The sequence below is a fragment of the Globicephala melas genome, chromosome 12 (genome assembly GCF_963455315.2).
Source record: "Globicephala melas chromosome 12, mGloMel1.2, whole genome shotgun sequence".
NCBI lineage: Eukaryota > Metazoa > Chordata > Mammalia > Artiodactyla > Delphinidae > Globicephala > Globicephala melas.
In genome coordinates this window covers 88221423-89374855 of record NC_083325.1, presented here as the reverse complement: position 1 = coordinate 89374855, position 1153433 = coordinate 88221423, and the positions used below count along the sequence as shown (strand labels likewise).

Below are 1153433 nucleotides of genomic sequence, written 5' to 3'. Positions count from 1 at the left end.
TTTTTTAATTCAAATCATTGACCACTTAAGAAAAGGAGTTAAGTTTCCATGTTCTGAAGCCTTTTCACAAAAACTGTAAATACCTTTCAACATTTAAAATTCATGCCCTCCTTCTTTAGAAATAAATTTGCAACGAGTCTTCCATTGTTCTTTATTTGTTGCATTGACTCATTTTACAATCAAAGTTCCCGTTATCTGAAATTCTGAAGTGTAGTAATTTGGAAGAATGGCAGCAACAGGCAGAAAGATCGCTGGGCAAAAGCAAAGCGATTGTTTATGAGACAGATTTGAAGCCTGGGTTTGGATTTTTTTTAATGTGTGGGAAGGATGAACAACAATAATAAACTTTGTACCGGATTTTCTGTGTAATTTGTTAATACTAAGTGATTTACCTGTTTCAAAGACGCTCCTCAGGCATCCACAAGGAGAAAACGTGAAAGGGATTTTAATCACAATGTTGCTACGACAGCAAAATTCATAGATAAATTAAGGATTTACCCTTTATTTATCTGGCAAATAGACAAGTAAAATAGTGCAATTTTATGAAGTACTTGAGATAACGCATTGTTTATGTGTCATATTAAAGCAGCTCAATATAAAAAAAACCCCCAAAATCAAAAATGGGCAGAATAGCTAAACAGACATTTCTCCAAAGAAGACACACAGGTGGCCAAGAAGCACATGAAAAGCTGCTCAGCATCACTAATCATTAGAGAAATGCAAGTCAAACTACAATGAGGCATCACCTCGCACCTGTTAGAATGGGCATCATCTGAAAATCTACAAACAACAAATGCTGGGGAGGGTGTGGAGAAAAGGGAACCCTCTGGCACTGTTGGTGGGAATGTAGATTGATACAGCCACTATGGAGAACAGTATGGAGGTTCCTTAAAAAACTAAAAATAGAACTACCATACGACCCAGAAATCCCACTACTGGGCATATACCCTGAGGAAACCATAATTCAAAAAGACACATGCACCCCAATGTTCATTGCTGCACTGTTTACAATAGCCAGGTCATGGAAACGACCTAAATGTCCATCAACAGATGAATGGATAAAGAAGATGTGGTACATATATATAACAGAATATTACTCAGCCATAAAAAGGAATGAAATTGTGCCATTGCAGAGACGTGGATGGACCTAGAGACTGCCATACAGAGTGAAGTAAATCAGAAAGAGAAAAACAAATATCGTACATTATTGCATATATGTGGAATCTAGAAAATGGTATAGATGAACTTATTTGCAAAGCAGAAATAGACACAGACGTAGAGAACAAATGCATGGATACAAAGGGGGGAAGGGGGGTGGGATGAACTGGGAGTCTGGGATTGACATATATACACTATTTATACTATGTATAAAATAGATAACTAATGAGGACCTACTGTATAGCACAGGGAACTCTACTCAATGCTCTGCAGTGAACTAAATGGGAAAGAAATCCAAAAAGGAGGGGATATACATATAGCTGATTCACTGTGCTGTACGGCAGAAACTAACACAACATTGTAAAGCAACTATACTACAATGAAAAATAAAATAAAATTGTACTAGGTTTAAAAAATAGTAAGGTGGAGAATGTTAGAAATAGAATGATTTCTATAGCAAAATACCACACACACACACACACACACACACACACACACACCCCGCTACATAATTCCAAAGAAATACATATATAAATAAATATGCACGTAAGATAGGGGATGGGCATGGAGATAAAAGAAGAGGAATTACTGTGATATAAAGAAAGTCCCTCAACAAACCAATGTCGATTATTTAAGAGGAGTTGTCTATTACCAGCTCAATCCTGTCAACCTAAATCCTAAGCAATAAAAACAATGCTAGAATATGACAGGTTGATCATTCCCACATTTCCCGTCCTTTTAGAAATCCCACGGAAACAGAACTATACGTAGGTTAGAGGAAAATTATAATTGTAGAAATAAAATAATAAAGAAATAGTGATGTACGTGTCAGTAAATAAAGGCTGGTAAATCTCTCAGGATTGAATGTGGAGAAAAGGAAACTTTTGTGTGTTGTCAGTGAGCATGTAAATGGTACAGCCACTGTTGAAAACAGTATGGAGGTTCCTCAAAAAATTAAAAACAGAAGTACTATAGGATCCAGCAATTCCACTTCTGGGCATTTACCTGAAGAAAATGAAAACTCTAATTGTAAGAGATATCCACACCCCAGTGTTCATTACAGCATTATTTACAATAGGCAAGATATGGAAGCAACCTAAGTGCCCATCAACAGAAGAATGGATAAAGAAGATGTGAAATATATATATATTTATATATGCCAGACTATTAATAATGGAATATTACTCAGCCATAAAAAAGAATGAAGAATGAAATCTCACCATCTGTGACAGGATGGTTGGATATAAAGAGTATTATGCTTAGGGAAATAAGTCAGACAGAGAAAGACAGATATGTTGTGTTCTCATTTATATGTGGAATCTAAAAGAAAAGCCCAAAGCAAAACAAATGAACAAACAATACAAAATGAGAAAAGACTCATAGACACAGAGAACAAACAGATGGTTGTCAGAGGGGGTGGGGTGGGGGAATGAGTGAAGTAGGTGAAAGGAATTAAGAAGGATAAACTTCCAGTTATAAAATAAATAAGTCATGGGGATGTAATACACAGAACAGGGAATATAGTCAATTATAATAACTTTATAAGGTGATGTATGGCTACTAAACATTGTGGTGACCAGTTCGTAATGTAAATAAATGTCAAATCTCTTTGTTGTGCATCTGAAACTACTATAATATCGTATGTCAACTATATTTCAAAAAAAAAAACGAAAAAAATATGTTAAACAAATTTAATGGGAGAGCAGAACAACTGGGTATCTGCATTTGGTATATTTGGCATACATTTTGTAAAAATGTTATTTTATTTTTATCAAAAGGACTTTTAAAATAAAAATAAATCTACTCTCACTGTCATTTTTAAAAGAGAAAGGGAATTGTCTCTTTTAAACCTCACAATCCCGTGTTTAAAAATGTGTGTCCTCCAGGGTCAATATTGAGGGGTTTCAGAGCCGGGGCTCCAAACGTGACTACTGGGTGTGACTCCCTCTCTGCCCCCAGACCAGGTGACCTCTGCAACTTACCTGCATCCTTCTTCCCAGGTCACCTCACCAGGGAAGTGCAAAGTGAGGGACCAGCTCCGGGACCAGGTGGGGAATAAGCATCACGGCTGGGCCACTTCTGAGGTGGGAGTTACTTCTGTGGTGGTGATTTGTATAAATAGTTTCAAGAGTATTTATTCAGTTGGGTGGATCTATGGGTAAATTAACCTCCGGAGGTTCACAGGGGAATCAAAGCTTGTCAATATCTTGTAGCCACTCACCATGGATGAGAGAGTTCAGAGTTTCCCGACATGCTCCAAAATCTTTGTTTTTGGAGAAAGTCCCAATTGATATTCACTCTCTGTGCAAAAACATTCATGATGTGTTAAATACTTGCCATTTTTCCCATATTATATGTGTGTGTGTGTGTGTGTGTGTGTGTGTGTGTATAGAGAGAGACTTACAAAATACTGATGAAAGTCAATGAAAGTCAAGAAAATGAATGACTTGAAATAAAAGTCTGTATTTTACATAAAATTTCATAAGGAATTGTAAGTAATAGTCTCTGACGAAACAGTATGCATACTAAATCATGTTTGGAAACTTGCTGTAGAGTTCAGTTGAATATAAGTTCACATGTACTTTTTCCAAAGGAACAAACTTATTTCTGCATGGTGTTTATCATGTAGTATTCACCATATGTATACTACATATAAAGCTATATGGCACTGATAGCATATAGAACTGTATCGATATACAGGTACTAGCGTTTCTCTTTGAAAAGTGAAAACTACAAATTTTATGAAGAATGAAATAAAAGTATTCTTCATAATCACATATATTTTCACGGCAGCCACCATCCTCACGTCTATGGAAGTACAGATGCTAACGCGCGTACACACACCACCTTCTCAGATGCTGGTACCCTGTCTGTGGCCAGGTCGCCAACACGCCTCTCCGCACCCGGAGGACTTGGGGTTCTCCCGAGCCTGCCCCAGAGCACACCTTACTTATATGCGTTCTCTATTACATAAATGGTACTACGTTTTTTCATAAAGTGTATTATTCAATATATACATTTTATAACTTCGTTTTCTCTTAACATATTGTAGACTTTGTCTACTAGACATAAATGTAAATATACCTCATTCTTGGTAACAGCTTCATAAAAAATGTGTACGGATGATATTTTATTTAATGAATCCCTTTTTATGTATAAAGATGGTGTTCTGATATTTTTGTCTTAGTAAGGCTGTAATGAGCAGTCCTGTGTCTACATGTGTGTGTGCACAGTTACTTTTATCATGTACTATGATAAATTCTTACATGTGGTATTGCTGAGTCAAAAGCTTACATATCAACCTCTCAAGCCCTGTTTTTTTCCCTCAGATTGGGACTATGATACCAGCACTGAAAGTTATTGGAATGATTGGGTAAGTGCACGGCTGCCCACAGAGCTGTCCTGTGCGCAGATATGGACGCTACCTCTTCTGCCACTGTGCCTTCTGAAGGCCCAGAGACCAGGCCTTCTTCTCTAAAGATGAGCAGGGAAACACCACGGACCTGGCCTGGGAGCAATGGAACTGAAAGTGTGTGATTCCCTTTGTCCAGGTTAATCCTGACTGTTGGCCCCTTTCCAGGAAAAAGAACTCTGGTTTTCATTTTCTGAGGATCAACTTGTAACTGGGCCTTCAAGTAACTACAAAGACTTCGTCATTTTTCATTAATTGATTATTCAGGTTGATATTCACTCAAATTTGATCAGATCCGTGGGGGACCTTGTTATGCTGACCTGAATGTCTGGGTGGAGGGGGGCTGTCGCTGGAGCCCTGAAGGAGGCTGACTCCTGGTGGCAGGTGGATAAGCCAGCTGGAGAGGATGGAGGAGAGCCTGAGGTGGGGAGTTAAAGCTCTTTGAGAATCTGGTTTGGGAGGGAGATGAAAATGGGCAATTCATCCGGAGGATGAGGGAGGGGGTATGGGAGGGGAGGAAGGGGTACTGCAGGAAAAGGCGAAAGTGACAGGTTCCTTAGCAATTGGGGTGCGGCGGACTACCTTCCATAAGGCAGGGCAGGTCCCCTGAGAAGGGCAGCAGAAAGTGTCTGTGGAGGGAACAGAAGGTGGGTGGATTTGATTATAGGGTGGGAGACACATGAGGTAGCTCCTATCTAATTGTTTCTAGTTTCTCTTTGAATTAGAGAGACTATCTGCAGCGGAGTGAATGGAGGTGGAGGGAAAGGGGGAGAGAGAGAGAGAGAGAGAGAGAGAGAGAGAGAGAATATGGGAGGGAGGAAGGAGGGAAGTTGTTTTAGAGCCTGGAAGTCAAACTCACAGGGAGGGGTGGCTGAACCACAGGAGTGACTGGGCGCCTGCTTGAGATGTGGTCCTGGAGGGAAACAGACCAGTTGTTAGGGCTCTGTGGTTTTCCCTCACGGGGTTCAGGTGTTTGGGGAAAGGTAAGGGACAGGTGGATAGTTGGGCTTAACCAGGTTTGTGGTTTCGTGAGGCAAGTATGACAGCGAGAAAAACTGGGGGAAATTAGGAATGTTTGTAAGAGACTGATGACAGTGGTGTAGAGTGAGACACAGGGGACATGCAGAGGAAATGAGCTGGAGGGAGGGGTACTGACAGTGGGACTGCAGGTGGTTGGTTCCTGGGGCTGGTAGGGCAGATGTGGGCGGTGAGGACCATGGCGTTGAGGGAGGGGAGACTGAGGAGACTGGACAGAAGCTCGGGCATCCCGTACTCACTTGCCAACTAATGCCAAACCCCTTGGCTCCCGCTGTTTCTGCTTACGCTTCCGGTGTTGTATTCTGCACACTGGACCAGAGCACGTGGTCTCTGTTACCATCGTGTTTGTCCCGTGTAGCACAAGCCTGATACATAACACAAGTCCAGTGCAGATTTTTGAATAAATAAGGAAGGAGGTAAATGAATGATTATCTTATTAAATTACGAAACAAAAGAATCCCATATTCTTGGTTGTAGGTGGGTGTTTTACTGAAGCACTTTCTTATAAAGAAAAACACCTGTAGATTGCAAGCAATTTTCTGCAAGAAAAAGTACATAAATCAGAAATTCAAACTTTTCAAAATTCATACACTTTGTACATTTCTAATGTACTTATTAAGAAAAAGAAAGTATTAAATGAGAAATTAGCCTCATAATTGTTTTGTCACAGCAAAAGTTGAGGAGAATCATATCATGTTGCTCAAATTTCTATTCATTTCTCTTAAGCCTATGAGAATCAAAGTATCTTTGTGTTCAGAAACGAATTCTCTCCTCAGAGCCTCTGTACGCTTATATAACTCTGAAAATAAGATTTGGGACTTGGTTATGAGTCAGAACTAAACGTGTTCATGGTTTATTTCTATTCGGAGACCATTCTAAAAATTCAGGTACATATTTGAATATTACAATGCCTACTGGATATATTTAATATCTTCTCCAAATATTCTTACTCAGGTAAGGATACGGTGACATAATCAGTTTTGAGTTCACTCATTCATTCTCAAAGATATTTAACACGTATGCTAAGAACATGATTTGGGAAGGACATTTTTATTACATGGGTAATAAAATGTCTGTAAGCCATCAAATAAGGGAGGCAGTAACTTTATGTCCGTGAGCCACTAGACTGAGCTCCATGAGGACCTGGTGGTCTTACATTCATCACACCCCCAATATCTACTAAGCCATCTAGACATCCATCAGCAATCAATCGTTGTTGAATGTGTGAATGATTGAAAAAATATTGACTATTAAAAGCGGTAAAAGATATAAATATTTACATACAGTTAGAGGCATTCACTGATCACCTGCCTAAAACCCACTCTTGGACCATGACTTAAAAGCCCTTGCGTTATCCTGCAGTTGCACAGGCCCCAGGACCCTGGTGCTAGCCCTGGTCAGTTTCTGAGTCCTCCGAGGATCTGCTGATTCTCAAGGGCCCCCAACAGCCATGGCTCCCCTGGGAGAGGTTTCCTACAGGAATCCCCTCCACTGCTGTGGAATCTTTCTCTCCTTTCTCCTTCTTCTCCTCCCTCCCTTCCTCCCTCCCCCCTTCCCTTCCTGTTCTTTGAGTAGCATATTAGTGTCGATTATATCACACCATCCTTTTTAATGTGAAATGTCATTTTTTCCAAAAAAGTCTCAAAAATAGTACTCACTTCAACTCCTTAGCACACAAATATTAACAAATTTCCAAAACAATATTAATTTAGCCGTAAAATTTATTATCTGAAGACTGGGAAAAAGTGATACCTGCTCTACAATGTAGTTCTTGTGAGTTTTAGTTGTAATTCATATTAATATCAGGTTTAAAAATAGAAATATGGTAATGATCATGTGATTCTCTTTTTCTTAAATAATTAGTTGTTTTACTCTTTAGTGAATTTCTAGTTTAGACAACATAGAGAAATTATGGCGTATGCAAACACACTTCTTTTGTAGCAAATATGGTTTTAAAAACACACACAAGGAGCTTCCCTGGTGGCACAGTGGTTAAGAATCCACCTGCCAATGCAGGAGACACGGGTTGGAGCCCTGGTCCGGGAAGATTCCACATGCCACACAGCAAATAAGCCCGTGCACCACAACTACTGAGCCTGCGCTCTAGAGCCCACGAACCACAACTACTGAGCCCAGGTCCTGTAACTACTGAAGCCCGCACACCCAGAACCCATGCTCCACAACAAGAGAGGCCACCACAATGAGAAGCCCGCGCACCACAATGAAGAGTAGCCCTGTTCGCCGCAGCTAGAGAAAGCCCGCACACAGCAATGAAGACCTGACGCAGCCAAAGATAAATAAATAAAATAAATAAATAAAAAACCCTCAGTTAAAAAAAAATAAATTAAAAAAACAAAAACACACACTAGTTTTCTGCTCATAGGAAGCTGGAGAAAGCAGTATGGAAGTACCTCGAAAAATAAATAAAATTATTATTATACCCAGCAATCCCACTTCTGGGCGTATAACCAAAGGAAAACAGGATATCGAAAAGATTTATGAACTCCCATGTTTACTGCAACATTATTCACAATAGCCAAGACATGGAAACAACCCAAGTATCCAGCAACGGATGAACGATAAAGAAGATGTGGGGTGTGTGTGCCTGTGTGTATGTATATGTATTGTGATATCTATCAGATATAAATGTGTATATGTGATATATATGTGCCTATGTGTATATGTATGTATATTATATGTACATATAATGAATATTATTCAGCCATCAGAAAGAGGAAATCTTGATATTTTGCAACCACATGGATGGACTTTGAGGGCATTCCGTTAAGTCAGAGTAAGACACATGCTGTATGATCTCACTTAAATATGGAATCTAAGAAAGGCCAACGCAGAGAAACAGAGTAGATGGGTGGGTACCAGGGGCTGGGGAGCTGGGGGCTGCAAAGACGTTGATCAGAGGGTACAAACTGTTCAGTTATAAGATGCATACATTCTGGGGGTCTAATGTATGGCATGGTGATTATAGTTATCAAGACTGTATTTCCCACTTCTGAAAAGAAATGGTAATTATGTGACCTGGTGAAGGTCAGCTAACCGAGGGTGGTAATCACACGGCGGTATAAGTGTATCAAGTCAACACTTTGTACACCTTAAATTTACACACTGTTATCCATCCATTATTTCCCGATAAAGCTCGAAAAAACCAGGTTGCCGTGAGAAAGAGCAGCGTCTCTCGTGTCTGTTCCACCGCCACTTGTCCGCCATGCGTCAGGCGTTCCACTCGCAGAGACGGGGTCACGCCGGTCCCGACACCTCGGCTTTCGCGCTTTCCCGCCTCAGAGGACAGCGAACGGGCTTCCGCAGATGAAAGGCCGCGCGCGTCTGCGCCCCTGAGAGTTTGCGCGACCGGGAGACGCGGGATTTGGAAAGGGAGGAAAACCCACGCCCTTTGTAAAGGTTGGTAGCTTGGGGGGTGGGGGTGTTTTCCTGAGATTTATGCCAAACTTTCGTTTACGCTTGAACGAGGATGACTTGGGTCTACGCAGCCCGATACTGTCCTGAGAGAGCAAGGGAATCGCCGACCGGCTGCTGCCCCACTGCCGGGAGGTGCGCGCAGCCCCGCGCCCCAGGGCGTCCCCGGGTCCGCAGGGAGGACACGGGCGCCGCCGAGCCGCCAGCCCGGGGCGCGGGTGGGGCTCGCGGGCGCGAGAGGCGTCCTTTCCTTTTCTGGACAGTCCCCAGGGTCCAGCACCAGCTCCACGTGAAGGGGAGACCCCGGCGGAGGGGTCCCCAGGGACCCGGCAGGCAGCTGCCCTGCGACCATCCGAGGGCGGGGAAGGCCCGGAGGCACCCGACTGCGGACGGGGGGATGCCCCAGGTCAGATCCACCGGGGAGCAGGGGCGGGGAGGGGCCGCCGAGCGGGAGGAGCGCTCGACCCCGGCCCGGTGGAGCGGCAGCCCCCAGAGGCTGTCACCTCTCCTGCTCTCCCCCGGAGCGCCGCAACCCGGGACACGTCCCCGCCCCCCGGCAGCCGCGCTCCCCTCTTCTCCCGGCGGGTCGCGTGGGCGGTGCTCAGGGCGGTGGGCGGTGGTCACGGGCGGTGGGCGGCGCTCACGGGCGGTGGGCGGTGGTCACGGGCGGTGGGCGGTGCTCAGGGCGGTGGGCGGTGCTCAGGGCGGTGGGCGGCGCTCACGGGCGGTGGGCGGTGGTCACGGGCGGTGGGCGGTGCTCAGGGCGGAGGGCGGTGCTCAGGGCGGTGGGCGGTGCTCAGGGCGGTGGGCGGCACTCACGGGCGGTGGGCGGCGCTCAGCTCCTCCCGCCGCTGCCCGCGGAGCCAGAGCCGAGCCCGAGCGGCGCCGGAGCGCAGAGGGGCGCGGACGTGGCGCCCGCGGGGCCCTAGGAGGCTCGCGCGGGGCCTCGGCGCTGAGCTCGCGCGGCCCGGAGCGCTGGTCCCGCCGAGTGGGCGGCGATGAGCGCCGAGGGACCCTTCCCCCCGGCTGCCCCCCGCGGGCGCTCCGGCCGCCTGCTAGTGCCCGCGAGGGTGAGTGCCGGCCCTCCCGGCCGTCTTTTCTGCGCGCGCCCCTCCTCTCCCTGCGCCCCCTTCTCCTCTGCACCCCTTTCTCCCTCCAGGCCCTCCCCTTCCCAGCGCCCCTGTCTCTCCTCCGCGCGCCCTCCTCATCCTCCGCCCCCTCCTCACCCGGCGCCCCCTTCCCTCTTGCGTCTCCATCCCCATCTCCCGGGGCGGCTCGTGCGGGCGGGCGGGCGCAGACCCCCTGACCCTCCGTCCTCCCGGCCCAGCATCCCAGACGGAAACTTGTAGGGTCTGCCTTTCCCTGTCGTGAAGGTGCAGCGGCTCCGTGGCCCGTGGGAACCAGGTTCTCCAGTGTTGGGGGTTCGGGGTTCGCCCCTCATGTCTCCCTGCGAGCGGCTCCTGGCCTCAGGGGCCGCGGCGGACGGCCTCCTGAGCTCAGCTCCGTCTTGGGGGGCCTCTGCCCGGTGCTGGGGTCCCCCCCCCGGCCGAGCGCCCCGCTACTTAGGGGACAGCTCAGCTCTGGACGCCCACTTCGTGATACCGATTCGTGCGTGCGTGTCTGTGTGACATCGCTTCTTATCCCTGCCCCAGACGACTCCCCTCCACCCTCTTACTTTTAAATAACTTAACTGTTGGGGGAAAACAGAAATGTGGCTCAGTCAAAAACGAAAAGTTCTTGGAAGCCTTCGCGTCGCCACCCCCAGCATAACCGAGTGTTCTGGAAACAGTTTAGGAACCGCAGCCGAGGCTCCCCGACTGATTGACTAATCTGGCTGGAACCGCCTCCCTTCGGGTTTGTCCTCACAGACTCCCTAAGCCCGGGAGCGACAGTGAAAACCGGAGTGTGTCTAGCAATCCTTTTCAGGATAACCGAGAAATGTTTCGGAGACTGTGGGTTGAAGGCTTTTATAAATTCTTGTGTGTCAGGATGCTTCTAAACCAGGGCAGTAGTACTAATGACTGTATGATTTTCTTAAAAAAAAAAAAAAGCTTATGTAGAGACAGTTGCATCTTCCTTCAAGTTGTACAATTTTGGGGTGTTTCCACAAAATCTTGAAATTAAATTTCATGTAAAGTTCTGTGCTGATTGTGCAAAGTACTTTGCCACAGAGTAGTTTTCCAGCTACTGCAGGTGGAAATTAAACCGGGAAGATGTGCTTGGAGTAATCGGAAGTAAACTGCTTAAGAAAGAGAGGCTGGGAGTTCTGTCACTGCCTGGAGTGTTGCAGCCATGCCCTCTCTGGTTAGGAGCTGCCCGTCTGCTTGAGGTGTTCTTGCAGCCGTCCTGTTTATAACCACTGTAATTATAGTGGAAGAACCAAGTGGATTGATCATACTGCATAACTGACCCAGTGGACGAGTTATTGGCAATAATTTAAGTTTTTAAAAAATATATCAACGGCAGGTTCTCAAATAAGTACTCTCCAGGGTGCTAAATGTTGACTACATTAAGACATTAAATTGAGGGCTCAGAGAGGGGCTCCATGCCCCTTTTGCTGAGGCTGTAATTAGTGCTTATTTGTAATAAGAACCTTGATTATAAGATGCATCCTATGTGCCTCATACTGGGTTTGAAACGACTTTCTTGTGTGTCATCATTTTTCTAATTAGAAGCACTAAGTTCTTAACTGAAGTGATTGAATAACTATGTAAACTCAATGTTATGGATAGTTACTGATAAGAAAAGCAGCAAATCTGCATGGTTGTCTAGATTCCAAGGATTCAAGTGAAAAATTTATGGCCATCAGAGGTCCACAGTGCAAAGATGTTTAGGGCCATTTTCCAGCCAAGGTTCCAGCCATGATTGTGTTCCAGCCAGGAAGTTCTGTCAGCACCAAAGGACAAGTGTCGGAATAGTAACATGGATCCCGTAGTAGCAGGAATGGTCCCTCCGGTGTCCTAAGTAATCAGGTGTGCTCAGATGCTGCGTGCTACAGCCTACAGCAGGGCTCAGATTCTTGCCCCCTGTTAACTGTTCTGTCTACACATGTGTCTTTTAAAACAGGAAGGTTCATAGCTCACAGTCATGGCTGGAACCATGTTCTTTATGACTGCTGGTTTGAATCATGAGAATTTGGCCACATTTGAATGTCTCTTGCTCAGGATTGGAACTTCCTTTTCTCTTTCGTTTTAGGTGGCTGTTCCCTGTTACTTGTATTCCCTAAGTTGAGCCAGTTCATATACCTGTGTCCCTGAGTCTCCTGTGTCCCTGTGGTTAAACCCCTGGTGGAGAACCGCCAGTGCAGTGTGTAAAGGTGTCCTGCTTTCCTGTTCAACCACTGCTGTTGGTTTGTGCTGAATGCAATTTTCTGTTTTTAATTAACATCACTGCTTCAGTCCAGGGGCTGGAAGCCTGGGAGAGCCAGTCATATGTGAGTTCTCACGGTGAGCTTGGCGACTGGAAGGTGAGAGCATGTCAGGTCATTTAAAGTGTGCATCTGTTAGTGTCACCACTTCGTCATCTAGTTAGAGATGTGAGTTATCGCAGGAGCTAAAGGAAACAGGTAACCTCTGGGGAAGGATGTCCGTTTGTTCTGTGCTTTTGTCACGTGTCTCTCATCCTTGCTGACTCATCTTTGACTTCAAGTGTAGAATTTCTGATGATGTCTATGATGTCATAAGCAAGATTCTCATATTTTAAGATGGGGAATTGCCTGATTTTACCAGGAGATAGGTTTCCTATCTTGGATCGGTTTCCAAGATCCAAGTTTAATTTAGTTCCATGTCCCTAGATGTCCCAGGAGACACACTTAAGAAGGGTGACAAGAGGGCAGCCCTGATGTGAGTTCCATCAAGGGAGTGAGTGGCAGACGGAGACGTTGAGCTGCTTTATCATTGGGTGGAGGGAGGGGAGCTCGTGTCAGTGAGTTTACAGCCGGGTTCCCTCTTTGTCAAACGGGTACCCCAGCTGCAGAATTATGAGAGCAGCTCGCCTGCCACCACAGGAAGCAGGTGGCGTCAGGCACGTGAGGTCTATCTCTGTACCCCAGGCCCCCGCGCTGCCCTTCTCCGAGCAGACACTCGCTCTGAGGCACGTGGACACGGGTGATGGGTGGCCGCTGCATGCGGGACGGGGACGGGGAACCCTGTGTCCCCTGCCTCCCCCTCACCCGAAGAGCCTGTGGTCTGGGTTCTGAGTCACTTCAGACCTGATTCCAACATCCTCAGAAACCCGCTAATTAGAATCGACCTGTATTTTTTGCAGTGTACCAAGGCAGGTTAAAGAAATGCTTTTAGGGGAAAAGTGCATGCGAATTTCATGGAAAAAAGTATTTGTGTTTAGACTGGCGTGTGCTTTTCCTTAGTATCAGCTGGTTGCTGCATGTTGTCATTCAGATTGTACTTTGGAGAGCTTTGGGCTTGTTTTCCGCGAACACTGGATGTCAGTTTCCCCCAGGCCACTGAGGTCCCCGCTCATTCTGTGCTGAGCAGCAGAGTCTCCGGCCCTGGACGCCCACCCTCCGGGCCTCCCCGCAGCCCTCACCTCCTTCCTCTCTTGTGTTTCATCTTCAAGGATGTTAAAAAAGTGTGGCGAATATTATGCTGTGGTGATTTCTCAATTAAAATTGTTGGTGAGACAGTTTCTGGTTTCTACGGAGGCTGTAGTTTTACATCCATAAATATTGTTAACTAGCTATGTTTTAATTAAGAAAAGAAGTAGGACTTTTGAAAAGTGAATGTGCCTCTTAGCTTGCTTAGCGGACCGCTCAGCAGGCCCTGTTGGAAACAGTTAGAAAAGGCCAGTTACGTGTGGGCACCGCGCTGACCTGCCGTGGAGCCCTGGCGCCGGCGATGACCTGCTTCTCCTGCGAGAGTTTCCAGAGCGGCTGTGTCTCTGCGCTTTACACTCAGCACTGTCTGCAGGTTACTTATAGTCACACTTATTATTCTGAGTGAATAAACCCGACTCTGAACTGTTCACATTTGGCATCAATTCTAGTTTTTTTTTTTTTTTTTTTGCGGTACGCGGGCCTCTCACTGCTGTGGCCTCTCTCGCTGCGGAGCACAGGCTCCGGACGCGCAGGCTCAGCGGCCATGGCTCACGGGCCCAGCCGCTCCGCGGCATGTGGGATCCTCCCGGACCGGGGCACGAACCTGTGTCCCCTGCGTCGGCAGGCGGACTCTCAACCACTGCGCCACCAGGGAAGCCCCAATTCTAGTTTTGATAGGCACCAAAATTCATTTGAAATCTGGATGAATCTCATTGTCTTATGGCGCTGAATTGTACCATTATAAATACGATCATATAAATGGTAAGGTTCAATATTGTCAATCTCATGGTGTTATTAGCATTCATAGTACTTTATTTCTCGTGCTGATTTTAGTTGAAGGCTGACTCCCCTCCCCTTTGCAGTGAGTGGTAATTGCATTTAAGCGTTGACTAAAAGAGAGGTAACTGTAATTATTTATATTTTAATCGAAGTAGTTTGAATGACAAATCATTGTAAGAATCCAGTTCCATTTCTAGAATGACTGAATGCTCTCAGCAGGTGTATGTTTTATTGTCTGTTTTATGAATTAGCATCAGTAGGAATATAACCACATGAATGCACCCAGATTCTACATTAGGACATTTTTGTTCATTGAGCTAGTGTTTAGGAGAATAATCTGTATTTATAAAGTGTGACATAGCTGCCAGTTATTCCTATCAGGAATTACAACACTTTCTATTGACAATAAATGTTGCATTTGACAATGTTCGCACACGTTTTGCATGACACGACTTTCAGAAACTAAGTGTGGTGGCCGTCGGGTCTTTAAAGGGAGACCAGCTTCCCTTGCTAAGTCAGAGTACAAGAGGTGGAAGGGGAGCTGATCCCACCTCCCTGACTCTTTCCCTCCGAGTGTGTTGCCCCTGGAGCTGTCCCTTTGTGGTCCCTGCCCCCAGCTGACCATCTTCACCTCTGTCCCTGTGACACTCAGGCCACCATGTCCCCAGGCCCCAGGCCTGCTGCCCCCTTCTGGCTTCACCTCTAAGTGGTTTGAGCTGCTGACGGCTCACCTGGCGCACCTCCCTCCCCGACCCTCTGCTTTTCCTCCTTCCGTCTCCGGCTCTTTGGGGACCTAGTCCTCTGCTCTGCCTTTCAGAGTGGGGTGTACAGACCTTCTTCTGTAGGTTCTTTTCTTGCTTTATGTTTCCAGGTGGCCTCACCCCCCTCTGGTTAACCCACTGATGCCCAACGCGGTGCCTCGGTGAGCCCTGCTTGGCTGTTCAGTTAACACTTCCAAGATCCTCCGCCTAATCTTAACCCTGAAACCCCGTTCTCTCTCTGTGTTTATGTGTCAGACGACGGCAGCACTGCCCACCCAGCCCAGGTCTTTGTCCGATGTGCTCGTGTCCTTGAGGCCACCTCAGGGCCTCTCCCTGGACATTGACCCCATCCCTGGCCTCTGTCCCAGCCTCCATCAGCCCTGCTTATTCCCAGTCACAGTCGCGCCCCTTCTCTCCTGCTTTCAGAACCTACCTTTGTCTGGGTATCTGGTGCCCGTATGTTTTATGGGCCTCATCCCACCCTCAGGTGTAAATATGGACCAGTCTAAGTCAACGATTGCCTTTGGAAAGGGCATGATTGCCCCTTTGCCAGTGAGGCTGCTTGTGAGTGAGGAGGGAAGTTCCCCTTTCTTTCAGAAAGAGACACAAGACTGCGTGAATAAATTACATGCCTGGTACGTAACAGCTGATACGCACTGTTGAATCATAAGTGTTTATCTGAATTAATGGTATGTCATGCTGTAAGAGGGAGGAAGTTCTGTTTCTGGCTCTTGTACTGAGAATTTATATTTATGATTAGCTATTTTGTAAATTTATTTATTTATTTATTTATTTATTTTTGGCTGCGTTGGGTCTTTGTTGCTGCGCACGGGCTTTCTCTAGTTGCGGCGAACGGGGGCTGCTTTTCATTGCGGTGCGTGGGCTTCTCATTGCGGTGGCTTCTCTTGTTGCAGAGCGCGGGCTTCTCATTGCGGTGACTTCTCTTGTTGCAGAGCACGGGCTCTAGGCGTGCGGGCTTCAGTAGTTGTGGCTCGCGGGCTCTAGAGCACAGGCTCAGTAGTTGTGGTGCACGGGCTTAGTTGCTCCGCAGCATGTGGGGTCTTCCTGGACCAGGACTCGAACCCGTGTCCCCTGCATTGGCAGGTGGATTCTTAACCACTGCACCATCAGGGAAGCCCTGATTAGCTATTTCGGGTTTGAATAAAATTGTGCCTTTATATTTTTATAATAGCTGCTTTTTTTTTTTTTTTTTTTTTTTTTTTGGTATGCGGGCCTCTCACTGTTGTGGCCTCTCCCATTGCGGAGCACAGGCTCCGGACACGCAGGCTCAGCGGCCATGGCTCACGGGCCCAGCCGCTCTGCGGCATGTGGGATCTTCCCGGACCAGGGCATGAACCCGTGTCCCCTGCATCGGCAGGCGGACTCTCAACCACTGCGACACCAGGGGAGCCCTATAATAGCTGCATTTTGATATCAATTTTACAAATCAGCATAACTGTTAATGGTAAAATATACTGTATTCTCTTCTCGTCTCTATCCTGCTGAATATTATCCTTAATGATTTCTCTTCAGATAATTATACTTTACCAAATGGCTTCAGTAGTTGACTCTTCACATTACAATTACCTTAAGCTTTTGTTATGTGCCGAGGAGTATAAAATTACTCATCATCTGTAAACCTGGGGACATTCGGACCCCATGAGGCGGCAGCGGTGCTTTGGGGAAGGTGTGTGGTCTCGGCGCAGGCAGTGCCAGTCCTGTCATCTTGGTGATACATCCAGGCTGTCATGGCTTGTGTGACAAGGTAGACAAGTAGCAGCTTCTGCATTTGTGGCATTAGAAACGCCAGAGGCTTCACTGCCTTCCTGCCGGGGAGGGCAGCCAGGAGAAGTGGTACCAGGCTGGCCTTTTCCACAGGCTTGAGGCTTTTCCTGAAGGGGTCAGGACTTTATGAAGGTAAAATTAAATGTCATTTGGAACAGTGCTTTGTGGTTACAGATGTGTACATACCTGCACCTGCGTGCACACCATTTATGCGTGTACATCATGAACAGAGCAAAGTCTGAGCACCTGTTAGGAGCTGTGTAGGGAGCTGAGAGGACAAAGCAGGGCAGAGGGGTCCAGACACAAGGTGCGTGCCAGTGAGCACCCCTCAGCTCCCCCCCGCCCCCATGACCACTAGAGGAGGTACATTCTGGAAGCGCAGGCTTTGGGGCGGGGCAGGGGAGCACGAGTGGTGGGCGACAGGTGCTTCCTCCCTGCCCCGAGTGGTGACTGCTGCTTGTTGCTGGGGGTACGACTGTGGCTGTGTGCACAGGAAAAGCGTGACACACGGAAAACGTGATCGCAGATATTCATGGCCGTTGTGAGGGAGAGAGACACGACCTTCAGAGAATATCGTGTGTGTTAATCATAAGTGCTCAGCTTGGCGTCTCGAGAGGCTGCCCTGGATCATCAGTTGCCCGGTTGTACCCTGGCTCTGTGACCCCAGAGTCTGGAGCCTGGATGCTCTCAGGTGACTGTGCGACGGTGGGCAGGTACCAACTTCTCTGTGACTCACCCGTAAGGTCAGGAGAAAACTGGGGAGGATACTCATATCTCTAGAATAATGACTATCAATTAATTATTTTTTTGGGGAGGTTAATAACAAAAGATCCAGGTGGAATATAACTGATTACAAACAGGAGCCAGTGTGTGCGTGTGTGCGTGTGTGTGTGTGCGCGAGTGTGTGCACGTGCGTGAGTGTGCATGTGTGCGTGTGTGTGTGTGCGTGTGTGTGTGTGTTACAGCACACTTGGAAAAATCATTTGCTCTTATTAGTCATCTATTTTATACATATCAGTGTATATAAGCCAATCTCAATCTCCCAGTTCATCCGACCACCACCACCCGCCCCCGCTTTCCCCCCTTGGTGTTCGTATGTTTGTCCTCTACATTTGTGTCTCTATTTCTGCCTTGCAAACCGGTTCATCTGTACCATGTTTCTAGATTCCACAAATATGCGTTAATATACGATATTTGTTTTTCTCTTTCTGACTTACTTCACTCAGTATGACAGTCTCTAGGTCCATCCACATCTCTACAAATAACTCAATTTCGTTTCTTTTTATGGCTGAGTAATATTCCATTGCATATATGTACCACATCTTCTTTATCCATTTGTCTGTCAGTGGACACTTAGGTTGCTTCCATGACCTGGCTATTACAAATAGTGCTGCAATGAACATTGGAGTGCATGTGTCTTTTTGAATTATGGTTTTCTCTGGGTATATGCCCAATAATGGGATTGCTGGGTCATATGGTAATTCTATTTTTAGTTATTTAAGGAACCTCCATACTGTTCTCCATAGTGGCTGTACCAATTCACATTCCCACCAACACTGCAAGAGGGTTCCCTTTTCTCCACATCCTCTCCAGCATTTACTGTTTGTAGATTTTTTGATGATGGTCATTCTGAACAGTGTGAGGTGATACCTCATTGTAGTTTTGATTTGTATTTTTTTAATAATTAATGATGTTGAGCAGCTTTTCATGTGCCTCTTGGCCATCTGTATGTCTCCTTTGGAGAGATGTCTATTTAGGTCTTCTGCCCATTTTTTGATTGGGTTGTTTGTTTATTTTAATATTGAGCTGCATGAGCTGTTTATATATTTTAGAGATTAATCCTTTGTCCATTGATTCACTTGCAAATATTTTCTCCCATTCTGAGGGTTGTCTTTTCATCTTGTTTATAGTTTCCTTTGCTGTGCAAAAGCTTTTAAGTTTCATTAGGTCCCATTTGTTTATTTTTGTTTCTATTTCATTTCTCTAGGAGGTGGGTCAAAAAAGATCTTGCTGTGATTTATGTCAAAGAGTGTTCTTCCTATGTTTTCCTCTAAGAGTTTTATAGTGTCCAGCCTTACATTTAGGTCTTTAATCCATTTTGAGTTTATTTTTGTGTATGGTGCTAGGGAGTGTTCTAATTTCATTCTTTTACATGTAGCTGTCCAGTTTTCCCAGCACCACTTATTGAAGAGACTGTCTTTTTTCCATTGTATATCCTTGCCTCCCTTGTCATAGATTAGTTGACCATAGGTGTGTGGGTTTATCTCTGGGCTTTCTATCCTGTTCCACTGATCTGTATTTCTTTTTTGGGCCAGTACCATACTGTGTTGATTACTGTAGCTTTGTAGTATAGTCTGAAGTCAGGGAGTCTGATTCCTCCAGCTCCGTTTTTTTCCCTCAAGATAACTTTGGCTATCCGGGGTCTTTTGTGTCTCCATACAAATTTTAAGGTTTTTGTTCTAGTTTTGTAAAAAATGCCATTGGTAATTTGATAGGGATTGCATTGAATCTGTAGATTGCTTTGGGTAGTATAGTCATTTTCACAGTATTGATTCTTCCAGTCCAAGAACATGGTATGTCTCTCCATCTGTTTGTGTCATCCTTGATTTCTTTCATCAGTGTCTTAAAGTTTTCTGAGTAGAGGTCTTTTATCTCCTTAAGTAGGTTTATTCTTAGGTATTTTATTCTTTTTGTTGCAATGGTGAATGGGATCATTTCCTTAATTTCTCTTTCTGATCTTTCATTGTTACTGCATAGGAATGCAAGAGATTTCTGTGCATTAATTTTGTATCCTGCCACTTTACGAAATTCATTGATTAGCTCTAGTAGTTTTCTGGTGGCATCTTTAGGATTCTCTATGTATAGTATCATGTCATCTGCAAACAGTGAGTTTTACTTCTTCTTTTCCAGTTTGTATTCCTTTTATTTCTTTTTCTTCTTCCAAAGAAGAAGCACTACATGACAGCACTATTTACATAGTTTCTTCCAAAACTATGTTGCATAGGAGTGGCAAGAGTGGACATCCTTGTCTTGTTCCTGATCTTAGAGGAAATGGTTTCAGTTTTTCACCATTGAGAATGATGTTTGCTGTGGGTTTGTCATGTATGGCCTTTATTATGTTGAGGTAGGTTACCTCTATGCCCACTTTCTGGAGGGTTTTTATCATAAATGGGTTTTGAATTCTGTCAAAAGTTTTTTATGCATCTATTGAGATGATCATATGGTTTTTATTCTTCAATTTGTTAATATGGTTTATCACACTGAATGATATGCATATATTGAAGAATCCTTGCATCCCTGGGATAAATCCCACTTGATCATGGTGTATTATCCTTTTAATGTGTTGTTGGATTCTGTTTGCTAGTATTTTGTTGAGGATTTTTGCATCTATATTCATCAGTGATATTGGTCTGTAATTTTCTTTTTTTTGTAGTATCTCTGTCTGGTTTTAGTATTAGGGTGATGGTGGTCTCATAGAATGAGTTTGGGAGTGTTCCTTCCTCTGCTATTTTTTGGAAGAGTTTGAGAAGGATGGGTGTTAGCTGTTCTCTAAATGTTTGATAGAATTCACCTGTGAAGACATCTGGTCCTGGACTTTTTTTTTTTTCCTGTACGCGGGCCTCTCACTGTTGTGGCCTCTCCTGTTGTGGAGCGCAGGCTCCGGATGCACAGGCTCAGTGGCCATGGCTCTCGGGCCCAGCCGCTCTGTGGCATGTGGGATCTTCCCAGACTGGGGCACAAACCTGTGTCCCCTGCATCAGCAGGCAGACTCTCAACCACTGCACCACCAGGGAAGCCCTGGACTTTTGTTTTTAATCACAGTTTCAGTTTCACTACTTGTGATTGGTCTGTTCATATTGGTTCATTCATATTGTGATTGGTTCAGTCTTGGAAAGTTACACCTTTCTAAGAATTTGTCCATTTCTTCCAGGTTGTCCATTTTACTGGCATAGAGTTGCTTGTAGTAATCTCTTATGATCCTTTGTATTTCTGCAGTGTCTGTTGTAGCTTCTCCTTTTTCATTTCTATTTCTATTGATTTGAGTCCTCTCCATCTTTTTCTTGGTAAGTCTGGCTAAAGGTTTATCAATTTTGTTTATCTTGTCAAAGAACCAGCTTTCAGTTTCACTGATATTTGTTCTTGTTTTCTTTGTTTCTATTTCATTTATTTCTGCTCTGATCTTTATGTTTTCTTTTCTTCTACTAACTTTGGGTTTTGTTTTTTCTTCTTTCTCTAGTTCCTTTAGGTGTAAGGTTAGATTGTTTATTTGAGATTTTTCTTGTTTCTTGAGGTAGGATTGTATTGCTATAAACTTTCCTCTTAGAACTGCTTTTGCTGCATCCCATAGGTTTTGGATAGTCATGTTTTCATTGTCACTTGTCTCTAGGTATTTTTTGATTTCCTCTTTGATTTCTTTAGTGATCTCTTGGTTATTTAATAATGTATTGTTTAGCCTCTGTGTTTGTGTTTTTTATGTTTTTTTCCCTGTAATTGATTTCTAATCTCATAGTGTTGTGTTTGGAAAAGACACTTGATATGATTTCAGTTTTCTTAAATTTACCAAGGCTAGATTTGTGACCCAAGATATGATCTATCCTGGAGAATGTTCCATGTGCACTTGAGAAGAAAGTGTAATCGGCTCTTTTCAGATGAAATGTCCTATAAATATCAATTAAATCTATCTGGTCTATTGTGTCATTTAAAGCTTGTGTTTCCTTATTAATTTTCTGGTTGGATGATCTGTCCATTGGTGTAACTGAGGTGTTAAAGTCTCCCACTATTATTGTGTTACTGTCGATTTCCTCTTTTATAGCTGTTAGCATTTACCTTATGTATTGAGGTGCTCCTATGTTGTGTGCATATATGTTTATAATTCTTATATCCTCTTCTTGGATTGATCCCTTGATCATTACGTAGTGTCCTTCTTTGTCTCTTGTCACATTATTTATTTTAAAGTCTATTTTATCTGATATGAGTATTGCTACTCTAGCTTTCTTTTGATTTCCATTTTCATAGAATATCTTTTTCCATCCCCTCACTTTCAGTCAGTATGTGTCCCTAGGTCTGAAGTGGGTCTCTTGTAGACAGCATATACATGGGTCTTGTTTTTGTATCCATTTAGCGAGACTGTGTCTTTTGGTTGGAGCATTTAATCCATTCACATTTAAGGTAGTTTTCGATATGTTTGTTCCTATTACCATTTTCTTAATTGTTTTGGGTTTGTTTTTGTAGGTCCTTTTCTTCTCTTGTGTTTCCTACTTAGGAAAGTTCCTTTAGCATTTGTTATAGAGCTGGTTTGGTGGTGCTGAATTCTCTTAGCTTTTGCTTGTCTGTAAAGCTTTTGGTTTCTCCATCAAATCTGAATGAGATCCTTGCTAGGTAGAGTAATCCTAGTTACAAGTTATTCCCCTTCATCACTTTAAATATATCATCCCACTCCTTCTGGCTTGTAGAGTTTCTGCTGAGAAATCAGCTGTTAATGTTATGGGACTTCCCTTGTATGTTATTTGTCGTTTTTCCCTTGTTGCTTTTAATAATTTTTCTTTGTCTTTAATTTTTGTCAATTTGATAATTATGTGTCTTGGTGTGTTTCTCCTTGGGTTTATCCTGCCTGGGACTCTCTGCTTCCTGGACTTGGGTGGCTATTTCCTTTCCCATGTTAGGGAGGTTTTTGACTATAATCTCTTCAAATATTATCTTGGGTCCTTTCTCTTTTCTCCTTCTGGGACCCCTATAATGAGAACGTTGTTGCGTTTAATGTTGTCCCAGAGGTCTCTTAGGCTGTCTTCATTTCTTTTCTTTCTCTTTCCTTTATTCTGTTCCACTGCAGTGAATTCCACCATTCTGTCTTCCAGGTCACTTATCCATTCTTCTGCCTCAGTTATTCTGCTATTGATTCCTTCTAGTGTGTTTTTCATTTCAGTTATTGTATTGTTCATCTCTGTTTGTTTGTTCTTTAATTCTTCTAGGTGTTTGTTCTTTAATTCTTCTAGGTCTTTGTTAAACATTTCTTGCATCTTCTCCATCTTTGCCTCCATTCTTTTTCCGAGGTTCTGGATCATCTTCACTATCATTATTCTGAATTCTTCTTTATGGAAAGTTTCCTATCTCCACTTCATTTAGTTGTTTTTCTGGGGTTTTATCTTGTTCCTTCATCTGGTACATAGCTCTCTGCCTTTTCATCTTTTCTGTCTCTCTGTGAATGTGGTTTTTGTTCCACAGGGTGCAGGATTGTAGTTCTTCTTGCTTCTGCTGTCTACCCTCTCGTGGATGAGGCTATCTAAGAGGTTTGTGCAAGCTTCCTGATGGGAGGGACTGGTGGAGGGTAGAGCTGGCTGTTGCTCTGGTGTGCAGAGCTCAGTAAAACTTCAATCTGCTTGTCTGCTGATGGTTGGGGCTGGGTTTCCTCCCTGTTGGTTGTTTGGCCTGAGGCGACCCAGCACTGGAGCCTACCCGGCTCTTTGGTGGGGCTAATGGCGGACTCTGGGAGAGCTCACACCAAGGAGTACTTCCCAGAACTTCTGCTGCCAGTGTCCTTGTCCTCACGGTGAGTCGTAGCCACCCCCCACCTCTGCAGGAGACCCTCCAACACTAGCAGATGTGTCTGGTTCAGTCTCCTATGGGGTCACTGCTCCTTCCCCTGGGTCCCGATGCGCACACTACTTTGTGTGTGCCTGCCAAGAGTGGAGTCTCTGTTTCCCCCAGTCCTGTTGAAGTCCTGCAGTCAAATCCCGCTAGCCTTCAAAGTCGGATTCTCTGGCAATTCCTCCTCCTGTTGCCAGACCCCCAGGTTGGGAAGCCTGACGTGGGGCTCAGATCCTTCACTCCAGTGGGTGGACCTCTGTTGTATAAGTGTTCTTCAGTTTGTGAGTCACCTACCTAGGGGTCATGGGACTTGATTTTATCGTGATTGCACCCCTCCTACCATCTCCTTGCAGCTTCTCCTTTGTCCTTGGACGTGGGGTATCTTTTTTGGTGAGTTCCACTGTCTTCTTGTCAATGATTGTTCAGCAGTTAGTCGCTGTTCTGGCACTCTCCTCAATTAATTCTTGAAGACTAGAGTTTTTAAATATTTTTCCTTTTCCCTCAGAACTGTATTTCTAAGTATCTTTGTTTCAGCGTATTGAAAAATTCAAATTCAAACAAACATTTTCAAATTTCAGTTTAAAATTATAAGATCAGTTTAATAAATTTGGAATGGAATTTTTTGGAGAGTTTCCTTTATTATTATATGTTAAATATGTATTTGTAAATAAAGTATTTTTGTTGTTTAACTTTTACTCTCCATCTCATTGCAGTGATAACTGGTGAATACATAATGCAAGATTTGGATGTAAAATGTGGCATATTTTTAAATTCTGCAAAGTAGTGACATTTTAGTGAAGCTGGGCTGACTGAAGCTTTGTGAATTTCCTGTAATCGCTTTAGAGAAAAACTCTAAAGCCACTTATCTGAGTTGGTGTTTAGGATTTGAAATACAGTGGGAACCAGGATTTATAGCTAAAATTTCTTGTGATTGAAATCAGTGGCATTTTAAAAAGAAATTGGTCCATTTAAAATCCGGAGAGATGTAAAAAAATAATTTGAGCTTACAAAATGTTTTAACTTTAAGATGCAATATAAGTAAAATGTATGTATTTTATATTTTGATGTTAATATAGTTAATAAGGTCAAACGTTCTAAATTGACATTCAGGATTCTGGAATAATATTCACCTAAAACCATTGTATTTCTCTAAGATTTAAGAAATTAAAATCGAAGTCTGAAATTGCTAATAACAAAAGATAATAAAAGATGAATAATGACATGAGCACTCACATACTCTTTCTCTGTATATAAAATAGATTTGTTCTAACTGCCAGAATGAAATAGGAAGAAGTACCTAATGATATAAATGGGAAGTGCAATGCTTAGATAAGAGTTAATCACATTTACAAATTAATTTCTGAATTGGATAATGTAATTTAACTGTTACTTTGTTATGAGCATATATAACGTGGTATGTTATATTAAGTAGCAGATTACTTAATAGAATGAAGAGGGAAAAGCTGGTAGCTAAGAAAGAGTGGAAGGAAAATTGCAAAGCTTTCCTGTCAGGACAAGATACAAAACCCTGGCTGCGTCTAAGAGTGACGTGCCTTGTACGTTCTCTTCCTGATGTAGGTGGGGAGCAGCCCAGATCTTTGAAATTCTAAGTGCTTTGTGCATTAAAATTATTTCCTTCCTACGCTTTATCAAATTCCATTGTGACCTATAGGTTCTTTTCACTTTTATCAGGTGGAATCAAAAAGCTTTTAGATTTGTAATTTCCATTTTCACAGGTGGGAAGGAGGAGGGGCAGGTTTGGGAGGAGTCTGCACAGCGGGTTCTGGAATAAGAAGCCCAGTCCTGAGGAAAATGAGAAACAGTGGCTCAGCCGGGAGAGCCCCCACGGGGCGGACGCGCGGTGGTGTCACCACGTTGGCTGTGAAAGCCTCAGGCTGTGCTTGGGTTGGCGGGAGGAGGGGAGGACTGAGGTGACGGGGGATGAAGCTGGACATCCGCAGCAGGGTCGCGAGGCCCCGCGTGGCAGCACGTGGGCGAGGCTGCGTTGAGCCCCCTCTCCGGTCCTTCCTGGGGGATTCTGGCTCTTTCTGTTACCTCCTTTGGTTTAAATACATTTGTTTCACATTTTGGCATTTGTGTGAATGGTAGCATAATATTCCTGCCTCAGTGTGGAAAGTGTGTAAAACATTGAACAGCCTAAGAAAGCGTGTGACCTGGACATATGTGTATGGCTAGCATTTCATACTCCTCTTCTGGCCTTTTTTCACTATGTATCCTATTAGCTAAAACCATCCTTTAGATGCACTTTTTGTCCTGCATTTAAATTTTTCTCACTATAAAAATGATAATTTTCACACTTTTTAGACACGTTCGTCAATATCGTTGAATCTCTGCTCAATATTCTATTGTATCAGCAGAGAGGCTTTGCAGCTATTCTCATAAGAAGGGATTTAATGATGAATGTCTGCTTTTGTGTGTGGAAATCAGCACCAGCCCATCCAGATCCTTCTTGCTGGCTCACTTATCTCTGGCTAAGCTGACTGTGTTCCTTAGGAATCTGTGTTAGCACTTAAGTTTACTCACAGTTTATAATCCCATGAGGAGAAAATTCCGGATTTCTAAATCCCACAAGGCTCGCCAGTTCTCAAGCTGTTGGTTTTCATTTGTCAGAAATGCATCAATAAATTATGTTTTCAGGGTGGATTTGTGTGGTTCATTTTCTGATTCTGATATCTCACCACTGACTGTGGAGGGAAGAAGACGGTGGGATGGTGCTTTCCAAGGTGCTGATGGAAGAAGAAACATTGTTAGTCCTGCCTTTTATACCCAGTGCAACTGCTCATCAGAGCTGAAGGTGCGATAGAAGCAGGTCCTTGTGGACGAGAGGGGAGAGAATAGGTTCCTGGAAGGAGACCCTCAAGGCCACGGGAGACGGAAACCCATCGGCTCCAACCCACTCATGCCCTGCTGTTGACATGATGTGTGCTCTCTTGTTTTCTAACTTCAAAAGTCAGACTTAGGCCTGCTTTTTCTACAAGCTCCTCCCTCATCTTGCGGTTTTCTCTGTGCTGTTCCTCTGTGATCGCAGGCATTCCTTCTGGGATCCCTGTTCGTCCTGAAGGACATCCCTAGAGGTTTCAGTGGTGAGGGTCTATTTAGGACTAAAGTCGCTCATTTTACCACACTCGCTTCCTGAAAACGTTCCAGAATTCTGGTTTATTTTTCACTGGTATTCCGAAGGTATCATTTCCTCTGACTCACTGGTGCTGTCCAGCACTCGGCCATCAGTGGACTTGTCGCTCTGGTCAGGTGACTGTTTACACTCTGTGTCTCAAAGCCCTTTTTTCCTTCGTAGTCTTAGTGTCATGGTGTGTCTGCATTAGTTATGAGCAGTCCTCAAGCTGCATTAGTTATGAGTAATCCTCAAGCCTTTTCTCTGAGAATGCTGCCCCTCCCCACAGTGCCTGTTCTCTTTGTGGGGAATTCCACCTGAATGTGCTGGGACCTGAAGCATCCTCACTGTCTGTGGCCTCTCTGCTTGTCCATGGAGGTGGGCACTCAGGTCTTCCCTCAATAGCACCTGGCTTGCTGCCTCCCCACCAGCAGGAGTCCTGGGGCGGGATCCCCTCCCAGGCACCTTTCTCAGGTGCCCTGTTGTCTGGGGTGTTCAGAGAGCTGCGCTGGGGTCCCAGGCTCGTGCTACCCACCCTCCTTCCTTCACCCCTCGCCTCACAGCCCTCAGACCCCTACCTCACACCAAGCCTTCTCTGCCTGCTCCCGCTCCTCCCACCCCTCACAGGTGTGCCTGGACCCCTGGGTGGGTGTCTGCTTCTAGAAGGGACTGAACCAGCACACTGTCTTTTTTTCCCACTTCTCTGTCTCTCTGTGCTGCGTTCCATGTAATGTCTTTACTTTTACTTTCCTGGTCGTCAAAACTGGTTGGTTTTGATAATTTTTTATTCAGTCGTTTCACTTACAGTAACTTCTTTTATATGTTTAAATCTATAAATGTACTCATTTTATATTCTGCACTTAATAATTTTAACCTCTGTAACCTTTGATTGCCTGATTCTGCAGTTTGCTAATTCTGCTTAACTCCTGGGGTGTTACTTATTTTCTTGTGTTTTTAGTAATTTCTCTTTGTGTTTCTTGGAAATCTGGTGGTGAGCATTCTTTGAGGAATATATTCCTTCACACTTGGTCTCTGAGGGTTCTAAGATTTGGAAAGGCTTTTATAATGTAGAAGCCATAAGGAAAATGCAGACAAATCAGATTACGAAGAAAGGTTTTTTAATCTTGTAGGAAAAAATAGATAAATTAGAAAATAAACAAATTCAAAACAATGAAATAGAAAATTATTTCTAATACAAATGACAGTTGAAGAGCTATATTTTTAATTTAAAAAGACCTTGTGAAATTGCAAAAAAAAAAAACCTAAGAGAAAAAAATGTACAAAGAATTTAAACTTGCCTTTAAACAAAAAGAATTATAACTAGTCATAAATATATGAAAAGACACATGCTGTCCCAACCAAAACAGTGGGAGAATCATAGATTCTGTGGGATTTTTTTTTATATTGATGATCGTGTTGTCTGCAAGTAAGGATACTATTATTTCTTCCTTTGGAATCTGTACTCCAGTATTATTTATTTTAGTGTTCTTGCCAATGACACGGTTTTAATTCCAGTCTGTTTTTCTCTTCACTGCCTTGGTTCTTCTCCTCTTCCTAGAGCGTGATTTGGGCTTCCTTTGCTTATGTTCTCCTGGCTCTTCAGGTGGACTCTTAGACTTGATTGAAGGCGTCTCTTGGCTTGTGTGATAAGCTTTTAATCCCACACATTTGCAAGTAACCGCTATTTTAATTGCTTCCCACAGGTTTTTACATTTTGTGTTTTTACGTTTTACAAGAGTCAAGAGAGCAGGTCTGAGACTTCTGGTCCCTAGAAAGGTCTTCTTGCAAGAGAATCAGCCCCCTGCTGGCCCCTGGGGACTTGTGTTTCAGGGTGTCGCTACCCTTTTCTTGCTAATAAGGGCAACTCACTGTTTCTGGGCTCCTTGTCCAAACAGCACGGCTTCTGTTGAGCACTTGCTCTCCTCTGGAAATCTGGAATTTTGGTGTGTGGCAGGCAGAGGCTGCCTACGTGACCTGCCCCCATCGGAACCTTGGCCTCCATCCTCTAATGTGCTCTGGGTGCAGAAGGGTCATATGAGGGCTGCATCTCCTTTGCTGGGGAAGAGAGCATACCGTGAGCCCCTCGGGAGGGTGAGAGCATGCGGGGGTCCTCTGCACCGTACCTGTGTGTCCCTGGGACCCAGCTGTGCATCCTCCCAGTCCCGTCGTGACGCTTCTTAGCCGTGAGCATGCCTACATCAATACTTACGGTGAACCTCCCAACAAGGGCAGTCCTTGGGGATGCAACACGTGTGCATTCAGCCAAAATATTTTCTAATTTGCTTCTTGATTCTTTCAGTGACTTACTGGTTTTCAAGGAAATACGTAGTTCACTTTCTAAATATTTGAGGATTTCTAGGTACTTATTTTTAGCTTAATTCCGTTGTGAGTGGGGACATACTTTTGTCCACCCTTTGTCAGTCCTTTTATATTTGTAGAGGTTTGTCTTAGGGTCCAGAATATGGTTTATCTTGGTGAACACTCCATGTGCACTTGAAAAAATATATATTCTGATTCTGTTTGTTGATGGTTCTGTAAATGTCAAATAGATGAAGTTATTTGATAGCGCAGTTCATAGGTTCTGTTTCTTTTTCTATTTGTTCTAGTACTTATTCATCTCTGGAAATAATTCTTATTCTGAAGTCTACTTTTTTGATATTAATGTATATACTCCAATTTCTATTAGTATTTGTATTATATATAATTCCAAATTTTTCACTTTATTAAATGAAAATTATAAAATGAAATCCATTCATTATATTTAAAGTGGCCTCCTGTAGATATGATAGAGTTGAATCTGGTATCATTTTTATTCAGTCTGATAATCTCTGCTTTTTAATTGGAGTGTTTAGACATTTTGCATATGATGTAATTTTTTATACGGTTTAGTTTAAATTTATCATCTTGCCAATTTTCCATTTGTCCCAACTGTACATTGTTCTCCTTTCCCCAAATTTTCTTGCCTTCTTTTTGATTAAATGAGTATTTCATGATTTTACTTTGCTCCATTATTGGATTATTAAGTATACCTTTTTTTTTTTTTGTATTGTTTGTTCAGTGCACATCTTTAACTTCTCAGTATGTACCTTTATGTGATGTTGTGCCATTTGGGGTACAGTGTAAGGATCTTACACGTCTACTTAGGTTTCTCACCCCTCTTTCCTTTTGCTTCTATATTTTTAGGAACCACACAGTGTATTATTTCTCATCCTTTAACAGTTCTTGCAGTGCTGGTTGGTTGCCATTAAATTCTCTCCACTTTTGTTTTTCTGGAAATGTCTTTATATTATGTTGCCTATGTATTTGAAAGGTAGTTTTGCTGAGTATAGAATTCTGGGTTGAAAGTTTTCATTTCGGTTTTTCAGTAATTTGAAAGTGTCTCTGATTTGCTTAAACTGCTCTTAACTTTGTTCGTCTGTATCTAATCTTTGTCTTCTTCTTCTTTAGATACGTTCAGGGATTTCTCTTTACCTTTGGTTTTCAGGACTCCCTTGCATATAGGCTTGGTATTTTTTGGGGGGGGTGGGAGATTATCCTTATTGGGACTTTCTAGGCTTTTGGGTATGTGGCTTATCTTTTATTAATTCGATAAGATTTCCATCATTAACTTCTTAGATATTCCTCTGCCTCTTTCTTTTTGAACTCTACTGTTTCTGGAACTATAATTACATGATGTTACACAGTTGGATATTTTCCCATAGCTTGTGCATGCCCTATTCTGTGTCCTTCATTCTTTTTTTTTCTTTTTTTGTCTTTCAGTGTGTGTAATTCTGACCTGTACTCAAGGTCACCGACTCTGTCCTTATTTACCTGTGTTCATTTGACAGATAAGCCCTTTGAAGGGATTCTTCATCTGTGATGTTATGTGTTTCTCTCTTGCATTCCCTTTTTATTTTACATTTCCCACTTTTTGCTGAAACTCTCCATCTATTTGACAAAGAAATCATAACAAAGAAGGTACTATGGGCTCTCGTTTGGTGGGGCCATTGTCTCATGTCTTTATTTTACACAAAAGACAGAAACAAAAACAAAATAGAGCCCAAATCCAAAGCTGATCTCTTCCAGCTTCTTGACTCTTACATTTTAGTTGCTCTGCACAGAGAGTGTGGAGCACATGCAGGAGGACAGTCGCTTGGGTCCTGGTGCACATGTGCACATGCAGAAAGTCTGTTCTCTAAATCGTAGGCTCTGAAAATTCTCCACGGATGATGTCAAATACATCGAAGATCTCATATATAATAGGTTCTGAAAATTGATGAATTAACGAGTAAACAAATAAAACCCAAAACAAACCCCAAACAACCTCTTCTACACATGCACACACTCCCACAGTTTTATTGTTGACAAAAATACACAATTTTTTGAAAATAATGAAATAAACATGTTCAAAGACTAGAATTAATTACGTGTTCACCTTGAATGTATTTAGTACATTTTGGCCTTAAATATGTCAAATTTGTTTTTCAAACCAGTAAGTTGATAAGAAAGGTTATTACTCTCTCTGGGCACAGCCCTCATTATTACTCATTTATTCTCCAAAGATATTCTTGAAAATTTTATGTTACTGGCGGTAACCTTTATTAATGTGCTATAAAGATGCCCTAGTATGTGACAAAGAAATCACGACAAAGAAAGTACACTGGTCTCTCATGTAATCTTGGACATAAAATGAAATCTAGACAGAAGTTGTCTGGGTTGCATACAGTCATACCACACACCAGCAACATGAACAAGTTCTCCTTCTACTGGCATTTTTTTTCTCGAAAGAGGAGCCTTTGGCTTGAGCTAAGAATAAATTGGAAGAGTTGTATGCAGTGGCTTTGGGGGCACAGATAATGGACCTGGTGTTTGTGGTTATTACTATCATCGAAATAATTAGAGGCAGAATATATTTAGGGCAAATATAAGAAAGAAACAGTGAGTCTTCTGAAAGGGAAATTTCTATAAACTCGAGAAATGTTAATTACAAAATAAACATTTTTTGAGTAGTATTTTGTGGTATCAAGATTTAAACAGTTAATAAAATGGTTCGGGAACTTTATGAAAAGTTCCTTTCTACAGAATTGTGAAATTATCACTTTTTCTTTCGAATTTAGTGGGTAAAAGCCATCTGATGTGTTTCAGGGACCATATCCAAAAGGTTAACTCTTGTCCAATAGGGAACTTGTCTCCAAAGTTAAATGAAAGGGGCAGTTTTTGTGGATGCCATAAACTTAACTTAGCCTGGGTTTACTCTGCCTTTGCTTTAGTTTCCACCCCAAAGCTATTAAGATGCAAATCTTTTGCCTGACATTTTTACCCTGCTTTTGGCTAAGCAAAGCTTCCCTGTGGTCCGTGGCACTCACATGAGCTAAAGATCATTGGGAAGAGACTTTTAAATTAGAGATATTTTGACCATGTGGACATTTGAGTGTGTGATGCGTGTGGTGTGCACCAGTACCGTTGTCCTGAGATTAGAACACATCTAAGCAGAAGGATGAATGGGCACTGGGCGGGGCGCGAACCCGGTCTTACGCTCTCCACTCTTGTAGACAGCCACGCAAGCTGGGGTAGGTTCTTACCTTAGCTGTGCTAGTTCGCTCATCTGTGAAGTTGTTTACAAGGACACGCCTGGTTGGTGGTGTTAAGTTGGACTGTTGAAGGCTGCGTGTTCACGGGGCACCTGGTGCGCGGCTGCTCAGTGCCAGGCACTGGGGGTCCATCAGGGGCCCTCTCATTACCTCCGTCTCAGGGGAAAGGCCCGAAGCATAACTCAGAACATCACCAGAAACCTGTGATGCGCTGGTCCCCTGGCTCCCAGGGCAGATCAGAGGGAGGGAACAGGCTGGTTCGCTGCGTGAGCTGATCCTTGTGGGCTCAGTGCTGTGCATGGCCCATTTCAGGCTGCCGGGGTTCAATTGCCAGTCGGCGACCTGCCTGCTCTCCTCTGCCGGCCCAGTGACGAATTCATCAGGATCATCGGACAAAGAAGGGGGCAGAGGGAGGGCCAAGTGGGCTCCCTGGGTCTGGGGGAGGTGGGAGCTTCCTCACCTGCTCTGTCTCACTGACCCCTTGACCCCGTCGTGCTGCCCGCGACCCCTTGTCTTCTGGACTGTGGACTAAACGGGGTGTCTGTGTCACTTGCCAGGTCACCTTTGGGGAGCTGGATGGCGCCTGAAACATGCCCCGGGGTTCTGTGCTCAGGGGTGTCTTCTTCAAAAAGTGGTTTTAGGAGAAGCGCACCATTGCCTGTGATTTTTTTTCTGTTCTCCTTTGAAAAGATATTTCCCCTTCTCAAAACTGCAAGAATAGGAACAAATCAGTCCCACTTATTATGCAGATATGTGGGTTCCTTTCAAACAGCTGCTAGAGCAATTTTCCACTTAAAGATCTTTTAACTCTTAATGGCATATTTGCAACTTTCTAGCCCAATGCCCGCAGAGTGCTGAAGCCTTCTAACCAAATTTTTGCTGAAATATACAGAAAGACTCTCATTCGATTTAAATTACATTCTATTAAATAACTTTATGAAAGTATTGTATTACATTTTGTTAAGGATTAAGTCCTTATTAATCCTTAATTATAATCCTTAATTATATGTCATCATTCAGAATTTCTAGTGGAAGAAATCTTTCGGAAGTCAGATCATTTATGATTTCGATGCTTTGCATGCAGTGTCCCTCACCTCCATGGGACTTGCAGGTTTGAATTACAGCCTGTCTCAAATCCAGAGTAATCAGATTAGCCTCCTTTTTATTTATAGTTAATTCTTAATCTCTCACACAGACACCTACCAGTCTAACCAAGTGTTACTGTGTTAAATGCTCTGGACCAAGTTTTCAGTCACAGCTCAGGCTTAGGGTCCCTATTTATAGGTGAACAGATGAGAGAGAGGATGATTTTCATAGTAAACACCGAAAACAGGAAGTGTCTAGGAGTAAACTAAAAAACATCTGAAGATGAATAATTCATGGAAAGTTCTCTGTTTCCTACAGATCTGGGGGAAAGGCATTGCCTGAAGGAACGGTAGTGTTTTTGGAGTCCCTGGGACTCCAACACAGAGAAAACAATACATTTTGGATGATAATATCTGCCTTTTCATCCACTGTTTTATCTTTAATTTAAGGTAAAGTGAAATGTTGGCTTATCCTCTGTTTTACCGAGAGTACAGTGGCCTCTTCAGAGCATGTATTTTCTACCACGTTTAGCTGGAATTTTAGCCTCGCGAGCTGTCTGATACAAGTGTAATGAATGGATTGATCTGGTATTATTTACTTTTTAATAAATAAAAATAAAGGTATGTAATGAAACCTTGACTTAATATTTGACATCACAGAGGGAAAATACTTTTAGTTTCTCTTGGAATGCATTAACACACGAGGTGCTGAAGGATAGCAAATTGTTTACCCAGTCCATCCCTCCCTCCAGGCCCTGGTCTAGGGACTGTTTCATTATCCTGACAGGCAGTCAGCGGCCCTGCTCTTTCCTTGTTTTACATATGGTTTCCCAGGTTTAGAGCTGTGGCTTTCAGGGCTGGGATTCCAGCCACCTCTGCCCCGTCCTCAGCTCAGCTTTACCACCATGGCATCTGCACCCACCTGTGGAGTGTGACCCTGGGCAGCGGGCGTGAGCAAGTTATGGGGACAAATTCCCGTTCTCCTTGAGAACCTGCGGCATCATGGAAGGGAGTGACGTGGCCTGGACAGGCTGCTCACAGGACGGATACTTCCCCTGCTGGTCTGATTCCTGTGTCCAGTTCTCTTCTCCCTCCGCCTGCTTTTTCTGCCTGTTAGGGCCACAGGCACGCACACACATGTGCATACACAGGCATGCACACACGCGTGCACACGGCCATACATACATGCACATGCAGGCATGCACACACACGCAGAGACACATGCATGCATACATGCACACACGTGCACACAGGCACACATACATGCACATACGCAGAGACACGCATGTATGTATACGTGCACACAGGCATGCAGGCATGCGCGTGCACAGACACATGCATGTACACATGCACACACGTGCACACAGGCATACATACATGCGCATGCAGGCATGCACACACACAGACACGTGCATGTATATGTGCACACAGTGCACACACGTATGCATACATGCACATGCAAGCATGCACACACACACACAGAGACACACATGCGTGTACACGTGCACACACACATCCCCAGGCTTGTCCTTGGGCTCCTCATCTCCTAACGGAACAGCTGTCTGCAGACATGAATTCCAGTCTTTGCAGAATCGAGCAGGGTTACTCGCCTGTGTTGGCCTCACCCTGACTAGAGCTCCAGTCTTCTCATTCCCATGAATTTTATTTTTTAAATTCACATAAAAGTCACAGTCTCCTTCATACTATATAAGATTGTTTTAATATAAAACAAGGCTTAGAGTTACTTAAAAGTTAAGGGGGGGCTTCCCTGGTGGCGCAGTGGTTGAGAGTCCGCCTGCCGACGCAGGGGACACGGGTTTGTGCCCTGGTCCGGGAAGATCCCACATGCCGCGGAGCGGCTGGGCCCGTGAGCCATGGCCGCTGAGCCTGCGTGTCTGGAGCCTGTGATCCACAACGGGAGAGGCCACAATGGTGAGAGGCCCGCGTACCAAAAAAAAAAAAAAAAAAGTTAGGGGAATTAGAGTTGACCCTTGAACAACAAGGGTTTGAACTGCATGGACCCCCCCTTTGTGGCAGGCTCTTCAGCGGTAAACACTGCAGGGCTGCGCAGCCCAGGGCTGGTTGGATGCGGAGCCTCGAGTACCGGGGGCACCTGTGAGGTACACTTGGAGTTTGATGTGCAGATGGTGGGTCTCCCTAACCTCCACGTTGTTGAAGGACCAGCTGTAGTCTCCCCCACTTTTCTCTGAGAATAACGGATGGTTCAGAGGTGGCTGCGCTTCCTTGGATGCGTTGTGTACACCTGGATGTGGGGATGATGAGAGCTGAGCCCAGCGCTCAGCTCGCTGGTGCAGTGAGCCTGCAACGTGCAGGAAAACCCTGTGGGTCTACGCTGCTTTTCTAGATCATCTTTGGTCCTGTTCCCTCGGGGTTGGGAGTAAAAGTGAGGAGGAAGTACACACTCATGTAAAATAGGAAATGCCGTTCCAGCCGAAAACTTCTTAAAATCGTGAAGCTTACGCCTTAAACACGGCCTGTGACAAAGTCAACATTTCATACATTTCGGTTTCATTCTTACATTTCAGCCTGGGAGGGGTGCTTCCTCCATGCAGGCGCCCAGATTGCTCTGACTCGATGGCAGCCTTGCTGTACTTGTCGAGCTTGCTGTGCGGCCCCTGCTTAGCCCGGCGTGGCTGTAATCTGGTTACTCAGGGTGGATTTTGTCACTTGGTAGCCGGCTCCCACCTGAGGTGGAAGCCCCCGGCGCAGGAGCTGTTTTCAGATCCGAGGCTCTGGTCCCTGAGGCTCGTCGACCTGTTCCTCGCACTGTTGGGAGCATAGTGAGGAGAGAGAAGGCGGCCGTGCGCAGATGCTGGTTCAGTCTGCTCGGTCTAGGGAGTTAACTTGCTAAAAGCCCTGCAAGCCCCCAGCGGGCGTGCTGCGGGAGCCTCCAGGCTCAGAGGACCAAGATGAAGCCCGGGTCCTGGTGCTTCTGCCAGTTCAGCCCACAGTCTAGAGAAAGCAACTGGAATGGGACGTAGTCCTCTGAGCGGGCCGGGGGAGGACCCCCATTTCCAGCTCATTCCCGCCACTCAGGCAGGACCTCTGTGTTTCCGTCTGTTTGGACCACAGTTGGGACCTCCTTCCTCTCTGCCGGGCATGACCCACCCCCTCCGTTCTCAGCGCCTTGCCCCCTGCATCACTGGCTGTTCCGTGCCCCATGGCTCTGTGCTCTCACCCCGCACGGCCTCCTGCAGACCCGCCTCTGCTGTGGGCATCCTCTGTAACAGGCAGCGTTAGGTGGGCAGAGCCTTGTCCCGAGGATGAAGGACAGCGCTGGGCATGTCAGCAGTTCTGAGCAATGAAGCAGAGGACAGGGGTCGCATTGTTCAAGCTGAGGATATAGTCACAGCACATCCGAAGATACAGCAAACATACACCTCGTTTTCAGTTCCTGAGCCCAGACCCGAAGTCTGCAAGTCCAGTGCCGATTTTGTGATAGGAGAGAGGGAATTTTAGTATCAGAATTTAACAAGGATTGACGTGGACCTTTTTGTTCCTCGTACAGGGTTTTCTTCAGTAACAGTAGAAAAGAGATGGTATAAGCTACACAATCTGCTGGGAGAGGTTTTCTGGGCACAAGTACATTACATGTCGTTTTTGTTCCCAGGGAACTTCTGTTCATGTTTTCCCGAAAGCATCACCTCAATTTGTGAAGATACAAAATCCCATCATCGAGTGTTGCCAGAGAACCAAGTGTATATAAATGACATTCATTCTTGGACACAGTCTGGTTTCTAAAGAAAAGAAATGTCTCCTGAAGAAAACTCCAGCTCCCGTAGAGTAATTGCCTTTTCCTCAGTGAATATATATCAGATTCCAAAAAAGAAGATCTACCAAAACGTGTGTGCCTGTTTCCATTAAACATAAAGGCTGGTTGCTTTGCTTTTCTTTCCTTTTTGGCACATGTAGAAACTGGCAGGAAAGCATTTCATGCTACAGCAGCTTCTGTAATTAAGATATTTCCTTCCTCCAGAATAGCATGGTTTGTGTTCACTGACAGATGTGTCTTTCTGTTTCTCCCAGTAGGCCTTTTCTTTTCTAGGATGTGGCAAACCAGAATCTCCACTTGAATGTTGGGGCCGGTGCTGGCGACAGCCATCACCCCTGCAGCTCGCACGGTGGTCCAGGCAGAGAGGTCCCCAAAAGGACTGAAATCTAGCGCCCGAGGCTACTGTGTGATTTAACTTCAGAGCATGTCTACAGAGTAATTTTCTTTTAAGACAGAGACTGACTCCTGGTAAGTTGGCCTCTCAGGACTGCAGTCAGGGCCCGGCTGTCTGTGGTGATGCCACAGGAAGGCTTGTCGGTCCCCACAAGCCTGCGATGACCCCTCGTCTGTGCAGGACCCGGGCCCTTCCCCCAAGGAGCCCTTCCTGGGATTGACATAAGTGTTGCTGCTTTATCATGAACCCTCGCAACTGCTTACCTGAATTTTCTCACAAGAATTATTAATACTGCTGCAGGCAGGTATTATCAGAGCTTCATGGATGGGAAAGACAGAACAGAGAAAAAGGTCGTGTTCAAAGACCCAAACTAAGCAGAGCTGAGGAAAGAGGAGAGAAGGGGAAGTGCCTCTTATCTGTTTGCATCACTTCCCGTGTGTGTGTGTGTGTGTGTGTGAGTGATGTATTATGTATTATCAATTATAGATATAAAGTATGTGTGTGTATTTTCCTGCAAATAGCAATAAAATCATATAATTTTTTTGAGAGAGAGAGACGGAGCTGAGAGGATTTCGTATTTTCTAAATGCCCACTTCCCTCTCACACCCGGGGCTGGATCACTGGGGCAAAGTGCAGGACGTGTGGCCGCGGGCAGGACGATGTCCGCTCGCTGCCCCCTCGGACTGAGCCCCGCCAGGGATCTTCTATTAGGGGGTCTCCTGGGATCTCAGAGCAGGAATCTCCTGGGATCCTCTACCACGGGATCTCCTGGGATATCATAGCAGGGATCTCCTGGGATCTTCTATCGGGGATCTCCCGGGATCTCCCAGCCACTCTTCTCACAGGCTCTAACAGGGTTGTTTTGGAGAGAGGAACTTTACCCTCAGAACAAGAGAAAATCTCACATGGGATCAGGTTTCTGTTTTCATTTTCGTGTTTGTGAAGACGCCCTGTACGTGAGTTGACCTGGACTCAATAGCAGAAAATGTAAATTAAAACAATTAAACAGTGCTTTCCATGGAGAGGCTGGTGTTTACCAAATGCCCTGAGTGAGGCCACGTGCTTAGTTGCAAGGAAGGAGACGAGATGAAATACATAGAGCAGTATTTGGAGCTCAGGACGAGGCAGGAAGAAACCCATTGGCCGGGTGGTACCTGGGGCGGGCATCTTTTTAAATAGTCCCAGATCCTTAAAGACGTCCAGTAATTCTGTGAGAGATGCAGGGAAAATTGCTTCCTTACTGAGCGGGACACTTTTTTCTTCCTTAAATAAAGGATTCGTTCCTTCAGTAAAGACAAAATGTAGCACTGTTCGAATTAAAGCACAGATTGTGTTGTTTAAAGAAAATGTCCTTGGCATTCCTGAAAGATAAAACATGTTAGAAAAGCCAGTAAATGGTTAGCATTTTCAGAGTGAACAGCTAAGGGCTAAATTTTACAGAATATTCCTAAAATACAGTAACTCTTCCCTCATTAATAGCTTTATATTAAAATTGAAATTTTTTTTGTAGTTAGTAAATGAGTGACATATATTATACTATACTATATTATATATATACGTTTACATATATGTTTTTTGACAAATAATTTTCGGACACAAATTTTTGGAATGTTCATTATTTACTTAACACTGTGCCACATGGTTTGGAAAATGCACAAGTTATGGAAAATATGGTCTGCATCCCCCGGGAGATGACACTGCCTGGCCAGGGAGGCATGTCGGAGTGACAGCCAGTGACACAGGCGCAGTTGGCAGGGCCTGGATGTCCTGTGTGAGCCAAGAGGAGATGGGTTTTTGAAGCCAGGAATGGTTGTGTAAGGATGGTCTGAGAAGGGACTGTGGGGCCAGATGGCAGGTTGGATGTGAGATGCCCACGTCCTAATCCCGGAACCTGCGAATATGTTTCTTTACATAGCAGAAGAGTGTTTGCAGCTGTGATGAAGGATCTTGGGTTGGGGAGGCCATCCTGGACCATCCAGGGGCCCGAGGTCACAGAGTCCTGTCACAGGGGAGGCAGGAGGGTCAGAGTCCAAGAAGGAGAGGAGAGGATGGACCAGGGCTCGGAGTGACACAGCCATGAGCCGAGGGACGCGGCAGCCTCCAGACACTGGAGGAGGCCAGGAAGGACCTTCCCCTAGAGACTTTAGAAAGAACAAGCCCCCCAGTCCTTGCTTCTGGGGCTTCTGTGCACACAGAAAAAATTGTGTAGTTTTATAAATTCTGACAAATAGAATTGGGGAACCACACCATGACCAAGATGATCCCCTTTCTCCACTTCCTGGCCACTGGTGACCTGGTTTCTGTCCCTACAGTTGTGCCTGTGTCATAAGGTCATATACGTAAGAGTCTGACAGTGTGCAGCTTTCGTGGTTGTTTTGGTCAGGGTTCTTTCACATAACGCGATGCTTTTGAACTTCACCCAGCAGTTTGCAAGTATCAGAAGTTCATTCCTTCATTGCTGGGTGTGTACCACTGAATGGAAATGCCTCCCTTTATCTTTTCACCAGGTGATGGACTTTTAGTTGCTTCCAGTTTGGAGCAGTTACAGATAAAGTGGCTGCAGTTCTTTACGAGCAGACTTTCTGCAGACACACATTTTCGTGGCTCTTGGGTAAATTCTTAGGAGCGTGATGGCTGGGTCTTTCTTTCGATGTGTTTATAACTTTACAGGCAGACTCCAGGCCCCTCTCCACGGGGCTGGACGACTCTGGTCCCCAGCGGTGTTTTCTGCCGGAACCTGACCCTTCCAGCTTCTTGGCTTCAGCTCTTCCACGTGGTGCGTGGCGCTACACCCCTGCGGTTTTAATCGTGTTTCGCTAATGAACTAGGACGTTGGACATCTTTTCAGTGTAACTTGTCCACACGGGTAGCTTCTTTCATGAAGCATGTTCACGTATTTGCCCATTTTGTGTTGTCTTTTTGTAATTAAGTTGCAAAATCTCTTTTCACATTCTGATGAAAACACTGTATTTGATTATCTTTTACTCTTTTTTTTTTTTTTTTTCGGTACGCGGGCCTCTCACTGTTGCGGCCTCTCCCGTTGCGGAGCACAGGCTCCGGACGCGCAGGCTCAGTGGCCATGGCTCACGGGCCCAGCCGCTCCGCGGCATGTGGGATCTTCCCGGACGGGGGCACGAACCCGCGTCCCCTGCATCGGCAGGTGGACTCCCAACCACTGGGCCACCGGAGAAGCCCTACTCATTTTTTATTGGTTTTTTTTTCCTTATATTGAGTTGTAAAATTGTCTGTATGTTCTGGACGCAGCTCCTTTCTCAGACCTTTAGTTTGTAAAATTTTATTCCAGTCTCGGTCTGATCTTTTCATTTCCTTAACTGTGCTTTCACAGAGCACACACTTTGAATTTTGGTGAAATCCAATTTATCAAATTTCTTTCTTCTCTTTTTTCTTTTCTTTCCTTTTCTTTTCTTTTCCTCTCTCTCTCTCTTTTCCTTCCTTCCTTCCATCCTTGTGCTCTGGCTTCTCTTTTTTGTGTCATGTCTAAGAAATATTTGCCTTACCTAATGTCATAAAATTTTCAGTTTTGTTCTTGAAATTTTATAGATTGAATTCTTATGCTTAAGTCTGGGATCCAGCGTGTGCACTTTCTGTATAATTAATGAAGTATGGATTGGAATTCTTTTTTCACATATAGTTCTCTAATTGTCGAAGCAGCATTTTTTGAAAAGACTACCCTTTCCTCATTAAATTTCTTTGCCACTTTTATTAACAATGTATCAGGCACATCTGTGTGGGTGTGTTTCTGGCTCTGTCTCACTTGTCGGTGTGTATTTCCTGATGCCAGTAACACACACTGCCCATTATAGTAGCTTTACAGGAAGCCTAGAAATCACTTAATGTGAATTATTCAAGTTTATCCTTTATTTTCAGCATTGTTTTGTGTATTTAAGATTTTTTGCACTTCCATATAAATGTAGAGTCACTTTCTCCATTTCTACAAAAAAAATAAAGCCTGCTGTAATTTTAATGGAGACTTTTGTTGAAAGTATAGCTCAATCTGGGGAAAACTGATATCTTAAAAATACTTAGTTTTCCAACTAAGTTAAGTGCATGACATATGAACATGAAATAGTTCTTATTCAGGTTTCTCAAATTCTGCCAGCAATGTTTTGTAATTTTATGTCTATTCAATATACTTCATCCTATTGTAAAGTTTTTTTAGTTTCAGTTTACAAATTTTTCTTGTTTTTAGCATATACAAATATAACTGATTTTTGTATATTTCCCTGCAATTCTGTGACCCTGTTAAACCAACTGATTAGTTTTAGTAGATTTACTTTTAGATTTGTGGGGATTTTCTATGTAGGCAGTTATATTATCTGTGACAAAGACAGTTTTAGTTCTTCTTTCTTTACCAGTGGGTGATTTTTTTTTTCTTTCCATGTTGCAATGGCTGGAATCTCTAGTAAAATGTTAAAAAGAAGTGAAAGGGGATATCAAAGCTTTATTTCTGACCTTGGGGATAAATACTGATTGTTTTCATCAGTAATTATCACATCAACTATACAGATTTTCTTTATCAGTTTGGGGAGGTTCTCCTTCCATTCCTAGTTTACTGACCTTTTTTTATCTTGCATGTGTTGAATTTAGTGAAAAACTGGTTTTACATCTGTTGAGCTGTTTGGATGGTTTTAATTTTATAGTCTGAGGGTCCATTGCATTGATTTTCAAATGTTTATGGAAACTTGCAACATTGGTATAAATCCCAGTGGACATCAGGTATTATTCGTTTAATAGCTGCCAGAACTGATTTGACACTAGTTTGTTGTGGATATTTGCAGCTGTGCTTATAAGGGATATAAATCTGATTTTTTTCTCTTTTAATATATTCGTTTGGTTTTGATATCTGAGTAATTCTGAGATCATAAAATAAGTGGGAACATTCTGTTCTGTTATCTTCTGGGAGCTTTTCAAAGAATTTACCAGTAAAACAACGGGCTTAGAACTTTCTTTGTAGAAGTAACAATTCCTTTAATAGACATAGGGCCATTTGGGCTATCTGTTACTGAGTGAATTTTGGTAGTTTGACTCTTTTAACTAATTTGTCCATTTCATCCATGTTGTTGCTCACAATATCCTCTTATCCTCTCAGACCTTTGGAACTTCAGTTATGTCCCTCTGTGAACCCTGACTGTGGTCATGTCCCCTCTCTGCCCCTCTTCCTCTTCCTCTTTTTCTGGATCATTTAGCTAAACGGCTATCAATTTTGTTGATCTCTTCAAAGAACTCTCTTTACTGTTTTTCTCTATTTTCTAAAAAATGCTGATCTCTTTTCTTTTAACTTATTTACTTCTTGTTGCATGTTTTAGGATGATTCTTCTTTTAGTTTCTTAAGGGGAAAACTAGATCACTGATTTGGGACTTTTCTTTGTTTTTAATTTAAATATCTAATTCTATTAATTTCCTCTAAGCAGTGCTTTAGTTGTATTTCACAAATTTTGATATGTCACATAAAAATTTTTATTCCATTCAAAATGTTTTCTAATCCCCCTTATGATTCCTTCTTTGAGATATAGGTTGAACTTGGTCCTTTTTGGTTAATATTTCATGTGCACTCAAAGGATGTTTGATGTTGTTATAGCCGTTCAAGCTTTTGATGGGTGTTTGACGGTGTACACTTTCCGGTCCTTAACAGTGTGTTATAGGAGGACTTATTGAAGGTGTTGAAGGTTTGAAAACAATAGTAGGGAGGATGGGGGAAGGGAAGGATACTATTTTAAGGTTCTTACATTGTATGTGAGGCCACATATTACCTGAAGGCAGACTGTGAGATGGTGGTAAGTTAAAGATGTGTAGTGTAAATCCCGAATCAGCCACGTACACATTTAAAGGAAGAGTTATAAACATAGAAAGCCAACAACAGAAATAAAATTAAATAATAAAATTACTGAATCTAAAAGCCTGGAAAACAGGGGAAAAGACAGATGGAACTAAAAGCAATTACTAAACCATAAGGATAACTACGTTACATTCAATTTTAATGGCTTCAACCCGTAAATTAAAAGACGGAGAATGACAGGTTGGATAAAGAGGCAAGATCGACTGCTTTTGCTTTAGGCAGTTATCTGTTAAGGAGATTATAAGAAAGAAAGCCATAGCTCGTGGATCCCCTTATTCCCGTCTCTCTGGTGCTCCACATTTCCCTGTGTGGGTCCACATCTCCACCCTGTGTGAATTCACATCTCTGGCTGTGAATTCTCCACGTTTGTTCAGCTAACACAGCTCTGCTTTGCCTTCACTTTGGAAACACACCTTCCTCGTGTGGAATCTGGTTTGATGCCTCCTCGTTTCCTTTCTGTGCTTTGATGGCATCGCTGGGTCATCCTGCAGCCTCACTGTCTGGGGACCGTGCTGTGAGTCTCGTCTTTGTCTCTCAGAGTGGCACTCCTTGTTTCTCTGGATCTTTGGGTGTCAGCAGTCTGACTATGATGTGTCTGGGTATATTCTGCTCTATTTTTCCATCCTGGTGATCTCTGTTTAAGGTCACAGATTTTTCAACCTGAAGTGTTTAGTGTGTTGACAACTCTATAGAAGAATTTTTTTAAATCTGTATTACAGATTTTTCCTAGAATTTCCAGTGGACTTTTTTTTGTAATTTCAGTTTTTTCTGCTGAGATTCTCCTCCTGTTCATTCACGCGTCCAGCTTTACCAGTGGATGTTCCTAACTTGCTCATCTTAGCTCCTTTAAGGCCTCGTCCACACTCACAGGCAGGTGCCTGTATGTTCCACTGGTGACTTTATGTGGTGACAACGGCTTGTTTAAATCTCTTGCTTCTGTTGGGAGGAGCGCAGCCTTTTTCATGGACTGCTAGGCACCGAGCAGAAGACACCGAGGTGACCGCTTCCCTTTCCCTGGGGGGCTTGGCGAGGACGGGGAGCTGACCCAGCCGGTGCTCGGCTCTGGGTTTCCCTCTTGCCGTGGTCCCTCGCTCTGAGGGCTCGGCCAGCCTGCGGCAGCCAGGTGTGATGCCCCAAGCACCCCTCCCAGCTCCCACCAGGACCCCACTCACCCTGCATGGGGCGACCCCACTCACCCTGCACGGGGCGACCCCCCCCCCACCTTTCTCCGTGGTCTGCCTCCTTGCCGTACTCCTTCCAGAAGTCTCTTGAGGGGTGTTTCCTCTCCCTTCTCCTTCACCACACCCGCCCGCAGCCCCAGTCTCTGAAGCACTGTGCTTAGACCCCCTCTTGGTGTTGCGGCCCTGCCCCCTGGCAGCAGAATCGGGGGTGTCCTTCCCCCAGAGGCGGTGGCTTCCCTGGGCTGGGGGCGCCTGGGAGGTCTTCCTGTCTCTTCACCCAGGGACAGATGGTTCTGCTTCAGGGGAGAAAACAGATGTCAGGGGCTCCTCATCTGCTGAGCACAGCTGGGGTTCAGGAAAGCCCTGGAGGGCACCCCCTCCCCTGCGCCCCGCTCAGCTTTATGCCCTTGTTGGCATTTCTGGGTTTTGTTTTTCCTGGTTTTATTTCCAACATCTTTCCTCCTGGTTTTTGCCAAAGGCAAAAAGTTGATGAATTCCACCAGCATCCAGGGGGGCCTGTCATCCTGCAGCTTGGTCCCGGGCGCCTGGGAGCCTCAGCGTCTGTGCTGGGGTCAGAGCTGTGGGCTCGCGTGTTCTACGTCCTGACCAGAGGGGATTCCGTCCTGATAAGCTTAGTTATACATTGTGGGCATCTTTCTCCTTGGTCAGTTCCATGCATTGCTGATGTGCATCTTTTTATTGAAATTGAAGACAGAGCACATTGCTAAAATGCACCCAATAAAACTGTTGTATAGTAACTCATTTTATAATATTATTTTGGAAATGTCATCCTAAGCTAGAGGAAAAATTTGGTGCCCTTTTCCTAATAATGTACTTAATGAATTTTGTATATCCTTTAGAGCAGGGGTTCCCCAACCCCCAGGCCACAGACCGCTAGCAGTCCGTGTCCTGTTAGGAACCGGGCCGCACAGCAGGAGGTGAGCGGCGGGCGAGTGAGCGAAGCTCCGTCTGTATTTGCAGCCGCTCCCCATCGCTCGCGTTACCGCCTGAGCTCCACCTCCTGTCAGATCAGCAGCGGCATTAGATTCTCACAGGAGCGCGAACCCTACTGTGAACTGCGCATGCGAGGGATCTAGGCTGCACGCTCCTTACGAGAATCTAATGCCTGATGATCTGAGGGGGAGCTGAGGAGGTGATGCCGGCGCTGGGGAGCAGCTGCAGATACAGATTAGCATCAGCAGAGAGGTTTGCCTGCACAGAGACCATCATAAATCAATTGCTTTGTATAATTGTTTCATTAAATATTACAATGTAATACTAATAGAAATAAAGTGCACAGTAAATGTAATGCACTTGAATCATCCCGAAACCATTCCCCCTCCTCTGGTCCATGGAAAAATTGTCTTCCGTGAAACTGGTCCCTGGTGCCAAAAAGGCTGGGGACCACTGCTTTAGAGACTCCATGTAGATTGAATTTATTTTCTGGCATTTGACTGACTAAAGAGGAAATCTGCTTTTAAAGTCATCGACTTACGTTTTATTTCTGCAGACCAGAAGGAAGGTGTAGCTTATTTCGTAAGTGAGATTTGTATGGTTTTTCATTTTACCACAGCTCACTGTCCTTTTTTTCTCTCTCCTATTTACTCGTTGAATAGTTACCATCCAAAGACTAGTAACAACCTTCAGATATGCTGATGGTACATGCCTCTTGGCGTGCTGTTGAGAAAACTTGCTCTGAATTTGCATGTTTCTGCTAGTAATCAGATAACTTAATACTAAAGACAGAGAAAACCAGACGATGATTTTATCGTTCCTTAGCTTTAGGGATTAGAGCTAGGTCTCCCTGGAAGTGTGCTCTAGCTATTAATATCTAATGAATTTCAGGGATGAATGCGAGTACCTCTGAGAAGTGATTCAGTTTCCTAAGTCAGGCATAACTGTTCAATCCAGGCAGCATGTTAATTGAAGTTCTCGGGGAAGTGGGGCTGGATGAGGGAAGGTATCATTTCTGTAACATCCGAAAACACAAAGCTGTGACTTTAATTCCAAACTGACGGGACAATACAATAGTTCGCTCCCACAGCCTGCCTTCTTGTACTGCAATATTTATAATCAGCGACTCACTAGAGTCCTTCTGGCTTATTTTCCATAACCCTCTTATGGCTTTTGACTTAATAATCATGTGTTGGGTTGTGAGACAGTTTTCCCCCAAATAATGACAGTAGTGTGAACCAGTGCTGTGTGGCTTTGAAAATGCACCTACCGTATGTAACATCAAAAACAGTAAAACCCATAAGAGTGGGTCCCCTTGGCTGCTCGTATAATGTGTATTCCCTCTAGAAAAGTAAAAACACAGACTTCTTCTGTTTTCCCAGGAATGATTTTCCTTGCTATCATCATGAGACCAGGCAGCAGTTGTGAGAAACTATCCCCCTCAGTTGATTATAACCACTGATAAATGATGAGAAATTTCCTGAGAGATTGTACACGTCACATTACCCGTAAGCTTACATTTGGGAGGGGATTCACTTTGTACTAAGATGGACTAGTGGGGAGAGGACGGAGCCCCTGGCTTCAGCTCACCCGCTGTTCAGGGAAGGAGCCAGAAGCAGGAGTGACTTTGACTCAGTGGGCGTGTGTGTCTGCGGTCCAGGCAGGCCACGCAAACGCCAAGGAACATCCAGCAGGATTTCCCACAGAACACGACATACTTTTATATAAATGATCAACACCAAGTATCAAACTGAAAAGCAGACACTTGACTGCTTTATAAAACAAAAAGCTTAAAATGCAGTAGCAAAAATAAATAAGCAGAAAACAGACAGCCGTAGAAACTGAGTTAGAGATACTGAGAAGGTTACTGATTTCTGTCAATACGGAGGGAAAAGATATACACAAATATGAGAAAAGTAAAAGATATGGAAGGCAGAACAAATGATAGATATTCCTGTTGCGAAGTTCTAGTAATGGGACAGAAGCAAGAATCTAATTATAACTACAAGACGTTCTTGAGTCAGAGTTTACCTCTGGCATCTTCAGAGATACACTGTTGACATTAGGAATCTCAAAAATAAATAGAACACTTGGGGAACTCCTGCAGGGCAAAATAAATAGATCAATAAAATAAAAAAGGAACTAGATTATCATCAACTGAACAAAATCCACCTGCCCTCGGAATTCGCCTGTGGAGCGCGGACCTTTCACTTTCAATCTCAGCAGCTCTCTGCTGTCCCAAGGCCTCTGCTCGTGCCCCTGCTCTGCCCCACATTCTCCTTCCTCTCCTCCTCTGCTCTCAGGTACCCGCCCCTGCTGCTTCCTCAGATAAGCCCGTCCAGGACTCTCTGACCCGGTCTTTCCCTCCCAGATCCCACAGCAGAGGCCGGGAGTCACAGGCACGTGTCTGTGAGGTCACTCTGGTCGTGGTCGCTGGAGTCGAGCCCATGGGGAAGCTGTGCCCTTTCTCACTCACCTTGGTGTCTGTCACGCCCTGAGCGCTCGGCACATGCCGACTGCATAGAAATAGTAGGTCCTGTCCTAGTAACAGGCCACTTTCTGGAGGTCGACACTTAAGAACGCAGATGGCGTCAGAGGAGGTGAGGCTGGAGGAAGAGGTTTACAGAGCAGGTGGTCCCGGGCAGCCGCTGAGGTGCGAGGTGCCGGGATGAGGGCTTGGGCGTCCTCAGCCGCGAGGGCGTGAGACCCATGTGGTCCCCTAAGGCTGCACAGCTGACGTGAGGCCAGCACATTAGCCAAGAGCGCAGAGCTCTAGATTTTCTTGGGGTGGTACTGCCCCCTCTGCTTCTGTTTCAAGGAAGTGTAAGGAGATTCAGCCTCTCTGTCCACGTGTGGACAGCCTTCCTTTCTTGTGCCTTAGTCTGGGCGTTCTGGCAGGTGAGAGTGGGGGAGATGACACTCCCAGGGGTTTCCCGCTTGTGACAGGGCCGTGCCCGGAGCCGTCAGTGGTCGCCCCCGCCCCCTTGTGATGGGCTTGTACACATCTCTGTAATGGTGCCTCTTAGTTCAGTTTGAAAACTTTATTGCTCAAGACGCACACTTAATGTAACTTTGTTGAAACACCATTTTTCTTTGTACATAGCCTTTTTATTTCTCAAATAAGCAACTGTGAATTGTTATGCTTCTTGCTTTGATTTACCCCTCAGTGTACTGTGCTGCACGCTTCTAAATTCCCAGTGCAAACTCAACACTTCATTTTAATACCTGCCGTGACCTAAATGGCTTTGCCTAGGAAGTGGGTTATTGCAGAGCAGATGTTGTTAGAAATGAAATTCTGCTGCATAGTAATACTCATGCAAAACCCCCTGAAAGATACAACATACATTAATTTTAATTTTTAGAAAATGATACCTTTATATTTAATAATAGTGCTTGACATTACTGTCATGTGACAGAAATTACATCCTTAGTCTCTGTAGCAGGGAGGTGGTTGTTCATAGGACTTAAATTTTAGTTTTAACTACTGAAGTCCTTAGGCTTTTGTAACAAACTCAAAATGATCCATGCTCTTGCCATGTAACAGAGGAAATTTTCTCAGTAAACCAAGTTTGCGAGATAAAAAGCTTGCATCACACTCGTGAATGGATTCCTGACCAGTTTCTCTCTGCATGGACCAGCCATGTGGTGTTTCAGGTCTGTTGATACGGTTTTATTGTATCTGTCACTTGGTCTCTCTGGTTAAACACTTAAAGGCTGATGTGCTGTGATTATTGTGGCTCTGAAATCTCCTGGAGGGGTGTGTCTGATAAACACCAAACTCCCGTCTTCATTTGCCCTTTAAAAATAAAGGTGAATTATTTCCTAATATGCTTGAAATCTCTGCTTAAAAATAGCACCTTTTCTTAGAGACGCAGATGTAGAGAGCAAATGTATGGACACCAAGGGGGGAAAGTGGGGATGGGGTGGTGGTGGGATGAACTGGGAGATTGGGATTGACGTATATACACTAATACATATAAAATGGATAACTAAGAAGAACCTGCTGTATGTAAAGAAAAAACAAAACTCCTTTTCTAAAATAATTACATGAGATTTGCAGTCTAAGGATTAAAACCTAGTTAGAATGGCATTGATCCTATAATACCAGAGTTATTTTTTTTTAAGTTTTACTCGTTAGAGCCGACAATGTGAGTTTTTGCAAATAGACCTAACACTTACTAACTTTCCTGATGTACTGGCTGGTGGTAGGTATGACATTTGGTTGTGAGTGTTATTGGACTTTGTTTTTAGGTTGTGGGTACTTTGTGTTTCACTTGAGCATAACTGGGTCTGCACTGCTTATCGGTGAGCCTGGTGTGCGGCCCATCCACTGCAGCGTGGACCTCAGGACTGTTTATTACATTCAGGACAAATGACAGCTAATAAAAGTGGATGTTAAGTTTATCTTACAGTGATTTCCAAGGAGGATCCTTAATTTTATTGGAGAAGCTTCCTTGCAGCAGTTTTTTTCTTTAAAATCCATTTGCATTGTGCTCTGAGTCAAATCTAGGTCAAATAACATATTGATCTGTGTTTCTGTAAGTGAAGTTACTTTAGTTATTTGGAATTGAGTATGTTTATAACCTTCACAATCTCTAAGTGGATTCTAATAATCTTATGTCTTTATTTTATTTCACATTGGTAGATTAGTATTGCGTATTTATGGCCATTCTTGATTATTTTCAGCGCTTCACAAAAACTATAGTCATTTCTGTAATAGTTTTATCACTTTTTTTGAGATGCACAAAGAAGGATGTTTAGACAGCCCCCATATAAAAATCATCACATACCAATATGTAGCTCTAGTACTGTGAATATTTTCAGTTCAAAAACACAAGCTATACTGAATCAAGTACCGGAATTACAGACTAAATGCCTGGGTGTCTACATGATTGAACAGATTTTATTTGTTATTTGTCAGCTTCACGGAGCTGACCAGAGATGACGTAAATCCTCATTTAATGTTTTAGTTACAGTTTTGATTGTGGAAAAAAAAATACAATGATAAGAAAGGACATCTGATTTGGAGAAGATTTGGATAGTAATTACTTTTTCTTTTACATAAAAATACATACAAGCTTATGAATTACATATATTTAAAATTGTTCTTAAACTTGATTTTTTAAAGTTTCCCACTCAACATAATTTTCAGTTCAATCTTTTTTGACAGACTCTAGGTGATATAATAGTGCATGTGACAGCAAGTGCTGTTTCAAGTTATTAAATGTCAGTGTGGCAGGAAAGAACAGCATTTATGACAACACAAAATTGCACACACATAATTGTCTTTCAAATTACCATCCTTAAGAAGGAAAAGACACACTGTTTAGAAAAAAAAAAGCACCTAGGAAAATCTGCTTTTACAGGGAGACTGCTGTTGCCGGCAGTCAGCTCTGTGGCCGTCACACCTGGCCCTGGGAATGTGCGTGCCTGAGCCACACGTGTCACCACAGAAGACTCGGCTGCCACACACACACACACACACACACACACACACACACACACGAGTTTATCTTCATTCAAGTTTGCCTCATCTCAGGTTTATGGTAGGGAGTGAGGGTCTCTCCTCCCACCCTCTCTTCATTCTTTCGGTTTTAAATCGGCTGCTCTGACTAGCAGGGGAGAAGCCCCGTGAGGATGGTCCCTGTTCGCCGCCGTCGTGACTGGTGGTGAAGCGAACTTTCCTGGCTGAAAGGCCAGGGCTTTTGCTGGCGTCGTCGTGTCTGAGGTAAGAGGTGATGCGCTGTTAGAACACGGACGAGGGGGCACAGGACACGCGGGCTGGAAGCAGGCTGTGTCCCAGGAGACGCGGGCGGCCCCTCAGCCCTGGACCTGGTTGTCGTAGAGACCAGCTCCGGGGAGACAGCAGACGCCATCACACATGCCTTTTAACAGAAAAACACACACGTGTGTGTACGTCCGTGTTCATGGTATCAGTGAAGATGTCATAAATCTAGTGTTGGATAAACAGACACACATCATAGTTTTAAAGTTTGCCTCTGAGCTCACACAAACCTGAAATGATTAACAGGAGTCAGTGGCTTTGTCCTCCTAGGTTTTGTTCCCCATCACAGGGAAGCTGTGATCCCTGGCAACGGAATATTGTCTGGTAGGATAAGATACACACATAACCTTCCAGTTTAGATCATGTGGCGGGCGTTCTGGGGACGGCCGGTTGTGAGTTAAGTGCTGCGATGAAGAGGCACGTCTGCGTCCGGGCGGGAGGTGCCCCAGCCCCACCCCCGAGCCCCTGCACCCTCACCCTCCTCTCCGTACCCTGATGTGCTTCCTGGCGTGTATGCGGCATCCACACATAAGAAATAAGTAGCCACCTGTGGGTCAGTGAATTGTTTGGAACAGACGTGAAGCTGAGTGCAGGGTGGAGCCTCGGTTGACTCCCGTGCAGGACTGCTGGGCTATCAGGGTCTGAAGACGACGAACTCACAGAAGCTCTTAGAATCCCATTAGAGCTGGCTGAATTCTGAAGGGGCTCTTCAGTTCTGCTGAGCGCCGGAGAGAAGGAGCCAGGAGGGGCGTTCCTGGTGGTCCCGCGGAGACGGTCTCCCGGCCCCGTCTCAAGCGTCGCTGCTCCTGAAGGATCTCCTGGGATTTAGGGAAGTGGCCGTGGATGTGCGAGGAGTGGAGGTTGGGAGCAAGGGGTGTCAGGTGCCTCTTAGGACCTGCTGGTTGGAAGGGGGGTGGTGTGGGGGGATGCCCAGGCTTTCGGCCTGAGCCAAACTGGGGTCCTGGGCCAGTCTCCACAGCACAGGCTGCAACTGCAGAGCCGGCGGCGGGCCTGGCTCTTCCGACCCCACACCTGGCACCTGCATGGGCCAGACGGCCATGGAGAACATGCTGGACGGGTCATGCAGCAGCGTGGCTCTGGAGGGCGTCTCCGCAGGGCCCCGGGGTGACTCGCTGTTCCACGGGGACTGCTCACAAACCGTTCCTCACCAGCACCGTCCAGACGGGTCTGATTGTGCCAAGTCCATGTGCCGATTCCTGCGATTCTTCTCCAAATTTGTGTCGATGAATATTCGCTGAAACAGAAAGGTTGAAAAAATAATCGCAGTAAATGCCCGTAAACCCGTCGCCCAGATCCCACACCCACGTTCGTATATGCTTTCTTCCTCGCGTGCGTGTGTTTTGCTTTGTTTTTGCCGAACTGTTGAAAAGTCATTCGCGTATGTTGTGAACCTCAGCCCCAGTCGTGTCAGCCTGCCCACCTCGCTGGCAGCTCTGCTCTCCCTGACCCGCATTCCTGACTTGGTTCAGGGCGGGACTCTGATCACTCGGGTTTTAACAGTACAACTTTTTTCTTTTTTTTTTGCAAATACTGTGGTGGCACCATGAAAGCATACTGTTCACCAGCAGTTTTTCGACTAATGGACTTAGCATTATTGATGAGCCTTCTGGTGAGCTAACCCATTGAATGTGGCCAAATGGTGGTTTTCTGTTCCATTTATCAACGGCCTCTCTCCTCCAAAGAAGAGCTTTCTGTTGTCGACTGGAGAGGCACCACTGTCCCTCGTGAAGTGTCAGGATCGGTGCTTGTTTCTGTTTCCTGAGTCACAGCTTTCACGGGAAGGAGGGGAGATGTGACCTGATCCCTCCCGTGTCTGCCTCTCCACCTCCTTCTCTTTAGCCTCTGAGAACCGTCGTGGGTCCCGGTCGCACGTTTGTTCTGTGAATCACAGTCAGGTATGTCTCTATGAGATGGTCAGTGGAGGGTCCGCAGGCTGGTTTCCTTTAACCTTCGGGCAGGTAATGCTTGTCGTTCTGATGATAAAAGATTATCTCAGGCTCACCCTTTTAACCTCTTCATGGATCTCCTGTTTCCTAAGGACTTGCTCTTTTTTTTAATTTTCAGTTGAGTTTTTAGAAACCAAAAGCTTCCAAGACCATTCCCTGGACAGAGTAAGGGAAAATATTTTTAAATTTTCATGACATGATATTAATAGTGTTTACTCAAATTTCACATGACAGGTTTCTTGCCTAGACTAGGTTTTTTTCTTTTCTATTTTTTATTTATTCAATGAAGATCTTGAATCCTAATAACCTTTTCACCCTTACTTACTTATTAACCCCCTAAGTACATTAAATATTTTCAAAATTATATCAAAATATGAGCTCTAAAATTATTGATCAAATATTTATTTATTGCTCATCTTTGATCTTTGGAACGTAATCAATTATGAACATACAGGTCAGTATAGTGTTCAAATTTTTTTGAGATACTTATTATCTCTCTGTAGTTTATTATGTAATTGGCTTTAATATTTAAATTATTTCTAATATTTGAGTTTTAATATTTTTCTTTTCACTTAATTTAATTTTTGAATTTGTAAAAATTTACATTGTGAAACATTAAAACTATAAAAAGAGAAAACTCAGAGAATTCTCACTTCAGTCCCTACTCTCTCAATCCTGACACTTCCTGCACCTGTTGGTAATCATTTTGGTTATTTTCTGGGTAAATTTATGTTTATGATACTTTTGAAAAAAGTAACTATGTATTTTCTTCCTTTTCTTATATGTTCCTCTTCTTCAGATGCAAGGTTATCTGACTCTGTCGACACTGCCCTGTGCCTTAGCATGTCTTGAACTTGAGTCCATGCTGATATGCTGGTGTCCCCTCATTTACGCTGGGCCGCACAGTAGTCATTGCGGGACGGTACAGTGTATGTATTCATCCAGTCCCCTATTAATAGACACTTGTATTCTTCCCAGGCTTTTGCAAATGCAAACAGTGTTGCGGTCAGTATCTCTGTGCATATGTTGTCTTCTGTAGGTGACGGCATCTTGAAGTTAGAATCCTAAAGGAGGTGTTGCAGGGTCAAATGATACATGCGTGGTTTGTTAGGGAATTCGAGTTTCTTTCCCTGGGGTAGTAGGCTTTGCACTTAGCTGAATGATGTATTTCCTTCAGGGGTTCACCAGTGGGACTGTGGTCACATGTTTGTGTGTTTATGAGTCAGAGCTTTGACACACGGCTTCTCAGGTGTGGGCACAGGGTTTGTGCTTCTGGCTGAAGGTGTGTCTTTTCACCTTCCCGTGCAAATGTACGTTTACAGTATTATCTGTCTCCTAGTTACGCTGCAGATATATGGGCTGTGGGTAATTTTACCTGCTCTCCTTGCTAACCTCTAAAGTTTTTCAAAGATGTCTATCAATTTAAATTTTAAAAGCTACAGTTTTCCAGTGGGAATCGGAGATTAATTCTCTGACTTCATTGTGGAAAGGGGTTTTCCCATATCTATGGTAGCATTGCTGTGATCCTATCATTTAATTAAATGTTGACCAAACATGGCTCTGATGATAAATGTCACTATAGAAGGTATCATCTGAGGATTCTGATGGCTAATTCACTTCCGTTGCCTCAGACAGCAGGGAATTCCTGCTTCTTGTAAGGCCGCTGTGGAGCATGGACCACAGAGGTGGTGGAAATCCGTCATCTTCCAGGGAATCTCGGTAAGAACTTCCCAAGGTGGCTTTTGCTGTCAGCCTGTGTTCTCTGCCAGATATATTCTCAGGTATGAAAAGTCTGCTCTGTGCTACCAAGTCGAAGCACACATTTTAGAGTTGGTGGTTATGTTTAGTGTACCATTAAGGAATTAAGAAATTTCATTACAGTATTATCTCTGGACGATTAATTGAGCAATGATTTAATTTATATCATAACATTATAAGCGATAAAGTACAGTGAAGTGGTTCTAGAACTTGCCATTAGAACTTCAATTTGCATTAGGTAGTCATTGGTCTCTACTTAAAAAAATGTTCAAAATTTGCAGTCTCTTGAATTCTACTGAACCACTGTTTTTAATACTAAATGATAATGAATCAGGCAAAACCCATTTTTGGAATTCAGAATTATGATGATTTGCTGACATAGTCATACATAATTAGTAAATTCCTTTGAACTTAGACCATGTGATTTTTGTTGTATACCGTCTCATAGGAGTTTCATTTACATCACACAAAACAAGCTTTCAGGATGTTGGGAATGGTTTGGGCAATCATTTCTAGAACATGGGGAGTTGGGGGATATCCAGCCCCGCCCCCGTGTTTATGTAATTAGCTGGCACAATGAAATAATTTTGGCATTGATTCTACATTTGTACTTTGACTTGAATTACATGTATTTGGAGAATAAAAGCTAGTATGTTCATTTCATATCTTACGTCTGATTTATGTCCATAATTTTTGTTAAGAAAGAGTGAGTTCTCTAGTAAGAAGCATGATATTACGTGAAGGAAAAGCCCAGGACTACAGGTGTTACTGTCAGTGCCCTGGGATATTGAATTTTATTTTTAAAGTAAACTAGTGAAATGAAGTATGTGTGGTTAGTACCGCGTGGGCACAGTGAACTATTTAAACGGTTTATTGAAAGTTAAGGGGGAAAAATGTCTAACATGAAGTTCTCTAGTTCAGTGTCCTGAGAGGTATGCTAACATCAGTCTTGAAAATTAGCTGGGTTTTCTCATGACATTTTCCCAAAGAAATTACAGAAACTGTACAGAAATTTAGTGACAGCGCTCGCTTCTCAGTATAGCAAAGGTTCGTAACTGAGACAGTGTCTCCAGAAGAAAGCAAGCTGTTTTCCATGACGTCATATTAGCTCCCATTATCAGCGCTTCAAGTCAGGAGTTGTAATGATGTTAATTGGGAGAATGTTATTCCTTTCCTTCAAGTCAGAAAAACACGCATTAGATTTCCTTCCTCGGTTCAGTTCTGATTCTACAAATGAACAGACCGAGTTCTTGCAGAGCAAACAGCCAGTTCAGTGGAGAAGCGTCAGCTAAAGGCTGCTGAGTCAGGGCAGGTGGGTCCTGGCCGACGGCGTCCTTCAGGCTGTAACCCCGGTTTCCGCCATGTGGCCCAGGTCCCCACTGGCCCACGAGAAAGACCCCTGAGTGTCTGGGAGGGACTTACCTGCACAATGACCCAATTTGATCAGGCAGCTCACCCTTCTAGGACCCAGGGTCAAACCAGGGCCCCTGAGCGGGAAGCGAGGGGCGGTGGCCCTGGCTTGGTCCTGGGGGGACAGGGCCACGTTCGGGTGCGTGTGTTGCGCCGTGTGTCTGGAACGTGGGGCAGCTCCGGCGTGTTTAGATCAGCGCAGGGTGCGTGCGTGAGGAGCCGTTTCCCCGTCGTGCGAGGACCAGACACCCTCCTCCCTCCTGGCCTGCGCTTCCCACCCTTGGGTCCCACCTACCCGCCAGAGTCTGGGCTTGACGAAGCGCATCTCATCGCCGTGGAGGTGGAAATAGTCCTGCAGAGCGAGCCGCCAGGGCACCTGCACAGTCAAGATTTCCTTTAGGAAGGGAGGAAACTAGAGGAGGAGCCCGGGCTGGGGGGAGGCTGGGGACCCGCTGGGTCGGCGGGCAGCAGGTGGCCCTGTCTGTCTGCTGCCGCCACCGCCTGAGCTCGGACTGTGGTGGCGGGTTTACTGTGTCACTTTATGTCTGAGCCACTACCAGTGACGACGGGATTCGCTTTCCTGCTTCTGCCGCCTGCCCTGTTGCACAGGTGGGCGTTGGGCGGGGTTCACCTTGCTTGTCCGCTTGGAGTGAGGAAGGTGGCTTGAAGTTTGGAGCCTGGATGGTCTCTTGGCCCAGGGACGTCCTCCCCTCAGGAGCCCCCCCGAGGAGGGGGAGGGGGACCAGTCTCACTCCTGGAATGTTCTTCTCCGTTTAAACAGCAAGAGGTACTTTAAATTGGGTGACTTGCCCGGGCTGCTGGGTGTGCCTCTGGACGGTGGCAAATCTATTTTTAAAGCAGCTCTCTGCAGTCAGAAAGTGCACATAGACGGTGTTGAGTCTTTGTTCTGGAGCACGGAGATTAAACAGCTTTAATTTTTTTGTTAAACACAACGTTTTGTTAAAGTATAAAGTATAAAGGTATGCCTCAGGTAGGTAGTAAGTTACTGTTAGAATGTTCGTGGCGTCGTAAATCTGAAAGTTTGAACGGTGGGTCGTGCCCCCAATCCTATGGCCACTCGAAGGGTCGGCCTCATGGGACAAGCTGTCAAACTGACGGCCCCGACCCCAGTGATCATCCCACCTGTGGACAGCACCACTCGGGTGACCCACGTCATCCAGGCAGCTCTGGTGACGATGCTGTGGGAACAGCGGGCTCAGTGTCAGCGGTTCCCTGGGAAGCCCCTGTCACTGTGCCCGCACAGTGTCCCAGGTGTGACTGCATCTCAGCTCCATGACCTCTGCTTCCCAACCAGACCCAAAAGATGCTCTTGGAAGCCGGTGTGCGAACGGGTAGCTGGTGATGTGGGAAAGGTAGCACGTGGTTTGCACTAGTGGCAGCTGTGTAGGGCAGGGGGTGGCAGACTTTTCCAGCGAAGGGCCGGATAGTAAATATTTCCCGCTGTGGGGCCTCCGAGGCAGGGATTCCATCCTGCTCCTGCAGGGGCACAGCAGCCGCTTTGGACGGAGAGTGAATGAACGGCCGTCCTATGTGCCAGGAAAACCACTCACCCGTGAGGTGCGCCTTTGCTTAGCGTTGCGTGCAGCGAGATGAGCCAGCCAGAGACAGTATTTTCTGTGAGTTCTCTCTTATACATGGGATCTTAAAAACTAAAACCAAATGCACACTCATAGATACAGAGGACAGAGTGGTGTCCGCGAGAGGTGGGGTGAGGGAGGAGAAGTGGGTGAACTTGGTATTTTTTAATTTTAGTAAATTGAATAAAAATAGAACAGGTGAATCCTCACAAAGGTACAAAGCAGAAGATTTTCAACAGGAGGATGAAGAAAAATTGTAGCATTGGAAAGGTTGCGGGTAGTTGGTCTCTTCCCAGAAGTGAACAGGGATGAGTTGGTGGAGTCTGGGGACTGCTGTGCGGGGTTCATCTCCTTGTTCTGTGCAGGCCCCTCGGACCCCTGCTGGGCAGACGACGTCCACTCCTCCCCGAGGCGCTTCTGTCCTTCATCTCTCCTTCCTTTGACAGTTTTAAAATTTCAGTTAAATCAGTCATTTAAGAGTTTGCTAAAATCACTGCGGGTGTTCAGATGCTGTATCTGAAGGCTGGATCTGCTGCCTCAGGTGTGTCCTTCCTCGTGTCTGAGGAGTTAAGGCATCAGGGGTCACAGTCTTTCCTTGTGTTTGTGTCAGAGTTTCTGCCTTATCCTTGGAGACATTTTATCATCTTTACAAAAGTATCCAGGGCCTCAGGATCGATTTGTGTGTATATACATACAAATATATGTATTATATATATATATATATATAAATCAGGATCGATCCAGTCATCAAAACCTTTACAAAGGGAACTGTTATCATCTCACTGTAAGGATTTTTGTGCATTATTTATTTCCCTTAGAAAATTTAGGCAAGATTGTTTCTTTTGTAACTACATTCTCACAGAGTGAATCTGTAAGTTTCAATTACCAGATTGGAAAAAATACAACAAACACATTATTGTGGCACAAAAAGCAGTTGGGGCACGGCTGATTCTGCATCTGAAATAGAAGGCGACTTCTCAAGGATCTTCCTGGAAACCCTTCCCTTGGAGGACGTCACGTGCTGCCCTGCCCTTGACCTCAGTGCTCGGTGGAGCCGGTCCTTCCCATCAGCCATTCTCATGCTCACGTTTAGTAGCGTCCAGGCTAGGAATTTGTGCCATTTTCTTCTGTGATATTGTGAGTTAAAATGTAAAGAAATTCAGTATAGTAAAGATGGGTCTTAGCTATTATACAGGAGGATCTGTCTTCTGAAGAACTCGGTTATTAAATGTCTCAGCTGCATGATGGTTTTGACACGTGCAACTCAAGTTTGCTTTGTAACAAGTTTACAGAATGTTCGAGTTGATGCCGCGAGGACTCTGCTAAATTCAGTAACTAAGGTTTCTGTTATTTGAAGTGAGAAGCGTGTATCTGATTTACTTTCAGAGTCAAATGTGAAGGGCATCTCCACTGAAACGCAGGGCACACGTGAAACATTGAGACACATTGAGCTTTTTCTCCATTTCCACCGGCTGTTTGCTCTTCCCACATGAGCCCGTATTTGTATGTTCGTACCTTTTTGCAGAACGAAGTCTTCACTGACTGTTCGCCTTGACAGTCGGCTCCTCTTTGCGAGTCCGTACGTTCCTGTAAAGTGTGCAGAGCTGGCGCAGACCCCTTGCTGAAAGCGCCAGTCTCTATCTGACGTGGTAACGAGAGTCTTCACTCCACTTTTGGACGCAGAGATTAATCCCCTCTTAAAATACACAAAGACTTGTTTGAACAACTTCGGGAACAGTGTCTGAGGGACTGACAGCTGAATCTGGTAATGAGAACCGGCGATTCATTTATTTTGTTGTGATTGTTCTAATGTCTTTTATGACTTTCATATGTGTATACATGTCTCTTTTTCCTAAGCTTTTTCTCACAAGTAGACTTCATGTATAACTGATTCACTTTGTTATACAGCAGAAACTAATACGCCATTGTAAAGCAATTATACTCCAATAAAGATGTAAAAAAATAAAAAATAAATAAAATACAGTTTAAGGAAGTAGATCTCTATTTTCAATAACGTTGGAATGCCTTTTGTGTGTCAAGTCCAAGTTATTCAGATGTTATGCCATTTTGGTGAGTCTTTGATCTTTGGGGCTCATTATAGCAGTCTACTTTTGCAGAATTAGAAATCATTCAACAGCATCGAGTCCTACCTTTTTTCCCTCAAAAAGTGCATCCTAAGTAGGTCATTATTGACAGATCTTGCTTGTTTCCTTTGATGGCTATAAATTCACTGGGATGATGGAATCAAGCAGACATCTGAGTGGCAGTTACCAGGTCAGTATCACTGATCAAAGTTTGGCCCTAAACAAATTTTCAAACAGAAGATTAAAATACTTAATATGACCATATGACCTTTTTCCTGGATTATGGGAAAATATAAGCCCTGCGTCTCAGCGCCACTGTGCAGCCGTGTCTCTGGGCATCACTCTTCCTACGGAAGGACCGGGTTCGTGTTCAGGTCTCCCGCGACCTCGCGTAGACCGCTGGGGGCCCCTTGCTTCTCAGCCCTGCGGCCCGTCAGGCCGTGCGGGGGGCTGTCTGGATCTGAGCCATTGGGTGGATGGAGGGCGTGTCACGGAGGAAGTGAGGGCGTCTCAGTCAGCCCAGACCTTCCCCGCGGGGCCCTCGTGCAGACCCCATGCCCGTGGTGGCCACCACCCTCCTGCTTTTCATCTCCAGCCCCCTCGGGGGACCTCTTGCTGCCTCTTCATCCTCAGTTTCCAGCGGGGTCGTTCTCAGACCTTCCTGCCCAGTAGAGTCACCCAGGGAGTTTGCAGACCCCTCACCGCTGCCTGTGAGGCCAGGCTCTCTGGGGGGCCCCGGGGGTAGTGGTTTCCGAAGCACAGCCGGGACTGCCCCCAGCGCCCTCTCCTGAGCTCCTGGCCTCAGCTTTTCTCTCCGCTCTCCTTCTTCAACAGCTTGGCCCCCAGCCCTGCCAACCCCATCACCCCCAGCCTTTTCCCTGTGGCTCCTGGGGGCAGCCCCGAGGGCTCTTTGGTCCTACAGCTCAGAGAAGTGCGGGGGCTCCATATGGAGTTTCTGTTGGCCGTTGCCGAAGTCGGGGTGGACCCACGGATTGCACGAATCTATCGGTGATAGGGAACCGTTGTTTCCTAAAACATGAATTTCCCTTTTTGTGTTCCAGATTAAAATAATTTAGAGATTTTATTTGCAGTTAATATCGTACCTGATGGCATGTCTCAATTCACAAGAAGTGATGGAGACCATCATTTCTGAGGAGGCTGGAAAGAGTGACAGTGTAGGCAGTGGAATAACTGCACTTTCCTCATCCTGCCGCCCTTGACTTTGACCTTTATGCTTCAGAAGTACGCCTGTGAGACTGAGCATGGGTGTGCCCGCAAACGAGCGTTTGGTTTCTGAGTTTGCTTCGTGTTCACTTCGCTTTTTCTGTCGACTTGCAGTCAAGCGAGTGGGTGGATTTTCAGCAGAAACTGATGTTAATTTAAACTCAGAGGCTTTCAGAAACAAAAGTGAGCATCTGTTGTTAGGTGAATCCTGGGAGGCGGTCGGGGTGAGCTTCCTGCGTTGGTCCTGCAAACCTGCCCACCTGTGCCGTGTGTTCCAGGCTGAGTTCTCTCCTGGGTCACGGTCCCTCTGCCCAGGGTTGGTTTGTGTCACCATCAGCAGGGTCCTTGGATGAAAGAACATTTAACCGTAGTGTATGCAACAGTTTTGCCCCACTTAGTTTTGGGTTTTGTGCCTTGTTAGGAAAGCATTCCTGAGTCCCAACCGTCCAGAAGATATTTATCTCAAGTTTTCAATTTCATCTTTAATGCACGCGGCATAAATAAGGGTCCAATTTACAGGTTCCTCGTGGAGTTAATCCGTTGTCCCAGCATCCTGTATTTTTGTTCCTCACCGTCAGCGGTGCCGGCCGACATCCAGTCTCCATGTTCAGAGGGACTCTGGGCTCTCCTCTGTTCTTCTGGTCGTTTTCTTCAAACCCTGTATCATTTTTTCCACAGTTTTAATTGTTATAACTTGGTGATGCCGTATCCTTCAGTTATAAGATGTAATTAACATCAACATACCCCGTTATTTTTTGTACCACAAAGAACATCCATTGTAATGTACACCTTGATTTCACAGATGCTAAATTATGAACAGAAATCCATGTTAGACCCAGTGGCAAACTTCAGATACTGGTATTTGACAGGGGGAGGGTCCCACCACTTCTTTTTCTAATGATGCTCTAACTCTTCTTGGCCTTGTTTTCCTTTTAATCAGCGTCTTTTTGTCAAGGTCCAAACTGATTCAGATTCTGGTTGGAATACAGTGACTGCATAGACCGATTTGGGGACAGTTTTCCCATCTACAGGCATTTCTCTATTTAATCAGTATTTCTTTATTGTCTTTCAATAAAGGATTAAATTTTCTCCTTTGAAGTCTTCAAGATGTTTTGTATATTCCTGGGTGTCTAATGGATTCAGGGAAGAAAGATTATATTCTTAATTTTTTTCTCCTGGTTCTATTGTATAAATACATGAATCATATTGATAGATTGCAATTTTATCTAGCCATATTGCTAGATGTTCATGATTTCTAATATGTCTATAGAGTCTTTGGTTTTATTTGTGGATATGAATACCATCTGTGAATATTGTTAACGCCATTGAATTTTTATGCCTTTTTTCTCCTGTCTCATGGTAAGCGAAGGTAAACAAAATGATGTTTACTGGAGGAGCTGTAACCAGCTGCTCTATTACAGATTCACAGAATTAGTATTATTCTTCCTGATTTTGGAGTTCTTTATATGTTCTGCATCTGAGTCTTTATCAAACATATGTGATGCCAAAATCTCTCACTTTGTGGGTTCCTTTTTGCTCTCTTAATAATATCTTTTATTGAACAGAATTTCTCGATTTTAATGCAGAATACTTTATCAATTTCTAATTTATGGGTAGAACTTTTTGCATGATGTTGAAATAAACTTTACTCCACGTTCATGACGATATTTTCATTTGTTTTTTCTTTTAAACATTTTATTATTTGCCTTTTGTTTAGATCTTAAGTCCAATCAGAATTTTTTTTCTTTCTTTTTTTTTTTCTTTTTTTTGTATGCTGTGAAGCAGGGTTCCAGGTTCACATTTCTGTGTGTAGCAAAGATGATTCTTTCCAGACTTCACTGCAGGACCACGTTCACGGCCCATAACGTGATCACGTGTGTGCGTATCTCTTTCTGGATCCTGGATTCTGTCTTTCCCATTGAGCTTTTTTCCTTGAGCAGATGCCCCGTTTGCTCTTGTAATAGTTCTTGATATCCGGCTGTGTACGTCTTAAGCTTTGTTTCTCTTTTCCAAGATTGCCTTGACTGCACTTGAGTCTTGTATTTCCATTTAAAATTCAGAATCACTTTATCAGTTTCTAGAAACTTGCTGAGGTTATGATTTTCTATTGTTTTGAATCTTAGATTAACCTGGGGAGAAGTGACAACTTGACGATATTAATTCATCCACTTCACGAGCACGATCTATTCTATGATATTTAGATCTCCTTATGTCCTGTTAATAACGTTTTAAAAATTTTCAGAGACCTTGGACGTCTCTTTTTTTTTTTTTGGCTGCGTTGGGTCTTCGTTGCTGACCGCAGGCTTTCTCTAGTTGCAGTGAGCAGCGGCTGCTTTTCGTTGCAGTGCGCGGGCTTCTCACTGCGGTGGCTTCTCTTGCTGCAGAGCACGGGCTCTAGGCACGCAGGCTTCAGTAGTTGTGGCACATGGGCTCAGTAGTTGTGGCTCGCGGGCTCTATAGCACACAGGCTCAGTAGCTGTGGCGCACGCGCTTAGTTGCTCCGCGGCATGTGGGATCTTCCCAGACTAGGGCTCAAACCCATGTCTCTGCACTGGCAGGCAGACTCCTAACCACTGCGCCACCAGGGCGGCCCCAGAACCTTGTACGTCTTTTATTAAATTGATTTCTAGATGTTGGTGACTTTTTTTGTTAACATCTTTATTGGAGTATAATTGCTTTACATTGTTGTGTTAGTTTCTACTGTATAACAGAGTGAATCAGCTATACGTATACGTACATCCCCATATCCCCTCCCTCTTGCGTCTCCGTCCTACCCTCCCTATCCCACCCCTCTAGGTGGTCACAAAGCACCAAGCTGATCTCCCTGTGGATATTGGTGGCTTTTAATGCTGCTGGAAGTTGTATCTTCTTATATCTTTCAGTTGTTATACTTGTTGCTGATGTGTTGACATGTACTTTCAAAATATTGACATAGTATACCATTAACTGATACCTTTATTAATACCATGACTAATCATTTATCTATTTTCATACTTTAAGATTATCTCTGTGCTCAGTAATGGCATCTGTGGAAAATGCTTTGTTTTTTCCTTTCCAACCTTCAGGCCTTGTAAGTATACAAAGGCAGATGCTGGCTGGGAGCTGCAGGGCATGGCTGCGGGGAGGTGGCGGGGTGAGCATCTATTTCTCAGTCCCCATGAGGATGTTCTCCAGATTCAACACTGAGGGCCACAGATGCTCTGAGTCTTTCTTAGAGGTTTTCCAGAAGGTCAGGGAAGGTACCTTTTATTAAAAGGCTTCGCTGTGAATGACTTTCATCAAATGGCTTTTTGAGACTCGCTCACGGTCACAGGAGTGTCTCCGTGTTCTGAGCCTGTGACGGGGTGCCTCCCAGGAGCCCTGTCCGCCTGCCCCGTGTGGTCCTGTCCCACTTCTGTCCAGGGCTAGTCTGCGTGTCCATAGTGTTGGGCTGATGTGGCAATACTCAGTTACAGAAACCCCGCTCCATCTTGGGGGCAGGTCCTTTCTGTCTCGGATCACGCTTTCTGGGGGATGTTGTGTTGTGAATGGCCAGCTGGAGCGGCCCCGGGGCCAGACGGGGAGCTTCCGGCCGGCAGCACAGAAGCGGGTGGTGGCCGACCTGTCACCCGGAGCCCACTCCCACCTGACTGCTGCCCGCATGGCTGACCGCGGCCGCAGGGGACCCGCATCCAGGTCCCAGAAGCTGTGAGGTGTTGGATGTCTTGTTATGCGGAGGTAGGTAACTGTTACATGGAGGTGCAGTTACTTTCAGATGAGAAACTACAGTCCCTTCCTTGATTCACTTGTTCAAAAAGTATTTTCCTCCTTATATTTTTCTGGATTCAATTTGGTAACATTTTCTTTGGGATGTTTACATTTCTGTTCAAGAGGGTGTTTGGTAAGTAAATGTAACTTATTATAACCTCCTTACAGGTTTTAGAACTAGCTTAGCTTGGGGTTATACATGAGCTAAATGCTGTTCCTTTTTTGTTTTCCTGGAAGAGTTTGTATAATAGCATTATTTTTTCCTGAAATACGTGGAATTAACTGCTGAAGCTATATGGGCCTAGAGTTTACTTTGTGAAAGATTTTTCGTAGTGAATTCAGCTTTTAAAACGTAGCAATATTTGCATGAAAACAGTGATGAACAGGAGTAACCGGGTGGGTGTGGCTATTCCAATAAAACTTTATTTACAGAAACAGGCCTCTGGCTGCCCTGTGATTAGATCACTGATTTTCAACAGCTTTTTAGAAATAAATAATGCATTAAAAGATGTAAATTTTCTTTGAAACACATTTCAGGGGTTGGAACTCGATTATCCGTTCCAAGCACATTTCCACCGTGACCTGTACGCTGACCTGCGGTAGTCTGGAAGTAGACTGCTTAACGTTGAACGAGAGGCGATTTCATGGCATCTTTTTTGCCTCATTTTCCGCTGTAGAGTATGTGAAAAGGACACAACCTGAGTGATTTTGACCCTTTGACCTCCTCCCTCCCCTCCTCCCCTCCCCTCCCCTCCCCCTCCCTCCTCTCTCCCTTCCCCCTCCCTCTCCCTCCCCCCTCCCCTCCCCCTCCCTCCTCTCTCCCTTCCCCCGCCCCTCCCCATCCCCCCTCCAGTTGTCCACATCCCCATGCCCCCTCTTGCTCTCCGGCACTGCACTGAAGCTCATCCTTACAGGGGTTTAACCCACACTTTGTTGGCCTACAAGCCCCAGATCATCAGCTTACCCTTCAGGAACGTGTGCTTATATTCAGAGAAGCATAGCGTTCCAAGTCTGAGGAATTCTAGGTCAGCTGTCAGAATCTTTCCCATTTTTTGCTCAGTTTCACAGTATTTTGAGAAAGTGCATCCTGTGTTGTGATCTTTAGCTGCACCATTTCTTTATTTCATCGCGAGGGAGAGGGCTTGTCTGTGTGTGTTGCTGCTGGTGGTTCTGAGGGGGGCGTGGAGCCCGGTGGTCCCTACGTCTCCTTTAGTGACGCCTGCCTGGGGTATAAGTGCTGCGCCCTCACTCACAGGCGGCAGTAGGCAGTGCACGCCCACCTCCCTGACACTCTGGGCCCCTACTATGAGGCCAGTGATGTGGACAGATGTGGTGCCTGACCCTCTGGTGCTGACCTTGTGGTCAGATGTGGGGAGCACGCAGGATGAGGAGGTGCTTCCCGGAGCCTGTGGTCCTGAGGGCAGCACCTCCGGCCCCGGCCTTGCTGCTGGCCCCCCTGGGAACCACCGTCTCCTGGGGGCTGACCCGGGTCTGTGCCCTCTGCAGCTTCTTTGCTATGAGTAACCTCCTCGAAGGTGTTTGGAAGGCAGCCCTCCTCCTGATGCCATGGAAATGTGTAATTCTTCTGGGATCCGAGTTTTCAATGCTCTGACTCTCCGTTATAAGTAGAGGGCTGGGGTTTTGCAAACAGACATCACTTTGATGAGCTGAAGGATCCTGGAAGCAAACCTCAGCCCGCACTGCAGTTTCCACTGGTCCTTCCAGCAGGACCTGAGGTGCAGCCTGAAGTGGGTGGTGATGCTGACGAGCCTGTCTGGACGTGAGCCTGCGTGAGCCCTGCTGGGGCCTGCTGGGGCCTGGGTGTTGATTTCATGAGGGATTTTGTAGAGGTGATGTGTTTCCATAAATCCTCAAGTACAAAGCAGCATTAATGACCGCCGTAGCAATGAATAAATCTTCTATACAAAGAAGTAGGCAATAATATCACATTTCATATGTTATCTGAGGTTGAATTGACGTATTTTATGGATTTTCTTAGAAGGTACATTTTCAGTTGAACAAACTAAATTAGGAAGACAAACAGGGTAAAACTGAATCATATAATAACTCATTTCAATTCAGTAAAAGTTCACCTGAAATACATGTGATAAAAATTAGGCATTTTCGAAGTTAAAAAAATAATACCGCCAAGATGAGCTGTTTTTTCTTCTTCTTGATCCCTTTCATTTTTATTTCATTAAAAAAATGTTTGTTTCGCTTCCTGTCTGTCTAGCCTGTGTAGGTGCCCAGTACACCAGACTGTAAGTGCTGTCACAGGGTCCTCACGTTATAAGACATGATCCAGGACCTCACGCAGACCATGCATGTGCTGACTTACACTGCTCACCAGTGAAAGAAGTGTGTCTCCTGTCCCACCAGCATCCGTGAAATCCCAGCAGGTTACTTTGCTATCTTGCAAGCTGAGTCAAACCTCAGAACCTCCGTCAGTGTCAGTGATAAATTGCTTGAATTTGATCATTAGAATGGAGTGATATAAAAAATGTTCATTTTAGTATTTAGATATATAATTACACATTTATGTATTATTTCATAATGTCTTTGTGTAACCAGAATGAAACAAAAATATAAATTAAAATAGTACATAGATAAAATGATGTATTTTGGGGTCTGTGACATGGAAGTGACCCATGGGAGACCAGGAAGGACAGGAGGAAGTCGGAGGGATTACATTTCTTACCCTGTTCACGAAGCGATGCTGCTTGGTGGTAGATGGTGATACGGGAAGACGTATGTTTCCATATCCAGAGAAAACACTTGAAAATAGAACAAAGCTATATGGTTAAGTTTTTTTTTTAAATTGACGAAATGGAAAACTAGCACATACTTCAAATTCATCCAAAGATGGCAGGAAAGAAGGAACCAGAAGGATGGAGAACAGATGCCCAAACAGAAAACAAGACCAAACATGGTGGAAATAAGTCAGACCATGTGGACAGTCACCTCCAGGGCAAAGTCTGAGGGTTCATTTAAAAAGCTGGAAACTTGACAAGACCCCACTTTGCGCTGTTTACAGGGATCACATTGAGAGAGACACAGAATGAGAGAAAAGGGTCTACTCAGACTTAGGTCCAGCTCCTCTGAGGACGACGGGGCTGGGGGTGAGGCTTCAGCAGGGGGAGGGAATGCACACGGGGCCTGATGACCTCTGAATCGGTCTGTCCTCGCGGGTGGGGAGGTGGCTTGACACACCCAGCTCCTCCTGCTTCTGCTGAGAGGTCACCTTGGTTCCAGCGGACGGCCGCTCCCAGGGTCACATTTGCAGGAGCTGTTGGGCACCAGGTGTCCGCACTCCGCAGGGAGCCTGGAACTCACTAGATTGGCCTTGTTTTTAACGACAGTTCTCCTGCAGGTTGAGTTTACACGTAAGTAGACGAAGAATCAAACATTCCTCTACTCTCTGAGTACCCTTCCTGTTCTACACGCTCAGCAGGCCCTAGGAACACGACGGAATTAACATGCTTTCCACATCCAAGCTGTTGCAGGCAGGTGAGTGATTAAGGTGATTATTGTAATTGCTAGTCCTGGGTCCATCCCGGCATGATTGTTCCTTACGTGCTTAGTCTATAGTGTTAGTGATAAAATGCTGTAAAAACCAGAAACACACTAAAGACAATGGCAATTAGATGTTCTAATTTTCACAGCCATTTTCTGTTTTGTTGTTTTCTGTACACTGACCTACTACCAGATTTCGGCTCCAGTGTTCATAACAAAAACCGTTTTGGCATTTGCTTAAAAATACGCACCACTTACTTTAAATTCTTCTGCTGACGGTACTGGTGGAAGGCGTGACATGGAGGCTTAATGATTTTATTTATGCATTCGGAGCTGCACGTGGATGACGGTAGTGGATCATGTGGAATTAGCTTGTGACCTACTACAGCGTTCGTAGTAATTAAACAAGACATTCGCTTTCCAGGCGTTAAGGTCATGTAGCTTGTGACCTACTACAGCGTTCGTAGTAATTAAACAAGACATTCGCTTTCCAGGCGTTAAGGTCATGTAGCTTGAGAGCCGGCTGTTTGCCACTGAATCACTGCAAGGCCGCTGCCTTCACTGGAAACGGCAGGGGTTCTCCTTGGGGCTGTTTAGAACGAAGCTTCTGGACCACAGTGTGCATTTCAAAAGACAGACGTCGTCATATCCATAACACGTTTATCAGCGCATTACATTGTTTTATAATTTTGATGAGGAGTGTTCTGTAGAAGCTTTAAGGTAGAAAGGGCTCGTTGTAGTTGATCATAAAAAACATATCTGTGTTTGAACTTGTATTCAGTATTTCATAAAATGCTAAATACCTTAACAAATAAGTCATGACATAAAGGCCCATCCTGTGACAAGACTGTTACCTTATCACATGCTGAACACGGACAGATGTACCCGAATGTATGCGATGGACATTCAAATAGCCTGAGTGTCTTTTTATATGTTTAGAGTTTTTTATGGCAGTTTATGTAAGTGGAAAAATCTTTGTCTTCTAGTTTACTTCCTAAAATTGTCTGACCTGTCTGTGAAAATGAACTATATTGCCATCAAAGTCCTGGCCACCGATTATGAAAGTGGGAATGTGAGTGTGGGCTCGTCCTGGAGGGCACCCTGAGTCTGGGAGAGCACCACGACCCAGGCCCCTGGAGGAGACTGATACCACTGTGGCCACCACGGGAGGGCGGATGGGTGTGGCAGGTGCTGGCTCTGGGGATGTGGTACCCAAGCAAGCTCTCATCTCTCTGCCCCACTTTTCTGGATGAAGGAGGAGGAGGTTGTTGGCTAGAGAGATATCCAGCTTCCTGGTGGCAGGTGTGAGGCAGGCAGAGCTTGGTCCATCTCAGATGAGCGTTGCTTCCATGTGCCTTACCTGTGGGAAGGGTCGTTTATGGGGGTCTCACCTGCAAAAGGGGCCCTGCATACCTCCTATTCAGCCTGGGGCCGCCACAGGAGATAACACCTGTGAAAACAGCACATTGGAAGCTCTAAAGCACTGTGACCTCACCAGCTTTGATGGTTTTTTTTTTTTCTCCTGACATTTCTTTTTTGGCCAAAACATACTAAGTTAAGTCTGTTCCCCCTGGGAACTTGGAAGGAGTGGTTAAATGAAGAGATTTTAGGAGTGTCTCTATTTTGTAATTAACTGCCTTTAACCTGTAAACATCCCTAAAGAATTTAAAGGTTACTGTATATATAAAATGCCAAACACACCCCTACAATTTTACATTATAACTTTCTTAGGAAACATTTTTCAAGAGTAAGTGCAGTGTGAATTTAAAGCAGCTCAAATCCTGATTTAGCAGAACTTAAATAATTATTATAACAGGTACTGCTTAAATTAAAAGTCTAGCTTCAGCAAGAATGTCCTAACAGAAGCAATGTTGACAGTGTATCCCTTTCATTTTTATTGTACTTTGAAGTCTTTGAATCACTTTTATGTATGTATCTTATTTAATTCTTTGTTGCATTGCCATGTGGGTCAAAGATAATGTCCTTTTAAATCAAAATGAATAAAATAATCATGGAATCACATGTTAACATGCAGAATGGACCATAAGGGTTCACTTATCTCCCAATATAGATGCCAAAACTGATGGCCAGAGAGGAGTGATAACTTACAGAAGGTCACGTAACCAAGAAAAATAGGTCAGGTGAGCATTTCCGATTAAAGCTACAGATGTAGTTTGTGTGTGTGCATCTGTAAGTTAAGCCCCGCCTGTCCGAGGCACTGCTCGGGTGGTGAGGACATGACCTCGTGGTGGTGAGCTGCCTGGGGCGTCCTCCACAGCAAGTCTCAGCACGTGACCCAGCTTTCCTGGGGATGTCGTTTGTGTCTTTTTAAACTTCAAATTCTTGCTTTTGTGGGCAGAATATTACCTGTGTTTCCAGTGTAAAACTTTCTTTTCTGTTGGTTGGTATAAAATGAATGCATTTAGGTCCTGTTTTTCTTTACCCCTAAGAGGCAAGCGGTAGTTGCTTTGATGTATTTTTAGTGGAATATTGCCTGATTGTCATTTTTTCCCTCCGTATCTGAACTCTTTGGGGACATTTGTTTTTTATTTAATTGGGGTGTAGTTGTTTTACAATGTTGTGTTAGTTTCTTCTGTACAGCGAAGTGGAGTTCCCTGTGCTATACAGCAGGTTCTCATTAGTTATCTGTTTTATCCATATTAGTGTGTGCATGTCAGTCCCTGTCTCCCAGTTCATCCCACCCCTCTTTCCCCCCCTTTTCTTTCTAAAATCTTGGTTGTGGATTTTCCTGGCGCGATGGCTCTTCCTGGCTGTCTGCCCATTGATGCCGTTATCCTTTCATTTTGTGTGAAGTGCTGCAGGACTAACAAAGTCGACTTTTTCTCTCTGGTACCGAAAGTGGCTTCATTTTTACTGATATGTAAATAGTGTGAAAAGATAACCTACCAGGAAAACCCCTGGATTGCATTCACCTTCTGCTGGTTTGAGACAGGCTATTAGAAACTTTCACAGGCAGTGTCTCATTGACTCATTCTATCACCCAGGGAAGTTGGAATGATCTAATTTTACCCATCAGGAAACGGCGGCTCAGAGGAGGAAGGTGGATGGTCCAATGTGTATGGCCAGCATGTGACGGAACTGGAATTAATTTTTATGTCCCCTGATGCTTTTTCTATGACATCACTGCTCTTCTCTACAGGATCTTTTCATTTTTTACATATTGCAAAAGTAATTGCTCAAAAGTACATAAACCTCACAGTTTCAGTTGTACCGTGTATAGAGTGTCTGCAGCCTTTCAGGGAATATTTTGTATGATCTTTCATATTCGTTAGACCCAGTAAACCAAGATCAAAGAGACGATATTAGAAGTTTAGAATTCTTTATAACAAAGTACTACTTATAATGCCCTTAGGTATGTATTGCTAAAAACTGGACTAAATTAAAAATCCATCCCTGTCTTTCTCGCCGTGAACAAACTGCTAAGGGATACAGATAGACTGTCTCCCTTCTCCGTGTGTTTTCATAGCTCTTTGTCTTTATTTTATTTTTGCACTTGATATTCATTCTTTAATTCATTTGTCAACAATTCAGTGAAGAAAATGTGCTTATTTCTGAATAAACAAGGAAAGTGCATTAAGACTACCTGTGTACCATGCTCTTTGGTAGAATGGCCATGAGCATCTGGTGGGTGAGAGCTTGTCCACCGTGTTCTGTTACAGAACAGACTTCTGTTTTGTGTGGTTCTCCTGGAAACCTTCAGCTTTGCCACACTCCTAACACATACATCACGGAGTGATTTGAGAGGGGTGTTCTTGGTTGTATAAGTAAATTAAAAAGCTATAAAACAGTTAAGTTTAGTTTTTATGATTTTTTAAAATTAGCGAGCAGACTGCTTCTTGCCACCTCCACTCGTGAAGGGCAAGCCATTTAGCAGCGAGTGTGAGAGTGGCCAGATTAAACCATCCATGATAGGTGATGCAGATACGTATATGAGAATTGGGGACGTTTACATAAAGTGTTGGGTTTTTGTTTGTTTCTTTCTTTCTCCTTTGTTTTTTAACATCTTTATTGGAGTATAATTGCTTTACAATGGTGTATTAGTTTCTGCTGTATAACAAAGTGAATCAGCTGTACATATACATATATCCCCATATCTCCTCCCTTTTGCGTCTCCCTCCCACCCTCCCTATCACACCCCTCTAAGTGGTCACAAAGCACCGAGCTGATCTCCCTGTGCTATGCGGCTGCTTCCCACTAGCTAGCTATTTTACATTTGGTAGTGTATATATGTCCATGCCACTCTCTCACTTTGTCCCAGCTTACCCTTCCCCCTCCCCGTGTCCTCAAGTCCATTCTCTACATCTGCATCTTTATTCCTGTCCCGCCCCTAGGTTCTTCAGATCCATTTTTTTTTTACATTTCATATATATGTGTTAGCATATCGTATTTGTTTTTCTCTTTCTGAATTACTTCACTCTGTGTGACAGACTCTAGGTCCATCCACCTCACTACAAATAACTCAATTTCAATTCTTTTTATGGCTGAGTAATATTCCATTGTGTATATGTGCCACGTCTTCTTTATCCATTCATCTGTTAGTGGACACTTAGGTTGCTTCCATGTCCTGGCTATTGTAAATAGAGCTGCAATGAACGTTGTGGTACATGACTCTTTTTGAATTATGGTTTTCTCAGGGTATATGCCTGGTAGTGAGATGGCTGGGTCATATGGTAGTTCTGTTTTTAGTCTTTTAAGGAACTTCCATACTGTTTTGCATAGTGACTGTATCAGTTTACGTTCCCATCAACAGTGCAAGAGGGTTCTCTTTTCTCCACACCCTCTCCAGCATTTATCGTTTGTAGATTTTTTGATGATGGACATTCTGACCGGTGTGAGGTAATACCTCATTGTGGTTTTGATTTGCATTTCTCTAGTGATTAGTGATGTTGAGGATCCTTTCATGTATTTGTTGGCAATCTGTGTATCTTTGGAGAAATGTCTATTTAGGTCTTCTGCCCATTTTGTTTGTTTGTTTGGTTTGGTTTTTTTTTTTTTTTTTTTTTTTTGCGGTACGCGGGCCTCTCACTGTCGTGGCCCCTCCCGTTGCGGAGCACAGGCTCCGGACGCGCAGGCTCAGCGGCCATGGCTCACGGGCCCAGCCACTCCACGGCATGTGGGATCCTCCCGGACTGGGGCATGAACCCGCGTCCCCTGCATCGGCAGGCGGACTCCCAACCACTGCGCCACCAGGGAAGCCCATCTTCTGCCCAATTTTGGATTGGGTCGTTTGTTTTTTTGATATTGAGCTGCATGAGCTGCTTATAAATTTTGGAGATTAATCCTTTGTCAGTTGCTTCATTTGAAAATATTTTCTCCCATTCTGAGGGTTGTCTTTTTGTCTTGTTTATGGTTTCCTTTGCTGTGCAAAAGCTTTGAAGTTTCATTAGGTCCCATTTGTTTATTTTTGTTTTTATTTCCATTTCTCTAGGAGGTGGATCAAAAAGGATCTTGCTGTGATTTATGTCACAGAGTGGTCTGCCTATGTTTTCCTCTAAGAGTTTGATAGTGTCCAACCTTACATTTAGGTCTTTACTCCATTTTGAGGTTATTTTTGTGTATGGTGTTAGGGAGTGTTCTAATTTCATTCTTTTACATGTAGCTGTCCAGTTTTCCCAGCACCACTTATTGAAGAGACTGTTTTTTCTCCATTGTATATCCTTGCCTCCTTTATCAAAGATAAGGTGAGCATATGTGCATGGCTTTATCTCTGGGCTTTCTATCCTGTTCCATTGATCTATATTTCTGTTTTTGTGCCAGTACCATACTGTGTTGATTACTGTAGCTTTGTAGTATAGTGTGCAGTCAGGGAGTCTGATTCCTCCAGCTCCATTTTTCTTTCTCAAGATTGCTTTGGCTATTCGGGGTCTTTTGTGTTTCCATACAACTTGTGAAATTTTTTGTTCTAGGTCTGTGAAAAATACCAGTGGTAGTTTGATAGGGGTTGCATTGAATCTGTAGATTGCTTTGGGTAGTATAGTCATTTTCACAATGTTGATTCTTCCAATTCAAGAACGTGGTATACCTCTCCACCTGTTTGTATTGTCTTTAATTTCTTTCATCAGTGTCTTATAGTTTTCTGCATACAAGTCTTTTGTCTTCTTAGGTAGGTTTATTCCTAGGTACTTTATTCTTTTTGTTGCAGTGGTAAATGGGAGTGTTTCCTTAATTTTTCTTTTAGATTTTTCATCGCTAGTGTATAGGAGTGCAAGAGATTTCTGTGCATTAATTTTGTATCCTGCTACTTTACCGAATTCATTGATTAGCTCTAGTAGTTTTCTGATAGCACCTTTGGGAGTCTCTATAGTATCATGTAGGATAGTATCACATAGTATAGTATCATGTCATCTGCAAACAGTGACGGTTTTACTTCTTTTCCGATTTGGATTCCTTTTATTTCTTCTTCTTCTCTGATTGCTGTGGCTAAAACTTACAAAACTATGTTGAATAATAGTGGTGAGAGTGGGCAACCTTGTCTTGTTCCTGATCTTAGTGGAAATGGTTTCAGTTTTTCAGCATTGAGGACGATGTTGGCTGTGGGTTTGTCATGTATGGCCTTTATTATGTTGAGGTAAGCTCCCTCTATGCCTACTTTCTGGAGGGTTTTTATCATAAATGGGTGTTGACTTTGTCGCAAGCTTTCTCTGCATCTATTGAGATGATCATATGGTTTTTATCCTTCAACTTGTTAAAATGGTGTATCACATTGATTGATTTGTGTATGTTGAAGAATCCTTGCATCCCTGGGATAAACCCAACTTGATCATGGTGTATGATCCTTTCAATGTGCTGTTGGATTCTGTTTGCTAGTATTTGTGTTTTGAAATCCTGTCATTCTAAATTTTCTCCATGCATTTCTTTACATTTATATTTATGTACAAACTTAATTTTTTATATCTTAGGTGCTGCATGCTCTTTTGCTCTTCAAGAATTGATATCTGTGGACACTCTCCTTGCCAAGAGATACAGAACTGATATTCTAAGTACATCAGGTGTGTTAAGTCTGTTAGGCTCACGCTTAGTGTCACATTAAAGGGTAACACACTCTAACCATGAAGACAGTGGGGAACAGTGGTTCGCATAACTCCCAGGGCGGCTGCCTGGCTGCGCCTGTGGGTGGATTCCTGGAGGCAGAGACACCCGATTCCAGATCAGGCGTGACAGACGCCCTCGTTATTCCCGGACCCTTTCCAGGAGGCAGGTGGCACCTGCACCAGCCACACGTGGGCCAGCTGCTCCTCCAGGTCCCGTCCACACTAGGTACTGCTGTTCTTTTTAAATGTTTGCCTATCAATTAGTTTATAAATCAGGGCTTCGCTGGTGGTGCAGTGTTTGAGAGTCCGCCTGCCGATGCAGGGTTCACGGGTTCATGCCCCGGTCCGGGAAGATCCCACGTGCTGCGGAGCGGCTGGGCCCGTGAGCCATGGCCGCTGAGCCTGTGCGTCCGGAGCCTGTGCTCCGCAACGGGAGAGGCCACAGCAGTGAGAGGCCCGCGTACCGCAAAAAAAAAAAAAAATCATAAATCATTGTTGAGTAACTGTGAGTCTTTGGGTTACTGGTGAGCTGGCATCTCTTTTCAAATGTATTGTTCATTTTATTCCTTCTTTTGGGAATTCCTTTTCATGTCTTTGACTCCGTTTTTATAGGATGTTCACTTGTCCGTCTTCGGTTGTAAGACTCTTCCTGTTAACCTCGTGTCTACTATATGCATATATTTTTGTATATGGAGTTCTTGTCATACAAAATTTTATATTTCCATGTAGTGAATTCCATGAATCTTTTTCTCAGGAATTTCTGGCTTTTGAGTTAAGCTAACCTGGTAGTTTTTCCACACACATGCTAATATTTTCTTCAAGAACTTTTGTTTTTCTATGTTTTTACAAGGGTTGATCTCTCTGGGAGTGTTTTTGAAATAAGGTATGAGAACCATGTTTATAATAATCGAAATCACTAAGCAATAGTCTTAGGATATTTTGGGGAATTCTGTGGTGGTCCAGTGGTTCGGATGCAGCACTTCCACTGCCGAGGGCCTGGGTTCAATCCCTGGTCAGGGAACTAAGATCCTGCAAGCCATGTGGTAAGGCTACAGAAGCAGAATATATTATGAATTATTTCCAATGATGTAATTAACCTTTGTGGAGGCTTCCTCTGCCTCTTGCATCCGACCGTTCAGCACCACAATATGTGGTGGGCTTAATGTTTTATGGATCAATTGTCTTCCCACAGCGCCAGTCTTATTTCACAAAATGTAACTTTAGTATCATCCTGGTAAACTTCACAGTCGTCTTCACGGATTGTTATTGGAATTGCGTGGTTGTGAAGATTCATTTGTGGGAAGAGGGTGGCCTTCCTACTTCACTTGTTTACAGAGCATCCCCTGTGCCCCTGGCCGATGGCTTCTGCTGTGAGAGCTGGGAACCCGGCAGTGAGGCCGGGACGCCTGGCTCCGGCACGAGGCCCACAGTCCCGTGGGCTGAAGGGAGAAGACGAAGCAGGGGGCAGGGGTTAGGGCCCTGTGGCTGGTGGGGAGGTCTGTCCACAAGGCCCGTCTCAGCCAAGACCTACAGGTGACGAGAGGGGCCGCGTGGGACTCGGAGGGACCAGGGGACGCAGGAGCCGAGGACCAGATCCTGGGCCAGGCTGGGGGCCACCGCCGGGCTGGGACGAGGACCCGGGCCAGAGGGAGAGACTCTTCAGGCAGCGAGCGGCCCTGCGCTCCTGGGAGGCCGTGTCCAGAGGATGGGTGGCCTGTGTGGACGGTGGTCTGACAGGGTCAGCCTGGGTCGGGCAGGGCTGCAGTGGGGAGGGCGGCAGCCCAGGTACTGAGTGCAGCGTGGGCTCTGGGCGTTTCGTAGGCAGAGGCTGCGGGATGGGCCTCTGGACTCACCGTGCAGGTGAGGAGGGCGGGGCACGGGGGCCGCCGCGGGACAAGGACACAGCGAGGGCTCACCACTCACTGAGGCGGGGGCCCCGCACGGCAGGCATTCGTTTTGTTCTGCATTTGGGGGGAGTTTAGGTTTGTTCTTAACGTTTTTGCTTTTGGGTACAGTTTTGTTCTTAATTTTTTGGGTTTTGAATGGCAAAGACCAACATGTAGTTTAAAGAAGTTGTTTTATGTCCGAGAAATGTCAAGACAGTGTGTTCAGTTCTGTAAAGCGGGGACCTGCTGACCGCGTCTGGTGTGAGGGAAGAACCCGGCTCGGCGGTCTGTCTTCTGTTCCTGCCTCTGCGCCTCTGGGCGGGTCCCCTGAGGACGGTGGTGCTGGGATCCCGGGAAGGGGGCTGTTATGTTTATATTACGGGGATCTTCATCTCTGGCGCACTCATGCCATTTGACAGAAGAGGAGTGATTTTCTAGAAGAAAGTGATGAGAAGAAGATTGTGATTTTGAGTGGAATGCTGAATGCTCTCCAGTTTGCTCATGTTCCTGACTTTATTTTGCAACAGTTTGAGCAGCAGTTGGCTTTACTTCGGGCAGTGTCACAGGGTCAGATAGCACCTTAAGGCAACAGATGACTCGACTTAGTTCTCCACTGAATCCCTTTGCTTTCAGTAGCTGACTCTTTAAATGTCTAACACAGTTTAAATACTGTGTTTAACTTGTTAAAGCTCTGCCACCCTTCCTTTGGCCTCTGACCTGTGTTCTCCTCATGGGCCGGGTGGAGGGGGTTTCGTCCCCAAGACAACAGAATGGGAGAAACGTGGGTTGGTCGGTGATGAATTAGCTGGAAGTGAACATTGCACGTGAGCGTGTGCTTTACGCATCGATAGAAATGGGTCGAAGTTGCACCTCTTTGATGTGAACCTGAAACGGTTCTCCCTCTGAACGACACGCAAGGATCAGCCCTCTCCCTGCGGGGCTGCCCTGGTCTCGGGTTCCCTTGGGTGCTGGCTCCCTCCAGCCCTGGCCCCGCCAGCAGCCACCCCGGGTCCTCTCCTGAGTGTCCCCACCGACTCCACGTGGCCAAGGCCCCCAGGGAACGGCTGTTCTGTGCGGTCAACCCCACAAGCGTGTTCGTGGGCGCATCCGTGACTCGGGAGCCGGCGAACCTCCTGTTCCCACAGAGACACCACGTCCTGCTGGATTAAAGCTTGTTTTATAAAAGGATGCACGATGACCTCTGACCCCGCAGTAGGAATAAAACGCCTCCTTGCAGACACTGCCTCTTAGTCTCTTTTTTTTTTTATCAGCCTTTGGTTTTACTTTGAGTTCAGGGTTCCTAAGTTCACAACTGAGGGCTTGTCTGTGTGAGCCAAACCGCATCGTCCTGCCCTGAGTAATCACAGCACACTGACACGTATGCTGCGTGCCTTTGCGTGTTACGTGTGCGTGTGTGCATGTGTGCCTGCTTGGACGGCAGGGGGAGAGGCCGCACCTGGTCGCACCCTCACTGCAGTGAGCCCTGGGGCCCTCTGGTCCTGGCCTGAGGACCCGACCCCTGCGGCCTTCCCCCGCATCTCGCCCCTCCTCCCCCGCTCCTGGCTGCAGGGCTGTGTCCGAGGCCGTGTTGGCCGGAGCCCTGTGCAGGCACAAGAGGGACAGGAGGGCCGTCCGAGTGCTCGCCCGGGACCCGTGCCCACCTGTGTGACCGGGCGCCGCTCAGTCGGGGGCGGGTCGATGACTTCACGCGGACGAGGTGACTTCTTCTAATTTATCCGAAGGTGCCTTTCTGACTCATCGTTCTCCACCTGCTAAAAACATGTTTTATACAAATCCTATAAAAACTACTCAGGAAGAAATATTAAAAATTCCATTATCTTGTGCTAAATTAATCAAATCCTAGTCAGATGCATGGGTATGTGATAAATACACAGGCGTGTTTCAGGAGGTTGTGAACAGGGGCAGGCGTGTTTTGTCAGGGTCCGTGCTCTCCCGTCCTCACACCCTCTTCGTCTCTGTTTCGTTTCAGACTAAAACCGGGACTGCCTTGTTGCACGATGAAGGGTCTGGACACGCCTATGACATTCGCCTGAAGCTAACGAAAGAGGTACTGACAATTCAAAAACAAGATGTCATCTGTGTTAGTGGCAGCAATCACAGTGCAAATGTAAGTGCTTCTGCGTCTGCAGGCCCCAGGGGTTTGTCTCAGAGTGTGTCTCGTAGATCAGCCCAGAGGCCTCCCCGGGCGAAAGCCCCCTAAGAGTGGTCCTGCGGGACGTGGCCTGACAAGGTCCTCAGCCGTATCTGAATGTCCCCATTATTGCAAAGCAAAGCATCTTTTCAAGTTTGTATTGTTTACACTCTCCCTGACTTTCTTAATTTCTTCATTAATGTATTTTCCTTGAGCAGCTTTGTATTAAAAATATCCCCAGACACCACAGCATGAGATTGGACGTATTCTCATTGGAAACTAGAGAGACGTAACTCGACAGATAATCTAATTCCTGAAAGAATAATAACTTGAGGGTTCCCATCTAGAACGACAGGCAATGAAAGATGCAGCAGGTGTTTTTCAGTGTCAGCCTGGTCCCTGCCTCTGTGGATACAAGAAGGGATTTTCACGTAAAGCTTGGTCCTTCTCAGCTTCAGTCAATTACAAGTGCAGTTTTCTAAAAGGGAAGAAACTTATGTATTAGATGTGTTAGAATATTGAATAAAGATGAGGGAAAAATGCTTTTGCAAGTTTTATCTCCAAGTTTAACTTGGGACTATTGCAAATGATGTATATATGTATACAATATATTATACTTGAAATTTCCTATTTTCCTTCCAGTGGACTTAAATGGCTGTGGATATACAGGTGCATTTTGTGTTACATATCCGCATATATGATTATATAGAGAAATTATCAACATCAGTCATTACTCTTTCCTTTGAATAGACCTTCCCATTAGCTGTGAAAATGATGAGCAGGAAACCATGTAGAGGAAAGGAGGTTCCCTCCGTGTATTTTTGGAAGATCCCTGAAGCTCTTCCATCCCCAGGTCACGGCTGGCTCTTCTGGAGGCTCTGGACACCCTTATTTGTGTGGGTTTCTGGGTCCTCACGACCTTTATGTTGGAGATGACATAAACAGGTCCATCCGCAGTCCTGCAGTCAACGTGTCCTCATCAGGTTCCCTGACGTCAGGTGACCTTGCCTCTGTGTCCACACACACACGGCACTTTATGACCCTCAGCGCTCATGTCTCCACCTGGATGGCATTCTCTTCCTTCTGTCCTGGAGCCCAAGGCCACCCCCCTGCTGCGCCCATTCTGGCCGCCGGCCTTGATCGAGGGCACCCCTTTGGGTCCAGGACGGTGGAGCCACACGAGGAGGGCGAGAGACAGGACACCGTCCTTCCCAGGGCTCCCCCCTGGAACCTCAGGCCCGGATCCTGCATCCCGACCTCCAGAGCCCCCGGTGCGCCCTGCAGAGCCCCACCCCGGCACCAGCTCTTGCTAAGACTCCCGCTGGCCCCCAGTCTGATCTCTCTAGAACAGATAGAGCAGTCTTGTGCTCACCTTCTCTGGCCCCGTCACTGACCTTCCCTTTGCTAATTTCCCTCCACGTGTTCTAAATACCACACGGGACGGGGGATGGTGGGGAGAGGGGGAAGCAGGGGCGTTTTGTAAACACTTAAGTGTCACCCTTCTTAATAGTGAATTTGCACCCTACAGAAAATCGCAGACAAGTTACAGTAAAAGCAGGTGATGTTTCTGTGCTGTGTTGTCCAGGAAAAATAAATTACACTTTTTAGAATTCAGCGTTGGATTCTCTGCCCAAGGTTATGTTCTTGATGAAAATTATCGGCTCCTTCATAAGAAAAATGGGTGAGTGTTCAGACCTATAAATTTATGTTTACAATTTCAAGTGATTTATTGGCGCCTAAAGCTCGATATTAGAACTCCCTGCTCTAAGTTAGAGGGTGGGGCACGTGGACTTGTTCCGGGTCTCTGCCGGCTCCATCCCTACTGGTCTCTGCTGATTCCTTAGGAAGCCCTCCTTTGTAGGAAAGGAGGGAGTATCTCCTTGAGTAAACATGCCTATCTGGGCTGGATAGTTGGGAGGGAGATTCTGAGGACACTTTTGTACCTAGAAGAACATACTCAGCTACTGAGATCAGAATGTCTACTCTACCCCAGATACAGAATCACATTGGGTTCAATCCCATTACTCAGGAACAGTTGAAACCCTGTGTTCTTCAGATGATTATAAAAATAAAGCTAACCTGGACATGGGAGTTTATCGTGTGTTTGGAGAATGAGAAAGACGACTCTTCACAAAGGCCACGGCTGTTGGTACAGAATCAGGACACCTCTAAGGGGGTCGGACCATAGCGATTCTCGTATATTCATATCGTTGACTGTTTCCCCGTTAACCTCCACCAGAGAACCTGGTGGAGAGCGGTTATTTTCCATCGAAAATATTCTGAGGAGCAGGAAAGGAAGATGTAATAACGATGATTCCTCAGCTGATCAGCAGAAATGAGTGTGAATTTTACATCTCGCCAAACCTTGAGTCCCTGGGATCCCAGGAGATGAAAAGTGTACCATCAGATTCAGCTCAACACACGTTTACAGAAGGTAAAGTCAAGCAGTACCTGGCTTGTCACTGGGACCCCGAGGCCCAGCTAGTGCCTTAGAACAGGCGCTTCACTGTCGTGTGGGCGGCTCACACCGGTGCTTTGATTTTCAAGATCAGTTTTCTTAATAGAAAATAATAATAATAATAATAACACTGATGGTCGATTCTTACATTTCAAGCTCTGTTCTCAGTGGGGGGTATATGCTTGCTTCAAAATCAACACACTTTGTGATCCAACGTGTACTCAGAATGGGAGCCTGGAGGGAATTTGGTTCTCTCAAAACCTAAGACCGTTTACACTGAACTTTACACCTTGGGTTGTACTTACATTCTTTTTTTTTTTTAAATTATTTAATTATTTATTTGGGGCTGTGTTGGGTCTTCGTTTCTGTGCAAGGGCTTTTTCTAGTTGCGGCAAGTGGGGGCCACCCTTCATCGCAGTGCGCAGGCCTCTCACTGTCGCGGCCTCTCTTGTTGCGGAGCACAGGCTCCAGACGCGCAGGCTCAGTAGTTGTGGCTCACGGGCCTAGTTGCTCCGCAGCACGTGGGATCTTCCCAGACCAGGGCTGGAACCCGTGTCCCCTGCATTGACAGGCAGATTCTCAACCACTGCGCCACCAGCGAAGCCCCTGCGCTTATATTCTTGATTGTTTGAGAAGTCAGGATTAAGGAGGAGACTTGTATTTTGTTTTCTTGAAACTGCTGAAAAAATAAGCATTATATCAGTTAAGAATGGATGTTACTCTTATCGGGAAAGAGGGAGAGGAAACTCAATTTATTCTTTAATAAAAACCAATAGATTCTCAAATCTGCTGATTCATTATCAGACTTCAGAATCGGTGACTTCATATTTCGTTTATATTCCTGTCCGTTCAGATCACCGTGGCGCTTGGAATGCTTAGAATCTCCGGGTTTTCTAATTATCTCCTAAAGAGAGTGTGTGCTTTGCTCTATGGAAGAGCTGGCTTGTTCTCGCATTTCCGAGTTACTGTCTAGATTGCTTTATTTTTGACATATTTTATTTTTCTAAACTGTAAGTTTACATTTGTGGTTTGAGTATAGTGAGGGAGTTACATATAAAGAAAAAAATTTAGAAGATCTCTGTGTTGTATTTGGCCCTTTAAGTCATGGCACGTTTATGGTTGGAAGGTATTCTGGAGAATTCCATACCCTCATTTTACTGTTTGGGAAATTAAGATTCAGGAAGAGGAAGTTGTTGGTCTGAGTTCACAAAGTTAATTACAGAATTAGGCAGCATCTTAGCTACTCCTCTGCTAACGTATAGTCCAGGGATGCTGCCTGGTAAATTCTCAGGGTAGCGCAGAGCAGTGCAGACAGCCCAGGGAAGCACAAGCATCGCTGAACCCTGACAATGCTGGGCGGCCGTTCACACAGTGTGAGCTGGACTGGGTTTGCCACCCCACGCGAGCTGGGTACAGCCGTCAGAGTGGACATCAGGAGGCAGCCTGGGCCAGAGCCAGAGGAGGGGACAGACCAGACTCTCCTAAGCCCCACCTGGAGGAAGAAAGCCCCAGGTCACAGGTTTAGAGTGTGAACTTGGAAACCAAGTCCTTCCCACAGAAGGGGCAGTGAGAGTTTTTGCCTGGCTGGGATTGGCTTCAGAAGGAAGAGGGCCAAAACCAGACAATTGTCCCCTGAGGACCCCTCCCCGACCTCCGCTCACTTGGGTCTGGTGCTGGAGTCTACACGTCCCATGTGGCACGAAGAGCCTCAAGCTGGAAACGAAGTTCGAGGCAGTGTCAGGTGTGCGCGTCCCCAGGTCCACGCGGAAGGAAGATGCAGGTCGCTTCTGGAGGAACACACTTACAGGTCTGAGACGACTCCCAGCTCCGGGTTCACGGGGACCTGCGGGGATGAAGCCACAGGGAGGAAAACCACCGTGAACCAGAGACGCAGAGATGGGCCTGTGGAGACTTGGGGTTCTGAGAGGGTCAGGTGCGTTGCATGCAAGGTGCACGTTCATTACATCTGAAGACTAAACGGGAGGTTCTAACAGTCGGTCAAAGGAAGGAGGGTTGTAAAAAGGGAGCCAGCCAATGCGAGACCAGCCACAGATGGTCAGTGAAATCGGAATTTCAACGTATCAGTTAAATAAGAAACGAAGCGTCCGAGCTGTGAAGTAGATCTGAAGAACTCTCCGGAATGAAATGTCAAGAGCTGGAACACAGATGAGTGGCGTGGAGGCCCCGCGGGCAGCGAGGGAGCTGGCGGGTGGACGCGGGGAGACGCAGGGAGAAGGTGGGGGGAGGGGAGCCGGGACCAGACGCCCCACGAGTCCCTAGTGGTGAAGGACCTGGATCTGGGGTCTGGGGCCCCAGAAGATTCCGAGAGGCGGAGGCCTGCTCTCCTTTTCTGTCCCCTGCTCCTCTGGTTTGTGATTAGGGGCTTCGCACAGAGCTGGAGGTGTCTGCTCTGGTCTCTTTCTGGAAGCGTGTGTGTCCTGTCGGTGTTCGGTCTTCTTCACGGGTCTGTCTGGCTAATATCACGAACCTGCGAACTGATTGTAGAAATCAGAATCGGGCCCGGAAACTTTTTGCTCTGCATTCCAGGCACCGCGTACGCTGGCCCTGACCTGACCTCACGGCCTTCCACTCGCTTGTCCCCTGTGGACACACGTTGGGTCGTGGCCCCTGTGCTGTGGACACGTGGGCGTTTGCAGACGTCTGTGAGCTGGCCCTGCCGCTCTCTGGGGCTGTGTGCACCCTCCCACCCAGGAGCTGGCTTGCTCCCTCCTTGGTTTCCCACTTGCATCTTTGCACCTGTGTGGGCAAGTGGCGTTTGAGCAGAAGTAGATGCACTTCCGATCACGTTCGTGAGGACCGCTGAGCGCAGGTGATGCACTGATTGGTGGCCACGTGGTCCTGAGCCCGCGAGAGGCATCTGCAGATTGTCCAGTACATCCCGATGGTCCACGGAGCCTGTTAAAAGCAGTTTCAAAAGTTAGGTTTATGGCTTACGTAACAGATCCTGTGAAGAGTATCAGCAAATTGCTATTTTAGTGTATTTAGTGTATTGATTCAAGAACTAGACTTGGATTAAACTTTCTGAGGCAGATGAATTTGCTATCACGGCACTGCCGAAGTAATGGCCGTTTCTGACAACTTCTGCACATGGTGCACAATACACACAATTCGATAATTGCTTTTTGTTGTACAATAAATGCCTTATTCCTACTTTTAGCCACTTAAACGGATACCCTTTCTGTAGTCCCCTTTTGCTTCCTATTCTTTGGGTCCATAAATCAGGAGTAGGTACCACCTCTATCTGTTTTAGTATTTAATTTAAAAATTTTTTGAATTCTTTAATTTGAATTGAATTGAATTAAATTTCTTTCTTTGAATTTAATCTTTATTACAGTATTGTATTTTCTTACACTAGTAATTATTGATTTCCCATCAGGCCTTTTGTCATTCAGCCAAAGTACCAGTGACCTAGTAACAAAACACTCTTCTGAACTCATTGGATACATTTCCTCCAATGAGGAGCTTTGTATATTTCCCTGTTCTTGATATCTGTTTACTGACAAACATTCATTAGTTTCTTAATTTTTTCCATTTTTCCAGGACCTCAGCTGAAAATCCATTTCCTTTTAGTTTCTGAAAATTGGTTTCTATGTGTATATCCACACTGTAAACTGGCTCTGGGTCTCTAAGTGCTGCCTCCTGGGTCTTAGTGAGTTCCTGGTCCAGAAGGTTCCTGCATTATCCTGCCGGGGAGGAGCGAGCCCCAGTTACGTCTGTGAGATGCAGGTCACTGGACCCCTGGGCCATTGCTCCAGCCAGTTCATCGATGCGGGGCAGATACTCCTTGCAGAGTGAAACACCACCTCAGAAGGATTGGCGATCATTCCTATAAACTAGGATACCAAAGACAAAACCACCTTCTGAGCTTTCCTTTTTCAATGATTAACCCACTAGTTGAAGAATTCTATACGATCTTTGGGGTGGGCCTGTATGAAAAAATTAGTATGAACTATTCACTCATTATTAGTACTCTTTTGTCCCAGAGGAAATCTCTCTCTATATATATATATTCTTGTGATGGACTGACTGACTTTTAGTTGGAGGCAATCCTGCTCATGGAGATCACTGACTAGCCCTCTGCACGTGCTGGCATTAGCGATTCGTTCCTGTTTGACATCTGTGTGTCGTGGAAAGGCCGCCTTTCTGCTCGGGAGGGTCATTTCCAGAAGAATCCTCTCCGTAGCTGAGGGCTGGGTGGTGAGAGAGGGTGCCCGTGTGGACACAGATCCAAGACACAGAAGGGGCCCTGCAGAGTGCAGGTCCGTCCTGAGACGCGACCCGTGAGCCCTCCCGGGGGAGGGGGTGGGAGCCGCGGAGTTGAACCAGCGCTGCCGAAGTCGCGCCCTCAGGAGGAGGGTGGGCAATCTCTCCCGAGAGGCTTCCGGACAAGCACCGAAGTGCAGGTGTCAGCCAGTAGCCAGGAATTCCCTCCTGCCGCCAGGACAGTGGCTGGCTCCTGGCTTGTGGGATTCTCCCGGGCCTGGCCCTCAGTGCTGTGCACTTGCTCGTTAAAACGCCGAGGATTCGCCACGTAGTCCGTTTCACCACAGTAGGGTGCTTCTGGCTTTAAAAATGTGAAAACCTGGAATTAGGGAATAGATGGGGCGAATTCGTTCTAAAGGTTTATACCGCGACTTAGTTGAAGGGTAAAATAATAATTTATACATGTTTGTCTGCGTTTGTGTGCACGCAAGCCACTGTGTAAGGAAATTAAATGCAAAAATATGTCATTCAATGAAACTTTGAATAACTAAAATCATAATAGCAATGTATTTTGCGTAATCTACTAAACGTTTTTATTATTGTTTCCTTTAATTATGTAATTTTTCAACATAGAAAAAGTTGAAAAGTAATACGCAGAACCCCATGTAATTATCATCCGTATTTACCATATACCAACATATTTGCTTTAAATCTCTCCACTTTTTTAAAGAAATGAAATGTGCAGATACCGCTGAAGCCCCGCTATACTGATACTCGTATACACTGTTCCATTTAAATTTTCATTCTTACTTTACGTGGACTTTCCACAGCCAAATGGTGCTTCTCAATTTATATGAGTGGAATGACATTGTTCCTTCACTTGCAAATACTGTGCTATTTAAACTCACCCGTGAGACTATGGCGACGTGGTACCTGTGGATGGTCACTTCATCCCTGTGGTGACTGCAGACTCCCCTGTGAATAATCCAGAGGTGACTGATGCCTTTCCTGCACATTCTTGTTTGGATTCAAGCCCCCAAGAAGAGTCTGTGTTTTAAATTCAGCCAATATTTTGATCTCAGGTAACCTTACTTCCCAATAACGCATACATTCTTTCAAAACCCATTTTTGACCCCAGTGCGGTGAACTCTCTTTGTTGAGGTTTTGTGGGATGAACAGGAAGATGATCGTGCAACGTCTGCTCAGCTGCCGCTCAGCTTCGTGCGAATAGTAACCATCCGAGCTCAGAGGAGCTGACCAATCAGATGCCAGGGCTCAGAATACCAGTCAGGGCAACGAACGGACAGAGAAGGCTGAGCCTTTATCACTTGCTGTGACCGCGCAGGCAGAGCTGGGGCAGGGGGGGCGCCCCCCATGGCTTCCGATGCCGGGTGGCTCTGGGAGGGTCCCTGCCCACCGGAGCCCTGAGCACAAAGCTCCTGTGTTTCATGGGTCCCGGGGGTGTTTGGGGTGGGAGGGTCCTGGGTGCTGGCCCAGCCCGGGTGGAGCATCTCCAGGGCTCCCTCCGCCGCAGCAAGGCCTGGCCGAGACCTCAGACGAAGGGCCCCCGCGGACGTGCGGGGCAGGGCGTGCAGAGTCGCGGTCGTGTAGGAGCCCGGCGTCAGGGCGCCGTCGGTGCGCGGGTCCGGGGTGTGGAGGGCCGCTCCCCCGTCAATGCCATGGTCAGGCCTGAAAGATCACACGTAGCGTCTGGCAACTCCTCCCGAGGCCGGACTACTGTAGGGGTTTCGGTATTTTTAAGTTCTAGGGATTGTGGTACATTTTTGGAAACTCCGAGTCTGGTATACTGATTTTTAAGTCCTCTTAAGGCGGATTTGAGTCCGTTACCGAATTGAACGAATATGCACGAGAGTTTTCAAATAACTGTTATTGTTTTGAAATACTTACCACAATCCATGGAGGAATAATTTACTTATTTCAAGTGGCAAGTCCAGACTCTTCACAGATTGAGGGAATTTCGCTTGAGTGGACGGTTTAAAAAGAGGGGAGAGAGGCCACGGCCCTGTCCTGAAAGACACCTTCCAGGTGTTTGCTCCCTGGAGAATCCCAGCCCTGTGGACGGAGGCCCCTGGGGTCTGACACCCCTCCTCCGAAACCCTCCTCAACATCAAAGTCCAGTAACACTTTATTTTCTGGACAAATAATAATTTTTAAAAAAGTATTTGTGTGTGTGTGCGAGAAATAAAATACTTCAGAAAATTCTTTCCCTAAGTTGCTAATTTTAAAAGTTGCTCTTTCAGGCCCTTCAATTATGTCATGGAAACTCAGGCTCATGCCTCTGTCACTGTTTTCCCACCTGCTCTCTCCTTTCCTCCTCGAGCAGCAGGTGTGGCTCAGGTGGTCCCGATGGGGTGCAGGTGGGAGCCCCCGGGGAGGGGCGCAGAGGCCGCACTTGGAGTCCTCCACTGATGGGAGGTTCTTGAGTGAAGAAAGCCCAGGCTGGGGAGAGGGTATCGGGCCTGCTGGCACAGTCCCGCAAAGGCAACTTTTATTTTAACTGCTGCCTGAAACCCATCTTTCTGGAGACCGCAACAGTCAGAGCTGAACATCTGTTAACAGCTGTAACAAATTTGAAGTTAGTGTTAAGTCCGCACTTTAAATGCCTGAGTAAAAACGTGTGGCCAGATCGTACATATGCTGCAGCAGTACCTGAAGATCAGTATTTTAGAGCAAGACAGAGTAAGAAATCCAACTTTCAGTATCCCCAAGTCGCTTTCTCTTATAATAGGTAAGAATTGTCTCAAAATGTTTACAGTCAGGTAACATGGGCGTAGCGGAGTCTTGCTACGGTGATGGCTCCAGGATGCAGACGTGAATGACCATCAAACATAGCTGGGGATTCAGTGATAAAGTGCAGAAGAATATTTGCTGAAGGACCTCACTTCTTATGTTTTGAAGAAAGAAGTGCGGGACTGAGCTGAAGAGAATCGGTGGGATGGTCTTCTTAGGTTCCACAGTTCATCCTCCAGAGGTCTCATCGGTCAGTCTGCTTGTGCTCTGGACCCTCGGACTGGCGGAAGAGCCCGGATTACAGGGAAGACGCGTCTGAAGGGAGCGGAGGCCCCTCCCACACTGTGTCCTCTTATAACTGAGCCTCTCGTTGGGTCATATCTGGTTCCCGATCTTCTGGGCAGTTGATCCTGCAGAGTGTGTACTGAGTAAACTAACTGAAGAATGACTGTTTGGTTTAATTAGAAGATGCCTTTGATAACATTAGTTCTGTCTGGATCGCTGACAGAACCACGATGGAGCATTCTATGCAGGACCTTAAGTCAAAAGGATCAGCCCTGGCTTGGCTGTGAGGTCGTGAGTGTCAGGACGCAGAAGGAAGAGTGGCTTTGTCTGGGCTGTGGTGTAAAAGGTTTCAGTTAAAAGCTGCAGAACTTTTGTTTCCTATTTAGTTTTCACCATCCACTAATTTTTACAAATTGTGTTTTGAAAAATAAGGTGCTTGTATGTGATACTGTTCAACTCTTTTAGAACCTTAATATCGATAGTTATGTAACCTTCATTGAAGAGAGCATGGATTAGCTGAGCCTCTTCTCCCAACTTTAAAATATTAGATTCTGTGATGCTTGAATGAGGGGGTTTTAAAAGATACGGAAGAACAACTTTTCATAGAAGAGACTCAACATCCCGGTGTTTTTATGAAACTCGATGGTTTGCAACATTCCTTCCCATAATTCCCTTGCTTGGCCTCTGTCTTGGCAATTCAGGCCGCCCTGACAACATACCGCAGACGAGGGGGTAGACGGGGGTGGGGGTGGGGGTGGAGCTTGAACAACAGGCGTTTCTTTTTCTCACCGTCTGGAGGCCAGAAGCCCACGGTCAAGGGGCGGGCCAGGCTTTGGCCAGGTTTCTGGATGCCCTCTGCCAGACGTCTGTCCTCTTGCCGTGTCCTCTGTGTGCAGAGAGGGCTCGGGGGGCGCTTGCTCCTCCTGTAGGACCAGCCCCTCCGTGGCCTCATTTAACCTTAGGCTAAGCCTCTGAAAGGCCCGATCTCCAGACACAGTCAGCAGGTGGGTAGGGCTTCCGCATAGGGATCTGGGGGACACGGTTCGGTTCACAGCAGCTTCCTGTGTAGGAAACTCAGAAGCGTGCAGAAACTCAGCTTTGCCGAGCTTTAGATGCCGGGACCGCGTGTGCTCAGAAAGGACATCTCAGCAGGTTGCATAGAGCAAATATGTGAATAAGCAGTGTTCTGGCTTGGCCGGAATAAGCAGCAGTAGGCTCTTCGAGTTCTCTTAAACACACACTAAAGAGCTTTGTGGCCTAATTTCCTTTCCTCACCAGTTAGGCGTATTAGAACAGATTGTTGGTGTGCATTGACACACTTTGCCACAGTTGTGGCCATTTCCTGACATTTCCTTTACATTGTCTGCCCAAGGTCGATACATGAATAAAATGATGGATTGGAAAGGGCATTTTTTTGGTGAGGTCAGTTGAGGCAGAAACCAACTTACTCCTTCTCAAAATATATTTTCACCAATATTTGCCCTCAGTGAGGTTCAAATGCTTATATTAATGGCTAAAATGAAAAACATTATCGAATGTTTTGAGAAATACCGTAGAGATTCCTGGTTGGTGATCCAACTTTCTCATCTTCTGATGCTCAGGAAGTTTCCCTCGCAAGCATCAGTGTGACTACGTCACACGTGGGAACTGCCTTGTGCCCACTTTGGGCACAGCTGGACCCAGAGTTCCCCCCTCCGCCCACCGTGTCGGCTGTGCTTTGCCTCTGTGTAGGTGACAGGAGTATTCCTGGAACGTGGTCTCGATGTCACATGGTGTCCCTGTCACACGAGTGTCACCTGCTGGTCTCCAGTGTCTCATTGGGAGTCCAGCCCAGGACCAGGGAAAAGGCAAAACGATTCTTCTGATGCCAAAGTCCCGAATTATAGCTCTTTTTCCATGTATGATTATATAAGTATTTCATCAGTTCAAAATGTTACATGTGCGAAAGAGCTCAGAATTATAAAATGTGTCCCCCGTATACACTTTAAAATAGTTTTATTTGCTCTAATTTTTGGTTTCTTTACTTTAAGCTTATAATGTATCCACTCCTGAGAATTAAATTACAAGTGGATTTTAAATACTAAAATAATAAATAAAAATAATATGATAAATATAAATAAAACAATACAAATAAAAACTTGTAATAAGATTACAAGTGGCTCTACAGTTTCCGTGTCTCTCCTCACTGGTGGTGAGCGGGCCCCAGGCTCGGGCAGGACCCCCCAGGCTTGGGCAGGACCCCCGGCTCTTCCCGGACCCCTGACTCGCTCTCTGCTGTTGCTTTGCAAACACACAGGCTTTAGAGTCATTGAGTCTAAAAGCACTTACGTTTTCCCTTAATCATCACAGCAACGCGTGTCCCTGTTTTATTCCGATAGTACCTTTTGGAGGCAAACACACTTCCTACACCCCTTCATCTAACCCCAGGCCGCCCTACTCATGCCCTCTCAGCTTCACAACTATCAAATAGTCAGTTGAGACCAAAATAAAACACGTTACGTGATTGAGCATGTAAGAGATGGAGACCCTGACCAGCCCGTCAGCCCACAGGGGCAGCGTGGACCTTTAAACAAGGTCAGGACGTGAGATAATCGATCGTTCATGAGTTAACATTGATTACTAACAAGTGGACTAAAAGCGATTACCCTGTACAGAGAAGTGTGGTGCAAAGGGAGCCCGTTTTGGGATTAGTGGAAAGACACATTTTAGAAACAGAGCAGAGCGTGTGCTCTGCAGCCTCCCCATCTGTCACCTGGGGAACCAGGGCCAGTATTTCCCTCAGGGGCCTCACTTCCTCAGACAAAATGGGGGTAAGATGACCCCAGCTTTGCAGGAATCTTGTGTAAAGAATGCACCTAATGGTGTCTGTTCTTATCAGTATCTTTGTTTCCGTGTAATACTGCAGGTGGAGATTTGAAGTGGTACCATCACTGTAGTAATTAAGCAACGTCCCTTTGGAAGTATAAACAGCCACTAAAGTTTTAATTAAGAAGTTATATATACATTTTGCATTCACTTTCTGATTGTGCATTTTAACCTAAACTGGGTTTGTTTTCTAAATTTCTTAAAGCACAGAACTGTTACGCTTCGCAGACAGCCCGTGGGCGGCTTGGGCCTGAGCATAAAGGTATGAGCGCGCTGGATGTTCCTCGACGCACTTTTCCATGAAGGTCCCCGCGCTGATCTTAACTGCGCTCCTGCTTCCTGTCTTGCAGGGCGGTGTGGAGCACGGAGTCCCGGTCGTCATATCGAAGATATTCAAAGACCACGCAGGTGAAAGCCGCTGAGTGATTGTGAGCATGGCAGCAGTCTGGAAGGCAGTGCACTGTCTTAAATGAGGAGATAGCAGCTGTGTGTGTTGCTTGGTTATCTGCCTGCCGTCTTAGTTTGTAGCTGTCCGCTCTCCCATCCCTGCTGCCACGCGGCCCTTTTTCGTTTCCCCTGATCCCGTGAGCCCTTAAGAGAGATACTGACTCGCAGCGTGGTGTCAAGTCATCCCCAGGAGACACGGACACGGCAGTGGTTTGAGCTCTGGTTTCTCAGGAAAGACGAAGCACTGGGGGGATGCAGTGTGCACAGAGTCGGTGGTGATGAGGTTTCTCGTGTAAAATGGCATCGCAGCCGTGAGCGAGAGGCCTCTGCGGTGCTGACGGTAGCTCGTTAATCGCTGACACAGTGAATCGATGGCTTTGGGAGCGGATCAGTGTGTGTAGAAGTGAGAGTGGGGACGGGATTCCTTCTTGTAATGGGCAAGTGGAATGTTGTACAAACCAAGTGTAACAGTTGTACAATCAAGCACTGCAGTTGTGCAGTCGAAAAGCTTGCAGGAGCTCAGAGGTCCCTGCGTTTGGAGTGAGGGTCCACAGGGAGAACGAATCAATTCGTCACTGAACTCGGAGTGTTTAATCATTTCTGCGAGACCGTAACCACCTGGCTGGCTGATTAATACTTGAAGGAAGGATTTGCTCAAATCTGCTTCTGCTCCTATAATCCTTGTGAGCATTCTCAGTTCTTTTTTATAAGTAAAGTTTTAAATTTGTGGATATGAATATAAGTTTCAGAAGAGAAAGGGAATAAGATTAAAATCAGAAAAGGATTTCACGCTCAGTTCAGGAAGCGCATCCACCTTCTCTGCAGAGGTGTGAACAGGCCGAGGAGGCAGCGCGAAAAGGATTTCGCGCTCTCTTCAGGAAGCACATCTACCTTCTCTGCAGAGGTGTGAGCAGGCCGAGGAGGCCGCGCGAAAAGGATTTCACGCTCAGTTCAGGAAGCGCCTCTACCTTCTCTGCAGAGGAGTGAACAGGCCAAGGAGGCTGTGCGAAAAGGATTTCACACTCAGTTCAGGAAGCGCATCCACCTTCTCTGCAGAGGTGTGAACAGGCCGAGGAGGCCGCGCGAAAAGGATTTCACGCTCAGTTCAGGAAGCGCGTCTACCTTCTCTGCAGAGGTGTGAACAGGCCGTGGAGGCCGCGCGAAAAGGATTTCACGCTCAGTTCAGGAAGCGCATCCACCTTCTCTGCAGAGGAGTGAACAGGCCGAGGAGGCCGCGCACGGTGACAGGTGACAGGCTGCACCTTCTCCGTGGGCTGGGGAGCACACTGGGCTCCCGGACCCCTCAGCAGAGTCCAGTCGTGCGGATACGACTCTCTCTTCTGAAACGGAGACTCTGCAGTGTCTGGGATGCATCTTGAGCAGCTCAGACCCAGCGAGTCCCCAGAGCAGGTCCCCATCGCCCCCTGCGTCTCCTGGCCCCTTGTCTCCATCACCACGTCCTGCCTGGGGCCAGGCTGGCCAGCAGGCCCTCCCCCTCCCTCTGGGGTCCTCTCCATCCGCTGTGGCCAGAGATAAGGTGTTTCCCACCGATGTCTTCCTTTCTTCACTGTGGGCTTCTTCTACACCCGAAACTCTTGCATTAATGCTTAGTGGACTGTGAGCTTTCAGGGACCCGGGCTTGGTGTAACTTAGTTCGTATGTTCAGGGTCTGGCTCAGGATGTGTACCTTACAGGCAGGGAGCGCCTTGGCCGAGCTGCCGCGCACGTCGGTGTCAGGAGGGACCGTAGCGTGCGGGAGCCTGGGCTCCGGGAAGCTGGGCCATGCACAGGAGGCGGGCGCACACGGCACTGGTAACCTGATAACCATCCCACTGCAACCAGCAACCCACCGAGTCAGGGTTTCTCCTGGGAGGCAGAGCGCTCAGGGGAGGTGACAGAACTGGGGTCCCCACTGCTCCTGTGGGGGCAGCACCCTGCTTCGATCTCCCCCCACCGAGGAGGGCAGGTGCCTAGTCGTCCCAGGAGAACAGTCCAGAGGGGGAGAGTTTCCCTCCAGCGCTCACTGTGGGGACCAGCGAGGTCGGCGGCCTGCCGTCCACCTGGCACTGCGTCTAGGAATCGGGCAGCCACGGACCGTTAGAGCAGAGCAGAGTGTAACCCGTTTATTCAGTCATTCATCCACAGACGGACCTGGCCGCCTTCGGCAGCCACCGTGCGGAGATTGGACTCTGCTCTGGGCATTCAGGGCGAGCGCTGCCCGCTTCCTCCCACCCGTGTCCCGTGGGAGAAAACAGGCGGTAAATGAACAGGCCATAGTACACATTCAGACAATGCCAGCTGCTGTGAGGAAAATTAATCAGTGTTGGGGTGTGCACAGTGATGGATAGAGCATCGCTGTTTTTATAGGGCGGTCGGTGGGAATCTTTCTGTGGGCGACATTTAAGCAAATATTTGAATCACCCAGAGTAAGGGGTGAGCAGGCCCTGCCGCGGCCTCCTGGCCCCGGGGGGGAGGAAGGGTGACAGCTCGGTGCAGGGAGGGGCGTGCTCGCTCAGAAACAGGAAAGCCAGCGGGGCAGGGGCGGCTGAGGCGGGAGGCGAGGGGGGGCATGAGATTCGGGGGGGTGGGGGCTGCAGCAGGTCCTCAGGCCTCGTGGTCCTGGGGCAGGACTTGGATTTTCTTAAGGAGGTAGAGGGGTCGTTTGAGGACTTCCCAAAGCAGGATCATAAGGTAGGTCTTACGTTAAAAAATCAGTCGGGCTGCTGCTAGGAGAATATGTTCCAGCGTCCGGGGCGAGTTAGGGCACCAGCAGAGAACTGGCCTTGGAGTCTGGAAGGAAAAGTCCAGTGAGGTCCTTTGCCCAGTTGTGGCTTCACACCCCTCATTGCAGGGTCACATTTGGGTCAGGTCATGGGGTCCTTCTCGCTGAGGGCAGGGAAGCTCCCCATCTTGGCCGGGGAGCCAGACGTTGTTCCTGGGTCCTCGGGCATCACAGAGGCTCTCAGATGGCCTTGTGACCGTCCACCCGGAGACTCTGCTGGAGAAGCAGGTGATGGTCTCGTCTTATCCCTGTGAGAGCTCGGCCCCCGGCTGGGCTCTGACCAAAGGCTCTGCCCGTCCAGGCCCTGCTGGTGGTCCGGGGTCCTGCTGTTTCTGGAGGATTCCAAGGGGCACAGGACTTGTTGCTGGCAGTCCTGGGTTCTGTGTGAGGTCCGGCTCAGCTGCTGGGCCTGTCAGTTCTCGGGTGCACACCTGCAGTCCTGCTCCTGCGAGGTGCTGAGTGCGCCTGCCCAGGCCCAGCTGCTCCAGGGACAGACGTCCTTGCCCACCAGGGTGTCCTGCCCAGGTACCCATCAGGGCCAGTCACCAGGAATGCTATTAAAACCCTAGAACCACCAGGGGCCATAGGATTTAATGCCAGTCTAGAAAGGTCACTGCCTAGGTTTTGTGTGAGTGTGGTGCCCATACTGAGAACGCAGACTTAATGGCCTCTGTCCACATTCTTTGAACTTAATTCTTCTGTGTGGCTCTTCCGTCCCCTTGCCCAGAAGTCTCCCCTGACCCTCTGCTGCTTACATGTTAAGTGCTCAGGCTGGACATCTGAGCCCTTCTCCGTGTCACTGGTGATTCTGCAAACCCAGACGTGAGCCCTGCCCCCGTGTGAGGCCTGGCACCCCGGTGCCCCTCCTATCCCCCGCCTTCACGCCCACAGAGAGCTCTGCTTCCCGCACACCCGACCTCGCCCGCGAGGCTGCACGCGTGCTCTGTGATGAATACACGACGGGCACACACACACATGCACACGTACACGTGCACACACATAGGTGTGAGGTATCTTGAGTTAGACACACATCTTCTTAATAACATTTGATGTTTCTGGAAAGCAAAAGCAGTGTTGGGCCGTTCTCCAGTCCTCCTTTTAATCGGTGGTCACAGCGGCTTGCTGTGAGTAATTACCACTTTGTACTTTATAAAAATAAGCAAGAATGAGGAGTTTTTCCACAATTGAATGAAATTTAAATATATTATTTCTAATACTGCAAAAACTTAGAAACCCAAAACAAACTGTATATAGCAAATAAACAATGAAGAGAAACGTGGATGACAAAGAGGCTTGGAGTTAGAAATTGTCATCTTAGCAGCAATATCTTACATTAGAATAATGCTTGTGTGACATGGAAAGGACTTCCGTTTTCTTTTTTTTTTAACTTTTATTTTATATTGGAGTCTAGTTGATTAACAATGTTGTGTTAGTTTCAGGTGTACAACAAAGTGATTCAGTTATACATATACATGCATCTGTTCTTTTTCAAATTCTTCGCGTTTTCGTCGGGTCTTCATGACTGGACAAGGCAGATGTGGCTGGCTGTTCACACTCGTAGGTCAGGGAACAGAGAAACGGTGGTTCGCCCAGTCTCACTCTGCCAGGGAAGGGAGGCTTAGTTATAAACCACATTTTTCTGTCTCTGAATCCAGTTCTTCCTCCATACCGTGTCATCACATTATGTACTAGTAAAATCCGTTCGCAGCCGAGGTTTAATTCAGTTATCATCCTAATGTCTCAGTAACGATTTGGACGGGCAGGCCTGCACCCTGTGACGGGTTTGGTGCTTGTATCCAGGAGACAGATGGGACAGTTAGAATATATCCAGAAAATTGAACTAACATGTAGGGAGGGGGGAAGTTTGTCCCATTAGGACAGTAAAAAGAATTAGGATCCTTTAGCCTTTTTTATGTGGAACAGTCATCATTACCTGCAGCTGGATGGTGGGGTCATAGAGGACGTTTCTGTGACAGCTGAGTGTGGATGGAAATGGGGCGGCTGTGTCCCTTGTGAAGACGCTGCACATTTGCACAGAATGACCGTTCCTATCATCCAAACACAGGTATCACCCCAGGGCGAGAGGACCAAGCCCATGCCGAGGAGCTGCACGGTCACCCCGACCGTCACAGGGCCGGCGGGGGAACCTGAGTGCAGGGGACCTCTGCCTTTTGAAGCCACGGCCTCGAGATCCGTCGAAACGGGACTCCTCACCCTGAGCCAACTTCAGGGGGAGGTCGGAGCTTCCTGGGGTGTGAGGTCCCCTGAGATGCCCACTTTTTATTTTTCTCTAGAATATTCACCTGTATTTGGTGTCTTACAGCCGTGAAATGGCGCCGTTATACAAGATTTGTGATTAACTTCTTTTCACATCTGTGACATTTCATTAATTTCATCTTGCTGAATTCGGTGGAAACCTTTATCTTCCCCTTGATCTTTGCATCCCTCTGGTTCCCTCCCCCCCGTCTACACGTCAGCCCCTCATCTGGGTTAATTCTGAGGCCACGTGGCCCCCCTCCCCACCGCATAGCCCAAATATGTGGTCCAGGCTTAGGGAAGCAGAGGTTGCAGGGCCCGGGCGGCCTCTTCAGAGAACGCCTGTCCCACTGGCGTCGGGGGTTCAGACAGCGGGCCTTTGCCTCTGTCCGTGTTAACTGTGCAGCCCCTGACCCCAGCAGCAGGGCCTGCTGTTGCCACGTCTCATTTTTGTGCTGCAAAGGACACAGCTTTGGAAACGTTAAGATCTGACACAAATATTCGGGCCAGTGTGTCTCGCCAGTAGTTGCTAACTTCTTTCTAGACTCTTAATGTTGAACAGAGTCCTATTTTAGGATCCGACTGAATTTGTGTAGACGTAGAGAGAAAGTCCTCTCACCTCAGGAAGAGATTGTGGTGCCCGATTTGGGATTTTTAGGTCAGGCTTTCCTGACCCTGCTTCCTAGAACAAACCAGAATCTGCTCCTTTTGCCTCAGGAGCTGGATATAGGGTGAAAGGAGACCCTTCCCGCACCCTGGATCCAGGTGGAAGTGCAGCTCCTTGAGTGAAGAATATCTCCGCATTCCTTCTCCTTCGTTGTCAGTGAATCAATGAAAATATGCTTTTCAAGCTTCCAAATAATAGAACTTGGAGCAGACGATAAAAATTGACTTTGTAGCTGAATGAGGAATGTTGGAACCTGGACAAGACATACCAGATATATCAGGATCTTGGAAGGACGCATGTTAAATGCTGCAGGTTTAATTGAAATTCCACGTGGGAAGAGCCGTCACCTTCGGTAGCTGATTGCTGAGAGCGAAATGCAGCAGAGAATCTGGCTGCCGGGCTGCCAGCGTGTTCTTACTGTTGAAGGATCACTTGATGTTAAAATCAGAGGGAGGCAGGTTGGCAGCGAAGAATCCAGTTGCTATGGCTACGGAAGGTGTGTGAGAGGCTCTCCGTACAAGTCCTTTCTGTCCTGGACCCACTTTGTCGTTGCTCCTTGAATCCTCCTAATACCGTCCACTGTGTCAGCTTCCACAGTTGAGGGCCATCCTGGAAGATGGAAGTGCTTTTTAATTTTAATTTACAAGATACTTTGAAATGGCTGAAATATCTTGAGTTACTTAAAGAATTTAACTCCCCCCATTATCAATAACACATAACCTCCCAGGGCCCCTTGGAAGATGGGAAGAGAAACCTTGTTAGCACTTCACGGACCAACCTTTAATCCTCACTGGCAGTGAGGTAATAGGATAATCTCCCTGTGCAGGGGGGCAACGGAAGGTTGGAGAGGGATTGAACCAGGGCAGAATGTGGAAGTGAATCCTGCGCCCCTGAGTCTGGTTCTGAGGCAGAGTAAGCGGCTGGCCCCTCGGAGGTCTCCCCAGGGTGGGGTCAGCCCCGTCCCTCTTCCCATTGACCGCTCCGTGGTGACGATGTCCACACGTGGCCGGTTCTGGGGCGTAAAGGACTCAGTGCTTGTAAAGGATGATGAGGAGGGTTTTAGTCATTATTAGTCCAGATGTTCAGTGCACGTAAGGCTTTTTAAGAAGTGTTCTCATTTTCTAATACCACCCAGAAGTTTATGTGAATGAATATTTAACAAGCGTCTGAATTTTACAAAGACTAATTAATTTGCAAAAAGAACAGTTTCTGTTATAACACACTTGTATTGCAAACAATGATTAAATTTACACAGTCTCACATAACACTATAGTAATAGCGATTAATTTGACTTGAAAAGGCAAGTATAACAGAAATAGAAAATATCTCATTGTAGCTAGTTTGCATGTTTGAATATTTATGTGGTTCAAATACATTACGCTATATTTCCATTTTACATCCTGATGTAATGGCAAGATTACCACAGAAATAAACTAGAGCCATTTTTCAGCTGCAATCTCCAAACCTAGCTTAATCTCACCAAAGAGTTTATTTAGGAGCATTAATTAAAATTTTTAATTAAAATCAAATTTCCATGGTTTTATTTTATCATCCATTTTACCACTTTTTAATTTGTTTCTTTAGGGCTAAAAGTGTCCTACAAAGAGAAAAACATTTCAAAGATTTAACTGGGAAGTCTTTTTAATTAGCTTTGCTTTAACGACAGAGACAGACGAGAGACATAGAGAGACAGAGACAAGAGACAGGCAGTGAGAGACAGAGACATAGGCAGAGACAGAGACAGACAGACAGAGACAGAGAGATAGGCAGGGAGAGACAGAGATACAGACAGAGATAGAAGCAGTGAGAGACAGACAGAGACATAGAGGCAGAGACAGAGGCAGAGAGAGACAGACGTAGAGAGAGACAGAGAGACAGAGAGATAGGCAGGGAGAGACAGAGATAGAGACAGAGATAGATGCAGTGAGAGACAGAGGCACAGAGGCATAGAGAGGCAGAGACAGAGAGAAAGAGTGACAGGCAGAGAGACAGAGAAGACAGAGACAGAGGCAGAGAGAGACAGAGACAGAAAGGACAGAGAGACAGGCAGAGACAGAGACGGAGGTAGAGAGAGACAGAGGCAGAGAGAGGCAGAGTCCGAGAGACAGACAGAGACAGAGATAGAGGCAGAGATGGGGGAGATTCTGAAAGGGCCCCTGTGTGGAGCTAGAGGGAGTGTAGATCTCACCTAGTGGGTGACAGAGGTTTTCTGGGTAAAGGCTCAGTGTAAATGAGAACTTTATTACCTAAAACCATACCATTAAATTCATTAATATAAAGACTGTACTTTATTTTCAATAAAATTTAATACTAGTTAATGACTAGAACTAATATTAACAATTGACATTAAATATTTACCTGGAATTTAAAGAATTCCAGTGTTAATAACTTATTATTTCCAATATTTAACCAAAGACTTATAAATTAAAACAAATCTAGAGGAAGGCAAAAAAACCTGTGAAAATGTGTTTTCTGCAGGGCTCAGCCTGTCTCTAACCCGTGCTGTGGCGGGACCAGCCCTTGTGGCTCTTATTATGGTCGTACAATGCCTCCAGCAGTAGCCATGAGGGGACTGAAAAAATAAAGGTTCGTTGCTGACAGGACCTAGAAATCACACAGCACCCTGGGTCACACGGCAAGATGGAGGCTGCCAGCAGAGAGCGCGAGGCCCGGGGTCCTGCTTTCACTGGGGTCGAGGCCGGGGTCTGGGGTTTCCCGGGATCACTCTTTATTGGTGAATTTAAACATAAAGGTGGGAATTTAAAGCACAGGAAGAGGAAAAACAAGGGGCCAAATGGTCAGTTACTGAAATCAACCAAGGTCTCTAAAGCACAGGGGCCTCATTGCGGCGCAGGGGCCGGGGCCCTGGCTCTGTCTGGGGTGTGGCTGGCAGACTCGTCGAGGGGAGCAGAGCTGGAGTCGGGCACTTGTGTAACAAAAGAGAAAAAACAGCTGTCAGGGTTTACACTGCAAAATGCTTTACGTTTGGTGTGAATTCGTTCAGTCTTATTGAAAGGAGTTATCTCTCTGCCTCTATGAGAATAGAAAAGTGAAGTGGAATAATGCTGTAGAGATTATACTCAAACTTTACAATACAAAGGTTTTCTTTCCTTTTTCCTTTAATATTCTGGGCACATTTTCTTTAATTAAAGCAGTCTATGTAAATGTGTTCCCGAGAAAGGGGAAAATGCTGAGTGGCTTCTGGGATTCCTATTTTATTGTCTGTGTCAACTTAATGAAAAACGGGGATCAGACTTTCCACACATGTAATGAAATCCTTCATTAGGAGGAAGTGACATTTGTGCTTCTCATTGAACAAGGCTGTGCGTTTACAAAGTAACTCTCTTAATGTGCTTAAAATTAGCTGAATGTTTAGCTTCACCAGCCGGGCGAGGGGGGCGCTGTGGCTGTGCTGTTGGCGTTTCCCCACACTGTGTACACACGTGCATGTGCGCACACACACACACGTGCTCACATTCTCACACGTCACGCATGCAAGCGTGTGCACACATATGCACATGTTCACCCACAGAGACTCCTGCGTGCACAGACATCCACACACGCACACATACCCACACTCACGCACACGTGTGCGCACATATACCCACACGCATGTGTGCTCACACATACCACACGCACACGTGTGCTCACACATACCCACACTCCCTGTGCACACACTCACACCTGCACACGCACAATGCCAGTTGCTGCGAACTCTGACCCTAAACCACTGCCAGGAGGAGCACGATGTCTCTGAATCTCTCTTAACACTGTTGCCCCTTTTGCGACCCTGCAGCCCACCAGACAGGGATGTTATTCGTAGGGGACGCCCTCCTCCAGGTCAGTATTTTAAACTTCAGTCCTTGGCTCTGTTGCATGTTAGTTCATGTTAGTTTTGAATTGAGACTCATCAATTATTATCCTCAAAATTCTTAATTTGTCATCTTTTCAGGTTAATGGCATTAATGTAGAAAATGCAACCCACGAAGAAGTGGTAAGTGTATGATATTTTATGTCTTTTGTTCTTTTTATTAGATAGCCTTTTATTATTTTTTTCTCTGAAAGTCCATTTCACGGAGTGTACTCATAGACACAGAGCTTCAGAAAAGCTTAGAAAGTTTAGCAAGTCGTGTTTCAGAGGGCCCTCTGTGCCACGTCCCTTCACAGTCCACACGTCATGGGTCCTCTCCGATGCTATAAAAGGTAGATTGGTGGCTGCTATTTTCAAGATGGGAGGATTGAAATTCAGGGCGTGGGACCCCGCCCGGGTGACCGGAGTGGAGCCTGTGAGGGTCCGCACACCGGCTCCCTCTGGCTTTGTGTGCTCCTCGCCTTGGAGGACGTCTCGGGACGCTCGCCTCTGGTGTGTGTCTGGGATGCTGGCCTGTGGACATGGGGGTCACAGGCTCCGCCCCAGCACCCCTTTCCAGACATGAACCTTGCCCAAGGTCAGGTCAGGCTCCAACACAGCGTATTAGTAGGTCGCTAACTAGGTGAAGAATTCCTTTAACTTGCTCCAGGCACGGAGGAAAGATTCGCAGGTGGGATGACGTGTTTCTTGGTCTCAGGGACTTGCAGTTTTAGGTTTAGGTGCAAGTGGATGATGTGCTCTCATCTGTTTACTTCTAAACTTAACATTTGGGTTATTTTTCAATCTCTGCAAAAGTTTGCTTTCTTAAGGTGAGAAAACACATAGTAATTCAAAAAGAGACAGTGTACACCTAGGTAACTTTATCCCGGCCCAGGGAAAGTAAAAAGCATTCATCTGAAAAGAAAGACTTTTAAATTAAGTAAATGATGTGTAAAGCTTATAAATGGAGCTATTCCAATACTTGACTGATACAAATATACTTTTTGGACCAAATTATCAAATTACAAGTCTACAGTCTTCTGTGACACAAAAGCCATGATTGGAACACTGCTACTGACATACAATCTCAGCTCTTCAGACTTACGAACTTCGTAAAAATATTAAATTTGTAAAAGACCTCATAAATCACAGTTGCACACTGTGAAACTCACTTTTCAGAGTAGATTCTAGGTTCACTTAATCCTAAAAGAAGAAAAGTCAGTTCTGCTCCACACAGAAGACCCACAAAAATGAGCCTCATCCTGTATATGGGCTCCTGCTTTGGAAAAGCTGCTTTTCGGCGACAAAAATGTGTTTATTTCCCTCTTTTTAATACACCGTGTGTCCTCATCCACATCAACATACAATATCGTAGCCGACGTGGCAGAGAGTAAACTTTCCATAATTTTCTTTTTTTTTTTTGCGGTACGCGGGCCTCTCACTGCTGTGGCCTCTCCCGCCGCGGAGCACAGGCTCTGGACGCACAGGCTCAGCGGCCATGGCTCACTGGCCCAGCCACTCCACGGCGCGTGGGATCCTCCCGGACTGGGGCACGAACCCGCGTCCCCTGCATCGGCAGGCGGACTCTCAACCACTGCGCCACCAGGGAAGCCCTCCATAATTTTATTGGGCAAATTCTGAGACATCTCACTATTCAGAGAGGAAGGAAAAATGATGTTTGGAAAATCACTCAGTCTCACCTGTGTGCAGAGGTTAGGGATGCCTGGCGGGAGGTGGCGCGGGCGCAGCTGGTCCCCCTGTGGGACCCCCAGGCCCACACGTATGGCAGGAGACCTGGCAGCAGAGTCCCCGCAGCAGAACCCAGACCGATGTCCAGTGGGAGTCAGAGCGGGGTCAGCGCTCCGTCCTGAAGGGTCTCAGAACGAGAAACATTACAGAACTTCATTTTTATGCAACATGCTCAGAATTTTTTTAAAATATCTCAAATGTTAAATTAACTTCTAGTCCAGATGGCAGGCCAGGGTTTTAAGTCCCACGAAAACCATTGATTAAAAACTGCCCTAACTGATAAAACTTCACAGACTGTTTTACGAGCCGCCCTTTTCAAGGAAATGAGTCCTTTTTATACACATTTCATTCATGCACAGCAGCTCGGTCATCACTAAGATCTCAGGACAGATTCTGAGTTCTGGTGATTTTGAACTCAAGAACCCTTAGAAATAAAGTCTTCACTTGTGTTTAATAAATGGTAGAAATGGAACCTTCCAGGTCACTGTTCCAAGCAGCAGCCAGGCCGTCACACCCCCAGACCCCCAGCTCACGGCATCTCATGGGCCGTCACTCAGCAGCTCGCAGCTGCATTTGATAGAAGGTGTCCTGAGGGAGCTGAGGCCGGTCGCCTGTTTCTCCAGGTCGTTTGGCAAGTACGTGTGGACCCTCCTTCCCCTGGGTACCGAAGCATCCGTCAGGCGTCAGCAAGGCCTCTGCCCTCAAGGATGAGCCTCCGCTCTCGGGCCCTGGGCTGTCCGGACTTCCTCTTCCCTGCAGCAGCCGGCTTACTCCCGGCCCCCCCACCTCCTCACGTCTGCCCTCCTTGGGCGATGGTCACCTTCTCTCAGTCTCTGCTCATATGAGAAACTGTCCCGAACACAGGAGGTTAAGGCAGTGTTCCATCTTGTTGGAAGGAACATAAGTGCTATGGAAAGAAAGAAACAGGCTGGAATAAGTAGGTTAGGTAGAGGGAAGATGGATGGATAGAAGGTAGGTAGATAGACAGGTAGACAGATAGACAGACAGGTAGCTGATAGAACATGGGTGGTTGGGTGGATGGATAGAGAAATAGAGAGACAGATAACTGACCAACAGTATTTTCTCATGCATGAGTTGGCAAATTGTTCAGAGACGTGCTTCTCAACCCCGATGTGCATGAGAGTCACCTGACACCCGCAGAGGTTTCAGCGGACGTAGCTTTGGTTCAGCATCACTGCTCCCTAATTCCCGGGCCTCGAAATTAGCAGGGTTCAGAGCCATTGGAATGAGGATCTAAACTCCCAGTAGCGTCTCCGGTGTGCCTTGTGGGGCTTCGTTGGTGCAGGAGCACCGGGGGCGGGGGAGTCTGGCTCCTGTTCACGTGCCCACTTCCTCCCCTGGGGCCCGGGCCAGGCCGGCCTTGTATAAACGGCTGCCCTTGGTAGCAGAGATGCACGTGTCCAGCCCCTATGGCCTTGGGAGACAGAGGACACTCAAACTCTGATGGACGGGACTCTGTGTTGTAGCGTTGACCACGGTCGAGCATCCAGACCCCCCTGAGCCCAGTAACCAGGTAGGAGCTTTTCCACGAGGAGAGCAAACACAAAGCTATGTGTGTGATTATCCCGCTAGCCTCCTCCAGACACCGCCTAGAATCCCATCTGCCACGGACACTTCCGGCACCTGAGGTCTTTGGGCGGCGGGCCCGGGTGGCAGGGCGCCTGCCCGGGGCAGCGTGGATACAGTGCAGAGCCGTCACCGCGTCGGTAGCACGACGACCGTTAGGTGCGTGGGAAGGGCAGCGTGTCCAGCTGTGGGCCACGCCCCCATCAGGATCCAAGCTAACCACCAGCAGGCCTTGCCGTCTTGGCGGCAGGGGCGCTCCTGCGGCAACTCGTTCTCACGTCACAGGTGCCAGTCCCAGCCCCCTGTCTGTCTCTGGGGCCACTTCCCGCTCTGACACTCCCGCGTCTTCACAGACTCTCTAGGGTGTTGCCTCATGTCCCTGCAAGTTGAATACACACAGCCTCACGACGCAGCTGACCAGCCGGGGGCCGCGAGGGCTGGTGAGATGCTGGGGGCGGGGTGACAGAAAGACGGACGACCGGCCTGGCCCGGATGCAGGAGAGTCAGGGTCCACTATTGCTGCTGCCTCTGCTGGCGTTTGCTGACAGCCAGAATCGCCAGGGAAGGGAAGCGTTGGCTGTGTCTGTAGTTGTAGCCCAGGTACCACGAACGTGTTCTATTTGTTCTGGGAAGGAGAACGCACCTGGAGCCACGGTTGCCGTTGTAGTTATGTGTGTTTATACTTACAGTAAAGGACGGCTGTTACTGACAATTCATGTGCTTTCTGCGGGGCCCAGTACCCAAGTTGGCTGGGAGGGTGGAGGAGACCGCATCTTCCAGGTCTTCCGTGCAGCACGGCTGTGGTTTCCTGTTTGACCCCAGAGAAGCGGTTCTGGGGGCTCCCACTTGACCCTTCTCGCCTGCTAGGCCTGAGTCAGGAAAGTAGCCTGGAGATTCTACCAGTTAGGGGATATGTCTGTTCAACCTCTGTTCAGGGGAGGGAAGGAGAACCACAGGGTGTGTTAGGGACCGATGTGAGGTGGGTCCAGGACGAAGGGCACCGATCACCTGGCAGACATCAGCCTCCTGTTCTGACTGGTGGACCAGGGCAGGTGTTGGGTGTCCAGGCATCAGCGCAGACCCGGCGCCTGGAAGCTTTGCTCTCACAGTGCCGTCACCGGTTCCGCACGTCATTTTATAGAGGATGGGGGGATATTGGCAGACGTCGACAGTGGCGGTGTTAGGGAGGGTCGGAGGGGGGACCCAACCCCGCAGGCGACGGCCAAGGGGCTGGCAGGCCAGCAGGTGCAAGTGTGTGTGTGTGTGTGAGTGTGTGTGTGTGGAAGCCTATGTGTTTGTGTGTGTGAGCCTATGTATTTGTATGTGAAGGAGCAGGACAGGTCTATGTGCTTACGTGGGGTGAACTGCAGATTCGATTTTAGGCAAAGAGAGTGATTTGTCTAGTGGACATGGTTCCACTGACGTGAAAACGGCCAAAGAAGAGGACAGACAGCACACGTGGTGTAGTGTGCTTTCCTGCGTGTGCCTGTTTGTTCCCACGTGGTCACGTACCTACACGTGTGGGCACGGGGCCAAAAGGCACACAAATTGTGAATTCTGCGATGTCACCAAAACGCCCTCAAGAGAGAAGGCATTCTTGCAAATGGGTAGACGATTTCCGGAAGGACACGCAAGATACACCAGTAGCCGCGTGTCTGAGGTGTCCATCCAGGGCTCTGGCATGTGAAAGACACCCATGCTTTCATCGTGTATCTGTTTGTTACTTCCTGTTCTAAAATATCCAGTCATCATATTTCAGTTATGACATTTTAAAGCTGTGCTGGCTCCTCAGACATAACCATATGGGATGATTTCTTCACTCCCTGGAAGGCGTCCCGGGTGAGACAACTTCAGAGACTCCCTGGAGAAACTGCTCTGAGGCCGCAAGGCTGCCAGCCCCTGTCCTGGACCAAGTGTCTGTGCCCCAGATTCACAGGTTGGAGCAGTAACCCCCGGGTGATGACGTCAGGAAGAGGAGCCTTTCGGAGGAGAATCCAGGGAGATGAGGTCATGAGGGTGGGGCCCCGTCCAGTAGGATTAGCGTCCGTGTAAGGGGGTGGAGGCGCCAGAGCGCACTCTGTGCCTGTGAGGACACAGCGAGAAGGTGGCCGTCTGCAGCTAGGATGAAGGCCCTCACCAGAGCCCTGACCCGGCCGGCACCCTGACCGCGGGCTCTGCCTCAGAACTGTGGCGGAGAGTGTCTGTCGTCCAAGCCCCAGCCTGTGGCTTTTTGTCGTGGCAGCTCAAGTCGTTTACCTGAGACACCCAGCAGTTTAGATGGCTCGAGCAGCATTTTAAAAGCTTGGGGGAAGATTCATACAAGAGCTGAATCCTTCCTAAAAAAGAAATATGTCTGACTCACCGGTAAACTTGGCGGCCCAGCAGGTGAGTCAGAGGTGGGAAATCGGAACCTGCACCTACGTTGTCAGAGCAGAGCAGACGTGCCTGGTGACAGGGACGCAGGCGGGAAGGTGCCGGAATCGCTGGTCTTAAATAGATGCAAAGGCAAGTCCGTGTCGCTCTGAGGCAGAGCAGGGGCCCCGCCATCCAGAGCCGAGCGTGGAGTCAGGTCCCTCCCGACACCCGTCAGTCCGAAGGCTGTGGTCTGAGGGGCAGACATAGCTTTGAGATCAGTCGTTGAATTCGGAGGCATTAATGGTCAGTGGTCAAAATATTTTCTCAGACACACATACATACTTGGAACTAAATTGAAAAAAAAGAAACTGGCGATGCAGTAAAACCTTTGCCTTGTCCTAGCATCTCAAAGTCTGGAAACATCAAGGCAGGGCAGACACTTGGGATTTGAAAACTAATAACACGTTGAAGTTAAGCCCACTCTTTCATCAAAGGTGCACCTGCCTCACTCTTTACTGTTGTTCCCGGATACAACTAACTTGTCCAAAGTGACGTTTCTTCGAGGGCCTGGGGAACAACGCTGAAGGCCTGAGCCGTGTAAACATGTGAGCGAGTCTTCTGGGGGCTAATTAGCCTCGATTAGATAGATTTTAATGCTTTAAACTCCATTTTATCTCCAGGAAGACTTGTAAAATTGTTAAATATATGCTCACTTATTGAGATAGGGGTGGGTGTGTGTGTGCGTGTGCGTGCGCACACGTGGGCAGACCCACATAACAGAAGCAGCGGGAGAACTTGACTCCACACAGGGGCACGCATCTCAGGCTCGTGCTGTCCACGTGACACCCTGGTCTTAAATTTAAAGCTCCATGAGCCCCAGGACAGGCAGGCTCTTGGGCGGCGGCGGCCGGCCCCCACTCAGATGTGAGCCACACCCCGCAGCAGCCACATCTGGAGAGGACGGCGCTGCAGCTCGGGGTCCCTTCGATGCAGGAGACGAGGGCGCAACGACACCACAGTTTTGTGAGACTCGCCCTGGGTCGCCCTCGGAGGGGGAGGTGCGTGGGCCCCGTTGCCCTTGACGGCCTGGAGGAGCTGAGGCGATGGTCATTGTCTCCGGGGCCTCGGGCCGGCCGGAGGGTGGTCCCAGCTGGGCCCCAGCCGTTGAGTCGTCCGAGCAGAGCGTCCGTCTCATGGCCGCGTTGCTGGGTTTGGTGGGAGGCTTTGAGCCCTCCCCTTCTCGCTGCCGTGGGCGGCAGCCCTGACTTAGGGAAGACAGACCCTGGGGCGTTTCATCCCGTGTCTGCACCTGCACCCACCCAGCAGGAGACGAGGGGGCTTCGGGAAGGGGCGCCAGGGTAGGCTCGCCTCAGGGCTCCCGGGGCACCGCCTGGTGAGGCGTGAAATGGAGAAAAGGCCTCAGGGTCACGAGATTTGATACGTGGAAGAGACACGCCGGCGCCCGTGGCGCAGGAGGCTGTGGACGCAGGGCCTCGGGGAGAGGAGGACGGACGGATGCGAGATGAGCGGGGGGCCACTTCACGTTGGCTGGCCCGGGCTGGGGCGTTCGGCGGGTTTCACAGGCCGAGGCAAAGGGGAGGAGCTCAGGCTCGGGGGCACGGAGAACGTCCCCGGGGTGACGGGAAAGGCCTTTCTGTGGGTCTCCAGGCAGAAGCAGGTCGTCAGCAGGGGCGTGTTCAGAGGAGGGCCGGGGCCGCGTGGCAGCATTGCACGCGTTCCCGATGGGACGCTGGGGGCGCGAACACGTACAGCTTCTTACTCCGGGCTTTGGCTAATGTGTCTGAATCACGTTTGCTTAAACGAGGCAAACGTTGAGCGTTAAAAGCTGATCCTAGAGCTAAAGGAATGAGCTGTTTGGGTTACAGGGGAAGGGCCGGAACCGTGGGGATGGTGACGCTGCAGCCGAGAAGGGCGAAGTGCTGCCCGTTGGTTTCTCCAAAATTAAAATGTCGTTTAAACTCCGAAGCTCATATTTGCGGTTTGCAGCGTCACAGTTAACCAGCTGGCGTGTGTTGCCAGCGTCTGAAATTTGTCAGTTTGCGCGCCACGCGGGTTTCTCACATGACTTGAGTTTCCGGGATGGCGTGGGTAGAGTGTGCAGGGGGCGTGGCCTCAAACCTCTGCTGACGTGTGAACGTGTGTGTAGCTGAGGCGCCAGAGTCCTGTACCTGGGGACATGCAGCCATCCTTTTGTTACGGCAGGTAAAGCTCGCAGGACTTCCAGAGTTTCAAAGGTAATCGTGAACATTGAATTCTCAGGAGACAGGCGAGACGTGTAGGGATTTATTTCTATTTCTGTTCTGGTCACTTTGTGATGGTAGAGTAACTGTCTTTTGTCACATTGACAGGTGCATCTTTTGAGAAATGCCGGCGATGAAGTGACCGTCACTGTGGAGTATCTCAGGGAAGCACCATCATTTCTGAAGCTCCCATTAGGTAAGGGGGAGGGGACAAGTTCAAGGGTGCCACGCAGCACATTATTTATGCAAACGATACGGCACTGGCAGGAGTGTAGATCGTTTCCTGAGCTCATATTCCGAGAGAGGAAAGACGCAGAGAGCGCCTCAGCATTGCATGTTCCTAAGACGTCCTACCCTTTAATCCGTCCACAGACTTTTGCAAGAGGGCGTCCCCAGACGGCGCTTCGTCGATGAATTAACTAAGTCGCCTTCCTCAGGTCGCCTCCCTGTGACTGTATTTACCTACACACGCACATGCACACATACAGGAACGAAGTTTGTATTTAAGATGTCTGTGTTGGCATGAGAAGTATTTAATGTAAAAGAGGAAAGAACGGTAAGTCTGCACCGTGACGTGTCACCGGCGCCCGTGTTTCCTGCAGAGCTTGTAACTCTCTATTAGACCTGACGTGATCCAGCCGGGAAGTGGATCAGAACAGGTGTTGTGACTGACTCTGTTCGGGAGGATGGCTTTGCAGAGTTTATGAAGTTCCCGTCCTTCCTTGACGTAGCGGCAGGGCCTCTGTCGGGTGCTGACCTTGGAACCAGAGGGGCTCTGGGCTGAGGTCGCGCCCAGGGGCTGCAGCTCCGCTGTGGCTCAGCCCACTGTCCCGGCTCGCGGGGAAGCGGGGCCCTCCCCCTGCGGCAGCCCCTCTCTTCTCTTTCCCCTTCTTTCTCCGGCTTTTTCTCTCACATGAAGGAACAGCCTCTCTCCTGGGCTGATCTTATGGCTGGAATCTTCTCTCTCTTTTCCATCGTTCCCCTGTTGTCGGAGCCTCCGCTGCCGCCCCTGGGCCTGGCCCAGCCCTCTGGGGCCACGGCAGCTGCTGAGACCCGATCTCACCTTCGAATCCACGGTCACAAAAAGGGCCATTGAACTTCTGGCCCTGCTCCCATCCATCTTCCTGAGTAACCGAGCAAATCGGTTTCAGCAGCTCGATGTTTGTCCCCATCAGACCTCAACCTGGAAACCATGCTGCTCACTGATCTAAGAAAAACTGACAATCCCCCCATGGGTATGAAAATATATCAGTAGGATTCATCACACGTCCTGCCTTCTAAAAAGACCAACGTGAGAAATCAGGCCACACGTTCAAAGAGAAATAAATGCTATACACAGCACAAGAGTTTATTCTTCCAGAAGAGGGTAAAAGGCCCATGGACAGCCAATCCCAAGCGTTCGCCTGGGGCCCAGGTGTGTGGCGCGTGTGAGTTTACAGCATCGTGTAGCCGCGGGGGGCGTGTGCACGGCTCTGCCTGGACATCTCTCCTGCGGGCGCCTCACCTGACGGTGTGTCCGGGAGGGCACAGGAGGCGGGAGGGGTCTCCTCTGGAGACAGTCAGTGCCGACTTTGATTATTTTGCACAAATTCAGACTCAGACTTTTTATGAAATAGAAGTCACATAACATAAAATTCACCATTCTAAGGTGCGTGCTTAGGCAGTTCTTAATTTGTCACTGTGCCGTGCAGCCGTCACCACTGCCCCATTCCAGAATATTTCCATCACCCCAGAAAGGAACTTTGTACCAATCATCCCCTCCCCCAGCCCCTGGACACCACGAATCCACTTTCTGTCCCCATGGATTTGCCTGTTCTGATCGCTTCACGTAACTGGGGCCGTGCAGCGTGTGGCCTTTCGTGTGAGCTTTCTTCACTCGGCATGTTTTCCAGATTCATCCACATGGTACCCTGTGTGCAGGGTTTCATTCCTTTTTTTAACTGAATAATTTCCATTATTTGGAGAGACCATGTTTTGTTTCTCTCTTCATCAGCCGACGGGCAGGTGGCTTGTTTCCACCTGGGGACCGTTGTGCCAATGCCGGTGTGTGCGTTCATGTACAGGTCTACGTGAACGTGTTTTCAGTTCTCCTGGCCACACACCTGCGAGTGGAGGTGCTGTGTCATACGGCAAGTCTGGGTTGGATTGTTGAGGACCTGCCACGCTGCCTCCACGCCTCCATCTCACACCCCACCAGCCCTGCACGAGGTCAGTGTAGCTGCTATAGATCACAGCTCATTTTTTTAGGTTAGGTGTTTTTGTAAATACTCGTTGAAGCTATTTGTGTTGTATTCTTTTCCAGTAGTTGGTTGTTTTTATTTATTTTTTTTGCAGTACGTGGGCCTCTCACTGTTGTGGCCTCTCCCGTTGCGGAGCACAGGCTCCGGACGCGCAGGCTCAACGGCCATGGCTCATGGGCCCAGCCGCTCCGCAGCATGTGGGATCTTCCCAGACTGGGGCACGAACCCGTGTCCCCTGCATCGGCAGGCGGACTCAACCACTGCGCCACCAGGGAAGCCCCCAGTATTTGTTTCTTGACACTAACTATTTTTATTATTAATAATTATTGACACTGATTTTTTAAAAATAACGGGTTTAAGTAGTGATAAGCAGAAACAAATATTACAATGTTCAGATTTCTCTTTTGGGATATAGATGAAAAGATGCTCATTCACCAGCAGTAAGTTGATAGAAGCCTAGAGCGCATGAATGACTGTCAGGTTACAATCCACTCACTCACTCGCTCACTCAGCCGCCCCTCGGGGTTGATTTGGCAGAGTTAGTCCCTCCAGTGAGAGCATCTGGCGAATGAAGGAAATTAGAAATATTTTGATTTCGCTCCCAAGTTACTGATGAGCTAGTTACGGGAATAACACATGTGCCGTCAGGAAGGAGCTGCAGATAGAAGATGTAGTAAGAAGTAGGTAGAGGTGCTGGCAGAACAGACTCTGGGTCCAGAAGCAGTTCTGTACGTGGGGAGCTGGTCGCAGAATGTTTGGAGGGTTAGGAAAACGGGAAGGGAGCTGGGTGGTCAGATGCAGTGAGAACGACCGTTCAAGCAGAGTTAAGTCGTTGTCATGTTCTCAAGCCTTCTTGGAGCTGTTCAGTCCATCCCCACGCCTGCAGGGCTGCGGTGTGGAGTGTTCTACAGACGCTGTGGACACGGGGGTGGGGGTGGGTGCACAGAAGTGCATCCGTCGGATTCCACGTCAGCTTCACGTGCTTCTTTCCTTAGGAGTGTGGAAGCAGGAAGCATTGCCTACTTGTTACCACTTGTCCTGCTGCCGCGCCCGCCTCAGTGTTTCTTTCCCGTCCTCAAGCAGCCAGGTGACCCGTAACAGGCCCTGGACTTTACTCAGGGGTCAGTAAGGGTCTCCTTTACTGTATTTCCCAGGTGCTTCCGCTTCTCACAGCAGGGAATTTGCACAGTCAGGGTGCCACGTGTGTCACAGCACCCCAGAGCGGGTGGACGGAAAAGCTGCCCACGCTCATATTCCGGCCAGAAAACATTCGGGCGGGGTCGTGAGGACGTGAAGGAGCGCAGCCTCCCTCTTGAAGCTGGTCGCCGACATGGAGGTGGCCTGGAAGCATCAGTATGGAGACCCATGGGTTTATCTGATTTTGTTGAGAGGTTTAGCTCTGGCTGTCCTGCGTGGCGTTTAAAGGGAAATTGGGTCGCTGGGGCATCTGCTGGACCTGAACTGTGCCGGCTGCTTTGAAGGTGAGCCCATAACGCATTCACGGCTTTTCAAGGAGAAAACTGACGTCACTGAAGTAACTTGCACGACATCCCACTAACTTTCCTCATCTGTGAACTGGTGATAATAATAAGTAACAAGCACACCTGAGGCTTGTGTGTCGAAGTAGTAAATACAACAACGTCACGAGGCTTTCGTGTCCTCAGCGACACGGATGCTGGTGACACGCGTGCTGCAGACCCTCAGACCTGATGGAGAAGATTGGGCAGGACAGGACGGGGAGGGCTGGGGCGCCTGCTGGGAAACCCCTCGGCTCCGGCCGTTTACTGTCATTTGGGAGCTTTACCCCAGTAAAGGTTTTTGTCGTTTTCCAAGAAAGGGAAGTCTGGATTTTTAATGCAGTGCCTTGGCTTTGATCAGACAAAACCGATTTGCAGGTCAGACGGAGCTTCACCTGCCAGTTTGGAGCCTCTGCCTAATGGGATTTATCCCCCGAGTAGTTGGCTTTTGAAGGCTAACGCTGGCTTTGAAAATTTTCAAGCTAAAAGAAAATGACGGACCCGTGTATCAGGCTGGCACCCGCTGCGGCCGGGGCACCCCTGACCCTGCACAGCCCATCGGGGTCCTTCCCGTCGCCCATTTTGGTAACGGGAGGTGCGGGGTCACTGGCTTCTCCCTGAAATTGCCGGCTGAGTCAGGAGGGCGGCGGGTGAACCTGCCCATGGCGGCACCTGGGGCCCGGGGCCGCCGAGTCGGTCTTGCTGGTGCGTCGTGGTCAGGAGGAGGGCTCCCTACTCGGGGAGGGGACGCGGACCTCCTTCTGCCTGCAGCGCTGGCACCCGTCTGGGGTCCCGCGAGGGGTCCTGGGCACGTGGTCAGGGCCGATGTGCGCTGAGGGCCCGCTGCCCCTCCTGCTGTCCACCTGGAGCGCTGGTCTTTCAGGCGAGGCCTGGGGGCAGCTGGTGCCGCCCCACCTCACCTGGCATGTCCAGGGCCGCAGTGGAGGGCGGGGCGGGGGCTGAGCGGTGGCGGAAGGGTGGGGACAGGACCCGCCTGGTGCTGGAGCGACAGGACGGAGATCCCTTTCCATCCCTGTACTTCCTGAAAAGAGGACTGTGCTCGGGAAGGGCTCTGACCTGCCCGAGACAGACGCTCGACTTGGACCCTCTGTTCATCCGTGTTCCAGGCCCAACGGCGGCTCCCTGCTCCCTCCCCAGTCCAGAGCTGCTTCCTCTTCTCATAAATATCACTTTCCTCAAACTTACCTGATTGGTCCTTCTATTTTTCACTAAAGCAACTTGCAGTGCAGAGATAATCCGAAAATGTCAAACAAATAAATAACGTAAAAATTAACATCGGAAAGTCAAGAATAAGTGTGGGAAGTTAGCATCGTTATCCTAGTGGTGGGGAGGGCAGGTTCATGGAGCCCCCGGGGCCAGGGGACCGGCTTGGAGAGGCCGCGTCTCTCTGCACCTGGACCTGGTGCGGCCCTGGCGAGAAGCTGGTCCTGCCCTCCTTCTGCCAGGCGTTTTGTGGGGTGCAGACGGGGGCGTCCACATGGTGGGCGGGTGGCGAGGGGCCAGCGCTGGCTGCACAGCCCGTACCAGCAGCTGCTTCCCCCGGGGGCTTGTCTGGGGACCCCCCTAGGCGACCCCCGTAGGTGGACCTGCAGGTAACGCGCTGCGACTCCTCTGGTGGCTCCATCTGCAGTGAGTCTCTGTTTGATTTGCAGGGTCCCCCGGACCGTCTAGCGAGCCCGGCAGCGGGACCTCCTCACCCCTCTTTGACAGCGGTTTGCATCTGAACGGAAACTCCAGCAACACAGTAAGCTCGCTCGTGCTCACCTTTGATTTAACCAGAAGCTCCCCTGGCAGATTTAGCAAAGCCCTCGCTGCCCGTTTCAGAGGGAGGTTCAAACATGGGTGTAGGGTGTGCTTACGTGCGCGTAATTCCCACGTGGACGCCTGGTCTTTCACCGTAGGGTGCTTTCGGCTCCTAATTCACAGTATCTCGCGAACAGGCCTGAGTACGTCATTTTGAGGTAGAATGTGGAGTCGTGGCTCCAGTTTTCCTCGGAACCTGACGGTGGGAACTGCCGGGGTTTGTCCTCAGGAAGCTTCCTCCAGACTCACAGGAAAGGGGTTCATTCCAGGTTAATGGAATCACCTAGGAAGCGTGATGCTGTGTATTTGCAGTGAGTTTCCGTCATCCTCCAAATCTTCACCTTCCCAAGAAAACCAGAGCTGAGCAGAAAGAGAGGGCTGCAGGGGACCTGGGTGTGGACGGCTGCCCCTCCCCCAGGGAGGGCTGGCCTGACCCAGACCCCGGCTGGGTGGGCCCTGACAAGAGCCAGCGTCCAGGGTGTGGTCTCCTCAACCACTGAGCCGTTAGTGGATACGGGTTAGACTCCTGTAAGCAGCTTGAAAAAATGTTTCCTTGGAAATCATATCCGCTCGCACCGTCCGACCACCACCTACCTGACCGGCAGGCGGAGCCAGAGGAAGTGATTCATGTTTGCACAGTCCATTCTTAAAATACCATTCTTTTCCATTTTTAACCCGTTAATATAGTTCTTGATATTTAAAAATTGCGTTTAGGGTCTACGTGAGTTATGAAGCAGAAAAATAAAACAAATGTCCCTGAACTCAAGACTCAAATCGGTACTAGGAACATTGTCCCCAGCTTATACGGCCGCCTGTGTGTCACTCCCATATCCCATTTTCTGGCCTTCCCCAAATAAACAGCATCCTGAATCTCGAGTTTGTCACTGTCAAAAAAAAAAAAAGTTTATCCATGTGTATAGATCCCCAAAATATACCATTTCATTTTGAGGCTTATAAAATGTTACTCTGTCATAGCCTTCTGGGATTTACACTTTTACCTGCTATTATGATTTTGAGATCCACAGATGCTATGTAGGTCCCTGGTTCTTTTTCGCTTGTTTGTTTTTTTCTGTATTATAGTTAATTGTGTGAATATACTGCAGTTTATTTACTGATTATCAGTCATCACTAGACACTTGGCTTTTGTTTCTTGGTTTACTCATCTGCTGTCAACTGAAACCAGGCTGCCGTGAACATGCTAATAAATATCTCTTGGCTACAGACCCAGAGCTAGGATTTCTGGGCACAATGATGCCAGTGTCTGATTTTCAAAACAACGACACCTTATTTTCCCAGGCGGCTGTCCCAGGTCGCCGTCCCAGCAGCAGGAGGCATTGCAGGTGGCCGTGGCTTCCCAGGACTCCATGCTCTGGGTTCACTTTCTCAAGCACAGGGGTATCTGGTGGCTGCTCCCAGGTTGGCTGGGGAGGTCTGTTTGCCTCTCCTCTTGCGGTAACTTTGCTTTCTCCCCTTCCGGGACGTGCGTCCACTTTCACCCCTTTACCTGTAAAGCTGTTTGTCTTTTCCTTCCTGATCCCATGGGAATCTCCATACACACTTGGGATTAATATTTTGCTGAATTTGGGTCTCAAATCTCTTCTCACAATTTACAGCGTGCGTTTCGTTATATTTACGCTACCTTTTGATAAATGGAAGTTAATCTCTGTGTAGCCAAGTGTGTCCATTTCTTTCTGGTAGAGGTTGTGGTTTTAGGATCTGGTTCAAGACATCCTTTCTTATCCTAAGCTCATAAAATGTTTCCTTGTGTTTCTTTTCCTAAATATTTTTAAGCTTTGTTTTTCACTTCAGGTCTCCAAAGCATATGAGGCTTACTTTTGTAAAACACGTGAAAGGCTGGGTCCCAGGTTCATTTTCCCGGGTAACCGGCTGCCCTAACCCATGTCCTCGGTCACTGCGACCACAGCACGTTTCCTGGTCTTGGGTTGATTGCTGAGACCTTGGTTGTATTCTGATTGCAATATCAATACCAGAACCACACTGCTTTTTACTCTGTATTTATAATAAATGTTGTCGCTGTAGCCTACGCTGTCTCACAACGTCCTACGTCTTTGTATTTTGTCCATTCTCTCTCACTTACCTTTTTCTTGTGGACTGTATGTAATCCACGTTGAGTACAAGGAGTGACCACAAAGCTTTAGTCTTTGGAAGACTAGGATCTACCGTATCTCTGGATTGGAGAAGAAAATGGGCTCCACTCTGCAGTTCGTTTTATCAAAGGAAATGAGTTGGAACCTTCCTCAGACACAGGGTTTAGGCAGTTTTCGTTGGCTGCACTTTCAGACATGCTCACATCACTTTCCTTCTCCCAGGACCAGACGTGATGGAGCAAGAGGCAGAGTTTGCCAAGTTCAGAGCAGCTTACAATCACAGGAGCCCTGGAGGCTGGGTTTCCCCTTCATGACTGTGTGCCCCTGACCCCCAACACATTTGTAACCCCTGCTTGTGGAGGAGGGGGAGCCGATAGAGTGCGTTTTCACTCTGCCTGTGATTCCCAGAGCCACTCCCAGTGCTGCCTTGTGTATTTGACAACTTCCCTGGGTTCTCACTTGAAACTAAATTATTAACTGCTCCCTCCCCAGATGCTACATCTTCTCCGTCTTCCTACCCTCCATGAGAAGGAGTCTGCTCATGGCTTCACCCCCAGGCCCCACGTTCTCCTCCAGACCCAGGAACGGCTCACACACCTTAAGATTCTAAGTTCAGTGCTCATACTGCACTATTTTCGTGTCAGAAAACGTACTGAATATTTATAACAACAAAAAGTCTCATTCACATCAGTGTCACTCATCTCAGCTGAATGTGTATATTGTCAGGTCCTTCTCTCCCTCCACCCCTGTTTCCACACTCCTGCACGTCCCGTTCTGGCTCCCTTGTTAGTGGGTTAGTGTTCATGTTTGCCTTCACAGAGGGAACATAGAGGGGTTATTCCTTGATTACCTGATTTTCCAAAAATGTTTTCCTTTTTCCTGAGAGATAGCTGGTGCTTTCACCTGGTGTGCTTGGAACTTGGGTGCTGACCCGGTCCTTTGAGGGACTTCAGATGCCAATGTCTCTGCTTTACCTGTGGCAGATGCAAGGCTAAATTGTGTCTGACTAGTTTCCCTTTGTCAGAAAACTTTACCAAATATAAATAAGGAGCTACAATTAAAAAACAAAGAATTTATGACAGTAAATGCCTGATTTTCTGAGTTAAGAATTTCAAAAGATTAACTCAAAAGATTAGGGTCATTACAGAGAATTGAATGCTCAAAAGTGTACAGGAACAATATATCAAAACAGAAACAAGATTTTACAGAAATTATAAGGAAACAGATATGAAACTTATAAATAGTAGTTGCAAAAGAAAAGCAGATATAATAAGAAAAATAAACAAAATATATTTTAAAATATTAAACAAATAAGCACATAAGTTAAACATTGAATTGAGTCTTCTAAATGGGAGGAGGGGTGGTCTCCCAGGCAGAGATAACGAATGAGTGAATGATATTTAACTGTTTAATTAAAGTATAAGGCACATGCAGGGAAGTATACAACTCTGAAGAAACAGCTCAATAAATGTTATAGCACCCTGGTCAAAATATAGCACATCACCATACTTTCAAACTACCCTCTCCCTCAAAAAATTACTATTATTTTGACCTCAATTACTATAGATTAATTTTACCTGTATTTGACTTTCATGTGGATGGGGTCGTACTCTTCTGTCTGACCTTGTTGCCAAAAGTCAATCTTAAAATCAACTAGCGAAAGCATAGATCACTTTGAACAATGACAATTTTATTAACAGCACATTTCTCAATAGTGACAATGGAAGCTAGATAACAGCCCAATAATATTTTCAAAATCATGGAGACAAGAAAAATAACTACTAGTCTATCTTTGTGTTCCTCACAAAACCATCCTTCCAAAACAAGATAAAAATAAAGACTTGTTCATAGGAAGAGAATCTGAAAGAGTATATTAGTAACAGAATTTCTAAAGACCACATGTCAGGAAAATAAAAATGATCCCAGAAGGGCAGTTGGAGATTAAAGGAGGGGACTATGTATGTGAATCTAAACAAATGTTCTCTGCAGAAAGTAATAACATCACTTAAGTTAATGTCTAATATCTTAGGTTAAGATAAGAGGGCAAATACAGAATACTGAAAACAATGTATGTGGTTCAGAGTGAGTGGACTGGATGTAAAGCATTCTAAAGTCCTACTGTTGTTAAGACACTTCACAAATTAATAAAACACCAGGAAAAATAAAACATCAAATGAAAAAAAGCAAATCAATAACAAAAAAATCCTTAACTAAAATGCATTAAGAAAAAAAGAATAGAAAAATAAGACAACGAAAGAGCCAAACTTAAGGAGGTAGATATGAGTACAGACATAGCAGTAATAAAATCAATATACATAGACTGAATTTACTAGTTATAGTTAAGAGCCACAGATTTACTTCAATCTTTAAAATGATTCAAGTCCTGTCAAGCATCTTTTCTGACCACAGTGATATGAAACTAGAAATCAATTACAAGAAGAAAACCAAAAAATCCACAAATATGTGAAGATTAAACAGCATGCTACTGAACAACCAGTGGGTCAAAGTAGAAGTCTCAATATCTTGAGACAAATGAAAATGGAAATACAGCATACTAAAATTTATGGGAAGCAGCCAAAGCAATTCTAAGAGGGATGTTCATAGTGATAAATGCATATGTTAAGAAATAAGAAAGAGCTCTTATAAATAACCTAAAACTATAAATCAAGTAACTAGAACAAGAAGAACAAACTAATCCCAAAGTTAATAGAAGGAAGTAAGTAACAAAGGTCAGAATGGAAATAAGTGCAATAGAGACTAAACAGACAATGGAAAATATCAGTGAAACTAAGAGCTGGTGTTTTTTTGGAAAAGATAAAATAGGCAAAGCTTTAGCTAGACTTACCAAGAAAAAAAGGCAGCACTCAAATAAATAAAAGTAGAAATGAAAGAAGAGACATTACAACTGATACACAAATACAAAAAATCATAAGAGACTTCTCTGAACAATACTATGCCAACAAATTAGACAACTTAGAAGAAATGGATAAATTCCTAGAACATAAAATCTAAAAAGACTGAATCATGAAGAAATACTGAAAGTCTGAACAGACCTATTACTAGTAAGGTGATTGAATCAGTAATCAAAAATCTCTCAGCAAACAAAAGTCCAGGACCAGATTGCTTCACTGGTGAATTCTACCAAACATTTAAAGAAGAATTAATACCAGTCCTTCTGAAACTCTTCCAAAAAATTGAAGAGGAGGGAAGAATTCCAAACATATTTTACAAGGCAAGCAGTACCCTAATACCAAAACCAGACAAATATGCCACAAAAAGGAAGTTACAGGCCAATATCCCTGATAAACACAGATACAAAGATTCTCAACAAAATATTAGGAAACCCAATTCAACAATATATTAAAAGGATCTTATGCTATAATCAAGTGAGACTTATTCTGAGGATGCAAGGATGGTTCAGTATCTCCAAATCAATCAACATGATGTACCACATTAACAAATAAAGGATTAAATCATATGAGTATCTTAATACAATAGATGCAGAAAAATCATTAGACAAAATTCGAAATCTTTTCATGATCAAAAAAAAACCACTCAGGCGTACTTCCCTGGTGGCACAGTGGTTAAGAATCCGCCTGCCAATGCAGGAGACATGGGTTCGAGCCCTGGTCCGGGAAGAACGCACATGCTGCGGAGCAGCCAAGCCCATGCGCCACAACTACTGAGCCTGCGCTCTAGAGCCCACGTGCCACAACTACTGAGCCCACGTGCCACAACTACTGAAGCCTGCTCTTCTAGAGCCTGTGCTCCGCAACGAGAGAAGCCACAGCAATGAGAAATCTGCACACCACAATGAAGAGTAGCCCCTGCTCACCGCAACCAGAGAAAGCCTGCATGTAGCAGTGAAGACCAAACGCAGCCCCCTCCCCAAAATTAATTAATTAATTAAAAAACTCAGCAAATTGTATATAGAGGGAACATACCTCAATATAATAAAGGCCATAAATGACAACTGCACAGCTAACATTGTACTCAATGGTGAAAAGCTTAAGGCTTTTCCTCTAAGGTCAGGAACAAGAAAAGGCTGCCCACTCTCACCTCTCCTATTCAACATAGTACTAGAAGTCCTAGCCAGAACAATTAGGCAAGAAAAAGAAATGAAAGGCATCCAAAGTGGAAAGAAGGAAGTAAAATTGTCTTTATTTGCAGATGACCTGGTACTATATTGAGAAAACCTTAGCGACTCCACTAAAAGACTCTTGAGTACTAATAAACAAATTCCTTGAATTTGCAGGATGGAAAATCTATTACAAAAATCAGTTGTATTTCTGTACACAATAATGAACTATCAGAAAGAGAAACTATGAAAATAATCCAATTTATAATTGCATAAAAAGGAAAAAATACCTTGGAATAAATTTAACCAAGGACATGAATGATCTGTACCCTGAAAACTTTTAGACGTTAATGAAGGAAATTGAAGAAGACACAAATAAATGGAAAGATATTCCATGCTCATGGATTGGAAGAATAAACCTATTGTTAAAATGTCCATACTAACCAAAGCAATCTACAGATTCAGTGGGATACCCATCAAAATTCCAATGGCATTTTTTTACAAAAAAAAAAACAGTACAAACAATCCTAAAATGTATACGCAACTGCAAAAGATCAAAAATACCTAGAACAATCTTGAGAAAGAGAAACAAAGCTGGAGGCATCACACTTCCTGATTTCATACTAAATTTTGAAGATATAATAATCAAAACAGTATGGTATTGGCATAAAAAAGGCACATAGATCAATGGAACAGAATAGAGAACCATGAAATAAACTCACACCTGTATGGGCAATTAATTTATGACAAAGGAGTCAGGAATATATAGCGGGGAAAAGGATAGTCTCATAAATGAAAGGTGTTGGGAAAACTTGATGGCCGCATGCAAAGGAATGAAACTAAGCCCCTGTCTTACACCACTGACAGAAATTAACTCAAAATGAATGAAAGACTTGAACATAAGACCTGAAACCATAAAACTCCTAGAAGAAAACATAAATGGTAAGCTCCTTGACATTGGTCTTGGCAATGATTTTTTTAAAAATTTAACCCCCAAAACAAAGGCAACAAAAGCAGAAATAGACAAGTGGGGCTACATCAAACTAAAGAGCCTCTGCACAGTAAAGGAAATCATCAACGTAATGAAAATGGAGAGAATATGTGCAAATCGTGTACCTGACCAGAAGTGAGTATCCAAAATATATAGAAAGAATACATACTACTCAACAGCAGAAAGCAGGCGATTTAAATCAAAATTGGGCAGCGGGACTGAATAGATACTTCTCCAGAGAAGGCATACAGATGGTCGATAGGCACATGGAAAGATGCTCAATGTCACTAATCGTCAGAGAAGTGCAAATCAAAGCCACAATGAGATACTACCTCACGGTGTCAGAACGGCTGTCATCAGAATGGCAAGAAGTCACAAGTGTCATCTGGGGGCCTGGGAGCAGATGGCAGTGTCTCCAGGTGGTCTCAGGTTTCTGTAACGTTTGTGATTTCCCCTGCATCACACTTCTAGTCCCATGGGGTGGTGTTTGGGCAACTGTTTGTGTTCCAGCTGAGGGCAGTTCTGCTGGGGAAAGATTTACTAGCAGTTCTTAGTGCGCTTGGATTTCCTCTTGTGTATGCCTTACTTTCGTATTCTTTTTCTTAAAGAATCCCCCCTTCGCATTTTATCGTCTTTGGGCTTTATGAAAACTGCGTCGGCTCCAGGGTTCAGGGTACTGGTCATGGGGGAGATGGGGGCCAACCGTGCCCACGTGGGAAGACAGGAGGACGCAGAGGGATGCAGCGGCGATGTTCTAATTTGTGAGTCCCCTGGGAGCTTCAGGGGGCTTCGTTTTAGTTTTATGTTTCATAACTTCCTCTATGATTTGTGTACATAAGAATATATGTATTACACTCTGTATATATCAAATACAACAAAAATTTTAATGTAGCAGATTGAAGGAGAAAAGCTGCTAGAAAGACATTTAAATAAATAATGTGGAATCATCTTAAAACTTGAGAAGGGTTATTTGGAGGAAGACCGTGAATAGCTACCTCACCTCCAAGGAATTTAGGCAAAAATAGCACAGTTATACACAAACAGTAGGTCTGTTACAGACCACGAATGGGCCAGCGAGGCAGAAGGACTGGTCTCCCAGAAGGTAGAGTCAGAACTGGTGGCCGGTGTGTAGAGGTTCAGCAAAGTTCAGGCGAAGATGACTCCACTGGTCCTGACCTGGGGGCTCGGCAGAGGGCGTTGCAAAGTGGTCCCCACAAAAGCTGGCCTTGTGGTTGTGTTTTCTGTGGGGATGACTGACGAGGCCTGACGAGTGCAGTGCAGCAGCGTTTCTGGAAAGCGTCGGGCAGCAGGTGCTGACACCGCTGTGGATCCTCACACCTCAGACATAGCAGTTCCACACCCAGGAACGGATGACAAGCCGTGTTTCAGAGCACATTCAACATGTGCTTAAGAAAAGGTGGCTTCAGTCTGGCTTCTCAGTAATGGGGAAATAATTCGTTATGTGGGGATAGATTCATGCGATGAGATTGTTCAGTGTTTTAAAATGAATTTTACCAAGATTGTTTAGTGACTGGAAAACACATCATGTTAATTTTCAAAAGCGTATATAGTGAGGAACACAATAATTTACAAAGGCATTGGAAAATAAACGATATGTGCCAAATGCTGCAATGACTATCTATAGAAGGAAAGAATGTGGGTCACCTTAATGTTCTTCCTTATATATATGGATCTATTTACTAATAATAGTATTAACAACAACAATTTACATAGTAGTTATTACATAGCAGGAATCTTTCTAAATATTACGTATCTGTCATGATTACCTTTTTTGTGTGGGAGAAGGTAAAACCCTGAGGCACAAGAATGTAACTCGTTTCCCAAGGGGACACAGCTAGTGCCTGCTCGTATAGGAAGGAAACACAGCTAGTGCATGCTAGCACATAGGAGGGAAACGCAGATCGTGCCTGCTAGTACACAGGAAGGGGACACAGCTAGTGCCTGCTAGCACGTAGGAGGGAAACAGATCGTGCCTGCTAGTACACAGGAAGGGGACACAGCTAGTGCATGCTAGCACATAGGAGGGAAACGCAGATCGTGCCTGCTAGTACACAGGAAGGGGACACAGCTAGTGCATGCTAGCACATAGGAGGGAAACAGATCGTGCCTGCTAGTACACAGGAAGGGGACACAGCTAGTGCATGCTAGCACGTAGGAGGGAAACAGATCGTGCCTGCTAGTACACAGGAAGGGGACACAGCTAGTGCCTGCTAGCACGTAGGAGGGAAACAGATCGTGCCTGCTAGTACACAGGAAGGGGACACAGCTAGTGCATGCTAGCACGTAGGAGGGAAACAGATCGTGCCTGCTAGTACACAGGAAGGGGACACAGCTAGTGCATGCTAGCACGTAGGAGGGAAACAGATCGTGCCTGCTAGTACACAGGAAGGGGACACAGCTAGTGCCTGCTAGCACGTAGGAGGGAAACAGATCGTGCCTGCTAGTACACAGGAAGGGGACACAGCTAGTGCATGCTAGCACGTAGGAGGGAAACAGATCGTGCCTGCTAGTACACAGGAAGGGGACACAGCTAGTGCATGCTAGCACGTAGGAGGGAAACAGATCGTGCCTGCTCGTATAGGAAGGAAACACAGCTAGTGCATGCTAGCACATAGGAGGGAAACAGATCGTGCCTGCTAGTACACAGGAAGGGGACACAGCTGGTGCATACTCAACTCCATGACCTGGTCCTGGAGCCCTGCTCGAACCTGATGGAACGGCTCAAGTAACTATTATTGAAATGGATCTGTTTCTCTTCCATTATCAATTCACGAGATGTTGATTTTTCTCTCTTGTAACTCAGAAGTCATTTTTCTCTCGTGTAATTTCTGTGCCGTCTTTTTCACATGAACCAGGTCTGTTCCTAATGATCTTGACACAGGAAGTGCTGCACCTTTGCTTGCACTGGTGCCTCAGCTCTGCGGGTCGTAGGATTCCATTAGGGCGTCGTTCCACCTCTGAAGCCCCCCAGTCCTGTTTAATAATATCACGTTTTTCTAAAAACTTGCACACTCCTCTGACTTGCATCCTGTGCATCCGCGTTTCATTGACCTGTGTCTTAAGTAGATTCTGGTAGCTCTAAATCTTCGCTTGGCTTCCACACTGGCCTGATTTACCACCACTCAGTGAAGCGTTTAAGAACCAGGCCCTGTTGTTACTCCATCATTCGTGTTTCATAAGATACTTTTCATCTTATCATAATAATGATTTCAATTTGAAGAGTATAACAGTAACCTGTTGTCAGATAGGTTCATTTGCTTTTAAATTATTGTATTGCTGTAATATTTAAAAATTTATGTGACTTAAATACTCTAGATACTTGCTGTCTTCACAAAATTAATGAATTAATTTCATTAAGATAAGAAGCCAAGCGTTTCCACTCAAAATATGTCAAATTCAAATAGAAAAATTATTTACATATTTCTATGGCATGCTGAGACCATATAGTACAGCACAGCTCTTTCATTCCTGAGTTATAGGTCTTAAATTTGCTGCAGAAAAATATTTTAGAACGAACCTTCTCTCTCAATAATAATTAATATTTGATGGTTAATTGAGCCTTTAAGAGCTGCCCTTTGGAGAGAAAACAAAACTTATTTTAGTGGGAAACACACTTGATTAAAAGTTGACAGATATGACACTTCTGTAGAATATGTGAACATAGTTTGTGCAAAGCTGCCTGCGTTTGCTTAAATTACTTTCCTGAGATGCACTTGTCATTGATCCCCGTAACCTTGGTGACCTGTTGATAGGTCGCCTCCCAAAAAAACCCCAGCACACCTGCTGCGCTGGGTTTCCAGTGGCGTCTTGTCCATGCGCACCTGCTCTGTCCAGGGCTTCACGCAGGACAGTCCGACTGTCCAGGCAGGGCCGGGCCCCTGACAGATTCAGGTGCAGCTTGACAGGAGGCATTTTCAGAGAAAATTAGAGCTGGAAATGCCGTAAAAGCTGAAGCTCTGTTACAAAAGTATTTTAGTTCTGGGTCTGTTTTAAAAAGAACTGGGGGACTTCCCTGGTGGTCCAGTGGCTAAGACTGCGCTCCCAATGCAGGGGGCCCGGGTTCGATCCCTGGTCAGGGAACGAGATCCCACAAGCTGCGACTAAGACCCGGCGCGGCCAAATAAATAAATAAATATATTTTTTAAAAACAGTTATTTCCCAAAAAAGAAAAGAAAAGAAAAGAATTGGGCAGAAGAGGATGCCTCTGAAGCCTCCACAGGGGCCCAAGGCACTTGCTTTCCGTCTCCGAGCGAAATTACCACCATCAGGAGGGGGCCGGTGAGAAGCCAACACAGAAAGCGTTCAGGACTGACGCCCAGCAAAGCATATTAAGGCCGCTTTATCGGGGCCGCGGCCCGGCTGCCACCGGCCTCACGGCTTCCGTGGGACAGAGCGAGATTGTACACTTCCTCCTTAGGAGCTTGGTGGCCCCCCCGAAGCTCTTCCCTGATACGAAGTCCCCCCACTTGCTGAGCCCGAGGCACCTTCGCTCTGCTGCCCCCGCAGCTGTCGCCCTTAGGCCTCTGGTCTCAGTGGGTCATCCGCCAGGCTGTTCCGGACGCCGGGGACACGGCCGGCCTGTCCCAGCGCCCCAGGACCCAGCTCACGGGAGGAGGGAGCAGGGCCAGTGCTCCCCGGGACCCTCCCTCCCCAGCTCCCCACCGGTGGCCCTCAGGTGATGCCTCTGACTGCCAGTGTGGACGGCCAGCTTGGGTCCGGCCGCGGCCCGGGTCAGCCGGCCCTCTCCGGTCACCCCAGCATCAGCCGGCGACACCTTCACATCCAGTTGGCGACACTGCCGACAGCCCAGGCTCCCGGCCCGAGGCCCTGTGGGACAGCCTGCTTACGAGAGCTCCTCCCTGGAGACTTTCAGTGAGAATCCCTGTGTCCTAATGTGTGAAAGACTGTTTCCCCAGCAGAGCGAGTGACTGGCCGGGGAGATGGATTCGTAGCCTCTGGGACGCTTGGGAAGTACACCCTGTGCTGGCCGCTTGGCCTGCGTGGACCCTGGGTTCTGCGCGGCCAGGCGGCTCCCCAGGAAAGGCCAGGGCGTGTCCCTGATGCTGACCCTGAGAGCAGCAGCACAGTGTGGCCGCCCAGGCGCGGTGGAGGGCCGTCCCTTCCTCACTGACTCCAGAGCCTCTTGGAAAGTGACGAGAAGACAGACAAGGGGCGGGGGCAGGCAGGGAGGCTGCTTCCCCAGGCCCGGGCCTCCTTTCCTGTCCCGCCTCATGCGTGACCCTGCAGCCCCTCGGAGCAGGCCAGGCCCCAGGGCTGGAAGGTGGGTCTCGTCCCTCCGATGTCACCAGTATGGTCCCTCCACTCCCCACCTGCCTCAGAGATGGATGTTTCATTGTTGCAGTGATGGAAAGACAGAAACGTGTAGGAGGCCTGTCAGGGTGACGCACTAGGTGTCTCTTCCTGCAGCGTTGCTTATCTCTCCTGAAAAAACGTCTTCGTAACAAAGTCACCTCCGGCACTGGGAGCTGTGAATACGCTGCCACTCTGAGGGTCGTCGGGAGAAACTAGACCGTACAGGTGAGCATCACTCAGCACGTCAGAGGAGGTGACTGTTTACGTGGATCCCTTACCCCACGCGGCATAAGAACAGAAGCCTATCGTCTTCTCAAGCTTCTAGATATTTAACAGAAATGTAAAGGGAGCACTAGCGTGGACACCCTGCAACTCTGGCTGGCGTCTGTGACGTGAGAGAGAAGAGCTCAGGTTAGACCAAGTTCAACAGCCATGGGGGTAGACCAAGTTCAACAGCCATGGGGGGTGAGTAACTCAGAGAACTAACTGTACCCTGAGGATCCAGAGTTTTCTTCTTGGGCAAAATATTCCAAGTATGTCTCATCCAGGAGACATTTCTTGAGTGTGTAAATAGGACAGTTTTATTGGTAAATTTACAGATTTAAATTCAGAGAACTCAAAGCACAGAGTAGTGAATGCTCTCTAAATGAGTCCTTCCTCCAAGCCGGGTTCCGGGCGCGTGTGCCGATGGACGCCAGACTGGACCAGCCGGAGGCCGACCCGCCCGGGCCCCTAGGGCTCGAGCCGCACCAGGGGCTTTCGAAATACTTTTGGCAGAGATGGTCACGTCCTGACAGACGCTTTGGACCCCTGTGATTTGGGTTCCGCGACAGTGTTTCAGGCCGTGGGACCGTCACACCCGTGAGGACCTGGCTCAGATACAGTGACCGTCTCAGTGCAAACCAGGGATGAGGTTCTGGTGGAAGAAAGTCTTCTCTGCACGAAACTCACCGGCTTCGTCTCATGGACCTGCGGCTGCCTTCACTGCACAGCAAACACGGACACAAACCCAGACCGTTCCCAGGAGACTGGCATGCGGATTTAAAATGGTTAAATCTGTGGTTTTGTGGAATGTATGTATTTTAAAACGCCTGTAAAATATTGACCAATAATTTATTTAATTTAGAAAATTATAAGAATTCTGGACTAAAAGTCAAATTTTGTAGGAATCCTGGGTCCCTTCACTGAGCCTGTTTTAACCCTTGTTGATTTTCATGTAAAAAGGGGCTAGATACACTTTTACTGCTGCCTTACAGTGCTGTTATATTAAATATTTGTTTGTTTTGTGTTCAAAGGCTAAGACCCCAGGCTGCACCTGTTACCAAGCCCCGCCGAGCCCCAAGTGCCCTTCTTCCTGGGGGGGCGGCCGGGGGTTGCGGTCCTCGGGCCGAGCAGGGCGGTGGCGGGAGTGCGGCTCGGGGCCGGGACGGGCAGGCTATGGGGCAGCAGCAGGTGGCTTAGAAGGTAAGGAACGGGGCCTGGACCGTCACACACACCAGAGATGAAAGCACGAGGAGGGTGATTTCTGGAGTAAAAATTACCGCGGGGAAGTCATGACAGAGCGCTGAAGGAGAAATTACAGTGGAGACACAGTGTGACCACCAGCCCCTTCCCCGGAATGAGCGCAAGGCCCGCCGTATGTCAGCGTGATTACGGTTTTTAAAAATAAGAAATACAGAAGCATCGCCTGGGAATACTGTTCCAAAGGGGCCATCCTACTGCGGTCAGAATAATCCGCCATAGAAACGTTATGCTCTCATCCCAAATTAGATACTGACAGTAAAATTAATTATATAATTATAAAAAAACTTCCCGTAAAGAAAAACTGTTCTCTTAAGAATATGCTGGGAAACTCGGAGCTAACTGCTCAGTCTATTGCATCTGCCTTTCTGTCCTAAATCTCTGAGTCCTGAAAAAATAGTATTTCATGTTTTTGTGTTTTTGACAGTTCAGGTTTAAAATTCCAATCTAGCATCTGGGCCAACATCCAAAATGCAGTGCGACTGTTTCATATCCAATTTTAGGTCTTTCTAGTTGGGGAAAAAAATAATCTGTTTTCTCAGATGATGTTGGATTTTTTTTTTCAATTTTTTAAAAAGTATAGATTTGGTGCATCTTGTTTCCCCCCAAAAAAGAAGTGTTTATAAAAGTTCTATATAAATAATTTTGTTCTAATCAGTTGCACTTTTGAAAACACTAACCTTATGATATATGGTCAGTATGTAGTAAGGCAGGGAGCATTTTCAGAACGTGTCTGTTTGGGGGACGGTGACGGAGAGTAAATTCGGATGCATCTACCAAAGACAAGGTGGGGCTGCGTATCGATGTTGAGGTCACTCCCTGCAGTTTCCGTAGTCGAACTCCGATTCCCAGCTCACACAATGAAGAACCAAGTTCTGAGGCATTTACTCGGTGCGGACGCGCTTCCCACCCAGAGGTTCTGGTCTCTCAGTTCTGAAGTGAATACGTGGACGAGATTATTTGGGAGCAGTTCCTGGTTCTCTCTGCTGTGATCCCCTTTATCGATTTTACGACATCGCTAGGTGATTTCTGTTCCCCCGGTTCTTCTTCCTCTAAAAGATACTAAAGGATCTTATGGGCACGGAGGACCCTGATAAAGTAAGCCAGGTCTAAACGGTAACGCCAGCTTCTTTAGTGCAGGAGATCTGGGGCCACAGGAGTAGGGGCAGCATTGCTCTAAGGCGAAGACGGCCTGGAAGGCTGCCCCCCGTGAACAAGGCTGGTGGGGAGACGCCCCAACTGCGGCCGCCTGATGCCGAGGGGCGGAGCCAGCCTGTCCTGCTGGACTCGTCGTTTTTGAGCAAAGTCCGAGCAGGTGAAGGGGCCTCGGGCATGGGGGTCACAGCGTCTGGGCGACGTGAGACCCATGGGGGAGGCAGGGTTCATGCTGAAGGGGCAGGCGTGGGGCACAGGACCAAGGACAGAGGGGGAGCTGGAGGGCAGTGGGGGGCTCTGCCCGCTTGTCCCTAAGCAGGCATGTGGGGCAGCCCCGGACTCCTTAGCCCCTGTTTCCCGTGAACCTGGGACCCCGCGTCCCCGTCGGTCCCTGAATCAGGCCTGGCGACTCAGAGCCGGCATGCCACATCCCCTCGGTGTCCGCAGGGCACCGGGAGCTTGGGGACGGCCTGAGCAGGCAGCAGCAGCAGCTGTCGCAGTCCGATGGGAAGACCCAGGGCTCCAGGAGGCGTCCCCGCCGCACCCGAGGCCCCGCCGGCCTCTGCTGGCTCGTCTGCTCTTCGTCCTGAGACGGACCGACACGAGGACACAGAGGCTCGGCCCTTTGGACGCCAGGTCTCGGGAAGGACAGTCAGTGGACGGAAACTCTGAGCTGCGCTGGGTTTCTCCAGAAGCACAGAATTGACTCTCCCGGGGGAAGGTGAAAAGTAGGCGTGTCCGTGGGTTCCCAGCACTCCTCCGAGGGGCTGGGCCCCACTTGGCGGCACAGGGAGTTGCAGTTCATTCCTTGAAGGCAGTCGGCCTGCAGTCCACTGCAGGTTTCCCAGGAAGCGCGGTGTGCGGGGTCGCCGACCGAACTTCTCCCGACTCCGCTAAAATGACTCAAGATGTGGAAACGATAGGGCCGCAGGGAGAACGGACTCGCGGCTCACAGAAGCCAGACCTGCCATGTTCGGGGAGCTGGTGCAGGCGCGGGGCTCGGGCTGCTGTCCACACCCGCGGGCGGCCGGCGTGCTCGGGCCGGAAGGGCAGCAGCCTCTCCACGGGGCCGGTTACTGTTTCACAAGGCAGCAGACCGCGGTTTGCCCTTCCCTCCACGTCACCTGTCACCCTCTCCTCTTTAGAAGCCAAAATGCCCAGAAAATCAAAGAGGGAGAGGGCAGGTGGGGCTGTTACCTGGGCCCCGGAGCTGGCCTGGCGGGGTGGCTGTCCCCTCCCTGGGTGTCCTGCCCGCTGCTCACAGACCCCGGCAGCACCCTCAGTGGTCTCACCCTGTGACCGCATAAGGCCATGAAGTTCACATAACTCTCACAGAGTTAAAGTATTGGGGTAATTGGGACTTTTCACAGAAATCCTTCCTTCTTAGGACTTACTAGATGCTTAGAGATTTCAGATTCCCTCAAGTCCTGAAGTCCTTGCAGGGATAGCTGTCATCTTGGACAGTGTTTTACAGTTCTGGTCACTTCCAACTAAGGCACCCTCACAGGGTTCTGTATCTCTGTTTGCAATACTGTTCTTTGCCATTATTATTGTGCCATAGTAGAGTCTTAAATTATGTATGAAATAGGCCCGTCCTCCAGCAAAATCTTTAAAGGTAGAAAGTACAGACTGCGACCCACAGGCATGTGTGTCTGCTGGGTAGACACCTTGTTTGAATTGAACGTGACGTGGTAAACATTCAGCTACTTGCTAGTTTTTGAGTCTTTCCCTTAGGTTTAATAATTGTCTTTATTGATCAAAACTTTTAGAAGGGAATAGAAGTCACATTATTGGGCTTATCGAAAAACAACATCTGGGCATTACAGCATGCCATGAAGAAGGACCTTCTGAGAGCCATGCAGAATAAAGCCGGGGTTTGGAATTTCCTGTCTGCTGTCTGTGTCACTGAAGGCTTCATGTCACATTCTCAACATCTCCTGTGAGCAGTCAATTCATAATGTTTGCACCGTGCTAGGTCAGAATATCCAAAATCCAGACCTTCAGTAATACCACCAAATACCTGCTGTCCATTCTAGTGACTTACTAGTTAATTTCATGGAAATAAGCATTATTATTATTATTTTATTATTATTATTACATGGCTGTGGAACCTAACCTATGAGCCCAACCTGCAAAGTATCAAGCTGGATACAGAGAGCACACGAACAAACACAAATTACATAATACTCCCTTCTCATATGAAGCCATTCTTGATAATCATTTTAACCATCATGTTTTATTCTAAGTATTCTTAAAACTTGCAGTTGATACAGGCACACCTCACTTTATTTTGCTTTGCAGATCCTGGGTTGTTTACAAGTTGAAGGTTTGTGGCAACCCCACCCAAGCAAGTCTGTCCGTGCCATTTTTGCAACAGCATTTTCTCACTTCATGTCTTTGTGTCACATTTTGGTAATTCTCTCAATATTGTAGACTTTTTCATTTGTATTATGCTTGTTACGGTCATCTGTGATCGGTGATCCTTGAGGTTACTGCTGTAATTGTGAGGGGCAGGGTCACAAACCTCACCCATATGACAGTGAACTGAATTGATAGATGTGTGTGTGCTGACTGTTCCACCAACCGGCCATCTCCCCATCTCTCCCTCTCCTCGGGCCTCCCTGTTCCCTGAGACACAGAATTGAAATTAGGCCAATTCATAACCCTACAGTGGCCCCTAAGTGTTCAAGTGGAAGGAAGAGTCGCATGTCTCTCACTTTAAATGGCTGAACTTAGTGAGGAAGGCATGTCAGAAGAAGCCGAGATAGGCTGAAAGCTTGGCTTCTTGTGCCAAAGAGTTAGGCAAGCTGTGAATGCAAAGGAAAGTTCTTGAAGGAAATTACAAGTGCTACTCTAGTGAACACACAAATGATAAGGAAGTGAAACAGCCTGATTGCTGATACGGAGAAGATGTGAGTGGTCTGGATAGAAGATCAAACCAGCCACAACATTCCCTTAAGCCAAAGCTCAATCCAGAGCAAGGCCCTAACTCTCTTCAATTCTGTGAAGGCTGAGGCAGGTGAGGAAACTGCCGAAGAAAAGTTTGAAGCCAGCAGAGGTTGGTTCACGGGGCTTAAGGAAAGATGCCACGTCTCCATGACGTCACAAGTGCAAGGCAAAACAGCAAGTGCTGATGTAGAAGCCGCAGTAAGGTAGCCAGAAGATCTAGCTGAGATAGTTCATGAAGGTGGCTACACTGAGCAACAGGTATTCAATGTAGAGAAACAGCCTTCTGTGAGAAGACGCCATCCAGGACTTTCATAGCTGAAGAGGACAAGTCAATGCCTGGCTTCAAAGGACAGGCTGACTCTCGTCAGGGGCTAAAACAGCTGGTGACTTTCAGTTGAAACCAGTGCTCGTTTACCATCTGAAAATCCTAGGGCCCTTGAGAATTATGCTAAACCTACTCTGCCTGTGCTCTAGAAAGGGAACAAAGCCTGAATGATAGCACATTTGTTTACAGCATGGTTTACTGCATGTTTTAGGTCCACTGGTGAGACTTACTGCTCAGAAAAAAAGGTTCCTTTCAACATATTACTGCTACTGACAATGTACCTGGTCACCCAAGAGCTCTGATGGAGACGAACAGCAGAATTCATGTTGTTTTCAGGCCTGCTAACACCCATCCATTCTGCCCATGGACCAAGGAGTAATTTCAACTTTCAAGTTTTATTATTTAAGAAGTGCATTTCATAAAGCTATAGCTGCCATATACAGTGATTCCTCTGATGGGTAATGTCAACTGAAAACAATCTGGAAAGATTCACCATTCTAGATGCCATTAAGAACATCTGTGATTCCTGGGAAGAGGTCAAAATATCAACAGTAACAGGAGTTTGGAAGAAGTTTCTTCCAAAACTGTTTATAAAATTCTCCCGTTCTGGGGAAAATCCGTGAGCACCCAAAGGATAAGATGAAGATGCACCAAGAAAAACCAACCCAGTGTATCTCCTGCAAACATAAATACCCTGTTACACTGGAAAATAAGGCATTTGTGCTCAGGTGCTGGGCAGCTGGCAGTTCCACACAGTGACCCTTGAAAAGAGAGAACATCACAAGTTAAGTACCACCTGGGGTCAGTGGAACTCAAACATAGTGCATGGTCCTGCTGCACTGAGAAGCAAAAATAAGGACGTAGGGCTTCTGAATCAGCTAGAATCTGGGCGACAAGGCACCAGAGAGTCATAACCCGAAGGAGGTGGCAGAGGGGGAGTCAGAAGATTTGGAGTGTTGGGCCCCTCCCTGGCTGAATGTAGGATACCCATGCACAGGGAAATAACTATCAGTGCCCACCCAGGAAAGGCTGCTGAGGGGTAGGAGCAAACGAAGATGCTAGAGGTCAAGCAGTAGGGATGAAATTGCATTTCCCCTTTCCCGGAATGGGGAAGATTTAACACCCCCGGACATGGCGGCTGAGACCTCAGAAAGGCTGCACCTTTGTCACTGAGACCATATTAAACCTGTCTTAACAGAGTCCAAAACCAAGCTTTGAAAACATCTGTAGAGACAACAGAGTTTGGGGCTGATTCCTCTAAGTTACAGAGTTTAGTAAACAGCTTAGATTTTCCAAAAACCCACCTCAACAAAGCTTAAAACTTCCTAATTTTAAGGTGCTTAAATAACTGAACTGCCTGTTGAACAAAAAACAGCTCTTTAGAGGAAGATAATATAATCCATAGTCCCTGCGCTAGGTTACAATGTCCAGTATGCAATCAAAAGTTACTAGTGACGCAAAGAAGCGAGACAAAGTGATATAAAGCTAAGAAAAGCTCAGTCAGTAGAAATAGACCCCACATGATGTTGTATTTAGCCAACAAAGACCTTAACACAATAGTTATTGATACCTTCAAGGCCTTGAGGAAAATATGGTTTTAATGGTTGAATAGATAGGAACTCTGAGTAAAGAAATTGAGATTTCAAAAATGAAACAAACGATAATTGTAGAACTGAAAGTGCAGTAACTAGAATTTTAAGAAAATAAAAAAATCTACCGGATAGGCTTCATATGAATTAAAGATGGCATAAGGCCTGGCGGTAAACTTGGAGACACACCAACAGAAATCTGCCCATCTGAAGAACAGGAAAAAGACTGAAAAGCAAGGGAGCACCAGTGACCTGTGGCATAACTCAAGTGGACCAAGGCTACGTGTACTTGGAGTCCAGAAGGAAAATGGGAACGAAGACAAAGCTGGATGAATACAGAGAAAACTATACGTCAGCAGATCCCAGTCAAACTGTTGAAAGTCAAAGAAGAGAAAATCTAGGTAGAAGCCAGATTTTTATAAAAGACGTATTATTTACATAGGAACAGAGAAATGAATGAATATCTATTTAGAATTCTATATCCAGGGGAATATATTCTTCAAAAGTGAGGGGATACAAACGTTTCAAAAGAAATTTAAGCTGAGAGAAAATATCACCAGCAGACCTGCACTACCTGATATACTAAAAGATGCTCTTCAGGCTGAAAGGACAAGACACCAGATGGAGACTTACACATACAGGAAGAAGTAAAGAGCAGCATAAATGGTAAATAAGTGGGTGTGTGTATAAAATATCTATTTTCCTTATCATAATTTCCTTTAAATATAAATACTTCAGAGGACAAAATGATAAGACAGTAAAATGGAGTTGATAATGTATGTTGAAGTAAAAGATGTAGCAAGAATAGCACAAAGGATGGGGTCAGGTAAATTGAATTATTCTGCTGTAAAGTTCTTATATTTGTGACATGAGGTGTAGGAACAGTGATGTGTCAGATGGGAATTTTGCAGTGATACAATATAATACATAAGCATTGATACATTAAGAATATGTATTATGATTCCTACAACTAATGAGAAGATAAAACAGAATAATGAAAAAAATTGATCAACCCCTTAAAAATAGTATGTTCAATAGAGCAGAAAAATCAAGAGGAACAAATAAGAAATAGGAATTAAATAATAATTAAACCTAGTGACATAAGAGTTATAATAAATGTAAATGGACTAAATGTTCCAATTAAAAGGTACAAGTTGTCAGACTGGATTTGATAAAAAGAAAGGCCCAACTCTATGCTTTCTACTGAAATTATAATTTAAACGTAAAGATGCAAATAGGTGGTGATTAAAAGAGTGGAGAACATATATTTTATAAACAGAAACCGAATAATTGTGGCTATATTAATATCTGACAAAGTAGTCTTTAAGGCAATGAGTGTACAAAGAAGAATGTTGCATTATGATTAAAAGACCAATTCATCAGGAAAATGTAATAATCCTGGATGGAGCTTGCACTTAGTAACAGAGCTTCCGAATATAAGAACCAAACCTGGCAGAAATGGCAGAAACAGACAAACTCATAGTCATACTTGGAGATTTTAATACTCTTTGCTCAGAAGTTGATGGGACAAGTAGGCAAAACATCAGTAAGGAGATAGAGGATGTAACCGACCTTCTGAGTCAACTAACTGGCTCACAGCATACTGTGTCCAAAGTCTGTAGAATCAATGTTCCTTTCAAGTGAACATGGAACATTCATCAAGATGGGTCACGTGCAAGGCCATGGAAGACTGTTCAGGGCAGCAAAGGCTTATAGAAAACTCAAGTATTCTGTAATTGGTGAATCCTGTCAAAGAATATGTCCATTTCACAGACACTTTCAGGAAATAGAAGATTTGCTGCATCCCAGCTAACTCTACGAGGCCAGAATAATTTTACGAGAATCTTTTAAAGGCGTTACATGTAAAGAATATTACAGACCAATGACCCTCATAAATGTAGATGCAAAAATGTTCAAATATATGAACAAGTCAAAGGAAGAATAATGTGTCATGAGCAAATGAGGTTTATCCGAGGAATGCAAGCTTGGCACCCAAATTTAACTGATAACACAGCACTTTTATTTAGATTGTTCTTAAACTGGGAATGATTCAGATCTCCTTCAACAGGTGAATGGATAAAGACATGCTGGCAGATGCAGACAGTAGACTACGACTCAGTGATGAAAATGAATAATCTGCTGGAATACGCAGTGATGAGGATCCTCTCACAGCCTCCTGCCGAGAGAAGGAAGCCTCACCCACAAGTATGTCCTGTATGATTCTAGGCATAGAAGCCCTAGAAGACTCAGAGTAATCTATAGTGACGGAAGTCAGACCAGTGGCTGCCTCGTGCAGGACAGAAGTCAGACCAGTGGCTGCCTTGTGCAGGAGGCGCAGGGAACTTTTCTTGGTGGCTGGGGTGGAATTATTCTGTATTCTAATTTAGGGCTTGGTTGCGTGAGGTGGATACATTTGTCAAAACTCATCAAACTGTGCACCTAAATCAGTACATGTCATTATACATAATTGACGCCTCAGTATAGTTCAGTTAAAAATAGAAGAATAAAGTGGAAAGTCCTCAACCATTCAAAGTAGAGATGTGGCAATACCTAAAAAGTTGGCTTCACATTTCCCAGTTAAACATCAAGTATTGAACGTTGAACATTTTTCATGAAAAAGATGACTCGAAGACGTATCCCAGCACCCAAGAAATGAGACAGGGGAGGAGTGGAAGATGCACAGGTAGAGCGTTTGAGAACAAGAAGGTCCGCCCTCACTAGTTTGCCACTCGTATTCGTGACGTCAGGGAAAGCGTGATCGTGGCTGTAATGCAGCATCCTTGGCTGTCACTCCTTCAGAATCCTCTGTGGTGCGTAGCCCTCTGCAGGCAGTGAGTTCCGTGGGGAGCGTCCCGTCACGCTAGGGATCCCAAAAACCAGGTGAGATGCTGTCCCACGAGGTAGAACCTCCACTGAGCCATCTCAGCTCAGAATCTCCAGCTCAAAGAAACCAAGAGGTCCTAGAGTAAACGGTCCTGTGAGTTGCTGGGTCACATATAAATGTTTTAGAACCAGGACGGCCTTCTTTTCCTCACTCCTCTGACGCCTTTGACTGGTGTCAAATGGAAGGAAACACGACTTGTCCCTCCTCCTCTAAAATCGATGTCTTGGGTGGTGGGTAGCAGTAGATGGTGTCGTAAGACCTGAGTTCCCTGGGCTGTGCCGCACGATCAGGAGAGCTGACGGGTACAACCCACGGCGTTTCGGTTCAGCTGGGGGGACCACGCCTCGTGATCTCTGCGAGCTCTAAAGCTGATGTACCGTTTCGGACTGAAATTAGAATCATGATCTGCTTCCTGCGGGTGACGAGCTCCCCTCAGACGCGGACTTGCACACACAGGGGAAGCCTGCCCAGACCTTGAGCGGCCCCAGCCTTGACCACAGGTTCTGGAAGGTCTGTCCGGGCACAACTTTCCTGGTGTCCCATCAGGCGCGAGAGCTCCGGGCTCCCGCAGTGCTGGGGCCCGCAGTCTGTTTTCCCCCAGACCCCAGGGCTTGCAGCTACAGAGGGCAGGCAGCTACTGTCCTGCAGCCCATGGCAGGAGTCCAGGGATGGAGCAAGCTTGGAGGGGACCCCAGCCAGGCTCCTCCTCCTTTCCCAGGCATCCCCTGAACCCACCATCAAGGAAGCCATGTGAGCATCACAGAAACCCCCACTGGTCCACGGAGACCTGGTGTCCTCCTTCAGCCTCAAGGTTCTCAGGATTATACAAAGTATTTTTCCAGAGGAAACACTGGTCAAACCTGACATGAAACTCTGGGCTTGTCAGTGGCCCCTGAGGTAGAAGCTTTCCAAAGCAGAGGGAACAAAAAGCTTCCTTTAAAAAGTTATAGTCTGTTGCTAAAATGTGCCCTATAGGTTATGAAATGCAACCTGAGTTTATAAAGGAAAAAATTGTTCTCCTTAGTGGGGAATCGCTTTTTATCCTCCATTTTGAAAAGCCCATTTAAAATGATTTTATTTAATAACCGTATCCTTGTGCTCATTTAAATACTGCTCATTATGCACGGAATCCATTATGACACTTTAAGTGGTGGTTTTGCAGAATTATTCTCATAACTCTGACTATTGATGCCTGTTGTCGCTTACAAGTTTGAATCAGTGACGGCAGCAAACCGCATTCAAAGAAAATGCACGAAACGTTATTCCTGGTGAACTCTGATACCTTAAATGCAGTGTTGTGAATGCAAATAACAGTGATAAAACTCAGGGAACACTGATAGCTGAAGACACGCCGCAACGTATAGTAAATTACAGCGAATTCTTACACGCAGCAGCAGTACATGTAGGCAAACGGGTATCTCAGTAAAGCCAGCGTGAGATCCATAGTAAAGTAATGAGTCTGTAGGCCTTCCAGTGCTGTGTCACGTGTACACCAGAAGCAAATATTCTATCGGACACTAGAACATGATGCAAAAAGGTGACAATAAATGAGCATTAATAAAATCTAGTTTAATCTTCTGATGTTACAGTACCTTTGCTTTTGAGCTATTGGCCGTGGAATTAATAAATTTAAATAAAGAATGTTATGAGGACAACCCAAACCCAGCCTCTGGTTGCTTGGAATCCAGGCATTGGCAGGGCTGCTCCTTCCAAAGGCTCCAGAGGAGGGTCCTTCCTGCCCACTCCCGCTCTTGGTAGCCCCCGCACCGCCCCGGGCATCCTGGTCGTTCGGCCATGTGGCTTCCGTCTCTGCCTCTGCCTTTGCAAGGCCCTGCTCCCTCCTGTCTGGGTTCCCCTGTATCCCTCTGGTAAGGATAGATGCCACAGCGTTGAGGGTGCCCAAATAGTCCAGGTACATACCCTAAATTTAATCACACACGCGGGGACCCCTTGTCCAAATAAGGTACCAGGTCCCGGGATTAGGCCCCGATATGTTTTCTCCGGGGGTGGCCTGAGACGGTCAGACACTAGACTCGTCGGGAGTTTGGCCTGGAAGGAATCCTCACCGTAAGAGTGGTTTCAGGTCTTGCTGGAGTCTTAGAGTGGAGGTGAGTCCGCAGCATTCTAGCACCGCGCGTCCCACGCAGCCTTAGCCGTCCCAGTAAGAGCCCGTTTCCAGCGCTCACCATCGCCACCCTGCAGGCCCTGCTTTCCTTAGCGAGGCCCTTCCCCCATATTCCCGACGACCCCTGTCGGGACAGCACAGAAGTGGCCTCCCTGATCTGGGGGCCTTTCCAGCGCTCCCAGGCAGATCCAGCTTTGCCGTCCTAACTAGTGCCCCGGGGACTCACACCTTGCTCTGGCCGCCCGTGCCTGAGCTAGAAGGTGCCGGGAAAACCTGCCCTTGTGGCTGGGAGCCACGGCTGCCGCGAGGATGCTTCCGAGTGACGGAAGCCGGCGTCCCACGAGGCGCGGCCGCGCGTGCCGGGGCTGTCTTCTCCGAGGGGGCGAGACGGGCCAGCATCCGACCCTGTGACTAACTGGGCACGTGCGGCGTCCTGTCTGGTGACCTGGCTGTCTGCGTGGCTTCATTCAGGCGTTCGAGCCTCTTCCTCTTCCCCGCAGGCCCCGCCGAGGAGGGACCGGGCCACCCCTCCCCACGGGCTCCCTCTCTGCTCACCTTGGACAGACAGTGGGGACTTGGCCACTGATGAACAGGCAGGGTCTTGTGACCTAGGCACCCGTTAGCGTGTCGTCAATATTATTATGTATTGAACTCGCTCCGATTTGACCTTCCAGGGAAACGTGGTCGTTCACAGCCTTCCTGGACTCAGAGCCTTCGTCGTGTCCCTCAGGTTCCTTCCAGCTTTAGCGTCTCTCCCCGTCCCCTTCCCTGGGACTTTTCTGTCTTTGGAGCAGTATGCTGTGTGAAAACTAGAGGCAGAAAATCGTTTATGTCGAAATAGAAGAGCCGTTCTTTCTTTCCGGAGCTTTGAGAAAATGATCACGTACTTTTGCAGCAGCTGAAATGTGTCTCATTTGGGTTTGGGGGACGTGATGTCTGGGCCCGTCGGGGCCTCCCCTGTATTTGGCGCCTCCACCTGATTCTGTGGCCGTTGATTCTCGTCTGTTTTGCGCAGGCTCCGTCCTCGCCTTCTTCGCCCGTCGCTAATGAGCCAAAATATGAGAAGCGCTGGCTGGACGCCGTGTCCCTCCCTCTGTCCATGGCTCGGGTCTCACGGTGCAGAGCTGGAGCACAAAAAGTAAGGTGCGTGACCGATGTCTGGAGTGGGAAGCGCCGATAAACCCCGAGGTGCGTGTCCTTGTCTCCAGCTGGATTTAGCATTTGCAGAAATAGTCACAATATTAATAAAAGTCAAGCATCATAAGAAAACACTAGTCAGAGCAGGGGCCGATTTGCGGTCAGGAGGGTTCTGTCTAGTGGGGACTGTGTTCATTCTTCTGAGACATGGTCATCAGAAGAAGAAATCGTATTTTCAGTTTGAACTGTTAACAGAATTAGATTGGAAATAAGACTGTACTCTTATCCACGTTGCATACAATTACAGAAAAGTCAGTTAAACCCCACGGGCCTCATTTTCTTCGTTAATAAAATGAGAAGGTTAGACCAGCACCAGTGTTCAAGAACTGCTCACTAGTTTTCGAGCCTGGTTAATGAAGTAACTTCAGAGTTTCACCTGTAAAGGTTGTGTGTCCCTCACGGTTTTGTGGAATAGGTAGCATTTTTCCCTCTAAGTTAGTGCAGTGTGTCATCTGTGGCCAACTGTGTTGTCCAGTCACTGTGGAAAGGCTGAGAAGTAGGTAGGTGGTGAGTTTCCTTTCATTCTCAAGAAGCTGGGGAGAGAACTGTGTGAACAAAGGAAGAGCGCTCGTTGTCCTGGAATTGAGTACTTTCTTGATGAGACACGTGTGCCCACGGAGGCCATGTTCGTGTGAACACAAAGCATCTGAAGAAGGCGCCCCTGGGTGGTCACACGCCCCTCCTTTGCCCTGGGAAGTGCTGTCAAATCCTAAGAGCAAACCAAAGGTTTCCATGTCGTTTTATGGAAACAAACGTATCTTATTAGCTTTGCTGACTCTCTCATGATTTTAATGTGGGCAGGAAGCTGCAAAAAGTAAAATGAATGACGAAAATTCTGCATTTCATCGAGTGTGTTTGTCTGACTCACATCAGTATTAACGTGCACGTTTAGAGGGGATGCTGTCCCCTCCCCTGCCCTGTAGCCCCCTGGTCGCACATTGAGGAGGAGGGGAAGAGGAGAGGAGGTGAGCACGTGGCCTCAAACAGCCTGAGTTACTTCTGCAGCTCCTGTGCTCTCTCCCGAGGGACCTTCGCTCTGGGGCGTGCAAGGAGCAGGTTTAGGAGTTGCCAGCTCTAAACCAAATGCTTTTTAAAATCTAAAAGCCAAAGCTCTAAACTATAGCCTGGGAAGGATTTTTAGGAGATCCTCTGAGTGGATGAAAACAAGTGGGATGAGCATGTCAGAGGTCAGCGTCCTGGGGCTTCTGTCGTCGTCCAGTTGTAGGACCAAAATTTGTCACCAGCTGCTCTGCGTTTTCCTTGTTTGGAAAGTACAGTAATTTGGCCAACGATGGTTGAGGTGCCTTAGTTTTCCGAAGACGTTTCAAAAGATTCTCTGAAGAGTAGACACATATTTAAATCTAACATTGAGATACGTATTGAAATGATAAAACTCAGTTGTGGTGAGTATGACGGTTCCCACGTCCCGTCACCTCCGGGGCTGCAGGGTTGTCCTCTGCCGGGGGCCTCTCACACCTGTTCGCTGTCAGGTGGACGTTAGTGTCAGCGGTTCTTGGGCACGGTGGGAACTAAGCTTTTCCGTAAGTTATACATCACTATTAATGAAGGTCGAATCATCGACTGCCCAGGACAGGAAAAGATGGTTCCATGAGAATTTGGGGGAGAGCATCTTGATATGAAACGAAAACAGGTGTAAAAACAGCACGATGCCCAGTGAGGGTGACAGCCGACTCCTTACAAAGTAGGGCTGCTCCTCGAGTGCTCACGTAGGAAAATAGACCACGTCTGCAGACTCTGGGAAGTAGCCACGAGACATCACAGATTCCTCAGCAGAAGCTCGTGCTTTTGGCTATTAGGTGGTTGTTAGCACATTTCTCTGACACTGCGAGGAGGAAAGCATGCTTCCTGGGGCGACTGACGGTTGTGAAGAGGGCGAGAGTTTTCTGAGCAGGACCCTCTCCGTTTTCCGTTGCTACATAACCAGTCAGTGCAAATTTAGCTTCAAAAGCGCGAGTGTGTCATCTCACAGACTCCACGGGTCAGCTGGGCTGTGTGTGCCGGGGTCTCCAAGCCGATGCTGGGGTGTGACCGGGCTGCGCTCTCGCCTGAAGCCAGGGCCCTGCCCAAGGTTCTCGCTGGTTATTGGCAGAATTCAGGCCCTCGAGTCTGTAAGGCTGGGCTCCCCATCTCCGTGCTGGCTGTCACCCAAGTTCCAGGCCTCATGTCCCCTCCCCTACAAGGCGGCAACAGATGACCTCTTGTGCATGGAATCTGACCTCCTGTCTCTGACCTTCAGACCCAGATGTGAAGGGCATGAGACCACGTCGGGCCACCTGGATAATCTTCCTAATTTAAAACCAGCTGATTTCAGGTCTGAATTACTTTTGCAGAATCCCGCCTGGCAACACCTAGCTTTGTGTCTGACAGAGTAACTGGGTGCAGCTGCCTGTGCCCTGGAGGCTGTGGTCTGAGCTAAGTGCAGGGCGTGCTCAGACCCATCTTAGGGATCTGTCCTTCGAAGACGCACTGAGCCTCGGTCTGCGGTTGGCTGTGCTTTCACGTCCCCATGACGAGTCTGGTTAGGGTCCCAGACCTGGGCTGAGCAGGGTACCGGCTTAGTGTGTGTATTTTAGGAAGCTGAGGGGTCGGGACCGTCCTTAAGGGGCTCTGGACTTGGGCGAGAAGAGGGGAGGCGGATGGTGTGGAGGAAAGAACAGGGTTTGGAGGGAACCGTCTCTAATCCCGCATTGCCTCTGGGCCTCTTGGGGCCGCGTGACCTGCCTTCAGGGAGCCCCTTCCTGATAGCCAAGCGGGCAGGACATGATGTGAATTCTCCACCGCTTCCTAAGATGGTTTATGGAGAAAGCGTAAAATAACGAGGTTTAAGGGAGCTTTAAAACCCCTTTAGAAGTGAGCTGCCAGGTGTGGGGTTACCGCCATTGTTGACTGTTTGTGGGCTGAGGAATAGGCCTGAACGGGGGAGGAGACTCAGATCCGAGCCGTCGCTGCCGCGTCGCAGGCTCACCCGCGCCGGTGGATTCTTCACGCGAGGCGCTGCTATCTGTGCTTCTGCTCAGATGGGCCCTTCCCAGGGCTCTTGTTCTATGTTGGCCTGAAAAAGTGTAGGGAGTCACTTATCTCGTTCCTTTTTCCAAAGGGACGGAAGGAAACTAAAGCTTTAGTTCTATTTGTCCCACATCTTTCGTATTTGTGAAAATAACAGTGGCTGACGTCTTTTCACTGACAGTAATACCCCATGTGGCTTTGGAGGAGGTCCCCTTATTTCAGAGTAAAGAGCACGGAAGGGACCAGACGGGTTCTACAGCAGCCATACTGGAGACATCCTGCAGAGAAGCACATTTTCAAAGGTGATGCTACAAGTCAAAACTGTCCTGCTGAATACTCTGATCTGCTTTGCAAAGGACGGCTCCATGCTTAGACACTTGCGCCAAAACCCGCTCTCCTGTAGCTGGGAGATCCTCCAAGTGCAGCTCTCTTGATGCCGGGGGTCAAGCAGAGCAGGGGAGACAGGATCCCAGGGCCGTAGGCGTCTCCACAAGAGGAGGGGCTTCTGTGGGGCGGGGTTCGTGCTGGGGGGACCATAGCAGGGTCAGGAGCTCAGGGTCTGCTCTGCACTGGGGGATCGGAGAGGGGGCCCCCGGGGTCATCGTTGAGTTTGACTACATCCAGGAGGATGCAGGGTGGGGTGTCTGGGAGCAGGGCCGGGCCTGTCCTGGGGGAGCACCATCGTCAGGGTGGGATGAGGGAGGGTCTTGGTGGCCGGACATCCTTTGTGTTTCCGTCTGCTCGGGCAGGATTTCGAGCCCTTTTCTGTCTTGTTCCTGGAGTTCGGGGAGAGCCCTCGCCTGCTGTGGGCGGGCTCGGAACTGTTTATGTTCAGCAGAAGAATCCCACAGCCAGTCTGGGAGCTGTCGGGTGTCAGGCTGGAACGGAGCACGACCCTGTGGTCCTTCCCCAGCCCCCGTGTCCTCCACCTGCCTTTTGTCTTAGAAAAACTTTAGTCAAAGAATAAGTTTAATCAGATAAGTGAAAAATGCAGAAGCAAAGGAAAACAAACAGGACAAAATAATAAGAGTCTAGTCATTAGCAGAGTCAAGGACCTTTAGTCCCTCCTCAAGGGCTATAGATCATATTCTGAGCCGTATCCTGGGAGCCGTCTTGTAGACACTGAAACCCCGCCAGTGTCTGGTGGAAGAAGTGAACTCCACGATGACCAGGATGTAGCCATGACATAAGCTGCCACAATTCGGAGCCTTGGCCTCAGGGAATGGGAACACACTGACCCTGGACCCGAAGATTAACTGTACCTAAGACAGTCAAGATGATGCTGGTCAGAGCACGGCAGCACCAATTTCAAGGTGACCATCAGAGCGGACCGTGCTGTTTCTGCAGGGAGCCCCTCCCTCCGTCTATAAAAGCTCTTGCCCCCTGATTGTCAGTGGGGAATGGGGGGAAGTCGGCCTTTGGACAGGAGTCCACCCTGCCCCCAGGTTGCCAGCACCCAAAATAAAGCAAACTTTCCTTTCCACTTTCCTGGCCTCTTTATTGGCTTTTGAGCAGCGAGCAGCCGGACCCCACTTTCAGTAACAAGGCTGCTGTCTTTCTCAACTCACTGCATCTTTCATTTTTTCTGAAATTTCCATCGTGCGGAGAGAAGGTTAGGGCATGTGTGCTTACTGAGAGGGAATGATGCCCTTCTAGGAATGTCCCCCAAACGTCCAGGCTCTGGCCGCACCCTGCACACGGGGTGTGGACGGCCTGGGAGCACGAGGTGGGCCAGCTTCTCCGAGGCAGGAGCTGCCTGGTCGGCCGTGTCCGCAGAGTCGCGGGGAAGCCCGGCCTTGCAACAGGGTCATGACGGGACAGTGGCTGGGGTGCCAGCCAGGCTGCAGCCGCTGCGGAGGGCAGCCTGGGGAGGAGAGCCCGCCGGGGCGGCCGTCCCGCTGTGGGTGTGGACAGAGGACGCTACCCCCGGACGCCGGCGGAGAGAAGTTTCACTTCACTGTGCGTTTCTGGTCCTTGATCACCGGCTTTAACCCCGGAGGCCAGCCTGCCTCCTCTGTGATCATCTCCAAACCACGGGCCACGTGAGTCGCCCCGGTGTAGACATGCTGCCCTGGGACGGTGGCTTCTCACCACGACTGGAAGGCACGGCGGGTCTGGACGGTCCCCGGCGGGAGTGGTGACCGTCTAGGTCGCTGTCCGGCCCTCTGAGCCCGGGGACTGCCGGGGGGCCGCTGCTGACACGTGGAAGCCTCAGCGCCCCTCCCTCCGCGGCTCGTGGGAAGCGCTGCCCACTTGACCGCCGAGGACCGTTCTGTAACCTTCCCTGGTCTGTGCTGCTTAGGACTCGAGCTGGGTGACCCGCACAGCCAGGCCCCTCCTGGTGCAGCCGGCGCAGAGCAGCTCCGAGTCGCCGTCTTTGGTGCAGGGGGCAGGGCTCCCGCGTCTCTTCGCTGGGTCTCACACTTGTCCCCAGCCCGCCATCCCACACGTGCGGTATCGAGACTTATCCTGGGAGATGCTCCTTGTCTCTGCTGGATTCGCTGCCTCGGAGAACGTTTTCTCTCTCTCTTTCCCGGTGCATCCAATGGCAGTTTCTCAAAGTAGCACCTCTTATTTTAGCGCCGAGGATTATCCATGGTGACCGTGAGGGGATCAGAGCCCCAGCTACTGAGAGATGCCGCAGAGCCTCAGCCCTCGGACGTTCGGGCCTTTTCTTCTTCTCCGAGTAGGGTCGGTGTCATCGCAAGCCTTCCCCTTGGAACGTTAAATTGATTTTCCTTTCCTTTGTGTATAGAAGTTTGAAATGACAGTAAATAGGAGGGCGTTTTAAGGTGGGAGAATGGCGTCGCTATAGACGAGGGGCCTCCTGTGGGTGCCCTGCATTCCTGAGAGCATCTCCAGGGTTGGCTGTCGCCTCTCTCAGACCCTCCATCTCCACCAGCTGCTGAGGGATCACATGTCTCTGTCCTCATTTCACCAGCATTCCTATCGTCACAACAAAGCAAATGAGCTGAAGTGACAGAGTTTCCTGCTGCTGAGAGGAGAGGGCCTCAGGGACCTCGCTCTACCGGATCAAACTACCCCGGGCACAGGGAGCAGGCAGGCTGCTGTCTCTAGGAACATGTCCCATTGCTCCTTAGGTACTGACCCCAGGCTTGGGGGTGTACAGGGGAAGCCTGCTTTTTATGAATTAGACCAACTTTCTAATTACTTTTGAAGTCACACTCTCAGAAACTGACCCAGTTCCGTCTGCATTTCCATTCCTGCCTCTACCTGGCGGGTGGTCCTGGGCATGCATGTGACTCTTGACTCTTGACCCTTGACCCCATGCCTTGCCCCATCTGTCAGTTAGTCTGCTTCCCTCCTCTTCTGACAGCCGGCAGCCCCCTTCTCCTCATGGCCCCCACTCTGTTACCCCGAGACCATGGCTCCTTCCCCAGAATCAGGACTGGCGCTCCCAGGGCTTCCTGGTGGGGCAGTTACCAGTGGGATTGTCAAGGATGCAGGACGCTCCCAGGGCTTCCTGGTGGGGCAGTTACCAGTGGGCGTGTCCAGGATGCAGGACGCTCCCAGGGCTTCCTGGTGGGGCAGTTACCAGTGGGATTGTCCAGGATGCAGGACGTTCCCAGGGCTTCCTGGTGGGGTAGTTACCAGTGGGATGTCCAGGATGCAGGACGCTCCCAGGGCTTCCTGGTGGGGCAGTTACCAGTGGGCGTGTCCAGGATGCAGGACACTCCCAGGGCTTCCTGGTGGGGCAGTTACCAGTGGGCGTGTCCAGGATGCAGGACACTCCCAGGGCTTCCGGTGGGGTAGTTACCAGTGGGATTGTCCAGGATGCAGGACACTCCCAGGGCTTCCTGGTGGAGCAGTTCAGTGGGAGTGTCCAGGATGCAGGACGCTCCCAGGGCTTCCTGGTGGGGCAGTTACCAGTGGGCGTGTCCAGGATGCAGGACACTCCCAGGGCTTCCTGGTGGGGCAGTTACCAGTGGGCGTGTCCAGGATGCAGGACGCTCCCAGGGCTTCCTGGTGGGGCAGTTACCAGTGGAATTGTCCAGGTTGCAGGATGCTCCCAGGGCTTCCTGGTGGGGCAGTTACCAGTGGACGTGTCCAGGATGCAGGACACTCCCAGGGCTTCCTGGTGGGGCAGTTACCAGTGGGCGTGTCCAGGATGCAGGACGCTCCCAGGGCTTCCTGGTGGGGCAGTTACCAGTGGGATTGTCCAGGTTGCAGGACGCTCCCAGGGCTTCCTGGTGGGGCAGTTACCAGCGGGATTGTCCAGGTTGCAGGATGCTCCCAGGGCTTCCTGGTGGAGCAGTTCAGTGGGCGTGTCCAGGATGCAGGACGCTCCCAGGGCTTCCTGGTGGGGCAGTTACCAGTGGGCGTGTCCAGGATGCAGGACGCTCCCAGGGCTTCCTGGTGGGGCAGTTACCAGTGGAATTGTCCAGGTTGCAGGATGCTCCCAGGGCTTCCTGGTGGGGCAGTTACCAGTGGACGTGTCCAGGATGCAGGACACTCCCAGGGCTTCCTGGTGGGGCAGTTACCAGTGGGCGTGTCCAGGATGCAGGACGCTCCCAGGGCTTCCTGGTGGGGCAGTTACCAGTGGGATTGTCCAGGTTGCAGGACGCTCCCAGGGCTTCCTGGTGGGGCAGTTACCAGCGGGATTGTCCAGGTTGCAGGATGCTCCCAGGGCTTCCTGGTGGAGCAGTTCAGTGGGCGTGTCCAGGATGCAGGATGCTCCCAGTCATGTCCAAGGGGGTAAAACACCGTCCTGGCTGAGTGATGTCCTGGCATGGAGGTTTGTTCCTTCACTGCACTCAGCCCGGCCGCCAGACTGGTGTTGGGTCTTCGGGTTAGAGTTTGCGTTTCCAGTGTCTCCTTGAGATGCAGTGTTTCTGTCTCAGAAGAGAGATCTAAGTGATGAAAACTCGAAGTGCAAGATATGGTCATGTTACTGGAGTCGTGGAACCGTTCCAGCAGACTTAAACAAACGTGTTTAAAACAGAGCCTCAGGTATTGAAGGAATGAACTCTGCAGAGTCCTGAAGGCAGGGTCTGTGTGGTTTTTCTGCACAGAAGAGGTGCTGGCAGTTTCCACGAGGTGGCCTGATGTTACAGTTCAGACTGTGGGAGACCCGGCGAGTTCCGGGGTTCCAAGACGGGGTCCCGCACTGCTGCCTGGAGAACCACTCACCCTCCTGGTGTTGGCCACCTGAGCCCCTCTAAATGTCCCCTAAGAACTTGGAAAGACTGAATCTCCACCATGGAGCTTGTGCAGGAAACATTCCTTAACCACCATTTAGTGCCACGTGCTACAGAGGGGAAGAAACCTCCTTTCTGTCATCCAAGTGTTGATATTCTAGCAAACAATTAAGTTGGAAGAAAAATTTAGATGTCCAAAAGCTGTGAGGTGTTACAGTGCAAGGGTGGGAAGGACCGTCGGACCTGGAGGACGCAGGTTGTTAGAAGGGCCTTTGGGAAGGAGAGATGCAGCTCTGAAGGACGCAGATCACGCGCGGATGTGACGAGCAGGGGTCGCTGGCAGGGGGGCCACGTGCACGTGTGTGTGGACACGGGTGTGCGCGTGTGTGTGCGCATACACATATGTATATACACTCACACATTTATACATATATCCATAGGGTTCACAGCTAAAAACATTACTTCTGGCTAATTTGGGAAATAGAAATGTGTGGGGAAAATGTTAATACGTTAAAATTCTACCACGAGATAAAGCTGCATTATCACCTTAACGTGTGTTTGTCTGGACTTTTCTATGGAGAGAGAACACTGTGGATGGGTGTCTGGACATTGGGATTTAATGAGACTTTTGTCCTGTCGGTGTGCATAGTGCGTACCCAGTATTCCTTTATAATGAGACCGGGGCTTATTTTTCTTTTAAAACATGTTTTGGGGACTGCTCTGATGTCGTTATGCATACATTGTTATTCACATTGTTATTCCATCATTTCATTAGAATAGGTAGTACGGTAAGATTATGGAATGAAAAGGTTAAAACGTTTTAAGGCCTTTAAGACATTTTGTCAAACATCTAATTTACCCCCAGAAAGTTCATCCCCGTGTCCATTTCTTTGGATAAGTTCTTAAGTTAGCTTCCTATGGAATAAATAAGAAAATATGTTAAAAATCAATTTATTATGCAAATAAAACTGAAGGTTGAAAAGTGAGAAAGTATTAACCAATGAATCCATTGCCTGACACCAAACTTGCCCATTTCACAAACATCCGTTGATTCAGTTGCTTTCAGGGTCTAACAGGCTCTTCGTTTAGATGAAAACAACAAGGGTTAAGTAGTTAGAAGTATGGATTTGAATGTAGAAATAAAGGCTAATGAGCACGGGGAAACGGGAGGGCTGTGCGGATAGAATGTGCATTTTTCAAGGAAGGAATTGTTACTCAGAGACTCCCCGGTGCAGATTACAGCCTTTCAGGAAGTGCATGTATTTTCACCCAGTAATTCAGATTTTCCTAGTAGATAAATCAGCAGACAAAGAAGTAGGAACTGGTTGTAGTGTTTGCTCCACGTGGCACCTGCTGTAATGTTATGCTGGGTCAGCGGTCACTCCCATTAGAATGGCCCCCCGTCGACTTTGAAGGAGGTATCCAGGGATTTGAAAGGTTTGCTTCATGGAAGTGAAAGCCTTCGAGGGCTGACTAATGCCTCCTGGACACAGAAATCCTGAGGGAAAGACAAAGAAAATGCAGAGAGAGATGCAGTGTCTGTTATGTCTGATGTCCTTATTCATAGGATAAAGCTGCAGGTTCCATTATTCAAAACGGTTGTAAAGAGAAAACGTCAAGACTTAGCAGTGCCAGTGATCTTAGCCGCCTCCGAATCTGTTAGAATGTGTTGATATTTATAGACAGTAAAGATATTTCTCTGTTCTTGACTTACAGTATTTTGAATTTGTTCAAAGCGGTTTCAATCATTATGGAAAGGGGAATTTTCAAATGCATGATTAATTGTTCAAACATGAAGAATTTAAGAATATAAGGAAGATGATTGCACAGGTTCTGCAAACATCTCTGACAAGCACAGAGCCTGGGCTCTCTGTGCTGCCCGTCCCCGTGCATTGAATACATGTATAATATTCTTATATTTATGTGCGCGCGTGCCGGCTGCAGCGCCGTCACTCCACCTACCTCGCCGACCTGTCCCCACGGCCCAGCGAGCGGTCCTTCAGGTGCCTGCTTTCACATGAGGAGGCCGCGCCCCTGGCCGGGTTGGGAGGACAGTGGTTTCTCTATCAGCGGGCAGTGGGCATGGGGCGTGGGAGCCTTTTCCACCGTGCTGCGTGTTCTCCAGCACTTATTGACGCGACAGGTATTCTAGCATGCCTGCTCCGTGCAGCGCTGCCGGAGATGTTGCAGGCTGAGGGTGTGCAATGAGCAAACCCAGGAGTCCATGCTCTCTGGAAGCTTCCCGTCCAGCAGGAAATGCAGGCAGGAAACAGGCATAAGCTCAGACCAGCAGGGAGACCTAGGTGAGGTGGTTTTACCTCCGCTTTCTTTCAGTGGGACCCCTGGGAGGGGCTCCGCCATCTGGCTCGGGCGCCGCCCACATGGGACCCTCCGCCCTCACACCTCTCAAGCCCCTGCTCCATGATGGGCGAGGGGCTCGGAGGACTCGGACCTGGTCTCAGGATGGTGATCGGGGTGACAGAGGAGGGCAAGTTGGCCTTCGGGGCAGCACGCAGGAGAAATTATCTTTCTTTCCTGGACTTGCTGGACTTTTGTTGTGCCCGGAATCTTCCAGGAATAGTGACTTTTTAATAAACAAACTGACACAGGGAGAAGGGTGCCTGCATTGAAGTTGGGTCTTTGTTACTGTTTAACATGGAGCCCTTAGAGATGCTGCTGCATGGTGGGGAAGCAGAAAGAAAATATTTCTCTGGCTTCCATGAAAAGATAACACGCATGCCACAGAGGCAGGCTTGAAATGTGACATGTGAATGGCAGTTGGGAGATTTTTTTCAAATTCTGAGGAATATACACGTTTTTCTCTCATTTTGTCTAGTGAATGTTCGTAACTCTCGATGTGAGTAAAATAAACAGACACCGACCCTTCAGCTTCCAGAGCAGGGGGCCTTCAGGTTCACCAGAGCAGAGATGCTGTGTGCAATCAGTCCTCCCTGGATGCTGTCCAGGTGTAAAGGGTCAGGATTGGCCGGAACCTGGGGGCCTGGATGGCCGTGAGCCATGACTCGTGGGTAAGAGGTTCCGTGGGTCATTTTGGAAGCTCGAGTGTTTTCGTTCCTTAAAAAACACACAACGTGTTAAAAAGATGATTTATAAACTTTGAGTTCTTTTTCTGCAATGTTGAAGCTTTGAGGGGCGGTTAAGAACGCTCAGTACTTAGAGCCCGATTTGGGTCATGCTGGGATTCCACGGCACAGCTGAGGTCGGTGTGGGAAGATCGTCTGTTGCCATAGGAGGCAGACGTGGGATGCAGACAGATGTCCAGCGTTAGGCCTGTAACATAACTGAGATGAGCTGTGAGGTCACCAGCAGCCTCCAGCGGCTGGCCTGGTAAAGGTACTGATGCAGAGTGTCTCAGGAGGGACTGTGGGAGGGTCTGGGCAGGGCTGGGGAGCTGGCGTCTGCGGGGGCGGGAGGGGAGCAGCAGGATGCTGGGGGGAGCTGTCATCTGAGGAGAAGTGGGGGGGGTGAAGGGGTAGGAAGAGAAGATGCAGACCCCTCCTCCTCCAAAGGCAGTGCAGACTCAACATTGAACTTTCAGTTCCTCAATCTTCTAATAGGTTAAGATACACGTACTTTGAGCCTTATTGGAATAGATTTCTTTTGCTTAGCCAGAAACTGTGAATCGACTCATTTCCCACAGTATGAAACCGTCTCACCAGTTTTCTCTTCGAAAATCAAAAATCCTCTCAGGTCTCGAAGGAATCCTGGAAGCAGGTAGGCTTTCCAAAGGCACGGGCAGGGTCATTCCTTCCCTGGCCCTTGACAGTGGTGTCTGGGGCTTGGCTTCGTTTCTACCCGGGAAACACACACGCCAAATACTCTACCTTCTCTGGGTGTAGGTTTTACTGCTGAGTTTTCAAAGCTGACATGTGACCTCAGAGCACGCTGAGTCCCGAGTACTCTGGGATTTCTAGTTCTGACTGTGACCTTGACCATGGGATTAAAGTCCTGAGAATCCTGAGCAGATGCCATGACCGTAGAACCATGAGACAGGATCCGCCTGTGGACGGGGGAGGGACGTTGTAGGGGAGCCTGAACACCGCACAAGTGAAAAGCTGAGAAAATAAAACCTCAGAGTCAATCAGGAGACATGAATGTCCATCCATCGTTCGGGCATACGCGCACAGAGTTTGTGTCATTGCCTCTAATTAATACGACTTTTGTACAATAAGCCAAAGTGCGAATTTGTTTTCATACTATGTTGGTGCGTTGGCATCTATCATCAGCTTTCATGCCAACACTTTCGCCGTTTCTGCTCATACGATGTTTAATTTGTATTGCTTTGCTTGACAGATAACCTCACTGGTAGCAATGTCTGTATAGGATCTGTGGGTTTGGTATAACCATATTTACGTTACCCCACTTGTTTCTCCCAATATTTCCATTTGTGGTATAATTGGCATTTCAAGACCCGTTGTGTAGACAAGGATCTTTTAAAGGTTAGGCGTCTAGCTTGTCTCACACAGCTGAAGCACGAACATGATGGATTCAAATCTCACCCATGTTCCTCAGAGAGCCGACTGTCTACACCCCCACATGGGCTTCTGTAGAAGCTCTATATCAGACTGAGAACACTCCCCTTTAGTCGTGGTTTGTTGAGTGTTTTCTAGCATGAAAGCATTTTGGATTTTGTCAAGTGCTTTTTCTGCATCTGTTGAGATGATTGTGTGATTTTTTTTTTATTCTGTTGCTATGATGTATAACACTTCCAGATGTCAAACTGACTGAATTCCTGGGGTAACTCCCATTGATGGTGGTATATAATTCTCAATAGATATTCCTGGATGGAGTTTCCTAGTATTTCACGGAGGATATTTGCATCCATATTCAAAACAGATATTGGTCTGTAGTTTTCTTGTGATGACTTGTGGTTTGGGTATTAAGGTTGTATTGGCCTCATAAACTAATTTGGGAAATGTTCTATTCTATTTTGGGGACAGTTTGTGACTAATCGTTATTAATTCTTCTCTGAATGTTTAGTAGAACTCAGTGGTAAAGCCATCTGGGCCTCAGCTTTTCTATGTGGTTAGTTTTTTGGTTAAAAATTCAATTTCTAAACTTGTAATATTGTCTATTCAGATTTCTCCCTGAATCAACTTTGGTAGTTTGTATTTTCTAGGATTTCATCTAATTTATCTCATTTATTGGTATACAATTGTTCAAGGATTCCTTTATAATCCTTTTTGCTTCTGTAATATTGATGGTAATATCTCCACTTTCACCTGTTATTCTAGTATTTTGATTCTTCTTTCTTTTTTCTTGGTCAATATAGCTAAAACTTTGTCCATTTTGCTGTTCTTTTTAAAGAACCAGATTTTGGTTACATTGATTTTCTCTGTTGTTTTTCTCTCTCTGCTTCATTAAGTCCAGCTCTAATCTTCATTATTTTCTTCCTTCTGCTTGCTTTATGTTTTGATCTTTATTTGTATGTATGTACACATATATATTTAAAATCATTAAAGAAATGTAAATGCTTAATTAGAAGATATTCACATACTATAAAAGAAAGCAGGGAAAGAGGAACAGAACAGATTTGAGACACGTAGAAAATGAAAAGTAAATTGGCAGACATAAATCTAACTATACCAATAATAAAATTACATTTGCACGATTGAATAATCCAGTTAGAAGGTGAAGATTTTCAGACTGAGTAGAAAAAACAAGATCCGACTGTATTCTGTCTTCAAGAGACACACTTTAGATTCAGAGAAACGAATAGATTGAAAATAAAAGATGGGAAAAAATATACAAACAGCAAACACAAGGATGCAGTAGCTTTACTAATATCATAGAAAATAGAATTTAAAACTGAAAATGTTATTAGCAATAAAGAGGGACATTTTAAAAAGATGAATGTTTAATCCATCAGGAAGATATAACAATTATAAATATATATGCACCTAAAAACAGAACACCAAAATACATGAAACTATAACTAACAGTACTGAAAGGCAAAACAAACAATTCAACAGTAATAGTCAGAGGCTTCAATACACCAGTTTTAATAGTGTATGGAAAAACCAGGCAGAACATCAGGAAGAAAACAGAAGACTTGAACAACACTATAAACCAAATAGATACGGCAACATTTGGGGAACCTCCGTGCAGTAACAGGAGACCTTTTCTTCATTTTCTAGTTTGAGTGTCAGAGGTTCTGACAGTTTCTCTTCACTCCTTCTTCTGTCTCTTACTTGGATTGCATAAACTCTATTGATCTGTCTTCAAGTTTGCTAATTCTTTGTCAGCTGAAACCTCCTGTCAAGCTCTCTAGTAAAATTTTTTTCCGTTATTATACTTGTTCACCCTAATACACTCATTTGCTTGCTTTTGTAGCTACTGTCTCGTTACTAACATTCTGTATTTGAAGTGACGTTGTCATTGTACCTTTACTTCTTTAAGCAAGCTTTCCTCTAGTTTCTTGGACGTGTTTACAATGACTGTTTTGAAGTCTTTCTGCCTGATGTGACGTCTGGTCACCTCGCAGACACCTTCCGTGCCTGCTTTTCCCCAGGCGGCGCGGCGCACTGTCCTGTCTCCAGCAGCTCCGGGTGCAGGTCCTCACGCCACACCCCTACCTGCGGTTTGTTGTTTATTGTTTAGTGACCGGCTGGATCATTTTAGTGAAGTCTGGGCACCGCTCTCCCCGCAGTCCTGTTAAGCCCGAGGTTGGTTTCTTCCTGTGACCACACCCGGCTGTTCAACTTCACTCATTTCCAGCGGATTGGTCTATCATTTTCAGCAAAGCTTTGTGGTATAATGGATCGGCAGAATATTCCAGTCAAATCTGGGTTCCTTTGAAGAACTAGTTCCTGGGGTCGGTGTCTGAGATTTGTTCTGACCACAGGAGAGCTCCTTCCAGCTGTTTTAGTCTCCGGTTTTCTCCTGAGAATTAGCCGGCCAGCAGTTCAGCCTGTATTCATTTCATTTATGAAACTCTTTCTAATTGCCTTTCACCGAAACTGCTCCTGTTTTTGAAGTGCCCGTGACCTTGAACTTCTCCACATTCTACTGCAAATGAAGTCACTTCCTGTGGAAATTGACCAGGAGCTGTAGGTTTTGTTGCCTGTCCCTCACCCCCTCGCCAGGTAAAACTTCTGAGCCCGGGTGGGTGCGGGGTGCAGGGACAATAACACACTTGTCTGTAAATGAACCTTATGTTCTGATTCAAGCAGTGCTGATTAGGGTGGGAATGGTACGTAGTCAGGGATATCTACTTATAAAAAAGACAGACGGATTGTTTAATCAGAGAAACTCCGGTTGGTAGATTTGGCCCAAGAACGTGCAGGGCTGGTTTATAATGTCTCTACTTCCTTCTCCCGCCCTTGTATCCTTTCCCGTATGAAACCATGATTGAACCCACATCTGAAAGACTATTAAAACATAATTTAGTGCCAACCTTGTTTAAAAAAAGTTTGTTTTGTCATTTTTAGCCTTTCAGTTGTCTTCTTAAGGCCGTGGAGATATAAGCTGCAAGGGTTAGTGTGCATTTTTCTTAAGAGAAAACGAACAGACGTGTAAGTGACATTCTTTTGTTGTAAGGGTTGTGTCCGTCAGTTCAGGCTGCCTTAGCAAAACACCAGACGGCGGGGGTTGGGCGGGGAGGGGATGGTGCTCGAACAACAGTAATTTATTTTCTCACAGTTCTGGAGGCTGGAAGTCCAAGATCAAAGTTCCAGAGGGTTGTGTCTGGTGAGCACTGTCCTCCTGGCTCGCTGACGGCTGTCTTCTCACTGTGTCCTCATATGGAACGGAGTTCTGGGCCCTCTTCTTCTAGGGCCCCCAGTCCTGTTGGATCAGGCCCGCCCTTCTGACCTCACCTAAGCTTCTCTCCTTAGGGGTCCCATCTCCAAATATACCCACACTGGGGACTAGGGCTTTAACATGTAGGTTTTGGGGAATACACACATCAGTCTATAGCAATAGTTATATGGAAATTATCTCTGGAAAAAAAAGGCTTGCATGATAGGGGAGAACTACTGAATTAGAGACAGTGATGTCACCGTTATGAATGATTTGCCATGGGTGGGTTTGTGGCAGGCTGATTCTCATGGTTAAAAATAAAGGAGAACCAACTTCTTCAAAAGCTCTGTTGTAAATCAGACGTATACGTGTGGTCCTAAAACACCATCGACGCTGAGGAATGGTGGTGTTTGACCTGCTCCATCGTCACGGGGTCAAGAGCCTTCAGACCATGATAAGTGGTCTCCGAAAGAATCACTGCTAAGGACCCCACAAAACAGTAACTCCAGCCCTGCTCTAAGAGCAAGTGTATTTCCTACAGGAGCTGCCTTTCATGTGTTTATTAAATTAGAAATAGGGATTTCAGCGTTTTGAACTGAATTTCAGTAAACCTACCTAAGATACGGAGATGGGTTAGGCTGTGCCCAGGGCTGTGAGCTGTGTTTCCCGCGGTGACTGCAGGTTGGTGCTGAGCAGGGCTGAGTGGGCGCCGCCTTCTCCCGGTCCTGGGGCATCGGATCCCAGGGCCCTCCTTCCAGCATCTCCTGTCCTCCTCCTGCAGGTCCAGTGCATTTGAGGTGCAGGCCCTGGATGGGGCGAGCTCGGGAAGGCTTTGGTTTTACACTGCGCAGGAGAGCACCGCCTGGCTGAGGGCCGTGTCTGCCAACATCAGCGACCTGACGCTGCAAAAAGTGAGCACGGAGACTTTCCATGTCCCTGTTTTTGCTCTTTAATCCACGAAAAGAATTATGATGTTTTGTTACTTATGGTGAATCCTGAAACAGTTGGTAATAACATTAAACAGAAGAACATGCACTTTTTTTTCAACATAACAAACCTTTGACTAAAAAAGTTAAAGATTAAGTCGTCTAAAAGTTTCCTGGTATAAGAGTGTAGACTGAATCAAACCTCTGGACACCTCCCGGCTGGTTCTGTCTCTCCCTCTTCCTTTCCACGCACCTACACAGAAGTATTTGTGTGCATGTAATTTTATATATAGGCTATCCAAATGCATTGATGTAACGTGACGTTTTTATTTGGGGAACCCAATTGGGTTAAATACGTAATTCTCCAGAACATTAAGGAAACTTATAAAGAGGCACCTCCACCACAAACATCCCTTCTCAGTGGATCACCGCAGGCACTCAGGAAAGAAGAACGCTCTGTCTCTTTGAGTGATCTGTTTGATGATCAAGGTCAATATGAAACTTCAAAATGAAACAATAAAACTAGATGGGGTGAGAGTAAAACATGAATAAAGTACTCAGTTCCCTAAAGCAGCCGCTGTATCGCGGCAGTAAGTTGATGGCCACAGCTGCGGGAGGCTCGTGCAAGGACCAGCCCTTGGCCCGAGGAGGCCGTGGACCCGTTTCCTTGTTCTCAGCCCCTGCAGGTGACTTGCCCCGTTGTCCACATTTGCACCCCAGGGCCTGCTGTGGCCCAGGGCAGCTGGTGGCAGGAGGACCCCGGGGGTCTGGATGCACACGGCGTAGTCTCACACCTGCCTCACTCCTGGAGACTACTAACCAGAGCTCGCCTGAGCACTTCGAAATATCAGGGAAGCAGCAATGTGAGATTTCTATTCCGAAGCCCTCAGAGGCTCTCAGCTACATAGGAGGTACTGGACCCTCTCTAAGACCTCAGTTTTCCAACTTGACATTTTGAATTCCAAAGGTATCTGGACGGATAAAAGGAAAAGAAAAACCCAGGTGGTGGTAGCTTGTTATTGGCAGAAATGCGTGGTCCTAGATGGACCTCACACATCGCAGCTACTGGGCAGAGCAGAGGGAAGGAGACGCAGACACCTCCGAGCTGGGACTGGGGATTCAAAGCCACTTTCCAACTGGGTAGCTTGGCCTCGTTATTACTCTGGACCTTCGTGTCCTCACTGGTTAAATTTTGCAGGATTGCTGGGAGAATCAAATGTGAACTGTGAAAACTGTAATTACCTAAGACCATGTAGTACAGAAATCATTTTCCCCAATTATTTCAGACGTGGACATTTAAGCATCCGCTGCCCCAGGGCTTCACTTAGTAAAGAGCTGATGCTTGAAACAGTAGCGTCCAAACGCTAGTCTTGGGTTTTCTGTTATGAGAGTCGTTGCCAGACATCTGTACATGCTCTGGTTTGGTTTTCAGGTAAGAAATACCTCATAAAGGAAACGTTTCATGCAGGGACACTTCATGCAGCTAATTAAATCCAGTTGCCAGTTAGGTTGAAAAATTATGACATCAATACATGGTCATACTGACTCCTCGCTTCCCTCTCTCTACAGATGAAGATGGCAAATCAGTGCCGCTCTCCTTGTGACCAGGTAGGATTCGTGGGTTTTGTGTTGATTATACGATGTCCCCGAAGGCAGCCTCCTTCTGTTTTTGAGATTTGGTTTGGAAGTTTTGACAGGAAAGCATTAGCACACATCGGACTGAAGTCCATCCTCACCCTCAGTGTTAACTCCAGGAAGCTACTCGTTTGTCCTGGAAATAGCGCAGGAGGAATCGTTCTGACCTGAGTGTGCCGTGTTCTCAGTGATCTACCGGCACGTACATTTGCTAAGGAATCGTGGTGAAATGACAACCTAGATGTGACTGTTGAAGCTTAGAGGTTTGACAGCTGAGACTCACCCGTGTAATCGGGAGTCTTCAGCATCCTGTGATTTTCTTAGCTCACGTCCTCGTTCAGGAGGTTTCACTCTGGGAGGCTTTGACTGGGAGCTACTGTCGCGGGTGGGAAGGAAGCACCCCACCCCTGTGCCCGCGCCGGCCCTTGTCCACCTGGAGGCCGCGTGTTCTGGGGGTGGTAGCCCTGCGCCTTCAGGAGCCTCGGCTCGTTCGTTCCGAGAGCAGAGGCCAACCTGTAATACGCCTGGTTTTCTAATTCAAGGACTGCTCATGTACTAGGTCTGTAAGTGCTTAGCTGTGTATCAGGTAAATACACTTGGAAGTCACTACATTATTTTTCTGTTTCCTTTTTGATAAAGTCATAGTTCAAGCTGTAAGTGTGAACTTTTTAAGATGTATAGCTTCTTAGCTTTCTGGTTGTGTCTTTCGTATAGGTCTGAGGCAGTAGACCTTGTAGGCTCGAGTTAAGCAGACTAAAGGAATGTGTTCAGTTTGCTTTAAATAGCACTCAGAGACGCCCTTTACACAGAGCTGAGTGATAACATTTACGTTAAAATGGAAGGCATTCAGGAGAGTAAGTACCTGCCAATCAAATGTTTCCTGAAAAAGATAGGAAATTGGGACCATGTTTTAAGTTAAACTCCTCTAGTCAACATTTCTAAATTAGATAAGAAACACTAAGAAAGGTTCTTCTAACTTTTATTTGTTGTAATGTTTTCCTAAATTCATGAACAGCTATTTTTGTTTACATAGCTAAATGAGGGTGGGTAGCTATTTAATGAGTAATGGTCCCATAAGTGTCTTCAGATTACTGTAGGACTCATTTCATATTCTTACGCCTAAAATACAGCTTTTCTGCTGGGCTTAGTGTTTCTGAGACAGAAGTTTCTCTTGGACTTTTCCCCTGAGGACACACCTCCCCGTAGTTCACACTTAAAGCCTGTCTTCTCTGGATTTATTTACCAAAGCTGCTGGGACAATAGACCAATTGGTGTTTTTGTCTCCGAGAATAATTTGCCATTTGAAATTGGATTTCTGTGGCACAAGCAAAACTAGCGAAGTGTCCCGGGGGGTCCTTTTTGCCGTGAATCAGAGGCTCTTCCAAGACTGCTACCAAAAGTCGGCCTATGTACACGGGCACCGAATTGAATCTCAGAGACAGAGTTTGGGTAAAGTAGGAAAGAAGAGCTTTATTGCTTCGCCTGGCAAAGCGGGCCACAGCGGGCTAATGCCCTCAAAACAGTGTGTCCTGGCCTGGAGGCGGTAGTGCGGAGTCTTATGGTCAGGAGGCAGGGCTGCTGGAAAGTATCAGGGTGCCTGCAGGGCTTGCATTCCTTCAACCCAGAGATCATTCGGCGTCAGGCGGTCTGGGATGGGCTCCTGTGGTTCTCAAGGTTCCGGAACTGTGACCTTCTCTGTGGAATGAAGAGTACTAACGTCTTCCATTTGTTGGGGGTTTTAGTTCTGCAGAAGAACTCAAAGACATTGTTATGTGTATCCCTTGAGGGGAACCAGGGCCCTGCCCCAAGCCTGCACTATTGTTTCCTGAGGGCTCCTCCCGTGTCTCTGCATCCCCTCCCTTCCCTGATTAGCAACTGTTTGAACCTGCCCTTTGGAACGCGGGGAGGGTCTTGGAGGCTGAATGCTGCCTATTTCCTACAAACAGGAAACGGGGAGCACAGAAAGGCTTCCAGGCCCCCGGAGCCCCACGGGCCCTGCTCCGCTTCAGGAGCACAGGAGAGAGTGCCCTGCAGGTGGAGCCCTTCCTTCAGTTTCTCCATGTCCTGTCACAGAGGGGAGGCGTCCCGTCCCCGACTTCCCAAACACGTCATGCATGGTCAGTGGTTTGGGGACAGTTACGTGCGGGCACACGTGAATGCCCATTGCCCTGAGGCCTGAGCAGCTCTCCCAGGACCTGAACTTGACGCATTTGGCGCGCACTCTGCGTTTCTGCGGCTGTACCTGACCGCCAGGCCGTCTGGGAAGGGCCCCAGTCTGGAAACCGAAGCGTGTTCTGTTTTGTTTAGAAATTTAACTCCTCTTTCCCACTGACTCACAAGAGACAATCAAGAAGGTTCAGGGGAAGTTAAAACTATCTGAGGAGCAAAACTCCCAACACAAAGGACATGGAATGAATCATGGTTCAAAGGCAGTGGAGTGATTTCGCTTTGGTTTTATGTTAGTGAAAGTTTGTCATATACGAAGCCACGTTTGTGTGATATCAGTCTTGGTGGCCTTAGGTGAATCAAACCTGGATTCTAATCCCACCTAATCCCTTCTCTGGTGGTGCAGTTGGAACACATTAACACCTGAGCCCTAGTTTCTTAATCTATAAGAGAAGAAAGTTGCAAAGGGTAATCTAAAGTCGTTTTTTAACTTTAAAATTTCTATATAACTTTGAATTTACTTAAAGGCTTGAATTTGTTTATCTGGAAAGAAACATCAGAGACAGGCCTCACTATGCGAGGTTGTAAAAGAACTAACCCCTGCCCCAATTTGCCGAGATTTCAGTAGAGGATGCTTTCACGTTTTCTCCAAAAACTAAACATTTTGTATGCATTATAGGAGTTTAGATTTATGGTGTTGGGCCCTATTGAAAAAGGAAGGATTTTTTTCTCATTTTGAACAATTAATTATTGATTTTGGTATGTAGCAAAAAATAATATTGGATAAATAAGAAAAAAATAAAGATATTGACAACCACTGAAATTGACAAAAACCAAAGAAAACAGAATTAGAAGGATAATACAAAAGGCATAAGTATAGATTTTTAGACTCTTATATCTGATAAGTAAAATGACTGTGTAATTTGTCATCCAAACTGGGACACTTCTTTCTGGGATGGAGACTGACCTAAAAGTAACACTAAGACAACAGGAGTAACTTTAGAATCATCCCAGGAAAACCAGGACATGTGTTCACCCTGCGAAAACAGCAAGAATCTATTTTCCAAAATAAATTTCTTCCCGAAAACCTGAATTAAAGGAAATATGGGTACCTTAATCACCAAATCCAAAAGAGGCTTAAATAATTCAAGTTATTCTAGCTTTTTCTGTGAAAAGGAACAGAGCAGTTGTACAATTATTATCTGATGGACAAGTAGGTGTTCATAAAATTATAATATACATTTCTTGGATTATGTAATAAGCCATAGAAAATTCATAATGTGAAATTTAAAATTAGCTTCCCTTGAAATTATTTATGAACTGCATACACCTAAAAAAGCTTCCTAAAGCAGCCAATGTTTCCAGTAATAGGTAAGCAGTAACTTATTTCTTTGCTAATTAATATAGGCAGACTTAAATTACATACGGAATTTCATTAACTTCACATCGCTTTATAGATGTTTCAGGTTATTAACAATCTGTATGTTTCCATCTTGGCCAGAAAAGGAGTTCCTAGTTCGGTAGGTAACTCCTGTTGGATGCTGTGCCCAGCACTGGATTAACCAGGTGTGGGAAGGAGAAGCAGCAGAATAAGACACTGCCCCAGCCCTGGAGGAGGAAGACGGCAGGACCGAGGGGTGGGGGGGGCTCCACAACCAGTGTCTGTGTCTCCAGAGAAACAGGGCAACGCTCAGCTGAGTGAGAATCAGATGGAAAATCTCTCCCTTGACAAATTGTCCGCACAGAGGAACGCTGGCTGCTGCTGTGCTAGAAAAAGAATCCCAGCTTCTCCATGTCAGCCTAGAAGTTACCCTTCCAGCTTTCTACTCACCCTCGACCAGTCTATAATGGGAATCTAATCTACCCATCCGTCTGTCATATCTATCTACCTCTCTACCTATCATCTATCTATCTACCTACCTATCTGTCATCTAGCTAGCTAGCTAGCTACCTATCATCTATCTATCTATATCTATCTATCATCTATATATCTTATCATTAGCTACCTATCATCTATCTATCTATCTATATCATCTACTTATCATCTATCTATCTATATCTATCATCTATCTATCATCTATCTATAATCTGTCATCTAGCTAGCTAGCTACCTATCATCTATCTATCTACCTATATCTATCTATCATCTATATATCTGTCATCTATATATCTAATCATTAGCTATCTCTCATCTATCTATCTATATCTATCTATCATCTATCTATCTATCATCTATATATCTTATCGTTAGCTATCTCTCATCTATCTATATCATTAGCTATCTCTCATCTATCTAACTATCTATCTCTCATCTATCTATCTATCTATCTATCATCTATCATCTATCTATCTATCATCTATATATCTTATCATTAGCTATCTCTCATCTATCTATCTAGCTATCTCTCATCTATCTAACTATCTATCTCTCATCTATCTATCTATCTATCTATCATCTATCATCTATCTATCTATCATCTATATATCTTATCATTAGCTATCTCTCATCTATCTAACTATATCTATCTATCATCTATCTATCTGTCATCTATATATCTTATCGTTAGCTATCTCTCATCTATCTATATCATTAGCTATCTCTCATCTATCTAACTATCTATCTCTCATCTATCTACATTTCCCTGTCTGCACATTACAACCCTGTCTTAAATTAAGCTCCTGTGTATCAGGTTCCAGCACATCATTCATCCCTTGTGGAATCTACGCTGCAGTCTGTGACTAAGTATGTCATGAAGAGAAAGAGGACCGTGGGAGACTTGTCAGCATTTGAATATATGATTTAAAAATAAAGGAAAACCCAGCAGAGTTTGTCCTCCCTACAGCCCCCTTTGAGACCCAAAGCTGAAGCTTGGTCTCTTCGGAGTTCTTGGCGGAGAGAAGAACGTGTTTACAGGTTTTCGGGACCCTCCCGCCGCACTGCTAGAGGCCCGCTGGGGCTGTTTTCTTCCCATTACTTAGTTCCTCATCCGGGTGGCGATCTGTTCCCACCAGCCCTCACTAGCTTAGTAGTTTGAAAGCATCTTGGTAAGATTCCTGGTAATAAATATAGTATCAAAGCAGATAGTTGAGCTTGCGGCTGACTTAAAAATGTGCAATAATTTAGAATTTAAACAATTTCCTGTGCTTTCTAGAAATGCTGGTTCCACACTTTGAGGGTAATCAGTCAAACAAAAGGCTTCCAGTCCGCCGACCTGATGGATACAATACGCAGGTCCTCCCTGCTGTGATTATTTAACTTCCCATAAAGTCACAGGTAGTGATAGACGAAGAGCCACACATGGGTTCTTTCAAGAAATTTTAGGGGACGAGCCCTCCCTGCCAATCCTGCAGGTGTGGAGTAGATACAGGTAAAGACACAGGTCTCATCCTCAGAGAGCATGTGGTCTAACGCAGACCCAGAGGGAAGCAGCGTGAGAGCCCCAGAAAAGACAGCCCTGATCCTGCTTAGAGATGCCGAGAGGATCTGACATCATGTGATGCTGAGTATCGCCGTGCAAACGGCTGCATCTGCCTCAGAACAGGCGTGTGCAGCGGCATCCGTCCACTTCTGAAGATAAGGACGTGAAACGCAGAGCCCTTGACGGGCCTGGTGTAGCCTGACGTCCAGAGCTCCTGCCCCCAGAGCTGCTTTCACTGAGTGTCACCTGTGGTCCCCACCCCACTACTGAGAAGGCAGCCCTCTCAGAAATAGGATAACGGGGTGAATATTGTCCAGAACCACAGGATGTCTCATGAGCGCTGACAAATGCACTAAGAAAAAAATATACCCATGCTGCTAACCATGCCGTTTGAGACCTACAGTGATGGCTGGTTTGTAAAACGTTACCAAACGCCCACTGCCCCTGGGTGATGCTCAGCAAGGTGGTCTTGTACCAACTTAAGGTAACTAGGACGGCCTCTTCATGCCACACGTCCCGTCTGCATGGAACAGAGGCTGATCGCTGAACAAATCCCTGTTTCTCACTGTGTAAAACTCAATCCAGTTGCAATTCATTGTTTTTAGTAACCGTGCTTAAAATGGATCCTGTCTTCTATAAATATACAAATCACTGTGCTCGTGCAGTGGTGAGTGTGGAATTCGAACCACCCATTGACTTTGTGTTAATTGTAGAACATCAAGGAGCTGCTGAACTAGCTAGAGAAAATGAAATGTTTCCCCCAAATATGCAGAGAACTCTTAAGACTCAGCAGCAAGAAAACAAATAACCCGATTAAAATGAAGCTTGTTTTAATCATGGAAATTGAGCACATCTTGTGGTTTACAGCAGTATTAATGCTACTGTTATAATGAACAAAAGTGTATCTGTGTGATCCTACCGGACAAAAAGGAGAAAAGTCAATCAGACATTTTTAAGTAACATGTGTAATCAGTTTCAAATCCACGAGATATTCAAGCACTCAGTCCTATTTGTGTTGTTTCCGCAGAGTTCTGATTCCATCCGAGCAGTGTGTTACTTGCCTCCTGCCTGCTAGTACTTTGGGAGGGAGTTTTCTGTGGTACAGCGTTAAATTCTCGAAATTACCATGTGAGGGAATCCTAGTCCCATTTTATGACGAGAAAACGGACCCAGAAACATTAAATGAGTCCAAGGACACATGAAATAAGGTTGTCTTGTATACTGCTAATAAAACTCTCTGTTATAACATTAAAACTGTATCACATTGATGTGACCCTAAGCCTTCACCAGACAGTAGCTAAACCGAGAGGGAACAGACAAGTCCATGAGCCAGTGGAATATTTGGGTTACCTTCCGAAGCTCTGTATCTAGGGCACTGATGCGCTAGACAACTTCTGCTCAACACCTGGACTGGTTAGCTGTGGCTACCACTCTCCGTAGAATGATGCTCTTTAGTTTTCTCTTTTCCGTCACCAGGAACACTGTGAAAATAGGATTTTTGTAAAATTTTACCTGGCATCTTGACCAGGGAAGTCTTTCACCAGGCCTGAGTGAAAGCTGTCAGTGATTTAGCAAGTAAAAATGGAAAGGAAATGACCTACCTTGAGCCCCCGCGGCTCGAGTCACTTCACGCGGCTGCAGTGAGGGCGCTTCCCGAGGGCTGCGGTCCCCAGACCTGGAGGGCAGCCCCTTCAGACAGCGCAGAGGATGTTCATCCCCTAAAGCCCTCGGCCTGTCTACGATAGTTTACTACTGAGTTTGTTTAAATGAGCAAAGTACGTGTCACATTACAGTTTTAGCTGAGACAACACAGGGATTTTACCTTAGTACTAGTTTAAATTCATGCACTCAATTTTTAAATTGTATTACTATTTCTGTTAACTTTTTAAACATATTCTGATATGTTGTAGTTTGCATTTTGTGTCACTAGATAGTCAGTGCCAGTTGTGGGAATCTAATATTGTTGTGTTATTTTCACTGTTGTTAGGAAGTTGAACTGTAAAGAAACAATCATTTCTCCCACGTGTATTAACGATATATTTACTACAAAAATGGAAAATACAATAGTTGCTTTTGCAACCTCATAGACAGATTACAAATACTAACCCCTGATAGGATGTAATTAAAATACTGTGGTTGTAAAAATCTACATATGGGAGGCACAAGTGTGAGGCAGCTGAGACGGCCAGCATTGGCCCAAACTAAGAGAACTAAGAAGCTCGAATTTCGAGCCCGGCCCAGTGCAGAAGCCTGGACGTTTGACCCCAGATATTACACATCTTTGTGGCGTCCACTTGATCGGAGGTTGGACGTGGCTGAGGGCTCCCCCGTCCCTGTCTGCGGCCCGTGGTGTGTTGCTTGCTCTCTCCGCCCCGGTGGCCCTGTGCTTCTCCTAAGGCCTGGTTGCTAATTCTGAAGGTTTTGCTCCGCAGGTCGTCCACGTGGGGTGGGTCAGCGAGAGACTGGGAGGGGCCAGCTCCTCTCAAACCTTCAGATCCAAGTTCCTGGCCCTGAAGGGCTCGTCCTTCTACGTCTTCACCTCTCCTCCGGTAAGCAGGCCTCCGGGGTTCTGGGAGGGATGCCGAGGAGACCATTCTTGTAAGAGAAGCAAGGATCTGATCTAGCGCTTGGAAGAGGCCAGAGAGGGTGCACGACCAGCTGGCCGTCCTCCTCCGCCCCTACGTACGCAGATGGAGAGGGCTCCTGTGTGGACCCGCTGGCTTTTCTTACTCTAAATCCGTAAATCCACCAGTCCATGGTTTTCCTTCCATCGAACAGCCGTTAAGACGTTAGAGTGTTTTCCTGCTTAAAATAGCTGGCTGGGACGTGGGGATGTAAAGGCTTAGATGTCTTAGAGCATCACGTATATAGCTGAAGAATCCAGAAAACAAACAAAGCAGAAGAAAACCCTTCTGTTAAGACATTTCTAATTTAACGGTCAAATAATGAAACTTCAAAAGCTATTTTTCCCTCATATCTTCCAAGTTTTATAAAAATAAACAAACAGCCTGATGTAGTAGGGCCCGTGATAGAAATTTAACGGTGAATGCTACAGTTTACAGTTCATTTTCTAATTCCTACCAGCGCCATTTTCCCAAAACTGACCAAATGTAATGCGTGTGCCCTGCCTCCAAGTTTGTCAGTTAAAGCAATTTCACCTTGTGTGAGTCCAAACATCAGAGCTGCAAAGAGCAGCAGAACCTGATAGCTTCAGGCGTCGAAACAGCTCGATGCCGTTTGCTACCGTGCTGTTACTTTTCTGCCATTACAGATAAATAAAGGGATTTCCTTCCTTCTAAGGCTGAATGCTGTGCCCTTGTCTGCACACAGCACATCTTCTTTATCCGCCCATCCATCAGTGGACACTGTGACTGTGTCGTGTCCTGTCTGCTGTGAGCGGCGCTGTGATGAACATGCGGGGGCAGGGGCCTTGAGGCTCACGTTTCATTTCCTTTGGGTGAATGTGCAGAAGTGGGATTGCTGGATCGTACGGCAGTTCTGTGTTTAATCTCTCTGAGGAACGTCCGTACCATCTCCACAGCGGCTGCACCATTTTACGTTCTCTCCAACAGTGCACGAGGGCCCCTTTGCTCACACCCTCACAGCACGTGTCCTCTCTGACTTTGGAGGGATGGATGCGTTTATGGCAAACACGGGGGTGATACTTTCTTGGGTGTTTTCTCATCTTCAGATTCATCAAGTTGTATACGTTAAATTTGTATAGCTTTCTGAACGTCAGTCATACCTCAATAAATGGTTTAAGAAAAGATTGACAGAGACCTTGCGCACAGGGTAGGAGAATTCCTACGTAGCCTCCCTCCAGGTTTCTGAGGGCTGACCCCGTACAGAACTGTGGTCTGTTTGCTGAAACTGAAGGATTACCAGTGACACAACACTGGGAACTAAAGCACGGATGCCACCAGACCTCACCATTCTTCCCACGGACTTCTTTTCTCTCCCCAGGACCCAGGCCAGTATTCCACCAGGGACTCGAGCTTTTCATAAACCAAGGCTGTGAATTTACTGATGCTGGAGGGTTATCTACAGATTTGCATAATAATTGAGTTCCTCTCAAATGCAATAATGTTATTTAGCATTTGTTGCTAAATGTAACTTTCTATGGTTTTGTCTAACAAAGTAAACGTAAGAATAACCACAGATAACCCCGATGGCCTCACTTCTGGCTACAGCAGTGAGTGACGTGGAAGGCGGCTGGGGCATGACTGGTGGATCAGGGAGGGGCATCGAGAATCAGTACCGTGAGGCTCCAAGCAGAGGGACCTCCCGCTGGCCTGTGACAGTTGGGAGAGGAGGAAAGGGTCACCCTACCTGCACCCGATGTACCTGGAAGGAGGGTTCCCCCCTGCAGAACTGGGGGAGGAAGTGACTGATGTCCCAGGTCACACGCCTGAGAGTTCTCCTAATTTTTCTTGTCTTGTTAATTAATATTCTCAGGGTGTAAGTTTTCCTTACATAGTACAACATTCTAAATTATGAGAAATGCTTTAAATATTTAATCAGATTTCTGTACCTGTTACAGTGAAAGACGATTTCATCCACTTTCCCATGGCAGTGTCAATTTCATGGACAGAAATTCTCACCTGGGGGCTCAGGGGATCTCCACAGCACCATATGGATAATGTCATCTTTATTAACACCAGGCTTGGCTTGTTTACTTTAAAATCCCAGGGCCCATCTTCTTGCATCGATCCGTGTCACCAGCAGCATATATCATGCGAATCAATTGCTGACCTCAGCTGCTCGGGTTTGCCCGGGGCAGGCCTTCTGCTGCCGTAAATATCGTTCTTAGAAGTTTGAAATCTGCTCAGCTCTCTGCTCTGGCCTGGCCGAGGGCTGAGTCCTCCCCAGGTGCCCCCGTCGGGGCCGGGGTCCCTCCCCACCCGGCTTCCCCGGCACCGGTGAGCAGCTTTCACAATCTACTCCCCCCTTTCCTTTGGTTTGGCGACAACGTCTTCTGCGTTACAGGTACTCTAGGCACACACGGGATGCACCGCGTCTTTTCACAGACGCCTGCCCCCCGATTCTGGGTGCAGCTGGTGGACCCTCAGAGATGGAAAGGGCCGCGCGAGGAACCCTGGTTTCCTCCGTGAACCGAGGTGAACTGGCCCAGTTCTTACCAGTAAATTGAGGTTTGGGTGAATCCAGTGCTGGGCTGGCGGCCGCTCCTTGGATTGCCCGTTAGCGTCTGTGCCCTGGGGGATTTCGCTTACTTTGCACATAATCCTAGCAAAGCCGCTCCACTTCCCTGCAGCTGGACGTGAGCCTCCCGTGTGAGCTGATAGTTACATGTGGCCATCAGCCCCGTATCGCGAACGTTCTGGAAATCCGGAGATTGCCGGTTCTGGATTATGTGGGATCCGGCAGCATATTGTCTCTTCTGCGGGGCCCGTTCAGAAGGTGTTTGCAGAAAGCAGGTGCTTTGCAGGAAATGCTTGTCTGTCTGTCTGTCTGTCACTCTCTCTGTCTCTCTGCCCACTCTTCTCTCTGCCCAGGGTCTCCTCCCTTACCTGATTTCTAATTCCACTGAGACAGAGTTGCGTCTCTGATATGGAGAAAGGGCGGCATTACCCCGTAGTAAAGAAACACCCGTGAAAGAAGCCAGTCACAAAAGACCACATATTGTACGATTTCATGTATGTGAAGTGTCTAGAACAGGCAAATCCATAGAAACAGGAAGTAGCTTAGTGGCGGCCTACGGCTGAGAGGGTGGAGAAGGACGGAGGGTGACAGCTAAACGGTACAAGATTTCTTTGGGGGATGATGAAAATCTTCTACAATTGACTGTGGTGATAGTTGCACAACTGTGAACATACGAAAAAACATTGAATTGCACAATTTAAAAAAAAAAAAAAGAAGAAAGAAACACCTGCCCTCTCGTCTTTTCCTATAACTGACATCTCCTTCTCCCAGTAAAGGCGTTTCCTGGCAGGTACGTCTTTCATTAACTCGCATTCCTAACAGTTTCTGCAGGAGACACTTTCCACCCCGCCCCCATCTCTTCTCAGGGTCATCAGCAGCAACATCTTTTGATAATTATAGTTTTGTCGACATCAAAAAAAGAGGGAGGCCTTTTCTATATGTTTATCTCATGCCGTTACTTGTAAAGGAAAAGCAAGACCCCAGGGGAGTCTGGAAGTGATGTCCAGGATGCAGACCTGTGAGACTGAATGAGCCCCGCGTTCATTTACGGATCACACTGGAGTTAGGGTAGCCAGAGGCTAATGTAAGTTTTTCGCATCCATTCAAACTTGCCCGCTAGCAGATTAGAGTCTCACATCACTGAAATATGAAAACTGTCTTGTCCTGAAGAAAGCCTGTAGTTTCACACTGTGATTTTTAGGTGTGAATATAAAATCGTACATCCCATCAGTATAGCACGTCGCAGCCTCTGAAGCCCTAGAACGCAGCAGAATTTAAGAAGCCCACTGAGACATGCACACAGGTGCAGACCACTCGGTGCCTGTGGCTGTGGTTCCAGCCGTGTGGGGATGCCACTGGCGCCCCAGACGGAGCTCCACGGGGGGCACAGTAGTGAGCGCTGGGGGTTCCTGAGCTGGAGACATCTAGAGATGCCCCAAGGAGATTTTCAAGTAGAGCTAGGTACCCTTGTTTCTAGTGCAGGGACGACATCTGTCTGGCAGGATGAGTTTGGAGGCATCAGTACGTAGATGGTCCCTAATGCTGCGCGACCAGATGAGCCTCCGTGTCATCTCACTGGATTCTGCATGGTCACAAGTTGCAGAAGCCATCTGCTTCTCCTGAATCTGCATAATTTCTATTTTCCAGGGTAATCAATACTAGTAATTCCCAGGAAGAAATGAAAGGACGAAGCCAGCAGTATTTATAAATATTCGCTCCAAAAATTAGACTGAGTTGATTTATTTGTGTACTTCCTGATGTCTTCATATAATTTTAAAATTTCCTTACTAAATATCACCTATAAGCAAAGCACAGAGCAAATGGCTACTTGAGAGGTGCTGTGAGGTTGAAAGCTGGCTTATGGAGAGTTTCCTCTGTTATAAATGCCGCAAACCAACTTGTTGATTTTCCGCCGTCCTGGGAGCTTCTTAACGTGGCTCCGTTGAATCTAGCATCACGCCGAACGTGAAGGAGATGCCCCTTGGCTACTGGTTGGATAGTCTGTAAAGTGAATATTAAGTATTTAAATAAATGTCTAATATAGCTATTAATATAAATATTTAATAATAAGCATTAAAGCTCTGTGGCTGAGCTATGTGATGTGGAAATATCATCAAATCCTCTAAAGAGAATACAGTTGACCCTTGAGCAATGGAGGATTTAGGGGCTCTGACCCTCCACACAGTGGAAAATTCAGTATAACTTATAATCCACCCTTCTTATATGCAGTTCCTCTGTATCCACGGTTCTTTAGCAAAGATCAGATGAGTCTATTCATCTGTTTCTGGGCTCTCCATTCTGTTCCATGGATTTGTCTTTTCTTTCACCAATACCGCACTGTCTTTATAGTAAATCTTATAGTTAGGTGGTCTCTGGCCTCTGACTTTGCTCTTCTCCTTCAAATGTGTTGCCCGTTTGGGGTCTTTTGCCTCCGTATAACCTTTAGAATCAGCTTGTCAATATCCACAAAATAACTTCCTGGGAATTTGGTTGGGATTGTGTTGCATCTGTAAATCAAGTTGGGAAGAACTGACATCTTGGCAAGGTTGAGTTTTCCTGTCCATGAACATAGAATGTCCCTCCATTTGTTTACTACTTTGATTTTGTTAATCAAAGAAGTTTTGTGGTTTTCCTCATATACATCTCGTATGTTTTTGTTAAACTTATAACTAAGTATTTCATTTTGGGGATGTTAATATGAATGGTAATATGTTTTTAATTTCAAATTCTGATTGTTCACTGTTCACATACAAGAATGTGATTGACTTTTGTATGTAAACCTTATATTCTGCAACCTTGCTATAATTGCTTATTATTTCCAGGAGGTTTTTGGTTTGTTTCATTTGGTCAACTCCTTCAGGTTTTCTACAGAGAAGATCTGCAATCAAAGACGGTTTTATGTCTTCCTTCCCAATCTGTACACCTTTTACACGTGGTTCTTGCCATATAGCACAGCAAGGACTTCCAGTTAGATGGTGAAAAGGGGGCATCCTTGCTCGTTCCTGGTCTTAGTGGGGAAGCTTCGAGTTCCATTCACATGGTTGGAGGTTGTATTTGCCTCACATGGTCTGACGCTCTGTTGTTAGGTGCACACATGTTAAGTATTGTTGTGTCTCCTTTGAGAATTGACCGTTCATCTTTGTGTCATACGCTTTTTATCCCTGATAACATTCCTTATTGTAAAGTGTGCTCTGTAGGAGAGTAATAGTCCTCTACTTTCCTCTGATTAGTGTTAACATGGAATATTTTCTCCATCCACTTGCTGTCAATATATATGTGCTTGGGGGCCACGGTTGGCCCTGTGTCCTCCCCTCTGTTACGCATCCAACAAGAGTTGTTGATTTTCCCACCCACTCCGCTTCACGCTGATGGTTACTTAGGAGTGGTGATGCTCAAGCTCCTTTCATGCAGAACCAGAAACACTGTAACTTTTTAAATAGAAAAAAAAAAATCAAAATGACCGCTACACAATGGCATTGTGCTGATTTAAATCATTTTCCTGTACTATCCAGAATAACACAAGCGTATTAGAAAATGGGGCCTGAAAGATTTTATAAGACAATGGAAATATTTACTCTGCAAAATGTTAGGGAAAAGAGCCGAAGTAGAAAAAGTTGTAAGTGAATGATTGGAAGCTTTGGGCTGTAAACAGAATCTGTTTCCTGGCTGTGGGGCCACAGGCACTAACTCACCCTCTGTTCAGCACTTTCCTCAGTTTAAGCGTGGGGGTGGTAAATGCTAGCTGACTACCTCACAGGATGAAACGGGGCGCTGAGGGGCTTAATGTGTGTATTCATAAGTGTGTCTGAAACCCCAGCGCATTTGAATTTAACAGAAGAAATTTTACTCTTAATGTTCAGCAACTTCTCATCGTAAACGCAATACACAAAATACGGCGAGTGAATTTGCACCTAAATATTTGCACATGTTTTTGTCTGACCTTGGATGTTTGTATCCTCGCACTGGAGGCGAACTGCCCAAATCAGAAACAACCGTATGTTAAGTTTTTAATACATATGTTTACTGATCTCCTTTATTCTGACATGAAATGTGAGGTCGTGGCTGTGAGGGGGACTGTTAATGAGTCACAGCATCTTCCCTCCGACCGGGCCTCACGGGAGGGCGAGTGAGGCTGGTGGGCTCTGTGTACACAGAGGTTTGGGCCACACGGGAGGGGCTCGAAGTCCTTAAGCCTCTCTGAGTTCAGGCAACATAAACAGCTCTCTTGGGAGGGCGTGGGAGGCGGGCCTCTGGTCCATTTCTCTTTGGAATGAGAATAAGTGGCTCCAGGGGAGTGAATCTACAAGTGTCCCTGCTGATCTGCTCTCAGACCCCCCCAGCCTGGGTGCCTCACTCCTCCATCCCCGGGCCAGCAGTCTTTGCCGAGAAAGCCCGACCACACTGATGGAGCCTTGTGGCCAACACATTGTGTCAGAATATCTAAATGAACTTTTAAAAGGCCCAGAGAGACTGTGGCAAATGAATTAGGAAAAATTAAAGAGAAAGTCCTGTCTTCAAGGATGGTTTCTGAGCTCCTTCAAGATGAGGGAAAGGGAGATGTTGAAGGCAACGAGGAAACAGAAGGGAGAAGAGCTGGAAGACAGGAAAGGAGCGGCGTGGGGCGGGGGAAGGCAGTGGGTTTTCTGGGGCTGGGTTACCTACGAAGAGTAAACAGCCGGCGGTGGGGAGTGGTGACCCCAGGTCTCTCCTGTGTGCTGATGCATGCTGGAAAGGCTGCATTAAACCAGGATTCTCTGGCCTTTCTCATGCGCTCAGCTCTCCTTCCTTAGCGTGAACTGTCATTTCTGATTTGCAAATTGGAATCTGAGAAATAATGTTTCAGCTACTCATGTTTTCAGACACCATTAAAATGTGTTAAGTAACACTTATAAAACCAATTTTATAGCATCTTATAACATTAACATATAAATTATATAGCAGTTACCTATGAATATGCAAGAAATACTAGAAGTAATTTTAAGGATGTCAATTAGGGGAGTATATTCTATCATTTAAAATAAAATATTTACCTGGAAAGAAGTAATTTAAGTGAAGATTTGTAGACTGAAGGCATATTAGACAATTATGCATCTAATATAGAATATCTCTCTGTGTCAGTCCTGGGGCCACACAAGGGTTCCACAATAATATTAAAATACGCCAAGGTACTACATCTGAGGAGCTACGCTCTCTGCTCTATTTCAAATCAGATGTGGTCAGATAAATAGAAAATTGTCAAAGCAGAAGGTAATGAAGAGAAAGACCTGCTTTTGAAAATTAATTAATAAACTTTGTGTTTTAGGTTTACAGGAAAGTGAGTGGCAGGTAGAGAGCTCAGGCCCCCCATCTTCCCTGTTCTCACCATCCTGCCTTAGTGGGCGTGTGTGTGTCACAGCTGATGACCAGTGCGGGTACATCGTAGTGACTGATGGCTACATGGTCCCCACAAGATTCCAAAGGCTCTCAGGGTGGAAGTGTTTCCCTTTAAGTCCATGGAAGAAGCGGTCCATCCCAGAAGTCCGAGCATCTTCTCAGTGTCAGCTGTGTCTCTGACTGTGGCACATTCTCCTTGAAACAGTCACCGTGGCCCAGAGTGTGAGACGCACGGACCGACTCACCTCCGAGGGCACCTCCACCCTGGGCTGAGCAGTCAGCCACCAGGAGCACGGGAGCCGGGCATGGAGAGGGGGTCTTCCGGGGGGAAAGGAAAGTGACCATCAGCAATGAAAACTAAATGGAAGGGGACAGCTCAAACCACAGATGGCCATGCAGACACACAGATAGCAGCTGCTTAACAGAAGTTAGGAGCGTAGCAGAATGGGTGAGGAGTCTCTAAATTTAACCTAAAATCGGTCCTTAAATTAATGCAAAAGACATCCAAAATGAATTCCTAAAATTATGCCCAATTGTGTGTAATAGATAAGTTCCGCCGTTACTGGCTTCTTGTATCAATAATGTATCTAAACATCTTCATGCTTCACGCCACCAGCGGGGACATGCAGTTACTCAGCAAAACTTGCTGTGGCATATAGTTTAGTTTTTCAACTGTCCTGCTCCTGGTTTAGAATTTAATGAAGGTAAAGACACATTGACTAGCTCCATTGTTGTAAATGTTTAAATTCTCATACTAAAAATAGTATGTGTCTTTGCATGTATACTTTACATTTTTTTCCAGTTTTATCGAGGTATGATTGACAAAAATGGAATGTATTTAAAGTGTACAGTGTGATGATTTGATATCCATGTACATTGTTAAGCGGTTCCCACAATCAAGTTAGTTAACACCTCCATCACCTCACACAGTTCCCCTTATTTGGGGTGAGAGCACATAGGATTTATTGCTAAGTGGTTCCCCCAGTCAAGTTAGTTAGCACCTCCATCACCTCACACAGTTCCCCTTATTCTGGGTGAGAGCACATAGGATTCATGTGTCTGTTTTATATTTCTTGCAGGTGAGCTCATTAGACTGGGTCCGAGCAGAAAAAACCTATAACCTCTGTGAGGTACTATTTAAAGTTCACAAGGTAAGTTTCCTTTGCACATTAGATGCTTTCATATTAACAAGATGATCTTTGGGCTTAAAGAGTGAGAGAAATATTTGTTTCCCACTGTCTGTTGAAGTAGTAAAATAACATGAACATCTAGCTTCATCCCACAATCTTTCATCAGAATTCCACAAAAGAGTATCATAGAGGAACTTTTAAGTCCTTATTCTTTTTTTTATGTAGGCGCCTTATTATTTCATTCTGGCCTTTTTATATTTCCAACTAGTTTATATGGCTTTCCAGACATCTGAGATGTTCATTTGGTACTCGGATGTCTTCATAGGACCATCATATTTTATATGTGTTCTTCATTAATAAACTATCGAGCCTCTTCTGTTTTTATCCAGCATATCTTTTCAGAAAAATTGAAAAAAAATTTTTGTAAGGTCGGATCTTAACAAACGGCACCGCGAAACAGAGGAAAGCTTCAAGTGAGCTTTATTAGGGAGCACTCCCGGGCGAGGCTCACTGGTCCGAGAGAAAGGGGCCAGAGAAGTCGCGCCCAGTACTGGATGAGGGGGATTTCTATTGGGGTAAGAGCAGAAGGCGGCTTGCAAGGGGAGGGGGTGGTTTGCTATACAGGGTAATTCCTTATTTGGTGAGGATACAGCAGGGCCAGGTGTTGGCTGGTCTGCTGTGGGGCGTAAGCCCATTTTCCCTTCCCATCGGCCCATTGTTTTCTGGGCAGGAAGTTAGAGTCTCTTGTTGATTCCCAGAACAGGTGAGGTTGTTATGTCCCAATGCCTCTCCTACCTCATACTGGTCGATGTTTTCTCTTACCCCCCGGGCCTCCTTTCACCCGGGCCAATGGGCCTTACAATTTTAATCAATAAACATGCTATGAAGTAACTGAAATCGTGAAATTAGCCAGGAGGATGGCTGCAGCAAAAGTATTAAACTCAATGCAGGGTAAATAATAATCATAATAAATGTATCGCATTCAGCATTTTAAAAAAGGAGATTGAATTCTGTGTCTTGTTGGGAGTCTGTAAACAGTGATCTTACAGAGTCTCCCCTTTTCTCAGGTGCCTTTAATTGTTGATGTTGGTCATTTTGCACGTATGAATTTTAAATTATCTGTAATAGTTACTTCAGCTTTCAAAAGTTGAAATAAATGTATGATTATTGTAAGAACTAGCACTTTAGTATAGAATTTTTTTAATGATTTGTTTTCATAATCACCATTTCAAAGTATAGTCATTAATATTTAGTCCAGAAATCAAGTTTTGTAGTTGTGGTGGTGTTTTTCTATGACACTTCCTCCTCTCCCAAAATTCCTTTTTCCAGTTCTTAAAATTATGTGTCTGTATTTCACACTCACCATGAAAGGGATGAGAAAATTGAATCAATCAGACTTGATTGCAATCGTGACCTAAATCATAAACAGCCTCCACACAGTGAATCATAAAAACACTGCTCAGCAGTGAGGCTCCTCCTGCATAAATATTCCCTCTCAACGTAAGAACATTCCGTTTGCATTTTTCAGTGGAACCAAATTTACTCATATGTTTGGCAAAGCACCTTGAGAATAATACCTTATCTTTGCTGAGTGAGCCTCCTGGAGCCCTGCTAAGTGCTCCATCTACATCCTGAGTTAATCCTGTCCCCAACTGAGGACTTAATCCTTGTCATCTCCATCTGACAGGCGAGACCCAGAAGCACAGAGGGGGAGTAAGTTGCAGAAGCCTCACTGGAGGCAGGTGGGGTCCAGGTTCCCTCGGCCTGAAGCTCGGCTGAATCCGATGCTATTTTTTTACATGCACACTATTCTTCTTTCCCTCTGCAAATGGAAGCACGCGCACGATTCCACACGTCACTTTTTGCTCTACAGTTTATCTTGTGGCTCTTTCTTCAATATACACAAAGAGATGATCCCGCTTTGAAACCGCTACCCAGTGTTCAATTCCATGAATGTATCATATTTCATTTTACCAAGCCCTTATCAAGGGATATTTAATTTGTACCCATTTGTTTGCAATTACAAACAATGTACTAACTCATTTCACACGTGTGCAAGTGTATCACCAGGAAAAATTTAGAGAGGTGGAATTTCTAGGTCAAAGGATGTGGACTGTTTACATTTTGATAACCAACAAGGACCTACTGTAGAGCACAGGGAACTCTGCTCAATACTCTGTAACAACCTAAGTGGGAAAAGAATTTGAAAAAGAATACATACATGTATATGTGTAACTGAATCTCCGTGCTGTACACCTGAAACTAACACAGCATTGTTAATCAGCTATACTCCAATACAAAATAAAAATTTTTTTAAAGTGAAAAGAAATGCCAGTGGAAACCATGAAATAATGTTTGCCAATTAGACTGTCAAAGATGAAACGGTTGGTGACAATGCGAGGAAGGGTCTATCAAAATGTAAACAGTCCACGACCTTTGACCTGAAATGCCACCTCTCTAAATCCTGTTCTGCCTCACCTGTCAGAAGCGCTGGCCTCCCGGGAAGCTCTCTGGAGTGTCCTCCTGTGACCTGTTCTCCAGCCACCTCTCAAGTGCAGCCTTGTGAATAAGGAGAATACAATTCTCCTCAAGTCCTGTCAGAGAAAACCTGGACCCATCGAAGTTAAACAGACAAGGAAGACGTCACTGGGGGCAGAGACCGACCTCAACTCCACTGAAACAAAGGGCAGGGGTCCCCGAGCTGGGTGAGGGGCGAGTGTGGCCCAGGTGGGCCCCTCCCAAAGGAAGAGGAGCCTCTCTCCCGTCTTCGTGGAGGGAAGTATCTGTGCAGCCTGGCCTGGGTCCCGCGGAGGGAGGCTCCCGCCCGCAGAGACGGGAAGACGGGCCCCATTCCTGGGCATTCGCGCCCCAGGGGCGTGGATAGCACCCAGGCTCGCCCTGTAGAACCGGCGGAGGCTTTAAAAAGATCTGCACTTCCAGGGGGCAGAGAGAGGTTTAGAGGGATGGGTTTCCTACCATAAATGCTCCGGGGACGGCAGGGGGCGCCCAGAGTCAGGAAGGGGCCTTTGCCACTGGTCAGGCCGCGGGAAGTGATTTGGGGGGTGCCACAGCAGCTCAGGGACCTTTAATTTTGTAATCGCTCCCGATTTTCAGTCTTAACGACACGTTGCAGTGCATAAGAACTGAGCTCCTGCTTCCAAAAGAAGCTACAGAAAATATCCGGGGAAATGAGCTGTGTATCGATCAGTGATTTCACTCACGTCGCAGCACCTACAGCGCGTCATCTTTTGTGAGGCTCGACAGTTTGAGGCGCAGAAAGTAATCACATCTATGAGATCCTTCAGTGTCCTTTCTTGGGATTCCTCAGGTGGTTCAAACGTTATTTTTAACTCTTCTATTTGTTCTTGCGCGTAGAGCTGAGGTTTGTCCATTCAAGTGAAGACTGACAGACACTTCACTGCTCGATCAAATGAGCTCACTCCTCAGAACTGACTCAAAACAAGGAATTTGCAAGAGTCAGATAGCTGTGAGCATGGCAATATTTAATGATATTCTTAAGTAGTGAACATTAGGAGAACTGTCAGATGACCACTGAGAAATAAAGTCCTAATAGGGTCGTATATGTCAAGTCCTCCATTAAAATCACATTACACATTTATAGAATGATGTGTACAAAGAGACATTGCCTGGAGGAAATAGAAAAACAAATTAGATGACAAAAGATAGATCATAATAGAATGATCTGTCTTTTAAGTTTCCTGTATTGTTGCTCTAATCGTCTCAAATAAATAGAAGCAGGAAAAACTCCAGGTAATTTTCTAAAATAGTCTTTGCATTTTGTTGTCTGAAAAGTGAACCCAGGATGGTTTCTGTCTTCTCACAGTCTGGGGCAGGGGGGCCACATCAGGAGCAGGTAGCTGGAAACCTGATGCTGGACTGTGGAGTCGCTGACTTTGTCGGGAGACAGTTCGCTCTACGTTAGACGTGAACGTTCCGTCTACGCCACGACTCCGCACTGCCTGTGGACGGTGGGCTCCATGTAGACAGAAACAAGCCAGGTGGGCGAGGATGCAGGTGCTACGCGCTTCATCCGTGCTGTCCTTTAAACCCATGACGACCACTCTCTTACACCCCATTTTATGGTTCAGATATTTAGGCTTAGAGAGGAGTGAAAAGCGCAAGGTAACAGCTGGTAATTGGCCAGGAAGGTCCCAAGCGTTGTCTGTCTGACTGCAAAGCCTGTTTTTCTCCTATAGCAGCGCACAGCCCCCCACCTACACCAGTACAGGAAAGAACATAGCCGTACCATCGACGGTGCCACCCGCACAAACACTTGCTAAGAGTCCTTCTTTGGTGGTCAGTCCTGACACTCAAGGTCAGTAGTTATGGACGGAGTTCCTGAAAAGTCAGGCCAGTGACTCACATCTTGCTCTTCTCGACTTAGGACCTGATATCCTATTTCCTGAAGGGTTTCTGTGCATATGCCAGGCTGAGGCCAAGGATCTGGCGGCCCCAAAATACAGGTGCAGCCTCTGTACCGTGTTCATTTAGGATCAGGACAGATGCACCAGCACACACCACACCCGTGCACACACACGCACGCGCACGCACCCTCACGTCGCACACCACAAGGCAGCAAGTGCCCGAGTGACGCGTGAGGACAGGTCCCTGGGCGGCGGAAGCGGGGACAGCGCGGATCGGGGCCTGCAGAGCCGCCGCGAGGCCCTGAGAAGGCAGGGGGCACCCAGAGCCCGTGCGCCCATCTCCACCCCCGTCAGCAGCCACTGCTCTCACAAGCCTGGGCCCAGTGGGCAGAAGTGTATTTCACATAAAACCAGCCCAGCCCACAGGTGGGGCACGGGGATTCTGGGAATGAACTCTGGCCACCAGTGTGAGTCGTGGGTGTGGCCTGGCGGGACAGCCCGCGTGGATCTGAATAGCTCGGAGTCGGGGGGTGAAGGCTTGGCCTGTGGGCAGCCTCTGTTCCTGCTGCCACCGGGCTGTGGCTCACATCATGTCCCCTCAGCTGCTCAGCAGCCCTGGCAGGATGTCCACCTGCTTCCCCGTCCCCGGGGAGGCCGTGCGGGCAGAGGCCACCCTAGTGCAGGGCCTGGCGCGGACTCTTCAGGGTGTCTGTGCAGTGGGTGGGTGAGCGGGAGACGAAGACAGACGTGAATCTCCAGGGGACAGAGACACAGAGATGCAGAGACACACGCACACAGAGACAGAGAGACACGGAGGAAGGGAAGAGCAGGCTCCGGCCTGAGACGCGGACTCGTTTGAGGCCCCAGGCCCCATCTCTCCTGATCCCTGAGTGAAGCCCGACACAGCTGCTCCTTGGGTGGGTGCGTTCATGTCTCAGGCGAGGCTGTGGCGGAGACCCCCCGCCCCGAGGTTCAGAGCTGCCGGGACATCCGCCCGCTATGTCTGTGACCCACGGACGCGCTGGGGCTGACTCACGTCTTCTGCTTAAATGTTTAATCAGGAACTGAATAACGGCTCTTTTTTCTTGTTTCAACCTTTGCTTTTGAAACTATTTCTAAAACACGTCTTCTGTGTGGCCGGGACCTCTGGGCTCACGTAGTTAGGTCTCGGTGGCCCAGTGCCCCTGGGGGACCCCAGGTGCTCCACACATGGCTGAGGGGTGGGGACCCTTCAGGGACCCCGGCAGAGCGGAGAGAGTCGTGCGGTCTCGCTCTCTTCAGTGTTTGCTGATTTTGTGCTCAAGTTAAGCACAAACGTCTCGTGACTTTTTTCTTTATCTTTAAAGCTAAGCATAGAAGCAGAAGTTGTGGCCACTGATGGTTTAGGTGCAAGATGCTTGCAGAGCATTGGCAGGTGGACATAACTGACTCCCAGATATTGACTTACAGGCCCGTCTCCACGGCAGCGACGTCGGGGGACGCCGCTCCTGAATCCAGGCGCGTGGCCAGGAGGTCGCCTGGTGGAGTGCGGCCCCAGCCCCCAGCCTGGAAGAGGCCCCTCTGTCCCGGGCGGTCACCCGGGGGGCGTCCCCTCTAACCTGCGTGCCCCCCTCTCTGTTTCAGTTCTGGCTTCCGGATGACTGCTGGGCCCAAACCAGCCTCTGCCTGGGTCTCCAGGACCCCACCTGCGGGGAGCACAGGCCCTTCTGCTTCAGCGTCCTCGTCGGCCACGGCAGGAGCCACGTGTTCAGCGTGGAGCTGGGGAGCGAGCTCGCAGCGTGGGAGCTGTCCTTCCAGAGGGCCACCTTCCTGGACGTGCAGAGGACGGGGGTGAGCGACTCGCTGTCGTCTCTGGTTAAACCTGCTTGGGCACCGGAGACATAAATTAGAGCAGCTGTAGCGAGCATTCCAGAAATCAGGCGTCGTCAGGAGCTGGGCGCTTCTCGCCGGGGTCCCTACGTCAAGTGCGCCCGGCAGACGAAGAGGGTGAATTTAGGGGAAAGCAGGCAGAGCTTTCATCTCGGTTGCATCAGGCTCTCTACTCACAGTGAGGGAAGGGCCTCCTGCGCCGTGTAAGGGAAACGCCCTCAGCCAGCAGCGCAGTCAGGCCCCTGGTGTTTGCTCGCCAGCCGTGTTTACTGTGATTCACCGGGACCTGTGTCGTAGTTTAAGGCACTCAATGGCCCTTCCTCTCAAACTTAATGATCCAACAGGAACATAAAACAGCTCATGTGACTGGGTCGCTTCTCCCTTTTCAGGACAGCAAATAAATCTCTCCCAGATCGGGGTGTGTAGGGACTAAATGGATGAGGTAGTTTGGTTCATGATCCGCGTTGTTGGAAGTAGCAGCTGCCCTTCATGGGGGAATTCGCATGGCTAGAAGTGAGAAAACAGATGCAGCATCGTGGGGTGGGTTTAACTCCACACGGAAGTTCGGGGTTCCTTCTCCCTCCTGGCCTGGCGTCAGTCGCTCTGGGCGAGGACTTGGGAGCGGCTCCTTCACTTATCAGCACTGCTTTGAATGTGAAAAGATTCTGTGCCATCGTTTCTCTCTCGTTCGGGATGTAAAAATGTATGGAGTCCCCTGATGCTCAGGGCTAGGAGGGAGCAGGGAGCGTCCCTTCAACTGTGTGATGTTCTCTGAAATCTGTGGTCCACACGGTGGGTCCCACGCAGACGTTCACGGAAACCAAGCCTTGTCCCTTCTGGGGCCCCGAGATACCCTTGCTCACTTGTAGTTGTCTCTGATGATGTGAACATCTTCCCAGGGAATCTGTCATTCATTTATTGCTCATGAACTGACAACTCTTTCAGTTGGAAACACTGTGGATGTAAGAAAGTGCAACTGTGTGCTTTTGAAGTCAGAACTCCGGCCAGTCTGTGGAGGAAGCCGGGCTTCAAGGTGGGCTAAGTGGCATCTGTGCGGTAGAGGTTTTAAAATTATAATCCTCCCAGATTCTACCAAACAAGAGAATCCAGCTTCTGTATCTGCAGAATCTCGTCGCGCGTAACTCACTGTGGCTCTCCCTGGCTTTACAGCACAGCCCTCTCTGCAACGTCTTTCCAGCCCGGGTGTCTTTAGTTCCTGCTCCTGGAGTGTTTTCCCCCTTCACAGCCAGCCCCGTCAGCAGAGCACCCCTGCATTTCCTGGTGTTGCCTCTACTTTTGTTCATTAAAGTGAGTTGAGCCCCCTTTGCTCATCCCTTTACCACAAAGAACTTGCACCGCCACTTTCCAAGTTATGTTTAAAATATAATCAAGATGCTCGAAATGCAGACGTTAAGGCAGACGTGGCCGTGGTAGGTCAGCGGCTGAGCTGAAAGGAGCACCAGGGCTGGGGCTTCAGATCCTCTGATGCCGGGGAAGCTGCTGCCCAGAGGGCAGCCCGTCCTCCAGGCCTCGCAGATGCCCCCGAGCCCCGCCGCAGCCAGGAGGACGGCAGACGGTCTGTGCCCTCCCCCGCGCTGATGCCCTGAGCCCAGGTCTTCCCGAGCATGCGAGATCAGGCTGTGGGTCGGGGCTCTACCACCCCGTCCTCCTGTCTGCCTGAGCCCCCCGGACCTCCACTCTGGCCTGGGGTGCCGCCCGGCTGTCCTTCGGCCGGAAACACGAACGCACAGCAGGGAGACCGCCCCAGGCTCCTGTGTGTCTCCTGTCCACCCCCAGATCCTAACCTAACTTGTCAGTGGCAGAGAGCGTGCGTCCTCGTGTTCCTGCAGCCCTGCGTCGATGCAGCCGGGGACAACACTGCAGGCAGGTCCAGGCGGGCCGCTCGGGCCCACGAAACTGCCTGGGCCCTGGACGGACTGTGGGCCTCGATCCTCGGGGCGCACCGGCCACCCCATGTTACGCCCGTGGCCCTCCCACACTGCAGTGCCCACGCGGCTCCTTCTGCACCTACGGCCCGTCCTCCGTCCACACCCGAGTTTTCCATGCTTTCCTTTTGGATGTAGTGTGACCCCAGGCCTCAAGGACCCTGGTCACCCTTGGGTTCCACCCGTGCGGAACAGATAGCCGCTGAGCAACGTTTAGGGATTCGAGTGGGCCGCAGCATCCTTGCCGTTTGGGGATTAAACAGTTAAAGAGCCGTGTTCCTTCTCCAGCTGTTTGAATACCGACAGAGCCACTGATGAGAAAACATATCTAGACTACTGGAGCTGTGCTCTCCTTGGAAATTTTGTTTGAAAAGCCTAAATTGAGTAATCTCCACAGTAAATATTTGCAAGTCTCCAGAGCGAATCGCCGACATCTGTGCGACTGTGAGAGGCGCTATTTAGTGCTGTTCTTGGCCCAGATGAGCTCTTCTGAGGATTTCCCAGGAAGATGCTGGAGTACGGATTAGCTTACAGCTCAGCAACTCATTTCTCTAAAAACCATCACGGCTTAATTTAATTAAATGAGAACTCAGAGCGCTGCTCGTGACGTTTCTATTTCCGCTCCTGAATTTATTTCGGGGTCAATCTTGTCCTCCGATTAGCATTCCCATCATGGAAGAGCACAGCCAAATTAGCTTTTATTACTTGTTCGCATTTTAAACCTTCCTCTTTCCAGGCTGTAACCATTCTGGTTCTGATGGATGAGGACAGGAAGGGAACAGTGACGTGACCTGAAAATGTGGCTGAGAATCACGAGTCCAAGCATTTATCTGGAATCCAAGCTCAGTAATGGGGGGATCCTGTCCTAGTTTTTCACTATAAACCCAAAGTCTCCAACATATGATATCACAGATCAGCTGCCTCCCAGAAACTTATAAAACATCTAAGAATAGGGTACGTTTCTTGGCATCTACTGCCTTCTGGCGTAAGACTCCACACTACTTTGTTTTGAAGTTTATGTTTGTATCCCTAGAAAAAGAACTGCATGTAATCTTGAGTAAGACAAGACTAGCTTGGGTTTATCTTTGAAGATTTCACTTAGAGCTAAGTTTTCAGAAAACAAGTAGAACATTAAAGGCACTGCCAACAAAATCACCAATTCCAAATACTGCATCCATACATTGTCTTATAAAATAAACATTTCTGTTTTTGATGGAAACATTCAGCTTTATTTGTAAGTCACACAACTCAACGCTTCCTAAACATTCGCTGTGAGATGTTCATCTATATATATACACATAAGCACTAGCACTGAGAAATACCCAGTCCTTTGGCATCCACACCTATACATGTGTCTCTGAGTCCCTCCCCTCCCAGAACTGCTCTGTCACTGATCTCTCGGCCTGCACTCAGCTGTGTGAATAACCTGTGTTCCCACGTCCTTCAGGCAGTGCCCATCATCTGCTGCTATCGCCTAAGCTGCTTTGCTATCCCCAATGCTCGCTCTCTCTCCTCCTCTCTCTCCCCGCCCCCGATACATAGACAGATGATAGATGGCATATAGACAGACAGACAGACAGACAGATAGATCTGGTAATGTGTCGCTTAAGGCTAGTATTTTCTTCTCGTTTGTCTGTCTCATCTGTCCATTGGTGTAAGTGGGGTGTTCAAGTCCCCACTATTATTGTGTTGCTGTCAATTTCTCCCTTTATGGCTGTTAATACTTGCCTTATATATCGAGGTGCTCCTGTGTTGGGTGCCTGAATATTTACAGTTGTTAGATTTTCTTGGATTGATCCCTTGACCACTATGTAGTGTCCGTCTTTGTCTCTTACAACAGTCTTATTTTAAAGTCTATTTTGTCTGATATGAGCATGGCTACCCCAGCTTTCTCTTCATTTCCATTTGCATGGAATATCTTTTTCCATCCCCTCACTTTCAGTCTGTGTGTGTCCTTAGATCTGAAGTGAGTCTCTTGTAGGCAGCATGTACATGCGTCTTGTTTTTGTATCCATTCAGCCACTCTGTGTCTTTAGATTAGAACATTTATTCCATTTACATTTAAAGTAATTATTGATGGGTATGTACTTATTGACAGTTCGTTAATTATTTTTCTGGTTGTTTTGTAGTTCTCTTTTGTCCCTTTCTCCTTTTGCTCTTCGTTTGTGGTATGATGACTTGCCTTTAGTGTTATGTTTTGATTCCCTTCTCTTTTTTGTGTGTGTTTCTGAAGATTTTGGGTTTTGGTTACCATGAAGTTTATGTATATATCAACATATATATGTGTGTGTGTGTGTCAGTGTGTGTGTGTGAGTGTGTCTGTGTGTGAGAGTATGTGAGAGTGTGTGTCTGTGTGTATGAATGTAAGTGTGTGTCAGTGCGTGTGAGAGACTGTGTGTGTTGAGTGTGTTTGTGTGTGTGTCTGTGTGCATATGTGTGTGTTGTGTAGTGTGTGTTGTGAGAGTGTCTGTGAGTGTGTGTGTGAGTGCATGTGTGTTGTGTAGTGTGTTGTGTGAGAGACTATGTGTGTGTGTTGTGTGTGTGTGTGTGTAGTGTGTGTTGTGAGAGTGTGTGTCTGTGAGTACGTGTGTGTGTGTGAGTGTGTGGTTTTGTGAGTGTGTTATTTTAAACTGATGATCTCTTAAGTTGAATGCATTCTATCCACGCTGCACTTTCACTCCCTCCTGCTATGTTTAAGGTTTTTGACGTCATATTTTACATTCTTTTGTTTCGTGTATCCCTTAAGTACCTACTGTTGATATAGATGATTTTACTACCTTTTAAAAATCTTCCTACTAGCTTTATAATAGTTGATCTACTATCTTTACTGTATGCTTGCCTTTACCAGGGAGATTTTTCCTTTCATAATTTTCATGTTTCTGGTTGTGGTCTTTTCTTCTCCACTTAGTGAAATCCCTTTAACATGTCTTGTTAAGTGGTTTGGTGGTGCTGAACCCTTTCAGTTTTTGCTTGTCTGTAAAGCTTTTGATTTCTCCATCAAAGCTGAACGAGTGCCTTGCTGGATAGAATGTTCTTGTTCGTAGGTGTTTCCCTTTCGTCATTTTAAATATGTCCTGCCACTCCCTTCTGGCCTGCAGAGTTTCTGGGGATTCTCTTCTATGTTATTTGTTGCTTGTCTCTCACTGCTCTTAATATTCCCTAACTTTAATTTTTGCCATTTTAATTACAGTGTGTTTGGTGCGGTCCTCTTTGGGTTGATCCTGTTTGAGACTGTGCTTCCTGGACTTGGGATGTCTGTTTCCCTTCCCAGGTTAGGGAAGGTTTCAGCTGTTATTTCTCCAGTTATGTTCTGAGCCCTTTTCTCTCTCTCTCTTCTCCTCCTGAGACCCTTATCATCTGAATGTTAGTATGCTTGACGCTGTCCCAGATGCTGTCTTAAACTGTCCTCATTTTTTAAGGTTCTTTTTTCTGTTCAGCTCGGGTGATTTCCACTGTTCCGTCTTGCAGTTCACGGATGTGTTCCTCTGTATCATTTAGTCTACTGCTGATTCCTTCTAGTGTGTTTTCTGTTTGTTTTAGTATTCTGCAGCTCTGTTTGGTTCTTCTGTATATATTTTCTAACTCTTTGTTAAACTCCTCACTGTGTTCGTTCTCCTCCCGAGTTCTTTCAGCATCTTTATGATCATTACCTTGAACTCTTCATCAGGTAGACCGCTTATCTCCACTTTGCTTAGTTCTTCTTCTTGGGTTTATCTTATTCCTTCTTTGGAACATCTTCCTTTGCTGCCTCACTGTGCCTACTTCTCTATGTTTACTTGTGTGTATCAGGTGGGTCAGTTACTTTTCCCAGTCTTGGAGACATGGCCTTATGTAGGAGACATCCTGAGGGCTCTAGCAGCACACTCCCCTCTGGTCATCAGAGCTGTATGCTCTAGTGGTACCTCCGTGTGCGGGGTGTTTGGCTGACTGCCTGGGCACGGTCACAGGCTGGGCTGGTCCCTGGCCCTGTTGGCTGCCACGCCCTGCCTTGTGCAGAGGTTGCTGGAGGCTGATGGTGGGTCTGTGTCCCGATGCAACTAGGTGTAGGGCCTGGGGGTGCCGAGGGCTGGTCCAGGCCTGTTTGTGGCACAAGATCCCTTGGCGGGACCCAGTGCTGGTGCTGGCTTTCTGGTGGGTGGGCCTGGGTCCCCACAGGATTGGCTGCTCAGCCTGGAGGGTCCCAGGACTGGTGCCGACTGGCTGGTGGCTGGAGCTGGGACCTGGCACCAATAGACTACAGGGAAGACTCCACAATGGCACTCAGCAGCACCAGTGTTCTCGTGGTCGAACGTGCTCCCAAAGAAGCTGAGGCCACCTTCCCCATCCCCAGGTGAGCTCCAGCCTCCCTGGAGACTCGCCAAGATCAGCAGGTGGGTCTGGCCCAGCCTCCAGAGGGACGGACGCCACACACAGCAGGTCACTGTGTCTTGGGCCAGCACAGCACCTGCTCACCGAGGATTCTGCTCCCCACTTACCTGGATGACATCAGCTTCCCAGCCTCACTTCCCCAAAGGGTGCAGAGACTCATATGGGGAGAGAGACTCTTTACAAAGGAAATGTCCTCTTCAGTAAGTTACCCATCGGGCTTCCCTGGTGGCGCAGTGGTTGGGAATCCGCCTGCCAATGCAGGGGATGCGGGTTCATGCCCTGGTCCGGGAAGATCCCACATGCCGCAGAGCGGCTGGGCCCGTGAGCCATGGCCGCTGAGCCTGCACGACCGGAGCCTGTGCTCTGCAGCGGGAGAGGCCACGACGGTGAGAGACCAGTGCAAAAAAAAAAAAAAAAGTTACCCATCTTCCTGCCTCAAGTATTCCTTAGTTTTAACTTTCCCCAAAGGCATTACATAAGGACATGGAAAACGCACCCCCGAAGTGCTATGACAGGAGGAAACGTCTCCTGAAGTAGAACTTGCAGAAGGCGTGGCCCCTGCCGGGGGTGGAGAGCTCACCCGCAGCTTCTCCCTAGCGAGCCTGGCGGCGCCCGACATCACCCAGCACTGCGTTAGGGTCTGTTCACCTAGCTTAGAATTTGACTGACGAGCACCCACAGAAGCCTTTGCTCACCCGTCTGGTGCTCACACTTACAAGCACTGCTGTGAGCTACACGGGTACTGATCACCTGATCTTCACAAAACCCGAGCATGCTGGCGCCACCGTCACCCCTTTGTTTAGGGGACGAAGTGCAAGCAGCCCACCCGCACGGACCACCTGCCTGTCTTCCGGGGCGGCCCCTGGTGCCTGAACCCCCTGCGCTGTTCAGCCACCCACTGACCCGCCCGAAGCGCCCTCCCTGGATGCCCTGCCGGCGTGGGAGCCCCGCTCGGAGGGAACGCGCGGCAGGACGCACACCTGCCCGGCCCGGGGTCTGCAGACAGATCACGTTTCTCAGAAAAGCACGGTCTTCGGAGAGTGTCCCTGGTAACAGAGCCTCACGTCAGGAGAGGGCTGAGCTCACGGGGGTGGGAGTGAAGGGGACGTGCCCCCGGCCTTCCCGCTCCGAGCCCAAGTGCAGGACACACAAGGCGATGGACACTCGCCCCAGAAGCGGTTCAGAACACGGTCCTCCCGGGGCTCCCGAGACGCAGTTCTCACGTGACACCAGCACCGGGTCCCTGCCCAACGCGGAGCCTCAAGCGGCAGCTCCGGGGAAATCAAAGCCGCCTCTAGCTTCTCCCTCCGCGCCTCCCCTCAGGGCGGTGGCGCGTTCTGATCCACCTTCATGAACAGAAACCTGGGTCCCACCGTTGAAGGTCGTGACTACTCCTGCCCACTTCCCACTACGTGTGCCCGCGGGAGAGGAGCCGGGTTGCTGGAGCATCAGTCCTCGCGTCCCAGACGGCGTGCAGCGCTGACGTCACGTGAGCATGCAGCACTGACGTCACGTGAGCGTGCAGAGCTGACGTCACGTGAGCACTCGTCTTCACGGGGACGCGCACGGCTCGGCGCTGCTGCGTGGCCCCCGTCACTTGCTCTGCCGCCGCCGTCCTGCGAGGACCCCGGTCAGGTTGGGTCGGGGCCTCCCTCCTCCAGGGTGACCTCATGCTCACCTGACCCCATGCGCCGGGCTGGACGAGGCCCCCAGCCCTGCCAGTGCTGTTGGGGGGCCGAGTCAGGAACGCCCCCAGGCTGTCCGTGGGAACCACGTGGCCAATGCCCATCGCTGCCCGGCAGGAAAGGGAGCCCTGCGTCTCCAGAGGCCAAGCGGGGAACCCGGCTACAGGGCGGCTCCCTCCCCTGAGGAAGATGCGTCCAAGAAAGTCGGGCGGAACAGAGGATTTAGAACAGATTAAGGGTCTCGAAATTCAAAACCAGCCAGGTGTCGATCGACAGTCACTGCTCCTGCCAAGAACCTGGAAGATCTGGAATGAACGGAGACGACCACAGAAGCCAACGTGAGGCCCATAGGTCAGAAGCGTCCACAGGTGCTTTCCAGCAGCCCCGATAACCGCACTTCCAAAACAAGAGCCAACACGTTGAAACAGATGGAGACTGGAAAGTCTCAGCAAAGCGATCAAGGCGGTGAGTTACAGAGCAGACACAGGGAAGCTTCAGGGCGAAAAGCAGGACCACTGGAGGCAAGGCTCAGGGAGTAAAGGGGCGGACAGGGGATGAAGCCCACGTGTCATCGGAGTCCCCACAGAGGAGACCCAGGGCGGGGCTGAAAAGACACAGGGACTGACACTCCCCAGAGCCAGCAAGTCACAAGCCTGCGGGTTCAGGGAACAGGGCACTGCCACGTCTTCCTGTCCAGACCGATGGTGAGGTTCCTCGCTGAGTGGAGCGCTTTACCTGCAGGTTAACCCCAGGGTTGTAACTACTGTGCTCCCGGGACCTCAGGGTTCACCTTCCTGCAGTCACACCTGATGTTAAGAGCGGTGCCCAGACAGTAGAGCACAGGCCTGTGCGTTTCTGTGCTTTTGCCCGACGTGGCTGGAAGTGTGGACGTGCGCCCGCGGCCTGTGTGCACGTGCGTGTGCTTGTGTGTGCACATGTGTGTATGTGCCTGCGTGTGCCCGCGTCCTCACAGCGCTGGTCCCTGGAAACCAGGTGGCCCGTGGAGTTTGGTTCGGGCCCACAGAAGTTCACGTGACAGCTGAGGCCGCCCTACCTGAACCAGCCCCAGAGGGTGGGATGCTGGCCCCTCACAGCAATCTGCCACCTGTGAGGGGTCCTCGGTCCTTGGTTTGGGTTTTGGTGACGTCGCTGCTGCCGTTTTTTCTGTCCTTTGTTCTCGTTTTACAACAAACTCCTCTCGGACGGTTTCCCAAGAACAGCCGGGTCTAGGTTCTCCTGGACACACTTCCAGCCTGACCTGTCCGGAGGCAATTTGTAGGAGCAAAACAATACCCCCCATTTGTGCAACAGGGATGGTCCTTCTGGAATGAGTCCCAACAGGGATTTACTGATCTGGGATGTGTTTCAAAGAGGCTTCAGCGAATGGAACTCTGTGTCCTCTGCTGGTTTATTTCTAGTTAGAGTGACGCCCATGCAGGTGGTCCGACTTCTACAATTTGCTGACAGACCAAAAGCTAGGGACGCTGCCCGTGGGAGCCGTGTCCCAGGAGTCGTGTGACCGCGGGCCTCCAGGTTCCCTAGAGGTGGTTGACACGTTAACACCTTTAAAAAAATAGGTTTTGACTGGGGGAAGTATTGTGACTACCTGATTAATGTTAAACCTCATCATTGAAGAATGTTTGCTCACAGTTAATACTTTGTTCTAGTCCAAAACGTACATGTGCAGCTGGCAAGGAGACGCTCTGTGCTTCACGGTGGACTTCGCTCTGGGATTCACCTGCTTTGACAGCAAGACAAAGGTAAGGGCCAAGCATCTGGCGGTCGGCGCCCATCAGCGGTGCGTTTGTTACATTTCAGGGCCATTAACACCTGCGTGCGTCTCAGCCATCACCAGCCCCGACAGTCTCGTGTCCTGTGCAAGTTATGCTTCGTGGTGGACCTTCTCTCTGAAAGCTCAGGGTCCCAGGATCTCACAAGCCCCAGAGCCGGGCAGGGCTGATACCACACCACGTGGCGCCCGTGGGCAGGTGCCCAGGGGTCTGGAGTGGGGAGGGGGAGGTCGGCAGGGCTGCACCACTCAGGGGGAGGACCCTCCGCACCGACTGAGCCCTTTGGGGAGACGCCTTACCCCTGCTGGACCTAACACCTCACCTGGGTTGTTAGGTTGGGGGGTCGACACCTTGGTTGGGGGGTCAACGCCCCACACCTGGTGGGGCTGACCAGGTGCTGATTCCACACCTGTGAGCCGTGACGGGATTTCAGTTTTACTGGACATTGAACAACCAGCGTGAGGGATGGGAAATGAGACCCACTCCCATCAGCATCTCGAAGGGGCCTGGGTGTTCACTCAACCACACAAGTGCTGAGAATTTTGTTGCAAACATGAAGCCAGTATTTTGTCCTTCGATATTTTTAAAATCCACTGTCTGCTAATTAGGAGCAGAGGTGAGGGGAGAGCACCGGTGTGATGGGAAGAGGAGTGAGCCCTGCCAGGGACACGGAAATGTCGGCTTGGAAGGGAGTTGCTACCAGCATCCAGTGGGGAGGGGAGAGCGATGAGGTCAGACATCCGCAGTGTGCGGGGCGGCCCCGCAGAGCGAGCAGGGAACCCCGTTCTGGGCAGGAGTCCACACCCGTCACAGAATTCTGGGCCGGAAACCCACTGTGCTCTTGTCACTTCCCTTCCTCCCAGGAAGATGGTTAGATGTTTCCCCAGTAGGGGTCCACAGACCGTTTATAATGACGAGAGGTCTGCTTGCATAAAACTGGAGTTGAGAAGGCTCTCCTGTCTGCCATCCGACATCAAGGTCACAGAGGGGACCAAGGCTCCCGACCCCGTGCGGGCATCCTCCCACGTACCTGGTCCACCCACGGTTCCCACCAGCTCGGGCTCCATGACTCGCTGTTCATGCTGTTTGGCCTTTAGCCAGACATGCACGACCTCCTTCCACGTGTCCTCGGAGACAGGGAGGTGACAGAGCACCTCCCCCAGAGAAGGGAGAAGCCCTGAACACAGTCGTTAACCCGCAACTCTGATTTATAACGTCTGTTTCTTGCTTTGTGGTTCAAGGAATCCCGTGTGTCAGGACATCTAAACCGAGGCTTTCCAGAGTTCACCTTCAGGGTGCGTTTCTGAAGCCAGTACCCATTCCCCGGCTGCTCCGGGCTCTGTGCAGGCCCGCCTGCTCAGTCCAGGAGCAAAGCCTCCACCCCTTGTCTGCTTTCCCGTGCGCAGGTTGTTCCCAGCCGGCAGGTCTGGTTCTTTGGTCACGGTTGGCATAATACCCGGCTCCCAGTGAGCTGGCCGGGGTCACCGTGTCTCCCGCGGGGTCCCCGCTGTGTGGCCTCACTCTGTCGGGGCCACACCGCACCCACCCCCCGGGGCCAGGCCAGGCCGGGGAGGGGTGTAAGTGATAGTGAGAGGTCGGGAGCGAGTGCCTGGCACTCTCTCTTCCGGGGACCCCAAGGCCCAGACGCTGATGTTCCCAAGGCGCCCGCAGAAGAGCCCGCTGGCACGGCGCCGAGGACGGGAAGCCGCTTCCCTAAAGGCCCCACGTCCCTCAGGCCTGCAGCCTGTGCAGCCGGGTTAGGTCTGGCCGCGTCAGAGGGGCTCCCCCGGAGCCGCTGGGGGGGTCTGGGGAGCCCGTGGGTGGCCTGCGACGCCCACACCCTCTCTCCTACCTGCCCACTGAGCTTCCCTGCCTCCCTGGCTGCCGCGGGTCTTTCTGTCTTTAGGGCCTCGCCCTGTGCGTGGCCCGCTGTTTCCTGGCGGCGGGCAGGCAGGTCCAGGCCCGGGGCCCTTGGGAGACTTCCCAGCCCTGAACCCCGCACGTTTCCCCACTTCGTCCTCACACTAATCGAATAAGACTTGAAGCAGGCACGCTATGTTCTTACCGCTGTGCACGGCCGGGCTGCCGTGTTAAATGTCCTGGTAACCGAACCGCGTAACTCGACGAAGCTCTCCTAGTTGAAATAGTATTTATGGGTGGCCCTGACTGCCTCACTCTGCCCAACACGCGGGGCTGCCCCGTGGCCCCCCTGGTGGAGAGCGAGCGGCTTCTGCAGCCGCTGGGCTTGCGGGAGGCGTGGGCAGCTGCGGCTGTTCCCGGCCAGCACGTCAGGGCCGAGCCCCGCCTGGAGCTCGCCCGCCGCAGGTTCCGGGCACCGCAGGCTCTGCGTCCCTGCCGCGCTCAGCGGAGCCCTCTCCCACTCGCGTCCGGTCCACTCTTGTTCAGTCACGTTTTCACAAAGTTCCAACTAAGCCTTCTTTTTGCTCATCCGACCCTCTGGTTCAGACTCCAGAACCCTCTCCTGACCTGTTCCCCTTTGAAGGTGAACTCTGGACTCCACATTTTTCTTGTGATTACTTCTTTATTTCAAGAAGTTCTGGCCTAATACTTATACATTTATTTACACAGTAAACAGTAGACAGTAATGGAAAATGAAACCAAAAACTGACAAAGGAAAAAGGAAGGTTATTCCGGAGGCTTGTTTCATGGATTCCTTTTGAAATTTTATTTTCAGAACTTACAATATTTGAATTAGTTTTGAAAAGCAAAGCTTTCTCAACCTAACAGTGAAGAGTATACCAGTGGGTTGTAAATATATAAAATAGTTATACTTTTACTTCATTTGATGTGTCTGCAGTCTTTTAATGTAGGATGACATTTGCAAGTCCAGTACTAATAGGATTTCAGTATTTCTAGATTGATATGAAATAATTATGAAAATAATTAAATAATTACTGAATATGAAATAATTATGAACATTATGAAAATGAGGTATTCTCCATATGCCCTTTATGTAAGTCATCATGGAAAAATTTGGGGGCCCCGAAATATTTAGATTGGGATTTATCACGCTTATTTTCACAAGATAATTAGCACTCCTGTACCACATTACACTGTTAGATCAGACCGTTTGTGTATGATGTGTGGGTAAAGCTAAATACACAACGTAGCAGTGCTACTTACTAACCAAATGCTTTAAAAAAGCCCCTAGAGGGCTTCCCTGGTGGCGCAGTGGTTGAGAGTCCGCCTGCCGATGCAGGGGACACGGGTTCGTGCCCCGATCCAGGAAGATCCCACATGCCGCGGAGCGGCTGGGCCCGTGAGCCATGGCCGCTGAGCCTGCGTGTCCGGAGCCTGAGCTCCGCAATGGGAGAGGCCACAACACGACAGTGAGAGGCCCATGTACCGCCAAAAAAAAAAAAAAGCCCCTAGAATTGGATAACAGCCCACATTTTGATGCTGGGCACCTGCTTGGCACTCACCCCAGAAGCACGCTTGAGGTCACGTTTCTTAACTCCCCACCCCTGTGCCTGGCAGAGGAGGGCTGGGCAGTGATTTCCAAGCATGGCTTCATTCACCATCAATTCTCCTTTTCAACATTGATAAAGATGAGTTAAGCTGAGAAGATCTGAAAGCACAGGGGAGAAGAAAGACGTTTGACCTGGAAATTTTTTCTGCACTTACAAAGTAAGTAAGAAGATCACTATCTAATATTTTTAAATTTCCAAACTACTTTTAAAATATTAAGCCAGAATGAACTGGAACTCCATCTTTGGTGGCCCCCGCACTTCCACGATAGAAATGAAGTACATCTCTGCCCATTTCCAAACTGACCTATTTTGCATTGATCCCTCTGGTTTAGGGCCAACCAATGCCCCATCTGCGCTGTAATTAAGCAGAAGTGGGAGAGGACGTAACAAGACTTAGAAAACTGCGTGTGGACCTCAGACCACACATGGACGGGGCCACGGACCAGCCCCTCCTCCGGGCTGCGTGTCCTCCACAGGCCGCGGACTCTGCTGCTGCCCGTGTGCACGGCATCAAATGTTTGGGACCTGGAAACAAAGGGAATTTCTCTCCATGTTTACTTATTACTTGGGGCATTCGCCTTGCCTCTAAATGTCAACGTGCATCCACATTTTCTTGTTACTTTCTGATGGTCCCCGTGCACAGCAGAAAACTGACATCTCTGTATCGGGGGGTGGGGGGTGGTCCTCGTCATGGGCCTCAGCCCCTACGTCACCCGCTTGTTAGGCTGAAACTTGACGATGCTGCAGGGCTGAGCTGAGACCGAGGTGGAAGAACAGAAAGAATAGTTTTGGGGAAAAATCTGGGAGTTGACTTTCCCATAGGAGGGGAAATGAAGAGTTGGCTTGGGCCTGACTGGAGGAGTGAAGAGTGATTCCACAGGACCGCCCAGGAAAATGCCAACTGGTGAATCTGCTCTAGTGCCTCATCCTTTTCTCATAAAGTCTCTGGAACCGCTGGTTGGGTTATTTGTTGAATGTTTTTATAATTATCAGTTTATTATCAATTTATGTCAATTATCCACTATCAGTGTGTAATAATAATTAAAATAATTCAGATTTGCTACAGAGGAAGGTTATCATCATTAACCCCCTGCAGAGTCATAAAAATAAAACATAAACGTTAGCATGTTTCCTGTCACACTCGCTCAACTGTAAAACTGTTCTTCAATTACTGAAACGCTGGAAAGACATTTTCTGTCTTCCAAGATTGAGTTCTAGAGATCAGGGTTCCCTCCAGCCTTCAGACGGCTGGCGGGGAGACCCAGGGCCCCTCCAAACACATCCCGAGGCTGCTGCACCAGCCAGGACATGGCTGGGCTTAGCGGTCAGTCAAGGCGGCATCTCTGAGCTGTGAGTGGACAGCGTGTCAGGTTCTGGCCTGGAAAGTCCAGTCGCACAGCAAAGCTCAGAGTCCTCAAGTTAGACTGTTACCTGGAACCACTTGTAGATAAAATGTGGAGAAAGGTCATCCATAATGGCAATGGGAATTCTTTTTTTAAATAAAAATTACCGTTTATAGGTACTTAGAAGTTGAGAAGGAGTTCCGAGAGGCCACCATTAGTGACTTGAAGATTCCTGATTGCGGGAAGGGAAGGGGCCGCCCCCGAAGGCTGTCCTCCAGCTCCCACATTTAGGACATCTTACTTCACCCCAGATGGGCCACCACGTGACACGAGTGCATGATTTTAAGCAAAGGAGCTGTGTGTGTACGTCTCACAAGCTGCATTTCCCTCATATCACCTTGCAGGACAGTTTCAGTGTAAAAATAACGTACCAAACAGCTAACAATGATGCAGCTGAAGGACTTCATTGTAAGGACCACTGTGGATTCTTTAAACGATAAGCAGGGCTTTCACGGAGGGATTGCTGCACTTTTTTGTCTATACTATTTTTTTTCCAATATATCCTGCCCGTAGTTTCCTTTATTATTGACAAATTACATTAGTATGGTACATTTGTAACTATTAGTGGACCAATATTGATAAATTATCGTGAATGGAGTCCACACTTTATTCAGATTTCCTTAGTTTCCACCTCGCGCCCCTCTGCTCTTCCCACGTCGCACCCAGGGTACCGTATAGCATTTAGGTGCCATGTCGCTGCGTCCTCTTGACTGTGACAGTTTCCCACACTTCCTGGTACCTGATGAGCTTGACAGTTCTGAAGAGCAGTGCTTAGGTGTTCAGTATTTTGTAGAGTTTGCCCCTCTGTTGGGAGTTGCCTGGTGGTTTTCTCAGGATTAGAATGAATATTATTAATTTTTACCTTAATCGAAATGATACGTGTACAAAGTGTTAAAAGGCTTATTAGTCCTAACAGATGTGTCATGGAAAAGCAGTCCTCTGAACCGCCCCTTATCACTCCCCCGCCCCACGGCCCCTCCGTCCACGGTTTTAGCTGTTTCCCCGCACTTGCTGTCCTGTTGCTCATCTTGCCTTTTTTTTTTTTTGACAGCCGCTTATGATACCATGTAAATGATGGTTGGGTAGGTTATTCCTAGAATCTTATGACCACTGAGCTGTTCTTCTTCATAAGCAAATTTGAACACCAGATGATGTTCTCAGAGCAGTCCCGGTCTCGCTTATTTGGTGAGGAATTTCGCAAACCATTATATGCTATCAGATGCCTCCGGCTCCTCCCGATACACGCCCTTGTGATCACAGGTTCCTGGCAGGACAGCTGGAGGGTGGGTAGTTTTAAAGGCAGGTGAGATTTGGGCTGTTTCCACAAAATCCTTGAGGCTGAAATCACAGCCGTCTTTCCCTGCCCTCCAAGGGCAAGCCGGGGCGACGCCCTGGGAGAGGGGAGCTGCCCGGGAGGGGGGGTTGCAGGCGGCCTGAGAGCTCTCCCCGCCGCCGCCGGTCTCATCGCCGGTGCCGGGCCCTCCTGGCTGGGCTGTGCTGTTGCTGTGGTTTGTCCTCTGGCTTATCTCGTGGGCCAGCAGCCCTCCTGCAGCCTCTGCTACCGCAGTGCTGATGGAAGCGGCTTCTAGCGGCTTCATCCTGGGTGGGTCCAGTGACTCTGACCTGAGAGGGCCCTGGTGCCCGAGTGGGGACTTAGCGTGAAAGTGCAAGCACTGGAGTCACTGTTCCCCGAGACCCCACGGGGTTCCAACTCCTCGGCATCGAGAAGGAACATACGTGGTGACACTTGACCGCGAGCTGCAGGGCCTCTGTTCCGCTGCAAGATTCAATATAAAAGAAACACGTGCCAGGAGCCTCGAGGCCAGTGCGAGTATGAACACACGGGCCGAGGAGCTGATGAGATGACAGCGCCTCTGAAACTCTGCCCACGTCCCAGCCTCTTGGCCTTTTGTGATACTTAGAGAAACGTATGTTCATTATTTCAAAATAAATGCTTTCAATACAAACTTATAGCTTGCTAAAAAATAATGCTGTCCTCTCTTGGGATTCTTTCTGGGAAGATAAAGATTTATTACTGTAACGAGTCTATAATTAAAGGCTATCTTTTATAAAAGGCAGCCGTTAAGTCTTTATTTGCTGCCATTAAGTCTTTCTTTTTTAATTGAAGAGTAAGTGTTTATAGAGCACACATCATCTCTGAAGTACCTTAGCAAACATGAAGCAATTGTTGCACTAGTATTAAGAGGTAATAGCACCTACGTTTTTCAGCTTGGTTCAGGAGAAGCCAACATTGAGTGATTGGAACTTAGCCTGAGGAGGGGGCGGGAGAAAGGTTTTCATTTTCTCTGCACTGCTGACCGCGTCTCATGTACTCTGTGTAGCCAGACCTGGCCCTTGGAGTGGATTCTTTCAAGCTTTACAAGAAGGAAAGGGAGCAAAGCGCTTATGATGCTTTTAAACGTTAAGGAAAACCCAGGAGCAAGGCGGTGCGGGTAGCATGGGATTGAAGAGGAGACCACAGGGGCCTGGGCGCTCGGGCACCAGGACAGCCTCCTTGACGGGAGGGACCCCCAGGAAGTCTGGTGGTTTGAGGGGCTCAGTCTCTTATACTCGGAAAGAGAGGGTGGAGATTCTCAGTCACCACGTGCTCAGTGTACATAACGGAGAAAATGTCTGCATTTATTTAAATAGATTATTTAACATATTGACAGATGTTAATGAAAGAAGTGAGCTCTTGTGTCTAAACCACTAGATAATTGCCTTCCTTTACAGAATGTGCTCTGGAGGTTTAAATTCTCTCAGCTGAAAGGATCTTCAGATGATGGGAAAGCTCGGGTGAAGCTGCTGTTTCAGAATCCGGACACCAAGCAGATCGAGATGAAGGTAGGAGCTCACCCACCTGAGCCCAGCCTCACCCGAGGAACCAAGCGTCCGAGGGTGGAGGGAAAATAATCAGAATTGGAGTGGGAACCCTCCTCAGAGATCAGCAAGGATGTCACAGGAGCCCGTAGTATGTCTCCTGTTAGAGGCTTTAATGTCCTAAAATCGTAAAATCATCGAAACATTATTTGATTCCACTGAAAGTCACAACTTGCTTAGTCAGTATTAGCAGAAAACAATATTTAAAAATACAGGGGAAGTCGATCCTTAGAGGAAGAGTTTTACCAACCGCCTTAAGTGATGGATTGTCTGTGGTACCAGGAGCAAACTGCTCTGTTAACTCAGAGGATCTTGACATAACTTACAAAGTCATTGCATTGAACCGTCATTTTACTATGAGCAACTGTTGATTTTTTCCTTACTTTATGTATAACTGTGTTGTCAACAACCCAGTTTTAATATAAACTAAAGACAAACTGAAGGGTAAGTTCCATACACAAAACCAAAAGAAAGAGAAAACAAAAATGCAAAACCTGCAAACACGTGTTGTTTGGAAACTGACTGTCAGCACTTTGCACGCACTTTTTGATGAAATTCATCAGAGGGACACAGCTCACGTGACATTGTTATACCCGAATACTGTGTCAATTTTTAACCTCTTCACTGAGGTTAATGAGATAGTGCACCACATCTACTTTTTTTTTTTTTAACCACATCTACTTTTTAAGTAAAACTGAGATTGTGCAGAAACGCTTGACATTATTCTATTTAGGGAGTGGATGAAATCAAATCAGACTGTAACCACTGTCAAGGCTTTTGGGTCTGGAGGTGTACAACAGGGCAGCCAATGGGACGGTGATGCTGGCAGGGACACGGGTCCCTGGGCTGTGATGGAGACGTGGCCACTCTCAGTCACGCCACCCTGAGCGGAGTCCAGTGGACATTGCCACCAGCAGAGGGGGGTCCAAGGAGAGCGGGGAGAGGGAGGGAGGCTGGAAGTGATTGTTGGTACTTGATCTGCATGGATGCGGCTAACACAGCAGGTCCTCCTCTGCTGACTCATTGATTGGCCCTTCACCCTAGGGACTGCGGCCGGGAGGGGCCCCAGGACCCCTTCCAGGCTCAGGTCCTATGCCATCCGTGTGAGCCGGGGGGCCACTTAGGAAGCTAGCCCCCCGGTGCACCTTGGGTTCCTGTGCTCACGGGTTCCAGGGACTTTGCAGAGCACCTGATGTCCCAGGACACGGTCACGTGGCACCTGGATTCCCTTTTCACAGGGACTCCTGTTTCATTCGATTTAAAAGTTTTTATTTTTTGATGTTTAGTCAACTCTTGGTTATCTGTGTTGGTAAAGGGAGTAGGGGCATTGGATGGTCTAAACCAGACAGTCTGAAACAGGTGACGTAAACTTTGGGGCGTGTGTACTGAAGCAGACTCGGTTTCCTTGTGGCCCTCAGTTTAGGCAGCTTCAGTTTCCATTTTCAGGCAAAGAGAAAGTTCTAGAAAGTCGTGGAGGCCACAGGGGCGGATACAGGATTTGCAGAATTGAAGCTTAAACAGTCTGCAGGTGTCTCTTTATGAAAAAATATACAAAATTGCAAATGCGGTAAGCTAACTAGACACAGAAATGAGTGTGAGACACATCACACCTCCCAGGAGACCCAAACTGAACCCATGTCCACGTGAATCCTCCCCCCAGATCCCAGGACCTCCGGCAGCCCCCCCGTGCCTCCCCTCCGGGGCCGTGGGGTGCGAGAGAGTAGGGCAGAGGAGGGCCGGGGTCTCAGCAGGTAGCACAACGACCAGGGGCCCCTTGCTCAGGCCCCTCCCGGGGCCTTGCAAGTGGGGATGAAACGGGACAAAAGTAGTTTCCATGTTGTCACACGGAGCAGGAAACGTGCACGTGGAGAGCCTCTAATAAGCACGGGCGGCGGTTTGAAAAAACTGCTTCAGGCTGAGGTTCTGCGTTTATTACAGCTTGTGAGACAGAGGGAAGGCTGGAAACGCCAATCAGGAATCTAGAACCCGTGAGAACACCTGTAGCTACCGCTGGACTTAAACCAAGAGCCGGGCGCTGAATTCTGAATAGGACCCAGGGCTATGGCCAGTGGAAGGGAGAGTGGCATGATGTCCTCAGTGAACCGAGAGTTTCAGAGAAAACGATTCCTATTAATTGATTTTCGTTACGGGAGTGATAGTCGTGGAGCAGTTAACCTTTGAGTGTTTATTGAGACTCTTCATGGGATGTTTAACGATCGCCTCCTCAGGGATGAGCGTAAAGAGAAAATACATCCGAGGGAGGATTTCCGGGGCTTTGGGAGCACAGAGGGGAGGTTATTTTTTCTATCCATTATTTACAAAAACGTTGTGCAGTTCCGGGACTTGGGCTGAGCCCACAGTGAGGCCAATGGCCGGAGCTTTGGGGTTGCAGTCTTTTTTAAAGAAAGCATTTGTTTCCCTGTTTTCTACGTCTTTCTCCTAAATAAAGAGTGTAGCATAAAGAAGCTTTCTGAAATGAAGGACTTACTTGCCTACTGATCTACTTAGTAGGTTATAAGCGAATCACAGTTAAGTTGCAAGGACTGAATTCGGGGTCCACTGCAGGGAGGGACGGTGCCCTTCTACCCCCGACCCCTTTCCTATGCCCATTGTTTGTATTTTACACGTTCCTCTATGATTTCATTTCTGCCTCTAGACTGAGCCGTCAAGGGCAGCTTTTCTTTAGCTTTTTATCTTCAGAACTTAGTAAATGTGTTTTAAATGAATAAATTAATGAAGAAAGAAAGAGCAAGTTAGTATTGAAAGAACTACCAGATACACTCACAAAAATTGTTATCAGTTTCCAAGGAAAAAATTGTTCCAGTTATCGTGAAAATCCCCGACGACTACAGACCTCTGCACACGACGGTTTCCGGCGAGCCCAGTTGAGAATCCACAAGGCGGATGCTGGTCGTTGAAGGCAGCACACTGTGTGATGAAGAATTCTGTCTTTAGGAGGAACAGAGGCGGGTGTTCTTCACTCTGTGATGATCCGGGAGGATAAACTCCACTGGAAACTATGCGTCGGCGTCGTGAGTGGCGCAGACGGTCAGACGTGGACGGCGGGGGCTGAGCAGGGGTACATCACGCCGCTGCCGGCTTCAGCGAGTAACCGTGGTGGCGTCGGATTGTGGAGAGATGGTGGAGGGAGACAAGGCCAGGTTCCTCCTGAAGATGGAGTGAAGTGGGGCCTCGACAGAATAGGGGACACGTGAGTGCAGCCCCTTCCAAATATGGGTCTGAAATTGGCCTTAATCTGTTCTCCCGGAAGCTGGAACGGAGCAGAGCTTTCCTTTCTTTGCTCTTCTTTTCCCTTCCTCGCTCCCTTTCTTCCCTCCTTCCTCCCTCCCAGGTCCCCTGCGTGGTCGGTCAGTAAGGTGCCCCTCCTCCGCATGGGGACAGGGAAGGCGCACCAGCCGCGTCCCGCTGCATCCAGGTTAGAGCCCAGCATCACCCGGCCGCCTCGCCGCTTCTCACCTGCTGGCCTCTGACGCCACTTCTCGGCTTTCTTCCTGGACGTTGTGCTTCCCGTAGACATTTGCTTGGAAAACATCGGTCAAAGGTTTGCTGTGTCCGAGGGTCTCTGTGCAAGGGTCGTCTTGGTTACGACACCTGCCTGGGGACCCACCCCTCCCTCCGAGCCTTCCTGGGCCGTCAGGCCTTCACCGCGGGCGGGGGCGGAGGGATCTTCTATCGCACCCGTTACGTTACAAGCCGCCGCTGTGCCCAGTCCTTCCTAAGCACGACTGCCTCATCCCCACGACCAGCCCAGGAGAGAAGCGCTGGCATCACAATATATGTTCAATATGGTACAGAACAGATTGTTCAAGTCGGCATAAAGTTTACGTTAATTCACGTACAAGCCAGAACGACTTCCCCAGACCTCAGTACGTGAGTGTTTCTTCCACCAAGAGAGTCAGCCTGTCCTGGAAGCTTCGAAGCCAGGAATGGACTTCTCCTCTCCAGCTGTGCGAGTCCTAGGTGGCAGTACTTCCAATGCAGGCGGCTCTGTCTGCATATGGAAGATCAGTGGTCCAGCGTAGCCCGGCTGTGGAGTATCTTCTCTGGACCTCCTGGGTGACTTGCGGCAGCTTCTGCGTCACCTTGCACTTGAACCCTTCTCCCTGCCCGGCTCCACCCGCCACATGCCTGCTGGATGCCTCCAGGGCAGCTCAGCCCCAGCCAGCCCCTCCCCTCCACCCGCTCTGGGGCCCCAGCTGCCCCACTGGACGCGTCTCCTCCGGGGTTGATGAGGCCCGGGTGCCTCTGTGAGGTACCACCCTGCTCCCTGAGCTCCTCCAGGACGGCATCCCCTCCGCAGAGCCTCCGTCTTCGAGGGGCACACAGACCACCAGGCACCAAGGGGATGCGGCCTGAGAACCTGCTTTTCCAGGACGCTCCCAAGAGGTGCTGATGCCTCAGGACCGCTCGGTGTAAGAGCTAGTGCACTAGGCTTCTTCTGGAAGGTTTTGTCAGGAAACAGTGAGGGCCCATTGGACCAGTTTGTCCTGGATTTCGGTGCCAGTTCTGTGACTAGTCCGCCTCGTCACCTCGCAGAAGTTACTTAAACCCCTAAAGCCGCCATTTCCTGCTCTGGGAAATGAACTTGGCGCTTTACCCGGGGTGTCCTACTTCACTTCTGACGTTTGAGGCTGACGATGCTCTATTAACAGACGGCTGGAAGAGGACCGGCGTTGGCTGGGTACCGATGCTGTACGGGAAGCCACGCCTTCCCTCCACGCCTCCTGTGCTGGCCCGGCTCCGTCCGGGGCCGTGCGCATCACACCCCGCGGGGAGCCACTCGGTGACGTTTCAGGAACTTTGCCAAGACCCGTATCGGATCCCCTCAGTGGGCCTGTCTCCACACTCAGCGGCTGGGCCCCGAGCTGAGTTCCCTGCAGAATAACACGTGGTAGATTGTGTTCTGTGCGTGGTTATCCCTGCTAACTGTCACATCCATTTACACTCCTTGGGGGCATTTTCTAAGGGAAATTACGGCGCGTATTCACTTATCCTAGAGACCCGTTCATTTATTCAACAATCATCTCTTTCAAGTATAGCTTTGATCGGCTTCCATGTTGAATCCTTTGGGAAGGGCAGTGGTTAAGGCTCCCCTTGAAATACAGTCTGTGTCTGAATTGCTACAGCTGAGTGGAAACTGGTCTCTTAAATGGTTACAGACTTTAAAATTTCCCCCTCGTGTACTTGGCCATTAGATGACAATTAGCGAAAACTAAAAGCCCAGGATGGCTACCGCTGCTCGGAAGGGCTGTCTGTCATCTCACAGCCAGTTTTGGACACATGTCTGCCGTTTGCGCAGCAAGACGGAAATGGAGGTAGTGCCCTAAGGAAATGTGATTTCTGCGCGAGGAGATGCATTGAGGACATCCGGGCAACGTTAACACTTACACGTTCATTGAAAGTGTCACCCTTGTGATAGATGGAACGTTCCTGAGAGTAAGGATCATAAAAGAAGAAACGTTTTCTCAGGTTTGGGTGACCTCAGTCTTCATAGTTTGACGAGCCCAGTATAGACCCTCATGGCTTCCTGAGAGTTTCCGCTAATTAAGGAAAAGATCAAGGTATTAAAACACTTAAAATTTGATAATTATGCCAAGCTGTAGATCATATTTAAAATCAGTGTTTCAGCCACCATGAAATGTTAAAAGACTTTATAAAAATCGAGGTCATTGGGACAAATAAATTTCAGAGGAAAGTAACTGGGTGACAGGGTTCAGTGGGTGAAACTCACAGAACATGAGATCGAACTTGCTGGCCACGTGCCCCAGCCTCTAGCTCACCTGCCGAGCACGCGGACACACACATCCATGTGCACGAACACTTACAGCACACGTGTGCACGCACGCACACAGGCACACATGCATGCAGAGCGTACACACACGGGCAAATAAGTACAGGGGCACATGTGTGCACATACGTTCACACGTGCACAGGTGCACGTGCACACACACAGGGTGTAGCACGGTTCATTCTGCTAAACTGGGGACACGGTGAGCCCTGCTGTGTGAGAGCTCTGACAGGCTGCAGTGGAGGCCGGAGTCCCGACCTGGTGCTGCCGGTCAGGTGACTGAAAGCCCGGCACAGATGGAGTCAGGATGCGGAAGAGGACCTGAGCGCTGACCTGTGTTAGTTACAAGAAGATCACGAATTAAACCCAATCGTCAGGATATCCGTGCAAAAAACCCAGAAAGCCAGTGTGTTCATGTTTACAGCCGCCTTTCTTAGTTCGTGTGTATTTGTACTTACTTGAGTAACTTCCTTGTGGTTCTAAGAACATAGAATCTGTTAAATTTTCTGTCATGTGTTTTTCTAATATTTATAATATATAAGTACATTCTATTTCTTCTTGCAGGAGCTGGAGTTTCAGGATCTGACGGCTGTTCTACACTGCATCCACTCCTTCATAGCGGCGAAGGTGGCCTCGGTGGATCCGGTATTTATAGACAGTCAGAGTATTGCCAGAAAGTACATGTATAGCAGCTGAGCAGTGCTTCTGTTGAGTGCTGAAATTTAAATTATTTTCTTAAGAAATGAATATTTCCTGCACAATATTGCGACTTTGTGTGATTTTATAATGATCCTATAGTTGTGATACCAATAAAACATGTCGCTAGTTTCCAGAGCTGGGTCGGACTTGTTGCATCTGACAAGGAGCACAGCCTCCGCTCAGGGAGAGCTGTGGCTGAGGAAACTCGCCTTCCCTGTGAAGTAAGCCGCGTCACCACATCCTCCAGACACGTGGAGGCGTCAACAGCACACACGCTGCTAAGACCCACATCTCGTTTCCATTTCTGTTTCCTTACAGTCGAGGAGCCCCAGAGCTTCACCACTTTTATTTTCCCCGAGAATGGCAGGTTCTCCTTTGGTTCCACCATGGTTTATCCCAGGACATTGGGTATAGTTCTCTGTGCTGTACAGCAACTAGGGATGGTCCTGCTAAGTGAAGTAAGTCCGAGAAAGACAAATATCATATGGTATCACTTACATGTGGAATCTTAACAGTGTTCCAAACGAACTTATTTACAAAACAGAAACAGACCCGCAGACGTAGAAAACAAACTACGGTTACCAAAGGGGAAAAGGTGGGTGGGAGGGGTAGATTGGGAGTTTGGGATTAACAGATACACACCACTATATATATAATATATATATATAAAGAGAAAGATAAAAACATGCAGGGGTCATTGACGGCCAACTTGATTTCGCTCAGAAAAGCCTTTTCCTCTCAGTGGCCAAGACCCTGCTTGACACACGGCTGTGGACACAGGATTCCCACCTCAGGAGGCCTTTCTGCCCACCATGGCCAACGTGGACAAGTGAACACGGGGCCACTCGGCAGCCCTGCAGACTTGCGGTTGCGGGGAAAGGGACACAGGCCACCCATCAGAAGCACAGCTAAGTCAGAAAGAGAGATGGGATTGGTGAAAACGCACCCTAGAAACTTTGTAAAGCTCCCAACTGGCTAACCCTGGGATAAAACTAGCACAGCGTATGTTCTAGAAGATAGCACTACACTGAAGTTAAAAGACTCTAGATCCAGGGAACAGAGGAACAGGTCAACAGAGCTAGTGTGAGAAAAACGTGGAGGTCTGAGGTGAACAGCTGATGGTAGGTTTATTTATTCAACAAACACTTGCGGAAGGTTCTTCGGGGCAGGCACTGTGGCTGGTCCTACAGCCACAGCAAGAGGCGGCTGAGGACCCAGTGCAGGCTGTGGGCTCAGACGAGGCCAGGTGGCCTCAGAAGGCCAACGTGACAGGTGACGGCGGCCGAGGTAGTAGCCGAGATCCACCCTCGTGGGTCAGTTCAGACATGGGATGTGGCCTTCATGCTTCCAGAAGAACGTTGGCATATTGGTTCCAAATAGACATCATTTTGTAATATAACACGTTTTGTATAAACTACGACTGTCTACCACAGGTTAGGAATTCTAGATTTTTGTATAGTAACTAGGAAGCTGGTTTACTTTAAAGCCCTGGACCATTCATAAATGTGATGGTGGTTGTACCACGTTAGCAGGATTTCCAGAATCTGGCCTATAGTGTCCTTTTTTGTGTGTTTTTATTTTAAAACTCAAAGGCAATACCCACGTGACTTAGAATTTCCTCACTCTTGATAAAACAGTGCTTACTTGGAAATTTGGATAAGAGTGAGCGTCTTATTCTGTTCGGGCTGCTGTAACAGAAACCACAGACCGGGGGCTTATAAACCACAGACATTCATTTCTCCCAGTTCTGGAGGCCGAAGTCTGAGATCAAGGCGTCTGCAGACTCCAACCCCTCTTCCCGGTTCAGATGGCGTCTTCTCGCTGTGTCCTCACCCGGAGGAAGGGGTGCTATAAGGTCACCAATCCCATCATGAGGCCCCACCCGCGTGGCCTCATCAGCTCCCAGAGGCGCTGCTTCCAGACACCAGCACCCTGGGGGCTTGGCTTCCAGAAACAGTCATAGCAATAAGGAGGAACACAAATGTAACTGGCTTTATACAGCTTTTGTATTTTTTTTCTCAAAGTGGTGACAGTCTGGACAGACTTTTGTGACTTTTTGAAGTGCAGGTGACTCACAGCTCTGTCCTAGAAGACATTCTTTTCTTTGTTCAGAAAGCACTGAGAAATCCCTGCTATGCTCAGGGCCATTAACCATTAACTGTTGCAGGTAATTCAGGCACAGAGAGTTCAGGGTCGTGTTCACAGTTGTAGGAACTCCCCGCCCAGCCTTCAGTCTCACTGTTATTCCCCTTGTCATTAATTTCTTTTCTTTTTTTAATTTTGTTTTTCTCAGTATTTTTGGTGTCATTAATTTCAAAGGTCAATGGATAATTGAAGTTCCCAAGCCTGAATGTATTCCAACATGTGCACTGACATACAATTGTTGGTGATGCCTGAAACCCCAAACAATGGTGAGAGGAACATATATAGCCTCAGAATATTCAAGGAAAATATAAACGGCGTTCTAAAAGATAAAGTAAGCTGCTACCTACAGTATGTCTACAGTGTCCATTTCAAATTCATAAGTAATATGCTAAGTGTGATAAATTAGCATCATTTTATGCTAATAGGTGTAGAAATGCCTGTGTTGGTTTAGAACTCTTTTCTCCCCTTGGGAAGAAAAACCACCTTTGAAGACTCTTCAGCTGAACGGAAGAAGCAGCTCCACCGTCACCACCTGGCCTCTGCTTCTCTCACCCTTTCCCTCTCCCTGCCCATTGCATGCGTTGGGACGCAGGTAGAGTAACGCTGAGAAGAATCAGCTGCAGAATCAGCAGGCTTCTCCCTGCTCAGGATTTCAGAGACATCCAGGGCTTCAGCTCACGGGGTTGTGGGTGAACCGCTCTCAAATGGATTTCTGCCCCTAATCAAAGAGTATTCTAGAACCAGGACTGCAGCGGTGAGCCAAGCAGACAAAAACCTTTGCCATGTTCCCCAAACTGGAGCCACAGTTCCGACGGGGAGTCCTGAAGACGTATTCTGGGTGCTCTGAAACAAGGGAGCAAGGGCTCCAGGACGTTGAATCAGCAGCAGGCCTCCTCGGACAAACTGCTCTCGGGGTCAAGGCTTTGGACGCTCTCTGCTTCACAAGGTCACGAGGATCCAGTCTGGACAGAGACGCTCTTTATGCCCAAACTGCTGGAATGCGAGGAACTGGAAACCCCCTCGAGTCCAGTTCCTGTGCTGCAGCCGTGTCACCAGCTCCTCCCTGGCGGGACCTCTGGTCACCTCCATCATAAACCCTCCTGCCCCTCCGGCCACGGGACAGCCCCGGCCAGCCCCAGGCTTTTGTGTGTGTGTTCCTTTTCGTTTTCACTGACCCGGCGGAATTTTTGGCTGAGTTCGTCTTTTGTTGTTAGTCGTGGATAATGAATTTTCGAAGTGTGTTACAGACTTACCAACCCACGACCTCTCAGGGAAACAGTCCCTGCTGTGTTGGGCTTTTCCTGTCTAGTAGAACCCAATGTTGGCCCTTTAGGGTCTAACTTTCAGCAGAGAATATCTGAAAACATTTATGCAACATTGTTGACAGAGGAGTTCTTTGGAAAGAACAGCACACCTGAAAAGGTGAGCCCTTTCATTTGTAGATTTATCTTTTAAATAGATGCATGCGAATTTTAAACATCGACACAAAAAGATTGATTAGTGAGTTTTTTCATTCTTTTTTTTTCCCATTTTCAAATTTTAAAAAGAAAAAATTATCATGAAGTAAATTGCATCAAATTACTTCCATCACAAATTGCTGATAGAACATGTAGAAGATGAAAAAAATCACACTCTTAACTTGGGTCTGCGTTAGCAGAGTAAGTGGTGGATTAAAAACTCGTCTTCATGATGGAAGAGAGGCTCTATTCTGGTTTACAGCATCTACGCCATCCCATGAAAATGTATTCAGAGGCAGGAATCCCTCAGTATTTTCAACCCTACAGCTCCATCAGGCTTCGGATTCTAAGTTCTATTTCTGTGTTTGCTGAGGCTGCATGCTAACCACGATTCTGCGATATTCCCTTGTTTTGCTAAGTGGCCTCAGTTGCAAAGCGCAGCATGAGGTAAACTTAGAGCCAAGATTCAGCCAAATGCTGTCCAGCTTGTCTCCGGAAGGTGAGGAGAAGCGGAGATGGAGGTGAGGAGAAGCGGAGATGGAGGTGAGGAGAAGCGGAGATGGAGGTGAGGACCCAGGAGGCTATTTCCAGTCACAGGGGACGCGTGTTTCCCTCAGTCCCTTGGGAGTGAGGTCCTGAGTCTTTCATTCAGGACGCTTGTGTCCCTCGAGTGTGTCTCCTGGGCATTGGGTGCAGGCTGAGCTCTGACAGGTGCCTCCTACCCGGGCTGGGGTGGGAGGTATCAGCTCACAGGTCCCCCTACACCTGGGAAGAGAAAGAGGAAGGAGGCCCCGGCTCTGCCGTCTGGGGTCCCGCTGTCCACTTAAGTACAGCCCGGCCCCGAGGCCCCTGGAAGTGGGGTGCACAGTCCCCTTTCGCCCGCAGGGCCAGCCTGTCCTCCCCAAACGCCTGCCGGGAGCGAAGCCCAGCTCTGACCTTCAGCCAGTCACCCAGTGCCAAGTGCTTTTATAAAAAGCGTGCCCCTCTTCCACTCCTTGCAGGAGAAGCTGCCGCACGAGTCCACACAAACGGGACTGAGCGGCCTTTCTGCCCTTTCAGACAGTCCACGAGGGACATTCCTACAAGTCTGTCTGATTTGAGCAAACAGGTCATTAAGGGGCTTTGGCTCGTGTCCTCAGAGGTTCCATTTCTGCCTAGAAATGACCCGGGATGGCCTTCCACTTACCATGGAGCAGTGATCCTCCTGGAGCTCCTGGACCTGGGCCCCGTGTCCATGTCGCCCGCAGGGCACCGGGCACTCTCAGCGCCGAAGGGCCAGGGGTGGCGGCCAGGTGACGGTGCTCCTGCCAGGGGGGCCCAGAGGTGGCCAGGGACACAGCCCTACTGCGCGGCCAAGGCCCAGGCCGTAAACGAGCAGGGCCGCGCCTTCTGAGCCAAACCCAGGCCCGAGCCCCCCTCCCCACTCCCCCTCTCTCCCCAGAGTGGAGAATTAAGGCATTTAACCACAGGTAACGTCCCGAGATCAACCAATGGTTTTTCAGAACCGAGCAACCTTAAATGCTTCTGGCAATGAAAGAGAACCAAATGCACGCTTCCAAAGAACTTCCCGAGGGCCGCGGCCGCACGACAGGCGGCGGCGCAGAAGCACGAGCACAGCTCTCCTGAAAGGCGGTTTATGTTCTGCCCATGACAACATAGACAAGACAGAGTTTGGCTGGAAAAAGGATACATGCGTCATCGGTACCCAACAGTAAATTAACACCACGGTAAGAGACAAGAATATTAAGTAATACATACTTTTCCTGAGAAAAAATGTTCTCCTAGAATAAACTGTTCCTTTGAAACTGGAACTCAAAGCGACTGCAAAGCAGAAAGAACACCCACGTGTTTCCTCCAGGGAACTCGATGTCCCGGTTTCCTCCAGGCAGGCGGCATTTTCTACCTTGACTCACACACACACACGGAGAACCTGCCTGCCCTGAGCACCATCTTCGTCTCCGATTTGGTGGGAGACTCACGAGCTCCACGAGAGTAAAATGTGCCTGCACGTGTGTGTACATGTGCATGTGTGTGCACAGATGTGTGTGCCTGCACGGGAGCCTACGTGTGTGTGTAAATGTGTGAGTGTGCGCACGTGTGTGTGTACATGTGCATGTGTGTGCTCCTGCCTGTGTGTGCCTGCATGGGAGCCTACGTGTGTGTGTACACGTGTGAGTGTGTGTACGTGTGTGCATGTGTGAGTGCATGTGCGTGGGTGTGTGTACACGTGTGTGTGCATACATGTGTGAGTGTGTGTACATGTGTGTATGGAGCAGGGGGAAGGCAATTTCAGAAATAAACATGGATTCTGTTTCCAGAACCTGGAGAGGTGACGCTGAGGACACAGCCCCACCCGTTCCCCGGGGCAGACTCTCGGTTTGAGGATCTTCTAACTGAGAAAGGAAAGCAAACGTTGCCATCGGGTCGGATGTCGTGGAGCGGCTCGGACACCAAGGGGCTCACAGTCACAAAGCTGGCCTGATCCACGGGGCTGGCCTCACCCTCCAGGTACGGTGACAGGCAGGTGACGGGAGAGGCTGGGGAGAGCGCAGGGGTCGGGCTCGGGGGCCCCTCCTGCCTCAGTGCCCGGAAGCTGACCCCTGGGGAGCCTGGCTTCTCCCTCTGAGCTTCCGGGACTCCGACGGCAGGGCTGGGATCCGATGCCCCCGACGCTCGCTCAGCCCTAAACTTTGACCCCTGCAGCCAGGGCTGTGGGCCGTCCCACTCCTGAGGCTGGAGGCTCAGCTGCTGCTTCCTTGGGCTTTTATTCTGGGAAGTTGGGCCTCTCCTGGGTCAGCAGACGCTATCAGCACTGAAACGGCCTCAGGTCATTGCTGACAGTGACCAGGGTCAGCAGTGACAGAGACAAGGTCAGCACTGACAGGGACGGAGGTCAGCGGTGACAGTGACCAGGGTCAGCAGGCACAGTGACAAAGGTCAGTGCTGACAGGGACGGAGGTCAGCGGTGACAGTGACCAGGGTCAGCAGGCACAGTGACAAAGGTCAGCGCTGACAGGGATGGAGGTCAGCAGTGACAGTGACCAGGGTCAGCAGGCACAGTGACAAAGGTCAGTGCTGACAGGGACAGAGGTCAGCGGTGACAGTGACCAGGGTCGGCGGTGACAGTGACCAGGGTCAGCGCTGACAGGGACGGAGGTCAGCGGTGACAGTGACCAGGGTCAGCAGGCACAGTGACAAAGGTCAGCGCTGACAGCGACGGAGGTCAGCGGTGACAGTGGCCATGTTTGCTACAGCATGGTGTCTCTGTAGATTCTCAGAATTAGGCGATTATTACCGCTTACCAGGAAAGTTACCCGCTTTTCCCACAAGAAACCACAACCTGAAACGCGGGGCTTCCGGCTGGAGAGCCCTTTTCAGCCTGGACACCGTGGACTTTAGTTTCCATCCTTCATACAGCACTTGACCTTCTGTCCTTGTTAGCAAGCTTCTTACGTTCAGAAAACTCATTTTGCCAAGTTATTAAATTGGTAGGGGGACTCCTGGGTTACAGAAAACACGTACAGCTGCACCTGAAAACCAGAAATACGTGTGACTTGACTGTGCAAGTGTCTGAGAAGAAGAACCACTCCATTATAATGTGCGAATTCGCCCAGCAGTCCAAGTGAAAATGTAAGTTTACTTCACGTTTCAATGAAACTGGTGATGCGTCATTGTAGGTGTGAGTTTATTCAGGATTTTTATCGGCAAGAATCAAACATTCACACAGACTCTTCGTGTCTTGGCAAGTCAGTCACTAATGACTAAACCTAAAGGAGAACTTTTTAAAAATTCCTCTTATCTTTAACAAAAATATAAATAGAGAGACCGCTTTCTAATCACGTGTCCTGGTGGCAACAGCTGCGAGCCACACAAGTGAAATGAAAAGCCCGCTTACAGAGTCTCCCCTGTCCTACCCGTCCTCGGGCCTGGTGGGGACTCTGGCTGGTCCCCTGGGCCCTGCGCTGTGGGCGTCTCCTCGACCTGGACAGAGCGTCCCCTTCCTTGTCCGAAAGGCAGAGAGCTTCGGTCCAGGTGCCCCCGCGTGCAGGGAGCGGGGCTGTGAGATCGCAGAGGCTTCCAGCATTTGGGCTCCAAGTCGGCCCAGCAAGGCCACCTCTGGGGACGACTCAGCACCGATGTCCCCAGAGGAGAAGACCCCGCACAGCCGTGCCCGTCCCCCGCTCCCTGTGCCCCATGCCCCTCCGTCCCGCTGGTGCCCAGGAATACCCCGCACCTCCAGCGGGAACTGGGATCTGACACCCGAGGGCACGGCTGCCACACCCGCCTCCAACCCGGCCACCGGGCTCCACCCGGGGACGACGTCTCTGCAGTGACGGCTCCGGGCACTCGTCTCTCAGGGTAAATTCCAGATTCCTCTGGGGGGCCGTGGGGGAGGGCCTGCCCAGAGGCCCTGCTGAGCTAGCAACCCAGAGATCAAAGCACAGCGGGCAGGCGGGAGGGCCCTCGGGCGCTCGAGTCGCAGAGCGCGGTGTCAGGCAAGGCCCCAGCTGCCTGGCCGAGCCTACGCCTGTGGTCCCATCAGCTAAGTGGGCACAGAGCGCTTCTCCCACTCAGAGCCCTGGGCATGGACCACTAGCCTCACCCAGAATGTAGACCAGTGACGTCCCCAGGCTGGCTCTGCCCACGTGGCCTGGGGGCCAGAGTCCGGGAGGCTCGAGTGACCCGAGAAGGACCACGCCAGCGTCCCACAGGATGCCACCATCACCGTGGGCGGGAGGGTCCACCTACCTACACGTGGCAGGAGGCCACGCACTTCCCCGGCACAGACCACGCCCAAGAGTCACACGTGAACTGGAATCAGAAGGCGCGGGGCCCGCGGACACACAGGTCTTCACACGGAGTCCATGTGGGCAGCCCGGCCACGTGTGGTCGCTGGATCCGGCTGCCTCTCGCACACTGCCGTGAGGGCGCATCTTCTCCTCGGCGGGTAGGAACGTGCTCTGCTCCCTTTGGTGCTGGAGCGAGAGGACACTGGGCCCCTGCGCGGGGACCCAGCGGGAGGGGACTCGCTGCACCTCACTGCAGCCTGGATGGGCTGCACCACGCCCCCCCAAAGTTCACATGCCAAAACCCTGACCCCCAGAACCTCAGGATGTGTGTGCAGTTAGGGTCTTTAAGGAGGTAATTTGGGTAAAGTGAGCTCTTCAGAAGGGGCCCAGCCCAGGAGGACAGGTGTCCCTGTAGGAAGAGGAGGTCAGGACACAGACACGCAGACACACAGAGGACAGTAGGGACAGAGGGAAGACGCTGTCTCCAGCCCACGGGACACGCCCCAGCGCCCTGGGGTCCGGGAAGGAGGTGAGGCCACGTCTCACTCTGGACACGATGTTTTCAAAGGAGGCGGATCACGCGACCCTGTCTTCGTTTGGAAGGTCGTGGGCACAGAGGGAACATCCAGATGTATTTAGTTGTCACCTCCCCCCATTTCATATTGTTCAGGGGACGACCAAGAAGCATCCACTTCTCCAGGTGTAGAGATGGAGAGTCACACACAGCGTGCAGGGGACCCAGGTCCTGGGGCGACGGACGGCGGGGAACACAATTATTAATGTAGGACACATCCTTCAGAAGCTTCAGGACACACGTCCTGGGGCTTTCATTTCTGTGTACGTGAACATGGGCAAATCATACGCACCGTGACTTTTAAAATACCTTTAGAAAGACGGTCACATCAATAAATTCCCACAGTCCTCGTGACCAACTGGGATGTGTGCGTATGTGGTGAGGGGCTGTCAACGTCTCACTACCTGAAGCTGGAGAATGTTTTAGCAGAACATTGAAAAGGGCACATGCTCTGGGCCCTTCAAAGGCAGCTGGAAATGCAACGAATACCTCTCGAAAGTGCAACCCTGAGCTGGTTTTTCCAGACTGACCAAGCAGATAGGTTTCCTTGTGTAACTGTTACTTTAACAAAAGCCGAAATGTTTTCTTTATTTCTTTTTGAAAAGGGCACAATTGCTTTTTAAAAGTCTCCCCAAAGATACCCTTTCCTAGATTGTCTTTAAGCAGTTAGTTAAATGATACAGGTGTTTCAGGAGAGTCCTATAGTTTTTTGTCTATAACTCGCCAAATATCAGTGTTCTTAACGCACAATATAAAACTGAGCTCGTCAGAACGTTTAATAAACCGGAAAAGCACATGCCGCCTTAACACCCGCTAACATTTCTATCACCCCTTGGAGTGATTCAAATTCACTAAAGGAAGAAGAATGATGCGACCTTCTTCTGTCTCTTCTGGAGGAAGGGGACCTTTGTTTGGGACCCTCCACTTCGGGGCAGGGCTGGGAGCGCGAACAGTAAAGGCCTCAGCGCACCGGCAAGAGCGAAGCGTCAGGTCCAGGATTCCATCTCAGGCTGATGTGTTTTGCTCAACCCTGTGCTATTCTGACCCCTCGTGTGAGGACGTGGGGTGGGGACACCAGTGAGCTGGAACCTCTAGAAGGCTCAGTGGGACGTGGGTGCTTCATCCCACAGGGCACCACGCAAACTCCAGGCTCTGACGCGAGTCACGGAACATCTTGGGCCCGGTCGTGGAGGGCGACTTGAGCACAAGGACCTGCTGTTCCTGGGCGCAGCCAGCCGGCACGAGGTGCCCGTGGAAACAGTTACGTCAAGGCACTGGCCTCTGAGGCTGTGTGCACAAGGCCACCCGTCTGAGCGTCTGCCCTGAGCCAGCCAAGGACTCAGAGGAACATCCGGTCTCCACTGGGATCGTCCTCACGTCCAGGGCCCTAAACACAGGCCGACAGCAGCTGGTGTCCCAGTAAAGAGACTCCTCTGCGTCCCTGTGTTCTCCCTGGACCATCCCGCGTGCCACATCCAGCTGCCTCATCTATGTTCACGACCCTCTTCGGGCAAATTCCACCCAAAGTTACACAAGTGTGTTTCCAAATGCCCCCAGCTGGCTGCCTGGGCACAGCTCCAGTGCCTCAAGTCCAGCGTCCAAACCCCAACAGTCACCTCTGCTTCTCTCACCCGGTTCCCCTCCTTCCCTGGCTTCCCCAGAGTCAGAAGCGGGATCTCCACGACTTCAGGCCAGCAACTCAGCCTGGCGGGGCCCCGGCTCTGCCCCCTCCCTGCTCCCAGGGAAGCAAGTCACCAAGTCCCCGCTTTGCTGTGAAGGGGCCTGGAGTCTTGCCCTTCATCTCACTGTCTCAGCCTGTTCCCACCATTTCAGGGAGAAATTGCCATGACTGTTGACGATTGCCCACCTGCTTTTCTAACTCATTTACTGTGTTACTTTCAAACTGACCTTTCCTGTGCTAATCGTGACGTTCTAGTGCTTCAACTATGTCCTGATGTCCCGATGCCTCGCACACGTGTTAGCGTCTAACCTCAGCTTTCCTGGAGGGAACGTATCCCCAGGTTTGAATAAGGCCCCAAGAAGAGAGTGAAAAAGAGCAGGAAGAAGAGGAGTGATTTTCCTGTAGAAGAAACCCAACACTCAGACGGGCAGTGGAGAGGCCCAGGAACCCCACGCTCTCCACAGACCCGGAGACGTGCTTCACGCCCTCTCAGAGACGGGGTGCAGGGCATCGGCCGGGCTTCCTGGAGCCGCGGCCTCTGAAGATGAACCTGCCCTTTCTCATAAGGTGTTTAGCTCAGAGAAGGGGAGAGGACAGTGCGAGCGTTACGAGGGGCCAGTTGCACTTGGTTTCTTCTTTCCCGACACATATGCATTCTTTCCCTTTCTTCCTCATTCCAGGACCAGAGGTTCAACCTCACATGGATGCACACCTGGCCAGCACACGGCCTTCTGTGCAAACACAGAGGTAAACGTCCAGCCAACCCAGGAACGGGAGCCGGTCCAGCCCGGTGACGTGGGCGGGGAGTGGAGCCTGGAGCCTCCTTATAGCGGGAGGCCAGGCCCTGGGCAGCCGGGCACGTCCAGGGTCACCTGTCCTGCACACCTACCTCTGGCTGAGTGGAGGAGAGGGTCTGGCTGTGAAACATTTTGGCTTTCCTTTTTCTGAGAGAAATCCATCACTGAAACTTGTAAAGCAGTCCAAGGGAGGCTGTTCTGTGGGCTCAGGGCACATCTGGGAGGCTGTCTGAGCAGAGCCGCGGGGCTGACGACGGTTAGGTTTCCTGTGACCTCAGTGCAGAGAGCGCGGCCGGCAGGTGCGGCCAGGTTGGTTCACAGGTCAGCAGGCCCTGACACGTACTCCACCCAGGATGCCCTGTCAGCCGCACCCCGTTTAACAAAGTTCGTGGCCCCAAGATAGCAGCAGAACATCCGAGGCTAGGAGAAGAAGAACTGGGAAAATGGAAACGATGGATTTGGAATTTTTGCCTTGTCTTAACAGCTCCGTAATTCTGAAATCAGTTTATAGGCAGGAAAAAGAATGTTGTAGGAAATCCCATGTGCATTTAGAAATTTTATTTACCTCTTTTCTAAAGGCTGAATTCCTTGTATTATTCATTTTTTAAAATTCTACAGAGATGTGTTATGGGAAATAGATTAGTTTTATTCCCTGTAATTATCCCCAGAAGTTTTACGGCATTAGGGCATCACCATGAAATAAAACAGGTTGTCACTGAGCTATTCTGGTGACCACAGCTGCCCAAGAGGAGGGATCTGTTTTCAAATAGTTGGGCGGGTAAGGCCTGTCCACACCGCAGACATGTGGGTCAGAACCCCCCAGCGCTCAGACCCAAGCTTCTGAGAGCAGCTGCCTCGCAGGGACTAGCGCGTGGAGGGTCGTCGGCAGGGACTCTAACTGAGCAGCTGGCCGTGCCCTTGACCACCTGATGCTCTCCATTCCTCTTCAGGATGGGAGCTCGTGCCGTCCTGGGCACCACGCTGGCCGTGGCCTGTGCCGGAGCTGTCTTCTCTTTCATCCTGAGACACAAGGACCTCTTTTGGGGTGAGTAACAATAAATTATGGTCTTCTGAAATCGTAACCTTATTGCTCCCAGCAACCAGAACAGGAACCATCGTGGGTTCTCCAGAATCAGGTAAGACCTCTTCAGTGTCTCTTTCACTTTCCAAGAAAAGAACAATAATTCTTGAGTTTAGAAGGATTAGAATACAATTCTTTCTGAAAAATAACTGATTTTCCTATGATTACACAATAGAAAATTTCCATTTTTACCTACTCATATATTTGAAAAACATTTCTTTGGGCGTAGTTGTTTGTTCCTGTATCACAAAATCATTTTTCATTAAATCACTTCTGTGTTGTATTTTCTGGAATCAGGGTGCTACAATGTCAAATTCCGTTAAGAAAGGTATAGCTATGCTGTGGTTGAAATCATCACAGCTCAAACTCTGCTTCTGTTTTGAAAAAAAAAGGAAAAAAGGGTCCCAAACACGGAGGAGGGACGTGACTGAAGCAGGGTGTTGGAGGGCGTTTCGAGGACGCTCTCTGATCGCCAGCCTCTGCAACACGGGCCCCCCGGGCAGGCTCGCCCCTCTGGGCTCTTCAGGGCTGGACATTCTCTCCCCTGGCCTTTCCCCCGAGCCCCGGGCCCCTTGATCACCCTCCAGGCCTGATGGGCGGCCTGAGTCCACGCAGCCACGTCCACCCCAGGGTGTCTCCTGCTGAGAGCCGCGGAGTCTCCAGTTTCATTGAACACGGGGGCCTCAGGGCCACATGAGCAGTTGCACCAGAGTCCTTTGCAGACCCGTATGCTCCTTAAGAAAATGGCCATGAGGAGGCCGGGGTCAGGCTCTGTCCCCCCCCCACCACTGACTGGGCCACTCTCCTGTCTGTAAAATGGAGAAAACCGGAAGATTCTCCACCACAGTTCTATTTGCGAGTGTCAATGAGAGTACTGAGTGCATCGTGCCTGGACAATACGAACTAGAAAAAACCAGAAACCAATTCCATTTAAATCCCCTCCAGCCATGTGGTCCCCCTCCTCCCAGCCCAGCAAACCCATCGCAGCAAAGGGATGCAGCAAATGCTTTGTGAACTGGTCATTGCATTTGATATTTACCACAGTCCTCGTTCTACAAAACCATAGTGACAAAGGGGTCATGAGTAAAAGCCATTCAACAGAATACAAATCTATCTGCTCACTAGACTTTTTGGTTTTAGAAATCATATATTTTTTAAAAATTGGGGAAGGTATCTACAGCTTTGCTAGAGCAATTTTTTATTGTTTCCCCATCTCTAAGAGGTTATTTTTTTCCTCAGACTTTCAGTATATATATAACTAATGCACAGTATAGCATCTGATAAAAATGCTGCAATTTGGAGCCTAATTTATTGTTCATTAGAATATTTTGAAGCTGGCTAATTACTTGTTTACTTTGTAAATTAATTATTTAGAAAATAATTACAGTGTTTGCATTACAGTGTTTCACTTTTACAGCCTTTAATACAATGATTTTTTTTTTTTCCCAGTTGACAAGCCAATGGTCATTTTAAACAAAATAATTGCGCACTGGTTAACTTGCTTTTTTATTTAGTTATTTATTCATTTATAATGGAAGAATAGCTGATTTACAATATCGTGTTAGCTTCAGGTACAGCAAAGTGATTTAGTCATACATATATACTGTTTCAGATTCTTTCCCCTTACAGTTTATCACAAAATACTGAGTATAGTTCCCTGTGTTATATACAGTAGGTCTTTGCTGGTTATCTATTTTATATACAGAAGTGTCGAACTTTCTTTGAAGCATAACTTTTATCAGTCACATTTCTCTGTAGCCAAAATTTCAATGACGATCCCACCAGACTCTTTGTCTGCGTTTGGGTTTATATCACTTGTGTTCACAGACTTTGTGACACAAGCTGCTGGATTGCTCCCTGTCGCTTGTTCAGAACCGGCTGGGGGCCCCGGGCACGAGGACCAGGTCCGGGCTGGACCACAGACGTCCATCTCCACCTGCCAGTGGGGTCCAGTCACCTGTTCACAGCTTAGAAAGCAGAGGTCCCGAGGGTCTCAGAGACGGCGGAACTGTGGCCATGCTCACCCTCACCTCCCAGGTCTGCACGTGGAAACAACACACACGTTTGAGCCTGGTTGATAAACACTCAGGAACAGCTGTCCTTAGGTGTCACATCAGTTTGTGAACCGTAGGCAGGTTTGCACAGCAGGAGTTCAAGCCCTCTCGCAAAAGCTCCGAATAGCGCGTTTATCGTGGAAACCACGTGAGTTCATCACCTCACGGACTGGGGTTCGTTTCTTGTGTTTGTGCAAAGTCAAGATTTAAGTGCAATCATCTGTGTGTTCCAACACATCATAGCTGTTACAAGAGAATCAGATGCAAATGAACAAGAGGCAGCAGAGGCGTTGCTGCAGATGGGGGATTTGGGAAGCCAGCCTGATGAGTGAATCTGTTTCACAAGGAAAGTTGGCAGACTTACTCCAGTTCATTGGGTTTCAGCAAACAGGTATCATTAAAGCCAGGACTAAACACAGAGCTCAGAGCAAAACCACGTCCTCGGAGTTAGTCGAGAGTACAGCTCAGAGAGGAAGAGTCCAGCACTCTTGCCTTGTTATTTTAGTAGTCACTCTTTGGAAGTAAGTGACTTCCTTCTTTCTGGCCTGTAGTGTTTTCTTGCGTAACGGCTTCCTGAATTCCAGCTCTTTCCATATGAGATGAGCATGTTCGGGGGGGACCTTCTAGGGGTAGCGCACCCCCTCGGGTGGTACCCGTCTTCAGAAGGCTGACGTCTCCAGATCAGACGAATCAGGAAACTCCCTCGGATTTAGTTTTCAGACCTGAAAAGAAGAGGTTGGGTTCCAGATCTCCCAGTCTGTGGTCCTCCGGTCAGATGCTGCGTCTCTGGACGCCACCCCGTGCCCCGGTAGCTGCTCAGCTGCAGCTGAAGGAGGTGATTGAAGAGCCAGGAAGGGAGATGAGCCTGACACCCCACACGGTGAGGAGGAGACGACACGGGTCACATCCGCCCGCTACCGGCAGAGACTGGAGGCAATTCAAGACGAGAGCTACACTTTTATGGGGAATTTTCAGCACAAAACTATATTTCTTATGCAATACCTGAAGAGATAATACTCTGCAAGCCTGTAACACTATCTTTAGGACCTCGGTAAACTACTTCATAGGAAGGAAAGATACTGGAGAATAAGTCAAATAAGTCAAATACAATCGATTACGCTTAAATGACAATGTGAATGTCGTCAAGAAAAGGAAGGATCTCTCTAGCAACTGTTAATTCCAAAGACAGTGGTGACAGACAAACAGTTTTCTTTTTACTGAATCCGTTCTCAAATACTGCCCAGTGCCTGCGAAGAGCCAGCAGTGGATCTCATTGCAGGAGACCTAAGAGGCAGGGGGGTCAGTGCATTCGGCCAACGCAGGGCCAGGCTGACCTCAGGAACGAAAATGTGGACGGAGGGTTTGGACGGAAACGAAAGGAAGTACATGAAGGTCACAGGGCCTTAAACTGGGGCTCCCAGTCCTGAGAGCTGAGTGAAATCCCCCCCAGCCCAGGGCAGGGGTCCCTGAAAAGGCCTCTCCTGCGGGTTCTGCAGCCCCAGGCTGGTGGCCCCTCTGGGGTCCCCCTGACGCCTCCGCTCTGCCCGCTTCCTGTGCCGCCCACCCGCCGTGTGCTTCAGACCCCACGGCAGGAACCCATGGCTGTGGTGGCCTGGACCCGGCCGAGCTGAGGCCACTTCCGCCCCGTGTGCCCTCCACCAGCCCGGGGTTGGAGGAGCGCAGGGGGCACAGAGGAAGGACCAGAGGGAGTCACGCTGTGGAATGTGCGCTGATGGCTGGGGAAGGACACTGAGGGGCTGCAGGCGAAACCCGACGTCCTTCAAGGTGCCTTTGTGGGTCCACCGGGGGCGAGACCCCACGCTGGGCTCCTGGATGCAGGATGGACTCTGGCAAGGTCTCCGCCTCCCAGGAACCTGCCGTCTGAATCCCCCAAACTTTTCTTACAGTTTCGAGTCCCTTTACTTCTTGCAACAAAATCTTCCGTTAAATTTTAGGACAAAAGCTATCTGGTAACTTAATCCTCCTAAATTTGCTCAGGAAGTTAATGTATTTTCTGGAATACGCTATGCCTATGGAATTCTAAAGATATGGAAATTTACCATTTTGAAAATAGCTTTCTTTCTACTTAGATGTGTAACGTTCAAGAATATTCTGATATTCTATTTATTCTTAGAAATGAATGCATTTCCTTTGATGAAGTATTGATTATGCAAAAGGTAATTTAGTAACAGAAGTTACCTGTGTGCATTATTGGAAGGAGTTGCCTACTTTATGATATTCATTTGGAACCTCACGTTTTAACCCCAAGACGGAATCTTAAATTATTTTCTTAGTCTATTTGGGCTGCGATCACAGAACCATGGACTGGGGGGCTTATACACAATAGACCTCCGCTTCTCTCAGTCTGGAGGCCAGAAGTCCCAGATCAAGGCTCCAGCACCTTCAGATTCTGGTGAGGACCCTCCTCCTGGTTCACAGACGGGCTCTTCTCACTGTGTCCTCGCCTGGAGGAAGGGGCGGGAGCTCATGGGTTCCTTATACGAGGGCAGGTACCCCATCATGGGGGCTCCATCCTCACGACCTCATCACCTCCCAGAGCCCCTCCTCCGGACGCTGTTCCATTGAGTGCTAGGATGTCAACATACGAATTCTGGGGAAACGCAAGCATTCATACCACAGAACTTGTTAAACATGCCATGCACTAAAAACTAAAATAAAAAATAAGGGTTTTTTCACTGCAAACTGCTGGTGTATTGGAGTAGTTTATCTTCTCTTAAACGCACAAGTTAAAATAGGCAACTATTATTATGAACTTTCTATACCACTGGTTTAGGTAACTAAAACGCTCAGAAAAGAAGTTATTCAGAATCCCTGGAGGTGGCCAGGGCAGGTGAGAAGTAGGAATGGCCGGGCTGCCCGCGTAAGATGGTGCTGGGTCCCTCCCCTCCCCATCCCCAGGGTCTCCGCCAGCGAGGAACCAATACTCACGTAAGATGGGGAAATGGACCCAGGACCCCACGGAGGAGGGTCCCAGACGCCGCGTGGTTATCACTCATACGGCTGCGCGTGGCGGGGAGTTGGTGAACTTCGCGTTTGACGGTGGGATGCTTCGTTCGTAGGAGAGACGGAGGAGGGTCGAGTCAGGGGCATTGTGGAGGCGAGCAAGCTGCTGGTGGACGAGGCCGTCTACTCCACGATGAGAAGGTACCGTCCCGGGAGTGGGAAGGAGGTGCGCCGGCTCCTGGGGCGTAGCGATTTGCCCATTGTCTTCTTCACAGTGTCCTCCACCTTACAAATTAGGGGCTGAGACTCACGTGAGCTTGTTCTCGTTTCTGGGCTCACATGCAAACAAGCGAGAGGAACCGTATTCAAATTCTCTCTCTAGCAGAACAGAGCAAAGGCAGTGATGCAGCCAGGGGTCAATACATCCTGGTTCAAAAGACAGATGAGGGAGCCTGGCTCCTGCAGAACTGGCCTCAGACCCAGGGGGCAGGAGGGGTCCAGACGCACGGCCCCAGCGTCCGGGCTCTGTGACACAGCTGTAACCTTACCTAGGAATTAAATCTGCCCCGCGTTCCTTTTAAATCATTAAGAAACACCTTCATTTTAAACATAAAAGTGACATCAATATTAGGAATATTATAGTCTCACGTTAGATGTTCGTAAAGCAAACACGACAAACACACAGGAATTTAAAAAGCAGGTTTTATCTTCACAAGTGTGTTAATTTACTGGAATCTGACTAATAATTATTTAAGGTCTCAAGATACGAAATATCACAAGGCAGAGGTCGGTTTACTTCAAATTTCTATTATTCCACCAGAAAAAGGCCCTATTGTCCATATTGGCTGCAACTAACTTTTGCTTATTTTATAAAAACTTCAACCAAAGGGGAAAGAAAGAAGAAATCTCTTGAAGTCTGGCTCTGTTAGTGTGTCCACGACTATCATATCAACTATCCAGGAAAAGGGGTAAGAGCTACTGACAACCCCTATGGAGAGAAGGCGCTGAGCCTCCTCGGACCCCCCTGCAGCGAAGGCTGCACCGTCCTCTCCTGAGGTGACCTGCTTTCTCCCGAGGGGGAACTGACCTTCTGCAAAGCCTGTGGCCTGGGGGCTTCGTTTCATATGTAAATGTTGGAACAAAGGCTACTCGCTGACTGTGCTGCACAGTGGATTTTAGTAACAGCAGAAGAAAAACAGTAGAAACCTGGGAATGAGGCTGTCCCCACTGAGACCTGAGCAAACAGGGAGGTGAGTTCCAGGCCCGCACAGGCCCGCCTGCTGCCCTGGGGCTCCGGCCCGCCGCAGCCTGGGGAAGGGCCCGGGGGCTGGTGCGCGGTGGCCCAGGAAGATCCTGTCTGTTTTCTTATACACCAGCTCTCCTGAGAAGGGGCCCTGGCTGCCTCCCTCCAGACGGCTCTCCAAGGGTGTCTACACAGCCAACAGCCTTGGAAGACAGAGTTTTGTTCACTGTCCGACGCGCGGTTAAGGACTCCTTCCAATAAAGTCCAGGCTTCCTGTCCTCCCAGAAAGACCCGGCTTCCTCTGCAGGACCAGAGCCCGCGGGCGCTGCCACCGTAACAGATCACCACAAACTCGGTGGCTACAACAACGTAATTTATTACCTTACCGTCCTGCGGGTTGAAGTCCAACACGTACCTCACGGGCCCAAAACCACAGTGTCAGCAGAACCACGTTCTTCCTGGAACTTCAGGAACAAATGTGTTTCCTGCCTCTCCCACGTCCCCGAGGCCACCTACATCCCTTGGCTTCTGGCCCCCTCCTCCGTCTTGGAGCTGTCACATCCATCTCCCGAGCTCCCTCCACTGTCACCTTCCCCTGCGGCTACCCTGGGCCCACCTGGGTCATCCAGGATGAGATCCGCTTTTATGATCAACTGAGTAGCAACCTGATTCCGCCTGCAACTTAACTCCCTTTGCTGTAGAAGCGAACATGCTCACAGGCCTGAGGGTCAGAACTTGGATGTCTTTGGGGGCCAATGTCACATCTCCCGCGGCGTCCAGGGTGTGGAAACACACGCCAGCATGGGTGGGCAGCCCTGCGCAATGGCCTCATTCGTCTCTGAGCCTGGAGCCCGGGGTCTCTGAACCTGGTTCCCGTGGGAGCTTGTAAGGAAAAGCTCTGCCTCTCAAAGTTCACGGCCTCACAGTACCTTTGGAAAACACGCTGGCAAGCCTAGCACGCTCCCACGTTAAGTTCTCTATCGTGTACGTCTCTACGCGCCCTGGCTGGTGTCTAGCGTGCCGTGTGTGTAGGATCTTCGATTCTCAACGCCGTCTCCGTCAGTCACGGGCTGTCATCCTGGTGCACCGCCTTCCTCATCTGTAAAATGGGCCCGCCAGCACTGGTCTCCTGCGCTTTGGTGAGCAGTAACTGCAGACGTGGGTCAATGTGGGTCAGTGCTCCGCCGGCACCTGCACGCCACCTCCGCTCAGTGGGCGCCGCACATCCCAGGCTGTTAGTAACAAGGGAAACGTGTGAAGGATCCACGTGCTCAGAGCTGGCAGAACGACTGAAGCACAGCTGGGCCATTTCCCCAAGACCTCAGGGCTGTGAACCAGAAACCCAAGCAGCAGTGGTAGGGGGTGTCCTGCCCCCGAGCTCTGCCCCCACGGCTCTCAGGTTAGGCTTAGAGCTGGTTCTCACACGGGCTCCTGGGGCCTCAGTGGTGCAACCCTGCAGGGGCCACCAGGTGACGGCAGCTTCCTGCACAGGCCACCTGGGTCCTGCCCCTCCAGTGGTCCCCGGGCCCTGAAATGCTGGTGGGCAGGTGGGTCCCCTGTGGTGGGAGATGCTGCAATCCCGAAGGCCGGGGACCCTCGTGAGAGGACAGAGGGATGGGAGGGTGAGGGGCGCCCACGGCAGGACTTGCAGTTCTCGCCGCCAGCAGCTCCGTCACCTGCTCAGCTGTGCCGTGAGATGCGTGACTGACACGGACACAGCAGGGTCGCAGCCTCAGCACATCTGACCTGGGACCAGGACAGGCTGCTGGCTCTCCGAGCCCCATCCATCAGCTGGAACCCTCATGTCTAACTGGGTTGTTTTCTCAAGTTACAAAATCAATTTATTTATCCACAGTAATACTCTCAGTGAAACATTAATTAGCACTTAAAATACCCTTAAATAACACTAAAAATCAGTATTGCACAATAAGCTAGAAAAACTGTCAACATAAAAAGTGAGACGACCTTATCTCAACAAAAATTTAAACTATATTACAAAGTGACCAAGAAGAATGAATCAGCGGCACACACACAGATGAGCCATTGTCAAAAGGGTTCGAAACCAACTTAACTTAGTTTTCACGGCAATGTATGGGACAGGTACAGGCAACGTTAGCAAACCCACTCACTAACTGGACTTTGATGAGAAGGTTGGTCTCACACAGCTGTTATGAGCATCAAATGAGTTGGCTACGCATGTTTGTAAAAGACAAACATCGGTCTTTCTCCTCTCCTTTCCACACTGGAAGACTGTCTACACTGGGGTCCCATCCCTTCACCAAATCCCGCGGTCCTTGTGGACGGGGTCCTTGAATCCCCACCTGCCTGTCGCCGGGCAGGTACTAAGTAAAGGTGCATGTGATTGATTAGTAAGTAATTACCAAACACCATAAAAGAATAATTGACTTTACATCTCCTCTTTGTGCCCAGAAACCTCCACAAGAGAGAAATCATTTCTCCGTCACAGCTTCTGTCTTTTTCCAAACTCCCTGAGCCCACCAGCCGCGCGGCGTCCCGGGCGGCGGACATCATGGAGGTGTCGGTGCAGGAGGCAATGAGGAGGGCTCACCTAGGGTCTGCACCGTCTGGGCCGCCCACAGGTGAGCACCCGGGGGAGGGGGCAGGTCAGGGCCGGGCAGGGCTGCGCAGGGGCCGGGGGAGTCCCCGCAGGGCGCTATGCCCACTCGTTCACAGGACAAATGAGCGGTTTTTAAGAGGCTCAGTAGCTTGGTTTTGTTAGTCTGGGGAATCACTGCTTCTCTGCTGTTCAGATGGGGTTTGGAGAAGCAGCTCGATAACCTAAGTGTCCCGCTCTGTGGTAAGAAATGATTGAGGGATACTTTCAAGGCCCCGACCGACCTGGTTAAAACCTGGGGAAACTCACTTCTGTGGGACGCAGTGTGTTGCAGGGAGACAGGGACAGCAGCCCCGCTTCTCCTGAGAAAACTGCCTCAGGGTCCTGCTCAGGCCTCTGGGAGCACTGGCCGTCCACTCGGCTGGCCACAGGCAAACCAGCAGACACGAGGGGCGAGCTGCATCCCATCAAAGGCTCTGATGATGTTAAGATACTGAGTGAAAGTGATTTCGATCATAGGCATATTTCTAAGTCCAATGATGAGCAATTAAAAAACAAGATTATTTCTAATGAACTTATGGAGACTTTTTTCAGTGTGGTACCATGAGCTACTTGGTCTCTAAGTTTTTCCTCCCAATTAGCTGTAGATTAGTTTAATGCTGATTTACTTAGCTTTTAGAATGAGACAGACTCAGCTAAATCGGGATTAACCTGAATTCTCAGATACTAAACTTAGAAGTTAAGTTTCATCAACTTTATAGCAACCAAAGATCCATTTGAAATGTTTTTATTGAAGCAGCTGAAAACTGTCTCTAAGAACTGTTGGTCCGCAGTCCTGTCTCGGTGCAGCTGGGACTCCGGGAGCAGCGACTGCAGTCAGAGGTCCCGCCGGCCTCGTGTTCACGGTGTACAGTCGCAAGGCCATTGCCCAGGTCTGCGGGTGTATCTGACTGATGGGTTTGGGCCAGGCTGTGGTGCAGAACTGCAGAACCCCATAGTCTAGGATGTTTTCTATTATTTCCACTATCAGCATAGCCAATCTAGAAATTTCAGAATTAGTAAAAGTGAAAGGATCCAAATGTTTCCCCATCAGTTCGTCACCAAACAGTATCTACAATCAAATGTTGGCACCCCTCCCCTAGGGATGTTTCCTGACATTGGTTTTGTATTAACATAGCTATGATCGTGGTTCTTTTTTTTTAAATAAATTTATTTATTTATTTATGGCTGCATTGGGTCTTCGTTGCTGGGCAAAGGCTTCCTCTAGTTACGGCGAGCGGGGACTACTCTTTGGTGTGGTGCGCGGGCTTCTCATTGTGGTGGCTTCTCTTGTTGCAGAGCACGGGCTTTAGGCACAAGGGCTCAGTAGTTGTGGCACACGGACTCAGTAGTTGTGGCACACGGGCTCAGTAGTTGTGGCGCACGGGCTCAGTAGTTGTGGCAAATGGGCTCAGTTGCTCCGTGGCATGTGGGATCTTCCCGGACCAGGCCTCAAACCCATGTCCCCTGCATTGGCAGGTAAATTCTTAACCACTGCACCACCAGGGAAGTCCCATTGTGGTTCTTTTCATGGACTTTGTCTGTTAGACTCTCGCATGTGCTTGAGCGTTTCCTGATACAAAGCCTCACCTTGTTAAGGAATGTGTATTTCTCTATCGACTAAATAAAAATTGTAGTCTAAGCTTCATTTAACTGTCCACGTACAGTCATTCCATAGAGGTTGTTCAGTGAACATTAATTAAGCTAGTTTTGTTTCTCTCTAATTTGAAAACGTGATGCGTGTCTTCCAGTGTTTTTCTATCTTGATTTCATCGGGATCTGGCCAGTTTTATGGCATTATCTTTGAAGATTTACACAAACCATCTTGGAGAGTAACCAGTGATTCCCTCTACCAACAGACAAGAAAGTGGTCCTTGCTTTGATTTGTCAAATAAACAGCAACAAAAATGGCAAAAAATAAGAGACTGTTTCCTGGGGCCCTAACCTAGAAAAATTTATGAGAAGGAACCAAACATCAACATGAAGGTGAAAAGAAGGGTTTTGTAGATGGACACGTGGATACTGTTAGGAAACTTGACTGAGGTAGGGTTTGCGGGGAGGATAAAGGCCAGGATCCGCCGTCTTCTGAGGTCAGGACGTGGGCCCCCAGCCTCGGCCGAGCAGCACGGCAGACGCTGGAGATTCCACGAGCGAGGCTGCGGACGCCTCCGAGAAGTGCTGACCTCTGGGGTCAGAGCTCTCAGAATTGCTCTTCTGAAAGATTGCAAAGCAAAAATAAATTTTAAACCCCACATTCCTAGCAACGAGGACACTTGAGGGGGTTAAATGAGAGAGGATTGATTTCAAGGAGAAGGAAGGGCTTCCTGCAAAGAATGAGGAGGTTTCTGTGGGAATCCCGATCACATTAGAACGTTTACCCCGTCAGGTAGGTTTGTTATTACAATCGAGGGCTGAAGCTTTGGTGTTTGTTCCTTAGATGTTTTATCAGAAGATCTACTGAAAACGATTGCAAACCTGTCCGGATGCCAGCCCTACATGCTTGCCCCCAGATGTCCAAACACCTGCCTGGCAAACAAGTACAGGCTCATCACGGGCGCCTGCAACAACAGGTAATTCCTCAGTGCCCTCGCTCTCACCTGTAAGTTGTATTGGAACATGACAGGCGTCATCAGGGCAGAGTCCCCATAGATTGTTTGAGGTTTCATTGAAGAAAGTGGACAATATTGACTCCATTATATTAAGAAGTGGTCAAGCCTCTTCCTTACGCCCATGTTTCCAATACTTCTGTGTGTATCTTTAATAAGACACAGATTTTAAAGTCTGCAGCTCCCTGGCAACCAGGTACCACTTTTACCAGCGATGGTAATCATAAACTTCAGGTGTCCCTGAGGTCATCCCAACTTTCTTCCATTTCTTTTTCTGTGTATTTGCTGCCCACTCTCAGCCACGGACTCAGGCCGTCTCATACTCTGATCGCTCTTTCCAGAAGGTCAGTCCGTTCTGGCAACCCCCAAACATTCCAGGTGACCCCAACCACCTCTGGGCCCCCGGCACCCCCAGGGCCCCATGTGCCGTGTTCTGGGGAAACTGTACTTGCAGGTGGATGTGGGGTCATGGACGGCAGGACCAGGGTCAGGGGTCTCCTCTGCCCATGGCGCCCCTCCCGGCTCCGCTCTCTGCTGTCACCCCACCGCCCGCTGAGGAGGGGGCAGCCAACGCCCCCTGCTGACGGGCTCTGGGGGACGCACCTTCCAGGGAACTGTGGGTGGAGGCCGAGTCCCTTTCTTTCCTTCCGTGATGACGACTGAATCTTGTGTCACAGTATTTACAGCAACTAGATCCAAAGGACCAGCAGGGACTTCATACTTTTTTTCTGCCCCAAACATAGCATACCTGCTCAGAAAACTCAAGTGATACCACCCTGAAGCCTCGCTAACTGTTTTATAAATGAGGCACAAGGGCCGCTGAGTATCGGCCCCAAGGTGGCCGATTCTCTCTGCAGGCTCAGACTTGCTAGTTCAAAACCTGCCCACTCCAACCTCAAATGTTCACGCATCCACTTGTTATAAAAATAGCCCCCAGAGCAGATTTTCAGCTGCCTGGTGTCTGAGAGACAGCAGCTGGTGTTTCAAACAAATCCCAGTGACGTGGAGCCGCGGGGGGAGCAGACACCTGGCTCCCTTGTGAAACTCTCCTCCAGAGACGTGTCACCTGCTTGTCGTCAGCCTTGCGACCATTTCCAATGTGGTCGTCAACCCAGATCTACTAAAGGAAGCACGTGCTGGTGAAAGCTGACCTCTGGGGCCGCCGCGGTTATTCTGCTCCGGCCTAGCAGCATCGGAGAGCGATGCCGGAAGCCTGGAGGGGGCCCCGCCTGGTGGCTGCGAGGTCCCCACATGGTGCCCCTGGGTCCTGCCGAGCAGGCTGGGCTCTGACCCGACCAGAGGGTGAGACGGTCACAGAAACCATGTGATGTCCCGGGAGCTGCTGAAACATGACTGTCAATCAGAAAAAAACCACAAACAAACAAACAAACAAACCCAGTCCCCTGAGCAGTTAAATCAGCATTCTCATTATTCTCAATTGAGTGAAAGAGCTTCACTTTATGGAACTTCAATAAAGACAGGCCAACTGAAACAGATCAGAACTCCGTGTTAAAGCTGACTTACTGCAGCTGATTAAATGCATTACTGTCCCATATGGTTTTGCAAATTAAGCCCCTTTGGTTGCGCTGGGGACCAACGGAGTATTAAAACTAGAATGATCCCCACTTACTGTCCCTTCAGACGTGCAAAAGTACCCATCACCACCTACTGCTGCTCATCGTTCCTGAGTGGCCCCTGGACACAGCGGCAGGGCTGGGAGTGAGCCACAGAGTCCCTCTTCTCCAGCGTCAGGGACCCCGGGGTGTCCCTGCCTGAACTGTGGGCTCTCGCCTCAAACAAGAGCTTAGACGGTTCTCGGCAGCCCGTGGTTCCTTTGCTTCTGGACAGAGCATCCAAACCAGCCCCATTTATACAAGAATGGTGGGTGGACGTGGTGTCTCCAATGGTACAAAATAATTTAGTGTCAAAACAAAGCAACTAATTCTTCACTATTTACATTTACAAATACTTTAAAAGTTTTAAAAATCCTGTAGCTTGCCATGATTCTTGTAGACTTCACTCCCTAAATGTTGTGTCTACACATCAGATGCGGGGAAGAGTATTAGAAAGCCTAGATCCCAATCTTTTCCAATTCAAATGCTTTTGCCACGTGACCTCAAAGAACCCAGCAAAGTTGTCTCCTGTCCACCTGCAAACTCCAGCCTCACTCCTTTCTTTCTGGAAGATTCTGCAACCACCAGACAAACACCCCCATGGCTATTATTGCCATAGGGATGTGTTGATAAAGGCCGAGGGGCCTTGGACACCACAACAATTTTGTACCCAAATAATCCATTTTTTAAAAACAGAACAAATTTTTATCTAACACAAAATTCCCCTTTTTTTCTTTTGTCTTTGAACTAACATTTCCATTCTAATTTGTCTGATGGTTTTCTTCTAAATGTAGGTTATTTTATGATTAAAGTATTTTATTTTCTCCTTTTACATAGTCCTTTACTTTTATGTATTCTCTCTAGGCTTTTTATTCTTGTATTTTCTAAATGTTACATCGTCACATACTTATTTTATACATTTACATAGTGATCACATACGTATATATTTACTACTCACATGTGATTTTCACAAGGACTAGTTACCAATCATTTGTCTCTCATTTCCTCATTGCTGGAAACATTTCTGGGACACACTGGTTCCTATTGGTACTGGTCCCTTTGACTTAGAGGCACCTGCATGACTCAAAAGTCATGCTCAAAAGTAGTCTGGAGGACTTCCCTGATGGCGCAGTGGTTGGGAGTCCGCCTGCCGATGCAGGGGATGTGGGTTCGTGCCCCGGTCCAGGAAGATCCCACATGCCGCGGAGCGGCTGGGCCCCTGAGCCATGGCCGCTGAGCCTGCGCGTCCGGAGCCTGCGCTCCGCAACGGGAGAGGCCACTGTGAGTAGTCTGTAATCAGAATGTCGTTAGACACAACTTTGCCTCATCAGATGCACTTTATATTTTCGTCAAAATATAAAGAATGAAACTGCAGATCAGTCTGTTTATGGAAAACATTCCCATTTACCTTAATTGGCCGAGTCCATGCTCACTGTCAAATCCCTGAACCAAGTGAGACTTGTTGATACTTTCTCTCAGAAAAAGCTTGACTTATTTTTGATTCAAACAAATGTATTAATACAACCATCTCACTTCTGAATTTAGGACATTTCAGCAAGTTCCAAAGATTCCACTTTCTAGCAGAAACTTTGTCCTAAAGGTAAATACAGGTGACAGGAAAGGGCATCCTGCCCAGGTGGTTGTAGGAGTTTTGACGGGAGCATGTTCAGCACGGTAGGGTTTCAGGTGTGACTCTGTCTGGAGCCCCAGGGAGGTGCCCATGGTGAGCTCCCGAGTGAGATGCAGCCTTCAGAGGAAAAGCAGGGAATCTGGGCAGCAAAGGTGGGAGACACACGGATGGGCAGGACGCCCCAGGTTCAGGTGCTGAGGAGGGAGGGCACGTGCATGCGGGCTTTGGGAGTCAGCTCCCTCGAGACCACCTGCGCCCTCACAGCCCGGGAAGCATCTCAGCACCACGGGGGCACGTGGTCCCCACTGGACAGAAGGCTTCACCCTCTACAATCACCCCAGGGGCGCCGGCTCCACTGTGTCCCTGGGGACAGTTCACTGCATCGGCCCTGCTGCTTCGTCCCTCCTTGACTCAAACACGGAGCCCCGCTGTCTCCACAGAGACCACCCTAGGTGGGGAGCCGCCAACACAGCCCTGGCCAGGTGGCTGCCCCCCGCCTACGAAGACGGCATCAGCGAACCCAGAGGCTGGAACCCACACTTCCTGTACAACGGGTTCCCCCTGCCCCCGGTGAGTGCCGCTGGTTTCCCAGAACGGAGCGAACCTCCCCTCACCTTGGAGGGAGCCAGGCTTTGATGAGACCTCGCTCAGTCGGGCCGGCCCCTGGGCGGGCGCTTATATGATGGGCCTCCCGGCCCCTGTGGGGTGGAGAAGGGCTCCTCCCCTTACGGCTCGGACACTTGGCCCTGACAGATGAGAGCCACTCAGCCAGCGAGTGGAGCAACACAGCGTTAACCTTCATCCAGCTTTACGCTCTTTACAAATAGGTACAAGACTAGACACGTTCAAAGACGCTTATAATTGGTTAATTCACTCATTTAAGTGGCAAAGATGATAACCGCTACCTACTCCCAGAGGCAAATCCTGTGCCAACCAAACTCATACCTGATCTACTGAGCACCTGGGTCCAAAAATGCATCATTTGTCCCCAATTCGACTGCTTGCTTCAGTGAATAAACCAGGGGGCAGCCACCCACATTCCTCAGCTTATCCCCCCTCCCGGAGCCAGCAAGGCTGCGTCTCTCTGCGCCTCTTCCCTGAAGTTACATCTCTCCTGAGTCAAGGAAGGTCTCAGAGTCTAAGGACCCATGTGGTTAGACCTGACCCCCTGGGAATCCAGGCTCACCCCCATCTCGAGGTCCTTAAAGTGACCACGTCTGCCAAGTCCCCTTTGCCATGTGATGTATTCACAGGCTCCAGGGATGGGGGAATGGACATCTGCAGGGGCCATCACCCTGCCTACCAGTCCCCCTCTGACCCCAGAAGTCATATCCATTCCACACGCAAACTGCATGTACCCCCATCCCAAGGCCCCCCAAAGTCTCAGCCCGCCACAGCATCAACTCAAAATCCCAAACCTGATCTAAATCTCACCATTTTCAGACCCCCAAATCTCATCCTTTGAATAATCTGAATCAGGGATGGGGAAGCTCTGGGTGTGACCCCTCGGGGGGCAAAACTCCCCTCTTTTGGGGCCTATGAAACCAGAAAGCAAGCCTGCCCCCCAAATGCAATGGTGGGACGGGCACGTCCTGGTTCAGAAACAAAAAAGTGGAAAGGAGAAAGTCACCGATCCCAAGCAATTCTGACTCAGGCCAGGCAAAGGCCACCAGGCCTCAAGGCCTGGGAACAAGCCTCGGGCTCAGGGCTCTGCCCCTCTAGGCCCAGCATTAAATGGCACTAATCGCTAGATGACTCAGTGTAACCCCCACGACAGTCCCCAGAGGTCAGCATTTTTATGTTTATTTACAAGTGAGGAAACTACGACTCGGCCCTAAATCACCACCCGTGCACGTCGGGGAGGAGAGCCGGGGGGCCCCCAGGGACCCCAGCCTGCCCCAGGAGCGCCAGCGTCCTGTGAATGAGCGTGGAGCCCTGAGCCCCCGGCCTAACCGCACCCCAGGGGTCTGCTTCCCCCGGCCCCGCAGGACGGCCTCCCACACGTGACAGCTGGTCTGTCCGCTCAGGTCCGGGAGGTGAGCAGGCAGGTCATCCACGTTTCCAACGAGGCTGTGACGGAGGACGCCCAGTACTCTGACCTCCTGATGGCGTGGGGACAGTACACTGACCACGACCTGGCCTTCACGCCACAGAGCGCCAGCCACGCTGCCTTCGGGGGCGGGGCCGACTGCCAGCGGACCTGTGAGAACCGAAGCCCGTGTTTTCCCATACAGGTAGAATTTTTAAACTTCCTCATTTTTACTATGAAACTAAGAGATGCTGTCTTCAGAGCTCAGACACAAGTCACTTCCGGTCCTGTCCCCAGGGGGCAACAGCCATTATGAGTTTCCTGTGTTTCCTGCCAGACGTTGTCTGCACATATATGTGTATAAGATTACGTGTGTGTGTGCTTATACCTTACAGTTTTTGTGTCCTACTGTGCACACGTCCTGAACCTGGTCTGGGTCACTTGGCAATAGTTCTTACACTTCTGTCTCATTAAAAGGACAGAGGCTGGGTTTCATGACCCTCCCTATCCCACCGCGTTTGCGTTTTGACCTGTTTAACCCGATTTCCTTACTGATGAGCACTGGAGTCGCCTCCAGTTTTGCTGCTGTTCCGCTGCCACAAACAGCGAAGCAGAGAACGCGCTCTGACCTGAATCTCGGCCGCACGTGCGTGCCTAACAGACAAGCCACTGGGGATACAACCGCTAGATTCAGAGCAGGCGCCGTGAACTTCCGACAGAGATTTTGCAGAACTGTTGTCTGTTAATATTGCTCTGGTTTTCCCTCCGACCTGCAACGTAAGAGACATACAGGCAGGGTTTTTAATTACTTTTCCTAAGAAAATATCTCCGAGGCTGGCAAGGGGCATTTTCCACCTAGGAGCAGAGACTGCTTGGGGCTGGGGTCTTCACTCACGTTTGTTCCAGAAACCTTGGCGGAGCAGCCAGGATTCCGCATGTGGCGCCCTGAGCTAGGAAGGCCGGACAGGCCGGAGGAGGGGCTTCCTGGTGGGCCAAGGAGACCCAGCAGGCGGGGTACCCCTGGCGTCCGCAGAGGTGGCCCCCAGGCGAGGCAGAACACACCAAAAGGAAGACCTGGGGGGCCGGGGGAAGTGGGCGCCACCACACGGCCGCATGAGTCAGAGCAAAGGCAATTCCGACCAGTCTAATCGCCGAGACCCCGGAAGGAGAAGGGCTGCCCGCGAAAGAGCGGACGGGACCCTGGGGCGCTGGAGGGAGGTGGGCGCCCCGGGGCGCCTAGCGTCTCCGAGGAGGGGGCCCAGGACCCCAGCTGACCCGCCGTGCCCTTCCCGCAGCTCCAGGCCAACGCCTCGCCGGCCGCGGGCGTCACCTGTCTGCCCTTTTACCGCTCGTCACCCACCTGCGGCTCCGGGACCCAAGGCGCCTTCTTCGGCAACGTGTCCTGGGCGAACCCGCGCCAGCAGATGAACGGGCTGACCTCGTTCCTGGACGCGTCCACTGTGTACGGCAGCTCCCCGGCCTCCGAGCAGCGGCTGCGGAACTGGACCAGCGCCGAGGGGCTGCTGCTCGTCAACGCGCGCTACCGGGACGCCGGCCGCGCCTTCCTGCCCTTCGCGCCGCCGCCCGCGCCCCCGGCCTGCGCGTCCCGGCCCGGCGCCCCCGGGGCCCGCGCGCCCTGCTTCCTGGCCGGGGACGGCCGCGCCAGCGAGGTCCCCGCCCTGGCGGCCCTGCACACGCTGTGGCTGCGCGAGCACAACCGCCTGGCCGCCGCGCTCAAGGCCCTCAATGCGCACTGGAGCGCGGACACGGCCTACCAGGAGGCGCGCAAGGTGGTGGGCGCCCTGCACCAGGTGCGTGCAGGGGCCTCACGGGCGCCCCGCGAGGGTGGGTGCGGGGGTCTGGTGGGCCCCCCGCCTGGGCGCTCAGAGCCTTGTGGGTGGACGCCCTGCGTCGAGATTAACCTCGCTCCCGTCTGAAGCCCTGGGTCCCTGGCGGTCCCGTGGGAGCTGCTCGTCTGCTCAGGGGCTGGCGGCGATTATCCCACCAGGAGGCTGACCGCAGTAGTAACAGGCAGGGCTCCTCCGGCCTCCCCCGGATATCCAGACCGTTCTAAGCGCTCTGAGGGTTCTAACTCATGTAGTCCTCATGGCGACCCTTTCAGATGGGTGTCCACCAGTGATTTTGGTATTTTGATATTTTGGAGAGAATGAAAAGAAACACAGTCTGTATGAGATCTGCAAATTAGCACGTTAAAGTAAGGATTTATTATGATATTTTTCATCTTGACTCAGAGGATACTGGGTGGAGTGTCAAGTTGGCCAATTATAATGGAGCGAAGTTGGAAAAATTCCTTACGTCCATCAAATAACCTTACTAAGTCCGCTGGTCTCACAGGGCTGTTATGAAGGTGGAGTGCCTTGTTTTAAACCAGTGGTTACTAGTCATGCGTCTCTGATCTGGGCGCTACAGCAGGCCCTTGAGAGCATCCCTGTATCCCCTCAGTGACCCTGTAAGTCCTGTTTTACAAAGGAGGAAGTTGGGTCTTGTCCGAGTTCTCACGGGGACCACATGACGGGATGGGCCATCCCCAGGCACTGCCGGTCCCTTGCCCACCTTTGGTCCACTGTGGCCCAGCCACCCAGGAGTTAGAGCAGAGACTACAGAGCCCTGCTGTGCCTGGCGCCCCCCCATAGATGTTGGTGGGTTGGGGGACTTGGACGTGGTCCAGGAGAGGCTGGGCAGCAGCTGGGGGCTTGTGATTCCTCTGCTGAGGAAGGACGTCAGTGTTTTAATACCAGGGTGCTTTGGGTGAGCCCCGGCCCTGGATGAGTGGGCTTGTGGAGTGTGTGTGTGTGTGTGTGTGTGTGTGCACGCGTGTTTGCATGCCCGGCCCTGGATGAGTGGGCTTGTGGAGAGAGAGTGTGTGTGTGTGTGTGTGTATGTGTGTGTGTGTGTGTGTGTGTCTGTGCACGCGTGTTTGCACGGCACGGTACGTAGACAGGTAGACTCTAAACCGGGCATCTGATACACAAATAGTCTGCCTGCTGCCCGGATGAACACTGCAGCTTGGTGTAAACGAGCTGACAGATGTGAACACACAGGAGATAAAATAAAGAAGGAAAGGCACAGGAACCTGTGAAGGGGGATTTGAGTGCAGCGTGGCCAGGAGTCTTGTGATGGCTTTCAGTGACAATCAAGGACCTCATCCGTCAGCCCTCACCGGACCCCCTTGAACAGAGTGGCCTGGCCAGTCAGGAAGCGTTAGGATGATGTCCCCACTTCCGAGCCGTCCGTCCCCCTCAGCAGGCTCACTGGTGAAATAAGTCCCGGGATCATGCCTCTTTCTGGCTTGCCGTCACCACCCCAGCTATGCTTTGTTTTGGTTCCCTCTGTGCCGCTCCCCTGAATGTAAGCTCCAGGGAGACAGAGATTCCCTATTGTTTAATGGCTTCCGGGCACCTGGACCCAGCCTGACTCTAAGAGGTGCTTCACAATGTGAATTCAGGAGCGAAGACCAGATCCCAGGGACAATCCCGGGAGTCCTGCCCTGCTGTCTCCCCGAGAGCCAGGATTTCCCTTAAACTTTCTTTAAACGCACAAGAGCCCAGTCGGCGCCGGGGCCTGAGCTGAGTGGCTGGATCTCAGATCCACGTGGACCCTCCCGGAGAAAAGGCTCCGTGACCACTGTGTGCCCCTGCAGCGGGGAAGGCGGGGTGGTTATCTGGGTGCATGCGGCCCTAGACTCGTACGTTAGAGGTGCTTGCATTCGAGAATTCTGAGAACCCCTGCTGGCCTGGAAATAGCGTCGTGTGTCTCCTGTGCTTCTCGAATAGTGAGATAATAAGTACGGCCGCGGCCCTGAGAAGCGGCAGGGAGGGGCAGGGAGGAGTGCTTCGCTGGACCGTGACTGTCCCAGCGCACGCGGCGGGTGAGGAACCGCCACGAGGGTTTCAGCATCGTCCTGGCAATTCCAAAGGAGGGTTAGAGCCCCGCCGACCAGAGTGAAGCAGTGCTGCAGCCCTCGCCCTGGGGAGAGATCCAGGCTTTTTGGCAAAATCGCCTCCAGTTACATTTCAGATCAGATCGCGAGAGACTGGTGATGGGGGCTGTGCTCCAAGGTCGAGCAGGGACGATGTGTGGGGTGGACTGCAGGGAGCCCTCCGCTCTCTGAAGCAGCTGCTTCGGGGGCGAGGGGAGCCTTGCCAGCCTGTGACGGCAGGCTCTGCGTCCTCCGGGATCACAAGTGGAGCCTGAGTTAGGGAGCGGGGAGGCGCCACCACTAAACAGTTTCCACTTGAGCGTGAAGCTGTCTCGCGTCCCTGGCGGAGAAGAGAGAGGATCTCCCGTCTGCTGGGGGCAGAAGGAATCAGAGCCGAGCACTGGTGAGAGTGGAAGTCGCTGCTGTGTCCCCTCGCGGGGTGGGGAGAAGGCACGGCTGCAGCCCCGACCGGTGGTGGGAAAAGCTGCAGCATCTGAGGTGGTGGCGGCTTCTGTGTGATCACGTCCTAACTCTTCCCGAATGCCAGTCGGGCACGTGCCAGGCCCCCGCTCCAGTCAGTCCGGGTCTCGGCGGGGACGGCACGCAGCGGTGCGAGGGGCTCCGTGGGCCCTTCACCTGGAGGCCGCAGCCTCCGCTGGCCTGGGAAGTCCGGCTTGTGCACTTAGAAGACACACTCCGTCGTTTGGAAGGGATGGCCCACAAGGACGCAGAGGCTCTGTTGTCACCTTCATGTTGTTTCTGAGAATGGTACACGTTCCCTTCCTACACTCATAAGCTGAAATGTAAGACCTTTCCCTCTAGGATAGAATCTTTCCTACTGGTTTATATTCCTCATTTAGATGTGGCTTATGGGCCCAAATATTCTCTTAAATACCAGACAATTCAGAAGGGAAAAAAGGAATAACACAGGGATCTCGGCCCCTGCTTACATTTTAATGCGTGGAAGCCATTCCGACCGTGTATGAGCTTTAGGTTGTGTATCATGTCCTTTAAACCTGGGGACAGGTGGTTATCCGTGCATGGATGTATACACCATATACAATATATGCATCTTCTCCGTATAATGTCTCTATATGATACCATATGTCTGCTACGTATAAAGCCATACAGTATCTAATATATCCATGTGCTCTATAGAACGTCTATAGATAATACCATGTGTCTAATACATATAAACCCATGTATATTTTTTATTCTCACAAAAACTCAAAGGAAGAGGTTTCTCCAGCAGAGGAAACAGGTTCAGAGAGGTCAGCCTCCCAGAGTCACGTAGCTGAGAAGGGGGGATATGGGGTTGCAGCTCACCTTGGTCCAAATCTTCAGCCTCTGATGCCCAGACCCAGCGAAGGGACTAGATTCTGAGTTTTGCTTTAGGTCCTGGTGTTAACGGGGGGCTCGTGGGTGAAGTGGGAGTGAAGGGGGCTGATTGCTGGACAGAAACCTTGTCATGTTTCTGAACGAGTGCAGGGGGCAGCAGCCTCCTTGGTTCGTCTTCACGCACTGAGGGTCCCCCTCACTTTCCGTGGCCTGGCCTGGCCTGGAGGGTGTCTGGGGGTATCTCTGACGTGCCCTGTACAGCCCCGTAGAAGCCGAGAGCTCAGGACTTTCTTTGGAACAGGGGGTGTTCCTGCACCTGCTCCCCTGCTGCCCTGTGCCCCCAGGTGACAAGACCCCCAGTGACAGCTCTGGAGGTGCAGCTGCCCCAGGCCTGTGCGGGAAGAAGCCCCCCAACCCGGCATCGCTCTGACTGTGAGCCCGCATCCAGCCAGGGGCTCCGCTGCCCCGGCCCCCACCCACTCTCCTTTCTCCGCAGATCATCACCCTGCGGGATTACGTCCCCAAAATCCTGGGCCCTGAGGCCTTCGGGCAGCACGTGGGCCCCTACAGGGGATACGACCCCGCCGTGGACCCTACGGTGTCCAACGTGTTCTCCACGGCCGCCTTCCGCTTTGGACACGCCACAGTGCACCCGCTGGTGCGGCGGCTGGACGCCCGCTTCCAGGAGCGCCTGGGGCTCCTGCCGCTGCGGGATGCCTTCTTCCGGCCCTGGCGGCTCCTTGAGGAAGGTGCGCATCCCTGGGCCACGCTTGGGAGGGGGAGCCGGGTGTGCGGTCACCTGCCCGCTGGCCGGAGGTGCTCGGGTCAGCAGCGGGCGTGGAGAATATAAATGCATCCACAGAGGTCTGAAAAGTGATCCTGTTCATCAGACGCTTTCGCTGGGGTTTCTGAGTCTCCAGAACTCCCAGGGACGGCCCCGGGGTCCCTCAGCCAGGCTGGGGCTTGTTCACTGGTCTAGGCTGTAGACCCAGCAAACACCTCCTTCAACTGTGACGTTTCTGCTGCTGAAAAACAAGCACAAAACCTCCGCCCCTGAGGCTCCATCCTGGTTTCCTTCAGACACACATCACAGTCCGGCCCGTTGGGGCTCTGACGGGGCGAATCCACCACGAGGCAGCACCCTAAGGGCCCAGGAAACTTGGGAAGCCCTGGAGGTGAATTCCTGAGATTATGGGAGGCTTTTGTTCAGAACCAGCATAGTTTACGATCTGTTCTGTTTCCCCGAGACTCACCTGAGAAAGCGCGTCCCTCCTCTGTGCTGTTTCCAGGTGGTGTGGACCCCATCATGAGGGGCCTGCTGGCGACACCAGCCAAGCTGCAGGTGCAAGACCAGCTGATGAACGAGGAGCTGACAGAGAGGCTCTTTGTGCTGTCGGACTCGGGGACCCTGGACCTGGCATCCATCAACCTGCAGAGGGGCCGGGACCACGGCCTGCCAGGTGGGCCCTCCCGGTTCCTTTCCTGCGGGAGCTGCCGGATGAGCTGCCGTTCTAACGTATCTCGGACCTACTGCCAACGTCTGAGAAACGGCTTTGAAAGCCTCTGTACCCTCGCGTTCTAACTGGAAATAAGGGATCCTCTCCTCTAGCTCTGTTTAGTCAGAGCGCCAGCCCCCACCCCCAGATTTCTGTGTCCCGCTGCCTCAGCGCCCTGCGGGGAGCTGGCCCGGGCGCGATGCGTTTCCTTGTGTCCACGCGGCCCTTCCGTCGGGGGTCTGCTGTGTCTGAGGCCCCGGGCATAAAACGAGACCCAGTCTTGCCAAAAGGACCGCGGGCGGCAGAGCACATAACCAGAGAGGAAATGACGGGGAGCCTTGGCGAGCTTCTGGTCAGACCCAGATGGCGCGTAAGGCGAGGGCTCACGCGCCATGAGGAGGGTTGGAGGTCTGGAGGAGGCGGGCCCCGAGAGCAGTGGGACGCGGAGGGGGAGGATGGGGGACCAGCGGTCCAGCAAGCCGGAGACCAGGAGGGAGCTGCAGCCCAGAGTCACACAGACGTGGTCCTTTCCATGGCTCTGCCTGTGTGTGTGTGTGTGTGTGTGGTCTGTATGTGCGTGTCTGTATGTCTGTGTGTCTGTACGTCTGTGTGTCTGTTCGTGTGTGTGTCTGTGCGTGTGTCTGTATGTCTGTGCATCCGTATGTTTGTGTGTCTGTGTGTGTGGCTGTGCATGTGTGTGTCTGTGTGCCTGTGTGTGCCTGTGTCTGTGCATGTGTGTGGCTGTGCATGTGTGTGCCTGTGTGTGTGCCTGTGTGTGTCTGTGTGCCTGTGTGTGTGTGTGTGTGTGTGGATGTGCGTGTGTGTGCCTGTGTGTGTGCGTGTGTGGCTGTGCGTGTGTGGCTGTGCGTGTGTGTGCCTGTGCGTATGTGTGCCTGTGTGGAAGGAGGGGTGCTGGCGCCTGTGCTCCGGCCGCTCCCGTGGGAACGTGGATACGGCAGGTGAGCGCTGGCCTCACTGCTCAGCAGAGACGAGAAGTGGGTAAAAGTGTGACGCACTCGGGTGTGTAGGGTTCAGCCTGGTCCCCACGCATGCTGCCTGGCTGGTTTGTGAGCAAACTCTCCACAAGGCCCTGCCGCCCGTGCTGGAATATTCCGACAGGGAGGTCTGCAGGCCGTGGGGCGGCAAGGTGGATTTGAGGCGGGGACCCTGTGGCCAGAGCCCCAGGTCTCGATGGCCCACAGCTGGCGGGGCGGGTGGGGAACGTCCGGATCCCGAGTAGGGCGGCCTCGGCCCTCTCCCCGCACAGGTTACAATGAGTGGCGGGAATTCTGCGGCTTGTCCAGGCTGGAGACCCGGGCCGACCTGAGAGCCGCCACCAGCCACGGGAGCGTGGCCGACAAGATCCTGGACCTGTACGGGCACCCGGCTAACGTGGACGTGTGGCTCGGGGGCTTAGCCGAGAGAGTCCTCCCCGGGGCGCGGACCGGCCCGCTGTTTGCCTGCATCATCGGAAAGCAAATGAGGAACCTGAGGGACGGGGACCGGTAGGTGCCCGGGATAGGCGGGGACGCAGGGGCTGTTCGGTGCTAACAGCGTTCCCGCGCTGGAAGCGGGGCTTTATGTGGTGAGAGGAGCGCGCTGTGGCCTTCGGGTCAGCAGCTGTGGGCTTTGCCAGCGATGCAGCCTCTTGGGAGGAAAGTGAGACAGTTTCCCAGAAGCTGAATTCCCCTGGCGACGGGCCAGAGGAGAGCCTGCAGGGCAGGGGCCTCAGGGCACGTCCTGCAGGGCAGGCGCAGAGCCCTCCTGAAGGCGGGGTTCTGTCCTCGTCACTCCTGTCGTAGAGGCAGCTCTGCACCCAGGGAAAATCAGTGCAGCTGAGCAGGTTAACTGGGTCCCTAAATGGAAAGAACGGTCCTCCCGGCGCCGTCCGGGCCGCTCTCCTTCCCTGGCCGCGCCCGGCCTCCGGTGCCGCATGGCGTGGGCACAGAGGGTGGGCAGGAGTGGTCGGCGTGGCAGGGACTGGGCTCTCACGTGTCCTCACGTCTGTCCTCCTGGAGGTTCTGGTGGGAGAACCAGGCGGTGTTCACGGAAGCCCAGAGGCAGGAGCTGGGCCGGCACTCTCTGTCCCGCGTCATCTGCGACAACACCGGCCTCTCCCGCGTGCCACGCGATGCCTTCCGGGTCGGGACGTGGCCCCAGGAGTTCGAGTCGTGCGACAGCATCCCGGGGATGAACCTGGGCGCGTGGAGGGAGGCCCCGCCTCCAGGTAGCCGCGAACCGGCAGCGTCTCTCCTACAGGGTCAAGGACAGGGTCTCCCGGGGGTCACAGCTTCTGAGAGAAGCTGCTTCAAATCCTCTCGGGGGAAGGAAAGAGCCTCCCGCCCTGCTGGGTCCCGGGCGCGACCTCCTCGGCGGGGAAGGCGCAGGTCTGAGGCGAAGCCCCCCTCGGCCCCTCCTGGGGACCACACTGGCCTGCACCTGCCAGCAGAGCAACTGTGTCTCGGGTCCCAGCCTCGGGAGGGTTGGCCGACGGTGAGCTCCCCTGGGGTCAGAAGAGGAGAGGGGCTGAGATCCAGCCTGCCTTGTGCAGCGAGGACCGTGGCCACCCTCAATTAAAGCGGTCTCGTCGTGGTGGGTGGGGAAGCCTGGTCACAGCCGATACATGGGGAAGGGTTAGAGGCGTGACTTTGCCGCAGGGGGTCAGTGCTGAGAGGGGCCCGTGCTGTGTCCCACCTGGAGGGAAGGAGATTGCTGATGTGAGCCCCTTGGGAGGCCAATCGGGGGATGCAGCCCCAGAGGAGGGCGAAGAAAGGGGTCCGGCACTGACTGTATGTACCTGTCAACCTGGCCCAGAGGATGCCTGTGGCTTCCCGGACAAAGTGGAGGACGGGGACTTCCTGCTGTGTGAGGAGTCCGGAAGGCGTGTGCTGGTGTTTTCCTGTCGCCATGGATTCCAGCTCCACGGGCCGGAGCAAGTTGCCTGCACCCGCCGAGGATGGGATTCCCGGCCTCCGGTCTGTAAAGGTCAGTCGTTAACAGGTGTCTTTTCGTGGCTTGACCCTGGAGTCTGCATTTTTCAAATACAAATTAAGAATAAATGTCCTTGAAAAATAAATAACTTTAAAAATTGTGAATCACTATACTGCACACCTGTAACTTATATAATACCATACAGCAACTATCCTTCAATTTAAAGAAAAACTGGAAGGAAACCCCAAATGAAAACATACATAAATGTCATTCAACCAGAGGTGTCTCCGAGTATAATCATCTTCCAGGGACTCTCTGTGTGGACATAAAGTATCCCCTCCCCAGTGGCCCATGTTCCTAAGTCGATGTCTTTCTAGAAAATGAAGCACCCAGACGGTCGCCTCACGACACGCCCGCGGGGTGACCCGGGAAGGACAGGGGGAGGAAGAGGCTAGAGCTTCAGGGAGGCCTGTAGGAAGGAGCTCACAGAGCCAGTGCTCCAATGAAACACGAGTGTTTCCACAGGAGGCGTCAGTAGAGCAGGCCCCCCACCTGTGGTGGCCCGTTCCCAGGGAGACCTCACCCTCCTCCCTGCTCTGGGCCCCAGTCTGCCTACACCTGGGAGGACCCGGAACCGGGACCAGGCAAGCAGAAGCAGGAAGCCTCCCTCGTCCCCTGGGAGAAGCTCCCTCACGTTTCCCTCTAAGCTGCACGAGGAAGACCCTAGAGGAGCAGGAGACGGACTCATGCAAGAATCGGGCTGGTTTACGAGAAATGAAAACAAGGCCCAACTTGTTCAGTTGTACAGTTTCGATTTGGGAAGATGAAACAATTCCAGAGATGGAGGGCGGTCATAGCTGACGACCACGTGATCGTACTTAATGCGACCAAAAGGCACACTGACAAATAATTAAGATGGTACATTTCATGTTATGTATGTTTTACCACAGTAACAAAGTTTTCACTTCAATTCTGGGGACTCCAAAATGGGTCCTGGAAAGTTACAGAGGCCACACCCGCCTCTAGACTCGGAAGAGTACAGGAAAAGCCCAGGAGAGGCGGAGCCCCAGGACCCTCAGGACTCAGCCCGAGCCACCAGGTTCAGGAAGGTCCCGGCCGCTCCCTCCAGGTGAGGGGGAAGGACAAGGAGGCAAAGAAGGAGGGGCTCCAGGGCGACGTCCAGGCCACCACTTGGAGGAGGGCGGAAGACACAGGGAGCTCATCGGGAAAGTGAGGGTTTGAGGGAATCTACGGCCAAAACCAGCACCTGGGCCGGAGAGCCCTGGTTAGACGGTAGGGCAGCCTTCACACACCCAGGTCTGCACCAGGAGGACGTGGGCTGTAGCCAAGCGGGCACCTCCCACGTCTCCTTGGGGTTTGGGCGTGAACGATGGTGGACTTGAAGCAGAGGGGGCCGGGCCAGGCCGCACAGAGGGTCACGTTCCAGGAGCCTCCCGTGACAGGAGCCCGACCGTCCTGGACCGCGGTGGCGTCCGGACGCGCCTCTTCTGTCCGTCAACCGCCTCTTCTTTTGCTGCCGATTCTTATGTTCTGTAGACGGTCCCACAGGAGCAAAAGTAGGACAAATCTAAAAGCTTTTAGTGCTGTTTCCACTTAGCGCTGGTGCAGAATTAAAACATCCCTGTTACCCAGGGCTGTGGTCCTGGTGTCGGCAGGGCAAGGACACGAGCCCGGGGCAGGCGGTGGGGGTGGGTGAGAGCCCCGCGTGCTCCAGGTGTAAACGTCACATGTGTACCTTCCGTCTTTACTGAAAAAACCCCTGGACCTTTTATGCTGCATCATGCTGGCTACTTGTTTTAGCTATTTATGACCCCGAAGCTCTATTCCTAGGGGTCTACAAGGTACAAATAATAAAGGAGAAAAGCTTAGAACCAGAGAGTAAAGGAGGGTCAGTGCCACGGGCTCACCCGCTGCCCCTGGTTACGCTCCGACGCCCAGCTCAGACTCTCCCCGAGGGAGGCCTTCTGCGCCCTAGCGATGGTCCAAACGATGCCAGCATCGCTCTTCTACTCCCAACGTCCTCCCACCTCCCAGTCAGCTCCCCCACCTCCTGTCTTTTTCTAACGTAATTTTTCATACTAACAGCTAACCGCGTCCTGAAAGCACGTGCAAGGCACGTGTCAGCACATCACTAAGTAAACGGCGAGTTACAGAGCTGTGTGGGCAGTGAGGACCCACTTTCCAACAAGCAGGGGGTCCTATTTATTTCGACATTGATAAGCGTCCCATGGAGACAGGAGCTCCTTAAGCTCGGTCACATGGGCACAGCGAGATAGGACCAGGGAGGAGGGTACTGACTCTGTTTATAGAACCCTGTGTTTTTGTCTGGACACATCGATAATTAGGGCAGAATATCTTTAACATAAGTATATGACAGGAAGCAGGACGAGGGCTCGCTCCTTTACACAGATACTTTTCGCCTCATCTATGCCTCTACTAGAAGTTTCTAAGCCAAGAATTGCGAGAAAAAAATGACTCTGGATGTAGCAGGGAGGGAATTTCACTTCCGCTGTGAACAGATGAGACAGAAGGGCTGCAGCCCGTCCTCAGCGCAATCGCTTACCTGCACGTCCATGGCTGCAGAAAGGGCAGCAACAGCGTTTAACTGAACATCTAATCCACAAACTCTAAGGAGACTCGTTCTCTCTTCTCTGTTCAAATCCTGCTTAGCCCCCAAAATCATCACATTAAAAAAAAAATTAGCAAATGAGTGTAATGAGTCTCTTTCGAGGGCTTTGAAGTCGTGAATCCAAAAGGATAAAAAGCAATGTGTCCGTGGCTTTTCGCTCCTGTTATTGCCGAGAGGTTCTGTAATAAATGAGGACAAATAAACGTTTCTGCACCTACAGGGAGCGTGAGGCTTGCTGTCGGCACACATGTGCCTAGGGAAGTGGAACAGCGTGCAGATGTTTGTAGCTGGGCCCGGGGGTGCGGTCTTCAGCTGTCCCGGTAGGAGCAGCCATGGCCATGGTGCAGACTGACGTGGGGATCTGGGGGCACACAGGCTTGAGACGGCCCTCACCACCCGTGTGGGGCTGCCACACATTCTGGGTGGACTCCCCGGACCAGGAGACCAGACCCTACAGTCCCCGCTCTGGCTTCTGATGGGAAGAACCTGACCCTGGAGTGAAAGGGGTTGAATTCTGTCCCCCCAAAAGGTATGTTGAAGCCCTAAACCTCAGGACCTCAGATGTGGCCTTATTAGGAGTAGGGTCTTTGCAGGTGCAGTCCAATTCCAATGAGGCCATCAGGGTGGGCCCTGGTCCAGGAGGACTGGTGTCCCTCTAGGAGGAGGACAGGCATGGAGGGAAGACGGCCCCGTGAGGACGGAGGATGGGAGAGAGGCAGCCAGGCGGAGGAAGCCGAGACGGCCAGCAGCCCCGGGAGCTGGGAGAGGCCGGGAGCGATGCTTCCCTCCGAGTGTGCTCAGGGCCGCGTCTGCACTTCAGGCCTCCAGAGCCAGGAAAGAAGGAACCTGCCTTGTTTTATGCACCCTCTCTGCAGTCCAGTGTCCAGGATGGAGTGAGGGGCTCAGCCAGTGGCAGACGCTGAGCCCAGGTTCACTTCATTCCCTCAGAACAAGGGCCACCTACGAGGACACACGCGTGTGGCGTTTGCCGATGTGATGTGGCTGCACAGCATGTATTCAGGACATGTTTCTTCTTTTGACATTCTGCTGCTTCCTTCCTGAAATTGGCCAGAAAAGATAGCATGTTATTTGGAAACAGGAACCTGGGGTCCGGTCGTGGTTATGGGTTCCGACAGAAGGAGACCGCGGGGGCCGCACACGCTCCTTGTCTGGGGGGACTCACCACACCCACCTGCTCTGTGGTCCTGGGTGTCAGGTCCCAGCTCCCGGCGGCACGGCCGGTGTTCTCCCAGCGGTGGGTGGAGGCCCAGGCCCAGAGCCGGCTGTGTGGCTGGAAGCTGTCCGCTCGGGGTGGGCGGACTCGCTCCCACCGGCCCTCACCCGCCTCCTTCCCACCCACTCTCGAGTCCCGCCCTGGGGTGGAGTCCTCCGCAGTGTGGAAAGCACCAGCGGCCTCCAGGGGGTCCACGTGCCCGCGTCTGAGCGAGGTTGCTGGCCTGTGTGGCCTGAACCTCCGGGGACCTGCCTCACCCTCGGGCCCTTGCAGCACCTGGCAGAATTTGAACGAACAGAACTGAGTCTGGATCGGCACTGGCACCAGAGGGATTGCGGGCCTGAGGCCGCCACTAGGGACGGGCCAGGAGAAGCAGTCAGGCCAGCGGGGCAGAGAGTGGCCATGGGCTGGGCTGTCTCCTGAGCGGCCGAAGGGCCGCTGTGAGCAGAAGTGGGGCGGGAGGGAAATGCCCGCGGGACATCAGGGGACGTTCTCTTTTCAAAGGTGCGGGGATCCAGGGGAGACGCGGCCCCGACATGGGGTGATGTCCCTCTGCCTCCTGGACAGGGGACAGAGCTGGGGAGGGACCAGCCTCGTGGGGAAGGGAAGCAGGAGGCTGTCCCTGACCTCTCGTCGTGTGTGCAGACATCAACGAGTGTGAAGACGTGATGGAACCCCCGTGCCACGCGTCTGCCCGGTGCAAGAACACCAAGGGCGGCTTCCAGTGCGAGTGCACCGACCCCTACGTGCTCGGCGAGGACGGCAGGACCTGCGTGGGTGAGACCACGGCCCTCGGGCATCCAGGCTGGGAGGGGGTGTCGACATACAGGCAGGGATGACCGAAGGGTCACCCTCCGGCCATGTGTGTCCGCGCTGCCACAGCCTCTGATGTTGGGTGAGAACAGGGAGCCAGCCGGTTTGTACCTGAAGCTAGATTGTGTCTGAGACGCAGGACCGCTGTGAAACCCTGGGCGGGGCGGGCTGGCTCCAGACCCTCAGCTAGTTTCACCCCCCCGTGAATTATCTCCGGGAGGGAAGCACGAAGTTTGATCCCCATGTGCAGAACAGAGAGGGTAAGTGACTTGCTCAGGGTCACACAGCCACTCAGCTGCAAATCTAGGAATCATAACTTGGCTTCCAGCTCCTGTAAGAAAAATTATAAGAAAAGAATACTAAGAAATCTATTTCATAAGCAGTCATAAGAAAAATTATGCACTGGGACCTGTTACAATGGCAAGACATTTTATTAAAGCTCCTGCAGTAGGAAAAGGAGAGCTCAGTACAGAGCAGAGCTCACCTCCAAGCACAGCAAAGACAGCAGGGGAGGGACGCCCACGGGGCAGAGCAGGGAGGTCCGTGGAGCTCAACTCCAAGCACAGCAAAGACAGCAGGGGAGGGACGCCCACGGGGCAGAGCGAGGAGGTCCGTGGAAGGAAAATTACCCGGAGGAACTTGGTTTCCAGGGTCAGGGATGCTCGGGCGGCTGGGGGTGGGGCTGGGGTTTGGGAGGGTGCACTGGCCGCTGCCCTCAGCTGGGCAGGCTCACCGGCTGGCTCTGTCCTTGCTCCAGACTCCGGGAGGCTCCCGCGGGCGTCCATGGTCTCCATCGTGCTGGGCGCCGTGCTCGTCTGTGGCCTGGCAGGCCTCACCTGGATGGTGGTTTGCAGGTGGTAAGTCCCCGCGTTTCAGCAGCTTCCGCTCCTATGGGCCCGGCTGGAGATGCTGCTTCTTTATTTTTCTGGAACCAGTAGAGAGCACCGGCGTCCAAACCCACCTGTCTCCAGGGCTACTTTGTTCAGTGTTAGCCTTTCTGGCTCTTTCATTCTGCTCCAGATAATGAAGGTGGGGTGACTGTTCGTACACATTAGAGGGTATTGAACACCTGTGGGTGGAGATTCGGGGATATTGGATTCTTGGTCACATTAAATGATTATATTGAAAGTCTCTTTCGTTAGGAGTAAAGGTTCTTACAAAGGTTTCTCAGAGAAAAAAGGTCATCCCTGGATAAAAACCTTACTCTTCATTTCTCTCCCCTCCCTCAAGAGCAAACTCTGGGGAAATTAGGAAAGTGAAAGGTGAACTTTTATGTTAAAAACGGCACAGCCGTTGAGGCCTTTGGTGGCCGGATCTGCATGTTTCTGGGGGTGAGAGCCGAGCCAGGGCTTCCTTTGCGGGACTTCACTCCGTCCCCACCCTTCGCGGCTGCTTCTCATCTGCCAGGTCTTAGGAATCAGACCCGGCGCCGCTCGGTGTTCAAATGTGAGACCACGTGGAAGCCACTGTGGGCCAGCAGCAGACCCCGGCCCCGTCCTCTCTGGCCTCTGAGCTGGGTGACCTTCCGGACACCCTCGGGCCGCTTCCCCTCCGCCCAGCTGCAGAATCCCCGGTTCTGTGACTCAGGCGCAGCGCCGGCCCCGCACCCATCCTCGCGTCACCCTGACCCTCTGCTCCCGGGTGGCCTTTGGTTCACGCCCCATCTTCCTGGTGAGCTCAACGCTTCACACCCCCTGTCGTTTCTAGAGACTCCTTGGCACGTTCAGAACCCCCAGCTGCTGGACCCCAAAGGGAACTTCCCCCATGGAGTTGCTCATCTTACAGGAATGGGTTTCTAATACCCAGAACCCTGGACCTCAGCAATCAGGTCTCAGGACTGACATCACGCCTGTGGTCAATAATTGAGTCTCATCAATAACTGAGGGTCACGGCCTTTCCGTTTATTCCGAGGACCTGGAAGGGGGACCTCTGCGTCTGTGACCCCCGGTCCTACCCTGCCCCCTGCCAAGATGCAGTAGTAAATCCAGGTCCGTTTCTTTCCCACTCCAGGATGCTCTCTGCCACCCAGACTTCAGATGACACAGGGCTGTGATCTCCAGGTGAATGACATTTAGGTGACACACTTGCTAATGGACTCACAGCTTCTAACTGCGCTAATATCTTTCATAGTTCAGATGCCACGGAGAAATTATTTCTCCAAATCACAAGCTTGTAGAACAGCCACAAGTCACGTGTCAGATACACTGAGTAAATTTAGTCGCTGTCTTAGTCTTCCTTTCCACGGCGAGTACTCATTATGGGCTGACGGTGTCCCCAAAACTCATGTGTTCAAGTCCTAACCTCTAGTATCTTGGAATGTGACCTTATCTGGAAACAGGGTCATTGCAGATGAAATTGGTTAAGATGAGATCGTGCTGGAGCAGGTGGGTCCTAACCCTACAGGACTGGTGTCCTTATAAAAGGGAAGTTGGGACACAGATGCACGGGGAAAGGCCAGCGAGCATGGAGACAGACCTGCGTGACGCACCTAGAGCCAAGGCTCACCCAGGCTCGTCAGCGGAGCAGCAGGAGGGAGCAGGAGACCTCACAGCCTCAGAGGAGCCAGCCCTGCCCACACCTGGGTCTCACGTCTAGAGCCCCAGCTGTGAGAGAGCAGATGCTTACTGTTCACACCCTCCAGCCCCAGCACCCCCCAGACACCGAGACACCTGCCTGAGGTGGCCTGGGGCTGAGGACTGTGCTCCTGGCTGCCCATCGGGCCTCCTCTGGTCCTCAGGGTCGACTTTGGCTTGGGGCGATTCATCCTCAGGACTGTTATTTTGACTAATCACTGATTTTTTTACACCTGCCTTGTCCTCAAGACCCCGCTGCTCCCCTGCACTGGGAGAAGGTGACTTACAGTGACTGCAAATGGCGTCTGGAGTTTTAGATGAGGGTGGTGTCAGAAAATATCCCCCATGTTTTCAGAATCACTTGGCCTTAAAAGCTTAGATATTATCGATAATTAAAACCCTTAGGTAGGGCTTCCCTGGTGGCGCAGTGGTTGAGAGTCCGCCTGTCGATGCAGGGGACACGGGTTCGTGCCCCGGTCCGGGAGGATCCCACGTGCCGCGGAACGGCTGGGCCCGTGAGCCATGGCCACTGAGCCTGCGCGTCCGGAGCCTGTGCTCTGCAATGGGAGAGGCCACAGCAGTGAGAGGCCCGCGTACCGCAAAAAAAAAACAACAAAAAAACCCTTAGGTAACCATGAAATCAATTAAGCAATAAAAATGAGATGGGCCGTAGGTGAACACCCCCAAACTAGCTGGGTTCTATAATCATATCTACTAAATGCTCCCATTGTGAAAAGCTGATATTACCATAGCTTAGTATTCGGATACAATTTTGTATTTGTAGACATCGCTATTAAACATCAGTCACCTTATTATTATGGAAAAGTTACGCCTCTAGCCCACACACGCAAGAAAAATAGCTGTTTTCTTTCAGATTGACAGCCACAGATTAAATGCACACCTGTCTGAGGAAGTTTGGGAGGGGAGCATGTACCACCCTTGATTGTAGACTCTGGAGCCTGGAAAGTGCGCCCCGACACCACTCTGGTTGCAAAGTACCACTTACCTGAATGACTTGTGAACCCTGCGGAAGAGGGGAGGCCGATGGCAGGGAGGGGGAGGGGCGGGCCTTCTTTATGGGGCCACACGGGGGCCTGTCTGCACGAGCCCCTGAGTCACCACAGCTCCCTGCAAACGCTGCGTCCTCAGAGCCTGGTGGAAGGAGCCTAAACCTACAGGCCACCTGGGTGTCTGCACGCTGCTGCCCCGAGGATTCCAAACCTGATCATTCCAGCCACGAGGATGCCAGTGGGAGACTGCCGGGAGAGACGGAGGCAAACAGAGAGACACAGAGACAGAGAGACAGAGAGAGACAGAGACAAATAGAGAGACAGAAACACAGAGACAGGCAGAGAGACAGACATACAGAGAGAGACAAAGACACAGAGAGAGACTGACAGAGACACAGAGAGACAGAGAGAGATAGAGAGACATACACAGAGAGACAGAGACAGAGAGAGGCCGAATGGTGGACACGTGTCAGGTGCTCCATGGGCCTTGACCTTCATTCCGTGCTGATTCTCACCCCCCCCCATACCCCCCCGTACTATTCTGGGTCTAAGCCTATATATTTTGGAGCAACAACTATTAACATAAATATTTCAATCACAAATATACCAACATTGACGTGTTTTCACTGAAAGACTGACCCAGAGTTAACCCCATTAAACCAACTCCTCAGGCAGCTTTCTTTACGCAATTCAAATACACCCCAGTTTGACGTTGTTTGTCTCACTGAAATTATATCCACCAAGACAAATCCTCTTCTGTGCAACTTCTACACTAAAAACTTGATTCACGGCCCACATCCATTTCGCTCGTTGGTCTCCAGCCCAGGAGAGCTTCCTCTGCACAGTTACTTCTGCGGGTCTGAACTGCTCGGGTCAACCCTTTCGGTCTAAATTTCATCCAGACTGTGTTTACCTATCGGTTATTAGTCAGTGGAGACTGTGAGGTGTACATGTCGGTTCCTGCGATGGGCTCTTGTCTTATCGGCCGTCCCAAGTGTAGGCTTTGGCCGTCAATTTCAGCATCTGAGGTGAGAGTCTTCAGTTTCTCCTTGTTTACGTTCCATTACCCTGCGCCTTTGGTAGATGGCAGCTGCATTCTGCACTGTTTATTTCTACCGAAGTATGATTGCAACCTGGGGAAAGAGGGTGAGTTGGCATTATTTCCCACTTATCCCTGAGAGGTGATGGTCCCCCAGGCGGTGTGGCCTCTCCTCTGCCCGAGGCCAACCTTCCGTCCACACCGCGGGTCTGTGCGTGTCCTCCTGCACCTCCCCTTCTCCCCTTCTCTTGATGTCCTCCCGCACCTCCCCTTTTCTTGATGACGGGATGACCTGCTTGGGACAGACCCACGGGGAGGTCTGCTTTACCTGCTCTACCGCCCGGAGCCCAGAGCTGGCGAAACTATACATATATTTTTCACTGCCGTAAGAGTGGCTGCAGGTCAGACGGCTGAACCTGGAACGCAGAGTCCTGTTGCTTTTGTTGCTGTTAATTTTTTTTGCTATCTTTCAGTTTCTCTTTAAGGAAAACATAGAGTTACGCCTCTTGCATGGAGGGGCTGAGGGGAGGCAGTTTCAGCACAACTATCCCGTCCCGCCGTCCAGAGCGGGTCCAGGCGCGTGACTCGGGGTCCCGTGCCCTGTGGGGTGCCGTCTCAGTCCCCTGTGCTCCTTCCCTGCTGTGCCCTCACAGGACTCCGGTTCCCGAGGCCGGGCTCCCGACATGAGACCTGGTTTCTTCAACTCTCAGTCTCTTTACCGCTACCGCCCCCTCCCTCAGAGCCCCTGCAGAGGTGAAGGTCGATGGCCTGCACCACGTTAGCTGTCCTTATATCCTGGGACACGTTTTTAAAAGTCCCCCATATCTCAGTATTAGATTGTGTCTTAGAAACAGTCAGATCGAAGCCACTTTCACGCTGTGACCTTCGCTGTCATCTCCGTCGTTTACTCCTGGGGAGGTGAGGAATTCTATGAGGCAGAGTCTCAGCAAGTACCCCAGCAGGGGGTAAGCATCTGCCTCCAGCTGTTCCATGGAATTCTCAGTTTTGTTTCTAAACCGAGGTGTTTTCTTGAATCTGCAGCATTTCTTTGTCTTTGCGGGAGTGAGCTGGTGACCCTCTGAGGTCACATGGCTTGGGGCTCCCTCTGTTTCTTGTAAGCGATGACAGCAGTGTGTGTCCACAGGACACATGCCGACCCTGAATCCTCGCTGCCGATCCTGGAGGGAGAGGGAGAAGGAACTTCCCAGCTGGGACACGGGAAACCCCAGGACGTGAGCTCTCCACAGCACCACCCTCCTGCTGGGGACTCAGAGCAGGTGGGTCCACACCTGGCCTTCCTGGGGTTTGCAGTGCCAGACGTTCCCCTTAAGACTCCGGAAGTCCCTGGGGATGCCGGGCTGCTGGCGCTCAGCGGGGGTGCCTCCTGCATTTCTATTTGGCGCTGTGTCCCCATCCCTGTTGCACCTTCCCGCTGCATGTTTCCCTCTCCTACAAACTGTATTTACAGGAGAATGCTAATTTGTCAAAATGTTAACCTACTTTTTAAAAAGTAAAGACAAATTGGAATCAGTGAGCCAGGTGAAAGGAATGAACATGCCTTTCATTTGCACGAAGGGCTTCAACCCCAAGACTAACTGTGGGGCATCCGTGGCAGCACGTCTGAAGTACGGGCTGGGGTGATGGGAGAGGAGCCAGGGCTGAAAGAAAATACTGACTTTTGAAATGTGCTTTTTTTAGAAAATGGAGTAATTATAATCAGTGTGAAAGACTCAGTCTAAACTTGCTTTTCACTATCTTTATGCACATGACCCCAAGCGGCGTTATATTAAGAAGTTACTGCTGCTCCCTGGGGCCTGCCTGAGATTCAGGGCTGGGTGGGATTTAGAGCTAAAATGATCCTCTCCTTGGAGGCAGAGTGGAATCAGCCTTGGCACCTGCCTCCCAAGCGTGGAACCAAAACTACGGCACCCGGAGTGAGGCGGCGCCACCGACATGCCCAGACCAGGCCTCTGCGGCCACGCCGGGGACCGCGTACCCGCCGGACACCTCAGCAGCCCGCCGGGGCCGGGGCCAGGGCGAGGCCTCCTGTCGGTCTGAAGCTCGTGGCGGCGTGCACAGCTCTTGGAGCCCGAGCCAGACACCGCTCTCGTCTGTTTCGATTTCCAAGGACGGGGACCGGTGGAAGCGGCAGGACGCCCGCGCGCTGCCCGGCGCCTCATCAGGACACGCTGACCCAGCGTGGACGAATAAACCCCACCACCTTGCGGTCGTCTGGCTCTGTTTGCAAAAGCTGGCTGATGGTTTCCTCCTGGGGGCTTTGCCAGGAGGACGTATTTACATGTTACACATATTTATAAGCCTGTCCCTCCGACGAAAGGAATGGAAGATTATTTTCACACCCTCACATCCCAGGCTCACTTTTTCTCCAGTTTTTTTTTTTTTTTTTTTTGCGGTACGCGGGCCTCTCACTGTTGTGTCCTCTCCCGCTGCGGAGCACAGGCTCCGGACGCGCAGGCTCAGCGGCCATGGCTCACCGGCCCAGCCGCTCCGCGGCACGTGGGATCTTCCCAGACCGGGGCACGAACCCGTGTCCCCTGCATCGGCAGGCGGACTCTCAACCACTGCGCCACCAGGGAAGCCCCTCTCCAGTTTTAATGTTGCCTCTTATCCTGTGATTCCTTTTCCCCCCGAGTTTCCTACCCACTCAGCCAGCTTCTCAGCTGACTCAGGATGGACAGTGCGAGCCCAGCTCATCTGTCTCTGCGGATGCCTGAGCCTGCGTCCCGCCCCTCCTCCTGGGAGCGGAACTCGAGATTTCCTGGAAGGACTGTGATTCTGAGGACGGAACAGGGTCTAAGTGGCTTGTCTCCTCATCTGGGAATCTGCCGCCGGATTTAGAACCGAGGCCTCCATTCCCAGCCGCTGCCCCCTCCCATTTCCAGGCCCCGTTTCTGCCCCTCCATCCCTCTCCCTCGCTTGGGTACCTTAGCCTGATTATCCTCTGAGGGACCCCCTCCGGGCTCGCGGGCAGTCCTGGGGGAGCTATTAGTCACATCAACCCGTAAAGCAGTCGTCACTGGGCCCCCGTTTCACACGTGAAGTCGCGAGCCCGGGGAGGCCCAGCAGTCACAGCGACAGCTCTGAGGTGGGGCGGGGCTTGGCCGCAGTGGCCCCCACCTGTGCTGGCCCTTCCCTCACCCAGGACGCAGGGAACCCTCCTCCTTCCTCCTGGGGCGTCCGTGCCCTGCACCTGCTGTGTTCCAAGACCACGTGGTAGGTAGGGATTGACAGATGAGAGCCTACCGCCCGGCTCTGCGCCAGCAAGGAGGGAAACCGCCAGGGGAACTGAAGGTTTGCTCTGCACGCTTACCCCGGTGTTACGTGGAGAGACAGGTTTTACCGTTCGTCACCTAAAAATACTGCTTCTCGTAGGTCCTGGGCCATCCTGTTCTGTGTTCCCAAGTTCTTATCATTGCTAATATAAAACCCGTTAAACACTTGATTGGTCCAGTATGGGAGACGCTCTAACCACCCTCCCATCGCGCCCCTGGGAGATGAAGCCGGTTTCTGCGCCGGAGGTTTTTCCATCAGAGGGGCCGTCGCGAAATAACACGCATTGTAGGTCACTGCGCCGCTCCGGGAAAGGAAGCGAAGCAGCTCTGGGTCGCTGAGCGATTTCTGCTGAGGAGACGCAGGGACGGCACTAGCTGGTGGGCAGACGCTCTGTTCTCCCCTGGAGCCTCGAGCTGACATCACCAGGAACCACCGGTCGGCTCGGCTCCGTGTAGCTCTCAGCCTCTGGCCTCTGGGGCCTTGTTTAGTTCTTATGTGTCTGCTGGGTCCCGTGTGCTGCATCCGGCCCCTGAGCTGCGTTAACGACCAGCTGGCTGGAAGGAACAGTCCCGTCTCCTACGAGTCCTGGGTCACTTGTCTCACCGGCTCCGGGTCCGGACGGGCCTCAGCGCCCAGCTCGCCCGGTGTTCACACCTGTCACCTTCCATCTGCGCCGAATCCTCACTCCCCCTGAGGTCAGCTTGTTACGGTATTAGTTATTCTGCTGCTGTAATAATTCCGGTCCATCTGCTGTCAGGATTGGCACTAATTTGCCCAGGTTTTGTACCCTCTGAAAGTCTAACCCAGGAGACTGTGCCCTTGGCCTTGGGGTCTAGGACTCGACCGGCTTCCGGCCCAGGCCCATCTGTGTCTGCTGTGCCTCCTGTTCTTACTATTTCTGTGGGGAATTCACACGAGACGACCTGCAAACTGGCGGTGGACGTAGCTCGCCCTTGGGACACTCAGCATCGCGCGATGCTAACCCTGGGCGTCACCCCAGCATCGCGCGATGCTTACCCTGGGCGTCACCCCAGCACCGCGCGATGCTTACCCTGGGCGTCACCCCAGCACCGCGCGATGCTTACCCTGGGCGTCACCCCAGCACCGCGCGATGCTTACCCTGGGCGTCACCCCAGCATCGCGCGATGCTTACCCTGGGCGTCACCCCAAAGAGCACTTGGTGCAGCTCTGATTTTACAGAGGAAGCAGCTGAGTCCCAGGCGATAGAGGTGAGTCGCTCGGCATCACACAGCAAATCACAGTCAAGGAGAGACGGAACACGGCTCACAGCTGCCCTTGGCGATGGAGCCGCTGGCGGCTGCCATGGGATGCAGGGCCCGTCGTCTCCGCCCCAAACCCAGAAGCTGTACGTTGTGTTCATGGCATCTTCTTCCTCCTCGTTAAACCGTCTGCTATTCACGACTCATCTGGTCAGGCTGACGAGAACTGAGCCTCGCCCGGGCCTCAGAGCATCAGTCTCGCCTCGAGGCAGCCCCGAGCGGACAACAACCCAGGACTAACGCCGAGGCCTTTCCTTTACGGAGGTGGAGGGGCCGGTTCCGCGGGCGCACAGCACCGCCTTCTGGGAAGCGGGGCCGTCGCCGATTTGCGGCTGCTCTTTCCGCCGGGCACCTTCTCTTCTGCTGAGAGGACTCTGTCTCTGGTTCCAGGGCACAGACCTGTGCCTCATACACGGGCAGCCGCTGCTTCACCTGCTTCCTCTCCTGAGAGCTGAGTATCACCACCGTATGTATCACTCGGCCGTGACCCTGAGGGGCCCGGTCCCCTGCGGCTCACGGGGCTCTGGGACCAGCTCGCAGAGGCGGAAGCATCCTCCTAGTAGCAGCCGCTCCGCGCCTCCCAGGGGCCCGAGACCCCAAACGTGCTCAGCAGACCCTCCCTCAGCACTCAGTAACCCGAACTCACAGAGCCCCTGCCCGGGGTGGTCGGGGGTGGGGGGGATGGCCCCGGGCATCACGTCCTTAGAGCAGATCCTTGGTTTCCCTGCACGTTCCTTCTATCCCTGGCAGAATCCGGGCGTTGACTTGGGGCGGAAGCCACAGGGGCGCAGGTGCCCTGGGTGGGTCAGGCAGGGGCAGGGCTCACCTGGCAGGAGAGGACCAGCCAGCTGGGGTGAAGAGCTCAGGTCCCCATCCGGAAGGCTAAACCCCCAGGGCCACAGCCAGCACCCGCGCCGGGAAGGGGAAGAGGGGCCTGGGGCCCTGAGCTCTCAGACAGGATGCAGAGGCACATCCCGGAGCAAAGAGCCCAGCGTGACCTGCACCACCAGCCCCTCTCCTGCACGTGCAAAGAAGAGAATGCGCCGGCTGCGTCACGTGTTAAGATCAGGGAAGGTTAATTCCCAGGTCGGGTCCTGCCAGGGTTTGACCCCCAGGCCTCCCCAGTGGACATCGTTATTATATAAGCAGAGCTAAAATGTTAAATCTAGAGCAAAACAGTAACCAACTAATAAAACATTTAAACTATCAGGGAAACAGAAAGGTCTTTGGTGTGATTTAGCGTTAGCAAAATTGTTGATAGATTTTTAGATCTTTTTTTTTTCTGACTCCTCTTAGGGCCTAACTGCTAAATGTTGTTTGAACAGATTATTCTTTAAAATAGTTTTTAATTTCTTTTTAATCTGTAAAAAGAACATTCTCTATCTGTCAGTGCGGTGACAAAAATAGTCCAAACTAAAAATAAAGTTCTATCCCCAAAATTGTATAATTTTTTCACAACAAAGTACATCTGACAGTTTTCATCTCTGTTGAATTGTCACGACTTTCGGGGAAGGAAAAGTACACTGTGTCAAGCAGTCTTTCATTTCAAAGGAATGAAAATTACTTTGTACCTTCTATACTTCCACAAACTAGTTTTTACCTATTTCCATTAATTTACTTAGATTAATGCAAAAAGCCAGGAGAAATAATTTACCCTTGAATGAGTCTTGTCTGCCTGGGTGATTCCTAGGCAATTAGAAGATGGGGAATGATGCACTTTCCTCAAATTATTGCGAAATATCACAGTCTCCTCCTCTTAGCCTATCAGTAGGCAGGAGGAAATACAAAATACTCTACACCTTGGGGAAGTTTTAACATGCTGACTTTTAAATGGAAATGCACCCAGTCACCCCATAATCTGCATGTGACGACACACGTCCATGAGCCGCGGGCTCTGAGCAGACCTCCTGCCGGCCTGTGCCCACCCGCCTGGAGCCCCGGATCCCGGGGCTTCTGTACGAGACTAGACCCGGGCTCCACAAAGAAGGAAGCTTAGAGTAGCCTCTTTTACCAAGACCACCACCACCTTGGGGTGTCTGGAGAGTCTGCAGGGCCTGGAGGGCCACGGTGATTGGGGGGGATGCTGGTGGCTTTGAGGGACAGAGCCCGGGGGTCCGACGTCCTGGCTGCTCCGGCAGCCCCAGCCGTGGAAGAACTGGCCCAGCTCCCACAGGGCTTCTGGCCGTCCCACCGGACCCTGATACAGGAAAAGCACTTCACACCCGTTTCTGGTGTTCTGATGGTCTTAATGTAACCTGAAACACAAACATATTTTTGGCACAATTTTAACTGCAATGAACTTTAAGGGATGATGTCATCATGCAAACCATGATGACGTTTCTTCAGAACTTTGCCAAAAGTTCTCCATTGTTTCAAAAAAAGTGTTAGACTCTCCAAAACTCTGCTCAAGGTCACTCATTCAAAATACTTGTATTCGAGGTGATGGCATTTGTACCTGTACGAATATATGTTTATCGTTTTAAGACGTGGGATCGAAATAAAAAGCATTGACAACATCCAGCTGAATATTGTTCTACTATTTTCAGTCTTAATAAATCCCTTCTTTTTTTCTCTTTATATTACATTTAGGACACTATCCTGATTTTTCCTTGTATGTGCAGGTAAGTTCTATTAGTTGTAAAACCCATCCCGGGATAGTAAGGAAGCACCAGAAAACACCCTTTGCAACAAGGGAGGAGTGAAGACTTTGGGCTCAAAAGTTTTGTCTTAAAATTCTCACTAACAGTATTTCCACCCTCAGAATGCGCCGTGACGGTGGGACGGGAGGGTGGTAGGATGCGTCCGGGGGTCACGAAAGCAAGGCTGGAGCTGAGGGTGGACCGGCTTCCTGGGTATCATTTCTTCTTCTCCAAAAGCCTTTGGCCTTGAATGCGAAGGAAAACACTTACCGAGAAAGGCCTTGGCAAGGGAGCTTTCCAAGGAAGCAGGACATGGTGAGAGTGTGTTCCGATTCCCCAGCTGGAAGTTCTGTTTTAAATCCAAGGAACCAGAATATTCCAGGTGGATACCCTGTGAGAAATCAGGACGTACGGTAACAACACTGACATCTCCCATTAGCTAACGGGCCTCAGTTTTAAGTTCTCACCGTGGGAGCCAAGGTGGCTTTGGAGAACTCGCTGAAGAGCAGCCTGAGGGGGGGGGGTTGGGAGGAGAGGCCTGTCTGACGTGCGCTGGGGAGGCCGGCAGGCCGCCTCGGCGTCACTTCCCACCCCACGCGGCTCTGCAGTCCTTGCGCCGGTGACCGACCAGGCACACGAAGAGCCGCAGCACGGCGCCAAGGGCCCCGTTTGCTCCCCGGAGGGCCCGGGAGGAGTGAGACTCGGACAGCAGAGAGGAAGGAAGAGCTCTCCAGGGACGCCGGCGTAGGAGTGACAGTGCAGGGGCCGCAGGCTGGGCCTGACCCGCTGTACAGACGCCCCGCTGCCTCCCGAGAGTCCCCTGCCCCTCGCCAGGCTCCTGCTGCCCCTTCCTCTTCTTGTGCCAATCCTGGCTTCGTCCTCCTGTGCCCTCTCCCTGCACACGGCTACTCCTGCCCACTGCCTTAAATACCAACAGCCTCAAGTTTAAATTTCCTGCCCAAACGTCCCCCCATTCATCTAATTGTCCCCCGAATCCCCCCGTGACTGTCTCCCACGAGGACCAGGAGGGATGTTTCATTCCCCCTAAGCACAGCCCCCCGTCCTCCTGGTACCACGCGCAAGCTCGTACTGCTCGCCGCACGACGGGCCAACAAATCAACATACGAGGGGAAGAGGAAGGAACAGTGACTGTATTCGGAAGCCAGTGGACCAAGAAGGTGGTGGGCTAACGTCCTAAAGAAGCGTGTTAACTCGGGGTCGAACGCAGGCTCCTTTACGCCAAGGGAAAGCGGAAGCAGGAGGTTCAGCGTTGAAGGTGAAGGTGGGCTGCAGACTTTGGAGCCCCGGCCTTCAAGGAAGCACAACATTCTTGCTCTTCTGCTTGTCCCGTGAGCCGGATCACGAGGTCCTGCAAAACCTCAAGGTGTCAGCAGTTATTTTTCCTTTACCACTCTTATCCCCGCAAGGTTTCCAGGCTGAAAGTGAACGTATCTACAGCGAGTTTCAGCCGTCACTAGCCTGGGACGTGGCATGGAACTTTCTTTGGGAAGCGTTACGTGCTTTCTGGGCACAAGCAATGTTTCTCTGACGTTTAGCTCCTGACGTGTGGGGCTTGAGTGACCCAATACAGGGGCCGAAGAATGAGGGAGGCGGTTCCAACGTGGTGTTAGTTCCCTTCTTCTCTGTTCGCCTCCCCCCACTCTCCCTCCCGCCCAGGCCCCCAGGGACCCCGCGGGCGTGCCCACCACGAGGGCGCGCTGCCCCCGACTCGCCCCGCGAGCACGGCCCCGCCGGGAACATGGCGCCCCGACCTCGGGAGTGGCACGCACCGCACCTTAGAGGGAATGTTCTCATAGAGGTTCCTGTGGGAGTCGCTGAGAGTTTATTTCACTGTAAACATTCTCAGAGTTGTTTTTAATCGGTAATAAACTCCAGGAGCCATTTTACCTGAAGGTCTGAAGAGAAAATGAAATGCTGAAATACCCTAAGCGTCCCCTTCTGCACGAAGCTCTCCTGGCCCCCTGCCCCCCGCTCCTCCCCCCCGTTCCCGGGGACCAATCTGAAGGGCTGATACGCTCACCTTGGTTGGACACTAAGCTCATGAGACTAAAAAGAAAAGAATACAGTAGATACACAACAGAACTGAAACTGGGTAACAAGTTGCGTCAAAACATCCAAGGATGGAGGTGGGGCGGGTGTCTCCCCTGGGGATGGGACACCCACGGGACGCGGGGTAGCCTGCCCACGGCTCACAGAGCCACCACGTCTGCACGAAAGTGAAGTATCTGTGATTTGCTCTCAAGCCCAGCATCCCGTCAGCACCGGAATCCGTACGTCTTCACGACGAGGAGGTCAGCATGAGCCGCCTGGGCCTGTATCCCTCCCGGTGCCAGAGGAGCAGGCGTGCGGCGGCATTTCCAAGCTGGAGCCGCCGGCCCCGGGCTCAGCACAGCTGCCGTGAGCGTCCAGCGGTGCCGCGGCCCGCTCGGCCTGCGAGGAGGGAGGCAGCAGTCACAGCCTCTCACATCGGCCCGTGCGGCTCCGGTAAATCACCTCGACACTCACGTCTGAGCATCAGACGAGGTGTCCGTCCCTGAAGCTGGTAAGTGGCCACCAGCGGGCGGCGTGGCCGGGGCCTCACGTAAGGGCAGGGCTGGCAGCTCAGCCTCTTTCTGTGCGTCCTGTCCTTGTGTCCGTCCACATCTGTCCTTGGGCCGTCCACACACCTCCCAGCTCCCTGGACCCACTCCCCTGCGGTGCTGTCTCCAGGAGCCTAAGCTGTGTGTCCGTGGGGACGAGGCTGTGTCCCAGCTCGGCTCCGGGAAGCTCCCGTCTGCACTGCTTCGGGAAGAACCGATGTCCCGTTAGGCCAAGGGCAGAAATGCATCCACAGACATGCTGGGCACCGGGCCCGTGAAACCCCGCCGGACTGAGCACGTTCAAGCCCAGGATCCGGGTGACTTTTCGAACCCGCTCTGTCCGGGCCCCTCTGTCTGGTGTGGCCTCCTTCTCTTCCTCCCTGGAGGCCCCCTGTCCGTCCTTCAAGAATCAGATCACACGTCACCTCTTCTTCTCTGGACCCCATACAGAGCTCAGATCGGCTGTGGGAATGAGCAGAGGAACTTGGGTCTGAAAGACCCTGCGTGTTCACTCAGCGCCAGCTGCTCCTCCTCAGAGAAGCTCCCTGGAGGGTTAGTACGGAGCGTGGCTTCTGGCTGGAGGCTTATCCTGCCCTTATCACGCCTCCCCCCACCATCCCGCAGCCCCGTTCTCTCCCGACGGCCCAGGCCCGCTTGTCACCGGAAACCACAGCCCACGCCCCGTCCCCAAATGACACGACGTGCACTTGATTCCATGGCTGCGGCGCAAATCACCCCAAAACTTCAGGGTGCAAAATACCCAGTGTGTGTCCAGGCGATCTGTGGGTGAACCGTGTCACAGGGCAGGAAGGGGGCTTGCCTCTGCTCCGCGTGGGCTCGCAAATGCTGTGCCCTTGTGGTTGGCATCCATCCGGCAGGGGTGGGCTGGAGGGGCACCAACTTCTCTCAAATGTAGGGAATTTGTGTGCTGCTTGAAAGCAGGCTGAGATCAGCAAACGCCACAAATCAGGACGCAGGCGAGCCCAGCATGGGCGGGGAGCATCCTTCTGTGGCGGCAGCCCTAGCTCCGTAGCTGTGGCCAGCGGTTCGCTTTCCCGGGTGTGGTTTGGGGTGCTAATAACCCCGGCACGGGCTGCTGTGCGGGGGCGGATTTCACGCCGTGTGACACAGGCCGGCAGGTTTGGCCGTGCCCACCGGCGGTGTCCCCGTCACCCCAGAAGCACCACACTCTGGTCTGTCTGGTGGGAAACCAGAAACCTTCCCCAAACACCGGCCCCACTGTTCAAATAAAAACCTAAGCGGGGAAACCTATTTTCTTAGAGGGCGGAGAACGCTCCTCGGGAATTTTCCACAGACCTAAGGAAGTGGGTTCCTTCCAGGCTCTGGAACTCATCTTGGAGCCAGGAAGGGACGCTTCGAGCCCAGCTTGCCTGGTGGAATGCAGACCAGCTCCATGGGCGCCACAGGGCAGGAAGGTGAGGCCAGCATGGGGGACACAGCCTCTCCGAGGGACCCGCCGTCCAGAGGCCTCTCCCCTGGCCTGGCCCGGCGATGGGCGGGTCAGGGCCCAGCCCCATGTGGTCAGAGGCGGGCGAGACAGGATGTTCTAAATTCCAGCAGAGAGAAGGCAAGCGGGTCCTCTGGACGTGAGCAGGCGGCTCTGGGGGGCACAGCCCTCACGTGCCACTGTGTCCCCCGGTCACTTCCCCACCCGGGCCTCAGTGGACCACCCCTCCTCCCAGGCAACTTCCAGGCAGTCATCCTGTGTCACGCCTGTAACATGGCGGGACGCCTGCCCTCCAGCCAGAAGGGCCTTCCCTCCCCCATCCAGCAGGGGCCAGGCCCGCGTCCACAGTCCAGCCTCCTCTGCCCGGCAGCCGGCGGCGCCCCTGGAACTGGACGGCAGTCTCCAGCTTGTCTCTGCTGAGGTACAAACCTAAATCAATGTGCGTTTGGGTCGCTAATCACTAGGGGAAAATGTCACTATTTATAAAAAATAATTTCCTTCAAAAACATTAATTGCTAGTACCGACCACAGAAAGCCAGAGAAAGTGCAGGAGGCTAAGGCAGCGGTGATTTGCAGCCAGAAAAAGAAGGTTTTGGAAAAATATGAAGGTGGAATGTTGAGTCTGACAGAGAGAAGGAAAAGCAATTTTGTGAAAATGTTTCATCATGAGCTCCAGCCGGAATTTGTTTTTGAAGATTTATAAATGACTTTACTCTCATGTTACAGAACCATCTGGGGGCTGAGAGGGTGACTTAAATTTGTGGTTGTGTGTTACTGAATTTTATGGGAAAATTACACGGTCTGGTGGAATCTGAGTCTCAGAAGATCTCCTCCAGTGACGGGGATCCTGGCGTCCTCGGATCACCCTCCAGGCCCCAGGCTCGCGGCCGGCTTGTCCCTGATGGGCGGCCGGGCCCCTGGGGAGATCCCAGGTTGCATCACGCTCTGAGTCCTGCCCGAGGTCTGCTTGGTGGGGCCCCTCCAGCAGACCAGGGACCTCAGGAGCTGCTTCCTTCCAGCTGTCACTGCACAGGCCTCGGTACAGACAGATGGACCCGATTCACCAGCGTCCGTGGGAACCAGGAAGCGTGAAGCCCGTGGGCTGGCCAGATGTGCAGAGTGGCCCCAGCATGAACAGCTTTGGGGACGTCACACAAGGATTAAAGGAGACAATTAAGTGACGCCAACAAACTTTATCCAACGTGGCACAAAGCGGCCAGTTTCCTTTGGGAGAACTGACAGTGGGGGGAAGGGAGGGCAGGAAGCTTTTGTAGGACGAAGAGTAAAGAGCAGGAAGAGAAACAGAAACTCTCTGAGTGTCTAGGGCCACCGTCTGCCTTATTTGGGGTGAGACGGCCCAGAGCTGGCCTGGCGGTTGGGGTCTGGCTGGCCAGGGACGCTGGGCTTCTGGGCAGTGGAGCCTTTACAGGAACACGGACGTCACCAAAGGGTCCCATGGGAACGGCTCCATCAGGGGCCTAGGAGGTTACTTCAAGACAGAGAGCTTGCCATTTCACCCCAAAAGGTCCGCAGAGCTCCAGCAGGTTCTGAGAAGGAAAGCAGGGGGATCTGAGGCTTTAAAGGAGCTTTCTGTGCGCCGCGAGGAGGCCTGAACTGCGGGCGGGCAGAAGGCGCGCGGCTGGGTATCTGGGGATACCCGGGGGCACGGTGGGATGGCTGCTCACTCACCCGCCTGTTATCGAAGGGCAAGTTCAAAGCAGGTTTCCCTGAGCACCGATCTGATCGCTGAGCCTTGAGACCTTGTGTGGGGTGCAGACGCTGCCCCCTCCAACCACCTGGCTCATTCCTAGGTTCAATGTGGGACGGCAGTAATGGTGATGATAATAATAAATTTGAAAAGATACACGCACCCCAATGTTCACTGCAGCCCTATTCACAATTGCCAGGACACAGAAGCACCCTAAGTGTCCACCTACGGATGGATCAAGAAGATGTGGTGCATATATACAATGGAATACTACTCAGCCACAAAAAAGAAGGAAATAATGCCTTTTGTAGCACACAGATGGACCTAGAGATTACCATACTAAGTGAAGTCAGACAGAGAAAGACAAATATCATATGATATCACTTACATGAGGAATCTAAAAAATAGTACAAATGAACTTATTTATAAACTAGAAACAGACTTACAGACATAGAAAACCAATTTATGGGGCTTCCCTGGTGGCACAGTGGTTAAGGATCTGCTGCCAATGCAAGGGACATGGGTTCGAGCCCTGGTCCCGGAAGATTCCACGTGCCGTGGAGCAAGTAAGCCCGTGCACCACAACTACTGAGCCCACGTGCCACAACTACTGAAGCCCACGTGCCTAGAGCCCGTGCTCTGCAACAAGAGAAGCCACTGCAATGAGAAGCCCACGCACTGCAACGAAGAGTAGCCCCCGCTCGCCACAACTAGAGAAAGCCCGTGCTCAGCAAAGAAGACCCAACGCAGCCAAAAATAAATAAGTAATTAATTAAAGGAAAAAAAAAGAAATCAAATTTATGGTTACCAAAGGGGATAGCGAGGGAGGGGTGGGGGAGATAAATTAGGAGTTTGGGATTAACAGATATAAAATAGTAAATATAAAATAGATAAACAGTAAGGACCTACTGCATAGCACAGGGAAATGTATTCAATATCTTGTAATAATCTATAGTGGAAAGGAATAAAAAAACGAATATATATCTCCATATATATATATATATATACATATATATGAATAACCAAATCACTTTGCTGTACACCTGAAAGTAACACAATATTGTAAATCGACTCTACTTCAATAAAACATTAATTAATTAGTAGTAACGACAACACACTGGGGTATCCTATGGCGACTCGAACTGCAGGTGGATCCAGGACACTGGTGGGCTGGTAATTGTTTCTCATTTCTTCGTTCTACAAAAGCCTCAGATGCTGAATACAAACTCATTCAAATCTCTCTACAGTCGACTGTAAAAATCCTTCTTGAGAAAATAGAGTTGTCTAAACCTGCCATGTGAAATATTTTTTGCTGGCAGCATTTAAATGCACTTTCCTCCAACCCCCAAACTGGGAAAACAATTTTTGTTTGGAAACGCTTGGGATGCCACCGTTGGGGAGAGCAGTCTTTCTCAGGGTTTGCGGTCTCACCGCAGGAGTGCTTCCATATGTGCGCTGAGCTTCCACCGTTTCGTCTTTTCCAGCCAAAATGTTTGCATTTCCTGCTCCGACACAGAGTATGACGAGCGGGGAGGTGGCCGGTCCACCCCAGGGAGCTTGGGAAGCCGTCACACCTGCGGCTCTGTGGGCGCCTGCTGGACAGGCCGGGAGGAGAGTGGAAAGATGCTGGGTCGCGTCCAGGGAGCTCAGCTGCTGCATTTAGCAAAGGCCTCCTGGACCCGCTTCCTCGGAGGCGTTCCTGTTCCCTGCTCCCCCTCAGACGTTAGGGAGCTCGTGGTCCCCCCAAAGGTGAAACGTTCTTCTGCGGAAGCCCCTTCGACAGCTCCCACCAGGCAGTGAGTCAGGGGTCTGTGATCAGAGCTGCCAGGACGCCGACACCGCGGCTCCAACAGATGAAGCATGAGGTTGGAGAACCGCACGCACGCGCTCGGCTCCCGAGGGTCACAGGAGACAGGACGCGCCTGGAAGGAGAAGCGCCGCCTCCGCCCACGTGACCGCCCCGCCCCGCTTCCCGGGCTCCTCCTTAACCGCAGACTCCAGGCCTGCAAACATCCTATTCGCTGAGAGGCATTCGTGACCCCAAATGGACGCTCACAGTATCTCGAGGGCACCGATGGGCACCACAGAGCAGCACCCGTTCCCAGCTGGGGTGCAAGCCCAGCCTCTGCTCCAGCTCGTCCCGTGCACAAGGGTCTCCGTCACGGCCCAGCTGGCGCTGCGTTGTCTTTTTGTGCTTTGGGTGGTGATTTCTCTATTGAAAGTGGCCCCAGGCAGAGTGTGGCAGAGCTGCCTGGGGCCTGGGGGCCGGGAGGCTGTGGGATCCCTCAGGGAGAAAACACACGTGTCAGCTGAGCATCCTTCAGGTACCAGCGCCGCCGCTGGCGCAGGGTTCACGGTTAAGGAACCAACCATCTGTACGAAATACGGTGTCATGACACAGAAACGCACAGAAAACAGGCTGGGCGCTCATCTGTTGGTGAGAGGCGGCCGCAGGCTGGCCCCAAGTCAGCTGGGGCGGGGGTGCCAACTACCGTTTCATCACCTGGAGGGCCGTGGTTGTGTTTCTCCAGCACTTGGCCTGAACTCAGAAGCACGTCAGCCCTGACGCCGGCCTGGGGACTCCAGCCGGCGCCCAGCAGCTCCGAGGGTCTGTGCGTTTGTCTTCACAGACCGCTGCCCTGCAGGCGGTCCCCCTGGGGGTGTCCAGAGCGTGCCGCTTATGCTGTTCTGACGGTCGTTCACAATCGCATCTGCAGGGCCAAAGAGGACGAGGAAACTGTGGCTCCGGCAATTCTGGCTCAAGGAATCGCATCCCTGGGAGAAGAGTCAGCCTTGCACCCACCGCGGTGCACGCCCAGCCCCGCTGACCTCCCGACTGGACCGGACCACTTTGCAAGTTGTTCCCTGAATGCGCCGGCTTTATGGAGGGCAGGAAGCACCTCGTGCGCCACTCGATGTCCGTGTTTTGGAGGCTCCCAGGGTGACCCAAACACCCTCTGCGTTGGCAAGAAGCAGAGATAAAACAACATAAAGCATCTGCGGAGGCCCCTGCCAGTGCCACCAGTGCCCCCCACCCCCGGAGACCCTGAGGCTCTGCCCCTCCCCAGAACCATGCACCCTCTGAGACCAGGAAGGTGACACTGAATGCTTAAAGACAGAGTCGACTCGCAAGATCAGTGTTGCGCTCCGCCGGACAAGATTCAAGGAGGCAAGGGGTCAACCCCTGGGTGAAGGTTCACCCAGCAGGTTGATTCATGCCTGCTCTCTTACCTCCACTCCCCTGTCCTGAGCTGGGTGCTCAGACAGGGATTAAAGGAAGAAGGCTAGGGCATTCTTGCACAGAAGTCTGATTAGTGAGTATAGGAGACCTTATTTTCCTATCCTGACTGTGAAATTAACCAGGCTCCCAAACTGAGCCTTGTTGTTACAAAAACCCTTGCTGTTAACACAAAGACAACCATGCCGTGGTCCAGATTTACCAGCTCAGCGCTAGAAATAATGACTTGTTATTTGTGAACTTTTGACACTTAGAACCATGAAATTGCTCAACCAGAAAGTTTGGTGCAATTACACATTGCAAAAATGATATCTCTAAAATGGTGTAAAGAAGACAGAAAAACAATCCCAAGTTTACTGTAATTATTAGATTCAAAAATTCTCAAACAACAAACTGTTTCTGAGCACCAACTCTATTTACGCAAAAGAGAACAGGGACTGACCACATACAAACCAACAACCAGGAGAGACCTGCCAGGCTGTGGACAAGCAGGGCACCCAGTGCCATGGAGAGCTGGAAAGAAACACTGTCCTTATTTACAAAAAAAGAAGATTATATCTATAGAAAAATCTAAAAGTATATTTTTAAAAAGCTATTAGGATTAATAACTGAATTTATCAAGATTGTTGGATACAAGGTCAAAATCCAAAATTCACTTGTTTTTCTATGTACAAACAACATGTAACTAGAAAGTGATTTAAAAAAAAAATAGCCTTTACAACAGCATAAAACAGCAATAACAAGAAGTACACTTAAGAAAAATGTGCAAAACCTTTGGGAAAGATTATAAAACTTTGCCAAAGCCTATTAAAGAAGCCATAAAAAATGTAGGAATATTTCATGCTTACACATCATGGGAGGATTAAGTGTTTTAAAAAGTCAACTGAACTCAAATTGAATTCTTGATTCAACACTTTTTCTTTGGTGGAAATCGACAAGCCTATGCTAACTTTCCATTCATATAGAGACAAAAGGCTGCAGAACAGGGAGTAACACTTGTCTTGCTGCAGGCTCACACGAACGCCGTCACCTGACCTACGTGGACGGACGCAAGAACAAAGGATCCAACACCAAGAAACCTGCAACAACCAGCCACACCCCTCCCTCGCCTGGCCTTTTAAAACGCTTTGTTGAAACCCTTTCAGGGGTTCGGCGCTTGGGGACCCTAGCCCCCCATTTCCCTTGCTTGGCCCTGCAATAAACCTTTCTCTGCTCTGAACTCCGACATTTCGGTTTATTTGGCCTCACTGTGCGTCGGGCACACGAACCTGTGCTCAGTAACAAAATCATTTCCAAATCACTTCCTAGAACCGAATATGAAAGGGAAAATTACCAAGTTATTAAGTTTCTAGAAGATTATATAAGAGAATATCTTAACTTTCCTTAAGATTTCTTAATGAGAACCCAAAAAACCCATAAAGGAAAAGACTGATGAGTAGGACTTGATTAAAATGAAGACTAAAGGTAAGTATGAAGTATATTAATATACAGTAAGTACACGTAGTAAATATATTAAGAATATATTGAGAGCAGGAAAGGCAGGAGGTAAGAGAAGAGGAGGTTTCTGTGTGGCCCTGGGGTCGCTGGCTGCTTCCTTGGTTCCTCCGTGACCCCGGGGAGGACCTGCAGCCTCAGCGGCGGGTCCTGGCTGAGCTGACAGGGCAGCTGTGTTAATCTGAAGTGGTGTCAGACCCCACGTCTCCACCACGGCTGCATCTCCAGGAGCGCGGCACACGTGAACGCCTGATTTTCCACACCCATCTCCCTTCTCCCGTCCCTCCCTTCGCTTTTTGAAAAAAGCTTCCCACCAATTCCCTTGTGACTGAACTTCCGGCTGGGATTAGGATTCCTGCCCAGTTTCAGAGAGAAGAGCCCTCAGCTACATCCTCCTCCAAGTCCTCTAACTCAACAAGATCTCAGCACAAGCCCGCTTCATTAGAGCAGGAACCCGTCACTCACTCCTGCGCCCCGTGAGAGGAGCAGTAATGCAGGGACCCTCGGCCGCTCCGCCCCACAGCATCTGGTCTACATTTGCAGCTTGGTTTTTTGGGTTTTTTTTGCGGTACGTGGGCCTCTCACTGTTGCGGCCTCTCCCGTTGCGGAGCACAGGCTCCGGACGCGCAGGCTCAGCGGCCATGGCTCACGGGCCCAGCCGCTCCGCGGCACGTGGGATCTTCCCGGACCGGGGCACGAACCCGCGTCCCCTGCATCGGCAGGCGGGCTCTCAACCACTGCGCCACCAGGGAAGCCCGGCCGCTTGATTTTTACCATTTTTCTCCCGCGTACACAACGCTGGCGATCCGGCAGCCGTCCTAACAAACATCGTCCTTGTTTCTTCTGGCCTCTCTCCTAAGAGACCATGGCTGGAGGGTGGAAAGTTCGCACCCGGGAGGACACTCCTGATAGAACCCCAAGAAAACACAGGAAACATGATTTTACCTTGTATTTCTTTGTGATAAAATTGTCCTCCCAGGTCTGGCAGTTGGAATACAGCCGCGAAGATTTGTGTCATCTTTAGGGAGAACTCAGCTCTTCCCCGCTTTACCAGAAACCAGAGCTCAATCCCCATTCAGTCCCACCAGACGGGGCGTAGGGAGCAAAACCTGCCTCCCCAAATGTCGTTGGCCTGTGGATTATTCTGAGCTGAAAACAGTCAAGGCACAAAAGACCCAGGAAGAAACTTTGAGGTTCCCCCTTTGCTGCCTGAAGAATTTAGACAGAGCGCCTGTGACAGGGACAGAGCATCGCCAGACATGCCTGCAGGGGTGGTGGAGAAACCCTCAGAGACCAGAGTCACCCTGTGTCCTGCTGTCTGCCTGGCCCGGCGAACGTGTGCTTGTCCGTCTCCCTGTGAATTACCTTCCTCCCCTTTCGAGTCCCAAACCCCCAACACCCTCTTTTGTCTTTGGTTGAAGATGGTGTGTTAAGGGAGGGTTTGGGCCATTTTGGTGAGCGACTCAGTTTTCCTGGGGGTCTCCCATGCATACGTGTTATTAAAACTTGGATTTTCTCCTGTTAATCTGTCTCATGTCAGTTTAATTCTTAGACCAGCCAGAAGAACCTAGGAAGGCAGAGGGACACGTCTTCCTCCCTGGCAGGTGCTAAGGCGGGAAGTGCCCTGGAGCAGAGCGCCGTGCCCCCTCTCCCTGGGGCCCCGTGGTCACCCTGTTATCTGGGTCGGGCACATTTGGCTGGAATGGAAGTGGACAGAGCCTGGCTGGCCACCATGCAAGTGTCATCAGCCCAGGTTCTCTTCCGCCGGAGCCTCTGCCGTCTGGCCCTGCGTGTCCTCTGTGCAGGGGGCCGGGCGAGAAGCACGGGGCCAGCCGCTCTCATAACCCTCTGGCGCCACCTCCTGGTATGCGGCGTCCACACTGCCTGCCGCTCGTGCCGGAGACCAGGTCTGGCTACTCAGCAGCCTGTGTTGGGCCCTGTACCCCTGAGTCACCAGTATCATGCAAACAGAGGCCAAATGACCTTTTGGGGGATGCTTGTCCCATGGCATACCCCAAATTCTTCTGTACTGCAGTTCACGGGAAAGCTCCGCCCCCTGGGCCTGGGGTCAAGGACATCCCCGGGCGCTTGGTGAACCACAGTAATGGTGACTGTATGACTGCGCCTGGCCAGCCTTTCAGACAAGAGAGGCTGTCACCTCTGGATACGGCAGGGGACATCCCACAAGTTCCGAGCGAACGTGGGGCTGAGCCTCGCGCGAGGCTTTCCTCCTTGTGCCTGCGGCCCCTCACGTGGGTTCAAAGCACTTCTTAGGCTGTAAGCAACTCCCCCCACCAGCTTCGGAGACTGGGGACAGACCATCCCTTCTGGTCCCAGGCCGGGTGGGCACAGTGACAAGTGTGAGTCCCGAGGCTCCAGAGGGGAGGGGCCCAGCCAACCCCGCTTCGAACACTTCGAGATCATTTCTGCCTCCGCCCGAACTGGGACAGACGCTCCGCTAGGGGCACAGGTCGCTGGCTTCCCCGTCGGCTCACGGGACACGCCCTCTCCTCCCAGCGCCCCTGACCACACCCACTTCACCTGCCCCAATACCCTTTACTCACTCTTCTGCCTCCTGTAGCTGGGCTGGGCGCCCCAGCTGCTCTGGCCACCCTGTCCCCCTGGAAACCTACCCAGCACAGAGCAAAACAACCGGCTTTTGTGAAAGAGGAGCTTGGCCGGGAGGGCCGGCTCCGCCTGGACCCTGAGATGCTCCGGGGACGCTCGCCCTCAGGGGCCGAGTTATTCGGAGGTGCCGGCGCTTTGTCTCCGCAGCTCGTGTCAGAGTCGGGGAGGCACGGCTGCCTGCGGGCAGGTCAACTAACTGGGAGCTGGTGCCTCTGTGCCCATAGCGAAGCCACTGTCCCCGCACACACGGATTTTCTCACGGGGACCCATTTTACACGGCAGGACGGCAGGACGCCCACGTCCCCAAACAGCCCTCGGTGTCTTCCCAAGACCACAGTGGGTCCCGGCCCTGCGCTCTGGGCCAACGCTCTTCTCCGCGGCCCCAGAGAAGGTCCTGGAGAGCAGACGTTGTCCACCTGTGTCCTCAGTGCCTGGACTCCACTGAAACACCGGGTCCCGCTCAGGTGGCCCAGGATACCTCAGGGGTCCCTGGTCACAGGTGGGAGCCGAGGCCAGAGAAGCCCATCCCCCCGGGCCCTGCCCAGCGTCTCCTACACCATGGGGTGCACGGGTTTTGGTGCTGCCTTTGGTCTGGTGAGGGGTCCTCTTCCCAGGCCAGGCACAGAAGACGGCCTGCTTCCCCAGCACGTCCAAGTGCAGCCATGCAGGTGGATATGGGCTGACCAGGCAGGAGGGGCTGTGACCACAGATGTGCTCAGACCAGCAGGCGACCCGGGGCCCAGGGGAGAGCAGAGTCCCGGAGTCCTGGGGAGGCCGTCCAGCTCCTGCCTCTCCCCAGGCAGGAGGTGGCTGTGCTTCTAGGGCCCGGCCGGTCAACGTGTGCTGTGCTTCTAGGGCCCGGCCGGTCAACGTGAGAGCAGAACCGATGGAAGAGACGCCACCTCTGTCCCGTGGGCACAGCCAACGGAGTCTCTGCCTCAGGTGACCCCCTTCCCACACCCGCGGCCCAGAGCAGCTTGGGGGTGCCGGCCACGCAGCTCACGGCCCCGGGGAGGAAGGGCTCGGGGCTTCACGACCACCGAAAGTTTTACAGGGAGATTCACCCCAATTCCTGTGCCGAGACGACGGCACTGTGTGAGGCCGGCTCCGGGGGCGATGAGGAGCCTACCTTTCACCCTCACAAAGGCTTATTGAGAATTGGCTGCGTCCCAGGTGCCGTGTAAGCGCTAGAGATTCCGGGTGAACAATTTCAGCTCTCATTAGAGGATAACTATCAGACAAAAATATAGACAAAAACTATTTGTGGCAAATTTTCCTTTTTTCTTACTGATAGAGCGTCTAATTCCATAGGTAGCCATGTGCCCATCTGAAAACTGACACTTCTCAGCCCATGCTGCAGGCGGGAGCGGCCGTGAGCCACAGTGCTGGCCAGAGGTGGAAGTCGAGTCCTTGGGGGGGTTTCCGTGGAATGTCTTCAAGCGGGTCTAATCCAACCGGCAGCCTCCCATTTGCCCTTGGCCCTTGCTTCTTCCTGCTGCTCAGAACGCGTGACAATGGCAGCAGCCCCAGTAGCCACTCTGAGCGCGTGAGGACAAGGGCCCCACAACGCGGTGGCTGAGCAGAAAGGTGGGCCCTACACTGCCCACCGCCAGATGTCCTGATTTATGAGAGAAAAGCAAATTCTGGTCTCTTTGAAGTGACCCTTACGTAGGTTTTCTGCTGTCATGATCCACTCTCACTGGGAACTCAGCAGGTGGACTCCATCACCAAGGCAACACAAGAAAACAAATGAATCGGGGAGACGTTCAGGTTGACCTAAGTGCCCTGAAGAACACTGACAAGGAGACGAGGCCCAGTGGCAGGAGGAAGATGCTCTGGATCCAGAGGTCGGGGAAGGTCGAGCTGGGCTGCTCGGGACGCACAGGACCCGCCACACAGGCTGGCTTTCCAGGCAGAGGCCACGGCACACCCGACATCTGAGTCGCAGAAGGCAGCCCGTCCAGCTGGAGGAGGCGGGGCGGGAGGCAGTGTGGACGGACGGCACTGAGGGGCCGGGGTGTGGCGCGTGGCGTTGGGAAGGGCAGGGGGTGAGCGAGAGCCCTGCAAGGCCGGGCTTCCAGATCACAGGGCAGAGCTCAGAGTGGAGCGCTCCCCGGAGGTCGCTGGACAGAGTTTGGGGCAGATCGGGGGATCTTCTGCCCAGGACGCTGGGGGCTGCTCTGGGCTGGGCAGGGTGGCCAGCAGCACCCTGCCCCCCCCCCCAGATGCCCCTGTCATCCCCAGGCATCGCCCGTGTTCCAAGGTTCAGAACCAGTGCTCTACTGTCCTGTACGGAGGGGACAGGGTGCAGGAGGGCAGAGTGGAAGGGGGAGACAGGAAAGGAGGGCATGAGGGTCCCCAGGATGCAGTGGGGACAGGCCACATGCCTGGAAAACCTCTGGCAGACACGCTGGTGGTTGAATGGCCCCCGCCGGGCACAAGAAGGACTCTGCTGGCCTGACTTGTGCACGTACCAGGACAATCGAATGTCCTGGACACACAGGACCCCAGCTCCACCCCATGGAGGGGCCAGGACCACAGGGAGGGCTTTGCCAGACAGGACTCAGACAGGACTCAGAGGACAGAGGATGGCACGGCTGGGGAGTGAACCTCCGCCGGTGATATTGGTCTTTAATCTGCTGTTGCGGGTGCCGGACAAGGGCCCCAAGAGTGCAGAGCGTCACTTGTGGACTCAGGCCTGGGAAGAGGCTGCGGACAGTGGTACTGTCGCTGGGAAGGGGAAGCTGGGGGCACAGCGGGAGGATCCGATGCTTCCCGGGGACTGCTCTCAGGTGTCCTGGTGGAGACCAGGCAGGCAGGCGACCTGAAGCCTGGGGATGGCTCTGAGCCCCAGAAACACTTGCAGGAGGCTCGGGGGAGGTCAGCTGTATCTCCAGGAACTCTCGCCTTCAAACAAGGAAACCTGCCTTGGCCGACCCCGTGAGGGACCAAGGCTCTGTCCAGCTTGCCGGTTTTTCTGCTGCAGGTACTTTAGGACGCAGGGACACTGCACACGGGGGAGAACCCAGCAAACGCTACCCCTGGCCCGACGGCCACTCTGTCCGAAGCAGAGTCTCTCGTGGCTCCCTGGCCTGGCAGCAGAAATTCCTGCTGACTCCTGCTGGATGAAGGCCTCAGGCTGGGAGAGAGTATGGACCAGAACCTTGGGGGGTGAGATGACAAAGCACCTGGAAAGGACCCGGCCCAGACAGCACACACCAGCGACTCTGGGATTGATTTTAAGCACCAATTGTTCCAGCTTTTGCCAAACACAAGGAACCCTTCCAAGAGCCCTAGTGCACAGTCTCCCAACAGAAACAGCACTGCAGGTCCAGCCAACCCTGGCTGGAAGATTCTAGAAGAGCTGGGTGGGACCAAAGCCATCCACTCCCAGTTTACGGACAATTCACATTGCTAACGTTTTCCTGAGCATAAGTAATTACAATAATTCCAGGAAACCAGAATTCCAGGAAGGCACTTAGGGCAAATCTGGGGGAAACATCTTAAGCTTTGTAAGAGTCACTGACAGTTGCCCTAGAAGACGGAAAAATACAAAAGGTGGAGGGAAGATAATAAACGGATAAAGTCTGAGTAGTTGTTACTTGTCCTGATAACAGACAACTGTTCACATGGTTACTTTCCTGTAAAGGACCTGTGCTCCCTTGTGGTTAAAGGTGCGACTGGCCCACGAGGGACCCTGACACAACTGTGATGGGGAACTTGCTGTCCTGGCTCCTCTGAGTGTGACCGGCATGGCCACCACCTTCCTGAAGACCCTGTCTTGCTGCGAGGGGGGCTCACCCTCCAGGAGGTGGTTTGGGCTTGAGCGACCATGTCCTCACAGCCCACGGACACAGCCCCAGAGGTGGGCACTGCCCCAGACACCCGATCACCACTGTTCACCGGGCTGTGAATGGGGGTCCTTGTCTTTCTGGGGGTGAGGCAGCTGATGCGACCCTGGATGCCACCAAGATCCACGTCTTCCACTGAAAGGTTACAGCAGCCTTGAGAGGGAAGTGGAGATAGGAGCTCACACGGGGGTCCTGCTTCCTTGGGGCTCAGGTACACCCACATTACCACGTGCCTCGCCAGCAAAGTTCACATTCTCTCTGGGGGTTGAGCTACGTTTTTGTCATTGGCAACAAGAGTTCTGACGGATCTAAGTTGTAATTCTGGGACGCGGCAATTCATCTTTTGAATTTCAGCCAGAGGGTGTCAGCTCAGCCTTTGAAAATGTCTCCTCGGTGACAGCAAAACTCGGTGTCTGTGTCCAGGGGTGGAAGGAGAGAGGAAACCCACACCTAATGCTGTCTTACTTTATGAGGAAGGTGTTCTTTCTCCTGTCTCACATGAAGAGAAAGGGAACCCAGATAGGTCAGGCAACTTGTCAAAAGTCAGGCAGGTGGCACGTAGGTGTCAGGGGAACTCAAAGCACTGGTTTCCACCCCAGCACGCCGACTCGTAAGGTGACCAAGAAGGAAAGCAAAGAGACCTCTTCGAGCCCAGAGATGAAAGGGTGGCCCTTACATCACCCTAACTGCAGCTACAGCAGGAAGACGTCCCCAAGAGCCGTTCTACGACCCCACGAGGCTGCAGCCATGCCAGCAGGCGGGTGAGTCATATGCGGGAGAAGGATCCAGAAGCCGACAGCACCTGGGCTCGCACGGGCCCTTCGGGGCCTTGGGGCCTCGTCCAGGGCCGGGAGGGGTGAGGGAGCGGGTCGCAGAGTCAAACGCGACCGAGACGTGGCCAGCTCAGCATTCAGTTCTCCCCACTCGCTGACCAGGGTCCAGCTGCTTCCCCAGATTCCACAGCTGTGGCAAGTCTGCACACCTGTGCTGCTCTGGACATCAGCTTAGGGCCTGGACTCTAGGACAGTGAGACCTGTGCCTGGTTGCCCACTGGGTAGATCGGAATTTAGAGTGGACTAATTAATTTATAGGGTATAGAACAGAAAATTGGGTTTATATGGCTTTTCCTAGGCCTGAGAACGGTATGCTTAAGAGGAAATAGATAACGGGGGGGCTGTTTTGACTCATTTTTATGAAAACCAGAGAAACCCCTGCATGACTTTCCTGGCGTTTCTCTCTTCTCCAGGGTTATGTCTCCACCGCCGAGAGAAAGCAGGGGAGGAAGCCCATTCCCGTCGGTTCAATAAAGGGCAGTGAGCCCCACCCATCTTGAGGAGGCCGGTGGCAGAATGGGGACAGAGGCGGAAGGTCACCATCACGCCCTCAGGACGGCGGCTGGTGGCCAGCAGCGAGGCTGCCCTGACCGTGCTGTGGTCACGCAGCAGCGGGCAGCCCTGTACCTGCTCCCCACGCCCCCAGACCCACGCCTCAAACGCTGTACCAGCGACTTCGCTGTCTCATCTGTCTCTTCAGATACGCTATCTGCAAAAATAAGATTATTCAATCAGCCTCCAAGTAAAGACCTTCACCTTGAAGAGCGATGGGGCCGTTGCCAACGAGACGTGAGCACCAGATCAGCAATGACCGTTTAAAATTTAATTTTTATTTTATATAGGGGTGTAGTTGATTTACAGTAATAGTTTCGGGTACACCAGTGATTCAGTTATATATATGTGTGTATATATATATACATCTCTTCTTTGCCCATATAGGTTATTACAGAATACTGAGGACAGTTCCCTGTGCTATACAGTAGGTCCCTGTTGGGTCTCTATTTTATATATATTTTATATACTATGTATTTTATATACAGTAGTGTGTATATGTTAATCCAAGACTTCTGATTTATCGCTCCCCCAACCTTTCTCCCCTTTGGTAACCGTAAGTTTATTCTCTATGTCAGTGAGTCTGTTTTTGTTTTGTAAATGAGCTCATTTGTATCACAGTTTCGATTCCACACGTAAGTGAGATCCTATGGTATTTGTCTTCCTCTTCCTGACTCACTTCACTCGGGATGACAATCTCTATATCCATCCATGTTGTTGCGAATGGCATTATTTCATTTTTTAATGGCTGAGTAATATTCTCTTGTACGTACCAAGTAAGAATTCATGGAGATAAAGGTAAGAGGGGGTCACTAAGGAGTCTGTAACATGGCCAGGACGTAAGAGCTGAGCGCAGGAACGATAACGGGTGAGTCCGCAGAGCAGCTCAGGCCGACGGGCGCCCCGCTCCCACTGGTACTTTCTCGGAGGTCGGCCGCCAGGGGCTCAGGTGGTCAGCAGTGGGCAGCGGGTGCATGGGAATAGTTCACGTAAGGAGGATAAGGACAAGGGCAGACACAAAAGCAGGAAAGGGGCACGGGGCAGGGCGGCGGGCTTCAGTCACACGGGAAGGAGGGCTGAGGGCTGGGGGCTGAGGCTGTGTCCAGGTGTATCCCGGCCTCTGCAAGACCTGAGGTGTCAGCCGTTGGCCTCTCGTTTCACAATATTCTGAGTCCAATGAGGGAGTTTCTCATGCAAACTCTGTTGCCTTTAAGTTCAGGCAGAGCCTATGAAGTATTTCAGCACCCTCTTCCTCCTTCCTGTCGGCATGAAAACACAAGTCACTGCTTATTGTTATTTTGAGAACTAAATGTGGAACCTGGGGGATCGGAGACGTCTCCAGGAGCACAGCTGTGCCCAAGTGGCCAGAAAGAGAACCGCACTCCTACGGCACTTGTGTTAGAGCCTGGTTCTGCACTAGGCACTTGATATGAACCCCCCAGCTGTCTGCACAGCAGGAACATGTGGTGTGAATTAAACTACACACACACACGCGCGCGCACACACACACACGCGCGCACACGCGTGCACACGCACACACACACACACAGCACACACACACGCACACAGGACACACACACAGCACACGCACACACAGTACACACACATAGCACACACACACAACACACGCACACACACACGCACACACGCGTGCGGCCCCGAGCGCAGCGTCTCCGTAAGCGAATGAAAGCGTGGTTAGGATTGTAGTTCAGCACAAACAGGAAATCATACTTCAAGCATTCAGATTCCCAAAGTTACAGAATGTCGTCCCCCCATGTGAGGAACATTCGATGAATTAGGCATTTCTAGCAGCACCTTGGGTGAAGTATATAGCATGAATCAAAGTGTTAATTCAACGTAGGTGTTCATTTTCTCTAAGTTTGGTGAAATGAGAAAAGTACTGGCCTCAGTCAGAAGAAGTGGGTTTGAGCCTTGGGTCCACGATTCCCGACTTCTGTGGGGCCACGGGCAGCAGAGGCGAGACCCAGCCCGGCTGAGATGTTCCGCGGACATACGGCCAAGGCGGCACCAGCATCCCGTCCCCTCTCACTTTACTCACGCTGCATCACGATTACAAGAAATGGTGACCGTGGCTATTCTCTGAGTTAATTTCTGGTGCCGTAATTTTTAAAGAACACAAACACCAATGTTTTCCAGGGACTTCCTGTGAGAACAGCTGCAAATTAAGTCATCCAGCAGAGGCTCTGTTTGTGTACCCTGATTTGTTTTGCTCAAAGATGAAACAACAGGAGAATTCGTCTGGGTGCCAGGAAGGATGAAGCTAATGGGAAAAGCATGTAACAATGACGTCATGAAGCTCCGAAGTTTGGGGCTTTCAATCGAGGGTTAATAACCATTACAGAGAGATTCGATTTTGATAAAACACATCAAAAATAACATTTTCCATGATACTTAAGATTATGCTCAATGTTGGAAAAGGAAAGAAGGTTATAATGAAAATCAGAAGATTCCTACCACTCTCCTTCCCCAAACCTCTCGCACAGCAAAGCCACACCGGACTCACCGTTCTACCCTTGAACAGTCCCTGCAAGCGAAAAGGGACAGTCCCCTCCCTCCCCAGTAACACCAACGTGTCCATAAAGAAGCTATTTCTGAAAAACGGGGCTTCCTGGCAGAACCGACTAGACCAGCATCAGGCTGATGTTCAGAGTTATAATGGGAAAAAAGCCTGACTTCGAGATCACTCTGTTAGTTAGGGAAACATTTACGGCAGGAGGTAAGGCTGCCGTGGGAAAGACCACGGAGACGTTCTGGCGGGCTTCCTTCCTCTGGAGACCCCGTCTCTGGAGAAAGAAATCCAGACGCTGAAAGAGCAAATGAGCCTGAGCTATTTTTCACAAATCCCACAAACATTGAAATAGGCACCACTAGAGCCTCTGGAACCTTCCAACTTCAAACATGCTGCCTTCCCTGTCAACGCCTCCAGGCTTTGGGTCTGAGAGTATCTGTTACCATTAGCATAAAAGGCAAATCCACAACTAGATTTCAAGCATGAAACCTTAACACTCAATACCTGAGGAAGCAGGAACGTGCTCTGCTCAAGGCCTTTGCCAAAGCAGCCGCTTAAAGAAAACAGGACGGCAGCCCAAAGGGCCGCACAGCGGGAAGGAGCCTTTGCAGAGGAGCCTACGGGACAGGACAGACACAGGCCTGGGATAGGCTGGCTGCAGGGGGCCCCAGGGCTGCCCTCCACTTGCGGGTGGCCCGGTGCAGGTGCCCCGCCTCTGGGCCCATTTCCCCTCTTCTGCAATTACAGGACAACCCATTTAGCTGTTCAAGCCGAGACTCCCAACCGTCCATGGTGGGCATTTGGGACATGCAAGGCTCCGGTGGCTTCGGGGACAGAGGACTCCGCACCCCAGTCGCTGACGTGCTCATCCTGCTCCCCCATCTGTCTCCAAGGTTCTAGGGTCTCATGGCTACAGCTGCGGATGGTGATGCGGTGGTGAAACCAGAAGAAACATACTCAGGTGACTCCCTGAAACTGTCAGAAAAGACTCTTTTTAAAAAATGCTTTTGGGTCATTCTCTAAGCACAAGGAAGAATCGTTTTTTTTAAAAAAATCTTTATTGGAGTATAATTGCTTTACAATGGTGTGTTAGTTTCTGCTTTATGACAAAGTGAATCAGCTGTACACACACATATAAGGAAGAATCTTTTGACAAATCATTTGGCAAACAAAACACAACTATTTATGCCACTGAGCACATAATTTTGCCCACAGGAAACAGGTGTGAGTATTTTAAGAAGGCACAAGGAATGTTTCCATACATTCTCCTCATTTTTCCTTTAAATAAGACTTTATTTTTTTAAGGGCAGTTTTAGGCTTACAACAAAATTGAGAGGAAGGTACAGAGAGGTCCCATATATCTCCCTGCTCCCCAACTGTTGAAACTGCTTAATTTTTAAATATCTTTCTAATGACTTCAGATTTTTATTATGAAATAAAATACACAAAAATTACCTAAAAGTAAACCGACAGCTTAATAAATTATTGTAAAGAAACTCATGAAAACCACCAAGATCAAGAAATTAGGTTTTACCATAATTATCTCAGAATCCCTCTCTTGATTGTTTTTATATCGATCTCTCTCATTTTCTTTTTTTCTGAAGTTTATTTTTTTATACACCACGTTCTTCTCAGTTATCCATTTTATACATAATAGCGTATACATGTCAATCCCAATCTCCCAGTTCATCCCACCCCCACTACCCTCCCCCGCCCCGCTTTCTACCCTTGGTGTCCGTGTTTGTTCTCTACATGCGTCTCTACTTCTGCCCTGCAAACCGGTTCATCTGTACCGTTTTTCTCCTCTCCTCATTTTCTAAAGCAAGAGACAAACGCTTTTGCCAACTTTACATCGCCCACTTCGTTTCATTTGAAATGGCACAGGGTGCTTGGGGCTGTGTTGACCTGGGTCAACCTCTGACCAGGAAAGTGCCTCATTTAATTTGTCTTTTGTTGACCGAGGGGTGGAGAGCAGGTGAGCTGCAGGTGGGCCAGGCACCTTGGGCCCCAGCCTCTGGCAGAGGCGGCCTCCAGCCGAGTGCAATGGACTGTGGACCCTGGGTCCCCTGGGGAGGTGGTCGGGGCACCGTGCCTGCTGAGAATCTGGCCGAAGGGGGACTGCTCTCTCCCACCCCCTACCTCAGACTGATGGATGGTCCTTCCATGGGCCAGGGGGCCACCATCCATCCCAGGTGCGGTCAGCACGCCAGGGTGGCCGGCACACAGCACAGGTGCTGGTCTTGGGTCTTGGGGGAGGGAGAGGAAGTCCAGGCAGGCCCGTTTCCGGGTCCACAGCCTGGCCTCCACATCGTCCAGTCTTTCTATCAACCTGCGGCCCACACGCCCTTCTGCAGCCACTCTACCTGGGTACCTGCTTCCCGAGCTCCAGCTCACGGGGATCCTCGAGCACCCAACACTACGTGGAGAAGCTTATTCACGTCACACAAAAACGTACATAACACGACATCTGTCACTCGAAGAAAAGACAGCTGCTCGAGTCGTTCCGCGCAATCCCTCACCTTCCCCTGTGACCAGGGCGAGCGCCCCAGGACAGCGTCAGAGGACAGGCTCAGTATTGCCTGCAGTGAGGCAGGATCGTGAAAGTTCAAGTGTCTCATCACAAAGTTTGAACTGATTTGGCAAATTCAGAAACTTCAGTACTGAATGTTTCCCTTTCAGTTTTCTTCCTGTGGTAACTCCCTAACGAGCCACGATTTTTCCAGCTCCTGCAAAGACACCCTCACATCCCTCCAGGTCCCTTCAGGACGGCATCCTCTCTCCTGCCTGGACCCAGGGCACCAGGGGCTGGAAAGCTGTCACACGGTCACATGTTTCTGGCCACAGAGCCAGAAACCTCGGGGGTGGGGTAGGGGCTGGAGGTTTCTCCTGGGAGCTCGCCCCCAACCTGCCCAAAATTCACAACACGGAGGTCAGCTCTGTCCACAGGACAGCATCCCAGCCACAGGGGAGGACAGCCTCCATTTAACTAATCCCCTTGTTTTTCTTCCTTTTCCACTTTTTTCTATGAATGGTGGTCCATGCAGAGACCCAGGGCTCCCCAGGGGACCCGCCTCTGGGATCGGCTCATGAAAAGAAGAACACCCATTGTCCGTTTGAAAATGTGGCCCATTTATTGGAACTGAAAGGCATCGTTACATAGTGCAAACGGCTCTTTGGTGACGGACTGATTACAATGAACAGAAGAAAGGCACTTGCTCCTGGCAAAGGGTTAGAAAAGTCAGGGAATATGTACATGCAGCTCCCCACGGGGCTGGAGGCGTGTCCAGGCCCCTCCCACCACCTCATCAAATGGCCGATTCTGCAGACGTTCCCACTGCAACCGCAACCGCAGAACTTCTCTGTGAATCACAGCCAGCCTCCCGTCGGGCTAGACAACGCCATGCCAGGCTGCCTGTCTAAACCCACCCTCTGCATGAAACCAGATAAACCTCCCGGGCACCTTCAGACACCAAAACACTCCAGAAGGCGGGATTTTATACCTGAGCAACTTACACAGCCATCAACTTTCAGACAAAGTTATCCGTTTTCTGCTTACAGAGACTGGTTCCAAGATTTGGTTATTTATTCAGTGTGAGTTATTAGTTCAGAAGAAGTCCCGTGCCTGTGAAACACTGGAGTTTTTACTGATCACTTAGTGATGTGTGAGGACAGACTTCAAGCCGACCGTGTGTAAGCTGCTGTCGAGTCCTCGGGCTGGAATGTTAGCAGGGCAGGCACTGGGGTCTCCTGTGGCCGGGAAGAAGGCCTGTGCTGGGCCGAAACCAGGCTTTCAAACTGCCCACTACCTGCTGGATGCTGGCGGGAGCCCTGCCTCCCCTCCCCCACCCCGTGATGAGCTCCACACGGGCCACAGGCTTTGGCCCCTCGGACCGAGACGGCCGGGGTCCTCGAGGGTCTCCTGTGGGAAGGGCAGGTGGGCGCTGTATCCGCGCCCAGCACAGGACCCGGTTCGCTGTGGACACTCAGGTCTGCGGAACTGAGCAGGACGTCCAGGGACATGTTTCTCAGAACACAGACCACTTTGTATTTGGAACAAGACGGGAGGTTTTTGGTCAGTTAAAAAGACGGAGACCATGAGGTATGGAAGTTGCTTTTCACTGAATCCTACGAGAACTTTTGCAGAGTGGAAATGGTTTTTCTGATGTATCTAAAACTAAAGCATGGGCGAAATTTCATCAAACATCACACGCTGTGAAAATAGAAATGAGGTATAGGGATTGGTCGTTTTTCTTCAATGCACTCACACAACCTGAAGTTAGAAAGGTCCCAACATTCGAACTCCTCCCGTTGGAAGAAGAATCTAGAGCACTGTGGCCCTCCTGTGGGCTCTGGTGGGACAGAGCACGCGCTGGCCACAGCTAACGCTGGCCGCGCAGGTCAGTAGGTACCGTGGCGTGGAGCGGAGGGTTTTCACATCTGGTCCACACCAGCCAGCGTGCGTGCAAGTTACAGGTGAACGCAGACCTGTTCTAAACGCGGCTGAAAAACCTTCCAATCCCGGGCGAAGGAGTCGGGAGCCGCAGGACGGGCTGCTGCTCCAGGCGGTGGGGTCATCCGCCCTGTGGGTCCAGGTGATGCCCTGGGAGCTGCCGAGGGCCGGGGCTGGGGGGATGTGCTCACTGCCCAGACCAGTCACCCAACACGCTCCGCAGACACTGCTCTGTGTGCCAGAGACTGAGTTTCTTTCCAGTCCCGTGTCCCTCCTCTGGCGGCTCCACTCTGCAAGCTCCTGGTACCAGAACCAGGCGGGACTAACTTTCAGTTGAGAAGAAACGGTGACATTAGGTGAAATCAAGTTAGGAGCCTCAATGGTTTAATCGTGCAATTTAATAGTAGCACCAATTTTTCATTTGGAAAAAATTAAATAAAAACCTGAGAAGTCTAACATGAAGTTAGGACACGTGTCTGCTCCGTGGTCTGTTGGCGAGCACTCCGGCCTGAGCCCCCTGGGCGAGTTCCGACACGGCTCCGTGCCGTGGCCCCGAGACGTCCCGGCCTCGCTGTGCCCTGTCCCCTGCACTGCCCGCTCCGGCCTCGCTCTCCAGGGGATGAGGGGGAAGCTCAGGGCTCAGAGGCACTCAGGGCTTCTTCCCCATGGAGTCTCCCGGGCAGACAGGACAGCAGGCCCCGCCGACCCTCACGGGTGCTGGACAATCGGCCGGCTGGCAAGTCTCCACGAAGCAGGTGACCTGCCCGTCCTGGAGGAGAGACGGCGCCCGAGCCCGTCAGTCCTGGGGACCCGGCCCCTGCATCTCACCCCACCCCCAGCTCTGACCTCCCACTGGGGACCCCGGGATCACGTCCCTGGGTGTCAACCAGGAGGAGGTCCGGCTAGAGAGGAGCTGGGAGGACAGGGCTCTGCCCAAACCTGACAACCACCAGGGACACTGGACGGACCCCTGCTCCTCCAGAGCCAGGGGACGAAGTCGCCTCCCCATGTGCACCGACCCGCCCACCGTCCTCCCGTCCTGGCTCCCAGCCCCGCCCCAAAACTCCCGCCCAGCCTGGGCAGCGGCCAGGCCCCCCTCCCCTGCGGCCACCACTGCCCCCTCGGTCCTCTTGCTCCAGGACCGAGAATAGTGTGGACAGCCCTGCGCTGACCAGGGGCAGTGATGTCCGTGTCGACCTTCAGCAACGGCTCCGGGGGAAGAGCCCTGAGTTCTCAAGGGACGTGGGAAGGGACCCCACAGCTGAGCTCCCTGACGGCCCTGCTGCCTGCCCGGGTCCCCCGCGGCATCCACACTCACGCGGCATTCACAGACGGTGCAGGGATCCCGTTTCCATGTGGTACCGTCCGCGCGCGAGCTGCCGTCTGCATCCACGCACTCGGTGCTGAGCCGAGACTCGAGTTTCTGTATCTGCGGCAAAGCAGAAGCGCTGGTCACCGGGACGCAGCGGGCAGCTTGGGTACCGCGCACCTGCTCCCTCACTTGAAACGATGCCTCACGATGAACGGGGACCGAGGTGAATGTCTAAAGCACTTTCCTGGAACCTCAGATTTACTCGTTAAGCAGCTGGTAGCTGTTTGTCCAAAAGCTCCATGACAACAGCCTGACCTCCGCCGTATCTGAGGCCAGAAGTGCACGGACTGTAAGTACGGTGAGTAGTCGGTAAAGAAGAGAAGAGAAACCTTAGAAAGAAGCAGAGAGAATGCCGACACAGGACTGGGTGACAAGAGCATTCTGCACCAGCTTCTCAAAGGAGCTCTGGGCTGTGACCGGCTGCTGACCCCGACGCACACCGGCCCCAGCTTGGGGCCACCCTCTTGCTGGGAGGGAGGCGCTGACAGGGTGGCGGGGGCTGGAAACGCTGGGGCCTCTGCACCGTGGAGGGTCCGGCAGCCCCGGCCCATTTCCCTCTGGGATACGTGAGAGGAAAGCAAACTTCCACCTCGTTTATTTAGCCCACCATCGTTCGGGTTTTCCGAGTCTCAACTGACTCATGAACGAGGTGTGGGATGGGCACCGCCAGGCGTGGGGTGGCCAGCCTCTCACCGCCCCGTCCTGCATCCCCGTCTGGTCAGCCTGACCCATGTGTGCAGAGCGACCAGGCCTCTCTGCCGCTCCCTGTGGACTCTCAGGGATCAGGGGTCAGCTGTCTGGCCCTGGACACTCATCCAAGGGTGCAGCCCCACCCTGGGCACGCTGTGTGGTCAGCTCAGGGTCTGCTTGGGTTTTCTGTCTCCAGCTCCAGGCAAAGGGCTTCTTGTCCGGGCCCTGAATCCAGCGGGAGGCCAGCTGGGGCAGGCCAGTCCTCCCCCTGCCCACCCCCCCAACCGTGGCGAGTCTGTTAGCACCTGAGGCTGTCAACTCTGTCCCCAGACCCCTAGGCAGGAGGAGAAGCTACAGGGCAAGCACAGAGCAGATGCAGGGCAGCCGGCGCACTTCTCCCTGGAAGATACAAACGTCTTCCAAGCCCGCGGACTGAGACCCCCAGAAGCAGGACGTGGCCTGCACCACAGATCCCCAACTCGCAGGCCTGTCTCTGGAATGTTCCACAGCATCAGAAGCCCTTCTCACTGGGACCCTCTGGGACCCTCTGCATGCATCCCATTAACCTGAGATCTCACTCTTCACTCCCACTTAGGTGACATCACGCTGAGACCCCCGCGCAGACACGGCAGGGGTGGGGTGCGGAGGTCTGCAAACCCTGCAGACCCCCAGGGAAGAGCCCCAGAGTACAGATGTGCCGGTGCCCTTCCGGCGCCCAAGGGGACCCGACCTCCATCAAAACCTCCTGATCCCCCTGGGAGCAGAGGCTTAACAGTCATCCCTGAAGAGGAGGCTTTGGGCAGGACTTGAGGTTTGAATTCTGCATGGCCCTGACCCGGAGCCCCTCACAGCCAGTGTTCGGGGGGAACCCGCGCCCCTCACCCAACGCGCCAGTGGGCAGCCCACGGCCGAGGGTCCCCGGTCCCAGGAGGTCCAAGGGCAGCTCAATGCGGCCCAGCTGGAGCCAAGCCAGAAAGAAGGGCAGAGACAAAAGTGACCTCCCTGGAGGCTCCCAGGCCGAGGACCAGGGGTATGTGGGCAGCACCTTCCCTTCACCGTCACGGGAGAAACGCACACCGGGCCCAAGGGTGGAGAGGGGCCGGGCAGGCCGGGGAGGTGAGGATGGGGGCGCCCAACCTGCTTCCTGAGGTCCCTGATGGTCTTCTGCATCTCCAGGACAAACTCCCGGAAGTCGCTGGTCCCTGCTACTGGTGGGCGCTCAAAGGCGGTGGCCGAGGCGTTACTGGGCCTCGTCTCGGGCATCCCGGCTCTGCTTGGGAGGAGCAAGGGAGACTCAGGACACAGCCAAGGGTGTGCGGCTCCCAGGCCCGAGGGCGGGGCGCGTGGAGTGGCTGCATGGGTGCCCTTGAGGCACACCCCCCCCACACCCAAGGGCCAGCTGGCAGGGTGCACGGTCCCAGGTCCCGGCGGGGCTCGGCCGTACCTTGGCATCTTCCCAGGCCCCGCATCCGTGGCTGGCTCGTCCTCCCGGTAGCTGAATTCAAGGGACCGCCTGCCTCGGAAGTGGTAGGAAAACGCGTTGAACTGTCCCCGGGTTCTGCAGTCTGCGGGCAAAGCGCAGACACGTTAGGGTCTCGAGTCCCACGAAGGGGACGTTAAGAACAGCTCGGCAAGTATCACTGTCCTTCCCGCAGGACACGCGGGGCGCTGAGGTCGGCAGCGCTGGAGGCACTGTCCCCACTCCCCTTCCCCTCCCCACCCCAGGTGAGCGGCCTGGAGCCCCCCGACCCCCAGTGCTGCCCCCCGACGACACCCTCCTCCGGGTGGGGCATGCGCCTGCTGTGCTGCCCACACGGGAGTGGTTGGCACTGTTTCAGTAACTTCTACAGTGATCTCAGAAGTGTGTGCATGTGTGTGTCCTCCTCTCCGTGACTCATCAGTCCTCACAGAGAGGCTGAAATTCCTAACTTTGGTCAAGAGAAAAAGACACGCATCCTCCCAAGGGCAGTTTCTTAGGTTTCTCACGTGTGCAGGTTTCGTACTTGGATTAAACAAATACACAATTAAGAGATGAAGCTTAAGAAAGTTTGGGTTAAGTGAGTCTTTTTTTTGCGGTACGCGGGCCTCTCACTGCTGTGGCCTCTCCCGTTGTGGAACACAGGCTCCGGACGCACAGGCTCAGCGGCCATGGCTCACGGGCCCAGCCGCTCTGCGGCATGTGGGATCCTCCCGGACCGGGGCACAAACCTGTGTCCCCTACATCGGCAGGCAGACTCTCAACCACTGCGCCGCTGGGGAAGCCTGTAAGTGAGTCTTTTATAAACACTGAGGTGTCGATAACAGCTACCGACATTTGGTTCTGTCAAACCATAACTCTTTTTTTTCCGCCACTTTTTAGATATGGCTTCTGGACTAAAATAAAAACAGATAAAGTTTATAGAGCATTCTTTAAGTTCTGTCAGCTGAGGGCTATGCCTGCTATTTCTAAGAGGAAAAGAATCCAGAAGAAAGGATGCTGGAAACTGTACCAAGTGCCTAAGCCTCTGACTGTCCAGCGGAAGCAAGAAAAGGCTCTGGAATGAGGCACAGACGACGGAGCCTGGATCCAAGACTCAGGCTCTCAGAGGACTTCGGGTTTCTGCAGCAAAAACCAGAAAACCGGTCTCTGTTCCTTTCTAAGCAGCTACAGGGAATCTATCTGGTAAAGTTATCAGAAAATGAAGATTCTGTATCTGAAAAGAAAGACTGGCTTTTTCCAATGATTTTCAAAGAGAACAACCGTCTGCAAACACAAGAATCAAATTCTCCGCCATGTGTGTGGAAAACTGTTGTGACCTTAATATACTAGTCAGAATATTTTTTTTAAAAAGCGAAAAAAAAAACACCAAGTTCCCAACAGCTATAAAAATGAGAAATTAATGCTTTGGAAACTTGGGCATGTAGCGAGCAAAATTTTAACATGCATGTGAATTCTCCTACAACGTTGCAAATCGTATTCATTATATATATATTTAACGTATTACGTATCCCATGTATTAGTTACGTACATCATACGTACGCACAGAGAGAAGCCACAGACACAGAATCACAGCAGACACACTCACTCACACACAGAACGTGCATCGACCCAGATTTCAACACTTACTAACGAAAATAACAGCTCATTAAAATTAACTACTAGCGAGAACCACCTGGCCAGGGCTATTCCTGCGGAAATAACGAGGTGCAAAAGAAAACCGGTTTCTGCACCTGGTGTCCATCGCCAGCCGAGGCGGAGGGCCGGGGGCCGGGGCCCTGGGCCCTCCTTGCCCACCTCACCCACAGGGGCTGTGTGGCCCGTGGTGTTGCCCCAGGCTCGGGGCCCCATTTCCTCACCACAAGAGTGGGGTTACCCAGAATGGGTCCTCAGTGTTCCCCCCATTGCAATGTTCCCTGGGTCTCTGATCACAGTTGGAATTAAACCGAAATTATGTTCAAATGAGAACGTGCGGTCGAGGTTAGCTACGACCCGGCTCGGGAATGCTGCGTAGGAGCCGCCTGGACGGCGCATCCAGAAACAGCCGCGGCGGCAGGACAGGCACCGCCGCCTTCGTGGGCTCCCAGGTGCCTGGGTGAGGCCGCCGCGCAGCTGCCTGTCACACTCTCCACCTCCTCAGGAGGTGATTTATGGCACGTTTCTCTGCTTACACAAGCTCTTCTGGACACTGAGAACACACAGCACGCAGTTTTAAAATTAAATTTGATGTCTGGCAAGCTTTGCGATCTGTTTCTTGTTCATATTTTATCTGCGGGGACAGACAGGCAGGCTATGAAATGCAGACGTGTGATAGGTTTTAAAGAAAAGCTGGGAGCTAAGCTCATTAAAGTTTTGCTGTCTGTTTCTTTTACTTAGTAGTTCTCATTGCTAACTCCTATCTCCTGGCATCACAAATTCTTCAAAACCATGACTTTAATTATCCTCGGGTTCCACTGTACTGCTCGGTATGGACACTCCAGAATTTACGGACCCCTAGAGCCGCCTGTTTCGTTTGTGTTCTCACTGCTGTGCCGATTCCAGCCCGTGCGTTAGCGGGCACTAAGCTTCCACCCAAACTGTCGGTGAAGGAGGACGGACCCCGGTGAGCGGCAGGGCCCCGGGACGCCCACCTTCACAGCAGTCTTGCCACACGCGGAGGTCCAGCCGGGGGATCTCGTCACAGCTGCTGTACCCGTGGGGGAACTCGGCCACTCGGAACACGTCCCTCTGCACACGCGTGATGTTGTCTGAATTGTCGCACACGATCCGGGCCAGCGACGTCTGCTTGATCTGCGTGAGCTGGGCGGGGGTGAAGACCCCCGGGTTCTCATACCACAACCTGCGTTCCCCAGAACGAGAGCAAAGCTCAGGGAAAACACGACACGGAAAAGCCCCAGGGGGCTGGTTAAAATATTCCCCACACTCAGTTTCGCCAGTGATGAGACGTAAGTGGTTCAATTAGGTTATCACTTAAAAATGGACTCAAACGTTACTGTGAGCCACTCAGAAAACGAAGACCAAGAAATGTGCAGTGACATCAGCAGGGGCAGCTCCTCTGATGGACCAGCACAGGCCACCTTCCAGAAACACTGCCGGCACACGGCCACCTACCGAATTACCTGGCGGCAGGTGCATCTGCATTTACCTGTCCCCGTCCCGTAAGCGCTTGAACTGTGTGCTCAGCAGACACATCAAGGTAGGCCCCAGGCGGCTGCCGGGGACCAGGTCCTCCACCATGAGGGCGGGAAACAGGTCGATGTTGAGCGGGGAGCCGTACAACCTACGAGACCAAGCAGAGCCTTCAATTCACTGAGCAAAGCCGTACCTGGTGAAGAGCACAGCAACCAGCGGAAAATAAAACCCTCGTGGCTTCTTCATCATTATTTGACGTTATTCAGGTCTTCACTTAGTAAAATCCACTTATTTCTTTAAAGCATCTATCCATTATGTTTTAAAGATGTGTTGCTATTTCCCGTTCATATACGCATGATAAAATACACACACGGATATATTTATCATACAAAGCTAGAGAAGCCAAGAACACACAAGGAAGGAAATTAAAACCACACCTTTCCTGCCTATTTAGAGACAACTTGACATTTACTGGAAACCCTTCCAGTGTTTTTGTCATTGATACACATGAAGAATAAGCTACACACACAGCTAAAGACACGTTTTCAAAACAATACTGGGATCCTGCCGTACACTGAAAACACACTTGCTGTGAAGAAGCTACTTACTAAGTGGGAATCGCACAAAAGACTAAGACAGCAAGGTCTAATGTTCAAGAACAAACTTTTTCATCAAATTCTTCCAATTCCTTAGAAATAAATGCTTCTAAGCAAAGAGCTGACAACTTCTCTAACATTGTTCTTATCTGATCTCTCCCGACACCCTGGGCGGACGATGATGGCTTCGTTTCAGCTGCCACCCAAAGCTCCACTGGGCCTTTTAAGTGCATCCTGTAACCGAGACGCCTTTTCCACCTGCTTGGACTAGGGGTGCGGACTGCGGACAGGGCCGTGCCGGGCCGTCCTCAGCGCTCCCCCTCTCAGGAGCAGGGTGAGCGCGAAGCTGCCGGAAGGGCATTCAGTCCGAGGACACGCCATCCTCCCTCTCCCCAAGTTCAAGGACGTTCACACTGAACTTTATCCAAATTCAAGGACGTTCACACTGAACTTTAGTTCATATGGAAACACAGTCAGAAAGAGCCTTGCAAGTTTGGTTCTCCGCCTGCAGGGGCTTTTCCCAAAGGAGACACCCCGTTCCTGGGCAGGGCCCCCTTCCGTCTTCCCCCGACCCCTGGGGGACTGGCCACACAGGTGGGCCCCGCAGACCCCAGACCGAAGCAGGGCACCCTCCTGCTCACAGCCCCCCAGCACAGGCCACACTTCCCCCTCGCTGTGCACCCAGAAATGGACAGATCTGATCGGATGCCACCAACACAGGTGCAAGCACACGCTCCCTTAAGCCCCGTCTAAAAGCCTCTCTTCCCTGACAGCGTCACTGTCCCACAGCTGGGACGCACTGTCCCGTGTCGTCACTCTGCCCGGGCACCTGTCTCATCCCCACTCGGTGAGTCAGGCCTGACGCAGAGGCGGGTAAGCGCGTGACTCTCCTGGGGGTGGATCACACTGACAGCCTCTCCAGGGTCCCCGGAACTCGAGGTTCAGGGCCCCCAGCCCCCAGCAGCGCTGAGCTGGAGAGCAGACGGCTTTGACAGACGCTGGGCAAAGGAAAGAAACACCGGGAAAGTGATCTCGTCAGTCTGGACAAGAACAACGGAGGATATTCAAGCATGAAGAACACAGACAGTCCACACACCCTAGCTGAGCAGCCCGTGCCACAAAGGTCCCTGTACCGGGGGAGCGTGCGTTTACGTACCGGGCAACCTGACACTGTTATGTGAACGAACACCGGAACATCTTCAACTGTAGAGCGTGACGCTCGCTTATTCACAACCTGCGATAAACTACGAGTAAAAGGCATTTTCTCCGGAAGGCGCAGGCCAGGCCCTGAAGAGGACACGCCTGAACCGCAGCGTCAAGCGTGTGACCGAAGCATCAGCGATTTACCTCCTAGTGAGCAGGAGCGTCCAGAAAATGACCCACGTGGGCCTTTACAGAAAAGCATTTTTCCTTTTCAAACATACTGTAAGTACACAGTGACCAGCGGGCTACAGGGGACCCTTGTGGGAAAACTCTAGTGAGTGGTTATTTCCATTAAAGACCCCCCCAGAGAGACTAGAACAATTAACGAGAAAAACAGGACTTAAGGAGCCAGGGCAGACTGGACACGAGAGGGGTGGGGGCGGGGGAGTCGTGAGGACCCTGTCTAAGCAGCGATCTGGACGCAGAGATCCTGGGGAGGAGGCAGCCGCTACAGGCAGGAAGCCCCGTCCCGCCAGACGCCGGCCCCTCGTGGCCTGACAGGGCCGGCCCTGGCCTCTGCGGGCCCACGGAGGAGGGGCTGCCCGGGGGTCTCCAGGGGCCCTGCCCCACGCGCTGGGCGTCCTCCACTTCCGTGCCCCCGGCCCAGTGAGCCCTCTCCCAGGAGGGGGGAGGCTGCTGCCTGTGACGGACGGGGGTGCAGGGGACGGGCGACAGGCCCGGGTCTGGGGGACAGCAGGTTTAGGGAGAGGACTCCGGACAAAGCCTCATAGCTGGGGGCCCGCCCGTCCTGCGGCGCCAAGGGCTGGCGCTCCGGCTCCCAAGGCTGCAGCAGGGTCTCTTCCCCGAAGCGCCCGCGGGCCAGTCTCGTCCTGCCCGACGATCTCATCCCTCCACACCCCTCCCATCAGGCCCGCCGGACAGGGCCCCTCATCTCTGAAGTCAAGCCTCAACCTGCCCCCTCCCCGTCTCCACGTGCCCCCCACCCCCGAGGCTGCACAGACAGAGACTCAAATCCAGGGGCCACGACCCCCTTGGGCTGTCCCCCCACACCCACCGTTGCAGCTTCTCCCGGATCTCGGGGCTCCTGATCTCGTTCTTCAGGTCCTCGAAGGTGTGGGCGGCCGACAGGTTGCAGTAGACGCGGTAGTCGTGGTAGGGCGGGATGCCGTGGTCGCGGCCGCGCTGGATGTTGATGGCGGCCAGGTCCAGCGCGACCGTGTGCGCCATGGAGAAGAGGCGCTCGGTGAGCTCCGTGTTGAGCAGCTGGGACGGCACGCGCATCTTGCCCGGCACGCCGAACAGGCCGCGGAGCAGCGGGTCGATGCCGCCCTCGTTCACGATGCGGAACGGGGAGAAGAAGGCCTTGTGCAGCGGCACATGGCCGTGCGCCACGGGCTGGAAGTTCTCGTCCAGCCGCTGTAGCAGCGGGTTGACCAGCGTGTGCCCGAACCGGAAGGCGGCCGTGGCGAAGGCGTTGGAGATGCCGGCGTTGGCGCCCGGATCGTAACCACGGTACTCGCCCAGCATCTTCATGCCCACCTCGCCCAGCACCTTGGGCAGCCAGTGCCGGTAGGTGATGTGCTGCACCTGCGCCCCTACCACCTTGCGGGCCTCGTGGTAGACGGTGTCGCCGTCCCAGTGCGGGTTCAGCGCCAGCAGCTCGGCGGCCACGCGGTTGTGCTCGCGGAACCACAGCGTATGCATGCTGGTCAGGCCGAGCTGCTCGTTGGCGCGGTGGTCGCCAGCCAGGAAGCAGGGGATGGGGCTCTCGTTCTCGTCGCGCATGCACTCGGTGGGCGGCCCGGCCGCAAAGGGCAGCAGCGGCTTGCCCGAGCGCTGCACGATGCCCTGGCGCAGCAGGCCCCGCTGGCTGGCCAGGTCGCGGATGGCGCGGGCCTCGTGCTCGGAGCTGCCGTAGACGTTGGAGGCGTCGATGTACGAGGTGAGCTGGTTGATCTGCTCGCGGGGGTACACGGAGTTCATGAGCAGCGACGTCATGCCGCTGCCGCACACCGGGCTGGAGCGCACGAAGAACATGCAGCGCGCCCCGCTGCGCGCTCGCGGGTCATCGGGGGGGATGGCCACCGAGAAGCAGGGCGGGTCGCTGCTACACGTGGAGCTGCAGTGCTGCCCGTCGGAGAAGCGGGCCTGGCTCAGGGCCACCACCGTGGAGTCCAGGTCGTGGTCCAGGAACTGGCCCCACTGCATGAGCATGTGGGTGAACTGCTCGTCCGGGGTGATGGCCTCGGTGCCGATGAGGGCCGTGGACACCAGGCGGGGCATGGGCAGCGGGTGCCCGTGGTAGTGCCGGCCCGGGTCGATACCACGGGGCGTGTTGAAGCCGTTCTCGTACACGGCCTTGAGCAGGCGCTCGAAGGCGGTCAGCGAGGCGCCCCACATCGGGTGCTGCAGGTTGTTGCAGGTGCCGTCATGCGTCCGGTACTTCTGGTGGAAGCACATGTCCGAGCAGTTGTTGACACGCCTGTGGGCCGTGCAGCCCGACAGGTTGGCGATCAGGCTCAGGTACTGCGGGGACACGAGGTCGTTGTAGTGGTAACCTGGACAGAAGGTGGAGACACACCTCAGCAGCCCGGGCACCAGGCGGGCACGAGCGCTGGCCCGGGGCCCCTGCCAGCTGGGCCTACCGGACCGAACAGCAGTGCCGGGACCCGGGAGAGAACAAGCAGGGAGGTGAGGAAGCTCCCGCAGGGAAGTCTGGGAAGGACCTGGCGCACCAGCTCCCGCTCCAAGCTCTCCCAGACCGGCGCCTGGGGCTCCATACGCAGGGCCCACGCTCCCCACACGGCCGCGGGGTGGTCACCACGCATCTCGCGTCTCCCTTCGGGACCGACGCCCGTGTACGTTTAAAGAAGACAGGTGGCAGCTCCCCTCTGCAGAGGACAGCGTCCTAAGTACCCACATAGAGAAGCAGTAAAGAGATGGAGGTGACATTTCCCAGGCTGGGGGAGCAGCAGTCAGACACACAAGCGCTGGAGGCCTGCACGAGAGAGGAGCTTTGCAGGGATAGGACACTGGGCTGCCATCGCCATCTGGCGTCGGGCTCAGACCCGACAGCCTGGCATCTCCCGCCTCCCCAGAGAGAAGGGCGAGGCTGGCACGCCTGCTCTGTCACAGCCGCCCTGAGAAGTCCTGAACGGCTGAAGGGTCAGCAAGGAAAACGCTTCCTCCTAAACACTGTCTGGGCGCTAATCCCCCTCCGGCCCTGCAGAGGCTCGGGCGGGGCCCTGCAGCGGGCAGAGGAGCGGGGGGCTTCACCCTCGCCGTCTGCGCGGCACCTGCTGGGGCTCCATCAGCGTCCTCTCTAACAGCCCCAACCTGGACCCACGGCCTCCGAGGGGCGCTCCTTGGTCCAGAGGCCCCGATGGTCAGAACCCGGGGGCCAGGACAGCACGACCACCCGTGCTGAGCACATGTCAGGTCACTGCTGGGTCTCCCATCAGACCTGGGGAGCCACAGGACTGTCCCAGCTCAAGGCAACCCGCACGTGACCGCGATCATCACAGACCCCGGGCCCGACAGGCTGGACGTCGTCATGGGGAAGGGATCTGCGGGGTGTGGACCCCGCCCGGGTACTGACTCGTTCCGTTCAGGTCCACCATCAGGCCGTGCTGCACGTGCTCCTGAATCAGCTGCAGCGCCCGCTCGAATATCTCCCCGGCCCGGGCCTGCTCCACAGTGTAGGGGTCCCGTGGGTACCGGAACAAGGCCAGCAGGTCGTTCGGGGAGCGGGGCCGGCTAGCGGGTGTTCGGGAAGAAAAGGGAAGAACGGAACAGATGACTGAGAACAAAGGTCACTCGCGCCCAAAGGAGAACTATCGCTCTTAAATATTTCTGTGGCTACGTTTCTACAGACACAAGGTATCGTACCTTACTCATCCCAAGCGGAAGGCAACAAAACAAACGAACAAAACCAAAAGACACTAAAAACAAATAATTAATTACGTCAGTAGAAAAAAACACCAATATACTATTTCAGCTCAAATGCAGAAAAAACACGCTAGAATTGCCAAGATGAACAAATGCACGAAGGGCTTAGGAAATGCTTTGTTTTTGCCAAGTCACTGAGTAACAAGCCAAAATAATGAGTCAAAAAATGGTTTAAATGTTCTATTTGTGAATCATAGTTCAGTTTCTACTTGGAAAGGAGCATCTTTCTGTTATCTTAACCCCCAGCAAAGTTAACACCAACACTGTTTATTGATTTTCAGATTAAAACCGTGTTTTGTTCCCATCAAACCGGTGAAAACTGCGTCCGAGAATCACCCTCTGAAGCCCCGCCCGCCTCTGCAAATACCTGTCAAACAAGTGCGTCCGCGTGGAGTTTATGGCTCTGTCCACCGTCGCGATTGCTTCAACAATGGATGAGGCTACAAATGGGTCCCCGTTCCTACTGACATCGGGAACTAGGAAATGCGAGGTCGCAAGTCACCGGAAAACGTGCACACAAGTGAGTCAGAGAATAATGTCTAGACTCTATGTCACTCAGACTGAGGCATGCTTTTCTCCAATGTTATTTCTACTTTTCACACCAAACCTTAAGTTATGTCATCACAAATTCTACGAGAAGCTGTATGGAAGTTGCAGACGCTTAATTTTTTAAATCATGGGATACGCCATAAAAGGACAAGGTAGTTGTAACTTAAAACACTGAAGTTCTTCTACCAAAGCATCGCCCAACAGTGGAGGCGCTGACTCAGGCCCACCCGCCAGAGCAGCTGCCCTGCTGGGCGGAGAGTGTGGTGCTTCAATTTCCGGTGGATTCTGTGTTCCTCCCATCAAAGGTCAACCTGCCTGGGTGCTGGATCTCTGCCCGCCCACCCTCCCGAGACTCTGCTCTCGCTTCACCCTATGCCCCAAAGGAAGGATCAGACATTCTTACACCCAGCATGTGTGCATGTGGGCACGCACACACACACACATGACCACATGTGCACACGCATACGTGACCATATATGCACACACGTAACTATACATGCGTGCACGTATGTTCACGCACACTCAGGCACACTCGGATACACCTGACACCTACGAAGCTACGGCTCCCTTTCTACTTTCCTCTTTTCATTCCTTTTTCACTTAATATTGACATTTTTCTAGCGTTTAGAGTTTGCTAAATAAAATAACCTTGTTCCAACCAATCTTTATCTTTATTTTCCAAAATGTCTCATGCCAGGTCACCAACAGCATGCATTTTAATAAACGGTATCTTTACCTTCAAAATACTCCACCTTCTAGAAAACCTGACACGGCTGATAATGTCCTCACTGAAATGTTGCCTTCACTTGGTTCTGGGATACACACCCCTCCCTCCTGGAATACATCCCCCTCCAGACTGGGACATAGGCCCTCCTGACACCGATCTCAAACAGAGCCCCAATTTACTAATTTTTAGAAGCTAGTATTTTTATGTCATGTGTTAGACAAATGGACAGAACAATCTTACATAATTGTATTACCCTAATATTTCATTACTATCAATGATTTAAACTGACTTTGTTTTTCTTCAAGCAATGATCACAGAAAAATCATCCCAAAACACTTCTTTATATGCCTTAGAAAAAGGGTAACGGAAATTCACTATGTTCAGGGTGGTTATTTTGGGGGAGTGGGATTATGGGTGGGAGATTATTTTTAAACTTCACGTGTAACTAATTCATGTTAAAGTAACATTATTTTTCAAGTATAAAAATAAACATTAATGGAAAAAAACAGTTTCTAAGTCAGGAGATTCACCGATTTAATTTATAATCACTTCACGCTCTCATATAATGGGAAAATAAGGTCATTTAACATTTCCCCCCTCAAAAAAAAAGGTTTCCAGTTTCGCCTTTACTGCTGTCTGCAGGTGCCCACAGGCTCCAGGCACCGTGCAGGGAGTGTGGAGTATGGGCTGTGAGGTGTCGGCATATAAATTAACCACACCCAGGCAGGTCTGAGGCTCACCAGTCCTCGGGGAAGGCAGATTAGGTGATTAAAGTGGAAAAGGCAAAAACGCACATGCAGGTGGAGGATGTTTCCTGTGGGAGGAACTGGGGGATCGTCCAGAGGAGGGGCCTGGGTGTGGAGGCTCTGTTACCTGAGAACTCAGGCTTTCTGTGCCGGGGGGCGGCAGGTGGAAGCGGGGCACAGAGAGAGCTGGAGACAAAGTGCAGGTTTGGGTCGAACTGTAAGACTTTATGCAGGGACTTCCCTGGTGGAGCGGTGGTTAAAAGACTCCACACTCCCAATGCAGGGGGCCCGGGTTCAATCCCTCGTCAGGGAACTAGATCCCACACGCACGCTGCAACTGAGAGTTCGCGTGCCGCAACTAAGGAGCGCGCGAGCTGCAACTAAGACCCAGCGCAACCAAATAAATAAATAAATATTTTTTTAAAAAGACTTTATGCCAATCTGCAGGCTGTGCATTTTACCCTGTTGGCCCAGAACACATGGAGTGTCAGAAAGGTGGAGGTGACACCTGGATGGACCAGGTGGTGGGGCCGGAGGGGATGCCCTGGGTGAGCTCCGCAGGCCGGCACAGAGCCGGGGTCCACCTGGCTCTAGGGCCACCAACCAGTCCAGGGAAGGGAACGGTCCTCGATTATCTGGGGGTTTAAAATGAAGACTTAATACACGCCAGGACCGCACAAGGCCACACACACCCAGAACAGAGAGGAAACAGAGTGAAGGGGCCGGGATTCTTTCACAGCAGTAACTACGTCTGTGCTTTGCCACATGGTGACTGTAAATGACATGCTGTAGAATTTGAGGGGGTTTGGGTGACCACTAAACCAACCAGGAAACCCAGAGCGAGGCAAGATCTCCAAGGGCACGACCACATCGGCCTGCAGCGCCTACAGCAGCAGGAGGAAGGACGGCTGTGCCTCTCTGGATCCCGCCCACCTCCCTGCAAGGTTGCGCTGTGCTGTCTTCAGATAACGCCCAAACCCCCAGGCTCCCTGCTCTCCTCGGTCGCCTCCGACCGCGCGGGGAGCGTCAGTGCTGCGGGCTCACCGTGCACGCTGAGCACCGTGCTGACCGCCGCCTGCCCGATCGTGTTCCGGGCCGAGCACTCGTAGCGGCCGGCGTCCGCAGGCCCCACGTCGTGGATGGTCAGGAAGCCCTCGGGGCTAATGTGAAACTTCCCGCTTTCTGTCACCTGGACCCCATCCTGCAGCAAGATAAATGGAAGAAACGGTGGGGTCAGACTGCGGAGCACAGGCATCTACCCTGGAGAGGAGCACCACCTGCCAGGACCTCGCTCATGGGTCCATCACGGTGGCTGTGCTGAGACCCGCCGACGCTGGAAGGAGCTCGCCCGACGCCAATTCAAGGGCATGAACTTCTCCCACCTGCTCGCAAAGGACCCAGAAGAACTTAAGACCTCACTCTGGGACGTCCCTGGATCTCTGGGGTGCGCGTGCCGGGGCGTGGCCACAGACGGCAACCTTCCTGGGACGTGTACTGGGGTGGGTGGTGCGGGAGAAGCCAGGATGCCTGAGTCACACCCAGCGAGGCCGAGGCTGCAGGGCCCTGCGACCCTGCACTTCCCTCCCGGGGCGCCACTGCACGACCTCCAGTGCACGACCTCCAGGGACAAGTTCCATATTAAAACACTTGCTTGCAATGAAACACTGATACTCATTTCTTTACTGGGCTTAATAAGAACAACACAGAGAAATGAAACAACGGGAAACCTTCTCTAGTGATTACGGGACCAAGGATCTAACAAAAGGGTTTTCTTTGCTTTTGTCACCAAAAAGGACTCGTAAAGGAGCACGTCCAAAGTCTGTCTCGTTTTGTTTACACCACGGCTGCCTTCCAGCTACGGGGGGTCTGGAGAAGCCGCGGGCAGGGGAGCCACACGCCGCAGCCCTTACCTTGTTCCAGGTGATGGCGGGCTCAGGCTCCCCCTGAGAGCTGCACGGCAGCTGCACGCTGCTGCCCACCTCCACCGTCGTGTCACTGGGGATGCTGGTGAACACCGGGGTGACTGCAAGGCAAGGGGCATGGGCTGACACACGTGGAGAACCCGGGAGACTCCTGATTTGTTCCAAAAGCTTCAGGCGAGCAGAGCCCCGCCTTTGGTCCGGGCAGGCCCAGGGCACGGAGCGCTCCCGCTGCAGCTGCCGGAGCCAAGGAGCCGGACGGGACCGAGGGACGGTCCAGGCTGCCAGCCTCCACCTGCGCAGCAGCATCTGGTCTGTCCGCACGGCTCCGGTCTGCTTGGGGCGGCCTGGAGCTGCCAAGTCCAAGCCCCCCACCCCCACCCCTCAAGAGCTGGTGACGGGAGGAAGCAGGGGACCGGCTGATGACCTCACCCACGGGCCGCCCACTGTCCTGCCTGCTCAGCACTGGAGCAGACCCAGGCCCCGACCCCCAGGGACCCTCTGCAGGCAGCCCCCCTCCACGCCCACCCCCCAGGCCATCACCCCTCCTGCTTTCCTCTCCCGGCTCTCCACAGGGACCCGGGGCCAGCAGGAGGCAGAACCTCGTGTCCAGGAGGACATGGGGGCCTGTTCCCAGGTCAGCCGGTGCTGCTGGGTCCGGGGCCACCTTGCTCACCCCCAGGGAAGGCAGAGATGACACAGTGACATAACGTGACCCGTGTCCCACATGCGGCACTGTCCTCACTGCCGACATGGGAGTGACAGGCTACGACGACAGCCTCGGGATGCGCGTCTGGGGGACGGTCCGTCGCAGGGAGGGGTGCGGGACCACTGCCTACCTCGGGCCTGGACTGTCAGGTGCGCGGTGACACTCTGGGAGCCGATGATGTTGACGGCCTGGCACTCGTACTGGCCCTGGTCGTGCAGGGCGACGCCCGAGATCCGAAGGGTCCCTGACGACAGGACCAGGTGCCGCCTGTCCACCGACAGCTGGCTCCCTGCAAGGTGGGGAGGCACTCTCAGTGACAGGGATACACGGACACAAGCCTGGCCTTAGAGGTGGGAGACGGGAGCCTCGGGGTCAGGCAGAACCCTCGCTGAGGGACAAAGGGGTCGCAGAGCTCGTCTTCCCCAGATCTGGCCTGGAGTCACCGTCCCGGCCTTTGTCACACACCTGTGCGTGTGCGACAGTTCAGGGACAAATAGCACACAGACCCGGCCCCCCCAAGACTCTCCAGAGAAGGAGCAAGGGGCAGGGACCAGGGGGTCGAGGGCTAAGTAAGCAAGAGCCGGGGTGGTGTGCAGACTCGGAGACAGGGGGAGGCCGGTCCCAGGCTGGGCACAGAGGGGTGGGGGTGGAAAGGGGACGAGGGATGGGAAGGCGTCGTGGGCTGGGAAGGGGATGGGCTGGTGCTGCTTGAAGACAAGCAGCTCCCCAAGTAGGAATGAGCCTCTCCTCCCGAAAACATGGAGCTCTCCTCTCGTCCAGGTTGCTCCCAGGATCCCTGGCAATGGCCCCTCAGGGGCGGAAGGGATGGTAGTGCCCTTTGGTCCAGCGCTAGTCACCCCCTCGAGTCCAGAGCAGACCCTGATGGTCCACCAACGTGGGCACCTGCCTCTCCGCAGCCTTCCCGGCCAGGCTGCTGTCACACCCCTGGGGTGACGGGCTGGGCCTTCCCCACATTGTGCGCCCAGCAGCTTCCCAGCTAGAGAAATCGGCTGGGGTCCCACCCAAGGAATTAACGTGGTCAAGTCACAACACCTCTTGGGGAGCAGCAAGAGAACTCTGGGAATTCAAGTGAGAAAGTCATATATACGGTACATGTATTCTACCACCGGTTTCTAGAAGGTTCTATCTGCACATCAGTAAATCTGCTCCAGAGGCTAATTCGGTGCACACTGAAGGCGGGACCCAGACTACTCGGGAGGAGACGGGCCCAACATCCAGGTCCGCGGTGCGGACAGGTCTCCTGTCCTGTGTGTGCGGGGGTGGCCCGTGACCCGACGTGCCCGCAGCTCTGGGTCACGTCGGGTTCAGCCAGCGCCGGCCTGCCCGGGGGGTCCGAGTCCCAGGAAGGGAAGGACAGAGGGAGTGGGCCACCGTCCTGCCTGACACCTCACCTCCTTTCGTCCAGGCAATGACCGGCTGTGGGTAGCCCTTCGCCTCGCAGTGGAACTCAACTGTCTGACCCTCGATGACAGCTCTGTCCTGGGGCGTCACGGTGAACTGAGGAAGCGCTTCCGGAGGGAAAGACGTTGGAAACGCAACATTTAGGAGACAGCTTTGGGTGAAAACGCCGTTTTGAAGGCACACCGCACGCCCTCAGAGTCCTACCAGGACCCCGACTGTGGGTGTGGCACCCCGAGCAGAGGAAGATGCCGGAAAGTGAAAAGGAAGAAACCAAACGCTGGCGCTTCTCAGCGTCACACTGACAAGCGTGCAGAAGACTCTTAATCTAACAGCACTGAGGCTACAACACAGAACACAGGTAACGACCCACTTCAGCTCCTGGAAGGGGCCCGACTCGAAGAGATTCATCTCACTCCTCAACCTAAACTAACATTTGCAAATGGTATAAAATGTCATCTAGCGCAACTGTGCATAGTGACAGGAGTTATTTTATTATTACTGGGTGAAAAAAAATTGCAGAATAATATATGCAATATAATTCCATTTTTATAAAAGCAACAACCACAATCAAAAAAGGTAAAAACCAGTGACATGACTGCTTGGTCATAGGTGCAAAGAAAGGGCCAGAGGACGGATTAAGGACCAACTTTTAGTGACGTGGCTTCCACTGGGGACAGAGGAAGCGGGGTGGGGGACAAAGGAAGCCGGTGGGGACAGAGGAGAAGGAAAGAACTCACTCTCTGCATTTCACACTTCTGTGTTGTCCCAGCGCTTCTTGACCAAAGTCCCGCTGGGCAATTTATTTGAAAACTAATAAACTCATTACAGAGTCAATTAAGGAATTTGGAAACACACAGCATTAAGTCTTAAAACTATACATATTCTCAGACCCTATGTCCAAAAATTGACCCTAAGGAAATTCCAAGACGTGTGTAAGACATACTGATTCCGTACACGCAGGCCTTGGTGAACTGGCATGCGTGCCCACATTCGTGTGGGGAACATAGCAGAAAACTAAAGCTCTGACCCCCTAAAGCCTGCACTTGGAAAATAAACATATCACCAAGTCCCACCGAAGGTCAGATGTGATGGGAGAGGATGAAGCAGGACCCGGGGCTGGAAGACCAGGCGGAGCCCGCGGAGGGGCTGGCTTGAGGGCAAGCCAGGGAGGCTGGGGGAGCCGGGGCCTCTGCGTGGACGCTCTCACCTTGGACGATGATGAAAGCCGTGGCGTGGATGCTGTCCACGGTGTTGGAGGCGAAGCAGGTGTACTCGCCACTGTCCTCCCGTTCCACGTTCTGGATGTAGAGGCCGCCGGACGGCGTGATGCTCACCCGCGGGTCAGCGGGCAGGGGGGTCCGGTCGCCTCTGGTCCAGGTGATCCTCGGCGGGGGGTGGCCCGTGGCGCTGCACTCCAGGGTCACACTTTCCCCCACCAGCACCTCCGTGTTCTGGGGTTGGATTACAAAAGCGGGGCGAGCTGTCACAGGAAACACAGATTCAGAGTTAAAATCCTCCAGTTTAGCAAATGCTTTTGCTTGGCGTTTCTATTTTCATGCTATTCATTCTAGCTGTTAAAGTCTAAAATAAGTAAAACAGAAACAATACAATTGCACACTTTGTCTCCTTTCTTCTTTCAAGAAATGTGAGGACGCAACGAGGGTCGTGGCCTCAGGTCAAGCCACCATCAGCAGCCCTGACGGACTGACTCCTTCTTCAAACGTGGACCAAACTCTGCAGAAGTCTTACTTCTTTTAAATTCTAAACGTATACGCCAGTCTTTTCAGTAAACCTTGCTAGTGGTTCTTACTGGTTATAGACATTGTTTTCAAAGGGCATTTAGAACATATAGAAATAACAAATTTCCCTCATAGAAAGAAAAATACAAATTAATACTCTAGAGAGATGGTTATAATGATGATTACAATGAGATGATGTTTCAACTCTAAATCCAGAAAAAAAACCCCACACACTTATTACTGAGCTTGTGTGTCGAGCACGTGAAGAAACAGAACGCTCACACGGGGGTAGCACAAGCTGCCACGGTCCACCTGGACAGAAACATGGCCACATACATCAAAACTAAAAATGCCTTCACCCTTTTACGCAGAAATGACTCTGCTAGGAGTGTACCCCACAGATACCTGGTTGGCCAAAAAGTTCGTTCGGGTCTTTGCATGTTACAGAAAGACCCAAACGAAATTTTTGGCCAACCCAATACTTTTTACTGGCTTGTAAAACAATATATGTACAAAAAGGGGTTTTTATTACTGCGTTGTTTCTTCAGGCTGACATCCTGATCCACGATTTTCCAACCCCAAAATAAAATATTTTTTCATAACTTCTTTCCTTGGTCTCTCTAGCACGAGGCTACTCACAATCTCCATTATTCCGCTTACTGTGAACATCCGCTCAGTTTGCTACAGGATTTTATATACTGATTGGGTGGGGCATTGTCCAAGATTCCGTGACAGTTCAAGTCAGTAAATGGATTACGTACCATGTGGCCCTTCTGAAAAAAAATCCCCAAATTTCCACATTTCAAACCACCTCTGGCCCAAAGGGTTTTGGATAAAGAGAGGAGACCCGTGACATGTACCCCAAAGGGAACGGGTTACACAGATGTTTTGTCTGGATAATGGGATTCCGCCACCACCCATAAAAAGGGCAAGAGTAAGGAAGTCCCTCATATGTTGAAATGAAAGGTCTCTAACATCCAGTAAGTAAGAAGTAGCCCTGGCCTTGCAGGCACTGGCAGTATTTTCTAGAAGGAGGTGGGATGGAGGTGGGAATTACGTGGACCAGGGAAGGAGACAGGAAAGAGACTTCTCTACATCTGTTCTCGTTTGTTCATTTTTATTTTTTATTTTTAAACTACTTTATTTTTTTCTTCCAGTTTTATTAAGATATAATTGACACACAGCACTGTATACGTTTAAGGTGTACAGCATAATGATTTGACCTACATCAGTGGTTTGAATTACAGTAATTACCAAAAGAAGTTTAGTGAATATCCATGACCTCCTACAGATACAAAATAAAAGAAAAAGGAAAAATATTTCTTCCTCGTGAGGAGAGCTCTTCGGATACTTTTGCTGATTTTTAAACCCCCCTTATCACACATCTAAGTAACAGTGGATCACAGAAAACACAGAAGTGACATTTAATGTTAGCATTTCCAGAGGATGGCAAACTGGAGATGTGGAGCCACGTACAGGGACAAGAACCAAAGGCGAAGCCCATCGTGAGGCATTGGCACGGCCCTGCAATTGTACATGTGGCTTGTAGGACCCTTAGGAGATAGAAAGATGAGGACACCCCAGGATGAGAGCCAGACAGAAAACTCTAGGACGGGTCCCCAAAATGCTCTACCATCAGTACGAGAAAGAGAAAGTCAGCTCCTACCCCCCAGCCCCCCGCAGGGACCTCTGCTGAGTAGAAGGGAGAAATAAACCTCATGTCAGCCTTTATCAACCCAAAGTGGGCCGTCATATAGGCCTGCTGTCTACTTCACACTACATTAGGCAGAAGGAAAGTGACCTCAGTGGAGGAGCTGAGATGCAGGAAGAAATAAAAAGAACTGGAAGTGATAACTACACGGTACAGCTAGACAAACATTAACAGTACAACATAACAACCTTTTATACATTAAAAAACAGAACTCAGCCTAGAAACTAAGGTGGGTAGTTATATTTGAGACAAACGTAAAGACAGTAACTGTAAACGTTGATAATTTAAGAATGCATTTGAAATTTCTCTAGAATAACCACTTACAGAAAGGAAATAAGGTATATAACTTCCAAACTAGAAGTAGGAAATAGAAGATGAAAAAAAAAAAATTCAAAACAAGGCAAGAAACATAGAAAAGGTTGGATAACTTGTCCAAAGTAAGAGGTAGCATTTATAAATCTAAATTGCTAACCACAATAAATGTATATGGACTCGTTTTTAAAGTCAGTGTGAGTTTTTTAAAAAAAACTCTAGCTCTATGCTGTTTACAACAAACGCCCAAAATATACTAATATAGAAAAAGGTTCAGAAATAGAGTCACAGGGCTTCCCTGGTGGCGCAGTGGTTGAGAATCTGCCTGCCAATGCAGGGGACACGGGTTCGAGCCCTGGTCTGGGAAGATCCCACATGACGCGGAGCAACTGGGCCCGTGAGCCACAACTACTGAGCCTGTGCGTCTGGAGCCTGTGCTCCGCAACAAGAGAGGCCGCGATAGTGAGAGGCCCGCGCACTGTGATGAAGAGTGACCCCCACTTGCCACAACCAGAGAAAGCCCTCGCACAGAAACGAAGACCCAACACAGCCATAAATAAATAAATAAATAATAATAATAATTAAAAAAACCAAAAACCTGTAGGTTATAAAAAAAAAGAAAGAAATAGAGTCGCAGATATAAAAAACAAACTTGTGGTTACCAAGGGGGAAGGGAGGGGGAGGGATAAATTAGGACATTGGGACTGACACATACACACTACTATATATAAAACAGATAACTAATAAGAACCTGCTGTACAGCACAGGAAACTCTTTTCAATACTCTGTAATGACCTATATGGGAAAAAAAAATCTAAAAAAGAGTGGATGTATGTATAGGTATAACTGATTCACTTTGCTGTACACCTGAAACTACTACATTGTAAATCGACTATACTCCAGTAAAAATGTAAAAAAACGTAAAAAAGAAAGGTTCAGAGCAAAATGACGCGAAAAGTATAGTTGACAAACACTAATCAAAAGAAAGTGGGTTGCATCCATATAAAATCAAACTAACCTTAAGGCAAAAAGCATTAATAATCAAAAGTTTAGTTCATGAGGAAGATTAAAAACTGCAAACTTATATGCCCCTAATAATAGCTTCAAAACAGACAGAGTACATTTAGCCCTTTGTGACTCGTGGAGACTTACAAACGGGTCCATTATCATTACCCACATCACGGGGTTGGCAACTTCTGTAAAGGGCCACAGAGCATATTGTTTGGGCTTTTCAGGCCATAAATCTTTGCATGTGATTATGTTCCAATAAAACTTAATTAACAGACATTGAAATTTGAACTTCATATAATTATCATGTATTCTAAAATATTACTCTTAAGTTGTTCACATAAAAATGTAAGACACTTTTTTTTTTTTTTTTGCGGTACACAGGCCTCTCTCTGTTGCAGCCTCTCCCGTTGCGGAGCACAGACTCCGGACGCGCAGGCTCAGCGGCCATGGCTCACGGGCCCAGCTGCTCCGCGGCATGTGGGATCTTCCCGGACCAGGGCACGAACCCGTGTCCCCTGCATCGGCAGGCGGACCCTCAACCACTGCGCCACCAGGGAAGCCCAAGACACATTTTTACTTCAAAGATCTTGGAAAAACAGGCAGTGGTCCAGGTTTGGCAGCCCCGAGTCTAGGCTGGCAGGCTGCCACTGGCTGACCCACTCACTCTGCAGTGGCATTCCAGTCACGGACTGTGGGAGACCCTCCCTGTGCATTTTGGGGAGCAGTGCCAACATGCACAGACTAGTGCACTAAAGAAGGTTCTCGTGCCCGAGAGAGAAACAAAAATTCAGATCGAAAGGGGTTAGACTTGGAACTCTCAGGCCACAGGGAGATTTTAATATTCCCAGCTAGGAATCAATTATTCCGCTAACACAGCAACTCTGCTAAGGAAATGCACTGTTTATGCTCTATTACTCCCTTTTGTCCTCTGACATATACCTACAGAACTGCACCACTCTGTTCAGTATTTCGTGGGTTTCCCTGTGCCTGACAAATGAAGCGCAAGCCCCTTCTGTGACCGGGAGCTCTAACTTGTCTGTGGTAGGTTCACAGCCACGTGACTTTGCAAAGATGCTGGACGCCTTGCTCCACTCGGGGAACATGGGATTAAAGGGCTTTGATGTGGCTGCGATATATGCACTGCACTTTCCCTTGAAGTGAAATTCGACAGCTGGGAACTCTCACTCATCAGTAAATCTTGACTGTGCCTATGCTGGGATGAACCAAGTGATACGAAGGTCTCATACTAGGAATCTAATCAAAGAAACACACAAACCACTTAGCTTGGGATTGCCCTTGGCAATACCCTGAACGATAAACCATGAGGGAAACACAGACCCTGGCCCACCTACACGACAATGACACAGGCCCATGGAGGCGGCCTGGCCACCTGTGCTCTTCCAGCAGCCACGGGGGATCAGGCCCACCCTGGGCTCTGCTCCAAGGGCCACAGCTCCTCTTCTGACCAAGGCTCCAAAAGTCAACACTTCGACAAGGGCGGGGTCTGTAACCTGGTGGGACCCAGGCCAATCAAGGCCACAGCCATGCTGCCTTTGGCTCAAACAATCTTTTCAGTTCAGGTGCCAATATTTTAGGCCTGGGAATTCTGCATACAAATTCAGATTTCTGGCTTCTTTTAAAACAGCCAAAGCCCTTAGCACAAGAGAGAGTCCACTGCCAACAAGTGAGAGGAGCCCCTGGGACCAGCGTGAGTGGGAGGTGTCGGGGGACGGGGCACGTGTCTGCCCAGGTGTCCACAGCTTCTCTGCACTGTGCTCCCAGCAGCGCCTGTCTCTACTGTCCACTCTGAGTGGCCGTCCTGGATCAGGGGTTGATGGTGGACCAGGGCAATGGTTGAGGGTCACCTATGACCCTGAGCCGACCCTGCTGCGGCAGCTTAAACGGGAGACCTTGGTGTTTGTCTTTTACCACCAGGTGCAAACAAAGAAAGGAGTGGACCGGGAAGAAGGTGGGCTCTAAGCGTCTGAGTGAGCACTCAACGTACCTGGAGACCCGAAGTACCTGAGGGTCACCTCCTGCGTCTTTACCTCTCCGGCCACGTTTTTCGCCATGCACTGGTAGATGCCCTGGTCTGTCTCCCGCGTGTTCTGGATCATCAGGGTCCCATCGTCCAACAGGTTCAAGCGGGAGTCCGTCTTCATGCTCAGCTCATTACTGGAAAGACAGACCTGGCAGGCTCAGGCTCTGAAACAAGGAAACACCTGGTCCCCCGCGGCGGGCTTCTGTCCTGGCACGGAGGCCCCAGCCTGGAGGCATGCAGCACCTGGAGATGCGGGGCCTTAACTCGCCTTCCTGGAAACCTTCCTTCCCAGCAGGCTGACTTACCGGCATTTCTGGGAAAAGTGTTTACGCACTGTGTTTATTTGCATCTGTAATTAACTCACATATTCACTTTTATCATTTACATGTTCAACCTACAAATGTTTCAAAGTGGTCCTCGTTCCAAAGGGAAAAACTGAACAGAGTGGAAAAAATTCACAGGAAAACTTTCCCTTCGTTTCTGGCAAATCCATTCGAGGCAAAGGGGTAGAAACATTTAAGTTATTAAAAGTGGAAGATTACAAACGTCCCCAGAACAACACCGCCACTGTTCGAGGGATTTCCCAGGACCCCTCTCAGAATCCAGGTGCCCACAGGCTACAGACCCGGCCGCAGGAGGCGCTGTCCGGTTCCCCGCCCACCTCCCTCATGCTGGGCTCCACCTGCACCAACCACGCCACCAAAACTGGCATCTCCGTCCTTCACGAGCACTTCCGGACGGAGGCAACAGACCTCTCAGGCCCCATAAGTGAGGCTCTTCCTGACGTGGCCCGGCTTTCTCCCACAGACACCGTGCGCCCCAGGGAGGCTGGGCTGCTGCACAGATGGGCCCCGGGGCGCAGCCGTGCACCAGACGCAGGACTGGGGCCTTGGGTCTCCCTCTGCCGTGACTGGCTCTGCGATGTTAACTCTTAGTATCAAAGTGTTGACTTACAAACGTGGGTGTGACCACTCACGAATGCAGGTGTGCTGGCCTTGAGCGAATCTGTGCTTCTCTGCCTTTTGAACGCACACTCCCCAAAGGAAGCTCTCCCGTGTTCGCTCTGGAATTTACCTCTTGCCACCCTCAGAGCTGTCCCAGATCCCAAGGCACTGGGGACAGGCCAGCGTCTCACGTTCCCCACAGAGCTCTGGCCCCGAGCCCGGCGTCAGCTGCGCTAGGTCGACGACAAAGTCAGGCCCAGAACCACTCCATGCCTCCGTGGCAGGTGCATCTCGGGTGACCCCCCAGGCTTGCTGCCCTGTTCTCCTGTGCAAACACCGCTGGACTCGAGAGCTGGTGTCAGGGGCCCATCTCCTCTCACCATCGCGACTAGACCCAGCCAGGGGCTACGGGCCACACTGAACCCACAGGAGGTTCTGCTGGTGAGTGAGCGCAGGCCGGGGTGCTAGCGTTTACAGCAAGCACGGGGGCAACGACGAGAACGTGGCCTCCCGCGGAGGTTTCCTGCGCAGGACTCGGTTCAAAGCGGATGCGTGCAGGTGCCACCCTTCAACCCAGACGACCCTCGGTGGTCTGACCCCCGGGCCCCGCGGGGATCTGACTACACCACCCCCCATACCAAGATGCTTGTGGACAGAAGGCGAGGCCTGGGTTTCCGGAGACAATCAGATGCACAGGAGCGAAGTGCGTGCGTTCACCTCACAGGGTCTCCCTGAAGATGCCACCCGCAGGGAGGACCCCCCTCACCTCCTTGGGACGCAGGGACCTCAGCCCCGGTTCCGTCCCGCTCCTCTCCCCGGACGGGGGTAACTGCCCCTTCCATGATGACCGGCCTCGCTGACCCGGACCAAGCCCGGCAGAGGGTGACTCGGGCCGTGCGCCTCGCAGAGGCCGGGATGTGCCCGGCGGCGACTTCAAAGCGGGAAGGTTGCCCGGAAAGCACTCCTGCTCCTTGCTCTCCTTCCAGGGAGGAGGGTCAGGGCGGGCGGACCGGCCGTGGCTCACGGGCACCTGGATGCAATGGGACCCAGCGCCCCCGGCGGCCCGTCCGGAGCCACTTACTTGTTTCGGAGCCAGATGATCTCGGGCTTGGGGTTGCCCTCAGCCCTGCAGGTGAAGAAGACGGTGTTGCCCAGGGTGACGTCTGCGTCCTGCGGCTCCGACGTGATCCGCGGCCTTTCTGCACCAAAAAGGAAAGCGGGCCTTCCTGGTCTTAAACCATCACGTGACAAGAACCCAGAGCAAATCCCTTCTGTTCGAGACAAAACCACTCCCACGAGAACGGCGGGGGGCATCTCCACGGAGAAGACGGTGTTAGAGCCGAATTACACAGCATTGCCAGCCTCTGAGGTCCACCCGCTGAGAACCCTGGCAACCGGTGGCGCTGAGCCTCTGACAGACAGAGCACCGGCTGACGACCTCAGTGGGCGCTCCCCCCGAGACAGCCGGACACTCGTGAGCCAACAGTTTTAGGGAATGAAAGGAGAGACAGTGGCACTTTTCAGCTGAAGCCGCCACGAAGGCAGAGGCTGTGCAGGTGCGGCCAGGGGCTCCCAACCGCGGGACCATCTCAGTGTGGGGTTCCCACTGCAGTCCCTACGGCCACCCAGTCACTGAGCACAGAGAGGCATCCCTCCTGCACTCCAGCTGCTGGGTGACTGTCCTCTGTGCCCTCACAGCAGGCTGGACTGGTCACCTACTAACCAGGAAACTCAGAGAGCTGACCCCTCTCAGCCCAGATGTATTCACTGACCTGCCACGTGCAAATGCGTGTGCTCCTGTGTGTGTGTACATGCGTGCACGTGCCTGCAAGTGTGTGCACAGTGCTTTCACAACACCTGGCACCTTAAACAGCCGCAAAAGGCCGTCTGCCTGTCTATTACTGCACAGCGTCAACAGGAAACCCCTCGGACTCACCGCCGGCCACGTTAACCCCCCGAGGCCGCGCTGCTCCCGTTTCCACTCCCAGGCGCCCTGCTCCCCATGCCAGTCTGGACACTGCGGCTCCCTCTGCTGTAGCCGGAGGACCCCCAGCCCCACCGCTCACCCCTGGTGCCACACTCGCCCACTCGCCATCCTCTCTGACGTGCTGAATTCGGGAACGTGGAGAAAGCTCTGCTTCTCCATTCTGTCTCCAGGAAGAGGCAATGGTGCTGAAGGAGCTGGAGGAAGGACCACCCTCTTGAGCGCCCCCCAGTGACCCCGAGTGACCGGCAGCAACCAAGGACCTGCCAGGACACTAAGGGCAGAGGCATCATCCCCAGGCGTCCCACGAGGCCCCGGGAGTTCAGAAAGTTCAAGGCACCACCGCCTCGGTCACCCCAGCCTGGCCCCTGTTGACAAGGTCGGAGCTGGGCTGGGCTGGGGTTGAGGGAGGAGGGTCCGCTCCTCCCCCGGAAGAGAGGTGGGCAGAACCCAGGCCGACTCAGGAGGGCAGCCCCAAGGTGGGCACAGGGAAGTGAACCTGTCGTGACCCCCGAGCAGGTCCAGAAGGCAGAGGTCAGAGGGAGCAACCTCCCCCTCTCCACCCGTCCTTTGCCCAGGAAGCTGACCCTAAGGAGACAGTCTGGAGAACGCGGTGCACACAGCACAGCACTGCTGCCCACCCTGAGGGACCCCTGCCAGCAGAGCAGCCCTTACAAAGACGCGGGCACGACGCGCGGAGGCCACAGGGTGGCCCTGAAGTCAGTCACCTGCACACACTAGAGGCAGAGGAGCCTGACTGTACGGGGATCGCTCGTAAAGCGTTACAAACAGCGACGAGTGAAGTTACATAACTGCGGGGGGGGGGGTTCCTGTGAAATGGAGTGACCTTCAAAGTAATTAATTTTGTTTTCAATATTTGAAAATAATAACGATGCTCTGGAGAACCTAATTTTAGCACCACCACCCCCCCGCAAAAGTGCTAAACTTAAAAGAAAAGCTGGATTCCTTGGGCGTTTGTTTATCAGGAAGATTCGTCCGGCGGGATTTGGTTTCACTCCTTTTCTTGTTTCTTCGCGAGGCACTGCGAACGCACAAGTGGTGCACAGGTGCGACAAGGCAGACAAACTCGGCCTACGGCCACTGGGCGTGGCCACCACCCAGATCCAGACCCAGGAGGCTGTCGGCTCCCAGCCAGCAGCCCTGCGCCCTCCCCCAGAAACCGCCCCCGCCCCCGCCCCCCAGCCCCCCGTGGGTCCTGCCGGCCAGGCAGCTGCAGCCTCTAAAGGCAGAGGCCTGGAAGGAGCAACAGGTAGTGGTGCATTTCAGGGGCCTATTTTTTGCAGGGAAACCTGAAAATTAAACCCACGTTTATTACCAGATAGTTTCTTACAGGTACTACAGAGACGGGCTTTGTAAAGCAGGGTCCGGTCAGGCCCCACCCAGACCTGATCTGTGGGTCAGCCAGTGACAGCTGGAGACAGGGCTGCACACGCTATGCCCTCTGGACACCAATGCGGGCCTGGGTCCCGGGACTCACTCACCACAGTCCAGCTCCTCCGGGGTGATGGCGGCCACCGAGCGCCCCTGGATGCGCCTGGGGTATTCACAGGTGGCCGCTGCCTGCGCATTCCCCGACCGGGCGTAGCTCTTCAGCAAGTCCGCCAGCCACAGGATCTCACAGTCACAGTGAAGCGCGTTGGAGTCCAGACGCCTACGGGGAGGAAGCCGCAGCCGGTGAGACGGGGGATGGGCAAGGGCTGACCCGGGCCAGGGAGACCCGAACTGACCAGCAGGGACGGGGCCCGCAGACAACACAATCTGACCCGGTCCTGCCCGACCAAGGGACCCAGCAGAGATACACACTCGGCAGAAGGAAGAGCCCGAGAGCGGGGGAAACCCGAGTAACGCAAATAAAGGGTGGGGAAAGGAGCAATCAAATACTGTTTATTTTAGGTTCAAGACCAAGGGACAGACACGTGCTGGACGAGTCCGGGAAGTTTCATGAAAAGCACAAGACAGGAGCCTTCGTAAAATCAGTAATGCAGAAATCCCCACCACCCGGAACTACTCCCGAACTCTCACCACCACTGGCGCTGCGCCATCATGTACTACCTCACTTAACCCTTAAATACGCCCTAAAGGACAGTCAGCCCACAGGGCGCAAACCTCAGCTGCTGAACTAAGTGCCGGGAGAAAGTGCCCCACGGGGCTGGACACATCCGTCCCAGCAAGCGGAACAGGCAGGGTGTCATCTCCTCCCTCGGAAACGATGACCATTTATGCAGCAAAGCACGAGGTAAGGAGTGTAACGGGGGGACGTGAACCAAGAGCGAGGAGGTGGCAGCAGGGCCGGCCCCGTTCAGAGGGAGCTCCCCGGGATCAGAGCCGAGGGGCTGCCCTCGGGCGTCCACTGAGCTCACACCTGCCGGCCAGTGCTCCCCAGGGAGGCGGGCCCGTGATGGCCCACCTCCCACTTGCATTTCTCCAGGATGCTGGCTCGGAGGGGGCAGCAGGCAGAACTGGCCCTCTGTCTGGACAGCCAGCTCCGATGAGCACGTCCCGCGGAACCCACAGGGTTCAACGCAGACATGACAGAACCTCCCCCCCCGCCGATTCCTCAGGTCAGCAGGCCGTGGGGGACCTAGAACCTTTCCGGCACCCGCTGACCCCAGAGCCCCTCTGAATAAACGGCAGGACCTCTGTGCTCAGGACGGGCCCTAGTGACAGTGGATGAGCAGGTGTGTGACCCTGGCCAGCGGCCCCTGGGCCGAGCGGCCAGAGCAGGAAGCCCCCGACTGCATGCTCCCCTCTGCCGTCTGGTGGGGAGGGGGAGGTTCACTGGGGCCGAGAAACCTAGGGTTTCACAGGCCGAGCAGATGCAGAGGGCAGTGCTAGACCATCAAAAGGCCAAAAAGGAGGCAGAGACGGAGAAGGACCTTTCCAGCCTTCTGTAGACTCGGGTGACCCCCACGTGCCCTGAGCTCGTCTTGGCAACTCCTGGCAATTTCTTTCCTACCCTCTCTCATCTACCAAACAGGCAGTGTTTCTCACCTGCCACCCTAGAATGCAGTTTTTAGTTTGGCTAGGGATTTCTTTATCCTATAAAGAAAAAAATCGTAAATAGTGAGGAAACTGTGTCTTACTTAACTCAAGAGAGAAACAAAGGCCACTCTGGGCCCAGGCCTGGTAATCTGACTTTTCTATCTCTTTCTTAAGTCCAGTTCATTGTACACTCTCCGTAATACCTAACTGAAAAACAATGGCCTTGAAGAGCTCGGAGAAAAACACACAAAAGATGTCAGATAGCTTTCTCCATCAGCTATTATAAGAAATTACTCAGTGTAAAGATAAATTATTTTTGGAGACCTAAGAATGGACAGAATTCAGTTATGTGCATGCCTAAACAAAAGGAATGCAATACAGTTGGGATTAATTCTAGGCCAATTTTATTTCCACCAGTACGATATGTAACATGCAATTAAAGATTAATTTGAGGAATTTAAAATTGATTTTTAAAAACGTCTTCCTGTTGCCACATTCCTCCAAGCCAGCTCGGTCTTGGTTCGGCGTTCTGACGGCTTAATCCACCCTCCCTCCCTAATTCATATCCAGGCTGTGATGAACTCTGCTTTGAAATACCCAGTAAAAGGGGTCAGGTAAATGCATATGACGTGGAGAAATTATCAGTCTTTGCTGAAAAGACAGCATAAAGGGTTATTATACTTACAATCTTTTCATAGATTCCAAGTGATTAAATGTTCCCGGAACCAAATGTGTAATTCGGTTGTTATGTAAAAACCTGTTGAAAGAGGTGATAAACGACAGCAATGCTTTAAAATACTTTCCTAGACGTGCAGAAAAGTGTACAAGCAGTTAAATAACTCAGCTTTCAGAGAACATCCCAGTGACCGCCTCTGTTTCGTATACATGAATTTGAGAACAATGTTCTTTAGTACAGAAATAACTACATTGTTTTCTGTTTTATCACTATTCCCACTTCTGCACTGTTAGAGGAGAGCACGGATTTCGTACTGAGGCGTTTCCCGGTTGCTTGAACAGACAGAGGTGTTCTTTCTGTTACGGGAAATGGACAGAGCCACGGGCTCCAGGACCCGCAGGGAAGAGGGGCAACACCACCACTTACAGCCTCTCCAGCTTCGGCAAATGCTGAAATGACTCTGGGTCCAACGTTTCTATCTGATTAAAGTGCAGGTATCTAGAGGAGTTTTTAAACATGGGAAAAAGGAACAAATTTTAAACAATTTTATACTTTTTATAGATCTATAGGGTTTTGCTGAAAACATTTGTTCTCTAAGTCATTTCAAATACACACGTCAATAGATAACTCTCTAGATCTCCTACATGGTATGGAAAACAAACGCAGTCATCAAATAGGAAGATTAAAGACAACGGAAAACTGGGTGCAGACTTTAAATGATTGACTGGACAATACGACTAAGGGTCAAGCACACCGACCGGGCTTCCTCCCCACCCAGCGGGGAAAGCCAGGGACACTCAGCTCTCCAAATACATGGACCTTTCTAGAAAAAAATCAACATGATCTTCATTACGCCACACACGCAGGTACGTGAATGCCTTCATTCCAATCTTTTAATTTACAAACGGATTCAGGAGACTTACACTTCAAGGTGACATTGGGTATATTGTTTTTCAGCTACAGAAACAGCAACTACAGAAGAAACCTGGCCCTGAGTTAAGCGAAATAATGTATTTCCTCAAATGCCCTTTAATTACATCGACCATCCAGAGCTTATACTTCTTTCTTGCCGTAAGTTACACATTTTTTTGTAAAACTAATTTCTTCTCATTGTCTTGCATACCGCCTTTCCCACTTTGAAAATTGGTGGGCTTTTGCCTTAGAAATACACGGAAGCCCCCTCTAATCGGTGCCCGTGCAGGAGTCCCTCCTGCCACACAGGGACCTGGCCCGACACGCCAGGCTGTGTCTTCACGAGACGCTGGGACCAGCAGGGTCACAGCACAAACCCACGCAAAGGAGAGCTCTCTCCACACTCCCTCCACCAGGTACAGCCTTTCACTGACTTTCTGAAATGATGGAACCTCAGGGTCCCTCGCCCTGTCCTGTCGGTGTCCGGCCTGCCCTGGGCCAGCTCGCCGGGAGAACCACCGTGGTGACCACGCGGCCTCAGAGCTGCCCACCGTCCTCCGCGGGCAGGCAGCCTGGTGGGGGCTGGGTCTGTGCCCACCGCCCTCCCTGCGAGGGTGGGGGCTGAGGGCAGGATGGCGGGGGCAGAAACGCCCCGTCCTGACTCTGCAGGACGTGCACTTCCAGCGGCCACCGTGGAGCAGCCTGGGGCCACGCCATCAAGCACAGACACGGGGAGCAGACGCGCTCAGCCGCGCTGCTCCGGAGACCGCGGGCCGGCCGGCCGGGTCCGGGGCGAAGCCAAGGGAGGGAGAGAAGGGAAGACACGCTGGTCCCAACCTGATGCTGCTTAAAAATCCACGTGCCGACAGCCAGGGGGAGGCTGACCGGACGCGGGTGCTGCCTTGAGGGGCTCAAGGTTCACAGGCTCCCTGGGCTGTGGCCCCTCTACCGATGGTGGAGGAAAACGGGCTGAAGGCAGGAAGGGAGCCCCCAGCGCCGCCCACGGTCCCCGCCCCTGCCCGCGGCCAGCCTCTCAGGGAGCCCAGGTGAGCCTGCTGGACGGGGCGGGTCTCACGCGCGGCCTAAGGAGCCTGTCAGCGCCTCCGGGTTAGAGACCAGAGCTAAGGACACACTTTGGGCAGCCAGCCGGCCCAAGGCTGCAGCCCGTCACCAAGTGCCCTGCTCTGCATCTGCGCCTGTTCCAGGAGTCTTCCCCCAGCCCTGGGGCAGGGGGTGTCCACGCACGGCCGGTTGCTGAGGCTCTGTCCCAATCGATTTCGCTCAAATAAACTCTAAACATTTGTATAAGCCTCCGCTTATCTTTTAAGGCCTGCGAGAGCCGACGTGCTGGGCAGACACGGGGCTCGGGACCAGCCTCCCCACATGCGCCAGCTCTGGGCATGGGGGGCCCCGCAAGGATGGGGACCCGAAGCGCTCTGCACGCGGCGGGGGCAGATCTGAGCGCGCTCCTAGGGGAACGCTCCCCTCCCCCTCACAGTGCCTCCCTGAGGGGCGGGGACGGGTCCCAATCTCCCTTCATCCCTAAGTCTCAGCAGCAGAGACCCCTCCCTCCCAGCGCCTGATCCTGGGTTTGGAGGCAGCCTGTCTCAGGATGCTGTCCCGAACCCCTAGGACCTTGGTCACCAACTCCCACTCGGCGCTCCGTGGATGCCATTCCCCTTCCCTCCTCATTTCTCCCAGACTTTGCCTCTGTTTTCCTCAAAAATAACCCCGCTCACCCCCTCCCAAGGCTCGATGGGCCTCACCTAGTTCCACACCTGACAGCACGTGTAAATCCCAGCCCCAGATCCATTAAAACTGAGTCAGATGCAGGAACGTGTTCCGGGGACCCTCCCTCCACCTGGGGGCTCTCCAGATACTCCCAGGTGTTTCTGTGATGATCTGATCCCTGTGTCATTCTCCCTGAAGCCGAGGTGCACAGCCCCTCATATACAGCTTCTTTCTAAATCCAGTCCACGGCGAGCCGTGCTCGGGAAAGTGGCTCTCAGCTGGATAAACAAATGGGTATCTGAAAACAAGAGCCCTGCGTGTGCTTCGGAAGCTCCTGGTTCAGGTGAGGCCTCCCCAGCTCTGCCTCAAGGCGTCTGGAGATGTTTCCATGTCCGGCCAACTGACAAAACACGAACCACATCCTCAGCTGCAGCACCCCCGTGAATAAACTGCCTGACACGGGATGACTCCAGCCCACTGATGGACGGGTGACCCGCCAGGCAAACAGTCAGAAAATGCCTCTGACCAGGAATTCTACTTCCAATGGGCATGCTGACCTCACAGCAAAGAAGGACTTCCTTCACACGCAGCCCAAGAAACAACATCCAGCGTCCCCTAACTGGAAACACATGGAAAAGTTTATTTTCTCCAAAATAATGACCTCGTGAATGACGCAAGTAAACCGGACGTGCAGATTCACAAACAGGAAATACTGTACGAGGAAAACAACTTCCTGGTCCCCGAAAGACCTCTACTTGCTCAGATCTGTTTACAAGTCTATCTTGTTAAACTGGAAGCACCATGGGGACAGGGGTCAACCGGTGTTACTGGTCCTTGCCCCAGGAATGCAGGGCACAGGGGGTGGGGTGGCTGCCCAGATGGGCGGGGTCAGAAGGAGGGAGGGACCACGGCTTTGTCATCTGCATGCACACAGCCCTACGCCCCCGGAGCACAGACATGCATCGTGCAAACAGCAGACTTGGCCTAGTTTTCCCTGCAAGAGGCAAAGGGCAGGTGAAATCTGAGACACCGCAGAGCAGAGGAGAGGCACTTACAGTTGCTCTAGAGAGGCAAGTCCCTTAAACGCTTGCCTGCCAACTGACTGGATCTCATTCTTGTACAGATAGCTGAAACAAGAAACACGGGAGGATTAGCACACGCACGCCAGGCCGTAACTCAGGGTGGAAGGAAGAATTCAGTTGGCACGTGGAGACAGTTTTCAAATTCATGATCGTATTAGGATACAAACAGAACGTTTACACAGTAGGTACAGTTCCTCCAAGGAGGCTCCCCTTCCCCTTTCTAAGGAAAACCTCCAACCGGAGATGATCAGACCACCGCCACGTCTTCAGGAAACTCACAGATTCTTGGAGGACAGCTTATGAGCAGCTGACAAAGCATTTGCTTCGAAGCCTGAAGAAAATAAAATCATTTCCCGAAAAACAGGTCAAATGCATTGAATATAGGCTCCTGTAACTGATACAGTTTCAAAATGCCCAGAGATAATCTGGGGAATAGAAATTACGGACTAAATTACGAAGACTACATATTCTGTTTTCCGCTCAGAATCCCGTTCTCCTACAACAGAAGCAACCAAGGCTGAGCAGAAGGGGCACCCGAGGGGCCCACTGCCTGTTTCTTATGGCCTGCACGCTAATGGTGCTTATGTTTCTAAATGGTGAAATATTTCGAAACACATGAAAATCACGTGAAATTCACATTTCAGTGTCCGAAAATACAGTTCTGTTGGCACACGGCCATGCCGACTCATTTACTGTGGTCTACGGCTGACTTCGTGCCCCATGGAAACACAGACGTATGGTCCTCAAAGCCTCACGCGTGTACTGCCCCGTCCTTTCCAGAAGAAGCTGGCCAGCTCCTGAAGGAACCCATCAAGGGTGAAGACTTTCACGCCAAAGTATCCAATTCCACCAGAAACACAAAACTACGTGTGTGGGGTCCACCCATCTGTCCTGGACTCCAGAACACATGTCTACCGCGGCCGTCTGGATCAGACATGGAGACACCTGCCCTGGGCATTTCTCCATTGCTGATGTGGGCAGAGGGACGGATCGAAATCCACACCTTTCCTACAGTGTAACCCAGGCAGATCCTTCTCCACACACTGGGTGCCCGGTGGCTGGGCCCTCACCTACCTACCCACTTAATAAACGACACCGCTTTGTCTCAACGCTTGTAACGTCGCCTACTTCATTTCCAGGACATGCGTTTTACTTAATAATATTTGGTGCACGGCCCAGTCTAACAGGACCTGCTGTGCTGCCTTTAATCGCTGCAATCCTTCCAAGCGTTTCCCCTTCTCTCTCTGTGCAAATCTGCTGAGGCGATTTCAGCAAGAACTACAGGCCTTAACACAAGCCAGCCAGAATTCCCCCTGAAACTGAGGCCCAGTGCCTGAAAGAGGCCTGGCACAGACATTACTCCTCCAGGCTGCCGGGTCTGAGCCCTTGAACTGCCACCTACTGGCTGTGTGTCTTGAACAAGAATTAACGTTCTCTGCCTCAGTTTCTCCGTATGTAAGATGGAGTGAATAGCAGGACCTCACGGGATCACTGAAATTCAACCAATATATAGAGAGCTTTCGAACAGGGCCTCACACGTGCAACTCCTGTCCAGGTGTGAGTTGCTTCTCCTACTGCTAACCCTACAGGAGGTGAGTCTGAACAAAGGTTTCTGTGCCTGTCTCTTAAACACACACAAGCAAAACAAAGTATCAACACGGACATCACCTTGCATGCACTTCAAGAAGATGAGAGTAAAGGAATCCTGTCAAACAGTACATGCAGTTGAACCAAGCTAGGACGTATGAATGCATGCTGGTAAGGACACTGGAGCGTAATCTGTTTTCCTAAGAATAACTCGGTATTGATCATGATCTAACAGTAAATCATACATAATTTTCTACTTCATCAGAGAGTTGACCCTTTGAATATGAGTTCTAACTACCTGAAGGGTTAATTTTCATCATCCGGAAAGCTTAATGAAGGCAAAGGTATATTCCTTACCAGAAGTCACTGGAGCTCCAACACGTAAGGAACATTCAACCTCCAAAAATACACTTTGGCACTGATTAGATAAATACCAAGGCTGCAATAATCAGTAAACTGTGGAAGCCTTCTTCAAACATTTAAGATGCATACCGCACGGTCTCCTAAGTCAGTGCCTGTCAGGATGGACCCTCCCGATGTGGTCTGGGAAGTCGGAGGAGAAGGCTGGGTCACGGGATACCTTCCCGCCACAGCTGCATCCCTGTCCTGGTGTCTGTTCTCACAGCGGTCCATCTCCCCCCCCCCCCGCCCCCACCCCCCGACCACTGCTCAGCCCATCCCGGTGACCCTGGAACCTACCGCGTGGGTGTCTCGGATGAGTTCAGGTGGGAGGGGGAAGGGTTGGCACGTGGATGCCTTGACAGGAAGCCCGTCAACAGACGAGGTTTAAAAGTATTACTTTTAAAAACTGTCTTAAGTGAAAAATGAAGTATCCCTAACTACTAGGGTAAATGATAAGTTGCTCTTAAGTAATTCAAACCAAAAAAATAAAAAATAAAAAAATTTTTTTCTTAGAAACAGACTAAACATGCACACACGCACTGCAAATACTGGCTCTCAGTTAACGGACTCTGCTTCTAAGAAATCCAGGCTTTCTTCTGGGGCTTACACAGCACTTAAAATCAAAAACCAAAACAAAACGTAAGTAAATAAATGAAAAGACCTTTCCCTCATTTTAAAAATGAGCAACAAAGCTTAGTGTGAACATTGTTAATGAAAAATTAATATACTGCATCAAAAGTGATGGAGAAAAGTGTGTAGACACGACACTTTCAGATTCTTTGTGGACGAAGATGTATTTAATAAACAGTTAATGTTATCTCTTGCTCATAACCACTGTCTCACCTAAACTCAACAGGACTTGGAGACGTCCAGGTTCACTTAAGCCACACGTTTTCCCCCAAATCACTGATACCAGTCCCTCATTAAAATGGGTCTAGCTGAACAGTCCTAAAATGAAGAGTAATCTCCTCAAAGCACATGGTACTTACTTCTAATCTGTTAGAACCAGCAATGTATTCAGTGTTTTGTTAAAGTTTCCAACTTCAAAATAAGTGCCTGTGAAGGTACTGAACCAGGCGAGGTCACTTTCTAACTGCAAAAGTGACTTCAACAAGCAGATGTTTTAAATGCTAATAAACTCATTAATTCAAATCAAATTTTAAAGGTAGAATAAAATTTAACTACATAAAAATAAGAGGTGAAATCACTTGGCGGAAGATAGGGAAAATCAGCAGGAATTAGTGACATTCCAGAGGGATCTGTCATTCCCATCTCACATCTCGCCCACCCTGAAAGCTCAGATCCCACAAAGTATGTCAGCTGTCCACACTGGCGGCTGAACATAACTCACCACCTTCCACCTCAAGAAGCGTCATTATTACCCGAGGATGATTTTCAGAGGCTATAGTTTTTAATTTTATTCAACCTATTCTACTTAAGGCTTAGCAGATAAACACTAGAAATCACATAAGGCAGCACTTTATACTGATAACAGCTCACTTTAAAAGTCCCAACCAAAGTTTCACTCACCTTTCGGAAATAAAACCTCTTTTTCACATGACTGTATTCACAATAATTCATGAACAGTACAATGTTTAGCTCAGTGAGTAAACAGTCCGAATACAGGTAACAGACTCTGGTGTAAAGAACTGGTCATGACTTACAGGTATTTTAGATTCTCCAAGTCTTCAAATGACCCACCAGGTATACTCTTGATTTGATTATTGTTGAGAAGCCTGTGAAAGAAAGTCTCAGTAAGAATTTAAAAAACAACACGCTTCTGAATCGTGTTATGATTAAGCCACAGACCTAATACCGACGTTCGCTAAATGCAAATTAACACAAGCAAGAGCACTGCTGGTGCTGGGTGCTCCCGGCTGCAGGTTTCCTCAGGGAGGTCCATATCAGCGCACACTGCCACAGCTCTGCATACAGTGGAGAAGCAATCCCCTCTCTCCTGCACAGAGACGTCTCTTCCATTTCCCCGCCAGCCAGCTGGGAGGCCCTCGCGGAGGTGCAGGGTGTCCCGGAGGTGGGTGTCTCACCATAGAGCTTTCCTTTTCACAAGGAGGGAGCTGGGTCCGAGCCACCCGTGTCCCCCCCACAAGGCTTACACAGCAGTGGTGAACGTTCCTGACCCCCAGGGCCTGCACAGAACAGTCACCTCCTGGGGCAGAAGGGCCAGAACCCGTCTCCGCCCACGGCATTCAGCACAGCCCATGGCAGCCCGGAGTTGGGGTCTAAACCCTGGGACACAGCTGGACAGCACCCCAACCCCACCAGGGCCCGTACTGGCTCGGAGGAGGGCCATCCCCTCGACCCTGCAGTGGGAGACGTGACCAGCACAGGCCTGGATCACACCCAGAGGATGGACAGGTTCACAGAGGTCAGATGAGACACACGGGGACAAAGGCCATGACGGCTGCCAATCCTGGGACCCAGTCCTGGCATCTTAACGAGCAAATCCCTCTGTCAGGCTCCACGGCAAAACTTCTCAGCCATGCCCACCCACAGCGGGCAATGGGGTTGACGTCCCTCAGCCTTCAGGATGTATCCCCAGGGGAAAGGTGTGATGATTTCTCAGAGCCCAGCCTCGGGATGTACCCACAGGGAAAGGTGTGATAATTTTTTTTTTTTTTTTTTTTGCGGTACGCGGGCCTCTCACTGCTGTGGCCTCTCCCGTTGCGGAGCACAGGCTCCGGACGCGCAGGCTCAGCGCCCATGGCTCACGGGCCCAGCCGCTCCACGGCACGTGGGATCTTCCCGGACCGGGGCACGAACCCGCGTCCCCTGCATCGGCAGGCGGACTCTCAACCACTGCGCCACCAGGGAAGCCCCTGGTGTGATAATTTTGATATCTCTTTTCTACCGGCTCCCAGTACAATGTTTGGACTTACAATGTGTTCAAGTTTCTCAGCCCCCTGAAGGCCCCCGGCTGGATCTCTCTGATTCTGTTAAAGCGAAGATCCCTGTGAAGAGACAAGAAATGCATTTACGGAGAGAAATCTGCAATTGTCACTAGTTGTGTGTCATCTTTAAGCATTCAGTTTCCAAGCAGCAATAAGGCATTTAAGAAACTAAACCTCCCTGTTCATTCCTTGAATGCATCAACCCTGGGCCAAGGCTAACAAAGACATGAATATTTGTCTGAATGACAGGTGGACGCTCTCACCTCACAGAGTTTGTTTAAACAATAATTATGGGGAGACAACAGGTTCCTTGGTCACCCATCCATCCGTCTCCGCCAGCCCACGGGAACGCTCAGGGCTCAGTGTTAAGACAACACACAGGGTGGATTTGCAGGGCCTCACGAAGGGAGTCACCCCTGGAGCAGGCGTGGAAACACTGGGGTTCCCTCCGGTAACCTCTGAGCTGGAACTCGCTCCCCCAGTAAGGACATTTAGCCCGGACGCTCAGAGCCACAAAGCTCATTCAGCTTGCGAGCTGGAAAAACAAGGCTCTTTCATATGTGCATGTTAACACGGTAGATAAAATTAAATGCACAAGTAGAAGAGTGGACGGAGGGAGGGCCTGAGCAGCCCAGGAGAGACCAGAGCCTGAGGCAGAAGCCGGCCCGGCAGCAGGAGACGCGCGGACATGGGGCAGGCCTGCGGGGCTCAGGCCGGGGCCAGGAGTGCCGGGACAGAAGGTCTGCTGAGATGCCCGCTCCCACCCTCCTCCAGCTTGACTTAAAATCTATCAGTTGACCAAGTATGAAAGTCACTGACAACTAAACACAAAGACCCCTTTCTTGACCAAAGAATCTTAGAAAAATTAAAGTTCCTTCCTCACAGGCTGAACCCCTTCCATCACAGCCCAACAGGGATCATGACGGGCTGAACTGTGTCCCCACCAGTTCACACGTTGAAGCCGGACTCCCAGGTTCTCAGAACGTGATCTTATTTGGGGACAGAGTCCTTCCCGAGGTGACCAAGTCCCAGTGAGGTCACAGGGGTGGCCCTGGTCCAAGACGGCCGGTGTCCTTGTAAAAAGGGGAGAATTGGAGACGGCACACGGGGGAAGGCCAAGGACCGCGGCAAACCTCCAGAGCCGGGCGGCGGGCGGCGTGGCGGCACGGCCTGGCTCAGAAGCCCCCTCGCGGCCACAGAAGGAGCCCGCCCTGCCAGCTGACCTTGGATGTCCAGCCTCTGGGACTCGGGGAGAACAGACTCCTGTCCTGTCGGTGGTGCCTCGATAGGGCGGCCACAGGAAACCCCCACGGGCATCCTGGTCCAGGTCACGCGTGGACAGCTCTCCTACGACACTTACTGAGCCCTTTCGGCGTTCATCACCTTTTCAGGAATCTGATTATGTTGACCTGATCCAACAGCTCTCACTGATGACAGAACTGGTGTGAGTTTGCGGTGGAGGCTCCCCGGAAAGCGCTTGTTCGAGCGGCTGAAGCCACCCTTGTCTGCGTCGGGCAGCGCGTGCACGGCCTTCGGGCATTTGCTGCCTCCTCGGGACCCAGGCAAGCGGTCAGCACCTGACCCTCACCCGGCTTCACTCTCTTTGGAGGCCCTGTTGCCCACCAGCATGCTCCCCCAGGACCCCTCCTCCCCTGCACAGACAGGCTTGTTTTCTAATAAAGAGTAATTTACGTTCATATTCAGAACAGAGTGCGCGGCCCCCTTGGGGGGGAGCTGGGAAGGGGAGGGCAGATGGGGCCAGCGCCCCGGGACCCTAACACTCCCCGCACTTCCTGCTTTCTTCTCAGCTTCAGAGGGCTAAGGTGGCCCCGTCAGCGTCTGGTTCTGTCCCCCAAGAGCTTAACCCTGGTCCTTCAAGCCCCCCTCATGCCCTGATCCTAGCGCAGCGCCAGGCCCGTCCACTTTCCCCAGACAAGATGCAACATCAAGTCCACCTCCTCTCCTCTACCACCAATGCTTGGCCAGGCCCGGCCATGTCTGCAAACCCGATCTCACTCTTGGGCTGGACGCCGTCCATGACTGCCCAGCCCACTGCTCCCATCACTGTAACAAAAGTCCTGACCGGGACTGCGGCGGCCTTTCCGGTGGGCCCCGTCCACCCCTCCTAATGCTTCAGGCCCATGGGCAGCCTGCATGGAGGACCCAGGTCCCCCGACCAGGGATGCAGCCTGCAGACCTCTAAGTGGACCGTGTGCCCAACCCACTGCCAGCGCTGGGCGAGGGGCCTTTCAGGGCAGCCACGTGCACCTCCACGTGGCCCACACGGTGCATCATAGCCAGATAGAACTTTCGTTTCCATTTCCTGCAACACATAAACGGTTCCAAAGCGTTATCACTAATAAGTAAGTAACTGTTCATCGAGGCGCGTCTGGAGGCCACATCCCTGCCCCTCACAGCTTCCCCTCCTCCCCGGTCGCTCTTTGGGGTTACTCTACCTCACCCTTCCACTGTTTCCTTTGGAAAATCTAAGCAAATAGAACGTGTGTCTATTTCCCTCCCTTGCACAAAAGGCAGCTCCCTGTGAACACGCTTCTCCTCCCGGGATAAACTGCGGAGCTTCCCGCAGTCGTGTGTGGACATGGCCGCACCTCCTTCCGGGCAGCGACCGTGGCCCGTGCTCGGGCCACCTGGGAGGGCCGCTGCGAGCCGGCACGGGCAGTGGCCGGGACTGGCTCTCTGGACCCCTCAATTCACACTGTCGCTGAGGTATTCACGGAATCGATTCCTAGAAAGGCGTGGCTGGGCCGAAGGATAAACAGGCGTCGTGACAGCTGACATCTCTGGGCTTGCTAAGTGCCCATCACTTCCATAAACACACGTGGTCCACACACGCCACACGCTGTGGGAGCCCGGCGTCGCACGGGAGCGGGTGACCTGCGGGAACCAGGCCCGGGCACTGCCTTTCATCCTCTGCTCCCAGCATGCGGCTGAGCGGTGAGGGCTCCAGGAGGCTGGCGACCGGGGACAAAGCAGCCCAAGGGCGACTGCACGTCCAGACCAGGCGGGCAGGCCCCCCAGAGCCCAGGGGCTGGTGCAGCCCGCGAGCAGGCGAAGGTTAAGGGCAGGCTGTGCACGGCGGCAGGGAGGGACACAGTCGGCGGGGGCGGCCCCAGGCTGAGAGGCGTGGCCACCGCTGGTGGGAGGGGCCTGGAGGAGTAAAGTGACAGTAGGCGGGGACAGGCCTGAGGGCCCAGCGGCACACGCACCACGCTTCCCGTGCTCACGTCCACCTGCCTAAGCGCTCCGAGCCCTCGCCAACCACATCCCTAAGGGCTGACCCGGGTGCGTCCGCCAGAAACACGGCGCCCAAGCACGGGGCTTCCCAGGCCAGGTCTGAGCGGCGCGGATGTCAGTGGGACCGGACCTCACCCCGCCTATGCCTGCCAGCTATGCTAGGAAGGCAAGGCCCGACGCCCCTCTTTCCGGGCAGACCCCAGAGCAGTGTCTGCAGGGAGCAGCCTTGAAGGATGGGTAATGCCACCTCCGGTCACCCTAATACTTGCCCACCACTCCCCCTAAAAGGGTGGCCTCCCCAAGGTCAGTGCTTCTCTCCTCCGAGGGACGTGAGGGCTCAGGAACCAATGCCCTTGTCTTTGACCCCAGGCTCCAGGAAGGAGAGAGCCTGAACGTCACACCCTCGACGGGAGCTGTGTCTCTAGGTGATAAAGTGATGCGTCAGGCGTTTCTGGCATCACGCGCTTCACTGCAGAGTTGGGTTCACCTACGTTCATGACACTTAACCACAGGACTCACTTTTAGTCCCCCCCAAAATCCAGTACTGATGCTGCTGATTTTTAAAATATAATTTAACTCAGGGCTTCCCTGGTGGCTCAGTGGTTAAGAATCCACCTGCCAACGCAGGAGACACGGGTTCGAGCCCTGGTCCGGGAAGATCCCACGTGCCACGGAGCAACTAAGTCCGTGCGCCACAACTACTGAGGCTGCGTGCCGCAACTAGTGAAGCCCGTGCTCCGCCACAAGAGAAGCCACCGCAGTGAGAAGCCCGCGCACCGCAATGAAGAGTAGCCCCCGCTCGCCTCAACTAGAGAAAGCCCGCGCACAGCAACGAAGACCCAACACAGCCAAAATAAATAAATAAATAAAATAAATTTAAATATATGTGTGTGTATATATATATAATTTAACTCAATTCAGTATTTACTGAGTAGCTTTGAAAAAACAGGGGTCATGGCTAGAAATCACAGAATGTTGAGACACTATGATACATGTATTTTTATTGGTTTTCATCTCTTCCTCCTTTCACAGAAAACAATAGAAGAAATAGCTAAAGGAATGAGGGGGAAAGGAAACACGACAGATGGAGAAGCAGACGCTGGCGGCGGGACGCAGGTCTGGCGCAGAGTATCCCAGCCGCCAGTGCAGAGACAGCCTGATCAAGTACACGATCGTGAGCTCCAAAGAGCCCTCGGCACGCTGCCCGGGAGAAGTGAAGCTTTACCGATGCTGAGACACAGGCAAAGCTTCTCACAAACACTGGGCACGCAGGTGTACCTCCCAAGCACAAGCCTCGTGACTGGCTCTGCGTGTGTGCTGCCCCCTCCCTGTACGCACTGGCAGGACTTCAGTGTGTGATGCGGGCGAGCAGTTACAGAACTTCATCCTGTCCATCCAAGTGCATCCTTCCAGCCTCCGAGGCCTCCCTGGACGCTGATTTGTATCAAGGACTCACTATCCTCCCAGGAGTGTGTCACCTACAGGTGTCATAGGCACACACTCTCCTTCTTCACTCAAATTACTGAAATTTAAAAAAAAACAAAACAGGGGCTTCCCTGGTGGTCCAGCCGCTAAGAATTCGCCTTCCAACGCAGGGGACGTGGGTTCGATCCATGATCGGGGAACTAAGATCCCACGTGCCGCGGGGCAACTAAGCCCGTGCGCCACAACTACTGAGCCCGCGTGCCACAGCTAGAGAGAAGCCCGCACGCTGCAACTAAGACTCGATGCAGCCAAATAAATATAAAAAATTAATTAATTAAAAAACAAAACCCAAAACAGAAATGTAGGTCAGCAAAGGAAAAAGCAGCGTCCGATGGTGAAGAGCACGTGGGTTCTGGTCAGAGGCTGGGGAGAGGCCACACGGGGCCAGGTATCCTGGACGAGGGACAGTGACAGAACCTACACTTGCACCCATCGCAGGGGGACAGCCCTGCTCCAGCGGGACCCAGGGCCTGGACACGCCATCTCTGCATGTGCAGGGTGCTCCCGGACACCGGACGGTCCAGCGTCCACTTCAACAACATGACAGCCCATCCCTCCCGAGGGCCCAGGGTGACCACGCGTCCTGGCTGCCCCTCAGCCCCACACCTGTTAAAAAGCGCTTTACTTTCAGGAGTGGAGCCGTCAGGGGCCCGAAGTCCTGGCTGCCCAGGTTCCGCCCCTCGTCCTCCTTGCCATGGCACGAGGTGACCCCAGGCGGCCTGAAGGGACGAGCTCAGAAGAGTCACAGAGGTCAGCGGTTGAACCGCCACCGTGGCAAAAGGCCAGGTTGCTGGGTCTGCTTTTTCCTCCCCCTGTGCTGTGGACTTCTGTAAAACACAGAAAACGTTATGTCGTCCGACGTGGCAGCAGAGCCCAGTTGCCAGGAAAACGCCTGTACTTATCAGTGACAGAGCGGCCCTTGTGCGATCAGTTGTGCAGACGGCACTCCGGGCCTGGCTTCTTCGGATGACGTCCAGGGCACCAGAGAACAGGCGGGCCCTCCCCACCCAGGAGCCTCAGGGCGCAGGGAGAGGGGCCCCGGCGGAATCGTGCCCCCCCCCCCACCGAGGGCTGGCGCTCCCGTCGAGGGGAGCTGGCGTCGGGGTCTCTAGAGAACTTCCCTCTGGAGCCCTCCCAGGAGGTGGGTAATGTGCAGGCCCCTGGGTGCCGGGGGTGCCCGAGGGGCGAGTCCTTTATTCTCCAGAAACAGCTCTGAATTTCCTGCTGCGTCTGCTCTTCATCCAGAATCTCAGGTCCCAGAAAAAGGCCACACGGACAGAGGAGGGACGTGGGTGCTTGCAACACAATTCGCTAAGTGTTTCATCTTTCTGTCGTCTCCGCTTCCAGGATGTAAGCACGTGGAACCAGGGGCCCACCTCTTGGCTCGAGAGAACGGAACCTGCTTGGAGGGGCTCCCTCAGTGCTGCTGACGGACGGACCCGGGACGGTCCCTGAGCTGCTGCCGTCTCCGGGCCAACGGGTCCTCCTGCGCGGCCACCTCCCACTCCTGGGGAGGGGGACTAAAACACGGCTCGGGGGTCGGCAGCCCTTCACACGGGGCGGGGGACGCACTCCGAGGGGCAGCAGCGTCCAAACTCTGCTGGGCCCTCAACCCGCCGCCCCAGCTCAGCGTCCTGAAGGTGGGACCTGAATTAGGTCAACTCTTCCACAACCTTCTGATCAACTCGGTAAAGTCTGGTTCACTGAGTCATGTGTATGAATAAAGAGAAAACGGGAAGGCAAAAAAAAAAAAGCCATTGTTTTCTCCTGATAGAGAATTTTCAAAACACTGAATGGTTCAAAGCCCAGGACAGAAAACTATTTCGAAAGAAAACGGACTTTAGGAAATAAACCAAGGTATTGACTCATCCAAAGGAAGCTCGCGTGGAAGAGCGTTTACTCCGGTTTGGGTTTTAGGTTTCGTACAGCTAAAAAGAGAGGCGAGGAAGAGCTTAGAGTGTTTTGCCAACTGGGAGTGAGAAGTGAGCTCCCACCTCGGAGAGGACCCTGGTTTCCACCTGATGGCCCGCACAGACCACGCAACAGCCAACATGTCCGTCACCCTGAAAGCATCACTGCGTCACTGCTGCTGACAACCGAGGGCAGTTCAGTGCTGGAGGGGGGGCTCTGTGGACAGCCCTCAGCAAACAGCGTTCAAGAGATGCACTGCCCCTGCAACCTCTCCAGCCCGCCAGGAGTCAGCAGGGACGCTGCTCATTTGAGGACGATTCGGTTCATCGCCTCGCCACTGCACTTGGACCGTTGGGTCATTTGTTAAGAACCTCCTTGGTGTCACATCGCTGGGCCCCCAGGGAGCACTCGAGGGGCCCAACTCCAGCCCAGATCCCATCCCTCCCCTCCCAGAACCGGGGAAGGTGCCAGAGGAAGGCACAGCTGGCTGTGCTCCAAGACTGGCCACGTGGGCCCAGGCAGTGACCCTGTCCCCTAAAAGGCCGGGCAGAAAGATGGTGGGATTCGGTCCCACGCGGTCTCCATGGCAACCTCTCCACTCCGTTGTCACGGCTACGTAGCCGAAGGCAGTGCCACAGCAAGGGACCTGCTCTGATCATGCGCAGCTGTGATCACACCTGAGGTTTGAAACGCAAAAACCTGCGACATCAGGAAGCACTACCTTCTGTTTTCAACTATTTAAAAACGTAAAATGCAGAGTTCACAGGACAGCAAAAGCAGGCGCTGGCTGCTCCGGGTCTGGACGAGGGTGCGGTGAGGCAGCTGTCTGCCCACCGTCCCAGGAGACTGGCCGTTCCTGGGCCTCCGTGTCAGGGGCATCGTCTGGGCCACGTGCAATGTCAAGCCTGCCCCCCACCGCCCCGCGCCGCCTCACGGATGAACAAAACGTATCTACTGGTTCACGCGCTGCAGGCTGCGTCCTCTGGGAAAAATGCCCGAACTTCTCCCACGGCTGTTTAAAAACCGAAATCAGTGTTTTTCTTGCTTTCCAGACCAAAAAATGGCCATAGCTGTGTACCAAAGACTCCTCTCTCCCAAGGCCCCTTCACGGCATCCCAGGACGCCCCCATGCAGGGGGCGAAGCCGAAGACAGCAGTGCAATTAGGGCAAAAGGCCCCCCTCTGTCTCTCAAGCAAACGCGGAGCCGAAACAGCAGCCTGGACGAGCGTGAAATCCGTTCTGCCCAGCGCGGCGCGTCAGTGAAAACACGGTGGCCTGACGCCCTTCTAGAGAGCAACAGCCCAGGAAGCAGTGCGCACACACGCCAGCAGAACCCGGCCCAGGCGTGGGAAACGGAGCTCCGCTTCTGCCGGAGAACAGGAGCAGGTGCGGGTGAGCGCGTCTCCGCGTGGGCGGGGTCTCTGCAACACCGCAGCTCCCCTGTCCCCCGCAAGGGGTCTCGGGGTCTCTGCCGGGCCCGGCTTCGCGCTCCAGCCCGTGGAAGCCCGAGGGGCTGCAGGGGTGAAGACACGGGCCTGGGCCCTGGTCTCGCCCTGAGTGGCCACCGCGAGCCTTGCGCCCATCCAAGGGGCCCCGAAAGCCTTCCGTCCAGGTCCCACGTGGGACATGGGAGGAATCTGTGCATGTGTGCCCACGTGTGTCCCCAGACACACCTCCTCCAGGACAGGGCGCCCCGAGAGCTGCTCTGCGTAGGTGGATCAGTTTCCGAGTCGGGCACCAGGCAGGTCCAGATTCAAATCCCTGCTCTGCTCTTCCCTGGCTGTGCAATCCTGGACAAATGCCTTGACTTCTCTGATCCTTCCTCGGTTTGCTCATCTGCAGGATAAGGGGATGATGTCCCTGCCTCTCCTGTGAGGACCACATGAACCGAGACCAGCGAAGCAGGAAACAGGCCGGGGACAGGACCAGAGAGGCGGCAGCGGGCGGGGGTGGTGGGCACAGGTCACAGGTGCACCGAGTGCGCGGCAGCCCGGAAAGGGATGGGCCACCTCCCGCTGGCGTGCGCGGTGAGCCTTCATCTCACACTCAGAGGAGAGGTTCAGAGAAGGCAGTTAACTGGCCTGAAACCACACAGCCCACCTGGGCAGCCTACAGGGGGGCCTGGGGCCTCATCCTCCGCGCCAAAAGCGTGTCCCCGAGACCCCCCTTCCCCAGGCACAGTCCCACCAGCCCCCATCAGTGTGACCTGAAGACATCAGAGCGGCACCCAGCAAGCCCCAGTTTCCACCTGGTGAAGATGCAGGTGCGGCTGGAAAGACTGGTGTAATTTCAGCACAGCATTTCTCTGGGGCGCCGAAGCCATCCCAAGTCCATGTCCAGAAACCCGGCCGTGTGAGACTCCCCTCCCACTGCCCATCCCCCAGCAGGTCTCTACCCAGCGAGGAGTCCACAGCGCGTTCCCAGGTCCGACGCCCCCGGATCAGCACAAACGCTTTCAGCCGCGGCAGGTGGATCCAACCAGTCTCAGCGGCTTTCCTGACTGGTAACCACACCAGCAAGAACAAGGGATGCTGGACACCACGGGGAAGACTCCACGGGCCAGCTCCGGAGACTCGCCTCATTTACCTGATGGTGAAACTGCTGACATGGGCAAGTCCTATTAACAGCGGAGTCTCATGCAGAAGGAATCACAGAATTAGAACATTAGCCCGGCTGGACGGGCAGGTCAGGAACCACCAGAAGAGACGCCAAAGCACCTGCTGACGGGCCCGGCCTCCCCCTGGCTCCGCACGCGCTCAAGGCACCATCCACGCGCGTGGACCCCGACCCCGCGCCCTGCAGGGCTGGCCAGACTAAATGGACGGACACCGGCGGCCCAGCATGTCCACGGCTGCCACCTGCCGCCCGGTCCTGGCTCCGCCCCTGACCTGCCACCTGCCGGGCACAGACATCAGCCCACAGCCGTGCTGTGGCCTCACCTGGAAACCAGACGCTCAGTGAGTCAGGACGGAGACCACGTGCCTGGAAGACGGCCACCTCGGGGTGAGCGGGGAGAGGCACACAGGGACCCACTGACACCACCCCTGGGTCACCAAGGTGATCCAGGCACAGAGGAAAGCTCACAGACGGAGAAGCAGATGGGACAGGTGGAGGGAGGGGCAGGGTGCACACAGGCACACAGGTTTCTCCTCGTGGAGGGTCAGGAGATCAGTAATACAGAAGTAAGTCCACGGACGCCCTGGGAAGAGACAAAGTTTCTACGCCCCAAGGGTTACGGGATGCAGGATAGAAAGTATTTTTCTTTTCCTTACCGTGTTAAAAAATCTTAAATGAACGATCACGCTTATATAATAGCTCATAACTAAAAGATGTTTTTTTTCCTTTCCTTGCTAAATGTAATTTTAAACAAACTAATCAAGTTTTGGGCTCAAGCAATAAAAACTCATTCAACAACTTGCAGCCTCAACCAGGAACAGGGGCGCCACACCCGCTGGCTCTTCTCTGAGAGTCTCTCTCCCGGGCCAGAGGTGCCTTCACAGGCGTCCAGGTGTCCGCGCTCCAGCCACCCCCCTGCCCCACCTCTGCCCTCTCTGCTTCACTGGAGCTCTGAGCCTCTAATGGGCTTTTATGGCTGCCCTGGACCCTCACAGCACAGCCTGCCAGCCTCAGCTCCACCGCTGACTGTTTATTCCCTTAGTATTTTCTAGTTCCTGTTCCCCAGAGAGACATGTGTCTGAGCTAAGCCTGATCACAAGTAACCGGCCAGCACGTGGACTGACTGTCTTGGATCTGGTATCCACCTGGATCCAACCAGCTATGGCTGAGAGAACCAGGGTCACGCGACACTCGACACAGACCGGCATCAGTCAGGGTTCCCTGGAGAAACAGAACCAACAGGACGTGTGTGTGCGTGTGTGTGGGGGTGGGGGGGTGCGCATGTACAGAGAGAGACTGAGATTGGTTTCTGTTAAGGAAAGACTTATTGTGGAGGCCGGCAGGTCCACAGTTTGCAGGTGAGCCTGCAGGATGGATCCCCAGGGAAGGGCCGCCGTCTGCTCCCAGGGCCGTGTCCTGCTTTTCTTCTCTTAAGTCTTTCCACTGATGGGGGTGAGGTCCACCTGCGCCGTGGAGGGCCATCTGCTTACTTACTCACTTAAGTGTTCATCTCCTCTAAAAACACCTCCGCAGAAACCTCTAGAATAATGTTTGACCAAATATCTGGGCACTGTGTCCCAGCCAAGTTGACACATAAAGCTAACCACCACAGACACCCAAGCGTGCTGAGATGTACCCTACTTGTTACAACAAATATTATAATTTACACAATTGAATGGGCTGAGTTTGTTCTTACAGAGACAGACAGAGCTTACTCTTTGAGTTCAGCAAAATAAACGGATAAATCATGTTATCCCACTGGGCGTTCGTCCAAGACTTAGCCAACTGGCAAGCGGACAGTCACAGAACCCAGCAGAGACCAAGCCCAGGAAGCAGATTTCAGGCTCTGCCAAACAGATTGATTTTTCCTGTTGCTTTTCTAACAGCCTCGAATCAGACTGCGCTGTAGTTACTACCACGGAGGAAATGGATCAAAAACAGAATCAACAGATACTGATACCAAATAGTTACCCTCCACCAAGACGCTCCGGGAGCATCTAACCGAGGAGGCTTCCTACACACACAGATCTTGAGTTTTTAGGAAGACGGGACGTGCAAGCCAAGTTCATTACTGAATGAGAACACATTTCTAGGGTGTAAGCGATGGGGTTTCATCAACCAGGACGAAAGAAGTGTGGGGCCAATAATAAACCCCAAGGACCTTAAAGTGGATGGTCAGAGGCGAGCCCTCAGGAAAGGTTCCGAGGGGAGGGGACACGAAACGGAGCCTTGTGACGGGAGGAAAGGTGGTCGAGGTGGTCCTTAGCCGACCACCTTAGCCGAGGTGGTCCCTCCTGAAATTTCCCCTCTGCTTTCATTAAGGGGATCCCACGCTGCCAGCCTGACCTGCCTCGCCAGCCTCTCCTTGGCAGGGATGCCAGCGCAGTCCTCTCCCTGTGCCCTGATGTCCAGACTTCTCATGGTCTCACAGTCCTTCTCCAGTGAGAAATCGAGAAGCCCTAATGCAGCGCCCACCGCATGTAATGCACTGGGTTATCTCCAGCACCCAGGTACTAGTCCAGCAGGATCCTTGAAAGAACTGAGAAAGTAATCACTCTAATCATTTTCTGTTGGGCTTCCTTCTCTCACAACCCAGCTGAGAAAGGCTGCTAGACACGCAACTCTGAGAAACCACAGAAAAATGGGAAGAAGGCTTCTCTAAGACTAGGGAAAATAACGAGGAAGTTGGATTTTAAGCCAGTGCATTCTGAGTTTAGGAGGAAAGAGGCTTGGGTCTAAGAAAGTTCTTCCCAGGCGACCTCCTTTCTATAACCACCCCCTCCCCTTGCTGGGCTTCCAACCCCACCCCGGAACCACGGGGGTGGGACGGATTGGGGACAGGTCTGCATCAGGATAGAGGCGCACAGCCTACACCACAGACTCTGCCTCATGGCAGTGGGGTCTACACATCTCAGCACCAGTGCCTGACACTTACCAAGGACACCAGAATGAGGGGGGGGAGGGACAAACAGACGGGCAGATGGATGGATGGATGAATGGATGAAGCCGTAGGTGGTTATGGAAGGATAGATGCATGAATGGATGAATGGGTGGACAGATGGAAAGGCAGATGGATGGATGGATGGATAGATGGATGGACGGACAGATGGACGGGCAGATGGAAGGGCAGGTGGAAGGGCAGATGGATGGATAGATGGATGGACGGACAGATGGACGGACAGATGGAAGGGCAGATGGATGGATGGACGGACAGATGGACGGACAGATGGAAGGACAGATGGAAGGGCAGATGGATGGATGGATGGATGGATGGATGGATGGATAGATAGATGGACGGACAGATGGACGGACAGATGGAAGGGCAGATGGATGGATGGATGGGCGGAGAGATGCGTGGGTGAGTGGATGGAAGGGGTGACACAGGCATTGACCTAAGAAAATTGCACATCAAAATAACACGCACAAGGAAACAAATGCTCAGGATTAATATTTGGCCACCTGCTGCCATGCCAATACCAACATCCCGCGTGTCTGAATAAGTAACAACGATGACTAACTGCACCCGCTTTAATTGCTATTTTTAAAAGTTGAAGTGCTGCTTAGCTGGTTATGGACTTTTAGAAATATTGTTTCATTCCAGGAAGTGACAAGCCTAATCTAGGCTCTTCCCCTAAAGGAAGCCGTGACGAGGAAAAGAAGCATAAATGTAACCAGCGCTGCAGATGGGTGCAGCCCGCATTCCTGGGCGAACGGCTCCGCACTTGTCTGCAATCTCATTTCTTTCTGAGTAAAGAAATCTCCCGCCTGAGGGCTGTGTTGGCCTCACTTTTCCCCACAGACGGGAACATATCAATCCAAACGTTGCAGGGGCAAAATCTTCCCATCTTTACCAATCCCAGCCTTTCATTTATTTAGAGTAACTCTGAATTTCCATTCACATCCTTAATTCTTAGCAAATAATTAACGTTAGATCTGGCAGGAACGGCATTTTAGAAAAGTTGGGAAAGGCAGGAGCTCGATTACGGAGCGTTTCCTGGGTCCCACAAAAGGCACCTTCCGGGTGCAGCATCACAAGGGGAGTTTAGACGCTTCTTGAACACTTGGGTTTGGCCTGGGAGAGAGAACGCCTATCTAAGAAGCACTGAAAACGAGCCTGGTGGTATTTCCTGTTTGCATCGCAAGTATCTGCTTCAATTAAAGGAGCCCCGGCGTCCTAGCTCTCTCCCGCTGCCTGTCTTCCCTCCTCTGGACTCCTCTGGTTCACATCCGGGTCAATAAACCCAGATGTGATGATAACAATAGCTTCCCCAGCAGAGCATCGACCAGGCAGGCTGTGTCAGGAGTTACACACGCATCCCCTTCCTCATGCCCAGGACGCCCCTGCAGGTGGGAAACCGAGGCTTCAAGGGGTGAGAACCCTGCCCAGGGGTGCACATCGGGAAAGCTGGGAACCAGCGCCCCAGCCGGGGCCGACCACACCCTGAGCTGCAGCCTGGCTGGACGAGCTCTCCTTCCCCCTCAGTGGGACGGGCATCTCCCACAAGGTCAGCCTCCGTCATCAACACCATGGCTCCGTCTCCCTGCCCAGGAGACCACAGCTTGGCCAAACCGAAGGCAGCCTTGTCCATTTCCACGCCCGGCACCTTGCCTGCAATATCTCCACGCAGGTTCCTCCTGGCATGTCGCATATAATAATTAACAACTTTGAACTTGACAGAACCTCAAAGGCAAGAAACTTTCTCCCCAGAGAAGATTAGGCGGAGACTGCTGAAGGTTAGAAGTGTCCTGCTGCTCTGGGGGGAACTGCTCGGCTCCTAACCAGCCACGTAAACCCTGAGACCCCACTCCGAGGAAGGCCTGGGGTGAGCGAGGGGAGACCTTGCGGGGCAGGCAGCGCGACGAGGCCCCTCCCCAGTCCCCGCGCCCTGAGGTCACAGCGTCTCCACTTGGAAAACGGGAGGGCGCTGTCCCGCCCCATCGCTCACGGATTCCGGATTTGAGAATTTTCCCAAAGTCGATCCTCGTGGTGTCTCTGTCACCACCGAGGACGGGCACAGAGATGACGATGATGTGTCCAGTGTCCTTTTCAGGGTCTATTTGGTGCCATGTTGCTCGCATTTTTGTGCCTTTTGTTGGTGACTCTGCTGTTTAAAATTGCCCCCGAGTGCGGTGCCAACAGGCGTCCGGTCACGGGGAAAACACGTGTGTGTGGGGTCGGCTTCCTCCGGGCACGAGTCTGTGCTGCCCTGAGCTCCACGTTGACAAACCAACAACAGACGTCAAGTAAGGTGTCTGTCAACAGAAGCTCACAAAGCCGGGTTGTGCCTCAATCGATGGATGACAACAGTGCCGTGGCCTGCGCCGGGCTGGACGCTGACCCTGCGTCTCTTGGAAGCAAGGGTCCTGGGTCACTAACTCAGAATTCGCAGAGACTACGTAGAACACAGCCCTGCGAATAACGAGAATCAACCTTAAACTTCGCCTCCGCTGACAGAGATGGTGCTGAGCTGGGCCTCTCCCAGCCCCTCCCACCTCAGATCTCGGGGCCCGGCGGAGACATCCAACCACAGGGCAGAGACCACACAGGAAACTGGCCACAGACGGGGTGGCCGGGACCCAACATAAGCCAGGCTGCACTGCAGCCTGGGGAGGGGCCCACACAGGAGCTGGCACAGTCTTCAGGACGTGCTGGCATCAAAGCCTCCAGAGAGAAAACCCGGGACCACCATCGAAGTGCGGCTACCGAGGGAGGGCGCACAGGTGCGCGTGCCACGTCTCCACGGTCAGGTGTGAGAGGCGCCCTCGGGGCCGTGCGCCCCGCATCCTGCAGACGATCCACAGAACACAGCAGACGTAGACGGCTGACAGACAGATGGAGCGGCAGACACGGACAGACATGCAGACACCCCAGCATTCCGTGTCCACGTGCGCTCACATGACTGTTCGTGTATCTGAGGGAAAGCCCGGCAGGTTAACAGTTTCCTCTAATGATAGAAATGTGAGTCATTTATTATGGTGTTTTTATTTGTATTTTCACATTTTTCTGCCATGAACATGTACAGCTTGCATAAAAATATTTTAAAATATGTTGGAAAAGAAGAGTAAACAGGACAGGGCACTGGAGTGGGTGAGGGGCAGGCTCCACAACCTCCTGCTTGCAGCTGCTGGGGAGACGCTACCCCCCAACTACCCCCCCCCCCGGGGGCGGAAAGGCTGTACCTCCAGCCAAACTCCACCCACGATGACCACCCCTGCAGGGCCTGAGAGAAGGCAGCCGGCAAATTTCCAAAAACCCAGCGTAAACCCAAATATGCCTCGTCCTGGCAGAAAATCTGGAGTCAAGCGCTTGGCTTCTAAGAAACCCGACTGTGATCTACGGGTTACCGCCACAGGCGGTTCAACACCTGCCACGATAATTACACGGCGCAGCTCTCTGTTGAGGAGGAATGAACAAAATTCTTGTTAGAAGAAGGAGCTTCTAGTTTTTAAGCTCTGTTTACCCATGATGGCCCCTGCTACAGCCCACAGTGGGACCTAAACTAACGGGGGGCTGGAGCAGGGGGCCGCCATATGGCACAGGACACGGGAAGCAGGGCCAACACTTCGCAGCCATCTCTGTTCTGCACATGAGGGGCCAGAGGTGCCCACATGCAACAGCAGCGCCTGGAGAGGACACAGTGAAGGCAGCACGGCAGCCACGCACCACCTGTCCAGCACGTCCGACACTCCCAGTGCAGTTTTCCTTCCCGGGAAGGGCCTAAACAACGTGCCAGATGCCGCCAGGCACCAGGTGGGGACAGGAGACCAGTGCCCCCAGGCAATGTGCACACAAGTGGTGTGTCCCCTCGGGGCCGTCGAAGCCCTGGACCCTCCTCTCGCTCACTCCCCCCTCCGCTTCCCTGACAGCCTGGAGGGCCAGGGACCAGGACGGCAGAGCTACAGGGTGGACAGAGCCTGGGTCCCCAGGTCACTGGTAGAGCACCGTTACCTTAAAGGGCCAGACAGGAAAGGTACTGTCATGTCACAGCTACCCAGCTCTGCCTTTGGCGTCAGAAGCAGCCGCAGCCACAGGTGGGCGAAGGGCGTGGCACCCAGGCCACGGCCCTGCTGGCCGGGTCTGCAGGCCCCGGGCTGAGCGCAGAGCCTCCAGTGACAGCTGCCAGCGAGGACATCTGCCCTGGGTTCTGTGTGAGGGAAGTAGGAGCTCACACTTTTACGCCGCCGAGACCCTGCGACCATTTACTTTGCAGCTGCAGTTGAACCCCCCTGCCCGACACAACAGCCTTCCAAAGGCAAACGGGGAGCAGCGGGTTGGACGGTTTTTAGTTTGGGGCGTGTGAAAGCATTACTCTACTTGTTACTTTCTTCATAAGCCACACTGCTATAAAGCTGCAGAAGAATTTAATGAAGGTTTTACAAAATTACAAGAAGAGATGGGATAACAGGGGCCAGACCTCCTCCCATCTGAAACAACCAAAAGCTGACAAAATACATGAAACAACTGTTTTCAAGATACCGCGCAGGGGTCAGGAATGGACAGGATCCCCGAGGGAGTGAAAACGAAGGAGGTGAGCACAGAACCGCCCCAGGTTGCTGCCCAAGGGACGGCGAGAACCCACAGGACGCAGACAGGACAGCTAGAGCTCCAGGGACAGAAACAGGACACCAGGGAGCCTGGAGCGTCAAGCGCTCAGCGCAGCCGTGCGTGTGAGGGCAATAAAGCTCAGAGCAGAGATCAGCAAAACAGAGAAAGGAAAAACCAAAGAGAAAGATCCATGCGTCCGAAAGCTGGGTTTCTGCAAAGGTCAATACAACGGAAAAACGTCTAGGCGACCGATCAGGAGAAAACGGGAGAGCAGACAGGCGTTTCCGACACCAGGAACCAGAGAACGGACGTCCCTACACATCTTCAGACGTTCGGAGGGTAACGGGGAACTTCACGATGGACGGCTGTCCCAGGATCGTGCGACGTGGCCGAGCTCCCAGCTCCCAGGGCTCACTCAGGAAGAAACTGTCCCCAACAGCCCTGTGTTTACTGAAGAGTTTGAGATCACAGTTTAAAACCCTCGCAGGAAGCCCAGCCCAGCCCGGGGGCTTCCCTGGGAAGCTGGAGCAGACCTCTAAGCGGCACTAAGCCGCGTGCCCCCTGCTCTCCCCTCACACCCGCTCTGGGAGGCAAGGTCTGCCCTGATACGCAAAGCAGACAAAGACATTCCAGGACAGGAGAACAAAGCCCAGAGCCCCTGGTGAGCACAGATGCAGTCATGCCCAGTGAGGCAGAACTCGGGACGAAGGGCTGCCAGGGGCGCGGACCCCGCGGGTGAGGACGCTCCTGACTGTGGCGACGGCTGCACAGACCGGACACAGCACGGTCCCCCGAGCGCGCACCGCGAACACGAACTCCTGCTGTCCTGCCAGCGGAATCCCCACGAGGCTTCTGATTTTCCTCAGGGAAAATTCATCCAGACAGAGGTCGGAAAAGGGAATCGTCACTGGTTAAGCTTCCACCACGGACCTGACCGTAGAACAGAAGGGGACGAGCCTGCGGGCTGCCCGTGGGCCTCTGAGCTCCGTGGGCTGGGTGACAGCAGCCTGTACGCACCCAGCCGCCCTCCCGAGCTCCCCTGGGGCTGGGCATCCAGACGCCAGCAGGCACCATCCCTCTGCAATGAGCTGGTCATCCGGTGGGCACCCAGCTCCGAACAGACCACCCTTCAAGGGAGGCTGACGGAAACCAGACAAGGCCAAGGAGAGCCCTGGGGACACAGCGTCAGATCACTGCCCACCCAGGGTCTGCGGGGGAAGTTCTCTGCAGTCTGCGTCCCCTCGGAGAGAAAGGCAACAGTGTCCAGAAAAAAGAAACTGATCAAATCAGCAGGGGTAACTGACCCTGTACCCGAGCCAGGAAAAGGGGAGCTGAGAATTAAGTCCTGAAACAACTAACACGTTCTGACTTCAACTTTTTGCCAGTTTTGATTCAGTCACATGAGTCATCGTTGGACTGAGCGAGCCCGGGATTTGCTAAGTTTTCTGTGGGCTGGGAGCATCTGAAGAGAAACCAAGGGACCAGGAGAGGAACACGTGGGGTTTCTATTTTTCAAAATTAACTTCAAGGTAAAGAAAACATGAACCACTGGACTTACCAATTTAGAAAGATCCTAAGTTATCGAAGATGTTATTTTAAACACCAAAAGGCATTCCCTCACCCAGTGACACACGTGGGCTGAGTTTTGTGCAGGTGCTACATGAGACACGTAGTTACCAGTTCAAGTTCAAGGCCGACCCCAGGGAGCTGCCGGCCAGCAGAGACATATAGTAACACACGAAATGTCCCAATTGACTATTTAAGCATCAAATTCAGTGATGTTTAACTGCGTTTCAATTGAATTCACCCAAAACTGTATTTGCAAATAAACCATTTGCTCGTGTACCCCCAAAAGCACATGGAACTGTCACAATTCAAACGCTCGTTAAACCGGACGCTAAGCTGAGAGACCTGACGTCTCGGGCACTGAAGGCCGGCAGCGCCCCGCCGGTGCACACTGGTGGAGGGAGACGGGAGGCTGGGCCCAACTCTAGCCCTGGGCGCTGCCCTCAGAGCTTGGCCGGGACCCCGAGGCCCCCATTCCCTCACCACGGCACCTACTCCAGTTTCTTCCTGTTGGCAAGTGCCCAGGAAAGAGGTCGGCATCTCCAGCCAACGAGACAGAACCTCCGACTCAGCCGGTGGGAACCAGCACAGGCACACGGACCTTCCAGCGCTCACCCATTTGTCAAACAGATGACGGGCCCAGCTCCGGAGACTGGGATGCTGTCGCTGTTCTGTTGACACCTGACCGTGGCACCTGTCCAGCCTGCCCCCCTGCCACCTCTTCTAATAAAATGCCCGCCTTCCCCAGGCAAGGAGCCCTCTCCCGCTTCCAGGCCACGCGTCCTCAGGCAGGGCAGGTCCTGTCCTTAGCTCCAGGGGCCGCCAGGCCCGGGCCTGGTGGGCATGACCGCCCACCGCCCAGGGTGTGCTGGGGACAGACAGCGGGTCTGTTCACACGATTCCCAGAACTCGGGCTTGTGACCGAGACTCACCTCCTGCACTTAGGCCATCGGAAGGGAAGCCGACGACAGCTGCCGGGCGTCACCAGCAGGGAAGCTGAGTCATAGCACTGAGGCGGCGGCCGGGGACGCACAGAGGGGAGGGGACCGCGTCCAGGCTGTGGTGTCCACACCCTGGACAAAGCGGAGCTGCCCCCGGATTCGCAGTCACAGGGCCCCATGTGCTCTTTTTACAACGACTTCCTTGACTCACTAATAACACAGTGAGGGGGGGGGGGGGCTTCTAGCTGCCCTGCTGCAGTTTCCAAGGAAGCTTTTCCAGATGCAGCTTCCAAAGGCATGTTTTCAAGAGTAAAGCTGTGTCCAAACTGAGCACGGCCCCAGGACCACTCCCTGATGGCTGACGTCACACACAGCATCCCAGGTGGCCTCTGGAAGCCTCCTCGGGTCACCGAGGTCTCCTCTCCGCGCACAGCACGCTGGGCGTTCTTAAAGCCGTGGGCTCAGGACACCACCATTTTGGAAAAATAAATTACCAACATTCAGATACATGAAAAATATCCCTCTGGGCTGCTGTGAGAATGAAGACTTCGACTTCATCCCAACAGGGGTCTAAGGGCAGAACCTGCTCGGGTAAGCCACGGGCTGCAGCTTCAGGCCCGTTGTCACGGCCTGCACGGTGTCCTGCAGAGACCGACAGCCAGAGGCTGCTTTGCTGACCTCGTGAGGCCTCACCCAGGGGAGGAGAGGCCAGCCCTGCCTGGAGGCCGAACGCGTCCCCGCAGGACGGGTGGCGGGAGAGAGGGAACTCCCTGAACCCCAGGAAGACAGGGGAGGGGACGTGCAGCTGACAGCCTGCCCACCTCCCGGCCCAGGAACGCTCCCTCGCTCCAGCCACCTGGAGGCCATAGGCCTCACCTGGGCGCACAGGGAAGCGGTGGGAAGTTGGATCCTCCCGTCGGCCGGCTTCCAGGAGCTCCAGTGGAGGCTGGTAAGGGGAGACGCTGTGCCTTGGGGGGCTAGTCCCCAGGGAGCACCAAGACCTACTCCGAGTATGGGAATATGACCCCAAAGACGGGTGGTCACTCGCCCAGACCTCCAGAGGCACTGGCGCCCAGGGCTGGCCTCCTGCAGGCCCCCTCGGCCAGACACGCCTGGATGGCCAGTTGCCCTCATCACAGGGCCGCAGGGCCTCCCTCCCCAGCACCCCTGGGGACCCAGGACCCTGAGAGGCGGGAACCGGAAGCTGGCCCAGGCCCAAACACACGGGTCAGCAGACGTCGAGGGATCTGAGGACAGCTGCCCGGCAGGCTGACCACAAGCCCAGGGGAGGAGCTCTCGCCAGCCCCCGGCCCCGGGCGCCCTCCGACGCCAGGGCTTCCTGTCACATGGACGGCGGCTTTGGAGCTGCCTGGACCGTGGGGTGGGAGCCAGCTTTAAGGAGGCGACCCCACGACCGCACAGACGAGGCCACGGAGAGAAGGACGGGGTCGGGGGTGGGGCGCGGAGGGCTCGCGAGGACTCATGAGGCGGGCGGTGTAGAACGTGTCCTCCCGAGAGGTCCCAGCGGAGGACGGAACCGGGCCAAGTAGACCGCACACTGCTTAGGTTTTAGCGCTAGCTGTTTCATCATCACCGTGACAAACGTCTCCCATAGTGCTGAGCAGAGTAAAATACTCAAAAACTAAACAAGTGTTTCTACAAAAGCTGAGCTGAGCTGAGTACCACACCCGCTGGGGAAGGGACCCGCTGCAGCCCCGGAGCCCGAGGGCTCCAGATCCCAGGGCGGCTAGAACGCCGCTTTCTACTTTCCAGGGTCAAACCGGAATCCCAGGACACTCTCGGACCATGATTTCTGAAGCCCAACCACGCGGCAAAACAGTCCACTCTCGGGCCCCACCTGGACACACCCTAAAACGCCCCGAGCAGGACACAAGTCTGACATGCCCAGAGATTCCCACTCAGTCTTTCTGGGGGGGCCGAGGGGAGGGTCCCGAAAGCAAAGGGATGAAGTGATGGCTGGACGGCCCAGTTAAGTCTGGGGCCGGGTCTTCACTTACCCTCACATCTTTCAAGTCCCCAGTTGCCACCAAATCATTTTTTAAAAATAGAAAACGGCAGCAGATGCATGAGAGCAGAGACCTGGGAGAAAAGCTGCAAGTGAACACTGAACGTTCCTGCACAAGTGGAACTTGTGACATGACTGCACCCCAACGAGCAGCCCCCCAGGAATGCGCCAGACCGGACCCCGCAGCCCACAGGCGGCAACATGGCGCCCCCAAGCTGGTCTCTGTCTCATCATCACCGCCCCCCTCTGTGTCCCCAGCTCCGGGCCCCCAGTTGGGCCCCCTCCCACCAGGACTCAGCTCTTCCCCTGTCCCTGGTGCACACCGGCAGCGATGGGAGCTTCCTCCCCCTGCGCCCGTGTCTACGCAGCTGTCAGCTGGGTCTGTGTCCATGTCAGCGATAATCTGCTTGGTTCTGTGAGGGATCTGGTCAGCTTTGCACGCCCTGCCCCCTCACAGAATCAACGAGACCACGCAAGGTCATTTCAAAGCATCTTTAAAAACTATAAAACCCCGCGAAAGCATAAGGCACAGGAGGATTTCTGGAAATCTTGCCAGTTACCTATCACGTCACTTTCCCTGCCTACCCTCAGCTGTTTTACAAAACCCTATGAGGTTCTGTGGAGAATCTCACCGCCCGCAGGACGCTGGTGGCTCCGTTTCTGTTCTACAACAACCACATTTTAAAATATTGTTCTTTTTAAAAAGCCATTAAGATGTGAGGGCAGAGCCCAGTACGAGTATTAGACTTCGGCCAGATGTGAAAAATGGCTTCAGGGTCCAGGTTTTTTCCACTGACTCACTGAAGAATTAAACGACTGCCTCCAGGACACCCTCACTTGGCCGGTTACGGGCCCCCTCCTCAGCGCCTGATGCCCTCCTGCTGGCCCGCCTCGGCTGGCTGGCCAGCCCTCCACACGGGAAGGAAGCCCGTGCCTGTCTCTCTCGGAGGAGCGGTTTCCAGGCTGCGAGGGGAGTCCCGCCGAGGACCCCGAAGGAAGCTGCCAGTATAGCCGGCGGCCGCTAGGAGAGTGGTCTGTCCGTGCACTTTGTTTTAAGAGTAGGAACACTGACCGCCCACTTCCTGAATAGTCCACTCAATATTTTACAACTTTCGCAGGCTCTTCGCGGTGCCAAAGTACTCTAGCTCAGCCGAGAAAAGTGGAAACTATTTTTGGCATTCAGAGGAGCAGCGGTAGGACGCTGAACACAGTCAGCGCCTGGAACGCAGGCTGCCTTTACAGATTTTGAAACTTTCTAATCAGAGGCGCAGCCAAATAGGCCTGCTGCACTCGGCGCACCCGGGGCCGGGATCCTCTAGGGAGGGCGGGGGTCGGCCGGCGAGGGCGCGATGCATCCTGCCAACCGGAGCGCCGGGTCTCCGACGGCACCACCAGGGCGCGCCCCGGCTGGAGATGAGGGCGGGGACGTGCCCCGGGAGCAAACCCGCTTGGACCCCGACTGTATTCACCCCCGGGCCGCCCGCGCTGCCCCGCAACTCGGGGACCCGCACCGCGGCGCCTCCCGGAACTCGGCCAGGCTAGCTCACGGCGCAGAGAAAGCCCCAGAGAACCGTGCGCCCCACGGGCCCCGGGACAACCCGGGCAGGAGGCTCTCGGCGCCCCGGCAGATGCGGGGACGTGAGGTCACGGAGGGTGCGCCACGGAGGGCCCCTCCCCGCCCCAGAGCCGGGACAGGGGTGCCGCGCTCGGGGAGGAGGGGAAAACGGGGAGCGGGAACCGCCGAGTAGAAGGAGGGGGGAAGAGGGGGAGGGGAGAGGAAGGGGGAGGAGAGGAAGCCGGAGGAGGGGGAAGCCGGGCCCCAGGAGAAGAGGGGGCCGGAGAGGGACGGGAGGGGGAGGAAGGCGAGCGGAGGAGGGGAGCCAGCAGGACCGGGCCGGGCAGGGCGGAGGGCTTTCCCCGGCGGCTGCAGACAACTTTCCCGTCCCTCGGGGATGCCGAGCTCCGAACAAAGGCGGCTCCGGAGGCGGCGCGCGCTGCGCTCAGGTCCGCCCCCCTCCCGGCCACGGAGGACAAAGGCGCTGCCGCGCGACCCTCCCCCCGGCCCCCGGGACCCGGCCGCCCCGCGCGCCCACGTCCCCCGCGCCCCGCCGGACTCACAGGATGGAGGTCTGCGGCGCCACGGCGGGCACGGCCTCCAGCAGCAGATGCATGCAGCGCACCGTGGTGCGGAAGCACAGGCAGCGGCTCGGACACCCGTTGCCCTGCTTGGGGGCGACCGCGGCCAGTGCCCCCCAGCACGAGCACAGCACGAGCGCCAGCAAGCAGGGGCGCGCGGGGCGCGCGTCGCGCACGGCCATGGCCCACGGCGCGCAGGACGCTTGGACTCCGCGACCGACCGCGAGGGCCCGGCGTGTCCAGCGCCGCCGGCTGCGGCCCACGTCCCAGCTGCGCGCGGGGGGCGGGGGGCGCCAGCTGTGCACATGCGCGCGGCTCCTCCCCGCCCGCCCCCTCCTCCCCAAGGGCCGGGGCGGGGCGAGGACCTCCTGCCGGGCGTCGGGCCGCGGCGCTGCCCCGGGTGCGGAGCTCAGGTTGGGCCCCCGGGTTCCAGTCCCAGGTCTGCGCCCACGACCGGAGGCCTCGGCCAAGTTGCTCCGCCTCGCCTAGCCGCCGTTTCCACATGTGTGCAGTAGGGGTGGAGGTTGTTTTATAACACGCGTTCGCAGTGCTTAGCTAGCTGCAGTCAGGATTCCAAGCGCTTGCTGGAGCCTTCTTTCTGTCTCTCAGTCTCCCTCCCTCCCTCCCTCCCTCCCTCTCTCTCTCCCTCTCTCTCTCTCTCTCTCTCTCTCTCTCTCTCTCTCTCTCTCTCTCTCTCGCCCCCCCCCCCCCCCCCCGTCTCTCTCTCTCTGACTTGTACAAACACCCGCTGCAGCAGGATCGGAGCCAGGGGTCTGAGCCCGTGAGGCCCGTTAAGCACCCATGTCTTGGGCACTGCTGCCGCCAGGCCACTGTTGGGAGCGCAGAAGAAGTTTGCGTAGAGGCCTGGATGCAGGGCTTGGCCAGGTGGACACTCAGTGTCCTTTAGTTTCCTCTTTTGTGGCCACACCCGGAAGAACCCCACCGGGCCTCCCCCAAGGGGGCCTTGCCTAGGGCCACCAGAAGACGCAGGGGTCGGTGGGAAGGAGGGGAGGCAGTCCCACGTTCTTCTGTCTGTCTGCAGCCCCATTCTGACACTTCACTCTCCAGAATCCAGGCTCTGCGTGTTACAGTTGAGGAAGTCCAGGCTGTCCTGTGTCCAAGACACATGATCACAAAGTCCCAGCGTCAGAGAGAAGCCTGGGTCTGTCCTGACCTCCACACTGTCGTGTGACCAGTGGGGCGTTCTACCTCAGGTATGCTGCCGCAGGACTGGGGTGACAGGGCGCTTTCCTGCTGCTGTGTCAGTAAACTCCTGTACCTACACGGTGCCCCGCGTCTGCATCTGCGGGCAGCTGAGCTGGGGTCTGGCTCAGGCCCCTCCAGCGTCACGGACGCTGTCATCCCTGTTACCATAGGGAGAAGCCTTCCCAGTCCTCCAGCGACCCGGACCACGCCAGCCAGGGGTCCCGTGCTAACCAGTGACAAATCCCCCCAGGCCTCCACACTCCGTTACGAGTGCTGCCTGCTCGCCCCACAAGAATTTCAAACTTAAATGCAGAAACCCAAAACCTTACTTTCCCTGAGAGATGTCAGGTTTCTTCTGGATCGCTGATGTGATCCTCCAAACTGCTTTCTCAGACCCTCCAGCCCAGAAGTGGCCTGTTTGGTGCTCACCCACATGTAGGGAGTTGAGAAACCCTGTGGATTCCAGTTGTTCCTTGGGGCTCAGTCGATTTCTGTTCCTCCATTTTCCCTCTTATAACTGCTGACGGTCCTGGCCCTGCCCATCACCCTGGACCACCGCCAAGACGCCACCCCACACCGGTCTACCAGGTCCATGCTCCCTGCAGCAGGCAGAGAAGGTGCCACTGCTTTGACCCTGCCCACCCCCCATCCGAATGTCTCTGGACCTCTCCTGTATAAGTGGGTAAATATCAAATTTCACCCACCACCTCGACCTCCGCCACCCCAGGTGCAGGCGTCCTGAGCAGCACATAGTCTTAGCCTCTCTTTTCAGTTCAGCACCAGCTGCGGCTAATTTGATGTGTCCAGTCTGCTGGGCTGTCACACCTCGTGATTTTCAACCACTAATCCAGGTGTTGTGCTGAAGGTATTTTGTAGATGAGATTGACATTGGTGAACTTGGACAAAGAGGAGTTCCCTCGTGAACCTCATCCCCTCAGTTGAAGTTCTTTAGAGTAGAAACTGAGGCTTGCTGGAGAAGAAGTTCTATTGCAAGATCTCAGCATCCACTCCTGCCTGAGTTTCTCATCTCCTGACCTGCCTGTAAAATGTAGGACCTGCCAGTGCCCACAAGTGCGTGAGCCACTTCCTTAAAATCTGTCTATCCCGCCCTCCTCCCACCTTTCCTCCTTCCATCCTTCCCACCTTCCCTCCCTCCCTCCCTCCCTTCCTTCCTTCCATCTTTCCTTCCATCCCTCCATCCCTCCATCCCTCTATCCACCCATCCATCCACCCACCACCCTTCCATCCATCCCTCCATCCATCCGTGGTGCTGCCTCCCTGAACACGTGTGTCGGGTACACAGCCCTCTGCAGAACTCCGGATGGAGGTGTGGCGGCAGCGGCCAGTGCAATGACTGATGCTCAGGCCTGAAGGGATTCATGTTTCAGGAACGAAGCTCTTACGTGGAGCTGAGTGTGCTTCCCGCACCTTTTGTGCAGCATCTCCTGCATCTGCCCTCTAGAGGCCCACGGAGGCCTCACACCTCCGGGAACGCAACCTTCCTGGGGAATCACGTGCAGACGTCAAAGCCACTCGAGTTTTCTGTTGCCCAGGGCCCTGATGACTCTTCCCATTTCTCTCTGATGACCACCCTCCATACCTCATTGTCTGCCCACAATCCTGTTATCTGTCCTACAGCAAACAGCCCTTTCAGGTGTGATTGTGCTGGTTGACAAGCTCTAGTTGTTCAGATGTGCAGACAAAGGAGCCAAGATTACCGTGATCGTCTGTTTTCTGTGAACAGTATCGCTGCGCTCTCCAGTGGATCAGGCAGACGTGGGGACATGAGATCCATCCTCCCGGTGTCTGAACACAGGCTCCGAGGCAGGGCCTGCTCACACCAAGGTGCACAGACACCTGAGCCTCGAGACGTTCCTGAGGAGGTGTTACTATCCTCATTTTGCAAATGAAAGCACCGATGCTCAGCAGAGAGAGTAACATGTCCCAGGACCTGTCACTCATCCAGGGAGGGAGGGAGAGGAGGGGACAGGAAGCTGACTGACCTGGGAGCCTCACCTGCTGCACTGGACGGGGCTGGGGACCCCCCCAGATGTCACTGGGCCCCTGCATGCCCCCCCACCCCCCAGTGGCTGCCGACCTTCTCCGGAGACCTGCTAGGGCTGCGAGGGCTACGGGGCCGCGCTCCTGGAGATGCCAGGCACTCTGCCCCTCCTGAAGCCGCCTGCAGCTGCAGACACAAGTCAGCCCTCAGACTGCAGGGCTTCCTGGGCCTCAGGCGATCGATGGCCAGTGTCTCCCCTGCTCGGTAGCTGTCCTCACCCCGAGAGCCCCTTGTGCATCAGGCTCTGCTGAGAGGACACCTGCGTCTCCTCCGTAGTGCCACGGGGTCCCCCAAGGACAGGACGGTCGGCATTTTCTGCCGCTTCTTCTAGAGTGACGTTGCTCCTGTCTACCGGTCTGTCTCCCCATCTGCCTCTTCGAGGATTTATGAGGAAAAGAACGTGGGGTTTGGAACAAGGCAAGCTGGGAGGCAGCCTCCCCAGCTCTGTGACTCCTGGCGACTTTCTCGCCCTCTCTGGGCCTCGGTTTCCCGTCTGTAACAGGAGAAGACCAGTTCCTACTCGAAACGTAGGCTGTCGTGAGGACTGAGTGAGGGCTGTCGGATGTGCCTGCCTGGGAGCCGTCAGCCGCGCCAGGGTGAGCGTTCTCCTTGCTGGGAAGGCTTTCCGGGTCTGGGTGGCCCCCAGTCTGGAGGCCTAGGGGCCATTCCCAGACGGTGAGTCACCCCTGAGAACCTGGCTGTGCCTGAGGCAGCCCCCCTCCCCCCAGTCCCAAGGGCCTCTTCCTGCATCTCCCTGCCCTACGCCCGCCCTCTCGCTGGCAGCCCAGGGGAGCAGGGCCCCCGGCTGACCTGGGTGTAACTCCAAGAGCCCGTTTTGGGGCTGCTGCCACAAAGCATCACACTCGGGGGCCGTTGACCCGCAGAAACCTGTCCTCCCACAGTTCCAGAGGCCAAGGTTCCTTCTGGAGGCTCAGAGGGAACATCCGTCCCAGCCTCTCTCCGGCTTTGCCAGGAGGGCTGCAGACTGCCAGCCCGGCCCCGGTCCCATCGCCACAAGACCTTCCCCCAAACTTGTCCTCAGCCGGTGTTTCCCTCTCCTTATGAGGACGTGCTGGCTCAGGGCCACCTTAGTAATGCCGTCCTCCTGACTCTGGCTACGTCTGCAGCAGCCGCATTTCCAGAGACGTTCACATCCCGAGCTCGGGGCGGGACTTGGGTTCAGGGGGACAGAGACAGCAGGCAGCGGTGGTGATGAGCCCTGACCCTGTGGCCTGGGGTCCTGCTCACCTAGGCTGCTCCTGGCTGGCGGAAGGGAAGGGCCCGGACCTCTATTCAGCCAGATAAACTTGAAACTCTAGAATGCAGAGCTGGCTGTAAGGACCACAGGCAGACGCAGTGGCCCTCACACTCGTGCTCCGAGTCCTACCTCCAGATAAGCACGTCGGTGATGCTGGGTCCCCCTTCCTCCTTTCGCGACTGTCTGAAACCTCCATCCCAGGGATGAAAGCACAGCCGTGAGGACATGGTTTCATTTTATTGTCATGAACTCGGAGACAACTGCTCAGCCAAATGGGTCTGAGATCAGCTTTTCCCAAGTTAAAGCCGTTCCTGTTGACAAACGCCCCGTGTTTACTTGTAACCCCACATGCACCCTTTCCTGCCCCCACTTTATCTGCAGCTTCGATCAGCGGTTATACTGCTTCCCGTTAGATCAGCTAGAGCCTCTTTTTTTACATCTAAATTTTGAAAAGAAGGCAGATGACTAAATACACCCACTTAGAGCTGTTTTAGCCTGAAATCAACACAGCCGCGAGTGAGCTCAGCCCTGGTTCTCTGACCAGCCCTTTGGGTGCTGAAGTGGATGGAGGTACCATCCGGTAGGGCTGGGGCTCAGCCCTGAGCAGGCCACAGGGTGGCCTCTGTGGGTCCCGGCGCCACGAGGCCCCGCCCACCGCAGCCCAGCCGGCCCCAGGCCCAGGTGAGCACCTGCCTGGCGGCGCATCCCCACTGCCCAGGGCTGAGCCAGGGCTGCTCAGAAGTGGGCCGAGGTCGGCTGCAGGTGAGCCTGCTGGGTCCTGGCTGCCTCCAGCCCAAAATAACCCACATGCCAAGGCGGCGCATTTTGGGGTGTCACGGTCTGCCCCCCTTCACTTGCTTAGGCAGGTCCTCCGACAGGAGCCACAGTATCTTGGGTCCCCTCCCCAAGGGTTTCAACGCCCAGGATGACTCCTGTCACAGGACTGGAGACGGGGCAGTGACCCCACACACAGACGAACAGTCACAAACCATCACCCCCCGTCCCACCTCCTAAGATCATCTTTTCTTAAAGCTCTGCCCTCGGAGGCCTGCATCCTCTCCCCTCCTCAACGAAGACGTGCATAAACTCTCACGTCTCATTCGTGCTTATCCTGTGATGCCCCGTTCACGTTATATTAAAAGTTAACCGACGTCTGTGCCTCTCCTCCTGCTATAACCCGCCTGCGGTCCGTTCACTTCACAGACTGGCCATCAAAGCCAGAAGGGCAGAGGGCCTGGCTTTACTCCCTCCCCGGCTTTGAGCCAGGATGCGATGGCATCACAGGCAACCTGCTCAGAGGCCACAAAGCCGGGGAAACCTCAGCTCTGTGTGGCTGGCTGCGTACAACCCACTGCAGTCTGGAGTCTGGAGACCATAGGCCCATCGCCTCCCAAGGGTCTGGACAGCAGGCCTGGGCCCAGAGGGTCACAGTCAGAGAGAGGCTCTCAGGACCTGGGGGAGCTGCCAGGAGGGCAGAGGCTTACTTTAGCCATTAGGAAGACGTACACACATCTGAAAAGGCCCGAGAAAGATTTCTGAAAGAAAAGGGAAGCGGGAAGTCGCTGTCTTCCACAAGGAGAATTTAGCCTCTGGTTCTGCCTCGGGTTCCCCTGACCCTGGAGCTATCACAGCACAGACTCCAGAGGGCTCAGCCCAGCGTCACTGGCACATCCAGGGGGGCAAGTGCAGCCTCCACCCCCTCGCCTACACTGAGTGGAAGCCCGATCTCTGGGTGGAAAGCATCATACTCCACCCTGCTGGTCACCTGAGGAATGTTCCAGAAGGAATGCCAGTGTGGCTGCACGGGGAAGGGTGGACGGAGAGCTCCCGCTGGAGAGCTGGTGGCAAGGGGACCAGGCCCAGGCCCACGCAGAGCCCTGAGTGGGGCTGGAAGCCAGCCTGTCAGTCGGCCTTCGGGTCTTTCTGAGAAAACTCTGAACAGGGCTCAGCAGGGTCATCACCTGCTGCGAAGAGCCAGGGCTGGAGCAGAATTTCTCCGGCTTCGCTTTAGATATCGCTTTCCCAGGCTCCCCTTCAGACTGCTGTTGACCCTGACTATTTCAAGGTCCCAAGCCACGGCTGTTCTTAGGACAATTCTCCCTCTGCCCTTCCGTTGCAGGTTCGTGTGCCTGACACACAGTGAGGCCAAACAAACTGAAATGTCGGAGTTTGGAGCCGAGAAAAAGGTTTATGGCAGGACCACGCGAGGGGAACAGGTGGCTTGTGCTCGAAAACCCCAGACTCCCCAGTGGTTTTCGGGAAAGCGTTTTTATAGGCAGAATTCGGGGTGAGGACTGCAGGCTGTGTGACTTTCTTCTGACTCGCTGGTGGTGAGGTAGCAGGTGGGCCTCCAGGAATCTTGCGCTCAGCCTGAAGTTACCCTCCTCCACCTGGGTGGAGGCCTTAGTTCCTGCAGAAGAACTCAGAGGTACTGTTATGTATATTCCTTGTGGAGGGACCAGGACACTGCCCCAAGGCTGCACTATTGTTTGTTGACTGCCTTTCCGGTGTTTCTGCATCCCCTCCCTTCCTGGATTAGTAACTGTTGGAATCTACACTTTGGAACAAAGGGAAGGTCTGGGAGGCTGAAACCTTTTTCCTATTGTTACCGAGTCCAGGCTCGCTCTGCTGGCCACACAACAGGCCAATAAATCAGGGGATGAGGTGTTGAGGCAAGGAATAGTGACTTTATTCAGAACGCTGGGCGTTGGAGAAGATGACAGATTAATGTCTTAGAGTACCATCTTATCGGGGGCTGGATGCCAGTTTCTTTGATAGAACAGAGAGGGGGAGGAGGTGAGAATGTAAAGTAAAAAGGCCGTAAGTCTTGTAAAATATCACCTGGCTTGGCCAGCCTCAGGGAGGGGATGTGTTAATTTCTTCTTTTCTGCAGCCATTCACAGGTGGGCAGGGTCGGGGTGTTTCCCTGTGAGCTGAACAAAGGCACTTTAGTTTAACATTCAGGCAGAGGGTCAGGGTTCTCCAAGGGAGGTCATGATGTATGATTATAATAACAAAAGCAACGAGAAGCAAAGGTTAAAGTCAAAGAAACAGATCCAACATGGAGTCAGATTTTGTTCTTCCCTGTTACACTACAAAGAACTGGGGCACACGAGAGGCTTTTGTACCCGGCAGGGGCCCCACAGGGTCCTGCTTGGTTTTACTCCTGTGTTCTTGGCTGGGGGCCTAGTAATAAAAGACTAATGAACAAGAGAAAAAAAAATCAAAAGTTTCTCCAAGGGTGTGCCTACTGTACTCAGGGGGACACCCAGGGAAGTGAGCATCTCAAAGAGGTGGTTTAGAACTCAGGTTTAATTACCATCTTCAACTACATCTGAGGAAGAAGCCTGTGGAGGCCAGTTACGGGAAGGGGACCCAGAGCGGCAAACAGATAAGGCTGTCATGCAGATTTCAGTTAGGACTTCCCGGTGGATGAGGGTCTCTGAGGATATGGGATCATCCTTCTCCCCAAGCTCAGAGAGGAGACCCCCTTACAAATGGAGATTTCCCTTGTCAACGGAAAACGTCACTGCCATGTTAGTGAACAAAGGATGCTATAGCCATCCAGCCACTAAAGCTACCCCTATGCCCTTATGGTGGACCTTGAGGGAACTCAGGATGGAGACAAACGGACTAGGAATTATGGTTTATTGGGTGGACTTGCTGAGGACTTAAGCCCAGGACACAGCCTCTCAGAGAGCTCTGAGGGACCCGCTCACAAGAGGTCAGGGGGGAGCCAGGATCTACAGGGGTTTTTGCTACAAAGTCCAGGCAGTCGGAACATCAAAGATGACTGTTAATTAAAGAAAACCAGACATCTCAAGTTAAGGAATTTAGCGCTTTTCTACGTATGGGAAGATGCAAGAGTCCGGGCTCGTTGAAATCGTCCCTTTGATCCGCACGTCCACTACCTGGGGCCAGTGTCCTGTGCTTTCCCAACCTGAGTCCCCGCAGGGGCACTGCAAGGGTGGCTGCAGCCCGTTTTGCCTCCATCCTGAGTCCTCTCAGGTCTCACCTTCAGGGCAGTCTGAGTGGCAGGATGGCTGCAGCGTCCTTTATTTACTGATACGGCAGCAACGTTTTTCATTCACAGCGCCACGAACATAGTTTTGTACCGGGGAGGTGAGATGCTGAGAACAAGAGCTGTGCTTCTGGAGCTGCTCCAGATCTTTGCTCAAAGCCCGTCAACCCCCGCCTTTAGATGGGGTGAACGTAAATCTTTAAGTTAAAGGGTCCAGAGACAAGAAAGGAAGCTACAAACAATTGAGAGAGAGAGAGAAAAAAAGCAGATGGAACTGTTGCAGAAAAGAGTGGGGTGTGAGAGGATGGTCACATTCCAGGTCACGTCCTGGGTCTCCCGGGCACGGCCGCCAGGTGAGGGTCCTTGGCTCTGCGCAGGAAAGAATTCAAGAGCAGCCATGGTAAAGGGAAAGCAGGTTTCCTTAAAGAGACGCACATTCCTTGATAGAATGCAACCCATCTCAGAAAGCCAGAGGCCCCCAAATATGGGGTGGCTAGTTTTTATGGGCTGGGTAATTTCATAGGCTAATGAGGAAGGAATATTCCAGCTATTTTGGAGAAGGGGCGGGGACTTCCAGGAACCGGGCCACCGCCCACTTTTTGGCCTTTTATGGTCAGTCTCAGAACTGTCATGGCACGTGGGGGTGTGTCATTTAGCTGATAGGCTGCAATGAGCCTATACTGAGGCTCGAGGTCCAAGTCTTGGACCTGGTTGTTTCTAATCAGTTCATGTCGTGTCCTCAGTGGCTGTCATTCTTTTAAAGGTTGTGCCCTGCCCCCTTCCTGTCTCAGAACTAGGGCCCAGATGGCGAGGAGTCTGACCTCCCACAGAGCCCCAGTCTCCTTATACACTGATTTTACTACATTTGCATATAAATGACACACCTACAGGGTGGGACATGATCAGACAGAAAGGACCAGAAAAGGATAAAAAGGGGATGACGCCCGCTCCCTTGTGTGTGGGGGAAGCCCCACTTCCTCCCCCGTAGACTAACGCACGCACCTCCCCATCACCAGCCTCACTCCGCTTCCCTTTGTCTTTATTGGTTAAAGTGAATTTCTCTGGCCAGGTGGGTGAGAAGCTTATCTGTGAATTTAGTTCCTCTTCTCCATATAGAGCTTGTGCTGTGTTGATCTCAACTTTGGTTTTGCCTCTCCATCCTGAAGGGAAAAAGAACCCTCTCCTGCTAAGGCAGGGAGCCTGGCTGAGGCCTGAGCAGGGTCCATGCAAATCCATTTGGTAACACATGGAGGACAGCTGCCAGAGGAAGGACCAGAGATTGGAGGAGAGGCAGCTTCCGGTGGGGCTAAGACACCAAACGCTTTCACGTATCAGAGAATGAGGCAGATAAGATTCAAATCCAGACATCCAGAAAGGCTTTCTCATTCTGGAAAGCGAAAGGATCCTCCCCTTATTCTGCAGGAATAAAAGAACTTTAAAAATGTGACCGTGAGCTAATCTTTCATGCTTTGCATCAGATAAGCCTAAAATATTTAGGAACATTTTCGAATCAACACTTCATTGGGTTCCGGGAAAAATTTTTGGCAATACAGCAAATGATAAGATGTTAATTCACAAAGCAAGTGAACTGCAGAGAATTCCAGCTCTCCTAACACTCAAGATGGGAACGAGGAAGCCGGAGGTCTGGCTGCTTCTAGTGTAATCAACCAATCAGGTCACAGCAACGGGGAACCGGATGGAAAGCAGAGAGAGTCCAAAAGCAAGCTTTCAGGGAGGTGCTCTGGGGGTCAGTACCGGCAGATACAGCTCCAAGGGAGCAGTAACACCTGCGAATATTAATGTGGAATAAAATTCATATTTTATGGGAAGACAAGAAAAATTTAAACCTAACAAATGTTCTCTACCTTTTGGCCTCCTCTCTCCCCTGCCTGCGCACTGTGTATCTGCATTAGGCGTCGACCAGACCTCCCCATCGGGAGCAGTACCTGCTCAGCCATAAAGAGCAGTGTTCTCCCAGCGTCACCTAGAGAATTCCTTTAAGATGGCATTTTTTCTTGATTTTATAAGGGGTCACATGACCCTCCTCGATGATGATGCTTAGATCTGATTATGTCGATCACACCTCAAGAAAACTGGGGAAAACAGAACCCTATAGAGAAGGAAATGAGCAAGGCTCGTAATCTGATCACATGGAGAGAACCTGTATGATGGTTTTGGTGAATAAACTTCTGGATCTAAGGCGGTGTAAATGCAAAAGAAAAAAGACAATGAATAAAGTTTGTTTTTCTTGATGTGTATTTTAAATTGCTTAAGGCCCAAGGCTCTCCTGCTTCGCTCTGCATTGCTGAGGAGTCCACACGGACTGGAGCTCAGGCTGTTGAAGGAGAGCTCTACTCATGGGAGCCCTGAGTGCACCCAGGTCTCCCGCAGCAGAAATGGCCCCAGATTAACGGTGCAGGGACTTAGGACTTCGGGGAGCTGAGATGCTCTGGCCGTCAGTAAGGGCTTCTCCTGTCCTGGAGAGGTTACCTCCCGAGGAAGAGGGGCATCACTTTCCTTCCTGGTGACGGGGCTTCCCGGAGGAGACCGAGGACGCAACTGGACAGATCCCCCTTCCACAGGCTTGGGGGATGGCTGGACAGCGAGAATCGTGGTTCTCTCAGTCACTAACACAGGTGGACCTGGCCCAACCTTGCTGCCACTCAGCTGCTCCTTAGCGTGTTTTCTGTACTGTTCACTGGCTTTATCACAAGCATCTTATCACTGAGTCTTCATAACCAGCATTTCTAGGAACACCATAGTGTTCCGTAAGGTGCATTTGTCATCAGCTGCTCAAACCTTCCTCGGAAATAGGACTTTATTTCAATGCATTTACAGTTGCTTTGGTGTTTTTAGGGGGACTTCTGGAATTACTGGGTCAAAAATTTGAATTTTATAAGATCTTTGATATTATTGTTCAACTGCTTTCCAAGATGTTTATACCAATTCTCAGGCAAGGGCAAAACGGCTTTCGACAATCAAGTTGAAAGATTCCAGTCACTGCCAGCAGCTCCTTGACGCACCACCACCTGCTTTAACTGCGTTTGATCCTGAAGGCGGGGCTTTTCACAGAGGTGCACCCCAAGGTATGGGGAGACGGGGGCAGGGTCCTAAAAGCATCCCTCCGCCCTCCCCCTCCGTCAGCCCTGATGCAGCTGACCAAGCTGTTAGGTATAAAATAACAACAATGCTCGCTGGGAAGAGGGGCTCAGATGGCCTTGAATCAGCAGAAGACGCCACTGGGACTCTGTTTTGGATTTAACAAAGAGCATGGTGGGTCTCTTCCTCAAATTTTATATTTTGCGGGACTGTGTCTAGTGTAGGTGAGTGTTTTTGGAGTTTTAGAGGGTTACTTTTACTAACGAAGGTGATGGGCAGCTGGGTAACTCATCGTTGTTAAATCATATTTGGAGGCTGATTTAAGGGTTGTGGGGGATCCTTGCTGATGGTGTGGAAGGAACAATGGTGACGATGCTCCCAGGGGACCAATCACAGGGCGAGTGGCCCCCGGAACCCCAGGTGGGAGGTGCTGAGAAAGACGCAGCGTCTTCCTTGGAAGTGAACCATCAGACAAAGTTGACCACCTGGACACGTCTCAAACCTCTGTGTCCTGCAGACCCGGGAAGGCAGGGGAGTGAAGGGACCGGGGTGGGAACGTGGTAACCGGAAGCAGCCTGTGAGCCCTCGTGACGCCAGATCTGGAAAAAACCCGTAAAGGACGTTCTTGGCTCAAGTGGGAACTTGGGGACGCGGATGCGTGTTACGTAATGACGATGTCATATCTAGAGGGATAACTGTGGCAGTGAGGATGTCCCTGTTCTGGGGAGACGCCTGCGTGTGACGTGACCTTGGGGGAGAGAGTGGGGTGACGGCAGATGTGGCAGAGTGGCTTCCGGACAAGCTCCGCGCAGGCACCTCCTGAGCTGCTCACAGCTGCTCTCAGGGGCCTCGGAGTGGAGAACGAAACCTCCGAAAACGTTACAGTGAAAGCATCCGGCGTTGGGGAGAAACGTTCCCGGGGGTCCCGCTGGGGGCCCCAGACAGCAAGCACTTCCGGACTCCAGTGAAGATGCACACCCGGCTAGAGACCCATCGTGCTACAAATGTGGTAACACCTTTTTTATTTAGAGTAAGATGTGTTAACATCCAGCATGACAAAATTTGTACAAAGTTCACAATTTAAAAATGAATATCACTGCAACTTGTGATTCCACACATTTACAGCAAAATTAAAGTGTCAACAAACCCATGCCGTGTAGTACAAAAATAAATCAAACTTCAGTTCCACAGAGAGCACGATAAATATTTATACAAAATTCTGTCTTAATAAATGATTACTTAAATTAACTTAGAAATGAATATGAACAATAAGTTATAATAAATAAACTCTGATGACTCACAATAGTTCCATGTGAAAGGTCAGCATTCTAATATGTGACACTGTTGTGGTCCTTATATAATAGTCACGGGTAACTTTTGATCTGATAATTATGTACCAACGTTAGATGAGCAGCAGACTTGTGCTTAAAACCCCTTTCCATTGTACATAGGTGAGAACAATTAGAATCCCAAACTGATACTACCTATTACTCTACCAAAAGCATCACTATATTGGCCAAGAAGCTGCAGACACGACGGGGCGGGGAGATGCATGTGCCGATATGAACAACGGGGGCCCCCCCGCAAGGAGGCCGGGGCCCTGGATGGGACATATGGCCGCAGGTGACGCAGAGCACCTGGCTTCAGTTCTCAAAAAGGCAATTCTGAGCAGGGCAGCTACAACTAATCACACAACAGAAAAAGGGCTCTCCAGAGAAGGGGCTGCAGAGCCCAAGTCATGACGTAATCTTTTCCCAGCTAATTATTAAAGTCCTCCTGGAAAACTGTAAGCTTTTGTACAGTGAGCAGTCTAAAGTGCCGCTGGGATGTACATATATTTATACACATATATATACCGAGGTTGAGTATTGTATCAGAGTATTTGCTGTGAGGTCCCTGTAATCTCCCTTAGCATCATCGGGTCAGCCGGGAGGCCTCCTCAGATTCCTCCAGGGTCAGTGTCACGAGGCTACTGACACGGGAATTGCACACCTCCGTACGGATATATAGGACAAGGTAAGTGCAAATAGTCGACTGGCACGTGTGGGGGCAATGACCCTGTAAGTCCTGTTCTGCTAAAAATATTTTTTTTTTATTTTTACAAAACCCATCTTTTTTTTTTCATAACAAAATTTTAAGTACTTTTGTACTTCCTGCATAACATCAAGACATGGAAGGAAGAATGCTATTACATGTAAATCAAGTCAACGGCAATCGGAAAACACGACACACGTCGTCCCAGGGACGAGCGAGCAGGGGAGAGCGCAGCCGTGGAAAGTGGTCTTATGCATCACGTAGTGCAGTCGTCGGGTAAAACAATCGATCTCCAGGGTGCAAATGCGTCTAAGATGATCTAGTGTAAAGCAAAAAAGTGCTGAAGTATATTTAGTTACTCTCAACATCTGATTGCATTCATTCTTAGAGAAGGTCATGACAGATCAAACAAGGCTACGCAAACGTTCTATGGTCAACTGGTCTCCAGCGGACGGGACGGGACAGTGGAGCACACTCGTCCTGACTCTGAATAGGACCCGGGCTTATTCAAAGTCAGCGTGGGGTGAGGACACTTCTCGGAGCTGCTGGCCCGCGCAGGCCAGCAGACTGATCAGCCCAGTCGCTCGAGGACTCACAAATCATGGGCCTTCAACCCCGTACGTGACATCATAACAGCAACAACAACTGCAAGAATAATTCTGTTTAAGGTGGAAGGGGAAGTAAATAGTCTTAAGTGATCTTTTGAGCGTAAATGAAAACACACAGATTCTGTTAGACAGTTCAGAGGGGCACGGAACTCTCGGGGAGGTAAAAGAAGTTTGTTCCAAAGGGTACTGAGAATGGAAGAGGAAGTCTTCGGGTCATCCACCTCTAATAGGCCCCTGTCTTAACTGAAGGTCCCAGAGTCACACCATGTAATTAATGCTCAGGAGTTAGTTTAAAAAGTGCTGTTTAAGCTGCTTTGAATCTTCTGCCAAGTTTCCATGGCTTGGTGCTGTCTTACAATAAATTACTTATCTCATTTCTTACAGTTAATCCATATGTCATTTCCTTGGAATGCAAAAAACCTCATTTATTGCCCCACCATACACCATCCTCCTAAAACAAACAAACAAAAAAATCACATAATATTTCCAAGCATTGTTCAAAAATAAAGCATTTGTTTTTCGCAACCAATTCTTGCTATGAGACAATATGCACACGAAATGTTTTTCTTAAATTCCGTAAGATCCTCCGACGTGAGGCGAAATGATAACACCTAAAGAGTGGCGGCAGGACCACCAAATGTCATTCAAAGCTGTTTTTGTTTTTTGTCCATTTCAGTTCAAAATACTAAAACATTTAATCACTAAAGCATTAAAAAGAATTTACACTCTATTTATTTTGATCGGCTTACCTCTTCAGAAATATATATACCCTCCAATGTGCATACATTAGCAGCTATAAACATTACATGGCATATCACACTATGTCAGCTTATATGAAAACGTACAAAAATGTGAATGTATTCCAAAACTATTCTGTAGGTACTATCTTTAAAGCAAGACATGAAATCGTTATGAAGTCTTGTAAGCATAACACTGTTTCAAACAGAAATAAATATATAACACTTTCTGGTAAATTACAGCAGCAAAAAACAAGAGGCATCCTTTTTTTAAGCAAGATTCCATCACTACAGCAGCTGTTCAGACCTGAATTCCTCTCACAGCCTGCTTTATATTTTCCAGTAGAGCTTTATTTTCTGGGCTCTGATAACGATCTTGATTTGTATACATGTCCGTCAAAGTAGTCACGTATGCATCAAAATTTTGTTCATTGATTGGATCCTACGAGATATTAAATAGTAGTTCATATGCAACTTTTAGTTTCTTAATAGGATATTCATAAAATTTAAAATTCATAAAATAGTATCACAGCATAACGCCACTGTCCTTATCATAGTTAAAAGGCCTTTTCAGAGAGACTTAATCTTAGGGGATCTACTGGTTCAGCCCCACCAGAGTCTCTAGCAATTAACGTTATGGTTTGGGGGAGGTAACCGCCAATATCCGAAGTTCGAAGAACGGTGAAAATAGAAAAGAAAAGCCATCTACTCTAGGATGCGCACCGCACGCGGCCTCCGGGGGCTGCTCCGTGCGGTCAGTCACTTACCATGTGCGGGAGCTGGATGTTGGCGAGACTGTGGATCAGGGACTGGCTCAGGTTGGCGAGTTCGTGGAGGAGGGACTCGTTCTGCTGCTCGATCACTTTGTTCTCCTCCTCGATGGTCTTCAGGCTGCTCTCCATGGTGGTGATCTGAAACGCACAGATGCGTGGGACATGTAACATGAGCCGGCCAGGGGAGCACGCGCCCGCTCCCACAGGGAGAGGCGTCAGCTCCCGAGGCAGAGGAAGAACCTCTCTGCTTAAATCAAGAGGCTTCCACGTGAAGCACAGGTCATTTTCAGGGTCATCGTCTTGTGTGCGTTGAGTCATCACACTTGAGCACGTGGCAACTGGACTCTAAGGGCTTGTCTTTCTGAAAAGGGATTCATGCATTAGGGTGGGCTAGGCTCCTGGGCTGTGTCGACTTTCACTCAATTTTTTAAAAAGTTCTGCTTGTCCTTGTGCATAGAGGATCACATGAGGACTGTGTCCTTGTCCCGCCCTGGTCTTTCCGCTGGTGTGATGGGATTCTTTACCTGGATTAGTATCTTATGCACTGCGGCGACTAATACGTCTTCTTTTTAGCCCGAACTTAATTCTGCACAGATAAGTCTTGAAATATTGATTTATCTGTGAGGCACGTCACTGCCTCTCCTTAGGGTCGAGGCAGGTGTCTCTACCGGCATGTATGACATCTCTGCCTCCCTCCATCGGATAAAGGTCTACCGTGGCTTCCTGGGCAGCTCCTCCTTCCTCTAATATTCCAGAGAGAATTTAACAGTTGCCATGGCACCTTCTGGCCTCCACCTGCCACCAGACAACCAGCACTTACTACACGGCCAGGCAGGAGAGCTGCCCCCATCTGCGTGGGCTGCAGGGACACAGTCGTGGAAGCGGATAGGCAGCTTGGATGCTGTAGTCAAGGCTGGTTACACGGGTACGGGGGCTCCTGGCAGCCACAGAGCGTGTGCCAGGCTCTGTGGGTCCCCCGCATCTGTGTAGCTTGGCAGCCGCAGGCCAGCATCACAGGGGATGCGTAGAAACAAGACAGAGTTGCCGGACGTGCACCGAGCTCACAGCCTTAGTGCCTTCACGCTGTAACCACCGGCTGCCCCCAGTCACCTGAATCTCTGCTTCATAAGCTCTAAACTCCGATGTCTCAGGTAGGGTTTCCCCGCTCACAGCCAGGGGGAGGGTGGGGCACGCGGCTGGTTCTGTGCCCCCGGCCCTGGCTCAGCGTCCTCCGCCTGGGGATGGGGACCTTCCTCCCCTCCCTGCCACTGGCAGCATGTCCTCCGACTACGTGTCTGAGGGACATCTCGTTTCCTGCAGTGCAGGGAGGAGGCCGCTAGGATGGTGTGTGCGTGTTTATAGGAAAGCTAGACCTGGCTCAGGATAAAGGTAAGATTTATAAGAGACAAACATAGAGCTTAGCAATCACTGATTTGATGATATGAAAAAAATAGATAATCCTTCATACTGTTCTGAGCGTTTTGTTTTATTTTTTTATTGTTTTGGCCATGCTGTGTGCCTTGTGGGATCTTAGCTCCCCAATCAGGTATCGAACCCCTGCCCCCTGCCATGGAAGCGCAGAGTTCTAACTACTGGACCACCAGGGAAGGGCCCAGGTCTGAGCATTTTCAATGGAGAGACCGTGAACTCTGTCCAGGCTCTGGACCTGGGACCCTGCGAGGACCCTGGTCTCCCTCAGTTTCTGCAGTTGTAAAATGAGAGAGGTGCGGGTCAGACTGACCATTCAGTGCCTTTGAAGCAGCAGAATCAGAAGCTATTCTCACACTGAAGGCTCACTGGAGCCCTCAGGTAACACAGGTAAGAGTGGGGCTCTGACAGCTGGGGCTTGGGCTCCGGGGCTATCAGGCGCGGTGACCGTCGCTCCCTAACTATCCCAGCGGCCGTGCCACGGGGCTTCTGGGGGCCTTGCGCGTGCCCTGTGTGGCCAGGGTGTGCGGCCTGGAGAGCTCTGTCTTCACCTCCAGTCGCTGGACAAAACGCAGCAGCACGGTCCTCTCCCTCCCGGTGTCACTGACCCGGCTGGAGGTGAGGGGTACCAGAAAGCCCAGCGGCACGGCCTCCACCCCTCCCGCTTTGGTTTTGGATTAAAGGTAAGGAAAACCCTTGCCTGTCTCAGGCACGCCTTGGGCTGCAGCACAGCCGGAGGTGAGGCCATGGTCAGCAGGTGGGCTGGTGTCCGAACAAGTGGACACAACGGCCAGGCAGAGAACCTCAGCCTCACATCCGCCCGAGGGCACGAAAGGGTAGCCCTGGAGTCCCTGTTGTGACCCTGGTGGGGGCATAGCTGGAGGGCTCCCCTCCCTGGAGAGGCTGTGCCCGCGGGGGACGGGGACCAGCAGGGACCTGTCCTTGCCCCCTAAGCCCATGGGCAAGAATCCCAGTAAGGCTCTGATGCCCCGAGGGGATGGCTGGGGAGGGGCAGGTCCAGGCCACAGAGGGCGTGGGTTCGAACAAGACAGGAATCCCTGGCCTCGCCTGTGAGTGGCTGCAGTGCTTCCCCATTCCCAGAGCCGCGGCGGGGAAGGCCTGTGGAGAGGCAAACTGGGCGCGCTGGGCCCACGGCTCTGCGGCCCTGGCTGAGCAGTCAGGGGCAGCGGGAGTTGTGGACACTCACCATGTGGACCGCTGTGGGCACCTGGGCTATAGGACCAAAGCCCCTGGGATGGGGCATCTAGTAGGTGCTCAATAAAGGCTCCACCCCTCCCCTCCCAGCAGGCTCGTGAGGCCACTGATAGCAGCGGCCCCCGGGAACCCAAGCAACAAGCTCCCTGTTCCTGTTTACCGCGTGATGACCTTAGGGCCTTTGCATCCCGGGGCGGGCGGGGTGGGGGGAAAGAGCTCACCCGCTGCAGGAGCCGCGCTCCTCGGGACCGTCTACTCATAACCACGTGTCGTTAAAAATACCAACACAAGAGGGAAAACTAGCCGGCCGGCGGCCCCTCTGTCACAGCAAGTTTTGCCACTGAAATGATCTCAGCAGGACACTGAGAAGAAAGGTGAATAAGTAAAGGGAAAACCGGGCAAGGAAACAGGCAATGGCGCAGCCCTCGGCTCCGCGGCGTCAGCGCAGGCGGCGGCTCGATTGAGGCGTCAGAAACTGTTACCTGAGTCCGGAGCTTGATCATGTCGGCTTCCATCTGGGAGTTGGATTCGTTCAGCTCCTTGATTTCCTCATCCAGCTGCTTGATCTCCTCATCGTTCTCTACGCCTGAAAGGGCGGAGGGGAGGGGCTTAGAGACGCTGCGCCTGCGAACACTACAGGTAGAACCTGGCGGCGTCGCTCTTTCTAGATTTGGAACCGAACTTGCTGGGGGAGGGTACTCTTCAATTAAAAACTATAGTCACAGTTTGTGTGTCTTCCATCCCCACTGCCACCCTCCTTACAATTAAGGCACCTAAAAACAGAAAAAAATCAGCTGGGGGGACACAGGCCCCCCAAACTGAAAGGCTCCGTCTCCCTGGGACGATTAACCAGAGCCTCAGGGTGTGACCCCCCCGACTCCAGCCGAAACCATCTCCTCCTGGACGTGGATTTACGCGGTGCAGCCCGTGAATTGTCTCCTCTGTTTATTCCCTGTCTCTGTCTGCATCTCCGTCTTGCTCCCTCTTTCTCCCCCATCACTCTGGGAAGGAGCCTGCTGACATATCTGAAAATGAGGCCAACAGGGTCCCTGCCCTCCACAAGCCTAGGTTTTGGGTAGGAAAACTGATAACAGACCGGTAACCAAAAACCCGACTCGGTGGGTGCTGAGGTAGCTGTCCCCCGTGGGAGGATGAGGCAGCAGTGACAGCCTTCAGGCGGGTGGTCACAGAGGCTCTCTGAATATTGACAGCTAACCAATAAACACGTCCCCCCATCTGAATGGCCAGGGCGTGAAGCTTGGCTGGGCCGCGTCCTGGGGGAGCGGGGCTGTGCAGCCGCCAGCGGGGCCCTGGCTGGGCTGCAGGGGCAATTGTCAGGGTTTACAAGGGGCGTTTTCGAGGCCAGCTCGCCTGGCTGGCTGCTGGCCACCGGGCCTCGCCAGTGTCAGAAAGATCCCGATACTTCTGGCGTTTGACGCTGGTGTCCCACGGCTGAGCGTCCCTAGGGGACGAGCAGGAACCCGGCAAGTGAAGCTACGGGACGACCACACCTGTCCCTCGCATGGCACCTGGGGGAGCTTGGGGGGGCGCTGTCCAGCTCTGTAGAGAGAGGGGTCCAGTTCGCCTGGGACGGAAGGCCCCAGACCACCTGGAATGCTGCAGACCTCCACGGAGGGTTCCTCGCCTCCCAGGGGTCGAGAAGGCAAAGCAAAGGGAGACTGGGGGTCTGAGTCTCAGCTGCTGTTTTTAGCGAAATGAAAAAAAAAAAAAAAAAGATCGGCAAGAGTAAAGCATCTTCCTGCGAAGAACCACATTTCTCCCACGGCGTTATGTTTCCTCATAAAAGCAGTCAGGACGAACGCGTCATCGTGTTCGATTTAATTTCCCCTTTAATAACCCCTCCTTCTGAATCGTTTCTCCCCATGGACCTGTCTTAGGTGTGAAGTGAGGCTCACGGACGAGCTGGTCTTAAGCACCTGCCCAAGTCTTCCCTCTTCCCCCTGCTGTGCTCCCACCGTCACCCAGGGGGACGGGGGGTGACCTTAACCAGAGTGATGGCTCTCTCGTCCACGACCCCTGATCAGCGTCTTAGGTCCTCAAGGTGCTTCTCTGCCAGCGTCTTACAAGGTCCAGAACATCAACAACAAAGTCTTCCTTTTTATCAAATGCACCCGGAAAGCATGTCTGCCAGGAATGAAACGAGGTTCACCCTTTCTCAGGTGGAGGCCGCTATTCCCCCACGTTTTATATGTGACCAAGTCTTTATGGCAATCTCTCAAAATTAGGGCTTAGGATTGACTGAGTTAGGGCATATAAAAACCTGGCACATGGGAGGTCTCTGCCAAGGCTGTGGCCAACGTAATGATTCTTCCGTAGTTGAAGTTCAGGTATAGCTCAAGATAAGAATGCATAAAAATAATCACGATAAATGCATAAAAATCCTGACTTGTAAAACAACTAAATCATGAGGCAGTTTATCATTTAACGAGGATTCGCCACACATTCCTCTAAATTGCTGGTCTTCCAACCGCACGGAGAACATCTCTCGTGAAAACTGAATCCTCGGGCTGTGATGGTCGTCAGATTTTCCAAGTGAATTTCTGTTATGATTCTGGACAAGCTCTTCATGCCATATTTCTTCAGCTTTTCAGATTTGAACAGTTTAAAACCTTCTCTTTTCCCGGGTGTGTTTTGCAGTTGGTGTTGAGGACCAGCCGTGTGAAGAGAGGGTTATCGCATTTTCCTAAGAGGCCCAGAGGATGTCCCTCTGCTCTCGGACCCTGAGGTGCAGCTGCCTTTTAAGATTTCCCGAGCGTTGCTTGCATTCAGGCTCTTTCTGAAGCCACTGTTACCGGTTCTAATGTTCTGCCGCGCGAGCACTTGCTGAGACAGGGGGCACGTCTCCACAAGGCCCCTCAGGCAATGGCTCTGAGCCTCTCTGTAGTGTGAGAATACATTGTGCAAAGGAAACGCGTCGGTTAATACAGGAGCAGTCTTCTCTCACATATTAAATAAAATGTCTCATTTTTACTCGCATATGACACTGAAAGTGTCAGAGAGCAGACATGACTGCGTGTCATGAAGGTACCTCCTGCCAGAGTCTGTATGTGAGGCTGGGGCAGCTCTTCCTGGGGAGCTACCCCCTGTGCACCCCCAGAGCTATTTGATCAAGAGATTTGATTCTGGATAATCGTGATAGGAAGGGTGAGAGATGTGCTACGCAGCTGCCTGTTTCCAACACTGAGATTTCATGTTTCCCTTGAGAAGTGAGTGGAGTTGTAAGCAAAGCAATCCATTTCAGGGTTGGCGGTTTGCAGGTCACTACCCTATTATAAAACCCAGAGAACGGTGGGAGAGAATAGCACGCCTCGAATTTCCAATTAAACCCCCTTAATTCGCTTGTCAGGAGCACCCCATCAGCGGTACCTAATATACAGTGAAGTATATAAAATACACCATCGTGTCAGCATCTTTGTCTTGAGGCTAGATTCCAGCAAACTTAGAAGGATTTTGATAAAATTATGAGAAAAGAATGTGGTCTTTCTGGAATATAGGTGAAATCTTGGGAGCCCATTTCACTGGTTTGAATTTTCATGAAAGAGTTTCCAACAATTATTATGTTCTGTTTAATTTTTGTGGAAAACCAACGTCTAAGCAGGGGACAGAGCTCACGGTGCTGGGAGATTTCCTGAAGTCTGGTGGCATTGCTTTCCTTTTCTTTCTTTTCTTTTTTTTGTTTTAACATCTTTACTGGATTATAATTGCTTTACAATGTTGTGTTAGTTTCTGCTGTACAACAAAGCGAATCAGCTATACGTATACATATATCCCCATATCTCCTCCCTCTTGCGTCTCCCTCCCACCCTCCCTATCCCACCCCTCTAGGTGGTCACAAGCACCGAGCTGGAAGCATTTCTGAACTGCCTTGATGAGGGGTTTTAGAGGTCTGGGGTTTAGAGCCGGGTTTTGAAACATGACAGACCTGGAATCTGAATCCATATCTTGCTACTTAAGAATCCTGTGGTGAGTACTTTCCTTAATCCCTAGACACCTCAAATCCCTCCATTTAAAAAGTCCCTATCTGTCACAGTGGCTGTAAGAAATGAGCTCACTATATAAGATACCTGAGCGATAGCGAGACTCGCCAAACAGGGGCCAAAGGAAAATGTTACATGCTGTGTTGTCTGAGCAGCCCCACAGCACCGGGGTGTCTGCAGGCTCGTCTCTGCTCTGGCCAGAAAGTAGCCCAGACTGGTTTTGTCCTGCTGGCCCCGTCGATGTGACTGACAAACAGTTAAAAGAAAAGAAAAAATACCGCGTGTGGTCTAGTGCAGCGGGCTTCGATACTTGCTGAAGTAAAGAATTTAAAAAAGACACACCTCTCCCTCACAAGTCCTAAAACTGCCAGCTGATGGTTTTTACTGTGACTTTAGTTGCCAAAAATGTATATATTTCTAGAAAATTGTATGTTGCAGAGTGCTTTCAGTATATTTTCATCAAAGCCTTGGACTGAGTGTTTAATTTATTAAAAAAAAATCTACTGTGTAAACTAAGTGGCAAATCAGGCTTCATTATCAAAACAATCTGCAGATCAGATCAACCGTCCAACAGAGGCCACCGTAAACCCAATAAAGCACTAGCCAGGGCCCCCATGGTGACCTTTCTGTCTCTAAATTTTATTCTAGGAGATGGACGGACGGATGGATGGATGGAGGGATGAAAATGTGATGAACTAAGGAGCACCGGCTGCAGCACTGTTTCCTCCTGAAGCTCTTGGACCTGCCCTCCTGCCCGCTGGGGGGCGCCCTCAGGAGCCCAGCATTTGTGAGTGGTTCCTCGTTAAGTGTCTGCACGTGTGTGAGTCCAGGACTCGGGAGCAGCCTTTCTTCCATGACGGTGGGGAAGCTGGGGAAGACCTGGCAGGTGACAGATGGATTCTCAGACTGTCGGATTCTAGTGAGTCACGTGGAATTCGAGGGCCTGGAATTAAAGCCATCCATGTGGACGTGCCCCCAGGTCACCCTCGAGAGTCCCAGGGCACAAGTGCCTGGCTGTGAAGCCCGCTTCTGGAGAGGGGAGAGCGCCAGGTGGGCTCACTGGCCCGTCGGCGGCACTGGGGCACGCGGGGCCCTGGCTGCGGGTGTGCCCTCACAGGTCGCCTGGTACCCCTTTCACCTCTTCACCGCTTTGAGTTTCCTCTTCCTTCTTGGTAAAGGGGAGCGTCAGTACCCACGCTTGGGGCTGCTGGGAATATAAATGAATAAGTGCATGAAATCCCCGGACAGAGCTGCAGGCAGGGGAGGGGGCCTTCCCTCAGCTCACCATCCCAGACAGTAGATGAGAAGGGCAGAAAAACGTTATTTCTTTTCCTTCTCTCCTGAAGGCTTGGCCAAAAACTAAAACCAAAAAAGCAAAACCCCAAAGCCGCCTGCAGCCCAACTCCGGAGAGATGCTCACAGGCCCGGAGTGACCGTGTGCAGAGGGTCCTGGAGGAGACCCCTGGTAACTCCGCAGAGCCCCAGCTGCTCGGAGAGCTGACCGACGACGTGGGATCATTCAGGGGGAGACACAGAACAGTGAGAGTCTTTGCGGGGAAGAGATGGGAACAGACTCTTCTCTAAACTTCAGAAAGAAAAAGAAAGAGCCTTGGATTTCAGAGCCGGAAGGAAACCTCAGAGACTTTTAGATGCACTCCTCCCTCTTCAGATAGACACTCGGGAGAAAAAGCCGGAACCCAGGACGGGAGCGGCCCGGCCCGAGTCAGCCCTAGGGCTCGAGGTGGTCCCTTGGCCGCGGTGCTCAGTCACCGCTAAGAGGACACATTGCACGTGGAGGGTGAGTGACCTCGGGTAAGGTCTGCACTCAGCATGTTCAAGAGATGAGAGGGCGAGAGATGGGCTCTCCCTCACACGGAGTGAGGGCCATGCCTTTGACCGTGAAGGTCGGGCACAGCTGCAGGGTCAGTGACCGCTGAGCTCCCGTCCCCCAAAGAGCAGAAGTGAACTTCCCACAGTCCTGCCCTTTGGTCAGACACACACAGGGATGAGGCCATTTATCCACGGGATGACGTGTGCTCTGGGTTTACTAGGAAGTGCCCTGTTCTTGGCAGAAAAGGTGCCCTGACAGGTGAGAAGCGAGGGGACCGCCAGCCCTGGGCTCCAGCATGGACTGGGCTTGGGAAGACCTGGGTTTGCCCCTCTTCTGCTGCTTCATCTCCAGGTGACCTGGGCTTCCCCGGGTCCTCGTCTGTGGACAAGCAAGTGACCGAACCTACAGCAGGAAGAAACATTCCGAAGACTAAAATCAGGAAGCTGAGCTCAGGTGCAGAGAGGTGGGTGGATGGCGACCCCGCGGGCGACCCCACTGACCAGGGTGGAGCCGGGAGCCGGGTGCCCAGCCTGGATGAAGGCTGGGGTTAGTTCCTCTCCCAGATGCCATGAGTCCTTTCTGGTTAACAGCTGTGACTAGCAGTTACAGAAGGAGGACTCTGAGTGTCGGATGCCCCCATGAGAGGTGCCGGCCCGGGGGACTCCCCGCTCTCCCCGGCCGTCCCGCCCGCTGGGAAGCCTCCTCCTCTGGGTGTGCAGACCTGCCCTCTCCACTTCTCTCCCCGCTGGGTCTGCACTGCGCTCGGTCTATCCGGAGGCATGAGCTGGCGCAGACTCACATCGGTTTGCAGAAGGAGTTTTGCTTTAGCCCCGGGGATGTTGTGCGGGTGAAATGTCGGCTAAATATTTTGCAAAGAGCTCAGTGGATGTTGTTTTCTCTCTGGCAACGCACCCTGCCCTCGATGGCTGAGTGAGAAGGGACATTGGTGACCCTGGCGTCTCGGGATGGGCTCCTCACGCTGGCAGGTGAGTCTGAGAACTTCCATCTAACTGGTGCCCGTCCCCCATCTCCAGCCCCTGAGCCGCCTTGAGCAGAGGTGGGGCTCACGGGGCTTGAACCTTCAGGTGGAAGCGTCGTGGCCCTGACTGTCTTCCTGGTAAGTGACGGGGAGCAGGATGAGGCATGTTTCCTGCTGAACCCCTCGTGCTGTCCTCAGGACCGAGAATAGTGCCTGGTGAGCCATGGAGGCCTCAGGACCGCGGCCGGGCCCCAGGCGTCTCCAGGCTAGGAGCGCATCAGGGCTGGTCCTTGTCTGCGTGGATCCTGGGTGTGGGGCAGCCCGGGAAGCGGAGGGGGAGGGTCGGCCCCTCCGCCACCCAGTCCTGGGGCCCGAGCTACCTGCGGCGGGTCCAGGCGTCCAGCACGGGGCTGACCCGCGTTCCTCGGCACTTGGTTCCTTTGGGGAGCACGGAGCTCAGGAGGCGCCTTGCCAGGCTTCAGCACATTCACCGTAGGCCCCGCTCCGCCCGAGCCCCGTCCCTCACAAAGTCCCCTGAGGGGCTGGGAGGGGGAGCCTCTCGCAGGCCACTCTGCTGAGGGATTACAATTGCACTGGTCTCCCGATCGCTGCAAACACTGCACTAGGGACCGCTGGACCTCAGCTCCCAGGGACACACGCGATCACGCCCCCGCGAGCCTCTGGTGGCAGTACAGGCATTAGCGCATCAGCGTGTGTGTTTCTGTGAAAGACACGTCCTCATGTGATGTGTGCACTGATTCACTGACACTGGAGTCTCGGCCAGCAGCCCGTCTGACGCGGGTTTCCTCCCTAAGGCGTGTCACGGCCTCCTTACGCCCAGGACACCAGACGGCACCCCTGTCCTGCTCTGGGGGCCTTTTCAACAGTGGCGTCTCCAACGGGAAAACACAAAAATTCAGCAAACGCAGCGCCCCACAGACTGTGAAGAGGACCCTTATTTATGGCTGAGCCACGAGGAGAAGGCAGAGAGGACGGGCCTCGCGGGAAAGTGGCCGAGATTCAGGCTCTCCGCCCCTCCCCGTGGCCCTGAAAGCACTGCGAGCGCTGCTCTGGGGTCACAAACTGACGGTAGCGTGGACCCGGGGCCCCGAGGCCGGGCTGGGACGGGCTCCGAGGCCCGAGCCCCCCGCGTGCGCTCCGCCCGCATCTTTGCGCGCCTCCTGCGGCGGGCCAGGGAGCGTCTGGAAGGAGGGCTGCGCAGACAGACAGACGCCAGCTCCTGCCCCAGAGTGAGGGTGAGAGAGACAGCCGTGGGCTGCGTGTGGCCCGAGGGCCCCTGACTCAGCGCCCGGCGCAGAAGGCCGTGGGGAGGCCGCCTCCCCCCGCGTGGACCGGCTTTGCCCGGGCGGGAGTGACCGCTGCCCCCTCCCGAAGGGACGAGGCTATGCTGGGGCTCCGCTGGGGCCGCGAGGACGGCCGGGCTGTGGCCGTGGCCCCGACGCGCTGGGCGCACGCGGTTACCGTTGCTGGCCCGCTGCCGGATGGTCAGCATCTGCTCTCCCGACAGCTTCGCCTTCTTCATGGCCGACGTGGCCCGCGGGCATCCCGACAAGCTGGGGACGAGACGGGAGGTGGAGTTAGTCGCAGGTTCCGGGTGGGGGGGGGGCGGCCCGGGCCTGCAGGGAAAACTGCCTCGAGCTGCAGGTCCCCACATCGCCTGACTGGGCTGGTTGCCGGCAAAGGGCCACCTGCACATGGGGAACCAGAGCGGAAGGTGGGCAGGGCCGGCTGTGCCCTCAGGCTGGTGTCTGTGGATGGCGGACTTCGGGGTGGACACGCAGCACAGGGCCACAGTGTGGCCTGGGGCGAGGTCTGACCGCTGGGGCTCGGGCGGGAGGGAGATGAGCCCTCTGAGGGCCCCTGGGACTTTTAGGAAGCGCCCATCTCACTTTAACAAACTTCCTTATTGGGACTGCCCTGGCGGTCCAGTGGATAGGGCTCCTCCGTTCCACTGCAGGGGGCTCAGGTGCGATCCCTGGTCGGGGAACTAAGATCCCACACGCCGCGCTGCGCGGCCAAAAGTAAATAAAAATATAAAAAACTTCCTTATTGTGGAAAGTCTCAAACTCACAGAAGGGTTGGATTCAAAACTTAACGTCAAACGTGCCAAAGTAGAAGGGGCAGAGTGATGAGTTACCACCCAGTCTCCATCCTGACTCGCCAGGGCCCCTTCCCCACAGTTATTTGGGAGAAACCCCCAAACACAGCCTCAGCATCAGTGTCTCACCTGAGGGTCTGAAACGTGTGCCAACACCCTCACCTGTCGGGGTCCACACGCCCCCATCTGCCTCCTAACCTTGTGAATGGCCGTCCGCCCGGGTCCGCGTGTGCTCTGCGCCCTGAGCTGGGACCTGGTCTGGGCGGCGTCTCTGCAGGACGTCTCCCTCCCTCTTTCTTTCTTTCTGGGTCTGTGTTGAGGACGGCGATCTGAGCACCTTCCGCGGGGGCCAAGCCTGGGCCTCCGCACCCCTCGCCCCTCGCCTGGCTACACCTCCAGGGGCCGCACAGGAGGACCCACTGCACCGCTGTCAGGGCCCCTCTAGGCGCTTCATACGCAGGTGGAATGTGAGCCAGTGTATATTATAGTATTTTACGTATATGCAAACCACGTGTATCATTTTGTATTTCGTCTGCATTTTCAGGGCTAGACGGACCCTGTCCTCAGAGAGTGACACTTACACGGTCACTAGGCAACATCCGTGGGACATCTGCGTTTATACAGGGAGGCCTTCGGAATGTCTCTTCAGACACATTTTCTAATACTTTTTCTGATGGGGATTTTAGCAGGTGTTTTGGGGGAGGACACCTTCGTACAACAAATGTTCTTACGAGGAAGCTCTGAGGTGCTGGTTCGAGGAGACGTTCGCGTCTGACAACTGTGCAGGACTCTCCCCGAGAGGCCGAGTGACCGCCGTGCCCACTGCTCTTCCCAGAACCTCACCGGGCCGTGCGCGCGCTCACGGAGCTTCTAGATTTACAGGGGAAGGGGCAGTGGGACGTCACCCCAGAGGGTGACACAGCGTCCTGTTAGTGGTCGTTGGGGCCATCATCCCTGGGGCCTGTTGCTCGGAGGCAGCACGTCGCCAGGCGTGCCCAGGGCTCCCGGTTGCTTGTGGATTGGAAGCCGTGCACAGCGGGTGGCTGCCCACCCCGATTCTCCTACCTGAACAGAAGTGGGAGCGGGGGCTACAGGACAGAGTGAGGGCGGAAAGTAACGAGAAGGAAGCCCAGCGCGCGGAAGCCAGCGGAGTGAGGGACTCGGGTGTCTCCATGCGTCCATCCCCAGCTGGCGGGGCCCAAACCCGGATGTGCAGCGGCAGGATGGCCTGGAAACGGTTTCACACACAGACTCCTGGACCCACGTTGAGGGTCGGAACCAGATTTCAGTCTCCAGTTGCTTCTCCTAGCTTCCAGTTAGCTGAACTGCCAGCCGGGAGCGACAAATAACGGTGTCCTTCAGCCAGAGCTGGGAACTAAATTAGGAGACACAGACAGGCCCGCAGAAGGATGTGTTCTGTGCAAACACGCCTGCACCGTGTTCCTCCCATTCCGATCCAGTGACTGCATCCCAGCCTGGGTCAAATTTGGAAGTGTCCGGAGCAGGCCGGGCGCCGGTGCCGGGTGGCGGGTGCCAGGCGAGGGTGCAGTGCCATCTAGTGGCGGCCCGAGCCAACCGCACCGGGTGCCCTGGGTCTGCGCTGGGCCAGGATCTCAGGACAAAGGCCCCTGCCCGAGTCCTGCCAGGGAGCGACCCCGGGGGGATCTCGGTGTGGTGAGAGGAGAGTCCTGAAGCAGAGACCCAGCGGCCCTTATGGAGACGCTTCTAATTAAAACCAGGCTCCAGGCTCCAGGCAGCAAAGAGTTAACGCGTGTCTGCACCAGCACCCACCTCTGGGGCCCCAGACGTCTGGCCCAGGCTCCACCAGGAATTCCTGGGAGGCTCCGGGCAGACACTGCCCAGGGCTTCAGAAAGGGACAGAGGAGACGGAGGCCCAGCGTTTTATGACGGCATCCCCCCGAGTGGAACTTCCTTCAGGAGAACGTCACCCCTGAAAACAGCTCAATAAGTAGAACTTTCTGGGAGGGGGGTGGTTAGAAGGACTCGGGAGTCCACGGGAGGAGAGTAAGAAAGTCGAGAGCGCGTGGGGTGTGTTGCTCACGGCCCAGAGTGGCTCGGGAACCGAGAATACGGGACCCCGACGTGAAAGGCCCCTGTGACTCAGGCTGTCCCCCACGACGTGCGGGTGGGCTGTTATGTACCTTGTTTTTTTCACTGTTTACGATTTCACCATTGATGTTAAAATCCTCTAGTACGGACGTGATACCTCCCTGTACAGCACAGATTCCCATGCTAATGCCACCCTCTGTATCGTAGCACTGTGGACGTGTCTCCAGCTGATTCCTGGTGACGGGCACTGCACTACTGTTACCGTCTGCGTCGTAACATTGGGGACCCTCGGGGGCGGGCAGTGCAGGCAGGCGCGGAGCGAGGGAACCGGCGCTAACCCCGAGGGCGCACGTCATGCTCACCGGAGCTGCCACTTTTGAATGTGCTTCCTGAGACCACAGGGGGTGTGTTGGGGGCACAGGGTGTCCTCTGACCCCCATGGAATCTCTGCCCCCGATTACTTGTCTGAACTGCTCCCATCTCAGCGCGAAGGGGTGTCCTTGTGGTTCCTTCTCAGCCCAAGATGTGGATTTGGAGTTTACCCCCAGCAACGTTCTGAGTTTCTCCGAAAACGTATTTGGTGTCGAGAGCATGCCCTGAGCCGTGGAGGCAGGCAAGCGTTAGGGCAGGAGCCTCTGTGCCCACCTGGGCCTTAGGACAGATGGGGTCTCCCAGTCGCAGGCGTTCATTTGCAGGGACTGTGGGTCAGACGGGAGAGTAGCAGGCTTTGCAATCGCTTTATTTCTCCTGCTCTATCCCCCTCCATCCATGCATTTTGATGGCATCACGGGGGAATTAGGCTTTTGCGAGCACCCGGGTCCCAGCTGGCGGGTATCACAGGATCGCTGGGGTCTCCCCGCCGAGGCTGGGGGGCTGAGTGGCTCCTACTCTTCTGACCCCCTTTCTTGCCTGGAATTACTGCTGAGCCCGAGGGCGCTCAGCACCACTGGGGGCAGGTGAAAGCAGGTGTGGAGTCGGACGACCTAGAGGGACGGCCCTTAGGAGGCTCTTTCCTCAGGTGTTCTTTTCCTGACAGTGTTGCGACCGACACTGCTGGATCGAGGGGGCTCCAAAGTTCATCTCTGGGGCGAGTGTCCCCCTGGTGTGGCTGAGAAGGACGTTTGTTTATACAGCAAGGCTGGTACTTCGGGCGGGGAGGCCTGGGTGCGGGGGAGGGGTGGTCCTGCACTGCCCAGGGAGCCCCCAGGCTTCTCCTGTGGCCGTTCCTCTGGGGGCAGATCGGCCGATGGGGCGCCTTCCCTTCACTGCACTGGTTACTCGCGAGGTCTTTCTCAAAACTCAAAAACCCAAGATCTTCTCAAAACTCAAAACTCTCAAGCTCTCAAAAACTCAAGACTCTGGGTCCTGGACGTTTTTCTGGTTTCCTTCTTTGATCGTTTTCTTTCTTCCATTTTCTCTCGTCTCTCTACTTTTTCAGAAACTCCTATAGCTGTTGGTTATTAAATCACATGCATTGTTTCTCTATTTTTAAAATACTGTCTTCTTTTCTCACCTCTTTATCATTTAAGGGAGCATTCCTCAGCTTTGTATTCTAACTTTCTATGTGGAGTTTTAAGTCTTACTCGCCTTTTTTATTTTAGAAGATCTTTCTTGTTCTCTGAATGTTTTTTGAGTTATGAATATCATAACTTATAATATCCTTTCTATCCTTTTCTGTCTGATGACAAATTACAGATGTTTTTGTTTTAAAGTCTTCTTCTTCCAGAAATGTCTGTTTTCTCTGAGCTTTTTTTCCTTTTCTGTCTTCTTCCAAGTGTGTTTATTTTGTTTTCTGTCCTGTTACCTGGCGCATCCCTTAAATAGCTGGAAACCCTAGGCTGCTCATTCCCGTTCTCCAGACATCACACATTTCTCTGGACCCGCTGCTTTCGGGGGTGGAACACCGTCCCGTCTGGATGGGCTTGAGTGGCCCCAGCGGCTCTGAGACAAGCTGGGGGTGGCGGGGCCTCCACATTTCACTTAATGTTCCTGAGTCCAGCACAAGGGCCACCCCTGTGTCCAGCCGCTCCTGGGGTCCCAGGCCAGAGCTTCCCACTCCACTGGGGTGATGGGGGCTGGGCTGGACATCTAGGGGTCAGGCTGCTTCTTATGGAGACTTTGAACTAGTCCTCTGTTTTCAAGCCTTCTCTGAACCCCCCACAAGGGGCCCACTGGTCTGTGGGTTCTGTGGGATCCGCAGCCCCCTGAGCTCCCCCTTCACCCATGTCCCCCGCCACCCCTTCCTCTTCCGGAGATGCAGGTCTGAGTCATTTGTCCGTCAGCTTTGCAGCTCCCAGGACTTGGTGGATGAGATAGAATTCACTTCTCTTTTAACAATATTTTACCGTTTAAAAGCTTTCTGGGTTTATAACCTGAGAGTAGGTCACTTCAGCGGAGGTTTGAGACTGAGCGGAGATGACTGTGTTCTCAGCCTGTGGCGTCTGGCCAGGACTTTCTGTAGAGATGCCCACCGAGGTCTGGGGTCCACGGGCACTTGGCTGTAATGTGCGTGCTCTTTCCGCCCCTCTCCTGGGGGCCAGTGTGGCAGTCTCTCTCTCCTGGAGTGACGGTGGTCCTGGTGGCCAGATCCTAGGCACACCTGGTCCAGGGGACGGAAGCTTAAGTGTTGCCATGACACCCAGGGGAGCATCCTCAAAGACAGACCCGTCCTCCATCCAGCGACAGAAACAGCCTAGAGACGAAGCTTCCAGGGTGGGCGGGGTGGGGGTGGGGGTCAGAGGGCAGAGCCACGGGGGATGGAGCCGGCAGCCGGGTCGGCCCTGCTGGCCCGGGCCTAGTGACGCGGGATCACACCTAGCGACCTAGTGTCCCCACCGCCCTGAGCCCCACTCGTTCTCCTGCCGCATCCTAGCAGACGGCGGGGAACCTGCTTCTCTCTGTGTTTCTCCTTTTGCTTGTCTCTAGGAAGCCCGGGGCTCACATTGCTGTAAATCATTGCTGGGGGCTGATCGTGTCCCCAAAGGAATGCTGACACCTTAACATCCAGAACCTGTGACAGGACCTCATGGGAAATGGGGCCTTTGCAGAGTCAAGATGAAGTCGTGCTGGGGTGGAGGCCTTGTCCCGTGACTGGGTCCTTGCGAGAGAGACACAGAGGAAGGCCGGGGATGACGGCGCACAGACTTCGGGTGACACCCAGCATTGCCGTCCCCTCACACCCCTGCCCGTGTCGTGGCCTCTGTCTGCCGACGTCAAGAGGATAAATTCTGTTGTTCTAAGCCGCCAGTTTGTGGCGTGTGTCAGGCAGCCTAGGAAACTGATCCCATCGGACTTGTTAATTAAACTTGAACCCCTAATCCAGGCGTTTCCCCACCTCCTATGATGTTTCTATCAGTTTTTGGATATGCGGACATAACTGTTCTGTAAATATGAGTTTTTGCCATGAGCTCAGGCGGCATTGACGCGTTGGGGGGTGACAGATGATAACAGAGGAGACACCCCCGGCATTAAGAGCTCAGGGTAAAGGCGCCACAGGAGGGGGGACGCAGGGCCCGGTCCCCTGGCCAGCGGTGAGAAGTGTGGCCGGGCGTGTCCTCACCCAGCTGGGCCCCTGGCTGCACAGGGGGACTGCTCGGGGCACGTTCTGGGAGGGGGGACCCAGTGTGAGGACGGCAGAGGGGGACCCCAAGGGACACGGAGCCATGGAGCTTTGGGAGGGGAACCGGGTGCAGTGGGTCTGGGCCTGCAGGGCATCCAGGGTGGGAGCACCCAGCCCGTGTGGGTCACATTTCAGCTTGTATTAACTGAAATCAAACAACGTTAAGTGTCATGGGGACTGGACGTCAGCCGTGGGCCCGGCAGCCTCGCACGTCTGGTGATGACAGAGCCGCTGGCGGGACACGGCGGCCGGTCATGCGTTCTGTGCCCGGGGCGGCACTGACCTTCAGAGGGGCTGGCGGGAGAGCCCGGAGTGTGTCATCGGTCCTTCAGCGGAAGAGAGCCTCCTCTGGGGGCTCAGGCAGATTTTTGGAGACAGAGTCTTCTTGCAAAGGGAATTTGAGGAGAAGCGGGTGACCGTGGGCAGACTTGTTAAACTCACCTTACGTCTAAGACTCTGTAGCTTGCGCAGCAAGGACTGGAGTGGCCCCGCTGACTCTCTCAGGCATCTGAGGTCACGGGGGCATTTTCTCCCCATTTCTCTAGAGTCACGGAGGCTCATGACCTGCCAGCGACACCACCCGCGGGGCCAGTGCCCAGGGCTCTGGCCTCTTGTGCTATTTGGTTCCCAGGACGTTTCTTCCAACTCCACGCTGCTCAGGGGGACGAACAGAGGACAAAAGGTGCCGGGTCCACGCAGGCCTGGACAGAGCGCCTGGGGGGCCGGGGCAGCTCGCAGGGAGGATGCTGCCTTTAGAGGGAGGAAGACGTGATGGGCTCGGGGCCAGCGCTGCCTCCCAGCAAACCTTGGCAGGAACTCACCAACGAAGACAGTCTTAGTGTGAGCGTTTCGCAAACCATCGTGAGGACCAGAGCACGGGGGTCACAAGATGCGTCCAGGGGAACGAGGCCAGGAAGGAGGTGGGGGGCTCGGGGGGGTCCGGCCCAGCTGCCTGGCCCTCCTGCCATCAGGACGTGGAGGGGACGCTCCCTCTGCGGGTGTGGGCCTGGTGACTCATCCCAGCCTCGTCTTTGTGCCCTCACGGCCCTGTGGCCCTAGTGTCTGGACCTCAGGGGTGCGGGGAGGCCCCCGAACGCTACCCTGCTGACTGGGTGGGGCTGCACGGCGCCCACAGGCTGGGGGCTGGGGTCAGTGCGGGGAGCCGTGGGTGAGAACCAGTGTTCCTTAGCTGATGCGTTTTTTCATTCTTCCTCTTTATTTCACCACCGGCTTTGCTAGAAGGAGAAGCATGTGCTGCCTTAGAGCTGGAAGCAGAGAAAGGGCTTGTGAATTTCAAAGTCTCAGTGTTTTGGAGATGCCGGATCCCAGAGTCGGAAAGAAGTCAGCGCACAGGCTGTGGTTCTGGAAGAATTCATCCTGGCGAGATAAAGATTCCTAGAGAAGGGGAAGGAGAAGAGATGGAGGTGCGAAGAGAGCTGAGATGCTGCTGGTCCGGAGAGGAGACCCACGCCCGGCAAGAGACGGGGCTGCAGCAGAGACCCGGCTGCCGGGGACAGACTCCCCGCCCCCTCCCCCGAGAGCAGCCTGGCTGGGAGAAGCCCCCAGAGGCCCCACCGCCTCTGCCCTTCAGAGGCCTGGGAGGCAGATGCTGGGGGGAGGCTGGCTGGAGAGGCCTGGCGGTGCCAGGAATACCGAGGGCCAGCCACGGGGGCTGACGGCCAGACGAAACGACCTGGGAGGCCCCAGGCTGCCCACTGGCCGGGAGGGACACCCTTGGTGGATGCAGGGGGCACAGGTGCTGGAGGCCCCAGGCTAGGCTCTCATCCCACAGTGAGGACAGGATGGAGAAAGTCACAGAAAATGGGCGGACACGTGGACTTCGGACTTCTTACAACACGATCACAGCTTAGAAACTGCTGAGTTCCTGAAAACCTACTTCAGGTTCGCTTAAGAGTTGAGGGCGATGTTGTCCTGATCGGAAATGATCGGAAGAGTCAAAAGTCCCACGTGTGTGTGTGTGTGTAACTGAGATTGAATCACATTCTGGACCTGAAAGCTTTGAAGACTTCAGTTTCTCCATCTGCTTTTTGGAGAGAAAAATGACCTTGTGTGTTCATATTGTTAATTTTTTGTTTGTACGTTGCTTTTCCCTATAAAATTGTGACAGGCCAAGCTTCTTGGGGCAGGACTGTATTAAGAGATTTATTTCTCCACAGACCCCTGCACTGTGGCAAAGCAGCAAGCCTATGGGAGGCCGAGTTCTAAACCAGCCCTTGGGTCCCTGCGAGGTGCCCAGGCCCGGTTAGCCCCACCCTGGAGACAGAGGTGCTGGCGATGGGGCGGCCCCTCCTATGATCAGGTGATGGGGCGGCCCCTCCCGTGGCCCGGCGATGATGCATACATAGCCCTGGGCGGCTGGAGGGGCCTGTGCCCCTGCCGTATTGAGGGCCACGTGGCCAGCACCCGAGGGAGCCTCCGGCACTGACAGCCACCCTGGTCAGGAGCCAGCAGGAGGATGGGGCCTCGGTCCTGGAGCCTCGAGGAGCTGAATTCTGCCAAGACCCGGATGAGCTCTGGGGTGGGCCCTGGGCTGTGGGCTGGGTGGGGACGCACCTGCAGGCACTTTGGTTCCAGCTGGTGAGGCCCGAGCCGGGGCCCACGGAGGCCAGGCTGGACTCCACCCTGCAGAATCCGACGGAGCGGCCCCAGGGTGTGGCTTTGAGCCCCTGCGTTTGTGGTTCTCCAGAGAACGTCCAGAAATCTGTGGGGGAAGCAGCCTGGGCACGTGTGCCACGGCGAGCCCAGATCCAGGTGAGGTGGATGCTTGCGTGTGTTCGTCCAGTCTTTGTTGGATGCGTCCCAGGCCCGGGAGAGACAGGCGAGTGGACGTGGATGCACTCCGGGAGGAGGAGTCTGAGAACATCGAACGAGGTGGTGCTTCCCCAGCAAAGCCCCTGCCCCAGGGCCGCCCGTGGTCTCGGGCCCAGGACGCTGGCAGCTGTGACCCCGGCTCCTAACTTTCATGGGCCCTTTGGGATTCACGGTTTGGAACAGATGTTGGATCTGAGCTCTCCCCTCCTTGGTGCTTTTCGTCAAATATTGGAATGCGGAGATTAGGCAGTCGGGACGCCTGAGCTGCTTTCGGGGCCAGTGGTCGGCGCAGGGTGGTGCCCAGGGGACGGGCCGAGCTGCCTGATGTGGGGCCTTTCCCAGGGCGGCACCTGGACCAGGGACCCGGCGGGAAGCTGGGCTTTTAAGGGCAGTGGATTCAAATCCCCCGAAGGCTTTCCCATGCAGTTGTAGGACCAGTAAGGCCAGTGGTCCAAGGAGCAGCTCCAAGGAAGCGGGGGAAACGGGGGCAGTGAGGCACGTCCAAGGAAGCGGGGGAAACGGGGGCGGTGAGGCACGTCCAAGGAAGCGGGGGAAACGGGGGCAGCGAGGCACGTGGCCGTGATGACCGTGGTTTCTTGGTGCCGGCGGCTCATCATCGTGGCGCCCGTGAACCCTGCGTCCCTCCTCTGGGGGCGCTGGCTCCGTCAGGGCAGGAGGCCCGCAGCCCCGGGAGCCTCCCCACGGAAAGGACTAGTCCTTCTGCGGGGCCTCACTGCACCCCTCCGCTTGGGGGCGCCACCCCTGCGCAGAGCAGAGGGCAGCCCGCCGCGGGGTGCAGGTTGCCACGTGCCCGGCCTCTTCCCGCATCCGAAGCAAAGCAGAGAACAGTGCTGCCCAGCGTCCCTCTGTCCTCCTGATGGGCAGCCTGGTCGGACGACTCAGCCTTGCGGAGTGAAATGGGGGCCCAGCTGGCTGAGTCCCGCAAACGCGCCAGAGCAGCACGAGGTCTGCTCTGCATGCAAACGTCCTCCACCTCCGACAGCATCTACTCCTCGGGAGGGGCCACCTCGACCCTCCACCCTCCTCACCTACTGCAGCTCACAGAGAAATCCAAAATGGAGACGTTTCCTCTCGTCACAGAGTGAAGTATGATGTTTCCAATATGCTTTTGTCAAACAGAAGACCACCCGCGGTTCCGGGGGGCCCTGGCCATGCCTCCTGTCCCCCCCCTCCGGCCAGGAGGCAGTAGGAGCAGGAGGTTGGGGTTCAGAGAGGGCGGGAAGGGGTGCATGACAGCCCCGGGGGCTAGACGAGAGCCCAGGAGCCAGCAGGGGCAGGGCTGGTCTGCAGCTGGATCGCAGCTCCTGGGCCGCGACGCTGTGGAATCTGGATTTACCATCAGCGGGTCTTGAGTGAGGAACTCTGGGGCTGCTTCAGTGTCCTCCATCCCCACGTGTGTCTTGGGTGAGCATGGCCCTGGTCTCAGCCTGAGAGGGAACAGAAGGCCCACCTCCGTGCTCCTGGGCAGACAGGGACCTGTCCTCAGAGGCCAAAGGCAGTGGGCTTTCCTCCTGGTGGGATGGCTCCCTCTCCCTGGGCTCCAGCCCACGAGACCTGGTTTCTTCAGTACCTGCCCTGCGGCAGTCCCGTGTTTGGTCTTGCAGATGCACAGACAGACAGACAGACAGGGATACAGATGGTCCACGGATGAAGCCCCCAGACAGTCCTTGGCTGGGTCCAGCTTTCTTCTTCCTGGCAGTAGTGTTCTCATGTCTAAAATGGGAACTGTGCAGACCTCAGGGCACTGCGGTTGCCTGTTTACGTAGGTTTTGGTAAAAGCTATGGCTTCTCCGCATTACAGAGAGGCAGGTGCCTAAAGGCTCGCTCTTCTCCTTGGGCTCACAAGGACTACGTTCCCCAGCATCCCATGCAGCCTACATTTCCCAGCATCCCAGGTAGACTACATTTCCCAGCATCCCTTGTACTAGGGGATTCTATGGACCTGGTTCCACCTGTGGGATGTAAAGGAAGTGATCCGTGCTCCCACATCTCCCGGGTGGATCCTGCATGTTCTTTCCCTCTCTGGCTGTGGAATGAAGACCACCCTTGGAGAATGTGCTGAAGGTGGCCGAGCCCTTTTCTCCTGTTCCCTCATCCGGTTCTGTCATGTGGGCAAGAGGTAAACGTCCACTCTCTGGAGCCAGTCTGGGTGTATCTGTTAAGGCAGGTAGCCTATCCCACTCATATTTACATTAAACAGGATGGTTGGTTGCAAAAACCCTCGTGGTAAGTACACAATATGGTGACTCGTTTTTATCACAATTCTCTTGGAAAGTGTCAAGCACAATAAACATCCTAAAGAAGCCTATCTACTCATTTATAAGAACCGTAGAGGAACTGAAAATGAACAAACCACGTCATGTGGTTCAGGTGGAAGAGGTTTAAGGGGGTCTGGGAGGGAATTAAAATAAATATTTGGGTCAAGCTCAGTGAGAGATGACTTGCTTCTAAGATTATTTATTTATTTGTTAGGGTTAGAATTGTGGCTTTAATTTTGGAGAATCTTCCTAATCTACATAAAGTGGTAAGATTGGGGTGATAGCACAGTATGACCAGCACACCCGCACACAGAGAAGCGGTTCCACAGGTAGACCCCCTGCCCACGCCCTCCCTCCTGCCCAGCCCCTCCCTCCAGCCTGCCTCCCTCCTGCATCACCGGCCCCATAGTGCACACAGTCCTGACACCCGCACCCAGGCTTGGGGGGGTCTTCCCAGCCAGCTGAGCCATTGCCCCCCAAGCCAGCTGAGACCCTGGAAGAGCATCCTCTCTCCTGCCCTTGCTCCTGACACCTCTAACCCTGATCCTGGAATCCTGAGTCCCTGCACCCTTTCAGGCACCCCATCGTGCCTCTGATGAGATCCCAGTGCCTCCGTCTGCCTCTCAAGATCCGGCCCCGTCAAGTCCCCATGACTGCTCTGTGCCTTTAATTCTTTTCACCCGTTGGTTTCATTCCTTCAGGTAAATCTTGTATCCAGATTCACCCCTCCTAGAAAACCCTCCCTTGCTCCCGAGCCCCTACGAGCTACTCCCAGGTGTTGTCTCCCATCCCACCCGCCGTTTTTGACGCAGCCAATCCTAACCATAGAGTAAGCCAATCCCTAGTCCTTTAGAGCAGCTCTGCCCGGGAAACAGGGACCGGGAGGAGGTCCTCCCACCCATCCTTACACGGAAGAAATGAGTGGAAATGATTTTGCAGCCAACAGCGACTGTGGGAGCTCAGGGCACATGTCACCTGTCAATGTCCTTTTCCCAGAATATCCATGTGGTCACCTCCCAAAGAGGAAAGCGGGGCGAGTGGGCTTCCTGGGACCCGGAAGCCAGGGCGGGTGCTCCCCCTTCATCCACGCACCTTAGGAAGTGATCCTTTATCATCTTGCTGGGTGGTCACAACTTGGAGGGAAAAGAGCAATAAAACAGGAATTTCTGTTTCCTTCTACTCTTTTTCTGATTCTAAAAGCTGCTTTGCTTTCATGGCACATGGGTTGTACAAGGAACCCTGCATCTCAGGGTACCACCCATGTCTTTCTGGGAGGCCCCTCCTCACTGAGGCCTTAAAGGTCTGGGGAACCAGACAGCCGATGGGCCCCGGACCTCTGGGGGAAGAGGCGTATGGAAACCCTACCAAGCCTGTGTTTGTGCCCAAGCCATGTTCCTGCCCAGGATTTCGGTTCTTACACCTCCAGGGAACAACGTTTCATCTAAAATAAATGAAAACTTGTTCAACAGTTGAAAACTGCAGGCTGACGTGCGACAGGACACGATTCAGCCTTAAAAGCCGGGTGATTCTGACACAGGCCACAATGTGCAGGGACCCCAGGACGCTATGCTGTGCGAGATAAGCGATCACGGGTCAGACACCATGTGATTCCACTTAGGTGAGGACCAGAGAGTCAGATCCGCTGGAGAGTGGGTGCCAGGGGCCGGGGCAGGGGCTGGGAGTGCGTGTCTAGCGGGGGCAGGGTTTTCCTGGAAAGGTGAAGGGCTCCAGAGGCGACAGTAGCAGTGGCTGCGCAGCAGTGAGACTGTGCTTACAGCCCCTGAACTGGACACTTAAAAATGGGTGAGACGGTAAATTTTGTGTTATGTGCTTCACAGCACAATTTAAAAAATGCAGGCCAGCTCTCGCAGGGCCCTGATCGTCTCTCTAACCACTCCACCCCACGCCCGCGCCCTACCAGACAGATTCACACCCGGAGGGAGGGCGCCCGCCTATCACCCGACACCCCTGGGTTCCCAACCCTTTCCACGCAGCATCTACATAACCTTCGTCCTCAGAGGTGACAGGTAGCAGGTCAGACTGTTCTGGTTAAGCTTCACAGTGAAATAAAGTATCAAAGTCTCTGCGCGGCTCTGCCCACCACAAGCAGGGCCCCCACGGAGCTGCTTCTGAGATGCTCTGAGGGTCCACCCTCCAGCTCCATCTCACGGTGGAGCCGCGGTGCCCTGGACCAGAGGCTCGGCTCCCAGCGTAGGCTGGGCAGACCAGGCTGGTTGCTTGTTCCCTGGACTCGGGGAGCTCCTCCCGGGACCCTCCTTGGGGCTCTGGGTGAGCTGTCTGCAGACCCCAGGGCGCGTCACGGGGGATTCTAGGTGAGAGACATTCTGCCCAAGTCACAGGAGTCACCGGCTGTGCCTGTCTTCACTAGACCTGTCCAGAGATTCCCTCCATCTGCTCAAGGCAAAGGCACCTTTGAATCAACACGCCCCTCCTGGCCAGAGGACCTGGGGAGATGTGTCTCTTGGCGGAAAAGAAACAGGGAAGGCCAGGAACCAGGAGAGCCTGGGCGTCTTTACGAGATCACCTCCGTCCTGGCACCTGGGTGTGAATCTGGAGGGTGGTCAGGTGTGTGGGGTGAGCCCAGCAGCATGTGGGGAGGGGTGAGCCCCGAGGGTCCTGCCTGGTGGTAGCGACTCGGAGTCTGGGGCCCTCGAGTCGTCCTCCCTGCGAGCCCTGAGGACGCGCTGAGTAACCAGCCTGCGAAGGTGAGTAGGATCTGCTGGGTGGCTCTGAACAAAGGGTTATTCTTCCGACTCTAAGGCAACTATCCTACCAAAGGTTTGGAAACGAGCAAACGCCACACAGGTAGCAGTTACGCCTACGCCCCCCTCTTCTGCTGTCGTTTCTGGAAACTGAGTGCTTACATTTAATCAGAGAAGTGGAGCTTGTCTTCATTTGTGTCAGATTAGCCAGCCACGTATACCCTCATTCACAGGTCATGTGGGCAGGGTTCTTAAATTTTTAAAAAATTTATTGATTGCCCAGAACTTACGGAAGGAGAGGCAGTTTTTGGAGGGCATTTTGGCATTTTTGCTTCTAGCATTTTTGCTTCTAGGACGGTACCCTGGAGACACTCTGGCACAGGGATGTACAGAAGACAGCAGAAGGGAGTTCTCTGCCGGGTAACATCCCGTCTAGAGTGGAGACTGGGGGCCGCAGGCCGAGCCCTCCCTCTGGAAAGGAGGGGGCCGCTCTGAGCAGGAGTGAGATGTTCGCCGATCAAGGACATGCCTGCTACCAGCTGGGACCGGGGCTGTTCTGGTGAAAGGCCAGCCCTCGTTCCATGCAGACGCCCAGGAAACACTGTGATCTATTTCTATCAAAAAGAAGAAGCCGGTGTGCCATGGGGGTCAGGGGTCTCTGTGCCCCTGGGCACGTTAAGCCGGGCTGCGTGCCTCTTTGCTCAAGGGTGCTTTCTGAAGGGGGACGCGGGGACTTCCCACCTTGGGGAGAGTCAGGGAAAGACACTCGTGTCTCTCTTTAGGTCCCTTCGTCCCGTCTGAGTCTCTACCTGAGCAGGAATTTCTTTTACAATAAAACCACTTCCCCAAACGGTTAAGGCGCATCGTCACGCATCGTTCCGCTTGGCTCATTGCGTGTTCCATGCAGTGCTGCAGATGGAGGCAAGGCGCACGGGGCTTGTGGTCGGAGAGGCCGGGGGAGCCCCGTGGCTTTATGTCGTATGTGTGATGCTGTGTCCCCCCACCTGGATCCTGGGAAGCTGGGGCACGCCTGGGATTTGCCCACGTCAGTCATTCCTCCTGACTTCTACAGGGAGCCACTTGCTTCAACAGAGCCAGCCTCTTCTTCTAAGGCAACGTAATCGCATATATAGATATTTCACCATTAAGCAAATAACAATCAATGGTGATGATCGGCCCTTCTGTAGGTTTCCTGATGTATCTGATGAGGCCTTTGTAACCAGGTGCCACCCACTTTCCTCGAGTGGGACCTGCCTGCAATATTCAGCCAAAACGAATAACTAAATCCACAGATACTCCTGTGAGTGTGTGTGCGCGCGTGTAAAATGACAGCCTATTTCTTTCTGCGGATCCTGATCGAGGACATTTGGAAACCTCTACGTACATGCGGACGTGGTAGGACGAGTCTGTGCTTTTCAAAATAAATTTGTTTGTTTCTTCCTTTCCCGAGCCTCAGAATGTCATAGTGTTCGGGGTCTCCTCTCTCAGCCTGAGGGGTGGGCGTGGCACCATCGCGGGCCAAGCGGCGCCCCCGGCCTCCCCGCGCCGCCCGCGGCACAGAGCCTGGGCGGGTGCACTCACCTGCGGTGCGTGAGGAAGCTGCCACTGACGTGCCCGGAGCCGTCACAGCCCGGCGTGGGGCAGGACATGCCCTCCGTCTTCACGGACTTCCAGGAGAACTGGGAGCCATTGAGGTACCCGTCCTTCTGCCTCTTGGCCGCCAAGGGGCACCCGGACGCACTTCGGTGGGAGGCGTACTTGCCGGTGATGTGGCCCTGGCCATCGCACCCGGGCACGGGGCACCTGGGGGACAGAGGGGCAAGCTTGGCTGTCTCGCCACCCTACGCCTGGTGGCCCCCCAGCAAGGTCAAGTTAACCTGACACGAGAGACAAACCAGCATCCTCTACTGCAGCAGAAGGAAAGAAAAAGAAAAGTCACGAAAAGACACCACCTAGCGGAGCCGTGAAGTAGTTCACCCTCCTGGAAACTGGTCCAGGCCAGGTGGGAAGAAGGTTTACCTGGAACAACAGAAAGTCCAGGCTTAGTGAGGGATGCAGATGCCGTGGGTGAAAAGGAAGAACCAGTTTGTTGGAGCAAGTGAGATGCGGGCATCTGTTCAAGAGGCGAGTCACAGCTTTTATGGTGGAGATGTGCAAAGTCAATGGGAAACTGCAGGATTATTTTTAAGATTGTCGTATAAACCTGTGTTCTTCTCAGGAGCTAGAGAATATTCATTTGTTTGGCTATGTTTTCTGAGATCACAGGATACCCTTCCAGCTAGATAGGTTTTTGAGCAGCAGAGGTGGTATTTAGTTAAGTTTCCTGGCATAGCTTTGGCACGAGGTACCCCAGGAGCACTTTTTTTTTTTTTTTTTTTAAATAAACAGGAAAATCATTGGTTGGAGCTAAGGTTCAGCAACAGGGTAATTAAATCGTGCTTCTGAAACTTCTCTATTGCAGGTTATGGCAAAGGGCTGAGGACTCACAGCCAAACCGCAAACACATTTTAATTTTAATCAAAACTTTTCTCTAAAAAAAAAAAAACTTTTCTCTAAAGACGCTGAATGAATGAGATTAAAATTTCAGGGAGATGGCAACAGGTTTATCTCACAGACTTTTGAGACCCAGGCTCACCGGGCAGCAGTTCGGGGCAAATGCCTGTAGGGAGGGGTAGGGGGCTAGCCTTCTACCCACCGTGCTCTCCATCCCGCCTTAGTGAGAAGCAGAGTACAGACAGCTAAGCGACCTTCCTAAGCTGGAAGTCAGCCAAATGTTCTCTTTAGCTGCTGTAGTTAATAACCTCCTGTACTCTCACGGACCTGCCTTTCCCAGTAAATTACACTGCTTTTCCCATCCAAGGTAGAGGGGACTTTCTTATGCTTAGGTTACTCAGAGCGTCGGATGGATGGGTGTTTGGTTATCACCTCACCTGTCATTTAGAGGATGCTTTTGGTCAGTTAGCAGGTGTGCATGGTCTGGTTTCAATGCTGTGACCTCGCACTTGACCGACCTCTCCAAGCCTGGCCTCCCCGCCAGCCCCCAGCTTCCACTGACCCGCCCCCCGGCCCCCAGCTTCCCCTGACCCCGCCCCCCGGCCCCATGACCCCGCCCCATGGCCCCCAGCTTCCCCCGACCCCGCTCCACGGCCCCCAGTTTCCCCTGACACCGCCCCCCGGCCCCCCGACCGGCTCCCCGGCCCACACACCTGATGGGCTCCTGGTCTTCCTTGTCCTCTTTGCTCTGTGCTATCCTGATGCCGCTCTTCTTGGCTCTCGGGCAACCTGAAAGGCTAAGGAAGAAGCGAGACTTCAGGAAGCGCCTAAGCTGTTCACCCCGCAAGCCCCTTTCACTGTCGATGGGGCTTTGACGCAGTTTCCTCCAGCAGTTGGTGCTTCTTGGCATGAAAACGATATCCTGGGGGCAGCTCCTCTGTGCTCCCCCTAGGCCTTCAGACACTGTCAGGCCCCCGCGAGGGCGCCCAGAGCCTGGGTGGGAGAAGCTGGTGTCAGGAGTCGCCAGGAGAGGCCGGGCTGACTTGCCAGAGGGGGTCGAGCCTTCTGCACAGAAGAGGCCACAGGGAAGAAGAAACACACGCCTCCCCATTCCTTTCTGGTGGCGTTCCTGTGGCCGGATTCCAGAGCCCTTCGTCTTGGGAGGGGGCGTGTCCTGGGCATCCGTCCCCATTTACCTGATTAGGCTGGCTTCCCATGGCATCTGCAGAAGATGCAGTGCAAGTTGACCAAGCTTATTCTATTTAATGTTGGAATTTTGGAAATAGCGGCTCACGTTGTCTAAAGGAACTAAAGGAATGTCTATATATGAGTTTTTTTCTGTTCAACAACAGCTAACTGTAGGCTATTAGGCTATTAGATGTGAGATTATATAGAATAAGCGGGAATTTTTGCAGAGAACTGGAGAAGCAGGCACTGGACCGTTTCTGGAGCTCCCGGGGAAGTGTGGAGGCAGAGGCCCCAGGGCTGAGCCAGAGCGGGATGTGCCGTCCACTGGCCTCAGTACATGCTTTTCTGCCGGGTCTGGCTTCTGTCTGAGCACGCTGGCCCTCAGGCAAGGGCCCGGCTGTCTTGGGGGGCACCCCCATCACCCCATCACCCCATCACGGCCGTCTCCTTGGTTCTGTTCCACGTTTATGCAGGCGCTGGCTCCTCTCTGTAAAGTTGCAGCTCCGGAGCCCCCCGCCCCTCGCGTCCCCATTTTCAAGCGCTCCAACTCCCCTGGCACGCGGCCTCCTTCCCTCCGCCGCTTCACCTGTCACCCTCTACAAGACAGCAAAAGAGACAGGGTGCGTGCGCCTTGATTCACTCTCTCCCGCTCCCTCCATCTCTCTCCTCCTTTTTTGGATAAAAATTTAGAAAGTGGGGGCTGTGTTTTCACGCCTCTGGCCCCCCCCGGGGTCTTCTGTGAGAACTGTTCTTATCCTGGTGGGTCACGGTGGCCCGCGGGAACCGGGACGCCGCCTTCGCACTGCAGGACCGGCTGCAGCTCCTGCCGCCCTGCTGGGGCCCGCGTCCGGCCTCGGCTCTGCGGCTCCGCGGCTCCGTGATCTGCAAACTCCGTGGTCCGCTTGGCTTGCTCTGCCTGTGCTGAGCCGGTCCCCCCGCCAGGCCCTCCTCTGTCCTCATGCTGCCACGGCTCCTTGGTCTCCAGGTACCAGGCGGCGATGACTCCCAGCTGCCCCTCTGCAAACCGTGCTGCCCGCGGGGACTGGGACACCTTCGCTGCTGCTGCTGCCGGAAAACTCACCGTCCTCCCTGGCTGAGCCCACACCACTCCCGTCTGCTCCTGTCAGGGGCCAGAGGCTGGGTCACCCGTGGCCGTTCCCGGGTTTTCTCTCCCACGAGTCCTGTGGCTCTTCCGTCCTGAATGCCTTCCGAGTCGATGTCACTCCTGCCTGTAGGATGGGGTGTCAGAGCCGCAGGGCTCAGCTGCACGCGCGTGTGGTCTGCTTAGCCTTTGCCCGCTTCCGACTCACCTCAGGATGGACCCACACCCCTGCACGCAGCACCCAAGGCTCCTGGTTTGGGCGCCGCCAGCCCTGCTGTCCCTGCCCCACGTGGTCCTCTTGGAGGCTTCCGGCACGTCCCGGTCCCGGCCAAGCCATCCTCGGGCCTTGCATTCCTCCCCGTCTGCTTGGCCTCAGCCTGGACGGTCTTCCTCCAGGCAGTCTTCTCTGCCCACCTGCCATCCTGGCAGCAGCCCTGGGGCTCTCACGGCCCTCGGTCCCCGTGGTGTTTCTCACTCCATCCTGGTGACTGTCCATTCGCTCGTCCACACGAGTGTCAGTTCCCTGTGTGTTTATTTTCCCTTCTTCCTCTGATTCCCAGGCCAATGCCTTGCACAGAGTAGGTCATAGTTAGATATTTGTCGTGAGTTAATCAGTGAATGATGAGGAGGGGTGGGTGGGACTCGCGGATCCTGCCTGGGAGCCCGTCTTTCCTGCCTGTCCCCACACGGGGACCTTAGTGGTGAAGGGAAGCCACAGGCCAGGACGCTGGCCAGGGAGCCTGGCTCTGTCCTGCCCCCGCCTCCTTCACTCTGAACTTGGGAGAGAGGTGAGGCTCTGCGTCCTCGCCGACACGGGGCTGGGAGTGAAAATAAACTGGAACAGAACCAAAACAGAACAAATAGCGCAGCAGGGAACTTCGTCTGGACCCGACCCTGACTCCGAGGAAACCCTGGCTCTGACACGGGCTGGCCTGGAATCCCGGCATCCTTGTCTAGGTGAGGGAGTCCACAGCCAGCTCTCGCAGGCCGGTCTGGGGTCACTGTCACCTCTGAGCGTGGGTCCCGTGCGCTGGCCCCTCACACGCCCTTAGGAGAAGAGCCACGCTCGGAGAGTGAGATGACACACGCACGTGTTCTTGGCACGCAGCGAGTCTCAGTACAGCTCGTCTTTCGCTGTCAGAGAACATTCTGGAGCCCGAGGGGTGCCACTGCTCTACGAGAGGGGAGGGGTCCCGGGGGAGGCAGATTCGTGCCGCATCACCGCTTGTGAAAAGCCTGGGCGCCACCTCTGCCTCGGAGCACCCGCTCCAGGCCGTGGGACCTGCTGCTACTTGCAGGTGGGACGATGGCGTCGGAGGAGGCCTGGGGAGGCCACGGGGAGGACCTGGCCAAGAGGTTGCTGTGCCAGCCTGTCTGGAAGCTGCAGAAACAAGCCAGCCTGGAGGAGGGTCAGGAGAAGGGAAAGAGGCCTGGGAATAGGACCTTTGAGGGAGAGAGCTGAAGCAATGGATTTTTCTATCGTGGTCTGAAGACAAAAAGACCAAGACACAGCCTGAGCCCCTCCGTGTGCGATGCGGAGCGAGGTTTCTCCGCTCAGGACAGAGAAAGCTTCTGATGATGGGGATTTTTTGATAGAACATCAGAGATGGTCAACAATATTGATTAAAATGGACTTAAAAAAGCTTCAGAGGAGGGCTTCCCTGGTGGCGCAGTGGTTGAGAGTCCGCCTGCTGATGCAGGGGACACGGGTTCGTGCCCCGGTCCGGGAGGATCCCGCATGCCGCGGAGCGGCTGGGCCCGTGAGCCATGGGCGCTGAGCCTGCGGGTCCGGAGCCTGTGCTCCGCAACGGGAGAGGCCTCAACAGTGAGAGGCCCGCGTACCGCAAAAAAAAAAAAAAAAAAAAAAAAAGCTTCAGAGGTGACGTTGAGACAGAAAACACATCACGATTACAACCCAAACAAGAGCACGGCAGAGCAGACGCCACCTGGGGTCGGGGGTGACCCTCCTTTCCCTGTGTGAACTTCACAGGCCGTCCCAGCTGCAGAGGTCCATCCATGACCAGAGGTGTGACACTGGCGGTGGCCACTAGGCTGAGTTCTGTCTCCGATACATAATCGCTCAGAGCCTGTTTCCTCCAGTACAGAGAGAAATGAAATCACCTGCTGCTCAGGGTGGCTCTGAGGCTGGCGGGGCCGAGTAGACTTTCCTAGTTCCCGGGACAGTGCCTGGGACACACAGTCCTTCGTGGCAGCTACAGCAGGGAGAAGTGACCTCCTGTAATGTAGGCGGCGTCTGCATGTGTGCATTCGGCCTGGGGGCCGGGGGTGGGGGAGTCCCAGCCACAGCTGCTCAGGGGCACCTGAGGGTCCTCGTGCTGTGACTGCTCTTCCCCCTGGAGCCCGAGGACGGGCGTGCACACCCCTTCGTTGCGCTTCGCAGACCTTGCATTTTTCACCAGCTGAGGGTTGTGGCCACTCCGAGTCAAGCAAGTTCTTTTGGCTCCGTTTTTCCAACAGCACTTGCTCCCTTTGTGTCTCTGTGTCACATTTCAATGGTTCTCGCACTTTTCAAGCTTTCCTATTATTGTTATATCTGTTATGGTGACCTGTGATCAGTGATCTTTGATGTTACTATTACAAAACGACTACAGCTTGCTGAAGGCTCCGATGATAGCTAGCAGTTTATTAGCAGTACAGCATGTTAAAAACTAAGGTAATTACGTCATTTTAGACATAATGCTATTGTGCACTTAATAGACTACAGTGTAGTGTAAACATAACTTTTATATGTGGTGGGAAACCAAAGACGTGTGTGACCCGCTTTATCGTGGCCTTCGCTGTATTGCCGCGAGTGGCCTGGAACCGAGCCTGCGGTGTCTCTGAGGTGTCTGTGGCTGCCTGGTAGCCTGGCACAACTTAGCAGAAGGCTGAGGAATCGGTCCCTGAGCGGAGTTTCCCTGTGGTTTGCATGTAGGTAACATCGCCTCATGTTCCTGGGAATGGATCAAGTAAGAGTAACCCCGAAAGGCGTGTATCTATGTGTACTTACGACCTTCAAGGGTCGTCGGGCCTGGGGGGCTGCTTCTGTCTTTCCGCAGCATCCAGTGTGCACAGGACTCTTACCCTAGCCCCACTGCTGCTCCACCAGCAGCTCAGGCCCACTCTAACTCCTACGCATGGAAGGTGTCCTCGGATAAACGATACTGAGGAATGTGCTCTGCTTTTAATAGGCCCCCCTGTAGGGCTGGATGTAGCCCTGAAATGTGCTGAAAGCCACATCAAATTGACTTTCCAGATGTACAGAGCAAGCCTGGCGCTATTTAGTCCAGGCACAGAGTGGAGCTTAAATCCAAGCTTAAATTACGTTTCATTCACAAGTTTACGCTATACGGATATACCCACCATTCTAAAGTATATGTTAAATGCATGCGCGTGTTCAAATTATGAATAAATTTACATGATGTCAAAGCAAAAAAAAGTAGTAAAATAGACATTTGGATATGAAATGACCAGTAAATGTTCACTTTTAGTTTGCAGGCATTATTCAGTGCTGGGAATTCTGGCCTTGTGAGGACTGAGGTAAATTCTAAGATAAATTAACATAAAGAGTAGCATAGAGTGTGCTTGACTTAGAAACTTAACTAGAGCTTTATTTTATTTTATTTCATTTTCTCTAAACCGGTGATCCTACGCTGGGGATCCCTTTTGGCATGTATTCACCCTTGTTCTACCTTCACAATACAGCAGCTGGCTCTGGGCCGCCGGGTAAAACCAGCAAGACAACCTGGCAGGGCTCCTCTCGACCCTGTGGTGCATGGCAGTGGCCCTGGGAACATTCGGACATGTCCGCAGACACCTAGTTGTCACGAATGGGGATGACGGTGCCACCGGCACCTAGTGGGTGGAGCCAGGATGCTCCCCAACATCTTCCAACACGTGGGACGGCTCCCAGAGCAAAGAACGATCTCACCCCGAGTGCCCACATTGCCCAGGTGGACAGCCCTGGTCTAGAGAATGAGGTGTTTTTACCAAGTCAGTGTGAAGAATCCACCCATAAATTGAGGAATTCAGTTCTCCTTGTTGGTCATCATAATTCCTACTTTTCCCAGACCTGAGCCGTAGAAACGATGCTCCCAAACGGCTGGAAAGTGAACACAGAAGCCTGTGGCCTTAAGGAGGAGACAGCCCACCCTGCCAGCTCCGTCTCTAAGCCACGCTGAGCCAGCCAGCCCGGGAGCACCCCCTGCTCTGAACGCCGGATCTGGTCACTCGGGCGGCCACACGGGGGTGACCCACACCAACTGTCCTGACTCCCTCCCTCCCTCTCTCCTCCCCCCTCCTTTCTCTTTTCTCTTCATTTTTGTTGCTGTTTTTGTTGGGGAAGCATTTAAAGCTGAAGGGCTCGTCCGCATTCCGACTGCCCACTTTATAATCTGATTTTAGAGGGTGGCAAGGCGGCAGCTATGTCGTAACATGGTTTGTTCATTTGTCAGACGCAGCTCCCCTTCCTGCATTGGAGACTTCGGGTTACGAGGGTCTCCGTTCAGAAGGGCTCTTGTCCTGACCTTGGCTTGTCGACCCCGACTGAACACGACAAGGAATTCTTGCTCCTGCCCACGGGGTCTAGACCCACCTTTGTGCAGGTGTTGTACCAACAGGCTCTTTCAATCCACTTCTAACATAGGGCCTGGTGTAAGACAGAGGTTTGTAAACTATTCAGCGACCGTGGGCCTCTTGGTGCCTCACACGACTGACTCTTCACGCTGTGCTTAGACGCTCCCTGCTCTCTGGGACCAGCGGGGCCTGGGATTTGTAAGGTCAAGCCCTTCTGTGTGTTCAGCTCTGCTGATCCCTGCTTATAACCGTACAGCTTTGGGGCTCAAATCTCAATATTTAAGAGATCCACTCTCGGGGGGATTACCATGCTTGTCTCTCAATGGCTGTTCTCTGGCATCTTATAACATCCTGGCTCTTTTTCTCTCCCTTTTCGATTTAGAAAGTCGTGCTCCTGGGTGACTTGAGGAACGTCTCTTGCGGATGGAGCCAGTGGCACCATGAGGGGGACGTCAGAGGGGGGCCATGGTCCCGAGAGCTGGTGTTCTAAGTGAGGCCCCTGCGGGCAGCCCCGTTTGTGGGCGAGGGTCTCTAGACCCTTAATTCACCAGTGGAGGCAACCCGAGCCCCCGTTAGGGGTCCCGCGCATGGAGGGGGTGTTTGTGGGAGCGAGCCGTGCATACCTCCGATGGGAAGCGTAGTTGCCGGTGATGTGCCCGGAGCCATCGCAGCCAGGGGTGGGGCACCTGCAATTACAAAGGCACATGGAAAGGCATCAAACCCCTGAGCAAGTCACCTTCTTACTTATACAGTTCCAAAGTCTCTTTAATGCTGAGCCTCCCTGGGTGAGGAGGTGAGACGGAGCTGGAGGGTCCCCGCCAGGCTCGTGGGGCGTCCCCATCCTCGTCCACCACCAGGTGCGGCTCGGACCCCTTCTTCCCTCCGCGCACAGCGGTGCCATCCAGGGAGCAGCGATCTCGGGGCGGCAGCTGCCCCTCCTCCACAGCCGTGCGGCACCTTGGTGCCCAGGTGTTCACCCCGTGTTCCCACCCCTTCCATCACTATTTCAAGTCCAGGGGAACCAGTCACAGCAGGACCTGTTGCCGCACCATCCGAACACGACGCGCGACTGTTCATGAAAAGGCGCACACGGCGGCCCAAGACCGGTCCCCGTCTAAACTCAAAACGGCGGCGTTGCAACAGGCCCGTCACAGCGGCCCCTCCCAGTCCTGCCCCTGGTTGGCCCCAGAGGCTGGTGCGGGCAGCCTCCTGTGCCAGCCCTGGGAGTTAGACTAGCTGTCTTTCAGACCGTCATCGGGCACTCAGGTAGCTTTGATTTACCTTAAAACCCTTCTTACTTTGAACTGACGTGAGTAGGGAGTAGGGCACAGATCTGTCTCGGTCAACAAGCCAAGTCAGCTGAGACGCTGAGATTAGTTTGGGCACCTACGCTGCCTGTGTTTAAACGTTTCCAGGAAACTCCGTGCAGTCTCTTAACTACCACATTGCCACTGTGCTAATGGGAGGGGATGTTTTTAAAGAGAGTTTTATGGTCGTTGCCCTCCGTGGAACTTCTCAAATACGCCATCTCAGGAATAAGCAGTCCTACAAAGACACTTTCACTTCAACCTACATCAGCTGCATTTGCACCCACCAGGAATGTAAGAATTAAGGACAAAAATTAAGAAAAAAATGTTTTTCTTTTCACTAAATTTTAACTCTCAAGAGACAAGGATGAGATGATTTAGTAACAATATTACCACCCAGTAGTAACCCTCAGTTCATGCCCTGTGCTCCCCCCACCCCCCTACTCAATGAGCATCTGAATTCCTGGCAGGGACAAAAATCACAAGTTAAAAATGGTTCATAAAGGTAAATGCTTCTAAGAGATTTCAATTTGCTTTCCACTCAGAAAGCCACCCTGGATATTGGATGTCGGGTTAAGGCCAGCAGATTACTTGCTTACAGACAGACTTTCTCAAAACCAGTGAGAGTGTCAGGGAGTGTGGTGGGCATTCATGCAGCTGGGCTGAGTTCAAGGGTGTGAATGTCCCAGTTTACAGTTAGATGCACGATCAATTGTTGGTATTTAGAATCTGCCAGTTCTCCTTTAGTCCTGAGAAAAGGAACGTGATTACAGATCTCAGTTGTACAGTTGATACTTGGCATAGCCTATAAAGGGTTAAAGTTTATAGACTGCTGTGGGAGAAGAAAAAAGGCACTGAGGGAAAAGGGGTCGAGAAATCGTCGATGTGTGTAAGTGGAATCAGGGTTTAAAAATAGGAGTTTGGGGCAGAAGGAGTTTAACGCTGTCCTTCCATCAAAACAATACCCTGAATCAGATTGTTGGCCTGACTGTCATTAAAGTAACAGCTGTTCATGAACCGAAAGTTTGATCTCAAGACTATTCCGTCAATAATGACCTGAATGACTGAATCTAACTGATTTCCCAACTGGCAGCTCATGTGGAGACACCCCCAACCCCAGAGGGAGGAGATTCTCAAAGCAATAAAAATCATTCGAAGAGAAGCTAATCTGCTGCACATTTCTGTTTCGAAAATGTATCAAGAAACAGTAATGTTTCCTACCAGCCAATAATAGACATGTGGCCTTGCTTTTTGGTCAAAAGAAAAAAATCCTTAAAGTCTTCCTAATTTAAGCGCCTAGTGCAAATTTATTTAAAATTTTTTCATTTAAACATGAGTAGAAATTTTTTAATGTCTCTTTTTTGATAGAGGCAGGAGGAGGTTGACATATTCTGTTCAAATTTAAGTAGGCATTTTAATCAAAATCATGCAAATGAAAACGAGAATTTACTAATTATAAAAAAAAAGAGAAAAGGATTTTGGAGTAGTTTTTGTGTGTTTAAGCCATTTACAAATGCATCATCTGATAAAAAAGAGGCATGTAAACTGTCCTTTGTCACCAGGAAAACAAAGAAAATGTTACTGGCTCATTTTCAGACCTTTCACAGTGTCAGGAAAGAATAAACATTCCCAGAAAGAGGCCTGGCTTTCTTGAAAGGTTTGTTATTATTTTCAGGGTTTCAAGTTCGGCCGCTGGGGTCCAATCCCTGGCCTGCCACTTGCTGGCTGCGAGAATGTGGGGAAATGAAACCTCCAAGGTCACGTCCCTCAGCCGGGGGAAGAGGACGGAGGAGGGGGCTTGTCTGTGCGTGTTGGGAGCCTGCCGTCCCCTGGAGCTTCAGGACCACAGGGCTCCGTGCAGGCTGTGAACACACGCTCACAGCACCCACCCCTGAAAGAGCCAGCTCTGGTTTCTCGAGGGCGCTAAGTCGGCCTTTTCCTCTTTAGGTGGCGCTCCTGGAGCACACGAGGCACCCCTGGATGGGCCCTCAAGTATTCTTTCTTCTGCCAGCTCTATGGCGCTCATTTTCATGTTCCTGTTCAAGACTTTAAGGCTTTTGGAAACTCTGAGATGTACATACAAATTTCCTTGCTTTAATAAACCTCATCATTCAAAAATACACAGCTTTCTGAAGGCGTTGGATGTGACAATTCATGCATCAAAAGGGGTCTTTGCTCCAGGACGCTTGGTAACAGGCTGCTGTAGAATCGATGTGCAGAAATTCGATTCGCACCTCCTCATCTAAGAGCACCTCCTCATCTAAGAGCATCTCCCCATCTAAGGGCATCTCCCCATCTAAGGGCACCTCCCCATCTAAGGGCACCTCCTCATCTAAGAGCATCTCCTCATCTAAGAGCATCTCCTCATCTAAGAGCACCTCCCCATCTAAGAGCACCTCCTCATCTAAGAGCATCTCCCCATCTAAGAGCATCTCCCCATCTAAGAGCACCTCCTCATCTAAGAGCATCTCCTCATCTAAGAGTATCTCCCCATCTAAGGGCACCTCCCCATCCAAGAGCATCTCCCCATCTAAGGGCATCTCCCCATCTAAGAGCACCTCCTCATCTAAGGGCATCTCCCCATCTAAGAGCACCTCCCCATCTAAGGGCACCTCCTCATCTAAGAGCATCTCCCCATCTAAGGGCATCTCCCCATCTAAGAGCACCTCCTCATCTAAGGGCATCTCCCCATCTAAGGGCACCTCCCCATCTAAGGGCACCTCCCCATCCAAGAGCACCTCCCCATCTAAGAGCACCTCCCCATCTAAGAGCACCTCCCCATCCAAGAGCATCTCCCCATCTAAGGGCATCTCCCCATCTAAGAGCACCTCCTCATCTAAGGGCATCTCCCCATCTAAGGGCACCTCCTCATCTAAGAGCACCTCCCCATCTAAGAGCACCTCCCCATCTAAGGGCACCTCCTCATCTAAGAGCATCTCCCCATCTAAGGGCATCTCCCCATCTAAGAGCACCTCCTCATCTAAGGGCATCTCCCCATCTAAGGGCACCTCCCCATCTAAGGGCACCTCCCCATCTAAGAGCACCTCCCCATCTAAGGGCACCTCCCCATCTAAGAGCACCTTCCCATCTAAGGGCACCTCCCCATCTAAGGGCACCTCCCCATCTAAGAGCACCTCCCCATCTAAGGGCATCTCCTCATCTAAGGGCACCTCCTCATCTAAGGGCACCTCCCCATCTAAGAGCACCTCCTCATCTAAGAGCACCTCCCCATCTAAGAGCATCTCCTCATCTAAGAGCACCTCCCCATCTAAGAGCATCTCCCCATCTAAGGGCACCTCCTCATCTAAGAGCACCTCCCCATCTAAGGGCATCTCCTCATCTAAGAGCACCTCCCCATCTAACGGCACCTCCCCATCTAAGAGCACCTCCTCATCTAAGAGCACGTCTTTTCCACGAAAGGAGGCCCCTGTGGGATCATGCAGATCCCCTGTGGATAAAATCAGAGAGCAGCATGTGCTGCACAGCTTGGGTTTAGAAATGGCAGCAGAGATTGACTGGGTTTCCATGGAAACTCCCGACAAGGCAGGCGCTGTGCTTGGCGCTCGGCGCCTGGCGCCTCGGGGAGGCCACCCAAGCCGATGGTCCACCCTGCTCCCTGCCAGTTGTCACCAATACTCGCACTGGGTCTATTTTAAGTTCCTATGGTTAGAGATGTAAAGTTGTGATAAATAAAACCCTTGCTTCTTCATTTTTTCCTCTCCACTCCAGAGGTAGTATTGGTAAAAACACTCTGAGACAGGGAATGATGAATACATAGTCTTAGAATCTCTGTAAATTCCAGACAAAAATATTGGTGATCCTTTGCCTTGTCTGTGATCTTGCATTTGCCTTGGAATTTAAGCAATATCGAGAGAAAGTAATTTGGGGGTAGTTCATGTTACTATCCGGCTGGAAAAAATGGTCTTGTATAGACGTTTAAGAATATCGATGGAAAAATCATAATAAAATGCTTTAAGCCATTTTTGCAGAATCCAGGCAAGAATCTACAAAAAAGAAATCAGGACCACTCACAAACTTCTGGATTTCTGATTTCCTGGAACTAGCCCTTCTCAGTAGGAACAGGCTAGATTTCTGTGGCTTTTGTAGGTCTAGGACGTCAGAAACATCTCTGAGCCCGAACATCCTGGAGGCCCTTTGTGCTCATGACTCACTTAACCACCTACCCCCAAGAGAATCATTGCGGCTCACACCTCCACGGGGGTCTGAGACATATCATCAAAGAACTGACTATCTGTGCATCACAGTACGCATCGTGGAAATCCTCTGATTTGCACAGGTGCACGTCACGAAATGTGGCCACAGACCAGCTTCTCCCCTGTGCCTCTGATTCGTCCTCCTGCAAGACAGATAACCCCTTCTTGTGATTTTTCTCCCGTTTACAAAACCACGACCCTGACACAGGGCAGCAGAAATGGAAACAGCTCAATCTACTGACTGAAGTCGTGTGATCACCTAATTATCATGTTCCATCATCCTCTCTCTCTTTTGGAATGAAATGAGGATTTGATAAGTAGTTGTATTAAGGCATTTAAAGTACAGCTTTTTCTTTGCAAGAGGAGGGCCTCTCCTTAAACGGTGCACACACTGTGCCCTTGCCGCTGCCTGTCCTGGGCTGAGACAGGTGGGCTGTCACATCGGCCTGTCGACAGGGAGGCAGCGGACTCCCCAGGAAGGCGTCCAGGGCAGCCTCAGATGCACGTCCGTTTGTTCTCAGCAATCAGGGCTGCCGGACATGACGTGGGCAAGGACCCAGAGCCGGGCAGTCTCTCTCCATCCACCTGGAGGCCAGCGTCGCCGGCCACGCAGCAGGACCCCTGAGGGTGTTCGGGCCTGGGAATGGTTGTGGTCCGGTGTCGTCCCGTCTGCCCCAGCGCCTGCTACACCGGCAGGACGGGGCAAGGGCGGCCGGTCTCCCCCAGAGCCGGTTTGCAGGGAAAAATGTTTTGAGGAGACTCATCGTCTTTCATCTTGATAAAGTCAACTGCATATTTTTAAAAATCTTACAAATAAAGGCTGAAAGCACTGCCGCAGGTTTGAACTCTCCCTGGGGCTCACCTCGCCCGTTTGAACCCACCCTACGAGGTCGGCCTGCAAACGTGCCCCGATTCTGAGTGTAGTAGCTGAAACAGACAGAACAATGCTCACTGAACATGTGGGGTAATAATTTAAAAGGTGAGACTGAGATTCTGGGAGTTCTTTGAAGAATTTCATGGTGTGCTGCTTTAATAGCCTTTTTTGTCCCTTTCTTTCATGACCACTCTAACAGGAGAACTCGTTAAATAAAACACAAAATACTCTCAATTTTAAAAGAAACCATGAAAATGTAAGATTAGGCCTCGTCTAGAGCAGGAAAATATATTTGTAATATGATTCGGGTCACCTACGTAAAAGACTTGCCCCGTTTATATAAAAAGTTCAATTCAAAAACATTGTTTTGGCTTAAAGAGATGTGGTTCTAAAAATTTATATCTTTATTTTGAATTTTTTGTCATATAAATGGGAAACAGTAAAGAAATGCAGAGGATTGCAAAATAAAGTATTTTAAAATAGAAAACTGATATATACTGGTTCTAACGCTGCCCCTCTGCAATTTCCTCTCCAAGCAGAAGGGAACCGGGTCACTTAAAAGCAATATACATCACTTCTGTCCAATTTCCTAGGTATATTACCAGAAACTCTGAGGAAAGCCAAGATCTCCTAAATCACTTTTCACTTTGTGCAACATGCAGTAAGCGTCTCTTTTTTTGGAATTCGGTATTGAGTATGCAAATTTTGGCCTTTCTCCCCCTCTGACCCCTGCCAAGCACATCTCACTGGGAGCCTCCCGCTGTCCCCACCCCCCCAGGACCCATGTTTCACCCGGTCCCTTTTCCCACCTCCCGTTAAAAGTAGCAGGTGACACAGGAGCACCGAAGACACGCACTGAGGGCGTGGGCGCAAACCCACGACGCCACTGCGGGTTTCTGGGATGGGGGCTTGGAGGGGGCAGGGGTCCTGGCCAGTGTTATGCCACCTGCACGGCCACCGCTCGCCTGCAGAGGGGGCTGGCGGGTGCCCCTCCCTCCCCGGCCCTTGGGAGAGGTCTGGGGGAGGCTTCTGCAGACTGGCCTCCCACCTTCCTCCCCAAGACGCACCCCAAAGCTTCTCCTGTCCCCAAGAGTCGTGTGAGGGCCTTTCCCCGGGACGCTTGCCGCCTCCCAGGGTTTTGAGTTTCTACACATGTCAAGTTCTGACATTCGTAGACTTTGGGTGAGAGCCTTGATTTCAATAGGACGTGTAAACCAAAGCCACCTTTTCCTTTTGGTTCCAAGCACTTTTCTTTTTCAGCAACACTCAAATACAAACAAATAAATGAAAAGGAATTATAAAAGTACCCTTGATAATTTGTTTTTAAATTTCATTTTGGTGATTCAGATTCCATTTGGGATGGGTTGGGCCTCAGGTTACTAAGAGAACGGAGCGTCCTCCTGCAGATAAAGTTCAAAGTTGTGGTTATAGGAGACCCAGGGCTGCTAGAATGCCCACGGAGCCGTGGGGTGGGCATGGGTGGTGGCTTGGTGGGTGCAGGGGTTTCACCAGAGCCACGATGCCCGCTGCCTGCACCCACCGGAGCACAGGCTCCGTTCTGCAAAGACCGTTTGGGTGATACGCTTACCGTACAAGCCGCTGATAAACGGTGTTTACTAGTAGGTTTAAGTTCTGACTTAGAGGCTCACACGCCTGCCATCAGCCTTGGGTCACCTCTAACGAGAGCCGTGAGTGCCCTCTTCTGCCCATCCCCCCACTCAGGCCCCCAGGAGGCCGTTGGAGGTGGATGCCGCCCAGGCCCTGGCTGTCAAAGCTGGACCGTAAGGGCTCTGGGGTGCTGGCCCCGGCCAGAGCGGGGGCTGGGCCTGGCCCTCTCCTGGGTCCATTTCCGGGGGACACTCGAGGTGCAGGTTTGCCTGTTTGGGCAGCAGGCGGGGAGCTGCGACGCCGGTTCTGTTGTCCATGCTGCATGCAGGTCTGCACTTTCCGTTCATGCACCAGTGTGGCTCATGCCTCCGTGTCGGGGCGGGAGCTAACTCGGACCCGGGGGCACCACACTGAACCACTCGCTGCCCTCTGCCCGGCGTCCCAGGTACATCCAGGGACAGGCTCCTGTCCAGGGCGGCCAACGTACCTAGCAATCCTGACGTCCCTCTCAATAACGGGATGTGTCCATGGGGCACTGCTGCCGGAGCACATGCACGTCCAGCAGCAGGGGAGCGGCTAGACCAGAGCTGGGGCAGCCGCGGTCAGAATTGGAATTGGACGCGGAGGACCCATGCAAAAAAGAACATACAAAAGGTGACTGTTGGAGAAACCGCCGCTCCACCCCGCCAGCCGTCCACGCACCTCGGGGCCGCCGCGCTCGCCGTGACTGTGCCGCGGCTGGGGCTTCGCGTCGGGCATGCAGGGGCCTGGGGGGCCGGGTGCGGGCTGGGCCGCCAGGGGTTACTCACCTTCCTCGGTTACACTGAGCGCTAGGGCAGTCACACCGTTTACATGGGGTGGAAACCGGGCGTTTAGAGACTCGTGTGCCCTCGGGACAGGGGCTCCTTCTGGCCCCAGAGCGGCATGGGGATGTGTGAGGGTCCCCTCCGCTGCCCTCACAGCGTCCTCACCCACGTCCCCCACCTCTCGGGCGAGAAAGTCTGTGACCATATCCAACTGGTCTTTAGTGGTAAGAAGTCGACCCTGGACTGGTGAGCGGCCGGTGGTGAAGCCCACCGACCAGGATGGGGTCAGGGGGAGCTGCTGGCTCATCCAGGATAATCTTCTGAACACCACGAACCAATGGGATGGCACCTGAGACGGAGACGGACGGCCACTGCACCCGGGGAGGCTCCAGGCTTCATGCACAGGCCACGCCCCACTGCCCGAGGCCACGGGGACAGGAGGGGCGGCTCAGGACGCCAAGGCCAAGTGTGGGGCCCAGCGTCGCTGGCCAGGTGGACACGGACTTCAGTGGGAGCATGCCACAGGGCCACGTGGCTGTTACTTCCAGATGGTCAGAGCCACGGTGACTCTGTGGCCTCCGTCAGCTCACTTCCCTGTCCACAGACGGTTTAGAACTCCTCTCAAGGTATTGGAGGAAGCAGGCTGATGTAATTTAAAAGCAGGCCCGTTTCCTAAGCTGTTGGTGGCAGCAAGCATTTGGGAGGCAGGTCGTGCGGGGCAGAAGAAAGGACAGATTTCGGGGCCACGGAGCCACGGGGCCCGGCCACGTGGTCCCTTGAAACTGCAATCTTGTGCCTACTTTCTGTGTTCTCACTTTTTTATGTTTGTCATGGTTATAGATCTTTTGCTTTTTGAAGCCTCTATCTCATCTCATAGAGAAAGTGTTTTTATTCTAAGCAGGAGAGATTTAAAAAGATTCCATGCTCCATCTGCTACCTGAGTAATCCTGGGATTCTCCGTAATTTCTCACGTTTTATGTTTTCTCTTTTCCTGTCTGTGAGCCTCGCCTCCTGCCCTGTCCTCTTGCTTACAGCTATCCGGTTTTAAACCCTTTTCAGTTTATTTTCTCCTCTCTTGGTCTCTCTGGCATGTCCTCCCTTCCTCTGTGGAATCTGCCTTTTCCCCTGTCTCACATCTTATTTTTGGTCAAATTTTAAATGATTTAATAGACGCTTAGTTTCGCATAAGTTTTTAGAAATAGATTCATCAGACATCCTTGCTCTAAAGGTAAGAAGACAAATCCAAACAGGTGAATTATATGTTTAAGGTCACGCGAAGAGGGACACAGCTGAGATTAGAACAGAAATCTCTCCTCATATGGTGCTTTGTACTCAAATAGACTCTTTTTAAATGTCCTGTTTGTATCAATAATTCCCAGCCTACAACTGTAGCGTATGGTATAGTGCTTATTTGGGGGGAAGTTCATTTGACTGTAAAGACACAGGAGTTCACTTGTTCCCCTGTCTGCAGTTCACTGACCCACATGGACCTCTCAGTGTCTCATAAACGGGGCAGAGTGGAGAGTGGAAGCACATTTCTATGATTTCCGTATCAAGGGCACAGTCACAAGTGGGATCTAAAAGTCACCGATTGTCCTGATTTCCCTCCGATTACGAGGAGGGACAAGAGAGCAGAAGGGGCCTCAGAACACCGACAACCCGTGTGGTCCCGACGTGGTGACCCCGTGTGCAGGTCTGGAATGGGGAAGGTTTGTCCCTTTGAGGAAGAGCCCAGAATAAGTCAGAATGTTCCTGGGAAAGTCCGGAAGGAGAGGCCTGACACGGTGGGGATGGGCAGACAGAGGAAGAGAGAGGAGGGCGGAGGTGGGGAGGAGATGCTATGCAGGGTACGAACGGCCCGGGATCCCGGACACGCCTGTGTCCAGCCCAGGGCTGCCGTGGGTGGTCAGGTAGGGGGCCCGGGGGGCCGGGCGGACACTGTCCTCTCTCTGACCTCCGCACGTCTGGGCGCGGCGCACTGTTCGCGGGGGGGGAGCACGGAGGGGAGCCTCTGCTTCCTTAGGGCCACTGAGCCCATGAGCAGGTGTCCGCACCAGGCACCTGCTAGAAAAGGTGTCTGAAGGGCAAGTAGGGAGAAGCGGCCGGAGTGAAGGGAGAGAGAGATGCCGAGAAGGACTGAGCGAGAAGCGGACTGAGGTGAGCCGATGGCGTGAGTGAGACGCGGCCGCCCCGTGACCCGCCACGCTGATGGGCCGCCTCCCCTGAGGCCAGGCTGTGGGCCCAGCCATGGACCCCTGCGTCCCGAAGACGCTGGCAAGAAGAAGCATGGACCTCTGGCTCCGAACTTGCAAGAAGAGCTTTCTCAGGGGGCTGCTGTAAGCACAGGCGCTCCTGGGGGCCGGAGTGGCCACGGGGAGCAGAGGGACCCCCTGGGCGGGCTAGGCTGGGCCTGCCCGCGACCGTCCTGAAGGCCCCAGGGCCGAGGTCCCAGGTTTCCTCCACGGCCTGGGACGGCCCAGAGGGGCTGCGAGTGTCCACCCCTCAGGGAGGCCAGAGCCCCTCTGCAGGGGTTCCCAGGGGGCCAGCCTCTCTCCAGGTGATTGCACACTGAGGGGAGGTCTTCTCCAAGCCCCTGGCAGGAGGACCCAGGTCTGGGTCTCCTGGAACCCCTGCCCCGGGCTGCCCGTCTCCACCCACTCCTCTACACCATCTCCTCTGTCTGCCTGAGCCACGGTCTCACCCCCGTGGGAGCCTGCGCTCCCTAGCACACCCCCCAGGTGCGGACCCTTCAGTCCTCTCGGGTGTCACGGGGTCTTCCCGGGGTCTGCCAGGGGTCTTCCCGGCCACCCCTCCCGAGAGCTGCCCCCTCCTCTGCCCCCGGGTGCCCTCAGCACGCGGAAGCAGGGCGCTGTCCTCTGTGCTCCTGTCTCTTGCCGGTCTAAGGGCCCAGCAGCCGGCGCCCGCCCTCTTGGGCTCCGCGTGCGTGGCTCAGGTGGACGTGGCGAGGGGGCCCTCGGCGGCCGGTCCGTGCGGCGCTGCTGTCCTGCTCGAGTTTCTGATTAGCAGACCAGGTGCTGGGCGTCCCGGCGCTGGTGTGGATGCTTCGGGGTGCGGGCGTGTGGGCTCGCGGGGCCTGTCCCAAATGCCCTTCCTGGTCTCAGCGGGTCTCAGTAGCCAGGGGACCATTCAGCCGTGGCTCAGGAAGCGGGCCCGTCCTCCACCTAAGCGCCGGCTTTCTTTCCAGCCAGAGCTGGCGAGCTGCCTGATCCTGTCCTCGGTCCGTGGGCCCTGGCACTGCCCACCCATATCCTGTCCTCGGCCTGTGGGCCCCGGCACTGCCCACCCATATCCTGTCCTCGGTCTGTGGGCCCCGGCACTGCCCACCCGGCTACTCTCGTGGGGGAGGAGGGCTGAGGATGCTTTCTGGGGGGCGTCAGCCTGCTGACCAGTGAGGCTGTGGCACTGACCAGGTCACAGGTCGTGAGCATCTTTGTGTGCGGCGCTGGGTGGGGGACTCTGTGCCGAGGAGAGGTGAGCCCAGCACCCGGCACCCGGTTCCACCCCTGACGCCGGCCCTGAGGTCCAGCTCTGAGGCAGAGGAGGACAGGTGGGCGGTGCCCAGCAGCACGCAGGACCCTCGTCAGGGGGAAAGAACCGAAGTAGCACGCCTCAGCTGTTTGTCTTTAAAGGTGGGCTGGGCCACAGGGACCCTGCGTCTCTGGGAGGCTGCTGGCCTTTTGCCCTGGCGCGGAGGGCAGGCCCGGAAGCCACTTAAGCTTCAGTGCAGTGTGGTTGGTAAGAATGGCCGCTCTCGCTGACCCCCATAGTCCCAGGCCATTGCAGGGCGAGTGCCAGCGGCCACTGAGGCCTGCATGAAGCAGCGGATGGTCCAGCTGCTCACCTAGGCGCCCCAGCAGCCCTGGGTGCTGGGTTCTGCTACCTGCACCCAGTCTCACAGACGACGCGGGCACAGAGGTGCCAGGATCGGCCCCAGGCTGGGCTTGGGTGCCAGCTGCTGGCTCGAGGGCCAGGGGGTTTAACCTGCAGCTGGGCTGATGGGATGGGCTTATGGGACCAGCTGCTGGCTCGAGGGCCAGGGGTTTAACCTGCAGCTGGGCTGATGGGATGGGCTTATGGGACCGTGGCAGCAGGCGCCGACGGAAAGGTAAGAAAGGACACACTTGAGGGATGCTTGGAGTGAGCCTGGGAGGGCAGCCTGGGGTCATGTGGGGATGAGCACCCATGGGGCCACAGGAGGGGGAGGGGAAGCAGCGAGGGTCGGGACCTGGTGGGCGACGGGGAGGGACCCCTCACAGCAGGCACAGTCATGTCCCCTGGACCAGGCACTGGGTGAGAGAAACGGAGGTGCAGGTACAGGCCCCGCCCTCCAGGCCTGGGCAGGCTCATGGGAGGGGTGGGCAGCAGCCCCGGAGAGTCCACACGCACGGCCACCAGTGCGAGCTCGGTCCGGACGCCCCTCTGCTTGGCTTACAATCTCTGTGCCTGATTCCTCCTATCACAGGGTCTGGTTCAGACGCGTCGGGTCCTCCTGAGCGCTGATCACAGCGGGGACAGGGGTCCTTGTCCTGGGGTGTGGCATTCTGCCCGGGGCGCGTCCCAGGTGGCGCCTGGCTGTCCTGGGAGCGGGCCGCAGGCTGCAGGGGGCTCCGTGGACAGTTCCGCTCTCACACCCAGGACGCCGCACGGAGCTGTGGGCAGGGAGCTGAGCTCAGAGGCACAGGTGCTCGTGAGGGAGATGAACAGACCCCAGATCCGGGTCACTGTGGACGCATCGCCACTGCAGATTCTCCATTATTACGTGCACGGAAAACTCTTCCAAATGAAACCATGTTGTGCCGTCTGCCGATTGTGGAAAAAGTAAATGTCAACAATATCGATGTGTGTGTAACGGAAGGCAACCTGGATCTGATTTTTAAGAAAATCATTTAAAAATATGGATGTTCCAGAGCATATTTTAATGGAAACGTCACTTGCCCAAAACCAAAAATGTGTTTCATAGGAAATGAATCACATTTAAAAATGATTTTTGTTATGTAAGCTGTAAAGAAAGAATCAGAATTATTTTTTGGAAAAAGGAAGGAAGGAAAAAGAGAAAGAAGGAAAGGAGAGGACATTTTTAACTGGGAACATTTAGAGGACCAGAGGACTGCAGTCATTTTTAATTTTCCCGTTTCATCAGCAATTGCGTGGGGAGATCTCTGGGGGGCGGGGGGGCATCCTTCAGCGCAGAAGTCAGGGCGAGTGTCACCAAGCTGGGAAGAAGGCTCTCTGGAGGACATTCCGTCCCCCCTGCAGCACTGCCCTTCCCCACGCCGCGGCACTACAGGGCTGCCCGACACTGGGAGGGACCACAGGATGAGGGAGGGAGTTGCTATGGCAACTCCCTCCCTCAGCCATCCGCATGGTGCTACAGGTTCTCTGTGTGCAGGAGAATTGGGAAAACCTGCTTCTGAGCAGAGAGAGCTGAGGGGGAGGCTGCCGCAATGGTTGGGGAGAGGTGGGGATGCCAGGGAGGCAGGGAAGGCCTTTCACAGGGTAGGGCTCAGCTCAGCCAGCCTCTTGCCCGGATGGCAGCACATGACCAGAGCCAGGAACTGTTGGGACCCACACACTGGCCTTCAGAGCTTCAGGACCCAGGGCTCTGAGGGCCTGGAGGGCCGGGGGCCTCCCTGCAGCCGGCATCCCTCGGGGCCACCTGAGTGACAGTGACTCAGAGCTCGGTTAGCGCTTCTGTGTCCCAGGATATAGATCAGAGTCCTGTGCTGCTACCATCCCTTCCCTTCAGGCTACGAAGGACGACACATTGGGCTGGGTGCGCATGAGTGTGTGCACCACACCCACAGGCTCATGGAGGACAAGCTCGCGTGGGGCTGAGGGGAAGCGTCTTCTCCACAGATGGGAGGACCGTGGCGTCCCCGGGCTCTGTGGCCTCTGTGCTCCACAGCGGGGACCTGCACCCACCAGGCTCTGACACGTCCCTCCTCTTGTCAGCCCTCCCCAGACTTACCCCATGGCTGCTGTCTACCCGGGTCTAGAGATAAAAGATCTAGGGTCAAAAAAAGCCACGTGACTAGTCCAGGATGCCCGGCTAGTAAGTGGCCAAAGAGGGCTGTGACTCTAATTTCCACGGACCCGGAGCCTGTGTTTGCCTCGTTATGTGGCAAGGACGCTCATTTCTTATACCAGGAAAAGAGCTCTCGACCTAATAAGCTGTTTAAATTTAAAGGACATGAAAAATAAACGAACGTCATCCTTTGCTTGTCGAAGTAAAAATAAACGAACGTCATCCTTTGCTTGTCGAAGTAAAAATAAACGAGCTTCATCCTTTGCTTGTGGAAGAGGCCGTGGGGGGCCTGGCACATTCTCGCCTCACATGCTTGCAGGCCGAGGTGTCAAGCACGGGGGTTGGTTCCTCCACCTGCAGGACGCCAGTTCTTACAGAGGCTCCCGGACATACTGAAGCCCAGTCATAAGACTTTGTTCATTGAGGTGATTCACTGAAATTATTTCCTGGCCCAGAGAAGGCTGGCTCCCTTGCCAGAAAAGCGCCGTGAATTCCAGGAAGTCCTCTCGCTCTGTCACCATTGGCCGCCTGGGGACTGGCCTTTCTCTGGCTGTTCTCAGCTCCACTCCCCTCTGTTGGACGAGGGACATGGAGAGGTCATGGCCTTTCCACCTCCTGGGGGTCCCCAGAGAGAAGCAGCCTCCCAGCTCCACGGGGCCCCTCCCGGGCTGCGCCAGGAGCCTGCTGTCCGCTTGGCGGTGGGGGGGGGAGGGCTCTACCTCCGCAGAGGGTTGCCGAAGCATCCCAGCCCTCACCTCTGCCGCCCGCAGCGCTCCAGCTGTCTTTGGACCAGACCAGCCACGGGTAGGAGACAATGAAAACAGTTTTCTTCTCCTGGACCTGGGCGCCAGCCTTGCCTCGGACGCAAGTCCACCGTCAACTCTGAATCACCTGCTCTGGTGGGATTCTGACAGGGGCACTTTCCATGACTTTTATCTTTCATTTGTGCAATTTATCAGCGCCTACCACACACCAGAGACGCCGGTCACGTCGTTTTCTCCTCTAGTTTATGGGCGATTGGGCTGAAATCCTGTGTGTGCCAAGAGCGGCTTGGAAATTTCAGCTGAAGCGCGATGCTCCAAGTTGCGCAGTATTGGAACTGTTTCCTGTTGGTGGAATAGTTTCCAGCGTGTGGAAACCCATTCCCCCAAGCTATCCCTGGGTTTCAGATGGTCGTTTCTCCTCCTCTGGTCTTACCATTTTATTCACCGTGCCCTCTGCTAGAGCTGGTTGTTGGTGAAATGGATACATTTGGCATTTTGAGTCTGCACTGAAGGGCAGCAAATGGCTATTAGAGGAAACCAGCAGGTGAGGAGGTACCAGGTACAAGGTGGCCCCTCGTTAATCCTGCAGCCCTTCTGGTTTCTGGAGTCAGTGAACCTGCTTCCCAAAGAGTGTAATTTAGCCTCACCCAAACTCGTTATTTTGATGAACTGAAAACCACATGCCTTGGAGTCTCAATGGGACCCTCCTCTATTAGGGGACTTCCTTAACCCCGAAGGCCGACCCCTTAAAGCGATTTGGAAATCTGGACGTGCCCCGATGGAGGGGCTGCTGGGGGGCTGCTGGAGGGGACACCGGCTGGGCCGACGGGTCCTGGTCCGATAGCTGAGTCTCTTTGTGATGCTGGGAAGGTCGCTCAGCCTCCCTGCCCCCACGCCCTGCCCTGTAGGAGGGTCGTGAGCACCCCTCCTCTGCTGAGCTCAGCACCCCCCAGCCTTGCACCAGGCCCAGACGCAGCATGACCTCGGGGGGCCCACGCACACGTCCTGTGAGGTCGGTGGAAGACGTCACCCTCACTTTCTCTAGATAAGAGAACTGAATGTCAGAAGCCTAATCAACTCACTGAAGGCCACGCAGCCAGACAGAATAAAGGATCTGAACCGACGTTCCGTGGCCCCAAGTCCTGCTCCCCCCGCCTCCATCTCACCTGGCCCAGACGCACCGCCGGCCTTGCACCCTGGAAGCAGCTGCCTTCCCTGTCTGTCTTCAGCTTCCCAGGGCCGCCATGGATGCCGAGATCATCGGTTGTGCAGATGAAACGACAGCAGGGCATTTGGAAAGAACTCAAGGGCCAGAAAGTATAAGACGCCATGAAGTACACGAGGACTTGAGATTTAAAGCAAGGCTATCACTTCCGATACCAGGAATTAACATCAAAGGCTCCCTGAAGATCACGCCCGAGACAGAAGTGCAGGAAGAATCAAAATGGGTTTGCATGAGGCGAGGTATTTGTGGAAAAGCTACAGCCCGGTCCGTGATACACGGGCTGATAACTAGTCCAGGGGACGTGGGTGCGGCCTCACCCCGGTGGAGCCGGCATGTAACTAGGAAAGCTGAAATGCCATCTGTCGTAGACTAGACTGCCTAGGACATCGGGATCTAGTCTGCTTCAGATCTACGGAACGGGGAGAGAAGAAAGAGAGGGTTTCTCAATATCTCTGGCACTGTTCTGACCCACAACGATGCCCAGGGAATAACAATGCCTCTGTTTCCACCACGTGCTCGTCTTAAAACACATGTCATCCAAAAAAGGCAAGGGAACTGCAGTAAGTATTCAAGGCACATTGGAAAGTAAAGAAATGACAGAGAGAAAGATGATCAAAATACGCCAGTTGGGAAAGTGGGGAGAAGAGAGTGAAATTAGTAAGGGGGTGAGATCTGATGTGAGTTTGATGGGCTGATGGACATTTTTATTTGATGATTTTAAACCTGATTTGCAAGTCTGATATGAGCATTTTAAAATAACACCATATTAGACAAGAGAGAGAAAAAGACATATTAGGAAAATGCAATCCTTTTATCTTTGAACTATTTTGATCTTGGTTGTTGGAGTTTCAAACATAAGAGGCTGCGTTTCATTCATTTGTTGCTGGAATTGGGTCAGACTTTGGGGGTCGATTATCTTTGTCTTTCTTCCCCTGACCTCCCTCACCCCCAACCCAGCTGGCCTCACGTCTGCGGAGGCACCTTGGCCTGGCCCACCAGGCCCCCATGGGCCGTTCCTGCTTTCCTGTTTCCTCTCAGGCCTCAGGCCTTCATGAAGAAACTCTTCTCTGGGAGCCGGCGTTGTCCGGAGACCTCTGCAGACAGAAGCCCGTCTCGTCCTTACCGTGAACCATCAGGTGGCTGTCCGCATTGCCCGGCTCTGGATGTAGACGGGAGAGGGCGGCAGGGCTGAGCCCTGGAGTCAGGAGGCCTGCTGGGGGTCCTCACTGCTAAGCCCTGGCCCTGCTCCTGAGTCCCCGGAAGGGTGCCCAGGACCACCCAGAGGTGGGAGGAGGTCACCTCTTGACGCCTACTGCCCTTCCTAGGTCGCACTTGTGCAAACCCGAAGGTGTGAAGTGTCTCCTGGTATCTGAGGGGCCTTTATCAGTGCAACTCGAATGTTCCGCCTGGACTTTTAAAAGGGTTTTTACAAAGAAAGCAGTTAATCGACAGACCTCAGATACTCACAATGAAGCAATAAACGGGATTTTAAATTATTTCTACTTAACTTAAAAACCGGCTCCATTTGAGAGCCCCGAGGAACTTAAAGCCAGAGACAGGCATTTTCAAGGGCGAAAAAACCTTGTCATGACGTGACACGGGGAGAAAAGCAGAAACACCTGAGAGAGACGGCGGAGACCCAAGTACACGGCGACAGCGTGACCGAGTCACCGCGGGATGATTCCGGCGGGAAGCTGTGGCTCAGACCCCCCTTTGGAAAGAGGCCAGCAGTAGCAGCTATGGCTGGAGTCACTTCACTTCACCAGGGACGTGTCCAGTGCCGAGCGTGGCCCGGGCCCCGGCCAGGTGCTGTGCTTGCCCAGCCCAGCCCTTCTGAGCCCACCTGCCCGTGGCCCCCAGGGAGCCCTGACCCCATCCTGCCCGTGGCCCCCAGGGAGCCCTGACCCCATGCGGCGAGAGGGCTAATCTGAAAACACAGCCCATTCCACTTTAAAACCAACAAACCTAAATGCAAAGTCCAACGAATAGGTACACGTTCCTTGGGAGTCAAAAACTTTGGAGAAGAGAGCACACGCAAAGTTAGATGGCCGAAAAACGTACGAGCTGAAAGTCTCGGAAAGGACAGATCTCTTCGATCTAACACGTCACAGGTGCTGGAGAGAGACTGCCAGGGACGGCCAGAGATGGCAGAGGGGTGGGGTCTATGGGGGGCTTTGCAGGAAGAGAGAAGCTACGGTCAGGAGGGAGGGGGTGGGGGGGACCACGGGAGGCGCCCCGATTCCTCCGGCGAGAGGATAAGCATCTCACTGCCTTCCACAAACAGCCATGTCTTGAAAACAGGTAAAACTCACTTTCTTTTTCTTAGACAAGTTTTAAACGTGGGGTGGGTAGACGTGGAACGATGCAAGCTGTCCCTTCCTGTAAGTCTTAGGTCCCCAGCTGTAAAGGGGTTGTCTGCGCCCCTACGCGCTGCAGACGAAGTGGCCTGGCGGTCGGGAGAGAGAAGTGCTTCTTCTTCCCCTTTTCAGAGTTGTGCTCAGGCCCTCCAGCTCCACTGACCTGTGGCAGTGCTGGCCGGGCCTGGCTCTCGTCCTCCACACCCACCCCTGCCCCCCGCCCAACAAGGACGCTGCGAGTCTGCGCAGGGTTCAGGGCACAGCTGACGGGCAGCTTGGCCTCCCACTGGACGGTGATGCTGTTTCCTCCCCGGCTTCCCATCCAGCGACCAAGAAGGTATGTCTTTCCTCCATTACTCACTCGGAAATCGCCGTCCTGGTGCAGGAGACGCCGCGTGCGTCCGGCAGAACGCGTCCAGGGCCACACCATGCATGCGCCACCAGGCTTTCACCTCCACACGGCCCTGCCACTGATGCCGCCCACGTGCAGCTCTGTCGCCTGCACAGAGGTGACCTCATAGAGTCACCACTCCTCTATGAGTCTCCTCATAGAGCTCGCCCGCCACCACTGCCTCCTTTGCACCCAGGGCAACAGTGTTTCCGAATTCAACGGAACCTTCCAGGTCATCTGGCCGAATCCCCTCCCTCCACAGTGGAGGCCTGGGGCTCAGAGACGTGGCCGCATCTGCCCAAGGTCACCTGGCTGACCTGTCTGCAGACCCCACTGCTTTCCCACCGCAGTTCTCCCTGCAGAATTCCTGGGCTCTTTACCAGGCTGTGTTGTACAAGTCATCTTGTTCTGATTCGTTGACTGATTTACTCAACGGCTTGGGTTCCCAGCGCAGTGCGAAGTGCTATTGAGAAGGAGCTGGACGCTGAAGGCCCGAGGGGTGCCCTCAGGAACCTCTGCTCTGTGTCCGGTCCAGGTGACCACACAGCCACAGCGTAAGATGGGACATGATGTCTGCGGAAAGAAGCCAGGGCGCTGGCGTCGTGGCTGTGGGATCTGAGCCGGGGGAGGGGATTAGCCAGCTCAGCGAAGGGCTGACCTGGCCCCATGGCTGGGCTCCTGTAGGCGGTGGATTTGGATCGAGAGGAGGGTCAAGGAAGGTCACCTCAAGGCGACGTGCCTGCTTTGCAAAGGGCCAAGAGGGGGAGGGCACCAGAAAGCTCTCGCACCATGAAGTATGCATACACTGTAGACAGTTACCTGAAGAATTAGGAATATGCCTCTCAGGATCTCTCAAGCCATCTTTACGCCTCAAGGTGAGACAGTCTGCAAATCTACGCTCAAGGTGAAACCAAGGCTAGTCTCCCATGAAAGTGCATCCAGCTTCACCGTCCTCCCTCCCTGCCCGACGCAGAGCTGGGGGTCACCCGCCCTAAGTGTGGATGTGATCCTCACGGCAAGAGTGGAAGCAGCACCGTTTGATAATCAGATCATTGCCGGAAACAGCTGCTCCGAAAGGCCCTCGTTTTCACACTTTCCCAACCTTCTCCCAGTGCGTCAGTTCAGCCGCAGCCTGACTTATCCAAGGAGCCCGGCAAGAAGAGTGAGCGTCAGGGGAAAGTGGGCAGGTGAGCCCCTACCCCGATGGATGGAGGTCCTGTCGCTCTGACAACGTGTTAAGGAAAAAACGCCTCACCACAGTCACATTTAAACGGTCCCCAGTGGTTACACCATCTTCACAAGTCAGATATACTATTTCCTTTTTGAAACGTGTCCCGTGCAAACACAGCCCATGGTGCGATCTGTGGGCTGGCTGCCACCGTCATAAGTGGGAAATCCTACGTGCTGCCCCATTCTGCTGGGAGGAAAGGGGCCTGCCAGACGTCGGAGGGAGCGTATTTGTGACGGACTTGGAAGTTTTGTGATCATTTCCCTTTCCAGGAAGTGATCAGGTTACCCCGGGGCTCCTCCCACTGAGGTCAAACAGGAGACCCGGAGGCTGGGCTGTGGCCTCGGTCCTTGTTCTCCGCCGACACTCACTCCCGGAGATTCATTCTGCTAGTCGAGCAGCTTTCATTGCCATGTGTATGTCGGCGACCTGCACATCCAGGGTTCCAGCCCCCGTCTCTCGCGAACTCTGTGGGTGCTCTCCTGACCGCCTAGGACATTCGACCCTCCACAGCCTGGCCCACTCCCCTCCACTGCCCCCCGACTCCCCCGCAGGCTCCTCCTGTTTTCGGAAACTGCAGGTGCTGGGGGCACCTTTGGGTGGCGCGGATGCTCTCACACTCACGCCACATCGTGTTCCTCGGGCAGAGCCCCCAGGTTCTGACTGCTCCTGCAGCTGCTGTGCTCCTGACCTCGCCTGTGGGATCATCTCCAACCCGGAGGGTCGCCACGGCTTCCCAATGGGCCTTCCTGACCTCCTCTTGGCAGGAACTGGAGCGATGAGTCGAAGACGTCAGGTGATGTCTCTGCTGTGCCGAAACCCAGCCCGCTCAGAGTGGAGATCAGAGTCCTGCCAGGTCCTGCAGGCCTGATGGGATCTGATCCCTGACGCTCTGCTTCACGTTCTGGAACCTTCCCCTGGCTGTCCCTCCTCAGACCCCCAGGCGTCCCTGCCAGCATGCGGGGGCCGTGTTCCTGCTGTTTCCCCACACACGGGGTTTTACACGCAGACCCCAGGAAGAACACACGCCCTTAGCCTGTGGTCCTTGTTTCAGGCTCAGCTGTGGGAGCTGTCGGGTCCGTAAAGTGAGCCGTATACGCGCAGAGCTCGTCACCTCACTTCACAGGGTACCCTCCCCTCCCGTCTGTGATCCACCCGAGATCCTAACTGGGCAGAGACGCCCTTGTCGGCTCACGGGGCCGAGGCCCCGGGGGACCGTGCACGCGCCAGCCGCCCGCGTTCCCGGGGCTTGGGTCTGTGTTTGCTCGTCGTTCCAGGCCAAGAGGGAAGCTACAGAAACATCCCCTCCCACCCCAGGAATATTATGCAGCTATTAAAGATTCCATAACCTACACAGTACACAAAGAAGCAAGCTTCAAGATCCTCGAGGGATATGATTAATAATATAATTAATAATAATTAATTAATATTTATCAGATGAGATTATACATAATTTTTCTTCCCCCACTTTCTCAAGTTTTGGAGCGTATAGTAGCTTTGTTTCCAAAAATGTCATTTAAAAATGCCCTGGTCTTGTTAAAATCACACTCTCCCCCTCTTCGCCAAGAGCCCCCTTACACGTGCCAGTGATGGGCGATTGCACATCACAGTGCAATTCACCTCAACAGAGGGCATGCGCGTAGAAAGGCACCACCACTACCTGACCACAGGAGGACAAGAGCGGAGGGGATGCGAAGCCGCCATCCATGCGCCCGTGGCGGGGGCGTGGAGCAGGGAGGTGCGTGGCCCTGTCCCGCCGAGGCCAAGACGGAGCTGCCCTCTGTGGCCCTGGGGTTGAAAGCGAGCTAAAGAAGCCACCAATTTGAGCCCCGGACTGTGCGCCGTACGCTGTGGTGGTTTCCTCAGGATCCGGCCGCTAATGCTACCTGGGATGGGGAGGGCCTGAAGGTCACTTCCGTGGGGCAGCGTTCCCCACAGGTAGAGGATAATTAAGGGCAGAAGCCAGCCTGAAAGAGAAGTATTCCAGCTCCTAGTGGAGAGCAGGCTTCTAACAACCTCGGTGCCCCAAGTATTAATAACGCATACGCTAATTATAAGCCAGATTATTTAGTCCTCAGGGGCCTAAGCAGCTCTCTTTGCGACACCTGCTTAACTAGACTGGAATCTCTGTACAAGTTGGAAAGTAATAAAGTCAAACATTTTTAAAATAACATAACAGAGGCTCTCCACTACCTTGTATTGAATACGGCCCGAATGGTCCGAAACAAGGAGGTTTTGGTGTAACGTGCAAATATTCTATTCTGAAAACACACTGTGAAGCTTATATAATATTTAGTTTTAATCTGTCTATAAATGGCATTAAATTAAAAAGAGGACAGCATGTAAATATAAAAGGGCTAACCTCTCTGTCAATGGCTGAATAATATAACAAAAATGTTGAGGACACAGACGCTAAAAAAATCATAAACTTTTCAGTTGTAGGACTAAGATATTCCTGAATGTGTATTAAAATGTAGTAAGACTATATATGACGAACGGTATCCGCGAAGTCTAAGGTTCCATGTGGCACCGTCCACTAAGGCTGTCCGCTTGACAGTGTGGCTACTTGAATCTGAGCTCAGAAACGAAGTGCAATTAGAAATGAGCTCCTCAGCCCCAGTGGCCTCGCGCGCTCCGCAGCCACGTGGGGCTGAGGCTGTCCTCCGGGCACCCCCATCACCCCACAGAGTGCTGCTGGACAGTCGTGTACGTTAGAAACTCATTTTGTGAAGCCAGATCACATTTTCATTTTGATTATTAAGAAAGTATTTGCACTTAAGTTTTTGTTTCCTTAAAAAGGTCAGGTGAGAGTGGGAGTTCTCGTCTCTCTCTACTATCCCAATATTCTCCAATTCTCTTTGAAGGTAGCAGGATTATTGTGGACAGAGAACAGGATTAAGCACACGGACCACCTGCAGACAGCTAAGCAGAATCCGCAGGTGTCTGGAACACGTCTTTCTTCGTACAAATGCAAAAAAGAGAGAATGGAATAGAAGGGCTGTGATTTTCCTTGAATTGTGGCTCCTGGAAGATCACGGATCACGTTTAGGGACAAGTACACAGGTACGTCACATACACAGACGGGTCAAACGCGCAGACAGGTGGGATCACTCCCTACAAGCATCCGGGCTCCCCGGCCGGCCTCGGCCCATCAAACGCCCCCTTCACCCGCTCAGAGCCGGTCTTTCCAATCGAGAAAGAAACCCAGAGAGGATGGTTCTCTTTCCTGAAATCGCTAGCAAAAAATGCCCTCCGAAATCCTCGCTGGTAACTTCCCAACGGGAACGTCTACTTTATTTCCAGATTCGCTCATTTTGCTCGAGGAAACTCTAAATTAGTGAAGTGTTTACGGGAATAAAACCTCAAATTTACAATTAAAGGCCAACGTAACCTGCTCCTGGCTGGTCAGACCCTCACTTCCTTCCCAGAAGCAGCTTCTCCGGTAGCTCAGGGCTGGGGTGGTGACCAGCCGCTGAGCTTGAAGGAAGACCGTTTGTCAGAACTGCCCCAGAGGAGCCCAGAATGAAGTGAAAATGGGACCAGATTCCCAATAATCAGGAGAGGCCAAATTTAACTGGATGTAATGCATGGAGAGGACTCAGCCAGTTCAGCACGTTTTATGAAGGGCCAGGTGTCTGGCTTTGAATCCTGGCCTGACGACACAGGCTGCAAAATCCATGCATTCACATAAGCGTGTGTTTACACATTGACATGCAGCATATCTAAATACATACGTACATACATTTAAAGTGCCTTTAAGATGGCATATTTAAAATCGTCAGGAAAACATTTTTTCCTTCTGTTCACGTGCACCAGATATGCTGTATGGTTTAGATTCTCAACTGTATAAAGAAAGGAATTCTGCAGTTAAACAATAAACTAATTCAAAGAGTCATTTTCAAATAGTTTGTAGTAGGTGGATTATTTTAGTTTGGATTAGATGACAAATTGGGTTCTATTTATTTAGAAATAGTATCATTCAGTACTGTCTGGTATCTGTATTAAAATTTCACCATTTCAAAACGGAGGAATGGAATGCTAAGAAATATTTTGTAAGGAAGGCCTTTTTTGTGGCCTTGTTCTGGATTTAAAACCTTCCCCAAGTTTTTCACAGTAAAAAACATGAAAATCTCAAGGCCAGCTTTAAGTTAGAAATCCAGCCCCATCCCCGGGAGGGCTTCCTCTCAGGTCAGACACAGTGGCCACTGCCAGCTGGTCTTTAAATGGCCAGTGTATGGACTGTTCAGGTGACAGGACAGATTGGTTTAGCCCAGAAGACAGCAAGTAAGGCAGGTTGAAGGTGAAATGAAACACGGATGCCCGCTGAATCCACACTTGAGGTAACAAAAAAGGACGCTGCCCCTCCAGGGCCGGGGAGCAGGGGTTGCCGCAGTGAAAGCCCTCGACCAGGAGCCCCAGGAGGATGGTTCAGACCGACAGAGCTTTCACACAAGACTTCAGTTAGTTTGTGACTTGGCTGATCGGGGATCTGGTCCACATTCATCGTGTTTCATTTAGTTTCAATGAAAATGGGTGACGAGGCACCAACGAACGACTTAAAAATTCAGTTTCTACGAGCCGACGAAGCCCAGATTTTCCGGCAGCCTTTCGGCCCACCCAGCAAATCCCTCATTTCGAGGAGAGAAGGGATCCCTGAGAGCGCAGGGGCCAAGCCAGGGCGCCTTCCCGTGGGGCGGTGCTCGGTATGACAGACCGCCTGCAACGAGCCTTGCTTCGGCCTGGACGGCTGGCTCCCCTCTGCTTCCACCCCCAACTGGGCTGAGCAGCGCTCGGGGCTCCAGTCCCCTGCCCGGACCATGCTCCCCGCAGCTGGCTCTGCCCGGCCCCTCGCTGGCCCCTCCGCGGCCCCGACAGCACGGCCTCCTCCCGGCCTCAGTGTGTCCGTCTGCTGCCCGCGCCTGGACCAGCTGAGCTCAGGCACTGGCCCACGACCTCTGCTCCCCAGCCACCCCCCAACACCGATGGTCGCCTCCCAGGATGCCCTGCACGGGACTGGCCATGGTGCCTTGAGGGCAGAAATGGTGTCTTATCTCTGGGTGCGGGTTACAAGTTTTTAAAACGAAAGAATGAAACAGCTCTGTTTATGGTTTTCCGGGAGATGCCCTCTCCCGGTTTTTGCTTCCGACTCGAGGCTCAGGGACTTTGCAGAACACCCCTCTTTGCTGAGGGGATGTGAGCACAGAGGGGCGGAAATGATTCCCGGGGCGGCAGAATGCCGCCCACACGCTGATGGCGACAACCAGATGTGAGAACACCTGTGCACACCTGCATACACTCACACACACGTGCACACACGCACACACATACACACAGGCACTGCAGAAACATGGCAGGGAGAGCCCAGCACCCAGGCACCCCTTTCTGCAATCACCGCCCACCCCCAGGGTTCCAACGGATGTAACTGCCGCAGTGTCTTTCTTCTCTTTATTTTTCTTTCTAAATTAAAGGACTTGCTGTAAAGTCCTCCAAAGCCAGAGGCTCAGAAGATTTTGGAGTGAATTAAAGTTCTCCTTATTTCAGGGAGGTCACAGAAGTCATTAAGTAAACGTTAAACTAACGCTTACATTTTCCTCCTTTGAATTCTGCTTAATGTTGTCACGAAACCCAGCAGTTTAACACGAGCTGTGGGACTTGCGTGTGTTGCCGTGGTGACGGTGACAATAACTGAACGTCTACAGTGAGCCGGGTACCAGGACTCTTCCATTTCACAGATGAGGACTTGACACCCCTCTGACGGGAGAGGCCCGTCTCTGTGTTTTGTTTTGCACAAAGAGTTTATTGGTACAAAGCTGTGTCTTGACTAGTCAACTTCCCTCCTACACCTGTGCCTTTCTTTGACGACTGAAGTCTGGTTTTTCCCTCTGCAAACTTCCTCATAACCTGCACCCAAACCTGGAAGATGGTGGAGAATAAACAAACCAAAGACAAACACACCTGGACTGCATGCAAATACTGCCAGAGAACTCTGCAGATGCTTTCGTAAAGCACAGATCCCTTTATAAAATAAATTAAATATCAACGTTTTTCTGTGTTTTTTGCTTTGTTTTGTTTTTCGTTGATTTGCATGTGAAAATGGTTAAAGGTGATTAAAACATAACCCCAAACTCAAACCCCTGGAACTCTCCCTTAATAATCTGGGTCTAGGGACTTCCCTGGTTGCGCAGTGGTTAAGACTCCATGCTCCCAATGCAGGGGGTCCGGGTTTGATCCCTGGTCAGGGAACTAGATCCCATGTGCCACAACTAAGAGTTCACACGCCACAACTAAGAAGCCCGCAAGCTGCAGCGAAGGAGCCCTGGAGTCACAACTAAGGAGCATGCCTGTGGCAACTAAGACCCAGCACGACCAAATAAATAAATAAATACATATTAAAAGAATGGATTTAAATAATGTGAGTCTAATGTCGGCTATTAGAAAGAGAAGTAGCAGGAAGGGAGATTCCCGGCGGATCCAGTCACAACAGCAAACTACCCAATGACACTTGGCAGCTGGGCCAGCACCCAGGGAGGGGGCCCTATGACGCTACATGGCTAAGTCCACCTGTTCCAGAAACAGAGAGAAGAACCCAGGCTTTTCCCCAGAACCTCCCTTAATAAGAAACTCAGTGAGCCCAGGCCTGAGCCATACTGCATTGCTTTATTTACTGTATGTTTGTGTGTTCATTCGTGGGAGTGGGAGTGTGTGTGAGTGTGAGAGCTTGTGCGTGTGTGTTCATGAGTGTGAGTGCGTGTGCATGTGTGAGAGTGTATGAGTGTTGTGAGTGTGAGAATGTGCACACGTGTAAGAGTGTGTCAGCATGTGTGTATGTGATTGTGTGTGCGTGTGTGTCAGTGTGTGTTAGCATGTGTATTTGTATGTGTGAGTGTGTGCACGAGAGTGTGAGTTTGTGTGAGTGCATGTGTGCGAATCTATGTGAGAGTGTTCTGTGAGACTGTGAGAGTGTGTGTGCGTGTGTGTGTGCGCACATGTGAGAGTGGGTGTGTGTGACTGTATGTGATTGTGTGTGCGTGAGTGTGTGTCCGTGTGAGTGTGTCAGTGTGTCTGTGTGAGTGTGTTTGTGCGAGCATGTGTGTATTTGTGTGTGTGAGTGCGTGAGCATGTGTGTGTGCGCTGTGTGTGTGTCTGTGGGTGAGTGTGTGTGTGTGTGTGTGTGTGTGTAACTGGAGTCATCCTCAAACATCCTTATTGTAGAAGTTTTCCTATATTGTGCTCCCCTGAATTTCCTATATGGGACTTATTTTAAATTGACCTTACTTATGGTTAAATAAAAATCTATCTGCCACAAGCTGTATTTCTTAGGGTATTTTTAGAAAAATGCTGCAGCACAAACTTTATCAACATTTTACAGACGTTGAAATAGAAATTGTGGGACGAGTTTCTTCCTGGGGATGACAAAACCCCTGTGAACAGTTTTCCACGACTGCTGGTCACGTCCCACCTGGAAGTTGAGCTTCACAGGACCCAATCCCCTGTTTAGTCCCCCGTGTGGGTTATGAGAAAACACTGCATGAGACCTAAAGCTAAAAGCTTCAGAGAAAGAAACTCAGAATTTGTATTTTTATGTAGTTAAGTATAAACCTTTAATTCTCCATCGAAAACCAACACCCCTAAAGGGATACTAATTTTGAAACGGTAGCATGAAGTGTGGAAAAGGTGCTTGGGCCAAGTTTGGTGACGGCCACTTACTGACTGAGCGCCCAACTGCCCGGACTCAGTTTCCACATCTGAGAGGTGGGTCCAAGCCCCCCACCTTCTCAAGGGCCAGGCGCGCAGAGAAGGCCCCGAGCCTCGTCTAAATCTCAGGTGTGCGTTGCTCACCGGGTCCCAGCAGGTCGTGTCTATGGTGTGACATGAGCCCCAGATGCCCGAGGCTGGCGCCCTTCTCCCCCACAGACACTCACACATATGCACCAGCTGTGCTCAGGTGGCCCTGCTGCTGCAGAAGAAAATGATTTTCTAACTGAAAGGAGGGCGTCTGAGGGGTGCTCCTTGAAGTGAAAGATCACGTATCACATGCCTCCCCCAACGTGAGGGCCAGAACCTCAGCGTAACTTCTACTGTAAGGAGTTAACTGTACAGAGGGGTCCACACATCCTTCCACGCAGAGACATGTCCCCTGTGAAGGCCACAGTCCTCAGTCCACGGCAGTTGTAATTCACAAAGTCCCCTGGATTTACTACTGTGAACCGGGAAGGCGGAAGATGATAGAAATGAGAATTAGTCCTCAGAACCTGGTATGCACTGAAAGTGGGTGAACTTCCTGCACCCGAAAGAGTGGAAGCTGGGGCGGAGCGAGGCTCTATTAGACCCTGGTAAATAATCCTCCCGACGCCGGCACGACGTGCATCGCTGACGAAATAAGCCCTCGGAAATTCTAGAAATAAGGAGCCCTCAGAGAAAAGTCGTATCTTGGCCTAAGTTCAAAATCTTAATTCTTTTATTTAAATATAGGTAACCAGGTTTTAAACAAGGTGTTTTTTTTTTTTTTTTTTGAGTATGTGGTTAAAATTCCTCTATGTCTAACGTGAAAATACCTGGGAGACATGCCTCGGAAAGACAGAACACACAAGAACGATTTAAATGTCGGAAAACCCAAAGGAGGACCCCACCCACCCCACGAGGATTAAATCAAAGTTCAAAGGTGAAGAAGTAAAGAGAAGCAGGGACGGACAATTCCTTCTCCTGCAAGGACCCTCATTAACCACAGGGATTCTGGTTCTATGACAAAGACAGGAATAACAAGGGAGAATCTAAATGTGGCCAACTGAGCATGAATGGAAGCCAATTTGGGGGCCTGTTTTTAGAGCTAATTGCCTCTGATTTAAGTCAGTTTTTAACCGGTTTAAACCGGTCATGGAGGTGGCTAAAACACCTACATCACGCCCGTGTCTGTGCTGATCTCGCATCTGGAAGTAGGAAAAAGGATTTCTGGCTGGGAGGGTGTGGTTTCTTAAAAAAAAATATAGGCTGAGGATGATGTGATGTGATTTGCAAGTTCTTTCAGGTTGCTACTTCCAGGGGATCTTAGCCAAGGAAACTTTTAGAGAAGAAACTTCCCTCTTGTTGGGCAGAGTCCTCACCAAAAAAAATCACATTCATTTGGACAATTTCATTCTTTTGTTTTCTTCCTGGCCTGGGGTCTCAGTGAACGTCACAGTCAGGAGTCCTCTGGGGGGGTGGCTGTTCATGGGCGTCTGTGTAGCAGAGACCTCAGCCTGAGAGTCTCTGCTAGTCTCGGGGCCCTGGGTCACGGTCGTCTCGGGTCCCCTCGCCTGCCTCTGGGGCTCCCTCCGCCAGTGCTGTCACCTGCCTCTGACCCAGCCACCAACCTGTTTTCTACGCCAGACGGACCAGGGACAAGAAAGCAATAGTTGCAGAGACTGAATGATATTCACGAACACATTACGTTTTAATACAGGTTCAGTTTACATATTGTACATAATTCGACAACACGATCGGCTTCTTTTTAAGACTATCCCACATGTGCTGTTCTAGATGAGAATGGAGCAAGGTCTTATCCCAGGAAGTTTAAGAGGATGGAGGACCCAAGACCCAGAGTGTATCTGGCAAAACTCGTGTGTCTGAGATCAAGAAGGTCCTGTTAACGGCCAACTAACAAAATTCAACCTCAGAAGTGACAAGGGGAACATTCCCAGGAGGTTCTATTTCTTAGCTGATGCAGAAGCGAGAAACATTTTTGAGGCAATTGGGACCCACTTCCTAAGGTGTCTCTATGAAGAAGTGGAGATCACTGCATCACACAAGGACTCTCTCAATCAGGCAAGAGGCTGTGCAGCGGAAATTGACCAAAGCTTTTAAAATACATATGTAAAGAATAAGCTATTGAGAAGAGCACATGCATGAATTATTCTAGAGAAAGCAGTTGCAAATCCTAAAGGGATTCATCTCTGCTCCTGCGCACAGGAAAGGCTTTGTGACTCGCATGAAAAAGCCATGGATGGAGGGCTGTCATCAATTAAAAGATTAAAGGAAAAAAAAACCACATTAAAATATATGGTTCCCTCAGTTGAGAAAGACTTATCATCAAGTAAAAGATGGTCATTTAAATATCAGACTATTTATAGTAGACATGTAAGTGAAACCCCTAGTTTTGAAGATCCGGTCTTAAAAACAAATCATTTCAGAAAATTGGTCAAGTTTGGATTTTCCAGAAAAAGGGTCAATTGAAGTGGGATTCACTTGCTGCAAAGACAAGTTACAGGTGACTGTGGCCTTTAGATCAGCATAAATCAGGAGAAGCCATCGCCCTCTGGAAGATACTCACCTCCCACCCCGACCCCCAGGCGGAGGGAGGGAGGGAGGAGGGAACAGACAGCCCGACACCGCCCAGGAGGACGTGAAGAGAACTCGGACACCACTCTGAAGATGCAGATGGTGCGGACCATCACGCCATCTTCCAAGAAGACAGGACAAGAAGAAAGAGTCAGCAGCGGAGGAGAAGCAGGTCTGCCTGGGACTTCAGATCAACACAACCTTCCAAGCCCAAAGTCAGAGGATGCAAAGCCATGAAAACCAGACCCATCAGAAGCCTACTCTGGTCTCTGGGGTCTGGAGACCACCAAGGAGAAGCCACACCAGATGCAAGTCGTCCACAGGCTGTTTCCCTGTTTACAGCAGGCCTGTTGGAACTGGAGATGGCAAAGCATTCCTCAGCAGGAGAGTCAAAGGGAAGTTGCCACGTTCTGATGTTAGCCAAGTTCCAAGTGCAGTTAACCACGTTTTGATCGTTAGGGGAATATGGTTTCAAGCCGTGGAAAAAGGAGGTCTTAACACAGCGGCCTGGGAGGTTCTTGCTAATTCTGTCCATTTGAGGTTCTAAAAGCTATTTGTCCGTCAGGCACCGCGAGGACGGCTACAGACTTTACAGCTGTTAAGTAAGAGGACGACCTCCTGGTGTTTACACGCCATGAAGAGAACTCCCAGGGTCTCGTGCCGGAAGGGCTAGTTCAGTAGGTCACTGAACATGAGCAGGTGATCTATGGCGCTAGGGCCCTGGGCAGGGATCCTGCAAAAAACGACACGGTGTGAAACAGAACCCGCACTCTGCGGATGCCCTGGTCCGTTTCGAGGGAGTGGGAGCACGGGGTGGGGTCCTTGGGAAAGGAATCCAGCAGGGTCTGAAAACAGAATCTTCTCTGCGTTGGAAATAAAGCCATTTCCAAACAAAATGGAAGCTGAGCAATTTGACGTGATGATTTTTATAACAGGCCAGGTGATTAAAAACAATTATTTGGGAACCTCGATTCTCATTATGTTCTGGAATGTTCAAGTCTTGCCCTTCTTTCCTTACAGACACCTGAATATCCCTTCTAACTAGATGACCAAAGGTCTTAATCTGCTGTCAATGGCTTGGACTGACTTCTTCCAAAACCTGTCTAGTAACTGAATATGGATGTATATATGTGCATATGCATGTGTGTGTGTGTGTGTGTGTGTGTATGTGTGTGTGTGTGTGTATACACACACACACACACATACACACACACACACACACACACACACACAGAAGAAAACCCTTAGTCTGGTGGTGTAAATGTAGCTGACCAGATTCATGATGAAAAGATAGAGACAATTACAGGCTCAGAGGAGCGAGAGGCCGTGCTGTCTGTGCACGGGTAAAAGCCTTAGTTAACTGAGTTATCACTGCCCTAAGGAGTCTCGATAGCTACAACCACAGTGTACTCTGAAGGAATTAGCTACGGTCATGGTGGGCTTTTGTCATTCGTGCTATTTAAATATCCATTTTTAAAGTGATCGTATTAACTACTGACTTTTAAGAAATCAATTTTTGACTTTCTACATTACAATCAATCACTCCCTAAAAGTTTGAGTAACTGTAAAACTTCCCTTCCACGTGCATGCACATCTGGAGAGAAAATATCTATACTTTAGAAAATTCAAGATAGAAGAAGGATACGATATGGAAAAGCTGGAGGTAAATGAGAGGGAAAAGGCAGATGGATTGTCCAGAGAAGTGACTGACATCCTGAAGCCCAGTCATGTGTGCTGAACTGAGGCGCTGACGCACACAGGTGGCTTTTTAAAGACATTTGTTTCTTTTCAAACGACACGTCCTTTTTGTTACCACCAAGTGAATAGATTTTAGAAAGAGAAGGATTTTCGTTAAATCTTACTTGAGTTCTTGTGAGCTGGTGGCCAGCATACTTCGAATGCTTTTGTCAGCCAGCGGGCAGCCCGACAGACTGTAAGACAGGGCGGAAGAGTCAGGTGAGTAGCCCCGAGGCCCAGCTTACGTTCCCGAACAAACACAACATAAAACTGAAATTAAAAAGTTGGATGCAGAAAAGCGATGGGGCAAGTGCTGTATATTGAATTTTGTTGGTATAATTAACTAATTCATGTTTACATAGAAATTGAAGGAAACACGTCTTTCCAGAAACTTGAAAAAATAAGACTCAAATATTTGTGCCCTTTGGTCTCAATGTTTGTAAGTCATTTTCCAAATTTAGGTAGTTTGTTTCAAAATAAAAGACATTATACAACACGTCAATTAGCATGCTTTTGAGGGTCAACATATAGCACTTAAAGGGGTGACACAGAATTCAACGTTTGTACTTGGACAGCATTGTTGAGGTAAGCTGAAAACAATAAATTGAAAAGACAGAATCCACCATGAGAAAAATGAAGGCACACCTTCTATGTGAGGCGTAATTACCAGTCACATGACCACTCCCATCACACCTTGGTGTTGGACATCTGCCACCAAACAAAAACAAAACAGCCAAAATAGTGAGTATGTTTGAAAAAAAAGCTTGGAAAAGTTTCATTGTTTCCAGTTTAGCTGCAATGTCTGCACAGGGATTTAAGCGCCCTGAAGAAAAGCTGCAAAACGCACAGGATTACATGGAAATGGTGTCTCCAGAGCACAGAGCATCGCTCAGAACAAGCGCGTCCACGGCTGGCCTCTCGCTCCACCCGACTGGCAGTTGGGGACATTTGTACGCTGCGCATGTCGCATGCTCAAACGGCAAGGCATACACAGACCCGGTTTAGAGATAAGCCAAAGAAAGGGAAGGTTCGGAAGAGTGATAATTTCACCTCCCGTCATGCTTACGTTATCAAGTCCTTCTTGCTCTCCTTGCACTGGGGGTACTTGGGCTTGGGGCTCGGGATGGTCACCTCCCCCGGGTACCTTCTTTCTTCTAGAGCCTCCTGGAAGGGATCCAAGTCTTCCGGCTGCGGGCAGAACACAGCTTCAGGGCCACACCCATGACGCTGGACACACAGACCAGAGGCTGCGTCCCCCCAGGGGATGGCTGCCCCGCATTGTCCACCTGTCCCCACCCTACCCTTAAAGTCACGATGCACCCTCAGCCTGAGCATGCAAACCCAACTTCGCTGAAAGAGTATCTCTCTCTTTGGGCGACTTTAATTTCTCATCACTTGCTCTAAATTCCTAAACTTAGGGTAACCTGTCAGTGGGCAAATTCAGATTCCTTATTCAAATTCCTGAAGCTGTACCGACAGGAGGGACAGATGAGCGGCCTGGCAGGCAGAGGGGCTGCTCGGTGGACCTTGCCCACCCGGGTTTAAGACCTATGGCACTTTATCCAACATCACGGGGCGGAGCTTAAGCATTTTTACCCAAAGATATTTTAGACTCTGGGGCTTCTAACAACCTCTTGTGAGTATCCTACACTACAGAAGTATTGTATGTGCTTTGAGTCCCAAGGCAAGGGAAGCCCAGCTTAGACTGACGCTGTGATTTCACAATACTCTTAGGCAACATTGTTTTTCTTTTTCTTTTTCTTTTTTTTTTTTTTTAATAGAATGTACCTACTTTGGCTAACTGGGGCCTTTGCAGTAACCTCGAAGTTCCTACAGGTGGCGATGTTCAGCAAACGTGTTTCTAGAGTGCAAGGGTTTTCACTTGTGTGACACTTATGATGGAAATACTGCTGTCCTTTTATGGGGGCTTAATTTTAATTAAAATAAATTCGAAGATTCAACTACCATGCCTTATTTGGTAGTAACGATTTAACACTGTAGGAGAAAAAAATACTTTGGAATTTAGCTTGCCACTCAGATTCTATTCTCCTTTAAGATGCCTGGATACTTAAATCAGTTTGAAATAAGCGTAATAAGCTTTTGATGTAATGCCTTATAAACAGGTGCCTTCCCTGCCAATTCCTACAAACAGCTAATGTTTCCCTTTTCTCCACCTCCCTCCTGCTTCGGTAAAGATGCTACTGCTTGGATGGCGGTCTCCCTATTGTGTTCAAAAAGAATTTTCGTTTTTCAGAGAATAAAGATGTCATAATTTTCAGAGTTGAACACTGGAGGAAAAGTCAGTCTAATAAAGAACATTTATTTTCATTTATTTTCTCAGCCTAAAGGATAGCTATTTTAATGATCTGGATTTGAAAATTGTAACTACCTCAAAAATATGTTCTTGACATAGGTGTTTTGGTAATATTATAGTCAACAAAGATTTAGGTGACGGTACTAAAATGGTTTGTTCTAGGCTGGGGTAGGTAGGCTCTTCTGCGTATTCTAGGTTTCTTAGAGAACAGACCCTGTCCTGTGCTTCGACGAGGCAGCTAATTAACCGCACAGAACTCATCATTTTAAGTATTTAAGAGTCTCATTATAATTCCCTCCCTGCAAGGACAACCCTGCATTCTATCAATTTATCACCCAGAAAAAATAAACTAGTAAGCTGTTTACACATTTTCCTACAGAAATCGTCTGCAACAAAACACACTTGTTAGAAAATAAAATTCATCATTTAAAGGAGGCAATGGTTTGTTCCACTCTGATCAGTGTTAGTGCCAAATCTCTGCTGGGTCAACCGAAAATGTCTTCTAAGCCCTAGTCAGCTAAAGGTCATTTTTCAAGAGGAAAGACATTTTCTGTTAAGGCGTGTGCCAAGGGCATTTTCCCTCAGTCGTGCCAACTTTACATGCTGAGTGGACGGGGTAGGGGGACAGTCAGTGAAAAGGACATACAGTAATCTCTTTGGGCTCGTCCTCGTCTATCCTCCGGGGCTTCATTTTGGTGTAGTCCACGGGCAAGTCCCAGCAGTCTCCCTCGCTCAGCTGGAAACACCGGCTGTTCATCACCGCCTGCTGCTGGGGGGACATGGGCTCCAGGGGTGTCAGGATGGGGCAGCAGCCCTCTCGCGGCCGCTGCTTGTTCATGCTCAGGTCCAGGGTCCCGTTCTCATCCACCTCCATGTCAGGGTTCTGCGGGACAGGAGGACACAGGGACCATGAGAATCCATCTCCCAGACCACAGCCCTGCCTTCCGCCAGGACGCAGTTCAAACTGGAAACTGCTCACTGCAGTCTCACGTGTATAAGAGCCCAAGGCGAGAGCACGTGGCCCCCCATATGCCTTGCTCCGCACGTGCGGCTGGGAAATTGGCTGCCAGAGGCACGCACGCATCCGCCTCTCTCTTATCTACTAATCACCCATCAGTCTCTGCTCTCTTGTCTCTTATCGACTATCTATCATCTCTCTATCACTTACCTATCAGAGACCTATATGTTTTCTTCCTAATACATTTTTGCCTTTAGCAATAAGCCGGGCCAGAAGAAAAACAAGCGCCTAATTTCAATTCTATTCCAGTTCAAAGACCTCTTAAGAGCTCAGAAATGTATGTGTGTGTACAGATTATACATAAATACCTAAAAATGTATATATACTTAAAATTCTCCTTTAGTTTCACTGAGGCTAATACTCCAAGACTTGGAGTGGAGGAAAACACAAGGATTTAGAAGAATGGAGGAGAGGAACTAGAATTTACTTTTTTTTTTTTCTTCCATTTTTTGGACAAATATTTATTGAGTCCTATCAGGCACAGGCTCTGGGTATATAGTAGGAAACCAAAGAAACAAAACAAAAATCCCCACATAAAATGTACTTTCTAATACAAAACCTGTGGTGGAGAGAGACTTTTGCATTTTGACCAGGAAGATGTGCAATCTCAGTTCAACACGGCACCGCTGCAGCGATCACGGGCTGACCTGCTCTACGGCTCAGCAAACCTGCAGCTTAGTCAACCAGCTTAGAAAAAACGAAGAGGTACAGGGTGTTTTTTTTTTTTTTTAATTTTTTAATTTTATGATGCTTTAAACAGATCAAGAATTCCTCAGAGCCTGCCTCTCAGGAGGAGGGAGAGAAGGAAGGGCAGATGGAGGACAGAGAAGAAAAATCAAGATACCCCTGACGATCCTCCGTTTTGTTTTTTTTTTTCCCCCAGAGAGTTACACTCCCTTGAGCAATTTGATTTCAGAGCTGGCGTGAAACGTGCTGCCTACTCAGATGTCTAGCAGCTCCTTCCCCTGAATGTAATAGCTGAGGGGAGATGCTTGGAATGAAAACCCCATCCTTTGGGCTGTTACCTTGATAGATTATAGCATATTATTCTGCCTGAACTCTTCTTGTCAAAGTGCACTCCTGGTTTCCAGCTCTCATACTAACTTAGCCTTCATCGTGTTGGATTATAATTCTGTCTGTCTTAGTTTAAATTTAACAAAGAGAAAAGAACTGGAAGGGGTTACTGCCTTTTTCCCCCCCTTAAACAGAATCTCCTCCATGCCAGCCTCGCATTTTAGCAGCCCTGATCTCCACGGAAACTGCATGCCCCGACACTCCTCCAAAATCTAGGAATAAAAATACTAATAGAGAAGAAAGCATTTGCAAAACATAAAATTACTGACCTCTCTCCATTCATACAAATTACACTTATTTCTAACAACTACGGTCAGCGTTGTGCGCTCAGGCGCACGCCCAGCGCACTTGGCGATGGAGGGACCCCTTTGTTCTGGAGAGGAGGTGCGGGCCGGCGTGCCGGCTCACCGGCCGGGAGCACGAGGCGCCCGCGCCGCCTGCGTCCCCGGCCCCCTAGTGGTCTCGCCAGACAGCCCTGCGCGCTGCGGCGGCCGCACGGCTTCCTCCCAATGCCGGGAGCCCATCGACGAGGAGCCGCCCTAAGTATCGCTCACCGATTTGGCATCTATGCTGTTTTGAACTAATGGAAGCCGGCTGTAATTGCCTGGCTGGGAACCCGTGGGGAAACGGGATTTCTGCACTGTCTTTGTTCCCCAGGGCTGGGCGGGAGGGAGCAGTCCTGCGTTTCTCCTGACCGCGGCGCTGCCCACCCTCCTCTGCTTAAGGTCCAGGGCGCACGTCTCCTGGAGCTTCCTATTCTCTGTGCAGCTCTCGGAACCGTCAGGAGTGCGCGTGGTGTCCTTCTGTTTCCAGAAGTGACTCTGGGTCCTAAAGAGGAGGGTCCCAAATGGACACGTTCATCTAAAAGACCTGACGATTTCTCCTGGTCTGGAAAGTGCGTCCCCAGGACCCCGCGCTGTCAGGCCTCCTCCGAGCAGAGCCCGGCGGGCGCACGGTCTGCGCCGGCCTCTGGGAGGGAGGCGCCTGCGGGACCGCTGGGCCGAGACCGCCGTGGGGGGGAGGTGGAGGTGGGGATGCGCCGCGGCCCCGCCCCCGCCCGCGGCCCCGCCTGCGGCCCCCGCCAGGTGCGCCGCCGGGCCCGTACCCGCGCGGCGCACAGGTCCTGCGGCTTGGTGGACAGGTTCTGCGGCATCTCGCGGCAGCGCGTGGACAGGTTGAGGATGGCCGTGGCCGCCATGTGCGCCGCCTCCATGTCGTGCGTGTAGTCGAAGCTGCTCTTGCTGCACGTGCTGCTGGCGCTGCTGCCGCCGCCGCAGCTCAGGTTGCTGCTGCTGGGCGCGTAGGTGCTGGCGGCACTGCTGCTGGGGCTGGCGTCCTTGCAGTACCGCTTCGCTGGGGAGACAGGGGACAGGGATGACTCGGGGCCCCCGCCCGGGGCCACGGCAACAGAAGAGCCGCCCGCGCCGCCCGCCCGCCCTGGGCGCCCACGCCAGAGCGCAGGTACCCAGGGGGACGCGGCACCCGCCGACCCGCTGATTCCCGAACGAAAAAGTCTGGCTTTTCCCCCTTTTTTCCTTTTTTCACATGGTGTATATTTGGACGGGCAGAGCTGGGGACCAGCGGGAAGAGCGCGTATGGCTCTCAAGCGGGAGGCAGGGGGCCCACTGAGTAACCATTAAGGGCGCGCTCCCGGTCAGGGAGCGGCCACCAAGATGCGGGGAGTGACTGGCCGCAGCAGCCTGATCACCGCCGGAGGGAGGTTCCCCTTATGACCGCTCATCTGCTCGCCGGGGTGACGGGGACCCTGTAGACCCCTCATCCCGCTAGAGACCGGATGAGCCGTCTGGCCGCGAGGGGCCACAGTGGCCATTTGGGGCTCACTGTCCTGTGCAGGTGACCCAGCTGAACAGGTAGGGCCTCTGCGGGCCTGCGGGCACCTGCGCTTTGGGGAGTGGCATTCCAGTCAGGGTGCAGGCGAGACCCCGACAGAAACCCCTTCCCTCTGTGATTCTAAAAAGAGCCACCGGGGGGGACGGCCAGTGACGGGGAGAGAACCGCACACACGTGCGGACTCACATAAGCAAGGCAAGTGCTCAGGCGTTCGGGGCTTCGGGGACGGGCAGACGCCCGTGTGTGCCCGCAGCCCCGCCCTTCGTGCGGGAACGACCGTCCTCCACACGCCCCAGCTTCGCTTCCCGGGTCCTTCTGAACAGCCAGCCTCCCCAGCAGTCCAACAGGTCCTCAAGAGCAAGTGTGGTTGCTAGAGCTGTTCACAACCTCCTTTGACGCAAGGACGGGAAGATGATTGCTGGATGATAGATTAGGATGGGCCCTGGTCGTTAAAGGCACAGGATGCCCTTTGCTTAGGGGTCAGCAGCTCACCTGACCCTGCAGAGGGAGGCATTGCTCTGAGGGGAGAGCCTGCAGGGAGCCAGGAGACCCTTCTGCAGCACCGGGACCCCTCCGGCAAGCCACCCTTTCGTGCGGCACAGGCGTCTCAGCACCTCCTTCCTGCCCACTCAGGTATGGTCTGGAAGTGACCACAACCTCACAGACATCACGGGTGGTCATCACAGCACCACCAAGAACTGCCCCAAAGCACCCTATTCCTATACAAGTGAGAGAAGAGCTAAGCTTTCACTATTGGTACCTTTTGACCTTGGATGGAAGACTGAGCTTTCCTGACATCAAGGACGTGGCTTGGCAATGTCTGGGCGCATGGCAGCCTCAGGGAAGCTGTCGCCTTGTTGCTGCCACTCGCGCGGACCCGGAGGTCACTTCCCCACCGTCAAACCCGCCCAACGCGGAGATTAACTCGTCAGGGAGTTACTTCTGTTCTGCTAATCAGAGTCAGCTGAGCCCTGAGGGCCAGTCCTCACACTGTCCGTGTGTCTGTCCTTCCCTCCTCTCTCCTCCGTGAAAGCATCACGTCGAAGCAGCAGCCAGGGCAGTGGGGGGACGGGGGTCTCACGTCTGAGCAGAGACCGGGGGGCCGGGGGCGGCGTGCAGGGGGACCTGCCCACTGGGTTCTGTAAACCGACCGGGGAAGCGAGGCCGCTCCACAGCTCACAAGACTCCAAACTGACTGAAGTCTGTGGCCTTACAGCGTTTACGATTCTGTTATAAAAATAGGAAAATAAAAACCGGGAGAAATGATCTAACACTTATGAGGGATTTTGTCCCCTAGTGAGGGCTAGACACTGGGTCGGTAAAAGAAATGTGGTCCACGTAAATAAGGAAAAAGTTTTGTTCTGAAATGAAGGAATTTCAGTTCCTAAAGCAAAGTAAACAGGACACGTGTGTCTACGCAGCAAATTGCAGCAAAGTTCTGGAAAGTGCCTCTACTTTACCAGACATTTAAATCAAAAGATTCTACTTCTCCTGGATTACGCTGAGTTGATGGGACTCGTCCAGAATTTTAGCAGGTGACGGAACCGTGGACAATTTATTGATGGGCCTGTCAGCTCACGCGACCCAGGAGGAAAGTGAGGACAGCATTCATTTCACAAGCATCCGTTCACTAAGGGCCAAAAGAAAATGAGTCTCTATACTTCAACTCTCTCGGGTAATGAAGGTCTTTGGTTTTAATAATTATCGCCTGTTGGTAAGATATTTATGAAACCGTTAGTGTCAGTAATTTTTACGACCAGTCACAGTTTCTGGGGCTCGTTGCATGGACACCATGGGGCGCCGCAGAGCAGGGGGGCACTGGAAGGCCGTCACGGCTCTTGCCGTCTCCTGCCCAGAACTGAGGAAGCCCCCCACCCTTTAACAAAGTCAAAACGCACATTCTTTTTCTTTCCACACACAGAGCTATTTTCAATCAAAACTTTTCCCAATCAATCCGCAGACAAAATGTGTTACTGTCCCTCTAGGCACCAGCACATCACTGAACTCATGCGATGGAATTGCCTTCCTTTAGAATGACATCCTTGCATTTACAGCATCAGAGGTCCTCCCGACCTTACACCGTACTGAGAGATACCTCTTCAGGTACCCTGCCCTCTCGTGCAGGAAAACGAAAAACGACATGGGATTCATAGTGATGAAATATGACAAATGAGAAAAACAGAACGACCACCTTCCACCTTATTAATCTACTCTGCCTGTAAGAGTCTTACTAAGTGGGGGCGTCTCACTTTCTTCTGAAATAACATTTCCTGTAGGGAACAGATAACTGTGTCCTTCCAATCTGAATTTCCACGAAAAGCAGACAAAACCGAATACGGCCCAGAGGCGCGCCTCCTGAGTATCTGCGCTGCCGGATGGGGCCTGGCCCCGTCAGGTCTGGCTGGACTCAGGGGTCCACGCCGCGTAACTTGTAGCAGCGACTCCTAGTCTTTACATGGGTCCATGGCTGTGCTTTCCCGTAAGTAAACTGAGATACAGATGCAGAGTCCTAAGGGGCATAAAAGCCGCTTCTTCGCGAGAACGTCCTGTTCGGTGGCCTCTGAAGGCAGTTTGCGCACGCGGTTTATCGCGTCTAATCAGAGTCGGATCCTTGGCTGGGCTCGCGCACGCTCGCTGGCCGAGTGTTCTCTGCGCTCGCCTGTCTGCCCTGCTGGCGCCGGCCGGTGGGGTTCGGCGCTGAGCCTCAGAAGCGTGCGCATGCGCCCCTCATTCTGCACAAGCAGCTCTAAGGAGGTTGGGAGGAGGCCGCTGAGTGCAGGTGGGCGTCTGTCCGAGAGATCTGGCTGCGGGAGAAGCTTCTGGAAGCAGAGGTGAATGTGGGAGAGCATGGGGGCAGGAGAACGGGGTGGGAGGGCAGGTATTCCCAGGAGAAGCTGGCCTGGTGGCAGGAGGTGGGGAGGGCAGGAGGCCCAGCCCAGAGGGTGGGTCCTGGGGCCCCGGAGGGCCAGCCCGGGCCACCTGGTGTTGAGGCCTGGACCGGGGGAGGGCCGACAACGGTGGGCACGGTGGGCATATCAGAGACAAGGTTTGGAGGAGCAGAGGGGGCTTCAAAGATGGTCAAGGAGTGTTGAGCTCAGGAGAATTTAGAAGCTGGGAATAACCAAGAGGGGGCTCGTGAGAGGGGCCCATTCAGGGCTTGGAAACAAAGCCTGAGGGTGGTGATAAATTGCCCAGAGACACAGCGGAGATGGCTTAGACCCGCTCGGAAAATTCTTCTGTGAAGGGCCTGGCAGTGGTCGAGCCTTGGCGGCCACGGGGTCTCTGCTGGGACCGCACACCCGGCTGTTGTCCTGGGAAACAGCCACCGGCCTTACGGATGATGTGGCCTTCAGCCAGTAAAACTGCTCTGAACGCTGAGATTCTAATTCTCCTTCTTTTGTTGTTTTCCATCTGTTTTAAAATGGAACGGCCATTCTTAGCTCACCATGAAACACAGGCATGGGGGGAGAGGCGGGGGAGATGCCGGCTTGGGGCTCCCGGGGGCAGGGTCTCCCGGCTTCCCTTGGACGTCACCTCCTGCACACGGTGTCTGTGTCCTCCTCCCCGAGGCAGGCGACCCAAAGCTGTCTCCACAGCGCCTCAGGGTCAACCTGTCCCTCCTCTCATGCATCTGAAGTTCAGCCTCACCAGCCTGCTGGCAGCTCCCACTCACCTGTGGGTTTCCTGCCCTCTAGTAATTTCCACTCAAGCTTCATGACCAAGTTTAAAATGTGCCACTTCGGTAAAGCTCATGCTAATTCCTCCAGGCAGAATGGACGCCTTGCTTCACTGTGCCTGAGTACGTGTTTCACTGTCTTCTCTTTATCCACAATCTCTTCCTTGAAACTTGTTATAGAGAAAGAAAGAATAGAGAGAGATGATGGATAGATGGATGATGGATAGATAGGTGGGCCCATGGATGGATGGATGGAGGGAGGGAGGGATGGAGGGATGGGTAGTGGATGGATGGAGAGAGGGATGGTGGATGGAGGGATGGAGGGATGGAGGGATGGAGGGATGGATGGTGGATGGAGGGATGGAGGGATAGATAGGTGGGCGGGTGGAAGGATGAAGGGATAGATCTATAGACAGGTGGATAGACAGGTAGATGAGCCAGACAGATAGCAACTATTGAGTGTCTGGAAGAATGCAGGTGGATAAATCAATGTTTGCTGAGTGTTTCTGATCACAGTTGGTGGAAGCCGAGGGATGACGTGCAGAGCCTGAGGCAAGGGTCCTGTTTCTCTATCCCACTGTGCACGTCCAGGCCCTGCTCCTTGCTCCCAGGCATTATGCTCCCCTGCCCCACAGGAGGCTCACTTCACTGTTTTTCTTTGGGAGCAATGGCCCAGTTCACTGTGTACCTGAGGCAAACCTTGGGGACAGCCCTCTGGGGGGTGACTGCAGACGCTGGTCACTCTGCGGTGTACACTGCCTGTCGCCCGGGCACAGGGATGGCCCTCCTCAGCTCACACCCCTCAAGAACCCTAAGCCTACCCATCTCATCCTCAGTGGGCACCTCCCTTGTTGTTTTGACTGTGGATCTTGTGGAAGAGGAATGGAGTTGTCTGTTTTCTTCTCAGTAGATTGTTGTAAAGGCCAACTTCCCCTTTTTCTTAGCTTCTCGAAGATCTAGCATTGAAGTTTCTGTTCTGTGTTCTTGTTTATCTGTGGGTCACCTGAAGAGCAGGGCTCTGCCCATTTCCAACAACAGGTGTTTTTTCCGGGGGTGAGAATAGACGCCAGTGACACTAACAGGCGTGAGTTCCCCTCTCTAGCCTCGTCTGCTGAACTTTGCTGCAGCCGCACGTGGCCAGCAGGCGGGGAGCGATCGCTACCTCTGCTCTTGAGGAAACTGCCACACAGGAAGATTAATGTATCTAATACCACATGGCTCCTAAATGGAAGAGCTGAGGAAGCCGCTGTGACCAGACATGTGCCTCCTGGTCACGACTTCGCCCAGATCCAGCCACAACAATGGGGTGAAGGAAATCAGGTCTCACAGGACAACAGCAACAAGACGTATGTAGCAATGACCACCTGGCGCAAGTGCCCATCAGATCACTACAAAATGTCAGTGAACTGGGAATCCTACAAGCACAATCCTTAATTACGTGCATTCAAATTCTTTTGGTCCCTCATTTGCAATCAGATGAATGAAGTTGTAACAAAGCCTGAAACTGGCAAATCCTTATTACAAAAAACCCAGATTGTTTTCTGTTATACCCTAAGCCACTCCCTTTTCCCACTGCCATCTTTGTCCCTATATATTTAGAATTGATACATGCAAGGGTAATCAATCTGAGATACATCAAAGAAATATTACATTTCATTCACCATACAAATTAATTGTTATTAAGGCAAAGAATGACTAAAATAATGTAGAATTGTAAAAAGGTTTTGGAACTCCCCAAGCATTCAATTTAAATGTTTTTTTTTTTTGAGTGTTGTGATTTTCATTAAATATCTTTTTCAGAGAGCAGCTCCGAGATCTTTCAAACCCTCTCTCCTCACCTCTGCTGGTGAACACCAAGAGACTCCTGAATCACCCAGCTCATGCAACCCACATCCCCACTGGTAAACTCTGCCAACTAAGTCCATACATCCTGGAATTTGAAGTAGAAGCGAGGTTAGATAAGTAAAGTCACAGAAACGCAGTCTTCCCCTCTGTGCTTCAACTACTTACCAAGTTAGCTCTGTGATGAAACGAGAACTAGTCTGTTTAGAGTTTACACCCCAGTAGTGGGTTCACATATGCATGAGTTAAAATAAACGATCTTGTCCTGTGAAGCACGCAGTGTTTATCTGTTTCATGGGTTCTATTTTCGTAGTGGCAGCTACAAGTGAGGCCAGTGACAAAGTTACAAAGCCAGGACAGGGGGCTCCCCAGGGCCCACACCTGGGTCCGAGCCCGCTGGAAGGAGGCCGGCGGGACCCGCAGGAGTTGTGCGCCCCTGGCTGCGTGTTAGAATCACTGGCTGACTTTTTAAAAATGCTGCACACAGGGAATACCTCCAGGGAGTCTGATTTACTTGGTCTGGGGTGCAGCCCTGGGCATGAGAATTTAAAAAGTCTCCCCAGATGAATGCGGCGTGCATCCCAGCTTGAGAACAGGGAGGGAACACAGAGCTTCTCACGAGATCCAAGAGCTCTGGGCAGCTGTCCCCGGCTCTCCTGGTTTTGTCTGTTGGGGCATCTATTAAAGGAAGTCAGTAAAGATGAGGACACCGTCTCAGCAGCAGCATGAAGCAGACGAGCCCACGGCTGTCTGCCTCTACGTCCTGCCAGCAGCCGGTTGCTCTGCTCTGGGGATAACGGGGGAAGGGCATCGCCCTCCCTCCCCCGGGGCCTGCTCTCCCACACCTGGGGCTGAAGGAACCCGCCTAGGCTGCCCGCGTGCTTTCCTTGCTGCCCCTCGAGTGACCCCATGCTCCAGCAGTTTGTAGGAAATGGATATACACAATAACAACATTAGCAACGGCAAGCGTGACTCTCATGTATAAGAGGGTGCACCTCCTACCATCATATCCTTTGGGGGATATATCCCTGGTTTGCACCTTGGGAGCTATGGCCCGCTTGCCATAAGTATGGCTGTCGTAACTGTTGTATTCAAACGAGGTCTTGGAATATTTCTCCAGCTCTTTGGCCAAGTTGGAGCGAGGCGTGGTGGTGGGGACGCTGTTTCTGTAGCCGTAGTGAGGGATCTCGAGCTGCTTTACGAAGCACATGGGCCTGGAAGCAAAAAGAGACAGTGCACAGCTGGCTTTCTCATGGCTGCGCATGAGACGTGGCTGGTCTTAAAATTAGAGCACCTTTGCTTAGCTGTGCTAAGGAACCAGACCTCTCACTAAAGTCCCAATTCTATCTTCCTGAGCAGAAGCCCAGTGTGCTGTAATGAGATGACCTCAAATCAGCAATCTGCCTAGATGCCAACTTTGGAAATAAAAAGAACAGAAAACGAAATACTTAACCTTTTGCCCTTTTTTCTTTTTCTTTTCAGAGTCTGGGGAGGTACGATGAAGATATGAGACGTGAACGTGGGAAAGAATCTCACATCCGTGCGTTTTCTTTTGCAGGGTTTGCAGAGAGTAAGAGTTACACACGGTGAAGTGAGCTAATAAGAAACTCCCTTAACGAAATACGAGGAAATGAAAAAAATGCTCTTAAGGACGTGGAGATGAAGCTAGATAAAAACACATCCTGCTGGACGATAAAATGGAGCACGTAGTGATGTATTTTGACAAATATTAACATGCACTCTCAAGATTGCCTAGTAGTCATTCATTTTTCTATACTTTGGAATTAAATATTTAAATGAAAGAACTCTCAATTACATATGCATTAATATCCTATCTTGTTTCTTCTGTGTGTCCATCTATCTATCCCATAGGCAGAATTTTTTAACTCTTTTTGAAATAATTTTAGATTTACAGGAAGTAGTGCAGAGATTCCTTTAGAGTTTTTACCTAAAACTTCCCCTTACGTTAACAACTTTATCAAGTTACCAACACATTTACTTTGATTTCATTAATTTAGCCTATTTACTTCTCAAATCAACCAAATGATGTAACGATCAGTTAAACGTCTATTACTTGAGGCATTTTGCCAGGCAATGGGCAGGGCGGTGGGGGGGCTCATAAATGAATGAAGCTGTAGGCCTTGCCTTCAAAGGTCACCTGGAATGTGATCTTGTTTTAGGAGCCCGAGCTTCTGAGAATCCTGGCGAGTGGAGGACACTCCCGGCCGTGAGATTCCTTCCATTCAGTTTTAAGGGAGAAGGTGGCATTTGTCAAGGTTAAGATCCAGGGTGGTGTAGGAAACACGCCAGGAAAGTCAAACAATGGGGAACGTCTCTGGGGGAACAGCAGGGACGGGCTGGGTGGGACCAGATTGGGACTCTGTCCATTTGTCCAGCAGGCAAGGCCAAGGGACTTGGGCCGGGGAAGGCCCGACCCCTGAGCCTCCAGGAGGTCGGGACCGGCTCCAATGGAGGCTGCGCTGGAGCAGAGGCATCGGGAAGGGACACTTGATGACAAAACGGAGCAGGTGATGGAGGCCGGGAGCTGGGAGGCTGCAGAGCGGGTGCGGCCTTGGGCAGGCCCGTAGCCCTCACCTAAGTCTCAGCGTCCCGTTAGACAATCTAAAGACTCTTAAAATCTTAAGTAATTGAACTGTTGGTTGAAATTATTGTTTTCTTCCTTCCTTCCTGTCTTACCGCCTTGAATGAGCGTCCCCTGCGTGGAGACATCCCGGGGAATGTGAAGGTGACGGGGATGGACACCAGGTCCTCCAGACCTGGCTTACGGCCGGGACGTCAGTGCCTGAGCTGAGCCCTCGGAGGCTGCAGAGCCCAGCCCCACGCCTCCCCTGCGGTGGGAGGGGTCCTTCTCTCCCTCCGGGCCTGTCCCCATGCTGCTTCCCCACCACGCAGCCGGAGGCTCGGGAAGAAAACTGTTTGCAGCTGCGCAAATCCTGGCCCACGATCTTCTGTTCTGTTGTCACTTGGCAGAAGGTTTCCCACTGCGTGACACGAAGAAAGGGTTCCAGGCTGTGAAGCACAGGCTCGGGATCAGAGCGGAGGCTCCGTCTGAACAAGGTGATGTTTGCCACTTCAGATGTATCTTGTCCGTGTCAAGCGGCCAGCGGAGCTCCTCAGTGGAAAGTAAGCTTGACACTGATCCCAGGACAGGCGTTAGTCACTTCGCGGCCACCCGACATCAGAAGGATGTGGGCACGGGGAGCCTTCCAGCTCTCGGGGGTCTGGCCCCAGTGGGGGAGGGAAATTAACAGAAGTCCTCAACTCTCTCTCCCTTTGCTCAAACTTTCCTTTGGTTAATAACTATTCCTTCTCACATGCACACAGCCCCGGGGGCCTGGCAGGGAGGTTGTCATGCTCCCAGTAACCAAGAGTGGCCTGAGGGGCCCTCGGGGAGAGCCTGTCAGGCATTTGGTGTCAGCGCACCTGTAAGATGAGCGAGTTACAGGCACCCTGGGGGCAGGTGAGGTCGGCAACGCCCACGCATAAAAATAGCTAGAGGAGCGCACCCCCGACTTTATCGGGGGTTTAGGCTCCTAGGGGGCTTTTATTTTTGTCTAGGGAAATATTTCTCATTTTCTATAAAGATTTGAACTTTGCTGTTGCGAGATAAAAAGGAGTTTAATGACAGTGGTGAATTCCTTTCAGAAAGATGGGAAATAATACAGGAAAAAACCAAAGAAGTGTTCGTATCGTTTGCCTAGTGGTTTTTTCCAAGTGATTTATGCCAAAGAAATAACAGGAGCATAGTTGTGCATGCGTGTGTGCGTGTGCGTGTGAGTGTGAGTGTGTGTGTTTACTGCTCTCCTTTTAATAGTAAAGTTGGAATCACACTAAGTGCCTCAGGGCCAGAACCCAGTCCCAGCACAGGTGCTGCCTCCCCCAGTGGGTACCAGCAGCTATGAGGATGACAGGTACGATTCTTACACAGACGAGGAAGCGGCTGGTGTGACACTGACTAAACAGGCAGGATGCACAGAGGTCGTCACGGTTTGCATGTGGATGAGGGTTTGAAGGGGACACGCGAAATGAGCGCTGAGGGAAGAGAGCTCCTCTCCCACCTGCGCTCCTGATGTAATCACCCTAACTGTCCAGGGGGCGAGCAGGCAGCGTCTGCGGCGTCCCCGGCTGCGCCACTGGGGACCGAGAGGTTTCCGGGAAGGCCTCTCACCCCTCTGCGCCCTGGTCTCCTCGCTCGTCAAGAGGGGGTAATGACACCATGCCGCCCGCCTGCCGGGAGCATCTGAGGACGAGATTTCTCTGCGCGCAGGGGAGGGGATGCTGTTACCCCGACGTCCTCGAGAACACGAAGCCCACCCCGCGCCTCCAAACTGAGGTGAAACTACTGGGGGCACCTCGTGAACTCTCTAAGCCTCCCTTTCAGCCAGCCTTTACAGAATCGTGAAGCGTCAGGGCCAGAAAGAAAGCCAGACACAGCTCTGTCTGCTTCTCTTGTGCGAACGGTCACACGGGGTCAGGGAGACCCGGGGGTGACGAGCCCTGCCCCCGCACAGCCCCCAGGATGGAGCCGCAGGGGAGGGTCGTGACCCCGGCGAGGTCTTCCAGCTGCACCAGCTCCCCTCCACTCCCACTGAGGACGGCCGCCCCTCATGAAGCAACCGGGTGCCTGGCCCGTGGGGACGGCCGTGGACGGACCCCGAATGTGTGTCTGGTACCTTAGCACTCGGTCCGAGGCCTGGTTGGACTTGGACACGTCACAGCTCTGGTGCTTTTCTTGGGCCTTTGCCAATTTCTCCGCTGCGGCAATAGGGCATCCGGAGAGGCTGCAATGACAGGAGGGATCTGAGTGTGTCCTCCGAGGCACTCCGACAGCAACCCCATCGCCGCCCCCCTCCTCTGCCTGGGGCGGCACCAGGCTCCCAAGCCTGTCAGGGGACATCACGGTGTTTGCCCCTGGCCTCCGGCAGACCATGCCGATGGCCGTGCCGTGTGTGCAGGACACGTGGTCCTTTCCAATGACAGCAACACAAAGGCTGTATCGTTAAAGGGAACATGAGATGTTAGACACCACTGCCGTTCTGGGACGCTTGCGGTTTCTGGAGCTGGGGAATTAGCCGCTTGGGTAGGATGGTTTCTAAAACGCCCGAGAACAGGGCTCTCTGGCGGCTGCTGACCACAGCACGTGGGATGCAGCGTGACCAGCCGGTCTACATCCTCCCCAGGAAGAGACACAGAAGGGAAGGAAAGCAGAGGAATCTCGAGGCTGCAGGAAAATGCTTTTCTGCCACTAAATATTTACGGGAAGGGACAACAGATGTGCTCCTTGGTGTTTAAGCTGACTCTTCATGAAACCCTGGTGTCTGCTCTTTGTATATCCGTGTGGGTGTCTGCTCTTTGTGTATCCGTGTGTGTCTCTGCACACAGTGCAGAGACTTAATCCGCATACACACAGCGTCTGGAAGCTGCGATTCTGCGGAGGTGTGATGGACGAGCTGACGCTGTGAACCCCCTGAACAGGGCTCAGGAGGCACCCCGCCAACCCATCCGTCATGCCCCCTTCTCCAGAGGACGCCCAGGAGCACCTCTGAAGGGCGCAGGTTGGCGACCTCATTCATTATAAACTTAACACAAGCAACCAAATTTACCGGAGAAGCAAAAATTACGGTGAAACTTATAAGAGTTTCCTCCGTTTAGATATACTTTTATGCCACTTTGTGAAGCTGAAACTATAGGCAGTTAAAGAAAAATCTGACAGAATCACTTTCAGGCCACTGGAAAAAAAAGGGAACTGATAGGAACTGAGTATTAGAAGGAACTTAGCGAAACTCAGAATAAGATAGGAAAAGGGAACTGGAATTTGTCCAGAGCAAAAGTGTGACTGCAGCCGTAGCCCAGGAGGGACGGGTCTGCCTCCTTAGTCCCCTCTCCTGCGGTGTGCTCTCCCACCAGCACCTTTGCACCCCTGCCCGCACTTTGGTGATGCCCACGCTGATGACCAGTGTTTCAGCGGGGATCACGGGGGCGGCCGGCTGGGGTCACACACGGCCCAGCCTCATGGGCTCTAGTCGCCGACCTGTCTGAGGCAGACAGGAAGGGCCCCTCGATCCCTGGAAGGTAACGGAGTTCTTACTGCCTTCCTTGGAGTCGCTGCAGACGGTTATGGTTCCGCCTGGGATCTGACCTCAAGGAGGACACCTGCCGGGGGACTGTCACCCCATCACAGCAAGGTGGGGGGAGACAGCTGAGAAATTCCAGTCTGCAAACGAGGGATCTAAGCGTCGGGCTTCGCCGCGCGCCCCGGGCCGGCTCAGCTCGGCTCTCCCCGCCCCCTGGCTCCCTGAGAGAAGTGCCCAGGTCTCCTGTCCCCTGGGGCAGGTCGTGCAGGGGCCGCGCCCCTCCGGAGGGCGCGGGAACATGGCCGCCGGGGATCTGCTCCCCTGCAGCCCAGGACGCAGGAGCTCTGCTTACCTTCTGTGCGAGTTCCTGTTGCTATTTACATGCCCTCGCCCTGTGCAGCCCGGAGTAGGACACTTGAGAACATTTTCATGCATGGCAAGAACTTGACAAGGAGAGGCAGAGAAAACAGCCCAGCGTTAAAACACAGAAATGGTCCCAACACAAGAATATGCAATCATTTTAACAAAGGCTGGGTTGGTTCACAACAGACAGTCCTACACACGTCTGTGATGGGCATGGGCAGGGAAACACATGTAGGAAGAGAAAGAAGGTTGTCTCCACCTGACTCTGACTGGCACGCAAAGCGGGGTGTGCTGGGCGGGAGCTGTGGCCCCGGGAAGCGGGGGCACGAACTGCTCCCAGTGGGCTAGGAAAGCAAGGGCCTCCCCGCGGAACTCCCAGCCGTGAGCGCGGAACAGTGATTAGCCATGTAACAGCACGCCGACCGGTGGTTTTAAAGACATGCCTCTGCTTTGGAAGCACGCGGTGTTAGGAAGGTGTGGTGGCCATGGGCAAACAGACAGCCCGAACCTGATTTTTAGATGAAGATAATTAGATGATGACTCTCCGTCTAGGAACTGGGTACCTTCTGATTTATTCTGTGAGGGAGGGAGGGAGGAAGTGCTCTGCGGGCCCCCACGTAAGACCCGGTGGGAGACGGAAGGCGTGGTCCGTAGGGCAGGGAAGCTACTGCCCACTGCCCGGAGACCGCATTCAAATTTCCCCGCCATGGTCATGGGCCTGGACTGTCTCCTGTCTTTCCCTTTCTGGTCCTCAGCGACCACTCGCTGCTCTGGACTGTGGGGACAGCTGGGGGGTGAGCAGTGCTGCTGGGTCAAGAGAGCCGACCCCCAGCACGGGCCCCAGCCCAGCAGTCTCCGAGCTCCACAGCACAAGCTGTAGCGAGGCTGCTGGACCTTCCCTGCGGCGAGGGTCACCTGGCAGCAGGTGACCACGATCTGCCCGAGCTCATTATGTAATTGTTATTTCCTACAGTTTCTCTCATCTCCAGAACAACCTCCCTCTTTCCCCTGAAACCTCCCTCCTATTTCCTCCCCATGTGGCCCTTACACCTGCTCTCCTCAGCCCTGGCCAGGTTCATTTTGGTTTCATCTTTTCAGCGGTCACAGCTGCATCGTCCGTGCAGGTGGTCGATGCCCCATCTGTGGAGAGCTGATCCGGGGCTCGCTCTGTGCTGGGACCCGGCTGGAGTGGGCTTGGGGTCTCCTCTCCGGGGGACCCTCCCTCCCCTCCTCAGTCTGCGCTCTGACCTGCCCACCCTCTTCCTTCAGGGAATGACCCTTCCTTTCCCATCCTTTCCTGACACGCTATCATCTTCTTATCACACCACACAGGCCTCCCCTCAAATTAACATACATCGTTCCTTTCCTTTTATGCTAAACTCTTCAACTATTAAGACTCCCCCGGGGATGGCACGCGGCTTCCGTGCTCGCCTGCGGCGTGGACCGCCCTGTCCTGCCGACTCCCACTCGGTCCTCACCCTGGCCGGCCCTGGGACGGGATCTGTGCTGCTCTGTGCCTACACGCTTCCAGCTTCCTCTGCGGCTCACGCCTCTCTCTCAGGTGTCAGCTGTCAGCTTTTCCCAGCAAACCCGCCGCCCTCTGCACCTCCCCCAGTCTGGGCTGCTGCTCAGCCTCCGTCGAGGTCTCCCCTCCAGGCAGTTTCATCCCGTTTCTACGAACGCTGCGGAGGACACACAGGGCCACCTGTATGCCTGGCCTCCTCCAGGTGTCCAGGCCGGCCCTCCAGCACCCTGCGGGAATCTCACACACAACTTCCAGCTTCAGTCGGAAAAATCCAAGCGTTCGTTCCCCTATTGGACGTGGCCCTGGCTTGATGCCCGGTTTATCGCCCTTGCCATGGACCAGGGAGACACCTAGATGTCTTCTCAATCTCCCTCCCTTTCTCCTTCTCATGGCCTGTCCTGCCAACCTGTCTCTGTCCCTCTGCCACTGCCTCCTTTCTGCCCTGGTCTCCCGCGTGGACCGTTACGACGGCTTTTAGAAAATGCCGTGGGTTTTCTCTCTCACGCAGGACCGGCAGAAGCGTTGCCCCAGTGAAGTCTGCGGGAGGCCACGGTCCCTGATGCCCACAGCAGGGGCTGGAGCTCGGTTACGCTGTGGCCGTGCTGTCTCACGCCCCCTCCTCGGCTGGGTCGGGAGTTCCGGGGGGAGGCCAGAGCTGTGTCTCATCTGTGGTGTGTCCTCTGTGTATCTAACACAGTATGTTTCAAACTGGGTGCAGGCTACTTTGTGGAATTCAAGTGAACGGACATGTGAGTAGGGGACAGTAGCCCAGAAAAAGCTAAAAAATAAAAAGTAGAAAAAGAGAGACGTATCTTCTATGGAGTCCTTTAATTCTTTTACATGTTTATGGTCCTATAAAAAATTGCGTATGAGTAAATCTTTAGAAGCGATTTTCTGTGGGTGCTCTGGGAGGTGTCTGTAACTCTGGTGTCAGAGCTGAGTCCCCACGTCACGTGAGCAAAGGTGAGGCGAGGTGTGATCTGACCGGGTCTGCGTGAGCAGGTTCGGGTGCAGCTGGTCAGGACACAGGCCTCGTCTGACTGCATTTAGACGCTTCTTGTGAAAATATGGAGTCAGGAGGATTGCTCAGATGAGAAGGCACTGATGTTCTACTTTGATGTCTCAAAGAAACAGTGCACAAAGAAGCCCTTTCTTCTTCAAACATTACTGCTTGGTCCTAATGCCCTCTTTGTAGATGAGGACAAGAAGTACAGAGCGTGTCACCCGCCCCGCGACACACAGCTTGTTAAGACTGAACTCGAAACGTCAAACCCAGGTCTCCGTGGAGACAGAGGAGCTCAGGGTTGGGACGGAGGTGGGTTTAGGTCTGAGCTCAGTTCTCTGCTCGGACCAGCTCAGAAAGCTCTGAGCATCTTCAGGGCGCTGGGTGCTGTGCTGCTTCCCGGGAGAGGCGGTGACCCTCTGGCCTTCATGTCCCTCATCTGACAACAGGGCCAATACCCCCTGCAGGGTTTATTGGGATTAGATGGGTGCCAGCCAGCGGGGTGCCCGGCCGCAGGGGGTGCTGGGGCAGAAGCTGCTGTGGGTGAAGCGAGCTACCCCTGCTCATGTAACACACGGGCGCGGCCCCTCTCCAATCCGCTGTGGCCGCAACACTGCGCCTTTGCCCACAAGGCGGTTCTGAGAAACATGGCTTTACTGTTGCCAGGGGCCACTTGCAAACCTGGAGCCACAGTAGCTTCTACAAATACGTCACCTGAAAGCACTCTGCTAAAGCTGTTTTCTAAGCTACGAGCTTTTCTCTGTACTTCCAAGGCTGACCGTTGTGATGGGGAAGCAACGTCACCACTCAGCTGGTCATTGTCACAAACAAGCCGAGCTATGACATATCCCCCCCATAGAAACCGTGTCTCACGGAATGAGGAAAATCCCTACCGCCTTAGACTTGAAGTCAGGATCCGACACAGAGCCATTTCTGAAAATGTGCCTTTCTTCTGAGCCATCCATCCTAACTCTACCTAAATAGTTGGCATACCTTATGTGCCGAGAGAAAGATAGACAAGAAAAAGGGCTCATCATTTCAGTTCTGAAAGAAATTTAGTTGTCTCCATAGGTCAAGCGCATATTCTCAGAACTTAACTAATTAAAACGGGTGTGTAAGGTCCGAACCCACCCAAGTTAAACCCTCTTACTTAAGATCTTATTGTGTAGAAATGTCGGGACAACATGGAATAGATTTTACGAGTAAAATGCAGTAACACGTAAGTACTGGTTCGCGGAAGTGGAGAAATTCAGATAACTGTGGGCAAGAGACGTCTCGAGGCCATTTGCCTCCGGGATTCAAAGCCGTGTAGTGCTGCATGGATGGCTCAGAGACTATCTAAATTCAGTTCTACAATTTGTGAGGAGAAAAGGAGAGAAGTGACTGGCTTGGGGGTCACAGAGCAAGTTAGAAATGAAGTAAGGACCAGAGCCCCGGCCGGCTGCTCGGGGCCCGAGCTGCAGAAAGCAACACTGGATGGTGAGCCTGGGTCCTGGGGCAGGTCTACGGGGACCACGCCGAGGAAATGCTGGAGGCTGCGGGGTGGGTAGAGCCCTGGTCCTGGCTGAGCTGCCCTCCCGGACAAGGAGGGGACACCTAAGTCAGGTTGCACTGACCAGAGATGGAAATGACAGAGGCGAGGATGCAGAAACGAGTCACAGGTGTGCGCGCTCCAGGGCGCTGGTGAAACACGGACTTACTTTCTGGAGGGACCCTATCTTTGTGCGGGCATCCGGACAGACTGCGGTGATGTGGATAAAGCCCGGTTACGTGGCCCGTTCCATCGCACCCGGGGGTGGGGCACTTGCTCTCTTTCTTTTCTGCTCTCGAGGGATCTAAAAGCGACAACAGGTGTCAATAGAATGAATTTTTTACCAGCTGAAGACAAATGTGAAAATTTAACAACCGAAGAGACCTTGATCAATAAAGAAACAAAGCAGGTGTCGGGGACAGACTGTGACATCCGTGGGTAGTTCTTTGGTTTGGGGTGAATTTTTAACCTTAAACGATGTAATCATGAATCATAACGTATTTTACTTTCGACACTAAAGAGAAAAAGGCTCTCCCTACCTGAACTCTTGATTAATTGTTTCCCGTGTGTTACATGATAAGCCGTTGCTCAAAGAAATCAACATAAATAATGATGAGACAGTGACCTTCTCAGAGAACAAAATGTTTCCGTGATCCTTCAGCAACTGCTTCGTGACATCCAACCAGGAAACGTAATGCCATTTAAGCTCTTGAGCAGAGCTTCTTTCTTACTGAGCGCTCTGATTGCATGTGCTACTAGTTGCACAGTTTTACCTGTGCTGACACTTCTCCTGCAACACTGTCCTTAGCACGCCAATTCAGCGCTTTTCTCAAGACCAGCTGAACTCTCAGAAGGCACTGCAAGCAAATGACCGAAATGGTGGAAGTCCCACCTGACAGAGGTGATGGGCAATCAAAAATGTTTCAGAAGCTGCTGGAGCAATAATTTGTTTTGATCTCCTCGTCTGTACTTGGAACCAGAGGCAGGCTCTGACAGCTGTGCGTGCATGCACAAAACTAAGAGGTGATGCTTCTAGGCAGCCCGTGGGCTCTGCAGTGCCAGTCGGGGAGGAGCAGAGCAGACGTTTGGTCAAAACTCGAATGGCACATGCCAGAAATGCAATGGCCTTGCTAACAAAATTATTTCTACATCCAGAACTGACCACAGTTCATAAATGTGCAGAAAATAACTCCCAAAACCCAGACCAAATAGTCCCAGGAGTGTGTGCAACACTAGTTTTGAGCCCGTTTTCAAAACCAGGTGCACAGATGATCGATAGATGGCAGTTCCTAGGAGTTTGGCCCAGGGATGCTATGGTTAAAATTTCTTTAAGGCTTTAATATTTTTATAGTGATATCTCTTTAATCAGGCCAATCATGATCACTGGAAAATAGATGTTTTACTTTTGGCGAAGAATTCATTTTATATCAAGAAAAAAGATTGGTTTAAAAATTTTGGAACTTTTATGGGCTTTTTTCTCAAGTCATTCATGTGAACTTGAAACAGACAAAGGACTCACAGGCATATATAAAGACTTTTATGTTTATATAAAAACCCCTCCTTTTATTTTTAGCTAACATTCTATTCTCTGAAATGTGTCTTTAAGGTCCTGGAACCTCTTAAACCGGTGATGGCGTTGAGGGTAGTGTCCTAGATATAACAATGGGCTGCTTCCCACCATTATTTATAGATAATCATCTCTGAAGACAAATCTAAACCTATGCTGTGGTGACTTCATTTCTAAATATCTTATTGGAGCTTCTCTTACACGTGCAACCGAAAAGCTCAGCATCTTATTGCCTTTTGAGTAATTTCATAATAATAGCGGTACAACTGAATGAAGGCAAATGTAAAGTAGTAAGTGCGCAGTAACAGTTCCAAGGAAAATATTAGTTAAGGTCATAAACTAGAGATATAATTTAAAACCACAGACTAGATATAAAGGACTCTTAAAGGATAAACGTAAGCTCTACTAGTGACCATTAAGCGACTCTTTTTCACGAGTATGTTTACAGTTTCCTAACAAATTATATTAGTTCACGATTGCGAAAGTGTTCTGAAGTTAAGCACAGATTTGTGCAAACGCCGTGTGGCTCCGTCTACTGCAGTTTTGGAAACATCAAGTGTGTACTCTCCTCTCGATGCCTGCGTCCTGGTGGAGGCGTGTCTCCTCTGCCTTCACCAACACCCCCAACCCCTTGCTTTCTCCCTTCTTGCAATCCCAGTTCATCTTGAAAGCAAATCTTGGAACAAACGTTAAACAACCAAGCAAGCAAACAGGCCAATGATTCAACCAAAAACCCTGCAACGATGTCTAGAGAAAACTGTGTGCTGTGTTTAGGCTGCACCCTTCCTCCCTTTCCGTCAGCTGCTTGAGGAGAAGAAAGACAGAGGACGTTGTGTGATGAACTTGTTTTTTTAAATATCTTTGGGTCGCTCCACGCAGCATGTGGGATCTTTGTTCCCTGACCAGGGATTGAACCTGTACCCCCTGCACTGGAAGCTCAGATTCTTAACCACTGGACCGCCAGGGAAGTCCCTGTGATGAACTTCTTTTGTTTCAGCTCAAGCTTTTGGAAAGGTTACTCATTTATAATTTAAATCAGTTTGAGAAGATTGTGTATGAATGAGAATTGGTGTGAGTGTTCTCTCCATGTTTAATAAAATACCAGAGAAGCTGACAATAGATTGATGATGTGCTATGTGCCTGTGTTGGTAAGAGAGCACATAGCTTTTTTTTTTTTTTTTTAATAAGGAGGGCATTCAGCTCTTTGCCCCATTTTGCTGTCCTTGCTTGGCTTTATTTATTTGGTTTTGAATATAACTACGGACGTCGTCAAAAGAAATTTGGAAGTGATGTGGACCACACTGATAAGAAATGGTGACTCACTTTGATCAGAGGAGGAAGATCTGGAAAAACTGGGGAGAGGCAGAAATCAGTGCTTTCCGACTCATCTGGAAAGTCCAAATCCCCAACCCTTCCCCCATTTCGGGGGCAAGAAGCACATCCTGGTTCGGGGCTTTCACCGTTTGTTGCCATGCTGTCCCCATTTATTCAGGGGAAGCGAGTGATTCGAATTCCACTTCTTGCCAAAAACAGAATAAAAGAAAATAACAAGAATAACAAAACAAAATGGGTCAAAATCTACAGCAAGCTGGTGGGTTGAAAGGAACCACAGAGACCAAAGAAGGCACGGCAGCATTGGGTCCACGTGAGCCCGCATGTTCCCTCAGTAAGTAAAGCGCTGCTTTCTCATGCCCAGACTCAGTCCTGAAATGCACCCTGCAGAATCCCAAACAGAACGCTACCGCATTTGTCCACCGGAGCCAGCCCATGAGAAAGGACACTATTTCTTCCTAAAAGTGTCTAGTTCCTATGTGAGTCTCCAATATCCAGCTAAAGATTTCTAAGAGATTGCACTCTAGAAGCTGCGTCTCCTGGTCTCGGCAACACCCAAAGCAAGCTTGATGCCTCACTCCGTGGCCTTTAACACATGAGCCTTCCTCAGTCTGGCCTGCACCTGCTTTACTGAAACGATGGCCAGCACCCACGCACCGGCCACATCCAGAACCCGACGGGCCTCTGGCTAAGGTTCATCTCCACCTGGGGTTTGGTTAGAGCGAAGCCCAAGGTGCCCCTGGAGGCACGTGCACACATGGAGAGGAGAATACACACCTGTGTAACCGCAGAAGAAGGAGGTTCTGATCCTTTGAAGTTTCCGTAGCAACGGATTCTCAAACCAGATTCTTGAACCTCATTCTAAGGAAACTCAATATTAATCAGAAATGGAACAATATACAAAACAGAAAAACATTTTGGTACTAATATGGAAGAATTTAGGGAATCACCAATTTCACCCTTGAAGGTGCTTCTCACTTAGTTCTGAGAGTCTCGTAATTGAAATATTCACAAGGTCCTACACGAGGTCAAATTATCATCCACCTCGTATTGAAAGAGGATGCAGCTGTTACTGGAAGCATGAAGTCAATCATTCAGGGTGGAAACATACGTATTAGGTGTAGTGGCTCCGTATGCATGTGGTTGAATTTACAGATCTATGCAAACACGTGCCCACAAAGTTCACAGGTGGAAACCTGGTTGGAACTATCACAGTGCCTGGTTTCGAGTGTCTCCCAATAAAGCAAGCACCATAACTGTTTCCATGATGGAATGGAACAGTGAGGGGGTGAATACACTAAAGGGATGGTGACTGATCTGCGCCTGGGACACACCAGGCCGTGCGTAGCAAACGGTTCCCATTCCTCACTACCTTAAGATAATGAACGTGCCGTCACTGCCCTTGTCTTACGCTATCAGTCATCCTGTTACTGTTCAATTTCTGTCAGGGGTGTTTTCTGTGGGGGAGGTTTCATCGATAACTGACATTTGATGATCATTTTATAAATCACGATGCCACCTATTCAATGCAATTTACCCAATACGTGCTTCATCCCTGATGGACTTTTTGTCACATAAACCCCCGCCACTCCACACGGATTGCAGGTCATCTGTAAGAACACAGGCTCACCCTAATATTTTCCCTCACGTGATGGGCTTGTGCTCTGACCCTATCTTTCCAAGGCATGCGTTTTCCACTGAAACGTCATGTTATCCAGCTGCTTTGTGTATTTCTCAGACAGATATTTCATTTGCTCTTCAGAGACGTAATCACAAAATATAACTCTGGAATCAACTCTAAGAAACATGTGTGCGTGATGTAATGGAGTGGGATGCGCCCCCTGCATCGTAGCCCCTAATACCCCTGACAGCTTTACCCTAGCGCACGCTTTCATGAGGCAACTTACGTTAGGTAGAAATATTACCTTTACCATAGTATGGCTTTTTGACATGGCTGTCACCGGACTTAGGCTTCCTCTCCTCCCCGGGGAGCGGTCGCGGTGACTGGTCCTCGTAGGACCTCAGACTGTCCCTCCTTCCTGCCTCCACCGCCATCTTCTCCCTCATGGCCTTGGCCCGCTCGGTTTCCAGGGCAATGGCTTTCTCCAGGAGGGTCAGGTTGCCCTTGGTCATGTCGAACACCTCCTCCGACCTGTCCGAGTTCACAGAGGTGGCGTCGTCCTCTCTCTCGCGGTACCCATCCTCCTTGACGCAGCTGGAGAAAGTTCTGGGTCTGGGGCTCAGCTGCTCCTCCAGCCTCATCAGATTCATCATGTCCGAGTAGCTGCGGTCGGGCGTCCTTCCTGGGAAGTCGTCGTCCTGGCGGCCGTGTGGGCGGGGGCCGGCACCGGGCTGCGGAGGCCGCTCCTGGGGGCTGCCCTCGCTCAGCTTGCGCGCCAGGTCGAAGCACTGGTTGCGCAGGCACTCCAGGCTGCTCAGACACACCTCCTCGTCGCTCTCCTCCACCAGCTTCTCCGCCAGCCCATTGTTGGCGGCCTTGCCCAGCGTCGTGTAGTTCAGGCTCCTGCTCTCGGGCGGCGCCAGCGCATCTGCGTAGCCGCGCTCACCCGCGTGGTCCCCCAGCACCGCGCCGTGGCCCTGGGCCAGCAGCTTCAGCGAGTCCACCGTCTCCCTGACCACGTCGCTGTCCAGGTCCAGGCTGAGCTCGCCCTTCCGGCCGGGGGTCTCGTTCTTGTCGCTGTCGTCCTCCAGGCTGTGGGACGTGTTGCTGTTCATCTCTGACTCGGTCCGCGCCCGGTACGCCGCGTCCTCGGCGATCTTGCCCAGGTTCAGCAGGGACTTGGCCACCAGCTCATCGTAGTTGTCGTACTCGTCATTATTGTTGTCATCCTTCTCCGCGTCCTGCATTATGCGAGCGCTGTGACAGTTCAGCTGATGGCCTTCTGCAAAGAAAATGAAAAAAAAAAAAAGGACAAAGAAGAAAAGAAGAGGAAAAAGTGGCTAGAACTTGTAGCTGCAACAGTGCGGACGGCGAGCTCAGGGCACGTGTTACGCCCAGCCCGTCACGTCACAGGACCCGGAGGCCCACCTGTAGGTCCAAGGACAGTGGCAGCAGAAAGAAAACGCGGTGCGCTCACAGCACGGTAGGCCATTAAAACACCTGCTGCAAATGACGAATTTCCTGAATTAATATTCAAAGCAACCACTCTATAGGATAAGTATAATTTTAAAATATTACTTTTCCATTACTTCTAAATGTTCAGCATCACTTCTTTTATTGGCCTTCTTTATTGACAGCCCAACCAGACGCATAATAATTATGCTCATCGTATGACTAGGCTTTCTAAGAGTTCGTGAACTCGTCGCCGACTTGGAAGCAGATGTGCACACCGATCGCTTTTAAACTGTTTTCACGGTGATGCTCTGGTTCTGGAGGGTCCTGCAGGGATGCGCCGACACTGACTCTGGGCGGTCAGTATCAGGAACACACGTTGGGGCTGGGAGTGGTTTTGAATTTTCTACCTTAGTGACAACTTATCAAGATACACTGTGAAGCAAGAGGAATGCCCCAGCCAAAGCTTAGAAGGGAACTCTGATGCGCTGAGGTATCTCAGCAGGTTGGAGAGGGTGGGTGGGGAAAGTACGCAGTGACCAGATGCCCACGAACAGCAGGACTCTGATGACTCGGTGCCACTGTGACACACTACCCAGCACCCACCCCACAGCCTCGGGAAAACTGTGGTGAGCTGGCGGAAACAACCTGTGAACAAGTGTCATATCCAATCTCAAAAAAGATTTAGGAAAACTCAGTAAAAAAAAAGGCCAAGTTAAAAATGACAGGAAACCCCCGTGTTTCATCTGAAATGTATTCCGTTCAACACTAAAGGCATAGCTGGGATGATTCTCTCCCTTACGTTACGTGACCGCTACCACGTATATTGCAAAATATAGACAATACTAAATGGAGTCTCAGATGGACCCCACCCCTACTTTAGTTTGCATTTGGTTAACTGCCTGCCATTTTCAAATATACTCTTTGTTTCTATGATTAAATCAACCAGAGTAAGAAGAACTTTTAAAGCTTATTAATGAGGAAATGAGGCGTATTGATTCGTAGAAGGTGCCAGCTAACTCAGAGCTGACTCAGGGCTGACTCAGGGCTGACTCAGGGCTGGCTCAGGGCTGACTCAGGGCTGACTCAGGGCTGGCTCAGGGCTGGCTCGGAGCTGGCTCAGGGCTGGCTCGGAGCTGGCTCAGGGCTGACTCAGGGCTGACTCAGGGCTGGCTCAGGGCTGACTCAGAGCTGACACAGAGCTGACTCAGAGCTGACTCAGGGCTGGCTCAGGGCTGACTCAGGGCTGGCTCAAGGCTGACTGGCTCAGGGCTGGCTCAGGGCTGACTCAGAGCTGGCTCAGGGCTGACTCAGAGCTGGCTCAGGGCTGACTCAGGGCTGACTCAGGGCTGACTCAGAGCTGACTCAGGGCTGGCTCAGGGCTGACTCAGAGCTGACTCCGGGCTGGCTCAGGGCTGACTCAGAGCTGACTCAGGGCTGACTCAGAGCTGACTCAGAGCTGACTCAGGGCTGACTCAGGGCTGACTCAGGGCTGGCTCAGGGCTGACTCAGGGCTGGCTCAGGGCTGACTGGCTCAGGGCTGGCTCAGGGCTGACTCAGAGCTGGCTCAGGGCTGACTCAGAGCTGGCTCAGGGCTGACTCAGGGCTGACTCAGAGCTGACTCAGGGCTGGCTCAGGGCTGACTCAGAGCTGGCTCAGGGCTGACTCAGAGCTGACTCAGAGCTGACTCAGGGCTGACTCAGAGCTGGCTCAGAGCTGACTCAGGGCTGACTCAGGGCTGACTCAGGGCTGGCTCAGGGCTGACTCAGGGCTGACTCAGGGCTGGCTCAGGGCTGACTCAGGGCTGGCTCAGGGCTGACTCAGGGCTGACTCAGGGCTGACTCAGGGCTGGCTCAGGGCTGACTCAGGGCTGACTCAGGGCTGGCTCAGGGCTGACTCAGGGCTGGCTCAGGGCTGCCTCAGGGCTGCCTCAGGGCTGGCTCAGGGCTGGCTCAGGACTGACTCAGAGCTGGCTCAGGGCTGGCTCAGGGCTGACTCAGGGCTGACTCAGGGCTGACTCAGAGCTGGCTCAGGGCTGACTCAGGGCTGGCTCAGGGCTGACTCAGGGCTGGCTCAGGGCTGACTCAGGGCTGACTCAGGGCTGACTCAGGGCTGGCTCAGGGCTGACTCAGGGCTGACTCAGAGCTGACTCCGGGCTGGCTCAGGGCTGACTCAGGGCTGACTCAGGGCTGACTCAGGGCTGGCTCAGGGCTGACTCAGGGCTGACTCAGGGCTGGCTCAGGGCTGACTCAGGGCTGGCTCAGGGCTGACTCAGGGCTGACTCAGGGCTGACTGACTCAGGGACCCCGAGTGTTTTCTTCATGGATTTTGTGCTGTCTCCTCGAACAGGCTTTTGTTGGTGAACCGGGTTTGGACATCGGCACATCAATAACAGAGAACAGCGTCCTTGCAACACACACACAGAGCCAGCACAGTTTTGAAATCTAACACATCTCCCCAAACCTCAGCAAGTCAAATCGGCCGCGTATAAGTCAGAGAGCACCACTAATTGCACCAAACAAATATTGTATCTCTTCTGGATAATTCCTAGGAATCAATCTCCTTAGAATAAGGTACGCGTTTTCCCAAAGACCGTCAAGAGGGAGGAAAACAAAACCAGCGAACGCATCAGAAATCCCAGGGAAGTGTTCACCCAACATGCACACCCGACACAGCTCAGGGCTAAGCTCTCAAGACTCAAAGGCACCCCTGCCTTCAGGGGCCCTTGAAAGTGTGACTTATATTCTCCTCTCAATTTATGCACTTTTGTCTTTACATCCGTGGGCTGATCAGAGAAGCGGCCTCTAGATAACCAGGCTGCGTCACCTCTGCACGAAACTGGCGTTTTGGGGGAACCAGCGCCACTGCACCCACCAAGAACCAACCACCAGATGAACCTACATGTTGTGGTTGAAAACAAGGCACCACGTGCAACCGCTGGAAGCATTTTGCAAGTTGATTCTAGGCAGAAGCCGAGTCAGGTAAGAGGTGGCATTGTCCTGGTTTCCTCCTCGCTCTCTCCCATCACGTGAAGAGCTTGGAGTAGGAGCGGGTCAGGGCAGAGAGGCTATGCCCTGCACCCTGGCATCTAAACCACCGTGAAGGCTGCACGGGAGCCTGATGCTGACGGGGCCCACAGTTTCTGAAGCTCCCCACCTTCTACCACACTTGTCATGTGCATGATTTTCATTAATTCTCCAAATTCAGAATCTCAGGATGAGCTTCCACTCATTTGCTCCAAAGAGGAAGTGGTTTCCCCTCAACGTCACACAGAACAGGGACGTGGCTCAGCTTTCCAATCATACACTGTTCATGTCTCCACTCCTTGCCAGGTGACCTTATCGCTTTACAAGGAGATTAAAGGAAGGTGGACACGCTTCTTCACGCGGCCTCCCGGCCACACAGGCGAGGGAGCCTGTGAACAAGCTGGGGGGTCCTTTCCCTTCTGAAGACCTGGACCCTGCAGGCTGCCCCTTGCTGCGTAGCCACATCAGGGTGACAGTCACGGGGGAACTTATACCTCCTGGTCCAGGCCGGGCCTTTGCTGTTACTGGCTGGGTGACGCTGGCGGCCCGAGCCAGGCCTGAGCCCTCACTGGAACCACGAGAATTCTGTGCCGCATAAAGACCCGCACAGTGAACGAGCCCTGCACGCCTGGTGGCAGGTCTCCGGGGAGGCCGGGCCCACACAGCAGACGTGGAGGACTTTGCGTACTTGTAGGAGAGATCTGGGGACAAGGGACACTGGGTTAGCGTCGGCGGAGCAAGGCTCAGCTCTCCCTCCTGGTCACCAGCTTCCATGCCCCCCGAGGCTGCCGGATGGGGATGTCTGGAGAGACTGCACGAGAGGCTGGAAATCCTGGCAGGTTAATGGACGTTTTCAAGTTATTGGTATTTAACTCTTCCAAAACGCATGTGAGATAAAGTCCAGCCTTAATGATGTGGGCGGATGGAAGGGATCCACCAGGCAGCCTGTCAGCAAGAAGCTTCTAAGCTGCGGCCTCCAGAATTCAAATCATTCACCGCGAGCGTCTGGAATTCCATCTCCGGTCTCGTGCTTTCAGGCAGTTTACCCCTCTAGCTGTGCCTTTCCTGCGGCTCAGAATGAAATGGCCCGCGTGTGGAAGTTGGCTGCGGGAAACAGGCCAGAGTGTTCTGGGCCAGCCAGGCATTAACAACATAGAACCGACAGTCCACGAACTCAATTGCCAACCCAAAGAGATTCAGGAGTCAGTGGAGGAGTTCTTCCTGTGATCGGTGATCCAGGAAACAGGGAGAGTGCACTTGTGATGAGAAAAGGCATTTTACCAGGAAGTTATTTTAAAGTTCAGGCCCACATTCTAAATAAAAGAACACGGCTACTCAGACAGAGGTTTAAGGAGAAGGCCAAGGTGTCTCAGTGTCCTTTTGTTGGTTTTCTATCTCGAGCCTCTTCTCTGGCAAAGCTGTGCGGTAACAGGAGGGAAAGGCACCTGCCGGTGGGGGCCGGCCCAGGGGTCTGCCTTTGGGAGGGGCTCATAGGATGGCCGCACCTGGGTGGAACTTGGAGGAGACCCGGCCCGCCCCTCCGAGGGGAGGAACCTGTGCCCAGAAGCGCAGGCGGTTCAGTGGCTCAGGGTCTCCCTAGTGTTTCCTCATCAAACAAGAACCTTGTTTTTACTGTAATTACATGCATTTTTGGATTCCTGTGTGAGTGCTGTAAAACGTCGTAGGTCTGAATTTTATCTCCTTTGAATCAGATTGTTATAAACAATTTAGGCTCAGTAGCTAAAATTAGAAAACCAAAAGCATTTCTTTCAAAAAATGGAGCCGTGTGTGGTATTTTGTCTCCATCTTCACGACCGGAATTTGCTGTGGTCAGAACTCTGTGGATTATAACTTTATAAATACAAGCACTGGCTTCGTTTAGTATTTTGTCTCTAAAAAATATGTCTGACGCACCTTTTAATTCTTTCAGTGTCTAGTCCTAAACCTGATTGTGTTACTACTGTTCTTTCTAGCCATTAAAATAGGCCGTAGGCCAGCAAATAGAAAACTGGCTTAAAAAAATAAATAAATAAAATACAAGAATACAAATACAGGAAGAAGAGACACTTCTTCAAAGCAGAAACTGCTCCAGATTTACCAGGTCAGAGAAGACATGGTCTAAGAGTCCACCCTCGTGGGTTTCAAATCACCAAAGGCCACAGTTTCTTACGGCATTAATAGGTGTTTCCTTTTTGATTACAGAAATAAATATCAACATTCACTTTTGACTTGTAACTACAGAAATGTGATGATATATTAGATCCTAATGAGAAGATGACGGTGTTTTAATAGCCGCAGCAACTGCAGGAGAGAAGCAAAAGTGGTGATCATTGCACACACCCCATCGAGTGAACACAGAATAACAGCCCCGGTGGTCAGTCTCGTGGCCTGCGGCTGTCAGTCCTCATTTCATGCCCACAGGGGCCCTGTGAGAAGGAGGTGTCACCTACTGTCCTTCCGAAGGTGACACCACGGAGCCCCAGAGAGGCTGGTGTTTCCTCCACATCATCTTGTTGCTAGGTGACAGGGCGGGACGCCATCCCAGGATGCTGGGCCAGCACGGCCTCCTTCCACAGCAGCCGGACCTGCCCGTCCTCGCCGCCACGGCCCGTTCTAGACCAGCCCCAGCCGGGCGTCCAGCTCTGCACCCACCACGGTTGCTGCCTGACAGCCACTTGGAGCTGCTGTTGCTGTTCGGAGCCTTCCTCCTCTACGCTGGTTTGCTGAGGCTTGAGGGCTCGTTATAGCACCAGGTGTTGAGATGTCTGCCGGAATTGCCAGCTTCGTTGGCCTGTCACCTACGAGGGTCCTGAATGGCGGAGTTGAAGTCCATTCTGATGCGGAGAAAAGGTTTGGAAATTAGGAACATCTTGGACTGGGTTCATAGGACCAGCGTCCTGGGCAGCGTGAGGGGACCGAGTGGGTAGGAAGGTGGGAGGGTCAGGGACACCCAGGCATGAGGTTGTGCAGAGACGGGGGAGGGAAGGACCAGAGGACAGACCGACCCCCTCAGTGATCCATGGACTTGGACCCTCTGAAGACACGTAACTCCTGCAGCCCTGTCCCCAAGACCAGACGGAGCAAATTCTGCAAATACCCCCGACCCTCTTTGAGACGTTGTGGACCCTTTCCCTCTGTGGTAGGAGGGGCCGTCCCACTTGCCCAGGCACTGCTCTTACTACAGCTTCTGCCGGGGGGGCGCCAGCCTCGGCCGCCTGAGGGGGTGAATCCTGGTCACAGCCCTTCTCCCGTGGCCAGCACCGGGGCCCTGGCAGCCCTTCCTCCTCAAGCTCCCTGTCCCCATCTGAGCAGCGGGGAGCGGAGCTGGAGACCCCCAGGACCCCTTCACACTAACCCCCCAGGTTCAGTGTGGACGAGAGGGGAATCTCGAAGGTGAGGGTGGAACAGACGGGTGACCTGGCTGGAAGATTCAAGGTTTGTCACCTCTCTAGACTTACCTGTCACATTTTCTAGTTCCAACTTACTTAACAGTGTTGTTGTTTGTCTTGTTTTCACTTTGGCGGGGAATTTCAGACTACCCCCCTCTCTTTTCACAGTTTTAACAGTGGTTTCTGGGTGATTAGAGGTAGTTGCTTTGTTCTCAACGGTGCGCGTCGTGGGGGGAGATGATGTGGGTGAAGTGTACGCGGTCCCCAGACCTTTTTTCTGAGCTGTGTGTTGTTGCTTCTGTGCCTGTTTCCAGGCTGCGGCCTCATCCCCACGCCTGCCCGCACTTGGAGCGGCTGGACCTACCTCTCCCCAGAGGAGCGGGCTTACTGGGCTGGGATTTGCCCCTGTCTGTGTAAATCAGCTGATCCCGTGCAGCAGGACACAGGGTCCCCTCCAGCCCCTGCTGTCCCCGGGCCCGGGAAGGATGCGCCCCAGCACAGGGTCGCTTCAGGAACCCGCCGGCTCCCCTCTGAGCCGTGCGCTTCTAACGTGTTCCCGATCTCAGCTCCCGGCCTGGCCTGAAAGCCTTCCTTAGCCCGAGATGAGCCACGTGGGAGAGACCCGCGCATCACGTCCGGCGTCTGAGGCAGAGCAACCCTCGGGGGCAGGCCGGGGCCGGGGAAGGGGCGGCCGATTCACTGCGGCCGCGTGGCTCTCACGCGGTACACGGAGGCCTGGGGACGCAGGCCTGAGGAGCTCCATCCGTCGGCATTTACTGGGTCAAATATCGGCTTTTCGAGATATCTTCCTCCAACTTCAAGATGCCAAAACTTCGGAGAGGACGACATAGGACAAGTCTTTACCAGATCACGGACAGACGTTCTAATAGTCACAGTTTTGCTTAGGCCACTTCTGACAGGCCTGTGGGACACGAACAAATGCAGCTTCTTTATTCACTTCACCGCTGTTCGGACCAGAGGGATGAGCCCAGGAGGCGGGGACGCCACCGCCTAGGGGCCGGAAGAGAAACGCACGGCAAATAGCTGTAATCAGTGATGTCAGCTGGTGGCCAGTGCTGTGAGGGGCCGGGCGGGCAGGACAGGGGCCACTTCAGGTGCAGCTGGGCCAGGCTTGCCAAGACGGTGGCCTCTGGGCAGAGACCTGAGAGATGAGGGGACCGCATGCCGGGAGGAGGGGCTGCGGCGCAAAGGCTGCTGGGCCTGAGGGTGTGGAGTTTCAACACTATGTGATTTTAATTAATTTAAGTTAAATTCAAACTCAACAAATATATATTTAAACAACCCCGTGTGGCCAGGGGCTACCATGTTGGCCCATGCAGGGCCAGCACATGGAAATTCAGTGGGAGCTGAGCTCTGATTCTGACTTTTATAAATATATATATATATGTAATTTATATGTGGACTTAAGTAACACAGATATAAACCGCCCCCCACCAGATCACTGTGCGGTCGAGGAACAGCTCTGTGGCGTCTGGGGCCCCACGGCGGTGCCTGGCTTGGAAGGTGACAGTCTGGTCCCGACCCGACTCCCGAGAGCTGCGTCTGCAGTGCAGGAAGGATGCCGCAAGCACAGAAGGTGGTCCCAGCACGTCTGTTGCATCGTCTCCAGGGGAAAGCCCGCTGTCTGGGCTTGTGGTGGAGGAGGGTGGCCCGTGTCCGCACGCAGCCCCTGTGCATCTCTAGTCCAACCCTTCCTGTCACCTGCCCTGTCAGCACAGCTGAAGGTCACGGCCATGCATCCCCTTTCACGCCCCGAGTCAGACCTCACGCGTGTACAGTCAGCTTCCCGGGCCCAGAGCGAGGCATGGGGGCCCGGGCAGAATTCTGCCAGCTCGACGGCATCCAAAGCACAGGCTAACGTCACTACAACAGCTCAGAAGAGGATTGTTGGCTTCTTTGTTTTATTTATTTATTTATTTTTGCAGTACGCGGGCCTCTCACTGTTGTGGCCTCTCCCGTTGCGGAGCACAGGCTCCGGACGCGCAGGCTCAGCGGCCGTGGCTCACGGGCCCAGCCGCTCCGCGGCATTGTGGGATCCTCCCGGACCGGGGCACGAACCCGTGTCCCCTGCATCGGCAGGCGGACTCTCAACCACTGTGCCACCAGGGAAGCCCAACTGTTGGCTTCTTGATTCTAGAAGTTGTCCATTTCATAAGCTGAAACATGATGTAAAAATGTCCTTTGAGCTAAATGAGATAAACTGAAGGAAAAAATAATGGTTTTCACAAGGGATCCAAGTTGCATAATAATTTTTAATGTAGAATGTGTAAGTTATGCTTCTTGAAGTTTTTATTCATTAGGGATCTTAATTAACGGAATGCGAGTGAATAAAGTTTTATTTGTTCACTAAGTTTTGAGGACCTTTCTACTTGATGACATTTTAGGTATGTGGTTTATCTAAGTTTGGAGACTAAGAAATAGGATAGTCATACCCCCCAATCCAGACAAGAGCTATTTGAAATCAGTAGTTTTCAGGCTGAGACGGACTGAAACACACTAACCAACTGCATCCCTCTCTCTCTCTCTCTCTCTCTGTCTCTCTGTCTCTAATCACACACGCACACATGCGCGTGCACGCACACACAGCTCGGAGACTTTCCAAATTAACTGGACGACCTTGAACATCCCTGGCCCAGCAGAACAAGGTTGCTTTTGCTACTGCTGATGCTGTAAACCAGGGAGTAGAAATGAGTCTGCGCAAACTTTGGTCCTCCTGTTTTACATACTGGTGTGATGTGGTCATTCCAATGAGTATGTTTGATTGGGAGGAACTTGGGAGGCGCGGGGCCCCCGTTCTTCTCTTCGACCGTATTCAATCCCCATCAGACAGAAAAGGCCTTTCAGAAACACTACCACGTTCTTTGGTAACCTAATCTAAAGCTCAACAATCTTCAAATCTGAAAACTTTTGTTCTTGTTTTCAACTCAAACCTTTAAAGCCTCCATCTCGGCTTATGGCTTCTAATTCTGCCCTTTGTGAGGCACGATTGCATATGTGTTTTCATGTACACACTCCTCTTTCGTGCTATGTTATCTGTGTTTCTTTTTGGCAAAGCGTGGTATCTGTTTAGCTTTTGTGTCCCCGTGGAACCCAGTGCACTTCTGTGTACACAGAAAACACATTCCGTTGTTTTGAAGTGAGCTTTCACCAGGCCCTGAGTCTTTTAAATTAATGCAGCTTTGATGTACCTAATATATTTGCTTGGTATCGCCATGGACCTTGGGTTCCATGAATTACAGACAAGTTTGTGCCTGAGAGAGGAGAACCGTGCAAAAGCCACCTGAGTTACGGTTGCCACTTTGCAGCTCTGGATGGCTCGCCTCTCCCCAGTATCTCTCTGGACCACACCTGCTTTAAAGCTTAGTAACCAAGCAGTGAGGTGAGCGAAAGGCAAGTGTTGTCATCCTAATCTCTGGATGCCAAACTGAAATCCAGGGAGAGTGAGGGAAGCAGGGCTACGAGACATGCCTTCCCACCTTTATCCCACCCTCTGCCACGCTAGCATTTGGAATAAAAATCAAATTAAGGGGCTTCCCTGGTGGCACAGTGGTTGAGAGTCCGCCATGCCGATGCAGGGGACACGGGTTTGTGCCCCGGTCCGGGAATATCCCACATGCTGCGGAGCGGCTGGGCCCGTGAGCCATGGCCGCTGAGCCTGCGCGTCTGGAGCCTGTGCTCCGTAACGGGAGAGGCCGCAACAGTGAGAGGCCCGCGTACCGCAAAAAAAAAAAAAAAAAAAAAAAAAAAATCAAATTAACACAAAGAAATAAGCTGGTCATCCCTTCAAGTGGACCTTAAAAACAAATGGAATAAAGAGCATTTACTGGACAAAGTCCTGTTACCGTAGTGGTTACCTGCTTGTGCGTTGCCACACTGTGTTATAATTTGCTCCATTGCCTTGCTATTTGATACACAGTGTGCAGTTCTCTGTCACTGTAACGGTTGTGATGACAATTTTCATCTTACTGCACAATCAAAATGGCATTGATAGGCATGAACTCCAGAGGCCGGGCCTGAGCAGGGAGGTGGTCACCCAGGCCCGGTGCTCAGTCGTGTGACCTGTGCCTCTCGACTTGTGCCCTATCTGTTAAGTATATGTGATGTCATTAAAAGCTTTTAAATAAAAAAAAAAAAATTGAATAAAAATGTGTTAGATCTACTCTCTTACATCTATTCCTTATTATTATGTGAAAAGAGACTCTTGCCCGTACTTTATGCACGTTGCTTGCGTCTCAAATGTACACGAAGTCACCTTGTTAGCAAGTTTTCTGGTTTGTATTGAAGAGTCTGAAAATTTATGAAACATAACATATAATTATATTTTCTAATTACGCAAAATTAGTTTGCAAGAAGAAAGTTTAATTTTTATCATAAACTGATACCTAGAAACGCCTCGTTCTGCCTTTACTCATTTCTGAGTAGCAGAAGCATCCACTCAATGTATTCGCCTACCAAACTGCCTAAAATAACGCTTTCATGGATGGAGGGAGAGATTAATTTTTAGGATGATAAAAAGTCATCATATTCTTTCTCCCGACAATGCACAGTTGAGACCTTGCCTACTAAACACACCTTGGTTTCTCCGCTGGTCACAGAACTCACTGCGTTTTCTGCTGACTGCAGGAGAAAGCTGGGGGGCTAATTTTGATGCACAGTCTGTCCGTATCTCAACTTGCTTCCTGCATCAGGGCCGTTTCCTGAGAATGAGGTAAGAGGTAACTGGCTGATCAGTGCGAGTGCCTCATCGAAAGGGAGTCTGGGGAGATAGGAGGCCACAGTGAGAGACCCTCACCCTCCTCATTCTGTCCTGGCTTATGGAAGTTCAAGCCCATTGCTTGCAAGTTGTCATGATGCTTTAATAACATGGCACCCAGGGCATCATCCTGTGTGGAATAAAAAACACCCTGGAAACGTGGTAATTAAAACAAGAGTTGTGTCTGTGAGGGCGGGTTTTGTCTTGAGTTCCCTTCAAAGACAGATGAGTTTCTGCAGAGAAGCTGGATTACGTATGGATTTGCTCGCTGGGGAGGCAGTGCAAACAGAGCCCATAGTCAGAATGTGACAGGCACTGACCACACCATTGTGAAGGTATCCACGGATGGGAGGAGAGGCGAGCTGCAGTGACCTGACCAGAGTCTGCTGGGCTCCACGTCTCACAGGCCACTCAGCCTCTGGTCAGCTCACTAAACCCTGCCCAGAGCAGCTTTGCCGTACACTGTACATTCTCAACGTAAGTATTCACATTGCCCTTCAAACCTCCCAGTTCCTTCTTAGATGTGACCTTCCAAGGAGGCCACCACACATCTGTGGCTAATTCACACACAGAACAGCATGAAGCCAGAAAACCTCTAGAAAAGGAAGGTGTTTGCATTTCTACCTAATTTAACCCAATGGCCAAGTCAATTGTCTTCAAAGTTGAATTGTCCAGAAAGTCCCAAGATTCAATAAAGAGTAAGCAAAGAAAGGACCTTACTTATTTACAAATGTATTTCAGAAACAGAATATATTAATAAACAGTTATGCAAACTTATGGTTACTGGGGGTAAGGGGGGATAAACTGGGAGATTGGGATGGACATATACACACTACTATATATAAAATAGATAACTAATAAGGACCTGCTGTATAGCACGGGGAATTCTACTCAATACTCTGCAATGGCCTATATGGGAAAAGAATTTTAAAAAGAGTGGATATATGTATATGTATAACTGACTCACTTTGCTGTACACCTGAAACTAACACAACATTGTAAATCGACTATACTCCAATGAACATTAAAAAAAATAAAGTTATAATCAGAGCAAATCACACAAAAAAGAAACAGTTATGTGTTAATAAAGGCAGTGGACATGAACATTTCTGTCATCTGGACAGCAAATTGCTATGCTCTTCCTCACAGAATTTTCTTTCCTGTCAGTGGGCAGATACAATATATACTCATAAGGAGATTTAAATACATACACTTACTTTATACACACATATGTGAGTCTCTCTATTATTTAAAGATGTATTCTTTTTAGTGGGCTGTAGTATGAAAATAAGTGTAACTTACTAGGCATTAAATAACCATTGAATCTATATTTCTCAAATTATAAGACTCTGAAAAGGTACTTCCTATATACCATGTAAAAAATCTGCTATTAGAAAAAGCTATGACCCCTGAATAATAACTTTCTCAACTTTAGGATAACGAGGGAACTTTAAGCTCATAATTACACCTTAGACCATCACATGCATTTTGAAAATAAAATTCTTCATGCAAAAGACCAGCCTATGATAGGTCAACTGGACAAAATATAATTCTGATTAATTAGTGATGCATTTAATGTAATCTGAAATGAGTTACTCAGATAGCAATTCCTGTTCTTCAGATGAGCAGAGAGTGATAAAGAGAACATGAGCTCTGAGGTAAGAGAAACCACCGACAGAGCTCGACCATATATCTGTCACCTGCTGAAAATAACCTTATCTTTCTGAGCCTCAGTTTCTAATTAGCACAATGAGAGTGAAGTAATTTCTACCCTGCCGTGTCTTACACAATCACCGTGAAGATCAAACACAGTGTGTACATGACTATACTGACTGGAAATGTACATTATTAGTAATATTTTGGTTCACGTGTAACTACAACGCCAGAGGACTCTTGGAATTGGAATAAACACCTAATTTGCAAGTTATCAATAATAGTCCTTCTGTACTCCGTGGGCTCCTGTGTAATAATTTGGTGGTTTATAAGCATTTGTTTTCTCTGTAACAAGACCTCTCAATAAACTTCACATTCCAGTTTATAACAGAGGTGGAAGATGGTAGAAGTAGTCTGAGACTTTATAGCGACTAGGGAGGCTGAGGGCAGCTTAAGCTTCGTCCGTGCGACTCCATCTGCTGCCCTGGTTTCCCCGGGTGGCCATCAGCTGCGGTGACAGGCCCTATGAGCCGGCCCTCGGCGCCCGAGATGCCTCCGCGCGCCGAGTCCTGCCTGCCTCGCTTCTCACTCTGTTAACTGTCAGTCACCGTCTGTGCTTCAGTTTACTAAGAAAGAGGCACAGTCCCCCTTGGAGAGGATCTGCTGCTGGCTCAGCAACGCGACAACCGCCAAGAGTGTCAACAAGGGACACGCAAGACCGACTTCGAGATGCTGACCCAGAACTCTGGTCACCAGACACAGAAAGTACCTTCCCCAGTTTTTCAGAAACAGTTTCTGCCAATACAAGGAGGGGACAAAGACATACAACGTGGGGTTTCTCATGTTACAGACATGGCTATGGGGCAGACACTCACACAGACTGATAGTGATTTTGGCACTAAACGTAGCCGTCAGGTAAAATAAAACGCATTTGGGAGGACGTGAACATGGGAGATGGATGGATAATCGAAGCCTGATTGTCGTAAGTCACACACAGCCAGGAGTTTGATCATGTAAAATGAGCACTTCATCAGCAGATGTGTCTCCTTGATCTAGAACCTTCCTGAAGATTCCTGACCCTGGGGGTTATGAAATAACCCACTGGATAAGCCACCTGGCATATCTTTGTGTGATATTGGCTACATGGGGTCTTGGAACACCTGTCCGTGGGCTCCTCCAGGGGAGATTTCTCCCTGTAACAGAAGAACTCGGTGAAACCTTCTCCGGGAATCAGGCCTCGGAAATGGTTTCTGCTTAGGGGGGATGCTTTTGTTTGACTTGGAAATCAAGCAAGGCTTTGGGCCTTCCTGCACAGAACTTAGAGCGATCAGAGCCACAGTTCAGGGTCCATCACATGGGCTACCTTTGATCCAACGACTCCTTGGGACTTAGGACTTGATGAGAGGCTGTCTACGAGGGAGTAGCTTATTACACCTTACTGCCAAAGTATTTGGTAAAATGGACATATCTGCCTTACAGCAGAAGAGGTAGCCTGATGATCCATAAATGGCCACCACGGCGGAACCTCTCTTTAGTAGTTTTAGTTGATTCCTCTAAAGTTCACAGAATAGATGATTCTAGAAGGTGCTTAGCTGGAGAATCCAGAGCTGAATATGAATTCTGCCACCAGGGACCAAGGGTTGATCATTCATTCATCCTCCTACTGGGCATTTTCTTTCTGGAACCAACTTCCTTACATGCCTCCGACTTGGGCTTCATGTTTGCAGAACACTGAGTGCTGGTCACCAGGCAGGGTGGGTCACATAGTCAGACATTCTGGGGCCGATGTTATAATTATGCAATTGTTTCATGGCTCTATCACGCCCCCTTGATTATGCCCACTTGCATGAATTTTCCTAGAAAAATGTCTTTATCTTTGGTTTGTTTTCTCACTTTTTTTTTTTTTTTTTTTTACGGTATGTGGGTCTCTCCCTGTTGTGGCCTCTCCCGTTGTGGAGCACAGGCTCCGGACGCGCAGGCTCAGCGTCCATGGCTCACGGGCCCAGCCGCTCCGCGGCATGTGAGATCCTCCCGGACCGGGGCACGAACCCGCGTCCCCTGCATCGGCAGGCGGACTCTCAACCACTTTGCCACCAGGGAAGCCCTGCTTTCTCACTTTTTCAAACAACTCTAAGCGTTCAAGTCAGAGTGAATGAAGCCAGTGCAGTCACATGCTAAAGCTGTTTCGATAAGCCTGTGATCGCTTTTTCAAAATACGTCATTTTGCACTTTTAAAAGTAGATTATTTAAAATATGGCCCTAAGTAAATTAAAATGGAAAGTTTAATTCTAGCAAACGGAGAGCAGAGCCTAGACTCTGGTTAAGGCACTTGGTTAAATGATGCATATGTGCAAATATCTCCGACCCTAATTCACCACACCCACAAACATCCATAACTTCAAATATTAATGTCTGCCGCTTTCTAAACATAGAACGAGAATGTGAAGGAGCAGTATTTTATACTATCTTCATAAGAAGCCATGGTTAAGGTACAAATCATGAGTCAGCCTCAACAACGAACGATCTCACCCAGAGCTACGCACATGTAGTACAGGGTCCAGAAACAATTTGCCAAATTGGTCGATTCTCCAACTTTCCACATATTTTATTACCCAGAGCTGCTGTTTTTAATACTCAGCATGAAAGAGCCATCGTCTCATTAATGACACCACGGTCTGCTTAGCAGAGCGCATGGTGTGTCTGTGGGTGTATGCTATTGCTACTCCTTAGGCTGTCTCCGCGCCACGGCCTATAATAACAAGACGAGAAAAGTAACCTGGGGAGACCAGATTTTAATGCATGAAGTTTATGCATGTGTGCGTGCGTGCGTGCGTGCGTGTGTATGCATTTATATACAGATACGTTTGTACTATCCATGTAAGTTAAGCAGTCAGTTGTTTTCATAAGGACCCTAAACTACAGTAACAATCGAGTATTCTTTCATAAAAGCCAGGTTTCCTGGAACAAACTAGTGTAACCCCTGAAGGAGGAAAGTTGATTCATGCCCACTCCACGGGATTAGCAACAACCAATTCACACCCGCCTAATCTAAAAACTCTCTCTCCATCGGCTGAAACCATTGTCCTTTGTGTTGAGGAATTAGCCTTTCTCAGAATTCAGATTCTTGGAGAGCATTGAGACCAAGGAAGAAGTGTAAGGGAAAAATATTCCCTCCACTTTTTCAACCTGCTTTGCCATTTCTCTGGGGCAAGCTCTACACCAGAGAAGCCTAGAACTAGGCTCTTCAGCGACCTCCCACGTCCTTCTAGAAAAGAAAGGACTCCTGTGAAGGGACTGGCTTTGAAGTCCTATTTCTGAGTCTGGCACTAACAGTAAGCTGGATGTAAACACACAACCACCTGAAATTTTTGCCCAAAGATGCCACTACCCTGCGCAACGTGCCCTTCATGTGTCTGTCTCCCCGGATCGGAAAACACAGCTCTTGAGCATGGAGGCAGATGACGGGTTGATTCATTGCTTCCTTACAGCCGGCTTCCTCCTCGGACCCATACCTGACGGCCCCTAAAGGAAAGCCTTGGCCACTGACGGACAGACCTACTTCAGCAGCTCCTGCAGCAGGGCTCACACAGGCTTCCGGCTCCCGGGAGGCACGTGGGCTGCCCGTGCCAACACCACAGCCACCGGAGCGGCTCATGACGGGGATCTCTCGGGTGGAGCCTCCGAGAACAGGCAAACTGAACTCTCTGGATAAAAGTTGCCGAGCTAAGCAGACGTGCACACCACAGATATTTCAGCAGACTCTGGGGATGACCAGTCTGAGTGACAACGTGACCGAAGCAACATCTAATGTCTGATGGATGATTTAAAGAACTTCTCTAAAAGGAAAGGGAAAGACACACGCACAACCGCGCCTCCCAGCGCTGCCCCGGCCGCCTAATCCCGTGGGCATCAAGCACGCATGCGCCACGGCCGCCGGCCCGGACCATCCTCCCGGAAGCGGCCCCGCCCACCGCTCGGTCCCCGCCACCGCGCTGCAGATTACCGTTCTCCTCGTCGTCGTCCTCGTCGTCGTCGTCCTCCTCGTCGTCCTCGTCGTCGTCGTCGTCCTCGTCGTCCTCGCCGTCCTCGCCGTCCTCATCCTCGTCCTCGATGTCCTCGTCCCGGCCCCCCTCGTCGTCGTCGTCGTCGTCGTCCCGCGGCTCGTCGTCCTCGTCTGAGCCGTCCTCCTCCTCGGCCTCGTCCTTCTCGTCCCCATCCTCCGTGCCGTCGCTGTCGTAACACTCATCCACCGACGAGCTGTCCGCTTTCACCGCAAACGGTTTTCGCTTGGGAGCCGGTTCTTGGGGCTGTTTGTCTTGTGTTTTTCTTTTTTTAGCCAAGGGGCAGCCATACACGCTGTTAGAAAAGAGAGAGAAGATCTGAGTTACTGTCTCTGAGGATCAGGGCGACGGGAGCCCCGGATGAAGAGGCAGAGGTTCGGCACGAACGCAGAAAGGATGTGAGCACACGGACTCCCACGAGTGCGCCGGCACCTGTGCACAGAGCGACATTCCACAGAGACACAGCTGGCTGGTGTCTGGGGCTGCTAAACTTTTCTCTCCTCTCCTCGTCCCTTATCACTGCCGTCCACGTGATCACACAGGGATCTTCACAGCACCCCCGGGGATGGTTTACGAAGCACGTGCACAGCAACATCATGTAATCGACAGCACAAGTTCACTAAACATCTTACCGAACGCACATGGTGTGCAACGCACATTTAAAAAAAAGTTCATTCATACTATATTAACATATATACATTTTTGTGAAATATGAAAATATAGAAGTTGCAAAAAAGCTTTGGATATATTTGGATTTTTGTACATTCTCTAGATAAAATTATATCTGTAGACAGAATGACCACTCAAAGGAGGTGGACCGTACATGCCTTTGATGGGAGCAAGGTTCAGGCTCCGTAGAAGGTGTCAGTCCTGCCCTGGCGTCACAGAAAGCAGACTTGGTGTATTTGGCAGTCAGCACTAATCTTGCTAAAACTGGCCCAAACTTGGGTGAGACCCTTACAGCAAGAGCTCATAACCTTTCCTTGAAAAGGGGCAATTTTCCAAAGCATTGTTGCTAATTGGAGTCTTTTTCTTCCTGGAAACTCTATATGTATATATACTGCAAGGAATGGGGAGAAAAGACATCCGGGAAAATGCTGTTGGCAATTGTTCTGTGTGTCTAAAATGAGATGTGTGATCTTCCTCACTAAGTGAACACTCCGATAGGGGATTCCTGCAGACTATGACTGGCTCACTTTGGGACCTAGGAATGGCAAAATGTTCATTCAGTCATGAACCCACCCAGTGTGTATTTATTTTGGGAGCCTCCTCTTTGCTGGGCCCCATGCTGTGCAGGAGACTCAGAGGTGAAAGGCACAGATCCACCCTTCAAGTCACTTATGGCCCCGTAGGGACTCAGACATGGCAGTAATTCTGCTTTAGAACCTCTGGCCACTGTTTACCACCGTGCACCAAATGCCCGGGGAGTCATGGGCACTCATCCAATAGTTGTTGAGTGAATAGAGCATGTGACAGACACTATGATAAAAGTATAGAGAGGGCACTACATCATAAAATAGAGGGGCAGCCAGCGAAGGGAGCTGGGGCGTCCCCAGGAAGAGGCTACACTGGAGGCAGGCCTCAGATGTCTGGGAGGAGGTGTGAGGATGGCGCGAAGCCCTGAGAGCCCTTCGGGGTCAGACCATCCCTGTAGGCTAATGACGGGAGTTATTTGAGTTCCTTCACGCAATCGATGATGCGATCACAGTTGCATGTTGGGAAGCTGACAGCAGGTGCAGTGAGGACAGATTGAGAGCGTGAGAGACGAGATAGGGTCAGGGGGGAAGCAGGCAGAGCTCCCACCCGTGAAACACAGAGTGATGAGTCTTCTGCCTTTTGACTGTTCTCATATTGTAAAAATACAATAATCAAAACAGATAATGCTTATTATAATCAGAAAAAACTGAAGGAAACAAATTTTGGTCTAGAGAGTGTTTCTCATAGGAAATAAACAGGTATCTGAGATTTCTTTTATGTGAACATTTACATGGATTTGGGGAGAATCTGAGTCAACGATCTCAGCCAAACATTCCGTAGCCCCTCCCTGCCTCCATCCCTGACGACGGGTCAAGTCCAACTTCCATTCCAGCGAATCTTCTTGAGACGTGGTCCTGGATCTGAGTGCACTTGTTAGTGTGTTCACTCTGCGTTTATCCGAATAGATTAGTAAGTGTAACAATAAGTTTCTTTTTCTCTGGGCTCTGTCTGTGAACCGGCAGCTCATGAGGACTGTTGTTACCTTCCCAAAACTCTTCTCTCTTGTCTTAGTTCATCAACAAGTTGTTGGACGTGTCTGCTCGGCATCAACGCTACCTGCACACCAGGTGTTCACAGAGACAGGCAACTGGCCTGCTTTCACTCTCAGATTCATTCAGATGCTGGGAAATGATGGGAAAACAGTTGACCTTGTGCTATTCAGTCATGTTACTCAAAACGGCCCCACCTCCACTTGGCAATGGGAATGTCTGTAGATGGCATAAACCCAGCACTGCGGTGGACTTCTTGTTGATTCTGTCCCCTCTCAGCAGCCCCACATCGCAAGGTGCTCAGACCTTACACGGTAGGGTTGCAAAATTCAGAGTAGGAGAATGGAGACGGCCCTTCTATTGTTACCTGAATTGGTTTTACTTCCTTATCCTACATTTTGTAAACCATTTGGATTCATTTTTTCCAATTTCTGGAATTAGCTGGCCTCAAGCTTCCAGCGTCTTCTGCCAGTTCACATGGTTTGATGCTCACGCTTTTTTCTACAGCTATGAATGTAAACCGGAAATAAAATTGCGCTCTTCCTACAAACAGATTCATTTTGTCCCGTCTCTATTTGACCCACTGACGCTGACGGTGAGTTCCTGGTATCTACCTTAAACACGACAACCGAATTCAAGCCCACAGGACAGACTTCACTTTACGTGTGCCAAACAGCTCCCGGATGAAGAACCCACTCCCATAGACAGACGCTTTCTGGTCTATGAAACCCAGTGGTTTGGAATGTTTCAAAGTGAAGCCTTGGGAAGTGACTCTGGGACCCGTGTTGGGGAGTGTGGAGCCTCCCAAAGCCATGTGTGGACCTCACATCTGCTGATGGGTGGCCAGCGGGACAGAATTTGCACAGCTGAGGAAGAACGGGTGTTGCTTTTCTCCCACCTAGCAGGTGCCGCTGGTCCAAGTGCTGGAAAAGCCAGACTGCTTTCCAGCTGCAACCTCCTTCAGATTCATCCAGGCTCATGTCTATCAACACACATGAGTCTTTCTAAAAATCCAACAACCCCCCACAGTTCTGGAATGTCCCTAGCATGACAGAACAAATGGCAGAGTCTTAGGAAAAATTGGGAACCTGGTGCCAACATGAAACCCCAGGTAGAGAACTTGGCAGGCGCCATGGCTGGCCCTTCACCTGCGCAGGAAGGTCCAAGCTTCACTTAGGGCTTGGAATTCATGGTCGGTGTTGCACGCCTCCGTTCTGCTTCTCAGCACTGTCGTCAGGCCTCCACCATGGGAACAGCTGCCTGTTTCCCATAGCAGCGAATGGAACCTTGTGTTTGATGGCTACTCCATGAATATTGTTGAATGAACAAACCGTAGTTTTCTCCATTTATTAGTAATGAAAGCACTTATCACATCCTAGTGTGATTATCGGTTGACATACTGTCTTTCTCCTTCATGAGACAGAGAAAATGGCCCGTGTTTAAGGGATTGTTCTATCTTTAGAGCTGCAGTATCCAACGGAGTAGCCACTAGTCATGTGTAGCCAATTAATAAAATTAAAGGAGATTTTTAAATGAATTCCTCAGAAGCACTAGTCACGTTTCAAGAGTCCAATAGCCACACGTGGCTAGTGGCTACGATACTGGACATAGTAGGTTCTCAGTAAATATCTGCTGAGTGAGAAACCGATGGGAAGGCCTCTCACTGGACACGCGGGAAGCTGAGTAGGGGACAGGGAGGGAGGGGCCGAGCTTCGGGAGGCAGCTCACAAAACTGTGATGCAAGAAAGCCCAGCCCCTCAAGGGAATGCATGCTGTATACTTACAACAGACTCAGACCCAGCCACCTCTGAAGGACAAGGGTGCTGCTGGGGTGAATGTCTCTGCTGATCCCTGTAGCTGAGCCGCTTCCGGCGTGAGTAGCTGTTGTACCTGCCGGGTCTACCCGCCTCCGAGCTGAGAGGTGAGCCCGGAGGCCAGGTCGGCGTACTGACAACTCCTTCACACACCCTCTCCTGTATCCTTATCACTCTATATAATATGCAACATTCGAAGATGACAATAAATGCATTTATATGTTTCTCACACGGTGGAACCTTCAAAGTGTCCGTATGATGACTCATAAGATCGCGATAGCGCAGGCTTTAACCTCCTTGAGTTACTTAAAGCTGCGAATCAGCCTCCAGGCTTTGCTGTTCTGCAGCTACTCTGCTCGTTTGGGTGTCTTGGTAGGTCATTTAGTTGCTGTAGCTTTTACAGTCCTTTTGATGTTAACTTGATTTAAACAACGTTCAGTCTTTTGTGTCAGGTTGTTCTAGAAAATTGGTTACCTGCCACGGAGTTTCCGGAGTTTCTGCAGCAAACGCATATATAAAATATTGTGTATTACATGCTCTCGAGGCCAATTTCCGTGTTATTTTTAATCGTCTTTTGCTTGACATTTTCACGTCTCCAATTTTAATACAAACAGGGGACAGGGTCTGAGAAACTGAAAAACACGTTTGGCCGAGTGTGCCCTGCTCAGAGCCCTCTCGTTACAGCTGCTGACAGGAGACAAGGATGTAGCATGAGATGGTCTTGGCGCTGGCCTCTCCCCGCTGAGGACGATGCTCGTGGAGCCTAGAAAGGCCGCGGTCGCTTCCGAGGCTCAGGAGGGTTCTTTGTGGCCTCTGCCCTTACGGGTGATCTGTTTCTTGTGTTGCTTGGAGAGCCTCAATGTGTCAAGGATACATAATTAGTTTGGAATAATAGAAATCCTATGTGAACATGATCCTGGAGTCCTGGCTTCTCCTGGCAGCTCGGCTAATGCCAACACCGCTCACAGATCACTTATTATGTGCCTGGTGTTTCCTAAAATCTCTACATATACGGATCCATTAAACTCTACGATGACCCTGTGAGACACGTGCTATTATAATTCCCATGTTGAGGGGCAGATCCTGAGCTCCTTGCTGAAAATCTCAAGGCTGAGTAACACTAAGCAGGTGTTGACACCCACCCCGCGCCCCCCCGTCTTCGCTTCTGATCTCTAGAGAGGGAGAGACACTGTGCTCCTCCCTCACTGGGCTCTACTGAGGGTCCATTGACACATTTGCTTCTCTGACATCTGTCATGTGGTAGGTAGGCTCGCCATAAATGCTGCTGAATGAAGAGATTGATTCTTTTGTTCAGGAAACCTTCCCTTGAGCAGTGCAGACACAGCCCTCACCTCACAGGACAGGAGCAGAGAGTCACCCTCGTGGACAGGACAGAGGGTCAGGAAAGCTTCACAGAGGACCCGATACGAATGGGGCAGGAGAGAAAGACACAGAGAGAGACAGAGACAGAGAGTGGTGTGACTGCATCCGTGGGATGGCAGGGACAGCCCTGGAGACAGAGGTGCCCATCACAAGGTGGTCAGTGGGAAGAGTCCTACAGGGCGTCGTCTGCGCACTGTAAACACCTTCCTGTGGCTGCAGTGCGGTGAAGAGGCTGGAGGAGCCCGGCTCACACCCACTGATTGGAGGGTGCGGAGGGCTCCGGGTTTTGTTGGGATTTTTGGTGGCAGAGGGGCAGGAAGGTCAGGCTGACTCGGGTGGGCTAAACGTGCACGGTCGCAGTCCCCACAGCAGCAAGAGGGCTGGACTCAGGAGAGAGGTCTGGCTGGCAGCACTGGCTTGGGGCGGTCCGTGCACAGCGGGATAGAGCTGGCTTCCTGGGGAAGAGTGGAGAGAGAGGACTGACAGAGCCCTAGGAAGACGGGCATTTGAGGAAAGGGAGGAGATGCAGAGGACAGAGGACTGTCCAAGTGCCCTGAGGGCTCCGAGGAGGCCTGAGCTGCTCCCCCAGGGCTCCCTGTCTGGCTGGAGGGGGTGGGAGCAGAGAAACCTGCAACCCCGGGACAGCACTCGGAGCCCCCGGGAGGCCACAGGAGCGGGAGAAGAGTGACCTGGGCCAGGATGGATGTCACAGCAGGAGGTGGGTTTTGAACCTGCCCTGGAAGGCTGGGCCGTATCTACGCAGACGTTAGAGGGTTCAGGTCATCACACATGCGGAGAGTCTGTGAACAGCATCAGAGCTACATAAACACAAAAGCGACTCTGCTGAGAACATATACTTAAGTCACTTGCTCAAGATTACACAACTGTTCAACCTTGGGCAGCTTATTTAATCCCTACCAGCCTCAATTTCTCCATCTGTAAGATGGGTACAGTAATACCTAATTCAGACTCTTAGCAGCAAATGAAAAACATAAAAACGTACATGAAACACCTTCTGACTATGTGGAAGGAGCTCCGGAAATCTGAGCTCTCTTTCTGTTATTCTCTCCCTCCTCTTGTCTTGTGTACAGTTGACATCCCTCTTTACCACTGAACTTTTAAAGGGGTATTCCTACATGTCTTTAGAATATATAAAGGTATTTAAAAATACTGCAGAAGTAACTTAATTCACTGAATTATTCAATTAAATGGCTGGCATTCCAGACATCCTCCTGATATCTTTTCAACAACATATACATTAATAAAACCAATTCAGTTTTGACTACATATTGACATATTTCCTTAATTTTGTTCTTTTATTCTCTGTATAGTATTGTAAACGAGAGACAGACTGATTTGAATAGTACATATTTTTAAGTTAAATGTGACATAAATGTTCTAGGCATTGTAAGACATTCAATGAATAAATTTTCAAAATATTTACTTGACGTTATGGCTTTAGAGGATTAAAAAAATTCTGTTTCTGCAAGGCAGAGACTTGCTTTATGGGTTTTTCTTTTATCATTTTAAATGATGTAGCCTGTTATGAAATACTTATTGCCTTCAATGGCAGTTTAAAGATTCAAATAAAACATAAAAAAAATCACTGTATAATTTATTTTGACTCAAGAAGAACACTTCCCCAGGGGAAGGCAGCAGCCTGGTGGGTCCGTGGTCCACAGGGCTGACGTCCACCAGGGAGGATGGGTGGAGACACAGAGAAACCAGCACCCTTTCCCCAAACCCGCTTTCCAGGAGATTTGGTTAAGTGGCTGCTGGGACTGTTTCTTGTATTTTAAAAGAAATCTTGAAATCCTTACAGGATCCCCCTCCCGTTTTTCTTTTCACCGGAAATAACCTGTGTTTCTCTGTTCTTCCAAAGTCAAAAGAATTCAACTAAAGCAGCCGTGGTATGAGCATAGCGCCTGCAGCACGTGCTTTCCCCTCCTCCCTCTCCCCCTTCCTCCCCTCCTTCCTTCCAGCCCTACTTCTCTATTTCCTCTCACGCTGACCCTCCCAGACCATGTCAAGTTCTACTTTTTCCATAAAGTCACCACTGGTCAGTCTGGAATTCAGGATCCTCTGTCTTTAAAAGCTCTGCACCATCAGATACTTAGCATCCTTTTTGTAACTATATTGTTACTGACTTTTTCATGTGTGTTCATTTTATCCTCCTTGGCATTAGGGTGTGCTATTGAATTAATTATTCTAAGCTGCCGCTGTGCCAGTGAAGGAGTGGGTGTTCAATACATTGCTTTCTATTGATTGATATTTTACTGATGATTTTGCTGTGAGCCTCCTGGTCTTCAGGTTGGTTCCACCAGCACCCGGCTTTCAATGACATGCTTGCCCTCGCCTTTCCATCTGCAAAACAGCATTTACTACACCTGCCACTTATAAGACTGCAAGGGGGAGAATGTTGAGAATGTCCGATAAAATCACCCCAACAGCCAGTGTACTCCTTGGCAGTGAGATCGACAAATTAAACTGCTCTGTAAATTCACTTTGACTCTTCCTATTTGAGCTAAAAATCTCGGATGGTTAAAAGGGTTCCTGAAGTGGCCAGTTCATGATGGCCTGGGGAGCCACGTGCTGGGATACTCCTAAGACAACACTCTCAGAACAGCAGAGTCTGGAGGAGAGAGGACCCCAGCAATCACTCCATCTACCCCTTCACCTAGAAAAGGAAGAAGCTAAGGCCAGAGAGAGTCAGTGACAGGCACTAGGTCAGAATATGACTGGACTTTCCACCTGCTACGTGAGCACAACGCTGCCAGGTCAGGAGAGAAGCCGCTTAAGCATCCTACTTACATCAGCTTAGAGAACACGTCCAGAGCGGAAACTGCTGGAAATGAGCACCGTGCGCGCTTAGGCTGTCAGCTGCATATACTGCTTTCAACTTTATCGGTCTTGATATTTACAAGTTGACAAGAGTGCTCTAGGTCACATTTAACAACAGCACAGCAACACGGACGTTTCGGTCTGCATTTAGTCCAGACGAATTGAACACTGGAGGCAGCAACTGTGACATCATTAGCAAGTGATTGTTCCACTTTGTGCTAGCACAGGTCCTAGACGCTGCAGCAGTACTTAATACCATAGCAACAGCTGATGCTGCAGGTGTACTTAGTACTGCAGTCCTGCTTAATACTACTGTGATACTCCTCAACACTGCTGGGATGCTCAATATTACAGGGATATTCAACGCTGCTGTGACACTCAGTACTGAAGGGATACTGTGGAGCTCCTGAAGTTGCACCAGTGCTGCTACTTTGAATTACAGTAGTTGAGACTGATGGGGAGAACTGAAAAGACAAACCCAGAATGGGAGAAAATATTTGCAAATGATGCAACCGACAAGGGATTAATCTCCAAAAGATACAAACAACTCACAGAACTCAGTATCAAAAAAACAAACAACCCAATCAAAAAACGGGCAGAAGACCTAAATAGACATCTCTCCAAAGAAGACATCCAGATGGCCAAGAGGCACATGAAAAGATGGTCAACATCACTAATTATTAGAGAAATGCAAATCAAAACTACAATGAGTGTCACCTCACACCGGTCAGAATGGCCATCATCAAAAACTCTACAAATAATAAATGCTGAAGAGGGTGTAGAGAAAGGGAGCCCTTCTACACTGTTGGTGGGAATGTAAATTGGTGCAGCCACTATGGAGAACAGTATGGAGGTTCCTTAAAAAACTAAATAGAGTTCTCATATGATCCAGCAATCCCACTCCTGGGCAAATATCCTGAAAAAACTATAACTCACAAAGATACATGCCCCCCTTCGGGGCTTCCCTGGTGGCGCAGTGGTTGAGAGTCTGCCTGCCAGTGCAGGGAACACGGGTTCAAGCCCTGGTCTGGGAGGATCCCACATGGCGTGGAGCAACTGGGCCTGTGAGCCACAACTACTGAGCTTGCGCATCTGGGGCCTGTGCTCTGCAACAAGAGGCCATGATAGTGAGAGGCCTGTGCACCACGATGAAGAGTGGCCCCTGCTTGCCGCAACCAGAGAAAGCCCTCGTGCAGAAACGGGGACCCAACACAGCCAAAAATAAATAAATAAATAAATAAATAAATTTAAATTAAAGATACATGCACCCCAATATTCAGCACTACTTACAATAGCCAGGACATGGAAGCAACCTATGTGTCCATTGACAGATGGATGGATAAAGGAGATGTGGTACATGTATACAGTGGAATATTACTCAGCCATGAAAAAGAATGGAATACTGCCAGCTGCAGCAACATGGATGGACCTAGAGGTTATCATACTCTTTCTGTTTCTCATAAGTGAAGTAAGCCAAAGACAAATATCATATGATATCTCGCTTATATGTGGAATCTAAAAAAAAGAGACACAAATGAACTTATTTCCAAAACAGAAAGAGATTCACAGACATAGAAAACAAACTCCTGGTTACCAAAGGGGAAAGATGGGGGAGAGGGATAAATTGGGAGTATGGGATTAACATATATACACTACTGTATACAAAACGGGTAACCAACAAGGACCTACTGTATAGCACAGGGAACCACACTCAATGTCTCGTAATAACCTATAATGGAAAAGAATATGAAAAAGAATATATATGTATAACTGAATCACTTTGCTGTACAGCAGAAATTAACACAACATTGTAAGAAAGCTATACTTCAATAAAAAAAGATTGATAGGAAGAACTGAGAATCAAACTACATAAGAATTTATGATTTTGCCATTTACATCTTTGCCCCAGGGACCAATATATAAGAAAATACATGCAAATGAAAAATTGAAGATTTCTTACTCTTCCTCAAATATGTACTAGAGTCCTCGTTTTCAGATGCTCTAGGACAGAGTACTTTGTCTTTCTATGGCTGGTAAGAAATTATTCAATTGTGGAATATTTAAAATACAGGTAGTTGAAGCATTGAGATGTTTATATGTACGGCTCGGTTCAGGTCGTGCAGGAGGTCCACGAGGGGCCTGGGAAAAAGAGCCAGCCGTGCTCGTCCAGCCTCGGCGAGGGCTTCCCAGCTTAGGAGTTAAACCACTGCCTTCAGCTCAGCCATTGGTCGGATGTAAATGGTACTGCTATGTTTTATTTGTCTCCATATCTAATAACACTAAATAGATGAGAACTTTTCTTCTTTTCTCTCAGTTTTCTCAGACAGTGCCCACCTCCCCTCCCTGTGAGTAGACAGATAATTCTCAGTCCTGCAGGTGCAAAGGTTCTCAGACATCCTGGTTGGGAACTGAATACAGGTCTGGACTAGAAGAGCTGGATTTGACGCCTCCTATTAATTGTGTGACCTTGAGGGGGTCGCTCCATCCCTGTGCGTCACAGGTCCTCGTCTGTAGGAGGAAGGCGTTGGTCAGATCCCCAGGGGTCTTTAAGGGCGTTTTCTGGAACCTGGGCTAGAGACCAGGTGTCTCGGGGCCTCTGTTCTCTGGGGCCTCCCTGTCCGTGGAAGGCTTCTGTGGGCGGGGCCGGGGGCGCTCAGCTGCTTGCCTAATTGCTAAGGGCTCTCGATCCAGGATTCCGCGCTGTTTCCATCCATGGTTCCTATTGCAATTGGGTTCCTCACATCTTTCTTTTTTTTTTTTTTTTGCGGTACGCGGGCCTCTCACTGTTGTGGCCTCTCCCGTTGTGGAGCACAGGCTCCGGACGCGCAGGCTCAGCGGCCATGGCTCACGGGCCCAGCCGCTACGCGGCATGTGGGATCCTCCCGGACCGGGGCACGAACCCGTGTCACCCTCATCGGCAGGCGGACTCCCAACCACTGCACCACCAGGGGAGCCCCCTCACATCTTTTTTAATAGGTCATTCTTATTAATTAAAAGCTATCGGGTACCACCAAGACGTGAGTGAGGATCCGTGTACAGGACGTGGACCCGCTTGAGAGCATTAGCTTCTCAGGGTTTGAAGGATGCTAACATGACAATCGATGACAAGAAAAGTCAGAGGTTGTCAAATGGCCCCATTGCTGGAAAAACAGCAACAACAACAGAACCTGAAACAAAAGGCTGCATACAGGTCCCTTCAAATGAATGCACGGTGCTTCCCAGGACCACATGCCCTGCGATGCGGCTGGAACTAACGTCAGCCCCCTTCGGCAATGACCACCTTGCTCAGACCACCCCGTTCCTGCCCCCTCTCTGTCTGAATCTGGGCTGCACGTCCCTCACTGAAGTGAACTCCAGCACAGAGGGCTTATCTCAGCCTGGGATGCGGTCCAAAGGCCGGCGGCATCGTGGAAAGTGGGCAGGGCTGGGGATGGGAGGCCTGGCTTGCCAGCCAGTGACCAGCCCATCACCTGGACCCCAACAGGTAACTCGGCCTCTGGGGTCCGGTTCTCACCACACAGCATGGGGCTGACAGAATGTTCTCGCACGCAGTAAGGTACACGCAAGCTGCTCGCGCGTGGAGTCCGCCTCGGACCACAGGGGACTGGAGATGAGCGTGAAATTGTCGGGTGCAACGTACACCGCATGGAGCACGTCCTAACGTGTTGTCCGCTCCCGGCTCCTCTTTGTCTGAACCTTGGGCCCGAGGACGCGGGACCTGAGTCTCCCGGACCCTCTTCCTCCTGGTTCAGCGCCCCCGGCGGCTCTGCGTCCTGCTGTGTCCACGCCCTGAATGTCTCCAGTGTGTCCTCCTCTCCCTCCACTCTGCCCCCGCCTCAGGCCAGGCTGGCTTCTGGCCCCCTGGTCACCAAGAGCTTTCACTCCTATCTCCTCCAATGCACTGACTTCCTGCCTTCCCCCCTCCATCCCTCCCTCCCACCCTGTCTCTCTCTCTCTCCCTCCTGAGGACAAAACCTGACCCTGCCCGTGCACATACGGTCCTCTGTGGCCACTGGGCCACATCCTGAGGCCACGGCTTCCACATCTCCTTGTCCTCATGGGGCACCTTCTATGACCGGGATCTTCTTATGGCCACAGCCTCCTTCCTGGCTGTGCTTTTCTCCCCCCGCCCCCGCTGGGGGCGGCCACAGTCCCACTGAGGACCCTGCCTCCTCTTCTGGCCTCCCTGGGCCCCCTCCACCACCCGGCCTCCTCAGGCTGGCTCCCCGAGGCCTGAGCTTCCCACGGGCTGGAGCTCCATGTCTGGGTCTGGTGCTTCTTTGTTCAGGCTCCGAGCCCATCCGATGCCGGGGACCCGGTCTGTTACTGTGGGACCCGGTCTGTTACTGCGGGAACCCGGTCTGTTACTACGGGGACCCGGTCTGTTACTGCGGGGACCCGGTCTGTTACTACGGGGACCCGGTCTGTTACTGTGGGGACCCAGTCTGTTACTGCGGGGACCTGGTCTGTTACTGCAGGGACCCGGTCTGTTACTACGGGGACCCGGTCTGTTCCTACGCGGATCTGGGCACTTGGCACAGTGCTGCTTAACAAAGAGCTCAGACTCACCAAGTGAAAGGGTGACTGAACACGTGAGCCCTCCCGCCGTGCCCTCCCCTGAGCGCCCCCTTTCCCCCACTGGCCAGGTGGAGAATCTCCCCCTTGGGAAGGCTGGCCAGCCCGGGGGGATGGAGCTCCTTCCTTCTCTGTTCCCTGGTCCCCAAACAGGACTCCGAGGGCCCTTGGGACATTCTGTCATATATGTGTATCCACGGGACAGCTGGCCTCCTCAGGGGAGGAGTCGCTTCCTTCCCGTGATGCCTCTGTGTCCGACCATGGTCCTGACTCACGGTGTGGAGGTGACAGATGTCAGATGATAATCAAGGAGACTTCCTCCAAGGAGAAGACGGTAAGATCCTACTGGCTATAAATTTAGGTAGAACCGAACGTAACCCAATCCCTTTACTTGTAGAAATTGTTCTTCTATCTTTCCAATCATTTTCCATCTTCAGCATCCTTCCATTAAGTCAGTAGCAACATCTTCCAGCAGGTACTACATGAACGGCCACCGTGAGCCGAAGAAAGGATGCCTTGGGGAGAGAAAGAGAGAAGTTTCCTCTGTCTTCTGAGGAGCTGATGACAATCCATTTAGGAAGAAAATTTTACATCTGGGCAGAAACTGTGCGGTGGTGACAAGTGTCTGAGAAAGTTTGTGCGGATCGAAGATCCTGCTTCAGATGTTGTGTTTCGACTGTGGGAAAGAGATCTACTCTTTAAAGGAAGGTTGTGATGAATCCTTGTGTAAATAACACAGGATGTAGACGAAACATGGGTGAAAGCTGAGGTCCTGCCCGGCTGGAGCCAAAGCTGGGACTCAACAAAACTCTTCCAACTTCCATTTTCCAAGATGTTGCAAATTGGGAACGTTTGTGTCCATGCCGTTCCTTGGATAAAGGTGGGCATGCATAGTGCCCAGGAAGGAAGTGAGGTGATTTGTCCCTCTGGCCCCGTCTCCTGCTCGGTGTTTGGGGGCACAGGGCAGAGGGCTCAGAGGAGGAAACCCCTCACGGGCGTCGTGTATCCAATGCTTCTCCCAGGACCTTCCTTCTGTCTCCCTGGTCATACTCTCCCCTGCATCCTGTGTGTCTGGACGCATCGCTGGCATGGGCCACACATCTTAGGTCAAAGGGCAGGGTGTCCCTTTGTCCCCCAATATTCCTTCTGCTCAACGGCTGTGTGTGCAGCGAACACTCAGTAATTAGCCAAACAGAGCATCTTTGAAGCAGTCTGTAGGGTCCTGTTCTACCTGGCCACAGAGGCGACCACTTCTCTCTTGCCTCTGCGTATTTCCCTAAACAGCACTGTACTTTCTGAAATAAGGCAACTGGGCGAGTTTCCCCAGCGGGGTGAAATCCAGCCCCTCCACCTGCTTGCTCCTTCCTGGTCTCGGGGCACTGTCTGCACGCCTACGGTCCCCCTGTGTACGGTAAATGGTAACCGTCCGGCCGGCCGTTTGCCTTTTGTGCCGTCGGCGTGTGTGTCAGGGATGGTTGCTAAGGGCAGGGCTGTGCCAAACGCCACCCTCGGTTGGACCCCAGGGCCTCTGCATGGCGGCAGCCCCGGAAATGTGTGCTCGCCCACTCCCGGCTTGGGGCACCCACACTCAGGTGGAGCTCTCGACGGCCACAGCCGAGGCCCCCGGCTGGGCTGGAGGAGCACCGGGCAGTGAAGACCCTCAGGCCCTGCTGCAGAACCTCTGCTGCTCTTTGCTGGCCTAGATTTTTATCGTTCTAAAATCTAAAGACACTTTTATATAACGTTCAGGCACAGTTTCCTCCCTCAGGGGCTCTGTCCCCGCCCTGACGCACTTGGCTGTGGCTCTGGTGACTGGACACTGGCTTCTCTTCTGCTCCTGGGCTTGGAATGTTGAGGCTGGTGGGTGGCGAGAGGAGGGACCAGGTGACCGAGACAGAGAAAGAGAGCCTTTTGCCTTCCACCTGGCACGAAGCGTCGCCCCTCTGCCCAGAAGCCTCTTCCTTACTCAGCTCTGGAGGGTCTCACCCCAGGGTTAGTCTTGGGGGGTGGCAGCTGGGGTCCAGCTCACCTGAACACTGACAAGTGAGACCATTTAAGAGGGAAAAAGTGTGGCTTAAATTTCAAACCATGTCCTTTTCTAGAATTTTCTGGCATTAGCATTGTTTGAAAAATGACCAATCCTTTAAAAGTTTATCCTTTCACAAAAACATTTTGTTTTTTAGTAAGAAGGAAGTGTTTTAAAAACAATGATTCCATATTATTTGCAGAAGGAAACAGGGACACCTTCCCTTCTGCTGCTGGGAATGCAAACAGGTCCCATCTTCCTGGAAAGAAACTCTTTTTTTTTTTTTTTTTTTTCAGGTAGGAAAGAAACTCTTAAAACCATTCCGGTCCTCACGTCCTTCAAGCCAAGGCTCCTCCTTGTAACAAACTGCCCCAAAGAAGGAGCCAAAAGCCACAAAAGCTGTCTGCAAAGACACTTATTACACATGATCTATAACATGGAAAAGTTAAAAAAAAATCTAAATAAATAATTTCCAATAATAAGAGTTGCATAAGTTACAATATCACCATAAGATGGAAGTTAGCCGTGAAAATTAAAATATTTAGTGACATCAGAAAAGGCTCATGTTATAAAGTTAAATAAAAATTTAAAAAATACAAATTTACACCTATAACATGAGACTAAGTAAAAGAGTAAAATGCCTTAAAAATTCAGGGAAAAAGTCTGATGTTCTGGGCAAAGGTCACCTTCCCTGAACGGAGCACAGTGACAAGAACGAGACAGATGTTCATGAAAATCTGCCCCCACTTCCGCTACGCTTTCGTTTGTGATCCCATTTTTAGTCCTTATTTGAGAAAATGAGCATTTCCCACCTTTAATGCTAAGTCACCTTTGTGCGCATGCAGTATTTCTTCTGGTTTCTGTTGTCAATAAAAATTCCCTGGGAGGATCTGTTAAGACAATTTGAAAAGCAAACTCCTTTTCATCTTTTCAAGTCCTGAAGTTTCAAAACTGCAAGTCCCAGACCTTCTCGCCCCATTTCAGGGAGAGGCCGCGGCCGGGCTGTGCGTGGGCTCCGGGGCAGCAGGCACGGGCAGCCCAGCCCAGGGCCATGCGGGCTGGTGGTGCTGACGCCTGGCAGACAGGGCTCCAGTGAGAGCCTCGGCCCCCGAGCCCCCTCCCCTCTGCCTACACCATCACTTATTAGAAATCTCTTTGCGTTAATTTAAGAAGCATCTCTGGCAAAACCGTGCTGCCTCAGGGAAAGTTCAGTCCATTAGTCACTCAAGGCGGTGACTTTGTCCTAAGCATCTGATTAGTGTCTCCTGAGATGGGGGCAGGCGAGGGGCTGTGGTCCAGAGAGTCTGTTACTACAGGAGCGGTGGGGGGGGCCCCTGCCCCCTCCTGAGGGGGGGTATGCTCCTGTATGCAGCACCAAGAACCCACTCCGTAGCTCGCTCCCTGACATGTGGGTTAACCACGGTGAGGCCACTCGGTCGCCTGCACCAGAGACCCCGGCTTCAGGATCTGGGTCTGCACGATCCTCCCGGCGGCCCTGCTGCCTCCCTGCCCTCCTGGCTCTCAGGCCCGCCCTGGCGCGGGGATCCAGAGGGTTCTCGGGGGGCGCAGAGAACTCATTCAGAAGCACAGCCGCCATGGGATGGGCTGGGGCTGGCGGAGCGAGTCGGGAGCGTCACTGCGGAATCCAATGTTTTCCGAGCTGCTCGCGGCCTACTCTCCTCCCCAGAGTTTTAGGAGATGCGTCCACTCCTGTGGGAAGCGTATCTCTGGCCACGTCAGATACAGCATTAGGTCGTATTCACGGCCCGCTCAGCGGCCACTAAATTACAATGAGTGGAGCTTTTAAAATCTGCTGAATTATACAGGGGGAGCTCAGAGCTTTCCCTTAACAGGAAAGGAAGGTGCGTTTATCTTCCTGCTCCCGGGTCTGCAGGGCCTCGCGGAGGCTCACGGGGCCCAGGTAGCCCAGTCTGAACGAGGGAAGTAAGCCCTCCACGGGTCGTGCACCATCTCCAGGGCGCGTCCAGCTTTTCTTCCAGCCGAGGCACTCTGGACTTTTACTGCCCGTGTGCTCCTGGCCACCAGGCTCTGCTCAGGCCAACATGCAGGGCAGAAACGGCCGGTGACCACAGAGCCTCGCTGGCCCAAGGGACAGGCAGAGGGCAGGGCTGGCTGGGGGCTCGGGGCAGCCAGGAACCTCTGCCCCCACCACCTCGCACACGTGACCTGAAGTCCATGTTGGGTCTGGGAGGGGCTCTCCTCACGGGACAAGGCTGAGCCTCTGCAGCCCTGACCTGTCCACACCAGGCTGTCCAGTCCTTCCCCAGACAGACGGCCACTAAGTATTTCCTCGACTGCCAGCTTCACACACTCTGGATTTGTTTGCTGGTTGCTCGCCCAGGACACAGCCTCTCTGCATTACCTGAAAACCCCACTAGAGCAGGTGGCTGCCCTCGGCACACACAGGCCTGTGCCCTCGGGAGCCGTGACCTCACACTCGGGGGGCATCTGAATCCCCTGGGAGGGAGAGGGAAACAGACAGCGGGGCCCCTGCCACATCTTCTGAGTTGGCAGGTTTGGGGTGGGGCGTGTAGCCAGGATGCTTCCTTTCCAAGAAGTTCTCAGGTGATACTGACGTTCCGGGCTTCGGGGAGGACGCCCTGCCTGCGTGGAGCTGATTCGGCCTTCAGCCCAGGGATGGCTTGGCAGTCAGTGGGCTCAGGCCCGGCTGTGGACCCACTGGAGCACCAGAACTATGAGGACGGTGTCGGTGGCTCATCCAGAGCCCCTCTCCACTGGACCTGACCCCTCCGGCCTCCTCTGGACTTTGGGGCCCCGGCAGGCAGCCCTGGGATGAGATGAGAGCCAGGCGTGGGGGTGATTGCCGGGAGATGCCGGGTGATGGGGCAGAAGTGAATTGACCTCAATTCCCAGTTTACGTGGACAATTCATTCTGCACTGTTTAAGCCAGTTTGCAGTGGGGTTTCCATTTTTTTGTAGTTGGAAATGGTCTAAGTCACACAGAAACTTTTTCAGACGAAAACACTGCAATCTCATCAAATTAACATTACAGCTAAGAGGGCAGAGCTTCCTTCCTCTAACTCTGTCACCAGTTTTAGCAGGAAGAAGGTTCTGGAGTTTGGGGGTTCAGTCATTTCTTGGTGTCTCATCTTGGAAGCCCTGTTTTCTCTTCAGGACAGAAGATCCAAGAAGGAGGAGAAGCAACCACTTTGCAGAAGGACAAAGGTCATCCTCGTGACTCCTTGGGCTTCTCAGAGTGTGGGTATAAGTAATGATACTAACGACGTGATTGCTCTCAAGTATGGATTTGAAGAGCTGGTCGCAAGGCTGACTTCTCCGGAATCGCTGGTTCTGACTGCAGACTCCAGGTACCTGGAGTTGCGGCCTGGACTTGTCACCTGGACACACTGGACTCAGCGTGAGGGGCTCACACGTCCGTCCCGTCCACCCTCCCCCACCATTCACACCTCTCTGAGGACCGTCCAGCAGCCACTGACTCTGGGTGTCGCCTCTCCTGTCCCTGGTGGTGCGGACGCGCAGGGAACCCGCACACAGGACGCGGAAGACCAGCTCGGGGCTGCGCAGCCAGCCGTCGGCAGGTGCGCGGGGCTCCCGGTTCACGATCGCCCAGCGGGCCAGCGCCCCCCCCCACGTCAGGACCCCCTCCCCGCCCACTAGTTCTTAAACGTGGTGGCTGCGTACCTGCTAGAATCCCAGCACAGACGGTGGACGTCGGAACCGGTAAACCCTGACGGTAGCCGTACCACACACCGATTTCTGCTGTGTGTTCTGGAGATGTTTCAAAGCCATGTTTATATATCTTTAATCACTAGTTAATAAATCACACCGAGATTATAATTCCTGTGTTTAGTTCTTAACCAATACAGATTGTAATATTAGAGACTCTCTAAGTATACTTATGTTTTAGTTCCTACCTGAAAATACCTATATTCCTCCTCTATGAATGTGGAGTTATTTTCAAAGTATCCTGAATTTTATAAAATGTCAAAAATCCACCCTGAAATGCATGACCTGTTTTATTTGCAGCTTTAAATACACTGAATCAGTCACACTGTCTTCTGAAATATGTAACAGACTCGGCCGGGGCCAGAGATCTGTCCGTTTGGGCGGACGTGCTCTAGACGAGCAGCAGGCACACTGTTTTCTTGGGATAATGGCCAGGAAGCTTTTTTTTTTTTTTTTTAAATAGAGGATTTACTGTGACAATGAAGGTTAACTGCCACCACAGTCTGGAAAGACCATGCCTGAATTTTGTGTTTGCACACATACAATTCACAATAAGGCAATGGTGAGTCTGGGAAACCCACTTGCTTTGAATCTCCACTTCAGACACATAAGTCCCGAGATCACAACATTTTTGCTCTCTCTGCAACCGGGCAAGCTATCAAATTAACGTTAAAATAGGTGTGCCCTAACTTCTGATTCATAATATTAGTGACAAATAGTAAAAAGGACAGGCACGCTATAAAGTTTATGCACGGGGTGATGCACAGCGATGTCTCATAAAGAATGAAGGGGGAGTTGTTGACGCTCGTGGCTCCTGGCTGGGTGGCTGCGTGCTCAGAATTCTTCATAAATGCCCCAGAGTGTGCCCTGCTGCACGGCAGCCATACATTAATTAGAGCATAAAGCCGACACTGCAGTGTTTCCATGCACCCAAGTGGATCTTCATTTTTCACATGCGGGACCCTACTAATTAAAATCAGCTTTGCAATTAAATGTGGAAAATTGTGTTAAACTTTCAAGCGTGGTTAGAAAAAAATGCAATTATTTTTAGGGTTTTTTATTGTAATGCAAATGGAAATTCTACCCATGTGAAACCAGTAAAAGGGAAGTAGAGGGATCCCTATTTCTCTTTCTTCCTCTCTGTCTCTTTCTTTCTTTCCTTTTTGATTATCGATTCTCCTCTCAGTTGCACGTTGAAATGCTCCACCATCTCTCCCAGTGCCTGGCTCTCTTCCAAGGCTTTTAGTGAGAGCTCTTTGTCAAGGCATGAATAATACAGCCCCCAGGCTGCTGGCAGCATCCAAATGAGGCGTGCATACATCAGGAAGCAAGCCCTCAGCTCCAGGTCCAGAACAAGCTCCCGGGAAGACAAGCAATTATTCACCCGTGGCTGCCGCCATGGCAATCACACTGGTAGGTGCAAAGGTATATGAGATGGAAAAAAATCTGAAGAAGGAACGTGCACTATAAGCCAGAGAGAATTTAATGATTTCCTAATAAAAAATAAATCTACCATTTGGAGCTTTTAATTTTAAAGTTTCAAGATAAATTGATTTGACTCTGAATTTTCTAAACAGGGAAGGATTTAAATATAATACCAAAGCCATCCCCTGGCTTTTGGGGGATCGTTGCTTGTGCAAGTCTCTCAAGCTAGATTTTGGATCAAATATCTCACCAGAACCCTATGCTCAACAAAGAGTAACTTAAAAAACAGCTGTGAAGGGTAAATGTAAATAAAATCTATTAAATTTCAGAAGTAAATTCAGAGGGTTCACAAAACCAATGACGTGAAGAATGAATTCACATTAAGGGTTCTCTTTCCCTCTCCCTCTCTCTCTCTCCCTCTCTCATTGGAGGCTTATACAAAAATCACCATTCAGAAAGAAAGAAGTAAATCCAATTAATTCCAAATGGTCCAGGATGTATATAACTATTATAAGGAAGGCTAAAATTCAAATTCCTCTACAGTGTTTAATGTTTATTAATCTGAAATAGAAACTAATATTTTTTATGATTCCTATTTCTAAGTTTTATTGGGACTTTGATGATGAATTTAGTGTCTATATATTCATCCCTTTGTAACATCAAGTTGCACTGTATCTTTAACACAAGCAGTATTTTATATCAACGTGGGGAGGAAACGTTGTGAATATATCGCATAGAATGTTCAATCTTACTCAAACGCTTAGGAGTAGATTTTTGCAGAAATGTTTTGACGTTCCATATTTTGGCTCCTATCTTAATATCCGTTCATCTAATTCTCTGGATTAATAACCAATCTCTTTTTCAGGTCCTTGAACCAAACAAAAACAATTATAGATAGAGTGACTTGTGGTCTCCTGCCCATCTGTCTCCATCCCTAAGACGTTCATCTTCAGTAGAGGGGGGCATCACCAGGACATGCAGAGGGCCCAGTCCCCCAAGACGCCCCCTCAGCTCGGGGTCTGGTGTCGTCGGGAAGCTCTTCCTGCCCTCGGAGCCCCAGGCCAAGGGTTGGGTCTGCATCCTTCACACCTTGCCTGCCTGCAGCCTCTAGCCAACCAACCAACAGCCCAGCAACTTCCTAAACTCCAAGTGCATGGCCTCCACGTATTCCATTTTTTTTCTGCTGCCCAGGCTGCAGGCATGTGGAAAAACGCTCTTTTTTCGCCCATAGGTGTTTTAAATGCTTACAGGTCACGAGTCTGCCTGAACACTGGGAAGGAGGTGGCCCAGGGAGGAGAGTGGGGCATCCAGGACGCTCCCTTCCCTGAATTTAGGCGTCTAAGAACCAAACTCTGGAAAACTCACTTAGGATGGCAGAGGGGTAGTTCTGCACCTGCACAGAAAGACTGGGATGGGCCCCTGCGTTTGAGATGCGAACTTCAGCTACTCATAAATACCAGTTTAGAAAAGACGTGTGCACTGGACTGTGTGCGGTCAGGTGTGCGAAAGATGTGAGATGTGAGTGGGAAAGCAGAGGTCGGATTTGCTGTGTACAGAAAAGACTGTGTCGGTATTTTGCTTCACGACAGGAGACTTACTTCTGGCCCTGACTGCAAATCCATGATGGTTTGTCATACTTATGTGCTAATAATATAAAACCTAAAAAAGTCAGAGTCATGTGTCTAGATACTAATGATGTTTCTGAAGATAACGGCTGGTAATCTTGTCCTCTGCCTGGAGGCCTGGCCCTGTTCACACGCACCAGGGCAAAAAATATTGACTGAGCTCGGATCCCTGCTGGTCAGTGTGCAGGGATTCAAAGAAATGGACCTTCAGTGCCAGGAGCGTAACCCCTCTGAGGAACTGCTGTGCTGCCTGCATCAGATAACGAGGTTCTGTCATTCGTCTTCCTCTTTTTTACCTTGACTGCCCAGAGACTCAGCACTGAATGGAATACTGTATCAGAACTCCTGATACATCCTGGGTTTCTGGTAAAATTATGTTTTCATTTCCCTTATGTTTTTCCTAATTTATCTCTTTGATTCAACCTTTACCTGTGCAGTTGTACGTGTGTTTATCAGGCACCTCAGATTGATGGTGAACTATTAACACAAATAAACACCCATGCATAGATTACCTTTAGCTCAAGGACATAATTTTTGAATAAGGCAGACCAACGAATAAAGTAAGTATTATAACTTTAATTCCTACCTCTCCATTGTTAACCAGGGTCTTAAATTGTGAATGCCTCGTGAATTCAGATTACTGTTTAATTTCACAGGTCCTATCTGATGATTGATCCTCCTCTATCACCTATTCCCCGTTTCTCACAAATCCACAACCCTACCTCTACCACACAGGAAAAAAGCCATCAGTCTTAGAAGCTGTCACGAAAAGCCAAACCCCCGTTGAAGCAGCAAGGCCACCCCCGACGTGCACGCCCTCCAAAGCAATAAGAAGGCACGCTGAGACTGCCATCAATACTTGACCTCCTTAGAAATTTTCTTGTGTTCAAACTAAAGATGAACTGAGAGGCATCATTTTACCACTTGTTACCAAATTTCCTAAAAATTGTATGTTTTATTTTTTACATTGTTGATTCCCCTCACCTGCCTCCAATTAATTTTTGTGTGTTCAAGTAAATAGATACTTCAATATACTAAAAGAATGCCTTTTTATTTGGCTATGAACTGGCGTGATATGTGAGTAAAATGAAATTGTAGCCTTAACGGGAATATATTCATTGGAAAATGTATCTTTAAAAGACCGAAGTAACGGGCAGTTTCATCAAGACCAGAACTGAGGCTGCTGCCCTTGTCCTATTTGCAGGGGCCTCATGTGCTCCGAGTATCAGCGGGGACAGGGCAGCGGGCAAGGTGACACCTGTGTCGGTGGGCGGGTAGTGCAGGTATGCATGTGCATGAGCACAGCTGTCAGGGGGGAGAAACTTGCATTTAGGAAATCTTTAAAAAATAGAAAAAAAACAAAGCCAGATATAATTGAAGAGTCTCACAAATTTGAAATAGCACCAGTCAAAAGATGTTGATGTATACGCGAATCGTATCTACTACAAGGAGCCCCTTTTCAGTCTGAGCAATTCAAGTGTCACCCCTTAGTTGAGAACTGCTGATATGCAGACGCGGAAAAATAAAATTAAGAAAAAGCCCCACTTGATAACCCAGTGAGATTCCTCGGAGAGAAGTCTTATCTGTGACGTAAGTGTTGAATGGTAATTAGTTTTACATAACAAAGTCTGCAACTTTCTCATTATAAAACCGAGGAAATTTGAAGTCAATACATGTTAAATAATTCACCCAAAGCCCCTTGGGTAATCAGTGGCAAAGGGGAAACGGGGCCCCGTGTCTGTGTACTGGGTTCCCACAGTATGCCTCCCCACTCACTATTTCTATTAAAACAGTGGGAATTCCAATAATTGCAAACACTATGACTCATGGTAAAAAATAACATTTTAAATTTAAAAAATTGAGATTATTTTTGCTGTAAAATTGTCCAATTTGGCTGTTCCTGTGACTCCTCTCTAAAATTCCGCCTACTTCGCTCCTGAAAAATTCAGGGTGTTCTGAGCTCTCAGCAGCATCGGGTCTCAGAGGAGGGTGGAGCCCAGCTGTCTTCGCATTGTTCCCAGCCTAAGGCTGAGCATCATTTCTGAGCAGTGGAGGAGATCCCAGGGAGAGCTGTGCACACACACTGCATCCCACAGGGCCCATCAGTCCACAGCTCTAGGGGATGCACCTTGGGTAGGAATACAAACGCTTGAAACAATTCTTTGGGAACTTCATGATTTTTCCAGCAAAAGTGTGGTTATGATGCCCAATTAAAACTAGCTGACACCTAATTAAAACTTTTTAGTCAAATTTAACCATTCTTTCTAATAGCAAAACTATTGTCTAGTGAAGAGATGATTAGGCGAAAAAATCCACTCATGCTTGGCTAACTCGTTTTCCATTGTAAACATAAACAATCCAGTTTTTAAAAACTAGATTTTTAAAAAGGAATTTACATATATACTCCTTCATAAAATAACATATAGTTAAAAAAACCACGTATTTAAATTACATAGTTCAATAAGTTTTCACAATCAAATAATAATATAATAAATTAAATATAATAATTTAAGTCACAAAATTCTCTTAACCATGGCCTGTCGTTCCTTTGGTATGAATCCATTTCATCAGGGATGCCCACTGAAAACTCCCTGCCTCCTTAAACGCTAACATGGGTGTTTTGGAGTAATTTGAAATTTTCCCCTTGTTGTTGCTAAAGGACAATCATAATAATTGCTTGATTTCATCCGTAAATTAGTGTTCAGCTGAAAAGGAAATAAAGTGGAAAGCAGCGAAGGACGGTCACCCTGGGGTGCTCAGGGCACCTGCTCTAGCTCCCGAGCTTTGGGTACCTGGGCCCAGCCCCTGATGGCCGCTTGGGCTGAATGGCCTCAGTCCTCGCACCCTTGTTTGTGGGAATTAGCCAAAAATGCGTCACGGCCTGTAAACATTTCTAACTCATCATAACGCAAACCTTCCACTGAAAGGTGAAGCTGCCTTAATACCACGGGGAAAGGGACCTCGGGAGAAGCGAATCTCAAGACTGAGCTAGCTGCACGTGACTCGCAGTCTTGGTGTGAAGGATGCGATTCCGCTGTGGCGCATTTTAGCAGCCGTCACCTGCCTATCCCGTGCTCCAGGTGCTGCCACCTCTGTCACGGACATGAAATCCCGGTGTTCACGCGCATCACCTCTAAGCCCCAAAGCCTCCGAGCGTGATCTGTCCGGACTCTCCCCTCCTGCTCTGAATTTGCCCTGCAGCTGCCCGGCGCCAGGCCTGGACCTCCTTTCCCAGGACGAGCCGAGTGCCCACAGGAAGGTCAGGAAGGTCACGCTTTACTTTACCGCCGCATGTTTGCCATCCTGAGCTACGGAAGGAGAAAACGAGGAGGAGAAATATGGCTCCCAGTGACCTAGGGGAGGATCCCAGGGAGCAAGTGGGGAGAGGTGCAAGGCTGGTCCTCAGTCGCCACCCCTGGTGTGGGGCAAACGCTGCCCCAGAAGGTGGTCAGAACATCTTACAAGAGCCCCACGTCCGAGGAGGACGGGAAAGCTTCCCCAACATGGTCCCCATTCATTGTGCCCACAAGTCACTCAGCGTGGCGTGAAAAACCGAGGCCTTACCTTCTGTGTCTCGCATATTTTCCGCTGACGTGGCCACTGCCGTCACAGCCAGGGGTGGGACAGCTGCAAGAGGAAAGGATGGGTCACTCAGGTGCCACCTGGACGGGAGGGAAGCGGGGGACGCAGACAGACAGGGAAGTGTGGAACTGGGAGGAGGGGGCTGGGGTGCAGGCCCTGGGTCCCCCGGGCGCGCAAAAGCCCTGTCTCTGCTACGACGCACAGTCTCTGACCGCCGCTGGGGTGCATCCTGCCCGCTATCTGAACAGGATACCTGCCCGTCCTGTTCACTGACCTGAACAGCTCCTGTATGGCCGGCTCCACAGGAACTGCAGAGAGAGGAAAAGACACAAATTGATGATCGATCCCAAGAAGCCCCTTCCACAGACAGCTACCGAGAGGGTGGTGTCCAGGCCGGGTCTGAGGGCTTCGGCAGGACAAAGGGGACCCCAGCAGGGCCCCCAGGGACCTGGAAGCAGGGACGTACCTCGGAGCCCTTTGGACCGCGTGCGGTGCCGCCTTTCCTCGGTATCCACCTCCATCTGGGGAGAGAGGAAGGCAGTCAGCGTGCTTTCCTGCTGGCAACTCAGGGACGGGTTCCCTCTGGAAGGGGTGCTGCTGGGGAAGGACCAGGCAATCTAAACGTGTTGTTTAAAGGTAACAAAGCAGACCTCGTCTTGCAGGGCCCCCGCAGTGGAAGACTTTGATTAGGACACACCTGGGTCGGTCAGTCTGAGTTGTACTTTGTGCCAAGAATATAATGGATAGGGCTGAAGTTTGCAGGAAGGAAAAAAGTGCATATATTAATGTCTAGATTCTCCCTGTAGCTGAAGTGGAGTCGTGGTGGGGAGGAGGTGGGTGTCACAGAAGGACACGTTTTAGCGTGCGGGCTACTCTCGCCATGGTCTAGTCCTGGGGGACAATTGCATCTACCTTGATCTAAATCGTCAGGACGCTTTCCAGGGTCACAGCAAGGCTCACACTTGGAGATGACAGTGTTTCCATCTATTACCTTGCAGGGTCCTCACACGATTCTGTAAGGAGGTATCTTTCTTACACTTCCTTTACAGCTGTGATTTGCCCCAAATCATTCAAGGGGCAGCTTTGGTGCAGGGTCCTGAAACCAGCCACTGTCTACACGTCCTCTTTAAGCCACGGGAACATACTGCCAGCTGGGTGAATGTGAGTAATTTATACACAGCAAAACCGCATCATGGGAGAATTCCACTCAACGCATCAGAGGGGCTGACAAGAGATGAGCAGTAAAGACGACAGCTCCTCTGACCAGATTCCAACCTGGACTGTGTCATTTTTCACCCCGCCCATTGTGGCCAGAACTGCATTCTGGGCAGAAGATGGGGACGTCGTAAAATGTCAGGTACTGGGGTGTGTGTGTGGGAGAGATGGATTGGGAGTTTGGGGTCAGCAGATGCAAACTAGTATATATAGGATGGATAGACAACAAGGTCCTACTGTAGAGCACAGGGAACTATATTCAATATACTGGGACGAACCGTAATGGAAAAGAATATGAAAAAGAATATATATATATATATATATATATATAACTGACGACAGCAGAAATTAACACAACATTGTAAATCAACTATAACTGTACTCAAACAGCAACAGAAAGTCACGTACGCACAGTTCACCTCCTTCATAGTTTATGACAAGAAACGTCAGAATTTGGGAAAGAAGACTCTAGTTGGACGATTGCGGCTGTGCCAGGTGACAGTATAGAAGAGACCTGGGTGGATCCTCTATTGAAATAAACCATCAGCAAGGCGAGATCCTGCACAGGATCTGATTAATGTTCATGCCAGCTGACCAACAAATAGGTATTTATTACTCTTGTGTGTGGGATAATAAAAATACCTATAATAAAAAATGTAAGTTCATGTAATGAGCTTAATAGCTTAATGGGAGAGGCACCTGCACAGACATAAGATTTGGCAGAGTTAATAAAATAAGAAGAATTTCAGGAAAGGAGGAGCCCATGCGAGGTGAATCACGGAGGGGGGATTTCTCAGGGAAAGCTGAGATACTTCAGGACGATTAGTTTAGGTGTAGAAGGAAGAAAGGACTTACACACCCATCGTGTGTATAGACACCTGCAGAGGCTCAGCTGACATGCAGATGCTAGAAACGCGTACTTGGATGGACGCGCCAGTGAACGAGCTGGCGAGTCCGTTTGCTGGGGAGATGGGGAGACGGCGGGAACGAGGTGGAACCTCGGGGTGATGGGCGTGGCGGAGCAGGAAGCGCTCAGCCACAGGGAGAGTGGGAAGGGCACCCTGGGGGCCTGGACAGACCTGGAGGGTCACTAGTGACCCAGCGGACAGACAGCTGTTGTTGGTTCTTGAGCGCAGGAGGAATCCCTCACTAGCATATTTATAAAGAAATGAATTTAGCAGCAGTTCGAGAGAGCGCAGAGGGGACCAGAGTGGGCCAAGAGGAGACGACCTGCCCGGGGGGAAGGACCTCCACCACGTCGGCCTGCGTCCTGAGATGCAGCTGACCCTGCAGGGAGGACAGGCGCAGGGAGACGGAGAGGAGCTGGGAAACGTTTCAAGGAGGGTCGACGTGGCGCGCGGTGCCGAGCCTCCTTGGGTGGCCGCCCTTCCTCTGCTGCATCAGCCCCGCTCAGGGTGTGGAAGCCTGGAAGGCAGACGCAGTCTGGGTCAGCGGTACCCCGGGTGGCACGTCACAGCTCTGAGGCGGCTACTGCACCTGGAAATCCTCTCCAACGCTCACAGTTTAGCAAAACGCGCAAACAGGGCCCACACGCCCTGGGGCGACGGGTGACCGAGGAAATGCTGGGTCCTGTTCTGTGCAAGTGGAGCATCTCCTAACACTGCACACCTGTCGTAGGACCAGGGACGCAGAGATGACGGGATGGAAGCCTGTTCTTTAAGGAACTCAAAACCGAGGGGAGACGTTGTGTCAGGGCCCTGAGAACATAACAGAACACAGACGAGCTGAAGGTCACCCTTCGGGAGGTGGACAGAGGCTCCCAGGGGGAATCAAAATATGCGCCGTTTTCAAGGAAAATTGCAGGTTTCAGGTTAAAAAAGGGTTGGGGCAGATGTTCCAGGCAGAGGGAACTGGACGCGCAAAGGCCCTGGGGCACAGGCACGTGGGGAGTTCCGGGGGCCTGGGGGTGCTTCGGGTTCACTGGGGGGCCTCCTTCAGCTGGCACGGGCTCCTCAGAGCTCCAGAGGGACATGGCCAGTCACGCTCGGGAAGCCCGTACCCGTGTCACGGACGCTTGTGCAGCATCTGAAATGAACTCCAGCCGTCGCCCAGGAGAGGGCTTGTCACCGAAAGGGCACTGAGGCCATCGCTCTGTGGGTATGAAGTCGAAAACTTGGCTTACTAGCTAATCGCTCATATGGTTGCCTAAGAATTGTTTGATTTTTTACATTTAAGTTTTAATCCATTTTTTTTACATATGGGGACAAACTTATTTTCCTCTAGATGGACAGTTAATTCTGCCACTAATCCTTCAATTAATAAATACTAGCTCCACCCCCGCCCCAACTAAAATACACGCTCTTGCTGTGCTAATTTCCCACCGCAGCTGGGCCCCTCTGTGGACTGTTCTGTGCCACTGCTCTGTTTATAGCAGGGCCAATCCTGTTTGAATTCCAGGCTCCGTAGTGGGTTTTGCTCTCTTGTAAATAAGCCTTTAAGGGTGGGATTAACATACGCACACTACTGTATATAAAACAGATAACCAACAAGGACCTACTGTACAGCACAGGGAACTATACTCAACATTTTGTAAGAACCCATAAGGGAAAAGAATCTGAAAAGGCAAAGTAGCAAAATGGATTCAAACTTCCTTTTCACACTCACGTATCGATGTCCAGAAACGGCCGGCGAGGTTCAGATTAGGCCGAAAGCGTACAGTTCGCAGCGGGAGATACGTGAGGAGGTTCTTTCATTTTCCAAGCCTACACCTGCGAGTGTCCTGCAGGGCCCCCTGCCTGCGTCCCCACTCCTGCCTGTTTTCACCCACCCTTTCCCACCTGACGGCGTCTTCCTCGGAAGCATCAGGGGAGCTGTGTGTTTGAATTTGCTCTTCCAAGGGGTCTGAGACCTGACTTGCAGAAGCTTCACTGGTGATGCCTGAGCAGGTCGTCAGCAGCGCTTTCTAACCTACGGGCTCTGGTCCTGCCTGGGCCTGGACAGAAGCAACCTGGTTACCTCTGCCCGGGTTTGGGTTTCTGATTCCCACTCTAGTGATTCACAGTTAGAAAAATCACCCTTCAGGAACTACTACAGCACTAATTCTTTTATTTTTAAGCCCACTGCTTATTTTAAAAATGAAGAGAGGTTTTCTTAGGAGCTTAAAATGGTTTTATACTTAAAGTCTAGAATTTAAAAGTTTACTTTTGAACCAACAGAAGCCATCAGAAGGACTCACTGAAGAGAGGGCAGTGAATTATGCTGTAACATGTAAACTTGAATCTGGAAGCAGGAGTTGTTTTGCTATTTGATTTCCCCCCATCCTCCGCACCAGTAAAATGCACACTCTGGTCAGGTTGAGCCTTAGTGAAGATAACAGAGTATCAACTATACCAAAAACCGCACATTCGTAGATTCCTTCAAGCCTTTGGAGGCCGAACAGGCTCCAGGCCACAGCAATGCCCCTGGGAGGGGCTGGAAGTGGAGTCCTGGGACCGCGAGGGCCATCGGTGTCCTAACCCATGTCTCCACGCACCGTCACCGGCGCTCCCTCTGCAGGGATGGGGCAGGGGGGCCTCGGGCCGCGGTCTCCGCGGTGGGCGCAGCTGGGGCTCCACACAGAGCCGGAGCTCCCTCCTCCTCCCCAGCCGCTCCCCAGTCACTGGGGAAGTAGCAGTCACTTTGTCATCAGCCAGGCCCTACCTTTCACCTGCTGCCACCCAACCTGCGGTCGCTCACTGTTCATTAGCATCACCGAGGAGGGAGGGTTGCAGGCAGGCGGCAGCCCGAGTGGTGTGACAGTGAGAAAGTCGGGGATGGTATAATGAAGGGAAACTAGAAGCTCTGGCAAAACCAAGGGTGCAGATCAAACTGCCTGCAGCTGTTTCCCCGAGAGCTTTCATGCCCGGGGTCACCGTCTCCTAGGTAACCGAGGCCTCCTAGGTAAAGGAGACCGGCTCCACGCAGCTCCACGTGATGGAAGCTGCTTCCTCGTCTCAGTTCAGACGCAGGGAAGTTTTGGTTCATAAAGAAATCCACCGGGAAAGATCAGCGAGAATCGGAGATTACGTATCGTGTCATCCTTGAGTAGAGTTAAAAAAATACTGTAACAATTTAAAGTGTTTTCCAAAATATGACATTTTCTGTGAATTTAACGTAGTGCAAATATGTTGAGATTGAGGATTCTTATCCAATATTTATATTAAGACAAAGGATAGCGTTATTGTCCAAAGGTTACAAAATTAGAAGAAATAAAGGGGTTTATGGTCCACGGTTTATAATTTTTCAGTTTAGTTATCCCACCTCTTAGGATGGAAATAAGGAAAAATTAGACAAATAAAACACAGGCAAAGCCTTGGGTTTTCCGCTCCTAACTTTTCCTTTGCTCCCTCCTCTCCTTTTCCCAGTCATGGAGGAGGGGTTACCCAGTCAACTCCCCTCAAAGGACAGAGACCGCGGCTCCCACCGGTTCACCCCAGACGCCCCTGTTTGCAGAGGCATGGTTGGTGCCAACAGAGGCAAGAGAGACTGAGACAAGAAACCAGGAATTCTCTGGGCAAACACGAGAAGGAAGCCGCTGGCCGCTGGCCGCCTCCTGGCCCTGACTGCGGTGTGAGCGGGGCCTTGCCCACCTGACCCCCACGTGAGCTGCTGCCTCCGTGCTCGGGGACCAGAGGGAAAGCCGCATACGCTCCTCGCTCTTGGACGATTCTGTGAGTAGCAGTTTTGGGGGAAATCTAGGATAACAGAGGAAGTAGCATATCTGAAGTTCATTGGAATGAGGAGGTTTGGAGGCTGATTAGTTTATGAACTGGTCAATAAGTACTTAGTAAACGGCAAGCAACTCTTTGTGGCCTACAGAGAATTCCTAAAGTCATTGTAAAACACGGCATTAGACAGTGACCTGCACTGGAGCAGGAAGCAACGCCCCTTCCTTGAGGCTGTTAATACGTAACCCATCGGACCCACACCTAAAACTCTGGAGATTTCATATCCAAATCTGAATTCCTGACTTTTTTTCTGGAAAAACCAGGGCATCTGGAAGCATTACTCTCTTGGCAACACTTGGCTGGCGTGGCTGCGTTCCACGTGGCAGCCCCATGTCCATCCCATACCTTGTGTGTGACCCCCGCCCAGCCCTGGGATGTTTGACTGTGTTGCTCTTGATCTGGTTCCAGTTGTCTCAGAAGAGGGGCTCCGACAATGCTGACAGCTGTGTCCAGGCTGCCCGGGGCTGGGTCTCCCTGGGGGTCCCTGCTCCCGCCCAGGTCTCTCTGCCCTTGAGGATAACTGCGATATCCTCAGAACAGAGCAGACGTCTAAGTTCCAGGGCCTCTCAGGAGTCAAGGAGAAGCCAGACCTAAAACACATGAACGTTGTGGGATTTTGTGTAATTTTATAGGAATAGTATCCCATCCTAGCTCCAAACCCCGTTTCTGTCATCAGGACTTCCGTGGGCAGTGGGGGCCTGAGGTGTGGGTCTCAGAGGGCTGGATGGATTTGCTGAAGGTTCAGAACATGGCAGCCTCTCCAAAAGCCACCTGAGTCTCTGGCCAGGAGCTTTGGCTCAGTGTTTAATGATGTATTTAAATTCCTCTCCATCCTTCTTCTTGGAGTAGTTGTTCTTTAATTTCCCAGAAAGTTCCTGCAGATAAGTTTGCAGAGACTTTGTACTTGTCTTCAAAGGAATTACACTCTTGTCTTAAGGTGCTTGTTTAGGCTTCCATCTTCCCCAGAGACACCTGCACCTCCTGCCCCTCCCAGGGTGCCAGCACTCAGCAGGGACCCACCAAGAGGGTGGATGTGGGCTGGGCGCAAGGTCCTGTGCGACGCCTGAACACCTCTGGGCCCTGCAGACAGTGGGGTAATCTTCTAACTGTTGGCTCTCCTGATGGAGGGGCTGGCATCCTGGGACTCCTCTGCGTCAGCAGGGATCCTCCCCCATCTCTGGATGCCCATCCACCTGTGTGTGCGGTGAGGCAGGTGCAGCTCAGAAGCAGGTGGCCCGGGTGTGACTGTGGCTCCACGTTTCCTAACAAAGTGAATCTCAGTTCTGTCATGTGTAAAATCCCTACTTATCCCACTGGGTGGTCAAGAGACTTGGATGGAATGATTTTATGGGAGAGCCTGGCCTGGTGCCTGGTACTCGAGAGATGCTTAAAGATGTCTGTGCATCCTTCCCAGCCTGGTTTTCTAGGTGCCATGTTTTCCCAAAGGCACAGAAACAGAAATGCTCATAACACCCAAGTTAAGGACATACACAGCTCTTGTGATGTAGGGTGAGGGGATGCCATCTGTGCATCGTTAACTAGCTTTTCCTAATACCAAACATTCTACTGGCCGTTGAGTATCTGAACCAGCACCACGGTTCACAGCTTCAGAGCACAGTCTCCACAATGACTTCTAGAGCCCCCAATTTGGCTATATTTACAAAACGTAAAACGTGTGTGGGCGTGTGTGAAGAGGCGGGGACACAACTTTCTTTTCTAGTTCGAGTATTTCTCTTGTCCTTTTGACAATCTTCCTTAATCCAAGTATTTTAATAGTTTCTAGACTCCTGAGTTCCCTGGATCAGGCAGGAGAACTGCTATAGTCCTGGCACCTGGGGACATGGGGGCCTCTCAGGCCCACCTGTGCTCGGGTGGACCTGGCCCCAGTGAGCGGTGCTAGGCAGGCTGGGACAGAGCAGGCGTGTCGGTCTCTGGCACAGTGCCTGGCACAGAGCAGTTGCTCGGTGATAAATATTTGCTGAGTTGTACTCAATAAAAATACATGAGCTCCCTTAAAGATTGTGTGGACATTGGGCAAACTTTCTTGGCAACGTAGGGCTGGCGGGAAGTTATTTAAGGGGCTTGGATGTTCTACACAGTAAAGGAAAGGAGGGAAAAAAAGTGAATCATTTCCCAGAACTCAATATCCCTCCATAGGAAGGGGAGGCTTCAAAAAAGTATAGAATGAATATTCAAACAAGGCTGCAGATGGTTTCAGGGACGCCTCACAGGGTCCCCACGGTGACTCTGGCTTCTGCCTGGAAGCAGCATCACATGGTGGGTCAAGATTACAAAGTACAGCACTTTCCGAGGGTCAGTCAGTGACTTGGGCCAAGGTCAGGCAACTAGAAAAGACAGCGGAGCTGGAGGTCACGGCCGAGTCCAATGCTCACGCGCTTGACCACCGCCACCTGCCCCCAACTTCAGGGCTGCAAGGCCACTTCCCGGGGGTCCTGGGCCTCTCCCTGCCCACCCCCGCCCCAGCGAGTTTAACCTGTTCCTCTCACGGGCCCTCCTGCTTCCCTTCGGCTCAGGACCCCCACCCGGCCTGCTGACTTTGGTGACGGTCCCATCTCTCCTTAGCTGTGAAACTTCTTCAGCAGTGGCCTTTCTCCCAGCCACCGGAGGACGTCACTTCTGGAACCCGCTTCTGAGGTCACTGGGGCCTGTTCCCTGACTCCCCAAAGCCGATCTGTCTCATCCCTCAGCAGACACTCACGCTACGGCCCCCTTTCCCCGGATCACTGGCTCCTGTCCGGTCCCTCAGGTCCACACGCGCCCAGGGCGGAGGTGTCCACTGCCCTGCTGCCACAGCTCAAGCCAGCGTCTCTAGTTCTGACCTCTCGTTTCAACCTCGAGTCCACGCTCTGGCTGCTTCCAGGGTATGGTCATCTCACAGCGGATTCATCTGAAAAGCAGCCTCATACACCCTCACCATCGTGTACGTTTCTTCCTTGGAGGTTTGTTTCTCTGCACCATGGTCAGAAGGCGTTCCTGCCTGTCTTGTAAGGTCTTGGGAGGAGGGAGCCTGTGAAAGCCTAGAATCGGTCCACTTTCTCAGTGGTTGTTTACGGACCAAAGGAAGGGGTCATTCTTTCAGTCTGAAACCTTAAGATCATATTCGGCCTTTCCTAGTCTTCGTTTCTCCATCAAGTCATTTATCACGTTCCACTCTTTGCCATTGTATTTTTTTCCCACTTCTTTCCATCTCCCTGGATACCGCACCTGTTTAAGTCCTTACCTTTTAAGACCGACTCACTGCCATCCTCTCCTAGAGGCCTGTCCCCTTGTCAACCTGTTACATGCACAGCCGTGATGCTACCCTATTTCCATCATGTAATTCTCTGGCTTAGGAATGCAGAAAATTTCCCGTTGACTTCCTTAAGTCTGAGCAACAATGCCTGCCTTCCTTTTCTTCCCTTCTTCTACATTAATGGGTTGAAAAAAATCAAAAGAAGTACAGCGACACATCAGCTCTGCGGTGGGGATACAGCAACAGCTATAGTCTCTTCATCCAACTTCCTCATCCCAAGATTACTAACCTTCTCTCTACTCTGGAAACATAATATGAATGGAGCAGCTTTCCCTTCATACGCTTATCGTTTATAAAAGGCGGCTCCATTTGCACAAACTTTTCTTTGCGTTGCTATTCTTCACTTATTTAAAATCACAGCTATCTTACCAGGTCAATGCCCGTGGCTTACACTCAATATTTTTTTAACTGAAATATAGTTGATTTACAATGTTGTGTTAATTTCTGCTGTATAGCAAAGTGATTCAGTTATGCATATATATATTTACAGTCTTTTCTTTTTTTAATAGTCTTTTCCTTTATGGTTTATCATAGGATACTGAATATAGTTCCCTGTGCTATGCAGTAGGACCTTGGTGTTTATCTATAGTATATATAATAACTTACCTCTGCTCACCCCAACCTCCCACTCCATCCCTCCCCCAACTCCCCACACTACCCTTGGCAACCACGAGTCTGTTCTCTATGTCTGTGATTTTGTTTCTGTTTTATAGATAGGTTCATTTGTGTCGTATTTAAGATTTCACTTGTAAGTGATAGCATGTGATATTTGTCTTTCTCTGTCTGGCTTACGTCACTTAGTATGATAATCTCGAGGTCCATCCGTGTTGCTGCAAATGGCCTTATTTCATTCTTTTCTATGGCTGAGTAGTATTCCATCGTATATATGTACCTCATCTTTTTTATCCATTCCTCTGTTGATGGACATTTAGGCTGTTTCCATGTCTTGGCTATTGCGAATAGTGCTGCTATGAACATAGGGGTGAATGTATCTTTTTAATTATAGTTTTGTCCAGACATAAGCCCAGGCGTGGGATTGCGGGATCATGTGGTGACTCTATTTTTAGTTTTCTGAGGAACCTCCATACCGTTTTCCACAGTGGCTACACCAACTTACGTTCCCACCAACAGTGTAGGAGGGTTCCCTGTTCTCCAAACCCTGTCCAGCATCTGTTATTTGTAGACTGTTTAATGATGGCCATTCTGACTGGTGTGAGGTGATACCTCATTGAAGTTTTGATCTGCATTTCTCTAGTAATTAGCAATGTTGAGCATCTTTTCATATGCCTATTGACTTCTTTGTAGAAATGTCTGTTTAGGTCTTCTGCCTATTTTTGGATTGGGTTGTTTGTTTTTTGGTTGTTGAGTTGTATGAGATGTTCTGTTTGTATATTTTGGAGATTAAGCCCTTGTCAGTTACATTGTTTGCAAATATTTTCTCCCATTCTGTAGGTTGTCTTTTCCTTTTTTTTTTTTTTTTATGGTTTCCTTTGCTGTGCAAAACCTTGTAAGTTTGATTGGGTCCCATTTATTTATTTTTGTTTTTATCTCTATTGCCTCGGGAAACTGACCTAAGAAAACATCGGTACAATTTATGTCAGAGAATGTTTTGCCTATGATCTCTTCTAGGAATTTTATGGTGTCATGTCTTATGTTTGTCTTTAAGCCATTCTGAGTTTATTTTTGTTACACTCATTTTTTGAATGGCTACATAGTATTCTGCAGCCAAAAATGTATCCAACCATCTCTGTAAATTCCCCTACCAATGGATAGTTAGGTTGTTGTATTTCATTTATTTGTTTTATTCCACTATAAAAAGGTGCCATAAATATCACACACATCTCTGTACACATTTCCATAATATGGTTTTCTTAAAAGATATTGTCAGTACTGTTAGAAAATGTAAAACTCCATGCACTCGTTAGTAAAGTATGATTATGCCCATTATCTAAGCACTTATCTCCAATGGGTCCCACCAGTCTGTTATTTTTACTGAGTGAAGTTACCTGTCACTTGGTTGCTTACATTTTTCCTTCTCCAACCAAGAATGAGGGTCAGTATTAGCCAGATTCAGCCTCCTAAGTTTCCCCTGCTAGGAAGTTCTTATTCTCACCCTTTGCCTATTTTTCTTCTTTTAAAAATTTTCACATCAATTCGTAATAGCTCTTTGTATGTTTAAGGTGTTAACCCCTTTGCCCATCTCATCTGTTGCAAGTATTTTCTTTTTTTTCCTTGCTAGTGGTGTTTTTCCCAAACAGAAGCACACAACGCAGGCCATCCCACGGTCATGTGGACAGAGTCCCAGCACTCTATGGCCGGCGTGCCTTCCCCACTCAGCCCCGTCTCCTGGATGTCCTCAGCCTGCCCACCAGTGGACCCCGGTCCCCTGGGCCTTCTCCGGGCTCAGCCCCTCATGACGTCGATGGGCACAGGCTCCTCCCGCCTGGCATGTCTGGCCCACTTCTGGGGTCTGTTCTATATCCTGGGCTCTGTGTTTGTGAACTGGCCAAGAACGATGCTCCTTTGTCTAATTAACGCCTGCCTCAGCCAGACAGGCCCCTTGGGTGGGAGCAAAAAAGGAGAGACGACACATCCCTTTCTGACAGTGACAAAACCACCAATGTGATGAGAAAACTGCCTTGAACAAATAGTCGATAATGTTCTGTACTCACAAGCAGATCTAAGTCTGCTTCTGGGACTATGTACCTGGTCTATACTCAGCATTTTCCAACTTTCTTCCCAATTTAAATTTTGATGAAGTGGCACGAAAAATAAAATTCAAAGATTCAAACATGTTATGACATCATAACAATTAATAAAAATGTTCATTTATATAAAGATTTGAAACTACCTGAGTGATTTTTTTAGTTTATAAATTTTTTTAAAATCCAGTTTTTATAAAATTATTTTACTCTTTTTTTGGGGGGGAACACTACTAAATGGATAAAGAACAGAAAAATTAGAGAAGCTTACATCTACAAGTGAGAGAAGGTGTAATCTGTGAACCAAGTTTGTGTTCAGGGGAGACGAAATACACAATTCACTGAAAATTTCCAGAAATTAAAATACCTTGGAAATTATTGAATAGGCAAAAGATATATGAATTTAGAGGGAAAGGCCTGGGCTTGGCACTTAGTTTCTCCCACTTACTGCACGTTTTCACCCTTCAAGACTCAGCTGGTCGTCTGTACAAACTGCGCAGTGAGAGGAGTGTCTTCCTGCGAGCTCAGTGCAGGGTCGGATGGGTGTGAAAACTCAGGATCGCCTGGGGCTCTTTAAACTGTGGAGTGCTGTGCCCACGTGCCCACGCAAGGAGGGACGTTGTGTCCTGACTGGTCCTGCGACCTCATGCGTCCATCTCAGCGGGAGGAAAACACCAGACGAGACGCACCCCTCACCTCAAGGAGCTTTCAGAGATCGAAGTAAATGTACCCGCAAAAGAAAAGTCACCCAAATGGTAGGAAGAGAAGCTAAAGAAACAGCACATAACAGAAAGTGAGAGAAAGCTCTAGAAGGATGTTGGGGGGAAGGAGTATTGAGTTGGGACCCCAGGGTGCGAGGGGGCACTGCGTGCAGTCCGCCTTCCTGACACTGACCACATTGGGAAGTAGTCAGGTGGCCGCGGGTCAGTGTGGGGAAGTTTCATCCCTGGGATGGTGGGATGCCGGGCTGGTGACCCCTCTGACCCCTGATGTGGCCTGGGCTTGGTCTCAGGAGACGGGTGGTGGATTTCTGAGACAAGTCCCAGGAGAAGGGTGGGACTGCAGGCCGGAGGCCCACAGACGTGCAGTGGACAGGCCACGAAGGGGGCCCCTCCAGGCCTGCCCTCACGGGCCCAGGGGTGAGACAAGAGCTCGGGGAGGGTTGAAGGGAGCTTCTCTCTCTTTTCTAAACCCCTGGGATAGGGCTGGTCAGCCCATGGGGGGCGGGGGTGGTAGATGCGTAAAGAGGAGAAGACGAGGATGAAACAAAGGCCTTGAAGAGGAGGCCGTGGAGACACATCGGGGCGGGACGAGGGCACCTGGGGCGACGGGGCCGCGGAGGTCGGGGAGCGGGCAGCCGTAGTGACCACGGAAGGACGCACTTTGCCGACAACGGCCTAGAGCAGACATCCGCGCTGACAGCGGTCCACGCACGCGCAGTGCACGGCCTCCTCATGGACCACTCGCAGCTGGTGGGGCGGGGTCAGGGGGTTACCTTGCAGGAAGTCTTCTCTCCTAGGAACGGAGGCAGCGTGACTCTGTGGGCAGGACACAGGCCCAGAGTCAAGTTCTCTCTAAGTTCTAATCCGGGTCCTCCCCAGCCTGTGACTGCGGCGAAGTCACTTAATTTCTCGGTGCCTCGATTTCTCCATCTGCAAAACAGGGACCACAGGGTAAACCACCTGTTGATTTCATGACGACACCAGGAAGCAGCGTGATTAGAGAACATGCCCTCGGCAGTGACCATGGACCCTCCTGCTTTCCCCAGGGAGCACATCTTCTGTCCTCCCCACATACAACGGTGCCCTTGAGAATTTCTCTCCTGGACTTGGGGCCGCTGCTTTGTCTCCGAGAAAGGGTCTTCCCTGGGTTCCATGTGGGAAGACTTGTTCCCTGCCAGCCAAGTCAGCTGCGCAGACTGTGGAACACTCTGCCCTACCTGAGGAGGTTCGAGAACTCTTGGTACGGGGGACCAGCATCCCTCCAGGCTGGCCTCCATAACGTTTGTGGAGCTAGATGACTTTACAACACCTTATCCAGTATGTTATTTATCCATCAACCAAACTATGGTGACTTTCTGAATGAAGAAACTGACAGAGAGGTTGAGATATTTGCTCAAAGCTACCCAGGTAGCCAGCGGGAGAGTCATACGGGAAACTGCACCCTCTTGCTGCCAAATCTAGGACTCTTTCCAGTGCAGCCGGGCTGTCCACACCCCCCCACCCCCCGCCCCCACCAGGAGAACCGGAGGGGCTGAGACCCAGGGCCGGGAGCCTGAGTCCCAGAGTCCTGCGCGAGCCTTGGAGTGGCGACTCTGGGTGCTTTGCCGCAGCAGTTGCTGTGGCTGTTCATTCACGTGGGTTCATTCGTTCCAAAGGGTCCAGTGCCTCTTGCTCACGCGGTTGGCTGGAATGAAAACCTCTGGGCGCTGACATTTCGGATAACCAGCTTATCACAGACAACCAGCAAAATGCTGAGGTATGACATCAACTTTCGTTGTAATTCCTCATTTGAACTACAGGAAATTAGATAGTCGAGTCAAATAAGAAGGAGCGGGAGGCATTGAGCGGGAGTCCATTGTCCTTGGAACTCAGCCATCCTTCCTGTTACCTGGGAACCAGCTGCCCTGTGTGCTCCCATCCACACTTAGGGCTGAGCTGTAAATCCTTTCCTTGAACACTTAATCTTCCCAAGGCCTGATTTGCTCCACACAGACAAGGACTAAGAGTTTGCTCATGTGTGTCTTGCTAGGAACACAAGGACGTAAACCACAGAAGATTTAAACTCATAAATTCCCAGAAAGAGAAAGGAATTAGACCAGATTTGTCTTTCTGCTTTTCACGTTTGCCATTTAGAACAAAGAATGTCTCCCCACCTCCTCCTTGGGATTTAATAACTTCCCCTAAATTTTCCCAGTTCATCTGTCTCCGGGCTCAGCCCTCGAGTCCTCGTGACTCTGGAGCAGCCAGACCACCTGCTTTGTCTTAGGTGCTGCAGCCAGGGGCTGGTTAATACAGCTTTGTTGATAGGAAGACAAAGAAAAGAAAAAAGAAAAAGAAACGAAGGGAGAGACAGAGAGAGAAAAGAAGACAGCGCTCCTGTGGACCCGCACAGGAGGAATTTTTGATCTAATTGAGCAGCTTGTTACACAAGTGACCCAACCAGCCAGTAGAATGTTTAATGGTTAAAAGATTTGGAATCAGATGGACTTGGGTCACAAAAGCACTGTCACTTACTACCTCATAACCTGAGCTGGTTGTTCATAAGCATTTATTTCCTAGAATTTTTCAATATCTAAAGTAGATAATATACAAGAAGGATCTAGCTAACCGTAAATGCTCAGCAAATGGTAGTATGTTTGTATATTATTATCACTGTATATCTATTTATTAATATACCTCCATAATATCTCTGAGTTTCAGTTTCTCATTTATAACCATGATGATGTAGACAGCTCCCTAAATAGGGACGCCTTTAATTAACTCAACCACTATTTACTGAGGGCTCGCCTGCCTGCACTCAGCTAGACTTGCGTGACTCGGTATGAAACAAGATAGGTAAGACATTCCTGCATAAGTTCAAAGGAAGAATAAAGGAAAGAATAGCGCAGTTAGGATCAACACAGTTGCAACCTTAAATATGCAAAAACTAATTTTGAGGGGGTGTCAGGAAAAAGAGAAAGGATGAAAGAGCAGAAGGAAAAAACACAAAAAGCAGTACGTTTGGGTAAAATAGAAATTCCATAGCCATCTCTGAATTTATCAAAGAAACCCCAGTAATTGAGATAATACAACATAATGTACTAAAACACAAATGAAAACAGGTTAATACACTGACAACACGCTCAGTTTTGATACGGTGACATATGTAGATGCTGGCCTTTTAAAATAAATTATTTTATAAAACTATAGCTATAAAAAGCACGTTTTAAACAGCAAATATTCAACTCAGTGTGAGTAATATTATCCAGAAATATACATATAAATAGCTCATACTATTTAAAAATTAAACAATTAAATTATATATGAACGAATGACAAGCAAACTGTTAATTATGGTTCAACTCCTGATCTCGGCATAAATTAAATTAGATTTGAGATTCCTATTGACTACAGTTGTCACATAAACCTGCGGCGCACTCGCCTGTGGGTTTCGTGTTCTGGTGACAACAAAGTTGTTAGACCACGTCCCTTACAGAGCCCGTGGGAGATGCCACAGAGCCAAGTGTCCCCTGAAAGCTGCACATCGACGTTATTTAATCCGAGGACGGCTTCCGGTGGCTCCGAGCAGAGTACTTATTGCACAAAGACAGAGGTTCCCTCCCTGGGCAGCACAGGGATCAGGCAAGTCCCACCCACAGCCCAGCAGCCGAGGGGGGTCAGGCACCCTGACAGGTGGTTCCAGGGTTCACAACCGATCTGAACCCCTCTTCTTTGGGACCCAGTCCGTTTCTTTTTCAATGGCAGAAATTCCCTCTGGGAAATTTATTTCAGGAAATCAAGGTCTCAGACCTATTATTTTTTTTTATTTGCTTTTGAAAAACGTGCATTACAAGTATCCGTATTGAGAGGCTGAAGGCAAGAGAGACTGCTGGGTGTTGAAGGAGCCCAGCAGGCCTCACACGGCTCTGTCTGCCCTTCCTCCCTCTAGATGCAGGGCACAGGAGCTGTTTATTTTCCAGACCCCCTGACAGTCTCCTCCCTGGACTTCTCCTCTGCCTTGTTGACACTCAGCCCAGGCATTTTTCCCAGAATGAGAACCTGCAGGAAAGTTTCCCTCTGAGATCTTGCATGTCAGGAAATGTCTTTATTTCGCTCTCAGGCAGGACTTCCTAAGTGTAAATTGCTTCCACGAGACTAGAAGGCCAGGCCTCCAGCGTGGCCTCTGCCGCTGAGGCCAGTCTGATGCCACCTCTCATCAGAAGCAGTTCTCCCTCCCCCTGGGCTCATGTGTCGCTGTGGGAATCCGTTCTCCACTCTTACTGCTCAGCACTCAGTGCACACACGACCTGAAGCGTGCTGGTCGCTGACAAGTTGCTTCTCCTTTCTTTGATAACTTCTCCCTTTTTATTTTCTTTACTGTGTGTTTTTTAAAAAAATGTCCACCAACTGGATTTGTGTTGTCTAATGTGTCCTACTGATAAGTTGATCCTAGTGAGCTTGGCTTTTGTTTTTGTTTTCATTCTTTCTGTTTCCTCTCTATCTTTTGGAAGGTTTTTTCAAATTTATCTTTGAGTTCTTCAATTGTATTTTAAAATTTCAAGAATCCTATTTTATACGCCCAAATTGTTTTTTATCACAGTTATACATTTGCATTTATTTTGGTGATTATTTGTCTTTACAAGAGGTTTAAGACCAGGCCTCTGGTGGACCATTTCTCTCCCTTTGACTCAGTCCCTGTCATCCTCTGGGAGAAGCTGAGGGGCACCCCAACCCCCAGGCTGGCTCAGGTGCCCTCTTCGTGCTCCTATGACATCTTGTGTTTCTTTTTATCACAAAATTTATTTATTCACCCAGCCCATTCATGTCTTCTCTTTTGTACCTTTTCTTATTTCAGACAGGAACTGCATTATTACATGGTACTGTAACAGTTCGCTTTCTCTTCTATTTGAAGTGGTGCAAAACCCCTCCTTTCATATTTTGGGTATTTACAGCATAAAACAGAGAATGTGCCATGGTCAGGCCCATTCCGGCAGGAGTCCTGACTGGATTCTCCCATCCCTCCCACCGCTGTGGCTGCTTCTCTGTGTGGAAGGTGCCAGCAGGGAGGACGTAGAGGCAGCAGGAAATCACGAAACCCCATTTCCCTGTCCAGCTCTTCAGATCTAGGTGAAGACATTCAGAATGGAACGGGGGGGCTCAAGGTGACCCCAGAAGTTATGAGTCAGGTAGGCTGGAGGCTGGCTTTCTCTTGGGAGGTTCTGCCCAGCTGTGTGGAAGCCGTGTTGGGTGGCTTGGAGGTGTTGGGTGTTGTCTTCTAGACCAGGACCTAACGCTGCTCAGGGTGAAAGGCATGGTGATGCCACAGGCCTGTCTTGCCTCTCTACGTGCAGGTTCGTTACCCTGGGTCAAGTCCTGGTACCTCTTGGAGTCTTCAGGAAGGTCAGGATGGAGTTGCTCCTGCAGTGAACCTTCCCCATCACTGGAGATACCCAACAATGGCTCAGGTGTCCCTTCTAGGCATGAGGTACCATGGAAAGAACAAGGATCGAATCCCAGCTCTGGTATCTATGAGCTTTGTAACCTTTAATACTCAGAAGATATACCCACAGCTAACATCACACAAAACAAAGCAGAACGCACACTTTCCAATTTCAAAATGTACTACAAACAATAGTCATCAACATAGTGTGGTAGTAGCATAAGGATAGACACATAGACAAGTTGAATGGAATCGTGAGTCCAGAAATAAACGCATGCATCTTTGTCGGCCGAGTTTCACAAGGGCGCCAAGACCATTCAAAGGGGAAAGGGCAGCCTCTCCAACAAATGGTGCTGGACATCCCCACACAAAACAATGAATTGGAGTCCCTGTCTCACACCATGTAACAGAATGAACTCAACTTGGATCAAAGGCCCAAATGTAAGAGATAAAACTATAAAGAACTTAGAAGAAAACCTAAGAGTAAATCTTCACGACCTTGGATTTGGCAAATGATTCTCAGATATAACACCAAAAACACAAGCAACTACAGCAACAACAAAATAGGTAAACTGGACTTCATCAAAATTAAAAAAAAAATCTTTTGCGTTAAAAATACACCATTAAAAAAGTGAAAAGGACACCCACAGAATGGGAAAACATATCTGCAAATCATAAATCTGATAAGGGACTTGTATCCAGAATATGTAAAGCACTCTCATAACTCTGTAATAAAAAGACAATTCAATTAAAAATGGGCAAAGAATCTGAATGAACACTTCTCCAAAGAAGATATACAGATCGCAATAAGCACATGACAAGACACTCCTTGACATCATCAGTCATCAGAGAATTGCAAATCAGTACCACGATGAGATACCACTCGATACCCACGAGGATGGGTAGACTCAGAAAGTCAGGTAATAACAAGTGTCGGGGAAACGCGGAGAAATCAGAACCCTCACGCACAGGTGGTGGAAATGCAAATGGCGCAGCCACGTCAGCAAACAATCAGGCAGGTCCTCAGATGACGAGTCAAAAAGGTACTGCCTGACCCAATAATCCCACTCTTAGGTAAGAAATGAACAAGTACACACAGAAGCTTGTACAAGTATGTACTCAGCAGCAGTATTCATGATATTCAAAAATATGGAATCCATTTAAATTTCCGTCAGCTGATGAATGGAAAATAAGATGTGGTCTCTTCATATATGGAATATTGATCCGTCATAAACAGGAACAACACACGCTGCAACATCGATGAGCCTCGAGCACGTTATGCTGAGTGTAAGAATCAGGTCGATAAAGATCACATATCGCATGATTCCATTTGTATGCTGTGTCCCGAATCGGAAGTTTATGGAGACAGAACGTAGATTAGTAGTTTCCTAGGACTAAGGACTGAGAGGGTAGGGTGGGAAGTGGGGCGGGAAAGCTGAAGTCCATGGGGTCACTTTTCAAAGTGATGGAAATGTTCTACAATTGACTGCGGTGACAATTGCACTGTCTGTGAAGACACGAAAACCCACTGAACTGTGGACTGTAAATGTGTAAAATTGTGGCAGGCGAGTTATATCTTCATAAAGCTGTTAGACATATTCACAAGGCACCCCGGGCCGGCACTCAGGAGCCACCAGCGAGCACACCCCATTCCCGCCCCCACGCCTGGGGCCGGATGCTCTCGGGCCCAGGGGCGTTTTCTCCCTGGTTTAAGGTGTGAGGCTTCCCTTGTATGATTCTGGGGTCTCCCCATTCCCAGCCCTGTCCTCCCAGTTCACTGCTTCTCAGAGAGCACCTGATAGTGTACCTGGCTGTTGCCGGCCAACACGTTGGATTCTGACTGTGCCAGCCCCGCTAGGGAGTAAGCCAGTCGGACTCCCCCTGAGGCCTGGGGAAGGGCTGTGTCGGGCCCAGCTCACAGCTGGTTGTGGCGAAGCCGGCCGGACCTCGGTCTCAGGGCCGCCAGCCCGCACACAGGCCGAGCGGGGAGGTGCTCAGGTGACGCTGCCTTCCGAGACCTGGCGTGCCTGTGGCTTGGGCAGACCAGCTGGCCACCTGCAGGGCGCCCAGCGCCAGCGCCTGGCAGTGCCCTGCAGCACTTTGGGAGCAGGCCAGTTGGGAGAGTTGAGTTGCTTCTATCTAGCGGCAAAGTGGGGATTTAATAATCAGCCCATGTCCTCCTGAGCCACCCTTCGTGGGAGCCCTCCAAGTTCATTCCTTACTCACAGTCACTTAATTAATCCCCACACAGCTCTTCACAGCTGAAGGGGCCCCGGGAAGGTGAGTCATCCTGGAGGGTGTGCAGCTCTGCAGGGCCCAGGGGAGCCTGGCTGGGGCGGGGGAGGCGGGAGGCTGTGGCTGGTCCTGTGGAGGTTCCGTCCCTCCTGCACTGGGGGAGCCGCTGCATCCCGGGCCCCTCCTTCCTGACATTTAACCGCCCCTTCCTCTCCACAGTCCTGTGAAGTAGCCCTTAGTCCTTAGCCTCTCCTGCAGATGACACCTCACCCAGACGAGGGTGGAGCAGCCCCGCTGGGGTACCAGCACCCGTGTGGTCACCGCAGTCAGATGATGCCAGAATGAGAGAAAGAATTACAACAGTGGACGAAAGGCTGGTGACGTGGAGAGACACGCACCACATCCTTCGATGAGAGGCCGACTCAGAAAGCAGCACTTACACTGGTTGCGGTTCAGATGAAGCCTGGGAAGGATTAAGTGACTTTGCTCCCTCAGCAATTAGGGGTGGAGACTGCGTCCGAGTCAGGTGTCTGTCGGGCGCTGGGGACACAGCAGGGACATTGCTCAGGGGACCCAGAGCCAAGACAGGAGAGAGAGTCCGATCCTGGGTGTGCGGGATGTCAGGGGGAGGGGTGGGGAGGGCAGGGGCGGCCCCTGGGGTAGGCTGGCCAGCAAGGCTCTCCGCGAGCTTGGACGGACAAGCAGGGAACTTCTTCCTCCTGCCTCTTAAGCCCTGACACAAGCCTGTTGGGAATTTAGGACCAGGACAAGCAGGACACCCACTGCAGGGCCCCACAGCTGCAGGGGCTGTCTGCGTCCTGCAGGGCACCCAACGGGGCAATTCCTTGGGGGCATAGGAGAGAAATAAGGGGAATCCAGCGCCTCCCCTAGTGCGGCTATTTCAGCTGCTGATGGGCAAGGCAGCTTCCAGGGGAGGTGGGGGACATGCGTGAAGGCAGAGTTTAAAAGACAATAAAAGAAAGTAATACTTAGAATCAGGAGAGAGAAGCTGGCCTGCTGGATGAGAAGAGCAAAATAATAATGTAGAATGCACACATATATACATACATACACACACCTGTATTTATTTACGTGATATGAGACCATGGAGCCGCATAGAACCAAGCACTATACGTGGCCAAAGTGTCTGATTCCCTGGCCTGTCAGTCTCAGCTCTGCCGTTCTACGCTTATCAGCCAGGTTACGTCCAATTAAAGCAGACCCTGATTGTCTTGGTATGGATTTCACTACACAGACGGCAATTAAAAAGCATCTCCCTGCTTAAATGGCGATTTAAAGGAGGTGGTGATAATTGAGTCCACAGGCCCCCAGCGGCTGCGCCGCCCTCCATTTCGAGCAGCCGGAGCGCTGCGGGGGGGCACCTGAGGCTTCGAGCTGAGCCGGTGTCTCAGGAGGGAGACGAGCGGGTTATTGTTCAGTTCCGAGGCCTCCAGGACTCAGCTCTGAGTCACCTTGGGGAGCAGGCCTCAGCCTTCGCATCGACCAGGTGAGGCCCGGCTCCCCGAGCACACCTGGCACAGGCGGTCCTCTTCCTCCTACTCACTCCCCACCTTCTCGGCACCGCACACGTCATGCAGGAGAGTGGAAAATGGAAAGGAGCCTCATTCCCAGCAACACGGACGGTGACGGGGTTCCTCATTCATCTGCTTCCCAGAGTGAAGGGGGCGACTGCAGAGTGAGGGGGGCGACTGCAGAGTGAGGGGGGAGACTGCAGAGTGAGGGGGCGACTGCAGAGTGAGGGGGGTGACTGCAGAGTGAGGGGGCGACTGCAGAGTGAGGGGGGCGACTGAAGAGTGACGGGGAGAGACTGCAGAGTGAGGGGGCGACTGCAGAGTGAGGGGGGAGACTGCAGAGTGAGGGGGGAGACTTCAGAGTGAGGGGGCGACTGCAGAGTGAGGGGGGAGACTGCAGAGTGAGGGGGGCGACTGAAGAGTGAGGGGGCGACTGCAGAGTGAGGGGGGAGACTGCAGAGTGAGGGGGCGACTGCAGAGTGAGGGGGGAGACTGCAGAGTGAGGGGGCGACTGCAGAGTGAGGGGGGAGACTGTCGATTGTTGTCAAACAGCCCTGGGCTCTGCCCCGATCCAGCTGCCGGCCAGTTCTTCGGTCTGTTCACCCAACTGCTCTGAGTCCCAGGCTCCCTTCATGATGTGGGCTAATTCCTGCCCGTTAGGTGGTGGGAAACTTAAATGAGGTAATGGCTAAGATGCCCAGCACAGAACCAGTGCCCAATCACTGCAAGCCTTTCTCCCCACGGAAAAAGAATTGTAGCACTGTTTGAAGTGCTTACGATGCAATTTTGAAATAAATATTAGGTTGCAAAAGGACAGGTATACTATGCTCCTAACCAGAAACACCATGGAAACGAAAAATACTGGCAAGAAGTAAGTACAGATGTTGATAATACCTGTGATGGCGGGGGTGGATTTTGGAACACGTCCTTTTTAGCCACCAGACTTTCCCTCCCGTCTCAGGCCCTTCCAGGGAGACAAACATGTTTATCAGCTTTGCTTGTGTCTGCGGTAACACGCTCATCTAAACACAGACACACAAACACACAATTTACCTAGACATGGTCAGCCTACCAAATATGTAAATGCATAGGACTACTCATTTTTAACATAAATTCGATCACGTCTTACACATTCTTCTACAAAGTTTTTTTTTTTCAGTTACCGTTGGAAACATTTCCACGTGGGTGTAATAAGCTATACTTCAAATTTCCTGATGAGTGGTAATTATTCCATAATACGGCTACACACGGTTCATGAAACGATCAAACGTCTTGATATACGTTCGGATTGCTTCCTGTTTTTCACTAACAGATACTGATGCTCTGCTAAACCTTGTCTGGTCTCCTCCTCGGGCACGTGGACTGATACTTCTCAACATTTAAAAATTCAGCAGATACCAGCAAGCTGCCCTTCGAAGCGGTCAAATCCATTCACAACCAGTAAAAGTACGGATGCGACATTTCCAGCACGTCGGCAGTAGCTGCGTTACCGAACTTCGCTTGTTTCACAGGTGACTGAGCCCGAGCCGACGGCCGTTTCTCTCTCCTCTTCTGTGACTTAGTTGTTTACTGTACCTTTCTGATTATGTTTCTATATGTGTTCCGAATATTCATGTTTTTTGTGTTACTCACGCAGCAAATACTTCTCCCCAGGTTATCACTGGCCTTCTGCTCGGTTTGTGCCTGTTTTAGACGTTGACAGGGTGACACTCAGTCTTTCCTCGTGTAACTTCTACTTTTCATTAAGACGGCTCTTCCGACTCTGAGTGAAAGACTTACCCCAGGATGTTTTCCTAAATCCTCCCCAAACACAAACAGCTCAAGTCTGTTTGAGGATGTGCCTGGTTCCAGGGACCACGGTGGCCTGGAGCAGCCGCCCCGGGACCGTGACCCCCCTGCTTGGGAGCTCGTGAGCTGTCTGCCCGGTGCGGCAGTAACGCTGCGCGTTCTGAGTGGAGGTGGGAAACGGGCAAAGGGGTGACACCCGGGAGGGAAGTGGCCGGGGTCTCGGGCAGCAAGAGGGCTCTTTGCAGGTCGGGAGCCCTGCTTCTCTAGGGGGTGTGTGCGGTCAAACCCGAGGGAAGAGGTAGCTGGTTGAGGATGGAGGGGGAGGGGGCACAGGCCCAGGGAGAGAAAGGGTTTGGGGTTAAAGGGACAAAACAGGCAGGGCAGGTCCTCACGGCTCCTGATGCCACAGAACGGGTCTCGTTTCTGTGCTGAGCATGGCAGGAGGTTGGAATTCAAAGAGGGGGCACGTGATCCCGTTAAGTTCTGAACAGGCCCCTCGTGCCTGGCCCTCGGTGCCCCATCTGGGAATCAGAGTGCGGCCCAGAGCAGCCCGGGTCCCTCCTCTTGGGAAACAGGCCGTTCCCCACAGGTCTGACACCTGCTGACACTTAGACCATGGAGGGACCAGCGATATGGCTTGTACTTGTGTCTTTGATGGTGTCAATATCCTGAGACCCTGCCACGAACAAGCTCTGTCTTCGTGCAGTAGAACGCCAGCCACCAAACTGTACTTCCAGAAACTTCTGAGAGTCAGCAGATGCGGGCTGTGCTCCCCACCTCAGGGCTTAGGGTCGTAGGGCAGACAGCCCTGCAGGTGTCCCAGCTTCACTCACGCACTCTGCACAGTGCTTTGGTCGTAAACGGAGCAACCTCTGAATACTGGCTTAACAGGGCTTGCCTTTGCCACGAAACTCCACAACACAGCTCTACTGAGAACACACAGGGCCCCTCCAAGTCGGGGGAGGACTTTGCAGGGTATGAGCTGGGATTCTTCTATATCCAAACAGGTAAGAGCCCCTGTCCCACCCCACGAGCTCTGACACCCACCTCCAGGTGGTCTGAAATGACAGCGTAAGCTCTAGGTTGGTTAATATCCTCTCTATTTGATGCAAAAGTAGTTTTCCTTTGTCACACTCAGAGTTCCATAGCATTAATTTAAAATAACTTTTTATAAGAAGAAATGCAAATTCAACCAGGTGAAAGGTGACAGAACTTGTAGTAGGAGACACATCAATCTTTCCTTTCCCTCTGGAGAATCTCTGGGGAATCAGAGCTTCTGTGGGGTCAGAACCAGACGCAATGTGCTGATGAATAAGGTCAACCTTCATCTTTACTTATCCATCCAAAAATACCATTTTTCAGCCCGCAAGCTGACATGGCCACATCGGTCAAATGTGATAGAAGATGGGTCATCCACCCATGTGTGACCAGATCACGCCAGGCATGTTTCATCTTAAAGCACGACTGCTGCTGAGACCTGGCAGCTCGTCTTTGGGGCGGAGCAGCCCGCGTGGCCCACGGCCAGGGCTCACTGTCGCAGCCGAGGACTGGGCAGACTTCCCCACCGTCTGGAAGAGAAAACAGCCTCCGCGGCCGTGTAGGACCAGCTTCCTGTGCTGTGAAAGCAATGCCACCGTTGTTCCTGTAAATGTTGTTTCACTCCACCTAATTGTTAGGGTTGAGTTGTGTCTGGAAAAGTCATAGGTTGAAATCCTAACCCCCGGACCTCAGAATGTGACCTTATTTGTAACCCGAGCCGTTGCAGATTAAATAAAGGAGGATGAGGTCATACAGAATAGGGTGGGCCCTCATCCAGTCTCACTGGGGTTCTTATAAAACGGGGAACTGGGGATGCAGAGACACACGCAGGGAGAGTGCCCTGTGACCGGTATTCAGGGGTCGGTTGATGATTCTACAAGCCAAGGATGTGGAAGATCTCCAGCAAACCCCCAGGAGCTGGGGAGGGGCCCAGGACACAAACTCCCCGGGGCTCGAAAGGAGCCACCCCTGCCCACAGCGGGGTCTCGGCGTGAGTCCGTCCTCCAGACTGTGAGACAGTGATCTTGTTCTTTAAGCCCAGTACCGTCAAAGCCGCTGAGCAAATGCACACGTCTCGTTGCTCTGCCCTCTCAGAGGCTCTGCCCCGGCCAGCCTGGTGGATAAAGTGTTTACAACATTGCGAGCCAGGGAAGAAGGCACTGACCCTCCTCACTCCACTCCTGGCTCTTACTTCAAAGCCACTGCTGACGATCCCTTTGGGGGCTGTTTATCTGGAGGGAGCTGAAGATCGAGGGTCATAGCCACATCCAACCTTGAGGCCCGTCACCCTGGTTCCACCTTCCAGGATGAGGGGCATTTTGGGAAAATTTCAAATTGCCCTTTTCCCTTCAGATCAGGGCCCAGAAACTGTCCAGTTGTCTCTGTGGAAAAGCGGGATGTGGCAAGTGAATAGTAAATCTTGGAATATCATTTTTTACCTTTGTTTTCCACATTTCCCTGTATGTCAGTCTGAGCCTTCCCCATGGCTGGAAGGGGTATTAAGATCTCTGCAGCTGGAACCCCAAATTACGATAAATCAGTCAGTGCTCAGGTATTGTGACGTCTGCAGTAAATCCCTGAGTGTCGGAAGGAAGGACGGAGGAAGAAGGGGTCGTGGCGTGGAGAGAGAAGCAGGGCACAGGTCACCGGAGGTTGTGGGGAGAAGGGCAGCAGGGGGGCCTTTCAGGGAAGCACAGGGCAGGGGCCGAGGCACTTCTGTGGCCCCGGCCGTGCTCTGCGGAGCTGCCCGACCTGGGACCCCAGCTGCTTTCGTGAGAGGGGCTGAACCACACCCGAGCACCCTGGGCGGCCCATCAGGTTCTCAGCTGTGCACGGGCTGCCAGTAAAAAGAGGGGCGTTTCACCCGGGGCTGCGGGGGACTGCCTAAGGGTTTTCCATTCCCTGAGGTCTGTTTGTGCTCCCATGCAAAACTATGGGACAATTTACCTGTTTTTCACCAGTTCTGGCTCTTGTATAAAGCCCTCTCCAGTGGAGGGAGGTACTTAACACCCTCAAGGTGTGGGAGGGGGTTCCCACACCTGCTCAGGGACCTGGTGGAGGCGAGACACTTACCCCTTCACCATCTGGTAAAGGGCCGGGCAGAGTGGGGTCTCCGGCCCCGAAGACACAGGTTTTCTTTTGTTCTTTTTCTGGACAGCAGAGCAGCGAGTAGTTGGGTGGCGTGGAAGCTGAGAAAGTTCCTAGTGAGTCTTCCCTCCTTCTCGGAGGTTCTAGGACCGTCTGGTCTCTGACACAGAGGAGCGTCCAGACTCACGGTAACTGACGCTTTCAACCACAAACATCAGAATCAACATGGAATGTATTTCCTGAGGTGAGACCTTCCTTTGAAGAGAATTGTAAAGCCCTGATAAGATTAAACGTGATCTGCTGCCTTAGGTGTCAGGGCAAACCGCCAGCTTGCTGTCCTCATGTCTGGAAAACTTGGACTCTCTTCTGAGAAGATATTTTACATCGATTTAAAAATATTTGCCTCAAAAAAATTTCAAATAATTCTGAAATTCTTGATCTTGACCGTAATCTCAGCATTAACATACTGCATCTCTTGTCTGCTCTTCCTGAGGTGATCTTCTTAAACCCACCAGATCCAGGGGTCTTTCTCAGGCATCACTGGACACGATGGGTCCTCCTACTGGTCTAGAAACCCCTTCTTTCTGTGTCTGATGCAATTCACTTCTTAATTTTCAAGCTGCTCTTCCTACCCCCAAGTTAAGACCTTCCCAAGGTTCTGTTCCTGAGCCTCTAGTCTCATTCTTGGCGGTTTCGTTCACGGCAGGAATTTAACCTTTACCTCTAATCAAACAACTCGGGAAGGTTTACCTCCGAGCCTGTTTTTCTACCACATTTCACCCGAATTTCAAGCGTCTGCCCCATTCCCCCACCCAGACATCCAGGGGCTCCTCAGACTTAGTTTCTTTCTCTGCCAACCAGCCATTCTGACTCCCAGGTCCTTCTACGCCATCCGGACCTTCTCAGTCACCTTTCTTTGAGCAGAAAACCACCGTTTACTCGCTCCTTGCTCCCATGCGAATTTTCAATCGGTTGCAAGGCTTTGAAGTCTGTCTTAGCTCTGAGATGACTCTGACATTCCCCCTTTGGCTTCTACCTGTTGCCACTGCAGCCCCCTGAGCCTGGTCCGCACCGTCTCGGTGCTGCACTACCTCATCAGCTTCTAGAGTCTAAACCATCCTGTGTGCCTTGTTGGCTTTCACATAGGAAAATTTTTCTCTTTTAAATCTTATGCGAAAACCCCACGTATAAGATGCATGGAAGGTCCGACACTCTGGATGACGTGGGGTGAGGGGCACAGGGTTTTACTGGCTCTCTGAGTGGGGCTCAGCAGAGCACAGCTGAGCAGCCCCTTCTGCTTAGAATCCCGGGGTGTTTCCCCCAACCCGACAGTTACGTGGAACATCCCCCTCTGGAGATCCGAGTTCCAGCTCCACTGCAGTGCTGCCTACTGAGCTGCGAGGTCCTGGAACTTGACAGCTGTACTGCATTTACCCAGCACGGTGTTTCACAGCGAAAAGCGCCCAGTGGTATTTACCGACTTGAAACCAGCTTAAAAACCAGCAAATGTAAGAAACATGTAGGCTGATTTCTATATAAAAGAAAGCACAGATAACTTGGAAGATCACCAGTGTGATTTTTCTCATCAACAGGAATAGTCTGGGGGAATTGTGAGATCTTTTGAGAAAAGCTATTGGACTGTTTTCAACAGGGACATAAATATGCTGCAGTCGTCCTGAGCTGGCAGTGCTCGGGGCTCCCTGGTGAACTAACCTGTGAGGATGTGACAGCCACTTCACTCACCTACGGGCTGCAATGGGGCATTAGCATATATTTACATAAATTTACATATAACATTCATGTCACCCCCAGCTCCCAAACCTGCATACTGGATACATTTTTTAAAAAGGTAGTGTGACCTATGGCAATTATATTCAAACCTGATATTCAGAACAAGATACATGAAGCAAAACAAAAATCTAAACCGATCAATTACATGCCTGATTAGGACAAAGACAGGCAGAGCTTCAGGGAGAAATGGAGGGGCTGGCAGCTGGGGGGCGGTGTCTTCTCACACCCTGGCTGTTAAAGCAGGGGCAGCACGCAGGCCCTCGTGCTCAGACACCTACCGGGCACCACGGTGAGCAACGCTGTGCATCAGGCTTTAGTGCTTGAGTTCCAGTTTCACGGATAGAACAAAACCACGCAGGGGTCTCGTCCCTACGTTCCCTACCACGCACACCCTTGGTCACTCGGAGTTGGTATTTCTCCAGGCTCCCTGCAGGGGACAGTTAGATCACCTCTGTTCCCTCTGTTGTTCTCCCGACCAGGCCTGAGGAGGGTTGGGTGGGTTTCTGGGGGCCTGCTAATCAGGGACTCCCCCTGCCTGTGCTGAGGAAGGGGGTGTCAGGAGGGGCTGGACAAGGGCCTGACTGGAAGCATCAGGAGGGCTGGGGTGAGAGCAGGTGTGTGTGAGTCTGTCCAGGGGGATCCCAGCGGTCACGTTCTCTCAGGCTCAGGGCCTTCGTGAAAAGCAGCTTCTCCCTGGCCTCCTGGGTCTGCTTCTGGTGGTCTGTCTTACATCCCCGGGCCAAGTCCCATGGCTGGGGCGCTGCTAAATCATGGATGTCAGTCTCTCCTGACCCGAGGCCGGTAGGTGTGGGGACCTCTGGGTCCCCCTGGTGGCCTCTGTACCATCCCTGCTGCTGGGGCAGGTGTGGTGCTGGCTGTCCCCTGCTCACCCACGCACCCAGTGCCCTCATTCCCCCGAGCTCTGCTGCTGGCTGAGCCCCGTGGGTGGGCGCTGAGGAAGCCCACTCCCCTGCGCCCTTAGGAAGGGCAGGATCAGCCTTTGTGAGTTTACGCCGGGATGGTGAGTGCTTTTCACGAGCAGGAATGGCCAAGCCATGACCAGCCGAGCAAAGAGGACGAAGGCCCTGGAGGGAGGGACGGGGTGACGCACAGCCACACGTATATGCAGACTTCTCCTGTCATCGCCGGAGGAAGGTCAAAAATTTGGTTGGTAGAAAGTGCAGAAGTTATCGTACATGACAGCTAGCAGAACATTTTTATATTTATATGGAGGATGTACTAAGTAGACTCCTGTGAACTGAGTCAACTTGTAAAATAGTGCCGCTAAGATTATATAACAAAAAGTAGCTGTCAGATATGAGTTGACTGTGTTAGTATATTAGGAATACAAGTTAAGAAAGAATGCGATGTACAGGAGAGGTTTGAAGTAATCACCAGCGACGTTGTTTAGAAACGTAATGTGGCAAAACCAGCAAAGCGTCCAAACTCGCCAACCCAGCCCTCCCATTAGCTGTGACGACGGCAAAGTAGGTGACATTGCTGACTGTCACTGCGGAGCTGAAACGGTCGGGCTGAGAAGTGGTGTCCGTGCCCAGGGAGCTCCTGAAGGAGGCTCGCACGAATGGCGGCTGAGCGGATGGTTAGTCTAGAGCTTAGGGCCACGGCAAATGTGGAACTGAAGACGGTAATAGTGGCACGATGGCTTTTGCTTGCTTTCCTCGCAGCCAGTCTCATCATCTGATAGAACTGAGTTTCTATCATATCTGGGGTCATAACACTGGGTTAGTTAAGAAGACCCTTTCCTAATAATCTATTGCGACGCTCAGCCCATAACAGAGCGTCCTCTCGGAGAATAAGAAGGGCGAGACCTTTGGTCTGGCGGGGAGGTGAGCCCGGTGTGTGAGCCCATCCAGACCCGAGACCCTGCGGGGCGCCGGGGTCTAGAGGGGCAGGTGCCCCATAAGGAGCGTGGGCTTCACACCTGGGTGGCCACTGGAGGCTGATAATTTATGGGGCAGAATCGAAGGGACTGAGTGACAGGGCCAGTAGCTCCAATCACTGTGAAGGTCAGAAAGTGATGAACAGAAAGGGAGGCTGTAAATCTGTGATGCAAGGGAGGCCATGTGAAGAGCAGGAAGAGAGACGGAAGGTCAGGCAGGACCACAGAAATGGCAGATTCTATCCAAGGTCTACACTTTAGGGAACTTTTTTAACGGAAGGAATATTTTGTGTGTAGTTTAGAAAAGCTAGCATCATGACTCCAAAACATGCTCTTGGAAGGCATGTGGTGTAACACGAAGACAAGGCTTTGTCTGGAGACACGGCTGCTAACCTTGCGTTTGCTACGAAACCTGCTTTCTTTCCTTCCTCAGCTCTTACTGGAGCCCAGGCCAGCTACCAGGGACACAGGGCAAAGCACCTAAGCCTTCAAGGATCCTGCAGTCTAATGGGAGGCGAAACCCAGACCGTTAATTAACCCAGAAGAGGAGCACCTGAGCCAGAGTGATGGGGCATGTGTGCAAGGACACCCCTGAGAGGAGGGTGATTAAATGGGTTCTTTCTGAGTAAGTCCCTCTGAGCCTCAGTTTCCTTATCTGTAAAATGGAACCCTAGAACTGATGTTTTTTAAAGTCTTTTTCAACACTAGTATTCTAGAATTTTTGAAAAAGCTTCTAGGTGTTCAATAACTCAGAGCGAAGGACCCTGTTCTAAACGTACCAAAAGGAGAAAGGTGATTTTTTACAGACCTGTAATTACCCAAGTCAGCCGTTTCCACTTTAGACTGAAGTGACAGTAAATTACATGAATGCCTAGCTGACACATGCGTGTCCACGCCCATGTCACATGCACGTGCACGGATGCACAGATGTGCTCGCGGGTACACACACGCAAATGTGTTACAGATCCGCTTAACTGGTTCTCCGTGCTTCGTATGATTTGGAGTTGGAATTACCTTCATGTGCATAAAATAATCTAGGTTCTATTTCATTACAAAGAAATCTCATAAATTATCTTCAAAACTGACAACTGGAGAAACTGCATCTAATTTAGAAAATTACTGGCCTCTGACAATTGTTCGTGTGTCGATATATGTTGGCCAAACACATATTTCTGGGGGTAAGACTAGAGAAAAGTAAATACACACAGTCTCACCGTGACTTACTAACTGCTTACCTAACACTTAACCATGCTTATTTGCATATTTCATAAGGTTTTTGAATTACTCACTTCTTCCCTTCTAAGGAAGGGTACCAAGAACAAATTATCTTCTGGTGGAGTACCAGTTACAGCAACAATGAGCTCACGAACACCTCAGCATGTCTTAAAGTATCCAGATGCATATTCTGTTTCTAACATCTTTGACCCTTACCTATCGTGTTCACCTGCTCATCCGCGTGTCTTTTACTCTAAACACAAAAGGAATGCCCGCTATTTGCCAGGCTTTGCTCTCGATGCTAAGATTCATGAAAATGAATAAGAGGAAGCAATTGGCTTAACTATAATTTAAACAAACATGCCAGTTTAAGATATTTTCTTCTCAGCTTTATTAGAAAGTTATTTGTGAGCTGAATGTATCTCCTTAGACATTATGCAGGAGTTACAAATGTGGGTTTCCTCCAAAGTATATTGAGGTGAAAGTTCATGAACTTGTAATAATGTCCCTGAAAGTATCCTGTAAGTTAACGGGAAACCATGGCACAGTCTGAACCGGGATGATTTAGATATCATTTTAGTTGTATATTTGGCCGGCCTTAAGCTACGTCTCTGTTTCGACTTCCAACCAGAGGGACTACACGGTTTGGTGCTTATGGCCCCAATGTTTTCACTTTTTGAAGCTGAATCAGATTTATAGCGTCTTTATTGAATTCTGACAAAAGCATTAGTTTCTAGTGTCTCACGTTGCGAGGATGTAGCTATTTCTCGAATACTTTGGTTTTGTATTAAGTATTTGTAGGACTGACTTTTCGAAATGATGGACCTTTCATCGCCAGCTCCAATAAACAGTGTGGCTACTAATTTCCAACAAACAAACCCTGAGCTTTACAGGTTAATCTTGTTTCCGTGGCTTCTAGAGACGTGGCCTGTCGGCATCACTGAGCTCCGGGGCACCGCGGGCCTGTGGGGTTACCGTCATGATGCCTTCGCAGCTGTGATGCTCATGTTGAAGAGATGCAGCAGCAGACGCGGGGGGGCTGGGGGAGGCCCTGGTGGGGGGGACGCTCAAGACTGAGTCAAGTCGGATCCAATTAATCACCTTTTTAAAAACCGCTAGGAACAGGTGGGGGACTCAGATTCGGCGAATCTTCCAGGGTGCAGTGGCCGGTACCGAAAGAAGGGCCGTGCATCCCTTCATGCCTCTGTCCCAGGGCAGCGAGACAGGACTCCGCCCTGGACGCCGAGGCCTCGAGGCCAAGCTCAGTGCGGGGCTGCTGAGTGAAAAGCACTTTGATATCGAGAGAAAAACAGCCTCGTTTTTCAATATGTGAAGGAGACACCAGGAATCAGCATTTTAGAATATTCTAGGTTTCACCTGGCTACAGAAATGTGGTTTTAAGTCACTAAATTCTAACAGAGATGGCAGGTAGTGGGGGGATCTATGGGATGAAGATGATTCACCGTCCTGGCTGTTTTGTCCCCCATTCGGAATGTCTGGAAAGACTCAGTGACCTGACCAGCTTGGCGGCCCATGGTGGGCGGTGCGCTGTGTGCCCTGGACTCAGTGTCGCATTTGCAGTTCCATTCACAGTCACATCGTGGAAGTGAGGAGGGTTACGCAGAGTGTGGGTTTAGTCCCGACAGACGAATGCACCTGTGTTCTCAGTGCCTGAGCGGGGAGCACACAGGGTGGGAGACCCGAGCCTGGCTGGTCCTGGCTCTCCTTATGTACTTGAATAACCGCAGATAAGCCGCTCAATTCCCCTCATTTTAAAAATGTGATAGAAAGATTAAAGCTTATTAAGTTCTCTATGATTTCTAAAAGTCCTACAAACACTGAGGGGAATTTAGCTCAGAAAAGAACGTTAGTTTCGACACAATACCAACATTCACACACTTAGATGTATACCCTGAACGTGATGTCTGATCCAAAACTTCTTGGGCCCGGAATGGAGCGCCTCATTCCTACCCCAGCTTCTCTCCCTGACGTCATCTGTATCCAGGTAACAGAGTCTGTCCACATGCCTGTTCACATCAGCAACAGGGTCACTATTCATTCCTCCGTTCCTCTCAAAGCCCCACATCTACAAGTTTTTACGATTCTATCTCCAAAACACATCTTAGATCATTTTCTCTGCATCAACACACTTAGTCCAAGTTACATAATCTCTCACCTGACCAATGAAATAATCTGATTGTCTTCTCCTCTCCCTTCCTGCCCCTTGGCAATCAAACCTCCAGTCTGTTTAAGTACCAAATTTGAGATATAAATACATTCTGGGCTTTGCCTTGTTTGAAACCCACCAGTGGTTTTCCATTGCCTTAAGACGTCAGACCCCTTCTGACTGTGACAAGGCAGCATGGAAAGGCTCCTCCGCAGCCTCTGACCTGCTTTACCCCACGCTGCCCCGCGTCCACTGGGCTCCAGCATCTTCTCTGGGTTCCCCAAACGAGCTGGTACAGTCCTGACCTGTCTCTGTGGTACCCTCTGCCTGAAAGTCTCCCCACTTTTCTCAGTCTCTCCTCTACTATCTGCCCAGCCTCACCGCCGTCGTCCCAGCAGAGGAGTTTCCAAAACACCCTGTGAGAGTGGATGGGGCAGCGCTTCATCTTCTCCACCCACTACCTGTCCCCTGCTCAGTAGACTTACTGCAACTTGCAGTCGCTTTCTGTGTGTTTGCTTGTTTTCTGTGGGCCCCGTCCCTCGACTGCACGGGAACTGGAGCTGCCCCATCCTGTCCCCAGTGGCTCTCCCCGTCCTGGCACAGAACGTGGTTGGCAGGCCTGCGGGACCGTCACTGCAGCTATGAGACCCGAAAGTACCTCTTTCTCCAACTACAAGGAGGGGGTCACCTGTCTGGGACAAGTAATAGTGGGGTTCAGGTGATGACAAGTGCTGGTGTGGTCGAGTCCCTAAATCCCTGTGCATCTCCTCACCCCGGCACTGATTCCCAACAGCCCTGAAAAGCGATTATTCTGCCCATTTGTCTTGTTTCCCTTATGAGATGATAAGTCCTTGGGAGTTGGGTTAGGCCTTAGTGACCTCGGCACTCCACGTGGGTTTAGTGAAATCAAACACTGAACATCTGCTGAGCAACAGACCTAGGGGTTCAACATGTTTGCGGAATTAAATGGCATTATTTCATGACATGCGCGTCTCTTACGGGAATGTTAGAAGGGCCGGCGCTGTTTAAGACTCACTTGATCAGAGAATGTGCCCCTTTTTATCATGCTATTATGTTATTGCACTTGAACTCCGCGTATACAATTTTGAGATGCCTTTTCAACCTAAGGTTAAACTATGTAACCTTGAAGTGTGACCTTGGCTGAGCGGGGTCTTCCTGCCCACGCGTGACCAGCCGGCCTTCCGCCCAGCCCCGTGAGTGGCTCCCCCACCTGAGCTGCGGTCCCAGCCCGGGACGCGGACCCCTGCCTGCTCCCCGTCTTCCATCCCCCCTCTGTCCCCGGTTCCCCAGTGGCCTGGCTGGCTTAGCTCCCTGCATCTCTCCAGCCGCCCATCCTGTCCCTCGCGCCTGCTGTCTTGGTCGGGGGCCGTATTTATCGCCTGTGTTCCTGCGTGTAGCCTAGTGGTTGGCCTTGCCGCCAGATGCATCTCTTACTTGCCGATTTACCTGCGTGGCATCAGTCACAAGGATGACCACGTGTATGGTCCCGCAGCCTTCAGAACAAAGGCCAACCCCCGACATGTCCCGCAGGGTCATTTGTGACGAGGCCAACCTCCCCCTCGGACAGACCTCCTCCACAGGAAACGCCAGGTTTCCAATGGCCGCACACTTTCCCCCGCCCTCTCTTCCCTGATTCCTTCTTATTCAGGGCTGATGCTTAAGCGTCACCGTCTCCACCTTTCTGCTGGGTCCAATCTCCTCCACTAGACGCACCTTTTGTGATGCTCCGTCCCACAGTGCCTGTGTGCTGAGTCAACCACCCCGCACCCCGCCCGGTGACCTGTGCTCAGTATGTGAGTTTCTGCTTCGTGAGACCCTTTCATCCTTATAGCCCCGGTACCTGCTCGCGGCCGGTGGCCAGTGAATACCTGTTGAAAGGACAATGTTTCACTGGGCGCATTTGTCCTAATGTTAATAAGTAATCATCGGGGAACGTTCTGTGGTTCACGGCTCTCTCTCTCACAAATATTGTAGCATTTTATCCTCACAGTACCACAGTGATATTTGACGAAAATCTATACATGATCTTTACATGCTTATCCACAAACTCTTGGTTCCATACACGTCAGTTAGTTGGAATCTCCATTTCCTACTGTTACAAAATGGGAAGTTTACCACCTGAAGGAAGGTTCAAAGTTGAATTTACGAATGGAGGGAAATACGAATTGTTAAGGATGAACATGGTTATCGCTGAGGAATAGATAGGACTTTGGACCCACAGGAGCTCCAAAGACAGAAAACTCCCAACAGGAAGCTAATGGGCTTTGGTGAAAAGGAAGACGCCTTTGGGCTCAGAGTGGAGCATCTGCAGGGCCAGGGTGACCTGCTTATTCTCCAGAAGCATAGGACCTACTCAGTGGATGACGGGCAGAGCCTGGAGACGCGAGAAGGAACCAGGAGGTCTGTTCCGAGGGAGGTCGTAGGGGAGGGAGCACGAAGACGGCTAAACCTGGCTGTTGTTACTACTGTGAGTCTGAAAGCGTGTGAGTGATTGTGTGTGTGAAATGCAGCCTTGGGTGAACTTTGCTGGGTGCCCTGTCTGCAGTATGAGCTGATCACAGCTGGTGACCTGTACAGGTGTTGCCACTTCAGTCTCACTGCATTTGCCCTGGTTTCTGGGTTGATCCGGCCTCAGCGGGCTGTGTGTTCAGGGACCAGGGGTCCATCGGCAGTGTAATCATCGCCCTTAGCACTTCATCTGCGTCCGCTGGACGCGTGGGGAGTGAATGAATGCCCGTGTGCGCCCAGCACATACACCTACACACACCTTGTACATCCAGCAAATCCTTGTGAACAAATGTTCCATGGAGGTGCAGGGTGACGTCCCCATGGCATCCTTGTGGGCTGTCTGGGAGGAGGGGAGGGGCTGCGAATACCTGCATCTCGCAGCCGAAGCAGACGGTTTCAAGTGCGTCATCGGCAGCTGTGTCCAGCCAAGATCCTTCTTAACAACCATCTTCGCACTTGAACCATCACATGTGGTAACTGAGAACCTGAAGATTCTCCGGCTGAAGGAAAGTTCTTCCTTTTTGGTGAGATTGCATGGTACACGGATTTTATTTTTTTAAGTCCTTGCAAGGAAACGTTTCATGCAGCCCCTCTCCATCCCTCTAGCTCTGTTGCCAAATAAACTTTCCTCATGTCAACCTTATTTGTGGACTTTGTTTTCAAGGGGGTTGTAATGTATCGGTGTCAACTCTGAAGGACACTTAAAGGGCAAACAATGTAAATGACATGTGTGATACACATGGTGTTTTCCTGAGCCATTAAACAATTTCTGTGCCCAGAGTCACAATGTTACACATCGTGTGCTTAGTCGCACGGATCCCTTAATACCCTTAGGAGCCCCGCTCTAACATATTAGCTATGATTCGTGCTAAATCACAAAGGACATCCCATGAACGTTCCCCCGGCCTCACCTGCCAGCCTCACCCACCAGCGGCAGATGCTGGGGATGCTGAGGTCGGCACCTCCTGTCAGGCTCCCAGGTGACCCTTACTCAGGTTCTAAGCCTCAGGTGCCGGGCATTGTCCCCTTCCTGACCCCACCTCTCATGCCTCATTCTTGAAATCATTCCAAGGCAGCCTCTGGAACTCGAGGCGGGCAGCAGAGCATCCTGTGTATTGCCCCGCCCCGGGCCTCTGCACCCCGGGCCGGCCCCTCACCTGGCAGCCCCCTTCTATCCTCCCTAAATCCCTCCAGCCTTGAGTCTCAGGTCACCCTAGACTCAGAGAGGCTCCCTGACATCACCAAAACACGGGGACCTCACCCCACTCCTTGAGGATCATGGGATGATCTCCAACCAGCCCGCAAGATCCTTGATAACTTCTCCATCCACATCACCCATCCTTCCAAAATCCTGGCCTCTTGACTCCTGGACCGTTTTTTCCTGCTTCAGCCTCTGCTCCACGGCCCCCCCTCTGTTTTCTCACTCAGACGCTCCCCCCTCTGGCTGCCACCTGGTGCCTTTCCAGCTCCCTCCCTCCAGCTCCCAGTCTCCAACCAGCCTTTGGACAACTGTACAAGGACCAGCAAATCGCCCACTGACCCCACCATCTCCTCATTGACCCCCCGTCCTCCGTCCTCCCCTCCTCGGCACTCACACTGGATGGACCACGATTCGCTGCTCTTCCTGCGCTCCTTAATCTGCCCGCCTGTCTCTCATCTAAATTTCCTCCCTTGGGAAGGTTGGCTTCGCCGTCTGCTTTGTGCCAGCCCTCCTCCAGAGACTGGCTGGAAGGAAGGATGCAGTCCTGGCTGTCTGGTCTCACCTCAAAGCATGACGTGGCCTCAGGTGGGTATTCAGTTCCTGCTGGCAATACAAGGTCCCCGTCCCCTCCTTCCTTCCCTCCATCACATCTCCTCCTCCATACCTGGTCCCTTCCTCCCCTCAAGCCCGTGGAGGACCTGGCTTCCCACCTCATCCAGAAGCCAGAAACAGTTCAAGACAGCGACCCCAGCTCCCCAACATCTACACCCGGTCTTTGCCTCCTTGGAGCTGTGACTGGACCACGTCTGCTTCTTGGAGGTCACCCTCTCTCTGGAACAGAGCCTTGCTCCCTCCCCAGAAAGGCTCCTTTCCTGCCCTGCGTCACCTGCGTCCGTCTTCCTGAAAGGCAAGCTCAGTGAGGGCAGGGGCTCTGCTCTCTGAAGCATCCCCAGCATCTGGAACAATGCCTGGCATTTCATGGGTGCTCAGTCGTATATGTTGAATAAGTGAGTGCATGAATGTGGACACACAAAAAACTATCCAGTTATCCACACTGTGATCAAAATGAACATCAATTTACAAATAATCTCTAATAAAGAAGAGGCCAAAATTTGACTGAAGGAGAATTTGATTAGAGAGGAAGACATAATTTTTATCATTTTGGTTAACAGAGAATGACTCCATCAGACAGATATTTTTTCTAGAAAATGGATTAATGAAGAAAAAGCTCAGAAAGTTACTTTTCTTCTGTTGTTAATTTAACCAACTGAAGTATTGGTTTCCTGGAAAATTTTAAAGTTATTATTTTTATCTCTTTTTCCTATTAATACACTAAAATCTTCTATTAATCTGTCTGTCTCACTCACACACATATTGCTTTTATGCATTAGTATGTTATCCATTTACATATACATGGGCATATACTATAGACAATATCTGCTGTTAATATCTATCTGTAAATCATACACAACTTAAATTACAAAGAAAAGGTTTTTCTATCACAAGTCACCACACTCGTGACTTGTCCTCCGAACTAGATGTACCTGAAGTCATCGTGGTTACCTTCTGTCAGCAGCTACATATGCAAATGTTTAAATACAAATAATGTGAACCTATATAATGTCAAAGTCCTCCACAACCATCTCCCACCTCCCAACAAGCGACACTCCACAGCTCTGAGTGTGAACATGATGGGAAACTGGCATACGTTCAAAATAATAACGGGAAGTATTCAACGGGCTTTGAAAAACGCCAGTCTCCCACTCAGACGCAGGGTGAAATTAAGCCTGTGTTTGTTAGTTCAGATGTCCTCTTGGAAACAGCTCTAACTCTACACGTTTGCCTTGATATTATAAACGGACCCACAACTTAATAGACATAAGGGAAGGGATGGCAAGTGAGCGGCAGGGGCCGGTCTAGCCTTTCTCCCTCCAAACCCAATCCTAGCTTCAGAGATAGGCTGGCACTTAAAACAGGGCAGGGATCTGTAGTCACTTTAAAAATAATTCAGTTCACAGCAAGGGCTCAGTGTGGCTTTCCCTCTCCCCCCACCTCCATTTTGGGTGCAGGCCCTGTTATCACCAAACAGAATGACATTCACAGCAGGTACAACTGACACATGGAAATTTGTTGGATCAGTGGCACTGATTGGGCATCTGTACTTGCAAAGATGATGGCGCAAGTAGGAGGTGTTTAAACATGTGAGTTCAGAACCCTGTTTGGGGTCCATTTCCATGTAAATGAAGACCACCAGCGGCTTCCATGCAAGGCACGTGGCAAGACACCCAAGCCAGCCCCCAGACTGCAGGAACGAAGCCTTAAGCAAGAAAACCGATAAAGAAGAAAAGAAAACCGGCTTTTTCCTTACCTTCCCGCATGTCAGATTTATGCAAGAAACTCCCATTAGCACTAATGAGACTCATGCATGTAAATCTCCCATGAAACGACGGGAGATTAACCTCATCCATCACCCTGCAGACACGGTTTCTGGGGAGGCTTCCAACAGGCGGACTGCCTGGCTGCCATGGGCTCTGCCTGCCTTTCCTTTAAGTGCTGAAGTAGCAGGCCCTGGAGAGGCCTTGGGAGGAGGGCACTCCTGCAGAGCCACACGGGGTGGAGGGGGCAAAGCAGCAGATCTGCAAGAGTGTGAAGAACTCGGAGCTCACGGGCTGTACCACCCACCTTCTCACGATGTACAGTATTAACCAAATGAAACCAATAACCCGCATCACGTGGATGGATTCTCTGCCCCTCAGAGTTCGGCATTTTTTCTTAGGAGAGCGGGCAACGTGTTTAAAGGATGTTCCCAGAACCAGCGTTCCCCATTTTCCTGTCCTCTGCTCACGTGGTTGCGCCCTGTACACGCCAGAATTTAGACTCATTGCCTCTTTTCCAGGCGGAACCTGGGATTCCTGCCGCGGTGCCTCTGCTGGTGCTGGCGGAGGATCCCATCTCCACCAGCCTCTCAGGTCTGAGGAGTTGTCTGATCTCCAGGACACCTCTCTTCTCCCCTGAGTTTGGCACTGGTATTGCCCTGTCCACTCCTTTCCCACGAATCCGCCCCAGATCCATTCTGCCAACTTCTCCGGGGACATCTGACTGGGAGTGTCAGCTCCCCCAGAGTCACAGCCTCTGTCAGCTCCTCTCAAGTCTCTCCACGAATATTCAGTGAATATAAACATCGATCACAAATTTCAAAGGGGAATAGACGTATAGATGGGGCAGCATGCTTCAGGTACCCACAGGCATACGAGGAGAAGAAACTCCTCTCCTGCCCAATCAGCTAACTCCTAACCCTGAGGCAACCTTGACTGTCCTTCCTCTGATGTTCCAGCACTGACAAGCATCTGTGTGCAAACACACTTTCAAAGTATACAAATGGTAACCCTCTACGTGGCTTTGCACCCTGCGAGTTTTCATCTCACGACATAGGCTGGGCTAGGTTCGTACAAGCTCCCGCCTTCAAAAAATAATTCATAGTGTTCTATTGCATGAACACAACATAATTCATTGAACGAGTCTTTTATGGATGAATAGTTGTTTCCAAATTCCTGCTCTTACAAACAAGTCTATAACGTGTAACAAAAGTATCCAAGTCTTCTGAAATGCTCGCTGTGTGACAAACGCCATTCAATCCATCAAGTCCTTCTCACAGCACTCAAGGTAAACATGCTGTGATCATGCCTGACATACACAGAAGGAAACAGACTGCAGAGATCGCAGATTGTCCAGAGTCATGCTTGGATACGGTCCCTGCAGAGGCCATGCTCCCTGGGCACCGCCTCGCTGCAGCTCCATACGTACAACATATATGCAGCTCCTGAGTGTAAGTGTCTGTGCACTACGTGGACGTGCTCATGTGAAGGCAACATCCTCTCTAAGCTTCACTGATGCTGCCAGTAACTGTGTCTGTAAAGCCACAGTCCTCAGTACGGTTTGAACATGGTTGGTCGGTAAACGATGCTATGACGTTGTCAGTCTGTGGGTCACACGGATGATGCTGATGAGGTTGAACACTTTTTCTAATGTAGAAGCCACTTGCATCTCCTCTGAAATTTCTTTCCATATTCTTTCTCCATGTTTAGTTAATATTTGTTGTCAAATTGAATATGCTAGTAAGTCACTATCTACCTTTTTTCTGCTCTGTTCTAATGGGATTATTCCTTGTTTGTTTGTTTGTTTGTTTATTAATGCAACCCTCAAACAAGGCAGGCACTAAAATTTCCATATTTTGAAAGTGACTTTGATTAGGGAAGATTTATTCATTTAACTGCTATATCATCTGTGTTTAAATTTAACACCCCTTTCAAGACTGTAATACGTTATTCATTATGCTTTGGCAAGTGTCTATTAATTTCCACCCATGAATTTTACATTGGATTTAAATTGTGCATGAAAGCTACCCATGAGATAAGGGCTAACATGATTTTTATTCTGGTCAAATGAGAACACATCCACAAGGCAAATGAAAATGATACATCTGAGGATAGTTGTATTTCCTCCCCCAAAGTAAAGATACATATACCTCCAATGGCCGTTCTAGAACCTTCTATGGAATGTGGGCTACTTGAAAGTTCTCTTCTAGGAGTGAGGAGAAAGCTTATACATCACTAAACGTCACGACTTTGTACATATTACACAAGGCTCAGGCTGTCGAATCAAGTGGCAAGTGTCCATTGTTTGGAAGGAAATTTAAAAGCTCAACATGCTACTTTTCCATGATAACAAAAATTCCACTAACTCCATCTAGAAGGAACTGTTGACATTAGCAGACTAAGAGGTTTAATTATAAAAGCTTCAGTGGAAGATGCTTCCAGTTATTTAAACAGAATGTTCTTCTCTAAACATATTAATAATGGTAGATCTTTGTAAATAAAATGGTGCACAATCTCTTTGTCAAACAAACGTTAAGACCCAAGGAAAGGATGTAAATTATGATTAAAGAGGAAATATAATTAAAGAGGAAATATGAAAATGGTGAATAACGTCAGCATTAGGCTTCGACCAGCACCACAAAATCTCCCAGCAAGACCTCAGGGCACAAATTTCTCACGCATCACAGACTTTCAGGCGATAATTGCACTGTTAGTCTCCCCAGGGATTTATGCAGGTCTCTGCCATGAGTGTGGGGCTGTCCAGAGCACATCGTGGAGCGTGGGGGACCTCAGGCTGCGAGTGCATGGAAAGCACGGACACGCCCGACACACAGCACCTGCCCTATAGGTGTTTCTGCCTTTTGGGTTTTTTGAGAAATTTATGATATACTGTCTGATGTTCAAATCTCCTGGTGCCAGTGACTTCAGGGGTCACTTTAGCACCCTGCACTACTCTATTGTCCCCGAGAAATAACTTAGAAAGCGGTCCTGCTGAGGTTGGGGCTGAACGAGCCGGAGGTTCACTGAACTGAATGTGCAGCTTCAGCGAAGCCCCGGGCTCTCTTGGCATCTTTGGCTTTTCACGTTTTCCTAGTTCTGCTCCAGGGGAACAGGAGGGACGGGCATTCCGACTCTGAAACTCATGTGTGGAAAACGCACGTCGCTCGGAAGCTTTCATAAACCCGCGGGGCGTCCAGGGACCTCCCAGTCTCAAGTCACCCAGGATGCCGGAGGAGCATGGGGTCACAGAGGAAGGGTCCCAGGCTGACCTCGATCGCGGTGGCAGCACCTCCACTGAGCCAAGAGGAGCTCCTCTCTGGTGAGCTCCCCGCCCGCAGGTGGACTCTGGCTGGCAGAAGCCCCTGGATCTGATGCCCCTTGTCATCCACACCCACACACGACCCGCCTATTCCCCAACTCGGCTTCAATCAAAACGCCCACGGATGGAGGCAATCGTTCTCAGCCGGGGGGAGAGAAGTGTCATCACCTGCAGTCCCTGTCACACTCCAGGGGAGGGGGAGGGATTAGTCATTTGCATCCTACTTTCCAAGAGAGTGGTGGTCCAAGACTGAGACAAGTCATGTAAAATGCAAATTTCCACTATCTCCTAAATTCCAGAAAAATCAAAGCTCAAATGCTTTTACTTATTTTTCACTGTCTGTACTATTTTATAACATTACATTTTATAAACATTGTTATAACGGCAGGTAACAAAGGTCATAAAGAAGATTTAAGCAATACTGATGAATCACGATGAAAACGATCGAAAAGCATTAGGGATGATCTTGAGAAAACATGACTCGAAATTATTGGGCTGTTTTCTGAGCAGGGGGCCACGAGAGTGGTGAACTCGGAATCATATTAACAGCGTTGCTCCTTTCAGGCAAAACAGTGTGATTTAGTGGCAACCTAGCAGTTTTACAAATTCTTGGTGTGTAAGCATAGATATACACACAATACTTTACATGCACACACAAATAATATGTATTGTAAATATGTGTGGAATAGACACAAGGAGAGCAACGTGTGATATTTGCGTAGGGCTTTGGGAACATGGCAGGGGCAGGTCCCAGCAGTTAAGAACGTTGGCCAGGAGCTAAATCACCCACCTAAGTTTGAGTTCCATCCGTGCCCTTTACTGTGTAACGTTGGGCGTTTTATTTAACTTCTCTATACATTAGTTTCCTCTGATATAAATTATGGATAAAAATCTGGACAAGAAGAGTAACACAGGGTGTTTCGAGGACTAAATGGGATATAGTGAGTGGTACTTTGAGAACGGAGCTTGGTACATTGTAGATACTTAATGGATACTTAGCTACAATCACCATCATTAGTAGTTTACAGTATTTTCATGTAATCCATCACACTTGATCTAGTCCTTTATCCCTGTTTTACAGAAAAAGAAAGTAAGACTTTGAAGGGATTTGCCCAAAGGGACACAAATGGTAACTGGCAGTGTTAGGACGAAACTAATAGTATTTGTCAGCTGTTTTAAATAAATCCGATTCAAAGGGTCAAAGACCACAGATTTATAAAGTTGGAGCTATTTCGGCAGATTCCTCCTTCTGGACACACGATACACTTTTCTTTAAAACAGTCGCCATTCAGAACACAATCCATGAAGCTTTTTGGGAAACAGATATTGATTTTATTTTAAGTAAAGTCTTTAGCATAGAAATTGGATGGGAGTGTGATTTTCTCTTTGGGCTCTGGTTCAGAGGAAGTTGGATTTCCTAGAGCACCAGCTGTGGGGAAGCCACAGGTGCTCAGCTCGGCAATCATGGTGGCTAATTGGGACACATGGACAGAAAATGCCCTAAATCAGCACTTTCATCTCTCCCATAAGAGGAAGCCCCAAAGTCCTTCTTGACTGGGGTTGCTAAGGGAAGCCAGGGCTGAGGACAGGAAATATGGCCCACGGGGAGCCGGTGGTGGCCACAGGGTGGGGAGGGGCTGGGAGTGCGAGGGCTGCAGGACTGGGGCCGTCTGTACTCAACCGCTGCTGGCTTAGCAATGGCAACGGGACCATGGGCCCTTCCACCTGCATCCTTCGATTCTGGGTTGCAATCTAAGGAGTAGAAGCAGCAAAAGAACAATTCTGGGAATCCATAGTTCAAACAACCACACGGCAGCAGGTAACAAGACTCTGGATGGTTGAATACGATAACGCTGGGCATTGCAAGAAGAAAGGATGGTGGGCAAACGAGTGAGAGCAGCTAGTAATCAGTTTCTGGGATCGAGAGCCCTGGAGTGGACAGTTCTAAACCCTCCATCTGAAAGGACAGGGAGATGGAGCCACACCACGTTCTCTCTCCTGTGGACGACAGAAATCACAACTGTTTTACCAACACCAAACCCAAGCCGGGAGGAATTAAGTCCTTTGTCCTAACAAGCAGCTGTGTGTGCCAAGTTACTGGTATCTATGTCTATGCCCTGAGTTCATCTCTGGGTTTTATCTTTTTCTCCTACATGGGAAGTCACTCCCAATTCATCCATCTAATGAACTAATCTTTCGAGGCCCAGCTCTGGGGTCATTTCCTCTGCAAAGACATCTTTGGCCCCTCTAATCAGAGCTAAGACCTCTTCTCCATCCTCCCAAGTCATCTTACCCAGACCTCTGCTGATACCATGAGAAGCGACCGAACTCCTTACAGGGCCGGGAAACGTGCTTGGCTCTGGAAGGCGGAGGGACCAAGCAGGTGTTCTGCCCTGAAGGAAGGACCTTCAGGCCTGTTTACTCTTGGTCCTTACCACGTCCTTGTGATGCTTTGAGGACAGTGCCCATGCCTCACCCGTTTTATACCTCCAGAGTCTAGAAGGGCTCATGGAACAAAATAGGCACTCAACAGTGTAGAAAAAATGGGAAACAGATGAACATAAAGATTAATACACAATTATCCCTTTGTATCTGGGACAGAAAGGGTAGTTGTGAAAGAAACCTTTCCTTTGAGTCCTTTTCTTGCTCTATCTATTCTACTGCTAACTTCTGAACATTTTCATTTGGTTTAGAAATAGACTTGGATTGAAGATTGAAATTTGAAGGCTTCTTGGAATTAGTGATTTGTGTCAAATGTAGATCTGTAAACAAAATTCCGTTGTCAGCCACCTGAGTCTGGTGCAGTTACTGTCTTGGCTACTTATTAATTATGTCATCTTAACATAGTCACTTACGTTCTCTAATCTTCCCTTTACTGAGCTCTGAAGTGGGAAGGATAATCTCTCAGTCTAGGAGAATTGGGGAGGAATTTAGTGCTTGCCCGGTGCTGGCGTGTGCGCTGGAGCTCGATCGTTGGTAGGTTTTGTTATTTCAAAAATGACACAGAAATGTGATTAATCACTCATTCAAATATACTGTGCCTCTCCACATTGTTAATATTGACCATGGTCTTGAGTGATGCCTCATCATACCTAAGTTTTGTATTAGGCTCTTATTATAAATAAAGAACTTCTGAATGCCAGATAAGCTTACCTTTGATGGCAAAGTCTATGTGAAACATTCCATGAAATTGGTAATTTTCTACTAAGGAATTACTGATTTCAAAATTCTGAGTTTTAAGAAATTCAACAGAAACTGTCTCTTCATTCTCAGTGCAGATTTGTGTAAAACTTTATAGTTAACATTCCCTACAATCACTTATTGTTCTCCATACCAGGATCAGAAAAAATAAAATAAAATCTTAATATTTTTCACACTGAAAAAAAATTTATTTAAGGTAATGGTACATGCTCAAATTGGGTAGGAAAATTCACTACCATAAAACATTGAAACCTCTATTTCTGTCTGATTAAGAAACTTAGCCATGCAACTTATAGTTTTAAAGTGATCCCCATCAAAATCCCAATGTTGTTGTTTTGCAGAAATAGAAAGATCCATGCTAAAATCCATATGGACCCTAAAGGAACCCCCAAATAGCCAAAACAATCTTGAAAAAGAAGAACAAATTTGAAAGATTCATACTTCTTGATTTCAAAACTTACACAAAGCTACAGTAAACAAAACAGTGTGGTACTGGCATAAAGACAGACACACAGACCAAAGGAATAGAATAGAAAGCCTACAAATAAACCCTTGTGCATATGGTCAAATGATTCTTGTCAAGGGTGCCAAGACCATTCAATGGAGCAAGGGCAGTCTTTTCAACAAATGGTGTTGGGAAAACTGGATACTTACATGCAAAAGAATGATGCTGGACCCTTAACTTACACTATATACAACTAACTTGAAATGGATCAAAACCCAAAACTAAACATAAGAGTTAGAAGTATACAACTCTTAAAAGAAAATATATAGGAAAATCTTCATGATGTTAGATTTGGCAATGGTTTCTTGGTTATGATACCAAAAACACAGGCAACAAAAGAAAATAGATAAATTGGACTACAACAAAAGTAAAATTTTCTGTGCATCAAAGAACACGACCAACCAAATGAAAAGGCAAACCACAGAATGCGGGAAAACATTTGCAAAACATTTATCTAATAAGGGCTTAATATCCAGAATACATAAACAGCTCCTACACTCAACAACAACAGCAACAACAAAACTACTTGATTAAGGCAAAAAACTTGAATAGACATTTACCCAAAGAAGATATATAAATGGTCAATAAGTACATGAAAAGACCCTCAACATTACTATCATTAGGGAAATCAAGTCAAAACCACAATAAATACCACTTCACATCCATTTGAATGGCTATTATTAAAAACAAAACAGAACAAAACAACACAAAAAACAAGAAGCGTTGGTGAGGATGTAGAGAAATTGGAACTCCTGTGTACCGTTGGTGGGAATGCAAAATGTTGTAGCTGTGATTGAAAACAGTATGGAAGTTCCTTACTGTTAAAAATTAACATAGGATCAAACAACTTCACATCTGGGTTTATACACAGCAGAACTGAAAGCAGGGATTCAAACAAATATTTGCACACTCATGTTCATAGCAGCATTATTCACAATAGCCAAAATGTAGACGCAACCCAAGTGTCCATTGACAGAGAGGGAATAAACTAAATGTGGTCTCTACATACGACAGAATCTTCTTGAGTCTTAAAGAGGTAAGGGATTCTGACACCTGCCACAACATAATGCTGGTAAAATCAGCCAGCCACTAAAGGACAGATACTGTATGATTCCCTCAATGAGGTCCCCGCAGCAGTCAAATTCACAGAGACGGAAAGTAGATGGTGGTTTCCAGAAGCTGGGAGGAGGGGGAAATGGAGAGTGAGTGCCTAATGGGGACAGAGTTTTAATTTTGGAAGATGAAAAACGTTCTGGAGATGGGTGGCGATGGTAGTCGCACAGCTACATAATGTAAATGTACTTCACGCTCCTGAACTGTACACTTAAAAAAGGTCAGGAGGTAAATTTTATGTTCTATATATTTTACCACAATTTTTAAAATTCTTAAAAAAGAACATTAGCCATATATAACTGGAAGTTTGCAAGGAGTGTGGTTCTGGAGGTTCACAGCAACACTGAGAGAGACTTACCAACAGTAATTGACAGCAACCTATGAGGACCTTGGGCTATGCAAATGGGCCCTAATTAAAGAAGTGCTTAATTCCTTAAAGATAAAGGGTCCCTAATAGACTAATAGTGGAAAGAGAGATCTGATTTTAAAGGGACTCTGCACGAGGCAGCCTCTGTACAACTGCCAAGGGGTGAACAGACCTATTAACATGGCTATGAAATTATTTTGGGGGTAATGTTGTAACTGGATAAAAGAAGACTACTTGAGTCTATGTTTAGTAATAGATGATAAATTCTGACTGTACTGAGTTTGTTTATTAAGATTAGGAACGTTGAACTCTTGATCAAATACAAAATCCTCTATTCGCAAACCTGTCTTTGTGCTTTTTGGAATTCTTGTTAAGGTAATAGACAAACATCTGTTTGCACGTAGAGCCTGAAGTAGGACACGGGGTCATTACCTTTATGTGGCTGCTTGGATCGCCATACGTCTGTGGACCAACAGAACCTTTCCTGACGGGGTGTTGCTGATAATTTCAGAGACACAAACACTCGATTGGATCCAATAACTACATTTTTCCTCTTCCACGAGATGCAGTCACTCTAGGGAAGAATAAAAAGGCAGAGGAATGCAGTTGATTATCATAATGCAACAAGGATCCTACCTGCCGGGTCTAATCACCAGGGAGGTTTGTGCTTGAGGACAGACGGGGGATGACAGCCAGGCTGGGTGCACAAACACACGGAGACACTACGGGGGGACCTGGAGATCGTATCACAATGCACTGATTTGTGATAAATGATTCCTTATAGAAAAATCTCTTTAGATAACTAAATTGCTGTTTGTGATGTAAAGATTACACAAACTGTTAACACGTTCTCAATAAAACTAAGTGTAAGTTATCTTTGATTGAGTCTGAAAAGTATTAAGACAATATGAAATATTTAGAAGTTAATTAGGGAAGCATAGTGATGTATCTGCATGTCGATACAGAGCTTTTATCATCATAGTTTGTCAGATGTGTTTTTATTTTTATCCTTGTCCATTCAAAAGGCAGTAAATAAGCTACGGTCCTTTCCATATAAAAGGTTTTCCAAGGACATCTTATTTGCTAATGAAAAAGGAAAACAAAATTCAACCTCTTAAGTATTCATTTAAAATTTTCATTTGTTACAACTATAAAGCAACAACAAAATGCAGTGTTTAAAATGGCCTTTGTGCATAATCTTCTATGGTGAATATGTACTTAGTGGGCACAGTTATTCTGAAGATGTTCTGAGATGTTACTAAATTGGCTAAGAATGGTTTGAATGGTATTCAGTGCAGAGGTTTTATGAAAAAGCATCTTAATTCTCATCATATGAAGAACATCAAGTAGACAAATTTAAATAAATCTTATAAACAAACCAACACAAAGCAAAACAATTAAGCGATTAGAAAATATATGAAAAGGATTGGATATTAATGATCAAAGCCACTCTATCTGATATAGTGCCAACACTGTTAAAAAATCACATTTTAGTGAAATATTGTTATATTAATTTACATGTTTTACTTCTCTGGTAATCCTAGAAATTCACCTCTATCGTTTTAAGCATTTCATAATGTGTTGTACATTCATCACATGGATTCCCATCATTCTGGGGGCTCCGTGGGGTTCTGGGAAGACAGCAAAGACAAAGACCACCGGGCTCACCCGCGAGGGGCAAATGACAGGCTTTTCATTAAAGTCATTAGGGTCTATAACATCGAATTTTGTGGACAAAGTTGTATTTGACACATCCTCTGTTCTCCATGCCCACGTTCACGGATAAGTCAGGGAGTTGAAAATGTCTTTCTCATTCCCCACACGGACAATGCCCTCCTCTCAGCCTTCATGGAGCTTCCTCCAAATATTGCTGTGTCTGGATCCTTGCGACAGTGACCTTGATCCTTTCCTTGTTCCCTTGAGCTCACGGGGAGCTGGGGCTCACCCACAAATACAAGACACTCTGCCCCACCTTTGGAAGAAGGGAACTTATGGTGACTGGCAGCAGGAGACACCACCTCTTCTCCAAGAGGTATTTTCACCCCGGAGTCATTTGTCAGATGTAGATTAAAAACGGATGGATTACAGGTTAAATGCCCTTGAAAGACAGTTGATGCTTCTTAGTAAATGTATATATATTTTGATTTAAGACAACTGAGATGTAAAATAGAAATTTCTTCTTTAAGGCAGAATTTAAAAAAATGAATGAAAAACTGAGCTGATGATTCTTTGAACAAAACACCTCGCATTATGTAAGACTCCACAGAACCGTCTACTAATGACTGAGTCCCTTAGTGACGTGATCTTATAAGACATCACCTTTTCTCAATTACTCAGGTACAAGAGGAAGCGTTATGCTCCTGTGGCTCTGGCTGTCTACAGTTCTCTGTCACATATGCTGCTTGCGATCGTTTGTAATGGAATTTCCAAGATGAGCTCTCATATGAAGTGTTTAGCAGGTAGCTTAGTTGCAAAACACAAATGACGCAAATAACACTAGCAGGTGGGGGTGGCTTTGGATGTTCAGCCCCACTGTGTCCTCGGGTACAGCTTTACTGCACCTTCCTCTCATCCACCATCACTCAGATGAGGATCATGGGGCTTTCTTTATAGCACTGGCCATTATGTGAAATTATCGTACATGTTTTACTTGGTTTTAAACTATTTGTTTTGAGATAATTGCAGATCACGTGCAGCTGGAAGAAATGATACAGAGATCCCATGTGCCCTTGACCCACTGCCCCTGGTAATATCATCTCCCCAGACTCTAAGATATCGTCACAACTGGGATATCAACACCCATTCACTCCACTGATCTTGCTTTACTTGTGCTCCCGTGCATGTCTGTGTTTAATTGTATGCGAATTGATCACTTGTGTATGTCCACTGTACACCCGCACAGCCAAGGCACAGAACGCCGTCACCACAAGTGTGGCCACCCTCTTATAAGCTCACCCACTTCCCTTCCCGCAACCTCGAATCTGCCTTCCATTTCTATAGTTTTGACAATGTTCTATAATGCAGAGAACAGACTGGTCGTTTCCAGAGGCAGGGGAGAGGGGTGTGGGTGGGGCTAGGCCAGACCAGTGAATGGGGTCAAAAGCACAAACGTCTATTTGTAAAATCAATAAGTCCTGGGAATGTAACGTACAGCATTACATCTGTGTACATTTGTGTCGTATATGTGAAAGTCGCTAAGCGAGTAGATCTTAAAAGTTCTCATCACACACAAAAAACTTTGTAGCTATGTGTGTTGATGATGTTGACTTTTATTTTTTGGCTGCACTGGGTCTCTGTTGCTGCGCGCGGGCTTTCTCTAGTTGCAGCAAGCGGGGGCTGCTCTTCGTTGCAGTGCGTGGGCTTCTCATTGTGGTGGCTTCTCTTGTTGAGGAGCACAGGTTCTAGGTGCACAGGCTTCAGTAGTTGTGGCACACGAGTTCAGTAGCTGTGACTTGCGGGCTCCATAGTTGTAGCTTCTGGGCTCAGGAGTTGTGGTTCACGGGCTCTAGAGCTCAGGCTCAGTAGTTGTGGCTCGTAGCCCACGACGCAACCATGGAGACACGAACAGTTGCTGAGCAGATTCTGCCAGGCTGAACAACTGAGCCAACGATGAGCGAAACCATCAAACACACCTCTGCCCAGCATCTCGTGGTGTCGACCAGCGCTCGGCACGTGGGGAGTCGGGGGTGAGGGACTGCTTGGGGAATGCCCACACCGGGTTTCAGTTTGGGGCTGTTGGGGTCCCTTCTCAGGAACCCAAATCGTTTCTTCATTTTAACATAGTATGTCGTAGCATGTAGTAAAGAAGTGGTTTTAAGTAAAAACTCAGTTTTAGATCAGTGCATTTTAAATGGCTGCATTATAAAATTCATTTTAACTTTACCTTTATTAATATTCATGATATAAGGCCAATTTTGAATTTCCCCATTTAACAAGCGTGTGTATTGCTTAATGTTTAGATTAGTTATGTAGTGAATAAAAAGCATTGTTTGTCCCCGATTCAAGAATGATTGATTACATCATAGTTGGTTTTTAGACTGATTATGTATTGAGATAGATTGAAATGTAGTAATTTATCTTGTCATGAAAAATAGACATAAATGACCTCCTGTTTGAGATGTTTGCATTTGGGGCTAAAGGGAAACCAGATTTCTTTGTTTCTTCCCTCCCTTCCTTCCATCTTCCTTTTGTTCTTTTTAAAATTTGTTTCCAAATAGTGAGGTAGAAGAGAATATTCTAGGCTGATATTTGTAAGTACTTCTCCAAATATAACATATTATAAATGGGGTTATCTTTATGTTTTTCCATTTACCATTTTTAAACAAGTATCAGAGAAATTGTGACTGGCAATATGAGGAATCTGATCTGTGAACGTAACTTTCGGAGCTGGTGTAGACCATTTTGAGGTGGGTTTGCTCCTTGCTAATTTGTATGTTATTATTAGAACTCCTTCTGCTTCTTGTTTTACTAACGGCTCATTGTGGATCTACGGCTTACATAGGACGTGGCTGCACATTAAAGAAACATCAGCAGTGCACCCAGGCCCCACAAGCCACGTGGCTGAGGAGGGACAGCTGAGAGGTGGCCCTGGGTACACCCGGGGGCATCCAGGAACCGCCAGGATCTCCAGCAACCCAGGGCCCGTTTGGAGCCCCACAGAACCGTTCTGCTGGGAGCCAAGAGTATCTTTATTTGACGGGTTTTAAATATAGACAATGAAACAGCTGTGTTTAGTGTCTTTGTGAACACGGACCGCGCTCGCTCAACAGCGTTGAAACCCCCGGGAATCCAGCAGCTATTGAGGGAACACGCTGTTATCAAGGGGTGAGTGTTTGTCAGTCACCAAATGTGCTGTCACCAGAGAAGTGCGGGGAGGAGTGGCTGGAGGACTGACCTGCGCCCTCCTCCTGGGAGAAACAGGCCACCCCCTCGCCCAGCGCAGCTGAGTCCCGGGTTCCGGGAACTGCTCTTCCGATTCCAGGAGCTGAGAGCCTCCAGCCTCCACTCCAGACCGTCTGTGCTCTGAAGACTGCAATTCCCAGCCATCATGACGAACAACAGCATGTAATATGACATATCAAAAAATGTATTATGTGTTCTCACCAAAGTTATGCACATACATAGTTAAGGGGTCAGGTAGCTGTACATGGCTTGTTATGGAAAACTGTTCCCCAAATACCACGCGCATTCTACTCCCAGCTCCCCAGAGGGCAGGGTTTTCAACTCTTTCACCCTTTCTTTTGACATTGACCTCCATTCACATCCCTAACAAAAGCTCTCCCTCCTCTAGGGCACTATTTCCCACCCAGAAGCGTTCATCTGTCAACTTCCAGGCTTGGAGAAGAAGACGCTTTCCAACACACACACCTGCCGTCCTGTCTCAGACACTTCTGTCCCAATGCAGTCACGGGGGACACTACGTCAGACCATTAACAACGTCACGTTGTCATGACTATGAAAACGCTGTGGACGGCGGAGCGTAGGCTTTACCACATCCCTCACCCGCAGTCAGCAGCTGTGCTCGTGCACTTGTATCCGTCCTGTGTGCTTCCCAAGAGTTTATCCTCAAAGTCTCCCAATTAAGTAGCCTCCTTTCACTGCAAGCAAGCACTGGGTGTCCATTTGGGGCCGTGGATGACATCTCAGGGAGCTGTCCGTGCGCTCCCATCCGGCCGTTTTACGTCAGGCCGCCTGAAGGGCTGGATGGTCCCTTCTCCTCCAGCCCAGCCAGTCCACTCCTCCATCTCCTGTTTACTGCGACCCTTGCCTTCCTCTTTCTTGGATGGATCATCACCCATTGCTTCCCAAAGAAAGGAGGTTCTTTTTTTTTTTTTTTTTACTATTTCCATAATATTTGAGTACAAGAATCTAGATCGGAATAATTCCTCCTCAGGTGTTGGAAGGTTTCATTCCGTTATCTTCTACCTCTTGAAGGTTCTTTGTAGAATCCTTTCCACTAGCTGCGCATTCCCAGAATTATTAGGACTGTCCCTTGTTCCACGTGTGCTGTGATGTTCCCGTAATGGGTGGGTGTGTGGATCTGTTTCCCTGATCATGGTGGGCGCCCTGCAGAGCACCCAGGGATCTTCTCTTCCCTTCTTCTCTTTCCGGAACTGCTACAGCTCATACAGGACAAGCTCTGAGTCTCTCTCTCTCGGTTTCCATCTCTTTGTCCTTTTGTTCTTTTTTTTTTTGAATTTTATTTTATTTATTTTTTTATAGAGCAGGTTCTTATTAGTTATCCATTTAATACATGTTAGTGTATGTATGTCAATCCCAGTCTCCCAATTCATCCCACGACCACCCCCTGCCACTTCCCCCCCCTTGGTGTCCATACGTTTGTTCCCTACATCTGTGTCTCTATTTCTGCCCTGCAAACCAGTTCATCTGTATCATGTTTCTAGGTTCCACATATATGCGTTAATATACGATATTTGTTTTTCTCTTTCTGACTTACTTCACTCTGTCTGACAGTCTCTAGGTCCATCCACGTCTCTACAGATGACCCAACTTCACTCCTCTTTATGGCTGAGTAATATTCCATCACGTATATGTACCACATCTTTATCCATGCGTCTGTGTCCTTTTGTTCTAATCACGTTGCCTCATTTTACCTTCTCACCCTTCTAGTGAAACTTCTTAAAATGTAAATTTCAACACTCACATTTTTACTTTCAAAGTGAGCACTCTTGTTTATTTGAATCACCTTCTCCCTCTTCCAATTAGGAAATATTTTGTTCTCATTTAGTAAATGCAATAGTTGTCTCCCATAATCTGAGAAAGTTAATGGGAGTTTCTTTTTTCCTCTTGCATACTTTCTATTTCCTCCAATTTGCTTCGATCCCTCTTCTGTTCTGTTTGTTGGCTTGTTCTGGTCTCTGTCATATTACGGGATTTTCTCAGGCATCCGGGGTCCTTGTCTGTTGCTCAGACTTCCCGGGGCAGCATCAGAAATTCTCCTAGAGGCCCTGCTCGTATGGACGACGCATCTGGATCTCGGGCTTCTGTGTAGGATGTTTGACAGGCTCTTCCCAGGGCCCATCAGTTGTGTGTAGTGGGTGAGAGTCGGACTCTGCAACCAGACGGCATGTGCTTCGATTCCAACCCTTCCATTTATTACCTGTGTGCTCTTGGTAAGTTACCGAATCTTTTCTCTGTATCAGTTTCCTCATTTGTAAAGTGGTTACCACTGAGGAGTTTATAAAACTATTTTTTAAAGGTGTAGTGTCATCGGGATTGTGTCTGATACACGGTAAGTGCTGTACAGGTTAGAGGAGGGACCTTGAGGGGCTCTGTCTCAATCTCTGAACTTCCTTTAGCTCCAGCTTTCTGCGTAGCAACCAGCCCTCAGCTGTTTCTATCATCTCTCCAAAGAGACTCTCTGATTTATTCCATCAAAGAGTAAACCTGGAGTTTTCTGCTGAAAAGAAATTATCCCTGCTGTCTACTTGGCTTTTAACCTTTCAACCAATCTGCCAGTTTCTAGTCCAGCTTCACCTTGCCTCCCATGGGGCCTGAGTCTGCCAATCCTGGAGGGACCGAGGGTCCTGAGAGTGGTTCTGAGCCCATCTGCCTCCTTGGGCTCTGCTACATCACTTCTTCCTATCTCTGCTCTCCAGCTCTAAATGGGGCAGCCATTATCCCCTCTCTGTTCTTCTTCTTTTTTTTTGATAAACATGACTCTTCTGTCATTTTAGTGGGATTTCAGGAGAGAGAAGAAGCTAATGTGCTTGGTCTGCCATCTTTAACTGAACACCCAAAGTCTAACATCTGTTCATCTCTTTTACAGAAAAACTGCATTCCAAGAAAAGTACAGAGACAACACAGTACGTTTCTTTAAAAACTTTTTCCTCCTAAAGAATAGTCATCTAAAACCCCATCTTTATTTTGACTTGACTCTAAATAAGATTTGTGTGTTGAATACTAACATTTATGCCTAAAACCAATGAGGAAAATGAATTTTCTCATTTTTGTCTCAATTGTCTGTTTCCTGGGTGATTAGCCCACAATGATTTCCACTCGATTACTTCTCTTCTTCACCACATACCACATTTTTCCAATCCCATCTTTCTTCCCTTTGACACAAATTCTGCCTTTGGATGTTACAGCCTCTTCTTTCTCTTCTGTGACCCTCCCCTTGGAGGTATGATTCTTACAGGAGTAAACAGGAGGCTTTCTCATGGGTAAACCATGCTTTACTTACATTTGTATCTTTAGAACGCAATGCAACAAAAAATAATTTGGCAAAAATTACGCCTCTGTAAAAGAGACAACTGGTAAATAAAGTGCGAGCCTTGTGTCTCTCGTGGCCCCTCACTCTTCTGTCCTGGGTTCTTCTCTGTGGTGCCTTAGATGTCAGTGCCCAGCACATTCCTCTCTTCACCTGTTAACAGTATAATTGCTTATTGGATTCCTGAGCCCAAACTCCTAGCCACAATTTTGTGTTCCCCTCCATTGCTTCCCAAAGAAAGATGCTTGGGAGGTCTTCTTTCTTTTTTCCTATTTCCATAATGTTATCTGAGTGAAAAAATCTAGATCGGAGTAATCCTCCCTCGATGTTGGAGGGTTTCACCCCACTGCCTTCAACCTCTTGAGGATTCCTACTGAGGTCCACCCCGGGCATTCTTACTGCCTCCTCGACTTTACCAGCGTTTAGGGGTGCTGCCCAGGTGCCCCCACCTTGCTCAATGTTGGGGTTCAGGGAAAGCACAGGCTTCCCTCAACGACTCACCCCATCGGCCTTGCTGAGATTCACATATAAAATATGTGACCATTGGCTGTAATAAAATAAAAATTATGAAATGGATAAACTTCTAAAAACTCATCAAATTACAGATAGTTACAAGGTTCAAATAAAAGGTTAACAAAAACCTCTTATGGTGTTCAGAATTCAGAGTTACATATGTACAAAGTCACAAATATATTCAAAGTTAAAATGTATATCATTATTAAACCTTAACAGTCTAATCATATCTCCCACCTTCCTAAGTGTATCTTTTTAGGCAAACATTTGATTAATTAAGTAATTTATGTGTATAAGTCCTTAAATTTTTTTAAAAAAATTAGACACTTTTTAAAGGTTACACCACATTTTCAGTTATTACAAAATATTGGCTATATTCCCCGTGTTGTAAATACATCCCTGAGCCTGTCTTACACCCAATAGTTTATATCTCCCACTCCCCCTCCCCTAGATTGCCTTTCCCCACTGGTAACTAGTAATTTGTTCTCTATATCTGTGTGTCTACTCCTTTTTTGTTGTATTCACTCGTTTGTTGTATTTTTTACATTTCACATACAAGTGAGATCATACAGTATTTGTCTTTCTCTGTCTGACTTACTTCACTTCCCCTCTGCCTGGATCAATCCTTTCAAAGAGGCAGCCCTTCCTAAAGCACCTGCCGTTTTATAGAATTGATAACTTGCCTCAAACTGTCTTGACATTTCGAACTATGCATCCAGGTGGCCTCGGTTTTACTCCCCCTCCCCCAACTTGAATTTACCGACCTCCGTAACGTTGTGCGATTCTCTGCACTTGTCCGTAAAGGAAGAGAAAGGTCCACCCTGGCTTAGCAGCAGGCGTCTTGTTTCCTCCCTAATAATTATCTGCTGCGTTCTATGCCGATGTGATCCTGTATTTGCTTACGTAATTGGATCAGTTGACACTGTTTTTTAATGAACTTATAAAAATGCTGCTTCTTTTAGACCTTAATAATTTGCTAAGGTTTATCAAACTCTTTTACACATACACACACACACACATACACACACACACACAATTTAGAACCTTAGCTGGAAGTTATAACAGAAAGAAGATATTAGGCACAAAAGAACAGCAAGAAAACTCATATTCTGATGCATTGAAGGAATGCTTCACTCTTTGCAAAAATGTATGTTTTCCTGGCTTCTTGCTTCATGTTATTTTCCAGACCAGCCCTCTCCCGTAAATTCATCTACTTTCCATTAAATCCACTAGTTTAAATTCTACTCACTTAATTAGGCCCAGCTCAATTGTCACTTTCTCCCACAGACCTTCTTTCAATTCCCCAAAATGTAATCTACAGTTTTTAAAAACCAAAACCCTTTTTAAACTTCTCATGTAACACCAAAATTATACCTTGCACTAAGGTTAGATCCATATCCTATTTATCTCATTAAACTGGATATATGTGGTCAAATTTAGTATAGAGTAATAGGACGATAATGATAACAGAAAAGCTCCCAGAGCACGTACTAAGTCCCAGGTATTTTCTCAGTAATTTATAAATATTAATTCATGCAAGCCCTGGGGCAGGGCTGTTGGAATCCCGTCCTACAGAACAGACTCTGAAGAAGGCCCTGACCCTGACCCGCTGTGTGGTGACAGGCACATCCCTTGCCCTCTGTAGATCTCTTTCTTCATTGTCGAAGATGCTATTGTCCATACACCTTCTCTACATTTACTGCGAAGTTAACTAATGTTCTGTTCTCATTTTTAGCAAAGCGCTGAACTGGGAAGACCACTGAGCCTACAGCAAGAGCAATTCCAAAAGGCACTGTAGGAACAACACCCACACGTGAAGACAGTAGGGTGGGGTGCTGTTCAGAAGTGGCTTGTGTGTGGTGGTTTTGTCTGGGGTGGGGGCAGGGCGGCCCTCCCAAGTGTGGGCGGATGAGTAGAGGGGGACCACCGGAGGCCTGATCTCGCTTCCACTGCCACCGTCCTCAGAAGGACTGACAGACATGGACCAGGGTGTAGTTAGGTGGCTGCATACGTACTGTGTAACTTACAGGAGTATCATTCAAGAAAACAGTTATGTTAGTAAGAGAGAACATAAAGTAACTGATAAATTTAACGAAAGATGTGCAACACCTGTCCAGGGAGAATGATAAAGCTTTATTAAGAGACGCTAAAGAAGATGTAAATCAATGGAGAGACAAACCACATATTGTGATGACATCCGTTCTCCTCAAATTCATGGGTCACGCAATTTCAACCAAAATACCAAATGAGTTGTGTAAGAAACTTGATATTTTTATATGGAACAGTAATGGGTAAAACACCTGTGAAGAAGAAATCAGAGAGGGACAGATTGCTAACCAGACATCAGGACTTGTTCTGAAGGTGTAATAATTAAGCCTGGATGGCATTGATGAGTGTTAGCAAATTACCTATGAACTAGGACGAAATCTGTGAACAGGCCGGTGCCTGTTGCGTGGTGGAAATTTGGGATGGAGAAGCCTTGTCAAAAGAGGAAAAAAGGAGACACACTCCTATGAACGGAATAGAAAAAAATGGTTAGCTGATGGTAAAAGATAAAGTTGGATTCTTACATCTTCTACAAAGTAAACTCATGGTGGATTGAGGAGTTAAATATTAAAAACAAAACCTCGAAACTCTACTTAAAAATATAGATGAATATATTCTTAGGTCTCAGAGTAAGAAAAAAAGTAAGACACCAAAATCATTGACAATAAAAGAAAAGATGGATGAATTTGACAATATTAAATTAAGAACTTGTTATCAAAAGACACCTTAAAAAAGGAGAAAGTCAAATTATAAACTAGGGGAAGACATATTCTTGATTTGCATAAAGAATATATAGAGACATAAAAATAAATAAGAAAAGCATACTCAGTATGATGAGAGACTGGGCAGGAAACATTAACAAGCATTTTGCCAAAGAGGAAACACATCCATCATAAATACATGAAGAGGTTGTTAACAATTATTTATCAAAGATATGCAAAGATGAGATACTATTTTACCACCACTTGACAGCAATTTTTTAAAAGTCTGACGATGCGAGGTGTTGGAGAGATGACGACCACCAACTTCTTAGAGGTTTAATTTCATATCAAGAGAATAGCTTCAGAGAAGGCTAACGGTTGAAAAGATCTGAGAAGTCACCTAGTCCGGTGCATTTTACCCTGTGATCTCTGATGCCCCCATGGTTTGGAGGGGGTAGGGTGGCGAGTGGGGATCCAGTGGCGATGCCTAAGCCCAACCACAGGAACCCCACATATCATACTATATACATATAAACATGTCTATCATACATATTTATCATAATTTATAAATATCTGTATATCAGTATACCTTCCTGTGTTAGAAAGAAGAGACCCATGGCTAAAAAGTCTGAAAGCTCATCTACGAAAGCAACGCACTGCACAGATGAGCAAATAAAGACTGGAACTGGGCCGGAGTCACAGAGCAGGATAGCACAGCAGGATGGGAACCTGGTACCGTGCTGCTGTCGCTCCCATCACCTCCCAGTGCAGTGATGGAAAGCGTTCCAGGAGAGAGTTCACCGGAAGGGAAGAAGCAGTGGATCTTCAAATCCACTAAAATTCTGAAGGGTGTGCATTGTGTCTTCAACAAATATAAATGTAAGGCAGTACTTGCTCTGTACATAAACATGTTCCTGAACAATTTACCTTAAAGTACGTGTCTGAAAGATAACAGTATTTCCTGTAACACCACCAACATGAAAATAATCTCAACATGAAAATTATATTCTCATCTTCAAAATTATTTGGTTAAAAGGAACCCAGGTTTTTGGATAAAACAGGAATGCCACCTAATAAAGTACTTGACAAAACAATGAGTCAGAGCAGACAAGATTGTTTCCATGTGTGACAAGTTATTTATACAGTACAGACATTCCTGAGTGGAGCACAGTGACTTAGAAGCCACACGAATGGAATGAGAACTAGATATATTGGTTTCATCTACACGATTATTTATTTGGGTGTCCTTGGAAAAGTCATTTAACACCTATTTGGATATCTATGTGTGGTAATGTCTATAATTATACTTCATCTGCAGTCCTAATGAATTATTTGGAAGATCAAAATGAGACAAAAATTATCAAAACACTTCAGAAAGTATGAAATGATACTAATACAACGTAGGAAGGATTAATACTGGTAGTGGTGTTAATAATAACACCAGTGCAAAGAGAAGATACGGCTGAGGTTTGAAAAAATAAAAACTGGTACTTTAGAATGAAGCGCACAGATAAATCCCGGTCCTCTGGTGGCCTTCTGATTTATGCCATGGAAATAAAAATGTTAATATTTAGTAAAACCTCAAATCCTGGCTAATTGGGGGAAAGCCAATCTGAATTTCTGAAAGGTTTTAAAAGAAATGTCGTCCTACTACTTTAAAATGCATAGAGTCATAGGAGCCAATGGTTAATAAAACCACTGTGAGAGCTCCACTCATAATTAGATTAGGGTAATGTTTAATCATCATTGATTCATGACTTCAATCCAGTATTCACCCAATGCTCATGTGCTGTATTACAAGCCAGGCCCTGGGGAAAAACACAGAAGCAAAGGACTGACCCTGTCCTCAATGAGCTCACTGTCTACTGGGTGACACTGACAAACAAAAGTGTCGTTAGCACACAATATCACAAATACTGCTGCAGTATTGAGACCACAGGCTGCTATGGGCTCAACCTGGAAAGACAGACTTCTCAGTTTTGGAGGGGAGGGAAGGCTTCTCATATTGAGACCTATGGGGTAAGTTGGAATAAGCTGAAAAAGAGGGTGGGGAAGGTGCTGGACCTTTGTCCTAATGCAAAGCAGACTGACCGTGAAAGATTTTCAAGTATGTAGATCATAGACTTCGCATTGTCTGAAGTTCCCTTTGGCTGAAATGTGAAGAATTGATTGGGAGGTGGGTCTGGAAGAAGGCAGACTCGTTCAGAGGCCATGGCAACAACCCAGGCATGGGGTCCAGGCCCAGGGCCTCGAGGGCACTGCGCACGGGCAGTGAGGATGGAGATTCACAGGGGCCAGAAGCACTGGAGAGCCGCAGGTTAGGAGAGGAAGATGAGTTCAGTTTTGTTTGGTTTTGACGTAAATCTGGGACTTCCAGATGGAGACGTGCAGTCAGAAGATGGATGTACAGAGTTGAAAACACAGATTTTAACAAGCTGGTTCCCTGTCACATCGTCAGTTACTACACGCCTTAAAAAGAGTTTGTGTCAAGCTTCCCTTGGAAGGTTTGCACAATTACCCAAAGGACACATTCTGTGAAATCCGCCCTATGCTGGCTCCCGTGGTAGCCTTTGGCCAACCCCCTTCCATGTCTTCCACGGCCCCTTGGAAGCATTGTTCTCCCAGGTCTGTTGCCTTGGTCAACTCTTCTCATCTTCCCTTGGTGATCCCCCTCTACGTCCTCCATGGCCCATTGGAAACATTGTTCCCCCAGGTCTGTTGCTTCGGTCAACTCTTCTCATCCTCCCTTGGCATTGGCATCACCTCTCGGAGTTTTGCTGCCATCTAAGCACTGACAATTCTCAAGTGTGTCCTGAACACTTCAGTGAATTTCATATTTCTGGATCCAAATATCTGAAATGACCTACCTGGATGTTTCCTGGGGTCCTCAGGTCCACCATGTTCCAAGCTGAGCTAATCACGACCCTACCACCCTCCCTACGGAGGGTCCTCTTCCTGTCGTCAGTTCTGCAAAGGACCAACCTCCCCACCAACCTGAGACATGACGGATCTTTCTTCTCCTTCACACTCTTGGTCTAATTGATGTTCTCCAACCAGCCCATCTTCTCTGGTCCCATTACTCCTGCTTAAGTCCAGGGCCTCACTTTCTCTCAACTAGAGGAGCAAAGGCCACTGCACTGCTCACCTACCTTGTGTGTCCCCCTTCTCAATGCTCTCCTCCACAGAGCACCACAGTTACTATCAGCTTTGTCCTCTTTTAAACTCCCTCAGTGGGTTCATAGAAATCAATCAGTCCACGCTCCTTGGCTCACTGCCCGGCCTCTCCATACAGGACCGGAAGCCCCTTCTCAGCCTTGCCCTCCAGTCCCCTCTGCTCTGGACAACACATCTCAGTGACTCTCGCCCGCACACGCTGTGTGGTTAAGCATCTTTGCCAAGCTTACGTTTTTCTTCTGCTGGAATGTCCCTTCTTTCACCCTGACTCATCCTCCAGGGTGTAGCTGAGGTGTCACCTCCATTTCCAGGACAGCCTTCCTTCATGCTCTTCCTGTTCCTCAGGGGCTGGGGGCAGGGCTGCTTTCTGCTCTCCTGCAGCTCTGTCCTCGTGATTTACCATCTGCACAACTTCCACTGAAATTACTTGTCTCACCCACAGGGGTCTTAAGGTCCTGACTATATGGTAGCTTCACATGCTCCAAGCAAGGCACAGGCTTAATGAAAAGAAATCACTCAGTGAATGTGGATTAAATTATACTCTGTTTGAAAAGCTGAAGGGCAATAGAAATAGAAGTAGAATAAGCCAATTTTAAAATGATTTCACTTATCTTGTGGGTGATTGGAAAACTTCTGTGAACCATGACAGGAATCTCTCCTACTTCTATAACCTGGGCCAGTTAACAATCCTTGCTCTTACTCCATTTATTTAAAAAACATGCCAACTATTTTATTTTTTGCTGCACACAAAAGTTATATTCTTTTCTTTGAATTGGCCTATTCAGTCTCGGTCAATAGAAATGATAAATACTCATAAAGTCTCCTATTAGCTGCCCTAAATGTCACGGCCACTGTGAGTTTGAGTTTATTGCAACATACATGGGATGTGCTCACATCTTCATTAAATAATTGCTTTACAAAATGAATGGTAAAGTCTGTGTTATAGATAAATCCAGAGAAAGAGATATCAACCCGCAAATGAAGATTTCAGTTAAGGCTTGGAGAAACCCATAGGTTAGTTGGAATACGGTTAGAAGTAAAAGAGAAATTTTCTATCAATCCAGTTAGAAGGAATATGTTAAACAAAGATAGAGAGTCACAGATATAGAAATTATGATTACAAGGGGGTAAGAGAGGTTAGGGATACATTGGGAGATTGGGATTGACATATACACACTATTATATATAAAATAGGTAACTAATAAGGACCAGCTGTATAGCACAAGGAACTCTGCTCAACACTCTGTAATGGGCTATATGGGAAAGGAATCTAAAAAAGAGTGGCCGTATGTATATGTATAACTGATTCACTTTGCTGTACAGCAGAGACTAACACAACATTGTAAATCAACCACACTCCAATAAAAATTTTTAAAAAAGAATAAAACAACAAAAACAACAAACAAAAAAGGCACAGAGGTGGATGTGAGCCTAAAAGACCACGAGATGAAACAGCTGAACTGGAGTCCATAAAAATACTAAAAAAGTTGTTCAGATGGAAAAGCCACATTCAGTTAATGAAGAAATCAGGAATCAGCCTGATTAATTTCCATCTTGTGCAGGAGGCCGTGAGGGGCATTTGGAAACCTGAACTGCAAAGTGGCATAACAATCAGAGATAACGTTTACTGAGAGTCTCTTTTGTGACAGGCACGATCTCATTTAATCTTTACAACAGTGCCATTGAGGTCTCCCAAACTTACAGATGAATAAATGAAAGCACTGTGAGGTTAAGAAACATGTCCAGGACCACATGGGCTGTAAGTGGCGGAGCTTGTTTTCAAACCTGGACAGTTGGGCCCTGGAGGCCACATGCATAACCCCTGTCCTGCACAGGTGTGTTTTATGGTAGAAACATGTATTACTGTGCAGGAGGAAATGGAAGGAACAAAGGAAGTAGGTACCAGGGGAGGGAGGCTGTCTTTAAGATGAAAAAGTTATTGGCCACTCTGGTGAATCAGAAATACAAGGAAAGGAAAAATATGTTTCTAATGCAGAAGTTCTATTGGAGGATTTTAAGCTTTTTGGGGGTCAGTCATCCTTCTGACTTTGATGAAACTCTAGTGTTTCTTGATGGTGGGAATATAGTATCCACATGCCAGACACTCAGTGTATGCGTCTGTTTCCAGTAAAGTCACAGTCACCTGGGGGCCACTCTTCTCTCAGGTTAAGAATCTCCAGCCAAAGCTGTAGAAGTGGGAGGAAAGTGTAATGTGGGAACCAGTTCTTGAGGAACGTTCCATCTGGTAGGAAAGACTGAAGCCTATCACAATGGGAGAGAAGGACAAGGCCAAGGTATCCTCAGGTACGGAGTCCTGAGATTCAAACTGTAAGATCCATGGCAGAAGAAGAAGCAAAGCTTTGCTCAGGACCTCTGTTGTATTATTTAATCACATATGATTCAAATGGCAGCTAGAACTATATGACGAATTACACTGATGAAAATCACGAAAACCTGGAGAATTAAAAACCTATGGGTTGACAAGAAAATAAAATCAATCATTCAGAACTGGGGTCATTAACCAAAGCCATGGAATAAACTGAAGACTGTCCAACCAAGAGAAACCACTGAATTTTGGTAAGATCGTGAAAGTCAGTGACATTTTAACCCGGGTCTGTTCCCACCCCTCCTCTCAGCTCATCGGCACGGTAGCCAAAAGCAGGCAAGAATGAAGAGAGTTGATTGTTTTGGGGGTCGTTGAAAAGCGCCCCCCTCAGGGCACAGTCAGTATTTTGTCTGGACTTGCTCTTCCCTGAGGAAGCTCTATCCCTACCTGGCAGTAGTGGGGAAGGCCTTCCTTCAGGGTGTCACCAAAACAATGGCAAATGCTGGGAAGAGCTCAGCTGCCCGAGGCTGTGATCCAGAATGGAAAAGAGAAACCCAGCTTGGAGTTTAAAAGGCCATCTGGTAAACCGTAATGGAAAAGGATATATGTAAGAAAAGAAAGTGTATGCATGTATCACTGCACCACTTTGCTGTACAGCAGTAATTAACACAATATTGTAAATCAACTATACTTCAATAAAAAAAAAAATTAATTAACCAAAAAAAGGCCATTTGAGAGAAACCCTCGAGAACTGGTTAGTAACAGGGAAACTTTGGAAAAGCCCTGGGGCCTAAAATGCTGCCTGCGCATCTGGGAAAGACTAGACAAAGGAAAGACATCACCCGCTGGTCTCTGAGTGGCCCTGAGGCTTCACACAGCAGGGGCAAGAACTGAGGAGGCCAAGGGCTGGCCGCGCCCTGCCCCCCACCAAGAGTGCCAACAGGGTATAGTGGTTATTTTGAATTAAAGTTACCTAATGGCCAACACAAGAGGGACGCTCTGACCCTCTTGTCTGTCTCCCTGCAGCAGGAACTAAATCTCTCCTGTGCATCTGAAGGTAGAAGGAACCCTTACCACGAGAGAGGGGGAATTCAGCCCAGAAGCTTGTATAAAACAAACTTTGTCACCTCTTTAATTTACCTCCCCGAAGCCCAAACTCTTCCCTAACTGAGCACCCAAACGCAACTTTCTGTCCTGTCAATTCCTCATAAGTGTATTGTTTCTTGTATAAGAGGTATAAACGCTGTTTGCTTTGACCACTTCTCAGGTCCCAATTTCTATGAGACCTCCTTGCACACGAATTTCTTTTTCTCCTGTTAATCTGCCCCGTGTCAATTTTGTTAGTCCAGCCACAAGAACTCAGGAGGGCTAGAGGGTGGAATTTCCCCCTGCCCGCAGAGTCAAAAGGCCTGGAGGTCGCTGGCAGCCTCCTCACATGGAGTCCTCGGTAAAGGTCAAAAGATAGCCACACCATGCGTTTAGGAAAATCTTGGCCTGACCAGTAATTTATACCGACCGGGCTTGACACCAAGGAATTCAGGCATAAAAATAGACATAGGAGTAAAGAAACAAATAAAAAATTCCAAGAACGTAATAAAAAAAGATAGCAGAGAATCCAGTGGCCACACAATGCAGGGTATACAAAATGTTCAGAATTTAACTAAAGAGGGCAAGATATATACACTAAAAACTACAAAATACTGTTTCAAGAAATTAAAGATCTGAGTAAATGGAAAGCCATCCCATGTCCATGGATCAGAGGATATAACATTATGAAGAGCACAATACACCCAAAATTGATCTACAGATTCCGTGAAGACTCTATCAAAAGCCCAGCTGTTTTTTTTTAATGAAATTATTAAGTTGATCCTAAAATTCACATGGAAATGCAAGGATCCAGAATAAACAAATCAGTCTTGAAAAGGAAGAACAGCGTTGGAGGAATCAAATTCCTTAACTTCAAAAACTACTACCAAAAACACTAACGAAGTAACTGAGACAGTGTGATGCTGGTTTAAGGATAGACCTGTAGATCAGTGGAAGAGAATTGAGAAGCTAGAAGTAAACCATAACATTTATGGTCAATTTATTTATTTATTAAAAAAAATTATTTATTTAGGCTGCACCGGGTCTTAGTTGAGGCACACGGGATTTTCATGCAGCACGTGGGATCTTTTAGTTGCGGCACGCAGACTCTTAGTTGCAGCATGCATGCGGGATCTAGTTCCCAGACCAGGGATTGAACCCAGGCCCCTTCATTGACAGCACGGAGTCTTACCCACTGGATCACCAGGGAAGTCCCAAATGTAAACTTATTTTTGACAAAGGTGCCCAAACTATTTAATGGGGAAGAACAGCCTTTTCAATGAATGGTGCTGGAACAATTGGACATCTACACACAAAAGAATAAAGTTGGATGCTAACATCACACCATAGGTAAAAATGAACTCAAAATGGGTCACAGGTCTAAATGTAACAGTGAAAACTTTAAACCTCCTAGGAGAAAACTTATAAGTAAATCTTTATGACCTTGGGTTAGGCAATGGTATTTTAAACACTACGTCAAATGCACAAGCAAAACAAAAATGTAAGTTGAACTACATCAAAATTAAACACCTTTGTGTGACAAAGGACACCGTCAAGGAAGTGAAAAAACAAGACAAAGAGAGGAAGAAGTATTTGCATATCATCCTTCAGACAAGGGACTTGCATCCAGAGTATAAAATAATCCTTTTATGCAAAAATAAAAAGACAGCCATTTTGAAAATGAGCAAAGGCTTTGAATTGACATTCCTCCAAAGAAGATAGAAACATGGCTGATAATCACACAAAGAGATGCTGGACAAAATTTGTCATCAGAGAAAAAATGCAAATCAGATCCATGTGAGATAATACTGCACACCCATTAGGATGGCTACTATATATATTTTTTTTTTAAAGGAAAAAAAAAGGAACTGAACAAATGGTGGCAAGGGTGTGAAGCAATTGGAAACCTCACACACTGGGGGTGAGAATGTACAATACTGTAGCTACTTTCGTCAGAACCTTGACAGTTTCTAAAAATGCTAAACGTAGAATTAACATCTGACAGCAATGTCACTTCTATCCAAGAGAAATGAAAACACACCCCCACAAAAACCTGTACATATATGTTCATTGAAAAAGCATTTGTAATAGCCAAAATGTGTGGGAAATTCCAATTTTCCTCAACTAATGATGGCATACATGAATTGTGATATCTGCAGCCAATGGAATACGACTCATTCATAAAAAGGAAAGAAGTTCTGATACATGTTAGACCAGGGATGAACCTTGGAAACGATGCTGAATGAAAAAAGTAAGTCACAAAAAACCCTCATATTCTTTGATTCCATTTATGCGAAATGTCCAAAAGAGGCAAATCTGTAGAAACAGAAAGTATATTAGTGGTTACTGAGGGCTGGGGGGAGAGGGAAAGGGAGTTGGGCTAAGAGTAAGGGGCTTCTTTTTGGAGTGTTGAAAAAGTTCTAAACTTCGATTACTGTGAGAGTTGCACAGCTCTGTGGACATACTAAAAATCACTGAATTACATACTTTTAATGGGTGAATTTTATAACATGTGGAATAATTCTCAATAAAGGCATAAAAAATATGGGTTTCCACTGTGGAGAGAGCAGGGATAAAGGGGGATCTTTCTCCAGTCAGTGGCATTTTCGATTTTCGTTTCTAAACTTCATCAATGGCCATGAAAATGCTCCCCGATTAGGCAGTGGTCCTGACTTCCACTCCTACTGTGCCAGCTGTCCCTCAAAAAAATCTGGGCCTGATCCCAGGTGGCCTGAAAATTTGCCACCTCGATGGCATTGCTGTCACCATCAATGGACTCAACATGGGACTCAACCTTTGGGCTGAGTGGCTCTTATGTGTGTGTTTTTTTTTAATGTCATTTTTTTAAACAGTTTTTATTTTATGTTGGAGTCTAGTTGATTAACAATGTTGTGCTAGTTTCAGGTGTACAGCAAAGTGATTCAGTTATATATATATACATGTATCTATTCTTTTTCAAATTATTTTCCCATTTAGGTTATTACAGAGTGTTGAGTAGAGTTCCCTGTGCTGTACAGTAGGTCTTTGTTGGTTACTGATTTTAAATATAGCAGTTTGTGCATGTCCGTCCCAAACAAGACGGTGGAGTAGAAGGACGTGAGCTCACCCCTTCTTACGAGAACACCAAAATCACAACTAACTACTGAACAACGACTGACAAAAAAAATACTGGAACCTACCAAAAAAGATACCCTACATCCAAAGACAAGCCACAACAAGATGGTAGGAGGGCCGCAATCACGATAAAATCAATTCCCATACCCACCGGGTGGGCGACCCACAAACTGGAAAACAATTATACCACAGAAGTTCTCCCACAGGAGTGAAAGCGCTGAGCCCCACGTCAGGCTCCCCAGCTTGGGGGTCCAGCCAGCGGAGGAGGCTCTTACGCATTTTGAATAAAGTTAACATATATGGTTCCATCGCTTCCTGCTGGTTGTTTTTTTGTACATTCACTCATTTTCTTCAAGTTTTACTTCAGCAAACGATTCTGCAGGTAACTATGTCAGTCGTCAGCATCTCTTGTGAACGCAAGACCACACATCAGAAACTCTGACTGGGGCAGAAATTCTGCCATTAGTCGAGAATGTTTCTTTTTAGAAATAGCTCAGAAATTATTTTAGAATTAATCACAGCAAAAGAACAACTTCCCCCCGCCAATGTGGTGTGTAACATTCTAACATTCAATGATCATAAAAGGATCACATGGAAACGCTTTATTGGAACTTAACAACCAACAGTCACGTTTGTGAGGGGACAGAGTTCCAGAAACAATGCTCCGTGATTTTATCAAAATGCCATTCACGCAGCCCAAGTTCACGCTGGGGTCAGATGGTCTTACAACCATTCAGAAAACCAGGCGGCATCTCCAGGAGTTTCCCGTAGAAAAGGAGGGTCATTTCATGATTAGCAATAAAGCCAGTGGCTCCCAGACGTGCTGAACAGCACAAGCTCCAGAGCTCTGCCCCCCAAGAGGTTTGTCCTCGCGCAAGACCCCCAGCCCAGCCTGTGGCAAAGGGGCATCGGGAGGAAGCGGTTGCTGGCGCCTTGAGAGCCTCCCCTGCCACCCCTCCCATAAGGACGTCTCGGCAGTCTGACCCTGAGCTGCCTCCGGGACACTGGCCCCTGAAAGGGAGTCCTCAGGAGAATCCGGCGGCCTTGGTGGCTCAGGCACTGTGAGCCTGCCCCCTGGGAAGCCCCCATCATCACTGCAGAGACAGTGCGGACGGTATCCCCTTGAGTTTTCACACAACACCCTCTAAGCCAGTCGGGCTGCAGCTTTGCAGAAATACCTGCCGTCCCCACCTGCTGCCGTAAGGCTATGACGCTCCGGGTGCCGGGCTCTCCCAGCTCTGCCCGGGCAGCAGCCGGTTAATTGATGGGCACTGCCCACCGGTTAGACTCCTGACCCGCGGTCTGATCGGCTGCAGGATGCCCTGTGTGTGGGGCGTGGGCTGCGGGATAGGCAGTGAGCTGACACCTCTGGCGTCCCCGCTCTCCAGGAGGGACAGACACAGGCAGCCCAGGCAGAGAGCCTCGTCAGCGACGCTGCCCGAAGTCGCTGAATTAACATCAAACTGGGTATCGTTCTGCCCATTTCCAGCAGCTGCCAGCCACCTACCCAGAAATCTAGAATCCTGAAATGTCGCAGAGTTCAGCCCCAAGGAGGAGGAAAGGGACCTGGATACTTTCCAGGAGAACAGGATTGATCAGAAAAGAGAAACCCAGCCCTGGTGCCCGGGAAGCAAGAGCGTGTGTGTCAGGGAGGATGTGTGTAGATCAGAAAAGAAGCCGACGTGATGATCACCGATATGCACTCTGCTGGGCACTGTGTCGGAGGGAGACAGAAGACCTAACTCCTGCCCTCGAAAAAGGTGGTTCTCCTCCTGCCGTGACCCTCCATCCCAGGTGTTCCCATGGAGACAGATGCCCTTCTCTCGGTGTGATGGGCCCAGGGGGCTTGCTTTATCAGAGCAGAACACAGCAAGAGAGCATATGGGATGTCCCTTCCAGGCTAGGCCACAGGGCACCAGCGTCTCACCTGCTGCTGGTCTTCAACTCTTGTCATCTGTGAGCTCTGATGGGACCACGTGGCTGGGAACAGAGGGCTGCATTTAGCCAACCACAGCATGGAGCTGAGGCCTCAGTCCAGCCCGCCAGGGACTGACCCTCACCAGCACGTCCCGAGGGAGCTGGGGTGTGGGTCCTGCCCCAGGTGAGCCTTGAGGTACCTGCAGTCCCAACCGACACCTTGCCCACTGCCTGTGAGAGACCCTGAAACAGGGTCCAGCTCAGCTGTGTCCTCAACCCGCAGACACTGAGACCATCAAGGGGCAGGTCCCTGAAATCACTAAATATTGTTGTGATTTGTTACACGGCAGCAGACAATGGATACAGAGATGTAATTGTGAAAGAAAATAATTGGCAAAAGAATAATCTACCTTCTAACCCAGTCCAGATGCTGGAGGAGCAAAGGTTGTTCTTGACAGACACCCAGGCACCTTCTGGAGAAGTGCCCACACCACTGCCCATCCCGGAGCTCCACCCGAGCTGTGGTCACCAGGCCTCTGGGGTCAGGGGCTCCTCGTGAGAGCCTGTTAATGTGGAAACCACAGCAGTATGAAGAGCAGGTCTGCTCTGCCCCCATGACCTGGCCTTGGCCACGTGCCAGCTTTGTGGTCATGGTCAACGTGGTGGACCTCCCTGAGCCTTCTGATGGAATCTCAGACAATCTCATTTCTACATGCACGTATACGTATCCAACTTTCAGGACAGTTATGAAGAGTAAACAGGAAATAATGAACTTAGATGCACCCAGCAGAATGGCTGGCACGTGGTGAGCTGTAAGTAAACGTTACTTATTGCAGTGGTAGAGCTGAGCCGTGTGCAGCATGAGAGGGGAAGGCCAGAGGGGAAAAGGCCCTTTGTGGAGAAGCCTTGCTTGTATCAGCAGGGGCACCCCACCCACCAAGGTAAAGTGATGAACGACCAATTTCTCTAGAAGGCAGGAAAAAGTGCACCAGAAAATCAGTCCAGGAGCCAATGGGAAAGTGGCTGAACGTCATAAGATTTTGTCCTCTTGAGCAAGTTCACCAGATAAAACCAAGAAAAACAAATTCACAGCAAAGAATTCTATTTTAAAAAACACTCAGTCCTGTGATTTACAGCTCTGTGTTCAGGACACTAAACTCACAGCAGGCTGTGGCCTGGGTGTCGCTGGGGAGCAGTCAGCCCAACCTATTCAACTGGCACCTGATCTGAGAGCATCCCGGGTACCGGATGGGGAGGAAGTAGACGCAGTCGGGTGGCGGCACTGCCACCTGTGTCCAATCTGCACTAAGAGGGGGTCTGATTAGAAGTGGGCTGACTGATGGGACGAGCGACAGTGAGCTGTAGAAGGGCTGTCAGGGAAGGTACGACGGATTTCTGCATCATTAGAGCTGCAGCACAGGTCACCATCCCTAGTGATGCGTGCACTGACCTGAAGTCCATCACCAGCCATTTGAACTTATTAATCACAACCAGTTCTGTGGGGTTTGTGCCCTATTAAAAGCGGTGGCGGAGGGCCTATCTCATTGATCTGTCGCACAACAAGAAAAGAATCCTTTCAACTATCATCCCAATATACAGTCAATTCCACCTAGAAATATTTTCTAGTTTTTTTCCCAAAATAAATTTGTCAAAAGAAGTATTTTTGTTATTTCTGTTAAATGTGAACAGACATTTACCTAATGATGAGGATGATCAAGAGTGGGGTGGTGATACTATCAGGTGCCTCAGCAGAGACCAAATATACGAAAAATGACTTCACAAAAAGAGAGGAGTCCTCCGGCTTCGCACACGTGGGGAATTAGGAAATGTACTGTTATTTGGAATTTACAGTAAAGGAGTCAGGTTAAAGGATTTAACTTTGAACAATTCCTGGGATCTATTTGCACTATTGGTTTTTTTAAATTAGTTTTTATTGGGGTACAGTAGCTTTACAATGTTGTGTGAGCTTCTGCTGCACAGCAAAATGGGTCAGCCATACGTATACACATATCCCCTCCCTTTCGGGTTCCCCTCCCATTTAGGACACCACAGTACATTATATTTGCTCTATTGTTAAAGCAGTGGGATCTCACTCAAAACCCTGGTTGGTTAGGAGCAGGTTGGGTCTGCAGTGAAGCCTGAGGAGGTCTCCCGGGTGGTGTTACGGCGGTAACCGTGTGCGCCCTGGTCGCTGTGCCCGAAACCACTGTCAACACTGCTTGGGGGGTGTGTGTGCTGGGCGGCCTCCCTCTGCTCATTTCCAGAAACACCGCTCTTGGCAACGCCTCCCCTGTCTCCTTCCTTGTGGTTGGCTTATATCCGGCATTAATTCATTCTTTCAAAGGTATCCGCGTCCTGTATCCACACCAGCCAATCGCAAATTTCCCAGACACACTTGACCCCTGAGCAGCTGGGTTTGAACTGCATGGGTCACTTGCACATTGATGCTCTCACATGGTACACGTCCCAGTACCACGTGATGTGCGGGTGGCTGAATCCCGACACGTGGACCGTGGATACAGAGGCCTGATATATACACAGATTTTTGACCACATGGAGGGTCACCTGTACCCGCAATGCTTCTGTCTTTGTGGGCTGTGACTTAAGTCTTGCCCCTGACAGAAAGCAGCTGACACTTGCTGGCCTTTCATGGGGGTGATGATGACCAGGATGGAACTCTCCGAGGGCGGCCAGGACCAGGGCAGGGATGCTGGCCTTCATTCTCAACTACAGCTGGGTCTCAGCTGCAAATGTGGAAGCAGTTTGGCATGACTTTGTCCACTAGCTCATGCTTCAGGAGGACCTGCTGGGTGCCGGACAGGGCCCTCGGGGCAGAGACCTCTGTCCTCCACAGAGGGGCTGGGATTCGCTTTTGAACACAAGTCTCCATTGTGCATTTTCTTGGGGGTTTTCTCCTTTCTGTGCCTCGGGGCCCCTGGGAGGAACGCAGGAGCCCCAGGGTGAAGGGCCGACTTTCTGGCAGCGCGATGGAGATGGCCCTGGAGAGGCCTCCAACCTGCTCCCCTTTCCTTTAGTTGTGTCCTTGACACGCCAAAGCGAGCTTGCTGTAAACTGGGCGTGGTCTTTCTAACTGACTGCATCCTGGCTCACTCGGAAGTCCTCCCTGACCCGCCAGTGTCTTCCGCTTTTCCCCACACCTTCCCGGTCGCCCCGGTGTCACTGCTGCCCCTGCTGGCGTCGGACACTTCTTCTCGGGGGCTGGGGGGACTGGGCGTATGTGTTGTCTCTGCAACGTCAGGTGAAGAGTCAGCCTTTCACGGTCGATGGAAAATTTGCGCCGCGCGGTGGGATCCTCCCTGGAGGCCCTGAGGTAGGGGTCAGGCTGCCTCCGGGAAGGGGTTCCCTTCAAGGCCGGAGGACCACGCCTGCGACCAGCCGCCACCAGCATCCGTGGCACCTCGGTAGGAAGGAAGGCCTTTCTGTTCTTCCAAAACAAGGTCGGAAGGGGGCCTCCACCGCAGTAACTCCCACAGGTGGACCGCACTGGCTGTGCAACTCTGATTTAAATACGCCCCCCAAGCCTGCAGTGTCTGTGGCTCCAGACAGACTTCTGCAGTCTCGGAGCCCACACCTCGCCCAGCCCACACCCCGCCCAGCCCTCACCTCGGCCCAGCAGCGTCTGTCCCGCAGGACCTGCCCGGCAGCGTCTGTCCCGCAGGACCTGCCCGGCAGCGTCTGTCCCGCAGGACCTGCCCGGCAGCGTCTGTCCCGCAGGACCCATCCGGCAGGATCTGTCCTGGCCATGGAGCATCCAGCTCCTATCTCTCACTCTTCACATTTCATCTTCTCAACTAGAGGACAGACTTCTTGAGGCCGGATGCTGTGCTTATGTATCTTCTTATCTCATCAGGACCACTCGCAGGATTACTAAGAGATCCAAACACACGTTGCTATTCACATAGAGCTCTAGGGTTGACAGAGGACTTTTCCACAGTGACCCAAAGCGGTGGATGGAGGCTGCACGTGACTGTCCACGTTTGCAGGCTGGTGTGACTCATCTGCCTCCACGGACACAAGAGAGCGGACACAGGTGTCCTGACCACTCCCTAACGGTCTCTGGGCACATAATATTCTGATAAACAAGCACATGGATCAAGGACACCCATGTGCCTCTTTTTCTCATGGCCTTTAGAAATTATTTCTCTTTCTTTCCGGAGACAGACATCGTCTTTATAACCACACCGATATTTTCTGCTTTTTCAAGAGTCTGAACGTAAAAGAATGTGATACGGAGATGCGGCCCCCTCAGCAGTGCCAAGTCACACGATCAAGGCAGAGTTGAAGGAAATTATTGCATCAGACCATCCCGAGCCCTGATTCTGCCATATTCCTGACCCGTAGGCAACGGTGCCCCCAGGGAACACTGGCCATATCTAGAGATATTTACGGTGTTACAGCCCGGGAGGAGGCGTAGTGTTGCTGGGGTCTGCTGGGTAGAGGCCAAGATTTCTGCTAAACATCCTGCAAAGCCCAAGAAAGCTTCCACAGCAGAGAATTATCGGGTCCATCAACCTCCACAGAGTAACACGTGACGGCCTTTGTAAAAATAAACAAAGCAAAAACAACCAAACCAAAGCCTTGATCTGACCTCCTAGTTCGTCGAGGCCGAGAGGTCAGTCGTGTCAGAAGCACAGGCAGCGGGAAAGTCAGGTTTGTGCTCGTCTTCCATGGCACCAGTACCTTCCAAAGGGGGGTGGCAGGGTCCAGAGCGAGGGCACCAGGAGCTGGGCCACCCGCTGGAAACGTCCTCCGCAGCAGCGCCGAGGGCTCCAGACCTGCAGAGAGCACAGCAGCCCAGCAGGGACCACGGAATTCGGCGCAAGCTCTGCTAGGCAGCAGATTAAAGGCTTTACTGGAAACGAGACAGGGTCGGCCCACCTTGCTCTTCCCAAAGGTCTAAAACCTACTTCCTTCGTTCACTTTTTTTCCCCCAACAACATGGCTCTTTGGCTGAAATGATCACTCCTGTAGTTTAAGTTACTGTTGCCACATGACTGACACCCCTGCCCATGTCATCTTCTCGGGCCCTTATGACCTTCGTCGTGTGCTGGGCCTGTTGAGCAGGGAATCAGGTCTGCTTATATCAAAATAAAACTGAACACTTTGCTTGCAGTCCTGACAGAGGATTTTATATTTCAATTTTGGACCCCCCCTTTTTTTTTTCCTCATTTAAAAAAATGTAGGGATGATAAAAAAATTAGGAAACGATTGTCTAATAATACATAAAAGCCTGTAAAAGATTCATAGCAAACAGATCTCAAACTGGAACATTCTTTAGAGAATTAATGCAAAGAAAAACAAGCTTCTCGTATGGGATGTCCAGCACTTGCTTCAAGCAAAATGTTATTACGCCACTTACATCCAGGCATAAGAGCTAGCTGTTATTTAATGTGGTGAGAAGGTAGAGTACAGACATTTACTCAGTAAAATCCATTTTGTTTCACTTCAAGCGCTGATTAAAATATCCTAAAAAGGGTGAAAATAGTACAGCCTTTGTCAGCAACTAACCCGAGATCGCCAGACAGCCTGCCAAGGTCAAGGATACGTCCTTACAAGGCAACCACGTGCAGCCCTGCAGCTGACGTTATGAGCTTCATAACCTACACAGGACCTCAGGAAGACGAGGGTCTTCACGTACCTATTTAAATTATTACATTTTATTCCCTTCCAGAAACTCTAAGTAGGCAAATTGCCCATTAACATAGACAGGAAATCCAGGAGCCTAAGGAAACTGGAAAGACCTCAGATCAATAAGAAACAGCAGTATCTGTTGAGTGGATCTAGGCTCCAGAGACCCCTTGCTCCTAACCTGGCCCAGCTCTCACCATCTCCCGGGAGGCTGGGCTTCTCCACGCCTTTATCTCAGGGAAGAGATGGGTCAGCAGAAGGTAGGGAAAATCTCTTCTAGTCTTTGAACTGAAAATTGTAGTAGAACAGGGAAGGATTCACTGCAGAGACAAGTCTGGGAGAAATCACCCCCAAACTGGGACCCTCCCGGGAGGCCAGCCTCAGCAGATGGCGGTGGACCACCGTCCGTGGATGACACAGCTCAGGGATCGCAGGGCGCTCTGGCCGATGACATCAGGGAAACCAGGGTCTCCCCTTCCTCCTCAGCCTCTGCCCCCACGCACGTCAGTGATGCTCGAGCCCCTGAGACCTGAGGTAAACATCTTGAGGAAAAAGGAGGGACCCAGCAGCGTGGGAGGTTGAAATAATTTAAAGATAAATAATATAAAATGTTTTATATTTTAAAATATAAATTTAAAGAAAATATAAAATATTTTATATTTTAAAATAAAATTTAAAGATAAATTTTAGAAAAAATGTTTGCACACATACAGAAGAGCCGACTGAATTCACATTCAATGGAACCAGTTTAGTTCTCTGGTGCCAGATGTGACCATTTCTGGTTATCTCACGTCTGCTGGCCCCATTTCTGTCTCTGACATTTAGTCTCATTTCTTCTCAACCTATCCCTACTCATTACTCTCTTTATTAAGTCCTGCTCAAAACTCATACGAGGGAAGTACGAATAGAACATCACCTTGTGTCTCCACGTTGAACCTAAGACTAAATTAAACGCTGACCCAATTTCATAACATTTCGCCGTATTTTTTATAATAAAGACAAGAAATATAAGTACATGAACACATAGACTTAACATAAAACAATATTCTCCATCCAGGCCCACCTGGAGCACAAGTCTTTGCTGCCCACATAGGCCGTGTGTAGATGGACCAGGTGAGGCAAGGAAATCACTCCTGCAAACTGGCTGCCCGGCAGCATTATCCACCGCCCTTCAACGAGCTGGACATTCAGCCATCGCTATCTTAAAATAATTCCTGAGTAAATTTGATTGATATTTTATACATTATGTGCATGTCTCTGGATAGGCCTTGAGAGAAAGTGAGTTCCATATCAAAGGTTTTAGAAAACCGGGCTTCCCTGGGGGCGCAGTGGTTAAGAATCTGCCTGCCACTGCAGGGGGCACGGGTTCCAGCCCTGGCCCAGGAAGACCCCCCAGGCCACGGAGCAACTAAACCCACGTGCCACAACTACTGAGCCTGCACTCTAGAACCCGTGCTCCGCAACAAGAGAAGCCACGGTAATGAGAAGCCTGTGCACTGCAACGAAGAGTAGCCCCTGCTCACAGCAACTAGAGAAAACCCGTGCACAGCAATGAAGACACAACGCAGCCCAAAATAAAATTAATTAATTAAAAAAAAAAAGAAAGCCACTTATATGTAGGAGATATCTCTCACCCATTGGCAGGGCGAGAGGCTAACATGCAGTTTCCAAGTGGTCAGGCATGAAAGCTTTGTGTCAAGGACCCAATCCTTCTGCACTGTGTGCTTTTCACAGACCATATGTTGGTTGCTTTACCCCTCTAAGCCCCAGTTTTAATATCGGTAAAATGAAATTTTAACAGTAAAACAAAGTGAGTTCTCCCAAACATTAAATCTATTCATCCATCCATACCTCCACCTTCCCGTCCACCCATCCATCCATCCACTGACAGGGTTTAAAGATTAAAAGAGGTAATGCACTTAAAGTCCTTCATACTGAATCTGTTCTATCAATTGTAAAACAGCAACGATTACTGTATTCCTTCATCTGACAGCTTCACCATCATAACCTTTTCGAAAAGCAGGATCTGGGGTTAAGCTTCTCCATTCCAAATACTTGGGGGGTTCCTGATTCCAGACAGACTGAGCGTGCTTTCTTCATCCTCAGGTGTGTCCTTTCCTGGATCACGTACCTAAGAAACCTTTCTCATGCCCCACCGTGGCTGTCATCTTAGTTCCTCTGAATCCCCACAGGCTGATACACCACCCGTGTATGAACCTGTTATTTTTATGCCTCCTAGACCTCCCGGGCAGGAAACCTGACTTGTTTGTGCGCGCTCCTGGCAAAAAGCCATGTGCATACTTGGTGGGGCCGTAAATGCTCGAACGACACCTCAGAACTGCTGTGAGAATTGTCATCTACTGATTGGTTTGGGCCGCTGATGAAACGTATCTATATTTTCTTTTTGAATTAAACTTTCATAGGTAAGTAGTTTACATGGTTTAAAACCAGACAGCAGTTGGGATCTACTGTGAAAAATCTTTCCTTTCTCATCTCTCATCGTCTGCCCGATTCTCAGCCCTCCAACGTATGTAAACGTTGTTCTCGGTTTCTTAGGGACTGTCAGACAGCCTCTGCGTATCCAGACAAAAAAGGCTCCCATCCTCTCCTTTTTATGACAAACGGTAGTCTGTCTGCTCTGCACTGCTCTGCTGTTTGCACTCTTCACTTGACAATACCTCTTGGAATATAACAATCTAATTAACTGAACCCTCAAGCGTTGAGTCCAGGGTAGGTGAAGCCAATTGTCCAGGGTCAGATGGAGCCCAGATTTCTTTCATCTCAGTAGATGCCCTTGTCCTTTTACTGCATCTAACTGCGTCCAGACCTCAGACCTGATATGTAAGATAGTTCTCCAGTTGAGTATACATCAGTATGAAAGTCCTATACATAATAAATATAGTGTAAAAATAGATTATATTTATTTCATGTAAAGTCATAAAGTATAAAATGTCTTAAAATCCCTGCAAAAATGGTTTCCTTGTGCATGGAAATGTGATACCAGCATCGTGTATTTAGTGCTAATTGAGAATTCCTTCACAGCAGAGCCTACCGTTGCTATGGACACCATCTCCGAGAGGAGGTTTAGAAAATTCCTCCGCACGTTCACAAGTCTGCATATTTCCCTTTAATTCTCAAAGAAATCTCTGCATGGGGTGACTTACGTGTGAGGATTTTGATGTTTGCGGTGAAAAAACACTCACCCGCCACTGCAACAAAGCAGCCACAAGACAAACATATTTACAACGTCCTCCACACGGACCCACATCAAAAAAATTAATCCCCCCTCGCCAGCCACAATGAGCCTCTCCGTGCCTGCGTCAGGGGCCCTCTGCAGGGCTTCATCCTTGCTGTCCTCGAAGGCGGGCAGTGGGTCCCGTGACCTGGTGAGGCCGCGGCGTGTCACCCCAGGGCGTCGCCTCCAGCTCCCTAGATAAGATTAGCCCAGAGCTCCGAGTCCACGGTGTGGCCGGATGAGAGGAGACAGCCTCGAGTGACGGCTTGGCCACTGCCGCGAGATCACAGGGGCATCGTCCGACGCTCTGAAAGCCGTCACGTCAGGTGACCTGGACCGATTATGAGTGGCCTCCCATCTTCACTGCGGCCCTCCCCGGCCTCCCCGTGTGCCCGCGCGCGTGTGTGTGTGTGCGTGTGCACAAGCGTGTCCCCAGCAGCCAGTCAGGAGCGCGTCAGCCCAGGCCCACTTGCCCCCTCTCTCCCCTCCCTGCTCCTGGGGGCACCCGTCCTGCAGACACTGGGCTGCCTCCTTCCAGAGGAATAGAAGCGACCCTCACACTGGTTTCCAGCAGAAGTAAAAGGGGTGCCTCCCAGCGGTGGACATGAAGTTTGTACACAACGGATGGTGTGAATACAGACCTGGTTTCCCCACTCCTCAGGCAACGGCGGAAACTGACACGACGGGATCACCTCTGGCCAATCTTTTTCAGTTAGGTGTGAGAATCGTTTTAAGAGAGGTTCGAATTTCTCATCCCCCTGTGAGTCACTGAGGGACTTTTTAAAAACTATTATCAACATGAAAACAAATGGTCTGTTCAAGTTGCCCTAAAACCGCACAGACAGGCTCAGTGCAGAGTGGGCAAATCATAAGCTCAAAATGGATGAAATCACAAGAAAAAAGCAGTCAACCAGCAAACGACGAATCAGAGCAGCCCGTAGTGCAGTAGCACGCTCCGCAGAGGCGAGGTCCTCTGGTAGCCGCCACGACAATCTTTGAAGGTGGAAGGAACGCCACTCCAAGTAATATCAAGGTACTGGACCCAAACGCCATATTAGGGATAGAATCGGAAAGTTAAAATTTCAAATGAGAATTAAGTAATACTCTCAAGAGGGGAAAGCTGGAAGGGAAAATTCAAACACCAGCATCTTCCTGAGTGAGTGGCCACTGCGCACACTTTAAGTGGACAAGATGTCCCAGAGGACGGTCCAGCAGTGGCCATTCTTCATCCACGGCAACACTGGCACTGGGACTGGCTGCCTGGGGCCTAAGCGGACATCACAGACATTGAAGGTCTTTGCTCTCAGTTACGCATCTGACACCTGCTGTTTCTTATGGTTTGTCCAGTTTTTAGGTCATCCTTCTGCAGTCACAACAGTAACGCCTTTGAGTGTAACTTAGGAAGGACCCACCCCAGCCTCTTCCACTGGGCACCATTATCCGCAATACAGGGGCCAGCCTGGATGGAGACTTTGGGGTCCAGGGTGGACGGGCAGTGAGAGGTTTTTGATACCGTGCCTGGAGAATTCTTAAGTCTACTTATTCTTATCCAAAGTTCTCAATCCACAGCAATCGTCACTCTGCTTAAAGGAGAAATCTTACCCCTCCAGAGGAGGCTCACAGGTCGTTCAGCCCAATTATAAAATCCTCAGTGTCAGACGTTGAAAACAATACATTAGGTCATATCTGTAACCCTTTTTATTACTGGAAATTACCTACTTCTTTTCTCATATTCTGTAATGTCATCTCCTTTTGTTTATTGATGATCACATTTTATACCTAAGGCAAGAATGACTCCATCTTCAGAAAATGTGATTTAACGGTGTCATTTTGCAAAAGCTCCCGTGTGGGATCAGTGGAAGGAAATAAGTATGTCGCCATGGACCGTGGCAGACCTGAAGCTTCGTGCTCTGCGGTCCAGGACCCGCTCGAAGGAGACAGAACAGGGCATCAGAGACACTAGGCAGAACAGGGCATCAGAGGCACTGGGAGGAGGGTTTATTTTCCACACCAGGAACAGGTGTTGCTGCACCATGACTGAGAAGAGAGCGATAAATAAACCCTCAGGCTGCTCCCGGACGGATGGCCTCTCTTCCTCCCTCTTTTGTTATCCTGAACTTTGGAGGAATAATAAAACTTTGTTAATACTCTGTTTTTCCTCCTCTGCATTTCTGCCCGCGGCATATGAGCAATTGCTTTCTGTTTGTGTTCACTGTGCTCTTATTTTTGGATTTTTTTTCCTTATGACAAGGGGCTATTTTTTTTAAAAAGCAAGACTTATCAGTGGGGACAGAGTTAATAGGGATTAGACAACGTGTTTCTCATAGAGCTTTCAAATCTTTTAACAGGAAGGTGTGATATACTCTCAAGAATTCCTTATTCATCGCTTTTGTACTTTTGCATGTTTGCAGGATGAATAGATGTTTGGGGAGGTGAACGGTTCCGAGACTCCGGCCAGATCTGAGGCCCCAACAAATCACCTTATGAAACAACACGGAATAAAGATGGAGTTCTGTGTGTGCCTTCTGCGGTTCATTTCAGGGAAAACAAACAAACAGCTTAATGCATTTCAATAAAAAGATTAGGCTAAATACGTGTGATGCATTTTTATACCAAGGCAGGAGGAATCATTGAAAATAACGAGGGATGCACACTTCTTTAAAGCAATTGTTGGTTGAAACCAAAGTTAAATACTTTCAGGTTGCAAGTGAGCTCTGTGGCTTGTGTCCATGTGACTGGCTAGAGGAAGCCCGAGTCTCTGTGTGACCCCATGTGGCTGTCTCACTGGGGGGACCAGCCTAAGCCCTCTCAGTGCTGGTCTGAGGCCATGAGCGAGCACCCTATGTGCACCTGCTTCCTTGGGAAAACCCACGTTTCCTTTTTTAGGGGAATATGCTAGAGAGAGCTAGATAAAGAGTTTATGGTAATTGGTTGCTTTTTTTTTTCCTTTACACTGGGTGGTGCACTCAGTATAGCTTCTATATACAAGACCCTGATTAAAATAAGATCCGTCCCCATGAGTGAAATCTCCCTGACTTAGACAGCTACGCTCAAGTACTCAGGACACGCCCTCCTAGCTTCTGGAAACATTTAAAATATATAAGCAATTGAAGTCACATATATTCCGGACACTGTGAATTCAATAGGTCCAGGGTTGGGTTTATTATGTGCTCCTAAGCCTGCCCTACATCCGGCAGCCAGTGGTTTTACTGGGGACAGAAGGGCCTTCCACTGCCCAGAGGTCAGCGTGGTGGCTGAGAGGGTGGCCGTGGGGCCAGAGGGAGCAGCCGTGGGTCAGCCCAGTGTGGTCTTTGCCCATCAGCTGACCTCAGGGGGCCTGAGGCTCCTCGTCTATACAGCAGAGTCCACGACGCCTACTTCCCACAGCTGTGCTGAGAACTACAGTCCACTAAACAATGCTTAGGAAGCACCAGCCCAGGACCTGCACATGGGTCAGGGAGAGTCAGCGCTGGCAAACAAGGGTACACATTGTGGATACGATTTGGAGGTCTAAGATGACGGTGCAGGCTTTGGCGGGGGGTCGACTCCCCAGGGAGCCCCACCAGTGATGTCAAACACCATCTACCTCATGCAGTCATGCAGGGTTCTGCATCAGTGGTCCAGGGGCCACATCTGGACTTCAGTCTCCTTTTGTAAATAAAGTTTTATTGACACACAGCCACCCACTCGCCGCTGTGCTGACTGTGGCTGTTTGGTGCCACCAGGCAGAGCTGAGGGGCTGCATCAGAGACCATCTGCCTGGTGAAGCCTCAGATAGTTACTGTCTGACCCACTAGAGAAAAGTTCACCAGCTCTGTGAAGAGCTGAGCATCGAAAACCCCCAGAGTAGCTTGCCGGCGCCGCTGGTCTCAGAAGGCAGAGCTGAGCTCCAGCCCCAGGACAGAGGACCTTCCGAAGAGCTTTAATCTTCTTCACTCTGCAGGGTCTTCTCAGCATTTCTTAATTTTTGACGCCGTTGTAAATGACAGCAACTACAGTGACTGGGAGCTAGGTTTCTGAGAATAAAGGATTGTATTGAATTGATTTCTAGTTCTGGGAGGGGAGAGGGCCCTCAGAGCTGACGGGGTGTCATGGGGGTGGCAGTGGAGGGGGTGGAAGGGCGGCCGCACCCCCAGCACGTGGACGAACAGGAAACGCCCGCGATGACCGGGCCTCTCCCTAGACTCCCCAAAGGCGCCACCACTGACGCTGATGAATCAGCCCGTCCAGAACCTTCTCAGAGTCTGTTCCTTCCCGAAGACTGTGCGGGACGTCTGTGGAGGATGCAGGTGTCGCCGGCCGGTGGCCAAGCTTCACTCCTGCCAACGTGACTCGCAGGCTGGCCTGTCCTCTGCGTGCTCTGGATACGGGTGAGTGGAGAGCTCCACTCCCGGCTTCAGAAGGCCCTCGTGTGAGGCACGGACCCTGCACCCCGACTCCGGGCTGGGGGAGGCAGGTGGAGGGGACAGAGGAGCCTGGCCCCACTGTCTGCCCCTGGGTTCAGTACCCCCAGAGGTTGCGCAGGTGTTTAGGGACACACTCAGCGTCGTGTCCCCGTCACGACCCACAAACACCCCTCAAGTCTATGCACACTTTCCTCCGTCGAGCCCCATCCTCTCCTGACCGCCCCCCGAGGCCTGCTTACCTGCGTTCTCTCAGGAGGACTGCCTTCCCTGCCACCGACCCCAGTTTCCCAGGGAGCCCTGTGGACGGGCAGCTTCCATGCCTTGCCTTCTCCTACTGCACCAGTGACGCCAAGGCCAGCAGAAGCCACTCCTCGGCAAAGGCATTAGCAAATGGGATTGACCTAAATTACTGCAAAGATTGCTGTATGAATTCAACATATGTTTTTCCTTGTCACTTATTTATGTCATCCTTATTTTTATTTTGCTTTATCTAAACGTGTAAACCATCTGATTTTATAGCCCTGCGGCAATTATTTTTTCTTTTTGGATGTTGAATACCTATTCTATTATCTAGATCGGCGGAGTGTATTTGCCACACCTGCTATACTTCTGGCGACACCGTACAATGCATTAGAGATCGCTGTAGTTGAGATTTGCTATTAAATGCATGATTTTCCAGACTTGGCCTGTGCAGCCCTCGCTCTTTCTGCCTGCTGTCCTGCCAGTATTGTGATGGTGCCCGTGTGTACACCGCAGTGGTCATAACAAGGGCAAAGGGGTGCAGCTCGAATCGGACACTTCCTGTCACTGAAAATCTGTGGATTCCGCTTCACTGCTGTCGAAGCTGCCCCTCAGAGGTAATTACAATAACCACGGAAAGTTGTGGGAAAGCTCTGACTGCAAAGCCCTAATTATAAGGACTGAGTCCTCACGAGCTGTGAACGCTTTCCGGTGCCGCCAGCCAGGGCCATCCTGGGGCGTTTACCCCGGGAGGGCTCCACGGAAGGACGCCCCGAATTGCTCGCCCCCCCGCGCTGCACACACTGGCCGGAAGGTGTGTTCTGACAGCTGGTGTAGCCCCCCCAGGGCCCACCAACTGAAGGTCCCCCGGGAAGGGGCGTAACCCTGGGGGCACTGCCCTTGACCAAGGACTAGTCCCTTGGGGGCCACCGCTGTGAGCCTTAGGCGGCTGGAGCCGGGGAGGTGACAGCAACGGCGACCCGGAGCAGCATCAGAGTCCAGGACCCGTGTGTCCTCTCCCTCAGGGGCTCAGTCCGGTGGCAGCTGTGACAGCCTGTACAGGACACTGACCCTAAGACGCGCGTCTCAGCTCTGCCACCGGCTCAGAGCTCCTGAGCTTGGTGGGCCGCGGCCTCCCCGGCGTCTCCACCTGAACGGAGCGCAGCGGGGCTGTCTGTCCATCCCCCTCACGCGGCCACACCCCAGGCCTCGCTCCCAGAGGGGATGGGGGGGTGGGGGGAGATTTAGCAAACACTCGATGAGGTAAAGAGGGGAGCGCAAGCCCCGCAAGGCGCCTCTTTAAGGAGCTGGGAACCACGTTCACGTCTACTTTTGCGAGTGTGGAAGAACAAGGGCGTTCACCGAAAGGCCTTCCTAACAGAGAGGAGTCACGCCTGCAGTGTGCAGGCCACGTCTTATTGGGCTCACGGGGTCGCAGCGCAAACCGCCAGGTGATGCTTGTGGCATCACCTAGGGTGGGATACAGCCCCGAGCAGAGACGCACGAGATGAGCTGGACCGCGGGAGGACATTTACCCTCACCACACGTCTGTGTATGGATGTCTGGAAATGTCCCGAGGAGAAGGGAAACCTCCACACCGAGCAAGTCTGCCTGGGCTCCGGAAGCCTCGCGCGGGTCCCACGGGCACGTCCTCCTGGCTGCTGCGGGGCTGGGCCTGCTCCCTGGGTCGTGAGTGACTTACCTGCTCTGTCATCGCTCAGGTGCAGCGCCACGGCAGGAGTGGCCCCTTTCCGGGTAGAAGCCCTGGGTGTTCTCTGAGGCAGGGACCTCGGGGACGTGGGCCTTTGGCCAGCGTCCCGAGAAGCGAGAGCGCCACCGTCAGAGAGAACCTGACAGACACACCAGGAATGTGGCAGCCCGCAAGTCTGCAGAGGACTGGGGGGTCCTGCGGCCGGGGCCTGGGCAGGGGAGTCATCATGGGGACTGAGCAGGTCTCCGCACACCTGCCGATCACATCCTGCAGGCATCCGGGCAGGGTGAGGTCTGGGGACGGTCTCACTCCAACAGATGTATTGGAAGCCATGTGACCTGGACCCCGGCGAGTTCATGAGGTCGGTGGAGTAAGTCTCTTTGCAGAGCACGCTGTGTGGGGCGGATGTGGTGACCATGGTGGTGACTGCACAGCCGGCCACACCCTGGGACACACCCGCTGCCCCATCACCGTGACATCACCATGGTGACGGCAGCGGTGACACTGTCTCCTGCGGGGACCGAGGGAGCAGGTGAGTCTCTGTCTTGATTGCTCCTCCTGAGTTTGCACCTGAGTGAGACAAACGCTGGAGACCAGATGTGGCTCTGTTTTGGGAGCAGAACGGGGGAGTGACTTCCTCATCTTCCCACTAGCTTAGGAGTCAGACCAGCTTCCTACGCTCTAAGCACTAACATTGACCCAGCAGAGCAGCTCCTGCCCTGGAGGCCCACTGCATCGTCCGGGGATGGTAGGGGGGGCTCCTGCAAGTTCACTGGGTGGCAGGATGGGCTGTCCACCTGGGCGAGCCTCCTGGTAGGAAGCCAGCCGGAAACAAGCGGGGAGGGATGTAGGGGCGCCCCCAGCGTGGCTGCTGCACCCCATCCTTCTGCCTCATAAGTGCTGGTAAGGTTCTGCCCACATCACGTTGAAAATGTGCTCAACGTTCTGGGTCAGGACGTTTCACAGACATTGTCTCATTTCACCTTCATAAAAGTTATACAGATATGATTGCCTCAGTTGTCCAGATCAGGAAAATGAACTTGGGGAGCGCATGGGGTGTACGCCCGTGTGCGGGCTCACAGGAACTCTCTACTCGGCCACTAGTGTACCACGGGAGGAGCAAATGATCATTTCTTCCTCCAAATCCCAGCGCCGTTTCTCGGTACAGACAGAAACAGAAAAGCCCTGCGCCAACTCGCAAGGGAAGTGTCCTTACTCAGAACATTCTCCCCGACGGTGGCTGTGAAGGCTGCTCCGCTTTTCCTGGGAGTCGGGCTTATGTTGGTAAATGAGAGACTTGAATACACTTCTCGTCCCCCTGCTTCAGGTTTCAGAAGAGACGCCTCCTCCCACAGGGAGCCTCTATGATTTTCCCTTCCAGACGGCCTCCTTGCCATCCTGTCTGCTAACCTTTCTTCCTTGAGACACTGTCCACACTTGGTACCCAGATATTGATTGACTTTTTGGGCATTTGATGTATGTTTACCACAGGAGGCCATACATGCAGGGGCCCTGTGTCGAGTCCACTATCCCCCCTCTGGAATATCAGAGGCCCTCCATAAATCCTCCTTGAATGAACGAATGATGATTCAGGGAATGAGTGGGGATACACATGTCCAGATCCCAGATCTCCGGAAAGAAGGCGGGAGCAGAAAAGACCAGTGAAGCACAGCTCGGCGCTCGGGGGACGTCTAGACTTTCCAGATTTCCTCGTCACGTGCGCAGATCGCCGTGATTTCCATGTCCTCGGCTGTTTGCTCTCTTTTCTTGCCTGGAGCACCAACCCTCTTCCTTCATAATTTTTCTTTAAGTCAGGATATGTACGTTCTCCTCCGGGTTCCAAGACTCTCTGTGTTCTTCATGCACCTGGGGCTTCAGGGTCCGTGCCCTGCCTGTTCCTTGCCTGGAACACATGTCCTCTGGTGCTGGGAGGCTGGCTTTGCTCCCTCTTTTCCTGCGAGACTGCCTACCTGTCCCAGTTCCACACCCACCCCTCTGGCCAGCACTCGTTGTCACTCTTCATCTGCTTTTCTTCCTTCACAGCACTGAGACCTTTCTGAAATGCAGTATGGTTTAGTTACTTGTAATGCTATTATCTGGGTACTGCTAGGGTGTAAATTCCAGAAAAGCCATGTGTGTTTGTCAGTTTGTTGCTGTCTCCTAAGCACCCCAACAGACAACACAGAGTAGGTGTCAGATATATTTGTTCTTACGAGATGAATTTATAAAATTTCTACAGCAAAACTTGCAGCAACTTCAAGGTGGGGACTGTGTCGTCTCGTGTCTTTATAAACTTGTCAGAGAACCGTGGGCTCAGCGAAGGGCTTGTACCTCGACACTGATGGTTTCTGGGACTCAGTGAGGAAACCGTGACCTTGCGGAGATGGCAACTCCAGCCGAGTATTTAAAGCGGTACTGAAAAGGCAATTCAAGTTAACTTGCTAATTATTTATTGAGTGTCCACCAAGAGGAGGGCCTGGGCAACGGGCTGAGTAAGCGTAGGAAGAGGTCACCTGGCCTCCTGCAGCTCTGTCCCATGTGGGACGAGAGGAGAAGAAGAGTCTGGGGTCTGGGTGGGACTGTGGCATGAAGGCTGCCCTGAGCACAGTCCCGTGCAGGTGAGGAACAGATGCCTGGGGTGGTGGCTGCACTAGGCCTGGTCGGCGGACCTGGAGGAGCCTGAAGGATCTGACTCGTCCGTGAAGCTGTTCGATCCAGCATCTACTGAGCGCCTTCTACTCTTGAAAGGCCGTGTGCCAGGGGTGGGGATAGAGCCATGCGTAAGGCTGGGCCCATCGGGGGACTGAGACTCTCGTGGAGGGGATATTTTGTCCTCAGCTTGAAGCTGACTGGACTTCTATGATATGGAGGCTTCCTGAATCCTTCTTACTTTCCTAAAGAGCATTTCTTTGTTTTCTTCCCACTCATGCCCAGCTCTCAAATGCGGGCGCTCCTCAATCCCATGTCCTCTTCTCGTTCTCTACCCTTGATCCTGGGTGATCTCAGCCACAGCGATGGCTCTGACCCTTCAGGCTTGTGGTCCCTGGAGCCACGGGCAATCACTTTCCGTATTCAACTCCTCTGCAAGCCATGTAACTGGACTTCCAGGGCTGGCCTCTGACGAGCCTTGCCTCCTGGGACGCCTGCTCTGTGTGGTCCCCTCCCCGAGGCTTCGCCAGGCCCATGACTCTCTTTCGATCAGCGCGGTGCAGCGGAATTGATGCTGTGTGGCTCCTCCGTGAGGCTATATGATGTCTTACTGCCTCTGTACGGGTCCACGTGAACTATCCCTCCTGGGGAAGCCAGACGGGTAAAGCTTCTGGTTATCTCGAGACCACCACGCCTGGCGGAACCCGGGACAGCTGTGGGGAGGAGCTGCGTGGAGAGAGGGCTGCAGCCACCCCTCACCCGTTTCAGCTCCTGGCCCGGTGGCAACACGTGAGTGAAGCAGGCCCTTGGACATGGTACCAGGTATCTTCAGACAACCCTGGCCACATCTGCCAACTGTCAGCAAGGCAGGAGCAGCTGTAAGGGAGACTGACCCGGGGTGTGTGGTCAGCCCACAGAGCCACTAGGCAGAGCAGGAAATGGTCCTTTGAAGCCACTAACCCCGTCCCTCTGCGATGCTCCCCCCGACTCCGTCCTCTCACCTCTTCTAGCCCCTCCACCTGCTCCTCCATTTAAGCCCCCAGAGCCTCTTCCCTGAGCCGGCAGGCAACGATGTCCTCACTGATTCGTGAATGTCTTCTACCTTAGTCCAAATGCAGCACAGCAGTGATCTTTACAACACAAGGTGTGGTCGTCCTATTATTTTAAAATAGTTTTCTTGCTTTTTCCTTTTTTGGTAAAAGACATGATGAAGAATCACGAGGAACCAAGCCAGATAAAGTTGGCTGCAGTGGAGGGTGGTCCAGAGCTCCCCGCTCCTGGGGGACCCTGGGGGCCCTGCAGACCTCCGGCCCCTGTGCACGTTGCGGGTATCAGTGGGCTGCGGGGGGGGAGTCGGGGGCGGCAGACCGGGGCCCCGCAGGAGACAGCACTTGCCAAGTCCCTGGCGGGACCTAATTAGGGTCCTAAGATTTATAAACACAATTTATGGGCACTCCCTTCGGATGCAACTTTTCCTTAATCCCTCATTATTCCGAGTTAATTGTATTAACTGAACTGAACGAGAAAATCATGATTGGAGGAAGATCATCAGATAAAAGTAAGAAAATATTAAACATACTGGAATTAAGAGCCAAAGAGCAGCGAGGAGTCTGCTGACAGGAAGGCAATGGTGGCGGCTCCCCAGATGACGCGCTGGGCCGTGGACAGTCAGCAAAGGATTCTCATTCTTGTATGCTTATCATCACTGTTTTGCTTGTGTTTGGGGTACGAACTCGACGCAGTGACAAACACACTCACACAGCTCATGTAGACCCCGCACCCTATGATTAACACAATTGCTTGTTGCCAGGTTTTTGTTCTATCGCTATGCTCAGTCAGTTCTAATGATTTCTGAGTAGCTATCTCATACCAAGGCTATGTGGAGAGTTACAGCAGGGATTATGGGATGCAAAAGCTTTCCCTTGAACCCAGAGGAAGATGAAAAAGTCACTCATCACGGAATCCTACAGGCCCCGCGTTCCAGACTCGCTCGCTTCAAGATACGCAATGTGAAGAACTACTTAAAACACGTTCAAATATATCAATCAAAACAATAACTGAGAAAATCAGATCCTAATTGCAGACCTAACTGAAGGCAACTTAAGCAAAATAATTGATGCAAAATCTGAAATTATCGATGTCTTCACGTTATTATGAAGGTACACAGAAGGCTCAGTAAAGTTATTAAAATCAATGATTCTGGAAATTCCCAAAGAAACTCTACTTAGATGACTAGTGGCCATACAACCAAAAATAGGGAGGCCTTAATTTAAATAAAGAAGGGTTGTGAACTGGCCTGATGGTGGGCTGCCATTTGAAATATTTGAACATTCCTCAGATTTTAAATCTTACAATGAAATAAAAACAAATTCCATCGAGCACAGCCCCCAGGGTACTACCAGTCAATATAAAATAATTCCGCCATTTTTCTTGGAGTGTTTTTGTTTTTTTTTAAATGAAACTTGAATGGCTACAACATAAAGGACAAATCATCTACATTTAGCAATCACTCATCAGATACCACTCCCTCCCCACCCCAAATCAACTACCACAAAAAAATTCCAAATACACATTCTACAACTGTTGTTTCAAGTGTAGGACACTGGCATTTACTTCATAAAATAAAAGAAGGTAAATAGAATGACAAGCCATCTTCCAGAAGAAAGACGAGTGAATCAGGAGACCTGTGTATAACTGGGAGCGTATTTCAGGGAGCTGAGTTGCCCCAGTTTTCTTGCTCTTACATCCGTTGGGTTAAATAGTCAGCCACCTGGTAAAGTTAAGAATCTGAGGGTGAGAGCGTACTGTGCCCACCAGGGGGCTGGGCTGCCATCACAGTGAAGCCCTTTGCTGACCCAGAGGCAGGGGCCTCGTACCCACAGAAAATTATAACACACATTTTTCCATGTTTGACATGGGCAAATACAAATGAATAAGAAAAGTAAGAGAACAACTTTCTAGGAACAAATCATAATATAGTAATAGTGCTTTAAATATTACAGAGTGCTTTTTACCTACATAAAGAGACACTTAGGAATTCATGTTTACCATAAATAAATAGTAATCTGTGAAGGATGTGGCGTAAGGTAAAAACTCATAAATATCTCATCTTATTTGGAAGTCATTAACCACTAAGCAATTAAGGGAAACTAAAAACTCGGTTTTTGTGTAATGGATATATTAAAAATTTATCACAGTGCGGGACACTGGCAATGGCTTTGAATTCTAACACATGCTTCAGGGATTAAATGGTCATTTTTCCACACTGTAAGAAAAATCTTCATTTCAATCCTGCAGTAGAAGCAGCGTGGCACAGCATTTAGGGTAAGGGCCCCGTGTCCAGGCTGGTCTGGGTTTAGAAGAAGTTTGTCACTTCTTTGTCCCTTGGTGGTGACAGTGGTTGACATCACAACTAGCCTGAGCACGGGACACACTGATATCAGTTTCATCTTGTTGGAAATGAGACTCGAGCATATACATTTTTACATGTGCATTTTCTTTAATCTAATTGTAACTTATTATTTCAAATATCTGAACTAGGCAACATTAACTTTTCAACATATCGACCATAAAGTGCGTGTTCAAAAAAATCATGACTGTGGGTCACTTATGAGAAAGTTTGCTTTGCTAAAGCGCCTGTAGACCGAGAAGGGAAACGTGTGTGTAAAAGAAAGGAAGGGGTGAGGAAAACAAGGAAGCTGGAGGTGGGCCTGAGGAACCACCCTCAGGTTCATCACAGATCCGGGCAGGATGCCACTCTGCACGTGCCACGGGCAGAGGCGTCTGCTCCAGGAAGCCCTCCCTGACCGCCTCGTTAAAAGGTGATTCTACTAATAATCAAGTTCAGTGCTACAAGCCTTTTTTCCAGGAGGAACGTGTGCTGATTACTGCGCTCCCTGCTTTCCTCATCTTGGCCCTAATGGTACGCGGTCTGTGCCCTGCAAACCCAGCCCAGGCAGGTCACTGCCCACCACTTATTTCTGGGAACGTCCAGGGCCACCTGGGCCTGTCTCCCCGTGTGCAGTGCAGGTTACAAGGAGTAATCACTTCCTGCTGGAAAGGTGCCTGAGAGCATGACTGTAACTTAACTCGTTTCAAAAAAGACTCCTTACCTATGGCTCCTCTCCTCTTTCTACTACATTGAACTTTCCAGTAAGGGCTCTGTTATTTATTTTTATTTTATGAAATAATTGCAAAGTCAATATAGTGCTTGTTCTCCATCTCACTCTCTTAACCCTAAATGATCACGCACTGAATACAGGTGCTTATGCTGGTGAAGAACGGGGTGGGGCGAGGGGCGGCCAGGAATCGGTGCCCTTTCAACCACAGGCCAGGCCTGGAGCTAAACAAAAGACACGGAAAATCGAGAATCTGGGGAATTTGTAGATAGTAGAGGATTAGACCTTGTTACTCCTCCCCTGAATGTGGAAAAGACTGCATCTCACATGCGCGCGCGCGCGCGCACACACACACACACACACACACACACGAATGGTATTATCCCTTCTCACTGCCTGCCGGCTCCCTGGCTGGTATTTCAATCCACTGACCCCTCTTGCAGATTCGACCTGAAGTCAGCTCTGAGCTACTGGCGTTTTAGACTCTCAGCCACCAGGTGGCGGTAACTGCCACATCCAGCCGGGCGCCTGCGAACACGGGGACCCCAGGAAGTTGTTGATTTTAGAAGTCAAGTTGCCTCTGAGCAAGTCCAACTGACTTACTGTCAAAGTTTTATCATTCTATAATTTAACTCTTTAAAAATTATTTGACACTAAAAACAGCTGGACTTGACAGTCATTTTTATCGTCTCCCTGAAATCACTTGGGGCTCTGGTGGGTGCAGTATTCACCGTGCCGTCCCAACACTTTCCTGGCCACCCCTGGCCACCCGCTGGAGGCACGGAGGGGAGCCGGTAGTAGGGGATCTCAACGTCCTTCTTTCTCACATTCCTGATTCTTTCCTCCTCCTGAGATGAAAAGGAAGAGGAAATAGCGCCTCAGCAGGACAGGGCCCCCAGGGTCCTGGGAGCACCCATGAGAAGAGGTAAGATCTTACTTTACTCTTCTCAAATTTTCCTCCTCTTAACAGTTTTCGGCATCTCTATCTGGGACCAGTTTTGCCTGGATTTGCTTGTAGTATTTACGTTACCTTACCATCCGGAGCTAAAATAAAATCACCAAGCATTCACCGTGGAAGTAAGGGCGCCAGCCTTAGCCTGTCTAGATTTGAATCCAAGCGATGCCTCTTTCTGTAAGTGTCATCCTGGACGATTTATGTGAGCTTTCTGTGCCTCATTTTACTCATCTGCAGTATGAGAATAATATCATTACTTCCTGCATAGGGGCTCTGAAGTTTCCAAGCATTAATACTCACACAGTGCCCAGAACCGGCCTGGAACACAGTAAACGCTGCGGGTGTAGGAGCTGTGACTGTCACGGAATGTCTGTGCGGGCCGGGCATTATGACAACGGGAGGGCTAGAAAAATAAGGCCGCATTGCTCTGCATAGCGGTTGGAGTGAGTGTCTGGCATTTGTACAGCACCGATGCTTTACAGAGTAATTCATGCACAGGGTCTAAGTCTTTAAGAGTCCCAACCTTCTAAACAAAATAGAATATTCAAGAAAAATGTAAATTAACTGCACTTGGGCTGTTGTATAATCCTGGGACATGGACAAAATTTATCAAATGTGTGAGAGCTAGGAGTTGTTCCTCCTCCGATCCCCATCCAAGAGAATTCTGGGTTTGCACACAGCTTTTTATCCTTCCCCATCATCTGGGGATTCTGTGTTTGTCAGGTGGGTTCCTGGCCTTTTAGGAAGAACTGTGGGGCTGGGAGGGAGGGAGGTGGGGAGAGAGAGGGAGAGAGAGAGATGAAGAGAGAGAGAGGGAGAGCTCCCCGAGTGCAAGGAAGGGCCAGAGCCACAGGGACAGGGCTTTGTGCAGCTTTCGGGGGAGGAGCAGAGAGTGAAAGAAAAGGGCTAGTGTCTGGGGTAGTTACTGCGAAGAGTGGAAACCTAGCCGAGGGACAGGGAAATCCTGGAGAGTTTTCAAAGTTCTGTGAAATACTCCCCACCCTGTGTTTCCCTCCAAGACACGTATACCTAAGCGTAACAAAAAAATGAATTAGGAAGTAATTAGAAATATCATGAAATATTTTAGTTTTCAAAAGAAATAATTACGAGCGTTGTACAATGGCATCCTTTTCTGGTACACGTTTGTGCTGCAGCTAAAGGAGAGAATCAGAAGGAAAGGGTAGAGAAGTAAAGTGGAGAAGAACATTAATGTTACAAATCAGCCTAGGTAACCTCAAGTAGCACGAAGTGAGTCCAGAGCAGAATCTGATTGAATTTCCACTGACGTTCCAAGCATCCAAAGAGACGCATCCATTCTAGCAACGGCGCCACAGACCAGGAATCAATAATAAGCATAAGTGGCTTACGCGCAGCTATAAAATGTTCTCATATGGAGTGCAGACCTCAGGATGTGAGGGAACAGTGTCTCTCTCTGTGGACAATGGCTCTCACTGGGCAGGGAGAGCAGGACCCCAGCTCTCCTCTTATTCCTGGTCCCCCTCATGCTCCCCTGGGAGGAAAGTCCCTTCTTTGTCTTTCTGGTCAACCTACTGTCAGGCCATGGGGCCCCCTTTTGTGGGTTCCTTGAGACCTAGAGACGGTGTGCTGGTCCTCAACAAACGATCATGCTCGATAGCACACAAGATGCATTTTGATGTTTGCACTCGATTTCCTCTGAATTAAAGGAACCTATAGTTCCAACTGTGAAGAATGCTTCTGTGACTGGAAGCATTGCCCTTTGAAGTAGACATTGGGGTCCCCCCATATATTCTATCGGGGTCCAGGGGAAGGAGTGGGCCCTGGTTGGATTGTGTTTATCAGGGTAACTTCCTCCCACACACATGGAATTGGTCAGAAACAGGTGGGCCTAAGAAAGTCAGCAGAGACGTTATCCTGATAAGAGGGATTGATTCAGAAGTGGATTTGTGATCTACTCGAGCCGACAGAGGACAACAAGACTTTTGTTGTAGGCTTTCTCACTCTGATGAGGTTCTTTCCAGAAACGACCTTCTCTTCTACTGGACATTGTCAGGCAAGTGCTGGACCTACTGCTGTGAGAATGTCCAAAATGACGTCTTAATTTATGCATTTTACAAATTCACGTGTTTGTGTGCTGAGTTTTTTTTAGAGCATGGAGCAGGCAACAAGTGTGTCTTCATGACTGAAAGTTCCTTTCTGTGTGTTTCAGGGAATTTATAATCAACATGCACCGTCATCTCCCTACCACACACAGCAGACGTTTCCACACATTTTAGACCAGCAATATGGAAACCTTCGGTACCCTGTACCCACATAACTCTTTGGGTTTGTACATTTCTAAAGAGCTAAACTGCCATGTAACGTTAACCAAATAAGTAGATTCTGCTTTAAATTGTATATGTATTTCATCACCAGACTTTGGTACATACATGTGTACACACGTGCATACACACCACAGGAAAGTCTCTTTCACAACCAGTCAAAGGACCCCCTCACCGAAGGCAATACCTTTTATCTAAATACAAAGCAAATAATTTTTAAAGCTCTTTTGCCTAGATTTACCATCCATGCAGTAAACTGGGTAACATGATCTAGTATTATGTGTACAACTCTATAATGTTTCACTATGCATGTACCCATATTATCACCGTGTCAATCTAGAAAACATCCAACCAGAGAGAACACAGTCGGCATTCCAGAATGTCCCTTCCTACTCCTCCTAAGCAGCGACCACTGTGGGAACTTCCACTGATGTCCATTAGTCTTTCTGTTCTCGAACTTTATACAATGGAAACACACAACATGCACGTTTTTGTGTCTTGTTTCTTTCTTGCAACATAACCTCTGTGAAATTGAGCTTTGCTGTTCAGATATGGGTAGTTTGTGCTCTTGTGTCCTGGTGTGGGGTTCCACTGGGCAAACGTACCACTGAGCAGAGAATGATGGAAACACCCATGAAGGCACACGCATGCGTGCGTCTGCGGGTCGGAAGGTTAGAACCGTAATTACATTTTCCTGCATCCACGTGACAGCCTGTACTTGCTTAGTAATGTAACGGGAAGATTTTGGACTTCTGAGTCAGAGAACAGAGCTTAAACTCAGTTTTCTCTTTATAAGTTTCATGAAATTAAGTAAATCATTAATCCTGTCTGAGTTTTTCCAAATAATTGTATTAATAATGCTACCTAAGAGGTTTACTGTGGTAATTTAACTAACTCATTAATATATGAAATTATTTTTATTGAAAAGTATCATAAAAGTTCTAGGTAAAAAACCTTTCCTTTCTGGATGTTTAGAAGATAGTAACAGAAACCAGAAAAATCACCAGTTCTGGGATTTGATCCCAGTTCTCTATTTATGACATTTCAGTAAAATCTCTTTGCTTCTAAACTTTCGACTTCAAAATGGGAAGAGTATTATTCACAGTGCCTAACTTTACGGATTGCTGCAAGAATCAATATAGACATGATCCATGATAGTGTGATCCATGGTCAGTGGCAGTGAGGATTATTCTGTGTAAAAGACATAATATGTCTAATATATCTTAGCTGTATATGTCCATTTTAACAATCTATTTAAACAAAATTATCAACATCAGTTTTATACCAATAAATTTAAAAATATATTACTAGATGATGGAGGGACTTCCCTGGTGATGCAATGGTTAAGAATCCACCTGCCAATACAGGGGACACGGTTTCAATCCCTGGTCCAGGAAGATCCCACGTGCCGCAAAACAACTAAGCCCACGTGCCACAACTACTGAGCCTGTGCTCGCCTAGAGCCTGTGCTCTGCAACAAAAGAAGCCGCCGCGATGAGAAGCCCGTGCACCACAACGAAGAGCCAACACAACCAAAAATAAATGAATTAATTAATAACTACTATAAAAAAAGATGATGGAAAAGCAACAGCTAAAATTTTATAGCAATTTTCAACATAAAATATACACAAATGGCTACCAAATTCCAACTGCACAGGTCAAACTCAGGGGTAAAATATTAATAGCACTGAACAAAGATCAGGAAAAAGGTGTCCATCACCACCAGTGGTAGTCACATTATTTAGGAGTCAACACGTGAGTTAACTGCCGAACATTATGTGCATAAACATTAAAAGAGAGGATGCTTATTTGCAGATGAAAGGATTTCATACCACGGAAACAGGAGAAAATTTCTAAGGAATATTAAAATTACTAAGAACTCAATGAGGTGGTTGGATTCAAGAAAATATACCACAATTAACAGCTTTTCATTTTATTAGCAGTCACCACATTGACACAGAAATTGAAGGCAGACATAAATCAACAGAAATAGAGTCTGTCTTGAACATGTGGAGAGACACAGATGCTCTGGGAGGAGAAAAGGGGATTAGAAAGGTGACTGAACCCACAAGCATAACTTGGTGCCTCTCCAGGCAGCCCCTGGATAGGTTAATTTGGGCAGGTGGAGTGTTTGATAAATGTATTTTAAAGTTCACTTGGAAAAAAAATGTAATAATCGTTAAACAAGTAAAGGTCGTGCCCTACTGATATTAAAACTCACTACTATAGAGCTAACGTTAGCAAATCCATATTGCACTGGCACAGAAATAGAAAAAAATAAAAACAACACAGATCATCTACAAGGAATAAGAAGCTTACAAACAGCTTCAAATACATACGGCAAATAATAGGTGACAAAGAGAGCCTTGCCTCTCAGTGAGCAAAGTGGTTTCGCTCAGCTGGGCGCCCACCAAGTCGGCATCCATGTAGGAGCAAATATAGACAAACTGACACTGCAGTGGACACACACGTAACTCCATGTTGAATAAAGTTCTACATTTTTAAGAAAAACTATAAATGCATTGGAAATGCTTTATGTGACTATTAATTTAAAATGGGGTAGAACTTCTAAAGTAACAGAGCAAATAAATAGACCACAAAATTAACAGGTTTGCTTACACAAAAATTTAAAATTTTGGTATGGCCAAAGGCACCGTAAGTGTGGTGAGCAGTCAAATGATAGACTCAGAGAAAATATTTACACTACATGACAGAAAAAGAATTGATATCCCCCAAATGTAAAGAGAGTTGAAATGACAAGAATAAGATAACCAGGTAGAAAAAGTGTCAAAAACAGAGGTGGCAGGTCACACAAGTGGAAGCACAAAGTAAATAAAACATGCTAAGGCTTATTAGCAGTCAGGTACACGTGCATTAAAATAATACAACATTTTCACCAATGAAATCGGCAAAAGTTCAAAAGATTGATAACATCCACAGCTGCCGGTGGAAGAAGAGTTCTCTATAAGATGGTCTGCAGAAATCTGATATTACTGATTCAAATTCTGAATGATGTTCCCATCAACCCAACAGCCCAGTGTATGGGGATCCCTCCTAGAGAAATGAAAGCACAGGTATCCAGGCACAGATGCACAGAGATGCCTTCTGGAGCGGCAAAGCGCTGGGATCAACCCAAATGTCTACTGGCGGATGAGTGGTAGAATAAATTAAGGCTAAACCATACCATGGAGTATTCTGCTGTTATTAAAAAAATGAGATAGACCATGATATTTTGATCAGACTGATGTCCTGATACACAATTAAGTAAGAAAGGGAAGCTGCAGAGAACAGCTTTATGGTAATCCCATTGTTCACAAGAAAAAACTGTTTTCTATTGACATAGATACACTTGTGTGTGGATACAATTAAACTTGAACTTTTAGACAGGATGAGGAGAATAATATTATCTTTGTTTCTTTGTGCTTTTGTTTGCTCGGTTTATTATAAGCTTATTTTTGAAAATTCAAAAACAAATCCAGGTAAGAAAAAAAACCCTTTAAAATGGTTTTCATTAATGTTTATGAATCTAATCAGAATTTTCAATATTAAAAATGTTCAAAAGAATTAGTCAATATTCAAAGGGAAAAATGTATCACCCCTAAGTATTCTTTAAAGACAGAGCTTAAAGAGGGACATCTTGTGTTGCGATAGCCTTCTATGAGCAGAGACGAGGTGTCTTTAACACGAACAGCCTATCATGGGGGCAAAGCTATTCTGAGTCCTCATCCTAACTGGGAGAAGCCCTGCGGCTGGACCATACTCACCCAGTGTCCACAGCAGTTCACACGTGACCTGGCAGGAGGTGCTGCTATGAAGAGGCCAAGGCTTCAGTGTTACGTGCACACTGTTTAGCAGACTTGCTCAGAGCAAAGGTGCACGTAAATCAACAGCCTGTGACATCATCATCAGGGCAAAATTAGGCTCCTAGCCGGTAGCTTACAAAAAGCCAACTCAAGCATATCTGTAATGTTCAGTGCAGATGTCACCTTAATATTTTAAAATTGTTTTTTATGAAAGATGACATTTTATTGGTGAAGGAGCTACACGGAGAGTTTATTTACTTGCTGATTAGATTTATAAATGCCCTCAGCCTTCGGGCATACGGAGGCAGAGGTGACAAACCCGTAGCTTGGCTAACGTGTGTCTTCAGCAGTGGGGGGACAGACAGAATCTGTTAATGACCAGCTGGCCTCGTCTACAATGTGGCAGCAGGCAGCGCTTCCAACAGCAGTGACTGTCAGAGTTAACTGTGAGACTATGGGGCGTCTATCAGGCCAGGCTGTCCAGGGCCTTCCCAGACTTCCTGGTTCCCTGTACGAGAGCTGTGATTTTAGATACCACATCCTCTGCAGAAAGCACAGGGCCTCTGATTCTGGAATGTGACTCTGAATAGTTTGTCAATTTTTAGGAGAGCCCAAGGGTCTCTTAGGAGCCAATCTATGTCATATCAAGAGACCAAGTCTACAGAACTATTTGAATTAAAAAAAATAAGTCTTTTCAAAGCATCTACTGTCATCAGAAGTGCTCACTGTGGCTGGATCCTTAGTGGGTTTCTTGGTAACTCGACTTAAAACTAATCCTCTGCCCCTCTTCTTGGCCACAAGTTTCTTCCTTCATATTTGTTGACAATTGCTAATTTATGAAATACGTCATAACAGGGGAGAGAAGCATTCTCCTCTCCTCATGTTCCTCCTGTGATTGGCTCTTTTGGGGACAGAATTCACACATCAGAAGGTGGCACTTTCTGAGTGTTTAAGACGAGGGCTGGCGTGCTAACCTTACACAGATTGTGCTTATCTGCAAAGAGACCGCTATGCGTTTCAGAAGATCACAGCACGTAGTATAAAGTGATGTCCTAAGTGGGCTCATTACAGCTTGAAGCCTGAGTCTCCTACATGCAATTAATGTTAATCAAGCCCAGTTTCACTCGGCATTCTCAAATTAGGAAAAAAATATGGGAATTTTCTCTACAACTAAGTAGAGAATTTAGCAAAAAAAGAAAGAAAAGAAAAAAAAGAGGAAAAAATTCAGTGGAAACAAAGTCACAAAGTAATTTTCAAATGTACTTATCTTCTAATCTTTTACGTTCTTAATTCTGTCATTTCTCTTGGTTAATTCCCAAGGAAAGACGTTCCCTCGAACCAACCCAGCATAGCTCAAAATCACACAAACGTACTGAGCCCCAAACTCCTTTTCTTGGTGAGTGCCCTTCACTCATATCTCAACGTAGTAGGTGTTTAATTTTAGAAAAGCACAAATAACTGATTGATTTTTCAGTTGATCTGCAAAATCACAACACACCTCGAGTTTTCTGTTTTCTGACCTGGTGCTGATGTGATTTAGTGAAAGGAGCAGGGATGCACTGTGTCCAGGGGGTCCCTGAACCCACAAACTGCCCTGTGGATCCAGCGCCCTCAACTCCTCAGCTGCACTTCCCGACCCTCTGCTAGGGGCCTGGGATTATGGACGCACTCAGGGCCCCAACAAACACAAAACAAATGCTTCAAGAGTTAAAAAAAGAAAAAAAAAAAAGAAGAATTTCTTTAAATTTTGCATCACAATATTCATCTATTGGTAGTAGAATAAACATCTCAATTTTGGGAGGACACTGCTCCTTGCTCCCCTCAGGCTCTATGGCCCACCTAGACCCTCCATCCAGCCAGCCGAAAGCTCCCTGTTATTTGTGCAGTGATAACATACAAAGCCAGCATCTCCAACATGAAACTCACCACCTTTCCCCCAGACTCTGTCAGTATCCGCATCGCCACCCTCCAGGGGCTCCACCTGGGAAGCAGCCACACCTCCCCCCAGCTTCCGCATCAGCATGTCCACCGCCCCTGAATACCTGCTCCCAGGTTGTGTCCCCGTTTGCCCCATGATCAGCTTGGCCATGACCACCCACTCGTCTTGTCCAATGTGCTGCAAATGTCCCGAGAGCTTCCCTCTCCAGTCCACACCCTGACACCCACTTCCCCAGGTGGAAGCTGGGGCCTCATCACTAGACAGTAGGTATGACCGTGTCTATCCCCAACTTGATTCAAGTCAGCCGCGTCTGCCCTCATCTGTGGCTAAAAGTCCAAACCGCTTACCATGGATTTCCAAGAAGAGCCCCTCCCACCTCGCTCCTCACCACCCCCGTCACGGCAGCCGTCTGGCTGGGTGAACCTCTCACCCTTCTTCCAAGTTGCCATGGCTCTCTTGCTTTTAGGTCCTCACGCTCAATTCTTGCTTCCTCTGCTCCTGGATGAATCCTAGGATGTCTCCGATCCACTAGACAATGTTGGGTTCCCTTCAGCCATGCTCTCACAGCACCATGCTCTCTCCCTGAGGTAGTGTTTGTGAGTTTATTCTAATCATTTATCAAGTTGTCTGTGTCATCTACCAGTATGTTGACTTGCAGGGTCAGGGAACTTTCCTGTTTTGTTTACCATTCTCTCCCAAATATGACAGAAGTCCTAAAGTGTTTGTTGATTAAATATAGAAATGAATGAATGAATGAATACACAAAGGAAAAGAAGGATGGATGATGGATGGGTGGATGGATGGATGGACAGATGAATGGGTGGGTGGATGGGTAGATGGATGGATGGGTGGATAGGTGGGTGGATGGATAGATGGATGGATGGGTGGATAGATGGATGGATGGATGATGGATGGGTGGATGGATAGATGGATGGATGGGTGGATAGATGGATGGATGGATAGATGGATGGATGGATGGATAGATGGATGGATGGGTGGATGGATGGATGGATGGATGAACAGATGAATGGGTGGGTGGATGGATAGATGGATGGATGGGTGGATAGGTGGGTGGATGGATAGATGGATGGATGGGTGGATAGATGGATGGATGGATGATGGATGGGTGGATGGATAGATGGATGGATGGGTGGATAGATGGGTGGATGGCTAGATGGATGGATGGGTGGATAGATGGGTGGATGGCTAGATGGATGGATGGGTGGATAGATGGGTGGATGGATAGATGGATGGATGGGTGGATGGGTGGATGGATGGACAGATGAATGGGTGGGTGGATGGATAGATGGATGGATGGATAGATGAATGGGGGATGCATAGATAGGGATGTTGGGTCTTTACTCTGTGGGGAAAGATTTGCTTATGCAGTGGTGGTGGTGTGCAATCATCAGTAAATTATGAAAGGAGCAGAAAGAAAGAGATAAGGAGGTCCAGAAAAATGCAGGGAGTCCTCTTTCACTCCGCTGTCACCAGCTGTGTGGGCCCAGCAGGATGGTACTCTCCAAGCTCCTTGCTAGTGGCCTCCAATCTGTGACTCTAGTGGGAAAAATGCAACAACTGAGACTCAGAGAGGAACCTGTTCACCCCAGAGAGTAAAGTTGCCACTTCACGTCTCTTAGCTCTCATTTCAGAAGCTGTGCTCTCCTGTGTTCAGACGGGGCTGTGGTTTGAAAGAGTTAATGTGTTACCAAAGAATGAAGAATCTAAATTCTTCCACTTTCCACCAACAAGATCGGGTCTGATATCCAGGAAACTGTTAAAGTCTTCAAGCCCAGGCTGAGAATCTTCTTGACAGGCAAATGCATTTCTCAGCTCTAAGTAACAGTTGCTGAGAGATGTAGATATGGGAGCCGATTTCTCCCTCCGAGGACCCTACAAGTCAGTCACAGGGGAGTCCCTGTGTGTCAGCATCACCGATTTCTTTGTTGGTTTAAAATCAATACTGCTTTTTCTCTATTCATTTCTGGTCATGAAACCTTCAGTTTTAGTCAATCTGTATAATTTTTACTGTTTAGGTTTTCCTCAGGGTCCAAAGAAATCATTGCTATATCGCACAGTATTTATGAAGCTGGTGAGAAATCAGAGCTGCCCCTCAAAGCCTCCTGCAGGTTTTCTTCCTGGACAACATCAGACATGGTCGGTTCTGAGTGTGCAGGCTGTTCCCGCGCTCGGTTCTGACTGCTGGGACCCAGGCTGCAAACCGCACTTACAGCACCACCGGCTCCTCTGATCCAGGAGCTTGGATTCTAGTGGGAGATAATTACAGCCCAGGCATCAGGATGTGGCCTAGAGAGCAGCCTCTTGTCTGCCCAAGAGGTGTGGGGGTCTGGGGAGACTTCCTGTGGGAAGGGGGATACAGCGTGTTTGTTTTTCTCCTACGTGTCCAGGCCTCAGAACGCCGCAGCCTGGGAGAAGAGATATGGATTCTAGAGTCTTCACATTAGCCCTAAATTTTCATTGTCATTATTCAAACAGTAGCCAACAGAGCCAAGAACACAGGCGAAGAACATGCACGTGTAAAATAAGATGCATGTAGAGGACCTTGGCAAAGCCTGGGGAGGATCCATCCTTACACAAAGGAGAAACTTTTTTAAATGCTAAGGCTTAAGACTGAGCAAAACAGAACAATCAGGAAATACTGATCAGCCTTCTATCATTATGGCAAATAGCACCGTCACTTTGAGAAAAAAAAGTGTTTTCTTGATTAAAGCCACTTGTATTCTTAAGAAGGAAAAGTGTGTGTGAATCATCTCAGGTTCGTTGGTTTATTTTGGTTTTGTTTGTTCTGTTTTGAAGTGTAACATTCCAAACTTCTGTACCATGTGATACGAGCTGTAAAGTACAATGTAAAGTATCATATGAACCAGATTAGGAAGGGATCTCTCACAGGGGAAATAAAATATCTTGCTTCTTTCTTCCTAATATTCAGTCATTTGCTATAACACGTGTGTATCTGCAGACTGAAATCCCTAATTGAAGAGAATCCTCTAAGGCCTTCAAAACAAGAAAGTGTTGACACACATTCATGGACATCACTGCTAAGTGTGAAGTCATCTCTAACTTAGATTAAATAAAATGCTTGAAAAATGTGTCCTCAGACACTTGAAAATTTAATCCAGATTAAAAGTCAGAAACTCATAGTGTTGTGGTCAGAAAAGATGCTTGATATGATATCAGTTTTCTTAAGTTACCACGGCTTGCTTTGTGGCCCAGCATGTGATCTACTCTGTAGGTGGGAATGTAAATTGGTGCAGCCACTATGGAGCACAGTATGGAAGTTCCTTAAAAAACTAAAAATACAGTCATCATAGGATCCAGCAATCCTACTCCTGGGCATATATCTGGAGAAAATTCTAATTCAAAAAGATACATTCACCCCAATGTTCATTACAGTGCTATCTATGAGAGCCAAAACATCAAAGCAACCTAAGTGTCCATGGACAGATGAATGGATAAAGAAGATGTGGTATATATATACAATGGAATATTACTCAGCCATAAAAAAGAATGAAATAATGCCATTTGCAGCAACATGGATGGACCTCGAGATTATCATACTGAGTGAAGTAAGTCAGACAGAGAAAGACCAGTATCATATGATATCACTTATATGTGGAATCTAAAATATGATACAAATGAACTTATTTACAGAACAGAAACTGACTCCCCTTTATGGTTACCAAAGTGGAAAGTGGTGTGGAAGGGGGAGATAAATTAGGAGTTTGGGATTAGCAGATACAAACTACCATATATAAAATAGATAAACAACAAGGTCTTACTGTAGAACACAGAGAACTATATTCAATATCTTGTAATAAGCTATAACGGAAAAGAATCTGAAAAAGAGTATACATATATATGTCTAACTGAATCACACTGTTGTACATCTGAAACTAACAGAACATTGCAAATCAACTATACTTCAAAAACAAAGTCAGGAACTGATTAGGGATTTCTGAAAGACAACTTCATCTAATTGCAGAAAGGCTGTGGACCAGTCGTGCACTAATTCTGTGGGTGTTTGCTCTTTTCGCTTAGTTTAAGACAAGACAATGAATGAATCGATGTCTTTGAATATCACTTTTGAATACCCAGAGTCTGATAATTACATGTTGGAATAGATTATCAGATGCATTTTTAAAATTAACCGAAATTTATATCTTTATAGAACTTCTGGTTTCTCCAGAATCATCTCAAAAAATTTTATGTTGATTTCAATACAACTTGTGTTCTTCGTAAACACGAGGCATGTCCTTGTAAGATACTAAAACACTGTGGGAAGAGTACAAAAATCAGTGAACATCTCACCCACAAGGAGGTAACTAATGCTATTATTTTAAGGGCATGGTTACATCCGTCCCTTTCTACACACACACACACACACACATGCACATGTATATGCATGGGAAAACATTTATGTGTAACTGGACCACACATGGGTGCTCTCTATAACTTGCCTTTCCATTAAAAAAACATGTGTGGGTATTTTTTTCATGTCAATAAAATTAAACTTATTTTAACATTTACTGTCTGCTTCATAGCCCCTGTGGTTGCAGCATGTTTTCAGAATATGTTCAGGATGCCCTCTCCCCACCTTTTCAAACCAAACAGAGAATGCACCCCCTTGTCCCATATGTACATGTGTTTTCTAGAATCTCTGTGGGACGCATTTCAGAGGTCCAGCTACTGGGCCATGTGCTTCTGGGATGTTCTGTTTCTTAATGTCGACGGACAAGCAAACTGCTCACCAGAAGGGGCACACCCACTAAACCCCTAACATCAGGAGAAGAGACGGCTCCTTAAAATAGTTTTAAAAACCCTGCAGGGCTGATCATACCCATTGGAATGTCATGAATCCTCATTCTTTGAGGATTTTTGCCTCTTGTTTGATTTCCACAAATAGCCATGTCACACAGGCCAGGACAGCCGAGTAAGTGAGATTTAGGACCCAGGACCTGGATTTTCAGTCAAGTGCGGGAAAGTGCCCCGTGAACCAGAGTGAAATCTACGTTCAGAAGCCTGTTTACGCTCGAAAGGTCACAGAGCAACTTTAAAACACCACAGAATTTCTGGGTATGCAGCGCCAATGACGTACTTCGGAGGATGTAAAAGTTATAACAGAAAGCCTCAGCATGTCTTCATCTGCTATTTTGAAATTCTAAGGTTTTAGTCTACTGTAAAGTTTATCTTTTCTTTTCCAGGCATTATAGGAAACTAACATCTTTCCTTAGAAAATATTTTTGTCTGTTTTTTCTTAAAAAATTAATATAGTTTTATGCTTTCAGAATTAATGTAGTTTATGCTTTCTTTGCACAGCATAGAATGAGGTGTGGTTGCTGTATCTGTCTATTGCCTAGTTAAGTTTTATTTCAGGATGACGAGGATCCCTTTCTAGATTTAGCATTTCGTCTTGTGTTGTTACTTGTAACCATCTCTTCTACAGAACCAGGTCACTGGCCTCAAACGCTCATGGATACGGTGTCGGGGGGTGGGCGTTTGGGAGGCCACCCTGGGCACTGACGCGCTCTTCCTCCCCAAAGCATTGTTCACTGTCACTCTTGTCCCATCACTGCAATGGGACACATGCACACGCATATAATTCACTCTGCAGAAGTTGTAAGAGCCCGCCTTTGCCTGAGCAGTGGTCACAGGAAACACACCCGCTCTCTGTTCAGAGAAGCTGGCGGATGTGCATCGGGGACTCACGGTCCATCGAGGAGGGAGCCCACTGCCACCTGTGCCCACGCTCCATCATGTGGCCAGATTCCTACCAGAACCCCACGTGCCCGAGAGAGCTGGGGACCCCGTTCCCACCACTCCGCAAGCTCACGTTCAATAGGGGCAAACCCAAATCTCATCACTTTTAGACGAGTTGTGGATTCTGAAGTAGAAAACCAGACGCTGCTGGGGAGAAGGGGTAAGAGGGTCTCTGGGATGGACTCCCACGCAGGAAGGGCCAGCAGGACGGCTCCTGACACTGTCTGCCCTGGACCAGACGGCTTCTCCGGAAGCATCTCAGGCCTCACTCCTGCCCGTGGGCGTCCGAGGCTGGTCATTTTGGAGTGGGAAGAGCTGGGGAGGGCGGAGGGCCAGGGGCAGCACGTTGGGGGGTGGGCACCTCACAGGCGCCCTCACTTTGGAATTGCTGTCGGGGAGCCTGGCCGGCATTTGTGGGTGAGGACGCGCGGGACCGCGGGCTCCCTCCTATACCCACTCAGCCCCACGTGTGACGAGGGGCTCCCTCCTCTCCCCTGACCGCCACCTATAACCCCACCACCTCAAGGAAGGACAAGTTTCAGGTCAAAAGTATCCGACAGACTTATCGACTCCCATTTCCGCTGTTGGGCAGGCTGGTTGCCAGTCTGTCTATCTGGACATGTTCAGTTCCTTGCATCAGAGGACACTGTGTACTCTGCGGCAATTCATAAACGAACAATGTATTGTTCACTGCACAATCCAATCCACAGTAATTATTTAAAGAAATAAAGTGAACAGCAAGATGAGAGAATAAAAATCTCGTGCTGCATCTCCAAGGCTGTGGCTTACCAGCTATGGGAGGAAAAGGAACAAATGAAGCTTCATGGGTGAGTGTGGTGATGGGAAGATCTCTGGTGGAATCTCACTGTGACCTTCAAACGCTGCCCTGCCCATGAACTGGGGAAGTACAGCCCGCTTGGAAGTTGAAAATGCCCTGTTCATGTACTTACATCCACTTGCAGAATTTTTCAAGGACCCAAGGAGGGAGGCTATTTATAATGTGCTTTCGCATTTCTAACGTCTCGCTGGCTTTCGCAGGGCAGCCAGTGCCTTGATGTTCAGCTTTAGTACAGAATAAACTTTCACAGCGTCAATGACTTGCATGCTTCTGCGCTGCAAACTCTGAAGAATAATGTGAGGAATTACACCTTTCATTACATAATCATTCCTGTAAATTTTTTCTAGGAAAAAGTAGAAAATGTAATGGATAGAAAATATGATAATTATATGAGTATAATATCTCTGATTGTACTTATCTTAACATTTTCTGTCTTAAAAAAGTACATACACAGACGCATGCACACAGATATACACACACAACTTACAGGGCAATAACCTGTGTGGAACCTCCCGGAGCTGGGGGTCGAGAACAACCCTGGCTCTGGGAAGCTACTGTGTGTATAATCTTGAAGGTGTGACCTCATCAGACTCAGAGCCTGGACAAACGGCCTTCAGGGAGATTATAATGTAAAAATAAAACTGAAAACCCAGAGGGCTCCGGGGCTGCGGAAGTGACCCTGAGGACGTGAAAGGAGTCTGCAGCATGTTCTCCTCTGACGGGTGCAAACTGGTCCTTCCAACACTCCAGCCCTCTTGTATGAGAAACAGAGATCTAAATAGCAGTATAGATAAAAGCAAATCACAAAAATAGTCCCGTCTGCACGGCTTCCTTCCTGTTGCTCTGAACCTGACTCACTGCAGCATCCTGGCCCGATAAAAAGGGTCTCCGTGGAGCCAGATTTAAATAGAAAAGTTAGAGAGGCTGCAGCACAGTTTAAAAATGAAAAGGGTAGAAGAAGATAAAGAAAAGAAAGAGAGAAAACTTCAGTCTCCTAATTTTAAAAATATGTATATGTATTGCCAGGAAGGCAGACCTGAAATGGTGGTTTGGGTAAACTTAAAAAAAAGCCCTTAGGTTAAATATATAGATCTTATTTATTACTATATAAATATAATAATAAGTAAATATTCATATATTCACACATAAATATATACATATTTATATATTCTAAGCACATAAATTTAATATAAGGTTTTGATAAATTTGTTTTAATTGCATAAATAAATTTGGCTTAAAACGGAAAGGAGAGTTCAAATAAGGCAGACAATGCCATGCAAGGATTTTATAAAAAGGTCATTTCAAAAAATGAATCGTCCAGAAGACCTCTATCATTTCTGTTTGAAAAATAAGGAAACCTAAATGTTTGTCCAATCCCACCACCGATGGTGACAACCTGGAATATTCTCAGGCTTGTTTTCTTATGCCGACAAAAACACTGGAACCATGATGTCAGACTTGGTAAGGCCCAGGGCTGGTCCTAACGACCATGGCCCAAGTAACATAGAAGCGGTACCGCTAGGTAAGCACATTCAGAGCATGTTTTATATTTTTTCAAATAATTTTTATGACGTAGTATACAATTTGGCTTCTTAGAGATTAATGCATCTTTTTCCTTTGCACATGAAGAAACGGACGTGATAGACGTGTTAGGGTCAGAATGAAATGCTTGCCTCACCACACACGCCCGAGGCGGAGAGGGGCTGGCAGCGCTGCCTGCTAACAGGAGTGACAGCGTGGATGGCAGCCCCGCCCTCCTCCAGGCGATACGCTGACGAGGAGGGACCGGCTGACCTGCTATGCCCAGTCCTGCACCTGTTCACCCGACCCTGCAGGTATGTATGAGCGTGGGAGCGGGATGGGCAGAAAGGCACATCTGTAGATGCCGTGGGCTGTCCCCAGGTCCACACCAAGCTCAGCCCACCCAGGAGCTGTCGTTGGAATTCAGGAATAAAAACAACGCCAGCATGAAGAAGCACATCTGAGCAGTAAATCTTTCCCATTGTTTCTGTGCTCTCTCTTAATTTTCCTCCTGCATTTGCCCCAGATTAATCAATGAGCCGATATCCGCTTCCACAGAGACCACGTTAAGCACACAATCACTTTATAATGGTTTCCTTCAGTGCTTCTGCAACAAAACTCCAGACACCGCCCAGTGTGACCTTGAATGTCCTCCGAGGACACTGGTACTAAGGCGCTTAGTCGGTTTGTTACACGGAGCAGAAAGGCTTGGATCTGGAGTATTCGCTACCTCCCCTCTGAAAGCATCTCAGCCCGGTGATGGTTTCACGATGGCATTTCTCAGCAATAAGACTCGGCGACAACTGGGTACTGCAGTGATTAGCATTCAAAACCCATCCGAAGCTGCTGCTGAGCTCCAGCTGCTAGCAGGCTTGAAAAGATCCAGTGCCTTGCAAATCTCTCAGACAGCAGCGTTTTGGAGATGAGCATTCCATGACCAAATCGCGTTCCGATGTAAACTCTCCTTCTGATGATAATGAATCCCACAATCAGACAGCCATTGCAGCCTGGGTGCTTTCAAGTCTGCGCCAGTGTCAGAGGCAAACAAAAACCTGGAAGGACTCAGGCTGCGTTCCTGAATAGCGCCCAGCAGCACCTGCGAGTTGGCAATGGCCTCCGGCAGGTACGATTCGGAGGAGTGGAGGGGATTGGCTGCCGCGGAGGATGTAATCCCACTGCCAGCCCCTTCGGCTGTGCCCCAGGCAGGGTTTGTCCTTGTGGAATTTGAAGGGTGAATGACTCTCAAGAACATACAGCTAACTCCGCTCAGGTACAAGTCCTTTCCAGCAGAAGCTACCTATTCTGCCTTGGAAATTTCAGCTTGTGACTCTGAGCTCCTTCTGTCCCAGAGGGGGAGGTTTGGGGTTCAGAGGCTGACAGCCTGCAGACAGGCTGCCGACTCTCCTGAGAGCTGAAACGGTGGCCACTGGATGCCGGCGTCCCAGACAGGACAGCTGGGGCACATGGCAGGTCCCCCTGTCCACCCAGGAGCCCCCCACCAGACAGCCCATCACTGCCACTTAAAGACACAGGCCCATCTGCTGCCCTGTCACCTGGCTACCAGAAGCCTTTCCAACTTTGAATTTTAACACACTTTGCCTTTCACTTTCCCCCTCAAGAAAGAAACACAGACATCAGAAACTTCAAACTCCAGCTGATCTGTAGTTTTGAGAGCCAGATAGAGAATCCCGTCAGAAGCAATTTTAGGGGCTGCAGAGGGGAGAGCTCACTCTGACTGGAAAGGATTCAGGGTGCACCTCCTGAGCGCTCCAGTGGCTCGCCGGTCCTGAATAAGTTACTAGAATAGCGAGGAGAGTGGCAGAAATGTCTAATGATGATTTCCTTACTAAAGGCACAAAGAAAAGGCTTGAGTACAATGGTGTTCCCTTTGTTCCCCAAATGAGAAGTTGAGGGCCAAGGGGAGATGGGATAGACAGCAGGCCGGCTCCTCCCCGTCTGTCCTTCGAGATGCCCTGGGCACTGAAGGCTCCACAGAGAACGTGCTGGGATCAGAGACACCTGGGTAGAGTGTGGGAGACAGCTCTTCCCGCTGTGTCAAAGGTCATGCCCGGGGTGCATCGCCAAAGGGTGAGTATTGCCTGGGATTGCTTCCTGGTGGCACATGTGTCATTCAAGAAATAAAAGACTGTCTTCCTCAGTCACAGACTGGCTAGGAAGTCTGTCCCCTCCTTAGTCCTATCAGTTCCATCAGGTGGAACCAGCCTCGCTCTCCTGCAGTAATTGGATGTGTCCTGGGGGGGCCACAGGGCCTCCGGGGTTTCGTGCTCTGCATGTTTATCCTCCCTCCCTCCCTCCTTCCCTCCTCCCTTCCCTCCTCCCTCTTGCTCTCTTTTCCCTTCCTTTGTTTCCCAATTATATCCTTGCGCAGAGCAAATTAGTGAAACATAAAAACCATGCAGAGTTACCCCCGAGATGCTGTGAGGGTGCAGTGAGTGTAAGGAAACTGTCTTTACAGACAGGAGGTGAGGCATGGGTCCAGACGCCACCACTCCGGACACAAACAGCCACTTGGGGAGGTCACAGCTGACACTGATGTGTCCTCACATGGTGCCAAGCATGCAGTGAGGACCCCGACGATTCAGGGGACAAAGTGACACCCGTGCCCAGAGCCACCTGAGCCCGAGTGGCTCAGACAGGACTGAACCCAGAGCCCACACCCATTTGCTCCACAGAGCTTTTTGCACAGCTGGGTCTGCCCGGCCCGGCCCCTTACAGGAAGCATCAGACCCCAGGACAGAGGGTGGAACTGCACCCGCTCAGTGACTTGCTCTGTGCCCTGCGCTCTGCCGGGCTCATCAAAGGAGCTGCCCAAACCTACCTTCAATAGCCCTGCGGGGAAGGCACCATCCCTCCCATCTGTAGAGGGAGAAGCCAGGTCCGGAGAGCACATTCTCAGCCTCCGCAGGACACTTAGCTATTGTTAAAGGGCTGAGATTTGAGCTTAGTCGTGCCGCGGACCCCATGCTTCCAGACCCGGGACTCACTGCACTGACTGCCTCTAACGGCACCACTCGGGTTCACAGTGTCACCAGCTCCCACCCAGGCCTCTGCTTCCCAATCCCCTCCCAACTGCCCACTGCCATTAACTCAGACTCTGCCTCATCAGGATTACAATACCCGGAGTTCCTGTCTGCCATCTACCCAGCACGCGCTTCCCCTCCCCTCCCCGCCACCCTCCACCTGCCCTCACTCTGGGGGTAGCAGAGACTCAGGGAAAGGGGAGCGGGCCACGGTTTGAGCGCTAGGTTATCCTGAGGAGGCTGTGAGGCTGGGTTGTAAAGAGTCCCGAGGGCTCCTCGCTCCCGGACTGGATCATTCCTTGAGGAAGCAGAGGAAGGTTTCAGATAACAGAGGACCAGACCCTTCACATTGCTGGAATTTATGTTCCATCTCAACTTCCGGACATATTTTAAAACTAAGCAAATAGAGTCATTCCTAACATTAGTAGGAAAATTCAATTCAGATTTTAGGTGTCCACCTACTGCAGTAAGTTAGGCAATTTGGAAAAATAAGCCAATATTTAACTTGCAAAGTGTAGTTTGGAAGCCAAAGTTGGAGAGCAACTGCCCTGGCAACTTTGGCTTCTCTTCCAAAAGAGCCTTAGACCACCACCGGTTTTGATACAATTGAAATTTTTCTTAGAAGTCACATCATAGATGATGCTAATTTGTTTTGAACATTAATCTAAAAACATCCAAATCTCTGTCCCTTCCAACACCTGGAATTTCCTACATTATCCTAACAGTTTAACACTTCCAGCCTTATTTTTCTTCAAAGATGCAAAATGTACAACCAGACTTCTGATGTGGGGGACTTCTGCAAATGTACAAACCAAAGTGAGAACAGCCATTGCTTTTACGAATATTGAACTCCAAAAGTTTTCTCCTGTATAGGCCAGGAGGAGGAAATCAAAATGTATAGGCAGCCTGTGTGTACCTACTGTTAGTTATACATGCTTATGAAGAGGGAAAGGACCAGGGACGGCGTTACTCCCCATATGGAGTCAATACTCCAAGTACTTTCAGTAATTCTGAGGAGGGAATCAGTGCTCAATACCAGGTGCCGCCTATATGGCATGCCCTGGAGCCTTCAGGGGCAAAAGCTGAAAATAGGATTTGTTCTTTGCCCTAAGGAAGACTTTAGTATTGAAACAAAGCAAGTAAAAATACTATAAGAAATGATATATCGTTTGAAATGAGTGCTGTGGAATAAGATGATCACTGAAATCAGAGTGTGGGGTGGGGGCAGACGTAGAGAGGCAGGACCTAGGGGAGGTGCTGATGGTTAAATGGCAACTACCAACCGAAGATAGGGGTCAAATGCAGAGGCACATTCAAGCAAAGTCAGGTGTCTTTGGAGCTGTTCATGGGTAGCTGAACCCCGATACGTCAGGTGCATGTTGTAAAGTGGCAGCAAGAGAGGTGGGAACGGGGGCAGAGACTGCAATCCCCTAGGTGATGGAGGGCCTTGAAAGGTTGTAAGCAGGGGAGCGTCATGGATACGTTATGATTTTATGGGGATTATTATAAACATTGTACAGAGGGTAGGTTTGAGGAGCCCAAAGCTAGAACCAAGGAACGTGGGTTAGGTGATCTTTAGAGTGGTCCAGGTGAGAGATGGTAGAATTCTGTTCAGGGTGTGAATGGCAGGAAGGGAGACGGGTGGAGAGGAAGGTTTGGACCTGACATCAGAAGGAGGACCCACTGAAGGAGGAACACAAACTAGAGGGAGGAGACACGTCTGTGATGCTAGCTGTGTAACTGGAGGATCCTGACGTCCTGAATCAGAAGGATGCAGGAGGAAGAGGCTTCAGAGGAAAGGAGAACCACACTTGGGTGTGGGCCTGGGGCACTATCAAAGTCAAGGTGGCCATCCGTAAACAGTCAGAGCTGGGGGCAGGCTAAGAGTCCTCAGCACCTGTGGCCCCTTAGACCGTGGTAGTGGAGGAGATTAAGGGAGCACACAGAGCAAGGATGCTGCAGGTGGACAGTGGGACACCCAGCAGTAAGGAGCAGAGAGAGAAGAGAGGAGAGCAGAGGATGCACAGGAAATCTTGCTAAAACATGTCCAGTGATGTCACATGCACTCTGGAAGCCCCTCAAGATGAATTTTAAAATATGTAAATTAGATTTGGAAGTCAGAACTCAGCGACATTAGTGAGTTTGGCTGAAACTGGAGGAGGGTCATCCAGTTAGTTGAAGACTGAAGGCAAAGTGAGGACCTGAAACCACATTTTGAAGAAGTTTGGTTGAGAAGGCAAAGTGGACTGGCTAAGGGCCAGAACCTGGGGGTCAGGTGAGAACAGGTAGAAGAGGTGACCACATGAGCACACACAGGTGAACCAAAAGGCTGAGGAATGAGGGGCTGTTGGTGGGATGGTGTGGGTGAGAGAAGGAGGGGGGAGGTGGAACGAGCAGAAGGGAAGAAGAGGGTCGGGAGCTGGCTGTGAAGGTAGGATGCAGCCCGGGAGGGTCTGGAATACTATTCAACCGTCCGTGTTCTACTTTTGTAATTTTCAGTGGAGGCTTCAAAGCTCAATAGACACCCCAGATGGAGGACTATGCTTCACCTTCCACATATGTGTATACGCTGGAAGGGCTGATGCTTAATTAGACTGCAGAGGAAGAAGAAACCTTCCAAAGAGTAGGTTTCTTAGCCCTGGGGTTTGAAACCCATTCACCACCTGTTGGGTGAGCCACTCTGCCTAAATAATACTTAGATTAATTAAGACTGATTAACTTGATAGCTAGGAAAATTAAAAATAACACATTCTGGCACTTGAAATTAATGAGACATCAATTGATTACCTAAAGAATGAAATAAATACTATAGTCAGATTCGTAACTCTTAGCTTAGGATGACTTTCTCCAAAAAGTATTGCGATGCACTTTTATAATTGGTAAATTTTTAAAAAATTACATCTGTGTTGTAATCACCATATATCTAAAGTACACGACAAAGGTCACTTCCCTCTTGGAAGTGGCCAAATGTCACTGTTGGATGTTAGAAGCTCTTGGGTACCATGAACGGGACTTACTGGCCACAAAGGTACAGTCTCTGACCTTCAGAACCCTTAGACAGGACCCAAAAGCCCTTCTGAAGTCTTATTTTTAAGATAAGCAATGCAAGGTGAAAACATTTTTGTATCTGTAGATACCTACCACTTACTGAGGATCCACTCTGTGGACACCAAACCAGGAAGGTAGTATGTTATCTCATGCATCCTCAGGTCACCCTCACTTTATCATGAAGTGACACTCGCTCACACCGGTCTGTCCCGGATCAGGATTTGGACCCAGATCTGTCTGACTCCAAAGCCCTTGATCTTTCCAGGGCAATATATTGCCTTCAGTTTCCAAGCCTTATTACACACCAAATGTTGTGCACTGAACACTGTAGAAGCGTCTGTTGGTACCTACAGGCATCCTGCCCGTCCTCTGCTGGCACCTCGTGGAGCCGTCTGGAGCCATTTTCTCTCTCTCAATGGTCACAAAGTGCTTGAGTTCTACTTCTGAGATCAACTCAATTTTATTTTCTGTCAATATCCTTTCTCACTTCTCTCAGTGATGCTGGTTTCAGGCATCTGGTTGTTCAAAACCTTGTTCCATTACTTACTATCTGCGTGACTTCATCTCTCTACACCTCACTTTTTTATACAAAAAAGGAGACGATACTATCCCTAGATCCTCAATAGTGATCAAATGGGAATAAACATTGACTCACTTCGCAGGTGTCTGGAGCAGAGAAGACAGATAAATTTCAAAATGTTGTTATTTCAAATGTGTTACTCCTTAGTGCAGAATGGATTTCTAAGCTGCATATAAAATCTGTTAATGTGATTTTAAAAATTTGGAATAACCATGCTGCAAAACTCTCCCAAGTGGGTATTTCTGAATTTTAGCTCATGGACTCGGGACATCTATTTGGTTGTGTGGAGCCTGTGTGTATCTTTCGTTCCAACCTGGAGGCAAATGTGCTCAGCAGTTGTGCTCTCGGGAGCCGACTGTGTTACGGAAAAGTGTAGTCTTGGAAGCTAATGGTAGGGGCTAGAAATAGTTACCAGTCTCAGGGTTGGGGTGGCTACCACCTAGATCCTCAAATGCCAAGCCAACACAGAGCACTGGTTCACCAGGCAGAAATCTGGTTTCCTGGAAAAATGGCCTTCTGCTTGCCCAGAGCACCCCAAGAAAGGAATTGTGCTTTGACCAAAAAAAAAGAGGAGTCTACTCCCAAACATTTATATAGGCATATGCAAATCAACTGAAAATTACATGTTTTTATGTAAAATATTTTCAGCAAAACTCAGGCTATTCAATTCTCATGAGCAAGTGTAAAAAAAGTCTAATTTAAAAATTAAACATCGATTAGAGGTTTACTGCAGGTTTATTTTGATTCATTGGGGCCATTAAAGTGTTTTGATCCCTCCCAAAGGAGCTTGAGGCTGGTTTTCCTCCTTTGATGTCTGTCCTTCAATTAGTAAAGGTGGGGGGGAGGGGACTGAGGTGTCAGTGGCAGCTTCTGGGCCACGGGACCGCCTGATGGCACAAGAGAGGCCCCATTTAAGGCAGAGTTGATGGTCCTGGTGTGAACTAAGATGCTGTGGATGGTCCCTGCTGAGACAGGAGAGCAGTGGGAGGATTTTGGGGGAGATGAGGAAAAACAAGCATGTTCTAATTGAACTTTCTCAAATTTCTATTGATTTTGGGGGAAATTTCGCCATTTCAATCAAGTCCATCTAGGCACCATAGAATTTTGGTCATGGTACAATCTGGTTTGGCAAAATACGTGCTCTGATGAAATGCTGGTGAAGTACCTGCTCCAATTACGTACTACTACTTCTCACTCACTCACTCACTCACTCAGAAACATGGAATTCAGAGACATTTTTATAAAATAAAAAAATAATGCAGATCAGTGAATGTACTTCTAAAATCGTAAGAATAATTATTGGCTTTGTTCCTAGGTTTTATCTCAGCTCTTCAAACTCTATAATGAAGTTATGTAGTGTAAGTGAAAACACTTTAAAAAGGAAAAGTGGTATATATAGATATGAAGCATTCTTATTATTCATAACTTTGCTTCATTAGCTTAACAAGAACATATCAGGTAGCTTATAATTTTACCAAGTAATTAAGTAAACTTATACCCATGGACTGGACTTCCGTAAGACAACCATTTAATGAAATTAATGAAATTATCTTATTATTCTGAAGAGTTTCCTGTCACTTTTAAGGGAGATGGTGGGGGATGGGGTGGAGCTGCAATTAATACTGGTTTAATGGCTATTGTTTCACTTTCACTACAATTTTCACAAAGAACACTATTTTTAGTATATTTTTTATTGACAAAGTCAGAAGCCCGTGAGAAGTTCAGATGACATATGCATTGGATATATGAGAAAAGACACCAGATGGAAATTGAGAAAATCATACACATTTCATGAATATTCCAAGAGAGCAAAAATGCCATGGTTTTCCTTCTTATAACTTTATCTGTTTTTCTTATAGGATAAGGATGCTTTGCTTTGCTTTCATTTAATTGAAGAGAAAATATCTGTTGCTATAGAAATATGTTTTCATGCTGAGATTGTTATCACACTGGGTACTCTTTGAGATTCTGTGAGCAGCAAAATCAGATTTTTTTTACAGATTTTGTAAGTCAGGGCCTCTCTTAGAACTAGATTGAGTTTTATTTCCATAAACTTCTACCCACAGCAGACAAAGGAACCACCGTGCAGATCTCCAGAATTATAAAGACTTCAGATTCGACTCACAGGCTGAACCCTGAATGGGACTTCACACCTGTGTCCTTGCTCTCGGTCCCCGGCCCTTGCTCTCCAACGACCTCACAGGCGCTGCATTCACATTCTGGCTGGGCTGGCAGCTCTGACGGCTGCATTTAGGTGGTTCTGCCCCCCGCAGTTCACTCCTCCTGCGTCATGTCTGTCCTGTGAGCCGGAGCCGTGAGCAGCACCTGCCCTGGTCGCACCGTCTCCCTGCCAGCGAGTTTGGAGAGTTGTCAGTGACATGGATCTTAAACATGTCTTGGCTCTTGTCAGGCAGCATTTTAAAAAAAGCTTCTGATTGTCTGTCTTTTTCTTCTGGAAGAAAATCTGCAAGAAGAGACTTGGCAGTTTCCTGGGGAGCATGAAGCAGCTTGGCAGGGACTCACCTCACCAGCACCTTGTGTTCCAGGCTGTCCTCCCTGGGCTGCTCCCCACAAAGCCTGCAGAGCCTGTGAAAACGTGCACCTAGCGTCGTGTTCTTCCTTACACTCAGGCCTAGAGCAGGAGCCTCAGCCAGGCTTGGTCACCATGCTGTTCAAACTGGAATCTGGGTAAGCACACAGGGCTCTGTCCTCATTTATGGCTCTGCCCTCCCCTCTCTGTCCCACTGTCCTCACACAGCATGTGCACATGCATGCACAGCTACACACTGTCTCACACGTGTGCACACACACGCTTGAAACCAGATATAAAGGCGTCAACAGCGACATGGAGGGACGGGCAGCCATGGCAGTGAGTCATCATCACCTCGGTCCTCCTGTGACAGGTGGATGGAGCAGGTGGAACCAGGGTCTCTGCTCCCTGGAAGGTGAGAAGGTGTTTGGATTCTAAGGTCTCCTGGGTGTACTCTTATCTACAGTGTGTTCTATTACTCACCATGGCACTGGGACTGGTGTCAGGGAAATAAATAGCCTTAATTGTGGAAGAAGTGTAATCTAACATCTGAAAGAACTTCTGTTAGCATGAATGGAGTCCTCCTGCTTGCCTCTCAAATTAACAAGGACAGATTCCTATAGCAAACAGCCAGGGCGGGGACAGCAGATGCTCCCTGAGACTTCTGACCCCAGAGTCAGGCAAAGCCGTCCTCTCAGGCCCAGGAAACACCTGGGGCAGCAGGGGGGCAGTCAGCACAGTACTGATGGACCTGCTGTCCACCTGAACTACAGACACAGCGAGGAAGTTAACTGGTGCTGTGGATGAAGTCTCTTAGGGATTGCAGACTCCAAGCAGGTTCAATGGTCCAGTGTTCTGGATTCTTCTACACTCTTAGGCACCACGGCTGAATAGACCCCATCCATACCGTGAGTGTGTGTTCTAATTAGGGGCACAGGTGTGCATGAAGTGGTGGTGCGAGGTGTTCAGCGGAAGGATTGGAAACGCCCTGTAATCACCTGCACAGCAGGTGTGCATGGGGCCTGAGCTTCCCTTCTGGGTCCCAGGTGCTCTGGAAGCATTGAGGTAGGTGCTGCCGGGGAAGCTGCCTGCATTCGGGCGGCTCCCCTCCTGCACACATCTGCCGACCAAGCTGGCATTTAATGCCGCGTCTCAGCAGGTGGGGCTTGTGTCCCCGGCACAAAGCTGTGGGCTCCATGACCTTCTGTTTTGTAAACAAGTTCATTTGTTCCTTGGTAGGCTGGAGAAGCCAGGAGCGACTTCTGTACTTCAGCCCAGTTAACCAACCAGATGACCTTAAACCCCTGATGCTACCACCTTAGCTGCCTACACTCTCTACAGCACATAGCTGAAAACTTGTGTTTCTTTGGAACGTTCTTCTATCTGCTGCATCCTTGTTCTCTCCTCATCCCACAAACACGCAGAAAGCTGCTCGCGAGTTCACAGTCTGCCATGCTCAAAGCTGGACCACCCGGAACCCGGGGCTACAACTTCACAGGTGGACAACCATGGACAAGATGCAACGCCCCCCTTCACACCTCGGATTCCTCACTGCAGATGGAAATGATCAGAGCAACAGCTTCATGGCTGTGGAGAAGTTTAAATGAGATCATGCATGTGCCAACCACACAGCACATAAGGCCTGCTGGCTCATTAAATGTTAGTTCTTATTAGATGTGGTACATATACATGGTGGAACATTACTCAGCCATAAAAAAGAATGAAATCATGCCATTTGCAGCAAGATGGATGGACCTAGAGCTTATCATACTAAGCGAACCAAGTCAGAGAGAGAAAGACAAATATCATATGATATCACATATATGTGGAATCTAAAATATGACACAAATGAACTTATTTACAAAACAGAAACATACTCACAGAAAGAAAACTTACAGTTACCAAAGGGGAAAGGAGGTGGGGGAGGGATAAATTAGGAGTTTGGGATTAACATATACACTCTACTATATATAAAGTAGATAAACAACAAGGACCTACTGTATAGCACAGGGAAGTATACTCAATATTTCGTAATAACCTATAACGGAAAAGAATCTGAAAAAGAATATATATATATATATATATATCTTCTTATATACTGAATCACTGTGCTGTATATCTGAAACTAACACAACATTGTAAATCAACTGTATTTCAATAATCATTTTTTAAAAATTAGTTCTTATTTTTGTTCTCATCGGTACTAACGTGTACAAAAGACAAACTATGTAAGCTTAGCAAACACACGGAAAACCTCCTGAGACACCAATTTTTTCCTCTAATAAACGCCTTTTCACTTCTTAGAGTTTACAGTCCTCATCAAAAGAGAAGGGAGATCATTGCTTGGGAAAGGGGTAAAGGGTCAGAAGCATTTATCTTGCTTTCTTATACAAAAGGAGCCAAACAGTTGATGAAGGAAACTTTCTTTATGAAAGCATTCTAGCTACTCAACGGAGGGAAATGCTAGAACGCCAGTTTGTAAACCTGAGGAATCACTGAGTCTGGGTAATGAGCATCACTGACTGAGAAGTTGGTGGGTGACTTGATGACAGATAGATCGGCTGCTAACTAGGGGCCCCCGACCAACTGTAACATCACAGAAGGGGGGACAGCAGACCTTACATGCTTCCCTCTCATGAAGAAGTAGGAAGACACGAGTCACATCAGAAACTGATGATGCCTTTAATCCAGCCACCGCTTGTAGGCAACACAGGGGTCAGAGGAACATGATAAATGTCACCACAGGGATGAAATCAGCAAAGTCCAGATGGTGGGACCCTCTACAGGACAAGTGACCCGGCTTCACCACGAGCAGGTTACAAGAGGTGGGTGTGAATGTGGCGAAGGGAGGGAAACCTATGGGGGTCCAAGGAGGGGCTCCAGCCATGCCAGCAAGAGGCCCTGTGGACGGTATTTGGATTCTGATTCAGACGCATAAGTACAAGTAAGCATGTGAGACAATCTGGGAATTTTGAATCCTGCCCGGATATCTGATGATAATTAAGACTATTTTGAAAGGTTTGATGGGTGGTTATGCTTTTACAAAAAAGAAACTTTATACATTAAAAATTCATACTGAAGGATTTCTGGATAAAATTACACACTAACATGGCTTTACTTCAAAGTCACCCGTGTTTGGGAGAGCAGGACCGAAGGGGTGCAGATGAAGCAAGCTTGGCCCCTCGTATTGAATCGTCCATAATAAAAAGATAAAAAGTAAAAAAGAGCTGTTAAAGAGAAGGATGAGTAATTATATTCGCCAGGTCATGGGTAATGAGACTTACAAAAAGCAAAGAGAACCAGGCTCACTGGGCCCACAGCTATGAAGCAGGAAGGTGGTGGGCCGCCAGCGTCCAGGGCGGCTCCCAGGGCAGGGCGAGGAGGGCCCACAAGCTCGAGGAGCGGCTGTGGTGAGGACAGCCACTCCGTTAGCGCACATAAGAATCTGTTGGTATTTATTGGAAATGGTCACCCAGGCCCTCGCTGATGTAATAGGTCACGAACGGAGATCGCAAATCTATGGAGAAAAAAAATCACCCCAGGTGATTCCAAGGTCGGTGGTTCTGGAGTGACTCTGAAAAGCTCAAGTTCAAGGCCGGGGACCCATGCCTGTCTTTTCAGAAATAGACATTCTCGGGGTTGTTTACCCACAGGACCAACCCGCGTTAACCAAGCTCCGAGCTCACAGCGTTTAAGGCAGCGCATCTGAGGGAGACAGAAACGACGTTCAGATCTCAGTCCATGCCCCTCCCTGGGAGGCAGACCTGTGAGGCCAGACTGTACCAGTGACACTTCCGGGGACAGAACTGAACCAGGGAAGGGACGCTGGTGGGACGCACATTTTTGTGTGCACGGGGGCTCCGGTCACTGCTGCCTTGCAGACTTGCCCTGGGAGGGCATGGGCCCAGGGCTGGGTCCTCATCTAGGGGTCTGTACTTGCCAGCTCCCCTCCAGGCAGGACTGGGGTCTGGAATCTGATCTCCAAGTAATGCAAGGTTTAAGCTGGCCCCGCCCATCCTGTGCTTCTCAAGGCCCCACTGATTGCCGGGAAACCTCAGGTTCCGGATGGCAGAGCCACAGAATGAAGGGGCCTGGGCCGCCCGAGCTGCATCAGCGCTGTGATAGGAGCAAGAAATAAACTTCTATCGCGTTATGCTTCCTGAGTTTATCCCTGACTCACTTGTTAAATAGCCTGGTCCATCCTGACTAATGCAGCTGATAGCACATGTTACAGTCACTGGACACATTCTATGACTCTCAGGCTGGGCTGCACATTTCTGCTGTGATAGGCGCTTGGGCTGATCTGATCTGTCGTCTTTACCAGTTCTTGGGGGCGGGAGCCTCCCAGCCGCCTCTAAGGTGCTGACCACCCTCCCACTTGCCCAACTCACACTTGTTTGTATTTTCCGTAAGAGCAAATCATTAGTGGAAAATTTCTGACAACGAATTTTAAAGATTTATAACTGAGATAGAATTTATATCATCTGCTTGTAGTCGTGAAAAGTAAAACACCGAACAACACAAACAAAATGACGCTTCCCTCCTGGGCTGCCATCCTTAGGCTCAGCCTGTCAAGGGGCCCAGCGGAGAAGCACAAAAAAGAAGAAACTGTGACCAGGTATAAATTTTATAGTATCAATGAAGAAAAGCAACATTGTTGCTTATCTTGTTCATTGAGAGACATAAATTTTTTCCCCTCAAGGATTTTCATAGGCCGGCTAACATTTAATGTAGCAAATATAACCTCAATGTATTTCTACAGCATTGCACGTATTTTTATCATTTAAAGATATAAGCCTACATTGTATATAATTTTCCTATGGATACCGAACACAGAATAGCGAACACAATTTAGCCTTTCTTGATAAATTTGGCTAATTGGGGTAATTGTTTTGCTTTATCATAATGGTGCAATAACACCATTTGAGTGTTGGAGGTCATGAAGGTAAATGATTTGGTTTGTTTGTTTGTTCCTTACAGAATCAGGTTCGTATTTTTATCTTTTATCGTCCTCTCCCCCGCCTTCATTCCTTCTTTCCTGTGGTTTGGTTTTTACATCCTTTGAACGAACTCCTCTCCAGGCCATCACTTCCTGGGGCCGTTTGTGCCTCACTCTACACCCTGTGTGACTGCAGGTGGCTTGTACATCACGGAACAAAGTACACGGGCATCACGGCATCAGTGCAGGTTCCTGCTCCCCCCGACCCCGGCACCTGACCCCAAGGTAACCAAGTTCTCTTTCTGCTCTGTTTACTTTCCTGTGATGGAGGCCTAGCATGATGGTTCCATTAGTGCAAGAAGTGCTCAACGACTAACAATTCCTTTTGCTTTCTGTGTGAGAATAAGTTAAAAGAAAGACAGTACTCACAAAAATTTGACATTTTGCTTAGCGATTTCAGAGCATATGAAAGAAAGAGATAAGCTATTTATAGACGACAGACAAAATTTTCAGGAGAGCACACACACTGTTTCTCAAAAGGAGGAGTTTCCTGTATCATGGGCCTTTACAACTGCATTCCCACGTATACACATTATCATGAGTCTCCTGGTATAAAGTTTATGTTACTTGATCAGGCACTAAACAAGTCAATGCAAAGTGAGAGGGTACTTTGTACCCAGAGCTCACTTGCAGCTCTGTCATGAAACGCTTTGGCCTTGGAAAGTGTCTCGCTGTGGAGGGGTGGTCACTGCCCGACAGGTGACCCCAGGGATGAAGCTCTGATGGACGGGGAACCAGCCTCCCTGGGGGAAATGGGAGCCAGGCTCAGAAAACTCCACCCAAAGGACAGCTTATCTTTACTTAGATAGGGAAGGGGATGCTGAGTTCTGCTCTCAACATGTAACATTTTAAATGAATGTTTAAGATGATAAATGGATCTAGAGAAGTCGCCTTGTGCCTTCATGGGCCGTAGTACACACACTGCTTAGTGCTGGAGAGCACATGAGTCACACGCACACACACACGCTCACACACAACACACACGCTCTCTCACAGGCTCACACGTGCTCCTGAGCCTTTTGAAAGCAGGTTGTAGGTGCCAGAGCTACTCACACCTCAACCTCTCAGCATTTATTTCCTAAGGGAGCAAAAAAACCCTACACAAACCGACAGTAATTTTAACAAAAAAGTAAGTTACTAGGGTTTCAATCACATCAGAAAATTCAGAGTCCATATTCACACACCGCCATTTCTCCATAATATGTTCTTTGTAGCTTTTTTTCTGCATTAAAAAACACAACTAGGGCTTCCCTGGTGGCGCAGTGGTTGAGAGTCCGCCTGCCGATGCAGGGGACGCGGGTTCGTGCCCCGGTCCGGGAAGATCCCACATGCCGCGGAGCGGCTGGGCCCGTGAGCCATGGCCGCTGAGCCTGCGCGTCCGGAGACTGTGCTCCGCAACGGGAGAGGCCACAACAGTGAGAGGCCCGCGTACCGCAAAAAGAAAAAAAAAAAACACAACTAAAATATAAAATCACTTTCCTTTTATACTCAGAAGAATTCCTAAAGAGTATGACTGCTGCTATATTTTCAACTTTTTGTCAATGCATAGATATCTCCTGAATGGCATTTTAGAAAACACTTTCTTTTAATCATTTTGAAAAGTTGGTCTTGAAATTATAACTCTATTACTGAATAAGCGGACGAGCAATGCTATAGCTTCTTGTTTTATATTTTGTAAAACATCTTTTAAATTAGAGAATTTTTAGAAAGAAGAGCATGCATGAAATGTAGGTGCAGGAAACACAGAAGTTGTTTAGAAGTGGCCGTGCTCTGTGGGCACTATCGTCGCCCAGGGAACCCGACAGGAGGAGTCCTTTCCTTCTTCATTCATTTCCTCCCTCTTGTCGGGCTTCCTCCTTAAACCTTCCTCCTCCCCCTTCCTCTCCTTCATCCTTCCTTCCTTCCTTCCTTCCTTTATGTTTGCAAGGCTCTAAAATGGGTACAAAATCAATCAATGAATGAATAAAAGCAATGGGAACTCCCCTGAATCCTGCCTGCTCTGTACTGTGGCGACACACAGACACATTTCTATTGTCTTCTTGTCCACCCGCCCAGAAGTTTTTATGCCAATACACGCAAATAGATGTGCAGTTCAGACTTCTGTTTCTCTTCTGCATCTTGCTTTTTCCTTTAACATAATATCCTTGAAATCTTTCTACATCAGTTCATGGGGTGCGTCCTCATTTTTTACACAGCTGCGTGGCAAGACAAGGTGCTTTGGAACGGCAGGAAGCACAACACAGATGTAACTCAGATTCCTTCTGCTTTAGCTCTTATGGCGAAGCAAATACGTCTTGGTCTTTATGAATAATAATCACAACAACTACAACGTAAGGGGCTTGAGCCAGGCCCGAGACACTTAGCTCCAGGTGTCATGTGCCTTGTTTAATGCCATCCTCAACAGCCCGACAAAGCAGAAAACATCCCGCCTGTTTCACAGATGAAAACACTGAGATTCTGAAGGACTGAGTGTGTCATTTCTTCCTGCTTTCAAGTCCCGGCTGTTACATACTTTACAGTCACGGCTCCCAAATGGCTGTGTGACAGCATCTGTGTCTCACCTGGATTTGCACACCATCCTTCATGCCTCTGCAGCCACCCTCTCCTTCCTCATCCCAAGCAGCCCTGCCCTCGGTGAGACCTTCACCCACTGCCCAGACTCTTCGGACCATCCGTTCTTCAGACCATCTTGTTGAGGGTAGGTCTGCTCCTATCTGCCGTGTTTAAACTTACTCAGGTCGCCTCACCGTCCACAGAGCTCACCCCCAACTCATGGCACCCCGCGTCCCCTCCTGCTTCCACACTCAGACCTCTGGATCTTTGCAGATGCTGACACGATGTCTGAAATACCCATGTCTGTCTACAAAGCGCGTGGGTCCCCGTGGACCGCAGCCCAGGTGCTAATTCTCCAGGAATCCACATGCCCTCCCCAGGAACACTGAGATTCTCCCACTTTTAGGGTGCGTTATACTTTATCACTTTATGCATCCCACTTTTATAGCTCTTTTCACAGTGTGTGGGTTTTGGGGGGTATGTGTGTCCCCTCCCTGTTAAATGATTAAATGTGAACACGTCTGTGGCAGAATTCTCTAATTCCACGTTTTGTATCTATAATGTCTGGCATGTAGCAGTTGAGTCAAAAAATGTCTTACGGAAGCGCACACAAGTATACACTTACGTGTATGGGTGAGGTTTACAATCATTTATCTAACAATTGTTATTTAAAAAGTAGTCATTTATTGCTTTTAAATGTAGGTTAGCTATCCTCCCTGCAGCTGTGCCTCTCAGAAACACAGACTCAGAAACGCTTCGGGGATAGAGGGCTTCCAATCAGCGGGGTCAGTGTTTGCAGGTTTAGGACCGTCTACTTTGCAGGAGGGCTGGGGCCGAGCGAAGAGAAGATGGACATTCAAGAAGGCACCACGAAAGTGAGGTGTTTGGTGGAGTGAGTGCATCCCTTGCATTTAATATAGTGACACACACGCTCCAGGAAGTTAAGTGGAAAATAATGGCATAAAGTGAAAAGTAAATAATCCTGCCACTTTTGACCCCATTAAAACAATATATACACACATACCTTTACCACATAAATGTTGAGGCATGAAAAAAGAAAGTTCTGCACCCTACGTTTCACACGCAGTCACATTTATTAGAGGCCATTCTGATATGACCTCTGTTTATATGTTACAAACGTGTAATAACAAACCTTCCCACGGGGCAACAATCCATTCATTGATGAAACTAACATCAACTGCCCCATGCATGAAGCCAGAGCTGTGCTAAGAATTGGGAGTATAGGGACTTCCCTGGTGGTCCAGCGGTTAAGACTCTGCGCTTCCACTGCAGGGGGCATGGGTTCGATCCCTGCTTGGGGAACTAAGATCTCCTGCATGCCGCGCATCGCACAGCCAAAAAAGAGAGAAGAATTTGGAGTATGAGTAAGACATCATCTGTGTGGTCAGGAACCCCCCAGTTGACACCGAGAAGCTTTGGACAACAGGTGCTGGATGGAGAGGGAAAGCCCTGGGCAGGTGGTACTTCAAATCCAGAAGTGACGTCTCTGCATCTTTCACGGATCAACTGCCCGCCAGCTCCTCCCCCTTTCCCAAGAGCTTCTTCCCCCAAGAAATCAGGGAGGCCAGATCCACCTTAATCCTTTCTGGGGCTATCCCCCAGGCCCTAGAATGGCAAGGCTGTTACTCAGGCCGCTGCAATCTGATATTTAAAAGCAGCCCACTGTCCCCTTCAAAAACACCACAGCTGATTGAGACGCTAAAGTACCTTCTGTGTCTCAAGGACAGAATTCAGTGCTTTACACACTTTATATCTCATTTAATCCTTATAATAGTTGTGTTAAGAAGAAAGCATTATGCCCATTTAACTGATGGGGAAACTGGGGCTCAGATTCCAGAAGTTAAATAACTTCTCCAGAGTCACACAGATCCTGCGGCAGAATTAGGGTTTGCTCCCCGGTTGGGACGCCTCCAAATTTTGCCCACATTTCTTTGGCTTGACATCAAACTAGCAGGACTAGCCGGCCTTTCTTTTCTTAACTACTTAGTGTGTCACAGCAGGAGAGCGTCCATAGGTTGTGTTTCTACGGCTCATTTTCTCCTGTTCTGATCTGTTCTAAAATAATTTATTAATTGCCAAAGTACTGCTTTAAAGATACATGCATTCTAGCAAACCATTTCCATGGAAAATATTAGTTAACGTTCCATGTTTTAACTAAATGATTTATGCTACCGATTCACATCTCAAGTAAGATAAGAAGTTTGAGACACTCATCAAATAGGCTTTTGGAAAATAATCTACAGCATCATTAAAGTATTTTCCAAGATTAACCCCTTTACCAAGCTTCTGACATATAATCTATTGCAATTCAAGAGAGTCTTTTGTATTCCGTGTTTTATTGCCTATGTTCCATATATATGTTTGGAGCTAGAGAGTGTTTGGAAAACCAGACTGAATGGACCACATTTTACCGGATTGTGTGGTGTTGCCTGCTCCGTAGCTCAGCCCCTGCACATGGCACTGGTGACTCATACCAGCATCGCTGACTACTGAACGGAATAGATGGAATAGTTCTCTTGGCCCTGAGGCTTGACACACATAACTCTGTGTGTGCAGGTGGAATGACACCTCTGGGGACGGGTTTAAATTTGATTTTATACCCACACCACTTTCAGGACGATTTCTGGATATTTCTTGGCAGGCCATTGATAAAGGCATGAAATCACTAGAAAATTTTCTCCTCTCTAAATCCCACGGGTTTCCTGGGCCTGCCCCGCCTTCTGCATGAGTAACAGCTGCTCTTCTGCCTTCTCACAGGCTCTGTGCAGGCTCCATCCTGACTACTCAGCTCACACACCAACCAAGCGCTTGTCTGTGGAGCGACTTCCCTGCAGGCAATAATCATAGACTCTATTGGGTGAGTTTGCAAGTAATAAAATTTGAGGAGAGCGTAAGAGTTATATTCACTTTTCCAAAAATGACCGGGGCTTTTAGGAACTCTTCGTTTAGATATTTACCAGAGGTTGGCAAACTCCTGCCTGAGGGCCAGGTCCACTTGCTGCCGACTTTGAGAATAAAGTTTTATTGGAACACAGCCCTGCGCCCTTGCTCACGCCTTGTCCTGGCTCCTTTCCCACGACAATCGAGTGGCTGCTTCAGAGACCACAGGCCCCACAAAGACTAAAATATTTCCTACCTGGCCCTTTGTACAAAAAGTTGGCCCACCCTGATCTAAGCAATCTGATGATTTACACCTTTTCCTTTTATAGATGATCATGTGAAGATTTACCCTTTGTCCCAGAAACCATTGTGATGACACATCAGTGTTCTCATTTTAAAATGTTAATCTGTTTATTTCAATCTTTAGTTTTATTTCATCGCCCAGGGACTAAAGTATTTATGACACACTTAAAGCAAATATATATTGATTACCCCCTGAGGGCCAAACACTGATCTTCAAAGGATGAGAGAATGGTAAAAATGTCCAGAAATCAGAGTGTAAGTGTGAGGGTCACTTGCCCTGTGTGCCTGTCCCATGTGGACCTTCTGGAGTATTGTCACCAGAGCCCCACGGGTGAGAGACGGTGGGTAGTGGTCAAAGCCTGGTGAGATTGCACATGAGTGTTGGCTGTGCTCTTGCTGTTGTGACTATTATCCCATTGGCCTGGAGGACCCTCAAGTTCCTCTTACACCCAGAAGAGTGACCACCTCCAGGGCCTGCGACAGTCACTCGGGAGAGGCCGGGCAGGCCGAGTGCAAAACGGGAGACCAGCGCCTGCTGGAGCCTTGGAATTTTTAAATCTTTTTTGAGAGAGTCCAACCATCTGCCTTGAAGATGCACACATCTCAAAACCAAGTGTTCTGCCTCCACTGAGACACCTGTTCAAGGCCGCGTGCCCAGCGCAAGCATGGATTTCCAGCTCATTTGTCTATCTGTCTATCTGTCTATCTGTCCATCTATCTGTTCTTGTTTAATTCTTGGTGAGGTTGGTATTCGAATGCTGTGTACACCACGTTGACAATCTTCATTAAAATGTTGGACATTTAACACCATTCTAGAAATGTCAATTCAGACCCACATCCATTAAACATTCTTTAATTTATGACTAAAACTCAATGAGATGAGACAAGATAACCTCTGTGGACGAAACGACTACAGTTCAGAAACTTTAGCTGACCTTAAAGTCAACTATTAGTTTAGCGCTCAATGTGCATAGTTTTTTTTTTCTTTTTAACTCCAGGGAAATGACAATTAACCATAATGCCTTCCCCAGACAGAACCAATGAATGGGTTTCTTTGGGGAAAGTGAACAAGATATAGACAAGAAAATAATTAGAGCAACTATGACCTATTACCCCAGTTCGTAAAGCTCTTAAGGATTGCAGCACCCACAAGGTTGCAGTATGTGGACGATGATCCTAGCCTCTAACTTCCACATCGCAGTGAGTAGTTCTATTATCAGACAGGCAAATGGGGGAGCCGGCAGACAAATAAATTACTATTGCACAGTGAACCTTAAGAGGCATTCCGGAGTTCTCAGAAATTACCAGTGCACCGGAATCTTCCTCTTTTTCCCCAGCAAAGTACCGCGTGTAAAATGGATTCCGCATGTGGGCATCGAGAAGATCCTACCGGCGCTTCTGAAGTCAGTTTCCTGCACACTTTCAGAGACTGAGCTTTGCAGAGGTGGGAATTGACTCACGTTACAGTCATGGAGACTCCAGCCTATGAGATTCCCCAAAAAAATGTGCTGCCCGGCGGCCATCATTTGGTATAGGCCCATCCCCAATCTCCAAGCCAGAATTGGTAAACCTTACTAACCCGTTACTTCTGTAGCAAGTGCAGATTTGGGGGCAGTGATTCAAAATGACACCTTTCCATCTGAGGGTCCACATACTCTGCACTAGGGATCCCGGGGACCCCCCAAAACACCCCGAAGGATGCAGGCGTCTTCCCTGCCCTGTATAGCTTTAGTAGCAAGAACAACATATGCATCATCTAATTTAACTGCCAATGGCTCTTTTTAGCATAAACTGTCTATTTGGAAAGGATGCACAACAGGATTTTAACACCTCCCCAAAGCCTGGAAGTACCGAGAAGCTGGGATGGGAGTAGTGACTCAGCAGCACATGGAGGGTGCAGGGAAAGGGGACCCTTGTCCTCAGCCCCTTGAGAGCAGCTGGCAGGTACCTGAACTCCGTGGCCCGGCAGGTGCTGTTTGGGTCCAATTTTGTTCCCTCAGTCGGTCAGAGTTCAGAGATGCCCACGGACGTGATTTCACCAATTCTCCTTCAGGTTCATTTTCTAAAGGACAAGATAACAACACAACAGCAGCTTGAATAACTGAGGAGGGAGATTGACAAGAACCCTCTTCTCTGTGCTCTTACATTTAAAACAAGGACTTACATTTACAAATAGTCAACTGCACACGAAGGACTATACAGGATTTTACTCAGAAATACTGATGTGAATGGCCATGAAGGACAGGACAGGCCATGAAGGACAGGCTTTTAACTGTTGAGTTAATTTATTTTGAAATCCAAGCTATTTAACTTTTTAAAATATATGTCTAGTTTTGAAGGTAAAACTAAGTGCACTGAATATTTAAATTGACCAATTACCACCAATTTGTAAGATTATTGTCTTCTTTAACACTTGGATGCAATTAAGAAACAACTTAATAAGTGAGAAATACTTTAGATGTGTAACAATTTCTTGGAAATAATGTGATTTCATTGATAACAAAATGTAGTCTGTTGATGACAAGGGTGTTTCTAAATGTCAGCTTAGTTTTATTTTTGTAGAACAACAACAGAAGACATTTTCTTATTTACTGTAAATTTAGAATTTATCTATCAACTTTTCTTCAAGGTTTTCTGAAAGATTGTCTCAGTATTAGGAAATTCGACTGTTCTAGTTGGAAAAGAAAATACCAAGATTGTTTCAAAATAATCCTTGTTGTCAAGGATATATTTTGGTTAAAAAGAGAAGGCTGAACCAGAATATTAGAAAGTGGAGAGAGCTGGAGGTCTCCTTGTTGAAGCTATTGTTTCTGGAGCAAACCTCCAAATTCAGAGACGCTTGTTAAATCTAGTCTATGACAATAACAGCCCAAGTCTTAATGGGTAGCAGTGGAGTGTGTCAGGCAGTGGAGTGTGTCAAATGAAGAGACTCTGAGGGTCTCTCACAGTATTGCCATAAATCCTCTAAAAGACACTGTCCTCTGCTTCCTGTGCAATACCTCAACACAGAGAAAATAGTCAGGGTGCTTAGCAAGTGGGATTTGAAGTGAGATAACACACAGCCTCCCATGAAATACACAGGCAGCCTATAAAACGCAACCATACAGATTTTAGTATTTTCCCTAATAAGGATTTACCCATACAAATACATAAAAACAGAACAATTCACAAATATGCACATGGAGCTAAAAAGGTTTTAAAATTACCCTGAACAATCAAGTTTGAAAATTAGCATGAGAATTGATATATTTTTGTGTGTATTAAAGTCTATTCTCATTAAGTTGGAGTTACCTTGTAATATTTTAAAATATGCTTTTAATACAAATTATAATTTGTGATTTTATTTAGAGCAGCATATAGCCAATGACACTGACAAAATCTTTGAGGACAATGTGTTTTGTGGCCCTTTTCTGCCTACCAATACTCATACAACACACACATGCCCATACGCAAATACGCTCACACACGTGCACACACCCCCACAAACATGCACACACACCCACAAACATACACACACATGCTAGAAGTGCAAGAAACTCTTCTCAACACCAGTGGTTCTTCTGTGTGCAGTACAATTTGTAAAGTTAACGTTTATGTGACAAAGGCGAATGCTCCCAGCCATCCTCATATCAGGCTCACACCCACACATCGTCTGGATTCAGAAATGTGTCACTAGAGGTCAGAATTCAGAGCCCCGGTCCTCCCAAGACAGAGGTGTGAGCACACACAAGTGTTCTGAATCCAGACGCTGAGTCTGGTGAAGGTGAGTGGGCTGGGTGGACATTTCCTGCTTTTGGCTTCCATTACTTTAACTTTCTGAAATCCAGACTTGCTCTCTCTGACTCCGAAAACTCAGCTTCTCTGCACCGGTGTCAAACCGAATCTCGGAAACAGAGTTTTGGGTAAAGTAGAAAAGAACAGCTTTATTGTTTTGCCAGGCAAAGGGGGACACAGTGGACTCCTCCCAGTGAAAACTATGTGTCCCAACCAGGGAAGACTCGATGAGGACTTTTATAGCGATGGTTCAAGGATGGGGTTGCTGATACGATTAGGGTGTGCGCGCAGGGTCTGTACGTCTCTAATCTGGTCTCAGGTGATCTTCTTGATAGGTTTCTCTGGTTCCTTTAATGTAGCCTCAGGCAGTCCTTCTCTGCTATGAAGAATGCTGACAGCTTAAAGAGCTTAAAGACAGTGTACTGTGTATCACTGGAGGGGGGACCAGCAGACCCTGCCCCAAGGCTGCACTATCGTTTCCTGGCTGCCCCTCCCTTGTCTTCGCATCCCCTCCCTTCCTGGATTAGCAACTGTTTACACCAGCCCTTTGGGACTCAGGGATGGTCATGTAGGCTGGAGTGGAACAGAAAGGCTCCCATGCCCAGGAGCCCCGCAGGGTCCTGCTCGGTTTCATCTCCATCAGATCCTTCTAAGGCAATTCCATATAGATTTGACATTATTGATTTTGAAATCATAATATGATGGTTTAAAAATAGAATTGTTCTTTTCATGAAATACCAGTAAATACATGCATTACCACTAGATTAGCCAGACCCATCGTAGCTATCACTGGTGTGAACATCTGTGGGGTCGTGTACCTCCCTGAAGTTCAGGTTCTCTGACAATAATAGGGCTGCTAAAAATGTAAGGTATTTCCTCTGGCTCCAAAATACTACGGTCCCCAGTGCCTTTCCATGGCCCTTGACGTGAACTCCTGGCCAGGGAACCGTCTACATGGGAAGGGTGCTCCTCCTGCCTTGTGAGCTCACTCAGCTCTCGCCTCTGTTTGTTTACACAGCAGATGCACGTTTACAGCTTTGAATGTCGCCTAAGTGACACTAGGAATTACTCTGCAAATGCCTTTCTGCCCAGAAGTGCTCCCAGAGCGAGCAGGACACGGCTGACGGCAGGAGAGCGTCAGCCTGCTCCACCTTCTGCCCGGCCGGCCCTGTGACCTTCTCAGCAGGTGTCACACACGGAGTTGGGGACATCCACATCCCTGCCGCAGTTGCTTTCCTGAGGATCTGACTGTTAAAGGGACTTTTTTTTTTTTAAACATCTTTATTGGAGTATAATTGCTTTGCAATGTTTGTTTCTGCTTTATAACAAAGTGAATCAGTTATACATATACATATATCCCCATATCCCCTCCCTCTTGTGTCTCCCTCCCTCCCACCCTCCCTACCCCACCCGTCTAGGTGGTCACAAAGCACCGAGCTGATCTCCCTGTGCTATGCGGCTGCTTCCCACTAGCTATCGATTTTACATCTGGTAGCGTATATATGTCCATGCCACTCTCTCACTTCGTCCCAGCTTACTGTTCCCCCTCCCCGTGTCCTCAAGTCCATTCTCTACATCTGCATCTTTGTTCCTCTCCTGCCCCTAGGTTCTTCAGAGCCATTTTTTTTTTATTCCATATATGTGTGTTAGCATACGGTATTTGTTTTTCTCTTTCTGACTTACTTCACTCTGTATGACAGACTCTAGGTCCATCACCTCACTACAAATAACTCAGTTTCGTTCCTTTTTATGGCTGAGTAATATTCCATTGTGTATATGTGCCACATCTTCTTTATCCATTCATCTGTTGATGGACACTTAGGTTGCTTCCTTCTCCTGGCTATTGTAAATAGAGCTGCAATGAACACTGTGGTACATGACTCTTTCTGAATTGTGGTTTTCTCAGGGTATATGCCCAGGAGTGGTTTTGCTGGGTCATATGGTAGTTCTAGTTTTAGTTTTTTAAGGACCCTCCATACTGTTCTCCACAGTGGCTGTATCAATTTACATTCCCACCAACAGTGCAAGAGGGTTCCTTCTTCTCCACACCCTCTCCAGCATTTATAGTTTGTATATTTTTTGATGATGACCATTCTGACTGGTGTGAGGTGATACCTCACTGTAGTTTTCATTTGCATTTCTCTAATGATTAGTGATGTTGAGCATCTAAAGGGACATTTTGATGAACTAAGTTCTGCTCAGATGACACAGGCATGTACCTCCCTGGCACTCTGAGTCACGACTGTGCGATTATCTACCAACAGAAATGTTTCTTGCCTTTTTTCTCTCTCTGAAAGTTCTATGTGAGATTGGTTAAAAAGTGAGGTACATGTTTTGACAGGGCCTCTTCCTCAGAGTTACAACACTGAGTAATAAGAGCCAGACAACCCCTCCTCGGCACAGTTAGAAGCAAATCCTCCTCAGGGAACTGACTCGGAGACTCGGGAAGGAATCCGAAGGTCCTGACCGGACTCCGCTGCTCTCCTGGGACCCCGATCGGGGCTGGCTGAGCGAGAAGGCCTCTCTCTTAGTCTTCTGTGTAGTTCATTGGGCACCTCGGGGATGTGTGGTGGTCAAAAGAGTAGAGTGTGTCTCAGCCGCCATGTTGGGTGCAGCCCTGGCCCTGGTGCCCTCGCCAGCTCTGCGCATGCGTCTCGTCTGTAACTGTTAGTAGAAGCCAGATCCCATTGCTCAGCGATCAGGTGAAGATGAACCATTGCTTGTATGTGGTGGGTTCTCGGTCACTCTCTCCTGCTTCAATAGAGGACTTGTTTCCCTTTGTGCCAAATTAAAGATATTTCAGTAAACTCCTCCCTTGAGTACATTCTTCCTTCTAGAATATGCTCGTGAGGGGATAACTCACCTCCTGGATGGCTATGAAATTCATGTCTACTTCTGGTTTTGCAGAGAAAAGAAAAAGGATCATTTTCAGAAGACAGAGACGATAAGGTAGATAAGGAAGAGTTAACCATGAGTGAGGGAATCTTAGGAAGAAATGACAGGAAATCAGAAGGATGGATGCAGTTTTGAAATCATCCTTCTCTTCATTTTGAAATGCATACATCCCTCTTCTTTGTGTGTTCTGAATTGAACCTATCACATATTTGCCTGGTGACTTCTATTACTTAGATGGTTGGGACGTATTTTTGACAATTAAGAAGGTCAACTCCCCCTTCCACACCTGGGCTTTCTGACCTCTGTATTTCTCTCAGATCACCTGGGTAATATCACTCCTCAGAACATGACCTTCATCTAAAGCTCTCAGCAAGAGGCTGTTGCTTTCAGCACGTTTACTAACGACATAAAAGGATTCCAGTAAATGCAATTTGCAATTTGGAGCCTTTATGGATAAAAACGTCACATGCATGATCAAGTCTCCAGCTACCCTCCAATCACTAGGTGTTCCCAGGCTTGGACCACCATCTAAAGCAAGCATTTCATTGGTTCTCAAAACAAACACTGGAAAGGAAGTTCACATTTCCCACTGTGGTCTTTTAGGGGAAGCTAGCGAACCCCCAACCAAGAGGACAGGGGTTAGAGGCTGTGGCTTGCCCATGGTGACAGGCAGGGGTAGCAGGCTCTGCAGGCTTGCAAGGAACTGGGCAGTGATGATACATCCAGCAACTCCAACTCCTAGCAGCCGCCACACATGTTTAATCGCACATGTGCACGCAGCAGGTCAATGCCATATCGTGTATAATGAAAAATGGAAAACCGTCAGTGGTGGACCCGTCAGATTACCATCACAAACAGTCTAGGGCTGGCCTGTATGTCTTGACAAGGCACAGTCACCAAGAGGTAGAAGTGAAAACTGTGCAGAGTAGCAGAAACAGCTAATCCCATCTACGTACAACAATGCAAATCCAAACCTAATAATACATTGTACATTTACAAGTGTACAAATGTAAACGCACAGGAAAATGTGTGGAATGGGTACAGACCCAACGGGTAACAGTGATTATCTTTGGAAAAACAAGTGAGATTTTGAGGACTAAGAAGGACTTCCACTTTTTAAGTTAAATAATTCCAATTGCTTTATGTTTTATTGCCAAAGCGAATTGATATAACATCTTATGCAGCAGCAACAAAAAGTATGGAAAAAAATATGATGATCGTTTTGTAGATCTATTACAATTGCTATAAAGAATGATCAGTAGGGGCTTCCCTGCTGACGTAGTGGTTAAGAATCCACCTGCCAGTGCAGCTGAGCCCTGGTCCGGGAAGATCCCACGTGCAGTGGAGCAACTAAGCCTGTGCACCACAACTACTGAGCCTGCGCTCTAGAGCCCGTGAACCACAACTTCTGAAGCCCGTGCACCCAGAGCCCATGCTCCGCAGCAAGAGAAGCCACCGCAATGAGAAGCCTGCGCACCGCAACGAAGAGTAGCCCCCGCTCGCCTCAACTAGAGAAAGTCTGTGGGCAGCAATGAAGACCCAACACAGCCAAAAATTAATTAATTAACAAAAAAGAATGATTAGTAAATTCAGGTTAAAAAATTATGCTTCCAAAGTTATATAATAATTACAAGCAACTTGAACTCTCCAGAAACCCAAACATTCATCGCTTCACAGCCTGTTTATAACCGGTTCTGGGATCTGCTGACTGTTTACACACCAAGAAACAATGCTACAAGGAAATCACATTTAGGCCCAATTAGATCATTCTACCTCATTAAAAAAATTCTTCCTGATTAAGCAAAATAATATAGAAAAGCAATTAAACATGGAGGCAATTAAAACAAAGGCCAGTCAGGGCTGGGAAGGAGGGGGCTGCTTTGACCCCAGCGCCCAGCTCCCAGCAGCTGAGCCAGCAGTGGGCACGTGGGGCCCTGGTAAGGGCAGGTCAGCTGTGAGCCTGTGGCCACCCGTGGATGGGGGGATCGATCACCAAAGGCACAACCCCAGCAATGAACACAGCAAGGCAGAACAAGGGCTCTTGGCCTCACTGGACACAGAACCAGACGTAGCCTTGATGACCACTTAAGCCCCTCGATTTTCAGACGTGGGAATAGGCAAGGGGTCCAGGCCCAGGCCCGGGTGGACTGTTCCCAGACTCCCAACTACATGAAAACCATCTTAGAGAAATCTAAGAATGTGTTTCTGGTAATTTCATCAAGAATAACACCAAGCTTTAGTCTTCAGGGCACCCGACAACCACTCCTGTGGCAGGAACAGAGTGGGGACCAGCACAGCCACAGAGCAGCATTCTCGGTTCCGCAATTCACATCTTACAGCATCGCCCCTCTGGGGTCTCAGGGATTGAATTTAGGACACTAGGATTGACCTTTCACGTGCACACCCCTGCAGGATTGGACGCCAGGGTGGTTACATCCATCCCTTAAGACTTTCAGGCTCTGCCCTCTGCCTGCCTGTGAAACAAGAGGTGTGTACTAATCAAAGCTCCCCAAGAGGCAACGCCCAGATAAATCCCAGATAAATCTGTAAGGCCGACTGGCCCGAGGCAGCGGAACACAATCAGGTTCACAGGTTGCATCAGACCAAAACTCTCCGGACCACCCAGTTCCAGAAACTGCCCTGGAGACATTCCGGACCACCCAGTTCCGGGAACTGCCCTGGGGACTTTGAACCCAGCCCAGCCTTCCCGCCTTTCGAGGGGCGGGACTAACGGTCCCCCAGGATACCCGAAAAGACCACCAAATAAGGAATACCCTGCGCCCTCCCAGATTCACCACACCCCTTTCCCTTCTTCCCCTATAAAATCTTGCCCAACCCTCGCCCGGGTGCGACTTCTCTGGCCCCTTTCTCTCGGACCAGTGCACCTCGCCCGGGAGCGCTCCCTAGTAAAGCTCACTTGAAGCTTTCCACTGTTTCGTGGTGCCGTTTGTTAAGATCCGACCTTACATCAACCCGCGTTCCTTTCTCCCCTGAGAACCTCTTTGGTCCAGGTCCCAATTACACCTTAGCTGAGTTCCTGTCAGCTCCCCCACCTGCCCCCCCGCCCCCGTCTTTCTCCCCTTCCTCCACCCACATGCAAATAACCTTTAAACTATTGTATCTATTACATCATACCACTGCTCAACAGTAAATCAACTCAATCCCATTAACAGCTATTATTATCGTTGTAACATCTTACACACGTATCCTAACCCAAAGTTAACAGCATTTCATATACACACTCGTGAATCATGGCCGTTTTACAGGTGAGACAAGTGAAGTTCAGAGAGCGTTGCGTCAGTCTGTGAGAGCTGGAACCAGTCACACCGGAGGCTTCAGCCTGCCCTCTGGGGCTTGTGAGGCTCTGTTACAAATTATCTCAGGTCTTAAGTCTCACTCCTGCTCCATGGGACCTTTAGCTTAAGACATTTTATTTTCTCACTGTCCCTTGAACACAAAGGGTACTTTCTCACTTCGGTTCACACCATTCTCTCCCTCTATTTAAATATCAAAGATTTCTCAAGCCTCATGTCTAAACCCACCATTTCTCTGTTCAGACTCCCAAGGTCACGCCAGCCCTCAGCAGGAGGTCATTATCCTCTGGGGATGGACACGGCCACCCTCCAGCCAATCACCATGGGTCCTGGAACATGAACATTGGTGATGTTTACGTTTCACCCGACGTCACTGGTGACTCTTCCTTGTTTTCTTGCTTTGGCTGTAGCTGCTGCTGTTACTATTATAAAAGATGGTAAGTTTCTTGAAGGCAAGGATTGTGCTTATTCATCTTTGTCTCACCGGGTGTCAGAAGAGAGGGGATTTGTTAAGTGAATGGATTTTAATAACAATAGGGATAAGCAGAGGAGTCCCTTGGGAACACGGATGACGGTTCCTATTCTGTGAACTCCTCATGTTATCACATATTAGGTACTCCTAAATAGTTACTGATCAGTTGGAAAAATATAAGTCATTTGTCTTAGTCTGTTTGAGCTGCTGTAACAAAATAACACAGATTGGGTGGCTTATAAGCAACAGAAATTTATTTCTGACAGTTCTGGCAGCTGGAGGTCTGAGATCAGGGGGCCAGCCTGGTTGAGTGAGGGACCTCCTTTGACTTGCAGACTTTCCCTGTGTATTCACAAGGCAGAAGGGGTGAGGGAGCTCTCTGCGGTCTCTTTAGAAGGGCACTAATCCCATTATAGAGGCTCCACCCTCACTACCTAATCACCTCCCAGAGACCCCACCTTCTGATACCATCACTCTGGGGGTTAGGATTTCAACATGTGAATCTGAGGGGACACAGACATTCAAAACATAGCGTCATCTTTCAAAACAAAGCCAACAGGCTGCATCATGAAAGACAAGGATGGAGCAGACCAGTTTGAAGTGCGTCTGTCGCGGAGTGACTCCCTGTGGCAGGGAGATGCCTTGTTGCAGGTGTGCGCACACTCACCAGAGTCCTTTTCACCCCTGCTGTGTCCGAGATGCCGCAACTCTAGGGATTGAATCGTGCCATTAACCGCTCACTGAACTCAACAGAGTGTGCAGGGGAACCGGGGTAGAAGCCAGAATTGCAGCAGAAAGCCCCCGTTTTAGGGTGCATACAGATTACTGTCTGTCATGGGCTGCGATTGTAGTGTGAACTCAAATATGTCACTGGGTCAACTTGAACCAATGCCATGCGTTCTAACTGGAAACTCTAACCCTGAGGGGCGTGGGCACATGTGGAGGAGTGCTCGGGATTGGGTGATGCTCGCTGGTCCCCGAAACTCACAGCCATTCATCCAGGGGGCTGGGGAAGGTGGAGACTGAGAAATCCGGTTCCTCTGTGTCAGCACATCCTCCAAAGGGTGGCTTCCCCAGTGACAGAAGGAGACCTTTCCTGGGAAAGCATTGTCATGCTAATTATTTCATTTGCTCCTCAAGACAATCATGAGAATAGGGTAAAGGAGATATCATTAGCTCTATTTTTAGAGAGAAACTGATTTTCAGAATGGTGACTTGCCCGAGACCACAAGCTGGGACTTGGTCTCCACATTCCTGACTGAACATTTACGGAACCCCAGGCTTTTAATCTTCTCTGAGACTGTTTGTGACTCACTTCCAGAGGGACATTTACTATATCCCCGAATCTGACTCTGGCAAACCTTGGGAACCACGACTAAGAAGAGGAGGAGTTGGGGGGTGTTTTGTGCCAGGTGGAGAAGACACGCCTGGACACACCTGCCTCTGGGATGGGATTCCAGGAGTTTAGGAAGAGCCTGCACTCCAGCTGGTTACACCAGTACCCACACCAGCCCCAGGCCCCAGCACTATAAACCCCTTCCCTTGAGCATTAATTTCTTTTAAAAATTCGCCTTTATAAAGTGGAAGTTGTCGTGATATAGATAATACTTTAAGTCACCATTGGTTCATTTTTCATGCATCAGGGAGGATAGCAGCGTTGGTGTGGGTCAGCCATCTATCTTCCGTCTCTCAATCTCTCTCTCTCTTTTACATACACACATGCGTGCGCGCGCGTGCGCGCACACACACACACACACACACACACACACACACTAGGTCTGAATCTCTCTCTTTCCACAAAGGAGAACCCCAGAGCGCAATGACAAGGATTTGGTACAAAATTTAGGGAGAGCTGGAGACTGAACAGCATGTGGTTGTCTAGATTTACCGAAGCACAGCGTCATGGTGTGATCAATGCTTTGCAGCTACCTGGAGAGGCGGGCTCTGCTCAGCACTTGGCTCCGGTCTGTGTGGAAAGCTCCTAGGATCAGGGGGGAGGGGGCTGGCTTGGGAATCCCTGGCTGTGGACCGAAGTGCCAAGGAAGAGCAGCCCAGCAGCAGCTGAGCCAGCGCAGCCAGAGCTGAGACAGACGAGGAGATGGAGAGTCGGGGCCACGAGGAGGGCGCAAACACAGGTGATTACGTTCTAATCAGAAATGTCACGGTGGAGCCGTGCACAGGGTGCTCGGTTCACCCAAGAGGGCCCAGCTCTGCCGTGGGGGCTGGGGGCTCTCGGAAGAGCGCAGGACTGAGCTTCATCCGGTTCCTACACTCCTGAGATATGGAGCAGAGGAAACTTCTGCGGGGAGGAAACAGGAGGTACCAAAGTGTGGAGTGATGAGCGAGAATGAGAATGCTGTGCTTGGAGAGAGGGTCTGAGGGTCCTGAGGGCGCAGGGCTCCATCACAGTGTTCATTGGGGGTGGGGGGCTGATAGGAGCAGGCTCATGTCTTAGATGAGAGCTGTGGGAACAGAGTTCCGGGGGAGAGGTGGGCGAAGCACCTGTGAGGAGGCGCGGGGATGGGGCGGCAGCGGTGGAGAGGGCAGCCCAGGCAGCCTCGCAGGGAGGCGGGGGCCAGGTGCCCAGCCGTCCACCTTCTGACCTGGGAGGGCCCAGGTGGGCCGCGTGCACCCAGCCCACGACACCTGCACAAAAGGCTCGCTGGATTTCCAGGTATCACAGGTTTCGTAAGCTTGCTTTGTTTTCACAGCTCTAGCAGCATAAAACAGAAAAACCCTCTAGTTCACAGAGCTCAGAAGTGAGTAATATCTTGGGTTTTTGAAACCACATTGTACTGGTGGCCCTATGAGTTTGTGACTAGCTGTAGCTGTTTGTAAAATTATCAACATACGGCAGTTAAAAATTCTCAATTTACTTTCTTGCAGAATATATACTAGAAAAAATAGTTTGGAAAGAGTTAAAATCTATAGAAAAAGGTAAAAGGTAAACATCCCTTTTTGATAAATTTTAATTCTGAAATGTCTATGGATATTAGGTCTTTGTTGAATGATTTCACCTCTTCAGTAAGAAGAAAGAAAGAAAAAGAGAAGGAAATAAGGCAATAAAAAAGGAAGGAAGGAAGGAGAGAGGGATGGAAGGAAGGAAATGATGAGAACAAGATAGATCAAGGTAAGATTGTTCACATTTTCACAATTTGGGAAACACTGTGAATATCTACCTATAGAAGAATCACTAATAAATCATAATGTTGTGATATTATCCAATATTTAATTACTAATAATGGCAAACAAAGCGATAGATATATTTCCAGTGTAAATGCATGTAGGTGGTCAAACGAAATGGTGCATGGAAAGTAGAATGAAACCGCAGGCATCTGCACAAGCAGATGAAATGAAAGAGCCCAGCGTTGCCAGCAAGGGGCAGAGGGAACAGGGGAAGAAGCACCTGGGCTTCCACCTCGCTGATGTCGGTTTTCATGCAAAGACACATTTTAAATGTATACATATTAAAACAGAGAGTTTAGGTGGCAACGTAGTATTTTCAAAACTTTAAAAAATTTGAGATTGCTTCACAGGACAATTTTATAAGAAAGAAATCTCCAGACGCCCCAGTTTGCCCAACAGTTGCATCTAGACCCAAGCACACCTCCAGGCAGTGAGACGGCGGGGTTGGGGGGCTCCTGGTTGTGCCCACACCCCACCTCGCAGACGTGACCCCCACTGGGGCCAGGCCGCTCAGCAGGTCCTGCAGGGTTTCCTCAGCTGCGGGGTGGTAGAGACATTGGGTTCTCTTTCTGTGAAGATGCAGCGGCTCCCCCTTTGCTGTAATCACAGGATTGGTGGCTTGACGCCGACAGCAACACCTCGCCAGCAGCCCCTGCACCTGAGCTTCACGCAATGCCAGGGGACCCTGTGGGAGACGGCTCAGCTCAGGGCTGCAGCGCAAGGCTCTAGAGGGGGACGCGCTGGGTCACAGCCCACCTGCCGCTACCCGCTGACTTTGAGCTTGGTCATCTGTGAAGTGGGAACGGTGTTAGCAACTGTATCTACCAGGAAGTCCCTGCCACGCTGTCAGCTCCCATCCGCTGTCAGCAGCAGTCTCAGGCACATCCAGGGACCATTTTCTACCCTGCTCTGCCTCAGTCAGCTCAGGTTGCTGTAACAGGAATACCACAGAGGGCTAAAGGGCTGAGCGTCGGTGCGCCTGCACCCAGGGAGAGCAGGAGAAAGCAAGGCTCCTGTGTCTCTACCAGGGTGCTTACCCTCCATGCAGCCTCCAGCATCATGACTCAGTCGCCCCCCAAAGACCCACCTTCAAATGCTATCACATTGGGGGTTAGGGTTCAATAGATGAATTTTGGGGGGACACAAACATTCAGGCCATAGCAGTGCCTAATGAGCGTTTCACTCATGTGGCTCCTCATAAAAGGTATGACCTTTAAAAAATAATAATGGCAAAGGGATTGAAGGTAAGTGGGGATCAGGGCATTTTTAGCATACAGAGTTTATACAGTATTTGTGTATTATTTAATTAAAATTTACTGGTTAGTCAGTACTTTATGCTTTGTTTTTACTTCCGTGTATTTATTTTAAAGGCTCTATAAAACGTGAATGACTCAGGATAAAGTGTATTATGTGAAAAGAAATATATTCACCTGATTGGTGCCCACATGTGGGAGGGATGAACCCAAGCCTTCCTGAATTCCACGTTCCTTACTGGTGAGGAATTTTTCATGATCCTTTGAAGCCACGGTAGCGTGAACCAGGCCAAAGAAATACGGATCATGATGGACAGAAATGGGCCAAATCCCACAAGCCTGTTTTAGAATTAGGCTCACAGCTTATGTCCCATCACACCTGTGACAGGCATACAGCACAGACGGCCGGCAGACAACAGCACCTGCAGAGTCTGGACCAGCCACTGCCGGCCCTGCTGCCTGTGCTCCACCCCAGTCAGCGAAGGTGCTCAGGTAGCTCCTGGTTTCTAAACCTGTTAGCATCTCACATGACATTTCTATAAATATCACAGAATCCAAATCTATAGTAAATGGATGGCTACAAAATTCTACAGTAAACAATTAAACTCTTACATTCCACTTCTGAGATATTGTAAAATCCGAGTTACATGTTAGTATCAGTGCCTTTAGTGTAAACTGACCTCCACCTTGCTCTTTTTTTTTTTTTTTGCGGTACGCGGGCCTCTCACTGTTGTGGCCTCTCCCTTTGCGGAGCACAGGCTCCGGACGCACAGGCTCAGCGGCCAGGGCTCATGGGCCCAGCCGCTCCGCGGCATGTGGGATCTTCCCAGACAGGGGCGCGAACCCGTGTCCCCTGCATCGGCAGGCGGACTCTCAACCACTGCGCCACCAGGGAAGCCCACCTTGCTCTTTATTAGCTGATTAAAAAGATCTATAACTCAAAGGAAGCCAAGCCTACCTATAGCAATGATCTTCCCACCAAAACAACTTAGGAAAACAGCCATTCTGCCCACATTTTAATATTTAGATGGTTTTGTTAAAACAGTTAGAAACTACTCTGAGGGGGAAAAAAGGCAGGTGCTAGTAAAGTGATTTGCTTCATTCTTCTATCAACTTATAGGTAAAAATCCAATAGAAAAAAAACCACGAAAGTAACCAACCTTAGTAACTCTCATGTGAAACAAAACGGAAGAAGTAACCACAGGAGCAAGTTTGTTGGAAACATCGGTAAACGTAAAGCATAACTGGGCCTGAGACCATACTGCTTCACCAAGGAGAATTAACCTGACCCCAACCAGGTCAGGATTCTGTAATGGATGTGTGTGCCCCTGCTTTGGAGCCATTGAGACTCAGAGGGTGGGAGGGAAGGGCGGGGATGGGGAATTGGCTCTGAGGCGTCTTGTGACCACATTCTTCTAGTTCCTCTTAGAATAAATGTCCCCGAGCAGGGATCTCAGCGGGTCTGCCTCTCCACCCTTTTCTACACATCAGTGCCTGCTCCGTGGACCTGTCCTCCACGCACTGGTATGGAAGTAGGAACGGATGTTTCCAGTCACAATTGTAACATCAGACTGCATTCTGGTATGTTAACCTTCTATTTGTAAATAAGTCTGTGAAAATTCTTGTCTTATTGCAAATATTTTAAAAGTCCATTGGTATAATAAAACCCAATGAAAAACATAGACATTTTGAGCCAATTTGTATAAAGTGAAAAGCATCAAAAACATGACAACCAGTTTGCACTCTCATACACTTAAAGTTTCTTTCTGTGGTGACAAGAATTAAAAGTGAGGCCAGGTAAGTGACCCATCCAAGGCCACACAGTGGGGTCTGACCCAGATCTCAGGATGTGAGGTCCCTTCCACCATCTGCTCAGTGCGTCCGTAGTGGTGTGTAAACAGCAGAAGTGAGCCATCGGGCTGACTGTCTCTGTGTGATGACAGCAGCAGTGATGGACTGTTAGTCCAGCAGGTATGATGCGTGTACAGGAAGACTCTATATAGTACCTGGGACAGTCATCACCCTGCCATGAGGACACAGGTGATGTTGGGGTCTCTCAGCATTTGGAAGACGTGGTCCTGGTTCTGACTCTGTTCCTTGGGAACTTGATGAACTTGGGCAAATATTCCAGTCTGTGGACAATACTGTTCATGCTTAACGCTAAGTTCAATGAGACCATCACTATGGCCCTTACCAGCCCTAAATGTTTGAAGGCTGTGATTAAAACATTCCTTTCAATAGTGAGTTCTAACATGCGTAACGGCATTTGATTAAGATAAACTTACGCACACATTTTAAGCAATGCACTTTAAAGACAAAATAAAGTATATCATCTCCTGACTGAAAAGCCTCTTCTTTATTTTTATTTGCTTCCGATCCCCCTCTTTTGAGAAACAGAGAATAAAGAATTTTTTAAAAGGTGCTGCCCAGACTTGGCCTTAGCGAACCTAAAGAGGGAATTCATAATCACAAGATCCGGCCTTTTTTTGGACTGCAGACAGAAGGTAGAACAGGTTGCAGGCACTAGTCTTTCATGTAAAAGCAAATGTCAAAGGAAAAGCTCTGATATTTGGTCGTGGGCTCCCGCTCTCTCACAGGCATTTCCTAAATCCACGTTTGATGAGCTTTTGCCTGGCTATCAATTCTGTCAGTTCCCTCCGGAGCCACACAGAGTGTGCTTCATGGAAATGTCATCCGCCAGGACTGCAATTACTAGCACTGCAATCACGGGCACAATGCAGAACGGGTCGAATTCAGGTGAGAGCGAGAACCGGCAATCAAGCCTGGGGACAGAGAACAAAGCCATTTTCGCTCATTTGCCGTCAACACAACCATCAGGCCTTAATTACAGGCGAGTGTGGGGCTGGCTGCTGAAAGGCTGATTATTACGCAGCTCAGCTCCAAATCAGCTCGGTATTGATGGGCTGCAGAGAGAGGACGCCAGCTTGGCCCCGTGAAAAAGAACAGGCAGAGGGGACCCGCTCTGGGAAATAAAAATAACTCAGAAGGGAGGGGGAGCCAGTACCTGAGAGCCAGCTGAAAATAAGTCCCCCAGTTGTACGGTGCAACCGGGCGCCCGCCGCTCGAGTCAACACAAATGCACCTGCTCCGGTCAGAATTGTCCAGTCCCGTGATGCCCTCTGTTTATCCTCCTGAAACCCTTCTTTTCAAACAACATTCCCTAAAGGTCCTCCAAACTCAAATATACTGAGTGCATTCTTTATTTCTATTCCTGATTTTTTGTTATCAACTTGAGAGCATTCTAAAACAAGTTCCCAACTCATCCCTCTCTCTCTATATATATGTAATATGTATATATTTTATAATGTATGTAATATGTATATATTTTATATGTATGTAATCTATGTAATATGTATATATTTTATATTTTATTAAATATATATATTTTTGCTTATGTCTACATTAAAATCTCAAAAGTTCAGTTCAAAATATCCTCTAGAGACTGGGATATTAACATTTAATTGCAAGCCTAATCATCTTTGAATAGAGCCTATGCATTAAAAATGAACGTACTATTTACTGGTAAGAACTGCACACACACACACACACACACACACACACACACACACACTGCCTATATCAAGGCACTTAAATTTCTGTATTAACTAAACACAAAATGCGTTTTCTTTAGTATTACTAAAATTTCATTGTTATACTGACAGCCCCACAAGAGTATGTGACTCAGAACTCTTGTGTTTGAAGTTCTAAAAAGGTTCTGCTATTTGGTAGTGGGGTCACTTGGACATGGGTTGGGGGCCAGTCCCATCAGGCTGGGGGCTCCACACGTCCAGTTCTGCAGCCGGCCGGGGATGGAGATTGGACTTGCTCACAAGCAGGTGCACATTTCTCGGACTGGAGGATCTCACAAGCTCTATGGTGCTTAATGCCAAAGTATTCATAAAGGGAGCCTCACGTTTCCTGATCTGTTTTAAATGGCCTAGAGAATCAGCCCACCGTGTGCCTGCACTGGGTCCTGACACGACAGGAAATGACTAGTTCCTTGCATCCCCTCTCATCCCTTTTTGTCCAGACTTTCATTCTCCCAGGATCTGGGGCAGTCAGATGCTCATTTCTCCTATCTTCTTGCTTATGGGGGATGGTGGGAGTTTAGGAAAACTAGAGGGAAGAAGCTTTCTTGCCAGTGAGCTGGCCAAGTGCAGGGGGGTCAGAATTCTGAGTGATGGGATTTTTGTAATCTATCTCCAAGGTAAAGTGAAAATACAAAAGCCTTATTCTGCTGGATGGACATCGGATTAATTTCCTAGTACCCTTGGTGACTGAAGACCTAGAAAGTGCAATCTCTTTGCAGATTCTTTTATGCTTGCCTAGAAGCAAACAGGTTTACTACTGGAAACTACAAGCAGAGATCAAGCTAAGCTACTGCCCCTGTGCTCCCTGCACAGTCTGGACATGGACATGAAGAGGGGCATCTTGTCACACCACAGTCAAGATATGAGGGACAAACCCTCACTGGTTCTCCAAGTCGGTCCCTCCCTCCTCCAATCTATCCTCCACCCAGTGGCAAGCCAATCTCTCTATGAATTAAATTGGACTGTGCTTCTCCCCACTCAGGATCTTCAACAACTTCCTAGTGCATCACACATAGGCTTAAACCTACACTCTGTATCCTGCCTACAAGGTGTCATGAGAACTGACACTTCTTATCTCTCTTAACTCTTGGGTTCCTTACAATGGTTGACTGTAGCAGTTATCAAAGTGGGGTTCCAAGAACGCTGGGGAGTTCCTTAGTCCCTTTCAAGGAGTTTGCCAGGTCTTCCCTCATCCAGCGATATAATCTGTGACTGGATCATCTTCATGTGCTTCAGTCAAAACAATTTAATGCCACATGTTGACTGCAGACACAGAGGAGACTTCAGCTGTTCCTAAAGAGATTGGCTGAATGTGAAACACCCCTTTTTGATAATTTTCCTTTGTTGTGGAAAATATGGTTATTTTTCATAAAATTATGTTACTTATATTAACAGGTAATGGGTTTTTTATTTTAATTTAAAAATAAATGCATTTTAAGAAGGCTCAGTTTTAATTTTTAATGTGGTAAATATGACTCTCATAAATGAAATCTCTTTGAGAGCCTCAGAGTATGCAGAGAATAAGAGGGGCTTGGATCCAAAACCCTTGAGCAACGCTGATCTGAAGCATCAACTCCGCAGGCTGTTGCGCTTCCACACGTACTAAACTCTTCGTGCCTCAGGGCCTTTGTGCATATGCCATCTCTTCTTCCAGGAACACCCGTTCCAAGTCTAAATGTAACCCACTTCTGGGAAGGACTTATGCCTCATTCTTTGTATCAGTGCTGCACTTTTCCTTTATTTAGGACCTCCATTTCTGTTTTTCTTGATTGGTTATTTATTCTTTCTCTTGTCTTACGGGAAGAAAGTTCACTGAAGCCCAGGACTCATCTAACTTATTCCCTGGTGTCTTCACAGTGACCAGTGCATGGGAGGCACTCAGTGAAGATGGGAAAAGTCAGTGCACAGGTGGATGGATGAGGTGAAGGGCTGTCACATCTCAGAACAGATTTTACTACAATAAAGGTTCGGAAGCTTCGCTGTCCATATTCAACTGTGGAGTACATTCTCATTTGTCTAAGATGTTTTAAGTGAGCTCTTCCTTGGTGACTAGAGGCTGTGTCATGCCAGGGGATACTTCTGGAAACCCTGGGAGTTGGTGGAATGTTCCCTTTGGTGGTTCAGGGTGGAGGGAGGATGAACTGAGGGAGCCCAAGAATCTTATGCATCTCGGGTCCATTTTAGGTCACAGACTCTAAAGAACCCAGTCATAGATAAAGAAAAAACTAGGTCAGGTCTGAGTTTGCCAAGCAGACACCATGGGCTTTTCTTTCGGATTAGGGACCCTGAGAAAATGGCAGAACCGTGTCCCTTATGAAGAAGATGTGAGATCATTCTGTGATATACCTTTTAATCTAACTAAACAAAAGGCATGCCAACCCAAAGGTGCCTGTACTTAGTGTCATAACACAGGTTCCTCAACGTTCTGCAGAAGGTAGAAGACTCCCCCTTTTCTTGAGCAAAGAGAAGGTGCTGTGAATGTGATTCGGGGGCTGGGGGGAGTGATGCCCACTTGCTTCAGTGCGAGGGGATTTGGGTTAGCACCCACATCAGTGAACACATGTAAAACCAGCTGTGTACAAAGAAACAGCAGAAAAATCAAGACTCTCTGATTAGGTAGATATGAAAGGACAGAACCTTACTTGGTTATCGATTTCTTATTTCCCCAAAATCCCATTTTCTACTTCTCATCCTTTCCAGCAGGATGGCACGGAGGAAGAATCTCCAGGATGTAGTTAAGCCCAGGTTTCATGAAGTCAGTCATTCAACATCCACTCAAGGTGCCAGAATGTTGTAGCTCAACATCCAGTATAGACCGTTAATCCATTTCCTAAATATAATATATACTGAAGTCCTTCTTTGTACCAGACACCATGCTTGTTCTTACAGACAAGATGACAGACAAAAATAGTGTCCCTGTCTGGAGAAAATTATTCCCATTCACACCTTGTAAAAATCTGACTCTTTCTAGAGACTTTGATGTGGTGGATGCATCCTGCTGCTGGAACTGGAAGGCTTATCTTTAGGTACCACCCCCTAGGAACTCTGCCATGATTTTCCCATAGATTTCAAATCTCTAAAATAGAAGGGCTAGACTGAATTCTCTTACATCCCAGTATTAATATATGTCAGAGGAAATGAGCTCAATGCAGGTACACTTGGAGTGTGGTCTAGCAGGAGAATATAATCCAGAATTCAATCTCCCACTCTACACTTTGTACAGCAGTTGTAAGGAGCAGTAAGGTAACACTTGGGAGCTTTCTAGGAGAATGACTCAAAATTCCAGCTTTGGCCTTTGTTTCTTTTTTCTTCATCCTTTTATCCAGATTTGCTTGTTAGTCTTAGACCTCCTGGGTGCTGGCAGTGGAGAGGTGTCTGTTGGTAGCAAGAGTGGGTGCTGATTGTAATATACTTAATCTTGACTCAGCGGCTGCCTCTGGTTTTCAGCTCTTCTCAAATGTCTCATTGTTTCTCTCTATTATGTGTCACCTGCGTTTGAATTGACTCTAGAAGAGCACAAAGTCTTGATCAACAGTCTCCATGGTTCTCCATTGTGAAGGAAGAGCCATCCTTTGCTGTGGGAGCCCTGGGGTCTGGGACAAGCTGGCGTTTGCTGCAGCCCAGGATCAGAGCAGAGTGGACGGTGTGCCCACAGTGGGGCCCCACCCTTGAGGAGCGGAGTGCAGTTGACCTGCGAATGAGCAAGTCAAGGCTTCCAGACCTGTCAACACTAATGTGCTTGGGAATCCTGCTTTTGTAAAGTTATACCTGCCAGTTCCACCCCAAGAAACATGTTCTCCCACTGTCATGAGGTGCTCAAGTCAGTATCTGGACTGGAAAATCATTTCATCTCTCTGGACTTTGAGGATGAAAGCAATACTTTTGCCAAAAAGTTTTGATAACTAAGAATCATAAAAATGTTGAAATGTTTGAAAACACAGTGAGATAATGCCCCCTGAATGCCAGCCCCCTTGTAGTGCTGCACATGGCCCATAATAGCTTATATATTTTGGCTTTTTGCCTTGATGAAATGAGGCAAATGCACACAGTTTGCATGGGTATTGAAGACCAGCTTTGAACCATCTCAATTCCTGATTTTACTGAAGTGATTATCCCTAATCTAGATGCCTGAAGGAAGCAAAAGCAAATCGTTTCTGGAGGAAGATAACACAACATATAGCCTTGACATACAACTAGAATTTTAATCTACAATGTCTATCATTCAAACAAAATAAAACAAGGCATACAACAAAATAGATTTGACCAAAACCCAGGGAAAAACAAACAAACAAACAATAGAAACATTGGATAGATATGTTGGAATTATCTGACATGAATTTAAATTAGCTATGATGATGATGATGCCTAAAGAATTTAACACAATGTTGGATTTCAGGAATAAATGAAAATTATTTAAAAATCAAGTGGAAATTTTAGAATTAAAAACTATAAAAATTAAAATTAGGGACTCAATTGATGGTTTTAACAGAATATGCCTAGATGAAAAGAAAAAAATAATGAGCTGGAAAGTAGGTCATGAGACAATATCACAATTAATGTACAGAGAGATAAAATAACATAAAATTAATAAAATAATATTTTAAAAATTAAGACTAGAAATATTCCAAACTGATGAAAGACATCAAATTCAAGAAGAATTAGAAGAATTAGAAATTCCAAATGGGATAAATACAAAGAAAACTACACCTGGGCACCTCAGAGTAAAACTGCTGGAAACCATACCAAGAAAAATAAATTAATTGCCTGTAATTACTTACAGCAAACTTCTTAACAGAAACAATTGAATTCAGAAAACAATGGAATTCTATATTAAAATGCTTAATGAAAGTAAATGCCAGTTTTGCAAAAAAAAAAAAAAAACCCCTTCAAAAATGAAGGTGAAGAACATTTTCAGACAAATAAACAATGAAAGATTTCGTCATTAGTAGATACACATTAAGGAAAATACTAAAAGACTCTTTATTCAAAGGGAAATAATCTGATTGTAGCTCAGAGATGCATAAAGAATTGAAGATCAACCAAAATTGTATGTATGTGGATAAATCTAAGTGATCATTGACTGTATAAAATAAAAATAATATCTTTTAGGAGCTAATGTGTTTATAAGAAAATAATTAAGTGTAATTCATATTTATAAGATGTATTACTTCCCCTTTGATAACACATAAAATAGGTGGGTATGGGTGGATTAAGGGAATCATAAGGTCACTGAGTTTTTGGAAAGTGGTAAAACTACAACTGATATCAAATTTTAATAGGTCAAGAATGCATACTGTAATTTCAGAGTAACCAGTAAAGAGTAGTAAAAGAAAGTATAATTAACAAGTTCATAGAGGTAAAAAGGAGTATTATAAAATACTAAATCCAAATAAATTTAAGAAGAAAGCCATGGAGATGGTGGAAAAAGTCGAAAACCACAGTAAATTGTAGGATGCTAGCAACATTAGCATACACTGAGGTGTGAAAGTACTAAATAGTAACACCAAAGGTTATCAGATGGGACCAAGCACAAGACCCAGCTCTGCGCTGCTCTCAAGAGCCTCACCTTAAATATAGGGACACACACAATGTATGAAGAAAGACATACGATGTGAATGCCAGCTAACACAGTCTCCTATAGATTTCTGAAAACTACGGACGCTGAGGTCTAACTTTAGCTGTCATGATTTTAGGAGTCTTGGCTGGGGCGTAGGTAACTGTATTATTAAAAATGCATATGATGCTCCTGATGAACAGTTAGGCTTGAGACATGGTGATCCAGTCTTACCGATGGGAAACTGAGGCCAGAAGAGAAAGTGACTTATCAAAGTCTTTCCAACCATTATTTGTTCAGTAGTTAAGGGACAGCTGCTATGAGCTAAATGATGAATAAAGCACATTTCCTTAATTCATAATTCATAAAAAGTTGTATATACATGTAGAAATAACTATAAAACAAGACAGAAGAGGAAAAGGTCTTAGAGAATGGACAAGATAAAATGTCATCAATTGGAGAAGTGAAAGATGGGTAATGGAAGAGGGTAAAGTTTAGTCTTCACAGAATAAGGGATTTTTAAAATCTGGATTATCAAGAAATGGGTGGGCTTGAGGCAGGCTGAGAAGCAGGGGGAAAACACAACGAGCTCTCTGCAAACAGTGTCCTCAATAACAAAGTAAACTGGGACTCTGCTTCTCATAAAATGCTCATCCTTTGCTTTGAAAAGCAAATACTCTTTTTGATTTGAGATATTTTGAAATGCCAATTTCTTAAGGTAACTGAGTTTTCAGAAAAACTGTGCCTGAAAGCAGACTGAGGGGCAGAGATGCTGACCTGGGTCCTCCACTTCTTCCTCCCACACAACTGACCTTGCGGGAGGTGAGGTCCTGGACCAAGTCTGAGTGCTGGTTGCAGCAGAGGTGAAGCACAGCACATCCAGCCAGCGCAGGAGCATCTCCAAGGCCCTATCCCTTGGCACTTGCTCCACCCACCCTTCGGGTCAAAGGAGGATGGTGGAGCCACGTGACAGAAGGAGGGCAGGACCCAGAATGACCGTGTAGGGCAGAACTCTCCCCCCAGCCAATAACGCACCTGACTTGAGCGAGAAACGCACTTGAGTGTGTCAAGCTGCTGGCGTTTCAGGCTGACTGCTCAGCAGTCAGCCTCCTCTGCTACAGAGTTGCCCCCCTCCTGACTTGGTCCATTTATTCAGCTCTATTCTCTGACCCACCTGCCCTCCTCTCTCTAAAGAACTATTTCCTTTTCTCCCCTGGGAACTGCCCAGCAAAGTACGTCATCCACGTGTCAAGTCCTTACTCAGCTGCCTGAGGAGCAGGCAAGGCACACACACGCTGTCAGCCACGCAAATCACCTACTCGAGGGGGCAGGCGGCACACAGGCACTCAGGAGGAACTTCTAAAAATAAAGTTAAGAGTGGTTCCCATTTTTCATCTACAATTTCAACGTGCAGCTCTCTGATTTCACCAAGTGAATACAACTGAGGTGCTGTCCTGCCCCAGGGCGTGCCTTCATGTGGGCAATGCCCTTACGTTCGTGTTGGGCCTTACAGCTGACAAAGTGCATTTCTAGAAAGTGTCCTTTGAGTCCCAGAGTTGTGCCACGAGGATGGTAGGCAGTTATACGGGTAGGCAGGGTAACGTACCCACCTCATGATCCTTAATTGCAAAGTCCCTTTTGTCATGTGAGGTGCTGGGGATAAGGACATGGGCATCTTTGGGGGTCACTGCTCTTCCTTCCTTCCTTCATACATATAGAGAATATATAGAGAATATGGAGGGGAGGGTATATATAATAAATGGAGGGGAGAGTCTGAGCCTTCTAAGGTCAAGTCTTGCCACTCTACAGTGATGCCTCTTCCTTAGAGAGAACTCCACCAACCCCAGTAACAGCTGAGGAAAGAGAGGTGGCCCTGTGCCTGTCCGGCCTAGGGTAGGTGTGTTAGTAAAGCAAAGCTCTCTTGCTCTGAGACGTATGGGAAAAGCCACCAGCTCAGGAATCAGGTTGCTGTGTGTTATGTGGTCTTCAGTTCCTGCCCGGGCTGTGCCGATTAGAGTCCCACCATGGTGCGATCCACTCAAAACCGGTGTGTTTCGGAGAAGTAAACAGAGCACATTAATATTTAATCAGTAAGATAGGGCAGGTTGTGTACCACGCGTGAATGCCCTGACCCTCTGTGAGTGGCCTGAAGTAAGCTGGATACACTGTCATTCCAGTTACTGAAGCAGAAAAAATAGATCCAAATCCCGAAAACACCTGACTTTGAAACAAAGGTGTGTGTGTGAGTTAAGTGGTTGGGTGGCTCCCTACTGACCATGGCGCACAGACACAGTTACTGGAGATGCCCTTCTGGGTCAGGTGACCCCCTCAATCAGCTGCTCCCAGATGGGCTGAGATTAAATCTGTGGTCCTGATGGTCCAGCTCGTTTTTCCAATTCAAATGTGATCTGAACGATTGTCTGACAATCTTCCATTTTGCCGTTAATGGTTAGTGTTTTTAACTTGAAGCCAGTTTAACGTTTTTAGTGGTATTTTAAGCTAAAGGGCTTACTCTGTGGCTTACCACCAATGACAAATTAACTTTTACATTTTGAAAATACTAAAACCCTCCAGAACCATCCCTTGCAGCCCTGTCTTTAATGGCTTTTAGTCATTACTTCAGAAACAGGAAATAGAGCTTTTTATTGGACGTTAATAGCTAAAAGTAAGCATTCGTATACACAAAGCACAGTTATTGCACATAATTGCTTTTCTTGTTTTTAAATTCTATTTTATTCCTTTTTTATAATGTGAAACGTAAGCAAATCTTAACCTACGTCTTCTTTTATTCAAGTCAAATACAGGTTGTTAATGGACCCTAGATTCTGTCATGTCTGTTTTTCATTTAAAAATGGGAAAAAAGACTGTGCATGACGCACGTAATAATGCACGTGACGTATGGGAGGGAGAATCCAAAACCTGAGCGATACTCATTCTCGGGTTTCTAGATTGCTTGCTTCAGCATTAGCTCTGCTAGAAGTCCCTCTCCCTCTGCACACAGCCGCCAATGTCATCAGCTCAGGTGTTTACCATGCTTCACCGGACAGCAGCAACAGCAGTCTTGCTGGCGTCCAGACCACCGTTTGTATCCAGTAACCCACTATTCTCAATGCCACTGGGGTTTTCTCTCTAAAGCACGTTCCTAATGATATAGCTCCATCGCCTCGCTTCTCTTCACCTAAGGGTCAAAATCCAAAATCCTTAGATGGTCAACCAAGCCCTCCGATTGGGTTCTAGCCAATGCTTTCAGCACTGGCACCTCCATCCCCACCTGACGTTTCACATGATGGCAATGTCACCATCATTGTGAGTTCCCAAATATACTAAGATGTGTCGTATCTTCATGTCTGTGAACATCTATCTTCACTATTTACCTTCTTCTGTTTTCCTAAAGAAGTCGTAGACATCTTTCAAAATCCAGCCCGTTTGGAAGTTCTTTTGGTAAGACTTCTGTGATACTGGAGGAAAACACGAGTGTTATTTGGTCCACGCTTCAGTCCACCTTCACACTGCACTGGCTTTATTTACCTGTCTGTCTGCTTACCTGGGGTATGAACAACTAAGAGGCAGGACCTGTGTCCCACGGATCTTTCTGTCTCATCACCGAATACGACGTCTGGCGTGTTGCAGGGACTCAAAAACCAAATTATATGAGGCAATATAGTAAGAGAAAGAGTAGAAAATTGTTCGTCCTTCAGTACAGACGACCTGCAGCGTTGCCTTTCTGAAATCCACCTCCACAGAGCAGATGAAATGAGTACACAGTCGGTGCTCATTATTTGTGACTTCATATCCGTGAATTTGCCTACTTGCCAAAGTTTACTTGTAACCTCAAGTTCAATACTCGCTGTGCCGTCTCAGTCTTTCATGGGCTTGAACAGAGCATCAAAAAATTTGAGTCACTTGAAGTTCGCGGTCCCAGCTGGGGTTGAGTAAAGCCACACTCTGCCTTTGGTTTCAGCTCTCATGCTGCAAATTAGCGTCCTCTTTGATGGTCTATTTAGTGCCACACTTTCCACATTGTTGTGCTTTTTGATGGTGATTTCTCTGTTTAAAATGGCTCCAAGCACTGGGCTGCAGGGCTGCCTGGTCTCCTGAGTGTAAGGAGGCTGCGACGTGTCTTATGGAGCAAACACGTGCATTAGAGAAGCTTCATTCATGTGCCACTGGCTATGAGTTCAGTGTTACTGAATCAACCATATACGTTGAACAAAGTGTCTTTAAACAGAAATACACAGTACGAAAAACAAGGCTATGTATTGATTGATTGATGAAAATGTGACCCGAGGCTGGCAGCAACCTAACCCTGTGTTTCCCGTCGACACTCTGGTCCAGAATTTGCTAAGTGAGTGTCCACAGTGACTTATAAACATAACAGCTATGAATAACGAGAATCAGCTGCATTATGTATAATTTTATACATGAATTACACATATAAGACTAATCTAATGATGTCCTTTCCTGACTAAAACGGCATCTGTTTATGAGGAGCAGTGTTTATGGTTGTTTTTCCTGTCTTTACGGTTGGCAAGGGGAAAGATGTCTGAAATGTCACACTGGGTTGGCAGCCTGAGCCCGGCCCAGGCTCACACTTGGTTCGTCTTGTTTAGTAAAACACACAGTTTAGTATAATGTCCTCACGTCTGTTCTAAGTGCACAACCAACTAACCAGTTAAGTTTGCTGAACGCTGCTCTTCTTCAAGGTAGAACAGGACACAGCTTTGTTTGGTTCAGCTCTGAGCCTGGAGCAGTAGAAGTCTTCTCTATAGAGAGTCACTGCCAATTACAGCAGAGACTCTACACTGAGACTAGTTTTTGGTCCTGGATTCTCTCAGGACCTGGTAAAGGCCATGGGTTTCCTCATCAAAAACATGCAAGTGCACAGACCCACACAATTTTACACACATTTTCTGAAGGGTCATAAGCTGCCCGGAGCACGGCCATCTCCCCAGACCAAGAACCACGGTGACTGAGAGGAAAGCGGGGGCGCCAGCCCTCCACACTGCGGACCTCGCGCTCTGGCCCCGCCCGCCTCAGATCCTGGCCCCGACGGTAACTCCCCTTTATGCACCCCATCGTCCCCTCTGGCTGGACGCTGACGGAACGCCACCCACCCAGCCAACCCTCCCATCCACTAGAATTTAGCCAGGTTCATTGTTCACGTGCACTGATGTGCCTCTAGCTGCCACCGTCTGAGGGGGCAGGGGCAGACATGTCACCAACCCAAACAAGTCTCCCTCTTCCTGATCGCTGAAACCCACCACCCTCTCACGGGAGGAGGCTGTGTGGCTCAGGGACAGCCCCAAGACCCGGGCTCTGGCTGAACTGAAGCTCTGCACTTGCTATAAGTGTGAGCCCAAATTTTCTCTCAAAGAGTCAAGGCTCCTGATGAAACCTGGTGATGACGCTTGGTCCTCAGACATGTGGTGAGGATACCATGAGACAATGTGCTACCACAATGCCCATCGTGGTCCAGGCATCACCACGCAGGCCAGAAGGCCTTTCACCTTTGTCAGCTCCCAGCCCCACGGGCAGCTGGTGCTGCGTCATTATAGCTTGTCTAGAGCAGCCTTTTGAAACCTCAATGATCAGGCATCTTTTCTTTTCAGCAGGAAATTTTTTAAAAGTGAATGATCCTCTATTATACACACACATACACTATTAGGTACTGACATATAATAATTAATAATAATAATAACAGTTGTGGAATACGTACAATAAAAATTAAATTTTAAAATGCTTATTTTATCTGTAAACAGTACAAAATTTCTCTTCTGAAATGTATTAAGGATATTTTTAAATGAGGAAAATATCTTTAAATATACATTATTTTTAAAAATCTTGCTTATTTCTTAGCTCAATTTATATTGATACTTGATTTTAAGAACTGACATAGTTGAAGAGATACATCACAAAGAAGCACTCATCTAAAAATGGAAGAAGAGTAACTTCTATATTGGCTACTGTACCTAAATCATGATACTTATTTTTCAATTATTTCTATCCTTTATGCTGAGATTTTTATTGAAATTCAACTAATCAATTTCCATTGATCCCAAATGCCATAATTTGCTCTTGCAAACCAATCAGAAGGTGTTAAGTATATATATTTAAATAGATGAATTCAAAACCCACTGAAATTATTATTTTGACAATTTAAGAAGATTGCTTAAGGCTTTTTGTTTGCAAATTGTTAAAGAGGGGAAATTTGAGAGTTCTTAATGTTTCATATATCATATATAGTAAAAATTTAAAATCACATAACAATGACAGGATTCCTGAACATCCGTTTTCAAATGCTCTCTCCACAGCACAAGTTTCTTTTTAAAGAGATTCTCACTAATTGTTAGAACATCATGTTTCCTTTCAAGCAATATTAAATATATTTATTTTTCCACAAATATCTGCTGGTACCATATTTATTTAGCCCCTGTCTTCATGCATAAATAACAAATTTGGAGCATGTGTCCTTTTGTAAAAGAACAATTTAGCTCACCTTTAAGGTTGACAACTTTAAGAATCTGACACTAAAAACAAGCACACATCTTTGTGGTACAAGTAATTTTCACACTAGTGCTCCATTTCATTACAAAATATGGCAATATAGTTTATAAATCTATTTACTGAGACCCTCATAAACTGAAATATGGAGCAAAATGCCAAAGCCAATGGAAGCCTAAGGTTCCCAGTTTCAAGCCTGGCATTTCTTGCTACTCAGTTTCTCTGCAGAAAACCTGCATGCTGTCTGGAAAAGGTGAGGTGTCTGTGCCCATCTAGGAGAACCGAATGCAGTTTTTAATTTTATACAAGTAAGTTCAAATGTCTTTCTTACACCCCAATACCCTGTGAATCCTCTGAAACACAGGCATTCTGCTTTGAACACCAGTTCTTAGATTCCCACATCAGTCTTCAAACTCCCCCAAGATGACTTACTCCCATAAGCAAGGATCAGCTTATAATTCAGGAAGATTAGCTAGTGCCCAGCTGAGGCCCACTGTTTATTAAGTTATGAACAAAAAGCATGATGAATAAATTAATAAATTATATACAATGTTATATCTGTATATAAAATTTAATACACTCACATACATTTTAAGTTGCATGGATGAAATTAGTATCAATTAGTAATATCACGTTTTGGATAAATCAGATATTTATCTTTTCCCTTCTCACTTTTAACTTCCACGTCATCTATAATTAATCTTAATAGTTAAAATTTCTCTAGTATCATGTACTGCATTCTCTGTTTGTAGTCACTGCCATACACAAATCAACAAACTTTCAAACACAAAGATCTTGGCATTTTCCACCGAAGGGTCTGACATCCCTTTCTTCTCCCAAAGCTCACATTCTACCACCCTCCATTTTGACCTTGATGAAGTCACCTGCACTCTGTGGGGAGGCCCAGTGCTGGATGGCCTGGGGAAGCAGAGGTCCCCAGGCAGCTGTCTAATGTCTATCTGCTCTGAGGGTCAAAGTAGGTTGATCATCTCTCTTTTGTGAAGGGAATAAAGGGAAACACATATGGCAAAGAAGAGTAGAGAACAGTGCACTTTACACTCTCATCAGCTGGAGACTTTGGGATAAAAAAACTGAAACAGATGAATTAAGAAAAGGGGGCTCCTGCTCCCGACAAAGATGGAATATCAGAGACTGGATTTACCTTCTCATCAGAAACCACCAAGAAAAAAAGTACAAATAAACACCTCACACGAAACAATGGTTCTCAAAACACCAGACATCAGACAATGAAGGAGAGTGATCCCTGAGAGATGAGAGTAAGACAGGGACCCTGATCACCCTGTCTGTCTGCCTTGAGAGAATTTCCAGGATGGGTGGCAGGAGGAGGGGTCCAGGAAGAGCCCAGTGGGCACCTGAGGTGAGGAGACAGAGCTGAGAGTCCATGGACACCAGGAAGGTCAGAGTTGTTGGGACAAAGAACTAAAGAGGAGAGACCCCTACACACCGAGCCCTGGAGGTGGGCAGAGGGTCGCCTAAGAGTACTTACTAGGGTGACGATCATCGCAAGTCTGAAGAAACTCTTTGAGGCCAGGGGAAGACTACAGGAAGACGCACCCACATGGGGCAGGGATAACTAACGTCTGCCCCCACAAGCCAGGGTGTCAGACCTCAGAACTCACAGGCATGGGGTCGAGCACTCAGAAGAACGTTGACTCACTAGCAAGGAATAATTGGTTATAGACTGAATATTGATTAGATGGATGCCTGACAAATTTTAAAAGCTACACTGTGAGGGATCAAACAGTAAATTAAGAACAAAGCTCAAAAATATTTCTAGGAGGGTTTCCCTGGTGGCGCAGTGGTTGAGAGTCTGCCTGCCGATGCAGGGGACAGGGGTTCTTGCCCTGGTCCGGGAAGATCCCACATGCCACGGAGCAGCTAGGCCCGTGAGCCATGGCCGCTGAGCCTGCGCATCCGGAGCCTGTGCTCCACAACGGGAGAGGCCACAAAAGTGAGAGGCCCGCATACTGCAAAAAAATAAATAAATAAAATAAATAAATAAATATATATTTCTAGGAAAGAAAATGTACCCAGCTCTCAAAAAGGCAAAATTCACAATATCTGAGATTCTTTTAAAAATTACCAAGCAAGGAAAGAAGTAAGAAAGTAAAATTCATAGTGAGGAGAAAAATCAATCGAGTCAAACTATTGCAGAATTAATACAGACATTAGAATTATCAGACAAGGATGATAAACAATAATTATAGTTGTATTTTATATATTCAAAAAGTTAAGTGAAGACAGAGGATTAAAAAAAACCTGTATCATACTTCTACAAATGAAAGATACAACGTCAGAGATGAAAACTGCACAGGTTGGGATAAATGACAGATTAGTCTTTGAAGAATTAAAGATCAATGAATTTGAAGACATACCAATGGAAACTATCCAAAATGAAACACACAGAGAAAGAGAAAAAAGAATTTAAAAACATAAACAAAACACTTCTGGTGGCCTAATAGACATGTAACTGGAATAACCAAAGGAAAAGAGAGAGACAGGGGACCAAAAAAAAATATGAAGTTAATGACTTAACATTGTCCAAATTTGATGACAACTTCAAACCCACAGATCCAAAATAACTCAACCAAACCCAAACACAAGAAACACGAAGAGAAGTACATAGCGCAAGTAACAATTAAATTGCTCAAAACCAGCGATAAACAGGAAATTTAAAAGGAGACAAAGGTAAAAAAAGTCATGCTACATGTAAAGAGGATAAGGAAGATCACATTTAGCATCAGAGAAATGCAAGAAGACAGGAGAACACCATCTCTAAGTTCTTAAAGGAAAAATAATCTTGTTAACCCAGAGTTCATTACCCAGGGACAAGATCGTTCAAAAATGAAGGTAAAATAAAGACTTGTTCAGACATGTAAAAGCTGAAATGATATATATCATTGGCAGACTGGACCAGCAGGGAATGTTAAAGAAATTCTTCAAGCAGGAAGAATCTAATACCAGGTATGAATCTCCACAAGGTGACAAAGAACATCAGAAATGGTTAGAAACAGAAGTGTATGTTGTTAGGACTCTTGTATTATATGTGAGGTGGTATAGTATCATTTAATGGTAAACTGTAAAAAGATGAAATGTATTTTATAAACCCAAAACCACAACTGACATAATAGCTACTACAAAATATCTATAGTTAATCAGACAAAAAAGAAATAAAATAGAATTATAGATACTCAATCCAAATAAGGCAAAAATTAGGACAAAGGGACAAAGAACAGATGGAATAAATAGAAAACATAAAGCAAGATGGTAGATTTAGATCTTATATTAATAATCACATTAAATCTAAACAGGCTAAAGACCAAAATAAAAAAGCAAAATTTGCTGAATTAGATTAAAAAAAGCAAGTCCCAACTATATGCTATCTACAGAAAGGCACTTCATATATAAAGACAAAAATAGGTTAAAATAAAAGGATGAAAACGATATACCATATTAATGCTAGTGAGAAAAATGCAGGAGTGACTATGTTAATAACAGACAAAGTAGCTTTCAGAGCAAGGAATATTACCAGGGATGAAGAAGGCCACTTCATAATGATGCATTAATAAAGAGACAACAATGTTTAACACTTATGCACCTAATAACCAAGTTTTAAATTACATGAAGAAAAGCTGAAAGAACTGCAATGATAAATAGACAAACCCACAATTATTTCAACATCCTTTTCTCAGCGGCAGAGCAAGTAGACAGAAAATCAGTACGGATAGAGTTTTGAACAACACCATCAACCAACTACCCATAACTGATATTTACAGAACAGTCTATCCAACAATAGAATATGTACTTTTTTCAAATGCACACTGAACATTTACAAGGTAAACCAAATTCTGGGGCATAAAACAACTCACAAAAAAATGTTAAAAGATTCAAGTCATGCTAAGTGTATTCTCTGACCACAGTGGAATTAAAGGAGAAGTCAATAATATTCAACAGGAAGTTATTTGTGAAATCTACAAACATTTAGAAATTAAATAACTAATGGGTCAAAGAAGAAATAAAAAGGGAAATTTGAAAATATTTAGAACTGGATGAAAAACAAAAAAATGTCCCACAATGAATCAATTTGTGGGTTGCCGCTAAAGCAATACTTGAGGGGAATCGGTGGCACTAAATGCATATGTCAGAAAAGAATGCAGATGAATGACTTCAGCTCCATCTTCAGCAACTAGAAAAGAAGAGCAAATGAAACTCAAAGTCAGTGGAAGAAAAGAAATTATAAAGATCAGAGCAGAAATCAATGAAATAGAGAAGAGGAAATAAATGGAGAAAAATATTGAGGGATCAATAAAATTGATAAATCTCCAATCAGGCTTATCATGAGAGAGAGAGAGGGAATTAATTACAAATATGAATAGGGAGAAGGTGAATACAGAGTACACACATATTAAAATATAACAAAGGAACATTATGGATGACCTTAGCTAATAAATTCAACAACTTAGATGAAGTGGAAAAATTTCCTTGAAAGACACAAACTACCAAGTCCATTCAATAAGAAATAGATATCATGGATAGCCTATATATAAATAAAAGAAATTTAAATTGTTGTTAAATATCTTCCCACAAAGGAAACTGTTCCAGATGACTTCACTGGTGAATTGTACCAAATATGAAGAAATAAATAATACCAATTATACACAGGTTCTTCCAGGAAATGTAAGAGAAGGGAGTACTTCTCAATTCATTCTATGATTCAGCATTTCTTGGATTACAAAATCAGATAAAGATATTACATGATAAGAGAAGTACAGAGCACCATGAACATAGATGCAGAAATCCTAAACAAAATTTAACAAAGTGAATCCACAGCATAAGGTACGTCATGACCAAGTAGGGTTTAATCAAGGTTAGTTTAAGATTTGAAAATCAACTGAAGTAATTCACCACAAATAAACTAAAAAGGAAAAAAATCCACATTATCATCTCAATAAATGCAGAAAAATCAGGCGACAATATCTAGCATGCATCTCTGATTAAAACACTTAGTAAATTAGGAATAAAAAGAAACTTCTTCAACCTGATAAAGTGCATGTACTTAAAATCTGCAGCTTAATTTATCCCTAAGATCACGAATAAGACAGGATTCTCCCATTATCACTTCTAATCAACATTACACTGGGCATTTGAGCTGGACTGACAAAGAGAAATGAAAACTGTATTTGTAGATGACATCATGGTATATGTAGAAAATCTGATGGAATCTACAAAAATGCTACTACAATGAATAAGTAAATTTAGCAAGGTTGCAGGACAAGTTCAATACTAAAAATCAACTTTACTTCTGTATACAGGCAATGAACATTCAGAAATTGAAATTATAATAACTAACAAAGAATCAAAAATGTTAAATGTGTAGGCAGAAACTTGACAGTAATCTGCAGGACCTATATATTGACAATTAAAAAAAAACACTTCCTAGAGAAAGTAAAGAGGACCTACATAAATGAAGAAATATATCATGCTTGTGGTTCAGAAGATCCAGTATTTTTAATATGGCATTCTTCCTGAATTGTTCTACAGTGACAATTTCAATGCAATCTCAATCAAACTCCTAGCAACCATTTGCTAAGGAAATTGACAACCTGATTCTGAAATTCACATGTTAAAGAAAAGGACTGAGATTAGCCAAAGCAACTTTGCAAAAGAACAAAGTCAGAGAATTAACACTACCTGATTTCAATATTTATTTTAGAGCTTCAATAATCAATATAGCATGGCACTGACATAAAGACAACCATGCTGACCAACAGAACAGAATTGAGAGTGCAGAAATAGACCCACACGTGTATGGACAGCTGATTGTTTTCACTAAGATGGAAAGGCAATTAATGGAGGAAGTATACTCTTTTCAACAAATAGGGCTGGAACAATTGGATAACCATAATAAAAAATTAAATAAACTTTAATCCATACCTTGCACCATAAATAAATTAAAATAGATTATAAACCAATAGTAAAATATGAAACACTAAAACTTCTAGAAGAAAACGTAGAAGGTCTTTAAAACTTTGAGTCAGCAAATATTTTTAGATACAATATCAAATGTACAATCTGTAAAAGAACATAGTGTTAATTCAGACTTCATTAAAATGAAAAAGGTCCGTTCTTCAAAATGCACAGTTGAGAGAATGAAAAGATAAGCCACAATCTGGGAGAAAATATTTGCAGATCGTATGAAGGACTTGTATCTAGACTACATGAGGGGCTCTTAATTCAGTAATAAGAGACACTCATCCAGATTTTTTTTTAAATATGGGCAAATGAGTTGAATAGATTCTTTACCAAAAAAGACATATGGATGGCAAATAAGCACATGAAAGTTTATGTTATGGAGCACACGTGGAGTTTATATCAATGATAACTTGATCAATCTGCTAAAACAACAAGAGGAGCTGGTCAAGCAGAGGGAAGAGCCAGTGTAGACACTCAACTTTATCTCCAGGGTCTGTCCCTTCTCTCCTTTTGAAGCCCTGAAATATTTACTGCAAAGGCTCAAAGTGGGCACAGTGTGATGGAGTCCCAGCTTCACTCATATTCTTGGTCTATAAAAGGTCATGTAAATTTAGGGCCTTTCCCTCCATAATGTGAAATAAAAAGCATACAGACTTGACTATCTGAGAGACAACATTTTGGCATAAGTGGATAAATCTGGTCAAGAGGAAATGGTATCTCCTGTCTTAATGGAAAGAAGGGATTTTTGAGTCAGGAAGATGCTGTCACATTGGAAAGAGTGACTGGTAAACGGTGGGGTTGAGGGCAGTGAGAACCAGTCTTACCGCTGGGCTTGGTGAGCCATGGTGCTGGTGTCTTCTCATTCCTAGGGTCCCAGAGAAAAGCTCTGAGCAGAAGTTCTTTACATGGCCAGCACCAAATCCCACAGGCAGTTTAGTGCGGGGCCTGGGTACAGGAACTAGGAGAGACTTACAACTGCCAACGGGGAAGGGTATAGCAACGGGTGTTTTCATAATTTTGTAAAAGGCACTCGGCCTCCAGCCCTCTCTCGCTTGCAGAAGGTGAGCTGATTGTCCCATTCAAGGCTGGCCCCGACACACAGGGACATGGGGCAGGGGGAAGTGCGTGTCAGTGGACCAGTGTGGGGAGGGAGGCATGGAAAAATGGGAATGAACGTGCATGGTGTCCCCAGTACCCAGGACAGTGCGAGGACGTCATGGTGATGATCTCAGTGTAAAGAGGGAGGAGGGGGAGAGAAAGAGGTGAATTTACAGAGGCGAACAAGCATGATAAAAGCAAGGAGTGACCGGGTGAACGCCTATTAGCAGTCAGCAATGGAAAAGTGTGTGCCTGGGAATATTTGTTTTTGGTAAACTTCTCCCCGTGACCACTTTTCTTCTGTTAAACTGTGCTTCTTCCCAGAGATGTTCATGATGGCTCGGAAGGTGTTTTTCATGCAACAGTACAGTCACTTCAGATGTTTCCTGAAGGACTGGGGGTAAACCACATTCCCCCAAAGGGGATGGACTGTCATGGGCTAGGTTTGGGAATCTCTTGGACTTTCTTGATGGTGAATTATTAGTCTGTGCCTGCTGACTTTTTCTAGCTAACTAAATTCAGGTTCAAGATTGTCATAAGGACTGGCAACATAAATCTGATTTGGGCAGAGAAAAATCCTGTTCAGAGCTTTTAAGTGTTGCAGAGAGCATCTGAGGTCCCTGATGGGGACTGGCCTGTCTCATAGCCAGCGTGTCCAGCCAGAGCCACTGAGAAAAAAGTAATAGGATGGGAAACAAAATACTATAATTGAATAATATGAGAGAGAGAGAGAGAGAGACGGGGAAGGGGGAGAAGGGGTTGGGGAAAAGAGAGAATGCAAAGACCAGATTCCTCCCACAGAGGTAGGTGCTGGGTTCCTTCACCTTTAGTTTTCCTGAGACAGGAACTCTGACTCTGCAAGTGTATAACCTGTTCTCCTTTGTTAACTAAACTGTAGTAAGATTGTACCTGATCAAAACAAAAACACCTTGAAATATGAACAGCTTAGGGAGATTTGCATTAAAGGAGAAATTTTAGGTGAAAAAGTCTTAAATTTCCAAAAGAGTGGAGGTCTAAAGACCCAATTCCTGGGTGAAAATTTTACAAGCCTTTTGTAAAATACCCAGCACTTCTTGTGGACACCACCTTATGTGCCAGGGCTGCAGTGGGCAAGCCCGAGGACCGCACACAGACTCAGACAGAGAAGTAAGTGATGGACAAACTTTGGGGCTTCCAACCTTGCCTAAAGTCAGCCCATTAACATTGTGCTGTCTTCTCTCACTTTACCTTGTTAACTGTTCATGATTTTTCCTAAACTTTAATAGATAGAACCTTGTTTTCTTCCCACTGTACTTTAAGGGCTATTGAACTTTGGGACTATGAAATACACATATATGCATATGTGTATAATATAATATATACTTTTATATAATATCTTATATAATATTTTAAACTATATAATATTTGTTTATTTTATACATTTTATTTATTTTTTAAACATCTTTATTGGAGTATAATTGCTTTACAGTGCTGTGTTTGTTTCTGCTGTATAACAAAGTAAATCAGCTATACACATACATATATCCCCATATCCCCTCCCTCTTGCATCTTCCTCCCACCCTCCCTATCCCACCCCTCTAGGTGGTGACAAAGCACTGAGCTGATCTCCCTGTGCTATGCAGCTGCTTCTCACTAGCTATCTATTTTACATTTGGTAGTGTACATATGTCAGTGCAACTCTCTCACTTCGTCCCAGCTTACCCTTCCCCCTCCCCGTGTCCTCAGGTCCATTCTCTACATCTGCATCTTTGTTCCTGTCATGACCCTAGGTTTATCAGAACCATCTTTTTTTCTTTTAGACTCCATATATATGTGTTAACATATGATATTTGTTTTTCTCTTTCTGACTTCACTCTGTATGACAGATTCTAGGTCCATCCAACTCACTACAAATAACTCAATTTCATTTCTTTTTATGGCTGAGTAATATTCCATTGTGTATATGTGCCACATCTTCTTTATCCATTCATCTGTCGATGAACACTTAGGTTGCTTCCATGTCCTGGCTATTGTAAATAGTGCTGCAGTGAACATTATGGTACATGACTCTTTTTGAATTATGGTTTTCTCAGGGTATATGCCCAGTAGTGGGATTGCTGGGTCGTATGGTATTTCTAGTTTTAGCTTTTTAAGGAACCTCCATACTGTTCTCCATAGTGACTGTATCAATTTACATTCCCACCAACAGTGCAAGAGGGTTCCCTTTTCTCCACACCCTCTCCAGCATTTATTGTTTGTAGATTTTTTTGTTGATGGCCATTGTGACTGGTGTGAGGTGATAACCTCATTGTATAATACATTTTATAGTAACAGAACTCAATGAGAAAGAGTTCAGTATTTTTAAAAATATGTTTCTGCGTTCTGTATTTTTCTTAAGTTATGGATTTACAAACATCTGTAGGAGTTAAGTATTTTATACAGATATTTGTAAAGGAAAGAGTAGAATGCTGCCTAGATCCTTTCTCTGCTCAAGAAGACCACCTTAGTGAGGGGTCAGGTAGCCCTAGACTAGATCACGGACACACTCAGCTTTGTTAATGTTCCCCCACCTCCTTGACAGGAGGGATCTTACACTCCATGATACCTACTTATACTTTTAAATAAAACTTTAAGTTTGTCATGACAAAGTTCTAATGTAATGGCAAGAGAATGTAAAACATCAGATTTTTTTCCAACAAATAATTCTTACAATTGTCGTTTTAAAAATATTGGTAAGTGTCATAAAAAAGACAGATTTGAAAGACAAAGTACCATGATGAGACCTGAAGCTGAGAAGCAGTAGCCTTCATGGCATACAGAGTGTGGGCATCCTCCCTTGTGTCCTGTCCACTGTGTGGGAGTGGTCCTCAGGGCCCTTTAAAATACGCAGTGAATGTGGTGGGCGTGGCCTCCCCTCGCACCAACCAATCACCTTCAGAGGAGAGTCAGCCCCTGGAAAGATGTCTGGGCTGAGCCTCAAGCCACTGGGGCATCATGCCTCTACCTGTGAGGCAGCCTTAAAGACCAGAGCTGAGTCAAGACAAGCAAAACCAATAATGGATGAAAGTACTAGACTAGGCGAGTTGAACAAGACCAAGTACCAGCCCCTCCATATCCTTTCGTACTAATAAAGATCTGCTGCAGGTTTTTCTAGGTAAATTTCTACTATTAAAGATAATTTGAAGAAGATAATTTAAGTGCATTTATTGATTTTGGAGTTAAATCAGGCACAAATGAAGTCAGAGTCATAAACTTTTACATTCCTCCTACAAAGTGTATTCAACGTTTTGTGGTTTTAAGAACTAAAATCTCATTCTTGTTTGGTTCCATAGTGACATGTGGCATTAGGCATTTCCAAAAACAACTGATTGGTTAGACTTCAGGAAAATTTTAATTTTTAAATTACTCCCTCTACACGTTCAACCATTTGCTTTCAAATATTTTTTACAAGACTTCATAGGCCAATTCCTGTCTTTACAAGATTGGATTCAAAAGGTGACTAGAAGTTCAAAGTCCAAAAGTCTTTTTTGCACTTAGCTTTCAGATGGGAAAAATATCTACTCGGCATATTTTGTTTCTTTATTTTCATTTTGGAATGTCTTCAATTTTTTTTTAAGTACAATAAAAAAGAGTTTTAAGGAAAAGCTTTGCAAACACAGGAAGGCTCCGTGTGAAAACAAGATCATGGTTGAAACTACTCCACCACCAGCCTACTCCAAGTGGGTCAAAAAAAGAAGACATGAAAAGTGAATCAGACTCATTGATGTAAGGTCAAGGATGGTGTGACCCTAGCAGACTTTTGTTGCTTTGAGTTGAGGGGTGAGATGTGTCTGTTGTGTGATGCTCTTGTAAGATGACTATCTGGAAATGGCTCATCTAAACATGCTATCGGGTAGGAAAGACAGTGAATGGACACGAGTCATTTAAGGAGAACGGCCAGTTTGAGTTCATAGACCAACTTCCAATGAACTGGATCTTCTGCCTTCTTTATAAGGAAACATTCTATGAAAAGTCCCTCCCTCCTTGCCTCTGTGGGAGCTTACAGTGCTCTCCCTTATTTAAAAATAGAAGGCATCATAGCAACAGATGGCAGCCCGGAAAAGGAGTCCAGCTGAGATTTTCTAACAGACAGCAAAGGACGAAGGTTGACAGGCTCAGCATTAACTGTGCAAAATTAATATCCCAGAGAGATGGAGAGAATTAAGTGACTACAACACCGCTCTTTTCTAATTTTAAGTGTTTGCAGGTGAGAAGGGAAGGAACTAGAGCAGCATCAGTCTATTTTTCCACTAAGAAGATAAATAAGGACACGTTTGAAACCGAGAAAGGTCCAAGACCACGCTGGTTCATGAGCGTGTGACCTGGGCAGTCAGAAGGGCCCTGCACTTGGTTGAAGTTTCTGCTGTTGCTGTCTTGGAATTCTTAATAATGTCTGAACAAAAGACCCTGCATTTTCATTTTGCACTGGCCCCACAAATCCTGTAGGTAGTCCTGGCTCAGGCATCCACCTTTAGAGAGGTACCTTTTTTGCTATCATTAAAAGGTTTCTCCCCAGTCTCCTTGCTTTAAACCAGATCTGCCCTCTGGTCCATGAGAAGACTCAGCTCCAAATCTGTCCTTGCCTTCACCTTCCCTCACCCCCTTGACCAATCAGAACCACCTCCTCTGGTTCATCTGTACATCAGTGTTTGTCAGTCTGGGAAGGGGTCATAATTACCCTCCCACCCCTGCTGCCAGTGTCTGAGTCACAGGTAAGGACAGGAGTTGGGAGTCTCCGACCTTTTGAAAACTCCAAAGGTAATACTCTGTGCACCTGCCACCTTCCTCACTCCCTCCCCTCTCCCAGCTCCAACTCCACCCACAGCTCCCAGGCCACTTGCCTTCGTTTCTTTCTTTTTATTTTTTTCTTTTTTGTGGCTGCATTGGGTCTTTGTTTCTAAGCATGGGCTTTCTCTAGTTGCGGTGAGCGGGGACTACTCTTCGTTGCTGTGAGCGGGCTTCTTATTGCAGTGGCTTCTCTTGTTGCAGAGCATGGACTCTAGGGCTCATGGGCTTCAGTAGTTGTGGCGCACGGGCTCAGTAGTTGTGGGTAGCAGGCTCTAGAGTGCAGGCTCAGTAGTTGTGGCACACAGGCTTAGTTTCTTCACAGCATGTGGTATCTTCCCGGACCGGGGATCAAACCCGTGTCTCCTGCATTGGCAGGCGGATTCCTAACCACTGTGCCACCAGGGAAGTCCCCACCCTCATTTCTTGTGGAATTACTCCAAGAACCTGGAAACTCCAGCATGACTTCCCTCAATTCATTTTCCATAATTCAAGCAGAGATATTATGAAAGTGGTACCCTCATTCCACTCTGCCCTGTCTTTGGGGGCAGGAGGAAATAGTTCCCAGCTTTCTCACAGAACCCCAGGGAGGTGCACAATCAGATCTCAAGGGAAATAGCTGTCCGTTCACCAGGAAAGTGAGCTCCTGGGTGATGGGGACATGGCCCCAGCCAGGATTCATGATCATCACTGTGCTCAAGTGCAGAGGTCAGAGGTCAGTCATTGAGCAGTGCTGTTATTTCTCCCCGCCATCCCTCTCTTCACCGTACACATGAGCGCACACGTGCACACACACACACACACACACACACACACACACACTTGCATCCACACCCCACAGCAGACCCTGAGTGTTCCCACACTGTTGGCATAAAGGCATCTCCATGGACAAACGTTGGCTCAGAGGACGTTTGTGCACGTTTGAGAGAAAGAGAACTCTGGAGACAGAGAGGGAGGCAGTGCTGGTGGGACCTGGGCACAGGGAGGGACTGGGGCTCCAGGCAGGCAGGATGCCGGGCCGGGGGCGGGGCTTAGAGGAGGGAGGCCCAGCGCGGTGCTCTCTGCCCTGGCGATGGATGGCCCATGAGGAGGCAGAGCCGACCTACAGGGTCAGGGGACCGTGGAGGCTCGGACCACGTGGGTGCCAGCCGCACCACGATCTAGGGGGTCGCAGCTCTGGAGGAAGCACTCAATAACTTGCTCAGCAGCTCACCAGGTGCAAGAAGAGGAAGCGTTAGTCCTTGCGTGCCTGGGCTTCCGTATTGACGGTGCCACTGTCACACAGCACAGGCACCCAGTGCAGGGAACAAATAAAGCCTCTTCGTGCCCAAACCAAAACCAAAAACAAAAAAAAGTAACCAGGTCCAAACAACACAGTCACCAAGAGCCTGCCTTCCAAGGCACCAGGCACCCTTGGAAACGGGCTGATGGGAAGGGACCTGCCCCACAGTCTCTGGGCTGTGACAACCCCCTGGGACTGGGACAGGCACCAGCCGTGGGGGCAGAAGGGAGCACACAGCACCCAGCCCAAGTAGCACCCCCGGAGTTAATTTAGGGAAACGGTGAGTGCCTTGGGCTGGCGCCTGCTCACCTTCCCCTCCAGCTGTACAATTGGTGTAGCTTACATTGACCTTGGGGTCACTTTCCAATCCACTGCATCGTGCCTCCCTTCGGGTGGCACCTGAAGACACCAAAATAACAGGTCGATTTCCTTCTAATCAGTGGAAAGGAGAGCAGGGTTGGAGGGAGGAGGCTGGTGGGTGGGAGATGATAGACAAGACTTGATCTTAGTTTAACAGTCCTCCTACAGCCCTGGGTGAACCCCGCGAGGTTCTCTGTGCCATGCAGGGCCGCTGACGGGTCACAAGTGTTCCGCAGCCTCTGGATTTGGGGGCCAGGTCAGTAGCCGGCACACCCCAACATCTTCGTCTGTTGAGTTTTCTACATAGCTGCCTGGTCTTCGATGCTGAACCCTTCTCTCTGGCTCAGCTGCTCCCCTACACATGGGGACTTGTTTTTCGGGTTAATGTCCCCCACGAAGGCGAAGTCTGGTATGGGTGCCAGATCAGCGTGTGCTAACTGGGCATATGAATTATAAGACAAAGGAGTATCATGGGAAACCTGAGACGGAAAAGGATTCTCAGAAAGCAACATGAGGAGGAGTGTAGGTCTCTGTAAATGAGAGGAAGGCTCAGGTCTGTTTCTCCAGCCTTCCGTGGTGCTTGCTCTGTGCCAGGCACCCGTCTGGGCTCAGTGGGTCCAAGGGACAACCTGTGAGTCAGGAGCTCTCCTGGCTGCATCCTCCAGGTGGGAAAGTCAGTGCACGAGAGCTGAGCAGCTCGTCCGGTCAGAGTAAGGACAGGAATGGGACTTGGACGTGGGCTGGTCTGGCTCCAGATTCCAAGTGTGTAGCCTCCGTGCACTAAGTCATGATGAGGCAAGAGGTGGAGGGATTGACCACTGTGTCCACTTCTGCTCTTTTTAGCATCTTGTCTGCCTTTTCAGTGTATGCATGAGCCAGGCCCTGGGGGCTGCACAGCAGGGAGAGCCCCAAACCGAGGCCAGAACCCACTGTTTGGACTCATTGCACCTAAAACTCTCAGTAACAATTGTGAGGACATTTGTACACTTATCAGTGTGTTGGTTTGTCCATCACATGTGAAAATCACGAATAGCTAAGGGCTCACCCCTCAGTGCCTTTTCAACATCATAAATCATGAGTAATAAAAGGTAGATTAATGAAATATAATTTACCTACAACAAAATGCACCCAATTCAAGGGCCAACTGGAGAGTTCTTAGAATATCCACAGAGCTCGCCCAGAGCCTCTGGCATTTCCTGCTGATGTCCTCTTGCCCTCCCAAGGGCAGTGTGTCCGGCGTGCCCATCCTGCCTGTGACCTTTCCAGCATCAGTGTCCCCATGGTCAGGGCAGAGTGCAGCTCCCCATGGGCCTCTCCAGCCCCCGACCCGTGGCCTCTCTCTACAGCCAGTTGCATCTCCTGCTCTGTGCCCAACGTGACCACCCGGGTCCAGTCCGGAGCCCCACTCAGCACGCGTCACACACGCCTCTCCTCTCCCACCATCTCTGTCTTTGTGAAATTCAGTCTATTTTTCTGCAACGGCCTCCCAGGCGTGCCGCAGGTGGATGCCGACTTCGGGCCCTGTTGTAACGCCTTGAGTCTTCCCGGAAAGCGTGAAGGGAGATCCTTTCCACGTTGAATAAAAATGGAGGTTGTACTTTGTCTTTTACTCAGAACCTGCCTTGTCTTTTAGAGCTCTTCTCAGTGGTAGGCACCCTCGTCTTCATCTTGCTTCACCTGTTACCAGTGTCTGACTCAGCAGGTCACTCATCCCTCCTACAAATACCTTCCTCTCTTGATCGCCAGGCGTCACCATCCCGGGCATCCTTCCGCTGGCAGGCGTGCCGCTTCCCAGCTTTCTGTGCTGGGTCCTCTTTTTAGCCTTGACCTTGGAGTGTCAGGGCTCAGCACTCAGACCTCTTCTCTTCTCCTCTTTGTTTTTTGTCAATCTCATCTGGTCTCAGGGCGTGGAATGCCATCTCTATACCCATGACTCCCAGAAGCATCATTCCAGACTGAAACTTGTCTCTTAACTTCAGGAGACCCGCTTGGCATTTCCACTCAGTAGGTAACTGGCATCTCAGACTCCACATTGGGACTCCCTGTGTTTCCCACAAATCTATGCCTCCTAGACTAGCTGCCAGGTCAGGAAGATGTTCGACTGAGAAGCCCACCAAGGGTCTAGTGCAGAATGGGGCCAGCAACCAGGGTCTCCATTAGGGGCGCACACAGTCACGAGGAAAGGGAATGAGTATGTGCTGGCCCCTCCCACTTGTCAGACACTGTGCTCTCCGATTCAGGTATTGGCTCACTGAATCCTCCAGATATTCTGAAAGCATATATATATTATTAACTCCATCTTGTAGCTGAGAAAATGGGCACTCAGAGACATCGATTAAGCTGCCTAACATCACGTAGCTCATCATGACCAGTAAACACTCAGGATTAGGCGCAAGGCTGCTGATGCTCGTACCTGGTCCATCCCTGTACGAGGATGGGAGACAGTACACTCAGCACTTAATGTCAAAGACAGGGCAGGGGTGCAGTCTGTACGTATCCTCTGTCAGGTTCAATATCTCGGTAGGTGTTTTAGCCTCATAATAAGCTTGAGGACAACTATGCAAGAGAACAGATTTGTGGTTGCCAAGGTGGGAGGTGGGGAGGAGGGATGGACTGGGAGTTTTGGTTGCTAAGGAGGTGGGTGTGTGGGAGAGATGGGTTCGGAGTTTGGGATGAGCAGCTGAAAACTATTATATATGGGACGGCAAACAGCAAGGTCCTACTGTAGAGCACAGGGAGCTATATTCAATATCTTGTGATAAGGCATAATGGAAAAGAATATGAAAAAGAATATATATATATTTATATATATATGTATAACTGAATCGCTTTGCTGTACAGCAAAGTACAGCTGTACTTTGTACACGACTGTACACAAAAAGCTGTACACGACTTTATAAATCAACCGTACTTCAATAAAATAAATTTTTAGAAAAAGAGTGTAACTATGCAGAAGTCTATCATAAGACTTCCGAATCATCACAGGCGATATATTTAAATTTAAAATGTGTGCAACAGGCTTAAAATAATGACTTAACTAGCGATTCAATTCAATCACCACTGAGTTACATTTTAAAACAGTCAAATGGAAAAGAAACTCAGTATCATCTAATGAATGGGTGTCTTGTCTAAATGATATCAAACATTTTTGATACTGTTATTCATTAGTGTAAGATTTCTTGCCCAAATCACAGATATAGAGAATTTTAGAATTGGAAGGAAGCGTAAAGACTTTTTTTGTTGTTAAATCTTCTTATTTTACAGATAAGGTATTTATCTTTATACACATGATTTTTGAGTCGAAAAAAAATTAAATATTTTTAAGGTAGGAATACGCATTACAGTCTAGAAATACATTCTCTTCATAAAACATTAAAATAGCCTCCATTTATATAATTTAACACAAGAAAGATTTCAATCTTAACATTACACAGATGAGCTGTAAATACGTCATATCATCTTCTGCCAAACACCTTAAAATTCACAAAATATTGGGTCATTTTAGTCATTTCTTTTGAAGGTAACAGGTGAGGACTGAATACCTACCCAGCCAATACAAAAAAGTTATGCCAGATCTTCAGGCAGACTAATTACACTAACATATTACAGGAATGTTGTGCTGGATCTCTGTGTATGTTAACTTTATAATTTTAAAACATTTAGGAAAAGTGCAAGCTAATAACAAGACCTGTATGCGGTAGATAAGGGTATAAAGTAAAGTGTGAAAGTCTTCTAAAGTACCCAGTTAGGGCCTCATTCCCATCCTTCTGTAGAAAGCAACTTGTTGGGAGCTCGGCTAGGGATGTCCCGTGCCTTTACAACCATATCTGTGTATGTACATGTAAATACATGAATATACATATGCATAGGTCTACGTTAGAAATATTTCATATATCTAAGTGTAGACACATGTTCAACATGACATTTTATACAAGTGGACTTGTGACTCAATAAGGCTGAATTGACTTCTTTATATACATATATACAACCTGTATTAGCGTTTCTAGATCTGCTTCATTTTTTTAATGCACAGCATCCCTTTTTTCTTTTTATGTTCCCTGTTTAGAACAGTAATATAGACAATCCAGTTCATTAAACCAGAGAGTTCTTATCAGCACTTCCCAGAGTCCTTTGGGCTTGATAATGTAATTTACAAGCTTTGATCTCTAAGCATTATAATAGCAGAATGGACTTCATTCTCTCCGCAGGCCCACACTTGATTAAGCCCACCTCATGTGACCGTTGGGGGCAGGTGGAGAAGACAGCATCTCACGTCCTCTTGTAGAATGAATCATTGACTGGAGGGCCAGCTCTTCAACCTCAAGCCGGTTCAGCTGGTGGTGCAGAGCGGCTTCTAAGCAGAGCTATGTCTCCCCCTCCTTGTACAGCTCCTGAATCCGGCTCAACATCACACCTCCAGCATCCCCTTCTATACCTGGATTGGGATCCAGTCATCATCTCCCCTCCATGTGAACACTGCAGGGGTTTCCATGGTTTTACTACTACACACGGAGCACAACGAACGTCCCCAGCCATATAACCTTGGGTATTGTGAAGGTGTTTCTATAGGATAAGTTTTTGTCAAAGGAGCCGAGAAATTGCCAGTTCAAAGGACATTCACATTTAACCTTTGGTTGACGTTACCAAATTTATCACCAAAAAGCTTGCACCAACTTGCACTCCCACAAGTAGGAACTTGATACCCAAAGCCTTTGTGCTCTACAAAGGATGGAGAACAGGATAAGGAGCTTCCATGGAATGAACGTGTGCTCGCGACAGGCAAGGCTCTGTGTTAAGGATTTGACCTACATCATCTCTAAACCTCGCACCAGCCCAACCAGTTGTGCACACCTGTACCATTTTCAGCTCACCTGGGAGCCAAGCTACTCCACGTTGCCCGACTAAGGAGGGGCAGAATCAGAATCTGGACCCAGAATTACCTGCCTCCAGAGCCCTTGTCCTTTCACAACAAGGTGACACCTTATCTAAGTTAAAACAGGAAAACCAGGATTACAAATTTATGAATTAAAAATTCCTTTGGAGAAAAACAATTTGTTTTAAAGTCCTTGACGTTATTTAGCATGGGATTGTGCCCGGCATTCTGTTTATTTTCACTGTTAGCTGTTTATTTGCCTGACAGGTTTGACTCCAAAACAATTGCCCTTCCTCCTCGTTTACACCCCATCTTGGGTTCTCTGGTGACCTGTCAGTACATGGAGCCTCGTGACTGCTCCAACAGTGCTTTTATATAGTGAAAAATCGGGCAATTGACTTTGTTTTATAATTGAACACATATTTATAGAAATGATAAGGAAAATCAGACAGCTGTTTGAGTCTGTGATAAAGGGGAAAGAACAACTTGCGGAGGGCTGAATGGGCTCAGCTCTTGGCAGCGTGGTTCTCCCATTTCTTAGCATTTCGAAGATACAGTCTTATTTGCCTGGCAGGGACTGAACTTGCAGCCCTGATTTCGGAAGGTAATTCATTAGCCTGCATGCTAAGTAATCTGTGTCTCCCTTTCCCTGTGAGTTAATTGACAAGCTGACTTCAGAGCCGTGAACCCCCGCTGTATGTGGAACACAGAAGTCTCTTATGTGACTATTTGTGGGTCTTGCTCACTGTGCTGTGCTGGTAACACTGGAAAATTCCCTGAGCTGCGTCCATCTCTACCCGCGAGCCTAGTGCTGGTGAGGTGACATGTGACAGTGGAAGCCGGCTCCCAGCCCAGATGTCAAGCTGTGGAAAATCTCTCCTAGCAGCAGCAGCTGGGTCATCAGGGGGGGCTCAAGGCAGCAAGGCTGACAGCCCTGCCGTTGCCTGTGGCTCTGTCATGCAGGAAGGCTGCTCGATGCGCTGAAGCCATTTGCCTCTGACTTATGTTTGATCCTCAGCTATTTGCATACTGTTATGAGCTCAGGGGGCAGAAGAAAGCACCTGTGGAAATACCTCCTGAGAGCTCTCTGTCTGTGCATGCTTATGGTGGAGAAACTAGATGCCCAAGCCCTGAGGGGCACCGCATTGCACAAGCTTTACTATGAGGTAGACTTTCGCCCACAGATCAAGTGGCTCCCCAGTGGTCTGTGGAAGGAATTACCGAGTCTCCCCAGATGCAAGGACAAAGCGAAGGTGCTTCTCGAGGGCATCAAAAAGGAAAGAAAGGATATCCATTCTTTCCAACTGGGAGCACGGCTTCATCCCTGCTTTCTCCTTCAGTGGTTCCCAGGCTAGCGAATTGGATTGGGAGAAAAATAGTAGCAGCTAAAATGCAAGCAGCAGAGAACTACTCCACACTGTGCAACAGAGAAGGGAGGTGTTCTCTTTTGTCTGTGTGTTCACCCATCCACCTGCCATCTGTCATTTACCGACCTCTCTCTCTAACTCTAACTCTCTACCTCTCTGTTTCTATCTCTATCTATCTGTCTATCTATCTTCTATTTATCTTAATCTCTCTATCTTTCGTTGACTGGTTTTAAACATTTATAGGTTGACTGAGTCATTACCCAAGATGTTCAAGGCTCGTTGGGGAAAACAATAGAAACTAAGCAAACACAAAGCAGTGGCACCGGATTTGATGGTCCTCATGATCGTAGTTCTATTTACCTCCTCTGAACACTCCCTTCGTCTTGCATTTAGTCTTTTGTTTCATTTTTTCCTTTATATCCAGTTTGGTTTGATCTTAAAAGTAATTGGAATAAGCACCTGGTTCTGGGGGCTCTTTTCAGAGGCTTGCACAAGTTCTGTCTGAACCAGGAATACCCAAAAATGGATACCGCAGATCCACTTAACAATAGAGGAAATTTTCATTGCACAGTTACAGCAAAGGCTTATTCTGCAAATATCCCTAGGAAAGAGAAGACAGTGCCAAACACACAGTAGGATGTAAATTACTAGGTTCCTTCACGGAAGGGTGAGGGAAGGGGGTACTCAGTAGTGCAGATTGCTGCTAGGCAGTGAAAGGTGAGCTGGGTGAGGAAGGGGAACAGGTGTCAAAGGAGGGAAAAGGCATTGGTGATGGACTTTATCTGCTGGGAGCAGCCCTGCCCTCCATGCAGGTGAGCATGGGTCCCACACGGAGTTGAGGTGGCATATTCAAGAAGGTCAATGTTCACAGTGCCTAGCCCTGCTGGGCTCTCCTTTCCAACCAAGGCTCCCTGGTAACAGGAGCTTTGGACTTGTAGCCCTGCTTCCATCTCCCTCCTTAACTTCTCCTGGTCCAGGTAGGCGCATCTGTAAAATGGGCATAACAATTCCTTGGGTTGCTCTGAGGGCTTCCTGAACTACAAGCCCAACACAGTGCACATCAAGAACCGCGAACAGCATCACTGTGTCTGCAGGAGGAAGGGAAACGTGCTCACCCCTTCATTCGACTCATGGGACAAAGTGACCCCCCTGGGAGATACGGCACACTTTTGGGATGGTCAGCTCCTTTGTTTAAGTTTAAGGAAGGTAACATGTGTTTGAAAAAGGAAGGTGGTTCTGTGCAGTGATGGAGAGATGGGACCCGGGACGGAAGATGTGGACTCGAGTTCTCACACCACTGCTTACTAACTGTCACCTTGCAGGTGAAACTTCTCCAGGGCTATTTTCTCCTCTTTTCCTTGTCTATATCTGTACAGCATCTTGACCCGTATTTCCTCCTAAGCTACATTTCTTTTACCTTTGGCCCTTCAGATTGCCTCTGTGAAATGGAATAGCAATAGAATTTAGCTTGCAGAATCACTAGGCTGATTGGGCTGGATAATGTTTATACAGCACTTGGCTTAGTGCCTGGCATGCATTCACATTCACCAAATAGCACTTATTCATTCCCCAAATGTACTAGGTGCTCAATAGCATTTTTTTTTTTTAATGAATGAACGAAGGATAATTTGAAAAGGTCTCACGTTTCATGTCTTGGAAATCTCGGAGAAACTATTTTACAGAGCTGAACTTTCTCCAGGTCATTTAATGAGCTGGTGACAGTGTTAGGACTAGACTTTAATTCCAACTCCTGGTTCCGTGTTCTTTTCACTGGAATATTTTGGTTTTGTATTTGTTTAATTGAATTGAAATGAACGTTAAAAAGAATGGCAAAGGGGATCAGACATTGACGTGGAGGTGTGCAAAGTTTTTCTTTTCTTGCATCACTTAAGAACTGAACCTCTCCTGGATGGGGGTCATGCTGGGCATCAGAACAGCCCCTACAGCTACTCCCAACCAGGCAAACAAAGAAAATGACCAGGATGCAGAAACAATGGCCTGCTTTGTTCTTGGGGTGGTCAAGACTGCACCAGACACTTTGAGACTGTTGTGACACCCACGGAGTTGTCACCTAAGGAGTCCCACCGCCTCTGAGGCTCCTGGCGGTGTCCGCACATCTAGTGCAGACTAGTCTTGGACTGGATGACCACTGGCATCTACGACCAGTGGTGTGCATATGGCATGTAAGAAGGGAGAAAAAGTGGGAGCCTTTGGCACACACAATAGAATGAACACCTTGGAGTCCCAGATCCTATTTGCCTCACATGAGCCTGGAAGATAGCACCCTTGTGTTGGGTAGTGAGAAATTAATTTTAGTAACTGTAGTGTTGAACAGAAAGAAATCCACAGTGGACTGCAAACAAAGAGGAGTCTAGATTCTCACAGTGTTTTAGCATGTCAATAATTTGGCATTTTGTTGCATTAAATAACAGCCAGAAAAATAGGAGGAACCACCACTGCTCAGAAATATTTTCTGTTATGGAGAGTTAGGACTGGATATACACAGGCACGTGTCTCATAACCAGGCTCCTAACCCTCACGTAAGTCCCTGCTTGTTTTACATAATAAAATGTGAAATCAATCTGCCAAGGAAATCTACTCTGTGCGTGTTAAATGGTGGCTTGCTTATATTTATCAGGTCAAGAAGCTGGATGGGTGAAATGCAAGGGCACATTTGTCACTTTAGTGTGCTCACATCATTCTACTCATTACAAATTGGAATTAAACATATAGTAAGGAATGAGAATACAATTCATACAAGTTGCCGGTTTCTAGATCATTTCAATTAAAAATAATAGCATTGGATGAGCTTACAATTTCATACTCATCTTGGTTTTCCTGCTCTGAAGACCATAAATCAGGGAAGGGGCCCGATTATAGTCTGCAGGCTACAGAGGTGGAAGAGCTCGCGGGATGCTGAACACCAAGTGCTCTGCTGTCCTGCAGGGGCCTCAGACAACACATTCTCAAGGGGGCAAATCTTGAAGTTTTAGAGATGATCTTTGGATCTATAATATGTGCTTCTGCTGTTTATTAATGATTGAGATGGACAGATTAGAGGTCAGGAAAAAGCCCATTTGGCACGGAGCTTCTGTTACTGGGGCTGGTAACGCTGGTTTACACTGTCCGCACAGTGACTGGCACCTCGTCCCCCAAGGGTCTACTTCACCTGGAACTCCAGGACTTACAGGTTGGCAGATTCTAAGAAGCAATGACTCCAAAAGAGACAAGGACTGTCCTGCTTGAATCACGGAGTCTCTTCTGAGGTTGAAATCTCGGTGGGAAACATGAAGCCAGGGGCATTGGGAGCTTGGAGGACTCCAGTGAACAATCTAGATGGTTCTTTACAGCAGGTTTTGTTTGTTTTCTGTGTGTGCATGGAAATGAGATGAATGCTCAGGACTCATTTCGTTCCCTCTGATCCGCCTGTCTTTATGCATCTCTCCGATCCCAAACTCTGCTTTGCTTTGTCTGCAGCCCTTGTCCACCCTCTGGACCCAGGCTGCTCCAGTGTTGTTCTCTTCCTTTGTCTATTGTCTGCCCACCAAAGCATTTGTCAGAACCCATCAATTCTCCGTTCTTTCAAGCTGGGTTTGTCGCCGCAAACTCATTACCCCTCAGAGGCGCATCTCTCAGCTGGCTGGTGTTGCTCTTGTCGCTGGGTCTCTGAGCTCCCCTCCCTGTCTTTAGCGATGCTCCTCTTGGCCAGTGTTTCCACTGAAGCTGGATTTCTTGGGTCCTTGGGCCGCCTGGGGGGAATGGTTAGCACTCATCACTGTGCTGCATTCTGATCGGTGAGGGTTGGCAGTGGCTCACAGCACAGCCCCTCCCTCACGCCATCCCCCCCAGGAAAACCCGCCACAGCCTCGGGAACACGCGGAAACCTCACGTGACCCGTTCATTTCCATGAGGGAATGGTCACTGTTCAACTTACTTCCAGATTTCTCACAATGTGTCCCCCATCTACCCTTATCCTAAATAAAACAAGATGTCTCTTCAATGCCAGGTAAGCTTTGCTGTGACTGGAATTTTCTGCTCGCAGGAGAGAAGCAGATACCCTCTTCTGCAGAGGAAGACCAGTTACTCCATTTGCCTTGCATCCGAGTCTGAGAGGTCCAGTGAATGCTTCTCAGTATCCTTCAAGGAACCCAAGAATCTGCAGGTTAGCTACAGACCGTTACATCACCGTGGCAGCTTCAGAGCTGTCCTGTAGTTCCTGAAACTGCTGAAGACCGGCTTTCCTGTCTGTAGATGGCAGGTGCTTTCGGAAGGAGGAGCCCGCATGTTCTCACCCCACGTTTCCCTTTCTGGATCCTGCTTCCCCTCTTCCCTTGCCTTTGTTTGTTTCCTTCCTTTTCCTCCCAGCCACACCCTCACTCAGTTCCATATGAATCTCTTGACAGCCACACCTAACTTCTAACCAGTGCTGTTAACAGAGCATGGGACCACGCAGGGCCTGCTGTGTGGGATGCCACCTGCCCCAAATGGCTCCATGGCACCCAAGCCAGTGTAAGACCAGGGTACCACGAAAGGCCCTTTCTCTCACAGTAAATACCAAAAACTTTCCGCACATCACAGTTTTGGTGGTTTGGATAGAGAAAAGCATAGTGAAGAATACAGTTCTACAATCCCAGTCCCTCAAACATTGCTTTCTTTCCTACCATAAAGCAATTTTGGTAAGTGCTTTAAACTGTGCATGCCCCATCTTACCAGACTTTCTCTTAATGACCCCTTTACTCTAAATGTCCACAGAAGGGCAGAGAGGATGCACCTCCTTTGGAAGGTCGGAAAGGTTTGTGGTGTGCGGTGCCAGGTGGAGCCCCTGGACAGAGGGCAAGTCCTTCCCCCAAAGAGGGGCAAGGCCCCAGAGCTGAAGCCATTTCTGGGAGTCACACAGGTGAGGTCTGTGAGGGGCAGGGGTGACTTTTAAAGCTAGGTGCCCCCTCGCTCGGTTAGGGTGTCCTGGGGAACACCAAAGTCTGGACAAAGTTCCGGCTGGTCACCCTACCTTGACTGCTGCCTGTTTAAAGGGTCAGGGCACAGAGGCAAACATCCACAGCCTTTTAGTTTCATGTTCAGGGTCCTTCTGACCAAAAGTTGTGCTGTTATTTCTCCATAATAAGAAGACAAGGGCATTGCATGCTGAAGGAGACAGGTTTTATGGGTTCTTAGTTGAGCTATTCGTTAGGTCACTGGATCTCAGGTTTTTCTCTGGACATGGAACACAGGGAAAATCTAATTTGCTGTGCTCATCTTAAAGGAGCAAAGGTTAATCAAGGCTTGGTGATGAAGATCTGCTGGTGATGAAGCCGCCCTGTGCCCCTAGACTTCAACCTCCTCACCCACGACATGTGGATGTCAGGCTCTGGAGGAGACCTCAACTCCCTGGCCATGAAGAGGTGGCCTCGGGGACCCACACAGAAGTTCCTGGTGAAGTTCCAGATTCACCTGTAACATGCATCAGGCTTCAGCAAATATTTACTTGCTGAAAAAGTGTTTGCAGATGACTATTTACCAAGTGTTTGAAATCAGTGTGCTGGGTCACACAGGAGGGGTACAGTCACTTTTACTCGTGGGGGGGTTCCCTCCTTCGTACCTGGGGAAGCTGGGGGCTTAGCGTCTTCAGGGAAAATCACAGCCTGGGAGAGAAACCACACACAGCACATACCTGAAGGCTCCGGGCTTTGAATCACTGTGTCAAAGCCCCATATTAAAACAGCCTTGGAGATTGGCTTGTGATGGAAAGGCTCTTTGCAAATACAAAAATCACAAGCACAGCACATACACATGGCTCTACATGGACCAGACAGGACAAAGGCAGCCCTACCCCATCCTCCTCTGAGCCCTTTCCAAAGCAGCCCCAGAACCACACACATCCCAGTCTCTTGGCAGCTGGAGCTGACCTTCATTTTGGTCTTTGTGATTTGGAATATCAGGGGACAGGATGGATGGGGCATTGCAAAGGCCCTGCTCCAGGGTGTGGAGGGAAAACTCAAGCCTCAGGGCTGCCCGGTGCCTGCTTCCCAGTCTCTAAAAATGGTGATGATAGTAGTTCTTTTAGACCTGGGAACATATGTGTAAAAGCAATGCTAATTCAGGAGCAGGACGTAAATGAAAGTTATTATTTCTAGTTTAGAAAAAACATGCTGGTTCCTCTGTAGCATGCCCATGCCAGTTTAAGGGGACACGGACCAGCCAGTGCAAACGTGTCAAATGCACGTATGTGTGCAGATGTGGACAGACAGAGGCGAAGAGAAGGCAACGTGTCTCTCATGTGCACCTGAAAGCAGAGCACTGCACCTGGCCTGGTGAGCACTTTCACAGGCGAATAACCCTGCTGTTATGCTCTCCACCACTGTTGCAACATACACTGCGAGTGGGTAACACAGTTCCAGTTCTCTGTGCAGAGAAGTGAGCGCGCCAGTTTTCAGATGAAGAAACAATGCACTAGAGACATGCAGAGTTCCTGGTCAGTCACAAATGAGAGCAAAGTTCTCTTGACTTTGAGGTGAGGATGGGCAGTGCCCCTTCTGTGCCTCAGCCTGGAAGGCAGGCCCACTTCACAGGCTGGGAGCAGAAGCTCATCTCCATGGCATCTGTTCCCAGATCTGCTCTCCTCACAGCCGTCATGGCCCAGACACTCCCTTCCCCCTCTTCTCATGGGCCTGCTTTGACCACTGCATCTCTGGTAAAGCCACCAAAAATGAACAACAACGACATCAAGGCAGAAGCAGTTGGTGAATCAGCTAATTAGCTGTTTCACAGGCAGAAATGTGAGGCGTGTCGTCCCAGCCCGAGCAGGGCTGCTGGTGGGCGTCCCCCTTCTCCTCTCTCCCCTGCGTCCCTTCATACTCCATCTCTTTTCTCTGAGTTTTTATTCCTTTTCTGCCATTTTCTCTTCCATTCTTTTCCCACGTTTTCCCCCATTTTCCTTATCTCTTCCTCCATTAACTGACCTCCTTATTAAGGAGAATGTAAACTTAGCCTGTGACAAATTTGTTGAGTAAGATATTTCATTCCTCCTCTAAATACTGGTTGTAATACAGAATCTTGATTTTTTTTTAAAAAAAGTATATGTACACAGAAAAGATGGGATAGGTCAGTTCAAGTACGGCAACAGTGGTTATTTCTAAAAGGAGAGATTTGGGGTGATTCTCTTTTTTTATTGCTACTGTGAAAATCTTACATAATTAGATTTTTTTCACAGCAAACAAATAAAATATATGTATCTAACTCCTGTGTAAGTCTCTAAACAAAACAAGAAAAAAATGAATGTGTCTTTACTTCCAAATGGCCTTGAATCACGTTCTTTGAAATTGATGTTTAGGACCCCTGGATAGAACAGTTTCCCCTAAACACATCGTAGCTTTTCTCCCATGGACAAAGCATCTGGAGGTCAAGGATGGTGCCGCCATCCTCCCTGCTAGCCCCCAGGGGGTTCTCTGCAGGCAGAAGGCCCTCAGTCAATGGCTGAGAGCATAATTCTTTTCCTACCATTGTCATGGGGTTGCTAACAACTTAGACATCAGGTCAAAATCTACACTGTCAAGAGGTAATTCAGTAAAAGAAAGACAAATACCATATGGTATCACTTATATGTGGAATCTAAAATACAAACGAACTTATCTATGAAACAGAAACAAGACTCACAGACTCGTGGTTGCCAGGGCAGGGGTTGGGGAGGGATGGACTGGGAGTTTGGGGTCAGCAGATGAAAACTAGTATATATCAAATAGATAAACAGCAAGGTCCTATTGTAGAGCACAGGGAAATCTATTCAATAGCCTGGGATAAACCATGATGGACAAGAATATGAAAAAGAATGTATACGTAACGGAATCACTTCACTGTACAGCGGAAATTAGCACAAGATTGGAAATCAACTATACATCAGTAAAATATACAAAAAAGAGCTACGCTGTCAAGAACCAGGACCAGAGTAATGTCCCAATTTTTCACTCATAGATTTGCACACTGCTCTTAGAGTTTAACTTGGTAAGCCCTACAGTCCTCACCACTACACACATCTGGGAAAGATACAGGGGGGAAAAAAAGAAAGACAGAACATTATTGTAAATGCAGTGTATGAGCCCTTTTTATTTCTTCTTAGTGTTTGTTGCTGGAATGTTGCCGAGAAATATTTTTGAATTCTGAATTTTACACATCAGTGAGTGCGTTACCAAAAGGATAAGCTCGTGGGCGCCATAAGTGCACATTTGCCTGCTAACCATATTTGAACTTGTTCCTTCTTCTTTCCTGCTATATTCAAAGGGCGAGGAAGTGTGATCTTAAAGGGGACCTTTAAATACTTTTTGGTTTCTGTAAAATATGTCTTCTTTGAGTAGCATAGAAATAATCAGAAAAGAGGGAAGAATAGGAACCATTGTGATGTCCCATGCAGTGGACCATTGGCCCTTGTCTGTTCACTCACCCTGGCTGCTGCATCACCCCAGAGGTGGCATCAGCGCTCCTCAGCAGGACTCCTGCAGCTTCCGGGCTGCCTCTGCTCACACACTTTCCTCTTAGGCCAGAGTCGAATTTAAATACATCTTTGTACCACGTCTTTCACTGTGTTTCCTGGAAGGTCCAATGTGCATTGATTGGTTGATGGAAAGAAGGAAGGGAAAAACTTCAGAAGTATCGACTTTATCATTTGAGTAACTGGAAGCTAAGAGCTACTTACTGGGAAACTTCAAGTGGACAAATCTTTCCTACAAAGAAACTCATTGAGCTCAGGGCCTAGACTTGCTCCTTTTCCTCTGTAGCTCGAGGCCCGAGGAGCAGAGACCCAGCAAACTTTTATGAAATGGACAAGTAGGCATAACTTACGTGTTTCATGGCCCAGTATTATTAATATTGCTCCAGTGGAACTGAGTAATACAACTCCAAAAGCCTCCCGTGCTTCTTACTAAAGACAAATGACACATTCTCTCCACATACCATGGAAGAAATGAGGCTTTGGCTAGAAGAAAACGTCCTATTCTAAGCCTTTACCTCCTTCGTCTCCTATTTCCTTAGAATTTGATTTCATGGGGATACCGTCTGGAGCAGTGGCTGGCACACAGTAGGGGTTTCATAAATGCATGTAGTAAGGATAAATGTGCTCCTGTCTTCATCCACTCAGTCCATTTAGGGAGCCCTGGTCACCCTGAGGAATATTGTGGACCTTCCAGAAAAGAAGAAGACAGGACAGCTGCTCCCAGAGACCCTCTGCGCAGAGTAAACCAGATCGTGGGGTGCCCAGGAGGAAGGCCTGGTTCAAAAAGCAACAGGGCCTCAGAGAGATTTTATCTAAGGGGTGGGCGTGATCTTAAATCACAATGAAATGAAGAAGAATGTGATTAGAGGGGGTTCGTGGCAGCAAATTCTGAGGCTCTAGAGAAGGGCCGGGATGAGGTTATGGCATCCAAGGAGGCACCAGTGGAAACCCAGGTGTGTCTGGTGACCGAGGAGACCCCCAAAACTGCAGAAGTTAAAGGAGGACCCAGAGGGGGAGAGAGAGTGGGGATCACGCCGCAGAGGAGGTGTGCAGGGGGGTTCTGCCTGTGCACTGGCGAATAAAAGAGAGAAGAGAAGCCAACTGGAGTTAGGAACGAAACTGCATTACGTAATACACGCTTTGTCATCGTTTCCCGAACAAGTGTGTTAAAATCAAGCTTTGGGCAGGTGAATCAGGTTCTGAAGGCCCTAAGAGAGAGTTTACTATTCTAGGACATTCTTGCTGAATTCTTTGCAAATAGAGTCTGTCATGCAAATAATAATTCTTTCCTAAATAAATAATCTGCTACACAAACTTATCTTTTTACAATTGCTTAAATGCGACCATAGCCTCATGTGGCCTCTTCCATAATCCGGACAGCTGGATTTAGGGCCGGAGAGAGAGACACAGAAACAGTGACAGACAACAGACATGGAGACCAGGAGGCACAAACTTATAGACTTTAGAAGATATTTTTTTTGAAGCTGGCTGTGGGCAAATGCCATGGAAACTCACAAGGTCCTTGGTAGCCAGTTACCTACGGTGCAGAGTAGAATAAACATTGGAACCTGTACTTGGCACGCCCAGGTTCAAAGAACCACCGGTTTGTGCATATCCGTTCCAACTTGTTTTTGTTCACAGGACGCATCAGACTTGTGAGGTAGAATATGCGGGAACCTGAACATGCGTATTTCTTCTGTGATTAACTATCTTTTAGCTTTTGTAAGGAGACTAAGTTGAATTAAGTTGTTTTCTTCGACTCTGGTGAGAGCTGCAAGCAGCGTGGTTACACTAGACATTTCAGTACGTGAATAGCTATGACTCTCAAGTTAGTTTCTGGTGAAAAATGCTCACATCACAGAAAAATATTCACCCTAATTGGCAACCTTGTTAGCAGCAGTTTCAGCAGAAAGGCTACGTGCGAGACCAATAGCGACAGCGTATCCTGACAGACTCAGTTTTTTCAATGACTAAATTTCGGACACACCCCAAAGCAATTAAATACAGTCTCCATAACAGAACACTCACAGGAGCTTGGAGATTATAATTTCAAATACGTTTCTATTTATGATATTGTGTGTTTAGTCCATAAGAAAACATTCAAGCTCATTCAAAATGTTTATGTGTCAAACCACACACACGCACGTCTATGAAAAGGCAAATCTGGGAAAAAGCTGCCATCTCTGTTGGAGGAGGGATGGTTTTCCCAAAGACCAATCCATGTCCTTCAGGTTTCTGTTTGTTTCTATTTGCAAAACTAAACAGTAAACATTTGCAAGACTCTTGGTTGACGGACATGTAAGGGGGAGTAAAGGAAGTCCTCATAAACAGACAGGAGACAGCAGGATCCATTTTGGATTTCTGACCCACAGAACTGCAAGGTCATGAATTTGCTTTATTTTAACCACTGGGTTAGTGGTACTTTGCTACAGCAACGGTGGGGAAGAAGCCAGAGTCCATGGCTTCTCACGTACCTAGTCCAGCCTCATCCACCTGGGGGCACCTGGTTCACTTTCGTGCGACTTGAGTATCTGAAAAAGCGCCAGGAAGAGCAGCGACAGCGATAAAGAACCCAGCGGGCTCGGAGGAAACACGCCGACACCGTGGGGGGCGGAAAACGTCAAGTGCCAGGAAGGGGGAGCGTGCTCCTGGGACTGGGGGTTCTTGGCCTGAAGGAGCCTCTCCGGGGCCTGCTTCCTTCGCAGAGGCTGATGGATGGAGCGGGCGCTGGGGCGGGAGGGGAGACCTGGACCCCGCGGTGGCCGGGGTGGGGCAGAAGGGAGCTTCTGCGTCTCAAAGCTCGAGCGTGAGTGCGCGGAGTTCTCTCTCCTCCCGCCTGCGTGGAGCCCCCCAACCCCGGGCGCGGGGCTCACACTGGGCGCTTTGCTTCCTTCAGAAACAGCCAGTGCTCCTACTTACTGACGTGAAGTCATTCTCGGCGCCCGAGCGGAAATCAGCCGGAAGGCGCCAGGTGAGGGCTGAGGATTTTTTTAAAAAATGTCCACCTCCGTTTACCTCTGCAGGTAAACGCTGCTCAATTTTCGGGCCCGCTGACTTAGCAGCAGCCAAAGTGTCTGAGCTTCTGCTGATCGTTGCTCTGGAGTGTGTGAAAGCCGCTGGCATCTCTGGGAGGAGCCGGGGCGAGGGTGTGCCTGGCGGGGAGTCTCGGAGGGTTTATCCCACTCGGGCAATTCCACACGCTTCCTAATGGGGGCGCGACTGTCGGTAAGGCCTTTCCAAAAATCACCACGAGTAACTGATCCAGAGCATCTAACTAAGCCTCTTACACTCCCTTTAACGTCCCACTCAAAAAAGAAAACACTCTCACACGGGCCAAAAACTTGAAGAAGAACGTAAATCAAAGCATTATTTATAATTGAAAAACACTAAACAAACCTCATGTTTTAACTTGGAAAACAGTTCAGTAAGTCAGGGTAAGTTTGCTAAATAAAATAGTTTACAGACTCTTAGAACAGTGTTTACACAGGACTTTAAAGCCACAAGAAAGAAACATAATAGAAGGCAAAGCACCCAAATCTATTACATGTTAATATATGTTCCAAGTTGTTCTAATAGTGAAGTCAGAAGTGGTTTTTATTTTTCTCTTACGTGTTCCGTATTTTGTATAATTTGCTTACAGTGAGCCTATATTCCTGTTCTCATCAAAGATAAAGTAAAACATTTTAAATGCACTCGAAATAGAAATGGGCCTGATTTGTTCAGGCCTTGCTCCCCCCATGGTTTGCCTCTTGCCCTAAGACCAGTGTCCCTCAGGAAGCTCCTTCCGCGTCCCCGCACGGACGCCTGTCTCAGCAGGCCTGGGGACCCACACCACCCTTCAACCACACAAGAAGCCTGCTGCTGGGTGGTGACGTCCCAGCCTGTGCCCCCGATAAGCGACCTCTGTTCCTTCTTAGGAAGCCCGGTTATTTGCAAAGAGTGCACTCAGCAGAACCCCCCAGGCGTTAAAGGAGAGTGCCCGTCGGCCAACCGGAGGGTACTGTCTCCATCAGCCCTGGATCAACACACGTGAAACTGGGCCACCCCAAGCCACTAGCAAAAAATTCATCCAATGATGAACGATCTATTACTAGGGTCTGAGAGCATTTTCAAGAACGCCCTATCCTCACGGCAAACTTACCCGTGACTAATTCGAGAGCTTCTTTTGAGCATTTGATAAGGGCCAAGTTCAGTAGGGGGAGAGAAAGAAAGAAATCCACTTAACCTGGTGGTGAGCATAGCAGGCACTTAATGAATACAAAATATGAAAAGGCATTTGTCTAAAGTTACCCCAGTTTCCATCGAGGCAAAATTTGAACTAAAATTTAGCCCTTCTTGTTGCTAGTACTTTATTCCTGTGTCAGGTGGCTGGAAGGAGGACCCCTGGCTCCCACCCTGCCCCAGTCTGCTCTCTCTTCCAGGTACTGTGCCCACGTGCTCTGCCCCAGGTGCCTGGGTCCTTTCCCCCTCCTGTCACCTCTAACTCCAGCCCAGGCTGCCGATTCCAGGCTAGGACACACCCCCACCAGGAACTCTTCCCAAACCCGAGGACTTTCTCAGTCATCTAACCTCACAGCCCTGTAAGGGCTGGGGTGTTACTGACCTTCAGGGTTGCACCTGCACCTCCTCAGTTCTGCAATCTGGGACCAACGACATATCTCCACAGAGTGGATTCTCATTTTAATTCTGAAACTGATTTCGAAATTCTTAAATACAAGAGCATGCCTTGTAGGGCAGGTGTTTGCAGGTAGACTGGACGGAGATGCAGGGAGGAAGGTCGGGAGCTGAGGGACAGGGCGTGGTCCTGACTCCATCCCCAGGGCACCGAGGTTGTTGTCCTCTGGACAAAGGAGGTGTCCCTCCTCCTTCCGCTTGTTCCCCACCCCCAGGGGGATTCTGGGTGTGCTCTGTGGGGTGCCCTGGCTTCCAAAATTCCTCCTCTTGCTTTTTTCCCTTGTCTATCTGGATCTTTCCAGAACATTCTACCAACTAAAAAAGACATCTGTCAGATCATTCCCTCCTTCAGGACAGAATTCTTAATGCTCATATCCTAAATCCTCATTTACATGTACAAAAAACGTTTTAAAATGTTTTAAAAGAAAAAAATATATTTAAACCAAATTTCCATGTCTTACTTTAAAAAGTGACTTTTTCTGCAACATTTTAGAGTCAAGCAAAGAGAAGAATTTATAAAAATAACCTGGCTTGTGTTATTGTGGCAAGGAAGGAAGGAAGGAAGGAAGGAAGGGAGGGAGGAAGGAAAGAAGGGAAGGAGGGAGGGAGGAAAGAAGGAAGGAAGGAAGGGAGGGAGGGTGGAAGGAAGGAAGGAAGGAAGGAAGGAAGGGAGGGAGGGAGGGAGGGAAGAAGCCAGCCACCAGCTGGGACACATCACTTTCGAATCTGCCTCCTGCTTCTGGCCTCCAGCTCGAGCTGGTGCATTTGGCTTTATCACCAGGTACCTTCCGTTTCTGAGAAGGGCCACCACCCTGTGTGTTAATTGACAGGGAAGATGTGCTGGCATTTCATACAACTTTGCCATGAAAGGGCTGAGGACAGTGTCAAAGTACTTTCTTAATTCTTTGACTTTAGACTGAGTCAGCAAATGAAATTTCTGGATAATTGTCAAAACTGAGAGCTACCCGGTGGGGAATCTTTGGCTAATGGCTGTACCTGGGATCACACGGTCACATCTAGTGCCCCACGGGGGAAAGAGGGACGTGATTAACAGGAAGGGATGGAGATGTGTTTGTAAAAAAGAGTGCCCCAAAGTGCGTGTGAAGAACCTCTCAGGGTAGCAGAAGAGAAGTGGGTCAGGGCAGTGGACACCTGAGATGGCTCAGCGATTGGTGTCCCACAAAGGAAGTGGGAGCAGGACAGCGGCCAGGGGTCTGTGAAAACGCCTTCCCATCACCAGCCTCCCGACTCTTCCTTCAACACAGGCTGGGAATTAACGCGCCTAAACTTCCTTAAAACAGTGTTTTGGATAAAAAGACTACACGGTCTCGGGAAAAAGTTCCAGAGTATAAACACACACGCACCATGCCTGTGGCTACTTCACAGACTGTGTGTTGTGTCTCACACTGTATGTGGTACCCTTTGCTGATGTGCGGACCTGCACGTACGACTGTGCACATATTTGCCCAAATGCATGAAAACTGATGACTGAACAGATGGTGTGGTTTCTTGTTAGGCTCCGTTAGCGGATCCACGGGAATCCTCCTTCATGACCGTGGTCCAGACTAGATGCTTCTGTCCGATGCCCAGGAGGTGCACCTCTCTCTGAGTAGCTGCGGAGCCTCTGGGAGGCCATGGGCTGGCTGCTTCACGGCACTGTATGTGGGATGCTGCGGTGAGAGCTGAGGGGTGTGCGCCACCAGGGTGTGGATTCTGGACTGCCTGGGGCCCCGCCCAACCTCTGTTCCCTGTCTGTGAAACGGCGCTCGTGGTCACTTGCAGAGCTGTTGTGAGGATTAAATGAATTCACAGGCGGACATTTCTGAGAGCCCTTACTGGCACTTAGGTCAGTAAATCTCAGCCCTCGTTACTATTACTATTTGGTTACTTTGGTTTAAAGTCCCACAGAAGTGATAGAGATACAGAATTACAAAGTAATAAATACCCCAGAATGTGAGACACTCATGTTTTCTAGTGAAAATGCTTACTGGTGTCTCCTGTTGCAGGTTTTACTCAACAAAGTGTAGTTGTCACAGTTTCCTCCTGCTGCTTTAGGAAAGGGCCCTGCTGCCCCTCTGCCCTCTGACCCAGCTCCGACCAGCATCTCCTCTCTTCCCCATCCTCGACCTCAGGCTCCAAGGAAATGAGCCTTACCTTTTCCTTCCTACTTCTCTAGTCTACATATACACATCCTTTCTTCTACATTTCCAACTCACTATTCTTTTTTTTCTCTTCTGTCTTTCATTTATGGCTCACCCTATATCTCATCCTCCCTGAAGCCTTCCTGGACAGCCTTATCACCCGGCAATTTCTTACCCCCTCAAAATCCCAGCAGTCATCCATTGTTACTTAGTTCAGGTAACGCAACTTATCAAGAGGATGTGTGTGGGTTAATTAGTTTTAAGCACGAGTCCCTTCTTTCTGTCCAGCCAGAAGTCTCCTCACACACTTGTCTTCTGCTCTGTTGCCTACTGGGTGACCAAGCAGCCGTGAACCATCTAGAACAGAGGGAGGTGAGGAGCCACACAAGAAAGAATTCTACTCCTGCCACTGGCAATTCAAATTACTTTGGAAAAAAATAACGAAACCATTCCCCAATTGTTACTGGATATTCAAAAGATTTTAATTAAGAATATTATTTTCGGGCTTCCCTGGTGGCGCAGTGGCTAAGAATCCAACTACCAGTGCAGGGGACACGGGTTCAAGTCCTGGTCTGGGAAGATCCCACATGCCACGGAACAACTAAGCCCGTGCGCCACAACTACTGAAGCCCGCACACCTAGAGCCCGTGCTCCACAAGAGAAACCACGACAATGAGAAACCTGCACACCATAACAAAGAGTAGCCCCCGCTCACTGCAACTAGAGAAAGCCCATGCACAGCAACAAAGACCCAATGCAGCCAAAAATAAATAAATTAATTAATTAAGTAATTTAAAAAGAAAAAGAATTTTATTTTCCCCAAATACGAATCTTTTGAGCATAAAAGATTTGCAGAACTAAGTCTGGGTCAGTTTTCCAGTTTTTAGCATCTGTAACACATATACGTGTAGATTCCTACCGGGACATGTACAGACACTGGTTCATCCTCATAACATCCATTATCATACTACACTGGCCACTGTCAATTAAGGAAGCCCAAGACAGCTGTTCCTGAGGCCGCTGTGTATTTTCCCATTATGGACATTGTCATTCATCTGGCTGTTATGAGCAGTAATGGCCTGTATATATAAAAGAGGGCCAGCTGAAGTCTTAAAAGTTGTGAACATCCACTCCTTCACTGAGTGAATTAATTCATGACAAAAGCACAGCTTTGCCCCACAACACTTTGCAGCTGCTGGGAAGACTCATAAAATAGGGAGACATACCAGGGTAAAATGTCAGTTTGTTTTCTAAGAGAAGGTCCTCCTGGTGTCTCTGAATGTCAAGATTACTGTTAATCATCTCTTTGACTCTCTCTAACCTCCTCTGGCCAAAGACAAAACAAAAGGGTGGACAGATAGGCTTCCACAAGTAGCTGTACACAGAGTGTCCTAAATACCAACAAGCCTGCCTGAGGGAGATTTTGGACCTTCAAAGTCATGCGAGGCCAAGCTGGCCTGCAGGCTCCCGGCTACCATGACCAGCTTGAAAGATCACATGTGAAAAGTAAAACTTTTTTGACCCAATTGGCAGATTGAAATTTCTTAGAAAACTGAGTAGGGTGCTTAAATCCAGGGGTTAGCAAACCACAGCCACAGGTCAAATTGAGCGCTACCTGGTTTTGTACATAAAGCTTTTTTGGAACAGAGCCACACCCATCATTTACATATTTTCTATGCTGCTTAGCACTGTAACAGCAGACCTGAGTAGCTGTGACAGGGACCACGTGGCCCAAAAGTCAAAAACATTTACTATCTGACTGTTTACAGTGAAAGTTTGTCAACTCCTGTTTTTGGTCATTCCTTGAGAAACAGAAGCCCAAAGAGAGGCTACAGCCTTGAAAACATGGCACAAAGGGACTACAAAGAGACTGAGCCCCAGACAATAAACAACATTCGTGATTTGCATGGCAGTGAAAAATGCATTTAAAAAAGCAGGAGAGAAATAAATGCATTGTACCATCAGGTAATGCTGACATGAACAGCCAAAGCTGTAACAAGAAGCAAAGGCATAGCACTCTCTGTGTCAGCAGTGACAAATAGGTTAAGGATCTGATGGGGAGAAAGTACAGAGGGGACATGCAGATGCCTTCTGTTAGTGTCTGTTTGTGTGTGTGCATATGCATGGCTGTGCACACTGCTGTCTTCCCAGCATTACTGAAGAGCTGTGACTTTCAAACTTCTCCTTGCTTCATCTGGAAAGATTATTACAATTCAGATTACCAGGCCCCACCCTGAGAGTTTCTGGTTCTGTAGATTTGGCGTGGGGCCCAGAATTTGCTTTTTTAACAAGTTCCTGGGTGTCACTGCTGCCGATGGTGATTTGGACACCCCACTGAGAACACTGCTTAAAAGCTTAGCCACTGTTATTAAATTAATAAATCCTCCTGATGCTTCTTCAGAGCAGGAATTAACTCAGGTGAAAAGCAGCTCCTGTGATTTGTGATTATGACTTTGATTTCAGAGTTCATATTTAAAACACCTGTTGTCCAGGTTTCCTTCATGACTAAATATGGGAAGATTGGTCTTAAGGTACTTAAGATCTCTCCCAGGTCTGCTGTTCTATGTCCATGTCATGCCCATGGCTCTATCTTCGTTTTCATGGATACCCTGTGGGTGTCATACTGTGAAAAGTCTAGTATATTACATCTAGCAGATATATACAGACTCTATAAAACATGTTTTGTATGTAACAGTTTATAAGATGACAGATCCAGGCTTTCTATGAAAGGTTAAAAAGAATGTAAAAATTCATTGAACTAAAATTTCTTTCCACCTTGTACTCATAACTTATTTCCTTTGCTTTACATAATTTTATTTCTTAAGAAAACTAACTTCTCTGTTTGGATGCATTTGCAAAGTATGTTCCAAAAGATCAAACTTTTTGAAACTGGTATAAATGAAAGCATTACTGATTAATCCAACAAGGAAAAGTAACACCTTCCTTTGACTCTCTGCTTCTGCTGAGATGAAACTGTCATGTTCTTTGATGTTTATTTCTACTCTAATTAATGCCAGAGCACTGATCAGATCTACAATCATATCTGAAGTCATGTTTGTTGATTGAATTTTTTTTAATAAATTTATTTATTTTTGGCTGTGTTGGGTCTTTGTTGCTGCATGTGGGCTTTCTCTAGTTGTGGCGAGCAGGCGCTACTCTTCATTGCAGTGTGCAGGCTTCTCATTATGGTGGCTTCTCTTGTTGCAGAGCACGGGCTCTAGGCATGTGGGCTTCAGTAGTTGTGGTGCGTGGGCTCAGTAGTTGTGGCTCGCAGGCTCTAGAGCTCAGACTTAGTAGTCGTGGCCCACAGGCTTAGTTGCTCCACAGCATTGTTAATTGACTCTTGATTTGCAGCCAACAGGGATAGTAAAGAAATAGTTGCAAAATCAAACAGTTTGAGTCAGGAAGAAATTGCAAATCTTTATCAAAGATTGCATCAAGTGGTCCTCACAGTAATTGAAACAATTTATAGTTTTGAATTTCTTTTTCAGGCTCAAAAGCCCAGTGGAAAATACCTGAAAATTCTCCAAAGAGGTGTTCTCTTTAGAAATACAGACCAGTCTTGCTAAGTGAAAACCAACATATCACATGAGACCTTTGGATCAGGAAAGCAATCTACCAAAAGGGACACTCCCTCCTGCACAGAGTGATCTTTCTTCTTTCTAGTTATTTTTCACTAGAATTTGCAGAATGCCACCTCCTGAACTTCCAGACATCTGTGGCCCTCTTGGTCTGGGAGACCCAGAACTTCCTGTCCTATCTAAGGGCACTTTCATGAGGAGAGCAGGAAAAAAACAATTCCAGCCAAAAAGAAGGAGTAAGTCCTGGAGAGAAATATCAAATGTCAGGAGTTGTTTCACCCTTAGGTTGGATATTTGAGGAGTTATATAGTCTCATTACTTGATGTTCATGCTAAAGTGTTACATTCAAAAGACTAAGAATCAGGAATGCATCCGCAAAGTGGAAATTCAGACTTTTGAAAATCTTTAGAATCAATGGAAAGATATTCCACATCCTGACTGGCCGCTGGTCTTATAGGACATACATCTGGCATTGGTCATTTCAGTGAAGTGCTAATCACATCAGAAGGCATGGTTTGGGGGCCTCAAAGCCAGGGTGTGTTTGGGGCTTTTGTCCTGTCTATTCACGTCACTGCTGGGTGTGCTAGGTCAGGGTCATTAACCTTTCTGAGCTCCAGCTTCTTTTACCTAAAAAAAGATGTCGATAACACTGTCTAGGGGTATTTTGAAGATAACATGAGCTAACCTATGAGGAAAATGTTTGGAAACAGTCAAGTGCCAGCCTGTGACCTGCTCCCACTCAGCTCCGGGCAGACAGGTGCTGAATGAATGCAGAGCTGGGAGCCCTTCCCACCCGAAGCTGCGTGTCAGCATCACACGTCACGGGCCCTCCTCAGTCCTTCTCAATAAGCTGCTGAACCCACTCCTTTCCTCAGTGCTCTCAGGTCTACTTCACTAACAGGAGAGTACGTTACAGGAAAGAACAGTGATTAGAGTTCACTTCCGGCCCCTCCTTCATCAACAGGGGATCCTGGGAAATTATTATCTAATTCTGCGCCTCTGTGACCTCATCAACAAAGTGGGCATTTGAGTCATAAAAAGTCATAAAATTTTCCTGATTGAATTAGACCAGGTTTGTGAGTGAATTATTGAAATCTTCAAGGCATAATCAGACTTCCATGTGTGCTACTACATCACAACTCTAAGAAGTACTGCTATATCACAAATGAAAATATGCTTTATCAAATAGTCATAACTCTAACCAGAAGTTGAGTACTATGATTGTGACTTATCACCTCATAGCTTTAGATCACTCGTGCTTCTAATTTTGAGTAATTGAAACCGAATTACCATACACTCCAGCCCAAGTCCTCTGTGTCCGGGTGGAAGTACTAGGGAATTCCTTTATTTCTATCTATCTTACACTTTTCCTTCTATCTAACAGAAGCTTAATTTTCAGTAGAATTTTTTAAATTAAATTACACCCAGACCCTGATCTATTTAAATGTCCTAAAAGAAATACCTTTAGTTTCCTTTCTTTTTACAGTTCCATATTCACAATAGAAACATGGTTTCCCATCTTGATGGTGTCACCATGTGCTGAGTCTCTTCAGAACCAGAAACGAGATCGTCACCAGATCATTCGTTTGATCCAGTGAAGAAAGAAGATGATTCCTTCTGTTTTGTTGAGTCCTTTTAACACCCTCTGGTACAATCTCCTGTCTGTTCTCTTGGGAAATTCTGCCAGATTCTCAGGAGCCTTTCCTTGGTCTCATGTTGCAACGCTCTTTTCTAAAATTTCGGCCTACTGTTCTAAGAACTAACCTTGCTTCCTAGCTCCTCGCACTTAGGTTTCTCAGACAAGCTGAGTGTTACCACGCCCTGTCTAAGGAAACCCTGGCTGAGCAATATTGCATCATTCTAGGACCCTTCCTCGTTTCACTGCCCTTCCTCCCAAATGTGTTTGTTTGTTTCTTTGTCTGATTCTTTGTTTCTTGGTCTTTCCAAAACATATCTTGCACAGTTCTCCAGCTGTTTTATCAGCTTTTGGTTTTTGTTTTGTTTTTTATTTTCCTTTTTGAACATGGTTCTTTGCAATTACTTCCCATGACGTTGTTCTTGGAAATTATCAAATCAAAACAAAACTACATTTCTAACACTTATACACGTCTTTTGATATTTTTGCTCATTTTCATTATAAATCTGATTACAATCTTTTAGACAAATCAGAAATGAAGGAATGTCATGAGTTAGAAGTATAACTATATCATCTCCTAATGTTAAGTAGGCACAGAATCATTTGAATGGAACAAAGAAGGTAATTAACAAGTGCCTGGATGCATGGTCCTCTCTCCTAGTTGGGTCTGAAATGGAATTATCTCCCATTGCTGAGCCTTCAAAATTGTTATCAGTTGGGTATTGGCTGGTGAGGAACTTCAGATTTGGCCAATTAGGCAGAAAGCAGAATGAGGTACATATTTATGGTAGAAACAAACTAAAAATAAATAAATAATAGCATTGTGCAGATACCAGCACAACTTCTACAATTAAAAACATAATAGAGTTACGGAGATCATTAAAACCATTTAAGTTGTAGGGAGTGGCTGGATTATGGTGCACTTCTGGTAAGATGAGACTGAAATAAACCTACTTCGGGAAATTTATGCTAGATATTAGCATAATCTTTTCTGGAGCCAGCCAAAAAGTATATGCAGTGGGAACATCCTTCACTCCTTAAAAGAATAAAAATAAATTCAAAAAACTCTCATGCAAACAAATTGGAATGAAATAAAATTCAAGTACACTGACTCATCCATAGGCTTTGTGAAATATCCTAGCCAATATTTGTTTTTCTTAAAGGGTTTGAGCAACACGTGATAAAAAGGGGTCCAGTCAAAGTGGACTAGTGGCAATTCCGTGACCCATTGACCACGGATTAGGCCACCCCTCAGCCAGAGCTCAGGAGGCTGAAGTCTGTGCTTTTTTTTTTTTAACTGTTCAATTCCAACACTTAGAACAAATGGTGTCTGGCACATAGTAGGCACTGAATGATTTTTTTTTTTTTTTTTTTTTTGTGGAAGGAAGAAAAGGAGGGAGGGAGGAAGGGAGGAAGGGTAAGCTTTGGGACAAAATAATGAATAAATTACTCCAGTGAGTCCTATATTTCCCATATACTCTAACTTTCTGAAATTCTTTATAAACTTTCCAATTTGCTTTAGTATCTTGCCAGACAAGTTTTTCATTAATAATTATGATAGCTGCAACTATAACATTTGATCTGATTGTCTTTGCAACTGACTTGAATCTTCTAGCAAATTAAGTGACTAGATGATTTCTGCCCTAATCCAAATAAAGACACTTTTTAGTACACAGCATTTTGTTTCCTTCATAGATTACGCTGTGGGCAAGAGGTCTTTTTATTTTCAGTGAATTGGAAAGGATTTTGATGTCCTACTTCCATTGAGGGCACAAGTACATACATCCCAGGTAATAAATAATTTATCTCTTCCTCTGAGAATACCATAAAGGAAACAAATAAAATTGTTTTTCAAAAGGCAGCATGAAAAGCACAAATGAATTTTTAAAATATAAAACAATTGAAACTAATAACTTCTAAACGAGAAGCACCATTGCCCTTGGAGACGGTAGATACATTCACTTTTCCTTGAACAAACAGATGTAACTCCTGTTTTTGGCTAATTAAGTGATGGTTCCCATGAAAGGTCCCTCTTTTAGCATTTAAGAAAATAGTATGCTCATATGCACCTTGAAAATGGAAGAGTAGGAAAATCTTACTGGCTTGAGGCTCAGCCTAGAGAGCACATCACCTCCCAGTTCCAAGACGCACATGGTCCTTGACTCAGCGCACCGGAAGGAGGGGCCAACACACATGTGCAAACCGATCCCAGAAGGTATTTCAGGATGACAGGAATTCTCCCAATGTAAAATGGATAAACGCTAAACTGTGGTGCAGATGAACTTTTGGTGGGAAGTATATTTCTAAAGAGGCTCTTTGCACACAGATATTGAGCAGCTCCTGGATTAGTACAGCCCCGCCAGTAGCAGGATTTGCAGCAGAATCTCTTTACATGCAGCCCCCGAGGGCTGGCAGAAGCTCACAGCCCAGGACCCTGGTAGGTACGCAGAAGACATCCCTCCACCCTTTCATTTGATACTGACTCTGATTTAGTCTTTTGTTCCAGAGTTCTGGAATGTTCCAGACTTTTAGGAAGCTACATCTCAGAGAACAATATCTCCACCTGCTCCCTATTTGTCAGGTAAGCATCATTTGTACCCTGTGTAATTTAATCCTTGCAACAATTTTATGACGTGAGTCCTATATCCTTGTTTCTTACTTGAAAAAATTGGGACTCAGGAGGTTAACTTGGTTGACCAAGGACCTCTGGCTAGCAGGCAGTAGGGCCAGAATTTGAACCCAGACCCAACTGATCCAGAAGCCCAAGATCATCCCAGCACAGCCTCTGGATTTAACCCCTGGACTTCTAGCACCGTGCACTTGTTCTGTGTTTCTGGATTTTGGACTCATCCCAACCTGACTGGTAAAGGCCATGCTCTCCCTTCAGGTAACTTGGTGTGGAGACACAGGGTATGTGCCGCCCACGGCTCCCCTGCTCCCCCGCCAAGCCCAGAGTGCTGAATGCCCAGAGTCTGATGCCTTTTTCTTTATTCATATCTATACAGTGCGCTGGGACATCAATAGAGATATCACGCCTGATTCCTCCCACGCCACAAAACACCCAGTGATCCTTGAATTAACCAGAATCATGCTTTGTATGTTACTTTACAGAGAAATGAAAGTTGGACAGTCAGGGCACAGCCCAGTGCTCATATAACCTAATAATATCAGTCAGGCAAGGAAACAACGATGGATTACTTCTGCTGTGGCTGACCTTGATGGACTCAATTCCAGATTCCTTACGACACTGACCTGAGACCATAGAGAGGACGGCAATCATTTCCTTGAATGGATTGGTCATGCTCGCACTGAGGACCATTCCTCCAGGAGCCCTGCAAGAGTGGGGTGCATGGCTGACATGGTGAAACCCAGCCTTGAATGTCACTGAAAGGTCAGAGCTTAAAGTGGATTCAGGTGATAGTAAATCATGAAATGTCTGGAGAAACTCAGTGCTCTGTGATGAAGGTGTGGACACTACACGCAACAAACCCAGGGGACCCAAATCAATCTGGAAAACTTTTTAAAGGGCATTTCTGACGTGCAAGAAACCAGGCCAAGTGCTAAAGAGGGCACAAAAGTCAGGGAAAAAAAGATAATAAGTAAAATCATGAAATTTGTAGCAGTTGGACTTGGGTTCAAATTCCTGCTTTATCACTTAATGACCAGAAAATCTTGGGCAGCTAGAACTCAGCTTCTTTCTTTGAAAATGAGAATAATGACATCTACCTTTTAAAGTTGTCATTAGAGTTAAGTGAGATTATGTAAGTGAAACACTTAGCACATTGTCTGATACAAAGAAAATTCGATGTATGGGAGCTTTTCTTATTTTAGTAAAATAGAGTCCTTGGGGCTCAAAGAGACATAGTATTCAAAGCGGAATAGACTAAGAGTATACAGTAGGCACAGAGTATGATCTTTGGGGACTCAGATGAGCTAACGTCTTTGAGTCCAGTTAGGGGTTCTAGGTGATTTTAGATTGCACAAATTTAGCATCTGAAGAAGTTTATCCTTTAAGAGCATGTCTTCTGCAGTTCTATGACCATCAGCAAATTATTTAACCTTTTAGTGACGATTTCTTATCTGTGAAATGTTGATAGTAGGTGGTCCACACCTCACAGGGTATGGCAAGCTCTAAATTTAATGGCTTAAACATGAAGAGCAATTCATGGTACATAGAAAGCCACCAATGCATTTAGCTTTTGACAGTGATGGTGAAAAGGAAGGAAGAGGGCTTCCCTGGTGGCGCAGTGGTTGAGAGTCCACCTGCCGACGCAGGGGACACGGGTTCGTGCCCCGGTCTGGGAGGATCCCATGTGCCGCGGAGCGGCTGGGCCCGTGAGCCATGGCCACTGAGCCTGCGCGTCCGGAGCCTGTGCTCCGCAGTGGGAGAGGCCACAACAGTGAGAGGCCCGCGTACCACAAAAAAAAAAAAAAAAAAAGGAAGGGAAGGACGTTGAAGGGATGGGATTGTAGACCTTATAAAGGCATCAGTGAAGGAAATGAAAAGTCAAAGGACATGAGATCTTCAGCTGATGCACAAGGCGTGGTTCATGAAGTGATCCTGGGTGGGCTTGGAGGGTGGGTCTGACTCACTTGGTTGTTACAAACATGGGGCCCAGCTCCAGGCGTGGGTGTTGGGGATGTGCTGGAGTTTGGTGAGAGCTTCACCTGTGGCAAGACCAATAGCTCAGCCCAGCCCTCAACAACCTTATTATGTCTCAGGAATTATTTTAAGAGCCTGACAAGCAACATCTCATTTAATCTTCCCGGCAGCTCTACAAGGCAGGTACTAGTGTTATGCCCAGTTTATAGATTAATGAAATTATTCTCAGGGAAGTTACAAAGCTCAACAAAGCCTATAGAGTTAATACGTGGCAGAGCAAGGCTTGAAACTCAGATCTATCTGATTTCAATGTCTGTGCTTTTCCTAAAATATGACACAGCTCCCCATGGGCATAATCCATCCCAGGTACAATAGGAAGCCAACGGAACCTCCATTGGGAGCCCTGGATGGTTTCACATGGTAAAACCTCGATATTTATGCCAACTGCGCAATAAGGAGGAGCAAGCTCAGGACCCTAAGGGGCTTTCGGGGGTCACATCTGGAAGCCCCAAAGGTGCTGCAGCAAAGGCACTGGCAGAGTGAAGTGGGTGAGAGGCAGGGACGCTGAACTGCGGTCTGTAGGCGGCATGCTCCCGTGACTCAGACTGATAATGACGTTGAAGACAGTGCAGGAGTGGGGCTGCGGTTGGGAGCACAGCTGGGGAGAAGAAAGTGGTCTGGGAGGAGTGCCGTTGGACAGGTGAAGGAGCGTGACCCAGGTGGGGGGTGGTGGTGGCTATGAACCGGGAGAAGTCACAAATCAAAGGTGTGCGGTGATGCTGGAAGAGCAGTGGCCCCCGGGTACAGCTGATAGGGAAGATAATGTTGGAAAGAAAATGTTTGGGGAGGGGAGCAGCACCCACAGTGATAGTCCTCTTAGCTGCTACTCGCTTGCCTCCGCCGGCCCTCGCCAAAGGACACTTGAGCTTTGCGACATTAGCTATCTTCACAGGCAGCCTGCACATCATTTATGATTCCCATCATTTTAAATGGGGAAGCTGACACTCAGAGAGGTCAGTGAATTCCCAAGGCCTCCAAACAGGTAGAGAGCAGGCTGGGTTTGAACCCACATGAATGACCCAAAGCACCAGCTTTACAATCTGTTTTAGAAAGAAAACTGGAAGTGGTATAAGAAGTGAATGTAGCACTAGACCAACCTGTGACAAACAAGGGGAGTAGAGGGAACCAAGGATAGAACCTCCCCCGATGGAGGAAACAGGGCTTTATAAGTGACTGTGCCTTTAGGAAAGGGTACAAGGCAAGCCTATGTAGCCCTGTGCTCTGCACCTGGCCAGCTAGAGGAGCTTCCAACAGGAAGACTCCAATGCAGTCCAACAGGTATGAACTCAACCATAGAAGACACGGGATGGAAAGACTTTGGGTGGGGTTGGGATATGCTGAGCCAAGGCATCCTTGGGGCATCCAAATGGAAATATCCTGCCAAGGGCTAAATCTGGGCGTCTGCATTCCAGAAACTTGGGCAGGATCTGAAATTCAACTGCAAAGATGAGAGTTATGTTCGTGGAATGGACACCACCGTCAAAGCAGGTATGAGAAAATGAGACGGGAAGAGAACCAAGGACAGAGCCTTCAGAATAGCATCCTGAGCTCCCACCTCATTCAATTCCCTTTGCGTTTATGAATCCAATGTTTGCTCTGAATGCCTGACTTGAAAATGTTTTTAAGATTCAGTCTTCTGATTAATATTAATTAAGGGTGAGGTTTGGGGGCATAGCGGATAGGAACTCCAAAATGCTAGAAATAGGTCTGTGAAATAAGGTGTAGAGTTTAAAATGAGGTCATTTTCCAATTTCCCCAAAGCCCGTGTACAGTTGATTCATGTATATGCCTACTTTGGGTGGAAATATTTTATTTTCTGAACTGAAAATGATCAATTTCTCTGTCATTGTTAACTAGGAGTGAAAGGTAGTGATGAACGTATGGAAAAAATAATCTACCTCCAAAACACAGAAATTTAATTTCTGTACATTTTGCGTAAAGATGACTAAGGTTGGGTGGAGCAAGTATTTTGCTGATTTGCCCATAAAGGTGATCAGTTACCCACATGGAGGAGGTAGCAGAGAAGAGAAGGAACAGCAGGAAAAAATAGGGTGGGAACTGGGAAACGCTTCTGATTGAAACACAAAATGCATCATTTTCAGGCCCAATTTTCCACACTTAGAACAAGTCCTAGCCTATGAAAATTATTCATTAATTTTTTAACTTGAAAAATAGCCAGAGGTATAATAAAAATCACTATTTGACACTAAACACTTTTTAAAAAAAATTTGGAAAACATGATGGTGAGTAATAAATTGACAAATGGGAACAGTGGTGATCAAGTGCCACTGGGAAAGCGTAACAGGAAATCCTCCAGAGGAATCCTCTCTGTCATGAATTTCCAATGTGTAACCATCTTCCCCTGGTGTGTGTTTAAGCCTTGAGGACACCCTGCAGTTGTTGACTGTGGGCTAAGGCTTCCCTTCACAGCATTTTAACTCACCCCTGCCTCGAAATCAGCCATTATATGTTTAGGGAATTCACACCTATTTAATTATTAGCCTAAGTAAAGTATCATTATTAAGCTAAATCTGTTGGGAAGCGGGTAGAGGGAAACAAATAATCCGTTCACAAGGCAACTAGAAAGGACACTTTATCTCCTTCTTAGTTCACACAGGACAGTGATGTTACTGCACAGGAGCTTAAACATTAGGAAAGTGGTGTGAAGATTCTTGCTTGTCATCAGTAAGGACCGAGGGTCTAGGGCTTAGTGACCAGTCTTGGCTCTGCCGTGGCCAGTAACCTGATCTCACCCAAGGAGTATCACTCGGTCCTTCCCAAGCTATCTGTAGGTGAAGGATAAGATTTTTTAAAACTCCAATCCAATTATTTTGTAAAATACAATAAAAAAGAATTTCTGGGTCATATGGTAGTTCTATTTTTAGATTTTTAAGGAACCTAGATACTGTTCTCCATCCCACTACTGGGCATATACCCTGAGAAAACCATAATTCAGTGTCATGTACCACAATGTTCATTGCAGCTCTATTTACAATAGCCAAGACATGGAAGCAACCTAAGTGTCCATTGACAGGTGAATGGATAAAGAAGATGTGGCACATACATACAATGGAATATTACTCAGCCATAAAAAGAAATGAAATTGAGTTACTTGTAGTGAGGATGGACCTAGAGTCTGTCATACAGAGTGAAGTAAGTCAGAAAGAGAAAAACAAATACTGTATGCTAACATATATATATGGAATAATTTAAAAAAATGGTTCTGACAAACCTAGGGGCAGGACAGAAATAAAGATGCAGACGTAGAGAATGGACTTGCAGACACAGGGAGGGGGAAGGGTAAGCTGGGACGAAGTGAGAGAGTGGCATAGACATATATACACCACCAAACGTAAAATAGATAGCTAGTGGGAAGTAGCCGCATAGCACAGGGAGATCAGCTCGGTGCTTTGTGACCACCTAGAGGGGTGGGATAGGGAGGGTGAGAGGGAGACGCAAGAGGGAGGAGATATGGGGATATATGTATATGTATAGCTGGTTCACTTTGTTATACAGCAGAAACTAACACACCATTGTAAAGCAATTATACTCCAATAAAGATGTTAAAAAAAAAGAATTTCTGGAAAAATGACCATGCACTTGAACACTACATCAGTGCCAGTGGCCATGAGTGTATCTAAACTGGCATTGTCACTTCCTGTGTGTGTGGCCCTGATCCAGGCGGAGAACTGTCCCGTCTCTTAACAGCTGTTGCGAAGATTAAATGAGATCATGATGCGAATGCTTCATATCCAGGCGGGTGTTAGGTCATTGCTATTACCGGTTGGTCTTTCTTTATCTCCCTCTTATTTCTCATTTGGATCATCTCTAGCTGCTTCTGCCTGAGGGCTGCATAGAGATCCCAGCAGTTCTCTCTGTTCAAAGCCAAGCACTGTCCTACCTCAGCTCAGCTGCCCCAGGAACCCCTGGATGCCGTTCGTCGTGGTAAGTCCTCACAGCTTGGCCTGGTCTTCAAAGCTCTCCAACGGGTGGCACTGCTTCGCCTGGCTCTTCCCCCACATTCCTGCATCCCGGTCATCTGCACAGTCCTGTGGCTTCTGGCCACCTCCACCCTCTGGTCCCGCAGCACCTTCTTCCTGGACGCCCCTTCTCCACTTGCAGGAACCCCGTCCTCTTCGGTTCTCTCGGCAAGAACCATCTCCTGCTACCTGGAGTCACACGGTCTTTCATCAGCTCCTGCAAAGGCACTCGCAGCTTTCAATCTAATTAGAAATCATACGCGTTTACCTGTTAGAAATCTGTGTGTGTGCAGACAGCAGCCGACTTGCGCTTCTCATATTGGCTTCATCGCATTTCTTCAACTATGAGCATGATGACACCTTCTACTTCACATACAATGATTTGTTCCCTTCAAACAGATGTTTTCGAGTCCTACCATGTGGCAGATTTAGGGATGGGATAAATATGAAGGGAAGACCTGTCATTTAATCATAGATCTGTCACATTTGACGTTAGCCCAAAAGGTGACAAACACGCAGAGAAAAAATTACAAGTATATCCCTAACTGGTACTCAATGTATGCAGGCATTCTTTAAGCAGAGCGATAAAGGGACCTTACAGACAGCATGCAATCGCACAAACATAGTTAATAAAAAAGACAGAGCATGGCCTCTGGATGGACCGAAGCCCCAGCCTGAGCTCGGCCACGACTCCAGGCCAGGTGCCCTCCGGGCCAGCTCAAGGGCTACGGAGACAGCGCTGAGCGTGTGTGACACGCCACCCCAGCGTCCTGCCAGTAAAGACCTTCCTCCTCTTAACATTAGCTGAAGAGCCCCATTTCAGGTTTCTGGCCTTCTTGGTCATTTAGTTGAATTTATTATATCATATACGTAGATTCCCAACCAATGGCAAGGCTTTTGTTCCCCTTCCTGCTCCCCAGGGGTGTGCAGCCACCCCGGGGACTGGTGGGAGAGCATCACTTAGGGACCCTGTGCCTGCGCGTGTGTGTATGTTTGGGTGTGTGTGTGTGTGTGTAAGGATTCCCACCATCCAGGCACTGAAGGGCTCTGACCCATAGCAGGGGATGAACAGGTGACCTTTTTCCGTTTGTTTTGTTTCCACAGTCTTGATCAGGTCACAAGTGAACACAGTACCTAGAGTGTGGATTTCTAAATTAGAACTTTGAGAAACCCTTGAAAGTGTAAAACGTCCGTCACCAACAGACTGAGAAGGCCCACCTGAGGTCACCGCCTGGGACACTCTTGATTTGTGCGTTCCAGTCAATGAAGACGGCCTCTTGCATTCATAAAACAAGGCTGGCACATGTTAGAAATGGTAGCGCCTGGGAACTCGAGGACTTGAAAAGCTCCCCAGCCCGTCTGCACTTCAGGTCACGGCCGGTCTTCAGCGGCGGGAGTGTCTCCTTTTGCTCTGAAGGGAACCAGCAGGGCCCGCATGGCCACGCCGCCCGCCTGAGCTGCAGCCCTCGTATGGAGCTGAGTCTGTTCAGGGGCTGTGACCAAACACCACGGGCTGAGGGCTTTTCTCATAGCTCTAGAGGTGGGAATTCTGTGATCAACGGGGCACAGATTGGGGGAGCCCCTTCCTACCAACCCGCTGTGTCCTCATGTGGCCTCTCCTCGTGTGGGCAGGGGGTCTGGGGTCTCCTCCTCTTCTTTAAGGACACAGACCCTATTGGATCAGGCCCCACCCTTACGACCTCATTTAACCTTGAGTACCTTTGAAAGGCCTCAGTCTCCATGTACACTCTCTTTGGGGCTTAGGGTTTCAGTATATTAATTTTGGGGGACACAGTTCGGTCTGCAGCAGTAGTACTTTTCTAACTGGGTGGGTGCACAGTAGGTCTCTGTAAAGGGAGATATCAAAATGCAGAGATATTCCGAGGGCAAAAGCAAGAGTCTCTTTGTAATTAACGTTTCCCTACTTACGAATCTGCAGTGTGCCCTGTGCCGCCTGCAGGGTCCCGGCAAGACCCTGCCCCACTCCTGGCTCTCGGCAGAGGCGTCCGCTGGGAGGGCGCCCTCACGCCCCCCGGAAGCCAAGCGTCGCCAGGCCTCCCTCACCCGGTCCTCCGGTGCCGCCAACCCCGCACAGCCCTGTCCCCCGACCTCGCCCCCTTCCTGCCAGGCCTGGAGCCTGCTCGCTCTCAGAGGGGCCCCCTGCCCTGCAGAGTGGGTGTTTCACTTTCCCCTGCTGCTTGCAGACCCCCGCATCTCCGCCTGCAGATGATAAAGCCCAGCCCCTTTGGACCTCGTGTGCTCAGGCTCTGCCACCTCCCGGCTCCTTTGCGGCCACTCTTTCTCCCGTGTGGATGTTTCCTCGTCCCCTGTGTCCGGGCCTCTCCCCGGATGTTCTTCGTCTCCCCCCATCCTCACGCTTTAAACCTCCCTCACAGCAACAGCTGCATCTGTGCCACAGTCTGTAGCTGGCACCCCAGCCCCCAGCCATCACCATTTATCTTCCTCCTCTCCCCAGAACTCAAGCCCCTCGCCCTGGGCCACCAGGCTACTGGCCTTCCTGGCCCTGACCGGCCCTCTTCGTTCCCTCCTCGCTGGGCTGTGTCTCCCGTGTTCTCTGTCCTCCGTGCTCTCCTCCTCTCCATCGACAATGGTGCCCAGGTCCCTGGAGAAGCAGCGCCCAGGCTGCCCTCCTCCTGACATTGCGAGGGCACCCGCGGGTGGGCTCCTCTCTGCGGCCACGGCTCCTGCCTCGGCGCTGGCTTCCTCTCTTCTCTGAGGCTCAAGGAAATGACTCACAGGTTCCCCCTGCTCCACCTGCATCAGTAAATCTCCTGGCTCTGCTGCATCCCCCCTATCCTCATGCCCGCAGGCTGTCAGTTCCCTTCTTCAAAAATCAACGACAGGGGCTTCCCTGGTGGCTCAGTGGTTGGGAGTCTGCCTGCCGATCCAGGGGACATGGGTTCGTTCCTTGGTCCGGGAAGATCCCACATGCCGTGGAGTGGCTGGGCCCGTGAGCCATGGCCGCCGAGCCTGCGCGTCCGGAGCCTGTGCTCCACAACGGGAGAGGCCACAGCAGTGAGAGGCCCGCGTACCGCAAAAAAAAAAAAAAAAAAAAAAAAAACAACAGAAACAACCTCACTGGAGCCAGAGTCTCCCTGAAGCCCCTGCCCCAGCGCCCTGCCCCCTTCAGGAAGCTGCCGGTGTTCACCGTCCCCACTTCCTCACCCCTTTTCTCCCCACACCAGGAGGCTTCATCCCTATAGCTACCCTGTGGCCAAGGCTGGCAATGACCTGGACACGACTCAACCCGAGGGTGGGTTCTCGGCACCCTGCATCCCGCCCACCTGCGGCTTTGGCACCAATCCGGACTCGGCCTCCCCCTTTCCTCACGCCGCCCCGTCACTGCGCGCCTCAAAACCCCCAGTCCCGGTGCGTCTCAGAGCTCAGTCTTCGGGCCCCTCATCTCTTCCGTGAGCTCCCTCCTCGGCCTTCCCCATGGCCTGCATCTCCAAGACTCTAAGGTTCAATCGCCAGCACCGGGGCCCCCACCCTGTGCATTCACCAGATGCTTGGGCTCCCTGTCGGATACAGGACGGGCTTCTCCACTAACCTGGCCAGAACTGGGCTCCTAATCTCCTTCAAGCCCAGTCCTCCCACATCCTCCAGCCCAGCGAATGCCCCTCCACGTCCCAGGCACGACCTTGAGGTCCCCTTGATGCTGCTTTTCTTCACGCTCCACGCCCTCTCATCAGCTAGCCCCGTTGGCTCTTTATTCCAAGTGTTTCCAACCAGGTCCCCCACGCTCCCTTCCCTCCACATCCACCATCCTTCTCTACCTGCAGCCCCAGTGAGTCCATCCAACTGGATCGCCTCTCCACCCAGAACTTTCTAGTGGTTTCCCGTCACTCTCACAGTAGCAGCTAGAGCTGTCACACTTGTTACATACATGCCCCTAACGGTCTGCTCCCAACCCTGCTATCGCTCCAACCTCCTCCCTACCGCCCCCCTCCACGTTCATTCTGCTTAAGCCCCAGTGGCCCATTGCCTGTGTCTTGAACATACCAGTAGCCTTGGTCCTGCCCCAGAGCCTTTGCACAGCCCCTCTCCCTGCTGGGCTGCTTCCTGTCTTATTGCTTTCTAAACTCTGCCCAGGGGCTCCTCTTAGCCAGACCCTCTAAACGGCCGTATGCAGAGGAGCACCCTGCTTCCTCCTGCCCCAGCTCTGCATTTCCCTGGGTCCCGCCCCGTTTCTAGCATAATGTATTTTATCTGTGTTTGCTTGTGGCCAAACACACACATACTGAGATGTTCTTTCCTTAAAGGCAAGGATTTTTTTTAGTTTGCTACTGTATCCTTGGAGTTAATGAAATCATTAGTTTTTTGAGCAAAAACAAAAAATGAATAATATAAAATTGATGATGTTCAGTCACTGAGGAAAGAAGTCAAATATTAAATGAGAGGAAAAAGTCAATAAGAAGAGAGATTTCACACAAGGTTAAAGAACATGTAAAGACGACTGCCAGTAAACACAATGTTTGGAAACAACAGAGAAAACACGGAAAGTTGAGTCACAGAGGCCCTTCCAGTCCCGTCACATTCCTGCAAAATGTGGGGCTGCATTATTTTGTAAGGTTTTTAATGGGTCTGCCCAGAAAGACTACATTTTTCATCTGGAAAGGTTTCCAGCTGCCCAGGAAAGAACCGCGCTGAAGCCACTGTGGGGAAGGCAGGGGCTCAGGGCTCGTGGCACACACGCTGGCCTGGACCTGCCGCTGCACCCGTGAGCAGCTCCGTGCCATTCACCCTGGTTCGCCACACATCCACGAGACTCCAGAGGAGGCAGTGGGGTTAGAAGAAGAAAGACACCCGAGAAGACATGCCTGTTACGCTCCGGGCACGTCTGGAGGTGGGGGGCTACGGAGCAGTGTGGCCGTCCTCCACCCCCGAGAACATTGCTGTGGGTGAAAATTCGTACTGATGCTCGTTTGGGGATTGTAAACCTATTACCTCTTTCATTAGATAAAAATATGACATAAAGATCTCTTGGAATGCTAAACAAATAATTGTGAAAGGAGTGTAGAGAACGGAGCCTATCTGCACACACGTCATATGTTTGTGAAAGGAAAACGGAAGGAGGAAAGAAGGCAGGAAGGGAAACTCACGCACTCAAAGGAAGGACTCAGATGTCAGAATTTAATTACAATGTAAATTTAATTTTCTTCCAAAAAACTTCAGGGGAATTGGGAAAAGGGACAATATGTGTCACTCTTACAATGTGAAAACTCTTAGCTTCTATTGTCAGGAATCCCAAACTGTGAGTTTTTATGTTCTAGGAGGTTTGGGCTTGATTATTTTCTAAAGTAATCTCTCAGACAAAGGAGAGTAGTTTAGGAAAGAAGGTCTAGTGTGATTAAAGTGTATTTTTTAAATAAACAGTGAGTATTAACACTGAACACCAGACTGCAGTACAGGACGTCTTTAGTGGTATCACTGCACATGTATTCTTAAAAGTCTCCTTACAAACGGAGTCTCACAAAACCTGCAACACACACCACGGTGAGGCAGGAAGAAAAGATCCATGTATCTTTATGTGAGATGCCCACAGAGTGAGTCGGTGGGCAGACTCAAGCCGGGGTCCTTCCATCAGACCCCCTAACCCCGACTGGAGGGCTGTGCCCCTGCTCTGTGCTACGAGGCGGCTGGGACAAGGAAGGACGGTAGTTATGCAAGTTCATGAGACAAGGTCAATATTGTCCCAGGAATGTGAGAAAAGGCTGCGAGAGGACAGAGTGGGGGACAGTCGGGGGCACTGGAGGTGGCGACTCCAGGAGTGGACATGGAGTGAGGTCTGAGGATGCCTGGGGCTCCCCAGGGAGACCCGTTTGGAAAGAGAATTTAAAGAGGGTGTAAAGATGCATGTATGTGTGTGTGTGTGTGCGCGCGTATGTGTGTTACACAGCAGGGATGTGCACGTGAGCTATTGTTTTGGGGAACATCGAGTAGACGAGAACACCGAGAGCCCTATTGTACAGGAATTCCAGTGAAGTTCATTTCTCTCAGCTCCATCCTGCCTGCTGCAGCTCTGCCCTGCGAGCTCCCTCTGGCCACAGGGTGCTGCTTCCTGTTTGCGTGATGCTCTGAGCATCTGTCCCCCTCCCAGGGGTGCTGGTCCAGGTCCAGCTGTGTTGGTGAAAGACAGCCAAGCCCACGGCGGGGAGTGGCTTCCTCGAGGACAGGCTCGAGGGTGTGGCTGGGCTCCTGGCCAGTGCACTTCCTGCACTGTGCTGGCATCATCATGGAAACAGAGATGCTCCTTTTTCAGGTCTCCACCTCACCGGATGGCCAGGCAGCCTTTCCTCTCATTTCAACGCGACTCGAATGATCTCCACTCACACATTCATTGTCCTTCTCTGTTGCCCATGAGACCAATTCCATACGATTCAGCGAGGGAGAGTCCTCTGACCCTCATCTCAGCCGATCCACATGGAATCAGTGTATTCTCTACACCTCAGGCTGCGTTCCTCCTGTTTCCTAGTGAAGGAGCGTTCTGGCCGCCCTCCTCTGCCCGGGAAGACCCTCCAGAACTTTCCTGAACGATGCTTCTCGCCGTCCTTCCTGCCGACATCCCCTCTCCACCTGACAACTTATGCCCCCCTGCCCGCCCCGTGGGTCCTGTGAGTTTCCACTGTGTGCTCGTTTGTGGGGTGTGAGCAGCCCACACAGGAGGTGCTCAGGGGCTCACACACCGAGACACGCTATTTCAGGCTTCCTTTCAAGAGAATGAGCATTGGTATTCCTGGAGGGATGTCTGTAATCGAAGTTCGGGAGGTTCGGCCACTGTGCCGCTCAGCACAGGGTCTTGAAGCAGGGCACCTGCTTGCACGTCCAGCGGCGCCTTCACACTCGGCCCTCAGACCTGGTCCCCCGACCTGCTCATCCCAGCGGCTGTGACCGGGCAGGCCCAGGAATCAGCCAGTCCAGGGCCACGTCGCTTGTTAGGATATGGATCAGGCAGATTTCTTGAAGTTTGCAAATGTGTCAGCTAATTTAAGAAGTCCTGGGGGCTTCCCTGGTGGTGCAGTGGTTGAGAGTCCGCCTGCCGATGCAGGGGACACGGGTTTGTGCCCCCGTCTGGGAAGATCCCACGTGCCGCGGAGCGGCTGGGCCCGTGAGCCATGGCTGCTGAGCCTGCGCGTCCGGAGCCTGTGCTCCGCAACGGGAGAGGCCACGACAGTGAGAGGCCCACGTACCACAAAAAAAATAAAATAAAAAAGAAATCCTTTTGCAACTGCACACAGAAGTGACTTCACAAATCTGAGGATAAAAGATTGGAGGACAAAAGGGAGACACCGACCATCACTACACTGTGTGGTAATGTCCACTCCCAGTGGCCCCCCGATGGCATCCTGCTGCACACGCTCCTAACGCTGGGGTCTCCTTATGCGGTGAGAGTGGGAGCTAGTGACCCACAGGACAGGGTCTGAGAAGGCAGATTTCAACCTTTACTCATTTTAGATGGACAGTTGATTGAATCTCATCCTCTCTACAGAGGTACACAGAGAACGCTATTTACATTTCATGTTTCCCCCTTCTCTCTCTTCTTCATGACCGTTTCTTTCCTACGTGTCAGACGCCAAAGCCTGTTTAACCCACACCATCCAGGAAGCCCTCCCAGCTCTGCCCATCAGAACGAGCATCCCTTCCCTTGAGCTGACCTCGCTCTCGCACGTGGCACCAAGCGTTCACTGTTTCTGTTCCCCTGCTAAATCCTGATTCGCTTTCCCGAATGCTCGGTCTTCACTCATCTTTTCATCCCTCCTCACCTGGCACAGTGATTGTACAAAGCAGTGGCTCAAAGATCAACCTTGTGGAAACCACTTTTGTCATCTTTCACCAATTGAAATGATGACCAGTTCCCCCATGTTCTACAGGTGATCCCAAGGTGGGGGAAAAGGGAAAAGCAGACCCCACACACAGAGAAAGGATGGTGAGAATAGAGAGAATAATGAACCTCCGCGGTAACATATCCGTCCCGCCTCCAAAACCCCTACTGTGTTTATCAGTGAAAGTGGGTTCTTGAGAAAATACAATTGTCCAAATTCCCAGTACTGATTCCTTTCTTAGAACACCTATGGGTTAGGATTTAAATGTTGTGTAAAAGAGCATTGTACAATTAATCATGCAATGGCAAAGCTGTTACCACTCAAGAGTTAGGTAAGGACAGAATAAAGTGGGCCTTCAACAATTGTGTTTATGGAAGAAATAGTTATTTACAGTTCACACCAGAAATAAAAAGCAATTAAATCTAATCTACTAATCTAAGCTCTCCTGCTTTGAAGGAAAAAAATTATAATATATTCCCAGCGAGTTTTAAAACGCATTTTTATATCATTTCTTGAAATACTTTGCAAAGTATATTCAATGTTACAAGTCACAGAAAAGTCACTAATTATTAAATCAATTCAACTTTTGATTTTAAAATGGAAACGGTAACTATCAATTCCAAAATGCTATTCATATACAAAACCAAGGGCTTTTTCCACAGAGCAATTACTAACGTAAGAAATTCCAAGTGGAAAATAAACACAAAACTTCCATCTCTGTAAGAGTTAATGATACGGACCACAGTGACCACGTATAGGGGCTCTGCTATGTATGAGGCACTCATGGGTGGTTTACATGTAACACACATGCGTAGCATGTTACATATAACAGCTCATGCCATCTCCACAGCAACCCTATGGAGATCCACACTATTAATACCCACATTTCACAGTTAACAAAAACGAGGCACAGAGAGAACATTCATCCCCGGTTTTCAAAGGTCAGAAGTCGGGTTTATTCCCTGGGAGTCTGGTACTCCAGGACATCTCTCAACTTCCTGTTCATTGGAACATTTTAATATGGAAACCTTTATACAAATGCAAGAGTAAGCAGAAGACTATAATAAACCCATTTACCCATCAGTCAGTTCTAAGAATGTCGTTTGGCCGATGACACTTCATCCATACTATCATATCCGATAACCATTTCTACATTATTTTGAAGGGAATTCCAGAAATCATATACTTTTATCTAGCAGTGTTTCAGTATGCATCTCTAAAATATAAGGATTTTATTTTTAAACACAGCCTTGATAGTATTCTTATACCTGAAAAAATCAGCGATAATTCCTTAATATTGGAGAGTTGATATTTTAAATAGTTGATGTTTTAAATTCTCATGTGTGAGGTCTCAACCTTCAGTCAGATGAAACATGTTTTCTTTCTGGCTGTATCTTAATGCCTGTGCTCCATGTAGAGGGACACACATAAGGTGGAGAAAATTTAAGGATAAAGTGTCACCTGGAGCCTGAGAGCCAGGTCACGGAGAAGGAAGAATGCCCTCCATCCATGGTCTTGCCAAGGCCAAAGGACGTGTCTCCTGTCCTCACTCTAACCTTCTCGTCACCATCCCCTTGGCCTGCTCTCGTCCATCCTGACTCTTCCTCGCCCAGCCTGGGGAGGCTCGGGGCTGTGCTGGCCACTCACCAGGGCGCAGCCTCCAGGCCCCTCTTAGTCCCCTCCCACTTCACCCCGAGTCACTGTGACTGGCTGTCAGCCGGGCACGTGGCTCGGGACCAGCAGTCCTCTGCGACAGCCACTCAGACATGGTTGTGAGGATTAAAGGCGGCGTCTCCTCAGTGAACCATCCTTTGCAGGCCTCTCTAGTCATTTAACGCTTCTGCGTATCTTGACCGTTGTGACACTGCAGGACCCTCCGTGGGTTCCTGGTCTGGGCACAGGTGACAAAACTCCCTTTGTTCTATGGTTTGGGGTGTTACAGGGGCTAAAGGTATTGACTTCCTGAGTTTCAGGGCCACTCCTGAGCGGGAAGATAGTCTCAAGGGTGGAGGAAAATAATGCCTGGTACGTAGGAAAAATCATTTACTATCGTCACGATGGAGCCACTCAACAGAGAAGCAGCAGAAAGAGAGAGATAGAGAGAGAGGTGGAGAGAGGAGGAAGGAGAGAAGAAGGAAAGAAAAAAGGAAGGAAGAAAGGGAGGGAGGAAAGAAGGGGGAGAAGAAAGGAGGGAAGGAGGAAAAGGAGGAGGAAGGAAACAAGAGTGTCCTTCCATCTTCCGCCAGTACTTGCTCCGTGGCTGGGCTGCTTTTCCCGTGGGTTCAATTATCCTCCAAGTTTGTTGGCTGGTTAGTTTCAAGCTAAGAGAAAGCCTTCATCATGTCTTTCTCTTTTGCTTATCTAGTTTATGAGAGTTTCTAATTTATATTATCAAATAGGCAGACACTGGACACATCTTTCCCTTGACTTACTTCTATTCAGAAGCTGTTGTAACAAGGCTGTACTTATATGATTTACTTATTAAAGAGGCAGTGACAAGTTCACAGCATAAAGTCAAAGATGGGATAAGAGGTGAATGAAACAAAGGCTTCAATGTGGTAAAATTCTATGGAATTGAAAGAGATAAGATATAAGAAGTAGTAAAAAGAAGTATCAGAAAAGGGGAAAAGTGAAAAAATAATATAATTAGTCAGAAAACTTAAAAAGTAATAAAATATTCATGAACAGCTAAACACGTTCATGGACTAAAATACAAAGTATGAATTTTCTAAGAAGGTTCTCTTCATATGAAGAGTACTTTAAGCATGTAATAATGATTTTATACGGTATCAAATTGGGTCATTTTAGTGAAACAACCATAAAAACACTGGTTAAAGATCACTTACACATCTGACCTGTACAACCCAGATGTCTGCAGATCGGTTTTGTGGTTTCTACACTTACGCATATCGAAGCTGCCTTGCATGTAGGCATCTATCTCTAACACGACCAGGTGGTCGAGGAGCTCTTTGGAGGTCAGAGTTTGGAGCAGTGACGTCTCTCCGGAGCCCGCCATGTGGTGCACCTTCAGCCCAGGCCCCGCCCTGTCTATCTGATCCTGGACACCTTACATCACCTCCCCTTCCACATTCTCCTCTTTGAAACGTGGACGTGCCTCAGGAGTCGTCAGCCTGCAGGACAAGGTCACACCTCGGAAGTGTCCACGATGGTGCCTCGGAAGTGTCCGCACGCAGCCGGCGGGAGGGGAATCTTCCAGAAAACAGGCCCACAGCCTGAGAGGCATCGGAGCTTCCCAGGTGTGGGAAGCTGCCCTGCGGTTTCGGAGTCTGAGTCCCCAAGGGGATTACGATGTCCTTCATCTTGTGGGTAAAGTGGCCGTGACCCAAGGAAGCTGGGCCTGCTGGAGGTGGCAGGTGTAGGACAGAAGCCCTCAGTTTTCCCCATTTCACTTCAGTCTTATCTTTTGTACCAAGTGTACACACCACAGCAAGTGTTCTCATGTCTCAGTTACTAGTAGTTTAGGGCAAATGGCTTTTGTCCTTTTTAACAAACTCTTCGGTAATCTGTGTGAAGGTCGGGGTGTGTCGCTCTCCTCATGGTCAGCTGGGGAAGCTCTCCAACTAGCCCATGAGTGTGGTCAAGGAATGAGGTCAAAATTTATTGCTTTATAGAAATTTATAGCAAGCTCAGTGTAGTAACACTTCAGTTACCTTGAATAGGGTTAGTTGTTTAACTTGTATATTTAGGAAAATATAAATCATCAGACATTTGAAATATTATCATATGAAATAGAAATTGGCCCTTCACAGCTGTAACAGTTCCTGACCATAGCAGATTCTTAAAATATGTCCCTTGAATTGAATTGAACTTACTCTATATCTCTCCAGAAGCTAAAACTGGGAACAATAGGTACCTAATATAAAACGGTAATTTCACCTCAAGAATATTATGAATAATATTCCAACCATTAACGCAACCCAACAATGGCACGGGCCACCCTGCTAGGTAGTAGTCTGTCCTTTTTTTTTTTTTTTGCGGTATGTGGACCTCTCACTGTCGTGGCCTCTCCCATTGCGGAGCATAGGTTCCGGACGCGCAGGCTCAGCGGCCATGGCTCACAGGCCCAGCCGCTCCGTGGCATATGGGATCTTCCCGGACCGGGGCACAAACCCGTGTCCCCTGCATCGGCAGGCGGACTCTCAACCACTGCACCACCAGGGAAGCCCAGTAGTAGTCTATCCTAGAAATAGACAAGTAGGCAGTAAAAAAGCTCCTTTCCAGGGACTGGTGTGGAGGGGAAACTAGTTTGTTCAGTACACTCTGCAGAACAGTACAATGAACATGGTACAACCTCTCTCTAATGGTTGTGGACCTAGAAATACTCAGGGTGAGGCATTAAGAATAATCCCAGTCACTATATTGGAATGGCTATATATTATATTTTAAATAAAATATATTATAATAATATATATTATATAAATATATATTATATATTTTATATAAAATATATTATATTTTAAAGCACGTTTGCTATTGTGCTCTTCATACCATGTGTCTGCACCCACTGTGAGTATGGATTCTGTTACTCACAGGTGAGACCCTCAAGCAGGGCCCTGCCCATCCACCTATGGATCAGCAGTGTCTCCCTTACATCGTACACACAGTGGGTACTTCGTAGGACGCATCAGTCAAAGAACAGGAGGATGAAAGTCTAGGACCTGGAACTGAGTTCTTGGGAATTCGGAATATAGAGAGAAATAAAATCTTAGCCTTTTAGATCTCATAATATGAGATTACTTTTTCTTAAAGAAAAGTTCATAAAGGTTGTCTATGGAATGGCATTCAAACACCGATGGTTAGCTATATTTAGAATCACAGAGGATACACAGTCATACAGCAAGATGTGGAAAGAAGGAGCATTTTGAAAGCACAGTGCTTCTCAAAAGCCTAAAAATGTACATATCCTTTGAGCTAGCTCTTGTACTATGAATTTATGCTAAAGGAATAATTAATGGTGTAAAAATTTTAGGTAAAATGTTGGCCATTAAAACTCTTTTTGCAAAGCAGAATTTTAAAAAGCCAACTGATAATATTACAACAGACCTATATTTCAGCATAGGTGTGAAGCGGAATACTATTGATCAAGAAAAAATGATGTTATGAAAATATATTTATTGATATAGAAAAAGCTACGTGTGACACATCAAGTAAAAAAGGAGGAAAGAACACAATGTACGGTATGATCCATCTTAATTTAAAATCATGTGCGAAGATAACAATTGCAAAGGTTTTAAACCAAAAGATTAATTGTAGTTATCTCTGAATTCTGGTATTTTCAGTGTTTTAACTTTTTAATTTTATATATATATATATATATATGCATTCTAATATTCTAATTTTTCTACAATGGGCATTACTAATTAGGTAAAGAAAACTCAAGCTGAAAAGCCTCTTTCTCCAGCAGCTCAGTATTAGTGGGAGTGACAGTACTTAGAAGATAGGATCCCGATGATGGTACCACAAAAAAGTGAGGGAGAGTAAAGCGAAAATGTTTTGAAAAAATGTATAATTTTTGAACAACTAAAAACTGTTTGGTATATAGAGAGTATTGGTTCGTTTCTCACAGTATTGGTTCGTTTCTCTAATTTGTGAGAGTCGCATGGCCCAACTCACCCACTCATGGTCAGAAGAGAAAGTAGAGGCCCGGAAAAGTCCTGTGTGTGCTTCAAGCTCACAGGACAGGGCAGAGGTCACCCACATGCTCTGGTCAAGGTAAAGCTCCCCATTAATAGAGCTGAAAATGAATGAAATGACGTCTCAAGAGAGATTTCGAAAGGGATACAAATGACCTCCTAGGACGTGCCAGTCCGGGAAAATGAAACTGTGAGCTGAAACGCTGGTGGATTCTCTGAATCGGTGTGACCTGGGCTGGTGGTCCACCTCCCTCAGCCCGGGGTCCTCATGGTACAAGGGGGTGACAATATTTCCTTTTCAAGGGTACAGCAAGGATTCAAAAAGATAAGTTGGAAGTTTGCACCGTGGCCCAACGCAAAGCAAGCACAGAACACATGCTAACCATTCTCATTAACAATTTGCCTCTCCGTGTATAAATCAATAGTAAAGAGGAATTTTACAAAAGAATAACATTTCACAAAAAGCCACCTTTGCCCCTCTAATTCTGAGTCTGTGTCACGCTCATCTGAAAGACAAAGTGGGTACCAGGACGATGGGTTATGGGTGTAGGCTCACTCAGCACGCCCCACCAATTAGTTTGTAGAGTGGTTGTGAAGACCCTTTAAGAATCTGAGTAGAAGTAGCCTGTAATCTATAAGACACCATGTGAATAACAGGGATGGAAAATTAAAAACACTATGTAGATATATAAATATGCTTTTTAGTTAATGTCCATGTGGTTTGATTTGATTCGTTTCTGAAATATTTGGATTGCACACAATGCTGTCATCAGTGTAAAGATATCAGAAAAAGTCGTAGCTGATATACCAGTTAAACACGTGCATATTTAATCAACTAAACAAAAAAGTAAAGCTGAAACATCTAAATACCAAAACCAGTAAGAAATGCTTTCTCAGTTGCCTAATTTGACACCAGGCATCACTGCATTCCAAGTTCTAGTTGTTTCTGGGTAACACTCTTTACAGTCCTAACAAAAGTACAACCCCAGTTGTGTTAACCTACCACAGTCTGTGACACTGCAGATGTCAACGTGGGTCAGACAAATGTCCGGGCAGCAGCTGCATGCACCTCCGCCTCGGCCTCCGCGTGAGCTTCTGTGCATGAGAGAGGACAGGAGACGTGGTTAGTGACACCGAGACTGGATGGTTTCCCTATGCATAAGCTGTTCCTCTTGAATCAACCGAGGCTGTGCACACACGTATTTGCACTCAAGCAGTCCTGGAACTACACAGCCCTACAGTATGTCCTCAAAGGGGTGGCGCTTTTGAAATCGAAGTCTGTTCTTGAGTAAAAATTAAGGAACAAGGTCAGGTGTGTGAAATTTGAGTCAGTCCTGAGGTCTCTGGGCTCCCCACTAAGACCACCAACAAAGACAGACGAGTCAGAGATGAACTCAGATGCCAGGACGCTGCCCGCCTGTCAGGTGGGAATCAGTCACCAGCAGAAGGTTCTGGGCTGCAGGGCAGGCGCCCGAGATTTAAATACGGCAGCGCACGCAGGGTCAGGTGAGGATCTCACAATCAGATCGCTCACCCAAGGCCATATCAGGACTCATTCTACATGGAAATAATTTAAACCTTTAAAAATAATAAAAATAAAGAAAGATGAGATGAGGAAGAGAGGAAGTTTCTGGTATTCCCTATTTTCTAGGTTTACCTGGAAAATGGGGTGATTGAAGAAAAGGGAAAGAATTCCTGTGGAACATGAATTCAATTTTTTCTAACCACCAACCTTATTCGTTCCAATTTTAGCAGTTCTGTGGGAGGAAACATGAAATATGAAATTCTACACATTCAACTCTGCATGAATCTTTTAACTCTACCTGGAATGCCCTCCTTCTCTGGGTCCTCACACGCCTGCCCAGATCACACTTCCTATTGTATGTGAGAGTGGCGAGAAGACTAAGAATCTTCACATAAAGAAAAGCACAGAAAACAGCTCCCACTAGGGAATGTCCAACTCAGAAGCCAGATGTTGATCCAGCAGCCCCACTCCTGGGCATGTATCTGGACAAAGCTCTACTTTGAAAAGACACATGCACCCCAATGTTCATAGCAGCACTACTTACAATAGCCAGGACATGGAATCAACCTAAATGTCCATCGACGGATGAATGGATAAAGTAGATGTGGTGTGTATATATATGAACATTACTCAGCCATAAAAAAGAACAAAGTAATGCCATTTGCAGCAACATGGATGGACCTAGAGATTATCATATTAAGTGAAGAAACTCAGACAGAGAAAGACAAATATCATATGATATCACTGGAATCTAAAAAAATGATACAAATAAACTTATCTACAAAACAGAAACAGACTCACAGACATAGAGAACAGATTTGTGCTTGCCAAGGGGGAAGGGGGTGGAGGAGGGATGGACTGGGAGTCTGGCATTAGCAGATGCAAACTATTATCTGTAGCATGGATAAACAACAAGGTCCTACTGTACAGCACAGAGAACTATATTCAATATCCTGTGATGAACCATAATAGAAACAGAATGTATATATGTGTATAACTGAATCACTTTGCTGTACAGCAGAAATTAACACAATGTTGTAAATCAACTGTACTTCCATAAAATAACTGACAAACAAGAATCCAGATGCTATATTCGATGCTGGGGGCCCACTATCTCATTTGCTCCTCAGAGGTAGGAAATATTGTTCTCTTCTTACGTCTGCTCAAGATGCTAAAGAAACTCACTGAGACACACAGCTAGGACTCCAGACCGACTCCGACCCTGCACTTCCTTCTACATCTCCAGGCTGCCCTACAGTCTCACACCCTCTGATACATCTATCCTGAGTTCTTCATTCTTTTATGAGAAAACTTTTAGCAATTGTGAACATGCTTTGGCTCACAAGCAGAAACATTCTCTTTTGCAGATAGAATAGATGACTCTTCTAAGACAATATCATTGTTATTAAAATGCGGAGACCATTTTAGATCATTCAAAATCAAATGAAATATATGTATACTTTTAAAGGAAGTAATGCACTTATAAAGTTTCTGATGATTTCTTATAAATGGGAAAAATAAAACAAAGAACCCATTAGAAGATACTTACGAGAATTTCAGGCCTTGGGATCTTACTTTGTAACTGAAAATGACAGTAAATCTAGTTTCTACTTGGGTCAGAGTATGCTTGCCTATTGTGAGTCGGAAGTAAATGCTCTAATGATTTTAAGTAGCTCTCAATGGTTCCCTGCACTTGGGCAAGGCCATCTTGGAAAAGGTGACACCAACACAGCAAGCTGAAGTGCACACGCGTGCACACTTATTTCATCTAAAGTTGCCCTTGCTTTGATTTGATTTTAGCCAGTTATTTTTCTTTTTAAAAATTCAGTAAGTCTAAGGAAGTTTACATGATTTTACGTTTATCAAAACAGAATATTGGATTTTAAAATGTTGGAAAAAATTGACTAGAATCTAAGTTATTCAGCCCCTATGTTTTACACTTTTTGTTAAACCCCATGTATCCAGCATCCTGGCTCTAATGCAGAATACCCGACTTAACGTTTATCCAAATACTCAAAACTAAGTGATTTAAAGAACCATTAACTAACATGGGCCGGTCCCAATCTTTTTGTAAGTTTATCTTAAAAATATAAATAATCTAATTACTGTGGGTTGAAAAATGACAGAATTTCAAAAGCACAAGCTGACCTTCTCATTTATAAAATGAGGATAGTGGATTGGATAATTTTTAAGATTCCTTCTCACCTCTGCAGCTAAGCTGTAATCATCAGTAAGTTAGGGAACTTGGTCTTTAAATTTATATAAATATTCTAGTTAATAATTGTTTCATAGCCTTTAAACACATAAGATCATAGTTATTTCTGCATTGATAACATCACTTTTAAACAGAAGAGAAACAATAAGCTTTCTATGGAAATAATGATAGCAACACAACTGAAACTAATAAACTGGCCAACTCTACAATTTCGCCCTTGGAACGTAACACACTGGATAGTCAGTACAGTGATAGAGGGACTCGAGGCATGCCTTCAAGGACTCTCTGCTGGACACACAGCTCATGCTAGAGTATTTACTTGTCCCTCTCTGCAGCCTTCCCCAGACAGATATCATTTTTAAAGGGTTTATCATTAGATATATCTATTTGACTCATTTTCTGATGTGCTATCATTCATTTCTGGAGAAAGAGAAGTTATATTCATAATAACCTAAAAATAGAGACCTGCTCTGTGCTAGGTAATGAGCACGCATTGTTTCACTTAATCCTCACTGCAAGGTAGGTGCATCCTAACACCGCTTGCACAGAAGACAAAAAAAAAAATGAGGCACAGAGATGCTAACTAATTGGCCCAACATCACTAATTTGTGAATAGTAGACCGGTTTGAACCCCAGCAATCTAAGTCCTCAGCCTATGCTCATAACACCACACTAAGTCCTCAGTGCAATTAGAGGTCACTTTTAAAAAAAATAAAATCATCATTACCTAGACAGAACAAAAATCCTGGGGAGAATGTAATATAGGGTTTCTCGTTACCCAGATCACCTACAGCTTTGCTGTCCAATATGGCAGACACTAGCCGTGTGGGCTCCTGGGTGCTAAACGTGGTCCCTTTAAGCTGAGATGAACCATACATGTAAATACACACCAGATTTCACAATGGTACAAAAAGAGACCGTAAAATATCTCACTAATAAATGTATGGTGACTACCTATTGATATGATATTATGGGTTAGATAAATATAGTATCAAAATTAATTCCATCTGTTTATTTTTATTGCATTTAATATTTGCAGGAAAACGTGATATTACATATGTAACTTTATGGCTCAGATTATATTCCTACTGGAAAGGGCTGATCTGAAGTCTCAGATTCATTTCACAATGAGCTGCCTTTTGGATTTTTACGAGAATAGAGTCAAATACAAATGCTCTGAGTGAAGACCTTCTTGTTTGAGGTCGACATAACACATTCAGGTCAGTCTCAGGAACGTTAGGTGTGTATTCTGCTTAAATTCATAGCACTTAACTCAAAGTTAGTTAATACCAAAAGGTCTTTTCTCTGAGATAATTACGCTTTTCAGAACTTTCTACGGCGTGATATAAGCTATGGTGATATAAGCTATGGGCTCATTCTCTTGCTTTCCTGCAGGCCTCTGTGGCTCCTGATGAGAGAGGTGGGCGGAGGCTCCTTGTCCTCCGAGGGCACCCATGGTGATGGGAACACTCGTCTGGCCACTTGTCTGGTAGACAGAATCCTCCCCTGGAGACAGAGTGGGATTGGACATTGTCCCTCAGCTGAGGAAACCTCAACGGGTACCATCACTGGCTGATGAGGACGTGTTCTATCTCACACTGGCAGACAGGTTGGAGCTTTTCTTCACAGTAGCCTAAAAGTTTGCTTCTTTATATACTTCTGTTTATTTATTCACATTGTTTTCAGGCTTATAGCGTTTCCCATCACACTTCAAGTATGGTAGGAGTATAGTGGCTCGTGCTCTAAATTTTTAAAAATGCACTATTTGCTTATTATTATTTTTCAGGCCAGACTAGTTACATTTAGTGAGCCAATTTCCACATATGCCTTATAGCAAAATTGGGCTGTGAGAAGTAAATACAAAATATCTTCAAATCTATGAACGTACAGCAACAACCTATAGCAACAATAATAAAATAATCCTAACAACCAGCTAACCACTGTGTTCACTTCAACAGACATCTTTCTGTAAGACTGGAATGAGAAGATCTCTTGTTCCTTTGCTTGATGCTCTGCCATGGAAATCTAACTCACTGGTCCTGCCCATGGAATAAAAGCAGGCTGACTGGAACAGACCTGAAAATCCTCTCTAACCGGGGTTAGCACATGACTGGTATTTTAAAGCATTTGATATTTGAGAAATGATGTGACTTTCTTAGTATCATCTGAGGAGACAAAACAATGAGATTTAGATGTAGATCCAATCAATTGCCTACAGAGCCAGTAATCCCCAAACCCCAAGCTCACCTGTGTCACCGCACAAACACAGCCTCACTCTAAGCCCAGCACTGTCAGGGTCCCGGGAGGTGGATCCCAGGAGGTGGGGGAAAGGAAAAGGCAGAGTGTGTGGTGAAAGGAAATGTGCTCCCTGGGGAAGACCTTCCTGTTTCAGGCTTAGGACCCTGGTGGGAGTCAGGGTATTTATGTTCTGACACCAGCTTGGCAACCCACCATCACAACATCACACATCACAACATCATGACTCATGAGTGTCATGATGATGTCAGCCACACAATCACAAATTACAGTACACAGGCAAAAAGGCAGTGGAGAGGAAGCCAGGATTTCTAGGTGGAAGTCCTGGCTCCTCAGCTCCCTCTGGAATCCCTTTCTTTTTTTAAAAGACTTTTTTTTTTGATGTGGACCATTTTTAAAGTCTTTATTGAATTTGTTACAATATTGCTTCCATTTTACTTTTGGGTTTTTTGGCGAGAGGCATGTGGGATCTTAGCTCCCCGACCAGGAATCAAACCCACACCGCCTGCATTGGAAGGCAACATCTTAACCACTGGACCGCCAGGGAAGTCCCTGGAATCTCCTTCTTGCTCTCATGTTCCTCAGCAGTAATACAAGAACTTTCAACAACTTGTCTTCAAACCGTGTCTTCTCCCCCCTAGTGCCCCCAGGTCACATCCAGCCCATGAGTAATATTCATATGTGCCCCGGAGGCCAGTGAGGGCAGAGTCGAGCTGGGGGTCTAGAGCCCTGACTCCTACTTCATCTGCTTTCGTTTTCTAAAAAGATTCTTCATTCATGAAAGCGTGGAAGCCGTTGGACGAGATGATCTTTAAGCATTTTCCTGCTCAAAGAGAGTCATGTACTTTATTACACCTGAGGTCAGGAAAGAATTAGTTGTATTAATTCAGCCTGTGTGATTCAAGAATTTACTTTTTAACGAAATACAACACTGACGTGGGCATGAAGATAACAATGAAGAAAGGGAATCGTTCAAGCCCAATTGCTTACAATACGTCCATACCAATTGGGAGACTAAGGAACCAGAGGCTAACCCGTCAGAATTCTATTAGCCGTCCATGCGGCCCATCAGCGCAAATGATTGTCTTTCTCCATATGCTCCGCCTCTGACAGAGAGGTCGGCAAACAGTGCAGTCCTCAGCCTCGCACGCATATTAGAATTATCTAGGAGCTTTTAAAATACAGCAACATCCACCTGCAGAGAGCGGGATTTAATTGGTGTGAGGTGAAGCCCAGGCATCAGTATTTTTTAAAAGCTGCCCAGGTAATCCTACTGAGCAGCCAGGGCTGAGAACCACTGGCTCAAGGGAAAGGCTTAAAGTCGTGGAGCTGAAGCATCCCAAGTTTGAATCGAATTCTTCCACTTCCAGCAGTATGAACTTCACAACTCAACTGGCTCCTCTCTTAGGGACACGAGAAAAAGAGAGGATAATAACACCACCTGCCCCACTCACCTTATAGTACTATTATGAAAACCAGTTTGGAAATAAAAGGAAAAGGCCTGGTAAAAAATACAGCTCTATGAAATTTCTATTTTTGCTTAAGGAAGACTCGGAGAAGTAAAACTCAAAGCCATGGACAAGGCACAGAAGCTGCAGACGTGAAATTGACCAAAAATTAGAAAAAAAATAAGGGGGGGGGTGCTATGTTCTTGGGTTTTAGCTACAAAGCTGTGGAATGGCTTTTCTATCTCTCAACTATGAAAAACCAGTGACGTGTAGTCTGGGTTTAAATCCCTTTATGACCTAAGATGAAAGTGTCCTGGACTCAGGACAGTGAGAGATCCCAGCCCGTGATTTTACATGTTGGACCTGAAGCTGGAAGTCCTGAGACCGTGATTTAACAGATTTAATCCGGCAAGCGTATCCTCCTTGCGAAGAGTTGACCCTGCGGCACGTGAGTCGGGGCTGAGACAGGAGGAGGATTCCAGGTCCTCGACCTGAAAAAGCTCACCTCGCAGACGGGAAGGCGACAACACAGTGGTACGTCACCACTGCAGCAGGGATGAAGCCATCCTATTCAGACGAGGCAAGCGGACCAGGGCCTCTGGGGCTCAGCGCCCGGGCCCGTGCTCGGGGACCACAGTCCACACGCTGCTGTGGGTGTGGCAGACCCCCGGGAGCCCACTGTGGTAGGACACGTGTAGGGTTGCACGCCCAGCCCCACCCTGCAGTCACCCTTGGACCAGATGATTCTACACAGCTGGGTCTGGGAGGGACCCGAACATCACTGTCACATGATGTGTGAAAAGTTTTCAGTATTTCTGTACGTCGTTTTCTAGTTTCTCTGGAGTATCTTTTGAGATATAAAAAAGCATGATTCTCAGAGAGCCTGAGGAAACACCGCAACACTGCAAATGCAGGGGGATGGTAGGCTCTGCAGGGTCAGGGCTCAGCACAGGGCCCTGAGCAGACAGACACGTGAACACACAGCTGGAAGAGGACCCAGCCTCAGTGCCACGCTGAGTCGTAGGCACCCTGTGCTAAAGTCATAGGAAGAGCAGAGTGTATGTTTATAGTTCAAAAAAAAAACGAAAACAAAGTGGCTCTGTGTTCCCATATCACAAGCAAGCCTGCTCTCACCGAATCGGATGTATTGACTAATACCTGACGAACTCTTCTCCCAGACTGAGTCTTCTTACTTTAACCTCAAGTCTGTAAGGAAAACAATCAAGAAGAAATTTGGGAGCAGGACAGCAGATGGGGAATAAAGGTGTGAAAATCAGTGAGAGAGGAAGGAACAGGGTACCTCCTTTCCCCTGAAACATGAATTACAAAAGAACGCTTTTCTCTGTCTTGCATATTCCTATGTCACCTGCCAGGACGTTCCTGCTCACAGGAAAGACCTTGAGTCACAAGAGGAAGGATAAAGGAAGCGGAGGTGATGGCCACGGCCAGGCAGTGGCCCCAGAGGTGGCAGGGGGAATGCAGTATGCCAGCCCAGCAGCTCTGCGACGTGGGGCCCCCATCGCAGGAGGGTGGATGCCGGGGAGCTGCATGGCGTCAAACCCCAAAGGGCTGAGAGGGAGAACAGGGTCAGGGGCCACAGGAGGGTGGAAGAGACTGGCCGAGCCAGTGTGACGGGCCGCCTGCCAGGAGCTCCAAGGCAGAGAGGAAAATGGGAGACTTCAGGGCACTCTCTCTGGAGCCCAGGGAGCACAGAAATGAGGAGCTTTCATTTCCCCCCAGATGCCTGCTCCTTGTGAGGATACATCACACAGTCAGAGCCACAAGTTCACACAGAGAGGAGGTGTGGACCCCGCTTGTCCGCAACGTGCCGGACCTGGACATCAGTGTCGTGATTTTTTCTGTTAGAGCTACCAAGACGGTGCTTAAGAGGACAAAGCCTTCCAGGGAGGGGACAAAGCAGACCCACAATGAAGTAATAGTATGTAGTGTGTCCATTGGGAGGGGTGGACACAGCCCTCCTCCCGGCTTGTCAGGAGTTGGACGGGTTTCCAAATACCGGAGCAAAGAGGGAGGATGTGGGAGGAGATCCATGGAAGGAACCCAGGCTTCCTGGGCAGGGGCTGAGGGCACGCTCACAGGAGGGCATTGCAGGGAGACGGCAGTCAGCACGGGGTCCCCTTGGGGGCACTGGACGGGCTGCTTCGAGACGTGCAGTTGTGCGTGAAGGGGCAGACACAATCCCATCCTATGAGCTAGCTCTACTTTCAGTGTGAAGTATTAAATTAGTACGAAATCTCAGGTCACAGGTAAAGACAGGGCTTGCAGACAAGCCTACTGGGTCACAGATGATGCAGACGACGGGCTGCTTCAGGTCACCTGACTGAGCCTAGAAAGCAGTGTGTCCTCAGGCGGATGTGGAGAGGGTCTCCGGGTTCGGGCAAGCACAAGCACGCGAAACCCGCTGGGCCTTGCTGCATATTGAGAATAGTTTCATCGCAGGAAGAATTCGGGAAGAGTTGGTGAGGACCCGGATCTTATGAATTTTGCCTTGAGCTCAGCAAACCGTTATCCCAAAGTCAGATTTGTCACCTATACTTTATATGGCACAGCGGAGGCCAAGCAGCCTCAGCACTTGCTGTAACAAAGGATGGAGATTGTATTTTCATTTAATATATAAATGGAGGAATTCCTGCTTTAGAGTTACCTCCATTTTACCAATGAGATCAAAATATGCTCGTTTTAAATACGCTTCACTTTGTATCTCTTTTTATTAGGGAGGGTAAGGGTATCTAAATCCCAGGCACATATGAATAAACACGAAACCCACTGTTCCTCGGGTACAATCTGATGCCCACTGCACCGTTCACCTTGTAGAAGAAGTCGACTGTTGAGTATTGGTTGAAAACAGGGTCATGTGCACAACACTCTGAGGGGTACTATGAGATGGATTGCTCTATATCTTTAGATGCTAAGCCGACATCATATCTATCTCTATACACCTATATCTCTGTATTTACAGTCTCAGTTCTCAAGCAGCTGACCCCAGGTACAGAAGCAGTCACTGTCTGTGAACTAGATCTGTTATGTGCCATGAAAAATGATGTGCTTCCTCATGAAGCATATGATATCCCCAAAGTGGTAGGTATTCAAGCAGACACTGGATCAGCAGATGAATGCACACCAGGAAAGTTTTAAGAAGAACTCCTCCTGAATCAGGAGACATGCTGGACTATAGGACATTGATGTACACCCTTCCCTGTCAGGCTATGACATTAAAAGTGCTGAGGTCTTTGGAGCAAATACACAGGAGTTCGGAAGAGGGAAACCGTAGGCTGGGCAGGAGTTGGGAGTACTTCTCTGAAGCCTGAGTGTGAATCAGATGAGGAGATAAGAGGTTGGACAGTCTATAGACAGAGGGAATTGGAGTCACACCTCACGGGAGGCCAGGATGATGGCTGTGCACCTGGAACATGAAGTATCCTGAAGAGTGTGTTATCTGCCGGGTATCATCCATTTGGTCAATTAGGTGCAGCAAGACCACAAACGTCACGGCTCTCCTGCCTCCCAGCCATCGCTCGAGGCTCACCCAGGGCACCGATGCTTCGCAGCACTAGGGAAGGGAAGCCAACCAAAAGGGAATGTTGCCAGAGAGACAGACAGAGACAGGGTTTCTTCCCTCGGAATCAGTTTATTTCAAAAGAATGGCAACCCCAATACACAGTCAAGAGAATCAAGAGCAGAGTTACAGTAAAAACCCCAGTAGGACAAATCTAGGAAATATAGAAAACCTCATTCTATTTTCCCAGGAGGTCCCTATAACCGAGGCAGAATCAGCCAAAAGGAAACTTCAGCGGTCAAGAAACTTTGACACAAGTTGCCTGAAATGCAAGTAAACTCTGTCGCTGCTCCTGAAACAAACCATTTAAGTGACGAGAAGAAACATGCCTTTTAAACAAATGGAAGAACAAAGAGCTACTCAGGAGACGAGACCAATTCTCCAGTAAAGACTGCTTTTCCTGCTCAGTGAACTGTTATTATTCCCATTTAGATTTTTTTTTTAATTTTAAGAGAAAGGATGTGATTCATGACAAATATTTCCATTTTGAAGATTTTAACCTTTGTTTAAGAGACTAAAAAAATTTTAAAGCTTTGTGATTAACATTGGGGTGCTTTTCTGAGCACGGATTGTACATGATTTTTTTCACGTTATTTCAGCAGTGATACATTTTCTTTTTTGCAGAAATGCTGTCTCACTAATGTCATTAACTCCAGGAGAAACGGGAAAGGGAAAGTGGGAGTGAGAAAGAGGCTGGTGGCTCCGTCAGTGTTCAGGGAAGGGGACCAGCAGGAAGGAACGTGCGGGGCCAGGTGCCCCCGGCTGGTTCTTTGTGCTCCAGGGTGAGGTTTGGCATTCCTCCGTGATGGAAGAAAGCCCACAGCCTGCCTCGGTCTGAAGAAACGCAGGATTCAGTGGTACCAGGAACAAGCCTTACCTCTTCATGGGGAGGTCGTTCAAAGGTCAGAGGGCTGGCCTGCCTAGCTCAGTGCATGCAGGGCTTGTAACCTTGCTCAGACCAGAGCAGTCAGCCCCGATGCAACAAAAACCATCTACCCTCGTCCTGGTGCGGGCGGCACCTGCATCGCGGGCCAAGGTGCCCTTCTCAGGTTTGCTGCCATCAATCTGGAGGACCCTCTAGAGATGGCTGGAATCACCTGCAGTGTGGACACGCCGGGATGGGCCAGTGATAACGCCAACGTTATCAACGCCAGGTCCCTGCAAGCTGTGCTGAGCACAGTACATACAGCTGTATCCATGCACATTAGTTCTGTGGGTTTTCTCTGCTTCTCTGCTTCCCAAAGGCATCTGAGTGAAGAAGCAAAAAAGCCCCAGTGTCCTAGAAATGCCTTCTGAGTCATTTCTCCCACTGGGCTCAAGTCAGAAGCATCCTGAAAATTTTATTTGAATGGCTCTGACAATAGGGTAACACAACTGGGGCATCTTGTTTGGGACAAAGTTAAAGTGGACGGGGGACCTGGACAGCAGGTGTAAACCAGGATTGTCCTGGCATGCCGGAGCGTGTCCCCTGTCACAGGGCAGAACCCACCTGCTGTCATCAGTGGAAAAGGTGCTCAACAAAGGCAGGCTTTTCTGCATGTGGGTCATGGCATTCCTGTCAATTTCCCCCCAGAGACAGAGTTTAAAATCCATCACATTTCCAGTCTCTCCAGCCTCCCCTCCCACCATGCAGCAGCCGCTTGTGCCACTTAGTACTCCAGGGCGGGTTTCAGGGATTTCTTAAGGAAGAACAAATATGCCCTTTCGCGCAGTGTGAAATTCTGTCCTCCTCCTCCTTGTCACCATATGAGCGCCTTCCCGAGAGGGAGGAAGGGCAGAGGAATAAAGGGAATGTCTTTAAGAGCCATCTAAGGTAAGAAATGGGCCCTGAATTTTAGCAAACCTATTCTCAGAAATCATTGCCAAGGCCAACGCCATGAAGCTTTTCCCCTATTTTTCTTCTAGGAGTTTTACATTTTCAGGTCTTACGTTTAAGTCTTCACTCCATTTCGACCTGATTTTGTGCATGGTATAAGAGAGGGGTCCAATTTTATTCTTTTGCATTTGGGTATCCAGTTTTCCCAACACTATTTATTGAAGAGACTATCCTTTCCCTATTGTATAATCTTGTCACCCTTGTCGAAAATTGATTGAAAGTATATACATGGGTGGGGTTTTCCTGGGCTTTTTATTCTGCCCCACTGGCTTTACACCAGGACCATACTGTTTAAACGACTGGAGTTTGTAATATAGTTTTGAATCAGGAAGTGATTTTCTTAAGATTGTTTTTGTTGTCTGGGGTATTTTTTGGCTCCATATAAACTTTAGGATTGTTTTCTCTATCTCTGCAGAAAACGCCATTGGGATTTTGAAAGAGATTGCATTGAATCTTCAGATCGCTTTGCATGGTGTGGACATTTTAACAACACTAAGCAACAAAGGGAAAAACAGACAAGTGGGACTATGTCAAACTACAGTGTATGCCCAGCAAGAGATGCAGTCAGAGTGAAAGGACCACCCACTGAGTGGAGAAAATATTTGCAAACCATATATCTGATAAGGGGCAATATACAAAACCTGTGGGGAACTCCTACAACTCAACAGCCAAAAACAAAGAACTCAGTTTAAAAATGGGCAAATGACTCCAATAGACATTACTCCAAAGAAGACATGCAGATGGCCAGCAGGTATATGATAAGGTACCCAGCATTACTAATTGTCAGGGAAATGCAAATCAACACCAGAATGAGATACCACCGCACACCTGTCAGAATGGCTATTATCAAAAAAACAAGAAATAACGAGTGTGGTGAGAATGTACGGAAAAGGGAACGCTTGTGCACTGTGGGTGGGAATGTAAGTTGGTGCAGCCACTGTGGAAAACCGTCTGGAGGTTCCTCAAAAAATTAAAAATAGAACAACCATGCGATCCAGCAATTCCACTTCTGAATATTTATCCCAAAGGATTGAAATCACGATCTCAAAGAGATATCTGCACTCCTGTGTTTATTGCAGCCCTGTTCACAGCAGCCAGGATATGGAAACAGCATAAATGTCCATAAAGGGATGAATGAAAAAAGAAAATATGGTGTATACATACAAGGACTATTAGTGACAACATGGATGAACCTGGAGGACATTATGCCATGCGAAATAAGCCGGACACAGAAGGACAAATACTGCCTGATTCTGCTTATACAAAATGTCTAAGATAGTCCAATTCTTAGGAACCGTGAGTACAATGGTGATTGCCAGGATTTGCTGTTCATGAGTTCCATTTACACAAGATAAATAAGTTCTAGGATCTGCTGGACAGCCTTGTTCCTATAGGTAACAACTCTATACTGTGCACTTACAAATTCAGGGGGATAATCTTATGTTGTGTTTTTACCGCAATTAAAAAAAGAAATTTTGTAGCAACATAGACAGACCTAGAGACTGTCATACTGAGTAAAGCCAGCCAGACAGAGAAAGAGAAATAGCGTATGATATAGCTTATATGTGGAATCTGAAAAGAAATAATACAAATGAACTTATTTACAAAACTGAAATGGACTCACAGACTTAGAGAATGAATTAATGGTTACCGAGGTGGGGGAGGGGGGCGATGGTTTGGGAGTTTGGGATTGACATGTACACACGGCTATATTTAAACTAGACAAGCATCAGGGACCCACTGTACAGCACAGGGAGCTCTGCTCAATATTATGTAACAACCTAAATGGGAAAAGAATTTGGAAAAGAATAGATACATGTGTATGTATAACTGAATCACTGTTGTACACTTGAAACTAACGCAACATTGTAAACAAACTATATTCCAATATAAAATAAAAGGTTAGAAAAAGAAAAATAACCATAGTGAAAAAACAGAAAACAACCCCAGAAAAACCTATTCTCCCCCCCACCGAAAAAAAAAAAAAAACACGTTAATCATTTACTGTCCTTCCTACGTTCTCATATTCACTTCAGTTTCAATGTTCACACAACCTTCTGGGGGGAGGATCTGGAAAGAAGGCTTGGGAAGTCTGGATTAATTATGGAAGAAACCAAGTGAAACACATATCCATGCAATGTTTTTAGCATGTTTAGTCCTACAAGTAGCCTGATCATCAGTAATAATGGGCTCTGAGGACTAGATGGATCTTTGATTAAGTCCAGCTTTTAATTCTGGTCCGAAATACAAAGGGCCACTCAACTTCCAAACCAACTAGCACACACACATTTTTAGGTAACTCTTTATACCGTGTGTGTACTGATGACCAAATACAATGGGAGATGTCAGAGGAATTTAGATCCTTTGCTCAAAGATCAGATCTCTTGTGAGGAGACAAGACAGAATTATATTTTTAAAAAACCAGTGAGACCCCATGTGATAAACAATTTGATGTGAAGTCATTCAATGCATATAAAGTATAAGCATTCCTTCTGGGTTGGGATTTGCCAGGGAACGCCTCATGAAGAAGAGATGGTTTAATTTAAAGAATGCCTTTGCAGGAATAATTTCCCAGCTGCAATTAAGAAACAGACCTTGATAGCATAAAGTTTCCAGACATTCATTCAATTTAAAGACTTTTCTTTAAAATAAAAAAAGGAGCCAAAATTTTAATGTGATAAATACTCCTCTGTGTTTTAGAAATAAATACTTTAGATTCTGTTATCAATACTAAAAATCCTCATTCTGGGAGGGGTAAAATAAGGCCACCTGTAGTCATGGAAATGGGAGTTTTTGTGAGTTCTAGAATCTTAACACTGAGACCCACAGGACAGCACGGTCTTCCACTGGAGTGAGCTAGTAGCACTGTAGTTTGTCGGGCACTGCTGGGGGACAGCTTCTCCTCTGGCCATGAGAACCTCTGTTTATTAAAAAGGGGCACAATTTGGTCAAAAACCCAAAGCCCTGGCTTCCTCTCCAAGGACACGACACAGCACACCTTACCGAGGCAGAGTCGCCACAGCCTTGTGGACACTGTGGCTCACCAACCAAGCCACAGATGCGGCCACAATCCCCTCAAGGTGCTTCCCTGCCCACCTGTCACCTTGTCAGGAAAAGAGGAGACCCCAGTCCAAGCCTTTGGGCCCACCAGTCAGGACTGTGGACCTGGGGAGAGAGCCACGCCTGGGATCTGGAAGCATGCATGTCCACCAATCAAATGGCTTAAGATCCCCAGTGTGAGGCTGTGGGAGGGAGAAGGTGGTGCCGGCCTCAGCTCAGGAGAAGGGGGGTTGCCCTTCCATTCAAGACCCAGCTCCAGCGTGGGTGCAGGTGTGGGGCTGCACCCAGTGCCTGGCTCCGTGCTTATTAAGTAAACAATATACGACTGGAATTCTTTCTTTCAAATGAAAGCATAATTATCAATGAAATTGGAAACTTCAAACATCCAAATAGTTAATCATCTGTTTTTCTTCAGCTCTGTTTAATGCTGACTCATCCACCCTTTAAAACTGACTGTGAGAGTCTCTCATACACATTGACTAGAGGACAGATTCATTCAAGATGTTTTTTTTAAACATCCAATCTCATTGCAATCTTTCACTTGTCAGATTTCTAAATCATATTTTGTCTCTAGATAAGTCTCCACCAGCTTGCTGATGTACTGCATCCTTTTAATTAAGTTTAAAGCAAAGGAGAAAAAAAATCAATATTGTTTGGTTTGTCAATGGCTTTGGAGGGATTCCCAAGCCGTTTAACCTGTCCTGAAGTCAGTTTATTATTACAAAACACTAGAATCATCAGTATGGTTTTATATCAAGAAACACACAAAAGGGGATTAAATTCACTCAGAAATTCAAATTCTTTTATGTAAATGTTTCTTCTCTGTGTATAATAATTATTTGAAATTTATTGGGAGTAAAGTTGATATGGTATGTTTCAAACACACAAACAATATGTGAAATATATAAAACACACAGTTGTATGTTTACATGTTTGTAGAGACATTTAACTTCTGACTGCCTCCAGATTTCCCATTTTTTATTATAGAACATTTGACATGATCATATAATCTAAATATCCCTCATTTCTTTGTTTCATAAGGAATTACTGATGCAGAGCAGTATATTACTTCTAACAGTCAGCTCTCAGCCTCGTGTAATCAGTTTTAGGTAACTCAGAGTTCTCCATAAACCAATCCTGTGGGAATCTAACAACACACGACATCCCAGACCTTTCTCTTTGCATCATTAGTGAGGGGATTGCATTTCCCCCAGTGATTTACATAGTGGCATTCTCCCAGTGCAAACTCTACACCGTAAACGAAGTACATCTTTCCAAATAATAATGAAGTAGTCTGTTCTCAGTAAGGTGATGAGTTAAAAGAATCTTGTCAACTGTACCTTCTGGGTTGTAAGCTCTGGTGGTAGGTAGGGAGGTCGTTGGACATTCTCAAACACGACCCACAGAGAGCTGATGTTCTACAAGTTGCTTTTACTCCCAGAGAGCCCAGAACGGCTATGCATGTCTGCGGATGTTAGCGGAAATCAGGGTGAGAACAAGCAGACCCAGGTCAGGACTTCTGCTCCAGGACTGCTGGCAAAGTCTCCTTCTTGCTCTTCCCTCAGTCTCCTGGAGGCAACTGGCCACAGCAGCAAGAACTGACTGGGCACTGATTCTCTCTTCCCAATCCTATTAAAGCAACAGGGACACCCGCGTTTACCTGAGTCCCCCTGGCTTTCTGCAGACCGGATCCTGCCCCTTCCTCTGTCGACTCCACACGCTCCTTTTCTGCCCTCGGTGCGACTCTGCGTTTCATCTCACTTGCCTTTTCCCTTTTCTCTCTGTTTCCTAGTCTCTGCCCGCCCATGTCTCTTCCTTTTTTCCTTCCTCTTTGTCTCGTTTTCTCTCTATATAAGGAAACTTTATTTGAAACAGACAAGTTGAAGGTTCCTTTTGAACTGCAACACGCCGCATTTCACATATGTGGGTAGACACATCTATTTTCTCATCACTTAAGTCACACTTGTGAGCCCTATTCTGTGCTAGGCTCTGCTTCCAACACTCAGGTGCATCAGAGAATAAAACAAAACTGATATATAAATAAAACAATATAGCCATTCTAAAAGTTCTTTTTTAATTGAAAAGTTAAGTATGGGAATATCATGTAGATCTTCCACAGTGCCCAAATTTTTAGTTCATGTGACTAGGATCAAACAATAAACTTTAAATATATATTATGTGCCAGGCACTGAGCTAGACCCTGTTGACACAAAAATAAAGAAAAATGGTTTGATTTGTTTTAAACTCAGGCCCACAAAAGGTCCTCTGTCTACTCCAAAATTTACATCCATAACAGGTTAATACTCCTTCCACCAATTACCTTTAAAGAACATTAACAAAGGCACATTTCACAACTATCAGGGAAAATGCACATACAAATGGAGAAGAAGTAAACTGATATCAACATTTTCACAAATATAAAACAATGAAACAGAAACTGATTCTGTGAACAGTACTCAGCCAGTCCTGAGGCTGAAATTTCAGCAGGTCAGATAAATGCGCGAACCATGAACTGACTAGTCAGGAAGTGTTGTCTAAATATTCAGACTGCTTTGCACAAATTGGTAAAACAAACGCACAGAAGTGGTCTTGGTGTGTTCCTTCATATGAGTCTGTTCGTCTCTATAAGGCGAGCTCTGGAAACATGGGACCCCTTTTCCTTTGAGAGGGTGAGGAAGAGGGGCTGCCAGACTTCAGACTCACCCGGGACGTCAGAGCCGTCACCGTGCCTGCCGCTAGGTAGGCTGACGCATGCGCGCGCCTGCGGCTGCTCCCTGCTCACAATGAACAATGCGGTCCCTCCATCCCTGCAAAGACAGACAGCTCTGTGTGCTCAGACGGCTGGGGCTGAGCAAAAAGTAGAAACCTAGTCAAATACGCATAACTCTTAAAGAATTTAAATGGGCTCTTTTGTCTCATCCCAAACTCTGCTAAAACCAAAATCGTTAATTACATTACAGGCACGGCACTATGCAATCATTATCTGACCTGTGAACAAGGTCCTTGAGAGAAGGGCCAGCTGACTGCTTTAAAGAGTAGGACTCTGCAAACGCAAAGGCACGTCTAGGGCTTCCCTGGTGGCGCAGTGGTTGAGAGTCTGCCTGTGAATGCAGGGGACAGAGGTTCGAGCCCTGGTCCAGGAAGATCCCACATGCCGTGGAGCGGCTGGGCCCGTGAGCCATGGCCGCTGAGCCTGCGCGTCCGGAGCCTGTGCTCCGCAACAAGAGAGGCCGCGATAGTGAGAGGTCCACGCACCGCGATGAAGAGTGGCCCCTGCTTGCCACAACTAGAGAAAGCCCTCGCACAGAAACGAAGACCCAACACAGCAAAAATAAATTAATTAATTAAAAAAAAAAGCACTTCTGACTTTGGGGGCTACTTATGAACATCCCTCAGTCAAAATCAGTACTGAGTCACTTCTGTGAAAGTACATATCCTTGTTTTCATTCACTAAATTATTCAACTTGCATTTACTTAGCATCTACTATGTGTTGCAGAGGAAGCAATCAGGCTCCACCCTTAATTCTAGGTTAAAAATGATTTTTAAAAAAAAGAAAAGGAAAAAGGATGTCATCACTGTGGCAGCAGAGCTGTAAAAGCTCTTTCACAAACATGATCTTATTTTATTCTCCCAGGAACCTTGATAGACATGATGTCTCTATGTTATGCTCCGTTTTATAGGTAGAGATATAAAGCTGTTTGTCAAAAAAGTGGACAAGCTGAAGCAAGCGTGGCAGTAGTGTGACTGCTTGGCTCACACTTGGGGTAAAGCCCGTAACTCCGTGTTCTTCCACTGGGGCACCTTTTCCTCTTACTCACTCTTGTCATGGCCCGTTCTTCTTTCACATTCTCAAAGCACCTAGCACCATCTTCAGCACAGACCAGGACCTCAGTAAGTTCCTATCAACTGACTTCTGTTTACCAAAAGGTGTTAAAGAGCAACATAGTCAAAACCGGAAAAGCAAATGTTCCTATTTCTGAAGGAAGAGCATCGCCCTTTAGTTCGGCTGGGTTGGGAGGAAGGATCCCACCTGCCGAGCGTGGGTCACTGGCCCACGGGTTCATTTCAGCCAAAGGAACACTTGGGTGGTGTATGGACCGTGTCAGGTTGGTTCTCAACAGTTCACACTGGGCAGGCCACGTATCCTACAGAATTCCACGTCAAGAGCAACTCATTTATCCCGGAAGCCAAGAGGAGACTTTAAAAACCAAAAGAAAACAAAACAAAAGCCAGCTTACTGGAAAATGACCACAGTTCATGGCTGTGTGAGTAATAAACACCATCATCAACGAAAATGATATTTGTCACTTTCCTTCTCAGGAGAACAGGGCAGGAAACAAGATATCCCCTCAAGAGTCACCCCCGAGCCCTGCTGCCCACAGAGGAAACCTCACACAGTGAGCCACACCAGGGTCCCACGCACACACACTTGCTACACACGGTTATTATCAATCAGGTTTCCTTTTTTGTATTTCTGATTTGCAGTGTCTCTTGAAGACTCTTCTGTTCAAGAACAGAAATTTGAATTAGGATTGCGTGGAGGCAGAAAGCAAAAAAAGACACCAGAAGGTAAACTAAGATGCTGCAGCCACAAAGGATTTAACAACATATTAACAATATGTGATATTTGTATCCCAAGTCAGTCTAATAATCAAACAAGTATCTGCTGAACACCTTTTATGTGTGTAAGGTACTTGAAAATCCATATGATGGAAATTGATACCCACATTCTCAAGGAAATACAATCTAGCTTTGCGTGGGAAATGAATACATTCATTAATAAGTACCCTGAGAAGTTAGGTGACTAGAAGAGCCAGTGAGTGGTACAGACAATACTAGTAAGGGGAGGGCCAGGTCCTAAGGATAGTTCAGGTTAACACAGGAAGGGCATTACCTGAGTTTTGGAAAGAGGATGGCGGTTTGGCCCTCAGTCTTCCCCAGTCCACACCCAAAGCCTCATCTGTGCTTTTGTGCCAACGATCTTTCCCTTCCTCTTCACTTTAACTTCACAATAAGCACTAGGTTACTGGTTTTCTTTTCTTTCCTTACTTAATCTTTTACTCCTTTACCAATATCACAAACCCCTTCACAATCTATAAAACCATCACCATTTAAGCAGAGCCCAGCAGTAAATAGAAAGGACATTGCAAATTCCAGTTAAACACAGCAGGCAGTGTATGTAACTATATGCACACTTCACCTAAGTGGACCACACCGATTCTACTCATCCCTACGTTAGATGGCTCAAGTGGACCCCTTAAACCAGCTTTTGGTTAAAATACATAGAAATAAAGTTCAATACCTAAATACCTATTTTCCCTGAGTAAGTTTAATTCAGCATAGTCATACTATTTAAATTGCTAAAATAAATGTAAGGTTTTGAAATTATCATAAAGCACAGAGGATTCTTCACTGCCTTGGGAGCAGAGCCTGCTCTGAGACCACTGCGTCCTAAGATCACTGTGGCAGACAGAGCTGGTCTAGGTGTTCAGCGGCTGCCTATTTCTCCATGACGACGCCCTGGGCCCAGCATTAGTCTGTCCCACTGGCTTCAACGCCCCCTCCTTTTCAGGATCAGAGTGCTGAGACTTCTGAGACCAGATGAGAGGAGGTCAAAGGCTCCTCTGCCGTGCGATCCTCTCTGAGGGTGCCCACCTCCCGAAATTCTGTGCCCCTGACTCATCCTCGTTCCATCCTAGTTCTTGCCCTGGAGGAAGAATTGAGGGAAAGGGAGAACTTTTCCTGTCCAGGAGTTCAATTCCATTTCCCTCCCAGCACTAATATCGATTGCTGTGAATAAGCATCAGGAGTTTGGGTTTTCAAGGGTCCTTCTCAGCTGCTTGAACTCAAGTGGCAGATACACAACTATTTATTTTTTAAGTGGTATCAAATGGTCCGAATGAGACAGAACACACTTACTGAATAAGTAGAGGAAGGAAAATTAAGTGTATGGAAGGTTCAGGTTTTCAAATAGGCGTCTGTACACCTGGCTTATGAAATTTTTCTTCAGGGAGTTTAGAGGCAACATCATTTTTACAGGAAGTCTCCCAGCGATTCAGGGAAAAGTCAGGGCACGCCCACTCATCCAAGTGTCTTAAGCACCTTGTGAACTAATTTCCATGCAACAAAAACATACCTGTTCCAAAGGTCAAGGTACACAATGTAGTAACATAGACCAAAATGAGGTGATCACCACTCCTGGGATAAATAACTCTACACTGAATCATGACAGAAGATCCAGGACTGTCAAGGTCCCCAAAAAAGATGGTGTGTTGGTCACTCCAACAGCCATAAAGAAGGTGCTGTGTTCCAGGTCTCCCCACCAGCCTCTCTTCAATTAACAGAGTTGCTGAGCACCAATCATGTCCAATGTTTGGGTAGGAATGCACACACTAAGAGCAGCATTTCAGAGCCTCATAGGGGAGGTGGTATTGTGACATAAAGAACTGTAAATACAAAGGAGACAATGATAAGACCACAGAAGTAAAGGCTGTAGAGATTCGGGGAAGAGGGCTGGATTTCCTCTGGGAGGACAAGCAAGGAATTTGTGGAAAGGTGGCATGGGAACCAGCCTTTGATGGGTGGACAGCATGTTTGCATGGATATCAGGGAAGGACAGGGCAGCAGGAAGGGACAGTGTGGCCAGGGGAGAGTCAAGTTCCTCCCTGTCCTGAAGATCTGCAATTGATGAGGATAGGACAGGGATGGAAGTCAGACTTGAGAATGGGTGGGGAATTGCCTCAAACGGTAGGTTGGGTGTTTGGGTTTAATTCTCTAGGAAATAGGAAGACCCCGGTTCTGTTTGAGCATGAAAATGCCAAAGCTGTACTTTGGAATAATTAATCTAAAAACAGAATGTAGATGCATTTGTAAGTGTGAGCGTGAGTATATGTAGGGCTGGGAGAGCGGCATCTAAGGCGACTGTAAGAGTCCAGGAGAAAGATAATGACAGTCTACTCTGAAAAAGTGGTAGGGGGAATGGAAGGGAAGAAACAGTTGGGAGAGCTATTTTAGAGACAGAATTGGCAGGAAGTAGCCACTGATTGGCTGCCAGATTAATTATCCCAAAGAATAGCTCTGGTCTTGTCACTCAACTACACAAAAACCTTCCGCAATTTCCCATTATCTGCAGAACAAAGTCATCATCTCATCGTACGTAGACTCTTGTGAGGATGACAGGCACGACCCACAATGACCTACCCCACCCTGGGCTTCAGGTCTGTCCCCTGCTCCACCTGTCCTCACTTCAACAAATGGTCTCTAAGTCGTCCCTTAGTAAAGCCACGTGTATCCTTTCCCAGCAACTTTCCTCACCTTATTTCCCCCACCCAAATTTTTTCCTTCTTCTATAATTATCTGTTGAAATGTACTTTCCTTTCAAGGATTATCTCAGACACGACCTTTTTCATGTTATCCCCACTCTAGCCCTGTTGACACAGTCTCTCCCTTCTTTGAGACAATCATAACATGTAATTTATGGTTGCTTACCCTTTGTGTCAAATTTCAAATCACACTAGAGTCATTTATAATTTGTATTTTCGTCCCTATTGGTCTATACAATTTCTGAGAACAGAGGGTAATTCTGATTTATTTTCTTATGACCACAGCATCTAATCTGATACAGAGTTGGTGGAAGAAATGGGTGAAAGAATAATTATATGCACAACTTTCAGATGGAAGGGAACATACAGCAAAATTCCTCTACCAATAGCCAACAAACAATGTGAGCAAATGAAGAAATAGAACACAGAAGAAACTTCTTACATCTGATATCCAATCTGTGGACACACAATCCCCGCTGGGTTAAACCCTGACACTTTGATGGCTCATCTTCTGGCCATACTCACATCTCACATCAGTCAGACTCTTCTTGCCCTCCAGACCCCGATCTGAACGTGACCAGCGGGATCTGATTTCAAGACTGCAGATGACAAGTGAGGACCATAAGATTTTGATAACCAAGATGACATAGGAATCAAAAAGGAGGCTGATGGTAAATCCTGGCTGACAGAGCGTGAGCCCAAAGATGTGTAGCACATGGCAGCTTCCTCAAGCCCACGTCACACACACGCTTGTGTCCAACCTGTGTGGCTGTGCTGATGCATCTAGACAAGGACGTGGCCCAGCAGCCCGGAGCAGGTAACTGTTCTGCCTCATCTAATAAACACTCTCCAACTCTCCTTAGGTAACACGGAAAGGGAGCACAGGATGTGAGGGGCGGGGCGCAGCACAGCTGATCTCTCATGGGTCTAAGGTATAGGCTGGGAACTGCTTCCCTGGGCTAAATGAAGGATGACGGCATCGTCCGGAGAATGAGGACGATGTGTCATGCGACTGGGGGACCCGCTCCACTTGCAGTCAGAGTGAATGAACACTCTGGAGTTGAGTGTGTTCAGGGGAGGCCAGGCCCTCAGCCCCTCACTCCCCTTGCTGGGTCTGACACTGGTCAGGGGGACAGGAACAAATGGGGAGGTGTAACGAGCCCTCTGTCCCCCCCCCCCAATTAAACACAGATTGTGCGCCTACTTTGCCTCAAGCTTGAGATCTCCTTTAAGACACACGTTGTAAAGGATTCGAGAGGAGACATCCTCTCCCGAAGGAGCTTGAATCTCTGTCCTGGTGTTACTTAACCAAGTCAGCCAAGCAGAACCTCTGAACACCAGTGCCTCAGTGTGCAGCGGCTCCAGGTTATTACTGGGGTGTGCCCGCTGCACCTCCTTACCATCCTTAGGTCCCTGGGCGAGCTCATGCCTCAGCTTGCAACGCCTGTGAATCATAACACTCCATTACAAGTACCGAGTATCTAATTGTGTGTGACAACGCTGCTCGGACGAAGCTCAGATTTATGGATGGCAGTGAGGAGAGTCTGCAATTTCTGAACACTGGGAGAGATGCTGCCTTAAGCATCTGGGCTTTGGAAAGAGAGTTTGCAGAAAGGGTGGAATCTAAGGGAACTTAGAGCACGAGGCCAGAGCTGGGACTCCCATCCTATAAAGTCACCCTGTGGTAGCACTGACAGTATGTGCCTCCCCGGTCCCTCCTTTTCCCACTCTGTCCCCATGTATGTTTGGAACCAGACTGTTTGCTTTTCCACTTTTTGCTTCTACCTTTGGTTTCTGACTGGATTGACCACCAAGGAATAGAACCACAATTTATTCTCCCTCCCCAAGAATATAGCACTTCTGAGATTTTCTAAGGTAGCTTTTTTGATAGTTTCATTCCATTATCCGTTCTTCCTATATTCAGAATGGAGGCAAAGCCTGAATCCGGTTAAGTGAGGACAGAAAGGAACATGTTCATCGCACCAAGGGCACTTCACCCACACACTGTGGGAGGAGCCTCTTAGGACAGGTAGGACCCTCAGAAGTGGAACACCAAGAGGTTCTGGTCAGAAGGGGGCTGCGAGGAAAAGGTGGAAGATGGGGAAGAACAGGAAAGAAAAGAATATTTCTTTGCTACTTGGCTCATTAGCTGTTGGTTGGGGTGCATTGTTTGAAAAGAATGAACGAAGCAGAGAAAACACAAATTGTGGGTGGCCTGGGCATTGAGAACAACAAAAAAAAGGAATGGAATCGCAATGAACTTAATACCCGAGAAATGACTTAACACTTTGCATTATTTTTCAGAACATACACATGTAAGTATTAAGGATGCATCTTCTACATCCACAGCCTTCAGTACATCAATGAGGACAGGGTGAAGGAAGTAGTCATTTGTTGTTGTTTATTTCTGTCCCTGGCACAGTGATGGCATTTTTATAAAAAAATAAAACTGACAGAATCAAGCACGCTGTCTGAAAATCTCAGCTGGTGTACAATGGAACTTTGGAACTAAAAGGCGATCCGTGGTCCACAGGCCCTTTAAACGTGCTCTTTGCCACCCTCCTCTGGGATGTGTGACTCTCTGCAGGGGCAGCTCTCTGGGGGGGTGGGTCTGCAGCTCAGTGGAAAGAATGCCTGCTTCATTTCAGCAGGATCTGCGAGCAGATAAGAAATCTGACATTCTGAAGAAGGCTTTGCGTAAGCGTGATATAGGGTTATAAATTAGTTTGAAATAACTAGTTTTTGAAAAAGTTAGCAAAAGTGTAAGGAGGAAGTCTGGATGTCTTTCCTCCAAGAGCCAAAACAGGAAAAGACGCTACTTGATACCTGATGTCCTTCTGGATCCCAGAGGACCTTTGGAGTAAGGGACAATGGGTTCACGCTGCAGAAAAGATTCAGGGGGTGTAGCTGCACAGCATGGCTTTGGTCCTCCCGTGAAGCAAAATGAGGGAGAATAGTATTTATATTTTTACTCTTGGAGACATTATACATTCTGTGAGTCATGCTTAAATTTGATCTTAACATAGAACAGTAGACTATTACTAATTTGAAAGCCATAATGAAGCCTGAATTGCATGGCTTATTTATCTTTACACATAATTTCATAAACATATTTGGGGCACAACCCTTACTCTGTTATAGAGCTCATTATAAATTTGTCTCTGTAACATACCTCTCTCTGTGGAAAAAAAAAAATCCTTAACTCGACATAGAGCTTTCCAGAGAAAAGAGGAAATAACTATTCCCATTATTTTCTTAAATGTCTTCTGTTTTATGAGACACCTCATGGGATTACTTTTGAATACCTCAAGACTGAATGTCTTCATTCTTTTAGTTCATCATTAAGTAGAATGATAAACCTCTATATTGTCATATATTTAGATCAAATTCTGTAAATAAGCGCTGAGCCTACATAAAATCATGATTGTCAGCCCAAACAAGTTCTAAATTATAGATACAGAGACTCTTCAGTTACATTCACATTTAATAAAAAGCTTTCATTTGGGGGTTTATTTTCTTAAGCAGTATATATGTTTAATAACCTGAACTCTGTAATGAGTATGTTATTTTGCCTTTTTATAATTATAGAGATAATAAGAGTACCCATCATCCTATAGCTTCTTGTAGGCTTCACATTATAAAATCCATAAGTAAAGCATTCAACGTAGTGCATTTGTTAATAAATATTAGCTATGATTATTATTGTCTTTATGATGTTTTCCTGAGAGTCTATTTTTCTCATATAATACCGAAATTTTGATCTTCCGAAAGTATGATTTTACCAGTTGACCCATCTTTACAACATCCCACTTTAAATTAGAATTGGGAATAGCTGAAGCACACATCTTAAGCATTTCTCTATTGTCCATGAACTTTTCTCTTGTAGGCTCCTTTCCTCCCACTTCTTATTCTTCCCTTCCTTCCAGCCCCTTCTCCACTGGCATGCAGAGCACTTTTCTCCTGTTGCATCTTTCCACTGTCTCTAGATGGAGAAGCATTTCCCAACGCTTAGAGAAAAGTTATGCATATGGCATTCTGAGCTCTTGATAGAGCGGATTTTGTATTAAATGAAACACATTTTCATTTAAAATTTCCCAAAGGGGCCTCCTTGGTAGCAGCGACCTGGAAAGACTTCTGTGACTCAGGTGGGAAGTCTGAGTTTCAGGTGTGCGCAGGGAGAGCTGTCTAGCATCGCCCGTGGGGTGAGTTCTCCATCTCCCTCCCTCCCCCATGATGGGCCTGTCATTCTTTTCGACTTTAGTGGGACATTTTGAGGACAATATCCAGCCCACTCTTTTACATTTCTGAACATACCATTGCCTACCGTGGTGAAAACTTAGTGTTTATTTGTACTCACAAGGTCTCATCACTTTGGATGCTTTAGGCTACCAGAAGTAGGACATGAATTGTATAATGGATGTTAGCTGCTAAAAAAGTGTGCTTAACCTGTGTGTACCCAGGCTGTTACTGCTATCTAAATACTGCTTCTTGGAAAGAAGGTGAGGCAGAGAGCCAATGGGGCTGTTTCTTCAAGCGTGGAGCCTGTGAGGTTAACGGCATACACTTTATTTTCCTGCAGCGTGGCAGGTGGAGAAGACCCACCACCACCAGTCAAGTGGAGAGAAGCAGTGCAGGAGTAATAGGGCCTGCGCAGCACGTGAAGTGTGTGAATCCACCAGGACGACTCACCGTGTATAGTCGCCATAAAGGAATACTTGCCTAAAGCAAAATAAAGTCATAGTCACAAAGCAGATACAATCAAGAGAGAAAAGAACTTAAGAGGAATTTGGTTTTCAGCTACATGTCTTGAGTTTCACACACAGTCCAGTGATTTCTGTAGGTGACCAAGAAGCCTCTGACTGGGTGAATCCCATGTCGGTTCCACTGACCTGAGCAATCCTAGATCAGACCCACTAATCAAAAACAACACCTCCTCTAAATCTTCCAGGCTATTGGCCTTAGGCTCGCTTCCTGCTCTTCCTTAGAAATGATCCCAGTCAAGAAGCAGGAGGTGCTGCTGCCCTCTGGCAGGGGCACTGCCTGCAGCCTGAAGCCCCACCGCTGCACAGTGACACCTTTGCACAGCAGACCCTGCCCAGGGGTGGCAGATACAGAGACACACAACGTTAGAACCAGGAAGGAACTGAGAGGTTATGGAGTTCACTCCCCCATTTTAAGCAAAGATCCTGAGACGTGGAGAGTAGAAATGACTTGTTTAAAGTCACCCCCGAATTATGAGAAGAGCTGAACTAAGATGAGGTACCTTCACGTGAGCTCTGTCATTGTCTAGGTTAGCTACAGATGGGGAAATCTCACTGAGAAAATAAAAAGGAATGTTTTTTAAAAAAGGAAAGGATGCCTAAGGATGACTAAACTGTATAATATTAGGTGAAAATCCCCTCTGAGCAGTTAACGGGAAAGAGAAGGTCCCTAGTGTCATTGGTCATTTTCAACATGTTGAAGAATTTTACTCAGAATTTCGTAGCACATGTGTAATCCAACCGATATCACCAAGCTAGGGGCGAGTTCCTGAAAATCAGTAAAGCGGTTTGTTAGTGGTCCTCCTAATGCTGCCCTTGGTTACCTGAAAATCCCTGGGCAGGAGCAAGTTGGGATGCTGATGCACCTAACTTACAACCAGTGGGCACATTCCCATCAGGGAGAACGGGGCCGGGGCCAGGGTGTGGGGTGGAGAGCAGGCAAGGAACAGGGTTGTGCAGAGAGGATGAGACGTGTGGAGATCAGGTGCTGAAGGTCGTTTTCTTCTATAGAGTCCCATTTTTCTAATGCTGATTGCCGAGTCAGCATCCCTCACATTTCAGTAATGCATCTGAAGCTAAAACAAATGATTCAATCTGCATATGCTGGATTTTGAAGCTGTAAAGCACCAAGTACACAATATCCTTGGCCATACTGTGCCCTGTATGCATCCTGCCTCTAACCCCTGGCATGTTGACAGCCATGAATATTTATCACAGGCTGAGTGTATTTTCTAACTTCTTCAAAATTGAACATACATGAAATGTTACATATTAAAAATGAGAAGCCACATCTAATCTCACAAATCTCACCGTCCTTCCCACCCAACTGACCCCTTTGATGAGACACTCTTTTGATCACTAACTAGATGAACAGGTGGCGGAGTCCATTTGTAAACAGGTGTGTTACACCGTCCCTGGAGAACAGACACAACACTTCTTGGCTTGCACTATGGGTGTGGGTCTCTTAGGGAAAAGGATTGTTTTTGAGCTAACAAAATCCCAGTAACAGCAAATTAGCTAAAGAACATTTGGGCAGTGAAACTACCTCCATTCTTGTTCTTGGGACTATGAAGAGAATGGCAAAAGATAAGGAGGATTCAAAACACAAAGTTTGTGGAAAATTCCAAGGGTTAATTCACTACCAAATGTGCCATGTTCACCAAAGAACGATTAACAGATGAGTTTGAAATTTATCTGAGCAAATGATTAAGATTTCCTTTCCTGTTATATACAAGTATCTACCATCAACCAGCACTTCTCACTTTTACGTAATCTCAGACTTCCATTTGTAAGCAAAGACATGCAGTTTTTTGATGTCTGAGCTACTTAAAGTTCCAGACTCCGAGAGAACATAAAATGCTAATTCTAATCTAACTTTTCCTTTACAAAACTTAATCAAGGGGAAGGATAAATTGGGAGATTGGGACTGACATATACACACTACTCTATATAAAATAGATAACTAATAAGGACCTGCTGCAGAGCACAGGGAGCTCTTCTCAATACTCTGTAATGACCTGTATGGGAAAAGAATCTAAAAAGAGTGGATATATGTATATGTATACCTGATTCACTTTGCTGTACAGCAGAAACTAACACAACATTGTACATCAACTATACTCCAATAACAATTAATTTTTTTAAAAGTTGGGGGAAAAAAGACTTAATTGAAGGTTCTTATTCTGAACAGATCTGCCTCCAAGGGACTGCAGTAGAGTCATCTGAATGTCTGAATGCATGACCAGTTTCTAATTTGAATCCTCTTCTTCTCTTCCCCTCGATGTCTCTCCAGCCAGTGGTGAGCCTGTGGATGACCAGGTCACTGCCCGCATCCACCCTGCTCATTTCCCTGCGTCGAGGCCGAGCGTGACGTCACAGACCCAAGTCAGAGGTGAGTGAGACCCCACTCAGTGGTGATCTGGGGCTTAGCCATGCCTTCCTCAAATGTTCTGCTGCTGATCTCTGGGATCAACAGCTTTAAAATGTTCAGAAATTGCAAAACAGACACGTGACATTTACCAACCCTCTTTCCTCAAAACAGAAATTTGTTTACTGTTTCACGCATTCTCAGGTAAGCAAAGACTTGTTCAATTGTAACTGCATATCATAAGGGGACAGCTAAGATATACATATATAAACCATGGTGAATGAGGACCAACTACCTAGAACTCTCACAAACTTGGAGTTTAGATTTTATAAGAAGGAGATAAACTTAAATCATATATTTAATCAAGTAGAGAAATATGGTTATACAATGCCATGCAATCGTGAGCTAATTTTCAGAATGATCACCTGGATCCCTGAAGTATGAATCATCTAAGAAAGGGACATCAACGATTATCTTACTCTCTTATTAAGTGAGAAAAATGGTTTAATCTATTTCAAAATGTATTCAAGAAAAAGTAGACATAGAAGAACTGTGATTACTAAGCATATATTTATATACATATATAAATATATTATGTATGTTATATGTAATATAACATGTGTTATACATGTATAATATAATATACATATAAATAATAGCTATATTATGTTTATACTTATACAAATATTCAAATATATAAATATATTTATATAAATTATATTTATAAATGTATGCCATAGGTATATACTATATATTAATATATAGTTATTATATGTATGTATGTATGTCTATATACCTTGACTCACTGTGGGTTAGAAATTTATCATAGTGCTATCTCTTTTGGTTCTGCACACAGTAGGTGCTCAATACATGCAGGGTGTATGAATTGCTCATTAATGTGCTAAACATGAAGGGAGGAGATGAGTTTAAGGAGCTACCCCTTTAATTTTCAGCACTGACTGATATTTTTTCTTCCAGGAGAAGATGGTGAGGGAGCCCCTGGGCTGCCCTTGTTACTGAGTCTAACGAGACTGTTACTAAACTGTTTTAAAACGCAGAATCTAAACATGATTCATAAATTTGCAAGTTGGGTTTGAGAGAGGAGAACAAAAGGAAGAATCTCTACCCCAGCAGCTGGAATTCCCACAGAGAGAGACACACTCCCCTGATCTTAAACCCTGAGTCAACATCTGTCCTGGACATAGTGGCCCGAGGGCCACCCCACCGCCCAAGTTCACTTGGGCATCTCTTTCTGCTTCTCTGGGGTTCTCGGGTTGGGAAGGAGCTCGTGGGAGGGGGCAGGGTTTCACTCATCACGTGGCACTTATTCATACCACATTGGCCACAGGAACTCTACAATCGAGTACCACATTTATTCTTCTGATAATATAGTCCATGCCCTAAAAAGAGCCAGTGAAGAAAGAAGCTTCCCTTAGAAAAGAAAGGAAGGAAGGAAAGAAGGAAGGAAGGAAGGAAGAAAGAAAGAAAGAAAGAAAGAAAGAAAGAAAGAAAGAAAGAAAGAAAGAAAGAAAGAAAGAAAGAAAGAAAGAAAGAAAGAAAGAAAGAAAGAAAGAAAGAAAGAGAAAGAAAGAAAGAAAGAAAGAAAGGGAAAGAAAGAAAGAAAGAAAAAGAAAGAAAGAAAGAAAGAGAAAGAAAGAAAGAAAGAAAGAAAGGGAAAGAAAGAAAGAAAGAAAGAAAGAAAGAAAGAAAAAGAAAGAAAGAAAGAAAGAAAGAAAGAAAGAAAGAAAGAAGAAAAAGAAAGAGAGAAAAGGAAAAAAACAGAAAGAAAACCAGTTACTCTTAAACGACACAGCACTATTCTGGGAACTGTGACCATTCTCGCCAAACTACAGGACATGAGGTCAGATTTTTGAATCCAGAAAATGCAAATAATTACGACTTATCATATTGGCCACGGAGAAATCAGAACCACAGGATTTCTCAATGCAATGCATCCATTGCTCATGTGTTCAAAGTGCAGTGATCACTGCTTCCTAAAGGAAGCCAGCAAGTCTGTCTGCAGAGATGAGGGCTTTTAAGGATGAAGCTACAACCAGCGCCATGAGCACATACACCAGTACAGTCCCATTCTCGCCATCCCTCAGCCTCACCACACATCCCCCCTCTTTCCTGCAACTGGTGATGAGCACCACCCAGACAACAAACAGCTGGACGGATGCCAAAGGGCCATACCTCCGTGGTCTACCGTGCCCTTTTTAATCAACTTCCTAATTAAAAAATGCCATGCTGGCATGAGGTATGAAGGGAGTAGGCTTGGGATACTTCACAGAATAGCATCCCTTAATCCTAGGGTTATGGAAAATCTGTGTTCTTACAGATGTTTATGAGTTTTCCTGGTGCAGAGATAGATAGAATCAATTTGCTTGTGCCTGGCCCTCAAGATGTATTAAATTTATCCTGAAGGAAACTGGTTTCTGAAAAGCTCTTGCCCAGATGCATTAGGCAGGTGGGAGTTTCAGTGAACCAGAGGGTCCACTAGCAGATGCCGCATTGATTTCTGAACGTTCACAATCTAGCCGACCGCTCCAGAGCAGACTTGATTTGATGGCTCTCTCTGGGGTGCCCTGCAGACTCAATTATTTCCACAACCAGTCTGGCTAGCATTGTTTCATGGCGACCATGCTCTATGCTTTCAGCTTCTGATCAGATGGTAACAGGCGAGTGGATCCATGTACCAGGGAGGGGAGCTTGGGCTAAATTTAAAGTCAGTCTCTAAGAACTGTCCATCTCTTTTAGGGTTGAGTGATGTGGGAGCCCTTGTGATTGAGGGGTCATTCTGGCTTTTAAGAAAGCATTCTGCTGAGTGCCATTAAATACACTGAGTCCAGGCATGAAGATGCTGCTCAAAACAGTGTTTGAGCTAGAAATCCTCTGATAAAAATCTTCATCAATGTACTAAAAAGAACCCCTACCTCATCAGTTATTAATCCATGAGTTGTTTGATTTCATGACCTAAGTCCGACATCCCAACCTGAAAACATCTCAGGCAAATGTCCAACAATCTTGGGGTGATTTTCTCTAAAGCCATTTGATTGCACCATGTAAGCAGTCAGACTTTAGTAAAAAGCAGTCGGTATGTAACACTGAGTCATAAAGTTCCTTTCAACTATACAATGAGTACCCAAATTCATCTAAAACAGGTCTACATGACACACATATTAATCCAATGGCTCAAACACTGTCAGCCTGCACACAACATTTCCACACGGGCATTTTAAAAACACATATATACATGCACTTAGCAGAACCTTTGAAGAGATTAATTGTAGTTCCCCCAAAGTACAAAAATACATCCTAGTACAGAATTTTAAACAAATAAGGTCAATAACCTTTTGAAAGAAAAGATATTGATACTCTCGTCATTCCCCGTCACTGGGAACCCACTGAAGAATGGCCCTGGACCACCCTAGGCACAGAGACCCCCCGTATCCCGACCTCTCTTCCCTTTGGAATTGAAGGGCACCTGATTTCAGACTAATATTTTGGCCACTCACTGAGCTTAAAGAAATTTACTATAAAAGGCTACTTTTCTTTCTAAAGTTTATCTGTTTATCTGCAACCTTAGAACTAAACTAAAAAAAAAAAAAAAAAAGGAAAAGAAAAAGACAAATGCCCTTAGAAACCACATTTCCAGTTAGGCACACATCACCATATTTCCAGCCCTGGGACTTTTCACTGTCTTTGAAGGCAAGCCCTTCCCAAGTCCACAAAACCAGTGTACCCGAGAACCAGTGTGACAGACAGTGGCGTAAAGTAACTCTGTCAAGTGGAAACTAATATGACATGATTTTGGCCCTCAAAAAAAAGCTAGACTCTACCTCTGAAAGGCAGCCAGGCACAAAGAAAGCAACGTGGTAGGTAACAGTCAAGTGTTCTCTTCTGGGTGTAAATGGACACGTTGAGGTCAGAAAATGAATGCTGATAATTTGCCCCAAGAAAGTTATAACCCATTGTAAAACTACAAGGAATGATTTTAATCATAGAAGGCTTGGCTCAACTCTAAAATAAAATACATCAATGGAAGAATAAAAGAAATATTCTTTTTCTCTAGGTAAGAGTTCACGAATCTATTTTGAAATAATTTGGTATTTAATACTGTTTGGGTTAAATTAAAAAAAAAAAACCCTCAGTTGTTTTCTCATCCTAGTTTACCAGCAAATTTAAAGATAACATAGAAAAAATTGATTATATATATGTATACATATATATTCTTTGATGTAAAAATGCACAATTCAGCTATTACGCAAAGCTCAATGTGACTATTCAGAAACTTCAAGTATGAGGGGGAAAATTATCAAAACCAAGTATCGGAAGCTGCATATAAAGGGTTAAAATGTTTTCCAATATCTTCTGTTTGAGGTTTACTTTTATTGAAGGTAGTTTTTATTTTTTCTTTTTTGGAAAGACATAGCTTTTTTAAACAGAAGAAATGACCCTCCAAAAAGTTGTATTTTTTATCAAATATTCACTGTCATTGTCTAAAGCAAACAGCTGAACTAAAGCAACTCTGTAAAAAAAAAAAATTAAATTAAATTAAAAAGCCTCAAAATAAAAGCAAAATAAAATCCTTAAGTGATTTTAAAAAATTCAGGAACCTATAAAAAGACAGTTAAAGGATAGTAATTTCTACTTAAGTCCTACCTTAAAAGCAGATGAAATAATTAGGTCAGTTAAAATGAAAACCTTACCTTTTAAGGAGAATAGGGATTATGAAAACAGGATAGAACTATTTATCAGTGAATTTCTTGAGATGAAAGTATATTTAACTAAATATTAAAACACCCATATTGCAGTACTACAGTCACAGAATTATATAAGAAGTGTGTGCCACTGATGACAATAGAAAATTAGGATTCCAGCAGGCTTTAGACTTATTTCTCAATTCAGAAGACTGATTTGTAAAAACAGTCTCCATTTTTCTGAAAAGAACTGAAAGTATCAGAGCTTGTGCTAATTTTTCTATCTCTTATCTGTAGATCCTACAGATCAATAGAAACTTCAGTTCGATTTGCAAAATCTCCAGTAAGTTGCTGGTTAAATTAGCTAAAATTTTCTTCCAGCTAGGAAAAATATATACCAGTCAAAACTAATTATGTCTGGGCTTTCATTGAAACAACATTTGCTAATTTTACTGGTCTGGATACACTGTTTCAGAAAATATTAATTAAACACACTGAATAATGGCTGCTGTAAATTTCTGAAAACAATAATCTCTAAACAGTTCATTTTCACTCCAGACAGACGCACGGAAGATGGATGAAGCGGCTGCCCCAGACCGGCAGCAAGGCCGACCCTTTTGTTACCCACCATCGGAGTTGAACTTTGCTCCACTTTGGGAAGCGGACCTAACGCTCTGGAAACAACAAGGAGAACAGGACATATTTACCTGGAGGGACCGGCAAGGAGAAACCTGAAGAATGGCAAACAAAGTGGTCCGAGTGAACGCCCTGAGCCCGCATCCCAGGGGCTCCTCCGGCTAGGCCAGCCTCCGAGCCGTCGTTCCCACGGCAGCCACCCCTGCTTCCATCTTAGGGACTCACCCAGAAAATTCTCCAACCTGCTCCACGACTACAAACTCTTCTGCTTCTGCACGCCCACCATTTGTTCTCCGTGCATCCAATCAACTTCCCACCGCACCTCTTCTCTACCGGCGCTCAGACCCGGGGCCACTGCTCATCTGTATGCTAATTATTTTGCCACATGGACAAAAGTAATAATGCTTTCAGACAGGAAACTAACAGGCCTGAAGTCGGAGATGGAAATTAATAAGTTGGCACCACTAAACGACGGGGCCGGGGCATGCGTGCAGCGCCCTGCCTGGCGCAGGATGTGGAGCCTCCATTGACAGGAGCCTCGGACGAGATGGGCTGCGAGCCCGCCCGGCTGTGCATCCGGCACAGGCTCCCTGGGAGACCACAGGGCTGCAGCAGAACAACATCAGTGGCAGACTGCTGACTTACCCTGTCTCGGGCTGCATCCTTTAAGCTCTACAAAAACATAGCCATTTCCCCAAATCCTAGCCTGGGAGGGAACTTCATGGCTGAGCTAGATATTTTTCAAGTTAGAGCTATGGCTTAAACCGATCATTTCTAACCTGGATGTTTATTAAGCTTCCAACACAGTCAGGCAAGATTGGGGATGCATGCTGTATGCTTCTTACATTGTACCCACAGGCCCCTAAACCTCTAGAGCAGAATGTGTATCATGTGCAGCGCCGTATTTCATGTAATAGATGAGAACTGTAAATACCAGAGTCAGGCTGTTAACAGCCACCGGCTAGGCTGTATGTCTAAAAATACCACCCCCGCCCGCCCCGGCCCCCACCCCCCACCCCCCGCACACTAATGCTATGGTAAATTCACGCTGTGGCCAAAGAGACCTCAGAAAGTCAGCTGAACCCACAATATTTTCCATGGTCCTATTGCTGAGCACCAAAACAACACAGAAAGAGGTTCCAAGCCTGGCCCCCCACCTCTTCAAATGGGAGAACAGTTACACAAGAGTTAACGCCAACTGACTCTTAAAATCTCTTTCGGGTTGCCAACCGCACTATGCTCTGTTTCAGTGTGAGCTTCTTCTATCGTGTTCTTTTCAAACAAAAGACATAGAACTATTCCTCTAAGAAAGTTCAAATATTATCAACCTCTTAGCATGGCTGGAAGAAAACAAATGTCAGAAAAAGTTTTATCTGAAAAGGCAAGAGCAAATAAGATTTCAAACATACAAAAGGGAACATAGATATATGACTTTCATTAACATCTTTCCAGTAAAAAAAATTGCTTATTTTTTACGTGCTTCCTGAGTCTAACAACACATGTTTTCCCCTAGCCGTAGTAGCCACACCACTGCGCTCCCTGCAAGCCTTGCTCCTATCACACTCACTGCTCTGAAAGGCCATATGAAACCATAAAGGCTGCTTAGCCCCTCCCACCCTCCCCCTGGACGCTAGCCTCAAATACACAGACTCCTGTTTAATAACAACTCCAGGCAGCCTGCACACATACCGGGCTCCCACAATGATATTAAGGTGGAGAAGAAGCTCTGTTGGAGAAAGAGTCCTTTGTTGACTCGTTTGTACATCAAACCAGGCAATTTTAAGAACTGTTATAATTTGGCATCAAATAAGAGCTGAAGATAGCCAGGTAAGCAGGAGACAACTATTTGTCCAGGTACTTAAGAGGCCAATGAAATAATTCTGAAGAGCTGCAAGTTGCAACAATCAGATAAATCCTAGGCAACCGTTAAGTAGAAAGAAAGAGGTACCTTTTTGTAGGAGAGTTGGTAGCCATCCAGCACAACCCCGATCTGCAGCCTATTTCTCCACACACGCAGGGCTATTTCTGCCACAGAGAGACCATGGCACATGTTGATCACACTTGCCTATACATTTCCACTCCATCGGCCCCTTCCCTCCAGTGCCGCCACTCTGTCAGCTCACTGTGCACAGGGAGAGTGGAGGGCAGAGTCACCACCGTGATAAACCACTGCAGGTTTTCCCCAGAACACAATGCTGACTGTGGTTTATGTGGGGAGGACGACACGGAGCTCCGAAGTTGCCAAGAACACCTTACTCTAGCTTTCAGAGGTGATTCCTCTAAATCCCGAGCGTCTTGCCTGATGTCTTGAGACCAGACATACTGGTTACTACAGAGGTTACAATTCCCTTCCCATCCAGCCCTGCTGGAAATCACTGCAGTCTGAGAGCAAGAGACGCTTTAAGAGACTATCCTGTACCATTCCGTCTTCTCACAGCACAGCACCCGTCACACTTAAACTAAAACATTCCCCCCCCCCAACTTTTCCAATAATCACCACGTGGGGAGTAAGGATTTTTTAAAGAGATACATTTTAGGAAAAATTTCCTAACAGAACAGCCCAACACAGCAATGCTTATCAGTATTTCCTCACATAATAAATAAGCATTTATGCATCCTTTCTAGTTTTATAACACCTGGCTTACATTTTCTCTGCCATCTCTGATTACTTATACAGATACCCTGAGGACTCATTATGATGTCAAAGCTTAACACAGTTTCATTGTGAAAACAGGCATAGGAAAATCATTGTGTATGCTTGAACAATGCAGGTGTGAAAGAGACACAGAGAGAAGAGAGGGAGGCCAAAGAGACAACCAGGGGCAGAGTTAAAGAGGGAGGACAGGGGAGGGAGAGAGAGAGAGAGAGGGGAGGGGGAGATGGGGGAAAGAGGGAGGGAAAAGGAGCAACAGAGAGAGACAGAGAGACAGGAGGACACAAAGCATATACTCCAACTGAAACCACGTTGCACTGAAACATAGCCTAATGTTAGAAGAATGTATGTCTGCTACCTTAAAATAATCTGACATCAGAAAAAAATCATACAATAAATTACTACGAAAGTAAAGTAGTATATTCCTTGTGCAAGTTATGATCATTATAGGCAATATTTCTAATTTGTTGGGTATATGCCAATTAAAAATATATATTTTTTATATCAGCCATAATATATGGATGTTATTTACCCCTTACAACTTCAAAATAAAAATTTTTTAATTATATAAATATTTTCTTCTTTAAGTTTGTGCTATCTTTTCTCCTTAGTTTAGTTTGGAATAAGGTGTAAATCAATGTAAGGTAAGAGTTGTGGTAAAGAATACACTATGATGAAACGTATTTGGTGAAAAATATGTTAATCATTTTCAAGTTTTTGTTCAAGTTTATCCTCTATTACTCTTTTCTGAGGAATGCTACACACTTTTCAAAGAAAACAAAAAGAAGGCATTCATGAAAAGAGGTTTTTAAAAAAGCTTGAAAACAAGAAAATGCATAACACTATTGCAATCAAATTATGATACAAAGTAATTTGATTATTAGAATTTAGCAAAACTGAAGATCTCTCTTTCTGAATCTGCCATTCATTTGCTTCCTAGACAGAGTTCTGGTGAGAACTTGCATCAAGGTAGACTCTATGGCAAAGTACTAGATGCATTTGAAAAACTGGTTATTGATTAGAAAATTAGAGCCCTGGACTCCAGGGGCCATCCAGCCAAGCCACACTTCAACATCAGGGCAGTGGGGTCGTTACAGAAAAGCATCCTGCTGGTCCCTGTTACTCCACCGAATGGGGGTCTTAATATAAAATATTTCAGAGGAAATACAATTTTAAGTTGTCTGAAGTTAAAAATGTAGGTACCAAATTGTTTAATGAGTAAAATTATTTTAGATGATATAGTATGTTTTTACAAACAATACTCTCCCTTAAATTAGATTGCCTCATGGGTAGAGTCGGAAATCTAGTTTATACATGTGACTTTGAAAACATATTTAGGCAACAAAATGAATTTTTCTGAGAAGTGATTGGATTTTTTTATCAGACATGTGAAGTATTTCTAAAAGCAAATCAACAAATAATCAGATTTTTAACTCTAAGTTTTGAATTTTAAGTATAGTTTTAACAAATAGAAAAACTTTAAGAAGATTTAAGCCTGCAAAATAACTTATTTTTTCCTTAATCTATTGAAAGCTGGTATATAAAACAGACAGAAAACATCAGAGGGTGAAATAATTGGGTGTATCCAGTAATAAGGTGTGAAATATAAACATTTTTGAGGGTGTAAAAAATGAATAAGTTAGGTGAAAATAAGTTAGGTTAAAAATATGATAGGAACAATGAAAGCTATACGTCGAAGAGGCCCATTCTCTTAAAATATTCACATTTTCCTAAAATCATGCTCATACAATCCAAAGGAAATAATGTACTCATACTCCTTTAGGAATTTTTGTACACCACACATACATGGTCACAAATTATTGGGCCTTCAACCTTGATCTCATCATCTAACACAAATTTATGAAATTGGCCTAAGTTTTGCTGAAGGATGCAAGTTTAACTCAAGAAAAGTTGAAATTTATGTTTTCTGTGTACTTTCTGCCTTATTGGTCTATCTGCCTTATTGGTAATTCTGGCTCATCTTTTCAAAAATGAAATTTTAACAATAATCACATAAGGATTTTCCATTTGAAAAGCATGTCCACATAGTGTTCATAGGTTTTTCAACTCACAACTACATGTATGCAAGTAATTTTAATAAAATCATGTCTAGTAATTTGAAAAGTAGGGTAAAATGTTTATGTGCAACATAAAGGTCTAGAGATTGCCTATCTTTTCTGCCACACTCTTCAGAACATCCCATTGTGACCATAAAGTCTGCTCCGCCTTCTACCTCAACGAGTACAATCATTAAGGTGATGAAACTGAACCATTTTCCCATTGCCAGTAAACTAGTAGGAAGTCAGTCACTGCTGAATGTAATTGCTATCAGCAGCGGACAGCTCCCGGTGCTGAAAGGGAAAGGGAGAGAAGCCTTGCTCACAATAGCTCACTCAACCAGCCTTTGAAAAATCACAGCAAAACTGAATGAGGTGGCAAGTGCTCAGGCTGAATAGCACTGTCGACAGAACAATGGCAGCCAATTCCAAATCCTACTATAATCACATTAATGAGATTAATCAGTGAATTAGCAGCAGTCAAATGTCAGGGAGGCAAGGAAGAATCCAACCAAGATTGGTAATTAACTTTTTTGGAGGGGGGAGGGAAAAAATCGACTGTGCTACCTCATAGGTTTCTCAAAAGTTGACAATTTTGCTTCACAAATCTGAAGACTATATGTTATGATCAAAAGGCAACATATTACAATATAAATCCAGGTATCATATTACTGATGCTTCAACTACAGTCCTCTGAGAAAAGTGATGTCACTTTAAATAATCTTCATAAATTATCAGCCTTTTACTGTTTTTAACTCTTCAAGTGTAAAATTAATGTTTAAAAAAGAAATTATTTCTCTAATACTCAAGCTAAAATATAAAAAAATATGGCTGATTTGAAAAGAAGGATTATATAATAGCTGCTATTGCTTCTGAGAAGTCTATGATACTGTAGGGAGAGTTTTAAAAGTGCCATGAAGTAAAGAACTATTATGCAAACAAATCAGCTCTGGTCTACTGTTTTTAATTTTAAAAATTTATTACTACAGTACAACTTTAAGGAGAATTTTGACCAATTGACCTATTGCCTTTGAGGTGATAGAATCATACACTTTCCTTTAGGTCAACTAGAAAAAATAAACTTCCTTTTTTCTAGAATGCATCACTAGCATGTATTATATACAATCAACACTCTGGATTCAAAGTTCTTGAGAGGTGAAAACTTATAGGTATGAGTGGTGCTGTTTTTCAAAAAGGAGTATTGTGCAAAAACCCTTTTTATAATTTTTAAAATAATCCCATTTTAATCTGTATGGAATACACACCTTTATTTATCATTTAAAAAGCCACATGAGTTTCATGAAGTTGAAGAATTAGAAAGAAAGCCTCCCTTATGCATGTAAGGGTGGTACTAGGGTGCTTTTGTCTATGAAGTTAGTTTTGTTCAGTAAAAAATACAAACACTTAAACAAAAAGCTCCTATTATAACAAACATTTTTACTGTAAGTAAATAAATAACTTAAAATTCTATAGATTATATTGTTTTAGTGGTATGAGAAACTATCATGGCTAAATTAATACTAAATTGAAAATCAGAGCTCTATATTTTGAATAGCTAGCCATTATATGAATATTTATATGTGTATAAATTTATGGCCTTATTCTGATCTATCCTGAAGATAAAGTTTACAGTTTGAAATTTTAGTTTATTAATTTAAGTTGTGTTAAAGGCATACTTCTGTTACAAATGAAACACTGTTTCATTATTATGAACTTGAAATGTTTCAGTTACAGTTCAAAATCTTATTTGAGTTTCTCAATTTAAACAATATAAGTCAACTTTTTATCATTAGGCCGATATAATATGACATTGAGAATGTTTTAACAGCCTTTGTAAAAAATGAATTGCTTTATTTGCAATGTCAAGTAATCCAGTAAAGTCTCTGGGAAGTTTTTGTTTCAATATCCGTATATCATCCAAGTACAGTCCATGCAGCAAGGTCTTTTTTATAAACAACATCACGGTTACAGCATGCAACATGATACCCATTTTGCTTTAAAGAGAGACTTCTGTGGATTACAAACTCCTAGCCCAGGAACACTTCAGCTACCAGCCATGTTATGAAATAACTTTAAGAAGGAGCAGACAATAGGCATTGCAGCACCAGCCCTTGAACTACAGTAAAACAGACCCTGTGCACTAACCCCCAGAATTAACCTAACGAAGATCACGTACCTCACAGCATGACCACAACCGCTCACGAGTGCGACACGCTCAGTGTTAGTAACTGCGCTGACTCAAAATACACAGAAAGCAAACGAGCCCTATTCCACCCCAAGTTTGAAAGGATGATGAGGAATATGCCTACCACCGAGATGCAGAAAAGGCTGCTTTTTGTCTTCAGTGAATATTGATATCATAACCCACAGTCCAGGGAGTCAAAAAAATTAAAATACACCCACCAACAATGAGTACAAAAACCAGGGGGCCTTCAAGAAGACTGCAAGGAAAGCTCTCTTCTTGTTTAGTGTGCAGTAGCTTAGGGAAAAAAAATGTCGCCGGGGCAGGAATGACAAATGCGGTGCGATAGGCTCTCAGGCCTGAGGGATCTGTTTTACTTCCACACACATCCCCTAATGCACACACTCCCACTCATCCTCTCGATATGCTTTTTTTTTTCCACATTTTTTTCACGAGCTCCAAATCCCCGGCATATGACCTTCTGTTAAATAGATAAAAAAAAAATTGCTTATCAGTCATGCAAATGAGGCTGAATTCATTTTCCACAACAGATGGCCTCATAGATAATGATGATGGAGGAGAGAAAATTGAATGTCTCTCACAAGGTGGCCATGGCAACCGAGAGCAGAATAATATCAATAATAAGCTCACTGCATAATAAGGTTGTCAATCCCACAAATCAAAGCCTCCAGCTAAACCAGGTACACCTCCCCAGCTAGTTACCAGGTAAATAAATATATACGTATGTATTGCATTTCGCAGTGACCATAAAAATAGCTAGAATTTTAAACGTTTCTGTGGAAGAGTGTGTGTGTGTGTGTGTGTGTGTGTGTGTGTGTGTGTGCATGCAGGAGCATGTTGGGGGTAGTTGGATGATGAAATGACAATGTGACATGTTTTTTCTTTTCTTTTTCGTCTATTATATTTACTGTAAAGTCCTTGGTTTCACGAAGGACTTTTTTAAATAGCCATATTGAAATTTGGGATGTGGTGCGTTGCAGTCCGTACTCTCCCCCTGCCTCCACCCCCGTCTGATGTGTGGCTGCATTGATGCAATAGCAGCTCGCCTCAGGCTTCCACCTTGGCTCCCAGGGGGACATCCTGCAAAATGAATCAGCAGCCATCCTGAGCAGGCTGATTAAAATGAAAATGGCAAGGCACATGTCTGGGCGGAACTGGAGCTCAGCTCTGCTGCCTGTCTGGCAAGCATGCTCAATATAGCTCTTGCTAATAATGGCTTACTGCCTTTCGGTTTTTAAAAAGGTATCGCCCTTTTCCCCCTCAACCGACTGGTGTTGCCGTGTGTATGTGTGTGTGTGTGTGTGTGTGTGTGTGTGTGTGTGTGTGTGTGCTTGTAAAATGGATTGTTCAATTCTAATTCTCTGCTGCTCACATGCAGACTGCCTGCCTGCCGACACCAGAACTGTGAAACTGAACTTACCTCCGTCTTTCTTCTGGGGAGGGGGACAGTTGATAAGCCTTGGGGTAAAAGAACCAGTTGTAAATTCAAGCTGCCTAAAAGACCAAGACAACATTTTTTACACCTAGAAACAATAATTTCTAACCAAATCCTGGACAACAGACCTTGTGACAACTCTAACGCTACCTCCCAGGTTCACAGTTGGACCCTCTGAAATGCAGCCTCTGAAGAAACCTATTTCTATCTCAAGCATTTGCAACCAGCCTGTTACTGTATCCTAGATATTATGCAACACAAAGCATCAAAAACAGAAAAATGAAAGGTGACGAACTGATACAATAATCTAACAAAATTTCATAAAAATGTATCTCTGGCTTTAAAAAAATTCTCAGGTATAGCTTTAAGATTGCCCTCAAATAAACTATACTTTTCAATATCTCTGACAAATTTTTCAGGGTTTTTTTTTTAAGGCATTCTGGAAATTAGAACATTATCATCTCTCATGAAAAATGTCTTAAAAATTAGAAGCAAGGGTTTTTCTGAATCCATTCTATCTCACTTTTCCTATACATTTCACTCTACATCAGTACCAATCTTCCAGTTTTGCTGTCTAAATGTCCCCTTTTTGATTTCTTTTGGTAACAGATGCATGAGTTTTATGTGAAATCAAATATATGTGTGTATATATACGTATATACTTATCTTTATATATTTATTATATACACACTTATTTTGCCTTTAGTAATCCCTGTCTCTGAGACGTGATCTTTTCCATCCTGCACTCCAGCCCTGCTGCTGCTGCAGTGTGATTCAGAAATCAATAGAGCTGCCCTAATGGAGACTCCACTCGGCACTCGGCTAAGCATCTGCAGTCTCTCCCTCCCTCTCTCTCTCTCTGTCTCCTCTCTCTCTCTCTCTCTCTCTCTTGCTCTCTCTCTCTCTCTCTCTCACACACACACACACACACATAGAACTAATGACGTCTGTGCAGCTTTTTCAGCTGATTGGGCACCACATCGGATGTTCTATGGAGCAAAGAATAGGAATCATTTCTAGTCTGTGGAAAAAAAAAATGGGAGCATGTATTCTCCTGTGTCTAAGACACAGATCCTGAGCTCCCCAGACAAGCAGCCATGCTGATAAAGGACAATTCTTCAGGTTGTGTGGTCATGATGCAGTTAGGGAGGACTCCAAACCCATTGTAGAACTGTAACCATAGCACAAAGGGAATTTTTCCATCTTATAAGGGACAAAGCCTTCCTCTAAACAAGAAGCAGAATAAAATTTACAGAAAAAAAAAGAATCTTTAGGGCAAATAGTGAGTTCCAGTACACTATTTAAGGGTTCGAATATGTATCATTATTTAAAAATACTTCCAAATACACATTTAAAATAAAGGACAAATGAAAAGAATATATATGTACACATACATACACACATATGTAGTTATTCCCTGTGAGTTTCTCTGCCTTATCTTAGTTGTGTTAGCAATAAGTTCAGTTTTTTAAGTTAAATTTATCTCCAAATATCTTATCTTACAGTAAGAAAGAAATCTCTAAAGGATACTAAGCCATGGTATTTTAAACCACACATTTACATATGTGAATGTGTTTCTTACACACATGTGCATGTCTATGGAAACACATTGTCTATTAGACACTGGGCTCCTGCACACATGCAAAGATGTGTGCACAAGCACACACAACACACACAGAGGCATAACCCCACTTCGTGAACTCATGGTACCTGAAGCTGCAGGCGTATTTCCCTGAAATGACAGGAGTGCAGCACCTGGGGTTTTACCTTAAAGGGGAGGAATTTCTGGGCTCTGCAGCAGGAAGCACGCCTTGCCCTCACCACACTGCCAGCACATGGGCTCACCCTCTGCTTACTGGCAACAACTGCCCCAGACTGGCTGTGGCTCCAGCCAAGCATTTGTATTCTTTCCAGCCACCCTCTGCGTAGCCTTAGAGTTTGAGATTGCAGCACTCGTATGGCCTAAGAGGAGGGGAAGAAATGGATGAATCGTGAAGCCACAAAGCACACAGCAGAGCAGCGTTTCAGCCGGCATCTTGCCGTTACCTTGTAGGTTCACTTAATAAGTTATGATTTCTTAGAAAATGGAATCTGCTCTGCAGTATGGGACAGTAAATAAAACCCTTAAGGACACACCACAAGGGCTGGGGAATACCCCAAAGGCTATTGAAATGAAAAATCTCTTTGTAGTTTGCAATTAAATCATACAATGAAACATTTTTTGCCTCCAAATAGCTATCAAACCCTTTCTTAAATTATTTTTAATATATTTTATGCTGCCCTTAGAAGTTCACTGTACAGATTAAAGCCTTTCTGTATTAGAAAATTCATAGCTTATCTCCATTATTTAATTAATTAGTAAGAGAATATGAATTGGAATATGCAGCCCCTTCTAATGGATATGTCCTCCAGTTTAATACAAAAAAAAACAAACCCAGGTCCTTTTGCGTCTTGAATTATAAAACACACAGGTCATATCCTACGCTGTGTTTCCAGCCATCTAATGTATGTTCTGATTGTTCCGACAATAGATGGATCTCTCATAGTGTAAGAAGGACTGTCTCTTCCTTTCAGTTCTGGATTTCTGAGCAGACTCTGGTCTCTGGTATCTACAGGGGACTTTCCATTTCCTCACATGCCATTTTTCACACCAAGGCTAAGACATGGGGGTAGCTCTCCATGTGAAGCAGGAGCATGACCTATCTGGGTCTTGGTTCAGGAAGCTCATGAGATGTCCTAAAATATCTTCTTTGCTTTAGTTCAGAATTATATCTGCATCAGTGACAGAGTGGTGTGATACACAGAGGAGTGTTAGACTCATGTAGGACAGCAGCAAATAGAATGAAATCATTACAGTGGGTAGAAAATGGTTAAAATGGTTATAATCTGGAATCCAGATATTTCTGTATCCCAATGTATGCTATGCAAAAATAGGCACTAACATAACCCACTCCATCAAAAACTAAAATTTCCGAGTTAGACATATATGAGATAAGGGCTATTTTATTAAGCTATCAAACAATGATACAGATGGGAAACGCATTCTCACTGTGGGGAATTGGCTTCAACGAATCAAAACATCTGTAGAGTGCTTCAGGAGCAAATAGTTAAAAGGAATATGGTTTAGGTGATTAACTGGAAAACAGAGGAATGAGTAAGATCCGGGGGTCGTATCACAAAGAAGAGCTGGCATATCAAGTACAGTTATGGGCAGAAGGAAGTTGGTTGCATAACCTCAGTGACCGAGCTGGATCAGAAAGGACAGGCCATGAACTCATCGTTGTGCTTTTGTGTCTGTATTGAACTGACTATCCCATTGCATGTTAATAGATATTGGGGGAGTCTGGAGAAATAAAGCATCCATATTCAGATTTTTAGAGAATCTATGATTTTATAGAGCTGGCCTGATTTTATACAACTGGTCGTTTTCTTGGCAAAACATCTAGGTATAAATTGTATCAAATGTGATTCTGAGATCTGAAAGGCCATTGAGAATTTAAGGTTTAGATGATGACAGCCAGCAAACTAAGATTATCTATAAAAGATTTTTATCTCACCCCCAAGTTCATAATTTTAAAAACACGATCTGCAATTTTACAAAAATTAGTACTATTCAATTAAGCTTTGGTAGCCCAATAACTTCACAAACATCTGCCTTCCAACAAGTCTTTCCAAACTACCTCTAGGTTCCTGATCTCTTGTCTCTGAACAATCTTGCATCTGGAGTCTTTATATCATGTATTCTCATCCTTGCGTCATCTGTTTAATGTCTCTACAACTGTTTGAGTTACTTGAAGGAAGGGACTTATCTTAGCTTATGAGTACATAGTAACAGTGCTGGTACAAATCAGGTGCTTATTCAAAGTATTCGATTGATTTTCCAGTTCACTTATGGGTCTCATCACTACAGTAAAAACAGATATATGCATAGACACATTTTAGACCTTTACCTTATTTAGAATTGAATTTTTCTTCATTTTACTGGGAACAGTATTAAGTATCAAGCATATCTAGGATAGATTTAGTACTGAAAATCATTCAGAGAAAGAGAATCTAGAAAAAACACGAATGCAGAGAAGATACTAGAAATTGACCAGAGGAGAAAGACACCACGTCTGCTCTTCACAGCGTAGTGCGCTTTTTCATTCTCTTTGAGTTTCCAGCATGTGAACCTCCTTCCTATACCTAGACCCACCCCAATATCTGAGTCTCCTTAGTAAGTAGGGACTGTCTCTCACTATAGATACTAAAATTACTAGATATTTATTTTCCCGACTTCCCTTTCAGCTAAGTTGTGGGCACATGACCTATGATTCACCATTATGACATGCCCTTCCTAGACTTTGAATTGCAAGGTGGTTACAAAGGAGCATGGCCCTCAAAGCTTATTCTGTGGTGACGGTGGCAGTTGTAGCACAATTAATTTCCTGGAGAAAGAACAGTGTGTCTCATGCTTATGGTGGTAGCAGCACTGTCCTAACTGGACCAACTCTACTGCATACTTTTAGGGATTGTTCTTAATGAGCTAACCTTGAAGTCTGATATTGCAGACATCCTAGTAGTTCTATCTTTTCTACTTAAGGCAGCCAGCTTATTTGCTTGTAACTACATACACAGAGTGATACATGTATTGATACTTAGGATATAGCAGACACATCAAAATAGGGGAAATTAAGGTTACTTATTTCACTTGGGAGAGAAAATCTGGCAAGTTAGGAATTTGTTTCTCATGGTACCTGCAGGCAAAGCAATTAAGTGATCATCCATGGCCACATGTCATGATTTGCTGAACTGACAAAGAAGGCTCTGTTTGATTTGTAGAACGGAAGACTTTTGGTATCTGGGAAGAGATGTCTGATATGAGCCCCACCATAAAGATTCCATGTTCTCATCCAGTCCTAGAAATGAGTAGATTCCCAAACCCAGGGCATCTAAAATGAAGGGTATCTTTGAAGAAAGACCTTGCAGTAACATCATGAAAATGAATGATCTTTCTCAGATGGCCCTGTAGCTGTTTCTCAGGGTAATGATATACAGGAAAAGGGAAACACCCAGACCTCATGGGTGTCACTGGACCCTGGCTTGCCTAAATTCCTGGGAACACAGAATATCACGTGGTCCACTGGGTAAAGTGGGGACTTGTGGGGAGAGGGACCCATGACACATTAGCTCAGGGGGACCTTAAACTCTCCCTACCTTTTCCCCCAAATTCCTAGGGGAGGACATGAAAAAGACAATCAACGATCGTCAGAATCTCCACCTTAGATCCCTAACAAATGAGCTGTCAGCACAGTAAATCAAAAGCACTGTGGCCTTGCTGGAGAAGTCACACATGTAGAGTCATCAACCAAGTCTGGAAGGATGGAGCCACGGGGGTTCTCCTCCTGTCCCCTTTTATTCATTGACTTGGCAGGTACGGAAGGCAGGCGCCCGGAGGATGGCTGTGACTTACTGGAACCCTAAGCCAGGTTGTCATTCCAAATGTACTTTATTCAAGGAAATCAACACAGTGTTATCCCCACAAGAGATGGGGCCAGGTGGTTTCCCTTCGTGTATTGGGAACAACAGTATATCGCCATGGTCCTGTCTCAGATTAAATTAATTCTACATCTTTGCAGGAAACAGAATCATCTTCCCACCCACAGGACATGAGGCTGGCCCACTATAGCAATGACAGCATGCTAAAAGGACCCAAGGGTAGGGGCTAGGGTTCCCTCTAAATTTCTTAGTAAATTATAGTCTCACCAGAGGCCAGGAGGCAAATTCAATAAAAAACACAGGGACCTGCACCATAGGAGTTACTGGGGTCTGATTGTCTGGGCATGTCTAGGTTTTGTCTACAAACAGAAGACAAGATGTTTTGCTCTGTGCTCTCTGCTTTCTCTTTTTGGGTCTTCATGTTACTGGGGGGCCAGGCCAAGGAGGATGTATGGTGCTGGTTGAGGAGCCTGATCCCAGTTGCTAGGGAGCATAGGGAGACTACAGTGCAGGAAGGAGGGGAGGGGAAGTTAAAAGGAATGAGGGGGTTCCTGAGCACCTTTCGGTAATGCCAGGTTCGTAGGTAACAGCTACAGGGGACAAGAGGCCCCCCGCCATGCAGACTGACACTGGGGCTCGGATCTCTCAGTAGGGACATTTGGGGCATCCAGGGAGGTGAGCCACTGTCTGGCAGGGGTGTGGCTGAAAGCAAAGGGTGCAGGACAGGGCAGGCAGGGGCATAGAGTGAATGTCTGTGGAGAACTGGCCAGCAAAAGGAGGGTAACATTCCACTGCGCTTCTCTCCCTTGCTTCGTCACATGTGTTTTACAGGGTTTTGTTAATTGTCTCCTCTCCTCTCTTTCACCCGTGGTTTTATGGTATTGGTGGTCTATGGCATTCAGAGGATTGACATGGATTTATGGCAGAACAGAGGAGGAAGGACACACCCTAGAGATCCTGGGCTTGCAGCTGGCACAAAAAATTGGGGTTGCTCCTTTCTCAGGAGGGACCAAGAGGCTATACAAGTTCTTTTCAGAGATGTGTGCCCTCGTTGGGCAGCAAAGGCTAGCAATAGTGGGCATCTGTTCCGTTTCCATCCCTCCTTGAGGAATGTCCCTCCCTGTGAGCTCTGCCACATGGGTGGGACAACGATGGCAGCAGGTGGGGGCCTGGGTGACTGCAGCAGGTCTGACGCCCGAGGAACCAGTTAAGATGTCCTGAGGGAACTCGCTCAGCTGTGTGGCACGAGCACTGTTAAATGCTGCACAGCCCTCTCTCCTTGTCCTCTGCTCCCAGGCACTCTGTGAGCTCCCAATATCTTGTTAATAAGCTGCCTTTTCTGCTTAAAGGACCCAACTGGTTTCTTTTTCTCAAACCAAAGCATTCTGACAGCACAAAATCACGAAGACACAACAGCACCCACACAAAGATGCTACTCCTCCCACAAGATGGGAGCCAAGCTACAGAGCAGAGTCTCCCCAGGGTTTACCTGACAGCAGGGCTCTAAGCACCACTAATACCATCACCCACAAATCCTGGGCTAGTGCCCTCTTTTTTTTACTTATTAAGACACCACTCAGCCTTCCACATGGGGTGGCTCTTCTCCACTCAATATCCCATGGCATTCAAGCTCTAAACATTGTTTCTCTCCAACTGCATATGCCAAATCCCTTAGGCTCAGGACAGGACATTCATTGGTCCAGAATCTACATCGTATCAGGAATGAAGCAAGTAAGTAGGCTCATGAAATCCAACTCTTCTCGGCTCTGTCAGTTACGAGCCCTATTTACAATATCAAGATGGAAGAGACTTTGCAAGGAGAAACATCTTGAGGACACATCTTTGATGTGTGGTCTTCTTAATTTGTAATAAGGGACAATTCTTGCTTTATCTTTCAATACACTCCACAGCAGGAGTTCTGCTTCCCAGTTACAGAGTAAAAATGCCTTTGTCTTCGATCTCATTCTATTCTTAAAATAGATACGGAAGACGTGCATGCAGCATCAGGGCCAGCCACACCGCATCTCCTGGGAGCCTCACCCAGACCTCCTGAATCAGAATCTGCACTTGAAGAAAATTCCCAGATGATTTGTATGCAAATGTTCAGAAACATTGGATTAGATCAGTGCTTCCCAATAGAAATACAATGCAAGCTTCAAATATAGTCAAAAACTTTGTAGTAGCTACAGATAAAAAGAAAACAGAAAATTAACTTTCATAGTATATTTTATTAACTTTCATAATATATTTTATTTAATCCAATATATCTAGAGCAAAATGTATTCAACATAAAATATATTTAAAAGATGTTTTACATAATTTTGTGTGTAATTCTATTTTTTATTGAGATATAATTGGCATAAGACCTTATGTTAATTTCAGGTATAATATAATTATTCAATACTTGCATATATTGTAAAGTGGTCACCACAGTAAGTCTAGCTAACATCCGTCACCATGACTGTGTGCTCTGCAGTCCCCGTGCATCACGCATGGAGCCAGCTCGTGTTTAAGTGCTCAGTTGCCACATTTGGCCAGTGAGTGCTAATAGGATCTCAGATAGAATCCATGAATCTTCTCTCCTGGCTTTGGATTGGCATAGGTCTGCTGGAAATCCCCTGGTCCAGAGAAACCAGAGGAATGCCTACACGGAGGAGTACAAGGTAATACTAATGACCAAACACCCAGCACATTTTCACATATATAGGTATCAATAATAATAAATAGTTATGGACTAACAATGGACGAATGTTTGCTCAACGCTGGGACAGGCTCTCCCTCCCACTGTCCAGGCCCCGTGAAACCTCTCCGGTCACCTTTCTTCTCTGTTTCAATGTGGGTGTAGTCGTTACCCTATAGCCCTGTAACTCTTGCTCTATTTGGGGCCTTTAGTTGTGTGTAATAGGAAGACAGGCATGGGATACTCAGCAGCTTCAGACTTTGGGGAAAATCAGTCCATCCCATCTCGACTCTGGCCCTCCTTGCTTTCTCCTCTTGGGCCCTGCAGTGGCCTGTCCATCCCCACGTTTCAAGGCTTGAATTTTGTTGGACTCCCTCTGCCATCCACTCACTAACCTTCCCACAAGTCCAGTGTGGATGGCAACGTATATTATGTTTTCTTCTATACCTTTTAACGATGTAAGTTCCCAAACCCTCTCCATACACTGATTGATTGCAGTTGGGTTGATGGTGAGTTTTACAGGAGGACGGCTCAGTGTGCTTCTTCACTCTCTGAATGTAGCATCCAGGAGCAGAGCTGTTTGTCCTTGAACCTGCTCTCACCCTCCCCAGAAAAGAATTTCAAAGACTGGGGCTGAATACCACTCTGTTTCATGGAAGTCATGAGAAATGGAAATTATTGGATGCCCACTATCTGAATTTATTTAAAAGAGCTGTCTATTTTAAATAGCTGACTTTTAACACATATGATTATAACTCATTTCCCAAATGCAATTACTTTCTAAATAGAAATAAAAGCATAAACAGATATTAGAATTATAGAAAATTAGAAGTAAAAAGGCCACATTAGAGATTATTAGTGTTATAGTTTAGGAAACTGAAGCCTAGAGAGGTGGGAACTGGCTCATAATCTATGATGGGGGAGGGGGAGGGGGAGGGGAGAAGGAAGGAGAGGGAGGGAGATGGGGGGCGTTTCACAATGTGAAACTAACTTGAGCTTTTAACACGGCACAGTCACTCACTGGAGACAGCATACTGTTTTAAAGACATCTAAGGATATTTGGTTAGCAGGAAATTAAACATTTATTTATTTGTGGGCCTATAGAGCTCAAATTGGGACGTGAACTCAAATGAATAAATCATCTGCATCAACGATTTCAAGCAAAGTTTGAAAACAACAGCGTGCGATTTGCTGTGTTTCTTTAACTGGGTCCAATACGCCAGGTGAGAGAGGGAACTAATACACCAGAGACTTCAGAAATACTTTCCACGCATTATTTCATTTAACTTGAAAGTCAGAAAACATATTTATAAAGTACTGTGAGTGATTTAGCTACCCAGACTTAACTCGTTCCAAAAGCTTTACTCAGAGCCCTGCCCCCGGAGCTGTACGTTGCTTAGGACTGGTCTTAATTGTTCAAATACGCTTGGGGCACCTTCAGGGGCGCTGACACATCTTATATAATTTCTTCAGTGCAGCAAATCTTCATTCTTGGAAAATGAATTTCTAGGAAGAGCAATCCTAGTAAATAAAATAAATGCTACACTTATTAATACCCTTTTGAGACAAAGACGTGGTCAGAAGGTAGCCAGGTGGAGTCTCAAATGGGTGCCTCTAAACTGGCTCCGAAAGAGGAATCTCAAAGACAAGGTCACACGTGTTGACCAAGGCCATTCAGACACGTGTACGCCATCAAAGATCCTACCACGGGGAGCCCCAGAGGTTCACCCAGGACACTTGCTGAGCAGGGGCGTTCCCCTGGCCCCTGGGTTGTGGAGGAAACCAGAGCAGCTGAAGCAAATGCAGTAGCGTCCAAAAAGAGTCAGGCAAAGCCGGTGTTCAGACAAAAATAAAGATGAGTGGAAAAGTGTGCAGGCCTCAGTGTTGAGAGAGGATCGGGGGCAGCTGGCAGCACGGCCCTCAGCAGGGACCATCACAGACAGTCTTTTGTGCCAGGAGATCTGCCTGCATTCCAAGGGGATGGTTAGTAGGTGCTCTGCGGGGCTGAGCCCCCCGCCACCCGTCCTCCGCAGTACTGCATCATAGGAACGGCTGCGTGCGGGCCGGGGCCAGCCAGCTGGGGTAGGGGGTAGAAAGGGCGGCAGACATGGAAAGGGGGCGGGTGCGGTGCCGAGCATGGAGCGACCATGAGCCCATGGAGGCTCCGGGGAAGGAAAGCAGAGCTGCTGGTCTGGTTTCAGAGGCCAGGCGATGTGGACAGAGAAAAAGATACACACATACATAAAGTGTGGTGCGCGTCCTTAAGGCATCGTAGATTTACCTTCTATTTTATGTTTCAAGTTATGTGTTTATTGTCATTAATTAGAAAATACAGATAAACAGTAAGAGTAAAAAAACATGAGGTAAAATTCTGCCAAGCTGCTTTAATGCAATCAGCTTTATGTTATCCATGCCCAGAAAATTTTAAGCAGTGTATTCTGTTATCTCCTAAACTAATCATAAAATATGAAAATTAATTCATCCGACTTTTATTCAGCAACTTTAAAAAAAAATTTAAGACATCTATCTTTATATTTTGAGGATCCCTATGCTATCCTCTAACTTTTAGTCATTAGTTACCAAAAATTAAAAGAACTGAATCATCACTTATTCACTCAACAATATTTGCGAAAATTGGAGATTGAAGAATCATAGAACTTTTAAACTAAAAGACCCCTAGAATATTATAGCCTCATTTACCTTTACAGTTGAGGAGACAGAGGCCCCAAGAAATTGAGTGTTACCTCAACTAAGAACTTTTCAGTAACTGGGATGGCTAGCCAGAACATTAGACAACTTGGCTATTTACATGCAATTCAAGTATCACAAAGGAGGCAAGACAGTCTTTAAAATGTGTCTCTTTTTGGCCTGGACTTTATATCTTGGCATTTGACTTTATGCTAGTGGTTCTAACTAATTTATGTGCTAGGACAAAAGGAGAAAAGAAGAAATTATATATTTGTATATTACTACATGCAATTTACTTATATATCTATAAACATAGTTATATGCTGCTCAAGACTGAGTATTGGCTTCCTTGCTTCTTGGCTCTGAGACCCTGGATCACTCCAGGACTCACCTGCAAAATGAGGGAAATAGTAGCAACTTCTTCAAAAGGTTGTTCTGAGGATTCAAAGAATTTATTCAGATAAAGTGTAAAAACTTTTTTCACTTGGCGGCATGTGGGATCCTCCCAGACCGGGGCACGAACCGGTGTCGCCTGCATCGGCAGGCGGACTCTCAACCACTGCGCCACCAGGGAAGCCCGTAAAAACTTTTTGACACAACTTATTGGCATGTAGTACATGTTTCATCAATGCTGGAGGATATTATCGTCATTGTTATGGTTACTGTAAATAACGATAGTGAATTCCTCTGGGAAGGAATGGAAGGAAGAAAGGGAATGAGAATTTGGAGAGAAGCAAAAAGAACCTAACTTATATCTAATACTCTTTTTATTTTAAAACTTGAAACCAAGTGACAACATGATCCCATTAGGCAACCTTGACTGGTGTGCACTTGGTGTCATAGAGTATTCCTTTATTTTTCTACACATCTGAAATTGTTCATAATTTAAAATGTGGATAACCTTTTCCAGCATAGCCTAATATTAATTTTGGTTCAATCTGCATCCCCTCCGAATGTAACAATATTAATACACAGGTCTTTTTCGTTATTTTGTCTTTTAACCTTTTAAAATTTTAAAATAAGACACATACAGGAACACGACACAAAACAGATGTGGAACTTAATGAGTTAGTACAAGGAAAACCCCATGTGGACCCCCAGCCAGGTCAAAACGCAAGACTTTGCTAGTGTCCTGCAGCCACAGAAGCCTCTCTGTGCGCTCTGTCCCAATGCCGTCACCTCTGTCCTCCCCCATGTCGACCACTATCTTGTGGAGCCCCCATAGCTTTCTTAACCTCACGCACGGTGCGGTTCACCCTGCCCCTCTGCCCCTTGCATCCTGCAAACTGCCTCTGGATGGCAGGGCTTGGGACGATCAGGTACTTGCCTGTGGCAGGTCCGGTGGGGTTGTGTGTTTCCACCATGAAGTACATCATGTCTGGTTATGTTTTTGTGATGTTACCAGACGATGATGCTCAATGACTAGATACAGGGATTCAGTGAAGTCTGCAAAATGACGGTATTCTAATTCTATAATTTATTCTTGCTATATTAGAATATTTTCGTAAGAAGAAGCTCACACTCATCTACTGTTTGGTCTCTCAACAGACTTCATATTGGAGAGGCAGAATAGGGTTTGATATTATTTTATTTACTGTTGTCAAAGTAATTAATTTGTTCCCTATCATCCTCCAAAGGAGACCAATTAGGTTTTCTAAAATTTCTTGTTAATAAGCAGACTTAAACATATTCAATAGGTTTCTAGACACTATTATCACTATATTTATTGAAGTTCAGACAGTTCATCTTTGGCCAATGGGAGCCTCTTCAAGTTGAATCTTGAATCATTTTGATGTGACTCTCGTAGTCTTTGATACCTTTCTTTCTGTCTGATATGTTGAGACGTTTTCCAGATTCATTTTTTGCCTTTCCCGCTCCATTTTTCTTAGAAACTCTGGTTTCTTTTACTGGGAGATAATATTTCCATAACAGCACCTGGGTGCTAGGAATGGTCTTTGCTATCAGACTGGTATTGTTTTTAGGCATTTTCAGGGCCTAGCTAGGGGATCAACCAACATATAAGCTTGTTCTGATACTTAACAACTCGAATCCAGGACTATAGGCTTTTTATTTTGTCTCTTACCTATCACATCTCTAGCTTTCTTCTACATCAGAAATCTATCAAGGACTGAGCAGATGATTGAATTAGCATATCACATAATTACTTACTTTGTGCTTTATTCCAGAAAACATATTAGTCTCAAAATAACAATACTACATATTACTGCTACCGATAAAATTACTGAAAAGTTTAAAAATTGTTTTTACAGTAGGTTGTCTCATTCTCTCTCCATTTTCATAGTAGAACTATAATTATACTGCCAAAGGATACATCTGTCAAAGGCTAAACTCTCCCTCTTACCCCTTTGTTCAGTGTTATTCTCACAAGGAACTATGTGCTCACTGGCTTTCGCAGTCTCTCTATTCAGAGGTGTCTAGTCATTTTGGTTTACTGATGCTCATCTTCACATATACACTCAAGAAAGACTCAAGAGAGCACATGCCCTAAGTTTTTCAGGATTCTTTTGCTGAATATAAAAAATTTTCATTCATATTTCCTCAAGCACCTTAAAAATATTACTCCATTTTCATGTACAAATTCCCACCAAGTAAATCTGAGAGGCATCACCCATCTCTACTTTTACACCATGTCCATGAATACACTCCTACTCTCCTTTCCTCCAGACAAACCAATATCCCAAATTCATCATGTTTTCTTTGAACTTTCCCCCTACTCTTTACCTTTACTAAATGCTGGCTCTCCTTATGGACATTTGTCTTCCTGCTGTCCTCTCAAGTGGACAAGGTTCTCAGCATCTAGAACCAATGAGGTGTCCACTGATGGGCCTCTACTGCTTAGGTCCATGCATGGCAATAACTAGGTGCATGATGAATTTCTGTGGATTGAATAAATGAACAAATGAGTGCATTTGGCAAGCAAAATCTAAGTACATAGGGAAACCAAAACAGTTTTAGAAAGAAAGAAATGATGGGAGAAAAAATAATTTTCAGAGCAAGAACAGTCCCTGACACTGATAACTAGTACTTACCTTACAAGTGACCAATTCATGCTGCATAATATCCTGATGCAAATTCACACTCAAAAGGAAAGGAATCTGAAGTACCTTTTTTTTTAAAGAGTAGATTTTAGAATCCTAATTTTAATTCCAATTCATCTTAATTGATTCACCTTTTTTCACCTCTGGGTTCTCAATCTTTGAAGAAAACAAAGAGGAAAGTGAACTTTCTATAAACAGAGGATTTACCCACCCTTCAATGCCCTGGACAAATTTTGTGAAGGTCTTCCTGACCCTCTCCCCATCTTGTCACCTTTCTGGGTCATTTCTCTATTTTAACCCTTTCCATAGACAACTCTGTACTAGAATGATTTCACAGGTGCCTGATTTTCTCCAGAGTGGGAATACTTCATGTTTGAGTCCTTTATAAACCCAAGGATCATATATTACACAAAATAAATGCTCAAAGATGTACTGAATTGGGGGAAATGTTCATTCTAATCATTGTCTCATTATCCTTAGAAGATAAAATATATTTGAGGAAGTATGGTAAGCACTGACTAGAAGATTCGATAGTCTGGCTTCAGACCTGTACAAACATATATGATACTTTAAAACTGTGTGAAGATACATAGAGACACTCTTTAGACACTCAACAGCTCAGAAACAAGAAGGGATGTTTTCTCAAGATTATGAGATTTTAAAGGAGATTTAGGAAAAATACATTACTCCTTTGAACACAGAAGTGACACTATAGGTCCTCTACTCTCCACTGGGACACTTTTAAATAATTAACTCCAGACTGTCCACTTTTTAAAAAGGAGACACAAACATTTTATAAAAATAAAACCCAGGCAATTTAGAGCACCAAAAAATAATATAAAGAAAATAAAGAGAAGAAATCCCTTATCTTAATCAGTCTACTATTAGTCTTGAATAATATGGTTATTTTGCTGGTGTTGATCTACAGTAAATTATTACTTTGGGGGAGGGTATTTGACCAACTAGGGAAAAGATGAATAAGTAACTGCTTATAATATGTCAAAAACAGATTAACAAAAAAGACTTAGGAATAAAGTGTTATGATTCTATGCCCAAGTTTAACTTTCGAACACATTTTGTGTTCCACTCCAAAATAATAAAATATATTTAAATACAAAGATCCTCTTGTAGTTTCATGTTTCTTCCATATTGTTTGTATCACCATACGTATACCACATCATGTTTTCCATTATTGTCTTCAGTAGATTTGATCAATTTCATTGAAGAAGAATGGGACCAGCGGTGGAATCCACCTATGACCACAGGATATCTTTTTTTTCTGAGTAGATTTGTCTTCTTTTTAGTAATTCCTATTGAGATTTAGGCCTTATATTTTGTAGCTGAAGTATAATTTGACTCTGTTCCGGATGTAGTTAGTACTTCTTTTGCCCTAACTCTTAAACCTTATGATGTACAGCAATGAGGAGAAACTTTGTTCTCCGGTTTTTTCATTTTCTCAATAATTTCCACCATGTTCAGCAAATTTCTGAACCGTATTGTTGGGGTTTTTTATCTTGTGTAACTTTTAAAATAAATTTTGAAATTAGTAAATATGAATGTTAAAACTTTTTCTTGGGTGTTATGTTCACAGTTACTGCACCAAAGTCTTAAAAATCATGGAGACCTTCATTCATGTTGATGTAGCCTCCTGCCTGACATGGGAGATTTCACACATAATGATTTTCCAATCCTGTGTTAATCACTTCCCTGTTTCTCAGACTTTGAGCTCAAGGCTTCCTGGAATCAGCAGCAGTGCAGCTTTGCTTGATTACTAACTACAGTGTGTTCTTCTGGTGCCTGGATCTCTTTTCTCTCTTCCTCATCTATTTTCTGACCACAGCAAAATGAATTTTTCTTTTTGTCACAGTATTCTCACTGGTAATAAATTACCTTTTGTGCCTTCTGAGGCTGGTTATTCCTCCTGTGACTTTGAGGCCTTCCTGCCCCGCCTGCCTCAGTGTCTTGCCACGTTCGTTACCCTCTCCTGAGGTCTCCTTTCAGGCTCATTGTCAGCTTTTCTTGGCAGCTGTTACACTTCTTTAGGTCCCTTCCTACCAGATGGTTTACACTGGGTCTCCCATCTGATTTTTATGTATTCTGTTTCAACTACATGGTGTTCTTTCTACCAGCCAGTTCCTTCAAAGAAAGCCTATCCCCTAGGCATCCAACACTTTCTATAAAGAATAATAGAAAAGAAAACACAACAGGTATGTTTCCTTTCCTTCTTACATATAATTTGATTTCTGCTACTCAGTGGATGCCCACATTCCCATCTCTGTCCTTGTCTCTTCTGTGGAAGGTGGCCCCTGGTGACAGGACAGAATGCCTCTCCCCGTGGTCTCGGGATGCTGTCACAGGCAGTGTTTCTGTCTGCAGTTGGCAAGTAGAGTGAAGTGCTTGTCCACGTGGCTGGGTACTTGGGGATGGGCACTGTCAGGGAGACAGTTGTCAGGAACCACTTTTCAGCAGCAGGTCACAATCATGATGATCTGGGGTCAGATATCCTAGGCAAAAATGTTCCATCTCTCTGCACCTAAGCAACTTAGAAAGACAATTCTGAAACCACCTCTCTACTTTCATAACTTCTACCCCATTTTATTTTCCAGGCTGTTGCTCATTAAATACTTGTATTTGTAAGTTTCAATAATAATAATAACGCTAAAGAAGATTACATATTCAAGAAAGTTTCCCCTGGCCCCATGTATTCCCATGACCATTCCCATGTCTGCAAGGATCATTGTTTGATTTCACCTGGAGTCTTGCAAAGGAAGCAGCTCCAGTACCGCAAATGAGAATGCCACCATGTGACCGCTACCGTAAAAAGGGACAGAAGATGGAATCTAGGCCATGCCGAAAAGAAGAAAGTACTTCCTGACTTGTATAAATCTGTAGGTGGGTATAAAAGCAATTTGGTAAAGTTCTTTCCCAGTCGGGTGCTTCTACCAAACTTAATTGACAATATCGATTTATTGAACCCCTCTAATGGGCCAGATATTTAGATAGGATATGGAAAAATAATAATAGCAACGATTTACAGAACAGTGTTAAGTGCTGCACATTAGGGTGGGGGCTTTACATATATATTCATTATCTTACTTCCTCCTCACAAATAGCCTTTGAGTTGTGTGATGTCAGTCACGTGACCACCGACAGAAACAGTGAGAAATTGTAAAATGTAAATAAGTTCACTGACTGATCACTTCATCCAAAACCAGTTCCACATAGCTTTTATTGCTTTGATAAATATTTCTCTAAGACAAGATTGACTGAATAACATTTCAGTATTCACAATGTTTTTGAATATTTCACTGAGTATACATTCATCCAATTAAAAATCAGAGCTCTATCAAATTTTTCATTCCAGAAAATGACCTATGCTTATTTATAAAGTAATTCTTTAAAGAATTAAATCTATTTTTTGTGTATGGTTACATTTTCTTTTTGTATTCAATATCATCATCATCACAAAAATTTTGCAGTTCACTTATTCGGTGTGTGTGTGTGTGTGTGTGTGTGTGTGTATTTGAGATTTTTTTCTGTCTCTACTGTGGAATATTGCAGTGTGTTTAGACAGAAATATAAATTACATTTGTATCTACCACAACCAACTCCAAATGCATTTCTGTCTCATAGGTTTCTTAATTTAGTACAGTGTTTCCATGATGCCAGGCTCTATCAAAATGTGTCTTCTTAATTTCATTGCAAAAATAAACAATTTTATCTTGAGTGTTAAACTTCTTAACCAAACTGACTAGGGTCTCCATGATAATGTCAGATCTTTCACCTTCTGACACAAAAGAGTTGGTGGATTCCATGATTTAATAGAGCTCTTTCTTTGAAGCATCTGATGGCAGTGAAACAAAACTGGTCTCCAGACGTTTGTGAGGTTTACCTGCAGCTTTTCGAACAAGCACAAGAGTGGTGACTGCTGTAGTTTTTGTGCTTGCACAAGGAAACAGATTCAAGCGAGAAAAACTGATTTATAAGAACACTTTTTTGACCTAAGATAAATGTTCTGCTTCACTGCGTGATAAGTAATCACATGTCTTTAGGCACAACTTTCATTTTCCTCAAGATCATGGAGGACAAGGAAAGAACAAGAATTGACACAGATCGGAGGAGACCTGGGAGACACAGGAGCTGTAGATAATGTGGGTTGGTTATTAGGATATTAAACACTGAGAAAAATGGGCAAAATTTGAATAAGGTCTGCAGCTGAGTTACTAGTATTGCATCAATATTTTGATAGTCAGGTAGTATGGTCATCTTAACAATATTGATTCTTCCAATCCAAAAGCACGGTATATCTCTCCATTTGTTTGTGTCATATTCAGTTTCTTTCATCAGTGTCTTATAGCTTTTGGAGTACAGGTCTTTTGCCTCCTTGGGTAGGTTTATTCCTAGGTATTTTATTCTCTTTAATGCAATGGTAAATGGGATTGTTTTCTTAATTTCTTTTTCTGCTACTTCATTGTTAGTGTGTAGAAATGCAACAGATTTCTGTATATTAATTTTGTATCCTGCAATATTACCAAATTCATTGATAAGGAATCCCTGTCAAAATACCAATGGCATTTTTTCACAGAATTAGAACAAATAATTTTAAAATTTGTATGGAAACATGGAAGATCCTGAATAGCCAAAACAGTTGTTGTGTCTCCTTAGACTTCTCTTGCTGTGACAGTTTCTCAGACTTTCCTTGTTTGTGATGACCTTGATAGTTTTGAGAAGAACTGATCAGATATTTTGTAGAATGTCCCTCAGTTTGAATTAGCCTGATGTTTCTCTCATGGTCAGACTGCATTAATGTGTTTCTGAGAGGAAGACCACAGAGGTAAAGTTCCATCCTCATCAGCCATATCAAGAGTCCATGCTATCAACATGATCTGTGACTGTTGGTGTTGACCTTGACCACCTGGTTGAGGTCATGTTTATCAAGTTCTCTCTCCACTGTAAGGTACATCCACCCCCTTTCCTTCCATCTTCTTTGGAAGGAAATGACCATGCTCAGCCCACACTTAAGGGGCAGAGGTAGTGCTCCACCTCCTTGAGGCTGGACCATCTACATAATCTATCTGAAATTCTTTTGCATGGGAGATTTGTTTCTTCTCCATTCATTTATTTCTTCAATCCCTTATTTATATAAGTGTAACTCATCACTGTTTTATATCTGGGATTTTAATCCAATATTATGTTATTTGTTTTGTTGCTTAAATTTTTTTACCTTTGGCCATTGGGAGCTTTTTCAGGCTGATCCCTTTGTCCTTTTGTTGAGTCCCCATAATTGTGTTCTTTGAGCACCTTCTTTCATTCTGGAACCATGACATGTTCTAAGCTCATCTTATATATTCCCTGTCCTACTCCTGAAATCAGTCACTTCCCTAGGGAGCCTGGTTCCTTTTTTGGTGAACAGTATTAGAAACCAAGATCTGCCTCTTGGGTGAGCTCATTGCTACTGGGCGTCACTGCTTCTTGGCCCTCTCAGCTGACAATGTAGGAAATAAACATATGCATCTTAACTGAAGAAACATACATATCTACAATTACATCTCTGTCTGTCCATCTGTCTCTAAAAGCTAAACATGAGCTCATACTGATGTCTCCAAGCCTAACTCAGAACCACTTGGCCCACTCTAGTCTTCTTCTGTTTCATTTTAGAATATATCTTCTGCCTTCTGTCTTTTTAGCCATTTAGTTTTCTCTTATTAGAATACTTACCCATAGCAGCTCACTTTTTCTCTTCCCACTTGTGCAGCTTTAGAATAAGATGAACATTTTTGTTTGAATTGTGCGCAAAATAAAAGAGAGTTGACTCCAACTCCAAGAGTTGAAAGGCACTCATGATTAAAAGCTTCAAGATAAAAAGTTGTACCATCTCAGGAGGCCATTTAGAGAACTTTGATGTTTGCACATCTGTCCTCAGATAAGTTCTAAATAAGTGAAGTTGGTAGACAGCTTAGCTGCAATTAGATAATCTACTATCACCATCGTGTGAGCTTTGGAGTAAATAATAATGAGTTCTTTACTATCAGAGGCTCTACTTAATTTTCTATTTAAATGAGTTTATCACTCTTTAGTACTCCTTAAGATCATTTCTTCAGAACTTATAGACATGAATGAATATTTGATCGGCCTGTTAAGATTGATCTACTGTTTGTGTTACAGCAAACGTTAAGACTACAGGTGTCTTTTGCGTGAATCTTCAGATGGCCTTCATTACTCAGGTAGAATCTGCTAAACCATCTGAAACTCTGAGGAGTTTCCAGATCATTGTTACGTGGAAAATACCTCCTGGAATAGTAAGAGCTGATGTGTGAAACCAGGAACATCTAGAACCACAGGAGTTGGCACAGAGTGTGATCTGGGAGACAGAGAGCAGCGGGTCCCAGGGCTGAGGGTGGACCAAGGTCTACAGACGTAAATAAACAGCTTAGGAGATGCTCATTTCTTGAGGACAAAATGGCATTAGTCAGACTCTCACAGATGATGACATTTCAGGTCAGTCATACATTATATGTTCTATCCCATTTCTTGATATAGTGGGCAGGAAATGCTTCCTGATTTGGGGGACCCATCATAAGAATGCTGTTCTCTAACCTCACACAGAGGCTTCCTGGAATTACGCCAGGGGTCCTAACTGGGTCCCGGTCCCCAGCCCCTTAGGAAGTGGGCTGCACAGCAGGAGGTGAGCAGCAGGCGAGAGAGCAAAGCTTCATCTGCTGCTCCCCATCGCTCCCCGTCGCTCCCCGTCACTCCCCGTCACTCCCCGTCACTCCCCGTTTCTCTCATTACCACCTGAACCATCCCCCACCCCCACCCAGTCCGTGGAAAATTTGTCTTCCACGAAACCAGTCCCTGATGCCAAAAAGGTTGGGGACGGCTGCTTTACTCTGAAGTTGGAAGAAGCAGTTCTTACTTTGGCAAATGCTGAGTGTTTGCTTCTTGTGCCGAGGGCAGGGGTGGAGGGGAATGAGGGTAGTGTGTTCTGACATTGTAATGACGTCGGGCCCTATTAAACAAGGTGGATTACTGGTTCCTCTCAAAGCCCACAGAACTGATATTCAAGGGATCACGATGAAGGCTTAACCCCAAGGAAAAAAGACCAGTGAAACAGAAGGAGAAACAACAAAGTTTTGGAAGCAGGAAAGCATGTGGATGAAGGGCAGCTGTTCCTGCACCCACTGTCCATGACCCTCTATAGGAAGCCCAGAGGAGGGCAGATGTGGGACACAGAATCCCAGAAATGCAGAGGAATTGGGGACCACACGCCCTTGCAAGGTGGGGTGGAGGTGGGCTGAGGTCAGAAGTGTCTTTTGAAAGTTTGTTTGAGATGAGAAAGTCATGTTTCTTGTAGATTCATTTCGTCCCTTGCTGTAAGAGGAAGGGTGATGGACCCACTCACAGCAAGTCAGAACTCCGGGGCTTTGTTTCTAGAAGAGGTTGTGTCCCAAGTCTCGGCGTGCAGGCACAGACCTGAGACAGCACAGGGAGCATGGAAGAGATCACACACGGAAAGTGAATCTCCAAACTCCCTTCTTAGAAGCAAGACAGATGGACTTGAACTCCACAGGTAGAATTTTGTAGGTTTTTTCCTAAGAAGAATGAGAATCTCAAGAGAAGGACGTACTGATGGTGCATCTGGGGCTAACCTAATGAAATAGTTCAGCCAGACAAGCCCACAGTGCAACCCAGGCGTTGACAAGCCTGTGCATTTACACAAAGCTTCAAATCAACTTCTGAGGGGAAGGATTTCCAGACATCTGTGAATAGCCTCCAATATAAAAAAAAGACACAAAACCAAACAAAAGGAAAGAAAAACTCAGAAACTTGTAGGGCAAAAGTTACAGAAGAAAAGTTCAAAAAATGATATTTTCTGGACAATAAGAGAAGATAATGCATACCTAAAATAAGAATGATAATTTATATGAAAAGGAAGGGGATTCAAAGAAAGATCTCTTGCATATTAAAATTTGACAGCATCTGCAAAAATTCCAATAGAAGGATTGGAAGACAATCTTGTAAAACTTGCTAGAAAGTAGAACAACAACAAAAAAAAAGATGGAAAACAAAAGACAAAAGGGATAAGACTGTTAAAAGATCCGTACATGAACTCCAGTGCCTGGCCAATAGGAGACCCAGGAAAAGAGAATAAATAAAAGAGAAGTGGGAGATTATCTAAGACCTAAATTTAATATATACCCACACTTGAAGGACTGAGGATCACAGATTAAGAAGGCTCACTGAGGACCCCAACTGATGGCCAAAAGGAGCCACACCGAGACACACAACCCTGAACTTCAAAACACACTGGAAAGGTGGTGGGCGTTCCAGAATCCCCAGGAACCAGAAATCCAACAAGCTTTTCTGTGGCAGCACACGAGAAAAGACTTCCAAAATTCGGAGGAAAGGTGCCTTCCAACCTAGAATTTTATCCAGTTAAACTAACGAGAGTAAGAATAGAAAAAACTTATAAACATGCCAAGTGTGACAGACCTCATTATTCACATAACACTGTCCATCCCCATCTTCCTATTAACAGTTAAGTGCCCAGAAAACAACCACGGCACCTAAGAATGTTTATGTCACATAAATGTGCCAACGAGATGTATGCAGAAGTCTGCTGCAAAGAGGTTTTTCCTTCCCCTTTCAAATAAAAGGACAAAGACAGGTAAGGAGAAGGTTTGGTGCCTTCTTTCCAGAACACAGATGTGAGGTTGGAAGCGGAGCCAAGGATTGCACGATGGAATCACAGACTGGACTGCACACCTTGATGACACAGCAGACCACACACCAGACCTGAACTTCCTTCCTTCATGCTTCTTGCCACGTGAAAAACAAAAACTAAGCTCTTTGGCTGTAAGAGGAGAGTTAGGTTTTCTGTTACAAGCAGTCAAGTGCAACCCTGATACATATGTGTCAATAATTCGCCTCCTTCTACCCATTTTTTCTTATGAAGCTACTGCAGGATGAGCTCCATCCAAATTTAAGTAGCGACCAAAGTAGGAAAAGGGCAAGTGACTTGACTCAGGAAAGTTGATAAGGGATTTCCCAACACAATAATGAATGCAGATCCCTGGATAAGCCCAGGGCCCCAAGCCTAGAGGGAAGTTGACCCATGATAGATTAGGAAGACCTGGACTCAGTAGGGGTGTTGCAGGAGGGGGATGGAATGAAGGGCTTACCTGATGGAGAGAATCCTCTGTAGAGAGCTTGGACCTGAATTAGAGATTGGAACAAACTATGTAAATAAGCAAAGAAGATAATTATTACACTAATATGGTAAAAACGCAAATAGTGTCCTAGAAGGGAACACAGTCATTGTACCTATAAACCTCAGTCATGAATATATTTTTGTAACAATTATGAAGTAAACACTGGATATTTTCTCTCAGAATTATGATATGATGGTTTTGGAGTTTGGGTGGGGAAGTGTTGGTGTATTTGGAGTGTGGATAAGAGATCTAAACCTCATCTTCAAAAATGGAAAGTCAATAGATGCTATCTTAGCTAGAAATAAGCAAACCAAAAAAAAAAAAAAACACCAGCAATATAGGAAAAAATTCACAAATATAAAGGCAAATAGAATAATAGCAAAATATAAGAATAAAGAGATAAAATTGTAAGTGGCTACTTCTGACGATAGAATAACTAATGAATACCATTTTCCTCACCTTGTAGAACTGCTTCATTTTTTAAAATCTAAGTGCGTGTATAATTTTAATAAAACTAAACAAATTAAAGTAATATATGTTGAAGGTGCTGAAGTTAGGTTTATGTTAATATCTTCATTTTCTCCCCAAATATGGGCATCCTTCTTCCTCATCTGGGTAAATCTCTAATTTTCCATCTCTTTCATTTTAGCATATTTCTAGTCTAGTGATAAACAATAAAAATGAAATAAAAGAACCCAGGATGATAATATCAGATTTCAAAGTGCAACTTTTACAACTACAATTTTTGGAGTGTAATAAATATTCACAATTAGCACCTTTATGAAAAATGGCCACAAGACTGTTTGCCCATTTGTAGGAAATAGTCCCATTGAGATGCATGCAACCACCAAAATCCCTAAGTATTATTCCTAATACAGAATACTGCAAAAGGACCTCTCTTTCCCCCCAAAGGTCTCCTTTTTAAACATGTCCTATTAATTCTGTGTGTCTCATAAGAACAAAGTCAAGGTGTGTGCAGGGCTGCATTCATTTCTGGAGGCTCTGGGGATGAGTTCATTCCCAGTCTCCTCCAGGCTGGTGGCAGAATTCACGCCCTTGTCATGCTAGGACCCGAGGTCCCTGTTTCTTCCCTGATTGTCAGCTGGGGTCAGACGTCGCTCTTAGAAGCTGCTCATATTTCTTCTGCTTTTGATGTGACTCCCCTCCTAAGGCTTCATTTGGGTTTTGCAGGCAAGAACACAAGTCTCTGACTTGGTTGCTTACGTGATTTAAATTATTTCCTGTCGTTCTCTCTTCTATTAAATCATGGATATTGTATGACTGCCTGCAAGTTAAACATGCATATGATATGAATCCATAATGTAGATAAAAGCAGTTTAGATGTTTTGGGCTCTTTCATAGCTGCTACAGGTCATCACTGAAACAGAGTGGTATTAAATATTGTTTTTCCTTACCCAATTATTGGGTATTCCACTTGTAAATAATTATACAAATAGAAAGGAACTCCTTTAAATTCTCAAACTAGTTTAAGAATATCATTTATAAGCCTGTTAATCCAAAGCTCTGTATTGCATGCATGTCCCTGTGCCCTTTTGTTGCCTAAAACCATTGCCATGCCCTGAATTTATGATGGTGCTACAGTTTGTCAGTGAACCCTGGCACTGGCTTGGACAACAGCTATGACTATACAGATGGCAAACTGTTAGCATGTGAAAGACAAATGAAACTGAATATGAAAAGTGACAGAAATCAAATATTCACCTGGGCTACTATTATACACCTTCTCTTCCTCTAATGATATAATTTAGATGAAGCACAAAGATAGTCTGAAAGATGGATTTTCAGAATAATATATTAACCTTGGGAAAGAGCTCCTATCTGATCTGGATTCCAGGGCCAACTTACCTGCTGGAAACCACCTCTTGCTGCTCATTTAATCTTTTTAAGTAGCCCATTAAAGCAAAGCTAGAGACATCTATATCTATATCATCTATCTATCTATCTATCTATCTATATCTATATATTTAAATATATAAATAAATATAAATATATTTTATATAAATAAATATATATAATATATATTTAAATATATATATAATATATATTAGGCATGTGGAGAGGAAAAAACCAAAACAGCACATATGAGTCAAGTCTGTTTCCAGAAAACAGAGCAGGCGTGATAAACCAGAGGAGACTGTGCTGCCTGATGGAATAATTAGGAGGTTACAGATATGAGTCCCGCTCCATGTCATCCACCTGATTCTGGTCATTCCATCGTCACTGGTTCATTCCTTGAGGACTTCATTTTTAAATCTCCAAGCACCATCTTTTACCCTGTAAATTGTCCCTAGATGGAGTCTCCTCTAAGCTAACATTATTATTGGAAAATAAACCTTAGGAGGAATTAATAACCAGCTAAGAAATATTAAATTACTCCAGAAGCAAGATGGGGCTTTGGGGTTTGCTGAGAGAAACACTGGGAGGGGATCAAAGTCAGAGGTCTCCCCTTCATAATTTTGCACAAGGCTAGCCCTACATCTGCGGTCCGAAACAACTACCAAGTTTCCTTTTTCTTTCCCCACTAGGAACATTCAGTTGTTTCTGGAATGATGATTTCACCTGGGGACTCAAATGAAATGCAGGTCCCTCTGGTACCTGCCATCATCTGACTTGAAAGGAGGTAAGATTGTCAGTTAAAGACAAAGCCCTAATTCTAGAGGGAAATATTGTCTAGTAAATATTATTTTAGAATTTCTGAATTCCTAAAATTATTTAACCCTTTCTGAAATAGTGAAAAAGCAAAGTCAGCATCTTATCAGAGCTCAAGAAATGATTTTGATCTTGACCAAATTTTTACAATTCCTCTTTTATACTGAAACTAACTAACCCAACATGATCATTGTCTAGAAAAACTCAAATTCTATTTTTCTTCAAAATATAGGCCTGTAAACCCTTACCCCAAACCCTTTGAATTACATATGTGTCAAGTTCAGACCTCCTTCAGAATTTAGAAAAGGTACAAGGCATGTACACAGTGAGTCACATGACATCCTGGAAGGTCTGGGGAGCCCCAGGTAATCAAAAGCCACCCTTGCAGACATGAGGACAGACACACTGAGAAGACAGGATGAAGATGACGGAGGTTTCCACCTGCCCAGGGCAGGTGTGGCTGGCTGTCACCTTTGGAGCATGGCAGGTTTGCCTCCAAATGGCAGCTAAACAAACACACAAAAAATAGTTTTCCAGTGTGTTTTGGACTTCTGAATCGCAGACGACAGATTGTAGACCCATATTTTTATTGCCACTATGTATGTGAAAGACACTTAAAAAAAAGAACTGAACTAATATGTGAGGTATCCATCTTACGTTCCAAAACACTTTTAAAGAAGGGAAGGAGGCAAAGTCAATGAAATCACGAAAAAATTGTTGAGTATTTGTCCTACAAACACTATTATTCAAAAGACAATGATTAAAGCAATCCTAAAAAGAGTCAAGTGATGTCATTGACTTCAGAGACTAATAAAATGTAAATTCAACTAAATTAACTCTATTTTAGCTGTACCAATTTATACAAGAAGTAAATCTAGGGTAACTTAGTGGCCACTGCTTCAGAAGAATAAAGGATATTTAAGAGTATGCATGATTATCCCCCAAATGAATGAAACTATAACAAAAGAAAAATAGTCTAATGATCAGTTGGTTAATAGGGACTTAAAATAGAGTATAACTGTGTAAATTATTAGATGTTAGGGTTACCCTGGCCTGTTCTAGAACCTATTGCCACTAGTTCAAACCAGTAAAATGAAAACAAAACCAACCAACAAAACCAGATAGTTTTGTTTGGACCAGATAGTTATTTGCTGTTTCAAATGTGAATTAATTATTGAGAAGGAGGGAGGAAGGGCAGTAAAACTAACTAATGTTGTGAATAAAATTGGAATTTTCTACATCAAAATATTTGTTAAGTATCAGCTGATTTGATCATAGGAGAAAACCACAGGAAAGAGGAAAGCAAAAGAAAACATTGTAAATAATTTCCAACAGTAAGTTATGGTCAGGACAGCTAGGCCTTTCATATGCTGCCTTTCATATGCTGGCTCAAGAGTGGACAGAGCTCACCATATTCTAACACCAAGTTATCTCTGTGTTCATGACCCAGAGAGCTTGGTTTTCAGATTTATTTCACAGAGACCCGAGTCCTGTACAAACACAACCATGAAAATTTAAAGCAACCACTGAGCTCCCGTGAGTTTGGAGTAAACTTGGCTTTGGCCCAATACCGTGACTTCCACTCAGCTTTTAAACTATTTTTAACTCTGTTATAAAATGCAGTGCACTGAGAAGCAATGCTGGAAGCAAGGGTCCGCTGAAAACACTAAAAGGAGTGCTAGACACACCATCTGGAAAACCCAAAGGGCAAAATGAAAAGGAGGAACTACAAAGAACGGGGAGTATGCAGCAGACCCGAGGGCTACCAAGGCAGAACAGGTGGCCAGGGGAGCGTGGAGGGTAAACAGTGCAGATTACTGCATTTCTCATGAGGAAAGACACCGTGCTAATCACAGATAGAAAGGAGAGTCAGTCAATGCAAAGAGCACACACGGCGCTGTGTGTCATCGACTTTCCCTGGGACGCTCACTGGCAAAGACACTCTCATTCCTGCCAGGGGTAAATCTTCATGTTTCCAGGATGTACATGGTCCAGATTGGTTTGCAGATTATTTGAATAATTTTCATCTGTAATTCTAAGGTGCTGTCACTCATATAAAGAAAAAGCAAAACTGTGTTATTCGACACACTCGACAGCTCAGCGTCACTTGGTGTATCTGTGATCATCCTCCTGCACAAGTGTCAATCTTTCAAAAGGACATCCTGTTCTCTCTTGTTTTCTTTTTTCTTTTTGTTTAGGGAAAGGCTCTGTAACTTCCCCTGAAAGTTGAGTAAGACTGTGTCTCAATCCAGAATAGTCCTCTGATTCCTGCGTACACAAAATCACTGCTTCCAGAAGTGAAAGCTGTGGTGAAGACCCAGATAGGTAACCTAGACTTCTCCAAGCCTTTCTGATTTTTGTACCCACTTTACTGTATTAGACCTGGAGTCAAGTGAAGGAATTGTTTGCAAGTTTAGAAGACAGATTCCAGTATTATAATCAGTATCTCACATGTAACATAGACCCAGACAAAAATATCAAATATTAAAGATAAAAATCAGTGTTAATAGTCTATAAAAGCCAAAGTCACATTTTATGTTATTTTATATAAATATACATGTGTGTATATATATTTTATATTGAAATTATAAATATGAAGGTAAAATGATAGCTATCAAAGTTAAATTTCAGGGCCATTGAATGTGGGTGGAGTTGACAATAGGAAGCTGGTTCCCCTCTATTGTTCTTCAAACAAAGATGTTTCCAAGATAACATGTGTTGAAGAATGGAAAGAGAACACTTTGTTCTTTAAAGCTCTAGAGAAGAGGTATAAATAAGAAATGAGAACATTAGTTAATTGTATTAAAGAACTTGATGTTTCAGCCAGTTAAATTAATATTTGTTGACTAAGCCACTAAAATTGTCAAAGCCTGAAAAATCTCTTTCTGGGGATAGACCTGAGTAAATTGCCCTTTTGGGGCATCTAATCTATTGATAGAAGATGAAAGTAACCCAAAGATGTATAATAGACATTAGCAGGTGTATAATAATATTCTCTACTTAGGATGAAAGGTGGAACATTTAGTGATTCAATTCTGTAATGGTTGTAGAACTATTACAGTGTTCTGTTTCTCCTTGAGTCAATTTTGGAAATTATTGATATATTTTTTCTAGGAATCCAGCCATTTCATTGAAGTTTTCAAATTTATTGGCATAGAGTCGTTCATATTCTTATCTATTTGCATCAAAAGGAATAAAATACCAAGGAATAAATCTAACCAAAAAGGGAAAAGACTTGTACTCTGAAAACTATAAGACACTGATGAAAGAAATTGAAGAGGACACAAGTGAAGGGAAAGATATACTGTGTTCATGGATTGGAAGAATTAATATTGTTGAGATGACCATAGTGCCCAAAGCAATCTACAGATTCAGTGCAATCCTTATCAAAATACCAATGGCATTTTTCACAGAACTAGAACAAATATACCTAAAATTTGTATGAAAACATAAAAGGCTCAAATAGCCAGAACAATCTTGAGAAAGAAGAACAGAACTGGAGGTATCATGATCCTTGATTTCAGACGATACTGGAAAGCTAAATTAATCAAAACAGCATGGGACTGGCACAAAAACAGACACATAGATCAACAAGAGGGAACAGAAGAGAGAGCCCAGAATGAACCCACATTTACATGATCAATTTATCTATGACAAAGGAAGCAAGAATATACAATGGGGAAAAAGCAGACTCTTCAATAAATGGTGTTAGAAAAACTGAACAGTCACATGCAAAAAATCAAACTGGACCACTTTCTCACACCATATACAAAAGTAAATTTAAAATGGATTAAAGATTTAAATGTAAGATCTGCAACTATAAAACTTCTAGAAGAAAACAAAGGAGTACCCTCTTTGACATCAATCTTAGCAATAGTTTTTTGGATCTGTCTCCTCAGGCAAGGGGAACAAAAGCAAAAATGAACAAATGGAACTACACCAAACTAAAAAGCTTTTGTACAGTGAAGGAAACTATCAACAAAATGAAAAGGCAGCCAACTGAACGGAAGAAGATATTTGCAGACAATATATCCAATAAGTGGTTTATAACCAAAATATAAAAAGAACTCATACAGGTCAACATCAAAAAATAACTCAATTAAAAAATGAACAGAGGACCTGCATACACATTTTTCCATAGGAGACATTCAGATGTTCAACAGGCACATGAAAAGATGCTCAGCATCACTAATCATCAGGGAAATGCCAATGAAACCCACAATGATCTCACACTTGTCAGAATGACTATCATCAAAATGACAACAAAGAACAAGTGTTGGCAAGGATGTGGAGAAAAGGGAAACTTTGTACACTGTTGGTGAGAATGTAAATTGGTGCAGTCACTATAGAAAACAGTATGGAGATCCCTCAAAAAGTAGAAACAGAACTACTGTATAATCCAGCAATTCTAATTCTGGGTATTTATCTGAAGAAATAAAAAACATTAATTCAAAAATATATATGCACCCCAATGTTCATAGCATTATTATTTACAATAGTCAAGATATGGAAGCAACCTAAATGTTCGTCAGTAGATGAATGGATAAAGAAGAGGTGAGATATATATATATATATATATATATATATATATATATATATATATATATCACCTGGAATATATATATGCAATGGAATAGTACTCAGGAAAAAAAATGAAATCTTGCCGTTTGCAACAACATGGATGGAGGTAGAGGGCATTGTGCTAAAAGAAGTGAGTCAAACAGAGAAAGAAGAATACTATATGATCTCACTTCTATGTGGAATCTAAACATACAGCAGGAATGACAGTACAGGCTTATGCCTGCAGTTCCAGCACAATTGGTAACAGCTTCCCATCAGTGGGGCCTTGGTTTGGATGACAAGTTATAGAAGCATTACTAGGCCAAGCAAACTTGTGTGAGCTGGAAAGCAGATTTAAGATAAGCAGGTAAAGAAGATTATCTGAGAAAACTAAGTTCCTGGCAGAAATGAGGAAAGAGAAAAACTAACACAATTTCCACTGCTGATTCTCATGTCTCATGGAGACATGAGTTATCTTTGGAAGCGGACGGGGTTACTGGGATTCGAGAAGCCAGCCACTTCTCTCTTGTACCAAGCCAGTGTAGCCACCATCAGCTCGCCCCTGCATCACCACATGGGCTTCCAAACCAGTCTTCTCCCTTCCCTCCAGAGTCGGTTCTCTACAGAGAAATGAGAGTGATCTTCATAAAGCGTAAGTCGGATCATTTCAGTCCTCATCTTAAAAACTTGAAATGTTTCCTTATTTTACTCACAATGAGAGCCTAAAGCCTTAAGACAAGCTCTAAAACTCCACACGATCTGCTCCCTACACAAACACACACACTCACACACACACACCTCTCCTCAGTCTTTTACTTCTCCCCAGCCACACTGGCCTCCTTACTGACACACCAGACACACACAGGGTCCCTCTGCTTGGGATGTTCTTTCTCCCCAAGGCCACAGGTAACCTGTCTCCTTCACCTCCTCCAGGTGTTTACACAAACACCGCTTCCATGAGCCCCGCTGTTACCACCCACTTAAAATCGCATTCCAACATGCACACTCCTGCTGCCCTTACCCTGGTGTCCTTTGTTGTCCCTGGCACTTAGAACTTCCGCCTACACTTAATTTTTTAAATATGTTTATAATCCATCATCTGTCTCCCTTGACTACTGTGTAAGTTCTGGGAGGGCCGGAGTCTCTGTTTCACTCACTGCTGTATCCCATGAGCCTAGAGTAATGCCTGTTGCTTACTATTGGCGCCATTAATATTTTTGCATATGTATCTTGAATGAGTGAAACCTGAGTAAGGAACCAGAAGAGCATCCCCTTCTCCCCACCCCCAGAACTCCTCCCAACCCTGGTCCCCCTCGACTCTGGTAAAGACTGGAAATCAATATTCTGGAGAGAGCCAAGCAGAGGTACCCTCAAGTGTGAGGTCTCTACTGCTGTGTATCAAATCTCCACAAATTTAACAGCTTACACAGCACAAGTTTATTACCTCTAGTTTCTGTGGGTCAGGGCCTGGGCTTGGTCTTCTGTTCAGGCCTCTCCAAGCTAAAATCAAGGTGTTAGCCTCCTGGCATTCTCATCTGAGACTTGGGTCCTCATCACAGAAGAAAGTTAGAAACAGAGGTGGAAGCAGTCAGACTATAATAATCCATTAAGGTCTTATTAAGGATTGTGGTCTTTATGTAAGAGCAAGGAGAGGCCCTGATTATTTTTAAGTAGCAATCAGGTTTTCATCTTGTTAGGAGCACTCTGGCTCAGCTCAGAGAGTGGATTGGAGAGGCTCAGAGGAGGCTATTTCCGAGGTCCAGGGGTAGACGATGGTTTCTCCACCCAGAATGGAAGGAAGTGGATGAGAGGAGACACATTAAAGAAGGGAAAGTAACAGGATGAGAGAACTGAGCAGATACAGGGCTGAGGGGTGAAAGTGGCCACAGGAGACCACACAGCTGTGGGAGCGTGGCACCACTCACAGAGACAGGAATGTGGCCGAGAGGTAGAGGGACATGGGTTTGAGGTGACCCTAAGACACCTAAGTGAGAACAGATTTGGAAGGTGCCCACACACAAATACCTGGCAAAGGGAGCTGAGTAGACGAGAGCCATTGATGGAGGAGTGACTCGCGTCTCTCCTGGCCTTCACTTAGTGGAGACGTCACACAGAAAATGAGAAAACAATGAAGAGGAGAAACAGGCGGCCCCAAGGGGCCAAAACCTGGAGAGTCAGCCCTTAAATACGCAAGGCGGCATGTATGGCTTCTAGCAAACCACTGAATCTCTCCTAATGTTCTAATTTGTTAAATGGAGCTAATACTGCTGACCTACCTCAAGGAGATGTGATGAGCATGAATTTACCATCTGGAGCATTGAAATAGCACAAGTGATGACTTCACATTCCATTATTGTTAGTGTAATACCCAAAGGCCCACACCAGGAGTATCTGAAACAACCAGGAAAGGGGCAAAAATAAGAGTAATTTTAGACATTGTTGCCGGTATCTGGGGTGGTGAGGAGAAAAATGACCACTGATGGTGCTTATCATAAAAATTTTAAATATCAGGTACTCTTCCTGTAAGTGGCCCTCCCCTTTGTAGAGGGAGCCTCCGGCTTACATGCCTCAGGATTTGGGGGTAGGTGCTTATAAGGAAAGATTTGGGGTATAGAGGTGTGGAATACTTGTGTGCCCAGCTCTCACAGTTAGGAAATTAATACCCAGAGAAGCCACTGAATTGTTCCTGGCAATTGTCACCAACAACTCCTCATCTCGGAGTCAGACAGAGGCCGTTCATTTCTTATCTTACTTAACTCTTCATAGCACTTACCCCCCTAGGCCTTCCCTCTTTGTGAAACTCTTTCTCTCCTGAATTCTATGATGACACAGTCTACTTAATCTCCTGCAACTTCTCTGACAGTTCTTTTCAGTCTCTTGTGGGGAAATTGCCCTCTATCCAGACCCCAAATATTGCTGTAGGGCCTAGTCCTTAATTTGTTCTCACTCTAAAATATTGCTCTGGATTTCCAGAGGGAGATGCTCTGATAGCACCAGGATGTGACAATAAGTGGCAAAGACCAGCTGAGATGCCTGTTGAGTCAGTTCTTCCATAACCGTAGCCGTGCATCACCGTTAGAATGAAGAGCTCTCCACATAATAAGAGAGTGAGGATCTCCTGTGTCACAGAGATGTGGGTGACGATCACTCTGAGTCATCAGGAAGAAGTCAGAGCATCTCAGGAACACTGCTTACAAAGACTGAAATGCATGCCCTAGGGTTTTTAAAGATGTTTCCACTAACTGGTCACATTCACCACCCATATTTTCAAGTGACCAACTTGCTGCTTCCACTTGGACACCTGACAGGCATCACAAAATCACCACGTCCAGAAGCGAGTGTGCTCTTCACCTCCTCCCACAGACCTGCTTCCACAGCTCCCTGAGGGGCACCTCTGCTTTGTCTTATTGCAGACACCAAAAAGCCTATTTCTCCTGTAGTCCATATCAATAAATATACTTTCAAAACACATTCGGAGCCTGACCACTTCTTCCCACATCAAGTACTTCCAGCCTGGAAAACCCACCATCATGTCGCACTTGATTATCCCAACAGCTTTGTAAAGCGTCTTCCTACCTGCTTTTCTCAGACAAAGTCTACTTGCAACAAAACAGAAAACAGAATGATCCTCTTAAGAACTAACAACAGACCATGTTCCATCTCCATCCAAAATCATGAAATGACCCCCATTTTATTAAAAATAAAAGGCAAAATTCTCACACTTGGTCTACAAGGCCCTGCATGGTGGGGCTTCTCTTTCCTTCTCTGGTTTCACACCAGACACTCTCTGCTCCCTCAGCTCCTGGCTTCCTGGCTGCTCCTCCAGCAGTTCCTCCACACACAGGAATACAGGGCAGCCTCTCACCTTCATCCGCTTCCTCAGATACTCGGGTATTTTCACAGTGACGGATGCCCTGTGACAGTCAGCTCACTGAAAATCGCATCTTCTCCTTTGTCAGCCCCCCCCCTTCCTGTTTTATTTTTTCTCACAGCACTTTTCAGTTTCTAACATATTGTATATAACCCAGTTTACTTTCTGCCCTCCACAGCTGTGAGGTTCACCCCTGCATCACAGGACAGGAGTGGTGAGCACACAGTAGGAACTCAAAACATCTCTGTTGAAGGAAAGAAATTTGAAAATATAATTTAGAACTAAAGTAATAAATCTTGGGCTCTCTGGAAAACCCAACTTGCAGAACAATGTACTGCACGAGATCCTTGCCAGTCTTACTGTACTTCAGCATCCTGATTCTACCTTGGCCACATTTCAGGTGAGATGAGCTTTTGGTGACAGACAGTGGGATGTGTTTACCATTTGTAACATTGTGCTCATGGGATACTCTTTTCCTAAATACCAAGCCATCAGCTTCCAAACAAACTTATGGGACGCAATGTCTTTGTATTGGGGGGTTCCCTCACCATGGCCCTGAGGCCGCATATGGGGTGGATTCAGCAGTGAGGACAAGCCAGGTGTCTTGTTGTTCCAACTCTCCTTTGCTTCTGGTTAGCCATAAACTAGAGCCGGTACATCGACCTCTGTAGCCTAGTTTCTACATCTATAAAAAGACAAGTTTGGGCTGTGTGGATGTTAACAGTATTTCCAGCATAAAGGGTATGTTTTGTTTTTTTTTTTCAAAAAGGAATCAAACATGAACAGAATTAGAACTTATCTCAGTAACTCTTGGCTTTCATGAAACTTACTGGGTTAATTTATAAAAGCCAAAGTCCACCAGGGTACCATGGGGAACTGCCTGCAAACCCACCCTAATTCGCCTGCCATTTAGGGAGGTTCCAGAAGGATAAACTTAGCCCGAGGTTACTTATACAATTCAATCATGGCTGATCAGGGACCTTTATTAGCCAGGGAACTTGTCTTGAATGACACAATACACATTTTATCAGTTGATTTCCTAAGAGACTGAAATCCCAGGTAAAGAGGCATATGATGGGTCTGGCCTCTCTGTGACTAACTGTTTTATTTCCTCCAAATGGGTCCACTATCTACCTGATTTTTTCCAGGGTCTCTAGCTCTCTGGACCCAGAAGCACTTCTAGACAGCTAGTGGATCCAGTGAAACAAGGTGAGAAGCAGGGGGTGCCTGGCATTTATCAAATGTTTACCCAATGCCAAGGACTCTCCGTGCATGCCCACATGACAATCTAATCCAGGTTTGTAGTAATATTGATCTTTCTTAGTTTTCCTACTAACATGTCTTCATAGAAGAAAATCAAACTAGCTGAATTTTCTAGAAAGTTGGAAATATTCCCTTATTTGTTAAGGTTAATGGTGTAAGTTGTCAGAACCAAACAATTACATTCTAGGTGTCCAGGAGCCATTATTCAATGTTTGTGCCATAGTTTTCTCAGAATATGTTTCAGGGAAATAAAACTGTTATGGGGTCTCCACGTAGACTTCTTACATCTAGAGGAGGTTTTATATCATCCTGTAGGGATTCTGCAACTGGAAAATTAGGGAGAGTGCAGCCTAACTCCAGTAATACATCTTAAATAAGTTTTGTAGAAGGAGGTGGAGGGAGAGAAGAGGATTAGTTACCATGGAGACAAAAACATTTATCTTTAACAAATGATAATTCTCAAGAATTCTGGACATACCAGTTTATTCATGTGACAAATATTTTTGACTTCTCCTACGAGTAATACTGGTTAGAGACTGAAGAACTAATGGCAAGCTAAATCCTCGTGGAATTTAGTGTAGTGATGGAGGAGACATTCGTCTACAGTAAGATGATACTTAACAGGGTGGGTCTTCTTCTCCCAACCCTTTCTCAGGAGGCTGTGCTTATCTTCTTTCCTTATCCCCTTATTTCCTTCTGGACTCCAAGCCCATATTAAACAGGCTACAAGAAGGAGAGGAGGTTAATAAGGAGAATACAATAGTCAGAGACATTTTTATAATAATGCACCAGAAATGTGTTACCTGAAGAAGACCAGGTAACACAGGCAACTGCATAACCAAGTTGTCTCAACTGTTCTGTGCAGGACTGTACCTCCTGGGTGGAAGCCTCTAGGAACCCAGAACTAGGAAAGGAGCCTTCCCTCTGTGCTCTACGTAAGCTCTTCCATTGAAACGTCAGGGAGAGAGAACAGAGAATTTAATAAAAGTCATTTATAAAAATGAAAAGTGAATTCTTGGTGGTTCGTAAATACATCTAAATTTCATGACATATAACTGACTAAAAATAAGATCATGTCTGTGAGGGTAAGGTGATCTGTGAGTGATGGGACAGCTCTGATGAAAGGACTCAAACCATCGTTGGAAATAGCACTGCTTGCATCATGATAACAATAGAATGAGAAAAGCACTCTGCAATGGTCACTTTCTCATGCTGAAGCTTAGGAGCTTGGTGGAAGTTGGGGGAACCATAGGGAGGTAGACTTCAAACCCAGATTAAATGGTGTTGGGGAAGGAGCATCAGAGACCGGCTGCAGGAAGTCCAGGGGGGTCCCATCCTAGGTGTGAGGCAGAGGATGAATGCCGATGGTGGGTTTGCCCCTGTTCTGGATGGGCTGCAGGCTTTAGAGTAAATCTGCAAAGGAAGTAATGCTACATTTCAAAACACCAAGCAGTGGTTGACTAAGAGACTGTAAAATGACTTTGAATTTAGAGATGAAATTATGAGAAAAGTAGGTTTACATAGAGGGCATGTAGATCAGAAAGTGGGGGGGGGGACAGGGGCTCAAACATGCTCTGGTGGGAGTTAAGTTTACGGTGGGCTCTGCTTGCTCCTCTCAGGCTGCCCAGAGTCTGAAGGCTGCTGGGATGCTATTGAAGTTTGGATAAAGAAGGTGAAAGCACTAACTACAAACAATTGAGCACACCCACTAACAAAAACAGAAAGGAGTGACTATGGGGGGAAAGCACACATATTCTTGGATGCAGTTAATCACAAGAACACTGTGGGGGGCCACACCAAAGGCAGAGGGAGCTGGGGCACCCAGAGCTGCTGCTGGTGGAGGAAGGGGATACATGGAGATAGCTCCAGGTTGAGCTGATAAACCCTGTCCTGCAATCGACCCCACACTTATTATCACTGTGGGAAGGCTGTACTGCCAGGAGACATCCAACCGGGATAACTCCCTAATGTTGCAAAAGACGAGGAAGTGTGGGAAGGGATGAGTGATAGGGAGGTGGCCCCACCAGGGCTCAGGCATCCAAGCCGCTGCCTGCATCTTCTACAGCAACCCATGCACCAAAGTTTCCGGTCATTTTCTCCTAGTCTGATGGCAGTCAGGCAAAAACTATTTGTGGAAATAAAGGGAGGTTCTTGGTAAGCAGGGCCAGGAAGTATGTTCTAAGTCACTAATAGATTTTAATCATTTTGTGAGTATCTTTTGATTCTTATATCCTTGGAAAAACTATGGGAATGAAGTCAGTGCAAAGTCTACACCATGACCCCAACGTGGGGCTCATTGTGAAGAGCCTGAAGTCCTGTTACAGGCTGTGTGAATCTGAGGACCTGCTTATACCCCTGAGGTGGTGTTCGAGACCCTAGGGGTGGAACAGACTATGTGAGATCATCTCTAAGTTCTCTCAGATGTTAGCCAACTAGAATACTGGCTGACGGTGGCCACGCTCCATAGAGGTAAGCAGTTAGGTACAAGCCCAAGGCACAGGGTCAGGGATCTAAATTAACATTAACTTCAGTGGCTCCAGGGAGCCAGAAGGAATGTCACAAAGAAGCCACAAAAGGAAGTGAGGAGATCTTACTCCTTAAATGATGACTGGGCTGTTTCAAAAGGGAAAGAGCACCAAATAAAGTAACAGAATGTGAGAATTTTTCTTGGAGTGGTGGGAGTGAGTAGTGCTCTGGAAGGACCGTCTCTCAGAGATTAACTACTAAGGTGAGCATACTTGAAAACTCTAAGCTCATGGAACTTTTTCATTTCAGATCCCATGTGTATCTCTGGTGCATAAGGAAATTACAGAGCACTGAATAAATAGACTAAAATTAGTAATAAAACAAACTATGGCTACTATATGCATTCTGTATGGTATTAATTACATAAAATATGGTAAGTCTTGCTTAATTGTCCAATAACTGGTATGTTTTGGTAAAAGTTTCATAAACACTTTAAAGAAAACATGTATTCTATGATTGTTGTGTGTAGTAATTTTCTATGTTCCTACTTAAATAATCTGCTTGTTTAATTAGAATTGAAAGAGAAAATTATGCTTAAATATTACACTATGATTATGAATTTGTTTCTCTTTTCAGTTTTTCTTTCTTCTGGAGGGTTTATTTTTGATTATTATCTTGTTGGTGTTTTCTTAGCTCCTTAGATCTGTGGTTTGGTGTCTTTATTAATTTTTAAATATTCTCAACCATTTTTTTCTTAAAACATTTCTTTTGTACCATTATCCTTCTCTTCACTCTCTAGAATTTCAATTCCACATATTTAGGCCTTTTGTTAGTGTCTTACAGCTCTTGGACAGTCTGATTTGTTTTTGTCACTCCTTTTTCTCTGTGTGTCTTAGCTATGTAATTCCTATTGAACTGTCCTCAAGTTCACTGATTCTTTCCTCAGCTGTGTCACTTCTACTGATGAGTCAGTTGAAGGCATTATTCATCTCTGTTAGTGAGTTTTTATGTCATTTGATATTTTTTCTTATACTTTTCATCTCTCTGCTAAAATTCAGCCACCTCACCTTGCACGCTGTCCATCTTTTACAAAGAGACATATTAAATGTAGTTATTTTTTATGTTTCTTTTCTGATAGTTCGACCACCTGAATCAGATTTGTGTATGGTTCTGTTGCTTATTCTGTCTCTTTGCAGTTTGTGGATTTTTTCTTAGATTTTTCATGCTTTATATATTTTGTTGAAAGCCAGATATCTTGTGTAGAACCGCAGAGCCTGAGGTAAATAGTTCTTTTGTTTTTTGTTTTTTTAGCCTGGAAATGTGTATGTCTTTCCTTCTAATTTTAGTATGGAGTTAGTATGGAGTTTAGTATGGAGTCTATGTAGCTAGAAGTTGCACTGCCCTGGGGATTTTCTGTTCTAACACTAAATGGTGAAATCAATGTTCATGTACATTTGAGATCAGAAATAAAATAAAATTTCTGCTTATCATCATTTCTGTTCAACATCTTACTAGAAATTCTAGCCAAGGTAGTGTGTCAGGAAAAACAAATAGAAGGTGTCTGTATTGGAAAAAACCATAAAGGTTATTATTTACATTTTCTATGATTGTGTGCATAGAAAATCCTAAAGATTCATCTCTTAATTTACAACAACTAAAATGTTAGGCAAGTAAGTTGCTGAAATAAAATTCCATATAAAAATCAATTACATTTTATTAAGAAAAAAATGAATTAAATTGAAAAAAATATATTTTCTAAACTATCAACAAAAATATTAACCACATTTATTTATTTAATTTTTATTGGAGTATAGTTGCTTTATGATATTGTGTTAGTTTATACCGTACAGCAAAGTGAATCAGCTGTACATATACATATATCCTCTCTTTTTTTGGATTTCCTTCTAAATCTAAATAGAGCTAGAGAAGTGCAGGAATTCAGCAGGTATCATTCTAAAATTTATTGATAACATTTTTAAAGACCCAATTATATGAAGGTATATCATGTTCATGAATTGAAAGCTTCCATGTAACAAAGATATTAATACTCTCCAAACTTATTTGATATTTAACATTTTCTCAATTAAAATACCAACAGTTGTGGTGCATGTGTGTGTTTGTGTGTGTGTGTTCAGAAGCTTAATGCAACACTTACATGGAATTTCCAAAAGTCAAAAAGAGGCCACGTGTTCTTGAAGAAGGACAATGAGGGTGTTCCTTCTACAAGCATCAGGACTGATATTAAAGGCATAATAATCACAAAAGGGTAAAACTGGTGCAGGCATAGACAAATATAGCAATAAAACAGAGTAGAGAGTTCAGAAACAAATGTATGCAAATGTGGACAGTTGATTTATGACAGAGATTACACTTTAATTCAAAGTAGAAAGAATAGTATTTCTAAAAATATTTACAGAAAAATTTTAAAATATATAAAAATTAACCAAAAACACACAGAGACACATCATTTCAAGATAAATGAAAGTCCTAATATGGGTGAAAGGAAAACTAAAATGCTATATGGGAGAATATATTCATTGCTTCTAGAGAAGTAAGGCTATCTTAAATAAGCCAGTCAAAGCACAAGCTCTAAGTGAAAACATTGATACATTTATCTGCAGTAAAATAAGAAACTACTACTTATCAAAAGACACCATTCACAGTATGAAAAGATAAGCCACATAATTAGAGAAGACATTTCCAATACATATAACTAACGAAACATCACCTAGAAAACATAAAGAATTCCTGAAAATCAGAAAGGAAAAATATAAACTGGGCAAAATATTTCTTCTCAAAAGGAAAATGTTCATTGATTACTAAGAGCATATAACAGAGCTTCTCCTAATGAGTTATCATGGACATTCAAATTAGAACCAACATGAAATATCTTTACAAACCCTATAATCTTAGGAATCTAATAATTACAAATGTTGGTAAGGAGATGGAGAACTGAGCCCTTGTATATGCTGCCTGTGTGAGTGTGGGTGGATAACAGCACAGTTGGATACAGTCTGTCATTCCCTCTTTTTCTCTCAGTCTGTCTGTCTCTTTCTATCTATCCTTTCTTGATAGAGAGATAGAGAGAGTGAGAGAGAAATAGATAGATATCTCCTATGATGTAGCAGTCTCAGTCCTGGGTACAAACCTTAGAGAATCCCATTATTAGTACCTCAGACACATGTGCAGAATATTCACAGCAGCATTTTCCAAACCAGTCGAATGCTGGAGACAATCTGAGTGTCCATTAGAGGAAAATGAAACATAAATTATACCTATACATAAAAACATGGATGATTCTTACAAACATAATATTGAGCAAAAAGAAGTTAAAACAAACAAAACAAAAACAAAAAAGCAACAACACCCACTATGCTGACCACCTAACGTCCTGATGAGAATGCAGAAAGCATAGTAGTTGAGTCCATGGGGCTCAGAACAAGAGCCCCTTGAGTAGCCTCACAACTCTGCTACTTTCTAGGCACCTTTGTGCAAGACACTTGAGACTCCGTCTTTATCTGTAAAGTGAGGTGAATAATTGAAGCTAGCGTGTAGGTTTGTTGTGAGGGTAATCTGATTAACACAGGTAAAGAGCTTATAACAGTGCCTGGGTGACGTTTACCTAGTGATGATGATGATTTTACTTAGGGATACAGAAACAAGGGAAAAAACATATAAAGAAAATTGAATAAACTGTTACAACAGAAGTTAAAATGGTATCTACCAGTAACGGGGAGACAGATTACTACAGAGGAGGCTGCATGGAGCTTCGGGTGTTTGTTTTACAAACAAAATGTTCATTTGTGTTTCACTCCCTTTTCTATATGTATATTATATTTAACATGCTTGTTTAAAAATAGATCGAATACATGGGAGGAATAATGTATCTACTGGAAAATATACTGAGGTGGAAAATGATATTTAAGAACTCTTCTCAGAGGTGGCTGGAAAGTCTGAAGTGAATAGAAGCATAATGCTAAGAGATTTAAAGGTTGGGAAGAGAAGCATGCAAATCTGGATAAGAAATGTCTCACATTGGCTCAAGTGGTTCAATGGTTAGGAATCTGCCTGCCAATGCAGGGGACACAGGTTCAATCCCTGGTCCAGGAAGATCCCACATGCCATGGAGCAACTAAACCCATGTGCCACAACTACTGAAGCCCGTGCACCCTAGAGCCTGCAAGCCACAACTACTGAAGCCCATGCACCACAACTACTGAGCCCACATTCTAGAGCCTGCACACCTCAACTACTGAACCCACGTGCCACAACTACCAAGCCCATGTGCCACAGCTACTGAAGCCTGCATGCCTAGAGCCTGTGCTCGGCAACAAGTGAAGCCACTGAGAGGAGAAGCCTGCACACTGCAGCGAAGAGTAGCCCCCACTCGCCACAACTAGAGAAATCCCACGCACAGCAACAAAGACCCAACACAGCCAAAAAATATGAATAAATAAATAACAAAAAGGGGGAAAAATCTGTAACAATCGAAAAGAAATGTCTCAGAAAGAAAACTCTGGAGGGAGAAATAGTTGAGGAACTCATGACAGTAGATTTTCTAAAATAAAAACAAAACAGAAGATGAAGATCTCAGATTGAAAGACCCTGAGATGTGTAATGAAGGAAACACACACACATCCCTAGACACAACTTGCAAGTGTATATTTACAAATAAGACAATTCTGAAAAGCTTCCAGAGAAAGAAGAGATCAAGCACAAAACAACAAAAATCAGGTAGACATTTCTAACTGATACAGCAAAGTTATTAGCAGCTCTTTAGAAAAACATAAAGGTGTAATATTTTAAAGTCTTACATATTAATGCTAATACTTTATGACCCAGGAACTGTTCTACGTGTTTTACGTGAATTAATTAACTAGTTATCTATCAATTCACTCATCCCATCCCCCGACCCTTCTTCAATCCCTTTGACTTCCCAGGTCACTGTTGTCTTAGATCCAATGGCCGCTGTCCCACCCCTGTGTGCTGCCCACTCTCGGAGGGGATTTTCCTTCTTCTCACTCTAACTGCAGCCTCACCCCATCCTGTCACTTCTCTGTCACCACCCTGCCCTTGCCCCTGTGCCAGCGGCAAAGTGGCTGCCACAAACTGGCATAACCAGATTGAGGGTTGGGACATTTGAGGGTTTTAGAGACTGGGCTGGGGTTGAAATAGAGGAGATTACGGGAACAAAACAGACACGTGCAGAAATTCCCCAGTATATTGGCAAATTATCTCTTGGTTAACAACCCATTCGGTGAACTGGTCATTTATTGAATTGATTTTCAGTTGTTTGGCTTTTGGCAAATTGATCACTCGGCAATGAAAAATTGATGTTCAGACAGTGGCTCTCAGGCTACAGCCAGGTGACTCACTTCTGGGGATCAGTGGCATCTCCCCCCCTTAAACTATGATGGAGGGGCTCCGTGGTTCCAGGTGCCATCACCCCCTCTAGACAGTGCGGGGAAGGAAAAGCCCAGAGCTGGGAAGCCTTCCAGCAGAGAGACCTCTGCTCCAAGAGGCAGGGAAGGAACTCGTGGGAAGGTCCACTCGAGTGGAGATCTGAAGGGCAGGCAGGTGTTAATCAGGAGAAGAAAAGTGGGATCAGCTTCTAGTAACAAGTGGGAAGTCCAGGCTGGCTGAGCAGACGGAGAGCACAGTGGCCAGTGGAGCCAGAAAGGCAGTGAGGAACACACGGGCATGTCACCCCAGAGCAAAGGGGCCCTGAATGGTTTTACATTTTCATTTTATCAGAATCTCCGGATGTAACATACAGAATTATTGGGGCAAAGCACAAGAAGACCAATTTAGGAAGCAACTGAAGTCTTCCGAGGGGGAGATGAGAGTGACTTCCGCTGGAGCAGAGGAGGTAGCGATGCTACAAGGTGGAGAGAAACGCTTACAAGGAAAAATTGACGCGTCCTGGAGATGAAGTGGATATGGAGAGGGCAAGGGAGGAATATGAGAAGAATACTTAGAGCATCAGCAGTAAGAACTTTCATTCTAATAATGATGACGCCTAATATTTTCCAGACGTCTGCTATGTGCCAGGCACTGTGCCAGAGGCTTCACTTACGCGCGTTACTACTTCATCTTGAACATAAACCTGCAAGATAGGCTCTACTGTCACCCCCATTTTAGAGATGAGGAAACTGAGGTCTCCATCACCACTGCCCGTTAGAAGTATAACGTGAGCCACATACATAGTTTAAAATTTTCTAGTAGCCACATTAACAGAAGTAAAATGCAATGGGTGACATTTATTTTTGAAATATATTCTATTCATTTAATCCAATGCATAAATACCATTTCAACTCTTAATCCATATAAAAATTATTAATGAGATATTTACATTCTTTTTCCACAGGAAGTCTTGCAAATGAAGGGTGTATTTTTGTTTGTTTGTTTTGTTTTTGCAGTATGCGGGCCTCTCACTGCCGTGCCCTCTCCCGTTGCGGAGCACAGCCTCCAGACGCGCAGGCTCAGCGGCCATGGCTCACGGGCCCAGCCGCTCCGCGGCATGTGGGATCTTCCCGGACCAGGGCACGAACCCGTGTCCCCTGCGTCGGCAGGCGGACTCTCAACCACTGCGCCACCAGGGAAGCCCTGACCGGTGTATTTTACACGCAGGGCACATCGCAATTTGGAGGCCAGTTTCTTAGAAATAGTTGATCTGTATTTAGATTTCATAAAATTGACAGTTGAAAAAGTTGATTCACATTCCCAAGTTGTTCTAAACATATTTACTACTTTTCCAACAACTGAACTGAGCCTCAGGTTTTAAAGTTAAATTAATTAGAATTAAATACAGCTGAGGATCCAGTTCCTGGGCAGCACTGGCCCATTTAAAATGCTGAGCAGTCCTACATGGAAGAGGCTGCCCTACTGGACAGCACACGCCAAGAGAATGTGGACATTTCCCCAAGTCTTTTCAGCCTAAATTGCAGTGCTGGGATCTTGAGTCCAGGAAATCTTACCCAAGAGCCCACACAGTACTGCGTCTCTGAGTGACATGCTCCTGCCCACCTTTCCAACCTCAGCTCGCTCCGGGCAGTTCTCTCCTTTCCAAGCGATTCCTGAGCTGGCAGCTCTTTCTCAGCCCTAAAGATGTTTGCACAGGCTCCCTCCTGGCCTGGAATGCCTACTCACCAACTGAGTGGTTTCTCTTTCTCTTTCTTCCACTTCACCCTAAATGCCACTTCTCTCCAAGTGCGTCCTGTCCACCTGAAATAAAGTGGGTTCTCCCGGTCATGACTTAGGCAGCTCCACGGAGGCATGGGCTCATGTAACCATGTTATTATAAATTCATGTTTTTAATCATATCCAATGCTTTCTCCCCCACAAGAGTGTAAGAGATTTCATACTTAGTACTGGTGCGTAGAGAGGGTTGTGTAAATATTTTAATAAAAATAATACATCTTTTAGACATCCAAGTGAGATGAGTAAAATAGGGAGTTATGGGGGTGAAGCTCAGAGGAGCGGGGACGTATAAATCAAGGGATACAACCTTGTGCGTGGACAGAAGCAGAAACCGTGGTGGACGAGGTTCCCCAGGAGAGCTGTGTAGGGAAGCTGGACAGCCGCCTTGCAGAGCTGGCTGTGAGAAAAAAGTAAAGGTGAAACTGGGTGAAAAAGAAAACCTATCATACGTTATTAAATTAAAAGGGCAACATACAGCCTCAAAAATATCAACTTTAGGGTTCAGACTCTGCAGTCATTGAAATCGCTCTCTGGGATTCAGTCCAGACAGCAGTGGTGTCCAGGGGGTGTCCTGTCTCTTACAACTGTGCACGTGAGCCCCGGACACTCCAGCCCGGCAGCAGTGATTTCCTATGATGTGCCAGCCAAACCAACATCACTCAGCTTCAAACCCCGACTGGTGTCGGGAAGAACCCACACCTTCTTAGTGACGCTGCAACCGTCAGTCTGGCCCACGGCCCCTTTCAATCAGCACACAGTGGAGAGGGGTCCTTCTGTCCTCACCTGTCCTTTCCTTCTTTCCTCAGGTGCAAGGACAAATCCTGCTCCAGGTGCAGTGTGCAGACCAGACCCTCGAGGCCAGCAACACATCAGCCCTTGGTTGTCTCCTTGGTTCCAGAATGCTGGACTTTCCTCTTTCCTTAGGGTCACTCACCCTCTTTCTTGTATCACAAGCGGGCCCTTAACTCCACATGCTTTCTGCTGAATTTCCTCGCCCATTTCCCCAAACCCATCACTCCTGAGCCCCCGTCTCGTGGGGAGGCTCTGCTTCTCCCTCTGGCCCTCCTTGGTGCCAAACGAACAGCAGGGCACGCTTTCACGGGTAACTTCTTGCCCAAATCCCCAAGGCTGAGAATATTAACCCACACGAAAGCCCCATAAGATTCCTCTAAAAACATGGAAAAATAATAACTTCTATCAAATTCAGTACAGTTTCATCAGCAGAAGGTTCTGGGCAAGAATACACAGCGCAGGGTTTGTTTACGCTGTCTGCAACAGCAGGCCGGGCCCGAGAGCGGCACTTAGCAAGCAGGCAGTGGTGGGTCCCCAGTGTCGGTCGTGCAGCCAAAGATTCTGGGGCTACTGGGCTTCCGAACGAATCAGAAATTCAGATTCAGAATCACTCTGAACGGTGCCCATATGTCCTGATTGACTGGAACAGACCTGACTTCAAATATTCTGTCCCATTTTCAGAGCATGTGTCAGACCATATGTCCACATTTATGTTTAAGAAAATACGGTATTCATTTCTTTAGCAAGAAAGTCGACCCAAATCACGGGGAACCACTGCTGGCTCCAAACCCTGCCTCTCTCCCCACGCTAAAGAGCAAGTGAAAACGTTCAGGGTTCCCTCGGGGCAGCTCTGAGAGCAGCGTCTACGAGAACCAGAGGCAGGGACAGGCAGAGGATGCACGCAGGCCCCGGAGCCAGCACTGGTCAAAGCAACACCAGTGCACAGCTGTCCCAGGAGGCAGAGCAAAATAATTCTCTCTCTCTCTCTCCGTTTCATGATTTTTACTTTACCTTATCCATGGACTCAACCTTGACATTTTGCTCAATTTATAGCAAAGTAGAGAGATTCAATCTCTTCTTAAGCAGAATTATCTGAATATCTCCTATAAATGGCCACGATCCCTCTACCTACTCCTGCTTTTTGGGATGGCTTATACACACATGTCCACATAACTGTACAGTAACAAAAACAAAGGACAGAGAATAATTAACCGGTTTTCCTTCCAGTTTATTACATATATCTCATTTTATGCTGTCTTCCATAAGGAGTTACTTCCGTATGGGAAGGCACCATTCTTTAGAATGGCTATAAATGACATAGCCTAGCAGTGTGTGGTACCATTCCATAAATTTTCCTCTGAATTCTGAAGGTCAAAATTTAATACCATGAGGCAGTTATGTCACTTGACAAAGGTCCCCAAATACCACTGGGACACACTGACCACCTAGGAAATATGTATTCATATAAACACAAAAGTACCACCCCATCACTAGGCTATTGTTCAACGATTTCAAAACAAGATTTATAACTTAGTTCAAATGGTGTGTTATAATTTGATCTGTATTTATTGAACATTTTTTTATTAAAGGAAAGTTGAAAATCTGATAGAGATAATCTAATTATAATATCTAATTACAGAATGAAATAAAACCAGCTTAATGAGTCTCAAATACTAATTAATATTCTGACAAGAAGCTGGAATTTTGACACTCCAGTCATGTAGTGAAAACATAGCAGCACCTAAGCATGCGGGATGTTTTGTCACTCTGAATTTGAAGTTCCTCACACCTTCTGCATTGTTCACATGAGAGCTGCCTTCTTGGAAGCTTTACTAATCATGGTCTAGATCCATCACTAACTGCTATTAATGCCACTCACCATGTGGAAATACTTAAAGAGAGATAGTTTGCTAAACTCTGTTGGGGTGAGCAAACGAGAGATGATTTTAATCAGTAGCAGTGTAAAAAAGTGTTTTTATTTTTATCGGGAGGGTAAAAATGAAGGGTGCCCTGAGAGGAACAGGAACAGGTGTACAGCGGTCATTTCAGTAGTAAGTCACCACGTGCACAGAACTCCTTCTGATACGTAGCACAGGCTGGCATGGAGATGAACTCCCAGCGCTGATCTGACGCCGCATCACTCCTGCCCTGTTCTACCCTGTGTCAACCAGGGACGGTAGCACCGTATCTGGTTGCTTAAGGGTTAGATGAGTTGATATTTGTCAATCACGTAGAAGGGAACCCGGCATTGTCAAGTGTTTGGCAGACACTGTGTTCTTTCACTTCTCACAGAAGCCTGGGTTGCACCCTCATCACAGAGGTCCAATGTAACACCTTTATTCTCAGCTACCTGCAGCACCACCTGTAGTGCAAGTTCAAATTTTAGCCAATCAGATACCCAGCTTGACAATGGCTGCACATGGAATAGCAGGAAACAGGGGTGAGAAAGGAGCAGAGAGCTACTCAGATATAAGTCGACAGAGTGTGTGGACGGGAAGAGGCCAGGGGGCTTAAGACTTCATGAAGACAGAAAAAAGCATTGGTGCTGCGTCTTCAGACTCATATCAGTGCTATCAAAGGGGTCCTTACGTTGACATTGACCCATGAGGAAAGAGCTGGTGAATATCTCAGAGTCTTGTCAAAAACTTCAGAAAAGTAGCTTTGATGTAAACTTATCTCACACTGGATTTAGGTCACGCCTGGCGTCAACTGCAAAACCGATGATCTCCAGACAACAGATTGGCCGGAGATCATCTGTGTCTCCGCCACCTGCTTCATGTCTCACTGTCACAACCACACAGCTGATCCAGGGAAGATTTTAGGGTCCTATGACAAATGTCTAGTACCAAGACCATCCTCTCCAATAACACACGATTCCTCTAACCTTGATACGAATTGTTTCTAAAATACAATTTAAGTAAGTGAATAAGAAAGACATTTCAAGAAGCTGTATTTTATTCTCAGAATCCCAACCAGATGAGCAAATACAGTTGCCAGTGGTCAGGTACATGATGGGGGGCTGAGCTGTCTGACTGTATGGTCTTAGACGAGGCATCTCACACCTCTGAGACTTTATGTTTTCTTTAAAATGGGGACGAGATGGACCATGACTCCTTTCTGATTCTGCTGTTCTACTTCTTCTCCCTCTTTATTAAAAAATGTTCAAGTCACTTAAAATTAAAACAAAATAAGAGCACTGATGGCACCTTAGTGTCTTCTCCACATTTCATGGAATTTACCCTCCCCAAGGTCATGGGCGACCTAAAGGACGGAGACCCTCTTGGGAGTTGACAGCTTTCCTTACCTCTGATGCTTTAGTTCCTTCTTTCTTCATTTTTCTCTTTTCTTTCTAGATCCTCATTCTCTTAGGTTGCTTCCTTTTTTTCTCTGCTCTCCACCCCTCATTGACAATTAATTGCTGATATTCTCAAGATTTATTCTGAGTTTTTATATTTCCTCACTGTTTATATATATCTTGGGTAATTGTATTCAGACATAGCTTCAATCAGCACCTACAGGCTACATTTCCCAAATACTGACTTACGTTCAATGTTGCTGTATTAAAATTTTAGACACACCCTCTTAGCTGCCCATAAGATACTTTCACCTGGACATGTACTATATGCATTAAGACAAGCATATTAAAATGCTGATTATTGTTTTCTGGCCCCATCTCCTATGTTTATATAGAAACATCACTATCTAACTTGTTATTAAAATAAAAAACCCAGGAGTATGTCCTAGAATTGTCCCCCTCTACTTTCTCTGATCTATTTTCTAATCACTTGCTTGGGAAGCCCTGTCAGCTGTATTCTTTAACTGGTATGAAATATTTTCCTTTCTTTCAATGCTCTCTGCTATGACTTTGGTTTGGACCTTATCATTTCTTGCCTCGGCTACAGCAATACCTTGCAAAATGATCTCCTGTCTCTAGTCTGTCTCCTTTCCAATTCATCCTTCACACAGCTTCAAAGTGACCTTTTAAAATTCATATTTGATGGGCTTCCCTGGTGGCGCAGTGGTTGAGAGTCCGCCTGCCGGTGCAGGGGACGCGGGTTCGTGCCCCGGTCTGGGAAGATCCCACATGCTGCGGAGCTGCTAGGCCCGTGAGCCATGGCCGCTAAGCCTGCGCGTCCAGAGCCTGTGCTCCGCAACGGGAGAAGCCACAACAGTTAGAGGCCCATGTACTGCAAAAAAAAAAAAAAATCATATTTGATCGTGTAACTTCAAATCCCTCAACCTTTCTCAGCTACCTTCAGAGGAAGTACAAACTCCTTAGGTAAGTGCTTCGTGGTCTGCCATGAGCATCCTGCCCTGCCCCACCTGCTTCCGTAGTAGGAACATCCTCACGCCAGCAAGACTCAGGACAAGTGACATCATTCACATCCTCCCTACTGCACACCTTCTGCACACACACCAAGCGTTTTCTCCCCTTGAACCCTGCCCTCCAGCTCCTGTAACACCCTGTGTACTTGTATGAGGACGCCTAGTGCACCCCACTGTGATGCTGGTTTCATACTTTCTCTACCCCCACCCAATTGGAAGGTCCTTATGAGTCAGCATTGGTAGCAGACGTCAATTTATTCCCAGGACAGGCCTCATTCTAGGTGCTCAGTAAATACTTAACTGGATAAAAGAATAAAAATAAAGAATAAAATGAGGTGCTTCCCTGGTGGTGCAGTGGTTGAGAGTCCACCTGCACGGGTTCGTGCCCCAGTCTGGGAAGATCCCACATGCCGTGGAGAGGCTAGGTCTGTGAGCCATGGCCGCTGATCCTGCGTGTCCGGAGCCTGTGCTCCGCAACGGGAGAGGCCACAACAGTGAAAGGCCCACATACTGCAAAAAAACAAAAAAAGAATGAAATGAATTTATTCAGAAAAGATTTATTAAGCATCTATTATGTATCATCAGACACTGTTCTAGGTACTCAGATGTATCAGTGATTTAAACAAAGATGTTCTCATGGAGGTTACATTCTGGTGTGCAGAGAGGATGATAAAAAAATAAGGCAGAATAAATAAGTAAATCATATAATATGTTTGAAAGTGATAACTGCTATAGGAATAAAAGACAAAAAGTACAGTAGGATAAGAGGATTCAGAGTCATGAGAGAGAGAGAGAGACAGTTTGCAAATTTAACCAGTGGTCAGGGTGAGCCTTATTTAGAAAGTGCTGTCTGAGCAGAGACTGAAGAACCCAGTGATGACCAGGAGAGAAAACAGCCTTGCAGAAGGCTGAAGATTCCTGGCCGTATAACAAGGACACCAGCGTGGATGGCTGGTTAAAAGACAGTGGAATACATTCAAGAAAGCTCTAAAACTGAATCAGTGTGTCTCTGACATAGCATGCACTGGTCCATCATTGAGAAGATTCCAGAGCTCAGAAGAAAAGCAAGAACAATATGTTCAGTAATCAGAGATGGAAAAGTTAATTCACAAGCCATTCAAAAGTGCAGATTTAAAGAAGAATCAGTTTTGAATTGGAAACAGATGACTTAAAATTTACATAATAGCCAGTGTTGGCAAACAATTTAAAGAAACAAATTATGATGTATTTATAAGATAAAATACTCTTAAGCAATTAGAAATCTTGTTGTAAAATATAATGCAATAAGAAAGTGTCTACTATATAGTGTTAAGTGACTAAGGAAGATTGCTCAACAATATATGTAACAAATTCCAATTTGTGTTTAAATTGTGCATATGTGCATTATAATATGTGGAAAAATAAATGCAGAGGAGTGGGAAGAGGGTAGTTTTTATATTCTTTGTTGTAATTTTCTATATTTTTCAAATTTAAAAAAAGTATAATTTTGGGCTTCCCTGGTGGTGCAGTGGTTGAGAGTCCGCCTGCTGATGCAAGGGACACGGGTTCGTGCTCCGGCCTGGGAAGATCCCACATGCCGCAGAGCGGCTAGACCCTGTGAGCCATGGCCGCTGAGCCTACGCGTCCGGAGCCTGTGCTCCGCAATGAGAGAGGCCACAACAGTGAGAGGCCCATGTACCACACACACACACAAAAAAAAAATAGTATAATTTTAGAATCAAGAAAAAAAGCAATGCTATTAAAAAGACACAGAGAAAGTTCTGAAGCAGAATCTAACATATATTAAAAAGCGTATAAAATTTTAAGAGAAACCTCATATATCATTGGGAAAGCAAAGCATTATTCAACAATATTGCTGCTGGTAGAGATGGATAGTTATTTGAAATAAAGCAAACAAACTAACAAAATGCAGGTCCTTCCCTCACATCATGAACTAAAATACATTCCAGTCATATTAAAAATATATATTAAAAAAATAAACTTTAGTTGAGTCTTCTGGTTAATGATGGCAGATTGGCCACATGTATTTACATATCCTTCTTCTTAAAATAGTGGGAAATTAGAAAAAAATCTTGATATCCATAGCAACCGAAAAGACCAATGGAAAAATGTGGATGGAGAATCATCATTTTTTTAGCAGGGAGGAAGAAGCTACAAATAAAATACTGGTATAGGATGATATCAAAAGGAAGGAAGCTAATTTTCCAGGCAAAACCTCTGAGATCTCAGGAATTGTTAGTTATCAGTAGCATGGAAGTGAGGAGGTAAGGAGAAAAGGTGCAAAAAGCTGCACTGGCTGAACACCTGTGTGTGTGTGGAGGGGTTGGGGGGGCAGCCACATCCTCAGTTACACTTCCCCACCTGCTGTCTTCAGGATAATGTAACCAGCCTCCTCACGACCCCATCCACATCTCTAGAGAACAGAATGTAAGTTTATTTTAAAGTACAAGGAAGTAGATTGAGGACCTGAGAACACGGTGGTCTTATAAATATTACATTAAAGACACACTCTAGGGCTTCCCTGGTGGCGCAGTGGTTGAGAGTCCGCCTGCCGGTGCAGGGGACACGGGTTCATGCCCCGATCCGGGAAGATCCCACATGCCGCGGAGCGGCTGGGCCCGTGAGCCATGGCCGCTGAGCCTGCACGTCCGGAGCCTGTGCTCTGCAACGGGAGAGGCCACAACAGTAAGAGGCCCGCGTACTGCAAAAAAAAAAAAAAAAAAAAAAGACACACTCTAAGATGATTAGCTATTCAGCTACTAGAAAATATCCCCCAGGCATATAGATCCAGTCAAGAGATTGAAGGATCATTCTCTGGAGAAACTAAATAAAGCCCATTCCATCAAAGAGTGTTCAGGATCCCAAAATGAAATGGCTGCTCCCCAACACACCGCCAACCTGATATCTCTATAGTGATGTCAAGCAGCCAACGAGTCTTATTCATGCATCTGAACTTCTCATCAGCTTGTGAGCACATAATTCACAAATATAAAGTCAGGTACCACTTAATGTTTGCAAACAGTTTTCACTGAGAAAGGAAAAAATGCAACTGAAACAAAATAAAAGAGTATGGAGGAAATAGAGATAATACAAGAAGGAAAAGAGACATTTAGAAATTCTAAATCTTACAGTGATGAGAAAAGACATTGCTTCTATAAACTAAGAGCAGTATACTGTGAAAAGTGAACAGAGGGTAAGAAAAAGTCATTAAAATTAGAAATATAAAAGTAAAATAAAATAAATAATTATATATATATATATAGCAATGGAAAACATAGGAAAGGATTTACTAATGACTTCCACAGAAAGAGAGATGAAAAAATTTAATTCCATAGAAGAGTTCACGAATTAGAAGTCCATTAACCTTGTTAAGGAAGTACCTTGTTAAGGAAGTCCTCTATGTTAGATAAGAGCAAAGACTTACCTTCACATTTTGAAGGAAAAAAAATATTACCATAAAGAATTTTATACCTAGCCAAGCTATCAAGTAACTGTGAAATACGTAGAATAAATTAATTTTCAAAGATTCAAGGATTTAGAAAATTTGACCATCATGTGTTCTCCCTTTGGAAGATAGCAGAGAATTTGTTTCAATAAAGGTGAAAGTAAATCAAGGAAAAGTCAGGTATAGAATGCAGGAGGCACTAACACCGCAGCACTGTGAACCAAGTCTCTGCATGTCAGTGATGGAGTAGATCTAGACAAAAACCAGGACAAATGGGAAAAGGAGATAAGAAAGCTCTGGAAAGGAAGTATTCAGGAAATAAAGGGACTGATTACAGTTGGCCTTCCCTATTCACAGACCCAGAACCTGCAGATGTGGAGGGCTGACTTTACTATGCCATTTTATATAAGGAACTTGAACATCCATAGATTTTAGTGTGATGGGAGAGTCCTGGAACCAATCCCCCATTAGGATGGAGGGATGACTGTATTGGCTATAACAGATCATTTCGTAGAAATTATTACAAGTATAATACAACTGGTGGATCATTGAAAGAAAAATCAAGAAAAATATATGGAAGAATTAGCATAGGCATAATTTTCTACTGGTATTGCCATGAAATATTTACATAATTGTGTGTTGTGGGTTGAATTGTGTCCCACACATAGATATGCTAAAGTTCTAGCCCTGGTACATGTAAATTTGACCTTATTTTGAAATAGACTCTTTGGAGATGTTGTCAAGTTAAGATGAAGTCACTAGGGTGGAGCCGAATCCAATATGACTGTTGTCTTTACAAGAAGAGAAGACAGACAGAGAGAACACCTGTGAGACTGGAGTTAAGGCAGCTGCAAACTGAGGAACTCCAAAGATTGCCAGCAAACTACCAGAACCCAGGAAGAGGCAAAGGACTCTATGGGTTTCAGAAGGAGAGTTAGCCTTTGGCACTTTGATTTAGGACTTCTGTCCTCCAGAATTATAAGACAATATATTTCTGTTGTTTTAAGCCACCCAGTTTGTGGCAATTTTGTATAGCAGCTCTAGGAGATGAGAACACATTATGTAATCAACATATAACATAATCGATGATGTTACTATATGATATAATCAATATTTGATAATTTAATAAAATTATTCTAGAACCATGTTGGCAGAGAGACACAGAGATAGTGGTGTAAGACTGCTACATCCTTATGAATTACAGAATAATTTGATAAATTAAGACATAGCAGTGGAATCACATTAAACACACATTACTGAGTGTCTACTCTATAGTTTATTTATATGGAGATTGATTTATATGGAGATAATATTAGAAGAATACAAGCAAATTTAATTTCATACCTATCTCATAATTTACTGTGTGCCAGGAAGTGTTCTAACCTATTAACTTGCCACTCCAGTAACTATGTGACTTATTTTTACTATCATCATTTCCATTTTTATATGAGAAACTGATAGTGATTAAAAAACTAAGTAAGTGGCAAAACTTGGATTCAACCCAAGCACTCTAGTGTCAGAGTCTATGCTGGTAACCACTGTAGTAGATTGCTTCAGACAATCAGTGAGGATATATAGCAATAAAGGGAAATAAATCGCCTCCAAGATGGTGGGTAAGGATGCCCGTCAACTGGGAACTCATGTATGCCGACGGTTGTGCAGCTGTTTTAGAAAAGGTTTGGCCAATCAGCTCCATACATACACATGTGATAGAAAGGGTGGTACCTGGGCACCAAAACACATGAGGAGTAGAATAAATAAGTATACTGTGGCATATCATATAATGAAAAACTAAACAGCAAATAAGATAAATGAAATACAGCTGATGTACTTTGGAAACACTTTGGCAAACTAGCAGAATCTACCTGAAACTGCACACATACACACTCTGCAGTTCCACTTCTCAATCAAATGGGAACAAGTGTTCATCCAAAAAAAAGGATAAGAATGGTCATAGAAGAATTCTATGCCTTAGCCCCAAAATGACTTCAAGTGTCCTTCCAAATTAGAGTAGATACATAAATTGAGGTATATTCATGAAGCAGAATATGCTTTATGTAGTGTAGTGATGTAAACAGGAGCATAGATGAACCTCACACACAGAATGTTGAAAAATGAAGTCAGGTGAAAGGAATAGACACTTAATGATTTGTTTTGTAGAAGTTATTTGTTTTGTCTCTTCTATGATTTTAGCTGTCAGGATGGTGGCTACCTCCCAGGGGAAGGGAAATTGTAGGGAAAGGTGGTGTGAGGTGGGTTTGGGGTGCTGATCATGTTCTGTTTCTTTACCTTGGTAATGTGGGCAGGAGTGTGATCACTTGGGTATTATGCACTGAACTGTGCGCCTGGGATTTGTGTACTTTTTATACATGTTCAACTGAATTTTTAAAATAATAGGCTTAATAAATATATCATCCCTGCCACTTGAAGGAGTCGAGTTTATGCAATGTAGAAATACAGGACATTTGTAAACAAGAAACCCTCTTGAGATGAGTAGTCCTGGTTAAGGGCAGAGACGAGGACAAAGATTTGAGCCCTGGCTCAGTCACTTTACATTTGCATCATGTCAGTCACATGTTTAATCTCATCAATTTCCTCAACTGTGAGGTGAGGAGGATAGTATCTCACGGGGTTCGGTGAGTATTAAATGAGCTTCCAACCCATGGCTTACTTCTTCTCCAGGTAACCTATACTCCAAGCCAGGTGTTGGGGAACACTTATTTCCCTCTTCAAAATGATGCCATCCTTCTTTTCTGCAATTGCTCTAAAACATTCATTGCCTTGTGATATTCTATATTTTATTTGATTTTAAAATTTTTTTCTTATACTATTCATTTGCTTTTTCCATCTTCTGGAGGCCAGAAATTGCTCTACTCCCATGAGTCTAAGTTTTTTTCCTTCTAAAATGAAATTAATACTAACAGTTATGACCTATAACGTACCTATATAATACTTTTTAAGTGTAAAGCATCCCCAAAGTATAAAAGATTAATAGTATAAATGTCTAATATTTTCACAACACCTAACAAGACCCTTATTGAGGCTCTGGTGCACTTTCGCTGATTTGATTTCTGGCCCAGCCTGTCTGCACCTTCTCCCTGCTGCTTTTTCTGCTCTTAGCTTTTCTTTTTCTTTCTTTTTCTTTTTTTTTTTCTTTTTGCCTTTTCCCACCTGGTCTTCTACAAAGGAACCACTGGCACCTACTCCTTACACTAGAATCAAAAAGAGTAAGCCACAGACACAATACATTTTCCCCCCAGAACCTGGCTCTGAATCTTTTTCATTTATTCCATCTTGCTCTTTGCTTCCATTTTTCCGAATCTGTAAGATTCTGTACCTTTCAGTTTGCATCTGGTGTTCTTACCCTGGCCCCTGGTTTTGAGTATCTGAACACACTGGTCCTCTAGTGTCAGTCTCAAGCTTTCTTCTAACCTTGATTCCCATCCACCTGTCCATCTGACAAGGGTAAGCATAAACCCGCATCCATGACCTTCTAAGTAGAATGTTCTGATGAGACATTTAAGGGGAAAATTTAAAGGAAATGTTTTCTTTTCTTTTTTTATTTTTGAGGGTGTTAAAGAGGGACAGAACAGTAACCACTTATTAATTGGACTATTCTCATAAGCTATGTTTTGTAAGTGCCATGTTCGTAACCAAGCAGGACCCTATGGGATGTTCCTGGGACAGAAGCCCCTGTCATGTCCTCTGCCTGCCTCTTGTTTGTAGAAAAACTTTAGCCTCCTAGGCTGTCCCCAAGTTCCAAAGAACAAATTTAAACAGAGCAGTGAGATGATGCAGAAACAAAGGAAAAGAGTCAAGCAAGACAAAATAATAACAGTTTAGCCATTACACAAATTCAAGGACATTTAATTCTTCCTCAAGGGCTGTAGATAATACTCTGAGCCATGTCCTCGAGCTGTTTTTCAGATACTGAAATCCCCACCAGGTGGAAGAATTTAACTGTATGCTGACCACAAGCAAGTAGAGACCAGACCGGTTGAAACTGGAAGGTTGATGATGTTGACTCCCGATTACCTCATCACCAGCCAATCAGAAGAATGTCCACTAGCCAAACACACACCATGTAACACCCTCCCTCACACTGTCTTTAAAAACCTTTCCTTGAAAGCCATGGGGAGTTCAGGTCTTTTGACCATTAGCTGCCCATACTCCTTGCTTGGCCCTGCAATAAACTCTGCTCTTTCCTTCATCAAAACCTGGTGTCAGTAGATGGCTTTCTTGTGCACATGTGAATGGACCCAGATTTGGTTTGGTAACATGTTTATGACCTAATCATTCCAAGTTTTGCATTGATGTCTACATGCCACTCCCTTCTTTCAAGGAATGTTTTATAGTAAAAGCACTGGTCTATCAAAATAAAATCAAAGCTTTATTTAGGGGGTAAACTTAGGCTGCTAAAACACTGTGTTGGCTGCTGTTGAAATACTGTCTTTTGAGAGTGAAAAAGAGAGTTATTTCTATGTTTTAAAGAATTTTAAGAAAATGAGTTAGTCGTAAGGTTTATTAATCTTTCCAGAGAACATATTGATTAGTCTTAAAGACTGGACAGTTAAGTAAGTGGTGGCTGAGACATCTATTTTCTACAAAACTGGAAAAATAAACCTGGTCCTAGAAGAATGTATGATAAAATAAAACATGTGAATCAACGTTGATTCTTAAAAAAAAAAGAAAAGGGTGGATTTTTTTTGCTTTTGCTTTTGTTTTTTCTTTTTGGTTTTTGCTTGGAAGATTGGGAGATGGGAATACAAATGGGATATGTTAGGGAAAGTAGATCTAAAAACCCAGGAGAAGGTATGAATTACTGAGAACTGTGGTTCTTAGGGGCAATTTTGTCCCCCAGGGGAAATTCTGCAAAGCCTGCCCTCACTTTTGGTGGCCATTCTAGGGGGCACTATTGACTTCAGGTGGGTGGAGGCCATCAATGTTGATAAGCATCCCACAGTGCATAGGAGAGCCCCTAACAGAGGAGACTTATCTGGCCCCAAGTGTCAACAGTACTAAAGCTGAGAAACCCTGAGTAGAGAATTGCAGGTTGAGGGGAGGGAAGCAGTGGGAAGATTGTGAGATTTTAGAAAAAAGCAGGTTCTCGGACAGGTCTCTTTAGGTTTTAGTCACCAGAAGAATGAGACTGGAGAAGCCCCCAAGTAGAGTGGGAGAAGACAGAGGTATTGAACAGAGTCTCAAAGAAGCTTTGCATGCTATTCAGTGTTATTGTCTCTGTCAATTTTTCACTAGTTAATATATATTACTTTTCAAGTTTTTAGAGTCAAATTTGAGTTTCTTTTGGGTGTGACAGCACATTGAGATATGCTTAAGGAGAAGGTCAAGAAGGCCTCGTTTATGGGGTCCCCTACACTACTACTACTTCTCTAGTCTGTAGAGGCCTGTCTTAACCCTTGAGTGGCCAGTGGGGGCCAGCCCCCGTGACAGGACCAGTTTCTGATGGACATTTCCTGGCCTCTCTGAAGATCTAGAGCTTTCTCTTGGATTCTTATTTGTATCTGACAATGACACTCTGGGGATTTAACCTGTTTCAGTGGCCTCCAGATTTTTGAAGTTTTCTGCCTTGTGCATGTGAACTCATTACCCATTTCATGAGTCTGTCCATGTTGATCCTAACGGTTTCTGCTAAGCTTTTTGCAATCTTGTCAGGAGGAGGAAGGTTCAATTCTAACAGCTGAAATTTCATGTTAAATGAAGGCTTAATATGAAAATGACTGCTGCAATCAGAAGAGGTCCCAGGGAGAGACCTGTGAAAAAGAGGAGCTTGGATAGCACCCACACCTGTTAACTGAGAATCTAGCCCATAAATGAAACTACTCTTATTACAAAGCTCCAGTTCGTTCTAGTACGTGCATTATTTTCCCCAAGGGCTCATATTACTCATATTTTTAAGGGTCAGAAAAGTCATAAATAAAAGTTAAACTTCCAGGTAAGAAAGAATTACATTTAAAGTATTATATCAGTATTTATTTGAGGAAAAGAGATACACGACATGCACTGCATGGGATTGCATGCATGTAGGTAGACAACTGTAACAATTGCTGTTGGTTCTACTCAATACCCTCTCCCCACTTCTTTCTTGGGAGTAGAACCCTGATTTTGCCAGGTACAAAACTTCCTCTTTGATTTAAACCAATCATTCTCACTCACCCCCCTTGCCAGCAATGGGTTTAGGCATGAGCATGTGACACACTTTTGGCCAATCATATCTGAGAGAGTCTGATGGATGTTTCTCAAAGTACGTGCATCCTTGTTCTAACTGAGAGACACAAGGAAGAGTCACTCTTACTCTTCCAGAGAATGCTGTCATGTCTGGACGTAATGCCTGGGATGACAGTCTTCTTGTAACGATGAGTGGTAAACTATCAGCCTAAGACTGCGTATAAGTGTAGAGAGAAACTGAACTCTCAATTATTTGGTTGTAATGTTGAATTAACCAACTTTAAGCCATCCCTCTTCTGGGCTTCTTATTTACGAGGATAATGCTTAAGTTGATTCAAATTGGGATTTTCATTTACCTGTTCCAAAAAAAACCCCACTAACTAATGGAATAACTTTATGTTTGTCATGGAAAGTATGCTGTCTTCCTTTCCTAAAGGAACTACTGTGTACTAGTGAGTCAGAAAAATTCGTGAGCCATCCTCCCTCATAGATGAATAAACAGAAGGAACATTTTGTTTAGGAGAAGGCCTCCTGGCTTGGGTTTTATCTCCATACTTACTTTCTATGTGTCCTTAAGTAAAGTGAGCTTTATCTTGAATTCATCAAGTCTATATATTCAACATGAATATTAGTGTGTGTTCACTTAAAAGTTCATTTCAAAGGTATCCTAAACAGGGCCTATAGAATGTCAGTTTTTATCTTCAGAACATCTACATAAATTGTCCGATTTGTCAATATTAGTCTTCACTGTTCCTGGTATTCTATGTAAATTTGATATGTATTGTTACATGTAACCTGGTATTCCCAGGTCAACAGGCATCTAGAAATCTCTTTTAAAATTCATCATGATCTTCAACAAATGATTAAGAAACAATTATATAATCTGTTATGTATACAAACATGACTCCTAGATTGTAAGAGTTGGCAAACTGAAAGAGAATTATGATAAAAGTCATGTAAATTTAACATATTTATTGAGTGTCTACTACTATTTTCACCACTATTGACATCACATACATGTATAGTGTTTTGGAAATTATAAAGTAATTTTGTATCTGTTTTTTAGTTTAATCAGATTAACATATACCCAGAACTGTGCCAGATGCTGAGGAAATTCAAGAAAAATATAAAACTGGCTTGGCTAACTGAAATAATGCCAAACAAAATCTTTATTGAAAAGTTTTACTTAAAGCCAAATATTGGTGAATTTGAAAAGAGGTATTAGATCTAGAATTTTACAGTAAATTACAGGAATCCTAAAAGAAATTGCTTCAGTGACCTGATTGCAGCCACCAGGAATGTAATGCATGACACTAATATGACAAAAGAAAAAATTGTTTTGATTAGTGACTCCATGGCACATTTCTAAGCCCCCAAAAGATAGATACATGAAGTCTGTAAGTTAAAGAAGATGTTTTTTTATGTAGACACATCTATCTTACTTAAAGTGTGTCATTCCTATGGGACTTACACATTTCAAAATATTAATTTTCCATTTGAATCTGAAATTAAATCTGAAAAATTTCAAAAGAATTCTCTACAATGCAACATAGTATAGTCCTCTTCATTAAAGTATAGAAATTATTTGATATTTTTCTTATATGTCTTTGAATTTTTACCCATGGAGAGTTAGGCAGAAGTCTTGACTGATTTCTTAGCATATTAGCCTTTCTAAAAAAACATGATTTTTTTTAAAGAAAGCAATAGAGAAAATGGTCTTTCTTAGAGGTAAGATAAATCCTCATAAAGACATGAAGATATAGAATATACTAATTCTGATTCAGAATTTGCAGTTTTAGAAGTTAAGAATGTCACTGAATCTCAAAGTCTTTATTAAAAGTATGATGATCAAAAACATGGAATTTGCAATGTGGCAGACTCCCAGACTTCAATCTTACCTCTTTCATTTGCTAGCTGTGTGAATTTGGAATATGTGCTGGACTTCTATAGGTCTTACTTTTCTCATTTATAAAATTAAAACAACATTATCTACTCTAGATGTGAAAATCCTCAACAAACTAATATCAAACCAAACCTTGTGACAAAAAAATATATGTATAATAAAGCTTATACACAATGACAAAGTGAGATTTATCCCAGGAATGCAAGGTTGGTTTTCTGGGATTTTTTTAACATCTTTATTGCAAGTTTGGTTTTAACATGTGAAAATGTAATAATGTGATAATTATATGATTATAAAATACAGCCCCAAGGGAAATGTGGGCATACGCACCAAGACACACGCATGGATATGTTCACAGCGGGGCTATTCCTAACACCCAAACTGAAGCCCATTCAAATGACCACCAGCAGTAGCATGGATAACTGGAGGGCGGCACATTCCCACAGTGCAATCCCATACAACAATGAGAATATGTGGGCTACAACTGCATATAACTACATGGACAAATCTCACAAACAGAATGTTGGTCAGTGTAACTAAGGCAAAAAGCATATGCACCACGTGATTTCACTTACATGAAACTGAAAAGCAAGTGAGGTTCATCTGTGGTGTTAGTAGTCGGATATGGTTCACTTTGGGGAGTGGGTGATGAGAAGGGGATTGGCAGTCATGTAAAAGCCGTTTCTTATTTTGATCTGGGTTCTAATTACACAGTTGTGATAATTTGTGATATTTTATTGAACTGTACACTTAGGATTTGTGCTGTACACTTAAAGACTGTAACATCCTTTTATGACGTGTAATTTGTCCACAAAATCAATCAAGATCAAACAATATATAGCTTAGACATGTCACCTGTGTCATAAAATTACTGTTTAAAAGTAAGATGATACAACTTAAGATGACACTGACTCTGTGAGGAGGGGACATGCCCTAATATTTGTAGGTTATGAGGGTTGGTGTGGGGTAAATGGGTTTATTATTATGCTTCAAAACTTGCATATGTTACCAATAAAGAGTGGAAACATGAAGAACAAATAGAACCTGCTGTGGAAATTTGGATCAGAGGTAATAGTAGATTGAATCAATGGATGGCAGGGAAAGTTTCAAGATATTCTTTAAAGGAGAATGTGCGACAAGTGCTGGTTGTCAGCATATGCAGGTGAAGCACATAGACTTCTGGTTTGAGCAGTTTGATGGGTGGTGCTGTGGAGAAGAGGCCAGGAACGGAGCAGATTTTCAGAGCACATCAAGAAAACCATTTTGAGCATGTTTAAACTGAGATTCGTGTGGGGAGTTAATGTTGAAATGTCAGGTAAGTATCAAGAGTTGAATATGTATAAACTGCTTCTCAGAGGAGACATCTGGGTGGGCAATACTAATTTGGAAGTCATCAGCATAAAACGATGTCAAAAAGTTCTTGGAATAGATGAAATACCCAAGAGAAAACTGTATGGAGAGGTGGAAATCGAGCTCAGGTTTGAACCGAGTGATTTTAAGATGAAGGTTTGGGTGGAGAGGAAAAGCCATCGAAGAAGATAGAAAAGAGCCAATTAGGTTAGAAGACATCCAAGAGAATGTGGTATCAAAAAAAAAAACAAATAAAACTGTTTCAAGACATTTCAACTCTGTCAGATAAGTCAAGCAGGTTGAAAACATAGAACTCACCACTGACATTGGATTTGGGGAAATGAGGATCACCAGAGGTCTTGTCAAGAAAGTGCCAAAGGAGTGGTGGGCGTAGAAGACAGATAAGAGTGTGTTGAAGGAACAAGGAGGGGAGGCAAGAGAAAAAACCCATCCTGACATTTCCTGTGAAAGCCTTGCTGTGAACCGATGATGGATATCTCAGTAACAAAGAGAATAACAAAACAAATAACAAACTGTTATTATAATGAGATTATCTGTCAATGACCTAAGGTCTGGAATATAATGGGCACTAAACAAATGTTTATGCGTGAATTAGTAAGCGAACAGAAATAACCTTATACCATGATTTTCCCAAAGGTAACTCAAAATATTTCTCTGTAAGTCTTCATTTTTCAAAAAGTCACAGAAAAGTGAGATATTTGGTTGAACATACAGCTCAAGAACTTAGCCAGCGGTAGGACTGAGATGTGTCCTGATATCTTGGTTCATAAGTGTTTCCATTGAGATAATAGGAATATATGCACATGAATCAAATCAATGAGTAGATTAGCATACAGCTCAGAGGACTCAGTCCAATGTAAGTGGACATCATTCAATCCGTTGAGGGCCTGAACAGAACAAAGATGCAGAGGAAGGCTGAATGCGTCCTCTGTCTGCCTGACAGTTTCAGCTGGAACACCAGTCCTCTGTTCTCAGCACTCCTGGTCCTCAAGCTCCAGACCCAGACTGGAACCTGCACCATAGCTCCCTGGCTCTCAGGCCTTCAAACTACCCCACTGGCTCTCCTTCTATAAGTATAGTCTCTCTGCAGAACCCTGACTAATATGTAAGTATTTTCTTATTTCCATTGTAATTTTTTCTTTGATGTGTGAATGCTCTTGACAGGTGCTTTAAAATTTATAAATTAATGGGAGACTTTCTTATACTATACTTTGTAGTTTCTAATTTTATTAAATTGTGGTCCAAGTATATAGTCAGTCTGACGTTAATTTTCTTGGTATCTTTTAAAACTTCCTTTGTGATTAAATATACTTTCTTTAAAATGGAAGTTCTATGTATGCTTAAAAAGAATGTGTGCTCTTTCATTGTTGGGTGTATATCCGTTAGATCAATATCAGATCAAACTCATAAGTTTGCATAAATTTTTGTCTAGTTTTCTAGATTTATCTGTTTCTGAGAATAGTCTGAGAAATATATCTAACTAAGGTTTTTAGATTTTTTCCACTTATTGATACCATTTTGTCAATTTTTAGTTTATGTTTTTGAGATAATATTGTTAGGAACATACAAAATTAAGCTTTTATGACTTTTTATGACTATAGTAAGACCTAAGAGAGGTCTTCAGCTTCATCTCTTTGACTGTATTTTTTCTAGTATTAACATTACTGTTCTTGTTTTCCTTGTTTATATTTGTTTGGCATATCTTTATCCATCTGTTTTAACATTTCTCTCATATTTTAGGTGTGTCTCATAAAATTCATAAAGGAAATATCATTTTTAAAAAGTATTCTGGGGCTCCCTATTTAATAGAAAACTTTTAAATATTTACATTTATTATGGTTATTGATATATTTTGATTTATTTTTACTCCACTGGATTGTTATACATTCTCTTTCTATGCTTCTTAGTTTTTCCCATTAAATATTAATCACATACTTAACAGTGTCCAACTTTAATAAACACTTCTATCTTTTTATCAAGGAGTAAAAGTATTTTTGAACCATTTAAATCTAATCCTGTCTACATGTGTCATCCAGCTTATCAGTTATTAGTGCTCTCAGAGAGTGTTTTTTAGATCTTCCAGCATTTGTCTTTTCTGTTAGAATCATTCATTATAGTGATTTATTTGTTCATCATTACTCCGTGTGCCCCATCCTTCCTCATGGGTTCAAAATTTCTTTCTTAGAAAAATGTATCCTTAAGAAACTCTTTCTCCTGCTATTTATGTGAAAAAGTCTTTAGTGTATCTGCACTTCTGAAAGGCAAATTTTTAAGTTGATTTTTATGCTCCTTCAATATTTTAAAAATATTCTTCCACTGTATCAGGAATATACTGTTTGCAGATGAGGTCAATAAAAAGGCTTTTGTTTAAACTTGCTGAAAGATATTTGCATATCTCAACGTCCATAAGTGAAAAATATTAAATAAGAATAGATGGAGGGACTTCCCTTGGGTCCAGTGGTTAAGACTTCACCTTCCAATGCAGGGGGTGTGGGTTTGATCCCTGGTTGGGAGCTAAGATCCCACATGCTTCATGGTCAAAAACCAAAAACATAAAAGAGAAGAAATATTGTAACAAATTCAATAAAGATTTTAAAAATGGTCTACATCAAAAAAATCTTTTAAAAAAAGAATAGATGGAAAATCCCTTAAAATAGTAAAATGGTTCAGTCGTAGTTACAGTGTGATGGACACGAGATGTGCTAGGTGGACCCCCTGAAAGTGTTGTCAGCTGATTAACAACCTTATTCCACCTGCAGCCCTAGTTCCCTTTGTGGTGGAGACTTATGGGTTCACAGGTTCTGAAGGTAGGACATGGGCATCTTTGCAAGGGATGGACATTATTCAGCCCCTCACACAGGCACTGCACTCAATCTTCAGTGTAGCCAGGCCCAAAAGAAAGTCAAGCTCCCAACCAACGCAGGTTAGGATTCTGATTAAGAAAGAATGGAACCTGGCACATGGGTTGGGCACATCTAGGTTGGTGTGTGAAAATCTTGAATTCCCATGTTCCTCTGAGATGTTTGTCCTGCAGAATTGTCCCACTTCTCTCTGTTAAGGACAAGAACTCCATTCTTACTTAAAGAAACTTCAGGGGCTAGTTCCTGGTAAAGCTACCTCCACGCCTTCTGACCATTAGATCATAATTAGGGATACGTCACGGCTGAGATGACGTGAGTCAGATAAGGAGTTATAAGATTCAGCCAATAGGGACTGGCAGGAGTCAGAGGAGAAGGTGTGGGACTAGATTCTGAGGAATGCTTGATCGGGAGACCCTGGAAAAAGCTTGCGTCAGGGAAAGTGCGTTGACTGGGAAGCAGTTTCGAGATACAAGGTTCAGCATCCTGGCAAAGTCTTAGGAGATGGTGTGAAATCACCACTTGGGTGTTTCCTAGAAGCATGGAAAAATCAATGGCCCATGCTAAGTGAGATGAAATGCTGGAATTGGATGGCAGACTGTGGGAGGAGGGACTGAAGTGCTCACGGAGGTAGACATGCAGAGATGAATATGCTCTGTAAGGACAGAGCACCTGCCAAATGGGGTGGTCATTGGGAAGGTCCGGAAGATTCGCCCTTTACCAAAACAAGGAGGAATGTGCAGGAGGAGAGGCACCAGCACCACAAAAATTTCAGATCGATGGTGGGTGTCGTCATCACAGAATCAGGGATTCTAAGTACAGGGACGGCAGACTCTGCCAAGCAAAGGCCAGTTGGCAGTGTGTCCATATCAGAAGCCAGATGGATGCAATTATCATCATGACTGGTGAAGTTGGATTGGCAGCCAATGAGTCCTGACCTTCAGAATTATGAAGATGGTTTACAGAACACAGCACTCTTATGGGGGAAATAGATGGGTAGCCAATCAGGGTACTGCTCACATCATCAGAAGAAATCAAGGATGGATGCGCTGGAAAGTCAGAGCAGTACCCCTTGTGCAGTCCCTGAACCTGAGTCAGTTTTTAGACCCAAGACCCATTAGCTGAAGAGAAGGCCATGTTCCCTGGAGGAAGGATCCTGAAGAACCATGACAAGTATACACAGCAGTCAACCCCCCAGACCTTCCACTAAAGGATGTGTGCCATTTCCTTTGGTAACTGTACATCAGGTAAAGGGGAATACCCAATCACTTCCAGGATTGTTGGACACAGGTTCAGAGTTGACAATTATACCTGGAGACGTGTGGGGTCGTTATTACCCTTCAGTTAGAGTTGGGGCATATGGGATCAGGTTACAGATGGAATCACGGCTAATGTCCAGCTTGCAATGGATCCATTGGGTCTGTAGACTCACCATGTTGTCATTTTCTAGTCCCCTAATACGTTTTTGGGGAAGACACATTGGGTAGATGGTACAAACTCCACATAAGGTCTTTGACCTGTGGAGTCAGAGATATCAGAGGAAGAAAGCCAAAGAGAAGCCTCTGAAACTGAATCCTGCCCCCATTCCAGCCAAGATAGAAAATACCTATCAAAATAGCATCCCACAGGTGATGGCAAGAATTAGTGCCACACTCAGGCACTAAACTATGCCAGGGTAATGGTCCCTCTGTGTCTCCATTTAATTCACCAGTCTGACTCTCTGGGGAATTCAGGTCTATCTGGGAAGGGGTCAGTAGTCCTTCACGAGCTACCTATACCTGTGTCAGAGCAAGCTAACATGACTGCAGGCACTAGGCTTGAGGCTGTTGATTTAATGAATGTACTCTTTCTCATCTTGATTAGAACAGCAGATCATAACGTCTGCATACACATGAAACTGACAATAGCATATATTTAGTTTTCTACCTGGGCTATGTTATCTCTTCCACCTACTCTCATGATATGGTCCAAAAGATCTGGACCATCTGGACATCAGCTCACTATGACATCAGCTCCCTAGGACATCACGCTCATCTGGCTAGTAAGAGGTGACTAGACTGTTGGAGTCCTTGGTAATCCACACACACCCCAGAGTGAGGTAGATAAACTTTATATGACATCAGTGAAACCTTTTAGGGGTCCAGTGGTCAGGGTATCTTACCCAAAATAAAGGACAAGCTATGGCATCTTGTCCCCCACCACAAGAAATTACTCCACTTGGTAGGCCTCTTTGGGTTTTGGACCAGCATGTCCCATACTTGAGAATGCTGCTTCTGTCCATATACCAGGCAATGCAAAAGGGTCCCAGATTCAAATGGGGCCCAGGCAGGAAATGGCACTGTAGCAGGTCCAGGTTATAGTGCAATCAAGACTCAGGCCATATGACCGAGCAGATCATATGGTGTCAGAGATGTTAGTAGCGGGAAACGGATGCCATGTGGATTTTGTAGCCAACACCATGGTCAAATCATAATGTAAGCCTCTGGAGGTCTGAAGCAAAGCCATGTCATCTGCAGTGATGAATTGCCACCTTTTGAGAACGAATACCTAGTATGCTATTGGTAGAGAGAGAACACCTGACACTGGATTACATGCATCTGGAATTGTCCATCTTGCCCTGCCTTGCATCAGTCACTAAGTTATATGATGAGATTGACCCAGCAACAAGCCATTGTGTGACGTTAGTGGTTTTTCCAGAATGAGCCTAGTGGGACTAAGGGGCACATGCAGGCTGCGTGCTCAGGTGTCTTGAGCTTCCTGTCATCCATCAGTGCCATGACAACAGCTATCCTGCAACTCATACCCATTGTCATGTGATCAGCTGCCATGGGAAGAAAAAGCCCACGCTTGGTTTACAGATGAGTTGGCTGGGTAGGTACATACAAGATGGAAATGATGACACCTGCACCACAGCATCCCTCACGAGTAGCCTAGAAAGATGGTGATGAGCCTGGTGGCTCACCCTGAATGCCCCTCATCCTCAGGTGGTATGTCTTGTTATCCACTCTGAGTGGACAGATAAGTGGTGTAGTGATAGAGGGGCTGCCCAAAGTCATAGAGTAGTAAATGGCCAGAGACAGAACTCAGACCGGGCAGCCCACGTCTGCACTGTTGCCCTTAACACTTGGCTGGTCTTGGAACAATTGGATGATTTTCTCATACTTGATACCAAAATAAATTCTAAATGGAACAATGATCTAAGCTTTAAAAGAAAAGAAAAAAAGAAAGCACAAAAGTACTGGAAGAAAACCTGTGAGTTTTTATTTTTATATTTTTATTATTATGATTTTTAATAATGATATTTTAGTGCAGAAGAGCTTTTAACTTAAAAACCTATGACCTAGGAAGAAAAGTAGCTCGAGCTCACATCACAGAGAAAGTTTCATTTCCTTGGTATGTAATAGACATGCACAAATGTGCAATAAACACATCAGTGAACCAGCAGAAACACGGACACAGGTATGCAAAGACCTTTGATAAAGGCTCTGCAAGTGGCTCTCAAAAATGTGCAAATAAGATCAACCCCATCCATCATATCAGAAATGTAAATAAAACTCCTATAAGATATCACTTTTTCCCATCAAATGGACAAAATCCAATGTTTTAAAGTCCACTGTGCAGGGAATGAAGTGGAAAAGTGTCTGTGAGATTTTTAATTTGTGCAGATTCTATAGAGAGAAATTTACCAAAATGCATCAAAATTTGAAATGCATACACTCTTCACATTATTGCTGTCTTCTTATCCCATCCCACAGTATATTTTTATCACAGTAGCCAGAATGATCATCCCAAAATATAAATCAGAGCAGACCATTCCTCTGCTCAAAGCTCTCCAATGGTCCCCTCATTCCTCAGAGGGAAACCAAAGTTCTCCAAAGGGTCCATCATATCTGGATCCTTCTGGGTCCCTGTGACCTCACCTCCTGAAAGTCTTTTCCATACTTGTGGAACCCTTCCAATCATTTAAAAATAGTTGTTTTAAACCCACAGCATAACCTAAAGTTAACATATCATGTAATCTACAGCAATGAATTACATGAATAATCACAAAATAAAAGCTACATGTAACCGCCATCCAAGTCATGAATTGAATCTCCAACACCTAAGAGGCCCCCTTAGAGTCCAAACACTGCCAGGGGAGATCACACTACTGGCTTCTCACTGCAGAGTTCCTGCAGCCTGCTTCTGAACTTTGTATACATAGACCAACACATGTATTCTTTTGTGTCTGGTTCCCCTTGCTCAACATTACGTTTGTGAGATTCATTCATGTTCAGGGGCACTGTAGTGTGCCCATTCTTGCTTCACTATCATATCATATCTTATAATACCATGCTATGCTGTGTCAGTGCATACCACATCATGCCTTATCATGGTGTGTCACGCTATGTCATGTCACATCACATCATGGCATATTTACTAATATATAACAAAGTACTCACTCATTCTAGAGTTAATAGACACTTGGATTGGGGTATGGGGTTATAATAATGGAGTTATGAACATTTCTTTGTGTGTTTTTAGTGCATTTCTGTTGAGTATACACCCAGGAGTAAAATTGTGGGTTATGACATACACATGTGGACAGTAACAGTGCAGAATGCTAGATAAATTCAAAGAGGTTACACTCCTACTGGCACTGTATGAGTGTTTCAGTTGCTCCAATTTTCTTTTTCCCAAACTAGATATAATGTTTTAAAATTGAAATATTTTCAATCTTAAAGAAAAATAAATCATATTACCTACACTGAAACTTTTATGATTAAAAACAAAACATGTAGAATTGCTAAAAGCAAGTTTCTCAATAATTTTAATTTAACCAGAAAATCTGATAACCATAAACACCGAGGGATTTTCACTAATTATGGTTGTACCAGAAATTTATCTTCTTAAAAAAGTAGTGCTAAACAGATTCAGCACTTTGCAAAGTTCCTTCACCATTTTATTTTCTGAGGTTTCAAGGCAACACATGCTTATTGGTACAGCAGTCTCATTATTCTCAGAAAAACGCTTTCCAACCCTGGCCTTCCAAATTGGGGTCAGTATGTACCTTTCCATACAATTTGAGTTTTCATCTTTCACATCTCCAGTTAAATCCTTTATTAGTGAATAGCTTCAGCACAGACCATTTAAAATTTTTCTGGCTTCAGATTTCCTAAGACTATCCACATCCTCTTAGTAAAATAGCGTTTGTCCTTACTTTTTTCTTTGATTTTCTCAAACTGTAATCTATTTCTATTTCTTCTTACATCACTTTCAAACAAGAGAAAACTAACCCAGGGCTATTGAGGTTAGCTTCACACATAGAAATCATGGTTCACCCTCTGTGCCAACAGACCCTGATTAAGGCATTGTCATTTCCTTGTAGGTGTGGCTTTCCAGATATTCAGTTAAGTTTATTATTATAATTAAAATCTTCTCATAGTTATTAGTGTCAGTTCATGAGGAGGAGGAAGGTGGCTTACCAGAGTCATTCCAAGAGTCCAAAAGCATCTAGCCTTGTTCTTCATAAATATGTGGATGAATCCATTGAGCGAGAGAGGGAGTAAACGCACTATGGCTTCCTGCATTCTGAAAGTTCCATAGAGTTTGATACAGGCTTATCTATTCTAAAGGAGGCTGAGATATATGATAGTGTGTAGCTAGTTAGATAGTTAGATCCATTTCTGTAATGCTCTTTGGCCCAAATGCTTTACAAGTTCCTTTTTCACCTACTGTTTTCATCAGCAATTTTTCAAAAAGTTTTTTGTTTGTTTTTTTAATGCTGCGTGCTGAGGTCACTGCCCCAAACTTTGGAGAGAAAGACAGGAAAACACAGAAAACTTACAGCTTACTGAAGCAGAAACCTCCAAAGAACCAGTACTAGGTTGGAAATCCTAAACTGTAATTGACAAATCGATGGAGGCCAACTCTGAGAGGTAAGAACTCCAGTGGGGACCCAGTAACCCGGGGCTCCCACTCCAGGAGCTCCACCAGGTTCCCACAGTGAAAATAGGAGAAAACTCCCCTTGTGCTTCTCCAGGAGAGAGAACACCAGAACACTCTGTTCCTAATAAGTTCTGCTCTCAGAAGAAACTATTTTACCAGACTCTAAACTATTTGGAGTTTACCAAAACGTCCCTGACCTGGGGGAGAGGAGACATTCAACCCCAGCCCCCTCCAGCCATCCTGGCCCACGTCAGAAGGGGGCAAAACCGAGGACTCTTGTGAAGTCCACTGTCCAGAGGCACAGACTCACCAGAAAACAGAGACCTAATCCTGTAGAATACTTCTCTTCTCCTCACACTTCATCACCACATCACTAATGGCTTACTGACTGCAGTTCCTGTTACCCGGGACATTATGGCCAGCCTTCACCAAAGTAACACATTCGAAAAGGTAAAAAAGGCAGTTTGAAAGGGTAGAATAGGCTTCAGAACCAAGTCAGATAGAGCAAGGATATTGGCATTATCAGACCAAGGTTTTAAAATTATTGTGATTAAAATGCTAAGTGCTTTAATGGAAAAGGTGGACAACATGTAGAAACAGATGAGTAATGTAAGCAGTGAGATGGAAGTTCTGAGAAAAAATAAAAAAACAAATGCTAGAGATCAAAGAGCCTGCCACAGAAATGAGGTACAAGCCTTTGATGGCCTTGTGAGCAGACTGGATGCGACCAAGGAAGGAGTCTCTGAGCTGGAGAGTATTCAGTAGAAACACAATTTCCATCCCCATCACAGTCGACTCCTTTGTAGAAATTGCCAAACTGATCCTCAAATTTATATGGAATTCCAAGGGGCCGGGATAGCCAAACAATTCTGAGAAAGAAAAACAAAGTCGGAAGACTCACACCTCATGGTCTGAAAACTTACTACAGAGCAATAGTAACCAAGACAGTGAGATACTGTGCAAGAATTGTCACGTAGTTCAGTGGAATAGAATTGAGAATCCAGAAATAAACCCATACGTTGTCAACCATAGCATTAAGACCTTCCAATTGGGAAAGAATAGTGTTTTCAACAAACAGTGTTAGGACAATAGTATGGCCAAGTGCAAAATGATGAAACTGGCCACTTACCTCACAACACACACAAAAATTAACTCTGGGCTTCCCTGGTGGCGCAGCGGTTGAGAGTCCACCTGCCAATGCAGGGGACATGGGTTCGTGCCCTGGTCCGGGAAGATCCCACATGCCACGGAGTGGCTAGGCCCATGAGCCGTGGCCACTGAGCCTGCGCATCCGGAGCAATTAACTCAAAATGGATGAAAGAATTAAATGTAGTCATTTTAAAACTCTTAGAAGAAAACATGGGGTGAATCTGCGTGGTCTTGGATTTAGCAAAGGATTCTTAGATGTGACACTGAAAGTACAAATAAAAGAAGACATAGGTACACTGAATTTCATCAAAATTAAAATCTGTACTCCAAAGAACACAAGCAAGAAAATGAAAAGACAATCCACAGAATGAGAGAAAACATTTGCAAATCACATATCGGATAAGGGACTTGTATGAAGAATATGTAAAGAACACTTGCAACTCAATGATAAAAAGACAAACAACCCAATTAAAAAATTGGCAAAGGATCTGAATAGACAGTTCTCCAAAGAAGACATACAAATGTCCAACATGCACGTGTAACGATGCTCCACATTTTCAGGCATCAGATTAAATCAAATCAAATCAAAATCACAATGAGATACAACTTCCACCTAATTGGATGGCTAGAATTAAAAAGTCAGATAATAGCAAGTGTTTTGACAAGTATGCGGAAAATCAGAACCCTCATACACTGCTGGTGGGAATGTAGAATGTGCAGCTGCTTTGGAAAACCGTCTGGCAGTTCTTCCAATGATAAATTTGGAGTTTCCATATGACTCAGCATTTCTACTCCTAGGTATATACCCAAGAGAAACTAAAACTTACATCCACACATAAATTTGTACACAAATGTCTACAGCAACATTATTCATAACGGTCAAAAGGCAAAAACAACCCAACAGTTCATCAATTGTCCAATGAATAAAGAAGAAGTAGTATATCCATATGATGGAATATTATTCGGCCATAAAAAAGGATGAGGTACTGATACATATTTCAACATGGATGGAACTTGAAAATACATGTTAAGTGAAAGAAGCCAGTCACAGAAGGTCACATATTATATGCCTCCAAGGCAGACATGTCCAGAGCAGAAAATCTATAGAGATATAAAGTAGATTCAATAGATGTGAGGTTACTGAGTGATAATGGTGGGGTAGAGATAGGAGGGTAGGGGAGTGACAACTAAAGGGCATGGGGCTTCTTTTTGAGGTGATGAAAATATTCTAAAATTTGGCGGTGGCGCTGGTTGCACGTCTCTGTGAATAGACTGAAAAACATTAGACTGAACACCTTAAATGGGTAAATTCTGTGGTATGTAAAATATATCTCAGTGGTGCTGTTTATAAAAAAGAAAGCCCCCTACACACACACACCCCATACTTGCAGACATCCTTACACACCAGAGTCCCGACCCCAAAGAGCCACAAGTTCACAAGCGAGTTCTTCCTATTGAGTGAAGCTTGCTCATACTTGAAATCAAGGGAGGGAGAATTTGTCTCTAGATTTTGACATCTTTGATTGATTTAAAATAGATAAAATTTGAACTGTCTAATAAATGTTCTTAGAGTTAAGTGATTCAAAGTAGATTTTGGGAAGTTCGTTTTTGTTGTAATTCCTTTCATTGAATACACAGCCTAGATTAGGGACTATTTATTTTATGTTTTTATTGAAGGATAGTTGCTGTACCATATTATGTAAGTTCCAGGAGTACAATATAGGGATTCACAATTTTAAAGGTTACACTCCATTTATAGTTATTATAAAAGATCGGCTCTATTCCCCATGTTGTACAATACATCCTTGTAGCTCATTTTATACCTAACAGTTTGTACCTCTTACTCCTCTCCTCCTGTATTTCCCCTTCCTTCCTTCCCTCTCCCCACTTTGGAGGGCATTGTGCTAAGTGAAATAAGTCAGACAGAGAAAGACAAATACTGTATTATATCACTCATACGTGGAATCTAAAAAATACACCAAACTAGTGACTATAGCCAAAAAAGAAGCAGACTCATAGATATATTTATTTGATATTTTAAAAGCCACTTAACTGAGTCTGCTTGAAACAGGCAACTATCTCTAGAGTTCCCCAAAATAAATTTTTCTAAATGAACCTATTCAAAACTGATCACCTCAATGTAAGTCTAACCAAGGTGACAGTTGTTGGGGTGATGGATGATAAACTCAAAGACCAAAAATCCTTAAAATATGAAATGCACCTCTACTATTAAAAAGTGTGAGATGACTAACACAACACTTTGTGGTGCCAGTAAGTGCATCTCAGTCCTGGAGTAGTAGACTAACATCAGTGAACATGGGATTCAATCATTTAACAAACCTGATTGTCTGCTCTGTTCATTCTTTCTATGCTTTGCCCAATTAAAATGAATGATTGAACATTTTAATCCATCATATGATAGTTGTGATATAATTGGCTTGTGAGTAATAAATTACTGTTCATGTTTGCACACAGATACTTATTGGGCTTCTGCTATACATTCCAAGCCATTTTCCAGGTGCCGAGTAGGATGTGGTGAACAAGATCACCCTCAGGAAACTTTTGTGGAAGTGGTGGGCTCAGAGGAAGGCAATGAGCAAGTAAACAACCAGACAAAATTATAGGAGATGCTGTCAGATGCTAAGAATTCCAGAAAAATATTAATAATAAGGTAAGGGTTGAAACAGTGCCTTGGGAGGGGTTTATTTAAGACTGGAGGTTAGAGAAAGCCTCTTTGAAGAGGTCATATTTTTACATGAGAGACAGTTACCCATTCATCTGCATGTTTTCCAGAAGGGATCTTCAGTTAAGGCTGCATCTAATTGAGATTCACTCCAATTCACACTTTGATGGGGGAAATCACAAGGATAATTAATAATTTACATTATGCTCTGTACTTTTTTGCCTTTGTTCAATGTGCTAATAAAGAGGCTTTCTTTGCCATGAGTTATAATCAGACGTTTGACAGTGAATTCTTGCTAACAACATCAAATAACAAAAGAGTATTACCTATAACTTTAATTGCTCTTGGCCTGGAAAATTATCTAAAATATTGACTATCATTTGTTCTCCAAACAAATTTTTAAAAATTACAAAAAAAAAAAACCAACCCTACATTTTCCAAAGAGTGTTCTTTGGAATGCTAGTTCCAAGGAATAAGTTTTAAGTAAAACAGAGATCAAATGAATTGGTGAAAGCCAGGCTTAAGCAAAGTTGAACTGTTTTTTGTTTTTTTTTTCTTTATGCTGAATGTTTCAGAGCCTTTGCTATACCATTCGCTTGTAATTGACTTGTGAGGCATAGGATATCAGCCTGTTCAAGATTCTCGGTGATAGAAAGTAATGCTTTCTGCGCTGGCCATTTCATACATTTTGGACAACAATGGAATAAATTTTCTTTAATTCTGTTTTTCATATTCACATTCATGCTAGCTTTAAAAAAAGAGGCAGCATAGAATTAGGAAACTACTCCAAAACAAAAAAACCTCTGTATTACGCTTCCTTTTTCTGTAAATCAGACAAAAACCTCTGCTTGCCTATGCACACGGTTGATAACAAAATCAAAGTTTAAGTGTTATTTTTACTACATCCTTACCCCAAATAGACTGAAATAGCCAGCACAGCAAATATGTTTGATAGATCAATAGAAGGGATCTGATGAAGTGTTTCATCCAGTGCTTATTCAGGTTAATTTGAAAAACATTTGTCAAGCACTACCTGAGCAGAGAAAGCCCTGCACTCTTGGAGATGGTATTTTATTGGAAGATGCAGGCAGAAAAATAAAAATGATTCTTAATATCATAAGTGGCATGAAGAAAAAGAAAACAACAAGGAAAGGCACTGAAGTGTCAGAGTGTATGAGGCATTTTACATGATTGTTTGGGAAACTTTGAGGACACAGTACCTTTTAGATTCTATTAGACGTCTGAATGATGGGGGGTGGTGCGCCCCGTAGCTGTCTAGGTGAAGGGCCCGCAGACCTCCACGTGGAAAGACGGGCAATTGTCATGGCCTCGAAGCAGGACAGGATGGTAAACAAGAAAAACTAGTAATTCCTAATATGTAGTGGTTCTAGGCGAAGACAAAGGAGAGCAATATAACTCAGGTTTAAACTGAGAAAGTGAAAATATCAGTTTTCACAATGGCTTTATTGATGATATATTTTAACTACCAATGGGCTGTGCTGATGCAGAAAACTGATGCAAATCAGTAATTTCTACACAAAAATTGTTTCCCTTCAGCTCACAAGGATTTAAGGCATCAGACAGCAAAGGTAGAAAGGAGATTATGACTTATATCTTTGGCAAAAGATCCATCCAATACCAACAGGAACAAAAACAAATACTATGAATTTACTAAAACAGCAAAAGGGATATGTTCCCGACTAATGCTGATTTTTTTTAACATCTTTATTGGAGTATAATTGCTTTACAATGGTGTGTTAGTTTCTGCTATATAACAAAGTGAATCAGTTATACATATACATGTGTCCCCATATCTCTTTCCTCTTGCGTCTCCCTCCCTCCCACCCTCCCTATCCCACCCCTCTAGTCGGTCACAAAGCACCAAGTGGATCTCCCTGTGTTATGCGGCTGATTCCCACTAGCTATCTATTTGACGTTTGGTACTGTATATATGTCCATGCCGCTCTCTAATGCTGATTTTGTCACTTTTAAAAATCAAATTCACAACTGCCAATCCTGTCAAAATTAACATAAATTAAGATAACAACACTAAAAATTAAACCATGTTTAAAAATACAATTATAACATCAAATGCATGGTCCACAAGAGAAAAAAATGAGAAGTTGGACTTGGTTAAAATTAAAAACTTCTGCTCTGCAAGACACTGTTAAGAGGATGAAAAGACAGGCTACAGACTGGGAGAAAATCTTCACGAAACATATATCTAATAGAGTACTGGTATCCCAAATAAACAAAGAACTTTAAAACTCAGCAGTGAGAAACCAAACTACCCAATTAAAAAGTGGACAAAAGATCTGAGCAGACACTTCACTGAAGAAGACATACACATGGAAATAAGCATGTGAGAAGATGCAGGCAGAAAAATAACATGATTCTGAGTATCATAAGTGGCATGAAGAGAGAAAAAACACAAGGAATTGGAGTGATGGAGTATATGAGACACTTTACATGACAGTTTCTGTCATTAAGGAAATGCAAATTAAAACAACACTGAGCGACCACTCCACACCTACTAGAATGACCAAAATCCAACACCGGCAGCACCAAATGCTGGCAGGGATGTGGAGCAACAGGAACTCTCGGTCATGGCTGGTGGGGATGCCGCATGGTGCAGCCACTTCGGAAGACAGTTTCTTATAAAACTAAACATATTCTTCCCATATGATCCAGGATTCACACCCCTTGGCATTTTCCCGAAGGATTTGAAAACTTATGTCCATATAAAATTCTGCACCTGAATGTTTATAGCAGCTTTATTCATCATTGCCAAAAACTGGAAGCCAAAAACTTCACTAGGTGAATGGATAAAAACACTGTGGTACCTCCAGACAGTGGGATATTACTTAGTGCTTACAAGAAATGAGTTATCTGCCCATGAAAAGACACGGAGGAACTTTAAGTGCATGTTACTGAGTGAAAGAAGCCAACCTGAAAAATCTACGTACCTGGGGCTTCCCTGGTGGTGCAGTGGTTGAGAGTCCGCCTGTCGATGCAGGGGACACGGGTTCGTGTCCCGGTCCGGAAAGATCCCACATGCCGCAGAGCGGCTAGGCCCGTGAGCCATGGCCGCTGAGCCTGCGCATCCGGAGCCTGTGCTCCGCAACGGGAGAGGCCACAACAGTGAGAGGCCCACGTACCGAAAAAAAAAAAAATCTACGTACCGTACAATTCCAAGTATATGACATTCCAGAAAAGGCAAAACTATGGAGACAGGAAAAAGATCAACGGCTGCCAGGCAATTGTGGAGGAGGGGAAGGAGGGAGGAATACGTGGAGAACAGGGAATTTACGACAGTGAAACTATTCTGTGATACCATAATGATGGATACATGACGTATTCGTCAAAACCCACAGAAGGTACAACAGATTGAACCCTAAAGTAAATTATGGACTTCACTTAATAACAAGGCTTCAGTATTAGTTCCTCAGTTTTAACAACATATCATACTAATTTAAATTCAAGATGTTAATAATAGGGGAAGCTGTAGGGGGAGTTTGTGGAGAGGGTGTCTGGGAAATACTCTGTACTTTCTGCTCACTCTTCTCTAAGCTTAAAACTGCTCTGAAAAGTAAAGAAGAAATAAATAAGCAATAGAATTATGATGCCAAAGACTATAACTTTGTTTGTAAATGCCAGCATGTTCGAATTGGAGCTTACGCTTCCAAATATCACAGCTCCTTAATCCTGTGATATTCTTTCCCACAACACAAAAAGAAAGAAAATAGAGAGAGCATCTTTATTCTCATCAGCTTACTCTCTGACTTCATCACACCCCTACCACATGTATAACTTCCATTCACTCACTTTTACACATTTTAGTTTCTTCACATGGAGATTTTTGTTGTTGTTGTTAATATTGTTGAGAGTTGACAAACTACAGTTACTAAATAAAACACACTGAGATGTGGAGCCTAAAAGGATGTCTCTAACTCCATCCAAAGAAGACATCTTGAGCACTGTTTCTCAGGACCCTCATGACAGAGTGAGCCCACCGCTGGGGCTTCCTGTCATGCAGAACCACCCCCTTGAGGGATTCTCCTGCCTTATCCCATCTTGGATTTTATTCCCAGGTTGCTTCGTGTTCCTTGTACCCTGTCCCTAACCCCACACAGCTCTTCTTTCTCCTATTTGTCACTATTGTTTTTCCATTCCGGGCAAGGAAACTCCCCACCTCCTGAAACTCTTCCTTGAGAATAAGCTCTCTTCCTTCCTGTAACTGGAATCTGACTCTCCTTTCCATGTTCCAGGGACATCACCTCTCTCCTGGTGGCCATAACCAGCTAACTGGTCTCCCCGGCAACTGCCCTTGGGCTCCTCCAGCTTCCATTTTGCAATGAGAGTGAAAATAATCTTTTTTCAATGCAAACCAACACATAGCCCTACTTAAAACTCTCCGGTGACTTCCAATTGGCTTTAAGACGAGGAACAAATTTATAACAGGCCCTCAATGGTCCTTGTGAACTGGCCTCCTTCCCGTACTAGCCTCATTTCCTTGACTCTCTGCCCCCTCTCCTGGCATCCTTGCCACTGGGATCTTTCAGTTCCTCGTATGTGCTCACATACCCAGCCCCAGCTGGGACCCCTTCCGTGACTTCCCTAAGAGTGACCAGTTCCTTCATGTATGCTTCTGAAGTATGATGCTCCTCCTCTCTTATGTAGCTTTCTATATTTATAATTTACAATAATTTGTGTAATTATTTTATTCATTCTCTTCCACTACCATAAGCTTTATAAAGGGGTTTTTCTTTCCTCTTCGTCATACTACCACAAATACTTAGAATAATGCTAGGGAATTAATGATGATTAATATCTCTTGAATCCATTAATTTCCTTTCATCCCACTGAACTACCGTGATTCATGCCCCCTCAGCTCTCGTAGAGCTGACCAAATCAGCCAGACTAACTGGTTTCCTAGCCTTGACGCCCCACCCCTCCTTCATACTATGCTGGCAAAGTCCTACTAAGCGCAAGCCAGATAATGTAAATTCCTATTTGAAAATTTTAACAGCTCCCCACTGCCCTCAAAACACATTCTAAACTCTTCAGTACAGTATATAATACTTGCCTTGGTTTATAGCCTGCTTATCTGTGTGGCTATATATAGGTAGAGATAGATATAGTTTATTTTATATATATCTCATGCAGATTCTATCCTTCAGACATACTGAATTACTTATAAGTTACCCAAAGAGAGCAAGTCAGAGGATGGGAGATAGAGCTACATGGCTACAGGGGTATGGACCTTCCAGACGTTCCTAGGTTCTAGTGGTCCAAGACTTATCAGCATATCCCCTGAATGATGAAGACAATCATTGTACCACTCACCACCAAAAAAGACAACGTTTTTAGGGCCCCGTTGGATTCTGGAGAAAAAATATGCCAATTTCATTGTGTGTCTGATCCATTTACCAAATAACCCATAAAGCTGCCCATTGGGAGTTGGACTCAGATCACGATGTAGCAAAGTCCAGACCATAAGGAAGTTGCCCAGTTGCTTGGGTCCTACATGGCCTGGTCCATCCAGTGGAGCTCCAATTAGCTGTGACAAACAAGGACACTGTGTAGAGCCTTTGACCATGTCCAGCAGGAAGTCATCTCACAGGTCCTTGGAAAGTGAGAAAAAGTCTGCCGTCTCCTGCAAATAATCACGGTCCTGTGAGAGCTCCTGGCTTTCTCTGGGCCGTGATGAGTACAGAACACCCAGCATGGAACCCCAAGTGGCATGCGACTGAAAACAATTATTATGTATCGTGTGTATATGTGGGTGGGAAGCTCCAGCCAGCTTCAGCAGCAGCAGCCCCAATCCCAACAGAATCACTCATGTCATGTGGCTAAACCCCCCCCTCACCCCACACCCATGTCTACACTGGAGGTCCCTGTAACAAGTTGATTAGTAAGAGAATGTGGGCGTGGCTCACATGTGGGTCCCTATCATGTGCTGTCGCCAGGCAGGGGTGAGCTTCTGCCACTTGCTGATCCTCACCGTAGAGTTCCTGAAAGAAAACCCTACCAAGGGCAGAAACTGAAACCTTTCAGCAGGCTGTCTTATTTATCAGGAAGGAGTCGTGGCCAGAAGTATGGATGGGCATGGATTCATGGGCAGGGGCTCACTGTTTAGCCTGATGATCAGAACATGGAGAGAACAGGGTTGGAGGACTGGTGACAAGGCCTGCGGGAAAAGTGTGTAGAAGACCCATCAGAGTGCACAGGGCGTGTGAGGATGTTCGTGTCTCTGGGAGCACTCATCAACAATGCCATTGCAGAGGGGTCTCACCATAACTGGGGGGTGGGAGTGGCCTGCTCCCCGGAATCCAGTTCATGTCCTTCCCAAGTCCCCGGCACCTGTTCTGTGAGCGAGCTTGCAGAGTGACCACAGCGGTGGGGATGAGACCATAAATGGGCTCAACAAAGCGAGAGGACTCTCTTCTCACCAAGGTTAATCAGGTGGCTGCCTCTGTGAGATTCCCGGGGCTGCCAGAGCAAAAATTGGGTGGCTGAAAACAACAGAAATTTATTCTCTCACAGTCTGGAGGCTCGGAGTGAGAATTCAAGGTGTCTGCAGGGCCACGCTCCCTCCCTCTGGAGGGGGGTCCTTGCTTGCCTCTTCCAGCTTTGGGTGTTTCTGGCATTCCTGGTTTTGCTCATCTTGTAGCTGCATCACAGCAGTCTCTGCCTCCATGGTCACATGGTGTCCCTTCCTCTGGGCTCAAATTTCCCTCGTCTCATAAGGACACCAGTCACTGGAGTAGGAGCCACCTTTTAACTTGGTCACATCTGCAAAGACCTTATTTCCAAATAAGGTTACCTGCACAGGTGCCAGGAGTTAAGACTTGAGCATATCTTTTGGGGGGACATGATTCTACCCACAACACTGTGGCTGCCGAGCCCCCAGTCTCTGAATGGAAGAGGTCAAGGCTGAGCTCCGGAGGTAGCATATGTCTTCCACCAAGGAAGCAATGATCTGCACAGTAGAGCAGCAGTGGTCACATGTCCCTTCCCAATCACACCACACCCTCTGTCATCCAGGAAATCATACAGAAATCAGGAAATGCCCTACTGAGGACTCAGTTACACTCAACCAGGAGAAAGCTCCCTGTGAGACTAGGGTGCTATCCTACAGAATGGGATGCATGCCTGGGAACCAGAACAGATAGAGCCCTGAAAACACGGATCTCGGCGTCAAGGATAAGCAGTGAGAGTGACTCCTCTTATGATGACTGCTAATAACCCACTAAAAACATTTCTCCTGTGTACCTCTGGATCTTCAAGTCCCCCTGGTTTAGAATTACCAATCCCCTAAAGTGAAAATACTTCTACTAGCGCGAGCAACAAAGGTTCCATTGAACGGGAAGCTGCCAAGGCCACTTTGTCATTTGGGGCTTCTTGTGGCTCTGAATCATCGGTCAAAGAAAGGGGTTACTTCATTGTCTGGGGTGAGTTATCCCAATTATCGAGGGAAAGTAGAGTTGTCTCCCACAATGGGGACGGGGGGGATGTATCTAGACTGCGAGAAATTCTTTGGATTGTCTGAACCATGTCCCAGTAAAAGTGAAGAGATGAGTATAGCAATTCAATCAAAGAAAGAGCACTAAGGACTCAGACCACAAGGTCTGGGCCACCTCCGCCCCTGACAGCATAAGGCAGCGAGTCATGGAGGAAGCTGTGAATATCACGAGTGCAAACCTCCAGTCGCAGGGCTGCTTAAGGATGAGAGGGTTGCAGCTTCTATGCACATTTTCTTCTTTGTCTGAGGTATATATTCATTATTATGACTCTCGCAAGGAGGTGTTTCCTATATAGATATACATAATATGTATATAACTTATGTATAATATATTAACAAACCACTTCCTTTTCATTTTCCCTTTATTATTTCCCTACTATTTTATTTAAGAAGGCTGGATTTGGATTTACAACATAGACTTTATTTACTTATTTTTTCCTTGTCTTGTTCCACTTTTTATTTTTTAACATCTTTATTGGAGTATAATTGCTTTACAGTGGTGAGCTAGTTTCTGCTGTATAACGAAGTGAATCAGTTATACATATACATACATCCCCATATCTCCTCCCTCTTGAGTCTCCCTCCCACCCTCCCTATTCCACCCCTCTAGCTGGTCACAAAGCACTGAACTGATCTCCCTGTGCTATGCGACTGCTTCCCACTAGCTATCTATTTTACATTTGGTAGTGTATAGATGTCCATGCCACTCTCTCACTCCGTACTAGCTTATTCTTCCCCCTCCCATGTCCTCAAGTCCATTCTCTATGTCTGCATCTTTATTCCTGTCCTGCCCCTAGGTTCTTCAGAACCTTTTTTTTTTAGATTCCATATATATGTGTTAGTATACAGTATTTGTTATTCTCTTTCTGACTTACTTCACTCTGCATGGCAGTCTCTAGGTCCATCCACCTCACTACAAATAACTCAATTTTGTTTCTTTTTATGGCTGAGTAATATTCCATTGTATATATGTGCCACAGCTTTTTTATCCATTCACCTGTCGATGGATACTTAGGCTGCTTCCATGTCCTGGCTATTGTAAATAGAGCTGCAATGAACATTGTGGTACATGACTCTTTTTGAATTATGGTTTCCTCAGGGTATATGCCCAGTAGTGGGATTGCTGGGTCGTATGGTAGTTCTATTTGTAGTTTTTTGAGGAACCACCATACTGTTCTCCACAGTGGCTGTATCAATTTACATTCCCACCAACAGTGCAAGAGTGTTCCCTTTTCTCCACACCCTCTCCAGCATTTATTGTTTCTAGATATTTTGATGATGGCCATTCTAACTGGTGTGAGGGGATACCTCATTGTAGTTTTGATTTGCATTTCTCTAATGATTAGTGATGTTGAGCATCCTCTCATGTGTTTGTTGGCAATCTTCTGTGGAGAAATATCTATTTAGGTCTTCTGCCCATTTTTGGATTGGGTTGTTTGTTTTTTGATATTGAGCTGCATGAGCTGCTTGTGTATTTTGGAGATTAATCCTTTGTCTGTTGCTTCGTTTTCAAATATTTTCTCCCATTCAGAGGGCTGTCTTTTCATCTTGTTTATGGTTTCCTTTGCTGTGCAAAAGCTTTTAAGTTTCATTAGGTCCCATATGTTTATTTTTGTTTTTATTTCCATTTCTCTAGGAGGTGGGTCAAAAAGGATCTTGCTGTGATTTATGTCATAGAGTGTTCTGCCTATGTTTTCCTCTAAGAGTTTTATAGTGTCTGGCCTTACATTTAGGTCTTTACTCCATTTTGAGTTTATTTTTGTGTATGGTGTTACGGAGTGTTCTAATTTCATTCTTTTACATGTAGCTATCCAATTTTCCCAGCACCACTTATTGAAGATGCTGTCTTTTCTCCATTGTATATTCTTGCCTCCTTTATCAAATATAAGGAGGCAAGAATGCGTGTGGGTTTATCTCTGGGCTTTCTATCCTGTTCCATTGATCTATATTTCTGTTTTTGTGCCAATACCATACTTTCTTGATTACTATAGCTTTGTAGTACAGTCTGAAGTCAGGGAGCCTGATTCCTCCATTTTTCATTCTCAAGATTGCTTTGGCTATTCAGGGTCGTTTGTGTTTCCATACATATTGTGAAATTTTTTGTTCTAGTTCTGTGAAAAATGCCATTGGTAGTTTGATAGGGATTGCATTGAATCTGTAGATTGCTTTGGGTAGTAGAGTCATTTTCACAATGTTGATTCTTCCAATCCAAGGACATGGTATATCTCTCCATCTGTTTGTGTCATCTTTAATTTCTTTTATCAGTGTCTTATAGTTTTCTGAATACAGGTCTTTTGTCTCCTTAGGTAGGTTTATTCCTAGGTATTTTATTCTTTTTGTTGCAATGGTAAATGGGAGTATTTTCTTAATTTCACTTTCAGATTTTTCATCATTCTTGTACAGGAATGCAAGAGATTTCTGTGCATTAATTTTGTATCCTGCAAATTTACCAAATTCATTGATTAGCTCTGGTAGTTTTCTGGTAGCATCTTTAGGTTTCTCTATGTATAGTATCATGTCATCTGCAAACAGTGACAGCTTTACTTCCTCTTTTCCAATTTGGATTCCTTTTCATTGTCATTTGCTTCTAGGTATTTTTTGATTTCCTCTTTGATTTCTTCATTGATCTCTTGGTTATTTAGTAGTGTATCATTTAGCCTCCATGTGTTGGTAATTTTTACAGGGTTTTTTTTTTTTCCTGTAATTGATATCTAGTCTCATAGCATTGTGGTCAGAAAAGATACTTGATACGATTTCAATTTTCTTAAATTTACCAAGGCTTGATTTGTGACTCAAGATATGATCTATCCTGAAGAATGTTCCATGAGCACTTGAGAAGAAAGTATATTCTGTTGTTTTTGTATGGAATGTCCTATAAATATCAATTAAGTCCATCTTGTTTAATGTCACTTAAAGCTTGTGTTTCCTTATTTATTTTCATTTTGGATGATCTGTCCATTGGCAAAAGTAGGGTGTTAAAGTCCCCTACTATGATTGTGTTACTGTCAATTTCCTCTCTTATGGCTGTTAACATTTGCCTTATGTATTCAGGTGCTCCTATGTTGGGTGTATAAATATTTACAATTGTTATATCTTCTTCTTGGATTGATCCCTTGATCATTATGTAGTGTCCTTCTTTGTCTCTTGTAATAGTCTTTATTTTAAAGTCTATTTTGTCTGATATGACAATTGCTACTCCAGCTTTCTTTTGATTTCCATTTGCATGGAATATCTTTTTCCATCCCCTCACTTTCAGTCTGTATGTGTTCCTAGGTCTGAAGTGGGTCTCTTGTAGACAGCATATGCATGGGTGTTGTTTTTGTATCCATTCAGCCAGTCTATGTCTTTTGGTTGGAGCATTTAATCCATTTATATTTAAGGTAGTTATCAATATGTATGTTCCTATTCCCATTTTCTTAATTGTTTTCGGTTTGTTATTGTAAGTCTTTTCCTCCTCTTGTGTTTCCTGCCTAAAGAAGTTCCTTTAACATTTGTTGTGGAGCTGGTTTGGTGGTGGTGAATTCTCTTAGTTTTTACTTGTCTGTAAAGGTTTTCATTTCTCTGTCAAATCTGAATGAGATCCTTGCTGGGTAGAGTAATCTTGGTCGTAGGTTTTTCCCTTTCATCACTTTAAAGATGTCCTGCCACTCCCTTCTGGCTTGCAGAGCTTCTGCTGAAAGATCAGCTGTTAACCTTATGGGGATTCCCTTGTATGTTAATTGTTGCTTTTCCCTTGCTGCTTTTAATATGTTTTCTCTGTATTTAATTTTTGATAGTTTGATTAATGTTTCTTGGCATGTTTCTCCTTGGATTTTTCCTGTATGGGACTCTCTGTGCTTCCTGGACTTGATTGACTATTTCCTTCCCAATATTAGGGAAGTTTTCAACTATAATCTCTTCAAATATTTTCTCAGTCCCTTTCTTTTTTTCTCTTTTTCTTCTGGGACCCCTATAATTTGAATGTTGGTGCATTTAATGTTGTCCCAGAGGTCTCTGAGATTGTCCTCAATTCTTTTCATTCTTTTTTCTTTATTCTGCTCTGTGGTAGTTATTTCCACTATTTTATCTTCCAGGTCACTTATCCATTCTTCTGCCTCAGTTATTCCACTATTGATTCCTTCTAGAGAATTTTTAATTTCATTTATTGGGTTGTTCATCATTGTTTGTTTGCCCTTAGTTCTTCTAGGTCCTTGTTAAACATTTCTTTTATGTTCTCCATTCTGTTTCCAAGATTTTGGATCATCTTTACTATCATTACTTTGAATTCTTTTTCAGGTAGAGTGCTTATTCCCTCTTCATTTGTTTGGTCTGGTGGGTTTTTACCATGCTCCTTCATCTACTGTGTATTACTCTGTCTTCTCATTTTGCTTAACTTACTGTGTTTGGGGTCTCCTTTTCGCAGGCTTCAGGTTCATGTTTCCTGTTGTTTTTGGTGTCTGCCTCCAGTGGCTAAGGTTGGTTCAGTGGGTTGTGTAGGCTTCCTGGTAGAGGGGACTGGTGCCTGTGTTCTGGTGGGTAAGGTTGGATCTTGTCTTTCTGGTGGGCAGGACCACGTCTGGTGGTATGTTTGGGGGTGTCTGTGACCTTATTATGATTTTAGGCAGCCTCTCTGCTAATGGGTGGCATTGTGCTCCTTTCTTGCTAGTAGTTTCACATAGGGTGTCCAGCACTGTAGTTTGCTGGTCATTGAGTGGAGCTGGGTCTTAGCGTTGAGATGGAGATCTCTAGGAGAGCTTTCGCCTTTTGATATTACATGGGGCCGGGAGATCTCTGGTGGACCAATGTTGAACTTGCCTCTCCCACCTCAGAGGCTCAGGCCTGACGCCTGGCCAGAGCACCACGACGCTGTCAGCCACATGGCTCAGAAGAAAAGGGAGAAAAAAAGAAAGAAAGAAAGAAAGAAAAAATAATAATAAAATAAAAGTTATTAAAATAGAAAAAAATATTAAAAATTATAATGTAATAAAAAAAAGAAAGAGAGAAAGAAAGAATAGGGCAACCAAACCATAAAACAAATCCACCAATGATAACAAGCACTAAAAACTACAACAACAAAAAATGGACAGTCAGAACCCTAGGAAAAATGGCAAAAGCAAAGCTATACAGAAAAAATCATACAAGGAAGCATACACATACACACTCACAAAAAGAGAAAAAGGAAAAAAATACATATATATAAAAATTTTTAAAAGGGAGAGAGCAACCAAATCAATAAACACATCTACCAGTGATAACAAGCTCTAAATACTAAACTAAGATAAACATAAAACCAGAAACAAATTAGATGCAGAAAGCAAACCCCAAGTCTACAGTTGCTCCCAAAGTCCACCGCTTCAATTTTGGGATGATTCATTGTCTATTCAGGTATTCCACAGATGCAGGGTACATCAAGTTGACTGTGGAGATTTAATCCACTGCTCCTGAGGCTGCTGGGAGAAATTTCCCTTTCTCTTCTCTGTTCGCACAGCTCCTGGGGTTCAGCTTTGGCTTTGGCCCCGCCTCTGCATGTAGGTTGCCTGAGGGCATCTGTTCCTGCCCAGACAGCATCTGTTCCTGACCAGACAGGAAGGGGTTGAAGGAGCAGCTGATTCGGGGGCTCTGGCTCACTCAGGCCGAGGGGAGGGAGGGGTACAGAATGCAGGGCGAGCCTGTGGTGGCAGAGGCCAGTGTGACGTTGCACCAGACTGAGGCACCCCGGGTGTTCTCCTGGGGAAGTTGTCCCTGGATCATGGGACCCTGGCAGCGGCAGCTGCACAGGCTCCCGGGAGGGGAAGTGCAGATAATGACCTGTGCTTCCACACAGGCTTCTTGGTGGCTGCAGCAGCAGCCTTAGCGTCTCATGTCCGTCTCTGGGGTCTGCGCTGATAGCCACGGCTCGCGCCCACCTCTGGAACTTGTTTAGCCAGTGCTCTGAATCCCCTCTCCATGCGCACCCCAAAACAATCGTCTCTTGCCTCTTAGGTAGCTCCAGACCTTTTCTCAGACTCCCTCCCGGCTAGCTGTGGTGCACTAACCCCCTTCAGGCTGTGTTCACACAGCCAACCCCACTCCTCTCCGTGGTATCTGACCTCCGAAGCCCGAGCCTCAGCTCCCAGCCCCCACCCACCCCAGAGGGTGAGCAGACAAACCTCTCGGGCTGGTGAGTGCTGGTCGGCACCGATCCTCTGTGCAGGAATCTCTCCACTTTGCCCTCCGCACCCCTGTTGCTGCGCTCTCCTCCGTGGTTCCGAAGCTTCCCCCCTCCCACCCCCCATCTCCACCAGTGAAGGGACTTCCTAGCGTGTGGAAACTTTTCCTCCTTCATGGCTCCCTCCCAGAGGTGCAGGTCCTGTCCCTAACATTTTGTCTCTGTTTTCCCTTTGTTCTTTTGCCCTACCCAGGTACGTGGGGAGTTTCTTGCCTTTTGGAAAGTCTGAGGTCTTCTGCCAGCATTCAGTAGTTGTTCTGTAGGAGCTGTTCCACATGTAGACGTAGTTTTGATGTATTTGTGGGGAGGAAGGTGATCTCCACGTCTTACTCCTCTGCCATCTTGAGGGCACCCCTCCAACATAGACTTCAGAATAGAAAATATGCAGGTGGAATTTTTGCTTGTTTTGGCTTTTTCATGAGACCACTTTATTGAGGTATGATTGACATACAAAAAATTGTACATATTTAATGTATATAACTTGATGGATTTGGAGATAAGTATACATCCGTGAAACCATCACCACCGTCTATACTGTGAACTTTTCCATCACCTCCACAAGTCTTCTCCCACCCTCTTTGTTTATTGTCATTTCTTTTTCTGTTTTTTTTTTTAACTGGAATTCACAGCACCCAGAGATAGAGATGCTGGCAGTTAGGAGCCAGTACCCCATTGTAGGAAGAGCACAGAGCATGTGGCAGCAGCCCAGGCAGAAGCAGGAGGCTCCCGAGTTCCTGCCCTGAGAGGCCAAGGTGATTTCAAGATTGCTGTGAGCTCAGCTGGCGGCTTTACCCGGGGTCGCAGCCCCCCTGATCTGGACGACAATGCGTCTCTGTTTCTCTTCCAACAGGATACCCCCACTTTTGTTCCTCCAATCCTTTCCAAAACGTTTGGCTTCTGTTTTCTCAACTGATCTGCGACTGATGAACCCACTATCAACTGTTTTTTACCTACCCACGAACGCTTTCTGTTTACCGATCTCTTCTTTAACCTGCCTGATTGCTAGGATGGTCCCCAAGACTTTATCCTGCGACTGCACTAAATAATGAGCTTCTCGAGGGCATGCATGATGCCTATTCATCTTTGAATCTGATGACCTTACGCTGCTGGCTACAGCATACAGCTCAGTGCCTAACATACAGCACCGGCTCAGTAAATCCCTAATGAATGGCCTCATTTACTGTCATGACTTCAACCAGATCTACCTGGAACTGAGTCTTGTAGGCAAGTCCATAGTCTGACCTCTCTCCTGAAGAGATTATTTAATTGGCAGCTATACCCAACTGTCTGGAATCACCTTCAACTCATTGTAACTCATATCAAACTGGTCTACTCCCCATTCCCAAATTCCAGTATTCATTTAATAGCATTATCACCTACCAGTAACTAAAACTAGAATCCTGAGCATTATTTTCAAGCTGGCTGTGGCTCACCTGTTGAAGAACAGAGCAGCATGGACAGCCGTCCCACACCCCTCCTGGAGGGTGGGTAGAGCCCTCACCCCAAGCCCACAAACTTGCTCCTCCGTCCCTGCTCTAAGGCTTCTCTCTCAGTCTGTGCCGCTGGCATATTTAGTTCTGAAACCCACGTGGACCTGCCCAATGGCTAACCAAACTGCATCTATTCAGCTTAGAGGTCCACATGTCCTCCTAATTTTGGTCTTTCTCTCTTGGTCCCAATTCCTCTCATTAGGCAGGTTAACCTGTGTCCTAAGAGTCCTCCTTCCCTGTCTGTCTGTGGGAGCAGGAGAAAGGTCATCAAATCCTGTTCACTCCCCACGTCCCTCTACCACCTCTACTCATGGAGTCCAAGCTCTGGCCTCCCATCTAGATGACAGAAAATTACAATTATCTGGTCTTCCTCCCTCCCTTCTCCAGTCAGCTTCCCACACCAATATCACAATGATCCTTTAGATGTGTGAAAATTAATATCATTTAATCCATTAGTTCTCTCATTAACTAAAATAAAATAAAAACCCCTTACCTTATTATCTCCTGTGTTTTGTATGGAATTGAATTAACTGATTATGTTACCAAATTCTCAAGCATTAGAACCATGTCTTTTTCATTTATTATCCTTTTTATTTGTTTCAGAACCAAGTCTAGGGACTTCTGACCATCCCTCCAACTGTGCACTCCTGACAGTTTTTATTGCTGGATGTTTGAAATAGTGTGTAAAAGAGCAGGATTTAATACTAGAACACAGAAGCTAGTATCTGTCCTTCTTCACCCACAGAACATATACAGATTGCACATAACAGAAAATTCAACCTAAAGTTGATTTATTGTCCCACATAATTGGAAATTAAAAAGTATATGGGCTTCCCTGGTGGCGCAGTGGTTGAGAGTCCGCCTGCTGATGCAGGGGACACGGGTTCATGCCCCGGTCCAGGAAGATCCCACATGCCGCGGAGCGGCTGGGCCCGTGAGCCATGGCCACTGAGCCTGTGCGTCCGGAGCCTGTGCTCCGCAATGGGAGAGGCCACAGCAGTGAGAGGCCTGCGTACCACAAAAAAAAAAAAAAAAAAAAAAAAAAAGTAGAGAGCGCTTGGGGGTTGTTTGGTTGACGTGCACCATGTCACCAAGAATACAGACCCCTCTGCTCTGTCTTCCCCCATGTCCACCCCTTCAGAAGGCAGGTGGCAAACCTCATGACAGACAGGCTTGTGTCAGTGGTCAGGCCTCCAAGCAGCCTTGTCCATGCTCAGTGGAGAGAGAGCAAACCTCTCTTCCAACTTCTGTTCAGTCAAGTGTCCTGAATCACTTTGGTTGGGCTGTGTAAATAGCATCCCACTCATGCCTATGACAACAGAAGTGATCCTGGCATTGGAGAGTGAGGATGCACTGCTGGGGGGTCATCCCAAAGCACAGGGCACCTTGGGGAAGGGCCAGGATCCTTGGGAAAAACCCAGGAATTTTTACTTTTCAGTTAGTTTTTTTTCAGCTGTACATCAAAAGAACTTAACCACGGGAGTGTAACTAAATAAGGTACTTACTGTTTATATATATATATCTATAATATATATATATATATATATGTAGAAGATGTAATATACATATTTCCCAGATAGGAGTCCAGTCTGGTGAAGGATTACAGTGTCTCTAAGCAACCCAGCTCCATCAGCGTCTGTTCCTCCATCCCCAGAGCGTTGCTCTCATCCTCAGACACAAGACGTCTGATGCTCCTCAAGTAGCACCTTCACAGGCCAGGCAGAAAGAAGTGACAAAGGGTGGCAGTGAGTCTCCAGCCTCCAAACACACACACACACACACACACACACACGATACCCAGAGAGCCCCTTAGGGCTCTTGGCCCCAACCGTGTCACGGGGTCGCCCCGGCTAAGAAGGAGGCTGGGATGGAAATGGAGAGAATTGTTTTCATTTTTTTGGAACCCAATGCCCTTGAGTACTATGGGCTGAGCTGACCAGCTGTAATTCTTCCTCGCTGTAGGGAAAATACTTTCATGGCTTAGAAAGGTTGCTTATGGCAATTTCAAAATAAAACTTGGTATTTTCCCACAGGAAATGAATCAAAAGGTAATACCTGTGTCTCCTCTACTTCCACTCTGAAAAGGCAAACCCAGAAATCCTTGATGCAAACTATAACAAGGAAATAAAGAATTTCAATTTGATTGGACACATCTAGGTGCAAAGCCTTATGCGGGTTAGGGGAGCGAGATAAACACGAGTGAGGGTTGGTCTCTGCTCACAGGACCTTGCAGCCCAGCAGGGAGAGACTTGTCACCCAGGACACATGGACACTTCAATTTTCCATAAAGTTGTCTCCAATCTCAATTCCACTTTTTTAAGGAAAAATATCATGTCCCCTTTTGTGTTTCTGCAAATTCCACGACGGAGAGGAGGAGGAGGAGGAATTTGTATCTACACGTGCTTCTCTGGTTGCAGTTTCCTGCCTCTGCTGCACTGCTGCCCGTGGCCTGGCAAGCACAGCAGGTCGAAGACATCACCCTCTCAGCTCCGGCCACACACATGCTCACACTCACACGCACGACTTCCCTGGCAGCACATTCCAGTAAAGGTTTAGAAAGATAAAGTGAACTTACATTAAAAATGCAGATAGAGGGCTTCCTTGGTGGCGCGGTGGTTGCAGACTTGAATACATCACTTATTTATCCACTTGTTCATTCAATAAACCAGTGCTTACTGAGTGCCTACTGCGCCAGACACTCTACCTGGCACTTCAGACTTACAGGTGAGCCAGGGCAGGGATGCTCTCTGCACCCACGGGGCAGACAGAATAGAGCGTGAGATGGTGAATGCCGTATATATGAATCAGAGTATCACAAAATAATTGTGAAGCCTGTTTTCAACAAGTTCTTCAAGTGAAAGGTACAAAGGTTAATGAAAACGTAAAACTTGTTCAGGGAAGGATTTCCAGAGAATAAAATGATGAGACAGACTCAGAGCCGAGGCTGTGGAAGGACCATGAGAAGGACGAGGGAGATGAGACAATCAGAGAGAGGGAAGAGCCTGGATGCCTGGGGACTGTGGGGGGTGGGGGGAGGGGAGGCAACTGAGGAGGAGGGAGACCAGCATGGCTGCGGCACAAAAAGGGAGCATCGCGTGGCGTCCGTCCAGGCTGGAGAGGAGGAAGTGCCAGCCCTGCACAGCCACATGGGACTTACAAATGCCATTGACCTTCACCTCAGGTGACTCTGAACTGGAGGCTTGGTACGAGCAGGTACTTAGCTGCAGTAGATGATACTGCACATTAGAGGACACACTGACAGGTAGGAGAGAGGAAGCAGACGCTAGTCAGGAAGCTACTGACCTGTCCAGACTGGAGAGGACCATCTCTTGATCTAGGGAGGAGACAGGGATGAGAGAATCCAAAGCAGTAATGGAAGGCATTAGAGGGTAAGATGGGCAGGACTTGGTGAACTGCTGCTGCAGAAATGGTGTCATGAGACAAGGGAGCAGTCCCACAGGTTGACTAGATGTCTACTTCCAACTATGACAGAGTTACTGATACTCCACACACAAAAAATATATACAAATAACAATTAAGCTTGTCAAAGATCCTTAAAAACTTTGGCCATTGGACAAATGCAAGTGAAAATCACAAGGAAATACTCCTATATGCCTGCAATGAGGAAAATCTGCTGATACAAAGCAAAGGCAAGTATGTGGAGCAGCTGCAACTCTTTTATGTTGCTGGTGGGGATATGAAATGCTCACCAATTTGGAAGACAGTTTGGCAGCGGCACAAAAATGCATGCCTTGACTATGTCATGGCTCGCTCTGGGGCTTCGCACTCAGCAGCTTCTTGCCCAGCAACCTCTCCCCACCCTCCATCCTTCTCTGTTAACGTCTAGTTATCCTTTCAAGCTCAACTCAATCATAGCTTATGAAGCCTTCCCATTTCCAATAGAGCAGGTGGAGTTCACCGTTAGGGCACGTTCCTAGAACCTTGCATTCCTTCTTGGAAGGATATCCAAGAAGGGAGTTAAATAATTGTTATTTAAATTATTAATTAAAATTATATTTCATTATTTAATTTTACATCCTTCCAGTGGAATGTAAGCTCTGTGAGAGCAGGGCATGTGTCCGTCTCTACCACTGCTGTGGCTCCAGTGCCTACTATGCACTTAAATGGTTATGGAATGAATGAAAACGTGAATGAAAGAATCTGTGTAGGGAACACAGGGAGAAGGAAGTAGAAAAGAAAGAGTGGCGTGTTTGATTTTGCGTACTATGAGGTTAAAATATCTGTGGAACACTTAAAAGGCTTCTCCTCGGAGAAAATTCAATATCTGATTTTAGTAAAAGTTGTGAATTACAATTAACTTGGTAATTTGAGGAGTACAAGGAGAGAAGGAGGCGTTTGCTCTGTACCTTGAAAGCGAAAAATGGTGGTAATTGAAAGAGAACAACCATTAATGTAGAGCAAGATTGCAGTGGACGTTATCATCCTAGAGTGACTTATACTTCATGTATTTATTTATCTTTCTGATCATAAAATTAACCTAAAATTCGACACCAATTTTTTTAACATAAAACAAATACTTTGTATAAAGTTTTGATTGCTTACTGACTGAAAAATACTCATTATGGAAAGTAGGAATAATTTGACCACAGTTTTGTATTTAATTTCAGAAATAAATAAAATCAAACTAAGATGTGATGAATTGAGCTCACATTTTGAAAAACTCAAGCTTATCATTGCTAAAATCAAGAGAGGATAAGTGTAATTTTCAGTATGTAATAATTTGTAACATTAAGTCTGAAATTACTTCAGAATGAAAAGTTAAACATTAATTTTCTTAAGTTTGGATAGAAAAGTTGACGTTGGTTATGGTTTTCCCATAAGTATCCCTACTAGTTGTTAAAGTCTTTGACCCCGAAGTTTGCTTCTTTACCCTTTATTTTATTTCTTGACCCTTGGTTCTAATCTCCTCTTGCTTGTGTTGCATTCTTTGCTCCTATGTTCCTTTCCTTCCTCCCTCCCTTCTTTCCACAGCATCTATTAGATATCATTATGTGCAAAGCACCGTTTTAGGCATTGTGTACAAGGACGAAAACATTTTTTTTCCCCTTGATCCCAAGTCATGCAGATTCATCTGGTGGTCCTGTAAAAAAAAAATAACTAAACAACTGCAATCCAATATGATAAATATTAAGAAAGATACATGAAAAAATTGCCGTGGTCATCCAGAGGGAGAAGTTGATAGCACGGCAGGCAGAGCTGGGGTTGATGGATCCGGATTTCTTACACGACTTTCGTAAGTTGCTTTGTCGTGACCCATAACATCTTAAGAAGCCAACATATTGAGGAGTCGAGGCTTTCTGATGAATAAATTTAAATCTAGAAACAACATCTCCCACAAGATGTGAGATTGCTATTCTGATCTTCCTTATAACCACTTCCCCTTTTCTTGCATTAAATAGCAATCTAAGGACAAAAACTTAAAACCAGGCCTCAAAAAGAAGCTAAATATGACACTGAATTTCTATATCCTCCTTTTCTGAATACCTCATGTACGCGTAAGTGGCTCTTGGCAGGGAGAAATTAACTGTACTTGAATGACGTGTGTTATGCTTGTGCTTTCTCTTAACTAGGTTAGCTCCCCGAGGGCGAAGACCAAGACTAATCATACATTACTAATAGTTATAACAACGTAGAGTTAGTGTATTCGTTTTGTAATTTTCAAAACACTTTCACTTACGTTGTCTTCTTTAACCCAGAAGACAGGTGTGGGAAGTTGAACGATGTTCTTAGGCTTTCTTACAGGTAAGGATACAGGGAGGGTAGTGGATTCCCCCGTCCAAACCCTGGGTCCTCACCCCACCCACCCTGCCTGTAGCAGCTCAGGCTACGTGAAGGTTAATAAGCTCATGTAAAAACATGTCCTGGTTTGACTGAGCGCCTATTAATCCTGATCCCCACATTCTTTAAAGGTAAGCTTCTCATTTCTCTGAATGAAGGAAAGAGATAGTAAAAAATTTGCAAGCACTGACAACCTCCTTCAAAAATATGAAGTTAGCGGTTCCCAGAAAACAAGAGTAGAAAGGAAGATAGAACACTATATAGCACATAAAAAATATTGAGGCCGATTCTCCCTGCAGTTTCCAATCCAGTGCCAAAGAGGACTAGTGTTAGCCAATGACAAATGCTCTTAACCTCAGCGCACTGTGGCCAGGATACTTTCCCATCAGCCAAAGACAGCAGCATCCCTCCTCCAGTCACACACCTGAGAGTCCACAGCATAGCCTCTCTCCTCTGTCCATGATAGGATCTATTGATGCACAGACAGCATGTAGGGGAGGAGATGCTGAAGCTACAGTTTGAAGACCATTTCCATAACTTCCGAGAGAACTGGCAGGTTGGAAATGAGTCAATGGTTCAGATAGGTTGCCAGGTAATAAGGAGAGTTGTTAGAGCAGGGGAATAACTGCAGCTGCTTTAACTTGAGCAGGAATTCAGCCAGATGTCAAGGTGGGAGCTGCTGCTTGCTGCAGCAGAAGCCTGTCTTCTCTACGTTCCTAAAAGGACCACGTGCCATGAGTTCAAACAATAGGTTGACAGCTGCAGCTCCCAAATTGCCTTCATCTCTTGTGCAAGGGTAACCACAATGAAGTCAAGAAAGACAGATTGATCTCGTGTTCAAAGAGTCATAGTGCTGAAAAAAAATACCAGTGACTGGGGTTCAATAGCTTCAATTACTTGCATGAAATGAACTGGAAAATTTTGGCAAGTCAAAAAATTAAGAGACACAAAAGCTGGTTCAACATTTACTCTGCTATTAAGAGATCATAATGAACACGCTTATTTTCATCAGTATTCAGTTCAGTTGAATCACACAATGCTTGGCTTTCAGATTCCTCCATTTTGGGGCAACAAATGTTCTCAAGTGTCCAGAGAACGGGAAGGATGAGAGCCCTCCCTGTGGATCCAGGTTTCCACCCTCTTCCCATCAAACCAGCTTTATGTTCATCCACACAAGGAAACTTCAAAGGAAACGCTTTTAGGAGTGATGTGGTTTGAACGCAAGCAAACATGCAGATCACTTGAGAAAGGCTGGACTGATCCCCTCGGCAAGTTGAAGAGGTCATATGACACTTTTGCTGTCCTTGACCCCAGATCCCCCCACACATTATGTACATTCATATATTGAAGGTTGGTGTGGCCTCTGCAAGAATCAACCATATAATTTTTTTTTCCTTTTTTGCGGTACGCGGGCCTCTCACTGTTGTGGCCTCTCCCGTTGCGGAGCACAGGCTCCGGATGCGCAGGCTCAGCGGCCACGGCTCACGGGCCCAGCCCCTCAGCTGCACGTGGGATTCCCCCCGGACCGGGGCACAAACCTGCGTCCCCTGCATCGACAGGCGGACTCCCAACCACTGCGCCACCAGGGAAGCCCCAACCATATAAATTTTTATCATGAATGACAAAGGCAAACATTACGTGTAATTTCTTCCTTCCGTTCCCTTTTCCTTGTGTTTCCACCCATGGGATGCTTTGCCATTCCTCTCATTCATCCTTTAAGGCCCAGATCAAATGTCACATCCTATGGGAAACTTTTCCTCCCCATCTTCTACACTTTCATAGTAATTTATTGATTTATGTCTCTATTGTATCTCTATTATAGATTATATCTCTATTAGTGTCCTCATTACAATTTTTTTTACTAGGTAACTGCCTAGGTGGCGTTCCCGCTAATAAATTATGAGCACGGACTATAACTTATTTATTTAGTATTCTCAGTGCCTAGTATAGTGTTTGGCACATAGTGAGAAATCAGTAAATAATTGTTGATTTGATAGCCTCTGCATTCCAAGGAGGTCAAAGATGCTTAAAGGATGAAATAGTAGCAATGAGCTGGAAAGAATGGAAACTTACATCTAGGACAGGTCTCACAAAATTTTCAAATGCAAAGGGAAAGCCATAAATGAACGAGAGTCCTTTTGATTTGACATCCACTACTGCTATCGATGTTCATACTGCAACATCAATGCAATATCTAAACTCTGAACAAGAGGATGGATTGAAAGGATGGGGGTCAAACACAAGTTTAATTTACTCAACTGACTTGCAGTTGTCAAGGTGCTTGATGAGACATCTTCTTTCAAAGAGTTTCTTCTCAGAGACCTCAGCCATTTTTGCACTTTCTGTATAATTTCTGTACCGATCACCCCAAAAGATAATTTGCTGTCTTTTCCTAGAAGTCCGAAGCTCTCATACTCCACGTATGAGTGCTCATACTACAGTTTCCAGTTGTATATCTCACTGTGAAACTCAGCCTCAGAAGCTCCAATACCCAGCTCTTTCACCCTCCACGATCATCTTCTCACCCCCTCCTGTTTGTTTTCTTATTTGCATCTTATTTGCCTAATTTGTGGTTCTATCACCCAGTCATCTGGATACAAGACCAGACAGAGTGCCTCCCATTCTTTTTATACTCTCTACTTCCTCCTCCAATTCCGAGACCTAATTGTTTACAAAGAAACAAGGGTTTTCGATCTCTCTTCTTTCCCTATTTCTACTACTTTTTCTTCTGTAACGATCCAGCTTAGGCATTCCTCCACTCCTGTATCTCTCTCTAGTCCTCTACCCACAGTATTTCCAGAATCCTATTCCTTAACCATTGCTTTCCACGTCTGACATCTCAGTTCTGCACTCTGGCTGACGTTCTCGTGCTTTCTGTCTACTTTCCTAGAACATTCCCACCTCCATCCTCAAGTTCGGTCAGGCTCCTTACTATTCCTGGTGCATCTCTACATCTGAATGGTGACTCAGGTCATCACCTCAAACTGGAAAGCTGTCCCTCTCCTCTCTGTGTAAATTCTATCTGTCCCAGGTTCTATCAGCTCAGGTTCCACTTTCTCAAGAAAAGTTTCCTGACCATTCTAGCCCAAAGGAGGCAACCTCTCCCTCCTCTGTGCTCAGAGCACAGAGCCAAAAAAAGGACAGCACTTATAAAGTGTTCGGTTTATATGGTGAAAGTCTTCAGCAAATTTGTTGAATGAACAAACACATGGGTGCATGCCTGGCCACTATTATTTTAGCAGCTAGTGGAACACTTACTGGTCCTGGCTACACTTCCTATGTAGACCACATGGGATCCTCTGCACCTGTGTCAAGCAGTGGAAGCGTGGTGTGGCAGCCTCAGTGGATTTTTTCCCACTCCTGGAAAAAAAATTGCTTCAGTGATCAAAAGAACCCCTAGGAGATATGGTTATGGGCATTTCCTCCACAGCTCCTGTTCTCTCTCAAGGATTTCTTGGAATTTCTATCCTGTTAAAGAATGATCGCTCCACGTCACCATGACCCTAGAACTTCCCTGCCACCTCCATCCTTTTCCAGATCAGTTGCTTTCTCCATATGGGAAAACTCACAAGACAGGAATTGGAACTTGGGCATTTGTCTAAATCAACAGGATCTTCTGGGGTAGATTTTTAATGCCTCAGGGGCTTTGGAGCTGGCACTGTATCCTAGGAGAGGACTCACTCAAGAGCTTGGGAGCAACGCTGATGGACTGAGGCTAGTTAAGTAGGAGACCTTCGAAGGATCCCTCCCAAGCACACCACAAACACCCACAAACTGTGCACATTGCAAACATGTGGAAGTGTCTGTCTTCTCTCACACATTCTCCTCAAAGCACACACATGTTCTGTGTTTTTCCTCCTGCTCATCAATCACCGTCATTTGGCTGCTTGATGATAAACTTCTCATAAAAGTGATCATGCCTCTGACAATTATGGGATGTGTTAGATATTCTGACCAGTTAATGGGCTAGTGATAAGACTTGTAAGTGATTAGCACATGTATAAAACATACACCCTTAGTATACTTATGTAAACTCTGGTTTATAGGACACCAGAGAAGAAGGATTTAGAGTGTTTGTTAAAATGTAATCAACCAGAACACATGCAAGAGATTCTGATTCAGGACAGTATATCCTGTTTCTGTAAGTCCTCTGCCCATTTCTCCTCCTGTTGCTGAAAATAAGCCTTAGTGGATTCACAGTCCACAAAGTATGGGTAGGTAAGCCAAATATTGATTGAGATTCAACTTATCCTGAGGCAAAGTCTCCTCCAGCTGTGAGCCTGTGAAATAAAACAAGTTACATGCTTCCAAAATACAGTGGTAGGACAGGCATAAGACAGACATTCCCATTCCAAAATAAGAGAAATAAGAAAAATAAGAGAAATAAGATAAAAGGAAGATGTGACAGGTCCCATGCAAGTCCAAAACCTTAAGACTTGAGAATAATCTTCTTTGGCTTGATGTCTGCCTTCCAAATCCACAGGGCCTTTTGTCCACCTTCCAGATGACCTTCCAGACACACTGGGGTGGAGGTCCCACCTTCTTCCAGACACACTGGGGTGGAAGTCTCACTTTCCAGACACACTGGGGGTAGGGGCATAAAGATTCACTCCATTACATTCCAACCCTGGCCTCTAAAATTTGTGTCCTTCTCACATATAAGATATATTCATTTAAACCCAATACCCCAAAATGTCTTAAGTCAACTAAAAATCCTAAAGGCAAAAGTCTCATCTCAACAGACTACAGGCCAGCCACATTTGCCCATCAGGCCATAGTTTGATGACCTCTGGTTTAGTCCACTCACATCTGATACAACTATTGCTATGATTGGATATAGACCTTTCCCTTTGCTCTTTGCTTTGTATTGATCTCATCCTTTTCTTATTCCTTTCTTATTCAATTACCTCTTTCTTTTGTGTTAAATATAATTTAGTATGCCCTATTAATTTCTATGTTGAATGTTTAGTATTTTCTTTTGTTTATATTGTTGCTCTGGGTAATACAATATTCATCTTTCACCTCAATAATGAAGTGAAATCTAAAATAATATAAAAACTAAAATAATGTAAAAACTCTATACCAGTTTATATAACCATATCACCTGCCTCTCCTTTGTTATTTTATTGTCATATATATTCAATAAATATGCAATATAAACTGCAAATATAGTTTTATAACTTTAGCTTTAACAGCCTTTTAATAAAATCAAGAGAATCAATGATAAATATATACAATATATTATATATATATAATATTTATGTAAATAAAATGATATTTTATTTTAAAATCAATGAAATACAATTTTTTTTTATCTATCCACATTTTTACCATTTCTGGTGTTTTTTATCTTATTCACAGATCTAGGGGTTCATCTTCATCTAGGGGTTACCTTCAGTATGAAAGATTTCTTTCACTATTTTTTATAGCGTATATCTGATAGCAATGAATTCTACCAATGTTTCTTTATCAAAAATGTCTTTTTCTTGCTTTTAATAGTAAAAGATTGTTTCATTAGCTATAGAAAACTTTTTTTTACTTGGGGCTTTTTGAGCTTCATAGATTTGTAAATCAGTGTTTTTATCAAATTTGGGAATGTTTCTGACATTACTACTCTAAAATATTTTTTATGACTTGTATTCTTTCTCTCCTTTTGGAACTCCAATTACACATCTGTTGGGATGCTTGGTAAATCTCTTGAGTCTGTCTTCATTTTTAATCAGTCTTTTCTCTCTGTGCTCTTTAATTGAATAATTTTAATTGATCTATCTTCTTTAAGTTGATTCTTCTACCTGATGTGCTGCTGATGAACCCATTTAGTAAATTGTTAGTTCAGATATTGCACTTTTCAGCTCTAGAATTTCCATCTAGTTCTTTTGCATAGTTTTCAATTTTCCATTGATATTTCCTATCTGTTCACTCATTAATAGTATATTTTGATGGTTCATTTCATCATATTTTCATTTAACCACTTGAACATATTTATAAATGCTACTTTTGAGTTATTGACTAGTAATCCAACATCAAAGTCCATTTTGGGTTTTTTCACTTAATATGGTCTAAACTCTCCTCTTTATTCTCATGTTTAATAATTTTTGGTTGAAACTGGACATCGTAGATAAAACATTGTAGCTACTCTAGATTCTGGTCCTCCCCTTCCCCCGCAGAGGGTTGTTTTATTGTTCATTTTTTGTTCTGTTTTACCAGGCAATTCATGTGCCTTCACATAAACTATAAAATATGTCTTCCTCAGTTCAGCAAGCAGCCACAGATGTTTCTGTTCTTTTCTTAAGCTTACCTATCTAGGTGTCTCCCTTGTTCCTGTTTAACTCTCAGCCAGTGATCAGATATCTCATGCCAATAAGTCTTCTACTATCTGCTCATGCTGTGTGTGGACTGAGGGATGCATTTAAAACATTGACAAGCCTGCAGACTTCCCGGGTTTTCCAGTGGGCTCTGGAGCTTCCACACAGATGTGCCACTTATCCAGCAGCTAAGGACTGTGGGGACTTCATTATCTCTGCCTTTTTCTACCTCCCTCTTTTCCAAATCTCCCTTTTAAGTTTTCAGCTTCTCTGCCTCTCAAACCAATCACACCACCCCTAGCTGGTTAAACTGTCTTTTCTTTTCCTGAAAAAGCTGGGGGATGAAAATGCCTTAAGGACAGAAAATCACAAACGTGTCATTCTAATCCACAGCACTAAAAAAGGTTTCCATGTTTCTGAATAAACATAACAAGAAACATATAAAGGGTGTGTGATCCTCTCATGCTTTTGAAAAAACTCTATATAGCACTAAAGTTCTGCGGCACAAGCTTTACAAAGTGCATGTATATGCAAACATTCATATTCCACTGTTAGGACTGCTTTTATCCTTTGTCTATTCATGTATGGAATAATATGTGAATAGTTAAATAATAATATTTTCTTTCAAGTGTTTTCAGCCTCTTTTTAAATAAATTAACATTTCAACTAAAGTAATAACATGAAAATGCACTCAGTAAGAACATCTAGAAACACTTTAAAAATACTAAAAACATAATTTTTCTTGATGTTGTGTTAACTTGAATTTCTGCAATACAACATTTAAGACAGTATTTAAGTGCACAACTGAGGAATGATAAAGTTGTGATTTCTTATAGGCTTTCATACCTGCTAGTTTCTATTTGTTTCTGACTTTATATTTGGTAATTTAGATATCTACATCAGAATCCCTGAGGTGACAGTTAAAATTTGAATTCCTAGTCCATCTCTGTTATCCTGTATCCAAATATCTCTAAGTAAAACTCAGGGAACTTGTATTTTTATTTTTAAACAAGTTTCCAGGTCAGCTGTTATGGATATTGAAATTTGCTAATGAAGTTTTTAAATATCAAGGTACCTATTTATTAATTACATTTTGGGACATTGTTTTCTTTCTTTTACCTAATTACTTATACATTTATTTTAAGGAAATAATTAAAACAAATCAAAATAATATGGTGCTTGAAGATGTTTTTATGCTATTATTTATATATAAAGTTTAGAAAAAAGTGTCCAGCAATAAAAGAATGACTACAAGGCTATGGTGAAGAAACTCTATGATACAATATAAACATTAATATTATACTTATGTGAGGGAAAATAAATACAACAATGTCAAGATAATAAAACACAATAAAATTGTATATATACCATTATTAAATCTATGTAAAAAAAACTGTACTGACACAATTAAAGACTAGAAACAGAAGGAAATAAAATCAACTATGTTAAGGTGATGAAATTATACATCATTAACAACAGTCTACATTAATGCTTTGATATTGTAATAATACTTTAAAAAAGAAATTTAAGGAAATCTTCTAATAATCAAGTCAGACAATGTTGATTTTTTGAAGTATATTCAGTGCAAATCTTTTTATATGAGGCTTATTTAGCATCACTCCTTCTCTGAATTCCGGTAGAATTTTCTAAATGTAACATTCAGTCCGCAGTTGCAGAAGGAAGAAGTTGAGGAATTACCTTCTCAGGAGGAAAGGAGTATTTGCAGAGGCAAGGGGTGCTGAACGACTGAGGAAGAGAGAAAATCTCAGCACCTACGGGTTTGAAGACACGTGGTGAGTTGGAACACTAGCTAAGGGCCTGTGTCTGCCAAGCTAAGGAGTTCAGCTTTTCTCTTAGAGGCCACAGGTAAAGATGTGTCTTGAATAGATGATATTTGCCCTTGTAAGCAGAGGGGATGCAGCTGAGAGGCGGAGGCTGAGATTTAGGATGAGAGGGAGAAGGCAGATGTGTGATTTTCCGATAAGCACGTGCGGTGTCTCGACTCCCATCCTCCCATCCCTGCAGACGTACTCCGAGAACTACTTCCCAAATGGTCACTTGGGCCCAGAAAGGTGTTGTCTCTGTGCCAAACTGGGTTTCCTTTCAGATTAGAAATTTCTCAAAATAAGTGGCTTGTTAGGAAGTAAAACTTTGGTAATAAAAATGAATAAGGAAGGAAATGTGAGCTTTGGGCCATAGAGAGGGCCTGCCTATCATTACAGAGGAACGGGATGGATGATTCCAGAATTTCCAGAGTCAGACCTGGCACGTGTCCTGAACTGATGGGTATAATTTTGAAGGGTCCTCCTGAATTAAAATCCTCATATATTATACTTATTGAGCACTCACTGTGTGTAAAGAACTGTGCTATGTAGTATACAAGGAAACCACTACGATTCCATGAACGCTCAGACCCATGTAAGAGCAAAGCCACAGGGTAATCAAATTGTTACAGCATCTGATAAATCACTGACAGGGAAAATGACCGAGGCCCTACATAGGGGACGCCCAGAGGAAGGGTCAAGATCCCCCCCAATGCAACGGGTGGGATGGGCTTGGTTTGATACAACTACAGACCAAAGTCAGAGGCATCACACATCTTCCATTGTCTGAAGTTTCCTCCCTCTGTGGACTCATTTTCTTCTCTTGAAGCAGAATTGTACTTTCTTTTTCATGTACTGCCAGACTCCTACCAGACTGCTGGCCTTTCTTCTCTTCCTAATGAGGCTTGAGGTTTCCTCCCTAATTCACTGACTTAGGGCACCCCACACCCACTCTGGGCAGGTCCTGAGCTGTGTCACTCAGCATCTAAAATTTAAATCCCCTCCTGGAGGTGGAATCGTGTTCTCTGTTCAGCATGATTTAATCTATTGTTCTGCCCAAGGTACATACAAGGTAAATGATAACAGTCAATGTCCTCAGGGCAGTGCACAAGCAAGCCTCCCCCCCGGAATCCCACCATCAATGGGGTCTGATGCTGGCTTATCACCTCACCGTGAGGGTAGTATTTAGCCCACCTGTGCCTTCCATTACGTGGAGGCATTTAAAGGAGGCTTACTTCGTTTTAATGGCAAAATGAGACAATGGAGTATTTATCCTTTTCAGCATCTTTTTAAAATCAAAATTACCCTTTAATCCCAATTACGGTTATTAACTTATTGGTTCCTCCATATTTCACTTAAATAATTTATTGCAGAACACTCAAGGACAATTCTCAAACCCAAGAACGGCTTCAAGTTGACATAAGTACACGGCATTAAAACAATGTGAGTTCCAAGCACGCAGGGCTATCGGCAAAGTTGCCTCAATGCTCATGGCCTGTTATATTTACCTCCCTCCAGGGTGATTGTGCAATGGCTCAGTCGAGGGTAAAGACAATTCAGCAGTTCATACACAGAAAGGAGAACCTCCAACCAGACTGTGTGAAATGCCAAGTGTAAGTATTAGGAAAAAATTCAAGGATAGAAATGTTTATAAAATTATTCAGAATGTGAGTGTATATGTGCATGCGTGAGTTTGCACACATTTGGGTACGTGGATTAAGGTGAGGAGGATTGGGAGAGCAGGTAAAAAGATCCACAGCATTGAGGAGACAAGGACATAGCTATTTTCTGTTTCAGCCACCAAACTCACGTCATGGAATGGGGAAAAATCGTGTATCTACACGTCTGCTGTCATTCTTTGTATGCACGATCAGAATAAGATGTTCCTAGATGACAAGGTCATTCTAGACCAGGAGAATGTGATCCTTTAAAAAATATTGGGTCGAGGGATTGATATTATCCCAAAAGTCTTGTAATCATTAGTTTAAAGAGGGACACAGCAGTACACGGACAGAGACAGAGACAGAGAGACTGAGGAAGAGAAAGTTTGGAGAACTCTGGTTAAAAGGAAATGAGATCTGGCTAGCTCTCACCATACCCTTTTACCAATAAGAAAACCCACTTCTTGTTTAAAGCAAAGGCAGCCCTACACCAGGGCACAGGGATCTGCAAGCAGAGGGCAGGCTGGACCCCAGCGCCCTTTGCCCCCTGGCCATTGTCCTTGCCCAGGGCACACCCGGCACAACCAAGGAGTCAAGGAAGGGAGTGGGGCCTCCCCAGCCACACCTTCCTGTGACAGTGAAGGACAAAACAGGGGGAAACAGCAGGCATTCTGCCACGAATTCAAAAATAAATTTGCCTCAACCAGTAGAGATAACTTCTTATTTACAAAATATTCAGATTTCCACACATTTTCATAAGTTCTACTTTTCCAAAGTGGCATTGATAAACTTTCTCTTTAATTGGTATTCATAGGTATGGTCTTAAAAGACCCAAGTATAACCAAACTTGCATAAATATAGTCCATGATATGCTTTCCAATCTGGGAGATGACTTTTTTTTTAACATCTTTATTGGAGTATAATTGCTTTACAATGGTGTGTTAGTTTCTGCTTTATAACAAAGTGAATCAGTTGTACATATACATATGTTCCCATATCTCTTCCCTCTTGTGTCTCCCTCCCTCCCACCCTCCCTATTCCACCCTTCTAGGTGGTCACAACTGGGAGATGACCTTAATCAAAAACTTCATAGGAAAATACCTCTCTTCACAGAATAACACATGCTAAAATTTATTGAGACTTTGAAAGTAGCATATAAAAAGAAGAGTTGAGTTTTGTGAATTTTGCTTTGAAGACTCTCTAGGAATCTGAATTAACATTGCTGAGCTGGACTCTGGCTAATGTGAGCAAAGGCACCATGAAAAGTCGAGAATTCTGAACTTCAGTCAGCCACAGAAATCAGTTTTGGAAATTAAAGGTTTGGAAGAATCATTAATTTCATCAAGTTACATTATTTTATGTGAAGAGGCATAAGTTGGGGGATGTTTTAACTGAAGAATAACATTCGTTAATGAATATATAAAATCATAGCTATATAGCATATGATGCAATGAATTTTCACAAACAGAACACACACCTGTATTTACAAGATCCTTAATTAAGAAACCAAGTATAACCAGCATCTCAGAAGCCACCCCTGTGTCCCTTCCTGGTCACTCCTCTGCCTCCAGGGGTAACTGCTGTCCTGGCCCATTCACCATAGATTAATTTGGCCACCCTTTGACATTAACATAATGGAATTGTACAACATGTGGTCTCTCACATCTGGCTTCTTCAGCTCCACGCTGAGTTTGTAAGATTCACCCACGTTGTGGTGTGCAGTTTTGGTGTGGTCGTCCTCATCATCCCAGAATCCCATGTGTAGTTATCACAATTTATGGATTCATTGAGCTGGTGCTGGGCACTTGGTTATTTTATAGAGGTTAGCCATTATGAAGAGTGCTGCTGATTATATTGTACCACTGCCCAGTTGCTTTTCAAAGTGCTTCCAGTTTATACTTCCACCAGAAATGTCTGAGAGTTCTGGTTGTTCCCCATCTTTGATATAACTTGGCATGGAAAGTCTCTTTCCATTTTAGCTCATCTGATGGTTATCAATTGCAAGATTAATTTGCATGTTTCTAAGGACAAAGGAAGTTGAGCACCTTTTATGTATTCATTGGCTATTTTGATGTTTCTGTGAAGTGTCTATTTAAGTTGCTTGCCCATTTTTCTACTGGATTTTTTGTTTTCTTATTGATTTGTTCAATCAAGCTTTACAAATTCTGTGTGTGAGTCTTTTGTTGGATAGATGTATCAGAAATAACTTCTCCCTTTCTATACAGTTTGTCTTCCATGCTTTTAATGGTATAGTTTCATAAACAGTGGTACTTAATCTTATTATAGTCAAGTATATCAATATTTCATTTTCAGGCTTTTGTCCTATTTACAAAACCTTTACCTACCCCAAGTCATCGACATGATCTATAATTTTCCTCTAAAAGATTTATTTTTAAATATTTCAGTTTTAGATCTTCAGTGTGTAAGAATTTACTTTTGTGAATGGTTAAAGTGGGGATTAAGATTAATTTTTTCCATATACATATCCAATTGACCTAACACAATTAATCAAAAGACTCCTATTTGCCCACTACACCACAGGATCACAATTTTCATAAATCAGGTGAGTTTTATGTGTGGGACTGACTTCTGTGCTCTGTTTTGTCCTTTTGGTTTATTTGTCTATCTTACTATTCTGTCTTAATTTTCATAGTTTATAATAGATCCTGATTTCTGGTAGATTAAGGCCTCCAGTTATATTCTTTTTCTTCCATGATTGCCTTAGCCATTTGCTTTTCCATATGAGTTTTAAGAACAGTTTTTTAGTATTCTAAAAAAATCTGCTAGAATTTCAATTGTAATTTCATTCTATCTATAGATCAGTGTGAGAAAAATTGAAATTAATGTAATACTGATTCTTCCAAGCCATGAGGGGGTTATATTTCTCCACGTATTTATTGTTTTAATTTCTCTCAATTATGTTGCATACTTTTCAGTGTAGAGATTTTGCTGATTTTTGTTTATTTTTATATGTTTGATGCATTTTGATGCTATTATTAATTTTATTTTCTACTGTTTATTGTTGCTATATAGGAATCTGATCAATTTGTGAATATATGATTTTATAGCTAGTAACCTTGCCAACCTGACTTTTAAATTATAATAGTTTTTCTGCAGAAATATTTGGAATTTCTAAATACGTAATCATGGTATTTACAAAGTAGTGCAGTTCTAACACACTAAATAAATCAACCTGATTCTTGGTGAAGACTGTTCAAACATAAGATACAGAGCTCACTCTTTTTCTCCTATCTAAATTTCCTTTTAGAATCTCTTCTCCATTCTGAAAATACAGAGAACACACTGACACACAGAGACACAGAAAGGGCATCAAAACCATATGTGTGCACAGGGTTAAAGATAATAGCAGGAAGTAGGCAAGAAGATGAGTATTTACTATGTGAAAGTGAGACACTGGCTTTTCTATTGATACCCTTTTATGAGCAAGTTTAATTAGAAATGCAGTAAAATTTTATAGGTGAAATAAATGATATGTGGTGAGACTGAGAACTGCATGTTAACAATTTGTGCATTTGTAAATTACTTTTGATAGCCATAAAAATGATTATTTAAGGAATTTATCTGCATGGGAAAATATTCCATTTCTCATAAGTGAACAAAATAGATAATAACACTATAACCATTCTTATTATCATTTATTAAAATGTCTTTTTGGTCTTTTCATGTTAAAGCAATATAAAGAAAAATACATGAGAATAATATTTTATTTAAAACTAAAGAAAGTATTAATTGCACTTTTCTCAGAAAATGGTTGAATATAACATATTTGGAGCTTAGGAATATGTTATGGGGCCACAGCCACAGCAAACACAAAATATTTAATTTAAATAAAGACCATCTTTAAGACATTGATGAAAAAATGAAAATAAAACACAAATAAATATTGATAGAAAGATATTCCATGATCATGAATTGGAATAACTAATATTGCTAAAATGTCCATACTACCCAAAGCAATCTACAGATTCAGTGCAATCCCTATCAAAATTGCAATGACATTTTTCACAGAAACAGAGCAAAAGATCCTAAAATTTGTATGGAAACACAAGGGACACTGAATAGCCAAAGCCATCTTGAGAGCAAAGAACAAAGCTGGAGGCATCTTGCTCCTTGATTTCAAAAAATATTACAGAGCTATAGTAATCAAAACACTATGGTATTGACATAAAAATAGACACATAGATCAATGGAACAGAAGAGAGAGAAAAACCCATGAATATACGGTCAATTAATGTATGACAAATGAGCCAAGACTTTATGAAAGGAAAGGACAGTCTTCAATGAATGGTTTTGGGAAAACTTGACAGCCACATGTAAGAAAATGAAACTAGACTACTGTCTTACACTATACACAAAAGGTAACTCAAAATGCATTAAAGACTTGAAAATAAGACCTGAAACCATAAAACTCCTAGAAGAAAACATAGGTGGCAAGGTCCTTTACTTCAGTCATGGTGATGATTTTTTGGATCTGATTCCAAAAGAAAAGGCAACAAAGGCAAAATACACAAGTTAGACTACTTCAAACTAAAAAGCTTCTACACAGCAAAGGAAATCATCAACAAAATGAAAAGGCAACAGACTGAATGGGAGGAAATACAGGGAAATCATTTATCTGATAAACCATATGGAGCTTCCTCAAAATATAAAAAATAGAATTATCATATAACCCATTGATTCCACTTCTGAGTATTTATCTGAAGATTATGAAAACACTAATTCAAAAAGATAAATGCACCCCCATGTTCACTGCAGCATTATTTACAAAAATAATGCCAAAATATGGAAGAAACCTAAGTGTCATCAATCGAAGAATGGATAAAGGAAATATAATGTATATAAACAATGGAATACTATTTGGCAATAAAAGTGAAATCTTGCCATTTGCGACAACATGGCTGGAATTGAGGACTGTACACTAAGGGAAAGAAGGCAGACAGAGAAAGACAAATATCACATGATCTCAATTGTATGTGGCATTATAACAAACAAAAAACAAGCTCATAGATACCAAGAGCAGATTGGTGGTTGCCAGAGACAAGGGTTGGGAGAGTTGGCAAAACTGGTGAAGAAGGTCAAAGGGTAGAAACTGCCAGCTATAAAATAAACCCTGAGAAGGTAATGTGCAGCATGATAACTAGAATAAGTAACACTCTATTGCTTATTTGTAAGTTTCTAAGAGAGTAAATCTTAAAATTCCTCATCACAAGAAAAAATGTAACAATGTAGTGGTGACAGGCAGTAGCTAGATATTGTGGTGATCATTTTGCAAGGTAATGAGTCCTGCATTACTGTGTTTTACACCTGGCTCTTAGTGTATTATATGACAATGTTGTATGTCAATTTTACCTCAATAATAATAATAAATATTTTAAATAAAGTGGGTGGAGCCAAAGACCTAGGGAGAAAGGGCCTATAGATGTTCATCAGTATTGCCAACAGCTCAGCTGTGAACCAGGTGTGCTGTTCTTGTATTAACTTGCACTAGGATAAAATGAGAGGCTTCTAGCTGTTCCAGAGGTTGAGCTTTCATGAAGCTGGATGTGTCTTTACATGGAGCAAGGTGTATTTGTTGGACCAGATTTCCTGGACTAGAAAACATGAAAACAAAACAAAACAAAACAACACCATTTCTAATTTATTATAAAACTTCATTTTTGATACAAAATGAGAACATTTAAATAGGGTTACATCTGTATATTACTCTGGATGATAATACATATTAAAATTACTGTTATCTAGTGTCCTTCAGAAAATTATTTACCAAGAACATCATTAGAGTGAACCAGATACCTCTTTACTCCTTGGTCAGGACTATGAGCTCTGGGTAGGGCAAAATGACTGAGAATGACTCCATCTCCCGCACTTCTGTCCATGGTGCTGAAAAGCTTTTTCAAGGGAAATGGCAGTTCAAAGTTAGGAGTAAAGAAAGAAAAGAAAAAGGAGGTAGGAGGCAGAAGACAGGAATAATAAGGGAAAGTTAGGGAATAAACCTTCTTAGAAGTAGGTGAATGGAACTATAGTGATCTCAAAAGAATGAGGAACATTTTTTTCTTTCTTTTTCAGTTTCCCATATCTCAGGCTCAAATACATCCAATACCACAGTCATTTATAAGGTAGCAAATGGTAGAATATGAATCCCAGTAAAAAACAAAGAAAACAGTAATCTGATCAAATATAGATATAAGAAATATAAAGTAGTCAAAGTTAGGGCAGCAGTCAGGCACCGCCAGACTACCACCTCCTGGCTTAGAGATTATTGTCTATAAATTTTCCATCAGGTGCCTCTGGAGGCTTGTCACAGAAGGCTGTGAATCTTAAATAATAAAATCTATTATGGGCAAATAGAAAAATGTTATATTTTGTCCATAAAGATAACTGGACATTTGAGGCATAGGGGAAGAGCCATAGTTTAAAGATAGTATGTGAAAAAATGTTTTCTTTTTTGGGGGGTGGTTGGCTATGAGCCTTCAGTGTAATATAAGTGCCAAGTAAGTTATTGTTTCTTAAGATTTTTTAAAGGAAAGTGTAGTAATAGGAAAAGGGAAAGTGATACATGCCTGACTACTCTGGGTTGGTCAGGGCTCATCTCTGGGAACAGACTTCATCTGGTTCGATATCAGTGGGAGACCAGAAAGCATGGCATTTGAGGATGAGGGGAAGAAGCTGAGGACAAGAGCTGGGAGGAGGGTAGACAGGAAGCAGTGGTGGTTGTCATGAGGAAGACGCATCATTAGATGTATCTATCTAACCCTGGATGGGAAAACAAGAACAAATAGTTACAGGGCATGTATTAGTCAGGATTCTCCAGAGAAACAGAACAAGTAGGGTGGATGGATGGATAGATAGATGATAGATAGGTGATAGATGGATAGATAGATAGATAAATAGATAGATAGATAGATAGATACATTTATTTTAGGAATTGGCCTGATTATGGAAGCTGAGAAGTATGAATGGCCATCTGCAAGCTGGAGATCCAGGGAAGCCTGTGATGTAGCTCATGTCCAAACCCAATGGACTGAGAACCAAGGAAGCCACTAGTAAAAGTCCAAGTCCAAGTTTGGAGGCTTGATAACTAGGGCACTGATGTCCCAGGGCAGGAAAAGATGGATGTCCCAACTCAAGCAAGGGAGAAATTTCACTCTTTCTGTACCTTTTTGTTCTGCTCAGGCCCTCAGGGGCTGAATGATCCCCACCCAAATGGGTGAGAGTGTCTCCTTTACTCAGTCTAATCAAATGCTAATCTCTCTGGAAACACCTTTACAAACACACCCAGAAATAATGTTTTTTCCAGCTCTCTGAGCACCCCTTAGTCTAGTCAAGTTGACACATAAAATTTACCATATAGCGTAACAGTGTGCACTTCCAGAAAGGGATGATCTAGTAATCAAAGCCTTCCAACATTGGAGGGAGTAGCTTGAAAGGAAATGTACGCAGAGGCACATGAAGTAGTAATGACCGTGCAAGTACCAAATAGACAACTGAATGATAAGTGTGAAGATCTACTACATCTATGTTCACCCATGACTCCTGGTGAACCATGGGAGGGTGAGATGAGCTATTAGTCTCCTAAGCCCAGAAACTCTTGTAGAGTTGCTTATAAATGCATAAAATGGCTTAGAAGACCATTTTCACATTTACCTCTCAATTTTCTTTCAGTCTAAATTTAAAGCTCGGCTTTTTTGTCAAAACCATCACTATAGAAAATTATATTATTACATCAGTGACTCTTTATTGGCCGAAAGATTCCATGCTCTAGAGTTGCCTGTCATGTGGGGTACATTTCTTTAAAATTTGATAAAACTTATGAATTAGCTCCCAAGAAAAAATTCACTTATAAGCATGCAACCCAAGTTCACATACACAGACACACACATATGCACACAGGCTCCTTTTTGTGCAATTGCGGTATGTCCACAGAACTCTGAAGTCAAAACTCCCAGCTTTGCTTTAGGGTTTTTGATATTTCAGTAATAAATCATGAGTTCCTTGACAAGAAGGAAGAAGCAAAGCAACTTAAAATCAAGAACTGTGGGCGCTGGCCAACTGACCAATCCCCAAGTGAAAGGCATCAACAATTCCATCTACAGAGGAGTGAATTACACATAACTCCTGTGGGACCTCTATTTTGTATAAAATGACATTTGAATTAGCTTCTTCTTCACTTTAGTCAAATGTTTGTTTTTACACTGTGTCTAAGCAACCATGTATTCACTCCTTAATTCTTTGCCATGTTGAAGATGATTGCAGGATAATGAGAAGAGCAGGTCAGGGAGCAGGACGTGAGCTTTCTGGTCCCAGGTCCAACCTAACAACACTTGTAACTGGACCAGGTAGCTTCCCCTTCCAGGTCTCACTTCCCTCACCTGGGAAGTAAGGAACCTTGAGTAAAGGATCTGTGAGGTTCGTCCCAAATCAGAAATCAGGCTCTACCTCCTGAAGGCCTGCGAGCCTGAGGATGAGGGCTCCCTAAAGGGCAGGTGGACATACCCCTACCTGCAGTGGTTTCCACTTTAATGCTACCTTGGAAAACTATTTAATCTCAGGTGAACCTCGCTGTCCTTAGCTATTAGAAAAGAATAACTTACTTCTAGCATTCAATGTGTGGGTTAACTAAGAAAATAAATGCAGTCCTTATCATAGTATCTAGCACATACTGAGCACTTCGTGAACAGGAGTTGTCAAGACCAGAGTTTTATTTCTTGTAGGATGGATATTCAGAAAGAAAATAATAATCATCAGAAACAGCCTTATTTTAGCACAGACATGGTTTATTCTATCTAATCTAAGATATTAAGAATTGGAGGAATTACAATGCAGATGCATATATATATTGATATATTCATGTGCATATGTAAATATACTATATATGTTTATAAACAATGCATATATTTATAGAAATAATTTTATACATATTGTATATAAATATACTACATATGTTTGTCACACAGGTTATTTCTCTCTATCATTTTATAACCTGTACTGTTTGAATTCCAGGAAATTTGGTGTTTTTCAATTCTCCCCACCACCCCTTCTTTCCCCCTCCCTCTCAACAAATCTTAACGTTTTTAAGCTGGAAGTCATTTATCCCAGGAGGTACTAGTGATCTAGATGTGACATCGGACTAAGGCACTATCTTGATCTTTCCTGTCACTTGCTCCCCTGGCCAATTTCCTCCAGTCCCTCTCCCAGAGAGCGGCCAGAGCCAGCCTGCACACATGCAAACCTGGTGACCTTCTGTCGCTAAAACAGCTTCCTGTCATGAGAGGGCCAATAGGTAGAGCCTGCCCTGGGATGTGAGACCCTAAGCCGTCCTCCTGCACTCATCAACTGGAGCCTCCCACTGCACCTCCTTTCCAGGTGTGCCATGCTGCAGGTGTGCTCCTGGACAGGCCTCACCGTTGGGCTCCCCCCGTGGGCCTGATTAGCTCCAGATCTGCCTCAGGCTTCCCCCTGCTTTGTGAGGCCTTCTCAGATCCCCATTTCTACCCCACTCCTCCATACTTGAACTCACTTTTACTGAAGCCCTTTCAAACTGATTATTTTTACATGACTAGTAGTCTTATGACCGTCCACCTAGCATGGTGCTCAGAAACTAGCAGGAATTCAGCCAGCATTTGTTGGATGAATCAGTAAAAGGCAGCTCCTTAGGGGAGAGGCCCTTGTCCCATTTATTTTTGTATGGTTTGACTTTCATGGTACGTGCACAATTTACAACTGAAAATAGAGTGTTGTAACCTAAAATGATCTATCCTACACAATTTTGAAACTTAATTATCATTTAAGGTTATGTCTTGGCTCTAACTATGAACCCCGCTGGGAAGAGAAACTCCATTCTTTCAGTATCTGCAACACCGACTCAGTACAAGGCACGTGTCGGGGATTAAAATGTGTGGATGGATTGATTTCGACACTCTAGGAAATTGTCCTACAATGATTTTGATGAGTCAATAGAATTAATTAATGTCAGCAACAAATCCAATCGTTTCTAAATTCTTACCATTCTTTAAAAAACACTAAGCTTTGTAGTTATCTCGAAGAAGATTAGCAGGTTGTGGAGAGAAACTTCTTGCTCTAACTGAATACACGAAATAAAGTATTTTGTTTGTTTGTTTTGGTTTGGTTTGGTTTGGTTTTGGTTTTGAATGTGAGAGAATATGCACAGGAAAAATGATGGATGAGTTTATGTCAGGTGTTATGATCCTGATGTTTTATCTGTACAATTTCCTTCATAATTTCCTGAAACTTTCAAAACTAGTATTTTCCTCAACATTCCAGTTATTGTTATTACCCCGCAGGACAGAAAGTGAATGAAATATCAATTCTGGTCTGGTCTGGCTCAGAGACTTTAAAGGTGTACTGATTTGAAATTTCTAGACAAGATGATTTGCCGGTCATGTTGTGGTGACTTTTCACATGCAGTGAAATCAGAAAAAGACCAAGGGGAGATATTTGATAATATTTTATTGCTGAAGAGTTACCTTGGGCCAACTCCACCATTAGTCACCTGAACATAAAACCTCCTGAAACGCTAGAACCCACCTTACACACAGCATCCTTCCCACTTGGCAAAGGTCATTTTTAACTACAGAAGAGGATTGTTTTGGGGAGAAGCTTTCTCTAGATTTGATGCTAAGTGAAGAAATACAAAGCTATTCCTCTTCATCAGTTCCTCGGAACCAAAAAAGAAATATTTTTTAAATTTCATTCACTCTTCTGATTGGTGATAGCCAATCCTGCAGAAATTCCAATGCCAGATAACTATAAAAACTTCAGAAGATGTGCTTCTAGTGCACAGGTATTGTCAAGCCACCCAAAAGAATACCTCTGAAGTTCACCAACATGGCATCCCCAGACAGTATGCTGTCTGGACCTGGATATCAGAGAAGCACAACTGTACAGGTAGGAACTCCCAAGACCCAGCTCCACGGTGTCTCATCTTGGGGAAAAAATAGTTGAAGAGTAAGTGGAAACAGAAACATAGAGCAAATACTCTGATCTGTCTTGTAAGTCCCCATCTAACTCTAGGTGGAGATGATTTAGAAAGTGTAAAATACACCAAACATTAATTAAAACTGGAGGTTAATTTCTGTGGTTGAACACAAGGGCATATAGTACAGTATCAAAGCCTGGGCATTGCCTCCACAAACCTCAGAGCATAATTAGAAGTCAGACCCCTGGCCATTCATGTGGAAATGATGGAACAAAATGGTGAAAGGGGAAGTGCCGTTTCTTCCCAGATAGTTCTTAAACTCAGACATGGAAAATTGCTAGACGTGTTTATTGGAGTGTCGATCACATGCCTGGCACATAGTAGATGATCAAGATAGACTAGTCTATAATTTTAAAAAAAATTTACAATAATAACTGTTGCTACTGTCATTGCAAGACAATTTGGGGACTCTATACAGTTCATTCAGGAATTCATTAATTCATTGAGAAAATGGATACATGCTCCTCTTATGTGTCAGACATCGTCACAGATGCTGGAGCCACTTGTGCCATTAAGACTTGGTTCCTGCTGCAAAGGCATTTAGGGAACCGAAGGAAAATGTGACTATATCAGCAGATGTGCTCAATCAAGTCCTGGGACAGAAGAAAATACAGGATGGAATGAGGGTGTAGAAGATTCAGGGTCATGAGAGGCAGAGGGGGCAGTGGAAATCATGTTCAGGTGTTTGTGGGGACACGTGGAAGAGAGACATCATTCCAAGCAGAGGGAGAAGTGGAGCAAAAGCTTAAACATATAACGTGCTTTTCTTGGAAATTTACTGCAATATCAGAAGATCCATACGAAAGAATTTATCTTTGTTGGATGAAATTGAATAACTTGATTGGTAGAACCTTATAAATATGAGAATATGTTTCAGACAAGTACAATATATGTTCCATTAGGTGTTTTCGGGCCAATAATTCTTAGCATGCTTTCGTGTACTATGAGCAAAGTAACATGTTTATCTTCTGAAATAACATATGTTTCCCATAAGATCATTTAAAATTAGGTAACTTATGGGCAATTTGAATTATTCAGGCAGTCATGGTGTAGTATAGCCCACCTGACATATTTTAATTTAATTCTCAGCTCTGGATTCTGCATGCTTAAGTGAGAATTTGATCCATGTGGAAAGGAGGTTTGGAAAGTTCTGCTAATCAAAAAGTGTCTTCTGTTGGAGGTTGCGTTCACTACACTGTTGATGACAGAAGGACAGGAGAGGGTTAACTTTAGAAAAATATCACCAATGAGAGCTGTGACCAGTACACATAGTAAAGCATGACTGAGAAGCACAGGCATAGTTTTGAAACTTCTTGACTTTTATCGTAAGAACAAGAGCTTCTTTGCCATTTGTGCCAACTCTATTTTATAAATGTTTGTCCTTGACTGCTAAGATCTCTGTGTCTAACTATGATTCAATATTTTCAGGCTAAGCAATGTCACAAAACAACATACAGACTTATAAATATGACAGTCTGGCTGCTGTTTATAATGCCATCATGATGACAAAGAAGACCCCAGTGCAACACTCTGAATTGTGACTTTCAACTGATGGTGATTCCAACTCTATGAAATATTCTTTCCAGTAGGCAATAGAAATGTCTTTTCAAGGAACAAAATGTGTTATACATTGAATAGAACCAATAGGATCTAAAGAGATTTCAAAGATGAGTTTCTGAAATCCACAGAAAATTCTAGAATTGTTCAAAAATTCTCTACATATGTGCTTTATAGTTGGTCCCATTCCAACTACAATATGTGCTTTCTAAGGGCCATGGAGACTTCTTAATGTTCTCTACATTGCTAAATAGTGTTTTGGGGTTTTGAGAGATGCTCAATAAATACTTGCCAAACAGCTTAAAGAATGACTTTTATCTATGCTCATGGCCAACGAGGTCTAGAGAATGTGTCCTGTAGAGAGAATGAATGATGTCCTTAGACCATGCAAAGTGACTGGAGTGTGACCACCATCCTTCAAAATGAGAAGCAAATCTCCTAAGTGAGGAAGAGAAAAATCACTGGAAGCAAACCAGTTACATATAAAAAACTAGAAAACAGTGCTGGAGCAAAAGTGTGCCCACCGGGACCTAAGAGGGTGACCCTGTAGGTATGAATTTAACAACACTCTCCTCTCTTTCAGATACCTAGTGAATAGAAAATGTGTAGAATTTCATTACTTTTGTTATGAGTAAATCCTTGTATGATGGAGCATCATGAAAATGGATAGCATACCAGAGTCCTAACTAGTAGGCTATTTAGGAGCACTGGGCATTGGAGAGGCACTATCAGGACGACCTTAGGTTCTTAGCCTCATGAGTACTAAAGGTTTCATTGCATCCATAATTATCCATTATTCATGAGTTTGAGCAAAGAAAAATCTTGTGAGACAATTCTCAAGAAGTAAAAGAGAGGTGTTAGCTGTCATAAGCATGGATTATGGATCTGTATTGGGTTCCTAGTTCTGTCATAACAAAGCACTACAGACTTGGCAGCTTAACACAACAGAAATGTATTCTACGAGTTCTGGAGGCCAGAAGTCTTAAATCAAGGTCTCTGTAGGTTTTGATTCTTTCTAAGGGCTCTGAGGGAGGATCTGTTCCATGTCTCTCACCAAGCTTCTGGTGACAAGCAGCAATCCTTGGCTTACAACTGCATCACCCCAAGCTCTGCTTCCATCCTCATATGGCTTTCTTCCTGTGTGTGTGTGTCTGGGTCTCTTACAAGTACACTAGTCATTGAAATTAGGGCCATCCTAATGACCTCATCTTGGCTTCATTACACCTGCAATGACCCTATTTCCAAATAAGGTCACATTCACAGATATAGGGGATTAGGACTTCAGCATAACTTTTAGGGGGACACAATTCACTCCATATCGGACCCTAGCCTGGTCCTCAGAGCACCATGGTGAGTGTGGGGTACTAATAGGTCTTACCACACTCTAGCCCCACACTTGCTAGAGCTTTCTTTCACAACCATAGCCCAAGATTCTAGAAATGTTACCCTAGTGTGGTATGTCTTAGGAAGAAGTGCAAGGCAAGGTCTTCTTTTGTGTGTATGGGGGGTGGGAAGGTTCTGCATCTCATCTGCTGGTGGTTACATAGGTGTACACATGGGTAAAGATCCATGAACCTGCACACTTAAGATTCACTATTTTACTGTATGTCAATGACATCTCAGAGATGTTTCAAAATGGTTCTGGACCAAGTGTAGCACACGCTTTCTGTGGCATGTATACGGTAGGAAATCATAAGTATCCTGATCTGACACTGAGCCACATCACTCTCTGACTTACATGATGCCTCATGCTAACATATAGTCATTATTTCTTTGAGTTAATTATGAACATACACTCGAGTTAATGGTCTACTAGTAATGTTCTTTTTCCCATCTATTATTTATGTAGTGATTTTATTAACTTCATTTATTCATTATGTTATTCATTCTCTGAGAGTCTACTATGCCCCAGATATTGCAGTAATTGTTGCAGATGCAAAAATGATTCAGACCTGATCCTACCTTTGAAACTCACTCTGTAGTCATGGAGTCAGAAACACAGAAAATTGCACAAGCTGTTGCAAGTGCTGTGTCTGAGAGACTATTAGGGCACCAGAGGGGCCAAGAGAAGGAAATCGTTACCAGGCAGAACCCTGTCCAAAGGCAGCAAAGGGGGTGATATTTGAGTGAGGATGGAGATAAGAAATTTTAATGACAGATGTAGAGATCAGGCAAGCAGGTGAAAAATACAAGGGATGCTAATATAACAAGGAGACACATACGTATATGCAGACGCACATACATACACATACACGTGTATACACACACGTGCATACACACGTGCATACACGCATGTATGTGTACATGTACATATACACATGCATGCACATGCACACACTCATGCACATGCATGCATACACACTCTTGCACACACACGCAGTCCCTGGTAGTGACCTTTCACCTCCCAGTTCCCAAGGACATGAGAGCATCACTTGCGTGGTCAGTGTCAGAACTCCGTTGTGCCAGGTGCTGAGGCTGGGGAGGAGAATGACTGAGAAGGACAAACCAGGCATTTTTCTGAGGATGAGATGAGAGAGGGCTGTGGGATGCAGAGTGGGAGTGTTTTCTGAGCTGCAGAAGCTGTGAGGAGAGAGAAAGGGCAGAGGGAGGCCAGGGACCCTGCCCAGGAGCCATGCGCTCTGACCCACCTCCCGTCACTCCCTCCAGACAGCAGGCGCAGAGGCTCTGTTCCTCCCGGGCGTCCTCTGCACCCTAGGATGCTGACTTGCTGGGCTGGGGCAAGTCCTGGGTCTGGAACAGAGACTTGGGTCTCTTCTCCTGCCATCATCACAGGTGATTTTTTATCCAGTGCTTCTTGTGAGTCAACTCCTGTACAGACATTATCTCTAATTTGCAGAATAGGCTTGTGAGGCTGATTTTTTAAAATTCAATTTTATGGAGGTGGAAATCGAAGCACAGAGACACTTACTTGCCCAAGTTCCACCGGTTTGCCCGATGCCAAGGCTCCTACTTTGGCCACTATTTCCTGCTACCTGTGTCCAAACTCAAGCCCGTTTGCTCCTCTGGATACTGACATGCGGAGCCACATCCAGAGGTCAGTGTCATCCTGTTTATATTCTTCCTGTACATCGCACAAGAGTTCCAGGGGAAGCAGGAAAACTTCACGGAAATCCCTCCGCCACACCCAGCAGGCTGGGACTCTCGGGTCAGCAGGGCCGTGTTCATTCACCCTGTGCCCATCGTGGTCCTGCACCTTCGCCTGGAGCCCGGCTCCCGAGACTGAGGGGCATCTGCTCTCAGACCCCCGCACAGGGTATGAGGTCACTGCTAAATGCTTTCACAGGGGCCACCTCAATAAATCCTCCTAACAACCCTCTGTGCTGGGAAGCTCTCCCCTCTTTCCAGTGAGGGAATGGAGATCCCTCAGCACCCCCACCAGCCAGGAGCAGAGCGGATCTGTGAACCCACACCCTGCACTCGCATCCACCGTTCTCTTCCCCCACCCTCACCTGCACTCACCCGCCTCCTGTCTACTGAGAATGCAGATCTACAGGTGGAGAATGAATGTGTCTTCAAGCTCATCCCCTGGTCTGGGATGATGGGCGAAAGCCTCCCACACCATCAGGACCATAGGAGCTCCTCTGCGTTTAACACTCACCGCAGGTCAGCTCTGCCGAGCACCTCACTCACCTCTGCTCATAACAATCCTGTGAGGAGGGCGCTGTCACCCACACTTCACAGCTGAGCAACTGAGGCTCAGAGGACTGTGTAACTGGCTAGCATCCCTCAGCTGAGAGGCAGCAGTGCAGAAATTCAACAGCAACTCCTGCCATCAGGCTGCCCTGCTTTGTTCCACCACCGAAGATCCTTCTCAAAGGAGAGAGTAATTCAGTTGCAGTCTTAATCTACATTCTATTGAGTGATTATAACATACAGATTCCACAGTGGGAATACTATCGGGTCTTTCAAAAGGTCCGTAATTCAGACAGAGAATATGGGTCCAGAATTAGGATTAGGGCATCCCCTACATGGTGAGATTCCATAAATACTGAAGAGACTTGGCTTCCTGGAATGCACCCCATCCCTACCTGCTGCCTCAAACTCCAGCCACCAGCATTGCCAGTTTAAGGGCAGATAGCTGGGTATGTGGGGTAAAACTGGATGCCTCGGCCATTTAGACCTCAGATCCCGCAGTGTGCTTTCCGCAGAGAGGTCAGAGGTCACTGGAGAATGCAGGGAGCTGTGGCCCAGGCAGGGTGGGAGCAGAGACACGTCCCGCATGCAGCCTGCCCTGCCTGCAGGCACGGTGACAGCTCTGAGTCCTGACGTTCCGTGGTCAGGCCCCGCCGCCCCTTCTCCAGTCTCTACAGTCAATCTGGGTCCAGGGAAAGTTCGCACGTCTGGGAGAAGGGCTGAAACTTAGCAGAGCCGAGGCCTGTCCTGGGGAGGCCTTCGGGCTTCTACATGGAGCCTGGTGACAAAGGACACCCAGCTTGTGTCCCCGGCTTGGTGGGGTCTCAGGGCCTGTGGGTTGTGGGCTGGGCACCGACACCACTGTCCTTCCTGCCAGGTGGGACTACTAAGGACACATTCTGAGTTCCACAATTGAACCAGAAATAAACTGGAAAAAAACTGACTTTTGTTAAATTTAGATTAAATGTTCGATGTGCTGCTAACATAGAAATGAGCACCTTCAGAGGAATCCAACGTCTAGTAACTAGGAACCCAGGGGGGATGAGAAGCAGTGTCTGGTGTACATTCTGTAGGAAAAGAAGTCTGAGTTTAATTCAAAGTGCAAGAAAAATGCAGAAGTTGCATTGTAATTTATCTTTCTCCCCCTTCTTTGGTGAATATGTGATCTTAAGCAAATAAATACTCTTAACTGTGTAAGTCTCTCCTTCCCAACCTCCAAGTCCACCAGCAAGGAACTTGAAGGTCATCAGTGTTGCTGAGAACCTTCGGGTCTGAGGACAGAACAGAGGAAGACTCGCTGAGAGCACCTGAGCTGTGTGTGCGGCGGGGAGGCCGGCTGTCCACCTGAGTCTGGGCCGGAGCCGCCGTTCTCCTATTCTCAGTGGTTTCAACCCAACAAATGGCCACGTTCCATGAAATAAAGTGGGAAGTTGCCCTGCAGTTAAAAAAGCAATAGGGGGTTGAGTTTGAACTACACACAAATCAGCTGCAATTGCAGCTGCAGAGGAGGGTCTGCTCTGGGCACAGATTCAAGGTGCCCGAGGGTTGGGGGTCCTGAGACAGACCTCCCGACCTGCTTCTCCCTTCCCCACATCTCACCTCCAGGCCCAGGCTGACACCCGTGGGGTCCAGCAGGTCAGTGGACGGCCCCTCTAGGGACCAGAGCCCAGGTGGCCTCACGGGTCATGGCTTCCCTCACTGTGCTCCCCCCTCAGCCCCTCATTTCCCTCCAGAGTAGCCTCCACCCAAGCCTGATGCAACTAGGAACCTGTTACACTTGGGGAGTGTCCATCTGCGTTGTCCTGGGAACTCGCCCGACGCTCAGGACCCACCCAGCGCTGCCCCCAGAGAGGAAACCAGGAAAGGCCACGAGAGAAAGCCCACAGCTTTGCAGAGCTAAGGTTACAGGGAGGCCTGGGAGTTGTCTCAGGAGACCCTGAGAACTGTCTCAGCCCGGAGCCAAGTAAAGGAGAAAGGAGGAGAGATCAGGAAACAAAGAACAGCCCTAATAACTCACTGAAGGCCTGTGATGTGCCGACCTTGGCACACGCAACCCTCATCCCAATCTGCCCCACACATGAGGTCAAAGGAGGTGCAAATTCAGGCGGTGAGCTCGCCGAGAGAGGCGAGATCTGAAGCTGGGATTCAGACACCAAGGACCCTTCCCTCAGGGTCAGCTGCCATTGGGCTTGAGCCAGCCAGCTGCTGGACCTGGGGTGTGGCTTTGCCCTTTCATAATGGGCCCTGCTCTGCCCCTCCCACTTAGCCTTTGCAGTGGGGACTTACTGATTTTTATTGCTACCATGCAGTCTGAGAAAACCCCTCAAGAGTGTCCTGATCCTCCAGGGAAAGGAGCTCTGAAGATCATCCCAAGGGACACCTGCCACTAGATGCTCTGGTGACGCTTAGCAGCTCGGTCAGCTGCCCAGGCGCTCTGTGCCCCTGCTGCTCAGGTGGGGCAGGTGAAGGCCGTAAACGCAGAGACCAGGGAGCAGTAGCAGCACAGCTGCAGACAAAGGCCCAGACCCAGCCAGTCAGACGCTGCAGGGGAGAAGAAGGTTCCAGAGCCAAAGCCAGGAGGCTTATGAAACAGGGAAGAGGGAGGCTGCCTCCCACGTGGCCCCTCCAAGGAGAGCCTCCAGATGGCTGCTTTTGATCCTTGTGACCCTCTCGCCAGCTCGGTGGTCCCTGAGCACCCGGCTCACAGGTGAGGACAGGAGACTACGCTGCTAGCCCACCACCAAGTGCAGCGGAACCGGGGCTCAGACACCCCCTTGCCACCCCCACCCCATTGGGAGAGTCTGTGTTCAGCCCTTCCTTGCTTTGATGTCCCACTCTCTCTCCTTTCTGAGGTGGAGAGAGAAAGTGAGTCGCACACAGAGGTGAAGAAAAGGAGTCTTTCCCCAAACCAGCAGACCCTCTGGGCAGGTGCTCCTACAGGAATGTCTGATGATAAAGGTGAGAAGGTGATAGGGAGGGTGGGAGGGAGGGAGGCGCAAGAGGGAAGAGCTATGGGAACATATGTATACGTATAACTGATTCACTTTGTTATAAAGCAGAAACTAACACACCATTGTAAAGCAATTATACTCCAATAAAGATGTTAAAAAAAAAAAAAAAGGTGAGAAGGTGAGATGGGCCATCGAAGCCCAGCTGCGCACCTGTGCCTGGGACGGGGTGGGGGGGAAGGGGGGGAAGTGGGAAAGGGAGGGAGGGGGAGCTAGAGGGGAGGAGGAGCTAGAGGGGAGGGGAGGGGTAGGAGGAGCTAGAGGGGAGGGGGAGCTAGAGGGGAGGGGAGGGGTAGGAGGAGCTAGAGGGGAGGGGGAGCTAGAGGGGAGGGGAGGGGGAGGAGGAGCTAGAGGAGGAAGGGAGGCGAGGTTTGAGGCAGCTGCCTCTGGGCTTCGGATCGGCTTCCAGGAAGAGCTGAAGCCCACGCCCAGTGACTTTGTTAAATGGCTTCTGCACATCCATCGTTTGTTCTACTGGATAGAGGTCGCACAGAACGGGAGGAGGAGAGAGCCCAGGGCTGTGAGGCTCCTGCAAGTCACCATGGGAACCAAGGGCAGAGTGATCTCCCGCTGACCTGCCCAGTGCCACCCCTGGAATTCCAGCTCTGAGGATGCAGTCCAGGGGTCCCAGGCTCATCCTCCACAAAGACCCACCAGAAGAACGGTGGTAAACAGCTCATCCGTAGCAGGGCCCGCCCACTGTGCCCCCCTCTTCCCCAGGGACCCCCTGGAATCAGCAGGAGCAGCTGACTCGGGAGCCTCCTGTGTGAGCACAGAGCACGTCTGTGGGCTCTGTTTTCACAGCCAAGTTGTCAGACGTTGGGGAGGGAGAGGGCAGATCATGGAGCTGCGGTTCCTTCCCCTGCCCGGGGTGGTCGGATCAGGGCTGTTCAAAGCGGGTGTGGACCTGCCGCCCGACACCGCGCCTTGGACCCGACGCCGGATATTGCCTCCCTGACTCGGACCTTCATGCCCATCACTTGTCAGAAACGCAGACCTCGGAGTCAGAAAGTCCTGGGGTGGGCAGAGTGCTCTGGGTGAAACATGCCCCAGGGGGTTGTGATGGGGACCCCAGTTAGAGAATCACTGAATGACCTTCCGAGAAGAGGAGGCACTCCTGCTGGGGCCAGGCCAGGAGGTTGAAGGGCAGGCAGGGACTCTGGTGGCAAAGCTGGTGGAAAAAGCCTCTGTCTGGGCACTAGGACACTGTTTCTACCAGAAAATTCTTCCCACGGAAGCATATGGCTAGAACTGAAGTGAATGGCTTTACTTTTTAATATAAACTTATTTATTTTATGTATTTATTTGGCTGTGTTGGGTCTTCGTTGATGCATGCGGGCTTTCTTTAGTTGCGGCGAGCAGGGGCTACTCTTCTTTGCGGTTCGTGGGCTTCTCATTAGGGGGCTTCTCTTGTTGCAGAGCACAGGCTCTAGGCGAGTGGGCTCAGTAGTTGTGGCTCACGGGCTCTAGAGCACAGGCTCAGTAGTTGTGGCGCACAGGCTTAGTTGCTCTGCGGCATGTGGGATCTTCCCAGACCAGGGCTAAAACCCGTGTCTCCCGCATTGCCAGGCGGATTCTTAACCACTGCGCCACCAGGGAAGCCCTGAAGTGAATCGCTTTTTATTCCAATGACTTTCCTCTATTTCTTAGCCACAGGATTTTTTATATGGAATTTTATATGTGACCCCAATGTGCGTTGGAGCAGATGGAAGTACAGGTGTTCTAGTTGCATAGGACGAGGTGCACGGAAGGGGGTCCCAGAGCCTCCTGCAGGACCCTGTGGGCTCTTAATGGACCCCCAGTTTCCATGCACAGTTCTCAAACTATCACGTTATCATAATCCCACCCCAACTGCTAGAATTATTCTTTAGTGCTTACCTAACATGTGGCATTTTAAGTATGTGGAAGTTCAAATGACCAGCCTTCCGTTTATCTCCTATTTTTAAAAGAAACATCTGCTTTTGATCTATGTGATCATCACACATTTTAGGCAAAAACACCATCAGAAGTGGAGACTCACTGCCAGTCAACCTATTCCTTTCTATATTTAGATCAGGTTCTAACTGTTTGACCTTGAGGAACTTACTTCCCTTTTCTGAATCTTAATTGTTTATCTGCAAAATAATAACAATTCTGACCTCATTGGGTTACTGAGAGAACTGAGTAACTTAAAGTCCTTATATCATTGGGTGCGTGATGAAATCTCAGTAAAAGTTAGATGCTATTATTATTAGTAGAAGCAGTTGGTATTATTGAGATGCTCTTATTGTTGAACTGAGATCTGCACGGCGGAGTGTTCCCCAGTCTTAGCTGTGTCCTTGGGAGCCACCCGGAATGAACCAATGGGATCCTTCAACTTCACAGAGACAGCAGCAGCCTTCGGCTAAGACTTCCTTCACCCTCTGACCACCAGACTAAAGACCCGCCCGATCTCCTTGCTTCTTCTTTCTCTCCCATTAGCTCCATGTGCCTTTCCCCCTGCGCTGGCGCCGGGTCCTGGCCTCCCCAGGACGCCCCTCTGTCCCTGCCTGCACCAGCCTCCTCCAGACCCTCTCCACCCACCAGCTTCAGTTGTCTCAACAGGCACAAAACCCTCCCCACCGCACATTCTCTCCTGTTGGCCGTCCTGCCTTATTCTTGTCCTCACCACACCTCCTCAAGAAATGTGACCTCCCACGGTGTCTGTGTGTCCCCTGTCCCATTAATTCTTCATAGCTAGTCCTCTGGAAATTCTCTCACGAGAACGATGGCCCCCTTATAGCTAAACTGAATGGAAGATTCTCAGTTCTTATTTTGCTGAATCTTTTAGAAGTGTGAGAATATTGATTACTCTCTTGTTTATTAAAAAAATCTGTGCCCCAGTTTCCTTGACCCCAAACGCCCGGGTTTTCACCTTGGCCAGTGTATTTATTAGTCTGCGCTGGCCGCTGTAACAAAATACCACAGATCCGGCAGCTTCAAGAACAAAAATGTATTCTCTCGCGGTCCTGACGGCTGGAAGTCCGAGATCAAGGTGAACACAGGGTGGGTTTCTCCTGAGCCTCTCTCCTCAGCTTATATGTCCTGTGTCCTCACGTGGTCATTGTGGTGTGTGTGCATCCCTGGTGTTTTTCCATGTGTCCAAATTTCCTTTTCTTACAGAATACCCAATATTATTCGTTTAGGGCCCCCCTGACAGCTGCATTTTAACTAATCGCTTCTTGAAAGGCCTTGTCTCTAGATACAGTCACATTCTGAAGTTCTGGGGCTTAAGGCTTTGACATAGGAAGTTGGGGACACAATTCAGTCTATAACATTGAGTTTTCTTTATGAGCTTCTGCTCCCTTCCTGCTGCCTCCCAGGGTCTCCCACAGGACTGGAGCCCTGGGTGGCCCCATCCCCTCCTGGCTGCCATGGCTGGACATCCAAGCACACACTGGATGCAGGGTGTGGCTGCCACACAGGCCTCTTCAGCTCAACACCATCAACATTCAGGGAACATCTTCCCTCTGAAGTTTGTCTGTTCTTTGTTCTGAATTCCACATCTCAATGAATTCATTTAGGTATTAACCTACCACCCATCTATCCTTCCAAAAATATTTATTGAGCACTATGTTTGAGCTGTCTTAACACTCACAGGGCTTACACTAGAATGAGAATGTTAGCTATGTCCCAGACCAATGGAGGCTGTGAGCAGTAATGGCGAGGAAAATGCAGAGACGGGAATAAGTTTGGGAGATACAAGGCGAAGTAAAACTACACAACTTGGTGATAGATTGAGTCTGAGAAGTAAGCAAAAGTAAGGTGTCAAAGTGGTCCTCTGGTTTCTGGCTCGCACCATGGGTTGGAGAGTGATCCCTGCGGTGAGCAAAGAGGTTCTGGGCAGGAGTTGGCCATGCCCTGGGGAAGACTAGAGACGTCGAGGGAGATGAAATTTTGGCTTGGGGACCAGCTGGGTTTGATAGAGCAGTTAGTGAGGAAAAGCAGTGCAGGAGTGATGTTAGTAGTGGTGCAGACACGGTCCAGGAAGAGAGCACAGGGTGAGGCCAGGCAAGGGTGCAGATCTGAGTCCCAGAACCTCGGACATCTACAGGTTCCTCAGGGAGGCTGGGCACCCCAGCGGATCGTGACGGCACAGCCGTGTCACGTGTGCGGAGCAGGTCTGGTCCTGGAAGACCAGCCAAGGTGATCAACTTTGCTGAGGATGGAGCGCTCCCTGGGGGCCATCACCTATCTTGGCACAGCAGCGACTGAGTCGTGATGGAAGCAGAAGCCAGACTGGAACACCCTTCAGAAGAAGCAGATGCAGCAAGTAACTCTTTCAAGAAAACTGCCTTGGAAGGGGGGCAGGGACAGCGAGGGAGCTGGAGGTGGATGTGGGGTCAGGGGAGGATGGCTCGGCCATTTTATTTACCTGCTTTTAAGAAGGTGTTTTTGGATGGAAGAGGTGAGAGAGCTGCCCAGCTCCTCCCCACTCCCCACTAAAGAGTTAGCTCCCTGTTTCTTCTCCTGCTGGGGTTGTTGGTGGCTAACAGCTCATACCTGAGTCCTTCTCAGGTTCTGCTTTTGATGAGGAGGGTTGTCTTGTCCAAACTCAGCCCCTTTCATGGGAGCATCCTCATCAATACTGTCCTCAGTAGGGCTATGAAGACCTAGTTCCCATCCCTCAATGAGGGAAACTCGGAAGGGCCATCCCAGCTCCAGAGCTTCCCAAGGAGTGGGCTGGGGGTGCTCCGTCGCAGCTGCACGGCAGCCCGACTTTTCCCCACAGGTGTTGATTCCGAGATCGCTCCTACAAAATCCTTTTCCCAGGAAACCCACTTGTGGTGCTCCATGGGGCCACCTCCTCCATCAGGTGCATTCTGCTCCTCTGTTTCCTTGGGGTCCCAGCACAGCCTCAAGGAAGCCAACACAGAGGAGAACTGTGTTTGGTGTCCCCGCAGCTCAGTCCCTCAGCCCTTGTGTGTCCCCTGTCATAGCAATCACCCCTCAGTACATACGCAGAGCTCCATTTACAGCCACCGCGCTGCACTGACTCATTAAAACACAGAGTGTTACTGAAATGTGTGCCATTCCAGGGCATACATGCATTTTCCCCACACTCTCAATGACATCATAAATTGAGTGTGTCCTGCAGCCACACTCTGTCCCCATCCTGCCATTTATTTTGTGTCAGGACAAGCAGTTTTAATCCATGACAGCTGAAAAAAAAAGCTATGCAAATAATTTTTTTGAATGTGCCAACATGAAATGAAGAAAAGATTAACCTACATGATAAAATTCAAGCTCTACAACGTAAGATGCCTTCACATAAACAATCTAAGAGTGAAGAGCAATCAGTATGCAACTAGGCATTGGCACAATCGCTTTAACCATGTGAAGGGCATCATATAAACGATCTAAGAGTGAAGAGCAATCAGTGCGCAACTAGGCATTGGTACAATTGCTTTAATCATGTGAAGGGCATCATAAACATCACTCAGCCTGGTCGTATTGACCAGCAATTATAGAATTAATGCTAGCTGAATACAGCTACAGACTCAGAAATTCTTATATCAGTGGAAATCTGAAGGAAAGGAAAAGTTACCGCCAATATTAGGGTGGATTAGTACAACGGCTATTTCCAGGAAGGGTACTTCCTTGATGAACAGAGTCTATGTGTATTATTATTGTCTTTTGACATTGTCTGTCTATCAACTACAAAGTGAATTTTGGAAGTGCAGGATCATTCCTACCTTTTTCATGTTGTATCCTCCAATACCTACTGTACAGTAGGTTCCCAAAAAAACATTGGATGGATGGATGGTGGGTGGATGGATGGATGGAAGGATGGTGAATGGGTGGATGGATGGATGTGTGGCTAGGTGGGCAGGTGGATGCATGGATGGATGGCTGGCTGGATGGATGGATGGTGAATGGATGGATGGGTGGATGGGTGGAGTGGTGGAAGGGTGGAAAGATGCATAGGTAGATGGATAGAAGAATATGTGTACACATATGTAACCCAGATAAGTTGTCAATATCAGGCACATGCATCCAAATTAATTATGACCATTCTAGGGATTTTTGTTGACAACAAACTTCTATGAAGATAGGCAATATATGATCACTGTTATATGCAAATACCTTAACTAAGGCAAAGTCTCACCTAGAATAGTCCCCCATCCAAAACTAACCCAGTTGCCAGAAATTTTAATTTATTTCTTCATTCATTCATTCAACAAAACATTTTTATATGCTTACAATTAGTTTGATATTAGAATAAATAAGGTATGATCTCTGTGCACATAAAACTTTGACCACTGCTAAGAGATTATCTTATGGATTTGTTCGACAATTCGATTGCTTCCTTTTGTCACATCTTTAATTTGTTTATATTTTAGGGGTAGTGTCACTCACCTTCAGATAATGATAGTGTGGTCTGTTGGCATTAGTTTTCCTCCACATCTAATATTGTAATGCTTATTATTACTAATACTCTTATATTTATCTGCCCTTTACACAGAGCTTATTTTGTGCTAAACATTTTGGTAGATGCATTAATAGATGGACACATCCTCATAACTAGGGGAGGATATCATCACCATGTATTAGTTGTGAATGCTGAGACTTGAATGGATTAAAGATTCATTGAAAGACTCAGATATACAGGTGGAGAATTTGAATCCACATCAGTCTGATGCCAGATCTGGGGATTTATAGGTTTTATTTTATTTACCATTGTCCAGGTGAATCAGACATAAACTTGTTGGGAAGTTGGTGAGGGATTATTTGTCTAAATACAACGATAGAAATTGTAGGGGCTATAGAAGAAGATAGATATGGTCCCTGACTCCAAGAAGTTTACAAGGTGGAAGAGGAAGAAACAAGGTCTGGACATTCAGTCAATATGAGAACATTTCTGTGAATTGACCATTTCCTGAAAGTCATTACTTTAAGACGTTCTTAAATCCAGCTTCCAGAGCATGGGTTGTAAGTGATGTATAGAAGCTACTACAGTGATTTTGCTCAACAGTATTCTGCTCAACAGTCCTGTCATTAATAGCAAAACAATTTCTAGACAAAGAAATGCAATAGGCATTATATTCAGGACAAAACCTAGGGAAGGTAAAACACCTGTGAATGGAAGGGGTTTCTCCTGGAGAGGTAAACTGCTCTAAATAGATGTAGAAATGAACCTGGGCATGGTCAGAGGCCAGAAGTGAAGTTCTACCCTTTCTTAACACCCAATCTCTCCAAGTTTGAGTCTAACACAGGTTCTTCCCAGAGGTCTGCCCAATTTCTCCCAAGTTTCGTTCGCTCTTTGGGACACACTTGCCTTTGTCCAACGGTACAATAGTCCTTGGTTTACCAGATCCTGATTAGAATGGCCTCCATGACACAAAGAGCAGCTGCGTCTACCAGACAGAATTTCCCTTCTGCTGCCGCTATCACCCACAGGATTTAGGACTTCCCTGAGGACCCTGGCCTCTCACGTGTCACAGGGCTGGAGAGGACACAGGGTCTATGATCAAGAGTAGGTGTTCATGTGGTTCAGGCCGCTGCTAGCAGTTTGGGAAAACTGCATAACCTCACACTAGAGGAAGATGGTGGTGTCCACTGCAGAGCTTCTTGTGACCATGACATGGAATCATATGGACGAAGTTGCTTTACGAATTCTAGAATTTTTTTTTAAAGGTATATAGCTGTTGTCTGTGCTTTGCAGCACTGTCTACACTATGTCTTCAGTGGGTCACTGTCTTCAGTGGGTCATACTTACTCCAGGTAGAGGATTGGGTAGATATAAATAAATGCAGTTTGTCCCAGAGCTGCACAGCCTAACAGTCTAATGTCTTGTTCCAATCAGTCCAAACTAAACCGTCATGGCCTGGACAGCCTCACTCCAGGGTGAGCACAGGCACGCCTGTCTCTCAGGAGCTGCTGCTTCTCAGCCCCAGCCTGTGTTGGAGGCTCCCACTGGGTCTGCAGCCCAAATCCCTTGATTAGATCTTTTTCTTGGGTCTTCCCCAGTCGAAGTCCTCCCCAAATCAGACTCTCGCCTCAGCTCTGAGACTCAAGCCCATTTAATCAAGGACTGCCCTCACCCCGCGGCCTGACTCCCTGGCCTCCCTTCTGTGAAGCATCTTCCCTCAACAGGTCATCAACAGGGCAAGGCTTGTGCTGGTTTGTACTCCTTGCCTGGAGCACTGTCTCTCTCACCTCAAGACATTGTCTTCATTATTCTGCTTCTGCCCAACAGCTCTTGGTCCTTAAAATGAGCATTATCCAGACACATTAACCGATCACATTTAAAATAAGTTTCATCCAGGGGACTTCCCTGGCGGTCCAGTGGTTAAGACTCCGCGCTTCCAATGCGGGGGACACGGGTTTGATCCTTGGTCGGGGAACTAAGATCCCACATGCTTCACGGCACAGACAAAACAAATGAAAATAAAATAGAATAACTTTCATCTGAGCCAAATGGGGACACAAATACAACATCCACACAACAGAAGATTATTTATCGCCATCCCAGAAGACGATGTGGTTTTGTAGCATGATAAGGTAAACCTTTGCTTCTGGCCTCTGACCACGCATGGTTTGTTTCCCACGTCTGCTTTAAAGCAGCTTATTCTCCATGGGCCCTCACTCTATTCCCTGCATTTCTGTCCTGAATAGAGCGCCTACAGCCAGGTGTTTGTTTAAAAATCATCATTGCTATTAATGACAGGATCTTGTTCGCTACAAAAAAGGCTGCCCCGGGGTGGGTGTGTGTGTGGGGGGGTGGGGTTGGCCAGGAAGGCAGCAGGGCCCTGGAGGGCGCAGTGTCACGGGTGGGGCTCCGCTCAGGGAAGAGCCTGCAGAGCAAGGCAGGTGCAGCCTCCGCTCCTGTGCAGGGGCCCCGGACCAGCCTCTCCTGCCTCCGGTCTCTGTTTCCTCATCTGCAAGATGAAGGTGTTGCACTGAATTATTTCTAGTGACCCTTAACCCCGACGTCACTGCCAGCCGCCTGAAGAGCATCCTTGCTGGGCTGTCTTCCCCGACCCAGAAATCCTGGCTGCGGTCTTCCTGCGGTGCTGATGGAGAACAAACACATCAAGTGGAGAATAGCACTTTATGTTGATCCATGATTCTTTCATCCTCGTGTCCCTTGATCTTAATAGTTATTATCCCCATTCTCTGGATGAGGAAACTGAGGCACAGGGAAATTGCGTGGTTTTCCCCAGGTCTCCATGTGGAGCCGCATCATAACCCAGGCCCACTGGCCACAGCTCACTCTGACAACCATTTTCCAAAGGACATTTACACACTTAGAGGCGTATTCATCCTCTCCCTGAACTTGGAGGGGACAAGGGGGTCCAGGAGGAGAGTGCTGAGTGAAAGCCCCAGTTCTGAGATGGCAGAGGCCCAAGGCCCAGAGAGCAGATGTGGGTTAGGTCTGTGTGGGAAAGGGAGTGAGTGGCCCAGGAGGGTCAGCGGGGCAGCCCGGGCCGAGGCCACTCCTGTCCTGGCTGACTCGGGGCAGTCGCTCCTCTCCCTGTCCCCCACAGCCACCTGCAGCCTCATGTGGCTGGGAGCTGTCGGCATCCCGAGGGGAGAAGAAGCTGATTGTCAAATCGAAGGCATTCGATTGTTCTGGGACTTTAATTAAAATCTTTCACCTCGCCTCGCTCATTGCTCCAGAGGCTCCTCAAGTGACGGGCCTTCACCAAGGCTTCCAAGTGTTGGCAGTCCCCCGTGATCAACACCTGGATAGAGCGGAGAGAGGCTCACAGTTCCACCAAGGCCGGCACCTCAGGGCTGATGCCAGCCCCCAAAGAGTGCCCCGTGTAGTCTTCTGCCTCCTTGTGGGAAGGGACATGGCTTCCCGTTGTGACCGCTGTCCGGAGCCCCTTCTGAGCAGCGCGGGACACAGAGCCAAGCAACGGTTAGGAGCAGGGTGGCCGCTGGCAGCAAAGCCTTGACCACAGAGGTGTGCGTGTTTCTTTGATCATTTAGGTTTTTGTGTTTACTTTGCGCGATGAGAAACCCACAGCTTGGTGGTGGCAGCTTGGTCCCAAGGCTCTTAGATGATCCACTGTCCTCTCTCTGTGCCACGGGGATGGCCGTGGGGCTCTGGCCAAGAAGGAGGGAGGACAGGGTGGAGAAGGTCGACCTGGGCCAGATTCAGGACAGGTCCCTGCTTCTCATCGGCAGCCTCTCCTGGGAGAGAGGCCAGGGTGTCTGTTTCCAGCTGCTCACACGGAGCCCCCTCCTAATAACACAGACTCCTTTAACGGGGAGGCAGGGCAGATCTCACGAAGAGGCAAAGACTGCCTGACTGGTTCTGTGACGACCTAGCAGGTAAATTATGTGCTAATCACTTATCCACTAATTGTGCACCTTAATTTTTCTATGTGGAAAGGACAATGTAAGCCTCACTTCAGCCTGTCGACGTTAAAATGGAGCCACGCGCATCATTTTGACTTTCAAAGACCCACACTCAACGCAGGGCAGGCACATACTCAGCGGTTACTAATTTTCTGAGTTGAGTTAACGCCATTTTCAGCTGCAGGCCTTTGTTGAATGCCCAGTGGGTGCGAGGCTGGACACCAGAGGCTCCCTGGAGGAGACCCTCCAGAGCCAAGGGCACAGACAAGGTCAGTCAGAGCAAGTTGCTCAACTCTGAGCATGGCTTTGCTTCTGCAATCTCATCGGGGCCCCCCACCCAATGTGAGCCATTTCTAGAACAGGATCCAAGGAGAGACTTCACACTGCAGGTGCGTGGTGTCCCCATTTACCTCTCTGAGGATGATTCACATTTTAAATGGACACTTGAATCAAGGATGTTTAAACCGCAAGAATGAGCTCATGGGGTAGTCAGTGCCAACAGAGGCTTTGTTCTTATCCAGGACACCTCAGAGAAAACTCACGATTTGAAATCAATCAAGAAACCAGAAATCAAGACCACCTTTGCTCCTTGCTGGTCTGGAAGAGAGTGTGGGAGCCTGTGAGACTATCCTGCATGTCCCCAGGTGAGACTGGACGTGTCCTGTCCCAGAGAGAGAATTACCGCACAGAGTCTCTGGTGCGAGTCCCAGCTTAGCTGCTGCCCTGTAATTGGCTCTTGGGGAAATCACTGGAACTGTCCAGCTTCATAAAGTTCATATGGAAAATAGCAATAATAGCCCCTCTCTTTGCTGTAAAGCTGTTGTGAGAGTTTAAGATGGTGACGCATGTAATAACCCTTGGCCAGCACTGCGTCCCCAGGCAACTGCAGGCTGAGGGCACACTGCCGACCACTGGCCATGCTTATTGGGCTGCAGACTCTTCCTAATCTTGTGCACAGATGTGCGCCTTGAACCTGCCTCTCCAACCTGGAGCTCAGAGGAGGGACAGCACACAGGTCAGGAGACTCCAGACCTTCCGATTTTCATGCTTCTGAAGATGTGGCGTTTGGCTGGGAACTATTTTCTTTCTATCATCTTCCTTCAGGATGCTGGAACAGAAATATTTCAAAGAGGAAATAAAGTGCAGCAGAACGTTTCCTTTGGTGATGAAATGCAGTGCCCGTGGGATTTTCTGGGGCTCACACCCAGTCACTCATTATGGCAGCTTTTATCAAGCTGACTTGGTATAGAATCTCCCTGAAAATTATTTGAAAAATAGTTAGAAATTCTGTGTCTGGGTTGGAAGGCCAAGGTCCAGCAGTGTTCTCATGCCTAGGACATCACAGAGCGGCATGGCTTTGGGGCTGTGGACAGGAATGACTCAGGAGTCCCCCCACCAGCACCACCCAAGGGCTGTCATTAAGCTCCGTGGAGATGTGGATTCTTTCGGATGAGACAGAACTGCTGATTCTGGATGGTTTGCTTAGGAAACCAGCTGTGTCCAAGGCCTGCCTTCTGCAGAGGTCAAACTCCCTGTGACAGTCCCTGTGGTATTTGGAGCAGAAGTGGCCCATGCTGTGGCCGTCAGGAGGATCCTCTTCTGGGGAGATTGAGGGCAGCTCAGCGGTCAGGCCGACATGAGACTTTCGCTGGAGGCCAGGGGGCCCCACAAGGTCCAGAGTCTGCCCATGGAAGGGCCTTTTTCCTGGAAGAAACACGTGAGTCCAGTCTGTCAGTAACCAGTGCCTAGCTGGCAACTGACCAGCAGGGTGGTCACTTGGGGACACAGAGGCTCCCCTCGACCACAGGGCATTGTCCTTACTGGCCTCCCCAGATGCTGGAGCCTGCAGAATGGCTGCCTGCAGCTGTGCAGAGAAGAAGAGCCCGGAGAGAAGTTAACGTCCCCATCACTGGACATTTGTTAGAAATATAGAGTCCCAGACCCCAGCCCAGAAGTACCGTATGAGGACCTGCCTTCAGACCACATCCCAGGAGATCACACCAAAGCCTGGGCTGTGCTGGCCTGGACGTGCTGCTTGCCCTTTCTCTGCAAAGGCCTGGGTGGATTAGGGATTTGATTTGCCTTTTGGTTTCTCTAGTTCTCTGTCCAGGTTTTAAACAAATGAGTGCCATTTTCCTATTTTAAACCAGTGTCACCTCAATGGAAAGTTCACCCCGCACTGCCCTGGATTCTGAGGGTGTGTGGGAGGAGGTGGGGAAGTATCTCTATTTCCCCTTCTGCTCGGATATTACATGCACCTCGGAGGTCTGAAATACCTCGACCAGCCCTGTGAAAATGGCAGGGACTGAGCTACAGCACCTGGCGCTAGACTGGCATTTCATTCTGCAGACGCTCAGCCCGAGAGCTGGGGGGCTTCCAGACGGAAGGGGCAGCTGCTCCTCATGCCGAGGAGAAGGGTGGGTCTGGGCTGCTGCCCCCTGACAGCAGGCTGCTCTTGCCTGATCCCTGGACCAGGAGCTGGGCACTCAGAGCACCGAGAACAGCAGCCTTGTGCAGAAAGAGGGCTGTGCCCGGGCAGGTGGCCATAACCTTTCTTCTTAGAAGAAGGTGAGAGGCTGGTATTGAGCCAACTTCAGAGGCTTCTCTCTTCCAAACCCCACACGCAGGGACAGACACCATTTCAAAGCTGCAACCCTGAGGGCATCCCCACCTCCCCAGTACAACTTGCTCTTTCCCCAAAAAGCCAACCCCATTTTCCTCCCAAGACTGGCTTCTGAGGGCCGAGCCCTTGACAGAGCCAGCATGTCACCTTGGAGACTCTCCATCCCGGGTGTGAATCCCAGTTTGGAAACTGACCTGTTGTGTGTGCTCATAGGAGTAGTTCAACTTCTCTGAGCTATCATCTTCCCTCTCTTATTTCATTTGTCAAAAAAAACCCATAAGCTATCACCTGTAAGGCAGTGTGGAGGGCTCACTGAGACGGCACCAGGATCTATAGCAGAGGCCTTTCACGTATGTGTCTGAGAGAGTCTTGTGTTCACCGCCTCCCTTCTCATCCCTTCTCCAGAATATTAGTCATCTCGGTGCAAAACAAATGTCAGAGACAGACAGCTTAAACAAGAGCCAACTGTGGTCTCAGGTTCTGGGAACTGGGTGTCTGCAGGGTTGGTTTCTTGGAGGCCTTTCTCCTTGGCTTGCAGACGGCTGCCTTCTTGCTGTGTCCTCACCTGGCCTTTTCTCTGCATGTGCATCCCTGGTATCTGTGTGTCCAAATTTCCTTTTCTTATAAGGACTCCAGTCAAATTGGATTAGTGCCCACCTTAATGACCTTATTATAACTAATCACTGCTGTCAAAGTTCTATCTCCAAATACAGTCTCATACATCCTCAGGTACTGGGAGTTAGGACTTCAACACATGAATTTTGGGGGATGCACAATGCAGCCCATGACATCCAACTCTCTAGGCTCTCCCTTGTCCTGGTCCCTCTTGAATTCCTGCTCGTTTGCAGATAATCTTTGGACATCATATTAACCTCCCCTACAAAAATTGCCTATAAATCTTGTCTGGATTTCCTCTTTAGAAACCTTTTACCAAACTGCAGCCAGAATAACATTCTCCATTATTTTTTCACCATAATAAATCAAAGTTAAAGCACCTGTACACCCATCTGCCCATTCATTGGCTCATTCTCTGGCAGTCTTGCTCTGAGAACCATCCAAGAGCCCAGCCTTGCACCAGCCATTAAGGAGACCTCAAGGTGAACAGGACAAATCATGGAACCTCTTCAACGTGTAAGAGGATGCTTCTTCCCATGGAAAAAGAAAAGCTTTGATTAGTGAGCTCTCATGCCCCTTCCAGCTTGAAAGCTCTATAACACTTTCATTATCCTCATCAAAAAGCATCAGAAGAGCATCCTCATCAAAAGGACCCCTAACACCGGGATCTGTGCTCTGCCCGGTAAAGAATGCTGCATGTCTCCTTTCTGCCTGCAGGGAGCTTAAAATTGGAGACGGGTGGTTCCCCACAGGCAGGTAACTTTAAGGTAACACACGAATGATAGAATTGTAAGGTTTCACACTAGCTGGAGTCCTACTGTTACACTCTGGCAGCAGTAATGGACCCCTGGTAGTGTGGCCCTGCTCTAACCTGTCTCGTTTACCATCTTGTTTCTTACTTGCAACCACGCTGTCTGAAAGGTACTTTTACAGCCACGATTTAAGGTGAGGAAACTGAGAAATGCACCCAAAAGATTTACGCAGCCAGAGAGTGTCGGCCAGGATTCAGCACCAGACGCTGGACAGCTCCCCAGAAGCCCTGCCTTGGGGCAGAGGGACATCTGCAGAAAGGCCAGTCTAAACCAGATGCTCTGGGAGCTCAGCCATGGGGACATCCCTTTGCAGGCAGAGTGCTTTGTTTCCCTGAATCAATTACAATGAAGGTAGCACTCTAATCCTTGTTGCACTGAGAATTTGAAAGCTGAAGTGCTGTTCTTTGGTCAATTCACTTGAATCTCCAACGAGTGAATGAATGAATTTAATAAGCGTTCATCAGAAACACGAACAGATGGGTGTCCCCTGAGGATCACAGGCCCTGTGAACCCAGAGATGTGTTCTATTTCCATGCCCCACTCCCCAGGAAGATAAAGCTACATGATCCTCCAAGCTCCACATAAACTCCCTTCCTCCTGTACCTCTAATGTAAACTTTTGATATGATTATTCTATTCCAACTAAATTACAGTCACTTGGACACACATCCTGTCCTAACCCCAGCCCCAGCTCCTCCCTCACCCCATGAGATGGAGAGACACTTGAGCAACAGGCTTGCAAACCCACTACTGTTTCTTAGCCACCCCCCAACACTGAACACACGTACACACGGCACCCAACCCGCAGACGAACACATAACAGCTCTGTAATGCATGTCTGTGGCATGGAAGATAGATTTTGACTCCTAAAGAAGCAAACTGTCACATGAAAAATTATTAACAGCAGGAGTAGTAGAGAAGGGAGGCTGCTGGACATGATCCATGAGCTAAAAAGAGTGTGAAAGAGGATAGGGAGATGGAGAAGAGGGAGAGACAGGCTGGGGTGGGGGGAGATGGAGAGAGAGAGAGAAAGGAAGAGGAGGGGGGGGAGGAACAGAAGAAAAAGGGAAGGAAGGAAGGAGAGAGGGAGAGAGAGATGGAGAAAGAGATTTGCTCAAGGTTGCAGTCATGGAGAAAAAAACACACCATGTTGTGGAATCTTGATTTATAAAATTGAGTTTTTATGAATGAATTTCTTTGCTTTTAATCTCACACAGTTTAAAATACAATATGAACTCAGGTATAGCCATTTTTAAAGATAAAAGTAGAGCTGGAATCAGGAAGTGGAGCTGCCATTTCAGGCTACATCAGAGAGAATTGAGCACTTTCATTCCCCATCAGATCAGTCTGTACCCACCTCACTTGGCCTGCAGGAGTGCCCCTCTCTCTGTCTCTGTCTCTCTTTCTCCCTCTCTCTCTCTCTCTCATACACACACACACACACACACACACACACACACACACACACACACACACACAGGCACACTCCCTATCCCCAGCTCAGCGCCCCCATCTCTCTGCTGTTTGCATCCCTCGCGGCCCGGCTCCGCAGTGGGTGCAGGGGGAAGATTTATAGGGGCTGCAGCTTTGCTCCTGCCTCTCAGACACAGGCTCGTCCCACACAAAGCTCCTTTATATGGGGTTGTTAGCTCTGCTCCACTGCCTTGGGAGGCTACATATTTCTAATCTTTGTTGTTTTTAATGCTATGCTTCATCCCTGGGCTTCTGGCTCCAACCATATTCTGACCCCAGAATACCAACAGCAGTAAAGCCACTGCCATTTGTCACCCCCATGCTGAGTGCCTGGGGTTCTTAAATTAAAAAGCGTGGGAGGGAGCAGATCTCAGAGCTCTCTCTCTCAGCCCGAGAACAGTCTGCAAATGCAGGACGCTGGCACACTCTGACCTCTGACCGAGCACCATGCCTGGTGCACAGCATTCCCAGGTTTTAACAAAAGAAATGTACCTGTACCTGTGCTGGATGCTGCACAGGTGGGCAAGATCAGAATGTGCTTACAAGGCTTCTCTTCTCTAAGGGAAGCCATACACACGCAGGAGAGGAAAGTGCCTGATGACGGAGCAGCAGGGAACCCAGCACCGCCCTGAAATCCAGATCCCTTCCCGCCTGCATGCCCTGTGCTGTGCAGCCCCCAGGCCACGTGACAGCAGCCAGGGAAGGGGTCCGACGGCGACGGATGCCCCATCTCTGCAAACAGTGCTCCCCGCAGGCCACCAGGACCTTGGCGATCACACTTCTGCTGAGTCTTATTTCCCCTCCCCTCTAAGTCTTCTGAGTGAGGGCGTGAGGAGACACAGTGAGCGGGTCTTCAGAAGTGCTGAGCTTGTGAAGGACAGGCTTTTGCATGGGGACCGATACCAACATGGCCGTGCCGTTGAACACGCCCCAAGCAGTCCCACGGCACGTTCACAGGCGCTGGCCCCCCGAGCCCCGCTGCCACTCTGCAAAACAGATTTCCAAACACACATTTTGCCCCGTTTTGCAGATGAGAAAAGGGCCCAGAGAAGATGGACGGTTTCCCATCCCGCTGTAGCCAATGTGTGATGGAGCCATCAGCCCAGAGCCTACAACTCATGGTCCTACATTCACCCTTGTGGGCGGGTTTCTCTCCTGCATAAGGACTGAGGCATATTTCAGCTTGACACCCTGAGGCAATCAAGTCGAACAGCCCTTGTAACAGCGGATATTCCCCTTCCTGGTCTGGGTATATAGGTCAGGGCCAAGTTCCGGGTGCAGCAGAAGGCCCCCACTTGGACTGATTCTGTGAACCCAGACAGAGCTCCATTCCTCCACCAAAGCCTCTCCCACCAGCTCCACTGATTGCGGTCATGTATCATTCATCCTTTAGGGTTAAGGTTTTCAAGTGCAGAGACCCCTGGGAAGGTGTGCATCCTGGGAACAGGTTTCCATCAGGCAGGGAGACCGTGTCTGCAGAGGACATCCAGAAATACAGGGCGACGCCCACCTGGCCATCGTGCTGAGGTTGAAGTGATTTCTTGTGTCATAACCCAAATGCAACACACGCTGTTCTGGACATTGTGCTCTTGCTTCCTAGCTTCAGTTGACAAGGAAAGACGGTTCTTCCGTTTAATGACTTTTGCATGTCAACCTGCTTGTCCCTCCAGGACAGCATCTATTAGATATTTTTAGAAGGTACAGCCTCACTATGGGGCTGTGTCTGCTGAGTGACTATTAAATCCTGTCTGGTAACAAAACACTGCAGGTGGATTACAAACCACTATTTTCTAAACCATCGCAATAGCCTTTTCAAATAGTTTTACTGGCAAATTCTATCAAAGATTTAAAGAAAAATTAATACCAATCCTTCTCAAACTCTTCCAAAACTACAAGAGGAGGAAACACTTCCAAACTCATGTTACTAGCATTACCCTGACACCAAACCCTGGCCAATATCTCTCATGAACAATGATGCAAAAACCCTCAACAGAATATTAGCAAACTGAATTCAACAATATATTAACAGAATCATACACCATCAGCAGTGGGATTTATTCCAAGAGTGCAAGCATGGTTCAACACTGAAAATCAATCCATATGACTCATCACATTAACAAAATGAAGGATAAAAATCAGATTGCATGAAGTTTCAAGTAACTGAAAAATCTGACTCTATGGCTTCATATTCTAAATTTCCTTGTGGGAGCTTGTTAGCACTACTTTGTTTGTAAATTTTTTAGGCCAGCAATACACTCAGGTGAAGTAAAGAATGAAGTGACAATTGAAAAAAAAAAAAAGACATTCACCTAATATTTAATGAATAGCTGAACCTTTTGTGAACATGTCTTATGGGCAAATCTTGGGGTACAGAAAGGCCTGTATCTCTCACAGCTCTCTCTCCTGTGGCTTCCAAAACCACACCCAGCTGCCCTCTGGAAAGCCACTGCCTCCTCTTGCTAAATCAGAGAGTCTTGCTTTGGGGCCTCAAAATAAAACCCTTTCTTTGGCCTCCAAGGTATTCTATGATGTTAACTGTCCTCTGGCGTTTTCAGCAGTGGTTTCTTCAACGGCAGGTTTTCTCTTTTTGTCTCCGATTTGCTAAGCACAGGCACTGACTGAGGGGTGGCCCTGGGCTCCGTGTGGGGCTCCATAAACACAGTCCTCTCAAGTGCTCCTTTTTCTCATGCCTCTGCAGAACGAGAGAAAGACTCTGAAGTCTCATCTGACCTTCATCTGACCTTGTATTCCTCCCTGCACCATCCTACCACCTGACATGGAGCATGTCCTCAGCTAAACACAGTCTCTCCTCACAGTGAGCCCTCTTCCTAGATCCCCCTGTCCCTCAATCTAAATATGGGCTGAGCACCCATAATTCAAAAATAAATAATCATTGCATTTAATTATACCCATATTGCATCCATCAAAATATCATTTACAGTATACAAGATGTTCTCATACATATCCCCCGTTTGATTTTTATGAAAACTCTTCAAGAAAGAGATGACTGATATTGTTCCAGTTTTACAAATGAGAACATCAACACCCAGGTACAAGGACATGGATTTAATTAGCGCTAGTTCTCCTCCCAGCTTGGTGTCTCATCCAGTCCTCTCAGCAATATCAGTGGAAGAGCTCAATCAAAGATTCCCTCTGGTCAAACGAGCCCTCTTCCCCAGCTCAGATTCTAAATACACCGTGTCTCAAGAAAGACCCAAAGTGATGGATTGTGGTACGTGGTCCGCTGCCTCATGGTGACTCAGGTGTGTAGTACAGCACATCAGCAAGACTAGTGAGGGGAAGAGTACTTCTTGCCACATCACCTGAGACACTCATTGCTTAATGAGAGGGTCTCGAGATGGAACACCCACCTTCTCAGAGTGCATCACACTTTACCATGCATCACGTTTGCACGTCTCTTGGCTACTTGGCTGGGGTCATTGTCTCCTGATTCCTTTTACTGAAATAGAAATTCTTCTGAATTTTTGTTCACTGATGTTCACAACCTCTCCGAATTTATCTTCAAAGAGTGGCTGAGCCTCTGACTTGCATAGTTCTATGCTGAACTTGATGCCCCTGCTGTGAAACCAGATGAAGATGCAAGAGTAATTTATTTCAATCCTCTGCACCTTTCCTGTTCACTGTCATTTTCTTGCTTTGTCATTTTACTTTCTTTCTCTTTTTTTGACTGGGAGTCAATGTAAAAGGAAAGTGCATGGAGGGGGTTGAGAGTTTTTCACTGTCTCGGGGATCCCAGGCACCTCACTTAACTTATGGGACCTCAGTTTCTTTAACTCTGTAGTGAAATCAGAGATAATAGATGCATTTCACATAATGCAGATTCCAAACAAGTTGTGGCATTATTGTTAGCGATTACTGTCATTATTCTCACCAATGAGGTGGAGATAACAGAACTTTGGGCTCCCCAACATCTATGATCCAGGACTTGCCTGCTTTCATTTGGTGCTTATTTGAAACTTCAGGAACAATATTATAAATGAGTTTAAAAAAAGAAAAAACGTAGAAAAGTGGCTGCTTCTCCATGATGAATACAAGGAATTATATTACATTGAGCATTACCATTTCTAAGTGATTTTCCATATTAAATCATGTAATCTTCCCCACAACTGTGTGAGAAGATATTGATCTGATACTGTGTAGGAGATGGAGGGTTATTAGAGAGTTTGGTACTTGGTCAGGGTCAGGTAAACACTCTTCCAAGTTCATAGCTAATATGTCAGTAAAGAGTCTGAAGTTGCAAGTCACAGAAACTGACTTTGGCTTAACTGAGAAAAAAAAGGATGAATGAATGAAAGAACAGTGAATGAATAAATGAAGACTTTGGGGAGAATTCTGGGCTAACTCACAGAACTGAAGGGCGGTATTTCCAGTCCCAGGAGTCTGCAATGCAGGACCCTCTCACAAGAAGGTTTCACAACTCCTTCCATCTCTGAGTGGGTCTGTCCTGTTTTGAATTCCCAGGAGAGTCATTCTCTCATCTGTGTCCAGAGGACCAGTGAGAGTGGGCAGCCAGCTCTGTGTGTGCACCATGGTTGGGAAGAAGTGAGCTCAGGAGGGGTGCCAGGGCCCCTGGTGTTAAAGTGTTGTCTCTACAGCCCTAAGGTGAGAATGTGTATTTCAATTTACTCTAGTTGGATAGCTACTCTCCTTTAGATTTGCCCTTTCTTAACCAGAATTCAAAGTCTTTTAACCATAAAGAGGTGATAGGCATGAAGGGTTTAGAGCTAGCTCTCAGGGGAACCATCCACAAGAGAAGCATGGTGCATCTGTGGCCTCCGTTCCACCAGTGGGAAAGGAGTAACACTGCGCTGAGGCCTGGGACCAGCAGCTAAGAGCTCAGGGCTGCCTGCTGCCCTGGAGTGGGGGGGCTCATGTACAGAGTATCCCATAAGGACTCCCCAGATGTTGGCTCCTCCTGGCCCACTGTGTTGTCTGAAATTCCACCCGCAATACTTCCTTGTTTAGGACAAGGCCCAATCCCTTGCTGATAAATATGATCTCCCTGGAGGACTCTCAGCTATTAGTCCTGATTAGGAAGCACGGTCCTCTCCCCGTGACAGTGAGCAGAGGTGGGCTGGGCTGACGAGGGGCGTAGGACTGGCCGCCATGGCCCGAAGTCAGTGGAGAAAAACATGGACCGCACAGCAAAGACTTCATGAAGCAAAACACATTTCACTTGAACAAGTGTCTTCATTTTGATGTGATTCCATCCTGTGTTCTGCTGTGTCTAGGACCTTCTTTTTATGAAATAATAATGATCAGATATGATAATGTTTTTAAAGCTACCAACTCAATGTCAGCCTTCCTCCCAGTGTATTTTTATGTGATTTTATTAGTTCCTTTAATATTAAAGTTTAGCAATGTCTGGCCTACGACATAGCCAAGGATGGAGAAGATGTAAATGACCATGAGTGCCTGGGTGGCCAGCAGGGATAGAGACAGGGTCCCTCATGGGGGAGAATACACAGCGGAAGAGGTAGGACCATGGAGAGAGAGAGACCTTCCCAGTTGACAGTTTGTTTGAAACTCGTTCAGGATAAGAGAATAAGGCCCAGGTTCATTTTGCCCCAACCACCAACCCAAACTTCACACAGTTATTCTTGCAAAGGGATCTTTGAATTCTTTTCCACTGAGCATCTTGGAAAGTTCATTTCCCTCACCATGCTGTCACTGAAGATGGGCCGTGGCAGAAATGGTGCACTCTGTGCTCGCCTCTGCCCTGGGCTGCTAATGATACCAGCTGCAGAGCTTCTTGAAATCTTCTCCAATAGGAGAAATGCCCACCCATTGCCTGGCTTCTTTCGGATGAGGTCAGGCTGGCTTCTGACCCAGCCCGCCCAGGCCAGGATCAAGGAGTGGGCTGCCCTGATCAGCATTGTGCCCTGGTGTCCAGCCAGAGCACAAGGTGGGTGGAAGTTACGGAAAGGCACCTCAGTCCCTGCTGCAGAGTAAGGCCTCCTTTCCTGACACCTGGCCACAGAGCTCTCCTCTCCCTCAGGGGCACAGGTGCTGTACCTCAGAGCCCCTGTGAGCCTGGAATACAGGACGTGTGCACGTGTGGACAGGTTAATGCCTGTCTGTGTGCATGTGCACACCTGCACTCGCCTGCTGGTGTCGTACAGGAGAAGCTCGCTGTGGAAGGAGCATCAAGGTCACTCTGTAAGGATGTGTCCTTCCAACCACATTTAGCCAGGGCCCACTTTGCAGCCTCCTCCAGCCTGGCAAGGACGCAGACGGCCACATGGCCGCCACAGCTGGTGGAGGATGGAGCTGCGGGCCTGCTGGTGGGAGCTGGCCACCCACTCCTGTCTCAGGAATGCTTGGCCATCTCCTCGGGCTGTCAGTCCAGCCTGGGAGGGACCTCGGAGTCTTAGGAGCTGACTAACCGCCTAATTCATTTTTCATATGCTCTTTTTGGCTGGCACAGCAACTGACCAGTCCCAGGTTTGACCTGGTTAGAAGAGGAGGTCAGATGCCCCAAGGTTGCTTACACACATAAGCGGTTTTTACAGCTCGGACTAGTATGACAGTCAATTCAGTTTCAAAGCCAGATAAATTTGTTGAAATCTGTGTACACTGGTTCCTGGCACTACCAGCTAGCTGGGTCTTCAGACTGACTCTTTATTTTGACTTCTTTCTCTTTACGCTAACTTAGTTTGTCATATAGTAAAGTAGACACTCAGTAAAAGTTACAATAATTGTCAGTGACACCCAGAGCAAACTAACTTTTCTAGCCCTCGGTTTATTTTTTTTTAATTAGGGGATAATTTTTTAGTAATTTTATCAATAAGAAAACAACAACCAGCTTTTTTAAAATGATAAAAGGACAGTTGATATCCGGCAATGGATAGAAATCCAAGTTCCACTGGCTCAAGCAGGGAGAAATACATTGGCTTATGTCACTGGCAGGACGAGTGGGCAGCAGGTGGGACTCAGCAGTCGTCAGAGCTCAGCAGCTTTCTTTCCATCCCGAGCACTGGTGGGCTCTGACAGCCTTTCTGATTTGGCCCTATTCTCTCTTTCCCTCCTTGAAATGTGACCACTGCAACTCAAAAGCAAACCCCTAACGGCACTTGAGGCACACCACAGTGCTGCCACTTCCTGACGACAGGTCTCTCCCTTTTTAGAAAAGTTTAAACGACCTTATTATGGAACAATTGGCATAGAATGAGCCACACGATCGAGTCAAGTCCAGCACGTGCGTATGCTTGTGAAGCCATGACCACAATCAGGGTACCCCACGGCCTCCTCCCCCCGCTGCTGTGCCCCCCTCGGCCCCTTGCCACTCCCTCCATCCCCGTCACCCATTCATCTGTCTTCTGTTAGTTTAGGGAAACTTGCATCTTTTGAGTTTCATATAAATGGAATCTTCTGTCTGGCTTCTTCCATTCAGCATAATTACTTGGAGATAAAACCATGTGGTGTGTGTGTCAGTGGTTCGCACCTTTCGTAGATGAGTAGTCCTCTGCTCCAGGCGCGTACACATTTCTGTCCATCTGCTGATCGACTGATGTTTGGATTGTTTCCAGGGTTGGGCCATCACAGGTAAAGTTGCTATGAACATTCAGATGCAAATATATATGGCATGATACATATTCCCTTATCTCTTGGGAAAATACCAAGGAATAGAAGGTCTGGGTCATATATGTAGTGGGTGTGTGCTTGACTTTTTAAGAAACTGACAAGCTCTTTCCTAAAGTGGCGGCAACTTTTCCCATCCCCCAGCAGTGCCGAGAGCCCCAGGCCCTCCAGCCCCTCACCGACACTCGGCCAGGTCAGTTTTTCTTTTAATTTTACACATTCTAATAGGTATATAGTGGTATCTCATTGTGGTTTATTTTATGAAGCTCATTTTTAATGGACATTCATAGTTAGTGAGTGTGGATTATTTCTAAAAATGCAGTATATCGAACATTAGTGAAATCTTCCAAACATCTACCGTATTCCCCTCTATCACAGAATTTGGTGATCCTGTTGGAAAGAATTGTAAAGTTAGTGGGAGGTGTGTTTTCCATAATTTTCTTTGTTCATTTTATTTTAGATAATGCTTTAAATGCATGCCATGCCCCCCATTGTTCCTTGGGTAGAATTCTGTCTCAATAAAATTGATAAGAAATAAATATTGCAACATTTCTATTTAAACTTTATTAAAATGTGCAAAATTTCTATTTAAACTTTATTAAATTCCACAAAGATGATCTCCTGTAACACTGAATGTCATATTTCAGGGGATTTGCCCTGGATCGAAAGCACATTTGGAGAGAACACCAGATATTTTGAGTTCTAGACTGGAGGCCTCCAGAAACTCAAAATTATCGCGCTGTCAGTTGCAGCTTCCCCCCGCCAAGTGAGTCACGCTGTGCACCCTTCTTGACTCTCCCCTCTCCTCCTTCCCTCTGAACAGAGAACGTGTCTCGTTGCTTTGTCCCCAGGTGACTCCTAACTGTACAGAAACCTTAAACCTACGAACTCTTCGAGCCTCTGCCTTCGTGTTCCATGGCTTCGCTCTCGCTTCCTCTGTCCAACTGAAGCACATTTTCCTCTGGTGTATTTGCAGGAGTCCCTGCAGGTTCCTTCTGTCCCATTTTCTTTGAACATGCGCTGCTGTTGGCCAAGGTATGGGGAAGTGTTTGAGCCAGGGGAGGGGGAGAGGCACTTGCCGCAGAGTCGGTGGAGGCAAGCTGGGCCCCCTGCTGTCCTGTCATCCTGTCACCTGCCCCACATCCCTCTCTTCCCACCAGCACCAGCCTGGCCCCTTTCCCATCACCCTCTGCTGTGTCAGCCAACAGGGAGCTGGAATCCTCTGAGGGTTATTTGCCTTTAGGACAACTAGGACATCACCCCCACCGAGGGTGAGTCAGGCACTAAAAATGCGCTCTGGGGAGAGAGGATTACGCGGTTTAATCTGGGTCTTGAACAACCCAATAACCCGAAGAGGCATGAGTTGTGCAGACCATTCGACAGATGAGATGACTGAGGCTTGAAGATTTCAAGTTATTTTTAAAAAGGTCATTCAGCCGGTGATGGTCGCCCCGAGGCTCCAGTGCAGCCGAAACTCCTTCCCCGAAACCCATGGCCTTGACCAAGCTCCCCAGTGTCTGCAAAAGGAACGAGAGGTTGTAGAACTGAATCCGGCACCTACTGCGCGTCAGGCGCGCTGCCGCCACAGGCGCTTCGGGGCTGAGGGTGTGTGGCAGTGCTTCCCAGTGTGAACTGCCCCAGCCCCACACAATGTCCCTTGTGTTTATGTAGATGCAGATTCCCCTAAATTGCTCAGACCTTGAATCAACATCTCTGTTGATGGGCCCAGAAATCTGCATTTTTGATGAAAACACCGGGCAACCTTTATCTGTACTAGAATTTTAAAACTCCTAATGTAACTGATGGCCTCAGAAGCTGAGTCCCCCCAGCCCCGGCTCACTTGCAGGGGTGGCACTGGGGACCGAACGGCGCGGAGCTAACTTCTCCCAGATGAGCGAGCATTGACCGAAGAGCTGGTTTGGGCGATGTGGTTGGGAACCTCCTTCACCATCCACACTGGCAGGAATCACACCCTGGTCCTGCCTTCACAGCCCAGGTCCAGAGGCGGCGCTTTCTTTCAAAGAGTGTGCTTTCCAGGCGGCACAGCTGGTCCTCAAGCCCCATAAACACGGTGACCAGAGAATCCTTGTGTTGGGATGAGGTACTTTGAGGGTATGTTGGGAAATTAGTCATCATTGCAGGGGACCCCAGGCATTACTTGGGGCTGTCTCAGCAAACTAGGATCCACGGTCTGTTCTGCTATAACCTTTGTTTCAAAAATGCAGATTTGTTCCCGCACGACTGATAAATCAGGGAACAATCTGAGCCGTCATGTGGATTTCATGTTCGCTTAAGCATGATTTCGTCCACAGGAAATGCAAGGCGAGCCCAAGCTGTGCTCCTGGACCGAGCCAGGTGGGGACACACAGCCATGTGCACCCCACTGCCTGGCCGTCCCCACCCCGCCAGGTGTCGCAGATGCCCCATCGCATTCCAGGAGTCCTCCTCCCTCTGTAACCCCCAGTTGTCAAACCTCTGACAGCCTCTCCACGGGGCACTGCAGGTCTCTTTCAGGGAAGAGTATCTATTGCAGGATTCTGTTTCCTACCCTCCACCAGGTGTGAAGCTATGCCCCTATTTTTATTAGGTTCCTTGTTATGTTTTCTTAATGTGTCACTGGTAAGGACTTTGCGCGTCATGTGTCCGATCTCATAAGCTCGGGGGACTTTACTGCAAGATTTTGCACATCGTGGTGACTTTTGGAATGAATACATTGCTCTACACACAACTCTGTCTGAGCAGAGCTTCCACACCCCATCTCCCTTCTGCTAGGCCCGGAGCAGAGACAAAGGAAAGAAGGCTGACAGGGAGCATGTCGTGGTGTCTGCAAACCTGCACTTGAAGAGCCTAGAGTTCCCTTGGTGCCCAGATGACCCTGTACTGTAATAGTACGATGGCACGATGATTTATATCCTTCTTCTTTCCAGAGAACATTCATGGTAGGAGTCATCTAGGCCATGTAGAGAACAAGGTTGGGGCCAGTGGGTCTGACATGAAATTAGCACACTCTGGGTTTGGGGCAGACTGGCGTGCCCTGCCAGCCCTCCTGGAAACACTGTCAGGTTCCACCTCATCAGGGAGGCCTGGCGCCAGGTCTTTCGGGGTGCAGGAGCTGTGCACCTCATGTGGGTGGTGAATATGTGCGGAGTCTGTGATTCCTCAGACCCACCGGCCACCGCAGGTCACAGGCACAGCCCCGTCCTGAGCAAGCCCTCCCTCCTGCACCTGCAGAGGATGCGATTGAGGCTCCAGCAAGGTCCCTGAGTTGCAGATGGATAGCGTCTGTGGGTCATCACGAGGAAGCCGTCCACCGTGGAGGAGAGCGGCTAGAGCATCCGCAGTTGTGCGGTGAGGATGCCCCTGGGAGCACTGTAGCGGGGCGGGTCCCCGAGCGTCAAGCCCAGTCACATTAGCTCCCCTCTGTCTCTCCCTCTTTCTCTCTCATGAGCTCTGGCTACATTTCTAAGATCTTTTATAGTATCCTCAAGTGTCACCCCATTTACCTACTGGAACTCCTGGTGAATGTCTCATGAATCCCTTGGTGAGGAATGCCCAGCACTGGTTGGAGGAGTGAGGAAGGTTCAGAGCAGAGAAGGAAAAGGGAATTGGAGGGGTCCCAGAGTCCCCCGCGAGTGGGAGGAGACATGGCTGCTACACTCACCCCGGGCAGACAGGAGCTGTGCTCGGTACCTGCGACCGTCACCTCCTTCCATTTTTAGAGGGACCTGTCAAGCAGGGATGATTATCTGCGATCTACAGTTGAGGAGACTCAAGTCTGTGAAATTTAAATAATTAATTTGCCCAGGATCATGAATATTGGGCGGGGAGCTCCTCTGCTTAGCTCCAGAGCCCTCCTGGCTCTCCTTCCCTCTGCCACCTTGGAGAGAGGGCCTGGGAAGGAGGAGGGTGGCAGAGGTCGGCTCACAAAGCTTGGCTCAGGGATGCAGCCAGCTGCGTGAGCACCTTGTAGACGGCGTGACCTGGTGGGGATGTGTCAGAGGAAGCCTGAGGCTGGCAGTGCTGGAAGCCCTGGCCTCCTGAGACCAGCTCCTGGGACCAGCTCCTGGGCTCACCCTGTCTGCCTTCCACCTGCCTGGGAGGACGCCTCTGTGGATGCCCACCTCTACCAGGCAGAGGGCCACCCCGGCAATCGGAGTGACCCGATTTAATGTCTTAGATTTAGCTCTAACTGTGGACAGAAAACAGGACCAGGCAATTGCATTTCATGGTGCCAGGAACGCCAACACCAAATGTCTTCCTCTCCGCAGCCAGCCCTCCTGCCTGACATCCTAGTATTATACATTGATGCCTTGGTGTTGCGGGATCGTCTACTGCAAACATCCTTCACCTGCTGCTACTGTTAACACAAACTGATTCAGCCAGACGTGTTCTGAGGTCTTGTCCAAAATAGCTACGTGCTGAGATGCAGCGCACACCCCTGTGGACGTCGGAGGAGACGCCAAGGACGGGGAAGTCTCAAGACCACTTGGGGCTCAGGGGCAGGCTGGTGCCACCGTAGGGAAAATGAAAGGGCTTTGGGCAAAGGTGGGGAGGAAAGGAGAGGGTCACCGGACTGGGAGAGATGCGCAGAGAACGAACGGTGTCGTTTTTAGATCAGCGAGTATTTGCCAAGACCAAGGAGGAGGAGAAAGTGGCAGCAGAGAACAGTTAACAGGCCTTCCAAACTGTCACCCCAACCTCCCCACGGGAGCCCCGTCGGGAAGGAGGTCTTCCTTGGGGCCGGAGGACTAGATGACCTCTGGGTTCCCTTTCAGGATCTATGGGGCTCACTGCTCAGGGTCCAGAGGGGGACCCAACCCACGCGTCTGAGATACCATCCTTTATTCCACTGTCATAAGGGGATATGTTGACTACTTCCATTGTGTTTGACAGAAAAGTTGGCGTTCTAAGGACTAAACAACGCACAGGTTTCTCCCCATAAAAGGAGCCAGGGGTCCAGGGCTGGGGATGGGCAGTTGCGAGGGGCAGGTGCATGGCCCTCCCGTCCCTGCACTACCATGACGCATGCTTCAGGTCCCAGGCGGCAGCCTGAAAGGTCCTTCGCCCATTCTACTCACATTCTAGAAGGCAGGGAAGGGGGGAGGAGAGGGGAGGTCTCCCTCTCTTTGAGGACACTTCCAGGCACCAGACACAGCCCTCTGCTTACATTTCTAGGCCCAAACCTAATCCCTTGGACACACCTGGCTGCACAGACGGTGAGGAAGTCAGGTCCCTCACACTCGGGCACGTGCCCCAGGTGGCCCTGGAGCCGCGGCTCTCGCGCCATGAGACCCTGAACTCTCTGGACCAGAGATGCGGCTGAGCCCCTTTGTGTATTTTTCTTCAAACACAAATTCCAGGGCACCTGCTTGGGACTCAGCTCATAAATGAAAGTTCGATAAGCAAATCCATTAATCACCAAGGGCCTTTTGACTGGCAGGTCACCACGCTGTGATTCTCGTGACCGTGTTTCTACTTCGATTCTCTTTATCCCCCAGCTTTGCTCCTTCCCAAGAAGCAGATTGAAAACTCACCGAATTCCTCCAGCTGTCAGCCCTCGCGCCCAGCCTCTGGATCTCATGGACGTGGCTACCATGATCCCACACAGGCCTTCCACTGAAAGCTTGCTGGGAACCCTTCCCTCAGACGCTGCTTTTCCTGGGGGAAGATGGGGCTGCCACACGTGCAGCACAAGCGACAACCCTGCCACCCGGCCCTGCAGCGCATCCTCGCTCCACCCTGCGCCTGTTGGTCCCCAGCACCCCCGCACCACAGGAGGGTGGGGAGGCGGGGAAGTGGGGCCCGGGGGGACGAGCAGGGCTCTGGGCTGAGCAGTTCGGCAGCCTCCCCAGTGAGCCTCTGTCTCAGGGGGCGGGGCAGCTCCGTCCCTTCAGGACAAAGGTGGCGGTGGAGCAACTACTACCCACCCCAAGTTCCCAGAAGATGACCCGGAGCTTTGGAGAATCCAGGGTGTCCCTGGGTATGCTGGGCCAGACCTCAAGTGCAGGTGCCACTCCAGGAGGCCGTCCCTCTGCAGGGGTCACTCGCTAGAAGCACCGGGTCCAGAGGGGCCTCCTGTCCCACCTGGGCCACTCCAGTCATGGCCAGACGCCTGCCCTGGGCCCGTGTCCTGCACCCACCAGCCCCAGTGCCCTCCTGGACACAAACAGCCCCGCTGTGAGCCAGCTCAGGGGCAAGGGGCACGGGTGTCCTCCCCTCACTCCCTCTTGTTTCCCAGGCCCTCTTGTAATGCCTGGAGCACAAAGCACGGAGCCTCCCCAAGCTGGCAGAAAGTCCCGCTACCACGCCTGATGGGTCCTGGGTACCATCTGTGTGAGGTTTATCTCTGGGTCACAGACACATGGAAGCGTCTGCTTCCTGTAGTTTGAATACAAGACACAGGTAACACCTCTCATCAGCAGAGAGAGTCCTGTGTCTCCAAGACAACCGGACACCTCACTCCTGGGGAGGAAGCTGCCACGGCCTGCTCAGCCTCTTCTGCGGAGGTGGCCAGGGACCCCACGTCCTCCAGGGCAACCAGCAAAGGAAAGGCACCCATGACACGAGCCCAGAAACACGGGGCCCAGCACGAGGCCCTGCGCAGGGCCAGGCTTCACGGCAGACGCTGTCTCGAATGTGAAGGTAACAAGCAAGGGAAGGCCTCTGTGGATTAACAAGTGGGCCGGGGGTGACAGCTAAGAGGAGGCCAGACGCAGGGGTTCGGGATGAATTTCCTGCCACCTTGGAGGGCGTATGTGACCTCCTGGTGCCTCACACACCCATCTGTACAAAGGGGGGAGTATGGCCCCTGTCTAGGATTAAATGAGCGAGTGCCCCTTGGTGGCTCAGAACCGCACTGGGCCTGTGGGATGGGCTGGCTAAGCCCAGTGACAGGTGGTCTATGGAGGCCCAAGGAGGAGATGCAGTCTCTGCCTTTTGGCAGGAGCTGTTCTAAACGCCCTTGAGACTGGGTCTGGGTTCCTGCCTGTGGCTGTACGGGCCATGCACTGCACGAACTAGACACGGCAACTCCACGTCTAGGCAAATCCAGCCTGGATTCTGGTGCCCGTGGATAAGTCTGCTTGGCCAGGCGATGCACCCAGCCTCCAGGACCCTGTGAAGAGGCTTTGGGTGCTGGGTGTGGGGCTGGATGCTGGAGAACAGGGGCTCCCAGGAGCCTGTGATGAAAGCAGGTTTGGAAGCTGGGATTGGGGGGAGGGATGACAAATGATGCCTCTGCCTGGGGCCAAGGATGGGAGGGAAGGGGGCTGGGGTGCGGGGCGGCGCCCATCAGAGCCTGGAGCTCTCCTTTGAAAATTTCTCCACTTTGCCTTGGGCTGGGCTGATCCTAGAGACAGAGAGAGAACAGTCGTCTGGGGCATGGCAGGTATCCCATGTCTGGGCCTCTCCAACAGGCTCCCAGCCGGCTCCGAGCCCTGGAGGCCCAGCCCAGGTGGCGCCCAGCCCCATCCAGGCCCCGACTACTTACCATGCAGGCTCCCTTTGTGCAGGAAGGCGGCGCTGGCCCCATCCAGGCCCTGTCTCTCTCCTCATTGCCTCTCTGCCACCAGCTGCAACCGTAGCCCCCCACCAAAGAGAGGTTCACTGTTTTCTCCCAAAGAAAAGAACAGCATTGCCACCCATAGCAAATTAAAATGAAGTGCAAAGACATTTCCGGGTCAGCCAAGCACAGCGGGTCATCAGTTCTCTGTTGCTCTCAGCACGAGAAGACATTTCTCAGCTAGTACATTCTGGTCCCTGGGAAGTGCTCTGAGGATGAAATACCGGGATTTGTGCGCTTGTGTTTTTAGAGCATTTTATAATGCAATTCAGGGTTGTGCAGAGCCCCCGTGTGCAGAGCCCCTCTGTCCCACCACACCCACGGGGATGTGTGTTCTGGGTCCTCCCCCCTCCTGCCCCCTCCAGTGCACCCTCTCTGGATAGAAACCGCATCTCACCTGGACACATGAGGCTCCACAGCCCAGCAGGACGGTCACTTGTGCACAGACCACCATCCCATTCCCTCGTGAGCAGGATGAGGGGAGGGATGGAGCAGACACAAAGGATGCTGCAACCCCAGCAAAGAGGCTGGGAACCCTGCCCCCTCCAGGCAGCAGACGGAGATACAGCAGGTTCCCAAACCTCAGTCAGGTCCCGGGGGCCCAGCGTGAGGGCAGCGCTGCTTGTGCTGCGCCCTCCTGTCCCCCGGCCAGGGCACAGCCTTTCAGAGCACTTACACTCCTCGTGTGATGCATGCCCTGCCCTGGTGGGTTCCCGTGGAAGCCCTAACCCAATGTGACAGCATTTGGAGGTGGAGCCGTTGGAAGGGAGGCACCTCAGGTTAGATGAGGCCATGATGAGGGCAGGGTCCTCATGGAGAGATCGGCGCCCCTGTAAGAAAAGGGGACACCAGGGAACTCTCTCGGCCATGTGAGGACACAGGGAGAAGGCCGCCAGGAAGGGCCTCCCCAGGACGGGGTCAGCCGGCACCCTGGCCCCGGGCAGCGGCGTCCAGAGCTGTGAGGAGAAACCTCTCTGCTGAAGCCCTGACCGTGATGCTCCCAGATGGCACCGGAGCCCACTGAGTGCCCACTGGCTGTGGAGGCAGAGGCAGCCCTCCTGGGAGGGCTGCAGGAGGGCTTCCTGGAGGGGGCAGCGAGCAGGCTCTTGGAGAGAAGAGGGAGCCTGTCGGCCAGAGGAAGCCATTCCTCATCACAGAGGCAGCATTTGCAAACGTCCAGACCCAGGGACAGCATTGGGGTAGGAGAGGCCGAGCGAGGCCGGGGCAAGGCTGGACACCCCCCTTGCGATCTGTGCCCACCTGTGGTCACTGGGGCTTTGCCAGCACCATCGGGGCACAGGGCCTGATGAAGCCCGCTCTCACTCTGTGGGGGCTGAGGGCTGCAGACAGCAGCAGGACCTCGAGGGATGCAGTCGCACCTTGGGTGGGTCGAGTCTCTAGCCCCGAGGCTCCCACGCCAGAGGCAGCTCCACAGGAAAGAAGGGGGCTCGCATCACAGCTTTCAAAAGGAGATTTTTTTTTAAAGCTTACAATGAGTTAGAAAAAAATGTTCTCACTTAGACATTGAAAAACCAAACAACCCAATTAAAAATTGGGCAGAAGACCTGAGTAGACATTTTTCCAAAGAAGACATACAATGGCCAACAGGAACATAAAAAGATGATCAGCGTCACTAATTGTGGGGAAAATGCAAATCAAAACCACAATGAGATACCACCTCACACCTGTCAGAATGGCCTTCATCAAAAAGTCTAAAAATAACAAGTGTTAGTAAGGACGCAGAGAAAAGGGAACCTCTGTGTACTGGTAGTGAGATTGTAAATTGGTGCAGCCACTGTGGAAAACAGGCTGGAGATTCCTCGCAAAGTTAAGAGTAGAACTACCGTATGATCCAGCAATTCCACCTCTGGATGTTTATCTGAAGGAAACAAAAACACTAATTCAAAAAGTTGTATGCACCCCTATGTTCAGTGCAGTATCATTTACAGCCGCCCAGATATGGGAGAGACCTACCTGCCGATCAACAGATGAATGAATAAAAGAAGATGCGGTACATATATACAATGGAATATTACTCAGCCGTAAAAAAAGATGAACTCTTGACATTTGTGACAACATGGGTAGACCTACAGGGTATCGTGCTAAGTGAAGTAAGTCAGACAGAGAAAGACAAATACTGTATGATCTCACTTACATGTGGACTCTAAAAAAAACCAACAAGTGAACAAGCAAAACTAAACAGAAACAGAGTCATAGATTCAGAGAACAAACAGGTGTTTGCCAGAGGGGAGGGGGTTTGGGGGATGAAAGAAATAAGTGAGGGAGGTTGATAAGTACAAATTTTCAGTCACAAGATAACTGAGTCATGGGTATGAAATGTACAGTGTGGGGAATACAGTCAACAATCACAGAGCATCTTGCGTAGTGACAGGTCGTAACTGAACTTACGGTGATCAGCTTGAAATGTATAGAGATTTTGAATCATTACACTGTGTAACAGAAACTAGCGTGGTGTTGTAGGTTCATTATACCTCAGAAACAAAGAGACAAAATAACTCATAGAAAAAGAGGCCAGATTTTTGGTTACCAAACGAGGGTACAGAGGGCGGGGGAACTAGATGAAGGTGGTTGAAAGGTGCAAACTTCCAGCTTTAAGGTGAGTACGAGAGATGTCACGTATGTGATTAGCATAATTAACACAGCTCTACGTTATCTGTGAAAGCTGATGGACAGTAAATCTTAAGCGTTCCCGTCACAAGGAAAGAAGTTTCTTCTATTTCTTTAATGTTGTACCTCCATGAGGTGATAGATGTTCACTAAACTTACTGTGGTCGTCATTTCATGATGTGGGTAAGTCTGATCATTGTGCGGTGCACCTGAGACTTATCCCGAGCTGCAGGCCAATATATATCTCAATAAAACTGGAAGAAAAAAATAAGTTCTCACAAAATGTGATAATAAAACTGCTTCATTTTTTAGCCCAATTATATTTCTATTCAAATTAATTTTACTGTTTGGACTCATTATTTCAGCACGAAGGTTCTTGTAAATCACATTTTCTTGACCTCCCTGCTGTCACATCACAGAGCTTCATGGGAGTCGGCTGTTTTGTTCTTGCACAGACCTAGTCCGGAGGAAGAACTGGACAGGTCTTTCTGCAGGTGCAATTTACAAATAAATGGGCCTGGTTCTTCCTTCTTTGAGGCTCAGCTAGTGGCATCCATGATACTCTGTAATTAATCCGTGGTGTGCGGGGAGGGACGGGGCTGGGGAACCAGCACCGGGTGGACTGGATGGTGTGGGGCTGAGAGCTGGGAGAAACCAGAGCCACAAAGCCCCCAAGTCCTGGCACCTGGGAGCCTCTGTCTCCGGGGCGTAAAGTGGGGAGGCGTCATGTGTCAGGCTCACCTGCGGGCCCCTGCAAGTTTGTCAGAAATGCAGCCTCTCTGGCTCTCCCAGAGGCAGGGCTGGGCACGTCCAGCGCTCACCGACAGCCAGTGACCAGACAGGAAGGGCCGAGCCCCTCACCAGACACAGATTATTGCTCCGTGCACCGTCCAAACATCATTTAAATGCACAGAATGAAGTGCTTCACCAGGCGTCACAGTCATCACTGCTCCGTGGGCTGCACTGCTCAGGTGAGCCGCTGGAAGAGAGGGAGGCTGCCCCGTGGAGGCCAGCGCTGTCCTCCCAACCCCTCCGCCCTCGGCTCGGAGCCCACGGGCAACAGACACTGGGCCTCGGGCCTTGGTTTCCCAAGGGGTGACCAGGTCCTGACCGGACAGCTGGGGAGACCCCACTGGACACCGGGCTCCACTGCTTGTGCTGATTCTGCAGGGCCCTCGGAGAGCTCCTTGACCTCGCTTTCCCAGTTCGTGCTGAAATATCCATGTTACTTTTCTATTTCTTGACAAAAGCATTGCAGGAAAAACATAATCTGGCTGTTTGGGTTTTCCTATTGTTTCCCTGAAAGATGTGTTTGTTTGTACTCTTGTGAATCTATGGTGAAGCATTGTGTATTCGATGAATATCTGTTGAACGAATTTTGTTTTTCAGCCCTTATGGTGAAAGCTTATTTAAACGACCACCTTGTAGAAATTAACCAAGTGTTGGTTTTGTACAAGATACGTATTAAATACAGAAATGTGGTCCGGAAGCCCGCTCCTTCTGCCGTGGAAATGCTGTGATGGTCTACTGTGAGCCAGAGGACGAGCTCATCCTCTCCGTTGATCTCACCACGTGCGAATGTCGTTCTGGGTTTAACCCCACGATCACAGGGCGCTGCCTGCCCTTCGGGCCGAACGCCTCTGGGGCCAGTGGAGCTGAGGGGCCCACGCCCTTATTCTCTAGCAAGTGAGCAGATGGTGGAGGAATGTCAGTGAGTCTGAGGACGGAAAAGCAGGCCCGGCTGGGACCAAGTGCTGCATATCAAAGTGTGGGAACAGCCCTGGTCCTCGGGGAGGAAGAAGCAGCGAGGGTCTTGCAGGCGTGGGTCCTGCCTTCCCGTCACAAAGGCTCCAGAACCCCTTTGCCCTTCGAGGTGGGCAGTAGCCCTGCACCCGCCTGCCCCTGCCTGCCTGAGGCTCTGCGTCTTCACTGCCAGGCGCCCAGAGGGGAGGCCACTGCTCATCACAGCCTCTGCTCTAAGGCGAGCCTGCAGGGCACCGATTTTGTGCCACCTTCAGACCGTGCTGACGGTGCAGACAGCCCCAGAGACAGGAGGAGGTGCCGCCTCTGGAAGCCCCAGAGTGTGTGTGTAAGGGGAGCCCAGCAGGCCCCCCTGAGGCAGGAGGGGCTGAGTCCAGAGGTTTCCGGAGAGGCAGCGCAAGGCAGGACCAAGGTGGCTCAGGGCCTGAGGGCAAGAGGAAAAGAGTCTGGGAATTGGTGGGTATGTGGTGGACACAGCTGCAGTGGACACAGCTGCAGTCTGTGGCCAGGTCAAGCCCCGTCTCTGAAGCAGGACCTCGGGCCGGGCTGCATGCAGTCCATGCCCTCCACCTGCGCCCCGTCCCGGGGACCCTCCCCTGCCTGCAGGCCTGGGGGTGAGGGCGGGGAGGGACTCGGGGGCGTCACAAGCTGGGAGGGTCGACAGGACCACCTGCAGGTCAGAGGGGAATCCTGACCGCCTGCCACTATCCTCTTGGCCTCCGGGTCACTTGTGGTCTGCGATGGAAGGTCCCAGTGTGTGCGAGCTTATGAGACTAGCAGCTGAGAACGCTCTCCAGGAAGCAGGGGCTGCAGTCCACCCTGAACGAGCAGCACACGGCACCCTCGAGGAACCAGCGGCCCTCCCGGGAGGTGGACGGCCGTGGGGCCTGCCGGCTCGGTCCCGGTGCAGAGGCGGGCAGCCGGCTCCCGGCTGGCCTGGGGCAGCTGCTTGGGCCCTGTGACCCCGGACTGCAGGCCAGTCGACAAAGAGGACTCTGAGCTGGGGTCAAGTCATGGCCGCAAAATGTTCACGGGACCAGCGGACGGGGAAGCAGCGGTGGTCAAGAGGAATTGTACAGGACGCAGCACGAGCAAGTGGATGCAGCCTCAAGCCCCAGTGCGGCCGCCGCTGCGGAGCCGGGGTCGCGGCACGAGCGGCCCTCAGCTGGGCTCCCGGGCCAAGCGCTGACGCTGGGGTGCGGGCGGCCAGGCCCTGACCACACTCCAGCGGCGCGGGGAGAATCGGGGGTGCTTGGCGGGAGCGGGCATCAGGGGCCAGGCGCTCCTTCAGCAAGCGAGGCCGGAGGGGCCCAGCGGCCCGACCCCCGAGGGTGCACGAAGCTGCTGCAGGAGGGTTTGTGCAGTGGACGCCCCCAGCCCTTTGCTGTCGGGGTTAGAAGGGAAGGAGGACGCGCGAAATGAGCAGAGGGGCAGGGACGGGGACGATGGGGCCGAGTCAGGAGCCGGGATGAGGGCTGCGGCCGAGCCCCCGGAGCTGAGGCCCAGCAGCCGGACGCGGGAGGCCGGGGCGGCCGGAGGGCAGCGTCCGAGAACGCCCAGGGCCAAGGTCGGAGGCCTCGGCCTCCTCCTGGCGGATACTTTGTGTCCAGCAAAGATGCTGTGGCCTCGGGGCCTCCCCCAGCCGCCCAGCGCCCAGTGCCCAGCGTCCAGTGTGCGTGACAGGGGCGGCAGGCGCTGGAGACGCGGGACTCTGGGGGCTCAGGGCCCGTGTCTGACCGGGCGCAGCTGGAACGGACATCGGCCGCCCTGTCCCTTCTGGTGACCAGGCACACAGCGCTGCAGGACCTGCGAGCGGGAGCCTCCTGACCGCCGAGCTGCTGCTGGGCGATGGCGTGAGGCCGTGTCAGATCAGGGGCGCCTCTCCCCTCCGCAGGAGATGAGACCCCACGGGGCTTCCTGCAGCAGCAGGCACAGTGGGGCGCCCCGAGATGACAGCGGCGAGGGAGTGGGCGGGGCTTCTGGTCAGGGCGCTGGAGGTTTGCTGGAGGCCTTGCCCCTCCACCCCTGCCCCGCACCTGCAGGTGGGGAAGCAGAGCCTCCGAGGCAGAGCCATATCTGAGAGGCCCCATGGCCCTGAGGAGGCAAGGAGGGTGGTGTGAGGCCACTCAGCCCCGTGGTGCCGTGGACTCCTTTCCCGGAGCAGCCGTCTGTCCTCTGCTGCCAGAAAGGCTGCTCGGTTCTGTGCCCTCCTCCTGTGTCCCGTCCTCCGCCTGCTGCTTGCTTTCCCTGAGTCCAGTGTCTGCAGTCCGTGCCTGGGGGAGCCCCCCTCACCAGGCGGGCGGCAGCTTCAGGCTCCGTGCCCTCACAAGGTGGAAGGCTGGTCCACGAGCTGGGGCCCGGCCGCCTGTGAACAGGAGCTCCAGCCAGCCCATCCCTCCGTCTCCAGGTTCTGCTCTTGGGACAGAGGGCAGGGAGGCCAGAGTGCGGACGGCAAATCATATCAACACCGTCTCGACTGCACTGTTAGAGCCTGTGGTTTCCTTCTGACTCGCCCTGTCCTCCCTCCGAAATGGCAGAAAGATGCAGTAACGGCTTCAAAGATCATTAAATGCCACATTTCTGTACGATGGAGGGGGATGGAAGTCGATCTGAAAGTGCTTCTGAGTAATCTGATTGCGAGGCTTTGCCCGTGAATGGAGGAAACACACACACACCCAACACACACACACGCAGACGTGAGCACACACACACCCACACACATCCAAACAAAACACACACACACACCCATATACACACACACACACTGCCCAAAGACACACACCAAGCACACAGATACACATACCCACACACCTCTGTATAAAGCTCCTTTAAAAATATCTATATTGAAATTTTTTCCAACATTTCTAATATTGAACATTTCTAACAAATCCTAGACACTGACATGCTATTCCACACCAGGAAAACCACTCCTCCACGTGTCCCACAGATGGATAATTTAGAATAACTACACAGGTGATTTTTTCAGACCCCCCTTTTCTTGGTCCCATGTCTGGTGAGCTTGGCGATTCCGTGGAGAGTAGGTTAAGCTGGAGGGTGAGGACAGCTCTGAGCCAAGGCAGAAACCTGATCTGAAGGGGATTTGAGATGTGGCCTCGTCGCCCTCATGGCCTGAGATGCTGGCGGGTCCCTCCTGGTCACCTGGGCAGCAGGTGCTGGACAGTCCAGGCACAGACGAAGGTGTGTGGTCCTGACTTGAGCTGGGAGGCTGTGCAGAGAGCAGGTGAGCCACCCAGAACATCATCAAGCCCAGGTCGGGACTCAGAGCCCCCGGCTGGGAGCTGAGTCAGCAGGCACCACCCTCGGAATGAGGCCCAGGAAAAGCCGACACCCCTGCAAGGAGACTCTGTGCGCTTTGTAAAGGGACGTGGGGACACAGAGCACATCGGTTACCACGACAGAGAACAGGACGGGACGTCCGCCGGTGAGCAGCCGGGGTGGAGCTGGGCCGCAGGCCTCCCGGCTTGGGGAGCCGCCTTCCAGCTCAATCTAAGCTGCTGTCACCTAATCCATCCAGGGGTTAGGAGACAACGAAGGGCTTCCCTGGTGAGCCCCTCTGTGCTCCCCACCCCTCAGAGGCCCCGCTGCCTACAGAGCTCTGCTGACCCCTCGCCCAGCATCCTACGGCTTCCCGACCACCAGGTCCTCAGGCCATGACTCCCGGCTGGAGGGCAGTGCGGCAGCTACTGGCCCCGCGCTGGCTCTGGACGCACGCCCCTCGTGCCTGGGCTGCTCCTAGCTCCTCCCGCTGCCTCCCATCATGCCTCGCCTGCCTGCGAGGCCCAGCTCAGGCCCCACCAGCCATCCTCCCTGGGCCCTGCTGTCGGCCGTCCCTGGAGGGGTGCAGGCGTGCTCACTCACCCGGGCCCACAGCCCCAAAGCCAGACCAGCCCGCGTGGATTTTGCCCCCAGGACACACGTCGTTTTGAAAAAGGAAACTCTCAACATGGAAAAACTCTTATAGAGCCAGTGATATGGATTCAAACCTCCATGCAATCAGAGCATCTGTGCGATAGCTCAGAGAACGGGCACTGTAGGAACTCAGAGGGGCTCTCAGTCACGCATGGTAACCAGCGCAACTACTCTTAACATGCACCCAGCTAAGTCTTCCTGGATTTGACGCTGCAACCCTTGCATTTATGGTTTCCCATCTTGGCACACCGGGTGAAGGACGAATAGCAGTGGTTTCCTGGAGTTGCTTGTTTGTGGGAGCAACTTTTTTTTTTTTTTCAGGAATTTTGTAAGCCGGTTGACATCACGTTGTAGCTTGAAATCAGACATGATGGGAGTATTTACACTGCTGAAATTGGCAAATCCTACAATCCGGGCTTTTTATTTTTCATTTTTGGATAGTTCTGTAGCATATGGCAGTACAGCACTGATTAAACGCATCTATTAGTTGGGTTATTTAACAGTGATTGTTTACTGAGTAAGAGTTACGTGCCAGGCAGTGACCGGACACTGAGAATACACCTAAGATAAATAAGACCGACTCCTTTTTCGTAAGCAGTTCCTGTTTAGCTTCAGGACATAAAGAGTAAGCCACCTGCCTTGAAATGTGCTGAGCCCTGGTGTCTGTGTCCACCAGCGCGGCTCTAACAGGACCATGCAGACCGGGGGGCTGGAGTCGGGGGTGGTGGTGGCAGCTGATAACCACGGACGCTGATTATTCACAGTGCCAGAGACCGGAAGTCAGAGATCCGGTGCCCGCACAGCTGGGTGCAGGCCCTTCCGGGTTGCAGACTTCTCACTGTTCTCACAAGGAAGAGGGGGCGGGGGGATCTGTTCGGCCTCTTTATTTTCCTTTTCTTCTTCCAGTTTCTTTGAGATATAATCGACACACAGCACTGTTTAAGATTAAGGTGTACAGCATAAGGATTGACTTACATACATCAGGAAGTGATTATCACAGTAAGTTTAGTGAACATCCATCATCTCATATAGTTACATATAAAGAAATAGAAAAATAATTAAAAGGCAAAAATTGTTTCTTCTGATGAGAACTCTAGGGTTTACTCTCTTAACTTTCAAATATAACACACAGCCGTGTTCATTATATCTCTCGTGTTGTATGTTATATCCCTAGTATTTATTTATCTCATAACTGGAAGTTTGTACCTTTGGACCACCTTCATCCTATTCCCCCTCCCCTCATCCCCCAGCTCTGGTAACACAAATCTGATCTCTTCCTCTACGAGTCTGTTTGATTGTTTGTTTTTGAAGTATGACTGACCTACAACACTACGTGAGTTCCTGGTACACAACACAGTGATTCAATATTTCTATACATTACAAAATAATCACCGTAAGTCTACCTACCATACGTCCCCATACAAAGACATTGCTTAGTTATTGACTGTATTCACCACACTGTGCATCTCATCCCCATGACTCATTTATTTTGCAACTGGAAGTTTGTCCCTCTTAATCTCCCTCACCTGTTTCTCTCCTCTCCCCACTCCTTTCCCTTCTGGCAAACCCCTGTTTGTTGTCTCTATCTGTGACTGTTTCTGTTTTCTTAGGTTTGTTCATTTGTTTGCTGTTTTTAGATTCCACATATAACTGAAACTGCATGATATTTGTCTGATTTATTTCACTTAGCGTGATACCCTCTCGGCCATGCATGTTATCACAAAAGACAAGGTTTTATTCTTTTTTATGGCCGAGTAATATTCCATTGTATATATATGTACCACATCTTTGTTATCCAATCATCAGCTGTTGGACATGGGTTGCTTCCATATCTCAGCTATTGTAAATAATGCTGCAATAAACATAGGGGTGCACGTATCTTTTTGAATTAGTGTTTTTGTTTCCTTTGGACAGATACCCAGGAGTGGAATTGCTGGATCTACGGTAGTTCTAGTTGTTTTTTTGAGGAACCTCTATATTGTTTTCCACAGTGGCTGCACCAAATTACATCCACACCAACAGTGTAGGAGGTTCCCTTTTCTCCACATCCTCACCAACACTTGTTTTTTGTTGTCTTTGGATAATAGTCATTCTGACAGCTGTGAGGTGTGGTTTTGATGTGCGTTTCCCTGATGCTTAGAGATGCTGAGCATCTTTTTATGTGCCTCTTGGCTATCTACACGTCTTCCTTGGAAAAATGTCTATTCCAATCTTCTGCCCATTTTTAATCAGGTTGTTTTTGTTGTTGATGTTGTGTTGTTTGAGTTCTTTGTATACTTTGGATTTTAGCCCCTTATCATATATGTCATTTGCAAATATCTTCTCTCATTCGGTAGGCAGCCTTTTCATTTTTTTGACAGTTTCCTTCTCTGTGAAAAAGCTTTTTCGTTTGATGTAGCTCTATTTGTTTATTTTTGCCTTTGTTTTCCTTGCCTGAGGAGACACAGCCCAAAATATATTACCAAGACCAATGTCAAAGAGTGCACTGCCTATGTTTTCTTCTAGAGGTTTTATAGTTTCAGGCCTCACTTTGAATTAATTTTTGTGTATGATGTGGGAGAGTAGTCCAGTTTAATTCTTTTGCATGGAGCTGTCCAGTTTTCCCAACACCATTTATTGAAGAGACTGTCTTTTCCCCATCATATATTCTTGCCTCCTTTTTTGTCGATTAATTGTCAATACAAGTGTTTATTTCTGGGCTCTCTGTTCTGTTTCATTAATAGATGTGTCTGTTTTTGTGCCAGTACCATACTATTTTGATTACTGTATCTTTGTAATATGGTGAAATCAGGGAATGCAATATCTCCCAGCTTTGTTCCTCTTTCTCAAGATTGTTTTCAAGGTCTTTTGTGTTTCCATACAAATTTTAGAATTATTTCTTCTAGTTCTGTGAAAAATGCCATTGGTATTTTGATAGGGAATTGCATTGAATCTGTAGATTGCCTTGGGTAGTATCATCATTTTAATAATATTAATTCTTCCAATCCACGAACATGGTATATCTTTCCATATGTTTGTGTCATCTTCGATTTCTTTCATCAGTGTCTTATAGTTTTCAGAGTACAGGTCTTTAGACTCCTTAGGTAGGTTTATTTCTAAATATTTTATTCTTTTTGATGTGATGGTAAATGGGAATTTTTCCTTAATTTCTCTTTGTGATAGTTCATTGTTAGCACATAGAAATGCAATAGATTTGTATATATTAGTTTTGTATTTTGCAATTTTGTCAAATTCATTGATGAGCTCTTGTAGTTTTTGGTGGTCCCTTTAGAATTTTCTATGTATAGTATCATGTCATCTACAAACAGTGACAGCTTTACTTCCTTCTTTCAATTTGGATTCCTTTTATTTCTTTTTCTTATCTGATTGCTGTGGCTAGGACTTCCAACACTATGTTGAATAAAAGTGGTGAGAGTGGGCACCCTTGTCCTGTTCCTGACCCTAGAGGAAATGTTTTCAGCTTTTCACCATGAGTATGATATTAGCTGTGGGCTTATCATATATGGCCTTTATTAAGTTGAGGTTCTGTTCCGTCTATACCCACTTTGTTAAAAGTTTTATCATAAGTGGATGTAGAATTTTGTGAACAGCTTCTTCTGCATCTTTAGGGGTCTCTGGCTGCTTGGTCTTGGGGGTCCCAGATTTGGTGTGTCAGCCCACTGGCAGCCTGGGCTGGGGCCCAGGGAGTCCTGAGGCTGGTCCCTGCTCACTGGTGGGTGAGGCTGTTCCCTGGGTTAGTTCTGGTCCACTGGTGGGCGAAGCTAAGTCCCAGGGTCTCTGGCTGCAGGGCCCTGTGATATCTGGTGCCAGGGCCAGCACAGAGGTGTGTGGGACTGGTTTCTGGACCCTCTGGTAGACAGGGCAGGGTTCCGAGGTGACTGTGGGCTCAGGGATGTCTTGAAGGAGCAGGCCTGCTGGTGGGTAGGGCTGTGTCTCCTCCAGGCTATTTGCTTGGCCTGGGGCATGCCAGGAGTGGTGCCTACAGGTTGTTGGGCAGGGGCGGGGCTGGGGCCTGGGGCTAATAAGATAGAGAGAGGACTCCAAAGTGGTGCTTCCCAGTGCCAGTGTCCATGCAGTAGAACAAGCTCCGAAAAAGGTTGTGGCCACCATCTCCATCCCCAGGTGAGCTCCAGCTGCCTCCACCCTCCCTGGAGACTCACCAAGATCAGAAGATGGGTCTGGCCCAGCCTCTTTTCAAATTCCTGTTTCTGCCTGGGTCCTGGAGGTTGTGAGATTTTATGTTCTCCCTTTAAGAGTGGAGTCTCTATTTGCCCCAGCCCGCTGGGACTCCTGAAATTAAGCCCTGCTGGCCTTCAGAGACAAACGTTCTGGGGGCTCATCTTCCCAGTAAAAGACCCACAGGCTGCGGAGCCCAGTGTGAGACTCAGACCCTTCGCTCCTTGGGGAGAACCTCTGGCATTGTAATTATCCTCCCATTTGTGGGTTGCTCACTCTGAGGGACTTGGTCTTGACTGTACTGTGTCTCCACCCCTCCTACCCATCTCACAGTTCTTTCTTTATGTCTTTAGTCGTAGGAGATCTTTTCTGTGTATTTATCAGTCTTTCCCAGCAATAGTTGGTCTGTAGGTCGCTGCAATTTTGGTGTGTCCACAGGAGGCAGTGAGCTCAGGGCCTTCCTACTCTGCCACCCTGGCACCTCTGGGGTCTTTCATAGGGGCGCTCATCCCATTATAAGGCTCCACCCTCATGACCTCATCACTGCCCAGAGACCCCACCTCCTAATGCCATGGCACTGGGGTTGGGTTTTTAACATATGGATTTTGGGGACACAGACATTCAGACACAGCCCTGGGTGTGTGGAAGTTCTCTACACCTGGGTGACTGTCATCCTCTCCCTGGGGAAGCCTTCTCTACCCCTACAACCACATCCTTACCTATCATCCTGGAAGCCTCTCCTCCCCTGGCACCGCGAGAGTGGCTTAGTCAGAGGGTTATGCTGGATCTCAATTGCCTGTTCAGTCCTTAGTGAAGAACAGGCAGATGTGGCGTGGGAGTGGCTGGTGGTAGCTCTCATGACGGGACGTGAGCACCGCCCCTGCTCAGGGACGGTGTTTTTCTGCCTCTTCCAAACCCACAGTCCCTGGTCTGGAGGAGCCCCTAGGCAAGTGCATAATATACAAATGTGCTCAGAGCACCTGCCTCCCTGGGTTGGTGGTATGTTCACCTACCTGATTCCCCAGCAGGTCCATAGACTCATAAGGGTTCATGGTGTGGCTTTCTCCTTTGTCTCCCTGGTACCCAGCAAAGAGTTGTGAACAACATAGGACTCCATAATTTCTTGTTGAATAAATGAATGAATAAAATAAAGATCCAGAGATGAAAGAGATAATCGATAGCTTTGTTTATACCCCAGTGAGCTCCCTTGTAGAAAATACACATCAGATATACCGAGGATGGAAGAAGGAACAAAGGAGGCGAGAGGGGAGGGGTGGGGGGAGAAGGGAAAACAAAGAAATTGTGCATTGCTGCAACAAGAAAGATTTAGGATTGATTAGGAAGAACTTCCTTACTCTAAAGGTTTTTTTAAGAAAATAATTAAAAATAAATTCTTAAACAAAAAGAAGTCACAACTATATTTGAGAAATTTTTTCTGAAAAATTGTTTTTCCCTCTGAGGCCAAAGAGAGTGAAATATTGAGCTCTGTACAGGAAAAAGAAATTGACACACACACACACACACACACACACACACACACACACGTGCCTGACTTCTCCCCCTATTCATTAATCCCACGGTTAATGCAAATACTTATATCTAACAAAAGCATTCGGATCAGCTCCCAACCATAGTGAAATAAAACAGTTATAAATTAGTGCAAAATTCCCCAAATTGATCTCCAAGACACCAGAAATGGTGCCCACTCACCACCAACAAGAAGGCAAAAGTGATGGGAATTAGAACTTGGCTTTCTTTTCTACTTTAGGGTGCATTGGAAGGAAGGATGCTTGGAGGTGTGAGGGGCAGTGGACGCCTGCATCACAGCCCATTTTGCTTTTCCCATAAACTGGAAAAAACAGAACAAGAATATGGGAAAGGATGCACACATGGGCAGAACATAATCAGAAAAAGTGCCTGAAGCACCCCTAGCCTAGAATCACGAATACTGTTAACTCTAATCGGAAGTTCAGAAAAATGGGAAAAAATGGAGATTTTTAAACATGTGCATTGCAGAAAGTACTGCACTGTTTTAACAAAAGTCACCATCCTCGTGGCGTGGTAAACAGCGCACCTCCGGCAGTACATCACACACTGCAGGGCGCTGAAATATCACCATTGTTTGCAGGAGGCAGCGTACAGCCACGCTGGGAGGCTTTCAAATCAATGTCGGCAAACAGCCTCGTGACCCTCCAGAGAGGACTTATGCAGCCAGCAATTCAGTGTCCAAAACGTGCCCTTTCAAGTCAGGGCTGAATCTCTGCTTTTGCATTTATATCCATTTCCTCTTCCCTGGAACTTGCCAATGTGTCATGGGTTCTGGGGTGTTTCACTGAGATCATTTGAAAGCTTCTTCATGTCCTTTTCTATCACCAGATTCAAAGTCTAATTTCTCACCTCCAAAGGCACTATTTTTTTAATGCCCAAGGCAGCAGCCGGAAGTACCGCTGCACATAGTGTCACACCCAACGTGAGCCAGTCTACACCAGGCTTATACAACGTTTCCTCTTACAAAATGTGCTGATAGGTAATCTGGTTTAACAAGAATTAGGAAATAACCATATTCTAAACCACTAGTCCCTAGATTGTGGTACATACATGCATGCATACTAATGAATAATTTGTCTTTTAAAACAGGTTTGGTTTTCAAATTAATTTTCCAAACTCTAAAATATTTCTCTCTAAAGGTTTAAGAAAAGCCAGGAGTTGGGGTTGAAGGGGGTTTCTCTACGTGATTATAAAGACGTAAACCAAACACACACACGTACATGTATATGCACAAAAACTCATGCATGTGTGTATGAATGAATCCACAAATGCATGTGTACATATACACATGCACATGCATGCACACATACATGTGATTTTGATCAGGGTCAAAATCTGCCGTGCATCCTGCAATCCCACGTCCCTCACCTTGCCCGCTCCAGCCCTCAGCTCTGTCCCTGCATTACCGGTTCCTCTGGTGCACCAGAGGAGTCCTTCTGAAATGAAAATCAACACACCCTTCCTTACACAAAAGATACCTGAAAACATATCATAGATTCAAATGTAAAGCCATACAACTTTTAGAAGAAAACATTGGATTAGTTCCTTACCTGACGTCCAAAGCACAAGTCAGAAGAGAAAAACTGGAGAATTTGAACCTCATAAAAATTACATAGAAGTATTTTTCTGTGAGAAAGCCCCTGCTCAGCAGATGGAAAGACTTGAAGAAAGTGTGTGCAGGTCACCTGCCCAATGAAGGACTGTATCCAGAGCGGTCGAAGGACCTCAGAACCGAGCAGAAGGGAACAAACCATCCACTTAGAAAATGAGCAAAAGACCCGGACAGACAGCTTCCCAAAGGATGTACAGACTGCAGATAGACACAAGGACAGACACTCTCAGCACCCTTAGCTGGCAGGGAAATGCAAAGTAAAGCCACCAGGGGCCCCACCACACACTTATCAGAAAGATGAAAACAGGAAATGCCAATCGCAGCACGTGCTGGGGAGCACAGGCAGGAATCTGACTGCTCCCATGTCGCTGGTGGGGACGCCAAGTGCTCCCAGTGGGAACGGGGGCAGCTCCTTCAAATGCTCAGCCTTCGCTCACCCTGTGGCCCCAGCCCTGCTCCTGAGGCCGTGAGAGAAATCAGCCCTCACGTCAACACAAAAATCCATAAACAAAGGTTCATAGCAGTGGTGGTCATAACCACCAACACCTGGGAAAGAAAACTGTCCTTCAACAGATGGATGAGTGCTCAACCAGGTGCACCCCTGCAGCGGGATGTCACCCCTCAATGAGGGGGAAGCTGTGGATGCCAGGACCTCCCAGGTGGGTTTCGAGGTTATTTTGCTGGTGAAAATGCCAATCTCCTAGGGCCACGTGCTGTATGACATCATCCTAGGTTGTTCTCAAGTGACAAAATCTCCCTGACGGAGAGAGGTCTGTGGTCCTCGGGGGCGCAATGTGGTGAGGCTGCGAGTGCAGAAGAGCGTCTGTATGGCTGTGCACAAATGCACACGTGTGATACCATGTCACAGAAGTTCACACTCCCCAGCCCCAGAAAAAAGAAATAAAAAGAGCGCAGATGGGAGCTGGTGGGATCTGAGCAGGTCTGCAGTATGAAGGGCATTGCACCTGCGTCAGCTCCCTGGCTTCACCGTCCTCAGGTTGCATGAGATGTTCTCATGGCAAGAGTGGGGCAAGGAGCACGCGGTGGGTCTGTGCTTCTCAGCAGCTTTTATGTGACCCTAAAATTATTTGAAATAAAACACTTCTAAAAATCTTGTTGGATCAGCACACTGGTTAAAATGCTTTAAGGGGAGGGGGGATAAATTAGGAGTTTGGGATTAACATATACACACTACATAAAATAGAAAACCAACAAGGACGTACTGTATAGCACAGGGAACTGTACTCGATATTCTGTAATCACCTATATAAGGGAAAAGAATCTGAAAAAATAGATATCTACACATCTGTGACTGAATCACTTTGCTGTACACCTGAAGCTAATACAACACAGTAAATCGACTATACTTCAATAAAAAATTTAAAAATAAAATAAAATGCTCTAAGAGCATCACATGTCCTCTGTCTAAAGACCAAGGTCCCTCGCCTGTCCCCGGAGGTCCGGCGGGATCCGTCAGCGGCTCTGCAACATCGCCCGGTTGCCGCCTGCCTGGCCAACTCCTACAGACTTTTGCTGACTCTCCTCTGAGGCCTTTGGCGGCCGCGCCACTCAGGCTGAGTCAGGGGCCCTTTCTCTGCACCTTCACGAGCCGCGGCCCATGGCGGGGGCCCACGTGTGTGGCAAGGGCCAGCAAGCCCGCCCCGCTCTGTCCGTGCAGGTGCAGAGACTTCACGTCTGCAGCTGCCTGGCACCGAGTGGATTCTCCACCATGTGCCATGAATGTGTGAGAATGCGCACTGTGAGTATGTGTCGAATGAACAAGTCGGCAGTGAGAACATCTCCATACTGAAGACACACACCGGGGAGGCCGACGGAGGCCCCGTTCCTGGGGGAGGGGAGTCGAGGCCAGGACGGCACAAGTGTGGGCGGGCAGGTCCGGACAAGGACCCTCAGAAGAGCCCGCCTCCGCCCTCCTTCTCTCTTCTGTCCTTTAGTCCTTCCAAGAAATATGCTTTCGTGTCTGCTCCCCGCCAAATAATTAAAAATTATTTGCCAAGCCCCGCCCCTAGCACTGAGACACACACAGGGACTGGACCCGGACCATGTGGAAGAGTCACACACCCCAGGCAATGATACGAGAGGACATAAGTGAGCCCAACTCTGCTCCAGGTGGAGGGGGGAGGCGGGACGCCCGCCCGCCCCCCACCCCTCCCCCACCCCACCCCACCGCCCCCCTCCCCACCGCCCCCACACCCCTCCCCACCCCACCTCCCCCCCACACCTCCCCCCACACCTCCTCCCGGGAGGCTCAGCAGGGCTCCCGGAGGCTGCCCATGAGCATCACACTGGCTGTGTCGCAGCTCTTAATATCTGACTGACCAAGTCCCGCATCCCTCTTATTTTATCAAATTTTTAAAATATCCTCAACTATTTTTTTGACAATCACGAAAAACATAAATACCAACACATTGACTAAAACTACATTTCACTATAAAATTATTTATGAAAAACTAATGTACTTATAGTATTATTATATTTAACATATAGTAGACGCGTATAATATTAAATAATACAACATGTAACATACTTAATATATACATTTAGTATATATTTATTATATATTCAATACACATACTCCTAAATGATAACAAGATCTCTGGGAAAGCTTACCTTTCAAAGTTCGCACCGACTTAAATAACTAGGAATTTCAAAGCGAAAAGGAAACAGCCACCCACAGGAACACTTCCCGCCAGGGTGGGGGTGAGGTGCGGGCGGCCATGGCAGGAATTACCCGGCTCCGGGCCCGGGCCCACCGCGTGCCCCGAATCCTCCCAGCAGCCCTGCAGCTCCCAAACGCAGCTTCCCCTGGGCCCCCTGGGACCTGCATCTGGTGCTGCCGAGGGGGCGCATCTGCCTGGGACTGGAGCGGGGTGTGGGCTGGACTTGGGGCAGGACAACCGGGCATCGCTGACTCAGGGGGCACGGGTCTCACTGCACCCACATCACACGTGAGGAAGCTGAATTTCACTAGCCATGGGGAAGTCCCCAGCCCTGAAAGTCAGAAAGTCACGGACACGAGGGTCAGACCAGGATTTCTGATTCCAAACACGAGCCGTTAGCCGTGCTGCTCTGCGACTTCTCCAAGGCTGAGACACGAGATTTTCCTGTCGGGTGAGAGCGGGACAGAGGGAGAAAGGGCTTCAGAGCCACGTCCTAGCATCGGTAAACTGAGAGCAAATGCTGGTGTCTCACCGCCTCAGCTCTGGCTGCGTTCACCAAACCGGATTAGGTTCCTGCTGCGTGAACTGGCCCTTTGCCGTTAAGCCTTGACTATTCGGTTTGATCAAGCTACGAGCATTTTGCCTTCATTTATAATTTCCTGGTGTGTTTTGGAATCCTTTACACCTAAAATCATTTTGCTAGAAAGAGGACAGGAAGAAAGAGGAAGAGGTCGCCAGGGTTTGCAAGGAACGTCAGGTTGAGAAGCACACGGGCAGCCGGGAGGTCAGATCCAGTGAGAGCTCGTACACCACCCACCGCTGGGATATCTCGCAAAAGTGATGGACAGGAGCTCTGCAGGGAACAGGGAGGGAGGAAGCGGCCATCGTTTGGTTTCTGCACACAGGGCTGTCGCATCTGCAGAAAGGTGACTGTGGAGATGGGGTGAAGGGACAGGACTGCAGCTTCCTGGGTCTTCCAGACATCCTGGTCTGGGAGCACCTCATCACACACACTGAGAGGCCCTGACCCTCCCTCCAGCTCTCACACGGGGCTGACCTTGTCCTCCACCCCTGAAAGAGGAGGGTGACTTCAAAGAAGATGAACTTCCCAGGAAGGAGGGGGGGAGAAGAAGCACAGCTAGAGGTGCTCAAGATGAACGTGGAAACAAATAGCGTGAAAAGCACACCTGAGATGAGCGGGCTGCTGAGACCTGAGGGGCTCGAAGCCAACGCACCCACCGTCTTCTCTGCGGGACTCAGCTGACCACGGGGGTCGGGCTGAATGCGATATCATTCGAATGCTCTACAAGCCACCGTCTACTGGAGGAGACGCGAGCAGTCATCACAAGGAAGGCAAGCGTGCCGATCTGGGTCTGCACGTGCAGTCGGTGTATGCAGCCTCACTTTCTGACGGCTTAGCGGAGCTGCTCCACCAGCCATCTGCAGACGACTCTGTTGAATTACTCGGCATCTTTGTTCTTCATGCTCTCATTGCAACAGAGCAAAACCAGGCACGTTGGACTTGAATGTCTGATGGTGTTATTACGTATATACACAGCTGCCTACACGTGCACGCACCCCTGCACTCATGCACGAGGCTCTACCTGCATCTACACGAACCCATGACCTTCTCTCCACAGGGCATCTGGCAACGCACTGGTAGTTGTCATAAATTTTGGGGTCTAGGCAGCTGTATATGCCCAGGATCGTGAAGAGTAAACAGTAAGGAGTGTGGTCTGGTTTTCCTTTTTGAAAGTAGCAGTTTATTAATAACCATATGATTAATAACCACAACCAACATTAATCTTGCTACAACCATTTGCACCTTTACTCGTGAGCAAGCTTCGACTCTCCAGCCTCAGGGTCTGGAATTGAATTCTCACATACGAAGCCCTAGTTTCTAGGAGATGACAGAACCTCAGGAGAGGGGGGTTTTCTGCCGGAAGAAGAAGTGGACTCGGGTTGAGGGGCGGAACTGTCCTGAGAGTCCCAGACCAGCCCTTTCCATCAGGGGGCTGTGATAGGACAGTGTTACGTGCCTCCTCCCTTCAGCTCCCTTCCCTCCCCGGACCATCACCCAGTGACCTGACAGTACAGACTTGCACCCAGAGCCACCCACGTGGCAAACCCATTCGATTTGTTTGCATCTTTGTGTCCTCACCTCTATGTGATTCTTCTGTGGGGAAGACCCAGATTAGACCCAGAGAAGTTGGGCTGAAGCACTCCATTTCATGCTGTACTATTTTCTCTTTATGACTCCTAGTATCTGGTGGTACTGGCCCCCGATGCCTAGCTTTGAGGAGTCCCCATCTAAACGATTGTTGGTCTGCATAGCTAAATCCATCAGACACTTGAGACCCCTGACGAAACGCAGCCTTCATTGGCGTGGTCCTTTCACACACGTGGCCTTGTCGTTCTGATTTCCATTCAGACACAGGCTTTGAGGGCAGCTGCGAAGGACTTACATGCCTCTCCTCCCATTTCTGAGAAAGGAACCCTGTGGCCGGATTGGAGTGTAGCCACTGAGGACGCAGCGGGTGTGAGGCTGGCCTCTTGCAGCTTCGTGCTCCATCCACGTCCTGCCAGAGGTGGTTTCCTGACAAGAGAGAACCAAGGCAGAGCAAGGGGGCAGACCATGCCCAGAAGACGTGTCCTGGCCGTGGCATTTGGTCCAAGTCTCAAAATTGCTCTGATTCTCAATTTCTTCAGCTGGAAAACAGGGCGCTTTGTGAGGGCTGGGATACAGTAGGACACATGGCTGGCGCACACGGAACACTCGGCGTTACAGTGATGATTATTTTCCTGGTCCTGACTCTCTCCTCATCGCTGAGAGCTGTCTACTTACATCCTAATAACCTTAATTTATTTGGTGTATTTTCAGAGGGTGAGACGAGAGCCTGAGAAAACAGGCTGTCAGTGTTACGCTTTCTCTCTTAGCTCAAAGCCGCTCAAGAAGTCCCCGCTTCATCTTTGGACTGTGCGTGACAGAGGCTTAGAGGGCGGTGAGGATAATCCGGTGACCGGAAAGCGAGGAGGAGAGGCCACAGCTGAGGAAGAGCAACAGGATGACCGGTTCAAAAAGAGGAAAGATGCACAGGCTTCTGTTGTCGTGTGTGTGTGTGTGTGTGTGTGTGTGTGTGTGTGTTTGCACAAGAAAGCATTCCTTCAGTTTCCTAAAACTTGAATTCAAACCCTGACCCCAGTACTCCCCAGCTGTGTGACACGGAGCAAACGGGCAGCTCCTGGGCTCCAGCTTTGGAGGTGACCCAGGATAACAGACAGGGAACACCGATCACAGACAAAGCCAGCGTCCACTCAATACACATTCATTTTCCTCCATCTTCCTTCATTTAAGAAAATAGGTGAGGCCATGGGAGATGTCTTCATTGCACATCACCTTTGACCCACAGATTTCACTTTTCTAAGGCCCCCGGGGACATTGCTGTGGAGTCAGCCATCACCCCAGTGGGACAAGTCTCTCTCTGGGCTGCAGCTCCAGGTAGGTTGTGGTCCCCACCTAACTGGGTCCAGGTCAGAAAGAGGCTCATGGGTCTCAGGACCCACCCTGTGGAGTCTTTCATTCCTGGAGGCCTCCAGGTCACCACCGCCCTCCCTGGAAGACTAAGGGACCCTCCACTCTTGGAGACTGCTGGACCCCAGCTCCCCCAGAAGAGACCTGCCCTCCCACCCACCAGTGAAAGTTCCCGCAAGGAATTATCTTCCTTGACAATGATAGGACCAGGCTCTTAGCAGCTGTGCGACCTCACGCCTCCCAAAGAGGGGCACTAAGGTCCTTGCACACCAGCAAGGTCTTTAACAAGGAGCTTCCCGAGAGGTGAGGGGCTCCCCCGAGGAAACCAGAGTGTGGGTTGTCATTTTGTGGGTAAAACGTAGTCCTGTGGGCTTTGCCCAAACGGTCACAAGACGAGGCTGCCATCGTCCTGCTCCGTTCTGTCCTGTGCTCACAGCTCAGCTCAGCTGGTTCTGCACATCTGCCTGGAGGGGAGACACTGCCTGAGGTTCGCCTGTAGGGCATCTCACTCCCAGCCGGGCCTCCCTGCTCCCTCCCCAGTGTGGACGAGGGGGCTCACCTCGGAGGGCTTGGTTTGCCTTCCCAACCTTCCACACACAAGTTCCCACCGCAATGGAGATGTGTGCATTTCATCGCTCTGATAAGTCAGCCCTGAGCCGATGCACGGTTAGCACGTGAATCATGATACGTGCACTACCATTTTTATAGCCTATTTGGGTGTGGGTCAGCAGAGAAGGGACCGTGTTCAGTCCCGCATACTCGTAAAACAGAAGCCGTGTTCCAAATAGCAAGGATGAACCTGACCGTTTCCCCAAGTCCCTTCGAGTTCATCAAATGCACAGAGTGTCAAGTTTTCCTTTAAAAAATGTGTCTGGCGGCAACCCTTGACGGGGCCTCTCCCAATTCCACCCCCCCCGCCCCACCCCACCCCACCCCACCCCCCACCCCACCCCCGCCAACTGCTGGGAAAACCCAGGAGAAAGGGAAGGGTCACATGCACATCACAGGGGACGCTCTGCACGCGGATGGGGTTTCCCACAATCGGCAGACCTGCGGGCTGGGTGAGGAGGTGGGGGGGTACCTCTTCTCAGCCCGCCTCGCTCCCACCGCCGCTGCCGCCCAGGACCTTTCGGTCCCCAGTTCCTCCTTCAGAGCAGCACTCAGATCACTCTCTTCAGAGAGTCGTCTGGATCGCCCACCCAGCAGAATTCCCGCCTCCCTCTGGGCTCCTGGGTGGCCTGTGCCCTCACCCCCTGCAGCGCCTCACACCTGCTTTGCAGACATGAACACGATCCGATGTCCCGCCCTGGGCGCCATGGTCTGGTCACAGCCTCTGATGCAGCAAAGGTGGTTTAAGTCCAGGCTCCACCATGTCCCCAGTGCTACAGCCCTGAGCCCGTGGTTCGTCCTCAGTTTCACCATCTGATTACTGGGAATAAGGCAGGACGATCACAGGATTAGAGGTAAATATTTGAATGACTAGTACGACCTCTGAACAGTTGCAGGTACCTGTGAAATATCTGTGGAAAGAAGCTGTGATGAAAAGGAAACAGAAACCTGGGTCTGCGCAGCCTCCTCTGCTCTCCCTGGGGTTCTGGGGTCTTTCTGTGTTGTTTGGATACTGGGAAAGCAGCTGGAACGTGGAGCCATGGGCCGCATAGGTCGGGGGCGTGGAGGCCAGGCAGGGTGGGGCGCTGGGCCAGTGCTTTGGGAGGAGAGTCTGGGGGTTTTGAGAGAGTCAGAGCCTGACAGGTCCCCAAGATGGGTCTCCTTCTCGACGTCTAGTTCTTCTCGTGGGGCATCACCGTAGGACTTTGTCTGAAACCAGAACACCTGCTCCAACACTATGCAAGTTATCCAAGAGGAATGAAAAGTAAACCTGGGCCCGAGCTCATCTGGAGGAGCTCAGGGACAGCCCAGGACCCTGCACTGAGAAGAGCGAGGACAGCAGCCCCAGGGGCCAGAGGCAGGGACCGTGAAGCCCGGCCTGACCTGCCACCCGCACGGAGCCAGGACGCGCACTCTGCTGTCCTCGCATAGCTTGCCTCCATCTGGCTTATCTGAGACTTTCTGGGAAAACATTAGGGCGTTTCAGTCTAGCGCTCAGCAGCCCATAGGACACACAGTGTTCTGTTTGAAATCTGTGTCCGTTTCCCAGGGCCTTGCTTCCAGGCAGAGCAAGGAGGCCTCTGAGTATTTGGGGTTCTCGGTGGAGTCAGGCCACGTGCTTTGCTCAGGGGCGCGGGAACGTGGCTCGGCCATGGTCTACGTTCCCATATACCCAGTGGGCTGAAGTTTGGAAGGCCAAACCGAAGAAACAGCAGCAGCAAGGACGAAAATCGTGGACTTTTAACTCAATCCTACACCTTTAAGGCGGCTGGCTTATCTGCCCCCGCCTCCACTTCAGGAGGCCAGAACCTAAGAGGAAAAAGGTAAATCAACCCGGCAAACAACATTCCTCATCTTTGAGTCCCAAAAGGTTGCCTCTGGACTGGCCACAAGCTGTGCGCCCGGCCCTGCCCCGCCCGCTATGGTTCCCATATGCACTTCAGACCGAGGCTGGGCCCTGCCGGCCGGTGCTGACTCCCACCCTCCCTGTCCTGGTGGATGTTCCCGCCCCGACCCTGCCCTGGGCTCAGGAACACACATTCCCGCAGGTTCCTAGACGCTGTGATCGTGGTGGTCCCCTGCAAAGCCACAGTGACTGGAGCGGGCTGGACACACAGTGCTCTGCTGTAAGTGACCGAGATTTTGCCGTTCTTTGCAAAGATGCAGCATCCGGCCTGAAGCCGAGTTCATGGCTATGCCACCATCAGTGGTCAGCCCTGGACTCTGAGTATTTACTTATGTCTGCGAGACTGAGTCACAGCATTTGTAAACGGAGACAATGCCACCGGCCTCTGAGAGTGGCCATTAGGATCCCACGTGTGTGCGCACTACAGCGCCTGCAGAGCGCCTGGCATGTCGTAGGCGATCGGTAAACACTCAGCAGATCGACAGGAGATATTTCTCCTCTCGTCCACATATCCTTATGCTATAATTACGATATTAACACGGAATCATGCATCTCAAAACTCCTTGACTTGACAGCTCACAGTTTTGAGTGACGGTCACTGGCGTTCCTGAGTTACCGGCTTCATGGGGTCCATTTCCCTTGATGAACGTGGCCAGAGTGCACCTGACCCTCCTGGCCACAGCAGCTGCCCCGACGGTCAGCGCTAACTGGTCTCCTGGCATTTTCTTCATGCTGTGGGCCTGCAGAGTCCCTACAGCTCCATACACCAAACACAGCAAGCAGAAAGGTGTAAGCTGGGAAAAATCATTGCCCCACAACAAAAACAGCAGAGAGACGCTCAAACCCACACTCTGTGCTTTGGAGGAAGGACAGACGGCACAGTGGGAAAAGCCCAGAGCTGACCATTCGGAAGGTCGCAGTTGATCTTCCAATCAGTAAAGTATGTGGTTTCAGACATGCAGCGTCCTCACTGGACCTTCCCTTTCTCACCTGAAAAAGGAGAAGGAAGTGATCTGATCTGGTTGCTCAGGGAGCTGCCTTCACTTTAAGAAGATCACATACAAACCAGAAGATGTTTAGACCAGAGCAGGCAGGATGCGGGGACAAAACAATCATTCAGATGAGAAAGTGTTGAAGGAGCTAGACTCAGAAGGGACGCATCACCTTTCCCTGAATCTCTGAAGGGCTGCTCTGCAGAGCAGAAGCCAGACGTGCCCTGTGTGTCCTCAGAGGCTAAGGATCTAAGGATCTAAGCTATGTAGCAAGATGCTACAACTCTGAAATAATATATGTGAAAAGACATATAAGTGAATAATATGAAAGTAAAAATGCCTTAGCGATCCCAGTTTTTGGAAAGCAAAATGGTCTCTGAAGGGAGCAGAGTCACCTGTTCCAGGGAGCCTTTGCACACACAGCATGAGTATTCAGAGGGGATTTGAAATTTCAACAGGGACTGGGCCTCCAGGACCCTTTGCCAGGGGGCAGCGGTGGTCACACAGGCCGCGCAGTCAGAGCACAGGGGCAGGGGTGCTCCTCGCGGGTTTGCCATGTGACAGCGCCCCCTGAAGTTGTGCTGCGTGGCTGCCTGGACCAGTTAGCTCTCTCCCAGCCTTGAGATGCTCTAATTTCATTACTGTATCATCAAAGATCTCTAAGCTGCTTTACAGTCTCTAATTCCATGAATCCATGAAAAGGCTATTGCTGCCAGAAAATTCTGCCGGTTCCCGTTAGTGTCCAGTAAAGTAGTGCTTATTGATGGGTCTGTCTTTATACTTCGACCTATAAAATCTGACTTAATAAAATCTTACTGATTCTAAAAGGAGTCAAAATGTTATTTTTTCTAATAAAAGCAAATAGCTTCCACTTACCAAGACTCTGTCATTTGGCACGCGTGTGTATGTGAGTTTGTGTGTCTTGAACAAGCATAACTCAAATTTACTTCCGAGCTCTATCTTTGCCCCTTGGAGGGCTTTTCAAGAATAGCCTTCATTTCCCGTAGAGGAAGCCTCTAGAAGTCCGCGGCTATTTTGCTTACTTTGAAGTGTCATTGTGAGGGTCACTTAAGTCACAAAGCATCTCAATTCAGAGGGTAGAATGTCGAGACCAGATACTAATCTGCTGCAAATTTGGTGTAACATCACCCTCTCTCTCCCGCAGCCTGGGCTGCAGGGGGATGGGACTGTACTGGCTTCTCTGATTCTCTGTCTGGGCATCTCCCCGCTGCATCAGGGAGAAACAAGGGTGTTACGAACAGAAACCCTTTTTATTGAACTTGTACTGTCATACACTGGCTTCCCACCCTCTATCTGACAGATGTTTGAAACTGATTCTTTCCCCCGTGGACATTTTTGAGCATATTTTTGGAATTTCGTCTTACTGGGATTCTCTCCTGCTGTTCCTTCCACTTCATAGATGAATCTCTATTCTGGAAGGCTGCCTCTGGCTCCCCCATTGTCCTAGGAAGCTGGAGTACCTCCATCCTCTTCGCAGACCTTCTGCCGTCCTCCACGCACCACCCCATCTCAGCCTCCTCCCCACGCCATGCTGCGTACTAAGCTCAGTTCTTACCGGGATGAACTCCGGGCATGTAAGCCCAACTCAGCACGGCTGCAGAAGGCTGCTGGGCTCCTTGGGCCTGAGACAGGCACCAACAGAGCCTCTTCTCAACTGCAGGGGACAAGCTGCCCAGGAAGTCCCCTCTTGCTAGGCTAGGAAATGCACATTCTAGCAACGTTTCCCCACACCTGTTCCTCTCCCCCAGCCTGGCAACTCTGTGTTCAGTTAAGGAGGAAGTTCAAGAATGGGGGAGTGGTTTGGAATGACTTCCTTCGTCATGTCTACTTGTGTGGCGTGTGGCGCCCTGAGCCTGGTGTCGGTGGCGTGCGGCGCCCTGAGCCTGGTGTCGGTGGCATGCGGCGCCCTGAGCCTGGTGTCGGATAAGCAATCACATGGATGCTTCCGTCGACGCACAGGCGGGAAGATTTCCGTTTTAACCCCTTATTCGTACACGAGGCACCATCTCCCAGGAAACATATCTAACATAATGTACAACGTATTTAATAGCAGCCTGCCAAGGCGGTTTAATGGTCCTCATTTACATGTAAAGGACCTCAGACTGGAGAAGTTAGGTAACTTGCTCCTGGTCACACAGGTAAAAGGTGGCGGAGCTGAGATTCACTCCCAAGACCACTTACTCCAGAAGCTCCCTGGTGCTTGAGCCCCATGACCCTCAAGTTTGAGGGAGCATATCACAACCAGCGGAAAGGGCGGGTGAGATGCACGTCACTGCCCGCCCCGCACTCCTAGAGCTTCCAATCAGCAGCTCCCGGAGGCGGGGCAGAGGACTTGCCTTTCTAACACGTTTCCAGGTGATCCTGCTGCCCCTTGGTCAGAGGACCTTGGGAAGCACCATGTTACACTAGCCTGACTTCCCTGGATGAATGATTTCCTCTCTCTCTTCCCCTTCCAGGGACATCTTCACCCGTCAGTGCCAGCCTGGGTGTGCCTTTCCCAGAGGCCGGGCTGGGCAGATCTCCACCACCAGCATCGCTGGGGTCCCAGGTACCTTTGGTGGCAGAGCTGCCTGAGGACATCTAATTGGTCCCTGTGATCATGAGAAACTCGCTAAGGTTTTCTCAAGGGAGAAGGGACGCTTAGACTTGTGGTTTGAAAGGTCATGGTGGAAACAGGATTCCCAGCTCGTGCAGACAAGTGTTTATCCGAGGAAGACACACCCGGAGCCAAACATTTCACTGGGTTTGTTGGTGACAACGTAATGCCATTTCATTGGATGTAACTCTCGACCTTAACAGACCTTAGAATGTGCACACGTGCAGGGGACTCCAATGTTCCGCTTTCGCCCACCGGCTGATATGCTTAAGGGTCATGTAAGAAGGTCGGAGGAGAAAAAAATTAAATAAATGAAAAAGCAAGGTAATTTAATTTTGAACACTGAGTATTCATTTGGAATAAACCAATTTATAAAGCTGGAAGTGACAAGCTCAAATTAAATGTACTTCCTTTTATTACTGTTTTTCTACACCCTCGTCAGCCAATTACACTCTCAAATCATTTAGCAGAAGGATCATCTTTACTCTCTTCTAAAGTAGATAAATTCTTCTTAAAAATCCATTTTAATGTCTGCTTGACACCGCATTTACATTTGTATTTATCACGTTTCCTGAGTTTTCTCCGTAAGAGGATTTCCATTCGGGATCTGTGTATCTGGACACGGGGTTAAGTGCCCTTATACAAGGACACCTGAATATCATGAAGAATTCAGAGCCCCAGACGATTTCTAAGCCCCGGGCTCAGCGCAGCCTTCACACTCGGTGATACCGCTGCATTCACAAAGACCGTGAGCGGCGTCCTGCCTTCGAGGGCGCACAAGCCACGAAACTGAAGCTCACATCAAACGCCACACCGGCCGACTGGCTACTCCTGGCTACTCAGGCAAGGTTCGCTTTACAGGGTGGTTCAGACAGCGTTCATGTCCTGTTTACATCAAAGCTATGCCAATTTTAGAAGTGGATTAAGTGTACATTATGCTTCTATCGTGGCATTTTATTCGTTCTGTAATCCTGCTCGAAGGCAGCAAACCAGGAGCATCATTTTGGCACCACGAATATGAATTCCATGTACGGATAGATGAAGGTGGGGAGGGGTGGGGTGGGGGAGGGAGGGAGGCACTCAGGGATCGTTGCTCACTTACCTGGGCATGCTTCTCGCCACTTCTTTATGTGCCAACACTTTGCCTTCAATTTCGTCTTCAATTTTGAGAGGCTCCTTTGGGTGGATGCTGCCCCTCTCTAGCCCCGGGCAGCTCTCAGGGAGGTCCCTAACCGCTGGAGCCCACTGAGGGCAGCTGCAGAAGCACTGCTGTGGCTTACAGAGGAGAGGGCACACACAGCTGGGGGGGCAGCATGGAGAAGGGGAGCCTGGGGCCCTGTCAGAGGCCCTTCCCAGCACCCCCACCACCCTCAGCCATGCGGGGCGTCACCTCTGCCATCACCTTGTGGGCAACCAGCCAATTTATTTACCCCTCTGGGTCTTCGTTTCCTAATCTCCAAATGGGGGTGGTGAAACCTCTCATAATGAGAGAGGGAGTAGTGATAATTACGTACAGCAAGGGGCCATCCACCTAAAGCAGCATCACTTACTTATGATAAACGCTACTCCTCATATCCACCTCGCCTTCCTGCCCTGTGCCCCTACCTCCTGCGGTCCTAGGAGGGAGGGCCTACTCTCTGATCCCACGCTGCCAGCTAGTCCTCCACTTAGGTTAATCAGGAAGGAAAGGGCTGTGCCTCTGAAGTGTACTTGCCTGTGACCAGCAGTCCCTGGGAGACCTGGAGACGGGGTCCCCTAAGTCAGGAATGAGGCCCTGACAGCAGGGCTCTGGCCACAGCGGTCCACCAGCTGCAGACAGAGTTTGAAGAATTCCAAACATATTCCTGTTGGTCTGGTTTGGTGGCAAAACATAATATAGAAAAATTAATAGAAAAATCCCTGCTTTACACAACCCATAGAATGTTCTAGAGCAGCGTGGGCGGTCGGGGTGCCTGACCCCGGCTGCTGAGCCCTCCACAAGCTAAACGCTTGCGCTGCCGGTTGCAGAAAGGGCGCCCAGGAGGTGCTACTGACCGAGGAGGGATTCAAACAGGTAACATGCCTGCCATCACAGCTCTGGCTGCCCCACACTTTTATGAGATTAAGAACAAAAAGTCTGGTGTGAGCAATTATGCATTTATTTCAGATGAGGGGGATATCACCGGAGTGGAGACTGGACTTGAGGCATCTGAGTTAGCACGGGCAGGATGTATGGGTAAAAAAATTAGTAATAACCAGAGGTCTCCAGCTGGAGGAAACCACAAGGCAAAGAGTGGAAAAGGAAAAAGGGAAAACTACTTGGGGACGGTGAGGAGAGGCATTCGGCTGGAGTGGGACTTGTGACCGGTGAGCTGTGAGGTGCGCCGGGACAGCAGACACCCTCTACATGGATTGAATTCGGTTGAGGTGGGACTGCCTGCTTTTGGACTTGCTCCTGTATGCTTCTTGATCGTGCATTTTAATGGCCATTTTCTGACCACGGCATCTTTAAGGTAACTGAGTTCTAAAAACGCAAGGACCACGCTCAACCTTGAGGCTCGCCTCTGAGTCTGGGGCTTATCTCCGAACGGTGCTTCCAGAAGTCACGCCGCCTCCCTGGGGACCGGGGTCCAGACGCACCTCCTGGGAGTTGCACGGAGCTTCACAGGAAAAGCCACAGGGACAAACACCCAGAAACAGAAACCGCACACAGAAGATACCCCTGTGCTCCCCTGGGGTGGCTTTGAGGGTCTGCAGGACGGACGGGTCCTGCCAGTGTCTGCTCTGCTTGACGCTGGCACGGGAGGACCGCGACCTGCCCCCAACCCTTCGACCCTGAGCTGCACCCCAGCCCTGCTCTCTCTTCTCTGATGACTTTCCCGCTCCTTCTGTGCCACTAGCAGGGTGGGTGCTGCCTCCTCCTAACCCGGTCCTCCTGCCTCTGCCCATCTGTCCTCACAGCCTCGCTCCTCTCACAGCCCTGACACACAAAGCCACCCCTAGAAAGTTCTCCCACTCCCAGGCCCCAGCGGGAGCAGGACCCAGCCAAGCGGGGAGCTGTCCTGTTCATGGCTGGAGGCTGCTGTGTCCTCCCCCTGAACTGCTTCAGCCGCTGCTTCTCAAGAGAGGCTGACTCTGCCCTCCCACGTGCATGACGCAGACGCTACACGTGTCCAGGGTGTGCGATGAGGCTCTGCCGTCACTGTTCTTCCGAGGCTTGCGGCAAGCAGCCGCCTCTGGGCCGGAGACCCGAAATCCTCTCCTTGGAGCACTTTGAAAGCCATGGCCCGCCTCGCAGGACACAGGCATGTGAGGCAGAGCCGGACAGCGACCATGGCAAGTGGTCAGAAGCTCCTTCCGTAGAAGCACAGCCCAGCCACTTGCCTTTCCTAGAGGAGAACGTGCTGCTCTGTTAGAACCTGCAGGCCGTCTCAGGACCCTGCCACCAGGGCCGCCACCCGCTAGCCTCCGCCGAGGTCCTGTGATGTGTCAGACGCCCTCCAGGCGCTTCACTTGCCCCGGTAGACCCTCACAGCGACCGCATAGGCAGACACAGATATTACTCCCTTTGACGCATGAACAATGGCTTAGACAAATCCAGCGCTCCCCTAGGATCTCACAGAGAGCGAGTGGGGATCCAGGGTCCAAACACAGAGCTGCGTGACCCCAGAGCCAGCGCAGGTTCTCAGAGGACATAGTCCCATCAAGAATCAATCAGTGGGTCCAGCTCTGAAATGGACATGTGACACAGGTCCCCAGGTTCTCCGTAGGAATGAGTGAATTCTGGGTGGGCAACTTAAACAACAATCAGAATGACAGGCAGGGCGTGGATGAGGCTATCACGTGTACGGACCCCAGGCTGGAATTTCTCCCAGAAGGGCCTCAGGGAAGGTTGTCTCAGACAAGGAACAGCCCATCACATTTGTACAGCTCTCATCATGCTAGGGGAGAGGCCGTTGTATAAGAGGGACTGGGTGTCAGCCATTAGCCCAGTTCCAAGAGAGGGCCCAAAGTTCTCCCTGTCACTAGCAAGCCCCAGGTGCTAGGGCCAAATGCAAACCCTTACACCTCCTCTGCTTCAGGCTCTGCCTCCTCCTGTGGGCCTGCTCTTGAAGACACCTCGAGGACAGACCCCTGCATCTTTCCAGACCCTGCTGTACCTTCAGTTCTGTGAACAGTGCTGACCCTGCCCACTGCCCATCCTGGGAACCTCCCCAGCCCAGCCTGCACCCACTTTCCCGGCCCGGGCCCCGCTGCTCCTGTCTTCATCTCGGGACAGCATCCCACCATCCGGAGTCTCAGCTCCACAGCCTTGCCCACCCCCACAAGCCGGGGTACTTCTGTGGGCGCAAAGGCATCTGACGGAGTCAGAAATGAGAAGCAAAGTGGGGAACAGAGCCACTCGTCACCCGCACTGGGCCTGACAAGGACGAGAGCAGAGGCCTGGGCCTCTGAGGGCCCAGGAGAAGGCGGAGGGGAGGTCAAGGAGCTGATACCAGCACTTCTGTTCAGCTTTCCAGAAACCAGTGGTCTTTTAGAGGGCATTCACTTATTTTTAAAAGAAACACATACCCCACAAGATGTTTTAAAAAAAATCAAAATGTCATTCACAGCCTCATACCAAAGAGATTATTAATTTAATATCTTGGCACATTTCTCCTCTAGGAGATTTTCCAAGGACAGATACTTTTCAATGATATTTACCTGGACTTCTGAAACTGATGGTAAGTTCTATTTTCTGGAAAGGTTTTCCCAGAAGGACTGCTTGTGTCCACTTAAAAAAATTTGTCCTCAATTTCTTATGAAATTATGTAATTCATCATGTCAAATGAAAAAAAAATGTACCTCCTAAAAGTTGAGAATTCTGTTTTACTGGACAGACTTGCTGAGGACTTAAGCCCAGGACACAGCCTCTCAGAGAGCTCTGAGGGACCCGCTCACAAGAGGTCAGGGGGGAGCCAGGATCTACAGGGGTTTTTGCTACAAAGTCCAGGCAGTCGGAACATCAAAAGATTACTGTTCATTAAAGAAAACCAGACATCTCAGGTTAATGGATTTAGTGCTTTTCTATGTATAGGAAGATGCAAGAGTCCAGGCTCATTGAGATCGCTCCTTTGATCCACACCTCAGCTACCTGAGGCCAGTGTCCTGTGCTTTCCCATCCTGAGTCCCCTCAGGGGGCACCGTGGAGGGGTGGCTGCAGTGGCTGAGGGCTTGGTGGCCGCGACTTCCTTCATTTACTGATATGGGAGGTGACATTCTTTGCTTTTTCTCCCCGCCATCTTCAATGCAGGTTTTAATTCGGCTATTTAAATTTGTGTCTCCTTGTAGCCTTTCCCCGCTCTAACCAGCTCTAACCTGATCTTTGCTTTATTGAGTTTTCACCCACCTAGTCTGGTGCCAGGTATGCAGGTCCAGAAAATGGCCTGGATTCAAATCCGTGCTTCCCATTAGCCGTGAAGCCTCGGGAGCCACACTTCTCCTCTCTGTTCTTTGGCTTCGTCACCTACACCTCGGGGGCATCAACAGGACCTGGCTCACAAGGTGCCTGTGAGTTTTGTGAGTTAATGCACGTCTAGTACTTGGGATGATGCCTGCCGTAAACACTCAGTACCTGTGCTCGGTATCATCACTATTAACATAATCAGAAGGGAATTCTGCCCCGCTTCTCTCAGGTAACTTTTATTGCAGATGGCACTGCAGTTTCCTAAACGTCTTTATCTCTGCTAAGAAGTGAGTCCTCTTCAGAGGCTGGCTGTCCTCCCGTGCCCAGCCTGAGGAGCGCCTGCCTCCTCCCCGCACGCAGCATCCCCTTAGGTCCCGTGGGGTTCTTTTACTCCTCTCATTATGTCTCATTTTGGGTTCATTCTTCCCCTGAAGAACCCGGCCTCCCGGGCTGCTGTCTGCACCCCCACGGCTCATCCAATCACCTCCCAGGTCTGCAGCTACAGAGCAGTGAATTGAAACCGTCGGGCTCAAGCGTGGCCTTGGCAGCTCTGCGGGACGGGTGAGCAGCTCCCCGGCCCCACACTTTCCTGGGGCTCATTGAACACGCGTCCAGCGGCGGACCACAGTCCCCAGCATGCACTGCGCTAGGGCCGCGCCCGCCCGCGCAGAGGAGCATGGAACTACAATCCCCAGCATGCCCTGCGCCCGCGGAGTGGCGAGGAACTACACTTCCCAGCATGCAGCGAGCCACCGGCGCCTCATTCCTGTTTTCCGGTGGTGTTCTGTGCGGGGACAGGGACCCAGTGATGATGCAGTGAGGCTGTGATGGCTACCGGAAGAGCAGCGTGGCTGCAACCGGCAGGCCGCCTGCTTCTCTGCGGTCGATACCGGCTTCCGTGCTCTGGAGCAGGGAGCAGGCCATGCAATTCCTGCAGCCACGCAAGGTCCTTGGACCATTTTAAAGAGCATAGCACACATTTTAAAATATGGTTCCATCAGCTCTATCGAAAGAGGGAGTTCTGTATAATATGGCAGTCAGGCGTTGTTTGAGGGGGAGTTACGGATTGTGTTCATTTTGCATCAAGGACAGTTAGCTGGGTACCTTTTCACATTGGGCACCTTTACTGTGGGACTTGAGCACATCCACCTGTAATTCTGTGCATCTAAATGCAGTGCGTGAGCCTGAGCGCTCAAGATTGTGTGTGCTTGTGTGCCCCTCCCCCCGCAGAGAATGCCTCGGGCTGGTGACATTTCTTACAAGAGAATATTCGCAGGCTGCAGGCTGCAGAGGCTGCGGCTGCCTCCCCCACAGGCCTGACTGGCAAGATGGACGGGCGCTGAGCCGGCTGCCCTGTCCTGCACCTGCCTGCTGGCAAGGCTCCCTCCCCACCGACAGAAGCTCTCTTGGCTAAGGCTCAGCGCCGCCCGTGGCTGTCAGCTCCCTCCCAGGCCAGCAGGAGACCCAGGGGGCCCCCAGCACACGGAGCCTGCCCTTGTCAAGAAGGCATGAGCCTTCAGGGACCCGCTGTAACCCGAACAGAGACAGCCTCCAGCTGCTTCTCCAGGACGGGCTGGGGCTCTGCACAGGCTGCGGGTTCCCCCAAGGAGCTGCGCACCTCACATGGTGCTGACAGCGGGGCAAGGTCAGCGTGTCCTTCCTCTGCTTTCTTGCATCCAGCAGGACGCCTGCCCTGCTTGCTAAACTGGGCTCCCGGGGGCTCTTCCTCTAGGGGTTATCCTTGATCTAGTTTGTGTGCAAGGACAGGAGACTGAAAACAGACAGATACTCCTCCTGGAGGCCTCAGTGTCTTCTCTGTAAGATGGTGTCTTAGCTGGTTGGGCTGTCGTAACAAAACACCGTGGACAGAGGGGCTTGAACAACAGATACTTATTTTTTCACAGTTCTGGAGGCTGGACAGTCCAAGATCAAGGCACCTGCATGCGGGAGCTCTCTTCCTGGCGTGCAGACAGACGCCTTCTTGCCATGGCCTCACATGGCAGAGAGATTGAGTTGGGGGAGCCCTCTGGGGCCTCTTCTGCTTCACATAAGGACATCAACCCCATTGTAGGGGCCCCACCCTTGTGACCTCGTTTACACCTGATTGTCTCCCCAAGGCTCCCCTCTAAGTACCATCCTACCGAGGGGTGGGGCTTCAGTATATGAATGGGGGGTGGGGGGAGGCACAGTTGAGCCCATAGCCGATGGGAAGATTGGACTAAGACATTTTCAAGGGCATTTTAGCTACAAAACCCCTTTGTCAAAAGAAATTCTATGTAGAACTTGATGTGTCCCATGTGAGAGGCTGATTTTTCTAATCTTTTCTTTTTTCTTTTGTTTCTTTTTCTTGACTTTTCTTGACCTTTCTGCAGGGTGTGTTCTGGCTCTATGGAGGTTGGTGGGGTGGCCTGGAGACCCTCACCCTCATCATGGGTAGCAGCTGTTTTGTTGCCCTGTAGCTCGAAAGAAAGGTGATTTATCCATGGTGGGGAGTGGTTCCCTCGTCTCCCCCACGCGTCTCTCATCTGTAAAATAGAGATGACAGTAGCGCCAACGTGGTAGGGTGGTTATTAATGAGGTAATTAATGGAAAGCACTAAAATAGCATCTGGCGAAGAGTGAGCGCTTAGAACGGGTTGGCTGTGTGTGTTTCCATGCATATGGTCAGTACTGATACGTCTCAGCTGCACCCACCTTGAAGCAGCTACTCTCAGACAGCCTGTAGACAGAGAGCAGAGTCACAAACACACACATGCCTTGTGTTCTGCCTGGCAACACGTTCTAGACTGTGGTCCCAGTAACGGCAGTGTTCCTGCTGAGCTGAGGACACAGAGCCTGACAGTCAGGAATGTGGAGACGGCTGGGCACAGTCCTCAGAGAGAGGATGACTGAGGGAGAGTGAGCTCCAGACGTCTGCCTGGGCCCTGTGAGTCTCTGCTCAGCGCATGTCTGCACACGTTTAGGGCAGAACTCCACGGGACAAGGCAGAGACAGTGCCAAGGGACCTCGGGTGAGCAGGTGCCAAACCTCACACTGAGAGAGGAGATGGGAATGGAGTCCAGTCCCGGGGCAGAGACCTCCTGGAACTGTGCGGACCGTCAGTGTCAGTCTGCTCCAGCTACTGTAACAAGTACCAAAGACGGGGCCAGGGAAGGAGGCGAACTTAAACAACAGAAACTTACTCCTCGCAGCTCTGGGTCTGGAAGCCCGCGATGGGCGCCAGCAGGTGAGGCATCTGATGAGGGCCCTCTCACGGGCTACAGAGTGCAGACATCCCGGTGAGTCCCCACATGGCAGAAGGGGTAAGGGAGCTCCCTGGGGTCTCCTCCACGAGAGCACAAACCTCCTTCATGGGCGCTCCACCCTGGACCAAAGCATCTCCCAGGGGGCCCCACCTCCTGATACCATTGCCTTGGTGTTTGTTAGGATTTCAACATATGAATCTGGGGGGAGACAAACATTCAGACCATAGCAATCAGTAAAAACACTGGACTGGCCAAATCTTTCCTCCAGTTTGGTGAAATTAAGCCCAGAGTAAAGGCTTCTCTGCCCACCACTATAAAAGCTACAAACAAGCCCGTGAGAGGATTGAACTGATCTAAGGGGAACCTGACCGCCTGCCAAGCCAAACTTCAAGCTTCTTTAAAGGAAGAAAAGCAAAGCCACACTCTTGGCAAAGCTCTGCTCACCATCGGATGTAGACAGGTACAGCCGCTACACATCCGTAAGCAGATCCAGGAGGAAAGCAAGTCAATATAAACCGAGTAAGAAATAACAGATGTGATGAAATTAGCAGACACAGACGTCGAAACAGCTATTATAAACATTATAAATAGGCTCCACTATTTAAATGAAATCATGAACATAATGAGTAGGAAATATAAGCCACTAAAATGATGTAATTTGTATATCAAAAGACACCATCAACAGAGTGAAAAAGCAACTCACGGGATGGGAGAAAATATTTGCAAATCATGCATCTGATAAGGGATTAATACTGAATATATAAAGAAAGTTAGAACTCAAGAATAACGAAAAAGAAACAGCTCGTTTTAAAAATGGGCAAAGGATCTGAAGATATACCGATATCCAACAAGCACATGAAAAGTTGCTCAGCGTCACTAATCATTGGAGAGACGTAACTCAAAATCTGACACAGGCTACAGCATGGCTGAGTGATGGACATGATGCTGAATGGAATAAGTCAGACAAAAGTGGGCAAACGCTGCGTGAGTCTGCTTAAGTGGGGTCCCTAGAGTAGTCAAATTCATGGAGACAGGAAGTAGGATGCTGAGTGCCAGGGGCTGGGGGGGCAACTGCAGAAGAAATAGTAGTTGATTTAGGACATCAGAACAGAATCCATAGAAAAAAGCTGGGGAAAAAAAGGAGAAGGGTAAAAAGAGGGACAGATAAATTAAAGAGATTATGACCGGAAATTGTGAAAATCTGATGCAAATTATAAACCCACACATGCAAGGAGCTCAGGGACCCACCAAGCAGAATAAACAGCAAAAGAACCACACAAAGAACATCACAAGCAGATTTCTGAAAACCAGTCATAGTCAGAAAATCTTAAAAGCAGACAGAAAAACAAAACCACGTTATTTACAGAGGAACAATTGTAATAAGACGAGAGCCTTTCGAGTGACTCCAAGAAAGTCAAGAACAGCATCTTTAAAGTTACTGGACAAAAATGCTGCCAACCTACAAGTTGGCAAGCATACAAGTAAAAGTATCCTTTTCAAAATGAACATGAGAAGAAGACTTTTCCACATTAAAAAAAGGTGAAAGAACTCATTGCTAGCAGAGCCATAGGAGAAGAAATTATAAAAGAGGTGTTTCAAGTGGAGAAGTGATATTAGATGTAAAATTGAAGTGACAGATATGAAATACACGAGAGTGAAATTACCAAGAAGAGCAGTTTCTACACGAAGTAAACCACCTAAACTTAACTGAGGAAGATAAATGAACACGTGACCAACTGGAGTAATATGTGATGCTCTATAACAGGAATATAAGGTACTGTAAAAGTGCTATTTCTCTCCAAATTAATTACAAATTTTAATATTTTTAGTGAAAAATTCCACTGGACCCAAAAAAATTCCAACTGGTTCAAAAAATTCAAAATATTTCTCAAGTTCATTAGAAAATAATTTAAATGAAAACATAATAGGGAATATTGTTCCTAATTGTTCTAAGAACAACATGGAGCTACAATAATCAAAAGTGTGTAACCAGAGCTAGAAAAAGCAGTCAGATGACGGAAAAGAATCAAAAGTAAAAGAATGCACCCAGTTGACGTAACAGTTTTGTGCATTTTAAGAGTGATCCTAACCTCGAAAATAAGTAGGGGAAAATGGCAAAATGTTTCCACTAATGAACGGCCACATTTAGAAGCAAAATCTCAGAACTCTCAGAGACCAGTTACGCAACAGGTATCAAAAGTCTTAAAATGTGTTTGTGCTTTGGCTCGTGAATTCTGCTTCTAGAAATTTACCCACATACAAATATCAAACAAGAGACTCAGTATGCTCGTACAAAAATGCCATAAAATTGACGTTCACAATCGTGAAAAATTAGAGACCTCTTAAATGCTTTACACTGGGGAACTGAGTGAATAATTATAATTTTGTACTTAATATACCATGAGCACAATTGCACATAATCAAATATGCAGCTACACTATTTCTTCAAAAATCTGTTTATTATTTGATTTGTTGGAGAAGTAATCCGTGCCACGCATCAGGCCGGAAGCCAGAAATCCGCATGAATAAGGGAAGTAATTTATCCTTGAGAAGCTCATTCCGGTGGAAAGACAGACACGAGGAGACAAGGTGTGTGCCCCCGGTGAGTAAATCCGTAACCACGTAGCTCATCCCTGACGACACAGTTTTGTTACTGAACGTCGACTGTTTCCCAGGCTCTCTAAGTACCTTGTCTTCACCAAAGTCTACAGCTCCAGCGGGATAACAAGCGAGTTCACCGCATAAACGAGGTGACGGGACGTGTCCGGTGTCGGGGAGGAACCCTGAAGCCGAGTCCTTTTTCCAGGGCAGCCCTCTGCCGGCACTCCTACCTGGGAAGCCTGTAACCTTCAGCTGCTCGGAAGGCAGAACACTGCCTGGGAACTTAGGACGTCATCTCGCTTGTTTTGTTCTGTTTTGGTTTTGGGTCTGTTATCCCTTTTGATGGAAATGAAGGAAACTAAACCCTAAGCAGCTGAGTGTCACGGCGGGTCACTTGGGTCACAGTGACGTAGGCATCCCTTCTCCTGCTGGACCTCTGGCTTCCGCGAGGAGGAGACTCTGGCAGTTGTCCTGACCCACTGGACCAAAGGCTCTGTGGCTCCCAAGTGCTCATGAGGAAGCTGACAAACTGAAGGTAAGTGAGGAGGACAGACGGTGTCCAGTGTGGAGTGGACATCCCCAGAGCAGCTGTTGGAGCTCTCCCTTGCTACACATGCAGACTCAGCCACAGACACATCACACACGCACCTTTTCCTTGTTCACATGTGTGTGTGTGCGTGCTTTCTTTGTTACCTCAATTATACACTGAGGTAGAAGAGGAAGTGAAACACATTGAAGCTAGATGTTTGAAATGATGTTTCATAGAGCAAAAGTGCCATAACTTCGTACCTCTGAACAAACAGATAAACGATGCCCTTCTGTTAGTAATGACCGTAATCACACAGAGTTTTTGCGTGTATTGCTGGAGTTGTGAACATCTGTGGGCCAACACTTAGAATCCCCATCTTTTCCTATGTCTGTAAAATAGTGTTAAAGAAAGCAGAAGTGGACAAGGTTTCAGGAAGCTGCCACTGACTAAACGCTGTGTGATGTTTGGGAAATCTCTCTCCGGCTACGAGCCCTGGTTCATCCATAACGTGAGGGTAAGAAAAGACGCCTCAGTGGGTTGTGGGGAAGGAGATCTTGACCAAGATGTCTGACAGCAGTGTCTGTGGTGCTGGAGGTGGTTTAGGCCAGCGCAGGAAAACTGACTTTTAACTTGTCACGAATTTCCTGAGCCCATTGTTAAATACAGCCATTATTAAAAATTAAATTATAGACTTACAATCAAATGGATTATATTTAAAACAAAATAATAAAAAATAATAATTTCTCCAAACTCATTGCTTCCTAATTACATTATTATATTTTACTATTACCCTTGATGTTATTTACATCTGCCATGTCTGTATGTGGAGGTGTATGTATCCTGACATGTTACTGCATACCTCTTCCCAACTTCACATGTAGTGGCATCATGTTGGGCACTTGAAATTGACCCAAGTGAGACTGATTTCACCATGGAAACTGGCACACCCCTGAATTACAGCTCGATGTATTGTTTTGATGATTGTCTAGACTTAAGATGATGATAAATACTAGTAACACAGATTAAATTTAAATGGAAATGATATCTGCGACCATTGCATTGTGAAAAGTGCGAATCATTGAGGAATTATTATTTTAGTATCTAGAAACTATCGTCTGATTCAGCAAAGAAGTCACACACATCATTGACAAAGGAGGGAAGTTCTAACATACAGACACGTTGTTTCACTTCCGCCTCACTCGGTCTGTGTTAGGTAAACAAAAATATCGACCAATGTATGCGCTGTAATTATGCTCACCTGTAAATGGCAAATCATAGTTTGGCTCTGGTTCTGGAGTTTTGAAAAAAATGAACAAAAACACTGTTTGAGAATCGATTTTTCTATGCACAATTTATGAGTGTTATGTGTTTATTACTGTTTGTAAATATTGGGTGACATACCCTTTACATCATTACAATTTTGACAAAGTATTGCGTGTATATATGCACACATTAATTCTTGTTAAACAGTCACCCGCACACCACTGTAACCACTGGTACCTCGAACATGGTAGAGCAGCGGGTCCTGAGCTCTGTCCCTGGGTCAGTCCTCCAGTCCTGGCAGGGTTGTCAAAACAGATGCAAAATAATTGATCTCATGGGAAAGCTGAGGCCAGTGGGAGTTTTCGCAAACTGGTGGGATGCTTTAACTCATCCTCGGAGCCCCGGGGAGACACGTTTTTGCTGGCTTTGTTGCTGGGTGGCTGGTTTTAGCAAAGCTGTGGCACAAGCCACCATCACTTGCCCAGGAAGTCCACCCAGACATCAGTCTGCTTCACGCCAACGCTGTCTTAGCTCTTGGATTTCTCTCTGTCCAGAGTGCTCTCTCACCTACTCTTTCCCTGTGTAACATCTCCTCATTCTGTAAGACTCAGCCCAATCGTCGCATCCTCGGGGAAGTCATCACCAGCTGGGTGCCTCTTCTCTTTCCTCTCATAGTTCCTTATTGTAACTCTTATCATGTATTTCGTCTGTCAGTGTCCGAAATTGACTGTAATATCCTCAGGGACAGGAAAAGAGAATTACTTATCTCTGCTAGCAGTTAACAACAATTTCTTATTGAATTGAATAGCGGTGATGAACAGAAGGAAAGCTGGAGGATGTGCCCTTCCATAGTGATTCTGGGCTGTTGTCACGGCATCACTGAATAAAGGAGTCTCGTGGGGAGACTGTCCGCGTGCCTCGTACACAAGTGGGGACTTGGGGAGTCATGTCTAAGGTGGGGTTCTCATAGTTGGGGCTGTAATTGGATGGGTTGGGGTTTGTCCATGGGCTATAGAACCCAGAATCAAGATTTATCTGAAAGTCAGCGTTCAGAGATGTTTTAGGAATTGAGAAGCAAAATAAATAGCAAAAAACCCCACAAAGTAAACCAGTCCAGGCTTAAAGTTTAAAATTAAGTCCAGCACAAAAAGCACAGCAGTGTGGAGCACATGAAAACCCAAGATCTGGTTTACAAAGATCTTGGGGCAGACGTGCGTCTAGCCCGCGGGAGCTAAGTTAGGCGTTGAGGACACGAGTTGCACAGTGAGAGTGAGAGACCCACCTTTATTTCTGTTTTTCGTCCGTTGAGGGATAACACAGACAAAGGTACAATAATTATAAATATACATGCCGATGAGCTTTCACAAAGTGAACGCGCCTATGTAATCACCGCCCAGAAGCATGCTGGATCCAAGAAACCTCCAGGCGACGCTTCAAGTCAACACGCCGGCACTGGAGGAACTGCTCTAACGTCAACCCCACACCTCAGCTTCCTAGGCTTTTGTGTCTGGTCTCCTTCACACGGACTTGTTTGCAGCAGCCACTCATTCTCTCAGGTGACAATGGTTTGCCATTATTCATTGCCCTGGGATATTCTGTGACATAAATATACTACAGTTTTCAATTTCGGTTGTTATGAATAACACTGCTAAGGACATTATTGTCTGTGTCTCTTGGTGCACATATGTGCACATTTCTTTGGAGTTTATACTTAGGAAAGGAATCACTAGGTCAAAAGGTAATGCTCCTTTTCTCTACTTTACTTCATTTGAGTTAACAGTATATTTTTTTTAATTTTACCTATATCATATTAATTTCATAAACTTCCCTTCTTCTTTAAAGAATTAGGATTATAAATTCAGAATAATAATGTGTATTCTTGATTAGTAACAGTCTAATGTAATTTGACACTATTGCCACTCTTTGTCAGTGATTTACTCTGAGAAGACAGAAAGTCAGCTATCTCTGCCTGTTATTCTCATACATTTTTACTCTCCATATATCTTAGACCACGTCAGATATTGTTATTCTTGTGAAGTTAATATTTGTTTGTATTTATCTATATATTTCCCATTTTCCCTTTCCCTTGCTTTTATTGCTTTTTCTGGATTTCTATTTTATTGCTTTATTTCTATTTTATTGCTTTTTCTGGATTTCTGGTGTTTCTCTCTGGAATCATTTTCTTTCTTCCTAAAGAATTCTTACTGTTTCTTTTCATGTACACTTGCAGGCAACAAAACCTCTCATCTTTTTCATGATGGAAATGTATTTATTTTGCCTTCACACGTGAAGGACATTTTCTCTATTATGCAGCTAGAGAAAGTAATAGCAGGTTTTCAGCTATTTTCTTCCGCACTTTGAAGGCATCATTCCATTGTCTTCTAGCTCCTACTGTTTCTGTGGAAATGCCAACCATTAGTAATTTTGTTCCTCCTTTTTCTCTACCCACTTCTAAGATTTTTCTCTTCGTCTTTGGATTTGAGCAGTTTTGTTACGATGTGTCAGGTGAGTTTGCCTCCTGTCTGTGCTGCAAGGGATCCACAGTCCTTTGTGTATCTATTACTTGAGTTTGATCATCAGTTTTGGGAAATTCTCAGCGTTCTCTCTCTAACTACTCCTTTTGCCCCCCTTCTCTCTCACCACTCCTCCCAAGACTTCAATTATGCAGTTAAATTCTCCCCATGTTCCACATGTCTCCGGGGTTATTTTCTGTGTTTTCCTTCTCTCTGCTCAAGCATGGATATTTTCTACTAATCTGTCGTCCTATAATCTAATCCTCTCTTCTGTGCTTTAAACTCAACTATTACTTAATTGAATCTTAGTTTCAGTTCCTGAAATTTTTACTGCTAAAGTTATTAATTGACTCTTCTTGTGGATTTGGATTTTCTGCTTAAATTCCTCATCCTTGCTTTACCATGTTAAGCAGAGCAATTTTACAGTCCAGGTATTATAGCTCCAATAAATGGGCTTATCTGGGGCTCATTTCCTACTGTTTTTCTTCCTTCGTTTTTTTCATGGTTGCACCTGGCGAGCTTTTATGAAATGCTGGACACTGTGTATGAAAAGTGATAGAGGCTCTGGATGCTGGTGTTTTGTTTTTTTACTTTTTTTCAGAAGGTGCATCTTTCCCGGGTCCACAAACAAAGAGGGGCGGCTCTCCTTACTCCAGTTGTGGGCTGGGTTCATTCATGACCAGGATGCAGGGCTGCTTGTTTGCTTGTCTGTTTATTTGTTTGCAGTTTTGTAAGGCTCCAGATCCCTCTTGTTTTCCTTTCTTCTAGGGAGGTTTCCAACTGAAATTCAACCCATCTGCCTCACCCACTTTTAGGTGGGACAGAGGTCAGTCAGTCATTTTGGTCAAACACCTGCCAACTTCAGGCGAAAAGTGGCACAGCAGTTGCCTGAATCAGTTCAGTAGCTTTTTTCATGCAATTCTGGCTTTCCTGGCTAAATTCAGACTGCCTTCCTGTATTGGAATAGTTTGTGTCTCTTCCCCCAGTCCTCAGAAATGAAAAGAATAATGCTCATGACTGAAGAGAGGGTCATGAAGACTGTGCAAATATTTGGAAAGCAACATAGTTTGAACACTTGAAAGAAAAGTGCAATATAAATGATTATTTTTTGAAGCACCATATGTAGGAAATGCAATCCAGCTTTTTTAAAGAAGAAGTGTTTTGGCGTTTCATCCCAATTTACTGATGAATGGTAACTAATGAAATGTTTGTCTGGGATTCTGAAGAGGCAATTCAATTGGCTGTATGTAGATAGATAACGTCAGTTGCTTCTGATCTTGCAGACCAAAGCATCTTATATAATGATAAATTATACCAGGTTTCAAAATCCTCTAAATGATGTTATCTGCAATACCATTGCCTCTCCTTACTATCTCCCATTTTTATTTTCTCTCAGTGAAAGAAAGAACAGTTTGCAAAGGCTTGTAAATTCCAACTCTTATCTTTGAAAACGGTTGTTCTTTTCCCTCATCTAAACATACAAATAGACTCCCTTCCCTAAGCCTGTGATAAAGAGCCAGGAGAAGACTTCGCAAGGTTTTGATAAAGCATCCTGAGTAGCCCAGCCAATGAACAAAGATATGAGAGTAAATTATTATCTACCTGGACCACTGCTAGCAGACCCTGTTGACATTCTCAAAGGAGGCCAAGCTTAAACTGAAGGAGAGGCTCAGAAAAAGTGGAGAAATAAACAAACAGAAACCTGGTAAAGAATTTGGAATCACAAAAGAAATGTACCTAATTGTCCCCAGTACTGTTGACAGCAAGAGGGAGTAGAAAGGCCTTTGAAGGCGGCTTCAGGCAAGGTGACTTGCAGGTTTCCTGCGACCTTCCGGTCTTCCCAGTCATGACTCGGCCACTGATTAGCTGCACGACTTGGGAGGACCGCTGGGCTGTCGGGATCTTCCTCCGTGAAAGGAGGAGATGAGCCGTGATGTCTGATTCGCCTGCAGCCCTGCGGCTTCTGCCCACAGGGTGCGGGGTTTCAGTTCCGGAGGGATCACTGGGGGATGGTGGGCACCCCACCTCTTGTCACAAGGCTCCCCACATTCAGTCCCAGATGCACAAAACCTCGTCCCCATCTTCACTTCCTTTGCCTTCTACCCATCACAGGGCTGCTCAGCTTATCTTCTGAAGTTGTAGTTTTGATCACGTTCCCTTTCTTCTTGAAGAAGAAAACTTTAACTTTAACACTTTAAAAGTTATCCACCATGGCCTGGCCCTCTATCCCAAATGCCCAGGTGCCTCTCCTGTCCCTCCCCTCCTCTGTTACTACCTTCAGCTTTATAGTTTAAATGTGTTTATTTACTTTGGCCGCACCACGCGGCACGCGGGATTTTAGTTCCCCGACCAGGGATGGAACTCGAGCCGCCTGCGGTGGAAGCGCGGAGTCTTAACCACTGGACCACCAGGGGAGTCCCACTGCCTTCAGCTTGAAACTCACCTCCTGGCCGTGGCATCATCTCTCCCCTACGCTCTTCCTCCCGGTGTTTCTCCTGCCCCAATATCTTCCCCCGCTTCTCTGCTTATCAGCAGTCAGTGCCTGCCGCTTCTCATCCTAGATGCCGCCTCTGTCTCTTTTGTGACTGCTGATCCCAGCATTTTTTAAGTCGTGTTTGTTGATGTTTTATTATCTTCTGTCCAAACGGCCCTAAATATGTGCTTTCGGAGAAGCTTTTCTACCCCAAGAAAATGTAAAAAACAACAGGACTTGGTAACTGTTGTCACATTTATTTTACAATAAAAATTAATATTCAAAACCTGAAGACGGTAGTCAGCTCTGTCCCACCCCCAAGTAGAGCTCTCACAGCTCCTTCGAGACTGAAAGAGAATTACGTGATCTGAGGGTGGGGTCTCAGATGAGTTGGTCTGGGTTCGTGGTCTTCAACCTATTTTTAGAGGTGAGGCTAAGGAAAAACAAACGCTGGTCTCTCTTTTCTAACCACATGTATCCATGAAATTCAAGGAGATGGTGGAGACAGTTTGAGGACTCTGGTTGTTAGGACAATGAATAAGGAATATCAGAAGAAACATGCCTCAGAACGTGTACTGGGGGGGCTTCCCTGGTGGCACAGTGGTTGAGAGTCTGCCTGCCGATGCAGGGGACGCGGGTTCGTGCCCCGGTCCGGGCAGATCCCACATGCCGCGGAGCGGCTGGGCCCGTGAGCCATGGCCGCTGAGCCTGCGCGTCCGGAGCCTGTGCTCCGCAGCGGGAGAGGCCACAGGAGTGAGAGGCCCGCGTACCGCAAAACAAAACAAAACAAAACAAAAAAGTGTACTGGGGATCTCTGGTTGTGAAACAGATCACCACAAACAGTATCTTAAAACAGCCTGCGTTTATTGTCTCCTGGTGTCCAGCGGTCAGAAGCCTGGGCTGGCTGGGCTGGGCCTCGGCTCAGGGCTCCCCGGGCTGCAGTCAGGGTTTCAGCTGCAGCATGCTCCCCTCTGGATGCTGGGTCTCCTACGAGTCTATGTGGGATTGGCAGAACTCAGCCCCTTATGGCTGTAGGACTGACGCCCTGTTTTCTGGCTCATGGCAGCCAGGCGTTGCCCTCTGCTCCCAGAGGCGCCTGCAGCTCCCTGTCACGGGGCCCCCCCGAGCCGGCAGCCAGCTCCTGGAGGCCGGCAGGGGACTCTGCTGCTTCTGGTCTCTGCACCCGGGAAGGCCCACAGCCCCTTTGAAAGGGCTCTCCTGATTGGGCCAGGCCCAGCGGGGTGTCTGGTTTCTGATTTCCTTTAGGGGTCATATTACATCTGAGGCTTTCCTTCACCTTTGCCACGACCTGCAGTTCCATCCGTTGCCTTCGCTCTGCCTGCTGGTTTCAAGGACGTCACAGGACCTGCCCCTGTGAGGGGAGGGGACCACAGAGCAGGACTCATTGGGGTTGCCCTGGGGTGTGTCCGTAACAGAAACTTACTTGCAGAGACAGGCAATCACTCAAAGTGGATGGAACATGTAAATGAACATCGCGGATCAAAAATGTCAAATTAGGGGGCGGAGCCTGGGAAGTGAAACATGCATTTACCTAGAGGCTTCCGGCCTAAGCCTTCCTTACGTGCCCCCTGACATCATCAGATCACTCCACCTGCTCGTCAGCCTTGCCACTCGGAACAGCATGTCCTGAGTTTATGGACAAGAAACTGCACCTCAGTGCAAATGGAAAACTTGCCAAGGCGGCAGGGGTGCTCTGTGGGGGGCCGGAGGGTCTCTGAGACCATCCTGGCCTTGGTCGTGGATGCCTGTCCAGAGAGACGGGTCCATCCCAAGTGTGCACACCACACCTCGGCGTGGGCCTGTGCACCTGCTCAGCCCTCCCAGGGGAAAGGCGACCTCGGAAGCTCGCAGCAGCGACCCCTCCACTCCCGGCCTTCAGTGGGACATCAGAGGCCGTGGGCTCAGGCTTTTCAGCTGCTCCTGAACCCACCTCTGCTGGTCCCGCTGCCCCATCAGCCCCCTGCTCGCCCCGCAGCGTCCCTGCTTCCAGACCTGTCCATCACCCCCGACCCAGGCTCCCCGCTGGGGCGAGGGAGCCTCTCACGAGCAGCTCGGACCCCAAGGCTCCCTGTGAAGACACCCCCGGGGCCCCACCCTCCTTCCTGGTGGCGTCCAGGCCTGCGCCTGGCTTCACTGGCCTGTGTGCCCGGCAGCTCGTGCTGGTTCTCCCTCCAGCCCCCTGTGATGGCTCCTCCCTTCCTTCACCGCCTGCTCGTCCTGAGGTCCTCTGGAGCCCTCCCATCCGCCCTGGACTCACCCCTACAGAGCTTGTCACCCGGGATGGAGCCCGCACACTTGATAAATGGCCTTTTCTCAACGAATGGTGGGCGAGCACCCCAGCCCGGCCTCAGCTGTCCCTGTTCAGGCCCTGCGTCCCCAGAAGGTGGCTGGCAGCGGACGCGTGGTTCGCAGACGCTGCACAGAGCTTCCTGCGGCCAGGTCGGCCGCTTGGGAGCTAGTCCTTCCACGACCCTTGTGAAGACTTGCTTAGCGCTCCTTTAGGGCAGGCTGGCTGGGTCTCGCCAGGCCCCCTGGAAGCATCCTGCTGGGACTCGGGCCCGCCCGCCCTCACCGAGCCCTCTCCCACTCACCTCGCTGGGGCTGCGCTGCCCCTGCGGGAGCCTGACCACACACGCGCGCACACACACACACACACACACACACACACACACACACGCCCCACTCTCCACCCGGGCAGGTGCAGCCAGGGAATGAGGCTGGAAGGGGCTCACCTGGGAGGGGGGCAGGGCTGCGCCTGGGGGACCTGGCCGGGGGATGCAGGGTCCTGACGCCCGCTGCTCACGGGAGGAGCAGCTGCAGGGCTGAGGGGACCTGCTGAGGCTGAGGCCTGGGAATCCCAGAATCAGAAAACCATCCAGGGGCTCGGACTTCCGTGCACTGTACCACGGGATGGCGTTGCCTTGGCGCTGCTGACCTGGCCCAGCCCAGTAAACAGGTCACCCGAGCCCCGCTCTCCTGCACCCACTGTGGTGGGAGAGGTTTCAGCCCCTCCCACATTCCAACCTCCCCCAAAGCGGAGGGGAAATGCGGGATGGGGGCTGGAGTCCAATCTCGGACTTCAGTGAGGCCCCTGGTAAGGCCTGGGTTTGGGTCAAGAGAATGGAGCCTCCCTCCATATGACCTTGGGGGCCACCGTTTCTCCTGCAAAGTGAGGGAATGATGAAGGTCACCTGCGAGATCCCGCAGCGCTTTAAAGGTCTAAGGGTTTTGGAAGGTGGCTTTACTGATGGGCTATTATTTTTATTGAGATGAAATCCATACAACATAAAGTTACCCGTCTGAGGCGCACACTTTGGAGCCACTCTGTACTTTCACGACGTTGAGCAACCAGACGGGACCCTCACTCCCACCACCAACAGCAGGCGGCAGTGCAGCGAGAGAGAACGCTCAGCGGCCTGTGAGGGGCATCGCCCGCTCCCCTGAGGAGCCTCTCCGCCCACGGGGCTCCGTTTCAGGCCGTGGTCCAGCCTTCCTCTCCTGCTGGGCCGCGTTCATGATCAGCCAGCATTCGAGGAAGGGCCCCTGCAGTCCTGGTGGCGAGGAGACACGGCTCTGCAGGCCAGGCCCGTGGACCGGAAACCCCTGCAGAGCCTGGGAGAGGCCACAGGAGCTGGGCGGGCACGAGGGTCCCTGGCTTCCAGGGCTGCTGGAGCAGCGGCCGGGCGGATGCACAGCCCCGTCTGCTCTGTGCAGAACGAGGCTCCTCACTTCCTGGAGAGGAGCAGAGCTTTGGGGGAGTAGAAACGAGAGTCTGGCCCCGAGGCGGGAGGGAGCAATTGCACCGGATTGCTCACCTGATCCCAACAAAGGCGTGAAATCGGAACCTGGCCCTGGCCTCACCTCCCAGATCCCTGTGCTTTTCCCTAATCTCCTTTCCAGCATCTGAAAGTAGACATTAGTCTCTTCCCTGATCTTCATTTTCATCTCCACCCACTTCGAAGAGTAGTCCATGTTAGTGCCTGTCAATTTGCCAACCCAGGGCTGTGTTTTCTGGGAAAACCTGTGCTCCTGTATTTATTATATTCTCTGTAGACATAAAAGCTATGCCTCTTTTACATGAGAGCTATGAAGATGGAAATAAATATACATAGAGAATGTACTCTCGGCTCAACCTGCCAGGTGCTGCGCCTGGACCGACTCCGGTTTCTGGAGCAGGGAAGCCAGACATCCATCACCACGTTGGGGTGATCTGGGGGGACATTAGGTCCTTGCTGTGGGTCATGCAGGGAGCAGGGTTTGCAGTGGGGGAGACTGAGCCCGTGACGGTCAGGACGGCTCAAGCCAGAGCCTCGTTTCATAAGTGAGCAGAACGACACTCCAAAGGTCATCCAGGAGCGGCTGGAGAGGATTCGCCCAGCGTGGGGTCTGCCAGCCCTTGGCAGAAGCCCCGGCCCACCTCCCCCTGCCGCCCGGCCCCTCTGCTCCATCTGTGCAAATCCCTCGCACGGCCCCTCGCTTAGGCAAGGGAAAGAGCATCTTTCCCTGGAGCACGGGAAACGTGGTTTATGACTGCTGCGGAGAGCACTCTCCGAGAGACTCTAAATTACCGTGCTCTCGGAGACATGCATGCATGAATAATAGATCCAGCCCAGATGCAGAGCGCCTTCTGTGCGATTTCTCAAGGCGCCTCGAGAGCCTCTCAAGGGTGCTTGCCGAGGTCACAGCCTACTTGAGCTATTCCGGGCCAGGAGAAACAGATCTCTGCAGGTGGAGATGAAATGCCAGCGAGGAGAGACTTCCTCACCAACGTCAGCCCTGTGCTGGGACCGGCTGAGAGGCCGGAGGAGGGGGCAGAGCTGCACGGGTTCCACTGTCCCTGAGGAAGAGGTGATACGGCGGGGCTCTGCATCCGCCGTTTCTTTCATCCTTCCCGTCCAGCGAGGGTGGATGGTATGGTAGAAACCCAGACCGTCCTACCTGTCCCAGAGCCCGGACTCTTTCCAGGATCACACATCACAGCAGACAGAGAAAATTCCAAACCTGTGAGGGAGGTGTGTGCGATTTTGATGCCTTCCTGGAAAGCTGGAACCTCCCTGCTAGTCCCATGCTGGGCTCAGTGACCTTGAGCCTGTCACCGACATTCCTGGAGCACAGAGAGCTCGAAGTCCCCGTGTGGACAGGGATGAAAGGCCGTCGCGGGCTGTAAATGCCACAGTAAATGAAACATGAAGGCGCCCAGGGGAGGGGGGCGTCCGCGGCTCCCACTCCAAAGTGGGCACCGAGGTCCTCCCCTGACCTCGATTCTCGTAGAGAGAGATTCTCGTAGAGAGAGTATCTCGTGCTCTTTCATTAGCGCTCAGCCTCCGACTCTTTGCTGTAAGTGCAAGTTCAATCGCAGTCTTGGAAGGAAGTGGAGGCCACCCTGTCTTTCCATCGTATGTACAGCAGGTGTGTGCCTTCATGCATCCCAGGGTCACGGTGGAATGCTTTGGGAAGAATCAGGGGCTTGTCCTGGATTGGTCGCCGCCAGGAAATGCGGTAATGAATCCTGTTTTGGTGATGGAAGAAGGAGACGGAATAACGCTTTCCTCGTCATCCCTACGAGGCAGGGAGGGCTGTGGTCACATGTGTGGTCTGCACGGGCGGTTTCATTCAGTCACGATGTCTCGAGGAGGTGGTGGCCTCGTGCAACACGGCACATGGTTCTGTGCTATGTGTCTGCTCCCTAGGAGAGCCTGGGCCCAGCTGCAAGCGGCCGGCCGAGGTCAGGAAGTCTCTCCTCTCAAGAACGTGTATACCATTCCCGCTTTCAGCATCCTTGGTTTAGCTGCACAGCCTTCATGCTCTCTCTCTAATCATTGCAAAGGGTGGCAAACCTCTACGGGCCTGATAAAACCAGAATAAACATCAAATAGCTTTAACTTTGAAAGCAAGCCAATATTATCTCAGGGTTCAATCACAGGCATGTGTCTCGAGATCAAACAAGAGTATCCGGAAAGCGGTCACCTGTCTAGAAAAATCTAGAAATATGTGCCGAAAAGTTTGGTGTGTTAGAAAGTCTGTTTCAGAGAGAAAGAGAGAGAGAGACTACAGTGCATTAATTTCTGATGTAATGCCTTAAAAGCAAGGTTTAACTGAGGAAAATTCTAAATTAAAATATTTCCTGTACAGTTACAGAGAACGAGTGTTACTACTGATTATACTGTATTTATCCTCATTTCAGCAATTTAATTTACATGCAATTTAAGCCCAGCCAGTAATAATAGGTGGAAGAATATTACCTCTTAAGACACCCTTACATGCAAATTGTTTTTATATGAGCCTAGGGAATAAGAAATTTCTGTAATAATTTTTCTTTCACTCAAATTTGTAAAACGTATTAGGAAGCATATAAAACTTAGTGCACATTTCTAGAAAACCAGGAAATGAAAGCAACGGGCTCCTGTGTGAACGCCTCCTGCCGCCCGACACCAGCTCTGTCCTCGCCGTCGGGCCTGTACCGGCGCCCAACGTCTCTCGGCTTGGACCCGGCCCACCAGCACTGCGGCCCCTGCAGCCACTGCACCACGCAGAGCAGGAGCCTCTGGGTACAGCACCAGCAGTGGACGGCAGCCCGGGACAGACCGAGTGCAGCCCAGCCGGTCTCCCCCACGGGTCGCCCTGTGGGTCTAGGGAAGGCTGTGTCCCAGTGGTCCCAGGGCAGCTCAGGACACAGGACACTAGTCTTAGACCCAAAGCCCAGCGCCCTTGGCCGGTGGGAGTGGGCTCTGCTGGGCGGGAGGTCGGGGTTGATGCTCAGAGGCTCCTGAGCAGGCAAGATCAGCTCCTCGGCACGAGATGGAGACGCCTGTCCCAGAGGAGCTGAGCCTGCGGCGACCGGTACAAACTGCCCTCGGCCGGGGCACCACCGCTTCCACCCACTGGGCTGGCTTCTGCCTCCGGAAGAAGAGCGAGCTCAGCCGCCTCTAGCCCAGCCCCGAACGTCCGCCAGGCGAGCGTGCCTCTGCCTGGGGCTCTCTGATGCTGGGGCTGGCCGTGCTCTGGGTTTGGCCCCTTCCTGTCCTGGGAGGGGGCCTGGGGCTCAGACCAGCCTCTTCTTGGTTGTAGGCAGGCATCAGGGAATTCCAGGGAGGTCCAAAGCATGCCCAGGAAGTCAGGCTGGACCACCTTACTGGAGTCGAAGTCAGCTCCGCAGGGCCACGCGACTCCAGGAGTGCCAAGGTCAGGCAGGCCGGGCTGGGGTCCTCCTCCAGCCTGCGTGGACCCTTGGAGGTGGGTACGGTGACCAGAGGGACCCGTGGGAGGCTGGACCAGAGCACAGGTTGATACCACTGGTCACGCAGGTAGCTGTCACTCCTTTTTCCCTTTAAAGCCTGTTTTTTTATGAAGCCTTTTCTGACAGTCTTTTCTATGGACCCCTTTAAGTCTGTATCACTGCATGACGTTCATTTCCAACAGATGACTTATCGCAAGTTGTAACAACATATTTGTTTATATGATTGTTGTCTGTCTCTCTGTATTATTTGGGATAGTTTCAGTTGTGTAACAAAACACCCAAAATAACTGGGGCTTAAATAAGACAGAAGTTTATTTTTATCTACATAAAGTTATTTTGGAGCTACACAGTCTAGGGCTGGTCTGATAACTCCCCAAACGTCAGGGACTCTGGATTCCCTCGATTATGTTGCTCTACCATCCCCGACGTATGACTCATAAATCACGCTGTGAGAAGGCTGCCTGAGCTCCTGCCACCACATTCAATTCCAGCAGGACGGAAGAAGACATTCAAACAGACATGTCCCCTCGCTTGAAATGGCTCCATCTGGAATTGAACACAGCCCTCCTGTTTGTGCCTTTGTCAGAGTTTAGTCACAGACCACTGCCGGCACCAAGAAGGCAGGGAAATACGGACTTTATCTTAGACGCCATGTGTCCAGCTAAGAATTTGTTTTACAATTAAGGAAGAAGGGAAAAAAAAGGATATGGGGGGAAAGAGCAAATCTCTGACCCTCTCTACTAGTAGAAAGAAAAGCCCTGGGTCGGCTCAGCAGTGCACACCAGCTCCAAGCAGCGTTGGCACCCAAGAAGAAACTGTGGAAAAGTAAGTGTATTAAGTAAGTGAAACCTCCCCAAAGTGTAGGCTTACTTAGACTCTCAGAGAATACAGCAGCCGCCGTAAACCTTGAATAGCGTATCCGTCCTGCGTTGTACTAAACGTAAGCAAACGACGAAGATTCCCATCATTTACTTCTACTTCTGCCCAGCTGTGCGTCCGGCTGTTGCTACTCATTTCCCCTCCCCCACCCCCACCCCAGCACCGCCCTGACTTCAGAAAAACATGCCCCTTCCAGTGGAAGTTGCCCCCAGTCAGCAAAGTTTGTCTCTAACTCACATTCCCTCAGCTGTGCTTACCACCAACCTCTACGTTCACGCTTCTAGTAATTGAGAATGTTCAACATCTCCTGACCAATCCTCACTTTTCTCAGGAGTGAAACACAGACACAAGAACTTCTCCTGAGCCCCTGCCCCTCTCCTGCTACAAACGTCGATCTCCCCCTCCTTTCCAAGACCGTCGTAGGCAGGGAACGCCCGCTTCCTCGCCCGGTGCTGTTTCCAGCTCATCGAGTTGGCGATGCGGCCGCAAAGTGGCCCTGAAGTTGACCAGGGCATCCGAGGCCTCTCTGTCCAGACTCCACGTAGCGTTTTGAGTTGTATTATTGTCTCTCGCCTCTGCAGCATCTGCTCCTTCCTGCTCTCTCCTCTTGGTTTCCAGGAAACCGCTCTTTCCTGATTCACTTCCTACCTCTCCAGCCCCTTCTTTTCCATCTCCTCTGTGGATGCCCTCCGTTATCCTTCCTCATGCATGTTGATGCTCCCCAGGGCTCCATCCTGAGCTTTCCACTCTCATTCCAGACAATTTTCTAGGAAGATCTCGTTCAAGTTCAGGACCGTAACTGCCACATGCCCCTCCGGTCCATCCCCTCCGGTCCATCCAGTCCAGAGGGAAGTGTAGCTCTCGACTAGATGGTACCAGGCAGATTTCTCATCAGAACCCAAACTCAGATTCCCCAAAGGTTCCCTCAATCCTTCCCAGCTCTCTGCTCCCCTCTTTTAGTAAGAGACCCCTGTCTGTGCAAATACCAAAGACAATTGTGCAGTACCTGAGGTTTCTTTTGGGTCCTCACTTTGCACCCAACCAGGTACTGATCTCTCTCATTTCTCCTCTTACTTACTTCCTACGTCTGCCTCTATTTTTTCATGCATCTGCGCTGATTAACGCCCCTGTGGACGCCCCAGCTTTTTCCCCCAGGCCCTCCCGGCCTTCACGTGTCCATCCAAGCTCGACCAAGTGACATTCCTAACAGAAATCTGTGCCACCTCTCTGGGGACAAGCCTTGCCGTTACCCACAGAATCCAGTCTTAGGAGCTTGTGGGACGTTGCCCCTACCCGTCCAGCCTGCACCGTCCCCAGCTCCGCTTCCTGGACCTCCCCACGCCCCGGGCTTCCTGGAGCATCACAGCCTCTGTCCCCACAAGCACTGCCCTCTGTCTGGGAGGTTCTCCCCACCGTCCTTCTAATTAACATTGTTCATCTTTGGAATTCAGTTCAAGCTCCTCCATCAAACTTCCTTTACCTTTTCATCTGGGTCCTTGCTCTAACTGTAATTAATTTCCTGTGTGAAAGGAGCTTGTCAGCCTAGCCGTTGGGCTGTCAGCCCTGGCAGGACAGGAGTCGGGGCCGGAGCCTGGCTACCCCACTGTGCCCCGAGGTCCCACACAGGCCTGGAGGTCCTTCCCGCACACACCCAGTGCGCCTCTGTCACCCTCTTCTCCTTGCATCCTTGTGCCGTCTGCCCATCTGCCTGCTCATTGGACTATGAGACAGAGATCAGAGATGGCGTTTGGAACCACGGCTCCTTAGTTCAAGTCAGAGACTCGGGCAGCAGGCTCTCAGTATAGACCTTGACAGAGTGAAGGACTGGGCGACATTCTTGGGTTCGTGCCTGGACCCCCTTTGTTGACGGCACAACCTTTCTGCACATGGGGCAGGGCCCACACAGGACACTGATGGGAAAGGAGAGCTGGAGACCCACTTTTTATTGACAGGTCTTTCTAGAAACGTTGAGTCTACCATTTGTGTTTTTAAAAACTCCAACATGAAGCTGTGAGCATCTGAGGCCCAAGGGCTGACCTCTGAGGGCCCAGTGCGTGTCTAAGCCTCGGTCGTCCCTCTGCTGACCTCCGTGCACCTCTGATGCCCCAGTTAGCTTCCTGGGCCCTAATTCCCCTCCCAACCCTGTCTCAGAGCTGATCTACCTGGACGGCATGTCAGCCCCTGTAAGAGACCACTCTCCTGACATCCTTTGCTCCCCTCACTACACGCAGGAGAAAGACCCACCTTGTAGCTGCCCAGTGAGACACCCTGATCTGTCCCTGTCTTCTCCTCCAGCCCACCTCCACCTGCCCAGGCACATCTGACACTGCCTGTGCCTTGCCACCCGCCCCCAGGTCTCCCCACCCCAGACAGCCCCGCGTGGCTCTCCCACTGCTGCTGTAGCAAATTGCCACAAACTCAGGGGCTAAAACAACACACATGTATCACCTCAAGGTTCTGCAAGTCAGGAGTCCAAACTGGGTCTCCCTGGGATGAATCAAGGTCCTGCCTCCCTTCTGGGGGCTCAAGAGAGAATCCGTTTCCTGCCCCTTCCAGCTTCTAGGGGCGCCAGCATTCTTTGGCTTCTGGTCCTTTGCTCCAACTTTAAAACCAGCAGCATCTTCAGATCTCTGACTCTCAGCCCTGATTCTGTCCTTACATCTGATCTGGGCCTCCTGCTTCCTGCTTTCCTAAAACAGACCCCGTGACTCCCCTAACTGGTCTCTCATCTCAAGATCCTGGACTTCATCGCACTTCAAATTCTCCTTTGCCACATGAGGCCACGTGTTCTCTGGTTCCAGGCAGGAGGATGTGGACATCTTGGGGATGGGTCCCCCATGGCAGGTCGCCCTCTGCCCCCGGTGCCGCGCTCTCACCGCCCCCTCACCACTGACCTTCAACAGGATGGGAGGAGAAGCTCGTCTTGATGACCACGCAATGCTGAGCACTGGGCCAATACAGGGCAAACCCTCAGAAGAGCAGTCAGGACCCACGGACGCTTTCCCGGGTCCCGACCCTGCAGCGTGTGTTTTCTCTGGGTCTGGTAGGAACTGGCCTGTTGCTCATAAGCTGGTCGTATTTATTACTCTTAGGAGCGACTTTCACGCACAGAGACCCCTTTCCAGAATGGGAAATGCAGCACGATGGCTCAGGGGGCAGGCTTCTCCCTGCCCTTGACCTAGAAGCCTGGGCCACAGCTCAGGCCCGGGAGCCAAGTCCGGGCTCCCAGGACAAGCAGCTCATGAGACACCCGGCCGGGAGCTCCCTGAGCTCGTGCTCCAGGCCTATGACCTGCACCCCACTCCCACCCCAGCACACAGCAGGAGCTCTGCAAGTCTGTGTTCACGATTCTGGCCCCAGACGCAGGTTACTCCACGGATGACGGGGCCCCCGAGGCAGCTCCAACTCGGAGCAAGTTCTGCTTAGACCAGCAGACACGTGGGCCTCCACCTGGGCCTCCAGGTACCACCGAGGAAGGATGAGGCCCAAGTCGCTTGGCCACCAGGGATCCACCCTCCAGGCTGCAGCTCAGCACCGCTCTCCACCCCCCGACCCTGAGCTTCCACCGCAGAACACTGTCGCCCCAGCCGGATCCCACACCGGGTGTCAGAGTCCAGACAGACACCCTGCCGTCCAGCAACAGCGATGACATGGGTGAAGTAGGAGCTCTGCCAACCATCGTTAGCGGCAGTGACTCACCAGCGGGTATGGTTCCAAAAGCAGTTTAAGGAACTAAAAGAAGCAAGAAAACGCAACGACACTTCTTCAAAACTTAAATTTTAGGCAGTAACTTAGGCTGTGTGTTCCCTGATTATTATATCTTAGCTCATGTTCTGGCAACTTTCCTTCCCTTTGATACAGAACCACAAAACCCCAGTCGACATCTCCTGAAACAGAGGAGCCATCGGCCCAGCCTTGCTGCCAAGAAGCCTGTGTACAAATGCATCTCCAAGGAGCCTTATTCACGCTGCCCTCACCTTCCGATGGCCGCTGCGGTCCATTAGGTTTAAATGAAAGACTTGAAGACACAGAGGCATTTCCGGGGAAACCGTAAAGGGCTGAGCTGAAGAGCAAATGCCGACGAGAGCAGGAACCTGCATTTCTGCCCCTCGGCAAGGGGGTCCCGCCTAAGGGTCTCCCCCTTGACGTCCCGAACAATTTCCTATTAAAGTGAAAGGAAGTGAACCCAGGTGCACTTCCTTCCGGGTGCACCTCCTTCCAGGTGCGTTAGACCCGGCGACTGGAGTCCCAGTGTCCCCGTTCCCGACTCCAGAGTCGCTGCCTCTGTGGCCTTTCTGTGTCCTACCAACAGCTCCATTTACTACTGAGTGAAATCACAAGTTCACATTTTCAGAAACATCCAAATCTCATCACAGTGAGACTCGGCAGAGATATAATTTGGGGAGGACGGGGCCCATTGGAAGATAGCTCTTTTTATTTCACGTGTGTGAAATAATGAGGCTTTTAAAAATTGCTCGAATTTTCTTGAAAAATAGTAGACTTTGAGGTGATATAAATAGAGGGATTAATAAGGACAATAAAGCAGGTTTTGTAGACCGAGGTAAAGCGATAAAAATGAGGGAGTCGTGCTGAAGGCGGAGAGGCTGCACGTCAGAGGTAACGAGCATATGGGATAAATGAGGAGAAGAGACAAATGTAGCAAAAGATGAATCCGAGCCCCTGACTTATTTCCAGGGAGGGAGGCACACCGACAGATGGCAGAACATCAGGATGTGGGATTAAGATCGATTCTCAGAGGACAGGTGTGCAGGACAGAGTGGCCTTTTCTGAGTCGGAGACGCGTTCCCTCCGTAATATTTCACTGCCGGCTGGATGCCAAGGTGCATCCCCCAGCCCTCTGTCCAATGTGCCCTTACAGCTGTGCGCCGCGTCCTGTCTGCATCACAGGCTGAACTTTCATCCCTTCCGAGATGTATGGCTCCCTCCCCACTTTTCAGCAGGATGTTCAGGCTCCTGAATTCAGGGAGAAACTCCATTTGGAAAACATCCTGCTGGCGCGTAGCTGGGCTGTAATCAGGTATCAGAACAGAGTGCCTGCGCATAAGACGCCAGACGTCACAGAAAAAGACTCGTCTGACTGTAAACAGATGCAGTAACACTGAGCATCAAAAACACTGTGACAAAATTAAATGGCAAATGAAAAAATACCTGTTCCATGTAACAGATCAATGTCCTTAAAATATAAAGAAATCTGACAAACAAATAAGAACAAATGACTGACAAGGAAAATAAACGGGTGATTGAAAATATAAATGGGCGATAAATATGTGAAAATATTCAAATTCATTAGAAATATAAATCAAATGAAGATAAAAGTTGTACCCTGTACCTATCAAATTGATAGAGACAAATGCAAATGAGTAAAATAAATGCAAATGAGTATTTCAGAAGAAGTGAAAAAATAAATATAATTCTCTTGGATGTTTGTGGTGAGACTATAAATTAGTATAGAATTTCTGAAGAATAATTTGGCAGTTACTATCAAGAGCCATGTAAACACCCACACTTTTTTGCCTAGAAACATTGCATTGAAGAACGTACGCTAAGTTAACCCCAAAAATACACCCGAAGATGTACATACATGTGGCTTGGTGCATGGCACTTAAAACGTGTGCCCGTGGAAGATTGGTTTTATCCATGCGTTCATCCAACAAGTATTTGCTGGGTTTCTATTTCTGTGTTCTGGGGACACCGCAGTGGAGAGCCTGGCTGTGGTCTGTGCTGCTGGGGTCTCTCTTTCAGCTGAGGACACAGATGAGAAACAGCTAAATACATCGTAAAATAGCACCACGAAGAAAAACGTGAAAAGGAAAAGAGGTGGAGAGAGACGCGATTGTTCCTTAGCAGAAATACTAGGCAGCCACAAAAATAGTATCATAGAGACTATTTAATAATGACACAGAAAGCAGCCCAGGACATTTTAAGGTATAGAAGGAGATTGTGAAGCAAAAACTTTATGATGATCGCATTAAAACGCACACAGAAACTAACTCTATAAGCAGGAGACGCACTCACTGAAACGCTCCGTTAGCTGAGTGATGAGGCCGCGTGTGATTCTTTCAAAGCTGCTTCCTGTATTTTCCAAGGTTGTGTGCTTTCCCAATGATGGCGCCTCTTGTGAAATAAACGTGTTTCACATTTCACATGGAATTTTCAAGTTGCCTGTGGAAATGGGGAAAGTAAGCCCATAAAAGACCTCAGGCTTCTTCACAGATTGTGATGAGCTTCTCTAAGGAGCCTGTTGTGTGTGCACTGCTGTGTGAGCTGGTTCAGAAGGAAAAGCTTGAAAGGCCAGAGGTGAGGGGACAGCTTGGGAGGCTGCGTCTTCTCCTGTCTGTCAGGCGGGGCAGGCGAGACAGAGACCTCTGGGCAGCTGCGGAGGCCCCGTCAGAGCAGGGTGGGGGGGTCCCTCCCGGGGACAGGCCGTGCCTTTGCGGTCTGCCTGGGAGGACCCGGCAGGCGGTGAGAGGACCCAGATGCTAGGATCACGCACAACTTCGGGGTCCAGGAAGGGGGTCCTTGTGGCTCGACCTCAGCTCAGAACGGCCCCAGCCAAAGAGCTTTCACTCGCTGGTCACCAAGAGCATCCTCAAAGCTGGCTGTACTGCACCACTGCACAGGCTGCAGAAACATAAAACTACGAAAAACATGTTGATGGAGACAAGCCTGGCTTTTAAGGAAATATGAATGTGCGGTGACAGCCCAGCCACGTGGACAGACTGTCCACCCAACCTTCCAGACGTTAGTAACACCTCGGTAGTCTGACCACGTCAGCTCGCACTAGCTGTGCACATGCACAGTTGGATTTATCTACGAACAGCAGTGCAGGTGCAGAGACTCCACAGGGGGCACCTACCCCAGGGATCCTGACTCTTTGCACCTATGCGGCGGCAAAGTGATAGACGCTGGAGGCCAGGACCTGTCTGGCGGTGCTGGGTTAAGAGCGAGAACAGATCAAGAAGCGTCCAGGTGCCAGGCGGAGGGCTGTTTACCTTGTGCTTTTGTTTCCTGTAGGGTTGAACCTGGCATTTTAAATCTTCAGTTGTGGCCTCTCGGGGCTCGGCGTGAGATCCTGAGAAAATGGATCTGAAGCCGGGGTATCCCTGCCCTGTGCACAGGAGGAAGCCTCCAGAAGGGCTCGCCTCTCACCCTGCGTCTCCATGGACCCCGATTGCAGAAGCTCCTTGGGTGGGGCTGCCTGCCGCCCGCCCCCCTCCCGCCGGCCCCAGTGCCGTGCAAGAGGCCGTGGAAGACCGCCAACCTCGGCTGCTGTTAGCACTTGGTGGGAGGTGACTCCTAACACTGGCTGTAGACACTGCAAAGGAAAGGAAGGCTCGATGGCCTTGCAAAGGCAGGAGGGGAAATGCAATATGCCCTTGGGGCTGCCTGTAAGGAAGTGTGTGTGCTGAAAGCATGCAGGACCTGCTGCAGGCGGAGTTGAGCTGTAGGGAGGCAACCAGCAGCGCCTGTGAGGAACCTGGTCCCTCCTTCCCTTTGCCCCGCCCTTGTCCTTCTGTCCGTGGGATGCCTTCCAGACTCGCCTCTGGCTCTTGAATCTTTTATTTCTGCACTAACGCCTGGAGGGGCCTGTCCAGCCTGGGATGCCAGGGAAAGCCATGGGTGGCACACGGCTCTGAGTGCAGACCGGACCCCCCGCGGTCCTGAGCTCTGTGTCCTCGGCCACCTCCACCGGGATCAGCTCAAACTCAGGACATGGAGCTGGAGCGCCACACACACACACACACACACACACGCACACACACACACACGCCGCCCCCTCCTAATAGCCCGGCGCCACCTGCCGTGCCCCACAGTCCAGCTGCAGCTCAGCGTGTCCCCTGAGCCACTCCCACTTCCCAGGAGCCGCTTTCAGTCCTCACAGCCACCCACCCAAGAGGAAGATTCAGAGACCGGCATGTTTGCCCAGCGTCGCAGAGCAAAGCGGCCAGCGTGGCATCCGTCCTCCGAATCCCTGCCACCTCTGTCCCCCGGCCCACGCCCACGCAGCCCTGCCAGGACTCAGCGGGGGCTGCGCTTCCCCCAGTGAGGCTAATGCGGGCCAGGGGACATGGCCTGAGCACCTGGGGACCCAGCCCGGCCTCACACCCGGTGGAAAGCCCCGATTTCTGAGCCCCCTTCTCTCACTCTCCTGGGGGAAGAAGCTCACAGAGCAGGAAACTCCCCTGATGTCTGCGGTCTCTGCGATCCTCACGGTGACCGCTGTGCCCGGCGGCCTGTGCCCCCAGGCCCCCTTCGCAGTATCGCCTGTGCCCGGGCCAGTCACACCCACCTACTCCTGGTGTTAGTGGAACTGAGCATGGAGAAGGCCCGACGGCTCTGGAGCCGAACAGTCGAAACCCCGTCTTATCCCTTCCGGACGCAGGTTCCTCCTCTGTTCACAGGGTGACCATAGCTCCATCTGCACGAGCCGACTGCAGCCCCAAGGGAGGGGGGATTACAGTCTCTACAAAGGGGAGAATAGTAGCAGCTGCCCAGGGGCTTTTGGTTGCACATCACTGTGGGGGAGTGAAATGATGAGGGTTAAGACTGACAACGTGATCTATTAACATGTTTAAGTTTAAAGAGTTGTTTCAAACTAGGAAGGCTTAACAAGCCAAGAGAAGAGGGGCTTGCACCAAAAAACCCAGCAGAACCCCAAATACAAAGATGGTGAATAATAAAATAGGTCAGACTAACAGAGACCAATTCTATAAAATACAACGGGAAGAACGCAGCCGACCTGCCCATTTGAGTCAGAAATGTACCGGCGTTTGTACTGGACAGAGAACCAGCCATACCAGGGGCACCCACAGCCAGGGTCTGCTCTGGAACAAGCAGAGGGGCTGGTGACCGGCAAGGCTCTCCGGGGCACGTAGGGTCCACGCGGGGGCCCAGCCCGGGCCCGTGCCCCTTGCCCAGGGCGCTGCAAAGAAACACTAGAAGAACACAGAAAATAGTCCTAGCCAGAGGACAGGCTGGGGAGTCATTCCCAGGGTGGCGCAGGGCCGGGCCGGGGGTCGCTGCCCCAGCCCAGCTTTTCAGGCCATGTGAAGGGCTGAGGCAGGCGACAGAGCAGGGACAGACAGCAGCACGGGGGGGTGCCTGGCTCACGGCAAGCGCTCAAGGCCCCATCATCTTCGTGCTGCTGTCTGTCTATGTGCTGTGAGTCCGCCCTCCCCGCTTCCAGCCCAGGATCCCAGCGCCCGCCCCAAATCACCCCCAGCAACGGGAGCTCGGCCGGGCTCATGGTTGAATCGTGTCCCCAGGGTATGACCAGGTCCTGGGCCCCGGACCCTGTGATGGGAACCTGCTTGGAAACGGGGTCTTGGCAAACGTAGTCAGGATAAGCTTAGGGTGCGTCTAAATCCTGGGGCGCGTCCTTACGAGAGGAGGAGACATGGAAACGTGCACAGAGGGGAGACAGAGGCAGAGCCGGGGTGACGTGGCCACGAGCCGGGAGCCCCTGGAGCAGAGGATGCAGGAAGGTCCCTCCCACGGGGCCTCCAGAGCGGGCTCATCCTCACAGAGCCTGCACTGGGGACGCAGGCTGCCTCCCAGACCGCGAGGCTCATGTGCTCCAGCTGCCGGGCAGCCCTTACAGCCAGGACCTCCTCGTGGTCCAGCTGAGGGTTTGCTGACCCTTCACTGAGGCCTGGCATTCCTGCCTCTGAAGCCTCCTGACCCAGGATTTAGAGTAAGACCACTGCCCAGAAAGCAAGGCCTGGCCTAAATGCTGCCCTGGCCGCCTCTGGAGGAGACCCTTTCTCCATCCCCCCGGAGGGCCGTCAGCAGCCACCCTGCACTCCTTCAGCATGGAGAGGCCACTCCAGACGCACGTCCACCTGGGTACCCTGGCGAGGGTGACGGCTCCCACTTACCTGGGTCCAGCTTCTATCTCCCTCCCTCTCCCACCCCCAAGCTCACACCTGCACCCTCCACAAAAGAGCCAGCTCTCCTGACCATACCGTCCCCAGGGAGCTCACCGTCCAGGCCGCAGCCACCCTTCCAGTCTCTAGCGGTCACACCCTTACAGGGCAGGGGCAGCCCTGTTGTGAGGCTACCCCCCCACCAGGGACCCACCCTTTGTGTGACGGGAGTGGAAGCAGCTCAGGAGGGACCCACTTTCCCACCTGGCGATTCAGCTTCAACTGCTTGAGGCCCCCAGGGAATCTCCCAGGAGAGCAGGCCTCGCCCATCCTGTCCTGGGTCTTGAACCCCAGAGGCCACCGTCCCCCACTGCTGTCCCCAACCACTAGGCAGCTCTACCCATCCCAGCAGAGGCCACGCCTGAGAGCTCTTTCCCAGACAGTGTCCAGATGCTCCCAGACCCTCCACAGTGCTTCCTGCAGCCTTGGCAACCCCTCCCTCTTCAGGCAGCTCCCCAAGTTCTGGAATCCCATTCAGGGGGCGGGGAGGGGACAAACAGCTGCATTCAGTGGGACACAGACCGGGTCCCCTAGAGTCTCGGAGTCTCTGCTCTGAGAGGAAGCCATTTTCAGGCCAGCCGCCATCAGCCAGGACTTTCTCTCCTGACGCCCGTGCAGAGCGCTGGGGAGTCACCTTCCGGTTCAGGAGCGCCCCACCAGCGTCTTTCTCCCCGTGGACTGGGGCTCCCACGTGCCCATCCCCCTGGTGCTGCGCCCACACAGGTGGGAGGGGGTGAATATGGCTCCACCTGAAACTCAGCACCTCCACTTTCTTTCAATGGAGATAAAAGAGAGTGCGCCCTCCGTGGACCACCAAGGAAGAGTGACTCGGATCAGAGCCAAGGACGGAGAGCCTCCACCTGGGCACTGTCCCTGCAGGCCAAGCCCGTCCCCTCCTAAAATCTGAGTTGGATGTTGAGGAGGTGGGAAGGTCTAACTCCATCCATCACGGGCTCTCCCCAGGCCACCTGGACGTGCCCATCCTCCCACTGTTATCCATACTCTAAATTGTACCTGCTGCATCTCACTTATTTCCTTCTTCTTTTCTCCATTAATTTATCCTCAAATGGCATATTTTAGACACAGCTAAGCCACAGGAAGATTTCTATTACTTATCTTCCAAGATGTGAGCTCCAGATCCTCCCCAGAGCCAGATGTGGGGTGTATTTATAGCACACCCTGAACGGTCTGAATCTCAAACGGAAAATGTGCAACACACCATCCTGCAAAGGTATCCCTCCTCCTGGGAGAGGGACGCAGGCTCCCCACCGAGGGTCTGGCCCGGCGCCTGACCTCGAGGACCACAGCTGCTCTCCCGAACTTGAGCTGCTTCGACCATTGCTGGCCTTCGGAATAACCATTAAGAGTCTGAGCTGAGACTGGCCCACTTCAGTGAAGTGTGGATTGTTCATTGAAGCTGATGGAAAACTGATGGAAAGCTGAGTGTAAAAATGTGAACTTGTTCGATATTTCTTCTTCTTATGTGAAGACTACAGGGAAACCCGTCTTCACCTGCGCATCCCCACACCCTCCAGCAAGGGCATGCTCTGAGCCCCACAGGCAGTCTGAGGCCACGTCCAGTAAGGCCAGCGTCCTCCCTGGACGCAGATGTGCCGTGCAATTCCCGACCCACATGGGTGCTCAACGTCAGCCCCTGCTATGGAACTATGTGGCCCATGTTTGGGAAGATAACCCCGGAAAGGGGGAAACATCAGCTTTGGGGTCAAAGGATGTTGCATTTGGAACCTCCTTGCTGCCAGAACTTCATCCCTCTGGGTCTCAGCTGTCTTGTGAGCCGTGAAGGTAAGCCCCTCGCTCAGTCCTTGTTGAGATTAACTGCGAGGAAGCCGCGTGCCTGCTGCACCAGAGAAGTTCCGTAAACAACGACTTCCTCTCCTTACGGAGAGCGCAGGTGCACACCTGGCCACTCTGGGCGGCATCCCACTGGGTAGAGCCCCTGTCTCAGACTTGGCCCCTTTGCACCATCCTGGTCCATTATGTAGCCCTGAGCCCCGCCAGCCTGGTTAGCCAAGCTGTCCCCTGGGCTCTGGCTGTGGTCCGGGTACCAGGTGGCCCATTGTCACATGCAGAAGAGTCTAGACATCCAATGAATTAAGTGCTTTGCTCTACCCAAGTCAGCCTACCACAGGCGAAGCCAGAAATCTCAAGGAAGTTAAAAAACAAAACCCTTAAAGGACCAAGATCTGGGAGACTCTGGAGTCACCCTATTCGTCCCTGCAGCTGTGCTGGGTACAGGCCGCCAGTCATCCTCCGGAAGAGAGGACAGGTCAGGCTGAGGGCAGCTCAGTGGCTCAGGAGAGAAAACTGACGTCCTGATTAATTCCCCTCTCAATGCCAAGCGCCCCGAACTCTAGGTCACCTGCAAAACATGACTGGAGCCCCCTCTGGGCGATGCCTGTCCCCGATTAAACTTGTTGTCTGGAGAGAAGCCACACAAGTGAAGAGGCTGGAGAAGCAGCAAGGGGCCACCTGCACCGTTGTCCACACCAAGGTTTTGTCAAGAACAGGGGTCTTCAGTGACAAAGGCCACCCTTCAGCTCACGTCACGGTGCGCAGCCCACCATGGGATTTGCTCAGAGGAATCTCCACTTGCTCTAAAGGGTGGCCCTCTGACAGCGTAAAACTTTTCCTAAAACAATGCCCAATGGTCCCAAAGAGCCTGGAAGGAAACTGGTCAATGACTCAGTCTCCAGGGGTCTCCATGCCCGGGACCGGAAGTCACACATCCACGCAGCCCGCAGGGTCTGCCCTGCCTGGTCAGTGTGTTCCCGCACACACACCCCTGCCGCACCCCGCCTCAACTGCCATTGGGCTGTGCGTTTGCTTTTACAGAAGCAGGGTCCTTGCCCTCCAGCTTTCCATCCCCAGTTCCCGCCCCGAGGCCATGGGCCGCTGTCCCCACCTTGGACTCCACACGCCATCCATGCCCTTCAGTCACACCTGCTGTGGCTCTGAGCTCACCCCAAACCCAAACCTGAGACAGACAGAGAACAGGCAGTTTGCGTGAGGCAAACACGGTGGACAAGCCCAGGGCTGCCGGACGGACCAGCAGGAAGGGACTTCTGGATGGAAATGGGCATCCTGGCCCTGACCTAGTGTCCCCCTAGCCCTCATTGCAGGGACAGCCTCACTGTTGCCCCTAGGACCAAGGCCCACCATAGCTTACCCTGTGAAGAGACGCGTCCACCTGCCCACCACCGCGCCTCCCTTGCCTGGGTCCCGTCTGCCACCTGCATCTGTCCCTTCACCACTGCGGCCAGCCAACCTCCCCCCAAAGCCCCCTCTCACCATCTTTACAGGCTCCCAAGTGTTCAGAATCGGCCTCAAGGTTATCTCTGTGCCCTGCAAGGCTGCTGTAAGTCTGCCTCTTCCCTGTGTGCACTCCCTCTCCCGTCACCCCCGGTCTCACCCTGTCCAATGCTGGAGCCACTCGCCCCTTCTTACTCAGGACACATCAGTGCACATCACAAAGGTCCTGCCTCACGGAGTTGGAAGGCACGGAGTTGGAAGGGATTTGTTGGAAGGCACCTTGTGCCATGGAAAAGGAGACACAGAGCCGGCGAGGACCGGCACGCAGACGTGGGGTGACGGGACCCGTTAACTAGGGTGGTCAGAGCTTCCCTAGCGAGACAGCGACCCTGGAACAGAGGCTGGGAGGGCAAGGGGCGAGCTGGGGGATGTCGGGACAGGGGGCAGGCAGACAGATACCACAGGGACGGCCTCACGGGGGGCGCGTGGTCTCACAGCGAGGCCAGGGACGAGCGCGGAAGGTGAGGGTGGGAAGGTGAATGCCAGGGGCCGGGAGGCCATTACGGGCCTTTGGCTTTTGCTCAGAGAGAAATCAAGGCCATGAGGATTTTGAGCAGAGGAGTGAGATGGTCTCACTGGCCTTTTGAGGAGCGGTCGCTGTGCTGAGACCAGAACTGTTGGTGGGCCAGAGCGGGCAGGAGGTGGGCAGGTGCTGCCGGGACGTGGCATGACACGTTGGAGCCTGGGCCCAGGCAGGGCCGGGGCAGGAGGTGGGGAGTGATCGGAATCAGATCCCCTCCCGTATCGGGTTCCAGGTGTGAGACACAGACCAGGGAGAAGGCAGCGCCCCGGCTTTGGCCTGGGCTTCGGGGAGGTCGGCGGAGGTGGGGAGACTGGAGGAGGTGCTCGGTCAGGGGACAGCAGGGGCTCCACCTGGGGCACAGAGAGCGGGACACCCCGGCAGAGATGCTGAGAGACACTGGGCTTGGCGGAGTGGAGGGTGCATGGGAGCCAAAGGAGCGGCTCACAGATCCTCGTCAGAGTCGTCCTTTCAAACCGGGGGACACAGCAGGAGGGGCAGGGGTTGAGCCCAAGGTCAGAAGGTCCTAAAGGTCAGGAGGGACCAGTGAGGACCCCAAGAAAGGGCAGCAAGGAGGGGGAGGGAGACCGAGATGGTCTGGAGTCCGGGGAGCCGGGGAAGGACGTGTGCCGGAGAGGCCTCGGGTCACGACCGCAGGGTGGGTGAGCAGATGCCCAGGGGAGTTACTCCTAGAGCTCAGAGTCCGGTCGGCACCCAGCAGGTGTTGGAAACGGGCTGCAAGAGTGAAGCTCACAGCCTGGCAGCTTGTGAGGATTCAGCTACCAAGCAGCCCAGCCCCTGCACCTGCTGCACCAGCAGAACGAAGGGCAAGGAGGGAAGCAGCTTGACTGAGCCGACACAGGAGCCACGGCTCAGACCCAGGCCCCGACCACGACATCACAGCTCTGACCCCAGCGTCACAGCCAGACAGTCAAACGCGCGGACCCTCGGCGCTCCAGTCCGACTCCCGGTGTGCCAGCTGCTGGAGGGAAGAAGCCTCCCCGCGCTGGTTCCCTGAGGGGCAGGCCCCCACTTCAGACTCAAACGTTCCTTTGGCCCCAGACTCCGGGGCCTTTGGAATCGGCTCCCCCATCCCCCGCTTCCCTGCTCATCATTTAGACAGCAACACCCTCCCTGGCTACTCCCCAGCGTCGGGAGAGGATGGACAGAGATAACGCATGGAAATGTCTTGCATATTGTGAGACGCAGAGATTTTTTGAACTGTCTTCTGTTCTCCATCTGCTTTATCTGTGTTCACTCCATATTCTCCTCGGCGGAAAGCCAGCAGCCTTCTTATTCGTTTTGAAGTCACAGGAGCTCCTCTTCCCGCCCCGCCCCAAGTGGCTTCTGCGGACGGGACCATCTTTTGAACGATCCATGTTCGGTGACAGCCCCGGTGCTCACCGGCTAGGTCTACAGACCGTTCCTCAGCAGAGAGCCCAGGACGCTATTTTAAATAAATGTGCTGATTTAGAAAAAGGACAAACATCAAATAAATCTTGTCTATAATGGCCCGTCAAGTAATATTCGTGAAGATTAGCTGCTGGAACCCGTGAATCTCAGGACGTGTAAATAACCCTGCTTCTGACAGGCAACACAGATACATTTTGTTTAAGAGCTAAATGTCAGGAAATTCATTTCTGGGGAGTACAAGGAGACGTGCACGTCAGCATGCTGCTACCTCTGTGATAAATTTGGGGACACAGAATGCAAATCCTGCCTTTGAACTTCTCACAGCCTCCTCAGCAGCCTGGAAGACTCTGAGAGGGGACTGGCCTCACCTACAATCAAGGGGGGCAAATCCCCGGAAGCAGCTTCCCCTCTGCTGTTCTCTCTCCCAGACCCGGGCCATGAGAGTGGGAGGGGAACGAGGAATGCAACCAGGTTCGGACTTTCACAGGCGAACACTCGGAAAGGATGCAGGTGGCCTGCGACCTGCACGGACTGGGAAGGACAGTGACAGGGGACACATGGCCCAGTTCCCACGGGGAGAGGCACCAACCAGCATGTGAAGATTTTTCTGTTGACCGTGTTACCGAGTGCACGTAAGGTGGATGTCCTAAAAAAAAAATGCCAAGTGTGAACCCTTTCACCTAACAGCCTTTAATTTGCAAGTCCAGATTCAAATCTCAATCCAAATGGACAGACATAATTCTCAACTTTAAAATGCTGGTAATTTCTAATCCTTCTCATTTTTAAACACTCTGAAAGCTCTAACATCACCCCTAAAAGCCTTGACGTCTCCTCCTTCCTTAGGGGAGTAAAAAGATGAAGGGAATCTACAGAAAGCCTTTTGCAAGGCTCCCGAACGGGTTAATATAGGACACTTTTACTTTTAGGACGTAGACGTTTTTAAGAGCTGCTAGCATGTGGCTTAAGTCACACAGCGAGAGGGAGTTCGTGGCTGATGAAGTGGCCACAGCTGCCATCCAGGCTGTGTCTGTTTGCTCGCTCTACTTGGTTTTGCTCCTATCTTAAGGAATTCTTCGTACACGTTCGTTCATCTAGCCATGCATCCATCCTTCCATTTATTCATTTATCAAACACTTCTCCTGCTGCTGGTGATAACAGGGCCATTGCCACGTTTGCTGAATTCTTATAACCAGACCTCATGCTGGCAATTGTATGCAGGTGAGCTCTGAGCTCGTGGCTCCTGGGAGTGGGGTCACATTCCCATCTTCTACACGAGGAAACCAAGGGTCAGGCTTGAAGCAAGGCTGCAGTGCAGCTCACCCAGGGCCCTGTTGGGTCACGTGGAAACACAGGGAAGAATGGGCCTGGGACAGTCGCTGGGAAGCTTATGAGGTTGGAAACCACGGCTGCCCAAGGTCAGGGTGGTGCCTGGCTCGAGGAGTCTGACAAAGGGTCACGGGAATGCAGAGGGGGACCTGCCAGGGCACAGAGGCCGGGAGCACAGAGACGACGGACTGAGACCGGCAAGTACGGAGACTTCCGACCCTGCAGAAGGCTCAGGATCATTTCATCCCAAGGAAACGCTCAGAGGCACAAACACAGACATGGTCACGCGCGCTGCTTCACATTAGCAAAAACTACAAACAACCAGTCGTCCGACCATACGAGGAAAGTTACAGCAAGAGAACAACAGATCCACAGAGAGAGGTTCTGTCACAGCACCGCAGCCAGGGCTGGGGGGCCACCAAGACAACAAGGCCGCTGCAGCCAGAGGCGGGAGAGAGGCAGCGCGAGAAGAGGACGTTTCAAGGTCAGCTGTCAGACGCGGGGCGAGGATCCGCAGGACTGAGGCTGGGACACACCTGCTGTCTCTACCGTCATCGAGGACGTGGCGGGCTCAGCAAAATGCAGCAGGGGAGCTGCGAGGAGGAAGAAGGGGGTGGCCAGACTGGATGGGAGGAAGCAGACGAGAGAGCAAAGGACCCCGCAGGAAACAGGGCTGCGAAGACCAGAGACGGCTGCAGGTGGAGGGGACCCGGGCACCCAGAAAAGTCCTCAGTGTTCCAGGTGCTAGGGGCCCGTGAGAAACACGATGGGAGCTGCAGGGATGCTTCCGACCTGGGAGCAGGCAGCGCAGGGGAGAGCAAAGACTGGCCTCAGGAAGGCGGCCTGGCCCAGGACGGAGGGGATGCCGCCCTCGGAAACTGCTCGCCCACCCACCCCCCTCTGCACTCCTGGTGGTGGAGTTAGTGTAGGTTCCAACTGCATTCCACAGGTAAGTGCGTCTGTCTCACACTTCCCTGACCGTTTCTAAGCCCTCGGGTCCGGCCCTCACTGGACACCCCCCCGAGAACTGCCTGTCCCCCCTTCTGAGATGGAAGCTGGCTTTCCAGGTGGAGCCCACCCTGCACAGAGAGCCAGGAGTGCGTGGAGGACAAAGCCCACAGGAGGGCCTCAGGGAAACTTTCTTAACCAGCTGAATGGAAAAGAACTTTGGGACAAATGTTAGTAAATAACACCAACGGAACGACCAAGGATAAACTTGTTTAAACTGGTTTTTTTAGGAGTAAAACCCAAGAGAAACTAGAAGTTTTGAGATATGGTATTGCAAGTAAAAACATAATCATGTGACTTGGATGTGACCCCGGTGAGCCTCAGAGTTGTACTTTCTGGGCCATTCTGTGTGACGGGTGGACAGACTTAAAGGTGGGACACTTGGCCCCAGCCCCTCTGGGTTCACGCCGTGTGAGACCCTCCACTCTACCCCACGGAAGATGCTGCAGGTGGGGGGACATCCCCTGTGTAAGACTCCTTTCTGGCAGGCCCTCCGGAGGCTGACCTTGCTGACTTGAGGGAATGTGGGGAACGGTCACACGGCAAGGAGCTGCAGATGAGCGTCAGAGGTGCAGGTGACCCCTAGAAGCTGTGGATGGCCTCTGGGAGCAGAGGGCGGCCTCCAGCTGACAGCCAACACAAGGCCAGGCCACTGGTCCTCCCACCACAAGGAAAGGAATTCTGCCGACTCCCCGAGGGCGCTCGGAAGTGGACCCTTCCTCCGCCAGGCGTCGGGGGGGAACGCAGCCCAGCACATCGTGGTGGCAGCTCTGCGAGGCCCTGAGCAGGTGGCCCAGCTCAGAGGGTGGATTTGTGGCCCAGACTCCTGACCGATGCGCACTGAACAGTAAACGTGTATAGTTTGAAGCCACTAACCTTGTGGTGATTCGTTACACAGCAAGCGAGCCAGGATTCTCCAGAGCAACAGAAAAGGAGAGAGAGACAGAGAGAGAGGGAGGGCCCCAAGCACGGAGGATTAGATCATCGGTGGCTCTCTGCCGGGCGAGTGTTCCCTGGAGCACGTGTGTCTCTGCCTCGTCTGGTGTCTCTGCCTTGTCTGGGGCCCCGTCTTGGGAGCCGCACGCCCCCCCAGCGAGGCCTCAGCGCCGGGCGGCCTCGCCCCCGCCCTGCTCGCTGATTATTCTAACAGCCATCCTCCTCCGCTCCCCCCCTTGACTCCAGCCGCGCCCCGCCGCCCCCGGCTCCGGCCTAGTGATGCCCCACCCCTCCCGTGTCCTGCTAGTGTGTGTGACCCCGTCCCACTGTCGGCCAAATCAGGGGTTAATATTTATTACTTATTCCCATGGTTCCTCCTAAAAGCCGGGTCCTGTGGGTCAGGGTTTGGGTGGGCAGATGCTCCTAACCCTCCAGCAGCGCTGATAAGTGTCCCTTGTGAGCACGGGCGTTTCCTCCCATGTGTCCTTGTGCAGAAGCAGACATCAACATGGGACCTGAGATGGGCGGCGGCGCGGACGGAGCCCCTGATCTACAAAGAGCAAGGGTCGTGTCAGGACCCGCATGACCCGACTCGGAGTGGGTATTTGGAGAAAGGAATTACCCTCCGAACCCACCTGATGCAGAACTCCCATTGTCTGAATTTCCCAGACAGCGTCACCCAGGGCGTGGCTCTGGGGCAGGGGGCTGGCCAGGGACCCCAGGGGAGGGCCCACGTTGGCCACCCCAGGCGGCAGCCTCAGAGCAGGGCCCTGCCTCCTGTTTCTGGGTTCAGGCCCCACGTCTCAGGGTGCAGTGGGTTTTCTTCCTGCCCCGTCGGTCTCCCCTCAGTGGGGTCTCCTAGTCAGGGTCCCCGATGACTGACGGGGCCGCACGGCTGCTTCAGGCCCCCCCAGTGCTCAGGTGCAGACCAGGCCGACACGTCCTTGCTGGGGTCCAGCCCCTTGGACAGGCACTGGGTGGGGAGGGGAATGTCCTGCAGGCAGGGTCAGGAGCCCCTGGGTGCCCTCGCCTGGGGAGCCGAACTGAGGCCTGGGCCCCGATCCGACGGGTGGGCGGGCCCCAGCGCTGAGGTCTCTGGGCCGCCTGGCCCCCAACTCGTCACACCCAGTCATTCACGTGTCCCTCTGCACATCGGCTTCAGCACCCGTCAAGGAGTTGGTGCTCAATACATGTCTGAGGGATGAGTTGCCAGGACAACAGCCAAGGACACGGTTGGTTCTCAGTGACTTCTGAGTCCTTTTCAGTCTCAACCTCAGACAGGGGGGTGGAGAAACGGGAGCAGTTGCCAGGGCCCCACCCGAAGCACTGTCTGTCCAAAGCCTTTTCCTTGTGTGTCTGAGCAAACGTCTCCCGGATAGAGTCTGACTTTAGTCCCCTTCCTGGGTGAACAGGAGCTGCAGAGACCCCACGTGTGACCCATCCTCCTGGCCCAGAGCCCCACTCTGAACGCATGATCAGAACTTGACGCCTGGCTGGTAGATCGTTCAGGCTCTGGGGATGAGAAGTCTCTGGGGTTAGTCTCTCTCCCCAAACTCAGGCCCGTCCGCGGGGGAGTGCTGTCAATCTGCTAGACTGGCCTTTCTTTTCTAACCAAAACAGCGACCTTCTACCCCAAGCACAGCAGGGCTGGGGAGAAGCAGCCCGCAGCGACGGCTTGGGCTCCTCTGCCTGTATCCCTTGGACCAGGAACGCTGCTGGGGAAACAGACCAAGAAAGCCGTCAGTGTGGGCTGAACACACAGGAAAGGAGCGCTCATGCCCACACTCTCCTGCGATTCTATTCAACACGCATTCACTGAGCAGCTGTTCTGCCAGGATACGGGCTCTTAGGAGACGCTGCTGCCAAGGCAGCTGTCCTGACACTTCCTTCAGCTCGGCCTCCCCGGGTTTAAAGCAGGAATCCTTCACTTGCCTCCTACACGTCTGTCCCAGAAGGAGAGATTATGTAACAGAAACAAGGAAGGAACGGGGAGGAAAGGAGAACCCAGAAGAGACCAATAGGAGCCGGAAACTTAGGCGAGGCCTCCTGGGAAATTCCTGCTGAGGTCTGGGCTGCTCAGGGAAGGTGTCTCCGTGGCAACGGGAACACCTCGCGGAGGGAGGTGCCCAACCTGGCCTGTCCAGAGTCCTCCCTCCTCCTCCCCGGGCGGATGCCTTCTCAACACCCAGACCTTCCAGGCAGCCGGATGCCGTGGGCTACCAGAAGTAAGACACAGGGTGCGATTCCCCACACGTACCTGTCCTCCTCCCCCGTATGCCTTCCATAATGGTGGCAGGTCCCACCCTGCACACACATCTACGTAGACACAGATGCCTGGCCTGATCCCAACTGGCTGAGCAGAGTTGGAACCCAGCAGACACAGTGGCTCTGTCCTTTACTCTCTCCCCTTGGTGAAAAGCAAATCTGACCTCATCCACCTTGGGAGGTCTAGGGACACCTCTGTATTCCAGTTTCCTTCCTCACCATTGTCCTGCCTCAATACTCCCGGGGGCTTCCACAGCAGCAGAAAGTCCTCTTGGATGGATTCAGCCAATTTTTCAGCTTTTGTGAAACTTTGCGCAAAATCATTGGTTCCCGGAACCCTCCATCATCCAAACCGTCTGCACTGTGGGTGGAGACACATTTTCTGCCTGGAATGTCCACTCTCACGTGGGATGAACTTGGAAGGAGACGTGTGAATCTTCCAGCCCAGTGATGCGTGGCTCCAGCCATGGCTGCCGTGAATGACCACCACACAGGGACGCTGCCTCATGCTCTGATGCACCATTGAGACACTCTGCTGTCACACTTGCCTCTGTCACTCCCAGAGCACAGCTCTTCCCAGAGCTCCTCCCACAATCTCCCGAGCCCCTGACCCCAGCCTGTGCCTCCGGCCCTGGACCCAGTGGCCGTGCCTGTCTCTGTCACCCGTAAGTCCGAGAGTTAGGGCAGCATAGCTGCGATCACCGGGGCTGGGGTCCGTGCCCAGTTTCAGCACCAGATCTTAAGCTGACATGCAGGTGACAGTTCTCACCACATGCTTTCTGATTTCTAAATCTCTCTCTTCACTTCCAACTCAGAATTAATTGAGAATTGTTCTTCCTTAGATCCGAACTCTCCTATGGTTATAGAAGCCCATCTGCACAGGTAAGCAGTTCTGTGTACATAACTTTGCATTTTTTTATATCCACTTTTTCTCGAGTGGTCAAACGCCCTTTAAGAGCTTCATTTCTTCCTTCTCACAACATCGCCCTGCCTCAGCCAGGAGGAAACGTTAGACTTGGATGCAGTCCAGTGTCAGCCGCTGGGGCGGGGTCGGCCTGGCCTGTGTGCTGAGCGGACCTGTGACCACTGGACTGGACGCGGCTGGCAAGGCTAAGGCCTCTTGTCCTGAAGCCGAGCGGCTCAGCCTGCAGGCGTGATGTGGCATCAGCAGCTGAGTCCACAGGCACGCGTCGGGCTGGGAGAACCCACATGACCAGGGATTTCCAGTCCAAAGGGTCCAAGAGCACATGGTGGGGCATGAGAGGTGCTGATTTAGAAAAAGGGCTGGGCTCCCTGGGAGGGGAGCCCAGTCTTGGCCCTGGCTAGTTGAGGGGTCAGGGAATTGCAAAACAAACAGTGTCAGCAGTGGGGACAAAGATTCAGTTCCGTGACCTTGGGTTGAAGGACACGTTCGACGTGGGTGGACCGAGACGTGTGCAGCTGGGATCTTGTCGCCTCGGATGTCAGGCCTGGAGCAGCTGGTTAGTTCCATGCCCACTGGCTGTGGGGCTGAGTCTCTGATACCATGCTGCCTGCGGGGGGCGGAGGACCCCGAGGGGGAAGAAGGGAAGGCTCGTGGAGCTGCAAAACCATCCCAGGACGCTCTGGGATGAGAGCAGTGTGCTTTAAAACGAGGAACTTTCTTCTTCACCATCAAGTTAAAAAGAAGTCATAATACCAGTTGTTACTAATGAGAGTGTAGCAATAAAGACATTCCCGAACATCCCCGTGGAAGTGAAAATTTGAAATAAAACAGTATTTCTGGCAAACAGTAGGTATCAGGGAACTCAGCGTTCATATCCTTTGGCCCACTCTTGGTAACTTTTCCTAATTATACAAATCTAAACCGAGAACGTAGACAAACCAGGACATTTATCACAGTGCTCCTCATGGCAGTAAAAATGGAAGCAATACAAGTGTCCACAGTGAGGGAAGCGATTAATTAAATGACAGTACTTGGTGCCGCGATGGAGAAGCAGCCACTGGCTGTCCTGCAGTGGCCGGACCCCCCGAGCCCCTGGGGATGTGTCGGGGCTGGACCCAGACTGCAGTGCCCTCCAGGCTGTAGACACACACACCCATGGGAAACGGAGAGACAGCGCAACACACACCAGCATGTTGATCTCTCCCTGGTGCACGTGTGCCCACGGCTACTTTGACTGACCTTGAGCTGGAAGTGGTGGCTGTGTTGTCCCCATGTTATTTCCCGGGTTGGCTCAGTGCTTGGTGACAGCAGCAGACAGACACTCATGGACACGATGGGGAGAAACCCAAGTGCAGCTCAGAGATTTCTAATTGTTTCCACCACGCCCTCGAGGGGCCCATCACACTTTACTCATTCCAACAGCTCTCGCACACCTACTCTGTGCCGGGCACAGTGTCAGGTGCCAGGAGGTGCGAGGCCGTGCCCTCTGGTTTCAGGGAAGCACACAGGGTTCGCAGCTGGCTCTTCTGGTCGGGGCGCCTGCCCAGGGGTCAGAGGAGCCTGTAACCCTACCCCACCCCGGGAAGGGAGCTGGTCCCTCTGCAGACAAGATGGCTCCCGCCCTCTTTGCACAAGGGAACCACACACACAAGCAGGTGCTTATACTCTTGTAAGGAAAATAGACACAGTCAGGTAAATCCCAACAGAGCGGAATGTGTTCTGCTCTGTTACAAACTGGCCTGGGGACCCCCCGCGAGCCCCTCCCTGATGCTCAGTCCTGGCCCCCCGCACGGCGTCTCCGAAGAGCCGGGGAGAGAGCTCTGTCCAGGCAGCTCGTCTCTCCTCAGGCCCCAGAACATGCTGGCTGCTCTTCCTCTTCTCGCCAGGCCAGGGAGCTGGTCCAAAGGGAGAGCCCGGCGAGCACGTTCCCGGCTGGCCCTGCTGTCCTCGGCGCCACCCAGAGAAGAGTCTAGCGAGCACCGTCGTGACACACCCACCCCACCACGGGTTCCGAAGGGACGCAGTCAAAACCATGTGCAACTGAAGTGGACTGTTTCTCTTTCCTTTTCCGTTTTTCCTTTTGTTATTATTTTTTAATTCTACTCCCCAAGGCCGAGGGCTGCATTAGTGAGCAGAGGGCGGGATCTGTGGTGGCAGGAAAGGCTGCTGGTCGCCAGGGAGAGGGAGACCCCCAACAGCCAGAGCCGTCTCTGCACGTCCTGCTCTAGGGAGATCCAGGGGCTGCGACAGCCGAGAGCTGGCCTGGCACGTCCCTCGCCGGCCCGCTGGGGATGCAGGACCGGGAAGTGGCTGGCAGGAGAGAGGGCCACTCAGAAAGGCCGGTGGGCAGGCTGAAACCCCCTGGATGCAGTGCAGCGAGCTGGGAGAGCGACCCCCACGGCTGGCAGGCAAACTGCTGCGTCTGGGTCAAGGGAGGCTGTGCTTCACCTCCGGGTGAGCAGGTGGGTGGGCAGGTGGCCCCAGTCACAGGGGAGGTCCTTTCAAGAAGACAGCCCACCCACGTTTCCTGCTAGAGAACCTGGGACCCTTGGAGATGTGGGCCTCTCCACGCACGACGCACAGACAGCTTCCAGGCTGGAGAAGGCTGCCGCCCGCCCCCCAGTGATGCAACAAAGACGAGCCCAGAGGTCTCTCTCAGAGGGTTTGGTGGCGGGTACTTCCTCCCTTGCTCCCACTCAGTCCCGCTTTCTTCCGCCTTAGAGCTCATCTCTGAGCTGCCCTCAGATATGCAAAAAGGGCGATTAATAATTAATAGGACAAGAGCCTCTGTCTGCATTATTAAATGCCCCAGCGCTGGCACAGACCAGCCCAGAAAGTAGCTGGAAACCTACCGCTCCTGCAGCTGCACTTAGCGGCTTCTTGAATTCTCTGATCTTTCTTCTGGAGACAGAGGTGAACCCAGGCGCCAGGCACTGGGGGGCTCGCGGGAGTGCTCCCCGGGACAGTAAGGGCCTGCCAGGCCAGAGCACCGCGGGGGCCTTGGGACTGCCCCCCGGAGACCCCGTTGTCTGCCCACCCGACAGCGGCCACAGGGTCCCCCCAGCACAGAGAGCTTTCGGTGGGGGTGGTGACCATCACCCCCAAAGGCTTCATGCCCTGGGAGACCACATCTCACAGCCTGTGAGATCCACAGAGGGTGGGACATTGTTATCTCTCCCATTGAACGGATGACGAAATGGGGACCTAGCAGAGTCTACCCAAAAGGGTGCTGGTTTGCCCCAACCGCGTACTGCTGGGGAGGTACTTCATCGAGTCCAAGGTGCACATGTTCTTTTTCATAGGTTAACATCAAAGGCATCTCCAGTTTTTGATGCCGTCTTTTTGGAGGAACATAAACTATGCATCTTAGGATTGATGGCATGAACCAAAAGCCACCCTAGGTCCCTAACTGCGCCCCCTCCCCCCTTCCTGCTCTGGTGCTGCATTTACTGGAAAGTAAGGAAGCAAGGAAAGGTTGACCCTTGAGCTTCCCCTCCCGCCCTCTGCCCCGAATCTCCCTCCTTCAGAGAAACCACAGTAGGGTCCCTCTGAAGAGGCAGCGGGCCGGAGGGGGGCTGTGGACGGAGGCTGTCAGAATCAGGCTGCAGCTGACCTTCCGTCACAGGCTCTGTGACTTGCGGTGGGCGGGGGGGCTGTGGAGGGTGCTCCTGGGCTCCAGAATTAACAAGAGCGCCTCCCCCTGGGCGGGTAGGGAAAGGCAGGTCCCTCTGCGCAGTCTCCCTGCTGCCCCCGGGAGGCCTCAGGCATGTTCTTAGGGCCCACAGGGGGGCAGACTCCAGCGGGTGGTCTCGCCTGGCCGTGAGCTCCTTGGCAGGGTCCTGACCCTGACCCTGACCCCAGCCCGCCAGCGCTCTACAGGCCCAGGACGGCACTAACACACCTTGCCCTACAGCTGGGCAAACAAACGCTCCCGGACACGGCCCTGCACGTCGTCGCGCCTAACCTCTGCCACCACCAGGCTGATGTCAGCGTCGTTTGTGTTGGCCCTTCCCGGCACAGGGGCAGCGCTAGGACAGCGTTTCATCCACAGGACCCCGCAGCAGCCCTGCCGGGTGGCCTCTGCTCTCAGCACTGAGCCCACTGCCCTGCCGCCCTCACTGGCACCGTCCCCATCTCCACCCACAGGCGTCTGGGGGCTGGGCTGACTCTGGAGGAAACGGCAAAGAGCTGCCTGAGATGACGTCCCCCTTTCCCCAGGGAGGGGCCGGGTAAACAGCGGCCCTGAGGCTGCACCTCAGCCCAGGAGAGCCGGGCGAGGGTCCCAGCTGGTGACGTGGCACAGGTGACCCAGCCCTGATCTTCTGCTCCAAGTCCCGCCCCTCTGAGAGTGGAGCCCAGGCCACTTAAACCTCACTCCCAGATGCCACTCCCGGCGCCCTGGAGGCCCTGCAGCGGGGTCCCGCCCCATCCAGGCTGCCTGGGGAAAGGCTCCCGGCCTGCAGCCAGGCACCCAGCTCCATCCCTGAGATGAGAGGCCCTGCACTCACGTCCCTCGGGAGAAGGGGAGGGCGATGACACCACCCCGCAGGCAGCTCTGAAGATCAAGGGCGTGACATGCCCTGGCACCTGCTCAGAGAGGGGGCGGCGCAGACAGAGGTGCCCGCCGGGCCACAAGGACGGCAGGGCTGTCGACACCCCAGGCTGGGCCTCTGCTCAGCACGCCGGACTCTATCCATCCCGGCAGCTAACTCAGCTCCCACTGGCTCCTTCCAAGGGTTCTCAGACCAGCCGCGGCCAGTCCGAGGCGCTCTGAGCGGGGCAGCTAAGACAGGATGCAGGGAAGCGGCGGCCAGCTGAGCAGAAGTGGTCAGGGGCGGAGTCTCCAGTCCCCTCCTCTCTGAAGAGCCGGCCATTCCTCTCCCTCCTCTCTCTCTGCCTCCGGTCTCTCCGCCTCTGTCTCTGTCTCTCTCTCTCACACACACGTTTAATAACAGCTGTGTTGCCCCCAGCGGCTGGCGTCTTGGCGGGAGGGCCTGGGGTCCTGGCCAGCAGGAGCAGAGGCTGGTTTGACCACTCGCGGGCAGGCATTTCCTACCCCCGTTCCCCCTTCCCCGCTGGGGTCTTCCTTCCTCAGCGTGTGTAACGCTACCTAGAACTAAAGATGAGCCTAAGGTGTGGGTGCAAGTAAAATGCACATTTCTGAGTAGTTGCCACACGTCGGGCACTGCTCTGAGCACCAGCGACGTGGTGGGATTTAATGCTCCCACTTCACAGACGAGGAACCTGAAGAGCTGCTGAGGCCGCACATCCTTTGAGGAGGAACAGAGCCCACCTGGGTGTCCCCAGGGTCTCCCACAGGCCCGGCCCCCGGCCGGGACCCCTGATCCCTGAGCACACTGAGGCCCGGGGATGGGGGCTGGAAGGGGGGGCCGGCTGGTCAGAACCAACCAACCCCGTAGCTCACAAATTTCACTCTTCGGGCCTGAACCTCCTCCATTCCCAGCCCACGCCCTTGGGCTGAAATTCCCCTTTTCCTCCCTTTTTCTTCTAACATGAGACACCCTCCCTTCCCGGCTTCTTCCTCAGCAGGTGTCCCCTGGCGATGGAGAAGCGAGAGGGTGATGGCCCCAGGAGGAGGAACAACTGACGGAAACCGGTGGGTTTCACCACGTTCGGGTTGAAGCCACCAGCCCTCCTGCACCTGCTTTGTCGTCCTTCTTAGCAGGCGTGTGGGTGCAGAGCTGGCCCGCACGTGGTTCTGGGTCTCGGGGAGACAGCAGGCGCCCTGACACTCAGAGAAGGCGGCAGCTGCTAAGGACGTAGTGTGAACAAAGTGCTCGGAGAGCCAAGCGGGGAGGAGAGAAAGAGACAGCTCATGTCCCGTGTGGGCCCCAGGCTCCAAGGACGCGCGGGTCCTGACACCGGGTCTTGGCACCAGAGCCCTAAGGAGACAGTTACACGAGTACCGGCGCCGGGGTCCCGCTGGCGGGGCCAGTGGGCAGCACGAGCAGTAGTGCAGTCAGCACCTCGGGGTCAGGGGGGTGAAGCCGCTTCCCTGTCCAGGGCACCACGCACGGGTCTGTCTGCACTGTTCTCCGAGCTCCTCAAGAAGGGGCTTTGGACAGAGGGTGGGCGCCGTCCAGGGGGAGCCACGTGGAGGGATTCTAAACAGGAAAGCAGGGACGAGAGAGGTGCCTCTGGGGTCCAGACCTGAACTCCAATAAGAAGATGCCATGGGGGTTCCTAACGGGCTGGAAGGAGAAAGAGCCGTCAAACCAGCAGAAACTGGTCTTTTGAGAAGCGCTTAGGGAGCAGGTCAACCCCAAAGGCCTGGGCGGAGAGAGGGAAACAGGGAGCAAAGCCCTCAGGGCTAGTGATGGGGCAGCTCCACCACTGAGACCGCAGGGAAGCGGTGGGCAGGCGTACGGTAAGGGCCCCGACGGTGTCCACACCCTGATCCCCAGGACCTGTCGAATATGGTCACTTCTGCGGCCAACGGGACTCGGCTGACGGCAGTGAGTAAGGGTCTCGAGGTGGGAGAAGAGTCTGGATTACCAGGTACCGTCACGGGGCCCTCACGAGGGGGAGGCGAGGTGAGGACGGAGGCCAAGGTGAGAGACACAGAGAGGGAGGGAGAGCCATCTGAAGACACGCCTGGCTTTGAAGATGGAGGAAGAGGCCACAAGCCAAGGAAGGCAGGCGCCTCCCGAAGCTGGAGAAGGCAGGAAGCGGATCGTCCCCTGAGGCTCCGCGAGAAGAACAGCCCTGCCAGCGCCCTGCGTAGGGACTGTGGCCTCCAGACCATAAGGTAGCCTGTGTTCACGTTCCGTGGCAGCCGCAGGAAGGTAACACCGAGGGGTCACGAGCACGCTGCTGGGGGCTGTGCCCTGCGGCTGAAGCACGCAGACGTGGAAACCCCGCAGCAAGGAGCCAGCACCGCAGCGGCGCTCCTGGCAGCGACCCCGCATAGGGCTCCCGGCCCGTGGATGCGATCAGAAGCCCGAGGCCGGCAGGGCCGAGGCTCAGGTGCAGAGCAGGTGGACAAGGGGGCAGGGCTGGGACAGATGGAGCTGGCCGGCTGCGCAGAGAAAAGGCACCAGCGTGCAGAGGGCAGAGTGGGGGGCCCACGTGGTCCAGGGGCAGCACCCGCCTGGAGGCTGTCTGGGCTCAGACCGACCGTGCTGCTCCTTGAATGTGGGGTTAAGCATTTAGCCTTTCCTCTCTCAGCAGTGGGACGGCTGTGCATCCTCTCCAGAGTGGGAGTCGATGCTCCACCTTGGGGATGCTGCAAGGAGACCCAGGAATTCCAGGAACACCACTTCTGCAGCTTCTGCCTCTCCATGTCCAGCTGGCAGCCTTTCTCACCCTGGGAGTGGGGAGACGGGGAACAGACCTTTCAGTATTTCCCATAATAAGTAGAGCTGGCAGCTCCAGGAATCAATGGGCATTTCTTGCAAAGCCATTAGCTATTAGCTTTGAGAGCTGAGGGTGGACACGGGGCGTGTCTGCAGACAGGCAAAGCCAAGGGCACACTCTGAAGCCCCCAAGAGAGGACCGCAGAGCCCGGGGCACTGCCTCAGCCACGCTTGGATCCCCAGAGAGGTGCGACCCACCAACTCGTCAACACGAGGAGGGCAGCCCCCCGAGGGCAGGAGGGATGAAGGGCTCTTCCAGCCACAGTTCCTGGGAGACCAGAGGACCTGCGCCCTAAGCTCTTCTCTGCTGGTGGCGTGACCTCTAGCCCTTCTCCAAGCCTCCCTCAGCACGCCAAGCTCGGTCCCCCTCCCCACGAGAGGACAAAAGGCAAGATGGGGCTTCTCAAGGCTGAAGAGCTAGAAACACAGGTAATGATTCAATGGGAAATCACATACACATGCCCACGTGTGCACACGCTCAAGCACACACACGCTCATGCACACACACACACACACACACACACGCTCAAGCACACACACACACGCTCAAGCACACACACACACTGGCACGCACAGCCCCAGGCTGCGTGTCTTCCTCCCCCGCGTCCTTCTCCCACCCCTTCCACTGCGGGCATCCCTATCAATTACTTATGTTCACAGATGTGCTCTCAGTAATCTCACCCTTTACTTGTCATGCTGGGAGAATGGTTAAACGACCCCAGGCAGCTTGGCAGGAAGTGGGGAGATGCTTTGAGAACAACCTCATTTGCATCACGCAGAGTGCATCCCTGTGTCATCGCAGAAGATTAAAGTTTGCCTCTCTCTGCCTCTGCTCCCCAATTCAGACACCTGACCAGGCACCCGCTCTTACAGGGAGGAAAAGAACCACATCAGCAGCCTCCTCCCTCTCCCCTCTCTCTCTCTCTCTCTCTCGCTCTCGCTCTCGCTCTCGCTCTCTCTCTCTTTCCCCTTCTTGCCCAAATAGTCTTTGACTGCATAATTGAAACCGAGGGAACAAAAGTGCACAAAAGCAAGTGGCACAGATGTTTCCATCACAGGTACCTCAAATAACTCCAAAGGGCCCTAACCGAGTAGCGCCTGTGCATATATTTCATGCCTGGTTCGCTGAGAATTAGCATTGGAAGTCATCGCCGTGAACGCAGGGAGCTGGATGAATTTCAATCCAGCACAGAAACCAGCCGCTTCTGTTGCTGGCTGTCAGCGGCAGTCACATCACTGCAGATATCTTTTGCAAGACCAGCAGAAGCCAGCGTGTCATTTTTGACATAGCTGCTTGTCCCTTTTCACCGCTCAGCTGACAGCACGCCTAGCGCCTGCCTGTTGCTCTGTACTGAACAGACCCAGGTGCCCAGGCTTGAAGCTCTGGGGCTTCCCTGGAAGATGTCAGCTCAGCTCTGTGTCTTGGGCGGCGGAGCTGCTGGACCAATTGATCTGCCTGCCGGCTGCAGCAGGCGTCCAGGAGAGGGATGGCCGCGAACATCCGCGGAAATCTGATGCGTCTCTCAAAGGACAGTCACACCAGTTCTGGGAAGAAGGCGGGTGATGGCGGGGGGCGTGGCCTTGCCAACGCTGAGCTTATGTCCTACCGGGGTGCCTCTCATCTCTCCTTATCCCTGGAATAGCGGTTGTACCTGGGGAACCTGAAACAGAGTTGCCACGGCTGGTACCTCCTGCTGCACTGTTTTTCACCCTTGCTATGTATTTTCAGATTCTAACTTATTTATCATCTTTAATCGTGTGGAGAAAACATCAGCACAGAGGGAGGAAGAACACTCACAGAATCAGAATCTGATCAAGGACTGAGTCCGCTGCTGACTAGCTGTGTGGCCTCAGGCACGTGGTTTGGTGTCTCTGAGCCTCGGTATCTCCACCTGCACGGTTGAGGCAGTGCCTCTCCCTCCCCAGCCTCATAGCATCAGTGCTCTGGGGACTGTGCAGAGGACATGCATTTCAGGAGCAGGACATTTGCTGCTGCAGCCTCCCCTCCCCTTTGCTCCACTCCTGGGAAGTTCACGGTGCTGCCTTTGGCCCAGGCCCAGCTTGGGGAAGGTGCGGCTTGGGGACCGCTGTGCCTGGCGCTCTGCCTGTGCCCCTCCCTGTGCCCTCAGGGTGCCCAGGGCAGCAGCACCTTATCTCCACCTGCAGGTGCAGCTCATGCAGCTCACGGAGAAGCGGTGACGGCAGGTCTGGCTGGGGGGTCCCTCGTCCCATGGCCCCGCCCCCACCCCGCCCGCTCTCTGCCCACAGGGCTGACCACACGGACCGCGGCGGCGGTGGGCTTCCTTGTTCTCCGTCTTCTCCTTGGGTCTGACCGGAGAGGAGCCCTGGCAGGAGACCGTGGGGAGAGAGCGGGTGGGGAGCGGGTCTTTGTCCCCCGGATGCATTCCTGCGTGGTCTCCGTGGACACCGTCACCCAGCCAGAGGCGGCCTTCCCTGTGAGACCCTCGGCTTTGACACCTGCTCCTTCCCGTGGTCCCTCCAGGCCCGGCAGCGCTAACCGAATGCCACGACCAGCCCTGCGGTCGGTCAACCACTGTCACCTGCATTCCCCAGCACCCCTCTATGTGGCCCTTGGTTAAACGTTCCCTAACGTCTGTGTGTCGTCTGTGCCCCGTCGGCCCCGAGGGACACGAGGAGGGGGCTGGGCCCCTGGTGGCCAGGGGACACTCAGGGACTGTGCCACTCCTCCAAGGACGTCCACGCCACCAGGAGGGCAGTGAAGGGGTCGACCGCGTGTCAGAGGAGAAGCAGAGCCCGGGGCTCAACACCGTGAACAGCCCGGGCGAAGCCGTGAGCACCTAACCTCTCCCATCCCAGACGCACCTCCCATGTCATCTGTCTCTGCATCTTCTCGCGGCCGCACCCGCTCCCCAGGCCTGCTCGGGGAGGGGCAGCCCGCTCAGCACCCCGAGTCCACTTCCACGTCCTGCTTCCTGTGGCGTCGGCTGAAGGGTGGGCTCCACGGCCGGCCCTTGGGGCCCCGTCCCTCCTGCTGTTTCCTGAGCTGCAGCGTCCAGCCTGCACCCAGCTGCTGCCTTTAGTGGGACTGGACGGCCCCCTTCCTGAGCGGAGCCTCTGGGACCTGCTGCCCATCTCCCTGGTGGGAGCAGTGCCCAAGCCTGCAGAGAGAGGCCTGCACGTGTCCGGGGGCCTCTGACCCTCCGCCTCCGGGGGGGGGACCTGACTGCCTTGCAGGTGTTTCAAATCAGCCACGAAGCAGCGAAGAATGGGGTTTGCCATGGATTTCCTTTCTCGGCCGGGAGCAGCTGTGCATCTCCCCAGGGTCTGCTAGAGATGTTTAACTAGAATCTGGGAGCAACAAGAGAGAGGTTGTTGAAAGATGATTCCTGTCCTGTGATTTTAGTTAATGAAAAGAGGCTGACGGGTCAACAGGGAAGGAAATGGGCAGGGTCGACCCCGCTCCAGCGTGGATGCCCTGTTCTCTCTGAGGCCTCCCGGCCTTTAATCCATACACAGGAGCCCCAGCAAAGGGGATTTCCCTCCCAGCAAATGGCTACCTGCTCCCCCGGGGAGATGGAAAGAAGAGAGTCTGTATCCTGTGCTTCCAGTGGTCAGGAAACTAAGATCCCACATGCCACACAGTGCAGCCAAAAAGTGGAAAAAAGAAAAAGATAAAAAAGGATATTGACGTTAAGAGGAGGTAAGTGATTTGCCCAATAACACATGTTTAGGTTAGGGGCTATGAGGGGCACATACATAAAACTGACTTTACCTGAAGGAATTCATAAATCCCACTGGAAATGTAATGGGGCAAAACCATGTGGACCCACGAGCTCACTGTGGGTGAGACAGAAACAGCTGTTATTCACCAAAGCTCCATCTACATTTTCTTATTTCTCAGCCTCTTTGCAGCTCCATGGGGACACGAGTCCTGTCCTGACACTTCTGGTCTGAAACATAGGAAAATCAGCACAAAAGCCTCTGTGTCCGCGGCTGCAATGACTTCAGAGGTTGTGTCGCAGGTTTAGGGTGCCCCTGCGTCCCAGTGTCCTGAAGCATCCCCGTTCACGCTCGTGCCCCACACTTGTGCCCCGCCTGAGGTATTGCTCCCAAATGTGCCTGGAGCACTACCAGTGCACACACCACAGATTCTGAAGCTGTTTTGGTCAACAGGAGGGTCTGTCCCCCACCCCTTGAATCTGGCCTGGGTGTGTCACTTGGTTTGACCCACAGGATACGGCAGAAGTGATGCCTGTGGGGTCTGCGTTCCAGAATTTCTGTTCCTGTTCTTGCTGCCCTGGGTCACCACGCCGCAAAGCAGCCCAAGCCAGAGGAAGAGAGACCAGACAGAGGAGAAGCGGGTCACCCAGTCAACACACAGAAGCACCAGCCAGACAATGGCCGGAGTGAGGCCACCACGACTCCTGCCCCAGCGCACGCCATCCCCGAGATGAACACAGACTCACGTTCCAGCCCAGGAGAAACGATGCGAAATCTAAACTGCTGTTTGGAGTGGTCTGTTGAACAGCAATAGGTAAGCGAATCAGTGCCTCATTGGGAAGATAAATGACAAGGACTTCTTAGAGATGGTACAGGTACAGAATGGTGGCTCTTTCCTTAGCCGGGGACCCTGAGCGCTTGTACAAAGCAGACTGCTCCCTCCACTGACCTGCAGGGGGGATGAAGCGAGTAACACGCCACCCGCCGTGTGGACGCCACCTGGCAGTAGAAGCCGGTTTCTCCTGGGTGGCACGCAGGGCATCTCCCACTTAGCATTAGTGATTGATTTCTGAACATCAGGTTTGTGTAAAGACACTAACCAAAAGTTTTTCTTCAATTATTTTTTTTTTTTTTAATATGTGTTACCTGTTGACCCAAAACTCCTGATTGATTTTCCAAAGCAAAACTAAAACACAAAAATCTTTTACACGTGAGTAACAAAAGAACACACTGGTACACAGAACGCTTACAGTGTAACTCCACGTCCACAGAGGGTGACTGTGGCGTCAGCAAACAGGGCCAGCACCAGTGACTTCCTGAGAAACGCAGGTCTCCCAGGGACACCTGCGCGCGCAGCTGACCCCGCACGGGCTGTATGTGGGGTGTCACCTGAGACTTTCCCCGGCACATGATCTGTTTGAAGCGCTGTGCTGAGTTTGGGAAAAATGTTTCTATGCGACATCAGCAGAAAAATACTACAGTAAAATTTGGTTTTTAAAACCAAGAGGTATTCTATCAAGAATATTAACATTAACTGAGGAGATAGACTGACATCTGCACACAAGATATCAAATACTTTCCAAGGTCCATCACAGGCGACAGAAGATCTAGTGACTAAAGCAGTGAGGGAGTTCAGGGCCGAGAAGAAAGACCAGGAGTAACGGGAAAGGAGTGGGGCAGAGAAATAGATGTGGTTATGAAGTTCTATTTGCGGCAGGGGAACCGTTTTAAAGGGACTAAAGCTATACTTAAAAATATAAAGTATTGAATTATCGAGATAACTGTATGGAATTTACTAAAAGATATATAAAAATGATGACTTTGAAGTCTTAATGGCCAGTGGGAAGAGCAGGAAGATTTCTCATCTTCGACCCCACGTGTGCCTGGAGCGTTCCTGAGATTAACACAGTTATTTGAGCTCGTGGATAACGCCTATTAAGCTCGCCTTAATCACAGTTCTGGGGGATCTGCAGTGGCTCTCGATGCCTGGAACTCTGAACCATGCAGGCTCCCCCCACCTAGGATGTCGCGCAAGCGTTACGGAGAGCCTGCTGGCCTTGGTGCAACGTACGCACGATGAAGGTGGGCCTTATCCAAGGTCAAAGGCTGAGCGGGGAGCCAGGGTGGAGATTCATCTTCGAGGCTCTGAAACCCACACTGAATATGACCCTGTTCCCTAATCACATTTCTCTCTCTGAGAGGAATTCACCCCGAAATTTGGCATCTCTGAACATCACTGTCAGCCTCTGAGACAGGGCTTCCTTACTGAAGCCCCTCCGGGTTCATGGTTCTCTCCAGAGTCTCCCTATTCCACTTCCAAATACTTCCTCTATTTCCCCAGAGGTTTCCTGTACCTCCGTTAGCACCTATTTAATTTAAAATAAATAGTTCCCACAAAAGAAGAGTGCACACCCTACTTATTTTTTAAAAAGCAAGCATATCACCCATAAACCTACCACCCAATACCGTCTACAGCTTGTCATGAGATATGAGAGATTGATCCCACTGAAAACTCAAAAATCACAAGCTGTCTAGGCCGACACAGTTCCATAGTTGCTAACTAGAGCACCTCTGTTTATAGGATGGAATAAGTGATATTTATGACATCACCAATGAAAGGTTAAATTACGTTTCTCATATTCTGTATACAAGAAAGGGTGCAATCCATTTTAGGAATATTTTAATTTAAAATTCAGACTGGGGGGCTTCCCTGGTGGCGCAGTGGTTGAGAGTCCGCCTGCCGATGCAGGGGACGCGGGTTCGTGCCCCGGTCCGGGAAGATCCCACATGCCGCGGAGCGGCTGGGCCCGTGAGCCACGGCCGCTGAGCCTGCGCGTCCGGAGCCTGTGCTCCGCAACGGGAGAGGCCACAGCGGTGAGAGGCCCGTGTACCGCAAAAAATAAATAAATAAAAATAAAATAAAATTCAGACTGGGGTGTGTGCGTGTGTTTAAGTTTTGCTGCCCATATTGGTAAACTTTAGTTATCTGCAAAATTCAGTTGGTTACAGCATCTTGTCACTCCTTGAAGTGGTTACAGCATCTTGTCACTCCATGAAGCTGGACAAATGAGGCATTTCCAAACAGCATTAAGCAGCGGGATAAATAGCTGTAAATATCACATATTTGGACTCTAATGAAGTGTCAATTATATAACCTTTCAGAGTTTCCATGAAGCTGATTATAATTGTATCTAAAATAAATGCAATGTAATGACTTGTGAACTGGCCTCAGTATCAAAGCAATGATGCTTTCACCGTGAGGCTGAGAGGGGCTCAGAGGCAAACGTGTTAACAGAACATCAGACTGGGTTTACCATTTTATTAATGATCTGGAAGAAAGAGCAAAGATGCAATTAGTGAAAAGCACAGATTCCAAGGTCATCCAAGAAACTGAAATGTTGAAGTGATGAGCGGGTGCATTTGTAGACGGTTCCCGCTGCTCCCAGAGCATTCCCCCCCTCTTCTACCTCCCTCTGTGACAGGTGTCACTGCCCCGCAGAAAGACTCTCAGGCACAAAGACGGCGGAGACTTGCCAGGACTCTTTCCCTTCCCCAGAGAGCACGCGCGGTGAGAGAGAGCCTGCCGCCCAGTGGGAACAAAGTAGGGGACGACGACCAGAGGCGGCTGACGGGCACAGCCCCAAGCTGCTTCACAAGTGGAGTTCATTTCCCATCTCACAACAGCTCGGTGACTGGCTGTCACTACCTTGTTTTCAAGATGAGGAAACAGGGGCTTAGAGAAATTAAACAACGTTTTCAAGTAGAGAGCAAATGTTGTGTGGTGTAATTAGCTCACGCCGGTGTTTCTTAAGAACAGCGCTTAGGTGCGGTCAGAGGCCAAAGAAGGGAGGGTGTCTGTGTCACGTGCACTCCGAGGACTCAGCAAGGCCTGTGCTGATGCAGCAGAACACACCCTGGGCCCGGCCCATGCCCTCCTCCTACCCAGCCGTGCCATCTCGGGCACCCAGACCCTGCTCTGTCGCCTGCAAGAGGAAGGAATCTTTGAGAGAAGCCGGTGAGCTCCAGCGGGCGGGCGAACGCGTCCCCTATGGAGTGGCCACCCCCCTCCCTCCGTTTCCCATCCCCAGGGTGAAGGGGTGCGGTGAGCACCCCATCTAGGGAACCTGGAGACCCCGATCCATGGAGCTCGGCCGTGACCCCAGGAGGCCCTGCCGGCCCCCCCTTCCCCCAGGCCCTCGTCTGTCTCCCTTGTCCCTCCTGGTGTGACAAGTTCCCTGCCGGGCTCCTGTCCCGCGCCCGGGGCTCGCCTTAGTGTTCTCCTGCCTCCGTGCTCTCCGGGGCTGGCGGATGTGTCCTTCCCTGTCTCCCTCGGCTCCAGCCTTGATCGAGCTGGTGTCCCCAGGCAGGGAGGCGCAGCTGGGCGCCGCTGCCCTGACTCACCGACCCGGGCCTGCCTTCGGCCCGGTTCGCACTGTCGCCCCGGGGACCCCTCCCGGCCCCCGACCCTGCTACGGGAGGGCGGGACATGGCGCGGCTGACAACAGGCCGGCGCAGAGGAGGCGTCCACACCAGCCGGCAGCGCCTCCGGCCCCGCCCCTCAGACGCGACTCCTCCAGGCACTGATGCAGGAGGGCTCGCGTGGCGCAGGCCGCGCAGCGTGCATCCACCTGCGGGGCCCCGTTACCGCGAAGCGGCTGCTTCTGCTCGCAGGTCACGGCACACTGGTGACAATGACACCGATGTCCACACTCAGTGACCTCATCCGTGAAAGACACAGCTGAGACCCAAAATACGAGAAAGGGGGGCTCCGAGCAGTCGGAAGGGAACTAAGCTACGCAGCTTGTCCGGGGAGAGACTCCTGGGCCTGCGTGGAATCCCCGCTGACTGCCGGTTTCCATGCAGTTGTCACACACCTGCGTGCCTGGTCCCCAGGTAGACTGTGATGACACACAGCAGTGTTTAGACCGACAGACCGACAGCAGCAAGAAAAACAACTGACAGTGGAAGACAAACGAGAATGGAATCGGTGGGGCGGAGGCGTGGGGGAACCTAACCTGGATCCCGGTGGTTTGGGAACAAGTTCTAACAGCGAATGCCCGGGAGCATCACAGATTCACCCAGTAACTGAGGCTCCCAACCATGGTCTCGGACAGCAGGACGGTGAGCTATGACTCACGCATGCCATAAAAGATGCCAGGGGAGGGGCAACCAAACTTGGAAATCATTGAAAATTGTTAATGCAGTGAACAGCGCACTGTGGGTTACAGAGGGAAAATCCACACCGGTGGAGAAGGTGGTGCCTGCGTGGTCTGGGAGAGAGGAAGTGCGGCCTCTGTCCTTCCCGTGTTTAAGAATCCCCTCCAGGCCACGTGGTCCTGGAAGGAACCCAAGTTCAAAGCCTTGGTTTGAGTCCTGGTTCTGCTTCATAACTGGCAGCAAGGTTGGATCTATCCAAGCCCCAGTTTCCTTACTTGTAAAAAGCACAGGCAGTATTTCTGTGTCTACTAATTCCTAAGTGTTTTGGTGAATCGTATGAGGCAGTATCAAAGAATACAGTTCGTGTAGCATAAGTTGCTTTGCCCAGTGAGGGCTTTTTATAATCGTACAAATAAATGCAACTTAGGCAGTAGATGAAACTAAGCCCCCTCAACACTGGGGCGGAGGCAGCTGACTCCACAGGCTCTCCCCTGACCCCTCCCCTCCCCACACCACGATCCTATTAACTGCATGCATAATTAACATGGTCTTTCAGCAGCCGTTCCCTCCGTGAAATACAGGGGCATTATCATGATATATTGTGAGATTTTGCCGCTTTGAGGTTACAAAGTGCATAATTAGCTTATGTCACTCTGCGTCATTACCTGAGAATAAGTGGCTTCATCCATTACCGTGGGCAGTGCCGTACCACAGTGAGGAGGGAAGCAAAGATCCCGCTCCTTCATTACAGGGACAGCAAGAAGCTAATTGTGAGAGTCCATTTAATGCAGGCGGTTTGGCAAATAAATTTTTCATAAAATAAAACCAAGTGTCCTTACAGACCACCCCTTGGCCCGAGATTCTGTGCCGGTGAAAGTGAGACCCGGAGGGCTTGAGTCCCACGTCCACGTCCGGGTTAGAAGTGACGCTGCCACACGTGAACGGGAGACACACGCAGGTAGCACGTGCCAGGTGCTGTGCTGCGTGCTGCTTCTCGCGAGCTCACCTTGCTCTTGGGAGATGCCTCCAAGTGTGTGCAACGCTGCCTGCACTGTGTGCACGTGCTCCCGGGCGCCACGTCCCTGCTCTAAAGGAGCCTGGCTGCGACTTCCACCCTGGCTGCCGCTCTGTCCCCACTACACCCAGGAGGGAGCTGGGTCTCACCAGATTCTCCCAGAGTCCTAGCAGCTCTGAGCCATGTGAACCCCCGGAAAACCCACTCCCTTCCATGGACCCCCGGGAACAACTCTGGGCCATACATGCCCAGGGCGACCCGTCATGTGTCCGCTTGGGCCTCGACAGTAACGCCACCCGCCACGGCTCGGCTGTGTCCGTCCCCCTAGTCCACCCCCGCCAAGGGTTCTGGTGTCACTGGGGCAAGCCCAGCGGGGGCACAACGGCTCCACAATGTACGGGGGCGGTGGCTTGGCTGTGTGTACAGATGGCCTTTCCAGTGCTTTGTAAATACACACGGCAATGTCATTTGTGACAACTGGGCTGTAATCCCCACCCCAAGGAAGAAGTAAGTCCCTTGTTTTTGAAAGGCTACACTCACAGAGGCTCAGATTAAAGTAACGGACTATCATAATTACTTTAAAGTCATGCAGAAGGGCAGGGTGGTACTACGGGAAATCATAGCATCAGCTTTACTGTTTTTTCTTCCACTTCTATTGAGCTATAATGGATGTACAGCACTGACGAAGTTTAAGGTGTGCAGCACGGTGATTAGACTTACGTACGTCATGAAATGAGGACCACGGTGTTTAGTGAACATCCGTCATCTCACTTAGACACAGCATTAAAAAAGTAGAACAAAATATATATTTTCCCTGTGATGATAACTCAGGATTTAATCTCTTAGCAGCTTTCCTATATAACATACAGCAGTGCTAATTATATTGATCATGTGTACATTACATCCCTAGTACCTACTTATCTTACACCTGGAAGTTCGTACCTTTTTACCCCCTTTATCCAATTCTTGACTGTATTCCCCACACTGTACATTTCATACTTGTGACTTTTATTTTGTAACTGCAGGTTTGTACCTCTCAATCTCCCTCACCTCTTTCACTATGGCAACCGCCTGTTGGTTTCCTGTATCTATGACTTTGTTTCTGTTTAGTTATGTGTATTTTTTTTGCTTTTTAGATTCCACATCTAAGCGAAATCATACGGTATTTGTCTTTCTCTGACTTATTTCACTAAGCACAATACCCTCTAGGTCCAGCCATGTTGTCACAAATGGCAAGATTTCAAGTCTTTTGTGGCTGAGTAATATTCCATTGTATACATAAAAAACTTCTTTATCCATTCATCTGTTAATGGACACTTCGATTGCTTCCATATCTTGACTATTGTACATAATGCTGCTATGAACATAGGGGTGCATGTATCTTTCCTAATTAGTGTTTTTATTTTCTTTGGATAAATACCCAGAAGTGCAATTGCTGGATTGTATAAAAGTTCTATTTTTAATTTTTGAGGAACCTCCATATTGTTTTCCATAGTGGCTTCACCAGTTGACATTCCCACTAACAGTGCAGGAGGGTTCCCGTTACCTGATATCCTCGCCAACACTTGTTATTTATTGTCTTTTTCATAGTGGCCATTCCGACAGGTGTGAGGTGGTATCTCATTGTGGTTTGGATTTGCATTTCCCTGATGATTAGTGATGTTGGGCATCTTTTCATGTGTCTGTTGGCCATCTATATGTCTTCTTTGGAAAAATGTCTATTCAGGTCCTCTGTCCATTTTTTAATTGCATTGATTGTCTGTTTGTTTGTTTGTTTGTTTGTCTTGCTGTTGAGTTGTATGAGTTCTTTGTATATTTTAGATATTGACCCCTTATCAGATAGATTGTTTACAAACATCTTCTCCCATTTGGTTGGCTGCCTTTTCATTTTGTTGATAATTTCCTTCACTGTACAGAAGCTTTTTAGTTTGATATAGTCCCATTTGTTTACTTTTGCTTTTGTTCCTCTTGTCTGAGGAGACAGATCCAAAAAATGATTGCTAAGGCTGATGTCAGAGAGTGTACTGCCTATTCTTTACTCTAGAAGTTTTATGGTTTCAAGTCTTACATTTAAGTGTTTGATCTATTTTGAATTTATTTTTGTTCCTGGTATGAGAAAGTGGTCCAGTTTAATTCTTTTACATGTAGCTGTCCAGTTTTCCCAACACCATTTATTGAAGAGGCTGACTTTTTTCCATTGTATATTCTTCCCCTCTTTGTCATAGACTTATTGCTCATGTAAGTGTGAGTTCATTTCTGGGCTCTCTATTCCTTCCATTTATCTGTGTGTCTGTTTTTGTGTCAGTACAGGACTGTTTTGATGACTATAGCTTTGTAGTATAGTTTCAAGTCTGGGAGTGTGATACCACTAGTTTTGTTCTTTCTCAAGATTGCTTTGGCATCTTTTGTGTTTTCATTCAAATTTTAGGATTATTTGTTCTAGTTCTGTGAAAAATGTCATTTATATTTTGATAGGAATTGCAATAAGTATAAATCACCTTGGGTAGTATAGTCATTTTAACAATATTAATTCTTCCAATCCATGAACGTGATATATTTTTCATCTGTTTGTGTTGTCTTCAACTTCTTTCATCAGTGTCTTACAGTCTTCCAAGTACAGGTATTTTACCTCCTTAGATAGGTTTATTCCTAGGTATTTTATTCTTTTTGATACAATTGTAAATGAAACTGTTTCCTTAATTTCTATTTCTGATAGTTCATTGTTAGTGTGTAGAAATGCAACAGATTTCTGTATATTAATTTTATATCCTGCAACTCTACCAAATTCATTGATGAACTGGCGGGCAGGACCAGGTCCTGGCATAGCTGGCTGAAAGGCCCAAGGTGTCCTGGAGCTGGTGTCAACCTGATGCTGGGCAGGGCCAGGGCCCAGGGTGACCCAGGCTGGTGCCGGCCTGCTGGTGGGTGGAGCTGGTCTTGACACGGTTGGTTGGTGGCCATGGTGGTCCTGGGGCTGATGTCGGCCCACTGGTGAGTGAGGCTGTGTCCTAGGGCTAATGATGGCCCACTGATGGGCAGAGCCAGGTCCTGGGTTCTCTGGCTGCAGGGCCTGGTGATCCCTGAGCTAATCCCAGCTCACTGGTGGGTGGGGCCAGGTCTTTGGGTTTCTGACTGCAGGGCCCTGGGGTTCTGGTGTTGGTGTCAGCCCACTGGCGGATGGGTCTCAGTGGTCCAGGGCTGATGTCCCTCTGCTGGTGGATGGGGCCATGACCCATCAGCTTTCGGGGCTGATGTCCACTGACTGGTGTGTGAGGTTGGTTCCCAGGACTAGTGCCAGCCCGCCAGTGGGCGGAGTGGGTCATGCGTTCTCAGACTGCACTGTTGGTGGAAATATAAAATAGAGCAGTCACTGTGGAAAACAGTATAGATGTTCATGAAGACCTTGAAAATAGAATTACTGTGATCCAGCAATTCCACCTCTGGGTATACATCCAAAAGAACTGAAAATAAGATTTTAAATAGATATTTGCACACCTATATTTGTACAAGCATTATTCCACAAGGTGTGGAAGCAAAACCCACGTGTCCATGGACAGATGAATGGCTAAGTGTGGGCCATCCATACAATGGAATATTATTCTGCCGTAAAAAGAGATAGTATTCTAACACATGCTACAATGTGAATGAACCTTGAGGACATTATGCTAAATGGAATGAGTCCGTCACAAACAGTCAAAAACCGTGTCATTCCATCATAGGAAGGCACTTAGAAGAATCAAGTTCTTGAAAACTGAAAGTAGAATCGTAGCTGCCCAGGGCCGGGGGAGGGAGAACGGGAGATGCTGCTTGACGGGGACAGGGTTTCAGTTCTGCAAGATGAAAAAGTTCTGGAGATCAGTTACACAACAATGTCAGTGCACTTACCACTACTGAGATGTGCACTTAGACATGCTTAAGAGGGTAAACTGTATGTTTGTGTATTTTACTACATTTTAAGAAAAAGAGACCCTCATGTGTAAGGTTGGGAAAATAATTCCCTGCTATGCTATCATGTTGGAAATTGTTTAGAACATAACAGGTGCTGAAGAAATGGTTGCCATTGTCATTTACAATAATCAAAGAGCAAGTCCACTGGGTTAAAGGGAACACGTGCAGGTGGAGTGCTAATACCTGCCCAGGGGGAGCTGCCAGGAGGTAGCCTGGTCTGACTGGGGAGGCACGTTCCAGAGAAATTACTGGCTGGGGAGATAAAGTCACTGCTGAAATTTGGGCAACCTGGACATATCTCATCCCCGGGCTTTTTAAAAAAATTCTGGGCCAACAATTGAGGAGAGCAGAGAGTGTGTCCAGAGACATCTGCCCTGTAAGTACACGGGGAACAGTAGGACCTGCAGGGTGGTGACAGGGAGGAGCTTAGAGCAGAGACCAAGTGGATGGGGCCTAGACTGCAAAGGCGTTTGAAGCCCCAGGGCCCTAAAGACATGGAGAACCATTCATCCCTCATATATAGAGGTCATTTTTAGAAATAAAACAGAAAAACAGCAGATCCTCAGTTAACAGACATCAGACCAAGACAGAATTTTGCCACAATGGACAATAACTAACACCAGAGGCTTTATGAGAAAACTGTCCAAGGGAGTCGCTAATAATCCTGGAGAAAACAGACTTTGAGCCATGAGCAAAGGTCAGGAAGTCAAGAACCAGCTCAGACGTCACACCTGGTCTTGCTTTCGGCCGTGGGGGTCATTACCCCCGTGCTGTGGCATCAACAGTGGCGGCAGCAGGAGCTGTTTCAAGGGAACTCACTGGTGGTCACAGAGCAAAGTCTCACTGCTCTGGCCTCGCATTTGTGCAGCAATAATGGGAGAGAGACAGACAGACGAGGACAGGCGTGCTCGGTCTGGGCACCTGGGCCTGACCTCCCTCCGTGCAGCTCAGGTGGCTGCAGGCCCACGGGTGGACTGAAACAAGAATGAACAACAAAGGAAGATCTAGACCGACACCAGGGATGGCAGTGGGCCAGGGTCTCCAGCCAGAGAGACTCTTAGCACCAACACCCTCCATCTATCCCCAAGCAGGAGTCTGTGCCGGAAGGAATTCGTTCCTGCTAAGCCTTGGTATTAGTCCGGGTCTTTGCAGGCAGGCCGTAGAGTCTGCTTCTGCCTCATTTAAGACACAGAATTGACTGAAAGCATTTTGGAGGGTCTGCAGGTTGGTGAACAGTGTTACACTTATTTTGATGCCTGTGCCTGGTTCTCCCTCGGAAGCTCTGCAGACGCAGACATGAGGGGCTCCTCGGCCAGGCCTGGAAATCCTGAGGGCTCTCAGTCAAGTCCTGTTGACTGACGGCTGGGGAACGAGCAGGTTGACCTCAAAGGTCTTTGCAGGGATCTAACTGCTACATCATAGAACTGACTATCTCTAGGACATAGATTCCTTGCTTTGATTCTTACGCACAGGTAGCCATGTCACGGTGCTTCTCCCAGCCCGGCTCCAGCTAATGTGTGACTTTGACCCCTTCACGTCTCTCAAGCTCATTCCTCATCCCTCCCACCTGAACAGCCCATTATCTGCAAAGCCAACAGAAACTGTGGGCAGTAAGATGTGGCAGAGCCTGGATCGTGGGGATTTAGGAAGGCTGCACTCAATTCCGAGCAGCGCTGTGGTCCCGTGGCCTCCGGCACAGCCAAGGGAAAGCCAAGGACGCGGAGGGACGCCCGGCCAGACCTTTCCTGACAAGGAGGCCATCTCCCAGAGGGCAGGGAGACACATCAGGGACAATTGTCAATAGCAGCTAATGGTGATTTGCTCCAATCTTCCCAGTAATAATTACTCTGCAGTGCACTGCTAGCTCCAGCAATGAATATTTAACAAGAAAATATGTCATCAGTACAAGCCCCCATAGCAAAGGAATTAATATTAATGGGACGAAAATTGAGCCACCTTTTGAACCCTTGGAGAAGACGGTAAAGGTAGTGATTTTTAAAGAACTCAGCCAGTCTCAGAGCTGACCTTGACCTGGGCAGGCTCAGCAGAAGCCAGGAGAGAAGCAATTAAATATTCAGTGTGGGCCTCCCTCCGGCCCTATTTGGGGCTTGGGAGCTCCCAGCATCTCGCATTTCAAAGCTGCTCTGCACAGAGGCTGAGAGGCTGGGATGAGGAACGTGGAGGGGCCTTGGAACAGAGCATGAAGCCAAGAGGCCAGCAGGTGACCGATGTCGTCCTGGGCCCAAAGCTGGATGAGGACCCAATGGAGCTGGCGGTTATTCCAAGCCCTCGTTGGAGGAGTCGCCCATTTCCTCATGCTCTGATGGGGAGCAGTGCCCACACTTCTTAACAACAAGCCCAGATCTTCACAAACGCCTAAAATAGTCCCTGGCACAAAGTGGATGCTAAGTAAAGATGAAATCACTTCTTTACCGAAGTGATTTGAGACTGAGACTTGAACCTCTCAGTTCTCCTGCAAGATAACAGAAGGAGTGGAAGAGCCCTCAGCTCACCTCTTGCAGGGACAGCCAGGCAGCCCCTTTGGCATCAGTGGTGTCGGAGGTTCTCCATCCTGCACGTGGCCATTCGGACTTCTCCCACTTCAAGGTTTGGTCAAGGGATTCCCAGGCAAGGGGAATCTGACAAATTTGATTTTCCCACACAGTAAGTGCTCAGCAAATGTATGTGTAGTCATTCAGTTATTTATTCATTCAATAAATATTTACTGGATACTTAAATACTTAGATCTACTGATCTAGAGTTCAAAATAGACCAAAAGCATTTTCGTCGTGATATACGAAAGGCGGGGAGAAAAGGAAGGTAATGAATGTAGACTCCTCTTTCCAGGGAACTAGATAAGTGGGGTGTTAGCTGGAGGACAAAGAAAAGTCAAGGGAGGTTCTTCAGAGGATAAAGAAACAAATCATTCTATTTCATTACTTCTATTGGAAATAAGACAGTAGAGAGGGGGAAATTGACAATATAAGAGTTAGAGTGGAGGGTGTCTGGAAAATAACATCTCTGAGGAGGTGACAGATGCGGGGTCTAAAGAGTGATGGAGGGGGTGTACTTGGCTAAACACATAGAGACCATCCTCAGTTGCATGGATGAGCGGGTAGATGGATGGGTGAGTGGCTGGGGGGATGGATGGATGGATGGAAGGGTAAAGAATGCATGGTTGGATGGGAGGTTGGTTAATTATTAATTCATTAATACTCACTTAATTATTAATTCATTTTGGTGGGTTCCAGGACCTTAGCTGTTGCCTCTCACCCAGAGCACACTGAGGGCTCAAGGACCTAAAACCTAGAGAGACTGATAAAATGTGGCTAATGAACACCCAGGCAGCTGAAGAGACAAGGGGTCAGGGGTCGCCTCCTCGGGTACACTGGTGACGTCACCCACGAACTAAAGAATGAGACCCTCCTGCACGGCTGCTGCTCTCTGAGTGCTCAGAAATTATCTTTTTAGAACGCCAAGTTAATCCTATCACTTCACTGAATGAGCTCCTTCGCTGACTTCCCTTTGCCCTTAAGATAAAATATAAAACTCTTACCGTGACCTACAGTTCTCACTACTGTATCCCTGTTTCTTTTCCATGTGGACGGAGTAGCTACTGCAGCCTAAAAATCTACTCCAACATTCAGTAGATCGAAATAACAACAATCTCTTATTTCTTACTGCATCTGTGAGTCAGCTGGGCAGTTCTTCTAATGAGGGCCAGGCTGGGCTGTTCTCAGCTGGGTTCACACATGAATCTGTGCCGGCTGGTGTGTCAGCTGGGGGCTGGCTGGTCGAGGATGGCTTTGGCTTGTGTAACTGGACCTCCGCCTGGGCTCGTTCACAGAACTGTGGTGGAATTAGAGAGAGAGAGAGAGAGAGAGGGAGAGGGAGCACAGTGGCCTCTTGAGTTGTGGTCACTTTCACCGTATCCTCATGGTCAAGCCAGGCCAGCCCAGATGCAGGGCTGGGGAGGAAGGCAAGCAGACCGCAGCCCTAGAGGGAGAAGCTGCACTGTCAGAGTGAGAAGACGGTCCCTGCCGGGAAGGGTGGACCTGGCGTTGTGTCCACAGTCAGCCCTGCAGCCCACGCTGGGCGCCTGCGCCCACAGCCCTGCCCCGCTGCCTTCTCTCCGTCGGTCTCTCCTCAGAACCTTGGTGCACATTGCTGTGCACGCCTGGAACACCTCTTTTACATCCTCCGAGCCCCCATCCCTCCTCACAGGACCAACTCTCATTCGACCTGCAGGCCGTGTTTGGACCATCACTTCCTCAGGGAAGCTCCCACAGCGACCCTCAGTCTGGGCGAGCCCCTGCTATTTTCCCACAGAGAGCAAGATATACATTTCCTTTCCAGAACTTGGCAGAATTCTGCTCACATACTTACTTGAGAATGGTGTGTTTCATGTCAGTCCGCTAGAATGCAAGCTCAATGAGGGAAGTGTCCCTGTGGGTTTTGGCCCCAGCTCTTCAGACAACACCTGGTGTACAAGAGCTCCATAAATATTTGGACTGCGATCACATGAATTAATAAAGGAAAGACACTTCTTACTATCACAATAGGTAATAAACTCGGTTCCTATTTCAGGCGGTGGCTTGCCCACTATTTTTGTCTTTGCTCTCCTAGATCAGTTCTCACTGGAGAAAGTGAAACATTTCAGCATGAGCCCTTCTTTAAAGGGTTTTATCCAAATCAGCTCTACTGAGCTGTTCCTGACCTTATACCCCGCGCTGCACTGAAAACCCTTAGGTGTAGATGAGTGTAGATGATGGTGGAATTATGCCTTGGAATCTGCATCCCTGGGCTTCGATTCAGGTCAGGCCAGTTCCTAACTGTGAATACGGGAGGGGACTGACCTTGCTAAGTGAGCCTCAGTTTCTCCTCCAAAGGGAACAAAAATGGTGTCTCTCAGAGTTTAACGATGGCTAACTCTGCAATGTGTCAACAAGCCCATCCCATGGCAGGTAATCAATCAGTGTGAGTTCCCTTCTCTCCTGCTCATCTTTATTTTCTTGACGATCTGGGGGGGAAAAAAAACCGCAGCGCACAGGAAATGCTCAATTTATGGCTGGAGAATTAAACTGATGGCTCTCTGCTGTGGATCGAAACAGCAAAGCCAAGCGCACCCGTTTAGAAAGAACGGAGGTCAGCTCAGCTTCGGAGGCAAGCAAGATGAGGTGCAGTGGGCACGAACACTGGCGACACGGGCCTCTGTCTCCAGAAGCAGGTCAGGGCCACGCGGACAGACTTGGAGGGACCCACCTGGGCATGACAGTTGGGTCTGGACTGACACCAGAGGGAGAACCAACAGAGGATGTTCCCATCTTGCTTTTCTTGGCAAAGAAAACCAGGACTGGGATGCTCACGTAGGTGGAATGTCTCTGCCCCACTCTGGGGCCAGTGTCTCCAAAGAAATCCCAGTGAGTCAGGGGCTGACTCTGTTGTCCCCACGATGGGCTCACGACCTTCAGGTGGTGAATGAATCCCGGCTTTACAGACTTGGGGCTGCAGGGAACTTCCTCGGCGCTCACAGCTCCGGATGCAGAGGGGAGCACGCCAGCAGTGTGGAGTGAAAGACAGCAGGGGCACAAGTGGGGCCACCACAGGCCTCTGGTCGTCCCAACGTGGCCTGATGTCTGAGAAGGTCAAGCCGCCAGTGCTGAGAGCTGGACCAGTCAGGGAACGAACACACCCTCCTTCCTGGGCCTGTTCTGAAAAGTTCGGTGGGACCCCAGGTCTCATCTTTCTATGGTTTTCCTCTCCTCTCTTCCTTGTGTTCCCCAAGCCCAGGGCTGCTCAGGGTACAGAGGAGGCCATCAGTGAGAACATGGGGGCCGTGGAACTGTGTTATTTATAGCTGATCCACTGATTCCTCCGAGGAAGTTCTCCACTTGTCACTGTCTTGGAGGCCTCCCACGAGACCTGAACCCGCAGAGTAAGCCTGGGCCTGGCGGCTCCCCCGACGACCCCAGCTGGTCTCATTGGACCGCACAATCCCCTCTCTTCCATCCACAGCTGCCTGGAGCACTTGGGGATTTTCAGAAGCGGCAGCAACTCCCCCGCGTTTGACCTCTTGCTAACCAGCGCCGTCAGCCGTGTCCACAGCCCTCATCTGCACTGCACGTATCTCTTATTCACATCTTCTTATATGAACATAGCGTAGGTCCTGTTCCTCCTACAGCCCCCAATCTTAAGACTTCAAGAAAAGTAAAACTAGACTCTAGTAAGAAAAAGGCTGAGGACCCCGGGTCATGGAGGTCCATAACATGCCAATATCTCTGCTATGATGGGTTCATCTTTTTAATAAACATATAAGACATGAAGATACTATGTGAAAGCCAGGGTTCTTTTTTAAATTCCCATTTTTAGGTTTACTCGTTTATTTTTGTTTCCATTTTTAAAAAGTTTTATACGTCCAGAAAAGCTGTGAAGAGGACACAGTGTTCCCATACCCACACTCCCCTCTGCAGGTTCGCCCTGTTCCTCACATCTGACGTTAGTGTAAGATATCTGTCACCAATGATGATGAATGAACCAATGACGACGCATTATTGTTGCATGGACGGCAGTCCGTAATTCACTCCTTAGTTCTTACCCAGTGTCCTTTTCTGGTCTGAGGCCCCATCCAGGATCCCACATTACACTTACTTGTCATCTGTCCTTAGGCTCCCCTGGACAGTGGCAGTTTCTCCGAATTTCCTTGTTTTCATTGATCTTCATGGTTTGGAAGAGAACCGGTCGGGTGTTTTGTAGAAGTTCCCTCGGTTGGGACTTGTCTGATGTTCTCCTCACGATTAGACTGGGGTGATGTGTTTTGGAGCAAAGACCGCCGAGGTGAAGGGGTGTTGCTATCGTATCGTGTCCAGGGTACAGCTATCGACCTGACTCATCACTGGGACGTTGACCTGGCTCAGGTGTGTCTGCCAGGTGTCCTGGCAGTGAGCTTATCGCATTTCTTTCTTTCCACCCTGTCCTCTTTGGAAGTGGTCAGTGCACACAGCTCACACTTAAGGAGTCGGAGTTACGTTCCACGTGCTTTGGGGCGGAATATCTACATGAATTGGAATTCCTCTGCACGAGAGATTTGTCTATTCTCCTCCATTTACATATTTGTTGAATAATTCATTCCTATCCATGTGAGCTCGTTGGGTATATATTTCATACCTTGGGTTATAATCCAGCACGACTTTATTCTGTTGCTCAAACTGCACCAGCCTTGGCCCCTGGGGCTTCCTTCGGTTGTGGCTCCCGTGCTCCTCCGTCACACCCACATCACTGTCAGGGTCTGCTTTTGTTTCTGTGTTTGAGCTTCCTAGCTTCCGGGCTCACCGTATTCCTGGAAGGGGCCATTTCTCCAAGGAGCTTAAAGCCCTTTTCAACTATACATTGCCTTGAGGTTCTCTGGGATAAGCTGTGACGGTGGATGATATCATCGTATTCAAGGCAATGGCCTCCTAGCTCCATTAGCAGGGCAGCTCTCCTGGGAAGTCTGCAAACGCAGTCTTCTCCAGCTCTGGCCCCGCTCCCCGCAGGGCTCTATGGCTGTGCGTCCAAGGGACAGTCAGTGAGTCTGCAGCAGGAAACAGGTGTCGGCACTGTCACCAGTTAGCAAAAGCGCACACAGTCTGCATATTGGTGACTCCAGGACGTAACACCGATTCCTTAGAAGAATCAATGAATAACAAGGCTGACCAGGAATTGCATACAATTTTTCAGGAAAACAGATCTTGTTTTAAATTATGACTCCCGATCACTCATGTTGAGATCTGGCAAATCACCAGCTTCTCAAAACTATGATTCCCTCATCCTGAAACAGGGGCAGGTGGGCCCGTATCAAAGGCGTGATGAAGAACAAGCTCGAAACTGCGGCCCACGCACCCAGCGAGGACTTCACACGTCGAGGACACGGAATAGGTGCCCAGTTGTTTTCCTCTGTCTCACACTTTAAAGGAGCCTTTAGTCAACACCATCTGCAGGAACTAAACTCAGAGGAGGCCGAGGTGTCTGTGGAAGAGAACCTGGCTTTCCACGGGGTCCCTGGCCTTCCAGCAGGGACTCTGGGTTTACCAGGGGGTCCTGGGCAGATGTACCTCATCTCGGGAGGAGGAAACAAGTCCCCCAAATTCTCCCGGGGTAGGAGCACCGCTGCTCCGTGGGGCTGGGCCATGTTTGCCAGGGAGGAGCCACAGCCTGCAGCCCTGGCTTTGCCCGAGCCAGCCCAGGGGCAGCTCAGCTCGCTGGGTCTCTCTGAGACTCCGTTTCCCCTTTTGTGAGACGCAGCAGTTGATGGGCTTTCTGTGAAAATTGAATCGGCACGTGTGGAGTGCCTGGCAGAGGAGACCCTGGCAACAGCGGGGCTGGTGCCCCGCCCCCTGTGCCGCCCACGCCTGGGACACCAGTGCCCAGGGTCCTCCGCTCCCCCGCGGCTCAGCGGCCTGTCCCACCTCTGCCGCTGGATGAGTGCACAGAACCCTCACAGCCCCGACGGCCGAGGTTCGTGTATGCGGGTCCACGTCGCCGCGGGCAGGACCAGGCTGCAGGTCTCTCCTCCAGGAGACTCGTGCAAGGACAGCCAATGTCCTCAAAGCCAGCTGAAGCCCAGCCTCCCCGGCGAGCTGCCGGGGGTCGGGAGCGACTGGGTGTGTGGGCGCGGGAGACGCTGGGGCCGGAGCCCGGGCGAGGCCATGCGGGCAGCATGGCCCAGCGGCTGCCAGGAGGGTCAGGAAGACGGGAGGCCCACGTGGGCACTCAGGTGGAGCACAGAGCCTGCTCTGAGGACTGGGGGGCGGCCTGCCCGGTGAGGTGAGCTGAGGGCCCGGCCGTGGCCTCAGACCCTCAGCTCAGTCCTCAGGCTGCGCCCGTGAGGGCCCAGGCCCCAGAGCCTGCTGTGGAGTTGCTGCCACACTGTCAGGGTTCACGTGCGTGAGACCCGGGGGCTCTGAGGGCAGGGATGAGAGGTGACGGGGGTCCTGCCCAGCCCTCCACCCCGCACACGCTCCACCCTCCTCGCAGTCTGGGGCCAGGTGGGGCGGTCACAGGACCCGGGACCCCAGGAGCCCTCAGCCACGTGAGGCCTCCACATCACCAGCTCAGGGCGGTGGCAGGGAGCTTCTGACCTGGGCTCCCACAAGGGCCGTACCAGGCCCGGCCGTCCCTGGACCACTCGGGGCGGGGAAGTGGCCGGGCCCTCGGGGAATCAGCCCAGACTCACGCGCAGAGTCCTTTCCTCCCTGAAATCCCCGAGCCTCTGCACTCCCCGTCCTGCGGCTCTGCACGGCGCGAGGACCCTGACTGCTGGAGCCACGGTAGGCTTGGGGCTCCGAGGCTCTTCACTAGTGAGGGTGTGCGCGTGTCTGTGTTTGTGAGTGTGTGTGTGGTCAGCAGCGTGTCCAGGGCAGACACCGAACGGTCAGTCAGGCTTTATTAGGTGAACTGAATTGCCCAAACTAAACCTAGACGCTACCGTGCTCAGCTGGAAGCTCACCTCGTTCAATAAGGAAAGAGAGAAAAACAGAACATTTGTGGAGCATTGCACACCAAACTCTTCACAGACATGATCTCATGTAACCATCATACGAACCTGGAAGACACATACCATGTGTCCTGTTTAATATTCCTCCCAAAGAAGCCGGCTCAGAGAGCCAGACCCACACGCTGGCGGGTGCCCGCGCGCTTGCGAGGCTGGCGCCAAGGACTCAGGTCTCCAGGATGCGGCAGATTCATTCGGTGACACCGTCAAAGAAGGCAAGTATGAGGGGAAGAGTGGGAAAGAGAGGACAGACCAGAGCTGGAGGAGAGGAGCCAGGTGCACCGAGGAGAAGCCGCCTCCGGCTCACCTAGACAATGTCACCATAGAAAGAGGAGGGGCTTCTGGATTTTTCTAACATACAATGCACAGAACTGAATGGTTCAGGGCTACAGGGAGCGGCCAGCGGGGCCCTTTCAAGGGAGCTGTCTGCCGTGAGTGCCTGAGGGCTGCAGACCAGGAGCACAGGTCTGCCCGGAGGACGGTCCCCTCGGAGCGGCCGCACAGGGCCACCCACAGGACACATCCGGATGCTGAGAGCCAGCAGGTCAACAACAGCTGGGACGTGGGTACCGGATGTGCGAGTGGAGCCGTCTGGGAAGGGAGAGCACAAGTGAGGGTGGAGGGGTGGGGACGAGGGTGGAGCCCCGTTCCTACTAGTTCCGGCGGGTGGAGGCTGCCACTGCCGCCTGAATACAGTGACGCGGGTTCTCAGCATCTGGAAAACAAGGACGTCATGAGGTATTTACTAATAAGACTACAGAGAGCAGGGAAAGACACGGGGGAACCTACATGCGCATCGTCAAGTCAGAGACGCCAGGCTGCAAAGGCTGCAAACTGTAGGATTCCCACCATATGATGTTCTAGAAAAGGCAAACTGTGGAGACAGTAAATGATCAGCGCCTGCCAGGGGGAGGGAGGCTGAATAGTGGAGCTCGAGCGGAGAGGAGCCTGTTCTATACGATGCTGCGACGACGCCGCACGGTGCCACGCATCTGTCAAAACGCACAGAACGTACAAGCGTAAACCCTGATGTAAACATGTAAACCATGAACTTAGCTAATAGTAACGCATCAGTAACGCTCACTGACTGCAACAAACCTAGATGCTAACGCGGGACGTGAACACCAGGAGGAACTGGGGGGGGGAAACGTGGGGAATCCTCTGACCTTTAGACCCAGTTTCTCTGTACACTGGAAACTGCTCCAAAACTGAAGTCTATTAAGTAAAAAATTACATAGAGCAGGATTTAATTTTGCTGACAATTGAAGGGGTTCTTTGGGAAAATGCAGCCCTTTCCTTCCGTCACTCTGACCACCACCCACGATGTGTGAAGAGAGCAGAGATTCAGGGTTCGGGGGTTCTAGGGGTTCTTGTCTCTCCACTCGGCTAAACCACGATGACCAGCACCTGAGCTATGAAATACTTTTGTGTGTGTGTGTGATTATTGGTTTTTGGTTTTGTTTTTTTTTTTACATCTTTATTGGAGTATAATTGCTTTACAAAGGTGTGTTAGTTTCTGCTTTATAACAAAGTGAATCAGTTATACATATACATATGTTCCCATATCTCTTCCCTCTTGCGTCTCCCTCCCTCCCCCCATCCCACCCCTCCAGGTGAAATACTTTTCCTCAAGCGTAGGTGTGTCGACCTCGTGTCTGCACTACTACAACATTTGTTGTTAACTTCCCCAATTTTCCTGTTGCCCTGGAGGAAGCTGGTTCAGAGAACGTGGCACAGGTGAGACTCTAACCCCAGGTCTCCACCACTCAGAGCCCAGGTCTGCTCAGTGGATTCCCTCCCACAAGCCGCCCACACCTCCCACTTCCAAGTCCAGGGTCCCTGGGGCAGGCGTGACTCCGGCTGGCAGCCCTGCAGTGTGTGTGCCTTCTGTGCATCCTGCTTCTCTGGAATTATTCCCCTCAAAACGCCGCCCCCATGACCCTTGCTGCCCCCCACTCAGCCGCCCTGGACGGCGGCGCTGCCCGTGCACCCGCCTCGTTCCTGCCTTGCTACCCTCTTTCCACAGAACTCTCTGGTTCCGACACTACGTCAGCGCTAACTGCTCCTGCAGGGCAGCAGGCAGCCGCCCCTTCCAGGCAAGCAGACGTGGGTTCACTACTCTCATCTTTTCGTCCTGCCACAGTCCTTGAGTTCCTGCAGTTCCTGCAGAGACGGACGACAAGCCAGGTGCCAAGAGCGCTGGAGAGGAATGTGATTCCCCTGCCGCCTGCCGTAGAGGCCCTGGCAGACCCGAGGCCCAGCCGGCAGAGGCTACGAAGGCGACCGGCAGTCCTGGGCCCCGGCAGCTCCCCGCGGCCGTCCACCGCCGAGCCTGCCAAGACCCCAACCCAGGACGAGGTGGGAGACGTGCCAGAGGCAGCGGGGGCCGCCTCCAGGCCTTGGCTGCCCCACACGGGCGGCGCTAAGTCGTGGTGCCGGCTGTCCGTGGCTGCAGAGCACATTCCCCCAAACTTTAAAATGTCGTTCATTTTTAACTTAAAATTATTATTTTATTATGTCTCATGCCTTTGCAGGTCAGGAATTCAAGGACTGCTGGTCTGCCCTACATGGCAGCAGCTGGGCTCAGATGCTCCATCCACAGGCCTGGACCTTGGCGGGCACAGAGCAGGGTTGGTCCCCTGTGGGCCCCTCTCCTTCCCGGGAGGCCCAGTCCTCTCCAGGTGACTCCCAGTGGGTAGCAGGAATTCTTACTTAGTGTCCCAGGGCCATCAGAGGCAAGCTTCCAAGAGGCCGAGGCAGGAGCTTCAAGTTTTTCTGAACCGGCCTCCGAAGCTCTGGAATGTCCCTCCTTCTGCATCCAATGGATGAAGCAAATTGCAAAGGCCCGTCTAGAGTCAAGAAGGGGGGAGAGGCTCCCCGCTGGAGAGAGGAACCGCAGAGGGCCGGGAACGCAGACGTAGGCGTTGGCTGCCGTGGAGGGCCGATCGCTGGAGTCCAATACAACCCGAACTGGCAAACCCCTGCAGAACCACAGAATACGCAAGAGGAAGGACAGTGACCCCAGGGAGCGCCCAGCACCCGGTCCTCCTTCAGGGCTCACCCTCTGCCCCCTGTCCGGCTCAGAGAATAGGCCTGGAGCAGCCCACACTGGGCTGCATAGCAAGGACGCTCAAAAGCCCTTTCCTGCAGGGGCTGGAGTGTGTCCCAAGTAACAGGGCTGTGGACACAACGCCCTGCAGATCCTGTTTCCCAAAGAGGCCCTGGCAGGCAGAGCTGAGGGCACAGTGTGCTCACAGCTTCTGAGAACCCGGAGGGGAGGCCAGGGAACTGGTGGGTCCGCCCTGAGGGTTTCCTCGGAGCCAGGGACAATCTGCTTTCTAAGCCTTTTAGGTCTTTAAAAAATTCAGCATTTGAAAGGAAAAACTGGAGCTATATAATGAGATTAGCAATAAAGCATCTAGTAGAAACCACACACTTCCTACAGGTACGAAGCTTCCCGGGATCATGAAGACGGCAGGGAGCCGCAGGCGCAGGAAATGCAGCTCCTAACCTCCAAGGCCCCAGAGCCCCGCTCACCCCTATGGATAATCACCGAAGTCCTCCAGGCTCCGCTGTGCACGGGAAGAGCCCGGACCTCCCCCACCATGGAAAGGAAAGGCCAGGAGGTGGGCAGGCAGGGGCACACGAGCCGGGATGAAGCCTCGGGGGGACTCAGTGCCCGGGGACTGGCAGGCTCTCTTCCTCTTAACACCGCCCACTCTGCATCTCACAGCCAGGCTCCCACCAGCACACCTGAGGAACTTCTCCACACAGAGAGACTCTGGCAGCAAACGGAACTCTTCCCCCTCCCGGTCTCCTCTTCTGGACCCCACAGAAGGCTCCTAACAAGCCTGTCCCTGTCATGTGGCCACCTGAACTGCCTTTGTCACAGAGGAGATGGGCAGGTGGAGACTAACCTACCACTTCTGGCAGCAGCTAGAGCCTGTGACCTAAACCCCCAAACCCAAAGCCATAACCGCTGTTCTCAGTGACTTCAGACTGAATGACGTGGGCACATGGAAGAGGCTGGTGGGCTGGGCTCATGGTGAGGATGTGTGTAGCATCGAGATGCCGGGTTAGAGCAGGATGGTGTCCAGGCGGGGAGCCAGGCTGAATGGAGGGCAACACGTGGGCAGAGAACACGTGGGCAGGTGCATACAGAGACCGGCCAGCCCCAGATGGTTACTTGCTATCGGGGTGAGCCCCGTGAAACCCAGGGCTGCAACGAGATCAGAAAGCACAGGGAGGGAGGAGCAGAGGCCACAGGGCCAGGCAGCACCTGAGGGCAGGTGGCCAGGTGAGGGGAGGTGGCCAGGTGAGGGCAGGTGGCCAGGTAAGGGGAGGTGGCCAGGTGAGGGCAGGTGGCCTGGTGAGGGGAGGTTGCCTGGTGAGGGGCAGGTGGCCAGGTGAGGGGCAGATGGCCAGGTAAGGGGATGTGACCAGGTGAAAGGCAGGTGACCAGGTGAGGGCAGGTGGCCTGGTGAGGGGAGGTGGCCAGGTGAGGGCAGATGGCCAGGTGACAGTCAGGTGGCCAGGTGATCAGGTGAGGGGAGGGGCCCTGGTGTCTCTTGGTGCCCATCCTCTCCCTGACGGCCTGAATCCACCAAAGCATTCCCCTAGACACAGCACCTGCACGTAAGAGGTTTTCAGTAACAGCCTCTTAGTCTCCTTCCCCTGTGTGCTCAGCTAGAGAGGGTGGGATGGTGCAGGGGTCTGTGTGGGTCTGTATTGGTGACGGGATGTGAGCATTTAAAATCAAGCCCTGTAACCGGTAGCAAATACTATGCATCTTTGGAGAAACAGGAGAAAAAAAACTATACCTTAACTCTACAATTTTCCCAAACTACCAGACAAAAAGATGAACATAAAACATCTTTTCTGTAAGATAATGAAAACAGACAAAAATGAATACCAAGCCTGTGTGATTGCTAGTTCCTCATCTGACAATACAGAAGCTTATTTTAAAGGGTAATATTTATCAAATGTCTATGAAAATACCTAGCAAATACTTCATGATGAGGACATTGCCTATGAGGCTGCACCACTTGAATTTTGGATCTAATCTATGACTTAATCATGTTAATTACACATCTACCATTAAATAGCAAGTCATCTCAGCCTATACAGTGTATAAGAGGTGGTTCAAAATTGTATTTGTAATATGTTCACAGGCTTATTTGCCGTAAACTAAAGTATCAAATTTTATCAAATAGAGAATGTAGATGTTTAATTGGAAAACAAAGAGAAAACATAGCTGACTTTGCTTTCCATAAAATAAAACGCACACTCACACTCGTCACAAAGAGTCTTTCTTCTTCCCAATGTCAAGTGAGATTCTCCAAAACACATCACGTGCAGTCACTTATCGCGAGAGCGTCACCCGCGCTGTCACGTTTCCCTCACTGTTAGGATTATAGAGTCCTGGCCAGTGTGCTGCCATTTCCTGAGAGAAACAGCTTTGCCCAATAGCAGAATTAAATCCTATTACTGGTGCCCTTAGGTTCATGAACAGCAGGTAACCTACGCACGTCAGCGTTGCACCCACGGTTAAGGAGGACAGAGGGGCTGGGCTTCACGGCCTCCTGCATGGGGTTTCTCGGGCTCGGGGGAGAGCCCTGGGCGTGGAAGCTGGCTCAGTTTCTGTTCTGCCTCCTTTTCTGTGCACAATATTCACTCCCTCCCTCGCTCGCTGTGTGACCCTAAGCGAGTCTTTTCCCTCATCTATAAAACGAGGGCTCAGCTTGCAGTCACTAAGCCCCCTTCCAACAATTCCATCCTGTGTTTCTATTTAAGACAAGGAAATGCCCTTAAAATGAGGTTACAGAAAAAAGAATAAATAACTATATGGGAAGTCACTGCTGTGTCTGCAGAACAGAAACATTCTGCATTTTGCGGCCCATAATATTTCTCCCCTTATCTATTTCTTATCTGCATAAAAGCAATGAAATGTCACCTCATTCAACACACATTCACGGAGCGCCTACAGTTCTATGTGTGCTCAGGCCCTGGAGATGCAGCAGAGCCAAGGGACAAAGGTCTTCACCCTCTCAGGCCTCCCTGTGCTGGGGGGACAGGCAGCAGAAATAAACAAGGGAAACACACCGAGGTTAGAAGGTGTAATGGCTCTTTATCACTGCCTGACAACTACCGCATGCTCAGCAGCTGCAGACACACAAGCTGACCATCTCCTGGTGTCTGTGGCCAGGAGCCCTGGCACCGCCGAGCTGGGCTTTCCGCTCAGGCATCAATCCAGGTGCGGGCCAGGCTGCATTCTCATCCCCATCTTCACTCACTCAGGCTTTGGCAGAACTTACTTGCATTTGCAGACAGCTTAGTTATCCAAAGCAAACCACAGCAAGACTCTAGGCTGAGTTTGCAACAAGGGGTCTCACGTCTGTCAATGAGCCGCGAGCGAGGCCCCGGCACCCAGGGCACCTTCTGTAGGCACAGGTGGTCACAGGTCCTGCCCACACCTGGGGAGGGGCTCACCCCAGGATGAGAGCACCAGGAGGTGGGCCTGCTCAGGCCTGTCTGCCACAGAGGGCCCGGGTCCCATGGAGGAAGGAAGGCCAGGGAAGGTGGGAGAACCCAGGAGGGGGCTGCGTGTGAACAGGGAGGGCACCTATCACAAAGAGGCAAGAAGGATGTCACAAGTGTTGCTGCTCCAGACGGAGGAGAAAATGCACAAGCCCCCCCCCCCATGGGAGAAGCTGCCCCGTCTGTTCAGGACAGCAGGTGCCCATCCTTGCTGCAGGGCGTGGCCAGAGGTAGAGGCGTGGATGACATCGAGAGCAGAGAGGCCAGACCATGAGGGCTGGTGGGCCCCAGGGTTTGCTTTGCGTTTATCGTGCGTGAGACAGGAGCCCCTGGGAGGGGCCCCACGGTGCAGTGACAGAGCTGCTTGGTTTTTACAGGGTCCCTCTGAGCGCTGGCAGAGACTCGCGAGGTGGGCACAGTTGACTAGCCAGGACACCATTGCAGGCTGTCCTGGCGCTGATGGAGATGTTGACCGCGGTGCTGACTCTTGGGTGGGGAGAGATTCGCACGATGGCTGGATTTCAAAGATGGCGCCCACAGGCTTTCTGGATGAATTAGAAGTGGTTTCTGCAGCAGTCAAGCCCCTACAACAACTCTGGGGCTTCAGCCTGCGCCCTCCTGCAGCACCATCACCGTGTCCCCACCACGGCCGGCAGTGCCCGAGCCGGCGGGCACCTGGTCCAGTCAACACGGGCATCTCGCTGGTCCCGCTCTCACGCCTTCTCATGGAAAACAACCCTCACCTCCTCTCTCCTTACACCCTGTCCCCTCCAGGCCTGTGACAGGCCGTTGTCACTGCAGGGGACGCTATTCCCCAGGAACAAACCTTCCCTTCTCTAGGGCTCCCTCGGCCTCTCTGGGCAGAAGTAGCAGCCCCTGCTGCCTCCACTCATCACGTGCCTGTCCTCCTCCAGGCTCTGGGGGCACCATCTTCCCTCGTTCCAGCCTTCAGGGGCTGCCTGACACAAAGCAGACACACATTAAACCTAATAACGGCGCACCACAAAGGAAAGGTTAATGTCACCCCTGAATGACTAACCCAGCTGACTGGAGAGCTGCGTCTAGGGCCTCCAGTTCCCAGCTGACTGGAGAGCTGCGTCTAGGGCCTCCAGTTCCCAGCTGGAGGCAGCAAGCCTCAAAAACTGGGCTTCAGTTTCCACCTGGAAGGCCAGTTAGGGACCAGGAGAGGCCACCTGGAAGGCCAGTTAGGGACCTGGAGAGGCCAGGTGGAAGGTCAGTTAGGAACCTGGAGAGGCCAGGTGGAAGGCCAGTTAGGGACCTGGAGAGGCCAGGTGGAAGGCCAGTTAGGGACCTGGAGAGGGCAGGTGGAAGGCCAGTTAGGGACCTGGAGAGGCCAGGTGGAAGGCCAGTTAGGAACCTGGAGAGGCCAGGGGAGTTCGGTGAAGAGAAGCTGGGCTGCAGGCAGGGCAGGAAAGAGTGGGCCCGACGGGGCTGTGTCCACACCTGGAGTCTGGGGGCGGAGTGTCCACGCTGGGGCGAGAGCTGGGACGGGTGCCCCTTGGCCACACTCAGCCCCCATGGGCTCCATGTGCCTGGCAGTGTAAGCAGGTCTGGTTCGCGCTGAGCCCTGCAGCCTGGAGGCCAGGGAACTGGCCCCCTGAGAGCTCCCTGTCTGGGCCTTGCTCTGGGACACTGGTCACCCTCCCCCAGGACCCCTGCGCCTGGGACCTCAGCGTGCCTCCCCCAGCTGGGGTCCTCAGGCACAGCCCCGTTAAGCCAGTGAGTCAGAGTGACACCTGGACACCGTGGGCCGCTTAAAGGCCCCACCTAAGGCCCTCCTGGAGGGTTCACAGGCCGCACGCCTCCATCCCATGCCTGAGGGCAGCCTCCAGGAAGGTGCAGGGCGGTCACCTCACAGGACGTGGGCAGGTCCTCTGATGAGGAAGCCAGAGGCCCCGTGGGAGACTCGGCCACCTTCCCCTCGGCCATGAGGATGCCAACAGCCCGGGCCAGATGATGCATTAACCTATTTCTCACGCGGGCGAGGGTCATCCATCAGACCCGCTTTCCTCCCGGCAGGACGAGCCGGCTGCCAGGTGCCCGCTGCTCCACCGGGGGGCCGCCGGCTGTGACTGTGGGCAAATCCCGTTCCCTCCCTGGGCCCCTGGAAGCAGGCGGTATTTGACAGGTCCCTCTCCCTTCCCAGCGTCCAGCACAGGCTCCCCCAAAACCAGATATAAATAAATATGGATTTAAAACGTTCTTATTTTTAAAGAACCATAATTTCATATTATCCCAGGCATCTTATTTTCTAATATTAGAGGAAAGAAAACACTTTCAAGAAAACCCTTGCTCACCCTGAAGTCTGAATGGGTCTGGACAGGTCTCTTTTATAGGAACTAAAGGTACAGCCGAATGCCCATCTTGACTTTATCATGTTAAGCCCCATCCCTGGACGGCCCACCGAGAGCTCTAAGCTGGTGGAGCAGTGCCTCTACTGATGGGCATCTTCTGTGGGTTTGAACCCGTTCTGAGCACGGCTGCTTCCAGGACTCCAACAAGGTGGAAGACAGGGTTACTCACCCCAGACGTTATTGCTGGGACTAAAGTAATTTGGCACTCAACGTAAATTCATGCTCACATGATGTGTCTCTTTCTCCTACAAGTAGAGGGCAGCCTCAAATGCAGGTTGATGGAAACATCTCACGTTTTCCCAGACAATGGGAGTTTGGGGTGTCTTTCTAGTTGATGCGTGTTTACCCCACAATAGCAGCTGGATCCACGTTTAATGCAGTGCAGCACACGGTTCCTCACAGAATCGCTCTACCTGAGGAATCACACAGCAACGTGGAATCTGGAGTCAGGTGTCAGTTCAAGCCCTCGTTCCTCATCGTGTTGCTTAGGAGTCTTCAGGGAGACTCAGGCTCTTTGAATCGCTCTTGATCTGTAAAATGCGTCTAAAGACACCTGTTCTGTTTATTCCATAGACTTGCTTCAACGACCAAGATAACGCAAGTGAGGGCGTTACTGACGTATCCTCTGCAACAAAGAATCGTCTCTAACCGACAAGATCACACAGCACAGAGCAGGTTCTCAGGGACGCTCGTGGTTCCCCCTCCACGGAAAACTTGCGAGGCTGATACAGGAGCGAGAGCAGAGCCGGCCACCCTCCGAGGCAGCGCTGCGTCCCGAGGCCACTGCCCAGAGGCCTCTCGTCAACAGCCACTTTCACCAGGGCTCGCCCAGGGCTCGGGTCAGAAGTCTCATCAGCGGTTCTCAGCGTCCCTGGGTGTCGTTCGAGAGCCCCTGAATTTACGGCCAGTTGATCAGACATGTGGCGACCCTGGGCTTGTGCCTGGCGTCTGGAGTGGGAGAGTCGTGTGGGCCTGAGCTCCGACCCGGCCGGAGGCTGACACGGAGGCCGGGCGGTTAGGTCAGAGCTGAACCGACATCAGCTGGAGTTGCAGAACTGTCGTTGGAGAAGTGCACCTGCACCTTCGGCCCAGAGCCGGGCCCTGCCCACCGGCTGTTATGGCCCGACTCCGCTGTCATCCTCCAGCAGGCCGCACAGGGTCCTCACTCCATCGCCACGCCGGCGGTCAGCTCCCGGCTCTCACAGTACTTCAGGGCCTCCCGCCACCTTCAGGACAAAGGCCAGGTCCGTAACGGTCACAAGAGTCTCTAAGAAGAGACCCCAGCCCCGGCATTGGGCGCGAGCAGCGCTCGGTCGCCGCACTGGCAGCGGCCAGGCCTGGTCCAGGGCTGTGGCCCTCTCTCCTGCCCCCAGATGTGGTGTGATGGGTGATCCCACGCGTCGCCCTGACTGGCCACAGGCCGCCCAGAGATCTGCTCAGCGTGACTTCCGTCAGCCTGTGAGTGAACTGAGCTCGTCCGCCCAGGGAGGGCCTGGAGAGCAAAAGGGCAGGGAGAGCACAAAGTCTCTCTCTCTGCTCACGCCCGGGCGTCTGCCTTCTCCCGCCCTCGGACCTCGGTGCCTTGGGTCTCTGTTTTCAGACTCAGACAGGGCCTAACCCCAGCAGCTCCGCAGGCTCTGGGCCTCTGCGCTGTCCTGGCCTCTGGCTTGCTGACCGCAGGTGGGCCGTGGGACTCCTCGGCCTTCGTAATCACGAGACAGCTCCCGAAATGCTGTGCTGTGTCCCGTTCAGGTGCACTTATATGTATATATACCTCCGGTTGGTTCCGCTTCTCTGGAGACCCCTGGCCACCACACGCCACCATGCCACAGAAAGCCCCAACCAGGGCCAGGCGGTTATAGGTTCAGGGTTTCCTGGGACAGAATCCAATCCATGCAGATTGCGTGTGCTGGGCAAGCAGAACGGGGGACTCGGGGTGCCGTGCCCCTTGGTCTAGCTGACGCGACCAGGGAATCCCCAAGCCCAGGGTCCCGCCTCCCCGATCCCCATCACGTCGCTGCGAAGCTGTTGTCTCCGGCCGCCGGCCGCCGGGGGAGCCCTCTCAGACCCCACTCCAGTCTCGCGGTCACGTGTGTCTCGTCTCCAAGGAGCAGCCTCCACGCCCCCCTCCCCACGATGATGCTCTCCCCGACTCCTCAGCAAGCCCGAAACCCCCTACCCTCACCTGCCCAGCTCTTCCGAGACGTCTCCCCTGCCTGGCCGCCATCCTCAGGAAGCTTTCCGCGAATCCCCTCCGGGGGGAGCTGCCCCACTTCACCCTCACATGCCCTGGGCCCACGCCCAACACGTGAGAATTTGCCCGACTCACCTCCTTGTTAAGAAGCGTGTGACTCTCCTCCGAGGCCTGGGCGCCTCCCAGGAGAGATGCTGCGTCATAGTTTGCACCCTTCCTGCACCTTAGCGCCCTGCACACTGGAGCGCTAACACTGCACGTCCGACAAAGGTGTGCTGAGCTCCGCCAAGAGTGACCAAGAACTAAAGGATGGGCAGGAACCAGAGCTTTGGCCGAGCCCAGATTACCGCAGCCTACCTGCAGCCAGCCAGGAACCAGCGCTGTGCTCCAGGGCCCACCAGGCACCACTGCCAGGATATCACCTAACCATCGCCCTGTTCCAGGGCTGCTACTAACCCAGCTGCCCCCCACCCCCAGATTACGAGCCCTCCAGGGTAAAGGCACCACCCCTGTGGGTGTCTTACTCACCCCTGTATCTTCCAGGAGGGGGACTAGGGACCAGGAAGCGCCCCACACATGGGTGTGGCTGAGTCAGGTACCGAGGGCGGGTACCGCCCACAGCTGCGCTTCGTCTCTCATCCCCGTGGAGGCAAGAGGAGCCTGGACTTGGCGTCCAGAGGCACTGACTTGGAGCTGGTCCATCAGCGGGGCTCTGCACACCGGCACCCTTGCTGTCCGCCCCGGCAGGTGGCTGTGTGCAGAGCCGACCTCAGCGACGTACCCTGGTCACAGAGGCCTGGTCACCGCTCTGCACCGAGCCCCGCCCCGTGGTCACATAATTAGTGTCCTAACACCATTCACTCTCTGACAGTATGCTTCAATTCCAGATGTTGCCACTGACAGCTCAGTCTTTGCAGGGTTCATTAGGTCTGGCTGTTCATCGAATCTGCCTAATTTCCAGCTATGCCCTGTCCTGTCGGAAAAAAATGATAATGTGTAACGATTACACAGTTCGCTTGTTTAATGGAAAACAGATGTGTCATCATTCTCTTGCTGAAAATGGCTTTACCTCCAGAGAGTGCTCTGCACGTCCTGTAGTGGCCCTGGTGTGGGGTCCACGGTCCGCCCAAACCACTCATCAGACCCAATATCCCTCCTGCACCACGGGAGTCCGTCTCTGAGCATTGCTTTTGTTGGGTGTTTTCTGTGGAAAGAAACACCCAACGTGTTTCTTGCTCAAGGTGAACGTTCTTGTTCACCAAGAACGTTCATCGGTGTTGAGTGAAGAAAGGGTTCCAAGGCCAAGTGTGTGAGAGGATTGACTTGAAAGTTAAGTGTGTGTATTTAATGCAGCACTGGTTCAAGATGTAAATGCACGGTCTCAACTGGGGACCATCGGTGAGGGGAGCACAGGGTGCAGCGCTCCACAAAGCTGTCTGTCCCTAGCAGCCCCTCTGCCCCCCCCCCCCGTTATTGGGGACCAGCTGCGGGGACAGAGGTCTGGAGAGCATCCTTGCAGGATCAGTGCCCTCGCCTCTCCAGCTCACGGTCAGAAGCTGACACGTAAGCAAAGATGGTGCCACATTCCTCCACGCCCCTGACAGCTCTTCATCCAATCATCCAATACTTCCTAGCAGCTTCTGTGTGCCCAGACGGTCTTCGGTCGGGCTGTCCGGCAGCCGGCCCTGAAGAGCCGGTCTGTGTACAGGTGCATCGTTAAGGAAGTGTCCCCAGAGGAAATCTGCATGGAGCAGGGCACATAAGACAGGAGCAGGGGGCCAAGCACGGGGGTCCTCAGAGGGCGGAGAGGGCTCCAGGGGAAGGCATACCTAGGTGCCCCTAAGTCTCAGAGTGGGGCAGCCATGCTGCCATACCAGCAGGTGGGAGGGGAGGGTCTGCAGGACATGGGGTGGCAACGCTCCAGGCCCCCAGCTCTGCATCAGCCTCCCATCTCTCTGTACACACAGTGCCCTCCCAGCTGGAACCCACCCCCGTCTGCCCCAGAGCTGCCCGGTGTGTCCTGAGCTCTCTGCTGTCACGAGTCCTGTTTTGCTAGGACAGTGGCGTCTGCCTTCTCGCCCTGGATCCCGCACAGCTGCTGGTGAGGCACATCGCTCGAGGCGGTCCCTCGGGTCGGGCAAGAAAGGTGAGGGATAAGCTCGCCGGGCACCGGCTGTGGGGAGCGAGGACGGCCTGATGAGTCCAAGGAAGCGCTCTCTGCTTTCTGAGGCATCTGAGGAGGAAACCACGAAAGACGACAAGGTTTCAGCATCGTCTTGTCACGAGGTCAGGGGGACCTCGGTTCCATCATAACTGCATTTCTGAAGCTCTACAGTCTCCAGAAGACCAGACTCGGTCATTCAGTGTGCAGGCCCTAACGTCCCTCGGAAACCGAGAAGAACTCATTCAATTCTACCCGCACTTCTCGGAAACCTGCAGACGCCACCAGAGTGTGTTAGGCGGTCCGGACTGTCAGGACGGACAGCCCGCTTGAATCCACATGCATATTTCTGTTTCCGCAGACACAGCCATCTGCGATTCTGTTCCAGACGGCGGAGAGCCACCAAATTGAATTCCTGCCCCACGATCACTTCCCAGAAGCAACTCTGGGGCAACTCCCAGCCCCGCACAGAAGCGGGAGCCGTCGGGGGCCCTGAGGAGGAAACCAGTGCCCTGGCCTCGCCCCGGGTCTCTCCCCCTTGCCAGCCCCCGAGCTTTGGGGGAAAACGTGAGCAAACACACAAAGGAGGTGAAACCAGGCGCGTCCCTGGGCTCCGCTGCGGCCCCTACCTGGCTGGAGATGTCCCTCAGATGGGGCATTAAAAGGACTCACGTGGGGCAAGGTCGTACCCAAAACCCAGCGTTCATCTGCCTAGTGTTTTTGACCTTATTCCAGGCACCAGGGACAATTCCAGCCGAAGGGCTTTGACGGGAACGATGCCACAAGGGCCTGGCCTCACCCGGTGGGTGTCCACTGGCCGTGAGGGTGGGGACAAAACAGTCAACGCAGAGCCTCAGTGTGTGGCTTTGGAGACCAGGAGGGCAGCGAAGGGCCTGAGTGGCCTCTCCCTGGAGCTGAGGTCTGAGCGGCTGGACCCCACTGGGCCCACATCGGGGCGGACGGCGTCTGCCCAGGGAGCAGTCGGTGCAGGGCCCCAGCTGGAAGCCCCCTGGCATGTCTGAGGGAGGATGTAAGCCAGGAAGAGGACTTCAGGTTTTATTTGAGTAAAATTAGAAGCATCAAAGGGCTATAAGCAGAAAGGCACCATCATGCAGTTTATGCTTCTGCAAAGCTCTCCTGGCTCCGTGGAGCACAGGTGTGGGGCAGGAGGGGAGGTGAAGGCAGGTGAGCAGGCCGGACGCTGTCCTGGGTCAGATGAGGGCATGGCCAGGACAGGAACAAGGCGGGGGGGTTGCGGGTATTTGGTGGAGGGTGTCACAAGAATGACAGACGGATTTGAATTTCAGGGGGACAAGGTGTTTTAGTTTACACAGCTTAGAGGATGCTGAGACGAGCTACAGAGACTAGGGGACATGCAGGAGAGGAAAATTTGCTTCTTGGGGGCTCGGGACGCACCGACATTTTACCACGTGAAAGCGATCCGCTCTGACTGTGAGGCAGCAGGCGCCTGGCTGTGACCCCACGCCTGGCTCCGCCCGGGGGACCTGGGCGTGTGTGCTCCATGGCCCCAGCTGGAATGACAAGATGCTCCTTCAGTGAGACCGTCATCCATGCCTGGAACTTCGCCTGCTCCTCTGCTGTGGGCAGCAGGACGGGGTCCCCAAGATGGGCTGAAGTTCTGAGAGTGGGTGTGACACATCACAGGTCACACAAAAGCCTACCCCCATCCACTGTCACCTCAGTTAAGAGGAGAAGAGGGGACGTAGCCCAGGGAAGGAGAAAGAAGTCCGTGGGGGCAGTGACGCGTCAAGCACAGAGAGAAACGCCAGATTCTAGTGGAACGAAGACACGAACAGTAAAAAATGAAGAATCGTGAAACAATGGGAAAACAATGGGCTAATTCAATAAACGGCACTGAGAATTGTCTAAAGGGGAACAATTCAAATGCCAAGCTTTGCTTCACTTCATACGAAAAATAAACAGAAAGCCGAAAAACAAAATGAAATCCTATAGATGCAGGTGGTTGCCGTGTTCCCTAAAGAGCCTGGGAGCTAGAGGGTGAGCTGAGAGTGTGGGGCTCTAGGTCAGACAAATGCAGGCTCCACCCCGGGACCCATTACATGTGACGTAGGAAGCCACTTCACTTCCTTGCACTTCAGTTTTCTTATATGTGAAAAGAAGAGAAAAGGTATCACAAAGACTAAATAAAATACTCCCTTTAAAGCACTAGCACATGGCATGTAGCTGGCAGGCTGTAAGCACCCACTTTATGTCAGCTATGTTACCGTAACTGTATGTATTTTATAAAAATTTTCAACAATAACGAGGACATTATTATTTTTGCCAGACAGTCCTCAGACCTTCAGAACCTTCCATCTGTCCGATGCCCATTGTGGTATAGTCAGATGAGCTTCGGACACCCGAACACCCACTGCAGGCTCAACAGCTCCAAAGGCGCTCCTGACGAAGGGTCCCGTCGGGGGTCTTCATGGTGACATGTCAGGTCCAGAGCTCTGAGTCCCCAGCTCTGGCGTGAACATCTTGGCTAGGAGGGGCTGGGAGGAAGGGGAGGGGGTTAGGGATCCCGTGGTGGGCCCCGTGCTCTGTGATTTACAGACCAGATGCTGCTAGATCTCCATGACAACCCAGCCAGGAAGGCACCGCGATCTCTGCCTGACAGATGCGGAGGCAAAGGGTAAGTGGGTAACCCATGGCGGGTCAGCGCTGAGGTTAGATGCAGAAGGATCCCGGGCCGAGCTGTTCACTCTGACACATTCTCCTTCGCTCTTGGGCGGAGCTACTGCTCCAGTCAGGCCCAGAGCCAGGGGAGCGGTGGATCACTCGCACAGAACCTGGGCCAGCAGGACACACTGGCCCCAGGCAGACCCCTAGACCAACGTTGCAGGAGTGTGGAGACGCTCAGGTGTGGGGGGACGGCAGTGACCATTTGAACTCAGCGTGGGCAGGGTCAGGGAGACTCTCATTTTAAGGAGATTTTTTTAAAAAGGAAAAAGCTAGGTTTCCTTTAAAAAGAAAATTGTATAGTACATGCAGTAAATAGGCTTTTGAAAACCTATAAAGGCTGTTCCGACACAGGCTGGCGTCATCCGCCCCAGGGAGCGCCTGGGCCCCTGGGAAGCTTGGGTGGAGTACAGCCCGTCTCGAACCCCCAGTTTCTGGTGGGCAGAAATCGAGGACGCCAGGTGGGGGGGTCCCCGGGATCCACGCCGCAATTCCAGGACGAACTTGATTGTGAAATAAGTCAGAGCCCACCTGTGCTGAGGGTGCGCTCGTGCATCTCAGCCCCGCTCCTTATTCCCCAGAGTCAGGGTCCCACGGGTCCGAGGCCTGAGCGCACACGGTGCTGTGTGAGCGGGCGGGGGGCCCTTGTCCGAACACTCAGAGAGAAGAGAGCTGAGGCCACAGAAGAAGGTAGCTGCCCACGCCACCATGAGGGGCAACCACGAGACCAGCGTGTCAGCCACCACCCGGAAGGACAGTACCTTCAACAAGCTGATACTCCAGCCAGAGGGAGCAGACGGCGAACCGGCCAAGCAGGGGTGGTTCCCATCGCAGCCCCCAGCCAGGACCCAGGCCTTGAGCTGTTTCCCCGATTCCGGCTGCAGGGCTCCCGGTGCGCAGTTCTGGGTCCCACTGGGGTGACTCGTCAGCCTCCCCAGCCCTGCGATCTCACCCAGGGCACCTGAGCCGCCTCTGTGCTGGCCGGTACCACAGTGTAATCCGTCCCGCAGCGATGACCTTATTTAGGCGATAGAATCTTATAACTCAAATAGCTGCAGGATGGCCTATCTGTGCAGCACAGATAACGTATTTTCTGTCAACTACACCGTGAACCAGTTTTTCACCTCATTTTTTTTTTAGATCAGAAGTAAATGGAAAAGGGGACGACGGTATAAGATCTTGGCGGCAGCGGTGACTGAGTGTCTGCTCCTCGGAAGGGAGAGCTGACTCATGGGGGCCGCACATTGTGAAGAGGTTTGTGCAGGAGGGTCTGGCCCAGCCCATGGGAGGTTGTGGCCTGTGGGAAAAGAATAAAGCTCGTGGCAATACCAGCAGAATCAGGGCTCCCAATTTCCAGGGCGCGGAGAGGGGCACGGAGCGACACGAATTCGGAGGAAGGTGAGGAAAACCGTGTATGGCCGGAGACTAAAGGTCCTCATCGCTGGGTGGTAACCACCTAAGGGATTACCCTCACCTGAAGTTTACCCCGAGTTTCCTCCAGAAGACTGCACCCGTCCATCGCCAGTTAATGCGAAACATGTCTTTCTGTTTGCAGACGTCTGAAGAAAGCGTGCCTGAGACATGGCCCAAGGCCAGGCCCGGGTCTGGGGACCACGCCCAGGCTGCTGCCGGGGTCCCTGCAGGAAGCGGCGGCCCTTCCCACCTAACCGCCTCGGCAGCTCCCTCGGGGCCGGCGCCCTGGAGCCACACGCCTGGACTAACGGCCCCGTGGAAGCGACGAGCCAGAGACCTGCTCTAAGTATCAGCAACCACACCGCACGCTCCGACAGTGGACCTGCACGTGCGGCCCCGCCGGCGGGAGGGCTCTGTGCCGAGACCTGCTCGCCGGCAGGGCCTGGGGGGAAGAGGGAGGCGGCTAGTGACGAGGGACAGGACGGATGGAGGGGGACGAGGGGACAAGGGGGCCGGGAGATGGTGCATCTCCACCCAGGGGCTCAGCAGACAGGAGCCCGCCCCCCCCCCCCACCGGCCCGGGCTCGGCCTCCAAGACGTTCCTCGTCCCTTCGGGCAGCACCTTCCCACCACCCTCTGCCCTTCTCAGGCCATCTGGAGGTTGCGCTCCAGCCCTGAGGGACCCCACATGCCCCCGCCGGCCGGCCAGGCTCACCTCGTCTGGGAAACACCTGCTGACGAAAGCAGCCCTTGGCGCTACCTAAGCCCTGAACGCAGGGACACCAGCCCTGGGCCCTGGGGTCCCGCCTGCCCTGAGGTGGCCTCTGTCCCCAGCCGGGCAGGTGAGCTGCCTTCCAGAAGGTCAGCTGGGAAGCACAGTGGGTGGTTCTGCACCCAGCTCTACAGAGAGTGTCCAGGTCCCCGAGGAGCAGGGCCTCAGACACTGAGCCCCTTGTCCCAGGAGTCTCATGGGCCCCGTCAGCCCCCATCACGCTCAGGAAGCGCCCGCGCCCCTCCGCGTGGCCCGTGTGTTTGTATCTCATCCCCTCCACCTCCATCCCCATCATTGTGGCGTTAGGCCAGCTGTGCTTTTGCACCTGCCCTGGTCGGTTGCCAAAATCTGGTCCCCTCCTCCCGATGGAAAACACGTCTATTCAGTCTTCCAGAACCAGCCTGACCGTCACCTCCTGACAGGACACCCACCCCACAGAAAAGCTCCCCTCAGGCCTAGAACCGTGCGTTTCTGGAGGCAGGCGGAGCCAGGCAAGTGTGGACTCAAAGGACAGCCTGCCACCCTCAGCCGGCAGCACCATGGGTGCCGGAGGGCAGGGGCGGGACCGTGCAGGGCAGCTCTGCTGGAGGGTCCCCATCGGATGGAGATGTGCTCCCAGGAGCCCCCTAAGAAACGCACAGACTGCGAGCAGAGCTGATCCGCGGATTGGAGCTTGGAACCCAGGGCGGCACAGGACGGTCAGAGGTGCACAGGCCGCACCCAGCCTGCTGTCCATCCCAAAGGCGTTACCTGCAGGTATTCTTAACCGGCCCACGAGTGGGTGTTTAGATGCTCCCATCAACATCAGAAATGGGCCAAGCACGTGCTCCTTGACGTAATGGAACGCCATGAAGGAGACTCTCCAACACAGGCTCTGCCATCACTCAGACGTGACCTGGCTGGGGCTCAGCTTCCGTGGGAAAGGACTCGCTAAGCAAATCGGTACCGGAAGCAAGATTCCCATCACCATTTCCCCTCGTCCTTGCCTCACGTGCCCACTCTCTTTAAGGTTTCCTGAGCAAGGAGGTGCTTTAAGAACACCTGGCAAAAGCCTTATCAAAGGTCGCCGGGCTCTATAAATGCAGCTGTTTCACTGGGGTGGGAGGGAAGGAGGGAGGTCGGCGCCCATTCAGTGTTTGAACCCCGAAGCCGGGGTCCCGAGTATTAGAACTGCCCTGCAACGTGGCAGTGCCACTGGCCACGGGCCGTCCCTTCCGCCCATGCCCGCTATCTCCTCGGATCTTCACGGCCGCCCCGAGAGACCAGAGTACGTTTGTATCTGGATTTTGTACCAAGAAAACAAAGCCTGAGCCAGACCATGTGATTCCTCGAAGGCACACAGCCGGTCCAGGGAAAGCTGGACTCGGGCTCTAATCCCTCCTGACAGCCTCTTAATTCCAGGCCCAGTGCGGCTGTCACGGGGCGGCTGGCGGTGCTCTTCAGAATAGCTCCTATGTGATATGCACTGATCGATGGATTCGAATCAGTGAGATGCTCCGTACACAAGGTGACCCACACACAATAAAATCTAAATGCTGGACCGGCACCCCGAGTTCACAAGGTAACCGCAAAACCCACTGCTGAGCACAGGGCAGGGGCCACACACACTCCAGCTGGAGGCTCTCAGGACAAAGAGGAGGGAAGGGGGTGTGTGACAGTCACAGGCTCTCACGTGCACCTGTGTGAGGTCCCCTGAGATTCCGGGGAGGCCTGGGGGAGACGCACCAACAATGCGAGGGCAGCTCTGTGCTTGGCCACTGTCCAAGTCACCCTTTCTTTCCGCTCGGCGCCCGGCCAATGCAGAGTTCCGAATACTTGGGGGCTGCCCCCTGCCCTGTAGGTCACTTCCCTCCATTATAGCTGGGGGGGGGGGGGGGGGGGAGGGCAGGCAGAGGCACGGTGCCCGGGGCAGCCTGGTAGCAGAGCCAGCGGGTCCCCGTGCGCCTCCTTGACCAGAACGGGACCCAGAGCCTGCGGTGCAAAGGCACCTGCTCCAGTGTCTCTTCCGCCAGGATGAGGAAGGACCAGGAAGACCCGGAGAGAACGTGAACCACGACAGGCAAAGCGAGGGGCCACATCCTCATTGCCTAGAAACCACTCCTTCTTTCCTCCCATCAAAACCCACGAAAAATCTGGTGTTTCCTTAACCCCGATTAGAACAAAGTGTAAGCATATGGTCTGCTTGAGTCGTGATTACCAGGAAAATGCTCACCTTTCACTGGTCATTCATATTTTCTCCACACCCAGAGACACCTAGCATCCCGACGTTTCCCCGTGTTCCCAAAATCACCACGTGAAGCCCCTGACATTTCCACCTAAAGTATAGCACTAAGGAGAGTGAAAGTAAGTTATATTGTTGTTTAGTGAGCCTTCACTCCACCTCGCCCCTCCGCGGGAAGGGAGTATCTCCCTGCCCCAATCCTGGGCACGACCATGGATTTGCTTTGGCCGACGTGCCCTGCTCACCCCGTGTTGGTGAGCCTCTCAGGTCTGAGCCTTGGTCCACAGTGGCAGCTGACGCACCAACAGAGCAGACGCGAGGCTCCGTATTTAGGGGGTTCCCGCTGCAACTCACTGACTCACGCTCACCTGAGGGCCCTCCCGATGGTAGACCACGCGGCAGGTGCAAGTCTGTGTGCACATCACAGGCTTTGAAACAGCTAGAAAAAACATGGCAACAGCAATTCATTCATTTTACTAGACAGGATCAAAGAGAAGTAACTCTCACGCCAAAGTCAAGGATATTTATGTCCCAGCACCCTATTTATGTCCGGTTATTAAACTAACTGGACCTACCATGCTGTCAGTCCTAAAGAAAAATGGGAACTACACGCCCATATCTGCGGTAACTGCCCAGTCCCCTCACTCCCTCAGGCCCATCCCTCCAGAGCTATCTCCTAGGCATCCCGCTCTGTCCAGCCTGCGGCCGTCGGCCTGGGGCTTGGACCTGGCCTTGCCCCAAGGGCCTGCGGCGGGCGAGCACTTCTGGTGCTCTGAGCGGCCTTGAGTGCCGCGGCTGCATCCGCAGGAGAGAACTCAAACCACAGGAGGACCTGCAGCAGGCCTGGCCACTACAGTGGAAACTGCAGAAGAAAAAGGTACACGAACTTCAGAATTTCCGCTTCTGGGAGGCGACGGAGGGAGTGACTAGTTTAATTTAGAGCAAGATTCCCGAAGGCATTGTTGTGCCAAATGTGATGAATCGGTGCTGGCGATGACCCTGCAGACACGAGACTGTGGTCCACAGTCTAACTGCGAAGGTGTAGAAAATGTAAAGTGCGCTAGGTTGTTTATTTTTAATGAAAAATTATGCTTAAAGCAGTTCATCTCGGTCAGCTGGCGAAATTATTTGCCCAAAGTATGTTCTTCCTCAGTGACACCTGATCAGCACGGTGTCCGCATACGCCCCCCCACCCATGAAGGCTCTTCTCAAGGACCCTCAGGTCTAGACTCACGTCCAACACCCCTGCTGGGGGAGGAGCGGTGGGCACACGCTCATCAAGACATCAAATGGACCACGAATGTCCCCAGCTTCGCCAAGACTGTTCTCTTTCACTCCCTTCCTCTTTTCTGATCCTCAAGGCATCCACGCTTCACAGAAGGACCTCACGGCCCCTCCAGGCTGTCAGCCCAGGCTCCCCACCCGCTGCTGACACGTCGGGCAGGTAACTCCCGTGGGGACTGCCCTTTGCATTATAAGATGTTTAGCAGCGTCCCAGGTCCCTCCACACTAAATGACAGCAGCGTCCCTCAAACACACCTGGGGATGTTGCCAAATGTCCCCTGCGGGGCAGAAACGCCCCTGGCTGAGATCCAAACATATTCGACGTCTTGAAGCAATTTATCAAGCTGGCTTAAGACGATGTTTCACATATTTTGGCTGGTAAAAAACCTGTATGTAAATTCCCAGGGCAGGTTGCTAAAAACACAGTTTTCTAGATTCTACCCCAGACTTACCTTGCTGATCCCTGGAGGCGGGTGTGTGAGCAGCTCAACGGTGTTCTGACGGGTCAGGGCCTTCCTGCTGTCCCCCGGGACAGCCCTCGGACGACGGCCACAAGTCCACAACAGTTCTAGACGCCTCTGTCAATGAAACATCCAGAAAGTGAAAATGGGCCCTGGTACCTCAGCATCTTCTTTGCTCTCCAGGGAAAGCCTTTCCGGGGCCCCACCCCTCTGGGCCAGATCACGCTACAAATCTGAGTCTAAAATACCCTCTGGCAAAGGGAAGGACCTGTGTCACCCCTGGGGCTGGGGAGCAGCCCTTTCCCTAGAGGACGGAGCCAGCCCAAACTTGCATTAAACTGGGGACCTGTGGGCAGGAGAATGAGAATAAATAGAATTTACTTAAGATTTTTTTCAGAAACATCTCGCTACCAGACCAAATTCCCACAGATGGTAGCGCTTTGGACTGGGATTAGTTTTTTTTTAATATTAGGCAAAATACAGGACTGGTGAGATAAGGATGTGACATAAGAAACGGGAAGACGGCACACAAACGCCGGGGGAGCTTAGCTTCAGCCTCCAGGAGATGTGGCCAGAGTCCCAGGACATGAGCCATGTGACTCCAGTTTCCGTAAAGATGTGACAGAAACAAGTCATTTTCTGAGTTAATTTTAACTAGGAGAGAAATAAGAACACGTGTATTCCTCCGCATTCTTACGTGGACCTGGGTCCCCAGGAGACAGTCTGGGCTCAGGGATCCCCAAGGATGTCGGATGCTGAGGGGCCCGGGGTGGGGGAGGGGAGGAAATGGGGGAGAAGAGAGACTGGTGGTCTCTGGGGAGCAGGAGTTCTTGTTCCTGCCGCTCGCAGGTGAGCTGCTCGTCTGGACACACAGCCCTGGAGGTGGCAGCAGCAGCGTCCAGCCCAACAGGGACCACATCCTGCGCCCGCCCTGGACGCCTGCTCCCCAGCCACTTAGCTGTCCGAGCAGCAGGAGGCCTAGGAGTCCCCCATCCCTGCTCTTTACTCCTGCGAGGAAGTGGTCGCCTGAGGATCGTAATAAAAGTGTAACTAGCTACCAAGGCCCACAGCACTTGGCCGACCTCCCCCTCCAGGGTGGGGAGCCCCTCGGGGGAAGGTCCCCACGGCGGGGACTCTGTGACGGCCACGCAGGAGGGACCAGAGGGTGGGACAGGCGACTCGGGACTTCGATAAACTCCATGCATGGCCTGGGTTGCGGACGCCCACCGGGACGCTGCCCTCTCCGTAACTGACCAGCCACGTCACACGCTGTCCCCTGTCACCTACCTCTACCGTGTTTTGCCACATAATCCGCTGACTGACTCAAAACCAGCTGATTTTGGATGAAAACACTCTTGCATTTTCAGAAGAAATAATACTAATTTGGACGGTGAGCATCTGATCGGAATTCCCTGTAAATATTTGGATCAAGCGCTGGGGGAAGAGAGAGACCCGGTTGACTGTAATTGATCATGGAAAACCTATTCCTTACGGTGTACATGTCGGTATCTCCACTGGGCTCAGCAGCTTAAAAGGCCCCAGGATGAAACTGGCGTAGAGAAGGTGGTGTCCTCGGGTGCCGGCTGACAGTGACAGATGGGAACGGGGACCAGCACGCTTTCAGCCCCGATGGAGGGCAGACAAGAAGCAGACCTCGTTGTGGGTGGGTTGTAATTCACTTCAAGATGCAGAGCGGCTCAGAGCTCAGAGGTGAACAAAGGGCCAGGGCTGCAGTCCCCAGAGAGTCTCCGCTCAGATCTGTCCCCGTCTGCTGAGTCTTCAGAAGGGCTGCTTAGCCATGACCTCCGCCCTCCAATACCGCGAGGAAGCTCTGGGCAGGGATGGGACCGAGCGTCACCATCGTTGGTGGAGAGGGACCCGATTTATTAAACAGGAGTGACAGGTCTGAACGGAATCGTCCCCCAAGACCGAAGGAAGAGGGCCCCTTTTGTGGACAGCTGCGGGGATTCTGCAGCACTTCAGACGGGGCGTGCGGGGCAACGCTGGGATGCGGAACACACGGTCCAGGAAGAGCGCGGGGGCTGGGGCGTCTCCTGGGGAAGTCTGAGAGGAGGAAGGAAGCACAGCTGCTGCCGCGGGTGTGGAGGAAGCCTGGGGAAGGTGCTGTCAGGATCCGTGGTTGCAGGGCTGCAGACACGTTCTGTTCCAGGGATGCAGCCCTGAACCTGGGTACCACAGAACCTCTCCTCGGCCTCAGCCTCCCGCGGGGCCTTGGCCTCCCCCCGACTCTCCTCCCAGCTCCGCACCCCCTGCCCCCTCATAGAGCATCACCTTCTCTCACTGGGATCCCAGAAGCAGACTTCATCAGGACCCCCCAGGTCCAGCACCTCCCCTTTTCATCCACTTTTATAGATGAAAACATCTACACACATCAAAAATGCAAGGCAGATCACCACTCGCTTTCCAAAACTCTTCAATCACTTCCAATAGCTGAACCCCCAGTCCAGGCTCAGGAGAAAGTCCTTTAACCCCGAGCGTGTCCCCAGCCCTGCGCTGTCCAGCTTCACCTCCACGGCCACCCCCGGCTCCACCCGATCGTGAGTCACCACCAGGCGGGCGCACAGCCGCCCAGCTTCATACGCGGTCAGTCCTTACTGGTCTGGGATTCCGTGTTGGTACATCTGCCTGCGCACCAAGACCTATTAGTGACCTGCAGTCAGCACTCGTGGGGCCTTCGTGGGCGTCCTCAGACATCGCAGAGCAGGGAAACACGTGCACGTCCAGACCCACCGCCCTGGCTCCACTGGGACAGGACCACATCCCGCCTTCTCCGTCCAGCTCACACGCAAACAGGTGTCCTCCTCGTGGTCTACTGAGAGCCGCGCTCTTCACATCTTGGTGATCTTGTTCGTGGTTTTCTGTCTAAAATGGTCCCCAGGCGTCACGCTGCAGTGCTGTCTAGCGCCCTAAGCATACAAAGGCTGTGCTGGGCCTCCCAGAGGAGCTTCCATACAGCACGAGTTACGGGCTGTTGGCCCCGAGTTCAATGTTAGTTCATCAGTGATGTCTTTTAAGTTGGGTGTCTTCAAACAGAAACACAGAGAACAAGGGGGTGCACTGTTTGGTGGATGAAGCTGCTGTGACCAGACGTCGGCAGGACTCTGTGGTGGTTCACTGTATGTGTCCACTGGGCTGGGCTGCGGTGTCCCGATATCTGGCTAACCATTATTCTGGGTGTTTCTCTGAGGCTGTTTTTGGATGAGATTCCCATTTAAACCAGTGGACTGCAAGCGAAGCAAACTGCCCTGCCCAGGGTGGGTGGGCCGCGTCCCATCAGTTGACGGCCCGACCTGAACAAAACCTGACCGTCCCGAGCAAGGGGGGGGTTCTGCGGCCAGCTGCCTTTGGACTTGAACTGCAGCGCCCCCTCTGCTCTGGGCCTGAGGCTGCTGGCCATGCTGCAGACCGTGGACTCACCCGCCTCCACCATCACAGACAGTCTGTGCATATGCACATCCTGCTGGCCCTGTTTCTCTGGGGAGCCCTGACCAACACACGGACCCTGTATCTCCCAAGAGCAACGGGCCAGGTTCACCGACTCAGCGCTTGGGCCCACTTTTCGGGAGCGTAACTGCCGTGAATAATGAGAATAGACTGCGTCGTCCCCGCCGCCTGGTTGCTATTATTCAGGTCACACAATTATCCCAAGCCCCCGTCCCCACCTCCCACCACGTGAAGCCCTCCCTGGACCCCTAGACTCTTGCCCTGGGGTCCCACAGGAGCCGGGGTCTCGCCCCTGTGGCAAACCTGGCACAGAAATGGCACAGAAGTACCTGCGAGTTCCCTTTCTCAGCAAACCGTGGGCACTTAGGATAGCGCTGTGCTTCCCTGGAACACGGAGGCTCTAGACGACCCTCTGATGCGCGACTAGCCCGTGAGAGCAGCCCTCGCGGGGGGACGGTGGCTCCCGACTGCAACTCCGGGCTGCTTTCACGCCTATTGAAACTGGTACCGCACTGTGCGCACGGCCACGTGGTTGAAGGTCACCCCGTAGCCCTCCTATGGAAACTTCCCGGGTCCCGTTACAGTGCTGGAAATGCCTGCGTCTGTTCTCTGTATTTTGAGGCCTTGATGGGCACGGCGAGGACAGAGGTATTTTCCGGGCCAGGAGCAGGCAGGGTCTTTCATCAGCACTTCAGCTGTTCAGACCAGCAGGGCCTTGAGGAAGGCGTGTTTTCATAGGTTGTAAACCAGACGATGTCATCAGAACTTGGGGGCATCTGGGCTGAGACAGCCGCTCACTGACGCATCTTACTGATAACCCGGGGTCGGTGGAGTGGCAAGGAGGGATCCGCACGCAATCTCCTGTGATCCCCGCCACGCGTCTCCTCTCCTGACCATCTCACCCGGAGCAGAAGACAGGGTGACAGGGCCAAACTGCTCTGGGGACAACATCTAGAAGCAGTGAGCTGTGAAAACTTCAAGTCTAGGGAGAACTTCAAGGAAGTAGATTTGGGTTCACTGACCTTGAAACGTTAGGAAGGTCTGTAACATTCCCAGCTGCCCCAGTGCGGCCGGAGAGAGAGGACGCCCTCCCAGAGGAGGGGCCAGGAAGCGGATGGGGCTCTGGAGGGCCCTGGAGAAGCTTTACGCCCCCCTGCGTCCCTCTAATGCGGAGACCTGGGTCACGTCCCTCCTGGGAACCGTCAGCTTTGATCTGCTCCCTGGACACCGGGTTTGGATCTCAGAGCCAAGCACTCGATGCCTGTGCCGTGGAGGGACCCGTATCTCGGGGCAGGGAGACATGTGGCGGTCACACGGCTTGGCCGGCTTGCCACCTCCCCTTCCTCCACGCACAGACCACTGGGTGGGCCTCAGCTCCCCCCATCCCAGCCAGGCCCTCGGCCAAGCACAAGCACAGCCAGCCTGGCCGCTCTGCCCGGAGGTCCTGTTCTACCTTCCTGACTTATCTCAGACTCTGGCCCCAAAGCTCATATTGACATTGGTGACAATTTTACATGGACGGTGACAAGATCTGACAGAGCTTAAAGTTTCAGTGAAAAGATGACACAGCTGCTGTCCAAACACAGGCTCAAATCCGGGGCCAAAAATGTAACGTCTGCGTGATGCACACAAGTTGCGTCATCCCTCTGCCCTCACTTGTCCTTTCTATAAAGTACACGGGGTTGGTTTGCCAGGAAGGGAAGATGAACTCACACCTTGAACCATGAAACACCAGGCAGATGTCTGTTCGTTAACGGTACCAGGAGACGTAACTCTGTTGCCCACCTCAGCATCCTTGGTCACACCTGCAGCTTCATTCCATAACCTCTGGTCCATGCACAGAGCATCTTTTCCTGCCACATTCTCCATCCACTGGGGACAGGAGCCCAGGGCGCAGGTGCCCCTGCTTTTTACATGGAAACCAGCATCTGTCATATTTCTTAGGCTCTATTCACATCTGGTCAGAATAGCGATCCTGCTGGGAGTTTCAGCATCTTGCTCTTTGACAGTTTGAAGAATTCAGATGGCAGAGATCTTTTGCTTTGGGGAAGAGTCGCTCAATACTAAGCTGGGTTCTAAGGCTGGGTTTTGAAAAATAAAATCCTGGGAACATTCTATCTATTTTTTCCTAACTTTTCCTCTGCCATTTTGGGACCCAAAATGGAGGTGATGACTTATCCCCAGTGGCAGTGTTTGCTGTAACGCTCCCCAGTGTAACAATGGATAACTCTCACTACATATCACTGGTTTCTGAGCGGTACTGATGAAAATAATCATAATAAAGACCAAGGTCATTGCTTTGCGATGTGAATAGCTATTGGTAAAACTGAAATGCCAACTAGCCTTCAATGACCTTGAGGTAAAACCGTATTATAGCGCTGATGAATTTTAACGACCCAGTGCACACGACAGGGCCTGGAGAAAGCATATGTCCTGCGGACTCTCGTGCTTTAGGCCAAATACACCTGCAGCACCACTTACCAAGAATATGACCGTGAAAACGTTACATCCACTCTGAGCCTGTTTCCTGTCTGGAAAAGAAGGGGGTTGATGCCATCACAGAGAGCTCAGTGAGCACTTGTGGACTTAGATGTAGGGGTCCAAGCTCAGGGATGGTCACATCCTCACATGCAACAGGGATTAATGTTCTCCCCCACACCGAATGCAGGGAAATCGTTATGGAAACAAAGTTACTAGACCTACTGACTTAAGGCTCCAGGGAAGTGAAACATCTAGAAACTTCGATGGAGACACCCATCATAGGATGGTCCACAGAGCAACAGGGAAAAGCAAGGGAGACCAGACACCTCACTCTGCACTGAGCCTCCGCTGGACCCTCTGTTTGTGAGAACAGGGCAGCTGGGAGCAGTCGGGTTATCCTGGTGGGTGAGGATTAGAGATCATCGTGCCTGGATTGGAGGACTAATTCTACCACTAACCAGCTGATAACCTTGGGCAGGTTACTCATCTGTGCCAATGCCTGCATTTTCTCAGAGGATCATTGAAAGGGTTAAATCAGTTATGCATGGATAGTACTTAGAGAACATTCCAAGGGCTCAGTTAATGTTAGTTATTTATCTATGTCAGGACTCGGCAAACTCTGACCCTCTGCCTGTTTATATAAATAAAAATTTATTGGAACATGACCCTGCTCATTTGTTTAGGTGTCGTCAGTGGCAATTTTCACCCTACAACAGAAAAGCTGAATAATTCAGACAAAGACCACATACTCGCAAACCTAGGATTTTACTGTCTGGTTCTTTCTTGAAAAAGTTTGCTGATCCCTTGAAACTGTTAATTTTATGTGTCAAATTGACTGGGCTAAGCATGTCCAGATATTCAGTCGAACATTATTCTGGCTGTTTCTACAAGGGTGTTTTTTGGATAAGATTAACATGGAAATTGACAGACTGAGTAAATCAGATTGCTCTCCCCAGTGTGGGTGGGCCTCACCCAATCAGGTGAAGACCCAAATAGAAGAAAACGATTGACCCTCCCCTGAGCAAGAGCAAATTCTCCAGCAGATGCCCTTGGACGGCATCTGCAGCATCAGCTCCCCTGGTCTTCAGCCTGCCGGCGCGCCCCGCAGACTGGACCCCTCGGGCTCCATGACTGTGTGAACCAATTCCTTAGACATGTATTTTACAGATTCCGTTTCTCCAGAGAACTCTGTTCTCAATCTATCATTCACTGGAATATTCAGGACATCTGAACACGGTCCTGAGACTGTTGTAAAGGACCTTTCATCTCTTTCAGGATGGCTTAAGGAGACATGGGCCTGAGCCAATGCCATCCCAGAGGATAGGACCCCTCACAGGTTGTACTCGTGGGCAGTGGAGGGAGGGGCTCCTGGCTGTCCCCACGTGACCTAAATAACTAGGTCATCAGGCCCCTTCAGGTCCCACCCTCCCTCTCTTTCAATCTTTGGGACTAGGAACTACAATTGGAGGTCTTAAACATTCTTAATTAGCTTGTTTCATTATCACATTAACACTTACCACTTTTTATAAAACTATTTTAGTTTTTAATCATCTTTTATGATGTTACTCCAATTAACTGTGTTGGAAAAATGCTGAACCTGAGCTTCCAAGAATAAGGTGCTAGTTTTTGAGGTAACTGTGTTTGATAGTGGGGTCTTCTCAGATTTCAGCACCTGGAAGTGGCCTGGTGCATCATTTTACGCACTGATATATGCATAACAATATAGATCTATTTGCACAAGTAAATGCATAGACACAATATGTATTGTCATCTCACCACTAGTCGGCATCTGAAGAAGCCATTGATATATACCTTCCACATTTCTGTTCGTTCACTTAGCCACTTCTTTATCACTTCTCTTTAGCAAAAATCGTAACATTGCGATTTCACTGGAGCCTCCTTCAGAGATCACTTGGTATCATGGAGTGAAGTTAGGAACTACTTAGTGAAGCAACCCACCCGAAGCATGATGGCTCAAACACAGCGGAAGGTTACGTCCCACCACGTAACAGAGCGTGGAGGGCAGGGCCGTCGGGGGTCTCATGCTGGGGCTGCTCTGCCGTCTTCAGCAGGTGGCCCCCAAGGCTGTCCAGGCCCGTCTCCGTGTTGCGGGGAGGATGGGGCCGTGCGTGGAGCCTTCCTTGGGCCAGGCCCAAGCACTTGTGCTCACATCCTGTGAACTAACCTTAAGTCCCGCTGCCGCACCTCATTGCCGGGGAGGCTGGGAAACCCCATCTCGCCGGGCGCCCGCGAAGAAGAAAACAGGAATTTTGTGAACAGCCGGAAATCTCTGCCATTGCCGCTCGCCGACGTGGGGAAACAGAAGATTCCTTGAGTCTAATCACAGGAAATGAATATTTTCATGATGCAGAGACGAGCTTCATGAATATTCAAGCAGCCTTATGAGAGAGGTAAATCAATACTAGTGTTTTTGGGGGGTGTAAAGTGGGGACTGTGAGTACATAAATTCAGGGGCTCCGTGGTGCTTTGAAGTGTCGCTGAAGAAAAACATGAGACTAAACTCCTGGGCTGAGCCCATCCCTTTATTCATGCCGATGTGGACCGGCAACCTCAGGGTTCGACATCGATCTACGCGGTAAGGACAGAGGACCAAGTCTCTAGCAGCTCGTCTTATACGGAGGAGGACTTGGGTCAAGGTGACCCTCAGACCAACGGCAAGCCCGTGGTCACTGACACCAGGACACGCAGGCACCTTTAAGGTACCTGCACGCTCAGAGGGAGAATCTGATTCAGGGGAACTTGAGACCTGAGACGTGAGATGCAGTGGAGCGAGGAAGAGGCACTGGAGCCCGAATCCCTGTCCTGCTGTCACATTTCTTCCATCATTCATTCATTCAACAAGCATTTGTTGTCAACCGCATACTGCAATGCTTCAAACTCAGCTCAAGCCCTGTTCTGTGGCACTTATGTTCCAGTGGGGAGACACACGGTAACAAATACACAAGCCAAGGGGAAACGGCAGACTGCTGTGTCTGTGCAGAGGATGAGCAGAGCCGACCTGAGGCCGGGTGTTGTGCGTGTCCACAGCCCCTGCCAGCCCAGCACCAGTTCGTCAGCCTCGTCACACTCTGCCCTTTAGAGACCCATCCCTCCTGCACCCTCAGTCCGAGCAGATCGGGGGCTGCGTGCTCGGCTCTGGGGTGGGCGCACACCTCGGTATGGACGGTCGGAGCGCAGCCTCCCTTCATGCTGAGGCTCCGCTCCAGGACAAACAGGCCAGGCGGCTCCTCCCGGGGCCTTTCCTCAGGAGAGCAGGAAAAGAGTCACTTTCTACATCAGCTGCTAGTCAGGGGCAACGCAAGCCTGAAGCCACGAGATCTCTGGTCCTGAGCACTTGGAGGGAGCCCCCCGCACCCCCTGCCCCAGCACAGGAGGAAGTCGGGCCCCGCCAAGGGCCCCGCCAAGGGCCCAGCCGACAGGAGGAGAGGGGCGTTCCGGTGAGTCCCTCCGTGCGGCCCACTTCGAACCAGCCCTCCTCTGGCTCCCCAGTTACGGGAGCTGATGATTCCCATTTCCCTCAAGCCTCTTTGAGCTGTGGTTTTGAAATCTGCAAGGAAGAGGCTTCGAATACCCAGAGAGGATGGGGGCGGGGCCTAGGGGTGGGGAGTAAGGAGGGCAGGCAGTGGAGACTGAGAACAATGTGGTCAGGACGGCCTCTGGGAGGGGACAGCTGCTCTGGGCACACGGATAACAATGGCACTGCTGTGTGATAAGCCGGGTAAAGCAAATTCTAGGAAGGAGCGGCAGAGGAGAACACTTGGGGTGTTTGGGGCTCAGCGCGGAGTCCCCAGCAGCTGAGCAACAGAGCCAGGAGGACCGGGGGCCCACGTGCCGTCCTGGGGTAACGGGCAGAGAAGTGGCAGGATCTCATTGATGTCGTTAAAGGGTCGCCCTGATAAGCAGAAACAGAGTGATGGTTCCAAAGACTAGACGCTGCTGAGGAGGGCTGACGCCGCGCGGGTCAGGTGGAGGTGGGAACGGGGTAGGCTTGAGTGGACGGAAGCGCCCTTGGCAGGTAGAGCCAATGGGACCTGCCGGTGGCTGTGCGTGAGGGGGAGGGGGGAGGAGGGGTCCAGAGTGACCCCGAGCCTCAGGTTGGTGGGCGCGGGGGCCTGGTGGTGCCGACTCCTGGGAAGGGACGGTGATGGAGAGAAAGGGCTCGGGAGGTCTGGGGTGGCCACTGGATTGAGATTCTGATTCTCAGGCCACAAGCTTGATAACTGATTAATCACTCTGAACCTTAGTTCTCCGAGAATGAAAACGTAAGCTCTATCGTGAGAGTAAGGTTGAGGCAGGGAAAGTAAAAGTGACAGAGGCAGGGCCCACGTACAGCAGGCGCTCAGTGAACACTGATGGGCCTTGGATGTGCGTGGAACGGGGATCGCAGAGGCGGGGCAGCCCCGTCAGAGCCCAGACGCCCAGCACAGCGCCAGGGGTCCACGGCCGAGCTGGCCAGGGATTCAGACGCATCTGGGCGCGTGGGGCTGCCTAGTTCTGTTTGCAGGGGGAACTGAGCCGCCCCCAGGGAGAGGGCTCACGCTGAGGAGAGTCCGATGACGTTGCCGTTCAAGTTCATCTCACAGACCGAGACAGGAGTCCTAGGGTGGGGCGAGGAAAGGGACGGAGAAGCAGAAAAGCCATCTCCCTGCATCTCTGCTCCCCCGTGCCAGCATCCCCTGGTTCTCACAGCCTAAGGGCCCTGGAGCGCCCATGGGGCCCCAGCCAGCTTGGTGAGCTGCCCGGACGCAGGTGCCCAGCAGAGGTGGCAGCAGCCGGCCTCTCAGGCAGAATCCAGGTGGATTCCAGAAAAGGAGCAGCGCCCACCGCAGGCCTGGTGGGGCCCCCAGCACACCTGTCATTTCAGATGAGACACCTGTGGGGACCCAGAAGAAGAGGAAATGCCAGGGAAATTGCGCAGGGAGCAGAAACTAAGCAGCCCACCAAGCCGCATCCCTCTTCAGCCCCTCCCCACGGAGCGCTCCCTCAGCCCCGACCCGGACCACCTCTCCTTCCGGCAGGAGCCTCTCTCCTTCCAGTTGCCTCTCTCCTTCCAGTTGCGCTGACTTCCTTGGGACGCTTTTGTTAGCTGCCTTTGTTCCCGTTCAACAGTTTCACATCTAATCCCAGAGACAAAATCATCCAGGTGTCCTCAGGGCTTTGCAGAAGTGTGTGAATAGCCACTTCCGCAGAGGTCTTTCCTTTGTACATTTCTTAAAACGTTCACGCAATTTTTTTAAGTTCCTTTGTAATAAAGAAGCTATTTTTAACCAGACATAAATACTGGTCACTTTATTGGTTTGGAGAAAGTATTTTTAAACAAGTCATAATGATTTCCCCGTAGAAATGCCTCAGCTGAACGCTGGGACCTAGACGGAACCTGACCATACTGAGATGCACTCAGCCCTTCAACAGGGGCCCGCCACCCGGTCTCCATTGTTGTCACCTCCACAGGACTGTCCCCAAAGAACAAGTGCCAGTCTGTGCTCCTGAAGTGTCTCCCCCTCCCCCCAAGGACCCCTCAAGGGATGGAGGAGGAAGTACCTTGATAAAGCTCTGCTTCTGTAAAAGCCATATTTGCTCATGGCAGAACGCTTAGGAAATACAGAAAAAAAAGCACGAAGGAAACAAAAATTACCCATCACCCTAAAACCAAAAAGTAACCTTAGCCTTTGTGAGCCTCAGTTTCCCTAAGTAAAAGGGGAATAAAGGTGTCCCAATCGATCATAATAAATAGGGCGCCGTCCGGATGGGTAGCCCACCTCTTCTGGGGTGAGGCCCAGCTCACAGCGGTGCCCTTTTCTGAGGCCTGTCCCAGAGGTGAGTCAGACACACGTCTGTGTCGGTGAGCCTTGGCCCCGGCCCTACCAGGCGGAGTGGGAACAGCGGCCTGACCCAGTGACGGGGGGTGCCCAGGGGCAGCCCTCTTCTCCACATCTCAGAGCATCAGAGGAGCCCTGTCTGCAGGGACAGACGGACAAGCAGACAGAACAAGGAGCAAGAGGTGAGAGACGGTGCAGCTGGGAGGCCGTCTGTCCGGGCACCGTCCTATAGGTTCCCCGGGCCTGTGCTGCCCCGGGGCCCCGTGCAAGCTCCAGTCAGCTCTCGTCGGCCATGAGGACTCTCCAGAGCCGGGACAAGGCCCAGCTGTGCCCTGGGTGAGGCCTGGTGCAGGCAGGATGGGCCCCGGCCTGCGAACCTCTCTGGGTGGGTGCTCGCCCAGGCCCCACGTGCAGGGGCACGGCAAAGCCCTCTCACAGCCTCCCCAAGGGGGATCCCTCCCCATCTCCACGTCCCCACGGGGGGGAAGCCCATCCTAGGTCACAAAGCCAGGGAGTGCCTGGTCTGGGCCCCAGAGCCTGTCCTCAGAGCTGCACGCTTCACGGCCAAGAGCTGCAGCTCCAGGGACAACAGACGGTGCAGTCTGTGCTCTGGAACACGCTCTTTCTTCTCTCTCTTCCTTTTGGCGCTGCGGCCTGTGGGATCTTGGTTCCCCGACCAGGGATTGAACCCGCACCCCCTGCATCGGAAACGTGGAGTCAACCACTGGACCGCCAGGGAAGTCCCTCTTCTCATTCTTCTAGTTTAGATGGGCTGCCAATCACCCGCCCGATCGAAAGCTTTCAGTGAATTCTGGCAGGAAACCACTCCATACCCATCACCATCCTAGACCCAGGAAATCAGCGATGAGATGGTGCTGCCCTGGCCCCGGAGCAGGCAGGCCCACGGGGAGGGGGCCGGCTGGTGGACATGGCAGTGGAGGGGTGGGAGAGGGGGCTGGGAGGAAGCCCAGGGGACCAGGCGAGCTGGCTGCCCCCCACCCACGCACGCGAGCCCAGGACACCCCCTCCCTTGCAGCCCTGCACTGCTCCCCCAGGTGCTGGGTGGGGAGCGGCCACCAGCCCCAAGGCCCCGGCCTGACCTTGGAGGTGCTTCCCTCCAGGCTTGCCGACCCCAAGTCTCCCCGCTCGCCCCCCATGTCCCGCCCCAGCACGGGGCTGCCGACACCCACACCTGTCAGCCCACCCAGCCTCCGGGCGACCTGTGCCGGTTCCCTCGGGGACACTCGAAGCCCGAAGGGACGATCACTCGAACAGGTTTTCTCTTCGTGTCAATATTTTCGGGAAACAGCCCTTTTGCTTGAGTGCTCTCAGGAATACGATTAACATAATTTCCTTCGCTTTCTCGAAATTTGATGTTTACAAGGCTATCTTGGCAAGAGCATACCGCAGGCTGGCGGGACCCGATGCTGAAACGCTGCTCTTACTTTTCATATTGACATTGCCATCGAATAACCTGGTGCTCTGCTGTGCTGTTCCCAGCCACTTCTCTGGGGCATTTTGAAGGGAAATGCAGGTATTTCCTGAATGGAAAGGAGCCCCACGACCTTTGGGTCTGCCAGCGGGGCTGGCTCTGTACACGCCTTGGCCATCGTACCCTCTGTCCAGCACTGGGGAGAGGATTTGTTCTTCAAATGTCAGTTCGTGCTTCACCTCCTCCAGGAAGCCCTCCTTGCCTTCTTGCTCTTGGCCCTTTGTCAACAGAGTTGAATCATTCTTTCTCTGAGCTACCATTATACTGCCTCAATATTTGTGTTATTTTGCTCATAACACTATACCAAAGGCCTCTGCTTATATATCTGCTTCTCATACTAAATGATAATGTCCTTGGGGCCAGAACCGAATCTTACTCATCTCTGCAGCCGCACGGCTAGAAGGGTACCTGGCACCCAGTGAGCTCCCCCGGCCGGCAGTCTGTAAACCGGCCCCAACACCTCCTGGTGCTCACATCCCTACGGAACCCCCTTGTCTTGCCTGCAGGCTGGACCTAGGGATGCTTCTCTAATCGAGAGAACAGAGCGAGAAGTGACCGATGACACTCCTGAGATTTGGTGACAAAAGGCGGTGACTGTCTTCCTCACGGGCCCACTGTGGTCCTCAGGGCCCGGCCCCGGGGAAGCCGCCGCCGTCTCATGCTCTCTAATGACCAACCGAGTCTCTGTCTTAGTGAGACTCTAGCGTCTCGCTCTGACGGGAGCCTGGCAGCCGGGGCTGGGCCGACACAGAGTGCAAGCCCCCCACACACCTCCCCACACGCTTTGTCGCATTTGATTTCAACTGTGCAGTGAACATGATACCTAAAGACTTTTGATTATTTCATCTACAAAAAATAGTATGACCGACGGTGAGAAAGTGACCTTCTGTTCCGCACCCAGGCAAGCGCTGAGGGTCAGCCTGTACCCAGACCCAAGCCAGGGAGCGGGGCTCCGGGGCTCGATGGGCTGAGCCTTTCCCGTAACGAGGAAAGCGGTGCGGCCCAAGCACTGCTCCCTCTTCTCCCGAGGCCTTATCAGAGTCCCGCTGGGGTGGGTTTCTAGCGCAGCCGCGTCCAGGCTGGCGGGGGAGGGCGGCGCAGGGCCGGGATGTCCGGCTATGCCACCACCCTCCTACGCCACTGCCGCCTGGCTGCCAGGAACACTGAGAACAGAGCCTCGGGCTTCCCCCAAGACAGAGCTGAGGACCAGGGAAGTGGGGGGAGACTGCTCCTTCCCAGGAGCCCAGGTAGAGCCCCCTGCCCTCCAGATTCTGGAGGAAGGTCAGTGGAGAATGTCGGGGTAGCAGTCCTGCCCCGCGTGGGCCTGCCCCAGGCCGGAAGCATCCCAGAGGACCAGGCTGGAGCACAGGCTGGCGTTACATTTCCAAGGCAGAGTCTCTGGGCATGAAACTCACCCTCCAGTTACTTCCTTTCCTGCCAACATCGCAGTTCATCATCGGATAGTAACAAGGGCACCTCCCATCTTCCCAGCACGCTGACCTCGGTTGTCTTTTTGGAGCAGCTGGTGAGTGGACAGCAGGACTTGGAAGCACACGACGGGGCCGCCCCCATTGCTCCCCGGCTGCCCTCTCACTCCGCCCAGGGCCCCATGCCATCCGTGGACGGAGGGACCACAGGCTGCCCTGGGAACGGGCCCCGACCCTGCTTCAGATGGCGTGGCGGGGGGGGGGGTGGGCAGGAGCTCCAGAGCACGGTCTGCGCCTCCGGCAGGGGGTGGGCACAAAGGGCTCCGGAGGCCTGAGACCCAGGCCTGCCGTGGCCGCGCGCCCGGGGCTCTCGCCTCTGCCTGCGAGCCTCTCTCCCCTCCCCCACGAGACAGAGTGCACAGGCTTCCAGCCTGACAAAGAAGACGGCCACATGCGTGGACCGCCTCTGCTTCTTAGAACCGCACTGCCACCGCGGAAGTTCAAAGGGAAGAGAGGCAGAGAGACATCAAGGAATCTCTGGAAGATGCAGGCCGGTGAGGGGGCGGCTTGACGGAGGAGAAGAGAAGGAAAGGAGGAACACCCGGCGCCCCAGGCCAGAGCGAGAAGCACAGCGAGCCCAGCCCGTCCGTCCGGAGCCCAGGGAGGCCCCGCCGCGGCCGCAGGTAGAGACAGTGGCGGTGCTGGGGCAGCAGAGGGCTTCGTGCAGAAGCCACAGCTGCTGCCTTCCGGCTCCGCTCTCCACGCTGACCACGTCGGGTAGCACACACAGTCCCTTGTTGTCACCGAGCTTGGATCCCAGCTGGGAAAATCAGATCATAAGTGAGCAAATAAAAATGTACATAAAATGGAATGAGGAAAGCACACGTGGTGCTAAAGCCAGGTGGAGATTTCAAAGAGAGGGCAGAGTGGGGACAGGCTCAGGGAGAGCGCGACACGCCAGGTGGCTGGGGCAGGACTGGCGTCCGGCCCCGAAGGGAGTGTCGGGTGTTTATTCTAGATCAGTGGGCAAGGGAGCCTCTCCACAAAGGGGACATTTGGGCCAAGAGCGGGAAGGAAGAGGCCAACCGGGTGGAAATCAGGGAGGAGACTCATCGGAAAGCAGAGATGTGAAGCAGAGGCCCAGGAACATGAAGCGAGACACGCTCAGCAGGCTCTCGGGGCCTGAAGTTGGGCCCAGCGTCCAGCTGCATCTCTGCACATTTTGCTAAATGAATACCTCTCGAGGAGGCGCACACAGCTGGGTACCATGCGTGAGGCCAGGCCACGCGGGCTCTGTGAACCGGGGTGAGCAGGCCTCACACCCATCGCAAACCGAACTGGCAGAAGCCACAGTCCTCACTGTGATGGATTCTCCAGGTCGTCGGTGGAGATGGGGGCGTGTCTTGACCACGGAAACACACCCTCTGGGCCCTGCGGCACCTCCTCCCGGGGTCTCTCCCAGAGATGATGTGAGAGAGAAATCGTATTTCCCGCCCCGCTCTCTGAGCACACTCTGCTCTGGTCCTCTCTACCCCTGCAGCCCTGGGCCGGCTGCTCCAGGATATCTGAGATGAACGGCCAGGTTTTGCTGGAAGGAGGTCGCTCTGGGGCACACAGCTAGATGCAGAGCTTGGCCTGGTCATGGGCCCACCAGAAGCCCTTGGCAAACAGACCTGCCAAATCTGGTAATTCAGCTGCTGGCAGTGATGCCGGTGATTTTTGCCTCCATGTCATTTGCTTATTTATTTTTTCATTGTGTTTAGAATCTAGATGGAGAAGGAAGGCACTATGTACTGGAGACGCCCTCAAAGATGCCAACAGAAGTGAAAGGACCACGACCCACCTATGGACATGTCCAACCACAGATGCTATCACGTGGATGAGTAACGTACAAAGGTTCTCACCGTGGTTGTTTTGGCCAAGAATTGGAAGTAAACTGAATTACATCAATTAGAGAGAAGCTGGAAAAATTGTATTACATCTGCACTAGAAACCATTATATAGTCATTAAAAATAATTAGCTGTACTGGGTAATTTAAGGTGATTTCCACAAGTTGATTTGGAGTGAGAAAACAAGAGGTTGAAACTATGTATTAGTGATACTATTTTCATAAATAAATCTTGAGTATATGTTGTATGTGTATTATATGGGGGAGATATGAAAAGACAGATCAGGTTATTGAATACAGCTTACGGCTAGGGAAGCAGGTTCACTGATCTTCTCATTTCTTTTGCTCTGTTTTGATAGATGTAGAGTCAGAACTCATCGTTTAGAGGAGAGAAATCAAGTAACAGAGACAAAAAGTACATTTAAAGATATAGAAGTAAACAGAGAAAAACAAGCAAATAAAAAGGTGATAATGATAAGAAGCAGAAGATGCCGACCCACCCTGGACCCACCTCCGCACACTCAGCCAGTGGGCGACCTGCGGGGCGCACGGAGCCCGCACGGGACGGAGCACCCAGGGCACCCTGAGCTCAAGGCCGCCGTCCCACGGGCGCCTGGACACGCAGTCCCCTCTGCACGTCACCCTGGACAGGGTGGAGGGAGGCCTGGGGAGTGAGCCCTCCTGTGTGACCACGTGGTGAGTCTCCACCTCACTCCGTGGTGTCTGCTGACCAGAAGCATGTTATTAGGAACAGAAAGATAAATATTAAAAAGTCTAGGAGAGGGGCTCCCCTGGTGGCGCAGTGGTTGAGAGTCCGCCTGCCGATGCAGGGGACACGGGTTCGTGCCCCGGTCCGGGAAGATCCCACATGCCGCGGAGCGGCTGGGCCCGTGAGCCATGGCCGCTGAGCCTGCGCGTCCGGAGCCTGTGCTCCGCAACGGGAGAGGCCACAACAGTGAGAGGCCCGCATACCAAAACAAAAAAAAGTCTAGGAGAGGCGGGAAAAGACAGTGCACAGAAACTGCTGCTTCCGTGAGAAGCCGTTTGACACCATTGGTGCTGCTGTAGGAGCCCAGCAATCAGCACCCTTCCTCTTACCAGAGCTCTGAGCTGATGGGGCGCCGGACAGAGCCCGGACAGACGCCGGACAGACCGCGGGCAGGGCAGAGGAAGAGGGTCAGGAGTGAACGGCAGGCTTCTGATTCCCAGACCCAGCCTTAGACCGACAGCCCCGCGCAGTGACCTGCTCCTACACACCTCCCGGCAGGGAAACCGACCACTGTGGGAGGCCAGGCCCCAGGAGGGAAACAGAGGGAGCTCAAGCCTCATGGCCAAGTCACCAGCTAGTCGACCTGCCGCCCCTCTCAGAGAGGAGAGAGCCAGGGTGACGTGCGGGAAAGGCCTCTCTGGGACAGTCCTCCCAGCTGGCAGCAGGAGTGGGACCCCACGTTTTCCCCAAAATATACAACTTGATTTTCTCCTCTTTGCATATGGATTACTTTGCTTTCAACAAATATTAGCTCAAAAACGATGAAAACAAAGAGACTGGTCAGACCATTTCCTGTCCCCTCATCACTGGCCTTCCCTGAGTAACTGGGAGCCGTGGGCTCGCACAGCGGGAGCTCTGGCGTCCTCCCGAAGGAGGTCCTGCTCCAGACCCCGCCCCCAGCGAGCCGACCTCGGTCCCCTCGGCCAGGCCTCCCTGATGGTTGTGACAGTGGCCTGCTGCGTCGTGGGGAAGCCGGACTTGGAACTCAGTGTCCCTGCCGATGTGAAATCGTGAGCTGAGCCGCCCTCGTAGGGTTCAGAGGGATCTGAAATGACCGCCGTGGCGGGCAGCCCCCGGCCCCTGCCACCTGTCCCAGCAAGGGCGCCCACACGCTCGGGAACAAGCACTTGCCGCCCCAAAACCAGGAGTGATGAGCAATTCATGTGAAGATCCTGGAGGAATCTGCACTAATTAAAAAGCAGATGGAGTTTTAAGAAAAACCTACCCAGGCTGCAAGCTTCAGATTATTATAAACCCGGGTGCATTTTTATGAAACAATCCAAAATGCAAAGCAGAACAGAGGGCCCGTGTGGTTTCCGCGCCCTCGGTGCACAGCCGTCCTCAGACCCACTGACTGAGCTGGACAGGGCCCCAGGCCCTGCAGGAGAAGCGTGGCTCCCAGAGCAGCCAGGGCAGCGGGCAGGCGAGCCCCAGGGACGGCTGCACCAGGACACAGGATCCAGCTGCACGTTAGCACAACCTTCTAAAGAGAAAGCTCCCACCAGGGTGGGCACCACCTCACGGCCAATCCACCCCCAGCCCTTGAAGACCTCCTGGCAGAGGGGGGGACACCGCAGGGTGAGTCCTGAGCTGACTGGGGGAAGTAGGACGTCCCGGCCCTTCCTGCAGCCTGATCCCAGCCTCTGTGTCCCCAGATCCCTGCGATTCTCCTCTGGACTTAACATCTCACATCCGGGCTTTTCTTTCCCTTCACAAGCTCTTCTTTCCTCCCTGGAGTCCACAGCCTGCCCTGCAGTGACAAGTTTCTGTGTTACCTTGAGCCCAGGGTTGAGTAGGACACCCCCGAGAGCACCCAGACCTTGGGGTCGGCCGTGGCCCTTGGGTTCCAGGGGAGAGCGGCGCGTAGTCGACCCCTGTCCTCAGACCACCCCCCGCCCCCCGGCAGGGAGATGCCAGGCGTGATGCCAAATACGCCAGGTGCTGTCACAGGAGAGAGCGAGAGTCATCGGAGCAGCAGTCTGGGTGGGAAGGCAGCGAGGGGAAGGGGGCTCCCTCCCCACTGGGGCTCATCCGCCCACCAGCCCTAAAAGCTGCCCCCACTGCCCCGCCTGAGACCCCCATTTTCCACGAAGCTCTCCTCTGTCATCCGACCGTCCCCTGAGCAGAGATTACCTGCTCTGCGAGAACTTTTCATGCCTCTGAACAGACCACGTGCACATTTTCACAGTTCCCTCGTGAAGTACTGGCAGCCCCCAGAACGAGCTCGGGGGAGGGGGCGCGGGGAGACGTCCTCAGAACTCCTGGGCTTCCTGTAACTGCCCACACCCTTTTCTCAGCATCAGACATGCCTGGCCCTGCCCTGTGGTGTAATAGGCTCCAGGGCCCCGGAGGGGCACTGAGGGGTCTGCCGGGGGCCAGGTCACCCATCGGGCAGAGCCACCTGCTTCGGACCCGAGTCTCGTATCTACCAACTGTGGGCCTGCGGGCGAGTTACTCGGCCTCTATGTTTCAGCTTCCTCTTCTGCGACGTGGGGCAGATACCGCCCCCCTTGAGCTTCCCTGTGAAGCCGTGATGGGCACTGTCAAGCGCTGGGCTGGAAGCAGGGCTGCCGTTCATTCCTGGGTTTTTCCTTCCAGCTGCGCTGCCTGCGAACCTCTGCGCCCACGCTTCCCAGAGAGATCGCACGTCCCCCCCTCCCCCCCCGCCCCGTTGCCATGGAGACAGAGACGAGCGCAGAAAGGCAGGCTCAGCACAGTGGCTCGGGCTCTCCTCCCCCAGGAGGGCTCCCTGTCAGCTCAAGGCAGTGAAGGCTCATTAGCAGGGGAGCCGCAGGCCGTCTGCCCACAACTTCCCAGGGCCCAGCCTGGCCCCGAATCGCCAGCCCCTCCCTCCCTGGTGCAGAGCTGGAGGTCACCCAGACACCCTGCTTCCATTTCTCTGTGTAAGTCCCTCCCAGAAAAGCCCAGACCTGCGTCTGCGTTGGCCTGAGATACAGCTAAACCAGCCGGAGCACCTCTAAGGGGGGCCTTGAGCGATCGGGGCTCAGATCTGTGCAGGGGTGCGTGTGTGTGTGTGTGTGTGTGCGTGTGTTTGGCACTCTACCGGACACCTGACATGCGTGCTCTCGTAAAACCCAGACAGCAGGCTGAGGACACAGAAGCAGCACCCCCCAAATGGATAAGTAAAGTGAGGCTCTGAGGGCCCAGCGACGGCCCCGCTCACACAGCTGGGATTCCCAGTCCAGTTCCGCCAGCCCAGGAACACAGTTCCACCTGGAACTCTGCCGGCAAAGTCAAGCTTTTTGTTCTCAGGTGCGGTCTCCGCAGGCCTCCGTTTTGGAGTGAGCTGAACAATGGCCCCCAAAGATAGCAGATCCCAATCCCGGAACCTGTGGATGTGACCTTACGAGGAGGAAGGGTCCTTGGAGACGAAATGAAGGACCTTGACGTGGAGAGACTGTCCTGGATTATCAGGGCGGGGCCTAAATCCAGCATAAACAAGCTTAGAAAAGAGCAGCAGAAGATTGAAGATTCAAATCACAGGGAAGAGGGTGACGTGAAGACGAGGCAGAGACGAGGGATGCGGCCAGCAGCCCGGGACACCCGGTACCTAAGAAGCTGGGGAGGCGGGAAGGACGCCCCCGAGCCTCACACGTGGACTTCTGCCTCCGCAGCTGGAAGGGACACAGCCTTGCCGTTCAGGGCCACCCATCCTGTGGCCATCTGTGGCGGCAGCCACAGGGCCATCACGCAGAGGGTAAAGGTGCAGGCTCTGAGAACTAGCGCGGGCCCATCCAGCTCTGTCGCCTCTCCCCACGCGGCTCGCAGCGGCCAGCCTGCGCCCTTTGTGCGGGAGCCCCACCTTTGTCCAGTTCAGAGCGTTCCTCTGAGCTCCAGGTGCAAATATCCCCAAACCAGCTCAGTATTCCCATTGAGATGCATGAAGGACATCCCAGGTATGACACGTCCAGAAGGATGGACACAACCTTCCCCACACCCACACCTCAAAAACCATGTTTTCTCCATTTTCCCGGAGGTGTGGGCTTGCTCCCCTTTCTTCACGCCCACTAGTCAGCCTGAGAACAAATTACAGTGATTCCCACTCCAGAACAGGTCTTACCTCCGATCCCCGCTTCGGGCAGCCTTGTCTCCTCTGAGCAGCCCCGAAGACACCCCCAGGTGCCTCCAATCCCCCTCTTCCACCCGGCAGCCGGAGGCCACCCTGAAGCAAAGGTCTGGGCAGGCACCCTTCTGCACCGCTGGTAACACTGCCAGCTCCCTGACGCCCTGCCCCCTTCCCCGCCACCCCCGTTATCCCTCAGGGAGGTGACAGCACCGCCTCCCTCCTCGATGCTCTGCTCACAGCATGGGGGTGAGACCCCCGCCTCGGGCGCCCTAAAACCACACTGCCCTGGATGAGGGCACTGCTCCCCAAGGCCTGGGAGACCTCGAGAGGATGGCAGTGGAAGCAGCGTGACAAGAGATCCCAGTCAGAAAGGCCATAGCCTGTTTGGTTAGGGACGGAGAAGACTCACCTGCCGGCCCGCTCAGACCCTCGTGGCAGAACACGAGGACCGCAAAAGGGAGAGGACTCGACCCGCCCCCGCCGGCAGACTGCTCTGGGAAGCGGTGAGCACACGGGCCAGAGACCTCGGAGCGGACGGCCACATACCCTGTGTTTAGGGAACAGCGTTCGCTCAGTTGCGCCCCTGTGCGTCATCTAGTAAAGACTGTTTTCTCAGCAGAATCTGCTGCGTGAATGAATGAGGAGGCCCATCGAAGCAGCTCAGGGCCCCTCTGCTCTAGGCCCAGCCACCGATTTCCGGGGAAATCGGGGAAAAGCAACCCCTCATTTACCAAACTCAGGATTGATTCTGTAGGTCGGGCATTCGAACCGGGCACAGTGCGGGGTGCCAGCCTCTTCTCCCTGAAGACTCAAACGGCTGGGAGTGACTGGAATGGCTGGAGGGCTCTTCCCTCACGTCTGGCACCTGAGCTGGGATGACTCACAAGTGGCACTCGGCTGGCCTGTTGACCCAGTGTCCACACGTGGCCTTTCTCTGGGGCCCAGGCTCCCCCAGCTTGTAGGGTCCCAGGGGCCGTGTCCACACGAGCACCCCCAAACCCGGGCAGAGCGCCCAGCTTGGAAGGTCACCTTGCTCCCAGTCCTCTGTGGGTCAAAGCAGTCCCACGCCCACCTGGACCCGAGGCAAGAGGCCACAGGTCCCGTTCCTGGAAGACAGACAAAGAGCCGTGGCCATCACTTTAAACTGCCAATACCAGGAGCCCAGAGGTGGAGGCACAGAGACCTGCGCTGGGCGGCCGCAACCACGCCCCCTCGGCCCCTGTCCTCTGACCCCTACAGCTCGGAAAGGCAGGGAGAGGCCCGGGAGCCAGTGATGCCGCCTGGATTCAGAGCACACGGTCACAGGGAGCTGCTCCGTCCTCCCACGTGGAAGCTAAGCATTGCACAAGGCCGGGCAGGCTTTTGCCAACAGCTCGGCTTGTGGGATCAGAACCAGCGTTCCACCCGTTGCTCTCCCAGCGTCCCAGGCTGCAGCGCAGATTCTGGGCAGGACTAAATCCGTCCCTTAGCTCCTCTTTGGTTTCCCCTACGAAATGGATACAACGGTTACAACAGTTTCGACCTGGATGTGTGGATATCTTCAGGGCAGGAATATAGAGGTGGACCCCACGTTGGCTGGAAATACCAGAGAAGCAACAGGATTCAGATTCTGCTTTCCAGACTTGGGAGCCTTGCTTGCTTTGACCGACTGTCAGCTGAACTGCTTGTGTGGTTCCCAAAAGCTACATGTGAAAAGATGAACCATAAGTCAGCAGTACGCCCCAGAAAGATCCTTAGCCTGTGAGCACTGAATTTTTTAAAATACTCATACCCAGAATCTTAAAATGCAGCTCCTCTAAAGACACAAGCGCTGCGTGATTGTCTCTTTTTAGATCTGCAGGCACGTGGCAGATTCACATGCCCGTATCTGAGCGCAGGCGCTCTGGGGCAGCTGGTCTCCGCGGTGTGCAGGCTGGCAGGGCTGGAAGGGAGACAGTTGTGTGCCAGGTCCTCCAGTGCCGGACGCCTGTCAAGCTGTCTGCCGAGCTCAGGCTCATGGAGCAGCGATTCTGCTCTGCGGTTGGGGGTGGGGGTGGGGGAGCTGCCCCTGGCGCCAGCCTGCGTCCTGGGCAAGGGAGTGGGACCCTCCGTGAGGCCCGGCCACTTGTCCACTCTGCCGCCCACTCCCGAAGGGCCGAAGTTGCCCTGGTTTGTCAAGATCAATCCTCTTCCTTAAATCACCATTGCTTGAGGGAGTCCATTACGGCTGGCCAAAATGACAGAGGTCAGTCTTAAAACATTAATTTAAAGCTCTAAAATGATCTGCTAAATTTAGACACAATTCCGATGAGCACCTAGTTTCTCTCTTAGAACATCGTTGGCTTCAGCGGGGAGAAGGAGTGCAGAGCTGATGATTTGCACGTGGGGAGCTCAGGACCAGCGGGAGCCTGTCTGGAACGGCTCCGCCTCCGGTTTAGAAGGCGCCCCCAAGAGTGGGAATCATAGATCAATAACTCGGTGCAATTCTTTAGAGCTGAGGGAAAGCGTGCTGGGTGGTTCTGCGTGATGCGGAAGGGGAATGTCTTCCTGGCTTTGGGGGAGGCGGGGCTGACCAGCAAGATGCCTGCTAGAGGTGGGACACGTGGGCTCGAGTGGTGCTCTGTCACAGCAGGCTGAGCTCTGTGGGCTCTGGGTACCTCGCCTCCCCCCACCCCCCACTCCCGGGCAGCACAGCAGAGGCCCTGTGCACGCTCGTCTCTGATGGAGACTTACAAGGGAGGCGAGGCCCGGGGACGGTGCGGAGAGACAGCCCAGCCAGCACCGCAGGGCAGGGAGCCGGGGGACGGCTGGACAGACTGACCCTGGGCATCTTCCGGGCGGCACGGGCTCGAAGCCAAGACTCCTGTGCCCCTGCGGCAGCCTGGGTGTTGGATGCAGCCCAGAGACAAAGGCAAAGCCCAGTATCCTGTCACCTTGCTTCAGGGAGGGAGCAGGTGGGAAGCAGATCTCGGTAAGCGATGAAGGTCGACATTCACAAGATTCAGGTCAGCCAAGGAAGATAAGGCAAGAAACAGAAGCCCACACACATGCCAAGGTCAGTACGCAGGGGCCCACCCTAGGAGAAGCTTACCAGGTCAGCACACGGGGAGTCTTCTCACAAGAGGGCCCGGAAGTCCGGGAGCAGATACTGGCAACCCCTGCTGTGCCAGGCAGAGCACCTGGTAGATTCTCCTAGTGCGGAGGGTTGGTGGAGGGAGGGAGGGAGGGCGACACACCATGGACCAAGGCAGAGGGGTCTCTGCACCACGACTAGAGGTGCTCCTCAAAGACGGAGAGCTAGGGGGGACCCTGGAGACGGCCCAGCTCCCTGCCACCAAGTGTGCTTGTGAGAAATGCAGGCTCCCAGGCCCCACCCAGCTCTGCCTCTGGACAGGACGCCCAGCAGTTTCACATGCACTTCAAGGTGTGAGAAGCACAGACCCAGGTCAGCCTCTGGGGAAGAGGTAGGGCACATGCCCGTGGCCTAGAAGAGAGGGGAAGATTGCCCCCGGCCGGCCAGCAGGCTGTGAAACCCAGCCTGCGTCTCCCTGTGTGACGGGGAGCTTGGCTGCGAGAACACTCAGGGGGACACCACAGGGCTGTGCAGCAGGAAAGGAGCTGGACACCATGTGCCTCAAGGCAGGTGACACGGACACAGAGCTGTGTACAAGGGAACAGTTCCAACAGCCAGAGCCACAGTGGAGGGAGCCACCTCTACAGTGGGTTAGAGCAGGGGTCCCCAACCCCCGGGCCTCAGACTGGTGCCGGTCCATGGCATGCTACGAACCAGGCCGCACAGCAGGAGGTGAGTGGCAGGCGGCGAGCGAAGCTTCATCTGTAATTACAGCCGCTCCCCATGGCTCCCCACCAATCCCCACTGCTCCCTCCCACTCCCCAGCGCTCCCCAGCGCTCCCATTACCGCCTGAACCATCTCCCCGCCGCTATCCGTGGAAAAATTGCCTTCCACAAAACTGGTCCTTGGTGTCAAACAGGTTGGGGGCCGCTGGGTTAGAACACTGAGCCCCATGCCTCGTGGCAGGACATGGCAAGAGGGTGGTCCTGCCTTTCCTCCAATCGCGGGTCAGGGATACAGGGTGGGAATGGTCATTGCACCCAACCACAGGTCAGGGACAGGGAGGCCGTGGAGCAAGCAGAGGACAGGGGTCACGGAGCCAGACACCTTCTCCGGGGCTGCGCAGCTGGGCTGTGCGGGGAGTCGGGAGGGGGCAGGGCGGACCCGAGGTCCTGCAGAGCCTGCGGCAGTTTCTGAAGGTCACGGAGAGCCCAGGAAGGATTTCAGGCAGAGGAGCAGAGGAGCCCTAAGGACGGGAGGAGAAGGAGGCTACACGGAGGCCGTGTGGAGCGTGGATTGGAGCGTGTGTATTAGCAGGAAGCAGGCTGCAAGATGCGGCGGGCACAGGCTGGGCGCAGAGACCAGTTTAGGGGTTTCAGAACGGCCAAGACCCGAGGTGATGAGCGTGGAGGACGGAGAGGGGAGGGTGCCCGCAGGAGAGCAGGGCATGGGGCTGGGCTTCCGGACTCCAGCGCACGGGGCGTGGGTGAGGGGGACGGTGGAGCCTTCCCCAGGATGGAATGCAGGGAGGGGCGCAAGTGGAGGTGAAGCCAGGACAAGCTCGGGCCCCTGTTGGCGGCTCCGGAGGCCGCTGGGGGGTCTCCTCAGCAGAGAGGCCCCGGCGGCTGGACGTGAAGCTCCGGGGCTCTGCAGAGGAGTCGGAGGGGTGCGTAGAGACAGAGGTGGCGTATTTGCGCAGGTGTGACTGCAGCCAGGGGTGAAGCTGAGATCCCCAGACTGTGCCCAGGGTGCAGAGACCAAGCATGGAACCCCAGGATCAGACAGAGAGGACGGACAGAGGGGGGGGCGACAGAGCGAGCATGGTAACCGGAAGCCAGGAGAAGGTTTTTCCACAAGGACGGAGTGGACGAGTGTCCGACACTGCAGGTCACTTAGGATCCAGGGTCCACTGGCAACCGGGTGACACCTGAGGCTCTGCCCGAGCTCCCACTCTCCTCCGCCCTCTTACAGGAGCACCCGCGCCTCTTCCCGCCTTCTCCGGCAGCGCCCGCAGTCCAGCCATCTGCACACGGGGGACCTCACACCTAGCGATGGTCACGGAGCGGACGACGCGTCTACACATCGCTTCCTCCCTCCCGCGGGAGCCCTGTAGCAAGCCCCCAGCTCCAGCCTGGAGCAGGCAGGCCCCTCGGCTCCTGCTGTGCACAGACCCAGAAGTGCGGGCACACGGGTCCGGGGCCCAGCTACCCTGGGGGCACGGCAGGGGGAAGGGCCTGAAGCAGATTTCCTATGTCAAGGCCAAGGCAGGTACAGGTGCCACAAGACAACTGCAGGGACTCCAAATAGCCCGGGAGTGTTCCAATGCCACACCAGGTACCCAGGCACGCGTACACACAGACACGCTTAAACCATACGTGCGCACACATGAACCCTCACATACACGCACACACACGTGTGCACGCGTGCTCGTGCACACGCTGTGGTATGGTGTCCCCCAGGCACGGGGACGTCCCCCACACACACAGCCCCTCACAGCCGGGACAGCCTCCTGGCTGCCGCCACCGTCCCAGGTGCTGCTCCTGTGCGTGCTCCCTGGACGCGCAGCCCTCCCCGGCTCAGAGCTGCTCCCCTGTCATCTGGTCAGAGAAGCTGACAAGCGAGGGCAGGTGGCCAACTTGGCCTGAACTCCACTTGGAGGCTGGACTGGCAGATAAATTGGTCCAGAGGCGGGCGAGGAGCGGGAAGCAAGAGGGGGGCCCAGAGGAGAGATTTCAGATTCGTTTTTCTGCTCACCAAGCGTGCGCTCTCCAAGGTTCACAGCTGTAGTCCGGGAGGCCGACAGGGCGCCGGCCGGGAGCAGGCAGATGGCACGGGAGGGGCCGGGGCCCCGTGAAGATGGGGAGGAAGCTGTGGCTCTGGAGGAACGGGCTGGCCGCTGACCTTGGGGCATCTCTAGAGGCATGACGGCTCATTCCAGGTCACTCCAGGGCCACGAGAGCCAGGCCAGAGTCGCATCCAGCCTGGGAAGCGCTGACCTCTCGTCCTCATGCTGCTCGGGAGAGGACAGGCCCTCAGCCAGGGGCTGCTCGGACAGGCTCAGCACGCGCCCCTGAGCCCCGGCCCTCGATGAACTGATGGCTGGTGCCAGTGCGGCCGCTTACAACCAGAGAGGGAACGCGGACAACACAGAGAGAGCAGCTGCTGAGAACGCTTCTTCCTGCCGGTCGTGCTGAGAGGCCGCCCCAGGCCCTGGGTGAGGTCGGGGTGGCGGGGGGCGGTTACTGGGCTAGGTGGTCACAGGCACACAGTTCTCGCTCCACGGGGCGGGTTCAGTCATTCACTGTTCATCCTCTTGTTGTTTCAGTAAGGCCCAAGATAAAAGGACAGAACCCCTACAGGAATGGCTGTATCCAGACACCTGAGCTTGCGGGACGTCACGTGACAGTCACCAGCAGTGACTCCAGGCCAAGAGTAAACGGTCTGGCTGCTCCTCCCAGGGCTGAGCCTCCCACGTCCCCCGGGGAGTGGCCGGCTCTGCAGGCGGGGGGACCCCAGGGCTGGGGGGAGCACGTAGTTATGGGACAGGCTTGGGGGCGTCCCCACCAAAGGGGCCCCTCGGGTGCACCTGCCAGGGTAAGAACGGCCTGTTTCCACGTCCTGCCTTCCCGTCAGCGCCGCCCGAGTCCCCGGCACACGCGGCTGCCTCTCCTGGATCCTCCGTACCGGCCTCTGTCTCCAGCCTCTTCCCCTGCAGCTCACAGACTGCACCCAGTGGCCAGGAGAGGTCAGGGTGGGCTGGAAGTCTAGTTGGGGCATCGAGACAGACACTCCACAGACAGAGTGATATAAAACCCTGTGTGTGTGTCTGTGTGTGTGTGTGATGCCATCCCTTTGGTCTAGGTGCAGATTTGGGGGTTGGGGGTCTGTGTTTACCAGGAGGTACCTCGAGTTTGCTTGAGCAGAACCACCAGAGACAGCCTGAGAAGACTGGGCATCCCTCCAGCAGCTCGGCTCCCATAGAGGGAAACGCCCACAGGAAGACGCGCTGTGAGCCACGTGGCGCCCGAGGGCCGGGGGATGGCTGAGAACCACCCCCCTGCAACGCGCTGGGGACCTGGGTGTGCCGAGCAGGAAAGTAAGCACGGCACCAGCCCCAGACCAAACCGCCTTCCAAAGCAGCTGTGCTTTCACCGCTGACTCCCCGGGTACCGATGGCGTCACGGCCTTTTGGAAATGTCAAATCCATTCGGTCATCATTTTCTTCCTTGAAACAAACGTTGCAGATGGGAGAGGGGATGAGAGTAAAGGTCAGGTTGTGGTAAAACTGTGTCCCCCAAAAAGACGCCTCAAAGTCCTAACCCCCGTGCCTGCAGACTTGACCTTGTGGGAAGTAGGGTCTTTGCGGACGATCCCTGGTGCAACCCTGATCCCCTACGACTGGGTCCTTAAGAGAAGAGCAGACACACAGGAAGGAGATTCCACATGAGGACACAGACACAGAGGGAAGAGACCAGAGCCCGAGGGACGCCCAGGGCCTCCAGAAGCTGGAGCGGGCGGGAAGGACTCTCCCCACGGGGGGAGGGCGCGGCCTCCAGCGCTGCGAGGAGATACACTTCTGTTGTCTTAAGCCACCCTGTCCGTGGTCCTGTGATGCAGCAGCCCCAGGACACTAATCCAGGGAGCAAATAAAAGTGGGTGGCTGCAGGCGGGGTCACACAGGAGACAGGGCAGGCCGAACCACCCACAAGCCCCTGTGGTGAGGGGGCTGGACGTCCGCGCCAGGTACACCGGACGTGCCGCGGGCACGGGATGAATTAACCCCACGCTGTGTCGCGGGGGCCGCAGGGACCAACAGCTGCAGTCCCCACCTCCGAGGGAGAGTCCCCCCGCCCCACGAGCGCCCAATGTCACTAAACAGCTCCTCCCCAACCCGTCCTCCTTCTGTGGGTGCCATCGGCTCACCGGCTGAAGAGGCGCTCCCGGAACGGCCCTCTGTCACCTGCCCACCATCTGATCAGATAGGTGAGTGGGCTGCCGCGCTGGGGTGACCTCGAGATTGGCAGCGAGATCTCAGCCGCAGTCCCAGGCCGACCTTCCGGCGCTGAGACCTCGTGCCAGCGGCACTCCCTGCCTCACTCTGGAAGTCAGGGTCCCCTACTCACTGGAGGCTTAAACACATGTGAATCTGCCTCCTAAATTATAAAGCGGGATAAAATACCGATTAGCATTTTGACGTGTTTATCAAAAATACATACGAAGCTCCCCTGAGTTCCCTACGGCTCACAGGGCAACCAGGAGGCAGGCGATTTCACCGCCCGCCGCGGAGGGGATGGGGCAGGGGCCGTCGGCCGCCTCATCTCAGATCACACCTGAGATCGCGGGCAGAGGCCGGTGTGCGAGCCCACCCCGCTCCCAAGGGCTTGGCCCAGGGAAACGAGCACTCGGGCAGATGCAGTCTCTGTCCTCGAGTTGGGATGCCCTTAGAATCGTCAGGGCCCAAGCAGACTGCCAGCCCTTCCACCCCTGGGGAGGAGCCTCCACGGGAAGCCGGGTCCTCAGTTCCCCCACCTCTAACGGGGGAGGCCAGAGCACTTGCGATGCTCACGGGGCGAAAGCAGGTGCTGCTGTGGACACGTCTCCCAGGCTCGTGGACACACAGAGAGAACGAGCACAGTGCTGTGTGCGCATCACGGCAGCTTCCACAGGCCGTGGCGGGCGGACCGCTGGGCTTCACCCACAGAACATGAGCCGGGGGTCCCCGCAAGCACCGTCCTGGGCGTGAACAGATTTCTTCTGGTCGAAAGCTCTTCCCCTCGCAGGCAGAGCCCCGGCCTCAGGCCAGGGTGTGCGGAAGGGGAGACACAGCAGGAAGTCTGTGCTTCCTGGGGGATGGCAGGAGTGATAGAGGGTCTCTCCTCAGCAAGCAGGCAGACAAGCATGTGCCAGGGGCGGCAGACGTGAGATGGGGAGGAGAGCGGGTGGGCACCGGGGCCTGGGACGGATGCAAAAGCAGGCCTGCTGGATCCCGGAGCTCTTGGGGTCTTGCCTCAGCTGCTCAAAAGTATTGTGTTTTAACTCCAAAATACGCCAAGACCCCTGCCCGCCTCTGTCCCTGAGCCTCTCCAGACTGTGTCCTCGGACAGCAGAGAAGCACGACATCAACAGTCAGCCCCTCGGCCCTTCTGTCCTCGACGGGCCGCCCAGGGCAGGGGAGACCGCGGGGCCGCGCTCCCAGGTCCCCAGATCAGAACCACTCCCTCTTGTGCACGAGAACCCCTCGGACCACACGCAGGGCAGCACGGCCACTCGTCCTGGGACAGCTGAGTGGACACCAAATGCAATTGCCTTATGTTTGGAGGGTGGGATGTCGACCCGTCTACACAAGCACCCACGGCTCTGTGCCACGTGCACTGTGAGGGGCACGTGGCAGGTGGAGCTGACCTGGGCCGTGGCACGGCCGTGTCTCTCTGCCCGTGTCTGTCCATCCATCATCTCACGCTACAGACGTGCAGCTTGGCCTCTGAGCACAGGGCCGGCGCCCCGCAGCACCATGAGATGCTCTCCCCTCCCTGTCTCTCTCTGTCTCCGTCTGTCTCTGTCTGTCTCTCCCTCACACACACACACACACGCCACACGTGTACACGTGTGTGTACTCACACGTGCCGTTAGTCCCTGGGGGTTACATCTGCGTGACCACCAGGCACACTTCAGCAGAGCTAGGGAGGGGAACTCACCCGTCTTCCCAAAGCTTTGATCCATCTTCCTTATTTTGAGTACGTCTCAAGCAAAACCCCCTGGAGATCACCCCTTCTCTTTATTCATCTCCCCTCTCCCTCTCCAGGCAGCAAGATTCAAAGGGAAGAACCCAGGTGAAGAAGAAGCCAGCAGGGGGCGGGGGCTGTCACTGCCCTGCACAGCCCACTTCAGGGCCTCCTCTCCCGGTGGGTCTGGGGGACGTCTCCCTGCCCAGAACCTTCTCCAGATAGGGGGCTGTGTCTGCTGGTGTGGCCCGGCACACTCCCGGTAACCTGCCCCGGGCTCGGTGTTGCGGGTTCTCAGCCTCCACAGTGAGGCAGGACCTGGAGCTCTTCCTGCCCGCGGCTCTGCTGCCCCTGCCAGGAAGCCCTCCTGCAAAGCCACCAGGGGGGACAGACAGGTCCCAGGTGAGCGGGCCGTTGGTCGCTTCCCTTCCTGCGGGCCCTTCAAGCTCGGCCACGGGAAGGCTCAGCCCCGAACGGTGCCTCTGACCCTTAGGCAGCATCTCTGACCCCCGGAGGGCAATCGAAGCCCACCCACCCTGCTCTGCTTCTGGGGCTCCGGCCCACCTGCATCTCTGCCCACGAGCCCACCTGGGAGGACCCTGGAGGGGATGCTGGGCCCCAGGACGCCATCCAAGTCGGCGGCTTCACTGCAGGGCTGCTGGGAAGCGGGGGGCTGCAGCCCCACCAGGCCTGCAGAGCTGAGATGAAGCGCAGTGGCTGCCGTCCTGCCAGGGCGAGGTCTGTTGGGTTCCCACAGGTGGCCGACAGGGTGGGGACGACAGTCTAGGGGCTGCTGCCAGAGACCGTGACAGGCGAGGAATCGTGATGCTCTTGGCGGGCTCAGGTCTCACCCTGGGCCACCTGGCAGTGGGAGCCGACATCAGCAGCTGTTCCAGAGTCTTCTCCTCACGTCCCACCACGGGAGATGCACAACTGCAGGAAACAGTCTAGGCAGGTGGGCACAGAGGGCACAGACCCCGGGCAGAAGCCTGGGGTGGAGGGGCCTGGCCAGCGTCCAGGGTCCACAGCGGCAGGGGCAGAGCAGGGGCACGGGCCAGGGATCCACCTGGTCTGCGTGGCCTGTGCACGAGCTCCCGGGTGGGCCAGTGGTGGGGCTGACCCTCTCTGTCCCCGTGAGCACAGGAGTCGCCCAGGTGCTGCAGCTGGACCCGGCCCGGATTTGGTCCTGTCCACGCTGCCTAGTCAAGGCCCTATTCCCCAGCACACACGCGCACGCACATGCACACACAGCACACACGCACACACAGACACACATGCACACACGCACACACACCCACACACTTGCGAGTTTGGGCTGGAGATTACGGGCCTGCCACCTTTCCTCTGCCCCTCCGTTGACCTGTGCCCTCTGGCTCCCCTGGGTCCAGACCGTGGGGTGAGTCAGGGTGTCACCAGTCCCTCAACAGCCCTCTCCCTGAGGGTCACCCCGGCCCAGGCTCAGGCCAGAGGCACAGGTCCCAGCAAACACCAGCGCCCAGGGCTCCAGCTCTCTGGGCGTAACCACGCCCTCAGACTGGGTGGCGAAGGTCCCGCCCGCAGCCCACCTTCCGGGACGGCACACTCCATCGGTGGCTGCTTTGCGACGCCTCGTGTCTGCTGCTGGAACCCTCACCGATGCAAACCGCAGCTCACTCCTTTCCTCATGTGCTGTTGGGACACCCAGTCCTAGGGAAGTCAAAGGATTCGCCCAACTCCCAAAGCCGGACAGGGACAGGGCTTTCCCTGTGCTCAGCGTGATTTAGGGACTGGCCTTCTCACCTTGCTGAGAGAGCCCCGTGTGTGTGTGAGAAACGGAGGGGGTGGAATGAGGGGCAAGGCTTGTCTGAGATCAGGAATTCTAGGCACAGAGTAAGGGGTGCCTCAGGGGCCCAGCACTCCGCCAGCTGAGAAGTGGGGACCGGCACTGGTACGCTGGCCTCCTCCGTCACAGGAGACTTTGTAACCTACAGCGCCAATCACATCCCACTTGATCCACAGCAAAGAGAAGTGTTATTTCCATCATTTTAAAGATGATCACACAGGCCCTGGGGTCTCCCCGTCAATGAAGAAAGAAGCGAGGAACAGAGGACGGCACCTCCTGCCGGTACCCGGCTGACCCAGGAGTGGTGTGGCGCTCCGCGCGTCCAGGTGTGAGACGGGTTCCCATCAGACTATAAAATGAGGGGCAGATCCGATGGCCTCCACGGCCTCTCCCAGATCAAAGACGAGTGCAGGAAGTGACTGGCTGGAGACGGAACAGAGCTCCCAGAGGTCTCTCTGGACGTGCGTCCCTGTCGCCACAGGATGGCCAGAGCCCGGCTCGCAAGCTCTCCTCCCTGCCCAGGCCAGGCCCAGCGGGATGTCTGCGGTCCGGCCAGATGGCCAGCCGGTCCAGGGGCGAGTCAGTCTCAGCCCAAGGCCGCGCTCTCCAAGTGTGATGAGAGTTTCCCTCCTTACCCGCTGTGGTGAAGCCCTGGGCGACCCCGTGTGGAGCGCAGGTGTGGGCCTCTGGGAAGTCGGGAAGCGTCCCCTCCCCAGCCCGCCGCAGAGGAGGCTTCTGAGAGGACTGGACAGCACGCCGGGGTTTCAGTGGGGGGCGGCTGCTTACTCTTCCTCCTTCCACAGCGCAGAGCCCTAGCTGTGCCAGGCACACAGATGACTCTTCACCCTCCAGCCTCCTCCCCTGGCTCAGCCCCCACCCGCTGTGCAGAACCTGGGGGGGAAGAAAAAGAAGTCGAGGAGAGACTGACTCCAAAGCGATTCCCCAGGATGACGCTGAGCCATTAACGAAAAAGAAAAGAAAGAAAGAAAGAGCAGAACACCCTGAGCTAGGTAAGACCTTAGGACCAAAGCCGTCGCCACGCGCAGCTTCCTTCATATCCTAAGCTGACGTAGCAAGTCTCACTTCATGATTTCAAACACTCAAGCTTGTCTCCCAGGAAGGTGTTTACAAAGCCGGGCGTTTTGATTCAGCACATGTCCCATGAAAGCCAGGGTGCGTGGCGGTCAGCCCAGGGGTGGGTGGTGGGATTCAGGACACGGTGCGTCCCCCGGGAGGGCAGGGCGGGAACCACCCTGCCCGCACCCCTTGCCCTCCGCTGCCCCCTGTCCCTGCCCACACGCTTCAGCCCCGCACGTGCTCTCCAGAGCCACCCTGGGGACGTGAGATCCTGCTGGCTCCCACAAGAGGCACTCAGCCAGGCACTGACCTCAGGGTCACTGCTGCCCCCACCATTTTTATTATCAGGGCCCCGAGGAGGAGGAGGATGCAGCAGCGTGGAAGCAGGCAGGTGCTTCCTTAGCTCAAGTCCCTGGTGGTCCCCTTAGAAGGAACCTCACACCCTCTGGAGGCCCCCCTCTCTGGATATCTGGTGGGGAGACACTCATGGACCCAGTGCCCCGAGGAGGGCTGCAAGGTCTGGGTACTGCGCGGGCCAGCCTGTCTCCATGCCCGTCCTGTGCCAGGCACGTGGCCTTCTCCAGGGCACTTCACCCTCACAGCAGTGCAAGGAGGTGAGGCCTTGCACCCGTCCTGCAGAGAAGGGCGCCTAGGCATGGAGAGGTCCCAGGTTCCCACAGCCAGGAGGGGTTTGAGCCCAGGGGGTCTCTCCCCAGCCATCAGGCGGCAGGTCCTGCTTTAAGGATTGGCTCCTCCACGAGAGAATATTCTATTTCCCTCTGTGGCCCTACGGTAGGAGCCTCAAGTTAGAAGAAACGGGCGATGCTGACAGACTGCTCGCCTGTGTTCCAAAGTAAGTCCAGTCACAAGCAGAACTCAGCCTAGTGGCAGAGTCCTCGGGGGCACGTGAACGTCAAGGATTCACCCGGAGTGGGGGACTTCCATGGTGGTCCAGTGGTAAAGAATCCACCTTCCAACGCAGGGACTCGGGTTCAATCTCTGGTGTGGGGACTAAGATCCCACGTGCCTCAGGGCAACTAAGCCCGCGCACCACAACTACAGAGCCCACGTGCCACAACTACAGAGCCCACGCGCCACAACTACAGAGCCCATGCGCTCTGGAGCCTGCGCACCACAACTAGAGAAGAGAAAGCCCACAAGCCACAACTAGAGAGAAGCCCGGCGCTGTAAGAAGAGCCCGCATGCCGCAACAAAGACCCAATGCAGCCAAACAAAGAAGGACTCACACAGAGGACACACGAGCCCCACCCAGAGAAACACAAACAGTGCTGATGAAATCGACAAGAAAAAGGAAGAGGGGGAGGCCTTCCCCTGAGCTATTTTCACTCTGAGATTTCTTCTTCCAGGGGACACAGGTCACGCCGGTATTTCCCAGAGCCCTTCTCTTCCTCCAGCACAGGACCCCAGGGCTGATTTGAGGGGAGATTCTAGGAGCAGAGCGGGGCATCCCCTGGACACACTCAAAGCCGGTCCCCGGCCCACCGCAAGCCCGCTGCTCGGCCATCACCCCTGAACCGGCAGTAAAACCAGCGGGACTGCGCCCCAATCCCCGTGCCTGTTGGGAAATTCTACCCGCCCAACAGTTCACGGCCCAGGAGAAAGGCGGGCTGTGATGCAGTGTGAGCGCCCGCAACCCTGCTTGGGAGAGAGGAAGCCCCTGCCCCCGGAAGTGCCTGGCAGGTTGTTATCTGACCCGTCCGGAAGGTGGGATGTCCTGGAGGAGCCCAGAGCACCCTCCCTCCTGGCCACACTCAGCACCCGGCCTTGAGTGTCACTGAGAAGCCCCCAGAGAAGGGCCTGCCCACCGGGAGGGACCTTGCCCCGCGTGGATACCGAAGCCCAGGCAGCTGGGGGACAGCACAGCCTGTGCTTTACGTGGAACAGGTGAGCTGGTCAGGCCCTCGTCCCTGGGAGCTGCCCCAAACCCTGGGCCGGGGACACCTCCACCAGGCCGGTGCCGGGAACCCCGCTGTGTAGACAGGCAGGTTCACACAGGGCCGCCCCACCCAGCAGGGTCACTCGAGCATGCGTGGGCCGCGGTGCAGTACACGCACGGACACACCCACCGCACCCCAGCCTCACGGGTGTAGGTGCACGCCTCACATACCACGCGTGCCCCACACCAGAGTCACCACGCACACTCGTCCCTGTGCACGCTGCATCCGTGTGCTCACGAGCGCACCCAGGGCCCGGCCCTTGGTTAGAGGAGCCGGATCTGGGAGCCCCCGGCTCCTCTGCGGTGTCAGCGCTGGAGCCCCTCGCCCCGCCTTCCCCACTGCCAACAGCTGCCCCGCTCGTCTTCCTTCCTCTGTCCTGCGGGCCTGGGGCTCAGAGCTGACAGGAAACCCGGGGAGGAGGACGGACAGGAGGAAGACAGATAAGAGGGTCACAGCTGCTGAGACAGAAGCGGGTCCCGTGCAGACGGAGCGGCAGATGCTGCCTCTGGGCCAGAGTCCCTGGGGTGCAGCAGTGGGGGAGGGGGCAGGTGGGGGAGGAGGACGGAGAGGGATGGAGGGGGGAGCTGGAAGGGGGAGAACCCGGGGGAGGAGGGGCCACGAGGGCAGGGGGTCCTGAGAGGGGAGCCAGGAAGGGCACCTGTGGCGGCTTGTGTCTGGGACCCAGGGGACGTCACTCGGGTCACAGCCCAGGGCAGGAGCGCTCCCGGAATGTCTGCTTCCCTCCTCCAAAGATCACCCTAAAGGACACTCTAGCACCTGCCCAGAACAGGCCAGCGTCCTGACCACCCACCAGGCCCGGACCCCTGCCCAGGGCGCATCGCTGAACCTGGGACGCCCGCAGGCTTGACCCCCACCAGGCCCTCCCAGCACCCACCCGGGACCTGCAGGGCCCTCGAAGCGTCCTCCAGCACAGCGCCCAGAAGGTCTTTCCCAAATGCTTGCTTACTTTTTAAAGACATTACCTTTTCGAGCAGTCTTAGGTTCACAGCAAAATCGAGGGGCAGGTACGGCGAGTGCCCATAGCCCCTCCTCCACACGTGCGGGCTCCCCCTTGTCAAGCTCCCACCAGACAGTGCGTTTGGTGCAGTCAGTGAACGGGCACTGGCGCGCCATCGTCACCCAGGGGCCAGGGCAGGTCAGGCTCACTCTGGGCGCTGCACCTGCTGCGAGCGTGGGCGGATGCGGAAGGACGCGTACCCTTCAGTGTCTCCTCTTTCCTCTCTCCCTTTTCTTTTTAAAATTTTACTTACCTGCTTCAAACTCCAGCCAGGCCCCCTCTAGCTGCCAGGAGAACCCCCAGGCCCTTCAGGACCACGCCCGGGACTCTACCAGCCCCGTGTCTCCACTCGCCTTGAAGAGCTGATCATCTAATTTCTGTCTCAAATCGGGATGCTTTCGAGAGTGAACAGAAGGACCGGCTGCCACGAGTAGCACTTCCGGAGCCACAGACAGAAGTCAGGACTGCTTCAGCAGGCCCGCCACGCACACCTGACAGGTACACCCTCACGCGCCCACGCGCCTGCAGCTCTGGCCCTGAACTCGTGCTGTCTGCAGGTACCTGGTGCCTCCCACGTGCCCAGAGCACAGGCCTCAGGTGAGAGGAGGACTCCGTCCCCAATCACCAAGACCAAGGCCTCGCCTGCCCCCAACTGCCACGCCCCTCCCGCTGGCCGGCCGGGAGCTCGGCTCAGGGCCGCCGCAGAGGTGGCAGTGGAGGGAGCCCGGGTTCTGCCAGAGGCGTTCCCACCAGCCCCGTAGGTCCTCACACGCCTCCCACCCCTCCTGGGCCTGCTGAGGACAGCGGGTCCTTTGTCATAAGTGTCTACTGGATTGTTCATCCTATTTCCCAGGCAAAATAACGTCACCATCAGAGGGACGACTGTCCTGCGCAGAGGTGGGATGTGGGGTCTCGCCTGTCAGAGCCTGAGGGCGCTGAGTCGCTCGGCCAGCCCTCCTCAGGTGGGGAAGCCACCAGAACACGACAGGCGAGCCGGGAGCCTGGGCCTGCCGGGGTCGCACCGTCCGGCACGGAGGGATACCTCAGGGCCAGATCGGGGGTCCAGCTGCAGCCCGCGTGCCCCAGGCCACGCAGCTCTCCTGAAGCAGCCCAGCACCCCTCCTGGGATGCCAGAGGAGACCCAGCCCGCGAGGCCGAGCCTCCAAGGGCTCCAGCTCAGAACGGGCCTGAGGGCCTGCGTGACCCTCGCCGCCAGGCGGAGGGCGGCGAGCCTGTCACTGCCACGCCTTGTCCCACGTGCCTTTGCTCCCGCCGAGGACGGCGTCCTGCCCGCACCCCAGGCGCAGCCTGTGTCACTCCTTCGCGCCCCTGGCCTCGCGCACCAGCTGTGGGCGCCCCTACCCCATGGGGTCCTCGCTGCACCCGGCAGCACGGCCCCTGGCTTTTGAGTTCACCGTTGCCGGGTGTCTGCTGCGCACAGAGCCACACAGCACAGCGCGGTCTCGCGGGGGACGTGGAGACCGGCCTCTGGCCCAGAACCGTGAAGGCGGCATGATGGGGATGAGGCTTGGCCCCCGGGGCTCCCCCCGCACCTGCCCCCGGGGCCTCCTGTCACTCTGCCGCCTAAATGCCTGTTCCATCCACCGTGCGATGCCCACAGGGGCCTGCATTTTAAAGAGCTAGTAATGAGGCTTTCCTTCTGAGCGGGCAGATTGCCATCGCTATCGGGGGAGGGCACGGTTAAAGGGGCAGCTCCCTCCGCAGAGTCGCACCCCACGGGCAGGCCCCCGGTCTGCGCCTTAACCTGTAAGGGCCCCCCAGGCCCGCTATCCACAGTGGGGCGTGGTCGGGACCACGGTGTATATCGGGTCACGGACCCACTTCCCCGACCCCAGCCCCATCTGTGACCGGACCTCGGGGGCTGAGGTGCCCACAGCTCACTTTGGGGTCGTTTCTCATGTCAATTGGGGCGGCCTTCTGACTGGCTGGTCTCACCTTTGGTCGACTTGCTAATCTACCGAGAGAATTATTTTTAAACACAGACCTGGTTGTGCTTCCTCTGCTGTCGTTCCTTCAGTGACTCCCCAGGCTGACACAAAACAGAAAGGTCCCCAAACCTGGCATCCGAGGCCCTGAGGGATGGCTCTCTCCTGGGTCCCGGCCGGTTTCCCCCACGTCCCCCCGCTTCCCTGACAGACTCCGTATCCTCAGGGCCCTGGCCGTGCACGGAGCTCCCTGGAGGCGCCCCTGGAGGACTGACCGGGACCCCAGCTGGTCAAAGCAGAGACCGGCATCCCGGGTGGGAGTGGGACTGAGCGGGGAGTGAGGGTGAGGGCAGCTGTGTGGACGGAGGACAGTGCAGGAAGGGATGGTAACAGAGCAGGACGAGGAGGGAGGAGCTGAAAGGATGGGCGTCCTCCCTGAGGACAGCAAACCCTGACCTCCAAGGGAGGCCTATGTCTGGTCCAGGCGTCCCTCCTGGAAGCCGTGTCTGGGCCGCTCTGGGGCCGTGCTGGCCACTGACCAGGCGGAAGGCCCATGAAGCAAGGTGCATACTCAGGAAAGAACTAGAGAGCAACTTGGGCGTCACTGGGTCAGGACCCACGCTGAGAGGGAGACAGAGTAACTGCTCTGAGGTCTCAGACGTGGCCGTCTTGGGCGTCACTGGGTCAGGACCCATGCTGAGAGGGAGACAGAGTAACTGCTCCAAGGTCGCGGACGCGGCCCTGACCTGGCACTGGGCAGAGGTGGGGCCTCAGCCGGGGAGGGACCAGGTGGGGTTTCAGGGGGTGGAAGAAGGGGACGGAGTGAGAAGACTGGATGAAGGGACCGTACGATGGGGCGGAGAGGACCCTGAGGTCCACAGGAGAGGAAAGGCAAGGGGCCCCACCCTGAACACCGTGCTCCCGGGAGGAAGTGCGTCGGTTACCCGCTGCCACGCACTCTGCTCCAGGCTGTGGGTCTGCGCGTCAGCTGGGCCCCTGCTCCATCATCCTCCTCTGCCTGAACCAGGGTTGCCAGGAGCCAGCTGTTCTGGGGGGAATTGTGTCCCGCGTCCCGTGCCCCGCCCCCCGGCAAAGGACACGTCGAAGTCCTAACCCCCGCGCCTGCGAACCTGACCTTGTGGGAAGTAGGGTCTTTGCGGACGATCCCTGGGGCGGCCCTGATCCCCTACGACTGGGTCCTTAAGAGAAGAGCAGACACACAGGAAGGAGGTTCCACGTGAGGACACAGACACAGAGCGAAAAGACCAGAGCCCGAGGGATGCCCAGGGCCTCCAGAAGCTGGAGCGGGCGGGAAGGACTCTCCGCAGAGGGGAGGGCACGGCCTCCAGCGCTGCGAGGAGATACATTTCTGCTGTCTTAAGCCACCTCGCCCCAGCCCCCGTTCGTGGCACTTTTTCTGGCTGCGCTTCCTCTCCTCGTGGCAGGAGAGGTCGTGGAAACTCGGGGTTCTGAAGCTGTGGCCTGGAGCCGGGACCCGGCTGCTCCCACCCACAGGCCCCTGGGCAAAGCCGTCCTGCCCACATAGAGCGTGGGTGCAGACGGCGAAAGGTGGGGCAAGCACGGCACCAGCCACTGCTCGGGGCGCTGCTCGTGTCCGGCTGTGTGGCCACAACAGAGGCCGTTCGAACCTCCTACATCCCTATGGACACACACGCATACACACTTACACACACACAGGCACACACACGCACGCACATGCTCCAGTTACACAGAAAAGAAACAGTTCCACAGCATCATGGGTTTCCAGGACCCCTGCCTTCTCCACGTAGAGGACTCTCTCCAGGGCCACCTGCGTGGGCCCAGGGCAGCCCCTCATCTTCTCTTTCTTATTTTGATGCCTTTGGCCCCACAGCTTTCGCTGCCTTCCCTCCTGATCCTCCCCCTAAACTCGGAGCGGAACCCACCCTCCTGCCGCCCAGAGCCCCCTAAGTGTCGTTACCACACTTGTCCTGCTTCGCTGCAATCTCTCTGTAACGTGGGTCTTCCCAGAGGCCACGGGCTGGGCCACTGCATTTTGTGCTCCCAGCACTTCACACATAATAGGACCCAAAGAATATTTAGTCAGTGAAATACTGGATAAATGAAATAAAGAATGAATAAATGGATGAATAAACGGATTAAATATAAATTGAGACCATATGATAAAGAGTAAAAGAAAGCTTTGTAAGATAAGGAATTTTAGAAAATAGATTATTTAAAATAGATCTAGGAATGGGTGTTTGGAAAGGGGAAAGTTTTGCAGAACGAGAATAGATAAATGGGTTCCAAGAGGAAGCCGTCATCCCGTGAGGACTGAGGACGACGGCGGATGTGGTCCCGCAGCCCTCGGGCTCGGTCTGTGGATGGTCAGGTGTGGAGGGGACATGACGGAGGCCTGGGGACAGTCGCCAGGTGCACGAGGAATAGAAGGATCCCGGGCTTTGGTGGCTGACCGCCCGGAGCCATCGTTGGACACTCACGTGGTCGCAGGCGAGGCCTTCCCCCCGCACCCAGTCCTGGGCTCCGACTTGCAACACAGGCCTGTGAACACCCTCCAGAGTGGTCATAAAATCACTGCAACAACAGCTGAGCGTACTGAGCCACGCCTGTCTCAGGAGAGATGCCCTTGCCTCGCCTCCCCCCAGCTGAGCCCTGGGAACTCAGGGCACGGGCTCAGCGCACGATATCCAGTCCTCACACTGCCTGAACGACTGGGTGACAATCACACCTTCCATCCCCGCTTCCCGGCGCCGGCCCCAGAAATGCAATGTTGGACGGGGTGGACCTTATGGCCGCTCCTTGCAGCGTATGCTTTTGTGACTCCATCCGACACTCCGGCCACAGGGCAGAGTCTATAATATGATTTTGTCAGACATTCCTGAAAGGTTGATGGGAATTTCAACCAAGTCGCTACTGCAATTTAAGACTGAAAGGGTGAAGACCGACAACAGGGAGGGAGGAAGCCAGGGACGGACCCTGAAACCCTCAGACTCTTATTTGGTTTCAACTTTCCTTCTAGCATGCCACTGCGCTCTCTCGACCACAGCTGCGACGACTTTGAAAACTGCAAGAACTTAAGAAATCTATACCCTTCCCTTTGCGTGCAGACCCAGCCATAATAATTCTCAACATTTTCCACTTTCACATGCAAAAGCCAACTTCCAATTATTTTGAACTTATAATTCATGCTATTGCTAACAGTGCTGTAATTACCTATTGGCACATTCAATTTCCTTGAACACCAATAAAGCTCTAGGTACCTTTATCTTTAATAAGTGGGAAACAATTCCTGTGTTGTTCTCACTATTTTGTGAAGCAATTGTGCAAAAATTCTGGGGGTCATTTGACATTTGACCACTTTAAACCCTAACTGTGGATGCGGGGCTGTGACATGTTTAAGAAGAAAGAGGAGAGAAAGCAGAGGAGGATCGGGTTGCGGCCCTGAGCCGTACGGCTGTTCACTGGCTTCTGACCCAGGGTCTCTAGGCTCTACTTTCCTCATCCATAAAACAGAAGAAGTCTGTGTGGGCCAGTGGTGGGCAGGACACGTGATTGTGCTTTGTAAATTGCCCAGCTGTAGGAAGCAACTGGCTATCCGACAAAATTCTGGTGGATAGAAAGTCACCTCGTGGGCTTCCCTGGTGGCGCAGTGGTTGGGAGTCCGCCTGCCGATGCAGGGGACACAGGTTCGTGCCCCGGTCCGGGAAGATCCCACATGCCGCAGAGCGGCTGGGCCTGTGAGCCATGGCCGCTGAGCCTGCGCGTCCGGAGCCTGTGCTCCGCAATGGGAGAGGCCACAACAGTGAGAGGCCTGCATACCACAGGAAAAAAAAAAATAAAGAAAGCCACCTCGTTTCTAAGCTCTGCTACTCGGTGAATTCTGAACCAGGTGTACCTCCCTCTACAAGCTCTCCCTGGCTGACCTCACCACTCTCACCTCCACATACCCCCAGAAGACAACCCGCTCAGCAGCTGGGGTCCCGCCCCCCGCCCCGAACTCGAGACACACTGCCAGGCTCAACTGTCAAGTCACTTGAATGCCCCACAGACACCCAAAGACCAACAGTCCCAAACATAAGTCCCTGTATTTTTTACCCTTGTTTAAGCTGCTGGTACCAGCACTGACTCATTCAAACCAGAAGCCAAAGGGTCCACGACAGCACCTCCCTTTATCACCCCACCTTCACCAACCCAGTCAGCTTGAAGGCTGTGTCCTGGTAGTTCACGCCCAAATGCTTGCTAAGTGCACGCCCTCTCCAGGCCAGCATCCAAGGCTGGGTCTTCATCATCTTCTGCCGGAACTGCTGGTTTCCATGATTCCAGTCTATTCCTACGTAAAGCCAGCTTTCCCACTGAAACTAGAGAGAGCGTCCGGAAAAACCAAACCCGACCTTCACCTGTCTGCCCGCACAGGTCCCTCTGCCTGGGAGTCCACGCACACGGCTCCAACCTCGCTCGGGGTCTTCTGTGCTGGGTGCCTCCGTGCACATGTCTCTCTTTGCACCTACATTTGACTGGAAGCAGCTCGCGCTTCCAAAACTGCGCTGTCGGTTGTCCACTGATATTCGTATGACCCTCCCATCTTCCCAGACTCCCTTACAAACCGGGATCCAATGAGAGGCGTGCAAATGAAATTTGGGAGACAGAAAAGGAGAAGCAGTATCTTCTCTAGCAGCCATGGTGGACAGACATATATCAGAGCGTCAGCTGACAGAGGTCGGATTTTTCTAGTGGCTTCCACGCACCCACCCGGGGCCCTAGGTCACCAGGTATTGGTGGTGGCTTCCCTGCGAGTCCCGCAGCCTCGTCGTCTCCTAAAAGTCTTCCATTAATTCACACACGTCCAGGTGTCCTGAGAGCTTCCGGTGGCCTTCCTGGCCTCACTCCCAAGAACTCCCCACAGGTCTGTAAATACCGAATCCCCCTGTGTGTCAGCCTTTCCTGCCTGAGGCCCCAGAGGGGGTTCTGTTCTCCTGACGTCCAGTCCTAGGTGTGTTCCCGCCACTCCTGCTTGTGCGGACAGAGCCCCGACCTGAGGAGGACCCAGAGGATCTCCTCAAACTGAACAGAATTGCCCACGTTCACGCATCTCCCCAGAGCTTTCCGGAAACAGGCAGGTGCTCTGCCACGTCTATGATTCTAGGCATGAGGATGACGAGGGGTTGAACGTAGTGAAACCGGGAGGCACAGCCCCGTGGGATCATCACCGACCCCTCACCTTTGTTAGGATCAGAGCGCTTCGGGGGGCCTTCAGTCGTCTCAGCTCCCCGAGGGGCGTGTTCCTCCTGCATCACCAAGAAGGCGTGGAGTCAGGACCTGTCATGGACCTCGTGCAGGGACACGGCCTGGAGGGGTCACCAGCAGATCTGGCCCACAGCCAGCGCTCAGCAACGTCAGCACGCAGTGTTAGTATCGGCCCCAGGACCTGGAAATGTCCCGTTTCCTCCACTACCAGCTGTGGAAACATGCCCATCATGCAAGAGGGACACACATGCTTAATCAACATACACAGAAAACGTCCCTCCATTGATACAGAAATCGTACTAAGACAAAAATATATATTTTTAATCGTTGATTGCCAATGTTAATAAATGAGTATGGAAACAAATTTTCCCCAATGTTCTCTTAGATACTTCTGGGAGATCTATGGGGTTTTGTTTGTTTGTTTGTTTTTTGCGGTACGCGGGCCTCTCACTGTTGCGGCCTCTTCGGTTGCAGAACACAGGCTCCGGACGCACAGGCTCAGCGGCCACGGCTCACAGGCCCAGCAGCTCCGCAGCATGTGGGATCTTCCCGGACTGGGGCACGAACCCGTGTCCCCTGCATCGGCGGGCAGATTCTCAACCACTGCGCCACCAGGGAAGCCTGAGGATGGTTGTTTTTTACCTGCCTTCTTTTTATGTTCCTGGAATAGTCGTGTTCCAATGAAGGTGTACTGGTTAGGTGACCGGAAAGTGAAAATTAAAGTCTGAAGAAGCAGCACACGAGCATTGCTTTTCCGGTGCAGCTGTCCTGCAGCCTCACCCTTACTCTGATTTGTCCATAAGTTCGTAAGCCTTTCCCTCCGAGGGAGCAAGGGTTTGACCCCTAAGAAATGCAGCCGAGGCGCAGATGTCTGCAGCGTCAAGCAGGCCCAGGAGAGGCCCTCGCCACAGAGAGAAGGGTGTTCAGCAAGCTTAGGGAGGCTGGCCCGTGGGAAGGGAAGACGGATGGAAGCCCAGGCCCTCTCAGGAGATGGAAGACCAGGCTCCAGGCCTGCAGCGGGGTGAGGGCGTGAGCTCCCTGCTCTGAGCCATCACCACCACCTGCCTCTGGTCCTCCTCTCCTGGTTGCAACCTCCCTGCCCCAGTCTGGCAGCTGGAATCCTCCAGACACACCCAGAAATGGTGTTTGACCAAACGTCTGGCCCTCCCACGGCCCAGTCACGTTGACTGACACCGACCAGTGGCCCTCAGAGGCAGGGACTTCAACCCGCGGAGGCGTTTCAAGCAGGCCCCGCCCGGCACGACTGGCTGCACCCTGCGGGCCGAGCACGGTCTGGAGGTTAAAATGAATGGAGCTGCAGCGGGTCCCCAGGAGCAGGGGGCAGCCCCTCGCCCCAAAGCCCCTGAAGATGAGCTGGCGCAGGAAGAGAGCAGTGGGGCCCAAGGGTCCCCAAAGTTTCTATAATTCTGACATCAGTCAGGTGGTCACCGCCCCCGTTCATGGGAAGCCTCCCTTCATCACCCCGAACGGCGTTCGCCTATTTCCATCTGATCACGGAATCTCATACTAGAGCAGGCATGCCCCTCCCAGAATCCCTAAGGGACCAGAAGGACTGAGACGCCAAGAATTTGCTCAGGGATCCGACCCTTTTTGTGTTTGGCGCAAGAGAACCCTCAGCAGCACAGAGGCTGCTCCCACCCGAGCGCCCGGTGGGGCTGAGGGGGGCACAGCAGACTCACCGCGTGGAGGATGTGTCCCCTCCCACCTCCATGCCCTTCCAGCCTCCTGCTGTCTCTTGGGGGGCTGGGACACCCAGGCCCTTGCAGTCAGGTCGGGCTGTGGCGTTCTCACCAGCAGCCCTAGAGCAGAAATGGCTCCTGGCCTGAGCGCTGGGGCTGCACCTTCTCCACGGACATCGCTCTTCTCTGCTCCCTGACTCAAGGCCACAGGTGCCCTGCAGCCCAGATACAGCCGGGGTCCCTGCACCACCACCTGCAGGAGGCCCGGCATCAGACTGTGACATGGGGGCCAATATATGCTTTTCACTGAGCCTCTGGGACCTTGGCATTAATCGCTCTAAACCACATGTCAAATAGAACGATGTCAGATCAAGTCACCCCACTGTTCAAAACAGGCTCCCATCCCACTCAGGTAAAAACCAAAGTCCTAAATGTCCTGGGAGACCCTGTGACCACCCCCATCCTTCTTCCAGCCTCGTCTTTCACCCTTTCTCCGCAGGCTTCCCACGTCCCCCTCACACGTACCAAGCATGTTCCTGCCTCAGGACATTTGCACCTGCTGTGAACCCTTTCTCCAGGTGTCCATCTGCGTGACTTACTCATCTGCCTGTTCTAGGGACTTATTCAAACGTCATCTTCTATTAAAGTCACTGTAAACATACTCCCCATCCCCGTCCCCGAGGAGTCTCTGCCTTAATCTATATCAACATCCAATGTGGTGTGCAGTTTACTGGTTCTACCTTGTGTCTTCCTCCAGTGGAAGGTGGGCTCCATGAGGGCAGTGACTTGTGTGTGTTTGTGTGTGTGTGTGTTTTGTTCACTCCTATCCTCTTAGTGCCTAGAACCATCTCTGTGACCTGACAGGGCCTCAATAAACACCTGCTGAATGAATGAGCTGGAATACATGAACCGATATTACAAACAGAGGAGACAGGCAGGAAATGGGAAGAAAAAATTCAGGAAACCCTTATTATAAAAGGATAGTGCTTGAGCTAAACTCGAAACTGAGGGCCCGGCGACGGCTCCATGGAGCAGGGGACTCCAGGCCCTGCTTGCAGAAGAGCCTGCTTCCACCCAGCCCGGGGACTCGGGAACTTTCCCAAAGTCCAGTATCATGCCCGTGGGGAAGGGCAACAGGACACACACAAGCAAAGGCAGGCAGGTGGGTAACACTGTGCCTGCCACACCAGTGCCAGGCTGGGATTCTGGTCCTGCCAGTAATTTGCTCGGCGCTTACCCCAGGTCCGGGCAGGCAATGGGTGGATTCAGAGGATAGCTGACGCACAGAGCAGCTGCGGGGGGCAGGCGGGCCCCCGGCAAGAGACCTGCTCCCAGCTGACACCGGTGGGTGAAAGGGGCCACCTCCAAACTAGCCAGGGATTCAGCGGGGAGACGGGCGGGACTCCAGCAGAGGTCTGGCGGCACAAGCGGTCAGGTGGAGGTCTAGGCCGAGCACCTCCGGCTGAGCTGGGTCAGCTACTGGAGGAGCGAGACAGACAGACGGCCAAGGTCTCTAGTGTGCGGGGGGCAGGGGGGAGGTCTTTGAGGTTCCTTCCAAGCCTGCCGACCCCTAGCCCCCCTCCTTCCTCTCGCCACCTGGCTCTGGGCGAGGGGAGGATGAGAATCCTGGATAAATACGTGGCCTGAGCTCTGCAATACGGTTATTCACAACCTTGAAAATCAAATAAAACGTTGCAGCTTCCCCTGACGGGGGAAACCACTTCATCACTGCGGGCACAGTCCCAGAGGCACGGGTGGCCCCAGGGGCAGCCCTGGGGATGCAGGACCGCCCAGGGCCCAGAGCTCTGCTGCCCCTGGCCACGACCCCCCACCCCGCCCCGCAGAGAAATGACAGGCCTCTCTCCACTCCACTGGGTATGGAATTGGCTTCTTTGTGCTATTTGTTTCTTTTCCTACCAGAAGGAGTTCAAAAGTTGAGAGCTGATTAGTATTCCAGGCGCCAGAACTGCTGCAAGCCAGCTCCAGGGCGGGCGATAGAAGCCTGGGCTCACCGCCCACCCGCCCCGCTGGAGACCCCGCTCCCGGGCCGGGGAGCTTTCCGGCCGCCCCTCCCCTCCTGCCTCAGTAATCATCCTTCCCACCCCTGCCCGTCCCCCTGGTGATGAGAACAGCCATCCAGGCAGTGGTGGGGTCCAAGGGAATCTCCCAGGAACCTCACTGGCTGCCTCTGCAGGCAGGAGTGGGCACAGTATTTGCATACACTTGTATAAGTTATGCAGCAAATACACTTCTCTTTAACGTTGCAACCTAATGAAATCACTCAGACAGCACATTAAAAACACGACTTACTCTGGGGAGAGTCGGACCCTTTCCGCGTTAAATCATTTGAATGATCATTTGAATATATTTGCACAAGTGTCGAGTTAAAATGGCCCTCGCCCGGGTTTTCAGAGTTAATGGGGGATGGGGGGACGTGTCCACAGTCTGCCCCAGGCTGCCCAGGGTTCCTGGAACCTCGGGGGCCACAGGCGCCCCCAGCAGGACGTCGGGCGCTCCCGGGCACGAGGAAATGAGCTCAGAGTCCCCATAAACCGAATTCATTTCACGGGGCCTCGGGTGGCAGTAAACCTGCGCCTCTGCAGAGACGTAAGGGTGTGGAGAAGAGTTAACACGAGCAGAGCCGCTGCGGGGAATCCTGGTGGAAAAGGGTGTCAGGGAGCGGAGCCAGAACCCCTCAGGAGCAGGGCTGCGCTCAGAGCGCCTCGGAGACCCGGGAGCTCAGCCCACCGCCAGGGCTGAGGCCTCTGGCCTGGCCGCCCTGTAGAGCAGCCCGGAGCACAGCGCCCCCCCCCCCCGGAGGACGTAGAGGCGGCCTCGCTGCGGCTGAACGCGTCCCAAGGTCCCGCCACTCAGGCCCATCCTCCTCCCGCAGAGCCGACATGAGAAGGTTCTCCGGGGCAGCCAGCTGAGGCAGGTCCTGGGGGGAGGGCCCAGGGCCAAGGGCCCTAGAACCCTCGTCACACTTTCTAGTTTACAAAGTGCATCTTCCACAGACACAATTGTTTTCACTTGCTTTTCACGAGAACCTTCAAATACCAGAGAGAGAAGCTAGTCCATGACGTATGTGACCTGCACGGGGTACTCAGCTGATGGGGGCAGCACGACCGAGTCCCAGGCTGCCCCTCTCTCTTCCTTGCCCGGCACATCCCCAGCCCAGCATCCGCTCTGGGAGCAGCCCCCTGGCTGGAAGCCCTTCCCCCAGGGTACCTTGTCCACAGCCGGAGCTGTGTGGTTGGGCCCCATCGGCTCCTGAGAATTATTCCTTCCCTCAGAGTATGATGGCAAGCTGGCCCCAAGGGCAATGCCCCTCAGACCACCCGGGCCCTCAGAGGAGCCGGCTTTTGTCCTTTAATCGCATGACTCCCGAATCCCTACAGCCCCAGAATGGATAAAAGCCCAGCAAGTCAAACCTGTGTCCACGCTGAGATAGTGTATGTTCCTTGACCTCCCCCGCCCTGGGCCTGGAGGACCAGATCTCTGCCCTAGCTGATTCCCACAGAGCAGATGTCTGTGCCTTTCTAGAACCATCACTCTGATGAACTCTCTGCAGATCCACGGACTTATCTGGAAGCAGAACCCTCGCCATCTGGACCTCAGCATCCTATAGCCCTCCATCTGCACATCCCAGTCCGGCCCACTCATTTCACTCAAGTCAGCAGAGCTTTATGGACCCGCACGGCATACAAGCCACCGTTAGGATCTGTGCTGGGCTCAGGCCAGGAGACCAGCGGTGTGGGCTCTTGATCAGCCTGTCCGGGCCGGTGGGATTCTCGCTTGCTGGGTTTACTGCCAGGATGGGCAGACGTTTCCCAGCCGCTCTAGCCACAGTGAGTATTTCCTTTGGCAAGATGTTCTCACCACGGCTGCGTCAGACAGGCAGCCTCGTTTTCAGGAAGAACAAGAATCACCTGTCAAGCGTGATCCCATCTCACCCTTTTTTAACTCAAAGTGCCAACATGTTTTGGGTTAAAATGACTCATTCTCCTTTTCGAGCAAAAGATCTAGGTGTGGGGAGGTGAGGTCAGAGGCTGCCTGGATCGCTTCGTCCCTGAGTTTCACACATGGCCGCTGCCCCAGAAATGCATATTTCATGCCATGGGACCCTGCCCGTCCTTGACAGTCCAGGCCAGGTGCCCCTGTGGTACCCACTGGCGGAGGTACCGCTTTCCAGGGCCACGGGGGCTCAGCCCCAATCCAAGAACACAGGCTGTCAAAGGGAGCCCACAGTTCATTCCCAGTTAAGTGGGTATTTTTTACCACATGGAAACGCAGATTTTCTGCCCATATTAACTGCTCCGTAGTCACTACAGGACAAAGAATTGACAGCACTTTTTGCAAGAGAGCTCATACTAGGTATTGTATCAAAGAAATAGCACTGTTGCAAATAAAATGATACATAACTAATTTATACTGTTGGGATGGAGGTCAGTTTCCTCCACGTGAGCTGAGTTGGGATTCCGCGTGAGTTAGTTCTTTGGATGAGGTCTTCCCCAAACCCAAGCTGTTTATTGCTCTCCCAGATTTCGTGTTGCTCACATAGTTAACACGGTCCAGTGCTGGCAGAATCGCCATCTGATGGCGGGGAGGTCCTGTCCAGGCCGAGCGCCGTGATGAGCTCTGTGCTTGACCTTGTGACCCCCAGCCCAACCTCCCAGTGGCTGACCAGCGTTCAAGGTGACCCCGTGTCCCAGGACCCACCCCCGGCCTCGCCCTGCCCCTCCCACCACTGCTAGCTGTGGGGTATGTGGTTTCGTGGAGGAATTATTAGAAACCACTGATTTTAAATTGTTTTAGAAAAACCCGAAAATAGGGAAGACTTCTCCGGTCCGTCTCAGCTCCTACAAAGTATGAAGTGTGCACAGCAAGCTTCTTTTCACATCAAGCACTCTTTAGATTACATTCTCACTCCCAGCATTCAGTACTTGGTGATGAAAAAGGTACTTCCGATTATGGAATAAAGGAAGTCAAACAAAATCAGGTCTCCCGCTTCCTCAACCCCGCGTTGCACTGATCCCCAGATGCTACGTGCTACCCATGGAATGTGCGTTCCACGCAGCCCGAGTGTCCCCTGCCCACTGCAACCGGCCGACCGGCTGGCCCTCCTTTACCTTCCACCGCCCTTTACCTGGAGAAGTAACCCGCTGCTCGCTGCCAAAGCTGCTTCCCTGCTTCACTGCTGGACACCGCCCTGGCCGACAGCAGGCTTAGACACCTGGCCACCCCTCCGCTCCCCGCTGGCCTCTAGCTCCCTCCCGGCTCCTCCAACACAGCACACCCACCAACGTGTCACCCTGTCCCCTCTGTGCCTTTAAAATCCTAGTCTAACCTCGGGAGGCCCGTCAGGGTCCTGCCCATGCCTCTTGCTCTGAGCTACCATCCAGGGGCCACGTTTCTCTAGACCACCGACTAAGTCCTTCCACTTGTTCTGGCATCATAAGCGAACGTACCCGGTTTAGTGGGAAAGCAATGAATTTTGGAGTCTAGCTCACCTGCATTCAAACCCCAGCCTGTCAGGCCGACACAGCTGGCCTGTCGGCCACAGGAAGCAGGACTCCCTCTTGGTCACAAGTCCATACTCAGCTGACGGCGCAGTTATCCATCTTTCACTCTTTGCGTCTCACGGTTCTACGCACTTTCCAGGAATTTTCTATCCAGTGTGCAGAGCGGCCATCGTAGCAGTAGCCAAACACCCTGCCTTTGTTTCATTCTGTTTTTGCACTTTTCCAGCTCATCACCTGTGCCTGTGATCAAGTCCTTCCCCCGCCCCAGCCCACCTCCTGGAAGCCACTCCATGTGTTTGGTTTCCGTCTTTGTATAAGTTTTGTGCATGAAGAATTGTCTGGTCGGGCTGCTCCGGATGGCTGTCCCCCTGCTCTCTGGACACCCCGACTGAGCAGTGCCTGCTTCACCTATGCCCTACGCACGTGACTGACCTTCCTGCGTCCTTGTCCCGGGCCCCAGCTGCTGATGGTTCTTACCAAAGGGCTGGTGAAGGGCGTGCCCCTCTGCTGGTTTCCCTGGTAACCGACAAGCCCACCGGACGTCCATTCCCCTGTAACTGGTCGTCTCCCCTGCCCCCGGGAGCGAAGGCTGCTGCCACGTCCTGCCCACCGTCCTCTGCACACAGTGGGGCGTTGCTCCAGGACCCTGCTGCAGACGTGTAAGCCCCCATCCTTTAAACCACTGATGTCTCTGTCGCTGACTCCGGACTCTCTCTTCAGTCTTGAAGCTGGGCAGGCACAGGTGGGCACAGCCCAGAAAGAATATAGAGTAGAACCTGCCTATTTATGTTTCAATTGACCGGCTGGCATTGGGCTGGGCACTCGCTCTGCTTCCTACGTACTTCACTCTAAGTGTTCTGTGGCGGGTCTAGGCGGGTCTAGTCCACGGCTGATGCCCAGGGTCCCTCCTGCGTCTCCACTGCGTTTACCCCCCGCCAAGCCATGCAGACTTCGCCACCACACATTCTGTTTTCGCTGCACTGGACACTGTTTAAACGTCACTAGGTGCCTCCAGACTGCTGTCAAAGCAGGTATCCAGGCCCACTCTCACCTCATCACCTGTGCACATGGATTTCCTTTCCTATCCATCCTTTACCAGTAATTGGATTGATGTTGAAAGTCCAATGGGTACACAATGAAGAAGCGATGCAGTTCAATCTGGCATTTCTCTGATTCCATGAGTGTTGTGTTTCTTCATCACCTGCCCTCCCCAGCATTCAGCTTCGTCTCTTCTGAACCGTAGACTCATTTTCTTGGCACATTTTTCTTGAGTTTCCTCCTTTTTTCCTTCTTAATTTTAAGAAGTATCCCACCTACTCTAGTTGGCCAGCCCTTGTCGGTTTTAGATGTTGACGGTGTCTTCTAATCCATCACCCATCCCCTCACCGTGCAGTATCTTCCATTGAACAGAAATACAACATTGTAAATCATCAGATCCGTCCCTTTTCCTGATGGGTTGTACTTTTGAAGTACAGTTTAAGAATTCCCTCCCCACCCAAGATTATAAAGACACTCCCACATTTTCCTCAGCTGCCTTTACAGCTGTATCTGTCCCATCTGGGTCTTCAGTCCTTCCAGAGATGACCTTTGTTCGGCCTGAGGCTGCTGTCCAAGGATACTTTTCTCCATAGACTATGTCACCTCCGTGCCATTACCAGATCACTCATCCTCTCCTCACTCGTCCGTGCTGTCACACCCTGGGCTCCCAAATTTCTAAACACGTTTCTGAAATCTATTTTCTATTTCTTTTGTCTATAAGTCAGTTCTCCCTCCAGATGCAGAATTTTCCTTACTACCTCTTTCTAGTGTGTCTTAATATCTGACAGTTTAATTCCCCCCTCTTTTTTCTTTTTCAAAATGTCTTGTTTATTCTGGACTTTTATTGTTCCATGAATTTAAAATGGTTTGATTTTTTTTAAACAATCACACTAGAATTTTTATTGGAAGAACGTTACAAGGGTAGATTTATTGGGGGGGGGAACAGACTTCACAATGCCAAGTTGCTTCATCCATGAATATGGTATATATCTTGCCTTTGTTCGTATCTGATGTCATGTCCTTTAATAGATTTTTAAAAATTATTTCATAAGTTTCTTAGGCATTTAGTGTAAATTCTTTGATCATTTGTAGCTATGGCTGCTGTCGTGAATGAATTTTCACTTTCCACTTTATTTCTTAGTTGATTGTTGCTGGTTGAAATTTTTTATAGAGTTTGCACAAGTAGAGAAGCTTCTCATGAGACATAACTGAATAGAAAACTCCTCAGCTTTCTTGGGTCACAGGATTGAGCTTTTAACCACACAGACTAGTGGCGAGCACAGCTTGCCCTGGGAGCAGACCTGACCCAATGCACGAACACGGTGAGCAAGCTGATGACCCTGCAGCTGACAGCATCGCCCCATTGTCACAAACCTGGACTTTGTCCTCAGGGCTGCCTGAGCTACTCCACCTATTCCTGTGTCCTGTTGAGAAAGCGTCTTACCCTCCTGAGCAGTTTCCTCCTCTGCAAATGGGAACACGACTATAGCAGGCCCCAGGACGCTGATTTGATGATTAAAGAACATGGTGCACATATAGCGCTCAAGAGTGCCCAGCCTACGGTCAGTTCTCAGTACGGACTAACTTTACTATCACTAGCTGTGAGACCACAGGAAAATTATTCAATCTGTTCGGGCTTCACTTTCTTCATCAAAAAATAAAAATAAAAACCTTGAGTTTCCTTTTTCCACCTACCTCAGAGTCCTGTCACAAACACGAAATAGGAAAATGGAAAAATCACTTTATACACTGTAAAGTGCTATGCCCACCTAAGGTTATGATAGCCGTTGACACCCCTGTTCGCTCCCTTTCCATTTTCTCTTCAGAACCACTTTGTCCATCTTGCTTTTGCGTACATCTGTCCATTGTCAGCAAATAATGATTCAAACGCACTGTCTGGGTGTCTGCTATCTGCCCTGCAAGGTGCTAAGTGATTCCAAATTTACAAATGCCCCCTTCCTGCTCATCCTAACAACCCCATGAAGTGTCACAGAGCATGTTTCACATGGACTCTCAGATGACCAGCGGACCAGGACCCAGCCCGCTTGATTTTCTTAATAGTCACGAAGAAAATGACTCACCCAGGAACATAGATTTTCCTCCTGAAAACAAAACACAACCAAAAAGCCTTGCCTGAGGAGTTTTGATCCTGTGGCTAAAAGTTCTCAGGACTGACGTCAAACATCTGCTGGAGATCAGACGTGTTGAGAAAATGTATGATTCAAAGGAAGAAGAGGACATTGGGCAGGGAAGAAACGTTGATCGTCTCTGCGTGTCAGTGTGGTGGCAGTGACACTATTTACGGTATCTTCTTTAACGATACCTACAACCCTACGCACACGCGCGCGCACACACACACACACACACACATGTTGTCCATCTGTAACCTCATTTTACAGAAGAAACTCAGAGTCAGACATACTCAGTCATTTTCCTTGAGTCACAGAGCCAGAAATGTATGGTGTGATTTTGCTGCAAAGCCTGTAGGACTCCCCAGGTTATACAGTCGTACATGGGAATAGGAGAATTTAACTAAATGGCTTGTATTAGTTTAGAAACCTTCAGAGGCCACTCCAGATAGTTCACCCAGAGAGAGGTCTGACAGAGGGAGTTGTCTGCAGGCATTTTTGAAGAACTGAAAGAACAAGGTGGTGGTACCCACGCCAGGAAGCCCCTGCTCCCCCTGGGATGGAGTCCATGTCCTGGAAGTGCTGATCTGCCCCTGCTGCCCGCACACTCACCAGCTGGTACGTAACTTCCCTGTCATTGCGTTCCAAGGGGAGAACAGAACCAGAACCCCACGAGCAGACCAATGTGGGGCTCTCGTTTTCAGGCTTCCAGCTCCCATCCTACAGAGGAGACCACAGAAGGACAAGCACGGAGCTGAGCTGCAACAGGACATGCTGGGCACAGTGAATGGTTTATTGAGAGCGCTGTTGCAATCAGAAATTTACTTGGAAAATTCATGAAACTTTGCTCAGGAACGAAGAAAGCAGGGCTTTGAGTTGCATGTGAGTGTGTGTGCGAAGAGACCCAGGTCAGCGTCATGTTTATCTCTTCCACTGCCTTAGGGAGCATTAAGCACAACTAATGTGATCACTTAGGGCCGGTTGAGCCGAATTCAATGGTAGGAACCCTAACTTTCCATGAAGCTACAAGATAAAAGGAGGAATTAAAGTGGGCATTAAATCACCGACTTCTGATAGTTCACAGGGTGGAGGAAAAGCTCAGAACCACAGAACCCAGTAAGACACGGCTGTGCCCCTGGAGCAGAGGCCATCGCACAGCTCTGGAGGCCAGAGCCGGAAATGCAGCTCCAGCAGGCCTGGTCCCCTCCATCTCAGCCCTGAAGGAGCATCTGCTCCCAGTGTGTTTCCAGCTCCTGGCCAAGGCCAGGAAGCCCTGGTATCAGCTCTGGTATCGGCTTTGGTATCGGCCCTGGTATCAGCCCTGGTATCGGTTCTGGTATCAGCTCTGGTATCGGCTCCCTGGTACCATCCTTGGTATCAGCCCTGGTATCGGCTCTGATATCGGCCCTGGTATCAGCTCTGGTATTGGCTCTGGTATCAGCTCCCTGGTATCAGCCTTGGTATTGGCTCTGGTATCAGCTCCCTGGTATCAGCCCTGGTATCAGCTCTGGTATCGGATATGGTATTGGCTCCCTGGTACCGGCTCCCTGGTACCATCCCTGGTATCAGCTCCCTGGTTTGGGTTCATCACACCAGGCTCTGCCTCTGTCATCACAGGGCCTTCTCCCTGTGTCCTCACGTGGTCCTCCCTCTATGCGTGTCTGTGTCCAAACCTCCCTCTTTTTCTAAGGACACCAGTGGTATCAGACTAGGGGCCACCCTCCCCCAGTATGACCCAACAGCCCTATTTCCAAATAAGTTTCCACGCTCAATACTGAGGCTTAGAACTTCAACACAGCTTTGGGGGACACAGTTCAACTCCCGGCTCTCAGGAAGCATATGAGACACCATGTGGAAGTTCCTCCATGGGCACAACATCAGTAAGTCATCCAGGTAATTAGGATGCTCTTTCTGGGGGACTAGCTCCCAATTTCCCAGACATTCTGGGAACATCTAAAATAGACAAGTTTTATGTAACTATAAAATTAAAATTTGTTTATTAATGGAAAACATTGCATAAAGTAACTTCTAGTTTTCTAATGCTTACTTTCCCCAGAAATCACATGGGATGCTTCACATATGTTATTTCATCTTCACCATCACAACTGTCCTCCAAAGAGCTACTAGCACCCCCCTTTCAGAGCAGAAGAAACTGGGGCCCAGGTAGCTGATGAAGGTGACAGGTTAGTAAGCTGAAGAGCTACATTTCAAGTCCAGGTCTGCCTGACTCTTGAGACAGAGCCTCTCCCTGCCATGTCCACCAGGTCCACTAAGAGCTCCTGTGGCCTCTGCCTGTCATTCCCCTCCTCCCTGCCCACCAGCAGAGGCCCCTAAGTTCCAGGCTGCCCTGCCCCGGGTCCTGAAAGCCTCATGCCTCTCTGTCCAGCCTCCCAGCACCCAGTCTCAGAATCAGGCAGGAATTGTCGCCCCTGCCTTAGTTGATCCACAGATGCCAGGAGCCATACTGCCTGCCTGGCCCCCCCGGTTGCTTGGACACCCTCCCCCAGCAGCACCTTTTGGAAAAGCCACAGGCGACATGGGGGCACAGATCATTAAAATTGTTTTGGATGTTGCCAAACGGAAGAGAACTTAAATATCGTTTGCTGTGGTCAACATCATGGCCCAAGATGTGAGACGGGGGCTAGTAAGAGCCCCCTCTGCCCCCTGAGAGTTTTGTGCCCACTCTTTCTGGCAACCAGAGGCTCTCAAGCCCGTATGTCATGGTGGCGCAGTGTGAAAGCAGCACACGGGTGAGTGGGGAGAGACATGGCTGCCCTCGTTAGCGCTACCCCTAAACCCCAATGACCTTCAACCTGGAGGGCGTATTTGGCTTCCGAAGGCTTACACATGCACCAGGCGAGCTGCTGAGGCCCAGCAACGCCCTTCTGTTTTTCATGCAAAGACTCCAAATATTGGATGACTTTATGGATAACATTTGGAGGTGTTACATTTCTTGGATGAGAACAGGGCAAGAAAACCAACCGATTTCACTTTCTGTTTTTGTTTAAGGAGTTGTCGAAAGACCTACCCCCTTTCCAAGATGCCCCAGCCCTAGATTCAGAAAGTCTCCTTTGTCCTCCTCTCCTGATGAGCGAGGGGTGTGGGAGGTCTTTATGAAATGGCACATGTAAGAGAAGCAAAGAGGAAAGCATCCCAAATGGTGTTTTTAGGCATACCTATGTTAATTTCATAGTTTAGACCGGTAATGATAGAAGTCATTTTTGCAAATTAAAGGTCAGGTAAAGTAAAAATTATGAAAGTACGTTCACAGCATAAACAAGTGAAAGATGCCAAAGACTCCATCGGGGCGGTGGGGGGAAGCTGAGTGTCCTGTGATGGGCACAAGGTGCTTTGACTTGTGAACCTGAGACACGTCAGTCCCCTGCCCGAGAGGCAAACAGAGAATTGCCTTTTTCAGCCTTTGGAATCCAGTGTGAAAGTTGCAAATGTACCCACCTTTCATTTTATTTCAGTAACCTACTCTATTATTGACAGACACCTGGGCCATGTGGTGTTTTCTCCCGTGCGTAGAATCTAAGAAAAAAAGGGAAGTTTGCACTGCAAAGTTTCCTTACCCAACGGTCCCCGTGGGAAAGGGAAAGCCAGGTGTTAGCATCCTGAGGTCTGTTCAGTTGGAAGGAATAGTGGAGAGAGGAGATTGAAAACAGCATCACAAGAAACGTGACCCACCGAGCCCACTGCCCGGTCCTTGCAGCGCCTACTGACAAACTGGTCACTCACCCAGTACCTCTCTCCGCTCTCTAGCAACCTTGGGAACCGGGGTTACAGAGAAGCCAGCATTCAAACCCGAGTCTCCGGCACCCACTCAGGAGACTCCACCTCTATAGCTTCGTGTCCCGATTCTTTATTTGGACATCTGTCATCATCCATCTCCAAGGGCCTTGTCTTCACTCACAAGCCATCTGACCAGGCTGCATTTTAAAAAAGCAAAACAAAGCACAATCCGAAAGATAGAATTCAGGTTTTTAAATTGGGTGCATGTTGCCTGTGTGCAGCCAAACGACCAGCTTCTGTTGAGGCCCCTCCTGAAGCCTGGGTTTGGGACTGTGCAGAGAGCCCAGGGGCCGGAGCTCAGAAAGGAGAGCATGCGCAAGGCAAAGGAGGCGGGAGCAGGCCTGGGGGGCGAGATGGCCCTCTGCCGCCATTGCCTGCAATGCTAGATGCACAGGCTGGCAGAAAATGCTTATCAAAGAGAACTTCCCCCAATCTGATCCTAATTGATGCAATGTTCTGTGTCAAATCACTTCCTGTTTCCTGATTGCGGCTAAGAAAAATGTGATTTAATCAGAGCGTTTGCCACAGTTCAGAGCCCCTGCAGCTGAAACCAGGTGCAGCCCCCTACCCCGCTTCACGGAAACACCAGGGCGGCCCAGGATGCAAGACTCCTCGCTCACAACTTCAGCCACAGCCACGGGAGGAAAAACTGCAGACGCTGCGGGAAGAAATTGAGGACGACTCCACAGCAGACACTCAGCCTTGTCAGAAGTCAGCTCATCAAACCACCAGTTCCTAAGAGACTGGGATGCGTTCTCTCTGGATGAAGACGACACAGGGCTGAGCTACGATTCCCACCCAGGGACCTTCTGCTCTGCCCCAGGGTGACCCCCCACCAGGTCCCACCCATCTCACCATCCTCTCTCAGGAATGTTGACCACAACCCACACTCATTCAGGGGAAGCTGCTTGTTTCACACACACGCTTCTATCCCCATTTCACACCTGAACGAATCAAGAATCAGAGAGAAGGGACCTGCACAAAGTCGCGTAGCCTGAAGTCTCGGGGTCCAGCCCCTCCAGCAGTGTCATTGGGGAAAAGGCCCTTCAACCTACAAGCTCTTTCCTAAACCTCGAGTGTCTTCCATTCCTTCTGAAACGTTCCTTGAATACTTCATACGTCTGAGGCATTGTTACAAGTGCTAAAGATACAGAAGTTTTAAAAGATGAGCAAGCTCTCTGCGCTCATGCAACTTATACTGTAATGAATAGAAGTCAAGAATAAAACAATAATAGCTGAGGCACATAGGATGGGAAAATAGCGACAGAGGAAACGTGGGAATGTGACGGAGAGCTCTGGGTGCGGAGGACCACCCTCAGAATAGGGGCCCAGTGAAGGCCCCCCACGAGGAGGGACCCGCGAGGATGCCTGGAGGAGGGGCATCTGGAACAAGAGACATGAGCCCACACCAGCCCCCTGAGCGAGAGTGTGCACGGCCAGCAAAGGCCAGGGGGCTGGGCCGCGTGAGGGAGGGCAGCGCGGCGGGCAGTGGCCCAACCTCGGGCATCGGGGACCATGTACGGGCTGCAGGCTTCTCCCTAAGAGGGGTGGGAGCCACCGGAAGGTTTTGAGCGGGAGGTGACAGTACCTGGCTGAGCCCACAGCAGGCCCGTCTACGTACTAAAAGTGCAAGGGCAGCAGGGGGACCCCTGGGGAGGCCGTGGCCACAACCCAGGGGAGAGATGCTGATGGCTGGACCAGGAGGCGAGAGGCAAATTCTGGATGTATCCGAAGGTAGAGCCTGCAGGATTTGCTGATGGACTGGGTATGGGAGTGAGGGGGACAGTCAAGGGTGACACCAGGATTTCTGACTTAAGTGACGGGAAGCACGGGGTGGCTAGGAAGTAAGATGAGGAAGGCGTTAGGAAACCCTCTTCTTCTGCAGACGATACATGGATTTCATCGTCCCTCCATCACATCTGTGCACACTCACAGGACTCACACCAAACTCCTCACCGTTATGTACAAAATAGGAACACCCTTTAAAAGGTCCACATTCTCATTCCCTCAGAAACGATGAAAAGGTGTCTTTTGGCTGAAAAATGACCCATAGTTATTTAATGTTTATATGGTGAACTCATTCCAATGGAAAGCACCACGTAATACCAGGAAAACAAACTCTACACGTGGAAAACATCTTGTTTGTCAACCATACACTCTTTGCTCAGTATAATCTAGAAATACAAATTCTTCATTTCTACCAATAGTCATAAATTCTACTGCTTTTTATTTCTGGGTAAACATAAAGAGGGCTGAAAGCCAGCGGTGTGGGTGGAGACGACCAAGTCCCTAAAATCAAAATGTAAGCCTCTCAGCAGACATGGGAAGGCTGGCAGAGCCAGCCGTCACCTTAAAAGTTGCCATCACCTTTCTCTCCGCTCGTAATCCCAACCTCATGGGCTGTTTCTCATCAGGACCACACAGTCACCTTAGAAGTCTGTGGGCCCAAGTCTCTCGCTCTCCCCATTTTAATCCAGCCTGATGCTGCCCCACATGTGTCTTTTTAAAATGCAAACTTGGTAACTACACTCGTCAATCCCTTCCCATTGCCTACGAACCAGAGTCCTGATTTCTGAATGGAGCGTAAGTCCTACCGGCTCTCTCCGCACTTGGCTTCGCCTCATTTTCTCTTGCAGACGCTAAGCTGAGCCTCAGTAGACTCTGTCCTCTTTCCTGAACACGACCCAGCAGCTGGTGAACCTCCATGCCCTCCAATTCCTGAAGCACCGTCCCCTGTACTGCTACCCCTTCCTCATCCTTCAAGGCCACGTCCTACGATACAATCCTGAGATGCCTCCCAGATTCCCCTTGCGAAGCTGGGTGCCCCACACAGATGCGCTTCCATCACCACCCTTAGCATCATCTCCATCACCTATGGCTTTGGCCCTGACTCACCTGGAAGCCCCACCTCCTCCAGGCTCCAGCCCGATGCACCTGCAGCCTTTCCATGGAGCAGGTTTCCTGCCCAGAAGCGCAGGACACTTGAATGTCTCTAAATTGTGGTATCAGTAAAATTCAAAGAGCTTGTTACCCTCAGACCTGAAGCCATGATCCAGAATCAGGAAAAAATACATAAAATGTATAAAACAGGCATCTCAAATTAAAGGCTGCAATATAGGCAGGAAGGGGCAGATTGAAATCTTCAGAAAATTAACCAACGAATTAGAACCACGAAGGAGAGCAAAATAAGCAGATGTGAATTATGAGATGAAACCTAAAAGCAGGCAAGCCTCAGAGAATTCCAGAACAACTTAGAATTCCAGAAGTAAGCAGAACGCACCTGCTCGAGGTTGAGCACATCCTGCTCCGAGGGGGAGACTCAAATCTCAGGCTCAAGGTGGGTCATTAAATATCATGGAAAAGTTATTAAAAACCTCGGAGTTATGTTGACTTCATATATATATATATATATATATATATATAAACTATGTCACATTAGCAATGAGGTCATAGATTCCCTACAAATGAAAAAAATCAGGTCACCATTAACTATGATACAAATAATTTTAAAACTTCAAAGAATATTACTTACAAAAGGTTATATTCAAACTCAAGGCTGACAAAAAGACCTGGCCAGAAAAGCAAAGAAATTATAGGAGTTATGAAAGAAATTTTTTTGAAAACAATCCACTCAGAATAGAATTTAAAACTACAAGTATGAGGTGAACCGAGTATCAAAAAGTGAGAGTAAACAGTGTAACAAGTAAAGCACAAGATTGGCCTAGTCCTTAAAAAGTAGTAGAAACAATACAACCATTAATTAAGGACATATTGACCAACAGCTCTGTCAATGGCCAGGGTCTGAAATGACAGTGTCGTCACTGACTGAAGGATTTATTAGAAAGAAAGTACTAAACATCTCATCTTAGGGACAGGCACAAAGACATTCCTGATGTCGACTGCTCTGAAGAAACACATTATCTCTCCAAGATAAAAGTGCATCGTATATATCAAAATGTAAAAAGAAAACGCTCAAACACTCATTAAAACATACATAAAACCAGAAAGCACAAGTACGACAAAGACGTTTAGAGTGAAAAAGTAACCACACACGAGGGCAGTGCCGAAGAGATACATCTAAACCAAAATGACGAGGGCACGGTTCAAAATTAAGAAATCTGCAAAGAAATATCAAGTAAATATAAACAACAATGTAGGAGAATTAAGACTAGGAGTGATAAACAATAAAGATATGAGAAATTTGCATTGAAAGCAATCCAGAGGATCATTATAATTTCGTAATAGGAGCAACACGCAGTGAAGTTGTGTGTTATACAGGCTACAATCTCTACCTCAATGCAACAAAGCTAAAAGACTTTTTGAATGAACCAAAAAAAGGTGAATTTGGAAAGAATTCTAAATAATTTTTAAGTTAAGGAAATAAAGCAAAAATACCACTGCAAACAACTTAGAAATTAATGATGATGAGACTACAGATGAAAATTCATGATCTGTAGCCAGAAGAGATTCAAAGCCTTCCATGCCTGCATTATTGTTCAAAACTGAAATTTAAAAAATGCAATTCAGAACAATAGTATAATACTTTCGTCCTAAAATGGGCCAAAATTATTTTAATAATAATCAAGTTGGGTAAACTGTAAGGAAGTGGTCAGTCTCATATCATACGAGTGGAAATGGACATGAGCGAAACGTTGCAGGAGAGAAATTTGCCAATAAGTAGCCAAAAGCCCTTAACCTGTAAGCTCCCTTTGTGACCCAGCAATTTCACTTTTAAGAATTTACCCGAAGAAGATAAATTATCACGGAAGTATAAAAAGATTTATCTCCAAGAATTTTCATCACAGCATTGTTTATAATAGAAAAATACCGAAATGTACTGGAACAAGCCATAGGAGGAGTCGAGTGACACGCTCTATCCAGGGAAGGCACACGTCTCCTCACAGCAATGGCGTGCGACACTCCTCACGCTGAGTAGAAGGGACTGGCTGTGTCGTGCAGGTGAGGGGGAAAGGCAGCTGGAAAGCAGCAGGCATGGCGATGCCAGGTTAGTAATACACAAATTTGCACACAAAAACATATGCCCGTCAAATAATTACCATCCGTTTACTTCCTCAAAACACATATTGCTACAGAGCAGAAGCGAGAGATTTTTCAGTATTTGGATTTCTTTCTTCTAATTTTCTAGCGTGAATATTAGTAATTTGCAATCCTCCTGGTAAAAGTTATTAGACACAAACAGAACATCTTGAGCGAAGGTAGTTACCATTAGTAATCGACATGCACAGTATCCCTCTTCTGTACCCAGCTGAGCTAGTCCCTTTCAGAAACACCCAAGAGACACAATTCTGGGCTGAGAACACACTTGGACAAGTCACTCCTTTAACTGATGAGAAAAGGGGTCTCAGAGAAGGCAAGTGACTCACGAGGCTCACTCGGGTGTTGGAGCAGAACGAGGGTCAGAATCTCCACCGCCGGACTCAGCCCAGTACCTGGAAAGGGCCCTGCTCTGCGGCAAATGAATTCTATTCTGTGTAACTAAAAAGAAAAAGGGGGAAATTCGGTAGCACTGCTTTTACCAATGTGAAAACCTCTTCTGGTCCTCTCTCCCATTGCCGAATAGGACGCAACGGGAGGAGTGCCGGTATATCACGTCTAACTGGATGCAGCCGTAAAGCCACGGGCGCTGGGCCTGGAGACAAGTGTCTCTGCTGTCCCCAGTTAGCAAGGCGCATTCCATCCTGGCCACACTGTGCAGGCGAGCGGCTATTTCTGTGTTCCAACCCCAGAGGAGCGGGCTACTGAAGCACCGATTTCAAATTTGTTTTTAAATCCCACTTGGATGCAAAGGGCAATTTGCTGTCTGGGGTGGGGCTAGCAGTTAGGATGCCTGTCAAGTGGCGGTGGCCCCCCAGCTAGAGGGGAACTGCACTCGCGGCTTGTGGCCGGACATCTCCCACTCGCGGGGCTTTGAAAGTCTTTGTGAAAAGAGAAGGCTTGAAAGGGAAAAGGAAAGACTTCCCGGAACAGCCTTGGTGGGAGCTCCACCAGGACGCGTGTCTCCATGGAGACCAAGGTCAGCTCCGGTGCCAGAGAGGCAGCTGTCTCAGCCTCGTGTTCAGCGGGGACAGGAGCTGCCAGATACCCACACGGAGGACAGAGATGCTGCAAAACCTCCCGTGGGTGTTCTCACTCGCCTGACGCCACAGCGAGGTCTGAGCAAGCTTCATGGAACAGGACGTGACTTAGCTCACGGAGCACAGGTTCCCCAGGTGAGGAGGGAGACGCAGGCCTCTCCTCAGGGAGCCGGGAGGCTCCCGGAAGATCATGGCTACAGAAGCATCTGGCCAAGGGCTGTCAGAGACGGCAAGATCAAAGGCATCCCTGCATTCAACCGTTACTCATCAAATACAGAGATCCAAGGACCAAACTGAGCACTGAGTGGTCTCAACAGGTCACCAGAACCCAAGAGGAGAGTGAGGGGCCTGGACCAGGACTCGGGGTGCCAGAAGCCGAGGGTGACAGGCGGGGGTGACCGGGCACCGCTGCCCGAGGCTGGGCTCTGCCCCCCAGAGGTGAGGGCGTGGGGCGGGACCGGGGCCGGGGTGCGGCCTGGCCTGGGAGGAGAGGTGGCCAAAGGGCCACAGGGAGCCAAAGCGAGCCCCCGACTCCAGGGAGGATGACATGCGGGCGGAGACGCTTCTGGTCCGCGGGGAGCCGCTGGCCACCCAGGCCGCGCTCAGCCCCATCTGTCACGCACATACACGCGCGGGCCTTCATGGATTCATCCGAAGTCAGCCCCGAGCTCCAGTCCTGCCCCTGCCGCCCCGGCCCGGAGCCGCTGCCGAGAGCCCCTCCCTGGCTTCCCGCCCAGCCTCCAGCCACAGCTCCTCACCAGCCCCGCCCAGCCTCCAGCCACAGCTCCTCACCAGCCCAGGGCCTCGGGCTCCGTCCGTTCCTCTGCCGTCCGTGCTCCGAAAAGGTTTTGGCTTCGAATACGGTGCACCCGTGCCTCGTGTAGAGTTTCCATTCCTCAACCTCGTGCCCGCTTCGGGGTCCGCAGGAGCCTCCCTCTCCTCTCGGAGTCTGTCCCTGCTCAGCCCCAGTGCGGCTGGATGCCTCCCTTCTGTGTTCACCGTATCCCTGCACAGACCTCAGCCGTGCGTCTGTCTGCCGCACCCGCTGGGACTTCTTTGCGGGCAGTTTCTGCCTGTGTCCCCAGGCCAGCCCTCACAGGGGCCCCTGCACGACAGGCGTGCCCAGCTCACACCGCAGCCCCACTGAGTGTAGTCCAAGCTAAGCCCCACTGCACGGCGACACCCCACACAAGGTAGACGGGCTCCCCAGGAACGCTTCTGCCCTCAGCGCTCGGCCCCTGGCTGCCTGAACAGCCAGGGCGTGCGGACTGACCGGGTGAGAAACACACGCTGCAGGGCAGCCACCGCTGCCCGTCCCGCTCCCCTCTCAGCAATTCAGCCGTCAGCTCGGTGCTTCTCACTGGAGGGGCTCAGGAAGGATTCGCTGAGTGAATGAGGAAGGGTGTGTGTGAGTTCCCGGCCTCCGAATAGCGGTCAGACGCACAGGAGGTCAGGAGACGCGGGTCCGGGCTCGGTCCTGCCGCCACAGCCTCTGTGTCCTGAGCTCTGGTCTGACACCTTGGGCCAGTCACTTAGCATTTCCAAGGCTCAGTTTTCTCATCTCGAAGTGGGATAATCACCAACGTACATTTCGTTTTTGTGGTTTTGCATGAATTGTAATATAAGACCACACATGTGAAAAGTCATTATGAGCTCCAGAGCACTTCATTCATTCATTCAACACACGTTTCTTGGGTGCTCACGACGTGGCAGGCACCGATCGAGAAACCGCGGATACAGTAGTTTTCAAAAAGCCCTCCAAACGCCCTTTCCCTCTAAGCTTTTACATAGAGCAAGCCCGGCCCATTGTCCTACGCTACCTCATGATAAGCACATAAAATGCCCTCATTAAATATTTTCTGAGAAATCAATGTATGCCCGCAACGAATTCCTTTACAATGAATTTATCTTCTCAACAAAAGACTTTCCTTATCTAAAGTCACAAAGAAATCAGTTACTTTATTCACCGAATGTACATCGAGTACCTACTCTTTGTCAAGAGCCTCTAGCAGTGGAGGTGAAATGAGAAGCCGGAAGCTTTCCTGCTCCCAGCGACAGCACATCTATTAGGGGAGGTGGACAAGTCGGCAGAAACAACCCCAGGACATAAAATGCTAGAAACACCACAGCAAGGCTGGGGGTCAGGGCAGGCTTCCAAGTGGAGATGAGGACCCTTGAGCCAAGTCTCGAAGGATGAATTTGAGTTTTCTTCAGAAATGAGGGCAAGTCAGACCACAGCGCAAGGAAAGGCGCCGAGGAAAGACAACGGGGGTCGTGGCTGAAGATGAGGTCCGGGTATCAGAAATTAGGCTGGAGAAGCCAGCCCTGGGCTGGTACCCACTTTACCCAGGGGGCCGTGGGGACACGGGCGGATGCAAGCAGAGGAGGAGCCACGTCAAGGTCATAGATCAGGGAAAACCCCTGCCAACTGTAAGTGGTGTTCTCATTGGTGCGAACGGGGAGACGTGTCTAGAGGCAAAGAGATTAGAAATGAAATACTTTGAAAAGAGCCAGCTGCTTCCATATTGACAAATTCTGAGCTAAACCCAGCTCCTTCCATTTCTTTACCTCTGTGTCCACAAGAAGACATCCTCATTCAGCTCCTCCTCAAGCCTTCAACACGCAACCAACTGTGGACACTGCAAATTAACCTCAGGCCAGAAGACATGACATGGAAAGTGTCTGGGGCTTCCAGAGAGAGGGTGAGGAAAGCGGCGTCCACCCCACGCCCTCAGCACTGCCTCCTGTCCCTTGCCTCTTGGTCACACCATGGCTGGAACCTGGCTGGGCTCAGCACCCCGCCCCGTGTCCTTGCTGCCGGTTTTTCATGCTCTAAGGTGGTATGAGACAGTGTCTGGTTTAACATAAAATTATAGATCACAGCAATTTTAAAAAGTCCACTGTTTCGGCACATGCCTTCCCTTGAAGACACTATGACCTCAGTGCTGCACGTCCTGGACAGGTGTGTAACCTCATTCTGAGTGAGAAAAGCACAAGACACGGGATAACACGGCGGAACTTCACTCTCACAGCAGGTTTGTTCCAAGAAACTGGATTAGGTGAGTATCGTGTGACTCCACGTTACTTCCCAAGGTCCACTGGGAGACACGTGGTCCCAGCCTCAGCTCCCGGTCACGCTGCGTGCTGCTGGGGTCCCCTCCCGACAGCTGCGTCCTCCATCCCCTTGGTCTAGGACACGCTCTGTCCCCCTGGTCCGTCCCTCCACACTCAGCACCCAGCCGCCCTGCAGCCTTCCATGCCACTCCCTCCCACTCCCTACTGTGCTGGTTAGAAGGACTTTCCCCCCAGTGAACTCCCCCCAGTGACCAAGTGTAGGTTTTGGCTTGAATCTGTAGGCCTGCCTGATGTAAAGTCATTTGTAGCACAGGTTCATGCAATCACCAGTGCCCAGAAAGGAATCAGAGTTCAAACCTGCAGCTTAGACTCATGTGGAATGGAGACCATGGCCTTGGGCACATCCCTGCAAGGACCTGAGAAACCCCCCATGATTTTCAGGGCTGCTCCGGGGAACCAAATGCTGCAGCCCCTGACCTCTTAATGTGCCCCTGAGAGAGCTCCCGGGTCCATCATCCCCAGGTCATGGTCAGGACACCCGAGACCACACTCTGTTGGGAGATTCCTGAGCTGAATCTCAGGCCTTCCTTCTGGGGCCTGTCAGTGCACTTGAAGGAGACTTCAGAGCCTCTGGGAGATCTGCTGGCCCAGCACCCCCCAGCCAGGCCGGAAGACTGCTCGTGAAACAGCACAAAAGCCCACTCTTAGATTGGTGCAAACAGGGGACGCCATGTACTGAGATTCCCTGAGCAAACCTGAAGGGCCTTCATTTACCATTTGCTCCAAAAGTCTACAGATCAGGAGAATCTGGCTCAGAGAAGTAAAATCGCTGCCCCAAAGCCAAGGACAAATTCAACTGACTTCCACTGCCGGAGAGCTTGGCCGGGTGGGAAGAATTCCCACTCTGCACCGACAGGCCACGAGAGCTTGGGAAGCTCCCCTCTGGCCCTGTTTCACCCTGGAGGAGGTGCGGTGACGGCCTGCTCGTGGCCACAGGAGCAGAGCGCATCGCAGGCTCAAACCTGGACGTGGTACATCACTCCTCCGAGAAGACCAAGCCCACCACACCCATCTGTGTCACCCCATTTCCTGCCCCCCGGGGGCTGGCTTCCGTTTGTGGTGGTTGGTTTGGGGCTGCGGCAGGGGTGCCCCCCAGCAAGGACAGGTGCATATATATGCTTAGCCTGCCTGGTTGAGCAAAGGTACGAAGGAGGCAGGGAGAACCCCAGCATCCCTGCTCCAGGGCCCCCTGTCACCGGGCACAGGTTCTCACTGAGCCCTGCCCGGTCAGGGCTTTGCCTTCCGCTGTCCAGGGTCCTGAAAGTTAATCCATAGCTGTTCCTCCTGCCTGTGTCTTGTGCATTTCTCTCGTTTCTCCTCATCCATTCCTTCCCCAAACTTGAGTTCACCATAACCACGGCTCCACGTGGGCCTGGCAGCCCAGCGTGACTCAGCCCTCCAATGCGAGGACGGGGATGGACTCAGAGTCAAAAGTGGGGCCAATGCTGGGGGCGGGTGTCTGTCCTTCCCGCCACCTGTGTCCTCCCTGCCCCTCCCTCCAGCGGTGAGGCTGGCGGTGAGTGGGATAAACTTGGCAGCGCACTGTGCCTTTCCCAGTGATGACTCTTTTGTTCAAATAACCCCTGTGCAGATAGTTTAACCCCATCGGAAAAGGCTGAAGTTCCCAGAAGGGAGCTCTGTCCTCCGGGATGTGGCTTGGCAGGGCAAATGCTCACTGAGTTTTCATTTTAATTATAGCCCCTCTGCTCCAGCAGAGAGTGGCACAGATGACGGCCACTTATTGGAAAAGCCCCAGCCGGCCTCATCTTCCTGCCTTTAATGGCCAGACTCAGGGGTCCTCCACGCAGAGCTCTTTCCAAAACAGGGGCTGGCAATCTGGCAAGACGGGCATCAAACGAGGGACTCGAAAACTAGATCCCACGGTCGCCTGGATTCCCACCCCCTTGATCTCCTTCACTACAGTTCACACATTTTTCTTGAGCACGTCTGTTTGAGAGACGGCGCTCCAAACACTTACGGGAGGAGGGTAGGCAGGAGGGGAAGGAATAGGCTGCAGGGAGGACCCTGATCTCCAGAAGCTCGTGACCGGGAGGGGAGACGTTGCCCAGAGTAACTGCTGACCACTGACGGGCAGGGCGCTGGACGTGCAGAGGGGACCCCGGCCATCCCTCGGAGCAGAGCTCACTGGACGGCGTCTAAGAGAACGAGTATGGTTTGAAGGGCATCTTGCTGGTCAGAAACCCAGAAAGGTGGGGGCAGGGGAGGGGGCTGGAACCATGACAAGCAAGGATGAGGCAGAGACGGACAAGGTGAGACACGCTCCACGTGTCTGAGGCCGAGGAAAGAGCACCTGCAGTGGAAGGCACATCTGGAGAGGGCGGAGGCCAGCTTTATCACAAACGGCAGGCTCACCGCTCTGTGCTGAAGGTTCTGGCAGGCGTGTGAAATGAGCAAGACCATTTTAACAAGACTCACCCTCACGGTGAGATTCAGAACAGATTGAGGAACCGTCAGGAATCTCAGGGGAGACTTCAGGGGCGAAATGCTGAGTCCAGGAGCCAGGGCAATGCTGTGGACACAGCTCGGGAGCCAAGCTGACCGTCCGTGTCCTGGTCACCTGCCTGCGAGCGTCACCCCCTAGAGGAGGCACAAAAACAACCACTCAGGTGTCACTGTCAGAGAAGGGCAAAGGGGAAGAGCCTCTGAGAGCAGCTCGCCCAGCAAGGAGACGTTCACCCAGCAAGCCATCAGTGCAGAAGGCGGAGGAACTGGGCAAAATCACTCCTCTGCTGAGCTTTCATTGTAGCCTCCTGAAGAATAAACGGAAGGAAAAACCTCACCACGCAAAAAAGATACCACCGCCTTGTGTATGTTTAAGACGGTGCAAAAACTGGACCCTCGTGGCCCTGAAGCTGCACATCTATAAGTTTGTTTTGGGTTTTATTTTTTTACATCTTTATTGGAGTATAATTGCTTTACAGTGGTGTGTTAGTTTCTGCTGTATAACAAAGTGAATCAGTTATACATATACATATGTTCCCATATCCCCTCCCTCTTGCATCTCCCTCCCACCCTCCCATGCCACCCCTCTAGGTGGTCACAAAGCACCGACTTGATGTGAGAAAGCACCTGGAGGTTGGAAATGCCGTCTCAGCTGATTTAGTGCCCTCAGCCCCGGGGAAGGCGCCCGGAACCTCTAAGTGCTGAATAAATGGCTGCTGAGGGGATGGGAGTTCACGTTGTGAGTTCCAACTATGATACTAACAGCCACCACTCACCGGCGTTTACCAGGAGCCACGCGCGTCATCTGGCTTCTAATCCCTGCAACAACCTAACGGGGCAGATATCATCCCAATTGTACAGACGGGAAAATGAGTCTCCGGGAATTAAATCTCACAGCTGGAAAGGCAGGGGGCTGCCGCTCAGCCCACCTGGTCTGGGCGAAGTCCACGTGCACGACTGTTTACCAGGCAGCTGGCCCAGCACGTGGCTTCACAAAGGGGCCTGGGGCGACGGTGCGGATGACACCATGATGCGGACCTCAGGCCCTGGTCCTCGCCGCGACCGAGCACCGACCCTGTGGCCCTGTTGGCAGCATGGGGAGCCTCGTCCTGACACGGGCCCACGGGTCAGGACCTCGGCTCAGGCCCTTCTCGCCCTACCGTCGGGAGAGGGGCACCATCCAGGCAGCAGCTCAGGACAAGACCCTGCTTCCTCGCTTGCACCCGGCAGACCGGTAACCCTTCACCTGTGACCCCTCAAATACAATCTCAGGTAAAGGCCTGGGGTTTATCTCCATCCAAAGAGCCCCATGAAATCTTTAACTCCCCTTTCGGAAAGTGACCACGAGGGACTAGCCTGTGGCGTTTGCAGGTGAAGTGCGCTGACCATGGCACCAAGGGCGGCTGCAGGGCCCCAGAACTCCCCGCACCACCCCCTCCAGCCCTGGGTGTACCTACAGGGAGGCTGCCCTCCCTCCCACCTTGGCTCCAGAGCCCCAGACCCCGCAGGCTGGCCTAGCCCAGGAGGAAGGGCTGCTCCCTCACCTCTGGCTCCCAAAGCCACCAGCGTTCGCAGGGACGGGGGTGCGGAGGAAGGAACACAGGCCCGGGGGCCAGAGCACACTCACCGTCACCCAGCCAGGCTCCGCGGGGCACGGGAAGGAGGTGCTGCTGGCCCCCGAGAAGGAGCTGAACCTCTGCCTGTTCCTCAGGTTAGCCTGTGTCTGAGCACGTGATCTCACAGTCCCTCAAAGGCCAGTGGACACGTTCCAGCAGCAACAGGTCCCCTCCAGACACAGGCACAACCTGAACCGCCAGGTCGGGGATGAGCAAACCTCCCAGCCCTTTCTGTGGTACGTGGTCTCGCCTTCCCGCGAGCTCCTCTGGAAGCTCACACACCAGCTCTCCTGCACTGCTCCTTCCCGTCAGCTTCTGGGGGTGGGAAAGCTGGTCCCATGCAAACCAGACATGTCCCCAGGGTCCCACCAACACCTCTCCCCACCCCCGCCTCGCAGGGAGCGAATGCACTGCTCCCCTGAACTTAAAACCTAACTGTGGATGTAAATATGACTAAAATGCAACGCACCCTTCCACTATTGGATGACTCAAGAATGCAGAAACTGTAAAACATAAGTTATGTCACGTTACTATGGGCCAGAGCATTGCATCACGTGGCGGCAGCCCAATGCCAGGGGCCGTCTGTCACCGCCTGAGGTGTGCACAGATGCTCCCACCGTGAAGGCCACAGACCCTTGTGCTGTTGGAATCGGTGGCCGGGCTCCCCTCGCTAGTGGACGCCAGGGCTGCCTAGCCTTGGCCCTGGAAGCTGTCCCCACACAGGGCCACAGGGCTCAGCAACTACCAGCTGTTACTCCGTCGGCTCCGCGCAGACGGGGACTGCAAGTGGGAGGGTAGAACTGCTGGTCGTGGGTGGACCCGTCCTCAAAGCAGGCCCCAAGCTCCCGGGCCCTGGTGCCCTCATCAGTGTGTGTTCATGCAACCCTGCCCACGTGTGTACCTCTGCACACCTATAACAATAGAAGTTCGTATGCTTCTCTAGAGTTGATCCCGAGAGGAGAAATTGGCAAACGTGCACATTCTAAAAGACAATATCCTAAATAACATTTTACCCTCTTATTTTATTGTATATACAGCAAAAGAACTTCCCCTTGGTAATTGATCACAGCCAGACCCTAATGTTCTTAAAGATAAGAGCAATTATAATTATTAGAGAAAATGCAAGTCAAAACTACGGTGAGGTACCACCTCACGTCGGTCAGAATGACCATCTCTAAAACGTCTACAAATAATAAACGCTGCAGAGGGCGTGGAGAAAAGGGAGCCCTCCTGCACTGTTGCCCTCAGTCAATTAAAGCACCCAAATGCTTTGTAACGTGTCGGGATGCTATGTGTTTTATTTTTTTGTACTGCAAAGTTGTTGTTTACGATGGCAAGATCTATAAAATGAAGCATGTGACCTAAAAAAGAAAATCGTCTCAATAAACTTATAAAGGAAGGGATACACAGAAGGCTGGTTCCTGTACTTGATCATTGATCTCATCCCTCAGTTAGGAGGAGATCAGCATGGAGCGGGGTCATGAGCCATGATGACGCAACTGAGAATAGACAGTTACTAAAATACCACATTGGAAACCCACTGTGCCCGTGTCCTCTGGGGACATGACGGGGGGAGGGACGGGAGTCAGGGAGGGCCTCTGGGAGCAGCGGGTTCCTGGGCCGAGCACGGGACCCCACATGGGTGCACTGGGGGCACGTGCGGAGCACCGGCCCCTTGTCGAGCCCCCCAGTCTAGGGTGGGGTATGAGCTCTGGGGGGTGTGGACACAGAAACCAGGACCCGGGCCACGGGGCCCCCGCACCTGCCCTGGCTGCAGAGGCCCACGGGGCAGAGGCGCAGAGCGGCGCCGAGGACAGAAGAGCAAAATGAAACAGATGCATCAGGAGGAAAGAACTGTTCGGGCATGAATTGGCCGCGGCGGGCAGGACAGGTTAACGGAAAGCGGCCTCCGGGAGACAAGGGCAGGGATTCCGGCTGCGGGGCAGTGTCAGGGGACGACACAGCAATGAACAATCAAAGGAAAGTCATGGGAGAGGGTCTATATAATAGAGCGTGTAATTAATGTGACAGTAAATCCTGTGTGCAGCCCAATTCCAGTTCTGTGTTATCTCTAGCAGCGTCTAATTTTACCTCCCCTATTAAATTCTAGCTCTTGAGGGCAGGGAATGTGTCTTACCCTGTGTGTGCATTACCGTTTCATAGGTCCTGCCTCAGTGAGTTACACATGAAAGCTGCCTGATACGTGTTGATGGATTTTATCTGATGACTCAGCAAGGAAACTGAACCAGGGAAGATGGCAGATTCAGAACAGATATAAATAAGGTGTTAGCTGGTGGGAAGGCGTCTACCCTTACCGCTACCTACCTACCTAGCTACCTACGCTACCCTACTGTACAGGGAGATGGCGTCTACCTTATCGCTCACCTGGTGTGTGTCCGCCCTGAATAATACGGAGCAGATGCGGCCCCTGGGCCCGAGGGACCTCCTTCTCCATGGAACGGGGGTTGGAGCTCGTGGACCAAGTCAAGGAGCTGCCAACAAGGGCCTCACGACAGGCGACACCTGGCGAAGACATCATCCCCACAGCACCCAGGGCCCGGGCCCCTTCTGGTCATAAACATCCGTAACCTCAGCTGCCCTATCTCCTCTGTCCCCGAGAACAACTACGCTGGTCATTCTTATTTCGGTGACGTTTTTGTTGTCATGATGGAGAAAGTGGGAGAGAAAAGAAAAATGAAGCACATGGTGACATTCACTCATGCATCTGTGCAGACAGGGACTCTGTTTAGCTCACGGCAGATCCAGGTGGTCCACTGAATGGCAGTGTTTGAGGTGCTCTGATCCGGGGACCCACGAGCCCCCCAACCAAGCCCACACTGGACCTCGTCCCACATTCTGAGTCAGAGCCTTTTTCCTACAGAGACTCTCTGGCGTTCTTTCTCCCAGCCTGGTCCGTAATTAAATATTTTTCTTTTCACTTTCCATTGATTCCCTCTCCTCCTCTACCCCAAAGCTGCAGGTCACAGCAAGGCAGGGAAGAGCCGGGGGCATCCCCGTGTGAGACCCCGACACGCGGCTTCTCGTGGAGCTGGTACTTCACCTGCCTGCGCGGTGCTGACCAGAAGTGCATCCTTTCCCACGCCTTCGTTCTGCCTCTTTGGAATACGCTCATTGACAGTTACAGACATGTTCAGGGATTTCTTCACCTTAGCAACCTACACGATTATAAATAAAAGTTAATGATTTCTTCTCTTTCATAAGAAGAAGGTGTACTTTAAAATACTTCTCTGTCATCTATGCTATTAGGATTAAGTTTAATCAGTCAAGAATACACTGACAGGTAACGGGAAGGTAGAGCTGTTCCTTGATATTCTGGGACCTGGGTTTTACATCAGACAACTATTTTTTCCCCTCTTTGTTTACAGGGATAATGATAATATTGATATGCTTTTTTAAGGACATCATCTCTTACTGGTCCATATCAGAAACCACCACATGCAAACTCCCTTCCTTTCTAAGAGCAAACGCAGGACTGGGCACCCAGCAACCTGGGCTGTGGGACTTTGGACAAATAGCTTCCTCTCCCAGGACCCCAATTTTCTCACTTGTAATTTAAAGTAACTGGGCTGGATGGTGTCTATGACTACTTCTAGCACTTTCCACGAGCCTAAGGGCGGTAGGACACCCGACTGCCCGGTAGCTTACACTCTACTGTGGATGCTAGGATGGCCAGAGTCTCCATAGGTCAATGTCTTAGAACAGGTGCCAACGAAGATGCAGGAAACACAAAGGTAGGAAACGCTCCCCTTTGTCACCCATTGACACGTTATCACAAAGAGCATATTACAAGGCATCCGGAAGGAGGGCTGCGCTCTTACAGCTCAGGCGGGGGCAGTGGGGGGAGAGAATACCAAACACTGTGAGCCAAACCTCAGAGGTGAGAAGGAAAGAGTCTGTTCAGGAGCCAGCAAGAAGAACCGCCCTTTACTGAGCCCGTCAGGCCAGGAGCTGTAAGCCAGGGACGCACGAATGAAAGAGCCACAGTCATTAGGACGCAAAGGAGAGTTGATCCGAGCGACTGGCCGGCAGAGGCGATGCTTGGGTAACCCAGTGACCGCTCGCACATTTCCGAAGCACTCTTCTTTTCTCTCAGTAAACACCAATTCACGACCGGGCAGTGGGTCAGTGCCGGGCCTCCAGAGAGGAGCTAGACAAGGGGATGCAGGTAGACGGGCCCCGGGTCTCGAGAGGACCCTACCGGGGAGGGTCTGAAGTGCCCGAGAGGAAGGCTCCACCTAACTGAGGGACAACGGGGGAGATTTCCAAGCAGAGAGCCACAGGGGCATGCTGTAAAGGCAATTAATCTGAGCTGTGTCGGGGGGCTGGGACGGGTGTCGGGACCCCGGCAGTGACTCCAAAGACGACAGACCCGGTGGAGAAGATGAGAGCAAGGTGGACTGACGCCGGGCTGCAGATGGAAGTAAGCCAGCGGGGCTCGAGGGGTCGAGGCTGTCACCCGGGGTCTGGCAGCTGCTGCGAGGGCGCTGAGGCCCCTCCCCGTCCTCCCTGGTGGCGGTGGGGCGGGCCGTGGGGAGGGTCCTCATTTGACGCATTACCAGATCAAAAGGTGCCGGGGATGCCGACATCGCCCCGACGTCCCTGGACTCGGTGTCTTTTGACGGTGCTGGATTCGACACTGCGAGACTTTTGTCCTTAAAGCACAATCGATCCTATTTTCAAGTGCTCCAGAAATACAGTAAACGCATAGGAACCGGCCACCGTTATCTGAGGGGAAAGAGAGCAAAGCAGCGGGAAGCGAGGCCGTCCTTCCTCCTCTTGGCATTTGTCTGGCTCCAGATGGGATCCCTGAGCATCTATTTTTCAAAAACCCCAGTCCCTGAATTCACCGCCTGCGGCATGGCCTGAGCGTCCCCTGAACGAGAACCACGGCCAAGGGCAGCATCTGCAGGCTCGCTCCGTCCCTGTCACAACAGAGCTGTCAGCCGCATGACAACCGGGCTGGAGAAACACTAACGTCTCAAGACTCCAGACCTGCTGTGGCTTTTTCATAATTGCTTAGCTCTCCATTAAGGACAAAGAGAGCCGTCCATTTCAGGGAAGAGAATCTACAAACTTCCACGTTTCCTCCTTTCAAAAGCATTGTCCTTGTTTCTTTCTTTCTTTCATAAATAACAAGCTTAATCAATTATCTTTGCTTTATCTGCAAGGAGATTGTTTCTTTCAGGGTGAACTGTTGTCGTATTTTTAAGTGTGTGCTTTTAATTTGTCAGCAAAATGACATCTTCCCCAAGGATCTTCCGATAGTAGGCTTGAATCCTAAAAATTCTCATGCAGAAACCCCAGCTAGGAAGGTTAAGTTGGGGCATGTCAGACGGTGATGGAACGTAGGCTGGTGCAGCTAACCTGCTCTCAACAGGAACAGTGGGCCGGGGACCCATGGCCCCTGCCTCTGGTTCTGTGACTGAATGGGAGGAAAAAACACTTTTTTAATAGAAACCAGAAAGTGATCCAAAACCAACAAATAAAGGGATAAAATGAGGAACTTGTATAGCGTCTGGTGGGGATTCTTTTTGCATCTTTCCTTGGCCAAAACTTGTGAGAGATGGAATTCATGGTGCTGGCCGGGATCGAATCATTCCATTCCACAACACCATTGGAAGAGAATGACCATCTTTCCTGGATTCTAGGATGCCATCAGTTATAAGATGCCCCGTCTATTCATGAACAGCTTTTCAGGGAAAAAAAAAGGCTCTGTTAAAAGCAACCATCAATTACCAGCCACATTCAGATTTCAGAAACACTCCCAGGTGAAAACTATGCATCTTAGAATCAAGAAATAGGGTATTTTAATTCAAAGGTCATCATCAATTAATCATTTTAAAAGATCTAAGCAAAATGGGCTCATCGGAATACAGGTCATTCTGCCCCAACAGCGGCAGGGCTGAATTAGAGACGGAAAGCAGAAATATTTGCAGAGACACCAAGGAAAAGAAAGGATTCCAAAGAAGGAAGCTGTGAACAGTTTATATTCACAATATTCATAGAAATATTAAGATTTATCTCTAGCATGTAACTTCCCGTGAACAACCCTGATTATAAAATGTGAAAGCACATAGCAGGCACTCAACAACTGAAAAGATGAAAATGAAAAGCAACAATGAAAAGAAACGATCTCTGTTTTATTCACTGTTTTATCTCCAGCCCCTGCCTCACGTGAAGTGAACACTGAATGGAGATGCATTTGTGCCGAGTGCAGCGCCGGTTTAATCTCCAGGTCTAGTGATTCCACATCCTATGGATTTCAGGGCTGGTCCCTCACCACCTAATCTGGAACCTCCACATCTTGGCGTCCCTGCTTTGCCCCCACCACCTCCCAGCGTCCCCCATGCCCTCCCGTCCACCGCCACCCGCTTCATCTGTGTGCAGAGGCAAGGCTTCTACATTGAACTTGTAGGTCAAGCTGGGAGGAACTGGCATCTTAATCATGTTGCAACTTCCTGTACAATAACATGGATTCTCTCTCCATTTACTTAGTTCTTGGATTTCTTTTATCAGAGTTTTATAGTTTTTCTAGACCTTGTGCATATTTATACCTAAGTACTTATTTTTATATATATATAAATGTAAATGGGGTTTTTTATTTTGAATTCTAATTGCTCACTGACGATACATTAGAAAACAATGAACATTTGTGTGTTAACCTTGCATCCTGCAACTTTGCTATAACTGCTAACTTCTTCCAGGAGTTTTTTGTTGTTGAGTCTTTTGGAATTTTCTATATGGACAATCATGTCATCTGCAAATAAAGACAGTTTTATTTCTTCCTTCCCAGTCTGAATGCCTTGCATTCCATTTTTTTGTCTATGGCAGTAGCTAGGAATTCAAGTACAATGTCTAATAGGAATGATGGAAAAGAACATTCCTGCCTTGTTCCCAATTTTAGGAACAAGCATCTGTCTTCTCACTGTTAAGTACAATATGCTAGTTGTCAGGTTTTTTGGTAGATGTTTTTTTATCAAGTTGAGGAAGTTCCCTCTGCTACTGACAAACTGTGTCCTCCTAGAATTCATATGTTGAAGTCCTAACCCCCAATACCTTAGGATATACCTGTATCTGAATATAGTTCCTTTGAAGTGTGAATTAAGTTACAATGAAGTCATTAGGGTGGGCCCTAGTCCAATACGATTGGTTTCCTTACAGGAACAGGATATTTGGACATAGACACATGCAGAGAAAAGACCATGGAGAACGCAGGGAAAGGATGGGAACCTGCAAGCCAAGGACAGTGGCCTCAGGAGAAACAAGCCCTGCCGACTCTCTGATCCCAAGACATCCAGGCTCCAGAATCACGAGACGTTCTGTGGTCGAATCACTTAGTCTGAGGTACTTTGCTATGGCAGCCCTAGAAAATGAATACATCTTCTATTCCTAGTCGCTGACATTTTTTATCATGCGTGGATGGTGGATTTTGTCAAATGTTCTTCTGCATCTCACATGATCATGTGACTTTTCTATTCTAGTTTATTGATGTGATGATTACATTAGTTGATTTCTGAATGTTCAACCAGGCTTGCATACCTGGAATAAATCCAACTTGATCATGGTGTATAATTCCTTTTAAACACTGTTGAATCCAATTTGCTAGTAATCTGGTGGGGGTGGGGAGGGATGTTTGCACTTATATTCTTTATGTAGATGCAAGTTTCTGACTAATTTTCCCTTTATCCAAAGAACTTTTTTTTTAACTTTTCTGGCAAGGCTGATCTACTGGAGACAAACTCCCTCAATTTTTGTTTATCTGAGAAACTCTTATTTTTGACTAATAAATTTACTAGATACAGAATTCCAGGTTGATGGGGGGTTGGTTTTTTTTTTCAGCTTCTTAAATATTTCACTCTGCTCTCTTGCTTGCACAGTGTTTGAAGGAAAGTCCGATGTAATTCTAATCATTGTTTGGAAGCCATAAGTTTCCAAGAGGAACCAAGGAAGCTGGTCCAGCAGAAACACCAGACCGCCATCAGCTGGAGCTTCCTGACAGCCCCACTCTGGGGTTATGTAGGGCATAGCTCTCTGGCCTCTTTGATAAGGGCCCTAACCCCATCCATGAGGCTCCACACTCATGACCTAATCACCCCCAAAGGCCCCACTTCCTAATACCATCACGTGGGCTTAGACTTCAACGTCTGAATCTGGGCGGGGGACACAAACTTTCAGCCCATCAGTCTTCCATCCCTATATTGCTGTGAACTCTCCTGGTGTAGCCAAGGTCCAGAAAAGCTACGTATCAAGTTACTACTAAATTATAATCTCAAAATAAAGTCTGAACACGCTCTATTCCTCCCAGATCACTCCCTCATGCCTGGTCTCAGGGGGCCTCCACAGCACTGCAGCACCAGAACCAGGGCTATCATACGCTTTACAGATCCCTAAGAAACCGAGGCCCGAAGGTGACGGGTTTGCCCAAGGTCACTGAGCAGTAACCAGTGGTCCAAATTCCTGCTTTCCAAAGCGTCCCACTCACCACACTAACGCTGCACAAGGAGCGTTTGGTTCACTTTGGGCTTCATCCAAGGAAATGTATGACTAAAAACGCCAGGCGGGCCTCAGCCTCACACTTTTATTTCTCTAACGTGACGCAACTTTTGGCACCCAGTAGGTAACCAGGGCAGTCTGTCTCCCCCACTGTGATGCATTTTTTGGGTCAGGGAAGAAGAGAAGCCGCTCTGTGTTGTTAAATATCCAGATGGTACCGCGCAGCTCATCTCCAACCACTTCTGCTTTAAACTTGGGGAAATTTTCTTGGCAAAGATACTGTCGATCCTATTGGCAAGCAGAGCGATTTATTCCTTAGTATGTCAAAAGCCCCTCTTTTGACATTAAAATCATCACTTTTATTATGGGAAATGGACGTGCTATTAAAAATCACTTGTTTGCTGCCCATTTCCTCAGCTTACACGTCTCCCTGGGGGCCTGGCCGGCCAGAGCCTCATCCTCAGACAGAGGAGACACAAGACGTGGGGCGGGAATGGGTACAAGTGTGTGTATAACTGAGTCACTGTGCTGTACACCTGAAACTAACACAACATTGTTAATCAGCTAGACTCCAACATATGAAAACAAAAAACGGAGCCACAACACTTTTAAAATCAGAAGGTAAAAACTGCACTTTTAGACTGAAGAGAATGTTTTCACATATAGTGTGAATCTATTCATCTTTATACCAATGAAGTCATAAAATACAGTTTGGACAATTTTTATTTTGATTGAACGTGAAGCTGCGTCGTTGAGGACAGCATCTCCCTGGTCTGTGATGCTTTCCTGGGATATAACCAGAGGGCTTCCCAAGTCACGCATTTCTGTGGCCCCTCCCCCAGAGCTCAGAGAACCCTGTTTCCTGGTCGGGGAAGGCCCTGCCGCCAGCGCTGATAAGTGAGCATTTCACTCAAGTCACGCGGGCCTCCCGGGAAGTCGTGCTCTCCCCCTCCTGCAATTCCGTTTCAAGGGGCTGAAGGAGAAGAGAGCAGGCAGAGCAAATGGCTATTTCGGAAGGAAAATCCTGATGTAACGAGAGGATGAACTCCGAGTTGCCGTGGAGACCTTTTAAGATTAGCTGCTCTCGGAGCTCTTGGGAAGTTTAGAAGGAGTGCAGTGACAGTGACATGCTCACAGGTGAGGGCAAGGTCTCAGGTGATACCTTCACCGCCAGGCTGCCCACGGGTACAAGAACTCACACAGCTCACATTTCACAACCTGGACGAAGAAACGCTGATGCATGATCGGGGCGCAAAAGCACTGAGGGTTCATTCCTGGCGCCTCGGACAAGTGCCCTGACACCTCGGACAAGTGCCCTGTCTTCAGCATGGGAGCCAAGACCCCACCTTGCAGAGTGCTTGGCACAGTCAGGCCCCCAACACGGGTTCACCAGACTGTAATGAAGCTACAATCGCATCCTATTTATCCAAGAATCCCCCCCAATCTACCACAATACCCAGAAAATCGGTGGGAGCCGTCACCGTGCCCACAGGCGGGAGGTGGCTGCTGCCACCAGTGATACAGAGGAAGAGATGCACAATGGGGTTCTTATTTTTGTCCCTGCAAAGCCACAGACGATCCCGTGGCAGCTCCACTTGCCAGAGACAAACCCCTCCCGGCATCGCCCCGATGGGAACACCGTCCTCCCCCGCCATCCACGTGCTCCAGGTCGCCTTCCCCAAACCCAGTCACAGAGGGCTCTTCGAAAACTCATACTGGAAGAAGCCCAATTAAAGCACCAGAGCTCCACAGACTCACGCACGGGATGCCCTTGATTGTGAGTGTGTGTGTACGTGTGTCTCTGACGCATTCCCACAGCAGCTCTAGTAGTCCTGTTGTCAGGACGCCAAAGCCACGTATGCAGCGTCAGGCAGAGCAGCGTCACGGCTGGGACCTGCACACACACGCCTGCTTGGAAGTGTGCACCTGTCCCCTCAGCTCTGAGGCCGCTACCTCACCACCGAGGCCAGGCAGCACCCCGCTCTGCCCCTGAGCACTTCCTCTTCGTCAACCCCTTCCTTCTTCCACAACAAGATTAAAATTGTATTTTATGACTTCACAGTGTTATGACGAATATATTCAGTGTTATTGGTTTCAACGTCTTCTTCAATCTAAAAGTTCATTTTTGAACTTTCGCCCACTGGAAACAAGTACATTCAAGAAAGCAAACCGTCAACTAGAACAACACAAAAATCCTACATACTAGAGCCTGAAATTAACCCATTCTCCGAATTACAAAAGGCAAAAATTCCAGAAATGGACGCGGTGCTTGCCCCACGTGCCCCCAGCTTCTGGGGCCCAGCCACAGCAGCCCCTCGGCCTTTGCTGGGCCGCTGCGCCCTGCACGGCGGCCTCCATCAGTCCCTGCCGCGCTTTCCGCGCCGGGACCACTCCTGCATCCACACTCACCGGCTTCCGCTACGGGATGAGGGCGTCTCCCTTGCCCGTCCCCCTGGCCACGTCCCACACAGGCGGGCGGTGGCTGATCAGACCTGGGGGAGAAGCCTGAGCTCCTCTCAGGCCTCAGGCCCCGCTGTGACTCTAGCTGAGGGAGGTGACCGCCCAGCCACAGCCCCGCCCCAGAGAGCATCTGGGCCTGAGGCTCGCCCTCCCTGGTCTCAGCCCACTGGCCTCACCTTCGGCAGGCCTGTTCTCCTCTCTCCATGGCTAATGAGCTACACAGGCCGGGAGCACTCTTCTGCATTATCGATCACACTTCGAGCCACAAGTCCCTGCTGCCCAGTCTTCTGCGGCCTCCCGGGGACATTCGGCAAATGTCAAGGAGGGAGTTTCTAATCAGCTCCACCGCTGGCCGCGGGGGGCCTTGCCGCCCAGGTCTCGCTGCGCTCACGTGGAGGGGAGGGAGGTGGGCTCGCTGCTGCGGTCTTCCTTTCTGCCGGGACTCCGTCTCCGAAAGGAGCCCCCAGCCCACCGACAAGCATCGGCTTTGGTGGCCGGCTGCTTAGACAACCAGATTCCGGGAGCCTGGACCACCCCACAGAGAGGAAGCGCGGCTGCACTTGGCTTTCGGACTTCCGCCCTTCGAGGCGGTGCTTTGTCTTTTCCCCCTGCCTTGTTGGACTCTTCACGGCCACCGCCTGTGCCTCCCCCATCTCTGTCCTCCTGCGATCACCCGACCCTCCAAGACCCCGGCCGCCCCTCCGCCACACCTGTGGGAGGGGCCCCTTCCGGGACTAGGGAGGAGCCTCACGTGCCCTCCACACCCCTACCCCTGCACTGCGTGAGCCTGACGGCGCTGGTTCTCTTTCCTGCGTTCCAGGTGGCGGTGCTGGGACTCACCGCCTCGGAGCAAGAAGCCCACCTGGCCGCCTGGGCTGACCCCTCCTTCCCAGCACAGCCTCACTGTGACCTTGCGTGCGGTGAGCGCCGCTCAAACCCAGGTACGTGGATTTGAACCCACAATGCACCTTTCTGAGCTTTATTCCTGGACCCACGGGCGAACTTTCAGACCCAGCTACTGAGAACGACCCTCCATCCTCCTGACACACACATGAAGTTACGGCCACTCTGGCCGGCAGCTCACTGCATGCGGCAGGTGCCCACGCGTAGCTGTTGAGTGACGTCAGCATCCCTCTTCGGGGTTCTCTGGGCCGCTGTGGAGAAGGGGCCCCAACAAGTGTGGGTGCAAAGACCCTCAGACGCCACTTTCCCTCGTGACCCGGGGAGCCGACACCATAGGACTCAAATCTTTGCTCTGACGGGCGCTACCCCGTCCCTATGGGCGATCCGAGACGACCACGTGGTAGTTCTGCTGATTAAGTCACGCCAATCACTCACGAAGCACCCCCCCGTCCCCCAGCTGAACACCGTGTGACCAGGGCCACAGGCAACCTGCACGTCCTGCTTCCTGCACGTCGGCACAGGGGCAGGGAAGGAGGCCCCGAGGGGGAGGTGGGCGCCTCAAGGCCTAGGCTGGAACCTTCCCCCGGGTCCGCCAGAGGAGGCTCTAACCACGGGGTGTGGCCGTAGGGCCGGCTGATCTGGGGACACAGCTGAGGACACCGCGGACATGCAAGCAGGGGGCTGAGATGGAGCCAGGGCCAAGCTTCAGTCCCGCCCCTTCCTGCTGCTTTGAGACGCCCGACGCAGCTCTGCACCCACACCTCCCATCCAGGCCGGGCCCCAGCACCTCCTGGACGCCCTCCTCCCACCTCTGCCTCTCACCCAGCCCGGGCTCCTCTCTGTTCCACGGTGTTTGTTCTGTAATAATCTCTAAAGGATGGAAGTATTATTTTTCTTCCCTTATCTTCACAAAGCAAGAACAAAAACAAAAAACAAAACCCCACACCCCCCACCGGCCCCCTGGAGCCCTCTTACTCTCAGTTTCCGAGATGTTTTGCTCTGAGCTCTCACTGCAGCCTAGAGCAGATGCCACCACAAACGAGCTCGGCATTTGACCCCTCGCTGACCCTGGAGGTCAGACACTCCTGGCCTCACGTCATGACCCGGCCAGCCCAGCGCCGCTCGGAACGCTGCTCTGCGGTCACTGCCTCAAATTCTTGACCTTATCTCTGAATCTGTGTTTTGTGAGTGAAATCAGAGAGACCAGGAGGCCAGGAGGCTGGGACCCGCCTCGCACCGTCCCCTGGACAGGTTCCTGGCCACCAGCGCCCCAGCCTGGGCCTCCCGGGCCTCGCTGCCCTTGCTCCCCGACTCTGGTGACCACTGAAGCCCCACCTCTGCGGGCCCCCTGCACAGTGCGGGGGGCATGTTTGTCCACACCCTCAGGCCACACCCACAATACCCACATCGGGCCAAGGCAGCGCCATCCCCACCCCTACTGAGCGCGCCCTGGGCAGCCGCGTCCTCTCACCCCCGATCCAGGTCACGCCGAGGGTTAAAGACTCTGGGGGTCACGTGTCAGCGGTGTGTAAAGGAGGTGGGCACGGAAGGGGAAGTGCCTGGCTCGCCGTCCCCAGAGCCTGTCCCCACCCGGGTCTCAGGCGTCAGTGTGGACCCTGGGCGTCTGTCAAGGCCCGAAAATATCCTGGTGCCTGGGGCAGCGCCCTCAGCCGGCTGTGTTCCCAGGGGACCCTCGTCCTCTGCGCCCTTCCTGAGTCCCCTTGTGTTGGTCTCTTCCAACTGGCTGGGCGCCCACCAGGGACAAGTCACAAACACGAAGCGAGTGATTTCATGATTCTACACGTGAGTTAAGTTCCCATACATTTGCATTTAAAACTAGCATTGCACTGTAGAAAGATGAAAGGTAAAATTCATGATAATAATTCAAAATTACGATTTTTCTATACTTAAAACCACGCTAAGTAGCAAATAAAAGCAACACGGCAAGTCGAGGGACAGACCATGGAAGACAAGAGAAGTTATATTTTACTGACTTTAATGCACTCTGTCCGGCTTTTGGAACAAGGGCCACAATTTTATTTTGCACCACGTCCTGCAAATAGCGGAGCCAGCCTTGCCCACCGGCACCCCAATAGTAGCACCCCAAGAATCCTTTAACACTCCGTCCTCCCCGCCCCCAGCTAACAGCAGCCCCCCACCTGCTCCCTCAGTGGCCAAGCACACGGATGCGGCAGGAGGGTCCCGCCTCCGAAGTCCAGACCATTTGCTTGGGCCCCGCCTGGGCTGAGGCCCAGGTCCCGGGGGAGAGCAGCGTCTCCCAGAGTGGAGTTGCTGACGGCAGCGGCAGCTCCAGACGGATGGGGGGTGCCGGCCTGATTAGATTGGCCCGAACGCTTTCCACATCAAACCAGCTGACCCCTGACAGGAGACAGGTTGATTTATTATCCTGCCAGCACCGCTGACAACACGCCCAGCGAGCTCGCCTCTGTCTGGTCATTTTTCAAGCTCTCTGCACACGAGTGGCACCTATATCCTCTGACACATTAGTGCAGACGGCCCCGTGGAATGCTAAGGGCTCCCGTCCAGATGCCTCTAACAGGTTCCGATGAAGAATCTAATCGGGGCAACCGAAATCGCTGGCTGAGCGCGCCCGGAGGAGAACATGCGCCGCTTTCCTAAAAAGGACGAGGCGGGTCTGAGCCCAGGAAGCCTCCGCACAGACCGTTAGCGCTGGACAGGCCTGGAGACCGCGAGGCTCCCGAAGCCCACAGTGGAAGCGCCAGCCGGTCGCCTGCCGCCCGACGCTCCAGCCTGCGAGCGAGGCGTGGGAGGTCCCATCCCACAGCCGTTAAATGCTCCAGCCAAGCCCACTTGGTGTGTTTAACTGTCCATTCATCCAGATGTCACTAATTCAGCATTTGCATCCACGCAGAGGGCGTGAGAGCGAGTTCACCCGCAGCCTGTGGAGCGAGAAATCGGTAGCACCGCCGAGGTGGCAGAGACAAACATCACCTCCTTAAGGCCGCGGTGCCAACTGCTCGCAGGTGCCGCAGAGCCAGGGGCTTCCAGGAGCCGTCAGGTGCCCAGGAGGTCACCTTGTCCACGTGTGGACAAGGCAAGGGTTTCTGTTTGCTAATAGCGCTTGCCCACCCCGAGTTCACACGGGCGCCTGTGTGTTAGGGTGACCGTGTTCTGGTCACTGAGCTGCATCCCAACCAAACCCTGGGTGCCACGGCTCCCAAGGCATCAGGACTCGCTAGAGGCCGTGCCACGTGGCAGGCCCGTCCCTCAGCCACGTCTCTTCAACTCTTGGGCCTCAAAGTGCCCACCTGTCTAATGGGGGCCTTGAAATCCTCGTAAGACCAAGAGAGGACTCACAGTCAACATTTCTGTTTCTTTTACCCCAGCGTCAGCGAAAGCCGACGTAGCCTGCAGAAAGCGAGCAAAACGTGTGTAAGTGATCAGGGTTAGGATCAATGTTCACGTTCAGCAAGGTTCTCGAAGTAACAAACCAGGAAACAGGACTCTGAGATGCAGACGGCAGAGCCTGGCAAGATGCAGACCCGCACAAATGCAGACAGTGGCCATGGAGACAGCACCGCACGGCCATGGCCTGCGTGTGCCCAGCGCCGGGGCCTGTCCCCTCCTCAACCGTGAGTACTGTGGGTACATGTGAGCCCCTGTGTCCCCTCAGAACGGAAGCTCCCACCTTCTCAGGAAAGTCTGAGCTCCTGCGAGGTGCGGGTGTGACCACAGATGCAGAGGCGAAGCAGGGTCCCCCCCGTGCAGGGCAGGCGATGTGGCCCCTTCACTGTGGCTCCTTAGCCAGCTGGAGCCGTGCAGTCCCGTGACCACCCACGGGGCCCAAGGGAGCAGCACAGAGAAGGCTGCGCTCTGAGCGTGAAGGTGTCACATCTGCTCTCCGGGAGGTGACATGAAAGGAGGCGCGAGGCCACGGGGCAGAGTTTCATTGCCCTTCTACGTCTACATAGGCATTTGAAACGAGCACCAATGTCCCCAGCTTTGGGAAGGGAGTAATAAAGCAAGAGGGGAGAAGTCTGTTGCGGAAAGACAGTCATAAAATCCCTTTGTCCTGTACACAGAGCCCTCTGGGACAGAGTGAGGGGCGCTCGGCCGCCGAGAGCCAGCCGGGCCGGTTTTCTGCGTGCAGGGGCCGGTGGAAACGGCTGGGAAGTCTGATCACCACGTGGGAATGAGCACAAGACTACAGGGGGGGTTCTGTCAACCCATCCCCGCCGCTCTCCAGCGAGGCCCACACTCGACCAGCCCTGCCCACGCACTCAGCTGCCCAGGGACCGTCAGCCTGCCACCCTCAATCATGAGCAGACGGTCAAGGAATACCAGACGGCCGAGGAATGCTTCTAACAGGGAAGCCAGCGACCAGAACGCTCAAACAGGAACAAAGCAGCTTGCAGGAAGCAGAGACTGTGTAGGAAAAGGAAACAAGAAAAGACTCCATCGTTAGTGTCCACAGAGATGCAACAGAAAACACTGCATCCACGTGGCAAGCTCCGGATGCTCAGAAAGAAACAATTCAGAGGACGAAAGACAATTAAATTATTAGCGATTAAACCACGAGAGCGGATTTCCAGCTTCTACTTATAACGTAGCAGGCTGGAGGGAGCACTGCCCTCACCCTTACAACAATAAAAAGCAGACACAGAATGTACAAAGGGCCTTTACCTGACTCCAGTAGAGCTGAAGTCGGAGTGAGAACAGCTCACCCAGACCCTAGGGCAACAGCCTTGACGGGCAGCATCTTTTTTTTAGGCAGATGCCACAAAAGTCTTTAAGAAGAATTCAGCTGAATTTTGAACAAACTGCTGCAGGACAAGCGTGGGCTAGTGGGAGTGTGGAACCCGGGAAGCCAAAACCAAGAGGGGATTCACACAGACTCCAGGCTCTTTTCCTGTCCTCACCAAGCGGATAGACAGTAAGAGAGAGAAGCTGGCCTAAGTGTGAAATACAGGACCAAAAAGATGGACGTTGGATTAAAAGTGAAAATATTCACATTTTGGTGCTTGCCCTGCCCCCCAATCAGCTGTGTGGTCTTAGACAAGTCATTTCCCTCTTAGAGATTGAGTTTCGTCACCTGCAGTTTAAGATGCCAGGTTAGGTTTGTGTTTTTCACACCGTCTGGGCAGGAGTGCCTGGGGAGGCGAGGGGTGCAAGACTCCCAGCCAGTGCCAACCTGATTAGCTGAGTATTTCAGCTCTTCTGTAAAGTTCCATGTACAACACTACTGCTAAAATCATAATTGAAAGTACAGACCAGGCAATCCTAAGGCCCTTACCAGGCTGTGAGTTTAAGGGTTGACTGTTTGGCCAGTTCTGGGCACCCACTCCCCATACCTTAGAGGCCCCTGAGATAGAGACCCCAGGCATGGGGTGGGGCTTCCCTAACTACTACCAACAGCCACACCAGTCCCATCCATGCCATGGCTGTAACCTGGCACCGGCACCGTCAGTAACCTGGTGCCTGACACGCCGTTTCTGCCCCATAAATGTTTGATGAAGGAAGACAAGAAATGCCATGAAATAGAGTTCACTCATTCACTCAACAAACTATCACTGAAACTATTAGGCACCAGACAGTATGCTAGGTGGGAGCAGTGAGAGAAGATGCAACTCCCGCCCAGACGCAGTCCAGTAAAATGCGAACTTCGAACGCAGTGTGATGAGTTACGGGCAGGAAGCTGCGGAAGCAAGATGGGGTGGCCCCGAGCCCCCACAGCTGGGTGGGGAGACCAAGAAGGAGCAGGGGTGGGGGAAGTGGGCTCTTCTGCACATGGAGCTGGCTGGAGCCGACGTGGAGAGGGAGGCGGGGGGCCCAGGAGGCTTTGGAAGAGCCATTGACAGTTCAGAGGGGCTGGAGACGTGGGCTGAGCCCGCCCACCAGGCGCCTTAAGTGTTGGCCCCGGGGGTGACCTCCCTCTGCAGGGGACGGAGCCATTGGCAGGTCAGACAGCACAGGAACTGGTAACATACATGCTTTTTTAAAGCCCACGCTCGCTTCATGGGGGAGTTTAGATCAGAGATTAGAGTCTGGGTGATCGGGTAAGAGAGGATGGTGGCCCCAGATGGGGTGATGGCAGTGCAGTGGAGGAAAACGGGTGGATTCAAGAGATATTAGGAGAAAAATAATTTAGTCATTAATCACTTATTTTGAGAGAAAATGATCTTGGTTGTATGGCCAAAGCTGTGTGTTTGAGAAGCTCGCTATCATCAGCTATTCATCTTTGAAGCCCAAATTAGTATCTCTTTAAATCAGGAGGATACGCCTTGATCTATCATCAGCAGGCAGACAAAAAAAGCAATTCGCAATTGAACTCTGTATTTTTAATGCCGCTTCCTCTCTTTCTTTTAGGCAGAAGATCTATTCTCGCTAAGCTGATTGAAGACCTGGGCCGTGTGTTACACATGAATAATAAACGGGGATGACAGGTGTGTGCCCGGCCTGTGGACACCTGCTGCCCCATGTGCATGCAAATCGTACTTTGGAGCGAGTTTGTGTAACTGATGGAAAAAAGCACAAGGAATTATATTGCTGCTTTAAAACCATTCAGAGACCCTGCTGACACATCAACCCCACATTAGAGCAGAGTGATGCTAAATAGTGAGAAATGTGACATAAAAACGCTCTTTACTCTGGAGGAGAGAGAGCGTCTCTGGAGACAGAAGCCCGGGATTAAAATTCCAGTTCTGAGACTTCCTCAACATCCTCACCTGTGAAATGGGCACCTCCCAACTCATGGTGTTGTTGGAAAAATAACTTCAGCCAGACGATAGGCACGAAGCCCCTGCTGGCAGAAAAGCTCCCCAGACGCGCGGCCCCTTCCCGTTCTCTGTGGTCCCTGCTGATCACGGGCTCTCTCATCGCGTCTGGAGCATTTGAGCCACACGCCACACGTGCCACTTCTGAAACCATCTTCCCATCTAGAAGGGAAAGCGGCATGAAATCCAGACCTAAATCAGTTTCATCCTCTATTTGACCGTCAAAGACAGCTTTCCACTCTGAAGCAAACCGGGAGCATCGTTCAGGCAAAACTGGATTCCCGAACCTCACCAACTCTCTCTGCATTGAAGTGCCAGCCGTGGAGCCGGGTCTCGGCTTGCCGAGCGCCGGGTGGTCCCGCTGACTCCACGGAGGGCTCAGGCCATCCAGGCCTCTGGGGTCATGACGCGGAACGCCAGCTGCCTCAACTGTTCAGGCAACGAGCACGTTGGAAGACGTACACCTTCTATGCCCCCTTCCAAAACCCCTCTCGGCCATCAAGGGTGATAACTCTCCAGCGGGATCGTGTGCCAGGTCACAGCTGCCCCGTCCCCCAGGGCATCCACGTGTCTGAGACCTCGAGGGCAGAGCATACAGCTTCACTCTGGTTCTCGCCCCTCTCCACCTCCAAAGACAGCGCAGGGCGCGGAGCAGCTTAGATGCTTCTCCCAGCAAGGTTCAGCCCAACAAGAACCCTCTCCGCCAGCCCCGGCGGTGGCCAGGCGCCAGGTCAGAGCTGGGCCCAGGGCACCGGGAAACGCGCGGTACTTTTTTCACGCGTCGCTCCAACCTGCGCCAATCCCGTCAGCTGCTTAGCATCGCGGTGCCGCACGGAGCTGGAGACGGAGGCCCCGGGTGGCCACACAGCTGCACAGGGAGGGACGCGCACTCAGAGCCGGGTCTGCCCAGCTCCCGTGCTAACGTGCCCCCGCACAGGCTGCCTTGCTTTTCCAGGCGGCATGGGTTGCTTTGATCCACCCACCCATCGTGCAAGATGCCTGCCGACCACCAATTTACACCTGACTAGGAAACCTGGTCTCCATCCCCAGGGGCTAGAGAAAGGTCTGGTCTGTGGTGGAACAGAGAGGGCGACACTCAGCCCCGGAAGCCCAGCGTCTGGGGAGAAGGAGGCCTGCAGCTGTGACCAGCTCTGCCCCACAGCTCTGGGCCACCTCCAGCAAACCCTTCCACCCCTTTCACCGGGTCCCCGCTGATCTCCAGGAAGGAGATCTGGTGACTATCTCACACCTTTTGGGGCTTCTGGTCCCATTGCTTCTGACACTGAGAGCAGGGGGATTATAGCTCTGTCAGGGGCAGGGCGCCAAGCAAGGAATCAGTGGACCCACCATCCGCTCCCAAGACACAAGGCCGTGCCTACCACCCCCCACGCCTGTCCCCAGGGCAGGACGCACCAGGGACACATAGGGCCTGGTGCACAGAACCGGCTGGAAACAGCAACAGAAGCACGCTTGGTGTCGCCACAGCGCAGCCAAGTGTCTGCTCTCCCCACGCCGTCCCTCCTCACGCTCTGCTTGTGTCTCTCTGCCCGTGTGAAGTCCACGTGGATGCACGTAAGTCAGTCTTAACTAACTTCAGGTCAAATTCCGTGAGGCGTCCCGGGAGCTCAGAGTCTAGTGTACAGCACTTCCCATGCCCTCCACCCGCCCGTTTTCCATGCTCCCAAGAAAGGGGGCTGTGAGGGGAAACCAGCCTGGCCCCGCTGGACCTCTGTCTGAGGCCCCCAGGCTGTCCTCTGCCTGTTACTCCTTGAGTCCCAGACATAGCAGGTTTCCGCACACGTCTCTGATGTCATATGATTAAATCAGTGGCAGCACGGAGGCTGGGGTCACGCTGTGTTTTTCTGTAACAGCCAGTGCCGTGACCTCTTATTTTTAGAAGAGCACACATCCCTGTTCTAGAATAAGCGTAACCACTTATACTTTGCAGAAATCGGAAGGTTTGGAAGCTTTCCAAGCACGCTGTCTTTGGATCCAGGTAAGTTCTAAACCCCCTTCTCATCTCCTACTCAGGACAAGTCGTCCAGAGAAACCCGTCTTCACTGTCACGCCTCCTCCATTCACCGCCAGGCTGCCATTCCCCCAGCCCGGCGCCCCCACACACCGGCTGCCCCACGCACCGGTCCTGCACCTGTCCCGGCTCCGCCGATGCTGGTGCAGAATCACCCTCGCTGGCCTGCATCAAGATACCGGCATGAAATCTCCCATTTTCTTGGTCCCTCACACGGACGTCTGCCTGGCCGGGCCTCGGGCTCTCTGCCCTGTGTCTGCACACTGTCATCGCCCCATCACAACGGGACCTCTGCAGACCTGTCCGGATGCCCCTGAAACCTTGCCCTGCGCTGGGCCCATCACTGCATCATCGCAGAGTCCCCGCGGACGAAAGATCCTTCTGCCACCACTGCAGCTGAGCTACAAACCGCTGCCCCTTACTCCTTCGCTTCCAGGCCCAGACTGACCCTCGCGGCCACTGAGGATAATGAAGGCTGCGCGGGCTGTGGCGGGGTTCATCTGCATCGCGGTGCAGCAGCTCTTGCGGCTTAAGTTCCCCCTGCACTCCTCTTTCTAAGCCAGCTCTCCCCACGACGCTCACACACCACAGAGACTGAAAAAGAACTTACTGAAGCCAGATCGATATAAGAAACAAGAAGTAGCATAGCATCCATCTGTACGAGTCCGCTGAACATGGAAAGACAATGCTAAAAGGAAGTGGGACGGAAAATCGCTCACTGTGTGCAGGGCAGCGGACAGGGCACTGGGCTTCATGGTCACAACAACCATCATTTCACAAGTCTGTTCACCAAGACTGAGAACTTCAGCAAATGTTCAACACAGAATGTGGGTGCATAAAGTGGCTTTCTAACCTCATTTCATGTGACGCCCCCCCCCCAAAAGCCTTTGTGCCTTCACTGCACCTCTTCTGTGAGGTTCTCCTTGCCAAAGCTGGGCTTGGTCTCAAGTGAAAATGGACAAGAGTCATCGAGGCAGCGCTGAGTAGTTTCCCAAAGGCACAGGTGCACCTCAAAGGTACCAAAGACCCAGGAAGGATATGCATGATATTTATTACCCAAGGTCAAGTGGCTTAGGGCTCAAATTCTGAACTGAAGCTACTCTTTCTTCACTATTTTTCCTGATGGTGGCCTTAAACGGCACCTTTTTAGTTATTTCAAAATATTTACATTTCCAATCTATTTGTAAACTTACTGAACTATGAATATGTTTCACCTTTAAATCATGCACATGCTTCCCATTA

At 49.3% G+C, this 1153433-nt stretch overlaps 4 protein-coding genes across 37 annotated transcripts; 2 read left to right on the top strand and 2 right to left on the bottom strand.

The window, feature by feature from the left end:
* Positions 1-9342: 9342 nt before the first annotated feature.
* On the top strand, positions 9343-208219 carry SNTG2 (syntrophin gamma 2). 5 transcript variants are annotated; one of them, XM_060309458.1, is made up of 17 exons: positions 9343-9446; positions 79485-79562; positions 92435-92491; positions 92580-92637; positions 102178-102221; positions 102334-102375; positions 110292-110379; positions 115614-115705; positions 141839-141966; positions 158749-158878; positions 160463-160501; positions 168546-168662; positions 177726-177797; positions 183785-183991; positions 193697-193789; positions 201447-201557; positions 207967-208219. In XM_060309458.1, the coding sequence occupies exons 1-17, from the start codon at positions 9438-9440 to the stop codon at positions 208096-208098; spliced, it is 1497 nt and encodes a 498-aa protein (XP_060165441.1). In that variant the 5' UTR covers positions 9343-9437; the 3' UTR covers positions 208099-208219. The 5 variants fall into 5 exon arrangements, with proteins under 5 accessions (XP_060165441.1, XP_060165439.1, XP_060165438.1 ...); XM_060309456.1 differs by having other exon boundaries at positions 79485-79622; XM_060309455.1 differs by lacking the exon at positions 9343-9446 and adding an exon at positions 10029-10110.
* A 12277-nt stretch (positions 208220-220496) lies between these two features.
* On the top strand, positions 220497-252642 carry TPO (thyroid peroxidase). Of its 3 annotated transcripts, XM_030844515.2 has the most exons (14): positions 220497-220590; positions 225761-225845; positions 229318-229487; positions 231939-232071; positions 235791-235920; positions 237378-237584; positions 238675-239190; positions 243154-243406; positions 243947-244117; positions 245421-245658; positions 246172-246380; positions 246968-247138; positions 251614-251745; positions 252539-252642. In XM_030844515.2, the coding sequence occupies exons 1-14, from the start codon at positions 220497-220499 to the stop codon at positions 252640-252642; spliced, it is 2613 nt and encodes an 870-aa protein (XP_030700375.2). The 3 variants fall into 3 exon arrangements, with proteins under 3 accessions (XP_030700375.2, XP_030700377.2, XP_030700376.2); XM_030844517.2 differs by lacking the exon at positions 243947-244117; XM_030844516.2 differs by lacking the exon at positions 251614-251745.
* A 33608-nt stretch (positions 252643-286250) lies between these two features.
* Positions 286251-353145, bottom strand: PXDN (peroxidasin). Of its 2 annotated transcripts, XM_030844492.2 has the most exons (23): positions 352928-353145; positions 329452-329523; positions 328219-328290; positions 324539-324610; positions 321267-321338; positions 320850-320921; positions 318664-318833; positions 316259-316376; positions 314198-314367; positions 308627-308899; positions 307410-307526; positions 306128-306286; positions 305280-305392; positions 304414-304570; positions 301715-301823; positions 300998-301155; positions 298454-299957; positions 295653-295787; positions 295138-295346; positions 292475-292595; positions 292168-292300; positions 290287-290397; positions 286251-289737 (listed from the first exon to the last, which is right to left on the bottom strand). In XM_030844492.2, the coding sequence occupies exons 1-23, from the start codon at positions 353125-353127 to the stop codon at positions 289618-289620; spliced, it is 4437 nt and encodes a 1478-aa protein (XP_030700352.1). In that variant the 5' UTR covers positions 353128-353145; the 3' UTR covers positions 286251-289617. The 2 variants fall into 2 exon arrangements, with proteins under 2 accessions (XP_030700352.1, XP_060165550.1); XM_060309567.1 differs by lacking the exons at positions 321267-321338; positions 324539-324610.
* A 12451-nt stretch (positions 353146-365596) lies between these two features.
* MYT1L (myelin transcription factor 1 like) lies at positions 365597-773136 on the bottom strand. Of its 27 annotated transcripts, none has more exons than XM_060309910.1 (27): positions 772990-773136; positions 731136-731227; positions 695912-696057; positions 639092-639205; positions 555372-555513; positions 519931-520087; positions 506945-506999; positions 506753-506786; positions 506461-506523; positions 481175-481527; positions 463182-464159; positions 458527-458661; positions 454288-454378; positions 452535-452642; positions 448843-449054; positions 441577-441824; positions 439026-439262; positions 437132-437253; positions 436711-436773; positions 436191-436259; positions 403818-403880; positions 397043-397126; positions 395418-395639; positions 379677-379768; positions 371863-371972; positions 368738-368881; positions 365597-368412 (listed from the first exon to the last, which is right to left on the bottom strand). In XM_060309910.1, exons 7-27 carry the CDS (start codon positions 506997-506999, stop codon positions 368272-368274), a joined length of 3624 nt encoding a protein of 1207 aa, XP_060165893.1. In that variant the 5' UTR covers positions 519931-520087; positions 555372-555513; positions 639092-639205; positions 695912-696057; positions 731136-731227; positions 772990-773136; the 3' UTR covers positions 365597-368271. The 27 variants fall into 27 exon arrangements, with proteins under 27 accessions (XP_060165893.1, XP_060165884.1, XP_060165890.1 ...); XM_060309901.1 differs by lacking the exons at positions 695912-696057; positions 772990-773136 and adding exons at positions 767825-767998; positions 772763-772848; XM_060309907.1 differs by lacking the exon at positions 772990-773136 and adding an exon at positions 767825-768318.
* Positions 773137-1153433: the final 380297 nt, after the last annotated feature.

Coding starts and splice junctions, on each gene's coding strand:
- SNTG2 (XM_060309454.1), top strand. CDS start 10,039: ATGAGCGCCGAGGGACCCTTCCCCCCGGCTGCCCCCCGCGGGCGCTCC. Junction 92,492..92,579: donor GCTTGGGCCTGAGCATAAAG/GTATGAGCGCGC, acceptor CCTGTCTTGCAG/GGCGGTGTGGAGCACGGAGT. Junction 102,222..102,333: donor TAGGGGACGCCCTCCTCCAG/GTCAGTATTTTA, acceptor TCATCTTTTCAG/GTTAATGGCATTAATGTAGA.
- TPO (XM_030844515.2), top strand. CDS start 220,497: ATGGGAGCTCGTGCCGTCCTGGGCACCACGCTGGCCGTGGCCTGTGCC. Junction 235,921..237,377: donor ACGGGTTCCCCCTGCCCCCG/GTGAGTGCCGCT, acceptor CTGTCCGCTCAG/GTCCGGGAGGTGAGCAGGCA. Junction 245,659..246,171: donor AACCTGAGGGACGGGGACCG/GTAGGTGCCCGG, acceptor GTCCTCCTGGAG/GTTCTGGTGGGAGAACCAGG.
- PXDN (XM_030844492.2), bottom strand. CDS start 353,127: ATGGCCGTGCGCGACGCGCGCCCCGCGCGCCCCTGCTTGCTGGCGCTC. Junction 320,922..321,266: donor TTGCCGAAGCTGGAGAGGCT/GTAAGTGGTGGT, acceptor CTCTTTCAACAG/GTTTTTACATAACAACCGAA. Junction 301,824..304,413: donor CACGGTGCTCAGCGTGCACG/GTGAGCCCGCAG, acceptor CGCATTTCCTAG/TTCCCGATGTCAGTAGGAAC.
- MYT1L (XM_060309910.1), bottom strand. CDS start 506,999: ATGGAGGTGGATACCGAGGAAAGGCGGCACCGCACGCGGTCCAAAGGG. Junction 506,787..506,944: donor GCGGTCCAAAGGGCTCCGAG/GTACGTCCCTGC, acceptor CTCTCTCTGCAG/TTCCTGTGGAGCCGGCCATA. Junction 449,055..452,534: donor GCCTCGGACCGAGTGCTAAG/GTACCAGACACA, acceptor TTTTGCTTCCAG/GCCCATGTGCTTCGTAAAGC.